The sequence below is a fragment of the Rhinoderma darwinii genome, chromosome 8, assembly GCF_050947455.1.
Source record: "Rhinoderma darwinii isolate aRhiDar2 chromosome 8, aRhiDar2.hap1, whole genome shotgun sequence".
NCBI lineage: Eukaryota > Metazoa > Chordata > Amphibia > Anura > Rhinodermatidae > Rhinoderma > Rhinoderma darwinii.
The window spans coordinates 51,264,790-52,418,222 of NC_134694.1; the positions used below are offsets into that span (position 1 = coordinate 51,264,790).

The following is a 1,153,433-nucleotide window of genomic DNA, read 5'->3' on the forward strand; positions in this document are numbered from 1 at the left end:
AGGAGGAACAAGGGGAATGGGTTTCTGTGTACCTGGGGATGTGCAAGTCAAGGGTCACTGCAGGGTAGGGTAGCAAGGGTAAACAGGGACTGCAAGGGCTCACAGTGACTGCAAGGGTTAACAAGGACTGCAAGGGTTCACAGGGACTGCAAGGGTTCAGCAACGGGTTAACTCAGAGACTGCAAGGGGTAGTAAGGGGTTAACTCAGGGCATCAAGGGTAAACAGGGACTCAGGGGCACCAAGGGTTACTCTGGGACAGCAGGGGTTAACTCAGGGCAGCAAGGGTAAACGGGGATTCGGGGGCACCAAGGGTTACTCTGGGACAGCAAGGGTTAACTCAGGGCAGCAAGAGTCAACAGGGACTCAGGGCACCAAGGGTTAACAGGGACACAGGGGCACCAAGGGTTAACAGGGACTCAGGGGCACCAAGGGTTAACAGGGACTCAGGGGCACCAAGGGTTACTCAGGGAAGCAAGGGTTAACTTAGGGACATTACTCAGGGAGAGTAAGGGTTAATAGCAGGAGGAGACAGGGAGAGAGAGGGTTAAGTGTAGCTATTGCTACACTTGATACTTAGCGAGTCGTTGGTGGAGCAGAAGCAGGAGAGTAGCAGGAGCAGTAGCAGGAGACAGCGTTGGAGGAGAGGCAGGACAGGAGAACCGATCCGTGGTGGTGTGAGAGGCAGGCAGCTCCCAGCTGCTCCTCGTTGGTGGAGTGGTCTTCAGCTCCTGAGCGTGCCGACGCAGGGCTATTTAACCCTGCCGGGACGCTCGCAGCGGGGGACGAGTGGCGCTCGCCCCCGGCTAATATGGTTCGGCATGGGGATAATGTATCACCAGCCGACTCATGAGCGCCCGCGCGTAATCCCGCTCGTGCGAGACCGTCCGTGCACGTGGGAAATTTGAAATGGAGACAGGAGATAAAACTATCTCCTGTCTCCATGGTTTCCAAACAAAGCAGGGCAATGCTAATTGTCCTGCTTTATTTACCACCGTACTCATGACCAGGGCTGTGTTTCTACAGCCCTGGCTCATGAGACATTATATGTATTACACATACACATACATTATATATATATATATATACACCGTGTTCCAAATTATTATGCACATTGGATTTAAGTGTCATAAACATTTAGTTATTGGTTTTTCAATTAAACTCATGGATGGTATTGTGTCTTAGGGCTCTTTGGGACATTGTAATCAATCTCAGACACCTGTGATAATTAGTTTGCCAGGTGTGCCCAATCAACGGAAAACTACTTAAGAAGGACGTTCCACATTATTAAGCAGGCCACAGGTTTCAAGCAATATGGGAAAGAAAAAGGATCTCTCTGCTGTAGAAAAGCGTGAAATAGTGCAATACCTTGGACAAAGTATGAAAACATTGGATATTTCAAGAAAACGTAAGCGTGATCATCCTACTGTGAAAAGATTTGTGGCTGATTCAGAGCACAGATGGGTTCGTTCAGATAAAGGCATAATGAGGAAGGTTTCTGCCAGAAAAATTAATAGGATTAGGAGAGCAGCTGCTAAAATGCCATTGCAAAGCAGCAAACAGGTATTTGAAGCCACTGGTGCCCCTGGAGTCGCACGAACCTCAAGGTGTAGGATCCTCCAGAGGTTTGCAAGTGTGCATAAAGCTATTATTCGGCCACCCCTAAACAATGCTCACAAGCAGAAACGGTTGCAGTAGGCTCAGAAATACATAAAGACTAATTTTCAAACTGTGTTGTTTACTGATGAGTGCTGTGCAACTCTGGATGGTCCAGATGGATGGAGTAGTGGATGGTTGGTGAATGGCCACCATGTCCCAACAAGGCTGCGACGTCAGCAAGGAGGTGGCGGAGTCATGTTTTGGGCTGGAGTCATGGGGAGAGAGCTGGTAGGCCCCTTTAGGGTCCCTGATGGTGTAAAAATGACCTCTGCAAAGTACGTAGAGTTTATGACTGACCACTTTCTTCCGTGGTACAATAAGAAGAACCGTGCCTTCCGTAGCAAAATTATCTTCATGCAGGACAATGCACCATCTCATGCTGCAAAGAATATGTTAAGGATCTGCCAGGCACAGCTTCTGTATCCACTCCCATAGGTAATCAGTCTGCACCTGCTTCTATGTCTGTGAGACTGACTCCATCTTCCACCACTCAGGATGGCAGGCTTAGGAGTGGGAGAGCCTATCACAGCCTGGCCAGACGGAGCTAGCTCCCGCCCTCTGTCTATTTATACCTGCCTTTCCTGTTCCTCCTTGCTTGTGATTCTTCTCTGTTGGTTTCCTGGCCCTGCTGCAGCTTCTTGAACTACTTGTCCCTGCTTCGTATTGACCCTGGCTTACTGACTACTCTTCTGCTCTGCGTTTGGTACCTCGTACACTCCTGGTTTGACTCGGCTTGTTCACTACTCTCCTGCTCTGCGTTTGGCACCTCGTACTTTCCTGGTTTGACTCGGCTCATTTACTACTCTTGTTGCTCACGATGTTGCCGTGGGCAACTGCCCCGTTTCCCTTTGTTCTGTGTTCCCTTGTCTGGTTGTCTGTCGTGCACTTACTGAGTGTAGGGACCGTCGCCCAGTTGTACCCCGTCGACTAGGGCAGGTCGTTGCAAGTAGGCAGGGACTAAATGGCTGAGTGGCGGGTAGATTAGGGCTCACTTGTCTGTTTCCCTATCCCTGTCATAACATAATCACAAGCCCATATACCTACTCTACCCTGGTCCCTCACACCACTATGGACCCCTTGAGACCCTGGTTCAGCAAATGCAGGGTCTCTCCCTACAGGTCCAGGCCCTGGCTCAGAGGGTCAACCAGCCTGATGCTACCATGGTAGTGCCCCTCACCTTAAGTTGCCTGACCGGTTCTCAGGGGACCGGAAAACTTTTCTCTCCTTTCGGGAGAGTTGTAGGCTCTATTTTCATTTAAAGCCCCACTCCTCAGGTTCTGAGAGCCAGCGGGTTGGTATAATTATGTCCCGGCTCCAGGAAGGGCCCCAAGAATGGGCCTTCTCCTTGGCTCCTGACGCCCCTGAACTTTCCTCCGTTGATCTTTTCTTTTCTGCTCTCGGACTCATTTTTGACGAGACTGACAGGACTGCCTTTGCCGAGAGTCAGCTGGTGACCTTACGTCAGGGTAAGAGACCTGTTGGGGAGTATTGCTCTGACTTTAGGAAGTGGTGCGTAGCTTCTCGGTGGAATGACCCTGCCTTAAGGTGCCAGTTTAGGTTGGGTCTGTCGAACGCCCTGAAAGACCTGCTAGTTAGCTATCCCTCTTCTGACTCCCTAGACCAGGTTATGGCTTTAGCGGTACGACTTGACCGACGTCTCAGGGAACGACGATGTGAACGTTTATGTGTTTTCTCCTCTGACTCCCCCATGATGCCTCCCGAGGTTCCGTTGCTTCGTTCCTCCACGGAAGACTCGGAGGTACCTATGCAACTTGGGGCCTCCGTGTCCCCCCAACAACGTAGAGAGTTCCGCAGGAAGAATGGTCTCTGCTTCTATTGTGGGGATGACAAGAATCAAGTGAACACCTGCCCTGGGCGTAAGAATAAGCAGCCGGAAGAACTTCCGCGCCTAAGTGATCATCGGGGAGGTCACTTGGGCGCACAGGTATTTCCCGTAAATATGAAACGTAATAAAATCTTGCTTCCCTTTCAGGTCTCTTTTGGTGGTAGGTCTGCTACCGGCAGTGCCTTCGTGGATTCAGGGTCGTCTGCTAATATCATGTCTGTGGAATTTGCTATGCCTTTGATTGATTTGCCTAAACCTGTCCCGGTAGTGAGTATCGACTCCACTCCTCTTGCTAATGGTTATTTTACACAGCATACCCCTGTTTTTGAACTCCTTGTTGGCTCCATGCATTTGGAGCAGTGCTCTGTACTGTTGATGCAGGGATTATTGTCCGATTTGGTTGCAGCTGCATAATCCCACGTTTGACTGGAATACTGGGGATCTTACCAAATGGGGTAATGAATGCTTGACGTCATGTTTTTCTGTTAATTCTATTTCTCCCCCTGAGGAGGTGAACACGCTACCTGAGTTTGTTCAGGACTTCGCTGATGTTTTCTCTAGGGAGGCCTCCGAAGTGTTACCTCCTCATAGAGAATACGATTGCGCTATCGATTTGGTACCAGGAGCTAAGCTCCCTAAGAGTAGGATATTTAATCTCTCTTGTCCCGAACGTGAAGCCATGAGAGGGTATATCCAGGAATGCCTGGCCAAGGGTTACATTCGCCCCTCTACTTCTCCGGTAGGTGCTGGCTTCTTCTTCGTAGGGAAGAAGGATGGTGGTCTTAGGCCATGCATTGACTACCGTAACTTGAATAAGGTCACTGTAAGGAACCAGTATCCCCTGCCTTTGATTTCTGATCTCTTTAATCAGGTTCAGGGGGCCCAATGGTTCTCTAAATTTGATCTACGAGGGCCGTATAACCTTATCCGCATCAAAGAGGGGGATGAGTGGAAGACTGCGTTTAACACGCCCGAAGGTCATTTCGAATACCTCGTCATGCCCTTTGGGTTGTGTAATGCTCCCGCGGTCTTCCAGAATTTCATAAATGAGATTTTAAGAGATTACCTGGGGGTATTTCTTGTAGTGTACCTTGATGACATACTTGTGTTTTCCAAGGACTGGTCCTCCTACATTGAGCATGTCAGGAAGGTGCTCCAGGTCCTTCGGGAAAACAAACTGTTTGCGAAGACCGAAAAATGTGTGTTTGGGGTGCAGGAGATACCATTTTTGGGTCAAATCCTCACTCCTCATGAATTCCGCATGGACCCCGCCAAGGTCCAGGCTGTGGCGGAATGGGTCCAACCAGCCTCCCTGAAGGCGTTACAGTGCTTCTTGGGGTTCGCTAATTATTACAGGAGATTTATTGCTAACTTCTCGGTCATCGCTAAGCCTCTTACGGACCTCACTCGCAAGGGTGCTGATCTCCTCCACTGGCCTCCTGAGGCTGTCCAGGCTTTTGAGGCCCTTAAGAAGTGCTTTATCTCGGCCCCGGTGTTGCTTCAGCCCAACCAAATGGAGCCATTTATCGTGGACGTTGACGCGTCCGAGGTGGGAGTGGGGGCTGTCTTGTCCCAGGGTACCAGGTCCCTCACCCATCTCCGTCCCTGTGCCTACTTCTCCAGGAAGTTTTCGCCCACTGAGAGTAACTATGATATTGGCAACCGCAAACTCTTAGCCATTAAATGGGTATTTGAAGAGTGGTGCCACTTCCTGGAGGGGGCTAGGCACCAGGTAACGGTCCTTACTGACCACAAGAATCTGGTTTCCCTAGAATCGGCCCGGAGGCTAAACACAAGACAAGCTCGATGGGCGTTTTACCAGATTAAATTTTTTGGTTACCTATAGGGCTGGGTCTAAAAATATTAAGGCTGATGCACTGTCGCTTAGCTTCATGGCCAGCCCTCCTTCGGAGGAAGATCCTGCTTGTATTTTGCCTCCAGGTATAATCATTTCCTCTATTGATTCTGATTTAGTCTCTGAAATTTCTGCTGATCAAGGTTCAGCTCCCGGGAACCTTCCTGAGAACAAGCTGTTTGTTCCCCTGCAATTCCGGCTAAGGGTACTTAGGGAAAATCATGACTCCGCACTATCTGGTCATCCAGGCATCCTGGGTACCAAGCACCTCATTGCCAGAAACTATTGATGGCCTGGGTTGACTAAAGACGTTAAGGCCTACGTCGCCGCTTGTGAGGCTTGTACTAGGTCCAAGACTCCCAGGTCCCGACCAGCGGGCTTACTACGTTCTTTGCCCATTCCCCAGAGACCTTGGACCCATATCTCCATGGATTTTATCACCGATTTGCCTCCATCTCAAGGCAAGTCAGTGGTGTGGGTTGTAGTAGACCGCTTCAGTAAGATGTGCCACTTTGTGCCCCTCAAAAAACTACCCAATGCTAAGACGTTAGCTACCTTGTTTGTCAAACACATCCTGCGTCTCCATGGGCTTCCTGTCAATATTGTTTCTGACAGAGGGGTACAATTTGTTTCTTTGTTTTGGAGAGCCTTCTGTAAAAAGTTGGAGATTGATCTGTCCTTCTCCTCTGCCTTCCATCCTGAAACTAATGGCCAAACCGAGAGGACTAATCAGTCTCTAGAACAATATTTAAGGTGTTTTATCTCTAACTGTCAATATGATTGGGTCTCATTCATTCCCCTCGCCGAATTTTCCCTTAATAACCAGTCAGTAACTCGTCAGGGGTCACCCCCTTTTTCTGTAATTTTGGGTTTAATCCACGGTTCTCCTCCGTTTCACCTGGTAGTTCCAACAATCCCGAGGTAGAGGTCGTTCATCGGGAACTGTGCACAGTCTGGGCCCAGGTTCAGAAGAACCTAGAGGCGTCTCAGAGCATACAAAAAACTCAGGCAGATAGAAGACGTTCTGCTAACCTCTTGTTTATGGTCGGGGATCTGGTGTGGCTATCGTCAAAGAACTTGCGCCTTAAAGTCCCTTCCAAGATGTTTGCTCCCTGGTTTATAGGGCCGTACAAGGTCATTGAAGTCCTCAATCCTGTCTCCTTCCGACTGGAGTTGCCCCCATCTTTTTGAGTACACAACGTGTTTCATGCCTCCCTCCTTAAACGCTGCTCCCTGACTTGGCTCCCTCGAGGAAACCTCCTGTCCCCGTTCTCACCCCTGAGGGGGTAGAATTCGAGGTGGCCAAGATTGTGGACAGCAAGATGGTCCAAGGCTCCCTCCAGTACCTGGTCCATTGGAGAGGATACGGGCCTGAGGAGAGGACTTGGGTACCCGCCCGGGATGTTCACGCTGGGGTATTGGTCAGGAGGTTCCACCTTCGTTTCCCCAGTGGCCCCTCATAAAAGGGGGGGTACTGTTAAGGATCTGCCAGGCACAGCTTCTGTATCCACTCCCATAGGTAATCAGTCTGCACCTGCTTCTATGTCTGTGAGACTGACTCCATCTTCCACCACTCAGGATGGCAGGCTTAGGAGTGGGAGAGCCTATCGGAGCCTGGCCAGACGGAGCTAGCTCCCGCCCTCTGTCTATTTATACCTGCCTTTCCTGTTCCTCCTTGCTTGTGATTCTTCTCTGTTGGTTTCCTGGCCCTGCTGCAGCTTCTTGAACTACTTGTCCCTGCTTCGTATTGACCCGGGCTTACTGACTACTCTTCTGCTCTGCGTTTGGTACCTCGTACACTCCTGGTTTGACTCGGCTTGTTCACTACTCTCCTGCTCTGCGTTTGGCACATCGTACTCTCCTGGTTTGACTCGGCTCGTTTACTACTCTTGTTGCTCACGGTGTTGCCGTGAGCAACTGCCCCGTTTCCCCTTGTTCTGTGTTCCCTTGTCTGGTTGTCTGTCGTGCACTTACTGAGTGTAGGGACCGTCGCCCAGTTGTACCCCGTCGCCTAGGGCGGGTCGTTGCAAGTAGGCAGGGACTGAGTGGCGGGTAGATTAGGGCTCACTTGTCTGTTTCCCTATCCCTGTCATTACAGAATACCTCTGTGTCATTGGCTGCTATGGGCATAAAAGGAGAGAAACTCATGGTGTGGCCCCCATGTTCCCCTGACCTCAACCCTATTGAGAACCTTTGGAGCGTTCTCAAGCAAAATATCTATGAGGGTGGGAGGCAGTTCACATCAAAACAGAAGATCTGTGAGATTATTCTGACATCCTGCAAAGATATTCAAGCAGAAACTGTCCAAATACTCACAAATTCAATGGATGCAAGAATTGTGAAGGTGATATCAAAGAAGGGGTCCTATGTTAACATGTAACTTGGCCTGTTAAGTTTTTTTTTATTGAAAGAGCTTTTGATTTCTGTAAATATGACCTCCTGATGCTGCAAATTCAACAAATTACCATTTTAGTTCTCTTTACAACCTTTAAAATGTGTTGATCTCTGTTGTGCATAATAATTTGAAACAGTGCATTTTGAGTTTTTTACTTCTAAAAAAAATCTGTTATCATTAGGAGATTTGTTCAATAAAATTTGCATTATACTCCAACGGTTGATGGCTTGAAGATTATACTGACGGTCATTTGCATCGACTATTTAGGAAAATCAGCTAAAAATAACATTTGCATAATAATTTGGAACGCGGTGTACATACACATATACATATAGGGACACTTCCCTTTACAATAACTCTGTTGTCGGGGACTCGACAATACAATTTGGGGAAGTGTTTTGTGGGGTTTTATTTACCCCCCTCAACCTCCCTGGTTACTGGTAATGGTCTGAGATGGAAGGAAGTATACTATTGGACCTAGATACTCAACATCAGCTATCTCCTCAAGGACACCTTCCCGCCAATCCTCAGACTCTGGAGTCTAGTGTCCAAAGAAACAAAACCTCAAAGTTCACAGAATGAAAATGAAATTCAATCTCCTAGTCCATAGAACAAACCCTCATAGTCCATAGAACGAAGTTGAAATAAAACTCACAGTCCATAGAACGAAGCCTCAGAGCTCATCAAACGAAGTTGAAATGAAACCTTCATAGTCCATTGAACGTGGTTGAAATAAAACTCACAGTCCATAGAACGATGCCTCAAAGCTCATCAAACGAACAAAGCTCATACGAAAACCTCAAAGTCTATGAACTGCCGATTTCTTGTTCTTTCTTGTTTGGAATTTCTTCCTCTTGGGAGGCGTCAGCAGGTCTTTCCAGTGGCTGATCCATTTTTAGCATGCCGACCACTGTAAGGCTATTTGTGCCCTCACACGGTCAGCGTTGGAATGGCTTAGCCCACCTTTCAACAACCTTTTGTACGTGATGCATCACTTTTCCAACTTTTCCCAGCATCTTGATTGAAGATTAAACAATCTTTGTGAGCTGATATCCAGGTCTCTATCATGGCAAGTTATCATCCCCGAGGAGGTGGTGATGTCTCAGTACCCAGGAATCTACTGTGGGGCGGAGCATCGCCTTCCATTTCCCCTCTGACATTCAATCCATCATCGTATTGACCATACCAGTTCACAGGTTGAGGTGGCAAATACCTACAAGGGTGTGTGAATACCTTACCTGTCACTAAGGGTTCCTACACACTACCCAATCATACAAATAAAGTGAAAAATAACCAAACAAACAAAAATATTCCCCCACAAACCATAGGTATATGTACATATAGAGATTTATGCTCAAACAGCATCTCTTACTACTCCTCCATAAACACGTGAAAGGTACACATGCAAATGGGGTGACTACAGGCTGTAAACATATGCCCCCCTACACGTGCACACTCACTCGCTGTGGGACGGGCACATCCTCACTGATTCTGCCTATGTTGCGGACACATATGAACACCTAGAAGGTCTATATGTACACCTTGAAAATTTTAATACGACCCATTGATTCAGATTTACACTTTACAAATATATATACACATACAATAATAAACTATTCTGGGTCGCAGCACTGTATAATTATGTCCTTAGACCCCATCTAACAAATGTATTCGTGGCTTTCTGCTTGACCTCGTTGTATTTGGTCAACCAGTCCTTTCATTCGTCGGTACACGCAGAACAGTCCAACGTACATAATCGCCACAAGAGTGAGAAGGATTATCACTGGGTGGATGAGCAAGTTGAAGAAGGAAGTGGCCTTGGGACTATATCCGAACAAGCTCTCCCACCAAGATACTTCCGAGTCCACCTCAAGGTTGTTCACAATTCCTGTGATCTTTTTAGTGTCATGTTCCAACTGAAAAGTGGCTTGGTGTTGGGAATCTTTCAGTTTCTCCACGACATCCTCTTCCTCATTGAAGTCTAGCAGGAGATTTATTAGTTCGATGCCAAACCCAAGAGGAATCGTTTGTAGTCTCATAGGGGTGTCTGGATGGATGTCGAAACTTTTTTCAGGGGTCACAGTTCTTCCCTTTTGATCCGCCACATCAACGCTTAATACGTGATTAAGGGTACGGTATGCTCCTGAGAGGAGTATGCCTCTTTTGGTGCAGTTAGTCGCGTGGATAGTATATGAAACGTTCTGTATTTGATACCGGCACCAATATCCTTGACCTATGTATTTTAAGTTTGAAGAGGTTATTGGGTTGGCCTTCATTTCACAGGACCCCTCTGTATCCCAACACTGGTGTAGGTCAGGATATCTGAGGGGAGCTGTGGATGAAGCACTGTTTTTGTGGTTCTTCCCAATTCTCAGGTTTGTGGAACTATATCCCTGTCTTACCAAACCCATTATCTTAAAATCAAGATGGTGTAATGCCAGGGATATCTCCCCCTGTCCAAACTTTCCTAACTCCAGTGAAACACAAAAGAATCAGCCATACTGTTATTCGCTGTATTTAATTGCACTCACATTAGGCCTCAGATGAAGTTGTGTTACCTGTCTGAACCTCCCCAGGTCTAGGTGCACAGAATAACATAAAACACTACACCGTGAACTTATGTTACCTATTCACACCTCTCTACCGGAGTTCACAGTATATTAATAACTTCAATGTAATCCTAATAGAGAGCAATTAAAACATTGGGCGCAAATACACCACTATCCAATGGTTGATTCTCCAGTTGTTTTCCTGGAGTGGTTTTCTAATTATGCATTATAAATACAGGCAACACCTATATAGTATAAATACATATTATTGATAACCAGGGATAAACCACAATAGAATCTGTGGACGAGCCACAAAATGAAAACACAAATGAAAACAAACAGACTACTGGGGACAAACACAACAGACCACATTACAGACATAACACCTGACTGAACATACAATTTATGGCCAACTTCCTAAACTCCTCCCCAGTTGTGGTTGGTCATTTAGACCCTTGAGTACATGGCGGAGCACATAAGGCTGTAAGGAGACTCTTATGCAGCCATTTTGTCTAAACCCATGTTTTGTTGTGACGTGGCCATTTTCTAGTGCCATTTCGCTGAACTTTCCATGGTTGCTTATGCCGTTCCAGTTCCTCACAATATGTCCCATCTGACCACATTTAAAACATTTAACAGGACCACATTTCTTAGTACTCAAAGACTCGCAGTACTTCGCAATGTGGCCTGATCCGGCACATGCAAAAGATTTAACAGTACATGCTCTGCTGGACTTAAGGCAGTCAACAGTGCATGATCTCTTAAAGTTTACATCTGCATAACACTTTCGTAACAATGTTACCTTCAGGATTCCGGATGGGATCACGATTTGTGACATCTGGTCCATCACACTTACTACTCCCCCCTTTATGCCATGTAGAGGGCAAACTTACAGCAGAATCAGGCCTTGAAAAAGACAAGGCCGGTAACATTTTAGAGAAATCTTTTATGATGTTTTGCATACTGGCAACTAATTGTGACCTAGTAGCAAGCTCATCATTCAACTTGGCAATGATGGCATCCGTAGATGCCGCCTTATCCTTAAACGCATTGATCACAGCATAAGACCCAGTCAGTTGTGCATCAATATCATCAACATGATTTATCAAATCTATCACCTGCGATTGTGATCAGGCTTCCACGTCTCCTCATGCACACAGATTAATCTAGCGAGCATGTGGAGACGTTTGGAGGTTTTGTTAAGAACACTCCTCTTGCTAATACACAAATTATCATGTGCATAAGCCTCGTCCAGCAGAGTGGACCACAGCATTCCTGCTGACTTGTATTTAGTGGGGGGTACTGGATTAAATGTAGTGTTTTTGGCGAGGTGTTTTAGTGTGGAGAAGTCCATACTCACTGTTCCAGAAGTCATCTCCGTCTGCGTTGTTCTCCTTGTCCCCCGCTGTTTTGAAAAAGGTCCTTTTCTTCTGGAACGCCTTTTCCCGATCAGCTGGACTTCACCGGAAGAACAGTGACGTTGATACTTCTGCAAACTCTTTTGTATAAGTTGCTCGCTCGCCCGGCGATTCGTCACCATAGAGCAGCACGCCGCAAAGCAAATAAAAAGACGTTAATACCGCAGAAAATAAAACAAAAAACAATAGGTTCGCTGATCAATTGTATCCTGTATTAAGCCTTAAATAAAATTGTGTTACTCTTCTGAACCTCAAAAAGGTCTAGGCGCACAGTATAACCCAACACTACACCGTGTACGTACTTACATGTCCACGCCTCTCCGCCTATCTGCAGTTCATGTTTTAACACAATTTTATTATACAAAAGACAGAAATAAATTGAAAACAGTTTGGGCTGGCTCGCCAATGTAAAAGGGGGTGGGGTAATAGCGGGATTCACTGGTTAGGGTGACCCACTATTACTACCTCCTTTATAATCAGGGTCACTAGGGTTATGCCTAGTTCCCTTATCTTTTCCTTATACTAACGTCGATCTAATTGCTTTTGCGTCTACTCAAGGGAATAAGACCGTATAGTAAATAAAGGTAATATTTATTAACATACAGTAATCACTCTCATATATAAAATAAAGTAACTAATCACAGTACAGTATAAACACGGTATCACAATCCTAATTATACCGCCACCCACTTCCCTAAACATACATAGAAGTTACGTTACAACACAATACACATAATTTACTTGTAATTCTCACACGCTCACTATCTCTGTCCTACTCCCTCCTAATATAACTGTCCCTGTACACTAAGTGTTAATACGGGATAAGGAGGAACAAGGGGAATGGGTTTCTGTGTACCTGGGGGTGTGCAAGTCAAGGGTCACTGCTGGGTAGGGCAGCAAGGGTAAACAGGGACTGCAAGGGCTCACAGGGACTGCAAGTGTTCACAGGGACTGCAAGAGTTCACAGGGACTGCAAGGGTTCAACTCAGGGACTGCAAGGGGTAGTAAGGGTTAACTCAGGCAGCAATGGGTTAACTTCAGGGACTGCAAGGGTTAACTCAGGGCAGCAAGCGTAAACAGGGACTCAGGGCAGCAAGGGTTAACAGGGACTCAGGGGCACCAAGGGTTACTCAGGGAAGCAAGGTTTAACTTCGGGACAGTACTCAGGGAGAGCAAGGGTTAACAGCAGGAGACAGGGAGAGAGAGGGTTAAGTGTAGCTGTTGCTACACTTGATACTTAGCGTGTCGTTGGTGGAGCAGAAGCAGGAGAGTAGCAGGAGCCGTAGCAGGAGACAGCGTTGGAGAGGCAGGACAGGAGAGGTGGTGAGGGAGGCAGGCAGGTCCCAGCTGCTCCTCGTTGGTGGAGTGGTCTTCAGCTCCTGAGCGTACTGACGCAGGGCTATTTAACCCTGCCGATAGGCTCGCAGCGGGGGACGAGTGGCGCTCGCCCCCGGCTAGCATGGGTCGGCATGGGGATAATGTATTACTAGCCGACTCATGAGCGCCCGCGCGTAATTCCGCCCGCGCGAGACCGTCCGTGCGCGCGGGAAATTTGAAATGGAGACAAGAGATAAAACTATCTCCTGTCTCCATGGTTTCCAAACAAAGCAGGGCAATGCTAATTGTTCTGCTTTGTTTACCACCGTACTCATGACCAGGGCTGTGTTTCTACAGCCCTGGCTCATGAGACATTATATGTATTATACATACACATACATACTATATATATATATATATATATATATATATATATATATATACACACACATACATAAACGAAAGAAATCCCACAGCACTCCGATGGTTCCAAAAAGTATGTGATTTATTCAGTCAACAGCTGCAACATTTCGTCCTGCTATAGGACCTTTTTCATGCTTGAAAAAGGTCCTATAGCAGGACGGAAACGTTGCAGCTGTTGACTGAATAAATCACATACTTTTTGGAACCATCGGAGTGCTTTGGGATTCCTTTTGTTTATGTCTTATGATCCACGGATCTGGATTACCTGCTTGCACCCATTACCGTGTTGGAATCTGTCGCAGAGTGCTGCTTATCTCTACACATATATATATATATACATACAGTGGAGGAAATAAGTATTTGATCCCTTGCTGATTTTGTAAGTTTGCCCACTGTCAAAGTCATGAACAGTCTAGAATTTTTAGGGTAGGTTAATTTTACCAGTGAGAGATAGATTATATTAAAAAAAAAAAAGAAAATCCCGTTCTCAAAATTATATATATTTATTTGCATTGTGCACAGAGAAATAAGTATTTGATCCCCTGCCAACCATTAAGAGTTCAGCCTCCTCCAGACCAGTTACACGCTCCAAATCAACTTGGTGCCTGCATTAAAGACAGCTGTCTTACATGGTCACCTGTATAAAAGACTCCTGTCCACAGGCTCAAATAATCAGTCTGACTCTAACCTCTACAACATGGGCAAGACCAAAGAGCTTTCTAAGGATGTCAGGGACAAGATTATGGACCTGCACAAGGCTGGAATGGGCTACAAAACCATAAGTAAGACGCTGGGTGAGAAGGAGACAACTGTTGGTGCAATAGGAAGAAAATGGAAGACATACAAAATGACTGTCAATCGACATCGATCTGGGGCTCCATGCAAAATCTCACCTCGTGGGGTATCCTTCATCCTGAGGAAGGTGAGAGCTCAGCCAAAAACTACACGGGGGGGACGGGACTTGTTAATGATATCAAGGCAGCTGGGACCACAGTCACCAAGAAAACCATTGGTAACACATTACGCCGTAATGGATTAAAATCCTGCAGTGCCCGCAAGGTCCCCCTGCTCAAGAAGGCACATGTACAGGCCCGTCTGAAGTTTGCAAATGAACATCTGGATGATTCTGAGAGTGATTGGGAGAAGGTGCTGTGGTCAGATGAGACTAAAATTGAGCTCTTTGGCATTAACTCAACTCGCCGTTTTTGGAGGAAGAGAAATGCTGCCTATGACCCAAAGAACACCGTCCCCACTGTCAAGCATGGAGGTGGAAACATTATGTTTTGGGGGTGTTTCTCTGCTAAGGGCACAGGACTACTTCACCGCATCAATGGGAGAATGGATGGAGCCATGTACCGTCAAATCCTGAGTGACAACCTCCTTCCCTCCACCAGGACATTAAAAATGGCTCGTGGCTGGGTCTTCCAGCACGACAATGACCCAATACATACAGCCAAGGCAACAAAGGAGTGGCTCAAAAAGAAGCACATTAAGATCATGGAGTGGCCTAGCCAGTCTCCAGACCTTAATCCCATCGAAAACTTATGGAGGGAGCTGAAGATCCGAGTTGCCAAGCGACAGCCTCGAAATCTTAATGATTTACAGATGATCTGCAAAGAGGAGTGGGCCAAAATTCCATCTAACATGTGTGCAAACCTCATCATTAACTACAAAAGACGTCTGACTGCTGTGCTTGCCAACAAGGGTTTTGCCACCAAGTATTAAGTCTTGTTTGCCAAAGGGATCAAATACTTATTTCTCTGTGCACAATGCAAATAAATATATATAATTTTGACAATGTGATTTTATTTATTTTTTTAATATAATCTATCTCTCACTGGTAAAATTAACCTAGCCTAAAAATTCTAGACTGTTCATGACTTTGACAGTGGGCAAACTTACAAAATCAGCAAGGGATCAAATACTTATTTCCTCCACTGTATATACACACATACACATATACCTATAGGGACACTTCCCTTTACAGTAAATATGTAAGGTTAGGACTTATGGAGCCTGGAAAGTGATGTTTAACATACCCAGACTATGGATTGAATGTTCAAAGCCAAGAGGTTGAGGTAATGATTGGAAATTTATATTATTTTACTATTTAAGAATGAGAATACCCAAAGGAAACACGCAAGAGTACGGCAAGAACAAATCTTCATGCAGATGTTGCCAATTCAGATTTCAAATAATGACAACATTGCTGCAGGATGAAAGTACTAACCAATAAAACACTGTGAGAGATGGTCTGAAAATCTTTGGGAGCAATGTGATCTCTAGTTTTGGTTTACTACTACTGGAGGCAGGGTACTGTTGTGTCCACAGAGGTAAACTATGACATAACACAATAGGATAGCAAGATGGATAGTTTTATTATTAAAAAAACAAAACACTTTCACTGATCAGTTACTCAGACCTTGGTGGGTCACCCATATGTATATAAGAACAGGATTAGCAAATAGCATTAAAGGCATGGTGTTGCCCGAAAAACATGTTTTTTTTTTAAAATTTAAACATTTAGTGTGTGGGTGATTAAACATTGTTCAAATTTTTTTTATTTTTTTCGCGAGTCAGGAAATATTATAAATTTTTTCTAATTTATAATACTACCCATTTTTGGTCACTAGATGGAGCTAGTTCCCAAAATTGCAGCATTGCAACATTGGGTTAAAAGCTCTCGCTCTAGTGAGCTCTCAGCATCCCCCCCTCCTTTATCCTGGCTAGTGCCGGGATAAACGAGGGGTTTGAAAGGTTTAACCTCCTACACTGTGTGTCGCCATTTTTTGAGGTAACCCACAGTGTAGTAGGTTTACATACAGTAGTAAACACACACAAACACGAACATACATTGAAATCTCTTACCTGCTCCTGCCGCCGCGGCTCCCTCCGGCCCGTCCGCTCCCTTTGCTGCCGCTGTTCCATGTGCACAAGTCCGGAAGCCGCGACCGGAAGTAGTAATATTACTGTCCGGCCGCGACTTCCGGTCCACAGGAAAATGGCGCCGGACGGCGCCAATTTCGAATAGGACTGTGTGGGAGCGGCGCATGCGCAGTTCCCACACAGACGCCGTACACGGACGTGAATGGGACGGGAGCCGTTCACAGTCCCTATGGGACTGTGGCTGCCGTACTCCATGTCTGTGTGTGTCGTTAATCGACACACACAGAAATGGAACAAAAAATGGCAGCCCCCATAGGGAAGAAAAAGTGTAAAAATAAGAAACAGTAAAACACAAACACACAAATGAATATAAACGTTTTTATTAAAGCACTAACATCTTTAACATATAAAAAAATTATTTGTGATGACACTGTTCCTTTAATACCAAATATCAAGCATATAAGTACATTCTGCCATTTTAGAATTCTAAAGACGGTAAAATGTGGATACGTTTGTAAGTGGGCATAGCAGATGTTGGAACAGAATAGAAACAGATTCAACTTGGGCTTTAATTTTACTTTTTACTAGGGGATACCTCGGGTGTGGTCGATGATTGTCAGCAGACGTATGTGCGTGCGCTCTTTCTCCCATTCCCTCCCCCCTCTTTGTTAGAGCATGAAGTGTTTGGTAGAAACATGTAGAGGCTGAGCGGGACTCTGAAGAGCCGCGGGCCTCATTACGGTGGGAGTCTGATCCTCGCTGGTGCTCTCGGTGCAGGATGGCTGGTTCCACTTTGTGATGTTGGGAGGGACTGTTCTGGGACTCTGATGATTATGCTAGAAGTGGAATCCACGATGCTGGATTATGCTGGAAGTGAAAGCAAAGTAAACATATCATTACTTTCTACCGGTTACCGACTTAACTGCTGAGTATGGCTGAGGTTTGAAGTTCTCTAAGTGTTTTTCATCGTATTGTGGAGTTCGTTTATTATTAAATACCTCTGATGTTCCCTCATTGTTACTGAATTCCTCCATGGCTGCTGAGTTTCTCCATTGCAGCTGAATTTCTCCATTACTGGTGTGTTTCTTCATTGCTGCCGAGTTCCCCATCGCTGCTGAGTTCCTCCATTGCTGCTGAGTTCCTCCATCGTTTTTGAGTTCCTCAATCGCTGTTGAGTTCCTCCATTGCTGCTGAGTTCTCCCATGGCTGCTGAGTTCCTCCATGGCTGCTGAGCTCCTCCATTGCTGCTTTGCCTCTACATTTCTGCTGAGCTCCTTTACTGATGTGGTGCTCCTCCAAAGCTCTTGAGTTCTTGACCGGGATAGATTAATACCCTGAATATGGCAGCTAAAAGACAGCCAGAAAAGGGCAATTCTCAACGCAGATCTGGGAATTGTCTACCAGAATCTCAGAAAGGGAAAAATTCCCAAAATATGGATACATTTCCATAGAAGAAGAATTCAGGGTTTTTTTCAAGCTCTTTAATGCTCTAGGTCAAAAGATTCTGAGGAAAGCATAGACAGCTATTTGTATGGAATTGAATTCCCCAAAATAAGCAACAATGAAAGACAAATGTTAGATCACCTGATAACATCGGAAGAATTGGGTGTGTCCTTGCGTGAAACGCCTAATAACAAAGCGGTCGGGGTAGATGATATTCCATTTGAATTATATAAGATATACCAGGATAAATGAATCCCTGCTTTAGCGGAAACAGTACATTTCGCCTATGTTAGAGGTAGGCTTTCTGAGTCTATGGAGGCTACAGAGAATATTGTGATCCCCAAGAAGGATATGGTCCCTCTATTGCCGGTATCATACTGGCCTATTTCACTGCTAAATGCCGATATCAAGCTGTTGGCCAAAGTTTTGGCCAGCAGATTGATGAAGGTAATGAATAGTATAATTCATCCTGATCAGACTGGGTTCATTCCTGGTATGGTTATGGTAAAGAATGTCCTTGCAAATTTATAGTGTGGAAGAATGTATGCAAAGGGGGGTGCCACCCTCTCAATTGATGCTATGAAAGCCTTTGATACAGTGGAATGGCATTTTCCTCTTAGGATATTTGGTCGTTTCGGTATCGGGGAAAAATTCACAAATTGGATTAAATTACAGTACAAACAACCCAAGGCTAGAGTGGACATGAATGGTCAGAAATCAGCATACTTTAACTTAGGAAGTGGAGTGCGGCAGGGTTGTCCCCTGTCCCCCCTCTTATTTATTCTAGTAATTGAGGTCTTGGCAATGAAGATCAGATCTAGTGAGAAAATAGTGGGTTTTCATTTGGGGAATAAGGTTGATAAAATCTTGTTATATGCAGACGATGTACTCCTGTTTATAGCGGACATAACCTCGGTCGATTATGTAATTTGTTTATATCAAGAATTTGGTGATCTGGCTGGCATTCAAATCAACTGCCAAAAATCAAGTTTGTTAAATATCTCGGCAGAGGTAAACCCTGGTCAGGTTTCCTCCTTGAATTCTGTTAGAAGTATTGGCTACCTCTACTACCACCAATACACCTCCACTGCCATCTGCTACAAGCAGGCCTGCCCCACCACAGGGCTTTGTCCTGTGACTGTCCAGTCTTTTTAAATGTGCTGCTGCTATTACTACCACCACCCTTGTTGTCCGTTGGCTACCTCTACTACCACCAATACACCTCCACTGCCGTCTGCTACAAGCAGGCCTGGAGGGCTTGTGAAAAGCCATTGCTTGTTGCTTTTACATCCATGTATGGATGAACCCCGGCAGGCATCTGCCAATAAAAAGGGTACATTTTTGGAGGGCTTGTGAAAAGCCATTGCTTGTTGCTTTTACATCCATGTATGGATGAACCCCGGCAGGCATCTGCCACCATAAAGGGTACATTTTTTGAGGGCTTGTCAAAAGACATTGCTTCTTCTTTTACCACCTTATATGTATGAACCCTGGCAGGCATCTGCCGCCAAAAATGGTTCATTTTTGTACCTTTTTTAACAATGCATACAACATGCACAAGTGCAGTGGTTTCTGTTAGTTATCACCGTGTCCCATCCGTTTTCCTATAGCCATACATGTTGGCGTAACTTTGACACTAACTTTGCCTTAAAGACAGCTCAAAAGTACTTGGATACACTCATGGGTGACCTAAGAGTGTTATACAGGGCTTCTAGGGCTTTTAAACAGTGTTATACACGATTTTTAGGGGCTTTCTTGTATTACAGGTTCGGTCAGAACTAGTTCGGTCCAAATTAAACTTTTTCATGAAATTCCGCGAACCAGCCGAACCGAACTTTTCATAAGTTCGCTCATCTCTAAACATGATCTTACACTCCTAGGTGATTCCTTGAGGGGTGGAGTTTCCAAAATGGGGTCACTTCTGGGGAGTTTCCACTCTTTTTGTCCCACAGGGGCTTTGCAAATGCGACATAGCTACCAGAAAACAATCCAGCAAAATATGCACTCCAAAAGCCAAATGGCGCTCCTTCCCTTCTGAGCCCTGCTGTGTGACCAAACAGCCGTTTATGACCACATACGGGGTATTGCCGTACTCGGGAGAAATTGCTTGGCCAAAAATGCTCGTTTTTAAAAAATAAAAACGTTACTGTAATCTACATTGCAGCGCCGATCTGCTGCAATAGCAGATAGGGGTTGCAAAATCTGGTGACAGAGCCTCTTTAACTGATCGAACTTTAACCTAGCGCAGCATCATAAAGATAATTAATATCCCTGAATTTTCCCAATCACACAGATTAGCCAACCCCTCCGTACACAAAAATATTTGTAATACATAATCTTCATATTTATTTTTTTTTCCCAAAAAATTTTTACACATTTTTTGGGGGGGCATTAGGGGGTAATGATCTCTGTCCATCCATTTCTAGAAGTGATATTCGACTCTATATCCTGACTCCTCCCATAATCCAAGTCGCCGATGCGTGGTGAGCAAACCCTCTCAGTGTATATATCGTCTCCAACATCTAAAAATATTTAAAAAATTGTGAATCACCAAGTGTATATGAATTCTATGTAATAAAACCATAGTTAAAAACATCTAGACAATATAACAATGAAGATTTTAAGACCTGGTACAACCTTGTATTCAAGATTTAATCCCCTTGGATGCAAAGTATCTAATTCATATATCCATCTAAGTTCCTTCTTTTTAAGCATTCTCTGCCTGTCACCCCCTCTCCTCAATACTGGAACAGAGTCAATGACCCTAAATCTCAGTTGATTAAGCTGATGTTTTTTTTCTATAAAGTGTTTTGCTACTGGCAGCTCCATCATTTTCTTTCTAATCGTGCTCTTGTGTTTATTAATCCTTAGTTTGATAGGCATTGTGGTCTCCCCTATATATAGAGAGGAACAGGGACAAGTTATCATATAGACAACATAGTCAGTGTTGCAGGTGTAGCGTTGTAACCTGAAATTCTTTACCAGTGTATGGATGACGAAAATGATCACCCTTCAAGATGTTATTACAGTTACAGCAGCTCAAGCAAGGAAAATTGCCTTTTTTAGGGGGGCAGAGGACAGTCTGTGTATCCTTCTTTCGACTTTCTATATCTGACTTTACTACTAGATCTTTTACATTCTTAGCCCTTGGGTACGACATAATGGGAGGAGCGTTCAATGCAGCAATCCCACTGTGCCCCATGGATATAATTGGCCAGTTCCTACGTAGAACATGTGAAATGCGACCACTTAGACGCCCAAAAGTGGAAATAAAAGGTAGACGTGTGCTGCTGTTCAACCATGTATTTGCTGAGGATTACACTATATCCGATTGGGTTTGTCTGATTTTACAGCGTGACACCACTCCTGATAACGGGATTTGTGCTGCTTCAAATATTGTATTTTTTGGATTATATCCACAGGATATGTCATAAATGTTAGATAGATGCAGGTCCCACCTCTGGGACCCGCACCTAACTCTACAATGGGGCCCCCTTAAACCCCGTTCTAGCTTTCTGTGCTCTCCCAGCCACTTGATTGCCTGTGGAGTTACTGAAACAGCGTAACTCGCTGAGCTACGCTGTTTTCGTAACTCCCATAGAACTGAATAGTAGTTACAGAAACAGCGTAGCTCGCATGCTATGATGCTTACATAACTGCCATTCACCGCTATGCGTGTTAGGGAAACAGTGTAGCTTAGCGAGTTACGCTGTTTCAGGAACTCCACATGCAACCAAGTGGACACTGGTACAAGTCCCCTAGGGGAACTAATAAAAAAAAAATGTTAGATCAATTTTCAGCTGCATAAAACAAATAAAATATTAAAAGTTAAAAAAAAACAACCTTTTCCCATTTTTCCCTAAGCACAATATAAAAAATAAAATAATTTGGTATCGTAAAAGTCCGATCTATTACAATATACCATTATTTAACTCTGTGAGTTAAAAATTTAAAACATCAAAATAGTTTTTTGTCACCTTAGGGTTACCTTAGTGCTTAAAAAATGAAATAAAAAAAAAAGTAATCAAAAAAATCGTATGTACCAAAAAATGATGCCAATAAAACTATAGCTCGTCCCGCAAAAAAAATAAGCCCTCACACCGCTCAATCGATGAAAAAAATATTTAAAAAGTTTTGGCTCTCAGAATGTGGTGAAACAGAATAAATTATTTTTTAACAAATAATTTTTTTCCTATTTTCTGTTGTCTAAAACCTGGGTCATCTTCTGGTCAGGTGAGTCTTATAGTCCAAAAAATATGTTAACTTTTATTAACTTTTTTGGGGGGAAATACAAAAATAAACAGCAATTCCACCATGGTTTTATGCGTTTTAAATTTACGCCATTCAAATTATTTGTTTTTGCATCGTCGCTTTCCAAGAGCCATAACTTTTTATTTTCCGTCAATGTAGTGATATGTGGGCTTGTTTTTTTTGCGGGACGAGACGTAGTCTTCATTGGTACTTTTTCGGGGTTTATGGGACTTATTGATTAACTTTTATTATTACTTTTTTGGGGGGCATTGGAAAAAAATAGCAATTCCGCCATAGTTTGTTGGGTTTTTTTTGTACGGCGTTCACCTTGCGGTTTAAACTACTTGTTAACTTTATTGTTTGGGTCACTACGGTCGCGGCGATACCTTATGAATTTCTTTTTTACACTTTTACTAAATAAAACCACTTTTTAATGGAAAAATGGTTTTATTTTTTTTAAAACTGTAATCTTTATTAATAATTTTCATTTAACATTTATTACTTATTTTTTTAGTCCCACTGGGGGACTTCACTGTGCGATCTTTAGATCACAGATATAATGGTATAATAGTATAGCAAATAGATATAATAGCATACCAAAGCATTATTGCCTGTCAGTGTAAAACTGAGGTCTCCCTCTCTGTAAACAATTTAAATGCCATGGTCGCTATTGACCGCAGCAATTAACGGGTCAAACTGCCACGATCTAAGTAAACTCTTTAAATGCAGCGGTCAAAATCGATCGCTGCATTTAAGTTGTTTGCAGCTCATCAGCACCCCAGCAATGAAATTGCAGGGGTTCCGGTGGCTGCAATGGCAAACAGAGGCCTAATACTGGGCTCCCGGTCTGCCTAGCACAGATGCCTTCCAAGTGCCGCCTGGTGGCGGAGCCTGAAAGGCTTCCGTAGCCGACGGCAAGATGGTGCCGGCTCAGAAGCTGAGCCGGCGTCATCAGCAGTGGATGTCAGCAGTATGTCACAGCTGACATCCACCTGTAACGACAGGAACCGGAGCTATATCCGATTTCTGCCATTAACCCCTTAGATGCAGCAATCGAAAGCGATTGCTGCATCTTAGAGGTTGCTAGCAGATCGGCAGACCTGCCATGCAATCAAGGCTGCCAACTGCTGCTATGGCAACAGGAGGCCTATCAATGGCCTCCTGCTCTCCCATTACGGAAGCTGATTAGGCCCCGCCTGGAGGCGAAGCCTAATTGGCTTGCTGTCAGTGACTAACTGACAGATCTAATACATTGCACTACAAGTAGTGCAATGTATAAGAAAAAAAAAATCAGACAGTTGGACCTGCAAGTCCCCTTGTGGGACTTGACAAAAAGTATAAAAAAAGTGTAAAAAAAAAAAGTTTTAAAACATATAATAAAAGTTTCAAGTAATAAGACACACAATCACCCTTTTCCCTTATCTTATCTTATATTTGAACATTATAGTATGACAAATATGCAAAAATATAAGAAATTGGGAATGGGGCAAATACTTATTCATAGCCTTGTATATATTGTGAAATTTGCAATGAATCAGTCACTAGGATCTTTCTGTCTTAATGTAACCACAGAGCAAAAATCTCCATAAATATTAACATTTGCCGTATATATACGACGCTGTCGTGCAGGGCTTCCCGCAAAGCGCAGTACTATTACGTCACGGTGATAGTGCGGGCTCAGGAGCTCATCACCACCGGGTGCCAGCTGAATGTTACAGCTGGCACCCTGATGTAACAGCCAGGACCGGAGCTAGCCTCCGATCCGTCCAATTAACCCCTCAGATGCTGCGTTCAATAGAGATCGCAGCATGTGAGTGGTTTTTAGCCACTAGCACCCCAGCAACATGATCGCTGGGTTGTCGGTGGCTGCAATGGCAACCGGAGGCCTAATACTGACCTCCCTGTCTGCCAGCAACGGAAGCCTCCTATGCCCCGCTTGGAGGCGGGGCATAAAAGGCTTCCGGTACCGGTACAAGATGGCACCGGCTCAGCAGCTGAAAATCAACTTACGTAAATCAGACATTGCTTTTGAATTGTGGTTTAACAGTATTTAAAAAAAAATAAAAAATGAAATGTGCTGCCCAGTGTCAGAAAGCTTGGTCTCAGTCGCAGGTCATGGGTCCTCACCCAGGATAATGACCCAAAATACACAGCTAAAACATCCAAGAATTGCTAAGAGCAAAGCATTGGACTATTCTGAAGTGCCTTCTATGAGCCCTGACCTAAATGGTATTGAACATCTGTGGAAGGAGCTGAAACCTGCAGTCTGGAGAAGGCACCCTTTAAACCTGAGTCTTCTGGAGTGGAGCAGTGTCCTCAGGAGGAGTGGGCCAAAATACCTGTGTACGGGTACAGAAGTCTCATTGAGAGTTACAGAAATCGTTTGTCTGCAGTGATTGCCTCAAAAGGTTGTGCAAGAAAATATTAAGTTAAGGGGACCATCATTTTTGTTCAAGTCCCTTTCATTAGTTTTTATTATTTTTTTTTTGCTGTTGAACAACCATTCAAAAGCAATGTCTGATTTACATTAGTTGATTTTCAGTAAATGAAAATGTATTATTACTATTGTCAGTTTCAAATTATTTCAGTAACCATTGTTTTTTTTCTTTAACGGAAGGCTATATATATATTAATATATATATAATATATATATATAGAGCACGGTGCTACACTATTATATTGGTACAGTTTATAACTTTCATATTGTCACTTTGAAGTTCTACTTAAGCCTTATTCACACGACAGTGAAAAAAATTGTCCATTTAAAACTGATGAACTGTCAGTTTTTCATGGTCATTTTGCATCAGTGTGTCTCTAAATTTTCATCCATTTTCAGTCCGTCTGTCCGTTTTTAATGGCCGTTTGACATCCATTTTGCATCAGTTTTTCATGGCCGTTAAAAAAACTGATGAATTTCATTGGTCAGGCTTTTTTTGTCCCAACCCCCTAAAAACAGCAAAAGGAAGGTCACATGTTCACTTAGACACTGTTTACAGCCTCCCTGTAGATGATGCCACACGCCTCCCTGTAGATGATGCCACACGCCTCCCTGTAATGATGCCACACACCTCCCTGTAGATGATGCCACACACCTCCCTGGAGATGATGCCACACCTGCCTCCCTGTAGATGATGCCACACCTGCCTCCCTGTAGATGATGCCACACCTGCCTCCCTGTAGATGATGCCACACCAGCCTCTCTGTAGATGATGCCACACCTGCCTCCCCTGTAGATGATGCCACACCAGCCTCCTTGTAGATGATGCCACACCAGCCTCCCTGTACATGATGCCACACCAGCCTCCCTGTACATGATGCCACACCAGCCTCCTTGTAGATGATGCAACACCAGCCTCCCTGTACATGATGCCACACCAGCCTCCCTGTACATGATGCCACACCAGCCTCCCTGTACATGATGCCACACCAGCCTCCCTGTACATGATGCCACACCAGCCTCTCTGTACATGATGCCACACCAGCCTCCCTGTACATGATGCCACACCAGCCTCCCTGTACATGATGCCACACCAGCCTCCTTGTAGATGATGCAACACCAGCCTCCCTGTACATGATGCCACACCAGCCTCCCTGTACATGATGCCACACCAGCCTCCCTGTACATGATGCCACACCAGCCTCCCTGTACATGCCACACCAGCCTCTCTGTACATGATGCCACACCAGCCTCCCTGTACATCATGCCACACCAGCCTCCCTGTACATGATGCCACACCAGCCTCCCTCTACATGATGCCACACCAGCCTCCCTGTACATGATGCCACACCAGCCTCCCTGTAGATGCCACACCAGCCTCCCTGTAGATGCCACACCAGCCTCCCTGTAGATGCCACACCAGCCACCCTGTACATGATGCCACACCAGCCTTCCTGTACATGATGCCACACCAGCCTCCCTGTAGATGCCACACCAGCCTCCTTGTAGATGCCACACCAGCCTCCCTGTAGATGCCACACCAGCCTGCCTGTAGATCGTGCCACATACTCACGAGAGCAGCGCCGTCTCTCGTCTTCTTCACTTGTGGTCACTCGTCTGCACGGAATCTGGCAAGGCAGTGCGACGGGGCGATGACGTCATCGAGGCGCCTTCAAACCCGTGAAGATGAGTGACCACACCTGAAGAAGTGCCGCAAACGTGAGTATGCCAACGAGAGCCAGCAAGGGAACTAGTAGTTCCCTTGCCAATCCCCATGTAACAGATCCGTTTTTAACGGTTGTTACATGTATTGACAGCCGTTAAAAACGGATCCATTGACTTCTATGGGGGCCGTCAGGCCGTTAAAACGACCAAAAATAGGACATGTCCTATTTTTTGACGGCCATTATTCACGGGCCGTTAAAAAAACGGCCGTGTGAATGCACCCATAGAATATCATTGTTCTGAAAACGGCCATGTGAAAGCCGTTAAAAGGACGGCCATCACATGGCCGTTTTTCACTGTCGTGTGAAAGAGGCCTTAGGCCTCATGCACACTTCAGTTTTTTCCTTCAGGGTGCTATCCGTTTTTGTCACTGATAGCACCCTGAACCCATTCATTGCAATGGCCCCATGCACACTTCCGTTATTTAAACGGATCCGTTGTTCCGTTCCGTGCAAAGTAGAGCATGTCCTACATTGCTCAGTGATTCAGTGACCGTGTGGCCCATAGAAGTCGATGGGTCAGTGAAAAAAACGGATGGCACACTGAAGGCTTCCGTGTGCTGTCCATTTTTGACTGATCCATTGCCATAGCGACGGCTGGGTGGGACAAAGTTCACAGACTCACAGTCTACAGTAGCCAGTCAGTTCTGAAGATGGATGTGGAAAGAATGATAGCATTGGTGCAGGATCACCCAGAACTGTGGGATACGCGCACAGAATGCTACCACGACCGTTATAAAAAGGACGCCGCGTGGGAGGAGCTTGCCAAGGAGCTTTTGACACGCAGATGGCAGAAGGGAACTAGTGCCCAGCGTCACAAAATAAGTAAGTAAATGCACACATTGCACTGCTTGTTTTCTGAGCATGCTTTTCTTTTGTTCCATTGTATGTAATTCTCAGTAGGTAAACTTTACACACCCACAGTAATGTTATTTTCGCATTGACCTGCTGTCTTATAACATGTGCTTTGCAATCCCAAAATTCTTACCGGTATAGACTTTGCGCAGTTTCAAGTGTGTCAGAGGGTAGCGTAGACCTTGCACAGTTGTATTCTGTATTATTTCTAGTAGAGATGAGCGAACTTATGAAAAGTTCGGTTCGGCTAGTTCGCCGAATTTCACGAAAAAGTTAGATTTGGACCGAACTAGTTCGGACCAAACCTGTAATTTCCGTGCACCGAGCATGGTACTGTCCAGGGTGCTGATAGAGTTAATGGGCTGCACTAACTCTTTCAGCAACCTTGACAGTACCATGCTCGGCGCGCGGAAAATAAAATTTTAATGTAATAAAAAAAATATATAAATACGTTCATACTTACATTCCTCCTGTCCGGCCTCCAGCGATGACGTTTCATCCATGTCGCCGCTCGCTGCAGCCAATCACAGGCTGTAGTGGCGGTCACGCTCGTCACGTGACCACCTCTGCAGCCAATCACACGCTGCCGCGGCCTCTACAGCCAATCACACGCTCCTCTCCTGAAATACTCTGTGCTGCCTTAAACTCTGTGGACAGGTCAGGATCCTGTTTCTATTAAATGCTGCACTGTAGCGCAGCCTTATATCGTGGATCGAGCGGGTTCCCCAGCAGCATTTAAAAGAAACAGGATCCTGACCTGTCCAGAGTTTAAGGCAGCACAGAGTATTTCAGGAGATGAGCACGGCCGGGCACGGGCAGCCGGTCGTTTTTCCGAGCCGTACTCCCATTATAAAGTATAGGAGCACGGCCCGTAAAAAAAATAGAACATGTTCTAGCTTTTTAACGGCTCGGGCACCTTCCCGTGAGAAAGGTGCCCGTGGCTAACAGAAGTCTATGGGCCCGCTATTTCGGGTCGTAATTACGACCCGTAAATCCAAAGTAAGCCAAGCAGAGTAATCTCAAACTGTTCTCTATGCTCTGAAAGCTGAGAAAACAGCACCAAAAACTTCTTGTAACTTTTCTATGGGTGTTTCCTGGGACATGTGACAGGTTCAAGTGAAGTTCACATCCGTTTTTAAACGGAAACACGGAACGGAAACGGAGTGCACACGGAAACAAAAACGGACACACGGATCCATCAAAAACGGCCGCTAAAAAGGTGATGGAAGTGTGCATGAGGCCTTAGTGTGGCAATGTCACATATATCATAAGATCTAGTAGGTTACTTGTGAATCACCACATAAGCGATTATATTGTGTCAGAGCCTGTGGTATGCCAGTCTGACCCTGGCAGTACTGCAATACTGGAACTATTCTATAAGTCTTCTGAGGTAGTGCCGGAATGTGCCTCATGGTACTCTACCTCACCCGGTCTGTCTCTATGCCAAGTACAGTATTCAGTGCCATGTGTCATTCCCTCGTGCGTTATTGCCAACATTTAGGGTATGTGCACACACACTAATTACGTCCGTGATTGACGGACGTATTTCGGCCGCAAGTAGTGGACCGAACACAGTGCAGGGAGCCGGGCTCCTAGCATCATACTTATGTACGATGCTAAGAGTCCCTGCCTCGCTGCAGGACAACTGTCCCGTACTGTAATCATGTTTTCAGTACGGGACAGTCGTCCTGCAGAGAGGCAGGGACTCCTAGCATCGTACATAAGTATGATGCTAGGAGCCCGGCTCCTTGCACTGTGTTCAGTCCGGGACTTCCGGCCGAAATACGTCCGTCAATTACGGACGTAATTAGTGTGTGTGCACATACCCTTACTGCTCTTCCCTATCCCTGCATGTCACTTTCTCTTTGGAATGGAAACCACAGCTGCTGCAGAACCTCCTCACACTTATCTGCTTCATAGTACTATGTGACAGAGCTCAGGTCTGTGTAACGGTCCCTCATAGAGTCCCTCCACCTCCGTGCCGGTTATCCCGCTGCTTTTCTTTCGCAGCGGACATAACTCTCCACACACTCCTGTTTAGGCTCCTCCGCCCTGAAGGGTTTCTTGGCCAGTATCTGTGACATGGGACGGTCCCCCGTAGGACCCGCCCGGGTTCTACGGCCTCGCTGTAGTTAGAAGCCGGCTCAGCGTCGGCAATGTACGTAGCACTGTGTTCCCGCTACCTGGATAGCGCAACCAGTGCTGAAGAGCAGAGATAGCCACGGACTGAGGAGGGGGAGGCGGCCGGACGCTGCAGGAGCAAACGGGACAGCGCATGTAAAGACTAAGGGAGGACTAAGGAAGACTTTGGGGAGCAGGTAGAGGAGCTGCGTCTGATAACGGGGGAGATCAGGGCAGGGAGGAGCCAGGGGTGTAGGTTGGGGGCGGTATATACAGTACTTAGAGTCGTGTGACAACAACTTCTATAGAACACGTCTCTGTGCCGGAGAACTTACCACAGTGACACTATATACACGATAAGCCAGCCGCGGCACTGAAAGACAGGGGTGGGCGGGCACTAACCTTGGCACTAGCCCTGACCTGGGAAGGGAGATGGAGGTGCACATTGGACTCGGGGGGGTGTACAAGCAGCCGCCCGGCAAGATGATACGAGGAGCCTTTGAGAATCTCTTTTTGAGCGTCCGGGAGGCGCTGCAAGGTGACAGGAAAACTGCTGGTCCACCTGAACAGTGCCACCAGCTGCCCGCCTGGAGGGAGCCAACTGCCGCTTATCCACACACATCCTGGAGTGAACCCCCGGGGGACTGGACTGCAGCCCGTGGCACCCAGGCAACTCCCTGGAGAGAAAGTGCCCAGTCAGACGCTGCACCCTGCAGCCCACCAAGCGAGGTGTCTCCGTTTCCTGCCTTGAGCAGCTGCTCTACGGAGCTGAAGGAGATCCTGGGAGAGCAGAGAGGGATGCTGGGGACCGAGGAAAGCAGCCCAGAGCAAGCTTCCAAGGAAAGGTACCCGCTGACGCCAGAGGGCATCTCAGATAGTGCAAAGGAGATTTGTAAAGCAGTGTCTGTGTCTCTGGGGCTGAGTATGGAAGCACTGGAGCATCTGAACCCAGGGGCAGAGTCCCAAAGAGGAGACTGTATGTTTGCTGCCCCCCCCACTCACACTATGGACACCCACAAATGCCAGGTGGGTGAGGAAGACAAGACTGAAACTTCATCCCACCAGTACCGTGAAGGTGCCTTCAGGAGGAGCGGCCAGACTAACTTCTCTGCTGGCAAAGCCCCAGAGGATGGCAGTTCTCTAGGCACAGAGGAAAAGGAGCAAGCCTGTACAGAGTTGGCACTGCCTGAATCAGGGGGCTACAGAAGCCGTGGCATGGAGTTGGCACCCAGCCTTACTTTGTACAAGCCCTCCACATTCATGGAAGATAACCCTGCCTATCCAGCATACAGCTTTCAGATGGCACTTCCACCACATGGCAGAATAAAAGTAGAAAGCCCCATGGAGTTTGGTGGCAGTGCTTGGGGGGCACCAAGTAGGTACAGTGAAATATCTGGCTATGCCCACTGTGGTCCAGCTGGTAACTGGCACTCTCTTTTTGAGGAAGGGCAGTGTGCTGGTTCTTATACTGATGCCAGTCTATATGGTTACCCAAGAAGTCATGTTCCACCCGGTCCAGACAGTGAATTCCTATCTGAAACATGGTATCCAGCAACTGCCATGTTGGGCAGAGTGCCCTATGCTAGCCCAATGAAGTCTGAGATGAGCCCATGGATGGATGGATACCCTGGAGCATTTGGAGAGATGAGGTAAGTGGTCTGATATGTTACAGTGACAAGTATTACTATAGTTTTGCATACACTTTGGTAAAGTATTGATGGGCTGTGATTATTCTACAGTATAATAGGGATCTACAGACTGCTGCTGTCTGGGCATGCTGGGAGTTGTATTGTCACCACTGCGGGGGAGCCACAGATTGTAAACTAGTGTTTTGTATTGAGAGACCTATGTCCTATGCACTTACTGTCCACATGATGACTCCTACAATGTATGCAGCTGTGTGCCGTCACCGCTGTGTTGTGTGAGTAGTAGCAGCAGCACTGGACAGCACCGCCACCTGTGCTCCAGTTAGGGCTCTGCCCAAACAAATGGAAAAGAAGGGCACCAGTCGCCCATTATTTTTTGATATACATAGAAGAGTATGTAGTGCAAGTAAAAAATAATAAGGTGCAAGATGGAATGAAAGCTGGGGGTCTACCTGAGCTGTACCACTTTTGCGCACCTGAAACAAGTGAGCTCCCAGGCAAATCACACCATTACATTACAGCATTGAAGCAATTGTTTTTTTTTATTTTTAAAGATAGTTTTATAGACAATTTTAAATATGGTTCACGGCCTATTACAAGAATATCTATCCTTATCAAATGGCAACACATTACACAACGCTGTGAAGTCAGAGGAGGCAGTTAACCCTTTCTGTAACACATGTATTGTGACAAAAGATAGAGAATCCTTCACAATTCTAAGGAAATGAGGTGAGTGATAAAACAGACCAGCTACATGTGAGGTGAGTGCCATTGTATTCTGCCCACTCCAGCATATGAGCCCCATAATACTTCCCAATCTGCACAGCTCTAGTTTTTTTTCCAGTTTATTTAGCTTCTCAAACATTATATATATATAAAGAAAAAAGAAAGCAGCACAGCTTAAACTGTCAGATGCCGCAAATCCTCCCTGACTCAGGCTACGAGTCCAGAAAATTAAAATGGCAAGAAAGTAGAGGCAGCACTCCAATGATTTGAAAAAAATGGTGCGTTTAATTCACCCCAGTAGCAACGTTTCAATCCGACTCAATGGGTCGCTTCACAAAGATCCCACTGAGACAGATTGAAACGTTGCTACTGGGGTGAATTAAACACACCATCTTTTTCACATCATCGGAGTGCTGCCTCCACTTATATATATATATATATATATATATATATATATATATATATATATATATATATATATATATATAATATACAGTTTTTAGTAGTGTGTTTCTAGTGGTGTAAGTGTAACCTTGTACTAATAAACATATTTATGGCTATAGATCAACAAGTTGTACATTTCAGATCTACTAATGTATTAGGTGTCAATCTCATATCTATCTATCTATCTATCTATCTATCTATCTATCTATCTATCTATCTATCTATCTATCTATCTATCTATCTATCTATCTATCTATCTATCTCATATCTATCTATCTATCTATCTATCTATCTATCTATCTATCTATCTATCTATCTATCTATCTATCTATCTATCTATCTATCTATCTATCTCATATCTATCTATCTATCTATCTCCTATCTATCTATCTATCTATCTATCTATCTATCTATCTATCTATCTATCTATCTATCTATCTATCTATCTATCTATCTATCTATCTATCTATCTATCTATCTATCTATCTATCTATCATCTGTCTATCCATCTGTCAGTTTAACTTCATAGAAGATCTGTAATTCAGTATGAACAATTGCTCACAAATAATGAGCCTGGCACAAGGTCAGTGTATTTTTTATCAGTGTAAGTTCAGGTTAGAACATCCTACTTCATCTGATGTCTGATAAAGAGTATTTATTTGTGAGCTTTCAGCGAAAAGTGAAGGGTGTTATGTATTTAGGTTTCAATGGAAGTTTTCTAAGCAGTCAGTAATGGGTGTAGCAAACACCCACCCTCTATAATGTATTTACAGTTTTCACCTCTTGTTTCCCCTTTTGTTTTAATATTGTGTAAAGGAAGTTGTCATATATACGCGTTACCTCTTTAGCAGAAAAACAATTACGTACTGTGTCTAAAGAGGTAAAACTTTGTAAAGGTTACCTACCGCCTCTCTATAGAATCTTTAATGCAATAGAAGAGTTGAACCACTTTATAATGATGTACTCCATGTCTTCTGCTAGTCCACAAATTATTAACCACTTTCAATAGATACAGCATAGAATTAACCTCTAGGTGTAGTATAAAACTAATATGATGTAAATGAAATTGTTAAATCCTTTTTGTGAGAATTATGGGTCTTTGGATTCAGTAACATGTAAAGAGTAATACTCACTTTGCTTGACTAGAATACATTTATTTGTTATATTAACAGAAAACAATAAACAGGTGTAAACAGATATAAACATAGAACACATTATTCTGTCATAAAGGCTTCAGATATTACAGCTTACTGTCTGGTATATATTCTGCTCCATAGATGTGGCATCCCGAGTAGGAAATCCACTTAGTGTAGGTATCTATAGAGAGAAAAATAAATCTTGTCGTGAAACCAACTATATATTTATTGTCCTGTTACATTTTCCTATCCGTAGTAAGGATTCAACAGCATTTATATGAGAATTGTCGACTTTCTGGTATTTTGTAAGCCACTGTATAGCCACATAGTGAATAAGCGGAGACCGAACTACGCTTCTACTGATTTAATGGTTCATTCAAGTCCATATTAATGTTATGAGCGAATCCAATTAAAAAGTCAATAGAGTTTAGTGTTGTGACATGGAGAAAATATCACTGACTCTACCCAAGACGCACACGTTAATGTTCACTATTTCTTCTCTGAACCCTCTGCTCCTTTAACTGGCAGAGCACGAGGACCATGTGAATGTGGATTCAGTGGAATTTGTCCTTGTGTTGTTTGTATTTTTCTTTGCTTTCTGATAATGACATGGATAATACATTTTACTTTCATGCACAGAAACTTTTCACATAAGGCGCCAGCTTTTAAACACTTTGCGAGAGTCATTTAAAGGCGCGTTATCACACAAAAAATTACTATATATAAGGTAGAAAGTAAAAATATAATAATATTAATAATAATAAAGAAAATATAAAGGTAAATTTTAGATGTTACGTCAGCTAACTAAAGGCTGTAAACAGTAAGCTAAGTCTTTACATTTATTTATGAGACTATTGTGCAGGTTGTCACAGTTGGTAGAGAAAGTTTGTGCGCTCACTTTCTTATGACTTGTTTATGGAGCTTTTACATAGATGATGATAGAGAAATATATGCTTATCTGCTTGATAATTTACATTGAAAGATGTCGTTTTATTCTGACTTTGTTCTGTTTTCTATTTTTAGTTAATTGCAATCATTTATTTTTCTGGTGTATTTTTTTTACCAAAATATGTCTTCCACTTTTGTATGTACAGGCTTATGTATAATTCATTACACTGCATGAAACATATATAGTAATAAAAGCGACATACCTTAAGGCAGCAAATGCTATTAACATTAATCTGTCAAGAATCTTTCACCTGTCTGATCGGTTGTATGTTATTTTCATTTGAGCTGTTGTCAGTAAAGTAACATTCAGTCAATGTACTTTTGCATATTGATTTTTGTATGTTATGCAGCTGATTACATGAAAATCTATTATAGCGGCCGAACTAAATTCTGTATTTTCCTGTATTGCCTTACTTTCAGTTTTCTCTTCATGCCTTTGGTCAGAATATCTGTTTATTAATAGCTTTTATTATTACTTTTAATTAATTTACAACTGATTTTGACATTTATCCTAAATCATATTCTTTGTAAGGGTGCATTTAGATTTAATTAATTTCACTACCACCCGCCTGACAATTATATGTCCTGGTGAAAAGCGCTTTGTGTAAATGGGCAAAAGGATGTTGAAGTCATTTGCAAAGATATTAAAAAAATAAAGTTACTGTTGGTAACACAATCATTGTTTTATTGTGCTTTATTGTTCAGTTTAGACGTTTGTCTCAAAACTAAATATGGAAGTACAGGTATGATTTTAGGCAAGTAAGCGTGTAACTCCACCTTACACATTACACATGAGCTCTTCTACATATATTTAGGTTATGCTAAAGAAGGTATATGGTTTTACTTCAACCCCACCTCTGCTAATGTTTATTTAGTCACATACTCTGAGCTTTGGTATATACCTGTAATAAAATTGGAATGAAATATTGTTATTCCAGAGATACAATAAATTCTAATTTTTATGGTCAGATATTGAAATTTTCAGCCACACTCCTTATTTTGAGGATAACAGCATTTAATTAGAACCCTGTGCCCACAGGACAAGATGTGTATTTACTATGATATGGTAAAATCTATATGTAATAGTAAGGCCAATTCATCTGCTAAATGTAAAATACTATTTTATATTGAGACAATATGATTAGTTTTAACGTTGTCTAGAATTTTCTCTCTTTTCTCTGGTTATTTTAGAAGGTGACAATGATGGATAAGTAATGATATTATTTATTGAGTCATTCTTCAGTTCTAAACTAATCTAAATATATTTTTTGCATTTCCTAAATGCATACCAGGCCGTGGGATAATGGATACTATGTATATACATGTGAGAGGTTGTTGAGCAGATAAAGCTAATGTATGTGCTTTATTGCAATGAAACAAGGGACAGAAATTAAGAGCAGATGTAGTGACTATACTATAATATGTACAGAATTACCGTATTTCCATGCTTTTGTTGTTTTTGCTTGATTCTGCGATTAGTTACTTATAATTCCACTGAACCTAAATGAATATACTTAATAGCTGAATTCTACTATTTAGTTAATATTCTGTGTAGTCAAACTCAATAAGTAGTAGCACCAAACTGGACTTTGCTAAAAGTCTTTTTACCTTTATAATGCTTATATACACAGAATAATATGTGACACAATGAACGGTTCCCCAGTCTAATTATTCTTAACATACGAGGAGATAAATAGTTTGTCATAGACATAAGCATTTGACAAGATTGTGACCTACGTGTATTGTCGTAAATAGTTGTGTAGAAGGCAGTTTTAGGATCTTTCTAAATTGTTTAGGAAAATCTTTTAGGTTCTGCATTCAGAGTATTCATAGTACGCTTGCTCACCACTATCTGACATGTTTGCTTAGTTAATGTTGGTCACTGACTATGAACCTCATTTCGTACGTTATTAGTAAAATTGCTAATTTATCCCAATTTTTTGTGACTATTTAAACTAAATGTTGAAACAGAACCTAAAACACCAATAACTGATATTCTCACTTCATGGGACATGTCCTATGGCTTAACTATTGCATTATGAACAATTTTAATATATTGTAAAATTATCTGGGCTTGCTTTGCATCACTCGTGCTAATAACAATTTATTAGAGAATTTGTCTTAATGTAGTTCTCTAAGTTTAAAGACATCGGGCTTGGTTTTAACTCAGGAACTAGGAAATCCTTTAAAGGTTGAATACGGTTAATGTACTGTACTGTGCTATCCGGGAGGGAACTGTAAGAATATCTCAAATGTGCAAAGCCGTAAAGCATAGCTTCATCTTAGAAGATATATTGCAGAACATAATAGGGAATTTATAAAATGCAATTCCAATATCCAGTGTAAGTAATAGAATTACTCCCGTTATAAGCGTGAACACCCTTAAAATAATTCAATCAGCCAGGGTACTTTCCCATAGGTTTTATCAGTTCTTTATAAACTGTTATATGATAATCTATGGTCTGTGGACAGATAGTCGGAGCAACCACAACCAAAGTAAAATTCTTCAGCTAACAGTAGTGGGTTTATTAAATACACTATAACTAGGATAGCCAAAATGTGTCTCGGGAGTCACATGTTACTCATAGGCTACTTTTATGCTTTTCTTGACTACTCAACTCAATGCCATCATTTGTACCTGACTGCTCTTCTCCATTGTTGGTGCCTGGTTGCATAGATTGGTACAGGACGAGGGAGAGGGAGAGGGATTAGAGAGCCGTGCAGGACCATGAAAGAGAGACATGTGGTGTATTATAGTGGCAATATGGCTGGCATTCTTGCTTGAGACATTCTCTGGCTGGCACATTTGTAGGAGCAGTTCTGTAGCAGTAACTACTCTGTGAAAATAAGCACGCCCTTATAATTATAACAAACCCACTAATTTAGCTCTCAGTTAGTATTTTTTTCCCCAAGAAAAGGTCCTTTGCAAAATGAAGATTTTGTTTTAGTTGTCTGATTCTCCTGAAGTCTTGGGGCCTAAGAATATTTTCTTCACTTGCTCTTTATACTTTTAGTGATTTAATAATTTTTGCATTTACTTTGAAAATTATTTTGACAGTTCTTGTGATAGTCATTTTAATAAATACATTTTGCAGAAATTTGATAATTTCCCCCAACAGTACTTGGCCTGTAAAAACATTATTTTTAGCTGCAGAATTATTAAGTTTAACTGGAAAAAGCTGAAGCTGAAAAGCAATTTTTCACACATAGTGTAGAATGTAGGAGACTACAATTTCTCATTCATATTGCGGACATTTTGTAATGTTTGTAATCTAAGATGGCCGAACACCGACAAACTCTGAGCAGAAAGATTCATGTTTCTTCCATACTGACAGTGAGTAATATATTATGTAGCTTTAAAAGTTTCTCAACTGTTTTTGTGTCACCTGTTACAGTTGCTATTTGATAAATGCTACAGAAATATTGAAAAAATGTAAGCTTCACATTAAATGCAAGCAGTATCAGCGATGGTTAATTAGCTGAAATTCGATCCCTTTCCCTAGCATTTCTTTAACATTTGTTCTTAGATTCTTTAACTAAAGCAGCTAGAGTTACACATCGAAGTTACTCATCAATTGTAAAACATTGCGTGTAGTATACATAATATGAGAGAAGGAGATTAACAAAATAACAAAAATGTTGCAACACAATAAAAATTAAATATTCATAATGAATTGGCAGAAAATCATTACATTAATCCCTTCACGTAAAATCACGTAACTGTACGTGATGAGGGTTAAGGGGAAGTATGGAGCGAGCTCAGGGGCTGAGCTCGCTCCATACACAGCGGGTGACGGCTGCTGCACGCAGCCGACACCTCCCTGCAATGAGCGGAATCAAAGTTCACTTTGATTCCGCCCGTTTAACACCTTAAATGCCGGGATCAATCGCGACCGCTGCATTTAAAGTGTTATTATCAGGGGACGCACCCTCAAACTCGCGATTGCGCCCCCCCACGGTACGATTGGCCGGTTAAAACTGTTGCTATGGCAGCCTGGGGTCCAAACAAAAGCACCCAGGTCCGCCATCTTTGTACTGCATTGAAGCTGTGCCTCTGGAAGGGCTTCAAAGGAGACTGTCAGAGTCACGATATACTGCAATACATCAGTATTGCAGTATATCATGCAAGCGATCCAACGATCGCTGCTTCAAGTCTCCTAGGGGGACTAATAAAAAAAGTAAAAAACAGTTAAATAAAGATTCTTGTTATGTTCCAAAAACAATAAAGTATTAAAAGTAAAAAAAAAAACCCTTTTCACATTGTCCCCTAAATCAATGTTAAAAAAAATAAAAGTTAACATAACTGGTATCGCCTCGTCCGTAAAAGTCCAAAATATCACAATATAGTGTTGTTTGACCCGCTCGGTGAATTCTGTAAAAAAAAATATATATAAAACACGCAAATTGCTGTTTTTTGGTGACCTTAGCGCTCCAAAAAAATAAAATGGAAAATGATCAAAAAGTCGCATATACCCCAAAATAGTATCAGTGAAAACGACAGCTCGCCCCGCAAAACTTAAGCCCTCACATCGCTAAATTTATGGAAAAATAAAAAAGTTATGGCTCTCAGAATAGCGCGACACAAACGTTGTTTTGAATTTAGCAAATGTGGTAAAACATAAAATAAAACATATAAATTTGGTATCGCCATAATCGTATCAACCTGTAGAATAAGGTGAATATGTCAATTTTACCGCCTGATGGATCCTGTAAAAACAAAACCCCCCAAAATATGACGTAATCGCTGTTTTTTGCCCATTTCACCCCACAAATATTTTTTTTTCAGCTTCCCAGTACATTATGCGGTACAATAAATGGTGCCATGAAAAACTACAACTTGTCCCGCAAAAAACAAGCCCTCATATGGCTATATAGACGGAAAAATAAAAAATTATAGATTTTGAAAGGTGGGGAGAAAGAAACAAAAGTGAAAATTTGAAAAAGGGCTGCGTCCTGAAGGGGTTAAAAGTTCCATGTATCAAACGGGTCATAATACATTCGTGGATACAATTGATTCCCTTCACCTTATAATTTCCACCTCAGTATTTTATAATCATTAGCTTTTATTAGTTGCACTTTCATGTCTCAACGTGATAACCTATTAACATTCAATCGCCTTTGGAGTACATATTGCAGGAATGTTTGGGAATCAAATTTTTGTTCACAGTGGGGCCTTTTAAGGTTCATTTAAGACGTAAAGTCTTACATTTAGCTTCATTCACATTATGGGTCTTTTCTGTTTTCATAATTATCTACAGTAGGTACATCTAATGAATTATTAACCTACTTCTCTGAGCAAATTAGATCAAGGCTGATTTTAGGATTTGTCTTCATTAAGGTACAGTGTCTTTTTGTTTGGTTTTTTTCTAAGACCATGAAGCCAAAAGGCTGCACTGAGCCATAAGGAATCCGAATACTAACAAAACACCCAGCAGGACTACCAGTCCCATTAGAAAGATACATTTTTCATCAGATTAAATGAAATGTGTCTAGGGAACGGTTTTCCTCAACAAAGCTTTTCTGAAAATTTGCCAGTGAGTACGACTTGTGCCTCCTACTAAATTCTATTTTACTTGTAGTTGAATAAAAAATTAATTGACCATAGATGGTCAAGAGTTTGGTAAATACTCTAGTATGATCAATAATTTTTTTTATTTTAATATTTAATATAAAAAAATAACATTTTCTTATGGCTACTATTGCATAACAATGTAACTATTGTACACACAGAACAATGGAAAGTAAAAAGTCATATTCATTGAATTGACTACTATGGAAAAATAATTTAATTGTTGAATGGTATTTTGGAGATGAGACCACTTAAAACCTGATGAGACTCCATACTCAAAAGGACAGGGTTTTGTATTTCTGATAATGGCTGCATCTGTGGTGTGAATGTTGGCCCAGTGGACAGGACAAGCATATCCAAAAGCAAAACTAATAGAAAAGTACATTTGCAGTTATGTATCAATCTTTCTTTAATTCCACATATTATTTGGCAAGCCTGGGTGTCTAAATTAAACATGTATTATATTTTTAATTACATTTTTTTTATATATAAGAGACAGCTCTACATGCATTGCTCTTTTTGAGAATTCTTATTGCCGTAGAATGTTTGACAGAGTTAGGCCCCATGCACACGAACGTGCTTTTGCGGCTGCAATTCCCCCCAAAATTCACGGGAGAATTGCGGCCCCATTCATTTCTATGGGGCCATGCACACGACCGTGGTTTCCACGGTCCGTGCATGGCCCAGGAGCCTGGACCGTGGAAAGAACGGACACGTCTAATTATGGCCGTGTTCTGCGGTCCAGGCTCATAGAAAATTATGGATAATATGCGGACGGCTAGTGGGTGACACTCCGCGGCCGTCCGACCTGAAAATCACGGCCGTGCACCTAGCTACGGTCGTGTGCATGAGGCCTTAGGGTTGTCACATTACCAGAATTTGGACTTCGATACCGATACTTCGTGTAGTATTGCGATACTCGATACCAAAACGATACTTTGCAAATAATAATAAAAAAAAAAAAGTTCTTCCCTTTTATGATCTGAGGCGCGTGGTGTGATGAATTTTAAACCTACATGTGCCTCACATTAATAGTAATTACCCCATCATGTTCTTCAGTCATAATGGACAACATCGGGGTTAATGTGTAAGGTACATGATTGGGTTAATTACTATTAATGTGAGGCACATGGAGGTTCAAAATTCATAATACCTCGTGCCTCACATTTATAAATAAAATAAAGTTTTTTATTTTATAACAGCATAAACATGAATGACTCTATAAATGTGTTATTGCGGTCGCGACGATACCGAATGTGTGTATATTTTATGTATTGGGACTATGTTTATTGTAAAAAAATGTGTTGTTTTTTTTATTTAATATGACCTATTTTTTTTTTACTTTTTTATTTTCAAACTTTAATGTACTGGCATCTATCTATATTCCAGTATATTACCCTCTGTACTGATCGTACACAGGCAGTTGTTAGGACATACCTCAGTATGCCCTAACAGGAAATATGGTCAGACAGCCCTGGGGTCCTTCAATGGACCCTGGGCTGTCTGCCCATATATGGTATGTCCCTCGATCACGTCACAGGGATTTGACACAATCCAAAGGACACCCTCCCTTCTCATTTACCCCTTGAATGCTGCGGTCAGCTTTGATCGCAGCTTTCAGGGGAATAACGGCGGAGAGTGGTTTCTCTGTTCTCCGTTAGAGCGGGGCTGCGGCTGTGTAATACAGCCATTGCCCCGCTCCTGACAATAAATGTGTGCGCACGGTCAGCATGAGTGATGCTGCCGGCGCTGCACTAATGAGCACAGGCACTGAAGACAGAACATGGGGGTGTATTGCAATTCGTCCACCATGTTCTGTCTTTAGTGCCACCGCTCATTAGTGCAGCGCCAGCCGCATCACATCCTGCTGACCGCACGCACGCACTTGTCAGGACTCAGGAACGGGGCAATGACTGTGTCACAAAGCCGCAGCCTCGCTCTCATACATTCGTGTGTTACAATGCTAAGCTGTGTGGCCGCACAGCTTAGTATCGAAATACATGAAATAACGGTATTGAACCGCTTCAGGGTGCACGGCATCGAAACAGTTTTGAAGTTTCAGCAGAAAAAATGGGACATAGATAACTTCAAAACCACAAAAAAGGCCATACTTACTAAGTGGGTGGGTAAAAACCCGTTCCCAGCAGGACGCAGACAGGTCAAAAAATGCTGCAGAAGGAGGGTGCATTAAATAGTGATACCCACCCACTAAGTAAGTATGGCCTTTTTTGTAGTTTTGAAGTTTCGATGCATCGTGCAACCCTAGTGTGTGTGTGTGTGTGTATTTTCATATATTATGTTTTTATTAATTTATGCAAATACAAAACAAAGCTTTTTAAAAAAGTTTACAGAAAATGTAATTAAATGAAAACCTAGAAATGTGTGTTAATTTTGTGGTTGACATTAATTAGCATATTAAAGCTTTGCAGCGATGAGTCAGAATAAGGAAGGGCAAGAGCTACAAACATTACTTTTCAAATGTTTGGATGTTTTTTTTTTCCATACATTTTTTATATAAAATTTACAATAAAAAAAGTGAACCCTTAAAAAAGAAAAGAAAAAAATGTATACTTTTGTGACAAACGTATGCCATATATGTTTTGCCACCTAACTTTAAACAATTGTACAGCAAAATTGGTGCGATTGTTGCCTAAGAATTGAGAAGAAAAATCATGCATGTGTTATTCTGTCATGAAGCGCAATGATAATCTTTTGCATGTGCCTTCATAGCAATCTGATAATCTCTTTGTGTGGTCATCCCCTTTATCCCTGCAGCTGTGAAAGAACACAACGACAAATCGCTCCTGCCTATGGACACTTAGCTGAAGTGTGTCTTAGTTTTCATTTATTATATACAAAAACATTATGTGATGGTTTTATTCTTAATCATCTTCAGTTAGCAATTTGATTTCTGTTCAGTTTATCTGCATGCAAAATCTGCGTCATTTATCTGCAAGGTATTCCACTTTGATCATATTTTCGGAGCAAGGCTACTTTAAATGGTACAGAGATGTAGGCATTTTTTAGGTATTTCTTACTGGGTTCACAGTTTTTTTGCAGGAGGAAAATCTGCCTCAAAATTCCGTTTGGAATTTTGAGGCAGATTTTCCTCTGCCTGCGCGCCGATTTTCGCTGTGTTTTTCGCCCGCAGCCATTGAGCGCCGCGGGCATAAAACGCAGCGAAATACGCTTTCTCTGCCTCCCTGTCAATGGGAGGTCAGAGGCGTAAACGCCAGAAGATAGGGCATCTCCCTTCTTTTTCCCACTAGCCGATTTTTCCCCTCGCGGGTTAAAATGCCTCCCATTGAAATCAATGGGAGGCATTTTCGGCAGTTTTTTGGCACGTTTTGCGGCGCGGTTTCTGCGTAAAAAAACTTGTCAATAAACTCTGTGTGAACCCAGCGTAGGGCAAACAGCTTTTGATACAATATATCACATTCATCTTCTAAACCTTATTAAAACCTTGCTCTACAGGAGTAAATATACGAAGTATATATAGATATATATATATATATATATATATATATATATATATATATATATATATATATATAATATTTATAAATATTTATAAATATTTATATAATATATAGAGATAAACATTTTTACTTGTCATTCATTATAAAGCACTGCGGAAAATGCTGGCATTATTTAAATAATTTATAAAATAAACTAACATGGTATATCTCATCTTGTACATGATAACATCAACAATTGATGCTGCTGAATGTTTTTTTTTTAGCCATTTGCTTTCTACATCTTGCTCACATTGAGGGTATGTGCACACGATAGCAGGCATTTACGTGTGAAAAGACAGACTGTTTTCAAGAGAAAACAGCTGCCTCGTTTCACACGTAAATGCTCCTCCTCGTAATATACGAGGCGTCTGTGACGCTCGTAAATCTTGAGCTGTGCTTCATTGAGTTCAATGAAGAACGGCTCAAATTACGTTGCAAAGAAGTGCCCTGCACTTCTTTGCCGAGGCAGTCAATTTACGCGTCGTCGTTTGACAGCTGTCAAACGACGACGCGTAAATTACTGGTCGTCTGCACAGTACGTCGGCAAACCCATTCAAATGAATGGGCAGATGTTTGCCGACGTATTGTAGCCCTATTTTCAGGCATAAAACGAGGCATAATACGCCTCGTTTACGCCTGAAAATAGGTCGTGTGAACCCAGCCTGACTCTGAAAAGGGTAGTTTATCTTCATCACAAGCTCATCAGTACCCAATACCTGTTACTGGACTTTAATTATGGCATAAGGATGGTGAGGATTTTTATGTTAATGAGGACGATAAGGGTTTTTATTTTAATGAGTATGGTGAGGATTTTTTTTTAATTCCAGTATATCTTCACTTTTTGTAAGTATACTGGGATTTTCTCCAGATATTTACTAGATATTTATGGAGCAGTGTTAGATGTATAAAAGTTGCACTGACAAGGATGAGGGTTTGTGAAACCCTTTAGGGCTTATTTACACAACCGAGTGCAAACTCGGACGTGAAAAACTACAGTTTTTTATGTCCGAGTTGAACCCGTGCGGGACTCGTTTTCACAGATGTCTCATAGACCTGAGTCTATCGAGAGATCCATGAAAACGGAAGAAAAAATAGGACATGTTACATTTTTCAATGGACCCTTCACAAGGTCCATTAAAACAACGACCGTGTGAACGGCCTCATTAAAATACATACGTCCGTGTGATGGCCGTTGTTTTAACAGCTGTCACGCAGACGTATATAACATTCGTGTGAATAAGCCCTTACTTAGAACAATGCTTTAGAATTGTATTGCATATAAAGTATCGTATATATCTACATCCAAAGGTCCACGTTGAGGTTCATAGTAGAAAATATAGCATTCTCATTCTGTAAAAGTAGTTGCTCATATCAATAGGTTTGCTGATTTTTGCTTTTGCTCCTATCAATGGGTTTTTGTTTTGGTACAATTCCTTGTCAAATGACCCTTTAACCGGTTAAGGACCACCCACTGTATATACAAGGAGCGGGTTTATGCATTCTTCTTCATCGATTGGGCAGTTGAATGTCGGGTGCCTGGCAGTCAGAGACTGCCAGGGATCCTAGAGAGAAGACCAAAGTGGTTTTCACCACTTTCGTCTTGTCCATACTCACGTACACAGCGCTATAGAAGAGAGGCAGCGGCAGCTATTGGTCCCAGTTATAATGGTACTTGTCACATGATTCCGGTAGAAGAAGGCTGCTGCTGCTGGGTGTAACAAGGGCTAGAAGACCCCTTACAATGACAATAGTTACTACTTCGGTGCAGTCCCAGTTACAATGAAAAGTATAGTTTAAAAAAATAAATAAAAATGAAATAATAAAGTCCCCCAAAACATCTTTTCTGACATTTGAGGGATAGGCCATAATAATAAAGCAATAAAAGTATAAATAAATAAATTAAATTAAAATGACATATAGAATACACCCCAAAAAAACGCTCCCACATTTGTGATTTTTGAAACGCTAGCCCTGACCCAATTACCCTAAAATAGACATGTCATATATCAAAATTTACAGTAGCCAATGACGATTAGAAATAAAAAGTTTATTTTAGGTAAACACTACTATTACCAGAAAAAAATTAGATAAATATTAAAATAACATATTATTTTACTATTTTATTCAACTATAAGCATAAAAATGCTAAAAAGGCAAAATTATGTGTATAAAAATCATTAGAAGAAACCTGCATTGCAAAAATCACAGTCCTAGCTCGACCCTAACACATATAATCACCCCCCAATAGTTAAAAATGAAAATCGTCATTCTTCATCTAGGAGATAATAACCTCCCAAAAGCCTGGCTTTGTAAGCTGTGAAGCCATAACCATGCTTTAAAGTTAATTTTTATCCCCAAGTTTGGGCAACCCCTTTAACCTCTTCCTGCATTTCAACGTACTATTACACAATGCTCTTAAAGCAATAGGATGTAATAATACTTCCAGTCTATGGCACAGGAGCTGTGCCCGCGCCATCAGCAGTGGTTGCAGACTGTAATATTCAGTCGACATTCCGCTGCAGCTGCTGGGAACTCTGGAAAAGCTGTTTCCGGATGTTTAACCCCTTAGATGAAGCAGTCTAAAGAGGCTGCGACATCCCTCTGTCACCCCATTGTCCTCCCGTGACATGACTGTGGTGATCTAATGGGTTGCTATGACCACAAAGGCGCCCAGGCCAGCCATGGCTATTTGCCTATTAGGCTGTGCCGAATGCCTAATAGATTGGTTGTCAGTTTATAACTGACAGGCAGTAATGCTTTGATATACTTAGTGTACCAGGGCATTATAATATTGCATTATAAAGTCCGCTAGTGAGTCTAAAGAAAGGAATGAAATAAAGTTAAAGTTTATTACAAAAAAAGTGTTCGAGATATAAAATAAAAACAGGTTTTTCTTGAAAAGTTATTTTTATTGTGTGAGTAGTAAAATATAAAAACTTTACATATTTGGCATCCCCGTAATCGTACCGACCCAAAGAATAAAGCTAAAGGGGTTGTCCAGTCATAAGAAATTGATGGTCTATCCTCAGGATAGGCCATCAACATCTGATCGATGGGAGTTTGACTCTCGGCACCATGCCAAACAGCTGTTTTGAAGGGGCCGCGGCGCTTGTACGAGCGCTGATTTCCCTTTATTCCTTACCTGCTTGTACATGCGTGTAGTGCGGCGCACAGTATTGCGGCCTACTCCCATTCATTTGAATTAGTCTCTAGTTAGAGACTGCAGGAAGTGGGGGTCTCTTCACAGCTGGACCATAGGAGTCTATGGAGTGGGGGGAGCATGAGAAGGGAACTGAGTGAGAGAAACAGACACGCTGCCAATGGAAGTCTATGGAGAGGGGAGCAGGAGCAGAGTGAGAGAAATAGACATGCTGCCTATACAAGTCTATGGAGAGGGGAGGGGGAGCAGTTGGAGGAAACAGAGTGATACCCTCTTTATTGTCAAGGTAACTTACATTTTATTCCCTAAGAAACCATTTTTTTCTCCTGTTAGCAGACAATCCCCCAAAGTTCTCCAATCAAATTCACAAATCTTCGCAATATATATGCAGGGCAGAACGCACTGCACTGAAATGGAAATCATAGCTACCGTATTCTTCGTGGACATGGTATAATCCAGGGTTACTAAAATAATGCATTATGAAAGAATACATACCATACACACCCACAATATGGAGGGATTTTTTAAAAGCCTTGCAGCTCCTAATGAGCTTTCTCAACATCCCGGGCATTCAAATTTTGGTGACCCCTTTACCCCAGATCTATGACTTTCTGACAAGGCCTCACTTCACATTCCATCATGTCTAGTTCTCCCCCTCTTCGATCATTCCAACCCTCTTATTCTGTTACTGTAACTTAGTTATGATATAATTTGGGAGTACTTAATTCGTTCAACGTGTGTAAGTCCTTTGATCTTGGCATTTTTTATTACTATCAATAACCCCTTTCACAGGGAATAATTGGCGATTGAAGCGAATTGTTTTTTTTTTAAACTTTAATAAAGTTGACACAAAAATTAGATTCTACAGCAACTGATATATGTATTACAATGACACCCCATAATAGTGCCAGACACAATGCCCCCCCACACAGTGCCAGCTACAATGTTTACCACAGTGCATAACAGTATCAACTACAAATGTCCCTGTACAGTGACAGCTGCAATGCTCTATATACTATGCTGCCCGAGTTCTCCCCTAAGCAATGCCAGCCACAGTGACCCCCAAACAGTGTCACACAGTGCCTAAACATTGTAATCCACAGTTATTTTAAAAACGGAAAGCCACAGTGCCCCATGATGTGCTATCCAAAATGCCGCCAATCAGTGCCAGGCAGTGCCCCACAAATCCCAGGTGCAGTACCCTCAAAACAGTGTCAGCTAGAGCTCCAAAACAGTGCCTTCCACAAATGAAATGGTGCTAAGCACAATAGGGCAGATTTCCTAATACTGTCTATAACTCGATAGAATAGAATTAAACAAGATGCACCAAATGTATCACAGTGTGTAAATTCTGGATGATAGGTTTGGTGCACCTATAGACACTTCTGTCGAACTTTATACCACCTCATATTTTAGTCCACTTTTTTACAGATAAATGTTGGCGCATCTTAAAGAGGCTCTGTCACCAGATTTTGCAACCCCTATCTGCTATTGCAGCAGATTGGCGCTGCAATGTAGATCACAGTAACGTTTTTATTTTTAAAAAACGAGCATTTTTGGCCAAGTTATGACCATTTTTGTAGTTATGCAAATGAGGCTTGCAAAAGTCCAAGTGGGTGTGTTTAAAAGTAAAAGTCCAAGTGGGCGTGTATTAGGTGCTTACATCGGGGCGTTTTTAATACTTTTACTAGCTGGGCGCTCTGATGAGAAGTATCATCCACTTCTCTTCAGAACGCCCAGCTTCTGGCAGTGCAGACACAGCGTGTTCTCGAGAGATCACGCTGTGACGTCACTCACAGGTCCTGCATCGTGTCAGACGAGCGAGGACACCGGCACCAGAGGCTTCAGTTGATTCTGCAGCAGCATCGGCGTTAGCAGGTAAGTCGATGTAGCTACTTACCTGCAAACGCTGATGCTGCTGCAGAGTCAACTGTAGCCTCTGGTGCCGGTGTCCTCGCTCGTCTGACACGATGCAGGACCTGTGAGTGACGTCACAGCGTGATCTCTCGAGAACACGGCTGTGTCTGCACTGCCAGAAGCTGGGCGTTCTGAAGAGAAGTGGATGATACTTCTCATCAGAGCGCCCAGCTAGTAAAAGTATTAAAAACGCCCCGACGTACGCACATAATACACGCCCACTTGGACTTTTACTTTTAAACACACCCACTTGGACTTTTGGAAGCCTCATTTGCATAAATACAAAAATGGTCATAACTTGGCCAAAAATGCTCGTTTTAAAAAAATAAAAACGTTACTGTAATCTACATTGCAGCGCCTATCTGCTGCAATAGCAGATAGGGGTTGCAAAATCTGGTGACAGAGCCTCTTTAAGTCACTCACTCTTTTCTGGTAAACCACGCCCCCTTTTCGAGGAAGGCACAAGTATCTGTTCTTTCTGGCGCATTTCATTGATGAATCTGTCTAAAATGATTTGTGCCAAAAAGAAGGTGCAAATTACGACAGAATTTTTGCGCAACACCCAGGGGTGGGATTCGGCCGGTTCGCCCTGGTTCTCCCAAACCAGGTGTTAAAATTAAAGCTGGTTCCGAGAACCAGCGTGAAGCAGGAATCCGGAAACCGGACTTGGATATAATCCGGAACCGTACGTAGACACAATTAATTTGTCTAGCGCTTCCTGGTGAGGCACAAGCTGCTTCGCCATTCAGTGTATTAGCGATGATGCAATCGGCACGATGATCTACGGGGGACTCTATAGGGGCCCTACCTACAGGGGCCCTACCTACAGGGGACTCCACAGGGGAGCCCTATCTACAGGGGACTCTACGGGGGCCCTATCTACAGGGGACTCTATAGCGGGCACTATCTACATTGACTCCATAGGGGGCCCTATCTACAGGGGACGGTGCAGGGGGCACTATCTACAGGGGACTCTACGGGGGCCCTATCTACAGGGGCACTACAGGTGGTCACTATCTGCATGGGACTCTACAGGGGCCCTATCTAGAGGGGCCTCTACACGGGATCCCTATCTACAGGGGTCTCTATGGGGGCCCGATCTACAGTGGACTCTTTGGGGGCTCTATCTACAGGGGACTCTACGGGGGCCCTATCTACAGGGGGCCCTATTTACAGGGGCACTACGGGGGTGTCACTATCTGCATGGGACTCTACGGGGGCCCTATCTAGAGGGGCCTCTACACGGGATCCCTATCTACAGGGGTCTCTATGGGGGAACTATCTACAGGGGACTCTATGGGGGGCCCTATCTACAGTGGACTCTATGGGGGCTCTATCTATAGGGGGCACAATCTACAGGGGACTCTACCTACAAGAGGCACTGTCTACAGGGGACTGTATAAGGGGCCCCATCTACAGGGGACGATACAGGGGGCACTATCTACAGGGGCCCTATCTACAGGGGACTCTATAGGGGGCCCTATCTACAGGGGCGCTACGGGGGTCACTATCTACATGGGACTCTATGTAGATGGGACTCTACATGGGGTCCCTGTCTACTGGGGACTCTACGGGGGGCCCTATCTACAGGGGACTCTATGGGGGCCCTATCTACAGTGGACTCTATGGGGGCTCTATCTACAGGGGACTCTACAGGGGGGCCCTATCTACAGGGGATGGTACACGGGGCACTATCTATGGGAAACTCTATAGGGGGCCCTATCTACAGGGGACTCTATGGGGGGCCTTGTCTACAGGGGATTTTACAAGGGGCCCTCTCTATGAGGGGCGCCATCTACATGGGACTTTACAGGGGGACCCATCTACAGGGGGCACTATATACAAAAAGCCCTATCTACAGGGGACTCTATAGGGGGCCCTATCTACAGGAGGCACAATCTACAGGGGACTCTATGGGGGCACTATGTACATTAGACTCTATGGGGGCACTATCTAGAGGAGGCGCTATTGGGAGCACTATCTACAGAGGGCTCTATGAGGGGCACTATCTACAGGAGGCTCTATGAGGGGCATGATCTACAGGGGCATTGTGAGTGGCACTATCTACAGGCATGTGTGTGTGGTGCTTTACAGTGACGCAGTTTTATTCATGGGCATAGTGTAGGGTACTATTATATTCAGGTGCAGAGTGTGTAGCACTATTATATTCAGGGGCACAGTTTATTATACTATTATATTCAGGGGCATAGAGTGTGGCACTATGAGAATTTTATCTTCGTTTATAGGTTTGAAAATTATGGAAAAGTAAGCTTCCGAAGACATCTGAGCGGCAAACTCTGCAGAAATGGGTCGTGGCCATGAGGTCTGGACCAGATGGAAAAGAAAAGAGAAAAATAACTACTCTAATCTCAGAAAACGTAACGTAACTAAGTGTAGATGTTTATTCTCCATGTGACTGATCAGTAATGTAGTCACTGTATGATCCTGTAAAGGATCTGCCAGGCACTACGTCTGGGTATACTCCCAGGATTAATCAGTCGACACCTGAGGCCAGACCTCTGAGACTGACACCTGCTCCCACCAATCAGGGTGGCAGGCTCAGGAGTGGGAGAGCCTATCGCGGCCTGGTCAGTCAGAGTTAGCTCCGCCCCCTGTCCATTTATACCTGCCGTTTTCTCTTCCTCCTTGCTTGTTATTCTTCTTGGATTCCTGGCCCCACTGCTGCCTTGCTCCAGCCTGCTTCTGCTGTGCTTCTGCCTTGCTTCAGTTCCGTTTATCCTGCGTTGCTCTGCCCCTGGCGTGCTTCTGCTCTGTGCTCCCGTTTGTATACTCCACTACTTCCTGATCCTGACTGGCTCATTCACCGCTCCGTTTCCTCGCGGCGTTCCGTGGGCTACTGTATTCCCTTGCGTGTTCCCTGTTTGTACTCCCTTGCACTTAGACAGCGTAGGGACCGCCGCCAAGTTGTACCCCGTCGCCTAGGGCGGGTCGTTGCAAGCAGGCAGGGACAGGGCGGTGGGTAGATTAGGGCTCACTTGTTCCCTTCACCTCCTTCCTGCCTTTACATAATAACAAGCCCTTACCTAGTCTACCATTTCTTCTACGCTGACGCTATCATGGACCCCCTTGAGACCCTGACCCAGCAGATGCAGGGCCTCTCCCTACAGGTCCAGGCCCTGGCTCAGAGGGTCAATCAGTCTGACGCTGCCTTTGTAGTACCCCTCACCTCACCTTTAGAACCCAACCTCAAGTTACCTGACCGGTTCTCAGGGGACCGTAAGACTTTTCTCTCCTTCCGGGAGAGTTACAGACTTTATTTCCGCCTAAGACCTTACTCCTCAGGTTCCGAGAACCAGCGGGTGGGTATCATTATATCCCGACTCCAGGAAGGGCCCCAAAAGTGGGCCTTCTCCTTGGCTCCTGACGCCCCTGAACTTTCCTCCGTTGATCGGTTTTTCTCTGCCCTAGGTCTTATTTACGACGAGACTGACAGGACTGCCTTAGCCGAGAGTCAGCTGGTGACCTTACGTCAGGCTAGGAGACCTGTTGAGGAATACTGTTCTGATTTTAGAAAGTGGTGCGTAGCTTCTCGGTGGAACGACCCGGCCCTAAAGTGCCAGTTTAGGTTAGGATTATCTGACGCCCTGAAGGATCTGCTGGTTAGCTACCCCTCTTCTGACTCCCTAGACCAGGTTATGGCCCTAGCAGTACGACTTGACCGACGTCTCAGGGAACGTCAGCTTGAACGTTTCAATGTTTTCCCCTCTGACTGCCCTGCGATTCCCCCCGAGGTCCCGTCTCCTCGCTCTTCCACGGAGGACTCGGAGGTACCTATGCAACTCGGGGCCTCCATGTCCCCTCGACAACGTAGAGAGTTTCGCAGGAAGAATGGTCTCTGCTTCTATTGTGGGGACGACAAGCATCTACTGAACACCTGTCCCAGGCGCAAGAATAAGCAGCCGGAAAGCTTCCGCGCCTAAGTGATCATCGGGGAGGTCACTTGGGCGCACAGGTATTTCCCGTTAATACTAAATGCAATAAGATTTTGCTTCCCTTTCAGGTCTCGTTTGCTGGCCGGTCTGCCACTGGCAGTGCCTTCGTGGATTCGGGCTCATCTGCTAATATCATGTCTGTGGAATTTGCTATGTCTCTAAAAATGCCTTTTATTGATTTACCTTATCCTATCCCGGTAGTGGGTATCGACTCCACTCCTCTTGCTAATGGTTATTTTACTCAGCATACTCCTGTTTTTGAACTCCGTGTTGGCTCCATGCATTTGGAGCAGTGCTCTGTACTGGTGATGCAGGGATTATCGTCCGATCTGGTATTAGGTCTTCCCTGGTTGCAGCTGCATAATCCCACGTTTGATTGGAATACTGGGGATCTCACCAAATGGGGTAGTGATTGCCTGATGTCATGTCTTTCGGTTAACTCTATTTCTCCCCGGGAGGAGGTAAACACGCTTCCTGAGTTTGTTCAGGACTTCGCTGATGTGTTTTCTAAGGAGGCCTCCGAGGTGTTGCCCCCTCATAGAGATTACGATTGCGCCATCGATTTGGTGCCTGGTGCCAAGCTTCCTAAGGGGAGGATATTTAATCTTTCATGTCCTGAACGTAAAGCTATGAGGGAGTATATCCAAGAATGCCTGGCCAAGGGTTTCATTCGCCCCTCGACTTCTCCTGTAGGTGCTGGCTTCTTCTTCGTGTTGAAGAAGGATGGTGGTCTTAGGCCGTGCATTGATTATCGGAACTTGAATAAGGTCACAGTAAGGAACCAGTATCCCCTTCCTTTGATTCCGGATCTTTTTAATCAGGTTCAGGGGGCCCAATGGTTCTCTAAGTTCGATCTACGGGGGCATATAACCTTATCCGCATCAAAGAGGGGGATGAGTGGAAAACTGTGTTCAACACGCCCGAAGGTCATTTCGAATACCTAGTCATGCCCTTTGGGTTGTGTAATGCCCCTGCCGTCTTCCAGAATTTTATTAATGAAATTCTGAGAGATTACCTGGGTAATTTTCTTGTAGTGTACCTTGATGACATACTGGTGTTTTCCAAGGACTGGTCCTCGCACGTGGAGCATGTCAGGAAGGTCCTCCAGGTCCTTAGGGAAAATAATCTGTTTGCAAAGACCGAAAAATGTGTGTTTGGGGTACAGGAGATACCATTTTTAGGTCAAATCCTCACTCCTCATGAATTCCGCATGGACCCTGCCAAGGTTCAGGCTGTGGCGGAATGGGTCCAACCTGCCTCCCTGAAGGCGCTACAGTGTTTTTTGGGGTTCGCTAACTATTACAGGAGATTTATTGCCAACTTCTCGGTCGTCGCTAAGCCTCTTACGGACCTCACTCGCAATGGTGCTGATGTCCTCCATTGGCTCCCTGAGGCCGTCCAGGCTTTTGAGACCCTCAAGAAGTGCTTTATCTCGGCCCCCGTGCTGGTTCAGCCCAACCAAAGGGAGCCATTTATTGTGGAGGTTGACGCGTCCGAGGTGGGAGTGGGGGCCGTCTTGTCCCAGGGTACCAGCTCCCTCACCCATCTCCGCCCCTGTGCTTACTTCTCTAGGAAGTTTTCGCCCACGGATTGTAACTATGATATTGGCAACCGCGAACTTTTAGCCATTAAATGGGCTTTTGAAGAGTGGCGTCACTTCTTGGAGGGGGCCAGACACCAGGTAACGGTCCTTACTGACCATAAGAATCTGGTTTTCCTAGAATCTGCCTGGAGGCTTAATCCTAGACAAGCTCGTTGGGCACTATTCTTTACCAGATTTAATTTCTTGGTTACCTATAGGGCTGGGTCCAAAAATATTAAGGCTGATGCACTGTCACGTAGTTTTATGGCTAATCCTCCTTCTGAGAAGGATCCTGCTTGTATTTTACCCCCTGGTATAATTGTTTCTGCCAGTGATTCTGACTTAGCCTCTGACATCGCGGCTGATCAAGGTTCAGCTCCCGGGAACCTCCCTGGGGACAAACTGTCCCCCTGCAATACCGGCTAAGGGTACTCAGGGAAAACCATGACTCCGCTCTATCTGGTCATCCTGGCATCTTGGGTACCAAACTCCTCATTACCAGAAACGATTGGTGGCCTGGGTTGCCTAAAGACGTTAGGGCTTACGTCGTCGCTTGTGAGGTCTGTGCTAGGTCCAAGACCCCTAGGTCCCGACCTGCAGGCTTACTACGTTCCTTGCCCATTCCCCAGAGACCTTGGACCCATATCTCCATGGGTTTTATCACCGATTTGCCTCCATCTCAGGGCAAGTCGGTGGTGTGGGTGGTAGTAGACCGCTTCAGCAAGATGTGCCACTTTGTGCCACTTAAGAAACTACCTAACGCCAAGACGTTAGCTTCTTTGTTTGTGAAACACATTCTGCGTCTCCATGGGGCCCCAGTCAATATCGTTTCGGACAGAGGGGTACAATTTGTTTCATTATTTTGGAGAGCTTTTTGTAAAAAGTTGGAGATTGATCTATCCTTCTCCTCCGCCTTCCATCCCGAAACTAATGGCCAAACGGAAAGGACTAACCAATCCCTGGAACAATATTTAAGGTGTTTAATTTCTGACTGTCAATTTGATTGGGTATCATTCCTTCCCCTCGCCGAATTTTCCCTGAATAACCGGGTCAGTAACTCGTCAGGGGTCTCCCCGTTTTTCTGTAATTTCGGGTTTAATCCTAGGTTCTCCTCCGTTTCCCCTGGTTGTTCCAATAATCCTGAGGTAGAGGACGTTCATCGGGAACTGTGCACAGTCTGGGCCCAGGTTCAGAAGAACCTAGAGGCGTCCCAGAGCGTACAAAAGATTCAGGCTGATTGTAGACGTTCTGCTAACCCCCGGTTTGTCGTCGGGGATCTGGTGTGGTTGTCGTCGAGGAACTTGCGCCTTAAGGTCCCGTCCAGGAAGTTTGCTCCCCGATTTATTGGACCTTATAAGGTCATTGAAGTCCTCAACCCTGTATCCTTCCGTCTGGAGCTGCCCCCATCCTTTCGCATACACGACGTCTTCCATGCCTCCCTCCTGAAACGCTGCTCCCCGTCCTGGTCCCTCTCGAGGAAACCTCCTGTTCCCGTTCTCACCCCTGAGGGGTTGGAATTCGAGGTGGCCAAGATTGTGGACAGTAGGATGATCCAGGGCTCCCTCCAGTACCTGGTCCATTGGAGAGGATACGGGCCGGAGGAGAGGACTTGGGTACCTGCTCGAGATGTTCACGCTGGGGTATTGATCAGGAGGTTCCACCTTCTCTTCCCCACTAAACCGGGTCCTCTTAGTAAGGGTCCGGTGGCCACTCATAAAAGGGGGAGTACTATAAAGGATCTGCCAGGCACTACGTCTGGGTATACTCCCAGGATTAATCAGTCGACACCTGAGGCCAGACCTCTGAGACTGACACCTGCTCCCACCAATCAGGGTGGCAGGCTCAGGAGTGGGAGAGCCTATCGCGGCCTGGTCAGTCAGAGTTAGCTCCGCCCCCTGTCCATTTATACCTGCCGTTTTCTCTTCCTCCTTGCTTGTTATTCTTCTTGGATTCCTGGCCCCACTGCTGCCTTGCTCCAGCCTGCTTCTGCTGTGCTTCTGCCTTCAGTTCCGTTTATCCTGCGTTGCTCTGCCCCTGGCTTGCTTCTGCTCCGTGCTCCCGTTTGTATACTCCACTACTTCCTGATCCTGACTGGCTCATTCACCGCTCCGTTTCCTCGCGGCGTTCCGTGGGCTACTGTATTCCCTTGCGTGTTCCCTGTTTGTACTCCCTTGCACTTAGACAGCGTAGGGACCGCCGCCAAGTTGTACCCCGTCACCTAGGGCGGGTCGTTGCAAGTAGGCAGGGACAGGGCGGTGGGTAGATTAGGGCTCACTTGTTCCCTTCACCTCCTTCCTGCCATTACATATCCACAGTGAGATGACGGGTGTATCGTTCTTTTTTGTGAAACAGCAACACCCAGCCTATCCTTACCATTGATCTGGCTATAATGGGAGCTGTAGTTTTACGCCGTACAAACTTATATGGCAGGGGTTAAACTGAATTTGCAAATGATCTCTGTAATAAGCTTTATTTGTGATTGTGCTGTATATATGTACTGAGCTTTGTTCTGGTGCTGTATTTATGTACTGAGCTTGGGTCTGGTGCTGCCTATATGTACTGGGCTTTGTTCTGGTGCTGCTTATATGTACTGAACTTTGCTCTGGTGCTGTATATATGTCTTGAGCTTGGTTCTGGTGCTGTATATGTATGTATATGTGTATATATATATATATATATATATATATATATATATATATATATATATATATATATAAAAACTCTCCCAGAATAAGTGAAAGGTTGAAGGACCTGTGGGTGACGTCACGCTGTGTGTCTGCAGTGAAAGAAGCTGGCTGGGAACGATGAGGTCACCCACAGGTCCTTCAACCTTGGCGTCGGAAGAGAGAAGACACACCAATCCAGGCGTCAGAGTACAGTTGAATCTGCAGCAGCATCACCGTGTCAGGTAAGCATAGCAAACTCCCTAGAGACAAGCATATTACCTTCTCGGACGGCTGGAGCCCATGTATTTTCTCTGTCCGCTCCAAGGTTGAAGGACCTGTGGGTGACGTCACGCTGTGTGTCTGCAGTGAAAGAAGCTGGGTGGGAACAATGAGAAGTGTATGATGCTGATTTGTCAGCGTCATACACTTCTATTCACAACGCCCAGTTGGTAAAAACACAATACACGCCCAGTTGGTAAAAACACAATATACGCCCAGTTGGTAAAACGAGAAAACATGCCCAGTTGTCTATTGAAAAGCTAATTTGCATAAATATAAAATTGCTCATAACTTGGGCAAAAATTATTGTTTTAAAAAAAAACAAAACAACTTTGCTGTTATCTACATTGCAGCGCCGATCACATTCAATAGGAGATAGGGATTTGATAATTTGCTGACAGAGCCTCTTTATCGTTGGTAAGGGCGTGTTCACATCTGTGTTCGGCTTCCGTTGATGGGTTCCGGAAACCATAGCTTCCATTTGCATTACCGTTGATTTCAATGGTAATTTTTCCGTTGCTAATGGTTTTCGCTTTTCTCCGTTCCGTAATGTTTCAGTTTTGTTGACGGAATCAATAGCGCAGTCGACTGCGCTATTGATTCTGTAAAAAAAACAAACTGAAACCATATATACACTACCGTTCAAAAGTTTGGGGTCACCCAGATAATTTTGTGTTTTCCATGAAAACTCACACTTATATTTATCAAATGAGTTGCAAAATGACTAGAAAATATAGTCAAGACATTGACAAGGTTAGAAATAATGATTTTTATTTAAAATAATAATTTTCTCCTTCAAACTTTGCTTTCGTCAAAGAATGCTCCATTTGCAGCAATTACAGCATTGCAGACCTTTGGCATTCTAGCTGTTAATTTGCTGAGGTAATCAGGAGAAATTTCACCCCATGCTTCCAAAAGCCCCTCCCACAAGTTGGATTGGCTTGATCGGCACTTCTTGCGCACCATACGGTCAAGCTTCTCCCACAACAGCTCTATGGGCTTGAGATCTGGTGACTGCGCTGGCCACTCCATTACAGATAGAATACCAGCTGCCTGCTTCTTCCCTAAATAGTTCTTGCATAATTTGGAGGTGTGCTTTTGGTCATTGTCCTGTTGTAGGATGAAATTGGCTCCAATCAAGCACTTTCCACAGGGTATGGCATGGCGTTTCAAAATAGAGTGATAGCCTTCCTTATTCAAAATCCCTTTTACCTTGTACAAATCTCCCACTTTACCAGCACCAAAGCAACCCCAGACCATCACATTACCTCCACCATGCTTGACAGATGGCGTCAGGCACTCTTCCAGCATCTTTTCAGTTCTGCGTCTCACAAATGTTCTTCTGTGTGATCCAAACACCTCAAACTTCGATTAGTCTGTCCATAACACCTGTGAGGCGTCTATTTCCCAAACTACAGACTCTAATGTACTTGTCTTGTTGCTCAGTTGTGCAGCGGGGCCTCCCACTTCTCTTCCTACTCTGTTTAGTGCCTGTGTGTGCTGTCCTCTGAAGGGAGTAGTACACACCGTTGTAGGAAATTGTCAGTTTCTTGGCAATTTCTCGCATGGAATAGCCTTCATTTCTAAGAACAAGAATAGACTGTCGAGTTTCACAAGAAAGTTCTCTTTTTCTAGCCATTTTGAGAGTTTAATCGAACCCACAAATGTAATGCTCCAGATTCTCAACTAGCTCAAAGGAAGGTCAGTTTTTTAGCTCCTCTAAACAGCAAAACTGTTTACAGCGGTGCTAACATAATTGCACAAGGGTTTTCAAGTGTTTTCTAATCATCCATTAGCCTTCTAACACAGTTAGCAAACACAATGTACCATTAGAACACTGGAGTGATGGTTGCTGGAAATGGGCCTCTATACACCTATGTAGATATAGCATTAAAAACCAGACGTTTGCAGCTAAAATAGTCATTTAGCACATTAACAATGTATAGAGTGTATTTCTGATTCATTTAATGTTATCTTCATTGAAAAAAACTGTGCTTTTCTTTCAAAAATAAGGACATTTCTAAGTGACCCTAAACTTTTGAACGGTAGTGTATATCTATATGTTCCTCCAGTACCAAGGCCTCCAGCTCCCCTATTTTGCTTGCTAGACTTCTGGCATTTGTGAACATACACTTTAACTTGCCTTTCAATTTTTCACTTTCAGTATCAGAAATGTGATTATTTGATATTATTTGGGCATTTTTATTTTCATTGCTGTTTTGTAACAAAATTATCTCCTTATCCTGTTGTCTAGTCCTCTCCCCATAGTCTGTTTCTCCCCCCCCCACCAATATAGTCTGACCCCTCTCTAACCTAACTACGCCTTTATTTTCTGCATTGACCTCCCTCCTCAGCCCTAGTTTAAATACTCCACCACCCCAGCTAGAATTCTCTCCACCAGCATGGCAGACCCCCTTCCATTTAGGTGCAAATTATCTGCAGAATAAGGTTGGTACCCCAATGAAAAGTCAGCCCAGTGCTCTAGGAACCCAAAGCCTTCTCCTCTACACTAAGACTTCAGCCATGCATTTAACTTCCTGTGCTCCCGCTGTCTTTCCTGTGATACGCATGGCACAGGCAGTATTCCTGAGAAAACTACCTTGGAGGTCCTTCCCTTCAGCTTATAGCCTAGTTCTTAAAAATTATTCTTAAGGCTCCTCCACCTACCATGTATTCTATCGTTGGTACCCAGATGGACAACGACAGCTGGATCATCACCAGCCCCTCCCAGTAATTTATCCACCCATTCCACCACATGCCGAACCCTGGCACCAGGGAGACCGCAAGCCGGTTGAGGCGGTCTTGGCGTCAACTTATTCTATCCGTCTTCCTGATTATAGAATCCCCTACAACTACCAATTGTCTTGCTTTACCTGCATTACCATATCGCCGACTACTAGCTGGGCTGTTCTGCCGGCTGTTAGGGAGATCAGTATCCACTAGGGCTGCTATTTGTGAGACGGACACCCTCACATCATCAACCAACTTGGCAGTTTTTTAATATTCCCATATTACAAAAGATAGCAGATCAGCTTATACATATATACAATACAAATAAACAATCCTATACCCACCTGCCCTACCCCCCCTGCTTCAAGCGGGGTGGACAGAAAAAAACAAAAACAGGAAAACCAACAAAAATGTAGACACAAATATAACCGCCTCTCTATCCCTGCTCATATGGAGTCATTCCAATCTCACAAAATTTCAAGAAGCAGGGACCCCTTTCCTCTTCGGTCCACAATATATTTTTCTGATATGAATAACAAATTCATTCTAGTAGCCCAAAGACTAACAATAGGTGACTCCTCTTTCTTCTAATTTTGGGCTATTAATCGCCTGGCAATTTGTAATCCCTTTAAATCCATTATTATATTTAGTTTACCACCTCGTACACCGATTTTCTACCCAATACTATGTTAAGGCCTAATGGAATTACTATATGAAACGCCACATTTAATTTCCCTACTATGGTTTGCCAGTACCGATGTGGCCTGGGTCATCTCCATACCATATAAACTAAATCGGCATCGGGATTCCTTCATCTCTGACAAGAGTCTGATCTAACCCCAAACCCAAACAGCTTTTTTGGCGTTTAATATACCATTTTAAGTGTACGATCCAACTTCCTTTGAAAAGCCCAGCTTCCAAACGCATGAAATTAACATATCTAGTATATATAAATTTACTAGTTGATCCTTTAACCCCTTAAGGACGCAGCCTAGTTTTGGCCTTAAGGCTCAGAGCCCATTTTTCAAATCTGACATATTTCAATTTATGTGGTAATAACGTCGGAATGCTTAAACCTATCCAAGCATTTCTGAGATTGTTTTCTCGTGACACATTGGGCTTCATGTTCGTGGTAAAATTTGGTCGATATATTCAGTGTTTATTAGTGAAAAATTGCAAAATGTAGATAAAATTTTGAAAAAATTGCATTTTTCAGAATTTAAATGCATATGCTTGTAAAACAGACGGTTATACCACCCAAAATAGTTACTAGTTCACATTTCCCATATGTCTACTTTAGATTGGCATCGTTTTTTGAACATTCTTTTATTTTTCTTGGACGTTACAAGGCTTAGAACATAAACAGCAATTTTTCATATTTTTAAGAAAATGTCAAAAGCCTTTTTTTAAAGGTACCTCTTCAGTTCTGAAGTGGCTTTGAGGGGCCTATGTATTAGAAACCCTGATAAAACACCCCATTTTAAAAACTAGACCCCTCAAAGTATTCAAAACAGCATTTAGAAAGTTTTTTAACCCTTCAGGCATTTCACAGGAATTAAAGCAAAGTGGAGGTGAAATTTGCAAATATAATTTTTCTTGCTGAATTTCAATTTTATTCAATTTTTTTTCTGTAACACAGAAGGTTTTACCAGAGAAACTGCTAAATATGTATTGTCCAGATTCTGCAGTTTTTAGAAATGTCCCACATGTGGCTCTACTGCGCTCGTCGAATAAAACACAAGCCCTAGAAGCAAGGAAGCACCTAGTGCATTTTGAGGCCTCTTTTATATTAGAATATATTTTAGGCAGCATGCCAGGTTTGAAAAGGTGTTGAGGTGGCAAAAAGGTAATGGTTGTTGTTACCATTTTGACCGCACAGTTTTTTCACGTATTTGAATTGGGCTGTGAAATGAAAAAAATTTAATTTTTTCCAATAAAATGTCATTTGTGATCAAAATTTCTTATTTTCACAGGGAACAAAATACCCCATTTTGTTGCCCAATTTGTCCTTAGTGCGGCAATACCCCATTTGTGGTGATAAACTGCCGTTTGGGCCCATGGGAGGGCTCAGAAGTAAAGCAGCGCTATGTGTTTGTTGGAGTCCAGATTTTGCTGGATTGGTTTTCGGGTGCCGTGTCACATTTGCAGAGCCTCAGAGGTATCAAAGCAATGGAAACCCACCAGAAGTGACCCCATTTTGGAAACTACACCCCTCAATGAATTCAAATATGGTTGTTGTTACAATTTTGACCGCACAGTTTTTTCACAGCACATATTTGAATTGGGCTGTGAAATGAAAAAAATTTCATTTTTTCCAATAAAATTTCATTTGTTATCAAAATTTCTTATTTTCACAGGGAACAACATACCCCATTTTGTTGCCCAATTTCTCCTGAGTGCAGCAATAGCCCATTTGTGGCGATAAACTGCCGTTTGGGCCCCTGGGAGGCCTCAGAAGGGAAGGAGCGCTGTGTATTCTTTGGAGTGCAGATTTTGCTGGTTTAGTTTTCGGGTGCCGTGTCGCATTTGCAGAGCCCCAGAGGTATCAAAGCAATGGAAACCCACCAGAAGTGACCCCATTTTGGAAACTACACCCCTCAAGGAATTCATTTATGGGTAATATGACCATTTAGACCCCATAGTTTCTTCACAGAACTTATTTGAATTGGGCTGGGAATTTAAAATTTTTTTTTTTTTTCCAATAATATGTCATTTTAGCTCAAAAATTCTTATTTTCACAAGAAATAAAATACTCCATTTTGTTGCCCAATTTGTCCTGAGTGCGGCAATACGCCATTTGTGGTGATAAACTGCCGTTTGGGCCCATGGGAGGGCTCAGAAGGAAAGGAGCGCTATTTGTTCTTTGGAGTCCAGATTTTGCTGGATTGGTTTTCGGGTGCTATGTCGCATTTGCAGAGCCCCAGAGGTATTAAAGCAATAGAAACCAACCACAAATTACCCCATTTTGGAAACTACACCCCTCAAGAAATTCATTTATGGGTGTTGTGACCATTTTGACCCCATATTTTTTTCAAACAATATGTCGTTTTGGCTGAAAATGTCTTATTTTCACAAGAAACAAAATACCCCATTCTGTTGCGCAATTTGTTCTGAGTGCCGCAATACCCCATTTGTGGTGATAAACTGCCGCTTGGGCCCATGGGAGGGCTCAGAAGGAAAGGACCACCATTTGGCCTACTGGGGATTTTCTAGTGTGAAGTCATGTAAGCAGAAGCCCCTGAGGTACCAGTACAGTTGAAACCCGCAAGAAGTGACCCTGTTTTAAAAACTACACCCTTAAGGCATTCATCTAGAGGTGTAGTGAGCATTTTGACCAGAGACCTACACCCCATAAACTGTAATGTGGGTTCTCCCGGGTATGGCAATACCCTACACGTGGCTGTTATCAGCTGCCTGGGCACACAGCAGGGCCCAGAGGGGAAAGACGAGGGGGGATAAGCTGTGCGGAGTGTATCAGGGTAAGTAAAATTGGGGTAAATTATAAACCAAGGGATGTATGATAAATTTTAAAACACTCTTTCATACAGAGCTCTGGTTATTCGGGACACGTGTCACATTGATATATTGTGTCATCCCTTATCGCCCTCTTATAGCAGACTTTGCACCTCTTTTGACTTTTTCCCTTCTTGCCAGTTTGGGGAACTTCTCCTGGAAAGTGTTGCCGCCCTGGTACGATGCGTGTGGCCCCGCTTCCAGAAGTACTGGGTGCCTCCCCTTCTTGGTCCCTAAAGATTAGGTTCTTGATAATCACCTTTTGAAATTCCAGGATAGTTCCCCTCTGGCCTGCACATCGATGTAGCACGTACGCGTTGTATAATGCCATCGGTATGATGTGCACGGCCAGCTTCTTATACCACACCGCATGGCGCTGTAGGGCTTCAGGACTTGATCTGACAAGTCAATCCCTCCCATGTACCTATTGTATTCCAGGATGCAGTCTGGTTTGGGGGTGGCCTTTCCTTCATATATCCTAAATCTGTAGGTATACCCTGATGCACTCTCGCACAGCTTATACATCTTCACGCCATACCTTGCCCTCTTACCCGGCAGGTACTCGCGGAATTGAACCCTCCCTTTAAAATGTACCAGGGACTCATCAATAGAAATACACTTCTCGGGGGTGTATATTTGGGAAAACCGGGCACTGAAACGGTCTAATAGGGGTCTCCGTTTATACAAACGGTCAAAACTGGGGTTATCTCGGGGTCGGCACGGTTCATTATCAGTATAATGTAAGAAGCGAAGTATTGCCTAATTTATTTATTTTTTTAGGTTACAGTTCAGTTCTGAAGTTGCTTTGAGGGGCCCATATATTAGAAACCCCTATCAAACACCCCATTTTAGAAACTAGACCCCTCAAAGTATTCACAACAGCATTTAGAAAGTTTATGAACCCTTAAGGTGTTTTACAGAAATTTAGAGCAAAGTAGAGGTGAAATTTACATTTTTTTTTTTGTCAGAAAATCCTCTTTATACTATTTTTTTTATAACACAAAAGGATTTAGCAGAGAAGCACAACTTAATACGTATTGCCCAGATTCTGCAGTTTTGAGAAATATCCCACATGTGGCCCTAGTGCGGTAATGGACTAAAGCACCGGCCTCCGAAGCAAAGGAGCACCTAGTGGATTTTGAGGCCTCTTTTTTATTAGGCACCATGTCCGGTTTGAAGAGGTGTTGTGGTGCCAAAACATTGGAAACCCCCAAAAAGTTACCCCAATTTGGAAACTAGACCCCTTGTAGTTTTCTTGGGGTGCATGCGGCTTTTTGATCAGTTTTTATTCTATTTTTAGGTGGCGTGGTGACTAAAAAACATCAATTCTACTATTGTTTTTTTATTCTATTTTTTTTACAGCGTTCACCGTGCGCTATAAATGACATATTCACTTTATTCTGCGGGGCGATACGATTACGGCGATACCGGATGTTTATAGTTACCTTATTCTAAGCGCCAGAACTTTTTTATTTTTCAATTAATAAAGCCGTGCGAGGACTTATTTTTTGCGTAACGAACTGTAGTTTCCATCAGTACCATTTTTAGGTACATGCAACTTTTTGATCTCTTTTTATTCCTTTTTTTGGGAGGTGAAGTGACCAAACAATTGTGAATCTGGTACGGTTTATTATTATTTTCTTTTACGGCGTTCACCGTGCGGAATAAATAAATAATTTTGTAGTTCAGGCCGTTACGGACGCGGTGATACCAATTATGTATAGTTTATTTGTTTGTTTATATATTTTTATTAATAATAAATGACTGATAAGGTAAAAAGGGGGATTTTTACTTTTAATACTTTTAAAACTTTTATTTTCTTATTTTTACACATCTTTTTTTTACTTTTTTTTTACTTTATTACTTTGTCCCACTAGGGGACTTGAGAGCAGGAGGCCCTGATCGCAATTCTAATACAATGCACTACATGCGTAGTGCAGTGTATTAGAATGGTCAGCTACTCACTGACAGCAAGCATAGTGGGTCCTGACTTTGTCAGGACCCACTAGGCTTCCGTCTATGGCATAGCCGGACACCATTGTTTGGTGTCCGGTTGCTATAGTCACCATCGCCGGCCGCTATCGTGTAGCAGGCCGGCGATGGCAGCTTAACCCCTAAAAAGCCGCAATCTCTATACAACGCGGCTTTTAAGGGGTTAATTAGCGGGGGCACAGCGATCGGTCCCCGCTGCAGGAGCTGTGACAGCTGCTGTACGAGACAGCAGCTGTCACAGCTCCTGTTTGTGTCGGGAGGACGGCCGAGACGGCCGTTACTCCCAAGACGTACTGTTAGGTCATGGAGCGCGAACGATACAGCTACCATGACCTAATAGTACGTCCAGGAGCGAGAAGGGGTTAATGTTTCTTTTTAACCATCCGCCATCTTTTATCAAAAGGCACAACTGTATAAAAATAATACTTAAAAATGTGGCAACTCAACCCCCCCTTTATTATTATCCCACTGCATCTTCCCAAAATTTATGCATGCCTGCTTCCATTTCCAAATGAATTCTCTTATAATGGAGTACATAACCCTAAATAGCTTTTCGGGAATCTACTATTCTGTAATAGGTAAAGCCATGTAGGCAAAATTACCATCTTTACCAACATGACTCTTTTTCCCTAAGTAAGAGGCAGTTTGCCCCAGATCCTAATTTTTTGTGTAATATATCTGATGCATGGGACAATGTTCAATTCTCTGGCTCCACCCAAATTCCAAGTTATTTAAATTTATCTACCTGGGTCAAACCTTTCTATCTTATCTCTATCACTCCTTTCCCTAAGGCCCTATTCACACAACAGGGGTTCCCGGCCGTGTGATGGCCGTTCAAAAAATAGCCGCAGTAGGAACAATAGACCCCAATTTTTTGACGGCCCGGTAAACAATGGGACATGCCCTATTTTGGGCCGTTCTCCCGGCCGCACGGCTCCCATATTCTATGTGATCCGAGTGACGGCCGTGCTTTCTGCCGCTCACTCTCTTCGCCTCCTCCCAGTGTGAAGTGCATGTGAGGAGGAGATTTTTTTGCTCCCTGCAGGAGTGGAATCCTATCCCTGGCAACAGCTACGGCAACGCTGTGGCCGGGGATTAGAATTCCACTCCTGCAGTGAGCAAAAAAAATAATGAATTCCTCTCCAGGAGAAGTCCTTGACCAGTGTCCATATATGGACAGTGATGTCAGGGACTTTTCCTGGAGTGGTCCCCTAATTCCGAAGTGGAGTCCTCGACCACAGCGGCCGGTGATTCCGCTCCAGGAGAGGTTCCTGACTTTACTTTCCTTATATGGATAGTGACGTCATGGGCGTGAAGCGGAATCCCGACCACAGCGGCCGATGCTGTGGCCGGTGATTCCGCTCCCTTAGAAGTCCCTGACGTCACTGTCCATATAGGGACAGTGATGTCAGGGACTTCTCCCGAATCAGAATCCCCGGCCGACGGGCCGCTGTGGTCGGGGATTCCGCTTCAGGAGCAGGGGACCGCTCCATGACTTCACTGTCCATATATGGACTTCTCCTTGAGCGGTCCCCTACAGAGGCGATATGTACAGGAAGGATGGGGGGTGCCATCTATGGGGGGGCAGGCATCTATGTGGGTGTTATGTACAAGGGGGCTGTGCGGTACCAACAGGGGGTATGTGTGGCACTACCTAGAGGGGGGCTGTGTGGCACTTCCTAGAGGGGGCTGTGTCAGTATGTACAGGTGGCTGTGTGGCATCTGCAGAGGGCAGTGTGTGGCATTATCTACAGGGGGGCTGTGGCAATATGTACAGAGGGCAGTGTGTCAGTATCTACAGGGGCTGTGTAGCATTATCTACAGTGGGCAGTGTGTGGCATTATCTGCAGAGGGCAGTGTGTGGCCTTATCTGCAGAGGGCAGTGTGTGGCATTATCTACAGGGGACAGTGTGTGGCAGTATCTACAGGGGGCAGTGTGTGGCATTATCTACAGGGAAGCAGTGTGTGGCATTATCTACAGGGGGCTCTGGCAGTATCTACAGTGGCTGTGTGGCATTATCTACAGAGGGAAGTGTGTGGCAAAAAAAATTGACCAAATAAATTCATCAGTTTTTAAAATGGACAGGGAAAAAACTGATGCAAAACGGGTCAAAAACGGTAACACGACCTAGAACGGAAACGGAACAGATGCAAAAAGTCTGAGAAAAACAGACCAAAATGGACGTTTTTATCGGCCGACACTTGGACCCTGTCATATGAATAGAGCCTAAATGGCGTAACTGCTGATTTTGTCCAAATTATCATGAACCCAGAGCATTAACACAAATCTCTTTATAATCTCCATAACCATCCCAATGGAAAACCTCAAGATTCTCCAAGAAAATCAACACATCATCTGCATACAGCAGCAGCTTATCTTCCATCCCCTCTAACCTAATTTTGCATAGATCTATCCGAGATATACTTGCCCCTTCCCTAGAGAAACATGTGTACTCTTTAACATTTGCGTTAAGGTATCTCCATACCAGGCCTACTGGGTTATCATTTGAGCCGGCGTGTTCCGTGAGCTCTCTCGTCTCTCCCCTCCTCACCTGTTCAGGGCATGGTGTTTGCCGCAAGTGTGCGGTGAGATTTGGCAGGACTCAGTTTGCACAGGCAAGATTGTTGTGGGACTCTGGTGGCTGTTTGATGGGGCTGGAGGAGTATGCTGGAAGTACATGCCAAGTTGGACACTACGGAGATCTGCAGTGTTTGCTTACGATTCCTAGGTGTGTCAATGGCTAATCTTATTGTTCTTCATTCACTCATCACTCATTCTGTGCCTCCATTACTGCTGAACTCCTCCAGCACTGTAGAATTCCTTCATTGCTGTTGAGCTCCTCCATTGCGGCTGAGCTCCTTCATTGCTGCAGCGTGCCTCCATTGCTACAGAGTGCTTCCATTGCTGAAGAGTGCCTCCATTGCTGAAGAGTGCCTCCATTGCTGCTGGTTTCTTTCATTTGCTGCAGAGTTCCTTCATTGCTGCAGAGTTCCACTGCTGCTGCTGAGTTTCTCCGTTGTTGCTGAGTTCCTCCACTGCTGCTGAGTTTCTCCGTTGTTGTTGAGTTTCTCCACTGCTGCACTGCCGCAGAGCTCCTATATTGTTGTTGAGTTCCTCCACTGCTGCAGAGGTCCTTTGTTGCTGCAGAGTTTCAACATAACTGCAGAGTTCCAACATTGCTCCTATCACAAAATACAGCCAGGGTAACCAGTATAATGCAAAATATGACTTCTTTGTAAAATACAGAATATAAAATGGAACTACAAACCCATGATGCAAGGATCCCTACACATAAATACTAAAAACGTCCTATAGAAAGAATTGCATGGGTAAATACAGCAAAGTGCAAGTGCCTGAACAATAAATGCAGCAGCTCTATATTGACAAATGTCGAGTTAGGGAAAACAATTAGACTAGAGAAGCACAAAAAGGAGTACAGAATACAGACCAAAAGAGGGCGACCCTGAAGCCCAACACGTATTTCACCACCTGCTTCGACCGGGGGTCTTAATCCAACTATTTTTAGAGAAGTTATATAAAGGAAGTCTGGCCAATTGCAACATCCCCACACATGTGGTAACAAAAGATACTGATACTAGCACCACCCCTGTAATTATACTGAAAGAGTCCTCACCTGATTACTGAGATGATGTAAATGGACGTGGTGGTATTGCTGATGTAAACAGCACAGTGTGTGACAGCATGGTGTAGATCACAGTGGCATCCATGTTGTGGGCGTGGCCACCAGGTCATATGTCTAGGGGTGTGCGGCTAACAACCTCTAAAGATAGGCTGGGAATAAGAGAATTGGGCGTGACCACTGTAGTAACAGGTCACATGATGCACATGAAATCACATGCATGAGGGGTGGGCATAACACAGTAACCTGACCAGGGGTGTAGCCATATATGACCATTAGGTCATTAAAGCCATATATGACCATTAGGTCATGAAACCTGTCTATAGGGCAAGGAGTAGGCGTGATTACAACATAGAGGTGTCACGTGACCATGTGACATCACCAGCACATGCCCACTGCATGGAGAAACCAAAAACATGGCTGCTTACATGCCAATAGGGAGGATCAGTGGATTCACAGTGCTGCAAGATAGAAGCAACAGGATCGGGAGGGGAGGACTCAAAGGTAACAGAGTGGTGCAGTCAATATAAAACAAAGCATACAAGGGAGATGAAGAAGGAGAACAGAAAAATAAGCAAAGACAGTATCACACAATAAATGATCATCGTAATAAGTGGTTGCGTATAACACCGTAAACAAACATCACAGAAATACATAATCATGTTTTGTGAGAGGAGATATAGATATATAGATACATAGATAGATACATACATAAATAAATATATATATATATACACACACATATAAATATAGGGGGTAGGCATATATAGAAGATACCATGAAGTTATGGATATTGCTACATGGAAATCACCAGTATAATATAATAATACATTGGTACACAAGTGTGATAGAAAAAAGGTGGAAAAACTGTGACGCATGCAAAAAACGAAAGCAAATAAAAGTGGTGAGGGTGTAGGTGAGCATGCTGTGACAAGTGCAGTGAGTGACAAAATAGTGCACAAAATTGGATATAAACAGTTGCTTAATTATAATAAATGTGAATGAAAATAAGAACATTAGATGGATATCAGGATCATAATTAATAAATATATGTAAATACACACACACACACACACACACACACACACACACACACACACACACACACACACACACACACACACACACACACACACACACACACACATATAAACACATAAGACTTAATAGTGTAAAATATCACTACCACAGAATATGATGCACATAAAATCCCCCATAAATATGCAAACTATACACAGATCAATACCTACAAACCATAATAAACATATACTGTACATATACATATAAAACTTTAGAGGGTGTAAAACTTTATTAAAGAATATAAAATATCACTACTCAAAAAGTGTACATATGGTTAATCGAAAGGAAATCTTCATACATGTGCATATCGTACAAAAAAAATGAATAGATAAATATAAATATTGGTAAACATATTGTAGACCCCGTGGACATACATGGACAAAGGCATCCCATTACACCAATGCTATATGATAATTTCAAGAGGAATATACAAGGTGGTGGTGACAAATAGCTACACGGGATAACTCGTCACGTGTTGCTCATTGTTTCTGGTCCAGAATCAAGCCGTGTACCAATCAGATGACAACTACAAAGGACTGGAGAAGCAAACAATATATAAATAAATATACCTCATCTCAATGAGAAAAGTGGAAGAAAGAAAGAAGGAGAGAGAAAAAAAAACCCACATAATCAATAGGCCAGAACAGCACGAGTAAAAGCAGTTAAAATACATAAAAAATAAACCCCACGTTTGGGTGCAGATGAGGATTCATCAGAAGTAATATAGTAAGAACCGTAAAAAAAAGCTACGTTCGCAGAACATTGGTCTAACGTAAGGGGGGAACAAATCTCAGTTGTTCGTTCCGGCCCTTAGGAGTCACAGTGTACAAATTAAAAATCCATCTGGCTTCTTTGCGTGCCAACAATTGTTTCCACAGTTGATTAATAGACTATCAATCCCCCTTACCTTCAGTTTGGAAGCATCACAGTTGTGATGAGCTCTGAAGTGTCGTGGGATAGTTTTTATCTTAGTCACATCTTCCACATCATCTGCACCAAGGATAGCCAAAACATTTTCGTCGTAGTCCACGAATTGACAGGTCGACATAGATCGGATCAAGGGCATGTAGCAAAATACACAACTCCCACCGTGCCACAGCTGATGGTATGGGTGATGGCAAACTCTCTGCTCCTAGAAGACTTGAAAAATGTTGCGGTGGTCTCAATATTTGCACTCTCTACACAGACCCACATGGTTTACAGCCCCACCTTGGACCACTTGAGGCCAAAGTTCTCCCTAGTGACTTACCTCTGTGATAGCTATGAACTTGTCCTTGAGTTTCTTGGCTCTTCGGTAAGTTATTGCTGGTTTCGGGGGTAAATACAGGTACAATTTGGTCCGTCATGAGAACATCCCAATATGTTTCCAGTGCCATCTTCACTTGTGACCATTGTGAATTGTAGGGGTGATGAACCAGACCATACCTGGGGGCTCATGTTTCTTCCTCCTAGGGGCGAGGAGTTCCTCCCTCTTAGTTCCCTTGGCTCTCCAGTAACCTTTTTGTATGGCTCGTTCCTTGTATCCTCTCTTCCTGAACCTCTTCATAAGGTCGGTGGAATGTCGTTCAAAATCATCCTCCTTCGAACATATCCTTTTCATGCGTAGGAACTGGCCTGTTAGAATGCTGTCCACCAGATTCATTGGATGAGCCGAGGATGCATGTAAAAGGCTGTTTGTTGAAGTTTTCTTCCTAAAAACATCAGATGAGAGAATAACATTGTCATCGACATGAAACTGGACGTCTAAAATGTCCATTGATTTAAGTCCGCTTTTGTATGTGAGCTTGATATTAAAGTTGTTACAGTTGAGATGATGAAAAAATTTGTCAAGTTCATGGCTAGAGCCTTGCCAGACCATGATCAAGTCATCAATGTGACGTGACCAGGACTGGACTTTGTCAATCAAGGGAACAAGATCATTCAGGAAGATGCGTATCAGGAAAAGATTTGCATACGATTGCAAACAAGATGCCCCCATAGCAGTTCCCTGGAGCTGTAGGTAAAACGACTCCCTGAAGATGAAGAAGTTATGCTTGAGGGCAAAGTCTAATAGATGTAAAATCAGCTAACCAAGTAGGTCACTATTCACATATCTGCTTCAAGGTGTAACCCATCCATTTTCCAGAGGACATCCATGGTATCTTTGAGATAGGAGGGTAAAGACTCAACTAGAGTTCGTAAGTAATAGTCAATTAGTTTACATATTGGTTCACATAAACTATCCATCCCCGAAACAAAAGGACGTCCTGGGTGGTTGGTTGCCCTTTTATGTGCTTTGGGCAGCATGTAAAAAGCATGCTACCCTTTGATTCTCTGGAAAAAAAAACATTAAGTTGTTGTTTAGTAAGCTCCCAAGGGTTTTTGGCCAGATTACGACATTACCACCCTTATCTGAGGGTTTAATTACTATGTATGTCATCTTGCCAAATTCTTTGTTGGCATGTCATGGCAGGAGTACAATTGTCCTGTCCACCCCTAACAGCAATCTAGCGGAACTCATTACTTACCAACTTAACAAATAAATCTCTGTTAGGGTACATTGCCAAAGGGGGACATTTTTGAGATGGGGGTAAGATTTTTGGAAACTTATCTTGTTCCTTTGTTGTTTGTTCATCCAATAAATCCTGTAGGATATACCCATTCCTCATATGTTAAAAAGATGGTTGAAGGTGATACTTCCTGGTGAAAGATTTTCTTAAAAACAAATTTTTGGGTGAACTAATTTTCATGGGTTTGTCATTCCATATTGTACCATGTATTTGCTCTTGTATTTAAATTATACAGATTATCCTGCCTGTATTTTGTGATTGATGTATTTGATTTTTTATTCAGGTGGGATCAATTATTGATCATTATTGAGTCCTCTTTTGGAGGAAGAGTTTCTCCATTGCTGCAGAGTTCCTCCACTGCTTCTGAGTTCCTCCACTTCTGCTGAGTTCCCCTATCGCTGCTGAGTTCCTCCATCGCTGCTGAGCTCCTCTATGGCTGCTGAGTTCCTCTATGGCTGCTGAGTTCCTCCATCGTTGCTGAGTACCTCCAACGTTGCTGAGTTCCTCTATCGTTGCTGAGCTTCTCTATTGCTGCTGAGTTCCTCTATAACTGCTGAGTTTCTCTATGAGGGCATCAATGACCCTTGGTCATGAAAGGGTTAAATATATATCACGATTTACACCTTTTCAATCATTAGAATTTTTAAAAAGTAAGAAAGGACATTTGTCCTTACTATATAAAAAATTCCCTTTAGGTGATGAAAAAAATCATATTGAATCACAAGGAAAATGGGATAAGGATCTTGGACTTAGCATCAATTGGGGGTTAGTTTATAAACATATTGGAGAAGAATCATTGACTCACGATCACCGATTTATTTGTTTTATGATCAATCATAGACTTTATTATACACCGAAACTCTTAACCCCTTAGTGACCAACAATACGCCTTTTCACGTTCGTCACTAAGGGGCCTTAGGCTAGGCTGACGCCTTTTCACGTGAGCCTAGTCTAAGTCCTGCACGGGTCTCCCGTGCAGGCTGGAGCCGGGGCTCTGCTGTCTGATGACAGCTGAGCTCCTGCTCCAACGCCCGCGATCGAAGTTTACTTCGATCGCGGCCGTTTAACCCGTTAAATGCCGCCGTCAATGGCGACTGCAGCATTTAACTTTGTTTACAGAGGGAGTGAGCTCCCTCTGTCACCCATCGGCGGCCCACGAATGCAATCGCGGGTCTCCGATGGGTGTCATTGCAGCCGGGGGCTTGATGAAAGCCCCCAGGTCTGCCCTGGACATATGCCTGTTAGGACGCGCCAGAGGCACGTCCTAACAGATTGCCTGTCAGATGTACACTGACAGGCAATAATGCTCTGGTATACGAAGTATACCAGAGCATTATAGCAGCGATCTGAAGATCGCACAGTAAAGTCCCCTAGTGGGACTAGTGAAATAAATAATAAATGTGAAATAAAGATTAATAATAAAAATGACAGTAAAAGAATAAATAAAACATTTTTTTTCCATAAAAAGTGGTTTTATTTAGTAAAAGTGTAAAAAATAAATAAAAGTACACATATATGGTATCGCCACGACCGTAATGACTCCATTAATAAAGTTAATATGTAATTTAAACTGCAAGGTGAACACCGTAAAAAAAAACGCAAAAAACAATGGCGAAATTGCAATTTTTTTCCGTTGCCCCCCACAAAAGTCATAATAAAAATGAATCAATAAGTCCCATGCACCCCAAAACAGTACCAATCAAAACTACATCTCGTCCCGCCAAAAATAAGCCCAAAAAAATCACTACATTGATGGAAAAATAAAAAAGTTACGGCTCTTGGAATGCAACGATGCAAAAACAAATAATTTTAGTTCAAATGTTTTTATTGTGCAAAAGTCAAAAAACATAAAAAACCTCTACATATGTGGTATCGCCGTAATCGTACCGACCCATAGAATAAAGATAACATGTTATTTACGTCGCACAGTGAACGGCGTCAATTTAAAAACGCATAAAACAATGGCGGAATTTCATTTTTTTTTTATAATCCCCCCCAAAAAGTTAATAAAAGTTAATAAAAAAACTATATGTACCCAAAAATGGTGCTATTAAAAACTACAACTAACCCCGCAAAAAACAAGTCCTCATACAGCTATGTAGACGAAAAAATAAAAAAGTTATAGCTCTTTGAATGCGACTATAGAAAAAACAATATAATAGCTTGGTCATTAGGATCTAAAATTGGCTGGTCACTAAGGGGTTAAGGACGCAGCCTTGTTTTGGCCTTAAGGCTCAGAGCCCATTTTTCAAATCTGACATATTTCTCTTTATGTGGTAATAACGTTGGAATGCTTAAACATATCTAAGCGATTCTGAGATTGTTTTCTCATGACACATTGGGCTTTATGTTAGTGGTAAAATTTAGACGATATATTCAGTGTTTATTGGTGAAAAATTGCAAAATTTAGAGAAAATTAATAAAAACAATAGCATTTTTCAGAATTTAAATGCATCTGCTTGTAAAACAGACAGTTATACCACCCAAAATAGTTACTAGTTCACATTTCCCATATGTCTTCTTTAGATTGGCATCGTTTTTTGAACATTCTTTTATTTTTCTTGGACGTTACAAGGCTTAGAACATAAACAGCAATTTCTCATATTTTTAAGACAATTTCAAAAGCCTATTTTTGAAGGTACCTGTTCAGTTCCGAAGTGGCTTTGAGGGGCCTATGTATTAGAAACCCCCATAAAACACCCCATTTTGAAAACTAGACCCCTCAAGGTATTCAAAACAGCATTTAGAAAGTTTATTTAACCCTTCAGGCATTTCACAGAAATTAAAGCAAAGTAGAGGTGAAATTTGCAAATTTAATTTTTCTTGCTGAATTTCAATTGTATTACATTTTTTTCTGTAACACAGAAGATTTTACCAGACAAACACTACTAAATATGTATTGTCCAGATTCTGCAGTTTTTATAAATGTCCCACATGTGTCTCTAGTAGACTAAAACACAAGCCCCAGAAGCAAAGAAGCACCTAGTACATTTTGAGGCCTCTTTTTTATTAGAATATATTTTAGGCAGCATGCCAGGTTTGAAGAGGTTTTGAGGTGCCAAAGCAGTAGGAATCCCACAAAAGTGACCCCATTTCGGAAACTACACCCCTTAAGGTATTAATTTATGGTTGTTGTTACCATTTTGACCCCACAGTTTTTACACAGCACGTATTTGAATTGGGCTGTGAAATAAAAAAAAAGACATTTATTCCAATAAGATGTAATTTTTGATAAAAAATTCGTATTTCCACAGGGAGCAAAATACCCCATTGTGTTGCCCAATTTGTCCTGAGTGCTGCAATACCCCTTTTGTGGCGATAAATTGCCGTTTGGGCCCATAGGTGGCCTCAGAAGGGAAGGAGCGCTGTGTGTTCTTTGGAGTGCAGATTTTGCTGGATTGGTTTTTGGGTGCCATGTCGCATGTGCAGAGCCCCAGAGGTATCAAAGCAATGGAAACCCACCAGAAGTGACCCCGTTTTGGAAATTACACCCCTCAAGGAATTAATTGATGGGTAATGTGACCATTTAGACCCCATGGTTTCTTCATAGTACTTATTTGAATTGGGCTGGGAATTTAAAAAAATTTTTAAAAATTCCAAAAATATATGTCGTTTTAGCTCAAAATTTCTTATTTTTACAAGAAATAAAATACTCCATTTTGTTGCCCAATTTGTCCTGTGTGCAGCAATACCCCATTTGTGGTGATAAACTGCCATTTGGGCCCATGGGAGAGCTCAGAAGGAAAGGAGCGCTATTTGTTCTTTGGAGTCCATATTTTGCTGGATTGGTTTTCTGGTGGCATGTCGCATTTGCAGAGCCCGAGAGGTATCAAAGCAATGGAAACCCACCAGAAGTGACCCCATTTTGGAAACTACACCCCTCAAGGAATTCATTTATTGGTGTTGTGACCATTTTGACCCCATAGTTTTTTCACATAACTTATTTGAATTGGGCTGGGAATTCAAACAAAATAAATTTTTTCCCAATAAACTGTAATGTGGGTTCTCACGGGTATGGCAATACCCTCAATGTGGCTGTTATCAGCTGCCTGGGCACACGGCAGGGCTCAGAAGGGAAAGATGAGGGGGATAAGATGTGCGGAGGGCATCAGGGTAAGTAAAACTGGGGTAAATTAAAAATCAAGGGATGTATGATACATTTTGAAGCACTCTTTCATACGGAGCCTTAGTTTTTCGGGACACGTGTCACATTGATATATTGTGTCCTCCCTTATCCCCCTCTTATAGCAGACTTTGTACCTCTTTTGACTTTTTCCTTTCTTGCCAGTTTGGGGAACTTCTGGAAAGTGTTGCCCTGGTACGATGCGTGTGGCCTCGTTTCCAGAAGTCCTTGGGCCCCCCCCCCCTTTTTGGTCCCTAAAAATTAGTTTCTTGATAACCAGCTCTTGAAATTACAGGAAAGTTCCCGTCTGGCCTGCACATCGACGTAGCACGTACACATTGTACGATGCCATCTGTATGATGTGCCCGGCCTGCTTCTTATACTACACCGCATGGCTCTGTAGGGCTTCAGGACTTGATCTGACAAGTCCACCCCTCCCATGTACCTATTGTAGTCCAGGATGCAGTCTGGTTTGGGGGTCTCTGTACTGGTACCTCCTACAGGTACATGGGTACTGGTGTGACATCTCTCTTGTCTTGTACTTGACACACAATATATTGCTGCTAGATTGTGCCCAGCTCTCACCCCTTCTGAGTGTTTGCCCAAGCAGAGTCTTAGGGAGGCCTCTCAGATTTCTTCTAGCAGTGCCACATGCCGCAGGACTTCTGGAAGCAAGGCAGTTGAAGAGTGGGACACTGGTATAAAAATTATCCAGGTAGAGTTGGTAACCCTGGTCCAGCAGTGGGAGCACCAAATCCCACACAATTTTTGCATTAACTCCCAGTAAGGGGGGGGCATTCTGGGGCTGAATACTGTTGTCCTTCCCTTAATATATCCTAAATTTGTAGGTACTGATGCACTCTCGCACAGCTTATACATCTTCACACCATACATTGCCCTCCTACCCGGCATGTACTGGCGGACTTGAAGCCTCCCTTTAAAATGTACCAAGGACTCATCAATAGAAATACACGTCTCGGTGGTGAATGCTTGGGAAAACCGGGCACTGAAACGGTCTAATAGGGGTCTCCGTTTATACAAACGGTCAAAACAGGGGGCATCTTGGAGTAGGCAATGCTCATTAGGAGAAGCGAAGTATTGCCTAATTTTTTTTTTTTTTTAGGTTCCAGTTCAGTTCTGAAGTTGCTTTAAGGGGCCTATATATTAGACACCCCCGTCAAACACCCCATTTTAGAAACTAGACCCCTCAAAGTATTCACGGGAATTTAGAGCAAAGTAGAGGTGAAATTTACATATTTCTTTTTGTCAGAAAATCCTTTTTATACCATTTTTTTTCTATAACACAAAAGGTTTTACCAGAGAAACGCAACTTAATACTTATTGCCCAGTTTCTGCAGTTTCGAGAAATATCCCACATGTGGCCCTGGTGCGGTAATGGACTGAAGCACCGGCCTCCGAAGCAAAGGTGCACCTAGTGGATTTTGAGGCCTCCTTTTTATTAGGCACCATGTCTGGTTTGAAGAGGTCTTGTGGTGCCAAAACAGTGGAAACCCCCCAAAAGTGAACCCATTTTGGAAACTAGACCCCTTGAGCAATTCATTGTAGTTTTCTTGGGGTGCATGCAGCTTTTTGATCAGTCTTCATTCTGTTTCTAGTTGGCGTGGTGACTAAAAAACAGCAATTCTACAATTTTTTTTTATTAAATTTTTTTTTTACAGCGTTCACCGTGCGCTATATATGGCGTATTCACTTTATTCTGCGGGGCGATACGATTACGGCGATACCATATGTTTATAGTTTTTTTTATGTCTTATGGCGTTTGAACAATAAAATACGTTTTGTAAAAAATCATTCACTTTTTTTGTTACCTTATTCTAAGAGCCAGAACTTTTTTATTTTTCCATCAATAAAGCCGTGCGAGGACTTATTTTTTGCGTAACGAACTGTAGTTTCAATCATTACCATTTTTAGGTACATGCGACTTTTTGATCTTTTTTTATTCCATTTTTTGGGAGGTGAAGTGATCAAACAATTGTGATTGTGTAACGGTTTATTATTTTTTTCTTTTACGGCGTTCACCGTGCGAGATATATAATGAAATAATTTTGTAGTTCAGGCCGTTACGGACGCGGCAATACCAATTATGTATAGTTTATTTGTTTATTTATCTATTATTATTAATAATAAAGGACTGATAAGGGAAAAAGGGGGATTTTTACTTTTATTACTTTTAAAACTTTTTTTTTTTACACATATTTTTTTAACTTTTTTTTTACTTTATTACTTTGTCCCACTAGGGGACTTGAGGGCAGGAGGCCCTGATCGCTATTCTAATACACTGCACTACATGCGTAGTGCAGTGTATCAGAGCTGTCAGCTACTCACTGACAGCAATCATAGTGGGTCCTGACTAGGCTTCCGTCGATGGCATAGCTGGACGCCATTGTTTGGTGTCCGGTTGCCATAGTCACCATCGCCGGCCGCTATCGTGTAGCAGGCCGGCGATGGTAGCTTAACCCCTAAAAACCCACGATCTCTATTGAACGTGGCTTTTAAGGGGTTAATCAGCAGGGACACAGTGATCGGTTCTCCCGCTGTAGGAACTGCGGCAGCTGCTGTATGAGACAGCAGCTGTCACAGCTCCTGTATGTGTTGGGAGGACGGCCGAAATAGCCGTTACTCCCGAGACGTACTATTAGGTCATGGAGCGCGAACGATACAGCTACCATGACCTAATAGTGCGTCCAGGAGCGGGAAGGGGTTAAAGGTTATGGGGTTAAGGAATAACATCAGAAATGTGGTATACATCAAGCGGATCTCATACACTTTTTGTGGCGTTGTCCCAAGCTACATAAATACTGGAGTGAAGTAGCAGCATCTATTTCTAAATTAATTCGCAAGAAGTTCCAATCGAATCGATGCTTTTTATTTTTGGCATCTCCGGTCTTTTGAAAGAATGTAGTTGTAGGAAACTAATTAGAAAGATTTTGTTTGTGGCAAGATTGGTTATCATTTATAAATGGATCTCAAAAGATTTTCCACGGAAAGTAGAATGGCACCATAAGGTGAATAGAGTGATGCTTTTAGAAAGAACATATTACTTGACGCTAAGTAAAGAGAAAGGAGATTTTTTTTTTTTATAAGATCTGGAACAGATGGATAATGGAACTATCCCCTGAACAGAAAAATACCTTAGGGATGGTTTAAAATGTGTTAGTAGTTGTTTGAGGAGTAATGTGTTGTTTTTTGTTTGTTTGTTTTCTTATTATAAGTTTTTATTTATTATTTTTTTTTTAATGTTTTATTTATTTATTTATTTATTTATTTATTTTTTCTCTCTCTCCCCTCCCCACGTGATATTTTCCAGGGTTTTAGGGGGGTGACTGTTGATTTTTCAGCATTGACTTTTGGGATAGTGTCTGTACTACATAATATTTTGTTTAATATAATGTTAACTTGGAGTATTTTCTTAGGTTTTTTTTTGTTATGTAGTATGGAATAAAAAATTATATTATAAAAGAAAAAAAGGTATCTCCATACCTTCATCGAGCCCAGTTTATTCAACAGACCATCAAACTTAGATGACCCAGTTTCTTGCCTGTTCGCTGATACCTTGACCAAAACCTTGGTAAAATCCCCTAGGATAAACATTGGACAAGTGGAGGCCTTTCCTCTGCAAACTGTTTTAAAGAGGCTCTGTCACCAGATTTTGCAACCCCTATCTGCTATTGCAGCAGATAAGCGCTGCAATGTTGATTACAGTAACGTTTTTATTTTTAAAAAACGAGCATTTTTGGCCAAGTTATGACCATTTTTGTAGTTATGCAAATGAGGCTTGCAAAAATCCAAGTGGGTGTGTTTAAAAGTAAAAGTCCAACTGGGCGTGTATTATGTGCGTACATCGGGGCGTTTTTAATACTTTTACTAGCTGGGCGCTCTGATGAGAAGTATCATCCACTTCTCTTCAGAACGCCCAGCTTCTGGCAGTGCAGACACAGCGTGTTCTCGAGAGATCACGCTGTGACGTCACTCACAGGTCCTGCATCGTGTCAGACGAGCGAGGACACCGGCACCAGAGGCTTCAGTTGATTCTGCAGCAGCATCGGCGTTAGCAGGTAAGTCGATGTAGCTACTTACCTGCAAACGCTGATGCTGCTGCAGAATCAACTGTAGCCTCTGGTGCCGGTGTCCTCGCTCGTCTGACACGATGCAGGACCTGTGAGTGACGACACAGCGTGATCTCTCGAGAACACGCTGTGTCTGCACTGCCAGAAGCTGGGCGTTCTGAAGAGAAGTGGATGATACTTCTCATCAGAGCGCCCAGCTAGTAAAAGTATTAAAAACGCCCCGATGTACGCAGATAATACACGCCCACTTGGACTTTTACTTTTAAACACACCCACTTGGACTTTTGCAAGCCTCATTTGCATAACTACAAAAATGGTCATAACTTGGCCAAAAATGCTCGTTTTTAAAAAATAAAAACGTTACTGTAATCTACATTGCAGCGCCTATCTGCTGCAATAGCAGATAGGGGTTGCAAAATCTGGTGACAGAGCCTCTTTAACCCCTTCCTGCACACTGCCGTTAATGCACGTCAAGGTGTGCAGTTAGTTTGCGTACCTTGACGTGCAGTTACGTCTGAACTTTAAAAGATAACCGCCGCGTGGCGCAACACCGCAGCGGTTGTTTACTTTACAGTCTGTCTGCCCTGATGTCCGGGCAGACTACAAGGGACCAATCGATGCGGTCTCTTGTTGGAGATCACTCCGATTGGTTAGTCTGTACAGACTTACCAATCGAAGCTTAGAACTGAAGAGAAGAAACGTGGATGTCGAGAGAAGACAAAGTTACAAAAAAAACACTTCAAAACCCCATTAACCTCTTGATCACAGTCTTTAACTGTATCACCCCCACCCTTTCTCTCCCAGTCTATAAGGGAGCTTTTTTTTTGTTCTTTTTTTTTTTTAAATTCATAAAACTCAAGAAAAAAAGTTTAGTCAGTGTTAGTCAGCGTCAATTTAGTCAGTGTTCGTCAGCATCAATTTAGTCAGTGTTAGCGTCAATTTAGTCAGTGTTAGTCAGCGTCAATTTAGTCAATGTTAGTCAGCGTCAGACCATCTGTTAGTCAGCGTCGGACCGTCTGCTAGTCAGCGTCGGACCGTCTGTTAGTCAGCGTCGGACCGTCTGTTAGTCAGCATCAGACCGTCTGTTAGTGTCAGACCGTCTGTTTGTCAATCAGTCAGCGTCAATAAGGGCCTGTTCACATTACCGTTCATTTCCTTTCCGGGGTTCCGTCGGGTGAACCCCGCAACGGAAAGTGAAACTGACAGCACAGCTTCTGTTTCAGTCACCATTGATCTCAATGGTGACGAAACATCGCTAATGCTTTCCGATCGTCACCATTCCGTCTGTTTTCTGGTTTTCCAACTGGATCAATAACGCAGTCGACTACGCTATGTAACACCTATTGTGACCAAAATGTCTCCTTTTATTGTGGTCACAATAGGTGTCTTTGTTGTGAAAATATCACACACAAGCATACGGAGTATTCTTCAACAGTGACATGTGAAAAATTCCCTATCAACAGCCACCTTGATTATGGAAGTACTTTTGTGGTTTATCTGTTACAATGTTCGTGTAACCTGCAGTATGTGGGTCGTACTACCCAAACATTAAGGAATCGCAACAAACACAGATTTAATGTTAGGAAAGGTTTTTTAAAGCAGAGTGTGTCACGCCACTGTACATTGAAACATGAGTGTAATTTTGACAATATAATGGTTACTCCGATCGAACAGATTCCATCTGATATACCCGATAGGTTTATTAGACTTAAACAGAGAGAGAGTTTTTGGATATACAAGCTTGGTACCTTACATCCCAACGGTCTGAATGACCTTACGGAATCATCTTTAGAATAATGTTAATTATTTATCTCTAGTTTGTGTTATTGCTGTATTGTGTGAACTATTATTGTGTGATTCTATTCTGTGAGATTTCCAGCAAGGGAAACGAAATCTCGTTTACCTCGTAATCTCGCGAGATTAGGCATGGCTTGCTGGAATCTCACAGAAAAGATTCAGAAGTGTCAGGATTCTGAATACACATGACGTCCAGGCTGGAGGTCATGTGTATTCATTTTTAGGACACTTGTGTATGTGGCTGTACATCGTTCTAGTAAGAACACTATGTGCTGTGTAAATGAATGGAGAGGAGTGCATGATGCTGATTGGTCACTGATTCGTCAGTTTCATACAATTCTATTCACAACGCCCAGTTAGTGAAACAAGTAAACACGCCCAGTTAAAAACCCAATACACGCCCAGTTGGACATACGAAAAAAAACACGCCCAGTTGTCCATTTCAAAGCTCATTTGCATATATATAAAATAGCTCATAACTTGGCCAAAAATGAACGTTTAAAAAAACAAAACGTTACTGTTCTCTACATTGCAGCGCCGATCACATGCAATAGGAGATAGGGATTTGAGAATCTGGTGACAGAGTCTCTTTAAGTTGCTCCCGTGTATTACCTCGCTTTTATCTGCACTATGTGGCGCCATGTCTTTTTTACTTTGTTTTAGTGGACTGATAAGTATATCTTGTCGTGATAAGAGATCGCACTATGATTGTGCCTTATAAAAATGTGGTAACTTAGTTTGTTGAACTTTACTTGAAGAGGTTTTAGCTTTATTAAGCATATGCAAATGTTCATGTATCAATGATATAATGGCTCCTGGACGTGCGGGATGACTTGTTTGTTGAACATGTCCTGGAGTTTGACGGCCATAACTGGAACATGCCGGGCTCGGGGGGGGGGGGGGGGGAGGGGTGAAGGGTTACAGTCCAGAAAAAAGTGAAGTCATGTATGCCAAATTGATGCTTGTTCCACTGGGACTGATGTGGACATTCCTGGTTGGGTATTATGTTTTCATTGGTTGTGTCAATATTCTTTTTATGTTTTTGCATAATATTGTTTTAATGTTGGGAGCAAACTGGAGCAGATATAACCGAGCAGCAAACATGGTAGTGGGGCATTCTTGCCCAGAAACAGATATCTATGAACAGTCATTATCGAGCCATTTAGTGACACTTAGAATATGCAGCTGACCTCTTGGAATGTAAAGGGGCTTCGTTCCCCTAATAAAAGAATGATGGTACTTCGTCACCTAAAGAAACGTCATACCGATACCGCTCTCCTTCAGGAGACCCATTTGTAGGAGAGTGACTTCCACCGCATGAAAAAATTGTGGGTGGGCTCAGTATACGTCTCTTCAGCTCGTGGCCGTAAGGCAGGAGTACTTATTCAGATCAGTAGAAATCTGGTACATGAGGTGATACATACAGATTCAGACAAGAAAGGACTTCTGCTCCATGTTGCTCTTAGCGCTCCTTGCGGGGTTTTAAGCATTTATAATGTCTATGGACTCAATAGTGATAATGTTTCATTCTATAGCAGTTTGTAAAGCTCCTTGCTATCAGACACTGTCATACATAAACTAGTGGGGGGTGATTTCAACTCTGTTCTAGATCATAGAGAGGATAGGCGCTCACCCACCATTTAAGACTCCGATTCCATTCCTAAAGGGGCCCCTAGAAAACACGACAGGGTTTTAAGTCCATTGTTGGAGAGCACGCACCTAATAGACCCATGGCGGGTAGGTAATCCTGTCGCAAGGGAATTTTACTCATTATTCACACGCCCAAGTGTCTTGGTCCAGGATAGACTATTTTTTCATATCTCCATACTTGCAGCAAAGGTTGGGGTCCTCTACTATAGTAAATTTAGTGATCTTGGATCATGCCCCAATACTGCTATCTATCCAGGAAATTTATCAGAGATGATCAGATTTTATATGGCGATTTCCGGCCCACTTAGCATCTGATGACACATTTGTGCGATCGTTACGGGGATGGTGGCTGGAATACGCCTCAACGAATGAAGGACATAGGGATAATCCCTCACTTTTCTGGGATACGGCCAAGGCTGTGCTGAGGGGTAGGATACTTGCATACTCAGTAAGCAAAAAAAGGGAAATAACGCAAAAATGTAATTCCTCTAGTGCCGTATTGAGGACACAGTAACTTAACACACTCAACGTTAGAGGATAGATGGGCTTGGGTCCAGGCTAAACAAACCTTTGGTGAATGGGCTTCTCAGAAAGAAATGCTACATAGCCACGATTTTGAAGCTACACTGCAAAGGTATGGTAACAAGGCGGCAAAGTTGTTGACCAATGTGGCTCGGGGAAAACGCCCAACACAACACATAGCTAAATTCCGAGATTCTACCGGACAATACACTAGTGATCCTTCTCATATTAATGCTATCCTGGCTAGATTTTATGAGGAACTGTATTCTGATGACTCTTCCCCACAGTTGGATGACACCCTTTTGGACAAATCCACCTTACCTACCATCTCAAAGGATCAGCTACAAATGCTAAATGCACAGGTTACTAGGGAGGAGGTTGATGGTGCTATTAGGAACCTGAAAAATGCAAAGGCCCAGGTGGCATGACCGGAGAATTTTTTAAAGCCATGAGGGAACAGGTGACTGAGACTTTAGTTTCTCTATTTAACAACACTTTCGGAAGAGAGGGATTACCACCATCGGCGGACACGTCATATGTTAAACTATTGTTAAAACCTGGAAAGGAACCCCTATTGCCTGGGTCGTATTGGCCTATATCACTTATTAACATAGACGCAAAACTTCTTTCTAAATTGATTGCGGATAGGTTGGCGACTATATTGCCACATCTCCTAGCCCCCGAACAGGTGGACTTTATTAAAGGTAGATCAGTAGTCACTAATATCAGGACGGTCCTAGCAGTGTTGGACAGAGTACAGCATAGCCCATTAACTAAGCAACACCCAGCATTACTTTTATTAGATGCAGAGAAAGCTTTTGACAATGTCAGATGGAAATGGTTGGATGCTGTCCTGGATAAGGTGGGGATAACTGGGGCTTTCAGAACCTTACTACATCACATCTACAAGGCCCCTAAAGCTAGAATTTATACCACAGGTTTCCTATCCCAACCATTTTGCTTATACAAAGGTACTAGGCAGGGATTCCCGTTGTCCCCTTTATTGTTCAACCTGGCATTGGAACCTTTAGCGCGTTACTTGGCATCGTCGGATTTGTTCAGGGGTATAATGGTAGGGAACATGGAGGTTAAGGAAACGTTATTTGCGGATGACATACTTTAATTTCTTGCAAATCCCTTACATGATGTTCCACTTATTTTCAAGGCATTAAACGAATTTGGGAATTATCCGGGCTATAAAGTCAACACTTCAAAATGTCAGTTATTGGATTTAATTCCGCAGGATTCCAAACATAGGCGCTTGCGGGAAACACTGGACGTTGAGATTGTGCAGTCCAATATAACTTACCTGGGTATCAAGGTAGGTCGGGTACCTAAATTCCTTTACGATCGGAACTATCCTCCTCTGATTCATGACATTAAAGCTGATCTTCTGAGATGGCACAGTTTACCTCTTTCACTTTTGGGAAGGTGCCGTTTGGTCAAAATGTCGGGGTTTGCGAAATTGCTATATCCATTACAGACCATACCCTTATTGATTAAGCATGCGGATATTAATACGCTCAATTTATCCTTTACCAGATTTATTTGGGGGGAGGGAAACCGAGAATAGCGCTCACAAAACTCATGTTGCGAAAAAACGAGGGAGGTATTCATTTTCCTAACATCCGGGGGTACAACTTGGCGTGTTTGAGTAGACACCTACTGGATTGGAAACATGACATGGGGTATCATTCTAACACTGTTCTGTAACGGCAGCTAGTAGAACCATGGGATCTCATGCCACTGGTACACACAGCCTTTGCATCTCTTCCGACAGCCATTAAGAGGTCATCTCTGTTACGAGATACCATCATTACTTGGAAAATATTGCGCAAACATTATAGTCTTCCATACCGAATCTCAAAACACATGCCTTTATGGAAACACCCAGAATTTGAACTGCTATGATTCCGTAAACTTCTGTCAAAGTGGAGAGAGGGAGGGATAGTAACTTTGGGAGATATGTTTCATGAACACGAGAGAAGGTGGTTGTCCTTGCAGGAACTTCAGACTAAGTATAACTTCGAACATCAGCAGTATTTACAGTATAACTTGTCGATATAGCTAGTGAAATACCTTCCAACATGTTTGACTCGTGGTCAGTGCCGCACCTGCCATGAGGCGAGGTGAGCTGACAGCCTCAGGCGGCGCCACCTACCCGAAAATGGGGGGGGGGGAACATTTTCAGCCAGGGACGGACTGGACCGGGGGAGGGGGCATGCAGACTTAGCAGACGTGCCGCATGATGGGCACGTCTGTAACACTCCTCCTCCTCTCTGACGCTGTACACAGCACGTGCCACCAGATAGGAGCAGGTCTGCAGGAGGAGTGGTCGAGCGAGGAGAAGTGACGAGACGCACGAGGTATGCTCCTGCCTTAACTCGTTCGGCCGAAGCTGCTGGGACCGGGACCCGGGACTTTACTGCAAGAGAGGTCTGGCCATTTTACTGACAATCAAGTGCTCGATGGGGGTGTAATAATCCACCCCATAGAGCCCTCACATCACTATAGTAGAAGGATAGGAGGGTGCAGAGGGGGGGTGGTCTGAGCGTCTGACTTACTGCAGACGGCTCTATGGGGGGGAGTTCTGCCCCCCCTTTAGAGCAGTCAGTCTGATGCTCAGACTACCCTAACCTTGCAGTATAGTAACTAGTGATAATTCCCCCCTATAGAGCCCTCTGCTGTTAGTAAAACGCCCAAATCCCTCCTTGCAGTATACTCCTGGCCCCCCAGCATTGGCTGACCCCTTTTAAATTAGTGGAGGCAAGAAGCTGAACACAGTATAGCTCCCCCCACAGCAGTCGCCCACAGCGGTCAGAGTCAGTACCCTCCTTGCAATATAATCCCCCCCATAGCAACCTCAGCAGTTATTACACTGCAAGGGGGGGTTCAGTGTGTTTGGTACAACTTTCTAATAACTTTTTATTAAAAATTATTTTTACTTTTTGAGATACAGCTGCTTTGTTTCCTGTATTCAGAGCAGCTGTATATAGCGCAGAATCCTGTATCCGTCAGGTCAGCGGGACTGACGAGTTCAGTGTCAGCGGGTCCTGCAGGATCGAGCCGTTACCGATCACATCTAAGTACATAACTGAGATGTGATCGATAATAGGCAACCTAATGGATTCAGGTCTCAGCGCTATATACAGCTGCTCTGTATACAGGATACAAAGCAGCTGTATCTCAAAAAGTAACAATAATTTTCAATAAAAAGTAATTAAAACTTGCACCAATCACATCAGTTTTTAAAGGTGTACATAGCCTTTAAACTGTAACTAAACTTTTATCATGTCATACTGACATATCAGAAGTTTTCATCGGTGGGAAAGTTTTTTCAATTTTTTGTTACACTTTAAAGAAAACCTTTCACCTCCCCATACATGTGCAGCTGAGTGCAGCATGTAATGGGCAGGGCTGTACAAACTCTGGGGCACTTTCCATTTTTTTCCTAGCCTCCTTCGGTATTTAGATATCGGTGCCGTAATATTTGGCGCCCAATACGTAAATAATCCCCAGTACTGTCAATGGGGCGGTAATTGGCAAGGGGGGCGTGTAACATCGCGGTGACACTGTCAAATCAGCTACGAACAGTGTCAACAGCAAGAGAGAGAGGAGAGTGTGTGCGCACGCACGCTCTCATCAGCTATCAGCGGGCAAGTACAAGACTGTGTGATCTCTCCCGAGAGATCAGTCTTGTCGTCCTTGTCTGCCGTGAGCTAAAGAGTGAGAGCGTGCGTGTACAGCCCCGATGCCATGGAACATAAGAAGAATTCACATTCTTCTTCTCCTCTTCTATTCCGTAGTGGCGGCGGAGCTCTTGCTGTGACACTGTCCGTAGCTGATTGGACAGTGTCACAGCGATGTTACACACCCCCTTGCCAATTATCGTCCCATTGAATGTTCAGGGGGTTATTTAAATATCGGATGCCAAATATTATGGCACCGATATCTAAATAACGAAGGAGTGCCCCAGAGAAGGTGGAGTGCTGCATACATGCTGCACTCAGCTGCACATGTATGGGCAGGTGAAAGGTTCTCCTTAAAGGAAAGGTGTTATAAAAAAAAATTTGCTGTTTTACTTTATAGGCCTATGTATTCTAGTTATTTTAATATGTTCCCTAAAGTAACTATTTATTCATATGTTTGTACTTCTGTGGGGGCAGCCATCTTTATTTTTATTTTTCATACTGCTAATTTTGCAGGTTCCGCTGGACCATTTGGACTACGTCGTAGGTTCATTGGACTACTTCGCTGATTTAAGTTTTTTTTTTGTTTTTTTTAATAAAATGTTTAAAGTGGATTGTGCGGAAGAGTTGTTATTTCAATAAAATAATTTTTATTTATGTCTGTTTGCTTCTTAACACTTCATTACCGCCTTAGTAATGGCAGCTGTCTGATTGAGAGTGTCCATTACTAAGGCAGGGCTTAGCGTTAGCCAGTAAAAAGGCTAGCACTATTCCCCTAATATTACCCCAGTACCCACCGCCACCAGGAGTACCGGGAAGAGCCAGGTACGATCCAGTACCCGACCATCTAAAGGGAAGAGTGCGTACTGGGGTGGCCGCAGGCTGGTACTATCAGGCTGGGAAGTGCCAAAAACCGTGGCCCCTACCACCCTGGTAATGCTAGGCTGCAGTTGCTTTATTGTCTGGCTGGCTTTCAAAAATGGAGATCTCACTTAAATTTTGTTTCAATTATTATTTTTAAAAAATTACGTGGGATTCCTCCTATTTTTCATAACTAGCCAGATACAATAATGCAGCCACAGCCTAGCATTACCAGGTTGGAAAGGGCCACGGTTTTCATCCCTTACCAGCCTGCGGCCGCCCCGCTGCCTTTCCGTCGCTTCAGATGGTCAGGTACTGGGTCGAACTCGGCTCTTCCCGGTATCCCTGGCGGCAGTGGGAACCAGGGTAATAATGGGGGTTAGTGGCAGCCTTTTTACTAGCTAATGCTAAGCCCCAGCCTTGGCAATTGAACACAGTCAATCAGACAGAGGCCATTACTAAGGCCATAATAAAGTGTTAAAAAAACAGACATAAGAAATTTATTTTTTTATTGAAATCAAAACTCCCCCATGCAACCCTCGTTCAGCATTTTATTTAAAAAGAAAAAAAAGTCGATAATCGAAGTAGTCCAATGAATCTACAACGTAATCCAAATGGTCCAGCGGAACCTACCAAAAAAAAAGTTAGCAGTGTAAAAAAAGGAAATAACTTTAACTCACCTAGAGCAGTCTTTTGCCTTTTTTTTCTCCTGCCCTGCGCCAGAATAGAAGCTAGAGGTCAAGGAAAAATAATTCTCCTTCATGTAACTCTGCTACTGAAAAGTCATCTGCCAGAGGGACAATTGCCCAGTACCCACAGAATAGGCAGCTAATCTTGGGCCAGTGCTGTGTGCTTGCCCCCAAGATCGGCAGCACTGAACTCAGTTGAAATTCAGAACGTCCATCTGGGGTTACAAGTCTATTAGGTAATAACAAGGGGGCATAAAAGAGGGTCATATAAAAGGGGGCATCCTTATTGTGGGGGCATAAAACAGGCATTTTTACTGAGTGGGGGTATAAAGAGGCAATATTACTCTGGGGGCATTATTACTGAGTGTGGTAGAAAAAGGGGCATTAGCATTTAGTGCGGGCATAAAAGGCCACATTACTAGTGAGTGGAAACATTATTACTGTATAAAGATAAAGGGGGTATTAGTACTGAGTGGGAACACTATTAATGGGTGGGGGCACTAAAAGTGGTTCTATCACTGGTTAAGGTGTAAATGGGACACTATTACTGTGTAGGGGAACAAAAGTAGCACTTACTATGTGGGCCCTTTAGGGGGAACAAAAGGGGGTATGTACTATTACTGTGTGGGCACATAGAGGAGGCATTATTACCGTCTGGGGCACGATGTATTGGGAGTTTGTGTAGAGGTAGGGAATAGTTAGGGAGTGTGCTACAAGAGCAAGGACCCAAAGATATTCTGCAGGGCTAAGGAAATTGTGGGTGGGAGAAGTTGTCATTGCGGTCTTGGCTGGATGAAGAAGAAAAGGTGAAAGTGAACAACTCTTATCTGATAAGACGTCACCTGTGAGTCATTAGATATGATGCAATCACTATACTGCAATCACTTATATGGTCTGCAGATCCCCTGTGTATAACTGGCATCTATCTCTATAAGGTTATTATTTATTAACAGTATGGTGGTATTATTGGTAATGTTGGTCTTACAATCCATGTAAATTACTGTGGTGGGGGCTGTGGGGAAGTTTGAGTGTGGCAGCAGATGATCAGGCTAAGAGACAGTCTGCAGAGTGGCATGTGATGTACTTTGACATGTAGGTGATACTTACGTGTGGGATGTGGGCCCATAACTTGTATATATCCCAAAGCCTAAGATCATATTAATCCACCACTTGCATCAAGCCAGCACAGGCAGACCACTACAATACAGCAGGTAGAGCAAAGAAACCAGCCCAGGACGTGCCACTTCAAAACAGCACTAAGCGCGATCCATCCTGGACTGGCTTGAATGTAATTGCGGAGAGTGACGCCGCAAATGAGACTGGCTGCCGAGGAAAGATATGGGGCAGTGCAGTGCAGACCGTGCTATTTGCACTGCATTGATTGGCAATAAGAATAATTCTTTAAATGTTTTCCATACTTCAAACAGCACTTTAACAAATAAACATCAAATATTTTCCTATTTAAAAAATTTATATATTGCGTGTTACATAGTTACATAGTTTGTACGGTTGAAAAAAGACACATGTCCATCAAGTTCAACCAAGGGATGGGAAAGGGGAAGTAAAAAATTTCTACACATAGCAGTTAATATTTTTTTGTTCTAGGAAATTATCTAAGCCTTTTTTAAAGCCATCTACTGTCCCTGCTGCGACCAGCTCCTGCGGTAGGCTATTCCATAGATTCACAGTTCTCACAGTAAAGAAGGCTTGTCGCCTCTGCAGGTTGAACCTTTTTTTCTCCAGACGGAGGGAGTGCCCCCTTGTTTTTTGAGGGGGTTTTACATGGAACAGGATTTCACCATATTTTTTGTATGCACCATTCATATATTTATATAAGTTAATCATGTCCCCCCTTAGTCGTCTTTTCTCAAGGCTAAATAGGTTTAGTTCTTTTAATCTTTCCTCATAACTTAGATTCTCCATGCCCCTTATTAGCTTCGTTGCTCTTCTTTGTATTTTTTCCAACTCCAGGGCATCCTTTCTATGAACAGGAGCCCAGAACTGAACTGCATATTCTAGATGAGGCCTCACTAATGCTTTGTAAAGTGGTAATATTACATCCCTGTCCCGCGAGTCCATGCCTCTTTTGATACACGACAATATTTTGCTGGCCTTTGAAGCAGCTGATTGACACTGCATGCTGAAATTTAGTTTATGATTTACAAGTACACCCAGATCCTTCTCAACAAGTGACTCCCCCAGTGTAGCTCCCCCCAGGACATATGATGCTTGCAGGTTTTTCGTACCCAGATGCATAACTTTACATTTATCTACATTAAACTTCATTTGCCAAGTGGACGCCCAAACACTTAGTTTGTTTAAATCTGCCTGCAATTCACAAACATCTTCCATAGTCTGAACTATATTGCATAGCTTGGTGTCATCTGCAAAAATAGAAATAGTGCTATTAATCCCATCCTCTATATCATTAATAAATAAGTTGAATAATAGTGGTCCCAGCACTGAACCCTGGGGTACACCACTTATAACTGGGGACCATTCAGAGTAGGAATCATTGACCACAACTCTCTGGATACGGTCCTTGAGCCAATTCTCAATCCAATTACAAACTATACTTTCTAAACCTATAGTCCTTAATTTACCCATTAGATGTCTATGAGGGACAATGTCAAATGCCTTTGCAAAGTCCAAAAACCACTATATCCACAGCGGCCCCTCTGTCTAGGCTTCTGCTTACCTCTTCATAAAAACAATTCAGGTTGGTTTGACAGCTTCTGTCCTTTGTAAAACCATGCTGGCTGTCACTTATAATACTATTTATTGTCACATAATTCTGTATATAGTCCCTCAATAGCCCCTCAAACATTTTCCCCACAATTGATGTTAAGCTTACTGGTCTATAATTACCTGGCGAAGACCTAGAGCCCTTTTTGAAAATAGGCACCACATTTGCCCTGCGCCAGTCCCTTGGCACTATACCACTCATGAGAGACTCTCTAAATATTATGAAGAGGGGGACAGAAATAACTGAACTAAGCTCTTTAAGAACTCTAGGGTGTAACCCATCTGGTCCCGGGGCCTTGTGTACATTTATTTTATTTTATTTAGCTTGGACCATATCTACATTCATCCAATTCAGTATATCAACTGATATATTAACAGCACCGGCAGCGGCTACATCAGCTTCTCCTTCTTCTGTTGTATATACAGAGCGGAAGAACCCATTTAGTAACAATGCCTTCTCTTGATCCCCTGTGACCAACTCCCCATTACCACTATCTAAGGGTCCTACATGTTCAGACCTGGGCTTTTTTGCATTTATATGCTTGAAGAATTTTTTAGGATTTGTTTTACTATCCTTGGCCACCTGCCTTTCATTTTGTATTTTTGCTGATTTTATTACATTTTTACAGATTTTATTAAGCTCTTTATATTTTACAAAGGCTGCAGATGTACCCTCAGATTTGTATTTTTTAAATGCTCTTTTTTTGTCATGTATTGCCCTTTTCACAGAAGGTGTAAGCCATGTGGGGTTTAATTTTAGTCGTTTATACTTGTTACCTGTAGGAATACATTTTGCACTATAATTACCCAAAGTAGATTTGAAAATCTCCCATTTATCATTTGTCCCATTATTTGACATTAGTTCTTCCCAGTCTATATCCTGAATTGCCGCCCTCATCCTGGGGAAATTGGCTTTCTTAAAATTAAATGTTTTTGCCCTCCCAGCCTGCGTTTGTTTTTTACAGTATAGGTAAAATATAACTATATTATGATCACTGTTACCAAGGTTTTCACGAACATTGACATTCCCAACAAGCTCTGCATTATTAGAAATGACCAGATCCAACAGAGCTTCACCTCTAGTCGGGTCTTCCACAAACTGGCCCATAAAATTTTCCTGCAACAGGTTGAGGAAATGTCTCCCCTTTGCAGTTGAAGCCGAACCATGACACCAATTAATATCCCGATAATTAAAATCTCCCATTATCACAACAGTACCCGCCTGTGCAGCCCGCTCCATTTGTTTATATATTTGACCTTCTATCTCTTCAGTTATATTGGGGGGTCTATAGATTACACCAAAAGTAATTTTTTCAGTGTTTACTTCCCTTTGTAATTCCACCCACAAGGTTTCAACCTCCTCACAGTCTTCACCCTCTAATGTCTCACCTTCATATCGCTTCTCACATACAGACATACACCACCACCTTGCCTATTTGCCCTGTCTTTCCGAAACAGTGTAAAACCCTGTAGATTTACAGCCCAGTCATGTGAAGAGTCCAGCCATGTTTCAGCAACACCAACTATATCTATATCTTCTTCCAGTATTAAGGCCTCCAGCTCCTCCATTTTGCTTGCTAGACTTCTGGCATTTGTGAACATACACTTTAAAGGAACAGTGTCATCACAAATAATTTTTTTATATGTTAAAGATGTTAGTGCTTTAATAAAAACGTTTATTTTCATTTGTGTGTTTGTGTTTTACTGTTTCTTATTTTTACACTTTTTCTTCCCTATGGGGGCTGCCATTTTTTGTTCCATTTCTGTGTGTGTCGATTAACGACACACACAGACATGGAGTACGGCAGCCACAGTCCCATAGGGACTGTGAACGGCTCCCGTCCCATTGACTGCCGTGTACGGCGTCTGTGTGGGAACTGCGCATGCGCCGCTCCCACACAGTCCTATTCGAAATTGGCGCCGTCCGGCGCCATTTTCCTGTGGACCGGAAGTCGCGGCCGGACAGTAATATTACTATTTCCGGTCGCGGCTTCCGGACTTGTGCACATGGAACAGCGGCAGCAAAGGGAGCGGACGGGCCGGAGGGAGCCGCGGCGGCAGGAGCAGGTAAGAGATTTTAATGTATGTTAGTGTTTGTGTGTGTTTACTACTGTATGTAAACCTACTACACTGTGGGTTACCTCAAAAAATGGCGACACACAGTGTAGGAGGTTAAACCTTTCAAACCCCTCGTTTATCCCGGCACTAGCCAGGATAAAGGAGGGGGGGATGCTGAGAGCTCACTAGAGCGAGGGCTTTTAACCCAATGTTGCAATGCTGCAATTTTGGGAACAGCTCCATCTAGTGACCAAAAATGGGTAGTATTATAAATTAGAAATAATTTATAATATTACATGGACTCGTGCAAAAAATAAAAAAAATTTGAACAATGTTTAATCACCCACACACTAAATGTTTAATTTTTAAAAAAAAAACATGTTTTTCTGGCAACACATTCCCTTTAACTTGCCTTTAAATGTTTCACTTTCACTATCAGAAATGTGATTATTTGACATTTGGGCCTTTTTATTTTCACTGCTGTTTTGTAACGAAAGGATCTCCTTATCTTGTTGCCTAGTCCTCTCCCCACCGTCTGTTTCTCCCCCCACCAATGTAGTCTGACCCCTCTCTAACCTAACTACCCCTTTATTTCCTACATTGGCCTCCCTCCTCAGCCCTAGTTTAAACACTCCGCCACCCCAGCTAGAATTCTCTCCCCCAGCACAGCGGACCCCCTTCCATTTAGGTGCAAATCATCTGCAGAATACAGTTTGTACCCCAATGAAAATTCAGCCCAGTGCTCTAGGAACCCAAATCCTTCTCTTCTACACCAAGACTTAAGCCATGCATTTAACTCCCTGAGCTCCCGCTGTCTTTCCTGTGATGCGCATGGCACAGGCAGTATTCCTGAGAATACAACCTTGGAGGTCCTTCCCTTCAGCTTGTAGCCTAGTTCTTTAAAATTATTCTTAAGGCTCCTCCACCTACCATTTATTCTGTCATTGGTACTGACATAGACCACAACAGCTGGATCATCACCAGCCCCTCCCAGCAATTTGTCCACCCGTTCCACCACATGCCGAACCCTGGCACCAGGGAGACAGCAAACCATTCGGTTGAGGCGGTCTTGGCGACAAATTATTCTATCCGTCTTCCTGATTATAGAATCCCCTACAACTATCAATTGTCTTGGCTTACCTGCATTACCATCCCGCCGACTACTAGCTGGGCTGTTCTCCCGGCTGTTAGGGACATCAGTATCCACTAGGGCTGCCTTTTCTGAGACTGACACCCTCGCATCATCACCCAACCTGGCAATTTTGCTTGGAATGCCAGAAACCAGATCGGCCTTCCTTGTCTTTGACCCCTTTCTACTGCCCCTAACTACATTAACCCAGCTACTTACCTGATCCTGCTCACCCATGTCTTCACCCTCCAGTTCTAACCCACTAACTGCATGCTCCGTGAGCAGCAAGCTCAGCTCAAGATTGTCTATCCTCCTCAGTGTTGCATTCTGCTCCTCCAGATCTCTAATGCGAGCTTCCAGGTGAACAACATGCTCACATCTGCAACAGAGATATTCACCCTGGAACTCCGGCTCCAGTCGTGTATACATATGGCAAACTGTGCACTGAAGAAAACCTCCAATCTTGCTATCCATTATCCAAGTTACACCAAAACAGTGAACAATTGTCAAAGTAAAAGAAAAGAAGAGTACTTACTGGGGCTTCAACTCCTCTTTTCAACTCCGGTTTTAGAACTCAACTTCGTTCACAAGCCACTTAAACCACCAAGCTCAGAAAGAGCAAGCTCAAAATGAGGTCTGCTGACTAATTTATACCACCTGTGTCCAGTTAACCCCTTCCCCCTAGTCAGCTGCTCAGCTGGAACGAATCTGCAAGGAAAAAAAAAATGTAAATTTTTTTTTTTTTTTTTTAATTGTGTGAGTTTTTGGTATCTTCTATTTGCTAGCAATCAAAACAGATTTGTTTGATGTGTAAAGCTAGTAATGAGAAAATTCAGATAGATTTTTTTGGGGGGGGGCACCTTTTTATAGTTCGCCTCAGGCAGCAGAGGGGCTAGGTTCACCCCTACTCGTGGTTCTCGGGCACTCATAGAAGATCCATATCGCAAATATATAGCACTTTAAGACCGCTACTATTAAAGATGTCCACTGCTCAGGCCTTTGGGAGATGGGAAACACTATTTAGCTTGCCAGGTAATGAAAAACATATTGAAATGGGGTTGGTAGATTTCATGGCCCATGTTAACAACCAGAAATGGAGGGAATTCATCAAGCAATATACTCATGTACTTTTCCCTCTGCCATAACCAAATCTGATAGGAAAACTTCCTGTCCTAGGTGCAATACACCGCGAACAGACATGAATCATGCTTTTTGGGCCTGCTCAAACACAACCATTTTGGAGATAGATAGCATCCCTACTGCAGCAAGTGAGCAAATTTAAGGAGATTTTGGGACCAATGGAAGTATTTTTTCATGTACAACATGATGGAGAACTGGAGGATGCGGAGGTGACACATCTTCCTCCCATAGTTCATGCCACACTTATGGTGGCGAAGCGGTATATACTCGAGATTTTGTTTGATAGCGGATATTCCAAACTAAAGTTTAGTTATCCAAAGAATGAGGAAATTGTTCTACTTAGATAGAATCAGCATCTTACAACGCAAGGACACACAGGAAAAAAAAAATCTTTGGGAAATGGAAGTTGTTTCTTACAAATCATTTCTCTAGTTTGGAACTACGTAATATAATTGACTCATTCACAGGATCGCATTGGTATTTGATAGAAGAGCTCAAAGGCACGTTGGGGACATTGAAAGTTTCTTGAACATAATATCTATATTTTGATGTCATTTACTAGCTGACTTGGGTGTGTATTCTGCTCCACTGGGCTCCAGTTTAGTTAGAAGGTTATTGTACATCTGTTAATGGGAATACTCAATAATAGCGATGTCTACATGGCAACATGGTTGGTTATGAGATGGTTGCCCACTTTTGTTATATAATGACATTGCATTTCTGAGGGTGATGACATTGTAAGGATGTACTCATTGTCTCATAAGATTTGTATTCCTGTCATTGTATGATTATATGATTACATGTATGATTACTTTTGTTATGTTTATTATTTCTTATTTGTTGAAAAAATTCTAAAACCAATAAAAATATGTTTAAAAAAAAAAAGACAAAAAAGTTATATTATAAATTTTTTGTAGACAGCACTATAGTGTACAAGTCGACATATACAGTTACTATAAATAATAAAAACGGCCCGCAAAACATTTTACGCAAAGGAGGTGTATGAGATGCTCGCATCGGACACAGATACTGCAAGTGATGCTGGGTCTGCTTTTGTTCTGTCCTCCTCCTCAAGCGACACCGAGGAACCTCACAGTTGCAGGAGGGTTAGTGTTCAGGTTACACCTGCACCTGAACCCAATTGGTTGCCCCCAACCTCCTACACTCCCCAAGTACCGGACTTTACTGCTTCTGCAGGGGTCCAAGTCCAGGCTTCTTTTTGGGCAGCAATGTGGACAAAATTGTTGCGCAAACAAATCTCTTCTCAACAATTTATTGCTGTCATCCCCGGTAGTTTTTATGCCAGGCCATACAGGTGGCATCCCACCGACAAAGGAGAAAGGCTGCACTACTTCGCATTGGTCCTGAATATGGGCCTAACGAAGAAGCCATCGGTGAGGGCCTATTGGTCCACGGATATTTTGTACCACTGCCCCTTATACCGCACCACAATGACCAGGGCTCGTTTTGAGGCAATACAAAAGTTCTTACATTTTAATGATAATTCCCAGTGCCCCCCCATGATGACCCCATTTTAGATCGACTCTATAAAATTAGACAAATTAGACCCCTTATTTCCCATTTGGCCCAAAAATTGTCATCGTCCTATACCCCTGGAAGAGAAATTGCCATTGACAATTGGTCTGGTCTGGCCCTAGTGCATTTCACGGGAAGGGTGAAGTTCAGGCAGTATTTGCCCAACAAACATGTCAGGTATGGCATCATCATATACAAGTTGTGTGAATCGGAGTCGGGCTACACACAAAATCCCTACTAAGCCAACCCCTGCAGCGTGGGGAGAGCAGGGCGCTCCATAGCGAAGGGGTCCTTTTTCTGAAATTCAGGGACAAGAATGATGTGTTGATGCTAACATCCATTCAGGACGCCACCTGCTCCCTTGTCCCTGTGCTTTATGCAACACCCACCACCATGTCACGGCCTGTCTGCATCCATGCCTATAACAAATACATTGGGGGAGTGGACCTTTCTGACCAGATGCTCAAGCCGTACAATGCCATGCGGAAATCAATTATTTGGTACAAAAAAATGGTGGTGTACTTTGTCCAAATGGCATTGTACAACTGTAAAGGATCTGCCAGGCACTGCGGGGTTAACTCCCAGAACTAATCAGTCAGCACCTGAGAATACATCCCTGAGACTGACTCCTGCTTCCACCATTCAGGCTGGCAGGCTTAGGAGTGGGAGAGCCTATCGTAACCTGGCCAGACTCAGCTAGCTTCCGCCCTCGGTCTATTTAAGCCTGCACTTCCTGTCCCTCGGTGCTTGTTATTGCTTTTGTTTCCTTCCTTGTGGTTCCTGGCCCAGCTACAGCTCCTGCTATTTTTGATCCTGCTCCATACCGACCCTGGCTTACCGACTACTCTTCTGCTTTTCGTTTTGTACCTCGCACACTCCTGGCTTGACTCGGCTCGTTCACCACTCTGGTTGCTCACGGTGTTGCCGTGGGCAACGGCCCCTTTTCCTTGCTTGTGTTCCTTGTATGTTTGTCGTGTTTGTCGTGCACTTACTGAGCGCAGGGACCGCCGCCCAGTTGTACCCCGTCGCCTAGGGCGGGTCGTTGCAAGTAGGCAGGGACAGAGTGGCGGGTAGATTAGGGCTCACTTGTCCGTCTCCCTACCCCCTGCCGTTACATAATAACAAGCCCATACCTAGTCTACCCCTGGTCCCTGACACCACTATGGATCCCCGTGAGACCCTGGCTCAGCAAATGCAGGGTCTCTCCCTACAGGTCCAGGCCCTGGCTCAGAGGGTCAACCAGCCTGATGCTACCCTGGTAGTTCCCCGCACCGCACCTCTTGAACCCCACCTCAAGTTGCCCGACCGGTTCTCAGGGGACCGGAGGACTTTTCTCTCCTTTCGGGAGAGTTGTAGGCTTTACTTTCGTTTAAAGCCTCATTCCTCAGGTTCTGAGAGCCAGCGGGTGGGTATAATTATGTCCCGGCTCCAGGAAGGGCCCCAAGAGTGGGCCTTCTCCTTGGCTCCTGACGCCCCTGAACTTTCCTCCGTTGATTGTTTCTTTTCTGCTCTCGGACTTATTTATGACGAGACTGACAGGACTGCCTTTGCCGAGAGTCAGCTGGTGACCTTAAGTCAGGGTAAGAGACCTGTTGAGGAGTATTGCTCTGACTTTCGGAAGTGGTGCGTTTCTTCTCGGTGGAATGACCCTGCCTTAAGGTGCCAGTTTAGGTTGGGTCTGTCGAATGCCCTGAAAGACCTGCTAGTTAGCTATCCCTCTTCTGACTCCCTAGACCAGGTTATGGCTTTAGCGATACGACTTGACCGACGTCTCAGGGAACGACAACGTGAACGTTTATGTGTTTTCTCCTCTGACTCCCCCATGATGCCTCCCGAAGCTCCATTGCTTCGTTCCTCCCCGAAAGATTCAGAGATACCTATGCAACTCGGGGCCTCCGTGTCCCCCCAACAACGTAGAGAATTCCGCAGGAAGAATGGTCTCTGCTTCTACTGTGGGGACGACAAGCATCAAGTGAACAACTGTCCTAAGCGTAAGGTTGCAGCCAGAGAACTTCCGCGTCTAAGTGATCATCGGGGAGGTCACTTGGGCGCACAGGTATTTCCCGTAAATATGAAACGTACTAAGATCTTGCTTCCCTTTCAGGTCTCTTTTGGTGGTAGGTCTGCTACCGGCAGTGCTTTCGTGGATTCAGGGTCCTCTACTAATATCATGTCTGTGGAATTTGCTATGTCCCTTGCTATGCCTCTTATTGATTTGCCTAAACCTGTCCCGGTAGTGGGTATCGACGCCACTCCTCTTGCTAATGGTTATTTTACACAGCATACCCCTGTTTTTGAACTCCTTGTTGGCTCCATGCATTTGGAGCAATGCTCTGTACTGTTGATGCAGGGATTATCGTACGATTTGGTGCTAGGTCTTCCCTGGTTGCAGTTGCATAATCCTACGTTTGACTGGAATACTGGGGAGCTAACCAAATGGGGTAATGAATGTTGTACGTCATGTTTTTCTGTTAATTCTATTTCTCCCCCTAAGGAGGCGAATACGCTACCCGAGTTTGTTCAGGACTTCGCTGATGTTTTCTCTAGGGAGGCCTCCGAAGTGTTACCTCCTCATAGAGAATACGATTGCGCTATCGAATTGGTACCAGGAGCTAAGCTTCCTAAGGGTAGGATATTTAATCTTTCTTGTCCCGAACGTGAAGCTATGAGAGTGTATATCCAGGAATCCCTGGCCAAGGGTTACATTCGTCCCTCTTCTTCTCCGGTAGGTGCTGGCTTCTTCTTCGTGGGGAAGAAGGATGGTGGTCTTAGGCCATGCATTGACTACCGTAGCCTGAATAAGGTCACGGTAAGGAACCAGTATCCCCTTCCTTTGATTCCTGATCTCTTTAATCAGGTTCAGGGGGCCCAATGGTTTTCTAAATTGGATCTACGGGGGGCGTATAACCTTATTCGCATCAAAGAGGGGGATGAGTGGAAGACTGCGTTTAACACGCCCGAAGGCCATTTCGAATACCTCGTCATGCCCTTTGGGTTGTGTAATGCCCCTGCGGTCTTCCAGAATTCCATAAATGAGATTTTGAGAAATTACCTGGGGATTTTTCTGGTAGTGTACCTTGATGACATACTGGTGTTCTCCAAGGACTGGTCCTCCCACGTGGAGCATGTCAGGAAGGTGCTCCAGGTCCTTCGGGAAAATAAACTGTTTGCCAAAACCGAAAAATGTGTGTTTGGGGTACAGGAGATTCCATTTTTGGGTCAAATCCTCACTCCTCATGAATTCCGCATGGGCCCCCACCAAGGTTCAGGCTGTGGCGGAATGGGTCCAACCTGCCTCCCTGAAGGCGTTACAGTGTTTTTTGGGGTTTGCTAATTATTACAGGAGATTTATTGCTAACTTCTCGGTCATCGCTAAGCCCCTTACGGACCTCACTCGCAAAGGTGCTGATCTCCTCCACTGGCCTCCTGAGGCTGTCCAGGCTTTTGAGGTCCTTAAGAAGTGCTTTGTCTCGGCCCCGGTGCTGGTTCAGCCCAACCAAATGGAGCCATTTATCGTGGAAGTTGACGCATCTGAGGTGGGAGTGGGGGCTGTCTTGTCCCAGGGTACCAGGTCCCTCACCCATCTCCGCCCCTGTGCCTACTTCTCCAGGAAGTTTTCGCCAACTGAAAGTAACTATGATATTGGCAACCGCGAACTCTTAGCCATTAAATGGGCATTTGAAGAGTGGCGCCACTTCCTGGAGGGGGCTAGGCACCAGGTAACGGTCCTTACCGACCACAAGAATCTGGTGTTCCTAGAATCTGCCCGGAGGCTAAACCCGAGACAAGCTCGATGGGCGTTATTTTTTACCAGATTCAATTTTTTGGTTACCTATAGGGCTGGGTCTAAAAATATTAAGGCTGATGCACTGTCGCGTAGCTTCATGGCCAGCCCTCCTTCGGAGGAAGATCCTGCTTGTATTTTGCCTCCAGGTATAATCATTTCCTCGATCGATTCTGATTTAGTCTCTGAAATTGCTGCTGATCAAGGTGCAGCTCCCGGGAACCTTCCTGAGAACAAGCTGTTTGTTCCCCTGCAATTCCGGCTAAGGGTACTTAGGGAAAATCATGACTCCGCACTATCTGGCCATCCAGGCATCCTGGGTACCAAACACCTCATTACCAGAAATTATTGGTGGCCTGGGTTGCCTAAAGACGTTAAGGCCTACGTCGCCGCTTGTGAGGTTTGTGCTAGGTCCAAGACTCCCAGGTCCCGACCAGCGGGCTTACTGCGTTCGTTGCCCATTCCCCAGAGACCTTGGACACATATCTCCATGGATTTTATCACCGATTTGCCTCCATCCCAAGGCAAGTCGGTGGTGTGGGTGGTGGTGGACCGCTTCAGTAAGATGTGCCACTTTGTGCCCCTCAAGAAACTACCCAACGCCAAAACGTTGGCTACCTTGTTTGTCAAACACATCCTGCGTCTCCATGGGGTCCCTGTCAATATTGCTTCGGACAGAGGGGTACAATTTGTTTCATTGTTTTGGAGAGCCTTCTGTATGAAGTTGGGGATTGATCTGTCCTTCTCCTCTGCCTTCCATCCTGAAACCAATGGCCAAACGGAGAGGACTAATCAGTCTCTAGAACAATACTTAAGGTGTTTTGTCTCTGACTGTCAATTTGATTGGGTCTCTTTCATTCCCCTCGCCGAATTTTCCCTTAATAACCGGGTCAGTAACTCGTCTGGGGTCTCTCCTTTTTTTTGTAATTTTGGGTTTAATCCACGGTTCTCCTCCGTTTCACCTGGTAGTTCCAACAATCCTGAGGTAGAGGTCGTTCATCGGGAACGGTGCACAGTCTGGGCCCAGGTTCAGAAAAACCTAGAGGTGTCCCAGAGCGTACAAAAAACTCAGGCTGATAAAAAACGTTCTGCTAACCCCCTGTTTATGGTCGGGGATCTGGTGTGGTTGTCGTCTAGGAACTTGCGTCTCAAGGTTCCGTCCAAGATGTTTGCTCCCCGGTTTATTGGGCCGTATAAGGTCATTGAGGTCCTCAATCCTGTCTCCTTCCGGCTGGAGTTACCCCCGTCTTTTCGGATACACGACGTGTTTCATGCCTCCCTCCTCAAACGCTGCTCCCCGTCCTTGGCTCCCTCGAGGAGACCTCCTGTTCCCATCCTCACCCCGGAGGGGGTGGAATTCGAGGTGGCCAGGATTGTGGACAGCAAGATGGTCCAAGGCTCCCTCCAGTACCTGGTCCATTGGAGAGGATACGGGCCCGAGGAGAGGACTTGGGTACCCGCCCGGGATGTTCACGCTGGGGTATTGGTCAGGAGGTTCCACCTGCGTTTCCCCAGTAAGCCAGGTCCACTTAGAAAGGGTCCGGTGGCCCCTCATAAAAGGGGGGGTACTGTAAAGGATCTGCCAGGCACTGCGGGGTTAACTCCCAGAACTAATCAGTCAGCACCTGAGAATACATCCCTGAGACTGACTCCTGCTTCCACCATTCAGGCTGGCAGGCTTAGGAGTGGGAGAGCCTATCGTAACCTGGCCAGACTCAGCTAGCTCCCGCCCTCGGTCTATTTAAGCCTGCACTTCCTGTCCCTCGGTGCTTGTTATTGCTTTTGTTTCCTTCCTTGTGGTTCCTGGCCCAGCTACAGCTCCTGCTATTTTTGATCCTGCTCCATACCGACCCTGGCTTACCGACTACTCTTCTGCTTTTCGTTTTGTACCTCGCACACTCCTGGCTTGACTCGGCTCGTTCACCACTCTGGTTGCTCACGGTGTTGCCGTGGGCAACGGCCCCTTTTCCTTGCTTGTGTTCCTTGTATGTTTGTCGTGTTTGTCGTGCACTTACTGAGCGCAGGGACCGCCGCCCAGTTGTACCCCGTCGCCTAGGGCGGGTCGTTGCAAGTAGGCAGGGACAGAGTGGCGGGTAGATTAGGGCTCACTTGTCCGTCTCCCTACCCCCTGCCGTTACAACAACTCATTTGTAATATACAGGAGCACTGGTCAGGAGGGGACATACCTGGAGTACCAGAAGAAGGTGATCAAATCCCTTCTCTTTGGTAATGTGGCAGAGGTAGGAGAAAGTTCCAGGGCAGCGCATTCCTGGTAAAGTGCCGCCCACAGAAAAAAAAGGTGCCCCCAGAAAAGGTGTCGTGTCTGTGCCAAAAGAGGCATAAGAAGAGACACAACATACCAGTGCAACACATGTCCCACACACCCTGGACTATGTATAAAGGAGTACTTCCAGATATATCACACCTCTCTGGATTTCTAAATTAAATTTGTATCTGCCCTTTTCATTTACAATTACACACCCTTACCATAACCATTTCACCATTTAAAAATTGAACATCCCCCATAACAAAAGTAAAAATACTCATCATACCCCTAGATGAATACCTAGGATTTGTAATACCGTGTAGTATCTGCACAATTTTTTAGGCCTATGCAAACAAATCATCCAAGTAAAATAAGGCCTCAAAATCTTTGCAGTGTTACAATACTTTCTGGCATTGCCATATGTCCATCAACAGCAGATTAGGGCCAATTTGGGGATATTTCTAAACTCAGAAGAAATAGCTTGATAAATGAGGTGCTTTTCTTCACTTGCATGCTCTGAACAATTTGTCCTATAAATGAAGCATTTGTGAAAAAATTTAAATACATTTTGTTCACGCCAGATTTCCACAAGGTTCTGCCAAAAAACAGTGCGGTCAAAAAAGTGATCACACCCCTAGATAAATTCCTTGATGGGTGTAGTATTAGAAATGGGGTCATTTCCATTGTTCTGGGGGCTAAGAGTCTTTTCAAAGATCAAATGGGGCTGTTGAATCAATCATTCAAAACTTGGATCCTGAAAATCTAAGGTTGCTCCTTCAGTTCCAGGCACTGCCATGTGTCCACACAACATATTTTGACCACTTTGGGGGTATCTCTGAACTCGGTACAAATAGGCCAATAAATGTTGTGGTGCTTTTCTTCACTTGCATGCTCTGAACAATCTGTCCTATAAATAAAACATTGGTGAAAAAATTGAAAATAGTTTTTTTCGCGCCAGATTTCCACAGGATTGTGCAAAAAAAATAAATCTGTGGTCAAAAAAGTTTTAACACCCGAGAAAAATTCCTTGAAGGGTGTAGTTTCCAAAATCCAAATTTCTTTCTCTTCTGAGCCCCCCTGTGGGTCCAAACAGCAGTGAGTTACCACATATGGGGTATTTCCGTAAGCGGGAAAAATTGATTTACAAATGTTGGGGTGATTTTTCTCCTTTGATCCTTGTAAAAATTTTATATTTCTAAGTTTTTTCCCCAAAAAAGTAGATTTTCAACTTCACACACTAATTCACACAAATTTAGCAAAACAGTTGTGTGGTCAAAATGATATCTATACCCCTAGAAAGATTCCCTGAGGGTGTAGTTTCCAAAATGGGGTCACTTTTGGGGGGGGGGGGGTTTCCATTGTTTTGGTCCCTCCAGTGCATTGCGAACGCGACATGGCACTGAATACTATTTCAGCAAAATCCGCTCTCCAAAATCCAAATGACGCTCTCTCTCTCTCTTCTGAGCCTTCCTGTGGGTCCAAGCAGCAGTGTATTACCACATATGGGGTATTGCCGTAATTGGGAGAAATTGCTTTACAAATGTTGGGGTGCTTTTTCTGCTTTATTCCTTGTAAAAATTTCTGTTCTGTCAAAATGCTAACCATACCCCTAGAAAGATTGCTTGAGGGGTGTAGTTTCCAAAATGGGCTCACGTTTTGGAGGTTTCTGCTGTTTTGGCACCACAAGACCTCTTCAAACCTGACATGGTGCCTAAAATATATTCTAAAAAAAAGGAGGCCCCAAAATCCACTAGGTGCACCTTTGCTTCTGAGGCCTGTGTATCAGTCCAGTAGCACACTAGGGTCACATGTGGGATATTTTTAAAAACGGTAGGATCTGGGCAATAAATATTGAGTTGCATTTCTCAGGTAAAACCTTCTGTGTTACAGATAAAAATTTATTACATATGAATTTTGGCAAAAAAAAATGACATTTGTAAACTTCACTTCTATTGTGCTTTAATTCCTGTGAAACGCCTAAAGGGTTAAAACACTTTCTGATTGCTGTTTTGAATACTTTGAGGGGTGAAGTTTTCAAAATAGGGTGATTTATGCAGACTTTCTAATATATAAGGCCCTCAAAGCCACTTCACAACTGAACTGGTCCCTGAAAAAATAGCCTTTTTCAAATTTTCATGAAAATATGAGAAATTGCTGCTAAAGTTCTAAGCCTTGTAACGTCGTAGAACAATAAAAGGATTATCAAAAAACTATGCAAACATAAAGTAGTAGACATATGGTTTATGTGAAATAGTAACTATTTTGTGTGGTATTTCTATCTGTCTTACAAGCAGATACATTTATATGTAGAAAAATGCTAATTTTTGTAATTTTTTGCTAAATTTTGGTGTTTTTTCACAAATAAATATTGAATTTATGGACCAATTTTTTTCACTAACATAAAGTACAATATGTGACGAGAAAACAATCTTAGAATCGCTTGGATAGGTAAAAACATTCCCAAGTTATTATCACATAAATTAACACGTCAGATTTGAAAAAAATCGTCCTCGTCCTCAAGGCCAAAACAGGCTACGTCCTGAAGGGGTTAAAGTGGACCTGTCACTAGGTCATATAAGTTGTACTGGTAAACTAACCTGAAAGGCGCGGTCTCCCTAAATCCAGCACTGTTTTTTTTGGATCCCCCATTCCAGAGCTATGTTCTGTTGTGTTGGCTTCCTCTATGCTATTTTGCTGTAGTTAGCCAACAGGGTGTAAACTACCCTCATGCTTCCTAACGCTGATTGGTCAGCATCAGAGGCAGGGGAGCTAGCTCCACACTGTTGGCTAACTACAGCAATAATAGCATATTGGGAGCGAACATAACAGTAGGTCATATCTCTGGAACGGGAGGATCCAGGGAAAAAAGAAAAACTACACTGGAATCAAGGAGGCAGTGCTTTTCAAGTCTGCTAACCAGTTAAACTTATACGACCCAGTGACAGGTCCACTTTAAAGTAATCAGCGGGTCGCCGGATGGGCCAGGAGGAAGATACACTGAGGCCAAGATACATCTATTCCCCGCCAACATACAGTTTAAAAAAAATGTACCTCCCCTTTGGATCACTCACGGTATCCACTTCCTCAAGCTGGACATCCCTATGGATTAGTATACATACCCCACTTGAGAAAGAGGAGAAAAAGAATTATACCCAGATGCTATCCATTTTTTACAGACATATGATCTAGAACCTTCAGTTAGATGAGTGAGTTTCCTGAAAAAAAAATGCTGGTTGGAACTTTTTACAAAACTGGAATACTGCAAGGCGTCTAAGTTAATTTCTTCATGTTCCTTAATGTTCATACAGCCTATTTTCAGCCGTTTTTCGGGCCGTAAACGCCCCCCGAAAAACAGCTAAAAATACGAAGACTGAACGCCTCAAAACATCTGCCCATTGATTTCAATGGGAAAAATGGCGATTCGTTCTCACTAGGCTTTTTTTACGTGCCGTTTGTGGAAAAAAAAAGGCCCCGTAAAAAAGAAGTGCATTTCACTTGAGCAGTTTTTAGAGCCGTTTTTCATTGCCTCAATAGAAAAACAGCTCCAAAAAACAGCCGTTAAAAAACACATAAAAAAATGCTTGATGCATAAAAAACGCCTGAAAATCAGAGGCTGGTTTCCTTGAAAACAACTCCATATTTTGAAGCCGTTTTTAGTCTATCGTCTATCGTGTTAACATACCCTTATAGTCCATGATACTAAACGTAGCATTCTCTTTTTATAAAGGAAAAAAATACACTTTTGTCCACTCCACACACCATCCCCACCTCCCATTGTCAGACTGTGTGCTGCCATCACACACTAGAACTCTTTACCCATCATTCCCTCACTCCCCCCCCCCCACTTGATACAAAAATACTATACAGGAGGATCAATATCTACGACCCCTAACTAGGCATGCACGGTGCATCGAAACTTCGATACTGTTTCGATACTGTGCATCCCCAAACGGTTCGATACCGCTATTTCCTGTATTTCGATACTTAGCTGCGCAGCCGCACAGCTAAGTATAGTAATACATGACTGTATGAGAGCGAGGCTGCGGCTGTACAGCCAGTGCCCCACTCCTGAGTCCTGACATATGCGCGCGGGGTCAGCATGATGTGATGAGACCAGTGCTGCACTAATGATCTGCGGCACTGAAGACAGAACATGGCGGGCGCGCTACAAAACACCCCCATGTTCTGTCGTCAGTGCCTGAACCGCCGCTCATTAGTGCAGCGCCGGCCGCATCACCTCATGCTGACCGTGCGCGCACTCCCTGTCAGGAGCGGGGCAATGGCTGTATTACACAGCGCAGCTGTGAGCTTCAGAAAAAAAAAAAAAGTGTCAGTCTATTGTGACTGCTCTAGTGGGCAGGGGGAAAACTGGAATATTTCAAGATGGTTTTTTTTCTATGCATAGTAACAAATCTAAAACATTTTTCTGTGTTTTGATTGACAATGTCATTCATGCAATAATTAATTTTTTATTAATTTATTCTTATAAATGTCAGACATATTTAGGGAATTAAAAAGATAAAATGTTAAACTGGAACAACTTTTTTCAATTGTTTTTTTAAGAGCAAAATTGCCATTTGGCAAAACCATCTGCACCAGTCACTTTAATTATCCTGCAGCTTCGATAGTCATTTTTCTTTTTAAACATAATCTAGATAAAATATATGCATATACAATTTTCTGTGACACAGCACAATTACTCAGGTTAAAGAATGTGCAAGTAGTGAGTAATTTATCTTGGAAATTCATATATAGCATAGCTGCTCATACAATAGAACGACATGAATGGTCAGTCTGAGGAGAAACACAACCAGGTCATCTGGAACTGTCCTCTTCTTACGGATTTTCTCTTTCTGGCAATATTTGTTGTTTACCTATCAATCTGATGATAAAGTGGTGAATGTAACCACAATTATATTATTTGCTTTTACGTTCCACTCATTACATACTGCTATGCCATATATTTGCTCAGTATATACATCTAACATTTTCAAACTAAAATTTTCTTAAGAAAGGAAAATTATTATTTTATTATAAATATTGAGGGTATGTTCACACGAGTTCATTACGTCCGCAAGTACCGGACCGAACACAGTGCAGGGAGCCGGGCTCCTAGCATCATAGTTATGTACGATTCTAGGAGTCCCTGCCTCGCTGCCGGACAACTGTCCCGTACTGTAATCATGTTTTCAGTACGGGACAGTTGTCCGGCAGCGAAGCAGGGACTCCTAGCGTCGTACATAAGTATGATGCTAGGAGCCCGGCTCCCTGCACTGTGTTCGGTCCGGTACTTGCGGCCGAAATACGTCCGTCAATTACGGACGTAATGACCTCGTGTGAACATACCCTCAAAGTAAGAAAGAGATCGGCACTGCGTTGGCTCTTGGAGCATTATAAGGGTATGTTCACACGGCCTATTTTCAGACGTATTTCGGGCATTTTACGCCTCGAATTACCCCTGAAAAACGCCCCTAATACGCCTACAAACATCTGCCCATTGCTTTCAATGGGAATTACGATGTTCTGTTCCCAGGAGCCTTTATTTTATGCGTCGCTGTCAAAATACGGCGCGTAAAATGACGGCTCGTCAAAAGAAGTGCAGGACACTTCTTGAGACGTTTTTGGAGGCGTTTTTCATTGTCTCCGTTGAAAAACAGCTCCAAAAACGGCCGTAAAAAACGTGAGTTGTTAAAAAAAACGTCTGAAAATCAGGAGCTGTTTTCGCCTGAACGTATTTTCTGACGTATTTTGCGTTTGCGTGTGAACATACCCTAAGTCTCAGTCCGCATAGGTCTAGACGGATACAATTGGATTCACAACAGGTGGTGCTCAGTAGTATGATGAAACTAGCACAAATACAATTGTAAAAGTACACGTGAAACGGCCATATGCTTGTGCTCCACATCCATACTGTCTGTGTTTGTCTGCGCGACATTAAATTAAAATTCAACTGAATGGAGAGTGCCGTGGATCATTTCTAGCTTTACTATTCTATTATTTTACCAGTAAGAATGCTCTTATTGATATCATATTGTATTTCTGATATAAGTCACAAAGACTGAACCGGCTTGAGTGATATGCTATAAAGACAAGGCCATAATCGACATATGTCATCACTAAGTAATCTAATACAGGCGTGGACAAATTACTATAGATAATAGGAGCCAGTTAGACCACTCCAGGGGCCAGTTAAATTTGGTTAGTATCAGAACAATGAAAAGATCTTAAAAATCATCCCAAAAAGTTAATAGTTGACAACAGTACATTTTTAGGGCTTTCGGCTTCCTGGCTCTTAAGATTTTTTCTGTACTGACCTGATCTAATAATATTCTATAATTTCTATAGTCTCTAAGTAGTATAGTATGAATGTCATTCATTACATTGTGTATGTGAAGATTGAATGGTTTATTTCAGGGGTCTCAAACTCGGCCGGGTAAGTGGGCCGCATATAGAAAAAATGGGAAGTTGACGGGCCGCATTACTTTCAAATTTGATACAATACAAAATTATTGTTAATCAATTAGTTATTTGAACTACTATAACACTATATTACTAGAATAATAATACTACATTACTATAATAATAGCGCTAGGTTTAAAATTTTAGATATTTCTCCACGTGCTTATTTCAACAATCCAGCTTTCCAGTTTAAGTGTCGCCAAATGCAGTCCGGCGGCTCAGTTAGTACACATGTCAAGATTGGGCAGCCCCTTTTTAGATAGTGCCGCAGTGCCCTCTGTGGATGCTGCCGCAGTGCCCTCTGTGGATGCTGCCGCAGTGCCCTCTGTGGATGCTGCCGCAGTGCCCTCTGTGGATGCTGCCGCAGTGCCCTCTCTGGATAATGCAACACACCCCTAGATAAGGCCACAGTGCCCTCTGTAGATAAAGCCACAGTGCCCTCTGTAGATAAGGCCACAGTGCCCTCTGTAGATAAGGCCACAGTACCCTCTGTAGATAAGGCCACAGTGCCCTCTGTAGATAAGGCCACAGTGCCCTCTGTAGATAAGGCCACAGTGCCCTCTGTAGATAAGGCCACAGTGCCCTCTGTAGATAATGCAACACACCCCTAGATAATGCCAGTGTCCTCTTCAGATACTGTCACACACCCACTTGTAGATAACGCCACAGTGCCCTCTGTAGAGGCTGCCACAGTGCCCTCTGTAGAGGCTGCCACAGTGCCCTCTGTAGAGGCTGCCACAGTGCCCTCTGTAGAGGGTGCCACAGTGCCCTCTGTAGAGGCTGCCACAGTGCCCTCTGTAGAGGCTGCCCCAGTGATGTCAGGGGCTTGCCCAGAGCTGGAGTCCCAGGCAGAGCGCTAGTAGGCTCTTCCTGGGACTCCAGCTGTGCTCCCGACATCACTGGCACTCCTGCTCTGGGGAAGCCCTTGACATCATTGTCGTTGTATGGACAGCGATGTCAGAGGCTTCCCCAGAGTCCCGGAGCAGAGCCGATAATAGCGCTCTGCCCGGGACTCCGCTCTGGGGAAGACCCTGACACACTGTCCACATATGGGCAGCGATGTCAGGGAATTTCACAGAGTCCCGGAGCAGAGCCTGTACTAGCGCTCTGCCTGGGACTCCGGCTCTGGGGAAGCCCCAGACATCGCTGTTCATATGTGGACAGCGATGTCAGGGAATTCCACAGAGTCCCGGAGCAGAGCCGACACCAGCGCTCTGCTCGGGACTCCGGCTCTGGGGAAGCCCCAGACATCGCTGTTCATATGTGGACAGCGATGTCAGGGAATTCCACAGAGTCCAGGAGCAGAGCCGACACCAGCGCTCTGCTCCGCTCTGGGCAAGACCCTGACACACTGTCCATATATGGGCAGCTATGTCAGGGAATTCCACAGAGTCTCGGAGCAGAGCCGACACCAGCGCTCTGCTCGGGACTCCGGCTCTGGGGAAGCCCCAGAGATCGCTGTTCATATGTGGACAGTGATGTCAGGGAATTCCAGAGTCTCGGAGCAGAGCCGATACTAGCGGCTCTGTGTCCCGCGGGCCGCAGATGACAGCCCCAGGGGCCGCAGATGACAGCCCCAGGGGCCGCATGCGGCCCGCGGGCCGCGTACTTGAGACCCCTGGTTTATTTGATATTCGCACAGACAGGAGAATGCATTCAGCATACACATGATGAATAGCCATATGAGTACATTTCTAAATCACTGACTAAATCATTTACTAGTAACGGATATGCCAGGGACAGAGCAGGAGGAAAGAGATTATTTTTAACCCCTATGAATTTGACATAGTTACATAGTTAGTACGGTTGAAAAAAAGACACATGTCCATCAAGTTCAACCAAGGGATGGGAAAAGGGAAGGGAAACATTTCTACAAATAGGAGCTGATATTTTTTTTGTTCTAGGAAATGATCTAAGCCTTTTTTAAAGCCATCTACTGTCCTTTCTGTGACCAGCTCCTGTGGTACACTATTCCATAGATTTGCAGTTCTCACAGTAAAGAAGGCTTGTCGCCTCTGCAGGTTGCACCTTTTTTTTCTCCAGAAGGAGGGAGTGCCCCCTTGTTATTTGAGAGGGTTTTACATGGAACAGCATTTCATCATATTTTTTTATTTTTTTTTATTTATATAAGTTAATTATGTCCCTCCTTAGTCTTTTTTCAAGGCTAAATAGGTTTAATTATTTTAATCTTTCCTCATAACTTAGATTCCCCAATCCCCTTATAAGCTTCATTGCTCTTCTTTGTATTTTTTACAACTCCAGGGCATCCTTTTTATGAACTGGAGCCCAGAACTGAACTATAAGGCCACACTAATTCTTTGTAAAGTGGTAATATTATATCGCTGTCCCGCATGTCCATGCCTCTTTTAATACACGACAATATCTTGCTGGCCTTTGAAGCAGCTGATTGACATTGCATGCTGTTATTTAGTTTATGATCTACAAGTACACCCAGATTCTTCTAAACAAGTGACTCCCCCAGTGTAGCTCCGCCTAGGACATATGATGCATGCAGATTGTTTATACCCAGATGCCTAGCTTTACATTTATCTACATTAAACTTAATTTGCCATGTGGATGCCCAAACACTTAGTGTGTTCAAATCAGCTTGCAATTTACAAACATCTTCCATAGACTGAAAAATACTACATAGCTTGGTGTCATCTGCAAAAATAGAAATAGTGCCATTAATCCCACGCTCTATATCATTAATAAATAAGTTGAATAATAGTGGTCCCAGCACGGAACCCTGGGGTACACCACTTATAACAGCGGACCATTCAAAGTAGGATTCATTGACCACAAGTCTCTGGATACGGTCCTTGAGCCAATTCTAAATCCAATTACAAACTATACCTTCTAAACCTATAGTCCTAAATTTACCCAATACACGTCTATGAGGGACAGTGTCAAATGCCTTTGCAAAGTCCAAAAACACTATATCCACAGCAGCCCCTCTGTCTAGGCTTCTTCTCACCTCTTCATTAAAAACAAATCAGGTTGGTTTGACAACTTCTGTCCTTACGCCTTATTCACACGACAGTGTCCGAGTTTCGGCCGATAAAAACGACCGTTTTTTCCGGCCGGTTTGCATCCGTTTTGCATCTGTTCCGTTTCCGTTCCTGGCCATGTTGCCGTTTTTAACGGACGATTTTGACCCGTTTTGCATCCGCTTTTTTCCCTGTCCGTTTTCAAATCGGATGAATTTCATTTCAATTTGTTGCCAGACACAGCCCTCTGTAGATAATGCCACAGCACCCTGGTAGGTAATGCCACACAGCCCCCTGTAGGTAATGCCACCCAGCCCCCTATAGGTAATGCCACCTAGTCCCCTGCAGGTAATGCCACCCAGTCCCCTGTATGTAATGCCACCCAGTCCCCTGCAGGTAATGCCACCCAGCCCCCTGCAGATAATGCCACCCAGCCCCCTATATGTAATGCCACCCAGCCCCCTGCAAGTAATGCCACCCAGCCCCCTGTAGGTAATACCACCCAGCCCCCTGTATGTAATGCCACCAAGTCCCCTGTAGGTAATGCCGCACAGCCCCCTTAGGTTACACCCCTCCTTCCATGAGTAGTCACTGACTTCTCCTGGAGAGGAATTCCCGGCCACAGGGTTGGGGATTCCGCTTCAGAAGTGAGTGATGCCACTGTCTCCATATATGGACAGTGTAGTCACTTACTTCTCCTGTAGCGGAATCCCCATCCACAGGGTCGGGGATTCCGCTTCAGAAGTGAGTGACGTCGCTGTGTCCATATATCGACAGTGTAGTCACTCACTTCTCCTGTAGCGGAATCCCCGTCCACAGGGTCAGGGATTACGCTTCAGAAGTGAGTGACGTCACTGTGTCCATATATGGACAGTGTAGTCACTCACTTCTCCTGTAGCGGAATCCCCATCCACAGGGTCGGGGATTCCGCTTCAGAAGTGAGTGACGTCGCTGTGTCCATATATGGACAGTCTAGTCACTCACTTCTCCCGTAGCGGAATCCCCGTCCACAGGATCGGCCGGGGATTGGGGATTCCGACTCCTACAGGGAGCAAAAAAAGACCCTCCTCCTCCTCACATGCACTCTGCACTGTGAGGAGGAGGAGGAGAGAGAGCGCGAGCAACGGAATACTCGGCCGTCACTCGGGACACATTCCAGTGATGGCCGTGTATTATCCGGCCCCATAGACTTCTATGGGAGCCGGGCGGCCGGGTAAACGGCCGAAAATAGGGCATGTCCCATTTTTTGACGGCCAGGATTCCCGTGCTGTCAAAAAATCGGTCGTGTGAATAGCCCCATTAGGGGTCTATTGTTCCTACTGCAGCCGTGTGACGGCCGTTTTATGAACGGCCGTGACCCGGCCGGGAAACCCTGTCGTGTGAATAAGGGCTTAGTAAAACCGTGCTGGCTGTTACTTATAATACTAGTTTTTTTGTCACATAATCCTGTATATAGTCCCCCAATAGCCTCTCAATTTTTTTTACCACAATTAATGTTATGCTAACTGGTCTATAATTACCCAGGGAATACCTTGAGCCATTTTTGAAAATAGGCACCACATTTGCCCTGCGCCAGTCCCTTGGCACTATAGCAGTCACTAGGGAATCTCTAAATATTATGAAGAGGGGGACAGAAAAAACTGAACTAAGCTCTTTAAGAACGCTAGGGTGTAATTCATCTGGTCCCGGGGCCTTGTGTACATTTATTTTATTTAACTTAGCTTGGCCCATATCTATATTCAGCCAATTCAGTATATGAATTGATGTATTAACAGCACTGGCACCGGCTACATCAGCTCATCTTTCTTCTGTTGTATATACAGAGCTAAAAAACCCATTTAGTAACTCTGCCTTCCCTTGATCCTCTGTGACCAACTCACCATTACCACTATTTAGGGATCCTACATGTTCAGACCTTGGTGTTTTTGCATTTACATACTTGAAGAATTTTTGGGGATTTGTTTTGCTATCATTGGCCACCTGCCTTTTATTATGTATTTTTGCTGATTTTATTATCCTTTTTACAGATTTTATTAAGCTTTTTATAATTACCAAAGGCTGGAGCTGTACCCTCAGATTGGTATTTTTCAAATGCCCTTTTTTTGTTATATATTGTTCTTTTTACAGAAGGTGTAAGCCATGTGGGGTTTAATTTTAGTCGTTTATACTTATACATTTTGCACTATAATTACCCAAAGTATGTTCTAAAATCTCCTATTTATCATTTGTACCTTTATTTGACATTAGTTCTTCTCAGTCTATATCCTGAATTGCAGCCCTCATCCTGGGGAAATTGGCCTTGTTTTTGCCCTCCCAGCCTGCGTTTGTTTTTTTACAGTATAGGTAAAATCTAAATATATTGTGATCACTGTTACCGAAGTTTTCACGAACATTGACATTCCCAACAAGCTCTGCATTATTAGAAATGACCAGATTCAACAGAGCTTCACCTCTAGTTGGGTCGTCCACAAACTGGCCCTTAACATTTTCCTGCATTAGGTTGAGGAAATTTGTCCCCTTTGCAGTTGAAGCCGAACCATGATACCAATTCATGTCTCTGTAATTAAAATCTCCCATTATCACTGCAGTACCAGCCTATGCAGCCCGCTCCATTTGTTTATATAGCTGATCTTCCAACTCCTTTTGGGGGGTCTATAGATTACACCAAAAGTAATCTTCAGACGAAGGCTTCCGGGCTGAAACGCGCGTCGGGGTTGACACCAGAGACGGTGACCTGTTACTATGGGTATGAACTCCGCTTCCAGCATATGCCTGTTTTCCAGCAAAATGTTTCTTTCTATCACATTCTACCTAATGGGTGTTTGAGTGTCTGCAAATGGGGTGGACATTACAGCTATTACCCTGCTCCTATTTCATGTGTCTGTTTAAATAGAGCCATGTATTTTACTTGTGCATGGCACTAGTATTTCACTGTTTTTTCTACTGATTTTTGCATCTGGCTTTATTCAGGGGTATTTATACTTGTGTACACTCATTCATTGATGTTTATTTAATTTATACTTTAAAGATGTGAGAGTGACAAATACGTGGGAGATTTGCCCTGTTTGCTGAATAGCCTATTTTGCTGGTTAATGTTGAATAGCCTACTTTGCTGGTTAATGTATTAGAATATGTATATTACTTTACACAATTGTAACCCATTGTGGATGTATTCCTGTATTTGAACAGTGTTGCCCTTTACCCATATATCTGGAATTATTATATACAATAATCTGGTTGTCTTTCTGTACTGTGGATATCATCTCTGTTTTAACTTTTGTGGTATTTTTTAGATGTATTCAATAAATTTTCTATTTTATGGTTGTTCATCACACCTTCTGCCTCACATTAATAAGTGAAAGAAGTTTTTTTTTTTTTTTTTTACAGCGTACACATCATAAATGACGCAAAAAAATTGTTGTGCAGGTTATTACGGCCACGCCAATACCGAATATGTGTATATTTTATGTATTGATACTTATTTTAATGTTTATTGTAAAAAACCAGGCGTATGTGTATTTTTAAAAATGTAATATTACTTTATGTTTTTACTTTATTTTTAAACTTTAATATACTGGCATGTATCAGATATATGCCAGTACATTATTCTGTGTATGTATAGTACACAGGCAGTTGTTAGGACATACCTAAGTATGCCCTAACAACAGGAAATATGGTAAGACGGCCCTGGGGTCCTTCAATAGACCCTGGGCTGTCTGCCCATATATGGTAGGGCCCTCGATCGCATCACAGGAATTCCCTGTGACGCGATCAAGGGGCATCCCCCCTTATCACTTTCCCCTGAATGCTGCAGTCAGATGTGATCGCAGCATTCAGGGGAATAGCGGCGGATATGGGAGGTTTCTCTGATCTCCGCCGTTATAGAGCGGGACTGCGGCTGTGTAATACAGTCATTGCCCCGCTCCTGACATTAAGTGCACGCGCGGTCAGCAAGCACTAATGAGCGGCGGCGCAGACACCGAAGACAGAACACGGGGGTGTTTTGCAGTGCGGCCGCCATGTTCTGTCTTCAGTGCCGCCGCTCATTAGTGCAGCGCTGGCCGCATCGCATCATCCTGACGGCGCGCACTTGTCAGGACTCAGGAACGGGGCGATGGCTGTATTACACAGCCACTGCCCCGCTCTCATTCATAATGTATTACTATACTTAGCTGTGTGGCCGCACAGCTTAGTATCGAAATACATGAAACAACGGTATCGAACCATTTGGGGATGCACAGTATCGAAACCGTATCGAAGTTTTGCATCCCTAGTAAGTAGTGCCACAAACCCCCCCCCCCCTTGCCACACAGCCCCCTTGTAGGTAGTGCCACACAGATCCCTTGTAGTGCCACACACCCCCTTGTAGGTAGTGCCACACAGCCCCCGTGTAGTTAGCACTCACTTCCTGTAGATAGCGCCACTGTAGCTCCCTGTAGCTGGGGATTCCGCTCCTTGACGGAGTGCTTGATGTCTCTGTCCATATATGAACAGTGACATCAGGGGCAACTAACTCCTGAAGCGGATTCCCTTTCCACAGCGTTGCCGACGCTGTGACCGGGGATTCCACTCCAGGAGAAGTCCCTGACGTCTCTGTCCATTTAGTCGTGGGGTGCTATCTACAGGGGTTCTGCAAAAAAATCTCCTCCTCACATCCACTTCACGCTATGAGGAGGAGAAGAGAAAGCACGTCCGTGGCAGATGTCCAGAGGAGTGTCGCGGCACCCATGGAGGGTTCTCATGGGATCCTCATGTTGGGAACCACCAGCCTAGTAGATCACAGAGCAGGGAGATACCTCCCTGCTCTACTATAGTGTTAAATAGTATCTGCGTCTTTAGCAGGGTCGTATTTACAACTCACGCTGCCCTAGGCACTAAGCCTGAATATATCCCCATTAAAGGCCTATTTAGTTTAGCCAATTATCTTCATGATTCGCTAGTTTCTGACCAATTATAATGATATTTGGTCAGTGTTAACAAAAGGGAAGATCAATGATAAAAACTTTGCTTATCGTTAATCTCAAATGAGAAAAAAAAAAAGGTACTCCCGGCTGTAGTCATAGCGATGTGTATTCTGTTCTGAGCGTAGCCCGGCCTCCAGGGATGACGATTCATCCCATGTGACAGCTGCAGCCAATCAAAGGCTGCAGCGGTCACATGGACTACAGCGTCATCGCAGGAGGCCGGGCTACGCTCAGAGAGAGAGAGGGACTACGGCTGGGAGTATTAGCTTTTTTTAAAATTTATTTCTGCAGTCTTTCTGCCCAAAAAACTGCACCAAAATTTGGTGCCGTTTTTCAGGTGAAATTCCCTGCGGTTCTCAGGACGTATACACTGTGTAGTTTTACGTATCCACCCTGTGTGTTCCTACCCTTATAATCAAGTTGCTCTCCCCCACAAATATTATCTCTAAGAGTAAGGCCACACGGAGCGGCCCTGACATGGTCGCAACGCAGCTAACAACCACGCCGGAACCATGTTCGGTGCGGCTGTCAAACAACCTGTTAGTGGCCACACGTATTCCAGTGACATTCGCATGCGCACTGCCGCTCCATTAATTCTCTATGGGAGCGCCGGAGATAGCCGAGTGCAGTGTTCGGCTTTTTCCGGTGCTACTATAGAGAATGGATAGGGGGTAAGCTGTTGTAATTTGCAAAATTGTGCGGCCATAAAGGGTGTATTAATTCATGGCCGCACGATTTTGCAGATAAAGGGACGGTTTACCCGCGTTAACCTGCGGCCATGAATTAATACACCCTTTATGGCCGGATGATTTTGCACATTACAACAACTTACCCCCTATTCATTCTCTATGGGAGCGCCGGAAAAAGCAGAACACTGCACTCGGCTATCTCCGGCGCTCCCTTAGAGAATGAATGGAATGGCAGTGCGCATGCGAATGTTACCGGAATACCCCTTAACGAGGTATTTGACAGCCGCTCCTACATAGTGCCGGTGTGGTTGTTGCCCGCGTTGCGACAGTGTGAGGGCCACTCCGTGTGGCCGTACCCTAAAGAATCCTTTCTCTCCATACATAACGCCAAGTTCCCCTCCCCCATGATTCATAATAAGCTCCTACACCACAAAATAAACTATACAGAAGTCCCCCTCCTCACAAAATACATTTATAAAGAATCCCCCCACACTCCTATAGCATTTAGGGCAATGTCCCCTCACCTTCAAAATCGATCTGTAAAAAATACACACACACAAAGCACCTATAACCTAGTCTCCACTCCCCCACAAAATCGATCTTTGCAAACAAAAAAAAACATCCTGTGACACATCACTTAACCCCATCCCGCACACGGGCGTGACTGTACGTCCAAATAGCAAGTGCTTTCCCGCACTCGGGCGTACAGTTACGCCCGGCAGATAAAACGAGCACAGGAGCTGTGCGCGCTTTATCTTCAGCGGCTGTCAGCTGTTATACACAGCTGACATGCTGCTGCAATGGCTGCGATGGCTGTTACCGCCGATCGCAGCCATTTAACCCCTTCAATGCGGCTGTCAATGACGTCCGCCGCATTGACGTGGTTTACAGAGGGAGGGAGCTCTCTCTGTACCCCCCGCGCCCCCCCGCGATGGATCGCGGGTGGCGATTGTTGCTATGGCAACCAGGAAGCCGTTACTAGGCTTCCTGGTTGCCAAGGTACGGTAGCCTATTAGGTCCTGAGCGAGGCAGGACCTAAGCGTATAACTGTCAAATGAAGAATGACAGTTACGATGCACTGCACTACATAAGTAGTGCAGTGCATCGTACCAGGGATCAGAAGACCAGATTTTCAAGTTCCCAGGTCAGTGTAAAAGAAAAAGTAAAAAATGTAAAAAAAAATGTGAAAGAAAAATAAATAAATAAAAGTTAAGAAATAATAAATAAATAATAAAAACACTTGCCCTGTTTCCCTGATCAACTCCTTTATTATTAGAAAAAAATGAAAATATGAAAAAAAACTATACATGATAGGTATCGCCGCGTTTGGAACGGCCTGATCTATAAAAATAGCACATTATTTTTACCGCACGGTGAACACCGTAAATTTTTTTAATAAAAAACAATGACAGTATTTTATTTTTTGGTCATCTTGTCTCAAAAAAAATGTAATAAAAAGTGATCAAAAAGTTGCAAGTAACACACAATGGTACCAATAGAAACTACAGTTCGTCACGCATAAAACAAGCCCTCCCGCAGCGATATCAACTAAAAAATAAAAAAGTTATGGCTGTCAGAAAATGGCGACACTAAAACATGATTTTTTTAGAAAAGAGTATTTTTATTGTGGGAACATAGTGATACGTAAAAAAAACAATATAAATTTGGTGTCGCTGTAATCGTATCGCCCCGCAGAATAAAGTTAACATGTTGTTTATACTGCACGGTGAACACTGTAAAAAAAAAACAAAAAAAAAACGTGCTAGCATTGCTGTTTTTTGGTTTCCTCATCTCCCAAAAAATATAATAAATAGTGATAAAAAAATCGCATGTACCCCAAAATGGAACCAATAAAAATGACAGCTTGTTCCACAAAAAACGCGCCCTCACACAGCTCCGTCACCGGAAAAATAACACGTTATGACTCTCAAAACGCAATGATGACTCATTTTTAGGTCCAGTAGAATTTCACTAAATATCCAACATCGTCATTTGCTGGACCCCACAGGTGGACCCCGTAGACACAGCGGAGATGAGGAAACTTTAGGGCCTTGTGCGGCTTATAGGGATAGTGAAGAAGTCAAATATAAGGCAATACTGGAGCGCAGATATTTTGTATAATACCCAATAAACACGGCATGGGCATAAAGGATTGGTTCAAATCGTACCACACCAATCCATGGATTATTCATTCACCCCATTATTACATCATCCTATTATGACCTGATGCACTCCGCCCAGCTTACATATACCCTGATATACTCCGCCCAGCTTACATATACCCTGATGTACTCCGCCGAGCTCACATATGCCCCCACATTATAAGCTGAAAAACCACTAATACACCAAGCAAAATCTGCGCTTCAAAAGCCAAATGGTGGTCCAACTGAGCCTGGCAGGGTACCCAAACGGAAATTTATGACCACATATGGGGAACTACTGTATTCTGGAGAACCCGCTTAACAATTTATGGGATGTGTGTCTACGGTGGTACAAGCTGGGCACAACACATTGGGCACTGAAATGGCATATCTGTGGAAAACGGCAATTTTCAATCTGGAACATCTATAGTTTACTCATTTTGTGCGGTGAAAATGCTCACTACACCCCTAGATAAATTCTTTGAGGGATCTAGTTTCCAAAACGGGGTAATTTTTTAGGGGTACCACTGTACTGGTACTATAGCTCAATGCAACATGGTGTAAAAAACGAATCTTGTAAAATCTCCACGCCAAATACTAAATGGCGCTCCTTCCCTTTAGAGCGTTGCTGTGTGTCCAAATAGCAGTTTATGACCACATGTGGGGTATTTCTGTACTCCGGAGAAGTTGCTTTACAAATGTTACGGTGCTTTTTCTCTTTTATTTGTTGAGAAAATGAACAATTTTGAACTAATGCTATGTTTTATTGGAAAATAATGTAATTTTTCATTTTCATTGCCCATTTGTAATAAAATCTATGAGACACCTGTGGGGTCAAAATGCTCACTACACCCCTACATGAATTCCTCAATGGGTGTAGTTTGCCAAATGGAGTCACTTTTGGGTAGTTTCCACTGTACTGGTACCCAAGGGGCTTTGCAAAAGCGACATGGTGCAGAAAAACCAATCCAGCAAAATCTGCTCGCCAAATGGCGCTCCTTCCCTTCTGATCCCTGATGTGTATTCATACAGTGGTTTATTACCACATATGGGGTATTTCCGTACTCTGGAGAAGTTGCTTTGCAAATGTTACGGTGCTTTTTCTCCTTTATTTGATGAGAAAATGAAACATTTTGACCTAAAGCTACATCTTAGTGGAAATTTTTTTAATTTAAATGTAATGAAATCTATGAAACACCTGGGGGGTCAAAATGCTCACTACACACCTTGTTGAATTCCTCTAGGGGTGTAGTTTCCCAAATGGAGTCACTTTTGGGGGGTTACCACTGTACTGGTACCTTGGGAGCTTTACAAATGAGACATGGTGCCGAGAAATTAATCCAGCAAAATCAGCGCTCCAAAAGCTAAATGGCGTGCCTTCCCTTCTGAGCCCTGATGTGTATTCATACCGTGGTTTATTACCACATATGGGGTATTTCTGTACTCTGGAGAAGTTGCTTTACAAATGTTGGGGTGCTTTTCCTCATTTATTTGTTGAAAAAAAAAACTCTGAGGTAAAGCTACATCTTATTGAAAAATAATTTCATTCTTCATTTTCACTGCCCAATTCTAATGAAATCTATGAAACACCTGTGTGGTCAAAATGATCACGACACCCCTAGATGAATTCCTCTAGGGGTTTAGTTTCCCAAATGGAGTCACTTTTGGGGGGTTTCCTTTGTTTTTGCACCACAAGACCTCTTCTAACCTGACATGGTACCTGAAATATAATTTAAGAAAAGGAAGGCCGAAAAATCCACTAGGTGCTCCTTTGCTTCTGGGGCTTTTGTTTCAGGCCCGTGGCGCACTAGGGCCACATGCGGGATATTTCTGAAAACTGCAGAATCAGGGCAATAAATATTCAGTTGTGATTCTCTTGCAAAATCCTTCGGTATTACAGGGAAAATGGATTAAGATGGAATTTCTGCCAAAAAAAATGAAATTTGCAAATTTCCCTTCCACTTTGCTTTAATTCCTGTGACACGCATAAAGGGTTAAGAAACTTTCTAAATGCTGTTTTGAATACTTTAAGTGGTGCAGTTTTTAAAATGGGGTGATTTGTGGGGGTTCCTAACATATAAGGCCCTCAAAGCCACTTCAAATCTGAACTGTTCCCTAAAAAAATAGCCTTTTCAAATTTTCTTGAAAATATGAGAAATTGCTGCTAAAGTTCTAGGCATTGTAAAGTCCTAGAAAAATAAAACGATGTTCAAAAAATAATGCAAACATAAAGTAGACATATGGGAAATGTTAACTAGTCACTATTTTGTGTGGTATAACTATCTGTCTTACAAGCAGATACATTTGAATTTAGAAAAATGCTAATTTTTGCAAATTTTCACTAAATTTTGGTGTTTTTCACAAATAAATATTGAATTTATCGACCAAATTTTTTCACTCACATAAAGTACAATATGTCACGAGAAAACAGTCTCAGAATCGCTTGGATAGGTAAACGCATTCCAGAGTTATTACCACATAAAGTGACACATGTCAGATTTAAAAAATGAGGCTGTGTCATAAGGTCCAAAAGTGGCTGCGTCCTTAAGGGGTTAAAGCTCCCTCTTTCCTCCTCCCTCACACAGCACATAAATAAACATCGATTAACCTAAAGCTGCTGCTCTTACCTGACACCGGAACTCCGTGGAGGAGTCTTCACTGTGGCAGCAGCACAGCAGGAAGGAGCTGCGAGAGTCTCTGTGACTGTGCAGTACAGGCTGTGCATGATTGGTGGAGCAGACAGAGGCCCCTGCTGCTCCACCAATCAGCGCTCACTTCACACAGCAGTGGGGAGGAAGAAACATTTCTCCTCTCTGATGTGCGGCTCGTACCCGCTGGCGTACCCCTTACAGCATGGCGGCCGGCGCCCTGTGCGACCACACTTGTCGCACATAGGTAAGGCCAGCCATGGTCATACCAAATGATATTGCTGTCCTCATACGCAGCCGATATAACCAAATAGGGTCCACTCTGAAATTGTAAGCAAGAAATATTATATCCTCCAAGGTCCTCCCAACACACAAAGGATAAAACATAACAAAGGTTGGCAACTACTAATAATTATTGTAAAAACAGAGCAAAACTGACCATTTAATTTAACCCCTTGGGGAAAACAGTCTGTAAATTCACAATCCATTTGCATTCACGTTGGGCAAGGATTTTCTGAATATTACTCCGTCTATTTCCCAAAGAGATTTTGTCAATGCCTCTAAATGTAAGGAGTCTCCAATTACCTTGATAATGTTCACAAAAATGACGAGGTATTGGTTTTAATTTGCTTAGTTTTTCAGGATCATCAGTTTTGATAGCTCCCTTGATATCCCTTACATGTTCCAGAATTCTCACACAAAGTTCTCTAGAGGTGAGACCCACGTATATTAGTCGACATGGACAGTTTGCGTAGTGGATCACAGCAGTTGAACTACAGGTGATATTATGGCAGATCTTGTATTCTTTTGACACTGAGGAATCAACAAAATTTGGGGATCTAATCATTAGGGAACATGCCCCACAATCTCCACATGGGTGAGATCCCCATTTGGGCCCTTTAGAATTAAATATAAATCCTGAGGTAGGAGCTACATAATGGCTCTTTACCAGAATATCCCTTAGGTTACGTGATCTACGTGAGGTCATAAGAGAATAGTCTGATAACACTACGCTCAAATCTACATCGGTATGCAGGATCGTCCAGAATCTCTAAAAAATTGCTTTCATTTCTCTCCATTGGGCATAATATCCAGTGATAAACTTTACCTCTTCATTGCTGTTCTTTTTCTTTGGTTTGGGTATAAGTAAATCACTTCTTTGCGTATTTTTAGCTCTCACATATCCTTGCTCAATATCCATAGATTTATATCCTCTAGCTCGAAATCTCTTTGAAAGGTCAGAGGCCTGATTCTCAAAAGCAGATTCAGTGGAACAAATCCGACGTGCTCTCAGGAATTGTCCCGTTGGAACTGCTCGCAATGTCTGTGGGGGATGAGACGATTTGGCATAAAGTAAGGAATTGACAGATGTAGTTTTTCTGAAGATGTCAGTAACAATCGATCCATCTATATCACTAGTAAGTCTGATGTCAAGAAACTCATTATCCGTCCGACTCACATTGGAAGTCAGGCGGATATTAAGCTGGTTGACATTCAGACCCACAAGGAAACTATCCAGCTTTTCTCTCTCACCATGCCAAAGAAAGAGTATATAGGAGGGTAATTGAAAAAGGGAGGATCCTGCAAGGCGCTTCTGCGTGGCTGCTTGTGAAGTATTGACAGTGATAAACGGAATAATAAATATATGTTTATTGTAAAACAATGATGGCTACGCGTTTCAACGTTGTACCAGCGTCTTCCACAGGCCGTTAAAGTTACACTCAATGAAAAGGTTTCTTATATAACAGCACAAATTGGAATAAACAGGAAGGAACCAAAAGGGCGAAAGTCAAAGGGTGGCCATGACGTCATGAAAGACATCGGTACCAAAACATGTAAACCAAAATAATTTGCATAAGAACTAGAAAGTGATAACTATCGAAATTACATTATAAGCGGTTTTATACATGAAATAGTGAAAAAATACATTCAACAGACCCAGTTTAAAACGTTCGGTGAAAGGGATCAATAAAAACCACATACTGCCTATAAACACATGTTGTTATTAGTAAAAGCACGTTTGGAAGATAAAAGAGATGAAGTATAAACCAAATAACGAAAAATCGCTGATTGTGCTATGTAAACGTATAAATGGATGTTAAGGGTTATTAGATCCAAGCAAATACAAATAAACATATTTTTTCACTAGTGTCAATGGTCTATAGAATATATTGTATCAATGAGAAGATTTTTTATTAAAAAAATGATGAAATTACCGTGAAGGATAGTAAGTAATTTGATATGTAGTTATAACATACAAATGGATGTTAAGAGGAAAAAGCGCAGTTTCACTGATTCAAACGGCGCTAAGCGGCCTCTCTGTAGTCTACACAGTTAATGTTGTAGAGAGGATGAATGAATAAGATTTTTTATTTTGATGTAATTACTAAGAATGAGAATGAATAATAGGTTCTGTGATTCTAACATACAAATGGATGTTATAGAGGGAAAGTGCGGTATCACTGGATGCTGGGTGATTCAGAAGACGCCAGTAAGCGTCTCTGTAGTCAGGGCAACCACAGCAGCCAGTGGTATAGGATACCCATTGCTCAAATAGAAAGAATTATTTTAGTTCAAAAAAGACTATTGTTCTAATGGGATTTGTTGTAGGTGAATAATAGATAGTAGTGATAGCATCCAAATGGATGCTATAAAGGAAAAGCACAGTTTCCCTGATTCAGACAGCGCTAATAAGCGTCTCTGTGGTCTAGGTAACCACCACAGTTATTGTTGTGGAGAGGGTCAACGAAAATATTTTTTTATTAACATGTAATTACTATGAATGAGAATAAATTGTAAGTTCTATAGTTCTAGCATACACATAGATGTCATAGGGAGAAAGCGCGATGTTGCTGGTTGCTTGGTGATTAAAAAGACGCCAGTGAGCATCTCTGTAGTCACAGCAACCACAGCAGCCAGTGGTATAGAATGCCCATTACTTGATGAAATTTTTTTTTTTGTTTTAAAAGGACTATTATTTCGATACAAATTGTTGTGAATGGATGATAGGTAGCTTATTGAAAGCAAACAAATGGATGTTTAGAGCTGAAATGAAGTTATCGGGCTACTTGGTTTATAAAGTTTGTTTCATTGATTTGAAAAAGAATCTATAGATGTAACTGTACATGAAAAGTGTATTAAAGAAACGGAAGTTTTTATGTTGTAGCTTGATTCGATTTGATTAAGAGCTTATACATTACAGTCAAAGATGCAGTGGAACTTTTATACGGACTAACATAAAAATGGACATTCGTCTAAAGAAGATTCTGAGATATCATTGAGACCTCCTGGATGTAGTGTTTGTAGCTTGAAGATCCAGTAGTTCTCCCTTTGGTTCAGTTTTTGGAATCTATTGGGAGCATCAGATGGAATCTGTTCTATAGGGGTAATATTTATTGTTTCAAATTTTCGGTTATGTGTGGAAGCACAGTGCCGAGAGAGGCTATGTTTAAGAACGCCCGTATTGACATTAAATCTATGTTTGTTGATTCTGGTGCGTAGACATTGTGTCGTCCTGCCAACGTATTGTAGATGGCATGAACATTCTAGTAGATACACTACATAAAAGCTGCCACAGTTGAGAAATGATTTAATCGTAAAAGATTCATTGGTGACTGTAGATGTGTAAGTAGCCTTTCTATGGGTGATGTTATTGCAGCATAGGCAGCGCGTGAGTGGCCGCATTTAAAAGTGCCCAAGAGGGTTGGAGACATTTTGGGACTTGATGGCTTAGACTTTCGTACTCTACTTGGAGCAAGAATATTCTTGAGTGTTTGGGAATGTCTAAATGTATCCCTTGGTTTGTCCGTTAATTCCTTATTTAGGTAAGGGTCATTTTTCAAAATATTCCAATGTTTGGATAAAATGGCTCTAATGGATTTATTCCCACTATTAAAAGTCGTGATAAAGTTGGTATTATAACAAGTAGATTCTGTTTTTTTGTGAATATGATTAATGCAAAGTTCTTGGGACAACTTGGCTGTAAAGGATCTGCCAGACACAGCTTCTGTGTCGACGCCCATGGTTAGTCAGTCTGCACCTGCTCCTAAGTCTGATAGAGTGACTCCTTCGTTCACCACTCAGGCTGGGAGGCTGAGGAGTGGGAGAGCCTATCACAGCCTCGCCAGACGGAGCTAGCTCCCGCCCTCTGTCTATTTATACCTTCATTTCCTGCTTCTCCTTTGCCTGTAATTCTGCTTGTTTCCTGGCTTTGCTGCTGCTGCTGCTTGTACTATTTGTCCTCTGCTTCTTATTGACCCTGGCTTTACTGACTACTCTCTTGCTCTGCGTTTGGTACCTTGTACACTCCTGGTTTGACTCGGCTCGTTCACTACTCTTGTTGCTCACGGTGTTGCCGTGGGTATCTGCCCCTTTTCGCTTATCTTCTTTGTACCCTTGTCTGTCTGTCTGTCGTGCACATAGTGAGAGTAGGGACCGTCGCCCAGTTGTACGCCATCGCATAGGACGGGCCGTTGCAAGTAGGCAGGGACTGAGTGGCGGGTAGATTACGGCTCACCTGTCTGTCTCCCTACCCCGTCATTACATTGGCACGCTTAGAGTGAGCCCCCTTTATGAGGTTAATGGGGAATTTTTTTTCCTTAAATCTCTTCTCTAAAATGTTACATTCTTTATTAAAATCGCTATCTTCGGTACAGTTTTTCCTCACTCTCCTGAATTGCCCGAAAGGCACATTTTTGATCCAAGGGGGATAATGTGCACTTTTAAAATCTATGTAACTGTTAACATCCACTGACTTAAAATGTGTTCTTGTGCTGAATTGATTACTATTTTTGTCATGATTGATTGTCAAGTCTAAAAAATCTATGGATGTTACGGAAAAGGTGTGTTTAAAAGATAAATCGAAATCGTTTGAATTTAAAATCTCCATAAAGCGAAGGGCTCCTTCCTCTTCACCTTTCCATACGAAGAAGAGGTCATCAATGTAGCGTTTGTATAATAAAATATTTTCTTTAAAAGGGTGGTCCCCATATTTGTATAATTCTTCGAAGGCTCCCATATATAAATTGACATACGCTGGTGCAAAGCGTGTGCCCATTGCGCAACCTTTAACTTGATTATAAAAATTGTTTCCAAAACTAAAAACATTATGTGAAAGAATAAAATCGATGCAATTACTTAAAAATAAGGCTTGCGTTGTTGGGATAGAAGTGCTAGTTGATAGAATAGAATTTATTACTTTTAAACCTTTATCATGCGGAATGTTGCTATAAAGTGCGTTTACATCGGCTGTCAAAAAATGTATTGGTGATGTGCATGTATCTATTTTTAAATTAAGTAATTATTTTATTAATTGATTAGAGTCCTTCAGATATGAGGATAGATTAAAGAGGCTCTGTCACCAGATTTTGCAACCCCTATCTCCTATTGCAGCAGATCGGCGCTGCAATGGAGATAAGAGTAACGTTTGTTTTTTTTTTTTAAACGAGCATTTTTGGCCAAGTTATGACCATTTTTATATTTATGTAAATGAGGCTTTCAAGAGTACAACTGGACGTGTTTACAGTTAAAGTACAACTGGGCGTGTATTATTACATCTGGGCGTGTTTACTTCTTTTACTAGCTGGCCGTTGAGAAGAGAAGTATCATCCACTTGTCTTCACAACGCCCAGCTTCTGACAGTGCAGACACACAGCGTGTTCTCCAGAGATCACGCTGTGACGTCACTCACTTCCTGCCCCAGGTCCTGCATCGTGTCGGACGAGCGAGGACACATCGGCACCAGAGGCTACAGTTGATTCTGCAGCAGCATCGGCGTTTGCAGGTAAGTCGATGTAGCTACTTACCTGCAAATGCTGATGCTGCTGCAGAATCAACTGTAGCCTCTGGTGCCGATGTGGCCGACACGATGCAGGACCTGGGGCAGGAAGTGAGTGACGTCACAGCGTGATCTCTCGAGAACACGCTTTGTGTCTGCACTGCCAGAAGCTGGGCGTTGTGAAGACAAGTGGATGATACTTCTCTGCTCAACGCCCAGCTAGTAAAAGAAGTAAACACGCCCAGATGTAACACACATAATACACGCCCAGTTGTACTTTAACTGTGAACACGCCTAGTTGTACTTTAGAAAGCCTCATTTACATAAATATAAAAATGGTCATAACTTGGCCAAAAATGCTCGTTTTTTTAAAAAAAAACACGTTACTCTTATCTCCATTGCAGCGCCGATCTGCTGCAATAGGAGATAGGGGTTGCAAAATCTGGTGACAGAGCCTCTTTAAGCACAAACAGTTGTAGATGCAAATCTACAAAAGGGGAAAGGTGAACCGATTCCGGAAATAATGGGCCGTCCAGGGGGATTAGTGGGTGATTTGTGGATTTTCGGGAGATGGTAAATGAAGGGCATATTGGGAAAGGGGACGTGTAAAAATCTTTTTTCTTTTTTTGTAAGTAGTCCATCCTTACAAGCTGCGTCTATTAGGGTTTTGTATTCATATACATATGATGATAATGGATTGGCAGGTAATTTATGATAAAAGGTGCTGTCGGTTAAAATGAGTGATGTTTCCCTCAAGTACTTATTCTTGTCTTGGATGAAAATACCACCCCCTTTATGTGCAGGGCGGATCACAATATCTCCGTTATTACGCAGTGTTTTAATTGCCCTTCTCTCATGTTGTGTAAGGTTATCTGGAGGGATACATGGATTCTCAAGTGCTCTGAACTCATTGCCCACCAGGGTTGAGAAAGTATCTAAAAAGGAACCCTGATGTTGTAATGGGTAAAATTCTGATTTCGGACAAACATCTACAGATGCAAAAACAGGAGTGTTATCAACCGTACAAGGATCAGTTGCAGTAGGGGGCACTGAATGGGATTTTCAGATGGCAAAATATCTCCTTAGTGTTAATCTCCTAATGAACCTATTAAGGTCCATAAATAATTCAAAAGTGTCCGCTGATGCTGTTGGGCAAAACGAAAGGCCTTTTTTTTTTAATAAACTGGTTTCATGTATATTTAAAGTATAAGAGGATAAATTAAATAACTTTATGGTTTGATGCATTTTCTCTTCGTGTTGAGTAGTGCAGAAGAGTTTGTTACGCTTCTTTCCGCCTCTTCGTCCTCTATATTTGTGTCTAGTTTTCTTTTTGTTGAAATTCTCTGAATTTTCGGAAAGAAGTGAGTGATGGATTGTGCTTTTGGGCTCATGATGTAAGGAATCAATAGGTCTTTGCTCGTCACTATGGGGGTAAGTGGGGACATGAAACCTTTTCATTGAGTGTAACTTTAATGGCCTGAGGAAGATGCTGGTACAGCGTTGAAACGTGTAGCCATCATTGTTTTACAATAAACATATATATATATTATTCCGTTTATCACTGTCAATACTTCACAAGCAGCCACGCAGCAGCGCCTGGCAGTATCCTCCCTTTTTCAATTACCCTCCTATATCCTAACAAGCGGTGATGGTATGGTTTACCGGTGTGGATCCCGGCAGCAGCATTTGTGGATTTTATGATTACCTTTTCCAAGCACTACCTGGGTGAGCATAAATCGCTTCTGACAATTTACCTAAACCTAATTGATCTGCACTATGTGGCGTCGTGCTTTTTGTTTTTATGTTCTCAAAGAAAGAGTATGTCATCGATTAAACGCATCCAAATTAGGACGCCTCCATCATCAGCATCAGGTAACTGTAGACTTTGTTCCCAATACCCCAGAAAAAGGTTGGCATATGAGGGCAGACAAGTTGCCCCCATTGCCACACCCCTCTTCTGTAAAAAATAGCGATCTTTAAATAGGAATAGATTATGATGTAATACAAAATCCAGCAATATGATCAACAGTTCAATGAAATCAGGTTCTAAATTGGTCCCATTTAAATAAAACCTAGCAGCTTCTATACCATGTTTGTGTTTGATTGCAGTATAAAGTGACTCCACATCACATGTCACTCAAAAAATCATCATGTCCCATGAAGACCCCCTCTAATCGTTTAAGAACATCTGTAGAATCCTGAATGTATGAGGGTAATTTACTTACCAGGGGTTTAAGATAATGATCAATGAAGCGACATACTGTTTCACACAAACTCCCATTGCCCGAGACTATCGGTCAACCCGGGGGATCCACTAAATTTTTTTTAAAACCTTGGGGAGCAAGTACAAGATTGCTAGAATGGGTTTGTCCACAATCAGACCTTCTTATGTGGTCTTTGGTATAATGTTAGATTCAAAGGCCTTCCATAAGATTTTGTCCAAGTGGGTCTTAAAACTTACAAGGGGACACCTATCCAGCTTCTGATAGAATGACCCATCATTGAGCTGTCTGAAGGCTTCTCTTTCATACTTTCTTTCTTTTTAATTGTGCCAGGGCCTCAAGTTGTGCCCCATTTAGATTGTCATGTATACAATAAGAATACTACCTTGGAGGTCCTTCCCTTCAGCTTGTAGCCTAGTTCCTTAAAATTATTCTCAAGGCTCCTCCACCTACTATTTATTCTGTCATTGGCTCCCACATGGACCACGACAGCTGGCTCATCACCAGCCCCTCTCAGTAATTTATCCACCCGTTCCACCACATGCCAAACCCTGGCACCAGGGAGACATTAAACCATTCGGTTGAGGCGGTCATGGCGACAAATTATTCTATCTTTCTTCCTGATTATAGAATCCTCTACAACTACCAATTGTCTTGCCTTACCTTCATTACCATCCCGCTGACTACTAGCTGGGCTGTTCTGCCGGCTGTTAGGGAGATCAGTATCCACTAGGGCTGCCATTTCTGAGACCGACAGCCTCGCATCATCACCCAACTTGGCAATTTTCTTCGGAATATCAGAAACAGGATTTGCCTTCCTTTTCTTGGACCCCTTTCTACTGCCCCTGACTACATTAACCCAGGCACTTGCCTGATCCTACTGACCCATGTCTACACCCTCTTCCCCACTAACTGCGTGCTCAGTGAGCAGCATGCTTCGCTCAAGATTGTCTATTGCCCTCAGTGTTGCATTTTGCTAGTCCAGGTCTCTAATGCAAGCTTCCAGGTAAACAACATGCTCACATCTGCCACAGAGGTATTCACCCTGGAACTCTGGCTCCAGTCGTGCATACATATGGCAAACTGTGCACTGAAGAAAACTTTGAAACTTGCTGTCCATTATCCCAGTTACAACTTTCAAAAACATTTTTTCTTTCTAAAAGAAAAATTAAGAAAATCATCAAGAAATACCTTCCAGTCCATTCATGCTTTCTTAAAACTTATTTCTATGCATGATACCGAGTATGTCTCCATATTATGCAGAATGAGCTATCTGCTCTTATACTTAACCAAAAATAATTTTGTACACGGCACCCATGTAGAAATACTACATACATAATAAGTGAAGGAGACATACTTTAAAACTAAATAGGACTTTTGTTGTGGGCTGTAATGGTGCAAGCATTTGGCATTGTCATATTCAGCAGATCTCGAGGATATTATAAGTAGTAGGTGGTTGTACCAGCTACATCACAGTGTATAGTCATTTACCAACCACATTATTATACCATTATACATTGTACTAACTACATTAGAGTATGAAGTTATATAGCAACCACATTATTATACCATTATATGTTATAATAACTACATTTTGGTATAAACTATTATACCAACTGTATTATTATACCATTATGTTACAATAACTAATATACCAACTACATTATTATATCATTATATCTTACACTATCTACATTCGTGTATAAAGTGATATACTAAGTGTCACGGTCTGTGGGTATGTAGACCCACTAGACCTCACCGCCGTAGCGGGGAGGCAGCTGGCCAAACAACAGAGCACCTCAGCAATACAAAGTCCCGCATTAGGGTACCTGAATAGTCCAGACAGTAGCCAAGGCTTTGACATGGATGGAGGTGGGTGCAGCAGGTTACGCCAGACGTGGCAGATGACAGCAGGTGCAGCAGGTTGCGCCAGACGTGGCGGATCACACTGGACATGGAAGATGACACTGGACGTGACAGATGACACCAGATGCAGAAAAAACACGACTCCAACACTACAAGCTCAGGAACAAGAACACAGCACGGGATACAGGAAACAGGGCACGGGTAACAACAGGAACGGGATGACACTAAGGGACCATTTGCAAGACGGCATGGGATAAACTAACAACGCTCAGGTAAGGATCAGAAGGGCAGGTCCCTTTTTATAGTCCAAGGAAACATGGCCGTTGATGATGATGGCCCCATAAGACCAGGCACGAGCGTGCGCACCCCACGGGACACATTGGACCAGAACGGAAGTAAGCGCTGGCATCTGCTAGGAAGGAGATGCGAACCAGTGCTCACAGATCCTTGGCTGTCGGGGGTGAGTAAACCTGACGGCCCGTGGCCATGGATGCTACAGTATCCCCCCTCTTATGCCCCCTCTTCTTGGGACCAGAGCGAGAGAGGAATTTGTTCATGAGAGCAGGGGCACTGAGGTTTTCTTCCGGCTCCCAGGACCTCTCCTCATGACTAAACCCTCTCCAGTCCACCAAACAGAAAGTCCTTCCTTCGACCCTTTTGCAGTCCAGGATCTCCCTCACCTCAAAACACATCAGATGAATCGCTGGGAGCAACTGCGGAACTGGAAGTCTTACTGTAGCGGTTCAGGACCTCTGGTTTCAGGAGGGACGCATGAAAGGAGTTGGGGATTCGGAGGGTAGGAGGCAGCCGCAGCTTATAGGAGACAGGGTTTATCTGTTGCAAAATCTCAAAAGGTCAGAGGAACCTGGGAGCAAACTTGTATGAAGGCACCTTTAAATGAATGTTCCGGTAGGACAGCCAGACTTTGGTACCTGGAAGATATTTAGGCGGCTCTCTTCTTTTTCTATCCACTTTTCACTTCATATAATCGACTGCCAGCAAAATAGAGGACCGGGTCTGTTGCCAGATTTGCAGAAAGTCCCAAAATGCAGAGTCAGCAGCGGGTACCTGAGATGTCGTTGACACAGGAAGAGGGATTCTAGGATGTTGACTGTACACAAGAAAAAATTGTGTGGAAGTGGTGGACTCACTTGTGTGGTTGTTATATGAGAACTCGGCCCATGGACGAAGCTGTACCCAGTTATGCTGCATGGAGATGAAGTGGCGGAGATAATTCTCCATAATCTGGTTGATCCTCTCGACTTGTCCATTGGACTAGGGGTGATAGGCTGAGGAATTGTCCAATTTCACATCCATTAGTTTACAGAGGGCTCTCCAGAATTTTGAGATAAATTTAACCCCCCGATCGGACACAATGTGAAGGGGCAAGCCATGCAAGCGGAAGATATGCTGAATGAACAGACTCGCCAGTCGGGGAGCAGAAGGTAGGCCGGTCAGCGGGATAAAATGTTCCATCTTAGAGAACTGGTCCACCACCACCCAGACAGTGTTGCATCCTGCTGAGGGAGGAAGGTCTATGACAAAGCCCATCGCAATGTGCTGCCAGGGGTCATTGGGTGCAGGCAGAGGTTGGAGCAGGCAGGCTTGGAGGGAGCAACCTTGTTAGAAGCACACACCTTGTAGGAATAGACAAAGTCTACAACATCTTTGGGTAGCGTGGGCCACCAGAAGTGATGAGTAATTAGGTCTCGGGTCTTACGAACACCAGCGTGCCGAGCCAGTTTAGAACTGTGTCCCCAGCGGAGAATTCTTCTCCTGTCTGCCAACCAAACAAAAGTCCTCCCCAGGACGGGTCTATGGTATTTTGAAGGGACTCCACCATGTCATCTGTCTCAAATGACCTGGACAGGGCATCGGCCCTCACATTGTTGTCAGCGGGATGGTAGTGGAGCACAAATTGAAAACGGGAAAACTACAGCGACCTGGCTTGACGGGGGTTCAGCCGTTGGGCCGACTGGAGATAGGTTAGGTTCTTGTGGTCGGTGTAGATCAGTATGGAGTGAGCTGCGCCCTCTAGCAGATGTCTCCACTCCTCCACAGCCAATTTGATGGCCTGTAGCTCCCGATCTCCAATAGAGTAGTTGCGCTCTGCAAAAGAAAAAAGTCTTGAGAAATAGACGCATACTACTGCCTTTCCTTACCACCTGCACCAACAGAAGTAGCGTCCACCTCCAATGGGAACTGCCGAGAAATGGCAGGATGATGGAGGATCGAGGCTGAAGTGAAGGCTTTCTTGAGGCTAATAATACAGATTCTGCCTCCGGAGTCTACACCTTTGCGTTCACACCCTTCTTGGTAAGAGTAGAGCTGGGTGTTCTGACAGTGTTGTGGCAGTGGAATGGCGCATGGTGGGTCTTTTGGTATGCGTATCTTGAGGTCTCAATGAGTTTCTTCTCTATGACTGTGACTTTACAATTATTGTGGCCATTCTATAGGCCCTTGTTATGGTGATCATCATCAGTATACATACTTTATAGTCGTTGATATTGTTATACTACCATTGTTTGCCCTGCCTCATATTCAACACTGTCTTCTGTGTACTGTTGTACATTGTTTTTATGGGTGGTAATTTTTAAATTGTCTTGATCAACTGTGCTGTCTGTCTTTAATAAAGTAATTTTGTATTTTTTCTGAGATACGTTTGATCTTGTCTTATTATAGCATATGGGGATAACTTTTTGGTGTTTTTAGAGCTGGGGGCAGTCAGTGATCAGAAGTTTGGGATAAACTTCCGGTAGAAATTGTCGAATCCCAGAAAACGCTGTATGGCCCTCAGAGAACGTGGCCATTTCAGGACAGAGTATCGTTTCTCAGGATCCATCTTGAAACCTTGATCCAAGATGATGTAGCCCAGGAAGGGCAAAGACTTCTCCAACTTGACATATAAACGATTCTCCCTTAATCGCAGTAGAACCTGACAAACATGCCTCTGATAAGTCGTCGGATCAGGGGAGAAAATCAAAATATCATCGAGATAGACGACAACACAGACATAGAGGATATCTCGGAAAATATCATTGACAAATTCCTGAAAGACTGGGGAGCGTTACATAGTCCGAAGGGCATCACCAGGTACTCGTAGTGCCCGTCTCGGGTGTTGAACGCCGTCTTTTACTCGTCCCCTTCACGGATTTGGCTCAAACTATAAGCCCAATGCAAGTCTAATTTTGAAAAAAATCCCGGCTCCACGTATACGGTCAACAGTTGGGATATAAGTTGCAACGGGTATTTTATTTCTTGACCCTGATCTGGTTGAGACCACGGTAGTCAATGCAGGGTCGAAGAGATCCATCTTTCTTTTTAACGAAGAAGAACCCGGCCAGGGAGGAAGTGTAAAGGATCTGCCAGACACAGCTTCTGTGTCGACGCCCGTGGTTAGTCAGTCTGCACCTGCTCCTAAGTCTGATCGAGTGACCCCTCCTTCTACCAATCAGACTGGGAGGCTGAGGAGTGGGAGAGCCTATCACAGCCAGACGGAGCTAGCTCCCGCCCTCTGTCTATTTATACCTTCACTTCCTGCTCCTCCTTTGCCTGTGATTCTGTCGGTTTGCTGGCTCTGCTGCTGCTTGTACTTTTGTCCTCTGCTCCATATAGACCCTGGCTTACTGACTACTCTCCTGCTCTGCGTTTGGTACCTCGTACACTCCTGGTTTGACTCGGCTCGTTCACTACTCTCCTGCTCTGCGTTTGGTACCTCGTACACTCCTGGTTTGACCCTGGCTTTACTGACTACTCTCTTGCTCTGCGTTTGGTACCTTGTACACTCCTGGTTTGACTCGGCTCGCTCACTACTCTTGTTGCTCACAGTGTTGCCGTGGGCAACTGCCCCATTCCCCTAGCTTCTGTGTACCCTTGTCTGTTTGTCTGTCGTGCACATAGTGAGCGTAGGGACCGTCGCCCAGTTGTACGCAGTCGCCTAGGACGGGCCGTTGCAAGTAGGCAGGGACTGAGTGGCGGGAAGATTAGGGCTCACCTGTCTGTCTCCCTACCCCGGCATTACAGGAAGACTTTCTTATAAAACCCCTCTCCAAATTCTCCTTGATATAGGTCGACATGGATAGGGTCTCTGGCAAGGTGAGAGGATATACCTGTCCATGGGGGAGAGAGGCATTTGGAACCAGTTCAATGGGGCAGTCATAAGTCTGATGTGGAGACAGCGTCTCGGCCTCTTGCTGAAAACATCTGCAAACTGTGCGAAATGGGGGGGGGGGGGCAGAGTCCCGCCAGTAGCTGAGGCAGAGGAGGCTGGACAGGATGGTCTTCAACAGACAGCGACCGAGGCACTTAGAGCCCCATTCCCCTCTGCGGAATTCCAGTCCAGGACTTGGACATGCAGTCGAAGCCAAGGCAGGCCCAGCAGAACAGGATTGATGGCTTTGGGCAAAACAAGGAATGAACTTATTTCATAATGTAGGGCTCCAACTTGGAGCTTCATCAGCTTAGTCTTAGATATAATAGGATCGGGCAGAGGCAGTCCATTCACCGAGGCAACAACCAAAGATGTCTCCAGGGGAACTGTGGGCAACTGGAGACGATCCACTAGCTCCTTTTGGAGGAATTTTGCCACGGACCCGGAGTCCAGATAGGCAGAAACCCAGTGCATCCTCTCGCCGAATACTATGGTCGCAGGAATGGCTAACTTGGAACAGAATGCTTTATTAGGTACCTTTCCACCTAGGTTTATCTCTCCAACGAATCCTAGGCACTGGGGTCTCTCTGGTCTCTGGGGACACAAATGCACATTATGGCCTCTGAGGCCACAATACAGACTAAATCCAGAAGTGCATCTGCGTTGTCTCTCCTGGGTAGACATTTTGACTCTGCATAGGATCCTCTGGTAGGACGACTGATGAGGATAGTAGGGATTGCTGGAAAGTAGAATCCAGCCTAAGAAATCCTCTCTCCCTGACAACCTCTTGGGAACGCTCCTGGATCCTCTTGTCAACCCGGGTGGTTAGTAGGATGAGATCGTCCAGGGTAGGTGGCAGATCGCGAGCGGCCAGCTCGTCTTTCATCCTAGATGACAGTCCCTGCTAGAATGTGGCCACCAAAGCCTCGTTGTTCCTAGTTAATTTAGCAGCCAGGGTACGAAACTGTATGGCATACTCACCCACGGAGAGGTCTCCCTGGTGTAGGGTTAGCAGGGATGCAGCAGCAGAGGAAACTCTCCCAGGCTCTTCAAGAATCGAACGAAATGTCCGTAAAAAGCACTACAAGTCACGGATCTCTGGTCCCTGATGTTCCCACAGAGGATTTGCCCATGCCAGGGCTTTGCCTGTAAGGAGAGAGATGATGAAGGCGATCCTGATCATCAGAATAGAAGGCCCAGGCATGTAGTCTGAAGTGGATCTGGCACTGATTCAGGAATCCTTGGCAGGTCCTCGTGTCTCCGTCATAGCGAGGAGGTAACGACAAGAAGCATAGGGGATCGGCACTGGTACAGACAGGAAGTGTAGCAGGAGGAACAACAGGAATGGGTGCAGTGACAACTGTGGTTAGAGCAACCAGCCGATGAGCAATAGCGTTCACCGACAGGAGGAGTTGGTCTTGCCGTGACTGGAGGTCTTGCATCTCGGCCAGCATGGTTTGTGTCATCAAGGCCTCAGGTTGACCAGAAGGGTCCATGGCCTGAGCGTACAGTCACGGTCTGTGGGTATGTTGACCCACTAGGCCGCACCGCCGTAGCGGGGAGGTAGCTGGCCAAACAACAGAGCACCCCAGAAATACAAAGTCCCGCACTAGGGTACCTGAATAGTCCAGACAGTAGCCAAGGCTTTGGCATGGATGGAGGTGGGTGCAGCAGGTTACACCAGACGTGACGGATGACTGCAGGTGCAGCAGGTTGTGCCAGACGTGGCGGATCACGCTGGACGTGGAAGATGACAATGGACGTGGCAGATGACACTGGACGTGGCAGATGACACTGGACGTGGCAGATGACCCCAGGTGCAGAGAAAACACGACTCCAACACTACAGGCTCAGGAACAAGAACACAGCACGGGATACAGGAAACAGGGCATGGGTAACAACAGGAACGAGATAACACTAGGGGACCATTTGCAAGACTGACATGGGATAAACTAACAACTGTCAGGCAAGGATCAGAAGGGCAGGGCCCTTTTTATAGACCAGGGAATCATGGCCATTGATTATGATGATTAACAATTGTGCGTGTGCCGGCCCTTTAAGACTACACACGAGCTTGTACGCACACCCTACGGGACACAGTGGACCGGAGCGTAAGTGAGCGCTGGCGTCTCCTAGGAAGGAGATGCGAGCCAGTTCTCACAGATCCATGGCTGTCGGGGGGTGAGTAAACCTGGCGGCCATGGATGCTACACTAAGCAAATTATCATACCATTATACATTACACTAACTATAGTAGAGCATGATATGATATACCAACTACATTATTATAACCAATATAACTTTTAATAACTATATAAGACCATAAAGGGTTATAACCAAAGAAAAGTGATTAAAGGGAATGTATCGCTAGAAAATTATTATTATTTTTTTTTTTTAGTTAAACAGTTAGTAAATACATGATTAGACATTGTTCTAATTTTTTCACAAGTCAGGAAATATTATTTCGAATTTAAATTCTAATTTATAACATTTCTATGTGCTGGTCACTAGAGGGAGCAATTCCCAAAATTGCAGCATTGCCATGTGGTAAAGAAGCACACTCGCTCTAGTGTGCTCAATTAATCCCCCTCCTTTATCCTGGCTACTGCCAGGAGAAAGGAGGGGGTTGAATGTTCAAACCTCCTACACTGTGTGTCGCCATTTTTTGAGCGAATGCACAGTGTAGTAGGCTTACATACAGTGGTAATCACACACTAAAACACGAACATACACAGACATAACTTATCTGCTCCTGCCGCTGCCGCCGCTCCCTCTGCTCTGTCCGCTCCCTCCGCTCCTAGTGCTTGCTTCTGAACACATGTCTGGAAGCCGCGACCGGAAGTAGTCATCTTACTGTCCGGCCGCAGCTTCCGGTCCACATGAAAATGGCGCTTGATGTCGCTCGGCCGAAGACCTTCCTTCTGGACTGTGTGGGAGCGGCGCATGCGCCGTTCCCACACAGACGGCGTACACCATAGTGAATGCGAACGGCTCCCGTTCGCATTCTCTATGGGGATGTATGTGCCGTATTCCATCTCTGTATGTGTCGTTAATCGACACATACAGAGATGAAAAAAAAAAATGGCAGCCCCCATAGTGAAGTAAAAGTTAGAAAAAAAAAAATGTAAGACACAAACACACAAATAAAGTTTATTTTAATAAAACACTAAAAGCAAATTGATATAAAAAATATTTTTTTCGCAACACCTATCCTTTAAAGGAAGATGGGTCCAGTCTGATGCTGTAAAAAAGGCCAATCCTTTCCCACCAAGGGAAAAAAAATAAAACAAAATAAGAAGAAAAATAAAAGTACCATTAAATAACGTCAGAATGCTTAAACCTATCCAAGCGATTCTGAGATTGTTTTCTCGAGAGACATTGGGCTTTATGTTAGCGGTAAAATTTGGTCGATATATTCAGTGTATTTGAAAAAAATTGCACAATTTAGAGAACATTTTAAAAAAATAGCATTTTTCAGAATTTAAACGCATCTGCTTGTAAAACAGATGGTTATACCACCCAAAATAGTTACTAGTTCACATTTCCCATATGTCTACTTTAGATTGGCATTGTTTTTTTGAACATTCTCTTATTTTTCTTGAGCGTTACAAGGCTTACAACATAAACAGCAATTTCTCATATTTTTAAGAAAATTTTAAAAGCCTTTTTTTTTTTTTAAGGTACCTGTTCAGTTCTGAAGTGGCTTTGAGTGGTCTATGTATTAGAAAATCCCATAAAACACCCCATTTTCAAAACTAGACCCCTCAAAGTATTCAAAACAGCATTTCGAAAGTTATTTAACCCTTTAGGCATTTCACAGGAATTAAAACAATGTGGAGGTGAAATTTGCAAATTTCATTTTTCTTGCTGAATTTCAATATTATTTTTTTTTCAAAACACAGAAGGTTTTACCAGAGAAACACTACTAAATATGTATTGTCCAGATTCTGTAGTTTTTAGAAATGTCCCACATGTGTCTCTAGTGTGCTCGTGGACCAAAACACAGGCCTCAGAAGCAAAGAAGCACCTAGTTCATTTTGGGGCCGCTTTTTTATTAGAATATATTATAGGCACTGTGCCAGGTTTGGAGAGGTGTTGAGGTGCCAAAACAGTAAGAATCCCCCAAAGTGACCTCATTTTGGAAACTACACCCCTCAAGGAATTAATTTATGGTTGTTCTTACCATTTTTATCGCACAGTTTTTTCACAGCACGTATTTGAATTGGGCTGTAAAATTAAAAAAAAATCATTTTTGATCAAAATTTCTTATTTTCACATGGAACAAAATACCCAATTTTGTTGCCCAATTTCTCCTGAGAGAGGCAATACCCCATTTGTGGTGATAAACTGCCGTTTAGGCCTATGCGAGGCCTCAGAAGGGAAGGAGCGCTTTGTGTTCTTTGGAGTGCAGATTTTGCTGGATTGGTTTTCGGGTGCCATGTCACATTTGCAGAGCCCCAGAGGTATCAAAGCAATGGATACCCACCAGAAGTGACCCGATTTTGGAAACTACACCACTCAAGGAATATATTTATGGTTGTTGTGACCATTTAGACCCCACTGTTTTTTCACACAATTTGATTGAATTGGGATGGGAATTAAAAACAATGATTTTTTTTTCCAATAAGATGTAGTTTTGGCTCAAAATTTCTTATTTTCACAAAGAATAAAATAACCCATTTTGTTGCCCAATTTGTGCTGAGTGTGGCAATATCCCATTTGTGGTGATAAACTGCAGTTTGGGCCCATGGGAGGCCTCAGAAGGGAAGGAGCGCTATGTGTTCTTTGGAGTCCAGATTTTGCTGGATTGGTTTTCGGGTGCCATGTCGCATTTGCGGAGCCCCAGAGTAATCAAAGAAATGGAAACCCACCAGAAGTGACCCCATTTTGGAAACTACACCCCTCAAGGAATTCATTTATGGGTGTTGTGACCATTTAGACCCCACAGTTTTTTCACAGAATTTATTTGAATTGGGCAGTGAATTAAAAAAATATATATTTTTTCCAGTAAGAGGTAGTTTTAGCTCAAAATTTCTTATTTCCACAAGAAATCAAATACCTAATTTTGTTGCCCAATTTGTCCTGAGTGCGGCAATACCCCATTTGTGGTGATAAACTGCCGTTTAGGCCCATGGGAGGGCTCAGAAGGAAAGGACCACCATTTGGCCTACTGGGGATTTTCTGGTGCGAAGCCCCTGAGGTACCAGTACAGTTTAAACCACCAGGAAGTGACCCCGTTTTAAAAACTACACCCCTTAAGGCATTCATCTAGAGGTGTAGTGAGCATTTTGACCGGAGACATACAACCTATAAACTGTAATATGGGTTCTTCCGGGTACGGCAATACCATACATGTGGCTGTTATCAGCTGCCTGGGCACACAGCAGGGCTCAGAAGGGAAAGATGTGGGGTATAAGCTGTGCGGAGTGCATCAGGGTAAGTAAAACTGGGGTAGATTAAAAATCAAGGGATGTATGATACATTTTAAAACACTCTTTCATACAGAGCTCTGATTTTTCGGGACACGTGTCACATTGGTTTATTGTGTCCTTCCTTATCCCCCTCTTATAGCAGACTTTGCACCTCTTTTGACTTTTTCCCTTCTTGCCAGTTTGGGTAACTGCTCCTGGAAAGTGTTGCCCTGGTACTATGCGTGTGGCCTCACTTCCAGAAGTACTGGGTGCCCCCCTTCCTGGTCCCTAAATATTAGTTTCTTGATAACCACCTCTTGAAATTCCAGGAAAGTTCCCCTCTGGCCTGTACATCGACGTAGCACGTACGCATTGTACAATGCCATCCGGCCAGCTTCTTATACCACACCGCATGGCGCTGTAGGGCTTCAGGGCTGGATCTGACAAGTCCACCCCTCCCATGTACCTATTGTAGTCCAGGATGCAGTCTGGTTTGGGGGTCTCTGTACTGGTACCTCGTACTGGTACATGGGTACTGGTGTGACATCTCTCTTGTCTTGTACTTGACACACAATATTTTGCTGCTAGATTGTGCCCTGCTTTCACCCCTTCTGATTGTTTGCCCAAGCAGAGTCTTAGGGATGCCTCTCAGATTTCTTGCAGCGGTGCCGCATGCCGCAGGACTTCTGGAAGCGAGGCACTTGAAGAGTGGGAAGCTGGTATAAAAATAATCCAGGTAGAGGTGGTAACCCTGGTCCAGCAGTGGGTGCACCAAATCCCACTTCATTTTTGCATTAACTCCCAGTTACTGGGGGCTGAGTACTGGTGTCCTTCCCTTCATATATCCTAAATTTGTAGGTACTGATGCACTGTCGCACAGCTTATACATCTTCACGCAATACCTTGCCCTCTTACTTGGCAGGTACTGGCGGAATTGAAGCCTCCCTTTAAAATGTACCAAGGACTCATCAATAGAAATACACTACTCGGGGGTGTATGCTTGGGAAAAAGGGCATTGAAACGGTCTAATAGGTGTCTCCATTTATACAAACGGTCAATACTGGGGTCATCACGGGGTGGGCGCTGCTCATTATGTAAAGGCTCTGCCAGGCACAGCTTCGGGGTTAACGCCCATAGATAATCAGTCTGCACCTGCTTCTATGTCTGTGGGACTGACTCCATCTTCCACCACTCAGGGTGGCAGGCTTAGGAGTGGGAGAACCTATCACAGCCTGGCCAGACGGAGCTAGCTCCCGCCCTCTGTCTATTTATACCTGCCTTTCTTGTTCCTCCTTGCTTGTGATTCTCTTCTCGTTTGGTTTCCTGGCCCTGCTGCCGCTTCTTGTACTATTGTCCTTGCTTCATATTGACCCCGGCTTGCTGACTACTCTCCTGCTCTGCGTTTGGTACCTCGTTCACTCCTGGTTTGACTCGGCTTGTTCACTACTCTCCTGCTCTGCGTTTGGCACCTCGTACTCTCCTGGTTTGACTCGGCTTGTTCACTTCCCTTGTTGCTCACGGTGTTGCCGTGGGCAACTGCCCCTTTCTCCCCCTAGCTCTGTGTACCCTTGTCTGTTTGTCTGTCGTGCACTTATTGAGCGTATGGACCGTCGCCCAGTTGTATCCCGTCGCCTAGGGCGGGTCGTTGCAAGTAGGCAGGGATTGAGTGGCGGGTAGATTAGGGCTCACTTGTCTGTCTCCCCACCCCCGTCATTACATAATCGACTCCACTCCTCTTGCTAATGGTTATTTTACACAGCATACCCCTGTTTTTGAACTCCTTGTTGGCTCCATGCATTTGGAGCAGTGCTCTGTACTGTTAATGCAGGGATTATCGTCCGATTTGGTTTTAGGCCTTCCCTGGTTGCAGTTGCATAATCCCACGTTTGACTGGAATTCTGGGGACATTACCAAGTGGGGTAATGAATGCTTGACGTCATGTTTTTCTGTTAATTCTATTTCTCCCCCTGAGGAGGTGAACACGCTATTTGAGTTTGTTTAGGACTTCGCCGATGTTTTCTCTAAGGAGGCCTCTGAAGTGTTACCTCCTCATAGAGAATATGATTGCGCAATCAATTTGGTACCAGGAGCTAAGCTCCCTAAGGGTAGGATATTTAATCTCTCTTGTCCCGAACGTGAAGCCATGAGAGAGTATATCCAGGAATGCCTGGCCAAGGGTTACATTCGCCCCTCTACTTTTCCGGTAGGTGCTGGCTTCTCCTTCGTAGGGAAGAAGGATGGTGGTCTTAGGCCATGCATTGACTACCGAAGCTTAAATAAGGTCACTGTAAGGAACCAGTATCCCCTTCCTCTGATTCCTGATCTCTTTAATCAGGTTCAGGGGGCCCAATGGTTCTCTAAGTTTGATCTACGGGGGGCTTATAACCTTATCCGCATCAAAGAGGGGGATGAGTGGAAGACTGCGTTTAGCACGCCCGAAGGTCATTTAGAATACCTCGTCATGCACTTTGGGTTGTGTAATGCTCCCGCGGTCTTCCAGAATTTCATAAATGAGATTTTAAGAGACTACCTAGGGGTATTTCTTGTAGTGTACCTTGATGACATACTTGTGTTTTCCAAGGACTGGTCCTCCCACATTGAGCATGTCAGGAAGGTGCTCCAGGTCCTTCGAGAAAACAAACTTTTTGCGAAGACCGAAATATGTGTGTTTGGGGTGCAGGAAATACCATTTTTGGGCCAAATCCTCACTCCTCATGAATTCCGCATGGACCCTGCCAAGGTCCAGGCTGTGGCAGAATGGGTCCAACCTGCCTCCCTGAAGGCGTTACAGTGCTTCCTGGGGTTCGCTAATTATTACAGGAGGTTTATTGCTAACTTCTCGGTCATCGCTAAGCCTCTTACGGATCTCACTCGCAAAGGTACTGATCTCCTCCACTGGCCTCCTGAGGCTCTCCAGGCTTTTGAGGTCCTTAAGAAGTGCTTTATCTCGGCCCCGGTGCTGGTTCAGCCCAACCAAATGGAGCCATTTATCGTGGAGGTTGACGCGTTCGAGGTGGGAGTGGGGGCTGTCTTGTCCCAGGGTACCAGGTCCCTCACCCATCTCCGTCCCTGTGCCTACTTCTCCAGGAAGTTTTCACCCACTGAGAGTATTGGCAACTGCGAACTCTTAGCCATTAAATGGGCATTTCAAGAGTGGCGCCACTTCCTGGAGGGGGCTAGGTACCAGGTAACGGTCCTTACCGACCACAAGAATCTGGTTTTCCTAGAATCTGCCCGGAGGCTAAACCCGAGACAAGCTCGTTGGGCGTTATTTTTTACCAGATTCAACTTTGTGGTCACCTATAGGGCTGGGTCTAAAAATGTTAACGTAGCTTCATGGCCAGCCCTCCTTCGGAGGAAGATCCTGCTTGTATTTTGCCTCCAGGTATAATCATTTCCGCTATTGATTCTGATTTAGTCTCTGAAATTGCGGCTGATCAAGGTTCAGCTCCCGCGAGCCTTCCTGAGAACAAGCTGTTTGTTCCCCTGCAATTCCGGCTAAGGGTACTTAGGGAAAATCATGACTCTGCACTATCTGGCCATCCAGGCATCCTGGGTACCAAGCACCTCATTGCCAGAAACTATTGGTGGCCTGGGTTGCCTAAAGACGTTAAGGCCTACGTCGCCGCTTGTGAAGTTTGTGCTAGGTCCAAGACTCCCAGGTCCCGACCAGCGAGCTTACTATGTTCTTTGCCCATTCCCCAGAGACCTTGGACCCATATCTCCATGGATTTTATCACCGATTTGCCTCCATCTCAAGGCAAGTCGGTGGTGTGGGTTGTAGTAGACCGCTTCAGTAAGATGTGCCATTTTGTGCCCCTCAAGAAACTACCCAATGCTAAGACGTTAGCTAACTTGTTTGTCATGGGGTCCCTGTCAATATTGTTTCTGATAGAGGGGTACAATTTGTTTCATTGTTTTGGAGAGCCTTCTGTAAAAAGTTGGAGATTGATCTGTCCTTCTCCTCTGCCTTCCATCCTGAAACTAATGGCCAAACTGAGAGGACTAATCAGTCTCTAGAACAATATTTAAGGTGTTTTATCTCTGACTGTCAATATGATTGGGTCTCATTCATTCCCCTCGCCGAATTTTCCCTTAATAACCGGGTCAGTAACTCGTCAGGGGTCTCCCCCTTTTTCTGTAATTTTGGGTTTAATCCACGGTTCTTTTCCGTTTCACCTGGTAGTTCCAACAATCCCGAGGTAGAGGTCGTTCATCGAGAACTGTGCACAGTCTGGGCTCAGGTTCAGAAGAACCTAGAGGCGTCCCAGAGCATACAAAAAACTCAGGCAGATAGAGAATGTTCTGCTAACCCCTTGTTTATGGTCGGGGATCTGGTGTGGCTATCGTCTAAAAATTTGCGCCTTAAGGTCCCGTCCAAGAAGTTTGCTCCCTGGTTTATAGGGCCGTACAAGGTCATTGAAGTCCTCAATCCTGTCTCCTTCTGACTGGAGTTGCCCCCATCTTTTCGAGTACACGACGTGTTCCATGCCTCCCTCCTTAAACGCTGCTCCCCGTCCTTGGCTCCCTCGAGGAAACCTCCGGACCCTGTTCTCACCCCTGAGGGGGCAGAATTCGAGGTGGCCAAGATTGTGGACAGCAGGATGGTCCAAGGCTCCCTCCAGTACCTGGTCCATTGGAGAGGATACGGGCCTGAGGAGAGGACTTGGGTACCCACTCGGGTTGTTCAAGCTGGGATATTGGTCAGGAGGTTTCACCTTCGTTTCCCCAGTAAACCAGGTCCACTTAGAAAGGGTCCGGTGGCCTCTCATAAAAGGGGGGGGTACTGTAAAGGATCTGCCAGGCACAGCTTCTGGGTTAACGCCCATAGATAATCAGTCTGCACCTGCTTCTATGTCTGTGAGACTGACTCCATCTTCCACCACTCAGGGTGGCAGGCTTAGGAGTGGGAGAACCTATCACAGCCTGGCCAGACGGAGCTAGCTCCCGCACTCTGTCTATTTATACCTGCCTTTCCTGTTCCTCCTTGCTTGTGATTCTCTTCTCGTTTGGTTTCCTGGCCCTGCTGCAGCTTCTTGTACTATTGACTTGCTTCATATTGACCCCGGCTTGCTGACTACTCTCCTGCTCTGCGTTTGGTACCTCGTACACTCCTGGTTTGACTCGGCTTGTTCACTACTCTCCTGCTCTGCGTTTGGTACCTCGTACACTCCTGGTTTGACTCGGCTTGTTCACTACTCTCCTGCTCTGCGTTTGGCACCTCGTACTCTCCTGGTTTGACTTGTCTTGTTCACTTCCCTTGTTGCTCAAGGTGTTGCCGTGGGCAACTGCCCCTTTCTCCCCCTAGCTCTGTGTACCCTTGTCTGTTTGTCTGTCGTGCACTTATTGAGCGTAGAGACCGTCGCCCAGGTGTACCCCGTCGCCTAGGGCGGGTCGTTGCAAGTAGGCAGGGACTGAGTGGCGGGTAGATTAGGGCTCACTTGTCTGTCTCCCCACCCCCGTCATTACACATTAACAGTATAATGTAAGAAGCGAAGTATTGCCTCATTTATATTTTTTAGGTTCCAGTTCAGTTCTGAAGTTACTTTGAGGGGCCTATATATTAGAAACCCCTATGAAGCACCCCATTTTAGAAACTAGACCCCTCAAAGTGTTCACAACAGCATTTAGAAAGTCTATGAACCCTTTTAAGTTTTTCACAGGAATTTAGAGCAAAGTAGAGGTGAAATGAACTTTTTTTTTTTTCAGAAAATCCTTTTTATAACATTTTTTTTTTATAACACAAAAGGTTTTACCAGAGAAACCCATTTTAATACTTATTGCCCAGATTCTGCAGTTTTGAGAAATATCCCACATGTGGCCCTAGTCTGGTAATGGACTGAAGCACCTGCCTCCGAAGCAAAGGAGCACCTAGTGGATTTTGAGGCCTCCTTTTTATTAGGCACCATGTCCGGTTTTAAGAGGTCGTGTGGTGCCAAAACAGTGGAAACCCCCCAAAAGTGACCCCATTTTGGAAACTAGACCCCTTGAGCAATTCATTGTAGTTTTATTGGGGTGCATGCGGCTTTTTGATCAGTTTTTATTCTGTTTCTAGTTGGCGTGGTGACTAAAAAACAGCAATTCTACTATTGGTTTTTATTACATTTTTTTTACAGCGTTCACCGTGCGCTATAAATGACATATTCACTTTATTCTGCGGGGCGATATGATTACGGAGATACTAGATGTTTATAGTTGTTTTTTATGTCTTATGGCGTTTGCACAATAAAATACTTTTTGTAAAAAATAATTTTCTTTTTGTGTTACCTTATTTTAAGAGCCAGAACTTTTTTATTTTTCCATCAAGAAAGCCGTGCCAGGACTGATTTTTTGCGTAACGAACTGTAGTTTCAATCAGGACCATTTTTAGGTACATGCAACTTTTTCATCCCTTTTTTATTCCATTTTTTGGGAGGTGAAGTGACCAAACAATTGTGATTCTGGTATGGTTTATTATTATTTTCTTTTACGCCGTTCACCGCTCGGGATAAATAACGAAATAATTTTGTAGTTCAGGCCGTTCCGGACGCAGCAATACCAATTATGTATAGTTTATTTGTTTGTTTATATATTTTTATTAATAATAAAGGGCTGACAAGGGAAAAAGGGGGATTTTTACTTTTATTACTTTTCGTTTCAATAGTTTTTATTGGGAATTTTTTAACATATAAAAATTTACAGATTTCAAGTATACAGGAGATACAGAACAGTAAGTCGTAGACATTGCTTTGGAGCAGAGATAAAACTGTATCATTTGATCTCATTGAATTGACAGTAAAGAACGTAACAGAAAAAAACGAACAGAAAAAAACATTCATATAGTTCAGTAAGGCTATATTGTACAGTCAATATCTAAGTATAAGTGTACTCTTGTGTTCATGGGATCATGTTGAGATGAAAACTGAACATAGTATGACATTGCATAATTGTAAGACAGAACCTATTACAGAGATTTATAGAAGGTACTGTTATACCACGGGATCCACAAAAGATTGAATCTTGCGAATGTAGAATTCCCTAAGGCCATTATTCTTTCATAGGCATATGTCGTGTTGATTAATGCTAAGAGTTCCTCAAATGGTGGGGCTTCTACCTTCTTCCAATATCTTGTGATAACTAGCTTTGCCATGACCATAATTTTACAAATAAGGCATCTCTCGGGGAGGGGAAACCCTCTAGTTCTAGGAATAATAACGCTATTTGAGGAGACATGGAAACTGGATTTTGCATTATTTGCGCCAAAAGTTCAAATACTTGAGCCCAGTGCCTGTCAAAATGTGTGGCATTGCCATAGCATGTGAAATAGGGAACCTGTGTTTCCACACCCTCTCCAACAGAGAGGCGAGGACTTAGGATATATCCTATGTAAGCGGTCAGGGGTGTAGTACCATCTCAGGGATGTCTTAAGAGCTGCTTCAATGTGTTGAATACACGGGAGGGCCTTATGTATAAGCTTGAAAGAGGCCAACCATGTGGCGTCACTATATGATTTCCCCAAGTCTCTTTCCCATGACTTAACTTGGTGAGATTTAGTAAAAGAATAATGAGATTTAATCGTGTTATATATGGGTTTTAGACCTTTTTACGCGTCTGGAGAAGTGGCCAAATAGCTTAATATTACATAAAGCGTCTAGATTGTTGGTGGACTCCATGCAATGTTTTATTTGAAGGTATTTTAAAAAATCAGAGTTGGGTAGAGAGAATTTTGACTTAAGCTGCTCAAAAGTCACCAAATGATGGTTGTCGAGCAATAAGGAGACATCAGTGATACCACCAGCAATCCATGACGTCAACCTAAGGTTTGGAATTATTAGCATAAAAAATTCTAAGGGAATGTAACGTTTAGGTAAAGGAATACGGTTAAGAGTATTCTTCTGAATGTAGGACCAACATTCCAGAGTCGTCTTTGTCAGAAGAGTAGTTTTTAAAGGCAGGGGAGAGATATAACAAGTTTCAATTTGTAACCACTGCTTTTCCGTGTCCATGGTCCACCAACTCGAAATTGACACTACTTGGGTAGCGATATAGTAGCTATGAATGTCCGGTATACCCAAGCCGCCAATCTTTCTGTCTCTGATCAGTAAGTGCATAGCAATTCGAGGGTGATTTTTTGACCAGATAAATTGGGAGAGGTTCCTTTGTGCTGTCTGAAAGAATCTTTTAGGGAGAGTAATAGGCAAGGTTCGAAATAAGTACAATAGTTTTGGCAGGAGAAACATTTTATAGGCCGCAATCCGGCCTAGCCACGAAGTTTTGAATTTAAGTAAGCGATCTGTGTCTGTCTGAATAGCTTTTAAAAGAGGTTCATAATTAGCCGCGTATAGGTCCTTATATGATGAAGTCAGGGTTATCCCTAGATACTTGATACCCTTCATTTGCCAATCAAAGGGATACTTTGATTTAAGAAAATGCAATGTAGAGGGGTCTAGGTGAAAGGGAAGTATTTGCGATTTTTGCGCATTTCATTTATAATATGATATTGTGCCAAAAGCTTTAATAATGTGCATGGATGCTTCCAATGATGGTTCTGGGTTAGTTAAAGATAAGATAATGTCATCTGCATATAACGAAATAGTATGTGAAACCTCGCGACATTGAACTCCCTGAATGTCCTCGCAGCGTTTAATATGTTGAGCTAAGGGTTCCATGGAAAGTATAAAAATTAATGGGGATAATGGGCATCCCTGTCTGGTGCCATTGGTTATATGGAACTCTGTAGACAGGATGCCATTAGTGTAAATTTTTGCTGTGGGTGCTGAGTAAAGAGCTCTAATGGCTTTCAGAATGGTGCCCTCAAATCCCATTTCTCCCAGGGTTGCGAAGCCGTACGCCCAATTGATACGGTCGAACGCTTTTTCAGCGTCCAGAGCTAGCATCAGCGCTGGTGTGGCTCGTGTTTCAATAAGGTGAAGTAAATTTACAATCCTTTTGGTATTATCTGAGGCTTGTCGACCTTTAACAAAACCCACCTGATCTATGCTTACCAGGGTAGTTAGCAGGGGGGTGAGCCTTGCTGCAAGAATTTTAGCATAAAGTTTGAGGTCTGAATTTAGTAGCGAAATGGGCCTGAAATTTTGGGGAGTATCAGGAGTCTTGCCCGGTTTAGGGAGAGTAACAATAATGGCCTCTTGGTTTTCCTTTGGAAAGGAACCATGATACATGGCTTGCTGGAAAAATTTAGTTAGATGAGGGGCCAATATAGTAGATAGGTTTTTATAATAAGAGTTGGAAAGACCATCTGGGCCTGGAGATTTGCCCTGGGGGAGGGAACGTATAGTAGTCAGAATTTCCAATTCTGTAATTGGGGCATTTAGAGATCCTACTTGTTCTGCTGACAAATTAGGCAAGGACGCTTTCTTGATAAAATCCATTATTTCAGGCTGAGTGGGACAATTAGTAAAGGGGTCATCTTTTAGGTTGTAAAGAGATGAGTAATATTTTCTAAATTGTTCTACTATATCTCTAGGGTCCATGCGTTTCTGTCAAATGAGGATCTGTGAGGATCTGTCAAATAAGATATTCTAGCCTTCTGGTATTGAGCTTTAAGCCGAGCAGCCAATAATTTCCCCGCCTTATTATTCTGTGAATAATATCGGGCTTTAGTTTTCCTTAAATTTTTCCCGTACTCCGATATTAAACAAAGACGTAGTCGTTGGCGAAGTATGAGTAGTTGTGCAGCCCACTCCGAAGATGGAGACAATTTAGTCATCTCTGTCTAAGTGTCATACTGTCAAAGTGTCCTGGCAGTTATACATGGCAGAGCTCTAACATCCATCTCTCTTCTCTTCATACAGGTATATAATCCATTTCATTCCTGCATGAACCTCATCCCTGCTGTAGCTGCATTTCAAAAAGCTGAAACTTTTATTTTATGGTATATAATCCATTTCATTCCTGCATGAACCTCATCCCTGCTGTAGCTGCATTTCAAAAAGCTGAAACTTTTATTTTATGGTATATAATCCATTTCATTATGGTACTCTGCTTTCCTGTCTTGCTATATAGTCTAATGTTATCTCAAAGTTTTGTCAAAGTGTTTGATCGTCGTTAAGTTTTATGATCATCCAGACCTGCTAGTTTGTTTGTTTATCTCTGCATAGCTTTTCACCTCATGTGTCTAGTTGATTTGATTAATAGCTGAACGAGCTTAATTAGGCCTAGATCTGAGCATCTACTCCCCTATAAATTTAGATGTAGCATATGGGGAAGGCACTCGTGCAGGGGGGCACGACGGCAGAAGTCATCTCTGTCTAAGTGTCATACTGTCAAAGTGTCCTGGCAGTTATACATGGCAGTTGGACAGGGTCCAGTGACAGGTAAGCTGCATTACCAAACCAGACAAACTAGCCCACGCTCTCAATATTAGATTTCAAACTATCTGTAAACAAACATGTTTGCCACCGCTCTCATCATTATAGCTGCTCTTGGTTTTCAATCCTATCGCCCATTTAAGACTTGCCCAAAAACAGTCCGCATCAGTCCTTCTCTCCTGGCCTCACCCATGTACAGCTCCCATTCACTATTCACTTTCCTCAGTCAACTTAACCCATCTCATCCCACTGCCCAACATAAAAAACACTCACATAAATCACTGAACCATCTGCTGTCTCTCTCCATTCTCCTGCTACTAGCTGCAGGGGACATCTCTCCCAACCCTGGGCCTCCCTTTTCTTCTGCCAAGCTTAACCACTTACCTGCCACACATAGAAACCCTGCAAATCTTCTTGCCATTCCTTGTATGTCTTCTCCTGTCTCTTTTAACTGTGCTCTCTGGAACTCTCGGTCCGTGTGCAACAAACTCACCTTTATTCATGACTTATTCCTTTCTAACTCTCTCAACCTTCTGGCTCTTACAGAAACATGGCTACACCTGTCTGACACTGCTTCCCCTGCTGCTCTATCTTATGGTGGTCTCCAGTTCTCTCATGCCCCCAGACCTGAGAACAGGCAGGGTGGAGGAGTAGGTATACTTCTTTCCCCACACTGCACTTTCCAGGTCATTCCCCCGGTCCCCTCACTCACATTTCCCTCTTTTGAAGTCCACACCCTAAGACTCTTTCACCCTTTTCCCCTCCGAGTGGCAGTTGTCTACCGCCCACCGGGCTCACCCCGCCAATTCCTGGATCATTTTGCTGCCTGGCTTCCACAATTTCTATCCTCTGAAACACCCACTCTCATCATGGGTGACTTCAACATCCCCATTGATAACCCAATCTCCTCATCTGCCTCCCAGTTTCTATCTTTAACCTCGTCCCTCGGTCTGTCACAACTTACTAACTCTCCTACACATGAAGACGGGCATTCACTTGACCTGGTCTTCTTCCGGCTCTGCTCAGTTTCTGACTTTATTAACTCTCCTCTCCCGCTTTCTGACCACAATCTTCTCTGCTTTACTATCAAATATTCTCTGCCTCCTCAGGTCATCCCTACGTATCAGACATACAGAAATCTACATGCCATTAACACTGTGAAACTCATAGACAGTCTACAGTCCACATTGTCCCCTATCTCTTCCCTCTCCTGTCCCAATCTGGCTGCCAAACTTTATAATAACACTCTCAAAAATGCATTGGATGAAGCAGCCCCCACTACACTCCGAACCACCCGACAAAGACGACGACAACCCTGGCACACGCCTCAATCCCGCTTTCTTCAGCGGTGCTTGAGATGTGCCGAACGACTGTGGAGAAAATCGCATTTGGATGCAGATTTCCTCCATTACAAATTTATGCTCAAAACTTACAACTCTGCCCTTCACCGCGCCAAACAAGTCTACTTCACTTCTCTCATCTCCACACTATCTAATAATCCAAAACGCCTCTTTGATACTTTTCACTCCCTCCTTAGTCCTAAAGTGCAGACGCCAATCACAGATCTCAGTGCTGAAGACCTGGCCAATTATTTTAAAGTTAAAATTGACAACATCCGGCATGATATTATCTCCCAGTCCCCTAGTAACATCGATCCCCTTCCCCCCCCCCGCACTCCCGCTTCTTCACTCTCAGCATTTGACCCAATAACTGAAGAAGAAGTCTCCAGGCTCCTCTCTTCTTCTCGTCCTACTACCTGCCCTAGTTATCCTGTCCCCTCACACCTCCTCCAGTCCCTCTCCCCAGCTGTCACTAGTCACCTCACTAAAATATTTAAACTCTCTCTTTCCTCTGGTATCTTTCCCTCCGCTTTTAAACATGCCATTATAAACCCATTATTGAAAAAACCAACACTTGACCCATCCAGCGCTGCCAACTACCGACCAGTCTCTAATCTGCCCTTCATCTCCAAACTCCTGGAACGCTTGGTCTACTCTCGCCTTATCCGCTATCTCTCTACTAACTCCATTCTTGACCCCTTACAATCTGGTTTCCGCACTCTACACTCCACAGAAACTGCCCTTACTAAAGTCTCAAATGATCTCTTGGCGGCTAAATCGGACGGTAAATCCTCTCTCCTGATTCTTTTGGATCTCTCTGCAGCCTTTGACACTGTAGACCACAAACTCCTACTTAACATGCTCCACTCTATTGGCCTCCAGGACGCGGCTCTCTCTTGGTTTTCCTCCTATCTCTCTGACCGCTCATTCAGTGTGTCATTTGCTGGTTCCACTTCTTCTCCTCTTCCCCTTGATATCGGGGTTCCTCAGGGATCAGTCCTAGGTCCACTCCTCTTTTCTCTCTACACAGCTCCTATTGGACAAACCATCAGCAGATTTGGCTTCCAGTACCATCTCTACGCTGATGACACCCAATTATATACCTCTTCCCGTGACATCACCCCTGCTCTAATACAGAACACCAGTGATTGTCTGTCCGCTGTCTCTAACATCATGTCCTCTCTCTATCTGAAACTGAATCTTTCTAAAACTGAGCTCCTTGTGTTCCCACCATCTACTAACCTCCCTAAACCTGATGTCTCCATCTCTGTGTGTGGCACTATCATAACTCCTAAGCAGCACGCCCGCTGTCTCTGGGTTATTTTTGACTCAGATCTTTCCTTTACTCCTCACATACAATCACTTTCACGCTCCTGTCATTTTCACCTCAAAAACATCTCCAGAATCCGCTCTTTTCTTACGGAGGAAACTGTCAAAACTCTCATTGTTGCTCTGATTCACTCTCGTCTTGACTACTGTAACTCATTACTAGTCAGTCTTCCCCTCACTAAACTCTCCCCTCTCCAATCTATCCTCAATGCAGCAGCCAGGCTCATCTTTATGACTAACCGCTACACCAACGCCTTTACCCTGTGCGAGTCACTGCACTGGTTGCCCATCCCCTTCCGAATAAAATTCAAACTTATTACTCTCACCCACAAAGCTCTCCACAGTGCTGCACCTCCTTACATCTCCTCCCTCATCTCTGTCTACCACCCTACTCGGGCTCTACGTTCTGCCAACGACCTTAGATTAAAATCCTCCATAATCCGAACCTCCCACTACCGTCTCCAGGATTTCTCTCGTGCTGCACCCGTCCTCTGGAATGTGCTACCCCAGACAATCAGATTAATTCCCAATATCCACAGTTTTAAACGTGCCCTGAAAACACATCTATTTAGACAGGCCTATAACATTCCCTAATCTGACTCCTTTCCATGGCCCTCCATTTAGATTAGTCATCAGAATAAGATTCCCTCACACTCCTTCTCTTCATGTCCGTCATACACGGATACTGGCTGGTGACCAGCTCATGCAGCTTTATGTTACCACCGCATGTGTATAAAAATGGCCGGACCATTGTACAGAACAAACACTGTTACACTTTGTGTCTCCCTTATGTCCTCATAGATTGTAAGCTCTTGCGAGCAGGGTCCTCACTCCCCAGGTTTGAATTGTAAATGAACTTTGTCACTATGTAATGTCTGATATTGTTTGTTTCATGTTCCCTCTAAATTGTAAAGTGCTGCGTAATATGTTGGCGCTATATAAATAAAGATTATTATTATACCTCTTCTAGACGTTTTTTACGGACCGTGTGCCCCAAACGTATAAACGTACCTCTTATGTATACCTTATGTGCATTCCAGAGGGAGGAGATCCCAACATCTGGCGTATCATTGTGTTGAAAATATTCGTGAAGATCTCTTTCTATGTCCATTTTATAAGTAGGATGAGATAGAAGATATGAATTGCATCTCCAGAGGTAATCTGGATTAGTGTTGTACGTTTCAGAGTAATTGGCGCGTGATCCGACCACCGTATACTCCCAATAGTTGTGGATTGTGACAAAAGTAGCGTCGCCCTATCTACAATGAACATATCAATTCTAGAGTAATTATTATGGACTTGAGAGTGAAACGAATAGTCACGTTCCGATCCATGTTGCATACGCCAGATATCGTACAGCTCCTCCCCCCAGAACCAATCCCCAAAAGCAGCTCGTGATTGTCGAGGTTGTGACGTGGTGTCCATCCCAGAATCCATAACAGAGTTAAAGTCCCCTCACATAATCAATTTTCCCTGCTTATGTTTAGCAATCAATCCGCAAATTTTGTTAAGGAATCTCAATTGGTGGTTATTAGGCACATACAACGTCAACAGAGAATATTTTACATTGTTAATAGAACAGATTAGTAATACATATCTTCCATTAGGATCTGCGAGCATCTCAATTAGCTGAAAGGCAACTGTATTTTTTACTGCCACCAAAACTCCGCGAGCCTTGGTAGAGTGATGTGACTGAAAGACATGGGGAAATTGGGGATGCTTAATGCGGTGAGCATCTTTTTCCAAGAGGTGAGTCTCTTGAATACACGGAACCTCACAGGCCAGCTGCTGAGCCTCTTTCCACATATGCACCCTTTTATGTGGGCTGTTAAGGGCATTTACGTTTAAAGAACCAATTTTAAGAGCCATCGCATAGGGGAATGTGCTGTCGAATACCCGACCATATGGGCGCTAGGTTCATAATCACATCAGGATGTAGGCCATACTTGGTAGTACCCAAAGGAATGTGCGTGGATTGACTGTTATATGAGTACAAGTGATCTGCACTAAACAAGGAAAGAACCTAGAACAACAAAACAAAAGCATACAAATACGTTTGGATAGAAAAGACTGAACAGCAATGAGTTCAGACACAATGGGGCGAGAAAACAGTCAGCTTGTGGACCGGACTATTAGATCCCGGAAAAACTCCACCGCGCCACCGCCAAAAAGTGAGTTTACCTCAGCGTCGCGGCCGATGTCGGAGGTTGGGCCCCTGCCAGTCATCTTTTATCGGTTGTGGTGGGGATCTCATCTTTGCTCCCAGAGATGCGTCAGGAATGGAGATATCCTATTGTTGCAGAAGTAACGCACCGTCTCGGACGTTTCTGACCACGTGCATAGAGCCATTTCGATGAATCAGTAGTCGTACTGGAAAGCCCCACTTATATAGAATTTTGTTATCTCTCAAAGCGGTAGTGATGGGAGCAAGATCTCTCCGTAACTGCAGAGTGACAGCAGAAAGATCAGTGTAGACAGATATCATACTGTATTGTGCCGGGAGTGCTTCTTTATTTCTGACGGCCGTCATAAAGAGTTCCTTGATGTGGAAGAAGTGAAACCGAGCCAGAACATCTCTAGCAACATCCGCAGATAGGTGTTTAGGTCTGGGGACCCTGTGTGCTCTATCTAAGATCAGATCTCTAGGAGTGCATTCAGGCATCAAGGTGTGAACAAAGCTTTGGAGAAACTGGGTCAAATCTTTTGGGGCTATATCTTCAGGTATACCCCGAAACTTGATGTTATTCCGTCAGGAACGGTCTTCTAGGTCAGCGATTTTTGCTTTTACCTGTGAGAGATCAGCTTCTAGATCAAAGTGAGCATCTATAAGCTCGTTGTGGGAAGCTGCAAAAACCCCCATTTTAGATTCAACGTGCTGTACCCGGTCCTCCACGGCATGTATTGTGGCAGACATTGGTTTGATTAGTTGAGCAAACCCAGAATAGAGAGACTGTTGCAGCGCCTGCAGTATGGTCTTGAGAGTGAGTTCTGTGACAGGGTTAGATGTAGATGGCATGTCGGCAAAAACGTCAGAAAGATCTGAAGATGCACCCATGTCTCCCTCAATGCAGTCTGTCTCCCGGGGTGTTGGAGCAATGTGAAAGGCCTGTATGGACTGAGTCGCAGGGCTCCCATAACTCGGTGAAGGAGACGAGGAGGAAGAGGGGCCACGTGTGTGATCCTTAAGATGGCGGCCTCTGGGAACTGTTATCCCCTTTGTCGGCGGTATAGCTACGTTCTGTGAGTGCGGGTATGCTGGCAGCGTTCCAGGTGACAGAGCCGGGACAGAGCTACTTCGACGAAGCGGAGACCCAGCATGCAGGGATCCCGGCACTGAGGTGAGTGAGCCTATGTGCGAGTCGGCATCGGCGCCATTTTGGGCCGCCTGATGGTCGTGGGGAAAGTAGAAATCCAGCAGTTTCGCTGGTCTACTCACCGACTTCTTTCGTCTGGGCATGCTTGGCGGGTGTCCCCCTCTGATATAACAACGGTGGAGTGTGGGAGAGGTCTCAGTTGCTTGTAAGTCGCTTTGGTGCGGTAAGGCAGCACGGAGCTAAGTTCTCACGCGACCATCCAGTCCGGCAGCCAAGCCACGCCCCCCTACTTTTATTACTTTTAAAACTTTTATTTTCTTATTTTTACACATCTTCTTTTTTTTTTTTAACTATTTTTTAACTTTATTACTTTGTCCCACTAGGGGACTTGAGGGCAGGAGGCCCTGATCGCTATTCTAATACACTGCACTACATGCGTAGGACCCACTAGGCTTCCGTTGATGACATAGCCAAAGTCCATTGTTAGGATTCTGGTTGCCATAGTCACCATCGCCGGCCGCTATCACGGATCGGGCCGTCGATTGTGGCTTAACCCTTAAGAAGCAGCGATCATTATTGAACGCAGCTTCTAAGGGGTTAATCGGCGGGGGAACTCCGCGATCGGTCCCGGCACATTGAGCTGTGATAGTCTGCTGTCTGAAACAGCAGCTGTCACAGTTCGTGAACGCGCTGGCGGAAAATGGCGCCACATTTACTCCATGACCTACTATTAGGTCACTTAGCGCGAACGTTCTAGTTAGCATGACCTAATAGTAGGTAATGGAGTGTTAAGGGGTTAAAGACGGTGGTATGAATATCTGCAGAATTCTAATTATAATAACCTCCAGAGTTCAACTGGACTCAGTTTTAACATTAAAGATTGCTGCTATGCTAACCTCTCACACAGCCCTTGAAGCTCTCAAGTTGAGAATTAACTAATGTATACAACAAATATGAACATTTACTGATGGGCTCTGGAAATCCTTTCCTTTTTTTGTTTTTATTTGTTTACTATACTTCCTAATTTGCGCTTTGTACAATTGGGAATGTTTGATAGCTCATACTATTATCTGAGTTTGATATATGTTTTTTTAGGCTTTTATGCCTATTAAAGAAGTCAAAAATAAAAAGAAAATCTGTTACAACTTGAAACAAATTTGATACTTTTACATCCCCCTAATGAAAAAATGGTGACTGGTATGTTAAAATTATGTGTATAGTGTGGTCAAACCCCTAATACATAATAATCAATTTTAGCTGATTAAAATACCACTGAGATTAGCAGCTGCAATTTATCTTTTTCATTTGGTACAAATTAAATTAAAGCTTCTGTATACCACTTTATTTTTTACTGTAATAATATCCCTTCATAAAATCCCTTCATAAAATCCCTTCATGGATGGAAACTACGTGTAGCAGTTGTTTGACTAATGGCAGCATGGCCACTTCTGTATTTATACAGTATTTACTGATCAATCTGTTTTTTGGTATTGGGGATACAATTATTTTGGGGTTATGCTAGTAATACATGGGACGATTTAAGGCTGCTCCCATTCATGGCTTCATTAGCTGCATAATTCAGAAAGGCAAACTGCAGGGTTCCCATATGAACTCGGCTTTCTTTTTAAGGAATCTGTCAGGTTCATGAAGAGAAATGTGACTAGTACATTGTACATAGCCCATAGTCATAAATAACCCCAATAATATAGTTTCAGTTATGACATATAGATTTAGCAGATGGGTTATGAAATGTAGAGTCTTAAGACATCAAAGTCTATAACCGTATCAAATGTCCTATCACGCCAGAATATTGTTGCAGCTGAAAAACTGTTATTTTAATTGCACAATTGCTCCTTGTTTGTTCCACAGTTTATGTTTTAATGCTGTACTTTGTCTAATGCACTGAATTTTATTGGATAAACCTTTTTTCATGGTTTACCTTCTCTTTAATGTATGGCTTGACTAAGTCCTAAAAGCGGAGATACATATTCTGCTATTTAAAGTTGGATTTATTTTTCTTATAATAGCATATCCAGATTTACCTTAGTTACCATACCTCTCCATATAGAATACAATTCTCAGTAGAATCTGGAAACATAGATAAATAAGACAATAAGTGCATTTTACATGATATACACACCTCTGTTATAAAAATAAAAAAAATACTATCATTTTGCTATTTTGTATGGTGTGCTAAAGACTATCAAAAGCAAACATTTAAAAACTTAATTTTCTTCATTAGGGAATTGTTTTAATTGTAGTGTTTTCATTTATATGTAAAGTTCTTATGTACCATGGATAATAATTAATATTAGTTTATACATTAGTATTTTGTTTATCCTTTAGGTTTTATTTGTACAACATTCTAGTAGCGTTAAAGGGGTTGTCCCAAGTTAATAAATGGAGCTATAAAGCTCCCCCATGTAAAAATAAGAAGAATTCTAATTACCTGTCCGTCGTCCAGCGATGTCGTTTTCTTGATATCGTTGATTGAAGTTGCGGTCGGTCCCTCTTTGTATCCTGCTCGTTGCCTAGGTTCCCGGCCACCGCTATTTACCTTTAGCGGTGGCCGCGCATGCGTAATGACATCCTCTGCGCCCTGAGCAGAGGATGTCATTTGCTCGTGAACGCGCATCTCGGCGCTTCTCGGAGCATGCGCAGAAGATGCAGTGGAAGTCACCCGTCGCAAGGAGAAGTCTGCGCTCCGCTAAAGGTAAGTGTGTATATGTTTGTGTGTGTGTGTGTGTGTGGGTGTGTTTGTGTATATGTGTTTGTGTATATGTGTTTGTTTGTGTGTGTGTTTATGTGTGAGTGTATATATGGGTGTATTTGTGTGTATGTGTATATGTGTATATGTTTGTGTATATTTTTGTGTATATGTGTGTGTGTTTGTGTGGGTGTGTTTGTGTATATGTTTGTGTGTATATGTTTGTGTGTGTTTTTGTATGTGTGGGTTTGTGTATATATGGGTGTGTTTGTGTACATATGTTTGTGTGTATATGTGTGTGTTTGTGTATATATGGGTGTGTTTGTGCATATGTGTATAGGTTTGTGTGTATGTTTGTGTGTGTTTTTGTATACGTGTGTGTTTGTGTATATATGGGTGTATTTGTGTATATATGGGCGTGTTTGTGTATTTTTGTATATGTATATTTGTGTTTTTGTGTACATGTGTTTGTGTATAGGTTTGTGTGTATATGTGTGTTTTTTGGAGTTTATGTGTGTGTGTTTGTGTATATATGGGTGTGTTTGTGCATGTGTATATGTTTGTGTGTTTTTGTATATGTGTGTGTTTGTGTATATGTGTGTGTTTGTGTATATATGGGTGTTTGTGTATATGTGTGTGTTTGTGTATATGTGTTTGTGTATATGTGTGTGTGTTTGTGTATATGTGTGTGTTTGTGTATATGTTTGTGTGTATATGTTTGTGTGTTTGTGTATATATGGGTGTTTGTGTACATGTGTTTGTGTGTATATGTGTGTGTTTTTGTATATGTTTGTGTGTATGTGTTTATGTAATATATGGGTGTGTGTTTATATGTGTTTGTGTATATGTTTGTGTGTGGTTGTTTGTGTGTGTGTAGGTGAGTATAAGTATCGGTATTGTTCACATTGATAACTTTTTTTTATGTTGTTGCAGATTTTGATGTACCAATTGGACTACGTCTTCGATTCGTTGGACTACTGCGTAGATCGACGTTTTTTGAAAATTTTAATAAAATGGTTAACGAGGGTTTTGTTGGGGATTTCTTATTTCAATAAAAAAAAATTGTCTTTGTGTTTTTTTTTTCAAACTTTATTAGTGCCTAGATAATGGTAGTTGGCTGATTGACAGCGTCCATTATAAAGGCGGTACTTAGTGTTAGCCGGTGCAGAGGCTAGCACTAACCACCCATTATTACCCCGGTACCCACCACCACCAGGGGTGCCGGGAAGAGCTTGGTACGATCCAGTACCCGACCATCTGTTGTGATGGTCGGGTACTTGGGCCTCCGTAGGCTGGTATTATGAGGCTGGGAAGGGCCAAAAACAGTGGACCTTCCCACCCTTGTAATGCTAGGCTGCTGCTGCTGTGTTATATCGGGCTGGTTATAAAAATGTGGGGGACCCCCACGTCGTTTTTTTTTTAAATTTAACAATAGACATTGGGTCACCCACATTTTTAATAACCAGCCATATACAAGGCCGCAGTAGCCTGGCATTACACGGGTGGGAGGGGCCACTGGTTTAGTACATTCCCAGGCTAATAACACTGTGTTTGTGGCTGGTTATGATAAATTGGGTGGAACCCAATGTCTTTTTAATAAAAATAATAAATAAATAATTTTAAAAAATGTCGTGGGGTCCCCCCCCCCATTTTTATAACCAGCCAGATACAACATAGCAGCAGCAGCCTAGCATTACAAGGGTGGGAAGGTCCACTGTTTTTGGCCCTTCCCAGCCTCATAATACCAGCCTGCGGCCGCCCCAGGGCCCGACCATCACAACAGATGGTCGGGTACTGGATCGTACCAAGCTCCTCCCGGCACCCCTGGTGGTGGTGGGTACCGGGGTAATAATGGTGTTTAGTGTTAGCCTCTGTACCGGCTAACACTAAGCCCCCCCTTAGTAATGGACCTTGTCACTCAGACAGCGGCCATTACTAAAGTGATAGTAATAAAACTTGAAAATAAAACACAAAGATATAGATAAAATATTTTATTGAAATAAAGCACCCCCAACACAACCCTCATTAACCATTTTATTGATGGAAAAAAAGCGTCATCTAAGTAGTCCTCGAAACCGACGTAGTCCAAACACCAAACCTGTAAAAAATCAAAAATATAAAAAAAAATGAAATAAAACATGTCGTAGGCTTAGTTTCACTTTCATGTGTGATACTGACTGTTATACCATGTATAGAAGCCTGCGGCAAAGTTGGCTTAGATACAGGGCGCCAGCAGACAGTATCATACATGGCCATACAGACATTTATACAAACAAACATACATACATACATGCAAACATACATGCACATAGACATACATACAAGCAAACATACATACAAGCAAACATACATACAAGCAAACATACATACAAGCAAACATACATGCAAGCAAACATACATACATGCAAGCAAACATACATACATGCAAGCAAACATACATACATGCAAGCAAACATACATACATGCAAGCAAACATACATGCAAGCAAACATACATGCAAGCAAACATACATACATGCAAACATACATACATGCAAACATACATACATGCAAACATACATACATGCAAACATACATGCACATATACACATACAAACATGACAACATACATACAAGAAAACATACATACAAGCAAACATACATACATGCAAACATACATACATGCATACATACATGCAAACATACATACATGCAAACATACATGTACATATACACATACATGCACATATACACATACAAACATGACAACATACATACAAGCAAACATACATACATACATACAAGCAAACATACATACATACAAGCAAACATACATACATACATACATACAAGAAAACATACATACATACATACATACAAGAAAACATACATACATACAAGCAAACATACATACAAGAAAACATACATACATATATACAAGCAAACATACATACAAGCAAACATACATACAAGCAAACATACATACATGCAAACATACATGCACATATACACACATGCACATATACACGTACAAACATGACAACATACATACAAGAAAACATACATACAAACATACATGCAATCAAACATACATACATGAAAACATACATACATGAAAACATAAATACATGCAAACATACATGCACATATACACATACAAACATGACAACATACATACATGAAAACATACATACATACATACAAACATACATGCATACATACATACATGCAAACATACATGCAAACATACATGCAAACATACATACATGCAAACATACATGCACATATACACACATATACACATACAAACATGACAACATACATACAAGCAAACATACATACAAGCAAACATACATACAAGCAAACATACATACACATACAAACATGACAACATACATACAAGAAAACATACATATACATACATACATACATACATGCATACATGCAAATATACACATACATGACAACATACATACAAAAATAAACTCACCTAAGACGTTCCCACGAAGAGCTGAAAGGTCCCGTCACTTTTCTTCTTACTGCTCCCATTCACAATAACATAGCGGTGGGCGCAGATGACGTAATCACGTGGGCCTGATATGATTACGTCATCAGCGCCACAACGCATTGTTACTATGAATGCGAGCGGCGCCAAGAAGAAGGAAGATGGCAAGTGACGGGACCGTTCAGAGCGCCGTTAGAACGTCTTAGGTGAGTTTATTTTTTTTATATATTTTTAGTTGTTCGCCGTGTGCTGATGCAGCACCGATGCGGCGGGTACACAAATTACATGTAGTGACAGGGGGGGAGAGAGAAGTTGTTTGCCGAAACGGGGTGAATGTAGTGTAGTGTAATGTAGTGTAGTGTAGTGTATTGTAGGGTTGATGACATTCACGGTAAGTTCGTCTCAATCGGGCTTACCATGCCCGCCTGAGACGAACATTCTCCCGATGTTGCTAGAACTACAGTATCTAGCAACGTCGGGAGCGCGCACACTGCAGAGCGGAGCGGCTTGATTGACATCGAGCCGCTCACGCCCCTTTTTAGAAAAGATAACCAGCACTTGCTGAGTTATCAAGTGTAAAAAAAAGGCACTTAGGAAATGAATTTTTAAATTTTTTTAACAGCAAATGTTTTCAAATTCATTTCCTGCTTAGAATGTTTAAAAAAAAAAATTTGAGTCAACTTGGGACAACCCCTTTAAGCTTGGATAACTGTTTTTTCGTTGTTGTTTTTTTTAAATTACAATAGCATATTCTGTAAGCAGAAAGCAATAATCAGAGCAACTAGAATGCTTGAATATTTTATTTTAATATACACTGTATTATGTAGCCTCCAGGATCAGATGAGAGGAAACAATTCTAATGTCTCTACTGAAGAGGAAGATATTTTTCGTCTATAACTATTATAGCCCATTTACTTTCGTACATGACAGATGCTGTTGTTTAATGCATGGCTTTGCTTATTAGGGTATGTTCACACGGCGGGGGTCCGTAACGGCTGAAATTACGGGGATGTTTCAGCCTGAAAACATCCCCGTAATTTCAGCCGTACCGGCATGTGCAGGCGCTTGAACGCCGCGTCAATTACGGCCGTAATTAGCGCTGCTATTCATTGGAGTCAATGAATAGCGGCTCCAATTACGGCCAAAGAAGTGACAGGTCACTTCTTTGACGCGGGCGTCTAGTTACGCGCCGTCATTTGACAGCGGCGCGTAAATATACGCCTCGTGTGAACAGACAAACGTCTGCCCATTGCTTTCAATGGGCAGATGTTTGTCAGCGCTATTGAGGCGCTATTTTCAGACGTAATTCGGGGCCAAAACGCCCGAATTACGTCCGTAAATAGGCCGTGTGAACATACCCTTAAACTAACATATCCCTGGCCATATGAACTCTTAACAAAATATGTGAAAAAGACTCTAACGTATGTTCCCCATCTACTCTTTTGAATCGGAATTTGTTTATAGTAATTGTTTCCTTCTGACTAAGTCTTACTCCAAATATCTTGAGATTCTGATTTATCATTTGACATTTGCAGACAAGTAAACTCATCCTTTCTTAATTTCAATTTTACCTACATTCCAAAAAATATATTTTATGTTTTTCAATTATTGTTCCTTATTTAAAATGTAGGGTTTAATGACCTTGTTAATTGTCTAGTAAGGAGGGTCTATCGTGTCTTTTCCAAACAGAACTAAACAATGCAAGCATAAAGAGAAGATGTACTTGTAACAAATCTCATCTTGACAGTCTCTTCTGGTTAATAATAACTAAGTGCAGAACTAACGTTATAGAGATATTGATAGTTTCCATACTTGTTTCTTAGCTCAGGCCCTATTTTTGAATTGTTAGGAATGCACACACTGTTTAGTGAGAGAGTGAAACTAGATGTTATCAGAGCAAGTCTATTTCTCTGCAAATAAAACATAACATTTCACTTACTACTATGCCACCTTGAAAAAGCAACTTTAATAGATTCTTAGTTTCATTGAACTAATAGTGACATTTTTAGATACAGACTTTTGTTTACATTAAAAAATATTATTTCTCCATTCTTGTATAGTTTTAAATGTACATTTTTCATTGGGACGTTGAAGTGGCAGCTGTAAGAGAGTAGTGTTTTTTTCTTCTTTTTATTAGAAACATTTATTTTAATTTTGAGTAGAGAGGGAATTTGATCAAAGTGTTTTAAGTTTTTTGGCAGGGCTCCAACACTCAAGTGGTTAGAAAGGTAAAAAAAAAAAGTGGCTCTGTCACCAGATTTTGCAACCCCTACCTGCTATTGCAGCAGATAGGCGCTGCAATGTAGATTACAGTAAAGTTTTTATTTTGAAAAAACAAGCATTTTTGGCCAAGTTATGACCACCCACTTGGACTTTTGCGAGCCTCATTTGCATAAATACAAAAATGGTCATAACTTGGCCAAAAATGCTCGTTTTTTAAAAATAAAAACGTTACTGTAATCTACATTGCAGCGCCTATCTGCTGCAATAGCAGATAGGGGTTGCAAAATCTGGTGACAGAGCCTCTTTAACTACTCTACACCCAGGAACTCAAACCCTAAGTCAAATCTATATGCATCTAGTATCAAGCCGTCTGTGCACATCAAGACACTATTTTGTATTTAATAATTTCTCAGTTTTACTAAATTGCTTTTATTTTAGTAACCCAAAGACATGCAATTACATATTTCCATGAACGGGGGGACAGGGCAGCATCTGTTTGTTTTTCTCTCATAATTAATTCATGGGCTATTTGCTTAAAAATTTCTAAGATCTCTCAATTCTGTCTTTAATTTGTGTTGTGAATAAATTGTAACACTTCAAGCAGAGTCCCTACCTGAGCCTCTTAGCTTACGCATTAAGTCAATTCTCTCCAGTTGTTTTGTTTTTGAACATTACTGTTGTACTTTTCCAGTATGGGACTAATTTATTTTATCCATTAATTACCTTAGCACGAATGGTGTAAACATGGGAATTATGCAACTAAAGTAAAATTTTCTCATGATTTTGTTTAAGAACACTACACCAAACTCTAAAAGGTTATATATTAAAATTGATTTGTTTGAAAAAATTAACTTTTCAGTGGTATCTATAGTGTGTCATGTTATTGCGGTTCTAGTACAATATAACATTTCTTTCTCTTTTGTTGTGTCCATTGATGAAATATAAGGTACATCTGTGCTAGGTTTCCGTTATGCAGTTAGTTCGCAGGAACAGAATAATGAGAAAAACATTGCGCCGGACCAAATAGCACTGGATGCGGAGCCTCCGACCCAGATGTGAACAGATGCTTAATTTAATGTTATCATTTATGTAAATTGTTTGCGTGGATAAATAGATACATGTTACAATATTTAAATAAATTAGAGTTAGTTAGTTATTACAGTGTACTAGAGCTTGCTATAACACAGTTTACCATAGAACTTGCTATATACTTACTGCCCATTCAGAAGGCATGAAAACAATAGCACTTAGCAATAATTCCAAGAGCTAAGTAAACTTACAAGCATAATCAAGTGGAAACATTTAAACAATCCAGCCTGTCCTCCTGATTATCACCTTCCAATTAGTTCTGTCACAGAAGATTTAGTCGAATTAAAATGGAAGCCCTTTTTTATATGAGCCATGGCATTAAACTTGATGCTGTCTGTGGCTTAGGTTTGTGAGCGTTATATTGATCTGCTTCTCTCCAGCTAGATGTATTCTTGTGCTGGGTAAGACACAATATAGCAGTCAGGTCATCAAGAGTTGTCATTTGTTAGACAGTAGATAAATGAGCTTGAAAGCTCTCTACTTCAATTTGATAAAAACACACGAACAAACACTGCTTTAACTCTTAACTTTAACCCAATTATTAAATCAGTTACATAGTTGATAAGGTTGAAAAAAGACACAGATCCATCAAGTCCAACCTATAATCCTGCCGTGTTAGTCCAGAGGAAGGCAAAACCCCCATGAGGTTGATGCCAATTGCCTCATTAGGGGAAAAAAAATCCTCCCTGACTCCAAATATGGAGTCCCTGGATCAACGTCCCATTTCCAGAATCTAGTACTCATAACCTGTAATATTATATAGTTTAAGAAAGGCATAAAGGCCCTTCTTGAACTTAAAAGAATCAACCATCACATCGTCCTGTGACAGAGAGTTCTATAGTCTCACTGCTCTCACTGTAAAGAATCCCCATCCGGGATCATGGCAAGACCTTTTTTCTTCTAGACATAGAGGATGCGCCTTGTCCTTGTTACAGGCCTAGGTATAAAAAGATCATTAGACAGACCTCTGTACTGTCCAATTATATATTGGTACGTTGTAATTAGATCACCCCTAAGACATCTTTTTTCTAAACGGAATAACCCCAAGTTTGATAACCTTTCTTGGTACTGCAAACCACCTCTTCCCTTAATTATCTTGGTCACCCTTCTTTACACCCGTTCTAGTCCAGCCTTGTCCTTCTTATACACAGGTTCCCAGGATTGTGCACAATATTCCATGTGTTGTTTGACTAGTGATTTGCATAGAGGCAAAATTATGTTCTTGTCATGAGCATCTATGCCTCTTTTGATTCATCCGATGATTTTATTGGCCTTGGCAGCAGCTGCTTGGCACTAGTTGCTAAAGGTAAATGTACTGTCAACCAATATCCCCAACTCATTTTCAGTAGCAGTTTTACCCATTGTTTTACAATTTAATGCATATTTGTAAAATTTGTTTCCTCGGCCTAAGCAGATAACCTTATATTTATCTACAGTAAACATTATTTGCAATTTCTCTGCCCAAACCTCCAGCTTCCCCAAATTCCTCTGTAATATTATATTATCCTCTTTTGTGTTGATTATTTACAGATCATAGTATCATCTGCAAATACTGAAATTATTCTCTGTAAATCCTCTACAAGGTCATTAGTAAACATATTAAAAAGAAAGGGGCACACTGGTAACTGTCCTACTTTTAGGATGTACCATTAATAACCACCCTGTTTTCTATCACTGAGCCAGTTGTTAACCTGATTACACATATTTTCCCCCAGTCCCAGCATTTTAATTTTATGTGCCAACCTTTTATGCGGCATGGTATCAAATGCCTTTGAAAAGTCTAGATACACCACATCCACAGCCTTACCCAGGTCCAGTCTAGAACTTACCTCCACATATAAGCTAATCAGATTAGTTTAGAAGGACCAATCCCTCAGAAAACCCATGCTGATGCTGCGTTATAAGTTTATTTTCATTGAGATACTCGAGGACAGCATATCTTAGAAAACCCGAAAATCTTTTACCCACAATGGAGGTTAAACTTACAGGGAGGACTTTTGTGCGCCTGGCTGATCGTGGAAGAATCCTCCACTGGGGACACACCTCTAGACTGGCAGGTCACGCGGGGGTCCGTAAGACCCGGGATCTGATTGCTCGTCATTTCTGGTGGCCCACGCTGCCCAAGGACATTATGGACTTTGTTTCTTCCTGTTCTGTATGTGCAGCCAACAAGGTCGCTCACTCCAGACCTGCTGGTCTGCTTCAGCCATTACCTGTGCCCAATGCTCCCTGGCAGCATATAGCTATGGATTTTATTACGGACCTGCCTCTCTCTGCAGTACTGTCTGGGTGGTGGTGGATCGATTTTCAAAAATGGCCCACTTCGTTCCTCTGACCGGTCTTCCTTCTGCTCCTCAGCTGGCCAAGCTGTTCATCCAACACATCTTCCGCCTGCATGGCTTGCCCCCTTGTAGATAACACCCGCCTTGTAGATAGCAGCCCCCTTGTAGATACCACCCCAATCCCCTGTAGATAGCGCCAATGTAGGAGCAAGATCCCTCTGGCCGGGGATTCCGCTCATAGAAGGAGCCCCTGACGTCTCTGTTCATATATGGACAGTGACGTTAGGAGAGCAGAATCCCCTGCCAGAGCGGGCCGGGGATTTCGCTCCAGGAGTAACCCCTTAACGTCACTGTCCATATATGTATAGTGACGCCAGGGGCTTCTCCAGGAGCGGAATCCCCTGCAAGAGCGAGCCGGGGATTCCACTCCAGGAGTAACCCTTGACGTCACTGTCCATACATGGATAGTGACCCCGGGGGCTTCTCCAGGAGCGGAATCCCCTGCCAGCGCAGGGTCTGGCCGCCGGGGATTCCATTCCTACAGGGAGCTCCGGTGGCGCTATCTATGGGGGATGGGGAGGTTTGCTATCTTCAGGCACAGTGGTGGTATCTACATGGAGGGGTGCTATCTACAAGACTGGAGTCCCCGGCCAGAGATCTTGCAATGCTCTGACCGGGGATTCCATTGTTGAAATCCCTGACTTCACTGTCCTTATATGAAGAGTGCTGTCAGGGGCTTCGCCGGACTCAGCGCCAAAAGTAGCGCTGTGTTCATGGAGTCCTCGGCCAAGATCAGTTTTTACCGGTCGTTACAAGGATTGTTTCCTAAAAAATGGGCGGTAAAAACTGATCCATTGACTTCTACGGGAGCCGTCTTACCATGAAAACGGCCAAAAATAGGACATGTCCTATTTTTTGACGGACAATATTTACAGCGCGTTAAAAAAACGGCCATGTGAATACACCCATACAACTTCATTGTTCTGAAAACGGCTGTGTGACGGCCATTCAAAAAACGTCCGTCAGACAGCGGTTTTTCACTGTCGTATGAATGTAGCCTAGGGCTGGGTTCACACATCGTGGTAAAAATGCGACTATTACCACCTTTTAAAGCAAAACCATGCCATTTTGCAGCAATTTACATTTTGACCGTGTCGTATAAACCCACCCTCATAAAACAGCGTTTATTAAAAATGTTTCAACATAATTTTTTAGACATGTTGGCCCATAGTTCAATTAGGAAAGTACTGAATTTTCAATCTGCTATGCTAGTTGATAGAGCTTGATAGAGTAAAATGTGCACGTGATATATTTTGTGATGTTATTAGGGGATGGCAAGTAAAGCTTAGTATTAAAATGCTTTATAACATTACTTATATCTTCAATACAGATGAGCTAATTTGCCAATTTGCCAACCCTGAGAACACAAAAGGCAAATCCATTCACCTATTAATCTTTTTAGTATTTAAAAAAAAAACCTCAAACCTGCAAATCAATTTATAGATTAGAGAATTGGGCAGATAGATTAGCTCATCTCTACCATTTTTACCATCTTTCTAGACAGAAACTTTGCACAGCAGGTAGAGCAGTCATACCGATACTGCACCAAATTGAACCAAAAATAAGGAAACAAATGTCCGCCAGCCTATTGCAGGTGAAACCAATTCGTATATCCAACATGTTTTTTTGCAACGTCTGTGAAATTTCAGGTCTCAGTAAACAATGTTCAAACATAAGGAACTGACATCAAATTCTCATATATTTGTGGTCCAGTTTTGTGATTTGGGGCATGTTCAGTACATTTTGCTCCATTTTGATACCAGAAACTTTCAGGAAAAATTGACACTGATTTTAAATGTGCCCCAGTGTGTTTAAAGGGGTATTCTGGTCACAACAAATTATTACCAGTTACCTCCAGCCACGACCCCACTGCCAGGAGGCGTGAATAGATTGCAGGTCCTGCGTCCCAGCTGTTGTACCCCCCGACGTTCTAACTGTGATAATTTGTTGTGTTTAGATTACCGCTATAAGTTACAGGCTAAGGCGTCATGCACATGATTGTACTCAAGATTCATATTCTCTCTGTGTACCAACTAATTTTTTTTACAAACGTTATGCGAATGTGTGGAAAAAATGTTGTCAGCACATGCTGACTTATGGAGGTATTCTTCCTAGAATCATTACTTCTAGAGGAGAATATGTTGTCTCCCAGAGGAAACCTCCGTAGCACAGAAAGTGGCTAGAGGTCCACATTACAAACCCGCAGAAACTTTTTATGTGCAATATATGTTCCTTCAAAACCAATATGGAATCTCCTACAGTATTTGTGTATCATATTTCCCTTTATTTCAGTAATAGGTGTACGGCAATAATCTTATAACTTCCTGTCAGGAGGAATCACTCACATTTACAAGCACTGATGTGGTCTCATGAACACGACCGTATTTGGCACCTGTATTATACGAATCCTGAGTATGGTGTTATAGCATTTTAATGAGGCCATGCATATAACCACAAAAAATATGGCAGTATATGGAGATTTGTTCATAACCAATAGAAAATAACAGTCCCTTATGTTTTTATGTCCTTGCTGTTTTTCTTACCATGTAGATAATACGTGAACAATTGGGTTAGCCCTTTTCTTCAAGTAGGTTTAGATCTAACGCAATCTTTATACTGTATGTTATATAAATTATTGTATGATGATTTTCTCAACTCTTTAGCTAGATCACAGCATTTTACTATGCAGTCTTTGACCCCTAAAAAGCTTTATTGCTTTTTGATGGCCATTGAGATGACTGTGGCTGGATTCACACACACACAGCATTTTGCTGCGTTCTTCGTGTTGCTTTTAATGGCGTTTGTTTGTTTTTTGCTGCATTTTTTTTAATGCAGTTTTAATTGTGGCCAGATGTTACATTAAAGTCTATAGTAAAATATCAAATGCACTACACACAAGTGCGTTTTGATCTGTGACGGTTTTTAGGCCGTTTTCTGGTCAGTGGTGTTTCTTTCCAACATAGCATGCCCTAGGTATGGGTTTTTTTTTTTTGCCATTTTTCCCATAGACTTCTTTATGAGACCTCAAAAACACCAGAAAGTAAAAGAAAGTACAAAATAACACCATATGAAAAACGCCACTTAACGACGAGCGACAGATATATCCATCACCAGCAGGTGTTAGTTCCCGCATAGCGACGGATATATCCGTCGCTCTGATCGGGTGTGTACTGCCAGCGTACCTACGCAATCAGCGTCAGGAGCATGGCTGTTATACACAGCCTGGCTTCTGCCACAACTGCCAGAATCGAAGCGTGCTCCTATTCTGGCAGTTTAACCCATCAGATGCCGCTGTCAAAAGCGACAGCGGCTTCTAAGGTGTTTGACAGAGGGAGCTCTCTCTGTCACCCCATCGGCGCCCCCGGTAAAGAAATCGCGGGGCACCATCGGGTTGCCACGGCAGCCGGGGGTCTCCAGGATCTGCCTTCGGCGTCCGCCTATAAGCCCATGCCGGAGGCAATAATGCTTTGGTATACGAAGTATACCAAAGCATTATATTAGCGATCAGAAGATCGCATGGTGAAGTCCCCTGGTGGGACAAAAAACAAAGTAAAACCGTTAAATAAAGTTTATGAAAAAAATAAATAAAATTACAATAAAAATAAAATAAAACCACTTTTTTCCCCAAAAAGTTGTTTTATTAAGTAAGTGTGTAAAAAAAAAAGGTAACAATACACATATATGGTATCACCGCGATCGTAACGACTTGAGCATTAATTAAACTGCTGGGTGAACAGCATCCAAAAAAAGCACAACAAACTATGCCAAAAATCCTTTTTTCTTCCATTCCCACCATAAAAAATAAAATAAAAATTAATCAATAAGTTTTAAAAGTATGCTATTTGTCAGTTATTAGTTTTGTTTTATTTCAGTTAGCTAATAAGAAGTATTAACTAACTTAGGCGCCTATGACTTTGTCTAATGTATCTTCTTGCTAACAAGCTACAAATGTATATACCTGTAGACTAGGTTTACTCGTTGAGGTCAAAATGCATATTTTGCATCAATTTTCATAAAATTGTGGCAAACCGATGTGGTCTTGCCATGGTCACGGCAAAAAAAAACACATTTTGACCATGACGCATGAACCCAGCCTTAACTATGTGACGTAACCAATTTAGGAAGCCAGCTGATGTCAAAGGGGGAAAACAGTGGCAAAACTGCAATGCTATGACCTCAAAACCATGCAGTTTTTTCACTAGATAGTATGACTGAAATCTCTATTCACTACATAGAAGCTTCTTTCACACAGGTGTATTTTGGTTAGTATGGTGCATCGTTATTTATTAGCCAAAACCAGAAGTGGGTCCATAAAATGGCAGAGATACAAATTTTAATATTTAACTTTTTTACTTTTGGTTTTGGCTTACAAATACTGATGGAAAATTCTGACCAAAAAACGCCACATCATTTATTGTAGCAGCCCAAACATACTAGAAACAATAAATGTGAAAGTTTCCAAGTGAAACTATTGGCTGAGCCGAGAAAGAATCACCACATTTATAGGTTCACTTATAATTTTCAAATTGGATTTTCTTTTACTTACTCTAAAATCCTTTTCTCTTTAGATTCATTGGTGGGACACAGCACTGCGTGTATAGGTCCCTGCCATTAGGAGGCTGACCCTAGACATAAAAAAAATTGTTGGCTCCTCCTATAAATGTTATACCCTTTCCAAAGACTCTAGGTAATCAGTTCATGCAAAATCAGTAGGAGGAGAAAAAAGCCCACATAGAGAAGCAACAGCAAACCTAATAGATACTGATCCCAGGAGAAAGCTGAACTAAAAAACCATAAAGCCTTTGTCCAAAAGGAACCACAAAGAAGGAGGGATCTGTGTCGCCAAATGAATCCAACGAGAAAAGGATTTTATGGTAAGTCTAAAAATTATATTTTCCAATTAATATTATTGGGGGACAGCGTGTGTCCGAGAAAAAAAGCACACGGGATCGGAGATTTAAAAGACCTACCATGTGACCCAGCTAACACACAATAGTTTTAAGTATCTTGCGGCCCAGGCTGGTATGAAAGGATGGCATGGTAGAAACCTGGTATTTTGATGTAAATATTCACTAAATCCAAGACGGCAGCCTTGCACACCCGTGGGGCTGATGCCTAATACTGTACCACCCATGATGAGTACCTTGGAACAGAATGGACAAGGCCGAAACCTGACCCTTTACGGGAGCCAAACTGAGACCTTGATCTAAACCGGACTGGAGGAAAGACCTTCCATGTGTAGTACACTTTCACTATTTGGGCTTTTACGAGCCTTGAACATAGTCTGAATGACTGATTCAGAGAGACTCTAAAATCTTAGAAGCTTGACCATGCTATTAAACACAGCTGAGATAAAGTGGGGAAGAATAACTGCTATTTGGAAAACGGTTGGGTCGTCTAGGGAAGAGGGCATGGAACCTTCGCAGGCAGATTAATGAGATCGGCATACTAATTTCTGCGAGGCCAGTCTGGAGCCATGAGAATTGCCAGAAACCCTCTGCCTTGACTCAATTAAGAGTCCGAGGAAGAAAAGGATCCACAACAGATTTGGAGAAAAGCCTCTGGGTGGAGAGACCATTCTCCAGGATTAAGTTTCTCGGAGAAAGTCTGTACAATTGGCAACAGTTGTGGGCTTTTGGCCCATGGACTGCTGATAGGGCTGGAATTTGATGCTCGTCCCAATGCATAATTCGTAGGACTCCAGCATTGATACAAGGCTCCCTCCTGGTGGTTAAGATTGGCAACTGCCGTAGAATTGTCAGCCTGAATCCCGACTACATGGCTCTGAAAGAGAGGGGTCCAAAGGGAGAAGGCTAGGAAGATGGCTCTTATCTCTAGTAGCTTAATTTGCAAGGAGCCTCCTCCCTCAACCAGGGACCCTGGGCCATGTCAGGATGAACACCGCTCCTAACCTGAGAGACTGATGTCTGTAGAGATGACTAGCCACTTAAGTAGCAGGAAGGACCACCCCTGAAGAACTGCGGGAGCCGATCCCAACAGTACAAATCCATGAGTACCCGCAAGGGGAAGGGAGAATGCTTTTGTTCAGGGAAGCAAGGCATTCGTCCCATTGAGAGTGGATCATCCGTTGCAGAGGGCGGTTATGGAATTGGCCAAAAGGAATGGCCTTAAACGCTAAGACCAACTGACTCAACAGCATGGAGTTGATCTTGGCCACAGGGAGAAGGACCCTGACTATCTTGGTGTTGAATACCATCCCCAGGAATTCCATCTTCTGAGATGGAGATAGTGGGGACTTCTGTTTGTTGACAATCCAACAAAATTCCTGCAAGGTGTCCAGTGTGATCCTGAGGCTACTGAGGTTGTTTTTTTTTTTTTTTAGTTAAAACAAAAAAGAAAACCTATATATTCAAGGTCATATATCAATAAGTATAGTTGCACATATGGGACCCCATGCATAGAAACACCAAAAAGTTATCCCTACATGCTACAATAAGACCAAATCAAACGTATCTTAGAAAAATACAAAATGACTTTATTGAAGACAAACAACACAGTTGATCAAGACACTTTAAAAATGAACACCCATAAAAACAATGTACGAGCAGTACAAAGAAATAGACAGTGTTGAATATAGGGCAGGGCAAACAATGGTGGTACTATGCATACTATATCATAGAATATATACCAACGCGCGTTTCGCACCTGGCTTTGTCAGGGTACACTTTCAGCTGTGTACTACCTATATAAGTCCTCCTGTCACATTTATTCAGCACCCCCTGACGAAGCCATGTGCAAAACGCGCTTTGGGGTGTTCTGACAGTGTTGTGGCAGTGGAATGGCTCATGGTGGGTTCTTGGTATGCGTATTCTGAGGTCTTAGTGATTTTCCCATGATTGTTGCCATACATTTTTTGCGGTCATACTCCAGGCATTTGCTGTGGTAGATTGGTATAAGTACATTTATACTCATGGTATATATTCTATATTCTATGATATAGTATGCATAGTACCACCATTGTTGCCCTGCCTTATATTCAACACTGCCTATTTCTTTGTACTGCTCGTAAATTGTTTTTATGGGTGTTAATTTTTAAAGTGTCTTGATCAACTGTGTTGTTTTTCTAAGATACGTTTGATTTGGTCTTATTGTAGCATGTAGGGATAACTTTTTGGTGTTACTGAGGTTGTTTTGCCTGGAGAGAGTTTTCAGCAAGAGGTTGCCCAGGTAAGGAATTACTCTAACTCCCCTAGCTTGAAGAAAAGCCATGAGGGTATGTGCACACGATGAGAGGCTTTTACGGCTGAAATGACAGACTGTATTCAGCAGAAAACAGCTGCCTCGTTTCAGCCGTAATTCCTCCTCCTCGTATTATGCAAGGCGTCTGTGACGCTCGTAAATCTTGATCTGCTCTTCATTGAGTTCAATGAAGAACGGCTCAAATTACGTTGCAAAGAAGTGCCCTGCACTTCTTTGCCGAGGCAGTCAATTTACGCGTCGTCGTTTGACAGCTGTCAAACGACGACTTGTAAATTACAGGTCGTCTGCACAGTACGTCGGCAAACCCATTCAAATGAATGGGCAGATGTTTGTCGACGTATTGTAGCCCTATTTTCAGGCGTAAATCGAGGCATAATACGCCTCGTTTACGCCTGAAAATAGGTCGTGTGATCCCAGCCTAAGAGCCACCATGACCTTCGTAAAGACTGGGGGTAATGTTGAGTCCAAAAGGACGGGTGACAAACTGAAAATGCTGAGAACCTACAGCGAATTGAAGGAAACACTGGTGGGACTTGGCAAAAGGAATGTGAAGGTATGCGTGTTAAAATGAGACTATTGTTCCCATCCAGACACTCTGTCCTATGACCACATAAAATATACCTGGTAAATAGAGATAGTATATAATGATATTATTCAGTGATGTTCACCCATCAAGGTGTCAGCATACCCAGAGGACATTTGGTCATAGATTGTTAACTACTGCCTTATTTGCATTTCAATGGTCCTCAGTACAGGAAGGAGCCATTGTAAACTGGATGTGGAGGCAGCTGGGCATACTGGGAATAGGTTTACTCATACTGTACAGAATCACATTGGAAGGTATATGTTAGGAAAACACCTTTTTCCTTAAGGTCACTATGACAACCTTTCTAGCTTCTGGGCGGTACTTCTTTTTACCTTGAACCTATCTCTGTTCTCTAAAAAACGAAAAGATTCCACAGCACTGGACTGCAAGTGGGTGCACGCCTCAAATAGACCTGGTCCGCGGTCCTGGATATCAAGCAGACAAAAAATGGACAGAGGCAGCACTTCCAAAAAGAGCAAGAGCTATTTATTCACCCATGCGACGTTTCAGTCCAACTGGACTTTTTTCAAGCATAAAAACACACATCAAGTCATAAGTATATAAAGGCTTGCAAAGCCCAATTGAAATTAAACAGTGATTAAGACAAAATCCAATATAAAATAGATGATACAAAAACAAAATCCAATATTAAAAGATAAATATGAATGCCAGTGTACATGTGAATACACAAAGTGATAAATAAGGGACTGGTACAGAAAAAAGACAGTCCTAGGTACATTAAAGTGTTAATGACATAATGACTCACCCAGATGTATATAATAAAAAACATTCAAAGTTGTCAATAGCAGAAAACCGAAACCAGGGCTCGTTCCTCTAGGTCTCAGCTGTCCAGTATGTGTACAAATGTATTGCACACCTGTGTAATGAGACTATCATTCCTATTTGCAATGCATAGCGAAATCCCGCGAGATGGCTATTCCCGCGCATGCGCATTCGATAGCACGGCAGCCATCTTGGCCAGAATTTGCGCATGCGCGAAATTAAGATAGCAAATTCTGGCCAAGATGGCTGCCGTGCTATCGAATGCGCATGCGCGGGAATAGCCACCCGCGATCTCGCGGGATTTCGCTATGCATTGTAAATAGTAATGACAGTCTCATTACACAGGTGTGCAATACATTTGTACACATACTGGACAGCTGAGACCTAGAGCAACGAGCCCTTGTTTCGGTTTTCTGTTATTGACAACTTTGAATGTTTTTATTATATACATCTGGGTGAGTCATTATGTCATTAACACTTTAATGTACCTAGGACTGTCTTTTTTCTGTACCAGTCCCTTATTCATCACTTTGTATATTCACATGTACACTGGCATTCATATTTATCTTTTAATATTGTATTTTGTTTTTGTATCATCTATTTTATATTGGATTTTGTCTTAATCACTGTTTAATTTCAATTGGGCTTTGCAAGCCTTTATATACTTATGACTTGATGTGTGTTTTATGCTTGAAAAAAGTCCAGTTGGACTGAAACGTCGCATGGGTGAATAAATAGCTCTTGCTCTTTTTGGAAGTGCTGCCTCTGTCAATTTTTTGTCTGCTTGATATCTCTGTTCTCTGTCCTTCTGCCAATAAGCTGTGGTGTTGTATTTATACCTGTCTTTTCCTACCTGTATTTGCTTGTGAATTTTCCTATCTCCTGGTTTGTGATCAAGCACTGCTCCTGCACTTCTGTTTTCTGGACCCTTCGTATACTGACCTCGGCTTGTCTGTCGTTAACCCTCTGCTTACCGATTCTTATTATCCGCTCTCGGCTGAATTTGACCGTGACTTGTCTGATTACCTCTACTCCGTTTCTGGACTTTCAGTTAACCTATTGGCTGTCTGGTTTCCATCTCAGGTTTGCCTGCATTGCACCTCTTATCCAAAACTATACTCTGTGAAGACAACCTGGGTTCTAAGCAGCAAAGTCCATCCCACCTTGCGGTCGGCTCTGGTGAACACCTTAGAGTCGCCTTAGATACTGTCGAGCGGAATGGTTACGGATTTCAGGTTACGGGTTTACGTCTCTCTCCCGGCAGACTCCAGCAGCCTTGAGGTATCGCTCCACTTCATTTCCATAACAGTATGTAGGTGGTCTTAGGGAGGAGTCAATGGAGTGGGTATCTCCTTATCAAAGCATATGTCGTTGGAGGACAGGAACTTGTCCTGTTCGACTGACACCACCACAATCTAGAAACTGCGAGTGCGCACAGAACAGTTCATTTTTAGGTCCAGGATAGACCTGACTGAACAGTCCTTTTTGTAGACTATGAAGAGATTGGAGTAGAACCCCTGGAAAAGTTCTGGAAATGGGACAACCGTTCCCTGACAAAGGGGAGCGTCAATAGCTTGGAAAAAAGTGAATGTGCAAGGAGGGGACCAAGGAGTTGTAGACAGAAAAAAACAAACTACATGTAGAGAGACGAGAATTTGATCTTCTACCCCAACGACAACATTTTTGATGATTTCTGACATCTTGGATGATTTTGAAGTAAGAGGGAACTCTTATCTACAGTAGCTTTGAAACTTATTTAATCTAGACGCTTCCCAAACTGTATACTTCTGGAATAGGGTAGGTCAGTAAAAGCTGTTTTTGGAGCTTAGTCTGCAGCCTATGATTTTAGCTCAATAGAATGGCGTAGGGCTACAGTGTTAGCTTTTGCTTTAGCTGCAAAGCGGGCCAACTCCAGGGAGTCTTCACAGGGGAACTTAGTGGCATGATCACGTTGCAAAGCAAAATCTGCCAATTCTGTCTTTGGTGCTCCTGCGGAAATGTCCTATTGTTGCTGTCTAGCCCAGACAGTGCAGGCCTTTGTAAAGTCTGTGGTCACTGACCACGAACTCCTTCCATTCGGTCGACGCCCTTCTCTCCAGAGATGTTTGCCCATGTGGCCGTCCTGTTTCACCGTAACCACCAGGGTGCACTCGCGAGCTCAGTCAGACTTGGAGCGCACACTGGTGTGAGATTAAGCTGATTGCTTCCACAGCACCCTGGACTACAAGAAGGGCTGTGCCCCTTCCTATCTTGCCTGAGACTTGTTGTCGTTATCCTAGTATGCAAATGGTCTCCTAAGTGTTTTCCAGTTCCCAGTGTTTCCCATTCCTGCTTCTTGTATCCCGCGCTATCCTGGTCAAGTGCCATGTTGAGCTGAAGTCATGCTGTGCTGTGTTCCACGCCTGGCGCCTTCCTGCTGCCTAGTCCCAGCTGAGCCTGTCTTGCTACTGTCTGAGCAACCACAAGTACACTATATGAACTATAGACTGTGACCTGTGTCCTGTTGGCCGGCTGCCATACCGTCAAGGCGGTACGGCCCAGTGGGTCCACATACCCAACGTGACAGCCTTACTCAGAGGGAAGAGAAAACCATTTGCAAAGCTGATCCAGCTGTCACAAATGCTGACTTAGTGAGCGACTCCAGCTTCTTGTCTAAGGAGTGGCTAAATGATGCTGCGTCTGATACATGAAGAGTGTCCCGTATAGCAACTCACAAATCCTGCATGGTGGAAGCCAGCTAAGTATCCTGTTCTAACTCAGTATAAGCGTTAGAGTACACGCCTGAGGAGGCGGACTGATCCGGAAAGAAGGGGACCCCACCATCATTTTTTTTCAAATTGGGGATAGTTCAGTAGATACTGAGGAAGAATTGGGTCTGGAAAAATTCTAACCCTTTTACGTGGTCTACTTCTTGGGGAAGAATGCATTCTCTCAGGAGATTCTGCAGAGGGACCAGCCTGAGCAGAGTGATGTGGTGGCAGACGCTCTAAGGCCGCAACCATAACAAGCTTGTGTCTGGCTAGGTTCCCTATAGCCCTGGATTGGAACCTGGCCAATTAAATTCATATTATATTCTGACTGAATGCGTCAGTAAGTTGCCGCCTAGAACTTGGAGAAGTTGCAGCCAGCTGACGTGAGGCGATGGGTGTGAAGGAGCTACGCTGATAGGAAAAAAAAATGTGGGGAGATCACAATAACTGAGGGTATTCTGAAAACGAGGTAGGTACTATGCCTGCAACTGTAGAAGGAAGTCAGAGGTTCCTCGAGGAGTGGTTTGGAAACTAGCCTACTGACGAGATACCAGCCATTAAAGACCAGAAAAGGAAAGAGAAAACACCTCTAGAGAAAGAGACAGTGGCAGTGTTTTATATTCACCTGCCCGATGTCTTTGGGTGCACACAGGGTCCCCCTATTAGTAACCTTCGCACTGAGTAACCCCTAGTGGGGTTACTGGTATATAAGTAGTAGGGGATGTTTTTGGGTGACTGGTGAGGAGGAAGATTCAGAGCAACAGTCCGCCTGGTTTCCTGGCACTCTCAGGGAAGTGCAACTAGCATGGTGGCCCAGCGCTGACGACAATCCTGATTCTGAAGGTGAGAGGGATAGCAGGAGTCTGACCTCTGTTTACATCACCACCTGTAGGAAAGGGAAGAAATAAATTGATCAAAGATAAAAAAAATATAAAAGATCTTATAAGCCTCCCGTGGACACTAGACTAAAACTGATTTGCTTAGCGACTGTGGGAGTGGCACAGCCTGTAAAGGAGGAGCCAACACTTTTTTTTATATTTTTAGCCTCCTAGTGGGAGGGACCTATACCCACACTGCTGGGTCCCTTATGATATTAATGACAAGAGTTTTCAACATAGCCATGGTGCCACCTAGATGACTGTATCCAAATATAATGGTCTGAGAAAGCTTCTATCACATATCAATTCTAAATGTTATCAAAATCAGATTAGCAGTCGGTTTGTTAGTTGCAATTCCCACTTTTCACACTATACCCTAGAAACACCACTGGGATTCATTAGTCCTTGAGATGAATGAGGGGGGGGGGGCTGCTGCTGCTGGACCCACACCGATTGAATCTAACTCTTGTGTCATAGAAGCCTTTCTGGAAATACCCCTTATATTAGGTGTCGGCAACACGGCAATCATGATCTGTCGGTAGATTACAAACAGTTGCCAAATAGATCATGAACTCGGCTACTTTTTTGTTCAACACTACAGACAATTCAGTCCAGAGCATTAAAATAAATAACAACATGCTTGGGTTTCGAGAGGGCGGGAAGGAGGATCCATAGAGTTAGCGCCACTGAGTTACATTCTGTTCCCAACAATTTGATAGATCAATCTCACCAGTCAAAATATTCAGTTTTTTACTGGGGGTCTTATGGTTGTACTGTTGTGAGAGGTCTCTATCACTATTATAAGGGGGTCTGTGGCAGTCACTGTTTTTGGGAAACTATGTTTGTCACTGTTATTAGGAGTCACAATTATTGGTGGTCTGTGGCTGTCACTGTTATCAAGGATCTGTGGCCATCACTGTTATTTCGGGTTCTGTGGCCGTCACTGTTGTAGGTGGTTATGTGAATGTCACTTTTATTTGAGGTAATGTGATCATCAGGCACTCTAGTGGTACTATCAATGGGGGCCGCTGATGGCACTGTCATTGAGGGTATTCTCTTGGCGTTTTTGATGGGGGCACAATGAGAGAGCACCATAATGTGGGGCACTCAGATAGCACTATTAATGTTATACTCTGATGGTACAAATAATGAGGGAACCCCGATGGCCATGTTATAGGAGCATTGTGGCACACTCAAATAGCACTATTTATGAGGGTTTACTGGTGGCACTATTAACCTGTTAGTGACCACCAATATGGCTTTTCACAGCGGCCACTAACGGGCTTTATTCTGATTCATACGCCTTTTGACGCGCTGTATCAGAATAAAGCTGCGCCATTGGGAGCCGTTTAAACTGAGAACTTGGGGCAGCGCTGCTCATGTGGGCGGATCAAAATCTGCCCGTTAAGGCTGGGTTCACATGACCTATTTTCAGACGTAAACGAGGCGTATTATGCCTCGTTTTACGTCTGAAAATACGGCTACAATACGTCGGCAAACATCTGCCCATTCATTTGAATGGGTTTGCCGACGTACTGTGCCGACAACCTGTCATTTACACGTCGTCGTTTGACAGCTGTCAAACGACGACGCGTAAATTTACTGCCTCGGCAAAGAAGTGCAGGACACTTCTTTGCAACATAATTTGAGCCGTTCTTCATTGAAGTCAATGAAGAGCAGCTCAAGATTACGGGCGTCAAAGACGCCTCGCATAATGCGAGGAGGAGCTTTTACGTCTGAAACAACGCAGCTGTTTTCTCCTGAAAACAGTCTGTCTTTTCAGACGTAAAAGCCACTTCTCGTGTGCACATACCCTTAACCCATTAGATGCGACACTCCATAGTGAGCGCTGCATCTAAGTGGTTTTGGAGAGAGGGGGGGAGGTCCCTCTCTCACCCCACCAATACCCTGCTATGAGATCACAGGGTGCCAGTGTCTTCTATGGCAGCTGGGGGCCTGATAAGGATTGCCTGTTGTGGATGCCTGCTAAGCCATGCCTCTGGCATGGCCTAGCAGATGCCTGTCCGTTGTTAACATACAGGCAGTAATACACTGCATTACAGAAGTATTGCAGTGTATTATAAAAGCAATTGGATGATCACATAATGAAGCCCCCTAGTGGGAATAGTCAAAAAGTAAAAAAAGTTTAATAAACTTATTAATAAACAAATAAGTGAACAAAAAATAAATGAAAATCCACTTTTTCCCCTTACAAACTCTTTATTATGAAAAAAAGTTACACATATTTGGTATCGCCGCATCCGTAACGTCCCCAACTATAAAGCTATTATGTTATTCAACCCACTCGGCGAATGCTTTAAAAAATAAAATAAAATACAATATCAGAATTGCTGTTTTCTGTTCATCCTGCCTTAAAAAAAGTGATCAAAAAGTCGCATGTACTCCAATACTGTACTGATAGAAATTACAAGTCGTTCCGCAAAAAAAAAGTCCTCCAGCTACATCGGCAGAAAAATAAAAAAGTTACGGCTCTTCAAATATGGAGACACAAAAACACATAATTTTTAAAAAATAGTAGTAAACCATAAGAAAACCATATGAATTTGGTATTGTCGCAATCGTAACGACCCGCTGAATAAAGCTATTATGTTATTTATACCACACGATAAACGGCGTAAATTAAAGACGCAAAAAAGCGTGGCGAAATTGCTTGGTTTTTTTTCCATTCCGCCCCGAAAAAGTAAATTACAGTTAATCAACAAAATGGTGCTATTAAAAAATACAACTTGTCTCACTAAAAACAAGTCCTTATACAACTATGTCGACACAGAAATAAAAAAAAGTTATAGCTCTTTAAATTCGATGATTGAAAAACGTAAAAAATAGCTTGGTCATCAAGGTTTAAAATAGGCTGGTTTCTAAGGGATTAAAGATGAAAATGTTAAAAATAAAAAGGCTGCAAGCATGTGTTTTATTAATACAGTTTGTGGCCTAGTGAGTTCAATCTCTTGTATTTTTACTGTGATAGATCTTTAGAGCCGTATATATATCAGTAGATCTCCGCTTCTCTAAAGTTTCCTACACCTGCCCTGCATTAAAGGGGTTATCTCACGTAACCTAGAAAAAACATACCTTTGCTAACTGGTAATAATTCTTAAAACCATTCTAATCGCAATTAAATCACCATTAAAAAAAAATGGTTGTACCTTAATGGGCCATTTACTCACCATTGGTGTTCCTTCTACAGAGCAGTTTCTATGGGCAGGCACATGTGACTCCGCTCTTGCTAGAACTCCCAAAAACACATTGTGTCTAGCACTCGGTAGCTCCGCCCCGCCACAGCCTGCCAAGAAATGTAATTCCTGTGCTTGTACAGCCCCAGTGAACAAATCACATAAGACATGGCAAGGAATGAACCCCTTATTCACTTTCCCCACTGTCCACTGTAATTTTGGAGAACACACCGGCAGGTTCACATGATGAACAAAGTGCATGCTCAGAGAGTGAGGGATTGAGCAAGTTGGCTACTGCACATGTGTGACCACCGGAAGCCGATTTAGAAGAAGGACAACGAATGCGGGTACAAAAGAACTTCATGCAGATTTATAGAGAAAAAGACCAAGGTTACACCTAGACTTTTTGTAGTGCTACTGGTTGATTTTAACTCTTGATTGACAGCTGCATTCCACAAGTTTGCATGCAACTCAATGTATTAATTTAAATGGTAGGTGTAGCTGAAGAGTTAAAATCAATCAGTTGCACTCCAAAACATCTAGGTGTAGCCCTGGCCTAATAGAATATGCATTACAAATGAGAATTTCATGCAACTTGCATCCGACTGTAAGCCCAAGTGTTACTAAAAATTAATTTGTAGCATTACCAGGCCTGTATACGCCATGTCTGAGCTCTGTTTAGTCAAGCCTATGACAAATTATTTATATAATTCAATTATTAGACAGAATTTGTGTGCTAAGGGGCTTTAAACAGGATATAACAATAGCAGTAATGATGTAGAGCAGGGGTCAACAACCTGTGGCATCGGTTCCACACCCGGCACTTGGGGCATGGTTTGCTGGCACACTTCCCTCTGCTGGTATCCAGCACCTTTGTGTTGAGCACAGGGAGAGAGCGGCGCTTCATGAGGAGAGAGAGAGCAGTGCTTCACTGTGTTTGTCGCTTCTCAACACTTGGCAATCACACAATACTGCATTGCTCTTTCTTGGAGACGGAGTTCAGTAACCGCTCTGTAAAAGAAAAAGTTAGCAGTGTTCTCTCCTATGTGCATCCCACCCCACCAAGCTGGTGTTTAGTAGCCGCTGTCTCTCCTATGTGCACACGTTAAATCTGGCGTTTAGTAGCCAAGGTCTCTCCTATGTGAACCCCCCAAGCTGGTATTCAGTAGACACTCCCTCTCTTGTGTCCAGTACCCCCAAGCTTGTATTCAGAAACCGTGGTCTCTCCTATGTGCATCCCCCTAAGCTAGTGTTCAGTAACCGCGGTCTCTCCTGTGTGCACCCCCCAAGCTGATTTTCAGTAGCCCAGGTTTCTCCTATTTGCACCCCCCCCCCCTAACTGGTGTTCAGTAGCTGCATTCTCTCCTATGTGTATCCCACAAGGTGATGTTCAGTAGCCAAAATCTCTCTTATGTCTTCCCCAAGTAATTATAGACCAGTAAGCTTAAAGGGAACCTGTCACCAGCATTTCACCTATTGAACTTTACTTATCCCTCACTGGCCGCTGCTATCAAAAGTTCATTGCCATTATCCCCTCTCCTAAACTCCTCCCCCGACTGTAAATAACGGTCTGCAAACATTTTGCGCTTTTTATCGTAATAATCTGGCGTCCCTTTGTGCGCACACACTAGAAGAGGACATCAATGCACAAGCGCAGGATTTTGTGTGCTGGGGAAGGCGACGAGCTGTCAATCAAAAGTAAGGAGGCCGGGGAAACGCGGAAAGACTTGGGGAATGAAAATATGACTTTTTTCAAACGAAGATTTGACTCTTTTCAAGAGAAGATCTGACTCTTTTCTGCTCATTAGCATACGGTGTGGGAACACTAAAACACTGAATACTAAAGTTACAGAGCCGACTAAGAAGACAATTATAGGTTATATAGAAATGATTTTTCACCCGCTACCACCTGATATTGCTGGTTTAATAGGTGAAATGCTGGTGACAGGTTCCCTTGAAAGAGGCTCTGTCACCAGATTATAAATTCTCTATATTGTACATGATGTGATCGGCGCTGTAATGTAGATTACATCAGTGTTTTTTATTTAGAAAAACGATCATTTTTGACAGAGTTATGACCTATATTTGCTTTATGCTAATGAGTTTCTCAATGGACAACTGGGCGTGTTTTACTTTTTGACCAAGTGGGCGTTGTATAGAGGAGTGTATGACGCTGACCAATCAGCGTCATACACTTCTCTCCATTCATTTCCTCATTACATAGGGATCCTTTTAGATCAGTATGTGCTGTCTTATACGAACACATTAACAATACTGAAGTGCTTAGACAGTGAATAGACATTCCACGGGATGTCTATTCACAATCTCAGCACTTCGTTAATGTTGTGGACGTTGTGGAGGGAAGTGTATGATGCTGACCAATCAGCATCATACACTTCTCCCCATTAATTTACACTGCAGATAGCGATATAGCTATATCGCTATGCGCAGCCGCATAAACACACTATAACGCTACTCATGTGTCCTGACAATGAATATACATTACCTCCAACTAGGACGTGATGTGTATTCAGAATCCTGACCACTTCTGTAGCGTCTGTGTGAGACTACAGCACAGCGAGATCTCGCTGTAAATGACAGTTTACAGCCTAATCTCGCGAGACTACGCCTGCTATGCTGTAACTCACAGAGAAGTGCAGAGAAGTGGTCAGGATTCTGAATACACATCACGTCCTGGCTGGAGGTAATGTATATTCATTATCAGGCCACTGCAGTAACGTTATAGTGTGTTTATGTAGCTGCACATAGCGGTATAGCTATATCGCTATCTGCAGTGTAAATGAATGGGGAGAAGTGTATGATGCTGATTGGTCAGCGTCATACACTTCTCTCCACAACACCCACTTAGTCAAAAAGTAAAACACGCCCAGTTGTCCATTGAGAAACTCATTAGCATAAAGCTAATATAGGTCATAACTCCGTCAAAAATGATCGTTTTTCTAAATAAAAAACACTGCTGTAATCTACATTACAGCACCAATCACATCATGTACAATATAGGGCACTTATAATGTGGTGACAGAGCCTCTTTAACATACATCGTGGGGAAAACGTTTGAGGGGCTTTTGACGGACTATATACAGGATTATGTAACAAAAAATAGTATTACAAGTGACAGACAGCATGTTTTTACTGAGAGAAGTTGTCAAACTAACCTGATTTGTTTTTATGAAGAGGTGAGCAGAAGCCTAGACAGAGGGGCCGCTGTGACTATAGTGTTTTTGAACTTGCAAAGGCATATTGGTAAATGGGTAAATGAAGGACTATAGGTTTAGATAGTATAGTTTGTAATTGGATTGCGAATTGGCTCAAGGACCGTATCCAGAGGTTGTGGTCAAATATTCCTAATCTGAATGTTCCTGGGTTATAAGTGGTGTACCCCAGGGTTCAGTGCTGGGACCACTATTATTCAACTTATTTATTAATGATATAGAGGATGGGATTAATAGCACTATTTCTATTTTTGCAGATGACACCAAGCTATGTAATACACTTCAGTCTATGGAAGATGTTCGTGAATTGCAAGCAGATTTAAACAAACTAAGTGTTTGGGCATCCAGTTGGCAAATTAAGTTTAATGTAGATAAATGTAAAGTTATGCATCTGGGTACAAACAACCTGCATGCATCATGTGTCCTAGGGGGAGCTACACTAGGGTATTCACTTGTTGAGAAGGATCTTGGTGCACTTGTAAATCATAAACTAAATAACAGCATGCAATGTCAATCAGCTGCTTCAAAGGCCAGCAATATATTGTTGTGTATTAAAAGAGGCATGGACTCGCGGGACAGGGATGCAATATTACCACTTTACCATGCATTAGTGAGTCCTCATCTAGAATATGCAGTTCAATTCTGGGCTGCAGTTCATAGAAAGGATGCCCTGGAGTTGGAAAAAATACAAAGAAGAGCAACAAAGCTAATAAGGGGCATGGAGAATCTAAGTTATGAGGAAAGATTAAAAGAATTTAACCATGATTAACTTATATAAATATATTAATGACACATTCAAATAATATGGTGAAACCCTGTTCCATGTAAAACCCCCTTAAAAAACAAAGGCACTCCCTAGGTTTGAAGAAAAAAAAAAGGTTCAACCTGCAGAGGCGACATGCCTTCTTTACCGTGAGAACTGTGAATCTATGGAATAGCCTACCGCAGGAGCTGGTCACAGCAGTTACAGTAGATGGCTTTAAAAAAGGCTTAGATAATTTGCTAGAACAAAAAAATATTAGCTCCTATGTGTAGAAATTTTTACCTTCCCTTTTCCCATCCCTTGGTTGAACTTGATGGACATGTGTCTTTTTTCAATCGTACTAACTATGTAACTACTATGTAACTATGTGCACCCTCCCAAGCTGATGTTCAGTAGCCACAGTCTATCTTTTGTGCACCCCCAAGCTGGTGTTCAGTGCTGCAGACCCCCCAATCTGGTGTTCAGTAGTCGTGGTCTCTCCTATAAACACCCTCCCAAACTGATGTTTAGTAGCCGTGATCTCTCCTATGTGCACCACCCAAGCTGGTGTTCAGTAGCCCTGTATCCACCACAGATGGTTCATCTTTGCAAAGAAAGTCAGGGACAACAGTCACACTGAAATACAAGTTTAATTAACTGATTAATTAATTTATGTCACATACGTGGTACCAGTTACATAACTGGTACCAAGTGTTACTGGGGTGTCACATGTTACATGCGTTATATAAAGTCCATGTTTGCATGGCACACTTAAGAGGCTCTGTCACCACATTATAAGTGCCCTATCTCCTACATAAGGAGATCGACACTATAATGTTGGTGACAGCAAAGCTTTTTATTTAAAAAAACGATCTATTTTCACCACGTTATTAGCGATTTTAGCTTTATGCTAATGAGTTTCTCAATGGACAACTGTGCGTGTTTTACTATTGACCAAGTGGGCGTTGTATAGAGGAGTGTATGACGCTGACCAATCAGCGTCATACACTTCTCTCCATTCATTTCCTCATTACATAGGGATCCTTTTAGATCAGTATGTGCTGTCTTATACGAACACATTAACAATACTGAAGTGCTTAGACAGTGAATAGACATTCCACGGGATGTCTATTCACAATCTCGGCACTTCGTTAATGTTTCTGTGGTAGTTACAGCAGAGCAAGCGTAATCTCGTTGTAACCTGTCATTTACAGCGTGATCTCGCATGATTACGCTTGCTCTGCTGAATGTCTATTCACTGTCTAAACACTTCAGTATCGTTAATGTGTTCGTATAAGACAGCACATACTGATCTAAAAGGATCCCTATGTGCTGAGGAAATGAATGGAGAGAAGTGTATGACCCTGAGGCCTGATTTACACGAGCATGTGCGTTTTGCAAAAAACCCGGCGTTTTGCGTGCGCAAAAGGCACTTAACAGCTCCGTGTGTCATCAGCGTATGATGCGCTGCTGCGAGATTTTCTCGCAGCCGCCATCATTATGACACTCCGTTTGGATGTTTGTAAACAGAAAAGCACGTGGTGCTTTTCTGTTTACATTCAGAGTTTGACAGCTGTTGCGCGAATCACGCAGTTCGCACGGAAGTGCTTCCGTGTGGCATGCGTGGTTTTCACGCACCCATTGACTTCAATGGGTGTGTGATGCGCGAACAGCGCACAAAGATAGGACATGTCGTGAGTTTTTTTCAGCGGACTGCGCTGATCAAAACTCACGGACTGTCTGCATGCCCCCATAGACTAATATAGGTGCGTACGACACGAGTGAAAAGCACGCGCGTCGCTCGCACGTATATCACGCTCGTGTAAACGAGGCCTGATTGGTCAGCGTCATACACTGCTCTGTGCAACGCCCACTTGGTCAATAGTAAAACACGCCCAGTTGTCCATTGAGAAACTCATTAGCATAAAGCTAAAATCGCTAATAAAGTGGTGAAAATAGATTGTTTTTTTTAATAGAAAGCACTGCTGTCATCTACCTTATAGCGCCGATCTCCGATCTACCGTGGCACTTATAATGTGGTGACAGAGCCTCTTTAGTGTTTCTTTTTTGATTTTTTTTTATCAGCACACCGTGCAAAAAAGGTTGCCTGCCCCTGATGTAGAGTGTTCCAATGTTTAGTCTAATAGTCCAGGCATAAGAACAGTTTAAAGAGTTACACAAAACATGTCAGCCTATAAAAACTGAGCCATTTAAACGCTCCAACAAAAATATCAGTGGAAGAGTTATGGCATTCACTGAGCACTCCGGATCCTCTCAATTTCAATTTACACCTGTCAAATACTGCACTCTAATCATCCCCTTCACGGCTGCAGTGAGGCTCCCCTTCATTTTTAAGTGCTGACTATCATTCGTCTGTAGCGTTGAGCACTTTGCTGTGTACAGAGCTGTGGTTGCAATGTGTATTAGTGAGAGTGAATATCTAAACCCAGGGAGTTGACTGACGATATGCATATGGACAGACTTGCATACATTAGTAAGGTGTGGAGTCATTTCCATCTGCAGAGCTGTGTGTATTATATTTCATCAAGCTGGCTTGTAGTTTTGAACCTAATTCAAGCTACATTATTTAGTTTAGAAGTGTTTTTCACTATAGTAGCTTCCCGCCTTCAGTGTACTCCTTTTGTTTAACTCTTTTTTTCCATACTACATCTGCTTTATGTATTTGCTATTTCAGAATGTTTCTATGGCCACACAATCTACTGTATACTGTTTCTGAGATATAAACTAAGGCAGACACAATGGGCCTCATTTAACTAGTCTTTCAGCTCTCATTTTTCCAGAGCAGTATAAGAAATATTAGCTGAGCTTTGATTGGTCGCTATGGGTAACATGTACACTTTATGTTAGGGCCTGTTCACATCAGTGTTGCCCTTTTGTTCAGGTGCTCCGTCAGAGGTTTCCGTGGGGTTAACTACTCAACGGTAAGGCAAACTGAAACCTTAGCTTGCGTTTCCCTCAGCATTGATCTCAATGGTGACGTAAACATTTCTAAAGGTGTCCGTTTGTCACCAATGTGACAGGGTTCCATTGTTTTGATGGAATCAATAGTACAGTTGACTGCCTCCGACGGAACCCCTTAATGGAAGGGCAACTCTGATGTGAAGACAGCCTTAGACACTTTTTATAAATAGTAAACTACTCTGCTTTGATAGTGGGGCACCATGCGAACAACATGGCCCAGTAACAGGTCCACAACTGAATTTTCAGAGGTTCTACTATATAGTGGTGCTACTGTGATTAGCGTAAAAAGATAAAATACCTGCCTTACTTTCTGTGCATTTGAGGCTGGATTCCCACCGGACTCAAATATACTGCAAATTTTCCTCAGCATTTCTGTAGCATTTCTGCAGCGAAATCTGCTTGACCACATAATGGCGGTCAAACATTCACACTACTGCTCCATACAAAGTCTATTGGAATGTCAGAAACAGCCAAATACAGCGCTCTGCTCTTTACGTCAATCTAGGGTGTGGAGGGTGCATTAAGGATAAACAGGCGATTCAGGACTACAAGAACGTGTTTGAGAGTCACAATTGACCCGCTTTTCTTACTCGTTTCCATCAGAGCAGTAGGAATCTGACAAGCTGTTTCGAATTTGTCCTATCTGGAACCCACTCTGATAAATTTGTCCTCCTGTATTGTGGCCACTCGTGGTTGCCAGGTCGTGGTCGATTACTTACACTCTTATTTTCAGAATATTCATTGAGGGTACACTGCACGCCACCAAGAGAAACCTTCTCCAGGTGATCAAGTTCCTACAGACTATGCCCTGCATTTCTCAAAATTACTATGGCATATTGTTTTTCATTTGATTCCTTCCTACAACAGTAGATTTCCGTGCAAAACACACGCATCCGGTTCATCTTTTACAGAGAAATCGAGAAAGCTGGGGTGTATTTAAATAAATTTTCAGTAGTGTATTGAATTAAAAGTTTTACTGATTTCCAATATTATTTCTGTATTCATTATTTCTTGATATTCAGTAGGAACATTCATTGCTTACTTCTAGTGGATAAAATGCTGTCTATGGTCATGTGATGGACACAGAGGTGTAGGCCTCAGAAGCCAAGGAGCACCTAGATGATTTTGGGGCCTTCTATTTATTAGAATATATTTTAGGCACCATATCAGGTTTGAAGGGGTCTTGTGGGATCAAAACAGTGGAAACACTCCCAAAAATACACCATTTGGCAAACTAAATCCCTCAAGGAATTTATCAAGGGGTATAGTGAGAATTTTGACCCCACAGGTCTCCTGCTGAATTTAGTGGAATGAGGCCGTAAAAATGAAAATCAAAATTTTTTCCAATCTTTTAATTTTTACAAGGCATAAAGGACAAAAAACATCCCAACATTTGAAAAATAATTTCTCCCGATTACGGCAATACCCCATATGTGGTAATAAACTGCTGGTTGGACATATGTCAGAGCCCAGAAGGTAAAGAGAGCCATTAGGCTTTTGGAGCGCAAGTTTTGCTGCAATAGTTTTTGGGTGCCATGTCGCATTTGCAAAGTCCCTGTGGGACCAAAACAGTGGAAAAACGTGACACCATTTGGGAAACTACACCCTTCAAGCCATATAGCCAAAGAAATTTGTCCCGATTACGGTAATATCCCATAAGTGGTCATAAACTGCTGTTTGGAAGCACTGCAGGGCTCTGAAGGGAAGGAGCACCATTTGGAGCTCACATTTAGGGTATGTGCACACAATAACTGCATTTACGTCTGAAATTACGGAGCTGTTTTCAGGAGAAAACAGCTCCGTAATTTCAGACGTAATTGCATGTACTGGCGTTTTGCGATTACGTATGTTACGGACGTAATTTGGAGCTGTTCTTCATTGGATTCAATGAAAAACGGCTCCAATTACGTCCCAAGAAGTGTCCTGCACTTCTTTGACGAGGCTGTTATTTTACGCGCCGTCTTTTGACAGCGACGCGTAAAATGGCAGGTCGTCGGCACAGTACATCGGCAAACCCAATGGGCAGATGTTTGCCGACGTATTGGAGCCGTGTTTTCAGGCGTAATTCGAGGCGTAAAACGCCTCCATTACGCCTGAAAATAGGTCGTGTGAACCCAGCCTTAGTTGCAATGGTTTTCGGGTGTGATGTCACATTTCAAAAGCCCCTGCGGGGCCAAAACAGTAGGAGCCCTCAAAAAGTGGCGCCATTTGCAAAATCACACACCTTAAGGAATCTAGGGGTATAGTGAGCATTTAGACCCCACATGTCTTTTACAGAATTTATTGGAATTAGGCCGTCAAAAATTAATATCCACATTTTTTTCACTAAAAAGTTACATTTTTTCATTTTCACAAGAGATAAAGGAGAAAAAAACGGCCAAAATTTGTAAAGCAATTTCTCACGACTAAGGCAATACCCCACATGTGGTCATAAATTGCTATTTGGACACACAGCAAGGCTCTAAAGGGAAGGAGCGCAATTTGGTTTTTGGAGTGGAGATTTCACAAAATTAGTTTTCTGACACCATGTTACATTGAGATAAGGTACCAGTACATTGGAAAGCCCTGACAATTTACCCCATTTTGGAAACTACTCCCCTGTAGAAATTCATCTAGAGATATTGTGAGCATTTTGACCCCGCAAGTGTTTTGCAGAAATTAGAGCACAGTGGATGTTGCAGATTGAAAATTGCAGTTTTTCCACTGATATACCATTTTAGTGACAAACAGTGGCGTAACTACCGCCGTAGCAGCAGTAGTGGCTGCTACGGGGCCCGCGGCATGGGGGGGCCCATGTCGCCCGCCGGCACGGGCCCCCACCATGGCCGGAGGCTCCGCTAGCAGCCGCTATGGCTGCTACAGCGGGACGCCACTGAACACTACGGCAGAGCAGGGAGGTATCTCCCCGCTCTGCCATTAAACAAAAGACATGTATCCCCTATCCACAGGATAGGGGATACATGTGTGATCGCTGGCAGCGATAGGGAGAACGGGGGACTGAAAGTCCCCTGAAGTTCTCCATCACAAACCTCGGACTTCCGGGGTCTGTGTCGGCAGCTCCGTAGAAATGAATGGAGTGCCGGTCGCGCTTGTGCGCATGCGTGACCAGCGCTCCTTTCATTTTTAGTGAGCTGCCGACACAGACGCCGGAAGTCCGAGGTTAGTCATGGAGAACTTGGGGGACTTTTAGTCCCCCGTTCTCCCTATCGCTGCCAGCGATCACACATGTATCCCTTATCCTGTGGATAGGGGATACATGTCTTTTGTCAGACACGCTGTAGGACAAAGTTTTTTGGAAGGGGAACGCTGTATGGCGTTCCCTACAGGGGGGGGGCTCTGTATGGCGTTCTCTACAGGGGGGGGGCTCTGTATGGCGTTCTCTACAGGGGGGGCTGTATGGCGTTACCTACAGGGGGGCTGTATGACATACAGCCCCCTGTAGGGAACCCCATACAGCCCCCCTGTAGATAACGCCATACAGCCCCCCCCTGTAGATAACGCCATACAGACCCCCCCTGTAGATATCACCATACAGACCCCCCCCTGTAGATAACGCCATACAGACCCCCCCCTGTTGATAACGCCATACAGCCCCCCATGTATATAACGCCATACAGCCCCCCCTGTAGATAACACCATACAGACCCCCCTGTAGATAACGCCATACAGCCCCCTCTGTAGATATCTACAAAGGGGGCTGTATGGCGTTATCTACAGGGGGGGTCTGTATGGCGTTATCTACAGAGGGGACTGTATGGCGTTCTCTACAGGGGGGTTGTATGGCGTTATCTACAGGGGGGGTTGTATGGCGTTATCTACAGGGGGGCTGTATGGCGTTATCTATAGATGGGGCTGTATGGTGTTATCTACAGAGGGCTGTATGGCGTTATCTACAGGGGGCTGTATGACGTTATCTACAGAGGGGCTGTATGGCGTTATCTACAAGGGGGGGGGTTGTGTGAAACCCAGGGGAGGGCGGGCCCCAGTCAAATGTTTGCTATGGGGCCCAGTCTTTCCTAGTTACGCCCCTGGTGACAAATATGTTGTGCCCAGCTTGTACCACTGGAGACACACAACCCATATATTGTTAAGTGGGTTCTCCAGAATACAGTAATACCACATATGTGGTCATAAACTGCTGTTTGGGCACACTGTTAAACTCAGAAGGTCCGCCGTTTGGCTTTTGGAGCGTAGATTTTGCTTACTAGTAGTTTTGTTTGGTGTTTTACTGGTACTTCAGTTTATAATGTGGGGGGCATATGTAAGCTGTGCAGAGTACATTGGGATATATGTAAACTGTGCAGAATACATCAGGGTATATACAAGCTGGGCGGAGTACATCAGGGTATATGTAATCTGTGCAGAGTACATCAGGGTATATGTAAGCTGTGCGGAGTACATCAGGGTATATATAAACTGTGCGGAGTACATTAGGGTATGTGTAAGCTGTGCGGAGTACATCAGGATATATGTAAGCTGTGTGGAGTAAATCAGGATATATGTAAGCTGTGCTGAGTACATTAGGGTATATGTAAGCTGGGCGGAGTGCATCAGGGCATAATAGGATGATGTAATAATCGGGTGAATGAATAATAAAATTAATAATCCATGGATCGGTGTGGTACGCTTTGAACCAATCCTTTATGCACAGGCTGGGTTTTTAGGGTATTATACAAAATATCTGCGCTCCAGTATTCTCTAATCCTTTATTTCTTCACTAGCCCCATAAGCAGCACAAGGCCCTAAAGTTCCCTCATCTTTGCTGCATCTACTGGGTCCACCTGTGTGGTCTAGCAAATGATGATGTGGGGTGTTTACTGAAAAACGACTGGACCTAAAAAATTTGTCTGGGCCGTCATTTAGCATCATTTTGCATCATTGCGTTTTGAGAGTCATCACGTGTTATTTTTCTGTTGACAGAGCTGAGTGAGGGCTTGGTTTTTGTGGAACGAGCTGTAATTTTTATTGGCTCCATTTTGGGGTATATGCGATTTTTGTTTATCATGATTTATTCAATTTTTTGGGAGACGAGGAAACCAAAAAACAGAAATTCTAGCACCATTTTGTTACAGTGTTCACCGTGCAGTATAAACAACATGTTAACTTTATTCTGTGGGATGTTTTAGTGTCGCCATTTTCTGACAGCCATAACTTTTTTATTTTTCAGTTGATATCGCTGTGGGAGGGCTTGTTTTTTGCATGACAAACTGTAGTTTTTGTGGGTACTTGCGACTTTTTGATCACTTTTTATAAAACAAAAGTTCTGCGACAAGGTGACCAAAAAAATAAATTCTGTCATTGTTTTTGGTTTTTTTACGGTGTTCACCGTGCGGTAAAGATAACATGATATTTTTATAGTTCAGGCCGTTCTGAATGCGGTGATATGTATTATGTATAGTTTTTTTCATTATTTTCTAATTATAAAGGACTTGATCAGGGACACAGGGCAATAATTGTTTTTTATTTCTTAAAACATTTCTTTATTTATTTTTCTTAACCCGTTAGTGACCGGGCAGGACCTAATAGGCTTCAATAACTAGTCGACCATTGCTAGTCTCCCTGGTAACAACAGCAATCATCGGCACACGCGATCCCTTGCAGGGAGTGCTGGTGAGGTACAGGGGGTGCCCCCTCCTTCTGTCAACCACTTTAATGTGGCGGATGCCATTGACCGCTGCATTGAATGGGTTAAATGGTGGCGATCGGCGGCAACTGTGATTGCCGCCATTGCAGCGGGATGTCATATTACAGCTGACACCTGCTGAAGATGAAGCAATCACAGCTTCTGTGCACACTTCATCTACAGGACATGTCCGGTGCGTGGGATTGCTGTAAGTTACTTCCAATGCCGATGTGCCAGACAAGTCATTTTGCGGGAAAGGATTAAAGGGATTAAAATAAATAAATAAATATATTTTAAAAAGTCCCCAAAATATTTTGCATCAAATATATTTTATTGCCCCTACATTAATCGAAAAGAAGAAACCTACAACAGGTTATTTTGCGTGAAACATGAACGGAATAAAAAATAAACAAGAAAGACGATGCCGAGAATCACTTTTTCCTAATTAAAAAATATATTTTTTTTCTATCCCCAAACTACAAAAAATTTAATTTCTCCCGCATAAAATAAGGCCTTATACAGCCACGTCAATGGAAAAATTAAAAAGTTATGGCTACTCAAAGGCAGAGAGGTAAAAACTGAAACATTTAGCTGGTCATTAATGCCTTTTCAGGCCCGGTTAATGGCTTTGTTTACTCTGGTTAGTTTGACATTGTTTGTCTTAGAAAATATGTTACTTTCCTTTCATGAAACGGTAAAATAAAAACATGTTTTAAATATAAAAGCATTTCTAAATTTAATTCATATTTTAAGTTAATTCTGGTTTTACCATAACTTCCAACAATGACGTCAAACTCACTAGAAGCACATTGTGTTTCTCACTCCTAACCTCTTAGAGACATTTGACGTAAATGTATTTCATAGTCGGGAGGAGGGGAGTATGGAGTAAGGCAGGGCATAGTAAATGCCCATAGGTGTTATTACAGCGGTCTCTAACTGGCTTTATCCTGATGCAGTAGCCTTTTTACGACGCTGCATCAGAATAAAGCAACGCCACTGGGAGTAGTAAAAGCTTCCTTTTCTGCTTGGAGTAGACATCATCAGCATCGATCCCGCCTATCCCCCTTAGATGCGGCGGTCAATTGTGACCGCCACATCTAAGTCGTTTTAGAAGGAAGGGGGCTCCCTCTCTCACCCCATCAGAACACCTGCGATGTGATCGTGAGTGTGCCGATGTTTTTTATGGTGCCGGTTGCCTAACAAAGACCCCCATTCTGCCTTTAGTTAATTTCTGCTAGGCCATGCCAGAGGCATGGCCTAACACATGCCTGTCAGTTTTAGGGTATGTGCACACACACTAATTACGGACGTAATTCGGGCGTTTTTGCCCCGAATTACGTCTGAAAATAGCGCCTCAATAGCGTTGACAAACATCTGTCCATTGAAAGCAATGGGCAGACGTTTGTCTGTTCACACGAGGCGTATATTTACGCGCTGCTGTCAAATTACGGCGCGTAAATAGACGCCCGCGTCAAAGAAGTGACCTGTCACTTCTTTGGCCGTAATTGAAGCCATTATTCATTGACTCCAATGAATAGCAGCGCCAATTACGTCCGTAATGGACGCGGCGTTCAAGCGCCTGCACATGCCGTTACGGCTGAAATTACGGGGATGTTTTCATCCCCTTAATTTCAGCGGTTACAGACGCTGTCGTGTGAACATACCCTTACACTGACTGGCAATAACATAACACAACAGAAGTATTGCATTGTATTATAAAAACAATTAAATGATCGCATAGTGAAGTCTCCTAATGGGACTAAAAAGAAAGTTAAAAAAAAGTTGAATAAATAAATAAAAATCCCAAGTAAAGCAAAATGAAAAAACCCACCTTTTCCCCTTACAAAATGCTTTATTATGAAAAAACAATTATTGTTTTTTAAAAAGCTAGACATATTTTGTATTGCTGCGTCTGTAACGGCTCCAACTATAAAACTATTACATTATTTAACCTGCACGGTGAACAATGTAAAAAAAAAAAAAACAATGTTAGAATTGCTGTTTCCTGTTCATCCTGCCTTCAATAAAATGCACTCCAAAATGGTACACAAAACATCTAAAAGTCGTCTCGCAAAAAAAGCCCTCATTCAGCTATGTCAGCAGAAAAATAAAAAAGTTATGGCTCTTAATGTATGGTGACATATGGTGTGTTTCCTAACAATGAAGAAGAAAACATCTTAGCTCGCTGAGCTACGCTGTTTTCGTAAGTCCCATAGAACTGAATGGTAGTTACGGAAACAGCATAGAATGTGAGCTACGCTGCTTCCGTAACTGCCATTCACTACTATTGGAGTTACGAAAACAGCGTAGCTCAGCGAGTTACACTATTTCAGTAACTCTACGTTCAACCAAGTGGCCGCTGGTTCAAGTCCCCTAGAGGAACTAATAAAATGTGTAGCTAGAACGGGGTTTAGTGGGACCCGCATGTTTATGACATATCTTGTGGATATGTCATAAATGTCCCTGATAGTAAAACACCTTTAAGGTATAACCCCTATCCGCACCTCAACGCAATAGTATGTTGTGGTGGGGGGGATGATGTATGAAGTAGCTCCGTACAAAGCGGGGGTCAGCTGTATTACAGCTAACGCCAGGGACTAACGGCGAGGCACATTGATCGCGCTGTTCCTGGCTCTTTAACCCCTTAGATGCTGCAATAAATCTAAGATGCAATGCGATCAAGGGGGTGCTGTTGGTTCTCATTACAGCCCAGGGGCCTGATGAAGGCAGGGTTGCCTTTCTTCCTCTCCTGTTAAGCCATTCCTCTGGCAGGACTTAACAGGAGCCTGTAGCAATACACTAGTATAGTAGTGTAGTAGTGTATTGTAACAATGATCTCTGGTTCAAGTCCCCTAGGAGGACTAATAAAATGTGTAAAAAAAGTTTCATAAAGTTTTTAGTAGTGTTGAAAAATAAATAAATACATATGTATATATATATATATATATATATATATATATATATATATATATATATATATATATATATATATATATATATATATAGCAGGAATAAAGAGCAAGTAACGGCCGTTACTTGCTCTTTATTCCTGCTATTTCATTCCAAGGAGTTGATTCATCCTTACTATGGTAACGTGCACATGGCCTGATTTCCAGTCTACATTGAGTGCTGTGTTTTTTGCATCTATTTGAACTATATATATATATATATATATATATATATATATATATATATATATATATACACACACACTACCGTTCAAAAGTTTGGGGTCACCCAGACAATTTTGTGTTTTCCTTGAAAACTCACATTTATATTTATCAAATGAGTTGCAAAATGACTAGAAAATATAGTCAGGACATTGACAATGTTAGAAATAATGATTTTTATTTGAAATAATAATTTTCTCCTTCAAACTTTGCTTTCGTCAAAGAATGCTCCATTTGCAGCAATTACAGCATTGCAGACCTTTGGCATTCTAGCTGTTAATTTGCTGAGGTAATCAGGAGAAATTTCACCCCATGCTTCCAGAAGGCCCTCCCACAAGTTGGATTGGCTTGATGGGCACTTCTTGCGTACCATACAGTCAAGCTGCTCCCACAACAGCTCTATGGGGTGGAGATCTGGTGACTGCGCTGGCCACTCCATTACAGATAGAATACCAGCTGCCTGCTTCTTCCCTAAATAGTTCTTCCATAATTTGGAGGTGTGCTTTGGGTCATTGTCCTGTTGTAGGATGAAATTGGCTCCAATCAAGCGCTGTCCACGGGGTATGGCATGGCGTTGCAAAATGGAGTGATAGCCTTCCTTATTCAAAATCCCTTTTACCTTATACAAATCTCCCACTTTACCAGCACCAAAGCAACCCCAGACCATCACATTACCTCCACCATGCTTGACAGATGGCGTCAGGCACTCTTCCAGCATTTTTCAATTGTTCTGCGTCTCACAAATGTTCTTCTGTGTGATCCAAACACCTCAAACTTCGATTCGTCTGTCCATAACACTTTTTTCCAATCTTCCTCTGTCCAATGTCTGTGTGCTTTTGCCCATATTAATCTTTTCCTTTTATTAGCCAATCTCAGATATGGCTTTTTCTTTGCCACTTTGCCCTGAAGGCCAGCATCCCGGAGTCGCCTCTTCACTGTAGACGTTGACACTGGCGTACTATTTAATGAAGCTGCCAGTTGAGGACCTGTGAGGCGTCTATTTCACAAGACATGTACATGTCTTGTGGCTCAGTTGTGCAGCGGGGCCTCCCACTTCTCTTTCTACTCAAGGTTAAAGCTTGTTTGTGCTGTCCTCTTAAGGGAGAAGTACACACAGTTGTAGGAAATCTTCAGTTTCTTGGCAATTTCTCGCATGGAATAGCCTTCATTTCTAAGAACAAAAATAGACTGTCGAGTTTCACATCAAAGCTCTCTTTTTCTAGCCATTTTGAGAGTTTAATCGAACCCACAAATGTAATGCTCCAGATTCTCTACTTGCTCAAAGGAAGGTCAGTTTTATAGCTCCTCTAAACAGCAAAACTGTTTACAGCGGTGCTAACATAATTGCACAAGGGTTTTCAAGTGTTTTCTAATCATCCATTAGCCTTCTAACACAGTTAGCAAACACAATGTACTATTAGAACACTGGAGTGATGGTTGCTGGAAATGGGCCTCCATACACCTATGTAGATATTGCATTAAAAACCAGACGTTTGCAGCCAGAATAGTCATTTAGCACATTAACAATGTATAGAGTGTATTTCTGATTAATTTAATGTTAACTTCATTGAAAAAAACTGTGCTTTTCTTTAAAAAATAAGGAAATTTCTAAGTGACCCTAAACTTTTGAATGGTAGTGTGTGTGTGTATATATATATATATATATATATATATATATATACATATATTAAAAGTAAAACATTTTTTTCCCATTATTCCTCTAAAGTAATGTAAAAAAATAACCAAAATTTGTATCGCCACGTCCGTAAAAGTCTGAACTATTACAATATACCATTATTAAACCCACAGGGTGAACACAGCAGAATCAGGTTTTTTTTGGTCACTTCATATCCCACAAAAAGTTATCAAAAAGTCTCATGTAGCTGAAAACTACCACTAATAAAAGCTTCACCTCGCCCCGCAACAAATAAGCTTAATTGTTGGGAAAATAAAAAACTTATGGCTCTCAGAATTTGGCGATTAGTTTCATCCTTGCAAAAATAGTAAAACATATAAAAAACTACTGTATTTTTCAGTTTTAGACAACAGAAAATATGAAAAATAATATTTGTTAAAAAATTATTTGTTCTGTTTCACCACATTCTGAGACCCATAACTTTTTTATATTTTTTTCATCGATTGAGCGGTGTGAGCCCTTTTTTTTTGCGTGAACGCGCTGTAGTTTTATTGGCACCATTTTTTGGTACATATGTTTTTTGTTCATATTTTTTATTTAATTTTTTTAAGCGCTAAGGTGACCATCTTCTCCCCCCGCTCCATGATGTGCCAGATTGTCATGGGTCGGAAAGGGGTTAAGTAATGAAGCAGTCGGTGGGCCTGGCGCAGCCATGTCCCTTGACTGCGGTCTATAAGAAGCAGGGACTTTTTAGCAAGATTTATTCTTGCTAAAAACTGCGTCTTATAGTTAGATAAAATACGGTATATAAATTTGGTATCGCCGTAATCATATTGACCGGTAGAATAAACTTAACATGCCATTTTTACGGTACGTGAAAGCCGTAAAAACGAAACCACTCAAAAGATTGGGGAATCATAGTTTTTTTCCTATTCCACAAATATTTTTTTCCAGGTTCACAATACATTATATGGTACATTATATGGTGCCGTGAAAATCTACAACCCGTACCGCAAAAAAACAAGCCCTCATATGGCTTTGTCGACAAAATGAAAAATGTTTTGGCTTTTGGAAGGTGGGGAGAAAAATATGAAAATGAAAATCCAGAAAATGGCTGTGACAAGAAGGGGTTAAAATCCCTTTGATATTAACCCCTTAATGACCGGGCATGTTTGGGCCTTAATGACCAAGCCAGATTTGTTAAATCTGGTATGTGTGACTTTATCAGAGAATAACTCAGCGAAAGTTTTGAATATCCAAGTAATTCTGACATAGTTTTTTCGTCACATGTTGTACTTTATTTTAGTGGTAAAAGTAGACTGATACGATTTACCGAAATTAATAAAAAAATAGAAAAAATGAAGAAATTTTGTAAAAATTATCATTTTTCCCTATTTTTAACGGCAATATGTCACATATGTACATACATACAGTACAATTTTTTTTATTAAATATATATTTCCATCTCTTTACTCTATTTTGGTAGCACTTTTGAAAAAAAAAATTATTTTTTTTGAGCAATTTAGAAGACTTACAAGTTTAGTAATAATTTTATACATTTTGAAGTACATTTGGTTTTCCTGCACCAAGCCAGGGTTTCAGAGGCTCATAGGTGTCAGAATGGTGGAAACCCCCACAAGTGACCCCATTTTGCAAACTACACCCCTTAAGGTATTTATTAAGGGGTGTTGTAAGTATTTTGACCCCACAGTTTTTTTGTAAGAATTCATGCAAAGCAGGCGTAAAAAAATATAATCTCACTTTTTTCATAAAAGTATCACTTTGAAGACCGATTTCTTTGTAAAGCGACCATGAGAATGAAGAAACACACCCCAAAATCTATCACCCTGTTTCTCCTGTTTTCAAAAATGCCCACATTGTGACCCTAATGCATTGCCTGGACACACGGCAGGGCCCGAAAGGAAGGTAACACCCGGAGACTTTCAGGTCTCATATTTTGCTTGAAAATGTTTTAGGCCCTACTGTATATTTGGAGAGGTTTTGAGCTACCAGAACGATAGAAACTCCCCATAAACGACCCCATTTAGAAAACTAGACCCCTTAAGGTATTTATCTAGGGGTGTAGTGAGTATTTTGACCCCACAGTTTTTTGCTAAATTTAATGCATAGCAGGTGAAAAAAAATAAAAAATCACTTTTTTCATAAAAGTATCACTTTGAAGACCGATTTCTGTGTAAAGCGACCATAAGAATGAAGAAACACACCCCAAAATCTATCACCCTGTTTCTCCTGTTTTCAAAAATGCCCCCATTGTGACTCTAATGCATTGCCTGGACACACAGCAGGGCTTGAAAAGAAGGGAGCACCCGGAGGCTTTCAGGACTCATATTTTGCTTGAAAATGTTTTAGGCCCCACTGTATATTTGGAGAGGTTTTGAACTACTAGAACGATAGAAACTCCCCATAAATGACCCCATTTAGAAAAGTAGACCCCTTAAGGTATTTATCTAGGGGTGTAGTGAGTATTTTGACCCCACAGTTTTTTGCTAAATTTAATGCATAGCAGGTGAAAAAAAATAAAAAATCACTTTTTTCATAAAAGTCACTTTGAAGGCCGATTTCTGTGTAAAGCGACCATAAGAATGAAGAAACACACCCCGAAATCTATCACCCTTTTTCTCCTGTTTTCAAAAATGCCCCCATTGTGACTCTAATGCATTGCCTGGACACACAGCAGGGCTTGAAAGGAAGGGAGCACCCGGAGGCTTTCAGGACTCATATTTTGCTTGAAAATGTTTTAGGCCCCACTGTATATTTGGAGAGGTTTTGAACTACCAGAACGATAGAAACTCCCCATAAATGACCCCATTTAGAAAACTAGACCCCTTAAGGTATTTATCTAGGGGTGTAGTGAGTATTTTGACCCCACAGTTTTTTGCTAAATTTAATGCATAGCAGGTGAAAAAAAATAAAAAATCACTTTTTTCATGAAAGTATCACTTTGAAGACCGATTTCTGTGTAAAGCGACCATAAGAATGAAGAAACACACCCCAAAATCTATCACCCTGTTTCTCCTGTTTTCAAAAATACTCTCATTGTTGCCCCAATCTGCTTATTAGACGTGTGGCTGGGCCAAAAAGAGAGGGAGCACCCTTTGGCTTTCAGGGCACAATTGAATAAATTCTAGGCCCCATATCATGCATTTAGAGGCATTGAGCTGCCTGAAAAAAAAAAAAAACCACGCAGAAATGACCCCATTTTAAAAACGAAACCCCTAAAGGTATTCATCTAGTGGTGTAGTGGGCATGCGGACCAAAACATTTTTAAAGGAGGAAATAATGGGTATCATTTCAGACACTATGGGTATATAATGTTTTCTTCAAACTCTTATTACGTTTCCACATGAAATAGAGGAGACGTGGTAGAAGGTTATTTTGTTAGAAATATGCCACCTTAATAAATTTGTGCGGCATACAGAAGAGAAGTGAAGCCGTGTATTCATAACGGATACATGTCGCTATAGACGTATTTGCCTGTACTTATGACTATGTCTTGCTGAAGAAGCAGTTGGTGCCATTATGATGTCATTGTGGACAGAATTCTGTCCTAATATAAAATCAGTCAGAGAGGAAAAAATAAACTGTACTGGAGTGATGGGCAATATCTTCAAACAAATGGAGGAAAATATATCCAACTATGTTGCAAACTCGAGTCTGTTCACTAGATAGAAGAACACCTGCAGGGCTGTCAAGACAAGGTTTTTTTTTTTCAGTGACTGGTTGTACAACGTCTCTTTAGCTCCATCAATCCTTATGAGGGACGAATGTGCCAAGTGACGCGGTACACCATAACAGGCCCCTGCCCGGCAAGGTAGGAACCGCTATGTGCACAAAACAACCAATCACCTACAGAATATATAGAGGGACAATGTCCAAAACCATCTATAGGAACAGTAAAGGATGACTAATCCTCAAAATGATGTCAGTATTTCCAGAAGAACCGTAACAAAGCCCATGGTGTATTGATAAGGAACAGCTCGATTATTAGAGATCCTCCAAAAAAAAAATATCATGCCCGTATCACGGTACAGAATTAGGAATGTAACAGCCGTATGTGGCAGGACATAGTCATAAGAAAAAGGAAATACATCCCCAATTTATTCTTGTAACCATTGCTAAAATGCACGACTTCCACTAATTCAGGGGCGGCACGGGCCGCAGGTGTTGGATTTATCTACTAATAAATGCAATGCCCACATTTATTTTTTATTTCAAGAACACTTGTGGGGTCCATGTTCTGAATAGACAGATGTGGGCTCCTGCACAATAAACTGTATTCATTTGTGAGTGATCAAGTCCTGGATTTAATTGTTCAAGAAATGTATAAAAAAAAAATCAAAAAGGGGAAAATTAGTTTTACAGTCTGAAATAAATACTTTACTACCTCCCCGTGAGAATCCCTCCCTCCCTTGGAAAGCTCAGAAACGAAAAATAAAATATGAATAAATGAAATTGACTCCCTAAAAAGAATCCCCCCCACCCCACCCTTTTTGGTGTTCCCTAAATTATAGATAAAATTAATAATTAGAAACGGTGTGGTAGGTCTCAAAACAGGGGTAGTTGCACAGGCCTGGATTTGAAGGGCACATGGGGCAGTAAAACCGGGTATCCCTCCTGCTTCCGTGTTTACTGCACACCCAGCATCTCCTTTGGGGGTATTCCTTACTCTCAGTGGCAGGGACGGGGTGAAGGAAGTGGCGCTCAGTGAGCCTTTTGACATTCTCTGACTCAAAGGAGTCTCTAGGTGCGGGGGAGTCAAACAGGAGGTGCTCTATAATTTTCTCCTGATACTGGAGGAAACTGAGCGTTCCCTGGGTCTTATAGAGCACATAACTGTTGTAAGTGGCCATCTGGATAAGGTAGATCGCTACCTTTTTATACCAGGCCCTAGTTTTGCGCTTGACCAGGTACGGTTGTAGGACCTGGTCAGATAGATCGACTCCCCCCATGAACTTGTTATAGTCCACCACGCAGATCGGTTTCCTCTTATCAGAGGTAGTTCCCCTCTCTCTTACTGCCACTGTGGTGTCCTCGTGCACGGTGGAGAGCATGTACACGTCCTTTTTGTCACTCCATTTTATTGCGAGCAACTGGTCACTGGTGAATGAGAGTGACGCACCCCTTACTAGTCGCCTGGACACCAGCTGTTGAGGGAAGCCGATTTTTTCGTACCGTCCCACAGGCCCCTGTATTCGCAGCATGGAGGGACTTATACAGGGGGACACTGGTGTAGTAATTGTCGGTGTACACATGGTACCCTTTCTGTAGGAATGGCACCATGAGTTCCCAGACAATTTTCCCACTAATGCCAATATCCTCTGGGCATCCTGGGGGATTAAGGTGGTGGTCCCTGCCCTCATATATAAAAAAGGCACAAGTGTAGCCCGTTGTGCTCTCGCACACCTTATAGAGTTTCACTCCGTATCGGGCTCTTTTGGAGGGGATATATTGGCGAAACGATAGACGGCCCTTGAAGGCCATAAGGGACTCGTCTACCGCTATTTTTTGGCCTGGGGTGTACAAATTCAGAAAAGACTCAGATAGGAGGGAGATGAGGGGTCTCAACTTGTTGAGGCGATCATGGCCTGGGTCACTTCTTGGGGGGATTTGGGAGTTGTCCGAGAAGTGCATGAAGCGCATTTGCGTCTCATAGCGCGTTCGGGTCATGACAGCAGCAAAAACAGGGGTGCTATGGATAGCGCTAGTAGCCCAGTAGGAGCGGATAGACGTTTTTTTTACTATCCCCATATTTGGGGTAATTCCCCAAAATTTTTTCATTTCCTCTGGAATAGTAAGAACTGGGATTTTGGGTGACAAATTGCCTGGCGTATAAATTCGTCTGCTGGACGATTAGTTCCAGGACCTGATCGCCTATAAACAAATTATAGGGGGTAAAATTTGTGACATCAGAGTTGATGCCTGGAGTCGCTGTAAATGGCGGAATTTGGGGGGAGAAAGAAACTGCAGGATCCCACATTGCGGGAGGGACTGCAGTACTAGGCCCGGCTCCTGACGCTTAACCGGTGACCGCCGCGTCCACCACCATAGGGCTAGGGGGTCCAGTGGCAGAAGCAGAACTTTCTGAGCCAAGTTCTGCTTCTGACGCAGTGTCTGTATCACTGCCGGAACCGCTAGAGCACGCTAGAGCGTATGCCTGCTTTGCAGAGAACATTCTGCGGCTTCTGCGGTTCATTATTTTCTAACACTAAACGAACAAGTAAATTTTTTTTTTTTTTGTATTTTACATTTTTTTTGTATATTTTTTTTTTATATAATACAGACACAACTCTAACGTAAACCGCAGTTAATTACAGCAACTAAAACTAATTCTGCGGAAAAAAAAAAGAATTACGGAGATAACAAGTAATTACGGGTAATCTGGCGTGATTACGGGTAATCTGGGGTTATTACGGGTAATCTGGGGTGATTACGGACAATATCGGAACACTGGCGAGTACGTATGTGGTGTATTTCACAGTATAATACAGCACAAGATTTCTATAGTATTTCTCTCTCTCCTCTCACAGATCAACTACAGTGAGAGGAGGGAGGGAAAGAGCACAAATCTTGTGCTGTATTGTGTAAATATGGGACTATGGTTACTGTGATAGGTATATCACAGTGACCGTCTGATCAGGGACCAATTATCAGGGTCCCTGATCAGTTTCTATTTACAGGCAGAATAGCTGCCTTATGTCACTGCGCATGCGTGCGCCATTTTCTTTTTTTTTCCCGGCAGTTAGGGACCGGGGGGGGGGCACGGGGGGACGACGGGGGACACGATCGGAGGCAGCAGGGGGCCTAAGAAGCAGTTTTTTTATCTCCTCTCACCAAACATACATGGTGAGAGGAGATAAAATCATAATTTGCTGAGGCACATTTATTGTAACGGCATCGCCAACAGCGGTCCCCAGTCACTGCTGGACCGCCGGCAGCTGAGAGCAGGGAGCTAAACCTCCCCGCGGCGGCGCTATTTTATTCCGATGCCGCAACGTAAAAAGTCTATGGCATCGGAATAAAGCTCGTTAGTGACCGACGTAGAAACACAATGGGTCGGTCACTAACGGGTTAAGGGGTTACAAAGGAGATGGCAAAAAGCACAATAAACTGCAATACACAATAGTAAAATTATTAAAATGAACATTTTCCATTTTTTTTCTCTAAATGAATGTCAACTGCTGATAACATAAACATATTTGGTATCGCCGTAAAAGTCAGAACAATTGCTATATAAAGTTATTTATCCGGCACTGTAAATACCATAAAAAATGCCAGAATTGATTTTTTCTTGGGTCACCTTGCCTCTCAATAAAATGGAATAAAAAGTGATCAAAAACATGTACCCTAAAACAGTACTCATAAAAACTACAGCTCACCCCACAAAAATGAAGCCCCACACAGCTCCATCGGTAGAAAAATGTAAAAGTTATGGGTCTTAGAATATGGCAACAAAACATTTTTTAACACAAGGTTTTTATCTTGTAAAAGTAGTAAAACTACTAAAAGATATAGAAATTTGGTACCACCTTAAACGTTTTGACCCACAGAATAAAGTTAATATGTAATTTTTACCACAGTGGAATGCGTAAAAATGAAATCCAATAAACAATGGAGGATTTTGCTGTTTTTTTTTCCATCACAGCTCACAATTATTTTCGTAAAAGTTTCCCAGTACATAGTATGGTACATGAAATGGTGCCATTCAAAACTACAACTCTTCCCACAAAAGAAAGCCTATGTTGACCCAAAAATAAAAAAGGAATGGCTTTTGGAAGGCGGGGAGGAAAATGAATAAATGGCTTTGGCGGCAAGGGGTTAATTGTAGTCTAATTGATTTTAATGTTTCCTCCATGTGTTTTTAACCAGGAAGCCTTTTTCAGGGTCTCTCCAGCTGGCAGTGTTGACAGATTCAGAATAACTCAGACCAGGCCATTGATGAAATAGCATTTCTATTATCTGAAGAATACTACTGCACATGTAACTTAGGCTAGGGTGCATGTGGGCAATATCTGCATTACAGCTTCAATTGTGCTTCACTACAGCAAAATAAAAAAATAAAAAAGTGCCATGGAATCTTTCATTCTGACAATGAAAGTTAATTTGTACCAGGTTGGGTTGTTTTATTCCTTCTCGCTAAAGGACATGACTGTGTATGTCCCTGTTAAGTATAGCTTAAGGCAAATGGGCGCAAAGTTATGCCCTGTTGATAATGCGGGCACAGGAGCTGTACGTGCACCATCTGTAGCGGGTGTAATATACAGCCGACATCCCGTTGCAACAGCGCCGAATGGGGTTATCTCCGTATGCCTCCATTTAACCCCTTAGATGAGGTGGTCAATAGCGACCGTGGCATCTAAGTGGTTGACAGAGAGGGAGGGGGCTCCCTCTATACTCCATCGGACACCCACGAGCCATTGTGGGGTGCCAATGGTTGCTCTGGCAACCTGGAAGCCTAACAATGGCCTCCTGATCGGCCATGTACAGAAGCCTTTTAGGCCCTGCCAAGGGCAAGACCTAATAAACTGTCAGTTCAAAAATTTACAGTTACAATACAGTGCAGTGTATTGCCCAGGTGATCAGAAGATCAGGTCTTCAAGTCCCCAAGTAAGTTTAAATAAGTCAAAAAAATGTTTTAGAAAAATAAATATATTAAAGTTCAAGTAATAAAAACAAGAATAGCCTTGTTTCCCTGATCAATTCCTTTACAATTAGAAAAAAACGGGAAAAAAAACCTATATATAATAGGTATCGCCACGTTCGTAAGGGTCTGAACTATAAAAATATTTTTTTTTTCCCGCACGATAAACACCGTGACAGAATATATTTTTTTGGTCACCTTTTCTAAAAAAAAAAGAAGAATATTTTGATTAAAAAGTGATCAAAAAGTCACAAGTACCCCAAAATCGTACTAATAAACACTGCAGTTTGTCACGCAAAAAACAAGCCCTCCCACAGCTCTATTAACTAAAAAATAAAAAAACTTATGGCTCTCAGAATATGGTGACACTAATTCATGATTTTTTAAGAAAATTTTTTTTTTTGTGGGAAAGTACTAATACTTGTAAAAAAAACAACAATATAAATTTGGTATCGCCGTAATTGTATCGACCCACAAAATATATTTAACATGTTGCTTATACTGCACGATGAACACTGTAAAAAACAGTGTCAGAATTGTTGTTTTTTGGTTTCCTTGCCTCCCTTAAAAGTGATTAAAAAAACGCATGTACCCCAAAATGGTACCCAAAAAATTATAGTTCGTTCTGCAAAAACAAAGCCCCCACATAATTCCATGAATGTAAAAATAAAACTTTATGACTTTCAGAATGCAATGATGCAAATTGATCAAATGATCGCCTAGACTAATTTTTTAGGTCCAGTAGTCTTTCACCAAAAATCCCATCATCATTTGCTAGACCCCACAGGTGGACCTCGTAGATGCAGCCGAGATAACTGCGCCAAGTAAAATGGTTTACCTCATTTACTGATGGTTTTCAGGAATTTATAACTAAATTATCCCAGCAAGAAAGATGCATTTCCGATTTGGAGAATCGATCAGTTCCACAATCTGCAGCTTCCCTGGGTACTCTCCCTCTCCCATTTCGAGGAGATCCCCAAAAGTTTTGTGGATTAATTAGTCAGTGTCGGATGCATTTTGAATTATAAGAGTCTCATTTCAGATCTGAAAGATTAAAGGTATGTTGTATCCTTTTGCTTCTCAAAGACACAGCCTTGGCATGCGCCTCTCCCTATATTGAATCTAGTAGTCCAATACTGGAGAAACTTGATGACTTCTTCACAACAATGAGACAAAATTTTGATGATCCAAATCGGAGAGATACTGCCGAAAATACATTATTGAGGCTACGTCAGGGGAGACGCTCAGTAGCAGAATATACTGCAGATTTTCGAAGATGGGTTCTTGACACCACATGAAATTCTGAATCACATCTATCTGTCTATGGTAAGGGCCTTTTTGACCCAATCAAAGTTGAATTGACCCGAGCCGAGACTCCTACAGAACTTTAACCTTTTATCAACCAGTGTCTTCGTATTGATGCTCGACTGATTGAGAGAAGACCAGAAAAGAAGGCTTCCACTTGGAGTTATCCCAGTTATTGTGAACCTATGATCTCAAATTATTCAGGGAACTCTGAGGTTAAATCAACTAATGTACTGGAGACTGAATCTATGCAAGTAGATGCAGTTCACAAGTCTTGATGAAAGAAGAGAGCAACGTCGCCAGGAGAACTTGTGTCTGTATTGTGGCAAACCTTGACATTATGTGTCAAATTGTCTCAAAAGACAGTAGCTACATTGGCAGAGGTTGACCTTTAAAACCAGGAGTCTATCATTTCCAGTACGCCTCAGCATGTGTACGCAGTGATCCCTCGTCTGTCCCCATTAGCAGCAACTGAGAACAAAGAAAACAATAGTTCGCACATCTCCGTTCCAATTCGATTCCAAGTTGGGTGTCGTTGGATTTCCACTTCAGCGATGATGGATTCTGGGGTGAATGACAATTTTATGGACATTACGTTTGCTCAGAATAATCAAATTCAATTCCAAGAAAAGCCAACACCAATATTGATGGAAACCGTAGGTCCGGTTAGTCATGAAACTCAGCAGTTGAACATAGTAATTGAAACAAATCACTGCAAGGCTCTTAACTTCTTGCTTATCTGAGTCCCTCAGTTTCCTGTTATTTGGGGAATTTCTTGGTTGACGACACAAAACCCATCAATTAGCCACTTCCAGACCGCCCATTGACTATAAACGTCCGGGCGGTCCTTAATTAACTCTGTAGGGCCGTTCCAGAACGTCCTGCAGAGAAAGCCTGTTTGCCAGTCTGAAGCGGCATTTAGCTCAGTGATACAGCTGTCTCTAGACAGCTGACATCACCGAGCTCTGCCCAAAGACCAATCAGTGATGTCTCTGGGCATGTGATCATTGTGACAACCGTCACAATGATCACTATACTTTCCCCATCATTGCAGCACCTCCCACTCCCCTCACGGCGATCCCCCGCCCCCCCGCGTGACACCCTGCCCCCCTCTTGGTACCCCCTCACACCCCCCCCCTCGTGGCACCCCCACTCTAACTTCTCCCTCTCCTGGCAGGCTGTCAGGAGAGAGAGAACAGTGTATAATAAAAAAATATATATATATTTCTATCTATCTATCTATCTATCTATCTATCTATCTATCTATCTATCTATCTATCTATCTATCTATTATGTGTCCAAAGGTAGGCAGCACTCCAAATCAAGGTGAAAAAAGTAGCTTTTAATAGCCCTCGTGCAAAGTTTCGGCTCAATACAAGGAGCCTTTCTCAAGCATGTTAACAGTGTACAAAACAGTGGTATATATGGAGGCTAAACAAATAGTCCCAATTAACAGGTGATTGATACAAAACAATAAAAAACAGCAAAAATGCCATACATATCAATGCATATAAAATACATATTGTGTCAACAATGATCTGTCTACAAGGAGATCAAATGCAATAATTCATCAAATGTATGAATAAAGTGCAAAAGTGCTAATTGTTACAAACAATATTAAACATGTGCATATATGTGCAATTTGTTAAAAACCACATAACCATGTAACACAATGGATCCATGTTCCAATCCAGTGTGCTGTTATGTTGTATTATTTCCGGCGTCATGAGTTTCAAACTTCGCAGGTCTGCTGTTTCACAAATGAGGAATACATCCTCATTAAAATAAATGCTCTTTCAGGCAGAAACCCCTTGCGCATGTCCACATGATAGACAGATGATAGATGACAAAGATATGAGATAGATAGATAGATAGATAGACAGACAGACAGACAGACAGACAGACAGACAGACAGACAGACAGATAGATAGACAGATAGATAGATAGATAGATAGATAGATAGATAGATAGATAGATAGATAGATAGATAGATAGATAGATAGATAGATAGATAGATAGATAGATAGATAGATCTAAATTGTTATTTATTATTTTTTGTGTTATACGAATAAAGATTATTATTATTTCTATCTACCTATCTCTTTATCTATATCTTTCATATCATATATATTGATGTATTGTAAATTTTTAGTCTGGGGCTACACGGCGAATTTGGCCGCGACACTGGTCGCATACACAAAGATCACTATGGAACCAACTTTGGAAAATTTGCTCTCCAAAAGCCTGTTTGCGTACCATTCTTTGTAAGCTCCGCCTTGTGCCCAGCGTGTATGAAATGCACACATATTTAGTATCGTTAAAGTCGGCAGAAGTTGCCAACTTTGTATTCAGGTGTGTTAACGCAGTGCTATGCACCAGATGTAAAAAAAAAGGTCACCTGAATTCACATATTTGGGAAAAAATACCAGTTTTAATTTTTTCCACCAAAGTCAATGAGTTGTCTGGAAAAAAATAGAGGGCTAAATCATTTAAATGTCACTAAACGAATACCTTGAGGGGTCTAATTTCCAAAAAACAGTAATTTTGGGGGCATTGACAATGTTTTGGCTCTTCACAATATCTATAATGGTTGTATGGTGTCCAGCTTTGGAATATTTGCTCTCCAAAAGCCAGTTTGCGCACCATTCATTGTAAGCTCCGCCTTGCGCCCAGCGTGTAAGACATACACACACATATTTGGTATTGTTAAAGACGGCAGAAGTTGCCAAATATGTATTCAGGTATGTTTACCCAGTGGCATGCACAGATGTAAAAAAAAAAACATCACCTAAAATTACATATGCACACTTTTTTTTTTATTTATTTCCCGTTTTTCCTTTTACATTTTTTAACAAGTAAAATATACCTATTATTTTTTTATACAATATGGAAGCCCAATATGTTCTGAGAAAAACAAGACCAAATACATGTAGATTGGAAGAGTAATGGAAGAACAATTTGCTTTTAAATTGGCACATGGCTAAAACTTGAAAATGGCCCTGGTCAGGAAGGGGGGTAAAGCCTCTGGTCAGGAAGTGGTTAACTGGGATTTAAAGACCATTTCTTTTCCCCAGGAGATTGCTGCCGCTCAGGGTGATTCTCTTTTATGAAAATGAATACTACCAAAAGCCTCTGTTCGAAAGTGCTAGAACAATTACCTTCTCAATATAAAGCATTCTCTGATGTCTGTGATAAGAAAAATGCTGAACAATTACCACCTCACCGGCCATATGATTGCCTGGTGGATTTATTACCTGGAGCAGCCATACCCTTTGGACATACATACCTATTGGCTGAACCTGAATGAAAGGTTCTTAAGGAGTACATAGAATAAAACTCAGCAAAGGGTTTTATCCGTGCTTCTACATCTCCAGCAGGGGCACCTATCTTCTTTGTGAAGAAAAAATACCTTGCATTGATTACAGAGAATTGAGTAAAATCATAATCAAGAACCGTTATCCTCTCCCACTAATCTCTGAAATGTTGAAGAGGCTTTGCTCGGCTAAGATCTTCACTAAATTTGACTTACGAGATGCGTACAATTTAATCCAAATACGACCAGTTGATGAATGTAAGACTGCTTTTCGAACCAGATATGGTCACTATGAATGTATAAAAGATATGGACATCCGAGTTGCTCCGAAGGGTTCGTGCACGGTCTTAAAGGGCCAGTGCGTGCATAATTGCAGGAAGTCTGCCATCTAGCCCAGAATGCTACTGGGCTATAAAAGAGGCCCTGCCCTCTTGTTCTTTGCCTGAGCCTTGTTCGTTACCCAAAGTTTGTCTTGCTAATGGTCCCCTAGTGTCTTCCAGTCTCCTACTGTTCCCTGTTCCTGTATCCTGTTCCCGTGCTATCCAGATCTAGTGCCGTGCTGAGCGGTTGCCGTGTTGTGCCGCATTCTATGCCTGTTGTGCTACGCTACGCCTGACGTCTGCCTGCCGCCTGGTCCCAGCCAAGCCTGCCTTGCTGTTGTCTACATTGCCTCAGGTACCCTCTCTGGACTATAGACTCTGTACTATACCTGTTTGTGCTGGTGCACTGTTGTTCCAGAAAGGTTCAAAGGGCAAGACCGTTGTATGTGGCTACTATTCCAAGCTGTTTTCTTCCGCAAAGTGCAACTACTCGATTGGGGATCGGGAGTTACTGGCCATGAAGCTGGCTCTGCAGGAGTGGAGACACCTATTGGAAGGCGTAGTCCATCCTATCCTGATCTTCACGGATCACAAGAACTTGATCTACCTACAGACAGCCCAGCGGTTGAAACCTCGTCAAGCCAAGTGGTCATTGTTCTTTGCTCGGTTCCGGTTCGAACTCCACTGCCAACCTGCTGACAAGAATGTGAGGGCCGATGCCTTGTCTAGGTCATTTGAAACTGTGGACACTGTGGAGTCGCCACAGAATATTATTGACCCTTCCTACATCTTCTCTGAGAACCCCCTGCAAGTTAAAGACATTCCTCCGGGAAGGACTTTTGTGCGTCTGGCAGACACAGTAAGAATCCTTCGCTGGGGATAGTTCCAAGCTGGCAGGTCACACTTGTGCATCTAAGACCCAACGTCTAATCGCCCGCCAGTTCTGGTGACCCACACTGCCCAAAGACGTCATGGACTTTGTCTCCTCATGCACGGTATGCACAGCAAATAAAGTTGCTCATTCCAGACCTGCTAGCCTGCTCCAACCACTGCCTGTGCCCGTTGCTCCCTGGCAGCATGTTGCAATAGACTTTGTCACAGATCTCCCTCCTTCTGTGGGTTGCAGTGTGATCTGGGTGGGGGTGGATCGATTTTCTAAGATGTCTCATTTTGTTCCCTTGACCGGTCTGCCTTCTGTTACGCGATTGGCCGACCTCTTCATTCGAAACATTTTCCGTCTGCACGGTTTGTCCCTGCATATTGTCTCGGACCGAGGGTTCCAGTTCACCTCAAAGTTTTGGAGAGCACTCTGCGGTCTCCTCGGTGTAAAGTTGGACTTCTCTTTGGCCTATCATCCCCAATCCAATGGGCAAGTCGAGAGAGTTAACCAGATTATTGAGAACTATCTGCGTCACTTTGTTTCCAGGGGGCATGATGACTGGGTGCTGCTGCTCCCGTGGGCAGAGTTCTCCTATAATAACCACACTAGTGAGTCCACCACTTCCAGTCCGTTCCTCATCATCTAAAGCCAACATCCTCGTATACCTCTTCCTGTCTCTACTATGTCCCAGGTGCCTGCAGCTGACGCTACCTTCAGGGACTTTCTGCAAATATGGCAATATATCTTCTATCCTGCTAGTGGTGGACTACATGAAGAGAAAGGCAGATACAAGAAGACGGGCTCCTCCTCAGTTTCTTCCAGGTACAAAGGTCTGGTTGTCTTCAAGGAATATCCGGCTGAAGGGTGCCGTCCTGCAAATTTGCCCCTAGATTCCTCGGACCCTTCGAAATCCTGCTACAGATCAACCCGGTGTCTTACAAGCTGCGGCTGCCTCCTACCCTAACTCCTTCCATGTCTCCTTGCTGAAACCCGTGGTCCTGAACCGCTACACCTAGTTCCGCAGTGGTCCCTGGAGGCTCTTCCGGGACTTTTAAAGTAAGGGAGATTCTGGCCACCAAGAGTGTGGGAGGAAGGACATTTTATTTAGTGGATCGGAGGGGGTTCGGTCCCTGTCCTCATGAGGAAGTTTCTTTCCCGCTCTGGTCCCAAGAAGAGGGGGCGTAAGAGGAAGTATACTTTTACGTCTATGGCCACGGCACGTCGTTCTAACTTACCCCTCGACAGCTGTGGCCATGGACATCCGAGTTGCTTGCAGTGTCGTCCTCCTGTGAGGCGCCGGCACTAACTTCCGGGTATCGAGACTGTCTCTGGAGGGCGCGCGCACCCACGCGTGCACGGTCTTAAAGGGCCAGTGCGCACATATTTGCAGGAAGTCTGCAATCTAGCCCAGAATACTACTGGGCCATAAAAGGGGCCATGCCCTCTTGTTCTTTGCCTGAGCGTTGTTCTTTACCCAAAGTTTGTCTTACTAATGGTCACCTAGTGTCTTCCAGTCTCGTAATGTTCCCTGATCCTGTATTCTGTTCCCGTGCTATCCAGATCTAGTGCCGTGCTGAGTTGTTGCCGTGTTGTGCCGCATTCCACGCCTGTTCTGCTACGCTACGCCTGACGTCTGCCTGCGGCCTGGTCCCAGCCAAGCCTGCCTTGCTGCTGTCTACATTGCCTCAGGTACCCTCTCTGGACTATAGACTCTGTACTATGCCTGTTTGGCCAGCTGTCATCCCGCTATGCAGTACGGCCCAGTGGGTCCACACCCCGCATCGTGACAATGACATTTTTAGGGATTTACTGGACCAATTTGTTGTCATTTATCTTGATGACATATTAATTTTCAAACTGTGCTAGAGCGTCTTCAGAAACTTAAATTATACATTAAATTGGAAAAGTGAGACTTCCATCAGACACAAGTTCTGTTCCTGGGTATCATTTCACCTCAAGGTTTACAAATGGATCCCAGCAAGGTTCAGTTGGTAACAGAATGGCCATTTCCTAGAAATGTTGAGGAGGTTCATAGTATTTGCCAACTTCTATAGACGCTTCATTAAAGACTTTTGCAAGATTGCTTCTCCAATCACTCAATTAACTAAGAAGGGATCATCGTTTATTTGGTCCCCAGAAGTTTAGAAGGCTTTTTCTGCATTGAAGATGAGGTTTATAACAGCCCCCATCTAAATTTATCCTGATCCAAGACTCTCATTTATCATCGTAGTGGATGGCTCAGATTCTGCTGTGGGAGCAAAACTGTCTCAAAGAGAAAAAAATGTTATTACACCCATGTGCTTTCTTCTCTTGTCAAATGACTGCCCCAGGAAGGAACTATGACATGGCAAATAAAGAACTGTTGGCCATCATAAGTGCATTTGCTGAGTGGAGACATCTATTGGAGAGTTCTGAACATCAAATAATTGTACTGACAGATCATCAGAATTTAGAATTTGTCAGGTCTGCAAAGAGACTCTCATCCCGACAAGCCAGATGGAGTATATTTTTAAATCGATACAACTTTCTTATTTCCTACAGACCGGGATCTCAGAATGGCAAGGCTGATTCTCTATCTAGAGCATATATCGACGATTCGCCTCAGGTTGAAACATAAGAAACAATCCTCCCCAAGTCAATTGTTTTGGGAGCTATTGGTACTGGTGAGTTATTGTCTGACATCAAGGAAGGTTATGGATCATATCCAACCCTATAAATCCCCCAGTAGACTTGCATTTATATCTATTGGAATAATTTATGGAAGTATGACCATCGTTTGTATGTACCAGCAACATCACGATTGAAAGTTTCACAATTTGTTCATTATTCCAAACCGGCAGGTCACAAGGGTGTTCAGAAGACCCAAGAATTACTATCTAGATATTTCTGGTGGCCAAAATACGGGGAGGATGTTAAAATATTTGTATCATCCTGCTGTATCACTGCACGGTGTAAGACTCCCTGTACCTCTCCGCTTGGACTTTTGCAACCCCTTGCCTGTGCCTCTCGTCCATCGGGTTCGATCTCAATGCATTTTACTGTGGATTTACCACTCTCTAAGTGCATGACTACGATCCTAGTAGTTGTAGTTAGACTACAAAGATGGCTCATTTTGTGCCCTGTCATGGACTTCCTTCTACAAAAGAGACCAGAGAGTTAATGATTAGGGGGGTGTTTCGACTGCATGACGTTCCTGATGTCGTCCTGACCGGGGAGTGCAATTTACTTCACGCTTTGGAAGCAATTTTGCTCTGTTCCCAATATCAATATTATTTATCAACTGCTTTCCATCCGCAAACTAACGGTCAAACAGAACATACTAATCAGTCACTGGAACAGTATCTCTGTTGTTATATTTGCCATCTGCAAGATGATTGGGTTGACGGCCTACCAATAGCAGAGTTCTCCTACAATAAATCCCAACATTCATCCACACAAAATCCTTTCTATGCCAATTTGGGCTATCATCCAGGTCTCCTTCCTAATTTCCCAAGATATTTTTTCCATTCCTGCTGTAACTGCTAGATTAAAGTTGCTACAAGATAACCACAAAATACTAAAAGAGACATTATGCCCAGGACACATAAAAAGAATGCAGACAAGCATCGCAAAGCTGCACCAGTGTTTAAGGTTGGCGACAAGGTCTGGCTCTCTACACAAAATCTGAAAGTGAGTGTGCCTACAGCTAAACTAGGTAAAAGATTTGTGGGTCCCTTTAAAATTTTGACACAAGTCAGTCCAGTTGCTCTCCGACTTGAGCTTCCAGACTCCATAAAGGTACACCCAGTCTTCTATGTCTCTCTACTTAAACCAATGATTCAAAATCCGTTTCCTGGTCATATCTCATCTCCCCCTCATTTGGTTCAGGTTAATGAACATGAAGAATTCCTTGTGGAGAAGATTCTGGTTTCACGTAAATTTCGAAATCAACTTCAATATTTGATACAATGGCAGGGTTATGGTGCTGAAGACAATTCATGGGAACCGGAAGAAAACATCCACGTTCCACGCTCCTAGGTTGTTAAGACAATTCCACCAAAGATACCCTGAGAAACCTTGCCAGGTACCGTCAAGAGGACGTCATTGAGAGGGGGAATACTGTTAGGAATAACATCAGCCATTACCACCTCCAGCCACAAGAGGCCACAATACCCCACTGAACTTGCCTTTTTCCAACATGGCTAGTTTTACCTCGGAATAATCCATCTTGGTTCCTATTTCCTGTTTGGGCCTTTAAATAGGTACTATCTGAATTAAGGCAGCTGAGGGCTGGGGGCGTCCCTGCTCGACCGGGTGAGATCGATATAAGCATCGATCTCACCCGTTTAACCCCTCAGATGCAGTGCTGAATAGCGTGCCCCGCATCTGAGTGGTTTTGGAGAGAGGGAGGGAGCTCCCTCTCATCCAACTGACACCCGGCGATAAGATCGATAAAGGCCCCCAGGCCTGCCTATAGTGAATGCCTGTTAGGTCATTTTTTTAATAAAAAGTGAAAAAAACAAAATGAAAAACCAACTTTTCCCCCTTACAAACTGCTTTATTATTAACAAACAAAATAAAATAAAAAAGTTACACATATTTTGTATCGCCGCATCCTTAACGACCCCAACTATAAACTTATTACATCATTTAACCCGCACGGTGAACGTCGTAAAAAATAAAATAAAAAAACATGAAAAAATGGCTGTTTTCTTTGAATCCAGCCTTAAAAAACATGTGATAAAAAGTGATCAAAAAGTCGCATCTACTCCAAAATGGTACCGATAAAAACTACAAGTCGTCCCGCAAAAAAAAAGCCCTCCTACAATTGCATTCACAAAAAAATAAAAACGTTACGGCTCTTCAAATATGGAGACACAAAAACAAATAAATTTGAAAAAAAGTGTTTTCACTGTGTAAAAGTAGTAAAACATACAAAAACTATACAAATTTGGTATCGTTGCAATCGCAACAACCCGCTGAATAAAATTATTGTGTTATTTATACCACACGGTAAACGGTGTAAATTTAGGATGCAAAAAAGTGTGGTGAGATTGCTGTTTTTTTTCTATTCCCCCCCCAAAAAAAGTTAATAAAAGTTAATCAATAAATTCTATATACCCCAAAATGGTGCTATTAAAAATTACAACTTGTCCCGCAAAAAACAAGACCTTATACAGCTATGGAGACGCAAAAATAAAAATTGTATAGCTCTTTGAATGAGACGATGGAAAAACGTAAAAAAATGGCTTGGTCATTAACGTCTAAAATAGGCTGGTCATTAAGGGGTTAAAGGGAAGGTGTCATGATTTTTTTAATTATTATATTGCTTTTAATATAATGTAAACAAAAATTTTATTTAGTTGTGTTTTCACTTTCTACTTTTTAATGTATTCATACTTTTACTTCTCTATGGGGGCTGACATTTTTTTTTCATCTCTGTAACGACACATACAGAGATGGAATACGCCAGCTACAATGTATAGGGCATTATGAACGGCAGCCGTTCACTGCTTCTGCTATCTGGCTCTGTACTGCGCAGACACAGGTCAGAGTCACACAGCAGAGAAGCCGGTTTGTATGGAGATAGCAGGCGCCATTATGAAGACCAGCTGCACTGCAGATAAGGTGTGTGTCTCTGTCTATCCCTCTCTCTCTCTCTCACAGACCCCCGTTCTCGTGACCCCGACGGGCCGCCCATGCATTGCGTTGCAGACTACAAGCTGACATAAACGGCCCTTGTATTCTGCTGATGATACCTGCAGTGCAGCCGTGGAGTCTGTCATCCCCTGCCGATTTATTATCAGTGCAGCTCCTCCTGATAGCATATCGTGCTTGTTCTGATCTTCTGAGGGCCGTTGCTTCTTTGTGTTCTTTGTAAAATCCCTGCCAGTGTCTGTATGTAGCAGATGTAGTAGAGCTGAGTGTGTGTGTGTCTGTGTAGTAACGCTGAGTGTGTGTATGTAGCAGTGCTGACTGTATGTATGTAGCAGTGCTGACTGTGTGTCAGATGTAGTAGAGCTGAGTGTGTGTGTGTGTGTCTGTGTAGTAACGCTGAGTGTGTGTATGTAGCAGTGCTGACTGTGTATGTAGCAGTGCTGACTGTGTGTCAGATGTAGTAGAGCTGAGTGTGTGTCTGTGTAGTAGAGCTGAGTGTGTGTCTGTGTAGTAGAGCTGAGTGTGTGTCTGTGTAGTTCACTTCACTTCACTTTCATCATTTTAAGGGTATGTTCACACACAGTGTTTTCGGCCGTTTTCCAAAAACGGCATGTAAAAAGACGCCCGCCAAAAAGAAGTGCATATCACTTCTTGGGACGTTTTTGGAGCCCTTTTTCATTGATTCTATAGAAAAACAGCTCCAAAAACGGCCGTAAAAAAAACGATGCCAAAAACGCGAGTGTGATTAAAAAATTGCTGAAAATCAGGAGCTGTTTTCCCTTTGTTTAGGAAGCATGTGAACATACCCTTAGCCTTTTGGTGTGTCCTATAGCTCCTGCCGGTTGCAGAATCACACCCAAAATGGCAGCCGGACACTGCTTAGCAATTTGAAGACACCTTTTCCTGGCTTGTAGGAGAGGGGGGGGGGGTGAGATTCCCTCCCACATTTACGTCAGCTGTGAGTCAGGTTGCTTTGCCTTATTCACCATGCTGTAATTCTGGGAAGTGCTCCCTCTTGTGGCCAACATAGGAAAACATGTAAAATTATTATTTAATTTTTAATACTTTCCACCATGTGGAAGAAAAAAAAATACAGCAAAAACGTAAAAAATATAATACAAATAAGTAACTTACGTATATAAAAAAAAAAAGTTTCATTCGCGACACATTCCCTTTAAGCCTTTGCTTGAGCATAATGCTTGCTCTTCTCCTGCTGCCTTGTTTACCGACCCGGCTTCATCTGACTACCTGCTTCTGTACCGACTCGACTTCATCTGACTACCTGCTACATCTGTATAGTTGCTCTCAGCACACTGACTCTGTTTGAAATCAGCTCTTCAGCTAAAAGGACCCAGCATTGTGACACCATGTCCCATTCTACATAAAGCACATCGTACAGGTGGCATTGTATAATGCTTACTTGCTATCCTAATGTGCAGGCCAAATGGGAACATTTCTTCAGTTTTAAGATGTAATTATCACGGCCCTAATATATGGGAACCAGTGAGGGCACATGCATGTCTGCTTCAAAACTACATCATCTCTGCTGGAAGCGAGGCTGCCTTATTGTAGCAGGACAATACTTTCCCAGCAAAATTCCCCAAACTGCAAATAAGGGATGGACCCAAAAAAGGTGCAGAGTGTGTTCCAAAAGGGTATAAGAAAGGATACTTGTCCCAAATAACCTGGTCATTAGGGTTTGTTTCAAAGCATACCACAAGTTCCATGGATTAATAATTTTATTATTCAGATACCCCATTATTACTCCACCCATCTTACATATGCCCCCACATTAAAAGCTGAAACACCAGTAAAACCAAACAAAACTTCTACCAAGTAAAATCTTCAATCCAGAAGCCAAATGGCGGTCCTTCCGAGCCTTGCAGTTTATGACCACACATGGGGTATTATTCTACTCCGGAGGACCCACTCAACAATTTATGGGAAGTGTGTTTCCATTGGCACAAGCAGGGCCCCATATATCGGGCACTGAATTGGCATATCTGAGGAAAAATTGCCATTTCAATCTGCAACATGCATTGTGTATTAATTACTGAAAAACACTTGTATGGTCAAAATGTTCACGATCAGGGCAGCCATCAGGAATTTCTGGGCCCCATACAGCCAAGATGTCTGCCCCCTCTATTACCGGGGGTGGGCAATGGAAATTGTGGCACTCACGTTTGTACGTTGTACGCATTAATTGATTTTTGTGCTGATGTCAATTACACTGAAGGAAACCATGGAGCCGTCAGTGACTGTTTAATGCTCGGGATTTTGATCAATTTAGCCAAAACGTATCCGACTGTATGGCATATATCGCCCCGGGGAATGGCCCAGGGGAAACTTCTAAAGTCACTGTCCTTGAACAGGGCTGAAGTCTTCTATTAGCTCTCTACCTAATGTCTGCCCATATGGCGCTGTTCCAGATGTCCATATACGTAGAGTGACGTCCGAAGCTTTGCAAAGCCTGAGTACACGGCCGGAGCGTTGGCAACACTCTGGCCAGGGATTCCGGCCGTGGAGAATCCCCCGACGTCACCTTACATATATGGACAGTGATGTCAGGAGCTTTCCCAGGGACAAAGTCCACGAGCAGAGCACTTGTTATGCTCTGCCTGGGGACTCCCTCCGGAATAGCAAAGTCTACTACACTATTCCATCCTTCAAAAATAAGGTATATCGACGTCTACCAGCCCGACGTAGGCTAAAAGGACATAATGGAGCCCTGTGAATTATCGTCCACGTTGTTTATAGTGTACGTTAGGAGGTTTCCTGACGTACACGATAAACTTAGGGCAACAACATAATGCGAAGTGGGCCTTAAGGGAGGGGGAAGCACTTATGAGGATGTAAGGAGCACTAATGCTCCGTTCTTATGTTGCCATTAAAGTTCAATGTGTTTTTCCACAGCAAAAATCTGAGGCTTACCCTTTGATTTCTGACGCAGATGTGCCACAAGCGTGTAGCAGATCTTCACAAGTATAAGGCCCTATTCACACAGAGTTTTTTTGCAGCGGAAACTGCTTTTGAAACTGTGGCAAAAAACAGCCAAAATCGCCTCCTATTGATTTCAACGGGATACGAAGGAGTTTTTTCCCACGAACGGGTAAAAAAGTTTGCGAGCAAAAGAAGCGACATGCCCTTTCTTCAAGCATTTCCGTCTCTGACCTCCCATTGACATCAAAGGGAGACAGAGAAAGCCTAAAGGAATTTCAATGCAAATTTTTGTGCCTGCAAAATACTGTGTGAACAAGGGCCTAAGTCCCATTGTCATTCAAAGTGGCTTATCCTCGGCTGTTCCATGTAATATATGTTGCATGCTACTTATTGCTGTGGTGGATTTCTTTTCATGGCGCGGACAAAAATACACGTGGAAAATTTTTCACACCATGTTAACTGGGTTGCGGAAATCTCATATGCATGGGATACAGAATCATCGGCTCGTCATCGGAATCCGTATCAAATCCAACATGTGTGAACGGGGCCTAAAACTCTGTTTGGCCAAATGCACACGATACTTACTACGTGCAAATTTGTCACGGGTATTTTCGGGCGGCAAATCCACAGTGTAATACAGTACCAGCAAAGTAAATGAGATCAAGAAATCTCATCTACATGTTGCATTTTCTGTACAAAAATTGACCTGCGGTGCATATTTGGAAAGATGACACATGTCCATTTATCTTGTGTTTCCACATGCGAATTGAAGCTGACTAGTTTATAAAAAAAAAAAAATCTGCAGCATAAAACCTTCACCTATTTCCGCATCAAAATGTAAAAACTGTACCTAAAAACGTATCAAAAAAACTTACTATTAGGTGCAGATTTTACCTGCGGAATTACCTACGGTTTTGATGCAGATTTTGTTCACCAAATTCCTCAATGTGTGCGTTACAGAATTTGCTGGGGATTTACAGCAAATTAACCCTTTACATTGTAAGGGTATGTTCACACGGCAGCGCCCGTAACGGCTGAAATGACGGGGCTGTTTTCAGGAGAAAACAGCCCCGTCATTTCAGCCGTAACGGCATGTGCAGGCGCTTGAACTGGAGCTGGTTTTCCATGGAATCCATGGAAAACGGCTCCATTTACGTCTGAAGAAGTGACATGACACTTCTTTGGCGTGGGCGTCTATTTACGCGCCGTCTTTTGACAGCGACGCGTAAATATACGCCTCATGTGAACAGACAAACGTCAGCCCATTGCTTTCAATGGGCAGATGTTTGTCAACGCTTTCAAGCCGTAATTCGGGGGTTAAAACGCCCGAATTACGTCCGTAAATAGGTCGTGTGAACATAACCTAAGGGATGAAATCCGTTACAATTCTGCAACATTAGGGTATGTTCACACGACTAATTTTCGGGCCATAAACGGAGGAAAAACGTCCGAAACATCAAAAGCAGAACGCCTCCAAACATCTGGCCATTGATTTCAATGGGAAAAACGGCGTTCTGTTCCGACGGGCCATTTTTTTACGTGGCCGTTTCTAAAAACGGCCGCGTAAAAAAACGGCTGTGAAAAAGAAGTGCATGTCACTTCTTCAGACGTTTCTAGAGCCGTTCTTCATTTACTCTATAGAAAAACAGCTCCAAAAACGGCCGTAAAAAACGCGTTGAAAAACGAGTGTTTGCTTAAAAAACTTCTGAAAATAAGGAGCTGTTTTCCCTTGAAAACAGCTCCCTATTTTCAGACGGTTTTTCTAAGCATGTGAACATAGCCTAATAGGCATGCAGCTGATTTAACCACTTTCTTTCTCAGCCATTTTTCGGATTTTCACTTTTGTTTTTTCCTCTCCATCTTCCAAAAGCTATAATTTTTAAGTGGCCTTATTCAGACGTCCATGTCCGGTCTGTGATATACGGAGCGTGTATCCGCCATATTTCCCAGACCGACCACAGTTCAGGGAGCCGGGTTTCTAGCATCACAGTTATCTATAACATAGGAGTCCCTCCCTTCCTGAGGGAATACTGTCCCCGGTACCGCACTGAAAGCATCATTACAGTATGGGGCAGTATTCCCGACTCCATGAATTGTGGTCGGCCTGGGAAATACGGCCGATACACGCTTCGTATATCACGGACAAAACACTGCTGTCTGAATAAGGCCTTAGTCTAGTTACACAGTGCAGTCAAATCCCATTTTTTTGCCACAATTTTTGCAAAAACGGGATTTGACCGCACTGTGAGAATATAGCCAAACAGCACAAATTTTTCATCTTTTGTATCCTTTTTTTATAATGCAATTTTTGTAATTGCGGCATAAATCACGCGGTTTTGCCGTGATTTTTATATAATCGCGGCAAAACTGCACCATTTTTGCCGCGATTGCGAAAATCGTGGCAAAAAATAACGCTAGGAAAACGGAAAAAAAACTACAAATATTTTAACAGACTTTATACATTCTACAAATGGGGTCAGGAGGAATAGGAAGCAGGATGCAGAGGGGGAAACACTCACCAGCCTGCAGGTCCAGTCGGCTGTGTAGAGGAGATGGCTGGGGGGGCGGGGATCTCCACAAGGAGCTTCTGCACATGCTGCATCTTCCCCATCCAGTTCGTGAAGCTACAACAGGTATGCAGGGGGGGACGCGACCGTTGCTAGGGGGGCGTGACTGTTTCGAGGGGGACGCAAGCGTTTCGAGTGTGGACCCGTGAGCATTGTGAGGGGGGCCTGCGAGCATTGCGAGGGGGAAGCCGACAGTCTAAGGTGGGGCGACGACAGCCCGGCGGGCCCCTTTTCTGCATCCATGTGGCCGGGCCCCTGACGGGAGTACTACTAGTACTGCCCTGATTGCGGCCCTGCTCACTATACACCTAGATGAATTCCTCAAGGGGTGTAGTTTACCAAATCGAGTCACTTCTCACGGGTTTCCACTGTACTGGTACCTCAGGGGCTCTGTAAATTCAACATGGTGCCCAGAAATCAATCCAGCAAAATCTACTCTCTGAATGCCAAATGGGGATGCCTCCCTTCTGAGCCCTGCTATGTATCCAAACAGCAGTTTAGGACCACATATAGGGTATTACCATACTCAAGAGAAATTGCGTAACAAATATTGGGGTGCTTTTTCTCTTAAAGTCCTTATGAATGTAAATTTTTTTAGCTAAAACAACATATTTTTATCAAAAAAATATATTTTTTTATTTTTTCAGTCCAATTCTAATAAATTCGCTGAAACACCTGTGAGTCAAAATGCTCACTACACCCCCAGATTAATTCCTTGAGCTGTGTAGCTTCCTAAATGGAGTCCTTTTTTTAGGACTGCAAGGACCCATTACCAACCTTACCTGCCCAGGACCTTACACCATCACTTAATTTATAATAAAAACACCAACACCTTCTTTGTGGAAATGTGGAAGTGGCCAGAGCTTTATTAATTATATACAAATCGGCATGAAGACCGCTTTTTCTCCTTCCTCCTTTTCCTGAAATGCCGATGCTCCCTGTACTCCATCAGGCATGTAGGGTTCTAAATCCGCCTTCATAGCCGTAATTTCCGCCTAGGTGGGGAATTGAGAAACCTACTCAGTCCCCTGACCACCCCCACAAAGCAACACCAGTCCCCTCTCGGCACCATCCAGTAAGTCCAAAAGGAAGATATCGAGCCCGATATCGTTTAAATGTACCCCGTCCGGCGCCAGCAAATCCACATTATCCCCTTTCAAGGACTGATGCCGCAGTCCCACTCCACCTACACTACTGTTCAAAAGTTTAGGGTCACTTAGAAATTTCCTTATTTTTTTAAAGAAAAGCACAGTTTTTTTCAATGGAGATAACATTAAATTAATCAGAAATACACTCTATACATTGCTAATGTGGTAAATGACTATTCTAGCTGCAAACTTCTGGATTTTAATGCAATATCTACATAGGTATAGAGGACCATTTCCAGGAACCATCACTCCAGTGTTCAAATGGTACATTGTGTTTGCTAACTGTGTTAGACGGCTAATGGATGATTTGAAAACCCTTGTGCAATTATGTTAGCACCGCTGTAAACAGTTTTGCTGTTTAGAGGAGCTATAAAACTGACCTTCCTTTGAGCTAGTTGAGAATCTGGAGCATAACATTTGTGGGTTCGATTAAACTCTCCAAATGGCTAGAAAAAGAGAGCTTTCATGTGAAACTCGACAGTCTATTCTTGTTCTTAGAAATGAAGGCTATTCCATTCGAGAAATTGCCAAGAAACTGAAGATTTCCTACAACGGTGTGTACTACTCCCTTCAGAGGACAGCACAAACAGGCTCTAACCAGAGTAGAAAGAGAAGTGGGAGGCCCCGCTGCACAACTGAGCAACAAGACATGTACATTAGAGTCTCTAGTTTGAGAAATAGACGCCTCACAGGTCCTCAACTGGCAGCTTCATTAAATAGTACCCGCAAAATGCCAGTGTCAACGTCTACAGTAAAGAGGTGACTCCGGGATGCTGGCCTTCAGGGCAGAGTGGCAAAGAAAAAGCCATATCTGAGACTGGCTAATAAAAGGAAAAGATTAATATGGGCAAAAGCACATAGACATTGGACAGAGGAAGATTGGAAAAAAGTGTTATGGACAGACAAATCGAAGTTTGAGGTGTTTGGATCAGACAGAAGAACATTTGTGAGACACAGAACAACTGAAAAGATGCTGGAAGAGTGCCTGACGCCATCTGTCAAGCTTGGTGGAGGTAATATGATGGTCTGGGGTTGCTTTGGTGCTGGTAAAGTGGGAGATTTGTACAAGGTAAAAGGGATTGGGAATAAGAAAGGCTATCACTCCATTTTGCAACGCCATGCCATACCCTGTGGACAGCGCTTGATTGGAGCCAATTTCATCCTACAACAGGACAATGACCCAAAGCACACCTCCAAATTATGCAAGAACTATTTAGGGAAGAAGCAGGCAGCTGATATTCTATCTGTAATGGAGTGGCCAGCGCAGTCACCAGATCTCAACCCCATAGAGCTGTTGTGGGAGCAGCTTGACCATATGGTACGCAAGAAGTGCCCATCAAGCCAATCCAACTTGTGGGAGGGCCTTCTGGAAGCATGGGGTGAAATTTCTCCTGATTACCTCAGCAAATTAACAGCTAGAATGCCAAAGGTCTGCAATGCTGTAATTTCTGCAAATGGAGCATTCTTTGCCGAAAGAAAAGTTTGAAGGAGAAAATTATTATTTGAAATAAAAATCATTATTTCTAACCTTGTCAATGTCTTGACTATATTTTCTAGTCATTTTGCAACTCATTTGATAAATATAAGTGTGAGTTTTCATGGAAAACACAAAATTGTCTGGGTGACCCCAAACTTTTGAACGGTAGTGTATAGAGCGAACAACGCGCAACACCCGCACATTCAGCAGCCTGTGCACTCTGTCCAATTCCGCCAAGTTCCTGGCACCCCGCCAAACTGTACGTGCCACGATCTCGGACAATACCATCACACAACGAGAAAACAGCTGCTGAAAACGCGCCAAATCGGTCTGAATCAAGGACAATAATCCAGCCATCTTAACTTGACCGATATAATTTCCCCTAGCATGTATAATCAGGACAACAGGTCCATCAGTGTGCCTAGTAACCGCTGCTACCTCTGGCAGTAACTTTCCAGTGGACGTCGGACTGGGAGAGGCCTAAATTCGTGCTAAGCGGCCTCCGTACCACACGGACCGCTGCCCAATGCACATAGGAGTGCCCCAAGATCCATATCTGGGGGCGGCACGACCCTGACAAAAAGAAAATCAAACTAAATATATGATCAACGGAAAGAAAGCAACACAGTCGGAGATAAGAATAAGCTGAAATAAAGAAAGCAGGGAAAGAAAGGAAAGGAATATAAAACCATACAGAAGTTTTTCAATCACAAACTAAATCCGACCTAACAAAAGACTTATAGCTATTGGAGCTCCATCTACCCAACCACATAATAGCCTCTGAATCTAAACCTAAGGCATCTGCTTCAGTGGCAGTGCCGATCCGGAAGGAAGGAGTACTAAATTCACCTTAAAAACTGCTTCAAATTGAAAGCGCAACATAGAAGACCCGTTTTGGTGTTTCAAAAATTGTACTCCGGCCGCCCGAACAAACAGAAATTCTTTATTCAACTTCACAGGACAATACTGGCCCCCAACCTTCCCTACCAATAATCAAGAACCCCTCCCAGCTGGATCAGTCTTAGATCGTCGGACACAAATTCGAAGAGAATCACCCAAAACCACCACATTCAACACAGAAAGCCCACCCTGTTTGTTCACGCTAGGTGGTACCAACTCGCTAACTCGTAATGCGGCAAAGAAAGCCAACGAGAACGCCGCGCTGAACAAAGAACACTCATTCGCATCCTGGCAGACGTGACACTCACAGAACAGATAAAATCCGGCCCAAGAGCGCAAAAGACACTACAACTTTCCTGATGCAATCTGACCAAATAATTAAGGGTAAAATCAAGATGACAATGATCATGTGATGCAAAATTATCCCCCGCAGGTTCCAACCACCGATTCCACGCTCTGCAATGACTTCTCCAAGTCGCTGGTACCACCGAACCCCTCAACAGACTCATGAGTTCTCCTCGACCATGGCCCATAAGTGAAGAGGGGGGAACTCCCCTTCTGCCAAAGCTGCCGAGTGCAATTCCCGAAACAAGGACATCTGCGAACGAGACAAAGCATCAGCCATCACATTAGAAAACTCCGGAACATGTTTCGCACTAAACCATACGTTCAGTTGCAAACATTTCAAAACCAAGAAACGTAATAATGCTAGCACAGGTAAGGAACCCGACGACAAACCGTTCATGGCATGCACAACCGCCATATTGTCCATCCAGAATATAATCCACTTATTCACCATCCTGCGTCCCCACAAATCTATCGCAACTATAATTGGAAACAACTCTAACAACGTCAAATTACGTACTAACCCCAATTCACCCCAATGAAAGGGCCAAGGGGATCTACATCAACTCTGGCCCAAAATCGCTCCGAAATCATCGCTCCCAGTCGCATCAGTGAACAACTGCAAATCAACATTTGACATCTCAGCGTCCTGACAAATCGACCACCCATTGAACGAATTAAAAAAGGAATGCCATACAAACAAATCCTTCTTCATACAAGACGTTACCCGAATAAAATGATCCAGCCTCTGTATAACCCTAGTAGCTAACGACAAACGCCGAGAAAAAACACGACCCATAGGAATGATCCGACAAGCAAAAACTAATAAGCCTAACAATGACTGTAACTGCTTTAAAGTCACTTTGTCGGACCCCATGACTTGGTCGATTGGGAACACCAAACTCGCCAACTTATCGGGCAAACAAAAAACCATCTGAACGGTATCTATTTCAATACCCAAAAAGGACAAAATGGTCACCGGGCCTTCAGTCTTTTCCTCAGAAATAGGTACCCCAAAACGAGCCATCATCTGACGAAAAACCCGCAGCAACGCGCTGCACAAACCAGAGCCCTGAGGACCCACAAACAGGAAATCATCCAGATAATGAATGACTGAGGAAAACCCAGACTCAAAGCGTACTACCCATTCCAAAAACGAACCAAACATTTCAAAATAACTACAAGATAGGGAACAACACATTGGAAGGTACATGTCAACATAAAAGGCACCGTCTAAACAACAACCAAGCAAGTGAAAAGATTCTGGATGTACCGGCAACAAACGGAACGCCGCCTCAATATCAGACTTAGCTAAAAGCACGCCCTGGCCTGCTGCCTGCACCAACCTAACTGCAACATCAAAAGAAGTGTACGAAACCGCTGCATCCGCCCTGGATATCCCGTCGTTGACCGAAAAGAAAGGTGATGAATAAGCCTAAACTTCCCCCGCTCCTTTTTAGGAACTAGGCCAAGGGAGGAAACCCTCAGGTTAGGATAAGGCGGCTCACAGAATGGACCTGCCATTCTCCCCAACTTCCTTTGCTAATTTCAGACGTGCTACGTCAACATTCTCATCGATTGACTTCAAATTGTCGGCCAATAACAAGGTTGCGGAATACTCAAACGGAATCACAAAACCATATGAAAAACCACTAGTGAGCACCCCTGCCTCCTGTGGTAATGCTCTAACCATGGGCCCATCTCAAGAACGCTCACCGGCGTTCGTTGCGCCGGAAGGAGGTGCCTTGGCTGGCTGTTTACCTCTCTGGACACACCTAAGCGCCGAATGAGCACCCCCACAGATGGAGCATTCATGTCGGAATTTGCACGTGGCAAAGAACCGACAATGACCCTCGTTCTAGAGCCAACAGGCTCCCGTGGGTCGAGCGGCCGCAGCTCCAGGGGTGGAAAGGGGCGGTGCTGTCTACTCCCTTGCGCTAAAATGAGCTGCATCCAAACTTCAGTAGCCTTTGACGCCCAACTTATATCAGACGACAAAGCCAACGACGACAAAATTCTTCATAGTAGCTCCACCAAGCTGCACCACCGTGCAACCTGTGGGCGCTGAAAATCGTATCAAAGTACACAAATAATTCCGCCTCCTTTTCAGAGTAGCGCTGACAAATAACATGAGCCAGGGTAGAAAACCCCTTCACCCAGTTGCCGAAAGTCTTTGCAACCCTAACCTTCTTATCCAAACCTCTCTCAAACACATGCTCCTTATCGACAGTCACCTGCTTCATGGAAACCAAAGACCAAATATCCACAAATTCATTTTTTCAAATTTTTTCTTTGGTCTCCAATGACAAGTGAGTCCCGAGAGGAGCGACCCCACAGAACAAAGAATCCCTAAATGTTAAACTCGATAAGTTAGCCTCTCTCTCAGACGGGGGCTTCACCCCCCCTGGTGGCACGGAGGGAACTGAAGCTCCCTCATTCACATTTAAATCAGCCACCATGGCTTTTAAAACAGAAATCAAATCATCACCAGATAAAACAGATTTTTTTAAGCCATGTGTCACCGCATACCGACTCGCCGTTCCAGAGGTCCCGCCGACTCCAGAGGGTAATTCACCCACTTGCGAAGGCACCGGAACCACGGCCTGAACCTCCCCGACCGAACCGGCAGGAGGAACAACCTGGGACATCTGCTCGCGCTCTGCAGACAAGAGATGCACCTCCCGACGTCAGCTGCATCTCCGCGGCCGTGACGATTGTCACGAAGAAACCCGCTGCGACTCTGATGAGGAGGATGCTGACGAGGAGGAGAGGCCATCTCTGGATGAAGAGGAAGTCCGTCGACCATGCCTCCTCTCACCACCAGATCTGTGACATCTGCGATGGCCATGGCGACGACGCTACCCAGAACGACGTTTCCTCCCCTGTCTGGAACACTCCCTCACCAAACCTGTGGAAGAAAAACAAGACAAGGCAGGAGAAGGGCAAACAATATCAGCACTCTCCCTGAACCTACGCTCCCTAGAACCGGCCCTACTCAGCGCCAACCCCTTTGGGAAGGAGCCCGGAGGACCTGCCTGCAGGTTAGGAGAAGCAGCAGGTGCAGCAGAAGCCCCCGCAACAGGGCTGGGCTGAACACTCACCGCTCGCTTCAGTGTGTCAGCCTCCATCTTCTTCCTATGGGCGCCACCATCTTGCTTCCTGGCTGACCTGCGCCGAACCGGAAGTCCCGCACTGCCCCCTCTCCAACCACTTCCGGTTGAACCTATGACAGAACAGGGAGTGATGACATCATCGCCGGCTGCTCGCGCGAGCAGGAAGCACGTCCCATGTCTCGTGGTAGGGGACTATGGCGGACCAGTCTCCTGGACCCGCCATACTCACCCCACTGTCTACCAGGCATACGCCAGATTAACAGCAGCCCTCTTAGCACTATGTTGAGGGACGCCAGCGCGACGCAGGGAAGGGGGGGAAGGTGGCTCTATTTCTCCCGAAGAAGCGCCGGGTGAAACAGGCCTAAGGCCCGTGCTGATCCCAGCACGCAGCGGCGCAGCAATCACGGCACCTTGGGCATGAACGGGGCTAGGGCTTAAGCGGTCAGGGGGCGGCTTACGCGCTGCGGCCTACCTCGTGTAGCTGCTGCAGGCTGTTCCACGACAGGATCCGACTCGCCCCTTCTTCCACTTGCCAACAGGGATTCCAGGCAGGCGGTCCCCTACAAAGCCACCCGTTGTGCAACCTGCCGCAATAGATCCTCAGCCATCTGTAAAAAGGAACGTCCACTGAATCCAATGAAAAAGAAAGCTCAAGAACTTCCAGCTCCAACTGAAGGGTGTTCCTCATGCTGCAGCTTGAAGGTAAGAGGGCGTTCTGCCCCAAGACTCACACTTATATCACCTTTACCACGCCCCTCTTACCCCTTGTACACCAATCCTGGTCCTGGGCATTATTTGAATACGTTCACTCCCAGTTTTTTTTAAACCCTCGCAGTCCCAGACACTTTCCCTAAGCCGATCAGTGTCTACAATACTCAACTGTATTGGTACCTCAGGGGCTTTGCAAAAATGCAACATGACATCAGAAAACCATTCCAGCAAAATCTGCGCTCCAAAAGCTACAAGGCGAGCCCTGCTGTGTATCCAAACAGCATTTTATGATCACATATGGGGTATTTATTTGCTCAGGAGAAATTGCCTAACAATTGTTGGGGTGCTTTTTCTACTGAATTTTTTTGAGAATTAAAAAATATGAACTAAAACGACATATTATTGTAAAAAAAAATATTTTGCTTTTCGAAACATATCGAACAAAATTTTCTACTAACATAAAGTACAAAGCGATACGTAAAAGCATTCCAGAGTTATTACCACATAAACGTGTCAGATTAAAAAAAACGAGGCTCTGTCAGGACATCCAAAAGTGACTGTGGTGGTAACGGGTTTAAGGAAACTCATTTTTGAACATTCATTTACAACATATACCAGGTTAAATGTAGATAAAAAGCTGAGTAATATTCCAGACACTTTCATTTTTTAATTTTTTTTTACTGATATTTGAGTTTCATAATGCTTTTTTTTAAATCAAAATCAGATCTAATGCTAAATTCAGAATTTTCTATTTCCATAAAGCAGGACATTGTGGGAACGCACATGTTGGGCCACATGTCTTACATGGAACTGCTACCTGCTTTCATCACATCTGCATCACATCCCTCCCACCTGTGAGCACATCTTCCATTTTTCACTGCCGCTTTCTCACATAGAGCTCCGCCTACAGCCAGAAGACTGATGAAGGAGATGTGAGTGATTAGTGGCATAGCTATAATGCCCCCCTACTTACCTATCCCCATTCCCCCGCCGGGTGGAGGATTCTTCTCCTCCGGTCTGTGCGAAGTGAGTGACTCGGTGCAGACAGGCGCGATGACGTCACTACCTCACGCCTGGCTTCGCCGAGCCGCTCACAGCACACTGAGCACAGTGCAGAGGAGGCAAAGCATCCTCCACCCATCGTGGGAATGGGATAGGTAAGTATGTATGTTATTATTTTTCTATTTCGTCCGTACATAAGGGGGCATTATACTGTGTATGGGAGGGAGGGGGGCATTATACTGTGTATGGGAGGGAGGGGGGCATTATACTGTGTGGGGGCAGCTATTGGGGGCATTATATTATGCGGGGGCAGCTATGGGGGGCATTATACTGTGGGGGCAGCTATGAGGGCCATTATACTGTGTGGGAGAATCTATGGGGGACATTATACTGTGTGGGGCAGCAATGAGGGGCATTATACTGTGGGCAGCTATGAGGGGCATTATACTGTGGGGGCAGCTATAGGGGCTTTATACTGTGGGAGGAGCTGATATTGGGGGCATTATACTGTGTGGGGGCAGCTATGGGGAGCATTTATATATATTAACTGATCACTGCATTCCTTTTGCTTGCAAACCCGTGTAGCCGATTTTCTATACTAGTTTTATATATAGTTTACTTACTGACAATATTCTGGTATACTTTCTGTTTTTTCCACCTGGCCACACATCTCCCTTCATTTATGACTTAATGCAGCCCCCATATTCCCCATCCTGGCACTTCTTCCTCTTAGCAGCCTATCTTTCTCAATACATCTCCCACTTTGTTCAGTCAGCCAAGCCAATCATAGTGAAACTTATTCATGCTGAATGGTAGAACATTTTACTGAATAACGTTCACTCTGATCTGCTGGCTACAGGAAATGACAATAGTGCAGAGACCTGTTCACATCAGCGTTGGGTTTCCGTTCCAGGGGTTCCGTCGGAGGTTTCCGTCGGGTGAACCCCGCAACGTAAAGTCAAGCTGAAACCACAGCTTCTGTTTGCATCACCATTGATATCAATGGTGACGGAAACATTGCTAATGGTTTCCGTTCATCACCATTCCGAAGGTTTCCGTTTTAACAATGGAATCAATAGCGGAGTCGACTGCGCTATTGTTTCCGTCGTTAAAACGGAAACCTGCCGGAATGGTGACGAATGGAAACCGTTAGCAATGTTTCTGTCACCATTGATATCAATGGTGATGCAAACAGATATCAATGGTGATGCAAACCGAAGCTGTGGTTTCAGTTTGACTTTCCGTTGCGGGTTTCACCTGACGGAAACCTCAGACGGAACCCCGGAACGGAAAGCCAACGGTGATGTGAACAGGCCCTAAGTCTGCGATACTATCAATGTCTATTCATTGATGGCAGTTTAGCTGCAATTGAGGAGTGTGTTGATTACCACCCAGACATGTGCCCAGGCTTAGCGAAGTCATTAATGTGTATAGATGTTAAACTTTGACGTTTTTCTTCAAGTGCTTTTAAAAACAGTTGAATTGAATTAGTTGAGAGAAATAAATATGTAGGACTTCAAGTCTTCTATAAGGTTGAAACAACATAATATTAGACCATGGCATACTTTAAAAGAAGTCAAAGTACTAATGAAAGCAAAGTACAGTAAAAAGCAGGGTAATGGAAATAAGTTGTAGCCAACTATTCTGAATATTCTTATACCTATTACAAGCAAATCACCGTAAAAGAAAAACAAAATATTTGAAGAACAGGTCTGAGTATTTGATTTCATTATTCCGAATCTCATGTGGTTATGATAATCAAAAACAGATTATTGTGTAGTCTTTGGCAATGTGCTGCCACTGTCTTCTCTCCTCTAAATATTGTGGTGCAATTTTTCTTCCCCATGTCACTTCATCTGCCAGGATTCCGTAGCATTACAGCTAATCACTTATTGTTTAGCCCAATTCCATTAATAAAGTTCTGTACCAACTTTAGTTTATCTTTAGTTTCATATAGATCTGTAAATATACAGTTCTGATAAATCAATTTCTTTGCTATTCCGGCTGAATCATAAAACAGAGATGTATTTTTCCATTTAAATAAATCAGTCAAATAGAGTAAAAGCAGAAGACTACGTAATGTGAGCACAACTCACCTTATCTGCCCTCTTCTAACCTTAGTGTAAGGGTATGTTCACACGCTTACTAAAAACGTCTGAAAATATGGAGCTGTTTTCAAGGGGAAACAGCTCCTGATTTTCAGAAGTTTTTTGAGCGACTCGCAATTTTCGCTGCGTTTTTTACGGACGTTTTTGGAGCTGTTTTCTATAGAGTCAATGAAAAATGGCTCCAAAAACGGCCCAAGAAGTGACAAGCACCAAAAAACGGCCCATCGGAACAGAACGCCGTTTTTCCCATTGAAATCAATGGGCAGATGTTTGGAGGCGTTCTGATTCTGATTTTTTGGCCGGTTTTCGGACGTTTACGGCCCGAAAAACGGCAGAAAATAGGCCATGTGAACATACCGTAATAGTTATATCTTATTTCATCTTCTCATTTACTTGTATAAATTGCATACTGAAGCTTTTATTTTCTATGTCAGTGCAGCTTGAAATGCAAGCATGGCCTCACCTTTTTGGTTAATGAATATACACTTTACACCGTGTTCCAAATTATTATGCACATTGGATTTAAGTGTCATTTAATTATTTGTTTTTCAATTAAGCTCATGGATGGTATTGTGTCTAAGGGTATGTTCACACGATGAGAGGCATTTACGTGTGAAAAGACAGACTGTTAACAGCTGCCTCGTTTCACACGTAAATGCTCCTCCTCGTAATTTACGAGGCTTCTGAGACGCTCTGAGACGCTCGTAAATCTTGAGCTGTGCTTCATTGAGTTCAATGAAGAACAGCTCAAATTACGTGGCAAAGAAGTGCCCTGCACTTCTTTGCCGAGGCAGTCAATTTACGCGTCGTCGTTTGACAGCTGTCAAACGACGACGCGTAAATTACAGGTCGTCTGCACAGTACGTCGACAAACCCATTCAAATGAATGGGCAGATGTTTGCCGACGTATTGTAGCCCTATTTTCAGACGTAAAACGAGGCATAATACGCCTCGTTTACGTCTGAAAATAGGTAGTGTGAACCCAGCCTTAGGGCTCTTTGGATCATTGTAATCAATCTCAGACACCTGTGATAATTAGTTTTCCAAGTGTGCCCAACCAAAGGAAAACTACTTAAAAAGAACGTTCCACATTATTAAGCAGGCCACAGGTTTCAAGGAATATGGGAAAGAAAAAGGATCTCTCTTCTGCCGAAAAGCGTGAAATAGTGCAATACCTTGGACAAGGTATGAAAACATTGGCTATTTCAAGAAAATGTAAGCGTGATCATCGTACTGTGAAAAGATTTGTGGCTGATTCAGAGCACAGACGGGTTCGTTCAAATAAAGGCATAATGAGGAAAATTTCTGCCAGACAAATTAATAGGATTAGGAGAGCAGCTGCTAAAATGCCATTGCAAAGCAGCAAACAGGTATTTGAAGCCACTGGTGCCTCTGGAGTCCCTCGAACCTCAAGGTGTAGGATCCTCCAGAGGTTTGCAAGTGTGCATAAAGCTATTATTCGGCCACCCCTAAACAATGCTCACAAGCAGAAATGGTTACAGTGGGCTCAGAAATACATGAAGACTAATTTTCAAACCATGTTTACTGATGAGTGCCATGCAACCCTGGATGGTCCAGATGGATGGGGTTGTGGATGGTTGGTGAATGGCCACCATGTCCCAACAAGGCTGCGACGTCAGCAAGGAGGTGGCAGAGGCATGTTTTGGGCTGGAATCATGGGGAGAGAGCTGGTAGGCCCCTTTAGGGTCCCTGACGGTGTGAAAATGACCTCTGCAAAGTACGTAGAGTTTATGACTGACCACTTTCTTCCGTGGTACAAAAAGAAGAACCGTGCCTTCCGTAGCAAAATTATCTTCATGCATGACAATGCACCATCTCATGCTGCAAATAATACCTCTGTGTCATTGGCTGCTATGAGCATAAAAGGAGAGAAACTCATGATGTGGCCCTCATGTTCCCCTGACCTCAACCCTATTGATAACCTTTGGAGCATCCTCAAGCAAAACATCTATAAGGGTGGGAGGCAGTTCACAGCAAAACAGAAGCTCTGGGAGGCTATTCTGACATCCTGCAAAGATATTCAAGCAGAAACTTTCCAAATACTCACAAATTCAATGGATGCAAGAATTGTGAAGGTGATATCAAAGAAGGGGTCCTATGTTAACATGTAACTTGGCCTGCTGTTTTTTTTTTATTGAAAGAGCTTTTGATTTCTGTAAATATGACCTCCTGATTTTGCAAATTCAACAAATTACCATTTTAGTTCTTTTTACAACCTTTAAAATGTGTTGATCTCTGTTGTGCATAATAATTTGAAACAGTGCATTTTGAGTTTTTTACTTCTAAAAAAAAATCTGTTATCATTAGGAGATTTGTTCAATAAAATTTGCATTATACTCCAACGGCTGATGGCTTGAAGATTATACTGACTGTCATTTGCATCGACTATTTAGGATAATCAGCGAAAAATAACATTTGCATAATAATTTGGAAAGCGGTGTATATGGACAGATAAATCAAGCGGAGCGCTCCAGGAACGGAATCTCCAGCCACACGGCGATTCCGCACCTTCAGGGAGCTACAGTGGCGCTATCTACAGGAAGGGGGGTGCTATCTACAAGGGGGCTGTGGGATGTGTGGCGCTATCTATAAGGGGGCTATGTGGCGCTATCTAAAAGGGGGCTGTGTGGCGCTATCTACAAGGGGGATGAGTGGTTCTACCTACAAGGGGGCTGTGTGGCGCTATCTAAAAGGGGGCTGTGTGGCGCTATCTACAAGGGAGCTGTGTGGCGCTATCTAAAAGGGGGCTGTGTGGTGCTATCTACAAGGGGGCTGTATGGTGCTACCTACAAGGGGGCTGTGTTGCGCTACCTAGAGGGGGCTGTGTGGCGCTACCTACAAGGGGCTGTGTGGTGCTACCTAAAAGGGGCTGTGTGGTGCTACCTACAGCGGGAATCTGTGAGTGGTTGGCTGATGGTAATTTTACTGTGAGTGGGGGGCTGATGTTCATTTTACTGTGAGTGGGGGGGCTGATGGTTTTCAAGTGGTTTCCGCCTTTAACCTCCAATTGAAATTAATAGGAGGCAGAAAATACCTGTGGCACCCGTTTGGAGTTTGTTTGCCTGCGTCTTTTGCATTAACTTCAATGGCATAAGAAAAAACGCAAAAAAACAAACGTCAAACAACGTTGTCAATACAAAATCTGCTTCAAAAATCCTGAAGGAGTTTTTTTTGCCTTACAAAAAACGTGTGTGAACATACCCTACGAGTGTAGTGCTTGTATTTAGCCGTTTTCTGTCTTTCTCTAAACAATTTTTGGTAGGGGTGCCCTGAAGAAATGTTATATTTCCAGTGCTGCCTCGAGTCCGAAAAGGTTAGGAAACTCTGTACTAGGCTACAGGATCACGCTGGGCTACGCAATGATCCCGTCGTGGAACAGCTCAGTTCGTCATGGGAACGGGGTCTAGGTGAGTAAAATGTTTGTTTTTGTTTGGGGGCACTGTCTACAAGGGGGAGGTGGGGACTGTATGGCACTGTTTACAAGGGGGAGGTTGGGGCTCTATGGCATGATCTACAAGGAGGAGGTGGGGATTATGGCACTGTCTACAGGGAGGCTGTATGGCAAAATCTACAAGGGGGTACTATACAGTGTGGGGCCACTAAGCATACATTATACTGTGTAGGGGTACTACAGGGGGCATAATACTGCGGGCACAATTAGAGGACAAAATACTGTGTACTTGAAGGGGTTGTTATATATTATATTATTAAATATTATTATACTGTATGGGACATTTTTTTTTAATGATGGGGTGGAGCGGCAAAAGATCATTTCGCACGGAGCGCCATCTATCCTAAGGTCGGCCCTGACAGCACTGAACAGCTTCAGGCATAGATTCTGTGCACAGTGTAAGGGATGGGGCAATTGTTTCCATAGTGATTGCTTATAGGAAGAAAACTGAGAGAAGACCGTGACTGACAGATAGAGCTGGGAGCCAGTGGTGTAACTACCACTGTAGCAGCATGAGGGAGCCCCCGGTACTAGCGACAGCCACCCCATTGCAGTAATTGTACCTGCGTCTATAGCACACTATATGTAGGGCACTATCTACAGAGGTGGGCTATATGTGGGTCCCCATATACAGGGGTGGGCTATATGTGGAGCACTATCTATAGGGGAGCTATTTGTAGGGCACTATTTATAGTGGTGGGCTATATGTGGGACACTATATACAGGGGTGGGTTACCTGTGGGGCACTATCTACATGGATGCTATATGTAGGGCACTGTCTACAGGGGTGGGCTATATGTTGGACACTATATACATGAGGAACAATATGTGAGGCACTATCTACAGAGGTGGGGTATATGTGGAACACTAGCTATAGGGGAAGCTATTTGTAGGGCACTATCTACAGGGGTGGGCTATATGTGGGACACTATATACAGGGGTGGGTTATCTGTGGGCACTATCTACAGGGGAGCTATATGTATTGCACTGTCTACAGGGGTGGGCTATATGTGAGGCACTATCTACAGAGGTGAGCTATATGTGGAACACTATCTATAGGGAAGCTATATGTAGGGCAGCACGGTGGCTCAGTGGTTAGCACTATTGCCTTGCAGCTCTGGAGTCCATATGTGGGCACTAGCTACAGAGAGCTGAGTGTGGGGCACTATCTACAGGGGTTTCTATGTAAAGCCCTATCTACAGAGGCTCTATGGGGGTCACTATCTACAGGAGGCCATGGGGTGTACAATCTATAGGGGCCACAGTGTGTGTGGGACAGAGTGTATGGTACTTTTATAATTAGGGACACAGTGTATGGCGCTATTATAGTTAAAGGTGCAGTATATGGTGCTATTATATTTAGAGGTGTTGAGAATTTTACCTTCGTTTATAGGTGCAGAAGTATTTTAAAAGTGAGAAGCTGAATGCATCTGACTGGAAACCGGCAGAAATGGGTTGTGGCCGGGAGAAATCCATAATTGAGGTCTGGACTGGTGGGAGAATTAAAGAGAAAAATAACTAGAACTGAGATGTCACCAGTGAGTCACTTAATGTAAATGTTTATTCTGCATCAAATCAGTTCTGTAGTCATTGTATGATCTGCATCGAGATGATGGGTGGTATGATTTTTTTTTTTGTGTAACAGCATCTCCCAGCATATCCTTACCATTGTTAGGGCCATGCTGGGAACTGTAGTTTTACGCCGTACAAACCTATACAGCAGGGGTTGCACTACATATTGAAAACCAGAAACGTCATGAAGCGTTATGCTAAGATAGACAGATAGATAGATAGATAGATAGATAGATAGATAGATAGATAGATAGATAGATAGATAGATAGATAGATAGATAGATAGATAGATACAGGGGTACATGTGCAACATTAGTGCAAATTGGAGCAGTTCTAAAATTTACGGTTGTAAAATCAATATATGTATATATATATATATATATATATATATATATGTATATATATATATATATATATATATATATTATATATATATATATATATATATATATATATATATATATACACAGTGAAAGAAATAAGTATTTGATCCCTTGCTGATTTTGTAAGTTTGCCCACTGTCAAAGACATGAACAGTCTAGAATTTTTAGGCTAGGTTAATTTTACCAGTGAGAGATAGATTATATAAAAAAAAAAAAATCACATAGTCAAAATTATATATATTTATTTGCATTGTGCACAGAGAAATAAGTATTTGATCCCTTTGCCAAACAAGACTTAATACTTGGTGGCAAAACCCTTGTTGGCAAGCACAGCAGTCAGACGTTTTTTGTAGTTGATGATGAGGTTTGCACACATGTTAGATGGAATTTTGGCCCACTCCTCTTTGCAGATCATCTGTAAATCATTAAGATTTTGAGGCTGTCGCTTGGCAACTCGGATCTTCAGCTCCCTCCATAAGTTTTCGATGGGATTAAGGTCTGGAGACTAGCTAGGCCACTCCATGACCTTAATGTGCTTCTTTTTGAGCCACTCCTTTGTTGCCTTGGCTGTATGTTTCGGGTCATTGTCGTTCTGGAAGACCCAGCCACGAGCCATTTTTAATGTCCTGGTGGAGGGAAGGAGGTTGTCACTCAGGATTTGACGGTACATGGCTCCATCCATTCTCCCATTGATGCGGTGAAGTAGTCCTGTGCCCTTAGCAGAGAAACACCCCCAAAATATAATGTTTCCACCTCCATGTTTGACAGTGGGGACGGTGTTCTTTGGGTGATAGGCAGCATTTCTCTTCCTCCAAACACGGCGAGTTGAGTTAATGCCAAATAGCTCAATTTTAGTCTCATCTGACCACAGCACCTTCTCCCAATCACTCTCAGAATCATCCAGATGTTCATTTGCAAACTTCAGACGGGCCTGTACATGTGCCTTCTTGAGCAGGGGGACCTTGCGGGCACTGCAGGATTTTAATCCATTATGGCGTAATGTGTTACCAATGGTTTTCTTGGTGACTGTGGTCCCAGCTGCCTTGAGATCATTAACAAGTTCCCCCCGTGTAGTTTTCGGCTGAGCTCTCACCTTCCTCAGGATCAAGGATACCCCACGAGGTGAGATTTTGCATGGAGCCCCAGATTGATGTCGATTGACAGTCATTTTGTATGTCTTCCATTTTCTTACTATTGCACCAACAGTTGTCTCCTTCTCACCCAGCGTCTTACTTATGGTTTTGTAGCCCATTCCAGCCTTGTGCAGGTTTATGATCTTGTCCCTGACATCCTTAGAAAGCTCTTTGGTCTTGCCCATGTTGTAGAGGTTAGAGTCAGACTTATTAATTGAGTCTGTGGACAGGAGTCTTTTATACAGGTGACCATTTAAGACAGCCGTCTTTAATGCAGGCACCAAGTTGATTTGGAGCGTGTAACTGGTCTGGAGGAGCCTGAACTCTTAATGGTTGGTAGGGGATCAAATACTTATTTCTCTGTGCACAATGCAAATAAATATATATAATTTTAACTATGTGATTTTCTGTTTGTTTTTTTATATAATCTATCTCTCACTGGTAAAATTAACCTAGCCTAAAGATTCTAGACTGTTCATGACTTTGACAGCGGGCAAACTTACAAAATCAGCAAGGGATCAAATACTTATTTCCTTCACTGTATATATATATATATATATATATATATATATATATATATATATACATATATTATTTAATGTATAAATTGTTTGCCTTGTGGATCATTAATTACCACGTACCATACCAGTATTTTCTCAGAAGCTAAATGTGCACGTGACAAAGTTATCCCTGTTCACAAATCAACAGTAGTAAGTGAGATGTTGTACTGCACACTAATTCAGGCCACATAATATTAAATGACGGCACAATTTGTAGGTGCCAAACCTCAGGGCACCTCATGTGCAGTGTTATATGCACACCCTTTACTAGCCACATGTAAATCTACATATCACTTACTATTTTATAACATGCCTCATACACTTATATAATGAAGAAAAAGGAGTATTCTTGCAATGTGTGTGGCTGGCAAAGAGATTAAGTTAACAGGATTCTCTTTGTTCATGAGAGAAACATTTTAAAATACATGATGAAAAGACTTAATTCAGGGTCAGGAAATGGCTATCCCGTGTTCCGGTTGCCAGTGTGACACTCGAATGCCAAATTTTAGTGGGAGTTGTTTGGCAGTTATCCTGGCTGAGTCTGGGGTATGTTAGAGCTGTGGGCTGGGCTGCTGAGGAATTACAGATTTGTCAGAGGGACCATTGATATAGTTTATTTGACCATGTGGGTTTCTAAAGGAAAGCAGCATTGATTCAGGAGATGTGCATAAGTAAACTGGTAAACTGCAGCTATTTCATTGATTTAGGGAGCAGTTTTAATAAGTTGTACTCATCCCTGAAGACAGAAAATAAAACTCAGTCTCTTCTCTTGGAATCAAAGACAGGATTGCATATTTTGGCCTAAAACGCAGAAAATATATATGTTGACACCACTGCAGGCAGGTCTGCATTCGTCTGGTTATTTACAGTGATGGAAGAGAGCAGAGGAGAGCTAGGAACAGAGGGAGAGAAAGTACCATAGAAATAAAAGACCAAATTAATTTATTTAAGAACAAGGAGGAGAAGAGTGCAAAAAGCTGTGAACACTATAAAAAACAAAACAAGCGCCTTTTGACCCGAATGTAAAGTGAAGTCTGGGACAGTCGGGAACAAGTACTGAGAAGAGTGAAAACATGATAAGGGAGAAGATTATTTACTAATAATCTGCTTTTCTTGCCTGTATTGTATAGCTCAGGAGCTGAACTTGTTTTCTTACCTCAAACGCAATTAGTAGCGTGAAAGTTAATATCTACATTTATTTCATGAGTCCCACACCCTTGAGCAGCTTCTGCCTTGACCTTTAAATTTCACTCCTTTCTGCGCAGTCTTGTTGTGTCTGCAGTCATGTCTGTCTGTCCTCTGGTAGAGGGTGTCTTTGACTTTTTCACACACAAACCCTCAAAGTTCAGACACACACACACACACACACACACACACACACACACACATCACACAGGCACCACAGACACACACACACATATATATATATATATATATATATATATATATATATATATATACATATATATATATATATATATATATATATATACACTACCGTTCCAAAGTTTGGGGTCACCCAGACAATTTTGTGTTTTCCATGAAAACTCACAGTTATATTTATCAAATGAATTGCAAAATGACTAGAAAATATAGTCAAGACATTGACAAGGTTAGAAATAATAATTTTCTCCTTCAAACTTTGCTTTCGTCAAAGAATGTTCCATTTGCAACAATTACAGCATTGCAGACCTTTGGCATTCTAGCTGTTAATTTGCTGAGGTAATCGGGAGAAATTTCACCCCATGCTTCCAGAAGTCCCTCCCACAAGTTGGATTGGCTTGATGGGCACTTCTTGCGTACCATACGGTCAAGCTGCTCCCACAACAGCTCTATGGGGTTGAGATCTGGTGACTGCGCTGGCCACTCCATTACAGATAGAATACCAGCTGCCTGCTTCTTCCCTAAATAGTTCTTGCATAATTTGGAGGTGTGCTTTGGGTCATTGTCCTGTTGTAGGATGAAATTTGCTCCAATCAAGCTCTGTCTACAGGGTATGGCATGGCGTTGCAAAATGGAGTGATAGCTTTCCTTATTCAAAATCCATTTTACCTTGTACAAATCTCCCACTTTACCAGCACCAAAGCAACCCCAGACCATCACATTACCTCCACCATGCTTGACAGATGGCGTCAGGCACTCTTCCAGCATCTTTTCAGTTGTTCTGCGTCTCACAAATGTTCTTCTGTGTGATCCAAACACCTCAAATTTCGATTCGTCTGTCCATAACACTTTTTTCCAATCTTCCTCTGTCCAATGTCTGTGTGCTTTTGCCCATATTAATCTTTTCCTTTTATTAGCCAGTCTCAGATATGGCTTTTTCTTTGCCACTCTGCCCTGAAGGCCAGCATCCCGGAGTCACCTCTTCACTGTAGACATTGACACTGGTGTTTTGCGGGTACTATTTAATGAAGCTCAAAGATTAATATTTTCAGAACTTTTTCCACCTTTAATGTCATCTATAACATGTACAATTGTATTGAAATACAAAATTTAATCTTTTAGTGTGGAAAATTAAAATAAAGAACAAAAATAGTGTGGTTGCATAAATATGCACACCCTTAACCCATTCCCACTATTGGGTGTGACTGTACATCCGGATTAAAAGTGATTTCCCGCAATAGGGTGTACAGTCACACCCAATGTGACAGCGTCCATATCGCAACTGTTAGAGACAGTTGTCGAGCAGGATTCATGGCACGGGACCAATCAGAATGGTCCCGTGCCGGAAAGCACTGTGATTGGTCAATACTGATTGGCCAATCACAGCGCAGGAGGCTTGTTTTGCCGGCATCTCCGGCTCCGACATGTTCATTTCTGTCAGAGAGCTTGTCAGAGATTGTTGCTAGTGAGAATACAGTGAAGAGTGTAAACAAAACCCCAAAAAACTGTGATCTGCCCTTTTTGTGCCCACTGACTAGTGATCATCCTCCTTTGGTGCCCGCTGGTCATCAAATATTTAAGTTCAGTCACCCACAGTTCCAGTCTGCCGTGCTGTTATCTGTGCCCAGCGATCACCTGTCGCAGTACCCAGTCGCCGTCACCCTGCTGTGTCCCTAGATTGCTCACTGCCCGAGTTCCCTGTTAGTTTTTCCCCTGGTATGTAGGGTACCCTTACTCATCGAATACAGCAGGGTCCTTGGTCGCCGGTCTGTTCTCGTTGCTCAGTTGGGACTAGCGGTGTTTATTTTTTGTTTAAAAAAAAGTTTTAAAAAAAGCTTTTAGTTAGTAGCTGCACTTAGTAGTAAATTATTCTAAAATCCCCCAATATGGCCAAAAGTGTCTTCACAGCCGAGGAGGCATATCATAGCTGCGCCAGCTTTGTCCCTGTACGCAGATCCATCACCCAAGTACCCAAACTATTTTGCGTACAGGAGTACAACAAATATATGGGTGGTGTTGACCTGTGTAACGTCCATGGCCGGGTACCGTCGTTCTGACTCACCCCACGACGGCCACGGCCATGGATCTGTGAGTGCTGGCCCGCATCTCCTCCCCAGGAGACGCCAGCACTCACGTCTGCTCCGCTCTGCAGTGTCCCGTAGGGAGTGCGCGCACGCTCATGCCCGGCCTTAAAGGGCCAGCATGTGCACATGAATAAGGTTACAAATTAACCTTAATCAGTCTGGACTATAAAAATTGCTCTGCCCTTTCACTCCTTGCCTGAGCGTTGTTTGTGTTCCTGTCTTGCATCTCTAATGTTGGAGTCGTGTTGTGCCGTTTACATCACCTGCTGACTTACACTTCGTCTGGTGTCAACCGCCATGTTTGTCATCTCCTGCCGCCAAGGTCCCATCTGTGCCTAAGCCGTTGCTACTGTCTGGACTATTACACGTACCCCTCTGCTTGGACAATATAATAACTTGGTACACTGCTGTTGGGCCAGCTGCTACTCACAGATTGTGACAACCTGTCTGATCAGGTAATAAAACCATACAGTGCCATTCACAAGACAAAGGTGTCGTATAAAAAGCTTTCTGTCCATCTTATACAGATTGCTTTATACAACGCCTTTGTCCTCTGCAGATATGCTGGCTGTAGGGATACGTTCCGGCAATTTCAGGAAAAAGTCATCAAGGCACAGATATTTGCTGAACAGGAAGGGGAGGGCGGTTCATCTGGTCCTTTCGTCAGCAGAAAAACTGAAGCCCCCCAAAAAGTGCAGTGTGTACACCAAGAGAGGCATTCGTAAGGACATCACATACCAATGTGAGATGTGTTCCACAAACCCCGGCCTGTGCATGAAACAATGTTTCAAAATATATCACACCTCCTTGGGCTTATTAATTATTTATTAATTATCCACCTTTTCTGTCTCCCATATTGGCCATCACAATTTTTTTTTTTTTTTTAGTGATCAGCCCCATTTCAAATCTGCTTATTTATAATTTGTACATTTGTACATTTATAATTTGTACAAAAAAAACTAAAACAAAACTAAAAATTCTTACTATACCAAGAAACCGAGGGAGTGTCTTTCTCACCTAAGTTGGAAATCTGGGTGAGAAAAATAAATCCAGATGAGATTGGTTGTCTCTGCAAACCTTTTTTTTCTGAGGCCTTTGATTTATTTTTTGGGTTGGATTTTATGGAATGGTGGGTAGGCTGGTAGTGGGACCTGCCATTCCCTCTCCCTCCATTGTGGTTTTTCCAGGTTGTCCTCCTTAGTTACTAAAATTAAAGTAATTACAAATTCTTACTATACCCCTTGATGAATACCTAGAGGGTTGCCACTTTACGAATTAAAAATTCTCACTATACCCCTAGATGAATACCTAGAGGGGTGTCACATCACAAATTAAAAATTCTCACTATACCCCTAGATAAATACTTTGAAAGGTGTTACTTTACCATCTAAAATGTCTCACTATACCGCTAAATTAATTATTTGAGGGGTTTAGTTTCCTAAAATGGGGTTACTTTTCTGGGGGGGGGGTCTCTAATATTTTGAAAGCCTCTGTGTTCATGACGCAGGGCAGTAAATGCCGCCATAGTAGGCCTCAGATGTTTTACTTTCTAAGACCTGCCATGTGCTCAAATAGCAGTTTATGTCCACAAATGGGGTATTGCCATATTCAGGAGAAATTGTGTGGGTGATTTTTTTTCCTTTAAGCCCTTGTGAAAATTATGAATTTGGAGCTAAAGCAACAATTTTTTAACTTTTTTTTTTTACTGCCCACTGTATGAAACACCTGTGGGGTAAAAATGTTAACTATACCACTTCAGTCCTTGAGGGGTCTAGTTTCCAAAATGTGGTAAATTGTTGGGGGTTTTTCAAAGTTCTGGTACCTCAGGGGCTCTTCAAATGCGTCATGGCGCCTGAGAACGATTCCAGCAAAATATGCACTCCAAAAGCCAAATGGCGCTTCTTCCCTGCTGAGACCTGCCGTGTGTCAAAACAGCAGTTTATGACCACATATGGGGTAATTATGTACTCTGGAGAAGTTGCTTTACAAATGTTGGGAGGCTTTTTCTCCTTTATTTGTTGAGAAAATGACAAATTTTGAGCTAAAGCCACATCTTATTGGAAATAAAATTTAAAATTGTCACTGCCAGATTCTAATAAAATCTATGAAACAACTATGGAGTTAAAATGCTCAGTACACCACTAGATTAATTCCTTGTTTGTTGTAGTTTCCATAATGGGGTCTTTTTTGGGGGTGTTTCCTTTGTTTTGGCACCACAAGACTTCTTCTAACCTGACATGGTACCTAAAATATAATCTAAGAAAAGGAAGGTCCTAAAATCCACAAGCTACTCCTTTGCTTCTGGGGCCTCGGTTTCAGTCCATTAGGACACTAGGGACACATGTAGGATATTTCTAAAAACTGCAGAATTAGGACAGTAAATATTCAGTTGTGTTGCTCTGGTAAAACCTTCAGTATTACAGAAAAAATGGATTAAAATGGAATTTCTGCCCAAACAATTTAATTTGCAAATTTCTCTTCCATTTTGCTTTAATTCCCGTGAAACGCCTAAAGGTTTAAGAAACTTTCTAAATGCTGTTTTGAATACTTTAAGGGGTGCCATTTTTAAATGGGGTGAATTGTGGGGGTTTCTAAAATAAGGGCCCCTCAAAGCCAAAAAATAGGCTTTTGAAATTTTCTTGAAAATTTGAGAATTTGCTGCTAAACTTATAAGCCTAGTAACCTCCTAGAAAAATAAAAGGATGTTCAATAAACAATACCAACATAAAGTAGTCATATGGTGAATGTTAACTAGTAACTATTTTGTGTGGTATAACGATCTGTCTTACTTTCTCTAAATGTTGTTGTTTTTCGCAAACAAATATTGAATTTATCGACCAAATTTTTTCACTAACATAAAGTACAGTATGTCACGAGAAATCAATCTAAGAATCGCTTGGCTAGGTGTAAGCATTCCAAAGTTATTACCACATAAATTAACACATGTCAGATTTTCAACATGAGGCTCTGTCATTTGGTCCAAAAGTGGCTGCGGCGGGAAGGGGTTAAACTAATACTTTGCTGAATTACCCTTTGACTTTATGACAGCATTCAGTCTTTTTGGGTAGAAGTCTATCAGCATGGCACATCTTGACTTGGCAATTGTTGCCCACTCTTCCTTGCAAAATCGCTCCAAATCTGTCAGATTGCGATGGCATCTCCTGTGTACAGCCCTCTTCAGGTCACCCCACAGATTTTCAAAAGGATTCAGACCTAGGGACTAGCTGGGCCATTCCAAAACTTTGATCTTCTTCTGGTGAAGACATTCTTTTCTTGATTTGGAGGTATGCTTTGGGATGTTGTCATGCTGAAAGGTGAAATTCCTCTTCATCTTCAGCTTTTTAGCACAGGCCTGCAGGTTTTGCGCCAATATTGCCTGATAATTGGAACTGTTCATAATTCCCTCCACCTTGACTAAAGCCCCAGTTCCAGCTGCAGAAAAACAGCCCCAAAGCATAATGCTGCACTGTGGGTTTGGTGTTCTTTTGGTGATGTGCAGTGTTGGCTTTGCGCCAAACATACCTTTTGGAATTATGGCCAAAAAGTTCAACTTTGGTCTCATAAGACCATAACACGTTTTCCCACATGCTTTTGGGAGACTTGATGTAGGTGTTTGCAAAACATAGCCGGCTTGGATGTTTTTCTTTGTTAGAAAAGGCTCCTGTCTTGCCACCCTACCCCACAACCCAGACATAAGAAGAAAATGGGAGATTGTGGTCACATGCACTACACAACCAGTACCTGCCAGAAAGTCCTGCAGCTCCTTTAATGTTGCTTTAGGCCTCTTGGTAGCCTCCTGGACCAATTTTCCTCTCATCTTTTCATCAAGTTTTAAGGGACGTCAAGTTCTTGGTAATGTCACTTTTGTGCCAATTGTAATCCACTTCTTGTTGACCGTCTTCACTGTGTTCCATGGTATATCTAATGCTTTGGAAATTCTTTGGTACCCTTCTCCTGACTGATGCCTTTCAATAATCAGAGCTTTTTGATGTGTTGTAAGCTCTTTACGGACAATGGCTTTTGCTGTCATATGCAACAGAGGAAATATCAGGGAAATCTTAATAGAAGAGCTGATCTTTATATGGGGCTACTCAGAATCACTTTAAATATTACCAGCTGTGTATTGACTACTATTTAACATGAATTTAAATGTTATTGGCTCATTCTGAACACAACCACATCCCCAATTATAAGAGGGTGTTCACACTTATGCAATCACATTATTGTAGCTTTATTTTTATTTTTCCCTTGTAAATGATTTCAGCTTGTTTTTCAATGGAATTGTACAGATAATGGGTCACATTAAACGTAGAAAAGTTCTGAAATGATTCTTCTACTGATTTTTTGGCATGACAAAAACCTGACATTTTAACAGGGGTGTGTAGACTTTTTATATCCTCTGTTTTATATATATATATATATATATATATATATATATATATATATATATATATATATATATTTATTTTATTTTTTTTATTTATATATATTTATACCGTATGAAGATTTGAAAACACTTAGGCCAGATTTTTTTCAGTGGTAGAAATCTGGCATGTATTCTGACGATATTCTGCAGCAGAAATCCAAGGCAACCCCTCAGATTTCTTCGGCGGTCTTGCAGTTTGCAGACACATCTTTCACAGGCAGTAAATCCTCATTATCCCCATAAACTGCGTCCAGACATTAAATATCACTTGTGTTTCCGCTAGGTGGTTTGCTATTCTGAACAACATTGGCAACTATGGAAGCCTTGTTACCAATGGAATTAACGGTATGGACAGGGCCATATGGTATTTCTAATAGTGTACCGTTATGGTTGAATCAACACACAAACACATATATCTCATATGCGTATACATCCAATAATATACTAAAGCCATACCTCCCAACTTTCAAGTATCACAAAGAGGGACAATTTTTTTATTTTTAGCCACACCTCTAATCCCACCCAATCCCCGCCCATACACACCCGATTCAGCTCACACAGTATCATGCTATTATAGTGTCTCCCACACAGTATAATACCAAATAGCTGCCCCTACAAAGTATAATGCCCTCTGGCTGCCACCATACAGTATAAAGCCAACACAGATGGCCCCATACAGTATAAAGCCAACACAGATGGCCCCATACAGTATAAAGCCCACACATATTCTCCCATGTAGTATAATGCCCATACAGATGCCCCCATGCAGTATAATGCTCAAACAAATTTATCCATACAGCATAACGCCCCCATAGCCCATAGCTTCCCCCATACAGCATAATGCCCCCATAGCTGCCCTCATACAGTATAATGCCCCCTTAGCTGCCCCTAGTTCTAATGCCCTTGTAGATAGTGACACAGTGCTCATGTAGGTAGTGCCACTGTATATTGCCCTCTTGCTGCCACCATACAGTATAATGCCCCCATACATTATAAGGCAAACACAAATGCCCCCATACAGTATAATGACCACATAGATTCTCCCATGCTGTATAATGCCCACACAGATGCCCCCATGCAGTATAATGCCCAAACAAATTCCCCCATACAACATAATGCCCCATAACTGCCCCATACAGTATAAAGTCCCATAGCTGCCCCATACAGCTTAAAGCCCCCTACAGCATAATGCCTCAATAGCCTCCGCATACAGTATAATGACCCCATAGCTGCTCCATACAGTATAATGCCCCCTAGCTGCCCTTATAGAATATAATACCCCCAAAACTGCCCCTAGTGCCAGTGCCCATATATAAAGTGCCAGTGCCCTCTCAATAGTGCCACAGTGCCCATGTAGATAGTGCCCCTGTATAGTGCCACAGTTTCCATGTTGATAGTGGCACCCCCTGTAGATAGTGCTAACCCCACCCTGTAGACAGCACCATTGAGACTCCCTCTAGAAGCGGAATCCCTAGCCAGAAGCCATCATGTTCCTGTCCATATATGGACAGTGATGTCAGTGGATACTCCTTGAGTGAATCCCCTTGCCGTCACTGGACGGGGATTCAGCTCCAGGAGGAGCCACTGACGTCAATGTCCAGATCATCGGCAACGGGGATTCCGCTCAAGGAGTAACTATGAGCTCCATGCTTCAGAATTAGTTCAGAGCGGAAGGAGCTCCTCCGCTCGCCGAAGACTCCCCAACATTGTTGCCAACCTCCACTTCAGAAATTTCTGGACAACTGAGCTAAAAATCACGGACCGACTAAAAGTTTTACGGATACATTACAAAATCAAGTGTAAGGCCCCATTCACACGAGCGCAGATTTCGTCCGTAATTACGGACCCATTCATTTCTATGGCCGTAGAAACCTTCTGTAAAAAAATAGGATATGTCCTATTGTTTTATTTTATGGGCCATGCTCCCATACTTTATAATGGGGGCACGGTCCGCAAATGCGGATAACTGTCAGCGGCCGGCCATGCCAGTAATTACAGATTATCAGTGATAATAAAGAGAATAACTAACACCTTTTATAAGTGATCCACACGACTGGGATAGTAAGAAGAAGAGTACGGGCACAACTGAAGTTGAATTAAACTATTAAAGTAAGGCTTCTTTCACATTAGCGTTTCTATACGTTTACCTCTCTTCCATCAGGGGAAGAGAGGATCGATACATTAAACAGAAAAGCAACAGTTCTGTTAGAATTACCATTGCTTTCAAAGGTAATTCTTTTGTATCAGTTGCTTTCCGTTTGTCTCCGTTCGCTAGGTTTCCATTTTTTTTAAACGGAAACAAAAGTGCAGTGTGCCTAACTTTTATTTCCGTTCAAGAGAATGGAAACCTAGCGAACGGAGGCAAACGGAAAGCAACTGATACAAAATAATTACCATTACATTCAATGGTAATTCTAATGGAACCGTTGCTTTCCGTTTAACATATCGATCCTCTCTTCCTCTGACGGAAGAGAGATAAACGTATATTAATGCCAATGTGAACTTAGCCTAATATAATTAAGATATTAATAATATAAAAAAAAAAAAAAAAGTGTGCAGTGTGTACTGGGAGTGACTGGGAGACTCACCAGTCACAGCCCTGCTTGTAGCTTCCCCACGATAATTAAGCACAGGGAAGCTACAAGCGTGGCTGTGACTAGTGAGTCGGACACTCAATCCACCCACAGCCCCCTTCTTGGTCTCTGGACATGAGGTCAAGACCAGGCGACTCACACTTTACTGGTCCCGGTCCCGGTGTTAAAATTGCCATTAGTGGTTGGACAGTGTCAGAGCATGTAGGGATAACCCCCCCCCCCCGAAAAGGAAAATGGTAGCACCACAAATGTATGAATCTAGTCATACACTTCCAGGAACAGTCATCTTATATAGTCAGTGTGGTCACATGAATAAGAGATGTGAAAAAACTGTTGTCATAGGTCAAAGTTGAACTCTGACATCACAAGGGATCATGGTGATGCAACTGCAGTTCAGAAAAAAAGCTTCACTCAATGCAACATAGGAGTTCAGAAAAAGAACTTCACTCAATTCAAAATAGAGCACAATTTACATTTAAAATGTTAATACTTCAAACAAATAAAGGTGCAAATACACCAAATGAGATCATTAAGAGCCAAGAATGTACATAGAGTATACACAATAAAATAAAATAAAATAAAACATATGCCTAAGATTGGGCACAAGTGCGTAGGTGGCCCAGTGGCAGAACTCTCACCTGCCTGCCACGCGGGTGGCCCAGGCTCGACTCCTGTCCAATGTAACAGCAAAATTTAACAATGGTCAACATAATGAAGACGTTGCTAAAGAAATGGGTAAAATATAAATAAAGTGATGCTGCATAATAAGAGAACATAATGTGTGAGAGTGACATATAAAACAACATCAAGTACAAAAATTGTAGTGTGATGATGATACCTAATTAGAAAACAATTATATAGATTGAGTAACGATAGCAATCAAGTGATGCTTCTGTGTTCTGTGATATTGTTAAGGCCTTCAGGGTGCAAGCATGCTAGTTTATAGATCCAATAGTTTTCTCGCTGTTTTAAGCGAGGGAATCTGTCGGCTGTACCTGGAGGAATTTGTTAGATGGGTGTAATGGATATATTGTCAAATTTACAGTTATGTTTTAGTGCACAATGCCTCGAGACACTCTGTTTGCGGTATACATTATTCACATTAGAACAGTGATTATTAATCCTGCAGCTTAAGGGTGAGTTCACATGGAGTTTTTTGCAGGAGGAAAATGTGCCTCAAAATTCAGTTTGGAATTTTGAGGCACATTTTCCTCTGCCTGCACGCTGATTTTCGCTGTGTCTTTCGCTGCGTATTTCGCCCACGGCCATTGAGTGCCGCAGGCATAAAACACCGCAAAATACGCTTTCTCTGCCTCCCATTGATGTCAATGGGAGGTCAGAGGTGTAAACGCCCGAAGATAGAGCATGTCCCTTCTTTTTCCTGCGAGCCGGTTTTTCCGCATGCGGGAAAAAACCGCCTCCGCCCTACATTGAAATCAATGGGAGGCATTTACGGCCGTTTTTTGGCGCGTTTTCCGACGCGGTTTTCACGTCAAAAAAACTGTGTGAACTGGCCCTAAGGGTTGTGTTGTTCTGCCAATATATTGGAGATTGCAAGGGCATGTCAATAAGTAGACCACATAGTCTCTCCCACTATTAAGGAATGTTTTGATGTGGAAGGATTCAAGGGTGACAGCAGAAGTGTATGATGTGGTTCTATGTGATATGTTATTACAACAAAAACAAATTGAGTGACCACAGCGAAAAAACCACCAAGTGGGGGGAACATACTAGGACGACTGGGCTTAGGATCACACAGTTTACTTGGGGCAAGACTATTTCTTAGGGTTTGAGATCTTCTATAGGTGATCTTTGGCAGGTCTAGTAAAATGTCTTTCAGGTATGGATAATTTTTTTAAATGTACCAGTGTTTACACAAAAAAGAGGTTATACGAGGTTAGAAGACCTGTCCGGACCTCTTTAACCAAGGCACCATATTATAATGACTGCAGCATCCATGGCTGTGGACCGTTGGGACTACTCACCCCCCCTGGTGGCCGGAGTCATGGACCTGTTAGCGTTGGCCCGTATCTCCTCCGCAGGAGACACCAGCACTCACTTCCACTCCGGTCCACTGTGTCCCGTAGGGTGCACGTGCACGCTCATGCCCGGCATTAAAGGGCCAGCACTTTCACATTAGAATTATCATTAATTAGCCCATGATCACCCTGAACTATAAGAAGGGTCCTGCTCCTTTGCTCATTGCATGAAAGTTGTTGTGTTTTCCTATGTTAGTCTTGCAAATGGTCCCTTAGTGTTATCCTGTTCCCGTTGTTCCCTTGCCCTGCTACCTGTACCCTGTATCCCGTTCTATTTGTTCCTGTGCCTTAAACCTGTTGGAGTCATGTTACACCACCGGTTCCGCCTGCTGTGTTACACCACATCTCGTGTTTGCTGTGAAGGTCCCATCTGTGCCTAGCCACTGCTATTGTCTGAACCACTGCAGGTACCCATGTGCTTGGACTATTTATATATTTACTTGGTATTCTGTTGGCCAGCTCCTATCTGGCTACTGCGGTACGGCCCAGTGTGTCCACATACCCATAGATTGTGACACTGACAGATTGGCTTTAATTGTCCATCAAGCATTATCCATATTACATATCAACAGATTTGATATATAAGATACTGTACAATTCTGTGAAAAATAATTTGTCTCCTTCTCAATGTCCCTTATTATTAAATATTTGCCATACTTAATGGTTTCTAGTCTTTAATTAAAACAGATTATAAAACAAGGGAACCTGAATAAGCAGATAAAACAGTTTTTGAATTGCTGTTCCAACAAATCATCAGCATTCCATTATATTATCACATTAGTATGATGCTCATATTGTGGAATGCTATATTTGCTTTATTCCACTTTTGACTCATCTGTGTATAGATCATTATACCAAATGGTTTACAGATCATCCAAGTTTTTTGTAAATGTGAGACGAATATTCATGTTACTTTTGGATAGCAGTGTTTTCTGACTGCTGGTGTTATAAACACTGACCTTAGCTGAAGCTACAGCAGTGATAGTTTTTTAAATGTTCTTCATTGATGTTTTGTGACTTACTGGATGAGTTGTCGCGGCAGGCGTAATCTCAATGAAAGGGGTGAAATCTGTGGTGAAAATCAGCAACAGAAATTGACATGCTGCAGATTTTAAAATTCACACCGCAGGTCAATTTCCATGCAGAAAAATTCTGCAGCATGCAGATAAAATTCTTTCCTATCTCATATACATGACAGGTACTGTATTCGGCTGCAGGTTTTACATCCACAAACCTCGACAGAAAATCAACATTTTCCCTGTGTGTGCACTTACCCTAAAAAATAATTTAGATAGCCTAATCCAGTGGTTTGTAACCTTTTTTCTGCCAGGAGCTATTTGGATATTTATAACATCATTTGCAGGCCATACAAAATTATCAGTTTAAAAATTAGCCTGCTATATTTGATCAAACATTTCATTAACTCACCCCTAATGTGATGGATGGAACTTCTTCTCTTTGGTGAGGCGTGTGATGTTAGCTGTTATTGATTATGTTCTTACTCGCAAGTGCTTTTCTAGGTTTGCGTCGGTCAGTCTGGAGCGCAGTCGACTCCTTGCGATGTACAGTAAGTTTTGAAAAGAACTGCTTACAGCAGTAGGTTGTTCCGAACACAGATACATATTTCAATTCATTTGTAGGATCTCACACCATTTAAGTTTTAAGAACTATCCTGTGTGTGTGTCGCCGTCTCGCGGCAATACATTTATGTCCTAACTCTACATGAGGCCTCAGCTAAATTTAAAAAATTTAGGAGCAGGAGGAGGGTGGATAGAGCAAAGTAGTGTAATTTACTACTAGTGAATGAGGCAGTGGCAGTCAAAATGAGGTCGGTCCATGCCGATCCAAGAGTGGACCAATGAAGTCAGGTGACTCAGGTCAGGTAACTAAACTGGTCCACTCCCGGGCTGGCATACACTGACCTCACTCAGACCATCGTCGCCTCATTCACTAGTAGTGAATGAAACTACTTGGCTCTGTCCACCCTCCTCCTGCTCCTAAATGCGAGTGATGTCATTCACATTTAGGATCAGGAGGAGGGCGGACGAAGCCAAGTAGTGAATGACGCGGCGGTCTTAGTGAGGTCAGTGCGTGGCGGCAGGGCTAAACCAAATGATTTTGCGGGCCTTATGCGGGCCGGATGTTCCCCACCCCTAGTCTAAACCAACTCTGCCTGAAAATGCCTTTCTACTATTACTTCATTTGTGCCACTGAATTACTGGAGTACCATCTTCACAGACTTTGTTTATCATGTGCTGACGTCGGTTTACTTCAGGTCTACTGGTGCCTTTCACAGTAGAGAAACAACATAGTTATGAGATTTAGCATCCTAACTATCAGTCCAAAGCATTGACTTTAATGTGAGTAAGTAAGTTCAGGCATACAGTTCTGGATAGTTTTTTGGCAGTATATACACCGCTTTCCAAATTATTATGCATATGTTATTTTTCGCTGATTTTCCTAAATAGTCTATGTAAATGACCGTCAGTATAATCTTCAAGCCATCAACCGTTGGAGTATAATGCTAATTTTATTGAACAATTCTCCTAATGATAACAGATTTTTTTTTAGAAGTAAAAAACTCAAAATGCACTGTTTCAAATTATTATGCACAACAGAGATCAAAACATTGTAAAGGGAATGTGTTACCAGCAAAACACGATTTTTTTTTTTTTGTTAAACAATTAGTGTGTAGGTGATTAAACATTGTTCTAATTTATTTTATTTTTTTCACGAGTCAGGAAATATTATAAATTGGATTCAATTGGATTCTAATTTATAATATTTCCCATTGCTGGTCACTAGATGGAGCCATTCCCAAAATTGCAGCATTGCATGTGGTAAAGCAACCACATTGCTTTATGCTGCAAAATTGGGTAAAAAGCCCTCGCTCTAGTGAGCTCTCAGCATCCCCCCCTCCTTTATCCTGGCTAGTGCCGGGATAAACGAGGGGATTGAACGGTCTAACCTCCTACACTGTGTGTCGCCATTTTTTTAGCTAACACACAGTGTAGTAGTTTTACATACAGTAGTAAACACACACAAACACGAACATACATAGAAATCTCTTACCTGCTCCTGCCGCCGCGGCTCCCTCCGGCCCGTCCGCTCCGTCTGCTGCCGCTGGTCCAAGTGCACAAGTCCGGAAGCCGCGACCGGAAGTAGTAATCTTACTGTCCGGGCCGCGACTTCCGGTCCACAGGAAAATGGCGCCGGACGGCGCGCATTTCAAATCGGACTGTGTGGGAGCGGCGCATGCGCCGTTCCCACACAGACGGCGTACATTGAAGTGGATGGAAACGGCCCCGTTCGCAGTCCCTATGGGACTGGAGCTGCCGTATTCCATGTCTGTATGTGTCGTTAATCGACACATACAGAAATGGAAAAAAAAATGGCAGCCCCCATAGGGAAGAAAAAGTGTAAAAATAAGAAAAAGTAACACACAAACACACAAATTAATCCAAACGTTTTTAATAAAGCACTAACATCTTTAACATATAAAAAAAAAAATTGTGGTAACACTGTTCCTTTAAAGGTTGTAAAGAGAACTAAAATGGTAATTTGTTGAATTTGCAGCATCAGGAGGACATATTTACAGAAATCAAAAGCTCTTTCAATCAAAAAAAACTTAGCAGGCCAAGTTACATGTTAACATAGGACCCCTTCTTTGATATCACCTTCACAATTCTTGCATCCATTGAATTTGTGAGTATTTGGACAGTTTCTGCTTGAATATCTTTGCAGGATGTCAAAATAGCCTCCCAGAGCGTCTGTTTTGCTGTGAACTGCCTCCCACCCTTATAGATATTTTGCTTGAGGATGCTCCAAAGGTTATCAATAGGGTTGAGGTCAGGGGAACATGGGGGCCACACCATGAGTTTCTCTCCTTTTATGCCCATAGCAGCAAATGACACAGAGGTATTCTTTGCAGCATGAGATGGTGCATTGTCATGCATGAAGATAATTTTGCTACGGAAGGCACGGTTCTTCTTTTTGTACCACGGAAGAAAGTGGTCAGTCATAAACTCTACATACTTTGCAGAGGTCACTTTCACACTGTCAGGGACCCTAAAAGGGCCTACCAGCTCTCTCCCCATGATTCCAGCCCAAAACATGACTCCGCCACCTCCTTGCTGACGTCGCAGCCTTGTTGGGACATGGTGGCCATTCACCAACCATCCACAACTCCATCCATCTGGACCATCCAGGGTTGCATGGCACTCATCAGTAAACAACATGGTTTGAAAATTAGTCTTCATGTATTTCTGAGCCCACTGCAACCGTTTCTGCTTGTGAGCATTGTTTAGGGGTGGCCGAATAATAGCTTTATGCACACTTGCAAACCTCTGGAGGATCCTACACCTTGAGGTTTGCGGGACACCAGAGGCACCAGCAGCTTCAAATACCTGTTTGCTGCTTTGCAATGGCATTTTAGCAGCTGCTCTCCTAATCCTATTAATTTGTCTGGCAGAAACCTTCCTCATTATGCCTTTATCTGGATGAACCCGTCTGTGCTCTGAATCAGCCACAAATCTTTTCACAGTACGATGATCACGCCTAAGTTTTCTTGAAATATCCAATGTTTTCATACCTTGTCCAAGGTATAGCACTGTTTCACGCTTTTCGGCAGCAGAGAGATCCTTTTTCTTTCCCATATTGCTTGAAACCTGTGGCCTGCTTAATAATGTGGAACATCCTTCTTAAGTAGTTTTCCTTTGTTTGGGCACACCTGGCAAACTAATTATCACAGGTGTCTGAGATTGATTACAATGATCCAAAGAGCCCTAAGACACAATACCATCCCTGAGTTTAATTGAAAAACGAATAATTAAATGTTTATGACACTTAAAGAGGCTCTGTCACCAGATTCTCAAATCCCTATCTCCTACTGCATGTGATCGGCGCTGCAATGTTGATAACAGTAATGTTTTGTTTTTTTTAAAACGTTCTTTTTTGGCCAAGTTATGAGCTATTTTATATATATGCAAATGAGCTTTGAAATGGACAATTGGGCATTTTTTTTTTTCGTTATGTCCAACTGGGCGTGTATTGTGTTTTTAACTGGGCGTGTTTACGTGTATGACACTGACCAATTAGTGACCAGTCAGCGTCATACACTCCTCTCCATTCATTTACACAGCAGCAATGTGCAGCCACATACACAGAGATTAACGTTAATCAAGTGTCCTCATAATGAATACACATGCAATCCAGCCTGGACGTCATGTGTATTCAGAATCCTAACACTTCTGAATCTTTTCTGTGAGATTCCAGCAAGCCACGCGTAATCTCGCGAGATTACGGAGGTAAACGAGATTTTGTTTCCCTTGCTGGAAATCTCAAAGAAAAGAGTCAGAAGTGTCAGGATTCTGAATACACATGATGTCCAGGCTGGATTTCATGTCTATTCATTATCAGGACACTTGATTAACGTTAATCTCTGTGTATGTGGCTGCACATCGCTGCTGTGTAAATGAATGGAGAGGAGTGTATGACGCTGACTGGTCACTGATTGGTCAGCGTCATACACGTAAACACGCCCAGTTAAAAACACAATACACGCCCAGTTGGACATAACGAAAAAAAAAAACGCCCAATTCTCCATTTCAAAGCTCATTTGCATATATATAAAATAGCTCATAACTTGGCCAAAAATGAAAGTTTAAAAAAAAACACGTTACTGTTATCTACATTGCAGCGCCGATCACATGCAATAGGAGATAGGGATTTGAGAATCTGGTGACAGACTCTTTAAATCCAATGTGCATAATAATTTGGAACACGGTGTAAGCATGGTATATGATTTTGATTTATTCAGTATTGTTTATTTTCAGAAGGCTGGATTATCAGCTTCTGTATCTAAAAGAATAATCTTTAATCATTTATCTTACATGACAGGTACACTCCCAAAGCTGGCAACTCAGAACACTTTTATACAGGTGTAACTAACTTTGAATTCAACCAAATTATCAGGCAATAATAACATAGTTGAGCAGTATCCAAACAGATTTTCCAAGAACATAGCTGGCAAGAATGGTCTTGTCCGTGACTGCACCTTATACTTAGAGCAGGTTATGAGAACCCTTGGTTTTGACAGGTTTACCATTCCTTTAGTATGTTCTTCCCTAGTAACATGGAGATAAAGAGAATTCCTTACTTCATGGAAATTTTTTGCAGCTTGTGGTTAAATCCAATCTACCCTACCAATGCTACTCTAATACGCTGCGGATTTTCCGGTCTGCCGTTCCGTATAAAAAATCTGCAGAAATTACGCTAAGCAGAAATATGTGAATGTAGCCTTAGGGTACCCACACGCGTAGTGGCTTTATTGGGGCTTTTCCCCATCAAATCTGCAGCTTTTCCGCAGCAAAATCCACATGTGTTATTTGTGAATTTTGTTGCAGATTTTGCTGCCAATTTACAGTAGATTTCACCCCTTCTACATTGAAAAGTAGAATGCTATCAACATCCGTAACAGAATGAGCATGCTGCAGAATTGAAAATCTGCAGCATGCTCTGCCCTCTGTATAGAAAATGTTCTGCAGTATGTGGATGAGATTTGTTCACAATCGCATCCACATGGAACTGTAATCCACTGCAAATTTTCTGTGCACAAATCCACACGGGGGCCTTAATATTTGTATTCACATTTAATCATTATTATTATTATATCATATTTGATAAGTAAAGATATACAAGTGCATGATACATATTTATAGTTGGATTGAATCCTAGAATAGTCTACATTCTACAGTATTTTATATGTCCCTCCAGCAAACCAGTGAACCAAGTCATGTAATTTGCTATAGTGAACAAATGCTATATCTGACCGAATGATATTAGTATATATATATATATATATAGATACCAGCATAGAACGTAGTAACGGCACCAGGACTTCAAGACGGATGAAAAACAGGGTGGATTTATTCACCTCAAGGAATAACAGCAACGTTTCGGTTCAACAGGAACCTTTCTCAAGCCATCACAAACTAACAATGGTGTCAAGTATAAATAGGGGGAGCATACATTATACAGCAATCAAGCTAATAAAAGTACAATTCCCATTAAATTCATGTGAATAAAAGTTTCACAACACACAAAACACAGTGTTGCAAAAGTGTATATCTTTTATCTGTAAAGCGCCAAACATAGGCAATGTGTCAAATATAACAGTAGTGTACATACGTAATAAAAAGCGACAATAAGGGCAATCAGGATGATTGGGAAGGAGGCAGGGGCTAATTATAATTAAGTCTGGATCAATAAACTTACAGTTAGTGGTCCAATAGTAGTGTCCACATAGCCAGCGTGTACAGTCCGCGCGCTTCAACTGCGCATGCTCCAAGATGGCGTCCACACCGGATGTTCAATCCGGTGGAACGCATCAAACAGAGCGGTCGTGACTGAGCATGCACGGAAACGGAACTTGTGTTCCAATCTCACTGCGCATGCGCCAGTCTTGAGACAAGTCAAGGTATCTATATAAATAACATAGACATATAATTTTAGCGATAGGGCTGAATCCAACAGTTTAGATAGGAAATGAATGCGTCCTCCACCGAAACCGATGGATTTTGCAACCTAATGCCCATATTCCACATAACAAACCGTCTATCCAAAACCCCATACATTATGAAACCTCAGATTTTAAGAACGATCAAATGCAAAGACCATATAATGTGACTATGGTCACTTTGGGAGCAATTAAGAGGACTCATGACATTACAAAACATCCTAAATAGAGATGTGAAGTGTCCCACAAAAAGGGGGACAATCATATTCCACACATATGCGACACATATATTAAATATACAAAAATTAGTCTACAATTTGATCGTTTAAATGGAGAATAAAATTGAGGTTATGGATAAACTTTAATTAAATCAGGGCTGTAGTTCAATGTTACAAAAAGGCAAAACAAACAATTTGTCACTGTATCACTATGGTCTATGTGGGACAATACAAAAAAGGCATCAAGTTGAACAATTCAAATGAAGAATCAACGCTCCCCACGCAAAAAGCCTCTGCTACCTTCCATCATGCTTCACAGTGCTTGTAAGAAAATTGTGTATCTGAAAGTGAAAGAATGAACAAACAGTTATTCCTAAATATACAAAGGATATACAAATAGTTAAAAAATCACATATAAATACAGAGTCAAAATAAGACTCCACAAATTTTTATATACATGTACCACAAACTACACCAAAGAGAACAAAGACCGTACAGAAAAATCCCCCCAGGTTCCCGGGCAAGTTACCCCCCAATACATTAGATGTGTGGGCCATAAGGATATTCTATATTAAGGCCCTTTGGGGACATGGTCTCTAACCTATAAATCCACTTCAGCTCTTTTCTTTTGAGAGCCAACCCCCTATCACCCCCACGTCTCAACTGAGGCACAGAATCAATGATTCTGAATCTCAATTGCGACACCGTGTGATTTTTTTCAACAAAATTTCTTGAAACTGGCAAATCCTGCCTCTTTATTTTGATATTTGATTTATGGTTTCTCAACCTGAGGCGCAATTATGTTGTAGTTTCACCAACATAGTGTAAACCACAAGGACAGCTTAGAAGGTAAATCACAAAGGAAGATTGACATGTAAAGAAGCCTTTAATCTGTATTAATTTACCCATTTGAGGATGATCAAAAGAACCACCCTTAATCATACTATCACATATATTGCATCCCAGACAGGGGTAGCAGCCATTTTTGGGAGGTACCAAGAACATCTGACTCCTACGACTAGACCCGATATCCGCATTGACAACCATATTTTTAATTGATTTGCCTCTTCTATATGCCATCATGGGTCTGTCCTGGAATTCAGCTATATTTGGGAAGGCTCTACTGAGAAATTTCCAATCCCTCCGCAAAATTTCACCGACTTGTGAACTTATTGTGGAGAAGGTCGAAATGAAAGGTACCCAAACTTTCTTTTCTTTGGTCAATTTCCCACCTAAAATATCGTGTCTATCCAATAAATCAACCTTCCGTCTGTTCGACTCTAAAACATAACTTGGGTAGCCCCGATCAGAATTTTTTTTGCACATCTGATCAAGTCGTGGGGATAGTCTGTCCTCCTGACTTACCACCCTCTTGACTCTAATCAGTTGGCTATAGGGTAGAGATCTCAACATGGTCCTCGGATGTCCACTGGTATAGTGTAAGAGGTTGTTTCTGTCCGTTTTCTTAGAAAACAGATCAGAAATTAGCTTGTTACCGCTAATAGAAATCCGAGTGTCCAAAAACTCAATGGCACTTGTGGAATATGACATGGTAAATGTAATCGTAGGTTTTAAATCATTGAGAAATCCCAAAAACTCCTGCAGTTCACTGATAGAACCAGTCCAGATGAGGAAGACATCATCTATGTATCGCCACCACCGCAGTACCTGACTGAAGTGGTGGGACACATAGATAACGTCCTCCTCCATCCGACGCATAAAAATATTTGCGTAAGTGGGGGCCATATTCGACCCCATAGCCGTCCCTTTTTTCTGCAAATAAAATTTATCTCCTATCAAAAAATAATTTTTTGTAAGGATAAATTCCAATAGCGATCTAATAAATCCAATTTTGTCCACAGAAAAGCCTGAATTTTCTAAATAAGAAAGTGAGACATCAATGCCCTCCTGGTGGGCAATTGAGGTGTAGAGACTCCCCACATCAAGGGTAACCAAGACCGACTGGTCAAGGATCAAAAGATCCTGAATTCTGACCAGGAAGTCCGAGGTGTCCCTGATGTGGGAGTCTGCACCAATGGCAAACTGCCTAAGAATTTTATCAATAAACATGGCTGCCGGGACAAATAAAGAATCGCTCCCTGATACAATAGGGCGTCCAGGGGGCCGAGTGGAGTCCTTGTGTATTTTAGGTAGGAGATAGAGAACCGGAGTAACAGCAAATTTAACTTGTAGAAATTCACATAGATTTCTATCAATAATTTTACCCTTAAATGCACTGGTAATCAGAGTCTCCAGTTCACGTAAATACGTGAATTTGGGATCACCTGACAGCCCAGCATATACATCAGTGTCATTAAGCTGTTTAGCCATCTCCTGCAGATAAAGGGAGGTATTCATAACAACTATGGCACCCCCCCCCCCTTATCCGCAGGTTTAATGGTCAGATCACCATTATCCATCAGTTCTTTGAGAGCCAGATTTTCGGCCCGCGTCAGATTCCTTTGAACCAACTGACTACACTGTTTACTCTTCAATATATCCATCTGATCTTTTACAAATGAGATATAGGAGAAAGAAAACACAGCGCCACATGGTGTAGATTACCCGGGCAATAGAGGTACAATATCCAAAAATCCAAATAGGTGCTCACCTAGGATAAGAGGATAACGGACAGTTGAGAGAATAGTAGCTGCTGCTGCCAGGACTCAGTGCCGGTGTTCCAAGGAAAACCGCAGAAGATATGCTGATATACAGAAAAAAGGAGTCTCCAAGGCGCTGCTGCACTAGGAAGGTAATAGGCATAAACGATATGTAATATTCAAGCGATTTATTGAAAACAAGGCTACACATTTCAATGCCGCACCGGCATCTTCATCAGGCCATAAAAAAAGCAAATCAACTGCACAGTTTAAATACACGCTGAACACTGAAAAAACCCGCCAATGTGACCGGGGTCAAAGTGCTCAGATGACGTCACAAATAAAAAGGAATGCAACCATTCACACGAGGCAGTAGATTGTATAATCAGCGATCAGGACCTTGGACAGCAGCATTGCAAACCATACGCAACTGAATCAGAGGAAACGCATAGCAAAAAGAACAGCAATGGTACATAGTGCAGAAATTTGCAAATGGATATTAAAAATTTGAATATTATTAAAATACTCTGTTTAGGTCGGAGCAATATAAATAAGAAAAATAAAAAAAGAAATGATCCAAATATACAAGAAAAAAAAAATATATATATATATACGGCAGTAAAATTACTTGAAAATAGAAGCATCCAAAGGGATGTTAAAACGACTGTATCTAAATCGAGGTAGAAGAAACAGAATGATATTAGCAGATTAATTTTAGAAACATCTAAACGTATGCTGAAAGTAATAACATCCAAAAGTGACATCCATATGGATGCTAAAATGACAGCGCACGTATGAACAGAAAGACGGGCATCAATTGAATATGTACTTAAAAAGGGATAACACAATATAATACAATAAGATACCATTATGAAAAAATAATAAACAATTATGGAATATAATTATATAGATGTAATACAATAGGGCATTAAATGAATTGTTAGTATAAAAACAAGATAGAAAGGAAGCTGGTGCGCGACAACCAGGCAAATAGCTAAGTATTAAAAATGAGGAATAAGGAGAAAAAATTAGGGAATCGGGAAGATGACGTAGCGGTAAGGGAGTAAAACAATAATATCTATATGATTGGCAAAAAAGCCGCTAAATCGGATTAACCTGAATTACGAACTGAACGATTTCAAAAGAGTACATGAAGCTAGGTACTACAAACCAATGGCAAATGAGAGGAAAAAAGGACTCGATCAAACGAGCACATAAATTACTATTAAATGGATAAACATTATTGTGAAAATATAGAATATCAAGAAGATGTCGTAGCGATAAGGGAGTAACAGTTATAATATCTATGTAATTGGCAAAAAAACGCTAAATCGGAATGACCTGAATTATAAATTAAACGAATTGAAAGGATAGCATGGAACTAGGAACTAAAAAACAATGGCTAATGAGAGGAAAAAAAAAAAAAAGAAGAAAAGGGGACTCAAAACACAGAAATTACTGTTGGATGGATAAACATTGTTGTGATATCAATAATCGGTATTACTCTAGGGAAGATTCAGAGAGATCATTCAAACCATATGGTTGGAGAGTCCTCAATTTGAAAATCCAATAATTTTCACGTTGCTTGAGTTTACTAAATCTATTAGCAGTATTTAGTGAAATTTGTTCGATGGGTGTGACTGTTATTTCATTAAAAAGTTTATTATGAGTAGAGGCAAAGTGACGGGAGACACTATGTTTCATAAATCCTGAAGTTACATTGAACCTATGGCTATTAACTCTGGTTCGTAGGCATTGTGTCGTGCGGCCAATGTATTGTAGATGACAGGGGCATTCAAGCATATAGATGATAAATGAACTCCCACAATTCAGGAAACTATTGATCTTGAAAGATTCATCAGTCACTGTGGATGTATATTTTGTGGCTCTATGGGTGATAATAGCACAGCACATACAGCGATGGTGGCCACATTTGAAAGAGCCTAATAGTTTAGGGAGCAAAGTTGAGCAGGTCACTAAAGGATTGCTCAGTCTACTGGGGGCCAAGATATTTTTTAAAGATTTTGAACGTCTGAAAGTAACAATAGGTTTACTAGGCAATTCCGTCTTAAGATATGCATTGGCATATTCTGACCAGTGATCCCTATCTTAAGACGGAATTGCCTAGTAAACCTATTGTTACTTTCAGACGTTCAAAATCTTTAAAAAATATCTTGGCCCCCAGTAGACTGAGCAATCCTTTAGCGACCTGCTCAACTTTGCTCCCTAAACTATTAGGCTCTTTCAAATGTGGCCACCATCGCTGTATGTGCTGTGCTATTATCACCCATAGAGCCACAAAATATACATCCACAGTGACTGATGAATCTTTCAAGATCAATAGTTTCCTGAATTGTGGGAGTTCATTTATCATCTATATGCTTGAATGCCCCTGTCATCTACAATACATTGGCCGCACGACACAATGCCTACGAACCAGAGTTAATAGCCATAGGTTCAATGTAACTTCAGGATTTATGAAACATAGTGTCTCCCGTCACTTTGCCTCTACTCATAATAAACTTTTTAATGAAATAACAGTCACACCCATCGAACAAATTTCACTAAATACTGCTAATAGATTTAGTAAACTCAAGCAACGTGAAAATTATTGGATTTTCAAATTGAGGACTCTCCAACCATATGGTTTGAATGATCTCTCTGAATCTTCCCTAGAGTAATACCGATTATTGATATCACAACAATGTTTATCCATCCAACAGTAATTTCTGTGTTTTGAGTCCCCTTTTTTTTTTTTTTTCCTCTCATTAGCCATTGTTTTTTTAGTTCCTAGTTCCATGCTATCCTTTCAATTCGTTTAATTTATAATTCAGGTCATTCCGATTTAGCGTTTTTTTGCCAATTACATAGATATTATAACTGTTACTCCCTTATCGCTACGACATCTTCTTGATATTCTATATTTTCACAATAATGTTTATCCATTTAATAGTAATTTATGTGCTCGTTTGATCGAGTCCTTTTTTCCTCTCATTTGCCATTGGTTTGTAGTACCTAGCTTCATGTACTCTTTTGAAATCGTTCAGTTCGTAATTCAGGTTAATCCGATTTAGCGGCTTTTTTGCCAATCATATAGATATTATTGTTTTACTCCCTTACCGCTACGTCATCTTCCCGATTCCCTAATTTTTTCTCCTTATTCCTCATTTTTAATACTTAGCTATTTGCCTGGTTGTTGCGCACCAGCTTCCTTTCTATCTTGTTTTTATACTAACAATTCATTTAATGCCCTATTGTATTACATCTATATAATTATATTCCATAATTGTTTATTATTTTTTCATAATGGTATCTTATTGTATTATATTGTGTTATCCCTTTTTAAGTACATATTCTTTCTGTTCATACGTGCGCTGTCATTTTAGCATCCATATGGATGTCACTTTTGGATGTTATTACTTTCAGCATACGTTTAGATGTTTCTAAAATTAATCTGCTAATATCATTCTGTTTCTTCTACCTCGATTTAGATATAGTCGTTTTAACATCCCTTTGGATGCTTCTATTTTCAAGTAATTTTACTGCCGTATATATATATATATATATTTTCTTGTATATTTGGATCATTTCTTTTTTTATTTTTCTTATTTATATTGCTCCGACCTAAACAGAGTATTTTAATAATATTCAAATATTTAATATCCATTTGCAAATTTCTGCACTATGTACCATTGCTGTTCTTTTTGCTATGTGTTTCCTTTTATTCAGTTGCGTATGGTTTGCAATGCTGCTGTCCAAGGTCCTGATCGCTGATTATACGATCTACTGCCTCGTGTGAATAGTTGCATTCCTTTTTATTTGTGACGTCATCTGAGCACTTTGACCCCGGTCACATTGGCGGGTTTTTTCAGTGTTCAGCGTGTATTTAAACTGTGCAGTTGATTTGCTTTTTTTATGGCCTGATGAAGATGCCGGTGCGGCATTGAAACGCGTAGCCTTGTTTTCAATAAATCGCTTGAATATTACATATCGTTTATGCCTGTTACCTTCCTAGTGCAGCAGCGCCTTGGAGACTCCTTTTTTCTGTATATCAACAAATGAGATATAGGTTTCAACAGCATGGATATTCTGAGGAGATTGAAATTTACTCTTATTATATAGCCCATAATCCCCAAGATGGAACATCTCACTAATAGGAGCTACAGACAAAGTATTCACAAATTTGGGTTGATCTGAAAAATGAACCTTAAGTCTCAATGACCTAAAGAAACATTCTAAATCTAGATTAAGCCTAAACCAATCAATGGGATTATTTGGACAAAAAGACAAGCCACGATTAAGCACCTTGACCTGTGGGTCAGTTAACACACATGATGATATATTCACCACTAGGTCTGGAGGGTCTTCTTCCTGGTCAGATATTGTCGTCGTCCCCGTGCTGAAGTCATCCATCCCCTGGATTTGTAATTCATTCTTCCTTCTGTGCTTCTTCCCACCCCTGCGGGTTCGCTTTCTCCCACCACAGGAGTGTCCATGTTGTCGCCTAAAAAAGATGTAGCATATTGGTCGTCAGAAAGTTCTGAGCCCATGATGTATGGCTCAGCTCCCCTCTGTCGTCTTCTTGGTCCTCTTTCAATCCTCCTGGGAGCCCTTAGGTCAGCATCTTCTCCTTGCCAGCAATAAATTTTACCAGTGGTATAATCATCGAGATCTCGCTGCCTCTTCTGGCGCTTCGTTTTCTCGATGTCACTTCTGAACTTCTGCAGATATAATGTGGCTTTTTCCTTCAGGGATAGTAGATCTTGTGAAGACACCATTTCCTTCAACTGACCATCCCTTTCGCTCAGGCGAACCTTGACCAGGTCAATTTCCTTCTGCAAAAACTCAAGATTCAGCAGCAGGAGATCCTGCGAGTATTTATTTGAAATCGCTTCAAATCTCTCTTTGAACGCTGTATTTGCAGGGAAGAGATTGGGTCTCAGATGTGAGCGCATGCCACGTGGTATTCGAAGGCATCTATAGTACTCACCGAGCGTTGACAAGTGTAATTCAAGGGAGATCAACCTCTTTGAATTTGCCTTCCCATTTTCTCCTCACATTCTCAACAGAGGGGATACTAAAAAAGGTAACATCTCCCGATAGACCCTGAAGGATACGGTCAGCGTCCTCCTTGGTGTAGGTAAAAACTTGGGGTGTAATCACACCTAGATCCGATTCATCCTCGGTAGACATCATTATAGAGTGGGTGCACGTGTTTGATTCAACAGACACAATCCAGGGCAAAAGAACACAGCACTCCACACATCAAGAAAATCAGGCCATGTGCTCGTCACCAGGGGATGAATCAATTCCCCTTCTTTTTAGATAGATACCAGCATAGAACATAGTAATGGCACCAGGACTTCAAGACGGATGAAAAACAGGGTGGATTTATTCACCTCAAGGAATAACAGCAACGTTTCGGTTCAACAGGAACCTTTCTCAAGCCATCACAAACTAACAATGGTGTCAAGTATAAATAGGGGGAGCATACATTATACAGCAATCAAGCTAATAAAAGTACAATTCCCATTAAATTCATGTGAATAAAAGTTTCACAACACACTAAACACAGTGTTGCAAAAGTGTATATCATTTATCTGTAAAGCGCCAAACATAGGCAATGTGTCAAATATAACAGTAGTGTACATACGCCATAAAAAGCGACAATAAGGGCAATCAGGATGATTGGGAAGGAGGCAGGGGCCAATTATAATTAAGTGAGGATCAATAAACTTACAGTTAGTAGTCCAATAGTAGTGTCCACATAGCCAGCGTGTACAGTCCGCGCGCTTCAACTGCGCATGCTCCAAGATGGCGTCCACACCGGATGTTCAATCCGGTGGAACACATCAAACAGAGCGGTCGTGACTGCGCATGCGCGGAAACGGAACTTGCGTTCCAATCTCACTGCGCATGCGCCAGTCTCGAGACAAGTCAAGGTATTTATATAAATAACATAGACATATAATTTTAGCGATAGGGCTGAATCCAACAGTTTAGATAGGAAATGAATGCGTCCTCCACCGAAACCGATGGATTTTGCAACCTAATGCCCATATTCCACATAACAAACCGTCTATCCAAAACCCCATACATTATGAAACCTCAGATTTTAAGAACGATCAAATGCAAAGACCATATAATGTGACTATTGTCACTTTGGGAGCAATTAAGAGGACTCATGACATTACAAAACATCCTAAATAGAGATGTGAATTGTCCCACAAAAAGGGGGACAATCATATTCCACACATATGCGCCACATATATTAAATATACAAAAATTTGTCTACAATTTGATCGTTTAAATGGAGAATAAAATTGAGGTTATGGATAAACTTTAATTAAATCAGGGCTGTAGTTCAATGTTACAAAAAGGCAAAACAAACAGCTTAATGACACTGATGTATATGCTGGGCTGTCAGGTGATCCCAAATTCACGTATTTACGTGAACTGGAGACTCTGATTACCAGTGCATTTAAGGGTAAAATTATTGATAGAAATCTATGTGAATTTTTACAAGTTCAATTTCCTGTTACTCTGGTTCTCTATCTCCTGCCTAAAATACACAAGGACTCCACTCGGCCCCCTGGACGCCCTATTGTATCAGGGAGTGATTCTTTATTTGTCCCGGCAGCCATTTGATAAAATTCTTAGGCAGTTTGCCATTGGTACAGACTCCCACATCAGGGACACCTCGGACTTCCTGGTCAGAATTCAGGATCTTTTGATCCCTGACCAATCGGTCTTGGTTACCCTTGATGTGGGCCATGATTAAGGACGCCTGTAGCGTCTGAAACGCGTAGGCTTTCAAATATCATCACAAATTTTCCTTACACTAACAGGATGTCCCGCTGTGCACCCAGATCCTGATTTTTAACCAGCCAAATTATTGGCCCATTAAACTTGGAAATTCCTTTCCATTTTATCTATTACTTCGTGCTGGATCCAACCCTGCTTCTCCTAGTTCTAATTTCTGATCTGTTTTCTAAGAAAATGGACAGAAACAACCTCTTACACTATACCAGTGGACATCCGAGGACCATGTTGAGATCTCTACCCTATAGCCAACTGATTAGAGTCAAGAGGGTGGTAAGTCAGGAGGACAGACTATCCCCACGACTTGATCAGATGTGCAAAAAAAATTCTGATCGGGGCTACCCAAGTTATGTTTTAGAGTCGAACAGACGGAAGGTTGATTTATTGGATAGACACGATCTTTTAGGTGGGAAATTGACCAAAGAAAAGAAGTTCGGGTACCTTTTGATTTCGACCTTCTCCACAATAAGTTCACAAGTCGGTGAAATTTTGCAGAGGGATTGGAAATTTCTCAGTAGAGCCTTCCCAAATATATCTGAATTCTAGGACAGACCCATGATGGCATATAGAAGAGGCAAATCAATTAAAAATATGGTTGTCAATGCGGATATCGGGTCTAGTCGTAGGAGTCAGATGTTCTTGGTACCTCTGAAAAATGGCTGCTACCCCTGTCTGGGATGCAATATATGTGATAGTATGATTAAGGGTGGTTCTTTTGATCATCCTCAAACGGGTAAATTAATACAGATTAAAGGCTTCTTTACATGTCAATCTTCCTTTGTGATTTACCTTCTAAGCTGTCCTTGTGGTTTACACTATGTTGGTGAAACTACAATGGAATTGCGCCTCAGGTTGAGAAACCATAAATCAAATATCAAAACAAAGAGGCAGGATTTGCCAGTTTCAAGACATTTTGTTGAAAAAAATCACACGGTGTCGCAATTGAGATTCAGAATCATTGATTCTGTGCCTCAGTTGAGACGTGGGGGTGATAGGGGGTTGGCTCTCAAAAGAAAAGAGCTGGAGTGGATTTATAGGTTAGAGACCATGTCCCCAAAGGGCCTTAATATAGAATATCCTTATGGCCCACACATCTAATGTATTGGGGGGTAACTTGCCCGGGAACCTGGGGGGATTTTTCTGTACGGTCTTTGTTCTCTTTGGTGTAGTTTGTGGTACATGTATATAAAAATTTGTGGAGTCTTATTTTGACTCTGTATTTATATGTGATTTTTTAACTATTTGTATATCCTTTGTATATTTAGGAATACCTGTTTGTTCATTCTTTCACTTTCAGATACACAATTTTCTTACAAGCACTGTGATGGATGATGGAAGGTAGCAGAGGCTTTTTGCGTGGGGAGCGTTGATTCTTCATTTGAATTGTTCAACTTGATGCCTTTTTTGTATTGTCCCACATAGACCATAGTGATACAGTGACAAATTGTTTGTTTTGCCTTTTTGTAACATTGAACTACAGCCCTGATTTAATTAAAGTTTATCCATAACCTCAATTTTATTCTCCATTTAAACGATCAAATTGTAGACTCATTTTTGTATATTTAATATATGTGGCGCATATGTGTGGAATATGATTGTCCCCCTTTTTGTGGGACACTTCACATCTCTATTTAGGATGTTTTGTAATGTCATTAGTCCTCTTAATTGCTCCCAAAGTGACCATAGTCACATTATATGGTCTTTGCATTTGATCGTTCTTAAAATCTGAGGTTTCATAATGTATGGGGTTTTGGATAGACGGTTTGTTATGTGGAATATGGGCATTAGGTTGCAAAATCTATCGGTTTCGGTGGAGGACGCATTCATTTCCTATCTAAACTGTTGGATTCAGCCCTATCGCTAAAATTATATGTCTATGTTATTTATATAAATACCTTGACTTGTCTCGAGACTGGCGCATGCGCAGTGAGATTGGAACGCAAGTTCCGTTTCCTCGCATTCGCAGTCACGACCGCTCTGTTTGATGCGTTCCACCGGATTGAACATCCGGTGTGGACGCCATCTTGGAGCATGCGCAGTTGAAGCGCGCGGACTGTACACGCTGGCTATGTGGACACTACTATTGGACTACTAACTGTAAGTTTATTGATCCTCACTTAATTATAATTGGCCCCTGCCTCCTTCCCAATCATCCTGATTGCCGTTATTGTCGCTTTTTATGGCGTGTGTACACTACTGTTATATTTGAAACATTGCCTATGTTTGGCGCTTTACAGATAAAAGATATACACTTTTGCAACACTGTGTTTAGTGTGTTGTGAAACTTTTATTCACATGAATTTAATGGGAATTGTACTTTTATTAGCTTGATTGCTGTATAATGTATGCTCCCCCTATTTATACTTGACACCATTGTTAGTTTGTGATGGCTTGAGAAAGGTTCCTGTTGAACCGAAACGTTGCTGTTATTCCTTGATGTGAATAAATCCACCCTGTTTTTCATCCGTCTTGAAGTCCTGGTGCCGTTACTACGTTCTATGCTGGTATCTATCTAAAAAGAAGGGGAATTGATTCATGCCCTGGTGACGAGCACATGGCCTGATTTTCTTGATGTGTGGAGTGCTGTGTTCTTTTGCCCTGTATTGAGTATATATATATGGGAAGAGGACCAAAGTGCATTGGGATTATTTAAGTACCCTATTGCTGTGAATGTTTTAATTAACTTTGGGTGAATTTGTTAATCCTTGCTCATTCTTGAATATAGGCAGCCTAATCATTCTAAAATATACCTCTATGTAATGCTTGGCAGACTCACCATTTTGCCACTGGATAATTCACATAGGAAGCAATAATTAACCAGTAGTGATTTAAATCCATCCCAGGGCTGCTCTGGAAAAACTAATTATTTTTTGCCAATCTAGCAACATCTGCAGACAGGACTTAACCAGAGTAAAGCTAAAGCTAGTCATAAAAATGAGAATTCAACTGGCCCAAAGAGGTACAACCCTTTGGTTGCCTGACTGTTCTTTTGACTTATAATACTACAAACATTTATGAGAATACACAGTCAAAGACTGCCAAATGAAGAGGGCAGGATAAAAAATAAAATTGGTTGTTTCAGCCAGAATAAGTCACATCTCAGCATGATGTTTCAATGAGCTGTTGATAAGATACAGTATACAATGAACTAAAAAGGACTGCTGGCAAAATATAGGAGCCATTGTTGATCTATTAGCTGATACTCCCAAAAAATGAGAATAAAGACATGGTCCACACATCCAATTTTTACAGGAATTTATAGTTGCTAAGTCAAATGTTAAAAGTGTCACTATTTGTAAAGGATCTGCCAGACACAGCTTCTGTGTCGACGCCCGTGGTTAATCAGTCTGCATCTGCTCCTAGGTCTGTTAGAGTGACCCGATCTGCTACCACTCAGGCTGGTAGGTTGAGGTGTGAGAGAACCTATCACATTCTGGCCAGACGGTTCTAGCTCCCGCCCTCAGTCTATGTATACCTTCATTTGCTTCTTGTCTTTGCCGGTGATTCTCTCTTGTTTCCTGGCTCTGCTGTTCCAGCTATTACTATTGTCCTCAGCTTCATTTTGACCCTGGCTTTACTGACTGTGCTCCTGCTCTGCGTTTGGTACCTCGTACACTCCTGGTTTGACTCGGCTCGTCTACTACTCTTGTTGCTCAAGGTGTTGCCGTGGGCAACTGCCCCATTTCCCTTATCTTCTGTGTACCCTTGTCTGTTTGTCACTCGTGCACGTATTGAGCGTAGGGACCGTCGCCCAGTTGTTCGCCGTAGTCTAGGACAGGTCGTGCAAGTAGGAAGGGACTGAGTGGCGGGTAGATTAGGGCTCACCTGTCTGTCTCCTTACCCCGTCATTACACTATTGTTTCAAAATACTTCTGACGTGTCAAAGTAACATGGCTAAAGTTTTGATCAGTGAGGTTCGGGCATTGAGACTCACTGTTCAATGGAATGAAAAGTTTTGCTCTTCTCACAACTCAAAGGGCATAGCTATTGGCTGAGTGCTTCTGCCCCTTCGATCCGACAGTTGTGGGTGATCTTGCCCGCCTGGACCCCCACTGTTCAAAAGTTCTAAGTACACGAATACCTCTTTTAAGTAGGTCCATACCCTAGGTACAGGATGGCAGAGCAACCATCTCCACAACAATATAGCATCAGTCAATTATATGTTAGCTTATTTGCAGCATTTTATTTATATGATTATTAAAATGTATACAGTTGAAACATTGCATGTAGAGTCCCAATTACATAACTTTAATTACGAGATACAGCAAAGTAATATTTATCATATATGATAACTCAGAAGAAAGAACCCTATAAAATTGTACTTCTAATGAAATGGAGAAGGGATGTATCTACTCGTAACTTTTCAGCCTATAGAAGTAGGTTATTGGTAGGCAAACCATATCTCCTACATAAGGAGATCGGCGCTATAAAGTAGGTGACAACAGTGCTTTTTATTTAATAAAACGATCTGTTTTCACCACTTTATTAGCGATTTTAGATTTATGCTAATGAGTTGCTTAATGCCCAAGTGGGCATATTTTTACTTTAGACCAAGGGGGCGTTGTACAGAGGAGTGTATGACGCTGACCAATCAGCGGCATGCACTCCTCTCCATTCATTTAGGCAGCGCATAGGGATCCTTTTAGACAGAGCCTCTTTAAGTACATATTAGATGATTGGAGACTCTGCGGATGTTTGCTGGCTTGATGAAGAACGGTTCAACAGAAATTTTGGACCTGATAAAAAGCAATGAGAGAGCAAAAGAAAAGACAATTATTTGAAAAGTGGAAGCTTTTTTATTGTTTTGTACAGAATTTCTATTAGTTTCCGGATAGTCCTGTGGATAGGTGATATATAGATGTACCCATATTTATCTTGACTTTTAATGCATTAAATACACAGTGACAACTTTAATTTGACTTGTTCAGTGATTTATCAATGGCTTTTGTGTGATATCACACTGCAGCAAGTCATCAGAGTTTCAAGAGAAACTTGGATACATCTGTATGTCAATTGTGGGACAATCATTTTACGTCCAAGATCTGTCCTACTGCATTAGGAACTGTATAATCAATAAATCTAAAAACAGCAAGTAATTGCAACACACATGCATTCATATCCGATCCATAGCCTTCATTTATTTATTTCTTATTGCTTCAAACTAAACAAACACTGTCATGGAAATATTTGGCAATATTACAAGTGACGGTCATAGTATTTCAGATTCATAATTGGAGATGAACTTCTACTCTTGGTGCATCTTCATATTCTACTTATAGATTTACATTTATGTACTTACATATTCTTTTTCCATACCCACTTTCTTTTTACACTATTTGTTTAATCCTTTTGAAATTAGCCTTTGTTTTCTGTAAAATATCTCAAAATATCTTACAATTTTTCACTTCCATCTAAGCTAATAAGAAGGTAACCAAAATATGAGGTATAGTATGAAATATTTTCTATTTTCTTTATGGATTAACATAAATTTAAACAGTAATACAAATAAACATTCACTAGGCATAAATATTGAGATACATAATATGATTTTTCACAGCGCAAAATTTGGATATAGTATTTCACTGCTGACTTAATAACCACTGGTTTAAAATTACCCCCAAAAATATGACTATGTCACACAAACATAGATCACAAGTCATAGGTTATACCTGCTTATAGAAGAAAAAAATGTGTGTGATTTACGATTGGTAGTTCAAACATCGCAGTGAGGTTGCCAAATCAGCAATGATAGCTCTCCTCTTAATATTAATGGTTATCATATATATATATATATATATATATATATATATATATATATATATAGCAATAGCTGTAGGAAAATAGGATTGGTCAGGTTGCATACTAGCCCTTTTTTCTCCTTACATTATCCCTGCCTAACTGAAAGTAGTTGGCCCCACTCCCGATGACTCCCCTTTAGATGAGTCTCCCTAAGCAGTCACCATTTTCACCCTTCATACTATAAACTTATAGTACTACACTTTAGAAATATGAAAAAACAAAATAGAAATCCTAGACAAAAACCTACAAAACCAAACTCAAAAAGAGTCCTATATGATTCAAAACAGCATAATTTTATTGTTACAATTACATAAAAGCATTTAGATAATAAATGATGGCTATATATCCCCAATATTATGACGTAAATTGACCTTACTTCATCATATTGGGGATACATGGTCATCAATTAAAATATATATCCTTTTATGTAATTGTAACAATAAAATGAGAGTTTGGTTCTGTAATTTTTTACCTATTTCACTCTTAACATACAAGTCCCGAGTCATTTCCCCTTTTAAATCATTGGTTTATCAGTGGAACATTGTGTGGCCCAAAAACAACTGCCTCGTGAAAATGATAAATTGCGAGTGCATATGATAGTAGAGATGCACGATGCATCAAAACTTCAATACTGTTTCGATACTGTGCATCCCCAAACGTTTCGATACCGTTATGTCATGTATTTCGATACTAAGCTGTGCGGCCACACAGCTTAGCATTGTAACACATGAATATATGAGAGCAGGGCTGCGGCTGTGTAATACAGCCATTGTCCCGCTCCTGAGTCCTGACAAGTGTGTGCCGTCAGCATGATGTGATGCGGCCGGGGCTGCACTAATGAGCGGCAGCACTGAAGAAAGAACATGGCGGGCACACTGCAAAACAACCGCATGTTCTGTCTTCAGTGCCTGAACCGCCGTTCATTAGTGCAGCACCAACCGCTTTACCTCATGCAGACCGCGCACACTTGTTTTCAGGAGCGGGGAAATGACTGTATTACACAGCCGCAGCCCCGCTCTATAACGGCGGAGATCAGAGAAATCTCTCATCTCTACTGCTATTCCCCTGAATGGTGCGATCAAAGCTGACTGCAGCATTCAAGGGGTAAATGAGAAGGTGGATGCCTCTTGGATCGCGTCACAGGAATCCCTGTGATGCGAATGAGGGACATACCATATATGGGCAGACAGCCCAGGGTCCGTTGAAGGACCCCAGGGCTGTCTTACCATATTTCTTGTTAGGGCATACTGAGGAATGTCCTAACAACTGCCTGTGTACTATCCATACACAGGCTAATGTACTGGCACATACACCGTGTTCCAAATTATTATGCACATTGGATTTAAGTTTCATAAACATTTAATTATTAGTTTTTCAATGAAACTCATGGATGGTATTGTGTCTTAGGGCTCTTTGGATCATTGTAATCAATTTCAGACACCTGTGATAATTAGTTTTGCCAGGTGTGCCCAATCAAAGGAAAACTACGTAAAGAGGCTCTGTCACCAGATTTTGCAACCCCTATCTGCTATTGCAGCAGATAGGCGCTGCAATGTAGATTACAGTAACGTTTTTATTTTTAAAAAACGAGCATTTTTGGCCAAGTTATGACCATTTTCGTATTTATGCAAATGAGGCTTTCAAAAGTACAACTGGGCGTGTTGAAAAGTAAAAGTACAACTGGGCGTGTATTATGTGTGTCACATCGGGGCGTGTTTACTACTTTTACTAGCTGGGCGTTCTGATGAGAAGTATCATCCACTTCTCTTCAGAACGCCCAGCTTCTGGCAGTGCAGATCTGTGACGTCACTCACAGGTCCTGCATCGTGTCGGCAGCAGAGGCTACAGTTGATTCTGCAGCAGCATCAGCATTTGCAGGTAAGTAGCTACATCGACTTACCTGCAAACGCCGATGCTGCTGCAGAATCATCTGTAGCCTCTGGTGTCGATGTGTCCTCGCTCGTCTGACACGATGCAGGACCTGTGAGTGACGTCACAGCGTGATCTCTCGAGAACACGGCTGTGTCTGCACTGCCAGAAGCTGGGCGTTCTGAAGAGAAGTGGATGATACTTCTATACACAACGCCCAGCTAGTAAAAGTAGTAAACACGCCCCGATGTACGCACATAATACACGCCCAGTTGTACTTTTACTTTTCAACACGCCCAGTTGTACTTTTGCAAGCCTCATTTGCATAAATACGAAAATGGTCATAACTTGGCCAAAAATGCTCGTTTTTAAAAAATAAAAACGTTACTGTAATCTACATTGCAGCGCCTATCTGCTGCAATAGCAGATAGGGGTTGCAAAATCTGGTGACAGAGCCTCTTTAAGAAGGACGTTCCACATTATTAAGCAGGCCACAGGTTTCAAGCAATATGGGAAAGAAAAAGGATCTCTCTGCTGCCGAAAAGTGTGAAATAGTGCAATACCTTGGACAAGGTATGAAAACATTGGATATTTCAAGAAAATGTAAGCGTGATCATCGTACTGTGAAAAGATTTGTGGCTGATTCAGAGCACAGACAGGTTCGTTCAGATAAAGGCATAATGAGGAAGGTTTCTGCGAGACAAATTAATAGGATTAGGAGAGCAGCTGCTAAAATGCCATTGCAAAGCAGCAAACAGGTATTTGAAGCCGCTGGTGCCTCTGGAGTCCTGCAAACCTCAAGGTGTAGGATCCTCCAGAGGTTTGCAAGTGTGCATAAAGCTATTCTTCGGCCACTCGTAAACAATGCTCACAAGCAGAAACAGTTGCAGTGGGCTCAGAAATACATGAAGACTAATTTTCAAACCATGTTGTTTACTGATGAGTGCCGTGCAACCCTGGATGGTCCAGATGGATGGAGTAGTGGATGATTGTGAATGGCCAAAATGTCCCAACAAGGCTGCAACATCAGCAAGGAGGTGGCAGAGTCATGTTTTGGGCTGGAATCATGGGGAGAGAGCTGGTAGGCTCCTTTAGGGTATGTGCACACGATAACGTCAATTACGGCTGAAATTACGGAGCTGTTTTCAGGAGAATTACTAGTACTCGCGTTTTGCGAGGCGTCAATTACGGACGTAATTTGGTGCTGTTCTTCATTGAAGTCAAAGAAAAACGCCTCAAATTACGTCCCAAGAAGTGTCCTTCACCTCTTTGATGAGGCTGTTATTTTACGCGCCGTCTTTTGACAGCGACGCGTAAAATTACAGGTCGTCGGCACAGTACATCGGGAAAGCCATTGAAATGAATGGGCAGATGTTTGCTGACGTATTGGAGCCGTGTTTTCAGGCATAATTCGAGGCGTAAAACGCCTCATTTACGCCTGAAAATAGGTAGTGTGAACCCAGCCTAAGGGTCCCTGACGGTGTGAAAATGACCTCTGCAAAGTACTTAGAGTTTATGACTGTCCACTTTCTTCTGTGGTACAAAAAGAAGAACCGTGCCTTCCGTAGCAAAATTATTTTCATGCATGACAATGCACCATCTCACGCTGCAAAGAATACCTCTGTGTCATTGGCTGCTATGGACATAAAAAGAGAGAAACTCCTTGTGTGGCCCCCATGTTCCCCTGACCTCAACCCTATTGAGAACCTTTGGAGCATCCTCAAGCAAAATATCTATGAGGGTGAGAGGCAGTTCACATCAAAACAGAAGCTCTGGGAGGCTATTCTGACATCCTGCAAATATATTCAAGCAGAAACTGTCCAAATACTCACAAATTCAATGGATGCAAGAATTGTGAAGGTGATATCAGAGAAGGGGTCCTATGTCAACATGTAACTGTTAATTTTTTTTTCATTGAAAGAGCTTTTGATTTCTGTAAATATGACCTCCTGATGCTGCAAATTCAACAAATTACCATTTTAGTTCTCTTTACAACCTTTAAAATGTTTTGATCTCTGTTCTGCATAATAATTTGAAACAGTGCATTTTGAGTTTTTTACTTCTAAAAAAAAAATCTGTTATCATTAGGAGATTTGTTCAATAAAATTAGCATTATACTCCAACGATTGATGGCTTGAAGATTATACTGACTGCCATTTGCATCGACTATTTAGGAAAATCAGCGAAAAATAACATTTGCATAATAATTTGGAACGCGGTGTAGATATAGAGACACATTAAAGTGATGGCCGTTCTTTTAACAGCCGTCACACGGCCATTTTCAGAACAATGATGTTCTGTGGGTCTATTCACACAGCCATTTTTTTAACGGCCCGTGAATAATGGCCGTCAAAAACTAGGACATGTCCTATTTTTGGCCGTTTTAATGGCCTGACGGCCCCCATACAAGTCAATGGATCCAGTTTTTAACGGCTGTCAATACATGTAACAACCGTTAAAAACGGATCTGTGACATGGGGATTTGCAAGCGAACTACTAATTGCCATGCTGGTTATCGGCGGCGCGACAACACATACACACTGATGCAGCGCCGACTTCTTCTGGTCTGGTCGCTAGTCTCACTGGTCTTGCGAAGGCGACACGATGACTTCATCGTGCCGCCTTCGCAGATCCCATGAGTTTAGCGACCTGACCAGAAGAGGATAACGCTGCATCATGAGTATTTGTCATCGCGATGCCGAAGATCCCGTAAAGACGATGGGCCTTACCTGAAGAAGACAGAGCTACATCGGTGAGTATGTAGGCCATTCATGTCGGGCTGTGTGGCAACATATACAGGAGGGCTGTGTGGCATCATGTACATCCGGGCTGTATGGTATCATATACAGGGGGGCTGTGTGGCATCTACACGGGGTCTGCTTGGCATCTATAGTAAGGCTGTGTGGCATCTACAAAGAGGCTGTGTGGCATCTACAGCGAGGCTTTGTGGCATCATATACAGGGGGTCTGTGTGGCATCATATACAGGGAGGCTGTGTGGCATATACAGGGAGGCTGTTTAGCATCATATACAGGGAGGCTGTGTGGCATCATATACAGGGAGGCTGTGTGGCATCATATACAGGGAGGCTGTGTGACATCATATACAGGGAGGTGTGTGGCATCATATACAGAGAGGTGTGTGGCATCATATACAGGGAGGTGTGTGGCATCATATACAGGGAGGTGTGTGGCATCATATACAGGGAGGCTGTGTGGCACCATATACAGGGAGGTGTGTGGCATCATATACAGGGAGGTGTGTGGCATAATTTACAGGGAGGTGTGTGGCATCATATACAGTTAGGAGTGTGGCATCATGTACAGGGAGGCTGTAAATAGTGTCTAGGTGAACATGTGGCTTTCCTTTGGGTGTTTTCAGGGGGTTGGGAAAAAAAACGCCTGACCAATGAAATTCATCAGTTTTTTTAACGGCCATGAAAAACGGATTCAAAATGGATGTCAAACGGCCATTAAAAACGGACAGACGGACTGGAAATGGATGAAAATTTAGAGACACACTGATGCAAAATAGCCGTGAAAAACTGACAGTTGATCAGTTTTTAATGGACATTTTCTTTCACTATCGTGTGAATATAGCCTAATAGTAATTGACCCCATCGTGTACCTTACACATTAACCCATTATGACTGAGAAACATGAAGGGGTTAATTACTATTAATGTGAGGCACATGGAGGTTAAATTCATCACACCTCGTGCCTCACATCATAAAATAGAAGAACTTTTTTTTATTACAGTTGCCAAAGTATCGTTATGGTATCAAAATCGCAATACTACACAAAGTATCGGTATTGAAGTCCAAATTCTGGTATCATGACAACCCTATATGATAGTGGCATCTTAAATACCCTGTTGAAATTGTACTCAAGAATCGTTAGGGTATGTGCACACACACTAATTACGTCCGTAATTGACAGACGTATTTCGGCCGCAAGTACCGGACCCAACACAGTGCAGGGACCCGGGCTCCTAGCATCATAGTTATGTACGATGCTAGGAGCCCCTGCCTCTCTGTGGAACTACTGTCCCGTACTGAAAACATGATTACAGTACGAGACAGTTGTCCTGCAGAGAGGCAAGCACTCCTAGCATCGTACATAACTATGATGCTAGGAGCCCGGCTCCCTGCACTGAGTTCGGTCCGGGACTTGCGGCCGAAATACGTCCGTCAATTACGGACGTAATTAGTGTGTGTGCACATACCCTTAGGTTTTGGATTTAAAAAAAATCTGCTTAACCCACACTACAATTATGTTCTTCCAAACATCAGTCTCAGTCTACTGCAGGATTTGTAGTAGGGATGGTGATCTTTTCATTCATTCTCCCAGGATGTTGGCTTTAGCATACATTTTGGCATGCTCCAGTGTGGTTTTCTTATGTTATAAACCTATAAAGGAAACCAAGCCACATGGCCCAAATCCCTCAGGAACCAAAATAAATATTAGAAACCTACAATATCCCTTAACCCTTTAAGCACACAGCCTGTTTTGGCCTTAAAGAGGCTCTGTCACTGGGCATGTTTTTTTTCGTATGTCCAACTGGGCGTGTATTGTGTTTTTGTCTGGGCGTGTTTACTTGTTTTACTAACTGGGCGTTGTGAATAGAAGTGAATGATGCTGACGAATCAGTGACCAATCAGCATCATGCACTACTCTCCATTCATTTACACAGCACAACGTGTTCTTACTAGAACGATGTGCAGCCACATACACAAGTGTCCTGATAATGAATACACATGACTTCGAGCCTGGACGTCATGTGTATTCAGAATCCTGACACTTCTGAATCTTTTCTGTGAGATTTCCAGCAAGGGAAACAAAATCTTGTTTACCTCGTAATCTTGCGACATTTCGTTTCCCTTGCTGGAAATCTCACAGAAAAGATTCAGAAGTGTCAGGATTCTGAATACACATGACGTCCAGGCTGGAGGTCATGTGTATTCATTATCAGGACACTTGTGTATGTGGCTGAATATCGTTCTAGTAAGAACACTATGTGCTGCGTAAATGAATGGAGAGGAGTGCATGATGCTGATTGGTCACTGATTCGTCAGCATCATACACTTCTATTCACAACGCCCAGTTAGTAAAACAAGTAAACACGCCCAGTTAAAAACACAATACACGCCCAGTTGGGCATACGAAAAAAACCACGCCCAGTTGTCCATTTCAAAGCTCATTTGCATATATATAAAATAGCTCATAACTTGGCCAAAAATGAACGTTTAAAAAAAAAAAAGCATTACTGTTATCTACATTGCAGCGCCGATCACATGTAATAGGAGATAGGGATTTGAGAATCTGGTGACAGAGCCTCTTTTAAGGGCACAAGCCAGTTGTTTCAAATCTGACATGTGTCAATTTATGTGGTAATAACTCTGGAATACTTTTATGTATCCAAGCGATTCTGAGATTGTTTTCTCGTGACACAATGTACTTTATATTAGTGGTACAATTTGGTCAATATACTTAGTGTTTATTTGTGAAAAACCACAAAATTCAGAGAAATTTGCAAAAAGTTGCATTTTTCTGAATTTAAATGTATTTGCTTGTAAAACATATAGTAATACCACACAAAATAGTTACTAGTTAACATTTTCCGTATGTCTACTTTATGTTTGCATCATTTTTTTAAAGTATTTTTATTTTTCTAGGACGTTACAAGGTTTAGAACTTTAGCAGCAATTTGTCACATTTTCAAAAAAATTTCAAAAGACCAGTTCAGAGACCAGTTCAGTTCTGAAGTGGATTTGAGGAAAGTCCCCATAAATCACCCCATTTTAAAAACTAGACAACTCAAAGCATTCAAAACAGCATTCAGAAAGTGTTTTAACCCTTTAGGCGTTTTACAGGAATTACAGCAGAGTAGAGGGGAAATTTTCAATTTTCATTTTTTTTGCCAAAATTCATTGGTAATACATTTTTTTCTTTAACACAGAAAGTTTTACCAGAGAAACACAACTCAATATTTATTGCCCAGATTCTGCAGTTTTTAGAAATATCCCACATGTGGCCCTAGTGCCCTAATGGCCTGAAACACAGGCCTCAGAAGCAAAGCAGCACCTAGTGGATTCTGGGGCCGCCTTTTTTTGGAATATATTTTAGGCACCGTGTCAGGTTTGAAGAGGTCTTGTGGTGCCAAAACAGTGTAAACCCCCCAAAAGTGATCCCATTTTGGAAACTACACCCCTCAAGAAACTTATCTAGGGGTATAGTTAGCATTTTGATCCCACAGTTTCTTTACTAAGCCTATTGGAATTAGAAAAAAAATCAAAAAAATGTATAAATAAATAAATGAGATAAAGCACCCCATTTGTAAAGCATCTTCTTTCGATTTTTCAGTGCCATCTCGTGTTTGCAACACCCTAGAGGGACCAAAACAGCGGAAACCCCCTCAAGGGACACATTTTTGAAACTACACCCCTCAAGGAATATTTCTAGGGGTATAGTTAGCATTTTAATCCCACAAGTTGTTTGCAGAATTTATGGGAATCATGCCGTGAAATTGAAAGTCTAAATAAAATGTAGTTTTAGCTCATATTTTTTCATTTTTACAATAGATAAAGGAGAAAAAGCACCCCAACATTTTGTAAAGCAAACTCTTCTGAGTACAACAATACCCCATATGTGGTAATAAACTGCTGTTTGGACACATGGCAGGGCTTAGAAAGGACGAGCGCCATTTGACTTTTGGAGCTCAAGTTTTGCTGCAATGGTTTGCGGCGCCATGTCACATTTGCAAAACCACTGAGGGGCCAAAATAATGCAAACCCCACACAAGTGACCCCATTTGGGAAACTACACCCCTCGTTGAATTTATCTAGTGGTATAGTGAGCATTTTGACCCCACTGTTTTTTTGCTGAATTTATTGAAATTAGGCAGTGAAAAGGAAAATCAACATTATTTCCACTAAAATGTTGAATTTTTTTTTCATTTTCACAAGGAATAAAGGAGAAAAAGCGCCCCAACAATTGTAAAGCAATTTCTCCCGAGTATGGCAATACCCCATATGTGGTCATAAACTGCTGTTTGGACACACCGCAGGGCTCAGAATGGCAGGAGTGCTACTTGTAGATTTTGGTTGATTGTTTTTTGTCACATTTGCAGAGCCCCTGAGGTACCAGTACAGTAGAAACCCATGAGAAGTGACTCCATTTTAGAAACTATACCCCTCAGGGCAATCATCTAGGGGTGTTGTGAGCATTTTGATCTCACAGGTGTTTCATAGGTTGTATTAGAATGAGGCAGTGAAAATGAAGAATTATTTTTTCCCCCAAAAAATTTAGTTTTTGCACCCAATTTTTTTCCATAAGGGGTGATAGGAGATAAAACAACACAGCATTTGTTACCCAATTTCTCCTGAGTATGGCAATACCCCATGTGTTGCCCTAGACTGTTGTTTGGGCACATGGCAGAGCTCAAAATGGAAGGAGCACCATTTTGCTTTTAGAGCGCAGACTCGTGTAAGGGTGCCATGTCGCATTTGCAGAGCTCCCCTAGGTACCAGAGTAGAGTGTAAAACCCTGAGAAGTGACCCCATTTTGTAAACTACACCCTTCAAGGCATTTATCATTTGCCTGGACATATGACAGAGCTTAGGAGTGAAAGGCGCATGTGAGGCCTATTTTGGGGATTTTCGGAGCATTAGCCCACAATGGCAGGACTCTGGGGTGAAATAGTAAAACAAACCCCCAAGTAGGGACCCCAATTTTGAAAACTGCACCACTCAAGGCATTTTATTAAGGGCTGTAGTGAGCATTTTGACCACACAGGTTTTTTGTTTTTTATTAGAAACGAATGCTCAGTGGATGTTGCAAAGTGAAAATTGCAAATTTCCACAGGTATATGCCATTTTAGTGCACAATATGTTGTGCCCAGTTCGTGCCACTAAAGACAAATACCGCAAACTGTTAAGCGGCTTCTCCCGGGAATGGTGATGCCATATATGTGGACGAAACTGCTGTTTGGGCACACTGCAGGCCTCAGAAGGGAGGGAGCGCCATTTGACTTTTGGAGCGCAGATTTTGTTTAGTGGTAGGTTTGTTTGGGTTTTTGCTGGTATTTTAGTTTATGATGTGAGGGAATAGGTAAGCTGTGCGGGGTATATCAGGGCATAACAAGAGGGTATAATAATGGGGTAAAACAATAATATTTTATAGATATGTGGCCGGTGTCACACTGATAAATGGTGCCCAATCTTATCCGCCTTTGGATCACTCTGCACATTTTGCATCGCTATAATCTGAGAGTCATAACTTTTGTTATTTTTTCTCGACCGGAACTGTGTGAGGGCTTATTTGTTGCTGGACAATCTGTAGATTTCATTGGTACCATTTTGGTACATGCAATTTTTTTATCAATTTTTATTTCATTTTTTGGCAAGCAAGGTGACCAAAAACCAGCAATTCTGATGTTTTTTATTATTTTATTTTTTTTACGGCGTTCGCCATGCACTATGAATGACAATTTTACTTTATTCTGCGGGTTGGTACAAATACGGCGATACCATATGTATACAGTTTTTCTTATGTTTTGCAGCGTCTGCACTCTGGGGCGTAGATAAAGGCTCATGGGCCCCGATGCAAAAATTCTTACTGGCCCCCCCCCCCCCGCAAACTTCTCATGGCCGACGGTCCGCAGCTTTCAGCTGCATCGCTGGGTCTCCTAAGTGACCCAACAGTGCAGCACTAGCAGCCGGGGCGTCACTAAGGCTGGGTTCACACACCCTATCTACGGACGTAATTCGGGCGTTTTAGCATTGAATTACGTCCGAAAATGCGGCTCAAAAGCGTTGGCACACATCTGCCCATTCATTTGAATGGGTCTTACGATGTTCTGTGCCGACGGTCATTTTTTTTACGCGCCGCTGTCAAAAGGCGGCGCGTAAAAAAGACGCCTGTCACTTCTTCAGACGTAAATGGAGCCGTTTTCCATGGACTCCATAGAAAAACAGCTCCAATTACGTCCGTAATGGACGTAGCGAAAGACGCCTGCACATGCCATTACGGCTGAAATTACGGTGCTGTTTTCTCCTGAAAACAGCACCGTAAATTCAGCTGTAACGGACGCTGCCGTGTGAACATACCCTCAGGGCTTAAAATGTCAGGGAAATAGCCCCAATACATATGTGTCCGCCCAAAAAAAAGTGTGTATATGAGACAGCATAGCATATCTATTGCACTACGACCCTATAAACTATGGATAGGATTAGATACAGTGGCTCAGCAGACAGTATCACACATGATAGGATTAGATACAGTGGCTCAGAAGGCAGTATCACACATGATAGGATTAGATACAGTGGCCCAGCAGACAGTATCACACATGATAGGATTAGATACAGTGGCTCAGCAGACAGTACCACACATGATAGGATTAGATACAGTGGCTCAACAGACAGTACCATACATGATAGGATTAGATACAGTGGCTCAGCAGACAGTATCACACATGATCGGATTAGATATAGGGCCCAGCAGACAGTACCACACATGATAGGATTAGATACACAGCTCAGCAGACAATATCACACATGATTGGATTAGATACAGGGCCCAGCAGACAGTATCACACATGATTGGATTAGATACAGGACTCAGCTCGCTGACACTGCGTCTCCAGCGCTGGACCCAGGATAGGTAAGAATAATAATTTTGCTTCTTTATGTGTTACTGATTATTTTTGTGTGTTTGTGTTTTTTTACAGGTTCGGTTGTTGTACTTCGGATTCGAGGACTTCAATGATGGCGTTTTTTTTATTCTCAATAAAATGGTTAATGAGGGTTGTGTTTTTTTATTTCAATAAAATATTTTTTCTATGTGCTTGTATCTTTTTAAACTTTATTATCACCGCCTTAGTAATGGCCGCTGGCTGAATGACAACCTACATTACTAAGACGAGGCTTAATGTTAGCCGGTGCAGAGGCTAGACTAACCCCCATTATTACCTCGGTACCCACCGCCACCAGGAGTACTGGGAAGAGCCGGGTACGAACCAGTACCCGACCATCTGTAGTGACGGGCAGGCACCGGGGCGGCCACAGGCTGGTAGTATTAGGCTGGGAAAGGCCAAAAACAGTGGCCCTTCCCACCCTTGTAATGCTGCCTGCTGCTGCTGCTGTGTTGTATCTGGCTGGTTATGAAAATTGGGGGCGGACCCGACATCGTTCTTTCCAGTTATTTTTTGTTTAATTTTTTTTTCAATGACGTGGCGTCCCCCCCATTTTTCATAACCAGCCAGATACAATAAAGCAGCAGCAGCCTAGCATCACCAGGGTAGGAAGGGCCACTGTTTTTGGCCTTTCCCCTCCTGATAATACCAGCCTGCGGCCACCCCAGTGGCCGGCCATCACTACAGATGGTCAGGTACTGGATCGTACCCGGCTCTTCCCAGCACCCCTGGTGGTGGTGGGTACCGGGGTAATAAAGGGGGTTAGTGTTCACCTCAGCATCGGCTAACACTAAGCCCCGCCTTAGCAATGGATGCTGTCAATCAGCCGGCGGCCATTACTAAGGCGGTAGTAATATAGTTTAAAAAAAAACACAAAGACATAGAAAAAATATTTTATTGAAATAAAAAATAAAAAACACAACCCTCATTAACCATTTTATTGATAATAAAAAAAAAGCTGTCATCTAAGTAGTCCTGGAATCCGCCGTAGTCCAACGACCGAACCTGTAAGAAAACACACAAAAAATGATTAGTAACACATGTGTTAGGCTTAGATACATGGCCCATGTGTGATACTGTCTGTGGGACCCTGTATCTAAGCCTACCACAACGTAGGCTTAGATACAGGGTCCAGCAGACAGTAATCTTATACAGTATAAGATTACTGTGTGCTGGGGCCCTTTATCTAAACCTACAGTGTGGTAGGCTTATATACAGGGCCCATCAGACAGGATCACAGATGGGCCATGTATCTAAGCCTACCATGTGATTGGCTTATATACAGGGCCCAGCAGACAGGATCACGCATGGGCCATGTATCTAAGCCTACCATGTGATTGGCTTATATACAGGGCCCAGCAGACAGGATCACGCATGGGCCATGTATCTAAGCCTACCATGTGATTGGCTTAGATACAGGGTCCAGCAGACAGGATCACGCATGGGCCATGTATCTAAGCCTACCATGTGATTGGCTTAGATACAGGGCCCAGCAGACAGGATCACACAATCTGTGATCCTGTCTCATGGGCCCCCTAAGCCTGCTACATCGTAGGCTTAGGGGTTGTGCAGTCTCTAAACATTGATGGCCTATCCTCAGGATAGGCCATCAATAGCTGATGTGTCTCTCGGGACCCGCAAATCAGCTGTTTTGAAGGGGCCGCAGCACTCGTACGAGAGCTGCTTCCCCTTCATTTCACTACTCGCCCACACTGTGAATCGCCGACACGGATTCACAGTGTGACCGGAATGAAGTGACAGGAATGAAGGGGAGCAGCTCTCGTACGAGTGCTGCGGCCCCTTCAAAACAGCTGATTGGCGGGTCCCGGGAGTCGGACGCCGCCAGTCAGGGCTAATCTTACATTCCTCTTCGGCCGCGGCGGGAGTTCTGTCGGCTCGATGCTGTGCGCGGCGCATAGCGCTGTGACGTCATGCGCTGCGCACAGCGCTTGACGTCAGGACCTCCGCTGCGATCCGGAACCAGGAAGGTAAGTAAAGTACCCCCGGACGAAGGCATCCCGCCGAAACGCGCGTCGGGTTTGACGGTCTCTTATCGCAGGGACACCATCAGTATCATGGGTATGTTATTCAACTCATTTCTCCCATGCTGTTTGTGTTTACTATAACATCTACTTTTAAGCAGCACTTACCTTTACTCTCTAGCTTTTCAAGCAGTTATATGGGTGATTGGAGTATGGCTACAGACTTGCATATTGTTCATCACTTTACATTAGTGTCATTGCACATTGTTGCCTGTTACAAAACATCAGTTTGGATCTCTGTGCAGACCATAAAACAATGTAATTAGTCTGGTTGCTACACTCACCGGACTTTGTCCCCATTTTCTTTGTACCTGTACTCCCTGCGATTTTTGAACGTTTTTATTTTTCATGCTCTGTATGACTCATTTTTAATTGTTTGTGATATATGTTAATAAAATTTATATTTTCTCCGCCACACTTTTTTGTGTTAATTGTACCCGAAAATCTATATACTATAGTAACAGGGGCCCGCGGGGCCCGGTCGCAATTGCGACCGCTGCGACCCCTATAGCTACACCAGTGTCTGCACTATAAAATCTCTTTTGTTTCAAATTTTTTACTTTTTGTGTCACCATATTCTGAGAGCCATAACTTTTTTATTTTTCCGTCAAAAAAGCTGTGGGAGGGTTGTTTTTTGCGGGACGGGCTGCGGTTTTTAATGGTGGGGTACATGCAACTTTTAGATCCATTTTTTTATTCTGTTTTGGGAGGGGTAGTGACTAACAAACAGCAATTCTGGAATAGTTTTTTATTTTTATTTTTTTATGGTGTTCACCGTGCAGGTAAAATAGCGTGATATTTTTATAGTTTGGGTCGTTACGGACATGGGGATACCACATATGTGTACTTTTTTATGTTTTCCGTTTCGTTCCTATAATAAAAGACTTATTATGGGAAACAAGGCTGTTATAGTGTTTTTTTAACATGCAACTTTTATATTTTTTTGACAACATTTTTATTAACTTGTTTTAACTTTTTTTTTGTCACACTAGGGGACAGTTATGAAGCCCGATCATTAGTCTAATACACTGCACTACCTACATAGTGCAGTGTATTAGAACTGTCAGGAAGCGATTGTTAGCCTACGGTTGCCATAGCAACCATTGGAACCTCTGCGGGTGCCGATGGTTGCCATTAGTAACCATAGGGTGCGATCTAACCACTTAGATGCAGCGATCGCTGCATCTAAGGGGTTAATAGGCCGGATACGAGCCTAGCTCCGGTCCTGGCCGTTAGAACAGGATGTCAGCTGTGAGAAACAGCTGACACCCGCACCTGTGGCAACAATCATGGTTGCCGACAGGCTAGAAGACACTTAGATGCAGGGATCACTTTGATCGATGCATCTAAGGAGTTAATCGGCCGGATCGGAACCTAGCTCCGGTCCTGGCCATTACAGCGGGGTGTCGGACTGCCAATAACCGGTGGTGATGGCACTAGCTCAGCTTCTGAGCCAGCGCCATCACATACACCTTCTCATGGAGCTGTGATTGGTCAGTCTGCTGTAACTGACCAATCACAGCAATCGCTGGCCGTGGACTGCTGTGATTGGTCCCCTGCCATCTTACTGTGCCGATCAACTGTCATAAACAATTGACGGCACAGTCCTGTCACCCTGTCCTTTGACAGGGTGACAGTTTTTAGCCAGGACGCACCGGTACGTCCCGGTGCCTTCAAGCACTGTAATACAGCCACGAACATTACAGTATCCCCCCTCCTACGCCCACTCTTCTTGGGACCAGAGCGAGAGAGAAACTTCTGCAGAAGAGCAGGGGCATTGAGGTTCTCCTCTGGCTCCCAGGACCTCTTTTCAGGACCAAACCCCCTCCAATCTACCAAATAAAAGGTCTTTCCTCTCACATTTTTGGTGTGCAGGATCTCTTGAACCTCAAAGGTGTCAGAAGGGCTGCTGGAGGCAACCACAGGGCTAGGAGCCTTGGTGTAGCGGTTCAGGACCACCCGCTTCAGGAGGGAGACATGGAAGGAGTTGGGGATCTTGAGGGTAGGAGGCAGCCGAAGCTTATAGGCGACAGGGTTGATCTGCTGCAGGATCTCGAAGGGTCCGAGGAACCTGGCAGCAAATTTGCATTATGGCACCCTTAGTCGGATATTCCTGGAATACAGCCAGGCCCTCGTGCCAGGAAGAAACTGAGGAGATTCTCTTCTCCTTCAAATGGTGTCACCACAATATTGTCAAATTTACATTCATGTAACTGCGAACAATGGCGTAATACACTGTGATCAGGAAAACCTTTACTAGTATTTGACCAATGTTTATTAATTCTACAGCGTAGGAATTGGATAGTTCTTCCTATGTACTGCAGGTTGCAAGGACATTGTAATAAATAAATGACGTAGTCACTACCACAGTTTAAAAACATTCTGATATTAAAACTTTAAAACTTAAAACTTTCCGAAGTAACCTCTGAAGTGTATGTTTTAACTCTATGTGCAATGTTAGAGCAACACATACATCTAGAGTGACCGCAACGGTAAGATCCAATCAAAGTAGGAAGCATTGTAATGGAAATGGATTTTGGACTACGTAATCTGCTAGGTGCAAGAATATTTCTTAATGTCTGTGATCTTCTGTACGTGATATTAGGTTTTGCTGGTAAAAAGTTTTTCAAAAAGGCGTCATTGGTTAGAATGTGCCAGTATTTAAAAAGAATAGACCTAATCTGCTTGCTTCCATTATTATAGGTAGTTATAAAATTTAGAGCATTTGGCGTTAGTGGTTTTAGGAACAGGTAGTAGACATTCCTCCTGAGAAATGGTTTTAACTTTAGTCAGAGCACCCTTAATAAGACTTCTAGAGAAGTGTTTTTCTTTGAACCGCTTTTCTAAAATATTAACCTCTGAATTAAATTTTTTTGTGTCAGAGCAATTTTTCTTTATCCTTCTAATTGGCCGAAGGGGATATTTTTGATCCAAGGGGGGTAATGTACACTGTTAAAGTCTAAATAACTATTCACGTCTACAGTATTAAAATGGGTACTGGTGATCAGTTTGCCCTTGGTATGCTTGCTAATGGTCAAATCTAGAAAATCTATTGCACTGGCAGAATAATTATAAGTAAAATGCAGGCCAAAGTCATTATTATTAAGGTGTTTAATGAAACTGTCCGCATTTCAAATGAAAAAAAGGTCGTCAATGTAACGACGGTAAAAGATAATATTATCCCTAAAAGTTTTAATATCAGAATGCTTTTAAACTGTGGTAGTGACTACGTCATTTATTTATTACAATGTCCTTGCAACCTGCAGTACATAGGAAGGACTATCCAATCCCTACGCTGTAGAATTAATAAACATCGGTCAAATACCTGTAAAGGTTTTCCTAATCACAGTGTATCACGTCATTGTTTGCAGGTATATAAATGTAAATTTGACAATATCGTGGTGACACCAATTGAACAAATTCCGGTTGGTACAACAAATAGATTCAGCCGTCTCAAACAACGTGAGAATTAATGGATCTATAAATTAGCATGCCTACACCCTGGAGGACAAAAATTACATTACTGAAACCTCTTTAGATTAAACATGCCCCATCTATTTATATATCTATATATTTATTAATTTACACATCAAAACTTTTTCTGAAATCCTGAATAATATAAATTTCATTGTTGAGGATTTTACCCGATTCTTTCAAATCATTATGCTTCTGGTTATATAATATTTCATGTGCAATTATTGTTATTATCTATGTACCTGTATTCACTTTTCCTTGGTGTGTAGGGTCCCAATTGATATCCTCCACTGTTGTGCACATTCAGTTTTCTGCTAATCGCCAAATCGTTTAGTTTTTCTTACTTCGGCCACCATAATTTATTCACTGCTTGCATGTAACTATGGCAACGGCGACGCTGTCGGCTGTTAAAATCACGGGGAGCGTTCTGGAGCATCCTATGACGTAGGATCAGGTATGCTTTATTTTCATATTTCCTTGTCCATCTGTCCTGTATTCCCCCTAATGCAGTTTTACCCTCCTCTCTTTGCGATTGTTCTGCGGTCCAATATCGTTCTGATGCATGATACTGACATCCACTGTGTAGACAACCTTTTAAATTCTAAATCTTAATCTTTTTACCATTCAATCATTTATTTTTTTCTCCCTTTTATTAAAATACGACTATCTAAGATTTTATTAACTTTTATGGTACGTTTATTACACAGTTGTTCTAGTATGAGTAATTTAATGTATTACTGTGACGTCATGGGTGAGCTTTGACCTCAGGTTTTTTTGCGCCCTTTTTTGTGTCTGTTTGTATGTTTAACCTCTATAAATAGAGGTCTCATTGTTTCCTGCTATTATTGGCCTGATGAAGACGTTAGTCCAACGTTGAAACGCGTTGCCTGCCTATTATTATTAAATCTATTTATTTATCGTTACCTACTGGTCATCATCATTATCTCCTACCTACAGCAGCACTTCCTTTTAGGTCCTCATACACATAATTGCTTTTATGTGAATTATTTTTAGTTCTTTCTAATCTATTTTCAAAAAGGGCTCTAGGTCTTCCCCAGGTAATTATAGACCAGTTAGCTTAACATCAATCGTGGTAAAAATATTTGAGGCGCTATTGAGGGACTATATACCCGTCTAATGGGTAAATTAAGGACTATAGGTTTAGAAAGTATAGTTTGTAATTGGATTGAGAATTGGCTCAAGGACCGTATCCAGACAGTTTTGGTAAATGATTCCTACTCTGAATGGTCCCCGGTTATAAGTGGTGTACCCCAGGGTTCAGTGCTGGGACCACTATTATTCAACTTATTTATTAATGATATAGAGGATGGGATTAATAACACTATTTCTATTTTTGCAGATCACACCAAGCTATGTAGTATTGTTCAGTCTATATGTTTGTAAATTGCAAGCTGATTTGGACACACTAAGTGTTTGGGCATCCACTTGGCAAATGAAGTTTAATGTAGATAAATGTAAAGTTATGCATCTTATGCAAGTTATGTAGTATTGTTCAGTCTATGGAAGATGTTCATAAATTACAAGCTGATTTGAACACTAAGTGCTTGGGCATCGACTTGGCAAATGAGGTTTATTGCAGATTATTGTGAAGTTATGCATCTGGGTACCAACTATCTGCATGCATCATATGTCCTAGGGGGTGCTACAGTGAGAGAGTCACTTGTTGAGAACGATCTAGGAGTACTTGTAGATCATAAACTAAATAACCACATGCAATGTCAATCTGCCGCCTCTAAGACCAGCAAGATATTGTCATGTATTAAAAGAGGCATGGACTCGCGGGACAGGGATATAATATTACCACTTTACAAAGTATTAGTGCAGCCTCATCTATAATATGCAGTTCAGTTCTGGGCTCCAGTTCACAGAAAGTATGCCCAGGAGTTAGAAATAATACAAAGAAGAGCAAATAACAGGTTACAGCGAGATTACGCTTGCTCTGCTGTAAATATCACAGAAACGTTACAGAAGTGTCGGGATTGTGAATAGACATCCCGTCCTGGCTGGAAGGAATGTCTATTCACTGTCTAAACACTTCAGTAATGTTAATGTGTAAGTATAAGACAGCACATACTGATCTAGCAGGATCCCTATGAGTAAATGAATGGAGAGAAGTGTGATTGGTCAGCGTCATCCACTCCTCTGTACAACGCCCACTTGGTCTAAAGTAAAAACACGCCCAGTTGGGCAATAAGAAAGTAATTATCATAAAGCTAAAATCGCTAATAACGTGGTAAAAATAGATTGTTTTTCTAAATAAAAAGCACTACTGTCATTTACATTATAGCACCCATCTCCTTATGTAGGAGATAGGGCACTTATAATGTAGTGACAGAGCCTCTTTAAAGTAATTAAATCTATTTAGCCTTGAAAAGAGACGACTAACAGAGGACATGATTAACTTATATAAATATATGAATGGCACATACAACAAAATATGGTAAAATCCTATTCCATGTAAAACCCCCTAAAAAAACAAGGGGGCACTTCCTCCGTCTGGAGAAAAAAAGGTTAAATCTGCAGAGGCGACAAACCTTCTTTACTGTGAGAACTGTGAATCTGTGGAATAGATTACCGCAGGAGCTGGTCACAGCAGGGACAGTAGATGGCTTTGAAAAAGGCTTAGACAATTTCCTAGAACGAAACACCATCAGCTCCTATGTCAATGTGTAGAAATTTTTTCCTTCCCTTTTCCCATCCCTTGATTGAACTTGATGGACATGTGTCTTTTTTCAACCGTACTAACTATGTAACTATGTAACTGTGGCAACATTTGGGGGAAGGCCTTTTCCTGTTCCAGCATGACTGTGCCCCAGTGCACAAAGCAAGGTACATAAAGACACGGTTTGATGAATTTGGTGTCAAGGAACTCAACCTCTGGCCTTAACCCCGTTAAACACCTTTTGGGATGAATTGGAATGCTGACTGTGAGCCAGACCTTTTTGTCCAACCTCAGTTCCTTGCACCTCACAAATGCTTTTTAGGCTGAATTGGCAACATTCTAACAGACATAGACCTAAGAATAGAGGCTGTCGTAGCCGCGAATTGGGGCCCCATTCCATACTAATGCCTATAGTTTTGGAATTGGATGTATAAAAATCTCATATATGTGTTATAGTCCACATACTTTTGGCTATATAGTGTAATGTACCCTCCGTGTGCACCAAGGTTTGTTATTGTAAGCAACCACCAGAGACCATTGGCACAATTTATCTCAGGCAAAAAGGATTAGATCGGTTGGATTTTATCTGATCATGGTTTCCACGGACTTCAGGCAGCTGTCCCTAAAGACAACAGTTATTATAGGATCCCAGCAAAAGTATCTACATCCAATGTTAAAGGGGTTGTCTACTTTTAATGAAATTTTATAAATTTATTTATAGAATAGGAAATCATACAGATTTGTAATATATATTATTTAAAGTTCGGATCACATACCTTTCTCATATCAGAGCAGTTGCCTTTGTCTAAAAAAATAAATAAATGGTATAGCTCACAGATTAGTCCATTGAAATGCATCTATAGGATAGCTGATTGGACTAAAGATGACAGCAGTCATGTGACCACTGGCATTCAGCTAACACTGTCCAGGTATATAACAGGTGAATAATAGGTTATTGAGGAGCAGAAATGATAAAGTATTTTTACCTACAGCAACATCTTATCATCATGTCCATCAGTCTCTGTGTAGGAGCAGCTCTTACATTGTTCTCCCTTTCTCCTCTGTGTGTTGTTTTTTATTTAGTATTTAACCTTATTAACAACATGACAACATCCCCTAGAGACAGGCAGCCATTTTTAACACACTCCGAGTGAAGTAGTTTTTCATCACCATTCCACCATTACTCCTATTCACTGAGTCTATGGATGTGTCCTCTATGTGGCTTCAACACATGTATGTCATGTAACCCTTTAGCTAACTGAATGCTAGGGTTCACATCAGGATCGGCGTCAGCACCCAGTGTACCCAGGCAAGTGCTTTACACTGCCATCATGGCTCCTCCAGGAGTGCAATCCCCTGCCAGATCGTTGCAGACGCACTTGCCAGTATTCTGCTCCTAGAGGGAGCACCTGTCCAGGATCAGAATCCCTCCAGAGCATTTCTGACCCTCTGGCTGGTGATTCTGCTCCTAGAGGAAGCACCTGACGTCCCCGTCCATATATGAATATTGACATCATGGGCTCCTCCAGGACTGGAATTCCTGGCCAGAGCGTTGCCGATTATCCTAAAGGGAGCACCAATGGCGCTATCTACAAAAAGGGGTGTGTGGCCCTATCTACAGCGGGTGTGGCATTATCTACAAGAGGGGGTGTATGGCACTATCTACAGGGGGCTGTGTGGCACTATCTACAGGGGGCTGTGTGGCATTATCTACAGAGGGCACTGTGGAATTATCTACAGGGCACATTATATATGGGGGCACAAACGTGCCTAACTTCTATATGGGTACATAAAGGGGGCCTAACTTTTATATGGGGGGAAAAACAGGGCCTAACTTCTATATGGGGGCACAAACTGGGGTCCTGACTTCTATATGGGGGCACAAACTGTTATTTTCTGCCGTTTTACTGCCTCCATGAGTTCCCCCACAAAGGGCCACACTAAGTCTGTGTCGCATAATGGCTAACATAAACCTGAAGCCGGCCCTGGTTCACATGATGTGTGTGGGGGATCACATGACTAACACAATGTTTAGTTATATTCACTAGCCTGTGGATGCATTGCACAGGAATAATTTCTGGATTATACAATTCTACTGTGACAATGGCCTCTTGCACTCTAAGAAATGTATGTGAGCAGAATTTCTGACACATGCATATTAGAAAACTATGGTTTCCTATTCTACAAATAAATAAATAAAAACTGGACAACCCCACTGGCGTAGCTATAGGGGTCGCAGCGGTCGCAATTGCGACCGGGCCCCGAAGCCAGGGGGGCCCGCAACACATCAATAAAAAGTTACTATAGTAACTCGGGCCGCGGGCCCCTGTTACTATAGTAACAGACAGTACTTACCTTCCTGGTTCCGGATCGCAGCGGAGGTCCTGACGTCAAGCGCTGTGAGCAGCGCATGACGTCACAGCGCTATTCGCCGCGCACAACATCGAGAGGACAGAACTACCGCCGCGGCTGAAGAGGAAGGTAAGATTAGTAGCCCTGACTGCTAAAGCTGACTGGCGGGGTCCGACTCCCTGGACCCGCCAATCAGCTGTTTTGAAGGGGCCGCAGCACTCGTACGAGAGCTGCTTCCCCTTCATTCCGGTCACTTCATTTCGGTCACACTGTGAATCGGTGTCGGCGATTCACAGTGTGAGCGAGTAGTGAAATGAAGGGGAAGCAGCTCTCGCACGAGTGCTGCAGCCCCTTCAAAACAGCTGATTGGCGGGTCCCAGGAGACGGACCCCGACACATCAGCTATTGATGGCCTATCCTGAGGATAGGCCATCAATATTTATGGACTGCACAACCCCTTTAAGCCTACGATGTAGCAGGCATAGAGGGCCCATGAGACAGGATCACAGATTGTGTGATCCTGTCTGCTGGGCCCTGTATCTAAGCCAATCACATGGTAGGCTTAGATACATGGCCCATGTGTGATCCTGTCTGATGGACCCTGTATATAAGCCTACCACACTGTAGGTTTAGATACAGGGCCCCAGCACACAGTAATTTTATACTGTATAAGATTACTGTCTGCTGGACTCTGTATCTAAGCCTACCTTGTGGTAGGCTTAGATACAGGGTCCCACAGACAGTATCACACATGGGCCCTGTATCTAAGCCTAACATGTGTTACTAATCGTTTTTTTTGTGTGTTTTCTTACAGGTTCGGTCGTTGGACTACGTCAGATTCCAGGACTGCTTCGATGACGGCTTTTTTTTATTATCAATAAAATGGTTAATGAGGGTTGTGTGTTTTTTTTTTATTTCAATAAAATATTTTTTCTATGTCTTTGTGGGTTTTTTTTAAACTATATTACTACCGCCTTAGTAATGGCCGCCGGCTGATTGACAGCATCCATTGCTAAGGCGGGGCTTAGTGTTAGCCGGTGCAGATGCTAACACTAACCCCCTTTATTACCCCAGTACCCACCGTGCTGGGAAGCGCTGGGTACGATCCAGTACCCGACCATCTGTAGTGATGGTCGGCCACTGGGGTGGCCACAGGCTGGTATTATCAGGAGGGGAAAGGACAAAAACAGTGGCTCTTCCCACCCTGGTAATGCTAGGCAGCTACTGCTTTATTGTATCTGGCTGGTTATGAAAAATGGGGGGGGGACCCCACGTCATTTTAAAAACAAAATTAAAAATAACTCGAAAGAACGATGTCGGGTCCCCCCCCAATTTTCATAACCAGCCAGATACAACACAGCAGCAGCAGCCTAGCATTACCAGGGGTGGGGGGGGGGCACTGTTTTTGGCCTTCCCCAGCCTGATACTACCAGCCTGCGGCCGCCCCGGTGCCTGGCCGTCACTACAGATGGTCGGGTACTGGTTCGTACCCGGCTCTTCCAAGTACCCCTGGTGGCGGTGGGGGTTTGTGTTAGCCTCTGCACCTGCTAACATTAAGCCTCGCCTTAGTAATGGAGGCTGTCAATCAGCCAGCGGCCATTACTAAGGCGGTGATAATAAAGTTTAAAAAGATACAAACACATAGAAAAAATATTTTATTGAAATAAAAAAACACAACCCTCATTAACCATTTTATTGAGAATAAAAAAACGCCGTCATTAAAGTCCTCGTATCCGAAGTCCAACAACCGAACCTGTAAAAAAGCACAATCACACAAAAATAATCAGTAACACATAAAGAAGCAAAATTATTATTCTTACCTTTCCTGGGTCCAGCGCTGGAGCCGCAATGTCAGCGAGCTGAGTCCTGTATCTAATCCGATCATGTGTGATACTGTCTGCTGAGTCCTGTATCTAATCTTATCATGTGTGATACTATCTGCTGGGCCCTATATCTAATCCTATCATGTGTGATACTGTCTGCCGAGCCAATGTATCTAATCCTATCCATAGTTTAAAGGGTCGTAGTGCTATAGATATGCTGACTCCTATACAGACATTTTTTTTTGACGGACACATATGTTTTGGGGCTATTTCACCTGACATTTTAAGCCCTTAGTGACGCCCCCGGCTGCTACTGCTGCAGTGTTGGGTCACTTAGGAGACCCAGCGATGCAGCTGAAAGCTGCGGACCGTCGGCCATGAGAAGTTTGCGGGGACGACGACAATAAGAACTTTTGCATCGGGGCCCATGAGCCTTTAGCTACGCCCCTGGACAACCCCTTTAGGTTCCACTTACCAGCAGGTGTAGTAGCTTCCAACTTCAGTAAGTCCTGGATTTTTGATTGTTTTTAGTTATTTGCACATCTTCATGAATTGGATGATATTTTGTGAATAATCAGGGAATTAGATTTTAACAGTCTTTATAGACACTTTTGGGTTTCATAATAACAAGCAGAATACCAATTTATATGGTAAATTGTATCACTGTTTGGTAGTGAAAGAAGTTTAGATGTGATTATTGTATTGCTGCATTTAGAGATTCCTTTGAAGAAAACATTACATTACTATTTGCATCTGTTTTGTTGTATTATTATTTTTTATTTTTTTTACATATACTGCTGAGGAAACTAGATGTGTTAGTTGAGTACTCAATAGCTTGTAAAATAAACCAGTGCCAAATAATGTGGGGGGGAAGCTGGCACCAGCACACATCATCAATATTAAAGCTTTTACTTGGCCCAGACTTGACCTTATAATAAAAATCAGAATTTAAGTTGCTTAACCCCTTGGCTTTATGTCAGGGGGCTGCACACTGAATTCAATAGAGGTACACCCTCAGTCAAACCAAATTTATAGATTTAAACTGGGCATTCAGCCATTATTTTCCTCATCTCAGTGCTCAGATAAATCATCTCATTGTGTTGCAGCTGCTCCCCTGTAGTTTGTAAGAGAGTGGACATCTGCCTTATCATACCCCCCTTAACATGAGCCTAAATTCCAGGTCCTGTAGAGTTTCCATTTATTTATATGTTTACCCTTGTAATCATTCTTCCTGGTAATGTATTAACCAGCCAGTTGTAAAGCGTCCAGTCAAGTGTTTGTCAGTGGGAACAATGAACTACAAAATAAGGGTTCGTTTTCTGTTATCTATAAATTTCCCCTGGACGGTTTGGAAAATAACTTTCATATCTTACCTTGTCCCATGGTTTTCCATGTCCACGAGGATTTAAGCATGAATTCCTTAGTGACATTGTGTTGAAAAATATGTATTGTGACTTGTGTTTTTTAGGCTTCTACTGCTGCTTTTATTACGGTCATTTTACATAGTTAAAAGGAAAACATCTCGAGGTGATCAGACTGGATCCACATTCAAATAATTGTATATATTTACATAAGCAGTGTTGTTATTATGTTCTAAGAAAACATCTAAGCCTTTCTTCAAGCCATCAACTGTTTCTTCTATCCCAGTTGCTGAGGTAGACTATATTACGGATTCACAGTTCTTACAAAAAAGAAGGCTTGTTGCACCCTTGTCGTTTGAGGGGAATTAACATGGCACACCTTTTCACCATATTTTTGGTGTACTGTAATTATATACTTATACATGTATCATATCCCCTTTAGCCCTCTTGCACGCGGCTGAGTGCCGCTCGGGCCATTTTTCACGGCATTCGAGTAGCACCCGAATTCACTTTCTTGGACCCATTCACTTTAGTGGGTGAATCAGCTTTATAAAAACGGACCTGACCTTCCGATCCGATAGAAAATGTCCTATTTTTCACAGATCACAGACGGGACTTGGGTAGCACACACGGTCTGTGCATTAGGACTTAAACGTCTCTTCAAGACATAAAAAAAAAAAATCATAATTTTTTTAATCTTTCCTCATAACTAAGATTCTCTAGGCCCCTTATTAGTTTAGTTGCTCTTCTTTGTACCTTTTCCAACTGCGGGGAATCCTTTCTATGAACTGGAGCCCAGAACTGAACTGCATAGATAAATCTACTAATGCTTTGTAAAATAGTCAAATTATCTCCCTGTACCGCAAGCCCATGTCTTTTTTAATGCACAACAGTGTTTCAGATTTACTAGTAAAATTGAGCCAGAAGGCTGGCAGACATGCAATGCGCCATATTTATTAACTGGTTTAGACACTTTCCTCTACACACTAGGCAAGGGGCATGGCTATTTGGGAAAGTGGTGTTAACTAAGCCAACAAATAGGTTGTATAAGGAATAGAAAAGTCTAGCAAGATGCACTAAATTTATCATTATCATTTTGATAAATTTGGTGCATTTTCTAACTGCCTTGTCTAAGTTTATGCTGTCTAAAAGTTAGACAGTATTACTAAATCTGTCCAATATTTCTGCTGGCTTTAGATGCAGCTGATTGACATTGCATGCTGTTATTTAGGCTATATTCTACAAGTACACCCAGAACCTGTCTCTGCAAGTGATTCTCCCAGTTTCACTCCAACTAGAAAATTTGATACATGAATATTTTTAGTACCCAAATGCATAACTGTATATTTAGCCACTTTGAATCTCCTTCTCTAAGTGGATACCAAGACACCCAGGCAATGTGACATAACATCCCCCAATGTACAGAACTTTTGGACACCTTCTTTACCAATTCTAAAACTTTGAACCAAATTGGAAGAGCAATATCCAAGCCAAGCTTCAAATCCTGTTTATCCATGTATGAGGGTTTTGCGGTAGGTGTGATGTTTGTGAACAAGGTGTAGAATAATTAAATATCTTTAGCCTTGGAGAGTTTATTACTGTAAAACGTATGGCAAATACAGAAATACTTATAAAAATCTGGTATGGATATACCACATGAGAAAGTCAAGTCCTGAAAATAGCGTAAAATAGAGTTATGATAAAGGCAGGAGATCCCAGCGGTCATCCAGGAGTCAATGTTGATATTGTCAACCGACGTATACAAGAATCTTAGAGGCATGTCACGGCATGCCCCACAGTCATGTAAAAGGGATTGGTGGAGAAGGTATTTCCATTTCCTCAAGGAGGTCATCACTCCCAACAGGGATACAGTCGGAGACGGCAGAGAAGAGGTAGTCCCCTCAGAGAAGATATGAGGAAGGCGCCAACCGCAAATCGTTCTATATCTACCCATTTTTTTGTCCCGCCCTGATCTAGCATAGTAGACATATAATATTTTTATTTATATATATATATATATATATATATATATATATATATATATCAGGAACCCTCATTCCGCTACAAAGACATGGCCTAATCATGGTAGAGATACAAGCCCTCAAGCACCTTTTCCCCCAAATAACAGAGAACAACTTTCTTTGCAACTTGGGAATGAAAGATGGTGGAAGGGGAATAATCACTATGCGGAAGGTATATAATAATATTGGTAGAGCCATCGTCTTAGTTATTACTATCCTACCAGCCAATTATATGAATTTGTTAAAAAATGTATCAAGCAAACATGATATTCTGGGAGAGAGGGAGGAGTAATTGTGAAATAATGGAGTTCTAGGGAAAGTGAGGTTAATACCCAGGTGTCACGGTCACAGGGTATGTGGACCCACTAGGCCGCTCCGCCGTAGCGGAGAGGCAGCTGACCAGGTCTCAGTCTATAAAAAAGTCAATCGGCAGTTCGTAACACTTGGGTACCTGGGAACTAGTCCAGACAGTGGCTGTGGCTTCAGCACGGATGGAGGTCGGTATAGCAGGATGCGCCAAACGTGGCAGGCAGTACAAGATGTGGCAGAAGACACTGGATGTGGCAGAAGACACTGGACGTGGCAGAAGAAACTGGACGTGGCAGAAGACACTGGATGTGGCAAACGACAGCAGGTGCAGTAGGACACGACTCCAGCACTAGTAGGCACAGGAACAAGAACACAGCACGGGATACTGGAACAGGTAACGGCACGGGTAACAACTGGAACGAGACCATTTACAAGACAGACTGGGATAAACTAACAACGCTTACTCAAGTATCAGAAGGACTGGTGCCTTCTTATAGGCCAGGGAATCATGTGTATTGATGATGATGATTGTTTTCATGTGCGTGCCCTGGCCATTTAAGAGCGGGCATGAGTGTGCGCACACTACGGGACACAGCGGACCGGAGCGGAAGTGAGCGCTGGCGTCTCCTAGGAAGAAGATGGGGACCAGCGCTCACAGATCCATGGGCGTTTGGAGGTGAGTAAACCCGACGGCCCGTGGCTATGGACGCTACAGTATCCCCCCTCTTACGCCCCCTCTCTTTGGGACCAGAGCGAGAGAGGAATTTTTTAATGAGAGCAGGAGCACTGAGGTTCTCTTCCAGATCCCAGGACCACTCCTCAGGACCAAACCCTCTCCAGTCCACCAAATAGAAAGTCCTTCCCCCTACCCTTTTGCAGTCAAGGATCTCCCTCACCTCAAACACATTAGAAGAACCACTGTGAACAACTGTGGAACTAGAAGTCTTGCTGTAGTGGTTCAGGACCACTGTTTCAGGAGGGACACATGAAAGGAGTTGGGGATTCTGATTGTAGGAGGCAGCCACAGCCTATAGGAGACAGGGTTTATTTGTTGCAGAATCTCAAAAGGACCATGGAACCTGGGAGCAAACTTGTATGAAGGCACCTTCAAACGAATATTCTGAGAGGATAGTCAGAATTTGGTACCCGGAAGATACTGAGGTGGCTCTCTTCTCTTTGTATCCGTTTTTCACTTCATGCGATCGACTGCCAACAAAATAGAGGACCGGGTCTGTTGCCAGATTTGCAGAAAGTCCCCAAATGCAGAGTCCGCAGCAGGTACCTGAGATGTAGTTGACACAGGAAGGGGGACTCTCGGATATTGACTGTACACAATGTGAAACGGAGTGGAAGTGGTGGACTCACTTGTATGGTTGTTGTACGAGAACTCGGCCCATGGAAGATGCTGTACCCAGTTATCGAGCTGTAAAGAGATGAAGTGACCGAGATAATTCTCCATGATCTGGTTGATCCTCTCGACCCGCCCATTGGACTGGGGGTGATAGGCTGAGGAAAAGTCCAATCTTACATCCAGGAGTTTACAGAGGGCTCTTCAGAACTTTGAGGTAAATTGAACCCCCCGGTCGGACACAATGTGAAGAGACAAGCCATGCAAGCGAAAGATGTGTTGAATGAAGAGACTCGGTAGGCGGGGAGCAGAAGTTAGGCCGGTCAGCGGGATAAAATGTGCTATCTTAGAGAACCGGTCCACCACCACCCAGACAGTGTTGCATCCTGCTGAGGTAGGGAGGGTCAGTTACTAAGTCCATTTCAATGTGCTGCCAGAGGGCATTGGGTACAGGCAGAGGTTGAAGCAGGCTGGCAGGCTTGGAGTGAGTAACTTTGTTAGAAGCACACACTGTGCAAGAAGAAACAAAGTCCAGAAAATATTTAGGTAGCGTGGGCCACCAGAAGTGACGAGCAATCAGATCTCGAGTTTTACGGACACCAGCGTGCCCAGCCAGTTTAGAAATGTGTCCCCAGCTGAGAATTATTCTCCTGTCTGCCAACCGAACAAAAGTCCTCCCCAGAGGGATGTCTCTAACCTGCAAAGGATTAGCAGTGACAATGCAGGATGGGTTTATGATAGTTTGAAGAGACTTCACCCTGTCATCCGTCTCAAATTACCTGGACAGGGCATCGGCCCTCACATTCTTGTCAGCGGGATGGTAGTGGAGCACAAATTGGAAACGGGTGAAGAACAGCGACCACCTGGCTTGACAGGGATTTAGTCGTTGGGAGGACTGAAGATAAGTAAGATTCTTGTAATCGGTGTACACCAAGATGGGGTGAGCTGCACCCTCTAGAAGATGTCTCCACTCCTCCAGAGCCAATTTGATGGCCAGTAGCTCCTGATCTCCAATAGAGTAATTGCGCTCTGCAGAAGAAAAAAGTCTCGAGTAATAGCCACATACCACTGCCTTTCATTTGGAGCTCCTCTGGAACAGAAGTGCACCTCCACCAACAGAGGAAGTGTTCACCTCCAAAGAGAACTCCCGAGATACGTCAGGATGATGGGGGATCGAGGCTGAAGTGAAGGTTCCTTGAGGCTAATAAATTTGGACTCTGCCTCTGGAGTCCACACCTTGGCGTTCACACCCTTCTTGGTAAGGGTGGAGATGGGGGCCGTCAGAGATGAGAAGTTTGGAATAAACTGCAGGTAGAAATTGGTGAAACCCAGGAACCGCTGTATTGTCCTCAGGCCTTGAGGATGTGGCCATTCCAGGACAGACTTTAGTTTCCCAGGGTCCATCTTAAGACCTTGATCCGAGTTGATGTAACCCAGGAAGGGCAAATACCTCTTTTCAAAGACGCACTTCTCCAACTTGGCATATAAGTAATTATTATTTAGTCGCAGAAGAACCTGATGGACATGCCTCCGATGGGTCATCAGATCTGGGGAGAAAATCAAAATATCATCAAGATAAACTACAACACACATATAGAGGAGATCTCGGAAAATATCATTGACATATTGCTGAAACACTGCGGGAGCGTTACACAGTCCAAAGGGCATTACTAGGTATTTGTAGTGCCCATCACGGGTGTTAAATGCCGTCTTCCATTCGTCACCCCGGCAAATCCAGATTAGTTTATAAGCCCCCCCCCCCCTCGCAGGTCTAGCTTAGACAAAAAATTGGCTCATCGTATGCGATCAAACAGCACGGATATAAGTGGCAACAGGTATTTTTTCTTGACCGTGATCTGGTTGAGATCACAGTGGTCAATGCAGGGTCGAAGAGATCCGTCTCTTTTCTTAAAGAGGCTCTGTCACCAGATTTTGCAGCCCCTATCTGCTATTGCAGCAGATAGGCGCTGCAATGTAGATTACAGTAACGTTTTTATTTTTAAAAAACTAGCATTTTTGGCCAAGTTATGGCCATTTTTGTAGTTATGCAAATGAGGCTTGCAAAAGTCCAAGTGGGTGTGTTTAAAAGTAAAAGTCCAAGTGGGCGTGTATTATGTGCGTACATCGGGGCGTTTTTAATACTTTTACTAGCTGGGCGCTCTAACGAGAAGTATCATCCACTTCTCTTCAGAACGCCCAGCTTCTGGCAGTTCAGATCTGTGACGTCACTCACAGGTCCTGCATCGTGTCGGACACATCGGCACCAGAGGCTTCAGTTGATTCTGCAGCAGCATCGGCGTTAGCAGGTAAGTCGATGTAGCTACTTACCTGCAAACGCCGATGCTGCTGCAGAATCATCTGTAGCCTCTGGTGCCGATGTGTCCCCGCTCGTCTGACACGATGCAGGACCTGTGAGTGACGACACAGCGTGATCTCTCGAGAAAACGCTGTGTCTGCACTGCCAGAAGCTGGGCGTTCTGAAGAGAAGTAGATGATACTTCTCATCAGAACGGCCAGCTAGTTAAAGTATTAAAAACGGCCCAATGTACGCACATAATACACGCCCACTTGGACTTTTACTTTTAAACACACCCACTTGGACTTTTGCAAGCCTCATTTGCATAACTACAAAAATGGTCATAACTTGGCCAAAAATGCTCGTTTTTTAAAAATAAAAACGTTACTGTAATCTACATTGCAGCGCCTATCTGCTGCAATAGCAGATAGGGGCTGCAAAATCTGGTGACAGAGCCTCTTTAACAAAGAAGAAGCCGGCCCAAGCCGGGAAGGAAGATTTTCGTATAATTCCCCTCTCCAAATTCTCCTTGATATAGGCTGACATAGATAAAGTATCTGGCATGGAGAGAGGATATACCCGTCCACGAGGAAGAGAAGCATTTGGAACCAGTTCAATGGGACAGTCATAATTCCGATGTGGAGGCAACGTCTCAGCCTCTCGCTTGCAGAAGACATCCGCAAAACTGCAATGGCTATGGCATCTGGAACCCCATTGAAGAATTTCTCCGGAACTCCAGTCAAGAACCGGGGAATGTAGGCGAAGCCATGGCAGACCCAGCAGGATAGGATTGATAGTCTTAGGTAGTACAAGGAAGGTGATCTGCTCCGAGTGAAGAGCTCCGACCCGTAGTGTCAACGGCTCCGTGAAGAACACAATTGGGCAATGGTAGACCATTTACAGAGGCAACAGCCAGGGGTCTCTCCAGAAGAACTGTGGGTAGATGTAAACATTCCACTAGATCCTGCTGGATGAAATTAGTCAAGATAGTTGGAGGAGGGATGTGCCGTCTCTCCGGAGATGATGGCCACAGGAATCAATAATTTGGAAGAGGTTTTAACGTTTGGAGACGTCCCACCTAGAGTTGCCTCTCCAACCAACCCTAGGTACTGGAGTTTTCCGATTTCTGTGGGCATTGGCGCACAAAAGGACCCTTAAGGCCACAATACATGCATAGTCCAAAGGAGCGTCTGCGCTGCTTCTCCTGTTCAGACAACCAGGCTTTGTCTACCTGCATGGGTTCTTCAGGTAGCGCACTAGGGAAAGGCAATAGTGGTCTCTTGACCGAGGGTACTGGTCTGTGGACCCGGCTCTCCTGTCGAACCTCTTGAGTGCACTCCCGGATTCTCATATCAACCCGAGTGGCTAACAGGATGAGGACATCCAAGGTTGAAGGAAGGTCGTGGGCTGCCAGTTCATCCTTGATGTGAGAGGACAGTCCCTGTCAGAAGTTCGCCACCACTTCCTCATTGTTCCATGCCAGCTCGGCTGCCAGGGTACGGAAGGAGATAGCATACTCTCCTACTGTGGAACACTCTTGCTTGAGGGTCAACACAGTGGCTGCGGCAGAGGAAGTTTGACCCGGCTCCTCGAACATGACACGAAAGGACTGCAGGAACAAGGCTAGGTCCGAGAATACAGGTCCTTGTTGCTCCAAGTTTGGGTTCGCCTATGCGAGGGCCTTGCCAGCAAGAAGTGAACATAAAAACAAAAGGCACGGCGCCACATGGTGCAGGTCAATTGAGTTTGGGTGAAATGTCAGTAGTAGTATATTATGCTCACCCAGGTAGTACTTGGATAAGGTGATGAGAAAACCCACAAATGCTGCTGCCGGGATCCAAACCAGTAAACCATGCGGTCACCGCTTGTTAGGATATGGAAGGGTAGTTGGAAAAGGGAGGATCCTGCAAGGCTCTGCTGCGTGGCTGTTTGTGAGATATTGGCAGTGATAGACGGAATGATATGAAAAAGTATATCTTTATTATAAAACAATGATGGCTACTTGTTTCAATGCTGTACCAGCGTCTTCCTCAGGCCATTAAAGTTACACACATTAAAGAGATTTCTTATATAACAGCGGAAATTTGAATACACAGGAAGGAGCCAAAAGGGGAAAGGTCAAAGAGTGACCGTGATCTCATGAAAGACATCTGTGCCGGAACATTTAAAACAGGTTGATTCTCATAAAACAAAAAGAAAAGATGACCATCAATATTACCTTATAAAAGATTTCATACATAAAATTGTAAGAGAATACATCTATCAGACATAGTTTAAAAGAATCGACGGAGGGGATTGATAGAACCCACACTTTGCCTATCTAAACATATTGTTATTAATAAAAGCATGTTTAAGGTGTAAGGAAATGGAGTATAATCCAAATGACGATGAATCGCTAATTGTATAATGCAAACATATAAATGGATGTTAAGGGGGGAGAGAGTGATGTCGTCGATTGCTGAATCAAAGCAATACAAATAAGCGTCTTTTTCACTAGTGTCAGTGTATTATGGATGATGAAATTACTATAAATGATGATAAGTAGTTGGTTATGTAATTGTAACATACAAATGGATGTTGTGGAGGAAAAGCGCGATATCGCTGGTTACTATATAATGCAAGTGACGCCGATAAGCGTCTCTGTAGTCTAGGCAACCACAGCAACTAATGGTATAGGGTGCCCATTGCTTAGTAGAAAAATTTAGGTTAGAAAAGACTATTATTACAAATAGAGATTGGTATGGATAAATAATGAATAGCTTGTTAGAAACATACAAATGGATGTTTAGAACTAAGAGCAGAGTTATCGAGCTACTGTCAGGTCCGCATTTCACACCGAATAACCACCTCTGTAAATTGAAAGCTGAAGGCATGCCTGGAAAGAAGTACACCACACAAATGTCTGAGGTACAGCTTCAATGTCAGCCAGGAGGAACTGAACTTTATTCAGAACAAAGAAACACACACAGAGAAGACACATGCCCCTCCCTATAGATGTGTGACTTGCTTAAATTCTATTCGCTCCCCAGCTGTAACTTTTCCTATACATTCTTCTGCACACTCCTCTTTGCATTCCAGGGGGCGGTGTCTTCCATAGGTGTGTCCGACATGAACAAAGAACTTGTTATATATATCAGTATATTACACAAAGAACTGAAATGTATATACATATGTGTGAGGATAATATTTTTCAGACAATATACATAGTAATGATCCCTGACAGTCCCCCCTAAAAATATTATTACTCTATCCCTGAGTCTTGCCTAGCAACCTACCACTGACCACTCGAACCAGGCGGGTAGGGGTTTTGGATTTCTTCACCAGCTTGAGACGAGCTACTCCTGATGAGTAACCCCCCTTTGTACCTGGACTTCCAAGGTGTCGGAGTGGTCCTAACTTTCCCTATTCTCCTCTGGATACAGGATGGTTGTCTTGATATAATCTACAAACCGTTGCTGGTTGTAATATATATATATTAATCCGGTCTACATTTTTATTAACAGTAATAATTGTCGCACTGTCACTTACTGTCCTAATGGGACTTTACCCCTGCAGATATGACAGGTCATGGGCAGCACAGTGACCTTCACCTCACACCTTCACATAAAACTCCTCAGATTGTAATTTGCAGTACCATGGCATATTTACACACATTATAATTATAAACCTCAGACATTATAAACAATAGGGCCTCAGCTAATAACATAATGCTATCACCAATCTCATGCTATCACCCTCAGGTCTCGGGTCCCATCAGTTCATTGCCAGTCCTGTACACCATCGTCTTCTTCTTCTCCTGTCTTCTGCTCTTCACTGACTGTCACCCTCAGGGTAACCCACACAATTGTGGAGTCAGACTACGTTGGTGTCCAGTGGGGGAGTTATTATTACCCCCTCCTGGTCACTTACTTATCAAAACACTTGATCCTGCTGACGGATTCACTCAGGTCTTTGGTCTTTACTTTGCTGATGTCATCAGGACTTGGTTTGGTCCTTCTCATCTGTCCGACACCGTCTCCTTTAGTTTACGTCATCAGGCTGTACATAGCACCTCATGTTGTGAGCCTGGGGTGAGATCCCACGTAGGCGGATTAGTGGAGTTGTATTGTGACTATCAAACCCTCCGCATCTGTACTCTTCCTCTGGCAAGTTACTTGTCTGGGCGGCCGCTTAGAATTGTGACACTGCCGTCAGTTCATGATAAACGCGTTGTACTGGCTCAGGCTGTGCCTGCCGCATCTCAGTGATGGAGTTCATCGTGTTAAAAGTCTTTTAGTTCATATTTACTGGCACTTGCTGGGGACCCCCAACTCTTGTCAATTGTTCAAATAAATACTAATCTGGTGATAACATCATCCGCATACATTATAAACGTTGTTCTAAGTACATACAATAATGTCAGGCCCTTAAACAACATCAAACACCTTTATATATATATATATATATATATATATATATATATATATATATATGGAAAAACTTCTCTGTTACAATGGACAGGGCACCTAGAAGATGTGTGATTACTGGGTACATTTCATTTGCACTTGGTGATACTCTTTCAGCAGGATTTGTACCTTGATCTCAGCTGATCGCCTAGAACATCTCCACCTCACAGAAACATACACAGATTCCACATGTTTATCTGACAAGCGTCTTAAACCTATTTTTCTTACTCTAATCTGGTTCGTTCTACCTGGGAAGGCCTCTCAAGGTCGGTTCTCTTCGTGGGAGGCGGGTATGATAAGGTTGGCACCGGTCTGCCAGGACTGTTCTGTAGGCAAATCAAACAGCTCTAACAGAATTTAGCAGCGACAGCTGTAAAACCTGGGACATACCAATTAGATCTTACCAAATCGATCCTTGCAGTCTTGGGGCATATGTGAGGTCATACACCATCAATGCAAAAGCCATCAAGAGTGCCTTGGGGGGTACCGGTTTACCTTCCTTTATCCGTCCACATTCTGTTAGAATCTGGTTCTCACGCCTTCCGCTCCCAGTTGGACTCTTCCTGTGGAGAACAAGCTTTTTCATTGTATAAACATTAATTGATCTTAATCAAATAATTAATTTGAAGAAATACATTAACAAATAGCATCTTTACATCAAACGTTCACACTGGTCAGTAACTAAAACTTACAAACTGATTCTCCTTCTTTATATACATATCTATACTTACACATATACACTGCACAGAATTCTCTGCTCTAAAATTTCCCTTTCACAACAAAAATAAAAATAAACAAATAAAAATGTTTTCTAATGGGAATATTCCACTTCTGTACCTTTTATCTGACGCATGACTCTAATAGTCCAATGCTAAGGCTGGTCCAGAACTTTACATAAAACTTAACCTCAATATTTAATATTCCCACAACCCTTCTTAAATACAGTTATTAAACAAACTAACCTTGGGACAATGTCTAGAGAACTGCTGACATCTTATCATTGTACAAACACCAGTTCAATACTTGGGATAACATTGTTCCCCTGTCACTTACACACAACGTCTGTAGTGGGGAAAATACCAGCCATGCTTCAGGCCCCCCTGAGATCAGGTCTACACACACGAGCACATTGTCATACACTTCTACCTCGGGTAGTTGTATGTTCTGCAGTCGCTGGGACGGGTAATCTGGCCGGGCTGCACTTTTCACAGGTACCTTTGCTGTTTTACCTATGTCATGCCGTGCGCACATCATGCCGGCTGCTACAAACCTAGTGGTGGCATTATTGTATTCAGGGACAAGCCAATTTACTGACACCTGGCTGCACATACCCTTGTTGTCAGGTCTGTCTTCTCTCGCTCTCTCAATTGGCTTACCCGATGATCCAATAAAGTTCCTACTACCAATGGGCCCATAATTGTGGGCGATGCCAAAAGCGTACCTAGAGTCAGTGTAAATGTCGGCCGTCTTACCTTCTGCCAGGTTACAAGCCTCAGCGAGCACCTCCAGCTCCGCTCCTTGAGATGAACAAGAAGGTGAGAGTGGTTTCTGGATGATTTACCTGGTGCCTCGTATCCCGGCTTGTACATACTGTATAATAAAATATCTCTTTATTACAAATTTACATTAAAAACCCATGTCACATATAGATAGAACATCTCAAAGGGGTGGCGTCTTCATTCTCTAAAATAAAACCAAATGCTATACACTTCTCCACACTCATCTGATAATCACGAGCACTTTGAGAATCTCACTTTTATCAGGTTCTGCAAATACTTGATTAATACAAAAACAAATAAAAAGAAAACATTCCTAAAAACTTTACATCAAATTAACAATGTCCAGACAATTTTTGTTTTGCCTTCTCCCACATCTAAATCCATAAAGACTCGTGTGAGTGACGTCACCTCTGCCTCCTGTGTAACTTTGCTGGAGGGGGATGGTCTCTTACACATTTTTAGATCTCCTGAAACCAAATTAATTAACTCAAAACAAACCAAAATTGTACCTGATCAGTCCCTTCACCATTCCCCCCTTTGTGGACTCTGCGAAAATAATGTAGCAGAGTTCAAAACTACATCTCAACATAACAAAGTCTGGCACTCTATCTGTGCGGCACTAGTTTAACCCCCTGTAATGTGCAACAGCCTGAAACAAAAATGACTTTTTTCCTGACGAAAATACATTTGATCTTTACAATGATATAACTCATGTGTGAAATCAAAAACAAAACAATTGTAGTTAGTTATTCAATAAAACAAAAAATATTATCTCTGATAACATTAATTACTGCAAACCAATAAACTGTATATAAAAATAGGGAACAGTGGGGGGCACATACATTTTCAAAACCCCGTGTCTCACAGTATCTAAAGTTTAATACATCTGAATTAACATCAAAACACATGAAATCTGATCAAATCAGAACACATAAATATCGTAACTTTTATCAACAACAGCGCATGCGCAAAAGAGAAGAAATTTATTTAGGTTTGTACACATTACTGATATATATATATCTCAGCAGTGCATATTGAAATCCCTTTGTCCCATCAGCACTGCAGACTGCACCCAGTCAGCCCCCCCTCCTCCTCCTCCCAAACACAGCATAGTACACTACAGGGGGGAGGGAGGGGGGTCACACACTCACAGCTTCTCACAGCGTCACAATCTTAACACTTTCAATGCCGGCAAAACAACATACGTATCTGCAATCATTCATCACACCATTGTATAGGAATTATCTACGTTCAAAACATCAAACATATAATTTGTAACCGTACAATTTGTCGGCCACCATCTCTATATTATGATGACGTGTTGCTTCATCAGTGAACTAGACTGGAACTTCTGTAAATAGAAAAAAAACACTACAAATGACAAAATTAACAAGGTGATTATTTCATACTGATTTGGTTGGGCCGGGCGTGGCCACATCAGGGGTGGGTGGTGGGGGCAGCCTCTCCCATTGGAAACACAGTGCGCAGCTGTGAAGGGGGGGTGGTTTCCCACCCACAATGAGGACACACTCAACATGAGGTACGGACGCCATTACCGGGCGTTGGCTGGTCCTGTTTCCTAATACATACAACATACAATACCTTTCTTATTCATAACTTCCATTCACTTCACCAAATCATGAATAGGATCGGGTGATCCTGATGATTTGAATATGGACCGTAAACCATCTATTCTAACAGTCTATATTATACACGTAACTTATATAACAATTTTCGATCTGCAACTCTTGGTCTGGCAGGAAATAATATAATTTCACAGTCTCCAAAGTCTCGCCGAAATAGTATAATCTCTAGTCTGCAATGTATTTATTATTACATCTCGCTAGAATTATTATCATCTCTAGTCTGCAATGTATTTATTATTACATCTCGCTAGAATTATTATCATCTCTAGTCTGCAATGTATTTATTACGTCTCGCTAGGATATAAAAATCTTTAATTAGACTCTCAAAAATATCTAATTAGACTCTCTGGCCTCGCTGGAAATATTAAAATTCCACAGTCTGCAGCTCTCTGGTCGGTTATATAATCTTTTATTTAGACTCTAATTACCCAGAGGATGGTTAGTCGGGCGCGACTAAGGTCTCACAGGTTTTCAACCTCACAGCGGAAAATATCACCTCTGTCGCCTGAGATAATCCAGGAAATCAACAAAAGGGTTCTACAGATTGCCACAAGACTGCCCACTAACACAGATAAGACGAAGATTTATAAAATCAATTCGCTTACCGTGTTATTGCGGAGGTGATCAAATTCCTTCAATGGGCAACTCTGAGTCCTCTGTTTCACCCTGTGATTGTCGACTGTCCGGATTTTGATTTTTCCTCGAGTGAGGTCCAGGTTTCGGCACCAAATGTCAGGTCCGCATTTCACACCGAATAACCACCTCTGTAAATTGAAAGCTGAAGGCATGCCTGGAAAGAAGTACACCACACAAATGTCTGAGGTACAGCTTCAATGTCAGCCAGGAGGAACTGAACTTTATTCAGAACAAAGAAACACACACAGAGAAGACACATGCCCCTCCCTATAGATGTGTGACTTGCTTAAATTCTATTCGCTCCCCAGCTGTAACTTTTCCTATACATTCTTCTGCACACTCCTCTTTGCATTCCAGGGGGCGGTGTCTTCCATAGGTGTGTCCGACATGAACAAATAACTTGTTATATATATCAGTATATTACACAAAGAACTGAAATGTATATACATATGTGTGAGGATAATATTTTTCAGACAATATACATAGTAATGATCCCTGACACTACTTGGTTTATAGGCTTTATTTATTTGCTTTAAAGGGAAGTCTATAGATGTGACTACATGGACAGTGTATGGAGGAAACAAAGGCTTATATGTTGAAGCCTAATTCAATTGAAATAAGAGCTTGTACATTACAGTCAGAATAGAGTGGAACTTTTATACGGACTGACATATAGATGGACATCAGTCTAAAGAAGATTCTGAGATATCATTGAGACCTCCTGGATTTAATGTTTGTAGCTTGAAGATCCAGTGAGGGTATGTTCACACGGCCTATTTACGGACGTAAATCGGTCGTTTTTGCCCCGAATTACGCCCGAAAATAGCGCCTCAATAGCGCTGACAAACATCTGCCCATTGAAAGCAATGGGCAGACGTTTGTCTGTTCACACGAGGCGTATATTTACGCGCCGCTGTCAAATGACGGCGCGTAAATAGACGCTCGCGTCAAAGAAGTGACCTGTCACTTCTTTGGCCGTAATTGGAGCCGTTATTCATTCACTCCAATGAATAGCAGCGCCAATTACGGCCGTAATTGACGCGGCGTTCAAGCGCCTGCACATGCCGGTACGGCTGAAATTACGGGGATGTTTTCAGGCTGAAACATCCCCGTAATTTCAGCCGTAACGGACGCCTTCGTGTGCACATACCCTAATTCTCCCTTTGTTTCAGTTTATGCAATCTATTGGTAGCATCATAGTTACATAGTATTACATAGTTACATAGTTTGTACGGTTGAAAAAAGACACATGCCCATCAAGTTCAACCAAGGGATGGGAAAGGGGAAGTGGGATGGGAAAGGGGAAGTAAAAAATTTCTACACATAGCAGTTAATATTTTTTTGTTCTAGGAAATTATCTAAGCCTTTTTTAAAGCCATCTACTGTCCCTGCTGTGACCAGCTCCTGCGGTAGGCTATTCCATAGATTCACAGTTCTCACAGTAAAGAAGGCTTGTCGCCTCTGCAGGTTGAACCTTTTTTTCTCCAGACGGAGGGAGTGCCCCCTTGTTTTTTGAGGGGGTTTTACATGGAACAGGATTTCACCATATTTTTTGTATGCGCCATTCATATATTTATATAAGTTAATCATGTCCCCCCTTAGTCGTCTTTTCTCAAGGCTAAATAGGTTTAGTTCTTTTAATCTTTCCTCATAACTTAGATTCTCCATGCCCCTTATTAGCTTCGTTGCTCTTCTTTGTATTTTTTCCAACTCCAGGGCATCCTTTCTATGAACTGGAGCCCAGAACTGGACTGCATATTCTAGATGAGGCCTCACTAATGCTTTGTAAAGTGGTAATATTACATCCCTGTCCCGCGAGTCCATGCCTCTTTTAATACATGACAATATCTTGCTGGTCTTAGAAGCGGCAGATTGACACTGCATGCTGAAATTTAGTTTATGATTTACAAGTACACCCAGATCCTTCTCAACAATTGACTCCCCCAGTGTAGCTCCCCCTAGGACATATGATGCTTGCAGGTTTTTTGTACCCAGATGCATAACTTTACATTTATCTACATTAAACTTAATTTGCCAAGTGGACGCCCAAACAAGTTTGTTTAAATCTGCCTGCAATTCACGAACATCTTCCATAGTCTGAACTATATTGCATAGCTTGGTGTCATCTGCAAAAATAGAAATAGTGCTATTAATCCCATCCTCTATATCATTAATAAATAAGTTGAATAATAGTGGTCCCAGAACTGAACCCTGGGGTACACCACTTATAACTGGGGACCATTCAGAGTAGGAATCATTAACCACAACTCTCTGGATACGGTCCTTGAGCCAATTCTCAATCCAATTACAAACTATACTTTCTAAACCTATAGTCCTTAATTTACCCATTAGATGTCTATGAGGGACAGTGTCAAATGCCTTTGCAAAGTCCAAAAACACTATATCCACAGCGGCCCCTCTGTCTAGGCTTCTGCTTACCTCTTCATAAAAACAAATCAGGTTGGTTTGACAGCTTCTGTCCTTTGTAAAACCATGCTGGCTGTCACTTATAATACTATTTATTGTCACATAATTCTGTATATAGTCCCTCAATAGCCCCTCAAACATTTTCCCCACAATTGATGTTAAGCTTACTGGTCTATAATTACCCGGCGAAGACCTATAGCCCTTTTTGAAAATAGGCACCACATTTGCCCTGCGCCAGTCCCTTGGCACTATACCACTCATGAGAGACTCTCTAAATATTATGAAGAGGGGGACAGAAATAACTGAACTAAGCTCTTTAAGAACTCTAGGGTGTAACCCATCTGGTCCCGGGGCCTTGTGTACATTTATTTTATTTAATTTAGCTTGGACCATATCTACATTCATCCAATTCAGTATATCAACTGATATATTGACAGCATCGGCAGCGGCTACATCAGCTGCTCCTTCTTCTGTTGTATATACCGAGCGGAAGAACCCATTTAGTAACTCTGCCTTCTCTTGATCCCCTGTGACCAACTCCCCATTACCACTATCTAAGGGTCCTACATGTTCAGACCTGGGCTTTTTTGCATTTATATGCTTGAAGAATTTTTTAGGATTTGTTTTACTATCCTTGGCCACCTGCCTTTCATTTTGTATTTTTGCTGATTTTATTACATTTTTACAGATTTTATTAAGCTCTTTATATTTTACAAAGGCTGCAGATGTACCCTCAGATTTGTATTTTTTAAATGCCCTTTTTTTGTCATGTATTGCCCCTTTCACAGAAGGTGTCAGCCATGTGGGGTTTAATTTTAGTTGTTTATACTTGTTACCTGTAGGAATACATTTTGCACTATAATAACTCAAAGTAGATTTGAAAATCTCCCATTTATCATTTGTCCCATTATTTGACATTAGTTCTTCCCAGTCTATATCCTGAATTGCCGCCCTCATCCTGGGGAAATTGGCTTTCTTAAAATTAAATGTTTTTGCCCTCCCAGCCTGCGTTTGTTTTTTACAGTATAGGTAAAATCTAACTATATTATGATCACTGTTACCAAGGTTTTCACGAACATTGACATTCCCAACAAGCTCTGCATTAGAAATGACCAGATCCAACAGAGCTTCACCTCTAGTCGTGTCTTCCACAAACTGGCACATAAAATTTTCCTGCAACAGGTTGAGGAAATGTCTCCCCTTTGCAGTTGAAGCCGAACCATGACACCAATTAATATCCCGATAATTAAAATCTCCCATTATCACAACAGTACCCGCCTGTGCAGCCCGCTCCATTTGTTTATATATTTGACCTTCTATCTCTTCAGTTATATTGGGGGGTCTATAGATTACACCAAAAGTAATTTTTTCAGTGTTTACTTCCCTTTGTAATTCCACCCACAAGGTTTCAACCTCCTCACAGTCTTTACCCTCTAATGTCTCATTTACACTCACCTTCATATCGCTTCTCACATACAGACATACACCACCACCTTTCCTATTTGCCCTGTCTTTCCAAAACAGTGTAAAACCCTGTAGATTTACAGCCCAGTCATGTGAAGAGTCCAGCCATGTTTCAGCAACACCAACTATATCTATATCTTCTTCCAGTATTAAGGCCTCCAACTCCCCCATTTTGCTTGCTAGACTTCTGGCATTTGTGAACATACACTTTAACTTGCCTTTAAATGTTTCACTTTCACTATCAGAAATGTGATTATTTGACATTTGGGCCTTTTTATTTTCACTGCTGCTTTGTAACAAAAGGATCTCCTTATCTTGTTGCGTAGTCCTCTCCCCACCGTCTGTTTCTCCCCCCACCAATATAGTCTGACCCGCTCTCTAACCTAACTACCCCTTTATTTCCTACATTGGCCTCCCTCCTCAGCCCTAGTTTAAACACTCCGCCACCCCAGCTAGAATTCTCTCCCCATCAGATGGAATGTGTTCTATAGGGGTAATATTTATGGTTTCAAATTATCGGTTGTGTGTAGAAGCACAGTGCCTAGAAAGGCTATGTTTAACCCCTTAAAGGAACAGTGTCATCACAATTTTTTTTTTAATATGTTAAAGATGTTAGTGCTTTATTAAAAACGTTTGGATTAATTTGTGTGTTTGTGTGTTACTTTTTCTTATTTTTACACTTTTTCTTCCCTATGGGGGCTGCCATTTTTTTTTCCATTTCTGTATGTGTCGATTAACGACACATACAGACATGGAATACGGCAGCCACAGTCCCATAGGGACTGCGAACGGGTCCCGTCCCATCCACTTCTGTGTACGCCGTCTGTGTGGGAACTGCGCATGCGCTGCTCCCACACAGTCCAATTTGAAATGCGCGCCGTCCGGCACCATTTTCCTGTGGACCGGAAGTCGCGGCCGGACAGTAAATAACTACTTCCGGCCGCGGCTTCCGGACTTGTGCACTTGGACCAGCGGCAGCAGACGGAGCGGACGGGCCGGAGGGAGCCGCGGCGGCAGGAGCAGGTTAGAGATTTCTATGTATGTTCGTGTTTGTGTGTGTTTACTACTGTATGTAAACCTACTACACTGTGTGTTAGCTCAAAAAATGGCGACACACAGTGTAGGAGGTTAGACCGTTCAATGCCCTCGTTTATCCCGGCACTAACCAGGATAAAGGAGGGGGGGATTCTCAGAGCTCACTAGAGCGAGTGCTTTTTTCCCAATTTTGCAGCAAAAAGCAATGTGGTTGCTTTACCACATGCAATGCTGCAATTTTGGGAATAGCTCCATCTAGTGACCAGCAATGGGAAATATTATAAATTAGAATCTAATTTATAATATTTCCTGACTCGTGAAAAAAATAAAAAAAATTTGAACAATGTTTAATCACCTACACACTAAATGTTTAATTAAAAAAAACAAAACATGTTTTGCTGGCAACACATTCCCTTTAATGACCAACCTATTTTAGACCTTAATGACCAAGCTATTTTTTATACGTTTTTGAATCGTCGCCTTCCAAGAGCTATAACGTTTTTATTTTTGCGTCGACATAGCTGTATAAGGTCTTGTTTTTAGCGGGACAAGTTGTAATTTTTAATAGCACCATTTTGGGGTATATATTATTTATTGATTAACATTTTTGGGGGGGAATAGAAAAAAAATCTGAAATTTTGCCACTCTTTTTTGCATCCTAAATCTACGCCGTTTACCGTGTAGTATAAATAACACAATAAGTTTATTCAGCGGGTTGTTACGATTGCAACGATACCAAATTTGTATAGTTTTTGTATGTTTTACTACTTTTACACAGTAAAAACGCTTTGTTTTCAAAATTATATGTATTTGTGCCTCCATATTTGAAAAGCCGTAACGGTTTTATTTTTTCGCCGATGCAGTTGTATGAGGGCTTTTTTTTTGCAGGAAGACTTGTTGTTTTTATTGGTACCATTTTGGAGTAGATGCGACTTTTTGATCACTTTTTAATCACATTTTTTTAAAGTCAGGATTCACAGAAAACAGCAATTTTTCCGTCGTTTTTTATTTAATTTTTTACGACGTTCACCGTGCGGGTTAAGTAATGTAATAGATTTATAGTTGGGGTCGTTACGGACGCGGCGATACCAAATATGTGTAACTTTTTAACTGTATTTTGTTTTTTTAATAGTAATACAGTTTGTAAGGAGAAAAAGTGGGTTTTTCATTTTTTTTCACATTTTTTTTTATTAACTTTATTAAACTTTTTTTTTTACTTTTTTACTTGTCCCACTAGGGGACTTCACTATGCGATCCTCCTATCGCTATTATAATACACTGCAATACTTTTGTATTGCAGTGTATTATGCCTGTCCATTTAAAACGGACAGGCATCTGCTAGGTCATGCCTGCGGCATGATCTAGCAGGCATTCATTACTGGCAGACCTGGGGGCCTTTATTAGGCCCCCGGCTGCCATGGGAGACACAGACACTCAGCGATCGTATCGCCGGGTGTCTGTGGGAGAGAGAGGGTACTCCCTCCCCCTCTCCAAAACCACTCAGATGCGGTGCTCGCTTAGTCATGGCTAAGGACGAGGCTATCATCTGAAACGCGTAGGCTACGCATTCATTTTTCTTCCATCTACATCCACCTTACCCGCTGGGGGATCAAGACTCCCTGTTTTATGTATATTTATCAAATAAAATTGGAACCAGATTCCATTTTAACACATCTTTGAATAACCTTCCATTTTTTTCGCTGGATCTCACCACTTCTCTGCTACCATTTCCTTACACCTTAAACGTGCTTTTATTAATAACAATATGTTTAGATAGGCAAAGTGTGGGTTCTATCAATCCCCTCCGTCGATTATTTTAAACTATGTCTGATAGATGTATTCTCTTACAATTTTATGTATGAAATCTTTTATAAGGTAATATTGATGGTCATCTTTTCTTTTTGTTTTATGAGAATCAACCTGTTTTAAATGTTCCGGCACAGATGTCTTTCATGACGTCACGGTCACATTTTGACCTTTCCTTTTTTGGCCTCTTCTTGTGTATTCAAATTTCCGCTGTTATATAAGAAATCTCTTTATTGTGTGTAACTTTAACGGCCCCATCATTGTTTTATAATAAACATATACTTTTTCATATCATTCCGTCTATCACTGCCAATATCAAACAAACAGCCACGCAGCAGCGCCTTGCAGGATCCTCCCTTTTCCAACTACCCTTCCATATCCTTGCCGGCAAGAAGGGAGATGATAAATGCCACTTTGGCCTCCACGGAGGGGAAGAGATGAGCCTGTAGCTTAAAATGAACCATGCATTGGTTAATAAATCCTTTACATGCTCTGGGATAACCGTCATAGCAAGGAGGAAGAGGCAGAGGAACTGTGGATCCGGAACAAACAGGAGGAGCATCGGGCAGCGGTACAGCAACAGCCTCAGGAGGGAGAACCGAAGGTGGAACAGTGAGTAGATCCAGACGGACTAAGATAGAATTTACGGCCACAAGGTTATGCATCTCCGACTGTATCTTCTGGACTGTGGTCTTGGGCTGGCCAGTGGGTTCCATGACCTGAGCGTACTGTCACGGTCACAGGGTATGTGGACCCACTAGGCCGCTCTGCCGTAGCGGAGAAGCAGCTGACCAGGTCCCAGTCTATACAAAAGTCAATTTGGCAGTTCATAACACTTGGGTACCTGAACTAGTCCAGACAGTGGCTGTAGCTTCAGCACTCATGGAGGTCGGTGCAGCAGGTTGCACCAGACGTGGCGGGCAGTACAAGATGTGGCAGAAGACACTGGAAGTGGCAGAAGACACTGGACGTGGCAGAAAACACTGGACGTGGCAGAAGACACTGGATGTGGCAAACGACAGCAGGTGATGGGGACCAGCGCTCACAGATCCATGGCTGCGGGCATCGGGAGGTGAGTAAACCTGACGGCCCGTGGCCATGGACGCTACAGCAGGAACTGTTATAATAATATTTTTTGGCACATACTCCTGTATATAATCCCTTAACAGCCCCTCAAATATTTTCCAACAATTGATGTTAAAGTTACTGGTCTGTAATTACTCGGGGAAGACCAAGATCCCTTTTTGATAATAGGCACCACGTCTGCTTCGTGCCAGTCCATTGGCACTAACCAGTCACTAGAAAATCTCTATATATTATTGACAGGGTTACAGAAGTAACTCAGCTGAGTTAGAACTCTTGGATGTAATTAGTTTGGCCCTAAAGCCTTTTTCACTTTTATTTTATTTGCGTTCGCTGGAAACATATCTACATACAGCCAAATATAGATTTGTCCGCTTTTTCCTTTTCTTGAATTTGGTTAGAGACTCATGAAATCAATTTGATACAATATCGTGAAATGCTAGCAAAAGCCTTGACAGGCTGCAAATTACATCAAAACCACTGGGTGGCCATACATAGACACCTATAGCATAGACATCTCGTGACAGAGTATTGCAAAATCATGTTTTTTTTTCAAAGCTAGATATCTCGTGCCACACATCTCAGGATATGTTGAGATATGAGAAAAGGTAAGGAAGGTCACATCTGTACATATATTAATTGATGTGTTAACAGCACTGACACCACATACATCAGCTAATATTTATTCTCTATTATAAACAGAGCTTAAGAATCCATTTAGTTGCTCTGCCTTTTTTTGATTCCCAGTGACCAAATCTATGTTGCCCTTATTGCACGCTTCCTCCCGATTCCAGTGCTGTTAATAAAATATATATATTATTGCTCCCTCATGTCCCGCTACGGCCCCCTGCTCATTTTGGTGCCTAATATGCTAATTTGGAGTAAAGGGACAGAAAGGAGGAGAACTCATCTTTCCTCAGTAGCCATTCCCTCGTGCATCACTGTGAAGCGGTCCATCCAGAGTGGACAGACCTACAGCAATGCAATGCAGAAAAATCAGCAGGTCTTCTGTATCACTGTGAGGCTGTCCGCTCTGATTGGACACCGTGTACAGCGATGCACGAGGCAATGCCTACTGGGGAGAGATGAGGTTTCTTCCTCTCTGTTTCTTTTCTCCAAATTAGCATATTAGGCACCAAGCGGAGTGGGTGCAGTAGCAGGACACATGGAGGCAATAAAAAAAATATTTTACATCGCTGGAATCGGGAGGAGGTGGTAAATAAGGGGAGGCATGTAGTTTATGGCAGACTTGTGCATGAGTATGTGTGAACCCTTGAATTCAATAACATGTAGATCATCCCATAGCAGCAATCACTTCCACCAAATGTTTCCTGAAGCTTGAAATAAGATTTTCACTACGTTGAGGAGGAATTTTGAATATTTCTTGCTACACAGCCCTCTCCAGGTCATGTCACATCATCTCAATAGGGTAAAGCTCAGAACTCAGACTGGGCCATTCCAGAAAACAATTTTTTTTATTTTTCAATCATTCTGTAGTTGGTTTACTTTTGTGCTTTGGGTCATTGTCTTGTTGCATCACCCAACATCTCTTCAGCTTGAGGTCATGGACTGCTGCCCTAACATTCTCCTGTAAAATGTTTTGATATACCTTTAAATTAATTTGTCCATAAATGATTGCACGGCATCCGGGTCCTGAGGCGGCAAAGCAGTCCCAAACCTTGATGTTACCTCCAACATGCTTCATAGTTGGGATAAGGTTTTGATGTGTGTATGCAATGCTCTCTTTCCTCCAAACCTAGCATTTGTGCTAAATACTTCCACTTTTATCTCATCTGTCCATAGAACATTTTCGAAGAAGCATTGTGAAACATCCTGGTGGTTTCGGGCAAACTTGATACAGGCCACAATGTTTTTTTTTTGGACAGCAGCAGTTACCTTTATGGTGTGCTTCCATGAACACTATTCTTGTTCAGTGTTTTTCTTATAGTAGACACATAAATAGAGGTGTTTGTGGTTTGTAGAACCTTCAGTAGTTTTTTTGTTGTGACCCTTGGTTTCTTTCTCAACTCTTTCAGGATTGCCTCTTGGGCTATTGGAGTGACCTTAACAGGACTTCTAGGGAGCATAGCAGCAGCCCTGAGTCTTCTCCATTTGTACACAATTTGTCTAACTGTGGATTGATGTACACGTAGATTGATGTGGATTGATGTAACTGTGGCTTGATGAGGTCTTAAAGCTGGCCAAACACATTAGATGTATTGTCATCTGAACCCGCCGATTTTGGCAGTATCATCCGATCATCTAATGTGTATGGTGGTGTCCCGACTCTCTCCCGGCAACGACAGTTGTAGGGGGAGGGAAGGGTCGGGTATGCTGAATTTCAACATGCCCAATCTGTTTGTTTGGAGTCTGGCATCGGCTCTCTCACTTCTCCTTATTGAATACATATGCACACTTGGCCAAGCTGAGCGTGCATGTGTATGGGGGAGTCGGGAGAAATAGCTGTTGGCCGAACTATCATTTGGCTGACAGCTGTCTAAAGTATATGGCCTGCCTTAGCAATGCTTTTCTAGCCTTTCATGGTCTTCTAAAAGTTGTTCAAGCAATGGTAACCAATCTTTCTAGAAAAGTACAGATTTGTCATTAACCAGGCTTTATGTACCTTTATTTAATGGGCAAAGCACCTGTGAGAGACACATTTTCAATCCTAGCCTCTTAATTGAAACACCTTTTATGAATTAACTCTTGGAGAAATAATTAACAAAGAGGTAATCTTAGGCTGGGTTCACATGTTGCGGTCAAAATGTGTTTTTTTTTTTTTGCTGCAGCTGCATAAGAAAACACATTTTAACCACGAAATATGTATATAAGTTTTCTCCCTTAACTGTGGATGTTTCCTTAATATGCGCAATCAAAGACATGAACAGTACAACTGCCTGTGTGTTAATAATTTAGTTAGGCCCAATGCACACGAACGTGCACTAATTACGGTCAGTAAATACTGCACAGACGGGCCGCAGAGTGTCATCCGCTTTTGCGGACCATGCTCACAGTGATAAGTATAGGAGCTCGGTCCATAAATTCGAAAAAAAGAACATGTCCTATATTTTGTGGCTCATTTCTACGGCCCAGACACACACCCGTAAATATACGGGAAGGTGTCCGTGGCCGATAGAAATTAATGTGGCAGTATTTTATCATTTAAAATACTGACACTAAAAACTACCGTCGAGTGTGCATTGTGTTATTTTTTATTTGTGACTCAGAAAACAAACAGACCACATTTTATAAGTAATCATAGCAAAAATCCAGGTAGTCCAGGGTAAACTTATTTTATTTTCCTTATCTAGTTACATCTTTCACTTTTATCTAGATATTGTCATAGACTTTGTTGGGATTTATGTTCAGTACTATAGAAATTAACTAAAAGGACTAAGAAAAATCACTTTAATCACCACAACATCAAACAGCAGCAACGTTTCACTCTCTCAGTGACAGCTTTTTCAAGCAATACAAAAACAGTGTATGCAGGGTGTATACAAGGAGCAAAAGCTCATTAACAATATAAGTGGTCATTATCAAAAAAATCAATCATACAATACAATCTAAACAGGTAATATACCAAATAGAAGTGTGATAGATACAGTAATAAAGTGCAATGTGTTGTATTCAAAATTGCATGTGTTATAACTACGTAAAGATTAATAAAAAAAACTCAAATAACCTCAAACTTGTTAAGTGCATCATTAATAAATCACATGTGTTATCCCCGTAATATGATTAAAAACAAAACCGCACTCACCATAATGCATGACAAGTTGGACACCACATTGGATGAATGCAGTGCATAGCGGCATACTCGCCTCTGCACTTCGCATCTCCACTGAACAGAATTGTTCATTGAATACTACCAACCGGGGGTCGTGGCTTGGACGCTGCACGAGACAGACGTGCGAGAGAGGGGTTCCATTGCTGGTAATGGAATCCTCGCCCATCTGCAGGACTTTGAAGCACCGGGACCATCCTGCCTACTCCCAGATCCTAGTGGAGCCCTAAGTGAGCAGATATAACTGTTCTGGGGGCCGCTCACTGCATTTTTCGGCCACCGCGACTTGAGGCCTAGTACAGAGAGAAGCCGCTGCCTCGATTTCTGGTCGGAGCGCTGGCACCTTTCGTCCGCGGCGCAGTATGAGGAGGATACTCACCGGCTGTGTGGAGTCACCTGCCCTGGATCCTGGAGTTCTCCGCTGTTGTGATACAGGTACCATAGGTCTGTGTGAGGATTAAAGGCCCTGTCTAGTGGAGGAAGGGGTGCTCCACGTGTTGCAGCTGTCATCTTGCGTGGACGACATGGCCAGCATTCCAGTGCTTCTTATAAAATGCCACACATCAGCCATCCATTCACCCCTCAGCATTTCTGGTCATTTTTTGCGGTACTGCCTTCCCCTCCCCCACATAAAGAGACTTCCGTTTACAGGAGTCCAGCTCTAATTTTTCTTTTTGGTCATTGCACCAGAGACCCTACTGACGCTATTGCTACTGGTTGTCACATGCATGTACTGCACCGTTATGTGCGAACGTCTGATATAATATGGACTGCTATGTAGATCTCACCCTGTCTGGTTTGCATTTTCAAGCACTTTGTACGGCATTTCTCAACTAACTATGGTTAAACCAGCTAAGGAAAAAAAAATAAGGAACTTTTGAGCACACCAAAGAAGTATAAAAGTCAGCAAGATCTTGACAAATTCCTCCGGAAACAATCTGACCCCGCAATACTAGCTCAATAGCAAGGGGAAATATCTTTCCGATGATGCAACAGGGGGATCAGGGAGCTGAGTCTGATGATGAAAGCAAAGCATCGGATACAGCTGCTTCTTCCGACACCTGACAATTATCAAAAGTTTTCCTTCAGAAGTGCCTGGCTCGGGCCCTCTCCCCGTTTCTTAAGGAGTTGTTTGATATTAAAGCTGAAATTAAGCATGTGGGGAGTAGGGTGGAAACGCTGGAAACCACGCAATCTACCATTGGGGTACACAGTGACGCCGTACAAACAAATGTGCTAGCACAACAAGAACATCTTAACTAATGCCACTTTACAAGGCATTAGTGAGGCCTCATCTAGAATATGCAGTTCAGTTCTGGGCTCCAGTTCATAGAAAGGATGCCTTGGAGTTGGGAAAAATACAAAGAAGAGCAACGAAGCTAATAAGGGGCATGGAGAATCTAAGTTATGAGGAAAGATTAAAATAATTAAACCTATTTAGGCTTGAGGGGGGACATGATTAATTTATATAAATATATTAATGGCACATACCAAAAAATATGGTGAAATCCTGTTCCATGTAAAACCCCCTCAAAAAACAAGGAGGCACTCCCCCCGTCTGGAGAAAAAAAGGTTCAACCTGCAGAGGCGACAAGACTTCTTTACTGTGAGAACTGTGAATCTATGGAATAGCCTACCGCAGGAGCTGGTCATAGCAGGGACAGTAGATGACTTTAAGAAAGGGTTAGATAATTTCCTAGAACAAAAATGTATTAGCTCCTATGTGTAGAAATGTTTCCCTTCCCTTTTCCCGTCTCTTGGTTGAACTTGATGGACATGTGTCTTTTTTCAGCCGTACTAACTATGTAACTGTGTAACTATGCTTTTCTCATGATGGAAGATCAGGAAAACCGCAGTCGCAGAAAGAATATAAGACTATGGGGCCTCCCGGAAAGTGTCGCCCATGATGCTCTGCCATCTGCTGCCATGTCTCTTTCTCGGATCTTTTGGGAGAGGAGAGGGCACAGAAAATTGTGGTGGAACGGATACATAGAGCATTGCTCCCCAAACTGGCAACAACAGACCCGCTAAGAGATGTTATCTGTGGTCTACTAAGTTATGTTGATACTGCGGCAATACTGCCGAGGGCCAGGGAACGCTCTTCGGTCGCCTTTGAAGGTTCCCAGATTTAGTTTTTTCAGGACATTGCAGCCTGTACCACTTACAGATGAGCTAAAGTTGAAGAAGATTCCTTTTCACTGGATTTTTCCGTTCGGATTATCACCCCTCTGTGATGGCAAGCAGATCACCATAAAACATCCAGACGACCTACAATAGATATGGAGCAGACTGGACATACCACCCAAGGAGATCACCTCTTGGCTCCCGATTCAACCACACGTGCCGTTCCCTGCTCTACCCTCACGAGAAGACTGGCGAGTGTATACTAAAGGGAAATCACCTAAACATAAATCTGTGGATTGTAGCCCTGTGACTTAAAATAACTTCCATTAATCTCTTGTTTTTTTCCCGCCCTTGGTTTAAGGCCTGGAGATGCTCGTTGGTTTCTATTGGTTACTTAGGAGAGGGGTCATTGACAATTTATGAGTCAAGTAGGATTTTAGTTGGCTATGTTCTCATTTCTTTCTCAGGAAAGGACTATCTACCCCTTGTGACGTCTTAATATGAGAATAATATTACCATGTTACTGCAGGCTACTTTCAGTGCTTGTTTTCATTTAATTTATTTTTCTACTAATATGGGGTTATTTAAGTTACGAGATTAGACTTGATATATATCGCACTATGATGATTTTATAGGCTAATTATATTAACAGGAATTCATCTGTTATAGTTACAATGTCATTCTTGAGTTTTTGTCTATCCTGCTGTGGTTGCATTTTTGTTTTCACAGGCCTCGGCTGTTCTGACCGCTTGTTATGACACTTTGATGGGCTATTCCCATGGTTAGGTCTTCATCTTTTTCTTTTCAAGGTGTGATGAGCCGGTCTTTGACTCCTCTTTCAGGATCTTTTTTTGTGATTTATGGGTGGGCTTCAATCCCACTATGTTGCTCTAGTATGTAAGCTTAGTTGACTGCATGTAGTAGGTTACATTTGAAATGTCATCTTGTGATTTTTCTATTATCTGATGATACATTGTTGTTCTAAATGTGTTTAATTTCTTCCCTGAGAGTGCTGGTAAATTACTCTGTGTTTTTGTCTTACATATTTGGTTAATACGTTCATTTGTTCACATGTACTTTTCCTCAGGATTGTTCCATTGCCTCTGTTGTTGCACTGTTTCCAGGGATCTCCCCTTCTCCCTTTTATCCACCATCCTGAGGATGCTCCTAGCAGATGTGCTGGATGGTGGCTATTCAACTTACGGTTCCCAGAATGTGATTGTTCTTGCCCTTTAATTTTGTTTTGGAATTTGATTCCAATTATGTTAGGTGTCTGTCTCATACGTTCATCTTCATATACACGGAGTGTCTCATATATATGTCTGCCTTGCAGATCTATGCCCCTGTTACTGATTCTGTATTTATTTGACACACATGGCGACGGTTAAAATTATATCTCTCAATTCTAGAGGTTTAAATATCCCGCAAAAAAGAAGTCAGGTCTTCTCAGCATTACACATGGACCGAGTAGATATCTTGTTTTTACAAGAGACCCATTTTCGACACTCCCACACACCCGCTCTTTCACACACTGTTTTCCCCCATTGGTTCCACAGCACACATTTCTCAGCATCCAGGCACTAGTATAGGGATTGGTAGAAATTTGCCCTTTACTGTATTGACCACCCAGTTAGACCCGACTGTGAGGTATACATTTGTGAAGGGATTGATTGGAACCACTTTAGTCAATCTTGCTAACTTCTATGTACCCAATGTGGATCAGACCAGGTGGCTAGCAACTACTTTCGAAACACTTTATCTCTTTGCTGAAGGCATGGTCGTTATAGGGGGAGATATGAATTGTGTCCTTGACCGCATTTTAGATACGACATCTCATTCTTTCTCATTGTCACAGAGAGCCAGCTGGAGTATTGGGAAAATGTTAACATCCTATAATCTCACTGACCCTTGGAGGAATCTGCACCCCAATGTTAGAGACTACTCTTTCTATTCCCCAGTACATAACACCCATCACAGAATAGACCGCTTTTGTGTTACAGATAGACACTTACTTGAGGTTCAGGCAGCGGATATTGGAATCATCACGGTCTCGGACCATGCCCCGATTTCTATCAGTCTTTCCATTAAATCCCTGCCTCTTAGGAGTGAGACCTGTGTTCTGAACGAGACACTACTGGGGGAACAAGAGAATGTTGACCTCTTGCAGGAACTTCTAAAAGAATACTTTACATTCAATTGTAATGGTGTGGTCTCAGTACCAATTGTGTGGGAGGCTCAAGCAAGGCTCAAGAAGGCTAGATCACAACACATAAACTCATTACTGACCCAAATCTCGTCACTAGAATGTGCAAGTAAGAGATCTAGGTTAGAGGACATGCAACATGACCTTATTCGCCTGCTGAATGAATTGAAATACCTATTACATATAAAAGCAGCAAAAGCCTTACAGAGGTGCAAATATATAAATATTATGCCCATGGGGATAAAGGATCAAAGGTGATGTCAGCAATTGTTAAGAAACAAAGGGAGAAATCACATATTTCAAGCCTAACTCTAGATGATGGCAAGGTGGTCTCGGACACCTCTGACATCACCTACGAGTTCCAGCGGTTCTATACTTCCCTGTACAACTTAGGAAATTCCCAGTCTGTGTTAAGCATATCTGATAAAACCGACCTAGTTTCGGCCTTTCTGGACTTGGTGCAACTTCCCAGATTGTCTGAACTGGATAGAGCAGCTTTGCTTGGCCTTTCACACTAGAAGAATTAACTAAAGAACTGCCATCTATTCCAATTGGCAAGAGCCCTGGACCTGATGGGTTACCGATTATATATTATAAAAAGTTTTCTGATATTCTGGCTCCACATTTCCTCTCTCTTTGTAATTCCCTCCTACTAGGACAGAGTCTCCCTAGACAAATGCTGGAAGCATTCATTACTCTAATTCCTAAAGAGGGTAAGGACGAGACAAGATGTGCCAATTATAGACCTATCTCGCTTTTAAATACAGATACTGTAAGTGGTAGGCAAAATTTCTTGCTCAGCGCTTGCAGGGACTCCTTCCTAAACTTATATCACCGGAACAGACGGTGTTTGTTCCAGGACGAGAGGGTAGGTTCAATACTACTAGAATAATTAATGCAATTGCCTTCGCCAAAAAAGTGTCGTATACCGTTGGTCCGTCTTAGCACAGATGCTGAGAAAGCCTCTGATAGGGTCTCCTGGCATTTTATGGAGACTGTGTTGGAGAGATTGGGCTTCCCAAGCATCTTTATTGGAACCATTTTTTTTCTTTATAAAGACCCGCATGCTAGACTGAAGATTAATGGCACACTCTCATCAGTTTTTGAAATAAATAATGGAACTAGGCAGGATGCCCGCTCTCTCCTTCACTCTTCATTTTGGTAATGGAGACTCTAATCTGAAAAATTTCGCAGACCCCTGAAATTCAGGTTGGCTGCCAAATGCATTCTGTCACGGCGTTCGCAGATGACCTCTTAGTTTTAATCACAAATCCATCGCAGGCCCTCCCTAAACTATTGGATATATTCGAGGAGTTTGGAAAAATATCCAACTTCAAGATAAATTACGTAAAATCTGAGGTCCTTAATGTTAATGCCCCGCGATCAATGGTGACGGCGTTACTATCTTCGATCCCGTTTTCTTGGACCTCAGATACGATGAAATATTTTCGGATTCGTATTGCCTGTAACCTGAGACCAACTTTCCCACTGTCATACTCCATTTGTTTCCTGGCTGGGGAGGAAAAATATTATTAAAAAATATATCTTACCTCAGGTTCTATACACGCTCTTAGCGGTCCCCATAAAATTGCCTAGATCATTTTTTAACCGCCTTAACTCTGTGTTTTCAAGTTCCAACTGGAATGGTAAACACCCTAGAATAGCCTTTTACCAACTTAGACACCATAGGACATTAGGGGGTTGTGGCCTGCCGGATGAGCAACTCATTTATCAAGGTGGCTCACATAAGTACATCGGACAGATGACTCTCCTCACTTACAATTAGAGAGATATTTATTAGGGGACGAAGGTAGTATTTATCTTTGGCGAGAGGTTAAACCTAGCCACCCTCTTTGTAGCTTGACTACCAAAGGTACTGTTGCAGTGGTACAATATTTTATGGCATTGACACAAGCCTATAGTTCCCCGTCACCATTGATGCCGCTTAGTCTGCTCCCGGCTTATGTCACACAACAACCTACATCTTTATTATTCCCCTGGTCAAGGTTATCGAATTGTGCTATTTCTCCCCACCTCAGGAACCCCACGCAAATACCTACATTGGTGCCCTTGTTATCTGAGAACGAGACTAATAGGGTATCCTGTTTGCATACATTGTCTTTCCAGCGTATATGTAGAAGATTTGCGGGAATGACTTGATCACCTTTACGGGATACTAACTGGCTAGTGTCATTTTTGGTGGCTTCTCAGCTACCTAAGGGCCTGTTATCCAAAATGTATAGATTATTGCTCTCCAATAATGACTCAGTTGCACCAACCTTTATAGCAGCTTGGGAACTGGGCATAAGGTTTACACCGGCTGAGACCTCCAGAATCTTAGATAACTCGCATGGGTTCTCGAGATGCATTAGAATCCAAGAGAATTCTTATAAGACCTTGACAAGGTGGTATAATACCCCATGTCAGATGAAATTAATGGGTTAATCTCTGGATGATACCTGTTGGAAGTGTAATTCTCAGCGAGGTACGATGTCCCATATTTGGTGGAACTGTACGGTTATCAAACCATTCTGGAGAGATGTTTTACATCATGTAAATTTAATTAGTTCTAAGTCTCTCTCTCTCTCTCTCTCCTGAGCTTATCCTGCTTTGGCTCCCAATGCCGGAGTTGATCCCCTCTAAGAATAATCTCCCCACTATTTTGATAACGGCTGCTAAGCTTCTCATCCCTCTGAAGTGGAGATCAGTGACTCCTCCATCTTTAGTACAATGGTTTGAGAAAATTCACCAAATTGCTCGGTTGGAGGAACTCTTTAGTTAGGAGTGAGGTACTCACACCAAATTTTTGAAATTATGGAAAACATGGTGGGATTTCAATGATACAAGACATGCCACTGTTAATAGCACTATATCCGCATGATGCATTTGTTCTGTTGGATTGGGACACATGGCTATACAAGCGGTTTCTTTAATGGTGGGCCCCCTCATTTGCTGTTTAGCTAGTGTCTTTGTTGTAAGATCTCATTGGTTGGACTTGGTCGTTCGCCAAAATGCCACACTATATTCCTGATATGTCGCCTGTCGCCATCATGTGTGCAATACAATATGATTTGTAGATGTTTGCTATATTCAGACACTCTGTACTAGTTGTTTTATTTGATGTTATAACTCTCCCCCCTCCCCCCTATTTATATTATTTTATTATTTCTGTACTGCTTATGACTGAAGGCCTGCGTGCCTATAGTACATTTATACTTGTTTGAATGCTTCAAAATTCAATAAAAACGAATTTGAGAAAAACGAATACTACCAACCATGTCATCCGGGTCAGTTGGAACACACAAAATAACAGGAGACTCAAAGAATCTTGCACATGCGTGGAGGTAAATGTATTACGTCACACACTCAAGGGGACCACCACATGACAACTAAAGATACATACTACTTTACTGCCATATTGATCTAGGGAAAAACTGCCCATTCTCTTTCGATACATGGGATTATTGTTATAGTTTTTAGCATGGGCACATCAACTATAGTATAAGGTAAATCTTATTATCCACGTTACCCAAGTCCTCCATCATAATATGTATATATATATATATATATATATATATATATATATATATATATATATGTCTTTCTCAAAGGCAGAAGAAAATGGAGGAGGGATATATACTGATATACAAGAATTCGTTGGTCAATTCTGCAAAGCAAACAAATATAGCGACCCTCCACATCAATACTCTGTGCCATGGCCTGGAATGGTATGTCTCTATGCACCAGGATGCTAACTCCTCTAGAATTAGCATAATAAACAGATTGTACGCAGAGGTTATCCACGGCCTTCACATTAAATCTAATTTGTAAGATGCGTTTCTTGCAGGCAGTATATGACAGGGTGACATTTCAACATAAACCTAAATACACCACTGTGTCTAGCATCGGAGAGCCCTCTGACATTCCAGCTAATTATCGGCAATACAGACATAATTCACATTTTTACCATTAATACATAGCATATGTATCCAAAATTCCTGCCACCTCCCACACCAGAGTATACAGTATGGTTGAGTGCCTTTCCCTGTAACCCTCCCAAAGCCTTCTTTCCCATAACCAAACATCGCTACTGCAATCAAAACAATAGTTAGGGTCAAACTAAAAAAAACAAAAAACGTTGGCGTTACTGTAGCACATTACCGAACCTATGCATAAACAGCGAGAAAAGCAGCAATCTTCACTCCCCCTCTACACCTGCCAACCCTAGGATAAATCCAAGGGGGGCAGGAGTTAAAACACAGCAATATTACGTTGCACCAAACATTAATCATTCAAATAAGTCCATTGAAGACAAAAATTCTCTCAAAAAATAAAAAGAAAAGAAAGAATTCCCTCTGAGGATACAGCTCACGTGTCAAGAGGTGCAGGCTCCAGGCAAAGTTGTCCCACATGCTCATCAAGCCACTGCAAGGCTTAGCATCCTCAAAGAAATGGGTAGGCAGTTTTCATGTTGCTCTTCAACATATGCTTCGCTATCGAGAATTGGCTTGGCCCTTTGCAGTCTGGTGCTGCTCCCTAGGCTAGGAGAAGTGGAGTCTATGTCTCTGTCGGACCACTCTCCCTTGCGGGTGGTTCTGGATACCGTGGTGGGATATATTGGCTCTCAGGGCTGTAAGCTTAATCCGTTTTGGTTATCTATTATGCACGATAGGGAACAGGTTCCACGATTGCTACGGGAATATTTTGAATTTAATGCAGGGTCAGCATCGGTGCATTCGGTATGGGAGGCTATGAAAGCCTACTTGAGAGGAATAGTGATTAAGTCCATCAGTATTACAAAGTCTAAGTCAAAGGCTCTAGGTGATAAATTACATGCGGATGTGACGGCTGTAGAGGTAGCTTTTATAACTAATCCAGCGTCGGATACCAGTGAGCGCTTGAAACAGGCTCAGACGTGCCTGAGAACCCACCTTCTAGAGGTGGCAGATAGAAAGAGACAGTTTGCTAAGCAGAGATTCTATGCGGAGGGGGAAAGGGTTGGCCACATGTCATCTGTGATTTATAAAGCTCAACAAGGGTCCTCCCACATTGCCGCTTTGAAATATTATACGGGTGCCTTATTCTCTGAAACTCCAAGTGTCCTGGGAATATTAAAGTTCTTTTATGCTTCCTTATATTCTTCCAAGGAACATCCTTAAGTAGTTTTCCTTTGATTGGGCACACCTGGCAAACTAATTATCACAGGTGTCGGAGATTGATTACATTGATCCAAAGAGCCCTAAGACACAATACATGAGTTTAATTGAAAAACGAATAATTAAATGTTTATGATACTTAAATTCAATGTGCATAATAATTTGGAACACGGTGTATATACTTCACCGGGTGTATAAAACACCTGAGGTGTTACATCGGATGGGAATTCGGCCTGATGCTAAATGTCCGAGATGCGGTTTGGAGCCTGCCGACCGCCTCCATATGCTGTGGGATTGCCCGCAACTTGACATATACTGGTCCGGCCTACTTGCAGTTGTGGGAAAAGTGTTCTCTATATCTGTGCCTAGGGATCCAAAAGTATGTCTATTAGGTTTTGTAGACAGTCTGCCTTAGGACTCTAATGGGAAACTGGCAGTGGGAAGATTACTATATGTGGCCCGGAAACTCATAGCACTGCATTGGATTCAACCTTCTCCCCCAAAGGTTCAGGAGTTTGTGGATAGAGTGAACCAGTTACTCATTAATGAAAAGGCAATATTTCTTAAAAGAGGAGCATCAGTCAGGTTTGACAAATTGTGGTTGCCATGGTTAGATACTGATGGATTGGCTAAGGGGTGGGGCTTGGGGGATTCGGACACTGATAGCGCCTGTATAGAAGGGGTTAGAGTATAGGTGGATGTTTTAGAAACAGAAGGTGGGTGGTAAATAAATTCTTGCAAATTTGATTTGGGTCTGTGTCTATGGGGTTCTACTTACTTGGGTGGAACATGGGTTATGATGTCCTCTGATATGGATATGTGTATGGAATGTAGATTATATCTGCTAGTGTACGTAAATATGTTCCTGCCCTGCGTGGCGAAATGTCTGTATGACAAATGTATACATTCATTTCCCTTTATGGTGTATGGTCGAATGTTCATGGGGGGTTTGAGGGGGAGTGGGTGTTCTACTTCTGGATTGTTGTTGTAGTTGTTGAAAATGTACAATAAAAAGTATTTGATTAAAAAAAACAAAAAAACACCCAGGGCAGAATGGGAGGAGTGCAAAATAAAAAATGGAGGCAGTCACTAACCCCACATATATTAATCACACAAACACAGACTGTGGGGAGAAGACTAGACAACAGGATAAGGAGATCCTTTTGTTACAAAACAGCAATGAAAATAAAAATTCCCAAATAATGTAAAATAATCACATGTCTGATACTGAAAGGGAAAAATTGAAAGGCAAGTTAAAGTGTATGTTCACAAATGCCAGAAGTCTAGCAAGCAAAATGGGGGAGCTGGAGGCCTTGGTACTGGAAGAAAATAAAGATATAATTGGTGTTGCTGAAACATGGCTAGACTCTTCACATGACTGGGCTGTAAATCTACAGGGTTTTACACTGTTTCGGAAAGACAGGGGAAATAGGAAAGGTGGTGGTGTATGTCTGTATGTGAGAAGTGATATGAAGGTGCGTGTGAAAGAGTCAATAGTAGGTGAAGATTGTGAGGAGATTGAAAACTTTTGGGTGGGATTACAAAGTGAGATAAACACTGAAACAAATAACTTTTGGTGTAATCTATAAACCCCCCAATATAACTGAAGAGATAGAAGGCCAAGAGCAACAAAGCTAATAAGGGGCATGGAGAATCTTAGTTATGGATAAATATTAAAATAATTAAACCTATTTAGCCTTGAAAAAAGATGACTAAGGGGGGACATGATTAACTTATATAAATATATGAATGGCACATACAAAAAACATGTTGAAATCCTGTTCCATGTAAAGCCCCCTCAAAAAACAAGAAAGCAGTCCCTCCGTCTGGAGAAAAAAAAAACGTTCAACCTGCAGAGGCGACAAGCCTTCTTTACTGTGAGAACGGTGAATCTATGGAATAGCCTACCATAGGAGCTGGTCACAGCAGGGACAGTAAATGGCTTTAAAAAAGGCTTACATAAATTCCTCGAGCAAAAAAATATAAGCTCTTATGTGTAGAAATGTTACCCCTACCCTTTCCCATCCCTTGGTTGAACTTGATGGACATGTGTCTTTTTTTCAACCATACTAACTATGTAACAACACAAAAATTTGAACAGCAGATGCCAACAAAATGAAACAAAATGTGTATACAAGTGCAATAACGCCTGTGACTGCAAATTATTACAGCACACACGAAAATTGTGACAGCACTCTGCGAACACTAATGCCACCTAAGCCCCTAAATATAAATAAATATGCATTACTGCTAAATCTACTTACAATAGGGAGGTTCTTAGCGCACATTTTGATAAAATTGTGTGAGCCCACCTGCCACGACAAGATGACATCTATGGGGTGGAAACCTAAGCTGCACATACACCCAGACCTGGAACTAAGCCTACATATACTCGGGGATGGTAGGAACCATCATTATGCTAATTAATATCACCCAGGGCAGAATGGGAGGAGTGATAGATCAAAAATGGGGACAGTCACTAACCCCACATATATGAATCACATAAACAACACAAAAATTTGAACAGCACATTCCAACAAAATGAAACAAAACGTGGATACAGGTACAATATATATATATATATATATATATATATATACAGTGAAGGAAATAAGTATTTGATCCCTTGCTGATTTTGTAAGTTTGCCCACTGTCAAAGACATGAACAGTCTAGAATTTTTAGGCTAGGTTAATTTTACCAGTGAGAGATAGATTATATAAAAAAATTAAATAAATCACATTGTCAAAATTATATATATTTATTTGCATTGTGCACAGAGAAATAAGTATTTGATCCCTTTGGCAAACAAGACTTAATACTTGGTGGCAAAACCCTTGTTGGCAAGCACAGCAGTCAGACATTTTTAGTAGTTGATGATGAGGTTTGCACACATGTGAGATGGAATTTTGGCCCACTCCTCTTTGCAGATCATCTGTTAATCATTAAGATTTCGAGGCTGTAGCTTGGCAACTCGGATCTTCAGCTCCCTCCATAAGTTTTCGATGGGATTAAGGTCTGGAGACTGGCTAGGCCACTCCATGACCTTAATGTGCTTCTTTTTGAGCCACTCCTTTGTTGCCTTGGCTGTATGTTTCGGGTAATTGTCATGCTGGAAGACCCAGCCACGAGCCATTTTTAATGTTCTGGTGGAGGGAAGGAGGTTGTCACTCAGTATTTGACGGTACATGGCTCCATCCATTCTCCCATTGATGCGGTGAAGTAGCCCTGTGCCCTTAGCAGAGAAACACCCCCAAAACATAATGTTTCCACGTCCATGCTTGACAGTGGGGACGGTGTTCTTTGGGTCATAGGCAGCATTTCTCTTCCTCCAAAAACGGCGAGTTGAGTTAATGCCAAAGAGCTCAATTTTAGTCTCATCTGACCACAGCACCTTCTCCCAATCACTCTCAGAATCATCCAGATGTTCATTTGCAAACTTCAGACGGGCCTGTACATGTGCCTTCTTGAGCAGGGGGACCTTGCGGGCACTGCAGGATTTTAATCCATTACGGCGTAATGTGTTACCAATGGTTTTCTTGGTGACTGTGGTCCCAGCTGCCTTGAGATCATTAACAAGTTCCCCCCGTGTAGTTTTCGGCTGAGCTCTCACCTTCCTCAGGATCAAGTATACCCCACGAGGTGAGATTTTGCATGGAGCCCCAGATCGATGTCGATTGACAGTCATTTTGTATGTCTTCCATTTTCTTACTATTGCACCAACAGTTGTCTCCTTCTCACCCAGCGTCTTACTTATGGTTTTGTAGCCCATTCCAGCCTTGTGCAGGTCTATGATCTTGTCCCTGACATCCTTAGAAAGCTCTTTGGTCTTGCCCATGTTGTAGAGGTTAGAGTCAGACTGATTAATTGAGTCTGTGGACAGGAGTCTTTTATACAGGTGACCATGTAAGACAGCTGTCTTTGATGCAGTCACCGAGTTGATTTGGAGCGTGTAACTGGTCTGGAGGAGGCTGAACTCTTAATGGTTGGTAGGGGATCAAATACTTATTTCTCTGTGTACAATGCAAATAAATATATATAATTTTGACAATGCACTTTTCTTTTCTTTTTTTAATATAATCTATCTCTCACTGGTAAAATTAACCTAGCCTAAAAATTCTAGACTGTTCATGACTTTGATAGTGGACAAACTTACAAAATCAGCAAGGGATCAAATACTTATTTCCTCCACTGTATATATATATATATATATAGTCACGTTGGGTGCATGGACCCACTGGGCCGTACCACCTTGACAGTATAGCAGCTGGCCAACGGTACTGTAATGTCCGTGGTCGCTGACCACAAACTCCTCCCATCCTGTCTACGCCCTTCTCTCCAGAGATGTTTGCACATGCGGCATTCCTGTTCCGCAGCCTCGACTAGGGTGCGCTCGCGAGCTCAGTCCAGTCTTAAGAAGCCAGAGCGCACACATGTGTGAGATTGAGCTGATTGATCCCAGATCACCCTGGACTATAATATAGATGTTAATGTAGATATTATAGATGACACTGGATGTGGCAAATGACACTAGACGAGGCAGATGACACTGGATGTGGTAGATGACACTGGACAAGGCAGATGACACTGGGTGAGGCAGATGACACGGGATGTGGCAGATGACAACAGGTACAGTAGGACACGACTCCAACCACTAACGGGCTCAGGAACAAGGACACAGCACGGGACACAGGATACAGGTAACATGGCACGGATAACAACAGAAACAGGTTAACACTAAGGGACCATTTGCAAGACTGACATGGGAATACTAACAACGCTCAGGCAATGAGCAGAGGGGCAGGGCTCTTCTTATAGTCCAGGAGAATCATGGGCTAATTGATGATGATTGCCATGTGTGGGACACAGCGGACCAGAGCGGAAGTGAGCGCTGGCGTCTCCTAGGAAGGAGATGCGGGCCAGTGCTCACAGATCCATGGCTGTAGCCGCCGGAGAGTGAGTAATCCTGACGGTCCGCGGCTATGGACGCTACACTGACACCCAAGGGCCCACGTAAACCTGGACCCAGCCCTGAATCTCCCATTGGGCTTATAATCAGTCAGACATATTTTAGCAGTGAATTGAGAGTAAATGGTCAAAGCAGGAGGCGGGGAGGGGGAAAAGTGCCTCATAGATGGAGAAAGAGGCATTTTTCTTTATTAAGATATATTTGCTTATACTATTGATTCTTGCAAAGTTAGTTGAATGGTTAGTGACAATTTAAGTCTTTGTTGTAAAATTTGTGTAAGAATAATAAAGAAATTAAGAAAAACAATACTTGCAAATCCTACTTAGTTGCTCTTGAGCTGAAAGTGTCTTAGGGTATGCGCACACACACTAATTACGTCCGTAATTGACGGGCGTATTTCGGCCGCAAGTCCCGGATCGGACACAGTGCAAGGAGCCGGGCTCCTAGCATCATACTTATGTACGATGCTAGAAGTCCCTGCCTCGCTGCAGGACAACTGTCCCGTACTGTAAACATGATTATACTACGGGACAGTTGTCCTGCAGCAAGGCAGGGACTCCTAGCGTCGTACATAAGTATGATGCTAGGAGCCCGGCTCCTTGCACTGTGTTCGGTCCGGGACTTGCGGCCGAAATACGTCCGTCAATTACGGACGTAATTAGTGTGTGTGCACATACCCTTAGAGTCCAGAAAAATTTGGCCGTAAAAGTCACTCCTGCTGCATGTGATGAAACTCCTGAGCCACAAGAAATGACAGTCCTGCTTTACTATCAGTGATTTATGATGTGTAGTGCAGTGCACAAATGAATTGCATTTTTTTTTTTTATATCCTGGTAATGCACTTCTTATTACATGGAGAGTGATGGGAGGTACAATGTAGCACGTTATAAAACTCTTTCCAACACCCACTTTGATGTGGTGACAAGAACAACTTTTGCAAGGATGATTTTGTTTTAACCCAATTACTTGACAGGCTTTGGAGAACTTAATCAGTAAAGAGGGATGGGAAGTATGCACCACAAATGGCTGCTGTGAGAATACATATTCCTGAACTAGCTGAACATGTGAATCTTGTGGCTCATAATTTTGTTTAAGTGTATCCTCCAGGTTCTAAACTGACAATCCTGGAGAAAGCAAGAAAGTTAAAAAATTTCTGTCTCTGTGAAACTATATACATATTTAACACAGAAAGCTCTGCTTATATGGAGATTTAAATCACTAGGAATCAAACCATGGTCCCCTTTCTGCATTCATCAGGAGAAAAGTGAAGATTCAATTACTTAAGAAAACGCAACACTTTTCATGCACTATTTTGCCAGCAGGATACATGTTTCTTAATGGATTTCTACAGTTTCCTAGACTCTTTCAACATGGCGTGATTTAGTTGTTAGTATATTTGTATATCCAGCTGGTTGAATTACAAACCAGCAGAGTCTAATAGTTGCTTTACTAAAGTGGTCATTTAATCCTTCTACAATACAATTTTGGGCACCTGTGTATAAGAAAGACATAAGCTGAATCTGAGTGAATAAGCCCTCAGACCGCTCAATCAACCAAAAAATTAAAAAGTTATGCCTCCCAGAATGTGATGATAGAATTTTTTTTTAACAAATAGTCTTTTCTTTGTAAAAGTTGTAATATATATATAAAAAACCTTTATAAGTTTGGTATCACCGTAATCGTATTGAGAAGCAGAATAAAATTAAGTTGTCGATTTTACCGCATGGTGAAAGACGTAAAAACAAACACCAAAAACAATGGAAGAATCACAGTGTTTTTCCAATTTCAGCCCGTAGATAACTTTTTCCAGTTTCCCAGTACATAATGTAGTACTTTCAATGTTGTCAATCAAATCTACAACTCCTTCCGCAAAAAATAAGCCCTCACACCGCTCCATTGACGTTATGGCTCTTGGACAGAGGAGTGAAAAACGAAAATGAAAAAGCAAAAAAGCATCAGTCCTGAAAGGGTTAATTAACTTATAATAAAAAAAATTCATGACCACATATAGGGTATTGCCGTACTCGGGAGAAATTGTGTTCAAATGTTGGTGTGGTTTTTCTCTTTTATTAAGAAATTCAACATTTTAGTGCTCAAAAATGTTGATAATAATTTTCACTGCCTAATTCCACTAAATTCTACAAAAAATCTGTGAGGTTAAAATGGTGACTATACCCCTAGAAAAATTCCTTGAGGGGTGTAGTTTCAAAAATGGGGTCACTTTGGGGGGCTATCCACTGTTTTGGTCCCTCCAGGGCGTTGCAAACGCGACATGGCACCGAAAACCATTCAAGCAAAATCTGTGCTCCAAAATCCAAAAGGCACTCCTACCCTTCTGAGCACTGCTTTGGGTACAAACATCAGTTTATGACCACAATGGGGGATTGCTGTAATCGGGAGAAATTTCTTCACAAATGTTGGGGTGATTTTTCTCTTTTATTCCTTGTAAAAATGAAAAAAATCTATGTTTTAGCAGAAAAAAAAGTAGATTTTCATCTTCACAGACTAATTCCACTAAATTCTGCAAAACAACTGTGGGGTCAAAATGCTAATATACCCCTAGAAAAATGCCTTGAGGCGTTTAGTTTCCAAAATGCAGTCACTTTTGGGGGGTTTCGATTGTTTAGGCACCACAAGACCTCTTCAAACCTGACATGGTGCCTAAAATATATTCCTTAAAAATGAGGCCCCAAAATCCACTTAGTGCTCCTTTGCTTCTGAGGCAAGTGCTTCAGTCCATTTCCATACTAGGGCCACATGTGTGATATTTCTAAAAACTGCAGAATCTGGGCAATAAATATTGTGTTGCATTTCTCTGGTAAAACCTTCTGTGTTACAGAAAAAAATATATTACAAATGAATTTCAGCAAAAAAAATGTAATATGTAAATTTCGCCTCTACTTTGCTTTAATTCCAGTAAAACGCCTAAAGCTAAAGGGTTAAAATAATTTCTGAATGCTGTTTTGAATATTTTGAGAGGTGCAGTTTTCAAATTGGGGTGATTTATGGAGACTTTCTAATATATAAGGCCCTAAAAACTACTTCACAACTGAATTGTTCCGTGAAAAAATAGCCTTTTGAAAATTTGAGAAATCGCTGCTAATGTTCTAAGTTTTAAAAAAACGATGCAAACATAAAGTAGACATATGGGAAATGTTAACTAGTAACTATTTTGTGTGGTATTACTATCTGTTTTACAAGTAGATACTTTTAATTTTTGAAAAATGCAATTTTTTGCAAATTTTTGCAAATTTTCTCTAAAATTTGAAGTTTTTCACAAATAAATATTTAATTTATCGACAACATTTTTTCACTAACATAAAGTACAATATGTCACGAGAAAACAATCTCAGAATCGATTGGATAGGTTAAAACATTCCAAAGTTATTACCACATAAAGTGACACATGTCAGATTTGAAAAAAATCATCTGTGTCCACAAGGCCAAAACAGTCTGCGTCGTAAAGTGGTTAATTGCATCATAAACTTTGTTGTTATATGACATATCATTACCCTTTTGACGACATGTGACGTACATGTACGTGGAAGTCGTTAATGGGAAAGATGGAGCAGGCTCACGGGCTGTAATACAGCCGACACCTCACTGCAATGGGCAGAATCAAAGATCACTTTGATTCCGACCTGTTTAACCCATTAGATGCCACTGTCAATAGCGAACATGGCCTCTAAAGCGTTAGAAAGTGGGGGACAGCTACCTCCGACAACCAATCGCCGCAACGTGATCGTGGGGTGCCCATGGTTGCCTTGGCAGCCTTGGGGCCTAATGAAGGTCCTCAGGTCTGCTATCTTTGTGCTCCTATTGACCCCTTCAGGGCACAGCCTATTTTGGCCTTGTGGACACAGCCCATTTTTTTAAAATCTGACATGTTTTACTTTATGTGGTAATAACTTTAGAATGATTTTTTATCCATCCAAGCAATTCCGAGAATGTTTTCTCATGACATATTGTACTTTATGTTAGGGAAAACATTTGATCGATAAATTCAATATTTATTTGTGAAAACACCAAAACTGCATTTTTTTATTTTTTGAACGTCCTTTTATTTTTCTAGGACGTTACAAGGCTTAGAACTTTAACAGCAATTTCTCACATTTTCAAATTTCAAAAGGATATTTTTTCAGGGACCAGTTCAGTTCCGAAGCGGCTTTGAGGGCATTATATATTAGAAAGTCCCCTAAATCAGCCTATTTTAAAAACTGAACCCTTTAAAGTTTGCAAAATAGCATTCAGAAAGTGTTTTAACTCCTTAGGCGTTTCACAGGAATTAAAGAAATAACCAATCCGAAAAAGCAACATGAATCTACATACCCCAATGAAGAGCATATCAAAAGTAAGATGTAAGATATATATATATATATATATATATATATATATATATATATATATATATATATATATCTCTACGGGTTGATTCCAGGGTGGTATACCCAAACAGCATCACAATTGAGTAGATGAGAGCAAAAAAGAAAATAAATGCTGAGAGACAAAAGAATAATGAAAATACAAAAATGCTTTATTAACATTTAATAGACCATATAAAAAGAATCCATAAGCCAACAATAAAAACACGGATACTCGACTGAAAGTTTACCTAAATACGTACAAGCGGTACATGAGATACATGTGGATTCCCCAAATGGAAATAATAGAAGGAATCTCACTGAATGTTTTTTATATAGTAATATGGTAATATGATCTGCTTGGATAAATAGGCCAGATATATATATATATATATATATATATATGCAAGGTAATATAAACTACATAACATTACAAGCAAGAGTCACAGCCCAAAACGGTTGGTAATGCTGATATTGCAATCATGGTCCACTGACCTCAACATTACACATATCGTTATGCATGCAAGAAAAACAAACATGTAAAGACAAAAAATGGAACTAGGTGAATTTGCATCGGAGGAGTGAAGTCTCACATACCCATAATGAACAAACGAGATGAATACAGCCGGGATCCTCCCCAACGCGCGTTTCGGCGCTAATGCCTTTGTCTGGGGGTGACGAAATGTAGAGGTAAAATTTAGAAATTTCATGTTTTTTCCGAAATTTATTAGTAATAATTTTTTTGTAACATAGAAAGTTTTACCAGAGAAACACAACTCAATATTTATTGCCCAGTTTCTGCAGTTTTTAGAAATATCCCACATGTCGCCCTAGTGTGCTAATGGACTGTAACACAGGGCTCAGATTCAAAGGGACCCTTCTTGACTTTTGGGCCTCCATTTTTTTTTTTACAATATATTCCAGGCGCCATGTCAGGTTTTAAGAGGTCTTGTGGTGCCAAAAGGGATAAAGGAGAAAAAGCACCCCAACATTTGTAAAGCAATTTCTCCCGATTACATCAATAACCCACATGTGGTAATAAACTGATGTTTGGACCCACAGCAGGGCTCAGAAGGGAAGGAGTGCCACTTGGATATTGGAGCACAGATTTTGCTGGAATGGTTTTCTGTGCCATATCACCTTTGCAATGCCCTGGAGGGATCAAAACAGTGGAAATCCCCCAAAAGTGATCCTATTTAGGAAACTACACCCATCAAGGAAATTTTATAAGGTTATAGTTAGCATTTTGGCCCCACAGGTTTTTTGCGGAATTTATTGGAATTAGTCTGTGAAGATGAGAATCTATTTTTTTCTGAAAAACATAGATGTTTTCTATTTTTACAAGGAATAAAGGAGAAAATCACTCAAACATTTGTAAAAAAAAATCTCCCGATTACGGCAATATCCGATTTGTGGTGCTAAACTGCTGTTTGCCCACGGCAGGGCTCAGAAGGGAAGCAGCACCATTTGGATTTTTCGGTCTTTTGTCGGCTTTGCAACGCTCTTCAGGGACCAAAACAGTGGAAGGCCCCAAAAGTGACTCCATTTTGGAAACCACACACATCAGGAAATTTTTCTAGGGGTATAGTTAACATTTTGACCCCACCATTTTTTTTCCTGAACTTATTGGAATGAGGCCGGATTAACACGAGCATGTGCGTTTTGCGCGCACAAAAAACGCTGCGTTTTGCGCGCGCAAAGGTACTTAACAGTTCCGTGTGTCAGCCCCGTATGATGCGCGGCTGCGTGATTTTCGTGCAGCCACCATCATTATGACACTCCGTTTAGATGTTTGTAAACAGAAAAGCACGTGGTGTTTCATAGTTACATTCATAGTTTGACAGCTGTTGCGCGAATCACGCTTGTCCCACGGAAGTGCTTCCGTGTGGTGCGCGTGATTTTCATGCCCCCATTGACTTCAATGGGTGCATGGTGCGCGAAATATGCACAAAGAATGGACATGTCGTGAGTTTTACGCAGCGGACTCACGCTGCGTAAAAATCACGGACTGTCTGCACGCCCCCATAGACTAATATAGGTCCGTGCGAGGCACGTGAAAATCACGCGCGTTGCACGGACGTATATCACGTTCGTCTGAATAAGCCCTAAGTCTGTGAAAAAGTACATCTACATTTCTCATTACAAAAGTAGTAAAACATAAACAACTATATAAATTTGGTATCACCAAACCCGTAGAATAAAGTTAACATATTGTTTTATAAGGAACGATGAATGCCGTAAAAACTGGACCCAAAAACCGATGGTGGAATCGCTGTTTTTTGCCCATTTCACCCCACAAATATATATTTTTTCAGTTTCCCAGCACACTATATGGTACATTAACTGGTGGCATGAAAAACTACAACTCTTCCCGCAAAAAGACAAGCACTCATATAGCGATGTTGATCAAAACATAAAAAAGTTATGACTTTTGGAAAAATCGATACGGAAAAAATTATCTGTGTCATTAAGGGGTTAATAAGGTCTAATTGTTATTTGTGATTGAACCCATAAAAAAAAGACTCTGGGGGAAAATGATTTGCTCCATCTCCCAATAGGGTTGCCGGCAGAGCCTGATGTTCTGGAGGATTCTATGGTACTCTGGTAGGCCAGGTTGTCTCTGTTCCAGAGATTATAACAAACTTCAGTACTTGCAATATCCTCTTTCAGTAGGATGCCAGTAGACATCCTGTGGCCAAATAATCGTATTTCCACATTATGTCTCAAAAACGGCTGACAATTCAGCAGCTGTTTTCAGAGAAAAATGGCATGCTACTTCTTTTTACGGTGCACTTGTACTTGTGTACATGACACTTTTTAAAATGGCGGCATAAAAAAATCACCCCATCTGAACGAAACATCGTTTTTCCCATTGAATTTCCCATTGGCAGATGTTTGTAGGCGTTTTTTGCTACTGTTTTTTCAGGCGTATTTCGAGGCATTTACTCCCCGAAAACACAGTGTGTGAACATACCCTAAAAGCCATATAAGGCCAATTACTTATATACAGGTCACAGAGTCCTAGGTAACTATTTGAAATCATAATAACTTATTTTACGTGACACAATATTTTTTATAATAAAAAAAGCTAAGAAAAATTGCCTAAAGTCTTTGCTGTTGTGCAAAGAAGAGCCATGTGCTGTACACATAATCTGTCTCTGCCATGATTGGTTGAATTACAATGTGTGATTCCTGTCATTCATCACAGTTCAGTACAAAATCTGAGTGCTGGTTTGGTAACTTTGAGGCTGGGTTCACACGACCTATTTTCAGGCGTAAACGAGGCGTATTATGCCTCGTTTTACATCTGAAAATAGGGCTACAATACGTCGGCAAACATCTGCCCATTCATTTGAATGGGTTTGCCGACGTATTGTGCAGACGACCTGTAATTTACGCGTCGTCGTTTGACAGCTGTCAAACGACGACGCGTAAATGGACTGCCTCGGCAAAGAAGTGCAGGGCACTTCTTTGCCACGTAATTTGAGCTATTCTTCATTGAACTCAATGAAGAACAGCTCAAGATTTACGAGCGTCTCAGACGGCTCGCAAAATGCGAGGAGGAGCATTTACGTATGAAACGAGGCAGCTGTTAACAGTCTGTCTTTTCACACGTAAATGCCTCTCATCGTGTGAACATACCCTTAGAGTATGTTCACACGACAACGCAAAATACGTCTGAAATTACGGAGCTGTTTTCAGGACCTCAGCTCCTGAATTTCAGACGTTTTTGCATGTACTCGCGTTTTTCGCCGCGTCTTTTACGGACGTATTTGGAGCTGTTCTTCATTGGAGTCAATGAAAAATGGCTCCAAATACGTCCCAAGAAGTGTCCTGCACTTCTTTGACGCGGGCATAATTTTATGCGCTGTCTTTTGACAGTGACGCGTAAAATTACACCTCGTCTGCACAGGACATCGTAAAACCCATTGCCGGCAATGGGCAGATGTTTGCAGACGTATTGGAGCCGTCTTGTTAGGCATAATTCGAGGCGTAAAACGCCTCCATTACGTCTGAAAATAGGTCGTGTGCACATACCCTTATGTATAAAACTGTAGAAAAGAAAGGATCTTACATATATTGTATAAATATTGAAAATATGAGTCTATTATTAAAGAAAATGATCACTTTTTCGATTTATTCAATTGTGCTTTCTGCCATTCATATTGCTTATGATAGAGAAAGCGGGAAACACTGGTCCAAGAAGTACCAGTTTTTTATATTCTCACCACAGAGGATCATTATAATATGCTTTCAGTTTTACACACGATATTATGGATTACCTGTATAGCCTAACAGTGACCAGACAAAATAATATTTTAGATAGTAAAATTAATTAACATATACTATTCAATGTTATTAAAATATACATATTAAAAATTATATTTCTGTAGTAAATATTTTGATTGTTCTATTTCTTTTAATTTAACATTGTTTTTGTTTCTTTGTGATTCTGTGTGTATCATGTCAGGGTTTTTATGGCTATTTTCTTCTTGTGCCAACACCAGTTCCTATTTTATGAGTCTTTTATACTGTTGTCGTCTTGTATTGCCTAACTATTCGTATATCACTGTAATTCAGCATGTTTGTTTATATCCAAATTAATTAAATAGAGCAGAGTTAGATTGTGTAGACAGCAATAAACATAAGGTGTCTCAAAGCAGTGAGCCTATAATAGAAACAACATGAGTCCTGAATTATTTAGCAATGATTGATTGCCTGAGATAATTTCTATATTGGGCCAGAGGTGCCACAGTTGTAATTATAGGTGAGAAACACTTTCAATGAACTTACTGTTAATAAGGCTGGATTCACACGAGCACATTACGTCCGTAATGGACGGACGTACACTACCGTTCAAAAGTTTAGGGTCACTTAAAAATTTCCTTATTTTTGAAAGAAAAGCACAGTTTTTTTCAATGAAGATAACATTAAATTAATCAGAAATACACTCTATACATTGTTAATGTGCTAAATGACTATTCTAGCTGCAAACGTCTGGTTTTTAATGCAATATCTACATAGGTGTATAGAGGCCCATTTCCAGCAACCATCACTCCAGTATTCTAATGTTACATTGTGTTTGCTAACTGTGTTAGAAGGCTAATGGATGATTAGAAAACACTTGAAAACCCTTGTGCAATTAAGTTAGCACAGCTGTAAACAGTTTTGCTCTTTAGAGGAGTTATAAAACGGACCTTCCTTTGAGCTAGTTGAGAATCTGGAGCATTACATTTGTGGGTTCAATTAAACTCTCAAAATGGCTAGAAAAAGAGAGCTTTCATGTGAAACTCGACAGTCTATTCTTGTTCTTAGAAATGAAGGCTATTCCATGCGAGAAATTGCCAAGAAACTGAAGATTTCCTACAAGGGTGTGTACTACTCCCTTCAGAGGACAGCACAAACAGGCTCTAACCAGAGTAGAAAGAGAAGTGGGAGGCCCCGCTGCACAATTGAGCAACAAAACAAGTACATTAGAGTCTCTAGTTTGAGAAATAGACGCCTTACAGGTCCTCAACTGGCAGCTTCATGAAATAGTACCCGCAAAACGCCAGTGTCAACGTCTACAGTGAAGAGGTGACTCTGGGATGCTGGCCTTCAGGGCAGAGTGGCAAAGAAAAAGCCATATCTGAGACTGGCTAATAAAAGGAAAAGATTAATATGGGCAAAAGCACACAGACATTGGACAGAGGAAGATTGGAAAAAAGTGTTATGGACAGACGAATCGAAGTTTGAGGTGTTTGGATCACACAGAAGAACATTTGTGAGGCGCATAACAACTGAAAAGATGCTGGAAGAGTGCCTGACGCCATCTGTCAAGCATGGTGGAGGTAATGTGATGGTCTGGGGTTGCTTTGGTGCTGGTAAAGTGGGAGATTTGTACAAAGTAAAAGGGATTTTGAATAAGGAAGGCTACCACTTCTTTTTGCAACGCCATGCCATACCCTGTGGACAGCGCTTGATTAGAGCCAATTTCATCCTACAACAGGACAATGATCCAAAGCACACCTCCAAATTAGGCAAGAACTATTTAGGGAAGAAGCAGGCAGCTGGTATTCTATCTGTAATGGAGTGGCCAGCGCAGTCACCAGATCTCAACCCCATAGAGCTGTTGTGGGAGCAGCTTGACCGTATGGTACGCAAGAAGTGCCCATCAAGTCAATCCAACTTGTGGGAGGGCCTTCTGGAAGCATAGGGTGAAATTTCTCCCAATTACCTCAGCAAATTAACAGCTAGAATGCCAAAGGTCTGCAATGCTGTAATTGCTGCAAATGGAGCATTCTTTGACGAAAGCAAAGTTTGAAGGAGAAAATTATTATTTCAAATAAAAATCATTATTTCTAACCTTGTCAATGTCTTGACTATATTTTCTAGTCATTTTGCAACTCATTTGATAAATATAAGTGTGAGTTTTCATGGAAAACACAAAATTGTCTGGGTGACCCCAAACTTTTGAACGGTAGTGTATTTCGGCCGGAAGTCCCGGACTGAACACACTGCTGGGAGCCCGGCATCATAGTTTTGTACGATGCTAGGAGTCCCTCCCTCGCTGCCGGACAACTGTCCCGTACTGTAATCATGTTTTCAGTATGGGATAGTAGTTCCACGGAGAGGCAGGGACTCCTAGCATCGTACATAACTATGATGCTAGGAGTCCGGCTCTCTGCAGTGTGTTCGGTCCGGGACTTGCGGCCGAAATACGTCCGTCCATTACGGACGTAATGTGCTCGTGTAAATCCAGCCTTAGGCTGGGTTCACACGACCTATTTTCAGACGTAAACGAGGCGTATTATGCCTCGTTTTATGTCTGAAAATAGGGCTACAATACGTCGGCAAACATCTGCCCATTCATTTGAATGGGTTTGCCGACGTACTGTGCAGACGACCTGTAATTTACGCGTCGTCGTTTGACAGCTGTCAAACGACGACGCGTAAAAATACAGCCTCGTCGAAAGAAGTGCAGACGTAATTTGAGCCGTTCTTCATTGAACTCAATGAAGAGCAGCTCAAAATTTACGGCTGTCAGAGAAGCCTCGCAAAATGCGAGGAGGAGCATTTACGACTGAAACGAGGCAGCTGTTTTCTCCTGAAAACAGTCTGTCTTTTCAGACGTAAATGCCTGCTATCGTGTGCACATACCCTTAGAGCATTTAGCACAGTGATTTCCAGTCATCATTAGGGTATGTTCACACGGCAGCGTCCGTAACGGCTGAAATTAATTTAGCCGTAATGGCATGTTGAGGCGCTATTTCGCTGCGTTCATTACGGGCGTAAATGGAGCGGTTTTTCCATGGAGTCAATGGAAAACGGCTCCATTTACGTCTGAAGAAGTGACAGGCACTTATTTGACCCGGGCGTCTTTTTTACGCCCCGCCTTTTGACAGTGGGGCGTAAAAAAAATAACCTTCTGCACAGAACATCGTAAGACCCATTCTAATGAATGGGCAGATGTTTGCCGACGCTTTGGATTACGTCCGTAAATAGTGTGTGTGAACATACCCTTAGTGATAAGTTAGTGGCTGGATGAACGCAGGCATTAAGGCCCTGTTCACACAGAGTTTTTTTAGTTTTTCTTTGTGAAACGGAAACCACGTCGGAAACCGTACCAAAAAACTGCCGAAAAAGCCTTCAAGGGGAGGTGGAGGCGTTTTTTCCCGCGAGCAGAAAAAAACACTTGCGGGAAAAAGAAGTGACATGACCTATCTTGAGGCGTTTTCCGCCCCAAAAACCAAATTGAAATCAATGGGAGACAGGAAAAAATGCTGCGAACAGCCGCAGCGGTCTTTGACGTGTTTTTGACGCTTTTTGGGCAAAAAACACTTGCAGTTTTTTCTTTTGCCTGTTGAAGAAAGAGGTAAAAAAAAGCCTCAAAACCGGAGCTGACTTTTCCAGCCAGAATTCTCTGCCTACAAAAAACTCAGTGTGAACTAGGCCTAAGGAGTCTGACAATGATAAAAAAAACCCACAAAGACACCTCCACGTCTTAGACTTTGAAGCAAGGTGACTCCTCCATCAGAAGCTGAAGAAATACTGCCTCCAGCCACCCACTCCCTCTTGCATATAAAACCTTTTAGGCTATGTTCACACGCTTACTAAAAAACGTCTGAAAATACGGAGCTGTTATCACGGGAAAACAGCTCCTGATTTTCAGTATTTATTTTTTTTAGCAAATCGGGTTTTCCGCTGCGTTTTTTACGGATGATTTTGGAGCTGTTTTTTTTATATGAGTCAATGAAAAACGGCTCCAAAAACGGCTCAAGAAGTGACATGCACTTCTTTTTCGCGGCCATTTTTTTACGCGGCTATATTTCTATCCATTCTTTTTGGAATACAATTTTTTACCCGTTGCTAAACAAACTAACAACTGATTAGTACCCCTTGAGAAAGCTGACGGCGAAACGCACGTTGGGGGCGGTCTGTGTGGAGATCTCTCGTTTTTGGTCCATCATGCAATCCACGGGTTTGTGCAGTTCTCTTAGCCCATTTAATAGGGCAATTTTTTGGTCTATCTGTGCATAGGTGGGCACAATTTTGTGCTTTCTGGCTACGTGTATATTACATCTAGAACCCTTTTCTGTTCTTGAGTCTAATTATTTGGCTTATGATATATCCTTTTGGATAGAGATTTCTGTACTATACCACATCACATGATGTTTATACTATGGTAGCATACAACGGGGACTATTTACGCTGTTTCTCCACACTCTGCTTTTAAATTGTGTGTATTATTGTTTTTATCTTTGTGATGGCCAATATGCTGTTATGTGCAATATAATAAAGTTTATTTTTTATTGTCATGGTACGTAATTAGTGCTATGTGTCGCTTATTGTCTGGATATACTAGCTGTCTTCACAGTCTTCTATAGGTATTAACAACTGATTGGCCTGTGATGTGACTTCAGTACTGAGTAACAGTAAGGCCGGATTCACACGAGCGTGTGCATTTTGCGCACGCAAAAAACGCGGCATTTTGTGTTCGCAAAAGGCAATTAACAGCTCCGTGTTTCAGCCCCGTATGATGTGCGGCTGCGTGATTTATCATTATAACACTCCGTTTGGATATTTGTAAACAGAAAAGCACGTGGTGCTTTTCTGTTTACATTCATAGTTTTACTGCTGTTGCGCGAATGACGCTCGTCCCACGGAAGTGCTTCCGTGTGGTGCGCGTGATTTTCAATTTTCAATTTTGACTTCAATGGGTGCGTGATGCGCGAAATACGCAGACTCAAGTTTACACAGACTCACGCTGCGCAAAAATCACTGACAGTCTGAAATGCCCCATAGACTAATATAGGTCCGTGCGAGGCGCGTTCAAATCACGCGCATTGCACGGACGTATATATCACGTTCGTCTGAATAAGCCCTGAATGTGAGTGGCCAAGACCTTTCTAAACAAGTCTCCATGGTCCAGCCTATAGACTATTTCTTAGATCAGCAAATCACTTCAAATCATTCACACGTAATTAAAATTTCCTGAAAAGTTGTGCAACATGTTTAATTTAAGGGTATGTTCACACGGCCTATTTTCGGCCGTTTTTTGGGACGTAAACGCCCGAAAAACGGCCAAAAAATCGGAAGCAGTACGCCTCCAAACATCTGCCCATTGATTTCAATGGTAAAAACTGTGTTCTTTTCCGACGGGCCATTTTTTTACGTGCCCGTTTTTCAAAAACGGCCACGGAAAAAGAAGTGCAGGTCACTTCTTGGGACTTTTTGGAGCCGTTTTTCATGGAGTCTATAGAAAACAACTCCAAAAATGGCCGTAAAAAACGCATCGAAAAACGCTACAAAAATCGCAAGTGGCTAAAAAAAACGTCTGAAAATCAGGAGCTGTTATCCCTTGAAAACAGCTCCGTATTTTCAGACGTTTTTGAGTTTGCGTGTGAACATACCCTTACTGAATACTCAAACAAGAATAAATTAGTATAGTACAGCACTTTCATCATAACTTAAAAATGGCTACATATGCTTTTTAATTGCTTTTGCAGCTTCTTGCTACTTGGTGCACTTGAACACTATATATCTCTGCTTGCTTGGGTCAGCTGAATGGCCATGCAATTTCTGTAGTGGGACCAGGGATAGAGAGCCACCACACACCTCTTTCCTCATCTATCTCAGCTGAAAAAATAGGATTGGATGGTTTGAAATCCAATTTCTGCTTCCCGTTTAGTGGTCTGCTGGTCACCGTAGACATGAGATTTTTGGTAGAGCCCAAAAAATCTGCTTTAGGCATGATTCACATGAACGTGTTAAACGTCCGTGGGACGGCCGTTGAAACAGCGGCCATCCCACGGGCCTACGTAATTCAATGTGGACGTTCACACAACCGTTGTTTCAACGGACCGTGTGAAGGGTCCGTGGGAAAATAGGACATATCCGTTCTTTTCACGCATCACACATCCCTCCATAGACTCTCAACTATGGGAGATGCATGACATCGCAGCGCTGAGCACGGATGCACATCGGACGTGAAAAACTGCAGTTTTTCATGTCCGAGATGCGCAGCGCTCGTTTGAATCAGGCCTTATACTCAGAAAATCCAATCATATTCATGGCACAAAATATATGGCTTCCTTAAGAAGCAGTATTATGGCCATCTGAGAGCAGCCTAAGGGCTCATGCACACGACCGTAGCCGTGTGCACGGCCGTGATTTTTGTGTCGGCCGGCTGCGGACTGTCAGCCGCGAGCCGCCCGCAAATCGCGGGACATGCAGAACACGGCCGTAATAAGACAGGTCCATTCTTTCTGCTGTGCGGGCTCCCGGGCCATGCACGGACCGTAAAAACTACGGTCGTGTGCATGGCTCCATAGAAATGAATGGGGCCGAAATTCTCCCGTGGATTTTCGGGGGGAATTGCGGCCGAAAAACATGTTCGTGTGCATGGGGCCTTAGGCCGGATTCACACGAGCGTGTGCGTTTCGCGCACGCAAAAAATGCGGCGTTTTGCGTGCGCAAAAGGCACTTAACAGCTCCGTGTGTCAGCCCTGTATGATGTGCGGCTGCGTGATTTTCGCGTAGCCGCTGTCATTATGACACTCCGTTTGGATGTTTGTAAACAGAAATCACGTGGTGCTTTTCTGTTTTCATTCATAGTTTGACAGCTGTTGCGCAAATCACGCTCATCCCACGGAAGTGCTTCCGTGTGGTGCGCGTGATTTTCACGCACCCATTGACTTCAATGGGTGCGTGATGCGCGAAATACGCCCAAAGAACGGACATGTCGTGACTTTTTCGCAGCGGACTCACTCTGTGTAAATATCACGCAACTGTCTGCACGGCCCCAGAGACTAATATAGGTCCGTGAGATGCGCGTGAAAATCACGCACGTTGCACGGACGCATATCCCGTTCGTCTGAATAAGCCCTAAGGAAGATCCACCATTAACATGTGGCCTATTTACTTAGCAAACTATTGTTAGCCATATTATGTTCACAAGGTGAATATTCAAAATTAATATGATCAAGTTTAGATTATATTGATGTTTTTATATCAGAAGTCTCATTCTCCAATAGTTTCTTTAAAAAAAAATTCTTTTTAAAATATCACATTTTCAATTTCTCTCACTCTGTGGTAAAACCACTTTAATAGAACCATCCTTACAATTACAATAATTTTATTGAAAAATGGCTATTTTATTCATTTGAATAACATGTTCCTCTGGCTTTGTATATCCTTTTCACAACAGGTGGTTTAGTTACCCAGAATAATTTGTTTCATTATGTGTACTTTCTAGGCTGGAAGGAGGCAGAGAACACCTGCTGCCCATTGACTATTACTTCCCACCACAGAAGACCTGCTTGATTTGTGGAGATGAAGCATCTGGATGCCACTATGGAGCCCTCACATGTGGCAGCTGCAAAGTCTTCTTCAAGAGAGCAGCTGAAGGTAGGAATAAAATGTGTTTTTTTTGTGTACTCACAACAAAGATACCAAATTGTATTTCACTGCATTTCTCTTCCATTATAAGCACATATATATGACACAGAGCCTTATAGAAATTACTAAGTACACATTTGTTCTTCGTATTCTAAGGCTGGGTTCACACGACCTATTTTCAGGCGTAAACGAGGCATATTATGCCTCGTTTTACGCCTGAAAATAGGGCTACAATACGTCGGCAAACATCTGCCCATTCATTTGAATGGGTTTGCCGACGTATTGTGCAGACGACCTGTAATTTACGCATCGTCGTTTGACAGCTGTCAAACGACGACGCGTAAATTGACTGCGTCGGCAAAGAAGTGCAGGGCACTTCTTTGTCACGTAATTTGAGCCGTTCTTCATTGAACTCAATGAAGAGCAGCTCAAGATATACGAGCGTCACAGACGCCTCGTATATTACGAGGAGGAGCATTTACGGCTGAAACAAAGCAGCTGTTTTCTTCTGAAAACAGGCTGTCATTTCAGCCGTAAATGACAGCTAGCGTGTGAACATACCCTAAGGGTATGTGCACACGTAGTGACCAAAAACTTCTGAAAATACAGAGCTGTCTTCAAGGGAAAACAGCTCCTGATTTTCAGACGTTTTTTGAGCAACTCGCGTTTTTCGCTGCGTTTTTCGCTGCGTTTTTTACGTCCGTTTTTGGAGCTGTTTTCATTGGAGTCTATGAGAAAACCGCTCCAAAAACGTCCAAAGAAGTGTCCTGCACTTCTTTTGACGAGGCTGTATTTTTAAGCGTCGTCGTTTGACAGCTGTCAAACGACGACGCGTAAATGACAGGTCGTCTGCACAATACGTCGGCAAACCCATTCAAATGAATGGGCAGATGTTTGCCGACGTATTGGAGCCGTATTTTCAGACGTAAAACGAGGCATAATACGCCCCGTTTACGCCTGAAAATAGGTCGTGTGAACCCAGCCTAATACATTACTTTTAGAAGAATTTTCCAACCAGAGATTCCTCCAAGCAAACGGCATAAACAGTCAACTGATTCATTTACATTGTTTGTTGCTTCTTTCAGCAAAGCAGCAGCTACTGATATACTGTAGTGTATGTAGAAGATTGTGAAGCTATAAAGAAACTGAAAATTAGATCACACACCACTGTTTGTTTTTTACTATGGCACCGCAGAATAGGCATGACTACGTTGCATGTATAGATGAGCCCTACTATGTATACTTGTATGCTCACTATTACAAAACATCTCTATATGGTTACTAATGGGTGGGAGGGGCACTAAAATGCCTAGCCACTAGATCAGAACTGCCATTGGGCACTAATATATTATGCACATATATATGCTTTACTGTTCAGTAGTGCTATATGTACATAAATACTGGCACAGTATACCTTATGGCAACGTTATATAAGTACTGGCGTTACTGTTGAGTCAGTCTGATGAGGTACTAATACAGAGGGGGACATTCTGCAGTAAGCACTGCTATGGTGGCATTGACGGTTGTTTAGCAAAAGTAAGTTATTGTTGAGTAGAAATGACTGGGTCGGCACAATTCCTCAGGAGACACAAGTTGGACATGAGACTTGCGGTCAGTATTGGGGTAACACATGGTTCTGTGTTAAGCCCAATTCTTTTTAATTGCTTTATTAATGACCTTGTGGATGGGATTGATAGCAAGGTGTAATTTTTTGCTGATGATACACAACTTCATAAAATACTTTACTCTAAAATATTACAGGAAGACATTGATAAGCTGGTAGGATGAACAAAAAGATGGCAGATGAATTTTGAATACACTTAAAGCAATGTTAAATATTTTTGTGTCAAAAAAGACAAAAGTATAGAAGGTATGATAGTAATTCACCTAGTCCACAGGAATAATAGTATTCATGCATATACATTAAATGGAATAAAACTGGGGATAACAGAACAAGTGAAGGACTGGGATATTCTAACTACCGTATTTTTCAGATTATAAGACGCAGTTTTTAGCAAGAATAAATCTTGCTAAAAAGTCCCTGCGTCTAAGGCTTTATTCAGATGAACGGGAAATACGTCCGTGCAACGCACGTGTTTTTCACGCGCGTTGCACGGACCTATATTAGTCTATGGGGCCGTGCAGACATGTGCGTGATTTTTACTCAGCGTGAGTCCGCTGAAAAAAAGTCATGACATGTCCGTTCTTTGGGCGTTTTGCGCGAATCACGCACCCATTGAAGTCAATGGGTGCGTGAAAACCACGCATGTCGCACGGAAGCACTTCCGTGCGAACAGCGTGATTCGCGCAACAGCTGTCAAAAGGATGAATGAAAACAGAAAAGCACCACGTGCTTTTCTGTTTACAAACATCCAAATCGAGTGTCATAATGATGGCGGCTGCGCGAAAAGCACGCAGCCGCGCATCATATGATGCTGCCACACGGAGCTGTTAAGTGGCTTTTGCGCACGCAAAACGCCGCGTTTTTGTGTGCGCAAAAACGCCACGCTCGTGTGAATCCAGCCTAAGGGTATGTGCTCACGATAACTGGAATTACGTCTGAAATTACGGAGCTATTTTCAGAAGACTTCAGACTTAGCTGTTTGGACCCAAATAAGTATTATTCTACTTATGGATGATGACTAGAGGCAAGAGAAGCCTGAAGCAACAGGGCAAACTGGAGTTATACTTTGAAAAAGACCGAGATGATGATGGCGGGGACTCCACCGTTACATCTCGCTCGCACATCTTTTTTTTTTTATCAAATCTGTTTTTATTAGTATAAAAGTACAAATTACAATACAAAACTGACACTACAGTTACCTGTGTCGTACAAAAAACATTGAATTATTGTCATTCAGTTGGACTTAATTAACATGTGCTAGCTGAAAGGAAAAGGTAAATAAAAAGAGGAAAGAAAAAGTACATTTCCAATGTGAGCAGTGACATCCACTTGTATCTAACACATGGCTAAACATGAATTTCTAAGAAACATCAACGATGTGTTTCGATTTACTCAATGTATTAACACCTTTCACCAATCTTTAGTGATAAATCCATATGACTGCAGTAATTTCGATTAAGACCACATAACATGTGATTTTTGGGTAACATGAGGTAAGACAAAATGGAACGGTGGGGAAGGGTAATACAAGGGGATAGTTATGGGTAAGGATGTGAATAGGATTACAGCAATACCTCACAATAAAAAATCAGAAACTTAGGAAATTGTTCTCATTAGATCATCTCTATGTTGCAACCAAGGAGACCATATTTTCACAAACTTCTCATAAGTATCTTCCACTCTGTTAGAAAGTTCTTCCATGCGACATATCTGACTAACTTTGTCTATCCATTGACTTACGGAAGGAGTAGTAGGTTGTAGCCAGTACAAAGGAATTAACATTTTTGCTGCCGCTAACAGATGCGTATGTAAGTACTTTTTGGACATAGTCATAGAATTTGAAGGGAGTCCCAACGCTATGTTCTCTAACGACAGAACTACATCTGTATTACATATCAAGTTAATGTTCCTTTCTATTTGTGACCAAAAGGGTCTAACCTGAAGGCAAGTCCACCAGATATGTGACAAAGAACCCTCCTGTGACTTACATCTCCAGCATAGAGCATTTGGGGCAAAACCCATACGATAAAGATTTTGCGGAGTTTTGTACCATCTGGTGAGCAATTTATAATGGTTCTCCTGTAGTTTTACACACCTAGAGAATCCATGTGAGTTGCCCATTACCATATTCCTCTCCTGATCCGACAGCCGCAGTCCGAGCTCCGCTTCCCACGACGCTATGAAGGATGGCAAATCCCTCCCTTCCATTGCTGAAAGTTGGTGATAGATCTTAGACATTTTATGTTTATTCCCTCTATGAGTAGCTAGAAGCTTCTCAAACCATGTGAGCTCTCTAGTTGTCTTGTAATCTTTTAAAAATTTAGTACATGCTATTTGTATGTGATGGATCTGAAGAAAATTAAGCTTCAAAGCCTCACCATGCATCATAGACTGGATCTCCTCTGCTGTAGGTACTCTATTGTCTAACATAAAGTCTCTAATCTGAATTCCTGCAAAACATTTCCATAGGTCTGAGCTATATCCGCTCCCCAATTTAATAAGTTTAGGTAATGCCGCTACTGGAAGTATTGGTGACGGTTGAGGTAACACCTTCTCTGTCAAGCCCACCTTAGCCCAGACCGCTAAAGTGCCTTTCATTAAAGGATTTCTCATAGCTCCTATGTCTTGTTGGCTCGGCACCCAAAGAACTCCTAATGGATTATCTAATCCGCCTACTGCGTCCCTAGATAGCCCTCCCTGCTCCTCCGACTCTGCTGCCAAATCTAACCATCTTTGTAGATGTATAGCTTTGTAGTAACCCTCTATATCTGGAAGTCCCATTCCTCCTTGACGTTTGCTCCTTGTGAGATTGCGGTATGATATCCTCGGCCTTCTTTGTTTCCACAAATATTTTGAGATCATTTGTTGTACTGTCCTGAAGAAAGTTCTTGGTAAGAGAATTGGAACCATATTCATAATGTAAAGCACCACAGGTAGGATATAGGTCTGTAGCAGATTCCTTCTGCCCATCCACGATATGTATGGAATATTATAGGCAGAAAGAAGTTCTTTTATCTTCCGAAGGAGCGGTTGATAATTTAATTTGTATAGTGCATTTAGATCTGCGGGTAGTTGCATACCTAAGTATTTCACAGATTCCGAGGGCCATTGGAATTCAGAAGCTGAAGCCAATCCCTTCACCTGTCTCTGCGGTAGGGTTACATTAAGAATTTCCGACTTAGTATAGTTTACCTTGAAATTAGACACCATTCCATAGCTGTGAAAGGTTTCTAAAATAACTGGGATAGCGCTCTCTGGATTTGTGATGGTAAGTAGCATATCATCAGCAAATGCGTGAACCAAGTGTATTTTTGAGTTTATATTTAAGCCTTCAATTCGTGTATCCTGCCTCAAGGCCTGCAAGAGAGTCTCCAGAGTCAGAATGAATAAAGACGGTGAGAGGGGGCATCCCTGTCTTGTGCCATTCCCAATTGAGAAGGAGGGAGACAAAACCCCATTCACCCGTATCTTCGCCGATGGCTTGCTATATAGCGTAAGGATCGCTTTGATAAATGGTTCTGGGAATCCAAATTTAGCTAACGTAGCTGTCATAAAGTCCCATGCCACTCTATCAAATGCCTTCTCTGCATCTGTACCTATGAGCACCAGGGATGTTTTTGAATCATGCGCTTTCTGTATGCAATTCATCAGGCGAATGGAGTCATGTCTACCCTCCCTCCCTGGCACAAAACCTTTCTGATCCAAATGCACTAAAGTATTTAGGAACTTTCTTACTCGCGTGGAGAGTAATTTAGCCCATATTTTAAGGTCCAGGTTTAAAAGAGATATAGGCCTATAACTAGAACATAAGAGGGGATCTTTTCCTTCCTTAGGCAGTATCGTGATATACGCTTCAAGTGACTGTGCCGTTAATTTATTTCCTCTTAGCAACTCATTATAAGCTTTGACCAAAGGAGGTAATAATATATCTTTAAATTTTTTATAATATTTGATAGTTAGCCCGTCTGGCCCTGGGCTCTTCCCTGAGGGAAATGAATATAACACTTTTGACACCTCCGCCAAAGTAACCGGAGTCATAAGTTCCTCCGCATCTGCAGCCGAGATTGTAGGTAATGTTAATGGCCTCAAAAAATCTTCAATCTGCATAGATCTGGAGATATCTGAGTTCAAGGAAGGGACCGGGATATTGTATAAACTCGAGTAGTATTCACTAAAAACTCCTGCAATGTCCTCAGTATTCGTGTATGTATTTCCTTCTGATGTTTTAATCCTATGAATAAAGGCCTTTTCTTTTTTCTTTTTGATCAGTGCCGTCATTAACTTTCCCCCCTTATCCCCGTGCGCGTATAACTTCTGGTGATAGTGCACCATATTAGCTGCCAGCTTTTTGTTCAAGGAATCTTTTAAATTATTCCGAAGAATTTGCAATTCCGATTGTAGCTTTTTGGTTGGGGTATTTTTGTGTATCTTTTCCGTCTCTGCAATTTGCGATAGCAACAATAATATTCCTTTCTCCCTCTCTCTCTTTACTTTAGTTCCTAGTGAGATTAATATGCCCCTGATATATGTCTTATGCGCTTCCCATACTATAGTGCCCGACACGTCGTCTGTGGTATTGATTTCAAAGTATGTTTGTAATGACTCGGTCAATGTCTTGGACAAATCCGGTAAATCCAATAGGGCTTCATTTAGCCTCCATGTCCACTCTCTAGGAGACAGCTCAGCTACCTTCAACGTAATAAATGTTGGTGCATGATCTGAGACCGTAATTTGTCCAATACTGGCCGACTCCAGTGATGATATAAAATGTGCATGTATAAGCAGGTAATCCAGTCTCTGATGAGAACGGTGAGGGTGAGAAAAAAAAGTATAATCTTTTTGTGTAGTATGCAGAATTCTCCATGAGTCATGTAAGTTAAATTCTTGTAACTTATTTAAAAGCTTCCGTCTACCAATCTGTGGAATGGTTGACTTTTGTGTTGAAGAGTCTAGCTCTGGATTAATAGTTAAATTTAGATCTCCCCCAATAATAATAGGGCCTTCTGCAAAAGCTCTCAATTCTTCCAAAGTGTGAAGTAACCATGGAACCTGAGATTTGTTGGGAACATACACATTCGCTAAGGTGCATGTGAGTGCCCCCAATTTACCTTTGATAAATAAAGCTCTGCCATCCTTCGCATCAAGCCTCGCCAGGAGTACAAACGGTAGGTCTCTATGTAGCGCTATGGAGACTCCTCGAACTGCAGAGCCCGAACTGCAGCTATGGAACCACGAAGAAAAATAGTTAGTAGGTAATTTAGGTATTTTTTCAGCCTTAAAATGTGTTTCCTGTATAAAGGCTACAGATACTTGCTCCCTTTTTAACAGCGTTATTATCTGGTTCCTTTTCTGAGGCGAGTTCAGCCCATTTGTGTTGTAAGTCGCTAGCTTTATTGTCGCCATTTTTGTAGAGTATGTATTAAGCTATTCATTTTGCTAAGGTATTGTTTGGCATGTATTTGGGTAGATAAAAACAATCGACAGGGTAGGAGCAGGACAAGAGGAAAGAGGGGGAGGAAAACATACAACAAAACAGACATACAAACAAGCAATAAGTGTCCAGGCACTATGTAACTTCCGCTCATATATGGCCAACTGGGCTGCATATACAAAACACCACCTAATAGGTGTAGTAGAAATCCCACTACCCACCTACTTCTATCACCATAGCATCGTTGCATACGGAGATAGGGGAGGGAAAAATTCCTGAGCCGAGGCCAGGCTCAGATCCATAGTTTATTCTCACTTTAGGAGAGATCAAATAGTAAAAAATAACATATTATCTATAACAATAGCATTGGAAGGAAATAACCTTCCCTTACAGGCACTTATCATAGAATGTCTGTCTTATGTGAATAACTGCCGGTCACTACCCACATTACTTCTGAGATGATATATTGACCATTAACATACTTGGCCCTTTTGTCCAAGTAGTATTATCTCAGAACATACGTACTAAACCACATACCTAACTATATTCCATTAGCTGGAGTTGCATATCGTACGTATCAGGTGGCCTAGCTGCTTCAAGTTGTTATTCTGGGTAGCTCCTTATCATAGTACATATATAGAGGTCTACATATCCTCTTCACCCATCTAGTACCGTAAAACATGTAGGCCTCTATCCACATAGCCAAAAACCTCAAATTATCATATTATCTATTAGTCACAATAATGTACCCTATAAAACATTCCAAACAGTAGAATTTTAAGATTAGCAGTTAGAGACATCAATAATTGAAACAAAAACAGCATAGCTCACGAACAAGACTGGACAGTTCAAGGTACATCCTCCTCCATGACTTCTGCCCTTTGCTTCTTTCCGCGTGGCGTTCTGTGTTTGGAGTACACAGACCAAGGTTCCATCTTTGGCAGATCTGGTAGCGTGATGTCGGTCTGAGCTGGTAACCAGTTCTGTATCGGAATCGGGCGTATACCCAATCTTTCCCATGCTTCTTCCAGATCGTTCGGAGTATGGATCAAGATCCTCTTCCCCTCCTTAATGATCGCCAACCCGAAGGGAAAAAGCCATGTGTAAGGTAAATTAATTTCCCGGAGTTTCGCCAACAATGGTCTCATGATGCGCCTCTTTGCGAGTGTAGATGCCGCTATATCTTGATATAGCTGTAGTGTAGAGCCTTCAAATGTAACCCTTTGCTGTTCTCTGTTAGCCGTTAATATAGCTGCCGTATCCACGTAGCTTAGCAGACCACAGATGACATCTCTTGGTGTTTCTGTCGGCTTAGGCTTAGGTCTAAGGGCCCTATGGATCCGTTCGATCACCACCTTTTCCGCCCTCTCTTCTCCCAGCAAGACTGCAAATATTTGCCGCGCAATTGCAGGTAATGCCTCAGCTGCGTACGATTCAGCCAGGCCTTTCAGCCTGATATTTTTCCTACGGCTTCTATTCTCCATGTCCTCAATCATAGTCAGTGCCCTGTTCATTTGCGACTCCTGAACTTGCAGCTTGTGCCCCACTGAGTCCGCATGGTTTACTGTGTCTGATAATGCCGATTCAAGCACTTCTAATCTGTGCCCCATACGCTTAAAATCTGACCTGAATTCTGTGATCTCCTTCATAACCGGCATTATGGCTTGTTGTAGGGTTTTCTTCAGGAACGATTTAGTTATTCCTCCTGTGTCTGAGATCGCTGCAGCAGCACCGCACATGCTGTCAGCATCTGAGTCCTCAGATGCAGGGTACGGCGCCATTTTGGAAACTCCAGCCGCCGTTTGCAAATCCCGTTTCTGCAGGAATTTATCCAGGTCAGCTTGCTGTTTTTGCGCTCCCGGGGTGCTCAATGTGTCCCTGAGTTTGTCCTTTCCCGTCTTCACCATTTTTAGTATAAATGTGCCTCTTATTCGTTCTGGATCTGAGCCGGCTTGTGAGGAGCACTGTCTTATGCTTCCATCACGTTCAGCGGTCAGGCTCCGCCCCTCGCTCGCACATCTTTAACCCGGGGAATCCTCCATCCCCATCCTCACCATCATTCTTCTCCTCTTCGGGAGGTCCGACATACTATGAACGGTCAAGAGATAATCGGCCCAAACAGGTTCCAGGCTCCAGATACAGCCCTCTCATTGAAACAACAGCGACAAGTTTGGGTGCCAAACTGGCCACGTGGCAGGCACCATCTTCTCCATCAGTGAGCCCTGTTAAGCAAAAACTCTGACTCCAGAATTTATCTCCTCCGAGGCTGGAGGTAAGCAATAACTTTCCTGACCCTTCCGACTTACCAACAGCTTTTGTGGATTTACCTATCAATGATCAACCTGCATCAGGCACCCTCCTGAAAGAAATGCCTATGGTGTTCAGTGTCTCCATGCATAGGGAGATTACGTCTCTACTTGTTCCCATTCAATCCATGGTGCAAAACGTAGAAATAGAATACAACATGTGGAGTGCAAACTGGGAGATTTTGCTGATTCACACAATGACTTAGTCAACGCACATGACGACCTAACGGCAGAGGTAGATAGCCTCCAGGCCGAAGTCACCGATCTGTAAGATCGTTCCAGACGGAATAATGTGATATTTCATGGCATTCCAGAGGACATTCATCCTAAGGACCTTACTCAACACCTACAAGGCCTTAATGGCTTTATTACCGACAAGTTCTACAACCGATATCATAATCGACAGGGCGCACAGAATACCTCGTCCCAGTCATCTCCCTGATACTGTACCCAGGGATGTTCTCGCCCGCATTCATTATTATCACATTAAGGAAGCGTTGATGATCTCCGCAAGGAAACTAGACGAACTGCCTTTGCCTTGCCAACGTGTTAAACTTTTTGCGGATCTATCCCTATCCACACTTCGCCAACAGAAACATCTGGCCCCCATTACTACTGCACTTTGAGAAAATCAAATTGCTTACCGCTGGGGCTTTCCAGTAAAGCTTCTTATATGCAGTAATGATTCTTTACATGTTATTTAATCTTTGGAGGAAGGGAATAAACTCCTACACATGTGGAAGCTCCTGCTTCTTGATCCTATGGCAGATAGACCACCTCTCCCGAGACGGGTAGAAAAAGATTGGCAAGTGGTGACCCCGAAGAGGAGGAATTATCGTTAAAGAGCTGACATTTCGAGCAGTAAGTGCCTGTGAGGGCTCGGCCATGTTTCTGGGTAACAACCCTGTGTGACTGTCCCACTATATTGTTCCAGCTTATATAGCTGTATACCTGTTTAGGGAGTTTGATTCCTACCCACGTATCCTGTATATTTTCAATGTTTTATTTGCTATGTCTTTTATGATGCTCATCTCTGTCAAGTTTATAGTGCAATGTACTGTGCATCCTACTAATGTATATTTGGGAGGCTATGTGATATGTTTATACTCCTATTCTCAAGGGAAATATGTTACTGTAGACATACATTCTGGAGACAGCTATGTATCTCATTGCCATTTGGGTATACCAATTTTAACTAACACATTTTCTATACTTCAACATGGTTATTAAATTTACCTCCTTAAATGTTAAGGGACTGAATAGCCCATACAAAAGATCTTTCATGTGGAAAGAAGTGCTCTCTTTGAAATGTGACATATTCTGTGCTCAAGAGACGCACATAATTGAGAAAGATGCTCATAGAATTAAACATCCTCTATTCTCTACAATTATTCTCTCTCACCATAACAAAAAGCAAAGGGGGGTACTTTATTGCTGTTAAAAATATGGTGGCTTTCAAGCCAGTCTACTCTCTAATGGCAGGTATATTCTTCAGATTGGGGAACTTAATAACGTCCTATATACAATTGTAGCAGTATATGCCCCGAACACTCATCAAACCCGATTCCTTACAAATTTGCTTTGGAAAATGAATCAGGTCAAACAAGGGCACTTAGTTATTTGTGGAGATTTTATCTCTGTAAGGGTATGTTCACACGAGGGCGTACGTAACGGCTGAAATTACGGGGATGTTTCAGCCTGAAAACATCCCCGTAATTTCAGCCGTAACGGCATGTGCAGGAGCTTGAACGCCGCGTCCATTACGGACGTAACTGGCGCTGCTATTCATTGGAGTCAATGAATAACGGCTCCAATTACGGCCAAAGAAGTGACAGGTCACTTCTTTGACGCGGGCGTCTATTTACGCGCCGTCATTTGACAGCGGCGCGTAATTTACGCCTCGTGTGAACAGACAAACGTCTGCCCATTGCTTTCAATGGGCAGATGTTTGTCAGCGCTATTGAGGCGCTATTTTCGGACATAATTCGGGGCAAAAACGCCCGAATTACGTCCGTAATTAGTGTGTGTGCACATACCCTAAACCATGCCCAAATTGACTCCTCTGCTTTACACAGATCCCGATTGCAGTCCTTAGCCCCCTCCTCCACGAGGCAGATTTATACGATATATGGAGGATTCGGAGTGGGACTACACGTACTTCTCCCAAGTTCACAAATTGTATTCAATTATTGATCTTTTTATAGTTCCTAGATCCCTAATACAAAGAGTGAGGGTATGTTCACACGCTTAGCAAAAAATGTCAGAAGATACGGAGCTGTTTTCAAGCGAAATCCGCTCCTGATTTTAAGAAGTTTTTGTAACAACTCGCGTTTTTCCCTGCGTATTTTACGGCCATTATTGGAGCTGTTTTTCAATGGAGTCAAAGAAAAATACCTCCAATAACGTCCCAAGGAGTGACATGCACTTCTTTTTCGAGGGCATCTTTTTACGCGCCATATTTTGACAGTGACGCGTAAAATCAAGCCTCGTGGAAACAGAACACTGTAAATTCCATTGCAAGCAATGGGCAGGTGTTTTGAGGCGTAAGGGTGCAGTTTTTTCAGGCGTAATTCGAGGTGTAAACGGCCCGAATTACGTCTGAAACCACTGCGTGTGAACATACCCTTACTCACACAACTATTGAATTGATCAAATGGTCGGATCATGTGACTATCACTATGGGGATTGAGGAATCTTATCCACATACTTTAGATTTCCTATGGAGAAATAATACCTTTCAAATGTATCATCCCACATCTAGAGAAGAGCTTACAAAGAACCTAGATGATTATTTCCTCTTAAATGCTAATTCCGTACAGTATCCATTCATTCTGTGGAATGCTCACAAGGCATACATAAGGGGGATGTTTATCAAATGAGAACACAGAGCTAAAAAAGACAGGGAAAGTCAATTTGACAGTATAATACTTCACATCCGTAACTTGCAACACCTTAATAAATCTCACATGTCCTTGGAAAATACGGACAAGTTGTGTGTGTGTGTGTGTGTGTGTGTGTGTGTGTGTGTCCTTCGAATCCAACGTAAGGATTGTTTCTTACACACATATGAAAAGAATCTTAAATCGAATTAAGGCGCAATATTACTCTCAAGATAATAAGGCCAGTAGACTTCTGGCACATAGATTAACCCTTTCAGGACCAAGCTCATTTTGGCCTTCAGGACCAGACCCATTTTTTCAAATCTGACATATTTCACTTTATGTGGTAATAACTTCGGAATGCTTTTACCTATCAAAGCGATTCTGAGATTGTTTTCTCGTGAGACATTGGACTTTATGATAGTGGAAAAATTTGGTCGATAAATTCAATATTTATCAGTGAAAAACACCAATTTTGTGAAAACTTGCAAAAATTAACATTTTTCTACAATTAAATGTATCTGCTTGTAAGACAGGCTGTTATACCACACAAAATTGTTGCTAATTAACATCACCCTTATGTCTACTTTAGATTGGCATCGTTTTTTGAACGTCCTTTTATTTTTCTATGACGTCACAAGGCTTAGAACTTTAGCAGCAATTTCTCACATTTTCAAGAAAATGTCAAAAGGCTATTTTTACAGTTCAGTTGTGAAGCGGCTTTTAGGACCTTATATATTAGAACCCGCCAAAAAGTCACCCCATTTTAAAATCTTCACCCATCAAAGTATTCAAAACAGCATTTAGAAAGTTTCTTAACCCTTTAAATGTTTCACAGGAATTAAATCAACGTAGAGGTGAAATGTTCAAATTTCATTTTTTTTTTTGCAGAAATTCATTTTTAATCTATTTTTTCTGTAACACAGAAATTTTTACCAGAGAAATGCAACTCAATATTTATTGCCCAGATTTTGCAGTTTTTATAAATATCCCACATGTGGCCCTAGTGTGGTAATGGACTGAAGCACCGGCCTACGAAGCAAAGGATTGGATTTTGGGCCTCCTTTTTATTAGAAAATATTTTAGGCTCCATGTCAGGTTTGCAGGGCTCTTTCGGTGCCAAAACAGTGGAAACCCACCAAAAGTGACCCCATTAGGGAAACTACACCCCTTGAGGAAATTATCTAGGGGTATAGTGAACATTTTGACCCCGCAGGTTTTTTGCAGAAATTATTGGAAGTAGGCTGTGAAAATTAAAATCTACATTCTTTCAAAGAAAATGTAGGTTTAGCTACAAAAGGACTAAAGGAGAAAAAGCACCACAACATTTGTAAAGCAATTTCTCCCGAGTAAAACAATACCCCACATGTGGTAATAAATGGCTGTTTGGACACAAGGCAGGGCTTAAAAGGAAAAGAGCGCCATTTAGCTTTTGGAGCTCAAGTTTAGCAGGAATGGTTTGCGGAGGCCATGTCACATTTACAAAGCCCCTGAGGGGACAAAACAGTGAAAACACCAAAAAAGTGACTCCATTGAGAAAACTACACCCCTTGAGGAATCCATCTAGGGGTGTAGTGAGCATTTTGACCCCACAGGTGTTTCATAGATTTTATTAGAATTGGGCAGTGAAAATAAAAAAAAAAAAATTTCTTCAATAAGACGTAGCTTTAGCTCCAGATTTTTAATTTTCTCAACAAATAAAGGAAAAAAAGAACCCCAACATTTGTAAAGCAACTTCTCTGGAGTACGGCAATACCCCACACATGGTCATAAACTGCTGTTTGGGCACACGGCAGGGCTCAGAAGGGAAGGAGCACCATTTGCTTTTGGTGTACAGATTTTGCTGCATTTGGTTTCTGGTCGCTATGTCGCATTTGCAAAGTCCCTGTGGAACCAAAACAGTGGATCCCCCCCCCCCCCGGAAGTGACCCCATTTTGGAAACAACACACTCAAGATATTCACTTAGGGGTGTAGTGAGCATGTTAACCCCACAGGTGTTTTGCAGAAATTCGTGTGCACACGATGTGGGAGAGTGAAAATGGGATTTTTTCCATAGATATGCCAATATGTGGTGCCCGGCTTGTGCCACCATAACAAGACAGCTCTCAATTATTATGCGGTGTTTCCCGGTTTTAGAAACACCGTACGTGTGGCCCTAATATTTTGCCTGGACATTCGACAGGGCTCAGGAGTGAAAGAGTATCATGTAAAATTGAGGCCTAATTTGGCGACATATAAAGTATTGGTTCACAATTGCAGAGGCTTTGATGTGAAATAAAAGAAACCCCTGAGAAGTGACCCCATTTTGGAAACTGCACCTCTCAATGCATTTATTAAGGGGTGTAGTGAGCATTTTCACCCCACGTGTCTTTTCCATAAATGATTGCGCTGCGGAAGGTACAAATTAAAATTTTTCCCTAGATATGCCAATTCATTGTCAAATATGTCGTGCCCAGCTTTTGCCACTGGGGACACACACCCCAAAAATTGTTAAAAGTGTTCTCCCGGGTATGGCAATACCATATATGTGGACGTAAACAGCTGTTTGGGCATGCTGTAGGGCTCAGATGGGGGGGAGCGCCATTTGGCTTTTGGAGTGTGGAATTTGCTTGGTAATAGTTTTGTTTGGAGTATCACTGTTTCCGTTTATAATGTGGGGCATATCTGAGCTGGGCAGAGTACATCAGGGGCATAGTCAGGTGGTATAATAATAAGGTAAAAAAAATAATCCATAGATGTGTGTTACGCTGTGACACAATCCTTTCTGCACAGGCCGGTGTCGCAATGATAAATGTCCTTCCTTATCCCCCTTTTGGTCCACACTCGGCACCTTTGCAGTTTGGGGAATTTTGCTGGGAGGTGTTGTCCTGGTATAATACGGGCACCGTCGCTTCCAGCAGATATGTTTGGGCCCTCCCCTTCCTGGTTCCCTAAATTTAGGGCCTCGATAAATCGCCTTTTGAAACAGAAGAAATGTTCCCCTCGGGGCCGGCACAACTGGATATTTTTCTTTCCTGACTTATTGGAGCCTTAACTTATTTTATTTTTTCATAGACATAGTGGTATGAGGGCTCTTTTTTTACGGGACGAGCTGTAGCTTTTATTGGTACCATATTGGGGTACATTCAACTTTTTGATCACTTGTTATCCTTTTTTGGGAGGCAAGGTGAAAAAAAAACCAGCAATTCTGCCATAGTTTTTTAGTTTTTAATATACAGCGTTCACCACGCGTTATAAACTACATGTTACCTTTATTCTGCGGGTCCGTACGATTCCGGCGATACCTAATTTATAGAATTTTTTTATAACTTTTTGCACAATAAAATTACTTTTGGAAAGAGAGTGTATTTTTTCTGTCGCCATGTTGTGAGAGCCATAACTTACATTTTTTCGTCGATGGAGCTGTGTGAGGTTTGTTTTTTGCGAGACGAGGTCTAGGTTTTATAGGTACCATTTTTGGATACATGCGACTTTTTGATCACTTTTTATTTAAATTTTTGGAAGACAGTAACCAAAAAACAGTAATTATGGCAGTGTTTTTGAGGTTTTTTTTTTACGGCGTTCACTGCGCTGGATAAATAACATAATATTTTTATTGTTTAGGTCGTTACGGTTGCAGCGATACCAAATATGTATGGTTTTATTATTTTTTTAAATAATAAATGACTTGATAAGGGAAAAAGGGCGATTGTGTTTTATTTTATTACTTGAAACTTTTATTGTATGTTTTACAACTTTTATTTTAACTTTTTTTTTTTTACACGTTTCTTTAGTCCCACTAGGGGACTTGAAGGTCCAACTGTTTGTTTGTACATTGCACTGCCTATGTAGTGCAATGTATTGGAACTGTCAGTTGTTCACTGTCAGCAAGCCGATCAGCTTACGTAATGGCAGACAGGAGTCCATTGTTAGGGCTCCTGTTGCCATGGTAGCAGTCGCCAGCCTTTCCATCGCGTGGCAAGGCTGCCGATTTGCTACAAACCTCTAGGATGCAGCGATCACAATGGATCGCTGCATCGAAGGGGTTAATGCCAGGAATCGGAGCTAGCTCCGGTTCCTGCCGATAGATCAGAGTGTCTGCTGTAACATACAGTGGACACCCACTGCTGATGACGACGGCTCACCTTCTGAGCTGGAAGCTGAGCCGGCGCCATCTAGCCGATGGTACCGGAAGCCTCCTGGGCCCCGCCGACGACGGGGCATAGGAGAATTCCGTTACTGGCGGACCGGGAGGTAAGTATTAGCCCTCCGATCGCCTTTGCAGCACCCGGCAACCCAGCGTTCACATTGCTGGGGTGCCGGTGGCTATAAACTCCTCACATGCTGCGATCTCTATTGAACGCAGCATGTGAGGGTTTAATCGGCCGGATCGGATGCTAGCTCCGGTCCTGGCCTATACCTCAGGGTGACAGCTGTAACATACAGCTGTCACCCGGCGGTGATGTCGCTGGCTCAGCTCCTGAGCCAGCTTCATCTCCATCACGTACAGTTACGTGAAAATGCGGTAAGACACCAGTTTTAATCACGTAACTGTACGTGATTGGGCGGGAAGGGGTTAAAATCCAGATCTTTAAGAAAACAAAATACCATTCCTTATTAATCCCTCAAATTCTCAGAAGATATACGCTCCCAGAGATATAGCGAATAACTTTATGGAATAGTATCATTCCTTATATAACCTCCATACTCCACACTCGCCTGTGCCAGAACACCAGCATTCTATCACGGACTTCTTGAGCACTATTAATCTTCCCACGCTTTCGGCAGACCAACTTAAATCTCCCACTCACTAGACAAGAAATTTCTACGGTAATACGTTCACTACCCTTGAATAAGGTCCCAGGCCCAGATGGCCTATTGGGCACTTACTGCAAAACATTGGAAGATACCCTATTACCCCATTTGTTTGACACCCTACGGTGCGCTGTCATGATTGGTTCCTTTCCCAAGGAAATGCTAAATGCTGTAATAGTGACTCTCCCAAAGCCAGGTAAATCTCCAGATGCCCCCCAAAATTGTTATCCCATATCCCTGCTTAATTCTGACCTAATAATCTTTGCTAAAGCCATAGCAAATCGTTTAGCTTCAATAATTCCCCTGTTAGTACATCAGGATCAAGTGGGCTTCATAAGGGGAAGACAGGCATCAGATAATACGAGAAGGATCCTTAATATTGTGGATCACCTAGTGGAAAGGGAAACACCAGCAGTCTTGGTTACATTAGATGCCAAGAAGGTGTTCGATCGCATGAATTGGTCATTCGTCTTCTCGGGGCTCGCAAAATTGGGCTTTGAGAGGCCTATTTTGAATGCTACAGTGGCTTTATATACTATTCCTTCAGCGAGGGTATTTCTGAATGGCACTTTATCTGATGAGTTTCCAATAACAAATGGGACTAGGCAGGAGTGCCCCCTGTCCCCTTTGATCTTCCTTCTCTCTATAGAAACTTTAGCACAAGCTATTAGACAACACTCAGATACATTGTATTAAGATAGGAGACCACTTACATTGCATTTCCCTTTATTCAGATGATATGATATTGACTATTGAACAACTAGAATCATCACTGGGAGCAACCCTAAAACTGATTGAAGAATTTGGAGTTTTGTCAGATTATATAATTAATATGGGGAAGTCTCAGGTCTTACCCTTGAATTGTGAAACTGCAAACCTTTTGTTAATGCGATCCTGTTTCTCCTTGGATTAGCAACAGAATCAAATCTACAACCCCTATATGATCTTTTAGGCTCAAAATATCTATATATCAAATCTGCCCCATTTTTGGCATGGGAGAGGGAACTCAATCAAACCTATTTTACATCCATATGGATGAATTCTCTTAAATTTATATCAAAACATTTGAAATGTACGCTTCATTAGGGGTCGGCAATGAAAACTATACTAAGATGGTACTATACACCAGATATACTTCATCACATGTTCCCTGGAACGTCTCATTTATGCTGGAGGGTATGTGGGGGTAGGGGCACTCTTCTACACACTCGGTGGGAATGTTCACGAGCCTATGGAAGTCCTCTTTTGGATTACTCTCGCAAATAGTGGGCATGCAAATTCCTTTGTCCCAATCCTTAGCATTACTTTTTCTAAATCTTGACCTCGTTCCACCAGGCTATAGAGTCATAACCGCTCATATATTTCTGCAACAAAATTGGCTATCACTAGATACTGGAAAATTCCAAAGATTCCTCTTCTAAAATAAATCATTACTCATGTTAATAGCACATGCTCCCATGAGAAAGTGGTAGCATACAAGGACCATTCTTTTCTGAAATATGAGAAATCCTGGGGTCCATGACTTTGTAGTACTCATAACTGTATATCATAATGATGGTGTATCATTGTATTATAAATGCGGTCTTCTCAAAGTGCACACGACTGCTCGCCCGAGATATGTTTATATGCCTTTCATGTCAAGTTTTCACTTATGACTTATGGATATGTGGTATTTTTGTTCCCGTTTTATTTTGTTTCATTTTCTTTGTTGATTTCCTGCTGCTTAAAGATTTATGGAATTTACATGTATTACAATGCATCAATGTACCAAATACATAAGATTATGTATGTTTGGATTCATGTGAACAAGTTTTCAAAGTTCAATAAAAATGTATTGATTTAAAAAAAAAAAAGTTGCATGTACCACAAAATGGTACTAATAACTACAGCTCGTCTTGCAAAAACAGCCCTCATACCACTACGTCTATGAAAAAATTTAATAAGTTAAGGCTCCAATATGGGGTCACTTCTGGGGGGTTGCCACTCTTTTGGTCCCACAGGGGCTTTGCAAATGAGACAGAAACCAATCCAGCAAAATCTGCACTCCAAAAAGCCAAATGCAGCGCTTTCCCTTCTGAGCCCTACTGTGTGCACAAACAGCTGTTTATGACCAAATATGGGGTGTCACGGAAGGTGTGTGGACTCACTGGGCCGTATTCCCATAGCTGAACAACAGCTGACCAAACAGGATACCAAGGCAAAGTCAATAGTTTGAATAAGGGTACCTGTGGCAATACAGACAGTAGCGATGGCAGGGTCGGATGGGACCTTGGCAGAAGGAAGACACCAGGCGCGGTAAAATACAGCAGGTGTAGTATACGACACAACACGACTCCAACTCTCTACGGCACAGGAACAAGGTAGCACGGGATACAGGTAGCAGGAACGGGAACACTGGGAACCGGAAAACACTAAGGGACCGTTTGCAAACACTAACACAGGTAAACACAACAAAGCTCAGGCAATGAAGGAAGGGGCAGGACCCTTCTTACAGTCCAGGGTGATCATGAGAGCAATCAGTCAATCTAAAACATGTGTGTGCTCTGGCCCATTAAGGCTGGGAATGAGCTCGAGCGCACACCCTAGTGGTCACTGCAGGACAGGACCGAGAAAGACATCTGCGGTCCGCGACTGTGGACGTTACATGGCGTATTTCCATACTCGGGAGAAATTACTTTACTGGGGTGCTTTTTCTCCTTTATTAGTTGAGAAAATGAAGAATTGTGAGCTAAAGCTATGTCTTATTGGAAAAAAATAAAATCTATGAAACACCTGTGGGGTCAAAATGCTCACTACACCCCTAGATTAATTCCTCAAGGGGTGTAGTTTTGTAAATGGAGTTTTGAAATTTCTGCTAAAGTTCTAAGCCTTGTAACTTCCTAGAAACTATGCCAATCTAAAATATACATATGGGAAATGTTAATTAGCAACTATTTTGTGTGGTGTTACGATCTGTTTTACAAGCAGATACATTAAAATTTAAAAAAATGCTAATTTTTTTCAAATTTATTTTTTTTTTTGCTACATTTTGGTGTTTTTCACAATTAAATACTGAATGCATCGACCACATTTTACCACTAACTTAAAGTACAATGTGTCACGAGGAAGCAAACTCTGAAACTCTTGGATAGGTAAAAGCATTCCAAAGCTATTACGACACAAAGTGACACATGTCAGATTTGAAAAATAATGCTCTGTCAGGAAGGTCAAAAGTGGCCGCAGCAGGAAGGGGTTAATAGATGAACAAGAACGACCCCAACAAAACCATAAAACTATCCCGTGGGGGGGGGGGGGGGTTGGTTCGAAGGAGAAGAGAGAGAAGAAAAAAATTAGGAGAACACCTTGCTTGATCAGGAACTCATACACATGTTGTAACCAGCCATTGATCCTAGCCCTAGGGTATTTTTTTCTGTTTGTGGGATAGTTCAGCTATCTATCTATCCCACAACTTTATAGAAACTCTATTCACATTATGGTGCAATTCTACTTCCCGTGGGAAATATTTTGAAATGCAGTTATAAATGATAACCAATCTAGCCAGAAACAAAATCTTTTTTATTCATTTACTGCAACCACAACCTTTCAGGAGGTCAGAAATGACAATAATAAGTAACTGACTCCAAAGGAACTCATTCAGGATCAGTATGGAATTAAATACTGCCACCCCACTCCAATATCTATGTAATTTGGGACATTGCCACAGCAAGCAGATGAGATCTGCTTGGTTTATTCCACATTTCTGACAGTTAACGTTATTCCTTAACCCCATAATCTTTTATCCCCTTCCCTCTTTGGCCACTTTTGACCTTCCTGACAGAGCCTCATTTTTCAAATCTGACATGTTTCACTTTATGTGGTAATAACTTTGAAATGCTTTTATCTATCCAAGCGATTCTGAGATTGTTTTCTCATGACATATTGGACTTTATGTTACTGTCAATATTTGCTCAATACATTCAGTATTTAATTGTGGAAAAACACCAAAATTTAGTGAAAATGTTTCAAAATTAGCATTTTTCTAAATTTAAATGTATCTGCTTGTAAATCAGCCCCAAATTCTTGCTAATTAACATCCCCATACGTCTACTTTAGATTGGCATAATTTTTTTAACATCCTTTTATTTTTCTAGGACGTTCAAGTCTTAGGACTTTAGCAGCAAATTCTTACATTTTCAAGAAAATTTCAAAAGGCTATTTTTATGTTTTACCAGAGAAGTGCAACTCAATATTCCCCAGGTTCTGCACAGGTTTATTGCAGAAATTATTGTAAGTAGTCCGTAAAATTAAAATCTAAATTTTTTTTCAAAGAAAATGTAGGTTTAGCCAATTGTTTTTTTATTTTATTTCCACAAGGACTAAAGGGGAAAAAGCACCGCAACATTTGTAAAGCAATTTCTCCAGAGTAAAACAATATCCCACATGTGGTCATAAACTGCTGTTTAGACACACAGCAGGGCTAGAAGGGAAAGAGCGCTATTTGGCTTATGGAATGGCATAGCAGGAATGGTTTGCAGAGGCCATGTCACATTTGCAAAGCCCCTGATGGGACAAAACAAAATGCCCAAAAAGTTACTCCATTTAGGAAACTGCACCCCTTGAGTAAGTCATCTAGGGGTGTAGTGAGCATTTTGATCCCACAGGTTTTTTATAGAATTGATTAGAATTGGGCAGTGAAAATAAAAACCTCTAAAATCCCTTTTCTTCAATAAGACGTAGCGTTAGCTCAAATGTTTTCATTTTCTCAACAAATAAAGGAAAAAAAAAGAACCCCGATATTTGTAAAGCAATTTCTTCCGAGTATGGCAATACCCCATATGTGGTCATAAACTGCTGTTTGGGTACACAATAGGGTTCAGAAGGGAAGGAGCGCCATTTGGCTTTTGGAGTGCAGATTTTGCTGGATTGTTTTCTGGTCGCTACGTTGCATTTGCAAAGCCCTTGTGGGACCAAAACAGTGGAAACCCCCCACAAGTGACCCCATTTTGGAAAATACACCCCTCAAGGTATTCACTTAGGAGTGTAAGAGCATGTTTTTTGCAGAAATTAGTGTGCACTCAGTGTTGCAGAGTGAAAATGGGATTGTTTTTCCCATAGATATGCAAATATGTGGTGCCCAGCGTGTGCCACCATAACAAGACCGCTCTCTAATTATTATGCTGTTTCCCAGTTTTAGAAACACCCTACATGTGGCGCTAATCTTTTGCCTGGACATTTGAGAGGGCTCAGGAGTTAAAGAGCACCATGCGAAAATTGAGGCCTTTTTTGGTGATTTACAAAGTATTGGTTCACAATTGCAGGGCTCTGATGTGAAATAATAAAAGAAACCCCTGAGAAGTGACCCCATTTTGGAAACTACACCCCTCAAGGCATTTATTAAGGGGTGTAGTGAGCATTTTCATCCTACTTTTCACTTTGGCCAACAGCTTGACATCGGCATTCAACAGTGAAATAAGCCAGTACTATTCCGGCAAAAGAGGATCTATATCCTTCTTGGGGATCACAATAATCTCTGTGGCCGCCATAGACTCAAGAAGCCTACCTCTAACATAAGCAAAATGTACTGTTTCCGCTAAAGCAGGGATTCATTTATCCTAGTATAATTTATATAATTCAAATGGAATATCCTCTACCCCGACCGCTTTGTTATTAGGCGTTTCACGCAAGGACACACCCAATTCTTCCGATGTTATCAGGTGATCTAACATTTGTCTTTCATCGTTGCTTATTTTGGGGAATTCAATTCCATCCAGATAGCTGTCTATGCTATCCTCAGAATCTTTTGACCTAGAGCAGTAAAGCACTTGATAAAATCTCCTGAATTATTCTTCTATGGAAATGTATCTATATTTTCTGAATTTTTCCCTTTCTGGGATTCTGGTAGACAATTCCCAGCTCTGCGTTGAAAATTGCCCTTTTCGGGCTGTCTTTTAGCCGGCATATTCAGGGCATTAATCTACCCCGGTCGAAAACACAAGAGCGTAGGGGGAGCACTGCATCAGTAAAGGAGCTCAGCAGAAATGTAGAGGCAAAGCCACAATGGAGGAGCTCAGTAGCCATGGAGGAACTCCGCAGCCATGGAGGAACTCCGCAGCCATGGAGGAACTCCGCAGCCATGGAGGAGCTCCGTAGCCATGGAGTAGCTCAGTAGCCATGGAGGAACTCAGCAGCCATGGGGGAGCTCAGTAGCCATGGAGGAACTCAGTAGCGATGGAGGAACTCGGCAGCGATGGAGGAACTCGGCAGTAATGGAGGAACTCGGCAGCAATGGAGGAACTCGGCAGCAATGAAAGAGCTCAACAGCAGTGGAAGAACTCCGCAGCAATGAAGGAACACACCAGCAATGGAGAAACTCAGCTGCAATGGATAAACTCAGCAGCCATGGAGGAATTCAGTAACCATGAGGGAACATCAGAGGTATTTAATGATGAAGGAACTCCACAATATGATGAAAAACACTTAGATAACTTCAAACCTCAGCCATACTCAGCAGTTAAGGTAGTAACCGGTTAAAAGTAATGATATGTTTACTTTGCTTTCACTTCCAGCATAATCCAGCATCGTGGATTACACTTCTAGCATAATCATCAGAGTCCCAGAACAGTCCCTCCCAACATCAGAAAGTGGAACCAGCCATCCTGCACCAGCGAGGACCAGACTCCCAGCTTAAAGAGACTCTGTCACCACATTATAAGTGCCCTGTCTCCTACATAAGGGCGCTGTAATGTAGGTGACAGTAATGCTTTTTAATTAAAAAAATGATCTATTTTCACAACGTTAGGAGCAATTTTAGCTTTATGCTAATGAGCTTTCTTAATGCCCAAGTGGGCGTACTTTTACTTTCGACCAAGTGAGCGTTGTACAGAGGAGTGCATGACGCTGACCAATCAGCATCATGCACTCCTCTCCATTCATTTACACTGCACTAGCGATATAGATATATCGCTATGTGCAGCCTCATACACAAACCCTAACATTACTACAGTGTCCTGATAATGAATACACATGAAATCCAGCCTGGACGTCATGTGTACTCAGCATCCTGACACTTCTGAATCTTTTTTGTGAGATTCCAGCAACGGATACGAAATCTCGCGAGATCTCGGAGCTAAACGAGATTTGGTTTCACTTGCCGGAATCTCACAAAAAAAGATTCAGAAGTGTCAGGATTCTTTCGTCCTGCAGCAATGTTGTCATTATTTGAAATATGAATTGGCAACATCTGCATGAAGATTTGTTCTTGCCGTACTCTTGCATGTTTCATTTGGGTATTCTCATTCTTAAATAGTAAAATAATATACATTTCCAATCAACCTCTTGGTTTTGAACATTCAATCCACAGTTCAATCAGGGAAGGGTAGAGGATGCAAATGGAGGGTGTCATGTCCGTGGCTGTGGGCCATCAGGTTCACTCTCCCCCTGACGGCCGCAGCCATGGGTCGGCGAGCGCTGGCCCCAGTCTCCTCCTCAGGAGACACCAGCTCTCACTTCCACTCTACTCGGCCGGATCCTGGAGGGTTCGCGCGCACGCTCGTGCCCACTCTTAAAGGGGCAGCGCGCGTAACGGGCTTTGCTGTATATCACGCCTGTCCTGCTTCACCAAGCCTGACGTCTGCCTGCTGCCTAGTCCCGGCCGAGCCTGCCTTGCTACTAACTGAGCTGCCACAGGTACTCTATACGAACTATAGACTTTAACCTGCGCCCTGTTGGCCAGCTGCCATACCGCCAAGGCGGAATGCCCAGTGGGTTCACAAACCCAACGTGACAGTACGCTCAGGCTATGGATCCTGCTGGTCGATTCAAGACTATGACAACGTCACAGGAGATGTGGGCGGATATGCTAGACCTCCGGTCTCGACAGGACCAACTCCTCCTGGCGTTGAACATCCTCGCACGTCGGCAGGAGGCACAAGCTGCCATTTCTCCTACTACACCTCCTGGCAGTGTTGATCCTCAGACTGCACCTCCTGGCAGTGTTGACCCGCATTTTTATTTGCCACTTCCTGTGATGGAGACGCAGGTACCTGTCTTGGATTTTTGAACCAGGGCCATATTCAGCCTTCAGCCTGTATACTAGGACATTTTCGTCTGATGGTGCAAGGGTCGCTTTCATCATCTCTCTCCTCACTGACAAGGCCCTTGCATGGGCGAACCCTTTCTGGGAGAGACCAGGACCAGAGACCCGTGACTTCCAGGGCTTCCTCCGGACTTTTCGCATTGTGTTTGAGGAGCCTGGATGGGTCTCATCTGCAGCGGCTTCCTTGAATAATCTACGCCAAGGAGACACCTCTGTGAGCGAGTACGCCATTCACTTCCGCACCCTGGCGGGAGAACTGTTATGGAACAATGAGGCCCTGGTGGCTGCTTTCTGGCATGGTCTCCTAAAATTAAGGACGAACTTGCCGCTCAAGATCTGCCGTCTTCCCTGGATGACCTCAACCTTCTGTCCACCCGGATTGATATGCGGATCTGAGAACACCTCCAAGACGTTCGTCGGGAGGGAGGCCTCCCTAGTCTGGCCCCTACTATGCAGCAACCCCTGCTGTCCTCAGATGTCGATCCTCCTAAGGAGTCTGTGACGATGGACCAGTGTAAGCTATCCACCCAGGAGAGACAGCGCAGACGCACTTCGGGACTCTGTCTATATTGCGGCCTCGGTGTCCAACTTGTGCATCTGTGTCCCCAAAAAGCCCAAAGCCTAGGGTTTCTAGGAGAGACAACCTTGGGTAAAAAAGGACTTCCGTCTAAATTGTCACTATCAGTGACCATAGTGTCCGGCGAGAGAACGCAGCAGGTCTCTACGTATCTGGACTCTGGATCCGCTGCTAATTTCATCCGTAGAGACCTGGTGGATCTTCTTCAATTACTCACCACCCCACTGGAGAGGCCGTTGACGGTTGCATCTGTAAATGGACTACCTCTGCCAGACCCAGTTATAGCTGTGACCAAGCCCCTGAGGCTCCAAGTGAGAGCTCTTCACTCTGAACTTCTGTTGTTCTATGTCCTATCCAAAGCTGTTAACCCTGTTTTGCTGGGCCTGCCTTGGCTCCGACTTCATGCCCCAGTCCTGGACTGGAATACTGGAGAGGTTCTCCAATAGGGCCATGAGTGTCAGCCGATGCCTGGTGCAGATTTGTTCGGCTCAGCCTCCTCTGCCTCAGTCATTGGCAGGATTGCCGGGTCATTAAGCTGCATTTTCAGACGTCTTCAGCAAGAGGGGGGCGGAGACATTGCCTCCATACCGGGCATATGACGACCCTATCGAGCTGATTCCTGGTGCATCCCTTTCCCGTGGTAGGGTATATCCTCTCTCCTTGCCACAGACTCTGTCCATGTCCGCCTATGTGAAAGAGAACTTGGAGAGGGGCTTCATACGGAAGTCTTCATCTATGGCAGGAGCCGGGTTCTTCATCAAAATGAAGGATGGTTCTCTTCGTCCTTGTATTGACTACCGGGGTCTCAACCAGGTCACGGTGAAAAATAAATATTCGTTGCCACTGATCTCAGAACTGTTTGATCGTATATGTGGTGTAAAGATTTTTTCCAAACTAGACCTGTGTGGGGCTTACAACCTAGTCCGGATTCGCCAGGGTGACGAATGGAAGACTGCATTTAACACCTGTGGATGGACACTATGAATATCTATTAAGGCCATTTGGCCTGTGTAATGCTCCCGCGGTCTTCCAGGAGTTCGTTAATGACCTCTTCTGTGACCTCCTGTGTGTTTGTGTTGTAGTCTACATTGATGATATCTTGATTTTTTTTTCTCCAGATCCTATGACGCATCAGAGACATGTCCGTCAAGTTTTGCTGCAGTTAAAGGAGAATTGTCTGTGCGCTAATTTGGAGAATTGCGTTTTTGAGAAAGATGCTCTACCATTCCTGGACTACATCGTCTCGAGATGGATCCTGAAAAGGTAAAGTCTGTCCTGGAATGGCCGTGTCCTCAAGGCTTGAGGGCCATACAGCACTTTCTGGGATTCGCCAATTTCTACAATTTGTTCCTAACTTCTCTTCACTGACTTCTATCTCTAACCTCACCAAGAAGGGCAAAAATGCCAAGGTGTGAACTCCTGAGGCAGAATCCGCATTCAATAGCCTGAAGAGTGCCTTCACGTCAGCCTTTATCCTCCATCATCCAGATGTGTCTCTACAGTTGAAGTAAATCCTAGAGCCCATCGGCAGCAATTGGCCACCAGCAAGTGGCCAACCCGTTTATCCAGAAGTATCTACCTAGAACAAAGGAAAAGAAACAGGCGGCATTCTCTACATTTGAACACAGCAGACAACAGCCTCATATTGTTGATGGAAAAAAATAAAGTCCAACAGCAGACCACAGAGGAGACATCAGGAAGGAATCACAGCGGGTCAGCATGACGACCACCATGACGCCCCATAGGAGATGCAGGAGAACAACCACGCCGGCGGAGGTGGAGGAGGAACATAAGGCCATTAAGGAAGAGAAACTCGAGGCAAATGGAGAGCAGCACAAAAATACGGACCATCCCCCGGGTCTCTAACAATCAGCAACACTCCATCCTTGCGAACCTGTAACTGAAAGGGGTGACCCCACGAGTAAGAAATCGTATGCTCTCTCAGTAAGTCCAGCAAAGGACGCAGCACTCGCCGTTTGTCCAATGTCATCCTGGACAAGTCAGACAGTAGTTGAGTCTTGACACCATTCAATAACACTTAACCTTTATCACGGGCCTTCCTCATAATCTGTTCTTTGAGAGAGAAGAAATGAACACAGCATAGAACATCTCTAGGTCTGTCAGGGTCCAGATTACGAGGACCAAGAGTTCTGTGAGCTCTATCCAGCTCCAGAGGATCACCAACAGGGCACTCCAGCAAGGAGTTAAACAGTGACTGTAAAGCAGGTATGAGTTGCCCAGGAGAAACATCCTCAGGAATGCCCCGAAGCCGAATATTATTACGGCGATTCAGATTTTCATGATCCTCAGCCAAATTAAAGAGCATATGAATCTGATGGGAGTGTTGATGCAAACGATCTGCATGTGAAACCTGCTGTAGTGAAACAGTTGAGATATCTACTTCCATACGCTGCACTTGATCAGACAAGTGAGAGAGATTAGTAGTGGGAGATTGAATCTCTGATTTATAAGTGGTCTCCAAGCGGTTAATATAACGCTCGATGTCCTGTTTAGTGGGCAATGCAGCTAACTGTTGTCTCAAGCCCTGTAAATCATCCCCTGGGGCGGCTGCTCCAGCAAATTGTGAGAAGTGACTATCTGTATTCCTTGAGGAGATGGAAGGCAGGCCCCGGCATAAAAGAGGAGGAAGAAGGGGAGACCCGACCGCCATGACAGGCACCATGTGGCGAGCGTTCCACAGCAGGAGGCGCCATGGCAGTCCCAGGAGAACTGTGCTCGCCCCCAGACAGCAGAGAAGGAAACTGTCCAAGAGGACCAGAAGCAGAGGAGAGGGTACAGTCGGTACCTGATGCAGCAGCGGCAGCCGCAGATGAAATCCCCTCTGCAAGCAGAGTCCCGTCACCATTTAGTCTCCCCTCCAGCGGCGCTATCTTGGAAGGCACTCCAGCAGCAGCGGCCGTGCGGAAACACTGAATGGAGCCGGCTGAAGACATCTGCCTCGTACAATAAGGAGTCCCAGAGGTAGCCTTGGATTTCCTGACCATCAGGTAAGTGAAATTCATCTGTTTAATGTGCTAATGTTCGGGTTAGGGAAGCGCAGGGATGTCTGGTCAGCCCAATGTCCAAGCCACGCCCCCCTGCACTATACATTTTTAACACATTTGTGGATAATGGCCAAATATTGCATGTCCTCTGTTTAACTGTTTTTAAAAAACACAAACTCTTGCTGAAGTAGACTTATGTGATATATATGAACTTTTCGCACCTTAGTCTATTAATCACACATTGTTATTGTGTGTAAATGTATGCTTGTAAGGGGCATGGTCTAGTGGCATATGTGATTTGGACACATTCTCCGGAGCTGGAACAACGTGCAGATGGTTTTCATACCAGAAAAAGTAGAAGAGACTAATCCAGATTTGTTTTTTGAGAAATGGATGTGTTTGGGAAGGAGGTCCTGACTCGCTTGTTTGCAGCGGAAAGAACCCACAGAGTACCTACTCGTCCTGGGTCTCCTGGTCGTCCGCCTAGGCTTGTCCTGGTGAAATTACTCCACTATAAAAACAGAGCTATTATTTTTTGTCAAGCCAGAGAAAGACCAGATGTCTGTGTTAAAGGAGGGAAAATATCCTTTTACCCAGATTTTTCTGCTGAAGTTCAGAAAAGGTGGCAAAAAAGTCTGAGGAATGTCCGAGTTCAGTATTCCATGCTGTATCCTGCTAAACTACGGGTGGTGGCCTTAGGATCAGCACAATTCTTTGATACCCCACAGGATGCTGTAAGGTGGCTTGATAGCCATGAAGGTTGCATTCGTCAGGCCCGGAGGAGTTGTGTGGGATCTCTAGTGGATCCTCTAGGACTGTACTGTGCTAAGGGTATAATTGTATACATCTAGTGGTTTGGACCATGGACACTGTTATGTACTTTTTGGGGTATATTGTTAATTCTGTAGTTATTTATTTTGATTATGACTATGGGAAAGTTGTAGGTACAAACGTGTTGTTACAAATTTTAGTGTCTGTCAGGAAGGATGCATACTACTGCTGTAACAAACGGGTGGCAGGAGGGAGAGGTGAAAGTTTTACATGCTGAGTGGGATAGTTGGGTGTGTGCCGACCTGCGGTAGGTTGGTTCTACTGCTCGTGTCGCTTTGTACCAATTACGGAACTTATTCCATTGGCCCTGACCCTTCTAAGAGGGAAGACTTACAAATTTGTGGGGTTTTGTTGTTAAGTTTTGGGGGTGGGGTGGGACAGGGGGGAGGGATCAAACTACAGCTCTATGTTCTTATTCGTGTATCTGGCAAGGTTTGGGGAAAGAAAGCTTGCAGATTCTTATTGACCATGTTGTTTTCGAATGGGAGGTAGGTTGAATTTCTTGTCATGGCATGTTCGGGATATGGGCGAGATTACTAAAAGACTATTTGAATACCTAAAGCAACACTCCCCTGGAGTGGTGGGATTGCAAGAGACTCATGTAACTAAAGATGCAGTCCATCTGTTATGTAAAGTATGGATCAAATATGGTTTCCATTCCTTCCACTCAATGTACTCGAGAGGGGTGAGTCTGCTGGTTCATAAAAACGTGCATTTTCAATGTTATGCCTCATTTAGTGATTGCGAGGGTAGATATGTGGGCATACTCTGTGAAGTGTTTAATTGGAATTGTATAGTGGTTGTCATGTATGTTCCTCCTACATACACCAGTGTTCAGATGAAAAAAGTATTGGAAAAGCTGACCAGCTGGCCTGATGTTCATACTAATGGGGGACTTTAATAATGTTATGAATGTGGAGATGGATCGATTCCCGGCTGGGGTGGGGAGGGGGGGATTGGGAATAACACAGTTTGGGAAATATATACAGGAAGTTGGGTTACATGATATATGGCGGGAAAAATTGCCAACTACGAGCCAATACTCTTGTGTGTCTTCTAACTGTTGTTCGTTATCACAAATTGATTTGATGTTATGCAATACTCTGGGTCTCCCGTTTGTTGAAGGAACTGAATACTAGATCAATTTCAGACCATTCACCTATATTGTTGAGAATTACAGTTAGTTACGGGGTGAGACATAGGAGATGTGGATGTCGATTGAACGTGTTAATAGAAGTGGACAAGATTGCCCCGCTTATACGGGAATACTTTGACTTTAATATTGGCACGGTCCCGGTAGATGTCCTGTGGGACGCCCTAAAGGCATATCTGAGAGGGGTATATATAAGTGATATCACAATTGTTAAGAATAAGACTAGGCTGTTGGGGGTTGATTTGACGCGGAGAGTAATGTCCACTGAAGAGCTACACATTAGGGATAACACCCCTGACACACTTTTGAACTGGAAAAATGTGCAAAAATCGCTAAGGGATTATAGTTTAGAACAAGTCGGAAATAAGGGATTATTTTTGAAGCAGCAGTACTATGAAGAGGATGAAACTACTGGTAGACTTTTAGCCAACATAGCGAGACCGCAGAGGGAGGGGTCTTTTATACACCACCTGAAGGACAAGGGGGGGGGGCGGATGGTTACTGAAACTGGAGACATTTTGCAGGTGCTGAGAATATTTTATATATCTCTGCATAGCTCCAGGCTGGATTACACGATAGACCTGTTAATGGAGTATTTAGAAGAGATCCCATATGAAACTTTGGGTGTGGAGGACAGAGATATGTTGGAAGGTCCACTGACTATTGAAGAGGTGCAGCAGGCAGTGCGCTCAATGGAGAATGATGAGGAACAGGGGTTGGATGGCCTGCCACGGAAATATACAAAGCTCATGGAGAAGACTTTTTGCCACACCTGTTGAGTGTGTTTCAGGATGGGTTGACTAGGGGGAGGTTGCCTAGCACAATGAATGAAGCATCCATTGTAGTGCTGCCCAAGGAGGGAAAGGATTTGGCGCAGCCTGATTCATATCGACCTTTTTCTCTGCTGACCTCTGACATCAAGATTTTGGCGAAAGTACTTGCCAGTAGATTGGCCAGTGTGATTGCATCTGTAATATCTCTGGATCAGGCAGGCTTCATGCCCTCCAAGTCCACAGCAACAAATTTGCGTAGGGTGTTTTTAAACATCCAAGCGACTCCATCTGTTTTATCCCTAGATGCCGCTGAGGCATTTGATAGTGTTGAGTGGGGGTACATGTGGGCGGTGCTGGAGCAGTTCGGGTTTGGGCAGAATTTCATCAAATGGGTACAGCTCTTGTATCCGGAACCAGTCACAAAAATACGGGCTACTGTGGTGTTATCTGAGTTATTCCCCTTAGTGAGAGGGACGCGTCAGGGCTGCCAATTATCCCCGCTGCTGTTCGCTCTGGCGATAGAACCACTTGCGAGTATTGTGAGACATCACCCAAATATAAGAGGTTTCAAATATGGAGCTGAAAAAGAACGTGTTATACGTGGACGATATGTTACTGTTTGTAGGGGATGTTGATTGAAGTTGTTGCCTCAGATTCTAGATGCTCTGTAGAGGTTTGGTGGGTTTTCGGGGGTTGATGATTAACTGGACGAAATCGGTCTTGATGCCATTGAACTCATTTGTGATACTGGTGAGAGTGCGAGGGGTGAACAGTTAGTGTCAGCTAATGTGAAGAATTGCATCAATTCTGGCTTAAATTACCCTGCCCTGGGATGCGCAAATCTGATAAAAATGGTCCTTTATACCTCAGAATTAATACTTTTATACATAATGCACTGGTGTGGATACCAAAGTATTGGTTTAGGAGGATGAGACCTGGTTTGGAAAAGGGGGATCCCTAGAAATTACAGTTGCCTAAAGAGCAAGGGCCAAATACATATAATTGCCAAATACATGGGAATACTATTTGGCAGTTCAAATACAACACTTTAGAAAAAAAAAAAAAAATAAAAAAAATATATATATATATATATATATATATATATATATATATATATATATATATACACTACCGTTGAAAAGTTTGGGGTCACCCAGACAACTTTGTATTTTCCATGAAAATTCACACTTATATTTATCAAATGAGTTGCAAAATGACTAGAAAATATAGTCAAGACATTGACAAGGTTAGAAATAATAATTTTTATTTTAAATAATAATTTTCTCCTTCAAACTTTGCTTTCGTCAAAGAATGCTCCATTTGCAGCAATTACAGCATTGCAGACCTTTGGCATTCTAGCTGTTAATTTGCTGAAGTAATCGGGATAAATTTCACCCCATGCTTCCAGAAGGCCCTCCCACACTTTGGATTGGCTTGATGGGCACTTCTTGCGTACCATACGGTCAAGCTGCTCCCACAACAGCTCTATGGGGTTGATATCTGGTGACTGCGCTGGCCATTCCATTACAGATAGAATACCAGCTGCCTGCTTCTTCCCTAAATAGTTCTTGCATAATTTGGAGGTGTGCTTTGGGTCATTGTCCTGTTGTAGGATGAAATTGGCTCCAATCAAGCGCTGTCCACAGGGTATGGCATGGTGTTGCAAAATGGATTGATAGCCTTCCTTATTCAAAATCCCTTTTACCTTGTACAAATCTCCCATTTTACCAGCACCAAAGCAACCCCAGACCATCACATTACCTCCACCATGCTTGACAGATGGCGTCAGGCACTCTTCCAGCATCTTTTCAGTTGTTCTTCTGTGTGATCCAAACACCTCAAACTTCGATTCGTCTGTCCATAACACTTTTTTCCAATCTTCCTCTGTCCAATGTCTGTGTGCTTTTGCCCATATTAATCTTTTCCTTTTAATAGCCAGTCTCAGATATGGCTTTTTCTTTGCCACTCTGCCCTGAAGGCCAGCATCCCGGAGTCGCCTCTGCACTGTAGACGTTGACACTGGCGTTTTGCGGGTACTATTTAATGAAGCTGCCAGTTGAGGACCTGTGAGGCGTCTATTTCTCAAACTAGAGACTCTAATGTACTTGTCTTGTTGCTCAGTTGTGCAGCGGGGCCTCCCACTTCTCTTTCTACTCTGGTTAGAGCCTGTTTGTGCTGTCCTCTGAAGGGAGTAGTACACACCGTTGTAGGAAATCTTCAGTTTCTTGGCAATTTCTCACATGGAATAGCCTTCATTTCTAAGAACAAGAATAGACTGTCGAGTTTCACAGGAAAGCTCTCTTTTTCTAGCCATTTTGAGAATTTAATCGAACCCACAAATGTAGGACCCTTAGATAGTGGAAATGGGGAGTTGGTCACAGGGGATCAAGAGAAGGCAGAGTTACTAAATGGGTTCTTCCGCTCTGTATATACAACAGAAGAAGGAGCAGCTGATGTAGCCGCTGCCGGTGCTGTTAATATATCAGTTGATATACTGAATTGGATGAATGTAGATATGGTCCAAGCTAAATAAAATAAAATAAATGTACACAAGGCCCCGGGACCAGATGGGTTACACCCTAGAGTTCTTAAAGAGCTTAGTTCAGTTATTTCTGTCCCCCTCTTCATAATATTTAGAGAGTCTCTCATGAGTGGTATAGTGCCAAGGGACTGGCGCAGGGCAAATGTGGTGCCTATTTTCAAAAAGGGCTCTAGGTCTTCGCCGGGTAATTATAGACCAGTAAGCTTAACATCAATTGTGGGGAAAATGTTTGAGGGGCTATTGAGGGACTATATACAGAATTATGTGACAATAAATAGTATTATAAGTGACAGCCAGCATGGTTTTACAAAGGACAGAAGCTGTCAAACCAACCTGATTTGTTTTTATGAAGAGGTAAGCAGAAGCCTAGACAGAGGGGCCGCTGTGGATATAGTGTTTTTGGACTTTGCAAAGGCATTTGACACTGTCCCTCATAGACATCTAATGGGTAAATTAAGGACTATAGGTTTAGAAAGTATAGTTTGTAATTGGATTGAGAATTGGCTCAAGGACCGTATCCAGAGAGTTGTGGTCAATGATTCCTACTCTGAATGGTCCCCAGTTATAAGTGGTGTACCCCAGGGTTCAGTGCTGTGACCACTATTATTCAACTTATTTATTAATGATATAGAGGATGGGATTATAGCACTATTTCTATTTTTGCATCTGACATCAAGCTAGGTAGTATTGTTCAGTTTATGGAAGATGTTCGTGAATTTCAAGCGGATTTAAGCAAACTGCATGAATGGGCGTCCACTCGACAAATTAAGTTTAATGTAGATAAATGTAAAGTTATGCATATGAGTACCAACAACCTGCATGCATCATATGTCCTAGGGGGATCTACACTGGGGGATTCACTTGTTGAGAAGGATCTGGGTGTACTTGTAGATCATAAACTAAATAACAGCATGCAATATCAATCAGCTGCCTCAAAGGCCAGCAAGATATTGTTGTGCATTAAAAGAGGCATGGACTCGCGGGACAGGGATATAATATTACCACTTTACAAAGCATTAGTGAGGCCTCATCTAGAATATGCAGTTCAGTTCTGGGCTCCAGTTCATAGAAAGGATGCCCTGGCGTTGGAAAAAATATAAAGAAGAGCAACAAAGCTAATAAGGGTCATGGAGAATCTATGTTATGAGGAAAGATTAAAAGAATTAAACCTATTTAGCCTTGAAAAAAGACTAAGGGGGGACATGATTAACTTATATAAATATATTAATGGCACATACAAAAAATATGGTGAAATCCTGTTCCAAGTAAAACCCCCTCTAAAAACAATGAGGCACTTCCTCCATCTGTAGAAAAAAGGTTCAACCTGCAGAGGCGACAAGCCTTCTTTACTGTGAACCTATGGAATAGTCACCGCAGGAGCTGGTCACAGCAGGGACAGTAGATGGCTTTAAAAAGGCTTCGATAATTTCCTGGAACATAAAAATATTAGCTCCTATGTGTAGAAATTATTTCCTTCCCTTTTCCCATCCCTTAGTTGAACTTGATGGATATGTGTCTTTTTTCAACCGTACTAACTATGTAACTATGTATATCTGTACTGCTCTCTTGGTCTTGTAGTTATTGGGAACTTTTTTTCCATACTCTTTTTGTTTTGTACCAATTTTCACCTATACGTCCAGGAATCTAGCAGCTGCACAACACCTTGTTTATATGGGTTCTTGACTAACTTATATAAACAATTTTATGTAATTGCTTTTTATGCGGTTTCCTATTGTGTTTGATCCAGGTGAAGACGGGCTCACATAGAACATCCATGGACCCGTTTTCAGGCTGACTAGGAGAGCCGATCACAGACGAAAGTGCAAAGAGTTAGGCCTTATTCACACGAACGTGTTATATGTCCGTGCTACGCGTGTGATTTTCACCACCGTCGCACAGACCTATGTTAATGAATGGTGCCGTTCAGACAGTCAGTGAATTTTATGCAGCGTATGTGCGCTGCGTAAAACTCACGACATGTCCTATATTTGGCCGTGTGCGCGCTATAGTACTAAAATAAATGAATGAAAACAGAAAAGCACCTCGTGCTTTTCTGTTTGTAAACATAAAAACAGAGCGTCATCATGATGCCGGCTGCGCGAAAATCACGCAGCCACGCACCATATGCTGATGCCACACGGACCTTTTGCGCGCAAAACGCAGCATTTTTTTGCGGCGCAAAATGGACATGTCCATGTGAATAAGGCCTTAGACTGAGTTCTTCTGCCCCTTCATTTCAGTGATGGTGCGGGTCTCAGCAGCTGGACCCCCACAGGTCAAAACTTGTGATTTGTCTCTGCAACATATTAAGGCCTCATGCACACGACCGTAAAAACTCCCGTTATTACGGGTCGTAATCACGACCCGTAATAACGGGCTCATAGACTTCTATTGGCGACGGGTGCCTTCCCGTTTTCTCACGGGAAGGTGCCCGTGCCGTTGAAAAAGATAGAACATGTCCTATTTCAGGCCGTAATAACGGCACGGACAGTCCATAGAAGTCTATGGAGCTCTCGTAATAACGGGTGGCTACATGTGTGCACCCGTCATTACGGCAGCGTTGCTAAGCGACGTCAGTAAATAGTCACTGTCCAGGGAGCTGAAAGAGTTAACTGATCGGCAGTAACTCTTTCAGCACCCTGGACAGTGACTACCGATCAGTATAAACCTGTAAAAAATAAAAATAAAAGACGTTCATACTTACCGACAACTTCCTGCTTCCTCCAGTCCGGTCTCCCGCCCGTTGCCTTGGTGACGCGTCCCTCTTGACATCCGGCCCGACGTCCTGGATGACGTTTCAGGCCATGTGACCGCTGCAGCCAATCACAGGTCAATCACAGGCTGCAGCGGTCACATGGACTGCCGCGTCATCCAGGGATGTCGGGCTGGATGTGAAGAGAGGGACGCGTCACCAAGACAACGGCCGGGTAAGTATGAATTTCTTTAACTTTTATTACAGAAAAGGCTGTCCCTTCTCTCTATCCTGCACTGATAGAGAGAAGGGGCTGCCGATTAGTGCAGTGCTATTTTGCCGCCAAAAACGTGTGGAATACGGGTGACACCGGACCCATATTTACGGGCACGGGTTCGTAAATACTGGTGCAAAACGGGTGGAATACGTGTGACACCGGACCCGTATTTACGCCAGTATTTACGGGTGGGAAAAAATACGGTCGTGTGCATGAGGCCTAAAAGTTTTCTGAAAGTACAGTTACTCTTTAAGACTCTTCACACGCTGCGCCGCAACTGTATGTCCTGCAGAGGGCTTGCTTCCCGCATTAGGACGTACAGTTGCGGAGCGGTTCCAGGCGCACATTGTCTTAACGGACAGTGTCTGGGAACCGGGAGGTTAGCTGTTCCTCGACAGCTGACACTCCAGTCTTGCCGGTCAGCAGACCATCGCCGCTGATTTTGGCAATTATCCCCATAAATGCGGCGACAGATTACGTTCGCTGCATTTAAGGGGTTTGAAGCACATCGGCAGCCCCCACAAAGTGATTGTGGGGGCTGCCGATGCTCGTCGTGGCAATCGGAGGTCAGACAATGACCTCCGGGTTGCCATGTATGAAAGCCTCGGAGGAGCAGCCTCCGGCCGGTCCTCCAAGGCTTCCTGTCAGTGTGACTGTCACGTCACAATGACAGTTGGAATGCATTACACTACGTAGGTAGTGTAATGTACTCTAGCAGCGATCAAAGCTAGTGGGACAAGTAAAAAAAAAGTAAAAAACAGTAATACAAATGTTTTAAAAAAAGTGTAAAAATAAAAGTTATAAGTTCTATAAACAAAAAATGCTTTTTTTCATATAATAAGACTTTCATTATAGGAAAAAAATGAACACATATTTGGTATCGCCGCATTCGTAACGACCTAAACTATAATGTTATTTTTCCCGCACGATGTACACCCCAAAAAAAATCAACAAAAAACTACACCAGAATCGCTGTTTTTTGGTCACCACCCCTTCCAAAATAGAGAATAAAAAGTGATCGAAAAGTCGCATGTACCCGAAAATAGTACCGATAAAAACTACAACCCGTCCCACAAAAAGCAAGCCCTCACACAGCTTTTTTGATTAAAAAATAAAAAAGTTACGGCTCTCAGAATATTCTAACAGAAAATAAATAATTTTATAAAGTGTTTTTATTGCACAAACACTGCAAAACATAAGAAAACCTATATACATATGGTATCGCCGTAATCGTACCGATGCAAAATGTGCACAGAGTGCTCCAAAATCGGATAAGATCGGGCACCATTTATCAGTGTGACACCGGCCACATATCTATGAAATATTATTTACTGCATTATTATGTACTCCGCACATGCCCCCACATTATAAACTGAAATACCAGCAAAACCCCAAACAACTACTACCAAGCAAAATCTGCACTCCAAAAGCAAAATGGTGTATTACAGCTGACACCCAGGACTAACGGACAGGAACAGCGATCGTGCGGTTACAGAAGCCTGTAAAAATAACAATATACTGCAATACATTAGTATTGCAGTATATTGTACCAGCGATCCAATGATCGCTGTTTCAAGTCCCCTAAGGGGACTAATACAATATGTAGAAGAATTAAAGTTATTAGTAGTGAGAAATGTAAAAAAAAAATAACAAAATTTGTATCGCTACATCCGTAAAAGGCCGAACTATTACAGTATACTATTATTTAACTCGCACGGTGAACACCGTAAAAAACGTAACTAATTTAAACCGCCAAAATTGCTGTTTTTTTATTTTACTTTAGCTCTCAAAAAAAATGAAATACAACTTTTGGATCACTTTTCATGTACCAAAAAATGGTACCAATAATAACTACAGCTCGTCTCGCAAACAATAAGACCTCCCACTGCTCAATCAACCGAAAAATAAAAAAGTTACGGCTCTCAGAATGTGGTGAAACAAAACCATTTTTATTTTAACAATTAGATTTTTCTTTGTAAAAGTAGTACAATATAAAAAAAACTATATAAATTTGGTATCACCATAATTGTATTGAGCCGCAGAATAAAGTAACAATTTTGTTTTTTACCCCCCGCGAAAGCTGTAAAAACTAAAACCCCAAAAAGCGGAATCAGATTTTTTTCCTATATCAGCCCGCAAATAATTTTTTTTCAGTTTCCCAGTACATTTTATGGCACTTTAAATGGTGTCAATAGAAACTACAGCTCCTCCTGCAAGAAATAATCCCTCACACCACTTTATTGACAGAAAAAGAAAAAAGTTATGACTCTAAGAACGTGGGGAGTGAAAAAACGAAAATAAGAAATCAAAAAATAGATCAGACCTGAAAAGGTTAATTAATTTCTAATGAAAAAAATGTATGACCCAATGTGGGGTATTTCCAGACTCGGGAGAAATTGCTTTACAAAAATTGGTTGGTTTTTTTCTCCTTTATCCCTTGTGAAAATGAGAAAATTCAACATTTTAGTGGAAAAAATGTGATATTTATTTTTGCGGCCTAATACTAATAAATACTGCAAAAGACCGGTGGGGTATAAATGCTCACTATACTAGAAAAATTCCTTGAGGGGTGTTTCCAAAATGGGGTAACTTTGGGGGTTTACACTGTTTTGGTCCCTCCAGGGCATTGCAAATGCGACATGGCACCGAAACCATTCCAGCAAAATCTGTGCTCCAAAATCCAAATGGTGCTCCATCCCTTCTGAGCCCTGCTGTGGGTCCAATCAGCAGTTTTTACCACATATGGGGTATTGCCGTAATCGGGAGACATTGCTTTACAAATGCTTTTGTGCATGTTCTTCAATATTCCTTGCAAATATTAAATATGTCTGTTTTTTTCAGAAAAACAGTAGATTTTCATTTTTACAGACTAATTCCAATATATTTAGCGAAAAACCTGTGTGGTCAAAATGCGAACTATACCCCTAGATAAATTCCTTGAGAGGTGTAGTTTCCAAAATGGGGTTACTTTTGGGGTGTTTCCACTGATTTGTCACCACAAGACCTCTTCAAACCTGACAAGGTGCCTAAAACATAACATCCGCTGGGTACTGCTTTTGCTTCTGAGGCCTGTGTTTCAGTCCATTAGCGCACTAGGGCCACATGTGGGATATTTATAAAAACTGCAGAATCTGGGCAATAAAATACTGTGATGCATTTATCGGGTAAAACCTTCTGTGTTACAAAAAAAAAAATGTATTAGAAATGAATTTCGGCAAAAAAATTAACATTTGTAAATTTCATCTCTACTCTGCTTTAATTCCTGTGAAACGCCTAAAGGGTTAAAACACTTTGTGAATGCTGATTTCAATACCTTGCCGGGTTCAGTTGTCAAAATATGGTGACTTCTGGGGATTTTCTAATATATAAGACCCTCAAAGCCACTTCAGAACTGAACTGGTCCCTGAAAAAATGTCCTTTTTAAATTTTCTTTCAAATATGACAATTACTGCTAAAGTTCTAAGCCCTGTAACGTACTAGAAAAATAAAAGAACGTTAAAAAAACTATGCAAACGTAAAGTAGACATATGGGAAATGTTAACTAGTAACTATTTTGCGTGGTATTACTACCTGTTTTACAAGCAGATACGTTTAAATTTAGAAAAATGCACATTTTTGCTAATTTTTTTTCTAAATTTTGGTATTTTTCAGAAATAAATACCGAAATTATCGACCAAATTTTTTCACTAACATAAAGTACAACATGTCACGAGAAAACATTCTCAGAGTCGCATGGATAGGTAAAACATTTCCAATGTTATTACCCCATAAAGTAACACATGTCCGATTTTGAATAAATTGGCTGTGTCCTGAAGGCCAAAACAAGCTGGGTCCTGAAGGGGTTAAACAAATATGGTTTAACCTCCTCTCCCACATGACTATTAAAAACATGGAGGACGCTTGTTGCTGTCTCTACTGGATACTCGCCAGTCTGATATTTTATATTTTTTCAGATAAGTAAATCACACACATATGTATTAAATCACGACTTTATGATTAACCCCTTCCCGACATCCGCCGTATATATACGGCACTGTCGGGCAGGGCTTCCCGCAAAGTGCAGTACCATTACTTTGTGCCCGGCGTCAGCTGATGTCCGGGAGGGTCTCGCAAAAAACAAACCCTCATACAGCTCCGTCGACAAAATAATGTAAGAGTTATGGCTCTTACAACTTGGCTGACCGATACATTCTTTGTACAAAAGTAATTTTACTGTGCAAAAAAGTTGTAAAACATAAAAAAAGTGCTATAAATTTGGTATCGCCGGAATCGTACTGACCCGCAGAATAAAGTTAACATGTAATTTATGACGCGTTATGAACGCTGTATAAAAAAAAAACTATGCCAGAATGAATGTTTTTGTCGATCACCTTGCCTCCGAAAAAAAAGGAAAACAAGTGATCAAAAAGTCAAATGTACCAATAATAACTACACCTCGTCCCGCAAAAAAACAGCCCTCATACCGCTGCCTATTGTCACGAACACCACTCCCGGCACACGTGACTTGGATGCTACTGTAAAGAGGAACTCCGCTTGTCCGCTCTCACTATACACACACCTATCGCAACAGTCTAACAATGAGTTAAAGCACACCCCAAAACCAGTTCACACATCCACACAAAACACTGCCACCACTTGCCGTATTAGGCCGATAAGACACGTTCACACAGGCACACACTGAATCTAAATAGCATTCAACAGGTTATGCTTTTCCTCTTCGAGGTTGTTGGTAGGTTTAGAGCAGCAAGGAACAAACTTATTAATTTTAAGGTTTAATATACGAAAGTACAGTGCTTACAAAAAAGGTTATAAAAATGATGTAATAAAAACCACATACATATAAGCAAAACAGTTACAAAATAAAAGGGAATAAAGCAAAGAATAACAGACCTCTTACATATTTGAGGTTAGAGATCCCACTGAGGAGAACAGCTTGAAGGTGGACAGAACTGCAATGTGGTCGCATCTCCTGTTTTCTGACACTGTGTATTTCTTGGTATGCCATTATAAAGGGTCCAAATAAGACCCCTCACCCCTCCTCCTGGTCAGGTGGAAGGAGGATGGCTAATTACATGCAAAACCGGGAAAGTTGCCAGACACAATTCTAATAGATCATAACTCCTTATATGAATCCTCGTAGTGAGATACTATGTCCGACAAGTTCCCTGGCATATATTTACCAACCTTGGCATACCAAACATGACTATGAAATATTAATAATTCTAACCAACATTCAGTTCTGGGGTTTCTCATGGCCGAGAATCCCTGTGCTTGAGACCCAAGGAGTGTCTGAGTTCCTGGATCATATACACCTAGCTGGGTTATATACAAGATCAATTATGACAGGGGGGGGGGGGGTTGAAGGTTTTTATATTTATTTTGTTCCATCCAGCCATTTCTGTAGACATGTGGGTACTGGAGTCTGGCTGTCTGGCTTCCAAAGTATGGACGCTATTAGCACCCAGGTGAGATGGGAGCCACACAGAGACAAATTTGGTCCTTGTGTTGACATGCAAACTAATTTGATTATGTGCATCCGGATTATCCCCCACAGTCAGGGATATTTACCTGATGCATGGGCTTTAAAACATAACTCATGACACCTCTCTCTTTTATAGGTGGCATGGAGGATTGATTCACAACCTGAAAATTAAGAATATTACATCCCCCCCAAAAACTGGTTTATCACATCTATGAAAAGATAAAATTAGTTAAGGCTCCAATAAGCCAGGAAAGAAAAATATTCAGTTGTGCAGGCCCGAGGGGAACATTTCTTCTGCTTCAAGTGGTCGATTTTATCAAGGCCCTAAAATTAGGGAGCCACTGTCACGGGCACAGGGTATGTGGACCCACTAGGCCGCTCCGCCGTAGCGGGGAGGCAGCTGACCAGGTCACAGTCTAAGCAGAAGTAAATGGCAGACAGTATGCTTGGGTACCTGAAATAGTCCGGGCGGTGGCTGTGGCTTCAGCACGGATGGAGGCAGGTGCGGCAAGTGGCGCCAGACGTGGCAGGCAGTATCCGATGGCACTTGACGTGGCAGATGGCACTTGACGTGGCAGATGGCACTTGACGTGGCAGAAGACACTTGACGTGGCAGATGGCACTTGACGTGGCAGAAGACACTTGACGTGGCAGATGGCACTTGACGTGGCAGAAGACACTTGACGTGGCAGATGGCACTTGACGTAGCAGATGGCACTTGACATGGCAGATGGCACCTGACGTGGCAGATGGCACCTGACGTGGCAGAAGACACTTGAACGTGGGTAGGCACAGGAACAACACGGAATACAGGAACGGTAACAGGGCACGGGTAACAGCTGGAACGGGAGACACTACGGAACCATTTGCGAGACAGACTGGGAAAGACTAACAACGCTCAGGCAAGGATTATAAGGCCAGGGGCCTTCTTATAGACCAGGAAATCGTGGCAGTTGATGGTGATGACGATTTCCTAATTGCGCGCGCGGGCCCTAATTGCGCGAGCGTGCGCACGCACCCTACGGGATCCAGCCGAACGGAGCGGGAGTGAGCGCTGGCATCTCCTAGGAGGGAGACGGAGGCCAGCGCTCACAGATCCATGGCGTCGGGGGTGAGTAAACCCGACGGCCCGCGGCCATAGGCGCTACAGTATCCCCCCTATTACGCCCCCTCTTCTTGGGGCTAGAGTGAGAGAGGAACTTTTTAATAAGAGCACGAGCACTGAGGTTCTCTTCTGGCTCCCAGGACCTCTCCTCAGGACCAAACCCTCTCCAGTCCACCAAATAGAAAGTCCTTCCTCCTACTCTCTTGCGGTCCAGGATCTCCTTTACCTCAAATACATCAGAAGGACCGCTGTTAGCAACTGTGGAACTAGAGGTCTTGCTGTAGCGGTTCAGGACCACTGGTTTCAGGAGGGACACATGGAAGGAGTTAGGGATTCTGAGGGTAGGAGGCAGCCGCAGCTTATAGGAGACAGGGTTAATTTGTTGCAGGACCTCGAAAGGACCAAGGAACCTGGGAGCGAACTTGTATGAGGGCACCCTCAAGCGAATGTTCCGAGAGGACAGCCAGACTTAAGTCCCCGAAGATACTGAGGCGGCTCTCTTCTCCTAGTATCTGCCTTTCGCTTCATGCGTTCGACCGCCAGCAAAATAGAGGACCGGGTCTGTTGCCAGATTTGCAGGAAGTCCCCATATGCAGAGTCAGCAGCGGGTATCTGAGATGAAGTCGACACTGGAAGAGGAACTCTAGGATGTTGACTGTACACGATGTGAAACGGAGTGGAAGTGGTGGACTCACTTGTGTGGTTGTTGTATGAAAACTCCGCCCATGGAAGAAGCTGTACTCAGTTATCGTGCTGTGAAGAGATGAAGTGGCGGAGGCAATTTTCCATGACCTGGTTGATCCTCTCAACTTGCCCATTGGACTGGGGGTGATAGGCAGAGGAAAAGTCCAAACTCACATCCAGGAGTTTACAGAGGGCTTTCCAGAACTTGGAGGTAAGCTGAACCCCCCCGGTCGGACACAATGTGAAGAGGCAAGCCATGCAAGCGGAAGATGTGCAGAATGAAGAGACTTGCCAGTCGAGGAGCAGAGGGTAGGCTGGTCAGCGGGATAAAATGTGCCATCTTAGAGAACCGGTCCACCACCACCCAGATGGTGTTGCATCCTGCTGAGAGAGGAAGGTCCGTGACGAAGTCCATAGCAATGTGCTGCCAGGGGGCACTGGGTACAGGCAGGGGTTGAAGCAGGCCGGCAGGCTTCCTGTGAGTCACAATGTTGGAGGCACACCGTGCAAGCAGAGACAAAGTCCAGAACATCCTTAGGTAGCGTGGGCCACCAGAAGTGACGAGCGACCAGGTCTTGGGTTTTACGGACACCAGCGTGCCCAGCCAGTTTAGAACAGTGTCCCCAGCGGAGAATTCTTTTTCGGTCTGCCAACCGAACAAAAGTTCTCCCCGGAGGGATATCTCTAAGCTGCAGAGGATTGGCGGTGACAACGCAGGATGGGTCTATGATCGTCTGAAGGGACTCCACCGTGTCATCCGTCTCAAATTATCTGGACAGGGCATCGGCCCTCACATTCTTGTCAGCGGGACGGTAGTGGAGCAGAAATTGGAAACGGGTGAAGAACAGTGACCACCTGGCTTGACGGGGATTCAGTCGTTGAGCAGACTGAAGGTAAGTAAGATTCTTGTGATCGGTGAAGATCAGGATGGGGTGAGCAGCGCCCTCCAGAAGGTTTCTCCACTCCTCCAGGGCCAATTTGATAGCTAGTAGCTCCCGATCTCCAATGGAATAGTTGCGCTCAGCAGAGGAAAACAGTCTTGAGTAGTATCCACATACCCTTTCCTTTGGAGCTCTTCTGGAACAGAAGTGCGCCTGCACCAACAGAGGAAGCGTCCACTTCCAGTGAAAACTGCCGTCTTCCATTCGTCACCCCGGCGAATCCGGATTAGATTATAGGCCCCCCGCAGATCTAGCGTGGAAAAAATTTTGGCTCCTCGTATGCGATCAAACAGCTCGGAAATTAGTGGCAACGAGTACTTGTTCTTGACCGTGATCTGATTGAGACCACGGTAATCAATGCAGGGTCGGAGAGATCCATCTCTCTTTTTAACGAAGAAGAATCCTGCCCCGGCCGGGGAGGAAGATTTTCGAATAAAACCCCTCTCCAAGTTCTCCTTGATATAGGCTGACATCGATAAAGTCTCTGGCAAGGAGAGAGGATATACTCGTCCACGGGGAAGAGAAGCATTGGGAACCAGTTCAATGGGACTGTCGTAATTCCGATGTGGAGGCAACGTCTCAGCCTCTCGTTTGCAAAAGACATCCGCAAAACTGGCATACTGAGAAGGTAGATCGGAGAGTGACTGAGGCAGAGGAGGCACAACAGGACGGACTTGTGACAGGCAATGGCTGTGGCATCTGGAACCCCATTGAAGAACTTCTCCAGTCGAGTGTCGGGGCGTGTAGACGGAGCCATGTCAGACCCAGCAGGATAGGATTGATAGCCTTGGGTAGTACCAGGAAGGAGATCTGTTCCGAGTGAAGAGCTCCAACCCGTAGTGTCAACGGCTCAGTGATGAGCATGATCGGATCAGGCAACGGTAGACCATTCACAGAAGCAACTGCCAGGGGTCTCTCCAGACGGACTGTGGGTAGTTGAAACCGGTCCACTAGATCCTGGTGGATAAAATTAGCAGCCGCTCCAGACTCAAGATAGGCGGAGGAAGGATGTGATGCCTGTCCGGTGACGATGGCCACAGGTATCGACAATTTGGAAGAGGTTTTAACGTTTGGAGACGTTCCACCTAGAGTTGCCTCTCCAATCAACCCTAGGTACTGGAGTTTCCCTGTTTCTGTGAGCATTGGCACACAAAATGACCCTTGAGGCCACAAAACATACAAAGTCCAGAGGAGCGTCTGCGCTGCTTCTCCTGTTCAGATAACCGGACTCTGTCTACCTGCATGGGTTCCTCAGGTAGCGCACTAGGAGTGGACAATAGTGGTCTCTGGGCAGAGGGTGCTGGTCTGTGGGCCCGGCTCTCCTGACGAACCTCTTGAGAGCGCTCCCGGATTCTCATGTCAACCCGGGTGGCTAACAGGATGAGGGCATCCAAGGTAGAAGGAAGGTCGCGGGCTGCCAGTTTGTACTTGATGTGAGAGGACAGTCCCTGCCAGAAGGTCGCCACCAGTGCCTCATTGTTCCATGCCAGCTCGGCTGCTAAGGTACGGAAGGAGATAGCATACTCCTCTACTGTGGAGCCCTCTTGCTTGAGGGTCAGCAGAGTGGCTGCGGCAGAGGATGTTCGACCCGGCTCCTCGAACACGGCACGAAAGGACTGCAGAAACAAGGCTAAGTCCGCGGATACAGGTCCTTGTTGCTCCAAGATTGGGTTTGCCCATGCGAGGGCCTTACTAGCGAGAAGGGAGATAATAAATGCCACTTTGGCCTCCTCGGAGGGGAAGAGATGAGGCCGTAGCCTAAAATGCACTGTGCATTGGTTGAGAAATCCTCTGCATGCTCTGGGGTCACCGTCGTAGCGAGGAGGAAGAGGCAGAGGAACTGAGGATCCGGAACAAACAGGGGGAGCAACAGGCAGTGGCACGGCAACAGCTTCAGGGGGAAGAACCGGGGGTGGAACAGCGAGTAGGTCCAGGCGGACCAGGATAGAATTCACCGCCTCAAGGAGTTGATCCTGACGTGTGTGGAGGTCCTGCATCTCTGTCTGAATCTTCTGTACTGGGGTCTTGGGCTGGCCAGCGGGTTCCATGGCCTGAGCGTACTGTCACGGGCACAGGGTATGTGGACCCACTAGGCCGCTCCGCCATAGCGGGGAAGCAGCTGACCAGGTCACAGTCTAAGCAGAAGTAAATGGCAGACAGTATGCTTGGGTACCTGAAATAGTCCGGGCGGTGGCTGTGGCTTCAGCACGGATGGAGGCAGGTGCGGCAAGTGGCGCCAGACGTGGCGGGCAGTATCCGATGGCACTTGATGTGGCAGATGGCACTTGACGTGGAGGATGGCACTTGACGTGGCAGAAGACACTTGACGTGGCAAATGCCACTTGACGTGGCAGATGGCACCTGACGTGGCAGCAGACACTTGAACGCGGGTAGGCACAGGATCAACACGGAATACAGGAACAGTAACAGGGCACGGGTAACAGCTGGAACGGGAGACACTACGGAACCATTTGCTAGACAGACTGGGAAAGACTAACAACGCTCAGGCAAGGATTAGAAGGCCAGGGGCCTTCTTATAGACCAGGAAATCGTGGCAGTTGATGGTGATGACGATTTCCTAATTGTGCGCGCTGGCCCTTTAAGGCTGGCCGCGAGCGTGCACGCGCACCCTATGGGATCCAGCTGAACGGAGCGGAAGTGAGTGCTGGCATCTCCTAGGAGGGAGACGGAGGCCAGCGCTCACAGATACATGGCTGCGGGCGTCGGGAGGTGAGTAAACCCGACGGCCCGCGGCCATGGGCGCTACAACCAGAAAGGGTAGGGCCAAAACATATCTGCTGGAAGCGAGGGTGCCTGTATTATACCAGGACAACACTTCTCAGTTAAATTCCCAGAACTGCAAAGGAGTGTGTACCAAAAGGGGGATAAGAAAGGACCTTTATCTGTGCGACACTGGCCTGCCATAAAGGGTTGCTTCTCAGCGTAACAAATATTTATGAATTATTTTATGGTTTACCCCATTTTTATACCACCTGACTATGCCCCTGAGGTACTCTGCCCAGCTCACATATGGCCCACATTATAAACTGAAATACCAGTAAAACTCTAAACAAAACTACTACCAAGCAAAATCCACGCTCCAAAAGCTAAATGGCACTCCTTCCCTTCTGAGGCCTACAGTGTGCCCAAACTGCAGTTTACTTCCACATATATGGCATCACCATATCCAGGAGAACCCTTTTAACAATTTTTGGGGTGTGTGTCTCCAGTGGCACAAGCTGGACACAACATCTTTCCTACTGAAATTACATATCTAGGGAAAAAAAAATATTTTTACTTTGCACCATCTGCAGCGCAATCATTTATGGAAAAGACCTGTGTGTGAAAATGATCACTACACCCCTTAATGAATGCCTTGAGGGGTGTAGTTTCCAAACACTTCTCAGCGGTTTCTTTTATTATTTCACATCAGAGCCTCTGCAATTGTGAACCAATACTGTATAAGTTGCCAAATTAGGCCTCAATTTTGCATGGTACTCTTTCACTACTGAGCCCTGTTGATAGTCCAGGCAAAAGATTAGGGCGGTACGAGCTGGGCACCACATATTAGCATATCTATGGAAAAAAAATCCCATTTACACTCTGCAACATCGAGTGCACACTAATTTCTGCAAAGCACCTGTGAGGTTAACATGCTCGCTACACCCCTAAGTGAATACCTTGAGGGGTGTAGTTTCCAAAATGGGGTCACTTTTGGGGGGTTTCCACTGTTTTGGTCCTTCAGGGGCTTTGCAAATGCGACATAGCGACCAGAAACCAATCCATGAAAATCTGTACTCCAAAAGCCAAATGGTTCTTCTTCCTTTCTGAGCCCTACTGTGTGCACAAACAGCAGTTTATGACCACATATGGGGTATTTCCGTGCTCCGGAGAAATTGCTTTACAAATTTTGTGGTTCTTATTATTACATTTGCTTGCAAGGGAATTTTTGTATTGAGGTATCATTTTGATGCAGAACGTTTAAGGTTTATTTAAGTTAATTTGTAAGAAGAAACTTCAGATTGCATTTAGGGTATGTGCACACGATGAGAGGCTTTTACGGCTGAAATGACAGACTGTTTTCAGGAGAAAACAGCTGCCTCGTTTCAGCCGTAATTCCTCCTCCTCGTATTATGCGAGGCGTCTGTGACGCTCGTAAATCTTGAGCTGCTCTTCATTGAGTTCAATGAAGAACGGCTCAAATTACATTGCAAAGAAGTGTCCTGCACTTCTTTGCCGAGGCAGTCAATTTACGCGTCGTCGTTTGACAGCTGTCAAACGACGACGCGTAAATTACAGGTCGTCTGCACAATACGTCGGCAAACCCATTCAAATGAATGGGCAGATGTTTGCCGACGTATTGTAGCCCTATTTTCAGGCGTAAATCGAGGCATAATACGCCTAGTTTACGCGTGAAAATAGGTCGTGTGAACCCAGCCTTAGTTCTATTTCATGTAAAACAAACACAAGAAAAATCTACCAGATTTGTAAAAGCATTGATTCAGATATTCGATGAGGAAAACCCTTGAGTGGTATAGTTAGGCTGGATTTACACACCTAGTTTTTATTGCAGTTTTTAATGCAATTTTTTTCAGCCTCACAAAGGAGTGGATACAGGAGAGAGAAGATGTATAAACCCTGAACCAAAGATCACATCAGAAATTGCATGTCTTATATGCAGGGCCGGCCTTAGGTTGGATGGCGCCCTGTGCGGGACTTTCTATTGCCGCCCCCTACACAAAGCAAAAGGTAACCTCATATATAGACACGCACATACCGGAACATATATACTGTACATATGTAAAGACAGATATTTAGACATGCATGCATATATACATACACACATCTGGAATATATACATACAGGTAAATATATAGACATATAGACACATATACACACACACACCGGCAGATAAATACACAGACAGGGACATATACAAATACATAAAAGGCACATATATGCAAGCACAAAGACACATTCACAAACAAACCCATATAACGAAAATGTACTCACCAAAATTTTTATTTCCTGGGGTCCGTAGGCAGCACGATAAATATGGGTTTTAGTCCCCTAGGTACAATTAAGCAGAGACAGGTTCATTAGCAATAAGCATTTATCAATTAAGGACTTCCCCCTATAAGTATGTACCGGTAACCGGGCCCCAGCGTGCTTTTAAGAAGCAATAGCCATAAGTTCTGCCAGGGAGGGAAGCTTGTGATGCCTACGGACTCCAGGACATACAAATTTTGGTGAGTATATTTTCGTTTTCCTGATCGTCCTTGGCAGCACAACACATATGGGACTTGCCAAGCAATAGCTACATGGGCGGTATAGCAGACGCTATTTCAAGAGAGAAATCTGATGGACGACTCTTGTATAGGTTCAAACGGTGGCTTTGTTAGAGCCGACACCACTATTAAAAGGTCCTAGGAAGGAGAGGGTACCTGTGAGACTGGGCTAAGGTTTCTTAAAGACTTGAAGAAGGTCTTCACCAACTGTTGGTTGGAGAACCGATTTTGCAATTGGGCATTGATTGCTGTGAACTGCATCTTCAGGGTATTTAGCTTCAACCCTTTATTGAAGCCCTCCTGAAGAAATTGCAGGATAGTATTCAGAGAAACTGTGTTTGCTGAATTCTTAGAGCAGCAGGAGGTTAACAGGGTCCAAACTCTGTTGTATACTTTGACCGTTGAGGGGAGTCTGGCTGACCGCAAAGTGTTAATGACTTCAGATGAGAGCCCCATTTCTATCAGATTCTCCCGGTCAGTTTCCAGGCCGTGAGATGTAGACTGCGAGGGTTCGGGTGATACACCCCTTTCTGGGACAGAAGGTCCGGTGACACAGGTAGTTTCAGGAACCTGCCTTTCGAAAGAGACCAGGCTAAGGAGAACCAGGCTCTGCGGGGCTAAAATGGCAGGATTGCAATGGCTTCCGCTTTATCGTCCCAAACTTTTCTCAGTACTCTGGGTATTAAGGGGAGGGGAGGAAAGATGTAGATACATTTTTCTCTCCAACTGACAGACAGGCCATCCAAAGCTACTGCATGTCTGGTATGGTATAGAGAACAGAAGCCGAGGACTTTGTTTTTCTCTTCCGATGCCATCACATCCAAGTCTGGCATTCCCCATGTGGCACCTAAGCTGTTGAAAACCTGAGGGTTGAGACTCCACTCCCCCTGAAGGAGGATATTATGGCTTAGGAAATCTGCATTGAGGTTCAAGGAGCCCTTGATGTGAACTGCTGAAATTCCCAACGAATGTTGTTCTGCCCAACTCATAAGACGTCTGCATTCGGCCGACATTGAGGCACTCCTCGTTCCTCCTTGCTTGTTTATATAGAAAACAGTAGCTAGGTTGTCCGACTGGAGCAGGATCTGGGTATTTCCCAGATGGGATTAAAAGGACATTAGCGACAATCTTACTGCTCTGAGTTCCTTCATGTTGGAGGATAGTGACACTTCCTTCTGACCATCTGTTCTGAACCCCTAGGTAATCTACATGGGCACCCCAGCCCCAGGAGGAGGCATCCGTTGTGAGGACTTTCTGTGGTGGGGGAACCAGGGATTTGCCGTACCAGAAAGTGTCTGAGATTAACCACCAGTTGAGGTCTTGAAGGGGGAAGTTGGAGACTTTGTAGAGAGCATCCAGATTTCTGTTCCAGGATCTGAGGATGTCGAGCTGTAATGATCGCATGTGGGATTTGTCCCAGGGCCCACCTATGAATGAGGTAATTAGACCTAGGATTTTCATTGCTCCTCGAACTATTCTCGAACTATATTCGGATTGCAAATAAGGCGTTCTATTGAACCCAGAATTGCAGTAATCCTCTCTGGAGACAACTTGACTGTCATCGACCGGGAATTCACCATGAATCTCAGATTCTGTGATGGTGAGAGCTGTAACTTTCTGAAGTACACCAGGAATCCGTGAAAGTGATGAAACTCCAATGTGGTTTGGAGATGCTCTTGGAAAAGGGATTTTGATGGCACTTTTATTAGCCAGTCGTCCAAGTAAGGGACAACACATATCCATCTCAGCCTCAGTGCTGCTGTTAGGACCACCACGATTTTCATGAACACACGGGGTGCCGACGAAATCCCAAAGGGTAGGCAGGTAAACTGGAAGTGCTGCATTCCGCCCTGCATCTCGCCCGCCAGTCGGAGGAACTTTTTGTGTGCGGCCAGAATGGGGACATGCAAGTATGTGTCCATAAGGTCGATTGTTGCCAGAACATTGTTCCTTTCCAGAAGGTTCATCACCGACCGGATAGTCTCCATCTTGAAGGTTCTCCTCACCAGATATTGATTGAGGAAGGTCTGGCTATTACCGGTCTCCAACTGCCCTCTGATTTGGGCCCCGGGACACTCTTGAGTAAACTCCTTGGCCTCTTTCCGAGACTGGAACATCTTCCAGGGCTGCTTTCTGGAGAAAGACCTGTAGAAGCTGATGGACTATTGTATTGTGATGCCTGTTGAGGATAAAGTGGTCTAGGGAGAGATTTCTGAACTCCGAGTATCCTCTCCTGATGGTCGTCGTCACATAGTCGTCGGATGATGATGTCACCGACCACCAAGAGGAGAATCTCTGAAGCCTTGCTCCCACTCGTAGGATTGGCTTGGCGTCATAAACTGTTTGGGTTTTGACCGGGTTTTTCTTCCAAAAGGAGGAAGGGTTTTCCCGCTTAGTTTTCAACGTGTGCTGACGGTCTGGAAACTTTCTATTGAACTTTGGGGACCTTCTTTTCTGATCCCGAAAGTAATGGCTGGTATCCTTCCTTCTAGGTTCACGAAACCTAGCCCCTTTTCCTTCCCCTAAGGAATTAAAGATATCTGTTCATTGGGGACCAAACAGAGATTATTTCTGGAGAGGGAGGCCACAAAAATAATTTTTGGAGAGATTATCCCCTGACCATAATTTAAGCCAATGAGCCCTCCTGGTGGTATTCAACAGGGACAAGGCCCTAGGTGCACATTTTATGTTATCCAGCTGGGAGTCACAGAGGAACTCCGAAGCTGACTTCATTACTGGGAGGGACTGGAGAATTTGTGCCCTTGGGACTCCATCCTCTAGATCCCTTGATAGGTGGCTTAGCCAGACCCGGAGTGCCCTAGCCACCTTTACTGAAGACGAGGCTTTGCACAAGCCCACTGCTGAGGTATACACCTTCTTCAGAAGAGAATCCGCTTTGCGGTCCATAGGCTCTTTCAGCAGGGCTGATTCATCAGATGGAAAAACTACTTTCTTTGCCAATTTAACCACTGGCAAATCCAGTTTTGGTACATTCTCCCAATCTTTGGAGCCAGTTTTATCCAGCCGGTAGAGGTTTTTAAATCGATAGCCCAGTTCAGACTACCTCTCAGGCTTATCCCAATCCCGTTTCATCCATTCCGTGAGGACACGATGGCTGGGAAATTTTTCCCTTTGGTAATGGGAAAATAGAACAGTCTGTCCTTTTTAGCTTTGTGCTCAACCTCTTTCCCCGTCTCCAGTGTATCCTTCACCTCTCTGAGGATATTATGGAGCTTATCCTTAGTCAGGATATAACATTCTTCAGGGTCATCAGAATCTGGGGGGTCAGAGACCACCTCTGAATCTGAGCCACCTGCTGAGGAGGAATCCTGGTATTGAGGAGGTGGAGAGGAAGAGTGTCTGGCCCTCTTAGCATGGTGTGATGATGTGACATCTTCAAAAACTACAGATAACTGTTGTTTGAACCATTGCATAAATCCCCTAGAATCCTCCCTGGGAGGGGAGGCGACTGCGGTGGAGCATGATACACACAGATCTGACAGTGTCATGAGGCAGAGGCTGGAGGCATTCCCAGCAAAGCCTGTGCCTGGATTTGTGGGTCCTTTTCCTACCTTCTCTTCTGGCAGACATCTAGAGAAGAGGCAGAAACAAACGCATGGTAGGAAATGTGCATAGCCATCAGCATAGAGACACATCAGGACCCATCAATGTAAACAGCCGTACTGACCTTAGCAAGCAGAGGGCTGTCCAGAGGCAGAGCGCGCAATCTTTCAAACAAGACGCCAGCATTATGTGCCCTCTGCGTCAGCGCGTCACATCCGGGGGGCGGGTCCAAGCTGACATCACTTCCGCCCCATCTGTGCCTCTGTAACGCCAAGCAGCACTTCCGGGTACCGGGAGAGCATGGGCGGGCGGTCCGGAAATCAACCTCGGACCTAGACGAACGGGGGATGCTCCAACAGGAGGTCCTCCTCTCCTGCTACCGTTACCAGGATAAGGTAAGGTGCCCTGTCACCGTGTACCAAGAAGATGTCCGCCATCTTAGTACATCTTCGTGACTGAGGGACAGAGACACAGCCCAGAACAAATCTGTACCTCTGTGGTAGGATAGGGAACTGTCTCCGAACTGATCCTAGAGAGAGAGAAAAAATACGCTGCGGCCCGGTTACCGATACATACTTATAGAGGAAGTCCTTAATTGCTTAATGCTTATTGCTAATTAACCTGTCTCTGCTTAATTGTACCTAGGTGACTAAAACCCAAATGTGTTGTGCTGCCAAGGATGATCAGGAAATACCCAGTACAGATAATGTCGTAGATTTCACGTGCAGCCCTATGTAACACCACAGATAACACACAGTGATAACTGAGTACAGATAATGTCGTAGATGATAACTATACCCACAGACACATATAAACGCACGCACACAGAGGCATATATAAGGGCAGCAGAGTATATAAGGGGCAGCAGGGTATATAAGGGGCAGCAGGGTATATAAGGGGCAGCAGGGTGTATAAGGGGCAGCAGGGTATATAGGTGGCAGCAGGGTATATAGGGGGCAACAGGGTATATAGGGGGCAACATGGTATATAAGGAGCAGCAGGGTATATAAGTGCAGCAGGTCATATAAGGGGCAGCATAATATATAGGGGGCATCAGGGTACATAGGGGCAGCAGGGTATAAAGGAGGCAGCAGAGGATATATAGGGGCAGCAGGATATATAAGGGACATCAGGATATATAGGGGCATCAGGATGTATAGGGACATCAGGGTATATAGGGGCAGCAGGATATACAGGGGGCAGCGGGATATATAGGGGCATCATGGTATAAAGGGGCAGCAGTGTATAAAGGGGACAGCAGGGCATATAGGAGGAAGCACAAATATCTTTGTTTTATGAACACACACTTTTACAAAGAGACATAAACACATGCAGAGACACACACACTAACATATACACATGCAAACACAGAGACACACACTGTATACATACAGGCTTGAGAAAGACCCCCACTGGAGTCAAAACGTCGCTTTTTTATGGTGAAATAAAGACACCTCTTTTTTGATACCTGGATAAGGTGTTTGCTGCGGTTTCTCTACCTTCTTGTGTATACACAGAGAGAGAGAGACACCCACACACTGTAACATATACACACAGAGACACATGCTGTATACACACAGACACACATACTGTATACATGCAGACACACATACTGTATACACACACATATACACACAGACACTTGCCATCTCTCCATGCTGATAGGCTCACAGGCTTCGTGCAGGACAGGCTGTGGGCGGAGCTTCCTCCTCTTATCTTGTTCCTCAGCTCTTAGTCCGTGTGTGTAACTAAGAAAATAACACAGAGTAGAGGCAGAGCCCAGTGGCGCCCCCTACATGCTTGGAGGGGGCAGCGCCCTGTGCGCTTGCACAGCTCACTCACCCGTAAAGCCAGCCCTGGTTATATGTCAGTTCAATAGCTCATATATGAAAGGTGGGTATGGTACTGGTTCCTATAATAATACATTGGTATGGCAGTAGTTCCTATAAAAATAAATAGATATGGTAGTGGTAGAATTGAAATACTCTATAGTATGTAAGACTTTTGTGCAACATGCTTATTTGCCCTTAAAAACTGTATTAGTTTGTATAATACCTAACTGGCAGATGAAGGATTATGGTGCTACAAAAGTTTGTTGTGGTGCATCAGTCTAAAAATGGATGACGTTTTGAAATATAGATTATTCCCTAGTTTTTTGTCTGTGTATTATGGTTCATTAAACGTCATGTAAGAAGTCAATGGATATGAATTTTTAATTAACTATATGGATTCAGTAATTCCTTCATGGAGTGGATCTGCAACATTAGTAACACTGCATATTTATGTAGGAAATACATGAAATGTTTCACATGATGGTTAGGCTCAGTTCACATATGCATTTGAGGCCATTATAAGTCAATAGGCGCTTGTGCTGTCTTTCGTACAATGGATCCAGCACTGCATTGTGGCTTCCTTTATAAAAAGAAGTTATAAAACCGCTATAAAGCCTTAGTCAATTAGATTCTTAGTAGGAGTCTCGTCTAGTGTTATTAGCTGGTGTGGGATTTACACACTCCCTGATAGTTATATACACTATGGCACAGAGCAAGGAAGAGAGAGGAGCAGTACAGTCATGTATGAAGAAACCATGGGGTGCATAGTTTGGAAACAAGTGCAATAAGTAACTGTAGCTGTTATTACCATTATGGGCACACTGGTGTATCTGAAAAAGGGGAATGCAAAATATTTTGTAATGACGGGGTAGGGAGACAGACAGGTGAGCCCTAATCTACCCGTCACTCAGTCCCTGCCTACTTGCAACGGCCCATCCTAGGCGACGGAGTACAACTGGGCGACGGTCCCTACTCTCACTATGTGCACGACAGACAGACCGACAAGGGTACAAAGAAGCTAAGGGAAAAGGGGCAGATGCCCACGGCAACACCGTGAGCAACAAAAGTAGTGAACGAGCAGAGTCAGACCAGGAGTGTACGAGGTACCAAACGCAGAGCAAGAAAGTAGTCAGTAAAGCCAGGGTCAGTATGAAGCAGAGGACAAATAGTACAAGCAGCAGCAGAGCCAGGAAACCAGCAGAATCACAGGCAAAGGAGAAGCAGGAAACAAAGGTATAAATAGACAGAGGGTGGGAGCTAGCTCCGTCTGGCCAGGCTGTGATAGGCTCTTCCACTTCTCAGCCTCCCAGCCCGAGTGGTAGATGATCGAGTCGCTCTTTCAGACTTAGGAGCAGGTGCAGACTGAGTAACCACGGGCGTCGACACAGAAGCTGTGTCTAGCAGATCCTTTACAGTTTTGTTATATTGTCCTACAATTGTCACAAGTGCCTGTCACTGGTCCTTTGGTAGATCATTTAACACAGGCTCCCCAAAAAGTAGTAGATCCTAAATGGAAAAAATTTGGAATAGACAATTTGTATATGTACAGTATGTATGTATTGACTGTTTGCTACTTTTTATTGTGTACAATAAGAGTATGTGCACACGATATCGACAATTACGGCTTAAATTACGGAGCTGTTTTCAGGAGAAAACAGTTACTGCATTTCAGACGTAATTGCTCATACTCGTGTTTTGCGAGGCGTCAATTACGGCCGTAATTTGGAACTGTTCTTCATTGAAATTAATGAAAAACTGCTCAAATTACATCCCAAGAAGTGTCCTGCACTTCTTTGACGGCGCTGTTATTTTACGCGCCGCCTTTTGACAGCGACACGTAAAATAACAGGTCGTCGGCACAGTACGTCGGCAAACCCATTGAAATGAATGGGCAGATGTTTGCCGACGTATTTGAGCCGTGTCTTCAGGCGTAATTCGAGACGTAAAACGCCTCATTTACGCCTGAAGATAGGCTGGGTTCACACAACCTAATATTCAATATGACTCTGTGTCTTAACCTTAGTCATCCAGTCCTTTGTTCTTAGTGCAGTGAAAAAAATACCTACAATAGAGAGAATGAAGCGTGTCAGTCCGTCTGTACATTTTGATTTATTTATCGCAGAATTGTTTCTTACCTAAGGGTTTCCACCTTTATTTTTAATGAAGTTGATATTGGAAATTTCTGAGACCCTTGGATACATTTTAAGTTTCCCCAGATTTTTACAAAATTTAAAGCACACTAAACATTTTCTGCTCTGAAAAGCGAGTACAGATAGACAAGGGACCTGTGGGCACTGGCTTAAATTACGGCAAAACCTGTTGACAAGTGGTGGTAGCTGAAATTGAGGAACCCCATCTATTTCATTCTATTTATACATATGCATTTAAGAATTTTTCTAGAAGGGGACTCTCTACTATATACACAGATACATTGTTGCTCAACTTCATCTACAGGCAGGAAATGTCATTAAGGAATTGTAATTGATTATTTATTGCAGTGGTTCCCAACTAGAGTGCTGTGAGAACCATCCAGGGGTTCCGCAACAGTCTACTCATCCACTGCCCTGACGCACACATGTCTGCTACAAGTTCAACCCCCTGTCGCTTACTTTTACTTCTTCAACTATGCTTGTAGCAGACGTGATGTACGTACGCCTGCTACAAGTACCGCCAACCACTTCCTGCTAGAACAGCCTGCTGAAGCCGTCAATGCTGCAGGGCAGGCCAGGGCAGTCCTGGGCAGCGTAAGTATTAATTCTGCCATTCATGCCTGTTCTGGTCACTTTACTATGGGGGAGGGGCTGATGGTCACTTTACTCAGGGGCTGATGTTCACTTTACTAGGGGGGACTGATGGTTGCTTTACTGGGGGGGGGCTGATGGTCACATTATTGGTGGGTTGATGGTCAAGTGGTCATTTTACTGTCAGTGGGGGGTGATAGTAATTTTACTGTGAGTGGGGGGTGATGGTCATTTTACTGTGAGTGGGGGGCAGATGGTCATTTTGCAGTGAGTGGGGGGTTGATGGTCACTTTGCTGTGAGTGGGGGGCTGATGGTCATTTTACTGTGAGTGGGGTGCTGATGGTCATTTTGCTGTGAGTGGGGGCTGATGGACTTCAAGTAGTTTCCGCCTTTGATCTCCCATTGAAATTAATAGGAGGCAGAAAAACAGGGCTTGAACATACCCGAAGAGTGTAGTGCTGGCTTTTAGCAGTTTTTTAAAAATCTTTTTGTAAACAATTTTTGGTAGGGGTGCCCTGAGGACATTTTTTTTTTCATGGGGTGTTTTGTCCCTGAAAAGGTTGGGAAAATCTGCTCTACTGAATCTTCCTTATACAACTTCACATCTTGAAGGTACATCTTCATTATTCTTTCTACACAAAATTAATATCTCTATATGCCGGAAAACACATGCCTGTTTGGCTGACTCAAAGCAAAACATTGTTCTACCTCAGTTAATATTCTTTTTTGGAATATTGGCTTTGTATTTTGCCACAAAAATGTCACCAATTTAAAGTCAAAGTTCATGCAAGATTAAGACAAATGCAGAAGATAGGCATACACAGCCAACACTGTAAGAATGAACACATTTTTGGATCATATATTGATCATGGTTTAACATTTTTTTTTACTATACTACAGCCATTTAATATGACCTAGAAATATACTGGTAGGCTCAGCCGATGGCTGCCAGGTATTACACATCAGTTAATGACTGTATAAGGGTCAGTTCACACAAAGCATAAATATCTGCAATGGATTTAGATGTGAAAAATCTGCAGCATAATACAGTATCAGAAAAGTGGATGAGATTTGAATCTCATCCACACGCTGCGTAAATGCTGAGCGGAAAAATACACTCACAAATTCACCTGCGGTGCGTTTTTTTTAAGCCGCAGCATGTCAATTGTATTTGCATAGTTGCTGCTTATTTGTTGCGGGATTTTTGCCCATTGAATTTAATGGGGAGGTAAAACCTGCAACAAATAGCTGATGTTGCATTTTTTTCCGGTGGAAAAGCAGTGATTCCGCTGCAAAAAATGCAACTCAGAAAAAAATCTTATACTGACACAGAATTCTGTGTTTCTTCATCCAGGCCGGCCTCCTGGGATGATGTTTCTTTCCATGTGACAGGCTGCAGCGGTCATATTGGATAAAACGTCATCTCATGAGGTCTGGCCTGCAAGACAGCAGAGGGACGCATCACCATTGATACTTAAATAGGCTCTGTCAACAGATTATAACTTGACTATCTCCTACATAATCTGATTGGCGCTGTGATGTAGATAACAACAGTGGTTTTTATTTTGAAAAACGATCATTTTTGAGCAAGTTATGAGCTAGTTTAGATTTATGCTAATGACTCTCAATGGACAACTGGGCGTGTTTTTACTTTTTATCAACTGGGTGTTGTACAGAGAAGTGTATGAGGCTGACCAATCAGTGACTAATCAGTGTCATACTCTTCTCATTGTTCCAGCCCAGCATGATCCACATCACAGTGTGATTGTGCAGTGAAAGAAGTAAACTCGCCGAGTTGCTAAAAACACAATACACGGAGCGTTGGAAATAAGAGAAAAAACACGCCCAGATGTCCATTAGAAAGGCTCATTTGCATAAATATAAAAGTGCTCACAACTTAGCCAAAAATGATCGTTTTTAAAAAAACAAAAAAACGTTCCTGTTATCTACATTGCAGCGCCGATCACATGCAATAGGAGATAGGGATGTGATAATCTGATGACAGAGCCTCTTTAAGGGCAGATTCAGACGAACGTTGCGCTTTTGCGCGCGCAAACAACGCTGCGTTTTGCGCGCGCAAAAACCACTTGACAGCTGCGTGTGTCATCCGTGTATGATGCGCGGCTGCGTGATTTTCGCGCAGCCGCCATCATAGAGATGAGGCTAGTCGACGCCCGTCACTGTCCAAGGTGCTGAAAGAGCTAACTGATCGGCAGTAACTCTTTCAGCACCCTCGACAGTGAATGCCGATCATAATATCGAGAAACCTGTTAAAAAAAAAAAGAAAAAGTTCGTACTTACCGAGAACTTCCCTCCCGGCCGTTGCCTTGGTGACGCGTCCTTGGTGACGCGCCTCTCTTGACATCGGGCCCCACCTCCCTGGATGACGCGCCAGTCCATGTGACCGCTGCAGCCTGTGCTTGGCCTGTGATTGGCTGGAGCTGTCACTTGGACTGAATTGTCATCCCGGGAGGTCAGACTGGAGGAAGAAGCCGGGAGTTATCGGTAAGTCAGAACTTCGTTTTTTTTTTACAGGTTCATGTATATTGGGATCGGAAGTCACTGTCCATGGTGCTGAAACAGTTTAACTCTTTCAGCACCATGGACAGTGCCTATCTCCTGACGTCGCATACCGGAAATTTTTTTGCCGGGTTCGGCCAAAACAAGTTCGGCCGAACCCGGTGAAGTTCGGTTCGGTTGTCCGGGTTCACTCATCTCAAAAGACACTCCATTTGGATGTTTGGAAACAGAAAAGCACGTGGTGCTTTTCTGTTTACATTCATCCTTTTGACAGCTGGTGCGCTGTTTCAGTCGGTTCGCACGGAAGTGCTTCCGTGCGACCTGCGTGGTTTTCACGCACCCATTGACTTCAATGGGTGCGTGATGCGCGAAATACGCGGAGATATTGAGCATGTCACGCTTTTTGCGCAGCTGACAAACGCTGCGCAAAAAGCACGGACTGTCTGTACTGCCCCATTGACTTCTATAGGGCTGTGCGTGGCGCGCGAAAAAAACGCGGCCTGCACGCACGAAAATCACGCTCGTGTGAATCCCCCCTAAGTATCACACTTTTTTGTTATCTACGTGCAGGTTTCCGCAGCAGAAATTCCGGCCGAAAAACTGCACCACAATTTGGTGCGGTTTTTCAGTCGGAATTCCCGACGGCGCACAGGGCGGATACGCTGTGTGGTGTTATGCAGCGTTTCCGCCCTGTGTCAACATAGCCTAATGGTTCAATAGTTTTATGCATCATCTGCTTACAATCTACGTCCCCCTTGTTCCTATTAGTTTCTAATATTAATTGGTCTTATTGTATGTGTGACTGATGTCGGGAAGGGTGATTGAAAGCCGTACTGGGGCAGGGACGGAAGTGAATGAATATATTTACTGTTGGGAGCTGTGTATTTTGTTGGTGCTATATACATTTGAACTTATAAATACTGGAATCACTGAGCATTTATTTCCATTGCCTGCTCTTTCTACTACGCCAACATGATTTTAGGCAAGGGCTATGTATCCTGGATACTTTACATGTAACAAACAATGCTATGATGTGGAAGTTGAACTCTTTGGTGTTCCAAAATTCCTTACAGTGCTTGGCCAGCTGCTGAGATTTGTAAGCTGTCAGTACTCTAGCTTGCATGTTGCTCAAGTTGCATTAGAGAGAATTTGACACTTTCAGACAACAGAGTAGTGCACTTGAAAACAAAAAAATATATTTTGTACATAAATGCTTTCTACAACTATTAAAGCAATTTTCAAGAACCGTGGTATCATGTCCACTGTTTGTAGAACATACCTTCCAGCCGTTCTGGATTCAGCGGGACAGTCCCAGATTTCGGGCGGTGTCCCGCTGTCCCGGGCGGCCCTTGGTATGTCCCAGACTCCTGGTGTCAACTGTATCTGCATCCTCAGGACGCACATACAGTTGAACCCAATGCTGAAGCAGGGAAGCGTCAGCTACCTGCTTCAGCATTAGTACAGAGGACTCCCCGGGCACAGCACTACTTTAACCCCTTAAGGACGCAGCCTAGTTTGGGCCTTAAAGGGAATGTGTTGCCAGCAAAACATGTTTTTTTTTTAAAAATTAAACATTTAGTGTGTGGGTGATTAAACATTGTTCAAATTTTTTTTATTTTTTTGCACGAGTCAGGAAATATTATAAATTAATTCTAATTTATAATACTACCCATTTTTGGTCACTAGATGGAGCTATCCCCAAAATTGCAGCTTTGCAAAATTGGGTAAAAAGCCCTCGCTCTAGTGAGCTCTCAGCATCCCCCCCTCCTTTATCCTGGCTAGTGCCGGGATAAACGAGGGGTTTGAACGGTGTAACCTCCTACACTGTGCGTCGCCATTTTTTGAGCTAACACACAGTGTAGTAGGTTTACATACAGTAGAAAACACACACAAACATGAACATACATTGAAATCTCTTACCTGCTCCTGCCGCCGCGGCTCCCTCCGGCCCGTCCGCTCCGTTTGCTGCCGCTGGTCCAAGTGCACAAATCCGGAAGCCGCGACCGGAAGTAGTAATATTACTGTACAGAAAAAATGTAGAAAAAAATCCTCCAGCTCACCTTGTCACAAGAAAGTCAGCACACGGATCCTCGTGTCGGCACACGCAAGAAACACTTCAAAAACAGGGGAGTTGGATCCAGCGCTGTGAATGCGATGTCTGTTAAAACGGGAATCTGTTCCCAAGTTTTATTTTGTCTTGGTTAAAATCGTAGCATATGAGCTACGCGTAGCAGTTTAATGACAAGTGGGTATCGTCCAAATGCAGAGGGAAGAAGAAAGATAGGCGGCAGCCTACGCGTTTCAGACCTTCGCTAGGTCCTTAGTCATGGCTTATGGTCTAAGGACCTAGCGAAGGTCTGAAACGCGTAGGCTGCCGCCTATCTTTCTTCTTCCTTCTGCATTTGGACGATACCCACTTGTCATTAAACTGCTACGCGTAGCTCATATGCTACGATTTTAACCAAGACAAAATAAAACTTGGGAACAGATTCCCGTTTTAACAGACATCGCATTCACAGCGCTGGATCCAACTCCCCTGTTTTTGTAGTAATATTACTGTCCGGCCGCGACTTCCGGTCCACAGGAAAATGGCGCCGGACGGCGCCAATTTCGAATTGGACTGTGTGGGAGCGGCGCATGCGCAGTTCCCACACAGACGCCGTACACTGAAGTCAATGGGACGGGAGCCGTTCGCAGTCCCTATGGAACTGTGGCTGCCGTATTCCATGTCTGTATGTGTCGTTAATCGACACACACAGAAATGGAACAAAAAATGGCAGCCCCCATAGGGAAGAAAAAGTGTAAAAATAAGAAAAAGTAAAACACAAACACACAAATGAATATAAACGTTTTTAATAAAGCACTAACATCTTTAACATATAAAAAAATAATTTGTGATGACACTGTTCCTTTAAGGCTCAGAGCCCATTTTTCAAATCTGACATATTTCACTTTATGTGGTAATAACGTCGGAATGCTTAAACCTATCCAAGCGATTCTGAGATTGTTTTCTCGTGACACTTTGGGCTTCATGTTTGTGGTAAAATTTGGTCGATATATTCAGTCTTTATTTGTGAAAAATTGCAAAATTTAGAGAAAATTTACAAAAAATAGAATTTTTCAGAATTTAAATGCATCTGCTTGAAAAACAGACCGTTATACCACCCAAAATAGTCACTAGTTCACATTTCCCATATGTCTACTTTAGATTGGCATCATTTTTTGAACATTCTTTTATTTTTCTTGGACGTTACAAGGCTTAGAACATAAACAGCAATTTCTCATATTCTTAAGAAAATTTCAAAAGCCTTTTTTTGAAGGTACCAGTTCAATTCTGAAGTGGATTTGAGGGGCCTATGTATTAGAAACCCCCATAAAACACCCCATTTTAAAAACTAGACCCCTCAAAGTATTCAAAACAGCATATAGAAAGTTTTTTAACCCTTCAGGCATTTCACAGGAATTAAAGCAATGTGGAAATGAAATTTGCAAATTTCATTTTTTCTGCTGAATTTCAATTTTATTCAATTTTTTTCGTGTAACACAGAAGGTTTTACCAGAGAAACACTACTAAATATGTATTGTCCAGATTCTGCAGTTTTTAGAAATGTCCCACATGTGGCTTTAGTGCGCTCGTGGACTAAAACACAAGCCCTAGAAGCAAAGAAGCACCTAGTGCATTTTGAGGCCTCTTTTTTATTAGAATATATTTTAGGCAGCATGCCAGGTTTGAAGAGGCGTTGAGGTATCAAAGCAATGGAAACCCACCAGAAGTGACCCCATTTTGGAAACTACACCCCTCAAGGAATTCATTTATGGTTTTTGTTATCATTTTGACCGCACAGTTTTTTCACAGCACCTATTTGAATTGGGCTGTGAAATGAAAAAAATGATATTTTTTCCAATAAGATGTCATTTTTTATCAAAATTTCTTATTTTCACAGGGAACAACATACCCCATTTTGTTGCCCAATTTGCCCTTAGTGCGGCAATACCCCATTTGTGGTGATAAACTGCCGTTTGGGCCCATGGGAGGGCTCAGACGGAAAGGAGCGCTATGAGTTTGTTGGAGTCCAGATTTTGCTGGATTGGTTTTCGGGTGCCATGTCGCATTTGCAGAGCCCCAGAGGTATCAAAGCAATGGAAACCCACCAGAAGTGACCCGATTTTGGAAACTACACCCCTCAAGGAATTCATTTATGGTTTTTGTTATCATTTTGACCGCACAGTTTTTTCACAGCACCTATTTGAATTGGGCTGTGAAATGAAAAAAATGATATTTTTTCCAATAAGATGTAATTTTTGATCAAAGTTTCTTATTTTCACAAGGAACAACATACCCCATTCTGTTGCCCAATTTGTCCTTAGTGCGGAAATACCCCATTTGTGGTGATAAACTGCCGTTTGGGCCCATGGGAGGGCTCAGAAGGAAAGGACCACCATTTGGCCTACTGGAGCTTTTCTGGTGCTAAGTCATGTATGCAGAAGCCCCTGAGGTACCAGTAGAGTTGAAACCCCCGAGAAGTGACCCCATTTTAAAAACTACACCCCTTAAGACATTCATCTAGAGGTGTAGTGAGCATTTTGACCCCACAGGTACTGTGTAAAAGATAATGCGCAGCAGATGGTGCAGAGTGAGATTTGCAATTTTATATATATATATATATATATATATATATATATATATAGAGAAAGATATAGAGCGCAGTAACGGCACCAGGACTTCAAGATAGATGAAAGCAAAAGTGGATTTATTTCACCTCAACACAGCAACGTTTCGGTTCAACAGGAACCTTTCTCAAGCCATAACAAACTGAATAAAGTGTCAAGCATTTATAGGAGGAGCATACATCAATCGATAATAAAACAATTATATGTATAATTCCAGCAAAACATGTATAGAGCATATGTAAATATTAAATGAAAGCATTTTATACAGTGCACATCACTCTTCCACTGTGAAATATATAGAAAAAATGTAATATATATACAAAATGTGGTAAAAATTACAAGGGATACTGTAAATGAGGGCAATTTCGGATAATTGGAAGCAGGCAGAGGCTAATTACAATATAGCACACATGTACTCACTGTAAATCAATCTGTAGAGAGAATGGAAAGTGCGCCCGACACACACATGTGTGTGTCTAATGCGCATGTCCCAAGATGGCGCCCAAACCGGATGTTACATCCGGTGGACCGCATCAGACAGCAGGTTCCCACTGCGCACGCGCCACAACGGAGCTTGCGTTCCACCGCTCCTGCGCATGCGCCAGCCGGGATACAGCTAATTAAGACCCTAAAAATATCTGTATATAGCATAATATCCGAATTTGGAATGGAACAGAAACTAGGACACACCTGTCCATCCACATAGAAGCATATCGATATAGGTCCATGAAAATGGAGAAACTATATCAAATGCATATGTGTGCATAGATGCAGTGCTGCTAATGCAGTATATGGCCCCCTAGTGGTAAAGAACCAAAACTACACGTTATGTTCTCTCGATATGATGTGATTGTAATCACTAATGGGACTGCTACGTATGGTATATAAAAGGAAAAATACACACTCCAAACATGGATATCAGATAGTCCTAGTAGAATAGTATAGCAGAGAGAAACACATTGGACCCATATTTAAATGGAGAAATGAACTAACGTTTATTAGAATTATCTGGGAGGAATTACATACACGAACCGCATTGCAACAATATGGTCCGGATACACAGTACTTCTGGGTTATAGTTGAATATAGCTATCTCAAAAGAGCCCTGCAAAAATATATTCCAAGTGTGACGTTGGTGCTTTTCAAAGAGAGAAAAGAAGAACTTCTGCCGCTTTCCAATATCTCTCAAAATTGCTTAACAAACAGTTATGTATCTAAAACGTGAAAAGAAAAGAAAAAGTGCATTAATATACAAAATATGCAAGTTTAAAAAAAAATTTTTTTATAAAAAATATATAATATAGTATGTATATTCAAAGAAGGTCGACATAGGACCTCACTTGAACTATACATAACAGACACAAATTATACCTTTGAGAGCGCCAACCCATCCTATCTTTATAGGTCCACGGGAGAAAATGAATACATAGTCACTAACTCAAATATGTGGGCCACAAGGATATTCTATGTTCAACCCCTTAGGAGACATGGTTTCTAGTCTAAAAATCCACTCGAGCTCTTTTCTTTTGAGCATTAACCCCCTGTCACCGCCACGTCTAAGCTGAGGCACCGAGTCAATGACTCTAAATCTCAGCTGTGATAAACTATGCTTCTTCTCAACAAAATGTCTCGATACTGGTAGATCTTGTCTCTTAGTTTTGATGTTTGATTTGTGATTTCTTATCCTGAGGCGTACCTCTGTAGTGGTCTCACCAACATAGTGAAGGCCACAGGGGCAGCTGAGCAGATAAATTACATACGATGATTGGCACGTAAAAAAACCTTTGATATTTATAGGTTGGTCATTATGTGGGTGATTAAAAATGCCACCCTTAATCATCATATCACAGATGTTACAACCAAGACATGGGAAGCACCCATATTTCGGGGGGGCCAGAAACATCTGGTTTCTCCGATGCGACCCAATATCGGCCTTAACCACACTATTTTTGAGTGTTTTACCTCTCCTATATGCCATCATAGGCCTCTCCCGGAATTCGGTGACCCTCGGAAGAGCTCTTTCCAACATCTTCCAATCCCTCCTCAGAATCCCACCAATCTGTGGGCTTAATGAGGAGAAAGTGGAGATAAATGGCAACCGAACATTCTTTTTAGTAGCAGTCTGACCACTGAGAAGGTCCTGCCTATCCAACAGATCCACCTTTCGTCTATTGAGATCCAATATATGATCTGGATAACCCCGATCTGAAAATTTCTTACACATTTGGTTGAGTCTTGAGGATAACTTATCCTCCTGACTCACCACCCTTTTGACTCTGATAAGCTGACTATAAGGTAATGACTTTAACAGCATACTTGGATGCCCACTAGTGAAATGTAAGAGATTATTTCTGTCCGTTTTTTTAGAGAACAGATCAGAAACCAATCTGTTGTTAATAATGGAAATTCGAGTATCCAAAAATTCAATAGAACTTGTAGAGAAAGACATGGTAAATATTATTGTGGGATTTAAATCATTTAGAAATGTAACGAACTCCTGTAATTGATTCATTGAACCGGTCCATATGAGGAAGACATCGTCTATGTATCTCCACCACCGCAGTACTGAACTGAAGTGGTGGGACACATAGACAAGGCCCTCCTCAATACTCCGCATAAAAATATTGGCGTATGTAGGGGCCACATTGGACCCCATTGCCGTTCCTCTTTTCTGTAGATAAAAAGTATCTCCTACCAAAAAGTAATTTTTCACAAGAATAAATTCCAATAACGATCGAATAAACCCAATTTTATCGTCAGAAAAGCCAGATCTCTCTAGATAGAAGAGTGAGGCATCAATACCCTCCTGATGGGTAATTGAGGTATACAGACTCCCTACATCAAGGGTAACCAGAACCGACTGGCCAGGAATCACCAGATCCTGAATCCTGACCAGGAAGTCCGAGGTGTCCCTGATATAGGAGTCTGCACCAATAGCAAACTCCCTAAGAATTTTATCCAAAAATGTTGCTGCTGGGACAAATAGGGAATCACTCCCCGAGACAATAGGTCGTCCAGGGGGCCGAGTGGAATCCTTGTGAATTTTAGGCAGTAAATAAAGGACAGGGGTCACAGGGAATTTCACCTGTAAAAAATCATGTAAATTCCTGTCAATGATTTTGTTCTTGAATGCATTGCCGATCAGGGTATCTAACTCACGTAAATACGCGAACTTAGGGTCACCCAAAAGAACAGCATAGACATTATTATCATTCAGTTGTCTGGTCATTTCTTCCAGATAAAGGGAGGTGTCCATAACAACTATGGCACCCCCCTTATCTGCCGGTTTAATGGTAAGATCCCTGTTACATATCAATTCTTTAAGCGCCATATTCTCTGAGTGTGTCAAATTTCTCTGAATATACTGACCACTCTGCACTTTCCTCAATGAATTTATCTGTTCTCTAACAAGTAAAATATACGTTTCAACAGCACAGATATTTTTAGGGTCTTAATTAGCTGTATCCCGGCTGGCGCATGCGCAGGAGCGGTGGAACGCAAGCTCCGTTGTGGCGCGTGCGCAGTGGGAACCTGCTGTCTGATGCGGTCCACCGGATGTAACATCCGGTTTGGGCGCCATCTTGGGACATGCGCATTAGACACACACATGTGTGTGTCGGGCGCACTTTCCATTCTCTCTACAGATTGATTTACAGTGAGTACATGTGTGCTATATTGTAATTAGCCTCTGCCTGCTTCCAATTATCCGAAATTGCCCTCATTTACAGTATCCCTTGTAATTTTTACCACATTTTGTATATATATTACATTTTTTCTATATATTTCACAGTGGAAGAGTGATGTGCACTGTATAAAATGCTTTCATTTAATATTTACATATGCTCTATACATGTTTTGCTGGAATTATACATATAATTGTTTTATTATCGATTGATGTATGCTCCTCCTATAAATGCTTGACACTTTATTCAGTTTGTTATGGCTTGAGAAAGGTTCCTGTTGAACCGAAACGTTGCTGTGTTGAGGTGAAATAAATCCACTTTTGCTTTCATCTATCTTGAAGTCCTGGTGCCGTTACTGCGCTCTATATCTTTCTCTATTGGATTTTGGGGAATTGATTCACCCCCAGGTAACGTGCACATGGCCTGATTTGTTATAGCATTGGAGTGCTGTGTTCATCTACTCTGGACTGTATATATATATATATATATATATATATATATATGGCATGTCAGTGTCCGATATAGTGTGCCCAGCATGTGCCACCGGAGATATACACCCCTTAAATTGTAATGTGGGTTCTCCTGGGTACGGCAATACCCTACATGTGGCTGTTATCAGCTGCCTGGGCATACGGCAGGGCTCAGAAGGGAAAGATGAGGGGGGTAAGCTGTGCGGAGTGCATAAGGGTAAATTAAAAATCAAGGGATGTATGATACATTTTAAAACAATCTTTTATACAGAGCCCTGGTTTTTCGGGACACGTGTCACATTGGTATATTGTGTTCTTCCTTATCCCCCTCTTATAGCAGACTCTGCACCTCTTTTGACTCTTTCCCTTTCCACCAGTTTGGGGAACTTCTCCTGGAAAGTGTTGCCCTGGTACGATGCGTGTGGCCTCGCTTCCAGAAGTACTGGGTGCCCCCCCTTCCTGGTCCCTAAAGATTAGATCTTGAAATTCCAGGAAAGTTCCCCTCTGGCCTGCACATCGACGTAGCACGTACGCATTGTACAAAGCCATCTGTATGATGTGCCCGGCCAGCTTCTTATACCACACCGCATGGCGCTGTAGGGCTTCAGGACTTGATCTGACAAGTCCATCCCTCCCATGTACCTATTGTAGTCCAGGATGCAGTCTGGTTTGGGGGTGGCCTTTCCTTCATATATCCTAAATCTGTAGGTATACCCTGATGCACTCTCGCACAGCTTATACATCTTCACGCCATACCTTGCCCTCTTACCCGGCAGGTACTGGCGGAATTGAACCCTCCCTTTAAAATGTACCTGGGACTCATCAATAGAAATACACTTTTCGGGGGTGTATGCTTGGGAAAACCGGGCACTGAAACGGTCTAATAGGGGTCTCCGTTTATACAAACGGTCAAAACTGGGGTAATCTCGGGGTGGGCACGGCTCATTATCAGTATAATGTAAGAAGTGAAGTATTGCCTCATTTATTTATTTTTTTAGGTTCCAGTTCAGTTCTGAAGTTGCTTTGAGGGGCCCATATATTAGAAACCCCTATCAAACACCCCATTTTAGAAACTAGACCCCTCAAAGTATTCACAACAGCATTTAGAAAGTTTATGAACCCTTTAGGTGTTTCACAGAAATTTAGAGCAAAGTAGAGGTGAAATTTAATTTATTTTTTTTTGTCAGAAAATCCTCTTTATACCATTTTTTTTCTATAACACAAAAGGTTTTACCAGAGAAACGCAACTCAATACTTATTGCCCAGATTCTGCAGTTTAGAGAAATATCCCACATGTGGCCCCAGTGCGGTAATGGACTGAAGCACCGGCCTCCGAAGCAAAGGAGCACCTAGTGGATTTTGAGGCCTCTTTTTTATTAGGCACCATGTCTGGTTTGAAGAGGTCTTGTGGTGCCAAAACATTGGAAACCCCCCAAAAGTGACCCCATTTTGGAAACTAGACCCCTTGATGAATCCATTGTAGTTTTTCTTGGGGTGCATGCGGCTTTTAGATCAGTTTTTATTCTATTTTTAGGTGGCGTGGTGACTAATAAACAGCAATTCTACTATTGTTTTTTTATTCTTTTTTTTTTACAGCGTTCACCGTGCACTATAAATGACATATTCACTTTATTCTGCGGGGCGCTACGATTACGGCGATACCAGATGTTTATAGTTTTTTTTATGTCTTATGGCGTTTGCACAATAAAATACGTTTTGTAAACAATCATGTACTTTTTGTGTTACCTTATTCTAAGAGCCAGAACGTTTTTATTTTTCAATCAATAAAGCCGTGCGAGGACTTATTTTTTGCGTAACGAACTGTAGTTTCGATCAGGACCATTTTTCGGTACATGCGACTTTTTGATCTCTTTTTATTCCATTTTTTGGGAGGTGAAGTGACCAAACAATTGTGATTGTGGTACGGTTTATTATTATTTTCTTTTACGGCGTTCACCGTGCGGGATAAATAACAAAATAATTTTGTAGTTCAGGCCGTTACGGACGTGGCGATACCAATTATGTATAGTTTATTTGTTTGTTTATATATTTTTATTAATAATAAAGGACTGATAAGGTAAAAAGTGGGACTTTTACTTTTACTTTTATTACTTTTAAAACTTTTATTTTCTTATTTTTACACATCTTTTTTACTGTATTACTTTGTCCCACTAGGCGACTTGAGGGCAGGAGGCCCTGATCGCTATTCTAATACACTGCACTACATGCGTAGTGCAGTGTATTAGAACTGTCAGCTACTCACTGACAGCAAGCATAGTGGGTCCTGACGTTGTCAGGACCCACTAGGCTTCCGTCTATGGCATAGCCGAACGCCATTGTTTGATGTCCGGTTGCCATAGTCACCATCGCCGGCCGCTATCGCGTAGCAGGCCGGCGATGGCGGATTAACCCCTAAGAAGCCGCGATCGCTATTGAACGTGGCTTCTGAGGGGTTAATCGGCGGGGGAGCTTCGCGATCGGTCCCGGCACATTGAGCAGTGATAGTCTGCTGTCGGAAACAGCAGCTATCACAGCTCATGAACGCGCCCCGCGCGAACGGCGCCGTGTTTACTCCATGACCTACTATTAGGTCACTGAGCGCGAACGCTACAGTTAGCATGACCTAATAGTAGGTCATGGAGCGTTAAGGGGTTAAGCCTTGAGCCCGGGGAAGACCTAGACATTACTGTCCATATATGGACAGTGACATCAGTAGCCACTACTGAAGCAGAATCCCCTGCCAGAGCATTGTTGACGCTCTGGTCGGGGATTCCCCTCATAGAGGGAATCACTGATGTCACTTTCAATATATGGATAGTGAAGTCAGGGACTCCTCCTGGAGCAGAATTCCCTGTCAAAACATCGGCAACGCTCTGGCCGGGGATTCCATGAGGAGCCACTGACTTCACTATCCATATATAAATGGTGATGTCCGGGGCACCTCCTGGAACGGAATGGCAGATGCTCTGGCTGGGGATTCTGCCCCTAGGGGGGTAGCCAATGGCTAGAGGGAGGGGGTGACATTATCTACTGGGGGGTGACAGTATTTTTAATGGGGTGTGACACTATCTACATGGGCACTGAGCCACTACCTAGGTGGGCACTGGCCTTTAAATGTGGGCACTGGCACTAGCTAAGGGGGCACTATACTGTATGGGGGCAGCTAAGGCAGAATTATACTGTATGGGGGGAGCTAAGGGGGCATTATACTGTATGAGCCGGCTATGGGGGCATTATACTGTATGGGGCAGCTATGGGGGCATGCTGTATGTGGGCAGCAACGGGGCACTATGCCGTATGGAGGCAGCTATGGGGCATTATGCTTTATGGGGGAATTTTGTTTGGGCATTATACTGCATGGGGGAATCTGTGTGGGCATTATTTTGTATGGGGGGCATCTGTGTTCGCATTATACTGCCTGGGCACATCAGTGTGGGCATTTTTACTGCATGGGGGCATCTGTCCCCTATACTGTACTGGGGCAGCTATTGGACATTATACTGTATGGGACAGCTATCTGGAATTATACTGTGTGGGAGTCACTAAGGGAGCATGATGTGGGCTGAACTAGGTGTGTATGGGTGGGGATTGGTTGGGATTAGAGGTGTGGCTTAAAAGAAAAGAAACTTGCCGCTGTGCGCTATGCATCGGTTGTCTCTCTTTGTGTCACTTAAAAGTTGGGAGGTATGGTTGAAAATACTTTTCATAATTACCTGATGTAGGTTATAGTATCCTCTGATATTTTCATTGCTCCAATAATGTATAAGGGTATGTGCACACGATAACTGCAATTACGTCTGAAATTACGGAGCTGTTTTCAGGAGAAAACAGCTCCTGAATTTCAGACGTAATTGCATGTACTCGCGTTTTGCGGGGCGTCTTTTATGGACGTAATTTGGAGCTGTCCTTCATTGGAGTCAATGAAAAACGTCTCCAACTACGTCCCAAGAAGAGTCCTGCACTTCTTTTGACGAGGCTGTTATTTTATGCGCCATCTTTTGACAGTGACGCGTAAAATGACAGGTCGTCGGCACAGTACATCGTAAAGCCCATTGAAAGTAATGGCAGATGTTTGCCAACGTATTGGAGCCGTTTTTTCAGACGAAATTCGAGGCGTAAAACACCTCCATTACATCTGAAAATAGGTAGTGTGAACCCAGCCTTAAGGAGAGAGCCCGCAGATGTGCAGTCACTTCTCCTCTGCTAATGAGGGATATGTTGATGCTACAATCTATTGGACCCGTCAATGTTTCACAAATGTTTGTCGTGAAAAAAAACCTTTACAGATTACCTATCTATCGTTAAAAAAATAAAAATCGGTCACTCCAGATGTCTCAACCCTGCTGTTCCCCCCCCCCCCTTATTCTGTTTGGCTGAAACACTGAATGAGAATATGCAGCTGCATCCCCTTCCTCCCTGTCTTCTCTTTACTGTATAACTTTAGACTGATATTTTGGTAACTATGTAGGTTTCTGTGGAGAGCCTGCAGGCAATGAAAGGGAAGTACTGGCAATAAAAGGTGGGGAAAATGACACTTTTCCCTAGTAAGATATAATTAATCATATGTGCTATGACTTCATGCCATTTTGGGATCGTATTGTTTTTTTATATAGACAGTCACCCTAAGTAACTAGATTCAGTAGTTTTTCTATCGCTTTGGAATAACATCACTATTTTATTCCAAAAAGTTATGACTGTCCTGTCTTTACCTGTCTTTACATGGTGTGAGGTTTTTAGCAGAAAATTCTAGTAATATAAATATAATTGTGTCATTACAACATTTTAAGGGGTTGTCCAGGATTTAAAAAAAGGAATTGTTTTTTTTTATTTTTAAGAAACAGTGCCACTCTTCTCCACATGGTCTTTGCTTGGTATTGCAACTCATCTCAATTCAAGTGAATAATGCTAAGCTGGAATACCAGACATAGCAAATGGACAAGAGTGATGCTATTTTTTTTAAAGAACAGACTTAGTATAGGTGAGATCGCAAGATTGGGGGTCCCGAACCCCCTGTACCTTCATACTGCTCAATCCGCAGTGAGGAGAACTAAGAATGGGGCGGTGGTTGAGCATGCATTATGCCGCTCTATTCAAAGTCTATGGGAATGACAGAAACAGCCGAGTACAGCGCTCGGCTGCTCCCGTCATACCTAAAGGCCTTTATGCCAGACTGCCACTCCACTCAAGCTACTTCTCACTGCACGGGGATGGGTAAGGAGGATTTGGGGATTCAAAACTCCTGTTCTCATGATTGGTGGGCGTCCCAGGGATCAGACAATTAACACCTATCCTGTGGACAGGTCATAATTCGCAATTGTGGCAGAACCCCTTTAACTGTAGATACAAATATAACAAGACTTGTGATATTAAAGGTTATGTACAACCTTGAAATGTTGACTGCGTGTGTGTGTGTGTGTGTGTGTGTGTGTGTGTGTGTACATATATATATATATATATATATATATATATCTTTATCATTGTTTTGGTGTTTGTCATTGTGATTGGTTTAACTTTAAGAATACTTCTTATTAAAAAATAGTTTTACTTTTTGAGATACAGCTGCTTTGTATACTGTATATAGAGCAGCTATATCTATAGCTGAAACCTGTATCTGTCAAGTCTGCGGGATTAATGGGTTCAGTGTCAGCGGCACCTATGTGTTTCTGGCACGCAGGATCGAGCAGCTATTGATCACATCTTAGTTCATAACTTAGATGTGATCGATTACAGGTGGATCCTGCGTATCAGAGACACGCAGGAGCCGCTTTCACTCAACCCGTCAGTCCCACGGACCTGACGGATTCAGGTCTTTGCGAACAATACAGCTGCTCTGAGTACAGGATACAAAGCAGCTGTATCTCAAAAAGTTAAAATAATTTTTCATGAAAAGTATTTTGAAATTTGCACCAATCACACTGATAAATATTTTTATTTAAAAAAAATAACGATTTCAAAGGTGTACATAGCCTTTAAAGCAACATTTGAATTGTCTGTGACCGCATTTGAAGCTGCCATTTATGTTTGGGAAAAAAAGGATAATCAGAAATTATGGGATGTCTAGTTGTGAATTGTTTGAAAAATCTTCTGGCACCCAGCAAACACAGAGCGTGGGCACGTCTCTAAAGTAACATTAGGTCATGCGGGTGGGTTTTGGCCAAATAGAGATCGTTCAACAGGCTCGGCCAGTGTTTCAGTACAAATATTAGACTAAATTTTCATCTTTGTAAAGATGTTCTTTGTGTTCAGTCTAACACAATTTCAATGGGATATATATTTTGCTCTATAAAAGGCTATTTTGATTATCGTTCTAGGGTAACCTTTGGCCTTAATATGGTTTCTTATGATATTACTTTTTGCAGTAAAATATCTATATTTGGTACAGTTGCATCTTAACCCTTTCACGACTAAGGCCCACAGCAAAATTTTACATTTTGGAATGACACTTTCTAACCCTGGGTTCACACAGAGATTTTTGACGAGTATTTTTACGCGGAAACAGCGTCGCAAAACTCTTCAAAACCGGCCGGAAAATGCCTCAAATTGATTCCAATGGGAGGCGGAAAGGAGGGGCATGTCCTATCGGGCGTTTACGCCTCTGATCTCACATTGACATCAATGGGAGGCAGAGAAAGCGTATTTTGTGGAGTTCTATGCCCACAGCACTCAATGGACGCAGGCGAAAAACGCAGCGAAAATCAGTGTGCAGGGAGAGGAAAATCTGCCTCAAACTTCCAAACTGAATTTTGAGGCAGAATTTCCGCTTGCAAAAAACTCAGTGTGAACCCAGCCTCAGGGCTTATTCAGACGAACGTATAATAATACATTTTGAGCAAATAATAGTTTACATAAGAGCACACTAAAAACAGCATGCTCGATAAAAGTCAAATACACTGAGAATTAAGTGAAAACATCACTATATATCATTGATTCTCAAAGAGAAAGACAGAACTGCAGGAGGCAGTTGGGGTGGATCCAATTGTTAAACATGCATATTTTGCAGCGTTATGGTATGTTCACACGCAGTGAGCAAAAACTTCTCAAAATACGGAGCTGTTTTCAAGGCAAAACAGCTCCTGATTTTCAGACGTATTTTTAAACCACTTGCTATTTTCGCAGCGTTTTTTACGGCTGTTTTTGGAGCTTTTTCCACTAGAGTCAATGAAAAACGGCTCCAAAAATGTCCCAAGAAGTGACCTGCACTTCTTCCGTTTTTTTTTGGGCCGTTTTTCAGGCGTTTACGGCTTGAAAAACGGCCGAAAATAGCCCGTGTGAACATACCCTAATAGTTGCAGACAAAACCATGGTGAAAAATTATGCCTTGGGTGAATCCACCCTTACTATCTGCAGGCTTGTAGGAGGTTTTCATAATGACCTTATTATTTTCAGAGGAGAGCACCAAATCTAATATTTTATTGATTCAGCTGAATTTGTTTTTCTGGCGAAACACTCTGGGGAGGTACTGGTTTTCCTTATGTAGATCCAGTTGGTGTAGAGAGTCTTAGTGTTAGGGATCTGCCAGGTACTTCATCTAGCTATTCTCCTGGGATTAATCAATCCACACCTGAGGCCAGACCTGTTCGACTGACACCATCTCCCACCAACCAGGGTGGCAGGCTCAGGAGTGGGAGAGCCTATCGCGGCCTGGTCTGTCGGAGTTAGCTCCGCCCCTTGCCCTTTATTACCTGCCCTGTGCTCTCCCTCAGTGCTTGTAATTCTTTTGGATTCCTGGCCCCACTGCTGCTTGCTCCAGCCTGCTTCTGCCGTGCTTCTGCCTTGCTGCAGTTCTGCTTGACCTGCTTTGCTTTGCCCCTGGCTTGCTTCTGTCTCCGTGCCCGCTCGGGTGTACTCACTTCGTCCTGGTCCTGACTGTTCGTTCGCCGCCCCGTTTCCTCGTGGCGTTCCGTGGCTACTGCCCCTTCCCTTGCGTGTCCCCTGTTTGTCTTCCTGTGCACTTAGCCAGCGTAGGGACCGCCGCCCAGTTGTACCTCGTCGCCTAGGGCGAGTCGTTGCAAGTAGGCAGGGACAGGGCGGTGGGTAGATTAGGGCTCACTTTCCCTTCACCTCCTTCCTGCCATTACATAATTACAAGCCGGATCCTTCTCGGAAGGAGGATTGGCCATGAAACTACGTGACAGAGCGTCAGCCTTAATATTCTTGGACCCAGCCCTATAGGTAACCAAGAAATTAAATCTGGTAAAGAATAGTGCCCACCGAGCTTGTCTAGGATTAAGCCTCCGGGCCGATTCTAGGAAAACCAGATTCTTGTGATCCGTAAGGACCGTTACCTGGTGTCTGGCCCCCTCCAGGAAGTGCCGCCACTCCTCAAAAGCCCATTTAATGGCTAGAAGTTCGCGGTTGCCAATATCATAGTTACTCTCCGTGGGCGTCAGCGTAGGAGAAATGGTAGACTAGGTAAGGGCTTGTAATTATGTAATGGCAGGAAGGAGGTGAAGGGAAAGTGAGCCCTAATCTACCCACCGCCCTGTCCCTGCCTACTTGCAACGACTCGCCCTAGGCGACGAGGTACAACTGGGCGGCGGTCCCTACGCTGGCTAAGTGCACAGGAAGACAAACAGGGGACACGCAAGGGAAGGGGCAGTAGCCACGGAACGCCACGAGGAAACGGGGCGGCGAACGAACAGTCAGGACCAGGACGAAGTGAGTACACCCGAGCGGGCACGGAGACAGAAGCAAGCCAGGGGCAAAGCAAAGCAGGTCAAGCAGAACTGCAGCAAGGCAGAAGCACGGCAGAAGCAGGCTGGAGCAAGCAGCAGTGGGGCCAGGAATCCAAAAGAATTACAAGCACTGAGGGAGAGCACAGGGCAGGTAATAAAGGGCAGGGGGCGGAGCTAACTCCGACAGACCAGGCCGCGATAGGCTCTCCCACTCCTGAGCCTGCCACCCTGGTTGGTGGGAGATGGTGTCAGTCGAACAGGTCTGGCCTCAGGTGTGGATTGATTAATCCCAGGAGAATAGCTAGATGAAGTACCTGGCAGATCCCTAACACTTAGGGTATGTTCACACGAGGTCATTACGTCCGTAATTGACGGACGTATTTCGGCCGCAAGTACCGGACCGAACACAGTGCAGGGAGCCGGGCTCCTAGCATCATAGTTATGTACGACGCTAGGAGTCCCTGCCTCGCTGCCGGACAACTGTCCCGTACTGTAATCATGTTTTCATGTAGTAATTGGAATGTCAAACAGATGGAGCCGGAACAAAGCGGGAGATTTCGACAAGGGGAAATCCGTAAATCGGGATGTTATACTCCGCACATCTGACTAAAAATCATCAAATACTGAGCAAGCAGTTAGTGGGGTAGAACTGGAGCATGAATGCATGGGTCAGCAGGATCAGGCAAGTAGCTGGGTTAATGTGGTTAGGGGCAGTACAAAGAGGTCCAAGAAAAGGAAGGCCAATCCTGTTTCTGATATTCCAAGCAAAAATGCCAAGTTGGGTGATGATGCAAGGGTGTCGGTCTCAGAAATTGCAGCCCTAGTGGATACTGATTTCCCTAACAGCCGGGAGAACAGCCCAGCTAGTAGTCGGCGGGAAGGTAATGCAGGTAAGGCAAGACAATTAGTAGTTGTAGGGGATTCTATAATCAGGAAGATGGATAGATTAATTTGTCTCCAAGACTGCCTCAACAGAATGTTTTGTTATCTCCCTGGTGCCAGGGTGCGGCATGTGGTGGATAAATTATCGGGACGGGCTGGCGATGATCCAGCTGTCGTGGTCTATGTGGGTACCAACGATAGAATACAAGGTAGATGGAGGAGCCTTAAGAATAATTTTAAAGAACTAGTCTACAAGCTGAAGGGAAGGACCTCCAAGGAAGTATTCTCAGGAATACTGCCTGTGCCATCACAGGACAGACAGTGGGAGCTCAGGGAGTTAAATGCATGGCTTAAGTCTTGGTGTAGAGTAGAAGGCTTTGGGTTCCTAGAGCACTGGGCTGACTTTTCATTGGGGTACAAACTGTATTCTGCAGATGATTTGCACCTAAATGGAAGGGGGTCCGCTGTGCTGGTGGAGAGAATTCTAGCTAGGGTGGCGGAGTATTTAAATTAGGGCTGAGGAGGAGGGCTGAGGAGGGAGGTCAATGTAGAAAATAAAGGGGTAGTTAGCTTAGAGAGGGGTCAGACTATATTGGTGGGGGGAGAAAAAGACAGTGGGGAGAGGACTAGACAGCAGGATATGGAGATCATTTTGTTACAAAACAGCAATGAAAATAAAAATACCCTAATAATGTCAAATAATCACATTTCTGATACTGAAAGTAAAAAATTCAAAGTCAAAATAAAGTGTATGTTCGCAAATGCCAGAAGTCTAGCAAGCAAAATGGGGGAGCTGGAGGCCTTGGTACTAGAGGAACATATTGATATAGTTGGTGTTGCTGAAGCATGGCTAGACTCTTCACACCACTGGGCTGTAAATCTACAGGGTTTTACACTGTTTTGGAAAGACAGGACAAATATGAAATGCGGTGGTGTATGTCTGTATGTGAGAATTGATATGAAGGCTAGTGTGAAAGAGACAATAGTGGGCGAAGATTGTCAGGAGATTGAAACCATGTGGGTGGAATTACAAAGTGTGGTACACACTGAAAAAATAAATTTTGGTGTAAGCTATAAACCCCCCAATATAACTGAGGAGATAGAAGGTCAAATATATAAACAAATGGAGCGTGCTGCACCGGCTGGTACTGAAGTGATAATGGGAGATCTTAATTACCGGGAAATTTCCTCAACCTGTTGCAGGAAAATTGTATGGGCCTTTTTGTGGAAGACCCGACTAGAGGTGAAGCTCTGTTGGATCTGATCATTTGTAATAATGCAGAGCTTGTTGGGAATGTCAATGTTTGTGAAAACCTTGGTAACAGTGATAACAATATAGTTAAATTTTACCTATACTGTACAAAACAAACACAGGCTGGGAGGGCAAAAACACTTAATTTTTGGAAGGCCAATTTCCCCAGGATGAGGGCTGCAATTAAGGACATAGAATCGGAATAACTAAAGTTAAATAATGGTACAAATGATAAATGGGAGATTTTAAAATCTACTTTGGGTAATTATAGTGCAAAATTTATTCCGATAGGTAATAAGTATAAACAACTAAAATTAAACCCCACATGGCTTACATCTTCTGTAAAAAGTGCAACATATGACCAAAAAAAGGTCATTTGAAAAATACAAATCTGAGGGTACAGCTGTAGCCTTTGTAAATGATAAAGAGCTTAATAAAATAAAAATTGTATTATAAGTGACAGCCAGCATGGTTTTACTAAGGACGGAAGTTGTCAAACCAACCGGATTTCTTTTTATGAAGAGGTGAGCAGAAGGGGCAGAGACAGAGGTGCCGTTTGTGGATATAGTATTTTTGGACTTTGCAAAGGCATTTGACACTGGCCCTCATAGACGTCTAATGGGTAAATTAAGGACTATAGGTTTAGAAAGTATAGTTTGTAATTGGATTGGGAATTGTCTCAAGGACCGTATCCAGAGAGTTGTGGTTAATGATTCCTACTCTGAATGGTCCCCGGTTATAAGTGGTGTACCCCATGGTTCTGTGCTGGGACCACTATTATTCAACTTATTTATTAATTATATAGAGGATTGGATTAATAGCACTGTTTCTATTTTTGCAGATGACACCAATCTATGTAGTATTGTTCAATCTATGGAAGATGTTCGTAAATTCCAAGCTGATTTGAACACACGAAGTGTTTGGGCATCCACTTGGCAAATTAAGTTTAATGTAGATAAATGTAAAGGGTGGGTACCAACAATCTGCATGCATCATATGTCCTAGGGGGAGCTATACTGGGGGAGTCACTTGTTGAGAAGGATCTGGGTGTACTTGTAGATCATAAACTAAATAACAGCATGCAATGTCAACCAGCTGTTTCTTAGGCCAGCAAGATACTGTTGTGTATTAAAAGAGGCATGGACTCGTGGGACAGGGATGTAATATTACCACTTTACAAAGCATTAGTGAGGCCTCATCTAGAATATTCAGTTCAGTTCTGGGTTCCAGTTCATAGAAAGGATGCCCTGGAGTTGACATGATTAACTTATATAAATAGATGAATGGCACATACAAAAAATATGGTGATATATTTTCCATGTAAAACCCCCTCAATAAAAAGGTTCAATCTGCAGAGGCGACAAGCCTTCTTTACTGTGAGAACTGTGAATCTATAGTATAGTCAAACGTAGGAGCTGGTCACAGTAGCTACAGAAGATGGCTTTAAAAAAGGCTTAGATAATTTCCTAGAATGAAAAAATATTAGCTACTATGTGTAGAAATGTTTCCCTTCCCTTTTCCCATCCCTTGGTTGAACTTGATGGACATGTCTTTTTTTCAACCGTACTAACTATGTAACTAAGCATTCCCAAAAGATATGTAAAATGGTGCCCGTCTCGGTTCCCACATCTCCAACAGGGAGGGGAAGCTGATGGGATAAGAGAGTGAAGTTTGGAAGGAGCCCGTTACCATCTAGAAAGGACCTTAAATCCTGCTTCCTGTATTCTACTAGAGACCAACGATTTGTGAATCCATATAAACATTCTATCCCTTTTATTCTGTCGTAAGTGAAGTGGGTCCCTCTCCCAATTGAGTATATACGTTGTGGGTGAAAAACTCGGCTGGGGATATCAACAAGCCATAGATGGAAGAAAGAGTATGGCGTGCTACTCCCGTCGCGGGACACAATGATTCAAAGGGAGTTTTGGTTCTGGTATAGTCAGTGTGGCAAGGTAAAGACGTCAAAAACTGGCACAGTTTAACAATTTGCCACGGAGTAAGTATGTGAAGTTCTGTCACTGTCAGTAAAGTCTGAGTGGACAACCAGTCCCCATCCTGTACAGAATAATATACACTAAACTTATCCCAGGACACCCAGGTGCGGAATGGCTCAGGAGCCATCCCTGGTTGAAACAATGGACTCTCTAATATGGGATACAAATGAGACGGGGAATGGGAAATGTCAGGTCTAGGAAAGATTGAAGGTGCTGCTTTCAACATTGGGCCTATCGTCCAGAAAGTGTACTGCCAAGGGGATCTTATTCACAAGCCAAGGGATGCACCACAATTTTGTATGCCCATGGATGTTTAGACTCTATGTACTCTTCTTCACCTGTAGGTACAGTTAGGATTCAAATAGAAATGTGTTGCTTTTCAGAATAAATGCTATACTGTCTATGATAAAGTTTTTTTGTCTTTTCAGAAGAGTATTATCCTTATCTAAGGTAGAGCATATCTTTTGGATCTCTAAATTGTGCAAAATATGACGTGACATATGACATGACATCCAAGGTTGCTCATCTGTAGGCGGGTTTTCATATGATGTTATTGAGAAGGTTTATAAAGTGGGGGTATTTTTTAGATAAGAATACAAATCTCTGGAGTTGAAGATCAACATTCTGTGAGAGGTTACTGGTGTGAGATGATCAGTCTACCAGGTGGATTTGGAAGTCTTTATTGACTTTAGGTAAGTAGTAGAATATTGCCAAGTATGGATTTTTAATAATAAGACCAGATGGGTTACACCCTAGAATTCTTAAAGAGCTTAGTTCAGTTATTTCTGTCCCCCTTTTCATAATATTCAGAGAATCTCTAGTGACTGGTATAGTGCCAAGGGACTGGCGCAGGGCAAATGTGGTGCCTATTTTCAAAAAGGGCTCTAGGTCTTCCCCAGGTAATTATAGACCAGTAAGCTTAACATCCATCGTGGGGAAAATGTTTGAGGGGCTATTGAGGGACTATATACAGGATTATGTGACAATAAATAGCATTATAAGTGACAGCCAGCACGGTTTTACTAAGGACAGAAGTTGTCAAACTAACCTAATCTGTTTTTATGAAGAGGTGAGCAGAAGTCTAGACAGAGGGGCCGCTGTGGATTTAGTGTTTTTGGACTTTGCAAAGGCATTTGACACTGTCCCCCATAAACGCCTAATGGGTAAATTAAGGACTATAGGTTTAGAAAATATAGTTTGTAATTGGATTGAGAATTGGCTTAAGGACCGTATCCAGAGAGTTGTGGTCAATGATTCCTACTCTGAATGGTCCCCGGTTATAAGTGGTGTACCCCAGGGTTCAGTGCTGGGACCACTATTATTCAACTTATTTATTAATGATATAGAGGATGGGATTAATAGCACTATTTCTATTTTTGCAGATAACTCCAAGCTATGTAATATAGTTCAGTCTATGGAAGATGTTCATGAATTACAGGCAGATTTAAACAAACTAAGTGTTTGGGCGTCCACTTGGCAGATGAAGTTTAATGTAGATAAATGTAAAGTTATGCACCTGGGTACCAACAACCTGCATGCATCATATGTCCTAGGGGGAGCTACACTGGGGGATTCACTTGTTGAGAAGGATCTGGGTGTACTTGTAAATCATAAACTCAATAACAGCATGCAGTGTCAATCAGCTGCTTCAAAGGCCAGCAGGATATTGTCGTGTATTAAAAGAGGCATGGACTCGCGGGACAGGGATGTAATATTACCACTTTACAAAGCATTAGTGAGGCCTCATCTAGAATATGCAGTTCAGTTCTGGGCTCCAGTTCATAGAAAGGATGCCCTGGAGTTGGAAAAAAATACAAAGAAGAGCAACGAAGCTAATTAGGGGCATGGAGAATTTAAGTTATGAGGAAAGATTGAAAGAATTAAACCTATTTAGCCTTGAAAAAAGACGACTAAGGGGGGACATGATTAACTTATATAAATATATTAATGGCACATACAAAAAATATGGTGAAATCCTGTTCCTTGTAAAACCCCCTCAAAAAACAAGGGGGCACTCCCTCCGTCTGGAGAAAAAAAGGTTCAAGCTGCAGAGGCGACAAGGCTTCTTTACAGTGAGAACTGTGAATCTATGGAATAGCCTACCGCAGGAGCTGGTCACAGCAGGGACAGTAGATGGCTTTAAAAAGGGTTAGATAATTTCCTAGAACAAAAAAATCTTAGCTCCTATGTGTAGACATTTTTCCTTCCCTTTTCCCTTCCCTTGGTTGAACTTGATGGACATGTGTCTTTTTTTCAGCCGTACTAACTATGTAACTATGTAACTATGTAACTATGTAACTATGATATATATATATATATATATATATATTTTTTTTTTTTTTAAAGAATCCCATCAATAAAGGCTCTATTGATGAGGTGAGTTAATGATTCGGAAAATTGGGGGTTAGGTCAAAATGGAGGGGCATATAAAATAGTCTGTGTCTGATAGGATGCGGAGAGCCTCCTGTATATAGGTTTGGCCATCCTGCAAGACAACTCCTCCACCTTTATGTGAACTTGTAAAGACAATATTTTTTTTTCTAACAATATTCGGATTGCTTTTATACATTCGCTAATTTTTACTTAATATATTGATGTTTCTGAATTCAGTAGACACTAATGATTAAAAAGCATCAATATGTCAGCCCCTGTGGTGAATTGGATAAAAAGTTAGAGATTGATTTGTATTGGTGGGAGGGAGCAGGAGTTATCCTGAATAATGGAGACACCTTCAACTGTCTATCTGATGGTTTCCAAAGAATGATGTTTCTTGATTTTTTTGTATTGTCTATCTTCCATCAACTTCTTTAAATCAGGATTTTGTGTATTGATCATTTTTAGCCTGGGGGTATTCTGATAAGTCCGATATCCATATAGATTTCTGCTGTTCTTTTGTATCGGAATGTTATGGATAATAGTGTTATGTGGTGAAAGAGGGTTTGATAATTCACCATCTAGTTTGTATAATTCTGTGTTTTAAGAAACTGCTGTATGTTCTTTGGTTGCTAGATTTGTTCTATTGGGACGGAACTTACTGTTTCATACCTTTTATCCTTATTTATTAGAATAAATAACCATCATGCAAGCTCAGCACTCAATTAGCTTTATGGCGAAAGCCCAGCCATTTCTGTACATTTGGGCAAGGTGTCCCCTTTAACCTCTAACGACGCGGCCTGAGTCCAAAGGCAGATACGTTTTAAACAATAGAGTTTGTGCTTGTGTGTCATGTCCTTTCGTCTCCATGACTAACTCCATGAGGACTTTTTACAAAATGACAGTATCAATATGTTTTTTTTACTATTATCTTGGGGATTAATGTAACCTTTTTACCATTGTATCAATTTTATCTAATTTAAACACTTAGATATAAAAATAGCAAAACATTTTATCAATCTTTTAGATGTATAAGACCCGTTTATCTGTTCAAATAAATATGGCATGTTATAAAGTGTGTGTGTGTGTGTGTGTGTGTGTGTGTGTGTGTGTATATATATATATATATATATATATATATATATATATATATATATATATATATATAACCCCTCCAACATTGTTTCTCCACCCATTCACTTCTGTTATTGATATCTTATATTGTCTGAAAAAGTGGTAGCAAACCTCAAAACACATTATTATTGAGATTGATAATGACAAATATTATAGTTCCAATACTATGGATTCCTTTATTGGGTGCCTGGTCCTAATCTTCTGGGTCATAGCTGTCGGAACCCCAGCGATCAAATTCTAATCCCGTTGATAGGTAATAAGTTGGGATGGTGGGATAACCCCTTTAATCATTGTGGAATTGTAGGGGGTCCTTCTTTTCCTAGACTGACCTTATGTTACATGTCTGCCACATTGATGTCACCATAACATTTTGCCAGTTGTAAACGGAGTTAGCTAGAGAAGTAATTTAATTTATATACTGGCCAAAACGAACACATTGACAACCTATGTTTATCTTCATCAGAACACACTGTTCCCCAGAAACCAGCTCGATTATAACGTAGTGCAGGTTTTACTTTTGAAAAGAGTGATATCGCTTTAATGTAAAAAAATTTTTTTGTCTAAACAGTTTTGCTTCTCAGTAAAACAAGTATAATATTCCTGTGCTCCGTTAAGGACTATTTAACTATTTATAACCTAAAACTGACCCGCAGTACTGTGATCGCTTTCCGATCATATCTCTCCTGGTGGACATAAGTAAATGAAAGTCTTTGCAAAGGAATACTTATAAGATGGTATATGATATATATGTATAACTAACTTTGTATTTTGGGTAAAAGGAGGTGATTTGAAACTAATATACTATACATCAATATTTCATGAAAGGACTAAAGCAGCTTTCTAAGATCCAGAACAATTGAGCAAAGTTTAATGTGTTTGATGCACACTGTTGTTTGTTCCTTGGTACAATTAGTCAGCCACTAAATAAAACTTCAATAATTGCTACTTTTTTTCGATTGTATAATTGTTTTTTTCTATTTATAATTATAAAGCATTCATCTTGCCTGGGCTGCTGCTAAGCTCTGTGAACACCAGTTCAGAGCTTTGCTTTACAACAGCAATATGGACATATGAAGGCTAAACTCTGGAGATGGCAGCAGCAGGGTAAATAGCCAGCTCACCTCCAAACAAACCACCAATCCACAATTAGCACATGGCAGTATCAGACACGGATAAGTCCAGAGCGGGACACACAGGGTTGGAGGGAGAAATTCCAGCGATACAAATCCATGGCAATGTAGTAACATCTTTGCTTCTTTATTTGAGCATTTTAAAACAACCACAGGTGAACATTGGTTGTTTTAAAATGTTCACGTAAAGAAGCAAAGATTTTACTATATTGCCGTGGAAAATCTGGAGATGACTCATTATTTTTTTTATTTGTTTACAGTGTAGCTAACGGTTTTACAAACTTCTGACTTCAGAAGTTTTGATTAGTGAGGGTCCGAGCACTAGCACCCTCACCAATCGCTAGAATGAAGCAGCTGAAGCTCTCATGTGAGCGCTCAGCCGCTTCGTGTCTGTTCGGCTTTTTCCGGAAAGCCGATGTATCGGAGTACGGGCCCATAGACTTTCTATGAGTCCGTACATGATACATTTATTTCTGGAAAAAGCCGAACAGACACTTATAGCGATTGGTGGGGGTCTCAGTGTTCGGACCCCCACCAATCCAAAGTTCTGACATGTCACAATGACATGTCAGAAGTTTGTCAAATGTTTAGCTACACTTTAACATAAAAACTTGATTTAAACAATATGTCATTTTCTGACAATATATACTTTTTATTAAAAATATTTTTTACTTTTTGGAATACAGCTGCTTTGTATTCTGTATACAGAGTAGCTGTATTGTGCGCTAAGACCTGAATCCATCAGGTCTGCGGGACTGACGGGTTCAGTGTTGGCGGGTACTGCGTGTCCCTGACACGCAAGCTCCATTTGTAATCGATCACTTTCTAAGTTATGAGTTTAAATGTGATTGATAGTAGCTCGACGTGAGCGTTTCGGTGCTAGTTACAGCTGCTCTATATACAGAATAAAAAGCAGCTGTATCTAAAAAAGTAAAACATTTTTTTTAAAGTATGTTGAAAGTTGCATCAATCACACTGAGAGACATTTTTGTAAAAAAATATATACCCTTTAACCACTTCCTGCACCTTGACTTAACTGCACGTCAAGGTGAGCAGTAACTTTGCGCAACTTGATGTGCAGTTACGTCTGTAATTTGACAGTTAACCGCCGCGCGGCGCTACTCCGCAGCAGTGGTTAACTGTGCAGTGTGTCTGCCCTGTATTCTCTGTTGCCGATCAGCGACCCATCGCAGTTAAAGGGAACCTGTCACCAGCATTTCACCTATTGAACTTTACTTATCCCTCACTGGCCGCTGCTATAAAAAGTTCATTGGCGTTATCCCCTCTCCTAAACCCCTCCTCCGACTGTAAATAGCGGTCCGCAAGCATTTTGCGCCTTTTATCGTAATAATCCGGTGTCCCTTTGTGCACACACTCCAGAAGAGGACATCAATGCACATGTGCAGGATTTTGTGTGCTGGGGGAAGGCGAGGAGCTGTCAATCAAAAGTAAAGAGGCGGAGTAAACTCAGAAAGACTTGAGGAATGAAGCTATGACTCTTTTCAAACGAAGATTTGACTCTTTTCAAATGAAGATTTGACTCTTTTATGCTCATTAGCATACGGTGTGGGAACACTAAAAAACTGAATACTAAAGCTACAGAGCCGACTAAGAAGACAATTATAGGTTATATAGAAATGATTTTTCACCCACTACCACCAGGTATTGCTGGTTTAATAGGTGAAAAGCTGGTGACAGGTTCCCTTTAACCCCTCAGATGTGGCGTTCGATTGCGATTGCCACATTTAAGGTGTTTAGCTCAGATCGGCAGCAATCACGTGAAATCATGGGGGCTGACGATGGTACCCATGGCAACTGGACTCCAGAAAATGGCTTCCGGGCTCCATGTATAGAGGCTCCGGAGGCTGGTCCTCATAGGCTTCCTCTCAGAGTGACTGTCCTGTAACAATGACAGTTAGAACACATTACACTACATAGGTAGTGTAATGTATTCTAGCAACGATCAGAGCTGCAAGTCTAAATGTCCCCTAGTGGGACAAGTAAAAAAAAGATAATAAAAATGTTTTATAAAAGTTTAAAAATAAAAGTTAGAAGTTACATAAACAAAAAATTCTTTTTTTCCTATAATAAGACTTGTATTATAGAAAAAAAATGAACACGTTAAAAAAAGTACACATATTTTGTATCACCACGTTCGCAACGACCCAAACTATGAAACTATAATGTTATTTTTTCCTGCATGGTGAACACTGCAAAAAAAAATTATTAAAAAACAATGCCAGAATCACTATTTTTTGGTCACCACCCCTCTCAAAATATACAATAAAAAGTGTTAAAGTCGCATGTACCCCACAATAGTACCAATAAAAAAAGCCCTTACACAACTTTTATGACTGAAAAATAAAAAAGTTATGGCTTTCAGAATATGGTGACACAAAAAATAAATTATTTTATAAGAAAGTGATTTTATTGTGCAAAACATAAAAAAAACAATATACATAAGGTATCGCCGTAATCGTATCGACCCGCAGAATAAAGTAAAATTGTCATTTATAGCCCATTGTGAACGCCGTAAAAAAAAAAAGAATACAAAACATTGTCAGAATTGATGGTTTTTGGTCACCTAGCTTGCCAAAAAATGGAATAAAAAGTGATCAAAAAACTGCATGTATCCCAAAATGTTACCAATGAAAACTACAGATTGTCTCGCTACAAATAAGCCCTCAAAGCTCCGGTGGAGAAAAAATAAAAATATTCTGGCTCTCAGAATATAGCGATGCAAAATGTGCAGAGTGTTCTAAAAGCAGATAAGATTGGGCACCATTTATCAGTGCGACACTGGCCACATATCTATGAATTATTATTTATTTACCCAAAATTGCTGCTAAAGTTCTAAGCCTTGTAACGTCCTGGAAAAATAAAAGAATCTTAAAAAAATGATGCAAACATGAAGTACACATATGGGATATACGAAATAGAAACCATTTTGTGTGGTATTACTGTCTGTCTTACAAGCAGATACATTTAATTTTAGAAAAATGCTAATTTTTGCAAATTTTCTCAAAATTTTTGTATTTTTCATTCGGAAATATTGCATTTATTGTCCAAAGTTTTTTTTTTACTAACATAAAGTACAATATGTCACAAGAAAACAATCTCAGAATCACTTGGATAGGTAAAAGCATTCCCACGTTATTACTACATAAGGTAACACATGTCAGATTTGAAAAAATCGGCTTCGCCCTGAAGGCCAACACCAGCTCAGTCCTGAAGGGGTTAAGCAATTTACTTCCAAATATTCTGGAACTTGTTATTCTCTATATTTAAAGGTGTTGTACCACCGTTAAATATCATAGTCAGGCTGGATTCACACGAACGTGGCGTTTTTGCGGAAGCAAAAACGCGGCGTTTTGCGCGCGCAAAAATCACTTGCCAGCTCTGTGTGTCATCCGTGTATGATGCGCGGCTGCGTGATTTTCGTGCAGCCGGCATCATAGAGATGAGGCTTGTCGACGCCCGTCACTGTCCAAGGTGCTGAAAGAGCTAAATCTTTCATCACCCTCGACAGTGAATGCCGAACACAACAGCGAAAAACCTGTAAAAAAAAAAGATAAAGTTCCTACTTACCGAGAACTTCCCGGCCGTTGCCTTGGTGACGCGTCTTTGGTGACGTGTCCTTGGTGACGCGCCTCTCTTGACATCGGGCCCCACCTCCCTGGTTGACGCGGCAGTCCAAGTGACCGCTGCAGCCTGTGATTGGCTGCAGCCTGTGCTTGGCCTGTGATTGGCTGGAGCTGTCACTTGAACTGAAGTGTCATCCCGGGAGGTCGGACTTCAGGAAGGAGACAGGAGTAATCGGTAAGTTAGAACTTCGTTTTTTTTTACAGGTTCATGTATTTTGGGATCGCAAGTCACTGTCCATGGTGCTGAAACAGTTTAACTCTTTCATCACCATGCACAGTGAATGTCTCCCGATTTCGCGGACCGGAAATTTTTTTGCCGGGTTCGGCCAAAACGAGTTTGGCCGAACCCGGTGAAGTTAGCTTCGGTTGTCGGGGTTCGCTCCTCGCAAAGACACTCCGTTTGGATGCTTGGAAACAGAAAAGCACGTGGTGCTTTTCTGTTTCCATTCATCCTTTTGACAGCTCTTGCGCGAATCACGCAGTTCGCACGGAAGTTCTTCCGTGCGGCATGCGTGGTTTTCACGCACCCATTGACTTCAATGGGTGCGTGATGCGTGCAAAACGCCCAAAGAACGGACATGTCGTGACTTTTTTTCAGCGGACTCACGCTGAGCAAAAACCACGGACATGTCTGCACGGCCCCATAGACACATATAGGTCCGTGCAACGCGCGTGCAAATCACGCGCGTTGCACGGACGTTTTTCACGTTCGTCTGAATAAAGCCTCATTCTTCATAAAAATTAACAATGTTTGCTAATTACATGCTGTTAAAAACTACGATCAAGTGAAGAGTTATATTAATTACTTACAAAATATGTCACCACTTGGTGTTCTTAGAAAAGTGCACGTCCACCTAATGAGTTCAGCTTTGGTGGACACACATGCTCAGTTACCCTCCCCACAGCTAAATCTCTGCACTGTGATCCTCTGTTTACTGCAGAGCAGTCAATAGCAATAGATTTATGCCCTGCTAGTCAAGGAAAAGAGCAGAGCCCCTGCAGTAGCATGGCAGTATAGCTGAGAAGACTCCTTCTGCAGGGAAAGTAAGAAGGGACTATATTGCCAACTGCCAGAGAGGGAAGGTGACTGATTGTGCTCAGAGCCCCTCCCCCAGCAGCACAGATTTGCAGCAGCACCAAGAGGGACACAGAAGCAAGACATGAAGAAAGAGGTATTTTTATTATGGTAGAAACACTTCAAGTTACTTTAAAACAGCTATTAACAGAATTGTATCACTTTATTAATGAAAATGATTCATGGGAATACCCCATTACTCAACAACAACAATTGGGTATGTGTTACGATCTATGGGTATGTGGACCCACTAGGCCGCACCGCCGTAGCAGCTAGCCAAACAACAGTGTACCAAGTCTCTACAAAGTCCAAGCACAAGGGTAACTGAAATAGTCCAGACGGTAGTGAGGCTAGGCACAGATGGTAATTTGACGGCAGGTGATGCAAAACGTGGCAGGAGGTACCAGGCAAGGCAGATGACACCAGATGTGGTGTATGACAGCAGGTGTAACAGACGGCACAACACGACTCCAACACTAGAGAGGGCACAGGAACAAATACCGCACGGGATACAGGTAGCAGTGTACTGGAACACTGGGAACAGAATACGACTAAGGGAACATTTGCAATACTAACATAGGAATACAAACAACGCTCAAGGAAGGAGTGGAAGGGCAGAGCCCCTCTTATAGTCCAGAGTGATTAGGGCTAATTAGTAACTTTATTACTGTGCGCGCTGGCCCTTTAAGGCCGGGCACGAGCGCACGCCAGATGCCGCTGCAGAGTGGAGCAGCAGTGAGTGCTGGCATATCCTAAGAAGGAGATGCTAGCCAGCACAAGGAAGTCTGCGCTCACGGCCGTCGAGGGGGAAGTAGGAATGACAAGCCGCGGACATTGCAGTGTGTATGTCAGCATATTAAACATGATAGTAATACGTTTGAATAGACACATTTTATTTAACAAATGAAACCACATTTACATGATTAAAAACGCTTAAAATAGCATAAACATGCTCTATACAACAAACTTGGGAGCTGTCACCATGATAAGCAGAGATCAGGAATTTCTGGGCCACATATAGCCAAGATGTTTGGGCCACCCTCCATTTCAAGGGGTGGACAACGGAAAGTGTGGCACTCACGTTTGTACTTTATACGCGTTAACTGATTTTTGTGCTGATGTCCATTACAGTGAACGTACAAAACCATGGAGCAGGCAGCAACCGGTTAATGCCCTGGATTTTGTTCAATTTAGCCAAAACGTCTCCCACTGTATGGCATACAGTGGCATACATCGCCTGGAGAGTGGAGCTTTCCCAGGGCTGGAGTCCCCGGGAAGATCTTCTACTAGCGCTCTCCCTAGGGACTCTGGGGCTGTTCCTTATGTCCATATATATTAGGCTTCGTTCACATCTGCGTCGGGACTCCGTTATTGGGTTTCGTCTGACTTTTCCGTCAACAGACAGAAACCATAGCTTTCCATTTGCATTACCATTGATTTCAATGGTAACGCATCAGTGGCAATTGGTTTCCGTTTGTCTCCGTTCTATAAGGTTTCCGTTGTTTTGACGGAATCAATAGCGCAGTTGACTGTGCGGTTTTAATGTGTTTTTTTTAACTGCACCTCAAACACTACATGTGAATATACCCTCCCCCGCACAAAAACTATTACTCAACTTTTCCCTCGCATAATATCCACAGAAAAGCCCCCCTACCCTACACAAAAGATCTACAAGGGTCTCTTCACTTGTCAAGGTCAAATCACGTTTTTTGCAACAGTTTTTGTAAAATTGCTTTATAACCATGTAATTTGCCATGGTTTTGCTCATATTTCTGCAAAAAAAACAAAAACGCAATATGACCGTAACCTCTGAGTTTATGCTAAATAAGTTCCAACACACGTAGCATTTACAGTCAAATCATTATTATTAGTATTCAAAATATTTTTAACTTTTTGAGATACTGCTTTATATACTGTATATAGAGCAGCTGTTTGCTTCAGGTCAGCGGGACTGACAGGTTCAGTGACAGTGGATCCTGCGTGTCTCTGACACGCAGGATCGAGCTGTTAGGCCGGGTTCCCACGGGTCGAATACGCTGCATAAAAATCACGTAGCGTGTCTGACCTTGAACCCACAGGACAATCTGTCCGAAAAATCTCACCACAATGCGTGTGGTTTTTCGGACGGAAATTCCTCTGCGCAAAAAAGCTCTCATACTTACCCCCTCCTCTGACGTCTGCTCCGTCCTCCGTGGATCACGTTGCAGGCCATGTAACGCTGCAGCCTGTGATCGGATGCAGTGGTCACATGGGATGCAACGTCATCCCAGGAGGCTGGACATGATTTAAATTCCGCACCGGAGGTCAATTTATTAACGTTTATGCTACGTTTTTTTCCCGCAGCGTGGGCAAGATATTTACAAAATCTCATCCTCTTTGCTGCTACTGTAAATGTTGCGGAATTTCCGCGCAAAATTCAGTTTCAGAAATTCTGCAGCGTTTAGCTACGTGGGAACCTGGCCTTACCGATCACACCTAAATTATAAACAAAGAGGTGATTGATAAAAGCTTGAACCGACCGCTGTCCCTGAATATCTCAGTCCCACTGACCTAACAGATTCAGGTCTCAGAACTATGTACAGCTGCTCTGTATACAGGATATAAAGCAGCTATATCTCAAATAGCAAAAATATGTTTTTAATAAACAGATTTTTATTGATCCAGTATACATCTAATCATTACATACAGCAATGAAACATTGCAAACAGAACATTGGGATAAGGATCAAATTTTTTACAGAAAAAAAAAAAAAAAAAAGAAGCATACTAACAAACAAAACTCCGGATCCAGACACGGCAAATTGACCACATATTCGACTAAGGTAATCATAAAAATATTTTTTAATAAAATGTAATTGCACAGTTGCACCAAACACACTGATAAACATTTTTATTTTAAAGAGGCTCTATCACCACATTATAAGTGGCCTATATTGTACATGATGTGATTGGCGCTGTAATGTAGATTACAGCAGTGTTTTTTATTTAGAAAAACGATAATTTTTGATGGAGTTATGACCTATTTTAGCTTTATGCTAATGACTTTCTCAATGGACAACTGGGCATGTTTTTTTTACTTTTTGACCAAGTGGGCGTTGTGGAGAGAAGTGTATTGCGCTGACCAATCCGTGTCATACACTTCTCTCCATTTATTTACTCTGCACATAGCGATATAACTATATCGCTATGTGCAGCCACATACACAAACCTTAACATTACTGCAGTGTCCTGACAATGAATAGACATTACCTCCAGCCAGGACGTGATGTGTATTCAGAGTCCTGACCACTTCTCTGCACTTCTCTGTGATTTATAGCATAGCAGGCATAGTCTCGTGAGATTACGCTGTAAGCTGTCATTTACAGCGAGATCTCGCTGGGCTATGATGTAAATCACAGAGAAGTGCAGAGAAGTGGTCATGATTCTGAATACACATCACGTCCTGGCTGGAGATAATGTATATTCATTGTCAGGACACTGCAGTAACGTTATAGTCTGTTTATGTGGCTGCACATAGCGATATAGCTATTTCGCTATGTGCAATGTAAATGAATGGAGGGAAGTGTATGACACTGATTGGTCAGCGTCATACACTCCTCTGTACAACGCCCACTTGGCCAAAAAGTAAAACACGCCCAGTTTTCCATTGAAAAACTCATTAGCATAAAGCTAATATAGGTCATAACTCCGTAAAAAATGATTGTTTTTCTAAATAAAAAACACTGTCGTAATCTGCATAACAGCGTCGATCACATCATGTACAATATAGGCCACTTATAATGTGGTGACAGAGCCTCTTTAACAAACAGTTTTCAAAGGTTTACATAGCCTTTAAACAGAATCCCCTGATATGTCGGACCGCATGTCGGTCGCGTTTTCCAGACCAAACACAGTGCAGTGAGCCGGGCTCCCAGCATCATAGTTATTTACGATGCCAGTAGTCCCTGCCTTGCTGCGGGAAAACTGTCCTGTACTGTAATTATGTTTCAGCACGGGACAGGGGAGGCAGGGACACCTGGCATCGTACATAACTATGATGCTAGGAGCCCGGCTCCCTGCACTGTGTTCGGTCCGGGAAATGCGGCCAACATATGGTCCGTATATCACGGACCGAACACGGTCGTGTGAATACTGCCTTAGGGTCAGTTCACACGTACCGTAAATACTGCAGTTTTTCCACAACGGAATTCATTGCAAAAAATCTGCAGCAAATACAGTAGCAACAGAGTGGATGAGATAGAACAAATGTCATCCACACGCTGCGTAAATACTGAGCGGTAAAAACACTCATAAATTGACTTACAGTGCGTAATTTTATTCCGCAGCATGGCAGCTGTATTTGCGTAATCGCTGCTTTTTTGTTGTGGGTTTTTTCCACTGAATTTAAAAAAATGCAACTCCTAAAAAAAAACAACTTATATTTACACAGGAGTCTGGGTTTCTTCCTCCAGTGCGGCCTCCTGAGACGACGTTTCATCCCAAGTGACTGCTAGAGGCCGGCTGAATTCCGCAGTGGACATTCCGGGCGAAAAACTACACCACAGTATGGTGTGTATTTTCGGACGGAATTCCCTGCGGCGCACAGGGCGGATACGCTGCGTGCTTTTATGCAGCGTATCCGCCCCGTGTGAACTACCCCTGCCCCTACCCAAGAAAAATAATTAATGAATCCCTTCCCCCACACATAGCATTCACAGCCAAGTCCCACCCTCCCCACAAAAACGTTTTACACAAAATCCCCTCCACCACATATAGCATTTAGAGCCAAGTCCCACCCTCCCCACATATAGCATTTACAGTTAAGTTCCCTCTCCCCCACAAAAACGATTTGTAAAGAACCCCCACACATAACACTACAGTTCCCTCTTACCTGTCCTAGAGGAATCTCCCTCAGCAGTTAAAAGTTGCAGGCAGGAGGGGTGAGGAGCTGTGTGGCACTACCAGCTCTTCCTTCTTCCTCCGTCCTCCCTGTCTTGTGGGCAGCTCCCTCCACACATGACACGGAGCTTCTGTTTCCTGCTCATGCAGCATCTTCCTCTCAGGGCCCCAGCGTGAGTTACTTCAGAGTAAAGAACGGCCCGTTACGTTGCAGAGTCCGTTCCTTTCTCAAAGTAACTAATGTTGGGGGCCCTCTATGAAATGTTTAAAGTAGCGGACGGGCCCCTTCTTTTATTTATTGTTGCCGGGCCCCTGACTCGAGTACCAGCAGTACTGCCCTGATGGCAGCCATGATGATAAGTGGCCAACAATAAGTCCCCACTGAACCTCCTATTCCCTCAACACAAAATGCTAATACACCACCAAAAACATAATAATCTATGAGTACATATTTATATATATATATATATATATATATATATATATATATATATATATATATACAGTGGATATAAAATGTCTACACACCCCTGTTACAAAATCAGTCCAAAATAAGTCATTTCAGAACTTTTTCTACCTTTAATGTCACCTATAATCTATGCAATTGTATTGAAAAACAAACTGAAATCTTTTAACCCCTTCCCGCACCTTGGCGTAAATGCACGTCCAGGTGAGCAGTAACTTCGCCCACCTGGGTTTGAAGTTACATCCACGCTTTAACAGTTAACCGACACGCGGCGCTACACCGCAGCGGCGGTTAACTGTGCAGGGTGTCTGCCCTGCTCTCCCCATTGCCGAACAGCGACCCATCAACGCTGAAATCGTCAATTAACCCCTTCAATGTGGTGGTCGATTGCCGCATTGAAGAGGTTTAGAGCAGATTGGCAGCCCCCCCCCCACATGCATTTGCCGGGGCTGGCGATCCTTTTCACGGCAACCAGAGACCAGACAATGGCCTTCGGGCTGCCATTTACAGAAGCCAAGGAAAACAAGCCTCCGGCTGGTCCTCCTGGGCTTCCTGTCTTAGTGACCGTCACGTCACAATAACAGTAAGGGTATGTTCACACGGCCGTAAACGGCCGAAAAATCGGTAGCAGAACGCCTCCAAACATCTGTCCATTAATTTCAATGGGAAAACGGCGTTCTGTTCCAATGGAGCGTTTTTTTTTATGCGTAAAACTGGCCGCGAAAAAGAAGTGCAGGACACTTCTTGGGACGTTTTCCATAGACACTATTGAAAAAAGCTCCAAAAGCGGCCGTAAAAAAACGCAGCGAAAAACGTCTGAAAACGGCACAAAAAATTCTGAAAATCAGGAGCTGTTTTCTCTTGAAAACAGCTCCGTATTTTGAGACGTTTTTGACTCTGCGTGTAAACATACCCTTGGAACACATTACACTACGTAGGTAGTATAATGTGTTCTAGCAGCGATCAGAGCTGCAGGTCTAAATGTCCCCTAGTGGGACAAGTAAAAAAAGTAAAAAAAAAGATAATAAAAATGTTTGTATAAATAAAAGTTCTTAGTTACATAAACAAACACTGCACGGTGAACACCGCAAAAAAAATAAGTAAAAAAACAATCTTAGAATCACTATTTTTTGGTCACCGCTCCTCCCAAAATATACAATAAAAAGTGATCAAAAAGTCGCATATACGGCAAAATAGTACCAATGAAAACTACAACCCGTCCCACAAAAAACAAGCCCTGAGACCTTATTCACACGAATACGCGTCGCACGGACCTATGTTAATGAATGGGGCCGTTCAGACTGTCAGTGAATTTCACGCAGCGTATGTGCGCTGCGTAAAACTCATGACATGTCCTATATTTGGCCGTGTTTCATGCAGCACGCACCAATTGAAGCCAATGTGTGCGTGCAAATCGCGAATGGCACACGGAAGCACTTCCAGGTGCCGCGCTACAGTAGTAAAATAAATGAATGAAAACAGAAAAGCACCACGTTGTAAACATAAAACTAAAGTGTCATAATGATGCCAGCTGCGCGAAAATCACGCAGCAGCGCACCATATGCTAATGCCACATGGACCTTTTGCGCGCGCAAAACGCAGCGTTTTTTGTGCACGCAAAACGTACACGTTCGTGTCAATAAGGCCTTACACAGCTTTTTTGACTGAAAAATAAAAAAAGGTATGGCTCTCAGAATATGGTGACACAAAAAATTAATTATTTTATAAATAAGTGATTTTATTGCACAAACGCTGCAAAACATCAAAAAACCATATACAAATGGTATTGCCGTAATCATATTAACCCCCAGATTAAAGTTAAATGGTCATTTATAGCCCTGGGTGAACGCCATAAAACAAAAAGAATAAAAAACATTGCGAAAATTTTCTAATAAAAAGTGATCAAAAAAATTGCATGTACCCCAAAATGGTACCAATGAAAACTACTGATTGTCCCGCTACAAATAAGCCCTCACACAACTCTGGTGAAGAAAAAATAAAGCAGTTCTAGCTCTCAGAATATGGTGATGCAAAATGTGCAATGTTCCAAAAGCGGATAACATCCGGCACCATTTATCAGTGCGACACCGGCCACATATCTGCAGATTATTATTTATTTACCCCATTATTATACCCTCTTATTATACCCTAATGTACTCCGCACATCTTACATATGCCCCACATTATAAACTGAAATACAAGTAAAACTCCAAACAGAACTACTACCAAGCTAAATCTGCGCTCCAAAAGCCAAATGCCGCTCCCTCCCTTCTGAGCCCTACAGCGTGTCCAAACAGCAGTTTACGTCCACCAATATGGCATGGCCATACCCGGGAGAACCCGGTTAATATTTTATAAGGTATTTTACTTCAGTGGCACAAACTGGGCACACCATATTGTGCGCTAAAATGGCATTTCAGTGGAACATTTTAATTTTCACTCTGCACCATCCGCTGCACATTAACCCCTTCGCGCACCACGAAATAGCATGTGGCTGTCAGCTGTGTATTATCACTGATACCCAGGACTAACGGACAGGAACAGCAGTCACGCTTTTACAGGAGCCTGTAAAAATGACCATATACTGCAATACATTAGTATTTCAGTGTATTGTACAAGCGATCTACTGATTGCTGGTTCAAGTCCCCTAGGGGGACTAATAAAATGTGTGAAAACAAAAGTAAATAGTTATTGGTGAAAAAAAATGTAATACATATTTAAAGTCCAAAACAAAAACCTTTTCACATTTTTTTCTCTTAAGTAATGTAAAAAAATACACAAAATTGGTATCGCTGCCTCTGTAAAAGTCAAAACTATTACAATATACCATTATTTAACTCGCACGGTGAACGCCGTGAAAAATAAAGAATTTAAAATGGCAAAATCACTGTTTTTGGTCACCTTTGCTCTAGCAAAATTTTTTTTATAAAAAGTGCTCAAAAAGTTGTATGTACCAAAATATGGTACCAATGAAAACTACAGCTCGTCCCTCAAAAAATAAGCCCTCACACCACTCTATTGACAGAGAAATAAAAAAGTTATGGCTCTTGGAACCCGGGGAGGGAAAAAAGAAAAAGCAAAAAATGGTTCAGTCCAGAAAGGGTTAACTACCTTCTAATGAAAAACCATTTATGACCATTTGTGGGGTATTTCCCTATTCGGGAGAAATTGCTTTACAAATGTTGCGGTGCTTTTTCCTCCTTTATCCTTTGTGAAATGGAAAAAAATTCAACATTTTAGTGGAAATAATGTTGATATTCATTTTCACGGCCTAATTCGAATAAATTCTGCAAAAGACCTGTGGGGTCTAAATGCTCAGTATACCCCTAGATAGATTCCTTAAGTGGTGTAGTTTCCCAAATGGGGTCATTTTGGGAGGTTTCCACAGTTTTGGCCTCTCAGGGGCTTTTCAAATGAGACATGGCACCCGAAAACCATTTCAGCTAAATTTGAGCTCCAAAAGCCAAATAGCACTCCTTCCCTTCTGAGCCCCGCTGTAGGTCCAAACAGCAGTTTATTACCACATATGGCGTATTTCCGTAATCGGGAGAAATTGTTCCACTCATCCCAGGCCTATTTAATCAGATCTCAGGAGCCAAGTGGTTCTCTAAACTAGATTTACGTGGGGCCTTTTGGTTCGTATCCAAAAAGGGGATGAGTGGAAGACAGCATTTAATACTCCAGATGGTCATTATGAGTATCTGGTCATGCTGTTTGGTTTAAGTAAGCTCCAGCGGTTTTGCAAAACCTGGTTAATGATATTTTCACAAATTTTATTGGACGCTTTGTAGTGGTTTATTTGGACTCTATTATTGTGTTTTCTTCCGATTTGTCCTCTCATGTTCAACATTTAAGGTCCGTCCTTCAAGTACTGAGGGAAAATTGTCTTTACGCGAAATTTTAAAAATGTTCAGGAAGTTAACTTCTTGGGATTTGTGCTGTGATTTTCATTTGGACTCTGCTAAGGTTCAGGCAATTCTTGAATGGGTTCAACACACTTCACAATAGCTCTGCAGAGGTTCTTGAGTTTTGCTCATTATTACCAAAAATGTATTCTTAAATTGTTCTCCATTCTTTTGACGGATCTTACGAAAGTGGGTTCTGATCTTGTAAATTGTAAACCTGGAACGGTCTCCGCCGTTGAAACCTTAAAACAGTGTTTTATGGAAACGCCTGTACTTGTTCAATCTGACCTTTCTAGTCTCTTTATTGTTGAGGTTGATGCCTCAGAAAAAGGTGTGGGGGCTGTGTTGTTTCAAGGGTCTTCCGTATTGACAAATTTGTGTCCTTGTGCTGTTTTTTCTTGCAAATTTTCTTCCACTAAAAAGAATTATGATATAGGAAATTGGGAGTTTCTTGCTATTAAGTGGGCGTTTGAAGAGTGGCGCCACTTTCTAGAGTGAGCTAGACATCAAATTGCTGTACTGACTGACCATAAAAACCGGACTTTTTGAGAATCAGCCAAAAGATTCAATCCCGGACAGGCTAGGTGGGCCTTGTTCTTTACCAAGTTTGACATTATTGTAACCTACAGACCTGGGTCTAAAAATGTCAGGGCCGACTTATTATCTCAAAGTTTATCTTCCTTACAGGCCCCAGACATTCATCCTGAATCTATTTTATCTAAGGGGATAGTAGTTTCTTAAAGAATGTCCGCAACTCGCTCTGTAACCCATTCCTGCAGGGAAGTTGGTTGTACCGCCTCAGTTCAGATTTTGTTTGCTCAATGAGTTACAGGATTCTGATTTGTGTGGCCATCCTGGGATAACTGGTACTAAAAAATTAGTGTTGCGGTTCTATTGGTGGCCACCTTTGTCTTGTGATGTAAGTTCCTATGTCTCTGCTTGTGATGTCATGCTAAGACTCCTCAAATTCGTCCTTTGGGTGAACTACTGCCATTGTCTGTTTCACAGAAACCTTGGTCCCATCTGTCTATGGATTTTTATTACTGATTTGCCTCCTTCTGAAGAGAAAACTATCATTTGGTTTGTGGTGAACCGTTTCAGTAAAATGTGTCACTTCATTCCATTGCTACAACTCCCTGATTGCAAAACTATGTCTAAATTATTTATTGATCAAGTGGTTCGTCTGCATGGTATTCCCGGAAAATATTGTCTCAGATAGAGGTGTACAATTTGTGGCTAGCTTCTGGAAAGCTTTCTGTAAGAAACTTTGTGTACAGTTCTCTTTCTCTCCGGCACTTCACCCTGAGACCAATGGTCAAACCGAGCGTTTTAATCAAACCTTGGAACAATATCTTAGGTGTTATATTGCTGATAACTAGGCTGAATGTGTCTCATATCTTCCTTCAGTTCATTCATAATCGCCACCATGTGTCTCTTGATACCTCGCCGTTTTTCTGTAATTATGGTTTACATCCTCGTTTTGGTTCATTTACCTCTAGTGATAATCCTGAAGTAGAAGTTGATGCAACTGAAAGTGCCTTCTCGTAAATTTTCCCCAGGTTTATTGGTGCATATGAAATTATTAATCCTGTGTCTTTTTGTCTGTCTTTCATAATTTATGATGTTTTTCACAAATATCTACAAAAAAATGTGTTCCACTATCTATTCCACTCTGGAAACCTCCTCCTCCAGTTCAGATAGAAGGAGATATGGAGTTTGAAGTTCAGAGGATCGTGGATTCTAGAAGGGTCAGGGGTACTCTCTTGAACTTGGTGCCAGGGTCGGCCCCAGGTTTATGTAGGCACTTGGGCTACAGACCCTTCGTGGGCCCCTTTATGGTGCAACTCGAGCGGCCGCAGTATAAAGGCAGACACATAATGCCAGAAGGATGGAACCATGTATGAGTTACTATTCACATGTAAGTCATGGGCCAATCCAGATAGTGCTGTTTCTGCGATGTGTGAGTCTTGATGTACCTGTACATGGAGGTTGTGATTTCCGGAAGACCTGGTATCTGTAGGCTTGAGTATTTCAGTACCTGGAGGAATTAGAGGTAAACGTGATGTTGATAAACTGCCTCTACCAATACCACCTATACTGTCCCTTACAGGGCACCAACCACCCAAAAAAGGCGACCTTTAAGAAAATAGTTATGGTTCAGTTTTAGTGCCATCTTTCTACTCCCTACACAGTAATACCTCCCTATGTGCTCCCACACTGTAGTAATTTCACATTTTTGCACCTAAAGAATAGTAGTTCTTTTTCATGCCCCGATATATTAATTGTGTCCCTCTACATTAGTAAGGCGCCCTTTGTGTCCCTATATATTTTTAGGTCTCCTTTATGCCCCCATATATTTTTTGGGCCCATGGGCGCTGCACAAGCCCTGAGACATATATTTAGCCCCCAAAAAATAAATAAACTTTTACATACATATCAGAGATAGAATATCTATAAGACTAAGGCTCCTATAGCTGCACCGCCGGATAAAATTGGATGCATTGTCTTAGCAGACAGTATCATACATGATAGGCTTAGATACACGGCCCCAGCAGAAAGTATCACATGTGATAGACTTATATACAGGGCCCCCTGTACTAACATATGTCCACCCCCAAAAGAAATGTGTATGCGTGTGTGTGTTTGTGTGTGTGTGTGTGTGTGTGTATGTATGTGTGTATATATATATATATATATATATATATATATATATATATATCTGAGAAAGCATATCTATAGCACTACAACCCTATTTCTATGGATAGGTTTAGATACAGTGGCTCAGCAGACAATATCAAACGTGATAGGCTTAGATATAGGGCTCAGCTCACTGACACAGCGGCTCCTGCGTTGGACCTAGGAAAGGTAAGTATAAGAATTGTTTTGCTTTTTTTATGCGTTACAAATTTTTTTTGTTAGTGTTTTTTTACAGGTTCAGATGTTGGACTACTTTGGATTCGAGGACTACATTTTGTTATTCTAAATAAAATGGTTAACGACCGTTGTGTGGGGGGTTTTATTTAATTAAAAAATTTCTTCCATGTTCTATGGTTGGGAACTTGGGCGCCCGCTGGCTGGTGTTATTAGACTGGGAAAAGCCAAAAACAGTGGGCCATTCCCACCCTGGTAATGCTAGGCTGCTGCTGCTATGTTGTATCTGGCTGGTTATGAAGAATTGTGGGGGACCAAAACAAATAAACAATAGAAAAAAAAATGACGTGGGGCCCCCCCATTTTTCATAACCAGCCAGATTCAACACAGCAGCAGTAGCCTAGCATTACCAGGGTGGGAAGGTCCACTGTTTTTGGCTTTTCCCAGTCCAATAACACCAGCCAGCGGGCGCCCCAGTTCCCAACTATCGCTACAGCTGGTCGGGTACTGGATCGTATTCGGCTCTTCCCGGCAACCCTGGTGGTGGTGGGTACCGGGGTAATAATGGGGGTTAGTGTTAGCCTTTTTACAGGCTAACATTAAGCCCTGCCTTAGTAGTAGACACTGTCAATCAGCGGCCATTACTAAGGCGGTCGTAATAAACGTTTAAAAGAAAATACAAAAAAGACATAGAAAAAATATTTGATTGAAATAAGCCCCCCCCCCCCACACAGCCGTCATTAACTATTTTATTGAAAATAAAAAAAGCCGTCCTCTACGTAGTCCTCAAATCCAACGTAGTCCAACGACCGAACCTGTATAAAAACACAAGCACAATTTTTTTTTTGTAACACATGTGGTAGGCCTAGATACAGGGCCCATGTGTCATACTGTCTGTTAGACCATGTATCTAAGCCTACCACAAGGTAGGCTTAGATACAGGGCCCCAGCAGACAGTAATCTTATATTGTATAAGATTACTGTCTGCTGGGGCCCTGTATCTAAGCCTAACATGTGGTAGGCCTAGAAACAGGGCCCATCAGACAGTATGATACATGTCCATACATACATGCCCCCATATAGAAGTTAATCCGTTGCCTGTGCTCCCAAATAAAAGCTAATCCCCCAGTTTGGTGCCTTTGCTCCAATAAAAATAATTACAAAAAACTCACCTAACACAATCCCATGACGAGCTGAACAGTCCTGTCACTGCCTTCTTACTGGTAATTGGCGCCGCTCGCATCCACAATAACAAAGCAGTGGGTGCAGATGACGTAATGACGTAAGGTTGACATGATTATGTCATCTGCGCCGCAATGCATTGTTATTGTGGATGCGAACGGCGCCAAGTACCTGTAAGAAGGCAGTAACAGGACCGTTCAGCTAGTCATGGGAACGTGTTAGGTGAGTTTTTTAAAATTATTTTTATCTGCTCATCTCTGCAATCTGCCGCCGAGCACCATGGACGTCTATAGTTAATTTAAGTAGGTGGGCGGCGTAAAGTACCCGGCGGCCGAATGGGCCCCTACAAGAGCAGTCGGCCCCGGCACTTGCCCGGGTTCGCCGGGTCCTGATGCCGGCCCTGCTTGGTGCACTGGAAGGGGTATGAGCCGTAAGAACAAACTTGGGTTTTTGCCCATTCCGTACATGCGAGTCGTTTAGTTGGAGTTTTTCATTCAAAGTTTCCTTTGAAACCTAGGCCGAGATTTAAGGGTCAACTGGCCCCTCATAGAAAGGTGGGTACTCTTAGGAAAACGCCTGTTCCCTTAAGATTTCCATGGCTACTGTTCTAGCTTCTGGGCGGTTCTGTTTTACTTTTCGCCTATCTCTGTTCTATGTTCTTCTGTCTATCAGAGGTAGGGTTGTATTTATACCTAGCTTCCTCCACCTGTGCTTTGCTTGTGAATTTCCTGTCTGCAGGCGTTTTGATCAAGCTAGTATTCTATAACCTTCACCTTTGACTTCTGGACTTCTAGGACATTGACCTCGGCATGCATTTTGATAACCCTTTGTTTTCTGATTTTGATTATCTGCTCCCGGCTGGTTCTGACCTCTGCTTTACCTGATATCCACTTGCACTGTTTTGGACAGTTTCTGTTTACCCTCTGATGTCTGGTTATTCTGTTAAGGTACTGCCTGCATTGCACCTCTTATCCAACACTGAACTCTGCTAAGACAGCCTGGGTTCTATGCAGCAAAAGACCATCCCACCTTGTGGTCAGCTCTGGCGAAAACCTTACAGTAGCCTTAGTCTCTGTCGATCAGAGTTGTGACTAATTTGAGGTTGCGGATTTATTTGCTTGCTCCCTTCTGGCAGTCTCCAGCAGCCTTAGGAGAATCGCTCAACTTGCAATTGCATAACATCCGTATTGCCACCCTACCCCGCAGCCCTGACATATGAAGAATAGGGGAGATTGTTGTCACATGCACTACACAACCAGTACCTGCCAGAAAGTCCTGCATCTCCTTTAATGTTGCTGTAGGCCTCTTGGTAGCCTCTCAGACAAAAAATGTAGTCTTGTCTTTTCATCAAGTTTTTAGGGACGTCCAGTTCTTGGTGATTCAATTGTAAAAAGTATGGGCAGCACAGCAGAACAAGATAAACCTCCATGGCCCAAATGGGTACCAGACTCCAGGGAACTGACTTGTAGATCCCACAATGTCCAAACGAAAAGTAAAAAAGAGAGGCGGCACTCCAAACAGATATTCAGAAAATAAGTAGATTTATTCTCCCATTAGTGCAAAAACCAGTACAACATTTCAGCTGCCCAATGCTGCCTTTGTCAAGCATTAAAATACAAGTGAATCACAGGTTTTTATACACACCCATGTGGGTGGGATTATGACAAGAATTAACTAAGTGATTAAAATACAGGTAGAAATATATTGCATGAAATGTTTTTTTAAAAGAGAAACAGCATTGCCATAATAATTCTTCACAAAGTTCTAATGGTGTATCAGCAATACAGACCAGAAAAACCAGTGAATAAAGTGTACAAAACACCGCAGTTGGCACAAGCTAAACATGGATAACAACCCTTACGAACAGTCAAGTCATGTATTTATCTAACTCCACTTTTAGGACCAATGTCATTACTAACGAGTTTGTCCTTAAGGTTCAGAGACCTCCTGTATGAAAAAAGAGGTGGTAGATGGAAAGAAGGGATATCGTCAAAGTTACCAAGCATTGACCAATGTTTTTGTATGACCTGAGCAATTTGTGGACTAAGTTCATTGAAGGTCGTAACGCATGGAATATGTTTCACTTTTGAGTGATCAGATACCTTCTTACTGAACCTATCTGCGCTCTAACCTTGACGATTTGTGTTTCAATGCATTTTTTGGGATATTCCCTCTTATAGAACTTGCGTCCCATATCATTCAATCTGTCAGTCAACACTGACTCGTCGTCGACAATTCTCTTTACCCTCAACATCTGACTATATGGAAGAGAACTGACCATATTCCTAGGGTGTTGACTGTCATACATGAGCAAGTTGTTGCAATCTTTCGGCTTAATAAATAAGTCTGTCAACAGATGGTTATGTTTAATATAGACTGTTGTATCCAGGAATTGAATAGACTCACAGGATTTTACCATAGTGAACCTAATGTCTCTTAAGTTCTTGGTAATGTCACTTTTGTGCCAAATGTAATCCACTTCTTGATGACCGGCTTCAGTGTGTTCCATGGCATATCTAATACATTGGAGATTATTTGATACCCTTCTCCTGACTGATGCCTTTCAGCAATCAGATTCCTTTGATGTGTTGTAAGCTCTTTACAGAACATGGCTTTTTCTTTCACATGCAACAAAGATAATGTGAGGAAAATCCTAATAGAACAGCTGAACTTTATATGGGGTCACTCAGAATCACTTTAAATAATGGCAGGTGTTCTGACTACAATTTAACATGAGTTTAAGGCCTCATGCACACGAAACGTTCTTTTGCGGCCGCAATTCCCCCGAAAATCCACGGGAGAATTGCGGCCCCATTCATTCCTATGGGACTATGCACACGACCGTGGTTTTCACGGTCCGTGCATGGCCCAGGAGCCCGCACCACAGAAAGAACAGGCAAGTCTTATTACGGCCGTGTTCTGTGGTTCGGGCTCATTGAAAATAATGGCCGCGGCCACGTGCACGGCCCACGATTAGCGGGCGGCTCGCGGCTGTCACTCCGTGGCCGGCCGACCCGAAAATCACGGCCGTGCACATGGCTACGGTCGTGTGCATGAGGCCTTAATGTGATTGGCTAATTCTGAATAACTAATGTGCCAGAGGCACAATGAAAACCATATTCCCAGCTACCAACTGAATTAGTATAAGATATAACTTTTAATGGTAAATTGATTAAAAAGTCCAAGAGGGACAACCAGCACACAAAAAAGTTAAGTTAAAATTAGCTAGAGACCATTAGCACATGCTCTTTAGAAATCCTGCCAGGAAAGGCAGAATTTAGTGTACAAGTCCTGTTGCGATAGGATGCCTGTGTCAGCAGCTGCAGACTGCTCGACAGACGCTAGTATAACAGAGTATAAGAGGTGAAGGCTAGTAGGTCATAGCAGTTAAAATTTACTAAGTGTATAGCCCCCCCCGACATGTTTCGTTGTAAACACAACGTCCTCAGGGGATAACAATGGGGCTTATGGACAGTGATGTCAGGAGCAGAGCTGGAATCCCAGGCAGAGTGCCAGAAGGGCTCTGCTCCGGGACTCCAGCTCTGGGCAAGCCCCTGACATCACTGGGGGCAGCCTCTACAGAGGGCACTGGGGCAGCCTCTACAGAGGGCACTGTGGCAGCCTCTACAGAGGGCACTGTGGCAGCCTCTACAGAGGGCACTGGGGCAGCCTCTACAGAGGGCACTGGGGCAGCCTCTACAGAGAGCACTGTGGCAGCCTCTACAGAGGGCACTGTGGCAGCCTCTACAGAGGGCACTGTGGCAGCCTCTACAGAGGGCACTGTGGCCTTCTCTACAGAGAGCACTGTGGCCTTATCTACAGAGGGCACTGTGGCCTTATCTAGGGGTGTGTTGCATTATCCACAGAGGGCACTGCGGCAGCATCCACAGAGGGCACTGTGGCAGCCTCTACAGAGGGCACTGGGGCAGCCTCTACAGAGGGCACTGGGGCAGCCTCTACAGAGAGCACTGTGGCAGCCTCTACAGAGGGCACTGTGGCAGCCTCTACAGAGGGCACTGTGGCAGCCTCTACAGAGGGCACTGTGGCATTATCTACAAGTGGGTGTGTGGCAGTATCTGAAGAGGACACTGGCATTATCTAGGGGTGTGTTGCATTATCTACAGAGGGCACTGTGGCCTTATCTACAGAGGGCACTGTGGCCTTATCTACAGAGGGCATTGTGGCCTTATCTACAGAGGGCATTGTGGCCTTATCTACAAAGGGCACTGTGGCCTTCTCTACAGAGAGCACTGTGGCCTTATCTACAGAGGGCACTGTGGCCTTATCTAGGGGTGTGTTGCATTATCCACAGAGGGCACTGCGGCAGCATCCACAGAGGGCACTGCGGCAGCATCCACAGAGGGCACTGCGGCAGCATCTACAGAGGGCACTGCGGCAGCATCAACAGAGGGCACTGCGGCACTATCTAAAAAGGGGCTGCCCAATCTTGACATGTGTGCTGCATTTAGCATTTAGCGACACTTAAACTGGAAAGCTGGATTGTTGAAATAAGCACGTGGAGAAATATCTCAAATTTTAAACCTAGCGCTATTATTATAGTAATGTAGTGGTATTATTCTAGTAATATAGTGTTATAGTAGTTCAAATAACTAATTGATTAACAAAAATTTTGTATTGTATCAAATTTGAAAGTAATGCGGCCTGTCAACTTCCCATTTTTTCTATATGCGGCCCACTTACCCGGCCGAATTTGAGACCCCTGCCTTAAACGTAGGTGATGTTACTTATTTTAAACATTCAGTGTAGTCAGTCTTTTTGCTTTATAGAAGCACAATAAAACTTGTTTATTTATTTAATCATTTATTTAGTCATTGGCAGTTGGATTTAAAGGAATTTTTCTGCTGGTAACAGCTTTTTGTAAATACGGTTGAAAAAAGACACATGTCCATCAAGTTCAACGGATGGGAAAGGGGAAGTAAAAAATTTCTACACATAGGAGCTAATATTTTCTTGTTCTAGGAAATGATCTAAGCCTTTTTTAAAGCCATCTATTGTCCATGCTGTGACCAGCTCCTGCGGTAGGCTATTCCATAAATTCACAGTTCTCACAGTAAAGAAGGCTTGTCGCCTCTGCAGGTTGAACCTTTCTTTTTCCAGACGGAGGGAGTGCCCCCTTGTTTTTTGAGGGGGTTTTACATGGAACAGGATTTCACCATCTTTTTTGTATGTGCCATTTATATATTTATATAAGTTAATCACGTCTTTTTTCAAGGCTAAATAGGTTTAGTTCTTTTAATCTTTCCTCATAACTTAGATTCTCCATGCCCCTAATTAGCTTCGTTGCTCTTCTTTGTATTTTTTCCAACTCCAGGGCATCCTTTCTATGAACTGGAGCCCAGAACTGAACTGCATATTCTAGATGAGGCCTCACTAATGCTTTGTAAAGTGGTAATATTACATCCCTGTTCCGCGAGTCTATGCCTCTTTTGATACACGACAATATTTTACTGGCCTTTGAAGCAGCTGATTGACATTGCATGCTGTTATTTAGTTTATGATTTACAAGTACACCCAGATCCTTCTCAACAAGTGACTCCCCCAGTGTAGCTCCCCCTAGGACATATGATGCATGCAGATTGTTCGTACCCAGGTGCATAACTTTATATTTATCTACATTAAACTTCATTTTCAACCATACAAACTATGTAACTCATTACATAGTATCCATTGCAAAACAAAACAAAGTGAATCACTGCAAAATTGAGTGAAACAGATCAGTCATTTTTGTCAAGGAACTGATAAAAACAGAACTCATTAACAGAGTGAAGTGTAAACAGTGGCTAAAAATCAATGTTTTTTTTTTTGAGGCTCTGTTCACAAAAAAAAAATGCCGGACAAAATACCATAGGATACTGCGCTATCTTGTTTGGTGAAATGACGAACACAATGACAGAAACCTGCCGGACTCTTTTAAAGTCAATGGGGTCTGTCTGGCATCACTGATGTTTGCCTTGTGACGGATCCAGCACTGCCATTACTTCAGTATTGTCGATCGTTTTCAGAAAAACTGAATTACGAATAAAGATTTGAACTCAGCCTTACCTCTGCTTAGTAAGACTTACTTCCCCTGCTCAGTCCCAGTGATGTTGCACCTGAACTGTGTCTCATTTCTCCACTTTCTATATCTGACAAACAGGGGCGTAGCTAGAGGCTCATGGGCCCCGATGCAAAAATTCTTACTGGGCCCCCCCCGCAAACTTCTCATGGCCGACGGTCCGCTTTCAGCTGCATCGCTGGGTCTCCTACGTGACCCAACAATGCGCACTAGCAGCCGGGGCGTCACTAAGGCTGGGTTCACACACACTATTTAAGGACGTAATTCGGGCGTTTTAGCATTGAATTACGTCCGACAATGCGGCTCAAAAGCGTCGGCAAACATCTGCCCATTCATTTGAATGGGTCTTACGATGTTCTGTGCACGTAAAAAAGACGCTCGCGTCAAAAAAGTGCCTGTTACTTCTTCAGACGTAAATGGAGTCGTTTTCCATGGACTCCATGTAAAAACAGCTCCAATTACGTCCGTAATGGACGCAGCGAAAGACGCCTGCACATGCCTTTATGGCTGAAATTACGGAGCTGTTTTCTCCTGAAAACAGCACCGTAATTTCAGCTGTAACAGACGCTGCCGTGTGAACATACCCTCAGGGCTTAAAATGTCCGGGAAATAGCCCCAATACATATGTGTCCGCCCCAAAATAAAGTGTGTATATGAGACAGCATAGCATATCTATAGCACTACGACCCTATAAACTATGGATAGGATTAGATACAGTGGCTGAGCAGACAGTATCACACATGATCGGATTAGATGCAGTGGCTCAGAAGGCAGTATCACACATGATAGGATTATATACAGTGGCCCAGCAGACAGTATCACACATGATAGGATTAGATACAGTGGCTCAGCAGACAGTACCACACATGACAGGATTAGATACAGTGGCTCAGCAGACAGTACCACACCTGATCGGATTAGATATAGGGCCCAGCAGACAGTATCACACATGATTGGATTAGATACACAGCTCAGCAGACTGTATCACACATGATAGGATTAGATACAGGGCCCAGCTCGCTGACATTGCGGCTCCAGCGCTGGACCCAGGATAGGTAAGAATAATAATTTTGCTTCTTTATGTGTTACTGATTATTTTTGTGTGTTTGTGTTTTTTTTACAGGTTCGGTTGTTGGACTTCGGATTTGAGGACTTCAATGACGGCGTTTTTTTTATTCTCCATAAAATGGTTAATGAGGGTTGTTTTTTTATTTCAATAAAATATTTTTTCTATGTGCTTGTATCTTTTTAAACTTTATTATCACCGCCTTAGTAATGGCCGCTGGCTGATTGACAACCTCCATTACTAAGGCGGGGCTTAATGTTAGCAGGTGCAGAGGCTACACTAACCCCCATTATTACCCCGGTACCCACCGCCACCAGGAGTACTGGGAAGAGCCGGGTACGAACCAGTACCCGACCATCTGTAGTGACGGGCAGGCACCGGGGTTGCCGCAGGCTGGTAGTATTAGGCTGGGGAAGGCCAAAAACAGTGGCCCTTCCCACCCTTGTAATGCTGCCTGCTGCTGCTGTGTTGTATCTGGCTGGTTATGAAAATTGGGGGGGACCCCACATCGTTCTTTCCAATTATTTTATATATATTTTTTTTTTAAATGACGTGGGGTCCCCCCCATTTTTCATAACCAGCCAGATACAATAAAGCAGCAGCAGCCTAGCATCACCAGGGTAGGACGGGCCACTGTTTTTGGCGTTTCCCCTCCTGATAATACCAGCCTGCGGCCACCCCAGTGGCCGACCATCACTACAGATGGTCAGGTACTGGATCGTACCCGGCTCTTCCCAGCACCCCTGGTGGCGCTGGGTACCGGGGTAATAATGGGGGTTAGTGTTAGCCTCTGCATCGGCTAACACTAAGCCCCGCCTTAGCAATGGAGGCTGTCAATCAGCCGGCGGCCATTACTAAGGCGGTAGTAATATAGTTTAAAAAAAAACACAAAGACATAGAAAAAATATTTTATTGAAATAAAAAACACATAACCCTCATTAACCATTTTATTAATAAAAAAAAAGCTGTCATCGAAGTAGTCCTGGAATCCGCCATAGTCCAACGACCGAACCTGTAAGAAAACACACAAAAAATTATTAGTAACACATGTGTTAGGGTATGTGCACACACACTAATTACGTCCGTAATTGACGGACGTATTTCGGCCGCAAGTCCCGGATGGAACACAGTGCAGGGAGCCGGGCTCCTAGCATCATAGTTATGTACGATGCTAGGAGTCCCTGCCTCGCTGCGGGACAACTGTCTCGTACTGTAATCATGTTTTCTGTACGGGACAGTAGTTCCACGGAGAGGCAGGGACTCCTAGCGTCGTACATAACTATGATGCTAGGAGCCCGGCTCCCTGCACTGTATTCGGTCCGGAACTTGCGGCCGAAATACGTCCGTCAATTACGGACGTAATTAGTGTGTGTGCACATACCCTAAGGCTTAGATACAGGGCCCATGTGTGCTACTGTCTGTGGGACCCTGTATCTAAGCCTACCACAAGGTAGGCTTAGATACAGGGTCCAGCAGACAGTAATCTTATACAGTATAAGATTACTGTGTGCTGGGGCACTGTATCTAAACCTACAGTGTGGTAGGCTTAGATACAGGGCCCAGCAGACAGGATCACGCATGGGCCATGTATCTAAGCCTACCATGTGATTGGCTTAGATACAGGGCCCAGCAGACAGGATCACACAATCTGTGATCCTGTCTCATGGGCCCCCTAAGCCTGATATATCGTAGGCTTAGGGGTTGTGCAGTCCCTAAACATTGATGGCCTATCCACAGGATAGGCCATCAATAGCTGATGTGTCGCCCGGGACCCGCAAATCAGCTGTTTTGAAGGGGCCGCAGCACTCGTACGAGAGCTGCTTCCCCTTCATTTCACTACTTGCTCACACTGTGAATCGCCGACAACGATTCACAGTGTGACCGGAATGAAGGGGAGCAGCTCTCGTACGAGTGCTGCGGCCCCTTCAAAACAGCTGATTGGCGGGTCGCGGGAGTCGGACCCCGCCAGTCAGGGCTAACCTTACCTTCCTCTTCGGCCGCGGCGGGAGTTCTATCGTCTCGATGCTGTGCGCGGCGCGTAGCGCTGTGACGTTATGCGCTGCACACAGCGCATGACGTCAGGACCTCCGCTGCGATCCGGAACCAGGAAGGTAAGTAAAGTATGTTACTATAGTAACAGGGGCCCGCGGCCCGAGTTACTATAGTAACTTTTTATTGATGTGGTGCGGGGGGCCGCGGGCCCCCCTGGCTTCGGGGCCCAGTTGTAATTGCGACCGCTGCGACCCCTATAGCTACGCCAGTGCTGACAAAGGCAAGCAGAGTAGGCACATAACAAAAAATCAGCAACAGTGCCTCTATAATAGAAGCAATTTGCAACAATGCCCTTACAGCAGTGGCAGCCCGCAACAGTGCCCCTATAAAACTATCTAAAGCTTGCAATAATTCCCCTGTAACGGTGGTGACCTGTAACAGTGTAAGAAATGGAAAGTCTATGACATGTGCATGGTTTGGGGACACCACACATACTGCAAGCTACTGATTACTTTCCTTCAATTTTCTTCAAAGTATTGAACTTTTTTTTATAATGCCCGATCAGGTAGCTGTATTCCTTGCATATCCAAAATGTTAAGATGACGTATCAAAAAAAAAAAACAGTTAAACCTTCATTGATTTCAGTGACATTTAATTGGCCCCTTAAATAATTCAAATAACTGAATTGGCTGCAGGTCTAGGAAAACATATCCATTCGGTCTTGGCATAAATCCAGAAAAATATTTAGAATTTCATCTGCAACACTTTTAATATTGAAAAGTTATTACATTCATGGAATGATTACGATTTATAGATTCCTTCTTCTAAACGGAAGGTGTTTACTACAGGGCTAATATGTGCACTGATTTATCCATACCAATTTTAGAGTGCATGAAACACACTTTTCAATCACTACTTCATCCCACCTGATTGTCTATCAGACTCTCAACTTCCTTTGTGTGCATACTCACATCCCTGCAATCTAGCCTCCGCTCTGCTTCTTGAGTTTTAGATTTCATTCTGCCTTCTCTTCCTCTATGGTATGAAATCAGTACTGTACCAAGATGAGCACAGCATCACATGAGAATCTAGAGCCAGTACCATCCCTTCCTGCTGTACGGACAGTGTGATTATCCTTCCCTCAATGTTCCCCTGTATAAACTAAGAGGATATAGTCATAGCACCAGTGAGGTTAAACTGTGACCTTCTTTCATTATAACTGTGTCAGGAGCCTGTCTAATCATCAGCCATTACTGTGGTAGGTGTTTGTACCCTTCCCCCCCACCCCTCACATAACCATAGGTGTTTTAAATAATTTTTTCACAAGGAGGTTTCATGGACACATATGTACATATGCATGTGCATTGCACAAACATAAAAGTCTACTTACCACTCCCATACAGTGCCTCAACATGTGATTGCCAGCTAATGTCAGTATTTGTAATAGACCTTTATTAAAGTGCCCACTGCATTGCCCAAATAACATTGCCAGTTATTTAAGGTACATTCATAATAGACCTCATAAAAAATACCCACGGCAGCGCCCTCATAGCATTGCCAATCAGTGCCCCCTAACACTTGCAGCTACAGTGCAAACCACAGTGCTCCATAACACAATCAGCCACAGTTCCATTATAACGTGCTACCCAATATGAGAAGAAGCAAAAAACACGGCGCCACATAGTGCAGGTTACCCAGGTATGGAGTGGTGTAAGAGAAGAGTGGTACTCACCTGGTAACGGGTGGTAGAAAGCAATAAAGAATAAAGGTACAGCTGCTGCCAGGACTCGGGACCGGTGATTCAGATGAACGACCGCGAAGGATGTGCTGGGTTAGCAGGAAAAGGAGTCACCGCGGGCGCTGCTGCACTTCAATGGAACCAAAATGCTTTGAAGGTTCGGATTGTTGATAAAAATGTACGGAAGAGTATAAGAATGAATGGAATTTATTGATAGTATGACTACGCGTTTCAATGCCGTACCGGCATCTTCATCAGGTCATGAATGAACATACAAAAGTCACTGTTTAAATAGCCATGTTAATGTTGAAAAAAACCCGCCAATGTGAACGGGGTCAAGATGTTTAAGTGACGTCATAGTTCAAAATTCAAAAGACCGGATAAACACACAAAAAACAGTAAAAGTATGTCATATAATAAAAACAATTAAAATAATAGAGAAAGAAGGGCGGGGGAATTGTAATTATGGATAAAGATAAATATTTGGGCGAATCCTATAGAGTTTTGGATGATAATAGTTTTTATGTCAGATTAGAAACTAACCCCTTACCCATTCATATACCCAAATACACTCACCTGATAGACACAGCCTTTCATGAAGGAGTCATCACCAAGAAGGAAAGAGGTTTTCTCATTGTGCTCTTTCCAAATATGCCATTTCTATATCATCTCCCCAAGGTACATAAGTCCATTACAAATCCCCCTGGACGTCCTATCATATCGGGCATTGGGTCCTTGACCAGTAATCTCTCACACTTCATTGACATTCACCTTCAACCTCTAGTAATTAGCCTACCTTCATATCTCAGGGATTCCACCCAAATAATAAGAGAACTTCACTCAATAAATGTCACTAACTATGTACCCCATCAATTTTCTTACTGCTGATGTAACGGCTCTTTATAGTAACATTCCCCATTCCAAAGGTCTTGAGGTCATTAGGTCGACACTTTCCACCAAAACCTGTATGTCTGAGAATCAAACCGAATTTTTAATCAAATGTGTTGACTTCATTTTAAATCATAACTCGTTTAGCTTTGATAACAAATTTTATAGTCAAATTAAAGGATGCGCCATGGGCTCGAGGTTCGCACCATCCTATGCCAATCTATATATGGGACATTTCGAAGACCAGTATATTTATCATGATCACCCCTTCAAAAGCAAAATTTTATTCTATAAGCGTTACATAGACGACCTTCTTTTCATCTGGTTGGGCAATGAGACTGAGGCTATATCTTTTATTGAGTCCCTAAATACGAATAGTTTAGGATTGTCTTTTACACATACCTTTTCTACAATGTCTATTGACTTTCTAGACCTGACTATTGCTTTTGATACCAGTATTAACAAATTTACTACAAGGACACACTTCAAAACGGTGGATGTCAACAGCTATTTAAACTTTAACAGCGCCCACTATCCCCCATGGATAAAAAATGTCCCCTTTGGTCAATTTAGAAGGGTGAGAAAGAATTGTACAACAGACTCAGATTTCATAGAGGAATGCAATCTATTAGAAAAAAGATTCAGGGAAAAGAATTTTCCTTTGAGTCTCATTAAAGGGGCACGTCGTAAAGCTGCTCTACTCTCGCAAGATTCATGCGTCAAACATGAGAAAGTAATTAAAAATAAACAAAATTTTAGTAATAATTTTATTACATCATTCAATAGTGGAAGTAAAAAAATCCGAGAGGTTCTTGATAAACACAGGCATATCCTGAAAAATGATCCTTTCTTAAAAACAGAATTACCTGATAGACCTATCATCACCTATAGACGATCCAAATCCCTCAAAAACATTTTAGCACCCAGTAAAATAAAAAATTCCATGGCACTCTGCTCCACTTTGCTCCCTAGGACTTTTGGTTCTTACAAATGTGGTCGACAGCGCTGTATGTGTTGTACCAATATAACCCATAAAACATCTACCTACACATCTGCAGTAACTAAAGAATCTTTTAATATTAATAGCTTTCTCAATTGTGGAAGCTCATTTGTTATTTATATGTTGGAGTTTCCATGTCATCTCCAATACATTGGCCGCACTACACAATGTTTACGTACAAGGATCCATAATCACAGATTCAATATAAATACTGTTTTTTTGAAACATAGTGTCTCTCGACATTTTTCCATCATACACAACAGCCAGTTCAGTAGTATACGTATCACGCCTATAGAGCAAATTCCACTTAATATTAACAATCGATTCAGTAAGCTTAAACAGCGTGAAAATTACTGGATCTTTAAAATGAAGACCCTCCAACCAGATGGCCTTAATGATATATCTGAATCCACCCTTGATTAGTATATTGCTTTATTATTTATCATCTAACTTTTTGTTTTCTGCTGTTAAACATCATTGATTATTAATTTATCATTATATTATATTATTGTGTATGCAAATTTATATTATACATATCCTTTTATTACGTTTCCGGTGATTTTCATATACATTATGATGCTTCTTTTTCAGTTATACTTTTGGTCATGCTTTTTTATTTTTATTATTATTTATATTATTATTTATATTTATTTTTATTTTTTTATTTTTTATTTTTTATTTTTATATTTATTTTATTTTTATTTATTTTTATTATTATTTTTTTATTATTTTTTTTATTTTTTATTTTTATTTATTTTTTATTTTATTATTTATTTTTTATTTTATTTATTCATTTATTTATCATTATTATATATTTTTTTACCCATGACATATTGCTCTTTATCTATTTCGTTGCATCACCAAATACATTTTCCAGCTTTGCCGACTTTACAGTTCACTGTATCTCTTATATATATCCCTATTTTATACATAACCCGTTTACTACGTTACCGGTTAATTTCTTACACATTTTTGATGCTCCCCCCCTCAGATATATTTTTCATTACGTTTCCTTTTTGAATTTCATTCATGACACATTGCTCTCTCTTAATTTCGTTGGGTCATCAATTACAATTTATCGGCTTTGCCGACTTTGTTTTAATCTATAAGGCTATTACCTCTCTGGCATTTCCCGACAGTTCTGTTAGTTTGTGTACTTTTACAATTTTTTATAATGTAATTCGTATTGAAATATTCTTACTATGAAAATAATTTTCTCCATTGCCGATGTATTTCCTCCTTTACCTTTTATCTTTTTTATTTTTAGCATACTTTGTATATAGTGTTATATATTCAAACGTACTATACAATTTTGGCTTTTTAACATTTCTGAAATCTAGCTTGCCTTTGACTAGTGTTTTTTACAATTTTATTTTCACAATTCCTTATATGCATATTGCCGCTTTGGAATTATTGCCGACATTATGGCTATCATTCTAAAAACTATATTTTTGGAACATAAAGGTTAGAACCTTTATACCACACACCATTTATGTAGTCCATATTTATATCTGTATCCACTTACATTAGTATCCTATATTATCCGGTTTACACCGGGCAGCTTTTTTATCGTGTCGCTTCGGCATACATTCCGTACTACATTTCAAGTCTTCCTAATTACATGGTTTTCATTATTTTTATTTCTTTTCACATTTCATATTCTTCTTTCTATATAATACTCTTCTTTCTCTATTATTTTAATTGTTTTTATTATATGACATACTTTTACTGTTTTTTGTGTGTTTATCCGGTCTTTTGAATTTTTAACTTTGAACTATGACGTCACTTAAACATCTTGACCCCGTTCACATTGGCGGGTTTTTTTCAACATTAACATGGCTATTTAAACAGTGACTTTTGTATGTTCATTCATGACCTGATGAAGATGCCGGTACGGCATTGAAACGCGTAGTCATACTATCAATAAATTCCATTCATTCTTATACTCTTCCGTACATTTTTATCAACAATCCGAACCTTCAAAGCATTTTGGTTCCATTGAAGTGCAGCAGCGCCCGCGGTGACTCCTTTTCCTGCTAACCCAGTGCTACCCAATACAGTGCCAGCCAAAGAGCTCCCATACAAATGGGTCCTTCCTTACCTTTTCTCATATCCCAACGTATTCTGAAAGTAAATACGTGTTTAAAGTAAAAGTCCAACTGGGCGTGTATTATGTCTGTTACATCTGGGCGTGTTTACTTCTTTTACTAGCTGGGCGTTCTGACGAGAAGTATCATCCACTTCTCTTCAGAACGCCCAGCTTTTGGCAGTGCAGACACAGCGTGTTCTCGAGAGATCACGCTGTGACGTCACTCACTTCCTGCCCCAGGTCCTGCATCGTGTCGGCCACATCGGCACCAGAGGCTACAGTTGATTCTGCAGCAGCATCAGCGTTTGCAGGTAAGTAGCTACATCGACTTACCTGCAAACGCCGATGCTGCTGCAGAATCAACTGTAGCCTCCGGTGCTGATGTGTCCTTGCTCGTCCGACAAGATGCAGGACCTGGGGCAGGAAGTGAGTGACGTCACAGCGTGATCTCTCGAGAACACGCTGTGTCTGCACTGCCAGAAGCTGGGCATTCTGAAGAGAAGTGGATGATACTTCTCGTCAGAACGCCCAGCTAGTAAAAGAAGTAAACACGCCCAGATGTAACACACATAATACACGCCCAGTTGGACTTTTACTTTAAACACGCCCAGTTGGACTTTAGCAAGCCTCATTTGCATAAATACAAAAATGGTCATAACTTGGCCAAAAATGCTCGTTTTTTTAAAATAAAAACGTTACTCTTATCTACATTGCAGCGCCGATCTGCTGCAATAGCAGATAGGGGTTGCAAAATCTGGTGACAGAGCCTCTTTAAATGGACATTTTTTTTCACTGTCGTGTGAATAAGGCCTAAGGGTATGTTCACACGATTGGCAAAAAACATCTGAAAATACGGAGCTGTTTTGAAGTGAAAACAGTTCCTGATTTTCAGCCGTTTTTTTTAGCAACTCGCGTTTTTCGGTGCATTTTTAACTGCCGTTTTTGGAGCTGTTTTTCTATAGAGTCAATGAATAATGGCTCCAAAAATGGCTGAAGAAGTGACATGCACTTCTTTTTCACGGGCGATTTTTACGCGGCTATTTTGAAAAAAACACCCTGTCGAAACAGAACGCCTTGTTTCCCATTGAAATCAATGTGCAGATGTTTGGAGGTGTTCTGCTTCCAATTTTGCAGCCGTTTTTCGTCCATTTGCGGCCAACAATAAGCGGTGTGAACATTGCCTAAGTGTTTGGGCATCCACTTGGTAAATGAAGTTTAATGTAAATAAATGTAAAGTTATGCATCTACCAACAATCTGGGAACCAACAATCTGCATACATCATATGTGAGCAGGATCTGGGTGTACTTGTAGAACACAAACTAAATGACAGTATGCAATGTCAATCAGCTGCTTCAAAGGCCAGCAAGATATTGTCGTGTATTAAGAGGCATGGACTCGCGGTACAGGGATATAATATTACCACTTTACAAAGCATTAGTGAAGCCTCATCTAGGATATGCAGTTCAGTTCTGGGCTCCAGTTCATAGAAAGGATGCCCTGGAGTTGGAAAAAATACAAAGAAGAGCAACAAAGCTAATAAGGGGCATAGAGAATCTAAGTTAGCCTTGAAAAGAGATGACTAAGGGGGGACATGATTAACTTATATAAATAAATATATATATAAATATATATATATATATATATATATATATATATATATATAAATATATGAATGGCACATACAAAAAATATGGTGAAATCCTGTTCCATGTAAAACCCACTCAAAAAACAAGGGGGCACTTCCTCTGTCTAGAGAAAAAAAAGTTTCAACCTGCAGAGGCGACATACCTTCTTTACTGTGAGAACTGTGAATCTATGGAATAGTCTACCGCAGGAGCTGGTCACAGTAGCTACAGTAGATGGCTTTAAAAAAGGCTTAGATAATTTCCTAGAACAAAAAAATATTCGCTCCTATGTGTAGAAATTTTTCCCTTCCCTTTTCCCATCCCTTGGTTGAACTTGATGAACATAAGTCTTTTTTTAAACCATACTAACTATGTAACTATGTAAGTCAACGGGGATGCAAAACCCACAACAGAAAGCCAAGTGTTGCGAGTTTTGCGATGTATTCACAGCGATTGCGCCACAAGAATCGCAACTACAGGAAAAAAAAACATATTTACCCAAAACGCCCTCCTTCTTCCTGCAGTCCCAATCAAAGGCTGAAGCGGCGGTCACATGGGATGATATGTCATCCCAGGAGGCCGGCCTGGATTACATCAGAGGGCCGGCCTCCTGGGATGACGTTACATCCCACGTGACCGCTGCTGCATCCAATCGTACGTTGCAGCAGTCACATGGGCTGCAGCATCATCCAGGGAGGCCGGACTGCACAGGAGGGATGCGTCCCCATAACAATGGCCTACGTAAGTATGAGGGTTTTTTTCCGCTGCTTTCCGCATCGGAAACTCCGTATGAAAAAACGCTTTGTGGTGCGGTTTTCAGACGGAATGTAGTGTGGGTTCCAGGTCGGATATGCTGCGTGGTTTTTATTCAGCGTCGTGGGATCCCGGCCTTAGGTCCATGCACACGACCGTAATTATGGGCCGCAATAACGGCTCGTCATTACGGGTCCATAGACTTCAATTGGCCACGGGTACCTTCCTGTTACATACGGGAAGGTGCCCGGGCCGTTGAAAAATATAGAACATGTCCTGTTTCAGGCCGTAATTACGGCTCGGGCAGGCTCATAGAAGTCTATGGGGCTCCTGTAATTAAGGGTGGCTACGTGTGTGCACCCGTAATTACGGGAGCATTGCTAGGTGATGTCGGGGGATTTCAATTTTTGAATAAAGAGAAGCAGAGAAAATTGCGTCTGAGCGATCATGTGACCCTTTTAAGGGGTTTGGATATAACTGTGACATCATTTCCAGCCCCCCTTTTTTACGGGTCCGTAAATATGGGTGGAATACGGATGACAAAGGACCCGTATTTACGGGCACGGGTTCGTAAATACGGGTTAAAAACGTGTGACAAAGGACCCATATTTACGGCCAGTATTTATGGGAGGGAAAAAATACAGTCGTGTTCATGGGGCCTTAGGCTGAATTCACATTCAGTGTTTGGCAGTGTCTTTTGTGTGTTTTTCGTGGCGTTTTTAATGACGTTTTTAACAGCGTTTTTTTTCATGCATTTTTAAGTGTGGCCGGATGTTACATCAAAGTCTATAGTGAAATATGGAACCCCTAGATAGAACTGATTTTTGGTTTGTGGCATCTGCTCTGGTTATGGCGTTTTTTCAGGCCGTTTTCTCATAGGCTTCTTTATAAAACATAAAAAAATAAGAAAAAAGCACGTACAAGATTACACTAAATGAAAAACACCACCAAAACGACATGAATTTTTTGACACAGTTTAAATTGCTAGAAAAAAATCTGTGTCTGAAGGTGGCCTACAAGCCAATTACACTTTGCAGTTGATGTGCGGTTAGAAAATAACACTACCGAAAATAGCATGCGTTTTTACCGCAATTTGATGCATTTTTCAATGCAGTTCTGGTATAAAAAAAAACGCAACTGCATGCACTTTTTGGGCTTTTTTTAAGTCTTTCAGGCATCATGCACACGACCGTAGTCGTGTGCACGGCAGTGATTTGCGGCTTGGACGGCCGCGGGCCGCCTGTAAATCGCGGGCTGGGCTGTGCACATGGTCGTGTGCATTCATTTCAATGAGCCTGGACTGCATAATACGGCCGTAATAAGGCATGTCCTATCTATTTGCGGTCCAGGCTGGTCATGTGCATGGGCCCATAGAAATGAATGGGACCGCAATTTACCCACAGATTTTCAAAATACGGCCTATATAAAAAACGCCTTAAAAAAATGCCAAAACCAGAGAAGGCTGCGTTTTAATAAAAAAAAAAAAAAAATGCCACTGACCTCAAAATTGCCTTAGAAACGCCACAACCAGAACGCAGTTGTATGTAGTGCATTTGATATTTTACTACAGATTTGAATGTAATATCTGGCCACACTAAAAATTCACATAAAAAACAACTAAAAGAACTTAATAAAAAACACCACAAAAAACGCAGAAATATGCAGCAAAATGCTGTGTGTGAATATGGCCTAAGGGCTGGGATTAGAAACCAGGAGTTATTAGATACAGACACACACTTGTAGGCTCTTTACTTGGTTCACTGAAAGGGCTGTTTGCTAATATGGCTGACAAGATGTACTTCTGAGGCTATGTTCACACGATTAACAAAATACGTCTGAAAATATGGAGCTGTTTTCTGAAATCAGCTCCGTATTTTCAGACTTTTTTTGTTAAGCATGTGAACATACCCTCATTGTGTCAGATACTAAAAACTGTGCGAAATGCGAGAAAATTGTTATGTGGCAATTACCCAATGTTTAAGCTCAAACAGAAACAGTTGCTTATTTGGGTTCAGTGATTTTTTTTTTTTTTTTTTTTTAAAGAAACCATAATACACTGCAACTGGGTAGCTAATAATAATAATAATAAGAAACAAAGTATCTTTTCGGACGCTGCATATTGTTGTTGCTCAATTTAGCTATTAAAATGATTTATAAAAATAGAGAAAACCTATATCTGGTCTTGAAGCAGTTAACAAGCTGGTCACTCCGCTAACTAAAATCATATTGTGTAAAACTTGTTGATGTTAAATGTTCACATATTCTCTCTGTTAAAGCATGATTGTTTTAATTATTTCAAGGAAGCAGCTGTTGTGAAAGTATTTGTTTTTTATTTTATAATGTACGTTATATATTCTGGATACATACAGGCTTTATAAAGGTCCTACTGTTTACTGGATATTGCAAATTGACACTAAGTTATTATAAACTATTACTTGTATCTTCATTTAGGGGCTGATATTGTTCAATATCCCAATGAGTAAAGTTCTATACTTCCAGCAGTCTGAATAACTGAAGAGAAGAGAAGTTGATGTAGTAGGGGATGAATATTTAGCTGCATATAGGGTAAGGCCACACGGAGCGGCCCTGACACGGTTGCGATGCAGCCAACAACTGCGCGAAACCATGTTTTACGCTGCTGTCAAATATCCTGTTAATGGCCATGCGTTATTGCAGGTAAAACGGCCCTTTACCTGTAAAATCGTGCGACCATAAAAGGTGTATTAATTAATGGCCACACGATTTTACAGATAAAGGGACGTTCTACCCGCACGGACATTAACAGGGCATATAACAGCTGTGCCGAACATGGTGCCGGCGCGGTTGTTGGCAGTGTCGCAACCGAGCCAGGGCCATGTAACAGTGACTGCTGGGCCCCAATGCAACATCTGTAAGACTGGATTCACACGAGCATGTTCGGTCTGTAAAGGACGGAACGTATTTCGGCCGCAAGTCCCGGACCGAACACACTGCAGAGATGTACGACGCTAGGAGTCCCTGCCTCTCCGTGGAACTACTGTCCCATACTGAAAACATGATTACAGTACGGGACAGTTGTCCCGCAGCGAGGCAGGGACTCCTAGCGTCGTACATAACTGTGATGCTAGGAGCCCGGCTCCCTGCAGTGTCTTCGGTCCGGGACTTGCGGCCGAAATACGTTCCGTCCTTTACAGACCGAACATGCTCGTGTGAATCCAGTTCCTTTACGGACCGAACATGCTCGTGTGAATCCAGCCTAACAGGGCCTTCCTCCTACCATGTGCCTTATTGTACTGTTGTCTACTTATGTTGCAAAGGGAGCTTTGGCGTCAGGTGTGACTGCTACCTGTGCACCCCTTAGGGTTTGTTCACACAGCCTATTTTAAGCCGTTTTTCGGGTAGTAAACGCCACGAAAAACGGCTGAAAATATGTGGGCTGAACGCCTCCAAACGTCTTGCCATTCATTTTAATGGGAGAAACGGTGTTCCGTTCCCACAGGGCACTTTTTACGTAGCCATTTTTAAAAACGGCGCGTAAGAAAATGCCCCGTAATAAAAGTGCATGTCACTTCTTGAGCCATTTTTGGAGCCATTTTCTATTGTGTCAATAGAAAAACAGCTCCAAAAACGGCCGTAAAAAACGCATAAAAAAATGCCTGAAAATGAGAGGCTATTTTCCCTTGAAAACAGCTCCATATTTTACAGCCGTTTTTTTTAGTGTGTGAACATACCCTCATAGCTACAATCCTAAGGCTAAGTTCACACTACCGTTCGTATGTGTTTACCTCTCTTCCGTTAGAGGAATTGAGGATCGAAAGATTAAACGGAAAGCAGTGGTTCTGTTAGAATTACCATTAATTTCAATGGTAATTATTTTATTTCAGTTGCTTTCCGTTTGTCTCCGCTCGCTAGGTTTCCATTTTTTTTTTCAAAGAACCCAAGGTTCTATAGACTGCACTTTTGCTTCCGGGAAAAAAAACGTAAAGATAGTGAACGGAGACAAATGGAAAGCAAATGAAACAAAAGAATTACCATTGAAATCAATGGTAATTCTAATGGAACCGTTGCTTTCTGCTTCATCTTTCGATCCTCTCTTCCTCTGACAGAAGAGAGGTAAACGTATACTAAGGCCTTATTTGCACAAATGTCTTAAACGTCCGTGTGTCGGCCGTTGAAACAACGGCCATCACACGGACATATATAATTCAATGTGGCCGTTCACAAGGCCGTTGTTTCAACGGACCGTGTGAAGGGTCTGTGAGAAAATAGGACATGTCCTATTTTTTCACGCATCCCGCCATAGACTCTAATCTATTGGGGATGCGTGACATCGCGTCCCCGCAGCGCAGAGCACGTATGCACCTCCTACGTGAAAAACGACAGAAAAAAATATGGCCATTAACAACTGATCAGCTGTCAGTTTTTCATGGCCATTTTGCAACAGTGTGTCTCTAAATTTTCATCCATTTCCAGTGCATCTGTCCGTTTTAATGGCATCCGTTTGCCATCTCTTTTTCATGGCCGTTAAAAAAAAAAAAGTGTATTTGTCAGGTTTTCTTTTGTCCCAACCCCCTGAAAACAGTGCCCATGTAGATAGTGCTGCAATGTCCCTGTAGATAGTTCCACAGTGCCCACTGTAGATAAGGCCCACATCGTACCACAGTGCCCACATAGTGCCATAGTGTCCACATATAAAGTGTCAGTGCCAACATAGTGCCACATTGCCCACTATAGATAGTGCCACAGTGCCCACATATAAAGTGCCAGTGCCCACATAGTTGGTAGCAGTGTAGTGGGAAAATTCCCAAAAATCAGCCCTACAAGCCCCTTTTGAAAGATGTGAAAATGATTCCTTAGTGCCGCATGGCAGGGAAGCAAACACTATAAAAACTTGAAAGTTCTTTAATAATATGGATGGATACAAGGGATGCGTTTCGGAGCCGAACCGGCTCCTTCCTCAGGCAGTATCACAGAGATAAAGGAACTCAACAGGAGGTACAAACATTTATACAGAAAAAAATGGGAAAAAAAGAAAATGGGGAAAGGTCAAAGGTCAGACAATTAATCTAAATTGCATAATTACTACATAATGTGTGGCAGATGAAAAAATATTTATGTGATGACTTGAGTATAAAAGTACCGTTTACGTGAAATAACAGAAGATATTGGTTGGAACTAGTGTTGAAAATTTGCAGAAAGTGGCTGCATGACGTTCCCCTGATGTTGCCGGTGGATGAATATGACAGTTGGCTTAGTTACATGCTGGAGCGGGGCTGGATTTATTAACTGAAAGTGTGAGTATCGAAGGGGAGATAAATATTTGGGAGGGGAAAGTATTTTAGGAAAGGAGAGGACTGTAGAGCACACACATGTGCGATGGAGATCAGCGCTAAGTAAGTAAAAGATTGGCATCTTTAGCAACCATTGTTGCTAGGCACTATGTGGGAGAACCAATCAATATGTAGATGTGGTGTTGTTAAAAAAATGTGTGTATTTTTATATTTTCTATTTTACAATTGTGGGAGCAGTGATGCTTCAACATTCATTGTGAGCATCCATGCATGATGATCTGTTTCCTTGCTGAAGACATATTTGTTACAAAGTGTTGACTCCTCGGGACTGTGGGAATGCTGTTGCTTAGAGATTTTGTTGATATCGAGATGTAAGTCTTATATATGTAAGCATATAATTCAGTGTACTGGTATATTGAACCAAAATAGACAAATACATAGATACATAATTGAGGAGTGGGTGGATGGCATGCCAGTACACATACATACTAAATATTTAAATAACAAATACCATAGTACTAATACTCGCATGTATACATAAATGCTTGAAGCATTCATGCAAATAAATGCAAAGGGACGGATCGAACATCTATATGGAAGAACTTGATAACCGACAGAATAAAAAGTGGATGATAGAGGGAGAATACAATAACACAACAATATATAGCGTTGGGCGCTTGATCCAGATGGAATAAAATGATATCAAATACTGTTAAATGTAAATAAAGGAAACAGTCAATTTAGCGATCCATGAGCACCTGCACATGTAAATACATCTCCATATTGATTGGTTCTCGCACATAGCGCCTAGCAACTATGGTTGCTAAGGACGCCGCTATTTCACTTACTTAGCGCTGATCTCCGACGCACCTACAAGAAACCTGAACTGCACATGTGTGTGCTCTATGGTCCTCTCCTTTCCCAAAATACTTTCCCCTCCCAAATATTTATCTCCCCTTTCGATACTCACACTTTCAGTTAAAAAATCCAGCCCCGCTCCAGTATGTAATTAAGCCAACTGTCAGATCCGTTTACCGGCAACATCAGGGGAATGGCACGCAGCCGCTCTTTGCAAATTTTCAACACTAGTTTCAACCAATATCTTCTGTATAATCTGCCACACATTATGTAGTAATTATGCAATTAAGATTGGTTGTCTGACCTTTCCCCATTGTATATTTTCCAGTTTTTTTCCGTATAAATGTTTGTACCTCCTGTTGAGTTCCTTTTATCTCTGTGATACTGCCTGAGGAAGGAGCCTGTCCAGCCGCCGAAATGCGTTGCTTGTATCCATCCATATTAGCATGTTTGCTTCCCTGCCATGCCGCACTATCTTTCAAAAGGGAGCAGCGCCGCTTGTAGGGCTGATTTTTGGGAATTTTCCCACTACACTGCTACCATTTCTGGAAACTTGACAAAGTATTTCAATCCTGCACAACCCGTGGCCTGTAGTTCCCTGAATAATCCACATACCAAAGACCCAATCTGCAGGGGTGTCGTGCTCCTAGCACAACATCACCAGGTGAGCATATCACTACAACACCATCCACTAGTTACAAAATATACTGCTAGTTCCTTCTTCACATCTCGTTCAAACAATACTGCTATTTTTTCTGACGATGATACCAAAACGTTGACTAATCTGTTTAATGATCTTGAAAATAATATGAAATCTGAACTCTATCATCATGTAGATGTCATGTTTCTCACCATCTATCTCAATGAGCATATAGCACCCCGGGGCCTTAGAATGCCTTTTAAGTTGTCCTTCAAGGCAGATCTTCCTTTCACTGATGACTGGGAGGTCTTTTTGGAGGACTGCTCTCAGGGCATGATGCAAAGATTCCTGACATAACTGCTTTCTTTTTGTCAAAACATAACTACTTATAAAGACTCCATCATCTCCAAATTGACAGACTTCAACTAACACACAGACTTCCACCACATTAATCAAAATATAACTAATAGAATCAATAAAATCGAACAGGAGACAATTGAGAAAAAATCATACAAATTGGCATGTGACCGCCTTGATTATTTACACAACCAAATTAGGCATTGGACACACCCAGAACTAAAAAAAAATGTTAAACCTATTCATCACTACCAGAAAAAAACACCCACAATTTCGAGTCCCACCCCCCAGACTACCCAATTACACAAACTCAAAAGGAAAAATTTCCATTACAACAGAGGTAAACAATACCTCAATAGCAAATATAACAAATCCAAAGCCAAATCCCCAGGCCATGGCAATAGTCATCCCAGAACACCCGGTTCTAGGTCAGAATTACACACCACCCAAACCATGGTAAAAAACCTTAATATCACGTCCGATTGCAACCAACCAGATCCCTCCTCCACACCTTCCCCATCAAACCTATCCATCCTCACTACACATGAGAGTTCCTATGTAGCTATCAACAATTCCCCAATTCCACCATTTCAACATCTCTTACCCATTTCTCCTCTCATCATTGACAACACTGCAGCAGGACACACTGCCTCAGTACCATTTCTTACCCCTGCGGTTCCTTTTTTAGAGATACCCTGAGGCTGGGTTCACGCGACCACATTAACGTCCGTAATGGACGGACGTATTTCGGCCGGAAGTCCCGGACCGAACTCAGTGCAGGGAGCCGGGCTCCTAGCATCATAGTATGTACAACTGTCCCGTACTGTAATCATGTTTTCAGTACGGGACAGTAGTTCCACGGAGAGGCAGGGACTCCTAGCATCGTACATAATAGGGACAACTTAAACAAAAAAGAAAATGAAGCTATTAAATCTCTCAAAGAAAATAAAGAAATCATCATTCGAGCTGCTGATAAGGGTGGGGGAACTGTAATCCAAAATATTGAGGATTACGTAAAAGAAGCCCAAAATATTCTTTCCGACTCCAATTACTACACATCCTTCTGTTCAGACCCGACTCCCAACAGCACCAAAGATATCAACTCAATCATCAACAAAGCCTTCATTGATTCCTTAATAAACATGAAAGGAACTATTTAATGTCTTAAAATCGCAGTACCCCATTTTTTTATCACCTACCATAAATCCACAAAAATGTGACTAATCCACCTGGTAGGCCCATCATAACTGGCATGAATTCCCCCACTAGCCACCTCTTCCACTACTTGGATATCATACTTCAACCCTATGTACAAGAACTGCCAAGTTTGTTGCAAGATTCTACACACCTCATCTCAGAACTGTGCAATATCCCTTGATCCGATGACCTTTTATTCCTCACTTTAGATGTCACAGCCCTATACAGCATGAATTGGGCTTAAACAGCCTTAAGACCATCCTCCGTAACGACCACACTAAAAGGAAGGAACTCATTTTGATAATACGATATTCTGCCAACAAAAAGGAACAGCCGTGGGCATGAGGGTGGCACCTAGTTACGCCAACCTTTTCATGGGTTTTTTGAAGACTCCCATATTTGGAATAATCATAATTTTAAACATCATATAGTATTTTATAAAAGATACATTGACGATTTATTGTTCATTTGGAAGGGAGATGTTCTCTCAGCCAACATTTTTACCACCATTTTAAACACAAATATCTGGGGTCTCTCCGTCACTAGTAATATAAATTCTAATGAGATCGATTTTCTTGATCTCACAATCTCTCACACCAAGTATTAAATCATCACTCACACTTTTTTAAAAAATGTGGATACTAATAGCTAGACTACCTAGGCTATTCTAGTGGACACTACAAAAAATGGCTAAAATATATCTCCTATAGTCAGTACAGAAGAGTACGCAAAATTAGCATTCTTGATAAAGATTTCACTGAACAAGACAATACCCTACAGAAACGGGTTAAAGAAAAGGGCTATCCAAGTGGCCTCATCTCTGATGCCTATCAGAGAACCAAAAATTAAAAAGACAACTTCAGCAATCCGAAAAAAAACTCCACTTTATCACCACATACAATAAAAAATCCGAAAGAATTAGAGAGATTTTAACTGCCCACTGGCATATATTAACCCAAGACCCTTTCTTAAAACCACTACTATACAGCAAACCCTTGTGCACCTATAGTAGAGCCCAAACTCTGAAGAGCATTCTGGCCCCAAGCCGTATAAGAAATCTGACAATAAAGAAAAAACCCTCCCTGTCGTCTACTGGAAGTTACAGATGCGGAACAGCGTGTTGCCTCTGCTGCTCAAGCATCCACCACAGATGCAAATCCTTCACTTGTCACAATATGGGTGAAATTTTCACCCTCAATATAGGCTAACCTGGCAGTCGCAGATAGTTATCTATTTAATCAGCTGCATTTGCGGTGTTCAATACGTGGGACGTACTAGACAACCACTACATTGTCGCCTAAATCAACATCGCTCCAATTGTAATAAGAAATATTGGACTCATAGCATCCCGAAACACTGCACTTCTACACATGGGAGCGATTTTAAATGTTTTTCAGTCATGCCTATTGACTACATTGACCCTTCTCAGGCCAATAGATTTGAAGCACTTTGCCGGAGAGAGGTTTACTGGATGTGTAGATTTAATACCCTAGTCTCCACCGGCCTCAACTAAATTTCTGAGACTATACTTTAATATAGTGGACCCCCGAATATCGTGAACACCAAAACACCAACAGGGAACCCAATTACCCAAGCAGTAAGCCACTGCACCATTGTTAGTATCAGTGGCCATCTTATTCCGAACTCTAGAGCCTCTCATTTTTTTCATATCCTTTTAATGATTTGTATTCATGTATTTACTGATACTACATGTGCTCATGCATCGCTAAACTCCCTGTCGGTTATCAAGTTTTTCCATATAGATACTTGATCCGTCCTTTTGCATTTATTTGCATGTATGCTTCAAGCATTTATTTTTTACATGCGAGTATTTGTACTATGGTATTTGTTATTCAAATATTTAGTATGTATGTGCACTGGCATGCCATCCATCCACTCCTCAATTATTTATTATTTATGTATGTATTTGTCAATTTGTCTACAGGGGTGTCGTGCTCCTAGCACGACATCACCAGGTGAGCATATCACTGCAACACCATTCACTCCGCATTGTTTAATAGGTAATGCCCTATGTTTGTGCCATTTTTTCCTTTCAGCTCCAGTGCCCACATAGTGCCACAGTGCCCATTGTAGATAGTGCCACAGAGACCACATAGTGCCACAGTGCCCATGTAGATAGCGCCACACCCCCCCATATATCACCCCCGTGTGGATAGCACTCCCCCTGTAGATTGCATCCCCCTATGTAGATAGCAACCCTCTTGTAGATACCACCCCCTCCCCTGTAGATAGCGCCACTGTAGCTCACTGTAGGAGCAGAATCCCTCTGGCCAGGGATTCTGCTCATAGAGGAGCCTCTGAGGTCTTTGTCCATATATGAACAGTGACGTCAGGAAAGCGGAATCCCCTGCCAGAGCGGGACTCCTTATATGGACAGTAATGTCAAGGCTTCCCCGGGCTCAGCGTTCAAAGTAGTGTTGTGTGCGGGGAGTCCTCGGCCAGGATCAGTTTTTACCGCCTATTACATGGATTGTTTCCTGAAAAACGGCCAGTAAGTACTAATCCATTGACTTCTATGGGAGCTGTCTGGCCATGAAAACAGACAAAAATAGGACATTTTCTATTTTTGGACGGCCAATATTCACGGCCAATATTCACGGCCATGTGAACACACCCATAGAGCTTCATTGTTCTGAAAATGTAGCCGCTACATTCACATGGCAGTGAAAGAAAATGGCCACTAAAAACTGATCAACTGTCGGATTTTCATGGCCGTTTTGCATCAGTGTGTCTCCAAATTTTCATCAATTTCCAGTCCGTCTGTCTGTTTTTAATGGCCGTTTGCCATCCGTTTTTCATGGCCACTCCATATCTGGACAATAATGTCAAGAGTTCCCTAAGACCGGAATCTCCGACCAGAGAACTTGAGATGCTCTGGCTGGGGACTCCATTGTTGAAAGCCCAACTTCACTGACCATATATTCGGAAAGTAACGTAAAGGGCTTCCCTGAGCTCAGCGCATAAAGTAGTGCTGTGCCGGGGAAATCATCTTGTGAGGGCCAGGATCAGTTTTTAATGGCCGCCACAAGGATTGATTCCTGAAAAACGCCCGTTAAAAACTGATCCATTGAGTCCTATGGGGGCCGGCTGGCCGTGAAAATGGACAAAAATAGGACATGTCCTATTTTTTGATGGCCAGTATTCACGGGCCATTAAAAAAATGGGTGTGTGAATACAGCTATAGAAATACATTGTTCTGAAAACTGTAATTTTTCCCTGTAGTGTGAATGTAGCCGAACTACCAGGTTTGTGCAATATTTGTGGGTGTGGTCATGAAAATAAAGGGTGTGGTTAGGCAAATAGGGGCTGTGATAAGGTATTGCATCATTTCTAGGCTGCAAGTTTATAAAGCAAAAAAAGTTACAAAATGTTGGTACTGGTTGTAAACAGGTCATTAGCAAATAAAACAATATTGCTATAAAAAAAAATGTATGTTCTATTTATCCACCCCAGTACTGGGCAAGTACACTCAGTAATAGTTATCAAATATTAACCTCTTGATGCACCAGGACATGCTTGTATGTCCTGGTGCGGAGGTTGAAGTATGGAGCTGGCTCATGCGCTGAGCTCCTTCCATATGCTGCGGGTGTCAGCTGTGTATTACATTTGACACCTCGCACTAACGGCCAGGAACAGAGAGAACTCTGATCCTGGCCGTTTAACCACTTAGCTGCCGCAGTCAATAGCGACCGCAGCATTAAAGCCGTTAGAAAGAGGGGGCAGTGAGGGGGTATAATTTAGGTAGGACACCGGGGATGGGAATGGTCAGAAGGGAAGAGAAATGGGTGATTCCGGGGGCAGGGGAAAGGAAAGGAGGGAAAGCAGAGATACCGTGTTTTTTGTTTTTTTTTCTATTTTCTGGTTTAAATGGTCTCTTGGAATGTTAGTGGTTTGAGAGACGTTCTTAAGCGTTTGTCGGTATTTGATTACTTAGCAACAAACCATCCTGATATCATTTATATACAGGAGACACATTTGGTAAAGGGGGAACAGAATTGGTTAAAAAAAACATGGGTAGGAGAACAATATAAATAATTTCATTCCACATATTCCAGCGGGGTAAGCATATTGATGAACAAAAAAATAACATTTGAATGTTATGCACACTGGGATGATAAGGATGGGAGATTTATTGATCCCGACCCATTCTAGGACAGAACATATTATAAAGCAGCAGACTTTAAAGGGTTAACAATAGGTTACACCGCTCCATTATAAATACCACCTACTACCTCCTCCAAGTGTGAAATAATACAAAAGCTGAATTGCAAAATATATTTATTGGGTGAGCGTCTGCTGGCTCGGACTCAAGGAAAAGAAAATTTTAGGTACGTACATTTTTGTCTTCCTTATCGTCCTTGGCAGCACCCATGGGACTTAATAAGCTAAGACGCGGGAGGGATATTTTGTGCTGAAAGCTGTACCTGCAAAAGAAGGAATGTCCTATCTGTAATGAGAGAGGAGGGTTCGAGCAGAAGGCCAGGAAGCTGTCTCACAGATGTATTGTAGTGGAACCTCACTTAGCTCTGCCCAGGAAACTTCTGTGGACTGTGTGGAATGAGCACGAATCCCCTCAGGTACTGGAACGCCTTCCAATGAGTAACCAAGAGATATAGTGGTTTTTAACCATCTGGCAAGGTCCACTTCTTCAAGAGGCTCAAAAGGATCAGTTGTCAGGTGCTTCAAGACAATCGCTAAATCCCAGACAGGACAAGGAGATTCTACATTCGGTCTTAAGCTCTTGGCCCCTTTAAAGAAACACCTGATAAGGTGGTTATTTGAAAATCTGAAATCCAGAGAGGCATTATTAAAAGAAAAATGGACACGAAGGATATTCGATTTCAACCCTGCTTGAAAACGTTTTTGCAAAAATTCAAGCAACTCAGCCGACTGTATCTCTCTAGGGGAAAGATCACGGGCTGTGCACTAAATAGAAAAAATGTGCCAAACACGATTATAGACTGTCACGGTCACAGGGTATGTGGACCTAGGCAGCTGACCAGGTCACAGTCTATACGAAAGTCAATAGTAGATAGTAATGCTTGGGTACCTAAACTAGTCCAGATGGTGGCTGTGGCTTCAGCACGGATGGAGGCCGATGCAGTGCAGCAGGTAGCGCCAGAAGTGGCGGGCAGTATCCGATGTGGCAGAAGACACTGGATGTGGCAAAAGACACTGGATGTGGCAGAAGATACTGGACGTGGCAAACGACAGCAGGTGCAGTAGACCCGACTCCAATACTAGTAGGCGCAGGAACAAGAACAGCACGGGATACAGGAACAGGTAACAGGGCACGGGTAACAACTGGAATGGGAAACACTAAGGGACCATTTGCAAAACAGACTGGGATAAATTAACAACGCTCAGGCAAGGATCAGAAGGGCTGGGGACTTCTTATAGACCAGGAAATCATGGGCCGTTGATGATGATTTCCTGATGTGCGCGCGCTGGCCGGGCACGAGCACGCGCGCACCCTATGGGACACAGCAGAATGGAGCGGAAGTGAGCGCTGGCATCTCCTAGGAAGGAGATGGGGACCAGCGCTCACGGATCCATGGCTGCGGGTGTCGGGAGGTGAGTAAACCCGATGGCCCATGGCCATGGACGCTACATAGACCTTCCGAGTAGAATCTCTTCGAGAAGACAATAGGGTCTTAACAACATTTTGCGAAAGACCTTGGTTATAGAGATGTATCCTCTCAGTATCCATGCTGTTAGGTGCAAATTCTTCAGGCCTGGGTGCTGAAATCCTTCCTGAAGAAGGAGAGTCTCTCTGAGGGGACGTTTCCAATACATTCCGTTTGAGAGTTCCAATAAAGCCTGAAACCAAGCCCTCCTAGGCCAGAATGGAATTGTTGCTAGAACCCTGGCCCTGTCTTGTCTGATCTTCTGCAGGCACCTGAATATCAGCGGTAGAGGGGGAAACAGATAGACAAACTTCCCTGTCCAGGAAAGGGTGAATGCATCCAGAGTCTCTGGATTGCTTTCCTGTTCAAGGCACAGAATTTTTGACGTTTCCTGTTGGATGCAGTTGCCCCTAATATGGACTGTTGCAATACTTGCCAGCTGACATTCGGCCCAAGACATGATCTTGGCACACTCGTTCTCCAGCAGGTGACATCTGGTACCTCCCTGTGTGTTCAGGTAGAATACAGTCTCTATGTTGCCTCACTAAACCTTCAGATGTGTACCTCTTATTCTGTTCTGTAAGTGGAGCAAGGCCAGTATTCGCTCTTTCAATTCCCTGTAATTGAATGGCATCTTGCTGTCCTGAGAAGACTATCGCCCCGGAGTCCAGACATTCTGAAGATGGGCACCCCAGCCGAGTTTGGAGGCGTCCGTGGTTGTTATAATCCACTGGTAGACAGCAAAGGATTTCCCTTTCAGAAGATTCATCAGCCACCATCTGTGAGCCAGCATTGTTTTGGGGGAGATTACAATTCTCTTGACTAATCTGGCAGAGAGTCTGTTCCAAGACCTGAGGATCTCCACTTGAAGTGGTCTGAGATGGGCTTTTGCCCACAGAACTGCATTTATAAAGGCAGTCATAAGGCCCAGGACTCTCATTGCGTTCCTGATGAACATAACAGGGGAGCAGAGAATTGACAATACTGCATGCTGGACTATCAGAATCTTGTCTGTCGGAAGAAAGACTTTCATGGTTCTGGTGTCTATTTTGAGCCCCAGAAATTTGAGGGACCTGCTTGGGGAAAGTAGAGACTTTTCCCAATTGATTATATAGCCATGATCTTCAAGATAGCTTGTGACGACTTGAATATGTTCCATCAAGATCTGTGATGAGGAAGCCTTTATCCACTAGTTGTCTAGATACGGGACTACAAAAACGAAGAGATTCCACAGCACTGGACTGCAAGTGGGTGCACGCCTCAAATAGACCTGGTCCGCGGTCCTGGATATCAAGCAGACAAAGAATGGACAGAGGCAGCACTTCCGAAAAGAGCAAGAGCTATTTATTCACCCATGCGATGTTTCAGTCCAACTGGACTTTTTTCAAGCATAAAAACACACATCAAGTCATGAGTATATAAAGACTTGCAAAGCCCAATTGAAATTAAACAGTGATTAAGACAAAATCCAATATAAAATAGATGATACAAAAAAAAAAAAAATACAATATAGAAGATAAATATGAATGCCAGTGTACATGTGAATATACAAAGTGATGAATAAGGGACTGGTACAGAAAAAAGACAGTCCTAGGTACATTAAAGTGTTAATGACATAATGACTCACCCAGATGTATATAATAAAAACATTCAAAGTTGTCAATAACAGAAAACCGAAACAAGGGCTCGTTGTTCTAGGTCTCAGCTGTCCAGTATGTGTACAAATGTATTGCACACCTGTGTAATGAGACTGTCATTACTATTTACATTGCATAGCGAAATCCCGCGAGATCGCGGGTGGCTATTCCCGTGCATGCGCATTCGATAGCACGGCAGCCATCTTGGCCAGAATTTGCTATCTTAATTTCGCGCATGTGCAGTATGAATTCCAGTACGCGGCGGCCATTTTACAACCTGGAAGAACATATCACGTCCAGGAACGTAACTAGAATGGAACAGCAGGTCAAAAAATGTTTCAAACAGAGGATTATATCAGCAATAAACATTTAGTGTGGGATTAATAATATGGCCATATATTGTTAGTTATATATATTTAATAGGTATACATCCGGATAAATAGTCCGAAAATGTTAGAATAGGGGAGTTAATCAGCAGCAACACACATTGTATAAAATAAGTGCTTGTACTGTATTATTATATATATGCAATAAATATGTATCCATCTAAATGTATAAGTATTGGAGGCATAACGCCTCAAAATATGAAATAAACAATGTAATAATGTCACAATGTGTGTACACATGTAGATACTCCCCTAAATATACTATAAGCCCACTACCGTAGTAGCTATCCCTGGAAGGATGTCAAAAAATTTCATATTATACTGCCCCCTTTGTTGAAACAAAAAAACGGACCAAGTTGACCAGATGTAAGTGGCCGCATGATAGATGATGAAAACAGTACTATAAGGACTCCAAAACCCAGAGGAAAGAATCCAGCCCAATGTCGGAATCTGAAAAAATGACAAAAATGTAGAAAATTTATGGATATATTAATAAAAACAAAATTTATTATTTTATATTGCAATGACAATGTTGTCATATTGAATGTGTTCACAGATACATATATAGTAGTAGACGACAGTGAAAGACCATGCATGGCACAACAGAGAAAAAACACAATCACTGAACCCATTTAGTTGAGAACCACCCCAACTTTAAAATCAACATTCAACCCCCTTGGATGTAAACAATCTAATCTATGAATCCACTCCAGTTCTTTACGTTTTAATTTGGCAATTCTATCGCCGCCCCTCCTATGTAGGGGCACATGGTCAACGATCCAAAATCTGAGATCGCTGACCCTGTGTCCCGCTGAAGAAAAGTGTGCTGGGACTGGAAGATCCAGTTTGTTGGTTTTAATAGTGGATCTATGCTTATTAATACGTAAGCGGCATTCCTGTGTGGTTTCACCCACGTATAGCAACTTACATGGATACTGTAGTACATATACAACGAATGTTGATGCACAAGTTAAAAATTGTTTAATATGGAATATTTTCCCATTCGTCGGGTGTCTAAATATATTGCCCTTCACCATGATGTTGCAATTCACGCAATTCAAACATGGGAAGCATCCAAATTTTTTGGGGGCCAAAGTTAATTGGCGACTCAATTGCGAAGACCCCACATCCGCGTGTACCAGTTGATCCCTAAGATTTTTTTGACGCCTAAAAGCCATCATAGGGGGATTGCTAAATTCAGGAACCTCACCCGATAAATTACCGAGGATATGCCATTCCTTACGTATAATATTAGAGATCCTATAGCTAATGTCACAAAAAGTTGAGACAAATTCTACTCTGTTTGGTGTATTTTTACTTTGTGATGTCAATAACTGATCCCTAGCGACAGATTCAACCCTATCTCTCTGTTTGCGTAGGAGTGTTCGGGGATATTTACGTTGGGCGAATTTCTCACCCATATCATCCAAACGTGATGTAAGATGTTGGGGTTCTGTCACAATACGTTGACCCTCAACATCTGACTGAAAGGTAAAGATTCTATCATCCGTCGGGGGTGCTGACTATCAAATCGCAACAAACTGTTGCGATCTGTGGTTTTATGATATAGATCAGTGACTAGTTTATCATCAACCCTATATACCATAGTATCCCAAAAATTCAAATGTGTGGTAGAGAACTCCATTGTGAATTTAATGTCCTCATCAATAGAGTTGAGGAACTCAAAAAATTCCTCTAGCTGTTACCCAGTGCCGGTCCAAATAACAAACACATCATCTATGTATCGCCACCACCTCAGTACATGCCTGAAGTGGTGGGACACATAGACGTGACGCTCTTCAAGGGCCGCCATGAACATGTTGGCGTAAGTGGGAGCCACATTCGAGCCCATGGCTGTTCCTCTTTTTTGAATGTACAAGGAATCAACGAACAGAAAATAATTCTCTGTAAGTATTAATTCCAACAGATCCATGAGGAATAATGTACCAGCTTCAGAGTATTCAGACGTGTCCAAGGCTTCCCTCACTACATTAAGTCCTCTATCGTGATTGATGGACGTATAAAGACTGCAAACGTCAAAAGACGCTAAAATGATGTCTCCAGTCAAAGAGATTTTGCCATTTCTACAACATCTTACATTCAAGACACCACAGATTTTCTGGTCAAATTAACACAAGTAACTTTGACTGGAGACATCATTTTAGCGTCTTTTGACGTTTGCAGTCTTTATACGTCCATCAATCACGATAGAGGACTTAATGTAGTGAGGGAAGCCTTGGACACGTCTGAATACTCTGAAGCTGGTACATTATTCCTCATGGATCTGTTGGAATTAATACTTACAGAGAATTATTTTCTGTTCGTTGATTCCTTCTACATTCAAAAAAGAGGAACAGCCATGGGCTCGAATGTGGCTCCCACTTACGCCAACATGTTCATGGCGGCCCTTGAAGAGCGTCACGTCTATGTGTCCCACCACTTCAGACATGTACTGAGGTGGTGGCGATACATAGATGATGTGTTTGTTATTTGGACCGGCACTGGGTAACAGCTAGAGGAATTTTTTGAGTTCCTCAACTCTATTGATGAGGACATTAAATTCACAATGGAGTTCTCTACCACACATTTGAATTTTTTGGATACTATGGTATATAGGGTTGATGATAAACTAGTCACTGATCTATATCATAAAACCACAGATCGCAACAGTTTGTTGCGATTTGATAGTCAGCACCCCCGACGGATGATAGAATCTTTACCTTTCAGTCAGATGTTGAGGGTCAAACGTATTGTGACAGAACCCCAACATCTTACATCACGTTTGGATGACATGGGTGAGAAATTCGCCCAACGTAAATATCCCCGAACACTCCTACGCAAACAGAGAGATAGGGTTGAATCTGTCGCTAGGGATCAGTTATTGACATCACAAAGTAAAAATACACCAAACAGAGTAGCATTTGTCTCAACTTTTTGTGACATTAGCTATAGGATCTCTAATATTATACGTAAGGAATGGCATATCCTCGGTAATTTATCGGGTGAGGTTCCTGAATTTAGCAATCCCCCTATGATGGCTTTTAGGCGTCAAAAAAATCTTAGGGATCAACTGGTACACGCGGATGTGGGGTCTTCGCAATTGAGTCGCCAATTAACTTTGGCCCCCAAAAAATTGGGATGCTTCCCATGTTTGAATTGCGTGAATTGCAACATCATGGTGAAGGGCAATATATTTAGACACCCGACGAATGGGAAAATATTCCATATTAAACAATTTTTAACTTGTGCATCAACATTCGTTGTATATGTACTACAGTGTCCATGTAAGTTGCTATACGTGGGTGAAACCACACAGGAATGCCGCTTACGTATTAATAAGCATAGATCCACTATTAAAACCAACAAACTGGATCTTCCAGTCCCAGCACACTTTTCTTCAGCGGGACACAGGGTCAGCGATCTCAGATTTTGGATCGTTGACCATGTGCCCCTACATAGGAGGGGCGGCGATAGAATTGCCAAATTAAAACGTAAAGAACTGGAGTGGATTCATAGATTAGATTGTTTACATCCAAGGGGGTTGAATGTTGATTTTAAAGTTGGGGTGGTTCTCAACTAAATGGGTTCAGTGATTGTGTTTTTTCTCTGTTGTGCCATGCATGGTCTTTCACTGTCGTCTACTACTATATATGTATCTGTGAACACATTCAATATGACGACATTGTCATTGCAATATAAAATAATAAATTTTGTTTTTATTAATATATCCATAAATTTTCTAAATTTTTGTCATTTTTTCAGATTCCGACATTGGGCTGGATTCTTTCCTCTGGGTTTTGGAGTCCTTATAGTACTGTTTTCATCATCTATATGCGGCCACTTACATCTGGTCAACTTGGTCCGTTTTTTTGTTTCAACAAAGGGGGCAGTATAATATGAAATTTTTTAACATCCTTCCAGGGATAGCTACTACGGTAGTGGGCTTATAGTATATTTAGGGGAGTATCTACATGTGTACACACATTGTGACATTATTACATTGTTTATTTCATATTTTGAGGCGTTATGCCTCCAATACTTATACATTTAGATGGATACATATTTATTGCATATATATAATAATACAGTACAAGCACTTATTTTATACAATGTGTGTTGCTGCTGATTAACTCCCCTATTCTAACATTTTCGGACTATTTATCCGGATGTATACCTATTAAATATATATAACTAACAATATATGGCCATATTATTAATCCTACACTAACTGTTTATTGCTGATATAATCCTCTGTTTGAAACATTTTTTGACCTGCTGTTCCATTCTAGTTACGTTCCTGGACGTGATATGTTCTTCCAGGTTGTAAAATGGCCGCCGCGTACTGGAATTCATACTGCACATGCGCGAAATTAAGATAGCACGGCAGCCATCTTGGCCAGAATTTGCTATCGAATGTGCATGCGCGGGAATAGCCACCCGCGATCTCGCGGGATTTCGCTATGCATTGCAAATAGTAATGACAGTCTCATTACACAGGTGTGCAATACATTTGTACACATACTGGACAGCTGAGACCTAGAGGAACGAGCCCTTGTTTCGGTTTTCTGTTATTGACAACTTTGAATGTTTTTATTATATACATCTGGGTGAGTCATTATGTCATTAACACTTTAATGTACCTAGGACTGTGTTTTTCTGTACAAGTCCCTTATTCATCACTTTGTATATTCACATGTACACTGGCATTCATATTTATCTTCTATATTGTATTTTTTATTTTTTTTTGTATCATCTATTTTATATTGGATTTTGTCTTAATCACTGTTTAATTTCAATTGGGCTTTGCAAGCCTTTATATACTCATGACTTGATGTGTGTTTTATGCTTGAAAAAAGTCCAGTTGGACTGAAACGTCGCATGGGTGAATAAATAGCTCTTGCTCTTTTTGGAAGTGCTGCCTCTGTCAATTCTTTGTCTGCTAGATACGGGACTAGGCATATTCCCTGAAAAAGCAGTTTTGCTACTAGCACCACAGATATTTTGGTGAATACACTTGGAGCAGACGATAGACCAAACGGGAGGGCAGCAAATTAGAGGTGTTGAATCCTGCTGCCTTCATGATAAGCAACCCTTAGGAACTTTCTGTGTTCCGGGTGAATTGGTATGCGCAGGTACGCGTCTTTGAGATCGATTTTTGCCATCTCATGTTCTCTGGACAACAAGGCAATGGCATCTTTGAGTGACTCCATCTTGAATTTTCTTTTTTGAAGACAAGTATTTAGACCTCTTAAGTCTATAATTAATCTCCACTTGCCGTCGGATTTGGGAATGGGAAATACAAGGGAATAATACCCTTTTCCTATTTCTGTAGGAGGCACAGGCTGTAAGGCCTGTTTCTCCAAGAATTCTTGGATAGATGCTATCTAAGGACGTCTTCTTGGGGTGATCAAAGATCTCTGAGGAGGATAAGAAATTAAATTAACTCCAGCCGGAGTCCGAAACAGATGATCTTTAACACCCAGGCAACCGAAGTGGAGGTCAGCCAGCTGGGGAAAAAAATGCCTGAGCCTTGCGCCTACTGGAGGTGACGGAGGCCTGGCGTCCGGAATCTTTTTTATTTCCTGCAGCAAAGGGCTTTTTGCTGTTCTTATCTCCCTTAGGTTTTCATCTCCCTGCAGGCTCCTGCTTACGAAAGAAACGAAAATATCTCCTACCTCTGGGTGGAGAGGACCTGAAGAAACGGAAGGTATGATTTCTTCCTCTAGACAACCCTGGAAAGAAATGTCCTTTCTTCTCATTGAGTGATTTCAAAATGCTGGTAAGCTGATCGCCGAATAAATGCCCTAGTTGGAACAGGAGGGAACAAAAATTATGTTTGGATGATAAATCCCCATTGCAAGCCTTGACCTATATAGCACGTCTAGCCGAGTTGGATAAGGCACAGGAAAGTCACATAAATAATCAGAGGCACACTTTAAGGTTGGTAACATCTCAAGAATTTTTTTTTCCTGCCTCCCTTCTCATTAGTCAACTGACTTAGCCATACACCGTGTTCCAAATTATTATGCACATTGGATTTAAGTGTCATAAACATTTAATTATTAGTTTTTCAATTAAACTCATGGATGGTATTGTGTCTTAGGGCTCCTTGGATCATTGTAATCAATCTCAGACACCTGTGATAATTAGTTTTCCAGGTGTGCCCAATCAAAGGAAAACTACTTCAGAAGGACGTTCCACATTATTAAGCAGGCCACAGGTTTCAAGCAATATGGGAAAAAAAGAGGATCTCTCTGCTGCCGAAAAGCGTAAAATAGTGCAATACCTTGGAAAAGGTATGAAAACATTGGATATTTCAAGAAAACTTAAGTGTAATCATTGTACAGTGAAAAAAATTGTGGCTGATTCAGAGCACAATACAGACATAGAGGAGATCACGAAAAATGTCATTGACAAATTCTTGAAACAACGCGGGGTCGTTACACATTCCGAAGGGTATAACCAGGTATTTATAGTGCCCATCACATGTATTAAATGCAGTTTTCCACTTGTCACCCTGACTAATATGGATTAGATTGTAGGCCCCCAGCAGGTCTAGTTTAGAAAAAAAAATTGCCCCCGTATGCGATCAAACAGTTCAGAGATCAAAGGCGATGGGTATCTGTTCTTTACTGTGATCTGGTTGAGGCCCCAGTAGTCAATGCAGGGTCGGAGGGATCCATCTTTTTTCTTGACAAAGAAAAACCCGGCTCCGGCCGGGGATGAGGATTTATGTATCAAGCGCCTCACAAGATTCTCCTTAATGTAGGCTGACATTGACTGGGTTCCCGGTAAGGAGAGAGGGTATACTCTACCGCTAGGAGGGGACAAATCAGGGACCAAGTCGATAGGACAATCATACGCTCAATGTGGTGGCAACGTCTCTGCTTCCTTCTTATCGAAGACATCTGGGAACAGAGAGTAACACGGAGGCAAACCTGCCAATGACTGATGCGGAGGAGACTGAGACAGATGGATATGCCCCAGACAGCGGTTGAGACACTTGGGGCCCCACTGGAGAACCTCTCCATAGTTCCAATCCAGGACTGGGCGTGTAGTCGGAGCTAAGGCAAACCCAGCAGCATGGGCTTGATGGCCTTGGGCAGGACAATCAGGGAGATGAGCTCAGAGTGAAGGGCTCCCACTTGAAGCCTCAACAGCTTGGTCACAGACAAAATTGGGTCAGGCAGCGGCAGTCCATCTACCGAGGAAACGATCAACGGCCTTTCCAGCAGAACAGTGGGCAAGTGAAGAAGATCCACAAGGTCTTGGCAGATGAAATTGGCTGCAGAACCAGAGTCCAGGTAGGCAGAGACCGGATGGGGCCTCTCACCAGCGACGATGTTCACAGGAATCAACAGCTTGGAAGAAAGTTTTCCCCAACCAATCCTAGGTGTTGGGGTTTTTTGGCTACTGGGGACACAGACGCATGACATGGCCAGCGAGGCCGCAATATAGACAGAGTCAAGAGGTGCACCTGCGCTATTTCTCCTGAACTGACAGTGTAAGCCAATCCACCTGCATCGGGACTTCGGGTGGAGCAGTAGAAGAAGGCAAGAGGGGTTGCTGGATGTTGGGTGCCAGTCTAGGAAGCCGTCTCTCTTGTCGAACTTCTTGAGATCTTTCTCTGAGCCTTATGTCCACTCGAGTGGCAAGTAGAATCAGGTTGTCCAAGGTAGATGGTAGATCCCGAGCAGCAAGTTCGTCCTTGATCTCGGAAGATAGACCATGCCAGGAGGAAGCTACTAATGCCTCGTTGTTCCAGGACAGTTCTCCTGCCAGGGTCCAGAACTGGATGGTGTATTCGCCCACGGGGGGTATCTTCCTGGCGAAGGTTCAGCATAGCAGTGGCTGCCGACGCGACTCGTCCAGGCTCCTCGAACACAGTGCGGAATAACCGCACAAACCCCTGGAAGTCTCGGGTCCCTGTCGTTCCCAGATTGGCGTTCACCTACGCCAGGGCCTTACCGGCAAGTAAGGAAATAATGAAGACGATCCCGGCTCCGTCTGAAGGAAATGCTCTGGCATGCAGGGTGAAGTGGATATAGCACTGGTAAAGAAATCCCCTGCACGTACTTGCGTCTCCATGTAAACGAGGTGGCAATGGCAGCGAGAACCGAGGATCAGAACTGAAGCTGCCAGGAGGTGTAGCAGGAGGATCAATCTGAGGAGCTTGAACAAGAGCAGAGAAGGAAGCAGCTAGTGTCACTAGCTGCTGTGCCATGGAGTCTACTGCCACAAGAAGTTGATCCTGTCGTGCTTGCAGATCCTGCAGGTCCCCCTGCATGGCTTGGGAGTTTTTTTTTGGATGATCCTAATGAATCAATAAAAAATGAAGGGGAGAAATAAAGAATTATTCAAGATTCTCTGGGTTTATAGTTAATTGTAGAAAATTTATATTAGTGCGTATGGGGAAATTGGACAAAGATAGACTAAAAAGAATAGTACCAATAGTTGGAGGAAAAAGAATCCATTAAATATTTAGGAATTAATATATCCAGAGAGGTGGAGCGATATGTGGAGTTGAATGTGGTCAGCCTGGTCCATAGCTGGAGAGCAAAGGTGAAAGTTTGGTCAAAAATGAACTTCTCTATGGCTGCTAGGATAAACTTGATTAAAATGGTGTGTTTACCCCAAGCGTTGTACTGTTTTCAAAACTGCCCTGTGGAGATACAGTACCTGAATTTTTTTTCTCAATTATGGATACCCTGGTGAGGGAACTAATATGGAAAAATGGTAATTCTAGAATAGGGAAGCAATATATACAACTTCCAGTTGGGAAGGGGGGATTGGCCGTCCCAAATTGGAAAGCTCACTATTTGGCAGCGCGAGGGTTGGCAGCACTGAGAGAAACTCCAAAAGAGTAACAGAAATACACAAATGGGTTTATCAATTAATGGATAAAGAACTAGGAAAGATGGAAGTGTTGGAGACGGGCGCACACATCACATCTTCTCACGGCTGCCGATTTTTTTTTTTTTATACCTCCTCTGTTTGCTGGTATAAAATAAAAAAATATGTATAGAACATTGGTTAAAGACATCTATTTGGGATAACCTATTCTTCATAAGTAAATAATAGATGGGTATAAGGAAGGCATAAGATTGGGAATACGGTTTTTGAATCAGATAATGGAAGGAAATAGAGTTAAATCATTTGAGATTTTTCAAAGAGAATTCGGTCTGCATAGTCATAACTATTTCTTATATATTAGATTAAAGTGGATACTAAAAGATGTAGGGAAGATATATGAAAAGAATTTAGAGAATGAAAGAGTAACTACATGGATAGAGTGTGCGGGGGATAGGAAATGTTTACTGTCATTGTCGTATAATATGTTAATAGATGCACAGGTTAAAAATACACAATTGAAATGTATTGCACATTGGCACGAATATTTAGGAGAAATTTAGGAGTAAAACTGAAAGGGGAAAAATTATAGAAATGATTCTGGAGGCGTCTAAAAACATATCACATAGAATTACACAATATTTTATTGTGCACATATTACATAGAACATCATCGTTCTTATTTAAAATTGGGTATAAACTGGATGATATATGCACAAAATGTGGAGATGTTAGGGCAGATTGGGTTCACATGTTTTGGAAGTGCCCCAAATTACACATGTTTTAGAGGAAGGTAGTAATAATTATAAATAAGGTTTATAAGATAAAGTTGGAAATAAATCCATGAACATGTATTCTGGGAGATGTTGGAAATGTGAGAATAGGAACCAATAGGGGAGAGCAAAAAACCTATTATTTATGGCCATGAAATGTATTTTATAACAATGTATTTCAGAAGAAGGACTAAGTGTTGGTACCTGTAAACAATTAAGAAATGTATATATACAAAAGGAAAAAAAACTTTGCCATGAGAAATCAAAAATAGATTGGATTTAATAAAGTATGGGGAACCTGGCATGAAGTACATGGATAAAATACACCAGAAAATGAACCGTCTAAGTAAAAGCAAGAGATATTGTGGAATCAGCTGTGTTTTTTTTTTTTTCTCTCCCCCTCTCTACTCACCCTCCACCCCCTCTGACAGCCTCATTAATGGGAGGGAACGGATGTGTAAGGAGTATTACATATAAGATGCTTTATTGATATGCATTTTTGTGTAAACAATAATGTCTGTATATTATGTTGGAAAAATAAAAAGAAAGATTTTTAAAAGCAAAAAAAAAAAAGAGGGGGTGGCCACTTCCAACAGGCCATCGCCCCTCCCGCGTCACAATCACTGGGCGCCGATGGTTGTCATGGCAGCCTGGTGGCCTAATGAAGGCCCCCAGATCTGCCTTTCTGCTCCTGTTAAATGCTGCCTCTGGCAGGGCTTAACAGGAGCTTGTAAAAAATGACAATACAAAGCAATACATTAGTATTGCAGTGTATTGTAGCAGCGATCTGACAATTGCTGGTTAAAATACCCCAGGGGTTCTAGTAAAAGAGTTAAAAATAGTTAAATAAAGTTTTCAGTAGTATCCAAAAAAATAAAACAATATTTTCACTTAAAAAAACCAAAACCTTTTTTCCAATTTTCCTCTAAAGTAATGTAAAAAATAAACAAAATTGGCATCGCCACTTCCATAAAAGTTTGAACTATTACAATATAGCATTCTTTAACTCGCATGGTGAAAGCCGTAAAGAAATAAATTTAAAAAGTGGCCAAAAACTTTTATGTACCAAAAAATGATATCGGTAAAAACTGCAGCTCGTCACGCAAAAACTAAGCCCTGACACCGCTCATTCGACAAGAAAATAAAAAAGTTATGGATCTCAGAATATTGCAAAAACCAAACATTTTTCTAAAATAGATTTTCCTTGTAAAAGTAGTAAAACATAAAAAAAACTACATAAATTTGGTATCGCCAAAATCTTATTGACAAGCAGAATAAAGTTAATTTGTTCTTTTTACCACAAGGTAAAAGACATAAAAGCAAAACCCGCTAAATATGGAGGAATCAGTTTTTTTTTCCAATTCCACACAACAAAGATTTTTTTTTCCAGTTTTCCCAGTACTTTGTGGTACTTTAACTCCTTCCCACTTTGGCCACTTTTGACATTCCTGACATAGCCTCATTTTTCAAATCTGACATGTTTCACTTTATGTGGTAATAACTTCGGAATGCTTTCACCTATCCAAGTGATTCTGAGATTGTTTTCTCGTGACACATTGGACTTTATATTACTGGCAAAATTTGCTCAATATGTTCAGTATTTAATTGTGAAAAACACCAAAAATTGGTGAAAAATTGCAAACATTTGCATTTTTCTAAATGTATCTGCTTGTAAGACAGGTAGTTATACCACACAAAATAGTTGCTAATTAACATCCCCCATGTGTCTACTTTAGATCGGTATTGTTTTTTGAATATTGTTTTATTTTTCTAGGACGTTACAAGGCTTAGAACTTCAGCTGCAATTTCTCACATTTTCAAGAAAATTTCAAAAGGCCATTTTTACAGGGGCCAGTTCAATTGTGAAGTGGCTTTGAGGGCCTTATATATTAGAAACCCCCATCAAGTCACCCCATTTTAAAAACTTCACCCCTCAAAGTTTTTAACCCTTTACACGTTTCACAGAAATTAAAGAAATGTAGAGGGGAAATTTAAAAATTTCACTTTTTCTTGCAGAAATTCATTTCAATCCATTTATTTTTTTTGTAACAAAGAAAGTTTTACCAGAGAAATGCAACTCAATATTTATTTTCCAAAGTCTGCTGTTTTTAGAAATATCCTACATGTGGCCCTAATGTGCTAATGGACTGAAGCACCAGCCTCAGAAGAAAAGGAGTACCTAGTGGATTTTGGGGCCTCCTTTTTATAAGAAAACATATTAGGCACCATGTCAGGTTTGAAGGGCTTTTGCAGTGCCAAAACAGTGGAAATCCCACAAAAGTGACCCCATTTGGGAAACTAGACCCCTAAAGGAAATTATCTAGGGGTATTTTGAGCATTTTGACCCCACAGGTTTGTTGCAGAAATTATTGGAACCAGGCTGTAAAAATTAACATCTACATTCTTTAAAAAAATATGTAGGTTTGGCTAATTTTTTCTCATTTCCACAAGGACCAAAGGAGAAAAATAACTGCCACATTTATAAAGAAAATTTCTCCCGATTAAAACAATACCCCACATGTGGTCCTAAATGTCTGTTTGGACACATGGTAGGGATTCATGTACGAGTGTAGTGAGCCTTTTGACCCCACAGATATTTCATAGATTTTATTAGGATTGGGCAGTGAAAATAAAAAAAATATTTTTTCTTCAATAAGACGTAGCTTTAGCTCAAAATTATTCATTTTATCAACAAATAAAGGAGAAAAAGAACCACAATTTTTGTAAAGCAATTTCTACTGAGTACAGCAATACCCCGTATGTGGTCATAAACTGCTGTTTGGGCACACGGCAAGGATCAAAAGAGAAGGAGCACCATTTGGCTTTTGGAATACAGATTTTGCTGGATTGGTTTCTAGGCACCATGTCGCTTTTGCAAAGCCCCTAAGGTACCAGTACAGTGGAAACTCCCCAAAAGTTACTCCCTTCATAAAACTACACCTCATGAAGAATTCTTCTAGGGGTGAAGTGAGCATTTTGACCCCACAGATGTTTCATAGATTTTATTAGGATTGGGCAGTGAAAATAAAAAAATTCTTTATTCTTCAATAAGATGTAGCTTTAGCTCCAAATTTTTCATTTCTCAACAAATAAAGAAAAAAAAGAACCACTATGTTTCTAAAGCAATTTCTTCTGAGTACGGAAATATCCCATATGAAGTCATAAACTGCTGTTTGGGCACACGGCAGAGCTCAGAAGGGAAGGAGCGCTATTTGGCTTTTGGAGTACAGATTTTGCTGGATTGGTTTCTGGTCGCTATGTCACATTTGCAAAGCCCCTGTGGGACCAAAACAGTGGAAATCCCCCACAAGTGACCCCATTTTGGAAACTACACCCCTTAAGGTATTTATTAAGGGGTGTAGTGAGCATTTTACGCTACAGGTCTTTTCCATAAATTATTGTGCTGCGGATGGTGCAAAATAAAAATTTTAAATTTTCCCTAGATATGTAATTTAATTGGAAAATATGTGGTGCCCAGCTTGTGCCACTGTAGACACAAACCCCAAAAATTGTTAAAACGGTTCTCCCAGGTATGGCGATGCTATATATGTGGAAGTAAACTGCGCTTTGGGCATGCAGTAGGGTTCAGATGGGAGGTTGCGCCTTTTGGAGCGTGGATTTTGCTTGGTAGTAGTTTTGTTTGGAATTTTACTGGCATTTCAGTTTATAATGTGGGGTCATATGTAAGCTGGGCAGAGTACATCAGGGGCATTGTCAGGTGGTATAATAATGGGGTAAACAATAAAATAATCCATAGATGTGTGTTACGCTTTGAAGCAATCCTTTCTGCACAGGCCAGTGTCGCACTGATAAATGTCCTTTCTTATCCACCTTATGGTCCACACTCCGCACCTTTGCAGTTGGGGGAATTTAGCTGGGAAGTGTTGTCCTGGTATAATATGGGCACCCTCGCTTCCAGCAGATATGTTTAGGCCCTACCCTTCCTGGTTCCCTAATTTTAGGGCCTTGATAAATCGCCACTTGAAGCAGAAGAAATGTTCCCCTCGGGCCTGCAAATCCGCATATTTTTCTTTCCTGACTTACTGGAGCCTTAATTTATTTTATTATTCATAGACGTAGTGGTATGAGGCCTGTTTTTTGCAGGATGAGCTATAGTTTTTATTGGTATCATTTTGGGGTACATTCGACTTTTTGATCCTTTTTTTTGGGAGGCAAGTTGATAAAAAAAAACAGCAATTCTGGCATAGCTTTTTAGGGTTTTTTTTTTATACAGTCTTCACCACACGTCATAAATTACGTTAACTTTATTCTGCGGGTCAGTACTATTCTGGCTATACCAAATTTATAGCACTTTTTTATGTTTTACAACTTTTTGCACATTAAAATTACTTTTATAAAGAGAATTTATTTTTTCTGTCTCCAAGTTGTAAGAGCCATAACTTTTAAATTTTTTAGTCGACGGAGCTGTATGAGGGCTTGTTTTTTGCGAGACGTGCTATAGTTTTTATAGGTACCATTTTTTCATATATGAGACTTTTTGATCACTTTTTATTTCACTTTTTGGAACACAAAGTGACCAAATAACAGCAATTCTGGCATTATTTTTTTGTTTTGTTTTTTTACAGCGTTCACTGTGCGGGACAAATAACATAATATTTTTATAGTTCAGGTCGTTACAGATGCGGCGATACCAAATATGTATGTTTTTTTAAAAATAATAAATGACTTGATAAGGGAAAAAGGGCGATCATGTTTTATGTTACTTGAAACTTTTATTTTATTTTTTTACAACTTTTATTTTTACATTTTTTTTTTACACTTTTTTTTTACACTTTTCTTTAGTTCCACTAAAGGACTTGAAGGTCCAACTGTTTGATTGATGTTCTAATACATTGCACTACCTATGTAGTGCAATGTATTAGAACTGTCAGTTGTTCATTGACAGCAAGCCGATCAGGCTCTGGCTCCGGTCAGGGCCTAATCGGCTTCCGTAATAGCAGACAGGAGACCATTGTCTTAGTGCTCGGACCCCCACCAATCAAAACTTCTGACATGCACTATGACATGTCAGAAGTTTGTTAAACTTTTAGCTACACTTTAAAACAGCTTCAACTCTACTTAGGAGGGTTTCTACAAGATTTTGGAGTGTTGGAGTCCTTGGGAATTTTTGCCCATTCATCTACAAGAGCATTTGTGAGGTCAGACACTGATGTTAGATGAGACGGCCTGGCATGCAATCCCTTTTTTATTCCAAAGGTGTTCAATGGTGTTGAGGTTAGGGCTCTGTGCAGGTAGGCCAAGTTCTACCACACCAAACTCATTGCTTTGTACACTGGGGCACAGTCTTGCTAAAACAGAAAAGGGCCTTCCCAAACTGTTTCTACAAAGTTGGATAAAATTATCCAAAATGTCTTGGTATGCTGAAGCATTAAGATTTACCTTCACTGAAATTAAGGGGCCTAGGTCAACCCATGAAAAACAACCCCATAGCATTATCCCTCCTCCACTTTACAGTTGGCACAATTTAGTCAGGCAGGTAATGTTCTCCTGGCATTCACCAAACCCAGACTCGTCCATCAGACTGCAGATAGATGAGCATGATTTCTCACTCCACAGAACACAATTCCACTGCTCCAGGGTCCAGTGGCGGCATGCCTTACATGGCTGCATCCGGTGCTTGGCATTGGGCTTGATGATGTAAGGCTTGCATGCAGCGAATTGGCCATAGAAACCCATGCCATAGAGCTCCCGGCCCACAGTTTTTGTAGGGATGTTAATGCCAGAGGAGATTTGGAACTCTGCAGTAATTGAGTCAGCAGAGTATTGTTGAATTTTTTCAGCACTCCACGACCCCGCTTTGTGACTTTACGTTATCTGGACTTCCTGGTTGAATTGCTGTGGTTCCTAAATGCTTTCGCTTTGCAATAATACCACTCACAGTTGATTGTGGAATATCTAGGAGGTAAGAAATTTCACAAACTAACTTGATACAATGGTGGCATCCTATTACATTATCATACACTAATTCTAAGTTTCACATTTTTTTTTACACCTGTGACAATTCGATCGGATGAAATGCCTGAAATGAATGATTAAGTGGTGTGTCCCAATATATATAACAAAGACATTTTTTATAACACATGATAGGCTCAACAGCAAACTGTTGATTTGATATTACTTTAATAGTGAAAATCAGTTCTGTGATGCCTGGAACCTGCATCCAAAGAAGATCTGCCACTAAATAATTTGCCCTGTCATGAAAATTAATCTGTGTATAATAGCATACATCTAAATCAGGGGTCTCCAACACACGGCCCGCAGGCTGCATTCGGCTCCTTTCGGGACTCCGGCTGGGGAAGCCCTTGACATCACTGTCTATATATGGACAGTGATGTTAGGAGCAGAGGTGGAGTCCCAGGCAGAGCGCTATGTGGACAGAGATGTCGGGCTTCCCCAGAGTTCCGGAGCAGAGCCTATACTAGTGCTCGGCTCTGGCGTTGACCCTGACGTCACTGTTTATGGACAGTGACGTCGGGGGCTCCTCCAGCAGAGAAATCCTAGGCGTTGGCAATGCTGGGGATTTCACTCTTAGAGGGAGCCCCAATGTAGCTATCTACAGAGGTGTGCGGCATTATCTACAGAGGGCACTGCAGCATTATCTACGTAGAGCACTGTGGCATTATCTACAGGTGGGTGTACAGCAGTATCTACAGAGGGCACTGTGGCATCATCTACAGAGGGCACTATGCCACTATTTAAAAAGGGGCTGCCCAAGCTTGATATTCTTGTGTCTGCCAAACGCTGCCAACTGAGCAGCCAGACTACATTTAGCAACACTTAAACTGGAAAACTGGATTGTTAAAATTAGCACGTGGAGTTAACTCACCAATTTCCATTAAGTTTAAACCTAGCTCTATAATTATAGTAATGTAGTATTGTTATAGTAATGTAGTATAGTTAGAATAACTAATAAATTAACAATACTTGTTTATTGTATCAAGTTTGAAAGTATTGCGGCCCGTCAACTTCAAATTTTTTCTATGTGTGGCCCATTTACCCGGGTGAGTTTGAGATACCTGAGCTAAATAATACCTTACTACAATTACCATGAAATAGCACTATACAATGGGAAAATAATATTGCCACATCATGACCATATATTACCACAAGATAGTATTTGAATAGTAACACCATACTGTTACTGAAAAAAACACTATGTAAAGAACAATAGTGACCATATATTGATAGATACCAGTCCTACACAGGTGCTCTGCGGACCATATAAGTGAATACAGTGCAATGAAATCCAGTGACCCACAGGTGACGTCTTCTCAGATTGGAGCTGTTCACTTTTACTATTCTTCACCATCAATCCCAGGACCGCCCGAGCAACTTGTCTCAACTATGACCTCTTCACTGCCCAAACATCTTTGGTTCCTTGTTTTACTAGCACAATCCCCACCTACGGTATTTCCCATCCTCTATACAAACTTCAAAACTTGCGCCCCTTTAACAATACCATCCTATTTCTTCCGCCATTACTGTGCCTGCTGCTGCCACATATGCTCACATTACTGTACCTAAAGTGTAGTCAAGTTCCCCCAAATACTGTACTTCAGAAACAATGGCGTCATAACTATAGTTATCACAAAAAATAATAGTGCCAAACGGATCCCCCAGACGGTAATAGTTCCTCACACAGTAAAGAGTGCATCTTTGTGCCCTCTATACAGTAGTGCCTTTTCAATAATAATGCTCCCTTATTGCCCTTACATAGATATTATGCCACCTCACTGCCCCTATGCTGTAATGGTACCCCCTTAGTGCCCCTACTGAGTAAAAATTCCAACTTAGTACCTCTTATTTAGTAAAAGTGCCCCCAGAGTGCCCCCTACTTCGTAAAAGTGCCCCAGAGTGCCTTACAGACATTTTTAGTACCCCAGAGTAGTAAAAATGTGCCTCCAACACAGTAAAAATGTGTTTTAGTGCCTCTGACTCCCAAAAGGTAATAGTGCCCCCTAAGTAAGTCCCCACAGTAAAAGTAATAACATTAATACTCACCTAACCCCATTCCAACTATAAAAAGAGCAGCACAGGCTACAGTGAGCTGCCATTGTGGCTTATATGGTTAATAGAGCAAAAGAAGGGGCCGAGCACTGGTTTATCTCTGCCCTTTGCCCTTTGTAAGGAGAAGGCATGAGCATGCATATAGGGAATGCCACCAGTAGCAGTAAAGGCAGGAACACAGCACCAGCAAGTTTAAAAAACACTTGTAACAGGCTTATTCATCGTTTGAGCTATTTTTTGTTGGGCAAGCTTAAGTTTCTATTGATACCATTTTGGGGTACATATACGGAATTTTGATCACTTTTAATTCCATTTTTTGTGGGAGACGTGGTGACCAAAAACAGCAATTCTAGTGGTTTTAATTTATTTTTTACTGCGTTCACCGTGCGGGTTAAATAATGTTATAGTGTAAAAGTTCGGACTTTTATGGAAGCGGTGATACCAATTATGTTAATTATTTTTTTTATTTACATCACCAGGGGGCTGATAGGCCGTCGGAAGGACTGCTCCCCTCTTTTAACAGCTTAGTTGCCACAGTCGCTATTGACCATGGCATCTAAGAGGCTAAACATCTGGGATCACAGTAATCTGCAAGCCCAGTTAGAGCAGGGTTTAGTATTGAGTGAGCTCAGCCCGTGATCTTGCTCCATACATCCCCCTTCCTCCTATGACATACATACCTGGTTGGTGGACATAAGGGGTTAAATGATCTAAGCCCTAATTTTATCCTTTGTTTTTATATTCTAAATATGACATAATATGCAGCTTTTTCTGCACAGTGCCCTGCTAAAGAATTAATCCGCTTTTTTTTTTTCCTGTTTTGTTGGATCACAGCCTTGAATTAAAATAGATTTTTTTTGGGGGTGGGTTTGTACCATTTTATTTGCACATAACTACCACCAGTGTCGTAAGTACAGCTATAGCAGCTACTACGGGGCCCGCGGCATGAGGGGGCCCGTGTTGCCCGCCGGCACGGGCCCCCACCATGGCCAGAGGCTCCGCTAGCAGCCGCTATGGCTGCTACAGCGGGACACCACTGAACACTACGGCAGAGCAGGGAGGTATTTTCCCGCTCTGCCATTAAACAAAAGACATGTATCCCCTATCCACAGGACAGAGGATACATGTGTGATCGCTGGCAGCGATAGGGAGAACGGGGGACTGAAAGTCCCCTGAAGTTCTCCATCACAAACCTCGGACTTCCGGGGTCTGTGTCGGCAGCTCTGTAGACATGAATGGTGCGCCGGTCGCGCTTGTGCGCATGCGTGACCAGCGCTCCTTTCATTTTTATTGACCTGCGCAGACGCCGGAAGTCAGAGGTTAGTGATGGAGAACATTAGGGGAATTTCAGTCCCCCGTTCTCCCTATCAATGCCAGCGATCACACATATATCCCCTATCCTGTGGATAGCGGATGCATGTCTTTTGTAGGACACGCTGTAGGTCGCATTTTTTGGGAGGGGGGACGCTGTATGGCGTTCCCTACAGGGGGGGCTGTATGGCGTTCCCTACAGGGGGCGCTGTATGGCGTTCCCTACAGGGGGGCGCTGTATGGTGTTCCCTACAGGGGGGGCGCTGTATGGAGTTCCCTACAGGGGGGCTGTATGGCGTTCCCTACAGGGGGGCTGTATGGCGTTCCCTACAGGGGGGGGCTGTAAAAAAGGCACTATCTGCAAGGGGGGGGGGGTTGTGTGACACCCAGGGGAGAGGGGGGGCCCAGTCAAAAGTTTGCTATGGGGCCCAGTCTTCCCTAGTTACGCCCCTGACTACCACTATTAAGATGCAGAATATTTTTTACTGTGACACAAATAATAGTTAAGACAAAAAACAGAGTACTTTAATGTATATAAGTATTCACTTCCTGAAAGTCAATATTTTGTGGTGCCACCTTTTTCTGCAATTCAAATGCAAGTGCATTGGGGTATGTCTCTATTAGCTTAGAACATCTAGACAATCAGATTATTGCCAATTCTACAAAAGAAAAACAGCTCCAACTCCTTTGACTAAGATGGGTTTTTATTGGTGTACAGAAGTTTTTAAGTAATGCCACACATTCTCAATTGAATTGAGGTCTGGGATTTGAAGAGGCCATTCCAAGACCTTTACATGTTTCCCCTTAAACCACTCCAGAGTAGCTTTAGTAGTACATTTAGGACAGTGGCGTAACTACCGCTATAGCAGTCGTAGCGGCTGCTACGGGGCCCGTGGCATGAGGGGGCCCGTGTCGCCCGCCAGCACTGGCCCCCACCATGGCCGGAGGCTCCTCTAGCTGCCGCTATGGCTGCTACAGCGCGACACCACTAAACACGACGGCAGAGCAGGGAGGTATCTCCCCGCTCTGCCATTAAAGGGGTTGTTCCTACATAAGACATGTATCCCCTATCCACAGGATAGGGGATACATGTGTGATGGCTGGCAGCGATAGGGAGAACGGGGGACCGAAAGTCCCCTGAAGTTCTCCATGAGAAACCTCAGACTTCCGGGGTCTGTGTCGGCAGCTCTGTAGAAATTAATGGAGCGCCGGTCGTGCTTGTGCGCATTTGTGACCAGCGCTCCTTTCATTTTTATTGAGCTGCGCAGACTCCGGAAGTCAGAGGTTAGTCATAGAGAACTTCGGGGGACTTTCGGTCCCCCGTTCTCCTTATCAGTGCTAGCGATCACACATGTATCCCCTATCCTGTGGATAGGGGATACATGTCTTTTGTAGGACACACTATAGGTCGTATTTTTTGGGGGGTTGGGACTGCATGGCATTACCTACAGGGGGGGCTGTATAGCGTTACCTCCAGGGGGGCTGTATGGCGTTACCTACAGGGGAGGGGCTGTATAGCGTTACCTCCAGGGGGGCTGTATGGCGTTATCTACAGGGGGGTTTGTATGGCGTTATCTACAGGGATGGCTGTATGGCGTTACCTACAGGGGGGCTGTATGGCACTATCTATAGGGGAGGCTGTATGGCGTTATCTACAGGGGGGTCTGTATGGCGCTATTTACAAAGGGGTCCGTATGGCGTTATATACAGGGTGGGCTGTATGGTGTTATCTACAGGGGGGCTGTATGGCGTTATCTACAGGGGGGCTGTATGGCGTTCTCTACAGAGGGGGCTGTATGGCGTTATCTACAGGGGGCTGTAAAAATGGCACTATCTACAAGGGGGGGTTGTGTGACACCCAGGGGAGCGGGGGGCCCCGGGGAGGGGGGCCCCAGACAAAAGTTTGCTATGGGGCCCAGTCTTTCCTAGTTACGCCCCTGGTTTAGGATCAATGTTATCCCATCCCTTTTCCCATCCCTTGGTTGAACTTGATGGACATGTGTCTTTTTTTCAACCGTACTAACTATGTTACTATGCTGGAAGGTGAACCTTTGTCCCAGCCTTAACCCCTACCCGCACGAGGAAGTAACTGTGCGTCGTCGCGGGAGGTTACTTCCCGCACGAGGACGTATAGTTACTGAGTTTTTACCGGCGCACACTGTCGGCGACAGTGTGCACCGGGAAACGGGAGGTCAGCTGTCGCCGACAGCTGACACTCCACTCTTGCCGACCAGCAGTCCTTTGCCACTGATTTTGGCGAATTAACCCCTTAAATTCGGCCATCGGTTGCAATCGCCGAATTTTGGGGGTTTCTAACATATCGGCAGACCCCGGTCCAAAATCGCGGGGTTTGCCGATAGTTAGTATGGCAAACGGAAGCCAAACAATGGCTTCCGTGTCTGCCATGGACGGAAACCCATCAGGACCAACCTGGTTCTGATAGGCTTCCTGTCAGAGTGACAGGAAGTCACTGTCGGCGACAAAATGTGCATCGGGAACTTGGAGATCAGCTGTCCCCGACAGCTGACACTCCAGTGTTGCCGATCAGAGGCTCATCGCGCTGATTTCGTTAATTAACCCGTTACATGCGGGGCTCGATGGCGATCTCTGCATGTAGCCGGTTTGTAGCACATCAGCAGCCCCCATGCAATCGTGGGGGCTTCTGATGCTTGTGATGGCACCCGGGGGCCAGACAACGGCCCCCGGGTCTGCCATGTATGTCAGCCTATGAGGATCAGCCTCTGCTGATCCTCGTAGACCAACTGTCAGAGTGACTGTGACGTCACACTGACAGTTGGAATACATTACACTACCTAGGTAGTGTAATGTATTCTAGCAGCGATCAGAGCTGCAGGTAAAAAAAAATAAGTGTAAAAAGTAAAAGAAAAGTTAAAAAACATAAAAATAAAGTGTAAAAAGTAAAAAAAAAGTTAATAAAAATGTTTTATAAAAGTGTAAAAATAAGTTTTTATTTTCCTATAATAAGTCATTTAAACCGTAAAAAAAAAAAACGGAAAACCATGTCAGCATCGCTATTTTTTTGTCACCATCCCTCCCAAGATATAGAATAAAAAGTGATCAAAAAGTCGCATTTACCCCAAAATAGTACCAATAAAAACTACAACCCGTACCGCAAAAAACAAGACCTCCCATAGCTTTTTTGACAAAAAATAAAAAAGTTACGGCTCAGAATAGTGTGTCTCAGAAAATATATTATTTTATAGAAACGTAATTTTATTGTGCAAACACTGCAAAACGTTAAAAAAAACGATACACATATGGTATCGGCGTAATCATACTGACCCACAGAATAAAGTAAAACGTAATTTATTGCGCACGGTGAACGCTGTAAGAAATAAAGAATTTAAAGCGCCAAAATCGTTGTTTTTTGGTCACATTAGCTCTAAAAAAGATCCTGTGGGGTCAAAATCCTCACTATACCCCTAGAAAAATTCCTTGAGGGGTGTAGTTTCCAAAATAAGGTCACTTTTGGGGGGTTTCCACTGTTTTGGTCTCTCCGGGGAGCTGCAAACCCGACACGGCACTGAAAAACAATCCAGCAAAATCTGCGCTCCAAAATCCAAAAGGCGCTCCTTCCCTCCTGAGCCTTACTGTGGGTCCAAACATCAGTTTGCGACCACATATGGGGTATTGCCGTAATCAGGAGAAATTGCTTTACAAATGTTGGGGTGCTTTTTCTCCTTTATTCCTTGTAAAAATGAAAAAATTCTATGTTTCCACAGAAAAATAGGAGATTTTCATCTTCACAGACTAATTCCACTAAATTCTGCAAAAAAACTGTGGGGTCAAAATGCTAACTATACCCTTAGAAAAATGCCTTGAGGGGTGTAGTTTCCAAAATGGGGTCACTTTTGGGGGGTTTTGACTGTTTAGGTACCACAAGACCTCCTCAAACCTGACATGGTGCCTAAAATATATTCCTAAAAAAAGGAGGCCCCAAAATCCACTGGGTGCTCCTTTGCTTCTGAGACCAGTGCTTCAGTCCATTAGGACACTAGGGCCACATGTTGGATATTTCTAAAATCTGCAGAATCTGGGGAATAAATATTGAGTTGCGTTTCTCTGGTAAAACCTTCTGTGTTACAGATTTTTTTTATTACAAATGAATTTCGGCAAAAAATAATGACATTTGTAAATTTCACCTCTACTTTGCCTTAATTCCTGTGAAACGCCTAAAGGGTTAAAATACTTTCTGAATGGGGTTTTGAATACCTTGAGGGGTGCAGTTTTCAAAATGGGGTGATTTATGGGGACTTTCTAATATAGAAGGCCCTCAAAACCACTTCAGAACTGAACTGGTCCCTGAAAAAATGGCCTATTCAAATTTTCTTGAAAATATGAGAAATTGCTGCTAAAGTTCTAAGCCTTGTAACGTCCTAGAAAAATAAAAGTATATGAAAAAAATGATGCAAACATAAAGTAGACATATGGGGTATGTTAACTAGTAACTATTTTATGTGGTATTACTATCTGTTTTACAAGCAAACACATTTAAAAGTAGAAAAATTTTTGCTAAAATTTTAAGTTTTTCACAAATAAATATTGAATTTATCGACCACATTTTTTCACTAACATAAAGTACAATATGTCACGAGAAAACAATCTCAGAATCGCTTGGATAGGTAAAAGCGTTCCGGAGTTATTACCACATAAAGTGACACATGTCAGATTTGAAAAAATCATCTGTGTCCACAAGGCCAAAACAGGCTGTATCCTAAAGGGGTTAAATCGCTGGCAGACTGAAACAAGTTTTCCTTCAATCCTGAAAATTTTTCCAGTCCCTGCCTCTGAAAAGCATCCCCACATCATGATGCTGCCACCACCATGCATCACTGTGAGAATGGTGTTCTTAGGACGATAAGATGTTTGTTTTTTTCGCCACACATAGCATTCCCATGATGGCCAAAAAGTTACATTTTAGTCTCATCTGAAAGGAGAACCTTCTTCCACGTGTTTGGGGAGTCTGCCACATTGTGTTTGGAAAACTCAAAATGTGTTTTCTTGTTTTTCTTTAAGCAATGTTTATTTTTCTGGCCACTCTTCCATAAAGCCCCACTCTGTTAAATTTAAGGCTGATAGTAATCCATTCTCCACTGTGGATCTTTGGAGCTGCTTCAGTGTTATAGTTGGTGTCTTAGTTGAATCTCTTTTTCGATTTTGTGTTAATGGTGCTCCATAGGATGTTAAAAGTTTGGGAGATGATTTAAAACCCAACCAAAACTTTTACTTCTCCACAACCTTGTCTCTGACCTGTTTGGAGAGCACCTTGGTCTTTATGTTACTTGCTTAGTGGCATTGCAGACTCAGGGGCCTTTCAGAACAGATATGTTTATACTGATGTCATGTGACAGATCATGTGACACATTGCACACAGGGGGACCTTATTCAACTAATTATGTGACTTCTGAAGTTAATTGGCATGACCAGATCTTATTTAGGGATTTCATAGCAAAGGGGGTGAGTACATATGCACTCATAACTTTTCAGTTTTTAATTATTTATTTTTAAACAAGGTATTTTATTTCATTCCGCTGTAACAATTTAGACACTTTTGTCAGGTCAATTACATAAAATCAAATTTAAAATTCATTTTAATTCCAGGTTGTAATTCAACAAAACAGGAAAAATACCAAGGGAAGTGAATACTTTTGCAAGGCGCTGTATGAACTCCAGTAATCGATAACTACATGAGTGAACGTTATTGATGATGCACTCAAAATATTTTCAAATCTAAGATGTAAAGTTTTATGAATATTTGAAACTACCTTGAATTTTTGGGAAGAACATCAGCAATACATGTTGATCCAGAGGAAGTAAAAAACAAATAAAAAATATCAAGTAAGCCATCTGGCATTTTATGTTCACAGAATGAAAAACCCTTCTTCATGGCATTCTAGTAGGCTAAGCATTATCCCAGGAGGATGAATAAACTTCAGAAAAACATAACTAAATAAATAACAGGTTGAAACATACAGTTATGTGCATGCAGTAGTTGCCAAAACATTCAATCTTATTTTTATAATTATTTGCATCAATATGTCTAAATGTTACAAAATGGAAACATTCTATAATCCAATAAATTTTCAATAGATTCATGAAAAGTGGGGGTGTATACAATATCTTTATTAACCAGTTTTTTGTAAGTCTATGTAATGTATAGTTCCGTATCAGTATCTTCCTCAGGCCATTGATAACAACATGATGACAACAAGTACGATAAATAGGGGGGAAAAAATTGCCAGATTCAGCATTTTTTACCTCATTAGCATATTAGATTGTTCACAGTAAAGTGGCGTACAGTTAATATTAATGTAAAACAGGACTAGGATTTTGCCATTGCTCATTCTCTCCACTCCCAGCCCCGTCCCCTTACACTGGCACCACATCATTTTACAATAATGTCATTTTCATGTTACTGTATTATAAGTCTTAGGTACACGGGAAAAGAATAGTGTAAACTTTCTCCATTTTAATGAGCTTCTTGGAAAAGATCAGCCGTATGTTGATATAGGGTTTTCCTTTAATTGCACATCGTAAACTTGATCTACCAGTGTGTGGTTTGTGGTTTGCTTTGTTTAAATAATCTCTTCTGACGGCTCTTTATCAGACTTTTTGATTGTTACTGAGCTGTAAACTTCACATAAGAATGGTTATCATAGTTTGCTTAAAGTGAAATTAGACACTTTAGTAATGATAAATAAATTCCTTGGGGTAAAAAGTGGCTTTTTGCTTCAGTGTGTTTGGAAGGGTCAGTTAATAGTCACTGATATTATGGCTGTGATCAAAGCAGGGCAAGAGGTTTCTGTGGTTATAATGGGTCAAAAAATGAATGTTTTCAGCTGTTTTATGCTGTGATATATTGTATGTATGAGCTGGAAAATAAATGAGTGAAGGACTACAAATAATTCAAATTCATTGGCAAAAGAGATGTCTCAGAAGAAAAGTTCTTTCGTTCGAGCCAAAATTTCTTGTTTTTACCATTTCTCATTTTATATAAGTTTAGCCTTTAACACTAAACTGTAACAACCTAACAAATAGGTACAGCAGAACCCTGACTGGTTATAAACCTTTTAAGACATGTCCTATCTTCTGCTTTTTATGGACATACAAATTATGGGAGCACGGGCCAAAAATGGCGGTGGCTGTCCGTCGTTACGTGATTATGGGCACGGCTGTATGCATGAGGCTTAATGCTGTTTACATTTTGCTCTTTCCCGGTCTCTAGATCCATATGGTTTTCCTATTACTCCCCAACCCATATTTGTTTCCCTATCTATGTATATAGTGTAGCGTCAATGGCCGCGGCCCGTCGGGTTTACTCACCCCCGATGGCCGCAGCCATGGATCTATGAAGCTGGCTGGCATCTCCTTCCTAGGAGACGCCAGCGCTCTCTTCCACTCTGGTCCGCTGTGTCCCGTAGGGTGCGCACACGCTCCTGCCCGATCTTATAGGGCCATGTCCCATGTCAGTCTTGCAAATGGTCCCTTAGTGTTATCCCGTTCCAGTTGTTACCCGTGCCCTGTTACCTGTATCCTGTGCTGTGTTCTTGTTCCTGAGAACATTAGTGTTGGAGTAGTGTCCTACTGCACCTGCTGTTGTCTGCCACGTCCAGTGTCGTCTTCCACGTCCAGTGTGAACAGACACGTCTGGCACATTTGTAATAAACGCTGATGCTGCTGCAGAATCAACTGTAGCCTCTGGTGCCGATGTGGCCGACACGATGCAGGACCTGTGAGTGACGTCACAGATCTGCACTGTCAGAAGCTGGGCGTTCTGAAGAGAAGTGGATGCTACTTCTCTTCAGAGCGCCCAGCTAGTAAAAGTATTAAAAACGCCCCGATGTACGCACATAATACACGCCCACTTGGACTTTTACTTTTAAACACACCCACTTGGACTTTTGCAAGCCTCATTTGCATAACTACAAAAATGGTCATAACTTGGCCAAAAATGCTTGTTTTTTAAAAATAAAAACGTTACTGTAATCTACATTGCAGCGCCTATCTGCTGCAATAGCAGATAGGGGTTGCAAAATCTGGTGACAGAGCCTCTTTAAGAGGCTCTGTCACCACATTATAAGTGCCCTATCTCCTACATAAGGAAATGGGCGCTATAATGTAGGTGACAGTAGTGCTTTTTATTTAAATAAAACAATCTATTTTTACCACTTTATTAGCGTTTTTAGATTTATGCTAATGAGTTGCTTAATGCCCAAGTGGGCGTATTTTCACTTTAGACCAAGTGGGCGTTGTACAGGGGAGTGTATGACGCTGACCAATCAGCATCATGCACTCGTCTCCATTCATTTACACAGCGCATAGGGATCCTGTTAGATCCTTATGTGCTGTCTTATACTTACACATTATCTCAATACAGCTTACTTGCTATACCGATAGGAAGTCTGAGGTAGTCTGAAATCCACCTCCTGTCTTATAATTGGTTCAGACTGCGGCTTTCTCCCTCCCCACTGCAGTTCTACCTCCTGAGATTGTCTGCTGTGTATAAACACAAGAACATCAGAAGCTCACAAGGAAGTCAGTGCAGGGAGGTCTAAATTTCAATTATAGCAAGGAAAGAATGATTTTAAAGTACAGATTACTAAACCACCAGTGAAAAAAAGGTTATCAGTTAATTCTTACACTGATCTTTAGTAATGGGGAGCCTGAAGAGTCGCTTTAATTTCTTTGAATCGTTTTACTGCAGGCCAGTATGAACGATAGAAAATTACCTTTCGATGCTAGAGAAGACACATTATAGATAGATAGGGTTAGTTTTAAACACACTACTTAACTGTGTACGTTTTTAAGTAAAATGAAGACCTGACAAGAGTGCTCTTTAACTTGTCAGGAGTCTCTGTTGGTTACCATGACGACAAAAATCAAAAGCAGTCATACACTATAAAAGGAAAAGTCACATAGGAAATGGGTTATCATTGGTGATTATTTAAAGGGCACAAACCTGTAAACTTGATTTGTAGTCATAGACATGAAATATTTAAAAGGTCAAAATGTTGTTTTTTGTTTTTTTTCTAGTAATAGACACATCGTGCCCAGTGCAGTAATCTCATTTGAGATTCTAAAGTACGATCTGGATAAATTTTGTGCTGCATAAATAGTGACCTGGCTGGCATTATTACAACCTTGAATATTAGGCCAAGCACTGGGGGAGATATATCTCTAAGCTGGCAAGCCGCATGAAATCAGATCGCAGGGTCTTAGATTTGGCAGAAATAATTTGCTCTTGCTAGTTTATTTGTGTGCTCTGAGGCCTGGTTGTGTATGAAAAGTGAGCTGTCAATGACTCCTAATCAGAGTAATTACCTGTTAGAATTTCAGTCAAGTATTTTATTGGCTTGTTATTATAGAGCTGTTTGTAAGTGACCAAAAAGCTGCAATTCCCTATATTGCTATGATCAGCACTTAAGAATTAACACCTTTCAATAAATCTTTTTAAGCTTTGTGTGACTAATGTAGCTGCAAAGGGAACATGACAACTTCATAGAAAATGTTTCTTTTGATGCAAGTTGTAATAGGTTGATTTCATGATTTGCCTACAACTTCATATGGAGATATATGGAGATTTTTGCAGTCAGACTACATATAAATCAGACAGAAAAATTGTTGCATGCTCCATCCGATGCCATATTGCAAAGCATTCTTTATAGGAAAAAACATCTCTATCAGGGCTGGTCTAATAGTGGTATGTGTGGTATGTTCTGTAGGCCCACTCTCCCCATATAATGCACTGTCATAGACCATAATGCCTACATACAGTGACCAAATAATAGCTCCATACATAAAGTAATCTAATAACACTGCATTACAATGTCTAAATAATATGGCTATGCAATCAATCTTAAGATTCCTGCTGATAGCAATGATCAGTTACCAGGTTATCTGTTGCTCCACCTTTCGCAGTAGCAGCCGATGAACCTTGTGCGACCGCACAGGTTGCACATCCCTAAGGCCAGCTCTGATCTCTCTAATACAGCACTGTACGGAGGCACTATATGGAGGAACAATGTTTTTTAAAAGGTTGGAAAATCTCTCTGAGAGTATATAGGGAGCAAGCATTAAAATGTGATGGGTATATGTGACAGCCCACACAACATATCTTTCTTTTAATTAACTTGTAAAATATAACAGCAAGTAAAATAAATGGACTATGTTCATCTCATCTTAGTGTATTTATGAGTGCGCTTTTTCTTCTGCTTTGTTTTCCGTGTCATTTTCCATATTATGGCTGTGATTGGCTTTATATTTGAGTCTGGTTGCCAACCTGTACCATTCCTCCTGCTGAAATGCTAACAAAACAATCAGGCTTGTCATAGTGTTTTCAAAAATATTGGAAATATTTTTAAAAAATGAAGCTACCTACATTTTAAAATATGTGGTTGTGTATAGTTTGGGCAGATAGTAGAAAATATAAAAACAAATTATTTGCCTTGGATAAGCCATCAAAGGTCACTATCGTTTTAAAAAACTTCTGTAAAAAAGGCATGTCAGACAGAGATGTCAGACATTTTGTCCGGTGCGACTCCAGGTGCAAGAATCAAGGGGCAGAACACTGACTTTTTTAAGGAAATCCTTGAAGAGGTGGGATTTGCTGTGTACGGGCTATAGACTTCCTAGGAGCCTGTAGAAACGACTCCGAAGTGAGCCAGAAAAAGTTGCACTTCTGCCTCTTCTAGAGATTGATTGAGTCTAACATGTCACTACCATTTATTAGCCATCTAAAATACATTAGATAAATGTCACCATAGTCTACTGCTCCTTCACAGCAAAATAAACTGACAAATACAAGCACAGGTGTTTGACCTATATTCTGATGAAAAAGTGACTGACAATTAAATGGTATGGTTTGATTATAATAGAAATAATAATATTAGAGCTGCATGAAAGATGTTGATGGATGTATCTATTTCTATCTGTGCATGGCTTTGGGTAGTCTCACATGCAATCAGTAGATGAAGACATAAGCAAGCAGTTTGTTGTAGTCGTGTTAGGGCAAAATAACCTATGCTTTAGAGCTTGTCCACACCTAACAGAATTGCTGCATATTTTCCATCCAGTATTGCAGATGGAAAATATATGCAGCGGAATACAGTGGCAGCAAAGTGTGCGTGCTTTAATAAATGTCATCCACCCACTGCGGAAAAATTCAGTCCAGACATTCATCTGCGGCGCGTAATTTTAGTTCTGCAGCACTAATTTACTGCGTTTTTCTGTACTGCACAATTTGCTCCATGAAAGCTGCAGAATTTCTTACAGGGGTGGAAATTACATCGCAGGAAGAAGACATATATAAGATATCAACAGCCCTTAAAAAAATGCACCAAAAAAAGCACAGCAAAAATCTGCACTATTTTCTGCAGTAAAAAACGCATGAAATGGTGCGGATATTCCGCAGCCGATTGTCTGCTAGTTGATGTGTCAATGCTGCGGATGTTTTCTAGAGCAAATCTATTACGTGTGGACAAGCCCTTACAAAGCAGATGATGAAGGAGATATACATGAAGCAGCAGTGTCATCTTTATGACACGGCAGAAAAATGGACAAGGCGGCAGTACTTCCAAAATGTAGAAAAACCTTTATTCACCCATGCAACGTTTCAATCCCTCAGGATCTTTCTCAAGCATTGCTTGAGAAAGATCCTGAGGGATTGAAACGTTGCATGGGTGAATAAAGGTTTTTCTACATTTTGGAAGTGCTGCCTCCTTGTCCATTTTTCTGCCTGATATTGAGGACCTTGGACCAGGTTCTGAAGAGGCGTGCACCCTCCTGGCGGTTCGGTGCTGTGGTAACTCTCTACTTTTTATCATTATGACACGGTCACCTTAATATCATGTGTGAAGCATTAAATTGAACTGTCTGTATTACGTAGCTCAGACTAATCCCGTTCATAATTCTTTAAATACAGTCCGTTTTTTTCCTATAGTGGGAATAACATTATGAGTTTATCGCAGTGTTTCCATGGAGGCCATTCTATTCAATTCATATTCCTTTTGTCTCTCTATCTGATACATTAGAGTTTTCTTTTGTGTTTGATAATAATTATGAATAGGATGCAGTTCTTTACACATTTTATTTAATTAAGATATTCATAGAGTATATCAACAAAGTCTTAAACTTTGCCATTATCATGTCTTCCTTTCCTCATTTAGGAAAGCAGAAGTATCTTTGTGCTAGCCGGAATGACTGCACAATCGACAAATTCCGGAGGAAAAACTGTCCATCTTGTCGCTTGCGGAAATGTTATGAGGCTGGCATGACATTAGGAGGTAAGTCAACCCTTCTGTAGTGTGTGCAGATTCTTTAAATGTGTGTCATGCATTTTGGGTAATGGAGTAATGTACACCGGTTGGCACTCAATTTCCTACTGACCTCGATCATGGCTCCACCATTAAAACGGAATAAATAGTTCAGTGATACCTAGCTATCATCGGTTGCTTACATAGAATATCAGTACATTTTTTGTAGAATGTTGTATTTTTCTTATTACTGATAGTATTAGCAGTAGTAGTCATTTATTGTTTCCCATCATCTATAGTACAAGGCTAAGTTCTTATACTTTGATGTATTGTTAGTGATCACTTTTTCAATGCTACTGACATTTAGTTCACACATCACTTCAAATAGTCACTGCTGCCTTTTGCTAACTCTAGAACGTTACCATCATTACCTAAGTAAATGTTAATGGTCACTAATAGTTAATATAACCGATAGCACAACTGAAAGGCTTAGTGAATGCATTGCATCTACATTCCGGGGAAGTCCGCTGCTTACCACAGACCTCCTGATCACTGAGATAATCCACATTCTCTTTTAAAGGGAATGTCGCTAGAAAATTATTATTATTTTTTTTTAGTTAAACTGTTAGTATATAAATGATTAAACATTGTTCTAATTTTTTTTAATTTTTTCACGAGTCAGGAAATATTATAAATTAGATTCTAATTTATAACATTTCCCTGTGCTGGTCACTAGAGGGAGCAATTCCCAAAATTGCAGCATTGGCATGTGGTAAAGCAACCACATTGCTTTATGCTGCAAAATTTGAGAAGACACACTCGCTCTAGTGAGCTCACAGAATCCCCCCTCCTTTATCCTGGCTAGTGCCAAGAGAAAGGAGGGCATTGAATGTACAAACCTCCTACACTGTGTGTCGCCATTTTTTGAGCGAATACACAGTGTAGTAGGCTTGCATACAGTGGTAATCACACAGTAAAACACGAACAAACACAGACATAACTTACCTGCACCTGCCGCCTCCGGTCCGTCCGCTCCATCTGCTCCCTCCGCTCCTAGTGCCTGCTTCAGAACACATGTCCGGAAGCCGCGACCGGAAGTAGTAATCTTACTGTCCGGCCGCGGCTTCCGGTCCACAAGAAAATGGCGCCGGATGTCGCTCGGCCGAAGACCTTCCATTTGGACTGTGTGGGAGCGGCGCAACCGCCGTTCCCACACAGACGGCGTACATGATAGTGAATGGAACGGCTCCCGTTCGCATTCTCTATGGGGATGTATGTGCTGTATTCCATCTCTGTATGTGTTGCTAATCGACGCATACAGAAATGAAAAAAAAATGGCAGCCCCATAGAGAAGAAAAAGTTAGAAAATAAAAAAAGTAAAACACAAACACACAGATAAATAAAAATGTTTTTAATAAAACACTATAAGCAAATTGATCTAAAAAAAAAAAATTTCACGACACCCTTCCTTTAACATACATTCTGCTTTTACTAAACCCAAATTACTGAATGGGTAGCACACAACACCACATGAGCTTTAACACATGGTGCTTTCTAAAATTTTAAATGAAGGTTCAGAATAGACCACCTTGAAGGACACCACTGAAAAGTATAATTTCTAAAATCAAAACCTTTACTGAAGGGTACTTCTTTGCCACGTAATTTGAGCTGTTCTTCATTGAACTGAATGAAGCACAGCTCAAGATTTACGAGCGTCTCAGACGCCTCGCAAAATGCGAGGAGGAGCATTTACGTGTGAAACGAGGCAGCTGTTTTCTCTTGAAAACAGTCTGTCTTTTCACACGTAAATGCCTCTCATCGTGTGAACATACCCTAAAGCTGCATGAGCTGGTCACCAGCCAGTATCTGTGTATGACGGACATGAAGTGAAGGAGTGTGAGGCAATCTAATTCTGATGACTAATCTAAAAGGGGGGCCATAGAAAGGAGTCAGTTTAGAGAATGTTATAGGCCTATCTAAAAATATGTGTTTTCAGGGCACGTTTAAAACTGTGGATATCGGGAATTAATCTGATTGTCTGTGGTAGCGCATTCCAGAGGACTGGTGCAGCATGAGAAAAATCTTGGAGACGGCAGTGGGAGGTTTGGATTATGGAGGATTTTAATCTAAGGTCGTTGGCAGAACGTAGAGCCCGAGTAGGGTGGTAGACAGAGACGAGGGAGGATATGTAAGGAGGTGCAGCACTGTGGAGAGCTTTGTGGGTAAGAGTAATAGGTTTGAATTTTATTCTGAAGGGGATGGGCAACCAGTGCAGTGACTGGCACAGCGTAGAGGCGTTGGTGTAGCGGTTGGTCATAAAGATGAGCCTGGCTGTTGAATTAAGGATAGATTGTAGAGGGGAGAGTTTAGTGAGGGGAAGACCGACTAGTAATGAGTTACAGTAGTCAAGACGAGAGTGAATCAGAGCAACAATGTTTCCTCAGTAAGAAAAGGGCGTATTCGGGAGATGTTTTTGTGGTGAAAATGACAAGAGCGTGAAAGTAATTGAATGTGAGGACTAAAGGAAAGATCTGAGCCAAAAATAACCCAGAGACAGCGGGCGTGCTGCTTAGGAGTTATGATTGTGCCACACACTGAGATGGAGACATCTGGTTTAAGGAGGTTAGTAGATGGTGGGAGCACAAGGAGCTAAGTTTTAGAGAGATTCAGTTCCAGATAGATAGAGGACATCACCTTAGAGACAGCGGACCGACAATCACTGGTGTTTTGTATTGGAGCAGGGGTGATGTCATGGGAAGAGGTATATAATTGGGTGTCATCAGCATAGAGATGGTACTGGAAGCCAAATCTGCTGATGGTTTGTCCAATAGGCGCCGTGTAGAGAGAAAAGAGGAGTGGACCTAGGACTGATCCCTGAGGAACCCTGATAGCAAGTGGATAAGGAGAAGAAGTAGAACCAGCAAATGACACCCTGAACGAGCGGTCAGAGAGATAGGAGGAAAACCAAGAGAGAGCAGTGTCCTTGAGGCCAATAGAGTGGAGCATGTTAAGTAGGAGTTGGTGGTCTACAGTGTCAAAGGCTGCAGAGAGATCCAGAAGAGTCAGGAGAGAGTATTTACCGTCAGATTTAGCCACCAAGAGATCATTTGAGACTTTAGTAAGGGCAGTTTCTGTGGAGTGTAGAGTACGGAAACCAAATTGTAAGCGGTCTAGAATAGAGTCGGCAGAGTGATAGCGGATAAGGCGAGAGTAGACCAAGCGTTTCAGGAGTTTGGAGATGAAGGGGAGATTAGAGACTGGTCGGTACTTAGTAGCGCTGGATGGGTCAAGAGTTGTTTTTTTCAGTAATGGGTTTATAATGGCATGTTTAAAGGAGGAGGGAAAGATACCAAAGGAAAGAGAGAGGCTAAATATTTTAGTCAGGTGACTAGTGACAGCTGGGGAGAGGGACTGGAGGAGGTGTGAGGGGATAGGATCACTAGAGCAGGTAGTAGGACGAGAAGAGGAAAGGAGCCTAGATACTACTTCTGTTATTGGGTCAAATGCTGAAAGTGAAGAAGAGGGAGTGCTAGAGGGAAGGGGATCGATTTTACTAGGGGACTGCGAGATAATATCATACCGGATGTTGTAAATTTAATAAAGGTATTTAATTTATTCTACTATCCTATTCTATTAGTTAGTAAGTAGTTGGTAAAAAAACAAAACGGGTTCCTATTGCCTTGGCAATTTTTTATATACTTAAGCTTTTTACCTGCCAACTACTAGGGTCTTTTCCAATTTTTGTAAAGCAACCTGGTCTAACTCTCCTTAAGAATCCCTGGCCTCAGATTGAGGGCGTCAGTTATCGTACTTGTTATGTGTGTTTGTCATGTGCTACTCTGATCTTGTGTTTGTCTAGTTTTGTGTTTTTCTAGCTCTGCCTGAGTATTTCCTGAGTTTGTGTTTGCTCCTGTGTTTAACTCTGTTGGTTGGTTAGTTTCATTTTATTTCATTGTTTTCATTTTATGCTTGCCTGATTTCCCTGCATTTTCAATTTGTTTGTGTTGATTTCATTGCCTCTGGTACCTAGTGTTTTCCTAAAGCAGTGCAAGGAACAGTGTCCGCAGATTAGGAACTCCATTAGTGGAAGAGTTTGGGACAGTGACAGTTACTGTTGTGGTGTAAGAGTCGGTGCTTAGATACAGATCCAGGGATAGATATAGGCAGGGCCACCATGAGGAATTTCTGGTCCCCATACAGCCAAGTTGTCTCGGCCCCTCCTCCATTACCGGGGTTGGGCAACGGAAAGTGTGGTTGTAATGATAGGGGTAGGGAAACGGACAAGTGAGCCCTAATCTACCCGCCACTCTGTCCCTGCCTACTTGCAACGACCCGCCCTAGGCGACGGGGTACAACTGGGCGGCGGTCCCTACGCTCAGTAAGTGCACGAGACAAACAGACAAGGGTACAAAAAGCTAAGGGAAATGGGGCAGTTGCCCACGGCAACACCGTGAGCAACAAGAGAGCTGAACGAGCCGAGTCAAACCAGGAGTGTACGAGGTACCAAACGCAGAGCAGAAGAGTAGTCAGTAAGCCAGGGTCAGTATGGAGCAGGATTAAAAAGTCAGGAGCTGTAGCTTGGCCAGGAAACCACACGAGAAGAATCACAAGCACTAGAGGAACAGGAAAGGCAGGTATAAATAGACAGAGGGCGGGAGCTAGCTGAGTCTGGCCAGGCTGTGATAGGCTCTCCCACTTCTAAGCCTGCCAGCCTGAGTGGTGGAAGCTGGAGTCAGTCTCAGAGACATAGACTCAGGTGCCGACTGATTACCTATGGGCGTTAACCCCGCTGTGCCTGGCAGATCCTTTACAGTGGTGCTCACGTTTGTACGTTGTATGCATTAAGGCCTCATGCACATGGACGTGCCTGTAATCACGGCCCGCAATTGTGGGCACGGCCGGCCGCGGGCTGCATTTCCGGCCTGTTCTCCCATTCTAAGTATGGGAGCACGGCCTGTAAATTACGAAAAGTAGGACATGCTCCATAATTCCCGACACCGTTCTACAGCATGGACACCTATCCGTAGCGATACGGAAAGGTGTCTGCGCTCAATAGAACCAAACGGGCACGTAATTGTGGACCGTATTACGGTCTGCAATTTACTGAGATGTTTTTACAGTCGTATGCATTTGGCCTTACTGATTTTGGTACTGATGACAATTACAGTCATTGAAACTATGGAGCAGTCAGTGACCGGTTAATGCCCTAGATTTTGTTCTATTTAGCCAAAACGTATCCCATTATATGGCATAAAGTGGGATACGTTGCCCGGGGAATGGCCCTGGGGAAAATCCTGAAGTCCCTGTCCATAAATGGACAGTGTTGTGAGGGGCTTTCCCAGGGCTGGAGCCTTCTACTAGCTCTCTGCCCAGGGACTCTGGTGCTGTTCCTGATGTCCATGTACGTAAAGTGACATTAGAAGCTTTGCAAAGCCTGAGTCCATGACCAGAGAGTCGGCAACGCTCTGGCCAGGGATTCCGGCGCTGGAGATTCTACTGACGTCACTTTACATTTATGGACAGTGATGTCAGGAGCTTTCCCAGGGAAAAGTCTATGGGCAGAGCACTTGTGATTCTCTGTCTGGGGAATCCGGCATTGGGAAGCTGCTGACGTCACTGTCCATATAGTAATGTCAGGAGCGGTATACGTTTTTTTTGTGGGATCTCTCAGGATGGAATAGCAAAGTCTACTACGCTATTCCATCCTTAAAAAAAAGGTATACCGAAATATACCAGCCCGTCATAGGCTAAAAGGACATAATGGAGCCCTATCAATATTTGTTTACATTGTTTATAGTGTACGTTCTGACATTTTCTCTACAAAAAATGTAGGACAATAACACGATGTGAAGGGGGCTTTAAGAGAGGGGGAAGCACATGTGAGGATATAAGAAGCATTAACTTTCTTACATTGCCATTAAAGTCCAATTTGTTTTTACGCAGCAAAAATCAGAGGCTTACCCTTGGATTTCTGCCGCAGATGTGCCACAAGTGTGTAGCAGATCCGCACGAGAACTAGTCCCATTGTCATTCAAAGGGGCTTATGCTCAGCTTTTCAGTGCAAAATACATAGCATGCTTCTTATTGCTGTGCTGGATTTCTTTTCATTGTGCAGACTAAAATACACGTGGAAAATTTTTCGTAGCATGTGAACTGAGTTGCGTGTGAAAAAACACGGTTAGGCAAAAAAAGCACACGATGCGAATTACGTGCGGATTTGCCGCATGTATTTCCGTGCGGCAAATCCGCAGCATAATACAGTACCAGTAAAGTAAATCAGATCCCAAGAAATCTCATTTACCCGTCGCAGATTTTTTCTGCATATAAATTGACCTGCGGTTCGTATTTTAAAATCTGCAGCATGTCAATTATTATTTTTTTTGCGTTTTCGCTTGCAAATTGTCTGACCAATTTTAAAAAAAGCAAAAATAACAAATGCAGCATAAAACCTGCACCTACTGTATTTCCACATCAAAATGTAAAAACCGCACCTAAGAATGGACTATTAAGTTATGTTCGCACCTAAGAATGGACTATTAAGTTATGTTCACACGGGCTATTTTCAGCCGTTTTTCGGGCCGTAAACGCCACGAAAAACTGCTAAAAAATACAGGGGTTAAACGCCTCCAAACTTCTTCTCATTGATTTCAATGGGAAAACGGCGTTCCGTTCCCACGGGGCATTTTTTACACGGCCAACAAGTGGCCGCGTAAAAAAACTCCTCATAAAAAGAAGTGCATGTCACTTCTTGAGCCGTTTTTGGAGCCGTCTTTCATTGACTGAATAGAAATACCACTCCAAAAACGGCCACAAAAAACGAAAGTTAGCTTCAAAACAGCTCCGAATTTTACGGCCGTTTTTGGTTTGCGTGTGAACATAGCCTAAGGGCTCGTCCATATGTTGCGGAATTGCTGTTTTTTTTCCGTCTGCAATTGCGGAATCGCAGCAGAATGCAACAAATCTCATCCACACGCTGCATAGTAATTTAGACCAGAAATTGACCTGCGGTGCGTATTTTTTGGACCGCAGCTTGTTAATTCCTGTCGCGGAAAGTGGACTGAATTGCTGCGTTTTTCAGAGGAGATGTCACCATCTCCCAGTATTGAGAAAAATGCAGCAACATACACACCATTTTGTACAATAAAAAAGACAGGAAATGTTTTTTCCTGCAGCGGAACGTCTGCTACTTTCAACGGAATTGCTGCACAAATTTTCTGCAGCATTTCCTTTCTGTGTGGACAAGTCCTTAGGTGCGGATTTTACCTTCAGCTTTACCTGCGGTTTTGATGCAGATTTTCCGCACCAAATTCCTCAACGTGTGCATGTAGCCTTACAGATTTTGCTAGGGATTTGCAGCAAATTAACCCTTTGCATTGAAAAGGATAAAATACTTTCCAATTCTGCAACATAATAATAGGCATGCTGCTGATTTAATAATCAGCACCATGTCCTAAATTCCATACAGATTTTTTTTTCTGCTGCATGTGCATGGAGTTTTGAAAACCCTGTTCACATGAGTTAGGCCTTATTCAGACGAACGTGTTAAATGTCCGTGCGACGGCCATTGTTTTAACGGCCGTCACATGGTTGCATGTATTTATATGGGGCTATTCACATGGCCGTTGTTTTAACGGACCGTGTGAAGGGCTCTGAGACATGTCCTGTTTATGTCAGTTTTTACAGATCCCTCATAGACTCAAGTCTATGAGGGATTCGTGAGAACGAGTCCCACACGGGTGCAAATTGGCAGTAAAAGAAGGCCATTATTAAGCACCGATTTCGCACATGTTCGTGAATATTTGTAGTGTATTTTCAGTGCGCAATCCGCACAAGAAATAGGCGACAAATCCACCACTTCTGAAGTGGCCTTATTGAAATGTCCGTGTTCGGTCTCTGATATACGGACCGTATGTCGGCTGTATTTCACGGACCGACCACAGTTCAGGGAGCCGTGCTCCTAGCAACATAGTTATCTATGACGCTAGGAGTCCCTGTCTCTCCGCGGAAATACTGTCCTCGGTCCCGTACTGAAAACATGATTACAGTATGGGACAGTTTTTCCGCGGAGAGACAGGGACACCTAGCGTCATAGATAATTATGTTGCTAGGAGCACGGCTCCCTGAACTGTAGTCAGTCCAGGAAATACGGCCGATACACGGTCCATATAAAACGGACCAAGCACAGACGTCTGAATAAGCCCTTAGTCTATTTACACATTGCGGTCAAATAACAAACAAATCGCAACAAAAACTTGATTTTACCGCACTTCGACTATAGCCTAACAGCACTGTTTTACCATGTTTTGTACCCTTTTTTTATGCAATTTTCATATATGCGGCACTAATCACGTGGTTTTGCCACGATTTTTAAGAAATAGCGGCAAAACTGTGCCATTTTTGCCGCGATTAGGAGAATCGCGGCAAAAATACGCTAGGGAACAATTTTTTTTAACATGCTGTACTTTATATATTCTACAAGTGGGGTCAGGCGGAATGTGAATCAGAATGGAAAGGGGGAAACACTCACCAGCCTGCAGGTTCAGTCGGCTGTGTAGAGAAGGACATGTCTGGTGGGTGGATCTCTCCACACGGAGCTTCTGCTTACATGCTGCATCTTTCTCTTCTGTAATTCCTCTCAGGGCCCCAATGTTAGTCACTTCAGAGAAAGGAACGGGCCCTATTACATTGCAGGGTTCATTCCTTTCTCCAAGTGACTAACGCTGGGGCCCTCAATGAAATGTGTAAAGTTGCTGAGAAGCGGGCGAGACCCTTTTTTTCATCATTGTGGCCGGCTCCTGACGACAGTACCATCTGTACTGCCCTGATGACCGCCCTGGGTATAGGGAGAGCTAGGTAGTGTTAGCTTGTTATCATCTAACGTTTGTTATCATTATCTGTCAGACATCATCATCTTGTTCCAACCCAGCCTTCAATTGGAGACTCCCTGTTTTTTGTATCCCTGTTTCTTGTCAGTATTGTGATACGTGCTGCATAGTTTCCTGCCTTTTGACTCTCTGGTTGGTTCACAATTCGACTCTACTGTAGGGCTGGGATTGCTATAGTTGAAGCCTAGTTTGACCGTCTTGAAGCCAAACAGCGTTGTTTCAATTACGACATTAATCAGCATAGAATTTTGGACTTATTTACCACTTATTACCACTGTGCAATATTGTGTATGGAGGATCTTCTGGGAGCTCACTGATGGTACTGTTACTGTAGGCACTCTAGCTGCCGTTATATGGGCATGCGATTTGTGCACTGTATAGCTGCATTATTAATTTGTAGAGTATGGCAGCATTATGTGTACTGTATGTTGATATTTATAATGTGTACACAGGGCCGCTATCAGAAATTTCTGGGCCCCATACAGCCAAGGAGTCTGGGCCCCCCTCACTATTGGGGCGGGCACAATGTAAAGAGGTGAGAGGTAGGGCAGTGGTGAAAAGCAAACTAGTAGGGTCTCTTTGGAGGGGCAAAGATAGCTGGTGGGTATCAGGGGGCAAGGTGGAGAGACTAAGTGCCAGGGCTTGGGGGGTCGAAGGAGAAAGGATTTCTGGGAGAACAGAAAGTGGCATTGGTGGGAGAGTGGCCGGGGGGAGACGCAACCTGACAGGGACTCTGTGGAGGAACGGGGAGGAGACAAGGACTCTGCGGGGGGGGGGCATAAATGGAAACTGTGTGTGTGCAGAGAATCTGGTTGCAGAGGGGCAACATAAACAAAAATTATTGCACTGAAGCTCATGCCTGTACACAGCAGAGTCACTTACCAAGATGTAGTTCTGGTTTCTGCAGTCCCTAAGATCTCCCACTTCCGTGGCACACCTTGATGATTTTTTTTCGCCTAGTCTTCTCACACAGCACACACGTCATCTGTGTAGACACCACACGACAAAATAAATTCAGACACCAGACCTCTAAATAATTTCATTCCCCAAATCAGAAAAAAGTTCAGACCCCAGTTCAGACCTCTTAAATGGGTATTTTGGTTACAACAAGTTACCCCCTATCCGTAGGGTAAGGGGTAACTTGCTGATCGGTGGGTGTTCGACACCCCTCGTTTGAACCGATTAGCAGGTCTCTCATGTGCACTGCCGTTCCATTCATTCTTTATTGCAGCATCGGAAAAACCCGAACACTGCACTCGGCTATCTCCCGCGCCCCCATAGATAATGAACTAAGCGACAGTGCGCATGAGCGACCTGCCGCTGGGTTCAAACGAGGGGTTCGGCGTCCCCATTCTCGTAAACATTGGCGGTCCGAGCTGTTGGACACCATTAGATCAGCAGGTTACCCCCTACGGACAGGGGGTACCTTGTTGTAGCCGGAATACACCTTTAAGGAATTCAGACACTTTTCCACCTGACCCCTACCTGCCATCACAGTTTAGTATTCAGGCTTTTATGGTCTATCTAGCTGATATGGGATTTGATAACAAAACATTTATTGATGGGGATTATCTGCTGAGGCTCTGTGTGGGAGATGTCAAATTTTCTATGTGTTTCTCTATATAACTACATGGGATAACGTCTCTATGGTAAGCGAGGAGTGACCATAGGTGGCTATGTGGTGGAGGAGGGAGGTGTGAGGTAACATAGCCTCTGTGTCACGAAGCGGGTTAGTGGACCCACTAGGCCGTACCGCCATAGCGGGAAGGCAGCTGGACAAACCGCAGGAAACCCCAGAATTACAATGTCCTGCACAAGGGTACCTGAATAGTCCAGATGGTGGCTGCAGCACTAGCACAGATGAGATGGGCGCAGCGGATGGCGCCAAACGTGGCGGATGACACAAGAGCCGCAAGTTCCTCCGGACATGGCGGATTCCTCCGGACGTGGCAGATGACACATGATGTGGCAGATTCTTCTGGACGTGGCAGATTCCTCTGGACATGGAAGATTCCTCTGGACGTGGCGGATTCCTCTGGACGTGGCGGATTCCTCTGGACGTGGCGGATTCCTCTGGACGTGGCGGATTCCTCTGGACGTGGCGGATTCCTCTGGACGTGGCAGATACCTCTGGACGTGGCGGATTCCTCTGGACGTGGCGGATTACTCTGGACGTGGCAGATGACACAGGACGTGTCAGATGACACAGGACGTGGCAGATGACACAGGACGTGGCAGATGACACAGAACGTGGCAGATGACACAGGACGTGGCAGATGACATGTGGCTGATGACACAGGAGCCGCAAGTTCCTCCGGACGTGGCGGATTCCTCCGGACGTGGCAGATGACACATGACGTGGCAGATTCTTCTGGACGTGGCAGATTCCTCTGGACATGGCAGATGACACAGGACGTGGCAGATGACACAGGACGTGGCAGATTCCTCTGGACGTGGCAGATTCCTCTGGACGTGGCAGATTTCTCTGGACGTGGCAGATTTCTCTGGACGTGGCAGATTTCTCTGGACGTGGCAGATGACACAGGGCGTGGCAGATGACACAGGGCGTGGCAGATGACACAGGACGTGGCAGATTCCTCTGGACGTGGCACGACTTGATACTAAGGCAAAGCACGGGAAACAGGAACGAGGAACAAGGCACGGGTAACAACAGGAACGGGAAACACTAAGGGACCATTTGCAAGACAGACTGGGAAAACTAACAACGCTCAGGCAAGGATTAGCAGGCCAGGGGCCTTCTTATAGACCAGGAAATCGTGGCAGTTGATGATGATGACGATTTCCTATTTGCGCGCGCTGGCCCTTTAAGGCCGGGCGCGAGCGTGCGCGCACCCTACAAGACACAGCCGAACGGAGCGTAAGTGAGCGCTGGTGTCTCCTAGGAGGGAGACGGGGACCAGCGCTCACGGATCCATGGCTGCGGGCGTCGGGAGGTGAGTAAACCTGACGGCCCGCGGCCATGGACGCTACAGTATCCCCCCTCTCACGCCCCCTCTTCTTGGGGCCAGAGCGAGAGAGGAACTTTTTAATAAGAGCAGGAGCGCTGAGGTTCTCTTCTGGCTCCCAGGACCTCTCCTCAGGACCAAACCCTCTCCAGTCCACCAAATAGAAAGTCCTTCCTCCTACCCTTTTGCAGTCCAGGATCTCCTTTACCTCAAATACATTAGAAGGACCGCAGGAAGCAACTGTGGAACTAGAAGTCTTGCTGTAGCGGTTCAGGACCACTGGTTTCAGGAGGGACACATGGAAGGAGTTAGGGATTCTGAGGGTAGGTGGCAGCCGCAGCTTATAGAAGACAGGGTTGATTCGCTGCAGGATCTCGAAAGGACCAAGGAACCTGGGAGCAAACTTGTATGAAGGCACCCTCAAGCGAATGTTCCGAGAGGACAGCCAGACTTTAGTCCCCAGAAGATACTGAGGCGGCTCTCTTCTCTTAGGGTATGTGCACACACACTAATTACGTCCGTAATTGACGGACGTATTTCGGCCGCAAGTACCGGACCGAACACAGTGCAGGGAGCCGGGCTCCTAGCATCATACTTATGTACGATGCTAGGAGTCCCTGCCTCTCCGTGGAACTACATTCCCGTACTGAAAACACGATTACAGTACGGGACAGTTGTCCTGCAGAGAGGCAGGGACTCCTAGCATCGTACATAAGTATGATGTTAGGAGCCCGGCTCCCTGCACTGTGTTCGGTCCGGTACTTGCGGCCGAAATACGTCCGTCAATTACGGACGTAATTAGTGTGTGTGCACATACCCTTAGTATCTGCCTTTCGCTTCATGCGATCTACCGCCAGCAAAATAGAGACCTGGTCTGTTGCCAGATTTGCAGGAAGTCCCCATATGCAGAGTCAGCAGCGGGTACCTGAGATGAAGTCGACACAGGAAGAGGGACTCTGGGATGTTGACTGTACACGATGAGAAGCGGAGTGGAAGTGGTGGACTCACTTGTTTGGTTGTTGTAAGAAAACTCAGCCCATGGAAGAAGCTGTACCCAGTTATCGTGCTGTGAAGAGATGAAGTGGTGGAGATAATTCTCCATGATCTGGTTGATCCTTTCAACTTGCCCATTGGACTGGGTGTGATAGGCAGAGGAAAAGTCCAAACTCACATCCAGGAGTTTACAGAGGGCTCTCCAGAACTTAGAGTTAAACTGAACACCCCGATCTGACACGATGTGAAGAGGCAAGCCATGCAAGCGAAAGATGTGTAGAAAGAAGAGACGCGCCAGACGAGGAGCAGAAGGTAGGCCGGTCAGCGGGATAAAATAAGCCATCTTAGAGAACCGGTCCACCACCACCCAGACAGTGTTACATCCTGCTGAGGGGGGAAGGTCTGTGACGAAGTCCATCGCAATGTGCTGCCAGGGGGCGTTGGGTACAGGCAGAGGTTGAAGCAGGCCGGCAGGCTTGGAGTGAGTCACTTTGTTAGAGGCACACACCGTGCAAGAAGAGACAAAGTCCAGAACATCTTTAGGTAGCGTGGGCCACCAAAAGTGATGAGCAATCAGGTCTCTGGTTTTACGGACACCAGCGTGCCCAGCAAGTTTAGAACTATGTCCCCAGCGGAGAATTCTTCTCCTGTCTGCCAACCGAACAAAAGTCCTCCCAGGAGGGATGTCTCTAACCTGCAAAGGATTAGCAGTGACAATGCAGGACGGGTCTATGATGGTCTGACGGGACTCCACCGTGTCTTCCGTCTCAAGCGATCTGGACAGGGCATCGGCCCTCAAATTCTTGTCCGCGGGACGGTAGTGGAGCAGAAATTGGAAACGGGTGAAGAACAGCGACCACCTGGCTTGACGAGGATTCTGTCTTTGAGTGGACTGAAGGTAAGTAAGATTCTTGTGGTTGGTGAAGATCAGGATGGCATGAGCAGCGCCCTCCAGAAGATGTCTCCACTCCTCCAGAGACAATTTGATGGCCAGCAGCTCCCGATCTCCAATGGAGTAATTGCGCTCAGCAGAAGAAAACAGTCTTGAGTAGTAGCCACATACTACTGCCTTTCCTTTGGAGCTCCTCTGGAACAGAAGTGCACCTGCACCAACAGAGGAAGCGTCCACTTCTAGTGAGAACTGCCGAGATACGTCAGGATGATGGAGTATTGAGGCTGAAGTGAAGGCTCTCTTGAGGCTAATAAATGCGGATTCTGCCTCTGGAGTCCACACCTTGGCGTTCACACCCTTCTTGGTAAGGGTCGAGATGGGAGACGTCAGAGAAGAGAAGTTAGGAATAAACTGCCGGTAGAAATTGGCGAATCCCAGGATCCGCTGTATGGCCCTTAAGCCTTGGGGACGTGGCCACTCCAGGACAGCCTTCACTTTCTCAAGATCCATCTTGAGGCCTTGATGCGAGATGATGTAGCCCAGGAAGGGCAGAGAACTCTACTCAAAGACGCACTTCTCCAACTTGGCGTATAAATGATTCTCCCTCAATCGTAGTAGAACCTGACGGACATGCCTCCGATGAGTCGTCGGATCTGGGGAGAAAATCAAAATATCATCGAGATAAACAACAACACAGACATAGAGTAGATCCCAGAAGATTTAGTTAACGAACTCCTGAAACACTGCAGGAGCGTTACACAGTCCGAAGGGCATCACTAGGTATTCGTAGTGCCCGTCCCGGGTGTTAAATGCCGTCTTCCATTCATCACCCCGGCGAATCCGGACTAGGTTGTAAGCCCCACGCAAGTCTAGCTTAGAAATAATTTTGGCCCCTCGTATGCGATCAAACAGCTCCGAGATGAGTGGCAACGGGTATTTGTTCTTGACTGTGATCAGGTTGAGGCCCCGGTAGTCAATGCAGGGACGAAGGGATCCATTCTTCTTTTTAACGAAGAAGAATCCGGCCCCGGCCGGGGAGGAAGATTTTCGTATAAAACCCCTCTCCAGATTCTCCTTGATATAGGCCGGATAGAGACTCAGGCAAGGAAAGAGGATATACCCGTCCACGGGGGAGAGAGGCATTAGGAACCAGTTCAATGGGGCAGTCATAGGTCCGATGTGGAGGCAGCGTCTCAGCCTCCTTTTTGCTGAAAATATCTGCATACTGAGCAAAATCGGGAGGCAGTCCTGCCAACGACTGAGGCAGGGGAGGCTTGACAGGATGGATCTGCAACAGACAACGACCATGGCACTTGGAGCCCCATTGGAGAACCTCTCCAGAATTCCAGTCCAGGACTGGGGCATGTAGTCGAAGCCAAGGCAGGCCCAGCAGAACAGGATTGATGGCCTTGGGCAAAACAAGGAAAGAAATAAATTCAGAATCAAGTACTCCAACCTGGAGCTTCAACGGCTTGGTTTTAGAGATGATGGGATCAGGCAGAGGTAGTCCATTAACTGAGGCAACAGCCAAAGATGTCTCCAGGGGAACTGTGGGCAACTGAAGATGATCCTTCAGCTCTTTCTGGATGAAGTTTGCAGCAGAGCCAGTGTCAAGATAGGCAGAAACTTGATGTGTCCTCTCTCCGGATACCAGGGTCACAGGAATAGTCAATTTGGAAGCGAATGCTCTGTTAGATTCCGTTCCACCTAGGGTTGTCTCTCCAACCAATCCTAGGCAATGGGGTCTCTCCGGCCTCTGGGGACACAGACGCACGATATGGCCTCCATGGCCGCAATACAGACAAAGTCCAGAAGTGCGTCTGCGTCGTTTCTCCTGGGTAGACAATTTGACATAATTACCCTGCATCGGATCCTCTGGTGGGACGACTGAGGAGGATTGCGGGGCAGTAGAATCCAGCCTGGGAATTTCTCTCCCCCGGAGAACCTCTTGGGAACATTCCCGGATCCTCCTGTCGACACGGGAGGCGAGTAGGATAAGATCGTACAGGGTAGATGGCAGATCACGAGCAGCCAGCTCGTCCTTAATCCCTGAAGACAGTCCCTGCCAGAATGTAGCCACCAAAGCCTCGTTGTTCCAGGTCAATTCAGCAGCCAGGATACGGAACTGGATGGCATACTCGCCCACGGTGAGATCTCCCTGGTGTAGGGTTAGCAAGGATGCAGCAGCCGAGGAAACTCTCCCAGGTTCCTCAAAGATCGAGCGGAAGGTCTGTAGGAAGCACTGCAAGTCCCGCGTCTCTGGTCCCTGATGTTCCCACAGAGGATTGGCCCATGCCAGGGCTTTTCCAGTAAGGAGAGAGATGATGAAGGTGATCCTGACGTCATCCAAACAGAAGGACCTGGCATGTAGTTTGAAATGGATCAGGCACTGATTCAAAAATCCCCTGCTGGACCTCGGATCTCCGTCATAGCGTGGAGGTAGCGGCAGGAAACTCAGGGGGTTGGTACCGGTACAGAAAGGAAGTGTAGCAGGCGGAACCGCAGTTACGGGTGCGGTGATGACTGTGGTTGGAGCAAGCAGCCGATGGGCTATGGCGTTCACCGACAGGAGGAGCTGGTCTTGTCGTGACTGGAGATCCTCCATCTCAGCCAGCATGGCTTGTGTCGTCAAAGTCTCAGGTTGACCAGCGGGGTCCATGGCCTGAGTGTACTGTCACGAAGCGGGTTAGTGGACCCACTAGGCCGTACCGCCGTAGCGGGGAGGCAGCTGGCCAAACAACAGGACACCACAGAAATACAATGTCCCGCACAAGGGTACCTGAATAGTCCAGATGGTGGCCGCAGCTCTGGCACAGATGAGATGGGTGCAGCAGATGGCGCCATATGTGGCGGATGACACAGGAGCTGCAAGTTGCGTCAGACGTGGCGGATTCCTCCGGACGTGGCAGATGACACAGGACGTGGCGGATTCCTCAGGACGTGGCGGATTCCTCAGGACGTGGCAGATTCCTCAGGACGTGGCGGATTCCTTAGGACGTGGCAGATGACACATGATGTGGCAGATTCCTCCGGACGTGGCACGATTTGATACTAAGGCAAAGCACGGGAAACAGGAACGGAGAACAAGGCACGGGTAACAACTGGAACGGGAAACACTAAGGGACGTACCGCCGTAGCCGGGAGGCAGCTGGCCAAACAACTGGACACCACAGAAATACAATGTCCCGCACAAGGGTACCTGAATAGTCCAGATGGTGGCCGCAGCTCTGGCACAGATGAGATGGGTGCAGCAGATGGCGCCAAATGTGGCGGATGACACAGGAGCTGCAAGTTGCGTCAGACGTGGCGGATTCCTCCGGACGTGGCAGATGACACAGGACGTGGCGGATTCCTCAGGACGTGGCTGATTCCTCAGGACGTGGCGGATTCCTCAGGACGTGGCGGATTCCTCAGGACGTGGCGGATTCCTCAGGATGTGGCGGATTCCTTAGGACGTGGCAGATGACACAGGATGTGGCAGATTCCTCTGGACGTGGCACGATTTGATACTAAGGCAAAGCACGGGAAACAGGAACGGAGAACAAGGCACGGGTAACAACTGGAACGGGAAACACTAAGGGACGATTTGCAAGACAGATTGGGAAAACTAACAACGCTCAGGCAAGGATTAGACCAGGAAATCGTGGCAGTTGATGATGATGACGATTTCCTATTTGTGCACGCTGGCCCTTTAAGGCCGGGCGCGAGCGTGCGTGCGCACCCTACGGGACACAGCCGAACGGAGCAGAAGTGAGTGCTGGTGTCTCCTAGGAGGGAGACGGGGACCAGCGCTCACGGATCCATGGCTTCGGGCGTCGGGAGGTGAGTAAACCTGACGTCCCGCGGCCATGGACGCTACAGCAAGGGGAGATCCAAAGTGGCAGGGAGTAGACACTACGTAGCATGAACAGGGGGCACACGGATTAAGGGGCTCTGTAGGTGAGAGGGCAGTGAGGAGACACCTTGGCATGGGATTTGTGGGGAGCAGGTGGCACACCGTAGGTGACAGGGAAACCTTAATCCGTCTGGTCCACGGGACTGATGTGTTCAGTGTCAGCAGGTCCTGCGTGTCTCTGTCCACAATTTAGATTTGATCGATAACAGGTGGATCCTGACTTTGTAAATAAAAAGTATTTACAAAGCTTCCTAACACGCACTAATAAATTTTTTTTATTAAAAAAACAAATAAAAAACTTTTCAGAGGTGTACATGTCATTTAAGATCTCTCCCCCCTCCCCCAGGTATCCTCTCCTTCCTCTACCCCTCCCCTCAAATATCCTCTTTTCCCTCAGTTATCATCCCCCTAGTATAATGTCTCCTTCAGTGTCATCCATTATTATCTCCTACCCACTACACCATCATTTCCTTCCCCACCCAATAACATCTCCTTGCCCCCATTGTCATCTAACCCGCAATAGAAAGCAAGTGTCTTACCCAGGTCTGTATGATATCCTCTTGAAACTGAAGCACCGCATTGGATCACTAGCAGCAGCTCTACGACGGCTCTTTATCTCCAGTGCTGCGTAAGGGTATGTGCACACGTATTGTTTTTAGATGTTTTTCGAGCCGTAAACATCCTGAAACACAGCTGAAAAATTGGAAGCAGAACGCCTCCAAACATCTGCACATTCATTTCAATGGGAATAACTGCGTTCTGTTCCGACGGTGCATTTCTAACGCGGCCATTTTTCAAAATTGCTGCATAAAAAACCGCAGCGTAAAAGAAGTGCATCTCACTTCTTCAGCCGTTTTTGGAGCCGTTTTTCATTTACTCTATGGAAAAACAGCTCCAAAAACGGTAGTTGAAAACGCCGCGAAAAACGTGAGTGGCTTAAAAAATGTCTGAAAATCAAGAACTGTTTTCCCTTGAAAACAGCTCCGTATTTTCAGATGTGTTTGCGTTTGCGTGTGCACATGCCCTTACGGGACAATAAGCCTGTCTTCTCCCTCTGCTAACTAGCACAGGAGATAAGAGTTAAGAACTGCTGCTAATGATACAATACCATGAAGCAGTGCTGAGAGGGTATAGTACAGACATGGGTAAGACATTGCTTTTTATTGGGGGATATGATGTAAGGAGGATCCGGGTAGCAGCAGCCTGACACAGACATTACATACTCACTGTGTCAGACGTCTGCTGCTGCTGCTGCTGCTGATGCTTGACGCCTCCACTGGATTCAAACCTCCCGCTGCCTTCAGGACATCTCCCCTCCTTGTCTCCTCCACACACGCTGTCACGCCGCTGTGGTGGAGGAGAAGGGGGCGGCCACGATGTGAACAGTGGGCCCTTATGATTTTACTTTGGTGAAAGGAACAGGTCCCATCATGGAGCCGGGGCCCGTTCCTTACATCAAAGTAAAATCATAAGAGCCACGCTGCTATGAGCAAATGAACTCCAGCAGTGAAGAGCCGGTCCCCGTTTTTTCAAATTTATGGCTGGGCACCTGACGGCAGTACCTCCACTACTGCCCTGATGGCGGTGATGTGTGTACACAATGGCAGTATAGTTTAAATATACTGCATTGTGACATTTTTACTTTATAACAAGGTAACCAACTATGTTTACGAAGTATGTCTGCATCTATTTCTTTGTTTGTTTGTGCGTATCACTTATGCATAACTATATCATGGAGAAAATCCTGAGAAAAACCCCTGTCAGGCGATAATGCAGAAATATCTGACTGTATGGCAAATCTAGCTCAATCTCTAATTTCTTAACTGTCTACATTCCATGTACATATCTATCTCACTGTCTTTCACAGCCCCACATTGCCTTATTTGTGGCTTAAGCCATGCAAAATTCTAAATATACTAAACAAATTAAAACTGTTTGCAAGTCCTGTTAAAAACCCCCAAAAATAAGCAAGTTAATTGAACTGATCAATAAAGTAAGATTCCTTAGGAAACAAATGGAAAACTGTTTGAACTCTGTTCATAACACATTTTACTTTAGTAAAGAAGCAAAATAACATGAATAAAATTATATTTTGCTACTCATTTAAAAGCAAATAAGGGGTTAATTTAATTTCTTCTTTTCACTCATTATATAGCTACAAACTGGAGTCTGTAACAAACAGGCTACATTTCATTGCCCTGACAGCACTGTTTCTTGGGTCAGTCTGACCTCTTTCGCTTGGGCAGTATCCTCCACTTTAATTTTACAGCAGAGCGATGTTTGTTTGAAGTTAACCAGTTCTAGATCAGAGGCAGTGGAGCATAGTCTTTGAAAAAAGATTTAGTGGCAAAAAAAAACCTTAAAGCAAAAGATTCAAGCATTTGGCATATGTATCTAATTACTCAATTCTGTACAAGCACTCATTTTAAAAGGGCTCTGAAAGCATTAAAGTTAAAACAGTGCTCTTTGATGCAAGAACATGTATTTTCTTATAAATACTAAATTTTAACAGAATTTGGACCATCTCTTACTTTACAGTTTCTTCGTTAATTTTTTTTTCAATGAAACTCGTAGTATGCCTTTTAATTTTCTAGAGCAGACAATTTCCAGACATTTTAACTCAAAAGCAGCATTTATAAACGGTGCATTCAGAAAGTTTTTAGACCCTTCATTTTTACCACAATTTTAGCGTTTAAATGAACCATGGATTGGCGCTGCTGTTAGGTAATAATTCCAAGTCCAGGAAATTTGTATAATAATAAAGATTTATTAGAAAAAGGCTACGCGTTTCGACGCTGAACTATTGTCTTCATAAGGTCATAAAATAAACAGTAACAGAGGCTCCTTTAAAGAGGCTCTGTCACCACATTATAAGTGCCCTATCTCCTACATAAGGAGATTGACGCTGTAATATAGGTGACATCAGTGCTTTTTATTTCGAAAAACGATCTATTTTCACAACATTAGGAACGATTTTAGCTTTATGCTAATTAGCTTCTTAATGCACAAGTGGGCGTGTTTTTACTTTAGACCAAGTGGGCGTTGTACAGGGGAGTGTATGACGCTGACCAATCAGTGTCATGCACTTCTCTCCATTCATTTAGACAGCACATAGTGACACTGGGTTGTTCACGATGTGCTGTCTTATACCGACATATTAATGTTACTGAAGTGTTTAGACAGTGAATAGACATTCTTTCCAGACAGGACGGGATGTCTATTCACAATCCCTGCACTTCGTTAACGTTTGTTTGGTACTTACAGCAGAGCAAGCGTAATCTCGCGAGATCTCGCTGTAAATGACAGGTTACAGCGAGATTACGCTTTGCTCTGCTGTAAGTACCAAACAAACGTTAACGAAGTGCAGGGATTGTGAATAGACATCCCAACCTGGCTGGAAGTAATGTCTATTCACTGTCTAAACACTTAAGTAACATTAATATGTCGGTATAAGACAGCACATTGTGAACAACCCAGTGTCACTGTGCGCTGTCTAAATGAATAGAGAGAAGTGCATACACTCCCCTGTACAACGCCCACTTGGTCTAAAGTAAAAACACGCCCACTTGTGCATTAAGAAGCTAATTAGCATAAAGCTAAAATCGTTCCTACTGTTGTGAAAATAGATAGTTTTTCTAAATAAAAAGCACTGCTGTCACCTACATTACAGCGTCGATCTCCTTATGTAGGAGATAGGGCACATATAATGTGGTGACAGAGTCTCTTAAATACAGTGAGCTATTAGGTAACACAATTGCAATTTACAAAAAAACACCAAACACAAGGGTCAAGGAGCAGCTGTTATGTCATGTAAACAGAACAGGTCAGATAACAATTAGAGTGATAGTACATATGAAGAAATGTTTATACACAATGAATAAACATTAATATACCAGGTAAACAAAATAAAATACAACATTAGTAGTTCAAAGGAATACTTGATACATTTATTAACATGTAATGATCAATGCAATAAAATAAAGACGGAGGGAGGAAAACTTGAGTTGTGGTGATCCTCTAATACATGTTGTGTTCAAACCAACTTAGGAGTGATATGTACAGGGGACACGACAATAATAATAAAGGAATTGGAGGTGCCGATGATAGAGGATGTGCGTGTAATGAATCTGGGTAGGAAGACGGACAGGTGAGCCCTAATCTACCCGCACTTCAGTCCCTGCCTACTTGAACATCCCGGTCGGGTACCCATGTCCTCTCCTCAGGCCCGTATCCCCACCAATGGACCAGGTACTGGAGGGAGCCTTGGACCATCCTGCTGTCCACAATCTTGGCTACCTCGAATTCTACCCCATCCGGGGTAAGAACAGGGACCGGAGGTTTCCTCGATGAAGCCAAGGACGAGGAGCAGCTTTTCAAGAGGGAGGCATGGAACACATTGTGTATCTGAAAAGACGGGCGTAACTCCAGCCGAAAGGAGACAGGGTTGAGGACCTCAATGATTTTGTATGGCCCTATATACCTGGGAGCAAATTTCTTGGACGGAACTTTAAGGCGCAAATTTTTAGAAGACAGCCACACCAGATCCCCGACAACAAATAAGGGGTTAGTAGAACGTCTTTTATCTGCCTGAGTCTTTTGGATGTTCTGGGACGCCTCAAGGTTCTTCTTAACCTGGGCTGAGACTGTGCACAGTTTCTGATTAACGACATCTACCTCGGGATTGTTGGAACCACCAGGTGAAACGGAGGAGAACCGTGGATTAAACCCAAAATTACAGAAGAAAAGGGAGACCCCCGACGAGTTACTGACCCGGTTATTAAGGGAAAATTCAGCGAGACGAATGAAGGAGACCCAATCATTTTGACAGTCTGAGATAAAACACCTTAAGTATTGTTCTAGAGACTGATTAGTCCTCTCAGTTTGGCCATTAGTTTCAGGATGGAAGGCTGAGGAAAAGGACAGATCAATCTCCAGCTTCTTACAGAAATCTCTCCAAAATAATGAAACAAATTGTACCCCTCTGTCAGAAACAAAATTGACCGGGACCCCATGGAGACGCAGGATGTGTTTGACAAACAAGGTAGCTAACGTCTTGGCGTTGGGTAGTTTCTTGAGGGGTATAAAGTGGCACATCTTACTGAAGTGGTCTACTACAGCCCACACCACCGACTTGACTTGGGATGGAGGTAGATCGGTGATAAAATCCATGGTGATATGGGTCCAAGGTCTCTGGGAAATGGGCAAAGAACATAGTAAGCCCGCAGGTCGGAAACTGGGAGTCTTAGACCTAGCCCAAATCTCACAAGCGGCGACGTAGGCCTTAACGTCGTTAAGCAACCCAGGCCACTAATAGGTTCTAGAAATGAAGTGCTTGGTAGCCAGGATGCCTGGATGGCCAGATAGTGCGGAGTCATGATTCTCCCTGAGCAACCTTAGCCGGAATTGCAGGGGAACAAACAGCTTGTTCTCAGGAAGGTTCTCGGGAGCAGAACCTTGATCAGCTGCAATTTCGGAGACTAAGTCTGAATCCACGGAGGATATGATTATACCTGGGGGTAAAATACAAGCGGGGTCCTCCTCAGAAGGAGGGCTAGCCATGAAGCTACGCGACAGAGCATCAGCTTTAATATTTTTTGACCCAGCCCTATAGGTAACCACAAAGTTGAACCTCGTAAAAAAACAACACCCATCGAGCTTATCTCAGGTTTAGCCTCCGGACAGATTCTTGGAAAACCAGATTCTTGTGGTCAGTAAGGACCGTTACCTGGTGCCTAGCCCCCTCCAGGAAGATGTGCCACTCTTCAAATGCCCATTTAATGGCTAGGAGTTCGCGGTTGCCAACGTCATTATTTCTCTCGGTGGAGGAGAACTTCCTGGAGAAGTTGGCACAGGGACGGAGATGGGTGAGAGACCTAGTACCCTGGGACAAAACAGCACCCACTTCCACCTCGGAGGCGTCAACCTCCACGATGAATGGCTCCATTTGGTTAGGCTGAATCAGCACTGGGGCAGAGACAAAAGCACCTCTTAAGGATCTCAAAAGCCTGGACCGCCTCCAGAGGCATGTGGAGGAGATCAGCACCTTTATGAGTGAGGTCTGTAAGAGGCTTAGCGATGACCGAGAAGTTAGCAATAAATCTCCTGTAATAATTAGCAAACCCCAGGAAACACTGTAAGGCCTTCAGGGAGGCAGGGCGGACCCATTGTGGCACAGCCTGAACCTTGGCAGGGTCCATGTGGAATTCGTTAGGAGTGAGGATTTGGCCCAAAAATGGTATCTCCTGCACCCCAAACACACATTTTTTGGTTTTTGCAAAGAGTTTGTTTTTCCGAAGGGCCTGGAGCACCTTTCTGACATGCTCAATGTGGGAGGACCAGTCCTTGGAAAACACAAGTATATCATCAAGGTACACTACAAGAAATACCCCCAGATAGTCTCTTAAAATCTCATTTATGAAATTCTGGAAGACCGCGGGAGCATTACACAACCCAAAGGGCATGACGAGATATTCGAAATGACCTTCGTGTGTATTGAACGCAGTCTTCCACTCATCCCCCTCTCTAATCCGGATAAGGTTATAAGCCCCCCGAAGATCGAACTTAGAAAACAATTGGGCCCCTGAACCTGATTGAAGAGATCAGGAATCAAAGGAAGTTCCTTACAGTGATCTTATTTAAATTTCGGTAATCGATGCACGGCCTAAGACCACCATCCTTCTTCCCTACGAAGAAGCCAGCACCTACCGGAGAAGTAGAGGGGTGAATGTAACCCTTGGCCAGGCTTTCCTGGATAGAACCTCTCATGGCTTCATGTTCAGGACAAGAGAGATTAAATATCCTTCCTTTAGGGAGCCTTGCTCCTGGTACCAAATCGATTGTGCAATCGTACTCTCTATGAGGAGGTAACTCTTCGGAGGCCCTTTTAGAAAAGACATCAGCGAAGTCCTGAATAAACTCAGGTAGAATGATCACCTACTCAACGAGAGAAACCAAATTAATAGAAAAACATGATGTCATGCATTCATTACCCCATTTAGTAAGATCACCAGTATTCCAGTCAAAAGTGGGATTATGTGTCTGCAACCAAGGGAGGGCTAAAATCAAATCGGACGATAACCCCTGCATCACTAACACAGAACACTGCTCCAAATGAATTGAGCCAACCATGAGTTCAAAAACAGGGGTATGCTGCATAAAATAACCATTGGCAAGCGGTGTGGAGTCTATACCGACTACCGGGACAGGTTTAGGCAAATCAATTAGTGGCATAGCTAGAGACATAGCAAATTCCACAGACATAATATTAGCAGCAGACCCTGAATCCACGAAGGCACTCCCGGTGGCAGACCTACAATCAAAAGAAACCTGAAAGGGAAGCAAGATTTTATTAGGCTTCATGTTTACGGGAAATATCTGTGCGCCCAAGCGACCTTCCCGATGGTCACTTAGGCGCGGAAGTTTTCCGGCTGCTTATTCTTGCGTCTGGGACAGGAGTCCAATTGATGCCTGTCATTCCCACAATAGAAGCAGAGACCATTCCTCCTGCGGAAATCTTTAAGTTGTTGGGGAGACACGGAGGCCCCGAGTTGCATCTGTTCATCCGGGTTCTCCATGGAAGAACGAAGCAACGGAACCTCTGGAGCCATCATAGGGGAGCCAAAGGTGCAGGCACCAGAACGTTCAAGTCGTCGTTCCCTGAGACATCGGTCAAGACGTACCGCCAAGGCCATAGCCTGATCTAGAGAGTCTGAGAAGGGATAGTTAACTAACTGGTCTTGCAGGGCGTTCGACAGACCCAATCTAAACTGGCACCTCAAGGCAGGGTCATTCCACCGAGAAGAAACACACCACTTTCTAAAGTCAGAACATTATTCCTCAACGGGTCTCTTACCCTGATATATGGTCACCAGCTGACTCTCGGCCAAGGCAGTCTTGTCAGTCTCGTCATAGATGAGACCGAGAGCAGAAAAAAAAAAGGTCAACAGAAGAAAATTCAGGGGCGTCAGGAGCCAAGGAGAAGGCCCATTCCTGGGGAGACGTCCTGGAGCCGGGACCTAATTATTCCCACTCGCTGGCTCTCAGAACCTGAGGAGTGGGTCCTTAATTGGGAATAGAGTCTACAACTCTCCCGAAAAGAGAAAAAGGTCCTCCGGTCCCCTGAGAACCGGTCAGGCAACTTGAGGTGGGGTTCAAGAGGTGAGGTGAAGGGCATTACCTGGGTAGCATCACGCTTCTTGAACCTCTGAGCGAGGTTTTGGACCTTGTTAGAAGAATTTTCCATACTTAGCAATAATAATTCAAGTTTTCATCCCAATAAGAGTTTTATTCTCATCTATGAGGAGACAAGTGTCAAAATCAGCAGTTGTCTCCCTTCATTACATAAGCACAGGTTTATATACACATATCAATGCGTATTGCAGTACAGACCAACTGAAAAACCATTTGTGGCTTTCCTGTCACATGAAATGTTACACTTCAGAATGAGATTGGGTCAGTTGGACTTCTTCTGGAGATTGCAATCTTTATTAAGAAGTCCAACCGCCTCACACACTTAGGGTATGTTCACACGAGGTCATTACGTCCGTAGTTGACGGACGTATTTCGGCCGCAAGTCCCGGACCGAACACAGTGCAGGGAGCCGGGCTCCTAGCATCATACTTATGTACGATGCTAGGAGTCCCTGCCTCGCTGCCGGACAACTGTCCCGTACTGTAATCATGTTTTCACTATGGGACAGTTGTCCGGCAGCGAGGCAGGGACTCCTAGCGTCGTACATAAGTATGATGCTAGGAGCCCGGCTCCCTGCACTGTGTTCGGTGCGGTACTTGCGGCCGAAATACGGAGATAATGACCTCGTGTGAACATACCCTTAAAGAGAGACTGTCATTTAACTCTTTGTCAACTAAAGTCTTTTCTGAGAACCCTGCATGCACATTTAATATCTATTGCATGAAGTAAGAATAAATTTAAAATAAAACTTTTCTAACATTCCCTCCTGTTATAAATTTATCAAGACATGTTTTGTAAGATTATCCAGGACAGGTTCTCTTCTTTTGAATCTCTTGGTGCATTGTCTTTGTCACTGAGGTCTCAATTAATCTTTGGATCAATCTTCTTATGCAGAGTATCGCATCCACAAACAGTCAATATACTGGCAACAACGGCAATGGTCATGAGTACAGATGTTACCAGGCCAGTCCATTTTCCAAACTACCCCTCAATCCATGAGGTGAAGATGTCATTTATTCTGGAGTTTTCCGCAAGCTCTTCGGACAGGAAATTGAGTCCTTCCAATGCCTTGGTAATACTGCCATCAGGAGCTGTATTATTGGGAATAAAAGTACAACAGAAGATACAGACATTTTGCAGACACCCCCTTTTCCTGCTAGCAACATATACAGGGTTACATAGTTACATAGTTAGTACGGCTGAAAAAAGACACATGTCCATCAAGTTCAACCAAGGGAAGGGAAAAGGGAAGGAAAAATTTCTACACATAGGAGCTAATATTTTTTTGTTCTAGGAAATTATCTAACCCTTTTTTAAAGCCATCTACTGTCCCTGCTGTGACCAGCTCCTGCGGTAGACTATTCCATAAATTCACCGTTCTCACTGTAAAGAAGCCTTGTCGCCTCTGCAGGTTGAACCTTTTTTTCTCCAGACGGAGGGAGTGCCCCCTTGTTTTTTGAGGGGGTTTTAAAAGGAACAGGATTTCACCATATTTTTTGTATGTGCCATTAATATATTTATATAAGTTAATCATGTCCCCCCTTAGTCGTCTTTTTTCAAGGCTAAATAGGTTTAATTCTTTCAATCTTTCCTCATAACTTAAATTCTCCATGCCCCTAATTAGCTTTGTTGCTCTTCTTTGTATTTTTTCCAACTCCAGGGCATCCTTTCTATGAACTGGAGCCCAGAACTGGACTGCATATTCTAGAGGGTTATTCTATTTTGCCATGTCATTAAAGATATAGGTCCCAACTGATCTGCAATGCCCTTTATTGCATCTCTGGTAAAATTAACAAATCTCTGTTGATTGTGATAAATATAATTAATCCAGTTGAATTCTTATTTGTCGTAGACCACCAGAAAAGTACAGACTCGAAGCCTGATGCAATCTGATTTTGGGCCTTAAACTCATTTGGCCCCCCTCGGGGTACTCCTATTTCATCTATGTATATTCTATGGTCAAAGGAACTTCCAGGGATAGACCGCTTTTAGGAATTCAGTGGTCTGGCATCAGAAGCTGAACCAGAGTACAGCTTCCCTGCCACTTGGCCTTCCTTTCTCCACATAGCCACCAGAGATCAGTCCTTGCCCTTGTCTGGTTGGTAAACCAATTAGAGGAGTAATTACCATTATCGGTCACAAAATTCTTCAGTGAGGTTCCCGACTTTCTTACCTTGCCCGTTCCTCAGAAAGCAGGTGTAGTTGCCTAGGTAAGCAACTACTAAGGGAGGGATTTCATCTCTCCCCACAGGTGGGTAAAATAAAGAGAATGTCTTACATAATTTATCACTTCGATTATATGATGCATTATATAAAGATAACACGCATTGAAGACCTTGTGGGTTCTCCTTATCTGATAGCCTGAAATGTATAGTAGCCAGATGTGGCCTAGCTTTTGCAAAAGCGATACAGTTAGTTCTATTATTTTGGATTGCAGTGCATCTCATCCAGGCTAACCATTCATGTTTATCACTGTAACCTGTTTCTAATGTAAATTTATCTTCATAAATGAAGTTGGCCAGATATACTATAAAGGATAGGTCTATCTTTGGAACTAAAAAACTTTCAGTTGCAAGAAATGCCCTATAGGTCAGTACCTAAAACATCAGCTCCTACTATAGCATATGGTCCCTTATCCTTTTTATTACGGTATTTACATAGATAGTACAAATGTATTTATATGAATATGCTAGTTTGTGAGCTGTGTTTCTATCCTTGCATTGATCTATAACACAGCGCAGAAATCCATTTCATACATTGCAGTCTTACCTTCAGTGAAATTAAAATATTTAACTCTTCAAGCTAAGTCTTTAGGGAATCCTACCCTGACACTGTTTCCCAGGGATCCCATACCTTTGGTTGACACACCTTGGACCCCCATAGGATACCTAGAATAACTTATAACATTTTGCCCTGTCTCCTCCCAGGCTCTGGATGTTTTCTTCGCTGAAGTTTGAGACCAGTCACTTCTAACAAGTGACCACCCTTTGTAATCCGTCTTTTATAGCCTAGGAGGATAGTGGCAATTCCCTAACTACCTTACAGTGTGATTAGTGTATCCAAGAGGTATGTTCAGCTACCTTTATGGCCGTAGGTGCGGTAAGCAGAACCTGATATGATCTTTTTCAACGAAAATAATATCCAATTTCCTGGCCTCACAGGTTCAGGTACAGGTACACCTGGAATACAATTAGAGATAGAAACTTCCCTGTTGGTAGCATTTTTGCCATATATTCAGCAAGTGTAAAATCAAACTCTTCATCCATCCTAGAGAATGGATTTAACTGTGGTATTACAAATAGTCTACCCATTTGGTGAATACATCAATAATCACTAAGCAATATTTCTTCCCTTTGAGTTTTGCATAAGAACTAATGTCAAAAATAACTTATTTTAAAAACATCCGAAATCAGCATTAATATACTTGTCTTAAAGAAAAAATATCTTTCTTATTCACTACATAAGAACAAGATGGGGTCTCCAGACAAGATGACTGCTGCACAAAATGAATTCATCTAAACATTATTTTAATCACTTTCATTTTTCGCACTTTTTGTTTATTTAAGACATTTTGTACCCAAGCCAGGTACTTAAAATAGGGCTTATCCCGCTTACGGACTTTATTTTCTTAGCTTGCTCTATCCTGCATAAGGCCAAAAAGGTCAATACAATGGCAACAGGTTGAGCCAACTACTTGGCAAATGCCAAGGGAGCAGTGTCCAATCTGTCGGCCACTTTCTCTATATTATGAGCATTCTTTACTGCTAAACCTACTAATATTGTCAATAATCCAAACTTATCCTCCACGGTACATATTGGTCATAATCGTCGCACTGTCACTTACTGTCCTAATTCGACTTTTACTGTAGCGTCCATGGCCGCGGGCCGTCTGGTTTACTCACCTCCCGACGCCCGCAGCCATGGATCTGTGAGCGCTGGCCTCCGTCTCCCTCCTAGGAGATGCCAGCGCTCACTTCTGCTCCGTTCGGCTGGGTCCCGTAGGGTGCACGCACACGCTCGCGCCCGGCCTTAAAGGGCCAGCGCGCGCAATTAGGAAATCGTCATCACTATCAACTGCCACGATTTCCTGGTCTATAAGAAGGCCCCTGGCCTTCTAATCCTTGCCTGAGCATTGTTAGTCTTTCCCAGTCTGTCTTGCAATGGTCCCTTAGTGTCTCCCGCTCCAGCTGTTACCCGTGCCCTGTTACCGTTCCTGTATTCCGTATTGTTCGAGTCCCTGTGCCTACCAGCGTTGAAGTGTCGTCTGCCACGCCAAGTGTCATCTGCCACGTCAAGCGTCTTCCGCTTCATCAGATACTGCCCGCCACGTCTGGCGCCACCTGCCGCATCTGCCTCCATCCGTGCTGAAGCCAGCCACCGCCCGAACTATTTCAGGTACCCAAGCATTACTGTCTGCCATTGACTTCCCCATAGACTGTGACCTGGTCAGCTGCCTCCCCGCTACGGCGGAGCGGCCTAGTGGGTTCACATACCCTGTTCCCGTGACATTTACCCCTGCAGATATAACAGGTCGTGGACAGCATCTTTCTCAAACCTAAAGACACCCGGGTAACATAACCTCAGGGCTCTCATTGCTGCCATGTACTTCTTACTTATGAGTGACAACAACCTGTGACCTTCTCCACATAAAATACCTCAAATTGTTATTCACAGTACCGTGGCATATCACATACATTATAATTATAAACCTCAGACAATATAAACAATAGGGTCTCAACTAAGAAAATAATACTATCACCAATCTCATGCTATTACCCCTCATGTTTGGGTCGCATCAGTTCATTGACAAGTCCTGTACATCAAAACAAACAAACAAACAAACACCTTTATATAAGAAAAACTACTCTGTCCCTCTGGACAGGGCACATAGAAATGTGTAGTTACTGGGAACATTTTATGTCACACTTGTTACTCTTTTCAGCAGGATTTGTACCTTGATCTGAGCTGATTACCTGTAACATCTTCTACTCACAGAAATGTTTACATATACCATACGTTTTATCTGAGAAATGTCTCAAACCAAATTTTTTCTTACCTACTCTGAGATTCAAATTAACATCCTTATACATATACCTAATAACTTAGGAAGCAAAAACAACTTCAATTAAATCCATACAAATGTGTTAGAATGGATATTATGGATTTGGGAACTGTCCTCTCTTTGGTCTTATATTCCCCTGTAGATTATGTTTGGCGCATGTTAAACAAGTTAAACTAAATTTTTTTAGAGTAGTTAGTAATGCCATATGCCGTGAACACTTTAGATATGATTTCTACCATCCCCCCTGTTGAGACATGGCTTGTCCGATGGCTCAGTATAACTGCACATCTGAATAATTTGCTGGGTAGGATTTATTTGTTCTTACAAGATCCATCTACAAACAGTATGAGATCACCATTTGGTAGTGGAGTATCTTTATGATCTGATCTTAGTAACACTCTTTCTGCTATGGAGGATAGACAATCAAGTGGTGCACCATCCTCTGCAGTAGACATCAAGGTCGAAAAATTTAAAGTGGTACAACTTTCTATCATAATTAACACTAATGTACGGAAGCTCTTATAGCTTCTGCGGTGGCTACAACTGATTGAACACAGGGAGGTAAGGCTCCAGCTACTGGGTCAAGTTTTGATGAGTAGTAAGCTAGAGGTCTATCCTTTCCCCCATACTCCTGTGTTGGCACTGAAGTCATGTATCCATTTTTAAAATCTACAGTTTAAATAAAAATAAATTCGTTGTTGTTGTTTTTTTTTTTGTTTTTTTAAAAATAATAATCAGTTAGTCCAAGCACTGAAGAGCCTACAAGAACCTGTTTTATCTGAAAATAAAATGCCTCTTCATAAAACAAAGACATCAATGGTCCTGTAATAGCAGCCTAATTGGCTATCCAACTCCTGCAGAAGTTAGTCATACCCAAAAAGGACATCATTTTTCTTTTTGTCATAGGTTTCGGTGCTTGGAGTATTACTGACTTACTTCCTTCATACAAATGTTTACCTTCTTGAGTAATATGGTGTATAGAATACCTGTGTGTTACCGAGGCTAGTTATTATATGCCTTAATACTTCTCCTATGAAGTGGGTTCCTCTGTCACTCTCAATTACTTCAGGACCCCATATCGGCATATTACTTCACTGAGTATTTCCCTAGCAGTGTTTTTAGCTATGTTTTTGGTTACTGGCCATGCCTCAGGCCAATTTGAAAACATGTCCGTACATATGAGGACATATTCATATACACCAACCTTGGGTAGCTGTATGTAGTCCACCTGCAGTCGCTGGAAGGGGTAATCAGGGCGAGGCATGTGGTTACTGGGTGTTTTTATAATTTTGCCGGGATTGTGTCTGACGCATGGCAGGCAACCCTCTACATGTCGAGCAGCTGCGTTCTGAAATCCAGGTGCAAACCAGTGTTGTATTGATTTGCCTGCTGCAGTCGGAAAGCCTCTTGCTCGCCATATTGTGCCATAATCGTGTGCGACTCCAAAGGCGTACCTTGAGTCTGTATGGACATTCACCCTTTTTCCTGTGCCCATCTTACATGCTTCTGTGAGTGCCATGAGTTCTGCCTCCTGGGCAGAGCTGCTGGAGGGCAGTGACTTTTTCAGCACTGTCTTACCTTCCTGGACTACTGCATACCCAGTGGTGAAATGTCCTGTCTGCTTATTTCAGTATCTGGATCAGTCTACAAAATGCTGAACATCATAGTTAGTCAAATGTTCATCAGTGACACCTGGTAACCCTTGGGATTCAAGTTGCATTAAACTGTGACAATCATGTTCATGTTCCATATTAACCCCTTAATGACCAGCCTATTTTAAACCTTAATGACCAAGCCATTTTTTACGTTTTTCCATCGTCGCATTCCAAGAGCTATAACTTTCATATTTTTGCGTCGACATAGCTGTATAAGGTCTTGTTTTTTGCGGGACAAGTTGTATTTTTTAATAGCACCATTTTGAGGTACTTATTATTTATTGATTAACTTTTATTAACTTTTTTTTTGGGGGGGGAATAGAAAAAACCCTGAAATTTCACCACGCTTTTTCGCGTCTTAAATCTACGCCGTTTACCGTGTGATATAAATAACACAATAACTTTATTCAGCGGGTTGTTACGATTGCAACGATACCAAATTTGTATCGTTTTTGTATGTTTTACTACTTTTACACAGTAAAAACGCATTTTTTTTTTTTCAAAATTATTTGTTTTTGTGTCTCCATGTTTGAAGAGCCGTAACGTTTTTATTTTTTCGCCGATGCAGTTGTATGAGGGCTTTTTTTTTTGTGGGAAGACTTGTCGTTTTTATTGGTACCATTTTGGAGTAGATGCAACTTTTTGATCACTTTTTATAACATTTTTTTTAAGTCATGATTCACAGAAAACAGCAATTTTTTTATTACATTTTTTACGGCGTTCACCGTGCGGGTTAAATAATGTAATAGATTTATAGTGGGGGTCGTTACGGACATGGCGATACCAAATATGCGTAACTTTTTCAAGTTACCGACCCCGGGCCGCCATAAAGAAGACACTGACACTCGGCGATCATATTGCCGGGTGTCGGTGGGAGAGAGAGGGAGCTCCGTCCCTCTCTCCAAAACCACTCTGATGCGGTGCTCGCTATTGCGCACCGCATCTAAGGGGTTAAACATGTGAGATCGATACTAATATCGATCTCACACGGCAGAGCAGGGACGCCCCCAGCCCTCAGCTGCCTCTAGCAGCTGAGAGCAGGGAGCTTTGACGGCTCCCTGCTCTGTTTACTCATCCTGATGCAGTGCCGTAAAAAGGCATATGCATCAGAATAAAGCCCGTTAGTGGCCGCCGTTAAAAGGCGTATTGGCGGTCACTAACGGGTTAAGCAACTCATTGTCATTTGCAAGCTCATACATTAAGGAAACTGTATTTATAACTTTAAAACCTGATTTTACACAGCTAAATTTAATTTCTTAAAAAGTCAGTCTATTTACACAATCTTGTACTTTAGTTCAATGTTCTAGGACTTTTTACACACTAATTTTACATATATTAATTTGAAATTCAATTAATTCAGTTCTTAATCTGGATTGAGAAAAACATCTCAAATCAAACAGTACACAATTTCATTTCCTCCTCAGACTAGTCTGCAACACACACCCTGTATACATGTCTGCATCATACTTCTCGTCATCATCCACCTTACTCATTGCAGTGTACCTATCTGTATTACTCTTTATCACTAGTACAGTCACTGTTATCACTTTTATGCACATACTATACATATCAACATTTATTGACACACTCTTCTATCGTTCTGCTTTTCCGATCATTTCATGGTCTTTCAACCAGCCAGCATTTTGTTCTATGAAAGTTTTTCATCTTGAACTATATAAACAACCGTTTTTAACATTCCCGATCATTTTAACATTCTGTCAACCTTCAACCATTTCCCTTTTCTGAAATTCTTCCAACTGTCGTCTTACACAATCAAAACCACACTTCTCTTTTCTGATTCACTAAATTATAACATTCAATTACCCTCAAAGTCCTTTTAAATCCAAATTTGCCACATCACTCATCATCATCATCATCATTTTGCATTCACCACATCTAATTTGTGCATATACTTAACATCCCCTTCTAAAGGAATATTTTAATACTTTTTAACATAAACAACCACATCATGAAACTGTTCCTGATATGTTACACATGTTACGAGCAGTGTCCTTTTGAAAGGAAATCTAATTTAGCAATTTCAGTATATGTCTCTTTCTATTTAATGGACACATAAATGAGGCGTCTTCTATGGATATATACAGTTTGCCTCCTTCTAGGTCCGTTAATAATATGCCAATAGTTTTTTTTTCTTTTTTTTAGAATAGGAGTCTTACGTATATTTAATTTAAACACTATTAATATGAAAAGATTTGATTAACTTTGTATCCTTTATCAATTATTTTGACTATTCTCCAACCTTCAGTAGAAATAGCCAACATTAATCCAAACCTACACTCAGGACAAGACATTTAAAACAATTTGGTGGGCCTTTGTCCTTTTCTAATATTTTTAAATATCTAAGCCATCACAAATATAGTAAATAATAAAAGACCAACCAAACTTAATGAGAAGCCTTCAGGACAATAGATGTTAATCCACTTTTTTGCTACGTGACAATTTGACTTACTAATATTCATTTATCCCTTTATTATTATTATTATTATTTACTATTATTTGTTCTTGGTTATATGATCTGACTCTAATTTGATCTCATTCAAAGAGTATTGTAGAATTTTGATGGTCAGTTGGGAAGGTTGAATAACAGTGTTCGCAGCACCTTATAAATAAGGTCGCTTACCAAAACGTTATTCTCCCTGGACTGTAGGACTCGCTGCACTCTAGACGCCTATAGCTGCTTACCAAAACACAGTCCCAAGACAGTAATGTCGCTCACCCAAGGTGACCACGACACGAAAATGTGAAAGACTGTCTCAACTCTCACTTTTACCATATTTAGACAAGACACATGATTAACGATTAACAAACAAACAAATTTGATATGAATAACAAAACCTACTATCATATTCTATATTTCTGTATATCTTGACCACAAGGTATTTTCACCAAAGTCACAGTACACACACAAAACACAACAATATTTTCAAGTATAATGCTGATCAGTCATATACTTAATGTTCCTGGGTGTTTTAACAGTATTTTTCCTACTGATTTGTCCTAGTAACAATTTTACAAAGGACCATTCCTAATTGGACTCCCTTATACACACAGGGTTTTATTTATTTAACCCTCATACATTCAATCTTCACAGTCAAGGAGTCTCATATATGTTTCATCTATAACAACCATTTCTTTCAACTGCACCAAATAAATACTTGATTACCTTAAAACTTCTGGTGTCAGGGGCATCCAGAGACAATAAGAGGCTGGTCAGACCAGCAGCAGATGTTCTGGATGTGTCTTTACACCACAGTTTGAAAGTCTGTATCTTTCTTTAACTTTGGATTTAGTTTATCTCAATCCTTCAATACTTTTAGACACAATCTTAAACTTTATAAAACAAATAATTCTAATACTCTATAAGAAATAATTCTAATACTCTATAAGAAATAATCATAATACTCTATAATCTTTAATCCTCCAAATCTCCAAGTACTTTATCTTTTACGTGCTGCACAGAGTTATTTATTACCTGTAGCCTTCTCACATAGTCTATGGACTACTAACCTCGAGAACCGCTATTCCCATGTTTTTATATTAAGACCTGTGCTTAATATAACTAAGACCCAGTCTTAGTACCTAAGATCCAACTTAGGTTTTTTTCGTTTTTTGTTTTTTTTTATCACATAACCTTATAACATCTAAATATGAAAAATAATAAAAACGCATATATGCAAAATTATATTACCGTTATTAAGATGAAAACTCGAATCTTCAATTCTCCTTACTATGTTTTTTTAAAAACCGTCATTCCACCTCGTCCCTCCGTCTGACTGGCCTCTTTTTAACGGTAATTTAACCGGAGGTCTTTGAATTAAGTTAGTATTTTGATGACTCACCCCGTGCATGGTGTACAGTCCTCGGGTGGACGAGGGTCTGGAAATATTGGTTTCCGGCTTCGAAGGACCAAGATGTTAGAAGAATTTTCCATACTTAGCAATAATGATTCAAGTTTTCATCCCAATAAGAGTTTTATTCTCATCGATGAGGAGACAAGTGTCAAAATCAGCAGTTGTCTCCCTTCATTACATAAGCACAGGTTTATATACACATATCAATGCGTATTGCAGTACAGACCAACTGAAAAACCGTTTGTGGCTTTCCTGTCACATGAAATGTTACACTTCAGAATGAGATTGGGTCAGTTGGACTTCTTCTGGAGATTGCAATCTTTTTTAAGAAGTCCAACCGCCTCACACACTTAAAGAGAGACTGTCATTTAACTCTTTGTCAACTAAAGTATTTTCTGAGAACCCTGCATGCACATTTAATATCTATTGCATGAAGTAAGAATAAATTTAAAATAAAACTTTTCTAACAGACCTGTAGGGAGAGACCCTGCATTTGCTGAGCCAGGGCCTCAAGGGGGTCCATAGTAGAGTCAGGGACCAGGGTAAGAAAAGGTATGGGGCCTGTGATTATCTAATGAAACGGGGTAGGAAGACGGACAGGTGAGCCCTAATCTACCTGCACTTCAGTCCCTGCCTACTTGCACGGCCCGTCCTAAGTGACGGCGTACAACTGGAATACAGTCCCTACGCTCAGTAAGTGCAAGACAGAACAACACAAGACTAGGGCACACAGAAGCAAGTGGGGGTAGGGGCAGTTGCCCACGGAAACACAGTGAGCAACAGGCAGTGGTAAACGAGCCGAATCAAACCAGGGGAGTAGGTAGTAGCAAATCGGAGCAGGAGAATAGTCGGGCAAGTCAGGGTCAATAAGTAACAGCGGTCAATCGGGTGAATAGCAGGAATCGCAGAGCCAGGAAACCAGACAATCACAGGCAAGGAGCAACTGCAAGTGATGGTATAAATAGACCAAGGGCGGGAGCTAGAACAGTCAGGCCAGGCTGTGATATGTTCTCCCTCTCCTCAGCCTGCAAGCCTGAGTGGTAACAGATCGCATCACTCTAGCAGACCTTGGAGCTGATGAGGGCTGATTAACCCCCGGGCGTCGACACAGAACCTGTGTCTGGCAAACCTTTTACAGTGCGCTAAAGAATACGGGGAGAGGAAGCCAGGCACCACTAGGAGAGCTTCCCTGGTATCCAGGCAACCGAATGACGTTGGAATCCGAGGAGGGACAAAAACATAGGGGAGTTAGTGTGCACACTCCTGAATGACCGAGAGCAGAGGTGAATAGAGTCTCCAATTCATGTAGCTGCAAGAGACAGCGCAGGAACTAGGAACAATTCAATCAAAGGAACAGGGGCAAGTAAATATAAAAAAAAGAAGAGAGGTGGGAAATCACGATTTATCAAACATTAATTCCATAGGGGACACTCAATTGTGCGATTTAACAAACAATGTAAGTACCAAATATGCATAAAAGAAGCAAATAAAGGGCATGGATTAATAGGAAGAGCGTGGATTAAAAAAATAAAAAATAATGATTCGGGTGATGGATGGGTGATTTGCACCATGTGCCGCCGTGTACTTTCTTTTTTTTTCTGTTTTCAATTTCTAGGATTGTGTCAAGGCACAGACCTGGGGTAGGGTATAAAATATTGCTGCAGCATAAAAGGTCCCAAAGAACGCAGTGGCCACCATAATTCTTAAATAGAAGATGTTCAGATCCACCAAAACTTCCTCGATCTGACTGTCCACCTAAACAGATAAATAGGAAGGGAGGTGACTAAGTACCTGGTGGTGACACTGACAGAGCTTCAGAATTCCCCTGTGAAGATGGGAGACACTTTGACAACCATCTCTCAGTACTCCACCAAAAAGCACAGATCAAAGTTATGATTCTGCTGTATTCATCAGGGAAGCACTCCTCCTGCATCAAACCCACCTCCACCCACCTTATGATGGTCAGGGATATAGAGCTGTAATACACACTAACTGCATTATTTCTGAACAGGGAGAAAATGTAAAAAGTTGACTGTTGGCTTTTACTCATAGACATGGGTGTAGATATAAGGAGTGCAAAAGTTCCAGTTGTACCTGGGCCCCCGCTTCCTTATGGGCCAAAAGGCCTCTTTGCCACATAAGAACACACCAGTATTATAAATAGCACATGGTAGTTAGGGGTCCCGTTACAAATTTTGCAGTCATGTCCAGGAGCTTCAAGTTACACCTCTGTGAATAGGAGTTAAAAGAATAAAAACAGAAAATACCCTAGATGACTAGAAGTTTTCCTTCCTGTATTCTGAACGTTTCAAGGTTATGCTGATCCAGTTTAGTTCATGCCAGAAATGCATCTAACAGTGATTTTGTGCAATGCTATCATTTTTGGCGCATTCATTCATATAGTGCTCAGTGTTACCAACATGTGTTAAAAATCATGATTCCTTAGAAATCCTTCCCATTTTAATAATTATCCTAAATTATTTGTACTGGGAGGTATTTGCAGACGTGAAGCTTGACATCAGAGGCCTAATATTTATTATCAATCCAAATCACAATGTCCTCCCAAAAACTAACTGACACAAGCAGAAAGATTCAAATGTTACCCGGTGATCTCAATCACTTTGTGCACAATGAAAGATGCATTGTACAATTACTTAATTCTTTAAATATGTTCTTCCGTACCCCAGGAATGCATATATTCCTCCCTCTAGAGTGAGAGATATGCATGATTTTAAGAGAATAGACTGCTACAGGAGTGAAGCTTTTCTGTATCTTGCCTTCTAAATCATACTACTGACTTTTTAGGTAAGAATATGCTTCTGTTTAATTTTTCCCCCAGTTCATAGTAGCGTCTTTTGTGTAAATGTGTGTATTCTCAGTCTTTGTTATTTAGGAAATATATCTTATCACCAGTTTAAAGCAGTGGCATACATCCAATAGAGACAGACCGTGCCACTGCTATGGGGCCCCTAGGTTAGGAGGGCCCGCTGCTCTGCTTTCCCTGATTGGTAGAATAGCTTGTCAGTCACTGCTGACTTCAACTCAGTGACTGATAGCTGCCCTAACAATTAGCACTTTTCCTAAACAACAGAGAAGTGTTGATTGGTTTGTAGCTGCACCATTCATTGAAATGTAGACCTGACCTGTGCAGAGAAAAGGGGAGTAGCCAAGCACAGCATTGAGTAAGGGCCTGTTCACATCAGCGCTAGGCTTACGGTTCCGTTCGATCTTTCCGTTCGAGGAACCGATGAACGAAAAGCCGAACAGAAACCATAGCTTCCGTTTGCATTACCATTGATGACATTGAAGTGCTGCGTCGCATATAATTCCCTGATGCTGCTTGGCGTCAGGACATTGTACGAGCGGTGCTGGATTGATGAGGGAACTGGAGGGGAGAAGAGGAGCACTGAGGTGAGTATGTAAGTTTTTTTATTTTATGGGTGACATGGGGGGAATTGATGGTGCATGGATGCGAGCTTTGCGCACCAAACGTGGCGCACAATCCCAGCCTTTCGCCTCTTAATAAATGTGTCGCATCTTAATCCTACTTTTCTTACTATTAAATGTCACTGTCTGTGGGTATGTGGACCCACTAGGCCGCACCGCCGTAGCGGGAAGGCAGCTGGCCAAACCACAGAGCAACCCAGCAATACAAAGTCCCCCGCACTAGGGTACCTGAATAGTCCAGACAGTGGCCGAGGCTTTGGCACGGATGGAGATAGGTGCAGCAGGTTACACCAGACGTAGCAGATGCAGCACGTTGCACCAGACATGGCGGATCACACTCGACATGAAAGATGGCACTGGACGTGGCAGATGACAGCAGGTGCAGCACGTTGTGCCAGACGTGGGGGATCACACTGGATGTGGAAGATGGCACGGGATGTGGCAGATGACACAGGATTTGTCAAACGACAGCAGGTGCAGTAGACACGACTCCAACACTAGTAGGCACAGGAACAAGAACATAGCCCGGGACACAGTAACAGGTAACAGGGCACGGGTAACAACTGGAACGAGAAAACACTAAGGGACCATTTGCTTGACAGACATGGGATGCACTAAAAATGCTCAGGCAAGGATCAGAAGGGCAGGGACCTTCTTATAGTACGGGAAATCATTGTATTTGATTATGATGATTGTTCACATGTGCGCGTGCTGGCCCTTTAAGACCGGGCACGAGTGTGCGCTCGCACCCTACGGGACACAACGGACCAGAGCGGAAGTGAGCACTGGCGTCTCCTAGGAAGGAGATGCGAGCCAGCGCTCACTGATCCATGGCTGCGGGCGTCGGGAGGTGAGTAAACACGGCGGCCCGTGGCCATGGATGCCACATTAAGACTGGCGTATCGTATGCCAGTCTTAATAAATCCCCCTATGTGTTAATGTAATTGCATATTTCTAGTTATGCATAAATACTGTATGTCTATTTTTTTGTGTATATATAAATATGTGTCTCATCGTTGTACATATGTGTATGTGTGTACATATGTACATTTTTTTGTATATATGTGCACATAATGGGCCTGTTCAAAATGTATTTATGGGCCCTTATGAACACTAGTTACTCCCCCGCCTTGCAGTGATGTTCTATGAAAGCACTATAATTATTCTTGAAATAACTGCATGTCTGACTATGCTTTTTAGCTTGTTTTTTTCTACCAGGATGTTCACTCCATTGTTGTGAATGGAGGAATTTTGCTTTGTGTATGTAAACTGTCATGTGGGCATTCTTACTTCTGTATAAGAGTGTCTTCTCTTGTGTACTGGTTATAAGGAAAAAGGAGAAGGAGTACACACGTTTCTTTGTAAATTTTTATGCAGGTGGGTGATTGTTGCAATTATCTGTCCCCAGTGTCAGCTGAAAGAATAGCTCTGAAGCACAAACTGCTGCTTCTCCATAGTTCCAAAGTCTTTCTCTTTTGGAGGGACAGTTTATACTTTTTACCTATATCTTTCTGTCACGGGTCTTTGTGTATTTTTATAATATGGATATCTAGCACTTGAGCAGATAACCTATCTGGAGTGCTGTTCTAATGTTTCACTGATGACTCCACTGTAGGAGACCAATTGTGATGGACCATGAAAATTGGAAAACCTTAGGTAATTGGAATGATGCATTTTTTCCAGTTGCTTAGTTGTGTAGGGAAAGAGAAATAATAACATAGATGCTCCATAGAGACCATACTGTACAAGTAAAAACAGGGAGCAGTAAGCTTTTACAATACGCAGAATATGCAAATCCTTTGTAATACATATTTGCCAACATTCTGAAAAATATCATACAGTGCCACGATAACATAGAAAGGCCAGGCAATGTAATGTTCACATGGTGCTATAAAGTGCCCAAATAAAGTGTGCACAGTGCCCTAATATCTTCTTACAGTGTCCAAAGAAAGTGTATATATTACCTAAATAAATTATATACAGTGCCCATATAAAAGTGTGTACGATTGCCACATAAAAAGCACTCACCAATCAGAGAATGGGAGAGGAAGGTAGAGGAGTGGAATGGGGTAAAACAGCAGAAAAGGTTGGCTTGAGGGGCAAGAATAGGATTATCATAGCCAAAAACGGAGTTGTAGGCAACTATGTGTAAAAGCTGATGTTTCATTTTAGGATTATTATTTTAAGATAATGCTGAGTCACTCAGCTTTTCTAGAGTTCTAACTGGCAAATCTTCTTATACAGTGATACTTCACCCTCCACTGGAATGGTAATGTTGGACATTTCAAACACATATAACACAAATGGCTGAATAACGTTTTTATCAATTTATGAGGAGAACCCAAGGATTTAAATTTTCCAGAGGGATTTCGTTTATTCCATGTGGAAATGCTTGTTAAATAAATTGCAAATATTTTATATTGTTATAAAATATAACCGTTATTATGAAACTGATTCCAGGTTTTGCAAATTTCCGAATTAAGCTTTCATCCTTCTGTGCAAAACTAAAAATCATTGCTTGAAATTCTGAACTTCAGGGGAGATGGCCGGGATGAGTGCTTTTAGATTACATGATCTAAGCCCATCCGCCTCCATGTGACTACAAAGGAGTAGTCTCTGTGTCAGTTTCATCACAAAGCTTCCATTAATAACCCGTGGCCATTATTTTTATGGCCTTATTTTTTTAATAAAGGCTTGAGGGAGGTTATGCTCCTGTCTAGATAAAAATCACTAGCTGGCCTACAGCCCACTGATATCTGATTGTCTGCATTTTGTTAAAGCACTGCCATGAATGCTAGTAATATCATTGTTGCATTGCAGACAAGCAGCTGGATTTATTGGTTTATAAATCTATTTAGCAGAATAGGCTATAAAATCTTGCCTCACCTGGTTATGCTGGAATGGATACAGCTCCTAGACATATTGTAATTAATACTTTTCCTATTGGTTTTCTGCTCTCTAAAGGCTAACTCGCATTGGACGAAAGATTATCGACAGAATTCCATACTTTACATTTTAGGATTGTAGTTCATAGGAGAAGCAGGGGCTGTTTAATGTGAAGAACAGAAATGTTTTACTCAAAATCTTATTGAAAATTGTTAAATAATTTCACCACCCTCTTTACATTCTATAGACAAGCTTAAAGGTCCCCAGGATACTCAGGGGCAGACACATAGCCTGTGCAGTCTGTTCATATCACACTCTCCGTTTCCTGCGTTCACTTACCACCTTCTCTCCCATGCCGCACCTCTCCTTCTGCCTCTGCCTCCAACTGCCACTTTAATTGTCGACACGCTCCACTAGGTCCTATCGCGCGTGTTAACCTTGGTATTCTTAAAGAGCTATTGCGCGCCAAATTTGAAATTACCACTTGATCTTCTATAAAAGCTCATCCTGCTCTGATAGTCATTGCTAGAAAATTTAGTTGCTAGAGTTCCTCTGTGTTCCTAGTTTCTTGCAGTCTTGTCTTCTGAAATTCATGTGTGCCAACCTTTGCCAGTTTCTGACCATCCGTGCTTGCCGCCTGCCCTGACCTATTGCTACGTCTATTGTTTTGAACCTCTGCTTCCTGGCCAGACCTATTGCTATGTTTACTGTGTTGAATGTCTGACGCCTTCCCAGACCTATTGCTACGTTTTTCACTCTGCCTCTGCCAACATCAATCACCAAGGGAAACTACTCCGGGGGTAGCGACCTGGGGTTCCCCCGTAGCAAAGTCCACATTCTTTGCAGAGGTTAAAGATCTGGGATTCCCCTAACCCCCATGCAGACTTCCGTGTGCCGTTGAACGGCCGCTAATGACGGTTCCATGAATCACGGACCGCACACGGATGGCTTCTGTGTGCAGTCCGTTTTTTTACGGACCAAATCAATGCAAAGACCAAGACTGTTCCGTAAAAAATGGGCAGGAGTAGGACCTGCCCTATTTTTGACAGAACGGCCGCACGTTTTCGTTAAAACAACGGAAGTGTGTATGGCCCCAGTGAAATGAATGTGTCCGGGTGCTATCAGTTAAAACAACGGATAGCACACTGACGTAAAAAACTAAAGTGGGCATAAAGTGGACATACTCCCTGGAGTAGTCCCATGTCAAATTCCTCGGTGACAAGGAGGGTTCACACCGCCCCCTGCTGGCACTACTACAGCCCAATCCTAGGGCTGTCATTACAGTTCAGCTGCAAAGGGGCCCAGAGAGGAAGCTTTAGAACATGGAGTTTTAAAAGAAGCATACTTCCCTCGTTTCCTCCCCTGCTTACACTCTCACACTCTGTATGGATCCCTTATAGATTACACAGACATTGCATCATCCCAGTCAGTCAACTATAGAGCCTCTATGATTGTCTGAGCTGCTCTGATTAGCTGATATCTGATTATGCAGAATCTGTGTGTCTTAAAAATGGAGCCCCATTTTCCCCTGAGGATGCCACTGCGGTGGTGAAACATGTCGGGGGGGGGGGGGGGGGGCTTCTCTTGTTTTAAACTTTAAAGGGAATGTGTTGCCAGAAAAACATGTTTTTTTTAATTAAACATTTAGTGTGTAGGTGATTAAACATTGTTCAAATTTTTTTTATTTTTTTCACGAGTCAGGAAATATTATAAATTAGATTCTAATTTATAATATTTCCCATTGCTGGTCACTAGATGGAGCTATTCCCAAAATTGCAGCATTGCAAAATTGGGTAAAAAGCCCTCGCTCTAGTGAGCTCTCAGCATCCCCCCCTCCTTTATCCTGGCTAGTGCCGGGATAAACGAGGGGTTTGAACGGTCTAACCTCCTACACTGTGTGTCACCATTTTTTGAGCTAACACACAGTGTAGTAGGTTTACATACAGTAGTAAATGTACACAAACACGAACATACATAGAAATCTCTTACCTGCTCCTGCCGCCGCGGCTCCCTCCGGCCCGTCCGCTCCGTCTGCTGCCGCTGGTCCAAGTGCACAAGTCCGGAAGCCGCGACCGGAAGAAGTAATCTTACTGTCCGGCCGCGACTTCCGGTCCACAGGAAAATGGCGCCGGACGGCGCGCATTTCAAATTGGACTGTGTGGGAGCGGCGCATGCGCAGTTCCCACACAGACGGCGTACACAGAAGTGGATGGGACGGGACCCGTTCGCAGTCCCTATGGGACTGTGGCTGCCGTATTCCATGTCTGTATGTGTCGTTAATCGACACATACAGAAATGGAACAAAAAATGGCAGCCCCCATAGGGAAGAAAAAGTGTAAAAATAAGAAAAAGTAAAACACAAACACACAAATAAATATAAACGTTTTTAATATAGCACTAACATCTTTAATATATTAAAAAAAAAATTGTGATGACACTGTTCCTTTAATGTTTTCTGTTAAATCTAAGTCCTTTGTAAAGCGGACTGCAGCCGCTAATCTGTGTATCTCATACAGGCAGTGTGGTCATCACGTTGCGTTTTTAATTATTACTTGTATGCTTTATAGTCATTTACAAATAAAGCTACACATTCAATACTATAAGCATTCAATAGGTACCTGGGAAACGAGGGTTAATCTATTTGCCTTTGGCAATATTGATGTGTTTTTGTTTGTATCACAGCCCACCAGCTACATGGGTCTTTAATTTTTCTGTTTTTGTCTATTGCTGCCCTTCACAAATAAAAAATGAAGCACATATATAGACACGCACATACTGGAACATGTATAAAGTACATACATAAAGGCACATATTTAGGCAAAGAGTCAAATAAATAAATATATATATATATATATATATATATATATATATATATATATATGTACCGTACACATTTTGGAATATATACATACATAAATACACAGACAGGAACATATACAAATACATTAAAGGTACATATATCCAAGCACACAGACACATACAGACCCATATATATCCACACAAAGTGCAGATAATGTAGTAGATTTCAATACCTATACCAGACTGTGAAGACTACTAGTATATCCAGAAAATGAAACACACATAGCACAAGTCATGTACCATGACAATATAAAATAAACTTTATTGAAATATACATAACACATTGGCCATCAAAATATAAAAACAATATAGCACACAGTTAAAAAGGAGAGAATGGAGGAGCTGCGTGAATAATCCAATATATATGCTACCATACTATAAACATCCTGTGATGTGGTAACAAATGCAGATATCTATAGAAAAGATAATCATATAGATCAAGTATTTGGACAATAGAAGCACATAAATATATTTAGCACCTAACAGAAGAGCACACAATTGTGCATGCATATAAGAGTATACAGCTAAAGCTCCAAGTTGCACCCAAAACAAAGACCATGCTTTATAAATAAAGGATATTGCACAAACCCATGGACTGCATGATAGGAAGCACGCAGGAACACTCCACACTGACCGCCCCCGATGCACGTTTCGCCGTCAGCTTTCTCAAAGGGTACTGACTGATGGGATAGTGGTTGTTTTAAATATAAAATGCATTATTGTTTGGCGCATGCCAATGTAGTAGATTTCACCTGCAGTTCTATGTAACACCACAGAAAACACAGAATGATAACTCTCTGAATACAGATAATGTAGTAGATGTTATCTGCAGTCCTATGTGACACCACAGGTAACACACAGCGATAACTTTCTGAGTACAGATAATGTAGTGGATGTTACCTGCAGTCCTATGTAACACCACAGATAACACAGTAATAACTCTCTGAGTACAGATAATGTAGAGGATGTTAAAGAGTCACCAGATTGTAAGTGCCTACATAAGTGCCTATCTCCTACATAATCTGATTGGCGCTGTAATGTAGATAACAGTGGGTTTTATTTAGAAAAATGTAACATTTTGAGCAAGTTATGAACAATTTTAGATTTATGCTAATTTGTTTCTTAATAAACAGCCGGGCATTGTAAAGAGGTGTATGACGCTGACCAATCCGTGTCATACACTTCTCTCCATTCATTTTTAGCAGTACTCGCATCACAGAGTGATCTCGCAAGATCACGCTGTGCTGTCACATACACCCACATTAACTTTACCAAAGACATTGCCTCCAGCCAGGATGCGATGTCTATTCATACTCCGACACTTCGGTAAAGTTTTTGTGGGACTTAATCACAGTACAGTGTGATCTCGCGAGATCACGCTGTGAATGACAGCACAGCATGATCACGCTGTGTGAGTAAGTTCCACAGAAACTTTACCGAAGTTGGTCAGCGTCATACACTTAGTCATACACTTCTCTTTACAATGCCCAGTTGGTAAAAAGGTAAAAAACGCCCAGCTGTCTATTAAGAAACTAAGTGGCATAAATCTAAAATTGTTCATAACTTGCTCAAAATTGATAGTTTTTCCAAAATAAAAACCACTGTTGTTATCTACAAAAAAAATAAAATAAATAAATAAATATATATATATATATATATATATATATATATATATATTTGCTTGATGAATCTATCTGCAATCGGCGGGTACAGCACTGACCACTCGTCGTCACAAGCAGTACGGTCCTAGGCACAAAAAGTGGATGCTATTGGATCTAAAGAGAAATTATTATGATATAAGGACAGATGGCTGGAATAAGGACAGATGGCTGTCTGTCCTTATTCCACAGCCTATTTGGGTCATGTATCAATTTTCTCTATCAAAATCATTGAAATGAATGGTAATGCAAACGGAAGCTATGGTTTCTGTTTGGTTTGCGTTCATGGGTTCCCCTGATGGAAAGGTCTGACGGAAGCCATCAATGTAACCCCGACGCAGATGTGAACACACCCTTACTTTTTCAATAATGCAGTCAATTTAGAAGGCGGTGTGCAGAGAACTGCATCACTGATTTCTAGCACGTTTAGGAGTGTCAAGCCCCAAAGCATATAACCCCTCCCTCTCACACAAAAAATTATCTATATACATATACAGTTATTATATCATACCAATATACTAGATAAAATAATACCCCCATAATGTTACTGAATAATACCTCCACACCATAACTATATACTGTTACTGATTAAAAACAACTATACAAAGACCAATATTGCCACCATGTAGTGACCATATAGTGGTAGATGCCAGTTGTACACAGGAGCTCTGCAGATGATATAAGTGATTACAGCACATTTATATCTAGTGACTCACAGGTAATGTTTTCTCTGATTAGAGTCGTTCACTCTCCCTTTATCTCTCCATCCTGCCCAGACCACTGTGATGAATTATTCCAGCCATGACTCGTCTCTGCAGAATTTGGCACACAGACAAGTTGGTTTCTCGCTTTTCAAGCACCCTCCACACCTACACCGCATTCCAAATTATTATGCAAATGTTATTTTTCGCTGATTTACCAAAATAGTCGATGCAAATGACAGTCAGTATAATCTTCAAGCCATCAACCGTTGGAGTATAATGCGAATTTTATTGAACAAATCTCCTAATAATAACAGATTTTTTTTTTAGAAGTAAAAAACTCAAAATGCACTGTTTCAAATTATTATGCACAACAGAGATCAAAACATTTTAAAGGTTGTAAAGAGAACTAAAATGGTAATTTGTTGAATTTGCAGCATCAGGAGGTCATATTTACAGAAATCAAAAGCTCTTTCAATAAAAAAAACATAGCAGGCCAAGTTACATGTTAACATAGGACCTCTACTTTGATATCACCTTCACAATTCTTGTATCCATTGAATTTGTGAGTATTTGGACAGTTTCTGCTTGAATATCTTTGCAGGATGTCAGAATAACCACACAGAGCTTCTGTTTTGATGTGAACTGCCTCCCACCCTCATAGATATTTTGCTTGAGGATGCTCCAAAGGTTCTCAATAGAGTTGAGGTCAGGGGAACATGGGGGCCACACCATGAGTTTCTCTCCTTTTATGCCCATAGCAGCCAATGACACAGAGGTATTCTTTGCAGCATGAGATGGTGCATTGTCATGCATGAAGATAATTTTGCTACGGAAGGCACGGTTCTTCTTTTTGTATCACGGAAGAAAGTAGTCAGTCATAAACTCTACATACTTTGCAGAGGTCATTTTCACACTAAAGGGGCCTACCAGCTCTCTTCCCATGATTCCATCCCAAAACATAACTCCGCCACCTCCTTGCTGACGTCACAGCCTTGTTGGGACATGGTGGCCATTCACCAACCATCCACTACTCCATCCATCTGGACCATCCAGGGTTGCACGGCACTCATCAGTAAACAACACGGTTTGAAAATTAGTCTTCATGTATTTCTGAGCCCACTGCAATTGTTTCTGCTTGTGAGCATTGTTTAGGAGTGGCCGAATAATAGCTTTATGCACACTTGCAAACCTCTGGAGGATCCTACACCTTGAGGTTCGCGGGACTCCAGAGGCACCAGCGGCTTCAAATACCTGTTTGCTGCTTTGCAATGGCATTTTAGAAGCTTCTCTCCCAATCCTATTAATTTGTCTGGCAGAAACCTTCCTCATTATGCCTTTATCTGAACGAACCCGCCTGTGCTCTGAATCAGCCACAAATCTTTTCACAGTACGATGATCACGCTTACGTTTTCTTGAAATATCCAATGTTTTCATACCTTGTCCAAGGTATTCACTGGTTTATATCTTTAGGGATATATATATTTTTAAAGTGCCAGTATCATTGCAATATTTCCAAATTGCAATCTGCCTGTGTCAGATGCACAGCACAGATTGCAAAAAATATATATCAACTATCAGGTTCAACTGTTGATGCGCTTTCTTTGCCACTATGGTTTCAGTGATTTATTGGAAAAATTCGGGTGGATACCCATAAGCTCACAGTTTGTGTCAGCCGAACATAACGTTGCTTTATTATACTTGGTTTTATTTTTATTTTTGTTATATTTTGTATATATATTTTGTTTTTGTTATTTTATGTTTTTTATTCCAAGTTGTGCAAAGTTTGTCCGAATATGAGCTTAAATACCCCCAGGGATATCTCCCCGTTGGTATAAATATTCAGCCTGATAGAAGCTGTTGGAGTGTGTCCTCCGTCTGTTGCATCTATATTTTTATATTGAGACTGGATAGCTGCACTTTGTATGGATATCAGCCTGTGTTGGCTGATGCAGCTATCAGCTGCTAAGTCCTTACAGGGGCTGCTGCTGTTGTGCTGAGTCTGGATAGCTGCACTATCTAGGGATGTGAGTCAGTGTTTATCAGCTACAGAGCCCTTATAAGGGCTGCTTTCTCGTTCCTGTCACTGAACTCACTCTCGTGCTGAGACTCGGTAGCTGCACTGTCTGAGGCTGTAAGCCAGTGTATATCAGCTGGTGCAGCTGCTAGCTTCTAAGTCCCCTTAGGGGCTGCTTCCTCGTTCCAGTCTGTCACTGGACTCACTCTCGTGCTGAGACTCGGTAGCTGCACTGTCTAAAGCTGTTAGTCAATGTTTTTCAGCTAGTGCAGCTGTCAGCTTCTAAGCCCTTATAAGGGCTACTTCCTCCTTCCAATCTGTCACTGAGTTTGCCCTACGCGTTTCCTTGCTATTACTGATGTCTGCCGCAATTCTTCAGGGGCCTGCAGTAGGTAAGTATTATTTGTTTGTTTGATAATTAGCATACAATGGCATAAGGAGACATTCAGTGATGTCTGACGTCGCTTGTGTTTGCTAGCCGCATTTGGCGGCAGGACGCTGCACAATTTAAAGTGCAGAGTCCACCCCCATAGTAATGTGCCAGCCTATCAAGAGACATGGCACTCCCAGCAAACTCACTCCCCCAATCTAGGGGCTCGTCCGTCTGGGACCAATCACAGCGGTCAGGAGACCCCTGCCCCAGTGTGACGTGGATGGGGTTGATTGGCCTGACGGATGCACTAGAAACTAGTGTACAGGTCTCCCCCATACTCCCCGACGTCAGAGCCATGGGAGGGGCCTGGAGTGGTTTGTTCTGCATGCCTGTTTACAGAGTGCCATGTTATCTCCTGAGGCTTTGCTGCACTTGCTAACTGGGGTGCAAATTAGAACTATGTGAGTTTTATTACACATGTATATTGTGTGAGCAGGTTTATTATTATTACAGAACAGCAAACTGGCTTCACTGGACGTTCTTGTTACTTTCTGTTGATGGACAAAAGGATCAATAAGTGTCACCTCCCTTTATTTTGGGACATACACCCCAGTTCAGTCACATTGAAATGCCTAATGTACATGTTTGGACAAATTATGTGGCGAGTACAGTCCTTCTTAGGAGATTGATTCTGCATGTGAAGTGAGTCTGTATCTCCACTTTATGATACCACAATGCTGTACTCTGTATAGACATGTACTTGGCTAAGAATTAGTGTTTTATTTTATTTTTGTATGTTGAGCTGTTCTAGTTACTGGATATTTATAGCCAGGCAGATTAATGGGTTTCGCCTCTCTTTTCTTTGGGGCGTGCATCCCAGTATAGTCACGTAATTCTATCTAGTGTAAATGCTCGGACATTCTTGTGTGCCGATTACAGTAATTAGACTATCAGTCCTTTCGTACTGTATTTGCTGTTAGTCTAGATCTCCACCTTATGAGTCCACAATACTGACTTCGTATCTTATATAAAGCTGGTGAATGACATATAGTCGTTTATGCCCTGAGGACTCAAGGTCTGCAGCCTATATATCCAACGGCATTCTTTTTGGAGAAGAAGTCTGTCCAAATTTCCTCCACGACTAGATGGTCTGATGACCTCTATTATTTGAAAAGAGATCTCCGCCTCCCTGTTGTCATGTGCTTCTCTCATATGTCTCGCCAAACATGTGTCCTCTTTCCGTCTCATATTTCCTATGTGGTCCAGGACTCTTCTTCTGAACTCTCTGATGGTTTTTCCCACATAGTTGAGTGGACAAGAGCATGTGGCCATATACACTACTCCTTTGGTCTTGCAGTTTCCAAATTCTCTATTGGAAAACACTTGCCCAGTGGATGTACTACAGAAGTTTTTGCTTATTGTTACGTGCTGGCAAGCCCTGCATGATCCACACCGGAAGGTTCCTACTGGTCGGTCAGGCAGCCAGTCCTTTCGAGGGAATTCCTCGGTGAAGTGGCTATGCACGAGGCGGTCTTGGAGGTTTCTTCCTCTTCGGAATGTAATTAGTGGATAAGGTGCCACTGCTTTACTGAGGTCACCATCCGCTCTCAAGATTTCCCAGTATTTCCTGAAAATGCCTCTGATTTCCTCATGTCTGACATCGTAAGTGCCCACCATCCTGACTTTATTCTCATTCTTTTCTACCTTGGTGATAGCCTGTGGGATCAATAGGTTTGTTCTGTTATTCGACAGCGCATGTTGGTAAGCCTGTCTCAAGGTTTTCTCCGGGTATCCTCTTGTTTGGAATCTTTTCCGGAGCTGTTTGGATTTGCTCATGAAGTCACCAAGATCGGAGCAGTTTCTCCTTAACCTCAGATATTGCCCCTTAGGGATCCCTTGTTTTAGGGGGATGGGATGATCGCTATCCCATGCTAGAAGGCTGTTGGTGGCTGTACTTTTGCGATAGAGTGTGGTGGTTATTTGACCTGATTCGCTTTTAAAGATGGTAATGTCAAGGAAATTGATCGATGCCTCATGTATCTCAGACGTGAAGAATAACCCTAAACCATTGATATTAAGAGTGTTTACCAGTTTATTGAAATTTTCAACTGTGTCATTAAAGATGATGAATATATCATCTATGAATCTCGCCCATAATAAAATGGGCGAGGTGGCTGAAGCAAGATTTTCAGCAAACACAACCTGGTCCTCCCACCAACCCAAATATAGGTTGGCATAACTAGGGGCACAAGGGCTGCCCATAGCCGTCCCTCTCAATTGATGAAACATTTTGCCTCCAAACAAGAATATATTTTTTGTCAAGATGAAATCGAGCATGTGGAGAATAAGCTCGTTATGGGCCTTGAATTGGTTACCCCGAGTTTCAAGAAAGCATCGTACAGCCTCACATCCCTGGGCATGAGGGATGGAGCTGTACAGTGCTTCTACATCTAAACTTGCCAACATGGCTCCTGGGGGAATCTCCAAGCCCTCTAGTCTCTTAAGGATGTCTGTAGTGTCTCTCAGATATGATGGTAGGGCATAGACGAAGTCCCGTAGTACATTGTCTACGTACGTACTGACATTCTGTAAAAGGCTATTTATACCGGATACTATTGGTCGGCCTTTGAGGGGGTTCATACCTTTGTGTATCTTCGGTACACTATAAAAGGTCGGAATCTGTGGGTGGTTGGGGCTCATAAAGTCGAATTCCTCTTTGCTGATCAGTTTGTCTCTCCAGGCCTTTTGCAGCATGTTGAGGAGTTCCCCACTATGATTGTCTATTGGGTTATTAGCTAAAGTGCAGTAATTACTTTGTACAGATAGTATGCGTTGGCACATATCTTTGTATACCTGCACCTCCATCACTACAAGATTTCCCCCTTTGTCTGCAGGTTTGATTATTATTGTTTTGTCCCCCTCAAGGTTACGTAGTGCAGTGATCTCTTCTGCTGTCAGGTTGCTACGGTGTTGTTGTAGTTCCCTGTTCGTGCCCAATTATTCTATTTCTCTAGTCACCAGGTTCACAAACATATCAATATTATTTGTTTCATTCATTGGTGCTGCTTTAGTGCTTCTGTTTTTAAGATTGGTAAAGGGTCCCTGTCCTTCCGGTCTTTCATTTTCTTGAACTAGACCCATAAGGTTTAAGAAATCGGGATAATCACTTTCTTCGATATCTAATTCCCTACATTTCTGTTGGTCATGCTGTTTAAAAAATTTGATCCATTTCAGTTTGCAGGCAAAGAGATTCAGATCTTTTACCCATTCAAAGGTGTCAAAACGGGTAGTAGGTACATAGGATAGTCCTTTTTTTAAAAGATTGATGTCCTGGACTGATAAGATTTTTTTTGAGATATTAATGATTTGCATTGTGTCAGTCTTACCCTCATATAGCTCTGGGTTAGTGTGCTGTGGGTTATCATCTCTTGCACCTTCTAGTCCCTCTCTTGTTGTATGGGTCTTGTTCGTAGTGTGTAGTTGGTGGCTGGGTAGTCGGCCCCTAAAAAATCCCTATTACCTTGATGAGCCCTCCTGGAGCGTCTGCCTCTTCCTCTCTGTACTGTTCCAAAACCCGGACCCTTTCTGGAATGACTATAGCTAGTGCCCGTACTTTGCTTGTTCACACCTTCTGTGTCAGACTGGTCAAAATCCGAAGAGGATCTCTCTGAGTGAGTATCTATTCCTGGAGTATTGCCCTCGAAACTATATGCTCGATGTTCTTTGAAGGCCTGTAGGTCTCGCGTGAACTGCAAGTGTTTCCTCTCCTTTATGGCTGTTTGAAGCTTTTCAATCGTCTGCTGCAATTGTGCCTCTTGTTGCTCAAAAGTGCCATCATTTTTATATGTTTTTATTTTGTCAATCTGCTCTTTCAGGGCTACTGATGTCTTTTCCAGGTTTTTATTTTCCTGTTCTAATAATATGCGCATGAATCGTACTGAACTAGCTGTAGCCTCCATGATCCATCTTTCTATAAGTTCTGGTGTCCTAACTCTTCTGGCTGGAATGATATTAATCCTTAACCCTTTCGGGACTATGTTCTGCTGTATATAGTTTTCTAGGCTTTTGACCTCCCACCATGACTTAATGTTCTCTTTATAGGTGCTTGCCAATGTATTGAATGCTGATTTCAAGGTTGGTGTGTTGGTGGTGGTTAAGTTTAGTTTGTCCGAGAAAACCTCTTTTGCGTCAGTAAGCCACTGCTGTGTATTGATATCCTTAGATAGGAAACCTGCCATAATTTTCCAATGCACACTTATTATGAGATTAACTATAATTCACTGAGTATATAAATGTCATGTAGTTCTCCCTAGTACAATTCTGAAATTCACTGGTTTATATCTTTAGGGATATATATATTTTTAAAGTGCCAGTATCATTGCAATATTTCCAAATTGCAATCTGCCTGTGTCAGATGCACAGCACAGATTGCAAAAAATATATATCAACTATCAGGTTCAACTGTTGATGCGCTTTCTTTGCCACTATGGTTTCAGTGATTTATTGGAAAAATTCGGGTGGATACCCATAAGCTCACAGTTTGTGTCAGCCGAACATAACGTTGCTTTATTATACTTGGTTTTATTTTTATTTTTGTTATATTTTGTATATATATTTTGTTTTTGTTATTTTATGTTTTTTATTCCAAGTTGTGCAAAGTTTGTCCGAATATGAGCTTAAATACCCCCAGGGATATCTCCCCGTTGGTATAAATATTCAGCCTGATAGATGCTGTTGGAGAAGCACTGAAGCACTAAAGCAGCACCAATGAATGAAACAAATAATATTGATATGTTTGTGAACCTGGTGACTAGAGAAATAGAACAATTGGGCACGAACAGGGAACTACAACAACACCGTAGCAACCTGACAGCAGAAGAGATCACTGCACTACGTAACCTTGAGGGGGACAAAACAATAATAATCAAACCTGCAGACAAAGGGGGAAATCTTGTAGTGATGGAGGTGCAGGTATACAAAGATATGTGCCAACGCATACTATCTGTACAAAGTAATTACTGCACTTTAGCTAATAACCCAATAGACAATCATAGTGGGGAACTCCTCAACATGCTGCAAAAGGCCTGGAGAGACAAACTGATCAGCAAAGAGGAATTCGACTTTATGAGCCCCAACCACCCACAGATTCCGACCTTTTATAGTGTACCGAAGATACACAAAGGTATGAACCCCCTCAAAGGCCGACCAATAGTATCCGGTATAAATAGCCTTTTACAGAATGTCAGTACGTACGTAGACAAAATATATTCTTGTTTGGAGGCAAAATGTTTCATCAATTGAGAGGGACGGCTATGGGCAGCCCTTGTGCCCCTAGTTATGCCAACCTATATTTGGGTTGGTGGGAGGACCAGGTTGTGTTTGCTGAAAATCTTGCTTCAGCCACCTCGCCCATTTTATTATGGGCGAGATTCATAGATGATATATTCATCATCTGGAATGACACAGTTGAAAATTTCAATAAACTGGTAAACACTCTTAATATCAATGGTTTAGGGTTATTCTTCACGTCTGAGATACATGAGGCATCGATCAATTTCCTTGACATTACCATCTTTAAAAGCGAATCAGGTCAAATAACCACCACACTCTATCGCAAAAGTACAGCCACCAACAGCCTTCTAGCATGGGATAGCGATCATCCCATCCCCCTAAAACAAGGGATCCCTAAGGGGCAATATCTGAGGTTAAGGAGAAACTGCTCCGATCTTGGTGACTTCATGAGCAAATCCAAACAGCTCCGGAAAAGATTCCAAACAAGAGGATACCCGGAGAAAACCTTGAGACAGGCTTACCAACATGCGCTGTCGAATAACAGAACAAACCTATTGATCCCACAGGCTATCACCAAGGTAGAAAAGAATGAGAATAAAGTCAGGATGGTGGGCACTTACGATGTCAGACATGAGGAAATCAGAGGCATTTTCAGGAAATACTGGGAAATCTTGAGAGCGGATGGTGACCTCAGTAAAGCAGTGGCACCTTATCCACTAATTACATTCCGAAGAGGAAGAAACCTCCAAGACCGCCTCGTGCATAGCCACTTCACCGAGGAATTCCCTCGAAAGGACTGGCTGCCTGACCGACCAGTAGGAACCTTCCGGTGTGGATCATGCAGGGCTTGCCAGCACGTAACAATAAGCAAAAACTTCTGTAGTACATCCACTGGGCAAGTGTTTTCCAATAGAGAATTTGGAAACTGCAAGACCAAAGGAGTAGTGTATATGGCCACATGCTCTTGTCCACTCAACTATGTGGGAAAAACCATCAGAGAGTTCAGAAGAAGAGTCCTGGACCACATAGGAAATATGAGACGGAAAGAGGACACATGTTTGGCGAGACATATGAGAGAAGCACATGACAACAGGGAGGCGGAGATCTCTTTTCAAATAATAGAGGTCATCAGACCATCTAGTCGTGGAGGAAATTTGGACAGACTTCTTCTCCAAAAAGAATGCCGTTGGATATATAGGCTGCAGACCTTGAGTCCTCAGGGCATAAACGACTATATGTCATTCACCAGCTTTATATAAGATACGAAGTCAGTATTGTGGACTCATAAGGTGGAGATCTAGACTAACAGCAAATACAGTACGAAAGGACTGATAGTCTAATTACTGTAATCGGCACACAAGAATGTCCGAGCATTTACACTAGATAGAATTACGTGACTATACTGGGATGCACGCCCCAAAGAAAAGAGAGGCGAAACCCATTAATCTGCCTGGCTATAAATATCCAGTAACTAGAACAGCTCAACATACAAAAATAAAATAAAACACTAATTCTTAGCCAAGTACATGTCTATACAGAGTACAGCATTGTGGTATCATAAAGTGGAGATACAGACTCACTTCACATGCAGAATCAATCTCCTAAGAAGGACTGTACTCGCCACATAATTTGTCCAAACATGTACATTAGGCATTTCAATGTGACTGAACTGGGGTGTATGTCCCAAAATAAAGGGAGGTGACACTTATTGATCCTTTTGTCCATCAACAGAAAGTAACAAGAACGTCCAGTGAAGCCAGTTTGCTGTTCTGTAATAATAATAAACCTGCTCACACAATATACATGTGTAATAAAACTCACATAGTTCTAATTTGCACCCCAGTTAGCAAGTGCAGCAAAGCCTCAGGAGATAACATGGCACTCTGTAAACAGGCATGCAGAACAAACCACTCCAGGCCCCTCCCATGGCTCTGACGTCGGGGAGTATGGGGGAGACCTGTACACTAGTTTCTAGTGCATCCGTCAGGCCAATCAACCCCATCCACGTCACACTGGGGCAGGGGTCTCCTGACCGCTGTGATTGGTCCCAGACGGACGAGCCCCTAGATAGGGGGAGTGAGTTTGCTGGGAGTGCCATGTCTCTTGATAGGCTGGCACATTACTATGGGGGTGGACTCTGCACTTTAAATTGTGCAGCGTCCTGCCGCCAAATGCGGCTAGCAAACACAAGCGACGTCAGACATCACTGAATGTCTCCTTATGCCATTGTATGCTAATTATCAAACAAACAAATAATACTTACCTACTGCAGGCCCCTGAAGAATTGCGGCAGACATCAGTAATAGCAAGGAAACGCGTAGGGCAAACTCAGTGACAGATTGGAAGGAGGAAGTAGCCCTTATAAGGGCTTAGAAGCTGACAGCTGCACTAGCTGAAAAACATTGACTAACAGCTTTAGACAGTGCAGCTACCGAGTCTCAGCACGAGAGTGAGTCCAGTGACAGACTGGAACGAGGAAGCAGCCCCTAAGGGGACTTAGAAGCTAGCAGCTGCACCAGCTGATATACACTGGCTTACAGCCTCAGACAGTGCAGCTACCGAGTCTCAGCACGAGAGTGAGTTCAGTGACAGGAACGAGAAAGCAGCCCTTATAAGGGCTCTGTAGCTGATAAACACTGACTCACATCCCTAGATAGTGCAGCTATCCAGACTCAGCACAACAGCAGCAGCCCCTGTAAGGACTTAGCAGCTGATAGCTGCATCAGCCAACACAGGCTGATATCCATACAAAGTGCAGCTATCCAGTCTCAATATAATAATATAGATGCAACAGACGGAGGACACACTCCAACAGCATCTATCAGGCTGAATATTTATACCAACGGGGAGATATCCCTGGGGGTATTTAAGCTCATATTCGGACAAACTTTGCACAACTTGGAATAAAAAACATAAAATAACAAAAACAAAATATATATACAAAATATAACAAAAATAAAAATAAAAATAAAACCAAGTATAATAAAGCAACGTTATGTTCGGCTGACACAAACTGTGAGCTTATGGGTATCCACCCGAATTTTTCCAATATATCACTGAAACCATAGTGGCAAAGAAAGCGCATCAACAGTTGAACCTGATAGTTGATATATATTTTTTGCAATCTGTGCTGTGCATCTGACACAGGCAGATTGCAATTTGGAAATATTGCAATGATACTGGCACTTTAAAAATATATATATCCCTAAAGATATAAACCAGTGAATTTCAGAATTGTACTAGGGAGAACTACATGACATTTATATACTCAGTGAATTATAGTTAATCTCATAATAAGTGTGCATTGGAAAATTATGGCAGGTTTCCTATCTAAGGATATCAATACACAGCAGTGGCTTACTGACGCAAAAGAGGTTTTCTCGGACAAACTAAACTTAACCACCACCAACACACCAACCTTGAAATCAGCATTCAATACATTGGCAAGCACCTATAAAGAGAACATTAAGTCATGGTGGGAGGTCAAAAGCCTAGAAAACTATATACAGCAGAACATAGTCCCGAAAGGGTTAAGGATTAATATCATTCCAGCCAGAAGAGTTAGGACACCAGAACTTATAGAAAGATGGATCATGGAGGCTACAGCTAGTTCAGTACGATTCATGCGCATATTATTAGAACAGGAAAATAAAAACCTGGAAAAGACATCAGTAGCCCTGAAAGAGCAGATTGACAAAATAAAAACATATAAAAATGATGGTACTTTTGAGCAACAAGAGGCACAATTGCAGCAGACGATTGAAAAGCTTCAAACAGCCATAAAGGAGAGGAAACACTTGCAGTTCACGCGAGACCTACAGGCCTTCAAAGAACATCGAGCATATAGTTTCGAGGGTAATACTCCAGGAATAGATACTCACTCAGAGAGATCCTCTTCGGATTTTGACCAGTCTGACACAGAAGGTGTGAACAAGCAAAGTACGGGCACTAGCTATAGTCATTCCAGAAAGGGTCCGGGTTTTGGAACAGTACAGAGAGGAAGAGGCAGACGCTCCAGGAGGGCTCATCAAGGTAATAGGGATTTTTTAGGGGCCGACTACCCAGCCACCAACTACACACTACGAACAAGACCCATACAACAAGAGAGGGACTAGAAGGTGCAAGAGATGATAACCCACAGCACACTAACCCAGAGCTATATGAGGGTAAGACTGACACAATGCAAATCATTAATATCTCAAAAAAAATCTTATCAGTCCAGGACATCAATCTTTTAAAAAAAGGACTATCCTATGTACCTACTACCCGTTTTGACACCTTTGAATGGGTAAAAGATCTGAATCTCTTTGCCCGCAAACTGAAATGGATCAAATTTTTTAAACAGCATGACCAACAGAAATGTAGGGAATTAGATATCGAAGAAAGTGATTATCCCGATTTCTTAAACCTTATGGGTCTAGTTCAAGAAAATGAAAGACCGGAAGGACAGGGACCCTTTACCAATCTTAAAAACAGAAGCACTAAAGCAGCACCAATGAATGAAACAAATAATATTGATATGTTTGTGAACCTGGTGACTAGAGAAATAGAACAATTGGGCACGAACAGGGAACTACAACAACACCGTAGCAACCTGACAGCAGAAGAGATCACTGCACTACGTAACCTTGAGGGGGACAAAACAATAATAATCAAACCTGCAGACAAAGGGGGAAATCTTGTAGTGATGGAGGTGCAGGTATACAAAGATATGTGCCAACGCATACTATCTGTACAAAGTAATTACTGCACTTTAGCTAATAACCCAATAGACAATCATAGTGGGGAACTCCTCAACATGCTGCAAAAGGCCTGGAGAGACAAACTGATCAGCAAAGAGGAATTCGACTTTATGAGCCCCAACCACCCACAGATTCCGACCTTTTATAGTGTACCGAAGATACACAAAGGTATGAACCCCCTCAAAGGCCGACCAATAGTATCCGGTATAAATAGCCTTTTACAGAATGTCAGTACGTACGTAGACAATGTACTACGGGACTTCGTCTATGCCCTACCATCATATCTGAGAGACACTACAGACATCCTTAAGAGACTAGAGGGCTTGGAGATTCCCCCAGGAGCCATGTTGGCAAGTTTAGATGTAGAAGCACTGTACAGCTCCATCCCTCATGCCCAGGGATGTGAGGCTGTACGATGCTTTCTTGAAACTCGGGGTAACCAATTCAAGGCCCATAACGAGCTTATTCTCCACATGCTCGATTTCATCTTGACAAAAAATATATTCTTGTTTGGAGGCAAAATGTTTCATCAATTGAGAGGGACGGTTATGGGCAGCCCTTGTGCCCCTAGTTATGCCAACCTATATTTGGGTTGGTGGGAGGACCAGGTTGTGTTTGCTGAAAATCTTGCTTCAGCCACCTCGCCCATTTTATTATGGGCGAGATTCATAGATGATATATTCATCATCTGGAATGACACAGTTGAAAATTTCAATAAACTGGTAAACACTCTTAATATCAATGGTTTAGGGTTATTCTTCACGTCTGAGATACATGAGGCATCGATCAATTTCCTTGACATTACCATCTTTAAAAGCGAATCAGGTCAAATAACCACCACACTCTATCGCAAAAGTACAGCCACCAACAGCCTTCTAGCATGGGATAGCGATCATCCCATCCCCCTAAAACAAGGGATCCCTAAGGGGCAATATCTGAGGTTAAGGAGAAACTGCTCCGATCTTGGTGACTTCATGAGCAAATCCAAACAGCTCCGGAAAAGATTCCAAACAAGAGGATACCCGGAGAAAACCTTGAGACAGGCTTACCAACATGCGCTGTCGAATAACAGAACAAACCTATTGATCCCACAGGCTATCACCAAGGTAGAAAAGAATGAGAATAAAGTCAGGATGGTGGGCACTTACGATGTCAGACATGAGGAAATCAGAGGCATTTTCAGGAAATACTGGGAAATCTTGAGAGCGGATGGTGACCTCAGTAAAGCAGTGGCACCTTATCCACTAATTACATTCCGAAGAGGAAGAAACCTCCAAGACCGCCTCGTGCATAGCCACTTCACCGAGGAATTCCCTCGAAAGGACTGGCTACCTGACCGACCAGTAGGAACCTTCCGGTGTGGATCATGCAGGGCTTGCCAGCACGTAACAATAAGCAAAAACTTCTGTAGTACATCCACTGGGCAAGTGTTTTCCAATAGAGAATTTGGAAACTGCAAGACCAAAGGAGTAGTGTATATGGCCACATGCTCTTGTCCACTCAACTATGTGGGAAAAACCATCAGAGAGTTCAGAAGAAGAGTCCTGGACCACATAGGAAATATGAGACGGAAAGAGGACACATGTTTGGCGAGACATATGAGAGAAGCACATGACAACAGGGAGGCGGAGATCTCTTTTCAAATAATAGAGGTCATCAGACCATCTAGTCGTGGAGGAAATTTGGACAGACTTCTTCTCCAAAAAGAATGCCGTTGGATATATAGGCTGCAGACCTTGAGTCCTCAGGGCATAAACGACTATATGTCATTCACCAGCTTTATATAAGATACGAAGTCAGTATTGTGGACTCATAAGGTGGAGATCTAGACTAACAGCAAATACAGTACGAAAGGACTGATAGTCTAATTACTGTAATCGGCACACAAGAATGTCCGAGCATTTACACTAGATAGAATTACGTGACTATACTGGGATGCACGCCCCAAAGAAAAGAGAGGCGAAACCCATTAATCTGCCTGGCTATAAATATCCAGTAACTAGAACAGCTCAACATACAAAAATAAAATAAAACACTAATTCTTAGCCAAGTACATGTCTATACAGAGTACAGCATTGTGGTATCATAAAGTGGAGATACAGACTCACTTCACATGCAGAATCAATCTCCTAAGAAGGACTGTACTCGCCACATAATATGTCCAAACATGTACATTAGGCATTTCAATGTGACTGAACTGGGGTGTATGTCCCAAAATAAAGGGAGGTGACACTTATTGATCCTTTTGTCCATCAACAGAAAGTAACAAGAACGTCCAGTGAAGCCAGTTTGCTGTTCTGTAATAATAATAAACCTGCTCACACAATATACATGTGTAATAAAACTCACATAGTTCTAATTTGCACCCCAGTTAGCAAGTGCAGCAAAGCCTCAGGAGATAACATGGCACTCTGTAAACAGGCATGCAGAACAAACCACTCCAGGCCCCTCCCATGGCTCTGACGTCGGGGAGTATGGGGGAGACCTGTACACTAGTTTCTAGTGCATCCGTCAGGCCAATCAACCCCATCCACGTCACACTGGGGCAGGGGTCTCCTGACCGCTGTGATTGGTCCCAGACGGACGAGCCCCTAGATTGGGGGAGTGAGTTTGCTGGGAGTGCCATGTCTCTTGATAGGCTGGCACATTACTATGGGGGTGGACTCTGCACTTTAAATTGTGCAGCGTCCTGCCGCCAAATGCGGCTAGCAAACACAAGCGACGTCAGACATCACTGAATGTCTCCTTATGCCATTGTATGCTAATTATCAAACAAACAAATAATACTTACCTACTGCAGGCCCCTGAAGAATTGCGGCAGACATCAGTAATAGCAAGGAAACGCGTAGGGCAAACTCAGTGACAGATTGGAAGGAGGAAGTAGCCCTTATAAGGGCTTAGAAGCTGACAGCTGCACTAGCTGAAAAACATTGACTAACAGCTTTAGACAGTGCAGCTACCGAGTCTCAGCACGAGAGTGAGTCCAGTGACAGACTGGAACGAGGAAGCAGCCCCTAAGGGGACTTAGAAGCTAGCAGCTGCACCAGCTGATATACACTGGCTTACAGCCTCAGACAGTGCAGCTACCGAGTCTCAGCACGAGAGTGAGTTCAGTGACAGGAACGAGAAAGCAGCCCTTATAAGGGCTCTGTAGCTGATAAACACTGACTCACATCCCTAGATAGTGCAGCTATCCAGACTCAGCACAACAGCAGCAGCCCCTGTAAGGACTTAGCAGCTGATAGCTGCATCAGCCAACACAGGCTGATATCCATACAAAGTGCAGCTATCCAGTCTCAATATAATAATATAGATGCAACAGACGGAGGACACACTCCAACAGCATCTATCAGGCTGAATATTTATACCAACGGGGAGATATCCCTGGGGGTATTTAAGCTCATATTCGGACAAACTTTGCACAACTTGGAATAAAAAACATAAAATAACAAAAACAAAATATATATACAAAATATAACAAAAATAAAAATAAAACCAAGTATAATAAAGCAACGTTATGTTCGGCTGACACAAACTGTGAGCTTATGGGTATCCACCCGAATTTTTCCAATAAATCACTGAAACCATAGTGGCAAAGAAAGCGCATCAACAGTTGAACCTGATAGTTGATATATATTTTTTGCAATCTGTGCTGTGCATCTGACACAGGCAGATTGCAATTTGGAAATATTGCAATGATACTGGCACTTTAAAAATATATATATCCCTAAAGATATAAACCAGTGAATTTCAGAATTGTACTAGGGAGAACTACATGACATTTATATACTCAGTGAATTATACTTGTCCAAGGTATTGCACTATTTCATGCTTTTCGGCAGCAGAGAGATCCTTTTTCTTTCCCATATTGCTTGAAACCTGTGGCCTGCTTAATAATGTGGAACGTCCTTCTTAAGTAGTTTTCCTTTGATTGGGCTCACCTGGCAAACTAATTATCACAGGTGTCTGAGATTGATTACAATGATCCAAAGAGCCCTAAGACACAATACCAATATCATTAACGTTAAGAATCTCCATGAATTCTCGAAAAAGTGCTTTATCCCCATCCCAAAATATGAGAATGTCGTCAATGTACCTGCCCCAGAAGGTAATGTGACAGGTAAAATGAGACAAATTCTCAATGAAGACACAAGTATCTTCCCACCAGCCTAGGAAAAGGTTGGCGTATGTGGGTGCACATACTGTGCCCATGGCAGTGCCTTTAATTTGCTGATAGAATTTCCCATCAAAAATGAAATAATTGTGAGATAGAAGGAATTGGAGTAACGAAATAATAAGTGCATTGTGTGCTTTAAACTGAATAGCCTTAGTGCTCAAAAAGTGTTGGACCGCAATTAAACCCAGATCATGTCTAATGTTTGTATATAGAGACTCAACGTCAATGCTGGCTATTAGGGTGGAAGGTGTTACTGAAATTCCCTGGATCCTGGTGACAGCGTCCTTAGTGTCTCTAAGATACGAGGGTAGGGTAGAGACAAAGGGTGCAAGCATCTCATCAACATATGAGCTGATCCCCTGCGTAAGATTATCGTTACCTGAAACGATAGGCCTACCCGGTATGGGACGAGTTGTTTTATGGACATTGGGTAAGGCATAAAAGGTGGACAAAGTTGGGTTGGCATCATACATCCTTTTGAACTCATCCATGGAGATAAGATCCTGGGACTTCGCTTGAGTTAACAGAAAATGTAGCTCTTTGAGAAAACCTTCAGTGGGGTTCTTTTTAAGAATGGTGTAGGTGGATCCATCGTCCAGGAGTCTATGGACCATGTTTATATAGTCCGCCCTATCCAAGATGACAATGTTGCCCCCTTTGTCCGATGGCTTTATGACAATGGATTCATTCTTGTTGAGTTGAGCCAAAGCAGCCTGCTCCATCTTATTAAGGTTACCTAGGACTTTAGATTTATTGAATTTTAATTTGTGTAAGTCAGCACTAACCATTTTGACAAAGATGTCTATATGTCCATACTGGGAGAAGGATGGTGTCATGCGTGACTTCGGTCGCAGGGATGAAAAGGGGCCCGTGGCTGCAATGGCTCCGAATTCATTCTCATCAAGAAGTGCCTCTAGATCAGTCAGGGTTCTCAACTCATTAGAAGTAGATGAGGAGATAGGAGAGGAATTGGTCCCAAAAAGTTTATGCAAGGCTAATTTTCGCGCAAATAGATTCACATCTTTGGTCCAATTGAATTCATTAAATCCAGGAGTAGGGGTATATGACAGACCCTTCTGTAAAAGTGTCATTTGATAAGGATTTAATTTATAAGATGAAAGGTTATAAATTTGCATACCACCTTCACATGTGGTTGAGATAATGGAGTCAGGGTTATTTAGTTTGTCTGGTTCCAATTCATGTTGGGTGGTCCTAAAAAAGGAGAAGGGGTATGTGAAGCAGCTGATGTCCTCCCAATCCCGCTTGATGTAGATGTATTTATCCCCAATGTACCCATGTTCTTTCCTGCTGTTAAGGGTGCAGCAAGAGCACTGGTAGTGAACATGGTGGGTAAAGCAAAGGATGAGGTAGAGGAGGGCGCCAGAACAGGTGCTCTGGATATGTTCTCTTGTCCTATTGGGCCGGGACATGTTTGTCTATTTCCCTTTGGTGGCAAAAAGGTTCTTTTAGGGGGATTGTATCTCTTATTATTGGTTTTGCGCTTGGTCCCTAGTCTTTTATCGTCAAAAGAAGGTCTAGAATCGTCAGTACCGGAGACGTCAGACTCAGAATAGTCTGTAGATCTAGCCTCTCTATAGGTACCAGTAGAATTATGTCTGCGAAACGTATATGCTTGTCCTGTTTCGAAATCTTTGCGATCACGTATATATTTGCGATGTTTTCGCTCTTTTATGTCCCTTTATAAATTTTCAATATTCCTCTGTAATTTGATTTCGCAGTCATTAAACTCAGGTGTTGTACCAAAGATTTTTATATCCTCAATCTCCTTGGAGAGCTGCAGTTTGATTGTTTCAAACGCACGTTTTTCAAAGTCAAGAAGGTATTGTAACATACGCAAGGAGTTATCCGTCAATAGGTCTTCCCAACCTTTGAGAAAAATGCTATCATTGCGAAATGCATTAGGTATGATATTAATGCGTAGACCTCTGTAAACGATTTTTTGTTGGACATATGTATCTAGGCTAGCAATCTCCCAATAAGATCTTACATATTGTTTATATGTTTTCTGAAGGTCCTTGAAAGCAGTATTTACATCAAGGTAATGAAAAGGTAAGTTGTCAATGGAAAAGACACTGGCCACTTCAGCAGAAAAGTCACCAGAGTGTAATTTTTGAGATAGGAAACTCGCCATCCCCTATTTGATGGATCAAATTGGGGAAACACAAGAAATGACTAAATCCTCAGTGAGGAGTGTGTCAGGAAAGGGTAATTAACACAAAATGATCTAGCAGGTATAGATAGAAGGAGACCCAGCAGGCTGGCAGGCATTAAATTGTCAAAGAAAGATACAGATTTGCAGTTAAGCAAAATAAGAGAAAAGTGCCTTTATTTCCAGTCAAGCTATAGTAATATGTAATGTATATGTTATTAAAATATAACTTTTAATGGTTAGGATTAAATACAGTTAGGACAAAGACAAAGAATCTAAAATTTAGCCGGAGTTCACTGACAGGTGGATTTTGCATCGATCCGATACAATCAGTATATGATGTGGACTATCTGCCTTTGTGTCTCCTACGGCGTCTGCAGAGCACCGGGCGACACAATCGAGTGGCGTCTATGTCTCAGTCAGTGAGAACTCTGAGAGAAGTTTACACTAAGTGTGGGGAAACGAAACTGCGCATGTCAACGCACTTAGAAAATCGGAAGGTAAATGCAGATTGTCAGCAATATATTTAAGAGGAAATGTACAAGAGGGCACATTGCCTGTGTGTCTAAGGGATATAGGAAGGACCATATAATAAATAAAGATAATGCTGAGTGTGAATGTAAATAAAAAATTTTTTTATGACAATAAGCGCTAGAAAGGTATTAAGGAACGCTAAAGGTGTGTGTGAGGAATGGCCAAATCTCGCGAGATTACGGAGCTAAACGAGATTTGGTTTCACTTGCCGGAATCTCACAAAAAAGAGTCCGAAATGTCAGGATTCTGAGTACACATGACGTCCAGGCTGGATGGTCATGTGTATTCATTATCAGGCCACTGTAGTAATGTTAGGGCTTGTGTTAGTAGCTGCACATGGTGATATAACTATATCGCTAGTGGAGTGTAAATGAATGGAGAGGAGTGCATGATGCCGATTGGTCAGCGTCATGCACTCCTCTGTACAACGCCCACTTGGTCGAAAGTAAAAGTACGGTTATATTATATTTTTGGCACTTATACGTACCAACTCTTACTTCACTGGGGCCTGATCCCCATGTTTATTGCACTATCTTTATGTGAACATGGTACAGTTAGTACCACCGTATTTTGATTCATACTTACTTTAGATGGCTGGGAGGTTACCTCCCATTGATGTTCATGCATTTCATATACTGTGCATACACTGTGAAAATTTGTATTTTGTACTGCGTGCAAATTTTTGGGCAATGGTGTACAATGTTTTATATGCTGTTACATTTTTTTTCAAAATAAAAATCTTGATAAAGAAAAAAAAGAAAGTGAAAGTATGCCCACTTGGGCATTAAGAAAGCCCATTAGCATAAACCAAAATCGCTCCTAACGTTGTGAAAAAAGATCATTTTTTTAAATAAAAGGCATTACTGTCACCTACATTACAGCGCCCATCTCCTTATGTAGGAGATAGGGCACTTATAATGTGGTGACAGAGCCTCTTTAAGGTTATCCGGAGTCCTAATATGGCCATGTACATAAACCCTTAAACTCATTCCATACATCGAGGATGGCCTCATGCACACGACCGTAGCCATGTGCACGGCCGTGATTTCCGGGTCGTCCGGGCGCGGAGTGACAGCCGCAACCTGCTCGCAAATCGCAGCTGTGCACATGGTCGCGGCCATTATTTTCAATAATAATAAGGCTTGCCCGTTCTTTCTGCGGTCCGGACTCCGGGGCCATGCACGGACCGTAAAAACCACGGTCGTGTGCATGGCCCCATAGGAATGAATGGGGCCGCAATTCTCCCGTGGATTTTCGGGGGAATTGCGGCCGCAAAAGCACGTTCGTGTGCATGAGGGCTTACAGTGCCGAGAAAAATGTAACAAACATGTTCAGATTTATCTGTGCGACCACTAACACCTGCCTTCACTTTCATCTAATTTTAGTGCATTAAGGTTGTTTTTTATTTCTAGGACAGCGGCGTTTGTGATCCTTGGTCCAATTACAGCTGCATGAACTTCTATGGTTTTAATTATTTGCAGTCATATGTGATACATTCAGCGCAGAAAATAGATTTTGAAATATTAGCTTTTTTTGCAAGCCACTCTGCAAACGTAGCTGTCTGATGATACCTTACTTTAAAACAGTCAAGAGGAAATTGATTCAACGATTTGTACATTTAGTAGGCAGTTCATTATGAGCAGTAGGACATTTCATGTAGAGTTGTTATTATGCAGATATTTGCAGTTATTATGCAGAATAGTGGGGTATAAGAAGTTGAAAGCATTCAGCAACTACCAGAATGTTTAGTACAAGACATACTCTGTCATATTTGACGGGAAGAATGCAGCACTATTCTTTCCATCAAAACTCACAAACTTTGAACGTGGGATGATGCGGGGAAGCTCTGGTGCAAGCACCTGCGCTTGTGAATTGTTTCCGAGCAGCAGTTATTATTTTCAAAGAGAGGATCATAAGAGAAAAATCAAGGACTGGAGTAATGTTTATGCTGGTAAACAGCTTTAAAATGTTGGATTTGAGTCTTGGACAGCCTTCTTAAAGGGGTTGTCCAAAGATTAACATTAATCACCTATTCACAAGATAGGTGATAAGTGTCTCATCTATGGGGGCCCAAACACTGGGACCCCCATTGATCACTAGAACAGGGTCATGAATCCCCCCGTTCCTTACTCACAGCATAATTGCAGTGACAAGGAGTTTGAGTGGAGCAGAGGACGAGCATGCACACTGTCACTCCATTCAATGTCTATGGGGCTGACAAAAAAAAGCAGAGCACTGGCATTTGTACATGTGTTTTATCATGCAGTTTAAAAGGCCAGACCGAAACCCTATGTGACAAAGGTCTAAAACAGGTATTCACTTTCAACCTAAACTCACACAACAAAGAAAAATAAAGGAACACTCCAGGCGAAACCGTTCAACTGCATTATGCCTAGTACAGGCCCTGAGTAGGTACTGCATAATGCAGGGATTCTCTCTTTGTTGTTCTCTGAATCCCTATGTCATGTACACCCCCCCCCCCCCTCATCCCAGGCCTTGCATTAGGCATAACACTGTGTACATTTTTTTTCCCATAGTGTACCTTAAGGCAGGGCTCCCACAGGACGAATAGTAAGGCTGGGTTCACACGACATATTTTCAGACGTAATGGAGGCGTTTTACGCCTCGAATTACGTCTGAAAAAACGGCTCCAATACGTCGGCTAACATCTGTCCATTCATTTCAATGGGTTTGCCGATGTACTGCGCCGACGACCTGTAATTTTACGCCTCTCTGTCAAAAGACGGCGCGTAAAATAACAGCCTCGTCAAAGAAGTGCAGGACACTTCTTGGGACATAATTGGAGCCGTTTTTCATGGACTGCAATGAAGAACAGCTCTAAATTACATCCGTAAAAGACACCTCGCAAAACGCCAGTACATGCAATTACGTCTGAAATTATGGAGCTGTTTTCTCCTGATACTGCCCCATCTGAATTGGCCCTAGCACTGTTCACTTGTATGTGTATATATATGCATGATCTTGTACTGTATGTGTTATCTGCCTGAGGAAGACGCCAGTCCGGCGTTGAAACGCGTAGCAATCTGTTTACCTTGCTTTTATGCAATAAACCAACTTTTATCAACCAAGCAGCGCCTACAGTATCCCTCTTTTTTATTTTATTTTATTTACAATTTTCATCAAGGCAACTCCTTCAGGTGTTTGCGTTTGGGGATCGGTAGCAGCTTACACCTCTTTGCATTTACCTGCCAGTATTTGCAATTTGGAAAAGGAAGCATATATTTTGTTTCCCTGGAAAAACAAACCTCTTCTATCACTTCCATCTGGCGCCGTGTCCTTTTTTTTCTTTTATCTATCATTATTTGTTTCGGGCCACATGTGCACCCTTTTCGGGTGAATTGGATCCCGCTACACGGAGGAGTCGCTGTGGACGTTTTTGGACCTGCACGCCCAGGACATTCGTTTGGTGACCCTCTGACACTGGCTGCCTACTACAAACATGCTGGACTACATCAATGACAGAACAACTGCTCATGAGTGCCTCATCACACAGATGACTGGGACTGATGTTGCTGACGACCATATCGCAACTGTGAGTAATGCAACAAGTTTGGAACTAACGAAAACTATGACTGACCTATTTCTTCAACTAGAAGATTGTCTCAAAGAGGAAGCCTTCCTGAATATAGACTGCCGTTTTCTGGACATCTATCTGACTGAGAAAATGGCCCCTAGGGGCCTGCGATTGTTTTTTTAACACCCTGTTTGTACATGATACTAATTTCAGCACAGAATGGTTCAAAATATTGGACCAATGCAATGTTGGTTTGATTAAATGTTTATATGACAAAAGATCTAATCTTTGCACCAGCTTAGAAGCCAAAATCGATAAGTTGAGCCAACAACTCGACAACTTTTCATCCCTCACGGTTTTTAAAAAATTAGAATTGACCACTATGGAACGCCTTCATGCCTTTGAGAGAGACACAATTTCTAAAAAAATGAAAAAACTAAGGGACAGAACTGACTATGCAGAGAATAAACTAGGTGACTGGACATCCAAACCACAGCATACCTTAGACACATTACATCGACCCTACAAGAAACCCCCAGGCACTCCCCTTCGCAATAATGTATCTAATTACGTCAAACGATCTGCTCCCAACCGTTATGCTAATTGTGATAACACTTCCGTTGTAAATACAAATAAGAATAACAGCAATAATGCAACCAATTCCCAAATTAGTGTCTCTCATAACCCTAGCCCCAAAAGAAAGTTTGCCCCCAACAGTCCCGCCATTTCCATCCCCACTATGAACCCTGTTCCTAGCATGTCAAATTCCACCATTTTGGGCAAAATACCCGTACATGCTTTCAAGGCCCATAATTTAGATGCACATCTAAAACTTTTTAATCTAATCCCTGATACCCCACCTAACTCTCCATTTTTTAACGACTCCATTGAAAGCAACACTATGTCACCTCTTCCACCCTCCCTTCTGAATCTATCCCTACATGACAGCATAGTCCCAGATGCACCTGCAACAGTTCAAAATCTAACCATAGACGAGTTAGGACCTACATTTGATAATACTATGGCTACGGTATCTTTTTTAGGACTCCCCACACAATTCACCATGTCCCCAATTACTCAAAGTTCCCACACACGGGACATCCTTCTACCTATATTGAAAAGTCCGAAATCCAGGACTCTAACGGCCTTTTTCCCAAAAATCCAAAAAGTCACGTCAAAAAGAAAATTAGAGGCAGAACCAGAGGGTGCAGAAGGGGTAGATCTAAACTTCCCCCTCCTCCCCAAAAAACACAAACAGAGACAGTAAAATTATTCAACTTATCCACATACAAACTCAGTAATGACTAAATCAACTTATTGTCCAAGGGCCTTTCCTTTTGTCCAACTACATCACCTAATGGCTTTGAAATTTTTATGGACCTGAATAGGTTCATACGTAAATTAACCTTGCTGCGACATTTCGCAATCTCCCCTCCCGTTATCGCACCTGTTCCTGACACATGTCCGAGTTCACCTATGCTGGTTAGAGTTGATGTATGCCCAAAATCTTCTTTCTATCCACTACACCATCGTGGTCCTGCCCTCGAAACTTTTTTTAATCTGGTCAGTAATGACTTTAAAACAATTGAAAAACCAATCATCACGACAGACTATCTCACCAAGTCGGAACGCACTTCCCTCAAAAATATACAGAAAAACCAACAAATTATTATACGTTCAGCCGACAAGGCGGGTGGTATTATCATACAGGACCGCATCGATTATGTCCATGAAGCTTACAGACTATTGTCAGACACCAACTACTATGAGAGACTGCAGTCTAATCCCATCCCTTCATTTCGAAACAAATACAAACCACACATTGAGGAAGCATTCCAGGACAACATTCTGAGTAAGAAAGAGAAAGCATTCTTAACATTTCCATTTCCCACCATCCCGTTCCTATATCATTTGCCTAAAATTCATAAATCCCTATCCAACCCCCCTGGCCGACCAATTATTTCAGGGATTGGGTCACTTACCAGCAACCTGTCCCACTACATTGACATGCATCTCCAACCTTTCGTCATCAAATTACCATCCTACCTCAAAGACTCCACACATCTTATTAGGGAATTATTTGCGCTGCAAACCACTTATGATCTAACTGACCACTGGTTCCTAACTGCAGACGTATCATCCTTGTACACTAATATTCCACATGATTTAGGTACAGAGGCAATTTTGTCGTTTCTGATAACGGATGCACGTCTCCCGAACAAAGTCGTATGAACAAAGTCGCATGTACCTAAAAATGGTACCTATAAAAACTATAACTCGTCTCGCTAAAAACAAGCCCTCATACAGCTCCGTCGACAAAAAATGTAAAACCGTTATGGCTCTCATCCATTCTCTTTACAAAAGTTATTTTATTCTGCAAAAAGTTGTAAAACATAAAAAAGTGCTATAAATTAGGTATCACCGGAATCGGACTGACCCGCAGAATAAAGCTAACATGTAATTTATAATGCGTGGTGAACGCTGTATAAAAAGAACTAAAAAAATATGCCAGAATTGCTGTTTTTTGGTCACCTTGCCTCCCAAAAAAAAAAGGATAACAAGTGATCAAAAAGTCGCATGTACCGCAAAATGGTACCAATAAAAACTACAGCTCGTCCCACAAAAAAAAAACAAAACAGCTCTCATACCACTACGTCTATGAAAAAATAAAATTAGTCAAGGCACCAATAAGCCAGGAAATAAAAATATGCAGTTGTGCCAGCCCGATGGGAACGTTTCTTCTTTTTCAAGTAGCGAATTATCAAGGCCCCTAAAATTAGGGAACCAGGAAGGGGAGGGCACAAACATATCCGCTGGGAGCGACGGTGCCCGTATTATACCAGGACAATACTTTCCCAGCAAAATTCCCCAAACTTCAAAGGTGCCGAGTGTGGACCAAAAGGGGAATAAGTAAAGACCATTTTATTAGTGTGACAGCGGCCTGTGCAGAAAGGATTGCGTCACAGCATAACACACATCTATGAATTATTTTATTGTTTTTTTTTACCCCACTATACCACCTGACTATGCCCCTTATATACTCCGCCCGCCTTACATGTACCCCCACATTATAAACGGAAACACCAGTAAGACTCAAAACAAAACTACTACAAGCAGAATCCACGCTCCAAAAGCCAAATGGCGCTACCTCCCTTCTGAACCCTACAGTGTGCCCAAACAGCAGTTTACTTCCACATATATGCATCGCCATACCCGGGAGAACCCTTTTAACAATTTTTGGGGGGTGTGTCTCCAGTGGCACAAGCTGGGCGCCACATATTGGCATATCTATTGAAAAACCATTTTCACTCTGCAAAATCGAGTGCACACCAATTTCTGCTAATCACCTGTGGGGTTAATATGCTCACTACACCTTGAGGGGTGTAGTTTCCAAAATCGGGTCACTTCTGGGGGGTTTCCACTGTTTTGGTCCTACAGGGACTTTGCAAATGCGACATAGCGACTAGAAACCAATCCAGCAAAATCTGTACTCCAAAGGCAAATGGCGCTCCTTCCCTTCTAAGCCCTACTCTGTGCCCAAACAGCAGTTTATGACCACATATGTGGTATTGCCGTACACAGGAGTAGTTGCTTTACAAGTGTTGGGGTGCTTTTTTTTCATTTATTTGTTGAGAATATGAAACATTTTCAGCTAAAACTACGTCTTATTGAAGAAAAAAGATTTTTTTTATTTTCACTGCCCAATTCTAATAAAATCTATGAAACACCTGTGGGGTCAAAATGCTCACTACACCCCTAGATGAATTCCTCAAGGGGTGTACTTTCGTGAATCGAGTCACTTTTGGGAAGTTTCCACTGTACTGGTACCTTAGGAGCTTTGCAAAAGTGACATGGGGTCAAGAAACCAATCCAGCAAAATCTGTGCTCCAAAAGCCAAATGGCGCTCCTTCTCTTCTGATCCTTGCCGTATTCCCAAACAGCAGTTTATGACCACAAATGGGGTATTGCCGTACTCCAGAGAAGTTGCTTTACAAATGTTGGGGTTCTTTTATTCCTTTATTTGTTGAGAAAATGAAAAATTTTGAGCTAAAGCTACGTTCTCTTGGAAAAAAAGGATTTTTTTTTATCTTCACTGCCCAATTCTAATAAAATCTATGAAACCCTTGTGGGTTAAAAATGCTCACTACACCCCTAGATGGATTCTTCAAGGGGTGTAGTTTCCTAAATGGAGTCACTTTTCTGGTGTTTTCACTGTTTTGGTCCCTTAGGGGCTTTGCAAATGCAAACTATTCCTGCTAAATTTGAGCTCCAAAAGCCGAATGGCGCTCTTTCCCTTCTAACCTCCGCCTTGTGTCCAAACAGCCGTTTATGACCACATGCGGGGTATTGTTTTACTCGGGAGAAATTGCTTTACAAAAGTAGTGGTGCATTTTCTCCTTTTAGTCCTTGTGGAAATTAGAAAAAATTAGCTAAACCTACATTTTCTTTGAAAGAATGTAGATCTTCATTTTCACGGCCTACTTCCAATAATTTCTGCAAAAAACCTGCGGGGTCAAAATGCTCACTGTACCCCTAGATAATTTCCTTAAGGGGTATAGTTTCCAAAATGTGGTCACTTTTGGGGGATTTCCACTGTTTTGGTGCCGCAAGAGCCTTTCAGACCCGACATGGTGCCTAAAATATTTTCTAATAAAAAGGAGGCCCCAAAATCCTCTAGGTGCTCCTTTGTTTCTGAGGCCGGTGCTTCAGTCAATAAGTGCACTAGGGCCACATGTGGGGTATTTCTAAAAATGCAGAATCTGGGCAATAGATATTGAGTTGCATTTCTCTGGTAAAACTTTGTGTGTTACAAAAAAAATAGATCTAAAATGAATTTCTGCACACAAAAAAAAAAAATTGAAAATTTCACATCTACTTTGCCTTAATTCCTGTGAAACATCTAAAGGGGTAAGAAACTTTCTAAATGCTGTTTTGAATACTTTGAGGGGTGAAGTTTTTAAAATGGGGTGAGTTATCGAGGGTTTCTAATATATAAGGTCCTAAAATCCACTTCACAGCTGAACTGGCCCCTGTAAAAATAGCCTTTTGAAATTTTCTTGAAAATGTGAGAAATTGCTGCTAAAGTTCTAAGCCTTGTGATGTCATAGAAAAATAAAAGAATGTTCAAAAAACTATGCCAATCTAAAGTAGACATATGGGTGATGTTAATTAGCAACAATTTTGTGTGGTATTACTATCTGTCTTACAAGCAGATACATATAAATTTAGAAAAATGCAAATTTTTGCAACTTTTCGCTCAATTTTGGGGTTTCTCACAATTAAATACTTAATGTATCAAGCAAATTTTGCCAGTAAAATAAAGTCCAATGTGTCACGAGAAAACAATCTCAGAATCGCTTGGATAGGTAAAAGCATTCCGAAGTTATTACCACATAAAGTGAAACATGTCAGATTTGAAAAAATTGGCTGTGTCCTGAAGGCCAAAACAGGCTGTGTCTTGAAGGGGTTAACTATGGAGACACATAGGTCTGTATACAGCTCCTATGAAGACACATAAGTCTGCATAGGAGCTGTACACTGAAGAATATTTTTTATCAAGGCTGTTTGCAAAGTTGCTTTTTTTTACTTTTAGATGCATTGGAGCTATGCAAAAAATGGTTGCAAAATCACACATGGCCATTAGCTTTCCCATATCTATTGTATGCTTAATGTGTCATGACATATGGTAAGGTGTATTATTGTGTGCACAGCATTAGTAATTCCCTGAAATGTCAAGAGGAATGAAGCATCAGGCGGATTGATTGAACGTCTTTCATAATCTAACACTGGTAGAAGCAATGTGTCATAAATTTCTCAGATTGGCAAGGCAGTCCTGCACTTTTTCTTCACAGTCAGCAGCCCTCAAGAAGTATTTCTCAATCTAATAGCAAGTGCAAACTCAAGTTTAAACAAGCTCAGGTTTGCCCAATAATTTAGTTTTCATTGATTTGTTGCTCTTTATGAGTCCAGTAAACAGAAAAGGAAAGCTGAGCTAACCGGAGAAGGAGGACTGCAATATTTAGGTCTTTTATATGTGAACCCACCGATAGCCACTGTTGGCAAGCACAATACGTCATTATTAATCTTTATAACTGCTGGTGGGATTTCTTTCCAGTAACCGCACAGTTTTGGATTACTGCTTGAATGAACAATTCAGAAAGAGCAGCTAACATTCTCCATCTAGTGTAGTTAAGATCTCTTGAAAAATAGATATAGCAGTGAGTGGTCTATGCAACACCAACATAAGAATCTCTTCCAGATTTCATCACATTAGTAACTCAAGGTTCTGTCACCTGGAATCCCCATATGTTTGCTTCCATCAGTATGTTCAGTAGATACATTGCATTCCACTGTATTACATGCTTCACATGAGGGATCATACACAGGGTATACAGCTGCTCCTGTCCTCTTATTATAATGAGGACTCCAGACACAGGTCTTATATAAAGTATTCTTCTGAGGAAACATCTTCATTTAGTTAAGGATTTATAATTTTCTTGAATATTTCTTGGCACTAAAGCGCATAAATATGCCATTATGACCAGTCAGGGAGACACCGCACTAACCAGTGCAGAGGACAAACCGGAAAGCAAGACCCCAGAATGGAGCTGAAAACCGAGATCTTAACCGCGGCAGCTAGGCGCCAGCGCCCTGCTAGCAGTCGGGCTTCGAGGAATCCCACATTGCAGCCTGGTCCAGCGGTTGGCGGGAGTCTCCGTGTGGGGGAGGCACGTAGACGAAGAGCAGCAGGATTTACGGCTCGGCGTGATGCAGCTCCGGAAGTGGTGTGTGTGAGGCCCAGGAGGACCCCTTCCGTTGGAACGGAAGGGCGGTCGGCGCGTGTCCCGGAAGTACCCGGTCAGTGAGGGAGCGCGTGGCTGCAGTCTCACCGGAAGTGGGAGGCCAGCAGCCATTTGCAATTTTGCCAGCGGCCGGAAGTGTACGGGGCTGAGGGGATGACTCCACCCCTAGCAACGTCAGTGAAGAGGATGGCATGAAGGATGACGGGGCGGCCTGCGGCCCCCCCTCGGCGTCCTGCAGGAGAGATGCGCATCGTGCTGGCAGCCAGACGGGACACGTGACGGTGGCAGCAGTGACGTCTGGGCATGGAGCCTGTGACACCCCCCTTTCGGGCGGAGGCCTTCTTTCATCGCAGGAGACTGGAGGAAAAAGCTTGGTGGTTCCTGAATCATTGGGAGTGTCCATGTCTATGATTGCTGGGGACAGGCCCCAGGGACGACCAGGTGAGTCTACCACCCTTTCTATGGGTTTGTCAGCGGGGGAGGTTAGGTTTTCAGTGGATAATTTGCAGTGGTTTTTTAAGGGGATGCAGGAATTGTTTTCTCGACAAGGTTTACAGGGAGCGGGATCCCCGATGGGGGTCTGGGGCAGTGAGCCCTCTGCAGTGGCTAAAGGAGTGATGGGCAGTTTGGGGTCAGCGGGCCTCTCAGTTTGGGGATGGGTAGACGCCGTCTACTTCAGGGTCGGTGTCGGCTGCTAAAGCTGAAACGGCCGATGAGGTGTGCTTGGCAGCTACAGTTCGGGTTGAGGTATATATGTGTTTTGAGGGGCCGTTGGCAGCACATTTGAAAGAGGAAATGCAGGAAAAATTTGTAAAGGAGAATACGTCTACATTTTTTCCTTGTTACCTCTAGAAAAATTGAATTTGGATCGGGTTAAGCCAGATGAGTATAAAAAGGAGGAGGAAGAGCGACGGCGGTATCGACTGATACCCCGTACCTTTTCTAACTAGATTCAAGCCTTTGCCATCCTGGCCAGCGTGATAGGGGAAAAAGCTCCAGGCAATTGTTCTGCGCTGTTTTTGTAACTTAGACTCTGTGGGGGAGGCATACAGGGTTTATGGAGGTACGGTGTGGCTTAGGTATAATGAACATTTTAGACAGCGGAAGGCCGTTCGGCCTTCGCTACGTTGGGATCAGAAATATATCAGTATTTGGATGAGACTTATGGCGGCACCCAGGGGTGCGAATCAGTCCTTTCATGGGTCAGCCAGCGGATCGGGGTCAGCAACAAGTCGGTCGGCTGTATCCTTGAAAGGTTGCTGTTGGCAATATAATGAAGGGCACTGTAAATTCAGTTCAGATTGCAGGTACAAGCACGAGTGCTTCGGCTGTGGAGGAACCCATGGTTTGTTGTGTTTCTTTAAGGGCAGGGGCAAGGGAGGAGAGTTTGACCAGAAGAGGGGCGACCCCAGTGAAGGTGCAAAATATGCTGCCTTTCCTAAGGGTATGTTCACACGGCCTATTTACGGACGTAAATCGGGCGTTTTTGCCCCGAATTACGCCCGAAAATAGCGCCTCAATAGCGCTGACAAACATCTGCCCATTGAAAGCAATGGGCAGACGTTTGTCTGTTCACACGAGGCGTATATTTACGCGCCGCTGTCAAATGACAGCGCGTAACTAGACGCCCGCGTCAAAGAAGTGACCTGTCACTTCTTTGGCCGTAATTGGAGCCGTTATTCATTGACTCCAATGAATAGCAGCGCTAATTACGGCCGTAATTGACGCGGCGTTCAAGCGCCTGCACATGCCGGTACGGAATTTCAGCCGTTACGGACCCCCGCCGTGTGAACATACCCTAAGGCAGTATCCAAATAGACGTGCAGCGGCGTAGTTGGCTGAAGGTTTTCAGGTGGGTTTTCGGATTCCTAGTTTCTCACCGGCTCCTGAGGGATCTATCAGTACGTTCCTCGAGTGGGTGGTGTGACAGGAGGCGCAGATTCCTTCTATGCTCCATTACCTCGACTATTTCTTATTTGTTGGCCCTGTTGGTGCGAGAGTTTCTTCTGTGTTGTTGGATACTATGCAGCGGATTGCTGAGGACTTCCGTGTGCCTTTGGCTCTGGATAAGCGAGGGCCCGGCGACTATTACGCTTTTAGGGATAGTCATAGACACGGATCGCATAGATTGTTGCCTCCCAGAAGACAAGCTGGAGAAACTGAAGTTAATAGTGGCACGTGCATGCAGGACGAAGAAGGCTAGGCTCAGGGATCTGCAGTATTTACTATGCAGACTTTATTTTGCATGCAGCGTTATGCCCATGGGACATATATTCTGCAGGCTACTGCGACTGCAGGAATGCGGTCGTCTTTGCATTTTATCCGCTTGTCGGTATCTTTGAAGTATAACCTGGTGGTGTGGGAACAAATTTTGGAGCAGTACAACGGTCAATCTGTTATAATTGGTGGCCCTGTGTCAAATGTAGATCTCGAGCTATATATGGATGCAGGGCTGCCGTCAGGGCAATACTACTAGTACTGTCGTCAGGGGCCTGGCCACAATGATGAAAAAAAAGGGGCCCGTCACATTTGAATGAGGGCCTTAGCGTTAGTCACTTGGAGAAAGGAACGGACCCTGCAGTGTAATAGGGCCCGTTCCTTACTCTGAAGTAAATAACGCTGGGGCCCTGAGGGGATTAACAGAAGGGGAAGATGCTGCATGGAAGCAGAAGCTCCGTGTGGAGAGAGCTGCCCCCCAGACACGTCCTTCCCTACACAGCCGACTGGACCTTCAGGCTGGTGAGTGTCGCCCCCTCTCCATCCTACTTTCCATTCCTCCTGACCCAATTTGTAGAATATTTAAAGTATAGTATGCCAAAATGTTGTTTTTTTTTTCGTTTCCCTAGCGATTTCCGTAATCGCGGCAAAAATGATGCCGTTTTGACGCGATTATATAAAAATTGCGGCAAATCCATGTGATTTGTGCTGCGATTATGAAAATAAGGTACAAAACATGAACAAACTGTGCTGTTAGGCTATATTATCATAGTGCGGTCAAATCATGTTTTTGCCACCATTTTGCAAACATTGAGGGGAAAAAATTGAATTTGACCGCAATGTCTAACTAGACTAAGGCCTTATTTTTTTTCAAAACTTTTTATTAAATTTTCCATATAAGTTTACCATACAGATATAAAATATCAACAGAAAAACAAAAATAAACCAATGTATGACAATGCTCATACCCTGAAAAGGGTATATCTGTGATACATATTATTGCATTTATCAATAAGTCAAAACTTTTTAGATTGAAAGTCCATTGCAGCTTTGAATGACAGGTTATACAGTAAAAACATATAAACATTTAACACAGCAACTATGGTAGCCGAACGAATACTTTTCTCATTTTCCTCCTCTCCTATTTCCATTTATGTCTGTGCACTATGTGTTCCTCTCTGACCATTTGGCTCTGTAATCTTTAGTTTCCCTAATGTCCCTTTAATATCCTCGATGAGATACCATTTAGTTTGCTGGAAAACCTCCATCGTTTTTGCTATATCCGAGTCTGACATTTGTACCAAGAACGGCTTCCTTTTTTTGAAAAATTTTGCTGTTCCCCGCTTCTTATGCCTCAATGCCTCAGTTCTATCCGAATGTAGGTATTTATGTAGTTGCTGGATTCATTGTTCCAAAGTCGGGGTGTTAGTTTCCAGCCAATTTTTCAGAATGCACCTTTTGGCTATAAGTATTATTATGTGTGCTAACGGCGGTATGTGTTGCAATATTCCCTTCACTTCAGTGTCCATTAACGCTATTGAGTGAAATAATAGAAGTGCCGGATTCAATGGAATAGTTTTACCCCATAACTTCCTAATATATGCCGTTACTTCCGTCCAGTATCCCTGAGTAGCGGAACACAACCAGATACCATGGTGTAAGTCTGTGTGCGGCACACTTTGGGCAGGAATATAACCTATTTGGGTTTCGATCCGTGGGCGGTATGTTAAAAGCATAAATGGCTGCATGCATCAGTCTAAATTGCGTCTCCCTCCACACTTCATTAATCACATGCTTTCTCACTTTTTGCCATCCCTCCAGTAGTTGTTCATTTATATCCGGTGTTTTAAAAATACGTCTCCAATACGAAAATTGTTTTTTTTTTCTAGCCGTACATAAATATCTTTCATTGCCCGGTATAGTTCCGATAAGCATTTCCTATGTGAATCTTCTCCCACTAGTGCATCGAAGGGGTTATCTATTATTTCCTTTTCTAAATTCCCCACCAGCTTCGTACAGAAAATGTGTTTGTTGGATCCCGTATTCACTCCCCAGTTCTGATAACGTCTTTAATCTCGGTTCCGTCGCATGCAACACATGTTTTACTGTGACTATCCATTTATTCTTCCATGTCTTCAATAGACTACTAGACTTCCCAATCTCGCAAAGGATATCATTTTGACCAAATGGCATCTACCAAACATGGACAGCGGTAAGGCCATCCATCTTTGTAGTTCTAGTTTTATTTTGCGGAAAATGGGTTCATAATTCAAGTGGTATAGGGTTCCCGGGGTCCGCCCTATTTGTATTCCCAAATACCCTATCTGCGATTTCGCAATTTTAATTCCCAGCTGCTGGAGATTCACGTCTGCTGCGTGATTATGATGCGTTAAACCCAAAAGTTTGCTCTTGAGTGTGTTGATTTTCAGCCCCGCTTGTTTCCCATATTCCTGAATCACCTCAAATACTCTAGGTAGATGCCTGGACGGGTGGGAGAGAAATAACAGAATATCATTTGCAAAAACCGCTGTTTTGACTTCTACTTCGCCCACTCGGATCCCAGAATATATCTGTCCCCGCTCCAAGACCTGTATCAGAGGCTCCAAAGCGAGATCAAATAAAAGTGGCGATAAGGGACATCCCTGTCGTGTACCCTTCGACAACTCAAACGTTTTTTATCTAATGCCTGGGGTGCAGACTGCTGCTGTAGGATTATTGTACAGCGCTTTCAGGTAAACTCTAAATGCTCCTTGTATATTAAATTTGTCCAGGACCATGTCTAACCACCTCCACTCAACATTGTCAAATGCTTTTTCAGCATCTAGTAGCACTATCGCCGCCTGATTGTGCGACTCTACCTCGGTCCCTATCCCATCCATGACTCCCAATACCTTTCTAATGTTTGTGACTGCCGATCTGCCCTTTATAAACCCCACTTGTGAAGGTCCCACCAAGAGTGGCATTATCTGAGCCAGCCTGGTCGCCATGACTTTCGAGATCAGCTTGAGGTCCTGATTAATTAAAGAAATGGGTCTGTAGGAGCCCGGCAGTAGCAAATCTTTTCCCTCCTTGGGCAACACTTTTATATAAGCCATATTTGCTGCTGCAGGAATGTCTCCTCCCGTCAACAATGAATTGAAGTATGCTAGCAGCATCGGGGTTATTTGATCTTGTAATATTTTGTAGAATTCCGCCGGGTAACCATCCGGTCCCGGCGCCTTTCCATTTGATAATGTCTTAATCGTCTGCTGCAACTCTTCCTGCGTTATTGGAGCATTCAACTCCCCTAATTGATCCTGGTTGAGCGTGGGCATGGTGAGATTGGCTAAGAACTGGCTACCCTGCATATTTCCAGGTCCCGCTGTGGAGGCATACAGCTGCTGGTAGAATTCTTCCAATACATCATTTATTTTCTTAGGCTCCGAATGAATTTGACCCTCATGGCCCCTCAATTTAGTAAAATGTGTCTGTGGTCTAAACCCTCTAGATAACCCTGCTAGCATCTTTCCGGCTTTGTTGCCGAACCTAAAAAGATTGGCTTCATAGAGTGACCTCCCGAACCTTTCCTTATTTTCCAACCATGTTTCAAAATGCCTTCTGGCCTCTATCCATTTGAGTTTTTTGTCTGTGGCCGTTCAGCTAGAAAAGTGGAGTATGCCGCTCTAAGTCCATCACTGCATTCCCTAAATTTTTGCTGTTTTTGCTTTTTCCTAAGGCTCGGTTCACACGACCTATTTTCAGGCGTAAACGAGGCGTATTATGCCTCGTTTTACGCCTGAAAATAGGGCTACAATACGTCGGCAAACATCTGCCCATTCATTTGAATGGGTTTGCCGACATATTGTGCAAACGACCTGTAATTTACGTGTCGTCGTTTGTCAGCTGTCAAACGACGACACGTAAATGGACTGCCTCGGCAAAGAAGTACAGGGCACTTCTTTGCCATGTAATTTGAGCTGTTCTTCATTGAACTCAATGAAGCACAGCTCAAGATTTACAAGCGTCTCAGACGGCTCGCAAAATGCGAGGAGGAGCATTTATGTGTGAAACGAGGCAGCTGTTAACAGTCTGTCTTTTTACACGTAAATGCCTCTCATCGTGTGAACATACCCTAAACGCTACGTACGATATGAGCCTCCTTCTTAATACAGCCTTCGCCGTTTCCCAATAGAGTGCCTGATCAGTGACGTGTTCTGCATTATCTATCGCATACTCCATCCACCATCCTTTTAACTTCTGCTGGAAATCCTCCTCCTCTGCCAGGTGGGTCGGGAATCTCCACTGTGTGAATTCTCCCCTAGGGTATTTATCTATCAGTACCAACCGTACTGGCACATGGTCCGATATGATCATGTCAGTGATGTCTATTTTATCTACATGCTGCAGTAATTGTTGGCTTAGAAAGATGTAATCTATTCTAGACCAGGATTTGTGGTATGGTGAATAATAGGTGTATTCCCTATCATCCGGATGACTATATCTCCACCCATCCGTTACTTGTGTAGCTTGCGAGAATTCAGCTAAAATACTGTCCGTGGCTAGTGCCGACACTTGGGTACTTCTTTTCCTATCCTCAGTCACACATTGCACTGAGTTAAAATCCCCTCCCACCAACTTCATTGCGCAAGTGTCTGCTAGTAATGTAGTTTGCAGGGTCTGGAAGTAGGTGCGGTTATTTGTGTTAGGTGCATAGATATTATAGACACTGATCTCTCCCAATTGCGTGTCCAGTAATAGACGCATCATGCGTCCCTCAGAATCTACATCTTTCGAGCGCATAGTTGCGGCAAGGTTTTTATTTATTAAAATAAGCACCCCGTTTTTCTTTTGGACTGCCGGAGAGCCATAGACCTGTCCCACCCAAAATTTTTGCATCCTAAAGAAATCTTTTTCTTCCAGGTGTGTTTCCTGGAGTAGGGCCAGGTCAGCCCTCAATTTACCGAGATGCCTCAGGACCATCGACCTTTTGTGTGGGGACAAGATCCCCTTAACATTCCATGTTACTACTTTCATATAGGACTCTTATGATATGTGCCTGTGTTTACGAGTGACGTATCTTCGTCCCATAAGAGGAACCATTTTTCAATACTCCTTTCAATATGGCTACCATTCCGCCAGAAACTCCAACTAAAAACAAAAAATTTAACTCCTTTTGTTGCCTTCAGAAAAACCCACTTCCCCCCTCTTTTATTACTTTGGACTTCACTTTTTTCTGCCATGTGATCTTCTTTCACCTTCTCTTAAACATGTCCTAAGCAGTCTATCTTCCTTTGTCATATATTAAATTAACATTAACAACATATCTCCCGGTTTCACAGTTATACACTTATACATCCCACCTTGACATCCGTATTTGAATTTTCAATTTTTTTCTTCTTCCAGTACCCCAGAGAGAGTTCCCGTCAACAAAATATATCTAGAGTTAAACATCTGCAGTACTCACTATTCCCATAAACCGAACAGTCCGCCAACATCTGGCTGTGTGTCGAGGCTATCCATGCCTCGGGGTCTGCGTCAGTCTTTTCTCTTTTGGCGGTTGTCCTTTCTGATGCGATGTATCTTGTTGCGTACCACTTCTTGTAGGGTTGCTCTCTGCCGCAGTAGGCCCTGGACCTTTGAGTATGTCTTTGTACACTGCTTCCGCTTCCCGGTGATCCGTGTAGATTTGTGGTTTGCCACTTGGCGTTGTTACTTTTAAAATCGCTGGATATTGAAGTTGGAACTTCATGCCTCGATGGTGAAATGCTGTGCAGATTCTGCTAAACAATTTTAGTTTCTTTGAGACTTCCGCTGAGTAGTCTCCAAATAACATGACTGTGACCCCATTTAATTTCACCGGCCCTCTTCTGGTCTTATACAGACGTAATAGTGCTTCCTTGTCAGAATAATCCAGGTAGCGAACTATGACTTGTCGTGCCCTCTGTATCTGACCTTGTGGCTGTGTCAGCTTTTGTCTGCCGGGGCCCACCCTGTGCGCTCTTTCCACTTTGCACGGGCCTTCCATATTCAGCATCTTCGGCAGATCATATTCACAGATACTTTTTAAGTGTGTAGCCGGCACTAACTCTGGTATTCCCACCACACGGACGTTGTTCCGTCGTGATCTGTTCTCCAGATCATCTATTTTAGCCAGCATCTTTTCCTTGTCTGCTACCAGCTCCTGCTGTGTGCCATGAGTATCTGCTGCCTCATCCTCCAGCATCGAGATTCGCTGTTCCACCTCGTCTAGGCGCATACCATGTTGCACAAGATCAGTCTGCATCTTTTTCAGGGAGGCTGATATAGTACTGGCTAGGGTATCCTGTATGTCAGGCGTAATGCGCTTGGCTACTTCCATGGCCAGTCGTTTGTAGTCTATCTTCATCGAGGTTGAGGGTTCCTCCCCCCCTTCCCCGTCCGACATTTCATCTTCCTGTTCTGATGATGGGCGATTCACTGTCTGCTTATCTTTCCTGGTGACCGGCGGCATCGTGGTAAGTGCTCACTGCACGATGAATGCCTCTATCTCGGAATCTCCGTCTGTTCAGGTCAGGTCAGGGTATGTCTTGTTGCCAAAGTCTTGTCTATGTGTGGTCTCAACCGCACAAGTCTGCAAGATGGCGTGTCATCTCTCCCCGTGCTGCCCCATGTTTTGGCGCCAAAATGCTTAATCCGCGGTGTCGCGATAAATGCACTGGTCTCGGTATCCTGCCCGTCTGATTTCCGTGCCTCTCCTCTGCTAGCACTGTTTGGGCTATGGGGTCCCCCGCTTTTGTACCTTGTATTGTGTCCGTGCCGTCTCGCCGCGAAAGTACTTCGGGGGGTGCTGTGGCGCCAGTGATGGTGTCGGGACTCCCTGTTTACACTTGGTGTAGTCTGCCGGTGAGACGTCTGTTGTTCCCCGGTCGATATAGTAGGTGTGCTGGCTGTGTCAGTCGATTTGAGGAGCGTAGGTCTGGAGAGCTCTTTTTCACCCTCCTCGCATGGCAGCACCGGAACCGTAAGTCCTAAGGCCTTATTCAGACAGCCGTGTTCGGTCCATGATTTATATGGACAGTGTATTGACCGTATATCCCAGGGTGATCCAGAGTTCAGGGAGCCTGGCCTCTAGCATCATAGTTACCTATAATGATAGGAGTCCCTGCTTCTCCGCGGTAATACAGTCCCGTACTATAATCATTCAGTACGGGACCGGGGAATTGTATTCCCATGGGGAGGCAGGGAATCCTATATCATAGATAACTATGTTGCTAGAAGCCCGGCTCTCTGAACTGTGCAGAAAATATGGCCGACACATGGTCCGTATATCATAGACCGAACATGGATGTCTGACTAAGGCCACTTGTCTCCTATTTTTGGTGTGGATTGCGCAAATTCACTACAAATGACAATATAAGGCCAAATTCAGACAAACGTGTGCGAAATCAGCCGTGGATAACAGCCGTTATTTACGGCTGATTTGCACCCGTGCGGGACCCGTTTTCACACTTGAGCCTATTGAGGGATCCGCGAAAATGGACAAAAGTAGGACATGCCCTATTTATTTACAGGCCCTTCACATGGTCCGTTAAAACTATAGCCGTGTGAATAGCCCCATAGAAATATGTGTGACGGCTGTTAAAAAAAAACAAAAAAAAACGTCCTTCACACGGGACGATTAACACGTTCGTCTGAATAAACCCTAACTCAGGGTTTTCAAAACTCCATGCACATGCAGCAGAAAAAAAAATCTGCATGGAAAATAGGACGTGCTGATTTTTAAATCTGCTGCAAGCCTATCAGAGTATGTTCACACGGCTTATTTTTGGCCGTTTTTTGGGCCCTAAACGTCCAAAAAACTTCTGAAAAATCGGAAGCAGAACGCCTCCAAACATCTGCCCATTGATTTAAAAATGGGAAAAACGGCATTATGTTCCGATGGGGCATACGTTTAAAAAAAACGCCCGCAAAAAAGAAGTGCATGTCACTTCTAGAGCCATTTTTGGAGCCGTTTTTCATTGACTCTATAGCAAAAAAGCTCCAAAAACGGCCGTAAAAAACGCGAGTTCGCTTAAAAAACATCTTTTAACCCCTTCACGCTCAGCGGCGTAATAATCCGTCGCGCTAAGTGTATCGCCATTTTCCCCCGCGCGTGCACGAGCTGTGACAGCTGCTGTTTCCGACAGCAGGCTATCACAGCTCAATACGCAGGAACCTTTTGCGATGGTCCCGCCTCCACGATCGCCAATAGTGGCGATCAGTCGCTTCACCTCCTCTCCCTGACCTCACATCCACCCTGAATGCCCTGTTGGAGATAGCGAGGCGTTCAGAGCGGTTGTGAGAAAGAGAGAGAGAAGGTGTGAAAAAAAGTGAAATAAGAAGTTAAAAAACAACTTTTTTCTGCTTCCCACCTCCCCAATCCACTACCCAGTCCTGTACCCTTCCTCTTTGTGTTCCCCCCACATTTTTGGTTAGTGATCTCCTATCACTGACCACTTCTTAGTCTTCAGGACCAATTTCTTGGTCCCTGGGGATTATTTTATTTTTTTTCTTCATATAAAACAAAAAAAATATATAAAAATAAAAAAAAATAGTTTGTTTTAGCCAATTTTGACAATTTAACTGGTTAGTTTAGTATTAGGGTTAGTTAGTGTCAAGGAACCGTCAAAAAGCGTAGTTAGGTATAGCGTCAGGGAATTTAGCGTCAGTAATCCGTCACCGTAGTTAGATCTAGCGTTAGGGGTTCATCACCGTAGTTAGGTTTAGCGTTAGGGAAGCTCGTAATAATCTAGATAGTTTTAGTGTCAGGTACCCGTCACCGTAGTTAGGTTTAGTGTTAGGGAAGCTCGGAATAATCTAGTTAGGTTTAGTGTCAGGGAATAGTCGCCGTAGTTAGATTTAGTCTCAGGGAAGTTCAAATAAAAATCTAGTTAGGTTTAGTGTTAGGAACCCTCGCCCTAGTTAGGTTTAGTGTCAGGGAAGCCCACTCGTTCTATAAAAACAATTTTTTTGGGCTGGTTTAGGTAGCAGCCTATTGATCCTAGTTTGGGAAGGAATCAAACATGTCCCAACGGACATTTTGTGCCGAAGAGGTATATTCATTTCTTGCCTCCGACACAGAGTCGTCAGGTGGTGAAACTCTGTTTTACTTATCCACCTCCTCATCCAGTGATGAAGAGGAACCCCCTAGGTGACGCCCCAGGACCACCATTGCAGTTGAGGCCCCCGAGCGAAATGACCCCGCTGCAGCTCAAGCCCCCGAGCAAAGTGACCCCATTTGGACCCCCACACCAGACATTTATGAGCCTCAAATCCCAGAGTACACGGGCAGCTCAGGGATAAAATTTAACATGGCAGGGCTCAGTGAGATGGACTTTTTCAAGTTCTTCTTCACTGATGACTTTATAGAACTAATGGTCTCCCAGACTAATTTATATGCCCAACAGTATAAAACAAAGAACCCCACATCATTTTATGCCCAATCCCACAGGTGGACTCCTGTAGATGCAGCAGAGTTGGGCAAGCTCTGGGGACTTAATTTTAACATGGGGCTTCTGAAAAAGCCATCCATTGGGACCTACTGGAGCACGAACATCTTATACCACACCCCGATGTACTGTATGGCCAAGTTCCAGGATGCGTTATGAGGCAATACTTCGCTTCTTACATTATACGGATAATGAGCAGTGCCCACCCCGAGATGACCCCAGTTTTGACCGTTTATACAAACTGGGACCCCTATTAGACCATTTCAGTGCCCGGTTTGCCCAAGCATACACCCCCGAGAAGTGTATTTCTATAGATGAGTCCCTGGTACATTTTAAAGGGAGGCTTCAATTCCGGCAGTAGCTGCCGAGTAAGAGGGCAAGGTATGGCGTGAAGTTGTATAAGCTGTGCGAGAGTGCATCAGGGTATACATATAAATTCAGGATATATGAAGGGAAGGACAGCAGTATTCAGCCCCCAGAATGCCCCCCCTTACTGGGAATTAATACAAAAATTGTGTGGGATTTGGTGCACCCACTGCTGGACCAGGGTTGCCACCTCTACCTGGATCATTTTTATACCAGTGTCCCACTCTTCAAGTGCCTCGCTTCCAGAAGTACTGTGGCATGCGGCACTGCTAGAAAAAAAATCTGAGGCCTCCCTAAGACTCTGCTTGGGCAAACACTCAGAAGGGGTGAGAGCAGGGCACAATCTAGCAGTAATTTATTGTGTGTCAAGTACAAGGACAAGAGAGATGTCCTTGTATTGACAACAATTCATGGCCACACCAATACCCATGTACCTGTACGAGGTACCAGTACAGAGACCCCCAAACCAGACTGCATCCTGGACTACAATAGGTACATGGGAGGGGTGGACTTGTCAGATCAAGTCCTGAAGCCCTACAGCGCCATGCGGAAATAGAGGGTGTGGTATAAGAAGCTGGCCGTGCATATCATACAGATGGCATTGTACAATGCGTACGTGCTACATCGATGTGCAGGCCAGAGGGGAACTTTCCTGGAATTACAAGAGGTGGTTATCAAGAACCTAATCTTTAGGGACCAAGAAGAGGGGGCACCCAGTACGTCTGGAAGCGAGGCCACACGCATCGTACCAGGGCAACACTTTCCAGGAGAAGTTCCCCAAACTGGCAAGAAGGGAAAAAGTCAAAAGAGGTGCAGAGTCTTCTCAAAGAGGGGGATAAGTATAAACAATATACCAATGCGACACGTGTCCCGAAAAACCAGGGCTCTGTATGAAAGATTGTTTTCGAATTTATCATACATCCCTTAATTTTTCATTTACCCTGATGCACTCTGCACAGCTTATCCCCCTCATCTTTCCCTTCTGAGCCCTGCCGTGTGCCCAGGCAGCTGATAAGCCACATGTAGGGTATTGCCGTACCCGGGAGAACCCACATTACAGCTTATGGGGTGTAGATCTCTGGTGGCGCATGCTGGGCACACTATATCGGACACTGACATGCCATATATAGTTAGAAAATTGCAAATCTCACTCTGCACCATCTGCTGCGCATTATCTTTTACACAGTACCTGTGAGGTCAAAATGCTCACTACACCTCTAGATGAATGTCTTAAGGGGTGTAGTTTTTAAAATGGGGTCACTTCTCGGGGGTTTCAACTGTACTGGTACCTCAGGGGCTTCTTCATACATGACTTAGCACCAGAAAAGCTCCAGGAGGCCAAATGGTGGTCCTTTCCGTCTGAGCTCTGCCATGGGACCAAACGGCAGTTTATCACCACAAATGGGGTATTGCCGCACTAAGGACAAATTGGGCAACAAAATTGGGTATTTTGTTCCCTGTGAAAATAAGAAATTTGGATCAAAAATTACATCTTATTGGAAAAAATTTCATTTTTTTAATGTCACAGCCCAATTGGAATAGGTGCTGTGAAAAAAAATGCTAACAACAACCATAAATGAATTCCTTGAGGGGTGTAGTTTCCAAAATGGGGTCACTTCTGGTGGGTTTCCATTGCTTTGATACCTCAACACCTCTTCAAACCTGGCATGCTGCCTAAAATATATTCTAATAAAAAAGAGGCCTCAAAATGCACTAGGTGCTTATTTGCTTCTAGGGCTTGTATTTTAGTCCACGAGAACACTAGAGCCACATGTGGGACATTTCTAAAAACTGCAGAATCTGGACAATACATATTTAGTAGTATATCTCTGGTAAAACCTTCTGTGTTACAGAAAAAAATTGAATAAAATTTAAATTCTGCAAGAAAAATTAAATTTGCAAATTTCACCTCGACTTTGCTTTAATTCCTGTGAAACGCGTGAAGGGTTAAAAAACTGTCTAATTGCTGTTTTGAATACTTTGAGGGGTCTAGTTTCTATAATGGGGTGTTTTATGGGGGTTTCTAATACATATGCCCCTCTAAGCCACTTCAGAACTGAAGAGGTACCTTAAAAAAAAGGCTTTTGAAATTTTCTTCAAAATATGAGAAATTGCTGTTTATGTTCTAAGCCTAGTAACGTCCAAGAAAAATAAAAGAATGTTCAAAAAACTATGCCAATCTAAAGTAGACATATGGCAAATGTGAACTAGTAACTATTTTGGGTGGTATAACCGTCTGTTTTACAAGCAGATGCATTTAAATTCTGAAAAATGCTATTTTTTCAACATTTTCTCAAAATTTTGCAATTTTTCACTAATAAACACTGAATATATCGACCACGAACATGAAGCCCAATTTGTCACGAGAAAACAATCTCCGAATCGCTTAGATAGGTTTAAGCATTCCGACGTTATTACCACATAAAGTGAAATAGGTCAGATTTGAAAAATGGGCTCTGAGCCTTAAGGCCAAAACAAGGCTGCGTCCTTAAGGGGTTAATCTTTTACAATATAAACAGTTAATTTGCTGTAAATCCCTAGCAAAATCTGCACATAAGGCCATGTTTCCACGGGACGGATACTCTGCACAAAAACCACAGAGCATATCCGACCTGGAGCCCGCAGGACTTTGTCTGAAAATCGCACCACATTGCATAATTAAGCGTGCATACTTACCCCCTCCCTCCTCTGGCATCCACTCCGGCACCCCTGGATGACGTTTCAAGCCATGTGACGCTGTAGCCTGTGATTGGCTGCAGCGGTCACATGGAATACACGTGTCGGATTGCGCGAAGAAGGAGCGCGTTCTGGGTTAGTATGTTTTTTTTTTTGTTTTTTTTTCCGGGGTTGCGATTTTCGCAGAGTAAACGCTGCGAATGCGCCACAGAAGTCAGAACACTTGACTTTCTGTTGCGGGTTTTGTATCCCTATTGAATTCAATGTGGAAAACCCGCAACAGAAAATGAATGAAAACGCAGCATAAATTGAACTGCTGCGGAATTAAATTCCGCACTGAAGGTCAATTTATTAACGTTTACGCTGCAGGTTTTTCCCGCAGCGTGAGCATGACATTTTCTAAATGTCACCCACTGAGCTGCTACTGTAAACGCTGCGGAATTTCCGCACAGAATTCCGTTACGGAAATTCCGCAGCGTTTACGCTACGTGGGAACCCGGCCTAATAGTGTGTTTTTTTTATATGTTTTTAGGTGCGGTTTTTACATTTCGATATGGAAATAGGTGCAGGTTTTATGCTGCAGATTTTTGGGATTTTTTTTTAAACTAGTCAGAAACAATTTGCAAGCGGAAATGCGAAATATGTTGACATGTAGCATATTTTCAAATACGCACCACAGGTAAATTTTTGTGCAGAAAAAATCTTCGACATGTAGATGAGATTTCTTGATCTCATTTACTTTGCTGGTACTGTATTACACTGCAGATTTGCAACACGAAAATACCCGTGACAAATTCGCACGTAATAAGCACCATATGCATTTGGCCTAACAGAGTGTTTTGTAACTCACCCTTAGGCCCCGTTCACACATGTTGGATTTGATACAGATTCCGATGACATGCCGATGACTCTGCATCACATGCATATGAGGTTTCCACAACCCAGTTCATATGCTACAAAAAAATTTCCACGTGTCATTTTGTCCGCACCATGAAAAGAAATCCAACACGGCAATAAGTAGCATGCTACTTATTGTGCATGGAAAAGCCGATGATAAGCAACTTTGAAGGACAATGGGACTTATTTTCGTGCGGATCTACTACACACTTGTGGCACATCTTCAGCAGAAATCCAAGGGTAAGCCTCCTATTTTTGCTGTGGAAAAACACATTGAACTTTAATGGAAACGTAAGAACGGAGCATTAGTGCTCCTTACATCCTCACAAGTGCTTCCCCCTCCCTTAAGGCTCCCTTCACATTGTGTTGTTGCCCTAGGTTTATCGTGTACGTCAGGAAATCTCCTAACATACACGATAAACAAGGTAAACAATAATTCATAGGGCTCCATTATGTCCTTTTAGCCTACGTCGGGCTGGTATACGTCGGTATACCTTATTTTTGAAAGATGAAATAGCGTAGTAGCATACCTCCCAAATTTTTCACCTGTTAGGCCACGCCTGTAACCCCGCCCATTCTTCCCACACAGTACAATGCCCCCATAGAACCCCCTACACAGTATAATGCCCCCTTTGCTGCCCCAAAACAGTATAATACCCCGATATACTGTTTGGGACTAATGCCCCCATAGTACCCCCCATACAGTATAATGAGCCATAGCTGCCCCCACACAATTTAATGCCCTCATATTTGCATCAGTACAGTATAATGCCCACACAGATGGCCACATACAGTATAATACCCCCATAACTGCAGTGAACCGCTGGCCTAAGCGGTCACGTGCAGTTCATGACAGCATCACCGCTAAGGCCAGCAATTGCCTGCAGCGGGACGCGACCAATTAACCCCTTCCTGCAATTTCACGTACAGTTACGTGATGGGAGATGGTGTTTTCCGACAATTCCACGTAACTGTATGTGAAACAGATGGAGCTGGCTCAGGAGCTGAGCCAGTGACATCACCGCCGGGTGACAGCTGTATGTTAAAGCCCGGAGGCGGAGCCTGATCGGCTTGCTGTCAGTGAACAACTGACAGTTCTAATACATTGCACTACATAGGTAGTGCAATGTATTAGAACATCAAACAAACAGTTGGACCTTCAAGTCCCCTAGTGGGACTAAAGAAAAGTGTAAAAAAAAAAAAAAAAGTGTAAAAAAAGTAAAAATAAAAGTTGTAAACAATACAATAAAAGTTTCAAATAATAACACAAAACACAATCGCCCTTTTTCCATTATCTAGTCATTTATTATTGAAAAAAAATAATAAAGCCATACCTATTTGGTATCGCTGCGACCGTAACGACCTTAACTATAAAAATATTATATTTATTCCGCACAGTGAATGCCGTAAAAAAAAAAAAAAATACTGACAATTGCTATTTTTTGGTCACTTTGTCTTCCAAAAATTGAAAAAAAAGTGATCAAAAAGTCGCATGTACCCAAAAATGGTACCTATAAAAACTATAACTCGTCTCGCTAAAAACAAGCCCTCATACAGCTCCGTCGACTAAAAAAATTAAAACCGTTATGGCTCTCACAACTTGGCGACAGAAAAAATCCATTCTCTTTACAAAAGTTATTTTATTGTGCAAAAAGTTGTAAAACATAAAAAAGTTCTATAAATTAGGTATCACCGGAATTGGACTGACCCGCAGAATAAAGGTAACATGTAATTTATAACGCGTGGTGAATGCTGTATAAAAATAATTTAAAAAATATGCCAGAATTGCTGTTTTTTGGTCACCTTGCCTCCCAAAAAAAAAAAGGATAACAAGTGATCAAAAAGTCGCATGTACCCCAAAATGGTACCAATAAAAACTACAGCTCGTGCCACAAAAAAACAGCTCTCATACCACTAAGTCTATGAAAAAATCTAATTAGTTAAGGCTTCAATACACCAGGAAATAAAAATATGCAGTTGTGCCGGCCCGAGGGGAACGTTTCTTCTGTTTCAAGTGGCGAATAATCAAGGCCCCTAAAATTAGGGAACCAGGAAGGGTAGTGCCCAAACATATCTGCTGGAAGTGAGGGCACCCATATTATACCAGGACAACACTTGCCAGCAAAATTCCTCAAACTGCAAAGATCCCGAGTGTGGACCAAAAGGGGAATAAGTAAAGACCATTTATTAGTGCGACACCGGCCTGTGCAGAAAGGATTGTGTCACTGCGTAACACACATCTATGCATTATTTTATTGTTTTTTTTTACCCCATTATTATACCACCTGACTATGCCCCTTATATACTCCGCCCAGCTTACATGTACCCCCACATTATAAACGTAAACACCAGTAAGACTCCAAACAAAACTACTACAAGTAAAATCCACGCTCAAAAAAAGCCAAATGGCGCTACCTCCCTTCTGAACCCTACAATGTGCCCAAACAGCAGTTTACTTCCACATATCCTTTTAACAATTTTTTGGGTGTGTGTCTCCAGTAGCACAAGCTGGGCGCCACATATTAGCATATCTATGGAAAAAAATCCCATTTTCACTCTGCAACATCGAGTGCACACCAATTTCTGCCAATCACCTGTGGGGTTAATATGCTTACTACACCCCTAGGTGAATACCTTGAGGGGTGTAGTTTCCAAAATGGGGTCACTTCTGTGGGGGAGATCCACTGTTTTGTTCCCACAGGGACTTTGCAAATGTGACATATCGCCCAGAAACCAATCCAGCAAAATCCAGCAAAAGCCAAATGGCGCTCCTTCCCTTCTGAGCCCTACTCTGTGCCCAAACAGCAGTTTATGACAACATATGTGGTATTGTGGTACACAGGAGAAGTTGCTTTACAAGTGTTGGGGTGCTTTTTTTCAAACCATTCATGCTAAATTTGAGCTCCAAAAGCCAAATGGCGCTCTTTCACTTATAAGCCCTGCCGTGTGTCCAAACAGCCTTTTATGACCACATGCGGGGTATTGTTTTACTCTAGAGAAATTGCTTTACAAAAGTAGTGGTGCATTTTCTCCTTTTAGTCCTTGTGGAAATTAGAAAAAATTTGCTAAACCTGCATTTTCTTTGAAAGAATGTAGATCTTCATTTTCACGGCCTACTTCCAATAATTTCTGCAAAAAACTTGCTTGGTCAAAATGCTCACTATTCCCCTAGATAATTTCCTCAAGGGGTATAGTTTCCAAAATGGGGTCACTTTTGGGGGATTTCCACTGTTTTGGCGCCGCAAGAGCCTTTCGGACCCGACATGGTGCCTAAAATATTTTCTAATAAAAAGGAGGCCCCAAAATCCTCTAGGTGTTCCTTTTGTTTCTGAGGCCTGTGCTTCAGTCAATACGTGCACTAGGGCCACATGTGGGGTATTTCTAAAAACTGCAGAATCTGGGCAACAGATATTGAGTTGCGTTTCTCTGGTAAAACTTTCTGTGTTACAAAAAAAAAGATCTAAAATGAATTTCTGCAACAAAAAAAAAGAAATTTGAAAATTTCACATCTACTTTGCCTTAATTCCTGTGAAACATCTAAAGGGTTAAGAAACTTTCTAAATGCTGTATGGAAAACTTTGAGGGGTGAAGTTTTTAAAATATTGTGACTTATCGAGGGTTTCTAATATATAAGGCCCTAAAATCAGCTTCACAACTGAATTGGTCCCTGTAAAAATGGCCTTTTGAAATTTTCTTGAAAATGTGAGAAATTGCTGCTAAAGTTGTGATGTCATAGAAAAATAAAAGGATGTTCAAAAAACGATGCCAATCTAATGTAGACATATGGGGGATGTTAATTAGCAACAATTTTGTGTGGTATTACTATCTGTCTTACAAGCAGATACATATAAATTTAGAAAGATGCTAATTTTTGCAATTTTTCGCTCAATTTTGGTGTTTTTCACAATTAAATACTTAATGTATCGAGCAAATTTTGCCAGTAAGATAAAGTCCAATGTGTCACGAGAAAACGATCTCAGAATCGCTTGGATAGGTAAAAGCATTCCGAAGTTATTACCACATAAAGTGAAACATGTCAGATTTTAAAAAATTGGCTGCGTCCTGAAGGCCAAAACAGGCTGTGTCCTGAAGGGGTTAAGGATCTGAAACATCATATATTACAAATTAAAGGGGTTTTCGCACAAACACATGTATCCTTAATAAACAGGATAAGGGGTTAAATGTGTTATCGCTGGGGGCTCCAAAAGTCCCCAGAAGTGCTACATAAGAATGAAGAGCTGGTGCTCATGCTCAGCCAGCGTCCATTAATGGTTGAGCATGCGCACTTGCGCTCCATTCTTATGGAGCACTTCGAGGGACTTTGGGTTCCCAGTTCTCCTCATCGCTGGGGGTCCTAGTGGTCAGACCCCCAGTGATCACACATGTATCCCCTACCATGTGGATTAGGGATTCATGTTTGTGAGAAACCCCCTTTAACTCCATATGGGGCATGATCCACTCGGGCCTTTTTAGATTTAAGAAGCCAGTGCCTTAAAAAATTAGTGTTTCTTAAATAATAAAATAAATGTAATTAATTTTATGATTTTAGAAATGCTAGTGTCTCCAGGCACTTTGTGCTTTTTTTTTTTTACTCCAATTGTCACACCTTTTCTGTACTCACAGTAGTCTGTCTTTTTTTTTAGTGACCGGTGGCTCGGTGCCGTGCTGCCTGTTGAGCACACGTCCCACTCCCTCACTTCAGGCACACAATACTGTTGCGCTGAGTGACATACTCACGCTGGGCGCAGGCAGCTGACGAGTCACATTCTGACCACAGTCAAACCGTGTGTAACGAAGGGTCTGTGGACCCACTGGGCCGTACCGCCTTGGCGGTAAGGCAGCTGGCCAATAGAGTGCAGGACACTGTCTATAGTTCGTATAGGGTATCTGTGGCAGCTCGGACAGTAGCTTGGCTAGGACTAGGAAGGCTTGGCTAGGACTAGGCAGCAGGTAGATGTCAGGCGAGGTGAAGCAGGTCAGAGGTGGAACAGCACGACACGACTTTCGCACAACACAGTGCTAGACAGGGTGTTATGGAAATGCAAGGAACAGGAACACGTACAGGAACTGGAACACACTAGGAGGCCATCACATAGACAAACTATAGGGAACAACAACAACGCTCAGGCAGGGGCGTAGCTAAAGGCTCATGGGCCCCGATGCAAATGTTCTTATTGGGCCCCCCCCGCGCATCGTTCTCATGACCGACGGTCCGCAGCTTTCAGCTGCATCGCTGGGTCTCCTAAGTGACCCAACAATGCAGCACTAGCAGTCGGGGGCGTCACTAAGGGCTTAAAATGTCAGGGGAAATAGCCCCAATACATATACCCCCCCCCCCCAAAAAAAAATATTTGTGTGTGTAGAAGACAGCATATCTATAGCACTACGACCCTATCAACTATGAATAGAATTAGATACATTGGCTCAGTAGACAGTATCACACACGATAGGATTAGATACAGTGGCTGAGCAGACAGTATCACACGATAGGATTAGACACAGTGGCCCAACAGACAGTATCACACAAGATAAGATTAGATACATGGCTCAGCCGACAGTATCACACATGATAGGATTAGATACAGTGGCTCAGCAGACAGTATCACACATGATAGGATTAGATACAGTGGCTCAGCAGACAGTATCACACATGATAGAATTAGATACAGGGCTCAGCAGACAGTATCACACAAGATGGGATTAGATACACAGCTCAGCAGACAGTATCACACATGATAGGATTAGATACAGCCACTCAGCAGACAGTATCACACATGATAGGATTAGATACAGCAGCTCAGCAGACAGTATCACACATGATGGGATTAGATACACAGCTCAGCAGACAGTATCACACATGATAGGATTAGATACAGGGCTCAGCAGACAGTATCACACATGATCGGATTAGATACAGGACTCAGCTCGCTGACATTGCGGCTCCAGCGCTGGACCCAGGAAAGGTAAGAATAATAATTTTGCTTCTTTGTGTTACTGATTATTTTTGTGTGTTTGTGTTTTTTTACAAGTTCGGTTGTTGGACTTGAGATACGAGGACTTCAATGACGCCGTTTTTTTATTCCCAATAAAATGGTTAATGAGGGTTGTGTTTTTTTTATTTCAATAAAATATTTTTTCTATGTGCTTGTATCTTTTTAAACTTTATTATCACCGCCTTAGTAATGGCCGCTGGATGATTGACAACCTCCATTACTAAGGCGGGGCTTAATGTTAGCAGGTGCAGAGGCTAACACTAACCCCCATTATTACCCCGGTACCCACCGCCACCAGGGGTACTGGGAAGAGCCGGGTACGAACCAGTACCCGACCATCTGAAGTGACGGGCAGGCACCAGGGCAGCCGCAGGCTGGTAGTATTAGGCTGGGGAAGGCCAAAAACAGTGGCCCCTACCACCCTGGTAATGCTGCCTGCTGCTGTGTTGTATCTGGCTGGTTATGAAAATTGGGGGGGACCAGACATCGATCCTTCCAATTATTTTTTTATTATTTTGTTTTAAATGACATGGGGTCCCTCCCATTTTTCATAACCAGCCAGATACAATAAAAGCAGCAGCAGGCAGCATCACCAGGGTGGGAAAGGCCACTGTTTCATGGCCTTTCCCCTCCTGATAATACCAGCCTGCGGCCACCCCAGTGGCCGACCATCACTACAGATGGTCAAGTACTGGATGGTACCCGGCTCTTCCCAGCACCCCTGGTGGCCGTGGGTACCGGGGTAATAAAAGGGGTTAGTGTTAGCCTCTGCAGCGGCTAACACTAAGCCCCGCCTTAGTAATGGATGCTGTCAATCAGTCGGCGGCCATTACTAAGGCGGTAGTAATATAGTTTAAAAAAAAACACAAAGACATAGAAAAAATATGTTATTGAAATAAAAAAAAACCCACACAACCCTCATTAACCATTTTATTGATAATAAAAAAAAGCCGTCATCGAAGTAGTCATGGAATCCGACGTAGTCCAACGACCGAACCTGTAAGAAAACACACAAAAAACGATTAGTAACACATGTTCATGTTAGGCTTAGATACAGGGCCCATGTATGATACTGTCTGTGGGACCCTGTATTACTGTGTGCTGGGGCCCTGTATCTAAACCTACAGTGTGGTAGGCTTATATACAGGGCCCATCAGACAGGATCACACATGGGCCCTGTATCTAAGCCTACCATGTGATTGGCTTACATACAGGGCCCAGAAGACAGGATCACACATGGGCCATGTATCTAAGCCTACCATGTGTTTGGCTTAGATACAGGGCCCAGCAGACAGGATCACACAATCTGTGATCCTGTCTCATGGTCCCTCTAAGCCTGCAACATCGTAGGCTTAAAGGGGTTGTCTAGTCCCTAAACATTGATGGCCTATCCTCAGGATAGGCCATCAATAGCTGATGTGTCGGGGTCCGTCTCCCGGGACCCCCCAATCACCTGTTTTGAAGGAGCCGCAGCACTCGTACGAGAGCTGCTTCCCCTTCATTTCACTACTCGCTCACACTGTGAATCGCCGACACCGATTCACAGTGTGACCGGAATTAAGGGGATGCAGCTCTCGTACGAGTGCTGCGGCCCCTTCAAAACAGCTGATTGGCGGGTCCCGGGAGTCGGACCCCGCCAGTCAGCTTTAGCAGTCAGGGCTACTAATATTACCTTCCTCTTCAGCCGCGGCGGAAGTCCTGTCCTCTCGATGTTGTGCGCGGCGCACAGCGCTTGACGTCAGGACTTCCGCTGCGATCCGGAACCAGGAAGGTAAGTACAGTCTGCTACTATAGTAACAGGGGCCCGCGGCCCGAGTTACTATAGTAACTTTTTATTGATGTGGTGCGGGGGGCTGTGGGACACACACGCAGTGCCCCCGGTAGTAACATGTGATATGGGTACTAGGTACTACTTTAATATTAAACCAATCTCTAAAAATCAAAGGATAACAAAATGAAAATATCAATATCTTTATTAACCCCTCCCCCTTTGGCCACTTTTGACCTTCCTGACAGAGCCTCATTTTTCAAATCTGACATGTTTCACTTTATGTGGTAATAACTCCGGAATGCTTTTACCTATCCAAGCGATTCGGAGATTCTTTTCTCGTGACACATTGGACTTTATGTTACTGGCAAAATTTGCCCGATATATTCAGTATTTAATTGTGAAAAACACCAAAATTAAGCGAAAAATGGCAAAAATTTGCATTTTTCTCAATTTAAATGTATCTGCTTGTAAAACAGGCAGTTATACAACACAAAATGTTGCTAATTAACATCACCCATATGTCTACTTTAGTTTAGCATCGTTTTTTGAACATCATTTTATTTTTTTAGGACGTTACAAGGCTTAGAACTTTAGCAACAATTTCTCACATTTTCAGGAAAATTTCAAAATGCTATTTTTACAGGGGCCAGTTCAGTTGTGAAGTGGCTTTGAGGTCCTTAGATATTAGAAATCCCCAATAAGTCACCCCATTTTAAAAACTGCACCCCTCAAAGTATTCAAAACAGCATTTAGAAAGTTTCTTAAAGGAACAGTGTCACCCAAAAAATTTTTTTTTATATCAGTTTGATGTTAGTGTTTTATTAAAAACTTTTATATTTATTTGTGTGTTTGTGTTTTACTTTTTTTAATTTTTTTAATTTTTCTTCCCTATGGGGGCTGCCATTTTTTTTTCCATTTCTGTATGTGTCAATTAACGACACATACAGACATGGAATACGGCAGCTACAGTCTCATAGTGAATGCGAACGGGGCCCATTCCATCCACTATGGTGTACGCCGTCTGTGTGGGAACGGCGCATGCGCCGCTCCCACACAGTCCAAGTTGAACTGTGCGCCGTCCGGCGCCATTTTCCTGTGGACCGGAAGTCGCGGCCGGACAGTAAGATTACTACTTCCGGTCGCGGCTTCCGGACTTGTGCACTTGGAGCAGCGGCAGCAGACGGAGCGGACGGACCGGAGGGAGCGGCGGCGGCAGGAGCAGGTAAGTTATTTCTATGTATGTTCGTGTTTCAGTGTGTGTTTACTACTGTATGTAAACCTACTACACTGTGTGTTAGCTCAAAAAATGGCGACACACAGTGTAGGAGGTTTGACCGTTCAATCCCCTCGTTTCTCCCGGCACTAGCCAGGATAAGTGAGGGGGGGATTCTGAGAGCTCTCTAGAGCGAGGGATTTTTTTTCCAATTTTGCAGCATAAAGCAATGTGGTTGCTTTACCACATGCAATTCTGCAATTTTGGGAATTGCTCCATCTAGTGACCAGCACTGGGAAATATTATAAATAAGAATCTAATTTATAATATTTCCTGACTCGTGAAAAAAATAAAAAAAAATTAGAACAATGTAATCACCTACACACTAATTGTTTAACTAAAAAAAAAAAAAATACATTTTTTGCTAGCAACACATTCCCTTTAAACCTTTAGACATTGCGCAGGAATTAAGTCAAAGTAGAGGTGAAATTTACAAAGTTCATTATTTTTTTCCAGAAGTTCATTTTGAATCCATTTTTTTTGTACCACAGAAGGTTTTACCAGAGAAATGCAACTCGATATTTATTTCCCAGGTTCTGCAGTTTTAGGAAATATCCCACATGTGGCCCTAGTGTGCTACTGGACTGAAGCACCAGCCTCCGAAGCAAAAGTAGCACCTAGTGGATTTTGGGCCTCCTTTTTATTAGAATATATTTTAGGCACCATGTCAGCTTTGAAGAGGTCTTGTGGAGCTAAAATAGTGGAAACCCCCCAAAAGTGACCCCATTTGGGAAACTACACCCCTCGAGGAATTTATTTAGGGGTGTAGCAAGCATTTTGACCCACCAGTTTTTTTGCAAAAAATTTTTGGAACTAGGCCATGAAAATGAAAATCTACATTTTTTCAAATAAAATGTAGGTTTAGGTAATTTTTTTTACATTTCCAATAGAACTAAGGCCGGATTCACACGAGCGTTGCGTTTTTGCGCGCGCAAACAACGCAGCGTTTTGCGCGCGCAAACACTATTTGACAGCTGCGTGTGTCATCCGTGTCTGATGCGCGGCTGCGTGATTTTCGCGCAGCCGGCATCAGAGATGAGGCTTGTCGACGCCCGTCACTGTCCAAGGTGCTGAAAGAGCTAAATCTTTCAGCACCCTCGACAGTGAATGCCGAACACAACAGCGAAAAACCTGTAAAAAAAAAAGATAAAGTTCCTACTTACCGAGAACTTCCCGGCCGTTGCCTTGGTGACGCGTCCTTGGTGACGCGCCTCTCTTGACATCGAGCCCCACCTCCCTGGATGACGCGGCAGTCCAAGTGACCGCTGCAGCCTGTGATTGGCTGCAGCCTGTGCTTGGCCTGTGATTGGCTGGAGCTGTCACTTGAACTGAAGTGTCATCCCGGGAGGTCGGACTGCAGGAAGGAGACAGGAGTAATCGGTAAGTTAGAACTTCGTTTTTTTTTACAGGTTCATGTATTTTGGGATCGCAAGTCACTGTCCATGGTGCTGAAACAGTTTAACTGTTTCAGCACCATGCACAGTGAATGTCTCCCGACGTCGCGGACCGGAATTTTTTTTGCCGAGTTCGGCCAAAACGAGTTTGGCCGAACCCGGTGAAGTTAGCTTCGGTTGTCGGGTTTCGCTAATCGCAAAGACACTCCGTTTGGATGTTCGGAAACAGAAAAGCACGTGGTGCTTTTCTGTTTACATTCATCCTTTTGACAGCTGTTGCGCAAACACGCAGTTCGCACGGAAGTGCTTCCGTGCGACATGTGTGGTTTTCACGCACCCATTGACTTCAATGGGTGCGTGATGCGTTGAAAACGCTGAATCAACGGACATGTCGTGAGGTTTTTGCAACGGAGCAACGCTGCGCAAAAAACGCTGCCATGTCTGCACGGCCCCATTGTCTAATATAGCTACGGGCAACGCACGTGAAAATCACGCGCGTTGCACGCGCGTATTTTACGTTCGTCTGAATAAGCCCTTAAGGAGAAAAAGCACCATAAAATTTGTAAATAAATTTCTCCAGAGTAAAACAGTACCCCACATGTGGTAATAAACGGCTGTTTTGACACACGGCGAGGCTGAGAAGGGAAAGAGCGCCATTTGGCTTTTGGAACTCAAATTTAGCAGGAATGTTTTGAGGTGGCCATGTCGCATTTGCAAAGCCCCTGAGGGGACAAAACTGTGGAAACCCCCAACAAGTGACCCCATTTTGGAAACTACAGCCCATGAGGAAATTATCTAGGGGTACAGTGAGCAGTTTGACCCCACAGGTGTTTTACAGAACTTATTGGAAGTAGGCCGTAAAAATGAAATTCAACATTTTTTTCAAAGAAAATGTAGGTTTAGGTATTTTTTTTTCATTTCCACAAGGACTGAAGGCGAAAAAGCACTGCAACATTTGTAAAGCAATTTCTCCCGAGTAAAAGAATACCCCACATGTGGTCATAAACATCTGTTTGGACACACGTTATGGCTCAGAATGGAAGGAGCACCATTTGGATTTTGAAATGGTTTCTAGGCATTTGCTGAGCCCCTGTTGTACTAGTACAGTGGAAACACCCCAAAAGTGACTCCATTTGGGAAACTGCACCCCCTGAGGAATCATCTAGGGGTATAGTGAAAATTTTGATGCCAAAGGTTTTTTGCTGAATTAATTAGAATTAAGCCACGAAAATTAAAAATATTTGTTTTTTTCCAACAAGATGTAGTTTTAGATCAACATTTTTCATTTTTACAAGGAATAAAGAAGAAAAAGCACTCCAACATTTGTAAAGCAATTTCTCCCGAGTACGGTAACACCCCATATGTGGTTCTAATCAGCTGTTTACATATATGGGAGCATTCAGAAGAAAAGGAGCGGTATTTATCTTTTGGAGCGTAGATTTTGCTGTAATGGTTAGCGGACAGCATGTTGCATTTGCAAAACCCCTGATGTACCAAACAAAAGTGACCCCGTTTTAGAAACTACACCCCTAAAGGCATTTATCAAGGGGTGTAGTGAGAATTTAGATTCCACAGGTGTTTTTCAGAAATGAATATGCAGTGGATGGTGCAAAGTAAAAATTGATTTGCCTATTCACCGCACAATATGTTGTGCCCCTAGAGAATCTTACCCCATAAATTGTTAAGCTGGTTCTCCCGGGTATGGTAATGCCTTACTTGTGGCCATAAATTGCTGTTTGGGCACACTGTAGGGCTTAGAAGGGAAAGACCGCCATTTTGAGCATGGATTTTGCTTGGTAGTTTTTCTGTTTGGGGTTTTTCTGGTATTTCAGTTTATAATGTGGTGGCATATGTAATCTGTGCGAAGTACATCAGGGCATAATAAGAGGGTATAATAATGGGGTAAATAATAAAATTATCCATAGATGTGTGTTATGCTGTGAAGCGATCCGTTATGCACAGGCCGGTGTCACACTGATAAACAGTTTTCTTTCTTATCCCCCTTTTGTAACGCTCTGCACATTTTGAGGACTTTTTCTCCTTCGTAGTTTGGGAAATATTGCTGGGAAAGTTTTGCGCTGGTATAATAGGGCACCCTCGCTTCCAGCGGATGTGCTATGTCCCTTCCCTTTTCTAGTTCCTAAATACCAGGGCCTTGAAACTGAAGGAATGTTCCCCTCCGGCCTGCGCATTGAGATGTTTTCATCACCGCATTACTAGTGCCATAACTTTTTTATTTTTCAGTTGATTGAGCGGTGTGCGGGCTTGTTTTTTGCGAGACGGGCTGTAAATTTTATTGGTACCATTTTATAACACATACGAATTTTTGATCACTTTTTATTTCATTTTTGATAAAGGAAATTACCAAAAACAAGCAATTCTGGAATAGTTTTTATTGGGTTTTTTTTTCGGCATCCACAGTGCGCCCTAAATTACATGTTGGCTTTATTCTGCGGGTCGATACGATTACGACGATACCAAATTTATATAGATTTTTTTATGTATTGCAGCTTTTGCACAATAAAATCACTTTTTTTATAAAATCATTTGTTTTCTGTGTCGCCATATTCTAAGACCCATAACTTTTTTATTTTTGCGTGCACAAAGCGGTGTCAGGGATTATTTTTTGCGGGACGGATTGCCGTTTTTATTAGTACTATTTTGGAGTAAATGTGACTTTTTGATCACTTTTTATAGCATTTTTTGGAAGGAGATGTGACCTAAAAACAAAGATTCTGGTGTAGTTTTTCATGTTTTTTTTTTACCGCGTTCACCGTGCGGGATAAATGACATAACAGTTTTGTAGCTTGGGTCGTTACGGATGCGGCGATACCAATTCTGTATATTTTTTTTTAATTTTGAGCATTTTGACCGCACAAGTGTTTTGCAAAAATGAGTAAACAATAGATGTTGCAGATTGAAAATTGCTGTTTTCCACAGATGTGCCATTTCAGTGCCCAATGTGTTGTGCCCGACTTGTACCACCGTAGACACACATCCCATAAATTGTTAAGCAGGTTCTCCAGAATACAGTAATACCCCATATGTGGTCATAAATTGCCGTTTGGGCACACTGCCAGGCTTAGTTGGACCACCATTTGGCTTTTGAAGCACAGATTTTGCTTGGTGTTTTAGTGGTATTTTATCTTATAATGTGGGGGCATATGTAAACTAGGCGGAGTACATCAGGGTATATGTAATCTGGGCGGAGTACATCAGGGTATATGTAATCTGGGCGGAGTACATCAGGGTATATGTAATCTGGGCGGAGTACATCAGGGTATATATAAACTGGGCGGAGTACATCAGGGTATATGTAAACTGGGCGGAGTACATCAGGGCATATGTAAGCTGTGAGGAGTACATCAGGGTATATGTAAGCTGTGCGTAGTACATCAGGATATATGTAAACTGTGGAGTACATCAGGGTATATGTAATATGTGCGTGTTCATCAGGGTATATGTAAGCTGGGCGGAATACATCAGGGTATATGTAAGCTGGGCGGAGTACATCAGGGTATATGTAAGCTGGGCGGAGTACATCAGGGTATATGTAAGCTGGGCAGAGTGCATCAGGTCATAATAGGATGATGTAATAATAATGGGGTGAATGAATAATCCATGGATTGGTGTGGTACGCTTTGAACCAATCCTTTATACACAGGCCGGGTTTATTGGGTATTATACAAAATATCTGCGCTCCAGTGTTGCCTTATATTTGACTTCTTCACTAGCCCTATAAGCAGCACAAGGCCCTAAGGCCTCATTCACATGACAGGGTTTCCCGGCCGGGTGCCGGCCGTTCATAAATCGGCCGGCACCCGGCTGCATTAGGAATAATAGACCCCTAATGGGGCTATTCACACGACCGACTTTTTGACGGCCGGGAAAACCGGCCGTCAAAAAATAGGACATGCTCTATTTTCGGCCGGGTGCCCGGCTCCCATAGAAGTCTATGGGGCCGGGTAATACACGGCCATCACCGGAATGTGTCCCGAGTTATGGCCGGGTTTTCCGGCGCTTGCGCTCTATCTCCTCCTCCTCACAGCGCAGAGTGCATGTGAGGAGGAGGAGTTGATGCCATGGCTGTACACTGTGTGGCAGAGCCGGGGTGTACAGCAGGTGGAAGGGAGCGCTGCGCTGGCTCCCTTCCCCTGCTTGTTTTAAAAGCGCCCTGGCCCGGCGACACCTTCGATGGCGCCGCTAGCAGCTGCTGCTGTAGCGACGCCACTATAGCAGAGCAGGGAGGTATCTCCCCGCTCTGCTATGTGCTAGCCGCACTTTAGCTCCTTGAAGGAGCGGAATCCCCGTGTTTTCGGGGATTCCGCTCCTGGACAGAGCGCTTGATGTCTCTGTCCATATCTGGGCAGTGACATCAGGGGAAACTCCTGAAGCAGAATCCCCGAACACATGGGGATTCCCCTTCAGGAGTTGCCGCTGATATCACTGTCCAGATCTGCCCGGCCCGGAACGGATGCAAAACTTTATGCAAACCGGCCGGGCAAAATGGCCGATTTTACCGTCCGACACTCGGGCTCGGGCGGGACCCGGTCGTGTGAATCCCGCCTAAAGTTTCCTCATCTCCGCTGCGTCTACAGGGTCCACCTGTGGGGTCCAGCAAATGATGATGTGGGGTATTTAGTGAAATTCTACTGGACCTAAAAAATTAGGCTGGGCCGTCATTTAGAATAATTTTGCATCATTGGGTTTTGAGAGTCATAACGTGTTATTTTTCTGTTGACGGAGCTGTGTGAGGGCGCATTTTTTGTGGATCGAGTTTTAATTTTTATTGGTTCCATTTTGGGGGACATGCGATTTTTTTATCACTTATTATTCCATTTTTTGGGAGATGAAGAAACCAAAAAACAGCCATTCTAGCACGTTTTTTTTTTTTTTAACAGTGTTCACCGTGCAGTATAAACAACATGTTAATTTTATTCTGCGGGGCGATACGATTACAGCGACACCAAATTTATATTGTTTTTTTTACGTTTCACTACGTTCCCACGACAAAAATACTCTTTTCTAAAAACAATCCTGTTTTAGTGTTGCCATTTTCTGAGAGCAATAACTTTTTTATTTTTTGGTTGATATCACTGCGGGACGGCTTGTTTTATGCATGACGAACTGTAGTTTCTATTGGTATCATTTTGCGTTACTTTCAACTTTTTGATCACTTTTTATTAAAAAAAATTTGAGACAAGATGACCAAAAAATAAAATACTGTCATTGTTTTTTATTAAAAATGTTTACGGTGTTCACCGTGCGGTAAAAATAACGTGATATTTTTATAGATCAGGCCGTCCCGAACGCGGCGATACCTATTATGTATAGTTTTTTTTTTCAGTTTTTTTCTAATAATAAAGGAGTTGATCAGGGAAACAGGGCAAGTGTTGTTTTTATTATTTATTTATTTATTTTTCTTTCACATTTTTTTTTACATTTTTTACTTTTTTCTTTTACACTTACCTGGGGACATGAAGATCTGGTCTTCTGATCCCCGGTACAATACACTGCACTACTTATGTAGTTCAGTGTATTGTAACTGTCATTCTTCAACTGACAGTTAGCGTATTATGTCCTGCCTCGGGCAAGACCTAATAGGCTTCCGTACCTTGGCAACCAGGAAGCCTAGCAACGGCTTCCTGGTTGCCGTAGCAACAATCGCCACCCACGATCCATCGCGGGGGGGCCCGGGGGTACAGAGGGAGCTCCCTCCCTCTGTAAACCACTTCAATGCGGCGGACGTCATTGACGGCCGCATTGAAGGGGTTAAGGCTGCGATCGGCGGTAACAGCCATCGCAGCCATTGCAGCAGCATGTCAGCAGTGTATAACAGCTGACAGCCGCTGAAGATAAAGCGCGCACAGCTCCTGTGCTCGCTTTATCTCCAGGGCGTGACTGTGCGCCCGAGTGCGGGAAAGCTTTTGGAATTTGGACGTACAGTCACGCCCAAACGCGGGAAGGGGTTAATAAAGATATTGATATTCTCATGTTATCATTTGATATTTGGAACTATAGTTATAGAGATTGGTTGTACACTGTAGATATTGCCCTGTAGATAATGGCACTCACACTGTTAAAGGGATTGTCCACTACCGTACAACTAATGACCTATCCACCGGATAGGTCATCAGTACATGATCTGTGGGAGTCACACATCTGGACCCCGCACCGTTAAGCCACTCTGGCTGCCTCCGTGCACCGGCCGTACATGCCGGTAGCAGTTGGCTCCGGCCACGGAATAGCAGCCGAGCTGCAGTACAGTTCAAGTGAATAGGAGCAGAGCTGCATTTCTGCAGCACGGCCGCTATGCAATTTACGGAGCCAACTTCTTTCGGCACAGTACATCGCATAATGGGCAATAACATATGGTGCTCGCATGCCACCGCAGCGGCTGATCGGTGCAGGGTGTCTAGATATACACTATACACGTTCAGTACATACATACATAACACACACTTACTTTTTGTGCAGGCAGCTGCCTATATGGATCTTCTCTTGCTGTGCACAGAGACTCCACACTAAACCACTAGCAACTGTTGGTGAGTTCATCACAGGATTTCCCTTCAGTTGCAGAGCAGACACCCTGCGCGCCTCCCTCTCCGTCCCGACACTGAGCAGGAACGTATTACAATGGCGACGGGAGAGTGGAGAGCAGGGGAGGAGCGTCATGGAGGGGTTATTAAGGTGGCACAGGAGAGATGTGCTGCTCTTAAGGAGGCAGCACATCCTGCAGCTAAGTGGAGGGAACCTCAGCCATCGGCTCTGTAATGCCGCCCCCTCTGAGACACTGCAGGGTGCCGCCTGAGGCTCAACTCGCCTCATGATAGATGCGGCCCTGTTTACATTGACCTTACGGAAGGGAGGGGGGCGTGGCTGGCCACAGGGAGACTGAGTCTGACTCAGCGAGGCATAGCGGGACATTTTTCAGACCTCCCGGGATGGCGGGGACAATGGTTAAAAACCGGGACTGTCCCACTGGATCCGGGACGGTTGGGAGCTATGTAGTAGACTTTGCTATTCCATCCTGAGAGATACCACAAAAAAATTTATACCGTTCCTGACATTACTATATGGACAGTGACGTCAGGAGCTTTCCAATGCCGGAGTCCCAGAGCATCACAAGAGCTCTGCCCATGGAGTTTGTCCCTTGGACAGCTCCTGATGTTACAGTCCATTGCCGACAAAGCAAAGCTTCTGACGTTATTTACGTATATGGACATCAGGAACAGCGCCAGAGTCCCTGGGCAGAGTGCAAGTAGAAGGCTCCAGCCCTGGGAAAGCTCCTGACGTCACTGTCCAGTAATGCACAGTGACTCTAGGAGTTTCCCCAGGGCCATTCCTAGGGCAACGTATCCAACTGTATGCCATACAGTGGGATACGTTTTGGCTGAATAGATGAAAAGCCATGGCATTAACCGGTCACTGCCTGTTCCATGGTTTCGTTCACTCTAATTGACTTCAGCACCAAAATCAGTTAATGCGTAGTACTTACAAACATAAACCCCACACTTTACGTTGCCCAACCCTGGTAATGGAGAGGTGGGGCCCACACATCTTGGCTGTATGGGGCCTAAACATTTCTGATGGCGGCCCTCTACGGATGCTTCTGGGGGGCAAGGTTTTGGGGCATATTTTCAGGGGCAGTGGTGTGCAGACCAATGGCCGATAGTTTGGCGAGAGAAAGGGTGGTGTACGAATTTGGCATTGTTAGAACTATTTCTCATCGTCGTGGCCGTGGAGATATGGGGTGACAGGCTGAGAGATAAGGGAGTGCATTTCATGTGCGACAATATGGGGCGGTCCAGGCAGCGAACAGCCAGTCAGCAAATTCTACACCTGTAGTTCACTTGTTACGGCACTTGTTGTTGTAGGGTCTGACTTTGAATGCTCAGTTTGTGGCAGGGCACGTTACAGGGGTTTGGAATTCGGTAGCTGACTCTCTCTCGGTTTCAGTGGGACAGGTTCCGGGAGTTGGTGCCGGAAGCAGACATAGAGGGGATCTGTTGTCCAGAACGTCTTCGGCAGTTGGCGAAGATGCAGCAATGGAGTTGATTCGGAGGTCTATCAGTGAGACCACCTGGATGGCTTATAGTAAGGTTTGGCTGGAGTGGGAGGATATGTTGGACAGCGTGGGGTGTGACTCTCGTGATCGGAAGGCATGGGTGTTGTATTTCGTGGGTAGATCATATAGTTCAGGGTTGTCTCCCTCGGGAATGAGTGGCAAGTTGTCGGCATTGGCTTTTTGGTTCAAAAGTAGACATGAAGTGGATGTGACGAAGTCCTTTTTTTGTTCGTCAAGCCATGAAAGGTTTCAGGAAGGGTTGTGTGGTCAGGGATTCCAGTCGCCTTGTTTCTTTTTCCTCGCTGGATAATTTGGGATGTAAATTGCGGGGTGTATGTTTGGATGGGTTTGAGACGTGTTTATTTTGTTTGGCATTTCTTTTGGCTTTCTTTGGGGCATTCAGGATTTCGGAGTTGGTTGCACCTAACAGGTCAAGGGTTGGCGGTTTTCTGTTATGTGGATATGTCTTTGGATGTTCTTCGCTGTTTTTTGATACAATCTAAGACAGATCAGCGGGGACAAGGGTTATGATTCCCTTACGGCAACTTGAAGGGTCAGATATGTGTCCTGTTCGGTGTTTCCAGCGGTATGTTGCGGTCCGGCCTACAGGGGCGCTTCCTTTATTGGTGCATATTGGTTGTTTTTGTCCAAATATCAGTTTGTTCAAGTTTTTATAAGGTGCTTGGTTGATTTGGGTGTGGATGGGGCTAACTACAGTGCACATTCATTTCGCATAGGGGCTGCAACGGAGGCAGCTAGATGGGGTTTGGCTCCTGATAAGAAAATTGGGCGCTGGGAATCGGCGCGTTAAAAATTATATGTGAGGCCTCATTTGGGAGGAGGTTGCAAGTGGGGGGAGTATAGTACATGGTTTCCTTTTGAATTTGTTTGGATGTGTATATATTTCTGTTATATTTTGTTGTTTTTCAGATGTCAGACCATGTCTGGTCTGGATCACGGGGCACTCGTATGTTTACTGGGGCGACTTGAGAGCTCATGTGCGGCCAGCTGGATGGCAGCTTCGATTTGATAAATCGGAGGCTCAGGTCAGATGGTTGAGGCTGCAAGGTTTATTGTGGAGCCGTCTTTTGCCAGAGGGACAGAGCACCAGACGTTCTGCTCATTCATGCTGGTGGGAATGTTTTTGGGGCCAGGGCATCTCGGGATTTGGTAAGGGACATAAAAATGTATTTGTTGCGATTGTGGGCGCGTATCCTGGTATTATTTTAGTATGGTCTGATATTGTGCCGAGTTTAGTTTGGTGTCAGGCGAGATCGGTGTCTGCATTAAACTTGCCTCGGGTGAAAGTCAACAAGGCTGTTGGAAGGTTTGTGGCCCACAATGGTGGAATTGTGGTGCGGCACCGGGATTTGGAGACGGTGGATGCATATCTTATGCGATTAGATGGCATACATCTCAATGCTATTGGGTTGGATATTTGTGCTTTGGGTTTGCAGGAGGGTATTGAACGGGCCCTATATGTATGGAGGGACGATCAGGCATAAGGGAGTCGTGCAGGATCGTCATGGCAGGAGTATGAGGGCTCTTGAAGGTAGAGGTAAAAGAAATTGGAATAATGATGGTGGCAATTTGGGCTTGGGGAAATTTTTGGGGCAGTTTGGGCTTGGGCTTGGGGGAATTTTTTACCCAGCCTGTTGGTTAAATTCCTGTGGGCAGGATCCCCAGGAAGGGCGGCAGGCCTGGAAAATAATGGGTCCTCTAGCTAGGAGGGCAGAGACCATAGGCCTGTTACTGGATTTCAGTAAGTGTGAATGCCTTCAAAGACTCCTCATAATTTAAGCAAAGCGGTTATAATGTTAATTATGAAGTTATTAGAATATCATTTATAATGTTATTTATAATAATATTTATGGTATTTTGATATTTGTGAATTGTTGTAAATAAAAATGTGTTTAATTAAAATGGCTTCTGTGGCCTTTCCACCAAAATCAAAGTCTGTGTTTTATTGGTATGTAGGAATATGCTGCGAGGTTCACGCGGGAATCTACTATCCTTAAGTCAAGGGAAGTTTGGAAGAGCAAGGATTTCAGCCAAATGTCTTTCCAATAAGTAAGACTCCCATCGTCACTGTCGTTTTGTGCTTTGAGGAGGTTCTGCTCGGAGTGCAGCTTTTTGCAATAAAATGTCACAATAATGTCATGTCTATGCTTTTTACGCCCGAAGTCAGGCTGCACTGTCATACAGTTGCTAAGACAACCCTATGAAGCCCAAAGCCTCTTCTGCACATCTCCTATCAACAATAGTGACCTTTTAACCCCTTCCCTCCGCAGCCATTTTTTGGAATTTTACATTTTTTTCCTCCCCACCGTTCAGAAGCCATAACTTTTTTATTTTTCCGTCGATAAAGACTTATGAGGGCTGTTTTTTTGCAGGACGAGTTGTAGTGTTTTACGGCACCATTTATTGTACCATATAATATATTGGGAAACTGGAAAAAAATTTGTTGTGGAGTGGAATCGGTAAAAAAACAATGTGTCCTCAATCTTTTGAGGGTTTTCGTTTTTACGGCTTTCACCGTAAGGTAAAAATGGCATGTGAACTTTATTCTACCGGTCAAGACGATTATGGTGATACCAAATTTATATCGTTTTTTTAATGTCTTACTACTGTTACAAGAAAGAAACTAATTGTTGAAAATAAAATTTGTGTTTTGTCGCCATTTTCTGAGAGCCATAACTATTTTATTTTTCCGGCGATTGAGTGGTATGACTACTTAATTTTTGCAGGGCGAGCTGTAGTACCTATTAGTACCATTTTGGACTACATGTGTCTTATTGATCACTTTTATTGAATTTTTTGTGGGATATGAAGTGACCAAAAAACTGCGATTCCAGCGCTTGAATTGATTTTTTACACCGTTCACAGTGCGGGTTAAATAATGGTATATTGTAATAGTTCAGACTTTTATGGAAGCGGCGATACCAATGTTTCGTTTTTACATTACTTTAGATGAAAAATTGGGAATTTTTTTTTTACATTTTTAATATATATCTAAACTTTTTTTTTTTTTCACACATTTTATTAGTCCCCCTATGTGACTTGAACCAGGGATCGTTAGTTAATACATCGTTAATGTATTGCAGTATATTGTAATTTTTACAGGCTCCAGAGGCAGGGTGTAACAGGAGATAAAGAAAGGCAGTGCTGGGGGCCTTCATTAGGGCCCTTGACTGCCATGACAACCATTGGCACCCCCCGATCGAATCGAGGGAGAGGGGGGTGAGGAGCTGTCGGAGGGGGCGCCCCCTTTTTATGACATCTTAGATGCTGCAATCGTAATTGATCACAGCATCTAAGGGGTTAAATGGCCAGGAACAGCGCGATCGCTGTTCCTGGCCGTAAGTCCCCGGTGTCAGCTGCTGCATACAGAGCGGGCTCCGCGGGTAATCTCGCTCCAAACATCACCCCATGCACCATGATGTGCCGTTACGTCATGCTGCGGGTATGGGTTAAGGCCCTATTCACACAGAGTTTCTTTTGCAGGCAAAAAAAATTCCTTCAGGAATTTTGAGGCAGATTCTGACCTGCCCACACTTTTTTGCTGCAGTTTTCCTGCTGATTTTCGCCCACAGCCATTGAAGCCAATTCAAGGACCGCAAGCAAAACACGCCACAAGAAATGCTTGGAAACTAGCGCAGCAGGTTTATTTTGCCTCCCATTGATTTCAATGGGAGGTCAGAGACGGAACCGCTGCAAGAAAGGAAATTACACTTTCTTTTTCCCTCGAGCGGATAGAAGCCGTCCGTGGGAAAAAACGCCTCTGCCTCCCATTCAAATCAGTGCGGGGTTATTTCTGATGTTTTTTTGGCAAAAAACTGTGTGTACAGGGCCTAAATATGTTTATTTCCAAGTTGTTTGCTACTTTTACATCTGAACATACAAACAGTGGCTGTTATTGGTTCTGTGTCATGTTGGTATAGCAATTATTGGACATTGCGAAATTAAACTGAGAGTACTTTTTCCACTTGTGACTAGAAATAACATTGTGTAAACAGGTTGGCGGATACAGACAGCAGGGGGCCCCCGTGCAAGAATAGTATATGGACCCTTGCTCTCCAGTAGCTCTTTATAGTGCACCCCCATAAAGGGAACCTGACACCAGCATTTCACCTATTGAACTTTACTTATCCCTCACTGGCCGCTGCTATAAAAAGTTCATTGCCGTTATCCCCTCTCCTAAACTCCTCCTCCAACTGTAAATAACGGTCTGCAAACGTTTTGTGCCTTTTATCATAATAATCCGGTGTCCCTTTGTACGCACACACCAGAAGAGGACATCAATGCACAAGCGGGGAATTTAGTGTGCTGGGTAAAGGCGAGGAGCTGTCATTTAAAAGTAAGAAGGCAGGGTAAACACGGAAAGACTTGAGGAATGAAGTTATGACTCTTTTCAAATGAAGATATGACTCTTTTCTGCTCATTAGCATATGGTGTGGGAACACTAAAAAACTGAATACTAAAGCTACAGAGGCGACTAAGAAGATAATTATAGGTTATATAGAAATGATTTTTCACCCAATACCTCCAGGTATAGTCGGTTTAATAGGTGAAATGCTGGTGACAGGTTCCCTTTAAGTATTTTATAATCCACCAATAACCGTGAGCCTTTGTCATTAGCTCTGTCCCTTATATGCAATATAGGATTACACATGCAGCTTTGATGTAGTTTTTGGCTCCATTTTTTTAGCCAAACGCAGGAGTGAACACAAAAGAAACGAGATCCATCAGTCTTTTCTTTTATACCTTTCCTTCCTCTTGGACACACACAGTGGTGTAGCTACTACTGTAGCAACCGTAGCAGCTGCTACAGGGCCCGTGGCATGAGGAGGCCTGTGCCGCCCGCCGACACACCCCCCCATATGCCCGGTGGCGCCGCTAGCAGTTATTATGTCTGCTACAGCGGTAGCGACGCTACTACGGGCCCCCCGCTGCCAAGCCTCTATAATTTATGGGTTCTCATGCACGGTGGCGTCGCTAGCACCGGAGGGGGCCCTGGTGCTTGCTACAGCCACCCTCTCTTGCAGTAACTGTTCCTGCGTCTATAGCATGCAGGTACAAATACAGGCATTCGTGCTGAATGGCTGGGCACATTCTGTGGCCGACCATTCAGCTCCTTACAATGACACTGATTGGCGGGGCAAACTGACTCATCCTGCGAATCAGCGCCTTTCAACGAAGCGCCGCTTGCGTCTTTCAGCTCCCGCAGACCTGCTCAGGAGAGAGCAGATCCGCATTGCCACCAGATGGCGTGGAAACGGGATCATGTGAGTATGCAAAGTTTTTTTTCTTTCTACTAAAAGTGTGAGGTGCATTATCTACAGTGGGGGCTCTATCTACAGGGGGGGTCTATATGTGGGAATGTGGAGCACTATATACAGGGAAGCTATATGTGGGGCACTATCTACATGGGTGGGCTATATGTGGGACGCTATATACAGGGGTGGGCTATATGTGGATCACTATCTATAGGGGGAATTATTTGAAGGGCATTATGTATAGGGGTGGGCTATATGTGGGACACTATATACAGGGGTGGGTTACCTGTGGGGCACTATCAACAGGGGTGAACTATATGTGTGACACTAGATAGAGGTGAAGCTATATGTGAGGCACGATCTACAGAGGTGGGCTATGTGTGGAACACTATCTATAAGGGGAGCTATTTGTAGGGCACTATCTACAGGGGTGGGCTATATTTGGGACATTATATAAAGGGCTGGGTTAACTGGGGCACTATCTACAGGGGGACTATATGTAGGGCACTGTCTACAGGGGTGGGCTATATGTGAGGCACTATCTATAGGGGAAGCGATATGTAGGGCAGCATGGTGGCTCAGTTGTTGTGGGCTGTATGTGGTGCACTTAGTTAATGGGGCTCTATGGGGGTCACTATCTACAGGGGGCTATGGAGGCACTATTTACAGGGAGCACAGTGTGTGTGTGTGTGTGTGTGTGTGTGTGTGTGTGTGTGTGTGACACAGTGTATGGTACTATTATAATCAGTGACACAGCCATTGGATGTGGAGATGGACGTGGGAGTTTCTTTTCGGTGAACTCACTGGATATAAATGCAGGCTGTATCTTATAGTATATGCAACATGCCATGAGTAAGGACAAGTGATTTGTCTGAAATGCGAAGGCCTGCTATCTGATGTATCCACCCCTTTGTATATGGACTTTTTAATATATTTGGAATAAAGTTGGAATATTACTTCCTTTTAAACCCAGCGCTAGATCAAGTTTCTCTTTTTCTGCTTTGATCTTCATCGTATGCCACTACGAGGATCCGTGCGCTGTCCGGGCTCGGACATAGGATCGGTGAGCTGGAGGATTCCTCGCCAATTTACTTCTATGGCGCTGTTATAGTTAGAGGTGCATAATATAGCACTATTATATATAGAGGTGTTGAGAATTTTATCTTCGTTTATAGGTGCAGAAATGTTTGAGAGAGAAGCTGAAGTGGAAAACTGCAGAAATGGGTCGTGATCGGGGAAAATCCATCATAGACGTCTGGACCGGAGGGAGAAGAAAAGAGAAAAAGAACTAGAATCTAAGACGTTACCTGTGAGTCACTTAATGTAAATGTTTATTCTGCCTATTATCAGTTCTGTAGTCACTGTATGATCTGCAGTGAGATGATGGATGGTATGATTTTTTTTTTGTGAAACCGCATTTCCCAGCATATCCTTACCATTTTGAGGGCCATGCTGGGAGCTGTAGTTTTACGCCATACAAACTTATATGGCATGGGCTGCACTACATTGAGCTGTATTTGTTCTGTTGTATATATGTACTGATCTTGGTTCTGATGCTGTATATATGTAGGAGCTTGGTTCTGGTGCTTTATATTTGTACGGAGCTTTGTTCTAGTGCTGTATATATGTATCGAGCCTTGTTCTGGTGCTGTATTTATGTACTGAGCTTGGTTCTGGTGCTGTATTTATGTACTGAACTTGTTTCTGGTATTGTATATATGTATTGTGCTTGGATCTAGTGCTGTATTTATTTCCTGAGGTTTGTTCTGGTGCTGTATATATGTATTGAGCTTTGTTCTAGTGCTGTATTTATGTACTGTGCTTGGTTGTGGTACTGTTATGTCAGCTTGGTTCTAGTTCTGTATTTATGTACGGCGCTTGGTTGTGGTACTCTATATATGTATGAGCTTGGTTCTGGAGCTGTAATTATATAGGATATATTTATAATAACAAAATTGCAGGGCAGATGGAATTGATTTCAATTCATTGTATATTTAACCCCTTTAGGACGCAGCCTGTTTTGGCCTTGTAGCACAGCCGATTTTTTCAAATCTGACGTGTCACTTTATGTGGTAATAACTCTGGAATGCTTTTACCTATCCAAGCGATTCTGAGATCGTTTTCTCGTGACATATTGTACTTTATGATAGTGGAAAAATTTGGTCGATCAATTCAATATTTATTCGTGAAAAACACCAAAATTTAGAGAAAATTTTCAAAAATGTGTATTTTTCTACATTTAAACATATCTGCTTGGAAAACCAATAGTAATACCACACAAAATAGTCACTAGTTACCATTTCCCATATGTGTACTTTATATTTGCATTGTTTTTTGAACATCTTTTTATTTTTCTAGGACGTTACAAGGCTTAGAACCTTAGCAGCAATTTCTCACATTTTCAAGAAAATTTCAAAAGGCTATTTTTACAGGGGCCAGTTCAGTTCTGAAATGGTTTTGAGGGCCTTATATATTAGAATACCCCAATAAATTACCCCATTTTAAAAACTGCACCCCTCAAAGTATTCAAAATAACATTCAGAAATTATTTTAACCCTTTAGGCATTTCACAGGAAATAAAGCAATGTAGAGGGGAAATTTACAAATTTCTAATTTTTTTGCCGAAATTCATTTGTAATAAAAAAAAAATTGTGTAACACAGAAGGTTTTACCAGAGAAATACAACTCAATATTTATTGCCCAGATTCTGCAGTTTTTAGGAATATCCCACATGTGGCCCTAGTGCGGTAATGGACTGAAACACTGGCCTAAAGCTGGATTCACACGACCATGTTACGTCCGTAATGGACGGAACGTATTTCGGCCGGAAGTCCCAGACCGAACAAAGTGCAGGGAGTCGGGCTCCTAGCATCATACTTATGTACGATGCTAGGAGTCCCTGCCTCGCTGCAGGACAACTGTCTCGTACTGTAATCATGTTTTCAGTACGGGACAGTTGTCCTGCACTGAGGCAGGGACTCCAAGCATCGTACATAACTATGATGCTAGGAGCCCGGCTCCCTGCAGTGTGTTCGGTACGGGACTTGCGGCTGAAATACGTTCCGTCCATTACGGACGTAACATGGTCGTGTGAATCCAGCCTTAGAAGCAAAGGAGCACCTAGTGGATTTTGGGGCCTGCTTATTTTTAGATTAGATTTTAGGCACCATGTCGAGTTTGAAGAGGTCTTGTGGTGCCAAAACAGTGTAAACTCCCCAAAAGTGACCCCATTTTGGAAACTAGACCCCTCAAGGAATTTATCTAGGTGTATAGTTAGCACTTTGACCCCACAGGTATTTTGCTATATTTATTGGAGTTAGTCTGTGAAAATGAAAATCTACTTATTTTCTGAAATAACATAGACATTTTTAATATTTACAAGGAATAAAGAAGAAAATTCACCCCAACATTTGTAAAGCATCTTCTCCCGATTACGGAAATACCCCATATTTGGTAATAAACTGCTGTTTGGACCCACGGCAGCGCTCAGAAGGGAGGGCGCGCCATTTGGATTTTGGAGCACAGATTTTGCTGGATTAATTTTCAGTGCCATGTCGCGATTGCAACCCCCTGGAGGGAACAAAACAGTGGAAACCCCCCAAAAGTGACCCCATTTTGGAAACTAGACCCCTCAAGGAATTTTTCTAGGGGTATAGTAAGCATTTATACCACACAGGTCTTTTGCAGAATTTAGTCGAATTAGGCTGTGAAAATGAATATAAACATTTTTGTCCACTAAAATGTTGCATTTTTTAATTTCCACAAGGGATAAAGGAGAAAAAGTCGCCCTAAATTTGTAACGCAATCTCTCCCGAGTACGACAATACCCCACATGTGGTAATAATTTATTTTTTTAATAGAAATTAATTAACCTTTGCAGGACTGATCCTTTTTTGCTTTTCCATTTTAGTTTTTCACTCCCCGCCTTCCAAACGCCATAACTTTTTTATTTTTCCTTGAATTGAGCGGTGTGAGGGCTTATTTTTGGCAGGACGTGCTGTAGTTTTTCTTGGTACCATTTTTTGGTAGATTCAAATTTTTGATCACTCTTTTATTACATTTTATTTAGAGCTTTGGTGGCCAAAAACTGTGATTTTGGCGTTTTAAATTCTTTATTTCTTACGGCGTTCATAATGCGCTATAAATGACAATTATACTTTATTCTGCGGGTTGATACGATTACGGCGATACCATATGTATATAGGTTTTTTTATGTTTTGCAGCGTTTGCACAATAAAATCACTTCTTTATAAAATAATTTATTTTCTGTGTCACCATATTCTGAGAGCCGTAACTTTTTTATTTTTCAATCAAAAAAGCGGTGTAAGGGCTTGTTTTTTGTGGGACGGGTTGTAGTTTTTATTGGTACTATTTTCGGGTACATGCGACTTTTTGATCACTTTTTATTCTATATTTTGGGAGTAGTGGTGATCAAAAAATAATGATTCTGGCATTGTTTTTAGTTTGTTTTTTTTGTGGTGTGCACCGTGCGGTAAAAACAACATTATAGTGTTATAGATTGGGTCGTTACGAACACGGTGATACCAAATATGTGTACTGTTTTTTTAACTGTTTCATTTTTTTCCTATAATAAGACTTATTATAGGAAAAAAAAATCTTTTATTTTTACACTTTTGTAAAACATTTTTATTAACTTTTTTTATTTTTTCTTTACTTTTTACACTTTCTTTTTTGACCTGCAGCTCTGATCGCTGCTAGAATACATGAAACTACCTAGGTAGTGTAACGTATTCCAACTGTCAGTGTGACATCACAGTCACTCTGACAGTTAGTCTACGAGGGCCAGCCAGAGGCTGGTCCTCATAGACTTGCATACATGGCAGACCCGGGGGCCGTTGTCTGGCCCCCGGGTGCCATCACAAGCATCAGCAGCCCCCACAATTGCATGGGGGCTGCTGATGTGCTACAAACCCGCTACATGTGGAGATCGCAATCGAGCCCCGCATGTAATGGGTTATTTTTCCCGAAATCAGCGGCAATGAGCCGCTGATCGGCAACTAGTGGAGTGTCAGCTGTCAGGGACAGCTAACCTCCTGGTTCCCGATGCACACTGTCGCCGACAATGTCACAGTGTGTATCGACAGTGTGCATGGCGAACGGCAGTGACGTCCTGTCACTGACAGGAAGTCTATCAGGAAGCTGATCCTGATAGGCTTCCGTACAAGGCTGACACGGAGGCCATTACTTGGCCTCCGATCACCATGCTAGCCATCTGCAAACCTCACGATTTATCGTGAGGTCTGCCGATGAGCTAGAAACCCCTGAATGCGGTGATTGCAATCAATCACCGCAATCAAGGGGTTAATTGCCGATATCAGCGGAAATAAGCCGCTGATCGGCATACATTGGAGAGTCAGCTGTCAGGGACAGCTGGCTTCCCGGTTCCCGGTGCACACTGTCGCCGACAGTGTGCACCGGGAACCACGCAGTAACTGTACGTCCCTGTGCCTTAAGACACTGGCCACATGGACGTACAGTTGCGTCCTCGTGCGCCTAGGGGTTAATGGGAACCTGTCTGGCAGTTTTAACCCCTTGAACCACCACCATTTGGTAATACATGACCTGACAATATTTCCAAATGTATGTTTTTTTCAGATGCAGCAAAATCGATAAAATCCACATTTAAAACGGCGCACACTATATGCTAATTACTCATAAAAGAGTCATTAGGCAGTGCTGCTATCCTCAAGAGACACACAGTCCTGCCTCCAAACCCATCTTTCCATGTTTGCTTGACATTCCCCTGGCTTATACAACTTTCTCAGATGTGCCATTGCCTTGTACTACTGGAGGGGCTGTGTGGCACTATATTCAAGGGGGGGGCTGTGTGGCACTATACACAAGGAGGAGCTGTATGGCACTATATATAAGGGGCTGTGTGGCACTACTAAGGGTAGATGTGTGGCACTATCTACTAGGGGAGCTATATGGAACTATTTACAAGGGGGGCTGTGGCTCCATCTACAGGGGGCTGTGTGTGGTGCAATCTACAGGGGTCAGTGTGTGGCACTATCTACTAGGAGGGGCTGTGTGGCACTATCTCCTAAGGGGGTGGGGCTTTGTGGCACTATATACAAGGGAATGGGGCTGTGTGGCACTATATACAGGGGGAGCTGTATGGCGCTATATAGACAGGCGGGGCTGTCACATTGGGTGCATGGACCCACTTGGCAGTACCGTCTTGACGGTATAGCAGCTAGCCAACAGGATACAAAGTCAAAGTCTATATTTCGGATAGGTGTACCTGTGGTAACTTCAGACAGTAGTGAAGAAAGCCTCGGATGGGACCTTGGTAGCAGGCAAACACCAGGAAGGCGTAGTACACAGCACAACGACTCTAACTCTAAACAGCACTTGGACCAGGATAGCATAGGATATAGGACACAGGTAGCAGGAACGGGAACACTGGGAACTGGAAAACACTAAGAGACCATTTGCAGAGACGAACATAGGTAAACAACAACAACGCTCAGGCAATGAAGGAAGGGGCAAGGCCATTCTTATATTCCAGGGTGCTAATGGGCTAATTTGGGTGTCTAATTCAGGTGCACGCTAGCCCTTTTAAGACTAGGCACGAGCGTGCGCGCGCACCCCACAGAACACAGCAGAGTGAAGCGGAAGTGAGCACTGGCGTTTCCTGAGGAGATGCGGGCCAGCACTCACTGATCTATGGCTGCGGCCGTCAGGAGGTGAGTAATTCTGACGGCCCGTGGACATGGATGCTACAGTATCCTCCCTCATACGCCCCCTCCTCTTGGGACCAGAGCGAGAGAGAAGTCACTTCAGGAGGGTAGGGACATTGAGGTTCTCCTCTGGCTCCCAGGACCTCTCTTCAGGACCAAACCCCGTCCAATCCACCTACTCTCTTGGTGTCCAGGATCTCCTTAACCTCGAATGTATCCGATAAACGGCTGGGCGCAACTGCAGGACTAGGAATCTTCGTGTTGCGGTTCAGGACCACAGGCTCCGGGAGGGAGGATCAGGTCTGCTGCCAGATCTGCAGGAAGTCCCTAAAAGCAGAATCAGCTGCGGGCACTTCGGACAGAACGGACACCGGGAGAGCAATTTGTGGGTGTTGGCTTACTTGTATGGTTATTGTTCGAGAACTCAGCACAAGGAAGAAGCTGCACCCAGTCATCATGCTGCCTGGAGATGAAGTGTCGTAGGTAGATCTCCATGATCTGATTGATCCTCTCGACTTGACCATTGGACTTGGGATGGTAGGCTTAGGAAAAGTCTGACTTTACATTGAGGAGTTTACAGAGGGCTCTCCAGAAACTTGAGGTGAACTGAACCCCCCGATCGGACACGATATGCCAAGGTAAGCCATGCAGGTAGAAGATATGTTGGATAAAGAGGTTGGCCAGTTGAGAAGCAGAAGGTAGACCGGTCAGCGGAACGAAGTGAGCCATCTTCGAAAATCCACCACCACCCAGACCGTACAGCATCCCGCAGAGGGAGGCAGGTCCGTAACAAAGTCCATTGCTATATGCTGCCAGGGAGCATCGGGCACAGACAGCGGCTGGAGCAGACCAGCAGGTTTGGAGTGAGCAACCTTGTTAGCTGCACACACAGAGCAGGACGAAACAATGTCCATTATGTCTTTTGGCAGCGTGGGCCACCATAAATGATGGGCAAACAGGTCTCATGTCTTACGGGTACCCGTATGACCTGCCAGTCTGGAGCTGTGTCCCCAGCGGAGGTTCTCCCTCTGTCTGCCAGACGCACAAAAGTCCTCCCCGGAGGGATGTCTCTAACCTGCAGAGGGTTGACAGAGAAAATGCAAGACAGATCAATAATATTTTGTGGAGACTACATGGTGTCCTCTGTCTTGAACGACCTGGATAAGGCATCGGCCTTCACATTCGTCGGTCGGACGGTAGTGGAGCTCAAACTGGAACCGGGCAAAGAACAGCGACCACCTGGCCTGACGAGGGTTCAGCCGTTGGGCCGTCTGGAGTTAAGTGAGATTCTTGTGGTCAGTGAATATCAGGATGGGATGAACTGCGCGCTCTAGTAGATGTCTCCACTCCTCCAGGGCCAATTTGGTGGCCAGTATTTCCCGATCCCAAATCGAGTAGTTGCGTTCTGCGGATGAGGAATTTATAGTAATAGCCACATACCATTGTCTTACCCTTAGACCCTCTCTGGAACAGGAGTGCACCAGCACCAACAGAGGCGGCGTCCACCTCCAACGAGAACTGTCGAGATACATCAGGATGATGGAGGATAGAGGCTGACGTGAAGGCACTCTGCAGGCTATTAAATGCGGATTCCGCTTCTGGAATCCACACCTTGGCGTTCATGCCTTTATTGGTGAGGGTAGAGATGGGAGATGTCAGTGAGGAGAAGTTTGGGATGAACTGCTTGTAGAAATTGGAAAATCCCAGGAAACGCTGTATGGACCTTAAGCCTTGAGGACATAGCCATTCCAGGACAGCCTTTACCTTCTCAGGATCCATCTTGAGGCCTTGATCCGAGATGATGTAGCCCAGATAGGGTAGAGCATCTCTCTCAAACACGCACTTCTCTAGCTTGGCATACAGGCGATTCTCCCTTAATCGCAGCAAAATTTGACGGACATGTCTCTGATGAGTTACAAATCTGGGGAAAAAATCTGAATGTCATCGAGATAGACCACAACACAAACATAGAAGAGATCTTGGAAGATGTCATTGATGAACTCTTGGAAGACCGCGGGAGCATTACACAGACCAAAGGGCATTACCAGGTATTCGTAGTGCCCGTCTAGAGTGTTAAATGGCGTCTTTCATTCATTACCCCGGCAAATCCAGATTAGGTTGTAAGGCCCCCGCAGGTCTAGCTTAGAAAAAACTTTTGTTCCTCGTATGAGATTAAACAGTTCTTAAATCAACGGCAACGGATATCTGTTTTTTACCATGATCTGGCTGAGACCCCGGTAGTCGATGCAGGGTCAAACTGATCCATCCCTCTTTTTGACCAAGAAGAACCCGGCCCCGGCCAGAGAGGAGGATTTCCGTATGAAAACCCTCTCCAAATTCTCCTTAATATAGTGGGACATAGACCGAGTCTCTGGCAAGGAGAGAGGGTATAACCTTCCACGGGGAAGGGATTCGTCAGGAACCAGATCAATATGGCAGTCATACACCCAGACTGGAGACAGCGTCTCAGCCTCCTTCTTGTTAAAGACATCCGCAAACTGTGAAACTGTGCGTAGTGAGAAGTCAATCCTGCCAATGACTGAGGCAGAGGAGGCTTGGCCGGATGGATCTGTACTAGGCAGGTAGAAAGTCCTTCTTCACACAGGGTTGTCTCTCCAATCAACCCTAGCCTCTGGTGCTTTTGGGGGCACAGATGCACGAGATTGCCTTAGAGACCACAATACAGACAGAGTCCCGAAGTGCGTCTGCATTGTCTCTCCTGGGTAGACAGCTTGAGCTGGTTCATTCTCAAAACCTAATTTGGAGGAACAGCTGATGAGGATAGCAGGGGTTGCTGCAAAGTAGGAGCTGGGCTAGGGAGTCCTCCCTCCTGACGGGCCTCTTGGATTAGTTCTCGGATCCTTAAGCCAATCCGGGCGGCCAGAAGGATGAGGTCATCCAGGGTAGATGGCAGATCTCGGGCGGAAAGCTTGTCCTTAATCTCAGGGGATAGTCCTGCCAGAATGTAGCCACCAAGTTCTCATTGTTCCACAACAACTCTCCCGCCAGGAAGTGGATGGCGTAATCGGCGGAAGTGGATGGCGTACTCACCAACGGAATTGTCTCCCTGGCGAAGGTTCAGCAAGGAGGCAGCTGCCGACAAGACTCGTCCAGGCTCCTCCAACACCAAGCAAAATGTCCGTAGGAACCCCTGGAAGTCACGGGTCTCTGGTCCTTGTTTCTCCCAGATATGGTACGCTCATGCTAGGGCCCTACCAGTGAGAAGAGAGACTATGAAAGCAACCTTGCGGCATCAGTAGAAAATGGCGTTGCATACAGACTGAAGTGTATCTGGCACTGGTTAAAAAATCCCCTGCAGGTCCTCGCGTCTCCATCATAGCGATGAGGTAGTGGCAGAGAAAATCGGGGATCAGCACTGCCAGGAGGTGTAGTCGGAGGGTCTGTACAGCCAGGAGGTGTAGTAGGAGGAATGGCAGTTTGCACATCCAGCCGACGTGCAATAATGTTCAACGCCTGGAGGAGTTTGTCCTGTCGAGACCGGAGGTCTAGCATATCCGCCCGCATCACTTGTGACGTTGTCATGGTCTCAGATTGACCCACGGGGTCCATGGCCTGAACGTACTGTCACGTTGGGTGCGTGGACCCACTGGGCTGTACTGCCTTGACGGTATAGCAGCTGGCCAAGAGGATTAAAAGTCAAAGTCTATAATTAGGTGTACCTGTGGTGACTTCAGACAGTAGCAAAGACCGGCTCGGATAGGACCTTGGTAGCAGGCAGACACCAGGTGTGGTGTAACCAGGAAGGCGTAGTATACAGCACAACACGACCCCAACTCTAAACAGCACTTGGACCAGGATAGCACGGGATATAGGATACAGGTAGCAGGAACGGGAACACTGGGAACTGAAAAACACTAATGGACCATTTGCAGAGACGAACATAGGTAAATGACAACAACGCTCAGGCAATGCAGGAAGGGGCAGGGCCCTTCTTATAGTCCAGGGTGCTCATGGGCTAATTTGGGTATCTAATTCAGGTGCGCGTGCTGGCCCTTTAAGACCGGCCACGAGCGTGCGCACGCACCCTAAGCTTTGGCTCAAAACACTAAACAAAAAACTAGCCTTAGGCTTCACACAGCAGATAGGCTACATAACAGTACACAGTGTATCCCCCCTGGCCGCTGCAGGGAATTCCGGACGAAAATTGTGGTGCAGTTTTTCAGCCGGAATGTCTGCTGCAAAAAACTGCACAGATAAAAAAAAAAAAAGTTTCATACTTACGTAGCCATGGTGACGCGCCCCTCTGCCATTCTGCAGGCCGGCCTCCTTGGATGACGTGTTACCAATGCAGCCCGTGATTTTCTGCAGGGGTTACATGGGATGAAACGTCATACCAGGAGGCTGGAATGGATAAAGAAGCACAGAGTTCTGGGTAAGTATAAGATGTTTTTGTTGTTTTTTCTGAGTTGCGATTTTTTCCCCCGCAAAAATCGCAACATCTGCTATTTGTTGCGGGTTTTACCTCCCCATTGAATTTAATGCGGAATACCCGCAAAAAAAAGTAGTGATTATACAAATGCAATTGCCATGCTGCGGATTAAAACAACGCAAATCTCATCCACTCTGCTGCTACTGTATTATGCTGCAGATTTTTTGCAACAAAATCCGTTGCAGAATTTTCCTGTTTTTTTTATTTTATCCTCTTATCTGGTATCCACAGCAGCAATCCGGCCGAAAATCTGCACCAAAATAAATTGGTTGCAGATTTTCGGCCAGAATTCCCTGCATATGTGGTTACTTGAATGGGACCAGAACAGCAATCCCAGCTGTTAAAGGGCTGGGGTAATAGTGGGGTTCACTCACTCGTGTCACCCACTATTACTACCTCCTTTATAATCAGGGTCACTAGGGTTATGCCCAGCTTCCCTAGTTTTCTACTGTATTAACATTAGTCTACTTGCTTTGCTACTAAGGCGGGATTCACACGACCGGGTCCCGCCCGAGTGCCGGCCGGTAAAATCGGCTATTTTGCCCGGCCGGTTTGCATAAAGTTATGCATCCGGGCCGGGCAGATCTGGACAGTGACATCAGCGGCAACTCCTGAAGGGGAATCCCCATGTGTTCGGGGATTCCGCTTCAGGAGTTTCCCCTGATGTCACTACCCAGATATGGACAGAGACATCAAGCGCTCTGTCCAGGAGCGGAATCCCCGAAAACACGGGGATTCCGCTCCTTCAAGGAGCTAAAGTGGGGCTAGTACATAGCAGAGCGGGGAGATACCTCCCCGCTCTGCTATAGTGGCGTCGCTACAGTAGTAGCAGCCACAGCAGCAGCAGCTGCTAGCGGCGCCATCGAAGGTGTTGCCGGGCCAGGGCGCTTTTAAACAAGCAGGGGAAGGGAGCCAGCACAGCGCTCCCTTCCACCTGCTGTACACCCCGGCCCTGCCACACAGTGTACAGCGTAGCCATTCGTCCGAAGGGCATCAACTCCTCCTCCTCACATGCACTCTGCGCTGTGAGGAGGAGGAGACAGAGCGCAAGCGCCGGAAAACCCAGCCATCACTCGGGATACATTCCGGTGATGGCCGGGTATTACCCGGCCCCATAGACTTCTATGGGAGCTGGGCGGCCGGGTACCTGTGCTAATATAGAGCATGTCCTATTTTTTGACGGCCGGTTTTCCCGGGCGTCAAAAAAATCGGTCGTGTGAATAGCCCCATTAGGGGTCTATTATTCCTAATGCAGCCGGGTGCCGGCCGTTTTATGAACGGCCGGCACCCGGCCGGGAAAACCTGACGTGTGAATGAGGCCTAAGCAAGTGTATATGACTGCATAGTAAATAAAGGGTAATATTTATTAACACAAACAGTAATCACACTTAGATATAAAATACACCAAACACAGTAAGTAGTCACAGGATAGCATCAGTGCATCCCAATACACATAACTTAATAAATATGTATCGATTACACTAACACTACACGTGGTACAGTATAAACAAGATATCACAGTCCTAATCTATACCACCACCACCCACTTACCTAACATACATAGAAGTTAGGTTACAGGTATATATGTGTATACAGTATATGTATACATACATATACACACTACACATACCCCCTCCATCTCCATTGAAAGGGCACACTTCCTTTTACATATTGTTAAAGGAGACTTTTTACTATCTGTATTATCTCCCTTTTCTACGTTCCTAGTCCGTTTCCCATATAGTCCGCTTACTTTGTATTGTTCACAATATGCACACTCCAGTCCTTCACACACCACAGGAGTAACATACAACCCTCACAGACACTTAAATATATAAAAAATACTTTACTCATAACATAGAAGTGACAAAACAATATATATTACATCAAGATACAATACATTACATAGACAACACAACCACACACAGCTGCCTCCTTTTCCTACCTTCCCTGTGCACATGACTAGTAATGTGTATGTATATATAATATAAATCCAGGTCCCAACCTTATACGGTCTCCTGATACTACAACTATAACCAAAGCCACTTCCAGCCCTTGACCATTAGTCCATGTACATGTAGAGACTCATGCATAAACAGCATATATATAATCTACTCATCTACAATCCCCATAAAATTCCTAGAATATCTCTATGTACACATATAAAGTCTGCTGTAACTTTATTATGTTTATATACATACACAGAAAGCACACATATGATATAACTTAGCTTGCTCCTGATGTTAAGTGCTGATCATCCAGGGCTGGCAGGAAAACAGAGTGAGACCCAGAACTTCACATGGCCTATATGTTCCTATCGCTGATTTGAATCCACCCATTCCATTGACTCCGCCTTATACCTTCCCATATACCTTCCAATGTGCATCTGTACAGTATAGGTAAATCTAATCCCAGTATACTCAGCTGTCTCTACAATGGCTCCTTCCTGTACTGAGGGCCATTGTAATGCTAATAGGGCAGTAGATAAGAATCTATGACCAAATGGCTTGTGAGCATACTGCCCCTCAATGGGTGAACACCACTGAATAATATCAGTATATACTATATCTATTTACCAGGTATATTTTATGTGGTCATAAAATAGAGTGTCTGGATGGAAACAATATTCTCCTGTAACACCAGCCGTTCTGGATCTAGAGGCAGGGCTTCAAAGGAGTACAAAGATGGCAGACCTGGGGCCTTCATTAGGCCCCAGGCTGCCATAACAACCGTTGTCACAAGCCAATCCCGTTGCAGGGGGGAGCGTTGCCCCTGATTCTAACAATTTAAATTCCACGTTTGTGATTGAACGTGGCTTTTAGGCCTTATTCACACGAACGTGTCCGTTTTGCGCAAGCAAAAAACGCTGCATTTTGCACGCGCAAAAGTTCAGTGTGACGTGTATATGGTGCGTGGCTGCGTGATTTTCACGCAGCCGGCATCATTATGAAACTCCCTTTTTATGTTACGACACAGTAAAGGAGGAGGGGATTTTATGTTTCCCTTCTCTTCTTTACCAGCTGTAGCGCGAATCACGCGCGTCACCCGGAAGTGCTTCCGTGTGCCGTGTGCGATTTGCACGCACCCATTGACTTCAATGGGTGCGAGCTGCGCGAAACATGGGCAAGTATAGGACATGTCGTGAGTTTTACGCTGCGCACATACCCTGCATAAAAATCACTAACAGTCTGAACGGCCCCATTCACTAACATAGGTCCATGCGACGCGCGTGAAAATCACGGACGTATAACACGTTCGTGTGAATAAGGCCTTAAGATATTAAATGGGTGGAATCAGTGATCTTTGATTCCACCCGTTGCAGTGAGGTGCGACTGTATAACACAGTCCTGACCCGCTGAGTATGGAGCAAGCTCAGCCCGTGAGTCCGCTCCATACTTCCCCTTCACCGCTTCAGCGTACCAGTAAGTGACATGTCGTTAAGGGGTTAAAAGAGAGTTGTAGAACTTTCTAATATACTTTGTGTTTCAATTCTTTTCATGATCTTTTCACCTTGTCAGTAAATGGTAACATTCTTGCTTACAACCAGTCAGAAAACCCACCTTGATTTAGTTAATATACACAGCTGAAGGTTTGTTACAATGTATCAGGCCTCAATGACACTTGCATATTTTGTATCAGCATTTGTAGGCCAGAACTAGGAGTCGAGCATAAACATAGAAAAACTATAATGGAAAGATTTGTTCCTCTTCCGTATTTTGGACCCGCTCCTGGTTTTGGCATACAAATAGTGATGCAAAATACAGACCAAAATACGCAAGTGTGAATGAGGACTATGCAATCATTTGTGCTCAACTAGATACCCACACAGAGTTTTACTGCCTTTTTTGTGCATTTTTGTGCCGTTTTAATGGGGTTTTTTTGCTTGTTTTTTTTAATGCGTTTTTTAATGCAGCCTAATGTTACAGTAAAGTCTATAGTACAAAACACAACTGTGTTTTGGTTTGTGGCATTTTTAAGGCAATTTTGTGGTCAGTGGCATTTTTTCCAAACGCAGCATACTCTGGGTATGGAGATTTTTCAGGCGTTTTCATGGTGTTTTTCACATTGGCTTCTCTATGAGGGTATGTTCACACACTTACTAAAAATCATCTGAAAATACGGAGCTGTTTTCAGCCGTTTTTTAGCAACTCGCGTTTTTCACGGCAGTTTTTGGAGCTGTTTTTCTATAGTCAATAGAAAACGGCTCCAAAAATGGCTCAAGTAGTGACATGCACTTCTTTTTCGCAGCCGTTTTTTAGAAATGGGCGCATAAAAAAATGGCCGGTCTTCCGATTTTTCGCTTGTTTTTCGGCCATTTACGTCCCGAAAAACTGCCGAAAATAAGCCATGTGAACATAATCTAATAGACTTCAAAGTGTAAGGGTATGTGCACACACAAAATCAAAAAATGTCTGAAAATACGGAGCTGTTTTCAAGGGAAAACAGCTCCTGATTTTCAGAAGTTTTTTTAGCCACTCGCTCCAAAAACAGCTCCAAAAACATCCCAGGAAGTGACATGCACTGCTTTTTCTCGAGCGTCTTTTTACGTGCCATTTTTTTAAAACGAGGCGTAAAAAAACGCCTCTCGGACAGAACGCCGTATTTCCCATTGAAATCAATGGAAAGATGTTGTAGGTGTTCTGCTTCGGTTTTTTCAGGAGTTTTTCAAGGCATAAACGCCCTGAAATACGCCTGGAAACACTCCGTGTGACCATACCCTTAGGCGGAATTCACACTACAGGGTTTTCCGGCCGGGTGCCGGCCGTTCATAAATCGGCCGTCACCCGGCTGCATTAGGAACAATAGACCACTAATGGAGCTATTCACACGACCGATTTTTTGACGGGCCGTCAAAAAATGGGACATGCCCTATTTTCGGCCGGCCACCCGGCTCCCATAGAAGTCTATGGGGACGGGTAATACACGGCCATCACCGGAATGTGTCCCGAGTGATGGACGGGTCTACCATCGCTCGCGCACTCTCTCCTCTACTCACAGCGCAGAGTGCATGTGAGGAGGAGGAGGGTCTTTTTTTGCTCCCTGTAGGAGTCGGAATCCCCATTCCCCGGCCGGGGATTGCGGATTCCGCTACAGGAGAAGTGCGTGACTACACTGTCCATATATGGACACAGCGAAGTCACTCCCTTCTGCAGCGGAATCACCGACGCTATGGCCGGGGATTCCGCTACAGGAGAAGTGAGTGACTACACTGTCCATATATGGGATGGGTGCAACCTACAGGGGGCTGTATGGCATCACCTACAGGGGACTTGGTGGCAACCCCTACAGGGGACTTGGTGGCAACACCTACTGGGGGCTGGGTGGCATTACCTGCAGGGGGCTGGGTGGCATTACCTGCAGGGGTCTGGGTGGCATTACCAACAGGGGTCTGGGTGGCATTACCTACAGGGGTCTGGGTGGCATTACCAACAGGGGTCTGGGTGGCATTACCTACAGTGGGCTGTGTGGCATTATCTACAGAGAGCTGTGTGTGGCAACAAATTTAAATGAAATTCATCCAATTTTAAAATGGACAGGGGAAAAAACGGATGCAAATCGGGTCCAAATCGACCGGTAAAAACGGCAACACGGCCCGGAGCGGAATCGGAACGGATGCAAACCGGCCGGAAAAAACGCTCGGACCCTGTCGTGTGAATGAGGCCTAAAGTAAGAAAAAACGGCTGAAATCCACTTTGCTCATCCACTTTGCTGCTACTGTAAATGCTGCGAAATTCACGCACACAATTCCGTTGCGGAAATTCAGTAACGTTTACACTACGTGGGAACCTGGCCTTAGTGTTTTTTGATGCAGTTTAAATTGCCTGAAAAATTCTATGTGTGAAGTGGACCCTAAAGTGGACCCTAAACACAGTACTAGCACAAATCTATTTCCTGTCTCTTTGATAATTTGTAACTAGCAGCAGCTGTGTGAATGTAGGACTAGCTCAGGCTACAAACTGCAGCAAAATGAGGGTAAGGCTGGATTCACACGAGCGTGCCGTTTTTGCGCACGCAAAAACGGCATTTTGCGTGCGCAAAAGCCACTTAACAGCTCCGTGTGGCAGCAGCATATGATGCGCGGCTGCGTGCTTTTCGCGCAGCCGCCATCATTATGACACTCCATTTGGGTGTTTGTAAACAGAAAAGCACGTGGTGCTTTTCTGTTTTCATTCATCCTTTTGACAGCTGTTGCGCGAATCACGCTGTTCGCACGGAAGTGCTTCCGTGTGACATGCGTGGTTTTCACGCACCCATTGACTTGCGTGATTCACGCAAAACTCCCAAAGAACGGAGATGTCGTGACTTTTTTACAGCGTACTCACGCTGAGTAAAAATCACGCACATGTCTGCACGGCCCCATAAACTAATATAGGTCCGTGCAACGCGAGTGAAAAATACACGCGCGTTGCATGGACGTAATTCCCGTTCGTCTGAATAAAGCCTAAGGGTATGTTCACACGGCCTATTTTCGGCCGTTTTTCGAGCCGTAAATGGCCGAAAATTCGGAAGCAGAACGCCTACAAACATCTGCCCATTGAGTTCAATGGGAAAACTGCGTTCTGTTCCTGTGCATGACACTTCTTGGGACGTTTTTGGAGCCGTTTTCCATAGACTCTATTGAAAAAAGCTCCAAAAACGGCCGTAAAAAATGATGCGAAAATCGCGAGTAGCACAAAAAACATCTGAAGATCAGGAGCTGTTTTCTCTTGAAAACAGCTCCGTATTTTGAGACATTATTGACTCTGCGTGTGAACATACCCTCAGGGTATGTTCACACGCGGTGACCAAAAACGTCTGAAACTACAGAGCTGTTTTCAGACGTTTTTTGTAGCAACTCGTGTTTTCACGGCGTATTTTACGGCCATTATTGGAGCTGTATTACGCTTGAATTACGTCTGAAAGCACTGCGTGTGAACATACCCTTAGGCCACAGGGAGCGGCCCTGACACAGTCGCAACGCGGCCAACATGTTCGTGGCCGCACGTTAATGCAGGTAAACCGTCCCTTTATCTGCAAAATCGTGCAGCCATGAATTAATACACTCTTTATGGCCACACGATTTTGCAAGTTACAACAAGTAACCCCCTATTCATTCTCAATGGCAGCGCCGGAAAGAGCCAAACACTGTACTCGGCTATCTCCCGCGCTCCCATAGAGAATGAATGGAGCGGCAGTGCGCATGAGCGACTTGCCGCTCGGTTCAAACTTGGTGTTCGGGCAAATTCGGGCTCCCTGTTCTTGTAGACGTTAGGGGTCCGAGCTGTCGGACACCCACCGATCAGCAAGTTACCCCTTACCCTACGGATAGGGGGTAACTTGTTGTAACCGGAATACCCTTTAGGCCTTATTCAGACGAGCGTATTTCACGTCCGTGTTACGCTCGTTAAAACAACGGACGTCACACGGACCTATGCAATTCAATGGGGACATTCAGTTTTTTTTCATGCAGCGTGTGTCCGCTGCGTGAAACTCACTGCATTTCCTATACTTGTGCGTTTTTTGCGCATCACTTACTTATTGAAGTCAATGGGTGCGTGAAAATCACGGACAGCACACGGATGCACATTCGTGTGTCATGCGTTATTCACGCAACAGTTGCTAAAGAAATGATGAGGAAAAAAAAACACCTCTTTCAGTTTATATTGCTGACGTAAAAAACGTGAGACATACGGATGACATACGTGAGTAAAAAAATGCAGAAAACACTGCACACGGAACTGCAATGCAAGAAACTCGCTGCGTTTTTTTATGCGCGCAAAACTGACATGTTCGTGTGAATAAGGCCATAACAAGGTATTTGACAGCCGCGTCTAACCTAGTGCCAGCGTGGTGGTTGGCCGCGTCGCGACTGTGTCAGGGCCACTTCGTGGGGCCTTACGACAGCGTCCGTAACGGCCGAAATTACGGGGCTGTTTCCAGGAGAAAACAGCCCCGCCATTTCAGCCGTAACGGCATGTGCAGGCGCTTGAACGCCGCGTCCATTACGGACGTAACTGGAGCTGGTTTTCCATGGAGTCCTTGGAAAATGGCTCCATTTACGTTTGAAGAAGTGACATTATGACACTTCTTTGGCGCAGGCGTCTATTTACGAGCCGTCTTTTGACAGCGATGCATAAATATACACCTCGTGTGAACAGACAAACGTCAGTCCATTGCTTTCAATGGGCAGATGTTTGCCAACGCTATCGAGGCGCATTTTCGGACATAAATCGAGGCGTAAAACGCCCAAATTACGTCCGTAAATAAGCCGTGTGAACATACCCCAACCCTCACACGGCAGTATTTTGGTTAGTATTTTGCATCAGTATTTGAAAGCTAAAACACTTTTTCTCTGAGACGGTACCACTGCAGGCTTTGGCTTCCAAATACTGATCAAATTACTGCCGTGTGAAGGTGGCCAGTCATTTTTTGTTGCGGTTTTTGCTGCAGTTTGTAGTCTGACCTAGTCCTACATTCACATCAGTGGCGTAACTACCGCTGTAGCAGCCGCAGCGGCTGCTACGTGGCCCGCGGCATGAGGGGGCCCGTGTTGCCCGCCGGCACGGGGCCCCAACATGGCCGGAGGCTCCGCTAGTAGCCGCTATGGCTGCTACAGCGCGACGCCACTGAACACGACTACGGCAGAGCAGGGAGATATCTCCCCGCTCTGCCATTAAACAAGACATGTATCCACTATCCATAGGATATCCACAGGATAGGGGATACATGTGTGATCGCTGGCAGTGATAGGGAGAACGGGGGACTGAAAGTCCACTGAAGTTCTCCATCGCAAACCTCGGACTTCCGGGGTCTGTGTCGGCAGCTCCGTAGAAATGAATGGAAGTCCGAGGTTTGCGATGGAGAACTTCAGTGGACTTTCAGTCCCCTGTTCTCCCTATCACTGCCAGCGATCACACATGTATCCCCTATCCTGTGTACATCCTGTGGATAGGGGATACATGTCTTTTGTAAGACACACTGTAGGTCGCATTTTTTTGGGAGGGGGGACGCTGTATGGCGTTCCCTACAGGGGGGGTGGCTGTATGGCGTTCCCTACAGGGGGGGTTGGCTGTATGGCGTTCCCTACAGGGGGGTGGTGGCTGTATGGCGTTCCCTACAGGGGGGTGGCTGTATGGCGTTCCCTACAGGGGGGGTGTCTGTATGGCGTTCCCTACAGGGGGGGTGTCTGTATGGCGTTCCCTACAGGGGGGGCTGTATGGCGTTCCCTACAGGGGGGACTGTATGGCGTTCCCCACAGGGGGGGCTGTATGGCGTTTCCTACAGGGGGGGCTGTATGGCGTTCCCTACAGGGGGGGCTGTATGGCATTCCCTACAGGGGGGGCTGTATGGCGTTCCCTACAGGGGGGGCTGTATTTCGTTCTCTACAGGGGGGGCTGTATGCCATTCTCTACAGGGGGGCTCTATGGCGTTAGCGCCATACATCCCCCTCTGTAGAGAACGCCATACAGCCCCCCCCTGTAGAGAACGCCATACAGCCCTCCTGTAGAGAACGCCATACAGCCCCCTCTGTAGATAACGCCATACAGCCCCCTCTGTAGATAACGCCATACAGCCCCCTCTGTAGATAACGCCATACAGCCCCCTCTGTAGATAACGCCATACATCCCCCTGTAGAAAACGCCACACAGCCCCCCTGTAGAGAACGCCACACAGCCCCCCCTGTAGATAACGCCATATAGCCCCCCCTGTAGATAACGCCATACAGCCCCCACTGTAGAGAACGCCATACAGCCCCCCTGTAGATAACGCCATACAGCCCCCTTTGTAGATAACGCCATACAGTCCCCTTTGTAGATATCTACAGGGGGGCTGTATGGCGATATCTACAGAGGGGACTGTATGGCGTTATCTACAGGGGGATGTATGACGCTATCTACAGAGGGGGCTGTAATGCGCTATCTACAGAGGGGGCTGTAATGCGCTATCTACAGGGGGCTGTATGGCGTTCTCTACAGTGGGGGCTGTATGGCGTTATCTACAGGGGGACTGTATGGCGCTATCAACAGAGGGGGATGTATGGCGTTATCTACAGGGGGGGCTGTATGGCATTATCTACAGGGCGGCTGTATGGCGTTCCCTACAGGGGGGGCTGTATGGCGTTCTCTACAGGGGGGGCTGTATGGCGCTATCTACAGAGGGGGCTGTATGGCGTTATCTACAGGGGGGCTTTATGGCGTTATCTACAGGGGGCTGTATGGCGTTATCTACAGGGGGATGTATGCCCCTGTCTACAGAGGGGGCTGTATGGCGTTATCTACAGGGGGGCTGTGAGGCGTTATCTACAGGGGGCAGCTTTAAAAAAGGCACTATCTACAGGGGGGGGGAGGTTTGACACCCAGGGGAGGGGGGGGGTCCCAGTCAAAAGTTTGCTATGGGGCCCAGTCTTTCCTAGTTACGCCCCTGATTCACATAGCTGCTACTTGTTAGGCCCCATGCACACGAATGTGCTTTTGCGGCCGCAAAATCCACGGGAGAATTACGGCCCCGTTCATTTCTATGGGGCCATGCACACGACCGGGAGCCCGCACCGCAAAAAGAACGGGCCTGTCTTATTACAGCTGTCTTCTGCTGTCCGGGCCCATTGAAAATTAATGGCCGCGGCCATGTGCATGTCCCGCGATTTGCGGGCGGCTTGTGGCTGACAGTCCACAGCAGGCCGACCCGAAAATCACGGCCGTGCACATGGCTACGGTCTTGTGCATGAGGCCTTACAAAGTACCAGTATTGGTAGAAGACGGAAAAGAGATTTGTGCTGGTGCACTGTTTAGGGCTTTCTTCACAAAAGCAATAAACAAAGAACAGCCCTTCAGTATAACATTAGCGTAAATAGACCATAATAAAAAGGCCACGATCATACACAAATTTTTTTATGCATCTTTTGGCTAGATTTTTTAAGCCAAAGCCAGAAGTGGATCCAAAAGGAAGGAAAGGTACTAAGAAAAGATTGACTCATGTCCTTTCTTTTCTTTCCACTTCTGTTTTTGTCTAAAAAAAACTGAGGCAAAAAACTGCCACAAGTACTGCATCAAAACTCCCTTAACCCCTTACCGCAGCAGCCATTTTTCGGATTTTCACTTTAGTTTTTTTCCTCCTCAACTTCCAAAATCCATAACTTTTTTATTTTTCCTTTAATATAGCTGTATGAGGGCTTGTCTTTTGTGGGATGAGTTGTAGATTTTCACGGCACCATTTATTGTACCATATAATGTAGTGGGAAACTGGAGAAAATTATTTGTAGGGTGAAATAGGAAAACAGCAATTCCTCAATTGTTTGGGGGATTTGAATTTAAGGTGTTCACCATGTGGTAAAAACCTCATGTTAACTTTATCCTGCGGGTCAATAGGATTACGACAATACCATATTTATATAGTTTTTTTATGTTTTAGTACTTTGAGGGCTTGTCCACATGTAGCGGAATTGCTGCAACAAAAATTCTGCAGCATTTCTGTTAAAACTAGCAGACATTCCGCTGTGGAAAACCGCACCATTTCCTAAATTTGTTACTGTAGAAAATGGTGCGGATTTTGATGTGTTTTTTTCAATGCTGGAAGATGGTGATATCTCCTCTGAAAAGCAATACAGTCCACTTTCCGCAGCAGGAATTGACATGTTGCAGGACGAAAAATACGCACCGCAGGTGAATTTCTGTGAATACAGCCCCCCCTGTAGAGAACGGCATACAGCCCCCCCTGTAGAGAACGCCATACAGCCCCCCCTGTAGGGAACGCCATAGAGCCCCCCCTGTAGGGAACGCCATACAGCCACCCCCACTGTGGGGAACGCCATACAGTCCCCACGGAAATTTTACGCGCCGTGTGGATGAGATTTGATAAATCTCACCCACTTTGCTGCTACTGTATTCTACTGCGTATTTTCAGTCCGCAATCTCGGACAGAAAATATGCAGCAATTCCGTTAAGTGTGGACAAGCCCTGACAAGGAAAAAAAACATTGTTAGGCTGGATTTACACGAGCGTGTGCATTTTGCACGCGCAAAAAAATGCCGCGTTTTGCGCACGCAAAAGGTACTTGACAGCTCCGTGTGTCATCACCATATGATGCGTGGCTGCGTGATTTTCGCGCAGCTGCCATCATTATGACACTCTGTTTGTTTGTGGTGCTTTTCTGTTTTCAATCATACTTTTTACTGCTGTTGCGCGAATCACGCGCGTCACGTGGAAGTGCTTCTGTGTGCTACGCGTGATTTGCACGCACCCATTGACTTCAATGGGTGCGTGATGCGCGAACAACACTCAAATATAGGGCATGTCGTGCGAAAATCACGGACTGTCTGAACGGCCCCATTGACTAACATAGGTCTGTTTGAGGCGCGTGAAAATCTCGCGCGTTGCACGGACGTATTACACGTTTCTCTAAATAAGCCCTTAAGAATACAATTTTAGTTTTGTCCCCATATTCTGAGAGCCATAACTTTTTTTTCCATCGATTGAGCAGTATGAGGGCTTATTTTTCGCGGAGACTGGACTGAAATTCTACGTAGCGTGTGGGTGACATTTGCTTATTCACACCCACTTTGCTGCTACTATATTTTACTGCGTATTTTCCATATGCAATTCCGGATGGAAAATAGCAACAATTCTGTTTTGTGTGAACAAGCCCTTAATGTTTTTGTTTTACTGGATTTAACTTTTTTTTACTAGTCCCCCAGAAGACTTGAACCAGCGATCGCTTGCACAATATACTGCAATACTAATATATAGCAGTATATCTTTATACAGACACTCCCCTATGAAGCCCAAAGGAGTATAAAGATGGCAGACCTGGGGTCCTTCATCAGGCCCCCAGGTGGCCATGCCACCCATAAGCACCCCACTATCGCGTCGAGGGGGGAGCGTTGCAATGTTACAGGGGGCTGCCCCCTGTCTCTAATCACTTAAATTCTGCGGTATTTAAGGGGTTAAACTAGCGGGATAAGATACAGCCGACATGCTCACTCCCCCCACCCGACTTGCATCATATATATACGGTCAGGGCCGCCATCAGGAATTTCTGGGCCCCATACAGCCAAGATCTCTGGGCCCCTCCCTCCATTACCGGGGGTGTGCAATGGAAAGTGTGGCACTCATGTTTGTACGTTATACGCATTAACAATTTTTGGTGCTGATGTCAATTATAGTGAACGAAACCATGGAGCAGGCAGTGACTGGTTAATGCTCTGGATTTTGATCTATTTTGCTAAAACGTATCCGACTGTATAGCATATAGTGGGATACGTTACCCAGGGAATGACCCAGAGGAAACTACTGAAGTCACTGTCCATGAACAGGGCTGGAGCCTTCTACTAGCGCTCTGCCCAGGGACTATGGCGCTGTTCCTTATGTTCATATACGTAAAGTGACGTCCGAAGCTTTGCAAAGCCTGAGTACACGGCCGGAGCGTCGGCAACACTCTGGCAAGGGATTCCGGCCCTGGAGAATCCCCTGACGTTACTTTACATATATGTGTAAGGTGTTAGTGGTATATTTGAAGCCTTCCACCGCAGGACTTGATATTTTGTATACTCTACAAGAATTTATAATTGCATCACTGGAATAGGACTAGAGTTTCGTTTAAAATATAACTTTTACTTGTAACATATTTAAAAAGTGTGTAAAACAAATGACACACCAGGACAAGACTGTTTACAAAAAAATCTTCCTTATAGTACAGGAGATATAGTGCTCAATTACTATGCACAGTAATGTCAGGAGCTTTCCCAGGGACAAAGTAGAGCACTCTGCCTGGGGACTCCGGAATAGCAAAGTCTACTACGCTATTCCATCCTTCAAAAATAAGGTAAACCAAAGTCTACCAGCCCGACAGAGGTTAAAAGGACATAATGGAGTCCTGTAAATGATCATCTACGTTGTTTATACTGTAAGGTAGGAGATGTCCTGGCGTACACGATAAACTTAGGGCTATGTGAAGGGAGCCTTAAGGGAGGGGGAAGCACTTGTGAGGATTTAAAGATCACTAATGCTCCGTTCTTACGTTGCCTTTAAAGTTCAATGTGTTTTTCCACAGCAAAAATCTGAGGCTTTTCCTTTGATTTCTGCCGCAGATGTTCCACAAGCGTGTAGCAGATCCGCACAAGAATAAGGCCCTGTTCACACAGAGTTTTTTTGCCCCATTTTTTGCTGCGGAAACGGCATTGGAAACTGCGGCAAAAAACAGCCGAAATTGCCTCCTATTGATTTCAACGGGAGGCGATGGCATTTTTTCCCGCGAGCGGAAAAAAATGCTCACAAGAAAAAGAAGCGACATGCCCTTTCTTTGGCTATTTCTGTCTCTTACCTCCAATTGACATCAATGGGAGGCAGAGAAAGCCTGAAAGAATTTCGAAGCAGATTTTTGTCCCATTGTCATTCAAAGTTGCTTATCCTTGGCTTTTCCATGCAAAATAATTAACATGCTACTTATTGCTGTGGTGGATTTATTTTCATGGTGTGGACAAAAATAAACGTGTACAATTTTTCGTAGCATGTGAACTGGGTTGCGGAAACCTCATATACATGGGATGCAGAATCATCGGCATGTCATCGGAATCTGTATCAAATCCAGCATGTGTGAACGGGGCCTTAGGGTGAGTTAAAAAAAACTCTATTAGGCCAAATGCACACGATACTTATTACGTGCAAATTTGTCACGGGTATTTTTGTGCGGCAAGTCCGCAGTTCAATGCAGTACCAGCAAAGTAAGGGCGGATTTACACGAACGTGATATACGTCCGTGCAACGCGCGTGACTTTCACGCGCGTCGCACAGACCTATATTAGTCTATGGGGCCGTGCAGACAGTCCGTGTGCCCGTTGCGTGAAACGCTCTACATGCCCTATATTTCTGCGCTGTTCGCGCATCACGCACCCATTGAAGTCAATGGGTGCGTGAAAATCACGCGCACCTCGCGGAAGCACTTCCGTGGGACGCGTGTGATTCACGCAACAGCAGTAAGAAGTATGATTGAAAACAGAAAATCACCACGTGCTTTTCTGATTACAAACATACAGAGTGTCATAATGATGCCGGCTGCGCGAAAAATCACGCAGCCGCGCATCATATGGTGATGACACACGGAGCTGTTAAGTGCCTTTTGCGCGCGCAAAACGCTTCGTTTTTTGCGCGCGCAAAACGCACACGCTCCTGTAAATCTGCCCTAAATGAGATCAAGAAATCTCATCTACAGGTCGCATTTTCTGCACAAAAATTAACCTGCGGTGCGTATTTGAAAATAAGCTACATGTCAATTTATCTTGCATTTAAAAAATAAAAAAATAAATCTACAGCATAAAACCTGCACCTATTTCCCCATCAAGATGAAAAAACCACACCTAAAAACGTATCAAAAAAAGGTACTGTTAGGTGCAGATTTTACCTGCGGAATTACCTGCGGATTTTGTGCACCAAATTCCTCAATGTGTGCGTTACAGAATTTGCTAGGGATTTACAGCAAATTAACCCTTTACATTGTGAGGCTGGATTCACACGAGCACATTACGTCCGTAATGGACGGAACGTATTTCGGCCGCAAATGCCGGACCAAACACACGGCAGGGAGCTGGGCTCCTAGCGTCATAGTTATGTACAATGCTAGGAGTCCCTGCCTCTCCGTGGAACTACTGTCCCGTACTGTAATCATGTTTTCAGTATGGGACAGTTGACCTGCAGCGAGGCAGGGACTCCTAGCATCGTACATAACTATGATGCTAGGAGCCCTGCTCCCTGCCGTGTGTTCGGTCCGGGACTTGCGGCTGAAATACGTTCCGTCCATTACGGACGTAATGTGCTCGTGTGAACCCAGCCTAAAGGAGGAAATACGTTACTATTCTGCAACATAATAGGCATGCAGCTGATTTAACCCCTTACCTCCTTCCCCATCGCCTTTTTTCGGATTTTGACTATTGTTTTTCCCTCCCCACCTTCCAAAAGCTACCATTTTATATTTTTCCGTCTATATAGCCATATGAGGGCTTGTTTTTCGCGGGACAAGTTGTAGTTTTTCATGGCACCATTTATTGTACCGCATAATGTACTGGGAAGCTGAAAAAATTATTTGTGGGGTGAAATGGGCCAAAATCAGCGATTACGCCATTTTTTGGGGGGTTTGTTTTTACGGCATCCATAAGGCGGTAAAAACTACATATTCACCTTATTCTACAGTTTAATACGATTATGGCGATACCAAATATATATGTTTTGTTTTATGTTTTCCACTATGCTAAATTAAAAAAATGTTTTGTGTCGCCATATTCTGGGAGCCATAACATTTTAGTTTTTTCCATCAATTTAGCGGTGTGAGGGCTTACATTTTGTAGGACGAGCTGTAGTTTTCACCGATACCATTTTGGGGTATATGCGACTTTTTGATCACTTTTTCGGAGAGCTAAGGTAACCAAAAACTAGCACTTTGTGTGTTTTATATATATATATATATATATACAGTGAAGGAAATAAGTATTTGATCCCTTGCTGATTTTGTAAGTTTGCCCGCTGTCAAAGTCATGAACAGGGGAGGACACCAGTCACGCTATTATGGGTAAGAGATATGCATTTATTGTTGTATTATGTAACAAATAGAGAAAAAACCACGGCGCCACATAGTGAAGTAGGTTTAGGATAGGCTAATGGAGGAAAGAAGATACTATGCTCACCAGAAAGCCATAGGTAATGCGCGAGGAAAAAGGTCCACAGGTGCTGCTGCCAGATCCGGACCGGTGACCAAAGGTACCGCTGGTGTATAGTGGATAAAAGTAGAAAACGAGAGGATCTATATTGGCGCTGCTGCGTGGATCAGGTGCGATGGCCATCGCACCTGATCCACGCAGCAGCGCCAATATAGATCCTCTCGTTTTCTACTTTTATCCACTATTGTTGTATTATGACACTGTATGGAGCTGTAGTCTCGTAATTGTATTACTTCTGGGTTTTTTTCCCAGCTACTCACATTGAGACATTTCTCAGCATACTCCTCACTACTGTATACATTACCCAGCGGTTTTTCAGTGTTTGATATTTGGCTGTTTGTACATTGATCATTTTCAATACATAGTATCATAGCTGTGCCTTAGCCTATGTACACAGTGCCGCTTTCTACTCATTTATTTCTGGTTGTCCCCTTTTTTTCATGTGGTAATCATCTCTATGTTGTCATTTATGTCTGTTCATTTTAATTGATCCATTAAACTTTCATTGTTTTACTCAATGTTCTTGTGCTAGACTCCAATTTATAGGTTGTAAAGTCATGAACAGTCTAGAATCTTTAGGCTAGGTTAATTTTACCAGTGAGAGATAGATTATATAAAAAAAAAAAACAGAAAATCACATAGTTAAAATTATATATATTTATTTGCATTGTGCACAGAGAAATAAGTATTTGATCCCCTACCAACCATTAAGAGTTCAGCCTCCTCCAGACCAGTTACACGCTCCAAATCAACTTGGTGCCTGCATTAAAGACGGCTGTCTTAAATGGTCACCTGTATAAAAGACTCCTGTCCACAGACTCAATTAATCAGTCTGACTCTAACCTCTACAACATGGGCAAGACCAAAGAGCTTTCTAAGGATGTCAGGGACAAGATCATAGACCTGCACAAGGCTGGAATGGGCTACAAAACCATAAGTAAGACGCTGGGTGAGAAGGAGACAACTGTTGGTGCAATAGTAAGAAAATGGAAGACATACAAAATGACTGTCAATCGACATCGATCTGGGGCTCCATGCAAAATCTCGCCTCGTGGGGTATCCTTGATCCTGAGGAAGGTGAGAGCTCAGCCGAAAACTACACGGGGGGAACTTGTTAATGATCTCAAGGCAGCTGGGACCACAGTCACCAAGAAAACCATTGGTAACACATTACGCCATAATGGATTAAAATCCTGCAGTGCCCGCAAGGTCCCCCTGCTCAAGAAGGCACATGTACAGGCCCGTCTGAAGTTTGCAAATGAACATCTGGATGATTCTGAGAGTGATTGGGAGAAGGTGCTGTGGTCAGATGAGACTAAAATTGAGCTCTTTGGCATTAACTCAACTCGCCGTGTTTGGAGGAAGCGAAATGCTGCCTATGACCCAAAGAACACCGTCCCCACTGTCAAGCATGGAGGTGGAAACATTATGTTTTGGGGGTGTTTCTCTACTAAGGGCACAGGACTACTTCACCGCATCAATGGGAGAATGGATGGAGCCATGTACCGTCAAATCCTGAGTGACAACCTCCTTCCCTCCACCAGGACATTAAAAATGGCTCGTGGCTGGGTCTTCCAGCACGACAATGACCCGAAACATACAGCCAAGGCAACAAAGGAGTGGGTCAAAAAGAAGCACATTAAGGTCATGGAGTGGCCTAGCCAGTCTCCAGACCTTAATCCCATCGAAAACTTATGGAGGGAGCTGAAGATCCGAATTGCCAAGCGACAGCCTCAAAATCTTAATGATTTACAGATGATCTGCAAAGAGGAGTGGGCCAAAATTCCATCTAACATGTGTGCAAACCTCATCATCAACTACAAAAAACGTCTGACTGCTGTGCTTGCCAACAAGGGTTTTGCCACCAAGTATTAAGTCTTGTTTGGCAAAGGGATCAAATACTTATTTCTCTGTGCACAATGCAAATAAATATATATAATTTTGACTATGTGATTTTTATTTTTTTATTTTAAATATAATCTATCTCTCACTAGTAAAATTAACCTAGCCTAAAAATTCTAGACTGTTCATGTCTTTGACAGTGGGCAAACTTACAAAATCAGCAAGGGATCAAATACTTATTTCTTTCACTGTGTATATATATATATATATATATATATATATATATATATATATATAAATTTTACGCCATTCACCCAGTGGGTTAAACAACGCTATATTGTGATAGTTCAGACTTTTAAGGACGCGGCGATACCAGTTATGTTAACTTTTTTTTTTTTTACATTGATCTAACTTTTTGAGCTTTTAATATTTAATAATTTTTTTGGAATGTAAAAAAACAAACTTTATTTAGCTGTTTTTTACTTTTTTTATTAGTCCCCCTAGAAGCAGAGATTCACTGCCATGATCATCCACTGCATGATATACTGCAATATTAATGTATTGCAGTACAACGTGATTCTGACAGCCTCTCTTGAAGCCCTGCCGGAGGCAGAGCTTCAAAGGAGTACAAAGATGGCAGACCTGGGGGCTTTCATTATGCCCCCAGGCTGCTATAACAACCATTGTTAACAGCCGATCGTGCCACGGTAGGGCGCCGATGGCTTGTTTCAGGGAGCGCCCCCCTGATTCTAACACTTTAAATGCAACGGTCGCGATTGACTGCGGCATTTAAGATGTTAAACGGGCAGAATCAAAGTGATCTTTGATTTCGCCCGTTGCAGTGAAGTGTCGGCTGCGTAACACAGCCGTCACCCACTGTGTATGGAGCGCGCTCAGCCCATGAGCTCGCTCTATACTTCCCATACATACCTAACCCTTATCACGTAGAGTATAAATCAGCAGCACGTCCTAAATTCCATGCAGATTTTTTTTCTGCTGCATGATTTAGGGCTTATTTAGACTTGCGTGTTAATCGGAAGGACGTTTTTTTAATGGCCATCACAAGGCTGCATGTATTTCTATGGGGTTATTCACATGGTCGTTGCTTTAACGGACCATGTGAAGGGCCTGTAAAAAAATAGGACATGTCCTGTTTTTGTACATTTTCACGGGTTCCCCCAATAGACTCAAGTCTATGAGGGATCTGTGAAAACGGGTCCCACACGGGTGCAAATCGGCCGTGAAAAACGGCCGTTATTCACATCCCATTTCACACACATTCGTCTGAATATAGCCTTATATTGTAATTTGTAGTGAATTTTCAGTGCGCAATCCGTACCAAAAATAGGAGACAAGTGGCCTAATTCAGACGTCCATGTTCGGTCTGTGATATACGGACCGTGTTTCGGCCATATTTCCTGGACCGACCACAGTTCAGGGAGCTGGGTTGCTAGCATCACAGTTATCTATAATCATAGGAGTCCCTCCCTTCCCGTGAGAACACTGCCCCCCCGGTCCCGTACTGAAAGCATCATTACAGTATGGGACAGTATTCACGCGGAGAGGCAGGGACTCCTAGCAGCATTGATAAGCGTGATGCTAGGAGTCCGGCTCCATGAATTGTGGTCGGTCTGGGAAATACGACCGATACGCGCTCCGTATATCACGGACAAAACACGGCTGTCTGAATAAGGCCTTAGTCTAGTTACACAGTGTGGTTAAATCCCATTTTTTTTGCCACAATTTTTTCAAAATCGCGGCAAAATCTTTATTTGACCGCACTGTGAGAATATAGCCTAACCGCACTATTTTTTTCATGTTTTGTACCCTTTTTTTATGCAATTTTCTTAATCGCAGCACAAATCACGTGGTTTTTTCTACAATTTTTATATAATCACGGAAAAACTGTACCATTTTTTCCGCGATTGCAAAAATCCAAAAACATTTTAACATACTTTATATATTCTACAAGTGGGGTCAGGAGGGATGGAAAGCAGGATGGAGAGGGGGGGACATTCAGCTCCAGTCGGCTGTGTAGAGAAGGAGCTGGCTGGGGGGCGGGATCTCCACACGGAGCTTCTGCTTACACGCTGCATCTTCCCCGTCCAGTTCGTGAAATTACAATAAGTCTGCAGGGAGAGCCGCGAAAGCTGTGAGGGACGGCCGCGAGCGTTGCGAAGGGGGCCCGCGAGCGTCACGAGGGGGCGCCTACAAGGGTTGCGAGGAGGAGCTGACAGTCCGGGGGGGGGCGACGACAGCCCGCTGTCCCCTTTCTTTTTTTCAGCCATGTGGCTAGGCCCCTGGTGGGAGTAACACTAGCGCTGCCCTGATGGCGGCCCTGTATACGGCAGATGTCGGGGAGGGTTTAATACCCATCGGAGATGTGTAACCTCACAATAAAGACCCAAGTAACCCGTTAGGGAAAGCGGAAAGTGGGACCTTTTAGGTTTCTTTCACAAGGCATTATTTTGGTCAGTATTTTGCATCAGTATTTGGAACCCAAAACTAGGAGTGGGAAAAACACGGAAGAGGTACAAATCTTGCCATTATATTTTTTTATGGTTATTTTCCATTTCTGGTTTAGAATAACAAATACTGACGCAAAATACTGACAAGAATACTGCTGTGTGAAAGTGGCCTGGGTCCATTCACTGGTTGCAGTTGAGCTGCAGTTAGAACCGTATAGAAAAACCGCATTCGTAAATTTGGTGCATTTATCGATGCGGTTGTGACTGCAGCTCAACCGTACTGTGTGAATGGACCCTAAGGCCGGGTACCCACGGGTCGGTTACGCTGCGTAAAAATCACGCAGCCTACCCGACCTGGAACCCGCATCACCTTCCGTCTGAAAAATCGGTTATTCGGATGGAATTTCCACTGTGTAAAAAAGAGCTCATACACCCCCTTCCCCCCTGCGTAAAAAAGAGCTCGTACTTCCCCCTCCCTCCTTTGACGTCCACTCTAGTCTCCTATGATGACGTTGCAGGCCATGTGCCGCTGCATCCTGATATTGGCTGCAGTGGTCACATAGGATGAAACGTCGTCCCAGGAGGCTGGACTGTAGGAAGGAGAGAGTTCCGGGTAAGTATGATTTTTTTCTTTTTTTTTTCCGTAGTTGCATTTTTTGCAGCGTAATCGCTGCAAATATGCCGCAAAAGTTGCAACACTTGGCTTTCTGTTGTGGGATTTGCATCCCCATTGTGGATGGGGCTTTGAAAATCTGCAGCAAATCTGCCATCTGAACATGGGGAATTCATTGTTATCCAGTTGCATATTTTGGGACTATACATTTTGCTGGCGTATACACCAAATATGCATAAGCATGTAGTGAACACCCCTTGAAAAAGCCGTCCACGCGAAACGCGCGTTGGGGTTCTCTCCTTACCTTGGAGTTACCAGACCTCTGGAGCAACATGGGTTAGTCATTGAAATTTTTGCACTATAACTTAACCTATATTTTTGCCACATCTCGGGAACCATTGTGTCCCCTTCCTTAGGCTTATATACGCCGAGGATATTTACTGGCGCCTATCAAATATGATTCTTGTTACAATGTATAGTAGCGTTAAAATCCACCTCTCCCTCCACAGTGATTAGTACGGCGTATATTCTACTAGTGTTACATTTATTTATGTGATGCAAGTTTGCCTATACTCTGTTTTACATAGAATATTGTTATTTCATTGCCACTTTTCAAATGGTTATGTAGCCCCTTTTTTGGAGTTTTCTCTTTGACAACTGTGTGCTCCTATGTCCTTTGTACAACTGATATACAGTTGTCCGATTTGAAGTCTCATTTTAACTAATTTTACTCTGTATTGTCCAATAAAGTTTGTATTTTCCTATGCCTTTTGGCATTTAAAACAATAATAGTATATGACTCCGTGTCTTTCTCTATGTATTTCAAATGTATGGTGGAGTTTCTATTCCAACACTGGGGAGGTTAAAGTTTACACTGCTGGTGACCTAGCCCCTATACTCAGGGCCGCCATCAGGAATTTCAGGGCCCCCTACAGCTACATTTTCTGGGCCCCCCTACCGTGGCACCGCCTGTTAACGGTACTCCGTCCAGCACTATATCATGGTACCCAGGGCCGCCATCAGGGGGGGTATTATGGGTACTGATGTGAGAGGCCCGGCCAAACCGAATTGAAAGGGGGGCCCGGCAACTGCCGCGACTTGCCTTTGGTAGAAAAAAAACAGGCCCCTGCAATGGGGCCCGTTTTTTTCACCAAAAGAATGTCGTGAGCTGCGGGCCTCCTTTCAAATAGGTTTGGCCGGGCCTCTGACATCAGTACCCATAATACCCCCCCTGATGGCGGCCCTGGGTAGCATGGGGGTCGTCATTGGGGCCGTCAGACACTGCCGCCCGTGCTACCGATCGCACACACCCGCAAACTCCCGCGCATGCGCACCCGCGAACGCCTGGAACCGCGCACCGAATTTTGAGGCAGATTTTGACCTGCCCAGACTATCTTGCCGCGTTTTTTGCCTGCGGCGATTGAGGACAGCAGACAAAAAACGCAGGGAAAAATGCATTTTCTGCCTCTCATTGATTTAGATGGGAGGTCAGAAGCGTAACCGCGGCAAGAAAGGACGTGCTGCTTTTTCTTTTTTCCGCGACTGGCTCCCATTGATTTCAGATTAAATCAATGGGAGGCGGTTTTGGAAGTTTTTTGGTGCTGATTCTGACGCAGTGTCCGAGTCAATATCAAGGCCCAAAAACTCTGTGAACTGGGCCTTATTGTTTGGGCTTATTCAGACGAACGTGTAATACATCCGTGCAACGTGCGTGATTTTCACGCGCCTCGCACGGACCTATGTTACTCTATGGGGCCGTGCGGACTGTCAGTGATTTTCACACAGCGTGTGTCCGTGTGTCCGCTGCGTAAAACTCACGACATGTCCGATATTTGTGCATTGTTCGCGTATCACGCACCCATTGAAGTCAATGGGTGCGTGAAAATCCCGCCCAGCACTTCCCAGCAGTATAAACTATGAATGAAAACAGAAAAGCACCACGTGCTACAAACATACAAACAGAGTGTCATAATGATGGCGGCTGCGCGAAACTCACGCAGCCGCGCATCATACGCTGCTGACACACGGAGCTGTTATGGACCTTTTGCATGCGCAAAGCTCCACGTTTTTGCGCACACAAAAAGCACACGCTTGTGTAAATCCGGCCTTAGGGTAGGAACAAACTAGGCATGAACACTGCGGATTTTATGCAACACATTTTATTGTGGAAAATCCGCACCGTATTACAGTCGAAGCAGAGTGGATGAGATTTAAACAAATCTCATCCACACGCTGCAAAAAAAATGGACCTGCAGTGTGGCTTTTTAAGCCGCAGTCAATTTATTCTGTGGGATCGCTGCTCCTCTGTTGCGGAAATGCTGCGGTTCTGCCGCAAAAATCACACATGAGAAAAAAAGAAAAGGCACTTTTTTAAATTTATAAAAAAGTTTAGACTTGCCCCGGCCGTAGTCCTGGTGACGCGATCCTCTATTCTTAGCACAGCCCGGCCTCCTGTCATGACGTTTCATCCCATGTGACTGCTTTTGGTCACATGGTCTACAGCGTCATCCCAGGAGGCGGGGCTACGTTCAGAAGAGAGAGATGTGTCACCTAAACTACGGCCAGGGCAAGTCTAAACTTTTTTTTCCCTGCAGGATTCCCGCAGCGGACACGCCTCACCAAACCTGCGCCACTATTTGGTGTGGTTTTGCTGGCAGAATTCCCTGCGGCTACCGGGGCGGATAAGCTGTGGAGTTTTACTCATAATATCCGCCTAGTGTTTTCCTACCCTTATGATGTCGCTCCTGGAGCTGCTGCCGGTCTCTAAATAGGCAATTGGTCCAGTAGAATTTGGAATTCTTTTTTTTTGTGAACCAGCTTAAAAAAAAATACAAAACTTTTGTGTTAGGGCCTGTTCACATCACCGTTCGCTTCCGTTTCGGGGTTCCGTCTGAGGTTTCCGTCGGGTGAACCACGCAACGGAAAGTGAAAGTGACAGCACAGCTTCCGTTTCCGTCACCATTAGCGCAGTTGACTACGCTATTGATTCCGTCTGAAAACCTGCCGGAATGGTGACGAACGGAAACCATTAGCGATGTTTCCGTCACCATTGAGATCAATGGTGACTGAAACGGAAGCTGTGCTGTCACTTTCACTTTCCGTTGCGGGGTTCACCCGACAGAAGCCTCAGACGGAACCCCGGAGTGGAAGCGAACGGTGATGTGAACAGGCCCTAACACAAAAGTTTTGTATTTTTTTAAGCTGGTTCACAAAAAAAAATTATTCCAAATTCTACTGGACCAACTGCCTATTTAGAGACCGGCAGCAGCTCCAGGAGCGACATCATAAGGGACACACTAGGCGGATATGCTGAGTAAAACTACACGGCTTATCCGCCCCGGTAGCCGCAGGGAATTCTGCCAGCAAAACCGCACCAAATAGTGGCGCAGGTTTCGTGAGGCATGTCCGCTGCGGGAATCCTGCAGGGAAAAAAAAGTTTAGACTTGCCCCGGCCGTAGTTTAGATGACGCGTCTCTCTCTTCTGAACGTAGCCCGCCTCCTGGGATGACGCTGTAGACCATGTGACCGCTGCAGCAGTCACATGGGATGAAACGTCATGACAGGAGGCCGGGCTGCGCTAAGAATAGAGGATCGCGTCACCAGGACTACGGCCGGGGTAAGTCTAAACTTTTTTATAAATGTAAAAAAGTACCTTTTTTTTTTCTCATGTGTGATTTTTGCGGCAGAACCGCAGCATTTCCGCAACAGAGGAGCAGCGATTCCACAGAATAAATTGATATGCTGCGGCTTAAAAATCAACACTGCAGGTCCATTTTTTTTGCAGCGTGTGGATGAGATTTGTTCAAATCTCATCCACTCGGCTGCGACTGTAATACGCTGCGGATTTTCCACAATAAAATGTGTTGCATAAAATCCGCAGTGTTCATGCCTAGTGTGTTCCTACCCTAAGGCCGGATTTACACAAGCGTGTGCTTTTTGCGTGCGCAAAAACGTGGCGTTTAGCGCATGCAAAAGGTCCATAACAGCTCCGTGTGTCAGCAGCGTATGACACTCTGTTTGTATGTTTGTAGCATGTGGTGCTTTTCTGTTTTCATTCATAGTTTATACTGCTGGGGAAGTGCTGGGCGTGATTTTCACGCACCCATTGACTTCAATGGGTGCGTGATGCGCAAACAATGCACAAATATAGGACATGTCGTGAGTTTTACGCAGCGGACACACGGACACACTCTGCATGAAAATCATAGACAGTCTGCACGGCCCCATAGAGTAACATAGGTCCGTGCGAGGCGCGTGAAAATCACACACGTTGCACGGACGTATTACACGTTCGTCTGAATAAGCCCTAACAATAAGGCCCAGTTCAGAGTTTTTGGGCCTTGATATTGACTCGGACACTGTGTCAGAATCAGCACCAAACAACTTCCAAAACCACCTCCCATTGATTTAATCTGAAATCAATGGGAGCCAGTCGCGGAAAAAAGAAAAAGCAGCACGTCCTTTCTTGCCGCGGTTCCGCCTCTAACCTGCAATCGAAATCAATGGGAGGCAGAAAATGCATTTTTCGCTGCGTTTTTTGTCTGCTGTCCTCAATCGCAGCGGGCAAAAAACGCAGCAAAAAACGCGGCAAGATAGTGTGGGCAGGTCAAAATCTTTTTCGGCCTGCAAAATACTCTGTGTGAACAGGGCCATACATAAACAGCACTTTGAGACACTTTACTCACCGTGTCAGAAGAGCTGCTCCCACTCCAGTCCTCTTCAGGCGATGTGTTCGGTCCAGACTTCCAGTCCTTCACCTCCAGGCTCCAGAAAATGGCGGGGATCGTAGAACTCCTGCCGCCGCGCAACAACTAGACTCCTCCCCCTCTCCTTACGCAGCTACGCTCTGGAGAAGAAGGAGGAGGAGGTGGAGTCGGACGAGGAGGCGGAGTCGGAGGGGGAGTCGGACGAGGAGGACGAGTCGGAGGCGGGCCAGCAGGTAAGTAGACTGTGCGCCGCTGTCCCTGTGTGGCTGTCCTTCCCCCTAGAACTTGTGTTGCGGGCGCACCGCCTCCCTCTCGGCGGCGCGCCTGGTCGTTCGCGCGCGCTTGCGGTCGTTCGCGCGGTCGCGCGCTCGCTCGTACGCGCACAAGCGGGCGATGTTTCGCGGCGGTGATGAGAGGGGGGCCCGCAGCTCACGGCGGTGTTTCACGAGAGGGGGGCCCACAGCTCACGACATTGTTTTGGTGAAAAGAACAGGCCCCATTGCAGGGGCCTGTTTTTTTCTACCAAAGGCAAGTCGCGGCAGTTGCCGGCTCCCCTTTCAATTAAGTTTGGCCGGGCCCCCTACAGTAGTACCCCTAATACCCCCCTGATGACGGCCCTGCCTATACTGATTTTTCCTGTGAGACATATGTTGATGTAGTGAACAAAGCCTAACCGAAGAGCCCACCTATTTTTACAGAAATTAAGCAAAGAGAAGGAAAAAGACCAAAAATATGCAGGTTACATCTAATATACTGTAATTTACAGCTGTCTAAGGAGTGATTATGATTTCTATAGAATGACTTGTACTCAATAAATTTAAAGGGAGATAAATCGTCAAAAGCAACACATCTATTTTATTAGGAACATGTTCATCAACACTAAAATAAAAATGTCTTAGGATATTAATCTTTAAAAATATGAAGTCTGTCCATTTCATATTTACTACGTTCTATTTTTCATTTTTATTTTCTTGCTGGTGTCTTCTTAGTCTGTTTAGGGAAGAGCAGGAAAATTGTCTTTGGGCATTGATCCCAGGGCCTTGATACCACATCTACCACATTGTCAATTTCACTCAGTACTTGTGGACACCAAGAGTCGTGAGCTAATTACTAGCTGCTGGCACATCACTCGTGCAGTAATACGCACGTGACATGACTGTCCAAGCTCCTAGTGAGCTGACAGTGCTAAGTGACATTTCAGTATGAACAAGTTAGGGTAAACAAAAAACGGCAAACAAAAAACGGCTGTAAAATACAGAGCTGTTTTCAAGCGAAAACAGCCCCTGATTTTCAGTCGTATTTTAAGCATTAAGCATTTTTTTATATGTTTTTTATGTTAGTTTTGTGGGCTGTTTTTCTAGTGAGACAATGAAAAACGGCTCAAGAAGTGACATGAACTTCTTTTTTTACGCACCATTTTTAAAAACCGGGCGCGTTAAAAAACGCCCCGTGGGAGAGAAACGCTGTTTTTCCCATTGAAATCAATGGGCAGGTGTTTGGAGCCGTTCAGCCTCTGTATTTTCAGCCGTTTTTCATGGCGTTCTCCACTTCAAACTCAGTACAAAAAGATTGTGGCGTTTGTTGTCAGGTGATTTTATTGAAAGGGCTTTATTTATTTCCCATTATTAATATGTTGCCTGCATATTCTGCTGCGATGTACACTGATTGTATTTCCTCACATCGTAAGTAAGGCTACATTCACACGAGCATGTCCATTTTGCATGCGCAATAAACAGAGCGTGTTTCCAGAATTTCATGACCGTGTGTCATCAGTGTGCGTTGCGTATGGCATCAGTGTGCTTTGCATGTGGCATCAGTTTTTTAACGTCCATGCAAGCACCTCTTTCTTTTTGTCTTTTTATCTCTCTGCATTTCCTAGCAACTTTGCGTGAAACACGGACAGCACACGAATGTCGTCTGTGTGCTGTCTGTGTTTTTCATGCACCCATACACTTCAATGGGCGATCACGTCCGCAAAAACGCAGCAATATAGGACATGCAGTGAGTTTCATGCAACAGACACTCACTGCGTGAAAGCTCACGCATGTCTGAATAGCCCCATTGAAATGCATGGGTTAGTGTGCTGTCCGTTATTTCAACGGACAGCACATGTACGAGGAACACACTCGTCTGAATGAGCCCTTAGGCAGAGTATACTTGCCAACCAACCTGTTCAGCTCAAAGCTGGATTGATCCTGTGCTGACAGAAGAGAGTCAGTTTATCTGTTTAACATACAGGCACTCAGTACTGGGATTGGAAGCTTCCACTTCTATGCCATAAAAATATTGAGGAAAGTTTGTCTACTGTGCCAGATTATCTACATTTGCAATAGAGATTTTTTGTTACGATGTATATTTTATCCTGGGATTTTCTTTCGTTATGGTGACCTAATGCTGTCAGCAGGTGCTTGGAATGCTTTTAGCGTAATTTCTAAAATTCCATGGAGCACAGATGCGAAGTAAAAAGGACAAACAGAGTTAAACAAAAAATACTTTTTACACTAGGCGCCTGTGCTATTGAGAGCCACTGACATTAGGGCTGGGCAATTATGACGTAATTCAAAATCACAATTAATTGAACATGTAACCTCGATTACGATAAATGAACAATTATTTACGCCACGCCCCCTATTTGCATTCTGCGCCATTGAATTTATATTTATCCCTGGAGCGTGATGTATACTACTGTATATAATATACCCCCTGACACTGCCCCCACACAGTATATTACCCCATAGTGCTCCCCACACAGTATAATGCCCCTATAACTGCCTTCCACACTGTATAATGCCCCATAGCTGTCCTCCACACTGAATAATGCACCTATAGCTGCCCTTCACCCAGTATAAAGCCCCTATAGCTGCCCCCACACAGTAAAATTCCCCCCATAGCTGGCCACTAAACCATATAATGACCCCCATAGCTGCCTCTACACAGTATAATGCCCCTTTAACTGCCCTTCATGCAGTATAATGCCAATATAGCTGCCCTCATACAGTATAATGCCCCTTAAAGCTGCCCTCCACACAGTATAATGCCCCCCAAAGCTGCCCCCACACAGTATAATGCCCCCATAACTGCTTCCATAGATGCACTCCACACAGTATAAAGTCCTCCATAGCTTCCCCATCACCATATAATACCCCATAGAGGCCCCCACGTTGTATAATGCCCCCATAGCTTCCCTTACACAGCCCCAATTTTGCATGATAAAAATAATAATATACATACTCACCTAACCCCGTTCCAACGACGAGTGGAGGAGATCCTTCTGTTTCTCCAGTCTGTGCGGTTTGGCACAGACAGCCGCGATGAAATCACTACCATGCGTCCGGTGTAACAGAGTGAATGGTAGAGCAGGGACCTTACATCCCCATACTCTACCATTGGATTTAACAGTATCTTCGTCCTGAAATTCATAGTACGGTCGAAAAAAGACATATGTCCATCAAGTTCAACCAAGAGATAGAAGAAAGGAAAGGGACAGTTTAAAACGGGAATTTAAAAAAAACAACAAAAAAAACAGAAATGCACAGATGACGTCGGTTAATTGTGCTCCGTTTCGGTTACGTTTCTATTAATTGCCCATCCCTACCTGAAATACAAAATCTTTGTCGCTCCCCCTAATGAAGACTTAATCCTGGAAATGTCAATAATGGGCTACTGTTAGATATTTAACATCTCTTAAAGGTTCACTTATACTAGCTATGTAGTTCATGACACACTGGCACTGGAAGAATTGCTGTGATAGTTGTAAATAAGTGTAGTTGTTAGGGTATATTCACACGGCTTATTTTTGTCAGTTTTTCGGGCCGTTAATGCCCGAAAAAAGGCCGAAAAATCGGAAGCAGAACTCCTCCAAACATCTGCCCATTGATTGCAATGGGAAAACGCCGTTCTGTTCCGACGGGCTGTTTTTTTACACAGCCCTTTTGAAAAACAGCCGCGTAAATAAACGCAGGTCACTTCTTGGGATGTTTTTGGAGCCGTTTTTCATAGACTCTATTGAAAACAGCTCCAAAAACGGCTGTATAAAACACAGCGAAAAACTTTGCAAAAAAACGAGTGGCTTAAAAAACGTCTGGAAATCAGTAGCTGTTTTCCCTTGAAAACAATTCCGTATTTTCAGACGTTTTTGAGTTTGTGTGTGAACATACCCTAAATGTTTATAAAAACCTCTAAGACCTTCTTCAGATGATGTGTTCGGTTTGTGATATATGGACCGTGTATCGGCCACATTTCCCGGACCAACCAGAGTTCAGGGAGTCGAACTCCTAGCACCATAGTCATCTATGATGCTAGGAGTCTCTGCCTCCCCACTAAAATACTGTCCCATACTGAAAACATGATTACAGTACGGGACATTATTCCCGCGGGGAGGCAGGTGATTCTTGGAGCCCGATTCCCTAAACTGTGATTGGTCCAGGAAATGCGGCCGACACATGGTCCGTATAGCACGGACCAAACACGACCATCTGAATAAGGCCTTAATGTGCAGTCACACGCGGCAGATTTTGTTGCCGAAACTTTCTGAATCTGAATGGAACTTGCAAAAGTCCATGTACCTGCTGCAGAAACAACATTCAGATGAATGAAACTTATTTTCAGTCGCAGAAATTTCTGCAACAAAATCTGCCGCATCTGACTGCATCTTAAAGCCTTGTTTACATATTGTATATTTGCTACAGATTTGGAATGTATTCTTTAAGCCCAGGGCATGAGGGGGCTCGTGCCGCCAGCCGACACGCCCCCTCCCCATATGCCCGGTGGCGCCGTTACTATGGGACCCGCGCCGCCGAGCCTCCAACAAGTATGGGCCAGGCGACAGAGGCCCTCTCATGACTGTAGGCGTCGCTAGCACCGGAGAGGGCCCCGGTGCTAGCGACAGCCAAATATATGCATTAGCGCTGAATAGCCGGCCATTCCCGACCATTCAGCACTTTACAATGACGCTTATTGGCTAGCGGCGCGATGACGTCATCGCGTCGCTTCCATGTTTGAAAGGCGCTGATTGACGGGGCAAGTCATTCCGCCCCGCCAATCAGCGTCATTGGACGACACTCGTTCAGCTCCTGCAGACCCGATCAGAAGAGAGCAGATCTGCATCGCCAGCGAACAGGAACGCGATCATGTGAGTATGTTTTTTTTTTTTTTCCCTCATAAAACTGTTAATGGTATTATCTATAGTGGGGGCTCTATCTACAGGGGGGTCGTCTATATGTGGGCCACTATATACAGGGGGTCTATATGTGGGGATGTGGGGCACTAGCTACAGGGGTGGTCTATATGTGGGGATGTGGGCCACTTTATACAGGGGGGCCTATATGTGGGCCACTATCTACGGGGGGGTCTATATGTGGGGCACTATATACAGGGTGTTCTATATGTGGGGCACTATATACAGGGGGAGCTATATGTGGGACACTATAAAGGGGTGGGCTATATGTAGAGCACTATCTATAGGGGAGCTATTTTTAGGGCACTTTCTATAGGGGTGGGCTATATGTGGGACACTATATACAGGGGTGGGTTACCTGTGGGGCACTAGCAACTGGGTGGCTATATGTAGGGCACTGTCTACAGAGGTGGGCTATACGTGGAGCACTACCTATAGGGGAAGCTATATGTAGGGCAGCACGGTGGCTATGGGGGCACCATCTACAGGGGGCATGTTGTGTGTGTGTGTGTGTGTGTGTGTGTGTGTGTGTGTGTGTGTGTGTGTGTGACAGTGTACTATTATAATCAGGAACGCAGTGTATGGCGCTATTATAGTTAGGGTATGTGCACACACACTAATTACGTCCGTAATTGACGGACGTATTTCGGCCGCATGTCCCGGACCGAACACAGTGCAGGGAGCCGGGCTCCTAGCATCATACTTATGTACGATGCTAGGAGTCCCTGCCTCACTGCAGGACAACTGTCCCGTACTGTAATCATGTTTTCAGTACGGAACATTTGTCCTGCAGCGAGGCAGGGACTCCTAGCATCGTACATAAGTATGATGCTAGGAGCCCGGCTCCCTGCACTGAGTTCGGTCCGGTACTTGCGGCCGAAATACGTCCGTCAATTACGGACGTAATTAGTGTGTGTGCACATACCCTTAGAGGTGCAAGAGGTGTTGAGAATTTTAACTTTGTTTATAGGTGCAGAAATGTTTTAAAAGTGAGAAGCTGAAGACATCTGAACGGAAAACTGCAGAAATGGGTCATGGCCTGTTGAAATCCACATAGAGGTCTGGACCGGAGGGAGAAGAAAAGAACTAGAATCTGAGACGTCATCGGTGTAAATGTTTATTCTGCCTCTAATCAGTATTGTAGTCACTGTATGATCTGCAGCGAGATGATGGGTGGTATGATTATGATATGAGTTTTTTTTGTGAAACAGCATCTCCCAGCATATCTTCACCATTGGTCGGGCCATGCTGGGAGCTGTAGTTTTACGCCGTACAAACCTATACGACAGGGGTGGCACTAAATTGAGCTGTATTTGTTCTGGTGCTGTATATATTGGTTTTGATGCTGTATGTAAGTACGGAGCTTGGTTCTGGTGCTGTATATACGTATGAGATTTGTTTTGGGGCTGTGTATATATGTAATGAGTTTTGTTCTGGTGCTGTATATATGTACTGAGCTTGGTTCTAGGGATGTATTTAAGTACTGAGGTTGGTTCTGGTGCTGCATTTATGTACTGAGGTTTGTTCTGGTGCTGTATATATGTATGGGCTTGGTTCTAGTGCTGTATTTATGTACTGAGCTTGGTTCTAGTGCTATATTTATGTACTAATCTTGGTTGTGGTACTGTATTTATGTACTGAGCTTGGTTGTGGTACTGTATATATGTCAGATCTTGGTTCTGGATCTGTAGTTATATAGGATATATTTATAATAACAAAATTGCAGGGCAGATGGAATTGTTCTCAATTCATTGTATATTTAATGGGAATCTGTCAGGTAGTTTTAACCCGTTGAACCGCCACCATGCGGTAATACATGACCGACAATATTTCCAAACATTCCTTTGTATGTTTTTTTCAGATGCAGCAAAATTCTTAAAATCCACTTTTAAAACGACATACACTATATTCTAATTACTTATTAGAGGGTCATGGGGCGGTGCCGCTATCCTAAAGCGTCACATAGTACTGACCCCAAACCCAACTTTCCATGTTTGAGTGACATCTCCCTGGCTGATACAACTTTATCGGATGCGCCATTGCCTTGTACACAAGGGGGGGCTGTGTGGCACTATACACAAGGGGGAGCTGTGTGGCACTATACACAAGGGGGAGCTGTGTTGCACTATACACAAGGGGGAACTGTATGGCACTATTTACAAGGGGGAGGACTGTGGCTCTATCTACAGGGGGCTGAGTATGGCGCAATCTACAGGGGTCTGTTTGTGGCACTTTCTATTAAGGGGGGCGGGGCTGTGCTGCACTTTCTACTAAGGGGGGGCTGTGTGTCACTATATACAGTGGGAGCTGTATAGCGCTATATACAGTGGGGGCTTTATGGCAATATCTACAGGGGGCTGTATGGCACTATCTACAAGGGGGAGGTGGGGCACTATCTACAAATGGGGCGTAACACTGTCTACAGGCGGGGCTATACAGCACTGTCTACAGGGGGGCTGTATGGCACATTCTACAGGGGACACTATTTATAAAAGGGGCTGCTTGCGGCATCTGGGGGGGGCGGTCACGAATTTCCTATGCGGCCCAGTCTTTCCTAGTTACGCCCCTACTTTAAGCCAAAACCAGGAACGGAACCTAGACAGAAGAAATATATAAAAAGCCTTAAATGGACACTTACTTTTCAAACAACTTATGCTAATTTAATAGTGTACCTGATCTAGACCAACTTTGTAAGTTACTTACTGTTACATTTAGTTGCTTTATCTATGCAAATTTTTTGAGAAGTTACTGCCACTAAGTGTCATAAACTAGGAATTACTTATATGCACTGGCGATCTCCCTTGAGTTATTTACAAAGAGTTACTAGGAATGGGAGCAATTTCTTAGAGAGGTTTCCAAAGGTTACTTTATGTATATAGTCAACCATATATTGTACACTATTTCCCATGAGTGGACACTTTGCCACATCATGGATTACTACTTATTCTATGACCAGCATTTGATCAGTCTATCCTGCTGTACCACTGACTAGAATATGTATTACCTTGTGATATTACGATTTTAAATTGTTTGTCTAATGTGTAGTAAAATTTGTTATACCTTTTATATATATTTGGCTATATGCTCCATTTTTCTAAAATGGTTTGATTAAACTATGTAGGTATTTTAATGTACTCTAGCAGCGATCAGCGGTGCAGGTCTTCAAGTCCCCCAAGGGGACGGAAAAAAAAAGTTAATAAAAGTTAATAAAAATATTTTTAAAAAAGTGTAAAAATAAAAGTTACAAGATACAAAAACAAAAACGGATTTTTCCTATAATAAGCCTTTTAATATAGGGGGAAAAATGAAACCGTTATAAGGTTAGGTCCAAACCTATACAGGCAGAAAGACCATAATAGAGTTAGAAATAATCTTATATCAAAATTGTATTTAATCTTACATACATAAGATGTTAAAAAAAAAAAGACATACATTAACCCCTTAAGGATCCAGCCTAGATTTGACCTTACGGCTCAGAGCCCAGTTTTTTTTAAATCTGGCGTGTCACTTTATGTGGTAATAACTCTGGAATGCTTATACCTAACCAAGCGATTCTGAGATTGTTTTCTCGTGACATTGGACTTTGTTAGTGGTAAATTTTGGTCTATATATAGTGTTTATTTGTAAAAAAAAAAATAGCTAAATTGACAGAAAATTTTAGCATTAGCATTTTTCTGAATTTAAATGCATCTGCTTGTAAGACAGATATACCACACAAAATAGTTACTAGTTAACATTTCCCATATGTCAACTATATGTTGGCATAATTTTTTTGAACATTCCTTTATTTTCGAGGACGTTATAAGGCTTAGAACCTAAGCAGGAATTTCAAATTTTTGGAAGAAATTTTCAAAATACTTTTTTTTAGGTATCAGTTCAGTTCTGAAGTGGTTTTGAGGGGCCTATATATTAGAAATACCCCATTTTAAAAACCTGAACCCTCAAAGTATCTTAAAGTATTCAAAACAGCATTTAGAACGTTTTTTTTAACCATTTAGGCATTTCACAGGAATTTAAGCAAAATAGAGGTGAAATTTATACATTTCATTTATTCCTTTTTGGTTTTTTTTGTAAAACAGAAGGTTTTACCAGAGAAACGCAACTCAATATTTATTGCCCAGATTCTGTAGTTTTAGAAATATCCCACATGCGGCCCCAGTGTACTACTGGACTGAAACACAGGCTTCAGAAGCAAAGGAACATCTAGTGGATTTTGGGGCCTTATATTTATGAGAAAATATTTTAGGCACCATGTCAGGTTTGAAGAGGTCTTGTGGGGCCAAAACAGTGGAAACCCCACAAAAGTGACCCCATTTGGCAAACCACACCCCTCTTTTTTGTACCACTATGCGACTTGAAGGCATGAAGCCCTGATCGCTATTCTAATACACTGCACTACATGCGTAGTGCATTGTATTAGAGCTACTCACTGACAGTAAGCATAGTGGGTCCTGCCTTTGTCAGGACCCACTAGGCTTCCGTAGATGGCATAGCCGGAGGCCACGTCGCGGGACATCAATTGTGTTTTAACGCCTTAGAAGCCGCAATCGCTATTGAACACGGCTTCTAAGAGGTTAATCGACGGGGACCACCGCAATGGGTCCTTGAGGAAGGAGCTGCGGCAACTGCTGTACGTGACTGGAGGGTGGCGGAATGCTGGTTATTCCCAGGTCATTGAGCGCGAACGATGCGCTCAGCATGACCAACTAGTACGTCCTGGAGCGGGAAGAGGTTAATTGGATAAAACCCCAAAAACCTTCATAAAGGAGGATCAAAAAACAAGTCGTGGGTAACCTGGATATATAGACTGTGTCACGGCCTCAAACAAATGGCATAAATATACATGCATAAATGTATACAGAAGTAAACATGGCACTGTCCTGTTATACAATCTACACTCTTCAAAATTTAAATTGCTACACCAAGAAGGAACATTTTTGGAATTGTGGAAATCACTGGATCAATAGACATGTTAATAATATATAAATGATAAAAAAATTGAAAAAAAATATTCCAAACATCTTGATATATTCAATATCGAGTATGAGCGGCACACGCAGAAATACACACACTTACTCACCTTAGCAATTCTGTCAATGAGGTTATTAACCCCTTAAGGACGCAGCCTAGTTTTGGCCTGAAGGCTCAGAGCCCATTTTTCAAATCTGACATATTTCACTTTATGTGGTAATAACGTCGGAATGCTTAAACCTATCCAAGCGATTCTGAGATTGTTTTCTTGTGACACATTGGGCTTCATGTTCGTGGTCAAATTTGGTCAATATATTCAGTGTTTATTGGTGAAAAATTGCAAAATTTAGAGACAATTTTGAAAAAATTGAATTTTTCAGAATTTTAATGCATCTGCTTGTAAAACAGACGGTTATACCACCCAAAATGGTTACTAGTTCACATTTCCCATATGTCTACTTTAGATTGGCATTGTTTTTTGAACACACTTTTATCTTTCTCGGACGTTACAAGGCTTAGAACATAAACAGCAATTTCTCATATTTTTAAGAAAATTTCAAAAGCCTTTTTTTTAAGGTACCTCTTCAGTTCTGAAGTGGCTTTGAGGGGCCTATGTATTAGAAACCCTGATAAAACACCCCATTTTAAAAACTAGACCCCTCAAAGTATTCAGAACAGCATTTAGAAAGTTTTTTAACCCTTCAGGCATTTCACAGGAATTAAAGCAAAGTGGAGGTGAAATTTGCAAATTTCATTTTTCTTGCTGAATTTCAATTTTATTAATTTTTTTTTCTGTAACACAGAAGGTTTTACCAGAGAAACACTACTAAATATGTATTGTCCAGATTCTGCAGTTTTTTAGAAATGTCCCACATGTGGCTCTACTGCGCTCGTGGACAAACACAAGCCCTAGAAGCAAAGAAGCACCTAGTGCATTTTGAGGCCTCTTTTTTTATTAGAATATATTTTAGGCAGCATGCCAGGTTTGAAAAGGTGTTGAGGTGCCAAAACAGTAGGAATCCCCCAATAGTGACTCCATTTTGGAAACTACACCCCTCAAGGAATTCATTTATGGTTGTTGTTACCATTTTGACCGCACAGTTTTTTCACAGCACGTATTTGAATTGGGCTGTGAAATGAATAAAATGTCATTTGTGAACAAAATTTCTTATTTTCACAGGGAACAAAATACCCCATTTTGTTGCCCAATTTGTCCTTAGTGCGGCAATACCCCATTTGTAGTGATAAACTGCCGTTTGGGCCCATGGGAGGGCTCAGAAGGAAAGGAGCACTATGTGTTTGTTGGAGTCAAGATTTTGCTGGATTGGTTTTCGGGTGCCATATCGCATTTGCAGAGACCCAGAGGTATCGAAGCAATGGAAACCCACCAGAAGCGACCCCATTTTGGAGACTACAACCCTCAAGGAATTCAAATATGGTTGTTGTTACAATTTTGACCGCACAGTTTTTTCACAGCACCTATTTGAATTGGGCTGTGAAATGAAAAAAATTATTTTTTTTTCCAGTAAGATGTAATTTTTGATCAAAATTTCTTATTTTCACAGGGAACAAAATACCCCATTTTGTTGCCCAATTTCTCCTGAGTGCAGCAATACCCCATTTGTGGCGATAAACTGCCGTTTGGGCCCATGGGGGGCCTCAGAAGGAAAGGAGCGCTGTGTGTTCTTTGGAGTGCAGATTTTGCTGGTTTGGTTTTCGGGTGCGATGTCACATTTGCAGAGCCCCAGAGGTATCAAAGTAATGGAAACCCACCAGAAGTGACCCCATTTTGGAAACTACACCCCTCAAGGAATTCATTTATGGGTAATGTGACCATTTAGACCCCATAGTTTTTTCACAGAACTTATTTGAATTTGGCTGGGAATTAAAAAAATAATATTTTTTCCAATAGTATGTCGTTTTAGCTCAAAAATTCTTCTTTTCACAAGAAATAAAATACTCCATTTTGTTGCCCAATTTGTCCAGAGTGCGGCAATACCCCATTTGTGGTGATAAACTGCCGTTTGCGCCCATGGGAGGGCTCAGAACGAAAGGACCACCATTTGGCCTACTGGGGATTTTCTGGTGCGAAGTCATGTATGCAGTAGCCCCTGAGGTACCAGTACAGTTGAAACCCGCAAGAAGTGACCCCGTTTTAAAAACTACACCCTTAGGGCATTCATCTAGAGGTGTAGTGAGCATTTTGACCGGAGACTTACACAACATAAACTGTAATGCGGGTTCTCCTGGGTACATAAATACCCTACATGTGGCTGTTATCAGCTGCCTGGGCACACAGCAGGGCCCAGAGGGGAAAGACGAGGGGGGATAAGCTGTGCGGATTACATCAGGGTACGTAAAATTTGGCTAAATTATAAACCAAGGGATGTATGATAAATTTTGAAACACTCTTTCATACAGAGCTCTGGTTTTTCGGGACACGTGTCACATTGATATATTGTGTCCTCCCTTATCCCCCTCTTATAGCAGACTTTGCACCTCTTTTGACTTTTTCCCTTCTTGCCAGTTTGGGGAACTTCTCCTGGAAAGTGTTGCCCTGGTACGATGCGTGTGGCCCCGCTTCCAGAAGTACTGGGTGCCCCCCCTTCTTGGTCCCTAAAGATTAGGTTCTTGATAATCACCTCTTGAAATTCCAGGAAAGTTCCCGTCTGGCCTGTACATCGACGTAGCACGTACACATTGTACAAAGCTATCGGTATGATGTGCACAGCCAGCTTCTTATACCACACCGCATGGCGCTGTAGGGCTTCAGGACTTGATCTAACAAGTCCACCCCTCCCATGTACCTATTGTAGTCCAGGATGCAGTCAGGTTTGGGGGTGTCTGTACTGGTACTTCGTCCTGGTACATGGGTACTGGTGTGGCCATGTATTGTTGTCAATACAAGGACATCTCTCTTGTCCTTGTACTTGACACACAATATGTTGCTGCTAGATTGTGCCCTGCTCTCACGCCTTCTGAGTGTTTGCCCAAGCAGAGCCTTAGGGAGGCCTCTCATATTTCTTCTAGCAGTGCCGCATGCCGCAGGACTGGAAGTGAAGCAGTTGAAGAGTGGGACACTGGTATAAAAATTATCCAGGTATAGGTGGTGACCCTGGTCCAGAAGTGGGTGCACCAAACCCCACACAATATTTGCATTAACTCCCAGCGAGGGGGGGCATTCTGGGGGCTGAATACTGCTGTCCTTCCCTTCATGTATCCTAAATCTGTAGGTTTACCCTGATGCACTCTCACATAGCTTATACATCTTCACGCCATACCTTGCCCTCTTACCCGGCAGGTACTCGCGGAATTGAACCCTCCCTTTAAAATGTACCCAGGACTCATCAATAGAAATACACTTCTCGGGGGTGTATGCTTGGGAAAACCGGGCACTGAAACGGTCTAATAGGGGTCTCCGTTAATACAAACGGTCAAAACTGGGGTCATCTCGGGGTGGGCACGGCTCATGATCAGTATAATATAAGAAGCGAAGTATTGCCTAATTTATTTATTTTTTTAGGTTACAGTTCAGTTCTGAAGTTGCTTTGAGGGGCCCATATATTAGAAACCCCTATCAAACACCCCATCTTAGAAACTAGACCCCTCAAAGTATTCAGAACAGCATTTAGAAAGTTCATGAACCCTTTAGGTGTTTCACAGAAATTTAGAGCAAAGTAGAGGTGAAATGTACTTTTTTTTTTGTTGTCAGAAAATCCTCTTTATACCATTTTTTTTATAACACAAAATGTTTTATCAGAGCAACGCAACTCAATTGCCCAGATTATATATCCCACATGTGGCCCTAGTGCGGTAATGGACTGAAGCACCGGCCTACGAAGCAAAGGCGCACCTAGAGGATTTAGAAGCCTCTTTTTTATTAATCACTATGTCCGGTTTGAAGAGCTCTTGTGGTGCCAAAACAGTGGAAACCCCCCAAAAGTGCCCCCATTTTGGAAACTAGACACCTTGAGGAATTCATTGTAGTTTTCTTGGGGTGCATGCAGCTTTTTGATCAGTTTTTATGCTATTTTTAGGTGGCGTGGTGACTAAAAATCAGCAATTCTACTATTGTTTTTTTATTCTATTTTTTTTACAGCGTTCACCGTGTGCTATAAGTGACATTCACTTTATTCTGCGCGGCGATACGATTATGGCGATACGATTATGGCGATACCATATGTTTATAGTTTTTTTTATGTCTTATGGCGTTTGCACAATATAATAACTTTTGTAAAAAATCATTCACTTTTTGTGTTACCATATTCTAAGAGCCAGAACTTTTTTATTTTTCCATCAATAAAGCCGTGCGAGGAATTATTTTTTGCATAACGAACTATAGTTTCGGTCAGTAAAATTTTTAGGTACATGCAACTTTTTGATCTCTTTTTATTCCATTTTTTGGGAGGTGAAGTGACCAAACAATTGTGATTGTGGTACGGTTTATTATTATTTTCTTTTACGGCGTTCACCGTGCGGAATAAATAATGAAATAATTTTGTAGTTCAGCCCGTTACGGACATGGCGATACCAATTATGTATAGTTTATTTGTTTGTTTATATATTTTTATTAATAATAAAGGACTGATAAGGTAAAAAGGGGGATTTTTAATTTGAATACTTTTAAAACTTTTATTTTCTTATTTTTACACATCTTTTTTTTACTTTTTTTTTACTTTATTACTTTGTCCCACTAGGGGACTCTAGGGCAGGAGGCCCTGATCGCTATTCTAATACACTGCACTACATGCGTAGTGCAGTGTATTAGAACTGTCAGCTACTCACTGACAGCAAGCATAGTGGGTCCTGACTTTGTCAGGACCCACTAGGCTTCCGTCGATGGCATAGCCGGATGCCATTGTTTGGTGTCCTGTTGCCACAGTCCCCATCGCCGGCTGCTATCGTGTAGCAGGCCGGCGATGGCAGCTTAACCCCTAAAAAGCTGCGATCTCTATTGAACGCGGCTTTTAAAGGGTTAATCAGCGGGGACACAGCGATCGGTCCCCGCTGTAGGAGCTGTGACAGCTGCTGTACGAGACAGCAGCTGTCACAGCTCCTTCATGTGTCGGGAGGACGGCCGAAACGGTCGTTACTCCTGAGATGTACTATTAGGTCATGGAGCGCGAACGATACAGCTACCATTACCTAATAGTAAATCCAGGAGCGGGGTTAATGGTTCGCTGAGGAATGTTATGCCACGCTGAATGCACTTGGGAATGCAAATCATCAAGATTGGCTGCTGGCAGCTCCCTTTGCAATTGCCAACCAATGACGTCCCAGATTTGCTCGATGGGAGTCAAGTCCAGAGACGCTGCAGGCCATGGTAGAATGTTTAGGCCGCGCAGGCTGCTCACTGTAGCACGAGCAAGATGCGCCCTGGTGTTGTCCTGGGACACTTTAGAGAAATGGCCGACCACTGGTTCCACAACCAAATCAATGTAATGCAGAGCTGTTCGTGTACCTGATATGAAGACTAGAGGGATCCGGCTACCATACGATATGTCACCTCACACCATAATCCCAGGAGTAGAGCCGGTGTGACGTTCCCTTGTGAAGGCCTCCTTCTCCAGACCAATCTTCGGCTATCATTGCATCCGAGACAAATGCGGGACTCAGAGGACAAAGATCCCATAGAGACGGATCGAAACGTTGCCTGCCTGGGGTGAATAAACACACCACTTTTTTTGCACCAATTTCCTTGGAGTGCTGCCTCTTACATTTTTTTTATTTTATTTTTATTTATTAATTTTTATTTTTTTGGATTATATATATAATATATATATGAACAAGTTCAAATCTGGTTGTTAGTCATACATTTGATGTGACATTTTGCAAGAGTTTGATGCGGTTCACTAGAAAGTAGCCTGGAATAGAAGAAAATGGATGAAAAACTGATGTACACAAAAATTTGTAAAACTCAGGGTGATTATAGGAAAAGAAAAAGAAAGAAATGGCAAAGATATGTGTTAATGACAAATGTATAGTAATGCACCCAGACTGTAGAAATAGTATGGCTGCCATTACATGAAATTAATTACAATAGTAAGTAAAACAGTGCAAAATAAAGACTTGGGTATACTGTTTACCATAACATTAAACAGTAGCGTTCAATGCCATGCAGCAGCTGTAAAGGTGGAAAAAATATTTAAAGTGCATAAAATTCAAATGAAGTCTTACATTGCCTCTACAGAAATCAACAGTGGGGACACGTCTTGAATATTAGGTAAAGTTTTAGACACCACAAAGGATAGTGGGAAGCTGAAGGTTCAGATGTATGCAATTAGGTAAAAATGTATGGGAGATCACCCTTACAGGAAAAGGGTTTCTGTACATGTAAACTCATTAATATTTATTAATATATCAAGAGTGAGATCTTAGATTCATTCCAAGAATTCTATCTGGAGTAGGAGGCCTCAGTTGCATTCCCATCATCATCAATATAGAAAGCAATTTCTTAACAGTGGTTTGTGGAATACTCTATTTCTAACTACTATAACAAAAATGATTTCAGATTTATCTTATGAATAATGGTGTTGAAAGTCATAATTAGAATTAAAGACAAAAGTTCTAGGACAAAATATGACGTTGTGATCGGTAGCGTATTCTGATTTTTGGGACCTCCGCCAATCCAGACAACGAAGGGGAGTGCCACTGTGCGGGGAACTGCAACACAGCTCTATTCAAGTTAAAGAGGCTCTGTCACCAGATTTTGCAACCCCTATCTGCTATTGCAGCAGATCGGCGCTGCAATGTAGATTACAGTAACGTTTTTATTTTTAAAAAACGAGCATTTTTGGCCAAGTTATGACCATTTTTGTAGTTATGCAAATGAGGCTTGCAAAAGTCCAAGTGGGTGTGTTTAAAAGTAAAAGTCCAACTGGGCGTGTATTATGTGCGTACATCGGGGCGTTTTTAATACTTTTACTAGCTGGGCGTTCTGATGAGAAGTATCATCCACTTCTCTTCAGAACGCCCAGCTTCTGGCAGTGCAGATCTGTGACGTCACTCACAGGTCCTGCATCGTGTCAGACGAGCGAGGACACATCGGCACCAGAGGCTACAGTTGATTCTGCAGCAGCATCAGCGTTTGCAGGTAAGTAGCTACATCGACTTACCTGCTAACGCCGATGCTGCTGCAGAATCAACTGAAGCCTCTGTTGCCGATGTGTTCGACACGATGCAGGACCTGTGAGTGACGTCACAGATCTGCACTGCCAGAAGCTGGGCGTTCTGAAGAGAAGTGGATGATACTTCTCGTCAGAGCGCCCAGCTAGTAAAAGTATTAAAAACGCCCCGATGTACGCACATAAAACACGCCCACTTGGACTTTTACTTTTAAACACACCCACTTGGACTTTTGCAAGCCTCATTTGCATAACTACAAAAATGGTCATAACTTGGCCAAAAATGCTCGTTTTTTTAAAATAAAAACGTCACTGTAATCTACATTGCAGCGCCTATCTGCTGCAATAGCAGATAGGGGTTGCAAAATCTGGTGACAGAGCCTCTTTAAAGAGATGTAGTTCCCTGCACAGCAGGCGCTTGTAGCTTTGCTGTTCATGCAAAGTCAGTGAAACCTCTTCATTTTAAGGATTGTCGGAAAGTCAGACCATCATGGAATGTAACAAAAAATGAATGGACATATTTTACATATGAAAATATAAACAACTTGACATAATATTTTGTTTTCTTTTCACACGTTTAATTACATTTTTTAAAATGTTTTGGATTTTTTTCTCATTTGCAGCACGGAAGCTGAAGAAATTAGGAAACCTTAAAGCGCAGGAGGAGTTGGAGGGATCTCCTGGACAGGGAGAAGGCAGAGAAATGACACCCAACATGTCCCTCACACAGCTTGAAGGGTACAGCTGCCAACCCATCTTCCTTAATGTGCTGGAGGCCATAGAGCCCATTGTGGTGTGTGCAGGACATGACAACAATCAGCCAGATAGCTTTGCTGTGCTCCTTAGCAGCCTGAATGAACTGGGTGAGAGGCAACTAGTACATGTGGTAAAGTGGGCAAAGGCATTACCAGGTAGGCATTTGTATCTCTATGCTATGTGAAATTTAACCAAACCAATCTCTTAGAAAACGTTAACATAAAGAATTGCAGAACTGTGCAGACATATGCTCCGTAATTTTAATTATTATTTCTATTTGAATCTTGTTCTGCAACATGTACAAAATATTTTTTTTAAATTGTGTCAAAATGTTGTGACTTCAGATTTGTATTTGTTGCCAGTGGATTAATTTATACAAAGGCTTAAAAGCTGTACAGCAAAACCTACAATTACCTCTAAATAAACCATAATTGGCCCTTCACAAGAATATATCAAAAGCTTGGGATATAACGCCCAATGTGTATACCAATAATATCTTGATTAAATATAAATAACAATCATATCAAAAGAACACAGTTAACCCTTTCAGGACCGAGCTCATTTTGGCCTTCAGGACCAGACCGAATTTTTCAAATTTGACATGTGTCTACTTATGTTGTAATAACTCTAAAATGCTTTTACCTATCCAAGCGATTCTGAGATTGTTTTCTCGTGACATATTGTACTTTATGTTAGTGGAAAAATATGGTCAATAAATTCATTGCTTATTTGTGAAAACCACCAAAATGTAAAGAAAATTTGCAAAAAGTATGATTTTTGCAAGTGGCCCTATGATGATGTAATGGACTGAAGCTCAGGCCTTAGAAGCAAAGGAGCACCTAGTGGATTTTGGGGCCTCCTTTTTAGAATATACTTTAGGCACCATGTCGGGTTTAAAGAGGTCTTGTAATGCCAAACGGTGGAAGGCCTCCATAAACTGACCCCATTTTGAAGACTACACCCCTCAGGGAATTTATCTAGAGGTATAATTGGCATTTTAACCCCACAGGTTTTTTGCTAAATTTATTTGAATTAGTCTGTGAGTATGAAAATCAACTTTTTTTTCTGGAAAAACATAGACCTTTTTAATTTTTACAAGGAATAAAGGAGAAAAAGCACAATTTCTCCTGATTACGGCAATATCCCAAATGTGGTAATAAACTGCTGTTTGGACCCATGGCAGGGCTCTGAAGGAAAGGAGAGCCATTTGGATTTTGCAGTGCAGATTTTGCTGAATTGGTTTCTGTGGGCCATGTCGCATTTGCAGAGCCCCTGAAGCACCAATACAGTATAAATTCCCCAGATGTGATCCTATTTTGGAGACTATACCCTTCAAATAATTAAATTAGAGGTGTAGTAAGCATTTATTTATTTTTTTATACACTTTTTATTTTATTGAAAAAAAAGAGTAAGCAAACAACATTGCAAATAAAGAAAGGGAAGTACCTTATACATATAAACTGCAATAGATACAATAAGGGTGATACAATTGCCAAACATCATATCCCTACAATGATATAAAAATGACTAAAATATCAGAAATACAAGACAATAATAATGGACCGTCTTGGGCGAATGTAAGGCAAATGTAAGGCAAATTATCTGAAATTACCTCGAAATTCCATCTATCAATACTTACAGATAAGACATGCTTTTGATGCCCAGAAGAAGGCGGTGGATTTGGCAATACACGCAGATGAGGTGCTGTCTGTTTTACATACCGGGAGTGTTACATCGGGGGTTATTTCACATATTTATCAGTTGTTGATCAGTACATTTTTTGATAAATACCCCCTGATGGCTTCTAAAAAATGGGAAAGAGATATGGGTCCCATCTCAGAAGAACAATGGATAGATATTATGAAAGCAGTTCCGAATATTTCTCTTAGTGAGGCTGGGCGCCTTTCTCAATTATATATTATCCATAGAGTATACAGGACTCCTAAATTTCTTTTTCATATTGGGGTAAGGAGTGACTCGAAATGCCCCAGATGCACGGAAGAGGAGGCTGACCATATACATATGTTGTGGTCCTGCCCACAGTTAACCACATACTGGATGGATGTACTGAAGGTGATTCAGGAGGCCTATGGACCTGTGTTGCATGGGACTCCTATGGAATGTGTTTTGGGATGTATTATGGACACCCCACCCTCTACTTTGGAGCGGTTGGTTATTGTAAGGTTGCTATATATAGCTAGAAAACTAATTGCCCTACATTGGATACAAGGCGCCCCGCCGACTAGGAGCGAATTCATTGCAAAAGTGAATAAAATGATTGTATTGGAAAAGGTTGTCTATGTAAAAATTTGAATCCATATGGGGACCATGGGCAGGGGTAATGGAATCTGTGTTATAAAATTTATTCAGGGACTCTGTATGACCGCCAGCCTTTACACGATATTGGGGTTATGTATATAGATGTGGGATAAGGAGAAGGGGGGAAATACAGAGGATTAAATATATGCCATATATTATATCTGTTTTGTATTATACATGCTTGTAGATGATTAAGCTACTTGACATTTGGAAAATGATCTGTCCTATGTACCTTGTATTTTGTGAATAATGTATTCGATATTTGGTACAATTTCTATTTCATATACTATCTAATTTGGAATTTTGTGACGGTGCCTGGGCGTAGGGTTTGGGATAGGATTTGTTTAATATGTTTTGTACTATATAATTTTGAAACTTCAATAAAAAAATTATCTGATTTAAAAAAAAATTATCTGAAATTTCCAAGGTTGCCACATTTTCAAGAAAGCATCTCTAGATTGACCCTCCCAATGAGATTTCTCTTCAAAACGATAAATCTGATCTACTTTGGCTATCCAGTGTTCAATAGGAGGAACTTCCATTGAAAGCCAATAGGTTGGGACTAGTAGTCTAGCTGCGACTAATAGCTGTTTATATAATTTTAGAGGGGGTAGTGGTATCATCAGGAAAAGGGATCGATAAGAGAGCTAGTTCAGGACAGGGGAAATAGTAGTTTGGCAGATGGAGTTACATTTGGCAAAAATAGTCTTCCACCATTGTAAGATCTCACCACAGGACCACCAAGTGTGATAAAAGGAGCCCTTATCTTTAGAACATCGCCAGCAAATGTCGGAATGGGATTGTGAATAAATTGAAGTTACCTCTGGGGACTTATATCAATTGGGATATAATTTTGTAGCAGTTTTCTGGGAACCGAACACATCTAGAAATCTTGTGGTTAGCAGCTAAAATACAAGAGATCTCTGCTTCAAACAGGGATCTTCCCAAATCTTTTTCCCACAAACGAATAAAATAGGGAGGGGAAGAGGGACTGTGACAAATAAATTTTTTATTTTATTGAAATAGGTTTGTTAACCGGAAGCGATCGGGGCAAGAACTTGTCGACCCAACCCAGAGGACTATGGCTATCACTTGTTCCCTCAAAGGACAGTCATTTAGATTTGATAAATGAAATCAAAGGGGTATGAGTAATGGGGAACCCAAGTTTAGAGGATAAGGAACAGTCGTCCAAAACTCGTCCAGATTCATCTAGAAATTGAGGGAGAGTGCAACATGACGAGAGTACAGATTACAGATAAATCTATAGGCAAGGCTTGCATAATGTAAGTTAGTTTAGGCAAAATAAATTACATCACTATATCTTTCCTCCCAAACCAAGAAAGATAAGGCAGGTCATAACGCTTCAGTAGGTCTGGAAGAGAGGCAAGGAAGGGGGAAAAGTTTAATGAAAACAATTGGCTTAGTTTACTGCTAATTTTAATACCAAGAAAGGTTATGTGTGGAGAAGACCAGTTATAAGCAGAATTTGTAACCAATAGACTAAAGCTTGGGATGTAACCGCATTTATTTTAAAATTGGAAAATAAACTAATGGAGTCTAAAAATTGCTGAATTTTGGGAAAATCAATCTCAGGGTTTATTACTATCATCAGTAAGTCATCTGCATAGGCAGCAACTTTATGTTCCATAGTCTCTACCTGTAAACCTTTAATATTGGGTTCCAATCTTCTTGACTGCATAAGAGTCTCCATTACTGTCAGGAACAGCAGTGGAGATAGAGGGCAACCTTGGCGTGTACCATTAGGTATTGCAAAGGGACTAGACAAAATTCCATTTACCGCTAGAGGCAGAAGGAGAGGTACACATGGAGAATATTGCGTCAATAAAGGGGACAGGGAAATGAAAGGCTAGAAATACTTTTTTCATGTAACTCCAATTGATTCTATCAAAAGCCTTCTCAGCGTCTGTGCTGAGGAGGACCAATGGAAGTTTACATTTTGGGAATGATGCAAAATATGAAGGATTCTAACTGAATTGTCCTTACCCTCTCTATTTTTAACAAAGCTAACCTGGTCTGGAGATATGATATCAGGAAGGACATTTTTGAGTCTATTGGCCAACAACTTTACTATCAGTTTTAGATTTAAGAGGGATATAGGCCTATAGTTGGAGCAAGAAGTAGTATTTTTACCTTCCTTAGGAATGACAGAAATATGGGCTTGAGTCATGTTTGAAGAGGGAGAATGTCCTAAAAGAGAAAAGTTGGCTAATGACAATAAACGGGGGAGCAAGACATCTTTAAAAGTAGCGTAATAGATTACTGGAAGTCCGTCTGGGCCAGGACATTTACCTGAAGGGGATTGACTTAATGCCAATTCCAGTTCAGACAAGGTAAATGGTCGAGCTAGGTCTTCATTTTGAGACAGAGAAATTGTGGGGAGGGATGGGGAATTCAAGAAATTAGAAATAGGATCAGATTGATCATCCGCAGAGGGAGAGGTAAATGAGTCCCCTGGATTATACAAGTCCTGGTAGAAGGATCGAAATTGCTCCGCAATGAGATCGGAGGAGTAAATTAATTTTCCCTTAGAGTCTTTCCACATATGGACATAATTGAGAGATTGTCTGTGCCTTAGACTTTTGCCCATGAATTTCGAAGCTTTATTGCCATGAGCATAAAATTTATGTTGAGAGTGCATATAGAATTTCGCTGACGACTCATTAAGAATGTTTTTCGATTGAGTTCTCAAGGTAGCTAACTCTTGAGTGCACTGTAATTTCAATGAGGCTTTGTGTATCTTCTCTATGTCTTGTACTTTAGTCAAAAGGTCCTCAACACATTTATTTCTCTCTCCTTGCAGGTGAGAACAATAGCTAATGAAGTGACCTCTAATAAACACCTTATGAGCATCCCAAACTATATAAGGTGAAACCTCAGGGGTTTCATTTATAACGGTCAAGTGTGCATTGGGGTCGAAAAACAAAAGGAGTTCTAAGGTTGACTTTATAGAAATAGGCAATTCCCTTTACTATACATGGAACTCACAAGTTTTACAATGATTTAGGCAATTCATACTGTCTGTTGATCATTGTTAGACTAAAGAGGAACAAAAATATCAATAGATATACTGTACATAGTAAGTAAAAACAATTTTTTGTTGAATGTCTGTTGTTCACAGGTGGTGTGTGGCTCTTCCCCATTCGATATTGCAATTCTAGATTAAAAGAGAAAATATATAATAATTACCAAAAAATGACTTTCATCATGTCACCATTATACTTTATCAGACAATGACAGAAAAAAGAGTTAAGGAATGAGAGCAAGACAAGCGAAATTTTACGAAAAATTGTTATTAGTTAGCATGACGCTGACCAATCAGTGACCAATAAGCGTCATATACTTCTCATTGTTCCAGCCCAGCTTCTTTCAATGCACTATCACACTGGAACAATCACGCTGTGCAGTGAAAGAAGCTAGGCTGGAACAATGAGAAGTGTATGACGGTGATTGGTCATTGATTGGTCAGCGTCCTATACTCCTCTGTACAACGGCCAGTTGGTAAAAAGTAAAAAACACGCCCAGTTGGTCATTAAGAAACTAATTAGCATAAATCTAAAATTGCTCATAACTTGCTTAAAAATTATCGTTTTTCAAAATAAAAACCACTGTTTTTATCTACATTACAGCGCCAATTAGATTATGTAGGAGATAGGGCACTTATAATCTGGTGACCGAGCCTTTTTAACTCCAAAAAAGCATCAATAGTATGTGAAGTAACAGGTGGATAAAAAATGCTACCACAAGACAGATTGTATTTTTTAAGGCATAATTCCGGTGTAATCACAGGTATATAATTATGCAAATTAAACCACACCTTCAATTTTAATCTACAGATGAAATTCAAAATATCTATCTCTAGTTGGAACCAATTCATTTTCTGACTTGGGCAAAAACTTAAGCCCGTCCTTAAGAGTATGTGCACACGATAGCAGGCATTTACATGTGAAAAGACAGACTGTTTTCAAGAGAAAACAGCTGCCTCGTTTCACACATAAATGCTCCTCCACGTAATATACGAGGCGTCTGTGACGCTCGTAAATCTTGAGCTGCTCTTCATTGCGGTCAATGAAGAACGGCTCAAATTACGTTGCAAAGAAGTGCCCTGCACTTCTTTGCCGAGGCAGTCATTTTACGCGTCGTCGTTTGACAGCTGTCAAACGACGACGCGTAAATTACAGGTCGTCTGCACAGTACGTCGGCAAACCCATTCAAATGAATGGGCAGATGTTTGCCGACGTATTGTAGCCCTATTTCCAGGCGTAAAACGAGGCATAATACGCCTCGTTTACGCCTGAAAATAGGTCGTGTGAACCCAGCCTTATACTTGTAATTCAATAGGATTTAGACGATAAGAAGAAATATTTCTCTCTATTTTATTGTTTCTTTCTTTTTGGATAACATCAATTTCTGATTCTGACCCTTGTTCAATTTGGCAAGTCTTGTTCTTCCTAACTCTATTCCTTCTCCGCCCACCTCTTCTGGTTGGCTTATTCCTACGTTGTCGCTCAATATTGGATCTAAAAAACTGAACTCCATTTGATGTTTCTGTGATTCCTTAGATCTTTTTTGTTTGTATACAGCATTATGATTGTCCTGATTATTTGACCAGGTGTAGACTTTACCCGTTGAATAGTTCTCAAGATCTCGATGCCATTTGTTTCTTTTCAGGTCTTCAGATTCTGCTTTAAATTTGATTAGATACATCTGTTGTTTCTCCACGAATTTAGTAAACTCCTCAATAGGCAATGTCGCCTTTAGTGTGTTCTCCACCTCCAATAGTTTAATATTAATTGATGATAAGTCCTTTTGCAGGAATTCCAAATTGAGTAAGATAATGTCCAACGAATATTTGTTGGAGATTTGCTAATATCTCAGACGAAAGTCCCCATCGTGTGAAAACATATTGGGCCTTAATTGTGCCCTCATTCCTCTCGGTATACGCTGGTTCTTAAAATATTGTCCCAAAGTGGCCAAGTGTAGCTCCAGTGTTACTTTCTTTTTTGAAAAAAATTTGTAATTACGTTTTAAATTGATAATTTACGGAACGCTCAAAAAGGAGGCATCTCCCTCAAAACCTCCCAAAATTCTGCCAATGTCTGAGTCAGTATAAGAAAAAACATGGGTAGATAACATACCACTATGTGAACCAGATAAGTGCAATAAGGGCAATTAAACTCTAGACAAGAGTAAAAAAGGAATCAATCATAAAGTATACATATCTCAGGTAGCAGGAGGGGCAAAAGAACATCTTACAAAAGTAGTCCTTCATGTTTTATCCTCCAGCTATCTCCTAGGAGATCTCTTCCGATTCCTTTGAGATTTTGGAGCAGGGGTCCTTTTCTAAGGAGTAGCAAGTGTAAGCTGGGGAGAGAGGATAGATCCTTCACAATATCCCAGTCCTCAATATTTAATAAAGCAATGTCCAGGTAAGTATAGACCTCCTCTACATCAGTTAACGAGTGGATGGACAAACTACGACCCTCGACTGAAAACAAAAGACCAAATGGGAAAGTCCACCTGTAAAGTATTCGCCGATTTCTTAAAAAGTTCGTTAGAGGCTTAAACTTTCTGCGCTTCTGAAGGGTGACTGGAGCCTCAAACAAAATAGGTGCACCATCTCTGGATTTAATCAAGACCATGTCTTTTATTTTGAAGTTCAGGTAAGGACAGATTACGTCCCTAGGGGGATCATCGCTTTTAGACTGCGGACGTAGCACCCTATGGGCTCTTTCACTAATAATATCACCTACAAAGTCCAATCCCAAGATAGAACGAGAAATTGACAGGATGGCATCTGATATTTTCTCAGAGGGCACCAATTCAGGGATACCACGGAAACGCAGGTTGTTCCTGCGGCTTCTGTTCCCATGATGTTCTAGTGCTCTATATATAGCATTAAAGTTAGACTGACACGTGGAGAATCTCTGTGTAGTTGCTACATTAAAATCCCCAAAGGTAGACTGGCGTTGTCTAAGGCCTCATGCACACTTCAGTTTTTTCCTTCAGGGTGCTCTCCGTTTTTGGCACTGATAGTACCCTGAACCCATTAATTTCAATGGGGCCATGCACACTTCAGTTTTTTTGACGGTCCGTTGCTCCGTTTCGTTCCAAAGTAGAGCATGTCCTACTTTGGTCCGAGAATCCGTGACCGTGAGGCCCATGCAAGTCAATGGGGCCGTCAAAAAAACTGAAGGCACACGGAAGGCATCCGTGTGCCGTCCGTGTGTGACGGAGCCGTTGCCTAGCAACCGCCGGGCGGGCAGAAAAACATAAGAAAAATATTACACTAATCAGCAGCCACTTGTCTCTATCAATCACTGATAGAGAAAAGAGGCTGCTGATTAAAAATAAAATAAAAAGCATTTCATACGTACCCGGTCGTTGTCTTGGTGACGAGTCCCTCTTCTTCCTCCAGTCCGACCTTCTTTTGTGACGCGGCAGCCTGTGATTGGCTCCAGCGATGACGTTCAATCCATGTCGCCGCTGCAGCCAATGACAGGCTGACGCGGGAGCGGCAGCCAATCACAGGCTGCCGCGGCCTCGGCAGCCTGTGATTGGCTGCCGAGGCCGCGGCAGCCTGTGATTGGCTGCAGCGGCGACATGGATTGAACGTCATCGCTGGAGGCCGGACAGGAGGAATGTAAGTGTGAACTTATTTTTTTTATTACATTAAAATTGTATTTTCCGCGCGCCGAGCATGGTACTGTCACCCTGGACAGTACCATGCTCGGCGCACGGAAACGGAAACACGGAGTGCACACGGACACCACACGGCCGCTAAAACGGGTTCACGGACCCGTCAAAAGCGGCCGTGAAAACGGTGACGTAAGTGTGCACGAGGCCTAAAGCCTGCACTCTGTGACCTATCTGGCGGACATCTTGCTTAATATCCACCAGGTCCTTAATAGCCGGTTTTAGGGTTTTTGTCAGTACCTGCATAAAGAAAGCTCTGGTCAGTGGCAGGTAGTTAGATGCAGTTGCTCCTGCAATGTTGCTCTCAGCCTCAGATGCCTCTGATGCTTCACCCTCCTGATGATGGCAGGAAGATGGCACCATCTTGGGACTCCACGATGGGAGAGACGTATGCTTCTTTTTGAAGAATTTTTCCATTTCATTCTGAGAGGGAGTTGGGGTAAAAGTATCCTGTGCTTCCCTCTTTTTTCTTCCTCCAATCTTAACTATTTTCAGGTCGATTAAGCTAGTGTAAGCTTAATGCAGGTTGCTAAACAGAGCTCAGTGAGACACGTCCATTCCATCTCAACGCTAGCTCTGAACCTCGTGTAGTGATCATTTTGATCCCTCAGGTGTTTTATAGATTTTATTAGAATTGGGCCGTGAAAATGAAAATATTTTTTTTCCAATAATATGTAGATTTAGCTCATAATTTTTCATTTCCACAAGGAATACAGGAGAAAAGACACTGCAGAATTTGTTACATAATTTCTCCTGAGTAAGGAAATACCCCATATGTGGTTGTAAACTGCTATTTGGACACAAGGGTCTAAAGGGAAAAAGCGCAATTTAGTATTAGGAGGTGAGATTTAACAAAATAGTATTTTGACGGCATGTTGAATTGCGCTGAGGTACTAATACAGTGAAAACCCCCGAGAAGTGACCCCATATGGGAAACTACACCTCTTTAAGGAATTTATCATGAGGTGTAGTGAGCATTTTGACACCACAGGTTTTGCAGAAATTAGTACGCAATAGATGTTGCAGATTGAAAATTGCCATTTTTTCCACAGATATGCCATTTCAGGTCCCAATATGTTGTGCTCAGATTGTGCCACTTTAGACACACACCCTATTGTTAAGCGGGGGGTTCTCCAGAGTACAGTAATACCCCATATGTTGTCATAAACTGCTGTTTGGGCACACTGCCAGGCCCAAAAGGAGCGCCATTTGTCTATTGGAGAGCAGAATTTGCTTGTTAGTAGTTTTGTTTAGTGTTTTACTGGAGTTTCAGTTTATAATGTGAGGGCATATGTAATCTGTGCGGAGCACATCACAGTATATTTAAACTGTGCTGAGTGCGTCAGGGTATATGTAAACAGGGCGGAGTACCTCAGGGTATATGTAATCTGTGTGGAGTACATCAGGGTATATGTAAACTGTGTGGAGTGCATTGGGGTATATGTAATCTGTGAGGGTTACATCAGGGTATATGTAATCTGTGCAAAGTACATCAGGGTATATGTAAACTGCTTGAAAAAGGTCCTATAGCAGGACGGAAACGTTTCAGCTTTGTTGACTTCACCTGTTTTTGACACATCGAAGTGCTGTGGGATTTCTTCTATTTATTGATTTCTTCTATTTGTAAACTGTGAGGGGTACATCAGGGAATATATAAACTGTGCAGAGTACATCAAGTGTCATGTCCATGGCTACGGGCCGTCAGGTTCACTCACCTCCTGACGACCGCAGCCATGGGTCGGCGAGTGCTGGCCCCAGTCTCCTCCCCAGGAGACGCCAGCGCTCACTTCCACTCACCTCGGCCGGGTCCCGTAGGGTGCGCGCGCACGGTATTTCCTGCTCTTAAAGGGGCAGCACGCACACCGGACCTTAAAGAGGCTCTGTCACCACATTATAAGTGCCCTATCTCCTAGATAAGGAGATTGGCGCTATAATGTAGGTGACAGTAATGCTTTTTATTTAAAAAAATGATCTACCACTTTATTCGCGTTTTTAGTGAACAGTGAATAGACATTCCACGGAATATCAATTCACAATCTCTGCACTTCGTTACTGTTTCTATGGTAGTTACAGCCGAGGAAGTGTGATCTCGTTGTAACCTGTCACTTACCACGTAATCTCGCGAGATTACGCGTCCTCTGCTGTAACTACCACAGACAGAGTAACGAAGTGCAGAGATTGTGAATAGACATTCCGTGGAATGTCTATTCACTGTCTAAACACTTCAGTATTGTTAATGTGTAAGTATAAGACAGCACATAAGGATCTAACAGGATCCCTATGCGCAGTGTAAATGAATGGAGAGGAGTGCATGATGCTGATTGGTCAGCGTCATACACTCCCCTGTACAACGCCCACTTGGTCTAAAGTGAAAATACGCCCACTTGGGCATTAAGCAACTCATTAGCATAAATCTAAAAATGCTAATAAAGTGGTAAAAATAGATCGTTTTTTTAAATAAAAAGCACTGCTGTCACCTACATTATAGCGCCCATCTCCTCATGTAGGAGATAGGGCACTTATAATGTGGTGACAGAGCCTCTTTAAGGTGTACTCAGCCCATGAGTGCCCTTGAATATAGGAAGGGCCCAGTCCCTTTCTTCCGTGCTTGAATGTGGTTTGTCGTATCCTAGTTTGTCTAAGCAAATGGTCTCCTAGTGTTTTCCAGTTTCCAGTGTTTCCTATTCCTCTATCCCGTGCTATCCTGGTCAAGTGTCGTGCTTTGCTGTAGTCGTGCTGTGCTGTATCTATGCCTGTCCTGCTACTCCACACCTGATGTCTACCTGCTGCCTAGTCCAAGCCGAGCCAGCCTTGCTACTGTCCGAGCTGCCACAGATACCCTATACGAACTATAGACTGTGACCTGCGCCCCATTGGCCAGCTGCCATACTGCCAATGCGGTACGGCCCTGTTGGTCCACGAACCCTATGTGACAGTATACTCAGGCCATGGACCCCGCTGGTCGATCGAAGACCAAGATGATGTCCCAAGAGATGAGGACGGATATGCTGGACCTCCGGTCTCGACAGGACCAACTCCTCCAGGCCTTGAACATTCTCGCATGTCGGCAGGAGGCACAAGCTTCCGTTCCTCCTACTACACCTCTTGGCAGTACTGATCCTCAGACTACACCTCCGGGCAGTGTTGATCCTCGTTTTTCTTTGCCACTTCCTGACCGCTATGATGGAGACGCAGGTACCTGTCATGGATTTTTGAACCAGTGCCAGATCCACTTCAGCCTGTATTCAAGGGCATTTTCGTCTGATGGCGCAAGGGTCGCTTTCATCATCTCTCTTCTTACTGGCAAGGCCCTTGCATGGGCGAACCCTATCTGGGAAAGACAAGGACCAGAGACCCGTGACTTCCAGGGGTTCCTCCGTTCATTTCGCATGGTGTTTGATGAGCCTGGATGAGTCTCCTCTGCAGCGGCTTCCCTGCTGAACCTACGCCAAGGAGACATCTCCGTGGGCGAGTACGCCATCCACTTCCGCACCCTGGCGTGAGAACTGTTGTGGAACAATGAGGCCCTGGTGGCTAAATTCTGGCATGGACTATCTCCTAAAATTAAAGCCGAACTTGCCGCTCGAGACCTGTCATCTACTCTGGATGACCTCATCCTTCTGGCTGCCCGGATTGATAGAAGGCTCCGAGAACGGCTCCAAGAGGTTCGTCGGGAGGAATGTCTTCCTTGTCCGGTCCCTACCTTGCAGTAACCCCTGCTGTCCTCAGATGCCGATCCTCCTAAGGAGTCTGTGAGGATGGACCAATGTAAGCGATCTACCCAGGAGAGGCAACGCAGATGCACTTCGGGACTCTGTCTTTATTGCGGCCTCGGAGGCCATCTTGTGCATTTGTGTCCCCAAAAGCCCCAAAGCCTAGGGTTGGTAGGAAAAATAACCTTGGGCAAAGAAGGACTCCCATCTAAATTGTCCATATCCGTGACCATATTGTCCAGCGAGAGAACGCATCAGGTCTCTGCGTATCTGGACTCGCTGCTAATTTCATTTGTAGCGACCTGGTGGACCTTTTTCAATTAACCACTACCCCTCTGGAGTGACCGTTGATGGGTGCATGGTAAATGGACTACCTCTGCCAGACCCAGTTATAGCTGTCACCAAGCCGCTGAGGCTCCAAGTAGGGTCTCTCCACTCCGAACTTCTATCGTTCTATGTCCTATCCAAGGCTGTTAACCCCATGCTGCTGGGCCTGCCTTGGCTGAGACTACATGCCCCAGTCCTGGACTGGAACTCTGGAGAGGTTCTCCAGTGGGGCCCCAAGTGTCACAGCCATTGCCTGGTGCAGATTCGTTTGGCTCAGCCTCCTCTGCCTCGGTCATCGGCAGGATTGCCTGGTCATTATGCTGCATTTTCGGATGTCTTCAGCAAAAGGGAGGTCGGAGATGCTGCCCCCACACTGGGCATATGACTGTCCTATCGAGCTGATTCCTGGTGCATCCCTTCCCCGTGTTAGGGTATATCCTCTCTCCTTGCCAGAGACTCTTTCCATGTCCGCTTATGTTAAAGAGAACTTGGAGAGGGGCTTCATACGGAAGTCTTCCTCCCCGGCCGAAGCCGGGTTCTTCTTCGTCAAAAAGAAGGATGGCTCCCTGCGTCCTTGTATTGACTACCAGGGTCTCATCCAGATCATGGTGAAAAATAAGTATCCGTTGCCACTGATCTCAGAACGGTTTGATCGTATATGTGGTGCCAAGATTTTTTCCAAACTAGACCTGCGGGGGGGCTTACAACCTAATCCGGATTCACCGGGGTGACAAATGGAAGACTGCATTTAACACCCGTGATGGACACTATGAATATTTAGTAATGCCCTTCGGCCTGTGTAATGCTCCCGCGGTCTTCCAGGAGTTCGTTAATTACATTTTCCGTGCCTCCTCTATGTTTGTGTTGTGGTCTATCTTGATGACATTTAGATTTTTTTCTCCAGATCCTATGACGCATCAGGGACATGTCCGTCAAGTTTTGCTGCGGTTAAGGGAGAATCATCTGTACACCAAGTTGGAGAAGTGCGTGTTTGAGAAGTAAACTCCACCCTTCCTGGGCTACATTGTCTCGAATAGAGGTCTCAAGATGGATCCTGAAAAGGTAAAGTCCATCCTGGAATGGCCACGCCCTCAAGGCTTGAGGGCCATACAGCGCTTTCTGGGATTCACCAATTTTTACAGACAGTCTATTCCAAACTTCTCCTCACTGACATCTCCTATCTCTAACCTCACTAAGAAGGGCATGAACGCCAAGGTGTGGACTCCTGAGGCAGAGTCCGCATTCAATAGCCTGAAGAGTGCCTTCACGTCAGCCTCTATCCTCCATCATCCAGATGTTTCTCTACAGTTCTCGCTGGAGATGCTAGTGAACTCCTGTTCCAGAGAGTTTCCAAGGGCAAGTCAATGGTATCTGGATATTTCTCTAAGCTCTTCTCTTCCGCAGAACGCAACTACTCGATTGGGGATTGGGAGTTACTGGCCATCAAATTGGCCCTGGAGGAGTGGAGACATCTACTAGAGGGCGCAGCTCATCCCATCCTGACTTTTACGGACCACAAGAACCTCACCTATCTTCAGACGGCCCAACGGTTGAACCCTCGCCAGGCCAGGTGGTCGCTGTTCTTTACCAGGTTCCAGTTTGAGCTCCATTATCGCCCGGCCGACAAGAATGTGAGGGCCGATGCCTTGTCCAGGTCTTTCGAGACAGAAGACACCATGAAAATTCCACAGAGCATTATTGATCCGTCTTGCATTGTCTCTGTCAATTCCATGCAAGTTGGGGACATTCCTCCAGGGTGGATTTTTTTGGGCCTGGCTGACAGAGGGAGAATCCTCCGCTGGGGACACTCCTCTAGACTGGCAGGTCATGCGGGGACCCATCATTTCTGGTGGCCCATGCCGCCCAAGGACATTAGGGACTTTGTTTCTTCCTGCTCAGTGTGTGCAGCTAACAAGGTCGCTCACTCCAGACCTGCTGGCCTCCTCCAGCCATTGCCTGTGCCCGATGCTCCCTGGCAGCATATAGCTATGGACTTTATCACTGACTGACCTCTCTCTGCTGGATGCAGTGCTGTCTAAGTGGTGGTGGATCGATTTTGGAAGATGGCCCACTTCGTTCCTCTGACCATTCTTCGGTCTGCTCCTCAACTGGCCAAGCTTTTCATCCAACACATCTTTCACCTGCACGGCTTTCCGCAGCATATTGTGTCTGATCGGGGAGTTCATTTCACCTCGAAGTTCTGGAGAGCCCTCTGCGGACTCCTAGGTGTAAAGTTGGACTTTTCCTCTGCCTACCATCCTAAGTCCAATGGTCAGGTCGAGAGGATCACTCAGATCTTGGAGAACTACTTACGCTACTTCATCTCCAAGCAGCATGATGACTGGGTGCAGTTGCTCCCGTGGGCTGAATTCTCATACAATAATCACACCAGCGAGTCCACAAGGAATACACCATTCTTTATTGTCTATGGCCAGCACCCATGAATTCCTCTCCCGGTGCCTGATACATCCGAGGTACAAGCTTCTGACACTTCTTTCAGGGACTTTCTGGCATCAGACTCGAACCTCCATCTTGCTGACTCGAACCTCCTCAGTTTCTTCTTGGCACGAAGGTCTGGTTGTCCTCCAGGAATATTTGACTGAGGGTGCCATCATACAAGTTTGCTCCCAGGTTCCTCGGACCCTTCGAGATCCTGCACCAGATCAACCCTGTTACCTACAAGCTTCGGCTGCCTCCTACCCTCAAGATCCCCAACTCCTTCCATGTCTCTCCTGAAACCGGTGGTTCTGAACCACTTTACCAAGACTCCTAGCCCTGCGGTTGCCTCCAGCGGCCCTTCATACACCTTCAAGGTCAAGGAGATCTTGGACACCAAGAAAGTGAGAGGAAAGACTTTTTATTTGGTGGATTGGAGGGGGTTTGGTCCTGAAGAGAGGTCCTGGGAGCCAGAGGAGAACCTCAATGCTCCTACCTTTCTGAAGAAGTTTCTCTCTCGCTCTGGCCCAAGAAGAGGGGGTGTAAGAGGGGGGATACTGTCATCACCTCCTGATGACTGCAGCCATGGGTCGGCGAGCGCTGGCCCCAGTCTCCTCCTCAGGAGGCGCCAGCGCTCACTTCCACTCACCTCGGCCGGGTCCCGTAGGGTGCGCGCACACACTAGTTCCCGCTCTTAAAGGGGCAGCGCGCTCACCGGACCTTAAGGAGTAATCAGCCCATGAGTGCCCTGGACTATAAGAAGGGCCCAGTCGCTTTCTGCCATTCCTGGGCGTTGTTTGTCGTATCCTAGTTTGTCTAAGCAAATGGTCTCCTAGTGTTTTCCAGTTCTCAGTGTTTCCTGTTCCTGTATCCCATGCTACCCTGGTCAAGTGCCTGCTGAGCTGTAGTCGTGCTGTGCTGTATCTACGCCTGTCCTGCTACTCCACGACTGACGTCTACCTGCTGCCTAGTCCCAGCCGTGCCTGCCTTGCTACTGTCCGAGCTGCCACAGGTACCCTGTACGAACTATAGACTGTGACCTGCACCCTGTTGGCCAGCTGCTATACCGCCAAGGCGGTTCGGCCCAGTGGGTCCACAAACCCTATGTGACATCAAGCTATATGTAAACTGTGTGGAGTACATCAGGGTATATGTAATCTGTGAGTAGTACATCAAGATATATGTAATCTGTGAGGAGTATATCAGGGTATATGTAAACTGTGAGGAGTACATCAGGGCATATCTAAACTCGGCAAAGTACATCAGGGTATATGTAAACTGTGAGAAGTACATCAGGGTATATGCAAGATTTGAGGAGTACATCAGGGTATATGTAATCTTTGAGGAGTACATTAGGGCATATGTAAGCTGGGCGGAGTACGATGGTATATGTAAGCTGTGAGGAGTACATCAGGGTATATGTAAACTGTGAGGAGTACATCAGGGTATATGTAAGCTGTGAGGATTACATCAGGGTATATGTAAGCTGTGTGGAGTACATCAGGGTATGTTTAAGATGTGTGGAGTACATCAGGGTATATGTAAGCTGGGCACAGTACATCAGGGTATATGTAAGCTGGGTGGAGTACATCAGGGTATTTGTAAACTGGGCGGAGTACATCAGGGTATATGTAAGCTGTGAGGAGTACATCAGGGTATATGTAAGCTGTGGGGAGTACATCAGGGTATATGTAAACTGTGTGGAGTACATCAGGGTATATGTAAGTTGAGTGGAGTACATCAGGGTATATGAAAGCTGGGCGGAGTACATCAGGATATATGTAATCTGTGAGGAGTATATCATAGTATATGTAAACTGTGAGGAGTACATCAGGGCATTTGTAAACTGCGAGGAGTACAATAGCGTATATATAATCTGAGGAGTACATCAGGTTATATGTAAGCTGTGAGGAGTACATCAGGGTATATGTAAGCTGTGAGGAGTACATCAAGGTATATGTAAGCTGTGAGGAGTACATCGGGTATATGTAAGCTGTGAGGAGTACATCGGTATATGTAAGCTGTGAGGAGTACATCAGGTTATATGTAAGCTGTGACGAGTACATCAGGGTGTATGTAAACTGGGCAGAGTACATCAGGGTATATGTAAACTGGGGGGAGTACATCAGGGTTTATGTAAGCTGGGTGGAGTACATCAGGGTATATGTAAACTGTGAGGAGTACGTCAGGGTATATGTAAGCTGTGTGGACTACATCAGGTTATATGTAAGCTGTGTGGAGTACATCAGGGTATATGTAAGATGTATGGAGTATATCAGGGTATATGTAAGCTGTGTGGAGTTACATCAGAGTATATGTAAGCTGAGCAGAGTACATCAGGGTATTTGTAAGCTGGGCAGAGTACATCAGGATATATGTAAGCTGTGTGGAGTACATCAAGGTATAAGTAAGATGTATGGAGTATATCAGGGTATATGTAAGCTGTGTGGAGTACATCAGGGTATATGTAAGATGTATGGAGTATATCAGGGTATATGTAAGCTGTGTGGAGTTACATTAGAGTATATGTAAGCTGGGCAGAGTACATCAGGGTACATGTAAGCTGGGCAGAGTACATCAGGGTATATGTAAGCTGTGTGGAGTATATCCGGGTATATGTAAGCTGTGAGAAGTACATCAGGGTATATGTAAACTGTGAGGAGTACGTCAGGGTATATGTAAGCTGTGTGGACTACATCAGGTTATATGTAAGCTGTGTGAAGTACATCAGGGTATATGTAAGATGTATGGAGTATATCAGGGTAAATGTAAGCTGTGAGGAGTTCATCAGGATGTATGTAAGCTGGGCGGAGTACATCACGGTATATGTAAACTGGGCGGAGTACATCAGGGTATGTGTAAGCTGGGCGGAGTACATCAGGGTATATGTAAACTGTGTGGAGTACATCAGGTTATATGTAAACTGTCTGGAGTACATCAGAGTATATGTAAGCTGTATGGAGTACATCAGCGTATATGTAAACTGTGTGGAGTATATCAGTGTATATGTAAGCTGGGCAGAGTACATCACGGTATATGTAAGCTGGTCGGAGTACATCAGGATATATGAAAGCTGGGCGGAGTACATCAGGTCATAATAGGATCATGTAATAATGGGGTAAATGAATAATAAAATGAATTATCCATGGATAGTGACGTACGCTTCGAACCAATCCTTTATGCACAGGCCAGTTTTTTGGGGGCAGGAGTCGCACTTCTAAAGGGTGTCCGTGGTATTGTACAAAATATATGCACTCCAGCATTGCCTAATCTTCACTAGCCGCATATGTAGCACAAGACTCCAGAATATCATAGTTTCCGCTGCATTTACAGGGTCTACCAGTGGGGGCTAGCAAATGATAACGTGGGGTTTTAGGTGACTGCTGTACATATAAATTAGTCTGGGCCGTCGATTTGCATTATTGCTTTACAGTAGTCATAACTTTTTATTTTTCCGTTGTACTTGATTTTCATGGGACGAGCTATAGTTTTTATTAGTATAATTTTGGGGTATATGGGATTTTTTAATCCGTTTTTATTCCCAGGTGAGGAGACCAAAAAAGAGATTTTCTCACTGTTTTTTTTATACATTTTTAATGGCGTTCTCTGTGCAGTATAAACAATGTTTACTTTATTCTGCGGTTCGATACGATTACGGCAATACCAAATTTATAGAGTTTTTTAATGTTTTACTACTTTTACGCAATCAAAACACTTTTTTCTAAATAAAATAATGTTTTAGTGTAACCATATCCTGAGAGCCATAACTTTTTTATTTTTTAGTCGACGGAGCCAAGTGAGAGCTTATTTTTTGCATGACAAACTGTAGTTTTTATTGTTCTCATTTTGGCGTACTTGCGACTTTTTGATCATTTTTTGTTCATTTTTTTTTTGCCATTTCTGCCATTGTTTTTTATTTCAACTTTTTACGGTGTTCACCGTTTGGGATAAATAATACGATATTTTTATAGTTCAAGCCGATAGAAAAACACAGCGATATCTATTATGTATTTATTTTATTTTTTTTTCTTTTTTTCAGGGTTTTTTTCTATTATAAAGGACTTGATCATTGAAACAGTTGTATTACATAAAACTTTTATTTATTTATTTTTCGAAAAAAAAATGTTTACTTTTTTTTTTACACTTACTAGGGGACTGTACAATACACTGAACTACTTATGTTGTGCAGTGTATTGTAACTGTCATTTTACAGCAGTCATTCTAATAGGCTTCCGTATCTGGTCGACCAGGAAGCCATTGCTAGGCTTTCTGGTTGACATAGCAACCATCGGCAACCCTGTGACTTTTCGCGGGGGGCCAATGGGGTAAATGTCGCTGTTGCTATTGACAGCGGCATTTAAGTGGTTAAACGGCGGCGATCGGAGAAAACTGTGATCGCCGCCGTAGCAGTGGGACGCCGGCTGTATATTCTTCATCCTTAGGGCATTACTGTATGCCCATTTGCGGGAATGCACTGCTAAAAAGGACGTACAGTAAAGCCCATTGGCGGGATGGGGTTAAAAAGGTGAGAAGAACAATGTGGACAATATGGAACAAATATCCAAGGACACAGAAAGTATGCATCCCTCCATCTACGCCAGTACATATGTAAAAAAATGAGATTACATGTGTGCAAATAATACCAGTTATAACATATCTGGAAACAGAGAAATAGTGATCACGTGAAAAATACTACTTAGGCATAGATGAAAAGCATGGGAAGCCCAAAACTGCTAGATTAAGTACCAGACTAAATATATGTCAATGCAGTGCTGTATTAAAGTCGCTAAAAGTAGTATAACATGACTCTCCCGATCAATCAATTAATAGTGGGTATGCCTACACGACAACCCAGGTATACAGACTCAAAATGAGTCAGACCAGATATGGAGACTCATAGCATACTAATGGAGAGACTATACATACTGTAATATACAGTAGTAACAAATGGCAATAAGTGGCAATATTTACCCATGCTAGTCAAATAAATAGCCATCATATACCATCGGAAAAATGACATTTTTTTTCAAGCGACGTTTCACCTTCCCATTGAAGTCATTATCAAGCTCGATAATGCCTTCAACGGGGAGGTGAAACGTCTCTTGTACACTGGGTGAATAAATGTTTTTAATTTTTCTACTGATATGGAGTGCTGCCTCTTTCTTTGGACTGTGAATTGATGATTTGAGGAGTTTTGGTCCATACTCCCCTGATATTCTGGGTATATACATTGGAAGATATATCCTTCTTCTTTTTTTGGTTCGCATGTAGGTTTTGATAAAAAAAAAAAAAAAGCAAGCCTCTGCGCTAAATGGTTGGGACTTAGGGTATGTGCACACACACTAATTACGTCCGTAATTGATGGACGTATTTCGGCCGCAAGTAACGGACCGAACACACTGCAGGGAGCCGGGCTCCTAGCATCATACTTATGTACGATGCTAGGAGTCCCTGCCTCGCTGCAGGACAACTGTCCCGTACTGAAAACATGATTACAGTACGGGACAGTTGTCCTGCAGCGAGGCAGGGACTCCTAGCATCGTACATAACTATGATGCTAGGAGCCCAGCTCCCTGCAGTGTGTTCTGTCCGGTACTTGCGGCCGAAATACGTCCGTCAATTACGGACGTAATTAGTGTGTGTGCACATACCCTAAGACTGATATTGACATTTTACCTACACTCATACATTGCAACAAATCATCAGATAGATTGTTTCTACTGCTGATTAATTTAGCTCACAGATTATATAAATAATTTGCATAATTTACATTATACAATGATTAAATTGTACCTGTCTTTTCCGGTGACTTTTCAGAATAAGCTGTTATGTATGGGTGCATGAGGAATAACACTATTCCTTGCCATTATATGACTTGTATCCTGCATTTATCACTATTTTCCTATCTGCAGTGTCACAATCCGTGGGTATGTGGACCCGCTAGGCCGCACCGCCGTAGCTTAATAGCAGCTGACCAAACAACAGTCTATGAGCTGTTGTGTGTGTGCATGAGGAATAACACTATTCCTTGCCATTATATGACTTGTATCCTGCATTTATCACTATTTTCCTATCTGCAGTGTCACAATCCGTGGGTATGTGGACCCACTAGGCCGCACCGCCGTAGCTTAATAGCAGCTGACCAAACAACAGTCTATACAAAGTCCTAGTACAAGAGTACCTGCAATAGTCGAGACAGTAGCAGAGGTTTAGGTTTAGATTAAACTTGAGGGTAGATGCCACACGTGGCGGATGATATCAGATGTGCTGTATGACAGCAGGCGCGACAGGTGGCACAACACGACTCCAACACTCGATAAGGCTCAGGAACAAATACAGCACAGGATACAGGTAGCAGGGCACGGGAACACTGGGCACAGCATAACACTAAGGGACCATTTGCTAAGACTAACATAGGAATACACAACGCTCAGGCAAGGAGTGAAAGGGCAGAGTCCTTGGATTCAGAGCGTGAGAGGAATTTCCTAATGAGGGTAGGGGCATTAAGATTCTGTTCTGGCTCCCAGGACCTCTTCTAAGGATGAAAACCTCTCCAGTCCACCAAATAAAAAATCCTTCCTCCTACTCTCTTGTAGTCCAGGATCTCCTTCACTTCGAACACATCAGAAGAGCAACTGTAGGACTAGGAGTTTTACTGTAGCAGTTCAGAACCATAGGTTTCAAAAGAGACACATGAAGCGAGTTGGGGATTCTGGGAGTAGGAGGCAGCCGAAGCTTATAGGAGACAGGGTTTATCTGTTGAAGGATCTCAAAAGTTCGGAGGAAATTTGAGGAGATTTGTACGGGGTCACCTTCAGGTGAATATTCCTTGATGACAGCCAGACTTTGGTACCAGGAAGAAACTGAGGCGGCTCTCTTCTTCATGTATCTGCTTTTCGCTTCATGTGGTTGCCTGGCAGCAGAATAGAGGACCGGGTCCCAAAATGCAGAGTCAGCGGCGGGTACCTGAGATGTAGCCGGGACAGGAAGAGGGATTTGTGGATGTTTTCCGTAAACTATGTAGAAAGGTGTGGAAGTAGTGGACTCACTTGTCTGGTTTTCATGTGAGAACTTGGTCCATGGAAGAAGCTGTACCCTGTCATCATGCTGCATGGAGATGAAGTGACGAAGATAATTCTCCATGATTTGGTTAATCCTCTCGACTTGACCATTGGGCTGGGGATGGTAGGCTGAGGAAAAGTGCAATTTCACTTCCAGGAGTTTACAGAGGGCTGTCCAGAATTTTAAGGTGAACTGAACCTTAAATCAGACACAATATGAAGGGACAAGCCATGCAAGCAAATCGGCCGTGAAAACTGGCAGTTTTCCATCAGGGTGTCTGTGGTTCTACCGGAAACAATAGCGCAGGATGCTGTGCCATTGTTTCCGGTAATCTCTGCGGGATATGCGACAGGGGCCACTAATGAAGCCTCCAACAGAGATGTGATAAAGCCCTAAGTATACAAAGATAATAAAAATCACCATAGACACTCGTTCCTGTCATTTATACCTAACACACCCAAGGTATTGGTTCTAATAAAACCACTTTGATTTTGTCAGAAGAATACCCTGGTCATCAAGGAGACAGAAGGATGCCAGGGTTGCTGCTGAAGCCCAGTAGGGTCAAGAGCTTCTTAATGCGCCGGGGTACAATAGAAGAAGAGGATGAAGATTACATGATGTGTTGCTAATGGGAAAGATGTTAGGGATCTGCCAGGTACTACGTCTAGGTATACTCCTGGGATTAATCAATCCACACCTGAGGCCAGACCTGTTAGACTGACACCGTCTCCCACCAACCAGGGTGGCAGGCTCAGGAGTGGGAGAGCCTATCGCGGCCCGGTCAGTCGGAGTTAGCTCCGCCCCCTGTCCTTTATTACCTGCCGTGTTCTCTTCCTCAGTGCTTGTAATTCTTCTGGATTACTGGCCCCACTGCTGCTTGCTCCAGCCTGCTTCTGCCGTGCTTCTGCCTTGCTGCAGTTCCGCTTTACCTGCTTCGCTTTGCCCCTGCCTTGCTTCCTTCTCCGTGCTCACGTTGGTATACTCCACTTCATCCTGGTCCTGACTATTCGTTCACCGCTCCGTTTCCTCGCAGCGTTCCGTAGGCTACTGCCCCTTCCCTTGCGTGTTCCCTGTTTGTTCTCCCGTGCACTTAGACAGCGTAGGGACCGCCGCCCAGTTGTACCCCGTCGCCTAGGGCGGGTCGTTGCAAGTAGGCAGGGACAGGGCGGTGGGTAGATTAGGGCTCACTTTCCCTTCACCTCCTTCCTGCCATTACATAATTACAAGCCCATACCTAGTCTACCATTCTCCTACGCTGACGCTATCATGGACCCCCTTGAGACCCTGACCCAGCAGATGCAGGGCCTCTCCCTACAGGTCCAGGCCCTGGCCCAGAGGGTCAACCAGGGTGACACTGCCTTAGTAGTACCCCTCACCTCACCTCTAGAACCCGACCTCAAGTTACCTGACCGGTTCTCAGGGGACCGTAAGACGTTTCTCTCCTTCCGGGAGAGTTGCCGACTGTATTTCCGCCTAAAACCCCACTCCTCAGGTTCCGAGAACCAGCGGGTGGGTATCATCATATCCCGACTCCAGGAAGGGCCCCAAGAGTGGGCCTTCTCCTTGGCTCCTGACGCCCCTGAACTTTCCTCTGTTGATCGTTTTTTCTCTGCCCTCGGACTCATTTACGACGAGACTGACAGGACTGCTTTAGCCGAGAGTCAGCTGGTGACCTTACGTCAGGGTAGGAGACCGGTTGAGGAAAACTGTTCTGATTTTAGAAAGTGGTGCGTAGCTTCTCGGTGGAACGATCCGGCCCTAAGGTGCCAGTTTAGGTTAGGATTATCTGATGCCCTGAAGGATCTGCTGGTTAGCTACCCCTCTTCTGACTCCCTTGACCAGGTTATGGCCCTAGCAATACGACTTGACCGACGTCTCAGGGAACGTCAGCTTGAACGTTTCAATGTGCTCCCCTCTGACTTTTCTGCGATCCCCCCCGAGGTCCCGTCCCCTCGCCCCTCCACGGAGGACTCGGAGGTACCTATGCAACTCGGGGCCTCCATGTCCCCTCGACAACGTAGGGAGTTTCGCAGAATGAATGGTCTCTGCTTCTACTGTGGGGACGACAAGCATCTACTGAACACCTGTCCCAGGCGCAAGAATAAAAAGCCGGAAAACTTCCGCGCCTAAGTGATCATCGGGGAGGTCACTTGGGCGCACAGGTATTTCCCGTTAATGTGAAACGCAATAAAATTTTGCTTCCCTTTCAGGTCTCGTTTGCTGGCCGGTCTGCCACGGGCAGTGCTTTCGTGGATTCTGGCTCATCTGCTAATTTCATGTCTGTGGAATTTGCTATGTCTCTAAAGATGCCTTTTATTGATTTACCTTATCCTATCCCTGTAGTAGGTATCGACTCAACTCCCCTTGCTAATGGTTATTTTACTCAGCATACTCCTGTTTTTGAACTCCTGGTTGGCTCCATGCATTTGGAGCAGTGCTCTGTACTGGCGATGCAGGGATTATCGTCTGATCTAGTATTAGGTCTTCCCTGGTTGCAGTTGCATAATCCCACGTTTGATTGGAATACTGGGGAGCTTACCAAATGGGGTAATGAATGTCTTATGTCATGTCTTTCTGTTAACTCTATTTCTCCCCGGGAGGAGGTAAACACGCTTCCTGAGTTTGTTCAGGACTTCGCCGATGTGTTTTCTAAGGAGGCCTCCGAGGTGTTGCCCCCCCATAGAGATTACGATTGCGCCATCGATTTGGTGCCTGGTGCCAAGCTTCCTAAGGGTAGGATATTTAATCTTTCATGTCCTGAACATGAAGCTATGAGGGTGTATATCCAAGAATGCCTGGCCAAGGGTTTCATTCGCCCCTCGACTTCTCCTGTAGGTGCTGGCTTCGTCTTCGTGGGGAAGAAGGATGGTGGTCTTAGGCCGTGCATTGATTATCGTAACCTGAATAAGGTCACCGTAAGGAACCAGTACCCACTTCCTTTGATTCCGGATCTTTTTAATCAGGTTCAGGGAGCCCAATGGTTTTCTAAGTTCGATCTACGGGGGGCATATAACCTTATCCGCATCAAAGAGGGGGATGAGTGGAAAACGGCGTTCAACACACCCGAGGGTCATTTCGAATACCTGGTCATGCCCTTTGGGTTGTGTAATGCCCCTGCTGTCTTCCAGAATTTTATTAATGAAATCCTGAGAGATTACCTGGGTAATTTTCTTGTTGTGTACCTTGATGACATACTGGTGTTTTCCAAGGACTGGTCCTCCCACGTGGAGCATGTCAGGAAGGTGCTCCAGGTCCTTCGGGAGAATAATCTGTTTGCTAAGACAGAAAAATGTGTCTTTGGGGTACAGGAGATACCATTTTTAGGGCAAATCCTCACTCCTCATGAATTCCGCATGGACTCTGCCAAGGTTCAGGCTGTGGCGGAATGGGTCCAACCTGCCTCCCTTAAGGCGTTACAGTGTTTTTTAGGGTTCGCCAACTATTACAGGAGATTTATTGCCAACTTCTCGGTCGTCGCTAAGCCTCTTACGGACCTTACTCGCAAGGATGCTGATGTCCTCCATTGGCCCCCTGAGGCCGTCCAGGCCTCTGAGACCCTCAAGAAGTGCTTTATCTCGGCCCCCCGTGCTGATTCAGCCCAACCAAGAGGAGCCATTTATTGTGGAGGTTGACGCATCCGAGGTGGGAGTGGGGGCCGTCTTGTCCCAGGGTACCAGCTCCCTCACCCATCTCCGCCCCTGTGCTTACTTCTCTAGGAAGTTTTCGCCCACGGAGAGTAACTATGATATTGGAAACCGCGAACTTCTAGCCATTAAATGGGCTTTTGAAGAGTGGCGGCACTTCCTGGAGGGGGCCAGACACCAGGTAACAGTCCTTACGGATCACAAGAATCTGGTTTTCCTAGAATCGGCCCGGAGGCTTAATCCTAGACAAGCTCGGTGGGCACTATTCTTTACCAGATTTAATTTCTTGGTTACCTATAGGGCTGGGTCCAAGAATATTAAGGCTGATGCTCTGTCACGTAGTTTCATGGCCAATCCTCCTTCCGAGAAGGATCCTGCTTGTATTTTACCCCCTGGTATAATCGTTTCTGCCACGGATTCTGATTTAGCTTCTGATATTGCGGCTGATCAGGGTTCAGCTCCCGGGAACGTCCCTGGGGACAAACTGTTTGTTCCCCTGCAATACCGGCTAAGGGTACTCAGGGAAAACCATGCTCTATCTGGTCATCCTGGCATCTTGGGCACCAAACGCCTCATTACCAGAAACTATTGGTGGCCTGGGTTGCCTAAAGACGTTAGGGCTTACGTCGCCGCTTGTGAGGTTTGCGCTAGGTCCAAAACCCCTAGGTCCCGACCTGCGGGCCTACTACGTTCCTTGCCCATTCCCCAGAGACCTTGGACCCATATCTCCATGGATTTTATCACCGATTTGCCCCCATCTCAGGGCAAGTCGGTGGTGTGGGTGGTAGTAGACCGCTTCAGCAAGATGTGCCACTTTGTGCCCCTTAATAAGCTAACTAACGCCAAGACGTTAGCTTATTTGTTTGTGAAACACATCCTGCGTCTCCATGGGGCCCCAGTCAATATCGTTTCTGACAGAGGGGTACAATTTGTTTCCTAATGGCCAAACGGAAAGGACTAACCAATCCCTGGAACAATATTTAAGGTGTTTCATCTCTGACTGTCAATTCGATTGGGTCTCATTCCTTCCCCTTGCTGAATTTTCCCTGAATAACCGGGTCAGTAACTCGTCAGGGGTCTCCCCGTTTTTCTGTAATTTCGGGTTTAACCCAAGGTTCTCCTCCGTTTCCCCTGGTTGTTCCAATAATCCTGAGGTAGAGGATGTTCATCGGGAACTGTGCACAGTCTGGGCCCAGGTTCAGAAGAACCTAGAGGCGTCCCAGAGCGCACAAAAGATTCAGGCTGATAGTAGACGTTCTGCTAACCCCCGGTTTGTCGTCGGGGATTTGGTCTGGTTGTCGTCCAGGAACTTGCGCCTAAAGGTCCCGTCCAGGAAGTTTGCTCCCCGATTTATTGGGCCTTATAAGATCATTGAAGTCCTTAACCCTGTATCCTTCCGTCTGGAGCTGCACCCATCCTTTCACATACATGACGTCTTCAATGCCTCCCTCCTCAAACGCTGCTCCCCGTCCTGGTCCCCCTCGAGGAAACCTCCTGTTCCCGTTCTCACCCCTGAGGGGGTGGAATTCGAGGTGGCCAAGATTATGGACAGTAGGATGGTCCAGGGCTCCCTCCAGTACCTGGTCCATTGGAGAGGATACGGGCCGGAGGAGAAGACTTGGGTACCTGCCCGTGATGTTCACGCTGGGGTATTGATCAGGAGGTTCCACCTTCTCTTCCCTACTAAACCGGGTCCTCTTAGTAAGGGTCCGGTGGCCCCTCATAAAAGGGGGAGTACTGTTAGGGATCTGCCAGGTACTACGTCTAGGTATACTCCTGGGATTAATCAATCCACACCTGAGGCCAGACCTGTTAGACTGACACCGTCTCCCACCAACCAGGGTGGCAGGCTCAGGAGTGGGAGAGCCTATCGCGGCCTGGTCAGTCGGAGTTAGCTCCGCCCCCTGTCCTTTATTACCTGCCGTGTTCTCTTCCTCAGTGCTTGTAATTCTTCTGGATTCCTGGCCCCACTGCTGCTTGCTCCAGCCTGCTTCTGCCGTGCTTCTGCCTTGCTGCAGTTCCGCTTTACCTGCTTCGCTTTGCCCCTGGCTTGCTTCCTTCTCCGTGCTCACGTTGGTATACTCCACTTCATCCTGGTCCTGACTATTCGTTCACCGCTCCGTTTCGCTCGCGGCGTTCCGTGGGCTACTGCCCCTTCCCTTGCGTGTTCCCTGTTTGTTCTCCCGTGCACTTAGACAGCGTAGGGACCGCCGCCCAGTTGTACCCCGTCGCCTAGGGCGGGTCGTTGCAAGTAGGCAGGGACAGGGCGGTGGGTAGATTAGGGCTCACTTTCCCTTCACCTCCTTCCTGCCATTACAAAAGATATGTAAATATCACCTAATCAATCGAACAGGCATTAAAGATCTGTTCCACTGAGGAAGGACACGAGGTGTACAGTTCACACAATGTGTATCTAACCTTGTGACCAAATAACACAAGTTTATAGGACAAAGATGATACATGAAACTACACAAAGCTGTCTTAGAGTTGTTTTCTAAAAAGGGGGGCAAATGCGAGTCAATTGGGTGAAGGCAATAAAATTCTTAGAACATAAAATCGGAATTCATACACATAAAACTACTTGTGATGGATAATACATACATACATACATACATACATACATACATACATACATACATACATAAATGAATATAGCAACTATAATCAGAGGAAAAAAGCTGGATAAAGGTGTATCACAGTCAACAATTAGTCGTCATGATTCAAACATGTCGTTGAGGCCCCTGGTTGCTGACACGAGAGTTTATAGATCCAAAAGTTTTCCGTTTGCTTCAACCTCATAAATCTATTTTGTACAATAGCAGCTATCTGTTCAGTGGGTGTCACAGTGATACATTCAAATTGGTTATTATGGGTAGTAGCAAAATATCTAGAAACTCTGTGTTTCAGGAATCCCAAAGTAGTATTAGAACGGTGCTTGTTTATTCTAGCACGCAATGTCTGAGTGGTCCGACCCACATATTGCAGGTTGCATGGACATTGAAGAAGGTAGATAACAAAATCACTGATGTAATTGAGGAAGGACTTTATAGGGAAATATTCTAGTGTTTCCACCGATGAATAATGAGTCACCCTATGTTTGAACATATTACAACAGAGGCACCTAGCTCTGCCACATCTATAAGAGCCAGATACAGAAGGGAACATCTTAAGGGTATTCAGGGGTTTAGCTTGGAATCTACATGGAGCCAGCATGTTACGTAGGGTAATGGCTCTCCTGAATGTTACCTTGGGTTACTCAGGGATTGCATCCTTCAGGTAAGGGTCATTCTTAAGGATATGCCAATGGCGTGCTAAAATCTTGGCAACATTCTTGTTGCAAATGATAAAAGTACTGATAAAATGATGCCTACTCCTAGAGGTGTCGATGTCCCTATCACTCTTTTTTGGTTGTAAACACTCCCCTTGTGTTAGTTTAGATGCTTTGGTGCTGCACCCTTTATTAAACTGCTTTTAGCCAAGGTGTCGCACTGTGATCTAAATATGGCATCGTCAGAGAAGTTTTTTCGGATGCGTGTGAATAGTTTTTTATCAGTGGGGGCTATAGTCTAAATTGCTATTGATATTGACTTTCTTGAACAGTTTAATCGTTGCTAAATTTCCCTCTGTGTTCTTAGTGATTACTAGGTCCAAAAAAATCTATGGACGTTGTGGAGTAATGGTATGTGAATGTCAACCCGAATTGGTGTTGTTTACTCATGAAATCTAAAGCTTCACTTTCATTTCCCCTCCATATAAAGAACAGGTCGTCAATGTATCGGTGAGATATAAGGATGTTGTCCCTACATATATGATTCCCCAGGATATATTGCTCTTCAAATTGCCCCATATAGAGGTGTGCATACGAGTGTGAATCATGAACCCACAGCACAGCCTCTTTTTTGTTTAAACATAGATCCATTAAAGGTGAAAGCATTATGGTAAAGGATAAAATCAATACATTATAATAGGAATTCCCTCTGTAGATCAGGTATGTCCATATTAGAATTTAAAAATATTCCACAGCATGCAATCCCTCAATGTGCGGGATATTTGTATACAATGCTGAATCATCAGCTGTTAAAAAACTGAGGAGTGCAAGGTTATATGTTTTATTAAGAATTGGGAGTTCACCTATGAGCTGCGTGGAGTATTTTGAGGTATGAGAACATGTTCAGCACTAGGGACTGGAAGTGTAAATCAATGACATGTGACAGGTTCCTGGTGAGCGACCCAATACCTGAAATATTAGGTCAACCAGGGGGGGACGGGACATTGATGGATTTATGAATTTTCTGTAGGTGAAAGAAGAATGGTATTGTAGGTACTGGGATTGCTAAAACGTTTTTTTCTTTCTTAGTAGTCCGTTACGGTGAGCTGTATCGATTAATGTCTTATACTAAGGCATATCCATCGGTGGGGTTACTTGTGAGTTTTGCATAGAAGTTCAGGTCTGACAGTAATCTGACTGCTTCATCAATGTAGTCACTCCTATCCTGGATAACAATCCTTTTCATCTTTAGTTGCCAATCTAATGACTATAGTGTCATTAATTTTTAGAGAGTTGATGGCACACTTTTCCAAGGCTGTGAGGTTATTTCTAATGATGGTCATACTGTCAAAGGATCTGAATTCAGAACTGACCAGGGAATAAAAATTTTCAAGGGCGGGACCACGGTGATGTGTGGGATAGAACTTAGATTTGGCTCGGACATCCACCACCACTGTATGAGGTGTGCTGGTGATGGGGGGCTCAGGAGATCTGGGTGGGGAGGGGATCAGGGTAAAATGTCTAGTTAGTGTGTGTTTCCACATAAAGGAGTTGAGGTCCATAAACAGTTGGAACCCATCAGGAGAAGAAGCAGGGCAAAAGAATAGTCCTTTAGATAATAGCTGGGTTTTGTTACTATTAACACTATATCGTGATGGATTGAATATTTTGACTGTTAAACCCGGTTTTTCTTTGCTGGTGTCGTGAATTGTTTTGCATTTTCTATTTCTGCCCCCCTCTGCAGCCTCTATGTCTATTCCTATTTTTCAATTTATGGACATTTTCTGAACTGTTGGAGAAAAGCAGGTGATGATCTGACTTTTCTGGCTTTTGAATAATGGCAGAAGAACTGCTGTAGATTGTGTTATAGGAGTGATGGGTGGCATAATGAGTGTTGAGGGTAGACCTAAAAAAGAAACTGATGAGAAGGTGCTGTCTGTAGATGAGGGATTGCTGTTAACAGGTGTAAGGTTGGTCACAGAGTCATACAGATGTGGGTCCGGAAACCTCCAAGTGGCCTGGCGGGTGCCCAGGGGAAGTAGACTCTTACGTTACATTATGGACAGAGAGTTAATACAGGGTAGGTGACAATGGATTTATGACAGGCGATGGAGAGCTGGTGGGGGCCACCTTAGGGGCAGGTGTGATTGCTTGGTTAGCCACAAAATGATATGTGGAGGTGAACAAGTTAAAATTTTTGTAGGTTATGATCAATTACAGAAGCTTTGAAGGCATTGGATGGTACCAAGCCCAAAGGGATAGATGGGGCCCCTGAGCCATTTGGGTCAACAGGTGTAGTATGTTTCTGACATACAGAAGTCTGTGAGGTTCTAACTATATTGACACACAACCTATTGGTACATTCAGGATAAATCTTGCCAACGTGCACATAATAAAGTGACCACTATTTATCACATGGGGGCAAGAACATATTCAAACCAAGTATGACTTGGTGCATTGACCCACAATAATCGATATATGGCCTACAAACATGAGTACAATTAACACAAAAGGTATAGAAAAATACAAAAAATTCTTTATTAGAATACAAACAATTAAAAGATGAGTAATTCAAAGCATGAAAGAGACGTCTGTCTATGCAGAGAGCATGTATAAGCAGTAATAAACAGGGGCATGGAATACACAGCAAATGGAGACAAAGCAAGTATGTGTGTATCTGCGAGGTCATGGGAGACCCTAAATAAAGAGTAAACCCACATATAGGAATGCAAATGTAGAATGTAAATGACGACCAAGTGTGATCATCTGTAAAATGAAAAGAGGCCTAAACAGATCTGTATAAAGAGGATGGAAACATACTCATGATGTTGCTCCTGCAGAGAGAGACGTCAGACCCGACGTCACACGGAGCTATGGATGGGGTCGAGCGGTCGTTACTCCGCTGTAAAAAAAAAAAATTAAAACACCAGAATCTCCATTTTTTTGGTCACCTCATCTCCCACAAAAATGAAATAAAAAGTGATCAAAACGTCACATGTACCCCAAAATTGTATCATTAAAAACTACAGTTTATACAGCAAACAATAAGCCCTCATACCACTTAATCGATGGAAAAATAAAAAAGTTATGGCTCTCAGAATTTGGCGACACAAAATAAATGTAATTTTTTACACTTAGGTTTTTACTTGTAAAAGTAGTGAAATATAGAAAAAACTATATATATTTGGTATCGCCGTAATCGTATTGACCCACAGAATAAAGTTAACATGTTGTTTTAATTGCACAGTGAATTCTGTAAAAACTAACCCCCCAAAAAAATGGAGGAATCACTGTTTTTTTCATTCTCTACCCCACAGATATTTTTTTCCCGTTTCCTAGTACATTATATGGCACAATAAATGGTGCTACGAAAAACTACAACTCGTCCCGCAAAAATAAAGCCCTCAAAGGACTATATCGATGGAAAAATAAAAAAAGTTATGGCTTTTGAAAGTAGGGAGGAAAAAACGAAAATGAAAATCTGAAAAATGGCTACGACGGGAATCAAATTGAGTTAAATTGTTAGTACGGTTGGAAAAACAGATTTGTCCATAAAGTTCAACCAAGAGCTGGGAAAAAAGAAAGGGATGGGAGAAACTATAGAACTTTGTTTTACCCCTATTGATCCAGAGGAAGGTTAAAAAAAAACAACAAAAAAAAACATAAGGCATTAACTAATCAGTCCTAAAAATATATAATTATACATAAGACATATACGCTAATATTTTTTAGTCATGCCGACCCACGCAAAGATCCTGTCGGCGTTGAGGAGCTGCTCTGTTCGTCGGTGGAATGGGGCCCAGGTGAGTATATATTTTGTTTTTGTTTTGGAGGGGGCGATATATCGCACTATATACAAGGGAGGAGGTGGCGCTATCTACAAGGGGGGGGGCTGTATAGCTCTGTATGTGGGGGCTATATACCATTGTACAGGGGGACTGTATAGCACTGTACTGGGGGCTGCATAGCACTGTACTGAGGGGGGTTCTATAGCACTGTATGGGTAGGGCATATAGCCCTGTCTACAGGGGGTGCTGTATAGCACTGTCTACAGGGGGGGCTGTATAGCACTGTCTACAGGGGGGGCTGTATAGCACTGTCTACAGGGGGCCGTATAGCACTTTCTACAGGGGTGGGCCTGTATAGCACTGTCTATGGGGGGCTGTATATCACTGTCTATAGGGAGGGCTGTATTGCACTGTCTACAGGGGGGCTGTATAGCACTGTCTATAGGGAGTGCTATATAGCACTGTCTATACGGGGCACTTGTAAACGCGAAACCGGGGACATCAAAGTGGATATTTTTTTGTCATGCAACTTGAAAAACTGAAAATGTAGGTATGGTTACTCCCCACCCTGTCTATGGTTCACATTACAATGATAAAGGCTTGTTGCCTTTGAAGATTTTTCCTCCAAACGGAGGGAATATAAGTCAATCATGTCGTCGTCCCCCTTATATGTCTCTATTCCACACTAAATTAATGTAATTCTTTTAATCTTTCCTCATAACTTAGATTATCCATGCCCCTTATTAGTTTAGTTTTTCTTCTTTGTATTTTTTCCAACTCCAGGGCATCGTTTCTATGAACTGGAGCCCAGAACTGAACTGCATATTCTAGATGAGGCTGCATTAAGGCTTTGTAAAGTGGTAATATTATATCCCTGTCCCATGAGTTCATGCCTCTTTTAACACGACAGTATCTTGCTGGCCTACAAAGCAGCTGTTATTTAGTCAGTAGCGGATAAAGTGCACCATAGGTCAAGGATTGTTCACAAAACTTTCCCCCCCCCATCCTCCCACCACTGAACAGGAGTACACTAAATGGGCTATAAATGGCAAATGGGCACAGAATTAGTACCCATTTCCCATTTATTGCCCCTTTAGTGCCCCTCAGTTCAGTTCAAACTGGATGCCAATTTGTCATTCGTTGCCACTGTAGCACTGTCCTTTCATAGAAGGGCACTAAAATTTAACTGAGTTTGCATACATAAATCATAAGGTACTTACAACAGTGGGCAGAGTTGGTAAATAAGTGCCTATGTACAGGATCTCTATCTTCAGAAAACACCAATCCAGCCCCATGTATTGTCTACTGTTGCAGCACCTTCCCAGGCAGTTCCACGTGGTGATCCTAGTGCACATTACTCCAGCTCTCTCTTTCATCTATTACTTCTCCTTAGTTCCTCCCTCATTCTTGCTACCTATTCTCAATGGCAAATCATCGCCATCATGGTGCACGACGCTGCTAAGCGCCGTTTCCATGGCAGCGCTGACACTCTGCTTGTGTCCCTGCTGACACTCTGCTTGTGTACACTGTGGCATTTTGATTGGACATGGCCCCCGGGCGGCCAGCCAAAATGGACATATTACTGTATGATTTGTCATTGTATTTAGTTTATGATTTACGAGTGCACCCAGATCTTTCTCAACAAGTGGATCTCCCAGTTTAGCTCCCTCTAGGACATATGATGCATGCAGATTGTTGGTACCCAGATGCATAACTTTACATTTATCCACATTAAACCTCATTTGCCAAGTGGATGCACAAATACTTAGTGTGTCCAAATCGACTTGAAATTTATGAACATTTTCCATAGACTTAACTTTCTACATAGCTTGATGTCATCAGCAAAAATAGTGCTATTAATCCCATCCTCTATATCAGGGGTCTCAAACTCGGCCGGGTAAATGGGCCGCACATAGAAAAAATGTGAAGTTGACGGGACGCATTACTTTCAAATTCGATACAATACAAAATTATTGTTAATCAATTAGTTATTTGAATTACTATAACAATGCTACATTACTACAATAATACTACATTACTATAATAATACTAGATTACTATAACAATAATGACTAATTTACTCTAATAATACTACATTACTATAATAATAATAATACTACATTACTATAATAATAATAATACTACATTACTATAATAATAATACATTACTATAACAATAATACCTTACTATAACAATACCGCTAGGTTTATATTGACCGGAAATTTGCGAGTTTACTCCACGTGCTTATTTTAACAATCCAGTTTTCCAGTTTAAGTCTCGCTCAATTCAGTCTGGCGGCTCAGTTGGCATCGTTTGGCAGACACAAGAATGTCAAGATTGGTGTAAAGGATCTACCAGACACAGCTTCTGTGTCGACACCCGTGGTTAATCAGTCTGGATTTGCTCCTAGGTCTGATAGAGTGACTCGATCTGCTACCACTCAGGCTGGTAGGCTGAGGAGTGGGAGAACCTATCACAGCCTGGCCATACGGAGCTAGCTCCTGCCCTCTGTCTATTTATACCTTGATTTCCTGCTCTTCCTTTGCCTGTGATTCTGTTTGGTTTCCTGGTTCTACTGTTCCTGCTTGTACTATTGACCTCTGCTTCAAGTTTACCCTGGCTTTACTGACTACTCTCCTGCTCTGCGTTTGGTACCTCGTACACTCCTGGTTTGACTTGGTTCGTTCACTACTCTTGTTGCTCACGGTGTTGCCATGGGCAACTGCCCCATTTCCCTTAGCTTCTGTGTACCCTTGGCTGTTTGTCTGTCGTACACTTATTGAGCGTAGGGAGCGTCGCCCAGTTGTACGCCGTCGCCTAGGACGGGCCCCGTGCAAGTAGGCAGGGACTGAGTGGCGGTTAGATTAGAGCTCATCTGTTTGTCTCCCTACCCCGACATTACATAATCACAGGCCCATATACCTTTTCTACCCTGGTTCCTACACAACTATGGACCCCCTTGAGACCCTGGCTCAGCAAATGCAGGGCCTCTTCCTACAGGTCCAAGCCCTGGCTCAGAGGTGCAACCAGCGTGATGTTAACCAGGTAGTGCCCTCCACCTCACCTCTTGAACCCCACCTCAAGTTGCCTGACCGGTTCTCAGGGGACCGGAAGACTTTTTTCTCCTCTTTCGGGAGAGTTGTAGGCTCTATTTCCGATTTAAGACCCCACTCCTCAGATTCTGAGAGCCAGCGAGTGGGTATAATTATGTCCCTGCTCCAGGACGGCCCACAAGAATGGGCCTTCTCCTTGGCTCCTGACGCCCCTGAACTTTCTTCTGTTGACCTTTTTTTTTCCGCTCTCGGGCTCATCTATGACGAGACTGTCCACGGGAATCTCGGATGAACCAATGCAACTCGGGGCCTCCGTGTCTCCCAACAACGTAGAGAGCTCCGCAGGAAGAATGGTCTCTGCTTCTACTGTGGGGATAACAAGCATCAAGTGAACAACTGTCCAAGGCGTAAGAATAAGCAGCCGGAAAACTTCCGTGCCTAAGTGACCATTGGGGAGGTTGCTTGGGCACGCAGGTAAGTCCCGTAAATATGAAACCTAATAAGATCTTGCTTCCCTTTAAGGTCTCTTTTGCGGGTAGGTCTGCCACCGGCAGTGCCTTCGTGGATTCAGGGTCTACTGGCAATATTATTTCTATGGGATTTGCTATGTCTCTAGCTATGCCATTGATTAATTTGCCTAAACCTGTCCCGGTAGTGGGTATCGACTCCACTCCACTAGCTAATGGTTATTTTACGCAGCATACCCCTGTTTTTGAACTCATTGTTGGCTCCATTCATTTGGAGCAGTTCTCAGTACTGGTGATGCAGGGATTATCGTCCAATTTGGTTTTATGCATTCCCTGGTTGCAGATGCATAATCCCACGTTTAACTGGAATACTGGGGATCTTACCAAATGGGGTAATGAATGCATGAAGTCCTGTTTTTCTGTTAATTTTATTTTTCTCCCTGAGGAGGTGAACACTCTACCTGAGTTTATTCAGGACATCGCTGATGTTTTTTCTAAAAAGGCCTCCGAAGTGTTACCTCCTCATAGAGAATACGATTGCGCAATCGATTTGGTACCAGGAGCTAAGGATTTTTAATCTCTCTTGTCCCAAACGTGTGGCCATGAGAGAATATATCCAGGAAAGCCTGGCCAAGGGTTACATTCGCATCTCTACTTCTCCGGTAGGTGCTGGCTTCTTCCTCGTAGGGAAGAAGGATGGTGGTCTTAGGCCGTCCATCGATTACCGATACTTGAATAAGGTCACTGTAAGGAACCAGTACCCCCTTCCTTTGATTCCTGATCTCTTCAATCAGGTTCAGGGGGCCCAATGGTTCTCTAAGTTTGATCTACGGGGGGCGTATAACCTTATCCGAATCAGAGAAGGGGATAAGTGGAAGACTGCGTTTAACACGCCCGAAGGTCATTTCGAATACCTCGTCATGCCCTTTGGGTTGTGTAATGCTCCCGCGGTCTTCCAGAATTTCATAAATGAGATTTTAAGAGACTACCTGGGGGTATTTCTTATAGTATACCTTGATGACATACTTGTGTTTTCCAAGGACTGGTCCTCCCACATTGAGCATGTCAGGAAAGTGCTCCAGGCCCTTCGGGAAAACAAACTGTTTGCTAAAACCAAAAAATGTGTGTTTGGGGTGCAGGAGATACCATTTTTGGGTCAAATCCTCACTCCTCATGAATTCCGCATGGACCCTGCCAAGGTTCAGGCTGTGGCTGAATGGGTCCAACCTGCCTCCCTGAAGGCGTTACAGTGCTTCCTGGGGTTTGCTAATTATTTCAGGAGATTTATTGCTAACTTCTCGGTCATCGCTAAGCCTCTTACGGATCTTACTCGCAAAGGTGCTGACCTCCTCCACTGGCCTCCAGAGGCGGTCCAGGCTTTTGAGGTCCTTAAGAAGTGCTTTATCTCGGCCCCTGTGCTGATTCAGCCTAACCAAATGGAGCCATTCATCGTCGAGGTTGACGCCTCCGAGGTGGGAATGGGTGCTGTCTTGTTCCAGGGTACCAGGTCCCTCACCCATCTCCGTCCCTGTGCCTAATTCTCCAGGAAGTTCTCGCCCACTTAGAGTAACTATGATATTGGCAACCGCGAACTCTTAGCCATTAAATGGGCATTTCAAGAGTGGCGCCACTTCCTGCAGGGGTCTAGGCACCAGGTAACTGTCCTTACCGACCACAAGAATCTGGTTTTCTTAGAATCTGCCCGGAGGCTAAACCCGAGACAAGCTCGATGGGCGTTATTTTTTACTAGATTAAACTTTTTGGTCACCTATAGGGCTGGGCCTAAAAATATTAAGGCTGATGCACTGTCGCGTAGCTTTACTGACCGTTTCAGTAAGATGTGCCACTTTGTGCCCCTCAAGGAACTACCTAATGCTAAGACGTTAGCTACCTTGTTTGTCAAACACATCCTGCATCTCCATGGTGTTCCTGTCAATATTGTTTCTGACAGAGGGGTACAATTTGTTTCATTGTTTTGGAGAGCCTTCTGTAAAAAGTTGGAGATTAATCTGTCCTTCTCCTCGGCCTTCCATCCTGAAACTAATGGCCAAACTGAGAGGACTAATCAGTCTCTAGAACAATATTTAAGGTGTTTTATCTCTGACTGTCAATATTATTGGGTCTCATTCATTCCCCTCGCCAAATTTTCCCTTAATAACCGGGTAAGTAACTCGTCAGGGGTCTCCCCCTTTTTCTGTAATTTTGGGTTTAATCCACGGTTCTCCTCCGTTTCACCTGGTAGTTCCAACAATCCCGAGGTAGATGTCGTTCATCAGGAACTGTGCACAGTCTGGGCCCAGGTTCAGAAGAACCTAGAGGCGTAGAACAGCATACAAAAGACTCAGGCAGATAGAAGACGTTCTGCTAACCCCTAGTTTGTGGTCGGGGATCTGGTGTGGCTATCTTCTAAAAATTTGCGCCTTAAAGTCCCGTCCCAAAAATTTGCTCCCCGATATATAGGGCCGTACAAGGTCATTGAAGTCCTTAACCCTGTCTCCTTCCGACTGGAGTTACCCCCGTCTTTTCGAGTACACGACGTGTTTCATGCCTCCCTCCTTAAACGCTGCTCCCCGTCCTTGGCTCCCTCGAGGAAACCTCCGGTCCCTGTTCTCACCCCTGAAGGGGTAGAATTCGAGGTGGCCAAGATTGTGGACAGCAGGATGGTCCAAGGCTCCCTCCAGTACCTGGTCCATTGGAGAGGATACGGGCCTGAGGAGAGGACTTGGGTACCCGCCCGGGATGTTCACGCTGGGGTATTGCTCAGGAGGTTCCATCTTCGCTTCCCCAATAAGCCAGGTCCACCTAGAAAGGGTCCAGTGGCCCCTCTTAAAAGGGGGGTACTGTAAAGGATCTGCCAGACACAGCTTCTGTGTCGACACCCGTGGGCGTAGGGACCGTCGCCCAGTTGTACGCCGTCGCCTAGGACGGGCCGTTGCAAGTAGGCAGGGACTGAGTGGCGGGTAGATTAGGGCTCACCTGTCTGTCTCCCTACCCCGTCATTACACTCTGATGTGAAATAATGGAAGAAACCCCTGAGAAGCGACCCCATTTTGGAAACTTCACCCCTCAAGGCATTTATTAAGGGGTGTAGTGAGCATTTTCACCCTACAGGAATTTTCCATGAATGATTGCGCTGCGGATAGGGCAAAGTAAAAATTTCTATTTTTCCCAGCAGTGAACAAATGGTCAGCAGGTACATTGGGCTCCAGTTTCCTGCCGGAGGTCAAAAGGGTGTCCTTGTTGCTTCCATCGATCTGGTATATGCCAGTATATATTATTATTATTATAATTTTTTTTGGGTATGGAATAGCATAGTAGACTATGCTATTCCAAAGAATGTAATCCTGTAAATAACATATACCGCACAGTATACATTATTAACATGGGGACCTATAGATGATGCATGCCACTGTATGGCATATATCACATTCATATGTTTAGCGTATATGTCATGGGCTTTTGAATAGCTTTTTATGACGTGTATGTTAAATGGATACCATTATAATTCTATGGGTGAGGGATACTATGAATATATGCCTATGCCTAATAGTGGCATCCGTCACCATAGTCTATAATGATATTAAATGAATACGTCATGAACTGGGATCATAAGCGTTCGTGACGTATTCATTTAATGGTGACAGACGCCCCTGTTAGGGCATTCATCACAACTTACATTTAATGTATGTACCAGCAGAGTTTTCCGGCGTATAAGTCAAACGTAGTCAATAAACGTGATGTGAAGAGAGCCTAAGTTATATTATTTTGACTACTCCACTACTCATTATTTCTAAACAAAGTTTTATGTGAGGATTTAAAGAAATATTTTTTTTTTCTGACGCAAACACATTTTATAAAACTGCTACTGAATCTGTAAGCGACATACAGAATTTCTATTGTATGAGGTGTAGTGGAGGGCTGGAATTTTTTTGTCCCAGTGGTTAAGTAGGTACAGAACACGTTGGCGGCACTATGTATGTATTGGAGATAGTAAGCGATTAACGTGCATGCAAGAATTTATAGGCTCCTTGCCATCTCACCCATGAATAAGTACTACAGATCAGGAATGCCAGTAGCTACTTTTGCATTGTGGTTGATGAAATAAAAATATATAAAATAAAAGTTTTTATTTATAAAATGTTAATCCCATTACTCTAGAAGTACTTTCCTAAAGCTGAGTTGAATCTGTACTGGCAGAGTGCCATACCCCAGCAGATATGGATCTGCTGTTCTCTCTGATAGATCTATTGGTATAAAATAAAACAAGATCAACTGCATCTCGTCTGTATTTAATTTCTTTAAAGGCTCTCCAGAAGTTTAACATGTATTCAAATGTATGAGAAGCTGTAATAAAAGAAGGTTAAGTGTGCATCTTAAGTAAATAAAAATAAAATGACTTATCTTGTACTGGCGACCTATAGTTTACTGCTGAGAAGTTCAAAGTGAGTCCGGCTGCAGTGTGATTGGCAGCTCCATTCTAAAGCAGGAGATTGACAGGAATTCATCAACCTTTCTATGGCAGTTTTCTGGCGTAGAAAAGTAACAAAATTGACATTTTGGCCTTTTTGCGCCGCACTCTGCACTTTTGTGGAAAGACAGCGTGACATACTGAAAAGGGCATTGCCACAGTGACCAGATTAATTTATTTTCATTTATGCCAGAAATCTGGCGGAGATTATAATGGAAATCAACACCAGCTCCTATATGGTGTTGAATTTACTCTGTGAAGCATAGCAAGATAAAAGCGCATTCTTTAAGTTCAACCAGATTAAAGAAGAAGATGTGGATAAAATGAAGGGGCTGCATGTGTCCCGTGATGCTCTTCTGTGCAGCCGCCAGCCATAGGGCCACCCACATACTTCCTTGCACTCATCATAGATATCAATGTAGGTCTTGGAAGGTACAGGTGAGCGCCCTCCGATTTTTCACATGTATCTTCCACATTAGAGTAGAAGAGAGTTGAGCAGCAGCGTGCACTGGCTCTACTGGGGGCCCACAGTGTGACTGACACTGTTAGGGCCAGTTCACACTGAGTTTTTTTACACGTTTTTCTACGTGGAAACCGCGTCGGAAAACACGTAAAAAAACGGTCGAAAATGCCTCCCATTGATTTCAATAGGAGGCGGAGGCGTTTTTTCCCGCAAGCGGAAAAACCGTCTCGCGGGAAAAGAAGCGACATGCCCTATCTTCGGGCGTTTACGTCTCTGACCTTCCATTGACATGGGAGGTGGAGAAAGCGTATTTCGCTGCATTTTTTGCCCGCAGCACTCAATGGCCGCGGGCGAAAAATGCAGCAAAAAAACACAGCAAATGGCATGCAGGCAGATCAAAATCTGCCTCAAAATTCCTGTCATAGCCTTATGGGCATCAATATGTGGCTGGCACTGTTATGGGGGCACTGTGGGCCTTTGTGAGTTCTATTTTAATCAATTTAGAGGAGCAATCCAGGCAAAATTTAATTTTCTATTTGATGCTATTTGAATCCATGAGTCATGTACCGCCCCTTCATGCCAGTCATAACGCAGTCCGTCATTGTTACCAAGAGTGATCTTTTAAATGGTATTTCCCATCTGAGATATTTAAAGGGGTTGCCTGGGCACGGGACTGTTTTTCATATTGATATACCATCCACAGGATAAGTCATCAGTTTATGTTCGGTGGGGGTCCGACTCTGGCTACCTCCGTGCACTGGATGTTATGCACTGTATGCAGTATTTGGTGCCGGCAGCAGATAACTCCGCACACTGCATAGTGGCCGCGCTGTAGAACTGCAACTCTGCTCCTATTAACTTATATAGGAGCAGAGCTGCAGTACTGCAGCACTGCCGCTGCACTTTTGACCGGAACCATCTGCTTCTGGCACAGAAATACGGTGCAGCTGACCAGTGTAGGGACCGAGTGTCGTACCCCACCGATCATATACTGTTGACCTAGGTCATCAGTATAAAAAACGGTCCTGTGCCTGGACAACCCCTTTAAATATATATCCCCTCATCACCTGCCACGCATGCATACTGCTCACTCCATTATTATGATTGGGAGTAAGAAACGCTAGACTGTATCTGTGTTTTTTCAATAGGTGGGACTACCAAAAGTGGGACCCCTGTCGATATGCCAGAAATGTCCCTGATGGAAGACCTCTTTATAGGTCCTCTTCATTAGCACTAAAAGTGCATATGAACATCATAGAGGGGGGTCCCTCGCTGGGAAACAAAGCTCTAGAATAGTACAGCAAAACCTATACAGTGAAGGAAATAAGTATTTGATCCCTTGCTGATTTTGTAAGTTTGCCCACTGTCAAAGACATGAACAGTCTAGAATTTTTAGGCTAGGTTAATTTTACCAGTGAGAGATAGATTATATAAAAAAAAAAAAACTGAAAATCACATAGTCAAAATTCTATATATTTATTTGCGTTGTGCAAAGAGAAATAAGTATTTGATCCCCTACCAACCATTAAGAGCTCACCCTCCTCCAGACCAGTTACACGCTCCAAATCAACTTGGTGCCTGCATTAAAGACAGCTGTCTTACATGGTCACCTGTATAAAAGACTCCTGTCCACAGACTCAATTAATCAGTCTGACTCTAACCTCTACAACATGGGCAAGACCAAAGAGCTTTCTAAGGATATCAGAGATAAGATCATAGACCTGCACAAGGCTGGAATGGGCTACAAAACCATAAGTAAGACGCTGGGTGAGGAGACAACTGTTGGTGCAATAGTAAGAAAATGGAAGACTTACAAAATGACTGTCAATCAACATCGATCTGGGGCTCCATGCAAAATTTCACCTCGTGGGGTATCCTTGATCCTGAGGAAGGTGAGAGCTGGGCCGAAAACTACACGGGGGGACTTGTTAATGATCTCAAGGCAGCTGGGACCACAGTCACCAAGAAAACCAGAGGTTAGAGTCAGAAAACCATTGGTAACACATTACGCCGTAATGGATTAAAATCCTGCAGTGCCCGCAAGGTCCCCCTGCTCAAGAAGGCACATGTACAGGCCCGTCTGAAGTTTGCAAATGAACATCTGGATGATTCTGAGAGTGATTGGGAGAAGGTGCTGTGGTCAGATGAGACTAAAATTGAGCTCTTTGGCATTAACTCAACTCGCCGTGTTTGGAGGAAGCGAAATGCTGCCTATGACCCAAAGAACACCGTCCCCACTGTCAAGCATGGAGGTGGAAACATTATGTTTTGGGGGTGTTTCTCTGCTAAGAGCACAGGATTACTTCACCGCATCAATGGGAGAATGGATGGAGCCAAATCCTGAGTGACAACCTCCTTCCCTTCACCAGGAAATTAAAAATGGCTCATGGCTGGGTCTTCCAGCACGACAATGACCCGAAACATACAGCCAAGGCAACAAAGGAGTGGCTCAAAAAGAAGCACATTAAAGTCATGGAGTGGCCTAGCCAGTCTCCAGACCTTAATCCCATCGAAAACTTATGGAGGGAGCTGAAGATCCGAGTTGCCAAGCGACAGCCTCGAAATCTTAATGATTTACAGATGATCTGCAAAGAGGAGTGGGCTAAAATTCCATCTAACGTGTGCAAACCTCATCATCAACTAGAAAACCGTCTGACTGCTGAGCTTGCCAACAAGGGTTTTGCCACAAAGTATTAAGTCTTGTTTGCCAAAGGGATCAAATACTTATTTCTCTGTGCACAATGCAAATAAATTTATATAATTTTGACAATGTGATTTTCTTTTTTTTTATATAATCTATCTCTCACTGATAAAATTAACCTAGCCTAAAAATTCTAGACTGTTCATGTCTTTGACAGTGGGCAAACTTACAAAATCAGCAAGGGATCAAATACTTATTTCCTTCACTGTATGTTTGTTACCATGTACAAGTTGCTGTTTTAGTGAGGTAAAGTGCAGCCACAATGTTCACAGTAAATCTACAGGTGTCAGTGAGATGTGTTCAAATCTATATTTTTGAATATCAGCACTTTTCTAAAAAATTCTAAAAATCAGTTATTGGAAATTAACTAAATTTTGTATACAAAATAATAACAGTCAGAGTACAAATAGATCTGTTTTATGTGTGACCTCTTTGCAGAGACTTGTAAGGGCTTATTCCCGCGACAGGGATAATCGGCCGTGTGACAGACATTTTTTTAAGGGAGGTCACATGGCTGTATTAAAATCAATGCACGTCTATGTGGCTATTCACACAACCTTTTTTTTAACTGACCATGTGAACAGCCCGTTAAAAAATAGCACATGTTGTATTTTTGCCTGTTTTCCAGGAACCTTCAATAGACTCAAGTATTTGAGGGATCTATGGAAACGAGTCCCGTTTTTCACGGCCGTTTTGACGCACGTTTCAGTGACTACGGTCTTAATGTGATAGTTAATTGTATTGTAAACTAGTATTGCAAACCAGCAACTTGTATCTTATTCCAAAAGATAACATAATTTTGCAAGGCACAATGCATTTAACCCCTTCCCGACATTTATCGTAAGTACTATACGTCATGGAAAGCCAGTCCTTCCAGATGTTACAGACGACTCCCTGCTGTAATGGCAGGAACCGAAGTTAGCTTAAATCCCCACCATGAACCCCTTAAATGCAGCGGTCAAAAGCGACCGCTGCATTTAAGGAGTTTGTAGCCAATTGCCACCCCAGCAACGAGATTGCAGGGTGCCGTTGACTACAATGGCAACTGGAGGCCTAATACTGGCCTGTGGGTCTGCCGGCTATGGAAGTCTGCTAAGCCCCGCAATGGGAAGATGGCGCAGGCACAGGAACTGTGCCGGTGTCATCACCAGCTCGTGTCCGCTGTATATTACAGCTACCACCTTGTTGTAATGGCAGGGACTGGATCCAGCTCCGATCCCTGCCATTAACCCCTTAGATGCAGCGATCAAAAGCGATCGCTGAATCTTAGTGGTTTGCCCCTGCGATACGACCACAGGGGTACCGCCAACTGCTATGGCAACAGGAGGCCTAACAATGGCCTCCTGGTCTACCAATTGTGGAAGTCAATTAGGGGTGGAGCCTAATCGACTTGCTGTCAGTGAACGGCTGACACTTCTAATACATAGCACTACACCGTGTTAGAAATTATTATGCACATTGGTTTTAAGTGTCATAAACATTTTATTATTAGTTTTTCAATTAAACTCATGGATGGTATTGTGTCTTAGGGCTCTTTGGATCATTGTAATCAATCTCAGACACCTGTGATAATTAGTTTGCCAGGTGTGCCCAATCAAAGGAAAACTACTTAAGAAGGACGTTCCACGTTATTAAGCAGGCCACAGGTTTCAAGCAATATGGGAAAGAAAAAGGATCTCTCTGCTGCCGAAAAGCGTGAAATAGTGCAATACCTTGGACAAGGTATGAAAAAATTGGATATTTCAAGAAAACGTAGGCGTGATCATCGTACTGTGAAAAGATTTGTTGCTGATTTAGAGCACAGATGGGTTTGTTCAGATAAAGGCATAATGAGGAAGGTTTCTGCCAGACAAATTAATAGGATTAGGAAAGCAGCTGCTAAAATGCCATTGCAAAGCAGCAAACAGGTATTTGAAGCCGCTGGTGCCTCTGGAGTCCCGCGAACCTCAAGGTGTAGGATCCTCCAGAGGTTTGCAAGTGTGCATAAAGCTATTTTTCGGCCACCCCTAAATAATGCTCACAAGCAGAAACGGTTGCAGTGGGCTCAGAAATATATGAAGACTAATTTTCAAACCGTGTTGTTTACTGATGAGTGCCGTGCAACCCTGGATGGTCCAGATGGATGGAGTAGTGGATGGTTGGTGAATGGCCACCATGTCCCAACAAGGCTACGACGTCAGCAGGGAGGTGGCGGAGTCATGTTTTGGGCTGGAATCATGGGGAGAGAGCTGGTAGGCCCCTTTAGGGTCCCTGACAGTGTGAAAATGACTTCTGCAAAGTACGTAGAGTTTATGACTGACCACTTTCTTCCGTGGTACAAAAAGAAGAACCGTGCTTTCCGTAGCAAAATTATCTTCATGCATGACAATGCACCATATCATGCTGCAAAGAATACCTCTGTGTCATTGGCTGCTATGGGCATAAAAGGAGAGAAACTCATGGTGTGGCCCCCTTGTTCCCCTGACCTCAAAACTATTGAGAACCTTTGGAGCATCCTCAAGCAAAATATCTATGAGGGTGGGAGACAGGTCACATCAAAACAGAAGCTCTGGGAGGCTATTATGACATCCTGCAAAGATATTCAAGCAGAAACTGTCCAAGTACTCACAAATTCAATGGATGCAAGAATTGTGAAGGTGATATCAAAGAAGGGGTCCTATGTTAACATTTAACTTGGCCTGTTCAGTTTCTTTTTATTGAAAGCGCTTTTGATTTCTGTAAATATGACCTCCTGATGCTGCAAATTCAACAAATTACCATTTTAGTTCTCTTTACAACCTTTAAAAAGTTTTGATCTCTGTTGTGCATAATAATTTGAAACCGTGCATTTTGAGTTTTTTACTTCTAAAAAAAAATCTGTTACCATTAGGAGATTTGTTCAATAAAATTTGCATTATACTCCAACGGTTGATGGCTTGAAGATTATACTGACTGTCATATGCATCGTCTATTTAGGAAAATCAGCGAAAAATAACATTTGCATAATAATTTGGAACGCGGCGTACATAGGTAGTGCAATGTATTAGAACAGAGATCAACAGTTGAACCTTAAAGTACCCTAGTGGGACTAAACAAAAAGTGAAAATAAAGATGTAATAAATAAAAGTTTCAAGTAATAAAATAAAACAATCACCCTTTTTCACTTATCAAGTCCGTTATTAATAAAATAAAAATAAACCATGCATATTTAGTATTGCCGCGTCCGTAATGGCCTAAGCTATAACAATGTTATGTTATTTATCCCGTGCGGTGAACACCGTAAAAAAATAAAATAAAAAACATTGTTAGAATTGCTGTTTTTTGGTCACCTTGCCTTTCAAAAATTTTAATAAACGTGATAAATACGTTGCACGTCTCCAAAAATTGTACCCTTAAAATGACAAACCTTTCCGCAAAAAACAAGCCCTCACAGAGCCTCTGCCACCATCTGTGCTCCCACCGCAAATAAAGGTTCAAAATCTTCTTCCGTGTCCCCTGCACCCCATGAGACCCCTCTGCCTCTTTCTGTTCCCCATAGCACCCCTACCACTTGCTGCTTGGCATTTTACCGGACATTATAGTGCAGCATGCTGCACTATTTTGGTCACAATTTTTTTTTCCTGCAGTAGAAGCTTCTAAGGCGTCTTTCACACCGTGGAATTCCTATCCGTTTACTGTATATGGCGGGAAAGCTCCTGACGCACACGATAAATGTGACACAGTGATCGTAGATAACTATGATGCTCGGAGCCCGGCTCCCTGCAGTGTGTTCGATCCGGGAAATGCGGCCGACATGGACCGTATATCACGGACCGAACACGCTCGTGTGAGTCCGGCCTAATACTTTTGCACAGTGTATATGTATATGTATATATATATATATATATATGTGTGTATATGTATATACATACACTAGCGTTCAAAAGTTTGGGGTCACTCAGATAATTTTGTGTTTTCCATGAAAACTCACACTTATATTTATCAAATGAGTTGCAAGGTTAGAAATAATGATTTTTATTTGAAATAATAATTTTCTCCTTCAAACTTTGCTTTCGTCAAAGAATGCTCCATTTGCAGCAATTACATCATTGCAGACCTTTGGCATTCTAGCTGTTAATTTGCTGAGGTAATTGGGAGAAATTTCACCCCATGCTTCCAGAAGGCCCTCCCACAAGTTGGATTGGCTTGATGGACACTTCTTGCGTACCATACGGTCAAGCTGCTCCCACAACAGCTCTATGGGGTTGAGATCTGGTGACTGCACTGGCCACTCCATTACAGATAGAATACCAGCTGCCTGCTTCTTCCCTAAATAGTTCTAGCATAATTTGGAGGTGTGCATTGTCCTGTTGTAGGATGAAATTGGCTCCAATCAAGCGCTGTCCACAGGGTATGGCATGGTGTTGCAAAATGGAGTGATAGCCTTCCTTATTCAAAATCCCTTTTACCTTGTACAAATCTCCCACTTTACCAGCACCAAAGCAACCCCAGACCATCGCATTACCTCCACCATGCTTGACAGATGGCGTCAGGCACTTTCAGCATCTTTTCAGTAGTTCTGCATCTCACAAATGTTCTTCTGTGTAATCCAAACACCTCAAACTTCGATTCGTCTGTCCATAACACTTTTTTCCAATCTTCCTCTGTCCAATGTCTGTGTGCTTTTGCCCATATTAATCTTTTCCTTTTATTAGCCAGTCTCAGATATGGCTTTTTCTTTGCCACTCTGCCCTGAAGGCCAGCATCCCGGTGTCGCCTCTTCACTGTAGACGTTGACACTGGCGTTTTGTGGGTACTATTTAATGAAGTTGCAAGTTGAGGACCTATGAGGTGTCTATTTCTCAAACTAGAGACTCTATTGTACTTGTCTCTCAGTTGTGCAGCGGGGCCTCCCACTTCTCTTTCTACTCTGGTTAGAGCCTGTGTGTGCTGTCCTCTGAAGGGAGTAGTACACACCGTTGTAGGAAATCTTCAGTTACTTGGCAATTTCTCGCATGGAATAGCCTTAATTTCTAAGAACAAGAATAGACTGTCGAGTTTCACGTGAAAGCTCTATTTTTCTAGCCATTTTGAGAGTTTAATCGAACCCACAAATCTAATGCTCCAGATTCTCAGCTAGCTCAAAGGAAGGTCAGTTTTATAGCTCCTCTAAACAGCAAAACTGTTTACAGCGGTGCTAACATAATTGCACAAGGGTTTTCAAGTGTTTTCTAATCATCCATTAGCCTTCTAACACAGTTAGCAAACACAATGTACCATTAGAACACTGGAGTGATGGTTGCTGGAAATGGGCCTCTATACACCTATGTAGATATTGCATTAAAAATCCGACGTTTGCAGCTAGAATAGTCATTTAGCACATTAACAATGTATAGAGTGTATTTCTGATTAATTTAATGTTATCTTCATTGAAAAAAACTGTGCTTTTCTTTAAAAAATAAGGACATTTCTAAGTGACCCTAAACTTTTGAATGGTAGTGTGTATATATACACGCACAAAACGAAAAGATTCCACAGCACTGGACTGCAAGTGGGTGCATGCCTCAAATAGACCTGGTCCGCGGTCCTGGATATCAAGCAGACAAAGAATGGACAGAGGCAGCACTTCCAAAAAGAGCAAGAGCTATTTATTCACCCATGCGACGTTTTAGTCCAACTGGACTTTTTTCAAGCATTAAAAAAGTCCAGTTGGACTGAAACGTCGCATGGGTGAATAAATAGCTCTTGCTCTTTTTGGAAGTGCTGCCTCTGTCCATTCTTTGTCTGCTATATATACACGCACACACACGTACACACATGTACACACACAGACACACACAAAGCTGCCATTAGTAATTCCAGGGACCCATAATTCCAGGGACCCATAATTTTCATTTGCCCTGGCCCCACTCCTATTCCATCAGCAGGCTTAATACTTCATGATAATTATTTTTTTTAAATTTGACTATGAGACATTTTTGGGACTCCGGGAGCAATTAATAATAGTATATTAGGAATTTGTGCTTATGTATTTTCCTAATGTATAATGTACGTAAAGTTAATAACTAAAGAGGACTTGTCAACTTATATAGTTGAATACAGCTTGAATGAGAACAATTCTGCAATACCATGCACAGCAGCTACAAAAGTAGCGGTGTGTGAAAGTACGAGCAGCCTGAAGCCCAATGTAAACAATGAAATGGCTGCATTGTCGCTGCCACTTCAAAAAGCTGATCGGTGGGGGTACTGAAAATTACTCCCCCCCCCCATCTAATATTGATGGCCTATTCTAATGATAGTTCAAAGATAGAAGAGAACACATGCACTTAGTTTTTAAATATTTATAGATTTCTCTCTTTGAAAATGTATGCAATGTTCCAAAAGTTTGAGTTATTTCATGCTTACAGGCATTCGAAAGGCATTATTATCCGTGCTGGCAAAATTTTCCTTTCTGTGCTTTTTTTCCACACACATGAACCTGGGCACGTTGCGGTTACATAGTTGTTCGTATGGTTGAAAAAAGACAAATGTCCATCAAGTTCAACCAAGGGATGGGAAAAGGGAAGGGAAAAATTTCTACACGTAGGAGCTAATATTTTTTTGTTCTAGGAAATTATCTAAGCCTTTTTTAAAGCCATCTACTGTCCCTGCTGTGACCAACTTCTGCGGTAGACTATTACATAAATTCACCGTTCTCACCGTAAAGAAGGCTTGTCACCTCTGCAGGTTGAAGCTTTCTTTTTCCCCTTGTTTTTTGAGGGGGTTTTACATGGAACAGGATTTCACCATATTTTTTGTATGTGCCATTAATATATTTATATAAGTTAATCATGTCCCCTGTTAGTCGTCTATTTTCAAGGCTAAATAGGTTTAATTCTTTTAATCTTTCCTCATAACTTAGATTCTCCATGCCCCTTATTAGCTTCGTTTCTCTTCGTTGTATTTTTTCCAACTCCAGGGCATCCTTTCTATGAACTGGAGCCCAGAACTGAACTGCATATTCTAGATGAGGCCTCACTAAGGCTTTGTAAAGTGGTAATATTACATGCCTGTCCTCCGAGTCGATGCCTCTTTTAATTCACGACAATATCTTGCTGGCCTTTGAAGCAGCTGATTGACATTGCATGCTGTTATTTAGTTTATGATCTACAAGTGCACCCAGATCCTTCTCAACAAGTGACACCCCCAGTGTAGCTCCCCCTAGGACATATGATGCATGCAGGTTGTTGATACCCAGATGCATTACTTTACATTTATCTACATTAAACTTTATTTGCCATGTGGACGCCCAAGCACTTAGTTTGTTTAAATCCGTTTGCAATTCACGAACATCTTCCATAGACTGAACATTACTACATAGCTTGGTGTCATCTGCAAAAATAGAAATAGTGCTATTAATCCCATCCTCTATATCATTAGTAAATAAGTTGAATAATAGTGGTCCCAGCACTGAACCCTGTGGTACACCACTTTTAACCCGGGACCATTCAGAGTAGGAATCATTGACCACAACTCTCTGGATACGGTCCTTGAGCCAATTCTCAATCCAATTACAAACTATACTTTCTAAACCTATAGTCCTTAATTTACCCATTAGACCTCTATGCGGGAGATTGTCAGATGCCTTTGCAAAGTCCAAAAACACTATATCCACAGCGGCCCCTCTGTCTAGGCTTCTGCTCATCTCTTCATTAAAAACAAATCAGGTTAGTTTGACAACTTCTGTCTTTAGTAAAACCGTGCTGGCTGTCACTTATAATAAAATTTTTGTCACTTAATACTGTATATAGTCACTCAATAGCCCCTCAAACATTTGGGGGTCCTCCCCTTTCTCAAGGGTATCCATCCATAGGAGGAGCTGTGTTAAATAGTATTCTGACTTCACGTCAGTAATAACACATATGTTACTTATTAACATCTATTACATACATTTAATACAGTTTCAAACAATTCCCCCACTTACAATGTAACTAAACGTTCAACAAATTTCTGACCTGTCATAGAGAAGTTTTGATCGGTGGGGGTCTGAGCACTGAGACCACCACCGTTCGATAAAACGAAGCGGCAGAAGCTAACGGTGTACGGACTCAATAGAAAGTCTATGGGCCCATACACCATTACATCGGCTTTCCGAAAAAAGCCGATAAGAAACTAAGCTCACCCGGTTGCTTCTGCCACTTCGTTTAATCGATCGGTGTGGGTCTCAGTGCTTAGACGTGCACTGATCAACATTTCTGACATGTCACTAAGACATGTCAGAAGTTTGTTGAAAATTTAGTTACCCTTTAACATCAACTAATTCTAAAGTTAATTATTCCATTTCATAGAAGGATCGCATACTTTATTTTCATTTATTTTATAACATAGTTCCAAGCAGATGCATCGCAAATAAACATTAAACTGACACTCTGTGTTTAAGCCCCTTGGACGCCCAAAGCGTTGTGGCGTGCCCTAATCCATGGATGTGAAAGAAATCTGGAAGAATTTCCCCAGCATGAACACTAATGTCTTTCTAATGCCTGTAATTATGAAATATTTCAAAATTAATGGAATATTGTATACATTTGAAAAAAGAAAAATCTATTCATATTTAAAAACGAAGTTCATGTGTTCTTTTCTATCTTTGAACTGTTTCTATATTAAGTGGAAAATGTATTCAATCACGGAGTCACACGTATTGTAAGAATAGGCCATCCATTTTTAAATCCTGGATAACCCCTTTAATTTTTATATGTAAAGTGAATGTTCAGTTTGGTGCCACCTTAGATCTGCTGACAAGCAAGGGCGATATGTAATTCCCTGCATCACTGTATCTGTATTACTAGATATTTTTTTTAGTACCAATATATTAGTCAGTTGTGTCAAATCTAAAATTTGATCTAGGCTTCAAATCAGAGACGTCACTTTTCTTTTGAAAGTATAGATTTATGACCTAGATTACCATTTAAAGATCCAGTTTAGATATTTAATGTAACATTAAACTTACAGCCATTGGTAGAACACTGTATTTGGCAGCATATCATCATATTCTAATATATAAAAGGCATGCCGTGTTGCCAATGACTCACTTCTTTTCTGATTGGCTAACTGCTCTGATTGCTAACTTTAACTCCTGAGTCGCGGCTTCTCATCCTGCCTCTTATCACCCTGCATGGACTATTTTAATCCCTTCCCGATATTTGTCGTAAGTATACGTCATGGAAAGCCAGTTCTTCCCGCAAAATGTGATATACTTACGACAAACGTGGAAACGGTTATAGTGTAAAATTAGAAAGTTATAAAGTAATTGCTGCGATTGGCCGGTCAATTCAGGACAGCACCAATTCCTACCTTGTACCATATAGAAGATGGAGGTTATGCCACCCCCATGATCGCTATGATTAGTCGGTCTGCACTGACCGACCAATCACAGCCATGGCGGATGTTTGAAACACCCTCCACCAGCTCTGCCCACCTCATTCCGGTTAGGAACGGTGAGCAGAGCTGGTGTGATCGTCTGTGAGTCATATTTACCGGTTCTGAGGCCTTCTGAGATCCTGCTAAAAAGTCTTCATCCGTCTGCTTCCTGCTGCTGTGTGATCAATCATCATCATCATCTGTGCTGCTGCTGATTTATTTTATTTTTTTAGCAGCAGCACTGGTTTTGTCCCTAAATTTCTTATCCGTGTAGCCCTCCCCCCAGGAGGCTCCCTCCCCTCTTCCCCATTTTACGTCCTGCGGCCCGGAGTGCGGATCAGTGACCACCATCACTCTGCGCTCGATTTTGGCACAGGACTTTCTTTTTCTGTTTTTGCACCGTCTCCCTGTGTTTGCTCAGCGGGCATTGAGTGCTGATCAGTGAACACCATCACTGATCAGCATCTGCGGTCATTTTTGTGACGCAGTTTTCTTTTTGTCATTTTCTACCCGCACCATTTCAGTGTGTGCATCCTACGGCCGCTGAGCACTGATCAGTGACTGCCATCACTGATCGGCATCTGTGCTCTATTTTTGGCGCAGGTTTTTAAATTTTTTGGCCTTTTTTGTACTGTACCATCTATTTGTGTGCGCCCTGTGGCCACTGAGTGATGAGTCTATAATCAGCCCTAGTGGTATTTTGTTGACACAGGTTTATTTTGGGCTTTTTAAAAAAAATAAAACTGTAAAAAGAAGAGTAACGTTAGGGCGTTAGAGAAGCGGACGTTTAATGACGTCTGTGTTGTAAAAAAATATATAGCAGAAGTTGTAACTATATATTCTTTCTTCAGTTTTAGGGTTTGTTCACTCGCGATTACGCCTCGAAAATGCCTGAAAAAACGGAAGCTGAACGCCTACAAACATCTGCCCATTGAAATCAATGGAAAAAACAGCATTTAGTTCATACAGGGTATCTTTGCGCCACTGTTTTAAAAAACAGAGTGTAAAAACACGCTCCGTAAAAAGAAGTAGCATGTCACTTCTTGGGGCGTTTTTTGTTTCTGATTTTCCATTGAACACTATAAAAAAATGCCTCAATAAATGCCTCAAAAGAAGCTTCAAAAGATGCTCCAAATTCATTTTCAGCTTCAAAAACGCCTGAAAATCAGGAGCTGTTTTCTCTTGAAAACAGCTCTGTATTTTCAGAAGTTTTTTAGTTTGTCTGTGCACATACCCTTAAGGCTTTGTACACGCTGAGTTTTTTGATGAGACCGCAAAACTCGTCAAAAACGGCTCTAAAATGCCTCCCATTGATTTCAATGGGAGGCGGAGGCGTCTTTTTCCCGCGAGCGGTAAAACCGCCTCGCGGGAAAAAGAAGCGACATGCCCTGTCTTCAGGTGTTTACGCCTCTGACCTCCCATTCACATCAATGGGAGGCAGAGAAAGTGTATTTTGCAGCGTTTTATGCCCGCAGCGCTCAATGGCCGCGGGCGAAAAACGCTGCAGCGTGCAGGGAAAGGAAAATCTGCCTCAAACTTCCAAACGGAATTTTGAGGCAGAAATTCCGCCTGCAAAAAACTCAGTGTGAACATAACCTTAGTGTAAATTTAGCCAGTAAGGCCTCATGCACACTTCCATCACCGTTTTATCGTCCGTTTTTGACGGATCAGTGTGTCCGTTTTTGTTTCCGTGTGCACTCTGTTTCCGTTCCATGTTTCCGTTTTACACGGACGTTGTGCTTCCGTTTGGCTTCCGTTTTTCCGTTTAAAAAACGGAAGGTAAACTTCATTTGAACTTGTCACATGTCCCAGGAAACACCCATAGAAAAGTTACAAGAAGTTTTTGGTGCTGTTTTCTGTAGCTTTCAGAGCATAGAGAAGAGTTTGAGATTACTCTGCTTGGCTTGCTTTTTATTAATTTTTTATTTTTGGAGTGAAATGTGTGCATTTACTTACTTATTTTGTGACACTGGGCACTAGTTCCCTGCTGCCATCTGTGCGTCAAAAGCTCCTTGGCAAGTTCCTCCCACGCGGCTTCCTTTTTTATAGCGTTCGTGGTAGCATTCTGCCCGCGTATCCCACAGTTCTGGGTGATCATGTTTCAATGCTATGAGTCTCTCCACATCCATCTTCAGGAATTAATGTGTACTGTAGTCTGTGAGTCTGTGAACTTCGGCTCACCCAGCCGTTGCTATGGCAACGGATCCATCAAAAACGGACGGCACACGGAATCCTTCCGTGTGCCATCCGTTTTTTGACTGACCCATTGACTTCTATGGGCCACACGGTCACTGAATCACTGACCAAAGTAGGACATGCTCTACTTTTGAAGGAACGGAACAACGGATCCGTTTAAATAACTGGGTCCATTGAAATAAATTGGTTCAGGGCGCTATCAGTGACAAAAACGGATAGCACCCTGAAGGAAAAGACTGAAGTGGGCATGAAGCCTTAGTGATGGACATTCTGGTTCTTTTTAACTGAAGTTTATTCACTACATTTTTGATAGCGTAGCGGCAGTTTTAGTATAAATTTGCATTGCTATAGTTAGCGTCAGTTAGTGACGGACATTCATTTTTTTTTTTACTTAAAGAGGCTCTGTCACCACATTATAAGTGCCCTATCTCCTACATAAGGAGATCGGCGCTATAATGTAGGTGACAGCAGTGCTTTTTATTTAGAAAAACAATCTATTTTTACTACATTATTAGCGATTTTAGCTTTATGCTAATTACTTTCTTAATGGACAACTGGGCGTGTTTTTACTATTTACCAAGTGGGCATTGTACAGAGGAGTGGATGACGCTGACCAATCAGCGTCATACACTTCTCTCCATTCATTTCCTCAGCGCATAGGGACCCTGCTAGATCAGTATGTGCTGTCTTATAGTAACATATTAACGATACAGAAGTGTTTAGACAGTGAATAGACATTCGGGATGTCTATTCACAATCCCGACACTTCGGTGGTCACGGATAGCACCCTGAACCCATTATTTTCAATGCGGCCATGCACACTTCCGTTGTTTTAATGAAACCGTGCGGCCGTTCCGTCAAAAGTAGTGCAGGTTCTACTCTTGCCCGTTTTTGACGGAACAGTCTCAGCCTTTGCATTGAATTTGGTCCGTGAAACAACGGGCTGCACACGGAAGCCATCCGAATACGCCATATGTGTGACGGGACCTTCATTAACGGCTGTACAATGGCCGACGGAAGTGTGCATGAGACCTTAGGGTTCATTTGTTAGTGTCAGGCAGTCAGGAATTTTTTACAGTTTTATATTGGACGTTCAGTAAATTTCTTATCTTATTCTTTTATTCTTTTTCTTCTCTTTTTTTTCCCCTATAAATTTCATATACACGTGTAAAAGCACAACACACACAACCACCTCTATAAGGTATTACAGTATTGAGTCATTGAGTATTGAGTATTACACGTGTTGAAGCACTACATACCCCCCTAATAACAATGTCCCAATCATCCCAAAGGGTCTATTCAGCCGAGGAGGCATACGCCATCCTGGCCTCTGACACTGATTCTGACAGCTAGGGAGAAGAGGAAATTGCCTCATTCCTCTTGAGTTCCTCCTCTTCATCATCATCATCCTCATCCGGTGATAAGGAACCCCCGCAAAGGTGCCACAGGTCAACAGCTGAGGCAACCCCCAAAAAGAGTGATACCATGTGGAACCCACCCCCTGAGAATTATGAGACTCACATTTCAAATTTCATAGGCATCTCAGGAATTCGGTTTGAGACTGCAGGCCTCGCAGAAATTGACTTTTTCAAGGTCTTTGTCTCTGAGGATTTTGTTGATTTAATAGTAGCCCAGACAAATTTATACACCCAGCAATTTTCAGCCCAAAACTCCATGTCATCATTTGGTAGGTGGACCCCCATAGAGGCAGCGGATATGATGAAATTTTGGGGCCTTGTGCTACATATGGTAAAAAAGTAAAAAAGCCTACTAAAAAAGCCAGAGATTAGTTAATAATGGAGTACGGACGTTTTATACAGCACCCCATTTTATCGCATGGCAATGACCCGGAAACGTTTTGAAATAATTCTGAACTTTTTGCATTTTAATGATAATGCACAGTGCCCGCCCTGTGATGACCCCACATATGACCCCCTATTTAAAATCAGGCCAGTCATTAATCGTTTCTGCACCAAATTTCAAGAAGATTACACTCCCGAAAAGAACATGGCAATAGACGAGTCCCTTGTACATTTTAAGGGCAGACTAAAATTCCGCCAATACCTGTCAAACAAGAGTGCGTAGTATGGAATTAAAATGTACAAGCTGTGCGACAGAAGCTCAGGGTTTATAACAGGTTTAGGGTTTATAAAGGGAAGAACACCAGGATAGGACCTCCAGATTGCCTCCCTGTCCTGGGAGCAAGTGGGAAAATAGTGTGGGATTTGATGCACCCACTGCTGGACCAGGCTTACCACCTTTATATGGATAACTTCTACACTAGCATCCCATTATTTAAATGCCTCTCCACCAGAAGTGTAGCAGCATGCGGCACTTTGCGCAAAAAACAGAGAGGCCTCTCTAAAGCTCTGATTGGACAACCAATAAGAAAGGAAGAAAGCAGGGCGCTACACAGTGAGAACATCTTGTTGGTCAAGCATAAGGACAAGAGAGATATCCTTATGTTGACCATAATACACGGTAGCGGCAGCACCCCTGTCCCTGTCGGAGGTAGCACTGCAATGACCACCAAGCAAGATTGCATCCTGGGCTACAATAAGTACATGGGCGGGGTTGATCTTTCTGATCAATTACTAAAGCCATACAGTGCCATGCGGAAAACAAAGGTGTGGTACAAGAAGCTGGCCATGCACATGGTACAGATGGCATTGTATAATGCTTACGTGCTATACCAATTTGCAGGCCAGACAGGGACATTCCTTAATTTTCAAGAGGTGGTTATCAAGGCCCTTGTATTTGGGAACCAGGAAGCGGAGGGCCCCAGTACTTCTAGAGGCGATGGTCCACGTACTGTACCAGGACAACACTTTCCCAGTGAAATCCCCTCCACTGGTAAAAAGGGAAGGACCAAAAAAAAGTGCAAAGTGTGTTACAAAAGGGGGAGAAGATAATACACCATTTATAAGTGTGAAACCTGCCCCGACAAACCTGGCCTGTGTATAAAGGAGTGCTTCAAAATTTATCACACATCTATGGATTTTTAATTGTATCATTTATTTAATTCTCACTATACCTGTAATGATGGGGGTAAGGAAACAGACAAGTGAGCCCTAATCTACCCGCCACTCAGTCCCTGCCTACTTGCAACGACCCGCCCTAGGCGACGGGGTACAACAGGGCGACTGTCCCTACGCTCAATAAGTGCCCGACAGACAAACAGACAAGGGTACACAGAAGCAAGGGAAAAGGGGCAGTTGCCCACGGCAACACCGTGAGCAACAAGAGTGGTGAACAAGCCGAGTCAAACCAGGAGTGTACGAGGTACCAAACGCAGAGCAGGAGAGAAGTCAGTAAGCCAGGGTCAATATGAAGCAGGGTCAAATGGTTCAAGAAGCTGCAGCAGGGCCAGGAAACAAAACGAGAAGAATCACAAGCAAGGAGGAACAGGAAAGGCAGGTATAAATAGACAGAGGGTGGGAGCTAGCTCCGTCTGGCCAGGCTGTGATAGGCTCTCCCACTCCTACGCCTGCCATCCTGAGTGGTGGAAGATGGAGTCAGTCTCACAGACATAGAAGCAGGTGCAGACTGATTACCTATGGTCGTGGCTACAGAAGCTGTGCCTGGCAGATCCTTAACAGTACCCCCCCTTTTATGAGGGGCCACCGGACCCTTTCTAGATGGACCTGGCGGGTACCCAAGTCCTCTCCTCAGGCCCGTATCCTCTCCAATGGACCAGGTACTGGAGGGAGCCTTGGATCATCTTGCTGTCCACAATCTTGGCCACCTCGAATTCTACCCCCTCAGGGGTGAGAACGGGGACAGGAGGTTTCCTCGAGGGAGCCAAGGACGGGGAGCAGCATTTAAGGAGGGAGGAATGAAACACGTCGTGTACTCGAAAAGATGGGGGCAACTCCAGTCGGAAGGAGACAGGATTGAGGACTTCAAAGACCTTGTACGGCCCTATAAACCGGGGAGCAAACTTCTTGGACGGGACTTTAAGGTGCAAGTTCTTTGACGATAGCCACACCAGATCCCCGACCATAAACAAGGGGTTAGCAGAACGTCTTCTATCTGCCTGAGTTTTTTGTATGCTCTGGGAAGCCTCTAGGTTCTTCTGAACCTGGGCCCAGACTGTGCACAGTTCCCGATGAACGACCTCTACCTCGGGATTGTTGGAACTACCAGGTGAAACGGAGGAGAACCGTGGATTAAACCCAAAATTACAGAAAAAGGGGGAGACCCCTGACGAGTTACTGACCCGGTTATTAAGGGAAAATTCTGCGAGGAGAATGAATGAGACCCAATCATATTGACAGAGATAAAACACCTTAAATATTGTTCTAGAGACTGATTAGTCCTCTCGGTTTGGCCATTAGTTTTAGGATGGAAGGCAGAGGAGAAGGACAGATCAATCTCCAACTTTTTACAGAAGGCTCTCCAAAACAAAGAAACAAATTGTACCCCTCTGTCAGAAACAATATTGACGGGGACCCCATGGAGACGCAGGATGTGTTTGACAAACAAGGTAGCTAACGTCTTCGCATTGGGTAGTTTTTTGAGGGGCACAAAGTGGCACATCTTACTGAAGCGGTCTACTACAACCCACACCACCGACTTGCCTTGAGATGGAGGCAAATTGGTGATAAAATCCATGGAGATATGGGTCCAAGGTCTCTGGGGAATGGGCAAAGAACGTAGTAAGCCAGCTGGTCGGTACCTGGGAGTCTTGGACCTAGCACAAACCTCACAAGCGGCGACGTAGGCCTTAACGTCTTTAGGCAACGTAGGCCACCAATAGTTTCTGGCAATGAGGTGCTTGGTACCCAGGATGACCAGATAGTGCGGAGTCATGATTTTCCCTAAGTACCCTTAGCCGGAATTGCAGGGGAACAAACAGCTTGTTCTCAGGAAGGTTCCCGGGAGCTGAACCTTGATGAGCAGCAATTTCAGAGACTAAATCAGAATCAATAGAGGAAATTATTACACCTGGAGGCAAAATAACAAGCAGGATCTTCCTCCGAAGGAGGACTGGCCATGAAGCTATGCGACAGTGCATCAGCCTTAATATTTTTAGACCCAGCCCTATAGGTAACCAAAAAATTGAATCTGGTAAAAAATAACGCCCATCGAGCTTGTCTCGGGTTTAGCCTCCGGGCGGATTCTAGGAAAACCAGATTCTTGTGGTCGGTAAGGACCGTTACCTGGTGCCTAGCCCCCTCCAGGAAGTGGCGCCACTCTTCAAATGCCCATTTAATGGCTAAGAGTTTGCGGTTGCCAATATCATAGTTAATCTCAGTGGGTGAAAACTTCCTGGAGAAGTAGGCATAGGGACGGAGATGGGTGAGGGACCTGGTACCCTTGGACAAGACAGCCCCCACTCCCACCTCAGACGCGTCAACCTCCACGATAAATGGCTCCATTTGGTTGGGCTGAAGCAACACCGGGGCCGAGATAAAGCACTTCTTAAGGACCTCAAAAGCCTGGACAGCCTCAGGAGCCCAGCGGAGGAGATCAGCACCCTTGCGAGTGAGGTCCGTAAGAGGCTTAGCGATGACCGAGAAGTTAGCAATAAATCTCCTGTAATAATTAGCGAACCCCAAGAAGCACTGTAACGCCTTCAGGGAGGCAGGTTGGACCCATTCCGCCACAGCCTGGACCTTGGCGGGGTCCATGCGGAATTCATGAGGAGTGAGGATTTGAGCCAAAAATGGTATCTCCTGCACCCCAAACACACATTTTTCGGTCTTCGCAAACAGTTAGTTTACCCAAAGGACCTGGAGCACCTTCCTGACATGCTCAATGTGGGAGGACCAGTCCTTGGAAAACACAAGTATGTCATCAAGGTACACTACAAGAAATACCCCAAGGTAATCTCTTAAAATCTCATTTATCAAATTCTGGAAGACCGCGGGAGCATTGGACAACCCAAAGGGCATGACGAGGTATTCGAAATGACCTTCGGGCGTGTTAAACGCAGTCTTCCACTCATCCCCCTCTTTGATGCGGATAAGGTTATACGCCCCCCGTAGATCAAACTTAGAGAACCATTGGGCCCCCTGAACCTGATTAAAGAGATCAGGAATCAAAGGAAGGGGATACTGGTTCCTTACAGTGACCTTATTCAGGTTACGGTAGTCAATGCATGGCCTAAGACCACCATCCTTCTTCCCTACGAAGAAGAAGCCAGCACCTACCGGAGAAGTAGAGGGGCGAATGTAACCCTTGGCCAGGCATTCCTGGATATACTCTCTCATGACTTCACGTTCGGGACAAGAGAGATTAAATATCCTACCCTTAGGGAGCTTAGCTCCTGGTACCAAATCGATAGCGCAATCGTATTCTCTATGAGGAGGTAACACTTCGGAGGCCTCCTTAGAGAAAACATCAGCGAAGTCCTGAACAAACTCAGGTAGCGTGTTCACCTCCTCAGGGGGAGAAATAGAATTAACAGAAAAACATGACGTCAAGCATTCATTACCCCATTTGGTAAGATCCCCAGTATTCCAGTCAAACGTGGGATTATGCAACTGCAACCAGGGAAGGCCTAAAACCAAATCGTACGATAATCCCTGCATCAACAGTACAGAGCACTGCTCCAAATGCATGGAGCCAACAAGGAGTTCAAAAACAGGGGTATGCTGTGTAAAATAACCATTAGCAAGAGGAGTGGAGTCGATACCCACTACCGGGACAGGTTTAGGCAAATCAATCAAAGGCATAGCTAGAGACATAGCAAATTCCACAGACATGATATTAGCAGAAGACCCTGAATCTACGAAGGCACTGCCAGTAGCAGACCTACCACCAAAAGAGACCTGAAAGGGAAGCAAGATTTTATTACGTTTCATATTTACGGGAAATACCTGTGCGCCCAAGTGACCTCCCCGATGATCACTTAGGCGCGGAAGTTCTCCGGCTGCATTCTTACGCTTAGGACAGTTGTTCACTTGATGCTTGTCATCCCCACAGTAGAAGCAGAGACCATTCTTCCTGCGTAAATCTCTACGTTGTTGGGGGGAGACGGAGGCCCCGAGTTGCATAGGTACCTCCGAGTCTTCCGGGGAGGAAGGAAGCAACGGAACCTCGGGAGGCATCATGGGGGAGTCAGAGGAGAAAACATCAAGACGTTCAAGTCGTCGTTCCCTGAGACGTCGGTCAAGTCGTACCGTTAAAGCCATAACCTGGTCTAGGGAGTCAGAAGAGGGATAACTAACTAGCAGATCTTTCAGGGCGTTCGACAGACCCAACCTAAACTGGCACCTTAAGGCAGGGTCATTCCACCGAGAAGCTACGCACCACTTCCTAAAGTCAGAGCAATACCCCTCAACAGGTCTCTTACCCTGACGTAAGGTCACCAGCTGACTCTCGGCAAAAGCAGTCTTGTCAGTCTCGTCATAAATGAGTCCGAGAGCAGAAAAGAAAAGATCAACGGAGGAAAGTTCAGGGGCGTCAGGAGCCAAGGAGAAGGCCCATTCTTGGGGCCCTTCCTGGAGCCGGGACATAATTATACCCACCCGCTGGCTCTCAGAACCTGAGGAGTGGGGCTTTAAACGAAAATAGAGCCTACAACTCTCCCGAAAGGAGAGAAAAGTCTTCCGGTCCCATGAGAACCGGTCGGGCAACTTGAGGTGGGGTTCAAGAGGTGAGGTGAGGGGGACTACCATGGTAGCATCAGGCTGGTTGACCCTCTGAGCCAGGGCCTGGACCTGTAGGGAGAGACCCTGCATTTGCTGAGCCAGGGTCTCAAGGGGGTCCATAGTGGTGTCAGGGACCAGGGTAGACTAGGTATTGGCTTGTGATTATGTAATGACGGGGGTGGGGAGACAGACAGGTGAGCCCTAATCTACCCGCCACTCAGTCCCTGCCTACTTGCAACGACCCGCCCTAGGCGACGGGGTACAACTGGGCGACGGTCACTACGCTCAATAAGTGCACGACAGACAAACAGACAAGGGTACACAGAGCTAGGGGGAGAAAGGGGCAGCTGCCCACGGCAAAACCGTGAGCAACAAGAGAAGTGAACAAGCCGAGTCAAACCAGGAGAGTACGAGGTGCCAAACGCAGAGCAGAAGAGTAGTAAACAAGCCGAGTCAAACCAGGAGTGTACGAGGTACCAAACGCAGAGCAGGAGAGTAGTCAGCAAGCCGGGGTCAATATGAAGCAAGGACAATGGTACAAGAAGCTGCAGCAGGGCCAGGAAACCAAACGAGAAGAATCACAAGCAAAGGAGGAACAGGAAAGGCAGGTATAAATAGACAGAGGGCTGGAGCTAGCTCCGTCTGGCCAGGCTGTAATAGGTTCTCCGACTCCTAAGCCTGCCAGCCTGAGTGGTGGAAGATGGAGTCAGTCTCACAGACATAGAAGCAGGTGCAGACTGATTATCTATGGGCATTAACCCCGAAGCTGTGCCTGGCAGATCATTTACAGCGCCCAAGTGACCTCCCCGATGATCACTTAGGCGCGGAAGTTTTCCGGCTGCTTATTCTTACGCCTAGAACAGGTGTTCACTTGATGCTTGTCATCCCCACAATAGAAGCAGAGACCATTCTTCCTGCGGAACTCTCTACGTTGTTGGGGGGACACGGAGGCCCCGAGTTGCATAGGTACCTCCGAGTCTTCCGTGGAAGAACGAAGCAACGGAGCCTCGGGAGGCATCATGGGGGAGTCAGAGGAGAAAACACAAAAACTTTCACGTTGTCATTCCCTGAGACGTCGGTCAAGTCGTACCGCTAAAGCCATAACCTGGTCTAGGGAGTCAGAAGAGGGATAGCTAACTAGCAGGTCTTTCAGGGCGTTCGACAGACCCAACCTAAACTGGCACCTTAAGGCAGGGTCATTCCACCGAGAAGCTACGCACCACTTCCTAAAGTCAGAGCAATACTCCTCAACAGGTCTCTTACCCTGACGTAAGGTCACCAGCTGACTCTCGGCAAAGGCAGTCCTGTCAGTCTCGTCATAAATGAGTCCGAGAGCAGAAAAGAAAAGATCAACGGAAGAAAGTTCAGGGGCGTCAGGAGCCAAGGAGAAGGCTCATTCTTGGGGCCCTTCCTGGAGTCGGGACATAATTATACCCACCCGCTGGCTCTCAGAACCTGAGGAGTGGGGCTTTAAACGAAAATAGAGCCTACAACTCTCCCGAAAGGAAAGAAAAGTCTTCCGGTCCCCTGAGAACCGGTCAGGCAACTTGAGGTTGGGTTCAAGAGGTGAGGTGAGGGGCACTACCATGGTAGCATCAGGCTGGTTGACCTTCTGAGCCAGGGCCTGGACCTATAGGGAGAGACCCTGCATTTGCTGAACCAGGGTCTCAAGGGGGTCCATAGTAGTGTGAGGGACCAGGGTAGAGTAGGTATATGGGCTTGTGATTATGTAATGATGGGGGTAAGGAAACAGACAAGTGAGCCCTAATCTACCCGCCACTCAGTCCCTGCCTACTTGAAACGACCCGCCCTAGGGTCCAATTTTATTGGAAAAAATGCAGATTTTCATTTCACCGCCTACTTCCAATAATTTCTTCAAAAAACCTGTGAGGTCAAAATGCTTACTATACCCCTAGATAATTTCCTCAAGGCGTGTAGTTTCCAAAATGGGGTCACTTGTGTGGGTGGTTTCCACTGTTTTTCCCCTCAGGGGCTTTGCAAATGCGACATGGCCTCCGCAAACCATTCCTGCTAAATTTGACCTCCAAAAGTCAGATGGCACTCTTTCCACTATGAGCCCTGCCGTGTCTCCAAACAGCCGTTTATGACTACATGTGGGGTACTGTTGTACTCGGGAGAGACTGCTTTACAATAGTTGTGGAGCTTTTTATCCTTTAGTCCTTGCGGAAATTTAAAAAAAAATTGCTAAACCTACATTTTATTGTAAAAAATTTAGATTTTCATGGCCTACTTCCAATAATTTCTACAAAAAACCTGTAGGGTCAAAATGCTCACTACACCCATAGATAATTTCCTAAATCGGTGTAGTTTCCACTATTTTGTCCCCTCAGGGGCTTTGCAAATATGACATGGCCTCTGCAAACCATTCCTGCTAAATTTGTGCTCCAAAAGCCAAATGGCGCTCTTGCCCTTCTGAGCCTTGCGGTGTGTCCAAACAGCGATTTATGACCACATGTGAGGTAGTATTGTACTCGGGAGAGACTGCTCTACAAATGTTGTGGAGCTTTTTCTCCTTTAGTCCTTGTGAAAATGAAAAAAAATTAGATAAACCTATATTTTATTGGAAAAAATGTAGATTTTCATTTTTCACGGCCTACTTCCAATAATTAAAAGGATCTTCAAAAAACAATGCCAATCTAAAGTAGAAATATGAGATATGTTAATTAGCAACTATCTTGTGAGGTATAACTGCCTGATACATTTAAATGGAGAAAAAATGTGACGTTTTGCAATTTTCCGCCAAATTTTGGTGTTTTTCACAATTAAATACTGAATGTATCTAGCAAATTTTGCCAGTAACATAAAGTCCAATGTGTCACGAGAAAACAGTCTCAGATTTGCTTGGATAGGTAAATGCATTCCGAAGTTATTAGCACATAAATTGACACATGTCAGATTTGAAAAATGAGGCTCTGTCAGGAAGGTCAAAAGTGGCTGCAGCTGGAAGGGGTTAAAGGGAACCTGTCAGCAGCATTTTCACCATTAAACCCACAGCACCCTCAGGTACGGTGCTGTGGATTTAGTGGTGAAAATGCTGGTTACATGTTCATTCAAACATTTGTTTTTTCAAATCTGACATGTGTCACTTTATGTGGTAATAAATTGGGAATGCTTTCACCGATCCAAGTGATTCTGAGATTGTTTTCTCCTGACATATTGTACTTTATGATAGTGGAAAAATTTGGTCAATAAATTCAATATTTATTAAGGAAAAACACCAAAATGTAGAGAAAATTAGCAAAAATTAGAATTTTACAAAATTTAGAAAACAATACAAAAACTACAAACCAGGATGAATCTTCACAGACATACAATAAAACAGGAGGTGGATACACCCGTGGGAAAACATTTCTCTGGACCTGATCACAGTTTGGCAGATTTAAAGGTACTCATTCTGAAGGGTCATTTTAAAAACAACAGAGAAAGAAAAATTTGGGAATTCAAGATGATGATAAAATTCCAGTCATTGACACAAGGCCTCAATCTAACACCAGCATTTATGAGCCACTACATGGACACACGTCACGTCCCCCATCAGACTGACTCCAGATGCCTTAACTCCTAAGTCATCACCCCTATAACCTCAGTTTTATTGCCCCGGCTTATCTTAATGATATATCACTTCATGTACTAATTGTCTTTGTGTAACATCTAAATGTTGTGCTTTTTTCTAAGTCATTCATTTGTAAACTGCCTGAAGAAGGGGCCTCTGTGCTCTGAAAGCTTGCATATAGAACTTTTATGGTTAGCCAATAAAGGTATCATACCTATTATACTTTTGTCTTTTTTGACACAAAAGTATTTAACAATTCTAAATTTAAATGTAACTGCTTGCAAAACAGATAGTAATAACACACAAAATAGTCACTAGTTACCATTTCCCATATGTCTACTTTATGTTTGCATAATTTTTTGAATGTCCTTTTATTTTTCTAGGACGTTACAAGGCTTAGTAGCAATTTCTCACATTTTCAAGAAAATTTCAGAAGGCAATTTTTACAGGTACCAGTTTAGATCTGAAGTGGTTTTGAGGGCCTTATATATTAGAATCCCTCAATAAATCACCACATTTTGAAAACTGCACCCCTCAAAGTATTCAAAACAGCATTTAGAAAGTTTCTTAACCCTTTAGGCGTTTCACAGGAAATAAAGCAATGTAGAGGGGAAATTTACAAATTTCATTTGTTTTTTGCTGAAATTAATTTGTAATAAGAAAAATTCTGTAACACAGAAGTTTTTACCAGGGAAACGCAACTCAATATTTATTGCCCATGTTCTGCAGTTTTTAGAAATATCTCACATGTGGCCCTAGTGCCCTAATGGACAGAAACACCGGCCTCAGAAGCAAAAGAGCACATACAGGATTTTGGGGTCTGCTTTTTTTTAATTATATTTTAGGTTTGAAGAGGTCTTGTGGTGCAAAAACAGTGGAAACTCCCCAAAAGTGACCACATTTTGGAAACTACACCCCTCAAGGAATTTATCTAGGGGTATAGTTAGCATTTTGACCCCACAGGTGTTTTGCTATATTTATTGGAGTTAGTCTGTGAAAATGAATATCTACTTTTTTTCTGAAAAAAACATAGAAATTTGTAATATTTACAAGGAATAAAGAAGAAAATGCACCCCAACATTTGTGAAGCATCTTCTTCCAATTACAAAAATACCCCATATGTGGTAATAAATTGCTGTTTGGACCCACAGCAGGGCTCAGAAGGGAAGGAGCGCCATTTGGATTTTGGAGCGCAGATTTTGCTGGATTGGTCTTCAGTGCCATGTCGTGTTTGCAACACCCTGGAGGGACCAAAACAGTGGAAACTACACACCTCAATAAATTTTTCTAGGGGTATAGTGAGCATTTATACCACACAGGTTTTTTGCAAAATTTAGTAGAATTAGGGATAAAGGAGAAAAAGTCGCCATTGAATGCAATGAAGAACGGCTCAAATTACGTTGCAAAGAAGTGTCCTGCACTTCTTTGCCGAGGCAGTCAATTTACGCGTCGTCGTTTGACAGCTGTCAAACGACGACGCGTAAATGACAGGTCATCGGCACAGTACGTCGGCAAACCCATTCAAATGAATGGGCAGATGTTTGCCAACGTATTGGAGCACTATTTTCAGACGTAATGAATAATACGCCTCGTTTACGTCTGAAAATAGGTCGTGTGAACCCAGCCTTACTAGTAGGCACAGGAGCAAGAACACAGCAGGGGATACAGGAACAGGTAACAGGGCACAGGTAACAACTGGAATGGGAAACACTAAGGGACCATTTGCAGACAGACTTGGGAATTACTAACAACGCTCAGGCAAGGATCAGACGGGCTGGGGCCCTCTTATAGTCCAGGAAATCATGTGTGTTGATGATGATAATTTCCTACATTTCCTATAAGAGCGGGCATAAGCATGCGCGCGCACCCTACGGGACACTGCGGACCGGAGCGGAAGTGAGCGCTGGCATCTCCTGGGAAGGAGATGGGGACCAGCGCTCACAGATCTATGGCTGCGGGCGTCAGGAGGTGAGTGGATCCAACGGCCCGCGGCCATGGACGCTACATAAAGTACCATTTAATGTACTTGAAAACGTAAAATAAAATTCTTTGCAGGGTGAAATTGGAAAAAAACTGTGATTCCTCCATTGTTTTTTGGGTTTAGTTTTTACTGCTTTCACCGTGCGGTAAAAATGACAACTTAACTTTATTCTGCGGGTCTTACCTTCAACATCAATCGATGGGCAGGTAAGCCAGGCGGCTCGAGGGAGTTGAGAAATTCTGTCGGACAGTACACCACCTGATCGGGGTCAATAACTGTGTCGGTGGACTTGTACAGCTTTTCTTGTCCTGGCAGAGTCATTTGAATTTTCTGATTGATGGTGTTGACAGAATCATTCTTTGGAGCCAGTATTGCCCGTTGACATAACCATTCATAATCTCTGTAGTTGAAGGCGATGTTGGGAAATACACTGTTTGTAAGCTCTTCCACCGACTTGGGAAAATTTGCGAAATCATGATGAAAGCTGATCAGATCCGTTCCATTGTCAACTTGAACATCTCCATTCCCCAGATTGAGTAATCTGCTGGCAAACTCACCAGCTGTGGCATCTCCATGCAGATAAACTTGCATATTGGTAGTCAGACTCATCTTCTTCACATGCCTCCACAACACCGACTGCTTCAAGCAAGCTTTCAATTCGTCTGCTGGTATTCCCCTTGGAACAATAGGCAACGTCTGACGGAAATCATCGGCCAACACCAAGACAACACCTCCCATGACTGTATTGTTTCCACTCAAGTCCTGCAGAGTTCGATCCAGAGCTTCAAGCGCCAACTTGTGTGCCATCGTGTGTTCATCCCAGACAATCATCAAACATTCTTGCAGGACATTTGCCACAGGAGACGCATCTCGAGTCAAGTTGAGCGGTAATTTGAATGCTGAATGGGCAGTTCTGCCACCATCAAGCAATGTTGCCGCAATGCCTGATGAAGCAACAGCCAGAGCAATACTGGATTGTTGTCGTATCTTTGCCAACAACAGGTTTATGACAAACGTCTTTCCTGTTCCGCCAGGAGTATCCAAGAAGACAATACCACCGGTGTTTTTCACAACCATGTCCAAGATCTGATTGTACGCCGATGTTTGGTCAGCAACCAAAACAGGTTCATTCCTTGCAAGCTAAGTCTCCAGAGCACTCATGTCATAGCTTGTTTCTCGAAGAAATTCCCATCCAAGTCTTTCGTCATTGTTCCTTTGTTTCGCGGGAAGTCCCAGCTACTCAAGTCTCTTTCCAACCAGCATGAGGGTCTTTTCTTCAAGTAGGATCAATGACATGTTGAACATTTGCGGAGTACAGATGTCCAATTGGAGTCTAGGGTTTTGCCGTCATACTTGCAGAAGAACATCCTCCGAGAGGTGCTCTTTGTACTTTTCCCACAGTTCAAGCGGCTTAGATGGTCGACACGTCGTGAGTATGACCGCAAATAGGTTTCGTAAGCTTGCTGGTAATTGGAAGGTTGCTGCTTCCTCTAAAGTCTGTCCCAATGAGAATCACTCTCAAGTAGTCCCCTTTCTCGACATGCTTGCCGATAGGTGGTACAAACATAGTTGCCAAATGTCTTGAGGCTAACAAATGATGTCGGGCCTGCTACTGTGTGAAGAAGCAACCGGAGGAAGAAGCACTCGTGGTTGTTTGGGTGCACTGTGTAGATTCTGCCAAGAGCATCACTTGACTTGATTCCAACATGACCTTCAACTGGTGTTCCTTGAAAGCTCTTGTAGATGTTTTCCACGTATAATACTTTGGAGCATCGCAGTATAGGAGTTTAGTTGCAAAGTCATTTTGTTGGCAAAGCTTGAAGAATGCTGTCGGCGTGGTGTCTTTGGGCTGCAAAACTTGTTGTGCAGCAGTTTCCTCGGCAAAGTAGACTCTCTGTCCATTTTCCAAGTGGACGTTGAGATGAACTACCGTCAGATAGCAGTCGTGAATTGGAAAGTCCAAAATTCGCTATACAGCCTCGTTGCTACTGATGTAACGTCCAGTTTGTAAGCGATCTATTTCATCAATTGTTCTTTCTTGTCTTTCTTGGCAATTGATTTCATCAGATGTTCTTCCTTGTCTTTCCAAGCCAAATGCTGCTTCATCCGATCCTTTTTTGACATATGTGCAGATGTACTTGATCGTCTTAACTGAGTTGCAATATTCAACATTGACGTGAGATTGAAAGGTCTTGGAAAGAAATGGCGAGTAGGGTACAATCCATCTGTTTTCGACCTCGATGTCTTGGTAACTATTGCCAATCTTCATCTTCATCAATGCAGTGAACCCGCCGGCGGGCCTTCTCCCACTTTTCTTCTGCGATAAAGTGGATAACTATCATCTCCAGACTGAGTTTCATTAATCAGCTGTCTTGGGAATATCTTTGTACAGAAGCCATCTTTCATGCATGGGGAGCTTGGATTCAGTCGTTCACATGGTTCATGGACCATGTTCTTCATGATGATGTCGAATAGCTTTTGATCTTCTTGTGCATTTGGGATCTCTGCACTAATGACAGAATCGATCTGATTTGGTCGGATCTTCTCCTTCAGCCAGATCAGTGTATGTGCGTGAGGCAAACTTCGTTTTTGCCATTCGATTGTGCACATGAAGCATTGAGTTTCTCCAAATACCTTGCCCTTCGTGAGGACATTCATGAACTTGATATCCTTTTGTCGAAAGACTCAGGCTACCAGAACGTGTCTATCAGTCGCCAATTGTTCTGGCAAGAGCTCTTGGCAAATTTCTTTCCATGTTGGGTTGCACGTAAAAGTAATAAACAGGTCAGGCCTTCCGTATTTTCGCACATATGTCATGGAGTCTTGAGTGTATTCGTGCATATGCTCGTATTTCCATCGTTGACGACAGCATCTCGAAGGTGGATATAGCTTTCAGCGCAAAGTGCCTTCTTATTGAAACGGATGAAGCGAAGTCGCTCCATTTCGATTTTGGCATACATATCAACCAAAAAGTGATGGAAAAGATTTCAGCACATCAAGAGGTTATTTGAATGGCTCGCCCGCATCATAATTCGATAGGCATGCACAAAACTTTTTTCCGGCGGTATCCATTTTCGCCTTGCCAAAAGATCAGTGGGTACTGAAGTGCGTCATATGATCGATGGGTATCAGAAATTCTCTGCAGTTGATTATCGCTTCTGCAGCACAATATCCCGATACGATGACGACAGCAACTTCATTGACAGTTGGTGCGTTGTATCGCCACTCATGCTCTCCTGTTGGCCTTCGGTCAGCCTTGATGACCACTTTGTAGTTATCCGAAGTCATCTTTTCCAAAGAGCTCTTGAATATCTCGACATAACAGTGATGTTCGTGAAGCATCTGCTGCAGTTCCAGCAGAATGTTGGCCCGAGTTCCAGGGACGTTGCTCTGTCGTTGCTGAACTTGGAGCTTTTCATCGCCCATGAAATAAATCTGCAGAAACTTTGGTCGTTCATTGGGCAATGGCAGGAGCGATCCAAGTCGATGGCAAACTTTTCCCTTAATTTTGAAGGTGGGCATGAAGCCTCTCTCAAATTTCGTTCACACCAAATAAAGTCATCTGAAAGCAAGAGTCGTAACGCCTCAAATTTCCCAGAAATTGCTTGGTTTGGGGAGTGTTCGCAGTCATCAGTGACTTGAGTGGCTCTGGTGGTACAGTAAGTGGGAGTAGTTGAACCTTGCCAGCAGAGCAGCACATGCCAGGTGGCTCTGACTTCCACTTCTGGGCTTCACAATGTTCACAGGTCGTGTCCATGTTTCCAATATTGACCAAGTGGTGCCGATCATATTCAATTGTTGGGTCGTATTGCATAGCAGCTTTGTTCATGCAATCCCAAGATGTTAGTTGAGAAACAATATTTCTTGCGCCTTGTGCTTGAACCTGACGATCAGTCGCTTGAGGTGTTTCTTCATCTCTTGCGGTCGCTTGTCACAATCTTTGATCTTCAAGCCGAGCATTGGTCATTTCTGGCGTTTCTGCAGCTCGACGAATTCTTTGAGCCAAGCGTCGACCTTCTCTTTGTTCAGGAGTTTTTCTTTTGGGAGCAATGGTCAGTGAAAAGTAAATTTCAGTAAAAGTGACTTTTAAACCAATCAAAAGTGGCAAAAGGATTGTGTCCATAATAAATCTGGAGACATTTCCATTACAGAGATGTCCCGTTACTGCACAGAGCGTTAGTGTGTGGATGAACAAATAGGTTATAATCTCACTCATACCCCTCCCCCGTACTATTTATCATTACCAGTCAACCCAAAGACTCGCCCCCTTTCGGCCTGAAAACACAAATTTGCATAAACACCCCCTTTCCTAACCCGGCTTGCTGGACTGTCTCCCACAAAACGGGGTTGTTGGCAAATCTACCAAAATACACAACCTGCCTATATATACACTAACCTTTATCCAGTATAGTAGAAGAACTGTGATGTCTCCCATGTTACATGTAGGAAGTTGTTCTGATCATGTCCCAGGAAAACACAGCATAGATGGCTTCTCTTTGTAGCAGGAGATGGAGTACGGCCTTAATATTGTATTGTATTGGAATATTGTGCGTCCTCTCCTGGATGTGGAGTCTGGTGGCAGCAGCCGGTGTATTAGATGTGTGTCTGGTCTCTGAATAGTGTACCGGGAGGCAGATTATGATGTCAGCAGCGGCAGTGTGACATCACTCTGGTTGTTACATCCATACCAGCAGAAAATCAGGTAAGCTTTAATAATTTCCAAAGCAGGTATTAAAAATCCAAGCAGCGATGTAATTGGTTGTTATGGCTTACAGATGACGTGATCCATTTTAAACCAATGAAAAATCGGGCTTCAAACAAACTTTCCAAAATATATAATAGATAAATTTTCTGTGTCACATTCTAAGAGCCATAACTTTTTTTTATTTTTCAGTCAAAAAAGTGGTGTAAGGACTTTTTTTTTTTTTGCTGGACGGGTTGTAGTTTTTATTGGTACTATTTTTGGGTACATGCGACTTTTTGATCACTTTTGATTCTGTATTTTGGGAGGGGTGGTGACCAAAAAATAGTGATTCTGGCATTGTTTTTAGTTGGTTTTTTTTTCGGCGTTCACCGTGTGAACACCGACAGTGTGCATCGGGAACGACACAGTGACTTCCTGTCAATCTGACAGGAAGTCTAAAAGGAGGCTGGTCCTGATAGGCTTCCATACATGGCAGACACGGAGGCCATTACTTGGCCTCCGATCGCCATGCTAGCCATCTGCAAACCTCACGATTTCATTGTGAGGTCTGCTGATGTGCTAGAAACCCCTAAAATGTGGCGATTGCAATCGATCACTGCATTTAAGGAGTTAATTGCCAAAATCAGCGGAAATGAGCCACTGATCGGCAACAGTGGAGTGTCAGCTGTCGGGGTCGCCGACAGTGTGCACAGGGAACAGTTGCACCATGGTGCGCCTAGGCGTTATTAACAATAATTCCACCATTATTCCTATTCAGTTAATCCATGTATGACATGTAACCCTGTAAACTTAATGCCAAAGGTCACATTGTGTGTGTGTGTGTGTGTGTGTGTGTGTGTGTGTGCGTGTGCGTGTGTATGCGTGCATACGTACGTACGTACGTACCTGCGTGTGTGTGTGTGTGTGTGGTGAACATGCTAATATATAACAGGGAAGCCATGTTGCCAAAGACTCACTTTTTAAAGAAGGAGGCGCAAGGCAACCTATTTAACTACGCTGCGAGAGTCCATTACTCAATAGCCCTCTTCCTCCTCTACTCCTCCGCTGCAGGAAGAGGCGTATTAAGAAGTCTACTCTGCCAGCATGGGTGTAGAGCGGGTTACGTTGCGCCAATAGAAGGGTATTGAGTGGGGAGTCTATTGCTATCTGAGGGTCAGTGTTTGGATACAATCAGTATAATAGATATGGTGGAAGCAAAAAATATATACTATGAAGCAACATGTGGAAGGGTTCCACGTCTCCTGCCCTGAGAGGATTATCATCCTACAAATGCTTCTGCATTTTGTATGTTGTTTCATGAAAAATGAAAGTACTGACCAAAAAGAGGTTTCTAGAGCTCATTTTATTTTTTGCACTATGTGCATACAGGTGGTGGAGTGGCATACCCAGGGGACTGTGATGGTATACAGGAGGCAACAAGGGCATTGGACAGAGGTGGTGTTCAGGGGACAGTGATGGTATACCCAGGGGACAGAGTAGTGGCATACAGGTGGCAGAGTGATGGCATATTAGGGAGCAGACTTTTCTAAAGCCCGTTCTATTTTTTCACATATCAGGCTTTATTGCTAGTCATGTGTAATCCTTAAATTCTATAAAAGTGATATACAGTACTGTGCAAAAATTGTAGGGAGTTGTGGAAAAATGCTGCAAAGTAAGAATGCTTTAAAAAATGGAAATGTTAATAGTTTTTTTTTTATCAATTAGCAAAAAGCAAAGTGAATGAACAGAAAAGAAATCTAAATTAAATCAATATTTGGTATGACCACCCTTTGCCTTCTAAACAGCACCAATTCTTCATGGTACACTATCACAATGTCATGGATTTTGTAGGATTGTAGTCAGGAGTATGATTAACCAATTATACTAAACAGATAATAATGATCATTATTTTCATATGTAGGTTAAAACACGGTCATTAACTGTAACAGAAACAGCTGTGTAGGAGGCTTAAAACTGGGTGTGGAACAGCCAAACTCTGCTAGAAAAGGTAAGGTTGTGGAAGAGTTTCATGTCACAGATCCACCATTGCAAGACTGAGCACAGCAACAAGACACAAGGTCGTTATACTACATCAGCATGGTTTCTCCTAGGCAAAGATTCCAAAGCAGCAGGGTGGTTTCAAGATGTGCTGTTCAAGTTCTTTTGAAGAAGCACAAAGAAACGGGCAAAGTTGAGGAGCGTAGACGCAGTGGTCGGCCAAGGAAAATTACTGCAGCATATCAAAGACACATCATGCTTAGTTCCCTTCGAAAGATGACCAGCCGTATTATCAACTCAGAACTGGCAGAAACAAGTGGGACCCAAGTACACCCATCTACTGTTCGGAGAAGTCTGGCCCAAATTGGTCTTTATGGAAGAATTGCACCGAAAAGGCCATTCCTTTGACGTGGAAACAAGGCCAAGCGACTCAACTATGCACAAAATCATAGGAACTGGTGCAGAAAAATGTCAGCAGGTGCTCTGGACTGATGAGTCAAAATTTGAAATATTTGGCTGTAATAGAAGGCAGTATGTTCACCGAAGGAATGGAGAGCAGTACAATAATGAATGTCTGCAGACAACAGTAAAGCATGGTGGAGGATCCTTGCAAGTTTGGGGCTGCATTTCAGCAAATGGAGTTGGGTATTTGGTCAGGATTAATGGTGTCTTCAATGCTGAGAAATAGAGGCAGATGCTTATCCCTCATCCAGTACCATCAGAGAGGCGTCTTTATCGACTCCATATTTATTCTGCAGCAGGACCACAATCTCAAACATACAGCCAATGCCATTGAGAACTATCTTCAGCATAAAGAACAACAAGGAGCCCTGGAAATGATGATATGGCCCCCACAGTGCCCTGATCTCAACATCATCAAGTCTGTTTCTGATTACATAAATAGACAGAAGTATTTTTGGAAGCCTACATCCACAGGAGATCTGTGGTTAGTTCTCCAAGTTGTTGGGAACAACCTCCCTGGCGAGTACCTTCAAAAACGGTGTGTTAGTGTACCTAGAAGAATTGATTCTGTTTTGTAGGAAAATGTAGTCACACCAAATATTGATTTGATTTAGATTTCTCTATTGTTTAACTCTTTCATGACCAAGGGTCATTAATGCCCCCGTGTCCAAATTTAGCATTTTTGATATGCACTTCTTTAAACGGTAATATTTTTGCAACCGCTTTGAATAACACAACTATTTTTACTTTGTTTTTTACAAGACTTATGAGGCTTTAATTTTCTAGATTAGTTTAATTCCATGTTTTTAATTTTTATTATGAGAAGACAAATCAATAAAAATATTTTAAAAAAACCTTTTTTGTAATTTTTTAAATATATATATATATATATATATATATATATATATATATATATATATATATGTATATATCCTTTCAAAAGAAAGGCAGCACTCAAAAAGTTGTACTTATGGTTCTTGCATTACATGGTAATCTACCATAATAACACAAATATAATGAATAACAAATAAGCAATCATAAAAACAGTTTACAAAACACATGTAATGTTATCAACTGCCTATATGCAGGTTCCGATTCATAAGTAGCACAATAGTATTCTGTGAATCTTCGCGATTATACATAATTGGTTACAAAAATCACCTGTGAAAACAATACATGATAATATGAGGAAAACACCCACCGTGATGTAACCGGCCATAATGTTTCAAATGCTGCCGCGCTAAACGCGGCACCCCTCGTGTGCAACTGCGCATGTCCCGGGAGTAAAGTATGTCAGGAGTGTGTCATTCCATTGCGCATGTCCGCGCATGCGCGGTCGCACTGACTATGTTAGGATCGCCATATTAGTTGTGGTAAAAGACGATATCCATCCATATCATTAGATATTTGGACGGAAGAGAGCCCCAAAGATACAGCAGGCAAGAGTATGGCACAAAGTATAGAGTGTATACAGCACCTTAAGCGAAAGAGTCCATTAATTAGACTAGGTTAGTAGTGCCACTACCTCCAATGTTCAATACAATACTGGTTTCGTATTGAAACAGATCTGTATCCATTTTTTAGAAATGTTAAACTTAAAGCTTGGTTTTCCAACCATATTATAACACCTAAACCTAGGTATACGGAGCTACAACTGAAGGATTTTGGCTTGTCCAATAAGCGCTCATTTGTACCCCCGTCTAATGCACCGGTCATTGATGCTTTTGTTAATGCAGTAAAGAATGATATTTGTAAATTGCGAACTGTGAATGAGGATGTCCAAATGAAACATGCTTAAACAAATTAATCCCGGCGCGTGCTTGAGCTGTGATAACTGCTGTTTCTGACAGCTGGCTATCACAGCTTAGTGTGCAGGGACCGATCGCGGTGGTCCCCGCCGATTAACCCCTTAGAAGCCGCGTTCAATAGCGATCGCGGCTTCTTAGGGGTTAAGCTGCCATCGCCGGCCTGCTACACGATAGCGGGCCGTGATGGCTACTATGGCAACCAGAATCCTAACAATGGACTCTGGCTACGCCATCGACGGAAGCCTAGTGGGTCCCGACAAAATCAGGACCCACTATGCTTGCTGTCAGCGAACAGCTGACAGCTCTAATACACTGCACTACGTATGTAGTGCAGTGTATTAGAATAGCGATCAGAGCCTCCTGCCCTCATGTCCCCTAGTGGGACAAAGTAAAAAAAGTGTGAAAAAGTAAAAAAAAGTTGTGTAAAAATAAGAAAATAAAAGATTTAAAAGTAATAAAAGTGAAAGTCCCCCTTTTTCCCTTATCAGTTCTTTATTATTAATGAAAATAAATAAACAAATAAACTATACATAATTGGTATCGCCGCGTCCGTAACGTCCTGAACTACAAAACGATGTCGTTATTTATCCCGCGCGGTAAACGCCGTAAGAGAAAATAATAATAAACCGTACCACAATCACAATTGTTTGGTCACTTCACCTCCCAAAAAATGGAATAAAAAGAGATCAAAAAGTCGCATGTACCTAAAAATGGTCCTGATCGAAACTACAGTTCGTTACGCAAAAAATAAGTCCTCGCACGACTTTCCTGATGGAGAAATAAAACAGTTATAGCTCTTAGAATAAGGTAACACAAAAAATAAATTATATTTTACAAAATTTATTTTATTGTGCAAACGCCATAAGACATAAAATAAAACTATAAATATCTGGTATCGCCGTAATCGTATCGCCCCGCAGAATAAAGTGAATATGTCATTTATAGCGCACGGTGAACGCTGTAAAAAAAATGGAATAAAAAACAATAGTAAAATTGCTGTTTTTTTAGTCACCACGCCACCTAAAATTAGAATAAAAACTGATCAAAAAGTCGCATGCACCCCAAGAAAAGTACAATGGATTCCTCAAGGTCTCTAGTTTCCAAAAAGGGGTCACTTTTGGGGGTTTCCACTGTTTTAGCACCACAAGACCTCTTCAAACCGGACATGGTGCCTAATAAATTAAATTAAATTAATTAAATGTCACCTCTACTTTGCTCTAAATTCCTGTGAAACACCTAAAGGGTTAATAAACTTTTTAAATGCTGTTGTGAATACTTTGAGGGGTCTAGTTTCTGAAATGGGGTGTTTGATAAGGGTGTCTAATATATGGGCCCCTCAAAGCAACTTCAGAACTGAACTGTAACCTAAAAAATAAAATAAAAATGAGGCAATACTTCGCTTCTTACATTATACTGATAATGAGCCGTGCCCACCCCGAGATTACCCCAGTTTTGACCGTTTGTATAAACGGAGACCCCTATTAGACCATTTCAGTGCCCGGTTTTCCCAGCATTCACCCCCGAGAAGTGTATTTCTATAGATGAATCCCTGGTACATTTGAAAGGGAGGCTTCAATTCCGCGAGTACCTGCCGGGTAAGAGGGCAAGGTATGGCGTGAAGATGTATAAGCTGCGAGAGTGCATCAGGGTATACCTACAAATTTAGGATATATAAAGGGAAGGACACCAGTACTCAGCCCCCAGAATGCCCCCCTTAACGGGAGTTAATACAAAAATTGTGTGGGATTTGGTGCACCCACTGCTGGACCAGGGTTACGACCTCTACCAGGATAATTTTTATACCAGCGACCCACTCTTCAAGTGCCTCGCTTCCAGAAGTCCTGCGGCATGCGGCACTGCTAGAAGAAACCTGAGAGGCCTCCCTAAGACTCTGCTTGGGCAAACACTCAGAAGGGGTGAGAGCAGGGCACAATCTAGCAGCAACATATTGTGTGTCAAGTACAAGACCAGGGAGATGCCACACCAGTACCCATGTACCTGTACGAGGTACCAGTACAGGGACCCCCAAACTAGACTGCATCCTGGACTACAATAGGTACATGGGAGGGGTGGACTTGTCAGATCAAGTCCTGAAGCCTTACAGTACTTCTGGAAGCGAGGCCACAGGCATCGTACCAGGGCAACACTTTTTAGGAGAAGTTCCCCAAACTGGCAAGAAGGGAAAAAGTCAAAAGAGGTGCAGAGTCTGCTATAAGAGGGGGATAAGGAAGGACACAATATATCAATGTGACACGTGTCCCGAAAAACCAGAGCTCTGTATGAAAAAGTGTTTTAAAATTTATCATCCATCCCTTTATTTTTAATTTACCCCAGTTTTACTCGCTCTGATCCACTTCGCACAGCTTACCCCTCCTCATCTTTCCCCTCTGAGCCCTGCTGTGTGCCCAGGCAGCTGATAACAGCCACATGTAGGGTATTGCCGTACCCGGGAGAGCCAACATTACAGTTTATGAGGTGTATATCTCCGGTGGCGCATGCTGGGCACAATATATCGGACACTGAATTGGCATATATGTATAGAAAATTGCAAATTTCACTCTGCACCAACTGCTGCACATTATCTTTTACACAATACCTGTGGGGTCAAAATGCTCACTACACCTCTAGATGAATGCCTTAAGGGGTGTAGATTTTAAAACAGGGTCACTTCTTGGGGGTTTCAACTGTACTGGTACCTTAGGGGCTTCTGCGTACAAGACTTAGCACCAGAAAAGCTCCAGTAGGCCAAATGGTGGTCCTTTCCTTCTGAGCCCTGCCGTGTGCCCAGGCAGCTAATAACAGCCACATGTAGGGTATTGCCGTACCCGGGAGAGCCCACATTACAGTTTATGGGGTGTATGTCTCCGGTGGCACATGCTGGGCACAATATATCGGACACTGACATGGCATATATATAGAAAATTGCAAATCTCACTCTGCACCATCTGCTGCGCATTATCTTTTACACAATACCTGTGGGGTCAAAATGCTCACTACACCTCTAGATGAATTCCTTAAGGGGTGTCGTTTTTAAAACGGGTCACTTCTCGGGGGTTTCAACTGTACTGATACCTCAGGGGCTTCTGCACACACGACTTAGCACCAGAAAATTCCCAGTAGGCCACATGGTGGTCCTTTCCTTCTGAGCCCTCCCATGGGCCCAAACTGCAGTTTATCACCACAAATAGGGTATTGCCACACTCAGGACAAATTGGGCAACAAAATGCGGTATTTTATTCCTTGTGAAAATAAGAAATTTTTAGCCAAAACTACCTCTTATTGGAAAAAATAATTTTTTTTTAAATTCACAGCCCAATTCAAATAAATTCTGTGAAAAAACTGTGGGGTCTAAATGGTCACAACACCCATAAATAAATTCTTTGAGGGGTGTAGTTTCCAAAATGGGGTGACTTCTGGTGGGTTTCCATTGCTTTGATACCTTTGGGGCTCTGCAAATGCGACATGGCACCCGAAAACCAATCCAGCAAAATCTGGGCTCCAAAGAACACATAGCGCTCCTTTCCTTCTGAGACCTCCCATGGGCCCAAACGGCAGTTTATCACCACAAATGGGGTATTGCCGCACTCAGGACAAATTGGGCAACAAATTGGGGTATTTTATTCCTTGTGAAAATAAGAAATTTTGAGCCAAAACTACCTCTTATTGGAAAAAATTAAATTTTTTTGAATTCACAGCCCAATTCAAATAAATTCTGTGAAAAAACTGTGGAGTCTAAATGGTCACAACACCCATAAATGAATTCCTTGAGGGGTGTAGTTTCCAAAATGGGGTCACTTCTGTTGGGTTTCCATTGCTTTGATACCTTTGGGGCTCTGCAAATGCGACATGGCACCCGAAAACCAATCCAGCAAAATCTGGGCTCCAAAGAACACATAGCGCTCCTTTCCATCTAATACCTCCCATGGGCCCAAAGGGAAGTTTATGGCCACAAATAGGGTATTGCCGCACTCAGGACAAATTTGGCAACAAAATGGGGTATTTTATTCGTTGTGAAAGTAAGACATTTTGAGCCAAAACTACATCTTATTGGAAAAAAGTTTTTTTTTTTAAATTCACAGCCCAATTCAAATAAGTTCTGTGAAAAAACTGTGGGGTCTAAATGGTCACAACACCCATAAATAAATTCCTTGAGGGGTTTTGTTTCCAAAATGGGGTCACTTTTGGTGGGTTTCCATTGCTTTGATACCTCTGAGGCTCTGCAAATGCGACATGGCACCCGAAAACCAATCCAGCAAAATCTGGACTCCTAAGAACACATAGCGCTCCTTTCCTTCTGAGGCCTCCCATGGGCCCAAACAGCAGTTTATCACCACAAATGGGGTATTGCCGCACTCAGGACAAATTGGGCAACAAAATGGGGCATTTTGTTCCCTGTGAAAATAAGAAATTCTGATCAAAAATGACATCTTATTGGAAAAATTGTCATTCTTTTAATTTCACAGCCCAATTCAAATACGCGCTGTGAAAAAACTACGGGGTCAAAATGGTAACAATAACCATAAATTAATTCCTTGAGGGGTGCAGTTTCCAAAATGGGGTCAGTTTTGGGGGATTCCTACTGTTTTGGCACCTCAACACCTCTCCAAACCTGGCATGCTGCCTAAAATATATGCTAATAAAAAAGCACCACCAAAATGCACTAGGTGCTTCTTTGCTTCTGGGGCTTGTGTTTTAGTCCACGAGCGCACTAGAGCCACATGTGGGACATTTCTAAAAACTGAAGAATCTGGACAATACATATTTAGTTGTGTTTCTCTGGTAAAACCTTCTTTGTTACAGAAAAAAAATAGAATAAAATTGAAATTCAGAAAGAAAAATGAAATTTGCAAATTTCACCTCCACTTTGCTTTAGTTCCTGTGAAATGCCTGAAGGGTTAAAAAAAACTTTCTAAGGGGGGCGTGGCCAGCTATGGGAGAGTGAAGACGTGCTCTCTCCAGCTCCTCAACTAGCGTTGCTGAAATTGGCTGACATCCGCTCCCAGATATGGGGAAGAATTCTAAAAAAGCAAGAGCAGCAGCCCCTACATGTCCCTCATCGCCCCAGCGCGATATCGGGGATTATTTTGGGCGACAGCCCCAGATGCAGCTGCGGGCTGCGACGCGGGCCGAGGCTGGGGGTCAAAATGGCCGCCCGACCTCTCCATCTCCAACGGACCAGGGCCCGGAGATGACGGCAGGACATATCCACTCACCCTCTGAGGTGCAGACCCTGGAGTTCACCGATCCTCTGTCTCCTTCCCGGGCTGCGATGGATCGTGCGGCCCGGGCGACAACGCCTGCCGCTTTCCAAGATGGCCGCCGGGACCACGAGGCTTGCGGATGCGGGCCTGCCCTGGAGAGCACGGCCCTCCTTTCAGCTGCTCCGAAAGAGAGCGTGCCAGCACAGGAGGTACCGGACCCAGGGGCACCAGATCCCCGGTCTTGCTGGGAGACATCGGAGGCCCCTGTGGCGGTGGACGCCGTTCCCCGGTCACAAGACCATGTGGCCTCTCAAGATGGCTGCCACCCTCCGTCGTCTTTGCTTTCATGGCCTGCGGGCCCTCTCCTTCCGAGATCCGACTGCGGCCTACTACCAGCCCCTGGAGTGAGAGACACCGCACCTGCCCTGCCTGCAGTTCTGCAGTTGGAGGAGCTAGCTAGGAGGCACAGTGAGTACCGAGGCCCTGAGCCTCCCATCACCCAGCTCACCTCACACCCTATGGGACTGATAGCCCCAGCTCTCCCCCTTCCACCCAGGGATCCGGGGCTGGTGGGAGCCTCTCCCTCTCGGTCCTCCAGCTCCGCGCGGCACGGATACCCCAATGCCCCAACAATCTTAGCCTCGACCCTGCTTATGGGATCTCCCCAGCACCCCGGGACTATGCCTGCACTACCTGCAAGTGGCCAAGGTCCTCAATTGCACCCACTCCCGTCGCCTGAAGTGGACACGCCAGCCAGTAGTGGATTAAGTTTTACCGACCCGTTGTCTGGATCTATGTGTGAAAATCGGCCGGCGACTCTCTCAGATATCCGCCAGCTTGTTCAATTGTTGCCTACTAGGGCTGATATGACTTCCTTTGCCAGACAGATCGTGGAAGAATGCAAGTTGGAGTTTACACAGTTTCGTGCGGAACTTTCCTCACTTTCTACGAGGGTGGACACTCTTACGCAGGATCGGGTTGCTGAAAATGCCACTATTGCAGATATCCAATCCACTATCCAGCAGCACTCAGCTCAGTTGTTCACTTTGCAGCAGCATCTTGATGATATTGAAAACCGTAATAGGAGGAACAACCTACGTGTTCGAGGATTGCCCGAATCTGTTCCTGCGTCTGATCTGTTTTCGACTCTCTCCACCATCTTCAATACTTTACTAGGCTGTCCGCCGAATACCCATATAGAGATCGACCGGGCACATAGAGCTCTCCGCCCTGTAAGTGTTGACGATCCTCGGCCGAGGGATGTCATTTGCCGAATCCATTTCTACGCAATCAAGGACTCTATCCTCCAAAAAATCAGACGGCAGCCCATCATTCTCCATCAAGGCACGCAGTTACGTATTTTGCCGGATTTATCTCGACATACGCTGGCGCAAAGAGCTGCTCTCAAACCCCTGCTGGAGGTACTCCGAAACCGGGACATTATCTACAGGTGGGGCTTCCCGTTTGCCCTGATGGTCCGACAGGAGGGCCGTACCTACACTGTGCGATCCCCGATCGACCTGCCTGGTTTCTTGCGGGACTTGAATCTTCCTCATGTTGCATTACCGGAGTGGCCCTCGTTGTTATCCTCTGCTGGCGGGGGATCACGGGGGAGACGCCCAATCTCGGGGCCCCTAGCGGTGGTGGAGGGTCGCCCTCCACGTGGACCCCGCAGACGATCTAGACGCCGACAAGAACGTGACCCTACTCCACCCATGGAGATCGCCCGTTCGGCGTGATGACCCGGATGGCCGCTCTTGGAATTCCTCCTTTTATTTACTTACTGCTGTCTGTTTTCAAGATTGCTTGTTGCTTTGAGCGTTACCTTCAGATGCCTTCCAATGTCTTCCTCTCTTGTTATTTAAAGTGTGCAAATGATGTTAAAGCTGTTAATACTTATATTATTGTACGCTAGGGAGTGCGGATAACTCTTATGCGTAGTTGTCACCTTCCCCCTGTAGGTTTTGGACCGAATTTTTGGTCTTCCGCAATTGTGCGATTAGCTTGTGCGGCAGTTGTTTTTCTACTGCCTTTTTTGTTTGATTTTATGTCTGTGTTTTTCTCTAATGCTCTGTTCTTTACTCCTAGCTTGTTTCCCTCCTCTACTTCCCTCCTGGCGATCCTGGACTCCGATCCTTCGTGCGTTAGCCGGCATTCCTCAGCGAGCCGTTTAGTCTGCATCCATGGCTGACCTTAATATTGCCTCCTTCAACGTGAAGGGGTTGAATGTTCCTGAAAAGCGGGCGCAAATTTTACACCATCTACACAAACGTAAGGTACACATTGCATGCTTCCAGGAAACACACTTTAAGGAGGGACATACCCCTACTATCAGACACAAACACTACACTACGTGGCATTTCAGTAATAATCCCCTTTCCAGATCGTGTGGAGTTGCCATAGCCCTCCACAAGTCTCTCCCCCATCAGGTTGTCGATCTTGTCGTGGATCCCGATGCGAGATACCTCATCTTAGTGCTTAATATTGGTGGGAGGGAATTCACGGTGATTAACGCTTATGCTCCTAACCAGGGTCAGGTGCCCTTCATTCTTCAACTAATAGAAACCGCCCTTCCAGTGGTCCGAGGGACTGTGGTGCTGTGCGGAGACTTTAACCTTACTCTGGATCCGACGGTGGATAATTCTACTGGTCGCTCTAGTGTTGCATACGGTGCTATTAGGCGGGTGAGGCGTGCTCTCCTACAGCTTCAACTGTGTGATGCATGGCGCATTCAACATCCCGCGGATAAGGATTATAGTTTTTACTCCCATCCGCATGGCACCTACAGTCGCTTGGATTACATTTTCCTTCAGCAACATGCTCTCCCCTGGGTAGCATCTACGTCCATTGGCAGTATCCTGTGGTCTGACCATGCCCCGGTATATTGTACCTTACATCTCCCCTTCATCACTAAAGGCCCCTGGACTTGGAGACTGAATGAGTCCCTGCTCTTGGATGGGGTGTGCCATGCTGATTTGCTTCAAACGGTGGAATATTTCACTCTTGATCATGCCCAGGATGACACGTCCCCCTTGGTTCGTTGGGAAGCCCTTAAATGTGTCCTCAGGGGGGTCCTCATAAAACATGGGGCGCGCCTTAAGAGGGAAAGGGCCCACTCCCTTAAAATTGCTCTCCAAAAAATTAGTGCTCTTGAACTGGCTCACAAACGTGCGCTGTCTCTTCCGATTTTACGTGAGTTACAGATTGCCCGACAGGACGCCAGACGGCTGTTGGACTCTGCCCAGCAGCGCGCTCTTCAAGTCTGTCGCAGTAAATTCTACGAGTTTGGCAATAAGAGCGGACGTATGTTGGCCAGAGCTTTAAAAACCAGAATTGCCCAGTCACACATCCCAAATACTAAGGCTCCTTCTGGCCAAGTTGTTCACACGACCCCAGAGATAGCGGAGTGCTTCCATAGCTTTTTCTCTGATCTTTACAACCTTGACCCTCCCACCCCCGCCCCCTCCCATCCGCCGGGACGGGACTCTTTCTCATCTCCCTTCACACCGTTGTCTGGGGAGATAGCTGAGGAACTTGATACGGACTTCACTCCCTCGGAGCTCCTCATGGTTATAACCGATCTTCCTGGGGGAAAGAGTCCTGGCCCGGATGGCTACACTGTCAAGTTTTACAAGGTGTTGGCGGACCGGTTGCTACCGCTTTTGTTGTCAGCTTTTAACTCTATTTCCCCGGAGGTCCTGTTTCCTCCTAGCTCCACCTTGGCTCATGTCGCGGTTATCCCTAAGCCGGGTAAGGACCCTCAACTCTGCTCCAGTTATCGTCCCATCTCCTTGCTCAATGTAGACTTAAAAAATTACGCTAAATTGCTCGCCAATAGACTGAATAAATACCTGCCAGATCTAATTCACCCGGACCAGGTGGGGTTTGTGCCTGGTCGGGAGGCCCGTGACAACACCCTTAAAACTTTTGATATCATTCACCACGCCCAGACTAACCGAATCCCGCTCATGATCCTGTCCCTAGATGCTGAAAAGGCGTTTGACAGAATATCGTGGCCTGCCCTTTACCAAACCCTTCGGCATGTGGGAATGGGACCATCTCTCTTGGCAAAAATTATGGCATTGTATCGTACACCCTCGGCCCAAATAAAAATAAATGGCTCCCTTTCGGCACCTTTCCCTATTTACAATGGCACACAACAGGGCTGTCCCCTATCCCCCCTGTTGTATGTCCTGGTTATGGAACATCTCATGGCCTCCATTCGGAGCAACTCGGATATTAAAGGAACAGTGTCATCACAAATAATTTTTTTATATGTTAAAGATGTTAGTGCTTTAATAAAAACGTTTATTTTCATTTGTGTGTTTGTGTTTTACTGTTTCTTATTTTTACACTTTTTCTTCCCTATGGGGGCTGCCATTTTTTGTTCCATTTCTGTGTGTGTCGATTAACGGCACACACAGACATGGAATACGGCAGCCACAGTCCCATAGGGACTGCGAACGGCTCCCGTCCCATTGACTGCCGTGTACGGCGTCTGTGTGGGAACTGCGCATGCGCCGCTCCCACACAGTCCTATTCGAAATTGGCGCCGTCCGGCGCCATTTTCCTGTGGACCGGAAGTCGCGGCCGGACAGTAATATTACTACTTCCGGTCGCGGCTTCCGGACTTGTGCACATGGAACAGCGGCAGCAAAGGGAGCGGACGGGCCCGGAGGGAGCCGCGGCGGCAGGAGCAGGTAAGAGATTTCAATGTATGTTAGTGTTTGTGTGTGTTTACTACTGTATGTAAACCTACTACACTGTGGGTTACCTCAAAAAATGGCGACACACAGTGTAGGAGGTTAAACCTTTCAAACCCCTCGTTTATCCCGAAACTAGCCAGGATAAAGGAGGGGGGATGCTGAGAGCTCACTAGAGCGAGGGCTTTTAACCCAATGTTGCAATGCTGCAATTTTGGGAACAGCTCCATCTAGTGACCAAAAATGGGTAGTATTATAAATTAGAAATAATTTATAATATTACATGGACTCGTGCAAAAAAATAAAAAAAATTTGAACAATGTTTAATCACCCACACACTAAATGTTTAATTTTTAAAAAAAAAACATGTTTTTCTGGCAACACATTCCCTTTAAGGGTATTAACATTGGAGGGAAGGAATACAAGTGCTCGGCATTCGCTGATGACCTATTGGTCTATCTCACAGACCCTCATGTCTCTCTCCCTTCACTGATGTCCGAGTTGTCTCGTTTTGGAACATGGTCTAATTTCAAAATCAATTTCTCTTAGTCTGAGGCGCTAAATGTTTCTCTCCCGGGCCCGTTAGTGTCGCTTCTCCAAAGTAATTTCCCCTTTTCATGGCCCTCCAGAGGTATTACATATTTGGGTGCCCGTATAAGTGGGGACCTTACACAATTGTTTACAAATAATTTTATCCCCCTACTGGCCAAGTTTCGCACTGACCTTAATTCCTGGCATAAGACTGAGTTTTCCTGGTTTGGCCGTATCAATATTATTAAGATGTCTCTCCTCCCCCGCTTGCTTTATCTCCTGCAGACGATCCCCATCTCTATCCCATCTTCCTATTGGTTGCGGCTTCAGCGATGCTTCGGCTCCTTCATTTGGCCGACTGGTCGCCCACGTCTGAGCCGGGCTCTTCTGACTCGTTCCAGGGGTACGGGTGGGGTTGGTCTGCCGGATTGTCGGCTCTACTATCTGGCATCAACTCACGCAAGGGTTTTAGATTTTTTTCATAACCGTGAATCAAAACTATGGGTCCGTTTAGCTCAACAACTATGTCCCAGTACCCTATCATCCCTGCCGTGGATCCTGCCCGGGAATAGACCGACTCAAGCCTCCTTTGTTGTTTACCATACTCTCATGGCGTTGAGGTCCTTAGGGCCTGGAAGTACGCTTATAGACCCCCTGGGTCCTTTAACTCCTATCACAGATAATCCAGCCTTTCCTGCTGGCAGGGCTGGTCGCTCCTTCCTAGGCAGGCCGTCCACCGGCCCCATGTATTTTGCCCAGGTCCTCTCCACTTCCTCTCTTCTCCCTCTAACCTCCATCTGCCCCGATGCCGAGCCCCTCACTCGCCATATATATGAATATGCCCAGTTAAAACATTTTTATGGAGCAGTTAATCGACGCGCACATCTTCACAGGTCGTTGACGGACTTTGAGCGCCTATGTGTCTCCTCCCAGCCCCCTACCCATACCATATCCACAATATATAAATTACTCCTTTCACAGCGTTCCCAACAACTCCCCTCCTTCTGCGGGGCCTGGGAGAGAGAATTACATACTACATTTACTGATACACAATGGAAGCGGTGTTTCTCCCTCTCACAAAAAGCCTCTATAGCCATTAGGGCCCAGGAAACGAGTTATAAAATTGTCTCTAGATGGTATCGGGTCCCGGCTGCGCTTCATAAATGGTATCCGTCTGTTCCTGATAATTGTTGGCGCTGTGGTGCTGTAGGAGGTTCCATGTCTCATGTTTGGTGGAGTTGCCCCTTGTTGAGGAGTTTTTGGGATGCGGTACTTAAATTGATATTGGAGGTTACTGGAGTCTCTGTCCCCAACTCTCCGGAGGCAGCTCTTTTATTCATGTTCCCGATGCCATTACACATTTATAAAAGCTCCCTAACTAGACATCTCCTTCAGGCGGCAAAGTCAGTGATCCCGCGCAGGTGGAAAACGGCAGTACCCCCAACATTAGATGAGTGGTTTCGGGAAGTTGCCTTGATACAGCGAATGGAACACTTGGTGGCTCACTCCCCGGCAGCTGTGGTAAAATACACGTCTACATGGTCTCCTTGGATAGTGTTTCTTTCTTCGCCTTCCTACCTCACGGCTGTAACCTGAGTCGGCCTATGCCCCTGTGAAATACACTACGGCTCTTGCTCGCTGCTGATTTTTTACTCATAATACGCCGGAACTGGAGTCCAGGATCCCTCCTGTCCTCTCCCCTCCCTCCTATCCTTCCCTCTCTTGGGGCCTTTTTCTATACTTTTTTTTCCCCCTGACTAGGGTTATGTGCCTCTCCTTCTCTGTTTGAGTTAAGTGATCTCGCTGTACCTCCTGATGTTATGCCTCTAGGATTATTCATGCTACTGTTGTACACTGACAATTCTTTTTCATGTCAAGATGTGATGCACATTATTGATTTTCCCTTTTTTCTTGTTTGTTTTTTGCTTTGGTCCACTGACCTTGTTTGTTTTTTTAGTTACGGGTGGAGGCCTTCCCTCCACTATATTTTGTAATTTTGTGTTCTGAAACTCAATAAAAATTTTTTGAATAAAAAAAAAAAAAAAAACTTTCTAAATGCTGTTTTGAATACTTTGAGGGGTCTAGTTTTTAAAATGGGGTGTTTTATGGGGGTTTCTAATAAATAGGCCCCTCAAAGCCTCTTCAGAACTGAACAGGTACCTTAAAAAAAAGGCTTTTGAAATTTTCTTAAAAATATGAGAAATTGCTGTTTATGTTCTAAGCCTTGTAACGTCCAAGAAAAATAAAATAATGTTCAAAAAACGATGCCAATCTAAAGTAGACATATGGGAAATGTGAACTAGTAACTATTTTGGGTGGTATAACCGTCTGTTTTTCAAGCAGATGCATTTAAATTCTGAAAAATGCTATTTTTTCTAAATTTTCTCTAAATTTTGCAATTTTTCTCAAATAAAGACTGAATATATCGACCAAATTTTACCACGAACATGAAGCCCAAAGTGTCACGAGAAAACAATCTCGGAATCGCTTGGATAGGTTTAAGCATTCCGACGTTATTACCACATAAAGTGAAATATGTCAGATTTGAAAAATGGGCTCTGAGCCTTAAGGCCCAAACTAGGCTGCGTCCTTAAGGGGTTAACAATCAAACCTGCAGACAAGGGTGGGGTGACTGTCGTCATGGATACGGTCATGTATATACGTGAGATTAATAGACAACTTCTTGATACTGATGTCTATATAAAAATTCCTGGTGACCCTAAATTTGGAATTTCAAAACAAATTATGCAAATTCTTGATGAAGCCCACAATGGCGGTCTTATTGATAATGATTTAAAAAGGTTCCTGTGGGTGGAGTATCCTATTACTCCGGTTTTGTACATACTACCGAAAATTCACAAAACATTATCTAACCCAGCAGGACAACCAATAGTCTCCGGTACAGACTCCATTTTTTCCAACTTTGCTATATTTTTAGATAGATCTCTTAGACATTTTTCTATTATCTAGAATCTTATATTCAGGATACTGCTAACTTTTTGGTCAAACTACAGGGTATAGAATTGGAAGGGAATTGGAAGTTACCTTACTTTGCAGAATTTTTCTATATCTTACTAAAACTTTTGCACAGTACTGTAAGTTGTTTTGGAAAATGTATAAAAGAAGGTTTCTCATAGCTGCCACACTTAGGACTTGAGTTCTGTGTCTCAGCCCAAACTGTACAAATTACACAATGCCCAGTCCTCTGTTCTCTGCTATGTGAAGTTCATGGGTTATTGTTCTCAACAATATAATATTTAATAGTTTTTCTTTCCATATTTTAGGTTTCCGTAACCTGCATGTAAGTGACCAAATGACAGTCATACAATACTCCTGGATGGGCCTTATGATTTTCGCCATGGGATGGAGGTCTTTCAAAAATGTAAACTCTAGAATGCTGTACTTCGCTCCAGATCTTGTGTTCAATGAGTAAGTTTCACAGTTTATCTGTATTGTCGTGCAAGCTATGACTATGTGTTTACTGTCTTTTTAGGTCAAATAAACCTTTTCTATAAACACAAGTTGTATTTTTTTCTATCCAGTGTTATGTTATTGCCAGAGTCAAGATTAATTTAATTTATGTTCCAGCATCCATGTGTATTGCCAGTCAAAACCATTTAGCACCGCAATAAGTTAGCAGAAAGAGCCATTATCCTTTCTCTTGACTCTATCTTGTTCCTAAATGTACATTGCCCACCCAGGACGTATATTTTTAGGAATCTGGATCTTCTTAAGAATTCTTAAGCCCTCTTGTAAAGATTGAATGAATATGGAAGAAGTCATCAATAACACCTTAGCCTTTATGGAAACAATTTAGACTTCCTAACTTTTGATGCCCATGGCCGCAGGCCGTCAGGTTTGCTTACTTCCTGACGGCCGCAGCCATGGATCAGTGTGTCCAAGGCGGTATGGCTCAGTGGGTCCACACACTCTATGTGACACATTTGATTCTGTATAGGGTGCTAATCCTGTGCCATTATAACACCGAAGTTTAACACCTCAAACCAGAAATGTTTGCAATCTTGAACTTTTACAGCCATACTTCATAAACAGTACTAGGGTTAGTCACTTGTTCCATTAGATGAGCAGCAATGTATTACCTTTTGTTTGACCTTTTTGTAGGAAGCATGTCAGATGTGCTGACAGGGGAGGGTATTTGGGTTCTTCAGATAAAGCAGATCCTGGTAAACAGGAGAAAGTTGGAGGAAAAAATACATAAAAGCAAAGTCTGCAAAGAAACTGGGGACAAAAAATTAAAAGAAGCAGACTGTAATAGAAGTCAAGAGGAAAAACAATATGTGTGGAGAGAAGTGAGGAACAAATAATGGCTTATATGTTGAAAAATTCATATAATATGAAAAAGTAAATAGAAAGGAGTGTGGCATTCACATACTGTCCCGAAGCCAGGAGAAGGGGGGCACGAAAACCCTGCAGCAAGAGGGAACAACAGCTCTAATACAATAGACTTGTCATAAACCATGTAAAGTAATGGTACAAGGTATAATAAGAATAATATAAGAATAAGAAGAATTTGATCTAAAGTACAGTATACAGTAATATGATATTATATATATCCAAATTATAAGGCTTTGTTCACAGCAGGTTGTCACCATAGTGTTCACATTTTATAATAGTCGGAACCAGTGAAGTAGCATACAACTCCAGGGCTCCTGTGCAAAACCTGTGCCCATGCCCTCCTCGTCACCTCCTAACTTATCAAAGGCCAGGATGCCAGTCGTCAAAGACATAGTTATTTTTGTAGTGCATCAATTAAAATGTCTTCCATAATGTAGTTGCTTTCAAAAATATTATCACAGGATTCTGGCCATAAACATGATACAAAATATACATTATTTATGTCCTAGTCTGAGTCATTCATTTAATAGTAGCTGTAATTTATATTGTACTTTCACCTAAGGACAGGAAAACCAGAGATAAAGCCTGCCAACTGTCACTAAGAAATGCTGTTTATCAGGACATTTTTACTAGAGCAGACAAAGAAGGTTGGCAAACTTGGCTTTCTCACTCACAGTCTGCTGCCTTTGCCACTAATTGAAATCTGTTGCATTCCCAAGGGGGGAAGGTAATACTACACATTGCATTATCAGCAGGTATTACATAGTTATAAAGTCTCAAGATACCCCAGCACACATAAGAAAAGAAGGATACATATTGTTGCTGATCAAATGGTATATTTATTTAGACATATATTGTATTTCATATAAAGAAAACAGATTAGTAACAAAAAGCAACTTATTCTTATTGACGTTTCGGCCTATACCAGGCCTTTGCCACGGTCACTGTGAATATGAAAGGATAACACGTAAATAAAACCTCAATATGTAAGTTTTAATAGATTCCATTATAAAGAAACTACCAAGAAAGAATGATCAACTAAGGCACATGAAAATACAAAGAATCTACAAATTTTATTAAATAAAGACATTGAACAAGTTAAAAAATGGAAAGGAGGATAAGTCACACAATAAAAAAGACGTCAAATCAATCATAAGCCAGGTATGGTTGTTTTCTCAGCGTGTTATAAGTGAGCATGATATTGCAGCAGCAAAAAGGTAAATAGAGTACTATTTACCTGTTTGCTGCTGCAATATCATGCTCACTTATAACACGCTGAGAAAACAACCATACCTGGCTTATGATTGATTTGACGTCTTTTTTTATTGTGTGACTTATCCTCCTTTCCATTTTTGAACTTGTTCAATGTCTTTATTTAATAAAATTTGTATATTCTTTGTATTTTCATTTGCCTTAGTCGATCATTCTTTCTTGGTAGTTTCTCATGTTAATCATTGATCGATGCACCAAGTATATCTTGGTCAATACCCAGGATACAATATAGTGCCGTTTACACAGCTAGCAATGGTGTTTTACAGTTTAATGGTGACCTTTTAAGCACTACTTATATTGTATTCCTTTCGTTGGTATTTTTTGGGTTTATATCAATTATAAAGAGCAAGATAATACATGAAAGAACATGATGGGGACGTCAGTTATAAGGAGTACTGGTTCAACCTGCCTGTACGTCATAAGCCTCTAAGTGGAACATACCTACCAGTCGTGGATGAGGACATAAATGGAGTCAAAATGAGATAAAAAGAAATATAAACTAGGATAAAGACATGTGCTATCTCGATATGTAGTCAGTGTAAACCGCAGATATATGTGGCCAAATATCTTATAGCATGTTATATTAATCCTATAGCGTGGAAAATGTATATAGGTAAAACAGATATGGGATAGCCCAAGAGGATATATTAAACATATAAAGTCACAGAAAAAAGCGACTGATCAAAAAAGCTACACAAAAAACGTAACTTTTACTTATTACTGATAAAAAAAGGAGGTAGTCCTTTAACCCCTTCCCGCCGCAGCCCCTTTTCAGATTTTCATTTTTGTTTTTTCCTCCCCACTTTCCAAAAGCCATAACATTTTTATTTTTCCATTGATATAGTACTATGAGGCTTGATTTTTGCGGAACGAGTTGTAGTTTTTCGTTGCACCATTTATTTTGCCATATAATGTACTAGGAAATGGGAAAAAATTATATGTGGGGTAGAAAATAAAAAAAACATCAATTCCTCCATGGTTTTTTGCGTGCCGTTTTTACGGAATTCACTGTGCAATTTAAACAACATGTTAACTTTATTCTGTGGGTCAATACGATTACGGCGATACCAAATATATATAGTTATTTCTATATTTTACTACTTTTACAAATAAAAACCTAAGTATAAAAAAGAAAATCAATTTTGTGTCGCCAAATTCCGAGAGCCATAACTTTTTTATTTTTCTGTCGATTAAGTGGTATGAGGGCTTATTTTTTGCGGGATAAGCTTAGTTTTTAATAATACCATTTTGGTGTACATACGACGGTTTGATCACCTTTTATAAAAAAAATTGTGGGAGATTAGGTGACCAAATAATAGAGATTCTGGCGTTTACAATTTTTTTTACAGCGTTCTCCGTGCGGGTTAAATAATGATACATTGTAAGGGTATGTGCACACACACTAATTACGTCCGTAATTGACGGACGTAATTCGGCCGCAAGTACCGGACCGACCACAGTGCAGGGAGCCGGGCTCCTAGCATCATACTTATGTACGATGCTAGGAGTCCCTGCCTCTCCGTGGAACTACTGTCCCGTACTGAAAACATGATTACAGTACGGGACAGTTGTCCTGCAGAGAGGCAGGGACTCCTAGCATCGTACATAAGTATGATGCTAGGAGCCCGGCTCCCTGCACTGTGTTCGGTCCGGTACTTGCGGCCGAAATACGTCCGTCAATTACGGACGTAATTAGTGTGTGTGCACATACCCTAATAGTTCAGACTTTTACGGACGCGGCGATACCAATTATGTTTATTTATTTATGTATTTACTATGCTCTAGGGGGAAAATGGGAAAAGGGGGGTTATTTGAACTTTTAATTTTTTACTTTTTGCTATACAAAAAAAAACTTTAACTAATTTGAACTTTTTTTTATTAGTCCCCCTAAGGGACTTCAACCAGCGATCGTTATATCGCTTGCACGATATACTGTAATACTAATGTATTGCAGTATATCGTGATTCTGACAGGCAATTATTAAGCCCTGCTGGAGGCAGGGCTTAATGGGTGCACAAAGATGGCGGACCTGGGGGCCTTCATTAGGCCCCCAGGCAGACATAGCAACCATCTCCCCCGGCGATTGCGTTGCGGGGGGTGTGTTGAGCTGTTAGAGGGGGTCGTCCCCCTCTTTCTAACGATTTAAATGCTGCGGTCGCTATTGACCGCAGCATTTAACAAGTTAAACGAGCGGGATTGCGCTCGAGCGCGACGCCGCTCGTTACTCTGAAGTGTCGGCTGTAACAAACAGCCGACACCGGCATCGTATGGAGCGGGTTCACTCCATGAGCCCGTTCCATACTTCCCCTACCTGACTTTGGCGTATGGATACGTCAAATGTCGGGAAGGGGTTAAAAAAGGGGGTGGGTCAAAAAATGCTATACTGAAAACAAACTGACCCTGTTAAACCCTGCCAGGTCACCCTGCGTAAACTGAGCAACGCCCCTAGGGAAGGGAAAGCCCCGACCTCCAACCTACACCCTAGACGCCCTGTTATTGGCCTATCCGATTTAATAGTCTATAGAGAATTGGTTGGGGTGCAAACACACAGTGAGATTTGGTGTCATACCAATAGGTAAAAAAATGAATAAATAACATACTGGCCTATATCCCTCAAGGATGGAAAAGGTGTACTGTAAATAGTATGAACATACATATGTTACATTCCAGATCTAATTGGCCTTATATTTCTCTAATAGAGGAAGGTGCAGCACATAATAAAATAAACAAAATAGGTTCCAACTGTGTTTATTATCTGTACCTATTTTGTTTCTTTTTTTATGAAATAATAAGTACCTTAAGTGTTTGCCATGTTATCAGCCATAGTGTAATGGCGGGGAGGGAGACAGACAGGTGAGCCCTAATCTACCCGCCACTCAGTCCCTGCCTACTTGCAACGGCCCGTCCTAATCGACGGCGTACAACTGGGCGACGGTCCCTACGCTCACTAAATGCACGACAGACAAACAGACAATGGTACACAGAAGCTAAGGGAAATGGGGCTGTTGCCCACGGCAACCCCGTGAGCAACAAGAATAGTGAACGAGCCAAGTCAAACCAGGAGTGGACGAGGTACAAAACGCTTAGCAGGAGAATATTGAACGAGCCGAGTCAAACCAGGAGTGGACAAGGTATAAAACGCAGAGCAGGAGAATAGTCAGTCAAGATAGGGTCAATATGAAGCAGAAGACAAGTAGTAAGCAGCAGCAGAGCCAGGAAACAGACTGAAAGAATCACAGGCAAAGGAGGAGCAGGAAGTGAAGGTATAAATAGACAGAGGGCGGGAGCTAGCTCCGTCTGGCCAGGCTGTGATAGGCTCTCCCACTCCTCAGCCTCCCTGACTGATTGGTGGAAGAAGGGGTCACTCGACCAGACTTAGGAGCAGGTGCAGAGTGAGTAACCACGGGCGTCTACACAGAAGCTGTGTCAGGCAGATCCTTTACACATAGTTTATGAACTACAGAGAGATACAACCTCGGTTCCTCATACATACCAGTTCATCCATTACTCCCTTCAGCCAAACAGAACACAATACATTATTTCATGCTAGCATCAGTTCCAGATGCTACATAAAATAATAAATTTTTTCAACCCATTGGTTCTACATTATTGTACACAATAGGAAGACTAAGACATCTTTGCAGATTCTCAGTATTTACAGTACAGTCTGTAAGATTTACTTCAGCTGGGATTGTCAATGCTTACAGCAGTGAAATAGACCATACAGACATGATGTTGTGGTTGTGTTCATAATGAAGTTACAAGATTTCACTTTGGCATATGTGCAGGGATGGATACTCAGTTAGATGGAAATGAGAACTTTGATCATCGAGTCTCTAAGAATTTGAATACGGTTAAAAAAAAACTTGGGAAGGTGTTGGGGGTATTTCATTGAAAGCGGCAACTAAAGTTTCTTTTTGAAATTCAAGGAAAATTCGTAATTAGAAAAATCTGTAACCAACAAATGAGCAAAACGTGAAGCCAATGAACTGACACCACTCACACAGAGGTTCTGTAACAAATATAAGGGCCTCTCTGTCTAACCCCTGCCGAGAAGATCAAAAGTCTAACACAGATTTTACTTTAGGTTGGTCCACATTTCTCTTGGAAAGTCTACTTTTGGAAAAAACTCTATACGCTCTGTGCCTTAGTCAGACGACTGTGCATTTGGCAACATAGACTGCACTTTGCTATGTTTCACCTATGGTAGCCATAGTAGCTATAGTAACTAAAAATACAAATGTCACCTATTGGATATATACATATTAAATTAGATTTAGATTTAAACATTTTGCGTTTAAAGGGTACCTGTCACCAGCATTTCACCTACTAAACCAGCAATACCTGGTGGTAGTGGGTGACATTTTTTTTCTATATAACCTATAATTGTCTTCTTAGTCGGCTCTATAGCTTTAGAATTCAGCTTTTTAGTGTTCCCACTGTCACGAGGCGGGGTGTGGACCCACTGGGCCGTACCGTGTAGTGGGATGGCAGCTGGCCAAACAGGTAAGTACAGAGTTCAATAGTTCAGCGAGGATACTTGAGGCAATCGTAGACCGTAGCGAGGCAGGCACGTCCAGGACCAGGTGGCGGAAGACGTCAGGAGAGGCGTAGCAAATCAAGCAAGACTGTAGCACAGCACGGCAACAGCACAGCTCGGCACTAGAACTGGGAAGCACGGAAACAGGATACAGGAACAAGTTACACTGGGAAACTGGAAGACACTGGGAGACCATTAGCACGACAAACTATGGGTAACAAACAACGCTCTGGCAAAGAGCAAGAGGGCAGAGCCCTTTTTATAGCCCAGGGCATCCTGGGCTAGATTGCAGACTTCCTGCAAAATGCACGCACTGGCCCTTTAAGACCGTGAAAGCGCGGGCGCGCGCGCCCGCTGGAAATAGTCTCAATGTCCGGAAGTGAGTGCCAGGAGGACGACGCTGCAAGCAGGTAAGATGTCCATGGCCACGGCCGTCGAGGTTTAGGGCAGAATGACGGACCGTGGCCATAGACATTACAGTATTCCCCCTCTTATGCCCCCTCTTCTTGGGACCGGAGCGGGAGAGAAACTTCCTCACGAGGACAGGAGCATCGATGTTCTCCTCTGGCTCCCAAGACCTCTCTTCTGGGCCGAACCCCCTCCAATCCACTAAATAAAATGTCCTTCCTCCCACCTTCTTAGTAGCCAGAATTTCCTTTATTTCGAAAGTCCCCGATGAGCCGCCAGGGACCACTGTAGAACTAGGAGTCCTGGAGTAGCGGTTCAGGACCACGGGTTTCAGCAGGGAGACATGGAAGGAGTTAGGAATCCTGAGGGTAGGGGGGAGCCGCAGCTTGTAGGATACCGGGTTGATCTGTAGCAGGATTTCGAAAGGTTCGAGGAACCTAGGGGCAAATTTGCACAACGGCACCTTCAGCCGGATATTCCTAGAAGACAACCAGACTTTAGTCCCTGGAAGGAACTGCGGAGGCGCCCGTCTTCTTGTATCTGCCTTTCTCTTCATGCGGTCCGCCGCCAATAGCATAGAAGATCAGGTCAGTTGCCAAATCTGTGGAAAGTCCCTAAAGGTCAAGTCAGCGGCAGGAACCTGGGACATAGTAGATACAGGAAGAGGTATACGAGGATGCTGACCGTAGACGATGAAGAATGGACTGGAAGTGGTCGACTCACTGGTGTGGTTGTTATAAGAGAACTCTGCCCATGGGAGCAACTACAACCAATCATCATGGCGCCTGAAAACAAAGTCACGTAGATAGTTCTCCATGATCTGGTTAACTCTCTCAACTTGCCCATTAAACTGGGGATGATAGGCTAAAGAGAAGTCCAATTTTACACCAAGGAGGCCGCAGAGTGCTCTCCAAAACTTTGAGGTGAACTGAACCCCTCGGTCTGAGACAATATGCAGGGGCAAGCTGTGCAGACGGAAGATGTGTTGTATGAAGAGGTCAGCCAATCACATAGCAGATGGCAGGCCGGTCAAGGGAATGAAGTGAGCCATCTTGGAAAATTGATCCACCACCACCCAGATCACACTGCAACTCGTAGAAGAAGGAAGATCTGTGACAAAGTCCATAGCGACATGTTGCCAGGGGGAAACAGGCACAGGCAGTGGTTGGAGCAGGCCAGCATTTCTTGAGTGAGCAACTTTATTTGCTGCGCATACCGTGCATGTGGAGACAAAGTCCATAACGTCTTTGGGTAGCGTGGGCCACCAGAACTGACAGGTGATTAGATCTTGGGTCTTACGAGCACCCGCGTGACCTGCCAGCTTAGAACTGTGACCCCAGCGAAGAATTCTTCCTCGGTCAGCCAGACGTACAAAAGTCCTACCCGGAGGAATGTCTCTAACTTGCAAGGGATTCACAGACAAGATGCAGGATGGGTCAATAATATTCTGTGGAGATTCTATGGCGTCCTCGGTTTTTAAAAGATCTAGACAAGGCGCCGGCCCTCACATTATTGTCGGTAGTGGAGTTCGAACCGGAATCGAGCAAAGAACAACGACCACCTGGCTTGACGAGGATTTAACCGCTGAGCCGTCTGTAGGTAGGTCAAATTCTTGTGATCCGTGAAGATCAGGATAGGATAAACCGCGCCCTCTGGTAGATGTCTCCACTCCTGCAGAGCCAGTTTGATGGCAAGTAACTCCCGGTCCCCAATCGAGTAGTTGCGCTTTGCGGAAGAAAACAGCTTTGAATAGTAGCCACATACCACAGCCTTGCTTTTCGATCCTCTCTGGTACAACAGTGCACCAGCACCAACGGAGGAAGCATCCACCTCTAACGAAAACTGTAGGGATACATCAGGATGGTTCAGAATGGAGGCAGATGTGAAGGCTTTCTTTAAGGATTCAAATGCGGCTTCTGCCTCCGGAGTCCACATCTTGGCATTCATACCCTGCATCTTTTTTTTTTTTACAAAGAAGAACCCCGCTCTGGCCGGGGATGAGGATTTACGAATGAAACTCCTCTCCAGGTTCTCCTTAATGTAGGCTAACATGGACTGGGTCTCTGGCAAGGAGAGAGGGTACACTCTACCACGAGGAGGAGACTATTCAGGAACCAGGTCGATCGGACAGTCATATGCCCGGTGTGGCGGCAAGGTCTCAGCCTCCTTTTTGTTGAAGACATCGGAGAACATGGAGAAACAGGAAGCAAACCCTGTCAAAGGCTGAAGAGGGACAGGCTGCGGCGACTGGATATGGCCCAGACAGCGGTCAAGACACTTCGGACCCCACTGGAGGACCTCTCCAGAGTTCCAATCCAGGATGGGTGTGTGCAGACGGAGCCAAAGCAAACCCAGCAGCACAGGGTTGACGGCCTTGGACAGGACGAACAGGGATCAGCATGAAGGGCTCCCACTTGGAGTCTCAATGGCATGGTTACGGACACAACTGTGTCAGGCAATGGCAGTCCATCCGCCGAGGCAACGATCAACGGCCTTTCAAGCGGGATAGTAGGCAACTGAAGGAGATCCACAAGGTCCTGGCAGATGAAGTTGGCTGCAGAGCCGGAGTCCAGATAGGCAGAGACCAGATGGGACCTCTCGCCAACAATGATGGTTACGGGAATGAATAGTTTGGAAGAGAGTTCTTGATTCAATCTGTTGATGCCCAGGGTTGTCTCTCCAACCAAACCTAGGCGCTGGTTTTTTTTGGCTTGTGAGGGCACAGACAGACAACATGGCCAGCGAGGCCGCAATATAAGCAAAGTCCAGAGGTGCGCCTGCGCTGTTTCTCCTGGATCAATAATTTTAGTCGGTCTACTTGCATCGGGACCTCGGGCAAAGCAATAGAAGCAGGCAAGAGGGTTGCTGGAAGTTAAGCGCCAGTCTAGGGCGCCGACGCTCCTGACGAACCTCGTGAGATCTCTCCCTCAGCCTTATGTCTACCCGATATACAACCTATAGAGTGTAGGGTACAATTAACACAACACATAAATGATGAAAAATATATAAATTTTATTGAAAAATCACAATATTAAAAGATGAGTCATGCAAAGCATGACTAAAAACGTCTATCAAATGCAGAGGGCATATGTACACAAATAAAGTATGACAAGGGCATGAGCATATAGGTGGTATACACAAACAGATTCAGTCTATCTGGACAATAGTATAAAACATTAAATAGATAATGGCATAAACAATGTAGTGTTAATCTCAAAATATGTCCAGAGGGCTGAAGTGAAGCAAAGGCTGCAGCACCAGTGCCCCTGTAACTAGACACCGTCCAAATGAGGTTGAACTCACAGTGAGATACAATCAATAGTGTCAAAGAGAGATTTAGACAGAGCAATATGTAGAAGGTAAAGACATGCACATACCCATGTAGAGCACCTCTGCAGAGAGAGAACGTCAGACCCGACGCGCGTTTCAGCAGAATGCCTTCGTCTCTCTGCAGAGGTGCTCAACATGGGTATGTGCATGTCTTTACCTTCTACATATTGCTCTGTCTAAATCTCTCTTTGACACTATTGATTGTATCTCACTGTGAGTTCAACCTCATTTGGACGGTGTCTAGTTACAGTTATCTATTTAATGTTTTATACTATTTTCCAGATAGACTGAATCTGTTTGTGTATACCACCTATATGCTCATGCCCTTGTCATACTTTATTTGTGTACATATGCCCTCTGCATTTGATAGACGTTTTTAATCATGCTTTGCATGACTCATCTTTTAATATTGTGATTTTTCAATAAAATGTATATATTTTTCATCATTTATGTGTTGTGTTAATTGTACCCTTGAATTGACCAGTGGAGTCCATGACCAGAGCGTACTGTCACAAGGCGGGGTGTGGACCCACTGGGCCGTACCGCGTAGCGGGATGGCAGCTGGCCAAACAGGTAAGTACAGAGTTCAATAGTTCAGCGAGGATACCTGAGGCAATCGTAGACAGTAGCGAGGCATGCACATCCAGGACCAGGCGGCGGAAGACGTCAGGAGAGGCATAGCAAATCAAGCGAATCTGTAGCACAGCACGGCAACAGCACAGCACGGCTAGAACTGGGAAGCACAGAAACAGGATACGGGATACAGGAACAAGGTACACTGGGAAACTGAGAGACTATTAGCACGACAAACTATGGGTAACAAACAACGCTCTGGCAAAGAGCAAGAGGGCAGAGCCCTTTTTATAGCCCAGGGCATCCTGGGCTAGATTGCAGACTTCCTTCAAAATGCACGCACTGGCCCTTTAAGTGAGTGCCGGCGCCTAACAGGAGGACGACGCTGCAAGCAGGTAAGATGTCCATGGCCACGGCCGTCGAGGTTTAAGGCAGAACGACGGACCGTGGCCATAGACTTTACACCCACACCGTATGCTAATTAGCAAAAAAGAGTCAAATCCTAATTCGAAAAGAGTCAAATCTTCATTCCTCAAGTCTTTCCGTGTTTACTCCACCTCCTTACTTTTAATTGACAGCTCCACGCATTCCCCCAGCACACAAAACCTCGCACTTGTGCATTGATGTCCTCTTCTGGTGTCTGCGCACAAAGGGACACCGGATTATTATGATAAAAAGCGCAAAATGTTTGCAGACCGTTATTTACAGTTGGAGGAGGAGTTTAGGAGAGGGGATAACGGCAATGAACTTTTGATAGCAGCGGCCATTGAGGGATAAGTAAAGTTCAATAGGCGAAATTCTGGTGACGGGTTCCCTTTAAAACTATACCCAACATTAGGTGATAGGGAGTTCTATACTTGATGCGTGTCACGATCCAGGGGTATGTAATCCCACTAGGCTGACCGCCTTAGCGGAGTGGCAGCTGACCAAGTCACAGTCTATGCAAAAGTCTATACAAATTTCGTAGTAGAAGGGTATCTGAGATAGTCCAGAAAGTAGCAGAGACCTTGGCACGGATGGAACTTGATGTGGCAGGTAGCGCCAGACGTGGCAGATGATACCAGGAGTGGCAGATGGCACCAGATGAGGTGTAACAGCAGATGTGGCAGGTGACACCAGACATGTGTATAACAGCAGGCGTGGCAACGACAACACGACTCCAACAATGAAAAGGCTCAGGGACAAACACAGCACGGGATACAGGATACAGGTAGCAGGGTACGGGAACACTGGTAGCAGGATACAACTATCGGACCAATTGCAATACGAACATGGGTAGACAACAACAACTCTCAGGCAAGGATGAAAGGGCAGGGTCCATTTTATAGTCCAAGGTGATTTGGGAAATAATTAATTACATATGCGAGCGCTGGGCCTTTAAGACCGGGAATGAGCGTGAGCCCCCCAGCGGACATTACAGAACAAAGCGGCCAGATGCACTGATGTCTCTGGGGAAGGAGACGTCGGCCACAGGAAGGAGGTCTGCAGTCGCGGCCAGCAGCAGGTAAGGAGGAGGAGGCGGTCCGCGACCATTACTGTACCCCCACTTACGCCCCCTCTTCTTGGGTCCAGAGCAAGAGAGGAATTTTTTAACGAGGCTAGGGGCATTAAGGTTCTCTTCTGGTTCCCAGGACCTCTCCTCAGGACCAAACCCTCTCTAGTCCACCAAATAGAAAGTTCTTCCTCCTACCCTCTTGCAGTCCAGGATCTCCTTCACCTCAAACACATGAGATGAACCACTGGGAGTAAATGCAGGACTAAGAGTTTTACTGTAGCGGTTAAGGACCACTGGTTTCAGGAGGGACACATTAAAGGAGTTGGCGATTCTGAGGGTAGGGTGCAGCCGAAGCTTATAGGAGACAGGGTTTATCTGTTGTAGGATATCAAAGGGTCCAAGGAACCTGGGAGCAAATATGTATGAGGGCACCTTCAAACGATGTTCCTTGAGGATAGCCAGACCTTGACTTCAGGAGGTCCACTGCCTGGAGGTTCGCAGACCTAGTGTGCTGCCAGTTATGAATAAAAGTCCCAAATAGGGAATTTTCTGCTGGTACTTGAGTCATGGTTGGTACAGGAAGAGGAACTCGAGGATGCTGGCTGTACACAATGTAGAAAGGAGACGAGGCAGTAGATTTACTTGTGTGATTGTTGTACGATAATTCCGCCCAAGGCAGAAGTTGTACCCAATTGTCATGTTGGGCGGGAACGAAATGACAAAGGTAATTCTCCAAAATTTGATTGGTCCTCTCCAGTTGACCATTGGACTGCGGGTGATAGGCAGAAGAGAAGTGGAGGTAAACATCTAGCTGGTTGCACAGGTCTCTCCAGAACTTGGACGTAAACTGTATACCCCGATCCGAGACAATGTGCAGAGGAAGTCTGTGCAGACGGAAGATGTTTAGCATAAACAGATTTGCCAGGCGAGAAGCAGACGGAAGACTAGTCAACGGAATAAAATGTGCCAAATTAAGAGGAACGATCCACTGCTACCCGGACCGTTGTACATCCATCTGAGGGGGGAAGGTCTGTAATAAAGTCCATAGCGATATGCTGCCAAGGAGCATCAGGGACAGGCAGGGCTAGTAGTTTTGGAGTGGGTAGACTTGTTCGAGGCACAGTTCGTACATGAAGAGACATAGTCCGCAATATCTCTAGGCAGAGTGGGCCACCAGTACTGATGGGCTATGAAGTCCTGAGTCTTTCCTCAGAGTCATTAGTCTCAAATGATCGAGACAGGGCATCAGCCTTCACATTCTTATCAGCAGGACGGAAGTGAAGCAAGAATTGAAATCGAGCGAATAACAATGACCACCTGGCTTGGCGAGGATTTAGTCGTTGTGCTGACTGTAAATACGTAAGATTCTTGTGGTCCGTGCAATTGATAATAGGATGAACCGCACCCTCCAGCAAGTGTCTCCATTCCTCTAATGCCAACTTGACTGCCAGCAACTCCCCATCCCCAATGGAATAGTTGCATTCTGCCGGAGAGAATAATTTAGAAAAGAAGCCACAGGCCACCATCTTACCTGAGTTTTTTGACATAGCAGTGCTTCAGCACGAACAGAAGATGTGTCCACTTCCAGGAAGAACTGTAGAGAAGCATCAGTGTGATGTAGAACAGATGCTGAGGTGAATGCGCTCTTGAGATTAGTAAACACTGATTCTGCCTCCGGAGACCAAGCCTTGGCGTTCACCCCTTTCTTGGTGAAGGCTGAGATTGGAGCAGTCAGAGATGAGAAGTTTGGGATAAATTGCCGATAGAAGTTTGTGAATCCCAGAAATCTTTGTATGGACCGAATGCCCTGTGGACGTGGCTACTCAAACACAGATCTCACCTTCTCTGGGTCCATCTTGCGGCCACGGTCAGATACAATGTAGCCCTGGAAGGGCAGAGAGTTTCGCTCGAACACACATTTCTCAATTTTAGCAACAGAACTTGGCGAAGATGCTTCCAATGTGTTATCAAATCAGGTGAGTAAATCAGGATGTCGTCCAGATAGACCACCACACACACATACAGCAGATCCCAGAATATGTCATTTACAAACTCCTGGAACACAGCTGGAGCGTTACACAGTCCAAAGGGCATGACAAATTATTCGTAATGGCCGTCTCGGGTGTTAAATTAGGTTTTCCATTCGTCACCTTTGCGCTTACGGATCAAGTTATATGCTCCACGTAGATCCAGCTTTGTGAATATCTTGGCCCCACGGATTCTATCGAAAAGTTCTGAGATGAGCGGCAGAGGATACTTATTTTTTACCGTAATTTGGTTCAGACCCCGGTAGTCGATACATGGATGAAGAATAATCCGGCTGTGGCCGGGAAGGAAGATTTTCGAATGAAACCTCTCTTGAGGTAGGCGGACATGGCTAGGGTCTCTGGCAGGGAAAGAGGATAAACTCGCCCTCGAGGTGGTGAAGCGTCAGGAAGTAGGTGTGATGAGGGGGAAGAGTCTCTGCTACCTTCTTACTGAGGACGTCGGTAAAACTAGCATAATGAGATGGTCGTAGGGCAGTCGTAGGTGCGATGAGGGGGAAGAGTCTCTGCTACCTTCTTACTGAGGACGTCGGTAAAACTAGCATAATGAGATGGTAGATCTGACAGGACGAACCTGTGGCAGGCAGCGGCTAAGGCATCTGGGCCCCCATTGGAGCACTTCTTCAGAGTTCCAGTCGAGAACTGGAGCGTGTAGACGAAGCCAAGGCAAGACCAGCTGAACAGAGTTGATAGCATAAGGCAGCATGAGGAAGGTGATCTGTTCCGAGTGAAGAACTCTGATTTGTAGTGTCAGTGGGTTAGTGTCGGACACAATAGGGTCGGTCAATGGAAGTCCATTCACAGAGGCAACAGCCAGGGGTCTCTCTAGAAGTACTGTGGGTAGATGTAGACGATCCACTAGATCCTGTTGGATAAAATTTGCAGCTGCTCCAGAATCCAGATAGGCAGAGGAGGAGTGTGATGTCTCTCCAGAGATGATGTTCACAGGAATGGATAACTTGGGAGAGGCTTTAAACTTTGGTGTCATCCCACCAAGGGTTGTCTCTCCAACCAACCCTAGGTGCTGGAGTTTCCCGGCTTTTGTGGACATTGGTGCACGAATTGGCCTTTAAGGCTGCAATACAGACACAGACCTGAAGAGCATCTGCGCTGTTTCTCCTGCTCAGACAGTTTGATTCTGTCTACCTGCATAGGTTCTTCAGGTAGAGCAACAGGAGGAGGCAATAGTGGTCTCTGGAATGAGGGGGCCAGTCAGTGGAAACTTCTCTCCCACCAAACCTCCTGAGCACGTTCCCGGATCCTCATGTCGACTTGGGCAGCCAACAGGATAAGAGCATCCAGGGTAGAAGGAAGATCGCGGGCTGCTAGTTCGTCTTTGCTGTGCGGGGACAGTCCCTGCCAAAAAGTCGCCATTGTTCCCTGCTAACTCCGCTGCCAGGGTCTCTCTCGCTCCAAGATGGGGTTCACCCATGCCAAGGCCTTGCCAGTGAGAAAGGAAATAATGAATGCTATCTTGTCCTCATCAGAGGGGAAGAAGTGAGCACGCAATCTAAAATAGATGGTACATTGATTGATTAACCCTCTACAGGTTCTAGGGTCACTGTCATAGCGATGAGGAAGAGGTAGTGAAACTGTGGATCCGGAACAGACAGGAGAAGTAACGGGCAGTGGAACGACAGCAGCATCCAGAAGAGGAGCAGGAGGTTGATCCAGTCGGGCAATGATGGAGTTTACAGCCACGAGGACTTGATCCTGGCGTGCACGTAGGTTACGCATATCTATTTGTATCACCTGAACTGCGGTCTTATATTGGCCAGCGGGTTTCATGGCCTGAGCCTACTGTCACGATGCAGGGGTATGTGGACCCACTAGGCCGCTCTGCCGTAGCGGAGTGGCAGCTGACCAAGTCACAGACTATGCAAAAGTCCATACAACCTTCATAGCACAAGGGTATCTGAGATAGTCCAGAAGGTAGCTGAGGCTCTGGCACGGATGGGACTTGACTTGGCAGGTAGCACCACATGTGGAGGGTGATACCAGAAGTGGCAAATGGCACCAGACGTGGTGTAACCGCAAGCGTGGCAGGTGACAGCAGAAGTCGTGTATAACTGCAGGCATGGCAACGACACAGCACGACTCCAACACTAGAAAGGCTAAGGGACAAACACAGCACGGGATATAGGATAAAGGTAGCAGGGTAAGGGAACACTAGGAGCAGGATAAAACTAAGGGACCATTTGGAATACGAACATTGGTAGACAACAACGCTCAGGCAAGGAGTGAAAGGGCAGGGCCCTTTTTATAGTCCAGGGCGATCTTGGAAATATTTAATTACATATGCGCACTGGCCCTTTAAGACCGGGAACGGGTGCGCAACCCCCCCAGCGGACATTACAGGGCAGAGTGGCTGCATGCGCTGACGTCTTCGGGAAAGGAAAAGTCGACCACAGGAGGGAGGTCTGCGGGCGTGGCCGTCAGGAGATAAGGGGAGGTGGCGGTCCGCGACTGCGGCCATTACAATGGGTATATAAGAATAGATACTTACAAGAATACCTAACATGGCTGGGGGTTGTTTTATAGAAACAACCCATACGAAAGCATTGGGACCACCAGTTAGGTAAAGATAATGGAGCAGCACAGCCAAACTGTTTCCAATTGTCACAACCCAGCCCAGAAAAGTTGCCTCTGTCCAGTAATATTAAGTAAAATAATCTATATCCAAAATAGACCGCTTTATTATCCCAATTATTGCCCTAGTATTGAGAAAATAAAACACTATTCTTTTCATATGGATGCTGCCTTTTTATATATATATATATATATATATATATATATATATATATATATATATATGTACAGTAGCTATATGACTGCCATCTATCTCCATGGATAAGTTTCAGAGCAATAAAAACAGGAACTTCATGATAGAAAAGACAATGAGAAATAACATGCTTCTTTTGCTATGAAATGGAAAGAGGAATATTTCAGAAAGTGGATTTTACTTTAAATAAGAAAAGGATTGCATATATCCAGCTGTACAGTAACTATTTACTGATAGAAATGGCTTTATCTGGCGCTATGATTGGCTTTTATACGCAGTTTTCTTTGCCCCCCCCCCCCCCCAGGTTCTCATTCTTTTCAGTGTAGTGCTTTATGTGTTAGACCTATGAAATAAGTACATAATGCCCATTATTCTTATTGTCTCTCAGTGAAGTTGGGATGTAAGCTGTTATAATTTACAATGCATGGGGAATGCAGTACTTACCTGAATATATTGCTAACACCATCTAATGCAGTCATGCCATTTAAATGTAATGGCAGTCCGGAGGCATCCCACACTATTTTAAATGTGTTAGATGGAACCTGCTATGTGATACTTGGACGAGATATCCACATGGCAAATACTTGGAGCCTTTTGTCAATTATAACATAGAATAGACTTTCACGGATAAATCTCTGTATGCTCGTATGAAATCGGAGGCAAATTGGAGTCCATGGGAGCTATATTATGGATTAGAACAAGGTTGTATAGGTTGTAAAACACTCCATGAGGCCTCGACCTTATTATCACTTATTTTACAGAACCTTTGTTACTATTCGGCTGGATTCACACGAGCATGTTCAGTCCGTAATGGACGGAACGTATTTCGACCGCAAGTCCCGGACCGAACGCAGTGCAGGGTGCTGGGCTCCTAGCATCATAGTTATGTACGATGCTAGGAGTCCCTGCCTCTCCGTGGAACTACTGTCCTGTACTGAAAACATGATTACAGTACGGGACAGTTGTCCCGCAGCGAGGCAGGGACTCCTAGCATCGTACATAACTATGATGCTAGGAGCCCGGCTCCCTGCAGTGTGTTCGGTTCGGGACTTGCGGCCGAAATACGTTCCGTCCTTTACGGACCAAACATGCTCGTGTGAATCCAGCCTTATACCTATCTTCTAAAATTACCCACCTGTAACATTACATCCAGCGACTTACAAATAACAAAACTACTTCTGTCATTCTATAGGTATCGCATGCACAAGTCCCGAATGTACAGCCAGTGTGTTCGAATGCGTCATCTATCACAAGAGTTTGGTTGGTTACAGATCACACCTGAGGAGTTCCTCTGTATGAAGGCTCTTCTCCTTTTCAGCATTAGTGAGTATTGCAGCATTATAGATAGCATCAACCTCAAAAGAAGATTAATGTACTGGAACCTGTCAACATATTTTGGCTCTGTGTATTCTCCTGCAGTGAATAAATGATTAGCTTTAATTCATATAATGGCTAAATTTCCCACAGAAATGTAAATGGTAAATAAAATAAATATGTCTTGGCAGTAGTATAGGAATGTAATTTAATCAAGTTCGAGGAACCCATGCATTAGAGCTTAAACCCTGAAAGGGTAGCTCGTGAGATAGAAAAGGTGGAAGTGAGTGAGGGGAACAACATACTGCAAGGGTCACCTATAAAGATCCTACTGATGAATACATTGATAAGCAGGTTTATTATGTTGTCTTTGTATTAGTTATATATTTTAAGACAGATTCAGGATCCCTGCTGTACTGAAGCATGTATTTTTGGATGTTATTTGACCTTTAATATTTTGCAGTGCCCCTTCTCAATTCTCAGTGCTTTAATCTGTGTACACTCAGATATTACACCAGTAGGCATTGTGGATTCCTTCTTTTGTCTTTTTATTTACATAAAAGGAATGTGCATTGTCATTTCAGGAAAGCAGAAGCCTGCTGTCCAATTTGTTTTTATTACTATATTTATTTTTGCAAAGCAAACACTTCACATGAAGCCTAGGAAAGTAGTTCTGTAAACAGGCGCTTGTGTGAGGTACCACACTATATTCATATATCTGTCCTGCAGATGCAGGACTTGCCTAGCAAACCTGTGCTTTATTAAAAATAATTATTAATAACACCTAATTGCTAAAAAGCAAATCAAAGCCCTATTCCCAGATGACCTAATTGTATGTAGGTGCATTAATAAAACATATATTTTATTGGGTATAACTTATAAAGCACTACACACATTTAAAAGTCTAATTTAATCTGATACTAAAGGTAGTCAGTACATCTGTGCCTATAAAGTAGCCACACTTATTGGTATCTGAAATAACGGCTACAGTCCGCGACATAGTAGGCACATGAAACATGGATTTTAAAAAATTGCTTGAGCCCCCCGACATGTTTTGCCATATATCTGGCATCCTCAGGGGTATTAGCCCCAATACCCCTGAGGACAGTATATATATATATATATATATATATATATAGACATAAAGACATATTTAGACATGCAGGCAAATATATATATATATATATATATATATATACACATACATATAGGTAAATATATAGACATACAGACACATTATATATATATATATATATATATATATATACAGACACAGGCACGTAAATACACTGACAGGAACATATACAAATACATAAAAGGGACATATATACAAGCACAAAGACACATTCACATATAGACCATATATACCTACACAGGCACACATATACACATTATAGATAATGTAGTAGATTTCAGATGCAGTTCTATGCAACACCATAGATAACTCAGTGATAACTCTCTGAGTACAGATAATGTAGTAGATGTTACCTGCAGCCCTATGTAACACCACAGATGACACACAGTGATATCTCTCTGAGTACAGATAATGTAGTAGTGTTACCTGCAGTCCTATGTAACATAACAGATAACACACAGTGATATCTCTCTGAGTACAGATAATGTAGTAGATGTTACCTGCAGTCCTATGTAACACCACAGATAACACACACTGATAACTATATACACACACACACACACACACACACAAGCACACACCCACACATATATTGTGCAGTGCACCTCCAAACTGGAGATGCACTTTAAAAAGATTATTTCCATGAATTAATTGCCATGAATTGGTTAAAGTTTTATAGATTACCATATATGAAAATGTGGTGTTTCTCTTAAGGGGCAGTAGAGTATATAAGGGGCAGCAGAGTATATAGGGGGTAGCAGAGTATATAAGAGACAGCAGAGAATATAAAGGGCAACAGAGTATATAGGGGCAGCAGAGTATATAGGGGACAGCAGAGCACATAAGGGGCAGTAGGGTATATAAGGGGCAGTAGGGTATATAAGGGGCAGTAGAGTATATAGGAAGCAGTAGAGTATATAGGGGACAGCAGAGTATATAAGGGGCAGCAGAGTATATAAGGAGCAGTATAGTACATAGGGGCAGCAAAGTATATAGGGGTAGTAGAGTATATAAGGGGCAGCAGAGTATCTAGGGGCAGCAGATTATATAAGGGACAGTTGAGTATATAAGGGAAACAGATTTTATAAGGGGCAGCAGAGTATATAAGGGGCAGCAGAGTATTTAAGGAGCAGCAGAGTATATAAGGGGACAGCAGAGTATATAAGGGGACAGCAGAGTATATAAGGGGACAGCAGAGTATATACACGTGACATCAGAGTATATAAGAGGCAGCAGAGTATACAGGGGACAGCAGAGTATATAAGGGGCAGCGGGGTATATAGGAGGCAGCAGGGTATATAAGGGGCAGCAGAGTATATAGGGGGCAGCAGAGTATATAGGGGTAGCAGTGTATATAAGAGCAGCAGAGTATATAGGGGCAGAGTATATAGGGGATAGCTGCATATATAATGGGCAGCAGAATATATAGGGGCAGCAAAGTATATAGGGGACAGCAGCGTACATAAGGGGCAGTAGGGTATATAACGGGCAGTAGAGTATATAACGGGCAGTAGAGTATATAGGGGACGGCAGAATACATCGGGGCAGCAGAGTACATCGGGGCAGCAGAGTATATAGGGGTAGTAGAGTATATAAGGGGCAGAAGAGTATATAAGGGGCAGAAGAGTATATAATGGGCAGCAGAGTATATAGGGGCAGCAGAGTATATAGGGGCAGCAGAGTATATAAGGGGCAGCAAAGTATATAGGGGCAATAGAGTATATCAAAAGCAGCAGAGTATATAGAGGTCAGCAGAGTATATAAGGGCAGCAGAGTATATAAGGGGCAGCAGGGTATATAGGGGCAATAGAGTATATCAAAAGCAGCAGGGTATATAGAGGGCAGCAGAGTATATAGAGGGCAGCAGAGTATATTGGGGCAATAGAGTATATCAAAAACAGCAGAGTATATAGAGGGCAGCAGAGTATATAGAGGCAATAGAGTATATCAAAAGCAGCAGAGTATATAGAGGGCAGAAGAGTATAGAGGGGGACAGCAGAGTATATAAGGGGCAGCAGGGCATATAGTGGGCAGCACAGATATCTTCATTTTATCTGTTCTACTTTAATATTGAGCACACACACTTACAAAGAGACATAAACACACACACACACACACACACACACACACACACACACACATGTATACACATACAAACACATAGACACTTACCATCTCTCCTTGCTAACAGCATCACAGGCTTCTTGCAGGACGGGCTGTGGGCGAAGCTTCCTCTTCTCTTGGTCCTCGGCTCCTGTTTTCTCTGTGTGTGTAACGAGGAGCTGAGTACAGAGCAGAGCCCAGTGGCACCCCCTACATGCTGGGAGGGTGCAGCACCCTGTGCACTCGCACAGGTCGCACACCCCTAAGGCCAGCCCTGTATATATGTCTAAACCTGTTGGGAGGGGGGGGGCTCTCTAGCAATTTTTTTAAATCAATGTTTCAATCTGATAGATATCTGCCTACTGTGTGGCGGACTGCAGCCGCTATCTCAGATACCACTTAGTGTGGCTACTTTATAGACACTGTAGCAGTTATTCGTCAACTCCGATGTACTGACTCCCTTCAGTATCAGGTTGCATTGAACTTTTAAATGTGTGTGGTTCTTTAGAAGTTACACCCAATAAAAGTTATGTTTTATTAATGCACCTATATACAATTGGATAATCTGGGAAAAGGGCTCTCATTTGCCATTTGGCAATTAGGTGTTAGTAATAATTATTTTTGCCCGCCAGTTACCTGGGTCTAGTATAGCTGTGGCGATTATTCAAAAGGGCCCTCTGGGACTATAATACTTATGACCTATCCTCAGGATAGGCTATAAATGGTTTACCAGTGGTCAGATCCCGGAGGTCAGACCATTAATTGTCCACAGGCCCTTCATTGTCCCCGGGGTTGGATCTCCACCAATCAAACATTGATGGTCTGTCTTAAGGCTTGGCCAACAATGTTATAGTCCCAGAGATGCACTTAAATATCCAACTAAAAAAGAAAGCCATCTCCTCTCCATTTAGGACCACAGTCTACTTATTTCAGATAACATATAGAGTATTGACAACTTCTTAGATCTATACTAAGAAGCCATCTAAACTACGAGGAATATAAAGATGTCATGACCCAGTCAGATTCAGACCCATAACTCTAGTGCATGAAAACAACAGGACTAACCAATAAACCTAGCTGCAGCCATTGTTTGATTGCATATTCTTAATAGAAAGTATATTGCACGTTACCCGGCTTCACACTGGTCTATTTGTTTGTTGTTTTTGTTTGTGTGTGTCGTTAAAAACTTAATTTCCTACTGATATGAAGCCAACATATCCAATAAAGTGCAGGATTCCTTTTTGGAGGCATGACTGGTCTGAAAGAGGTTCAATTTATGAGAATGCTGAAATCCACAGGCTTGGTTCTGTTGGGAGATTTCAGCAGCTCGGGCAGCATCCTTGCGCTTTGCCACAGGAGTCTTTTGTCTAAGTGCAGAGTTCCTTTTTGGAGGCATGACTAGTATGAAAGGGTTTCAATTTATGAGAATGCTCAAATCGGGTATAGGTACAGTTCATTTACGTTTAGTAACACGCCGAATAAAGAAAAATGGCTGGGTTGTTATGGAAACCTGGTGTAAAACTGTGTGTATGTGAGTGAGGCTAAGAATGAAGGACCTGCGAGCTTCTATTGGCTAATACAGGTCATCTGATGTGATATGATGGTCCTTGATGTGCAAGCCAGTGGTGTCATATTTGCTGTTGTGAATATGTCGAGAACTGTAGGTTCTAGATAGTGAAACGCGGTCTAAACCTTTCGAAGCGCGTGCTTTACTTATGTGCCAAATTTGGTGCAGATTGGTCCAGTCGTTTGGCCGTGCATAAAGAACAGACATCAGACAACAGACATCAGACAATAGACAAGAGAAATTCATTTATATATATATATATATATATATATATATATATATATATATATATATATATATATATATATATATATATATATATATATATATATAGATACTAGCAGAATTATCCGGCTTTGCACGGGACTATTTCATTTGTTGTTTGCGTGTGGTTTAAAACTTTGTTTGTTACTGGTATGGATTGTGCCTACTGGTATGGATTGTGCCGATGCAACATGTTTTGCAATATGCGGACAATGTGCGGTTTAGTAAGGGGATTGTTTCTATGACGGGCATCTAATTCTGTAGTGCTGTCATCCATGAATAAAACTTGAAGCTGCTGTCATCCATGATTAAAACTTGATGCTATAAAGGCGATGCTTACAGATTGTCTTCATTAAACGGTGGCAATAGAGATCCGATCGTGTGGTAGACTAGCCCCTGGATCTTGAACGTTTGTACATATCCTGGCTCCAGCACACGTTTTCCACATCCAAATGACATCACCTAAAAGGCATTGTTGTAAACCAGGATATGTTTCAGAGACTCGGCAGAGTGCACGGAGGAACCTTCGAGCAAAGTTGTGAGCTCTTCTGGTGGAACAGGTAAATCGAGCATTCTGACCTTTCCGCCAGAGTAGCACATTCTTGGTCATTCACCTTCATACTTAAAGAGGCTCTGTCACCAGATTTTGCAACCCCTATCTGCTATTGCAGCAGATAGGCGCTGCAATGCAGATTACAGTAACGTTTTTATTTTTTAAAAACGAGCATTTTTGGCCAAGTTATAACCATTTTTGTATTTATGCAAATGAGGCTTGCAAAAGTCCAAGTGGGAATGTTTAAAGTAAAAGTCCAACTGGGCTTGTATTATGTGCGTACATCGGGGCGTTTTTACTACTTTTACTAGCTGGGCGTTCTGACGAGAAGTATCATCCACTTATCTTCAGAACGCCCAGCTTCTGGCAGTGCAGACACTGCGTGTTCTCGAATGCGGCAATGCAAAAACAAGTAATTTTTTTCTAAAAGGGTTTTCATTGTGCAAACGTAGGAAAACATATAAAACCTTTACATATTTGGTATCCCCATAATCGTGCCGACCCATAGAATAAAGTTAATATGTTATTTACGCTGCATAGTAAACGGTGTAAATTTATAACGTGAAAATTAATGCTGGAATAGCTGCTTATTTTCAATTCTCTCCTAAAATTAAAGTTAATAAAAGTTAATCAATATATTGTAAGCATCTAAAAATGGTACAATTACAAAATACAACTCGTCCCTGCAGAAAACAAGCCCTTATACAGCTATGTCGACGGAATAAAAAAAAAGTTACGACTCTTGGAATGCGACCGTGAAAAAACAAAACATAATCCTTGGTCATTAACGTGCAAAATGGCCCGGTCATTAAGGGGTTAACCCGTTAGTGACCGCCAATACACCTTTTAATGGCGGCCACTAACGGACTTTATTCTGATGTATAAGCTTTTTTACGGCACTGCATCAGGATAAAGTAAACAGAGCAGGGAGCTGTCAAATCTCCCTGCTCTCAGCTGCTAGGGGCAGCTGAGGGCTGGGGTCGTCCCTGCTCTGCCATGTGAGATCGATATTAGTATCGATCTCACCCGTTTAACACCTCAGATGCAGTGCGCAATAGCGTGCACCGCATCTGAGTGGTTTTGGAGAGAGGGAGGGAGCTCCCTCTCTCTCCCACCGACACTCGGCGATACGATCGCCGAGTGTCTGTGTCTCCAATGGCAGCCGGGGGCCTAATAAAGGCCCCCAGGTTTGCCTGGAGCGAATGCCTGCTAGATCATGCCGGAGGGCAGTAATACACTGTAATACAAAAGTATTGCAGTGTATTATAATAGCGATCGGAGAATCGCATATTAAAGTCCCCTAGTGGGACTAGTAAAATAGTAAAAAAAAAAGTTTAATAAAGTTAATTAAAAAGAAAATGAAAAACCCACCTTTTCCCCTTACAAAATTCTTTACTATTAAAAAACCAAAATAAAGTAAAATCGTTACACATATTTGGTATCGCCGCGTCCGTAACGATCCCAACTATAAATCTATTACATTATTTAACCCGCACGGTGAACGCCGTAAAAAAATGTAATAATAAACTATGGAAAAATTGCTGTTTTCTGTGAATCCTGACTTAAAAAAAATGTGATAAAAAGTGATCAAAAAGTCGCATCTACTCCAAAATGGTACCAATAAAAACTACAAGTCTTCCCGCAAGAAAAAAGCCCTCATACAACCGCATCGGCGAAAAAATAAAAACGTTACGGCTCTTCAAATATGGAGACACAAAAACAAATAATTTTTAAATAAAAGCGTTTTTACTGTGTAAAAGTAGTAAAATATACAAAAACTATACAAATTTGGTATCGTTGCAATCGTAACAACCCGTTGAATAAAGTTATTGTGTTATTTATATCACACGGTAAACGGCGTTGATTTAAGACTCGAAAAAGAGTGGCGAAATTTCAGGTTTTTTTCTATTCCCCCCCAAAAAAAAGTTAATAAAAGTTAATCAATAAATAATATGTCCCCCAAAATGGTGCTATTAAAAATACAACTTGTCCCGCAAAAAACAAGACCTTATACAGCTATGTAAAAAGGTTATAGCTCTTGGAATGCGACGATGGAAAAACGTAAAAAATGGCTTGGTCATTAAGGTCCAAAATAGGCTGGTCATTAAGTCCAAGATATCCAATAAAGTCCAAGTGCAGGTTCCTTTTTGGAGGCAGGACTGGTCTGAATGGGGTTCAATTAATGAGAATGCTGAAATCCACAGGCTTGGCTCTGTTGAGAGATTTCAGCAGCTCGTGGCAGCAGCCATGCGCTTTGCCACAGGAGTCTTTCATCTAAGTGCAGGGTTCCTTTTTGGAGGCATGACTGGTATGAAGGGTTTTAAATTTATGAGAATGATCAAAGCCAGTATAGGTACAGTTCATTTACAGCGAGTAACACGTCCATTGGCTTGGTTGTTATGGAAACCTGGTCTAAAACTGTGTGTATGTGAGTAAGGCTAAGGGTATGTTCACACGAGGGCGTCCGTTACGGCTGAAATTACGGGGATGTTTCAGCCTGAAAACATCCCCGTAATTTCAGCCGTACCGGCATGTGCAGGCGCTTGAACGCCGCGTCCATTACGGCCGTAATTAGCGCTGCTATTCATTGGAGTCAATGAATAACGGCTCCAATTACGGCCAAAGAAGTGACAGGTCACTTCTTTGACGCGGGCGTCTATTTACGCGCCGTCATTTGACAGCGGCGCGTAAATTACGCCTCGTGTGAACAGACAAACGTCTGCCCATTGCTTTCAATGGGCAGATGTTTGTCAGCACTATTGAGGCGCTATTTTCAGACGTAATTCGGGGCTAAAACGCCCGAATTACGTCCGTAAATAGGCCGTGTGAACATACCCTAAGAATGAAGGACCTGTGAGCTTCTAATGGCTAATACGGGTCATGTGATATGGAGGAGGGTCCTTGATGTGGAAGCCAGTTTACTTATGTGCCAAATTTGGTGCAGATTGGTCCAGTCGTTTGGCCATGCATAAAGAACATGCAACAGACATCAGACAACAGAAATTCATTTTTATTTATTTAGAGATATATATAAATATGTATGTTTATGCCTCTGTTCACGTCTGTGTTGGGCCCTCCATCGCAGATTTCGTTGTTTTTTCCAGACAAAATAGTGCAGCATGCTGTACTATTCTATCCGGTAAAACGAAGGACACATAACGGTAGCCTGACAGAACCCATTAAAGTAATGATTTCTGTCGGGTGCTGTTGGTTTCTGTCGGAAATAGAGGCTCCGGTTAATGTGAACAGAGTCTAAATCAACGTCTAATGTTTAAATGTTTGCTATAGTGACATGTATGTTTAGTTATGTTCATTCCATTGTCAATTAGAAAATCTATGTTAAAATGTATGTTTTGATTTTGCGTATTTGCATAGACGAATGAATAAGTGATTGTTCTTTATATGACTTATGTTATATTACTATATGTATGTCACCCATCCTTAGTTCCTGTGGAAGGTCTGAAGGATCAGAAGTGCTTTGACGAACTCCGGATGAACTACATTAAAGAGCTAGATCGTGTCATCTCCTGCAAGAGAAGCAACCCAGCATCTAGTTCACGAAGATTTTTTCAGCTCACCAAACTTCTGGATTCTGTGCAGCCGGTGAGAGTATTATTCCTTCAAATCAAAAATGTTTCCAAAATATTCTCATAAAATGATTGTAGCAGAAGGGTCTTCTGTAGCTGGCGCTTTTTTTTTAAATCTTGATAAGTAATGTAAAGATGCAAAAGTCTCACATCGCTGCCATGGCAACCAGTATGATCACAGCAACAAATCAAAGCTGCTACCGATTACTAAAAAAAAGAAAAGTCAGAGCTGAAGTTAACTGCACTTCATTTGCTTTTAGGCATATTATATTACGCTGCAGTTTGCCTAAAATATGGAGCCTTGTTTTTGAGTATACTATTGCTGCAATAAGTAAGCATGGTCATGAGCAATTCAAAAATGATAGGAACACATTGCCCATCTCATCTGTGCGGAGTCTGTGGCTCTTCTGACTTATGGTGGTATGTTTAAATTTGTCTTTATAGTTCATATGATAGCCATCAATCATTTAGCATGCCACTTGCATGACCGTCTCTGCAGTCTCATACAGTTTTTAAAATGATTTTTAATCTCAGTCATACGGTAGTTCCTTGTTCATGTAACTTCAATTGATTTCCAAAATATAAACTTGGAGACACCACATTTATATCGGGAAAAAGAACATCTTTGCTGTTTTCAGTTGTCCATACACATTAGATTAATGACTGTGGATCCTAAGAAAATTGCCAGGATTCATCGATGATCTAATGTGTATGTAACCTGACAGCAGATGTCCGGTAAAACGAGGATCGGACATTTGGGATTTCAAGATACACCGATTATTTCTTGTGCCAGGTATTATGCCAGTGCCAGAAGTGTCTTGTAGTGGCCTGTCTCCCTTGTGCTATTGAAATAAACATGTTCTGCCCCAGCTAATGTTTAGGAAATAGCTGTAGGACAAAAGCTATTTTATGTGTATGTATGTATTAACTCTTGCTTGTTGTCACATGAATGTGTACGGATGTAGCCAAGTTTATCTTGACTCTGATAACTTACTGCAACTTCATATCACACGGCAAAAGCCATTGAAAAATGTAACGTTTCTTGTCACTGTGTATTTAAAGGCATGGTGTCGCCCGAAAAACATGTTTTTTTTTTTAAATTTAAACATTTAGTGTGTGGGTGATTAAACATTGTTCAAATTTTTTTTATTTTTTTCGCGAGTCAGGAAATATTATAAATTTTTTCAAATTTATAATACTACCCATTTTTGGTCACTAGATGGAGCTAGTTCCCAAAATTGCAGCATTGCAACATTGGGTTAAAAGCTCTCGCTCTAGTGAGCTCTCAGCATCCCCCCCTCCTTTATCCTGGCTAGTGCCGGGATAAACGAGGGGTTTGAAAGGTTTAACCTCCTACACTGTGTGTCGCCATTTTTTGAGGTAACCCACAGTGTAGTAGGTTTACATACAGTAGTAAACACACACAAACACTAACATACATTGAAATCGCTTACCTGCTCCTGCCGCCGCGGCTCCCTCCGGCCCGTCCGCTCCCTTTGCTGCCGCTGTTCCATGTGCACAAGTCCGGAAGCCGCGACCGGAAGTAGTAATATTACAGTCCGGCCGCGACTTCCGGTCCACAGGAAAATGGCGCCGGACGGCGCCAATTTCGAATAGGACTGTGTGGGAGCGGCGCATGCGCAGTTCCCACACAGACGCCGTACACGGACGTGAATGGGACGGGAGCCGTTCACAGTCCCTATGGGACTGTGGCTGCCGTACTCCATGTCTGTGTGTGTCGTTAATCGACACACACAGAAATGGAACAAAAAATGGCAGCCCCCATAGGGAAGAAAAAGTGTAAAAATAAGAAACAGTAAAACACAAACACACAAATGAATATAAACGTTTTTATTACAGCACTAACATCTTTAACATATAAAAAAATTATTTGCCATGACACTGTTCCTTTAATGCGTTAAAAGTCAAGATAAAGATGGCTACATCTGTAAATGTGAATCCATATCCTGGTTAAATATATCCAGTGTAGTATAGTAGAGTTGCCTAGGATCATGTGTAAGCTCAGACTTCCTATAGCCACCCCCACAATATAAGTGATTTTGCTGCTATTTTGTGATAACCTACTGCAACATTTGAAAAGACCTTAATCTGTTTTTATGCTGCATTAGAAACATGGTTCTATTTGTTCATTTCAATTTTTCTCATCCATCCTATGCCCAGTTATTCTCGGCATTTACCCTGGATCTTGCCATTCTAATACATGCTATCAAGTGGATGCCACACTGGCTCACATGCCAAAATGCTTTGATTTGTTTGTACATTACTAGAATGTGTTTAAATATAAGCCTGGAGCAAGAACACTTTTTCTGTGCACGAAAATAATGTTTATGTTCATGAAATGTTCATAATGTCTCTATGTGCTTTCTTAAAATGAATATCAAGCACATGGAAATGGAGCATTATATTTGCATACAGTGTATGTTATCACATTATGGGCAAAGTAGATGAAAATGTTATTCTAAAAAACCTATAAAAGGGATTCTAAAAATGTTTAATATATTCATTTGTATAGTCATAAATAAAAGTAACTTTGGAAAATAAACCTGATTTCCTCTTCACTAAATAAAATTAACCAAAATAAATATATCCATTAATCGGTGAAACAGAAAAGTAACACACATCTCATTTCAGTTTCACTTGAAGCCTTGCATGTTGCATTTTCTATTTTACGTTTCTGAAGTGCATTAGGTGTTGCTCATACTAAACAGTCAGACAGCTACAGTAAAAGATAAATGATTACTGCCACTGTTTTAGTTTACAGAGTTATCATAAATTTTATCTTCTGCTTCTTTAATATTGAATTTTTATAGTTTTCGTGTTTTTTTTCTCTTGTTTTATTCATATCGTTACATAATTTTGTATTTTATGCAGATTGCACGTGAGCTGCACCAGTTTACATTTGACCTCTTTGTGAAGGCACAGATGGTGAGCGTGGATTTCCCTGAAATGATGTCTGAAATAATTTCAGTGCAAGTTCCCAAGATTCTGTCTGGCAGAGTCAAGCCCCTCTACTTCCATAATTCATGAAAAGCCCCTCCTGAGACATTTCTCTCCCCCCTGCAGTGTGCCTTAAGAGTCACCATGTATAGATATGCAAAATGGACTCTACCTGCAGCCTTCATCATGTCATGCCACACAGGCATGACCTCTCCATCCATTTGTGTGTGTTCAGAACAGTTGTCATGCAAGCAACTTCAGATGTGTACCCCGTCACTGACCTACAAACGACTAGAGGACTGATCTGAGGACAATTTTAATTTCACTACTAGAATATAATAGTTGTGTGTATTTTGGAATATATGCTGGTCATTTCTGAGGAAATATGGGAATCATAAGTTTAGTTGTGTGTATAAATTCTTTGTCAGCTTACACATCAGTAAATACTCTAAAAACAAGGGAGTGGTAGAACCCAGATTTTATATACAGAACACTAAAAGCACTTATTCTCCGGGCTGCAAACTCTGGGCAAAATGGCAAGCAGTACTTTATCCTTGCCTATTTTCTTTGATAGATTCATTGCTGATTATGCACTCTGGTTTTCCAGCCAGGAGACGTCGGGGCTACATCAAAAGCCAAAGGGATGATTGAGTACTTCAGCCTGCACTGAAACAACACCTCTGATACATGGCCCTGTGATTGAGAATCACAGCTGTACTTATAATACGGGGTTCTGTACTGACTCTGATGGTGAAACGGATAAGGAGACAGGAAGCCTTCAGATAAATACACACAAATTCTTAAGGAATAAAGTCAGCACTATTTAATTTACAGCCCCTCTAAAAGAAAATGGTTTGGCCCACTTATGCAGGTTGTCTCTTCTCAATCAATTCTTGTTCTTCTTTATCTTTTATAGCCTTATCCTAAAGACCAAGATAGTGAAAGGCTTTGTTTTCTACCACATGCTCCTCTTGCATTTTTAATATACTAACTTCATCACACTTTTTAATAAGCATGTAAAGATCTGAAATATAACCAGTAACCAACCATAATTCATATACATTACATAACAACAAATGTTTCACTTATAAGAAATGTAGTATTTACAAAATGATATAATTTTTTTCTAGAATTCTGAATGAACACAGATGCTAGCTTTTCTGTGAATTTCTGCCAAATTTCTCATAAGTCTCTATCATTTCTAGATCTTAAAATTGGGATTGTACCATCAAGTAGTTTTATTTATATGTTGTTCTCTTCTATAATTATCCACCATTAGGGCCTATAGATACAGGATATAGCAATTACATAACACTAAAAGGCCAACAAAATCAAATGAAAAGACATATTGTATAGCTCACAAATATATACAGAAAGCTTCCCATTCATTATTACAGTCATCACTATCTTCTCCAGTATATAACATACTAATAACTAACAGGTCATTGACTTTAATATTTAAATTATTATACTTTTGTCAGCTTTAAATGAAAGGGAAAAACACTAAATTTATAAACCTTCAACAAATATTTGGTTGTGAGAATGATGTGGGGCACATATGTCCTATAATTTACATTCACAAGCTATGCTTTGAACAGTCTGTAGTCTGAATCACTTAAAGAGGCTCTGTCACTAGTTTAGTAATGCCCTATCTTCTAGCTAATCTAATAGGCGCGGTCACACTGATAATGCTAGTGAAAATTGTGTCCCAAAACGTTTATTATTTTAAAAGTTATGAGCTTTTTTCTAAATATGTAAATGAGCCTTTATTAGACAACTGGGTGGCAACACCAGCGATTCTCCAGAGGTGGAGCTCCCTTGCAGCCTCTGACGCTGTCCTATCAGCATGAAGCTGCTTCACACAGTGTGAGAGACATTCTAGAGGGAAGGGGGATCAATTCAAACTGCCTTATCTCGGGCTGTGGGCCACCTAAAACAGCTGTGACACAACCGGAGATATATGGCCAGATGAATACACAGTCGAGAATGAAAGCTGTAGCTGTGTTGCTGTGCAGGGAGGGGGAGAGGCTGTTTGTTAATTGTACAGCGTCATACAGAAAACATTACACCGCCCAGGGTGAAAAGAGAGAGTCACCTCGTATTTGGCTATTAGAGCCAAACTAGTATATTTAGAAAAATGCTCATAACTTTTAAAATAATAAACGTTTTTTAAAACAAATCACACTGTAGTGATTTTCAGCAAAGCGTCTATTAGATTAGTTAGGAGATAGGGAATTAATAAACTGGTGACAGAGCCTCTTTAAAGGCTATGTAAACCGTTGCCATTTTTTTTTACTATAATAATGTATTATAGTGTTTAACCCGTTAGTGACCAGCCCATCGTGTTTCTACGTCGGTCACTAACGGGCCTTATTCCGATGCCATAGACTTTTTACGTCGCGGCATCGGAATAAGTTTACAGAGCAGGGAGATGTCAGATCTCCCTGCTCTCAGCTGCTAGAGGCAGCTGAGGGCTGGGGTCGTCCCTGCTCTGCCGTGTGAGATCGATATTAGTATCGATCTCACACGTTTAACCCCTCAGATGCGGTGCTCAATAGCGAGCACCGCATCTGAGTGGTTTTGGAGAGAGGGAGGGAGCTCCCTCTCTCCCCCACCGACACCCGGCGATACGATCGCCGAGTGTCTGTGTCTCTAATGGCAGCCGGGGGTCTAATAAAGGCCCTCAGGTCTGCCTGGAGTGAATGCCTGCTAGATCATGCCGCAGGCATGACCTAGCAGATGCCTGTCCGTGTTAAACGGACAGGCAGTAATACACTGCAATACAAAAGTATTGCAGTGTATTATAAATGCGATCGCAGAATTGCATATTATAGTCCCCTAATGGGACTAGTAAAAAAGTGAAAAAAAGTTTAATAAAGTTAATTTAAAAAAAAAGTGAAAAAAAAATGAAAAACCCAGCTTTTCCCCTTACAAAATGCTTTACTATTAAAAAAACAAAATAACGTTAAAAAGTTACACATATTTGGTATCACCGCGTCCGTAACGACCCCGACTATAAATCTATTACATTATTTAACCCGCACGGTGAACGGCGTAAAAAATTAAAAAACTATGGAAAAATTGCTGTTTTCTGTGAATACTGACTTTAAAAATGTGATAAAAAGTGATCAAAAAGTCGCATTTACTCCAAAATGGTACCAATAAAAACTGCAAGTCGTCCCGCAAAAAAAAAGCCCTCATACAACCGCATCGGCGAAAAAATAAAAACTTTACGGCTCTTCAAATATGGAGACACAAAAACAAATAATTTTGAAAAAAAATCGTTTTTACTGTGTAAAAGTAGTAAAACATACAAAAACTATACAAATTTGGTATCGTTGCAATCGTAACAACCCGCTGAATAAAGTTATTGTGTTATTTATACCACACGGTAAACGGCGTAGATTTAGGACGCAAAAAAGAGTGGCGAAATTTCTGATTTTTTTCTATTCCCCCCCAAAAAAAAGTTAATAAAAGTTAATCAATAAATAATATGTACCTAAAAATGGTGCTATTAAAAAATACAACTTGTCCCGCAAAAAACAAGACCTTATACAGCTATGTCGATGCAAAAATAAAAAGGTTATAGCTCTTGGAATGCGACGATTGAAAAACGTAAAAAATAGCTGGGTCATTAAGGTCCAAAATAGGCTGCTCATTAAGGGGTTAATGCAATTTTTTAGTTGTTTTATTAAAAAATAATTTTAACTTTTTATGATACAGCATCTATGTATCCTGGATACGTAAAGGCTGTATCTTCTGCTGAAGCTCGAATCCGTCAGGTCAACGGGATTGATGCAGTGGCTCTGACGTGCAGGATCCACCTGTTATCAATCACATCTAAGTTCATAGCTGTGATCCATAACAGGTGGATCTTGCGTGTCCGAAACACACAGGAGCCACTGTAACCAAAGCCATCAGTCCCACTGACCTGACGGATTCGAGTTTCAGCGCAAGATACAGCGTCTATGTATACAGGATACATAGATGCTGTATCACAAAAAGTATTTTTCTTTTAAATAAAACCAACTACAAACAAAGTTGCATTAAACACTATAATACATTAAGTAAAAAAAAAAAAGGTTAAAAGGTTTACAAAGCCTTTAAAGATTCTCCATCCCTGTTCATTGTCAGACTGGGTCATGCAATAAATCCCTGTAAATAACACTAAATAGAGCCATTACATATATGAAAATATGATATATATTATACACAGCCAGTCTCATGCCAGAAAAACAATATTCAATAATGCTGAGTTACTTCTTATGTCATACTGTTTGTTGGACCTCCTTTAGCCAGTGAGCCGTGTGTCTATTATGGTATCTGATCTATGGAAAACACCCTTTCATAGATCCTGCAATAGAAGGGAAGAATCATGTACCTGCTATAGAATGAAGGTATTTTTTCGCATTTCTGAAAAGTTCCTTTTGCCATATTGGATCCTTCCTTCAGAAGGATTGATTCTCACCTGATCATCAGATTTTGGATGTAGCTTTTCTCAAACTTATAACTGCTGCATACACAAGGTAAATGCTGGCCAAAACAAATCTCCGCAATTCCCTCATTACCATGCATGTTTGGCTCGGCCAAACATGCATGTTAATCGCTACGGAGAAGGGAGATGACAATGGCTGCTATACATCTCTGTCGTTACGTCCAGGAGAAGTAATAGAATCAGGTGTGAAAAACATACATTACTTAATTGTCTTACAAGGTAACCGACAGTCACATACATTAGTGTGACTGATATCAGCAGCTCATTATATGAGCTGCTGACTTTATGTTTAGTGCTCCTGGCGAGGAGAAAAAGCTGATCCTATTAAAGCAAATATTTAAGTAGTGCCTTTATTCTCAGCTGTTCCCTAATGTACATCTTACCCTTGATATTGAATATTGAAAGACATACCACCATTTAACAATGAATGCAGTAATATAATGAAAGTATATTTCATTAACTAGACGTATAACATTTATATTTGACTTGCTTTCGGTGGTAAACTTCACCTCGGTTTGGACCAGACAGGACCATTAAAAGTACTAAATTGTTCCCTATACAATCAAGTTTGCACTATGATAAATAATATTTCAGTAGGCATTTCCTGGCTCTTTTGAGCCACACACAAAAAATATATATCTTTGATTTCTGTATGGATAGAATTTTGCTTTGCAAAGAAACATACTGAATAATAAATAAAATGTCCTCCCTTTAAATATTGTATAAGTAAAACACTATAAACTGATAAGTTACCCGTGGATATATTAATAGAGGGATACATACGCCATACCGGATTCAGCCTTAGCTTTTATATGTGTCAGCTTGCTTGGGATGGCATTTTGAACAAAGAGAGTAGACACAATAGGTCACTGTTCAAAAAGAAAAGATAAGATAAAAGCAGTTAGAGCAAGACAAGTGATGTCTGTGGTTTGTGTAAGCTATTCCTAATTTTTAATCAGTGCAAGTCATAGGTTAGTCAGATGAGCAGAAACCTGCTTATTGCCATTGTGTGCTCATTCCATATGAAACATAGATTGACCTATATTACACTTCAGCCTGTAGGGTTATTTTTAATATGGAGGGAGGCTAACTACTACTATACCAAGCTACTATACCATAGAGTAATTGTATCATTCTAAAGAGGGGAGTGTGTATTTTTTTGTAACTTTTTAATATCTTTGCAGATTGATGAGCAACTTCAGGTTGTGTTGACACCAGCGCCATCTACTGTGCAGTGCTCTGGAGTTTTCTCTATGTGAGGCAGGTTTCTCTATATGAACTCAGGGTTCAGAGTGCAGCAACGTAGGTGGTTAACTTGCAAAAACACTTGCAAAAAAAGGGCATTTTTACTTAGAGCATTTTCAATAGCGTAGTCGACTACGCTATTGATTCCATCAAAATGATGGAACCCTTGCGCAACAGAGACAAATGGAAACCATTGGCACCACATCCGTCACCATTGAAATCAATGGTGATGGAAACGGAAACCTTTGTGTCAGTTAGGGCTGCGTTCCGACGGAAAGCTCAGACGGAACGTCAGAACGGAGCCCTGATACAGATGTGAGTGAAGCCTAACCTATTCATACAGTAAATCAATATGACATTATGACCAGTGTGATAAAGGCATGGCGACCATTTCCTATGTACATACAATACTTTGCAAAAAAAAGCGTATTATGGAAACTATGTATATTTGGGCATTGTAATGCCAACATTAGTATATATTTATTTGATGTAACCAAATGGTGACCATAGACTTAACAACACAGTTGATAGCAATCAATTCAAATCCTTTCCATTTTATTTTGTAATCAAGGGTTTGTGTTTGATGGGGAACCAGTAGTATCACCAAGGCCACCATACAAAAACCTCTTATTTTCCTATTAATATCTCTTCCCATTGAGCTGTGTGACGGAGGCTGTACGCCTGCGGTTCCTTACTACAGAGTCACAGGGGCTCCGTTTGGTGCCTCATTTAGGGCTGTATGTCGGAGATAATCTCCTCTAGAAGCATTGCTCCAAATACTGCCATATTACACCATCCAATGGAGCATGCCACAATCCGCCAAAAAAACCAACCAAAAAAAAAACCCTCTATATGCATCAGCATGAAATCAGGGGCATATGGAGGTACAGTATATGTGCCCTATCACGGCTCCATATAGAACGGAGCCCCTATACGACGATGTGCACGAGGCGCACGCTGAAAGTGCGCAACAATTGTAGTGCAAAAACCTTGGTTGTACGCCATATGTTTTCCCCCCTTCCATCAGACATAAAATAAAAATCAGGGCCTTATATGCGGCACAGCGTCAGGACTTTGTATGAGCCTGAGGAGAGAAGAGGTGAGGTGATAATACTTATCTATTTTCTGATGGGGAGGGCCCAGCCTCTATCTTGCTACCCACCTCAGAGTAAAATCTGAATGTAAGTTATAATAACTTTGTAGGGGTACGGTGGCCCTATCCCCTTTTTGTAAGCCACACACCATATTTAATAAAGTGGCAAATTGCAACTTGTGGGCCTTTTTGTGACTTTTTTACGTCAGAAAACTGGCGTAGAGAGGTTGATAAATTCCCCCCTATGTATCTCACAAACTTGCTGCCATATTCAAGATTCACAAAATCATTTTCTGTGTTCTGAAAAGTTTTACTCAAATGAAGGAATTTGTTTAGCCTCATTCTGCAAAAGTACCAAAGAAATAACCAATATCCCAATGAGAATACCTCCTTGTACTCAGTGTTGCAAAAAAACCAAAAACGTTAGACAATAGTATTCAAAATGTAAGCTTACTCCTCCCATATATTTATATTTGATGCTACGGTCTCATCTTATACGTGTAGAAGTGACATATTCCTAAATGCCGCTGATTTTACAGGATAATATACGAATCAATATATAGACTCCAAACAAAGTTGTAACAAGGGCTGGGAGCTGTTTGAACCAAAACTGTCCCCCCATATCATCTAGGCAGCTCCATGATAATCCATAAAGAAACAAATCAGAGCCTTTAAACACCAGTATATATATAAAAGTTTAAATCTTTATTACACAAACACAATAAATAATTAAAATGACATAAAGAGATGATTCTAGTATAAAGGGTGGTGTCCGCTCCGCTGCATAGGGGTCTATGCAGCGGAGCGGACACCACCCTTCCATACTCACCTGACTCTACCTATGGGTAAGCTTTGTGACTTAGTAGTCATGTTTTCGATTAATCACTAATCACTACTTCCTATGATATGTATTGCACCTTTTCCTGCTTATGACCTCCTATCTATGGAGATATTACTCTTTTCCCTTACTTCTCTTATTCTTGAGAAATGGTGTACTACTGTTATGATGTAATTGAAGTAGATGTGTATCTAACCATTCATATAGCTACCCCTAGATGATAGGTAGTAACAATATTTGGTGCGGTCTCCGTTTATACTAGAATCGTCTCTTTATGTCATTTTAATTATTTATTGTGTTTGTGTAATAAAGATTTAAACTTTTATATATATACTGGTGTTTAAAGGCTCTGATTTGTTTCTTTATGGTATAAGGATAATATACGAGTATATGAAGTATATCTATATACAATCTGAATGTGTCCTGGAATGTTGCTGTGTTTATACATGGGATATGGGAATCCCTGAAAAAGATTGTTTTACTTTTTATATGTCGTTTGTCAGTAACACGTTGAACAGGTATATCACCATGAATTAATTGGGTTGGGGGGTTTATGGTTTATCTACATATAGAAAAACACATTACATTGATCTTATGCCAAATGAGAATTGTGTCGCCCTGACCTCCAGCTCTTTGCTAGTGTAACTTTTTGGAAAGACCTTTCCCCGACATAAAGCTAATATTTATCTAGCTTCTTGTAAATATCATAAGGGGGAATTGGGCACCTAATGTCTGCCCAGCTGCAAACACGTAATGATGTAAAAAGACTGCATTCAACAATTCATTTACGACTGCCCAGGGGCGTCACAGTCTGCCACCTCTGTGGTAGTATGTCAGCAGCATATTAATGAAACACTGAGACTTGCAAACTACAAAATCAAACCACTTACTATTTACATGTTTATTTAATAAATCAGTCTCTGCATTTGCATTGCAGCCTGAGCTACATGCCGTCCCTGAAAAGAATACTCGTTATGCCTAATCCCTGCTGGGTAATATGGAGAAAATGGAGATTAAGTAGTAACAACTAAGAAGTAAGAGCCTGAGTGGAACGGTACTTGCAATCCTGTGGGTTCAGCAAATGCCATCCACCTGTCCAGCTTCTAGAAATGTGCTATACATTTCCCTGGCAGTGCAGTGGTTAATTATTCTCGCTTTGCATAGTGAACTGAATGAAAGCCGCTCAGTGCAAAATAACTACCCAAGGTGTATATCTATCTATCTATCTATCTATCTATCTATCTATCTATCTATCTATCTATCTATCTATCTATCTATCTATCTATCTATCTATCTATCTATCTATCTAATCTATCCATCTAATCCATCTAATCTATCTAATCTATCCATCTATCCATCTATCCATCTATCCATCTATACATCTATCCATCTATCCATCCATCCATCCATCCATCCATCCATTCTACATAATGCATTTATATCACTTATCTACAAGATGTTAGCAGCCATCTACAGTATAATCTATCACCTACCTAAGTGCTGCTGTCAGCTTGCCTGAGAAATGTATCTCAGTATCTAGTATATTGCACGATACCTACCTGTGTCACATAGTATAAATTGCCTTTTATCTACATGACATTTTTATGGGGACTTTTTAAACTACCTATTTTATGTATATCCCTACCTGAGATACTAAAGCAGAGGCATGATATTCAGTTGTCAGGTAAATTAACCCCTGTAGTGGTTGAGGTTAACTAACGTTAAGATCTGTAAGTGATGGAAATATGATGAAACAGGGCAGTGCCTTAGGGTATGTTCACACAGAGTTTTGTGCAGGCAGAAAAATCTTTTGACCTGCCTTCACTTCCTTTACCGTGGTTTTCGCTGCATTTTTTGGCCACGGTCATTAAACGCCTCGGGCAAAAAAACGCAGTGAAAAACGCTTTCTCTGCCTCCCATTTATTTCAATGGGCGGTCAGAGACGGAATCGCGGTAAGAAAATGCAGGCCGATTTTCTTTCCCGCGAGCAGAAAAAATACATCCACCTCCTATTGAAATCAATTGGAGGCGAATTCGGCCGATTTGTGGCGCAGTTTCCGACGGGGTTTCCGCTTCAAAAACAGAGCCAGAAAACTCAGTGTGAACTAGGCCTTAATCCAACTTCTACAGGAGTCCGTTGGGCATTGAAGACACTATGAACTGACTGCGAACTGTTCAAGTATCAACAGAGACACTCTACCTGTTGCACTGTATATGATCGCTGCAGATTTGACAGTAGTCTAATGAGCTAATGTATGGATGCTATGTTATAAAACTTGGTACCTGAGTGTCGGGGAACAAGGACTGACAGATCTGATGCTTCAGATACCTGTTGCCACAAGGCCTTTCCTCGACTTTTCCTTGTAGCCGCCTTTCTTCTGCCGCTGAGAGTTATGGTTCCCGGTGGCAGTGATGGTTCCATACAAATATTTTATGCTGATAGTTTATAGGCCCTGGGAATCTTTGGCTGCTTTGTCTTCTTATAATTTTTAGGTGAAATAAGAAAATCTGAAAAATCTGTTTTTATTCATTTTTATGCTATTGCTGTCGTTTTTAAAATGTATGTATTTGAATTTTCTGTGTATGTATAAACCTATATGGATTGAAATATCTCAGTGTCTTGTAGAAAGTAGCAAACAAACCCGCATCTTGTCTTTCTATAATTTGACTGAACACATTTATAAAGCTGAATGTGATTTCTGCTTTGGTCTGTGCATGTTTTGTGTATTCACATTATGACTCAGGGGACTCAACCTGCTAGGGATTTGCAGAGTGGTTCCATATGGTCAGAGTGACCTACCTTTTCTCAGAAAAGCAATTAAATGTTGAATAGAGATGGTGAGATGTGTGGGCGGCTCTCTCTCTCTCTCTCTCTCTATATATATATATATATATATATATATATATATATATATATATATATATATATACATTTCAAGAAATCCTCAATTAAGCAGCTCCCAATGAACTCTACTATGTCTGCTCAAAAAAAGCCATAAGACTGGCACATCGCACAAGAAAACAAAAATATTTGTGCATCCCTGGCACAATCACAGGCCTGTCCTTGTACCATTACAACTGCTCCTCTGGCTCCACTCAAGAGGTAATTTATTAAAGTCTGGGAAGTTGTCTGAAAGCAGAGAATGATTAGAAGCCGATGACAGAGATGGGAATGTAGTGGGATCATTTTGTGCTCATGACTGTTTCTTTAGACAAAAATAAAGAAGAGAAATCTCCTTAAGACTTAAATTCCAGCGAGACATACATCATTTTGTAACTGTAGTGCAGCCATTACTCAAACACAGTGGAAACGACTATTGGGAGGGGGGTCATCGAATAATACTGAGGATTATGGCTCTATTCACATCCGGATCTGTTTTCTGAAAGAGCCAAATTGACCTCGGGATTCCGGTTTTGACTGCAAGAATAGTACTACAAACAGCAGTGCACTATTTTCAAAATACCAGAATGACCAACAGAACTACCCAACGCAAGTGTGAATAGAGCCTAAGGAAGTTCGTTGCCCCATGAAGTCTTCTGTCTTAGAATCTTATTTTCTTGTCCTTACGGTATGTTCAGCCAGTACTTTTGAGCGGTAAATACAATACACTATAATGCTAGAGAAAAACAAGCTGAGTGTTACTCTACTAAATACACATTACAGAATTATCCTTCTAGTTATGGATGAAATTGGATCCTTTCACTTCTTCTCTGACAGGACACATCTGTTTCATAATAACGTCCAGATCTCATAGCAATTATAAACCAGAAGCATTTCATGCCTCGTAGAAATAGTTGATAGCAATTAACCCAATTTATATGGATTTATGTGGAGATATTCACAGCCCATTCTTATATGGAGGCCACCCTGCTTGTCATTATATATAAATATTCTGGTCTCCTCCTCCTAGTGTTTGATTCCAAATTATGTTAAGTTTATTGTTCCCAGGAAAGTTAACACTATCAGATATTGAGGGTATGTTCACACGACCTATTTTCAGACGTAATTCAGGCGTTTTACCCCTCGAATTACGCCTGAAAAGACGGCTCCATTACGCCTGCAAACATCTGCCCATTGCCTGCATTGGGTTTTACGATGTTCTGTTCCCACGAGCCTTTATTTTACGTGTCGCTGTCAAAATAAGGCGCGTAAAATGACGGCTCGTCAAAAGAATTGCAGGACACTTCTTGGGATGTTTTTGGAGCCGTTTTTCATAGACTCTATTGAAAACAGCTCCAAAAAAGCCGTAAAAACGCTGCGGAAAATGCTGCGAGTTGCTCAAAAAATGTTTGAAAATCAGGAGCTGTTTTCCCTTGAAAACGGCTCCGTATTTTCAGACGTTTTTTGTTAAGCGTGTGAACATACCCTAAGACTGAATAAAACAAAAGTGTAAAATGTACGGTAGGTTGACCTTTAATTAGAGCTGGTTTTAGACAAATTGTGACAATGGGTAAAATTACAAGTGTTACCCCAAATGCCGAATGATATTATTGTATCAAAGACATAGTTCATAAGGCAGTGTGCAGAAATCTGCAGCGCTAAACCAGGAGTGTTGCACGCCCCCAAGCATATGTCGTCACCCCCTTCTAACACACACAAAAAAATGATCTATCTGTAAATATATATATATATATTTATATAGAGAGAGAGAGAGGGTGAGAGAGAAAGATATATATATATATGACAAAAAAAGGGCATTTAAAAAATACAAATCTGAGGGTACAGCTGTAGCCTTTGTAAAATATAAAGAGCTTAATAAAATCTGTAAAAATGTAATAAAATTAGCAAAAATACAAAATGAAAGGCAGGTGGCCAAGGATAGTAAAACAAATCCTAAAAAATTCTTCAAGCATATAAATGCAAAAAAGCCAAGGTCTGAACATGTAGGACCCCTAGATAATGGTAATGGGGAGTTGATCACAGGGGATCAAGAGAAGGCAGAGTTACTAAATGGGTTCTTTAGCTCTGTATATACAACAGAAGAAAGAGCAGCTGATGTAGCCGGTGCCAGTGCTGTTAATATATCAGTTGATATACTGAATTGGATGAATGTAGAGATGGTCCAAACTAAATTAAATAAAATAAATGTGCACAAGGCTCCGGGACCAGATGGGTTACACCCTAGAATTCTTAAAGAGCTTAGTTCAGTTATTTCTGTCCCCCTTTTCATAATATTCAGAGAATCTCTAGTGACTGGTATAGTGCCAAGGGACTGGCGCAGGGCAAATGTGGTGCCTATTTTCAAAAAGGGCTCTAGGTCTTCCCCGGGTAATTATAGACCAGTAAGCTTAACATCCATCGTGGGGAAAATGTTTGAGGGGCTATTGAGGGACTATATACAGGATTATGTGACAATAAATAGCATTATAAGTGACAGCCAGCACGGTTTTACTAAGGACAGAAGTTGTCAAACTAACCTAATCTGTTTTTATGAAGAGGTGAGCAGAAGTCTAGACAGAGGGGCCGCTGTGGATTTAGTGTTTTTAGACTTTGCAAAGGCATTTGACACTGTCCCCCATAGACGCCTAATGGGTAAATTAAGGACTATAGGTTTAGAAAATATAGTTTGTAATTGGATTGAGAATTGGCTCAAGGACCGTATCCAGAGGGTTGTGGTCAATGATTCCTTCTCTGAATGGTCCCCGGTTATAAGTGGTGTACCCCAGGGTTCAGTGCTGGGACCACTATTATTCAACTTATTTATTAATGATATAGAGGAAGGGATTAATAGCACTATTTCTATTTTTGCAGATGACACCAAGCTATGTAATATAGTTCAGACTATGGAAGATGTTCATGAATTACAGGCAGATTTAAACAAACTAAGTGTTTGGGCGTCCACTTGGCAAATGAAGTTTAATGTAGATAAATGTAAAGTTATGCATCTTGGTACCAACAACCTGCATGCATCATATGTCCTAGGGGGCGCTACACTGGCGGATTCACTTGTTGAGAAGGATCTGGGTGTACTTGTAAATCATAAACTAAATAACAGCATGCAGTGTCAATCAGCTGCTTCAAAGGCCAGCAGGATATTGTCGTGTATTAAAAGAGGCATGGACTCGCGGGACAGGGATGTAATAATGCCACTTTACAAAGCATTAGTGAGGCCTCATCTAGAATATGCAGTTCAGTTCTGGGCTCCAGTTCATAGAAAGGATGCCCTGGAGTTGGAAAAAATACAAAGAAGAGCAACGAAGCTAATAAGGGGCATGGAGAATTTAAGTTATGAGGAAAGATTGAAAGAATTAAACCTATTTAGCCTTGAAAAAAGAAGACTAAGGGGGGACATGATTAACTTATATAAATATATTAATGGCACATACAAAAAATATGGTGAAATCCTGTTCCTTGTAAAACCCCCTCAAAAAACAAGGGGGCACTCCCTCCGTCTGGAGAAAAAAAGGTTCAAGCTGCAGAGGCGACAAGGCTTCTTTACAGTGAGAACTGTGAATTTATGGAATAGCCTACCGCAGGAGCTGGTCACAGCAGGGACAGTAGATGGCTTTAAAAAAGGGTTAGATAATTTCCTAGAACAAAAAAATATTAGCTCCTATGTGTAGAAATTTTTCCTTCCCTTTTCCCTTCCCTTGGTTGAACTTGATGGACATGTGTCTTTTTTCAGCCGTACTAACTATGTAACTATGTAACTATGTAACTATATATATATATATATATATAGATATAGAGAGATAGATAATTTTTTATCTAAACATACATTTTTTATCTATATATACAGGGTGATTCTAAAAGGATGGTGCAAAATTGTTGCCTTTAGTATTCATAATCGAGAGAACATAACACAAATTTATTAACTTGAAAAGACGGACTATCTACCAAGTTTTATCTACTGTATACACAACAAATGTTCAAAGTAATTTCCATTGATGACACGGCAGATCTCTAGGCGGTAGTCCAGTTCTGTCCAGATGCCTGCCAGCATATCCTCGGATATGGACTCCACTGTTTCAGTGATGTGTTGTCTCAGGTCGTTCAGATCCTGTGGCTGGGGGGGCAGATACACTGAGTCCTTGATGTAGCCCCACAGAAAGAAGTCGCAGGGTGTTAGATCTGGCGATCGTGGAGGCTAATGCAACATTGGTGAATTGTTGTTTCTGGAATAGCCGATTCAACTTTCCGGTGGAGTTTCAATCAGGTATAGGTGAACATCCAAATGAAAATGTGGAGGTGCACCATCCTGCTGATAGACTACGTTTGGCAGATCTTCCTCTATCTGTGGCATAAGCCACTCGCTTAACATGTCCAGGTAAGAGTGGCCAGTGACTGTATCCTTGGCAAAAAAGAAGGTACCGTAGACTTTGCACCTGCTCATTGCACAGAACACATTTACTTTGGGTATATATATGTGTGTATGTATATATATATATATATATATATATATATATATATATATACATACAGAGGCGTAGCTAGGTTTTCCAGCACCCGGGGCAATGATTCAGTTTGGCGCCCCCTCCCCCGAACCTCTTTCCCGACATCTCCTTCCCCCTCGCCATGTTTGTTTTCCCTAACAATCAATGAAGTGTCATTTTTTTTTTGCTATTTTTTTTTATGTAACTCGAGCATAAAACCATTTCTACATTATATAGTTCTATATAAAACACCAGAACCAAGCTCATTACATATATACAGCACCAGAACAAACTCACTACATATATACAGCACCAGAACAAAGCTCAGTACATATATACAACACCAGAACAAAGCTCATTACATATATGCAACACTAGAACACAGCTCATTACAGAACCAAGCTCAATACATATATACAGTGCCAGAACCAAGCTTAGTAGATATATACAGCACCAGAACAAAACTCAGTACATATATACAGCTCCAGAATCAAGATCAGTACATATATACAGCACCAGAACAAGCTCAGTACATATACACAGTGCCAGAACAAAGCTCTGTACATAAATACAACACCAGCACAAATACAGCTTAATTTAGTGCAACTCCTGCAGTATAGGTTTGCACTAAATTGTATACAGCTCCCAGTATGGCCCAAGCAATGATAAGGTTATGCTGGGAGTTGCTGTTTCACAAAAAAAAAATCAAACCACTCATCTCGATGCAGATCATACAGTTACTACAGTACTGATTAGAGGCAGAATAAACATTTACATTAAGTGACTCACCAGTGACGATCTCAGATTCTAGTTGTTCTTTTTCTCTTTTTTTTCTCCATCCGTCATCGCGCCGCTTGCGCCTATGAAAGGAGCTGATTGGCAGGACACTATGACTTGCCCTGTCAATCAGCGCCTTACAACGACGCAAGCGGTGCAAAGAAGAAATCGCGCCTCTTGAGTAGTTGAAAAGCGGTGAATGGCGGGACACGGAACGTACCCGGCCATTTATCACCTGCAGTGCAAAAGGGGTGGTGGATTCAGAGCGGCCGCCGTCATGGACGGTGCGGTCCTGGCGCCCCCCCTACCTTCCCTCTAAGTTGTGCCCGGGGTACATGCCCCGCCTGCCCCCCTAGCTACGTCGCTGCACATTTGTGATCGCTGGAGCCTCCCGGCGATCAGAATCAGCGCGCCATTCATTTCCATGGGACAACTGTCTCCTGGAGCTCCATAAAAATAAATGAAGGAATTCTCATTCAGGGAAATTTCGGTCCCCTGTTATCATTGCTGGGGGATGGGGGATACATATGATTGTGTGACAACCCCTTTAACTAGCGTTTCTAAAATCATAAAATTTCATTTATTTTATGATTTTAGAAACACTAGTGTTCCCAGGCATTAAATTGCTTTTACTTTATTCTCACCACTGTGTTTACTATGTTCCACTTGGTGCCGTGGTGCTCAACGCCCTGCTCCGAACGCTGTTACGTCCAGCGTCATAGTGTCGTGGTCCCGCTGTGCGCAGGCAACTCGCGGGGGCGTGGCTGGCTGGCGACAGGAAGCACAGCAGAACATTTTTCAGACGCCCCTGGACCGGTAAGAAACCTGGACTGTCCCTTCTGGTTAGGACCTATGTAAGTAGCGGCAGCTGTCCCAGCGGCGCCCCCCCCCATTCCTACATTCTATTTGCGCCCGGGGCACATGCCCCGCCTGCCCCCCCTAGATACGTCCCTGTATATATACACTACCGTTCAAAAGTTTGGGGTCACCCAGACAATTTTGTGTTTTCCACAAAAACTCACACTTATATTTATCAAATGAGTTACAAAATGACTAGAAAATATAGTCAAGACATTGACAAGGTTAGAAATAATGGTTTTTATTTTAAATAATTTTTTCCTTCAAACTTTGCTTTCGTCAAAGAATGCTTTATTTGCAGCAATTACAGCATTGCAGACCTTTGGCATTCTAGCTGTTCATTTGCTGAGGTAATCGGGAGAAATTTCACCCCATGCTTCCAGAAGCCCCTCCCACAAGTTGGATTGGCTTTATGGGCACTTCTTGCGTACCATACGGTCAAGCTGCTCCCACAACAGCTCTATGGGGTTGAGATCTGGTGACTGCTCTGGCCACTCCATTACAGATAGAATACCAGCTGCCTGCTTCTTCCCTAAATAGTTCTTGCATAATTTAGAGGTGTGCTTTGGGTCATTGTCCTGTTGTAGGATGAAATTGGCTCCAATCAAGCGCTGTCCACAGGGTATGTCATGGCGTTGCAAAGTGGAGTGATAGCCTTCCTTATTCAAAATCCCTTTTACCTTGTACAAATCTCCCACTTTACCAGCACCAAAGCAACCCCAGACCATCACATTACCTCCACCATGCTTGACAGATCGCGTCGGGCACTCTTCCAGCATCTTTTCAGTTGTTCTGCGTCTCACAAATGTTCTTCTGTGTGATCCTAACACCTCAAACTTCGATTCGTCTGTCCATAACACTTTTTTCCAATTTTCCTCTGTCCAATGTCTGTGTGCTTTTGCCCATATTAATCTTTTCCTTTTATTAGCCAGTCTCAGATATGGCTTTTTCTTTGCCACTCTGCCCTGAAGGCCAGCATCCCGGAGTCGCCTCTTCACTGTAGACGTTGACACTGGCGTTTTGCGGGTACTATTTAATGAAGCTGCCAGTTGAGGACCTGTGAGGCGTCTATTTCTCAAACTAGAGACTCTAATGTACTTGTCTTGTTGCTCAGTTGTGCAGCGGGGCCTCCCACTTCTCTTTCTACTCTGGTTAGAGCCTGTGTGTGCTGTCCTCTGAAGGGAGTAGTACACACCTTTGTAGGAAATCTTCATTTTCTTGGCAATTTCTCGCATGGAATAGCTTTCATTTCTAAGAACAAGAATAGACTGTCGAGTTTCACATGAAAGCTCTCTTTTTCTAGCCATTTTGAGAGTTTAATCGAACCCACAAATGTAATGCTCCAGATTCTCAACTAGCTCAAAAGAAGGTCAGTTTTATAGATCCTCTAAACAGCAAAACTGTTTACAGCGGTGCTAACATAATTGCAAAAGGGTTTTCAAGTGTTTTCGAATCATCCATCAGCCTTCTAACACAGTTAGCAAACACAATGTACCATTAGAACACTGGAGTGATGGTTGCTGGAAATGGGCCTCTATACACCTATGTAGATATTGCATTAAAAACCAGACGTTTGCAGCTAGAATAGTCATTTAGCACATTAACAATGTATAGAGTGTATATCTGATTAATTTAATGTTATCTTCATGGAAAAAAACTGTGCTTTTCTTTCAAAAATAAGGAAATTTCTAAGTGACCCTAAACTTTTGAACGGTAGTGTGTGTGTATATATATATATATATATATATATATATACTGTATATATACAGACAGAGAAAAATTTGCAGCACTCCGGTGTGAAGAAAATGGTGGTTTATTCAATCCCAATACAAAAGTGAAGTTTCAATCCTACAATAGGATCTTTATCAAGTTTGATAAAGATCCTATTGTAGGATTGAAATGTCGCTTTTGTGTTGGGATTGAATAAACCACCATTTTCTTCACACCGGAGTGCTGCAAATTTTTCTCTCTCTGAGTTTTACATTTTCGTCCGAGGATCAGGACGCTTTGCTGGGCACCCGTTCATATGGTTCTTTTGTGAGTGCTGCTGCTTTCTCCTTTATATATATATATATATATATATATATATATATATATATATATATATATATATATATGTAGAGATAAGCAGCACTCTTCGTCAGATTCCAACACGGTAATGGGTGCAAGCAGGTAATCCAGATCCGTGGATTATAAGACATAAACAAAAGAAATCCCACAGCACTCCGATTTATTCATTCTATGTAGATATTGCATTAAAAACCAGACGTTTGCAGCTATAATAGTCATTTAGCACATTAACAATGTATTTCTGATTAATTTAATGTTATCTTCATTGGAAAAATCTGTGCTGTGAAATTTCTAAGTGACCCTAAAGTTTTGAACGGTAGTGTATATACATACATATACACACACAGTTATTACATCATACCACTATACCCTGGACCAAATATTTCCACCATTCAAAGATTAAATATTACCTGTATACTGTTTGTGCCACACACAGTAATAATTCTCCCATTGTGCACCCTATAGAGAGTGCCACAGTACCCCTGTAGATAGTGCCATAGTACTCCTGTAGATAATGCCACAGTGCCCATCTAAATAGTGCCTAAGTAGATAGTGCCACACACAGTTCCCATGTAGATAGTGCCACACACAGTTCCCATGTAGATAGTGCCCATGTAGATAGTGCCACACACTGCCCCTGTAGATACTGCACATGTAGATAGTGCCACACAAAGTGCCTATGTAGACAGTGCCACACTGCCCCCTGTACATAGTTCCATAGGGCCCATGTAGATATTTATGTAGGTAGTGCCACACACTGTGACTGTACATAGTTCCACAGTGCCCATGTACAAAGTGCCACACACAGTGCCCATGTAGATAGTAACACAATACCCCTGTAAATTGTGCCACAGTGCCCATATAGATAGTTCCACACACTGCCCCTGTAGAAAGTGCCACACTGCCCCTGTAGATAGTGCCACAGTTACATAGTTGATAAGGTTGTAAAAAGACACAGGTCCATCAGGTCCAATTTATAATCCTACCATTCAAATCCAGCGGAAGGCAAAGCCCCCATGAGTTTGAAGCCAATTACCTCATATGGGGAAAAATTCCTCCCTGACCCCAAATATGGGGTCAGAAAAAATCCCTGGATCAACGTCCCATCTCTAGTACTCACAACTTGTAATATTATATTTTTCAAGAAAGACATCAAGGCCCTTCTTGAACTTGTTCAAAAAATCAACCATCACGACATCCTGTGGCAGAGAGTTCCGTAGTGTCACTGCGCTCACATTAAAGAATTCTCATCTGTGATGATGGTGAAACCTTTTTTGCTTTAGACGAAGGGGATGACCCCTTGTCCTTGTTGCAGGTCTAGGTGTAAAAAGATCGTTAGAAAGATCTCTGTGCTGTCCAATTATATATTTGTACATTGCAATTTTTCTAAACTGAATGGACCCAAGATTGATAATCTTTCTTGGTACTGCCATCCACCCATTCCCTTAATTACCTTGGTTGCCCTTCTTTGCACCCATTCAAGTCAAGCCATATCCTTCTTATACACAGGTGCCCAAAATTGTACACAATATTCCATGTGTAGTCTGGCTAGTGAGACTAGACAGCCTGATTTGCATAGGGGCAAAACTATGTTATTGGCATGAGCATCTATGCCTCTTTTGATGCATTTCCTGATTTTATTTGCCTTGGTAACAGCAGCCTGACACTGGTTGCTAAAGGTAAATGTACTATCCACCAATATCCCCAAGTCTTTTCTTTTTTTTAAATTCAGTAAATTGTTAGTGCAATTTTATTTTACAGTACAAAACAGTACCCAACAAACCCCCTCCGCCAATCCCTTAAACATAGTCCTTTTCCAAAAGCATAGAAAAATTTCAAAGTGCAATGAGTCATGGAATAATCCACATACTCTTTCAGATATCATGTACCATGTCTTCCACATATGAGCATTAAAAGGGCACATTTCAAGTAGAATAATAGCCCTTGTAACATGTCATCACTGCTTACATAATGTGGTCACCGTAAACATACATGTTAACCCTCACATCACAGTTGTCCTTCATCACAATCCAAAATATTCCCATCCCCCCAGCGACCCCCGAGCCCCAAGCAGTCAAATATTTAAAGTATGGACCAAATTACAATTTAGATGAGACCCAGCTGAAATCTCAATAATTCTCTGGATATCAAATGGGATGCATCAAGCCATGGGCCCCATACCTTTTCAAGCTTGGTTAGTGTACCTCTTTTCCTGTATACACCCTTTTCTAAATTCACCATCCAATACATTTTGTTAATATATTCTTGTCTGCTGGCTCTCAGTTTGTCCAGCCAATGTTGGGCTATGAATTTCCTTGCCATGTATAGCATTTTGGCTACTGCCAGCTTACCAGGCTCTGAGGTCGCTAGGTCTTCCAAATACACCAGTATACAAACAAGTGGGCATGGTGCAACATTTACATGAAAAATATTATGCCCTCGGTTGCTGACCACCAGCATGTTCCACTTACCAACAGCCGCGAACGCAGGACTCTATCTTCATGTTGGCATCTCCCTTCTCAGATACACCGACACACACGGCTGCATTTCTCTCCGGTGTCCTGTAGGGTGCGCGCGCGTGCTCACTCCCAGCCTTGAAGGGCCAGCGCGCACACCTGTCTAAAGTTTCACAATCAACCAGTAACATCCTGGCCTTTAAAAAGGGCTCTCCCTTCCTCACCTGGCCTGAGCATTGTTTGTATTCCTGTGTTCATCTATGCAAATGGTCCCTTAGTTGTATCCTGCTCCCAGTGTTCTCGTATACTGTATCCTGTTGCTGTGTTTGTTCCTGAGCCTAAGCCTATTGTTGGAGTCGTGTGTGCCTCATCTGCCACGTCCGGTGTCATCTGCTGCGCCAAGCATCATCTGTGCCTGGTTCACCACGTTTCTGCTACTTCGAGTATCTGCCTGATCATCTACCCAGGTACTCATATCCGAGAGACTGTTATTGACTGTTTGGCCAGCTGCTTTTCCGCTACGGCGGAGCGGCCTAATGGGTCCACATACCATACAGCCGTGACAAAAAAATCTCATTTATAATAGTTATGACCCCACACCAAAAACTCTCCAGCTCCCCACAGGACCAGAAAATATGATGCATACCCGCAGAAATATGCTTACATCGAGAACATAGCAAATAAGGTTTAACCCCAATATCGTAAAGAAATGTTGGCATCTTATATACCTTATGTAACAGATAGGTATGAAATAATCTGTGGGCTTCACTTAGGGATAGTTGTGGCACCCTTCCCAAGATTTCCCCCCAATGTGTATCTTCCAGTGGACTTATTTCTGCCTCCCATCTTTCCTTGCTCTTCACCGGGTATGAGTCAGGATTGTTTTACACAGTCTAGATAAGACTCCTGCTGAGGACCCTGTAGTTTCTATTTTATGAACAATTTCATTATAAGCGATAATACACCCGTTGTCCACAGCGTAATCTTCCTGAAAGACATGTCTCAAATGTAGGTATTTATAAAATTCAGAGGAGGGGAGTACATAAGAGCCCTGGGGTTGTTCAAAGGAGCGCAAAATCCCGTCACTGACTGTTACCTGGGTAATAACAGCACGTTTCCAATTACTCAATCCTTCAAGCTTATATGAATTAGATAGCCAAGGGATATCCAAGATAGCTGTATGGTGGTCCCTTGTAGAATTTGAATGTCTCTCACCTTCCACCACACCTTATGAATCAGATTCATAGTAGGCCAACGGTTCACTGGCAAATTAAATTTCCCAGCACCCAGCATTTCGTATAAGTTGTTCTGTTCAAAAAGCCCTAGCAATATTAAGGGAGATAGGTTAAAGGGTTATTCCCAAGTTGAGTGTTTTTTTTTGTTTTTTTAATACATCCTAAACATAAATTAAAATATAAATATATTGCTCTAAACATTTTTTTAATAATCATTTCCTAACTCCCTTTTTCCTCAACTAATGCAGATAGTGCTGTTTTGTTTTCTAAAAGGGGGCGTGAGTGGCTTGATGTCAATCAAACCGCTCTGCTCTGTAAGTGCGTGCTCCCGTTAGATGCTACTCTCCCCCCCCCCCTCCCTGTTGCTAGCTCCATTGGGACTCCTAGGAGTGTAGTTTCCAACACTCTCAAGATGGGAATTCCTCTCCTGGAGGAGCCCCTGACTGTAGAGTTCGTGGTGTATGCTGCACATAAATCAACTGTATGAGACAGTGTCTCCTGTGCTCCTGTCGGCAGTACAGCAGCCCGCACTGATACGCTGACACACTGATACAGTGCTGGCTTCCTTACAGCAGATGAGAGCACAGGAGACCGATCAGGACGCTGTCTCATACAGCTGATTTATGTACAGCTTACACCACGGAAAGCGGCCAGTCCATGCTGCTGTGTAGCATAAGTATGCAGGGCCGCCATCAGAAATTTCAGGGCCCCCTACAGCTACATTTTCTGGGCCCCCCTACCGTGGCACCACCTGTTAACGGTACTCTGTCCAGCACTATATCATGGTACCCAGGGCCGCCATCAGGGGGGGTATTAGGGGTACTGATGTGAGAGGCCCGGCCAAACCTAATTGAAAGCGGGGCCCGGCAAACTGCCGCGACTTGCCTTTGGTAAAAAAAAAACAGGCCCCTACAATGGGGCCTGTTTTTTTCACCAAAAGAATGTCATGAGCTGCGTGCCCCCCTTTCAATTAGGTTTGGCCGGGCCTCTCACATCAGTACCCCTAATACCCCCCCCTGATGGCGGCCCTGTGTAGCATGGGGGTTGTCATGGGGGCCGCCAAACACCGCCGCCCGTGCGACCGATCGCGCACACCCGAAAACTCCCGCGCATGCGCACCGTCGACCGCCTGGAACCGCGCACCGAATTTTGAGGCAGATTTTGACCTGCCCACACTATCTTGCTGCGTTTGTTGCCCGCGTGGCGATTGAGGACAGCAGACAAAAAACGCAGCGAAAAATGCATTTTCTGCCTCCCGTTGATTTCGATGGGAGGACAGAGGCGGAATCGCGGCAAGAAAGGACGTGCTGCTTTTTCTTTTTTCCGCTTCTGGCTCCCATTGATTTCAGATTAAATCAATGGGAGGCGGTTTTGGAAGTTTTTTGGTGCTGATTCTGACGCAGTGTCCGAGTCAATATCAAGGCCCAAAAACTCTGTGAACTGGGCCTTATTGTTAGGGCTTATTCAGACGAACGTGTAATACGTCCGTGCAACGCGTGTGATTTTCACGCGCCTCGCACGGACCTATGTTACTCTATGGGGCCGTGCGGACTGTCAGTGATTTTCACGCAGCGTGTGTCCGTGTGTCCGCTGCGTAAAACTCACGACATGTCCGATATTTGTGCATTGTTCGCGCATCACGCACCCATTGAAGTCAATGGGTGCGTGAAAATCACGCCCAGCACTTCCGCAGCAGTATAAACTATGAATGAAAACAGAAAAGCACCACGTGCTACAAACAGAGTGTCATAATGATGGCGGCTGCGCGAAAATCACGCAGCCACGCATCATACGCTGCTGCCACACGGAGCTGTTATGGACCTTTTGCATGCGCAAAACGCCACGTTTTTGCGCGCGCAAAAAGCACACGCTCGTGTAAATCCGGCCTTAGGGTAGGAACACACTAGGCATGAACACTGCGGATTTTATGCAACACATTTTATTGTGGAAAATCCGCAGCGTATTACAGTCGCAGCCGAGTGGATGAGATTAGAACAAATCTCATCCACACGCTGCAAAAAAAATGGACCCTTTCAATTAGGTTTGGCCGGGCCCCTCACACCAGTACCCCTAATACCCCCCTGATGGCGGCCCTGTAAGTATGTAACAGACAATGTTACATACCTAGTTCTGATTAGGGCTCAGCTAACTCGGCTAGCCTTTACTGATATGCCGAGTACAGGACGGTTCCAGGGCTACTGCGCATGCCTGGGGGCCGTCTTATAGACTTGAATAGCACCTGAGAGGTGGTCGGGCAGGGAGCTAGTGCGCATCATGCTCTAGTATGCTCGTTCCCGAGATCCCGGCCACCCTCACTGCAAAATAAAGAGGTAGAGCAGCGCAGGCGCAGCCACCGCTAGAGGAAAGCAGTGGTGGCCGAATCCCTAGTCAATGAGCAATAAACAAAGAGGGGCTGTCAGTAAGATGGAGCCAGGATATCTCGCAAAGTACAGCATTTTAAAAAAAGGAGGTATTTACAAAAATGCCTAATTTTACATTTTTAATCTTTATAGGTATATTTGTCAAGATGGGAACACCCCTTTAAACTTTTCATATTTCTACAGTTGGCAGGTCACCACTACCCCCAAATATTTGAATTCAGATATCACCTGCAATCCAGACTAAACATAAGAGACTTCATCATGGAGAATATCTAAGGACAGCAAAGTAGACTTGGACCAATTGATAACCAGCCCAGAGTATCCTCCAAAAGTAGCAATGACGTCCATAGCGTCCCACAAAGATTCCTTAGCAATAGCCAAAAATAAGAGTGTCATCCGCATATAGCGCTATTTTCCTCTCTCCCCCATTTCTACGAACTCAAGTCTTTTTCAGTAGCAGTTCCACCCAGTGTTTTACCATTTAATTCATACAGTGCCCATATAAATAGTGCCACACACTGCCCCATGTAGTTAGTGCCACATTGCCCCTGTAGATAGTTCCATACTACCCCCTGAAGTACCACAGTGCACCCTATAGATAGTGCCACATCCCTCTGTAGAAATTGTCACACATCCCCTGTAGATTGTGCCACTCATAATGCCCCATGTACAGTAGTAAAAAAAAATAACAATAGTGAGTTTAAAAAAGCATTATAATAACTTTTATTTACCTAAATTCAAATGCACAGGAAATACTACACATTCTACACATTCAATTCCAAATCAAAACAATAACAACATTTATCCAGTTTGTGTTAACCCCTTCAGGACTGAGCCACTTTTGGACCAAATGACAGAGCCTCATTTTTTAAATCTGACGTGTGTTACTTTATGTGGTAATAGCTCGGGAATGCTTTTACCTATCCAAGCGATTCTCAGACTGTTTTCTCGTGACATATTGTACTTTATGTTAATGAAAAAATGTGGTCGATATATTCAATATTTTTGTGTGAAAAACACCAAAATTTCGCTAAAATTTGCAAAAAATTTGCATTTTCTAAATTCAAATGTATCTGCTTGTAAGACAGATAGTTATACCACACAAAATAGTTACTAGCTAACTTTTCCAATATGTCTACTTTAGATTGGCATCATTTTTTGAACATGCTTTTATTTTTCTAGGACGTTACAAGGCTTAAAAAGTTTAGCAGCAATTTCTCACATTTTCAAGAAAATTTCAAAAGCCCATTTTTTTAGGGAACAGTTCAGTTGTGAAGTGGCTTTGAGGGCCTTATATATTAGAAACCCCCACAAATCACCCCACTTTAAAAACTGCACCCCTCAAAGTATTCAAAACAGCATTCAGAAAGTTGTTTTTTTAACCTTTTAGGCGTTTCACAGGAATTAAAGCAATGTAGCGGGGAAATGTACAAATTTCATTTTTTTTGCAGAAATTCTATTTTAATCCATTTTTCCTGTAATACTGAAGGTTTTTACCGGAGAAGCACAACTGAATATTTATTGCCCTGATTCTGCAGTTTTAGAAATATCCCACATGTGGCCCTAGTGCGCTACTGGACTGAAACACCGGCCTCAGAAGCAAAGGAGCACCTAGAGGATTTTAGGGCCTTCCTTTTCTTAGATTATATTTCAGGCACCATGTCAGGTTAGAAGAGGTCTTGTGGTGCCGAAACAAAGGAAACACCCCAAAAAATACCCCATTTTGGAAACTACACCCCTAGAGGAATTCATCTAGGGGTGTGGTGAGCATTTTGACCTCACAAGTGTTTCATAGGTTTCATTAGAATTGGGCAGTGAAAATGAAAAATTACATTTTTTTCCAATACCATGTAGCTTTACCTCAAAATGTTTTATTTTTTCAACAAATAAATGAGGAAAAGCACCCCAACATTTGTAAAGCAACTTCTCCAGAGTACGGAAATATCAAACATGTGGTCATAAACTGCCGTTTGGGCAAGCGGCAGGACTCGGAAGGGAAGGCACGCCATTTAGCTTTTGGAGCGCTGATTTTGCTGGATTCATTTCTCTGCACCATGTCGCATTTGTAAAGCTCCTAAGGTACCAGTACAGTGGAAACCCCCCAAAAGTGACTCCATTTAGGAAACTACACCCCTTGAGGAATTAATCTAGAGGTGTAATGAGCATTTTGACCCCACAGGTGTTTCATAGATTTCATTAGAATTGGGCAGTGAAAATGAAAAATTACATTATTTTCCAATAAGATGTAGCTTTAACGCAAAATTTTTATTTTTTTCAACAAATAAATGATGAAAAGCACCCTAACATTTGTAAAGCAACTTCTCCAGAGTACGGAAATACCCAACATGTGGTCATAAACGGCTGTTTTGGGAAGCGGCAGGACTCAGAAGGGAAGGCACGCCATTTAGCTTTTGATGTACAGATTTTGCTGGTTTTATTTCTCGGCACCATGTCGCATTTGTAAAGCTCCCAAGGTACCAGTACAGTGGAAACCCCCCAAAAGTGACTCCATTTGGGAAACTACACCCCTAGAGGAATTAATCTAGGGGTGTAGTGAGCATTTTGACCCCCCAGGTGTTTCATAGATTTCATTAGAATTGGGCAGTAAACATGAAAAATTTCATTCTTGTTTTCCACTAAGATGTAGCTTTAGGTAAAAATGTTTCATTTTTTCATCAAATAAAGGAGAAAAATCACCGTAACATTTGTAAAGCAACTTCTCCAGAGTACGGAAATACCCCATATGTGGTAATAAAGTACTGTATGAAGACACATCAGGGCTCAGAAGGGAAGGAGCGCCATTTGGCTTTTGGAGAGCAGATTTTGCTGGATTGGTTTTTCTGCGCCATGTCGCTTTTGTAAAGCCCCTTAGGTACCAGTACAGTGGAAACTACCCAAAAGTGACTCCATTTGGCAAACAACACCCATTGAGGAATTCATCTAGGGGTGTAGTGAGCATTTTGACCCCACAGGTGTTTCATATATTTTATTAGAAATGGGCAGTGAAAATAAAAATTACATTATTTTCCAATAAGACGCAGCATTAGTTAAAAAATTTTCATTTTCTCAACAAATAAAGGAGAAAAAGCACCGTAACATTTGTAAAGCAACTTCTTCAGAGTAGGTAAATACACCACACGTGATCATAAACTGCTATTTGGACCACACAGCTCTAAATGGAAGGAGCGCCATTTAGTATTTGGAGTGGAGATTTTATAAAATTTGTTTTTTGACACCATGTTGCATTGAGCTATAGTATCAGTACAGTGGTACCCCCCGAAAAATTACCCCATTTTGGAAACTAGATCCCTCAAAGAATTGATCTAGGGGTGTAGTGAGCATTTTGACCGCACAAGTGTTTTGCAAAAATGAGTAAACAATAGATGTTGCAGATTGAAAATTGCTGTTTTCCACAAATATGCCATTTCAGTGCCCAATGTGTTGTGCCCAGCTTGTACCACTGTAGACACACATCCCATAAATTGTTAAGCGGGTTCTCCAGAATACCCCATATGTGGTCATAAATTTCAGTTTGGGTACACTGCCAGGCTCAGTTGGACCACCATTTGTCTTTTGAAGCGCAGATTTTGCTTGGTGTATTAGTGGTATTTCAGCTTATAATGTGGGGGCATATGTAAGCTGGGCGGAGTACATCAGGGTATATGTAATCTGGGCGGAGTACATCAGGGTATATGTAATCTGGGCGGAGTACATCAGGGTATATATAAACTGGGCGGAGTACATCAGGGTATATGTAAACTGGGCGGAGTACATCAGGGCATATGTAAGCTGTGAGGAGTACATCAGTGTATATGTAATATGCGCGGAGTACATCAAGATATATGTATGCTGTGCGTACTACATCAGGGTATATGTAATATGTAATTAATACAAGAGAAACAGAGTCTTAAAGCCAATATATGTCAAAAAATGTCAAAAAATTCTTTATTTAAATATACAGAACAAAAAACATTTAAAAAGATATATATGACAGGAGAAACTCAATAAGTAATCAACATAGAAATACATCAGGAAAACCAGAGTTATAAATAGTGACCCCTATTGTGTAGGTTGCAGTAAGAGTATCACTGGTATAAGGTATGGTAAATTACACTCAGTACACATATTAGTACTAATACAGGACATAAATGGTCCAAAGAAGAAACATAGTGTACTAGAGAAATAGATATAGACCGTACCCTGAGTCTACGGGGAAAAACAGGATATTCTTACCCATGAATGTCTTTAAATGTTTCCTGATGATCTCTGTGTGCGCCCCGACGCGCGTTTCGCGACTATCCGCTTCCTCAAGGGGGTATAGTGTGTCTATCCAGTGGGCACCCTATATATACCATCTATGTATAGCCCAGGTGTATTCTAAATGATGTCTACCCCGTCCAAGGGTGCATGGCGCGCATCCGACGGCGCAACTGGAAGTGTGGCAGGCCCCACTTCCGTCCTCCAGTGCAGCGGCGCACATCCGGATTCTCGACGCGTACCAAGAGATCCGGACATGCGCACCGCACCATCGGAGGTTCGGGCGTGACCTAGCACCAGTCCCGGCCGCGTACGTATGGAGCGTGCACCACATTGGACAGCGCAGACCAGATGTGGGTAAGTAAACATGTAATGTGGCAACTAATAGCCTACTTGTATTTCGATTATTTACTTCAAACAGATTGATATCATTGTAATATCTGATAATGACTCGAGTGTTTGTATATGTAGAGTTATACAAGAACTGTAATGATGGGGGTAGGGAAACAGACAGGTGAGCCCTAATCTACCCGCCACTCAGTCCCTGCCTACTTGCAACGACCCGCCCTAGGCGACGGGGTACAACTGGGCGACGGTCCCTACTCTCAATAAGTGCACGACAGACAAACAAACAAGGGTACACAGAAGCTAAGGGAAAAGGGGCAGTTGCCCACGGCAACACCGTGAGCAACAAGAGTGGTGAACGAGCCGAGTCAAACCAGGAGTGTGCGAGGTACCAAACGCAGAGCAGGAGAGTAGTCAGTAAGCCAGGGTCAATATGAATCAGGGACAAATAGCTCAAGTAGCTGCAGCAGGGCCAGGAAACCAAACGAGAAGAATCACAAGCAAGGAGGAACAGGAAAGGCAGGTATAAAAAGACAGAGGGCGGGAGCTAGCTCCGTCTGGCCAGGCTGTGATAGGCTCTCCCACTCCTAAGCCTGCCATCCTGAGTGGTGGAAGATGGAGTCAGTCTCACAGACATAGAAGCAGGTGCAGACTGATTACCTGTGGGCGTTGACACAGAAGCTGTGCCTGGCAGATTCTTTACAAGAACAATTACAAATCTCGGGGAAAACAATACCCTAATAATACAGTGTTTAGCAAAAAAGAAGAAAGAAAAACATTCTGTTATTAAAATGGCAATTGCGCCAAATGACCTAATATACTTATAAGATACACTTTTAGTTGTGTACACTCTAGTGCAGTGCTATTATAAAAAAATACAATACATATTGTGTAATATATCATTACGGGCATAACAATACCTCATAAATATTGATGATAAAAACATGAATACGGGAGATACATAGATCTCCAAATTAACTGGTTCCCGACCGCTGGCTGTATATTTCCGGCCTGCGGTCAGGGTCCTTAAAACCCGAGCCATAGACTTTTTACGGCTCGGGTTTTAACTTGCTGCCCGCGCGATCGGGCAGCTGAATGTCGGGTCTCCGGCTGTCAGTGACTGCCGGGGACCCTGAGGAGAGGATAGAAGCAGCTTTCGCTGCTTCTGTCTTCTCCGATGTCTTTTTACACAGCGTTCAATGAACGCTGTGTATAGGAATAGAGAAAGCAGCAGCGGCGCTGTCTCTATTCCTCCCGGTGATCATGTGACTGGTCACATGATCGCCGGGTGCCGTTACTTACAGACTGCTGCTGGGTCTAACAAGACCCAGCACAGCCCTATTAGTGACAATCGTCACTATGAGAGGGCTGATTTCCCCTGTAACTGGGGCTGCTGTGCAGCTCCAGTTACAGTGGAAAAGATGGTGTAAAAGAAAGAAAAAATATATATAAAGTTCCCCAAAGGTCCTTTTTGACCTTTGGGGGACAGACCATAGTAATAAAAAAATAATAAAGTAAAGTGCAAAAAAAAATTAAATAATAAATACACATAAAATACCCACCCCCCAAAAAAAACGTTACCCCCGCCAATCATTGTTGTAACGCTAGCGCTGACCCAATTACCCTAATATAGACATGTAATATATTAAAATTTACGGTAGACAATGACGATCACAAATAAAAGGTCTATTTTAGGGTAAAACTATGTTATTACCCCAAAAAAATAGCTGAAACGTAAAAAAGCCTATTTTTTTACTATTATTTTCAAACTTTATGAATAAAAATTCTAAAATAGCAAAAAAGGTGCGTATAAAAACGATAAAAAATGAAACCTGCATTGTCTATGGAAAAAACGTCGCAAAAATCACGTCGTTAGCCCAACAAATAAAAACGTTATAGCCATTTAACTAACACGTGCTAAAAATGGCTAAACGGTGTCTGGTCCTGAAGGCGCTAAATAGCCTGGTCCTGAACTGGTTAAACCGTACAGACATAACAAACATCTAATAACAGTGCAGAGAATTATAAGAGACTGTTACTGTTAGGTAACGGTCATATAGGGTCGTCTGTGAAAAGCCAGGCGACAATTAAAGTGCTCATGCAGACACGTATAGGGGTAAAATCGCAAATGAATTACATAAATAGAACCCCGAATATATGAACTCCACATCAAGGTCCGCAGCGTAAAGAATCATCAAACTTTAAGGGGTTTGTTTAGGAGTACACAGGTGCTTCACTGGATATCAGCCGATATGTCACATACCTACTAAAAGAATAATAGTTAAAAACTCGACACACAAACAATACACAATTTTAAAATTTAATAAAAGTATATTATGCTGATAGTCAGGTGGTTCCAGCATCCTTATAGGAAGGGCGCGAAGCTTAATTTTTCATTGAGTCCGGCCGGTGCCATGGATCCTAATTGCACAATCCACCTACATTCATTCTGTGCCAAGACCTTCTTCATATTACCCCCCCTGATGCCACAACGTATATGTTCAATCCTACAGATTTTGAGGGATCTTGGGTTGCACCCGTGAAACATTTTAAAATGTCTGTGTCCCCAAGTGGAAATACAAAAAAGGCTGCCTGCCGGCAGAAATAAGCCCTGTTTTCCAACCATTATTAAAGAGTAAAAATAAAAAAGTCTTTATTCAATTTGCAACAAGGACAGACTACATGAAATTTAAAAGTTAATGTCCATTTCTGACAGCAATTAACACAGTGCCAGACGTAAGAGCTCTGTCTAGAAAGGGTTAAGTACCACAACCACAGAGCGCTACATGCAGTTAGTTATTAGTTAGATTCAAAGGTGTCAATAGGACAATTATTAAAATAAAGGTAGAAGCCCCCCCGACATGTTTCGCTACGATGTAGCGTCCTCAGGGGTATCGGGGCCAATGAATGTCATCGTAGCGAAACATGTCGGGGGGGCTTCTACCTTTATTTTAATAATTGTCCTATTGACACCTTTGAATCTAGACAGAGCTCTTACGTCTGGCACTGTGCTAATTGCTGTCAGAAATGGACATTAACTTTTAAATTTCATGTAGTCTGTCCTTGTTGCAAATTGAATAAAGACTTTTTTATTTTTACTCTTTAATAATGGTTGGAAAACAGGGCTTATTTCTGCCGGCAGGCAGCCTTTTTTTAATTTAACTGTTGCACGCCCACCAACTATTGAGGTCCGCTCCATTGTATTTTTTGCCCAAGTGGAAATATTCACTAAACTAATAGTAGACGACCTCAAACAAATAACCAAGTTTGGATATAGGGATAATCTTACAGTCCCTCAGAGACTAGTCTTGAGAGAATTACAATCTCTTGAGGATGTGGTCATCAAAGCCGCTGACAAGGGGGGTAACATTGTGGTATGGCCGACAGAGAAATATGAAAGAGGCATTTAGACAATTAACCCCTTAACCCCTTAAGGACGCAGCCTAGTTTTGGCCTTAAGGCTCAGAGCCCATTTTTCAAATCTGACATATTTCACTTTATGTGGTAATAACGTCGGAATGCTTAAACCTACCCAAGCGATTCTGAGATTGTTTTCTCGTGACACATTGGGCTTCATGTTTAAACATTCAGTGTTTATTGGTGAAAAATTGCAAAATTTATAGAAAAATTTGAAAAAATTGCATTTTTCAGAATTGAAATGCATCTGCTTGTAAAACAGACGGTTATACCACCCAAAATAGTTACTAGTTCACATTTCCCATATGTCTACTTTAGATTGGCATCATTTTTTGAACATTATTTTATTTTTCTTGGACGTTACAAGGCTTAGAACATAAACAGCAATTTCTCATATTTTTAAGAAAATTTCAAAAGCCTTTTTTTTAAGGTACCTCTTGAGTGCTGAAGTGGCTTTGTGGGGCCTATGTATTAGAACCCCTGATAAAACACCCCATTTTAAAAACTAGACCCCTCAAAGTATTCAAAACAGCATTTAGAAAGTTTTTTAACCCTTCAGGCATTTCACAGGAAAGCAAAGCAAAGCAAAGTGGAGGTGAAATTTGCAAATTTCATTTTTCTTGCTGAATTTCAATTTTATTCAATTTTTTTCTGTAACACAGAAGGTTTTATCAGAGAAACACTACTAAATATGTATTATCCAGATTCTGCAGTTTTTAGAAATCTGGTCCTACTGCGCTCGTGGACTAAAACACAAGCCCTAGAAGCAAAGAAGCACCTAGTGCATTTTAAGTCCTCTTTTTTATTAGAATATATTTTAGGCAGCATGCCAGGTTTGAAGAGGTGTTGAGGTGCCAAAACAGTAGGAATCCCCCAATAGTAACCCCATTTTGGAAACTACACCCCTCAAGGAATTCATTTATGGTTGTTGTTACCATTTTGACCGCACAGTTTTTTCACAGCACGTATTTGAATTGGGCTGTGAAATGAAAAAAATTTCATTTTTTCCAATAAAATGTCATTTGTGATCAAAATTTCTTATTTTCACAGGGAACAAAATACCCCATTTTGTTGCCCAATTTGTCCTTCGTGTGGAAATACCCCATTTGTGGTGATAAACTGCCGTTTGGGCCCATGGGAGGGCTCAGAAGGAAGGAGCGCTATATGTTTGTTGGAGTCCAGATTTTGCTGGATTGGTTTTCGGGTGCCATGTCGCATTTGCAGAGCCTCAGAGGTATCAAAGCAATGGAAACCCACCAAAAGTGACCCCATTTTGGAAACTACACCCCTTTAAGGAATTCATTTATGGTTGTTGTTAGCATTTTGACCACACAGTTTTTTCACAGCACCTATTTCAATTGGGCTGTGACATTAAAAAAATGACATTTTTTCCAATAAGATGTAATTTTTTATCAAAATTTCTTATTTTCACAGGGAACAAAATACTTAATTTTGTTGCCCAATTTCTCCTGAGTGCAGCAATACCACATTTGTGGCAATAAACTGCCGTTTGGGCCCATGGGAGGCCTCAGAAGGGAAGGAGCGCTGTGTGTTCTTTGGAGTACAGATTTTGCTGGTTTGGTTTTCGGGTGCCATGTCGCATTTGCAGAGCCCCAGAGGTATCAAAGCAATAGAAACCAACCACAAATGACCCCATTTTGGAAACTACACCCCTCAAGGAATTCATTTATGGGTGTTGTGACCATTTTGACTCCATAGTTTTTTCACAGAACTTATTTGAATTGGGCTGGGAATGAAAACAAAATTATTTTTTTCAAATAATATGTAGTTTTGGCTGAAAATTTCTTATTTTCACAAGAAACAAAATACCCCATTCTGTTGCGCAATTTGTTCTGAGTGCCGCAATACCCCATTTGTTGTGATAAACTGCCGTTTGGGCCCATGGGAGGGCTCAGAAGGAAAGGACCACCATTTGGCCTACTGGGGATTTTCTAGTGCGAAGTCATGTATGCAGAAGCACCTGAGGTACCAGTACAGTTGAAACCCACAAGAAGTGACCCCGTTTTAATAACTACACCCTTAAGGCATTCATCTAGAAGTGTAGTGAGCATTTTGACCGGAGACCTACACCCCATAAACTGTAATGTGGGTTCTCCCGGGTATGGCAATACCCTACATGTGGCTGTTATCAGCTGCCTGGACACACAGCAGGGCTCAGAGGGGAAAGACGAGGGGGGATAAGCTGTGCGGAGTGCATCATGGTAAGTAAAATTGGGGTAAATTATAAACCAAGGGATGTATGATAAATTTTAAAACTGACTTTCATACAGAGCTCTGGTTATTCGGGACACGTGTCACATTGATATATTGTGTCATCCCTTATAGCAGACTTTGCACGTCTTTTGACTTTTTCCCTTCTTGACAGTTTGGGGAACTTCTCCTGGAAAGTGTTGCCGCCTTGGTACGATGCGTGTGGCCCCGCTTCCAGAAGTACTGGGTGCCCCCCCTTCTTGGTCCCTAAAGATTAGGTTCTTGATAATCACTTCTTGAAATTCCAGGAAAGTTCCCATCTGGCCTGCACATCGACGTAGCACGTACGCATTGTACAATGCCATCTGTATGATGTGCCCGGCCAGCTTCTTATACCACACCGCATGGCGCTGTAGGGCTTCAGGATTTGATCTGACAAGTCCACACCTCCCATGTACCTATTGTAGTCCAGGATGCAGTCTGGTTTGGGGGTGGCCTTTCCTTCATATAGCCTAAACCTGTAGGTATACCCGGATGCACTCTCGCAGCTTATACATCTTCACGCCATACCTTGCCCTCTTACCCGGCAGGTACTCGCGGAATTGAACCCTCCCTTTAAAATGTACCAGGGACTCATCAATAGAAATACACTTCTCGGGGGTGAATGCTTGGGAAAACCGGGCACTGGAATGGTCTAATAGGGGTCTCCGTTTATACAAACGGTCAAAACTGGGGTCATCTCGGGGTGGGCACGGCTCATTATCAATATAATGTAAGAAGCGAAGTATTGCCTCATTTATTTATTTTTTTAGGTTCCAGTTCAGTTTTGAAGTTGCTTTGAGGGGCCCATATATTAGAAACCCCTATCAAATACGCCATTTTAGAAACTAGACCCCTCAAAGTATTCACAACAGCATTTAGAAAGTTTATGAACCCTTTAGGTGTTTCACAGAAATTTAGAGCAAAGTAGAGGTGAAATTTACATATTTTTTTTTGACAGAAAATCCTCTTTATACCATTTTTTTTATAGCACAAAAGGATTTATCACAGAAACGCAACTTAATACGTATTGCCCAGATTCTGCAGTTTTGAGAAATATCCCACATGTGGCCCTAGTGCGGTAATGGACTGAAGCACCGGCCTCCGAAGCAAAGGAGCACCTAGTGGATTTTGAGGCCTCTTTTTTATTAGGCACCATGTCCGGTTTGAAGAGGTCTTGTGGTGCCAAAACATTGGGGACCCCCCAAAAGTGACCCCAATTTGGAAACTAGACCCCTTGAGGAATGCATTGTAGTTTTCTTGGGGTGCATGCGGCTTTTTGATCAGTTTTTATTCTATTTTTAGGTGGCGTGGTGACTAATAAACAGCAATTCTACTATTGTTTTTTTATTCTTTTTTTTTTACTGCGTGCACCGTGCGCTATAAATGACATATTCACTTTATTCTGCGGGGCGATACAATTACGGCGATACCAGATGTTTATAGTTTTTTTTTATGTCTTATGGCGTTTGCACAATAAAATACGTTTTGTAAACAATCATTTACATTTTGTGTTGCCTTATTCTAAGAGCCATAACGTTTTTATTTTTCAATCAATAAAGCCGTGCGAGGACTTATTTTTTGCGTAACGAACTGTAGTTTCGATCAGTACCATTTTTCGGTACATGCGACTTTTTGATCTCTTTTTATTCCATTTTTTGGGAGGTGAAGTGACCAAACAATTGTGATTGTGGTTCGGTTTATTATTATTTTCCTTTACGGCGTTCACCGTGCGGGATAAATAACGAAATAATTTTGTAGTTCAGGCCGTTACGGACGCGGCGATACCAATTATGTACAGTTTATTTGTTTGTTTATATATTTTTATTAATAATAAATGACTGATAAGGGAAAAAGGGGGATTTTTACTTTTAATACTTTTAAAATTTTTATTTTCTTATTTTTACACAACTTCTTTTAACTTTTTTTTTACTATATTACTTTGTCCCACTAGGGGACTTGAGGGCAGGAGGCCCTGATCGCAATTCTAATACACTGCACTACATGCGTAGTTCAGTGTATTAGAACTGTCAGCTACTCACTGACAGCAAGCATAGTGGGTCCTGACGTTGTCAGGACCCACTAGGCTTCCGTCTATGGCATAGCCGGACGCCATTGTTTGGTGTCCGGTTGCCATAGTCACCATCGCCGGCCGCTATCGCGTAGCAGGCCGGCGATGGCAGCTTAACCCCTAAAAAGCCGCGATCTCTATAGAACGCGGCTTTTAAGGGGTTAATTAGCGGGGACACAGCGATCGGTGCCCGCTGTAGGAGCTGTGACAGCTGCTGAACAAGACAGCAGCTGTCACAGCTCCTGTATGTGTCGGGAGCACGGCCGAAACGGCCGTTACTCCCGAGACGTACTATTCCGTCATGGAGCGCGAACGATACAGCTGCCATGACGTAATAGTACGTCCAGGAGCGGGAAGGGGTTAATGACCAGCCTATTTTAAACCTTAATGACCAAGCCATTTTTTAAGTTTTTCCATCGTCGCATTCCAAAAGCTATAACTCTTTTATTTTTGCATCGACATAGCTGTATAAGGTCTTGTTTTTTGTGGGACAAGTTGTATTTTTTAATAACACCATTTTGAGGTACATATTATTTATTGATTAACTTTGATAAACTTTTTTTTGGGGGGGAATAGAAAAAACCCTGAAATTTCGCCACGCTTTTTCGCGTCTTAAATCTACACCGTTTACCGTGTGATATAAATAACACAATAACTTTATTCAGAGGGTTGTAACGATTGCAACGATATCAAATTTGTATAGTTTTTGAATATTTTACTACTTTTACACAGGAAAAACGCTTTTTTTTCAAAATTATTTGTTCTTGTGTCTCCATGTTTGAAGGGCCGTAACGTTTTTATTTTTTCGCCGATGCAGTTGTATGAGGGCTTTTTTTTTGCGGGAAGACTTGTCGTTTTTATTGGTACCATTTTGGAGTAGATGTGACTTTTTGATCACTTTTCTAACATTTTTTTTAAGTCAGGATTCACAGAAAACAGCAATTTTTCCATAGTTTTTTATTACATTTTTTACGGCGTTCACCGTGCGGGTTAAATAATGTAATAGATTTATAGTGGGGGTCGTTACGGACGCGGCGATACCAAATATGCGTAACTTTTTTAATTTATTTTGGTTTTTTAATAGTAAAGCATTTTGTAAGGGGAAAAGCTTGGTTTTTCATTTTTTTTCCAATTTTTTTAAAATTAACTTTATTAAACTTTTTTTTTAAACTTTTTTACTAGTCCCACTAGGGGACTTCACTATGCGATTCTCCGATCGCTATTATAATACACTGCAATATTTCTGTATTGCAGTGTATTACTGCCTGTCCGTTTAAAACGAACAGGCATCTGCTAGGTCATGCCAGAGGCATGATCTAGCAGGCATTCATGACAGGCAGACCTGGGGGCCTTTATTAGGCCCCCGGCTGCCATAGAAGACACTGACACTCGGCGATCGTATCGCCGGGTGTCGGTGGGAGAGAGAGGGAGCTCCGTCCCTCTCTCCAAAACCACTCAGATGCGGTGCTCGCTACTGCGCACCGCATCTGAGGGGTTAAACATGTGAGATCGATACTAATATCGATCTCACACGGCAGAGCAGGGACGCCCCCAGCCATCAGCTGCCTCTGGCAGCTGAGAGCAGGGAGATTTGACGGCTCCCTGCTCTGTTTACTTATTCTGATGCAGTGCCGTAAAAAGGCATATGCATCAGAATAAAGCCCGTTAGTGGCCGCCGTTAAAAGGCGTATTGGCGGTCACTAACGGGTTAAGAGACACCTGACTATCAGCATAATATACATTTATTAAATTTTAAAATTGTGTATTGTTTGTGTGTCGAGTTTTTAACTATTATTCTTTTAGTAGGTATGTGACATATCGGCTGATATCCAGTGAAGCACCTGTGTACTCCTAAACAAACCCCTTAAAGTTTGATGATTCTTTACGCTGCGGACCTTGATGTGGAGTTCATATATTCGGGGTTCTATTTATGTAATTCATTTGCGATTTTACCCCTATACGTGTCTGCATGAGCACTTTAATTGTCGCCTGGCTTTTCACAGACGACCCTATATGACCGTTACCTAACAGTAACAGTCTCTTATAATTTTCTGCACTGTTATTAGATGTTTGTTATGTCTGCACGGTTTAATTTGGAGATCTATGTATCTCCCGTATTCATGTTTTTATCATCAATATTTATGAGGTATTGTTATGCCCGTAATGATATATTACACAATATGTATTGTATTTTTTTTATAATAGCACTGCACTAGAGTGTACACAACTAAAAGTGTATCTTATAAGTATATTAGGTCATTTGGCGCAATTGCCATTTTAATAACAAAATGTTTTTCTTTCTTCTTTTTTGCTAAACACTGTATTATGAGGGTATTGTTTTCCCCGAGATTTGTCATTGTTCTTGTATAAAAATGACTGTCTAACTCTACATATACAAACACTCGAGTCATTATCAGATATTACAATGATATCAATCTGTTTGAAGTAAATAATCGAAATACAAGTAGGCTATTAGTTGCCACATTACATGTTTACTTACCCACATCTGGTCTGCGCTGTCCAATGGGGTGCGCACTCCATACGTACGCGGCCGGGACTGGGGCTAGGCCACGCCCGAACCTCCGATGGTGTGGTGCGCATGTCCGGATCTCTTGGTACGCGTCGAGAATCCGGATGTGCGCCGCAGCACTGGAGGACGGAAGTGGGGCCTGCCACACTTCCGGTTGCGCCGTCGGATGCGCGCCATGCACCCTAGAATGGGGTAGACTTCATTTAGAATACACCTGGGCTATACATAGATGGTATATATAGGGTGCCCACTGGATAGACACACTATACCCCCTTGAGGAAGCGGATAGTCGCGAAATGCGCATCGGGGCGCACACAGAGATCATCAGGAAACATTTAAAGACATTCATGGGTAAGAATATCCTGTTTTTCCCTGTAGACTCAGGGTACGGTCCATATCTATTTCTCTAGTACACTATGTTTCTTCTTTGGACCATTTAAGTCCTGTATTAGTACTAATATGTGTACTGAGTGTAATTTACCATACCTTATACCAGTGATACTCTTACTGCAACCTACACAATAGGGGTCACTATTTATAACTCTGGTTTTCCTGATAATAATAATAATCTTTATTTATATAGCGACAACATATTACGCAGCACTTTACAATTTAGAGGGAACATGAAACAAACAATATCAGAAATTACATAGTGACAAAATTCATTTACAATTCAAACCTGGGGAGTGAGGACCCTGCTCGCAAGAGCTTACAATCTATGAGGAAATAAAGGAGACACAAAGTGTAACAGTGTTTGTTCTGTACAATGGTCCGGTCATTTTTATACACATGCGGTGGTAACTTAAAGCTGCATGAGCCGGTCACCAGCCAGTATCCGTGTATGACGGACATGAAGATAAGGAGTGTGAGGGAATCTTATTCTGATGACTAATCTAAAAGGAGGGCCAAGGAAAGGAGTCAGATTAGGGAATGTTATAGGCCTGTCTAAATAGATGTGTTTTCAGGGCACGTTTAAAACTGTGGATATAGGGAATTAATCGAATTGTCTGGGGTAGCGCATTCCAGAGGACGGGTGCAGCACGAGAGAAATCTTGGAGACGGGAGTGGGAGGTTCGGATTATGGAGGATTTTAATCTAAGGTCGTTGGCAGAACGTAGAGCCCGAGTAGGGTGGTAGACAGAAATGAGGGAGGAGATGTATGGAGATGCAGCACTGTGGAGAGCTTTGTGGGTGAGAGTAATAAGTTAGAATTTTATTCTGAAGTGGATGGGCAACCAGTGCAGTGACTGGCACAGATTAGAGGCGTTGGTGTAGCGGTTGGTCATAAAGATGAGCCTGGCTGCTGCATTGAGGATAGATTGGAGAGGGGAGAGTTTGATGAGGGGAAGACCGACTAGTAATGAGTTACAGTAGTCCAGACGAGAGTGAATCAGAGCAACAATGAGAGTTTTGGCGGTTTCCTCCGTAAGAAAAGAGCGGATTCTGGAGATGTTTTTGAGGTGAAAATGATGTATTTCTATGTTGATTACTTATTGAGTTTCTCCTGTCATATATATCTTTTTAAATGTTTGTTGTTCTGTATATTTAAATAAAGCATTTTTGACATTTTTTGACATATATTGGCTTTAAGACTCTGTTTCTCTTGTATTAATTATCTATTATAGAGTTGCCTTAAATAATGGGAGGATGTTCTCTGGAACAATACCTAGCCCAGTAAAACTTTGTATCTGGAGGCTATTAACCATAATCTATATGTAATATGTGCGGGTTCATCAGGCTATATGTAAAATGTGAGGTGTACATCAGGGTATATGTAAGCTGAGCGGAGTACATCAGGGTATATGTAAGCTGGGCGGAGTACATCAGGGCATATGTAAGCTGGGCGGAGTGCAACAGGTCATAATAGGATGATGTAATAATGGGGAAAATGAATAATCCATGGATTGGTGTGATACGCTTTGAACCAATCCTTTATACACAGGCCGGGTTTATTGGGTATTATACAAAATATCTGCGCTCCAGTGTTGCCTTATATTTGACTTCTTCACTAGGCCTATAAGCCGCATAAGGCCCTAAAGTTTCCTCATCACCGCTGCGTCTACAAGGTCCACCTGTGGGGTCCAGCAAATGACGATGTGGGGTATTTAGTAAAATTCTACTGGACCTAAAAATGAGTCTGGGCCGTCATTTAGAATCATTTTGCATCATTGCGTTTTGAGAGTCATAACGTGTTATTTTTCCGTTGACGGAGCTGTGTGAGGGCGTGTTTATTGTGCAACGAGCTGTAATTTTTATTGGTTCCATTTTGGGGTACATGCGATTTTTTTTTATCACTATTTATTCCATTTTTTGGGAGATGAGGAAACCAAAAAACAGCCATTCTAGCACGTTTCTTTTTTTGTTTTTTTTCACAGTGTTCACCGTGCAGTATAAACAACATGTTATCTTTATTTTACGATTACAGCGACACCAAATTTATATCGTTTTTTTAAGTTTCACTACGTTCCCACGACAAAAATACTCTTTTGTAAAAAAAATCATGTTTTAGTGTCGCCATTTACTGACAGACATAATTTTTTTATTTTTTCGTTGATATCGCTGCGGGAGGGTTTGTTTTATGCGTGACGAACTGTAGTTTCTATTGATACCATTTTGCGTTACTTGCAACTTTTTTATCACTTTTTATTAATTTTTTTTTTAGATGACCAAAAAAGAAAATGCTGTCATTGTTTTTTATTAAAAATTTTTACGGTGTTCACCATGCGGTAAAAATAATGTGATATTTTTATAGATCAGGCCGTTCCTAACGCGGCTATACCTATTATATATAGTTTTTTTTCATATTTTCATTTTTTTTCTAATAATAAAGGAGTTGATCAGGGAAACAGGGCGATTGTTGTTTATATTATTTATTTATTATTTATTAACTTTTATTTATTTATTTTTCTTTCACATTTTTTTTTACATTTTTTACTTTTTCTTTTACACTGACCTGGGGACTTGAAGATCTGGTCTTCTGATCCCCGGTACGATACACTGCACTACTTATGTAGTAAAGTGTATCGTAACTGTCATTCTTCATTGACAGTTAGCGTATTAGGTCCTGCCTCGGGCAGGACCTAATAGGCTACCGTACCTTGGCAACCAGGAAGCCTAGTAATGGCTTCCTGGTTGCCATAGCAACAATCGCCACCCACGATCCATCGCGGGGGGGCCCGGGGGTTACAGAGGGAGCTCCCTCCCTCTGTCAACCACTTCAATGCGGCGGACATCATTGACAGCCGCATTGAAGGGGTTAAATGGCTGCGATCGGCGGTAACAGCCAAACCCAGCCATTGCAGCGGCATGTCAGCTGTGTATAACAGCTGACAGCCGCTGAAGATAAAGCGTGCACAGCTCCTGTGCTCGCTTTAAATGCAGGACGTAACTGTACGCCCGTCTGCGGTAACTCACTTAGTTTTCGGACGTACAGTTACGCCCAATAGCGGGAAGGGGTTAATCCTTTACAGAATGTAAAGAAAAAGGAATTTTAGGCTGTTCAAAAAAATAGCAGTGCATTTTTGAGAAAAAACTAAAATTTTTTATAAAACTGAATTTTTTTTTCAGATTTCACTTTACTAAACTTATATTTAGTGGCACAACTTCTCGCACCTTTAAGCAGGTATTCCAGTCTAGTTCTTCTGCATTTTTGGGTTTTGCCTCATAAACCCCATTTTTGATGTCACCCAATAAGTTCTTTATGGGAGAGGTGAGGAGATTGGGCTGGCCAATCCATTATCTCAATCCATTTTTGTCTGTAACCAAGATGTTGTTCACTTACTGGTGTGTTTTGGGTCATTGTCGTGTTGAGACACCCATTTCAAAGGCATTTCTTCTTCGGCATAGGGAAACATGATCTTCTCAAGTATTTTGATATATTCAAACTGATCCATGATCCCTTGTATGCGATAAATAGGCCCAACACCATGGTATGAGAAACATCCCCATATCATGATTTTTGCACCACCATGCTTTACTGTCTTCACAGGAACGGTGGCTTGAATTCAGATCTCGAGGGTCGTCTGACATAGTGTCTGCGGCCACTAGACCCAAAAAGAACAATATTGCTTTCATCAGTCCATAAAATGTTGCGTCATTTCTCTTTGGGCAGGTCAATGTGTTCCTTGGCAAATTTTAAAAAATTCAGGACATGTCTTTTTTTCAACAATGGGACACTGCGGGGAGTTCTTTTTAATCAAAGTACGTTTTTCAACCGAACAATATCTGGAACAAGAGGCGTAGCTAAAGGCTCATGGGCCCCGATGCAAAAGTTCTTATTGCCCCCCCCCCGCAAACTTCTAATAGCCGACAGCTCACAGCTTTCAGTTGCATCGCTAGGTCTCCTAAGTGACCCAACAATGCAGCACTATTAGCCAGGTGTGTCATTAAGGTCTTAAAATGTCAGGGGAAATAGCCCCAAAACATATGTCGTCCCCCCCCCAAGAACATGTGTGTGCGTGTGTATATATGTGTGTGTGTGTGTGTGTGTGTGTATATGTGTGTATAGGAGACAGCATATCTATAGCACTACGACCCTATAAACTATGGATAGGAGTAGATACAGTGGCTCAGCAGACAGTATCACATATGTTTGGATTGGATATAGGGCCCAGCTTGCTGACATTGCAGCTCCAGTGCTGGACCAAGGAAAGGTAAGAATAATAATTGTTTTGCTTCTTTATGTGTTACTAATTATTTTTGTGTGTTACTGTTATTTTACAGGTTCAGTTGTTGGACTACGTCGTATTCGAGGACTACTTCAATGACAGCGTTTTTTTATTCTCAATAAAATGGTTAATGAGGGTGGTGTAGGTATTTTTATTTTAATAAAATATTTTTTCTATGTCCTTGTATTTTTTTTAAACTTTATTATTACCACCTTAGTAATAGCTGCTGGCTGATTGACAGCATCCATTACTAAGGCGAGGCTTAATGTTATGACGGTGCAGAGTCTAACACTAACCCCCATTATTACCCTGGTACCCACCGCCACCAGGTGTACTGGGAAGAGTCGGGTACAAACCAGCACCCGACCATCTGTAGCGATGATCGGCCACTAGGGCGGCCGCAGGCTGGTAGTATTAGGCTGGGGAAGGCCAATAACAGTGGCCCTTCCCACCCTGGTAATGCTAGGCTGCTGCTGCTGTGTTGTATATGGCTGGTTCTTTCCAATTATTATTATTATTATTTATTTTTTTAAATGACTTGGGTTTTTCATAACCAGCCAGATACAATAAAGCAGCAGCAGGCTAGCATTACCAGGGCGGGGGGAGGGATGCTGTTTCTGGCCTTTTCCAACCTATTAATACCAGCCCACGGCCGCCCCAGTATCCGACCATCACTACAGATTGTCAAGTACTGGATAGTACCCGACTCTTCCCAGTACCCCTGGTGGCTGTGGGTACCAGGGTAATAATGGGGGTTAGTGTTAGCCTCTGCACCAGCTAACTCTAAGCCCCGCCTTAGTAATGGATGCTGTCAATCAGTCAGCGGCCATTACTAAGGCGGTAGTAGTAAAGTTTAAAAAAAAACACAAAGACATAGAAAAACTATTTTATCGAAATAAAAAAAACCCAGACAACACCCATTAACCATTTTATGTATAATAAAAAAAAGCCGTCATCGAAGTAGTCCTCGAATCCGACGTAGTCCAACATCTGAACCTGTAAAAAAAACACAAACACAAAAAACCGATTAGTAACACGTGGTAGGCTTAGGTACAGGGCCCATGTGTGATACTGTCTGTTGGACCCTGTATCTAAGCCTACCACAAGGTAAGCTTAGATACAGGTTCCAGCAGATAGTAATCTTATACTGTATAAGATACAGGGTGCAACAGACATTATTACATATGGGCCCTGTATCTAAGCTTACCATGTGTTTATCTAAGATGCTTAGATACAGGGCCCCAGCAGACAGTAATCTTATACAGTATAAGATTACGTTCTGCTGGGGCCCTGTAAATAAGCCTACCATGTGGTAGGCTTATATACAGGGCCCATCAGACAGGATCAGACATGGGCCCTGTATCTAAGCCTACCATGTGATTGGCTTAGATACTGGGCCCAGCAGACAGCATCACACAATCTGTGATCTTGTCTTATGGGCCTTCTAAACCTGCTACATCGTAGGCTTAAAGGGGTTGTCCAGTCCCTAAACATTGATGGCCTATCCTCAGGATAGGCCATCAATAGCTGATGGGTTGGGGTCCGACTCCCGGAACCCCGCCAATCAGCTGTTTTGAAGGTGACCGTAGTGCTCGTACGAGAGCTGCCTCCCCTTCATTTCCCTTACTTGCTCACACTGTGAGTCGCCGACACGGATTCACAGTGAGCAAGTGACTGGAATGAAAGGGAAGCAGCTCTCGTACGAGCGCTGCGGCCCCTTCAAAATACCCGATTGGCGGGGTCCCAGGAGACGGACCCCAACCTATCAGCTTCAGCAGACAGGGATATTAATCTTACCCTCCTCTTCAGCTACAGCAGAGGTCCTGACTCTAACCAGGGTCAGGATGTTGTGCGCGGCGCACAGCGATGTGACGTCAGGACCTCCGCTGCGCTCCGGAACCAGGTGGGTGAGTGCTGTCAGTATAGTAATAGGGGCATGCGGCCCCAGTTACTATAGTAACTTTTTATTGATGTGGTGCGGTGGGCCGCGGGCAATTGCGACTGCTGCAACCCCTATAGCTACGCCACTGTCTGGAATGACCCATTTTCTCTAGTATTTCAGAAGGAAATGCACTATAACCAACATGTGCAACATTTCCCTTAAATAAGGGCCAAAATTGACACCTGTTATTCCACAGAATGAATGACTTCACTAATTTAACTCCTCACTGCTATTATTTTGAACAAGCCCCTTTCAATTTAGGTGATTTTTTTTTTGGGTGAGTTTTAATGAATCTATAATTCAGAATGAGCGGCATGCATATCCTAATTGTTGGGTCTGGTTTTTTTTCTACTTCTCTACTACACTTACTAGTAAATTATTTGCTATGTAGAAACATCACTTCTACCAAAAACATTGATTTATCAGGTTAATGATGTTGGACTGCTATTTTTTTTAACACTACTGTAGATAGCACCAAACCCCCAAGTAGATCATGCCACCCCCTGTAGATAGTGCCACACACTACCCCCTATAAATAGTACCACATATTCCCACATATTCCCCATTCCTGCAGAATTTGTCCCTCAGATGTCTTCGGCTGCTCACTTTTCCAACATTTCCACACCTCTAAACGAAAATAAAATTATAATGGTGCCACACACTGTGCCCCTAAATATAAAAGCACCAAACACTGCGCCTCTGAATAAAATAGTACCAAACACTGTGCCCCCGAATATAATAATGTCAGGTCCGCATTTCACACCGAATAACCACCTCTGTAAATTGAAAGCTGAAGGCATGCCTGGAAAGAAGTACACCACACAAATGTCTGAGGTACAGCTTCAATGTCAGCCAGGAGGAACTGCACTTTATTCAGAACAAAGAAACACACACAGAGAAGACACATGCCCCTCCCTATAGATGTGTGACTTGCTTAAATTCTATTCGCTCCCCAGCTGTAACTTTTCCTATACATTCTTCTGCACACTCCTCTTTGCATTCCAGGGGGCGGTGTCTTCCATAGGTGTGTCCGACATGAACAAAGAACTTGTTATATATATCAGTATATTACACAAAGAACTGAAATGTATATACATATGTGTGAGGATAATATTTTTCAGACAATATACATAGTAATGATCCCTGACAGTCCCCCCTAAAAATATTATTACTCTATCCCTGAGTCTTGCCTAGCAACCTACCACTGACCACTCGAACCAGGCGGGTAGGGGTTTTGGATTTCTTCACCAGCTTGAGACGAGCTACTCCTGATGAGTAACCCCCCTTTGTACCTGGACTTCCAAGGTGTCGGAGTGGTCCTAACTTTCCCTATTCTCCTCTGGATACAGGATGGTTGTCTTGATATAATCTACAAACCGCTGCTGGTTGTAATATATATATATATTAATCCGGTCTACATTTTTATTAACAGTAATAATTGTCGCACTGTCACTTAGTGTCCTAATGGGACTTTACCCCTGCAGATATGACAGGTCATGGGCAGCACAGTGACCTTCACCTCACACCTTCACATAAAACTCCTCAGATTGTAATTTGCAGCACCGTGGCATATTTACACACATTATAATTATAAACCTCAGACATTATAAACAATAGGGCCTCAGCTAATAACATAATGCTATCACCAATCTCATGCTATCACCCTCAGGTCTCGGGTCCCATCAGTTCATTGCCAGTCCTGTACACCATCGTCTTCTTCTTCTCCTGTCTTCTGCTCTTCACTGACTGTCACCCTCAGGGTAACCCACACAATTGTGAAGTCAGACTACGTTGGTGTCCAGTGGGGGAGTTATTATTACCCCCTCCTGGTCACTTGCTTATCAAAACACTTGATCCTGCTGACGGATTCACTCAGGTCTTTGGTCTTTACTTTGCTGATGTCCTCAGGACTTGGTTTGGTCCTTCTCATCTGTCCGACACCGTCTCCTTTAGTTTACGTCATCAGGCTGTACATAGCACCTCATGTTGTGAGCCTGGGGTGAGATCCCACGTAGGCGGATTAGTGGAGTTGTACTGTGACTATCAAACCCTCCGCATCTGTACTCTTCCTCTGGCAAGTTACTTGTCTGGGCGGCCGCTTAGAATTGTGACACTGCCGTCAGTTCATGATAAACGCGTTGTACTGGCTCAGGCTGTGCCTGCCGCATCTCAGTGATGGAGTTCATCGTGTTAAAAGTCTTTTAGTTCATATTTCCTGGCACTTGCTGGGGACCCCCAACTCTTGTCAATTGTTAAAATAAATACTAATCTGGTGATAACATCATCCGCATACATTATAAACGTTGTTCTAAGTACATACAATAATGTCAGGCCCCTAAATGACATCAAACACCTTTATATAAGGAAAAACTTCTCTGTTACAATGGACAGGGCACCTAGAAGATGTGTAACTTATTGGGTACATTTCATTTGCACTTGGTGATACCCTTTCAGCAGGATTTGTACCTTGATCTCAGCTGATTGCCTGGAACATCTCCACCTCACAGAAAGATACACAGATTCCACATGTTTATCTGACAAGCGTCTTAAACCTATTTTTCTTACTCTAATCTGGTTCGTTCTACCTGGGAAGGCCTCTCAAGGTCGGTTCTCTTCGTGGGAGGCGGGTATGATAAGGTTGGCACCGGTCTGCCAGGACTGTTCTGTAGGCAAATCAAACAGCTCTAACAGAATTTAGCAGCGACAGCTGTAAAACCTGGGACATACCAATTAGATCTTACCAAATCGATCCTTGCAGTCTTGGGGCATATGTGAGGTCATACACCATCAATGCAAAAGCCATCAAGAGTGCCTTTGGTGGTACCGGTTTACCTTCCTTTATCCATCCACATTCTGTCAGAATCTGGTTCTCACGCCTTCCGCTCCCAGTTGGACTCTTCCTGTGGAGAACAAGCTTTTTCATTGTATAAACATTAATTGATCTTAATCAAATAATTAATTTGAAGAAAAACATTAACAAATAGCATCTTTACATCAAACGTTCACACTGGTCAGTAACTAAAACGTACAAATTGATTCTTCTTCTTTATATACATATCTATACATACACATATACACTGCACAGAATTCTCTGCTCTAAAATTTCCCTTTCACAGCAAAAATAAAAATAAACAAATAAAAATGTTTTCGAATGGGAATATTCCGCTTCTGTACCTTTTATCTGACGCATGACTCTAATAGTCCAATGCTAAGGCTGGTCCAGAACTTTACATAAAACTTAACCTCAGTATTTAATATTCCCACAACACTTCTTAAATACAATTATTAAACAAACTAACTTTGGGATAACATCTGGAGAACTGCTGATATCTTATTGTACAAACATCAGGTCAATACCTGGGATACCATTGTTCCCCTGTCACTTACACACAACGTCTGCAGTGGGAAAGATACCGGCCATGCTTCAGGCCCCCCTGGGAACAGGTCTACACACACGAGCACATTGTCATACACTTCTACCTCGGGTAGTTGTATGTTCTGCAGTCGCTGGGACGGGTAATCTGGCCGGGCTGCACTTTTCACAGGTACCTTTGCAGTTTCACCTATGTCATGCCGTGCGCACATCATGCCGGCTGCTACAAACCTAGTGGTGGCATTATTGTATTCAGGGACAAGCCAATTTACTGACACCTGGCCGCACATACTCTTGTTGTCAGGTCTGTCTTCTCTCGCTCTCTCAATTTGCTTACCCGATGATCCAATAAAGTTCCTACTACCAATGGGCCCATAATTGTGGGCGATGCCAAAAGCGTACCTAGAGTCAGTGTAAATGTCGGCCGTCTTAACTTCTGCCAGGTTACAAGCCTCAGCGAGCACCTCCAACTCCGCTCCTTGAGATGAACAAGAAGGTGAGAGTGGTTTCTGGGTAATTTACCTGGTGCCTCGTATCCTGTCTTGTACATATTGTATAATAAAATATCTCTTTATTACAAATTTACATTAAAAACCCATGTCACATATAGATAGAACATCTCAAAGGGGTGGCGTCTTCATTCTCTAAAATAAAACCAAATGTTATACACTTCTCCACACTCATCTGATAATCACGAGCACTTTGAGAATCTCACTTTTATCAGGTTCTGCAAATACTTGATTAATACAAAAACAAATAAAAAGAAAACATTCCTAAAAACTTTACATCAAATTAACAGTGTCCAGACAATTTTTGTTCTGCCTTCTCCCTCATCTAAATCCATAAAGACTCGTGTGAGTGACGTCACCTCTGCCTCCTGTGTAAATTTGCTGGAGGGGGATGGTCTCTTACACAACCATCTACACAGAAAAACCTCAAAATGTAGGTCACTCTCATACACATTTAATCCGGATTACTCATTGGGGTCTCTTACACATTTTTAGATCTTCTGAAACCAAATTAATTAACTCAAAACAAACCAAAATTGTACCTGATCAAACCAAAATTGTACCTGATCAGTTCCTTCACCCTTCCCCCCTTTGTGGACTCTGCGAAAGTAATGTAGCAGAGTTCAAAACTACATCTCAACATAACAAAGTCTGGCACTCTATCTGTGCGGCACTAGTTTAACCCCCTGTAATGTGCAACAGCCTGAAACAAAAATGACTCTTTCCTGACGAAAATACATTTGATCTTTACAATGACATAATTTATGTGTGAAATCAAAAACAAAACAATTGTAGTTAGTTATTCAATAAAACAAAAAAATATTATCTCTGATAAGATTAATTACTGCAAACCAATAAACTGTATATATAAATAGGGAACGGTGGGGGCACATACATTTTCAAAACCCTGTGTCTCACAGTATCTAAAGTTTAATACATCTGAATTAACATCAAAACACATGAAATCTGATCACATCAGAACACATAAATATCGGAACTTTTATAAACAACAGCGCATGCGCAAAAGAGAAGAAATGTATTTAGGTTTGTACACATTACTGATATATATATATCTAAAAGCAGTGCATATTGAAATCCCTTTGTCCCATCAGCCCTGCAGACTGCACCCAGTCAGCCCCCCTCCTCCTCCCAAACACAGCACACTACAGGGGAGAGGGAGGGGGGTCACACACTCATTTCTCACAACTTCTAGTCTCACAATCTTAACACTTTCAATGCCGGCAAAACAACATACGTATCTGCAATCATTCATCACACAATTGTATAGGAGTTATCTACGTTCAAAACATCAAACATATAATTTGTAACCGTACAATCTGTCGGCCACCATCTCTATATTATGATGACGTGTTGCTTCATCAGTGAACTAGACTGGAACTTCTGTAAATAGAAAAAACACTACAAATGACAAAATTAACAAGGTGATTATTTCATACTGATTTGGTTGGGCCGGGCGTGGCCACATCAGGGGCAGGGGGGGCAGCCTCTCCCATTTGAAACACAGTGCACAGCTGTGAAGGGGGGGTGGTTTCCCACCAACAATGAGGACACACTCAACATGAGGTACGGAAGCCATTACCGGGCGTCGGCTGGTCCTGTTTTCTAATACATACAATACCTTTCTTATTCCTAACTTCCTCTTCTCTTCGCTTCATTAAATCATATGCCTAACAGTCTATATTATACACGTAATTTATATAACAATTTTCGGTCAACGACTCCCAGGCCTCGCAGGAAATATTAAAATTCCTCAGTCTACAGCCCCCGGTCCGCCGAAATATAATTTTATTTTAGACTCTCCGGCTACGCTGGAAATATTAAAATGTCACAGTCGATAACTCTCCGGTCGCTTATATAATCTTTATTTCGATTCTCCGGCTACGCTGGAAATATAAAAATTTCACAGTCGATAACTCTCCGATCGCTTATATAATCTTTATTTCGATTCTCCGGCTACACTGGAAATATAAAAATTTCACAGTCGATAACTCTCCGATCGCTTATATAATCTTTATTTCGATTCTCCGGCTACGCTGGAAATATAAAAATTTCACAGTCGATAACTCTCCGATCGCTTATATAATCTTTATTTAGTCCCTAATTACCCAGAGGATGGTTAGTCGGGCGCGACTAAGGTCTCACAGGTTTTTTTACCCTCACAGCGGAAAATATCACCTCTGTCGCCTGAGATAATCCAGGAAATCAACAAAAGGGTTCTACAGATCGCTACAAGACTGCCCACTAACACAGATAAGACGAAGATTTATAAAATCAATTCGCTTACCGTGTTATTGCGGAGGTGATCAAATTCCTTCAGTGGGCAACTTTGAGTCTTCTGTTTCACCCTGTGATTGTCGACTGTCCGGATTTTGATTTTTCCTCGAGTGAGATCCGGGTTTCGGCACCAAATGTCAGGTCCGTATTTCACACCGAATAACCACCTCTGTAAATTGAAAGCTGAAGGCATGCCTGGAGAGAAGTACACCACACAAATGTCTGAGGTACAGCTTCAATGTCAGCCAGGAGGAACTGAACTTTATTCAGAACAAAGAAACACACACAGAGAAGACACATGCCCCTCCCTATAGATGTGTGACTTGCTTAAATTCTATTCGCTCCCCAGCTGTAACTTTTCCTATACATTCTTCTGCACACTCCTCTTTGCATTCCAGGGGGCGGTGTCTTCCATAGGTGTGTCCGACATGAACAAAGAACTTGTTATATATATCAGTATATTACACAAAGAACTGAAATGTATATACATATATGTGAGGATAATATTTTTCAGACAATATACATAGTAATGATCCCTGACAGTAGTACTACAACGCCCAGCATTCCCTGAGTGCACCGCGGCGTGGCTGATAGAAATTCTCATTCATTGCCATTTACCAAGCCAGTGTCAGTGTGTGAATACGCTTTTAGAACAGGCTCATCCCCGGCCGTTAACATAACAAACAAATAACAATCCAACTTGCAATACAGGCAGGCTTTGTAGTAGACGTAGTACTACAACGCCCATCATTCCCTGAGTGCACTGCGGCGTGGCTGATAGAAATTCTCATTCATTGCCATTTGCCAAGTCAGTGTCAGTGTGTGAATACGCTTTTAGAAGGGGCTCATCCCCGTCCGTTAACATAACAAACAAATAACAATCCAACTTGCAATACAGGCAGCCTTTGTAGTAGACGTAGTACTACAACGCCCAGCATTCCCTGAGTGCACCGCGGCGTGGCTGATAGAAATTCTCATTCATTGCCATTTGCCAAACCAGTGTCAGTGTGTGAATACGCTTTTAGAAGGGGCTCTTCCCCGGCCGTTAACATAACAAACAAATAACAATCCAACTTGCAATACAGGCAGCCTTTGTAGTAGACGTAGTACTACAACGCCCAGCATTCCCTGAGTGCACCGCGGCGTGGCTGATAGAAATTCTCATTCATTGCCATTTACCAAGCCAGTGTCAGTGTGTGAATACGCTTTTAGAAGGGGCTCATCCCCCGGGTTTTGATTCAACTTGCTGCACTACAGCAGTGAAATGTCTGGTAAAAATAAGGTTGTGAAAGGACGGGGTAGAGGAAAAAACACCCATGCCGTCTCCTCTTCCAGTCCAAATGTTGGATCTGTTGGTGCCAGACCCAGTACCAGCATTTGTGGCACAAGACATGTGCCCAGTTCCACTAGTAGCAGCAGCCATGTGCCTGCTGGTAGTAGTAGCAGTATCAGCAAGCCAGACTTGTCCATCTCCTCCGGTGGGCGGGTTACTCTAGACAATATGGCCATTGTGGACTGGTTGGCTGGCTCGCGGTCATCTCAGCAGGAAGACTCTGACGATCTGGCTTCAAGACAGGTTTCGTTGGATTCCAGATCCTCTACAGTTCCTTGGCACAGTGACAGTAGTAATATAGGTATTTCTAGCGTTTCCATTCCATCATCTATGTCTTCGCTCCCCCTTCCTAGCGGGAAGCCATCTTTCCTGAGAGTCCTAAGAGACATCTCCTCGGGTGCGAACGAAGATACTGAACAACATAGTAATGATGATGATTTATTTTCCGCGAGTCAGCCAACGGAGTGTGTTGCGGCAGTGGTGGAGGTGGAAGCGGTGTCCGAGACGCATAGCTGCGGTAGTGGTGGTGTTGGTGGTGGTAGCCGTGGTGGCAGACGCAGTAATGACGGGGGGCATGGAACCCGCCATGATGTCACATCACATTCACAACACAGTGACAGAAGTGGCGGGGATGATGAGGAAGGCTATGATGATGATGTTGTTTTAGACAGGATGTGGGAACCAGGTGACGAGGAGATGACGGCGTCAGAGGAGGAGGGTAGTAGTGGCGGCACTGACCGTGATAAACAGCCAAGCCGAGGTAGGGGCAGAAGTCAATCTGCAAAACGTTGCAGCGGTAGGGTCAGCTCAGGAGCCGGTGACGGCGACACTGATGCTGGTGTAGGCTCCCGAAAAATGCCTGCCAGACAAGGGGCAAGCTCGGGTGGTGGTGGTGGTGGTGTTGGTGGTGGACGTGGTACTACCTCTTTACGGTACTCTGCCGTGTGGCAATTTTTCTGTACCTTCCCGGAGGACGAAAACATGGCACAGTGCCGTATCTGCAAGCAGAAAGTAAGGCGTGGGCAGGGCAGCAATGTAGGAACTACCGCTCTACGTAAACACATTGAGCAGCATCACAAGGCCATGTGGGACAAACGACATGCCCCACCATTATCATGTACATCTAATGAAGACCCCTCTGCCACTGCTGCTGCTCCGAGTCCCTGTCATCTAAGTAGTAGCCAGGCCTTATCCACCATGTCGTTGTCATTGTCATCTAGTGCTCCTCCTACGTCCCGTCAGTTATCCATTACGGAATCGTTGTCCAATAAGCAACAATATATACCCAGTCATCCACTTGTCGTGCGGCTTAATTCACACCTGGCTAAGTTGTTGGTGGTGCAGTCGCTGCCGTACCACCTGGTCGACTCCGCCGGCTTCAAGCAATTGATTACGTGCGCTCAGCCTAGGTGGCGAATACCTAGCCGATATTACTTCTTCAAAACAGCTGTCCCTGCCTTGCACAAGCATGTGGAGGAAAAGGTGGGACAGTCCTTGCAATTATCCGTGTGCAGCAGGGTACATGCCACCGTCGACACGTGGAGCAGCAACTATGGGCAGGGACAGTACATGTCTTTCACGGCCAACTGGGTCAATATTTTGCAGTCCGATGCACCACCGCAGCAATGCCAGGCATTACCACCTCCAGGCTTGTATCTTTCTGGTTCAACTCCCGACACCAGGCGCCTACCATCCTCCTCCTCCTAATCCTCCTCCTTGCCTTCCTCCTTGGAGGTCTTCCCGTCCCCGACAGGACACAGCGTATCTTCCACTCCTCCTCCCTCCTCTTTTCATAGGTGCAAGGTGAAGCGCCACAACGCTCTCTTACACCTGCTGAGCCTGGGCGAGAAAAGCCACACAGGGCAGGAGCTGCTGCTGTGCATCAAGGAGGAAATTGCATGCTGGCTGTCTCCTCTGAAACTCACACTGGGCAATGTTGTCTCTGATAAAGGGAAGAACGTTGTGGCTGCACTGCGTCTAGGTCACCTGACACACGCTCCTTGCATGGCACATGTGATCAATCTGGTCATAACACGCTTCTTAAAGTCATATGTTGGTTTGAAGGGTGTGCTGGCGATGTCCAGGAGGGTTTGCATTCGCTTTAGACGTTCGTATGCATTTTAGCACGCCCTCCTGGACTTGCAGCGTCAAAACAATCTCCCAGAACACAGCCTGATTTGCGACGTTCCAACACGCTGGAATTCCACCCTGCACATGTTGGACCGTCTGTACGAACAGCGGAAAGCCGTGAATGATTTTCTGATGCAGCAGACGGGCAGCGTTTGGAGCCAGTGTAATTTCGAGCTCAGGCACTGGCAGCTGGTTAGAGACGCATGTCGCGTTTTGAGGCCCTTTGAAGAGGCCACACGATTTGTGAGCCGTGACGCTAGCGGAATGAACGATGTTATTCCGCTGATATTCACTATGGAACAAACGCTCACAGCGATGATTCAGCAAAGGATGGAGGAAGGATCACATCTGGCTATGGATGTTGAGGAGGAGGAGGAGGAGGAGGAGGATGAGGATGAGGAAACAGGACCTGAAGTGGAGCTGGATTTGGAGATGGAATCACAAGAAGGGATATGGGACGAGGCAGCCGCACAACATGACAGTGATGGTGGTGATGACGAGTCTGACGACGACCTTGATGATGGACAACCATGGCAGTATGGGGCAGAGATGGAACCAACCAGGCACTCTGAAACGCTGGCCAGGTTGGCGAGCTGTATGCTTTGTTACTTGCGCGCTGACTGTCGTATTGTTAGCATGAAGCAAAGAGATGAGTACTGGATAGCCACACTTTTAGACCCTCGGTATAAAGCCAGAATGGGGGAGCTTCAGCCAATTCAGTTTGGAAAATATGATGACAACATTTTTACATCCAATACCCCGACCTGACACACATCGTAGTCACCAAAGGGATGTTCACCATCACCAGGTGCAGCACCTAAACAACCAGGTTCACTCGTACCTGGACTGTGCCCTTTCTCCGTCAGAAATGCTGATCCCAGACCCCATTTACTTCTGGGTCAGCAGATTGGATCATTGGCAAGAACTGGCCCAGTTTGCCATGGGTGTACTGTCTTGTCCACCCTCCAGTGTAGCGTCAGAGAGGGTATTCAGCGCGGCAGGGGGCTTCGTCACCCCTAAGCGAACAAGATTGTCCGCCAACAGCTTGGAAAATCTCACGTTTCTGAAAATGAATCAAGCGTGGATCGGTGAGGATTTTAAAACCCCTGTGCCTGATGCCACTGATTAAATCTGACATTGCTGCTGCTGCTGCCACTGCCGCCTGCTACTGCTACTACGGGATTCTGTCCTGTCCACTCTTTTTTAATGTGCCACTGTTGGTGCTGCTACTACTTCTACCACCAATCCACCCCCAGTGCCGTCTGCTACAAGCAGGCCTGCCCCACCACAGGACTTTGTCCTGTGACTGTTGTCCAGTCTCTTTTTTTAATGTGCTGCTACTACTACTACCACCCTTGCTGTCTGTGTTCGCTAGCTACCTCTACTACCACCAATACACCTCCACTGCCGCCCGTCTGCTACAAGCAGGCCTGAGGCCTGCCCCACCACAGGGCTTTGTCCTGTGACTGTCGTCCAGTCTCTTTTTTTAATGTGCTGCTACTACTACTACCAGTCTACCACCCTTGCTGTCTGTGTTGGCTAGCTACCTCTACTACCACCAATACACCTCCACTGCCGCCCGTCTGCTACAAGCAGGCCTGAGGCCTGCCCCACCACAGGGCTTTGTCCTGTGACTGTCGCCCAGTCTCTTTTTTTAATGTGCTGCTACTACTTCTACCAGTCTACCACCCTTGCTGTCTGTGTTGGCTACCTCTACTACCACCAATACACCTCCACTGCCGCCCGTCTTCTACAAGCAGGCCTGAGGCCTGCCCCACAACAGGGCTTTGTCCTGTGACTGTCATCCAGTCTCTTTTTTTAATGTGCTGCTACTACTACTACCACCCTTGCTGTCTGTGTTGGATACCTCTACTACCACCAATACACCTCCACTGCCATCTGCTACAAGCAGGCCTGAGGCCTGCCCCACCACAGGGCTTTGTCCTGTGACTGTCGTCCAGTCTCTTTTTTTAATGTGCTGCTACTACTACTACTACCGTCTACCACCCTTGCTGTCTGTGTTGGCTACCTCCACTACCACCAATACACCTCCACTGCTGTCTGCTACAAGCAGGCCTGAGGCCTACCCCACCACAGGGCTTTGTCCTGTGACTGTCGCCCAGTCTCTTTTTTTAATGTGCTGCTACTACTTCTACCAGTCTACCACCCTTGCTGTCTGTGTTGGCTACCTCTACTACCACCAATACACCTCCACTGCCGCCCGTCTTCTACAAGCAGGCCTGAGGCCTGCCCCACCACAGGGCTTTGTCCTGTGACTGTCATCCAGTCTCTTTTTTTAATGTGCTGCCACTACTACTACCACCCTTGCTGTCTGTGTTGGATACCTCTACTACCACCAATACACCTCCACTGCCGTCTGCTACAAGCAGGCCTGAGGCCTGCCCCACCACAGGGCTTTGTCCTGTGACTGTCGTCCAGTCTCTTTTTTTAATGTGCTGCTACTACTACTACTACTACCGTCTACCACCCTTGCTGTCTGTGTTGGCTACCTCCACTACCACCAATACACCTCCACTGCTGTCTGCTACAAGCAGGCCTGAGGCCAGCCCCACCACAGGGCTTTGTCCTGTGACTGTCGTCCAGTCTCTTTTTTTAATGTGCTGCTACTACTACTACCACCCTTGCTGTTTGTGTTGGCTAGCTACCTCTACTACCACCAATACACCTCCACTGCCGCCCGTCTGCTACAAGCAGCCCTGAGGCCTGCCCCACCACAGGGCTTTGTCCTGTGACTGTCGTCCAGTTTCTTTTTTTAATTTGCTGCTACTACTACTACCACCCTTGCTGTCTGTGTTGGCTAGCTACCTCTACTACCACCAATACACCTCCACTGCCGCCCATCTGCTACAAGCAGGCCTGAGGCCTGCCCCACCACAGGGCTCTGTCCTGTGACTGTCGTCCAGTCTCTTTTTTAAATGTGCTGCTACTACTACTACCAGTCTACCACCCTTGCTGTCTGTGTTGGCTACCTCTACTACCACCAATACACCTCCACTGCCGCCCGTCTGCTACAAGCAGGCCTGAGGCCTGCCCCACCACAGGGCTTTGTCCTGTGACTGTCGTCCAGTCTCTTTTTTTAATGTGCTGCTACTACTTCTACCAGTCTACCACCCTTGCTGTCTGTGTTGGCTACCTCTACTACCACCAATACACCTCCACTGCCGCCCGTCTTCTACAAGCAGGCCTGAGGCCTGCCCCACCACAGGGCTTTGTCCTGTGACTGTCATCCAGTCTCTTTTTTTAATGTGCTGCCACTACTACTACCACCCTTGCTGTCTGTGTTGGATACCTCTACTACCACCAATACACCTCCACTGCCGTCTGCTACAAGCAGGCCTGAGGCCTGCCCCACCACAGGGCTTTGTCCTGTGACTGTCGTCCAGTCTCTTTTTTTAATGTGCTGCTACTACTACTACTACTACCGTCTACCACCCTTGCTGTCTGTGTTGGCTACCTCCACTACCACCAATACACCTCCACTGCTGTCTGCTACAAGCAGGCCTGAGGCCAGCCCCACCACAGGGCTTTGTCCTGTGACTGTCGTCCAGTCTCTTTTTTTAATGTGCTGCTACTACTACTACCACCCTTGCTGTTTGTGTTGGCTAGCTACCTCTACTACCACCAATACACCTCCACTGCCGCCCGTCTGCTACAAGCAGCCCTGAGGCCTGCCCCACCACAGGGCTTTGTCCTGTGACTGTCGTCCAGTTTCTTTTTTTAATTTGCTGCTACTACTACTACCACCCTTGCTGTCTGTGTTGGCTAGCTACCTCTACTACCACCAATACACCTCCACTGCCGCCCATCTGCTACAAGCAGGCCTGAGGCCTGCCCCACCACAGGGCTCTGTCCTGTGACTGTCGTCCAGTCTCTTTTTTAAATGTGCTGCTACTACTACTACCAGTCTACCACCCTTGCTGTCTGTGTTGGCTACCTCTACTACCACCAATACACCTCCACTGCCGCCCGTCTGCTACAAGCAGGCCTGAGGCCTGCCCCACCACAGGGCTTTGTCCTGTGACTGTCGTCCAGTCTCTTTTTTTAATGTGCTGCTACTACTTCTACCAGTCTACCACCCTTGCTGTCTGTGTTGGCTACCTCTACTACCACCAATACACCTCCACTGCCGCCCGTCTGCTACAAGCAGGCCTGAGGCCTGCCCCACAACAGGGCTTTGTCCTGTGACTGTCGTCCAGTCTCTTTTTTTAATGTGCTGCTACTACTACTACTACCAGTCTACCACACTTGCTGTCTGTGTTGGCTACCTCTACTACCACCAATACACCTCCACTGCCGCCCGTCTGCTACAAGCAGGCCTGAGGCCTGCCCCACCACAGGGCTTTGTCCTGTGACTGTCGCCCAGTCTCTTTTTTTAATGTGCTGCTACTACTTCTACCAGTCTACCACCCTTGCTGTCTGTGTTGGCTACCTCTACTACCACCAATACACCTCCACTGCCGCCCGTCTTCTACAAGCAGGCCTGAGGCCTGCCCCACCACAGGGCTTTGTCCTGTGACTGTCATCCAGTCTCTTTTTTTAATGTGCTGCTACTACTACTACCACCCTTGCTGTCTGTGTTGGATACCTCTACTACCACCAATACACCTCCACTGCCGTCTGCTACAAGCAGGCCTGAGGCCTGCCCCACCACAGGGCTTTGTCCTGTGACTGTCGTCCAGTCTCTTTTTTTAATGTGCTGCTACTACTACTACTACTACCGTCTACCACTCTTGCTGTCTGTGTTGGCTACCTCTACTACCACCAATACACCTCCACTGCTGTCTGCTACAAGCAGGCCTGAGGCCTACCCCACCACAGGGCTTTGTCCTGTGACTGTCGTCCAGTCTCTTTTTTTAATGTGCTGCTACTACTACTACCACCCTTGCTGTCTGTGTTGGCTAGCTACCTCTACTACCACCAATACACCTCCACTGCCGCCCGTCTGCTACAAGCAGGCCTGAGGCCTGCCCCACCACAGGGCTTTGTCCTGTGACTGTCGTCCAGTCTCTTTTTTTAATGTGCTGCTACTACTATTACTACCAGTCTACCACCCTTGCTGTCTGTGTTGGCTACCTCTACTACCACCAATACACCTCCACTGCCGCCCGTCTGCTACAAGCAGGCCTGAGGCCTGCCCCACCACAGGGCTATGTCCTGTGACTGTCGTCCAGTCTCTTTTTTTAATGTGCTGCTACTACTACTACCACCACCCTTGCTGTCTGTGTTGGCTACCTCTACTACCACCAATGCACCTCCACTGCCGCCCGTCTGCTACAAGCAGGCCTGGAGGGCTTGTCAAAAGCCATTGCTTGTTGCTTTTACATCCATGTATGGATGAACCCCGGCAGGCATCTGCCAATAAAAAGGGTACATTTTTGGAGGTTTTGTGAAAAGCCATTGCTTGTTGCTTTTACATTACATCCATATATGGATGAACCCCGGCAGGCATCTGCCAATAAAAAGGGTAAATTTTTGGAGGGCTTGTCAGAAGCCATTGCTTGTTGCTTTTACATTACATCCATGTATGGATGAACCCCGGCAGGCATCTGCCAATAAAAAGGGTAAATTTTTGGAGGGCTTATCAAAAGTCATTGCTTGTTGCTTTTACATTACATCCATGTATGGATGAACCCCGGCAGGCATCTGCCAATAAAAAGGGTACATTTTTGGAGGGCTTGTGAAAAGCCATTGCTTGTTGCTTTTCATCCATGTATGGATGAACCCCGGCAGGCATCTGCCAATAAAAAGGGTACATTTTTGGAGGTTTTGTGAAAAGCCATTGCTTGTTGCTTTTACATTACATCCATGTATGGATGAACCCCGGCAGGCATCTGCCAATAAAAAGGATACATTTTTGGAGGGCTTGTGAAAAGCCATTGCTTGTTGCTTTTACATCCATGTATGGATGAACCCCGGCAGGCATCTGCCACCATAAAGGGTCAAAAGCCATTGCTTCTTCTTTTACCACCTTATATGTATGAACCCTGTCAGGCATCTGCCGCCAAGAATGGTTAATTTTTGTACCTTTTTTAACAATGCATTAAGCATACAACATGCACACGTGCAGTGGTTTCTGTTAGTTATCACCGTGTCCCATCCGTTTTCCTATAGCCATACATGTTGGTGTAACTTTGACACTAACTTTGCCTTAAAGACAGCTCAAAAGTACTTGGATACACTCATGGGTGACCTAAGAGTGTTATACAGGGCTTTTAGGGCTTTTAAACAGTGTTATACACGATTTTTAGGGGCTTACTTGTATTACAGGTTCGGTCAGAACTATTTCGGTCCGAATCGAACTTTTTCATGAAATTCGGCGAACCTGCCGAACCGAACTTTTCATAAGTTCGCTCATCTCTACAAGTGACAGCCAGCACGGTTTTACTAAGGACAGAAGTTGGCAAACCAACCTGATTTGTTTTTATGAAGAGGTGAGCAGAAGCCTAGACAGAGGGGCCGCTGTGGATATATTGTTTTTGGACTTTGCAAAGGCATTTGGCACTGTCCCTCATAGACGTCTAATGCGAAATTTAAGGACTATAGCTTTAGAAAGTATCATTTGGATATCAATTAAATTGAGAATTGGCTCAAAGACCATATCCAGAGAGTTGTGGTCAATGATTCCTACTCTGAATGGTCCCCGGTTATGAGTGGTGTACCCCAGGGTTCCGTGCTGGGACCACTATTATTCAACTTATTTATTAATGATATAGAGGATGGGATTAATAGCACTATTTCTATTTTTGCAGATGACACCAAGCTATGTAGTAATGTTCAGTCTATGGAAGATGTTTGTAAATTACGAGTGGATTTAAACAAACTGAGTGTTTGGGCGTCCACTTGGCAAATGAGGTTTAATGTAGATAAATGTAAAGTTATGCACCTGGGTACGAACAACTGGCATGCATAATATGTCCTAGGGGGAGCTACACTGTGGGAGTCACTTGTTGAGAAGGATCTAGGTGTACTTGTAAATTATAAACTAAATAACAGCATGCAATGTCAATCAGCTGCTTCAAGGGCCAGCAAGATATTGTCATATATTAAAAGAGGCATGGACTCGCGGGACAGGGATGTAATAACACTTTACAAAGCATTAGTGAGGCCTCATCTAGAATATGCAGTTAAGTTCTGGGCTCCAGTTCATAGAAAAGATGCCCTGGAGTTAGAAAAAATACAAAGAAGAGCAACGAAGCTAATAAGGGGCATGGAGAATCTAAGTTATGATGAAAGATTAAAAGAATTAAACCTATTTAGCCTTGAAAAAAGATGACTAAGAGGGGACATGATTAACTTATATAAATATATGAATGACACATATAAAAAATATGGTGAAATCCTGTTAAATGTAAAACCCCCTCAAAAAACGAGGGGGCACTCCCTCTGTCTGGAAAAAAAAGGATCAACCTGCAGAGGCGACAAGCCTTCTTTACTGTGAGAACTGTGAATTTATGGAATAGTCTACCGCAGGAGCTTGTCACAGCAGGGACAGTAGATGGCTTTAAAAAAGGCTTAGATAATTTCCTAGAATGAAAAAATATAAGCTCTTATGTGTAGAAATGTTTTTTTACTTCCCTTTTCCCGTCCCTTAGTTGAACTTGATGGAATGAAGATGATTACTTTAAAGTTAAATATCTCAATCGATTGCGGCATTGTTTTCGTATTGAAAAGAGCTTTCAAATGAGCCCCCACTCAACCCCCCCCCCTGCCATTTAAGATTTTATGACCCCATTAAATCCCACCAAGTTTCAATCCTCTACTTTGAGCCGTACAAAAGTTATGAGGGTGTTCTGGAACTTTTGGTGGGCACTGTACACCATACTATATTGATATTCCATTTTATATGGGTTCTATTAAAAGCTACGTTTTATACATTAATCCTTCCTCTACGAACAAACATACATTCACAACTACAGCATGCACCTTTTATAATTCAGATAGAAAAAAAACTTTAATATACTCATAGAAAATACATTTAAAAAACATGTTACTAACCAAGTCGATGTCCACGTTGGCTCAAACTCAAAAATAATCATGTGATCCATTTTTTCAAACTGATAAACCGATAAATCCAAAAATCTAGTGAACTATATACAAGCAAAAGTCAGTTCTTACAGTGCCATTTTTCTCTCCTTCACTTTGGCAAATCTGCCAACGACCTTGTCTTTGTCAATTTCAATGTCCCTCTCAATGCTTAGTAAGGTTAAATTGGACATTCTGGCCTCGTTCATGCATGCTAGTAGATGTGTTTTAATACGTTTCAGGCGGCTAAAACTTCTCTCGGCTTTTGCACTACTGACAGGAATTGTGACATAAATACAGTAAAGTGTACTTGACCCCTTTAGGACCCAGCCTGTTTTGGCCTTCAGGACACAGACAATTTTTTCAAATCTGACATGTGTTACTTTATGTGGTAATAACATTGGAATGCTTTTACCTATCCAAGCGATTCTGAGATTGTTTTCTCGTGACATGTTGTACTTTATGTTAGTGAAAAAATTTGGTCGATAATTTTGGTATTTATTTCTGAAAAACACCAAAATGTAGAAAAAAATGGCAAAAATTAGCATTTTTCTGAATTTAAACGTATCTGCTTGTAAAACAGATAGTAATAACACACAAAATAGTTACTAGTTAACATTTCCCACATGTCTACTTTATGTTTGCATTGTTTTTTGAACGTCCTTTTATTTTTCTAGGACGTTACAAGGCTTAGAACTTTAGCAGCAATTTCTCATATTTTAAAGAAAATTTCAAAAGGCTATTTTTTTCAGGGACCAGTTCAGTTCTGAAGTGGTTTTGAGGGCCTTATATATTAGAAAGTCCCAAGAAATAACCCATTTTGAAACTGCACCCCCTCAAGGTATTCGAATCAGCATTCACAAAGTGTTTTAACCCTTTAGGTGTTACACAGGAATTAAAGCAAAGTAGAGGTGAAATTGACAATTTTATTTTTTTTTGCCGAAATTAATTTCTAATACTTTTTTTTTTTTTTGGAACACAGAAGGTTTTACCAGAGAAATGCAACTCAAAATTTATTGCCCACATTCTGCAGTTTTTAGAAATATCCCACATGTGGCCCTTGTGTGGTAATGGACTGAAACACAGGCCTCAGAAGCAAAGGAGCACCCAGTGGATTTTGGGCCTCCTTTTTTTTAGAATATATTTTAGGCACCTTGTCGGGTTTGATGAGGTCTTGTGTTGCCAAAACAGTGGAAACACCCCAAAAGTTACCCCATTTTGGAAACTACACCCCTCAAGGAATTTATCTAGTGGTATAGTTAGCATTTTGACCACACAGGTTTTTCGCTAAATTTATTAGAATTAGGGTATGTTCACACAGCCTATTTATGGACGTAATTCGGGCGTTTTAACCCCAGAATTACGTCCGAAATTACGGCTTGAAAGCGTTGACAAACATCTGCCCATTGAAAGCAATGGGCTGACGTCTGTCTGTTCACACGAGGCGTATATTTTGACCACACAGGTTTTTTGCAGAATTTAGTGGAATTAGGCAGTGAAAATGAGAATAGATTTTTTTTTTCTGAAAAAGCATAAAAATTTTACATTTTTAGAAGGAATGAAGGAAAAAAAGAACCACAACATTTGTAAAGCATTTTCTCCTGATTACGGCAATACCCCATATGTGGTAATAAACTACTGATTGGACCCATGGCAGCGCTCAAAATGGAAGGAGCGCCATTTGGATTTTGGAGCACGTATTTTGCTGGATTGTTTTTCGGCACCAATGCCGCGTTTGCAACACCCTGGAGGGACCAAAACCATGGAAACCCTGCCTAAGTTACCCCATTTTGGAAACACCCGTCAAGGAATTTTTCTAGGGGTATAGTGAGCATTTAGACCCCACGGGTCTTTTGCAGAATTTATTAGAATTAGGGCGTGAAAATGAATATCACAATTTTTTTTACACTAACATTTTTAATTTTCTCATTTTCATAAGGGATAAAGGAGAAAAAAAAAACTATTTTTGTAAAGCAATTTCTCCCGAGTACGGAAATACACCACATGTGGTCAAAAGTTTTTTTTCATTAGAAATGAATTAACCCTTTCAGTACTGATCCATTTTTTGCTTTCTTATTTTCGTTTTTCACTCCCCGCATTCCAAGAACCATAACTTTTTTTCTTTTTCCATCAGTAGAGTGATGTGAGAGCTTATTTCTTGCGGGAGGAATTGTAGAATGTACTGGGAAACTGAAAAAAATAGGAAAATATAGGAAAAGCATCTAATTCCATTTTTTGGGGTTTTCGTTTTTACAGCTTTCACTGTGCGGTAAAAATGAAAACGATAGCGATTTTGGCAGTTTAAATTTACGTTTTGTACGGTGTTCACCGTGCAAGTTAAATAATGGCATATTGTAATAGTTCGGCCTTTTACGGACATAGCGATACCAATTTTGTTTATTTTTTTACATTACTTTAGAAGTTTAACTTTAAACTTTTTTCTTTCTCACTACTAATAACTTTCATTCTTCTACACATTTTATTAGTCCCCTTAGGGGACTTGAACCAGCGATCATTGGTAGAATATGCTGCAATACTAATATATTGCAGTGTATAGTCGTTTTTACAGGCTTCCATAACCGCACGATTGCTGTTCCTGTTTGTTAGTCCCGGGTGTCAGCTGTAATACACAGCTGACACCCGCAGCATATGGAGCGTGCTCAGCATGTGCGCCCGCTCCATACATCAACCCCTGCACCATGACGATCTATTAAGTCATAGTGCGCAAAGGGGTTAATGCACAGCGGATGTTGTGAATATGGCAATTTTCCACTGATATGTCATTTTAGTGCATAATATGTTGTGCCGAGTTTGTGCCACTGAAGAAAAATACCTCATAAAGCATTAAGCGGGTTCTCTCGGGTATAGCGATATGTGGGTGCAAACTGCTGTTTGGGCACGCTGCAGGGCTCAGAAGGGAGGGACGGCATTTTGCTTTTGGAGCGCAGATTTTGCTTGGTAGTTGTTCTGTTTGGGGTTTTGCTGGTATTTCAGTTTATGATGTGGGGGCATATGTAATCTGTGCGGAGAACATCAGGGCATAATAAGAGGGTATAATAATGCAGTAAATAAATAATAATTCATAGATGTGTGGCCGGTGTCGCGCTGATAAATGGCGCCCGATCTTATCCGATTTTGGAACACTCTGCACATTGTGCGTCGCCATATTCTGAGAGCCAGAACTTATTTATTTTTTCACCACCGGAGCTGTTAGAGGGCTTATTTGTTGTGGGACAATCTGTACTTTTCATTGGTACCATTTTGGGGTACATGCGATTTTTTTTATTGATTTTTTTTATCACTTTTTATTACATTTTTTTGCAAGCCGGGTGACCATAAACAAGCGATTCTGACAATGTTTTTTTTTAGTTGATTTTTTTGCAGCGTTCACCGTGTGCTATGAATGACAATTTTACTTTATTCTGACCCCATATACAGACCCCAGACCATACCCCCTAAATATTTATTATTATTATTATTTGTACATTGGTGTTTCAGTGGGGAGTTGTGTGCAGAAATACTTACCGATCCGTACATCACGTCGTTTACAGGTCCAGCACCACTCACGTGATCACATTCTGACCTGGTCTAGAATTACTGTGCTTTTGAGAAACCCAGAACTCAGGCTCTGAATCGATGGCGTAACTACCGCTATAGCAGCCGTAGCGGCTGCTACGGGGCCCGCGGCACGGGCCCCCACCATGGCCGGAGGCTCCGCTAGCTGCCGCTATGGCTGCTAAAGCGCGACGCCACTGAACACTATGGCAGAGCAGGGAGGTATCTCCCCGCTCTGCCATAAACGGGGTTGTTCCTACATAAGACATGTATCCCCTATCCACAGGATATCCACAGGATAGGGGATACATGTGTGATCGCTGGCAGCGATTGGGAGAACGGGGGACCGAAAGTCCCCTGAAGTTCTCCATCAGAAACCTCGGACTTCCGGGGTCTGTGTCAGCAGCTCCGTAGAAATGAATGGAGCTCAGGTCGCGCTTGTGCGCATGCGTGACCAGCGCTCCTTTCATTTTTATTGAGCTGCGCAGACTCCGGAAGTCAGAGGTTAGTCATGGAGGACATTGGGGGACTTTCGGTCCCCCGCTCTCCTTATCAGTGCCAGCGATCACACATGTATCCCCTATCCTGTGGATAGGGGATACATGTCTTTTGTAGGACACACTATAGGTCGAATTTTTTTGTGGGGCTGGGACTGCATGGCGTTACCTACAGGGGGGGCTGTATGGCGTTATCTACAGGGGGGTTGGTTCTGTATGGCGTTACCTACAGGGGGCTGTATGGCGCTATCTACAAGGGGGGCTGTATGGCGTTGTCTACAGGATGGGCTGTATGGCGCTATTTACAAAGGGGTCTGTATGGCGTTATCTACAGGGGGCTGTATGGCGTTATCTACAGGGGGGCTGTATGGCGTTATCTACAGGGGACTGTAAAAAAGGCACTATCTACAAGGGGGGGTTGTGTGACACCCAGGGGAGGGGGGCCCAGTCAAAAGTTTGCTATGGAGCCCAGTCTTTCCTAGTTACGCCCCTGCTCTGAATGCCTTCCTATGGGAGCCAGGACGAGGCTCCAGAGGAATGCATTGAGAGCTGGCGTTCTGGTTTTCTCAAAAGCATAGTGAGCACAGATCATAATGTGATCATATTGGTGGCGCTGGACCCGAAAACGACGTGATGCACGGATCGATAAGTATTTCTGCACACAGCATCCCCACTGTAACACCAATGTACAAATGGAGGGGGAAATAAAAAAAAAAGTGAAGTGCTTTAAACTAATACAGACCACAGACCTCCTTAATCCAGACCCTAGACCAGACACCCTAAATACAGACCGAGACCAGACCTCCTAAATACAGACCCCTTAAACTAATTCAGACCCCAGACCCATTCAACTAATACAGACCCATGACCTCCTAAATACAGCCCCCTGTCCTCAGCCCCTAAATGCAGACCCCAGACCCCTTATACAAATCCATCCCCTCATACTTACCTAGCAGCTCACCTCAGTCTTCTCTGTGAAGTCTTGCTGCTGTTCTGGGACCTGCGGTCATGTGATCTGTAGGTCTCTAAACAGTAGTAAGAACTGCAGAGATAAGGTCCTGAGACCTTATGTCTAAAGGTCCTTTTGCAGGACATAGACAATGCTGTTTTTCGTCTTGGTTTTTGCCGCGATTCGTGGCAAAAATGAGACAAAACTGCATTGTACTTTGGGTAGCCATGGGCCCCCTGGGAGCCTCGGGCCCCAAGAGGCTACCCAAAATGCCCTAATGATGATCTTGGATATTGTGAACAGATTGAGTACTTGCAAATAGAAATTAGCAAGGGTTTTTTTTTGTGTTCAGCTTATGTTCTAACTACTGACAATTTAAAACCCTTTTGTTCTTTTCTGCTGCACACCTAATTAAGGGGAGGGGTTAATTGCTCTCAGGTGCTATAAATTAACCTGTAGGACTCACTTTTGTGCTTGCTCTCACTGTGCTTGGTGGACTAAATGGCTTGTGTAATAAGGGGAGTTAATAAACTGGAGTGTAAAAGTCCTTGTAAGTACTTATTTTCTTTCACTTTTTCAATTGTTCACTGTTTTTTGTAACTGGGATAATGGATATCAAGGTTGGAGGTTTTCTTCAGTGCATGACTACAGAAGAAGTTGTAGGGTGAATACATCTGTGGCAGATATGTGCATGCTGTTCACCTGGAAGCTCACATTAGAGATCTGGAGGAGCAAAACGCTAATCACTGAGGGCGATCGACAATCTTGAGCGGAGCATGCTGCTCACTGAGCACGCAGTTAGTGGGTAGATCTGAAGGGTGATGACATGGGTGAGCAGGACCAGGAAAGTAGCTGGGTTAATGTAGTTAGGAGCAGTAGAAAGGGGTTCAAGAAAAGGAAGGCCAATCCTGAATCTGTTATTCCAAGCAAAATTGCCAAGTTGGGTGATTATGCGAGGGTGTCGGTCTTAGAAATGGCAGCCCTAGTGGATACTGGTCTTCCTAACAGCCAGGAGAACAGCCCAGCTAGTAGTCGGCGGGATGGTATTGCAGGTAAGGCAAGACAATTAGTAGTTATAGGGGATTCTATAATCAGGAACACGGATAGAATCATTTTTTCGCCAAGACCGCTTCAACTAATGGCTTGCTGTCTCCCTGTTCCCAGAGTTCAGCATGTGGTGGAACGGGTGGATAAATTACTGGGAGTGTCTAGTGATGATCCAGCTGTCGTTGTCCATGTGGGAAACAACGACCGAATGCATTGTAGGTGGAGGAGCTGAAGGGAAGGACCTCCAAGGTTGCATTCTCTGGAATACTGTCTGTGCCATGCGCATCGCAGGAAAGACAGCGGGAGCTCAGGGAGTTAAATGCATGGCTGAAGTCTTGGTGTAGAGGATAATCTTTGTGTTCCTAGAGCACTGGGCTGACTTTTCATTTGGGTACAAATTGCACCCCAATGAATCTGTATTCTGCAGATGATTTGCACCTTTATGGAAGGGGGTCCGCTGTACTGGGGTAGAGAATTCTAGCAGGGGTGGAGCGGGGTTGATAGAGGGGTTAGACTATATTGGTGGGGGGAGAAATGGACTATGGGGAGAGGGATAGGCAACAGTATAAGGAGATCCTCTTGATACAAAACAACATTGAAGATAAAAATGCCCAAATAATGTCAAATAATTACATTTCTGATACTGAATGTGAAAAATTGAACGGCAAGTTAAAGTGTATGTTCACAAATGCCAGAAGTCTGTTAACCCCTAGGCATACCACGACACAACTGTACATCCATTAAGGCACAGGGACGTAGTTACTGCGTGGTTCCCGATGCACACTGTCGGCGATCCCTGACAGCTGACACTCCACTGTATGCCGACCAGCGGCTTATTTCCGCTGATTTCGGCAATTAACCCCTTAATTGCAGTGATGGATTGCAATCACCACATTCAGGGGTTTCTAGCACATTGGCAGACCTCACAATGGAATTGTAAGGTTTGCAGATGGCTAGCATGGCGATCGGAGGCCAAGTAATAGCCTCCGTGTCTGCCATGTACGGAAGCCTATCAGGACCAGCCTCCTGATAGACTTCCTGTCAGAGTGACAGTGTCGGTGACAGTGTGCATCGGGAACCGGGAGGTCAGCTGTCCCTGACAGCTGACACTCCACTGCTGCCGATCAGCGGCTCATTGCCGCTGATTTCGCAAATTAACCCGTTACATGCAGGGCTCAATTGCGATCTCCGCATGTAGGGGGTTTGTAGCACATCAGCAGCCCCCATGCAATTGTGGGGGCTGCTGATGCTTGTGATGGCACCCGGGGGCCAGACAACGGCCTCCGGGTCTGCCATGTATGGAAGCCTATGAGGATCAGCCTCTGGCTGGTCCTCGTAGACTAACTGTCAGAGTGACTGTGACGTCACACTGACAGTTGGAATCAGAGCTGCAGGTAAAAAAGGAAAGTGTAAAAAGTAAAAAAAAAGTTCATAAAAATGTTTTACAAAAGTGTAAAAATAAAAGATTTTTTTTCCTATAATAAGTCACTTATTATAGGGAAAAAATGAAACCGTTAAAAAACAGCACACATATTGGGTATCTATCACCACGTTCGTAACGACCCAATCAATAAAACTGAATGTTATTTTTACCGCACGGTGAACGCTGCAAAAAAAAAAAACAACTAAAAACAATGCCAGAATCACTATTTTTTTTGGTCACCACCCCTCCCAAAATATAGAATAAAAAATGATCAAAAAGTCGCATATACCCGAAAATAGTACCAATAAAAACTACAACCCGTCCCGCAAAAAAACAAAAACTGACTGAAAAATAAAAAAGTTACGGCTCTCAGAATATGGTGACACAGAAAATAAATTATTTTATAAAGAAGTGATTTTATTGTGCAAACGCTACAAAACATAAAAAAACCTATATACATATGTTATCGCCGTAATTGTATCCACCTGCAGAATAAAGTAAAATTGTTATTTATAGCGCATTATGAACGCCGTAAGAAATAAAGAATTTAAAACGCCAAAATCACTGGTTTTTGGTCACCAAAGCTCTAAATAAAATGTAATAAAAAGTGATCAAAAAGTTGTATGTACCAAAAAATAGTACCAATAAAAACTACAGCTCGTCCTGCCAAAAATAAGCCCTCACACCGCTCAATTCATGGAAAAATAAAAGTTATGGTGTTTGGAAGGCGGGGAGTGAAAAACTAAAATGGAAAAGCAAAAAAGGATCAGTCCTGCAAAGGTTAAAGGGGTGGTCCGAGATACCAAAATTTTTTCAAAAACTGTGTCATACATTACCCCTTATACAGACAACCTAAATAAAGCATTATTTTTTTTAAAAAAATTCTACTTACCACATCTCTTCTTTGAATTTAGCACAGCTTGTTTACATGCAGTTCAGCTCTGGTTTGTTGATCTTTCCTTGTTATGAAACTTTTTTCCCGTGCACGCTCATTGCAGGCTGCAATGAGCGTGCACGTACCTTCCAAGAGTTCATGTGAGCTGTCCTTGTCTCCTTGCTGACATTCTTGAAGGATGGTGAGCAAATGTTATCCCCCCCATTATGTTTTTCACATTTATGTTTTCTTTCTCTTTTCAGGTCTATAAACCTCTTCGTCTCCACCCTAACCTTCGTCCACCCTCCTCTATCTCGTGTCTCTCTCCACTAAGGCCATGTTCACACAGAGTTTTTTTGCAGGAGGAATATCTGCCTCAAAATTCCGTCTTGAAGTTTGCGGCAGTTTTACCTCTCCCTGCACGTTGATTTTTGCGTCGTTTTTCGTGCGCTGTTTGCGGCTTTGTTTGCGTTTTTGTTTGCCGCTTTGTTCGGGGCGTTTTTCGGTTAGTTTATCTTGGCGTTTTTTGCTTGTTTGTTTGCGTCTTTTTTTGCGATGTTTTTCGCTGTGTTTTCCGTTGCGTTTATCGTAGCCTTTTTCGCGTCGTTTATCGTTTTTTTTTTGCTTCGTTGTTTGCGGCAATTATTTCCGCGTTTTTCGTTGCCTCTTTCGTGGCGTTTTCCCTGTTGTTTTTCGCGGCGTTCTTTGCCTCTTGGTTTGCGGCTTTTTTCGCGGCTTTTTCCGCTATGTTTTTCGCGGCGTTTAACGTAGCCTTTTTTTCGTCGTTTTTCGCGTCTTTTTTTTGCATCGTTGTTCACGAGTTTTTTTGCTGCGTTTTCGTTGCGTCTTTCGTGGCGTTTTCCCTGTCGTTTTTCGTGGCGTTCTTTGCTTCTTTGCGTTTTTTTTCACGGCTTTTTTTGCGATGTTTTTCGCGGCGTTTATCATAGCCTTTTTGCCGTTGTTTTCTGCGTCTGTTTTTTGCGGCGTTGTTTGCGGCTTTTTTTGCTGCGTTTTTCGCGTAGTTTTCCGTGGCGTTTTTCGTCAATTTCGTTTGAAGTCAATGGGTGCGTGAAAACCACGCATTGCCACACGGAAGCACCTTCGTACGAACTGGCTGTTTTGCACAACAGCTGTGAAAAGGATGAATATAAACAGAAAAGCACCACGTGCTTTTCTGTTTACAAACATCCAAATGGCGTGTCATAATGATGGCGGCTGCGCAAAAACCACGCAGCCGCCCATCATATGATGCTGCCTCACGGAGCAGGTAAGTGGCTTTTGCCAAAAACGCCACGTCCGTCTGAATCAGGCCTTCTACACATTTTTAGGCAAGTTAGTTCAGATATTGATGAAAACTCCGCTGGGGACGATAGGCAGTGGTGCAGAAATTTGTAGCCGCAGCATGCACTGTCTGTTGCGGAGAAGTGGAATGGCACAAAGTATTTCAGCCTTTGCAATGCAAAAACTGAAATATGTGGCAATTCAGCTGTGTTTTCTGCAACGTCTGAATTACCTGTCAAAACTGCAAATATTGGTGCAGATTCGTTGCGTACTTTCCCCTAAATCTGCAACAACATTTGAAGCATAAAAACTCTGCCACGTCTGAACGTGCCCTAATAATAACAGCCAGCGCTGTGGCCACCACAGTATTAGCGATGGTCAGCTACTGGATGTTACCCAGGTATGCTATTCCCAGTTTCCCTGGTGGCGGAGGGTAACAGGGTCATAGTGATGGTTAGTGTTCGTCCAGCCCCGTCTTATGCCTCATGCACACTTGCGTGTAAGATTGACGCCCGTGAGAAACGCGTATGAATGGGGTCAGTTTGTGTGCGTTATGCATCAGTGTGCTTAGCAAGTGGCATGCGTTATTCACGCACTCAGAAAGGCCATTTTTTTGCAAATTGCAGCATAAATCACGCACCAAACACGCTTGTTTGGTGCGTGGTTTTCACGCATGCATTGACTTTAATGTGAGTGTAGGTGCATGATAACGCACCAATAGAGGACATGCAGTATGTTTCACGCAGCGGACTCTCGCTGCGTGAAAACGGCCCCATTTAAATAAATGGGTCGCGTGTGCTGTGCGTGGCTTCGACAATCAGCACACGGACGAGATTCACCCTGGTGTGAATGGGGCCTTAGGCACGATTTACACTAGCGTGAATCAAGTCTGTGTGCTGTGCTTTGAAAAAACGCACAACACACGCGACCCATTTATTTCAATGGGGCCGTTGACACATGTGTGACTTTTCACGCAGCGAGAGTCCGCTGCGTGAAACATACTGCATGTCTTCTATTGGTGCGTTATCATGCACCTACACTCACATTGAAGTCAATGCATGCGTGAAAACCTCAAACAGCACACACGTGTTTGGTGCGTGATATACACAGCAATTTGTTGGAAAAAAGAAGAAAAAAATGGGCTGGCTTTGTGAGTGCGTGAATAACACATGACAATCGAAAAGCACACTGATGCATAAGGGCGGATTTACACGAGCGTGTGCGTTTTGCGCACACAAATACGGTGGTGTTTTGCGTGCGCAAAATGCACTTGACAGCTCCGTGTCATGTTCATACGGATGCGCGGCTGCGGTTTTCGCGCAGCCGCCATCATTATGACACTCCGTTTGGATGTTTGTAAACAGAAAAGCACGTGGTGCTTTTCTGTTTACATTCATTCTTTTACTGCTGTTGCGCGAATCACGCGCGTCCCACGGAAGTGCTTCCATGGGGTGCGCCTGATTTTCACGCACCTATTGAATTCAATGGGTGCGTGATGCTCAAAAAACGCAGAAATATAGAACATGTCGCGAGTTTTACGCAGCGGACTCACGCTGCGTAAAATTCACGGACTGTCTGCACTGCCCCATAGACTTGCATAGGTCCGTGCGACCCGCGTGAATACCACGCGTGTTGCACGGACGTATAGCACGTTCGTGTTAATCCGCCCTAACGCAAACACACGGACGGGATTGACGCAAGTTTTTCACGCACGGAAAATACACACGCTAGTGTGCATGAAGCCTTACTAATGGACGCTGTTAGACAGTGGCCATTAATAATGCACTAGTAATACATTTTTAAATAAATGAGAAGGACATAGAAAAAATATTGTAATAAAATAACACACACAACACTGGTTAACGATTTTATTAAAAATAAAAAAGGTGTCATTGAAGTAGTCCTTGAACTTGATGTAGTACCAAGGACCCAAACTGTAAAAAACACATAATAACTAAGAAAAAAAAAAAAAAGAGGGATGCTTAGATACACTGCTCATGTGTGATACTGTTAGACCATGTATCTAAGCCTACCACAAGGTAGCCTTAGTAACATTACCCAAGCAGACTGTGTCACACATGGGCCATGTATCTAAGAATACCACATGTTAGGCTTAGATACAGGGCCCCAAAACACTAATCTTAGGGTATGATCACACGGCAGCGTCCGTAACGGACGAAATTACGGGGCTGTTTTCAGGAGAAAACAGCCCCGTCATTTCAGCCGTAACGGCATGTGCAGGCGCTTGAACGCCGCGTCCATTACGGACGCAACTGGAGCTGGTTTTCCATGGAGTCCATGGAAAACGGCTCCATTTACGTCTGAAGAAGTGACATGACACTTCTTTGGCGCGGGCGTCTATTTACGCGCCGTCTTTTGACAGTGACGCGTAAATATACGCCTCGTGTGAACAGACAAACGTCAGCCCATTGCTTTCAATGGGCAGATGTTTGCCAATGCTTTCAAGCCGTAATTTCGGACGTAATTCGGGGGTTAATACGCCCGAATTACGTCTGTAATTAGGCCGTGTGAACATACCCTTATACAGGAATAAAAGGAATGTCATCTGGGGTCCTGTATCTAAGCCTACATTGTGTTAGGCTTAGATACAGGCTCCATGTGTGACACTGTTTGTTAGACCCTGTATCTAAGCCTAACAATGTAGGCTTAGATACAGGACCCCAGAAGATCTTATCCAGTTCAGGACCGCGCTATTTTGAGCCTTCAGGACCAGACGCCGTATATACATTTTTAGCACGCGTTAGTTAAATGGCTCTAACTTTTTTATTTGTTGGGCTAACTACGTGATTTTTGCGACGTTTTTTCCGTAGACAATGCAGGTTTCTTTTTTTATCGTTTTTATACACACCTTTTTTGCCATTTTAGAATTTTTATTCATAAAGTTTGAAAATAATAGTAAAAAAATAAGCTTTTTTACGTTTCAGCTTTTTTTTTTTGGTAATAACATAGTTTTACCCTAAAATAGACCTTTTATTTGTGATCGTCATTGTCTACCGGAAATTTTAATATATTACATGTCTATATTAGGGTAATTGGGTCAGCGCTAGTGTCAGGGATCATTACTATGTATATTGTCTGAAAAATATTATCCTCACACATATGTATATACATTTCAGTTCTTTGTGTAATATACTGATATATATAACAAGTTCTTTGTTCATGTCGGACACACCTATGGAAGACACCGCCCCCTGGAATGCAAAGAGGAGTGTGCAGAAGAATGTATAGGAAAAGTTACAGCTGGGGAGCGAATAGAATTTAAGCAAGTCACACATCTATAGGGAGGGGCATGTGTCTTTTCTGTGTGTGTTTCTTTGTTCTGAATAAAGTTCAGTCCCTCCTGGCTGACATTGAAGCTGTACCTCAGACATTTGTGTGGTGTACTTCTTTCCAGGCATGCCTTCAGCTTTCAATTTACAGAGGTGGTTATTCGGTGTGAAATACGGACCTGACATTTGGTGCCGAAACCCAGGACCTCACTCGAGGAAAAATCAAAATCCGGACAGTCGACAATCACAGGGTGAAACAGAGGACTCAAAGTTGCCCACTGAAGGAATTTGATCACCTCCGCAATAACACGGTAAGCGAATTGATTTTATAAATCTTCGTCTTATCTGTGTTAGTGGGCAGTCTTGTAGCGATCTGTAGAACCCTTTTGTTGATTTCCTGGATTATCTCAGGCGACAGAGGTGATATTTTCCGCTGTGAGGTTGAAAACCTGTGAGGACCTGACACTAGCGTTACAACAATGATTGGTGGGGGGAACAGTATTTTTTGGGGGTGGGTATTTTATGTGTATTTATTATTTTTATTTTTTTTTGTACTTTACTATTTTTTATTACTATGTTCTGTCCCTCAAAGGTCAAAAAAGACCTTTTGGGAACTCTATATATATATTTTGCTTTCTTTTACACCATCTTTTCCACTGTTACTGGAGCTGCACAGCAGCCCCAGTAACAGGGGAAATCAGCCCTCTTATAGTGACGATTGTCACTAATAAGGCTGTGCTGGGTCTAGTAAGACCCAGCAGCAGTCTGTCAGTAACGGCACCCGGCGATCATGTGACCAGTCACATGATCACCGGGAGGAATAGAGACAGCGCCGCTGCTGCTGTCTCTATTCCTATACACAGCGTTCACTGAACGCTGTGTAAGAAGACATCGGAGAAGACATAAGCAGCGAAAGCTGCTCCTATCTACTCCTCAGGGTCCCCGGCAGTCACTGACAGCCGGAGACCCGACATTCAGCTGCCCGATCGCGCGGGCAGCAAGTTAAAACCCGAGCCGTAGAAAGTCTATAGCTCGGGTTTTAAGGACCCGTCCCTGACCGCTGGCCGTAAAAATACAGCCAGCGGTCGGGAACCAGTTGTTAAACAGTGTACTATTATAGGCTCTGCTCCGGGACTCGCCTGACATCGGAGCAGAGCCTATACTAGCGTAGTGTGGCTCCTCCTTGGGCCTGCTCGGTCCTACGGCGCAACGGTGTCCAGCGAGCCGCAGATAACAGCCTCAAGGACTGCATGCGACCCGTGTGCTGCATCGTGTTGTATAATTCCCTATCAAAGCCTACTATGTGTAGGCTTTGATAGGGTAAGAACTAAAAGTACAGATGCCACTGTACCTCTCTAGTCCGCAGGTGCCGTCCCTCTTCACTTTTTCCACTGTGAAAACGCATAGGCGCGCTCACAGTGAAAAGCTGCATAGGCTGGACGGGCACCCGCAGAAACGACACGTCTCCAGTGACGTGTCGTATCCCGTCCGAGGTCTCGCTTGGGCGAGACCATGTGATCGGGATACGACACGACAGTGGAGGAGGAAGAAAACGTGACGTCAGAAGACATGTGATCGGAAGAAAAGAGCTGCCAGAACGGAGAACAGAAGCAAGATTGCACAGGTAAGTATATTATTCAATAGTTAATGTGTGCATTGTGTGTTTAAATTTAAAATAAAAATATATCTCGGACAACCCCTTTAATTAATTTCTATTAAAAAAATTAATTATTACCACATGTGGGGTATTGTCATACTCAGGAGAGATTGTGTTACAAATTTAGGGTGACTTTTTCTCCTTTATCCCTTGTGAAAATGAAAAAATTCAACCTTTTAGTGAACAAAAATGTTTATATTTATTTTCACGGCCTAAATCTACTAAATTCTGAAAAAAAACCTGTGTGGTCTAAATGCTTACTATACCCATAGAAAAATTCCTTGAGGGTTGTAGTTTCCCAAATGGGGTCACTTTTGGGGTGTTTCCACTGTTTTGTTCCCTCCAGGGCGTTGCAATCGCGACATGGCACTAAAAACCAATCCAGCAAAATCTGCGCTCCAAAATCCAAATGGCGCTCCCTCCCTTCTGAGCGCTGCCGTAGGTCCAAACAGCAGTTTATTACCACATATGGGGTATTTCCGTAATCAGGAGAAGATGCTTTACAAATGTTGTGGTGCATTTTCTTCTTTATTCCTTGTAAATATAAAAAATTTCTATGTTATTTCAGAAAAAAAGTAGATTTTCATTTTCACAGACTAACTCCAATAAATATAGCAAAATACCTGTGGGGTCAAAGTGCTAACTATACCCCTAGATAAATTCCTTGAGGGGTCTAGTTTCCAAAATGGGGTCACTTTTGGGGAGTTTCCACTGTTTTGGCACCACAAGACCTCTTCAAACCTGACATGGTGCCTAAAATATAATCTAAAAATCCACTAGGTTCTCCTTTGCTTCTGAGGCTGGTGTTTCGGTCCATTAGGGCACTAGGGCCACATGTAGGATATTCCTAAAAACTGTGGGACCTGGGCAATAAATATTAAGTTGTATTTCTCTGGTAAAACCTTCTGTGTTACACAATTTTTTTTATTACAAATGAATTTCGGCAAAAAAACGAGAAATGTGTAAATTTCCCCTCTACTTTGCTTTATTTCCTGTGAAATGCCTAAAGGGTTAAGAAACTTTCTGAATGCTGTTTTGAATACTTTGAGGGGTGCAGTTTTTAAAATGGGGTGATTTATTGGGGGATTCTAATATATAAGGCCCTCAAAACCACTTTAGAACTGAACTGGTCCCTGTAAAAATAGCCTTTTGACGTTTTCTTGAAAATGTGAGAAATTGCTGCTAAAGTTCTAAGCCTTGTAATGTCCTAGAAAAATAAAAGGATGTTCAAAAAACGATGCAAATATAAAGTACACACATGGGAAATGGTAACTATTGACTATTTTGTGTGGTATTACTATCTGTTTTACAAACATTTAAATTTAGAAAAATGCAAATCTTTGCAAATTTTCTCTAAATTTTGATGTTTTTCACGAATAAATATTGAATTTATCGACCAAATTTTTCCACTATCACAAAGTACAATATGTCACGAGAAAATAATCTAAGAATCGCTTGGATAGGTAAAAGCATTCCGGAGTTATTAGCACATAAATTGACACATGTCAGATTTGAAAAAATTGTCTGTGCCACAAGGCCAAAACAGGCTGGGTCGTGGAGGGGTTAAAGCCCTTTCCCTGTGTTTTGATCTTTGGGACTGAGGCAGGGCAGTGGGACTGCAGGAAGGTGAGACAGTGCTTCTTACAACTACTCTATGGGTGGTGGGTATACATAGGTTTATACATAATTTTGTCCATAAAGTTGCTGTTACATCCATAATCAATAACAAACACTGCATTAACCCCTTCCCGACATCTGACGTATCCATACGCCAAAGTCGAGTAGGGGAAGCATGGAACGGGCCGACACTTCAGAGTAATGAGCGGCATCCCGCTCATTTAACTCGTTAAATGCTGCGGTCAATAGCGACCGCAGCATTTAAATCGTTAGAAAGAGGGGGCGACCCCCTCTAACAGCTCATCACGCCCCCCGCAACGCAATCGCAGGGTGGGTGATGGTTGATATGGCTGCCTGGGTGCCATCTTTGTGCACCTCTGACAGGGCTTAATAGATACCTGTCAGAATCACGATATACTGCAATACATTAGTATTGCAGTATATCGTGCAAGCGATCTAATGATTGGTGGTTGAAGTCCCCTACGGGGACTAATAAAAAAAGGTAAAAATGTGTTAAATAAAGTTTTTTTTTTTTATGTAATTTTTTTTTAAAAAAGTTTAAAAAAAAAAACCTTTTCCCATTTTCCCCCTAGAGCATAGTAAAAAATAAATAAATAAACATAATTGGTATCACCGCGTCCTTAAAAGTCTGAACTATTACAGTATATCATTATTTAACCCACACGCTGAACGTCGTAAAAAATCTCTATTTTTTGGTCACCTCCTCTCCTACAAAAAATGAAATGAAAAGTTATCAAAACATTGCATTTACACCAAAATGGTATTGTTAAAATCTACAGCATATCCCGCAAAAAATAAGCCCTCAAACCACTTAATCGACGGAAAAATAAAAAAGTTATGGCTCTCGGAATTTGACGACCCAAAATAAATTTTCTTTTTACACTTAGGTTTTTCCTTGTAAAAGTAGTATAATATAGAAAAAACTATATATATTTGGTAACGCCATAATCGTATTAACCCATAGAATAAAGTTAACATGTTTTAATTGCACAGTGAATTCTGTAAAAACCACGCACAAAAAACAATGGAGGAATCGCTGTTTTTTTCATTTTCAACCCCACAAATAATTTTTGTCCCATTTCCTAGTACATTATATGGCACAATAAATGGTATTATGAAAAACTACAACTCGTCCCGCAAAAATCAAGCCCTTATAGGACTATATCGATGGAAAAATAAAGAAGTTATGGCTTCTGGAAGGTGGGGAGGAAAAAACGAAAATGAAAATCTGAAAAAGGGCTGCGGCGGGAAGGGGTTAAAATGGTACCCCCAGAATGGACAACTATCACCTATCCACAGGATAGGTAATAAGTGTCTGATCACTAGGAGCCCCAATGCTGGGACCCTGAGCGATAACTGGAACAGGGGTCCCGAGCCACCCATTCCTCCATACTGCACTTAAATAGGGTGGCAGTCGAAAATGCGCCGTGACGCTCCATTCAATGTCTACTGGACTGATGAAAATAGCCGAGCACTGTACTTTGCTGTCTTCATCACTCGTATGGACTTTGAATGGAGCAGCACTGCCCATGCTTGTCTGCCACTCCATTAAAGTACTCCTTACTAGGGTCATGCAGTGAGGGGGTTCGAAATAGGTGACAATTGTCTATTCTGGGAATACTAGATTTGGCAATGCAGAAATGGTCTAATACCACAGATCGTATGCTTGCAAAGGTCTCATCCAATTTTCCCATACATGTAATGGTCATATGAGTAAAAATCAGATGTTTCTCCTGTTGCTGTATCCTTTGCGGCATTATCTGACTATGTATGGTTAGCTTAGCAAAGGTAAATAAATGTTCATGTTCTGTTATACTTTGCAAGTTTATCTTCTCTTTATTAGCTACACTGGCCATCTACATATAACAAAAAAAACTCATTTCCTCAAGTGACAGCTACCACCACCTCTTATTGAAGTAAATGTTATTGGTGTTTGCATGATACAATAACTTGAGGAGCAATTTTATGAAGGAGATCTTGACTTCTTCTAAGTTCTTTGGCATGTCATGAAAACTTTATGCACTTAGTAAAAAGATAAATAAAGAACAGAAAATGACTGTTGTTTTGCCAAAAAAACAAACCTAACAAGCTACATATTTTTTTTTAAATCCATTAATTACTATTTGGTAACAATGAACATTTAATGCTATTTAATCTATCTTCCTGAGCCATAAATGGATCTATCAGATTAAGAAAGAAAATGAAAGAGATTCCTGCTTTGACACTAAAATTGTTTTGTTAAAAATAATTATTTCTTGTCCAAAGCCAGCATTACTCCCCTTGTGCTTTTCAACCCTACACCATAAATTGTGGCCTCTATGTATGACTCCTTGACATAACTGGCCCTAATTCTTGGAGGAAGTGGAATATTACATTGTCTTATGTAAAGTGCCACACTAGAGATCCAGACTGCAAAGACAAGACAATAAATGTAGGCATGACAATGAGTCCACAGAGGAAGAGACATTTATGTTATTTGGCATATGTTTAATTTATCTTGGTAGCTCTGTTTCTTGCTTTGTAAGGGCAGGTGTTCTCCTAAAAGTCAGTTACTCACCTCACTCGGTTCCTGCGGAAAATCCCCACGGGCTACCACAGCTTCGCTAGGCAACCAGACACTACCTCTTCTCCTGCTACGGGCCCTGTCTTCAACTGCGGCTCTGCAGGATGGGGACGTGGCTCCCCTGTGCTGCTTGGATGGCGTTGTCGAGGGCCAAGGGAAAAGGCGTGCAAAGATGACGTTTAACCCCTTCCCTCCGCAGCCAATTTTGAATTTTCTAATTTTTGTTTTTTCCGCACTGCCTTCCAAAAGCCATAACATAATAGGGCTTGTACATATAATGTACTGGGAAAGTGAAATAAAATTATTTATTCAGGGAAATGGGCAAAAAACAGCGATTCTGCCATTGCTTTTTTTGTTTCGTTTTTATGGCATTCATCGTGCAGTAAAAACGGCATGTTCACTTTATTCTACGGGTTGATACAACTACAGTGATACCAAATTTCTATAGTTTTTTTTAATGTTTTACTACTTTTACAAAGAAAAAACTATTTGTTAAACAAAATTGTGTTTTGTCGCCATATTCTGAGAAATGTAAATGGTTTATTAACCCCTTCAGGACCCAGCCTGTTTTGGCCTTCAGGACACAGATGATTTTTTCAAATCTGACATGTGTTTCTTTATGTGGTAATAACGTTGGAATGCTTTTACCTATCCAAGCGATTCTGAGATTGTTTTCTCGTGACATGTTGTACTTTATGTTAGGGAAAAAATTTGGTCGATAATTTTGGTATTTATTTCTGAAAAACACCACAATTTAGAAAGAATTTGCAAAAATTTAAATTTTTCCTTAATTTAAACGTATCTGCTTGTAAAACAGATAGTAATACAATACCACACAAAATAGTTACTAGTTAACATTTCCCATATGTCTACTTTATGTTTGCATTGTGTTTTCAACGTCCTTTTATTTTTCTAGGACGTTACAAGGCTTCGAACTTTAGCAGCAATTTCTCATATTTTAAAGAAAATTTCAAAAGGCTGTTTTTCAAGGACCAGTTCAGTTTCTGAGGTGGCTTTGAGGGCCTTATATATTAGAAAATCCCCAGAAGTCCCCCCATTTTGAAAACTGCACCCCTCAAGGTATTCGAAGCAGCATTCACAAAGTGTTTTAACCCTTTAGGCGTTTCACAGGAATTAAAGCAAAGTAGAGGTGAAATTTACAAATGTTATTTTTTTTGGCGAAATTAATTTCGAATACATTTTTTTTTTTTTTGTAACACAGAAGGTTTTACCAGAGAAATGCAACTCAATATTTATTGCCCAGATTATGCAGTTTTTAGAAATATCCCACATGTGGCCCTAGTGTGATAATGGACTGAAGCACCGGCCTCAGAAGCAAAGGAGCGCCCAGTGGAAACACCCCAAAAGCTACCCCATTTTGGAAACTACACCCCTCAAGGAATTTATCTAGGTGTATAATTAGCATTTTGACCACACAGGTTTTTCGCTAAATTTATTAGAATTAGTCTGTAAAAATGAAAATCTACTTTCTTCTGAAAAAACATAGAAATTTTTAATATTTACAAGAAATAATAAAGAAAATGCACCCCAACATTTGTAAAGCAATGTCTCCCGATTACGGCAATATCCCATATGTGGTAATAAACTTCTGATTGGACCCACAGCAAGGCTCAGAAGGGAAGGAGCACCATTTGGATTTTGGAGCACAGATTTTGCTGGATTGGTTTTCGGTTCCATGTCACGTTTGCAACTCCCTGGAGGGACCAAAACAGGGGAAACCCTCCAAAAGTGACCCCATTTTGGAAACTACACCTATCAAGGAATTTATCTAGGGGTATAGTTAGCATTTTGAGCACACAGGTTTTTTGCAGAATTTAGTGGAATTAGGCAGTGAAAATGAAAATCAACTTTTTTTCTGAAAAAGCATAGAAATGTAAAATTTTTACAAGGAATAAATGAATAAAAGAACCACAACATATGTAAAGCATTTTCTCCAGATTACGGCAATACCCCATATGTGGGAATAAACTGCTGTTTGGACACATGGCAGCTCTCAGGACGGAAGTAGCGCCATTTGGATTTTGGAGCACGGATTTTGCTGAATTGTTTTTCGGTGCCATGCCGCCTTTGCAACGCTCTGGAGGGACCAAAACAGTGGAAGCCCCCCAAGTTACCCCATTTTGGAAACACCCCTCAAGGAATTTTTCTAGGGGTATAGTGATCATTTAAACTCCACGGGTCTTTTGCAGAATTTATTAGAATTAGGCGGAGAAAATTAATATCACAATTTTTTTCCACGAAAATGTTGAATTTTCTCATTTTCACAAGGGATAAAGGAGAAATAGAAAAACAATTTTTGTAAAGCTATTTCTCCCGGGTACGGAAATACCCCATATGTGGTCATACGTTTTTTTCATTAGAAATGAATTAACCCTTTCAGTACTGATCCATTTTTTTTTTTTTGCTTTATTTTAGTTTTTCACTACCCGCCTTCCAAGGGCCATAACTTTTTTCTTTTTCCGTCAGTAGAGTGATGTGAGGGCTTATTTCTTACGGGAGGAATTGTAGTTTCTATTGATACCATTTAAAGTGGCATAAAAAGTACTAGGAAACTGAAAAAAAATAGGAAAATATAGGAAAAAAATCTGATTCAATTTTTTGGGGTTTTCGTTTTTACAGCTTTCGCCGTGCGGTAAAAACGAAAACGACAGCGATTTTGGCGGTTTAAATTATTTAAGTTTTTTACGGTGTTCACCGTGCGAGTTAAATAATGGTATATTGTAATAGTTCGGCCTTTTACGGACGTAGCGATATCAATTCTGTTTATTTTTTTACATTACTTTAGAAGAAAAATGGGAAAAGGTTTTTTTTTTAACTTTAAACTTTTTTTCTTTCTCACTACTAAAAACTTTAATTCTTCTACACATTTTATTAGTCCCCTCAGGGGACTTGTACCAGCAATCATTGGAGCGTGGGTACAATATGCTGCAATACTAATGTATTGCAGTATATTGTTATTTTTACAGACTCCTGTAACAGCGCGATCGCTGTTCCTGTCCGTTAGTCCCGGGTGTCAGCTGTAATACACAGCCGACACCCGCAGCGTATGGAGCGGGCTCAGCACGTGAGCCGGCTCCATACATCAACCCCCGCACCATGACGTGCTATTAAGTCATAGTGCGCAAAGGGGTTAATGCACAGCGGATGGTGTGAATATTGCAATTTTCCACTGATATTCCATTTTAGTGCAAAATATGTTGTGCCCAGTTTGTGCCACTGAAGACAAATACCTCATAAAACGTTAAGCTTGTTCTCCCGGGTATGGCGATGCCATATATGTGGACGCTAACTGCTGTTTGAGCACGCTGCAGGGTCCAGAAGGGAGGGACACCATTTTGCTTTTGGAGCGCAGATTTTGCTTGGTAGTTTTTCTGTTTTGGGTTTCGCTTGTATTTCAGTTTATAATGTGGGGGCGTATGTAATCTGTGCGGAGAACATCAGGGCATAATAAGAGGGTATAATAATGCGGTAAATAAATAATAATTCATAGATGTGTGGCTGGTGTCACACTGATAAATGGTGTCGGATGTTACCCGCTTTTAAAAAACACTGCACATTTTGCATCGCCATACTCTGAGAGCCAGAACTTCTTGATTTTTTCACCACCGGAGCTGCGTGAGGGCTTATTTGTTGCGGGACAATCTGTACTTTTCATTGGTTACCATTTTGGGGTACATGCGTTTTTTTGTAATCACTTTTTAGAAAAAAAAATTTGCAAGCCGGGTGACCAAAAACAAGCAATTCTGACAATGTTTTTTAGTTTATTTTTTGTGGCGTTCACCGTGCACTATAAATGACAATTTTACTTTATTCTGCGGGTCGATACGATTACGGTGATACCATATGTATATATGTTTTTTTTATGTTTTGCAGCGTTTGCGCAATAAAATCACTTTTTAATAAAATAATTCATTTTCTGTGTCACCATATTCTGAGAGCCGTAACTTTTTCAGTCAAAAAAGTTGTGTAAGGGCTTGTTTTTTGCGGGACGGGTTGTAGTTTTTATATTATTTTCGGGTACATGCGACTTTTTGATCACTTTTTATTCTCTATTTTGGGAGGGGTAGTGACCAAAAAATAGCGATTCTGGTGTCGTTTTTTATTGTTTGTTTTTTTGGGGTGTTCATCTTGCGGGAAAAATAACATTATAGTTTTATAGTTAGGGTCGTTACGAACGCGGTGATACCAAATATGTGTACTTTTTTTAACGTGTTCATTTTTTTCCTATAATGAAAGTCTTATTATAGGAAAAAAATGCAGTGTTTGTTTATATAACTTATAACTTTAATTTTTACACTTTTTTTAAAACATTTTTATGACTTTTTTTTACTTTTTTCACTTGTCCCACTAGGGGACACTTAGACTTGCAGCTTTGATCGCTGCTAGGGTACATTACACTACACACGTAGTGTAATGTACTCTAACTGTCATTGTGACGTGACAGTCACACTGACAGGAAGCCTATGAGGACAGGCCAGAGGCTGCTCCTCCGAGGCTTCCGTACATGGCAACCCGGTGGTCCTTGTCTGACCTCCGATTGCCACGACAAGCATCGGTAGCCCCCATGACCACTTCATGGGGGCTGCCGTTGTGCTTCAAACCACTTAAATGCGGCGACGGCAATCAGTTGCCGCATTTATGGGGTTAATTGCCGAAATCAGCGGCGATGGTTCGCTGACCGGCAAGGCTGGAGTGTCAGCTGTCGGGGACAGCTGACCTCACGATTCCCAAACCCTGTCTGTTAGGAGAGTGTGCGCCGGGAACTACTCCGCAACTGTACGTCCTGATGCGGGAACTAACCCCTCTGCAGGACGTACTATTGCGGAGCAGCGCGGGAAGAGGTTAATCGATCCATTAAGCGGTAAGAGGGCTTGTTTTTTGTGGGGCTAGCTTTTTTATTGGTATCATTTTGTTGTACATGCAACTTTTTGATTACTTTTTATTTCACTTTCTTTATTGCAATTTGATATTTTTTTTCATGTTTTTTTTTTTTTGCAGCATTCACCATGCGGGTTAAATAAGCTATATTGTAATTTCAGACTTTTATGGATGCGGCAATACCAGTTATCATAATTACTAACAATACATTAGGGCTAAAATGGGGAAAGTTTTTTTTACATTTAATATTTTATTTTTTGTGCATTTAAAAACCTATTTTTAATTTTCTTTACCTAGGGGACTTGGGGGCTTGAACCAGTGATAGTTGGATTGTTTGCATGATATTCTGTAATACTAATGTATTCCAGTATAATTGCTATACTGACAGTCTCCTAGGAAGCCCTGCCTGAGGCCCCCAGGCTACCATAACAGGGGAGGCGATGGCTTGTCGGAGGGGGCCTCTGCATCTAAGGTGGAATCGGTTATATTTGGTTCCAGCCTTTGCAGTGAGGTGTCAGTTGTAACATATAGCAGCAGTTGAGCCCGCTCCATACAATTCCTTAAAACCTGTCATGTACAGTTATGTGATAATGCGTTAAGGGGTTAAAGAGGATTCAGCTTGTGCCCCTTATCTACAGATTAAAGGGTCACTCCAGTCAAAAACATCAGATTCTGGTCATAGAGCTCTACATGCCCCCAAAGTTTAATTTATCTGAATGGTGCTGTTACAGAGATCACTTACTAGGCCGCAGCTGAAGCCCGTGCTAACCAAAACGGTAGAGTCCGTATACAAAATATACCCAAACAACATCACATAATTTAACAATGACAATTATCCCCCTGTAGGACATCAGTGATGATAAAGCTTGGACAATATTAACAAGTATGGACACCTAATTTTTCTGTCAGTCAGGCTCCATGATGCATTGTTTATTACTGACATTTTAATTTCCACAGCCTGGGAGGGGCTTAGTTGTGCACACCCAGGGGCGGATTAAGGGTACCATAGGCCCCGGGCTCTTTTTCAGGTCTGCCCCCCCCCCCCCGCGAACTCCGAAGACGCTGTACCGTATATATTTGCAGATTTCTGTTTAGGCGGCCACAGACCTGGCACGGTTTTAATTTAGCTGTAAAAGCAGAATGAGCCATATGGAAGAAAGAAAGCAGAATACTTTGAGACACTGAAGTGGTCAGGAGCTTTATAACGTTTTTATTTTTACGTCAATGGAGTGGTGTGTGAAGGATTATTTTTTTGTGGGAGGAGTTATAGTTTTTATTGGCACCATGTAAAGTACCATATAATGGGTGAATTGGAAAAAACTGAGATTCCTCCATAGTTTTTGGATTTAGTTTTTACTGTATATATTTACCTTCTCTTAAGGTAAAAGTAGATTTAACATATAATTTTACCTTAAGAGAAGGTAAATATATACAGACCCAGAACCAAGCTCAGTATATATATACAACACAAGAACCAAGCTCAGTACATATATACAGCACTAGAACCAAGCTCAGTACATAAATACAGCACCACAACCAAGCTCAGTACATATATACAGCACTAAAACCAAGCTCAGTACATATATACAGCACCAGAACAAAGCTTAGTACATATATACAACGCCAGAACCAAGCTCAGTACATATATATATATATATATATATATATATATACACACACACACACAGCACCAGAATCAAGCTCAGTACATATATACAGCACCAGAACAAATACAGTTCAGATCATTTCCAAATTCAGTTAAACCCCTGCTTTATAAATTTGTACATCATAACACGACAGCTCCCAGTATAGCCTGAACAATGGTTAGGATATGCTGGGAGTTGCTGTTTAACAAAAAGAATGCTACCATCCGTCATCTTGCTGCAGATCATACAGTGACTACAGTACTGATCAGTCACAGGTAGAATAAACATTTGTATTGAGTGACTCACCAGTGACGCTTCAGATTATTTTTCAGTATTTTTCTCTTTTCTTCTCCATCCGGTCCAGACCTCTATGATGACTTCTCTCGGGCACGGCCCATTTATGCAGTTCATAGCTCAGATGTCTTCGGCTCTTCACTTTTCCAACATTTTCGCACCTGTAAACGAAGATAAAATTCTCATGATGCCACACTCTATGCTTCTAACTATAATAGTATCATACAATGAATATTATAGTACTATACACTGTACTCCTGAATATAATAGCACTACACACTATGTGTGTGTGTGTGTGTGTGTGTGTGACAGCTTATCTATAGCACTATGACCCTACAAACTATGTATAGGATTAGATACAGTGGCTCAGCACAGTATCACACATGATAGGATTAGATACAGTAGCTGAACAGACAGTATCACACATGATAGGCTTAGATATAGGGACCAGCTCGCTGACATTGCGGTTCCAGCGCTGGACCCAGAAAATGTAAGTATAAGAATTGTTTTGCTTTTTTATGTGTTACTAATTATTTTTGTGTGTTTGTGTTATTTTACAGGTTCGGTTGTTGGACTACGTCGGATTCGAGGACTACTTCAATGACAGCGTTTTTTTTTATTCTCAATAAAATAGTTAATGAGGGTTGTGTTTGTTTTTTTATTTCAATAAAATATTTTTTGTATGCCCTTGTATTTTTTTAAACTTTACTTTTCCCGCGTTAATAGCTGCTGGCTGATTGACAACATCCATTACTAAGGCGAGGCTTAATGTTAGCAGGCAGAGAGGCTAACACTAACCCCCATTACCCCGGTACTCACCGCCACCAGTGGTACTGGGAAGAGCCGGGTACGAACCAGTACCCGACCATCTGTAGTGATGGTCGAGTACCGGGTCAGCCACAGGCTGGTAATATCAGCCTGGGAAAGGCCAAAAACAGTGACCCTTCCCCCCTGGTAATGCTAGGCTGCTGCTGTTGTATCTGACGGGGTCCCCCCATTTTTCATAACCAGCCAGCAGCAGCAGGTTAACATTAACAAGCGGGAAGGGCCACAGTTTTTGGCCTTTCCCAGCCTAATAATACCAGCTTGCGGCCGCCCCATTGCCCGACCATCACTACAGATGGTCAGGTACTGGATCGTACCCGGCTCTTCCCAGCACCCCTGGTGGCGGTGGGTACCGGGGTAATAATGGGGGTTAGTGTTAGCCTCTGTACCGGCTAACACTAAGTCTCACCTTAGTAATGGACACTGTCAATCAGCCGGCGTCCATTACTAAGGCAGTAGTAATAAAGTTTTAAAAACAAACAAAGACATAGAAAAAATATTTTATTGAAATAAAAACCACCCAGACAACCCTCATTAACCATTTTATTGCTAATAAAAACGCCGTCATCGAAGTAGTCCTGGAATCCGACGTAGTCCAACGACCGAACCTGTAAGAAAACGCACAAAAAACGATTAGTATCACGTGTGGTAAGCTTAGACACAGGGCCCATCAGACAGGATCACACATGGGCCATGTATCTAAGCCTACCATGATGCTTAGATACAGGGCCCAGCAGACAGGATCACACATGGGCCTTGTATCTAAGCCTACCATGTGATTGGCTTAGATACAGGGCCCAGCAGACAGCATCACACAATCTGTGATCCTGTCTCATGGGCCCTCTAAGCCTGCAACATCGTAGGCTTAAAGGGATTGTCCAGTCCCTAAACATTGATGGCCTATCCTCAGGATAGGCCATCAATAGCTGATGGCTTGGGGTCCGTCTCCCGGGACCCCCCAATCACCTGTTTTGATGGGGCTGCAGCACACGTACGAGAGCTGCGGCCCCTTCATTTCACTTACTCGCTCACACTGTGAATCACCCACACGGATTCAGTGTGAGCATGTGACCCGAATGAAGGGGAAGCACCAGCTCTCGTACGAGCGCTGAGTCCCCTTCAAAACAGGTGATTGGCGGGGGTCCTGGGAGTCGGACCCCAAGCCATCAGCTTCAAGCAGAAGGGGTATCAAACTTACCCTGCTCTTCAGCCACGGCGGATGTCCTGGCTCAGGATGGTGGTGACGTCATCCGCTGCGCACCGGAAACAGGAAGGTAAGTACTGTAGTTACTATAGTAACTTTTTTATAGTGTAGTGTAGTGTATAGCCACTGGTTGGGTGAGCGGTCCCGCTTCACTCGGTTCTCTGAACCGGCTGTAATTTTAACAGCCGGTAAGGGAGAACCGGGGCGAATTGGGCCCCCTTTCAGCCTCGGGCCCCGGGCACTTACCCATATTGCCCTCATGGTAATCCGTCCCTGTGTACACCCGCTGTCTATGTAAGGAGAGATAATGCAGCTGACTCAAATGTTATGGCGTTAGCAACCACTTGATCTGCAATGTAGAAAATATGTATTTACAGCAAACAGGTATAAAGACAATACAATGTAAGAGAAAGGTAAACCTATAAACACCATGTGCTGGCTGATCTTTGATTTATGACCGGATTATTTCTTTAAAGGCTATGTACACCTTCGAAAGTGCTCAGCGAGTTACGCTGTTTCCGTAACTCATCCATGTATTGCAGTGTATTGTACCAGCGATCTAATGATTGCTGGTAGAAGTCCCCTAGGGGGAACTAATAAAATGTGTAAAAAAAACAAAAACGTTAGATACATTTTCAGGAGTGTAAACATTTATTAAAAGTTAAAAATAAAAAACTTTTTCCCCAAGCACAATGTAAATATAATAAAAAAATTGGTATCACTGCGTCTGTAAAAGTCTGAAACGATTACAATATAGCATTATTTGACTCTCACCGTGAACGGCGTAAATTTTTTTTATTTAAAACCCCAGAATCTTTGTCTTTTTTGTTCACCATAGCACTAAAAAGAATGAAATAAAAAGTGATAAAAAAAATCATGTTCCAAAAAAATGGTGCTAATAAAAACGACAGCTTGTCCAGCAAAAAATAAGCCATCATACCGCTCAAACGATGGAAAAATATAAGTTATGGTTCTCAGAATGTGGTGAAACTGAACAAATTGTTTTTTAACCAATAGTTTTTTCTTTGTAAAAGAAGTAAAATACGATTTTTTTTCCTATTTTCTGTTGTCTAAAACCTGGCTGCGTCTTATAGTCAGAAAAATAAGGTATATATTTGTACATGACTTATTTTAAGAATAAATTTAATTTAATAAATAAAATTGTTTATAAATGACATACATTAAAGGGATTTTTGAAAATATGATGGTATCTCGGACAACCCCTTTAAGGTTATAAGGGCCACAATGAACCAGAAGCCTCATAAAGCAGTGAGGTCCATTGAGAATGTAATGTTTTCAGGTTACGATTCTCACTAAAAGAGGGTTTTCCCTGTTCAGAAATAGTGGAAAAAGACTTGCTTACCAAAGTCGGTAAAACGTTAATACCTGTTTAATCTAGAGGATACAGCCTGATGGGACAGGCCTCCGAAACTAGTTGTTCCTATTTCCATGGTTTATGTATTATGTATTAGCTTTCTTTTGAAGATATGGGTTCTCTCAGAGATCCCATACATAGGAAGGTGGACTTTTTAAAAATAAAACACTTGGAAGGCAGCAGCCAAATGTTGCTGCTACCTGTACCCTTCTGATCTTTCGAGATAAGTTAGAGAATCATCTAAAAAAAATGCTTCCTAAAGCAGAGGCGTAGCTAGGTTCTCCTGCACCCGGGGCAAAGATTCAGATTGGCGCCCACCCCCCCCCCCCAACTTATTTCCCGACATCTCTTTCCCCATTGCCATGTTTGCTTTCTCTACTAATCAATGAGGTGTCACACACAGCCCCTTGTAGATAGTGCAACATACAGCCCCTCTCTTGTAGATAGTGGCACACACAGCCCCCTTGTAAATCGCGCCACACAGCCCCCCTTGTAGATAGTGCCACACACAGCCCGCTTCCCCCCTTGTAGATAGCGGCACACTCCACCCCTTGTAAATAGCGGTACACTCCCCCCCCATGTAGATAGTGCCACACACAGCCCGCTGCCCCTTTGTAAATAGCGCCACACTCCCTTCTTGTAAATAGCGCCACATTCCCCCCTTTTAAATAGTGCCACACTCCCCCCTTGAACTTGGCGCCACACTGTAAACAGAGCGGTGAGTGAAGCCTACCACTACCACTCTTTGCTCTGCCTGACGTGACATACCGGAGGAGCCGAGGAGGTAATGCGGAGCAAGCAGCGGCAGAATTCCTTCTGACTAGGATCGGTGACAGGCAGGGCCAGCCTTAGGTTGGATTTCGCCCTGTGCGGGACTCTCTATTGCCACCCCCTACAAAAAAACTAAAATTAACCACATATATAGACACGCACATCACATACTGGAACATATATACTGTACATACATAAAGACAGATATTTAGACATACAGGCAAATATACATACACACATCTGGAATATATACATACAGGTAAATATATAGACCTACAGGCACACACACACACACACACACACACACACACACACGCACACCGGCAGATAAATACACAGACGGGAACATATACAAATACATAAAAGGCACATATATAGAAGCACAAAGACACATTCACAAACAGACCCATATATACGCAGTACAGATATTGTTGTAGATTTCACGTGCAGCCCCAGGTAACACCACAGATAACACAGTGATAACTGAGTACAGATAATGTAGTTACCTGCAGTCCTATGAAACAACACAGATAACACATAGTGATAACTCTCTGAGTACAAATAATGTAGTAGATGATAACTATACCCATAGACACATATAAACACACACACACACGCATATATATAAGGGGCAGCAGGATATATAGGGGTCAGCAGGGTATATAGGGGTCAGCAGGGTATATAGAGGTAGCAGCGTGTATAAGGGGCAGCAGCGTGTATAAAGGGCAGCATGTTATATAAGGCAGTAGGATATATAGGGGACAGAAGGCTATATAGGGGCAGCAAGGTATATAGGGGCAGCGGGATATATAGAGGCAGCAAAGATATCTGCATTTTATCTGTTCTACTTTAATATTGAACACACACTTTTACAAAGAGACATAAACACATGCAGAGACATATATATACACACACACACACACACACACACACACACACACACACACTGTAACATATACACATACAAACACAGAAAAATACTGTATACACACTACACACACACATATACATACACACACACACACACACACACACACACACATACACACAAACACACTCTGTAACATATACACATACAAACACAGAGAAACATACTGTATACACAGAGACACATACTGTATACACACACATATACACACAGACACACATGGACACTCACCATGTATCTTTGCTGACAGGATAACCGGTGTCTTGCAGGACGGACTGTGGGTGGAGCTTCCTCCTCTGCTTCTCGGCTGTTATTTACTCCGTGTGTGTGCAGAGCACACAGTAGAGGTAGAGCCCAGTGGTGCCCCCTACATGTTGGGAGGGTGTAGCACGGGAGTGGACCTAAGTCAGAACGCTGCTGCGTGATCTCCTGGCTATTCCTAAAGCTTATCGCTGCTGCAAGTGTCCGACATACAGGGCGCCAATCAGCAGCATTCAGCTGCTCTGCGGCGCCCCCTTCCCTACCACCTATTTGCCCCCGGGGCACATGCCCCGCCTGCCCCCCACCCTAGCTATGCCCCTGGGCTATGTAAACCTTTGAATGTGATTTGTGTTTTTGTTTGTTTTTTTTTAAAAACTGTTTACCAGTCTGTTTGGTGCTACTTTGTAAATACTTTTTATTAAAAATTATTTTTATTTCATGAAATACAGCTGCTTTGTATCCTGTATATTTTGTATCCTGTATACACAGCAGCTGTATCATGCACTGAAACCTTTATCTGTCAGGTCCACGGGACTGACGGGTTTAGTGTCAGCGGGTCCTGCGTGTCTCTGTTCATAATTTAGATTTCATCAATAAGAGGTGGATCCTGACACGCTGACACTGAACCCGTCAGTCCCCCGAACCTGACGGATACAGGTCTCAGCGCACGATATAGATGCTCTGTATACAGTATACAAAGCAGCTGTATCTCAAAAAGTAAAAATAATTTTTAATAAAAAGTATTTACAAAGTTTCATAACACACACTATATAAAAAAATAAAGAATGTTTTCAGAGTTCTACATAGCATTTGTAGCATCCATGGCCACGGGCCATCGGGTTTACTCACCTCTCGACGCCCACAGCCATAAATCCGTGGGTGCAGATCTCTCCCCCTTCACCAGGTATCCTCTCATTCCTCTACCCCTCCCTTCAGTTATCCTGTTTTCCCCCAGTTATCATCCCTCTAGTATAAAGTCTCCTTCAGTGTCACCCACCATCCATTATTATCTCCTACCCACTACACCATAGTTTCCCTCCCCACCCAATAACATCTCCCTGTCCCCATTGTATCACTAGCAGCTCTATGACGGCTTTTATCTCCTGTGCTGCGTGACAATAAACCTGTCTTCTCCCCCTGCTTTCACAGCACAGGAGATAAGAGGTAAGAACTGCTACTAGTGATAAAATACTATGAAGCAGTGCTAAGAGGATATAGTACAGACATGGGTAAGACATTGCTTTTTATTGGGGGGATATGATGTGAGGAGGCTCCGGGCGGCAGCAGCAGCCTGACATAGACTTAACATACTCACTGTGTCAGAAGTCTTCTGCTGCATGATGCCTCCACTTGATTCAAACATCCCGCTGCCTTCATGATGTCTCCCCTCCTTGTCTCCTCCACACACGCTGTCATGCCGCTGTGGAGGAGAAGGTGGCGGCCACTATGTGAACAGCGGTCCCTTATTATTTTACTTTGATGTAAAGAATGGGCCCCGACTCCATGATGGGACCTGTTCCTTTCACCAAAGTGAAATCATAAGGGCCCCCATGCTGTGATCAAATTAATTCCAGCAGTGGAGAGCGGGCCCCCATTTTTTCACATTTATGGCCGGGCCTCTGATGGCAGTACCGCCAGTACTGCCCTGATAGCGGCCCTGAGTAGCCCAGTGGGTCCACAAACCTGCTGGTTGTAACACATAGTCAGAGTGCCTATGCTGACTGCTGTGCACCGCCGAAAGCGCATACACTGGGCATGTGAGCATCAGAACAGGACCATTAAGGAATGGAAGAATGGCCTTGTCCGATAAGCCGTGTTTTCTGTTACATCATGTGGGCGGCTGGGTACGTATGCCACTTACCTGGGAAACTATGCATTATAAGGACAGGGGAAGCCGGCACAGGCAGTGTGATTCTCTGGGCAATGTTCTGGTGGGAAATCTTGGAATTCATATGTACACTCCTGTCCAAAAGTTAAAACTGACAGAAATTTTGGTTTTCACAAAGTTTACTGCTTCAGTTTGTATAGTGGCAATTTGCATTAACTCTAGATTGTTATGAAGACTGATTAGATGAATTTTAATTAATTGCAAAGTCAGTCCTTGCCATGAAAATAACTTCATCACAAAAACTCAATTTCGACTGCATTTCACCCCTGCCACAATATGACCTGCTAACATCATTTCACTGATCTTCTCGTTAGCTCAGGAGAAACTGTTAACAAGAACAGCACAGCTGATATCACTCTGTCATGCTGATTGAATTATAAGAACAGACTAGTTGCTTTAAAAGGGGGATGCTGCTTGAAATCATTGTCTTCTTCTGTTAACCATGGTTACCTCCAAGGAATCATAAGAACTCATCATTGCTTTGCATAAAAAGGGCTTTACAGGCAAGGAAATTGCTGCTTGTAAGATTGCCCCTAAATCAGCTATTTATCAGATCGTCAAGAACTTTAAGGAGAGAGGTTCAATTTCTGTAAAGAAGACTTTAGGGTGCCCAAAAAAAGTCCATCTGATGCCAGGACCATCTCGTAAAGAGGAAACAAGATCAGTTCAACACCAAGGCAGAGCTTGCTCAGGAATGGCAGCAGGAGGCTGGCCTGGTGTCAAGAAGGGCAGCAAAGAAGCCACGTCACTCTAAAAAAAACATCAAGGACAGACTGACATTCTGCAGGAAGTACAGGGATTGGACTTTAGAGGACTGGGGTTAAGTTATTTTTTTTCTGATGAAGCCCCCTTCAGACTGGGACATCTGGAAAAATTGTCTGGGAAAGAAGAGCTGAGCGCTACCATGAATCCTGTGTCATGCCAACAGTAAAGAATCACGAGACCATTCACGTGTGGGGTTGCTTTTCATCCAAAGTAGTGGGCTCTTCCATGAATAAGGAATGGTATCCAAACATCCTCCAAATGAAACTTCTCCTAACGATCCAGTGGCTCGGTGAACAAAACATTGAAATTTTGGTTCCATGACCAGGGAACTTCCCAGATCTCAATCCCATTGAGAACCTGTGGTCAATCCTCAAAAAGCAGATGGACAAAAAAAAAAAAACACACAGAAATTGTGATAAACTCCAAGCACTGATTAGGCAAGAATGGGTTGCTGTCAGTCAGCATTTGTCCCAGAAGCTAATATTCAGCATACCAGGGCAAATTGGAGAAGTCTTAAAAAAAAAAAAAAAATAATAAAAAGAGGGTCAACACTGTAAATATTGAGTCTTTGCATAATCTTGATGTATTTGTCAAGTTGAAAACCTATGAAATGCTTATAATTGTACTTCAGTATACCATAGAAACATCTGACTAAAAGATCTAAAAACACTGAAGCAGCAAACTTTATGAAAACCAAACTTTTGTGTCAGTCTCAACTTTTGGCCAGGACTGTATGTTACTTTGACACGTACCACCTACCAAAACATTGTAGCAGTCGGACTGGTGTTCCTTGAGCCCACCAGAGGAGATGATTCTGAGGGCCCATCCTCCATAAAAAAATAATTTGTATATGTCTATTTTTTATTTGATCATAGTTCTTGGTGTTATCATTGTACACACAGGATATATCATCAACAAGGTCTTATAGGTTATTTGTGAAACATCCCATAAGACATAGACACTAGTGGCAAGTGATTGGCTCCAAAGTCACCTCCAAATGGGGTTGTCTTCTGCTGGACCCTTAGGGCCCATTATTGTGGCAGAGGTTACACGGTTTCGGAAAGACAAGGCAAATTTAAAAGTAGGTGGTGTATGTCTCTATGTGAGAAGTAATATGAAGGCGAGTGTGAAAGAGGCAATGGAAGATGAAGAGTGTGAGGAGGTTGAAACCTTGTGGGTGGAATTACAAAGGGAGGTAAACACTGAAAAAAATATTTTTGGTGTAATCTATAGACCCCCAATATAACGGAGGAGATGGAAGGACAGCTATAATAACAAAAAGAGTGGGCGGCACAGGCTGGTAATGTAGTGATAATGGAAGATTTTAAGTGCCCAGACATTATGGGATCATGGTTCGGCTGCAACTGTGAAGGGGAGAAATTTTGTCAACCTGTTGCAGGATAGTTTTATGGTCTAGTGTGTGGAAGATCCGAATAGAGGTGATGTTTTATTGGATCTTGTTATTTTTAACAATACAGAGCTTATTGGGAATGTCAATGTTCGTGAAAACCTTTTAACAGTGACCACAATACAGTGGCATTTTACCTATAGGCTGGGTTCACACGACCTATTTTCAGACGTAAACGAGGCATATAATGCCTCGTTTTACGTCTGAAAATAGGGCTACAATACGTCGGCAAACATCTGCCCATTCATCTGAATGGGCTTGCCGACGTACTGTGCAGACGACCTGTAATATACGCGTCGTCGTTTGACAGCTGTCAAACGACGACGCGTAAATTGACTGCCTCGGCAAAGAAGTGCAGGACACTTCTTTGCTATGTAATTTGAGCCGTTCTTCATTGAAGTCAATGAAGAACAGCTCAAGATTACGGGCGTCAAAGACGCCTCGCATAATACGAGGAGGAGCTTTTACGTCTGAAACGAGACAGCTGTTTTCTCCTGAAAACAGTCTGTCTTTTCAGACGTAAAAGCCTCTCATCGTGTGCACATACCCATACTGTAAAAAACTAGGCTGGAATTTAAGAAGGCCAATTTCCCCAGAATCAGGGCTGCAATTCAGGACATAGAATGAGAACAACTAATGTCAAATAATGGTACAAATGCCAAATGGGAGATCTTAAAATCTACTTTTGGGTAATTATAGTGCAAAATGTATTCCTATAGGTATAAATGACTAAAATTAAACCCCACATGGCTTACACTTCCTGTAAAAAAGGGTAATATATGACAAAAAAAAGAACCTTCAAAAAAATATAAATCTCAGGGTACAGCTCTAGCCTTTGAAAATGACAAAGCGCTTAACAAAATCTGTAGAAAAGTAATACTCAGGAAAAATAAAAGAAAAAAATGAAAGGCAGGTGGCGAAAGATAGCAAAGCAAATCCCCAAAAATTCTTCAAGTATATAAATGCAAAAAGCCCAGGTCTGGACATGTAGGCCCCCCAAATAGTGGTGATCAAGAGTTTTGTATATACAAAAGAAGAAAGAGCAGCCAGTACCAGTGAAGTTAATACATCAATTAATATAGTTAATTGGCTGAATGTAGATATTGTCCAAGCTAAATAAAATAAAATAAATGTAACAAGGCTCCGGGAACATATGGGTTACACACAAGAGTTCTTAAAGAACTTAGTTCAGTTACTTCTGTCCCCCTGTTCCTAATATACTGGTATAGTGCCAAGGAACTTGCTCAGGGCAAATGTGGTTCCTATTTTGAAAAAGGGCTCTAGGTCTTCCCCGGGTAATTATAGACCAGTAAGCCTAACATCCATCGTGGGAAAAATGTTTGATGGGCTATTAAGGGACTATATACAGGAGTATATGACAAAAATTGTATTAGAAGTGACAGCCAGCACGGATTTACGTAGGACAGAAGTTGTCAAACCAACCTTATTAGTTTTCATGAAGAGGTGAGTAGATGCCTGGACAGAGGGGCCGGTGTGTAGATTATTTTTTTGGGACTTTGCAAACGCATTTGATACTGTCATTCATAGACGCCTAATGGGTAAATTATGGTTTATAGGTTTACAATTTATAGTTTGTAATTGGACCGTATCAAGAGTTGTGGTCAATGATTCCTACTCTGAATGGTCCCCGGTTATAAGTGGTGTACCCCAAGGTTCAGTGCCGGGACCACTATTATTCAACCTATTTATTAATAATATAGAGGATGGGATTAAGAGTACTGTTTCTATTTTTGCAGGTGACACCAAGCTATGTAGCGTAGTTCATTCTATGGAAGATGTTCATAAATTACATAACGATTTGGACACACTGGGTGATTGGGTTTGGCAACTGCCAGGAGAACATTACATGCCGGACTGAATTGTGCGAACTGTAAAGTTTAGTGGGGGAAGGATAATGCTATGGGGTTGTTTTTCAGGTGTTGGCCTAGGCTCCTTAGTATGAACCCTATATACAATGTGTATTAAAACTACAATCCTAAGAAGGAGCAGTGTCCATAACGATACACAAATGTCTCAGATATACTAAGCTTGACAGTTTTAGAAAACACTGCTGAAAACCGTGTCCTGATTAGGTGGGGTACTTTAATAACGTAAAAAAGGGGAGTAAAGGTTATGTAAACCTTTTGAACACATTTTCTTTAACCCATTCCCGCATTTTCACGTACATGCACGTCATGGGAAGGGTCACCTTTCCGCATTTGGACGTGCATTTACGTGATGGTCATCGCGTGGGCACAGAAGCTGCAGGATCACAGTGGGAGAGTTGCTGTGACTGATATAAAAAGTGGTTTCATTTAACTGGTTTAGGACCAGACTATTTTGAGCCTTTAGGACCGGACACAGTTTAGCTATTTTTAGCACATGTTATTTAAATGGCCATAACTTTTATATTTGTTGGGCTAGCAATGTGGTATTTGCAATGTTTTTTTTCGTAGACAATGCAGGTCTCATCTTGTGACCCGACCGGTCAGGTCACTCACAGGGCAGAGGGGGGGGAGTGTGTGCGCTTTTTAGGCTTAAGACACGCCCTTTGTTAATGGATTTGCCGGAACTGCTCACATGAGCAGCGGTGGCCAATCCGTGAATAGTGGGCGTGTCTTAGGCTCGGACGGCAGAGCAGAGCATTACAGGACCGCACCGTAGCAGGTCATGTAAGTAAAAGTTTAACGATGTAGGGTTGACTACCGTTACTTAGTATCAAAATACACTAATGTAGTCAGAGTGTGGCTGCGGCTGTATAATACAGCCATTGCCCCGCTCCTGACAATTGTGCGCGTGTGGTCAGCATGAGGTGATGTGACCAGCACTGCACTAATGATTGCTGGCACTGAAGACAGAGAACATGGTGGGCGCACTGCAAAAACATTAGTGCATCGCTGGTCACATCACCTCATGATGACCGCGCGCACACACACTTGTTGGTCAGGAGCGGGGCAATGGCTGTATTACACAGCCGCAGCACCGCTCTAATGGCGGAGATCAGAAAAACCTCTGGTCTATGCCGTTATTCCCCTGAATGCTGCGATCAAAGTTGACTGCAGCATTCAAGCGGAAAATGCAAAGGGAGATGCACCTTGGATCGCATCACAGGGATTACCTTTGACGCGATTGAGGGACATACCATATATGGGCAGACAGCCCAAGGTCCATTGAAGGACCCCAGTGCTGTCTGACCATATTTCCTGTTTTTAGGGCATACTTAGGTATGTCCTAACTACTGCATGTGTACTACCAGTACACAGGCTAATATACTGGCATATAGATATATACCAGTACATTAAAGTTTAAAAATAAAAAAAGTAAAAATATAGTAATGTTAAAAAAAAAAAAAAATGGAAAACAAAAATATACTCACATTAATAGTAATTAACCCCATCATGTACCTCACACATTAGCCTAATGTTGTCCTTTATGACTGAGAAACACTATGGGGTTAATTACTATTAATGTGAGGCACATGGAGGTTAAAAATTCTTCCCACCACATGCCTCACATCAGAAAATGGAAGAACTTTTTTTTATTATTATTATTATTGTTGGCAAGTATAGTTTTGGTATTGATAATCACAATACTACACAAAGTATTGGTATCAAAGTCCAAATTCTGGTATCGTAACAACCCTAATCTAATGTACTGTCTTCATTTGTATCTGTGTCGTAATAGTTCCCTTCCTCATCATTCGGCACTTTCTTGTGCGCAGGCGCCGCCTGCCGTTGTTCCGCTGGAGCAGGCCTGATCAGAAGAGACCAGGCCTGCATCAACGGAAACTTTATTGCTGAGACCCACCAATCCTAGTAACTCCTAGCATGGGGACTCCTTTGTATCTGAAGGAGTCCCCGCACTATGATTATAGTGGCACACGCATCCCGAGATGCGCCAAAATTCCTGCTCATTTATTGTGATCCTGCGCCATTTACAACGCTCAGTAACTAAGCTGTGACCGCTCTAAGCTGTCATTGGTTAGTTTACATCACGTGGTGGCTGGTCACCTAAGATCATTGTCCTAAGTAGGCCAATGAACTGAGGTAACCTGGGACCACGTGATATAAACTAACTAATGACAGCTTAGAGCTTAGTTTATTGTCACAGACCCAGGAAGTTAAGTATAATAATGGTTTTGCTTTTTTACTTATTAGTGTTACTTATTTTTTCTTTGTGTGTTTTTTTTACAGGTTCGGTCGTTGTACTACATCGTATTCGAGGACTACTTCGATGATGGCGTTTTTTTTTTTTTTCAACTTATTGGTTAACAAGGGTTGTGTTTTATGTCAATAAAATATTTTTTCTGCGTCTGTTTTATTTTTTAGCTTTATTACTACTGGCTTAGTAATAGTGCCTGTCTGGTCGACAGCGTCCATTACTAAGGTGGGGCTTAGTGTTAGCCGGTGAATAGGTTAACACTAACCACTCCATTATTACCCCGGTACCCACCGCCACCAGGGGTGCTGGGAAGAGCCGGGTATGATCCAGTACCCTACCATCTAAAGTGGCGGTCCGGCACTGGGGTGGCCGCAGGCTGGTATTATTAGGCTGAGAAAGCCCAAAAACAATGGGCCTTCCCACCCTGGTAATGCTAGGCTGCTGCTGCTTTATTGTATCTGGCAGGTTATGAAAAATGGGGGAACCCCACATTGTTTTTTTTCAATAAATAATTTTAAAAAACAACATGGGGTCCCCCCATTTTTCATAACCAGCCAGATACAACACAGCAGCAGGCTAGCATTACCAGGATGGGAAGGGCCACTGTTTTTGGCCTTTGCCAGTCTAATAATACCAGCCTGCGGCTGCCCCAGTATCCGGCCATCACTACAGATGGTCGGGTACTGGATTGTACCTGGCTCTTCTCGAAACCCCTGGTGGCGGTGGGTGCAGAGCTAATAATGGGGGGTAAGTGTTAGCCTCTTTACCGGCTAACACTAAGCCCCGCCTTAGTAATGGATGCGGTTTATCAGACTGCAACCATTACAAAGGAAGTAGTAATGAAGTTAAAAAAAAACACCAACACAGAAAAAATATTTAATTGAAATAAAAGCCCCACACACAACCCTAGTTAATAATTTTATTGGAAATAAAAATGCCGTAATCAAAGTAGTCCTCGAATCCGACATAGTCCAATGACCAAACCTGTAAAAGAACACAAAAAAACCAAAAACACATTAGTAGCACTAATAGGTAAAAAAGCAAAACCATTGTTATATTTACTTTTTTGGGTCTGTGACAGTAATCTAAGCAGTGACAACTCTAAGCTGTCATTGGTTAGTTTACATCACATGGTCCCTCGTTACCTCAGTTCATTGGGCTACTGCTAATAGCAGTGCAGGACTGTTTGTTTTTTTCTAAAAAAGAATAAGCTGTGACCTGATCAATAATAGAGGAAATGGGCCCCAGTGTTCATGTGGGGGGCAGGGGAGGGAATATTATTTGGGTATCACTGAGCAATTCTTTTAGGGTATGTCCACACATAACACGTAAACACTGCAGATTTTTTAAAGGATTTCATTACGAAAAATCCGCAGCATAATACCGTAGTAGCAAAGTGCATGAGATGTGAACCAATCTCATCCACACACTGCATAAAAAAAACCACCGAAAAAGCTTTCATAAATTGACCTGCAGAGCGTATTTTTAAGCCACAGCATGTCAATTTATGCTGCGGGATCACTGGTTATCTGTTGCAGGTTTTTCCTATTGAATTCATTGGGAGGTAAAACCCGCAACAATTAGCACACGTTGCGATTTTTTTGCGGCGGAAAATCTGCGTTATTGGGGGCGTCAGTCCTAAAAGTGTCTAGGGCAGCACCAACTCCAAATACGGCCCTGGCTGTGCTGGGTCTAGTTAGACCCAGCAGCAGCCTGCCACTAACGGCATCCCGGCAATCATGTTACCAGTCACGTGGTCACAGTGACCAATAGAGGCAGCGGCGCTGCTGCTGCCTCTTTTCTATGCACAGAGCTCATTGAGTGCTGTGTAGAATCAATCAGAGAAGACAGAAGTGAAACCTGATTCCATCTTCTCTTCCGGGTCCCTCGCAGTAACTGACTGGCGGGCACCCGCATGTTCAGCGGATTGCTGGGGCAGCCAGCTAAAACCTGTGCCGTTTATATCTGCTATGGCGCGGGTTTTAAGGAACTCGACCGACGGACGTTTCTATATGTCGGTTAATAAAAATGTGAAAAATACACATATATGGTATCGCCGTGATCATAACGACACAAAAAATAAAGTTAACACATTAATTTAATCAGATAGTGAATGCCGTGCAAAAAACAACGGCAAAATCTTGTTTTTCTCCATTCCTCCTCCCCCAAAAATATAATAAAAGTTAATTAATAAGTGCCATGTACCTTAAAATAGTAGCGATAAAAGCTACACCTTGTCCCGCAAAAAAACAAGCCCTCATCTGGTGACATAAAAAGAAAAAGAATAAAGTTATGGCTCTTGGAATGTGGTAATACAACAATTAATTATTTCTGTTTAAAAGGCTTTTTATTGTGCAAACGTAGTAAAACACACATACATATGTGGTATCACCGTAGTCGTACCGACCCATAGAACAAAGGTAACATGTTATTTATGCCGCATGGTGAAAGGTGTAAATATAAAATGTGAAAAACAATGCTGGAATAGCTGTGTTTTTTAGCCCCCTTTCCAAAAAAAAGTTAATAAAAGTTAATACATGCACTCAATAATGGTGCCATTGAAAAATACAACTGGTCCTGCAAAAAACAAACCCTCATACAGACATGTAGACGGAAAAATAAAAGAGTTATAACTCTTGGAATACGAAGATGAAAAATAGAAAAAAAAATGCTTGCGTCATTAAGGCAAAAATAGGCTGGTCGTTAAGAGGTTAATAAAACAATGTATGTAGTTTTGGTATTTATTAAAAAAAAATGTTTTACTTTTTCAGATAGAAACTGTGTTTTGTGCTCAGAGTCAAGTCAGCTGGACTGACTACTTCCATAAGGGGGGATTCAGACGAGCGCGATTTGCGCGCGTGCAGGCCGCGTATTTTCTGCGCGTCACGCACAGCACTATAGAAGTCAATGAGACAGTTCAAACAGTGCGTGATTCTTGCGCAGCGTTTGTTCGCTGCGTACTATACGCGACAGGTTCAATAACTCTGCGTATTTCACGCATCACGCACCCATTGAAGTCAATGGGTGCGTGAAAATCACGCATGTCATACGCTGGCAGCAGCTGCGAACGCGCGTTTTTCACGCAGGACACGTTGTCTCAATGCAAATGAGTTTGAACTAACTAGTTGAAACCAGCAGAAAAGCAGGAAGTTGGTTAGACAGCAGGTTTTGCAAAAGAGGCCACACCGTTTGCAAAAGCACCACAAGCAGCTTGCAGGCATGCCTCGGCAGATGGATGTGGCGAAGCTCATCAGGTTAGTTCAGGAGCGGCCGGAGGTCTGGAACACCCATGCGGAGTTGTACCATGACCGCACATTGAAGGAGGCAGCATGGGAGCAGATAGCAGAGGCGCTATTCGACCAGGAGTGGGCCGACAGCCGCACCCGTGATCGGCAACGAATTGGTGAGTGGATATCTGTGTGTCGCCATTGATGTGTATAATGACATCCATATTGGATATTGCGTCCCTGCTGAATAATTGCCTGTCATTGCCAACGTTTCGGTTCAGTGCCATCTTTATATAGTATCATCAACTTAGGTTTGTTCTTGTGTAGACGTGTGGTACACCAGTTTATATGCACTGTCTGTGTGCGCACTCACATCTGCTGAGTTTATTCAATGATGTGTTCTTTATTCATCATACAGTGGACGATGTAAAGAGACGGTGGCGCAGCTCGAGGGACCAGTTCCGTCGAGAACATGGATCCGGCGCCCGTAGCGGAGATGGTGGTCCACGAAAACGCCGCTACATTTTCTAAGACCAGCTGTTGTTCCTGCGGGAAATAATGGACATGCGACCGTAAGTACTCGTTGTTGTCCCTTTGTGGCCACGTCACCTTCCAAAAATGTTACATACGCCAAAACACCTTTGTGTTTGCACATGACATTTGGTTCCTCAACTGACGTGTCCCCTATATTATAGAACTAGCGACACTCTGGATGCGTCAGAAGAGGAGGCACGGCACGAGTGTAGCCAGGCGTCAGAATCCGCTGCTCCCCTGGTCGCCCTAACCCCGGAGGCCACTAGAGAGGATCCTGGTCCAGTCGCCTCAGCGCCTGAAGCAGGACCACCGGACCAAGTGGCACCTAGTCAAGCAGCACCCCACCGCAGACGTCCTGTTAACCCACCCGCAGCTGCACAGGTGGACGCCCGTGTTATTGAGTACCTGCGCCGTGCTGCTGATGAGGACCAGCATGAATTTTTTTGTCGGAGCATGGCACCTTTGATGCGGCGGGTACCAGAGGATAGGTTGGTGCGGCTGCAAATAAATATGCTGTCTCTAATCGACTGTGCGACACCCCCGCTAAGTCCAGGCCGGTGCTTTACTTCTATTGAGCACTGGCGTAGTGTCTATATGCCCTCAGCGCGTGCCCATGTGCCACGGCCCTCCCAACCTGCTCCCGTCTTCTCGCAGATGGCGCAATACCCTCCTGCCCCAAGATACCTCTCCCCTGCCCCAATGTCTGGGCCAGTCCGTCACTTTCCTCCATACTCCATACCTGGGCCAAGTTTACAGGCTCACATGCAGCCTCAGGGCTACCCACCGCAGTATCAACCCCAATATGCTGTGCAGGAACAGGCTCCTCAGGCCCGGGGACAGCATAGTGGTGCGGAACTGTCTGGTTACAGCTCGCCGCCCCATGCCTATCATAATCTTTAGGGGCAAGTTTTTTCTACGGGCACATGTTACAAAGCGATGACATGCTAGGAATCCCTACATGTATTTGTTGTATATGCATCATGTTGGTGCACTTTTTAGTTCGGGTATGTTTTCCCGCCTCTGTATTTTGCTGATATGGCGTGTATGTGCCACAAACATGACCGCTAAAGTTAGATATTTTGAACTTCTGTGTGGACAATCCTTTTGTTACCTTGCGCACCATTTCTACTGCCTCTACCGCTATGAGGTGCTGTTGCGTTAGAGGTTGTGACGGTATTATATTTCTCCACCACCTCTTTGAGGTCTTCGTTGGTCAGAAGGGGTTTGGAATACCAGGAACTCAGCTGTAATTAGTATAGTTAGTGTTTGGCCATAACTAACTTTACTCACCCCGAAAGGCTCACATACATATAGGGCAGGAAATACATAGTTTCCACAAGAGGATGTGATGTCCATGCATTCTTGCCGTCTAAAAAGGGTATTCCAAGCGCCTACCGAGCTTTAAGCTCGCAACCCACGTCAAGGGGCCTCAAGTTTTGCGAATTGGTGGCGCACTCGCTGCCCACATGTCGGTGCCCGGCCAGGCCGAGCAGCCTGGCCCAGGCTGGTGGTGGGTGCAGATGTTACCATATATTCCCCATCATGAGCGGCATCATGGATGCGGGTAAAGTTGTGCAGCACAACACAGGCTTTGATCACACATGTGACATTTGACGGCGACAATTGCATTGATGTCATCAGGACCCTCCACTTGCTGGTCATGATGCCAAAGGCACATTCCACGACTTTCCGTGCTCTGCTTAGTCGCTGATTGAAAATGCGCCTACGGTTATCCAAGCCCCTCCGCGCAAATGGCCGCATTACGTGTCTGCTGAGGGCAAAACGTTCATCTGCAACCATAACATAAGGAACGGGTGGACCGCTGGTGCCAGGGAGGATGCTAGGCTCGGGGACATCAAGTTGGTTGGACATTAGACGCTGGGCCATTCTGGATGAGCGAAAAATGCGTGCATCCGCCGAGCTGCCATAGGACCCGATGTCCACAATGGTAAAGCAGAAATTACAGTCCGACAAGGCAAGCAAGACTATTGAAAAAAACTGCTTGTAATTGAAGTAGCGAGAGCCAGAGTGGGGCGATTTCTGCACACGGATGTGCTTCCCATCGAGTGCACCAATACAGTTAGGGTGTCGCGTTCAAACTGCTGCGCTATGCGAAGCCAGTGTTGGGCCGTAGGCTGAGGGATCACGCTGCTCTTCAATCTCTGCCACAGGACCACACAGGTTGCTGGGACAATGCCGGAAATAGTGGAGACTCCAATAAGGAATTCAAAATGAAGGGCATGGTAGCTATTGCCGGTCGCCAAAAATCTACAGGGAATCATACAAGCAAACCACAAAGCAAACATGTTAGTTAGGACATTAAGGACATAAAATAATGTGTAACCTGGATCACAAAACTGCACATACCGTAACGTCAGAAGGAGACGCTCCTCGGGGGAAATACAGCGTCGCATGTTTGTGTTCTGATAGGTTATTCCAGGCCGAACCAGCCCCAGCAGCATATCAAAGGCATGCACAGACAGGCGGCAAAAGGCCCGAAATTTCTCAGGGTGACGACGGAGGTCAGCAAAGAGGGTATGAAAATGCCCTTTAGAGGTGCGTTGGGCCACTATTGGGTGAACCCACATCCTACCTGATCTCCGCCGGTGTGGCCGTAGAAGGCTACCTCGTTGCCCAAACCTCCGGGATAGCATCCATGCTAATAGGACACGGGCCAGAGAGCTAGGTGGCATCAATGCAGTGTGGCAGACAAACTTCCCTAAAATACTGGTAGAAACAGTGGGTTGCATCCAAAGCACACAAATGAATTAACACAGGTGCACACATGAAGCAGGGGTATTGCATTCATGGCCCTTTTGAAGCCTGGCGTAAACAGAACAGCTGAGTGCGTTTTTTACACGCGCGGGAAAAACGCATGTCTTACGCGCGTATTACACGCATACATCGTTAAAAAACGCATTGCACACGCTGCTGACACGCGCGCAAAACACCGCGTTGTTTGCGCGCGCAGAAACGCAACGCTCGTGTGAATCTGCCCTAAGGGTCACTTCACACGTTGCATGGAATTCGTTGTGGAAAACCCACAGCAAAAAACAGTAGCAGCAAAGTGAATGTGATAGAACAAATCTCATCTACACGCTGCGTAAATACTGAGTGGAAAAAACTCTCAGAAATTGACATGCGGTGCAGGTTTTTAATCCGCAGCATGCCAATTATATTTGCGTGAACGCTGCTTATTTGTTGCGGGATTTCCCCATTGAATTCAAAACCCGCAACACGTAGCAGATGTGCAAAAAGTACAACTCAGAAAAAAAATATTATACTAACTCAGAAATCTATTTCTTCCTCCAGGCCGGCCTACTGGGATGACGTTTTCTCCCATGCGACCACTGCAGCCAATTACACTCTGTAGTGGCGCTCACATGGGATGAAACGTCATCCCAGGAGACCGGCCTGTTAGCAGGCTGGCTAAATGTTGCAGTTTTCTGCAGCGGACATTCCGGGCGAAAAACTGAATCACAGTTTGGTGCAGTTTTTCTGCCGGAATTCCCTGCAGCGCACAGTAGGGATATGCTGCGTGCTTTTACGCAGCATATCCGCGCTGTGTGAACATAGCCTAACAGCAGGTCTTGCGTGTCTCTGACATGCAGGATCCACCTGTTAGCAGTCACATCTGCAGCATCGGTGACCACTGACTGCTGGCATCTGCCGGTCTGTTCGTGCTCGTTGGCATCTCAATCTATCCTCTCTCAGGGACGCTGGCGTGTTCTGCTCCCTGCCTCCTCTCCTACTCTTTGCACATACGGTGCCCGTGCTCTTGCTGTTCATTAATGGGCCAGCGCGCACCAGTAAAAGTGTCCCCAGCCTATCCCTGCACCTTTATAAATGACCCTGCCGTCTCTCCCCCCCGTGCAGCACAATCGGCTGTTAACAACGTTCGGCAGGGCTTCAAAGGAGACTGTCAGAATCACGATATACTGCAATACATTAGTATGGCAGTATATCAAGCAGTGGATGATCATATACTAATAGACTAATAAAAAAAGTAAAAAAACAGTTAAAGTTTTTTTTTTGTTCCAAAATAAAATAAAGTATTAAAAGTTAAACTTAAATCAATGTTAAAAAAAAAAAAAAAAAAAAAAGTTATCATAACTCGTATCGCTGCGTCCTTAAAAGTCCGACCTATCAGAATATAGCATTGTTTAATCCGCTGGGTGAATGGCATAAAAAACTAAATATATATATATATATATATATATATATATATATATATATATATATATATATATATATAAAACAAGCAAATTGCTGCTTTTTGGTTACCTTAGCGCTCCAAAAAAGTGATCAAAAAGTCGCATATACTCCAAAATGGTATCGGTGCCAACTACAGCTCGCCCTGCAAAATTTAAGCCCCCACACAAAAGTTATGGCTCTCAGAATATGGCGACACAAAACATTTTTCTAATTTAGCAAATAGTTTTATTTTTTTAAAAGTGGTCAAACATAAAACAAAACATATATATTTGGTATCGCCATAATCGTATCAACCTGTAGAATAAGGTGAATATGTAGTTTTTACCGCCTGATGGATGCCGTAAAAGCAAAACCCCCCAAAAAATGGCGTAATCACAGTTTTTTGCCCTTTTCACCCTACAAATATTTTTTTTTCAGCTTCCCAGTACATTATGCGGTACAATAAATAGTGCCATGAAAACGTACAACTTGTCCCGCAAAAAACAAGCCCTCATATGGCTATAAAGAAGGAAAAATAAAAAAAATTCTAGCTTTTGGAAGGTGGGGAGGAAAAAACTAAAGTGAACCCCAAAAATGGCTGAGGAGGGAAGAGGTTAAATCAACTGCATGCCTATTATGTTGCAGAATTGTAACGTATTTCATCCTTTTGTAAAGGGTTAATTTGCTGTAAATCCCCAGCAAATTCTGTAACGCACCCATTGAGGAATTTTGTGCACAAAATCCGCATAAAAACCGCAGGTAATTCCGCAGGTAAAATCTGCACCTAATAGTGCGTTTTTTGATAAGTTTTTAGGTGCGGTTTTTACATTGTGATGCAAAAATAGGTGCAGGTTTTATGCTGCAGATTTTTTTTTTTTTGTAAACTAGTCAGAAACAATTCGCAAGCGAAAACGCAAGATAAATTGACATGTAGCATATTTTCAAATATGCACTGCAGGTAAATTTTTTCTGCAGAAAATGCGACATGTAGATGAGATTTCTTGATCTCATTTACTTTGCTGGTACTGTATTACACTGCGGATTTGCCGCACGAAAATACCTGCGACAAATTTGCACTTAATATGTATCGTGTGCATTTGGCCTAACAGCGTTTTATTTAACTCACCCTAAGGCCCCGTTCACACATATTGGATTTTATACGGATTCCGATGACATGTATTACGCGTGTATTACGTATTATGCGTGTATTACGGCTGGGGCCCGGGTTGTCCAACCCCTAAAAATTGATGGCCTATCTTCAGGATAGGCCATCAATAGCTGATGGGTCGGGGGTTCGACTGCCGGGACCCCCACCAATCAACTGTTTTGAATGCGGTGCTGTGGTCGTACGAGCGCTGCCTCCCCTTCAATCTGGTCACTTGCTCATGCTGTAAATCGCAGCATGTCAGCAATTCACAGTGTGAGCAAGTGACTGGAATGAAGGGGAAGCAGCACTCATATGAGTGCTGCACCCCCTTCAAAACAGCTGATTGGTGGGGGTCCGGTCAGTCGGACCCCGACCCATCAGCTATTGATGGCCTATCCTTAGGATAGGCCATCAGTTTTTTTAGGGAATTGGACAACCCCTTTAAGCCTACCATGTGGTAGGCTTAGATGGTGTGATCCTGTCTGCTGGGCCCTGTATCCAAGCCAACCACATGGTAGGCTTAAATACATGGCCCATGTGTGATCCTGCCTGATGGGCCCTGTATGTAAGCCTACCACCTTGCCGTCACCGCGGGGGAGGGGGGCGTTGAAACGTTACAGGGGTCACTGTTTTCATTGATTTAAATGCTGCGGTTGCTATTGACTATGGCATTTTACGGGTTAAACAAGCGGGATCGCGCTTGAGCGGGGTCCCACTCGTTACCCGGAAGTGTCGGTTGTGTGACACACACATCCTACGGAGCGGGCTCAGCCCGTGTGCCCGCTCCATACTCCTCCACCCGAAGTGCGCCGTATATGTACAGCTGATGTCGGGAAGGGATTAAACTTGAAAAGCTTGTTTATGCCCATATGGGTTGCTATTGTAGATTCGAGCTTCTGTGGGCTCGATAGTTGGATACGCCAGGCTGTGCAGATATTTTGCTAGCTCAGAAAATAGTGTTTGGCAGTAGATCACGCTTACCCAGGGGTGGGATTCAAATTTTTAACAACAGGTTCCCTGTTTTGTGGACAAAGACATACGCGCCAGTGGGGGGCGTCACAATGTTTTGCAGTATATCGCGCCATGGAAAATGATTCTAATAATAAAATAAAACAATTACAATATTACAAGTACCCCGTATATTAAAGTGGACTCTAAATAAAGAAGTTCCCTGTCCAGAAGGTTTAACTGGATTTCCACACTATTTACATAGCTACATAAGCGTACATACCTACCTACCCACACTCATTATATTACACTCACCCATTACAAATAGGCCTATTTGCGCACATTCAATATCCTAAGGGTATGTTCACACGCAGTGTTTTCAGACGTAATTCGGACGTTTTACGCCTCGAATTACGCCTGAAAATACGGCTCCATTACTCCTACAAACATCTGGCTATTGCTTTCAATGGGTTTTACAGTGTTCTGTTCCCACGAGGTGTAATTTTACGCGTCGCTGTCAAAATACGGCACGTAAAAAGACGCCCGCGAAAAAGAAGTGCATGTCACTTCTTGGGACGCTTTTGGAGAAGTTTTTTATTGACTCCATTGAAAAACCGCTCCAATAACCGCTATAAAATCCGCCGTGAAAAACGCGAGTTGCTACAAAAAACGTCTGACAATCAGGAGCTGTTTTCGCCTGAAAACAGCTCTGTATTTTCAGATGTTTTTGGTCACTGCGTGTGAACATACCCTGAGCATGCTCAGCCCATTTAGTTAGACTGTGCACTGTGAGAAGGGTGCACAGTCTAAGTTAAGTACATAAATCCAAGTACAGTACATAAGTCCAAGCTTATGACTTTAACCCCTTCGCGCTTCTTGACGTACTATTAGGTCATGATGAGCGCTTCATTCGCGCTCGATGACCTAATAGTACATCACGGGACGATCGGCCATTTTGGCCGTCCTTTCAGCACATACAGGAGCTGTGACAACTGCTTTCTCATACAGCATTTGCCACAGCTCCTTCAGTGGGGACCAATCGCGGTGTCCCTGCCGATTAACCCCTTAGAAGCCGCGTTCAATAGTGATCTTAGGGGTTAAAGCACCATCGACGTCCCGCTACATGACAGCGGCCGCCGATGGTTGCTATGGTAACCGGAGGCCTAGTAATGGCCAGGAGGAGTCAGGACCACTATGCTTGCTGTCAGTGAGTAGCTGACAGCTCTAATACTCTGCACTATGCATGTAGTGCAGTATATTAGAATTGCAATCAGGGCCTCCTGCCTTCAAGTCCCCTAGTGGGACAAAATAAAAAAAAGTAAAAAAAAGTTCTGTAAAAATAGAAATATAAAAGTTTTAAAGTGATAAGGGAAAAAGGGGGATTTTTAGTTTCATCAGTCCTTTTATTATTAACCCCTTCCCGAAGGTGTTCCCGCAAAGCGCAGTACAGTTACGTCGCAGTGATGGTGCGGGCTCAGAAGCAGAGCCGGCACCATCACCACGGGGTGACAGCTGTATTATATAGCTGGCTCCCTCCTGTAACTGCCAGGACCGGAGCTATTCTCCGATCCGGCTGATTAACCCCTCAGATGCTGTGCTCAATATTGCGCAGCATCTGATAGGTTTTAACCCGCAATCGCTGGGTTGCTATGGCAATCGGACGCCAGAAAATGGCGTCCGAGTCTGCCTGCGGCGCGTCCTCATAGGCTTGCTGTCAGTGAATAACTGACAGCACTAATACACTGCACTACGTATGTAGTGCAGTGTATTAGAGTAGCGATCGGGGCATCAGGCCCTCAAGTCCCCTAGTGGGACAAGTCAAAAAAGTTAATAAAAATGTGGTAAAACAATAAAAACACACAAGTTTCAAATAAAAATAAAGCTAAACTGAGTTTTTTCCCATAGTCTTTTACTATGGGAAAAACCCGTAAAAATTAAAAAAACTATACATAATTGGTATCGCCGCGTCCGTAACGACCCAAACTACAAAACTATTATGTAATTTATCCCGCACGGTGAACGCAGTAAAAAAAAACATGAAAAACAACGCTAGAATCTTTGTTTTTAGGTCACATCTCCTTCCAAAAATGCTATAAAAAGTGATCAAAAAGTCACATTTACTCCAAAATAGTACTAATAAAAAAGGCAATCCGTCCCGCAAAAAATAATCCCTGACACCGCTTTGTGCACGCAAAAATAAAAAAAAGTTATGGGTCTTGGCGACAGAAAACAAATGATTTTATAAAAAAAGTGATTTTATTGTGCAAAAGCTGCAATACATAAAAAAAACGATATAAATTTGGTATCGCCGTAATCGTATCGACCCGCAGAACAAAGCTAACATGTAATTTAGGGCGCACTGTGGATGCCGAAAAAAAAAAAACAAATAAAAAACTATTCCAGAATGACTTGTTTTTGGTAATTTCCTTTATCAAAAATGAAATAAAAAGTGATCAAAAAGTCGTATGTGTTCTAAAATGGTACCAATAAAATCTACAGCCCGTCTCGCAAAAAACAAGCCCGTACACCGCTCAATCAACTGAAAAATAAAAAAGTTATGGCACTAGTAATGCGGTGATGAAAAACATCTCAATGCGCAGGCCGGAAGGGAAAATTCCTTCAGTTTCAGGGCCCTAGTATTTAGGATCTAGAAAAGGGAAGGGACATAGCACATCCGCTGTAAGCGAGGGTGCCCGTATTATACCAGCGCAAAACTTTCCAAGCAAAATTTCCCAAACTACGAAGGAGAAAAAGTCCCCAAAAGGTGCAGAGCGTTACAGAAGGGGGATAAGAAAGAAAACTGTTAATCAGTGTGACACCGGCCTGCGCATAACGGATCGCTTCACATTGTAACACACATCTATGGATAATTGTATTATTTACCCCATTATTATACCCTCTTTTTATGCCCTGATGTACCCCACACAGATTACATATGCCACCACATTATAAACTGAAATACAGCAAAACCCCAAACAGAACTACTACCAAGCAAAATCCATGCTCAAAATGGCGGTCTTTCCCTTCTTAGCCCTACAGTGTGCCCAAACAGCAATTTATGGCCACAAGTAAGGCATTACCATACCCGGGAGAACCCGCTTAACAATTTATGGAGTAAGATTCTCCAGGGGCACAACATATTGTGCAGTGAATAGGCAGATCAGTGGAAAATTTGCAATTTTCACTTTGCACCATCCACTGCATATTCATTTCTGAAAAACACCTGTGGAGTCTAAATTCTCACTACACCCCTTTGATAAATGCCTTTAGGGGTGTAGTTTCTAAAACAGGGTCACTTCTGTTTGGTACATCAGTGGTTTTGCAAATGCAACATGGCATCCGCAAACCATTCCAGCAAAATCTACGCTCCAAAAGATAAATACCGCTCCTTTTCTTCTGAATGCTCCCATATATGTAAATAGCTGATTACAACCACATATGGGGTGTTACCGTACTCGGGAGAAATTTCTTAACAAATGTTGGGGTGCTTTTTTTTCTTTATTCCTTGTAAAAATAAAAAATGTTGATCTAAAACTACATGTTGTTTGAAAAAAAATTTTTTTTTCATTTTCATGGCTTAATTCTAAATAATTCAGCAAAAAACCTTTGGCATCAAAATTTTCACTATACCCCTAGATGATTCCTCAGGGGGTGCAGTTTGCCAAATGGAGTCACTTTTGCGGTGTTTCCACTGTACTAGTACTACAGGGGCTCAGCAAATGTGACATGGCGCCCAGAAACCATTTCAAAATCCAAATGGTGCTCCTTCCATTCTGAGCCATACCGTGTGTCCAAACAGATGTTTATGACCACATGTTGCATATTGTTTTACTCGGGAGAAATTGCTTTACAAATGTTGTGGTGCTTTTTCTCCTTCAGTCCTTGTGGAAATGAAAAAAAAATACCTAAACCTACATTTTCTTTGAAAAAATGTAGATTTTCATTTTTACGGCCTACTTCCAATAAGTTCTGTAAAACACTTGTGGGGTCAAACTGCCCACTGTACCCCTAGATAAATTCCTCATGGGGTGTAGTTTCCAAAATGGGATCACTTGTTGGGGGTTTCCACTGTTTTGTCCCCTCAGAGACTTTGCAAATGCGACATGGCCTCCGAAAACCATTCCTGCTAAATTTGAGTTCCAAGAGCCAAATGGCGCTCTTTCCCTTCTCAGCCTCGCCGTGTGTCCAAACAGCCGTTTATTACCACATGTGGGGTACTGTTTTACTCGGGAGAAATTTATTTACAAACTTTATGGTGCTTTTTCTCCTTTAGTCCTTGTGGAAATTAAAAAAAAATTTGCTAGACCTACATTTTATTTGAAAAAATTTAGATTTTCATTTTCAGGGCCTACTTCCAATAATTTCTGCAAAAAACCTGTGCGGTCAAAATGCTCACTATACCCCTAGATAATTTCCTCAAGGGGTATAGTTTCCAAACTGGGGTCACTTGTTGGGGGTTTCTACTGTTTTGTTCCCTCAGGGGCTTTGCAAATGCGACATGGCCTCCGAAAACCATTCCTGCTAAATTTGAGCTCCAAGAGCGAAATGGCGCTCTTTCCCTTCTAAGCCCTGCCGTGTGTCCAAACAACCGTTTATTACCACATGTGGGGTATTGTTTTACTCGGGAGAAATTGCTCTACAAATGTTGTGGTGCTTTTTGTACTTTAGTTCTTTTGGAAATTAAAAAAAACTAGCTAAACCTACATTTTATTTGAAAAAATGAAGATTTTCATTTTCATGGCCTAGTTCCAAATTTTTTTGCAAGAAAACTGGCGGGTCAAAATGCTTGCTACACCCCTAAATAAATTCCTCGAGGTGTAAAGGACCTGCCAGGCACAGCTTTGGGGTTAACGCCCATAGATAATCAGTCTGCACCTGCTTCTATGTCTGTGAGACTGACTCCATCTTCCACCACTCAGGGTGGCAAGCTTAGGAGTGGGAGAACCTATCACAGCCTGGCCAGACGGAGCTAGCTCCCGCCCTCTGTCTATTTATACCTGCCTTTCCTGTTCCTCCTTTGCTTGTGATTCTTCTCGTTTGGTTTCCTGGCCCTGCTGCAGCTCTTGTACTATTGTCCTTGCTTCATATTGACCCCAACTTGCTGACTACTCTCCTGCTCTGGGTTTGGTACCTCGTACACTCCCGGTTTGACTCGGCTTGTTCACTTCTCTTGTTGCTCACGGTGTTGCCGTGGGCATCTGCCCCTTTCTCCCCCTAGCTCTGTGTACCCTTGTCTGTTTGTCTGTCGTGCACTTATTGAGCGTAGGGACCGTCGCCCAGTTGTACCCCGTCGCCTAGGGCGGGTCGTTGCAAGTAGGCAGGGACTGAGTGGCGGGTAGATTAGGGCCACTTGTCTGTCTCCCCACCCCCGTCATTACATAATCACAAGCCCATACCTAGTCTACCCTGGTCCCTGACACCACTATGGACCCCCTTGAGACCCTGGCTCAGCAAATGCAGGGTCTCTCCATACAGGTCCAGGCCCTGGCTCTGAGGGTCAACCAGCCTGATGCTACCATGGTAGTCCCCCTCACCTCACCTCTTGAACCCCACCTCAAGTTGCCCGACCGGTTCTCAGGGGACCGGAAGACTTTTCTCTCCTTTCGGGAGAGTTGTAGGCTCTATTTTCGTTTGAAGCCCCACTCCTCAGGTTCTGAGAGCCAGCGGGTGGGTATAATTATGTCCCGGCTCCAGGAAGGGCCCCAAGAATGGGCCTTCTCCTTGGCTCCTGACGCCCCTGAACTTTCCTCCTTTGATCTTTTCTTTTCTGCTCTCGGACTCATCTATGACGAGACTGACAAGACTGCTTTTGCCGAGAGTCAGCTGGTGACCTTACGTCAGGGTAAGAGACCTGTTGAGGAGTATTGCTCTGACTTTAGGAAGTGGTGCGTAGCTTCTCGGTGGAATGACCCTGCCTTAAGGTGCCAGTTTAGGTTGGGTCTGTCGAACGCCCTGAAAGACCTGCTAATTAGTAATCCCTCTTCTGACTCCCTAGACCAGGTTATGGCTTTAGCGGTACGACTTGACCGACGTCTCAGGGAACGACGACTTGAACGTCTTGATGTTTTCTCCTCTGACTCCCCCATGATGCCTCCCGAGGTTCCGTTGCTTCGTTCCTCCCCGGAAGACTCGGAGGTACCTATGCAACTCGGGGCCTCCGTGTCCCCCCAACAACGTAGAGATTTCCGCAGGAAGAATGGTCTCTGCTTCTACTGTGGGGATGTCAAGCATCAAGTGAACAACTGTCCTAAGCGTAAGAATGCAGCCAGAGAACTTCCGCGCCTAAGTGATCATCGGGGAGGTCACTTGGGCGCACAGGTATTTCCCTTAAATATGAAACGTAATAAAATCTTGCTTCCCTTTCAGGTCTCTTTTGGTGGTAGGTCTGCTACCAGCAGTGCCTTCGTGGATTCCAGGTCTTCTGCTAATATCATGTCTGTGGAATTTGCTATGTCTCTAGCTATGCCTTTGATTGATTTGCCTAAACCTGTCCCGGTAGTGGGTATCGACTCCACTCCTCTTGCTAATGGTTATTTTACACAGCATACCCCTGTTTTTGAACTCCTTGTTGGCTCCATGCATTTGGAGCAGTGCTCTGTACTGTTAATGCAGGGATTATCGTCCGATTTGGTTTTAGACCTTCCCTGGTTGCAGTTGCATAATCCCACGTTTGACTGGAATTCTGGGGACCTTACCAAGTGGGGTAATGAATACTTGACGTCATGTTTTTCTGTTAATTCTATTTCTCCCCCTGAGGTGTTGAACACGCTACCTGAGTTTGTTCAGGACTTCGCCGATGTTTTCTCTAAGGAGGCCTCCGAAGTGTTACCTCCTCATAGAGAATATGATTGCGAAATCAATTTGGTACCAGGAGCTAAGCTCCCTAAGGGTAGGATATTTAATCTCTCTTGTCCCGAACGTGAAGCCATGAGAGAGTATATCCAGGAATGCCTGGCCAAGGGTTACATTCGCCCCTCTACTTCACCGGTAGGTGCTGGCTTCTTCTTCGTAGGGAAGAAGGATGGTGGTCTTAGGCCATGCATTGACTACCGAAGCTTGAATAAGGTCACTGTAGGGAACAAGTATCCCCTTCCTTTGATTCCTGATCTCTTTAATCAGGTTCAGGGGGCTCAATGGTTCTCTAAGTTTAATCTACGGGGGGCGTATAACCTTATCCGCATCAAAGAGGGGGATGAGTGGAAGACTGCGTTTAACACGCCCGAAGGTCATTTCGAATACCTCGTCATGCCCTTTGGGTTGTGTAATGCTCCCGCGGTCTTCCAGAATTTCATAAATGAGATTTTAAGAGACTACCTGGGGGTATTTCTTGTAGTGTACCTTGATGACATACTTGTGTTTTCCAAGGACTGGTCCTCCCACATTGAGCATGTCAGGAAGGTTCTCCAGGTCTTTCGAGAAAACAAACTGTTTGCGAAGACCGAAAAATGTGTGTTTGGGGTGCAGGAGATTCCATTTTTGGGCCAAATCCTCACTCCTCATGAATTCCACATGGACCCCGCCAAGGTCCAGGCTTTGGCGGAATGGGTCCAACCTGCCTCCCTGAAGGCGTTACAGTGCTTCCTGGGGTTCGCTAATTATTACAGGAGGTTTATTGCTAACTTCTCGGTCATCGCTAAGCCTCTTACGGATCTCACTCGCAAAGGTGCTGATCTCCTCCACTGGCCTCCTGAGGCTGTCCAGGCTTTTGAGGTCCTTAAGAAGTGCTTTATCTCGGCACCGGTGCTGGTTCAGCCCAACCAAATCGAGCCATTTATCGTGGAGGTTGACGCGTCCGAGGTGGGAGTGGGGGCTGTCTTGTCCCAGGGTACCAGGTCCCTCACCCATCTCCGTCCCTGTGCCTACTTCTCCAGGAAGTTTTCACCCACTGAGAGTAACTATGATATTGGCAACCGCAAACTCTTAGCCATTAAATGGGCATTTGAAGAGTGGCGCCACTTCCTGGAGGGGGCTAGGCACCAGGTAACGGTCCTTACCGACCACAAGAATCTGGTTTTCCTAGAATCTGCCCGGAGGCTAAACCCGAGACAAGCTCGTTGGGCGTTATTTTTTACCAGATTCAACTTTGTGGTTACCTATAGGGCTGGGTCTAAAAATGTTAAGGCTGATGCACTGTCACGTAGCTTCATGGCCAGCCCTCCTTCGGAGGAAGATCCTGGTTGTATTTTGCCTCCAGGAATAATCATTTCCGCTATTGATTCTGATTTAGTCTCTGAAATTGCGGCTGATCAAGGTTCAGCTCCCGGGAGCCTTCCTGAGAACAAGCTGTTTGTTCCCCTGCAATTCCGGCTAAGGGTACTTAGGGAAAATCATGACTCTGCACTATCTGGCCATCCAGGCATCCTGGGTACCAAGCACCTCATTGCCAGAAACTATTGGTGGCTTGGGTTGCCTAAAGACGTTAAGGCCTACGTCGTCGCTTGTGAAGTTTGTGCTAGGTCCAAGACTCCCAGGTCCCGACCAGCGGGCTTACTATGTTCTTTTCCCATTCCCCAGAGACCTTGGACCCATATCTCCATGGATTTTATCACCGATTTGCCTCCATCTCAAGGCAAGTCTGTGGTGTGGGTTGTAGTAGACAGCTTCAGTAAGATGTGCCATTTTGTGCCCCTCAAGAAACTACCCAATGCTAAGACGTTAGCTACCTTGTTTTTCAAACACATCCTGCGTCTCCATGGGGTCCCTGTCAATATTGTTTCTGATAGAGGGGTACAATTTGTTTCATTGTTTTGGAGAGCCTTCTGTAAAAAGTTGGAGAATGATCTGTCCTTCTCCTCTGCCTTCCATCCTGAAACTAATGGCCAAACTGAGAGGACTAATCAGTCTCTAGAACAATATTTAAGGTGTTTTTATCTCTGACTGTCAATATGATTGGGTCTCATTCATTCCCCTCGCCGAATTTTCCCTTAATAACTGGGTCAGTAACTCGTCAGGGGTCTCCCCCTTTTTATGTAATTTTGGGTTTAATCCATGGTTCTCTTCATTTTCACCTGGTAGTTCCAACAATCCCGAGGTAGAGGTCGTTCATCGAGAACTGTGCACAGTCTGGGCTCAGGTTCAGAAGAACCTAGAGGCGTCCCAGAGCATACAAAAAACTCAGGCAAATAGAAAACGTTCTGCTAACCCCTTGTTTATGGACGGGGATCTGGTGTGGCTATCGTCTAAAAATTTGCACCTTAAGGTCCCGTCCAAGAAGTTTGCTCCCCGGTTTATAGGGCCGTACAAGGTCATTGAAGTCCTCAATCCTGTCTCCTTCTGACTGGAGTTGCCCCCATCTTTTCGAGTACACGACGTGTTCCATGCCTCCCTCCTTAAACGCTGCTCCCCGTCCTTGGCTCCCTCGAGGAAACCTCCGGTCTCTGTTCTCACCCCTGAGGGGGCAGAATTCGAGGTGGCCAAGATTGTGGACAGCAGGATGGTCCAAGGCTCCCTCCAGTACCTGGTCCATTGGAGAGGATACGGTCCTGAGGAGAGGACTTGGGTACCCGCTCGGGATGTTCACGCTGGGATATTGGTCAGGAGGTTTCACCTTCGTTTCCCCAGTAAACCAGGTCCACTTAGAAAGGGTCCGGTGGCCCCTCATAAAAGGGGGGGTACTGTAAAGGATCTGCCAGGCACAGCTTCGGGGTTAACGCCCATAGATAATCAGTCTGCACCTGCTTCTATGTCTGTGAGACTGACTTCATCTTCCACCACTCAGGGTGGCAGGCTTAGGAGTGGGAGAACCTATCACAGCCTGGCCAGATGGAGCTAGCTCCCGCCCTCTGTCTATTTATACATGCCTTTCCTGTTCCTCCTTTGCTTGTGATTCTTCTCGTTTGGTTTCCTGGCCCTGCTGCAGCTCTACTATTGTCCTTGCTTCATATTGACCCCGGCTTGCTGACTACTCTCCTGCTCTGCGTTTGGTACCTCGTACACTCCTGGTTAGACTCGGCTTGTTTACTACTCTTCTGCTCTGTGTTTGGCACCTCGTACTCTCCCGGTTTGACTCGGCTTGTTCACTTCTCTTGTTGCTCACGGTGTTGCCGTGGGCAACTGCCCCTTTCTCCCCCTAGCTCTGTGTACCCTTGTCTGTTTGTCTGTCGTGCACTTATTGAGCGTAGGGACCGTCGCCCAGTTGTACCCCGTCGCCTAGGGCGGGTCGTTGCAAGTAGGCAGGGAATGAGTGGCGGGTAGATTAGGGCTCACTTGTCTGTCTCCCCACCCCCGTCATTACACGAGGGGTGTAGTTTCCCAAATGGGGTCACTTTTGGGGGGTTTCCACTGTTTTAGTTCCACAAGACCACTTCAAAGCTGACATGGTGCCTAAAATATTTTCTAATACAAAGGAGGCCCAAAATCCTCTAGGTGCTCCTTTGCTTCTGAGGCCGGTGCATCAGTCCAGTAGCACACTTGGGCCACGTGTGGGATATTTCCTAAAACTGCAGAATCTGGGCAATAAATATTGAGTTGCATTTTTCTGGTAAAACCTTCTGTGGTACAAAAAAAATGGAATCAAATGAACTTCTGGAAAAAAAATAATGAACTTTGTAAATTTCACCTCTACTTTGCCTTAATTCCTGCACAATGTCTAAAGGGTTAAGAAACCTTCTAAATGCTGTTTTGAATACTTTGAGGGGTACAGTTTGTAAGATGGGGTGACTTATTGGGGGTATCTAATATCTAAGGACCTCAAAGCCACTTCACAACTGAACTGGCCCCTGCAAAAATAGCATTTTGAAATTTTCTTGAAAATTTGAGAAATTGCTGCTAAAGTTCTAAGCCTTGTAACGTCCTAGAAAAATAAAAGGATGTTCAAAAAAACGATGCTAAACTAAAGTAGACATGTGGGTGATGTTAATTAGCAACATGTTTGTGTGTTATAACTATCTGTCTTACAAGCAGATACATTTAAATTGAGAAAAATGCAAATTTTTACAATTTTTCGCTAAATTTTGGTGTTTTTCACAATTAAATACTGAATGTATCGGGCAAATTTTGCCAGTAACATAAAGTCCAATGTGTCACGAGAAAACAATCTCAGAATCGCTTGGACAGGTAAAAGCATACCGGAGTTATTACCACATTAAGTGAAACATGTCAGATTTGAAAAATGAGGCTCTGTCAGGAAGGTCAAAAGTGGCCAAAGAGGGAAGGGGTTAAAATAATAAATAAACTATAAATAATTGGTATTGTCGCGTCCATAACGGCCTGAAATACAAAAGTATTTTGTTATTTATCCCACGCGGTAAACACCATAAAAGAAAATAATAGTAAACCTTAAAATCACAATTTTTTGGTCACTTCACCTCCCAAAAAATGGAATAAAAAGAGATCAAAAAGTCATATGTACCTAAAAATGCTATTGATCGAAACTACAGTTTGTTACGCAGAAAACAAGTCCTCACACGGCTTTCTTGATGGAATGATAAAAAAGTTATGGCTGTCATTTATAGCGCACTGTGAACCCTTTAAAGAAAAAAAGGAATAAAAAAACAATTGTAGAATTACTGTTTTTTCACAGCACGCCTCGTAAAAAATAGAATAAATACTGTTTAAAAAGTCGCATGCACCCCATGAAAACTACAATGAATTCCTCAAGGGGACTAGTTTCCAAAATGGGGTCAGTTTTAAGGGGTTTCCTCTGTACTGGTACCTCAGAAGCTCTGCAAAAATGACATGGCGCCCAGAAACCAATCCAGCACAATCTACATGACAAATAGTGCTCCTGCCTTTCTTTGCTCTGCCGTTTTGTCCAACCAGCAGTTTACCACATATGGGGTATTGCTGTAATCGAGAGAAATTGCTTTACAAATGTTGGGGGTGCTTTTTCTCCTTTATTCCTTGTAAAAAATAAAAATGTGTACCTTTTATCGGAAAAATTTGATTTTTAATTGCACAGCCTAATTCCACAAAATACAGCAAAAAAACCTGTGGGGTCTAAATGCTCACTATACCCCTTGATAAGTTCCTTGAGGGGTGTAGTTTGCCAAATAGGGTCACTATTGGGGGGTTTCCACTGTTTTGAACCAAAATACCTCTTCAAAACGGACATGGTGCCTAATAAAAAGGAGGCCTCACAATCCACTAGGTGATCCTTTGCTTCTGAAGCCGGTGCTTGAGGCCATTACCACACTAGGGCCACATTTGGGATATTTCTAAAAACTGCAGAATCTGGGCAATAAATATTAAGTTGTGTTTCTCTGGTAAAACATTTTGTTTTACAGAAAAAAATTTAATAAAAAGGATTTTCTGACAAAAACAAGAAATTTGTAAATTTCACCTCTAAATTCCTGTGAAATGCCTAAAGGGTTAAGAAATGTTCTAAATACTGTTTTGAATACTTTGAGGGGGTCTAGCTTTTTAAAAATGTTTTTTTTTTATTGGGGTTTCTAATAGGCGCTCAAAGCCACTTCAGAACTGAACTGGTACCTAAAAACAAAAGAGGCTTTTGAAATTCTCTTCAAAATATGAGAAATTGCTGCTTATGTTCTAAGCCTTGTAACATCCTAGAAAAATAAAAGAATTTTAAAACAATGATGCAAACATATAGTAGGCATATGGGAAATGTGAACTAGTAACTATTTTGTGTGGTATTACTATCTGTCTTACAAGCAGATACATTTAAATTTAAAAAATTGCTATTTTTCACAAATAAACACTGAATATATCGATAAAATGTTACAACTAATATAAAGCCCAATGTCTCATGCGAAAACATGCTCAGAATCTCTTTGTTAGGTATAAGCATTTCAGACAAATTACCACATAAAGTGACACATGTCAGATTTGAAAAATGGGCTCTGAGCCTTAAGGCCAAAACTAGTCTGCATCCTTAGGGTATGTTCACACGGCGGGGGTCCGTAACGGCTGAAATTACGGGGATGTTTCAGCCTGAAAACATCCCCGTAATTTCAGCCGTACCGGCATGTGCAGGCGCTTGAACGCCGCGTCAATTACGGCCGTAATTAGCGCTGCTATTCATTGGAGTCAATGAATAGCGGCTCCAATTACGGCCAAAGAAGTGACAGGTCACTTCTTCTACGCGGGCGTCTATTTACGCGCCGTCATTTGACAGCGGCGCGTAAATATACGCCTCGTGTGAACAGACAAACGTCTGCCCATTGCTTTCAATGGGCAGATGTTTGTCAGCGCTATTGAGGCGCTATTTTCGGGCGTAATTCGGGGCAAAAACGCCCGATTTACGTCCGTAAATAGGCCGTGTGAACATACCCTTAAGGGGCTAAGGATAGAAGACTGTCAATTCGGCTTACCATGATGACCACCACCCTCCTTCCCTTATGAGAGAAACGCAAACTCTTGTTGTGGTAAAAGGCCATAGCAGCCGCATTTATTAACCCCTTCAAGACACAGCCTGTTTTGGCCTTCAGGACACAGCCAATTTTTTCAAATCTGACATGTTTCACTTTATGTGGTAATAACTCCGGAATGCTTTTACCTATCCAAGCGATTCTGAGATTGTTTTCTCGTGACACATTGGACTTTATGTTACTGGCAAAATTTGCTCGATACATTAAGTATTTAATTGTGAAAAACACCAAAATGTAGCGAAAAATTGCAAAAATGTGCATTTTTCTAAATTTATATGTATCTGCTTGTAAGACAGGCAGTTATACCACACAAAATTGTTGCTAATTAACATCCCCCATATGTCTACTTTAGATTGGCATCGTTTTTTGAACATCCTTTTATTTTTCTATGACATCACAAGGCTTAGAACTTTAGCAGCAATTTCTCACATTTTCAAGAATATTTCAAAAGGCTATTTTTACAGGGGACAGTTCAGATGTGAAGTGGATTTTAGGGCCTTATATATTAGAAACCCTCGATAAGTCACCCCATTTTAAAAACTTCACCCCTCAAAGTATTCAAAACAGCATTTAGAAAGTTTCTTAACCCTTTAGATGTTTCACAGGAATTAAGGCAAAGTAGATGTGAAATGTTCAAATTTCTTTTTTTTTTTTGCAGAAATTCATTTTTCATCTATTTTTTTTGTAAGACAGAAAGTTTTACCAGAGAAACACAACTCAATATCTATTGCCCAGATTCTGCAGTTTTTAGAAATACCCCACATGTGGCCCTAGTGCGGTAATGGGCTGAAGCACCGGCCTCAGAAGCAAAGGAGCTCCTAGAGGATTTTGGGGCCTCCTTTTTATTAGAAAATATTTTAGGCTCCATGTCGGGTCTGAAAGGCTCTTGCGGCACCAAAACAGTGGAAATCCCCCAAAAGTGACCATTTTGGAAAATATACCCCTTGAGGAAATTATCTAGGGGTATAGTGAGCATTTTGACCCCGCAGGTTTTTTGCAGAAATTATTGGAAGTAGGCCGTGAAAATGAAAATCTACATTCTTTCAAAGAAAATGTAGGTTTAGCAAATTTTTTCTAATTTCCACAAGGACTAAAAGGAGAAAATGCACAACTACTTTTGTAAAGCAATTTCTCCCGAGTAAAACAATACCCCACATGTGGTCATAAACGGCTTTTTGGACACACGGCGGAGATTAGAAGGGAAAGAGCGCCATTTGGCTTTTGGAGCTCAAATTTAGCAGGAGTGGTTTGCGGAGACCACGTCGCATTTGCAAAGCCCCTAAGGGACCAAAACAGTGAAAACACCAAAAAAGTGACTCCATTTAGGAAACTACACCCCTTGAAGAATCCATCTACGGGTGTAGTGAGCATTTTGAACCCACAGGGGTTTCATAGATTTTATTAGAATTGGGCAGTGAAGATAAAAAAAATCCTTTTTTTCCAATAAGACGTAGCTTTAGCTCAACATTTTTCATTTTCTCAACAAATAAAGGAATAAAAGAACCCCAACATTTGTAAAGCAACTTCTCTGGAGTACGGCAATACCCCATTTGTGGTTATAAACTGCTGTTTGGGCACACGGCAAGGATCAGAAGAGAAGGAGTGCCATTTGGCTTTTGGAGCACAGATTTTGCTGGATTGGTTTCTTGACACCATGTCACTATTGCAAAGCTCCTAAGGTGCCAGTACAGTGGAAACTCCCCAAAAGTGACTCGATTCACGAAACTACACCCCTTGAGGAATCCATCTAGGGGTGTAGTGAGCATTTTGACCCCACAGGTGTTTCATAGATTTTATTAGAATTGGGCAGTGAAAATAAAAAAATCCTTTTTCTTCAATAAGACGTAGTTTTAGCTGAAAATGTTTCATATTCTCAACAAATAAATGTAAAAGAGCACCCCAACACTTGTAAAGCAACTTCTCCTGTGTATGACAATACCACATATGTGGTCATAAACTGCTGTTTAGGCACAGAGTAGGGCACAGAAGGGAAGGAGCGCCATTTGGCTTTTGGAGTACAGATTTTGCTGGATTGGTTTCTGGGCGCTATGTCACATTTGCAAAATCCCTGTGGGACCAAAACAGTGGATCCCCCCCAGTAGTGACCCCATTTTGGAAACTACACCCCTCAAGGTATTCACCTAGGGGTGTAGTGAGCATATTAACCCCACAGGTGATTGGCAGAAATTGGTGTGCACGTGATATTGCAGAGTGAAAATGGTTTTTCAATAGATATGCTAATATGTGGCGCCCAGCTTGTGCCACTGGAGACACACACCCCAAAAATTGTTAAAAGGGTTCTCCCGAGTATGCTGATGCCATATATGTGGAAGTAAACTGCTGTTTGGGCACACTGTAGGGTTCAGAAGGGAGGTAGCGCCATTTGGCTTTTGGAGCGTGGATTTTGCTTGTAGTAGTTTTGTTTGGAGTCTTACTGGTGTTTCCGTTTATAATGTGGGGGCACATGTAAGGCGGGCGGAGTATATAAGGGGCATAGTCAGGTGGTATAGTGGGGTAAAAAAAAACAATAAAATAATCCATAGATGTGTGTTATGCTGTGACACAATCCTTTCTGCACAGGCCGGTGTCGCACTAATAAATGGTCTTTACTTATCCCCCTTTTGGTCCGCACTCCGCACCTTTTGAAGTTTGGGGAATTTTGCTGGGAAAGTGTTGTCCTGGTATAATACGGGCGCCCTCACTTCCAGCAGATATGTTTGGGCCCTCCCATTCCTGGATCCCTAATTTTAGGGGCCTTGATAATTCGCCACTTGAAACAGAAGAAATGTTCCCCTCGGGCCGGCACAACTGCATATTTTTATTTCCTGGCTTATTGGTGCCTTGACTAATTTAATTTTTTCATAGACACTACGTCTAGGGCTGTTTTTTTTTGTGTGACGAGCTGTAGTTTTTCTTGGTACCATTTTGGGGTACGCGCGACTTTTTGATCACTTGTTATCCTTTTTTTTTGGGAGGCAAGGTGACCAAAAAACAGCAATTCTGGCATATTTTTTTAGTTCTTTTTATACAGCGTTCCCCACACGTTATAAATTACATGTTAGCTTTATTCTGCGGGTCAGTACGATTCCGGTGATACCTAATTTATAGCACTTTTTATGTTTTACAACTTTTTGCACAATAAAATAACTTTTGTAAAGAGAATGGATTTTTTCTGTCGCCAAGTTGTGAGAGCCATAACGGTTTTAAATTTTTCGTCGACGGAGTTGTATGAGGGCTTGTTTTTAGCGAGACGAGTTATAGTTTTTATAGGTACCATTTTTAGGTACATGCGACTTTTTGATCACTTTTTATTTCAATTTTTGGAAGACAAAGTGACCAAAAAATAGCAATTATGTCAGTATTTTTTAGTTATTTTTTTTACGGCGTTCACTGTGCGGAATAAATAACATAATATTTTTATAGTTCAGGTCGTTACGGTCGCAGCGATACTAAATATGTATGGCTTTATTATTTTTTTCAATAATAAATGACTTGATAAGGGAAAAAAGGGCGATTGTGTTTTGTGTTATTATTTGAAACTTTTATTGTATTTTTTACAACTTTTATTTTTACTTTTTTGACACTTTTTTTGACACTTTTCTTTAGTCCCATTAGGGGACTTGAAGGTCCAACAGTTTGTTTGATGTTCTAATACATTGCACTACCTATGTAGTGCAATGTATTAGAACTGTCAGTTGTTCACTGACAGCAAGCCGATCAGGCTCCGCCTCTGGGCGGGGTCTAATCAGCTTACGTAATGGCAGACAGGAGTCCATTGTTAGTGCTCCTGTTGCCATGGTAGCAGTCGCCAGCCTTGCCATCGCGTGGCAAGGCTGCCGATTTGCTTCAAACCTCTAGGATGCAGCGATCACAATGGATCGCTGCATCGAAGGGGTTAATGCCAGGAATTCTGAGTCGGAAGCTGAGCCGGCGCCATCTTGCCGATGGTACCGGAAGCCTCCTTCTTCGGCCCCGCCGATGATGGGGCATAGGAGGATTCCGTTGCTGGCGGACCGGGAGGTAAGCATTAGCCCTCCGATCGCCTTTGCAGCCACCGGCAACCCAGCTATCACGTTGCTGGGGTGCCGATGGCTATAAACTCCTCACATGCTGCGATCGCTATTTAACGCAGCATGTGAGGGGTTAATCGGTCGGATCGGAGGCTAGCTCCGGTCCTGGCCGATACCTCAGGGTGCCAGCTGTAACATACAGCTGTCACCCGGCGGTGATGTCGCTGGCTCAGCTCCTGAGCCAACTTCATCTCCATGACGTACAGTTACGTCGAGATGCGGGAACAGTCCATCTCCCATGACGTAACTGTACGTGATTTTGCGGGAAGGGGTTAAACCATATTTTTCATAAATAACGTTAGGAAAACATAAATAATAATATATAATAACCCATGCACCAATATTATGCAAATATTACAAAACACTTTCAAGTAAAACGTTTACCCTGCTCTTCACTTATAAACTAACCTGAACTGTGGGAAAAATCAATGATCCTTGAAGGCACTCTCCATTCTCTTTCCACTTGTTATGTGAGGTAAATCATTTTACCCTTGTCCATGACCCAAGAGCACCAAGTACCATTTTATGAAAACTGTTCCTGTGGACTCCATCCCCCCAGGAGCTCCACTTGTTGTATATTCACAACAATTCAGATGCCCGACCCATTTACGTGCACCTGTCCATTATTTTCTGCCTCCAGGGACCCCTTTTCTCCGCCACAGACTGACTACAGTGACACCTTACTGTCTGCCGTCCCGCCACAACCGCAGGGCAAGTTCCAACCCATCTTGTAAACCAGAAGCCCACAGATCCATGCCGACAGCATTAAGGTGAACACCCTCACCCCTCCTGGACTCCGGAGAAAGAAGGACCCTCCAAGTCCCGATGCCGGACCACCACACCACCATTCCTCCTCAGAAAACGGGCCACCTCCTTATTAATTTTAGCACACCATCCACGGACCGCGCGTGTTGCCATGTTAGTTGAGCAACAATATCCGACGAAACCACTATGACATCATGAAAAAAAGTCCACAGCCGAAATAGGACCAAATTAATATCTCTAACGATTTTCCTAGGGGGCCACATACTCATCACCTGCATCAACGACCTATTAAAACCCAACTGCTGACCATCACAGTGAAAGTCACCCCGGTGGGCACCCCAATAAACAAATGAGTGGCCAACGATCCATGCCAGGCACGCCTTGGAGCCTGAAAAATAGGAATAATCTGAAAAAAACATGTATCTCGCTAGTAGTAGAAACCCAAACTACCAGCCCCCATAATTAACACAATAACTGAGGGCGAACATACTCTTTAAACCTGGCAGACTGACAACTCCAAATTTTCTTAATTACTGAATCAGCCAACCCCCATCGAGCTGCCTCCATGGCAGCCCCGATACAAAAGGAATGAGAGCAATATTCCTGAGCATCCAAACCTAAAGTAACCACAAACTTGCAAAACAAAGCCACATGTTCTGGGGAATATCTTACTGGTTGTTCCTCCCATCTTTAGTTATACAATATGGAGGGGAGGTGATGTGTAACGTTGAGTACCAGATTTATGGGAGTCCTATATTGTGTACAATTGTTATTTGTTGTTATGCACTGTTTCACTTTGTCCGCTGTGCCTCTTAATGCATTACTGCTCATTGGGAACTATTATTGCAATTTCTGTTTGAAGTTAATCTCCCGGGATATTCTATATACTGTAGCTGTCATAATTTTGGTCCTTTGACTGAGATTAGTGCCCTCGTATTTGTGACCTATTCAGTTGATCATATTTATAGTACATTTGTGACATGAAAATCGTTAAGGGGCTTAGGTCTCCGGCAAAACGCATGATGGTCTTACGCCATTTGAAAAGACTCAAGGTAGATATCGCTTTGCTGCAGGAGACCCATCTCCTTAAAGATGATTTTTCATGATGCTTAAACTTTGGGTGGGGGAAGTTTATGGCTCTCCTGCAGGAGAGCGTAAAGCAGGGGTTTTGGTACTGATTCATAAAGCCTTTCCTCATACGATTACTGATGTAGTTACGGATGATGAAGGTCGGATGATACATCTCCAGCTACATAGCCCACAGGGTACAATAAGTCTGTATAATATGTATGTCCCGAATAGTTCGCAAACATCTTTCTATAATAAGTTCCGTGACACTTTTCTACTTGATTCATTTCCGGATATAGTAGTTGGAGGTGATTTCAATGGGGTAGTGTCACAATATGAAGATAGATCGTTCAGGCAGGTTGTAGATCTTACGGCCCCTGCTCCTAACTCTCACTTGGCTGGTCTCTTGTCGGCTGCCTCGATGATTGATGGTTGGAGACATTTTCATCCTAGTGACCGGGAGTATACTCATTTTCGCGTATAGACTATGTTTTACTTAGCCATGCATTACTTTCTAAGGTCAAAGAGGTCTCTATTGAAGACCTAATTATTTCGGATCACGCACCCATCTTAATAGACTTGCTTGATACATACCCTAAAGGAGATGCTTACCTGTGGCATTTTCCATCCTTTTTGACCAATGATGAAAGCTTCCTGACACTCCTGAGGGGTTGGTGGCTTGAATATAGGGCTACAAATGGGGAACATGTGTCTGATCCCCAGTTATTTTGGAATACGGCGGAGGCAGTTTTGAGAGGGCGCATTATAGCTCATGTCAGCAAACTTAAAAAAGTTGTACGGTTGCAATACGAAAAGACGAGTGCCACTTTGCGACAGGCATATCTCTAAAACAAAATGGATCTCAGCCAGGGGAGATTTCGATGTATGGGCCGAGCGACGTGAGGACTTTATTAGGACCCAGCAGGAAGTAGTTTATAGAAGATTTGGTGATAAACCTGGTAAATTGTTAGCTAATTTAGCTAGAGGAAAGAGAGCTTTTCATTGTATTCAACGACTGAGATCCCCTGGGGAAGACATTACAGAAGACCCAAAGTCCATCAATACATTGCTGGGGGTCTATTACGCTTCTTTGTATCGAGATGATCCAGGGGAGATGCCTGAGGGTGTAGCCTTTTTGCAAAATGTCTCTCTACCTCAAGTTTCTGAAGAACAACTTACTTCTCTCAAAGCACCTATAACTGCGGAGGAGGTGCAAAGCGTAATTATGGCCCTGCACTCGGGTAAATCCCCAGGCCCTGATGGTTATCCAGGCAAGTTTTATAAAGTCCTGAAGACGCAAGTGGTACCCGTTTTAATTAGCCTGTTTAATAATGTGTTGTCAGGACGAGATCAGGCTTTTCAAACTAATTTAGCCTACATCAAGATTGATTAGATTCGCAGATTGATTAGGACCTCAAGATTCTGGCCAGCTCATGGCAAACCGTTTGGCTCTGATCTTGCCCTCACTGATTGGCCCATCGCAGGTGGGTTTCGTGAAAGGCTGTTCGGCTGTGACCAATCTCCGTAGAGTTGTTTTGGCGATGGATGTGGTTGGGGATGGCCTAGGGGGAGAGACGCCTGCCCTGATCACCCTGGATACAGAGAAAGTGTTTGATAATTTGAGATGGGGGTGGTTGGGTCAGGTGTTGTATGCTATGGGTTTTAAGGGGGCTTTTAGAAGGTTTCTAGGAGTTCTTTACATGCAACCTAAGGCTAGTGTGCACACGCCTGGATTTGTCTCCCCACCATTTCCTTTGCTAAAGGGGATGAGACAGGGATGCCCGTTGTCCCCTTTATTATTTGGTTTGGCTTTGGAGCCTTTGGCCCGGTCTCTGGATACGGACTGGATTTTTAAGGGTATTCCGATTGGTGGCGTTGCATTGAGACTGGCCCTATTTGCGGATGATATCCTATTATTTATGGCTAATCCGGGCTCTGAGCTGCCTAAGGTACTAGATCAAAATTGGACATATAACGGCGCTGCTAAGATGAAGTTTAAAACATCGAAGTATATAAAGAAATAAATATGTTTTATTAATAGATAGGCTACGCGTTACGAACTGATGTCGTAACGCGTAGCCTATCTATTAATAAAACATATTTATTTATTTACTTATATACTTCGATGTTTTAAACTTCATCTTAGCAGCGCCGTTATAGGTCCAATTTTGGTCTTTTCTCACTTATTCTGGCGGTAACAATCCCTGTTCCCGGATCGGACCTTGGCAGCAGCTATTTCCATATTTACCCATGCACGCATCAGAGTTGTGCCTGACTAAGCACAACTCTTATAGGCGAGCTTATACCTCACCTTTTGTTTTTCCTTTAAACATTATTTTATCCGCACTATGGTGGCGCCGTGCATTTTTTTCTTTTTTTTTTTTCCTCCCCTACACATAAGGTACTAGATGTAATTTTGGACTTTGGTGTTTTTTCGGGATTTAAATTAAATGTCTCAAAGTGTGAGGCGCTGTTTTTGGGAACCAAGGACCCACGGGGGTGGGGGGGGGGGTTTACAAACTCATCTGTACAATATTCCTGTAGCTAAACGCTCTATTAAATACCTCAGATTCCCTATATCGTTTGAATTATCTCCCCTTATTTACGAAGATTCTGCATGACTTGAAAAGGTGGCATGGTTTACCACTCTCCTTGTTGTGAAGAAACCACCTTCTTAAGATGATGTGCTTTTCTAAATTATTGTGCCCGTTACAAACCCTACCCCTTCTTTTGAAACATATAGATGTATCAAAGTTACAGTCGGCCCTTGGTAATTTTTTTATGGAAAGGGAGGAAGCCTCAAATTCGTCTGGATAAGCTTATGGCTACTAAAGAACGGGGTGGTATTAATTTGCCTAATATACGGGGATACAGTTTGGCTTGTTTAGCACGATATGTAATAGATTGGGTTGCACAGACTTGTTATCATTCTGATCATGCTCTTGAATCGCATTTTTGTGCACCATGGAACCTCTGCACGCTTCTACACTCGTCCCTCTCAGCCATGCCTAGGTCCATAAAGCAATCTGTGATATGTAGGGATACTTTCATGGCTTGGAGGGCTATGAGACGGAGCTATGGTTTATCCTTTCGAATTTCCAAGTATCTTCCCCTATGGAATCATCCGGAATATGTTCAAGGTAGGGACAGTAGTCTTTTTGCAGAATGGAGGACGAGGGGTATTCTTAGAGTGGAACATCTGCTTCATAACACGGATACGAGATGGCTTACTGGGCAAGAGCTGATAGATAAATTCGGGCTGAGGCCTTTTCAATGTATTCAATATGCTCAGGTCCAACATTTCTTTGGCAATGCACTACATGATGTTAGTCGAGAAGTGATCACGAATGATATGGATAAAGCTATTTTTCAGGATACTGGAATGATGTCTATCTCTCATATATATTGTAAAATTAGGGATAGCTTGATTGTTGTTCCGCCGGAACAATTCTTTACAAAATGGGAAGAACAACTTGGAGATAGTGACTTTAGGGATAAAATCCTGATAGGTGGGGGTTCAGTTCGGAAACATGTGGTGAGGGAGGTGTGGTGGGACACTCTGTTTCGTATAATGCATAGGGCGATCTTTGGTTTTAACCTACCACCGAGTCCTGCCATGCCTGGTGGCCTGTCCCAAATGCCATATTAGTAGAACAGACCTATTCCACGGTTTGTGGCAATGTTCCGCAATTCAGCCCTTGTGGTCTCGGATCCGTGACATGATGGTTACACTGTGGGGATTGTCTTTGCCAATGTCTCCTGTCCTTTTCCTCTTCCACTATTGGGAGGAGGAGACGGATAGTGGCAGAGCGGAAGGGAGGCACCTGCCTCAACTGTTTCACCTGATCTGTTTGGTAGTTAAGCGGTTACTGTTACAACACTGGTTGGTATCGACAGTACCGACTATGCAAAATGTAATGAACCAATTAAAACAATGTTTGCACATAGAACGATTAGACGCAGAACGTATGAAAACCAAACGCAAACGAAATTTTTTACAAGGTGGAAAGCATTTATGGTAAGGCATTTATCTGACTCGGAACGTCAACAGGCGGTGTCTTCCTTCACGCTAACTACATGGTACTTGCTGGAAGCTTTAAAGGATACGCTGGGTCCCCCCCCCCCTTTTTTCTCTTGTCTCTTAATTTTACTATGTCATGTTTTGGGGACAATACAATGTGCAAATTCTTTGATTGTTGTATTACTTATTGCTGTAATAGTGTTTTTTGGGCCTGTGTGTCCATATGTGTTGTATGGTTTTGTATAATTTGATGAAAATAAAAAATGTTGTTACAAAAAAATACTAATAAAGGCGAACCACCAGCAAAACCAAGAACTTCTCAACACAAATCAAATTCCATGAGACAGGCCAACACAACACGCAACCCCTTACCATACTGATCAGTTTTAGACCGCCTTATCACACAGGCCACATGCCTCGCTGAAACTGTCACATTACGTACCTGTAGGCCACCACATAAAACTCCACTCAGAGAAACTAATTCTGAAACACGAAACTCACCAAAAAATGCCAGGGAAAAAGCTGCCCTGAATAAACACACTTCATACTACGACACACACACCGTCCCCAATCGCACATACAAACTATCCAAAAACTCAAATGACACAGGTCAACGCGAGCCATGCCTGACGCCGTGTTTCCGATAACCACGCAGCGCCAGTTTCACTAAAAAAGATTTTGAAACGTCCACAACACCCCTCAGTTTACACCAAAATGCCACAGCGGCCACCCACCGAGATGCAAAAGAAAATGACACCCCATCACAGAAAGACGAACCAAAAAAGTATAGAAATAAAGAAATCAAAGCATCTTCCAATTCATCTGCACCCACCTGCAAGAGCAAGTCCTCCCATTGCGCCCACACCCTAGAATATGCCACCCACATACCAGTACTCACAGACCATTGAATCAATGCTGCTGACACCCCAAGACCACGTCCCATAGCCATAACCGACAAGACTTCCCCCTACTGCTCCGCGCCCGGAGCCAACCGGCGAAACCTGTTCCACTGAAACCGAGAAAGAGAATCAGCAATGTCATTAAAAATACCTGGCACATGAATAGCAACAAAACAAGCATTCAGCTGCAAACACCTCAGCATCAACCGCCGCAACAAGCGCACCACCGGAGGGGAATTGGTCGTCTGCTTATTAATGGCCCGCATTACTCCCAAGTTATCACAACTAAAATGCTCTAGTTTGTTGCGAAATCAGTCACCCCAAATCTCTGCCGCCACCACAATCAGGAACAACTCTAGAAGTGCCAAATTCGTCACCAAACCAGCCTCTCTCCAAGAATGCGGCCATTCACCAGCACACCATTCACCCTCCAAATATTCCACGAAACCATGCGTCCACATTAGTCATCACCGCATCCATACACACAGACTTTCCATTATACAAGCCAAAGAATTCTGCCCACACATCTAAGTCCACCCGGGCATCAGCTGACAACCGAACAAAATGATGGGGAAGAATCGTCAAGATAGTGAAGCACAGAAAACCATCCAGGCTACTGCTTAACTACCCATTCCAAAAAAGTACTAAATGCCTCGAAATAAGAACATGAGATGGAACAATACATGGGCAGGCAACAGTCAACGTAAAACGATCCCTGCCAACAAAACCCTTACAAATCAAGACTCTCCGGGTGCACAGGCAATAGCCGAAAAGCAGCTTCGATATTTGTCTTGGCCAAAAGAGCCCCCTGCCTAAACTTATGAACCCACAAAATCGAGAGGTATACGAAACAGAGCACAGAGTAGGATCAATGCCATCATTCACCGACCCACCCGCAGGGTATGACAGGTGGTAAATAAGATGAAATTTATTGGGCTCTTTTTTCTGAACCAGCCCCAATGGCGAACAACGTATATCAGCCCAGGGGGGAGAAACGAACGGGCCCGCTATCCTCCCCAATGCGACTTACTTATCTATCTTCTCCTGCACAACCCCTGGGCGGGCCAAGGTGGACGCCAAATTCCAGGTAACCAACCTCCCCGCATACCCTGACTGCAACAATTCGTCCGCAGCCCTATCAAGATACTTCCCGAGAAATGGCAGCATCTTTTGCACTTTCACCGGCGTCACTCCTCTTGTGGTTAGCGTTTTTCCCCTTACCCTTTCCCTGCTTAAAGCAACGCGACAGGCTAAGGGTGCATCCACAGCCAGGGCACTCATGCTTGTAAAAGAACTTGCTGGGCCATTCATTAAACTGCCAACAGCAGCCTTTTCGGGTGCCGGCCAAGCACTCCACAGCCGTGGAGCCCCCGGCTGCCCCAGGAAAGGACTGCCCTCCCCCTTTTGGCGCAGCCATCAGCTTCAACCACAAACTAATGTCCTTATGATCCCACCGCAAACTAGGTTGGACCGATTTCCTCTGGCGAAACTGCTCATCATCACGCAGCCAAGCTATCCCCCCATAAACGTGATTTGCCTCACAATCCCGTCCATGTAGCAGAATAGCGGCGAGCAATTTTCACCAGTTTTTTCACCCACCACACTCGCCAGTATCGCGAAAGCCTGCAACCAATTTGAAAAAGTGCGAGGGATCAAGAGATACCGACCCTTCTCCTCCTCGTCCTGTTTACTTTTATCCGGCTTCACACAATTTCTCAAGAGGTTATAAGGAGAAGATCTCAACATATTCATTCTTCCAGATCTTCTTCTTAATCTCCTTCTTCAAGTGGGCCCCCAGCGGCCCCTTAAAACAAACATAAACCTCCGCTTTAGCAGCGTCCGCCAAATGCACTTCGTCCCCGCTCTTAGCCTTTACAGCCTCACCCCCATCAGTCAATTTGGCAACCATGCCCGTAGTCACCTCAGCCAGAGCTGCTGCCGCACTACCGACTAACGCTGCCTGGCAGTGCCCACCGCAGGCGCCCCAGCAACAGAAGTATCTGCAGCCACCCTATTAGCAGCTGACACCCCACTAGGCACCCCCCCCACAAGCATCGCACCATCCTGTCCCACAGTAGACCACACAACCTTGCCCCCTGAACATGCCAGTCACATCAACACCCCAGACAACACATCCTGCGCACTACTATCAAACCCCAGCCCTCCAGCAACTCCTACCGGCAGAAAAGTCCCTCTAACCCCCAATAAACCCAGTTGCGCCAAAGCGTTAGCACCTGGCTGTCCCTGGGAAGGACCCCCCAGCAGTCGTTGCGGTGACATGATGTCCTCCCGGCCATCCCACGGAGCTCCTGGCCGAAAACATGAAGGATGCACCTTGCACCGGAGTCACATCCGGAAAGACCTCGCCAGCCACGTTCTGCAGCTCCCCCTCCTCCTCGGACAACAAGGTAACGCCATCTTCACCAGGGGCGGGTCTAGAAGTAATTCCCGCCATCTCGGATCCTTCCCGCCCACCCCCACTCCTGCGAAGGCCACGACGCTGAACCGCCAGCTCTGCAGCTGCATCACTCCACACTACTCCGGTAGTGGGAGCCATCCCGATCTCCTCTCCGTGGGAGTTTGCGCACTGCTGGGAACGCACATCTCCCCGCTCAGGGATGATTCCCTGCAAGGACGTCCCCCTGACTGGTTCCTCAGCCACACTGCCCCCTGCCGCTCTCTGACAAAAGGGAGTGGGGGGAGGAGCCCCCCACCCAGCACCCACTGAGTCTCGACGCCAAGAGGGATTCCTCACCGACCGCGAGCCTGCTGGAACAGATCGTCTCTGGTTGGCTGCGGCAGGAGGGTCCCGGGTGGGGCTCCGTAAGCGGTGCCTGACTCTGGGGTTCACCTCGGGGATGAGGCGCTCTCGTGGCCGAGAACAACGGGCCCGCGCCCGGGTCACAGGTTCTGCCACGCACCCCGCAGACTGTTACAGCAGCCATTAGCATGATCTGAACCCACTCCTTGCTAAGCAGCATAACAGCTGCCTGAACAGCAGCCAGAAAATCATCCATAGATGACGCCATAACCGCAGTCAGACCATGAACAGCTCCAACTTTCACTCTGACTGAGCGCCAACTGCCTATCCCTTCCCCTACTCTGCCTTATATAACCGCACCCCAGCAGTGCACTCCTACACCACCTGGTGGCTAATATTTACCATTAATATAAATTTAACCCTTCCTATACTGTCAGCCTCCTTGCTTCTACCCCAGTCAAGCTGCCTTCCGTTATGGCTGCGCCTCACACCATTGCTCTCTGTTCATAAATACATCACCAGAACCAAGCTCAGTACATAAATACAGTGCAAGAACCAAGCTCAAACATATATACAGCACTGGGAACCGAGCTTAGTACATAAATACAACACCAGAATGAAACTCAGTATATAAATACAGCACCAGAACAAAGCTCAGTACATGTATACACTGCACCAAAAAGAAGCTCAGTACAAATAAACAGCTCCAGAACCAAGCTCAGCATATAAAAACAGCACCGGAACTAAGCTCAGTACATAAATACAACGCCAGAATCAAGCTCAGTACATATATACAACTCCAGAACCAAGCTGAGAATATAAATACAGCACCACAACAAAGATTAGTACATAAATTCACCAAAACCAAGCTCAGCACATGTATATATGTTTTGAGCTTGGTTGTTATGATGTATATATGTACTGAGCTTGGTTTCGGTGTTGTATATACATATTGAGTTTGGTTCTGGGGCTGTATACATGTATGAGCTTAGTTCTGGTGCTGTATTTATGTACTGAGCTTAGTTCTGGTGTTGTATATACATATTGAACTTTGTTCTGTTGTTGTATATATGTACGAGCTTGGTTCTGCCACTGTATATATGTACTGTGTTTTGGTTCTGGCACTGTATGTACTGAGCTTGGTTCTGGCACTGTATGTATATATATTGAGCTTGGCTGCAGCTGTTGACTGAATAAATCACATATATTTTTTGAAACCATCGGAGTGCTGTGGGATTTCTTTCATTTATGCATTATAATCCACGGATCCGGATTACTTGCTTGCACCCATTACCGTGTTGGAATTCGGCGCAGAGTGCTGCTTTTATTTATATATATATATATATATATATATATATTGAGCTTGGTTCTGGCACTGTATATATGTACTGAGCTTGGTTCTGTCGCTGTATATACGTACTGAGCTTTGTTCTGATGCTGTGTACTGAGCTTTGTTCTGATGCTGTGTATATGTACTGAGCTTTGTTCTGATGCTGTATATATGTACTGAGCTTAGTTTTAATATTGTATGTACTAGTCCTTCTGAATGAATTAGAATAGCATCAAAAAGTTAATTTATTTTAGTAATTCAATTTAAAAAGTGAAACTCATATATTATATCGATTCATTACACACAGCGTGATCTATTGCTGATTATGGCTAACATGAACACCTATATAAGAAATCACACATGAACCATTATTAGTGAAAAATAGGCAATATTTTATAGAAAGACAAAATCATTCAAAATAAGTACTTTGGCAGTAGCATTACCAATAGAAAAAGGATCCCCACATAGTTCAGGTTCCACAGCCTCTATAGTAAAGTGCAAATAGTGCATGCAAAGACTGGTACATAAGTAATATGATGAATATGGATTGAAACCATCCAAAGCAAAGTAATATGAAAAAAACAGACAGCAGAAAGGTACAATTACGGAGGCATACAGATCAGAACTATGGGGGGGGGGGGGGGGGTATCAACCTCACATAATGCATGCACATGAAGTACAAGAAAAAAAGAGAGGAAACAGTACAGTCAAATAATAGTGCATAATAATAATATACAAAATATGTTTACCAATAAGGAGTGAAACACAAATAAGTGAACATGCAGTGATAAGTGAACACACAGTGAGACACACAGTGACAAAAACCCATAAGACCTCATGCACACTTCTATCACTGTTTTCACGGCCATTTTCCATGGATCCGTGTGTCCGTGATTGGAACCGTGTGGTTCCCGTGTGTACTCCGTTTACACTTCCGTGTTTCAGTTTCCGAAAGGAAACTGAAACCCGTTCACACTATGTACACAATATTGTGAGCGCCGCACATACTACTCACAGTAGTACTCACAGTCCAGGGTGCTAAAAGAGTTACTGCCGATCAGTGCAGCCCCTTAACTCTTTCAGCACCCTGGACAGAGACTACCGCTGGACAGGGAATACCATGTGCGATGCTCACAAAAATACCTGCAACAAAAAATAAGTTACTACTTACCCAGAACTACCTGATTGCGTGCTTCATCCTCAAGTACGGGCTCCTGAGAAGACGTTTCAGACCATGTGACCGCTGCAGCCAATCACAGGCTGCAGTGGTCAAATGGACTGCCACATCATCCAGGGAGGTCGGACTGGATGTCAGAAGGGGGACGTCAGAAGGGGGACGCGTCACCAAGACAACGTCCGGGGTACGTATGAACTTATTTTTCTTAATATGGCGTTCCCTACATGGGGGGGACGCTGTATGGCGTTCCCTACAGGGGGGACGACGCTGTATGGCGTTCCCTACAGGGAGGGATGCTGTATGGCGTTCCCTACGGGGGGGGGTGCTGTATGGCGTTCCCTACAGGGGGGGCTGTATGGCGTTCCCTACAGGGGGGGACGCTGTATGGCGTTCCCTACAGGGGGGGACGCTGTATGGCGTTCCCTACAGGGGGGACGCTGTATGGCGTTCCCTACAGGGGGGGCTGTATGGTGTTCCCTATAGGGGGGGCTGTATGGCGTTCCCTACAGACCCCCCCTGTAGGGAACGCCATACAGACTCCCTGTAGGTAACGCCATACAGTCCCCCCTGTAGATAACGACAGACAGCCCCCTCTGTAGGGAACGCCATACAGTGTCCCCCCCTGTAGGGAACGCCATACAGCGTCCCCCCCTGTAGGGAACGCCATACAGCGTCCCCCCCTGTAGGGAATGCCATACAGCGTCCCCCCTGTAGGGAACGCCATACAGCCCCCCCTGTAGGGAACGCCATACAGCCCCCCGTAGATAACGCCATACAGTCCCCCCTCTAGATAACGCCATACAGTCCCCCCTCTAGATAACGCCATACAGCCCCCTCTGTAGATAGCGCCATACAGTGCCCCTGTAGATAGCGCCATACAGTCCCCCCTGTAGATAGTGCCATACCGTCCTCCTGTAGATAACGCCATACAGCCCCCTGTAGATAGCGCCATACAGCCCCCCTGTAGATAGCGCCATACAGCCCCCCTGTAGATAGCGCCATACAGCCCCCTGTAGATAGCGCCATACAACCCCCCTGTAGATAGTGTCATACAGCCCCCCCTGTAGGGAACGCCATACAGTCCCCCCCTGTAGGGAACGCCATACAGTCCCCCCTGTAGGGAACGCCATACAGTCCCCCCCCCCTGTAGGGAACGCCATACAGTCCCCCCCTGTAGGGAACGCCATACAGTCCCCCCCTGTAGGGAACGCCATACAGTCTCCCCGTAGATAACGCCATACAGCCCCCCCCCCGTAGATAACGCCATACAGCCCCCTCTGTAGATAGCGCCATACAGCCCCCTCTGTAGATATCTACAAAGGGGGCTGTATGGCGTTATCTACAGGGGGGCTGTATGGCGTTATCAAAAGGGGGGGTTTGTAAAAAAGGCACTATCTACAAGGGGGGGGTTGTGTGACACCCAGGGGAGGGGGGCCCCGGTCAAATGTTTGCTATGGGGCCCAGTCTTTCCTAGTTACGCCCCTGCCTGTAGGCCAATTTTTGACTATACGCAGAATTTGCTCTGATGATTGTATCTTTGAAAATCAAGCCACTGAACTCAGGAGGCGTTTTGAGAACTGTGGTTATAGTGAACGGTCAATTAGACCGGGCTATAAGATAGCAAAAACCTCAAGACATGATGACTTACTGATGACTTACTGATTTATATCCCCATACAACTCTGGGTGCTGTTAAATGAAAGCTGCGCTTAACAAATATTGGGATATCCTACAGACAGATTAAATACTGAACCGATACATACAAAGGTACCGTCGATAGCATATCAAAGATCAAAACATTTTAAAGATCTATTTGTTCGGAGCTATTTCCCAGGTAAGGTCCCGGATAAAATATTTGGGACAAAAGGCCCCAAATGGGGTTGCAATCCCTGTGGTAAATGTGTTACATGTCCAAATGTGGAAACTGCTGATAATTTCCTCAATTCATGTAGGAACAGAAAATTTAAAATCACACATTCCATTGGATGCAACACAATTGGTGTAATATATTATGCAATGTGCCCGTTTGATAAAGTCTATGTCAGACTAACATCACGTAACTTAAGATGTCGTGTAAGGGAACATGTTCTGGATATTGAAGCAGCAGAAAATGAAACTGATTTTATCGAAGTTGAAGACTCTACCTAGGCATTTCAAGATACATCATAACTGCAACAGTAAATACTTACAGGTAAGGGGGATTGATCGGGTATTGATTAATGGTAGGGGAGGGGATTGGAAGAGAATTCTGGACCAGAAGGAGGCTAGATGTATTTATATACTTGATAGTGCTTCCCCTAAAGGACTAAATGAGAAAATTAGTTTTGCACCGTTTTTATAGCTTTATAACATCTGTTTTTGACTAAGATCTTTTTGAATACTGGAATTATCTGCTACTGATAGTGGTTTATTGCTCTACAGATCCCTTTATTTATGTTCTCACACTCATAACCACCCTATATGTCCATGTTTAATTGATAAAATCTATGTTATCAGTGCTTCATATCACCTTGTGCTGCCCTATTTTTCTTCCTCTATGCGTGTATGATGGATTTGGCATAGGATCCTCGACATCTGACATTTTTGTCACCATTCTTCATGGGACTATTCTCATTTGTAATAACTGTTTAGGATTGGTATATTGGATCTTAATTTTATGCTGATACTTCGGTTTAGATGACTCTCACTAAGATCACAGTATTTTATGTTTTTTCTACTATTGTGATTATTTATGGGTTTTTGTCACCGTGTGTTTCACTGTATGTCACTTTCACTCCTTATTAGTAAACATATTTTGTTTATTATTATTATGCACTATTATTTGATTGTACTGAAGCTAACCGCAATCACACTGGGTTTTGTTCTCTGAACAAACGCACAGATCCACACCCTCTTATTTCCATGCGATGATACTTGGGAGGTATCTACCAATGGGATTATATCATGTACTACTTTAAAGGTAAATTGCTGTTTGTTACCAGCTGTATGTTTTACCTATTCATTGGTGGGTTGTGCTTTATATACCCATATATCTGTGCTCCTTGTTGAAGCCCCCAGAAGAAGCTACGTGTGAAACACGTGTTGGGGTTGATCCCCCCATAGTTCTTGTCTGTATGCCTCCTTAATTGTAACTTTCTGCTGTCTGTTTTTTTTTATATTACTTTGCTTTGGATGGTTTCTATCCATACTCATCGTATTACTTATTTACCAGTCGTTGCATGCACTATTTGCACTTTACTAAAGAAAATATACAAGAAAAATTAGTCCGCTCACCACTCATTCGATGTAAGGACACCACATTCCATGATTATTCGGTGCATGGGCAAGCGAGCTACATTGGGACTAGGTAGAAATCCAAGGAAAAAAGTTAGAGGTCAGCACACGATATGATATGAAAAAATAGAAAACTGTTTATTTGAGCCAAAATTAAAAGAAGAAATTAAAGAATCCTGGGAGAGAACGCCTACGTGTTTTAAACTTTTCAGTTCTTAATTATAGCCATATGATTAAGAACTGAAAAGTTTGAAACACGTAGTAGTTCTCTCCTGGGTTTTTTTAATTTCTTGTTTTAATTTTGACTTAAATAAACAGTTTTGTATTTTTTCATATCATATCATGTGCTGGACCTCTAACTTTTTTACTTTACTATAGAGGCTGTGGGACCCAACCTATGTGGGGATCCTTTTTCTATGGGTAATACTACTGCCAATGTACTTATTTTTAACAATTTTGTCTTTCAATAAAATATTGTCTTTTTTCTGCTAACAATGGTTCATGTGTGATTTCTTATATAGGTGTTCATATATCACACAGTTCATTTGAGTTGCTATATGCATGTATTAGCCCAACTATCTTAGTAGGTGTTATATATAGATTATGGCTAACTGTTAGTAAACAACCCAAAATTTATTCTCTCAGAAAATGAGAAAATTATATAAGCCCAATTTCAAAAATGATTTTTAATACCGAAATGTTGGCCCACTGAAAAGTATGTACAGTACATGCACTCAATACTTGGTCGGGGCTCCTTTTGCATAAATTATTGCATCAATAATGGTGGCAGGGAGTCGATCAGCTTGTGGCACTGCTGAGGTGTTATGGAAGCGAAGGTTGCTTTGACTCTGCCGCTATATATATATATGCACTGAGCTTGGTTTTGGTATTGTATTTATGTACTCAGCTTTGTTGTGGTGCTGTATATATGTAATGAGCCTGGTTCTGATGCTGTATATATGTAATGAGCTTGGTTCTGATGCTGTATATATGTACTGAGCTTTGTTCTGATTCTGTATATATACTGAGCTTTGTTCTGATGCTGTATATATGTACTGAGCTTGGTTGTGGCACTATATATATATATATATATATATATATATGTGATGAGCTTGGTTCTGGCACTGTATATATATACTGAGCTTGGTTCTGGCACTGTATATATGTACTGAGCTTGGTTCTCGCATTGTATACATGTACTGAGCTTGGTTCTGGTGCTGTATATATGTACTGAGCTTGGTTTTGGTATTGTATTTATGTACTGAGCTTTGTTGTGGTGCTGTATATATGTACTGAGCTTGGTTCTGATGCTGTATATATGTACTAAGCTTTGTTGTGGTGCTGTATATGTGTACTGAGCCTGGTTATGGTGCTGTATTTATATGATGAGCTTAGTTCTAGAGTTGTATATATGCTCTGATGTTCTCTTTGGTGCTGTATATATGTATTGAGTTTGGTTGTTATGCTGTATATAACTCCAGAACCAAATTCAGCACATATATACAGTGCCAGAACCAAGCTCAGTACATATATACAGCACCAGATCCAAGCTCAGTACATAAATACAGCACCAGAAACAAGCTCAATGTGTGTGTGTGTGTGTGTGTGTGTGTGTGTGTGTATATATATATATATACACACACCAGAACCAAGCTCAGTATACTATATATATATATATATATATATATGTATATAGAACCAAAGAGAAGCTCAGTACATATATATACAACCCTAGAACTAAGCTCAGCATATAATGCTGCACCAAGAACCAAGCTCAGTACGTAAATACAGCACCAAAACAAAGCTCAGTACATAAATACAGCACCAGAACAAAGCTCGGTACATATATATACAGCACCAAAGAGAAGCTCTGTGAATATATATATACATGGCCGGCCTTAGCTACGTGCGACCCGTGTGGTCGCACAGGGCGCCGGCCACCATGCTGTAAGGGGGCGCCAGCGGATTAATTTCTCCCGCACTGCGGCTACTGCTCGGGACGCCTGCGGGTCATGTGTCACTAACTGACCTCACTGACCCGCTCCCCCTCCTCCCCTTACTTCCCAAGTGATGATCAGGCGTGATTAAATCACTCAGGAAGCAAGACAGGGAGGAGACTATCTTACCATGCGTTCCTCGTCTGCCATGAACCGCTATTCCCCCAGGGCTTTGCTCCAGCAGCATTAGTGGGCACAGTGCACTGTAAGAAGTCCAGCAGGTCAGTCAGACTGTGGGCTTTGGTTGTATGGGGGCACTGATGGGGGTCTAAAAATGGCAAATGGGCAGAGGATTCAGTGCCACCTTGGTGCCCATTTGCCACTTATTGCCCTTTTCATGTCCTATTCAGTGCCCCTTCGATGCCCATTTGCCATTTATTGCCCGTTTATTGTTCTTCTGTAACAAAGGGTGCTAAAGGGGCAGTAAATGGCAAATATGCATCAAGGTGGCACTGAACATAAGGACACTAAAGGGGAAATAAGTGGAAAATGGGCACCAAGGTGGCACTGAACGACACTGTTATTAAATGGCAGATGGGCACATTATTCAGCTGCTCCATAGTGCACATTTACCATTTGTTGCCTTTTTGGACCCTGTGCACATTACGTTAAAGGAGAGAAGTTAAAATAAAAAATAACTTATACTTACCTCTCCCCTCCCAAACGTCCCTGCGCTGGGGGCTCCCGTCACCTCTGTTCACTGTTTGTATATAGAGCAGCTGCAGCGGTGATGTACTGTCGACGAGATGTCACCACTGCAGCCGGTCTGTATACAAACCGAGAACAGAGGTGATGGGAGTCCCCAACGCAGGAACGTCTGGGAAGAGAGAGGTAAGTATAGGCTGCTTTCTTATATTAACCCTTACAGGACTGAGACTTTTTTTTATTTTTCCGTCAATAGGGTGGTAGTTATTTTTTGCGGCATGAGTTGTAGTTTCTATTGGCACCATTTAAAGTACCATATAATGTACTGGGAAACTGAAAAAAATTGTTTGTAGGCTGAAATTAGAAAAAAACTGTGATTCCTCCATAGTTTTTTGGGTTTCGATTTTACGGCTTTCATCTTTCGGTATAAACAACAACTTAACTTTATTTTGCGGCTCAATACAATTACGTTGATACCAAATTTATATAGTTTTTTAATATATATTTTACTACTTTTACAAAGAAAACTATTTGTTAAAAAAAATAAAAATGTTTTGTTTCACCGCATTCTGAGAGACATAACTTTTTTTATATTTTCGTTTAAGCGGTGTGAGGTCTTATTTTTTGCGGTGCGAGCTGTAGCTTTTATTGGTACAATATTTTGGTACATGCAACTTTTTGATGATTTTTTATTCAATTTTTTTTAGAGCTAATGTGAACAAAAAAACAGCGATTTTGGCCATTTACTTTTTTTTTACAGCCTTCCCAGTGTGAGTTAAATAAGAAGTAATAAGAAGTATCAATATTGCCCATGTGAACAGCTGTTTTAATATTTTTTTCTGTTATACAAAAGATAGCCTTTGAGTAAATGAGGTAAGGGCCAGTTCACACGTTGCGTAAATACTGCAGATTTTCCACAATGGAATTCGTTGCAGAAAATCCACAGCAAATACAGTAGCAGCAAAGTGATAAAACAAATCTCCACACGCTGCGTAAATACTGAGCGGAAAAAACTGACCTGCGGTGCAGAGCTTTATTCCGCAGCATGTCAATTGTATTTGCGTAAACGCGCCTTATTTGTTGCGGGTTTTCCCCATTGTATTCAATGGGGAGGTAAATTCCGCAACAAATATCAGTTGTTGCGTTTTTTGAAAACAAACAATATATTATACCTACCTAGGAATCTGTGTTTTATCCTCCTGGGATGACGCTTCATCTCATGTGACCTCCACTGCAGCCAATAACAAGATGTAGCAGCGGTCACATGGATGAAACGTCTTCCCAGGAGGCCGGCCTGGATGATGTCAGAGGGCTGGCCTCCTAGGATGATGCATCATCGCATGTGACCGCCGCTGCAGCGGTCTCCTGGGATGAGAGGTCATGGCTAAGTGCTGAAGTTTTTGCCCCATATTCCCTGCGACGCACAGGGCGGATACGCTGCGTTCTTTTACGCAGCGTATCCGCCCCGTGTGAACTCAGCCTAAAGGTAATTTCACATTACATCCTGCCCATCCGTGTAATGTATGCATCGGGAAAGCTTCCAGAACGTATGGTAAACAGTCCCATACACCTGATGAAGGGTAAAAAAGCCTCAGTTCGGGTGGGACTGCGCTATTTTATGTAGTGGCGTCCAGTAAAAACAATTATACTACATGTTTTTTGTGTCCATTTAATGTATGCGACAGGAGCTTTTCCGCTGCATATGATAAATGTACAGGCAGGATTTAATGTGAAAACAGCCTTAAAGGGAATGTGTTTTTTTAGTTAAACAGTTAGTATATACATGATTTCACATTGTCCTAATTTTTTTAATTGTTTCACAAGTCAGGAAATATTATAAATCAGATTCTAATTTATAACATTTCCATGTGCTGGTCACTAGGGGGAGCAATTCCCAAAATTGCAGCATTGGCATGTGGTAAAGCAACCTCATTGCTTTATACTGCAAAATTGGAGAAGACACACTCGCTCTAGTGTGCTCAAACAATCCCCCTCCTTTATCCTGGCTAGTGCCAGGAGAAAGGGGGGGGTTTGAATGTTCAAACCTCCTACACTGTGTGCCGCCATTTTTTGAGCGAATGCACAGTGTAGTAGGCTTAGATACAGTGGTAACCACACAGTAAAACACGAACATACACAAACATAACTTACCTTCTCCTACCGCCGCCCCTGCCGCCGCCGACAACGCTGCCTCCGCTCCTAGTCCTTGCTTCTGAACATATGGACGGAAGCCGCGACCGGAAGTAGTCATCTTACTGTCCGGCCACGGCTTCCGGTCCACATGAAAATGGCACCGGATGTCGCTTGGCCGAAGACCTTCCTTTTGGACTGTGTGGGAGTGGCGCATGCGCCGTTCCCACACAAACGGCGTGCGCTATAGTGAATGGAACGGATCCTGTTCGCATTCACTATGGGGATGTATGTGCCGTATTCCATCTCTGTATGTGTCGTTAATCGACACATACAGAGATGAAAAAAAAATACCAGCCCCCATAGAGAAGTAAGAGACCGAAAAAAGTAAAACACAAAAGCACAAATAAATCAAATTTATTTTAATAACATACTAAAAGCAAAAACATATAAAAAAATTTTTTTCCGTGACACCTTCCCTTTGACAAAACAATGTGTAAACGTGTCAGGGTATGTTCACACAGAGTGTTTTCGGCCCGAAAAACCGCCGGAGAATCGGCCGCGAAAAATAAGTGCATGTCACTTCTTCAGCCGTTTTTGGAGCCGTTTTTCAAAGACTCTATAGAAAAACAGCTCAAAAAACGGCTGTTAAAAACGCAGCGAAAAACGTGACTTTGAATAAAAAATGCTTGAAAACAGCTCGGTATTTTCAGAAGTTTTTTATTTTGTGCGTGCACATACCCTTGAAAACACTAGTGTTTTTGTAAAGTTCTTTTTAAACTACAGGCGCTTTTGACGTGTATTCATTGCGTTTTTTGCAAGCCTTAGGCGTGTTTTTTTGCCGTTCAATCAGAACTCCCATTGACTATAGAAATTAGGTGCGTTTTTGGCGCATTTTTGGCGCATTTTACGTGCCAAAGAATTGACCTGACGCTTCTTATTTTAACATTTTTAAACAAAACGCGTCGTATGCACTATACCATTGATGTCAATGGGACACTTAAACCAAGAATTTTTGACGCGTTTTTCGGCATGACAAATGCACAAACAAAAGCAGTACAAACAAAAGCATCAAATGCCGACAATACATAACAATGATAAATGGAGTGGGGGGGGGGCACCAAAGGGCAATTCCGCACATAGCCTAAGGCCGCCCCTGTATATATATAGCACCAGAACCAAGCTCCATACATACACTACCGTTCAAAAGTTTGGGGTCACCCAGACAATTTTGTGTTTTCAATGGAAACTCACACTTATATTTATCAAATGAGTTGCAAAATGACTAGAAAATATAGTCAAGACATTGACAAGGTTCAAATAATAATTTTCTCCTTCAAACTTTGCTTTTGTCAAAAATGCTCCATTTGCAGCAATTACAGCATTGCAGACCTTTGGTATTCTAGCTGTTAATTTGCTGAGGTAATCGGGAGAAATTTCACCCCATGCTTCCAGAAGGCCCTCCCACAAGTTGGATTGGCTTGATGGGCACTTCTTGCGTACCATACGGTCAAGCTGCTTCCACAACAGCTCTATGCGGTTGAGATCTGGTGACTGCGCTGGCCACTCCATTACAGATTGTATACCAGCTGCCTGCTTCTTCTCTAAATAGTTCTTGCATAATTTGGAGGTGTGCTTTGGGTCATTGTCCTGTTGTAGGATGAAATTGGCTCCAATCAAGCGCTGTCCACAGGGTATGGCGTGGCGTTGCAAAATGGAGTGATAGCCTTCCTTATTCAAAATCCCTTTTACCATGTACAAATCTCCCACTTTACCAGCACCAAAGCAACCCCAGACCATCACATTACCTCCACCATGCTTGACAGATGGCGTCAGGCACTCTTCCAGCATCTTTTCAGTTGTTCTGCGTCTCACAAATGTTCTTCTGTGTGATCCAAACACCTCAAACTTCGATTCGTCTGTCCATAACACATTTTTCCAATCTTCCTCTGTCCAATGTCTGTGTGCTTTTGCCCATATTAATCTTTTCCTTTTATTAGCCAGTATCAGATATGGCTTTTTCTTTGCCACTCTGCCCTGAAGGCCAGCATCCCGGAGTCGCCTCTTCACTGTAGACGTTGCACTGGCGTTTTGCGGGTACTATTTAATGAAGCTGCCAGTTGAGGACCTGTGAGGCATTTATTTCTCAAGCTAGAGACTCTAATGTACTTGTCTTGTTGCTCAGTTGTGCAGAGGGGCCTACCACTTCTCTTTCTACTCTGGTTAGAGCCTATTTATGCTGTCTTCTGAAGGGAGTAGTACACACCATTGTAGGAAATCTTCAGTTTCTTCGCAATTTTTTCGCATGGAATAGCCTTAATTTCTAAGAACAAGAATAGACTGTCGAGTTTCACATGAAAGCTCTCTTTTTCTAGCCATTTTGAGAGTTTAATCAAACCCACAAATGTAATGCTCCAGATTCTCAACTAGCTCAAAGGAAGGTCAGTTTTATAGCTCCTCTAAACAGCAAAACTAACATAATTGCACAAGGGTTTTCAAGTGTTTTCTAATCATCCATTAGCCTTCTAACACGGTTAGCAAACACAATGTACCATTAGAACACTGGAGTGATGGTTGCTGGAAATGGGCCTCTATACACCTATGTAGATATTATATACATATTAACTCCTACCCCAAACTCAAAAAGAGGGGGGCTAGATGCTATAAGGTAGAACATACTCCCTAAGTAACAATAAAGTCACTCTTATATAGACATTTAAATACTGGAGAAAGGAAAGGAGCATAAAGGCCATATATATTAAAATGTAACTTTATTGACACATAATAACAAACATACAAAAATACTTAAAAAGGTACAAAAGGACAAGAGGACACTAATGCAGTTCCAGGGAAAATACACGTGAAGGCAGACTGTCTTTAGTATATATATATAAGGTATCAGACACTCAAGAGGTGGACTATGAGGTATGGGTGGTAACCTAATGAAAGTCACTGGTCACCTTGCCACGGCATGATGCCAATAGTACATCACAATATGCAAGTAAAGAAGGGCTAAAGAATGCCAGTAATAAATAAATCACCCAATGAACAAGTGAAGCCACCTGTTCCCTCTATTGAAGGAGAGTCTTACCCATTGGTAGTTCGTAACACCGTCTGACAGTCGTGCACAGGACCCCAACGCGCGTTTCGCAGTTGTGCTTCCTCAAGGGGTTTATCGTGTCTACTGAGCTGCTGCTTTAAATAGGGTAGGCAGCAACTGACATGAATGTTTATTGATGCCAGGAGTTAGCGGCGCATGTCCTCTGCCTAAACTGGAAGTGTGGCAAGCCCCACTTCCAGCCCCCAGCACCGTAGCACACGCCCAGGATCCCCGACGTGTACAGGGATCCCGGACATGCGCAGTGCGCTATAGGGGGCGGGAGCGAGGCCAGCCGCACGGCAGCAAAGCACAGAAGAGGTGCGCTCCTCATTGGACAAGAAACAGATAGAGACAAGCGAGGGTGAGTATTGACAGAGCATAAACAGCAACCCGCAGTATGTGCCAACACACAAGGTTATCCTCACACTTTAAAATCATTTAAGAAAGAATATTGGTTAAAATTATGTGCGTGCAGCAAATAATGTAAATCTCAGTATCCAATACGAGATGTGTAAGATTCAATAGAAAATTAATTAATTATAAAGCAGTCAATGACTAGAAGTGGTGCAATGAACAAAAAGCAAAAAACAAAACGTGAAAATTATGACTCGCAGTACAAGCCTGCAGAATTAGATAAGAGGAAGAATAATCTCCCACGGGCATAGTGAATATAATATATATAAAAACAGAAGTGCACTGTTATTAATACCACAATTAGTGATACAAAGTCTATATTAAAATATATATAAAAGAATAAGGATGATCAATAAATATGACCTCGGGGTGTGAAAACGACACACAAAGGTAAGGATAGGGACATAAAATATATATGAAATTTTATACTAAATATTTATATATTAATACAGGTGATGAGGAAGAGATATTTGTCGGCTATCAACCTATATGGGTACATATTCAAAATAAACATGTCTATATATATATATATATATATATATATGTCTCTTCTTGTCGATGTTTCAGAGACAGTCCAACTCTACAGTTCGAAATCTTGTCCAGAGGGGCTGTCGAGATAAATTATGCATCAAACACCTATGTACCATAACAAAAGACACAAAGTTAAAATTCAATCAAAAACATATGGTGGTAGGGTTTTTTTTTTAAATAAAACTTAAATAAAGTTTAACTTTAAAGAAACGGGGCGAAGTTCAGTTGTTCGTTAAGGCCACTGGGAGTCATGGATCCCAATTTGACGATCCACATACACTCTTTTTGGGCCAGAACCTTCCTCAAATTACACCCTCTGATGCCACAATGTATACGGTCTATTCCACGGATTATAAGAGACTTTGGATTGCAACCATGGTGCTGTTTAAAATGTCTTGGCAATGTTTTGAGTTGTTTAAGGTCGCTGATTGCAGTAGCTCCAGCAATGTTACAAACATGCTCTCTGGTGTGTATCCTCAGCTGTCTGGATGTTAGGCCCACATAAATCTTAGGGCATCCACAGAGTGCGTAATACACTACATGTGTAGTACTACATGAAATGTAATCCCTAATCTTAAAAGTTTGTGTTCCATCTGCTGTTGCAAAATCACCAGCTCTGCTGATATTGGGGCATGCACTACAATCACCACATGGATAGCATCCAACTTTTGGTTCTCTCGTGCTAAAAGGATTGACATATTTAGGTACATAATGGCTTTTAGTTAGGAGATCTTTGAGGTTTTTACTCCTCTTAGCAGTCATCATGGGTTTTGCGGGTAAGCACTGTGCCAAGGCTGGTTCAGATCTCAGGATTGGCCAGTGTTGCCCAAGAATGGACCTCATTTTGTCCCACTGATTATTATAAGTTGTGATAAAGCGAATATTATTATCGACCGTTGAATGGGTTTTAGTTCGCAATAGATCGCAGCGAGGTGTTCTTCTAGCCCTATTATAACCTGATTTAATGAGGAGTGTGCTGTACCCTCTGTCCGAAAATCTGGATTTCAGTTCATCAGACTGTTGTTCAAACAACCTGTCAGTGGAGCAGATCCGCTTCATCCTAAGAAACTGTCCAACCGGGATGGCTTTGACAGTAGGGCGAGTGTGAAAGGACGTAGCATGCAGCAGTGAATTAACTGATGTGGATTTCCGGAAGACATCAGTCTGAAGGAATCCATCATGGTCAGTAAAAATCTGTACATCCAAGAAATCTATTTGGTGTTTATGTGCCTTATAGGTCAACTTGATGTTAAAAAGGTTGGAATTCAACTGCTGCATGAATACCGCCAAATTACACTCGGACCCCTGCCAAATAAACAAAATATCATCAATATATCGAAGCCAGCACTGCACATGTTCTGCGGCCCGGGTGCCATCCCCAAGAAAAACCTGCCTCTCCCAGAGTCCGAGAAACAGGTTTGCATAGGATGGCGTACAGGCCGCCCCCATGGCAGTGCCCCTGGTCTGTAGGTAGAAATGATCCTTAAACACAAAGAAATTATGTTCTTTCTGAGCTTGGTGGTTTAAGTGGCTTGTGAACTAAGTGGAGTTCTAAAACCGGATTGTGTTGCTGTACTTCTGTATTGTGTTGCTGTATTTCTGTGTTTGTGAATCTGTTTTGATTGCTAGCAAATAGAAGATAGCAAAAACTCACACAATTTAAAAAAAAAAATTGTAAATTTTTTTTTTTTTTTCCCTTGCAGATTCGTTCCAGCTCAGCAGTTGACGAGGGGGAAGGGGTTAACTGGACACAGATTCGTTCCAGCTCAGCAGTTGACGAGGGGGAAGGGGTTAACTGGACACAGGTGGTATAAATTAGTCATCAGACCTCATTTTGAGCTTGCTCTTTCTGAGCTTGGTGGTTTAAGTGGCTTGTGAACTAAGTGGAGTTCTAAAACCGGATTGTGTTGCTGTACTTCTGTATTGTGTTGCTGTATTTCTGTGTTTGTGAATCTGTTTTGATTGCTAGCAAATAGAAGATAGCAAAAACTCACACAATTTAAAAAAAAAAAATTGTACATTTTTTTTTTTTTCCCTTGCAGATTCGTTCCAGCTCAGCAGTTGACGAGGGGGAAGGGGTTAACTGGACACAGGTGGTATAAATTAGTCATCAGACCTCATTTTGAGCTTGCTCTTTCTGAGCTTGGTGGTTTAAGTGGCTTGTGAACTAAGTGGAGTTCTAAAACCGGATTGTGTTGCTGTACTTCTGTATTGTGTTGCTGTATTTCTGTGTTTGTGAATCTGTTTTGATTGCTAGCAAATAGAAGATAGCAAAAACTCACACAATTTTAAAAAAAAAATTGTAATTTTTTTTTTTTTTTTCCCTTGCAGATTCGTTCCAGCTCAGCAGTTGACGAGGGGGAAGGGGTTAACTGGACACAGGTGGTATAAATTAGTCATCAGACCTCATTTTGAGCTTGCTCTTTCTGAGCTTGGTGGTTTAAGTGGCTTGTGAACTAAGTGGAGTTCTAAAACCGGATTGTGTTGCTGTACTTCTGTATTGTGTTGCTGTATTTCTGTGTTTGTGAATCTGTTTTGATTGCTAGCAAATAGAAGATAGCAAAAACTCACACAATTTTAAAAAAAAAATTGTAAATTTTTTTTTTTTTTTCCCTTGCAGATTCGTTCCAGCTCAGCAGTTGACGAGGGGGAAGGGGTTAACTGGACACAGGTGGTATAAATTAGTCATCAGACCTCATTTTGAGCTTGCTCTTTCTGAGCTTGGTGGTTTAAGTGGCTTGTGAACTAAGTGGAGTTCTAAAACCGGAGTTGAAAAGAGGAGTTGAAGCCCCAGTAAGTACTCTTCTTTTTCTTTGACAATTGTTCGCTGTTTTGGTGTAACTTGGATAATGGATAGCAAGATTGGAGGTTTTCTTCAGTGCACAGTTTGTCATATGTATACACGACTGGAGCCGGAGTTCCAGGGTGAATATCTCTGTGGCAGATGTGAGCATGTTGTTCACCTGGAAGCTCGTATTAGAGATCTGGAGGAGCAGAATGCAACACTGAGGAGGATAGACAATTTTGAGCGGAGCTTGCTGCTCACAGAGCATGCAGTTAGTGGGTTAGAACTGGAGGGTGAAGACATGGGTGAGCAGGATCAGGTAAGTAGCTGGGTTAATGTAGTTAGGGGCAGTAGAAAGGGGTCAAAGACAAGGAAGGCCGATCCGGTTTCTGGCATTCCAAGCAAAATTGCCAGGTTGGGTGATGATGCGAGGGTGTCAGTCTCAGAAAAGGCAGCCCTAGTGGATACTGATCTCCCTAACAGCCGGGAGAACAGCCCAGCTAGTAGTCGGCGGGATGGTAATGCAGGCAAGCCAAGACAATTGATAGTTGTAGGGGATTCTATAATCAGGAAGACGGATAGAATAATTTGTCGCCAAGACCGCCTCAACCGAATGGTTTGCTGTCTCCCTGGTGCCAGGGTTCGGCATGTGGTGGAACGGGTGGACAAATTGCTGGGAGGGGCTGGTGATGATCCAGCTGTCGTGGTCCATGTCGGTACCAACGACAGAATAAATGGTAGGTGGAGGAGCCTTAAGAATAATTTTAAAGAACTAGGCTACAAGCTGAAGGGAAGGACCTCCAAGGTTGTATTCTCAGGAATACTGCCTGTGCCATGCGCATCACAGGAAAGACAGCGGGAGCTTAGGGAGTTAAATGCATGGCTGAAGTCTTGGTGTAGAGGAGAAGGATTTGGGTTCCTAGAGCACTGGGCTGACTTTTCATTGGGGTACAAACTGTATTCTGCAGATGATTTGCACCTAAATGGAAGGGGGTCCGCTGTGCTGGGGGAGAGAATTCTAGCTGGGGTGGCGGAGTATTTAAACTAGGGCTGAGGAGGGAGGTCAATGTAGAAAAAAAAGGGGTAGCCAGGTTAGAGAGGGGTCAGACTATATTGGTGGGGGGAGAAACAGAATGTGGGGAGAGGACTAGACAACAAGATAAGGAGATCCTTTCGTTACAAAACATCAGTGTAAATAAAAAGGACCGATTAATGTCAAATCACATTTCTGATAATAAAAGTGAAAAACTGACAGGCAAGTTAAAGTGTATGTTCACAAATGCCAGAAGTCTAGCAAGCAAAATGGGGGAGCTGGAGGCCTTGATACTGGAAGAAAATATTGATATAGTTGGTGTTGCTGAAACATGGCTGGACTCTTCACATGACTGGGCTGTAAATCTACAGGGTTTTACACTTTTTCGTAAAGACAGGACAAATAGGAAAGGTGGTGGTGTATGTCTGTATGTGAGAAGTGATATGAAGGCGAGTGTGAAAGAGACAATAGTGGGTGAAGACTGTGAGGAGGTTGAAACCTTGTGGGTGGAACTAGAAAGGGAGGTAAACACTGAAAAAATTACTTTTGGTGTAATCTATAGACCCCCCAATATAACTGAGGAGATGGAAGGTCAGATATATAAACAGATGGAGCGGGCTGCACAGGCGGGTACTGTAGTGATAATGGGAGATTTTAATTTCCGGGATATTAATTGGTGTCATGGTTCGGCTTCAACTGCAAAGGGGAGACATTTCCTCAACCTGTTGCAGGAAAATTTTATGGGCCAGTTTGTGGAAGACCCGACTAGAGGTGAAGCTCTGTTGGATCTGGTCATTTCTAATAATGCAGATCTTGTTGGGAATGTCAATGTTCGTGAAAACCTCGGTAACAGTGATCATAATATAGTTACATTTTACCTATACTGTAAAAAACAAACGCAGGCTGGGAGGGCAAAAACATTTAATTTTAAGAAAGCCAATTTCCCCAGGATGAGGGCTGCAATTCAGGATATAGACTGGGAAGAACTAATGTCAAATAATGGAACAAATGATAAATGGGAGATTTTCAAATCTACTTTGAGTTATTATAGTGCAAAATTTATTCCTACAGGTAATAAGTATAAACGACTCAAATTAAACCCCACATGGCTTACACCTTCTGTGAAAGGGGCAATACATGACAAAAAAAGGGCATTTAAAAAATACAAATCTGAGGGTACAGCTGTAGCCTTTGTAAAATACAAAGAGCTTAATAAAATCTGTAAAAATGTAATAAAATTAGCAAAAATACAAAATGAAAGGCAGGTGGCCAAGGATAGTAAAACAAATCCTAAAAAATTCTTCAAGCATATAAATGCAAAAAAGCCAAGGTCTGAACATGTAGGACCCCTAGATAATGGTAATGGGGAGTTGATCACAGGGGATCAAGAGAAGGCAGAGTTACTAAATGGGTTCTTTAGCTCTGTATATACAACAGAAGAAAGAGCAGCTGATGTAGCCGGTGCCAGTGCTGTTAATATATCAGTTGATATACTGAATTGGATGAATGTAGAGATGGTCCAAGCTAAATTAAATAAAATAAATGTGCACAAGGCTCCGGGACCAGATGGGTTACACCCTAGAATTCTTAAAGAGCTTAGTTCAGTTATTTCTGTCCCCCTTTTCATAATATTCAGAGAATCTCTAGTGACAGGTATAGTGCCAAGGGACTGGCGCAGGGCAAATGTGGTGCCTATTTTCAAAAAGGGCTCTAGGTCTTCCCCGGGTAATTATAGACCAGTAAGCTTAACATCCATCGTGGGGAAAATGTTTGAGGGGCTATTGAGGGACTATATACAGGATTATGTGACAATAAATAGCATTATAAGTGACAGCCAGCACGGTTTTACTAAGGACAGAAGTTGTCAAACTAACCTAATCTGTTTTTATGAAGAGGTGAGCAGAAGTCTAGACAGAGGGGCCGCTGTGGATTTAGTGTTTTTGGACTTTGCAAAGGCATTTGACACTGTCCCCCATAGACGCCTAATGGGTAAATTAAGGACTATAGGTTTAGAAAATATAGTTTGTAATTGGATTGAGAATTGGCTCAAGGACCGTATCCAGAGAGTTGTGGTCAATGATTCCTACTCTGAATGGTCCCCGGTTATAAGTGGTGTACCCCAGGGTTCAGTGCTGGGACCACTATTATTCAACTTATTTATTAATGATATAGAGGAAGGGATTAATAGCACTATTTCTATTTTTGCAGATGACACCAAGCTATGTAATATAGTTCAGACTATGGAAGATGTTCATGAATTACAGGCAGATTTAAACAAACTAAGTGTTTGGGCGTCCACTTGGCAAATGAAGTTTAATGTAGATAAATGTAAAGTTATGCATCTTGGTACCAACAACCTGCATGCATCATATGTCCTAGGGGGCGCTACACTGGCGGATTCACTTGTTGAGAAGGATCTGGGTGTACTTGTAAATCATAAACTCAATAACAGCATGCAGTGTCAATCAGCTGCTTCAAAGGCCAGCAGGATATTGTCGTGTATTAAAAGAGGCATGGACTCGCGGGACAGGGATGTAATAATGCCACTTTACAAAGCATTAGTGAGGCCTCATCTAGAATATGCAGTTCAGTTCTGGGCTCCAGTTCATAGAAAGGATGCCCTGGAGTTGGAAAAAATACAAAGAAGAGCAACGAAGCTAATAAGGGGCATGGAGAATTTAAGTTATGAGGAAAGATTGAAAGAATTAAACCTATTTAGCCTTGAAAAAAGACGACTAAGGGGGGACATGATTAACTTATATAAATATATTAATGGCACATACAAAAAATATGGTGAAATCCTGTTCCTTGTAAAACCCCCTCAAAAAACAAGGGGGCACTCCCTCCGTCTGGAGAAAAAAAGGTTCAAGCTGCAGAGGCGACAAGGCTTCTTTACAGTGAGAACTGTGAATTTATGGAATAGCCTACCGCAGGAGCTGGTCACAGCAGGGACAGTAGATGGCTTTAAAAAAGGGTTAGATAATTTCCTAGAACAAAAAAATATTAGCTCCTATGTGTAGAAATTTTTCCTTCCCTTTTCCCTTCCCTTGGTTGAACTTGATGGACATGTGTCTTTTTTCAGCCGTACTAACTATGTAACTATGTAACTATGTAACTATGTAAGATATATTGTAGCAGTTCCAGGGTTAGATCACACATTTCCCCATCCCGGTTGCTGGTCCCCAGGAAGAAGCGGACCGCCTCAAGACCATCACAGTGCCGTATACATGTATACAGCGACTCTACGTCTGCCGTAACTAGTATCATATCTGACTCAATTTGGATTCCGTCCAGCCTCCCCAGGACTTCCGTCGTGTCTCTAACGTATGAGGGTAGCTCGGTGACCAAAGGTTTTAGGTAATAGTCAACAAATTTGCAAATTGGGTCACATAGACCACCCATACCTGACACGATTGGACGTCCTGGGGGGTCCGTTAGACTCTTATGCACCTTACGTAACAGGTAGAGTGTTGGAATCTTAGGCTCGTCAATCAGAAGTCCCTCATATATTTTCTTTGGAATCAGTCCCTTATCCAAGGCTTTATTAAGGATTTTCGCTAATTCTGAGGAAAAAGTAAGTAAAGGGCTGTGTGTTAATTTAGCATAGGTCTGCTTGTCACGTAACTGTCTTAGGGCTTCCCTTTCATATTTGACCGTCGGCCAAACCACGATATTCCCCCCTTATCTGCTGGTTTGATTACAACATCATCCAATAGTTGCAATTCACTTAATGCTTTCCTCTGCATAATATTCAAATTGTCTCTTCTTCTCATGGTGGATAGTTTCTTGAACTCATCCATGACTAGTCTGGTAAAAATTTCTACCTGAGGACACAGAGACAAGGGGGGGGGGACCTCGCGGATCTGGGCAACACTGATGCAGGAAAGGCACCCATTACCTCAGCTGTTTGTTCACGGAGAAGATCCTCAAGGGATTGTAGGGCCTCTTTTTCCATTTCACTGGTAATCACAAAATTATCAGAACTCCTGCTGTGAAGTTTTTTTAAAACCAGTTTGCGCGAAAATAAATGTAAATCCAAATCCTTTAACGCTGTAAAAAAATCGAAAGAATTAGTGGGTGAGAAAGTCAAACCCTTACTAAGGACCTCACATTGGGCATCAGAAAGGGCATGAGAGGATAGGTTAATTACCTCCAATTTGTTAGTTGGGTTCTTATCCTGTGGATGGTTTCGCAGATTCTTGTGTTTCGCATATCTGTCATAGTATCGTCTGGAGCCCAGGGGTCTCTGATTAGTCCCAATAGTGCTATTAATATGGGTATCCCTATTCCTATTGATTTCATCACCTGAAGTACGGGATGAAACTGACGAGGATCTAGAGTGAGAAAAGGATCTAGATCTGGAACGGCCACGCCTCATGCGCCACCTATATACTTGATTGGACTGATAATCTTGTAAGTCTCTCTGAAATTTCCCTGACTTAGTCATACAGATATGCTTTTCCCATTTAGAGTATTCCTTATCTAGATCATCTTGTATCTGGGTTAAGATCTCATTCGAATAGTCTTTTTTCAAGGTGGCCTGAATCTCATCTATGTCTTTTTCAAGTTCAATAAATGTATTTGAATTAGATTGAATCAAAAGATTTATAAAGCCCTTAGAGCATACATCAGCCAGACCCTCCCACTTTTGTTTGAAATCGTCATTTTCTATATCAAAGGACGGGAATACCTGGATCCTCAGTCCTCTGGGAATAAGACCCCTGGCAATGTACTTCTCAAGAAATGCCTTATTCCACCAGTATTTTCACTGGAACTGTATTGGTGTCCTCTTGTCCTTTTGTACCATTTTAAAGGAACAGTGTCACGAAAAAAAAATTTTTAACATCAGTTTGATTTTAGTGTTTTATTAAAAACTTTTATATTTATTTGTGTGTTTGTGTTTTACTTTTTTTTTTTTTTAAACTTTTTCTTCCCTATGGGGGCTGCCATTTTTTTTTCCATTTCTGTATGTGTCGATTAACGACACATACAGACATGGAATACGGCAGCTACAGTCCCATAGTGAATGCCCGTTCCATTCACTATGCTGTACGCCGTCTGTGTGGGAACGGCGCATTCGCCGCTCCCACACAGTCCAAGTTGAACTGTGCGCCGTCCGGCGCCATTTTCCTGTAGACCGGAAGTCGTGGCCGGACAGTAAGATTACTACTTCCGGTCGCGGCTTCCGGACTTGTGCACTTGGAGCGGCGGTAGCAGACGGAGCAGACGGACCGGAGGGAGCGGCGGCGACTGGAGCAGGTAAGTTATTTCTATGTATGTTCGTGTTTTACTGTGTGTTTACTAGTGTATGTTAACCTACTACACTGTGTGTTAGCTTAAAAAATGGCGACACACAGTGTAGGAGGTTTGACCGTTCAATCCCCTCGTTTCTCCCGGCACTAGTCAGGATAAAGGAGGGGGGAATTCTGAGAGCTCACTAGAGCGAGTGAGTTTTCCCAAATTTTGCAGCATAAAGCAATGTGGTTGCTTTACCACATGCAATGCTGCAATTTTGGGAATTGCTCCATCTAGTGACCAGCACTGGGAAATATTATAAATTTGAATCTAATTTATAATATTTCCTGACTAGTGAAAAAAAGTAAAAAATTAGAACAATGTTTAACCATTTTTACACTAACTGTTCAATTTAAAAAAAAACAAAAAAAACTCACAACACATTCCCTTTAAGTATTTTTGTATGTTTGTTATTATGTGTCAATAAAGTTACATTTTAATATATGGCCTTTATGCTCCTTTCCTTTCTCCAGTACCTATGTAGATATTGCATTAAAAAAACCAGACGTTTGCAGCTAGAATAGTCATTTAGCACATTAACAATGTATAGAGTGTATTTCTGATTAAATTAATGTTATCTTCTTTGAAAAAAACTGTGCTTTTCTTGCAAAAATAAGGAAATTTCGAAGTGACCCTAAACTTTTGAACGGTAGTGTATATACAGCACCAGAACAAAGCTTAGCATATAAATACAGCACCAGAACCAAGCTGTCATTTACAGCGTGATCTCGCGAGATCACGCTTGCTGTCATTAAATCCCACACAACGTTACCGAAGTGTCGGGAGTGTGAATAGACATTGCGTCCTGGCTGGAAGTGATGTCTATTAACTCTCAAGACACTTCAGTAACGTTAATGTGTGAATAAGTGACAGCATATGGTGAACAACGCAGGATCACTATTTGCTGAGTACATGAATGGAGAGGAGTGTATGACACTGATTGGTCAGCGTGATACACTTCTTTACAACACCCCCTTGGTCAAAAGCTAAAAAAACGCCCTATTGGGCATTAAGAAAGTCACTAGCATAAATCTATAATAGGTCATAACTCTGTCAAAAATGATCGATTTTCTAAATAAAAAACACTGCTGTAATCTACATTACAGCGCCAGTCACATTATGTAGAAGAAAGGGCATTTATAACGTGGTGACAGAGCCTCTTTAAATGAGATGGGCATTGAATTGGGTGTATGTGTGATGGGAGAGATGCCTGTATTGCATAAGGCTCTGTGTGTTCTATGAATCACTATGTTAATCGGTTCTTGTCCCTATTATATTTGATTGTGAGATAAATTGCAGTAAATCAGTGGAAGTAAAGAGCTTGCCCGCTGAAAAGCTGGGGATAAAGAGATGCCAGCAGGAGGAGATTCCCAGCTTTGCTGTCTCATTCACTCCCACAACATATTTTGCAATTATTTCTTGACCCATTCTCATTAAACTCTGAGAAAGTTCATGGTCAAAACTGTTTATAAAATTGATAAGTTAGAAAGGAAATCACAGTTGTGGATTCTGGAAATGTCAGTTTACACTGCCCCCTGCTCGTCACTACATTATGTAGAGTCTAAAAGGATGAGATATTCAGCCATACTACAATATGTGTGCTGATCTAATATAACAAGACAGTTCTGTCATGTAAGAAGACAAAGATGGTTTTAAAGGCATATTCAAATTGAAAATCTATATATAATGTACTCTCACTTAATGCTGTTTTATTCTAAGGACTATATGTTCTAAAAGCATCTACTAGTATATCAAATTACTGTACATGCCATGCATGTAATGAATCATTCACTGGTAGATTACTTATGTAGTGGTCTACGTACAGTAATCCTCTCTCCAGCCAATGCTACGGTACATTATATACATGAAGGTGCACCTAAAAGATATAATACCCTTATTAATGCATTTTTTTCACTAAGTGCTCTTATCTTAGGAACATATCCCGAGTGCTGTTTAATACCAATTTTAGAAAAGTTCCTGTTTATGACTGACTATAGTAAATTCTCCACTTATGAAATGGCCCCTTTAAAAATTAAAGGGATTGACTCCCTAGAACAACACTAACATAGGGTGTCTCTCACTCCGGTGAACACAGTCAACCATTAAGTACATGGATGGCCATTCATTTCAATGACTGGTATGCAATACAGGAAATGTATGGTTATCCAATGCTTGCCCTAGCAACAATAGCTGATTGATTGCTGGAAGCTTCTGAAGATAGAACCACGGCTATCAGCAAATAAACCCTTGGTGATGTAACAGCTCTGGTCAGGGACCGCCGCCTTCTCTCTCCTCCCAGTGGCCGCGACCGCAGAGCTCTGAGCTCATGCAGGCGTCTCCCTCAACGGAGTCGACAGCACGCACAGCTGTACTGCCCTGTATCCTCTCCTTGGGTGCGCGTGCTCTTCCCTGACCTTAAAGGGCAGGGCACTGGTAAAAAGTTTCTCAACTAATCCACAGATCACCCTTAGCAATAAAAAGGGCTCTGCCATTCCACAGCTTGCCTTAGCGTTAGTGGTGTAACTACCGCTGTAGCAGCCGTAGCCACCCCCATGGCTGGAGGCTCCGCTAGCAGCCGCTATGGCTGCTACAGCGTGACGCCACTGAAGGGGTTGTTCCTACAAAAGACATGCATCCCCTATCCACAGGATAGGGGATACATGTGGGATCGCTGGGACGACCAGCGATAAGGAGAACGGGACCGAGAGTCCCCCCGTAGTTCTCCATGACAAACCTCGGACTTCCAGGGTCTGTCGGCAGCTCCATAGAAATGAATTGTGAACCGGTCGCGCTTGTGCGCATGCGTGACCAGCGCTCCTTTCATTCTTATTGAACTGCGCAGACCCTGAAAGTCCGATACATGATCACACATGTATCCCCTATCCTGTGGATAGGGGATACATCTCTTTTGTAGGACAAACTATAAGCGTTTTTTTGTTTGGGGGGGGGTGGGGGGTTGGGGGCTGTATGGAATTATCTACAGGGTGGGCTGTATGACGTTATCTACAGGGGGGCTGTATGGCGTTATCTACAGGGGGAGGCTGTATGGCATTATCTACAGGGGGCTGTATGGTGTTATCTACAAGGGAGGGCTGTATGGTGTTATCTACAGGGGGGCTGTATGGCGTTATCTACAGGGGGCTGTATGGCGTTATCTGCAGGGGGATGTATGGCGTTATCTGCAGGGGGCTGTAAGGCTTTATCTACAGGGGCTGTGTATGGCGCGATCTACAAGGGGCTGTGTGGTGCTATCTATAGGGGGGCACTGTGTGGCAGAACCTACAGGGAGGCACTATCTACAAGGGGGGGTTGTGTGATACCCATGGGAGGGGGGGCCCAGTCAAAAGTTGGCTATGGGGCCAAGCCTTTCCTAGTTACGCCCCTGCTTAGCGTTGTTGTTGTAAACCCATGTTCGTCAAAGAAAATGGTCTCTTAGTTGTATGCTGCTCCCAGTGTTCCCATATCCTGCTTCCAGTATCCTGTATCCTGTTGATGTATTTGTTCCTGAGCCAAAGTTTATTGTTGGAGTCGTGTGTGCCTTATGTGCCATGTCCAGTGTCATCTGCCACACCAAGCATCATCTGTGCCAAGTGTCTGCTACGCCACATGTCTGCTACTCCGAGTATCTGCCAGATCATCTTCCCAGGTACTCTTGCCCTAGAGACTATTATAGACTGTTTTATGGCCAGCTGCTTGGCCTAGAGGGTCAACATACCCCACAGGCGTGACAGTACACTCAGGCAGTGGATCCCGCTGGTCAGCCCAAGACTACGACGGCATTCCAGGTAATGCAACTTGTGGCCTCCAAGCACGGCAGGATCAGCTCCTAGAGGCAGTGAACTCCATCGTGCATCATCGTGAATCCTACCGTAACTATCTGTAGACAAGGAGAGAAAAAAAAAAAACACCCGGCGCACATCGTGCATCATCTCTTGTTTAAAGTGACAAAGGGTCGGTGGTAAGCGGTTGTGCTTACCTTGTGGTGTTGTGCTAGGAGCACAACACCCAGAAGTGGCTGTATGGTCTCAAAGGACTGCAGCTGGTAAATCCGTGCAGGGGCTGTCAGGGCTCCCTCAGTAGATCGAGATAAATGGAGAAAAAAAGGAGGATAAAATTCTCCAGCGCTGTCCAAATGTTGTGGAATTGAAGGATTCAATCCAAGGCAAGAAGTTTAAATGAGATATATGTATGTTTCTTTGCCTGATGAAGAGATCGGTCCGATCTCGTAACGCGTAGCATTCTTATCCATTAAACATATATCTCATTTAAACTTCTTGCCTTGGATTAAATCCTTCAATTCCACAACATTTGGACAGCGTTGGAGAATTTTATCCTCCTTTTTTTTCCTACCGTAACTGGCACAATTCCTCCTCATGCTGCTCCTTCTGTCAGTGTTGGTTCCGAAATCTCTCTGCTGCTACCACCTCACTATGACAGGGATGCAAAGACCTGCAGAGGCTTTATTAAACAATGCCAGATTTACCACAGGTTGAACGCAAGTTTGTTTCCCTCCAATATGACCAAGATCGCCTTCAACATCTCTCTCTTTTCTGGCAAGGCCCTGGCATGGGCTAGACCCATCAGAAAATGTGAGGATCCAGAGGCCTCCAATTTGCAGTTGTTAATATAGACTTTATGCACTGTTTTTGAGGAACCTGGTTGGTCATCTTCCGCAGCTACATCTCTTCTGACCCTCTGTCAAGAAGAAACCACGGTTGGAGGATATAGTGTCCAGTTCCGTACCCTGGCAGCAGAACTTGTTTGGAACAATGAGGCCTTAGTTGCTACTTTCTGGCAAGGACTGTCTCCACAAATTAAAGTCGAGCTTGCAGCTCGTGACCTCCCATCCACCGTGGATGCCCTCATTTTGTTGGCGACCTGGATCGACACGAGAATTCAGGAATGGGCCCAGGTGGTCTGCCGGGACAGATAGCTCTTTAAGCTGGCACCCAAGTTCCAGCGTCCCCTGCTGTCCTCACCTGTTGTTCCACTCAAGTAACCCATGCAGGTGGTCCGACTTAAATTGTCACATCAGGAAAAACCACGTAGATGCACTTCTGGAGTGTGTCTGTATTGCTGCCACGGAGGCCATTTTTTGCGACAATGTTCACAGAAGCCAGTAAACTCCAGCACCTAGGGTTGGTTGGAGAGACAACCCTAGGTGGAACAATGCCAACTGCCAAATCCTCTCCCAAACTGCCCATTCCTGTGACCATTGTCTCTGGCGAGAAATCCATAATATCTCTGGCGAGAAATCCATGATATCTCTGGCAAGAAATCCATAATGTCTCTGCCTATCTGAATTTTGGAGCAGCTGCAAACTTTATTCAGCAGGATCTAGTAGATTGTCTCCATTTGTCCACGGTTCCGCTGGAGAGACCCCTGGCAGCCACCTCTGTGAATGGGCAACCACTGCCTGATCCGATACTGCTCATAACAAAAATGCTGAGAGTACAAGACAGAGTCCTTCACGCAGAACTTCTTCATCTTGCCCAAAGCTGTCAACCCTATTCTGCTGGTCCTGCCTTGGTTTTTTCTACATGCTCCAGTTCTCGACTGGAACTCCGGAGAAGTTTTACAAAGGGGCTCGCATTCGTGGAGCCAAGATTTTTACTTAGCTGGACTTACGCGGGGCTTACAACTTGATCCGGATCCATCAAGGTGATGAATGGAAGACCGCATTCAACACCCGAGACGGACACTACGAGTATCTCGTGATGCCCTTTGGTCTGTGTAACGCTCCAGCTGTATTTCAGGAATTCGTGAATGACATCTTCCGAGATCTCCTCTGTCTGTGTGGTATTGTATTTGGACGACATCCTGATCTACACACCAGATGTCCACCAAGTCCTGTTGCGGTTAAGGGAGAATCGTCTGTAGCGTCCATGGCCGCGGGCTGTCGGGTTTACTCACCTCCCGACGCCCGCAGCCATGGATCTGTGAGCGCTGGTCCCCATCTCCTTCCTAGGAGATTCCAGAGGTCACTTTTGCTGTGTTCGGCTGTGTCCCGTAGGGTGCGGGCGCACGCTTGTGCCCGGCCTTAAAGGGCCAGCGCGCGCAAATAGGAGGAAGTCATCATCATCAACTGCCATGATTTCCTGGTCTATAAGAAGGCCCCCTGGCCTTCTAATCCTTGCCTGAGCGTTATTAGTTTTCCCAGTCTGTCTTGCAAATGGTCCCTTAGCGTTTCCCGTTCCTATTGTGACCCGTGCCTTGTTCCCCGTTCCTGTTTCCCGTGCTGTTCCTTAGTATCAAGTCATGCCACGTCCTGTGTCATCTGCCACATCCGGAGGAATCCGCCACGTCCTGTGTCATCTGCCACGTCCAGAGGAATCCACCACGTCCTGTGTCATCTGCCACGTCTGGAGGAATCCGCCACGTTCTGTGTCATCTGCCACGTCCGGAGGAATCCGCCATGTCTGGCGCAACTTGCGGCTCCTGTATCATCCGCCACGTTTGGCGCTATCTACTGCACCCATCTCCATCTGTGCCAGAGCTGCGGCCACCGTCTGGACTATCCAGGTACCCTTGTGCGGGACATTGTATTTCTGGGGTGTCCTGTTGTTTGGCCAGCTGCCTCCCCACTACGGCGGTACGGCCTAGTGGGTCCACTACCCGCTTCGTGACAGTACGCTCAGGCCATGGACCCCGCTGGTCAACCTGAGACTTTGACGACACAAGCCATGCTGGCCGAGATGGAGGATCTCCAGTCACGACAAGACCAGCTGCTCCTGTCGGTAAACACCATAGCCCATCGGATGCTTGCTCCAACCACAGTCGTCACCGCACCCGTTCCTGCGGTTCCTCCTGCTACACTTCCTGTGTCTGTACCGGTACCAACAACCTTTGTTTCTTTCCACTACCTCCACGCTATGACGGAGATCCGAGGTCCTGCAGGGGATTTTTTAATCAGTGCCTGATCCATTTCAGACTACATGCCAGGTCCTTCTGTTCGGATGACGTCAGGATCGCCTTCATCATCTCTTTCCTTACTGGCAAAGCCCTGGCATGGGCTAATCCTCTGTGGGAACATCAGGGACCAGAGACCCGGGACTTGCAGTGCTTCTTACGGACCTTCTGCTCGATCTTTGAGGAACCTGGGAGAGTTTCTTCGGCTGCTGCATCCTTGCTGACCCTACACCAGGGAGACCTCTCCGTGGGCGAGTATGCCATCCAGTTCCGTATCCTTGCTGCTGAATTGACCTGCAACAACGAGGCTTTGGTGGCTACATTCTGGCAGGGACTGTCTTCAGGGATCAAGGACAAGCTGGCTGCTCGCGATCTGCCATCTACACTGGACGATCTTATCCTACTCACCTCCCGGGTTGACATGAGGATCCGGGAGCGTTCCAAAGAGGTTCTCCGGGAGAGAGTACGTCCTAGGCTGGATTCTACGTTCCATCAATCCTCCTCAGTCAACCCACCAGAGGATCCGATGCAGAGTAATTATGTCAAATTGTCTACCCAGGAAAGACAACGCAGACGCACTTCTGAACTTTGTCTGTATTGCGGCCTCAGAAGCCATATTGTGCGTCTGTGCCCCCAGAGGCCAGAGAGACCCCATTGCCTAGGATTGGTTGAAGAGACAACCGTAGGTGGAACGAAACCTAACAGAGCATTCTGTTCCAAGTTGACCATTCCTGTGACCCTAGTATCCGGCGGCAGGACGCATCAAGTTTCTGCCTATCTTGACTCTGACTCTGCTGCTAACTTCATCCAGAAAGAGCTAGTAGATCATCTTCAGTTGCCCACAGTTCCCCTAGAGACGTATTTGGCTGTTGCCTCAGTTAATGGACTGCCTCTGCCTGATCCCATAGTTTCTAAAACCAAGCCGTTGAAGCTCCAAGTTGGAGTCCTGCATTTTGAATACATTTTTTTCCTTGTTTTGCCCAAGGCCATCAATCATGTTCTGCTGGGCCTGCCTTGGCTTCGACTACATGCCCCAGTCCTGGACTGGAATTCTGGAGAGGTTCTCCAATGGGGCTCCAAGTGCCATGGTCGTTGTCTGTTGCAGATTCATCCTGTCAAGCCTCCTCTGCCTCAGTCGTTGGTGGGACTGCCTCCACATTTTGCTCAGTATGCAGATGTTTTCAGCAAAAGGGAGTCTGAGACACTGCCTCCACATCGGACCTATGACTGCCCCATTGAACTGGTTCCTAATGCCTCTCTCCCCCATGGACGGTTATATCCTCTCTCCTTGCCTGAGTCTCTATCCATGTCGGCCTATATCAAGGAGAATCTGGAGAGGGGTTTCATACGAAAGTCTTCCTCCCCGGCCAGGGCTGGATTCTTCTTTGTTAAAAAGGAGGACGGATCCCTTCGTCCCTGCATTGACTACCGGGGCCTCAACCTGATCACAGTCAAGAACAAATACCCGTTACCACTCATTTCTGAGCTGTTTGATCGCATACGAGGAGCCCAAATTTTTTCTAAGCTAGACCTGCGGGGGGCTTACAATCTAGTCCGGATTCGCCGGGGTGAATGGAAGACGGCATTTAACACCCGGGACGGGCACTACGAATACATAGTGATGCCATTCGGACTGTGTAACGCTCCCGCAGTGTTTCAGGAGTTCGTTAACGATATCTTCCGCGATCTACTCTATGTCTGTGTTGTTGTTTATCTCGATGATATTTTGATTTTCTCCCCAGATCCGACGACTCATCGGAGGCATGTCCGTTAGGTTCTACTACGATTGAGGGAGAATCATTTATATGCCAAGCTGGAGAAATGCGTCTTTGAGAGGAATTCTCTGCCCTTCCTGGGCTACATCATCTCGGATCAATGCCTCAAGATGGATCCTGAGAAAGTGAAAGCTGTCCTGGAGTGGCCACGTCCTCAAGGCTTAAGGGCCATACAGCGGTTCCTGGGATTCGCCAATTTCTACCGGCAGTTTATTCCTAACTTCTCTTCTCTGATGTCTCCCATCTCGACCCTTACCAAGAGGTGTGTGAACGCCAAAGTGTGGACTCCAGAGGCAGAGTCCACATTTATTAGCCTCAAGAAAGCCTTCACTTCAGCCTCGATCCTCCATCATCCTGACATATCTCGGCAGTTCTCTCTGGAAGTGGACGCCTCCTCTGTTGGTGCAGGTGCACTTCTGTTCCAGAGGAGCTCCAAAGGAAAGGCAGTAGTATGTGGCTACTACTCAAGACTGTTTTCTTCTGCTGAGCGCAATTACTCCATTGGAGATCGGGAGCTACTGGCCATAAAATTGGCCCTGGAGGAGTGGAGACATCTTCTAGAGGGCGCTGCTCACACCATCCTGATCTTCACCGACCACAAGAACCTTACCTACTTTCAGTCTGCACAATGACTGAATCCCCCTCAAGCTAGGTGGTCGCTGTTCTTCACCCGTTTTCAGTTTGTGCTCCACTACCGTCCCGCGGACAAGAATGTGAGGGCCGATGCCCTGTCCAGATCGTTTGAGACGGAAGACACTGTGGAGTACCTTCAGACTATCATAGACCCGTCCTGCATTGTCACTGCTAATCCTCTGCAGCTTAGAGAAATCCCTCCTGGGAGGACTTTTGTTCGGTTGGCAGACAGGAGAAGAATTCTCCGCTGGGGACACAGTTCTAAACTTGCTGGGCACGCTGGTGTCTGTAAAACCTGAGACCTGATTGCTCGTCACTTTTGGTGGCCCACGCTACCTAAAGATGTTCTGGACTTTGTCTCTTCTTGCACGGTGTGTGCCTCTAACAAAGTGACTCACTCCAAGCCTGCCGGCCTGCTTCAACCTCTGCCCGTACACAATGCCCCCTGGCAGCACATTGCGATGGACTTCGTCACAGACCTTCCTCTCTCAGCAGGATGCAACACTGTCTGGGTGGTGGTGGACCGGTTCTCTAAGATGGCTCATTTTATCCCGCTGACTGGCCTACATTCTGCTCCTCGTCTGGCGAGTCTCTTCATTCTACACATCTTTCGCTTGCATGGCTTGCCTCTACACATCATGTCAGATCGGGGTGTTCAGTTTACCTCTAAGTTCTGGAGAGCCCTCTGTAAACTCCTGGATGTGAGTTTGGACTTTTACTAAGCCTATCACCCCCAGTCCAATGGGCAAGTTGAAAGGATCAGCCAGATCATGGAAAATTATCTCCGCCACTTCATTTACAGCTTCTTCCATGGGCCGAGTTTACATACAACAACCACAAAAGTGAGTCCACCACTTCCACTCCGTTTCACATCGTATACAGTCAACATCCCAGAGTCCCTCTTCCTGTGTCAACTTCATCTCAGGTACCCGCTGCTGACTCTGCATATGGGGACTTCCTGCAAATCTGGCAACAGACCCGGTCCTCTATTTTGCTGGCGGTAGATCGCATGAAGCGAAAGTCAGATACTAGGAGAAGAGAGCCGCCTCAGTATCTTCCGGGGACTAAAGTCTGGCTGTCCTCTCGGAACATTCGCTTGAGGGTGCCTTCATACAAGTTTGCTCCCAGGTTCCTTGGTCCTTTCGAGATCCTGCAACAAATCAACCCTGTCTCCTATAAGCTGCGGCTGCCTCCTACCCTCAGAATCCCTAACTCCTTCCATGTGTCCCTCCTGAAACTAGTGGCCCTGAACCGCTACAGCAAGACTTCTAGTTCCACAGTTGCTCCCAGCGGTCCTTCTGATGTATTCGAGGTAAAGGAGATCCTGGACTGCAAAAGGGTAGGAGGAAGGACTTTCTATTTGGTAGACTGGAGAGGGTTTGGTCCTGAGGAGAGGTCCTGGGAGCCAGAAGAGAACCTCAGCGCTCCTGCTCTTATTAAAAAGTTCCTCTCTCGCTCGGGCCCCAAGAAGAGGGGGCGTAAGAGGGGGGATACTGTAGCGTTCATGGCCACGGTCCGTCGGGTTTACTCATCTCTCGACGCCCGCAGCCATGGATCTGTGAGCGCTGGTCCCCATCTCCTTCCTAGGAGACGCCAGCGCTCACGTCTGCTCCGTTCGGCTGTGTCCCATAGGGTGCGTGCGCACGCTCGTGCCTGGCCTTAAAGGGCCAGCCGCGCAAATAGGAGGAAGTCATCTTCATCAACTGCCATGATTTCCTAGTCTATAAGAAGGCCCCTGGCCTTCTAATCCTTGCCTGAGCGTTGTTAGTTTTCCCAGTCTGTCTTGCAAATGGTCCCTTAGTCTTTCCCGTTCCTATTGTGACCCGTGCCCTGTTCCCCGTTCCTGTTTCCCGTGCTGTTCCTTAGTATCAAGTCGTGCCATGTCCTGTGTAATCTGCCACATCCGGAGGAATCCGCCACGTCCTGTGTCATCTGCCACGTCCGGAGGAATCCGCCACGTCCTGTGTCATCTGCCACGTCCGGAGGAACCTGCCACGTCCTGTGTCATCTTCCACATCCGGAGGAATCCGCAGCGTCCTGTGTCATCTGCCACGTCCGGAGGAATCCGCCACGTACTGTGTCATCTGCCACGTCCGGAGGAATCTGCCACGTCCTGTGTCATCTGCCACGTCCGAAGGAACCTGCCACGTCCTGTGTCATCTTCCACATCCGGAGGAATCCACCGCGTCCTGTGTCATCTGCCACGTCTGGAGGAATCCGCCACGTACTGTGTCATCTGCCACGTCCGGAGGAATCCGCCACGTCCTGTGTCATCTGCCACGTCCGGAGGACTTGCGGCTCCTGTATCATCCGCCACGTTTGGCGCTATCTGCTGCACCCATCTCCATCTGTGCCAGAGCTGCGGCCACCGTCTGGACTATCCAGGTACCCTTGTGCGGGACATTGTATTTCTGGGGTGTCTTGTTGTTTGGCCAGCTGCCTCCCCGCTACATTCTCTGCCTTTCCTGGGCTACATTGTCTCCGATCGTGGACTCAACATGGATCAAGAGAAGGTGAAGTCTGTCTTGGAGTAGCCACTTCCTCAGTGTTTCAGGTTATGCAGCGATTTCTGGGATTCGCAAATTTCTACCGGCAGTTTATCTCAAACTCCTCATCGCTGACGCTCCTATCTCTGCCCTTACTAAGAAGGGGGTGAACGCCAAAGTGTGGACCGGGGAGGCAGAGTCAGCATTTACCAGTCTCAAGAGTGCCTTCACTTCAGCCTTTGTTTTTCACCATCCTGACGTATCTCGACAGTTCTATGTGGAGGTTGAAGCCTCTTCTGTTGGTGCAGGAAAACTTCTGTTTGGAGAAATTCCAAGGGTAAGGCCCCATGCACACGACCGTGCCCGTAATCACGGCCCGCGATTGCGGGCACGGCCGGCCGCTGACTGACAGCCGCATTTTCGGGCCGTGCTCCCATACAAAGTATGGGAGCACGGCCCGCAAAATGCGAAAGAACGGACATGTTCCATAATTCCCGGAACATTTCCACAGCACTGACACCCTTCCGTAGTGCTACGGAAAGGTGTCAGTGTTCAATGAAAGTGAATGGCTCCGTTTTTGCGGACCGCAATTGCGGTCCGCAAAAACTGAGGTTTTTTGCTGTCGTGTGCATGGGGCCTAAGGCAGTGGTTTGTGGCTACTACTCAAAACAATTCTCTCCTGCATAGCGCATTTACTCCATTAGGGATCGGGAGTTATTGGCCATTAAATTGTCCTTGGAGGAATGGAGACATTTGCTAGAGGGTGCCATACATCCTATCATCATTTATACGAACCACAAGAACCTCACTTACCTCCAGTCTGCTCAACAATTGAATCCTCTTCAAACTAGATGGTTGCTATTCTTCATCCGATTCCAGTTTCTGCTCCACTTCCATCCCGCAGACAAGAATGTGAGGGTCTTTTGAGACGGATGACTCTGAGAAGACCTCTCAATATATTATTGTTCCTACCAGGATTATTTTTGTCAATCCTCTTCAAATTAGTGACATTTACCCAGGGAAGACCCTTGTTCGTCTTGCAGACAGGAAGAAGGTTCTTCGCTGGGTATAGAGTTCCAAGCTGGCTGGGCACTCTGGTGTTCATTAAACTTGGGACTTTATTGCTCGCCAATGTCACGATCTGTGGGTATGTGGACCCACTGGGCCGTACCGCCGTAGCAGGATAGCAGTTGGCCAAACAGTGCACCAAGTAATGTCTATAGTCCGAGCAAGGGTACCTGTGGTATTACAGACAGTAGCGATGGCTAGGCTCAGATGGGACCTTGGCAGCAGGCACCGGGTGTCGTGTAACACATCACAACTCCAACTCTATTAAAGCACAGGAACAAAGTAGGAAGGGAAACAGGATACAGGTAGCAGGAACGGGAAAATTGGGGACAGGAAAACACTAAGGGACCATAAGCTAGACTGACACGGGAAAACACAACAATGCTCAGGCAGGGCTCCTCTTAAAGTCAAGGGTGATTTAGACAATTCTAAACATGTGTGCGCACTGGCCCTTTAAGGCCGGGACTGAGCTTGCGAGTGCACCCTAGTGGTCGCTGCAGGCCAGGACGGCTGCATGTGCTGTCATCTCTGGGAAGGAAGATGTCGGCAGGATGACAGGAGTCTGCGGTCTGCGGCCACGGACGTTAGAGCCAATACTGGTGGCCCACGCTGCCAAAGGATGTTATGGACTTTGTTTCCTCTTGTACAGACTGTGCCTCAAATAAGTCAACTCATTCCAGACCTGCTGGTCTGCTCCAACCCCTGCCAGTGCCTGATGCCCCCTGGCAACATATCACAATGGACTATATTACCGACCTTCCTCCTTCAGCTGGATGTACTACTGTCTGGGTAGTAGTGTACCGTTTCTCAAAAATGGCACATTTTATCCTTTTTGCTGGCCTTCCTTCTGCTCCTCATCTGGCAAATCTTTTCATACAGCATATCTTTCGTCTGCACGGACTACCTCTCCATATTGTGTCTGACCGGGTTGAACAGTACACGTCCAAGTTCTGGAGAGCCCTGTGTAAGCTGCTATGTAGATGTGAAGCTGGATTTCTCTTCTACCTATCACCCTCAGTCTAATGGTCAAGTGGTGAAGACTAATCAAATATTGGAGAATTATGTTCGGCATTTTGTTTCTGCCCAACATCACAATTGGGTACATCTTCTGCCTTGGGCAGAATTATATTTTAATAACCATACTAGTGAGTTCACTGCTTCTCCATTCTACATTGTGTACAGTCAGCATCCACGAGTTCCTCTGCCTGTGCCAGCTACAACCCAAGTACCAGCAGCCAATTCTTCATTTGGGATCTTCCTTCATATCTGGCAGCAACCCAAATCCGCGATTCTTCTAGCAGTCAGTCACATGAAGAGGTATGCGGATAGAAAGAGAAGAGTTCCTGCTCAGTTTCCTCCCGGAGTCAAGGGCCGGCCTCTAAAAACATCCATCTCAAGACTCCTTCTCACAAGTTTGCTCCCAGGTTCCTCTGAATTTTCTAAGTCCTGCAGCAAATAAACATTGCGTCCTATAGGCTTCGGCTGCCTCCTACCTTCGGAATCCCCAAATCGTTTCAAGTGTCCCGTCTGAAGTCTGTGTGTAATGACAAGGTAGGGAGACAGACAGGTCAGCCCTAATCTACCCGCCACTCAGTCCCTGCCTACTTGCAACGACCCGTCCTAAGCGACGGGGTACAACTGGGCGACGGTCCCTACGCTCACTAAGTGCAAGACAGACAAAACAGACAGGGGTACACAGAAGCTAGGGAAACGGGGCAGCTGCCCACGGAGACACCGTGAGCAACAAGAGTGGTGAACGAGCCGAGTCAATCCAGGAGTGAGCGAGGTACAAAACGCTGAGCAGGAGAGTGGTCAGAAAGCCAAGGTCAATAACAAGCAGAGGATCAGTAGTACAAGCAGCAGCAGCAGCAAGCCAGGAAACAAGCAGGCAAAGGAGGAACAGGAAAGGCAGGTATAAATAGACAGTGGGCGGGAACTAGCTCCGTCTGGCCAGGCTGTGTTAGGCTCTCCCACTCCTAAGCCTGCCATCCTGAGTGGTGGAAGATGGAGTCAGTCTTATACCTGAAACTTTGTCAGAGATAAAAATAAATTGTAATGTCTCCAAAAATAGGAGTAAAACCCTTTATGTATTATATGAAGTTAATTATTGTTGGTAAAACTACTTTTCTTGTGATCAATGATGTATTGAATTCCTTTGTAATGTTTTGAATAGTAGGAAACTGTGAAGTGTACGAATCTGTAGAAAGCAAGCCTGGATACTCACTGAATGGACGGGAACTTGCAATAAAACTTAATTACGAAGCATATATAAAAGGCACTAGCCTGGAACGGAATAATGGCTCTGAGGAAGTCACAGATGTGATGAAACGCGTTAGCTAATTACCCCCTAACACGTGTGTTTGACGTCACACACGATGTACCTTGCTGGATTCTAACCTCAGTCTGCAATGAGCTCAGCCGTGCCTGCACTATATCTGTATATGAGGAGGCACGAAGGGAGAGAGATCCAGACAAACCTATTAAAAACCATGAGGACAACAATGGAAAGGAGAGGCTCTTCTGGACCTGTGCTATAAAGCTGGATTTTTCGTCCTGTAAAAAGTGTTGGGACTTGGATTACACTTACAACATAAAGGTACCAGGGGAAAAAAAACCTTGAGAAAAGGGTTCGAAATAATCCTCTCTAAGCAAGCAATTTTTGGTCTAATACAGATATGTGTCATGTGAATATATATTCCCAGAAAAAATAACGGCTCATGACATCTTGCTTAAATATAGGTTTTACTTGGCATCTCCTAAAAAAAATCTCTTCCAGATCCTTTGCCAGCTGGATCCCGTCCATAACATAAATGTTGAAATCTGGACGATGCCTGTAATTTGAAGGCACGAGTGCAAAAATCTCTAGCAGTTAGCTAGACAAAATTGCCTTTCTCCAAACAGATCTTGGGAGTGTCTGCCTTATCTTCTGTTCAAACGCACAATGTGAACAGCATATAGCCGGCTTTGGGAGGGAATAACCTGCTTATATTCTCTTGTATGTCATTTCTCCTTAAACCACACAATGTCATTGTATCATTTTGTAAAACATATGTTTATATGCATGCAATAATTTGTCGGTATATCGCAATAGCTCTTGCAACCTTGTTAGTAATTCATTTCTATGAATGTTAGTAATCCCTTTCTATGCACGATGAATTTCCATCAATCTGACAATTGTGCATGGATAATGTCATTTATATCCAAGTTTTTTATAATAATCTTAATAATAAATACATTTTGTATAAATTGTTTAATACAGCCTTATCTTGTATTTATTTTACCCAAAGTGTGCTGGTTGGTCCATCAGTTTTTCGTTTTTCTTTTCTGCTATAAATAGACAGTGGGCGGGAACTAGCTCCGTCTGGCCAGGCTGTGATAGGCTCTCCCACTCCTAAGCCTGCCATCCTGAGTGGTGGAAGATGGAGTCAGTCTCACAGACATAGGAGCAGGTGCAGACTGATTGCCCACGGGCGTCGACACAGAACCTGTGTCTGGAAAATCCTTTACACTGTGGTTCTGAACCACTACAGTAAATCTCCTCATTCTGCAGTTGTTCCCAGTGGTTCTTCTGACATCTTTGAGGTGAAGGAGATTCTGGATTACAAGAGGGTAGGCGGAAAGACATTCTATCTTGTGGACTTGAAAGGGTTTGGTCCCGAGGAGAGGCCTTGGGAGACAGAAAGAAATGTTAATGCATCTACCCTCATTAAAAGGTTCCTATCACGCTCTGGACCCAAGAAAAGGGGGCGTAAGTGAGGTTCTGTAACGGTTGCGGACCGCCGCCTTCTCTCACCTCCCGGCGGCCACGACTGCAGACCTCTGAACTCATGCCGGCATCTCCCTCCCCAGCACACACGGTACTGCCCTGCAGCCTCTCCTAGGCTGCGCGCTCTTCCCTGGCCTTAAATGGCCAGCGTGCACATCGGTAAAAAGTTACCTAACCAATCCCCAGATAACCCTGGACTATAAAAATGGCTCTGCCCTTCCACCCTTGCCTGAGCATTGTTGTTGTTTTCCCATGTTTGTCTAAGCAAAAGGATCCTAAGTTGTATCCTGCTCCCAGTGTTCCTGTATGCTGCTTCCCGTATCCTGTATCCTGTTGCTGTATTTGTTCCTGAGCGTTATTCTATTGTTGGAGTCATATGTGTCTCAATGTGCCACGTCCAGTGTCATCTGACCCGCCAAGCATCATCTGTGCCAAGTGTCTGCTACGCCACGTGTCTGCTACTCCGAGTATCTGCCAGATCATCTTCCCAGGTACTCTTGCCCTAGAGACTGTTAAAGACTGTCATTTGGCCAGCTGCTTCTCCACTATGGTGGAGCAGCCTAGTGGGTCCACATACCCCACAGGCGTGACAGGTGACCTGTTAACGCCAGAAAAGGTGTTGAACTCTGCAGAGTGTTGGCAAATTTTAGGCACTATGCACCTCAGCGCTAAGTGACTTTTCCTTTGTAACTTTAAGTGCTTTGCAGATTCATGGTTGTGTTGCTATGGTTCCTAAACGCTTTCACTTTGCAATAATACCACTTACATTTGATATAAAATATCTAGAGGGGAATACATTTTTATGAACTGACTTGCAGCGGTGGCATCCTATTACAGGTCCATGCTCAAATTCAGTAAAAACTTTTTGAATGACGATGGCTAGATGCTAGAATGAAACACCAGAATTCAATGATTAAGAGGTGTAATCCAATACTTTTGTCCATATAGTGTATATACCCGCACTATCAACTCCTGTAATGAACACTCCTCAACATTGAAATTGCAACACCAAAACGGGCAAGCCATAAAGTTATGCAAATCGAGGAAGTAGCAGGTGTCGCTAAGATTTTCAAGCACCTACGGTAGCTCCAATCTGTGGCATGTGGGAAGGCCATAAAAGCCAGATTAAAAACAAAGTTTTTTAGCCAGATGAAACCTCAAAAATTGGATCAAGGAGTGTGGGATGATTGTGTGATGCCTGTTCGTCGACTTGCCAGTTATCACCACTTGCAAACTGAGAGGGACAGAATCCTTGAATTCAGAGATCTTGGTTTACCACCGGTATATTGCTACGCTGCTAGGACGAGATGTCAGCACTGTGCAAGTTGCGTGTCCTGGAGGTTGGGAGAACAACAACGAATGGGAGTGACAGCAAGAGTTGCGCAGAGGCAAACCTCTGCACAGATGGATCGTCTGATTGGAAGAATTAACCCAGGCACTAACGGGGTTGCGATGCAGCAAGCAACCGTGCCGACACCATGCATGTCGCGCTGTCAAATGCCACATGTTCTTGCGATTAAAACGGCCCCTTACCTGCAATATCGTGCGGCCATTAATTAATACACCCGTTATGGGCGCACAATTTTGTAGAAAGGGCCGCTTTACCCACAGCAACGTGTGGCCTTACCCTAAGACTAGAATCACATAGGGTTTTATTGCAGTTTTATATGTAGTTTTTTATGCCCAAGTCAGGAGTGGATCCTAAAAGAAGGAAAAATATAAAGAAAAGACTGATATGTCTCATGTCTTTTGGATCCACTCCTGTGTTTGACTCAAGTAACTGCATATATGATACCAGCCCCAACAGCATAAAAAATAATGTCATATTTTAACTATCGCTGGCATTTTAATATGCAGTTTAAAATGACAGATAAAAATCTATGCGAAGGAGGCCTAAAGGCCCTTTTAACATGGGCCAATGATCAGGCAACTGAGCGTTCATATGAAAGCTCGTTCCCAATCATTGCCATTTGTAAACAGGCAATGATCAGCCGATGAACAAGCAAACACTTGTTCATCGGCTGATTGTATCATTTATGCTGCACAAAATATTATCGTTGTCGGCAGCACATCTCCCTGTGTAAACAGGAAGATATGCTGCCGACATGGTGGAAATGCATGGAGATGAGCAATCGTAGTAACAATCGCTTGGTCCAATACATTATTGATCATAGCTCCTTGTGAAAGGAGAAAACGAGCCACGATCAACAATCTCGTTGATTAGTGTTAGTTTTCACAGCCCATATCGGGCCGTGTAATAGGACCTTAAAGGATATAGAAACTTATGAAACACTTTTTATTTATTTTTAATAAAACAATGTATTATGGTGTTTAGTGCAACTTTGTTATTGTTTTTTTTATTAAAAATGTTTTTCCGTTTTAAAATACAGCTTCTATGTATCCTGAATACATAGAAGCTGTAACTCAAACCCGAATGCCACACACAGCCCCCCCTTGTAGATAGTGCCACACAGCCTCCATTGTAGATAGTGCCACACTGCCCCCATGTAGATAGTGCTACACTTTCCCTCCTTTGTAGATAGTGCCACACAGCTTCTTACCCTTGTAGATAGTGCCACAACCCATTTTTAAACAAATAAAAATTGTAGTCACATAGCCCTGTTCCCGCGACGGGTGGAGCTGCCTCACAGCCATGAGACCGGACCCTTGTGTAGGGTGCGGCATGATCCAGTGACGTCATCACGCACGGCCTGCTCAGCTATTCTGTCCCAGTGTCTTATAGGCTGCAGGCCTAACATGGTCTGTAGCCTATAGTGTTCAATTGTATCTGCGTTCTGAAAATGTGACAGTCGCTAGCACCGGGCCACCTCTGGTGCTAGCAATGCCGCCGGGCATGAGGGGGCCCGTGCTGCCCAGTTCATAAATGTTATGTGCCGGGCGGAACGGGCCCCCTCATGGCGTGGGCCTGCGGCTGCTATAGCTATAGCATTCAGTAGTTGGCGGCCGCGGCCCTAAACTTCTACTGGGGGACAGGCACAGGGGCACATGCCCCCTGGCCCAGCCCGCCCCTGCCTTCAGGATCTCTGGACTTGTCTCCCATCGAGAACATCTTAGTTATATTGTTACATAGTTGATAAGGTTGAAAAAAGACATGGGTCCATCAAGTCCAACCTTAAATCCTACCCTGTTAATCCAGAGGAAGGCAAAACCCCCATGAGGTTGATGCCAATTACCTCATTAGGGGAAAACTTCCTCCTTGATCCAAAATATGGCAGTCAGAATAAATTCTTGGACCATCGTCCCTTCTCCAGAATCTAGCACTCATAACCTGTAATATTATATTTTTCGAGAAAGGCATCAAGGCCCTTCTTGAACGTGTTCAAAGAATCAACCATCACAACATCCTGTGGCAGAGAGTTCTACAGTCTCACTCCTTTCACAGTAAAGAATCCCCATCTGTAATGGTGGTGAAACCTTTTTTCCTCTAGGTGTAGGGGATGCCTCCTTGTCCTTAATACAGGCCTAGGTGTAAAAAGATCCTTAGAAATAACTCTGCACTGTCCAATTATATATTTCTACATATTAATTAGATTGCCCCTAAGCTGCCTTTTTTCTAAACTGAATAGCCCCAAGTTTGATAACCTTTCTTGATACTGCAATCCTCCCATTCCCTTAATTACCTTAGTCGCCCTTCTTTGCACCCGTTCTAGTTTAGTCTTGTCCTTCTTATACATAGGTGCCCAAAATTGTTCACACTATTCCATGTGTGGTCTGACTAGTGATTTGTGTAGAGGCAAAACTGTGTACTTGAACTATGCATAATTGTAAAATTTGTTTCCTCGGCCCAAGTGTCTTGTACTTGACACACCAAATGTTGCTGCTAGAATGTGCCCCTCACTCACCCCTTCTTGTTTGCCCAAGCAGTGTCTTAGGGAGGCCTCTCAGATTTCTTCTAGCAGTGCCGCAGTACTTCTGGAAGCGAGGCAGTTGAAGAGTGGGACGCTGCTATAAAAGTTATCCAGGTAGGGGTGGTAACCCTGGACCAGCAGTGGGTGCACCAAATCCCACACAATTTTTGCATTAACTCACAGTAAGGGGGGGGGGGGGCATTCTGTGGGCTGAATACTGGTGTCCTTTCCTTCATATATCCTAAATGTGTAGGTATACCCTGATGCACTCTCGCACAGCTTATACATCTTCACGCCATATCTTGCCCTCTTACTCGGCAGGTACTGGCGGAATTGAAACCTCTCTTTAAAATGTACCAAGGACTCATCAATAGAAATACACTTCTCAGGGGTGTATGCTTGGGAAAACCGTTTATACAAGCGGTCAAAACTTGGGTCTTCTCGAGGTGGGCACTGCTCATTATCAGTATAATGTAAGAAGCAAAGTATTGCCTCATTTTTATTTATTTTTAGGTTCCAGTTCAGTTCTGAAGTTGCTTTGAGGAGCCTATATATTAGAAACCCCTATCAAACACCTCATTTTAGAAACTAGACCCCCTCAAAGTATTCACAACAGCATATAGAAAGTTTATTAACCCTTTAGTAGTTTGACAGGAATTTATTTCAATATATTTTTATTGAGAAATACATTATAACATGTGAACCTGACATGTAATATAACATAATATATAACATAATATTTTGCTGCACACAGGCCTAATAAGAGACATGTATACATAGGCAAGTACAATCTTAAATCAGATCTAGATAAGTTGAGAACTTGGCCATGTACGGCTTTATTAAGAGTCTTCCTGTCGTACCCAGTATATGCATTTTCAAGCATTTCAGCATTATCTATCAGGGGCATTTCTCTTAGGTAACTGATAAACATAAACACAAATAAACCAACATTACAAACCAGATGACTACCATGAGAACCTAATAAAATCAGTGTATGCACTAGAAAGCTCCACTTCTGTATATGAGATAGTGATAGATGTGAAGATTAGGTCAAAAGGGAGGGTGTCATGTTATGGCTATATACAGAGCTTTTAGTGAAATCCACCCAATTCTTCCACGTTTGTAGGAATTTTACATGTGTGCCACTCTCCCATCCCGCAAGCTCCTCCATTCTGAAAATTTGTCTAACTTTTTCCAGCCATTGAGGGATTGTAGGTGGGGACTCAGATTTCCATTGCATGGGGATGAGAAGTTTAGCTGCTGTCAGCAAGTGGGTTACCAGTGAATGCTTAGATGGTCTAAATGAAATGTTAGGTAGCCACATCACCACCAGTTCAGGGGTGAGGCATATGTTCGCCCCACATATTACATTAATAAGTCTCCCAACCTCAGACCAAAATTTCTTTAGGTCTGAACAGTGAAACCATAAATGGGAGATGGTCCCCACCTCTAACCCACACCTCCAACACATTTCATCAGTAGTAAACTTCCATTTATGGAGGGTCTGGGGGGTTCTATACCATCTTGTCAACGTCTTAAATGAATTCTCTTGGATCTTAACACAACGGGAAAATCCATGCGAGTTGGACAGAACCACAGAGACTTCAGAAGGGGTAAAGGTGGTGGAGAACTCCTTTTCCCATGCTAACAGGTACCTAGGTTTAGTCGGAGCAGCTAACTGCAGGAGTTTAGTATATATTTTAGAGAGAAGACCTTTAGGTAAATTAGGAAATATCAAATAATGTTCTAGCCAATTAATATCCCTTAATGGTTGTGTATACCTTGTACAGAATTCTCTACATACCTTATTGAATGCAAATTCATGTATGAATGATATGGGGGTAGAGTCTAGTGAGGTTAGTAAATCCGCTAGATTCGGTAGGGCTGATACATTTTGTAAAGTAGGGTATATTGAGGTTTGCTGTAAATGGGACCAAGGAAAATGAATCGGGGTAACTGCTGCTTTCAGGAAGGCCGGGAGGACCCCGAGAGGCATAAGTGGAGAGGGTCCTGTATCCGGTAACAGTTTTATAAAGAAGTGCTGCCCCACCTCCACTGTGCCTTTCAGTGTGTCACTCAGATGACCTGCCTTTATCGGAACCGTGGACCAAAGGTGTATGATCCCCTCCTCCCCGAGAATGTGTCGTTCGACGTGGGTATGCGGCCACACATGTTGCTGTGGGGGCACTAGCGTCAGCCACCTAGCCAAATGATTAGCTCTATAATAGGTCTGAACATCTGGTAATCCGCATCCCCCCTGTTTGACAGGAATTTAGAGCAAAGTAGAGGTGAAATTTACATATTAATTTTTTTTGCCAGGAAAGCCTTTTTATTCAATTTTTTTCTGTAAAACAGAAGGTTTTACCAGAGAAACGCAACTCAATACTTATTGCCCAGATTCTGCAGTTTTGAGAAATATCCCACATGTGGCCCTAGTGCGGTAATGGACTGAAGCACCGGCCTCAGAAGCAAAGGAGCACCTAGAGGATTTTGAGGCCTCCTTTTTATTAGGCACCATGTCCGGTTTGAAGAGATCTTATGGTGCCAAAACAGTGAAAACCCCGCAAAAGTGACCCTATTTTGGAAACTAGACCCCTTGAGGAATCCATTGTAGTTTTCATCGGGTGCATGCGGCTTTTTGATCAGTTTTTATTCTACTTTTAGGCTATGTTCACACGGAGTATTTTGGGGGAGGAATATCTGCCTCAAAATTCCGTTTGGAACTTTGAGGCAGATATTCCTCTCCCTGCACGCCGATTTTCGCGGCAATTATCGCGCCGTTTTTCGCCCGCGGCCATTGAGCGCCGCGGGCATAAAACAGCGAGATATACGCTTTCTCCTGCCTCCCATTGAAGTCAATGGGAGGTCGGAGGCGGAAGCGCCCGAAGATAGGGCATGTCGCTTCTTTTTCCCGCGAGGCAGTCTTACTGCTCGCGGGAAAAAGACGCCGACGCCTCCCATTGAAATCAATGGGAGGCGTTCTCGGGCCGTTTCTGCCGAGTTTTGCGACGCGGTTTCTGCGTCAAAAAACTCGGCAAAATACCCCGTGTGAACATAGCCTTAAGTGGCGTGGTGACTAAAAAACAGCAATTCTACTATTGTTTTTTTATTCTTTTTTTTTTTACAGCGTTCACTGTGCGCTATAAATGACATATTCACTTTATTCTGCGGGGCGATACGATTACGGCGAAACCATATGTTTATAGTTTTTTTATGTCTTATGGTGTTTGCACAATAAAATACTTTTTGTAAAAAATCATTTACTTTTTGTGTTACCATATTCTAAGAGCCATAACTTTTTTATTTTTCCATCAAGAAAGCCGTGCGTGGACTTGTTTTTTTGCGTAACGAACTGTAGTTTCGATCATTTTTAGGTGGATGCGACTTTTTGATCTCTTTTTATCACATTTTTTGGGAGGTGAAGTGACCAAACAATTGTGATTCTGGTATGGTTTATTATTATTTCCTTTTATGGCGTTCACCGCGCGGTATAAATAACAAAATAATTTTGTAGTTCAGGCCGTTACGGACGCGGCGATACCAATTATGTATAGTTTATTTGTTTATTTATATATTTTTTATTAATAATAAAGGACTGATAAGGGAAAAAGGGGATTTTTACTTTTATTACTTTTAAAACTTTTATTTTCTTATTTTTACACAAATTTTATTTACTTTTTTTTACTTCATTACTTTGTCCCACTAGAGGACTTGAGGGTAGGAGGCCTTGATCGCAATTCTAATACGCTGCACTACATGCGTAGTGCAGTGTATTGGAGCTGTCAGCTACTCACTGACAGCAAGCATAGTGGGTCCTGACTTTGAAATTCCCTAGCTATCAAGTCAGTCAGAGGCCTCATGCACACGACCGTAGCCATGTGCACGGCGGTGATTTTCGGGTCGGCCGGCAGCGGACTGTCAGCTGAAAGCCACCCGCAAATCGCGGGCAATGCACATGGCCACGGCCATTATTTTCAATGAGCCCGGACCGCAGAAGACGGCCGTAATAAGACATGTCCGTTCTTTCTGCGGTGCGGGCTCCCGGGCCATGCACAGACTGTAAAAACTATGGTCGTGTGCACGGCCCCATAGAAATGAATGGGGCCGCAATTCTCCCGTGGGTTTCTGGGGGAATTGCGGCCGCAAAAGCACGTTCGTGTGCATGGGGTCTAAGTGAGTTTCATGCCCGATGCACTTTTTATTGATGAAATAAATGTTTTCTCTCGTTGTTGTTTAATGAGGGTTGACATCAGCTTTGTACCCTCATCCCCTTGTGTGTATGTTCTATATTTCAACAGTTGGAGGGATTTGGCCGATTGTACATTTAGGATATTCTTTAGTTTTTGCCTGAGGTTCCTTAATTCAGATTTCACTGAAGCAAGCTGTGAGCGTTTGTGCATATTTTCTAAAGCAGATATTTGACTTAATACAGTGTTCATTTGTATAGTTCTCTCTTTCTTTACTCTGGAACCCAAAGCAATAAGCTCTCCCCTCACGAAAGCTTTATGCGTCTCCCAAAGGATAGGTTTTGAAATGAGAGGGTCATCATTAACCCCTTCAGGACTGAGCTTGTTTTGGCCTTCAGGATGAAGCTGATTTTTCAAATCTGACATGTGTCACTTTATGTGGTAATAACTCCGAAATGATTTTACCTATCCAAGTGATTCTGAGATTGTTTTCTCGTGACATATTGTAATTTATGTTAGTTCAATATTTATTTGTAAAAAACACCAAGATTTAGAGAAAATGTGCAAAAATTAGCATTTTTCTAAATTTAAATGTATCTACTTGTAAAACAGATAGTAATACCACACAAAATACTTACTGGTTTATATTTCCCATATGTTTACTTTATGTTTGCATAGTTTTTTGAACATTCTTTTATTTTTCTAGGACGTTACAAGGCTTAGAACTTTAGCAGCAATTTCTCTTATTTTCAAGAAAATTTCAAAAGCCTATTTTTTCAGGGACCAGTTCAGTTCTGAAGTGGCTTTGAGGGCCTTACATATTAGAAAGTCCCCATAAATTACCCCATTTTGAAAACTGCACCCCTCAAAGTATTCAAAACAGCATTCAGAAAGTGTTTTAATCCTTTAGGCGTTTCACAGGAATTAAAGCAAAGTAGAGGTGAAATTTACAAATTTCATTTTTTTTTGCGAAAATTCATTTGTAATAAAGAAGATTTTACCTGAGAAACGCAACTCAATACTTATTGCCCAGATTCTGCAGTTTTTAGAAATATCCCACTTGTGGCCCTAGTGTGCTAATGGACTGAAACACAGGCCTAAGAAGCAAAGGAGCAGCTGGAGGATTTTTGGGCCTCCTTTTTGTAGAATATATTTTACTCACCATGTCAGGTTTGAATAGGTCTTGTGGTGCCAAAACTGTAAAGACCCCCCAAGAGTGACCCCATTTTGGAAACTACACCCCCTCAAGGAATTTATCCAGGGGTATAGTTAGCATTTTGAACCCACAGTTATTTTGCTAAATTTATTTGAATTAGTATGTGAAGATGAAAATATACTTTTTTTCAGAAAAAACATAGAAATGTTTAATTTTTACAAGGATAAAGTAGAAAAAACACCCCAAAATATGTAAAGCAATTTCTTCCAATTATAGCAATACCCCACATGTGGTAATAAACTGCTGTTTAAACCCACAGCAGGGCTCAGAAGGGAAGGAGCACCATTTGGATTTTGGATTTCTGATTTTGCTGGAATTGTTTTCAGTGTCGTGTCGCGTTTGCAATGCACTGGAGGGATGAAAACATTGGAAACCCCCCAAAAGTGACCCCATTTTGGAAACTACACTCCTCAAGGAATTTTTATAGGGGTAAATTTAGCATTTTGACCCCACAGTTGTTTTGCTGAATTCATTGTAATTAGTCTGTAAAGGTAAAAATCTACTTTTTTGCTGAAGAAACTTAGACATTTTTAATTTTTACAAGGAATACCCCACAGGTCTTTTGCAGAATTTATTAGAATTAGGTCGTGAAAATTAATATCAACATTATTTCCACCAAAAATGTTGCATTTTTTTCAATTTCACAAAGGATAAAGGAGAAAAAGCCGCCCAACATTTGTAAAGCAATTTCTCCCGAGTACGGCTATACCCCACATGTGGTCATAAAAGTTTTTTCATTAGAAAGTAATTAACCCTTTCCGGACTGATCCATGTTTTGCTTTTTCTTTTTCCTTTTTTTCTCCCCGCTTTCCGAGAGCCATAACTTTTTTATTTTTCCGTGGATTGAGCGGTGTGAGGGCTTATTTTTTGTGGGACGAGCTGTAGTTTTAATTGTTAGCATTTTTTGGTACATACAACTTTTTGAGCACTTTTTATGACATTTTTTGGTAGAGCCAAGGTGACAAAAAAAAAAACTGCGATTTTGAAGTTTTAAATTCTTTATTTTTCATGGTGTTCACCGTGCGAGTTAAATGATGGTATATTGTAATAGTTTGGACTTTTACGGATGCAGCGATACCAATTTTGTGTATTTTGTTTTATTCTTTTACATTACTTTAGAGAAAAAATGTGAAAAGGTTTTTTTTTTTTTAACTTTAAATATTTATTGAATTTTTTCCACTAATAATAACTATTTGCTTTTGTTTTTACACATTTTATTAGTCCCCATAGGAGAGTTCAACAAGCAATCATTAGATCACTAGTAGAATACACTACAATACTAATGTATTGCAGTATATTGTCATTTTTACAGGCTCCTGTAACAGCGCGATCGCTGTTTCTGTCCATTAGTCCCGGGTGTCAGCTGTAATACACAGCCGACACCCGCAGCGTATGGCGCAGGCTCAGTGTGTGAGACGCTCCATACATCACCCCCCACACCACGACATGCTATTAAGTCATGGTGCGCGAAAGGTTTAATGCGCAGCGAATGGTGCAAAGTGAAAATTAAAATTTTCTACTGATGTGCCATTTTAGTGCACTATATGTTGTGCCCAGTTTGTGCCACAAATACGTCATAAAATATTAACCGGGTTCTCCCGGGTATGGCGATGCCATATCGGTGGAAGTAAACTGCTGTTTCAGCACGATGTAGGGCTCAGAAGGGAGGGAGTGACATTTGGCATTAGGGCGCGCAGATTTTTCTTGGTTGTAGCTCTGGCATTTTGCTGGTATTTCATTTTATAATGTGGGGGCATATGAAGGCTAGGCAGAGTACATCAGGGCATAATAAGAGGGTATAATAATGGGGTAAATAAATAATAATAATGGCACCTTATCTTATCCGCTTTTGGAACACTGCACATTTTGCATCGCTATATTCTGGGAGCCAGAAGTTTTTTATTTTTTTTCATCACCGGAGCTGTGTGAGGGCTTATTCTTTGCGGGACAATCTGTAGTTTTCATTGGTACCATTTTGGGGTACATGCGATTTTTTAAATCACTTTTTATTCAATTTTTCGCCAAGCAAGGCGACCAAAAACCATCAATTCTGACAATGTTTTTTATTTATTTTTTACGGCGTTCACCCTGGGCTATAAATGAGCATTATACTTTATTCTTATACTTTTTATTGTATATTTTGGGAGGGGTGGTGACCAAAAAATAGTGATTCTGGCATTGTTTTTCATTTATTTTGTTCACCGTGCGGGAAAAATAACATTATAGTTTTATAGTTGGGGTCGTTACGAACGCGGTGATACCAAATATGTGTACTTTTTTTTTACGTGTTCATATTTTTCCTATAATAAAAGACTTATTATAGGAAAAAAAGCAGTTCTTGTTTATGTCACTTCTAACTTTTATTTTTACACTTTTTTTTTAAAATATTTGTATTCTTTTTTTTACTTTTTTTACTTGTTCCACTAGGGGAAATTTAGACTTGCAGCTCTGATCGCTGATGGAATACATTACACTACCTACGTAGTGTAATGCATTCCAAATGTCATTGTGACGTGACAGTCACTGTGACATGGCATCCTCTTCTGCCCCAGTCACTTATTCCCAAGCACTGTAAACTTTCAGATTGGTTGCGTTGTGAATATTCGGAGAACGTGATTGGTTTATGTGCAGGGTAATGAACATACAGACAAGCAGTAGAAGACTAAATTCAATTAAATGCTCAGCCCTTAGTCAGTCTTCTACTGCTTGTCTGTATTTTCATCATTACCCTGCACATAAACCAATCACGTTCTCCGAATATTCACAGCGCAACCAATCTGAATGTTTACAGTGCTTGGGAATAAGTGACTGGGGCAGAAGAGGATGGAGGCGCAGCCTTATATAGTGGATCGAGCGGGTTCCCCAGCAGCATTTAAAAGAAACAGGATCCTGACCTGTCCACAGAGTTTAAGGCAGCACAGAGTATTTTAGGAGATGAGCGTGCGGATCTTGTGCGGGGTGGTGACTTGCCAATCATGTGAAGGTGTTATTGAGGACAGGAGTGGAGGAGAGGTAACAGACTGAGAGCTATGTAATGGTAAAAGCAGAGTTCACAGCAGCACAGAGTATTTCAGTAGATGAGCGTGCGGATCTTGTGCGGGGTGGTGACTTGCCAATCATGTGAAGGTGTTATTGAGGACAGTAGTGGAGGAGAGGTAACAGACTGAGAGCTACGTAATGGTAAGAGTAGAGTTCACAGCAGCACAGAGTATTTCAGGAGAGGAGCGTGCAGATGTTGAGGAGTGTGTGACGCTGACTGGTCACTGATTGGTCAGCGTCATACACATAAACACGCCCAGTTAAAAACACAATGTGTGTCTCTACGGTAACCGATTACAAACAAACCCTGTGATTGGCTGCAGAGGCCGCGGCAGCCTGTTGTCGTGGAAATCCATCGCTCAAAATATATTAGACTGAAATTTATACGAGTCCCAACAGACTCTCATGGCCAGACTCCATTAGTCAGTATCCTAATTAGGATATTTCACCGATATATATCGAGAGAGGAGAAGAAAACACACAGACACGCTGAAACGTTCAAAATGCTCCTCTGAAGGATTTATTACCAAACTCAAACTGTTAAACTGAAATTCAGAAGGGGTGTCGGCTTGAGGTTAACCAATCAGAGACAATGTAACAATATTTGTTATTCAGTAAAAAGCATACAATGAAATACATCCCAGATACATCATTATAATTCTTCACACATCAGGTTTTGCAGGTGTCTAATCTCTTTTGGACAGAATGTCCTCGTGGAGATGGGGGAGACCTTCCTTCACGCATACTTGCCACCCTCCCATCTCACTCCCTATCCAACTTCGCATGGGAACCAAGGTCAAAGATAAAACATACGAAATCAACATTACTTGTATTAAAGGAACAATGACTTTTCTATTCACTACAAAAGAACCAAGATGGGAACTCCAGACAAGATGGCTGCTGCACGAAACTAAATCATTTAAACATTATCATCAATTTCTCATAATACATATCTTAGTAATTCGGCCTCCTGCTTGATAATTCACAATGTAATTTCATACAGAGAATATAAGCAAATAAATCATCCTTCACACTGTGATTGGCTGCAGAGGCCGTGGCAACCTGTGATTGGCTGTAGAGGCGGTCACGTGACGTGCGTGACCGCCACTACAGCCTGTGATTGGCTGCAGCGGCGACATGGATGAAACGTCATCGCTGGAGGCCGGACAGGAGGAATGTAAGTATGAACGTATTTTTTTTTTTTTTTATTACATTAAAATTGTATTTTCCGCGCGCCGAGCATGGTACTGTCAAGGTTGCTGAAAGAGTTAGTGCAGCCCATTAACTCTTTCAGCACCCTGGACAGTACCATGCTCGGCGCACGGAAATTACAGGTTCGGTCAGAACTAGTTCGGTCCGAATCAAACTTTTTCGTGAAATTCGGCGAACCAGCCGAACCGAACTTTTCATAAGTTCGCTCATTTCTAATTATATTCATACCTATCAACTCCCTGATAAATTGTGAAGAAAATGCTTGTATGCTATAAATCATGTACAGTAGCATATTCATATAGGCAAACCATAGTACAATATAATTAAATAAAATAAAAAGAGATAAAATAAAAGAAGACATGGAAAAAATCTTGGATTGAGCTGCTCAGGGGCAACTCTATAATGGACAGTCACTCACGTATAATTGAAATGGAGGAAGTTCTTTCATTCGTGACTGAAGATTCAAGTGACCAAGTTAGTCATATCAGATGTAAAGGATCTGCCAGACACAGCTTCGGGGTTAACTCCCTTAATTAATCAGTCAGCACCTGAATCTACATCCCTGAGACTGACTCCAGCTTCCACCACTCAGGCTGGCAGGCTTAGGAGTGGGAGAGCCTATCGTAGCCTGGCCAGACTCAGCTAGCTCCCGCCCTCTGTCTATTTATACCTGCATTTCCTGTTCCTCCTTGCTTGTTATTCTTTTTCGTGTGGTTTCCTGGCCCAGCTACAGCTCCTTCTATTTTGTTCCTGCTCCATACAGACCCTGGCTTACTGACTACTCTTCTGCTCTTCGTTTGGTACCTCGCACACTCCTGGCTTGACTCGGCCCGTTCACTACTCTGGTTGCTCACGGTGTTGCCGTGGGCAACTGCCCCTTTCCCTTGCTTGTATTCCCTTGTATGTTTGTCGTGTTTGTCGTGCACTTACTGAGTGCAGGGACCGCCGCCCAGTTGTACCCCGTCGCCTAGGGCGGGTCGTTGCCAGTAGGCAGGGACAGAGTGGTGGGTAGATTAGGGCTCACTTGTCCGTTTCCCCACCCCCCGGTCATTACATAATAAGAAGCCCATACCTAGTCTACCCTGGTCCCTGACACCACTATGGACCCCCGTGAGACCCTGGCTCAGCAAATGCAGGGTCTCTCCCTACAGGTCCAGGCCCTGGCTCAGAGGGTCAACCAGCCTGATGCTACCTTGGTAGTTCCCCTCACCGCACCTCTTGAACCCCACCTCAAGTTGCCCGACCGGTTCTCAGGGGACCGGAGGGCTTTTCTCTCCTTTCGGGAGAGTTGTAGGCTTTACTTTCGTTTAAAGCCTCATTCCTCAGGTTCTGAGAGCCAGCGGGTGGGTATAATTATGTCCCGGCTCCAGGATGGGCCCCAAGAGTGGGCCTTCTCCTTGGCTCCTGACGCCCCTGAACTTTCCTCCGTTGATTGTTTCTTTTCCGCTCTCGGACTTATTTATGACGAGACTGACAGGACTGCCTTTGCCGAGAGTCAGCTGGTGACCTTACGTCAGGGTAAGAGACCTGTTGAGGAGTATTGCTCTGACTTTAGGAAGTGGTGCGTAGCTTCTCGGTGGAATGACCCTGCCTTAAGGTGCCAGTTTAGGTTGGGTCTGTCGAATGCCCTGAAAGACCTGCTAGTTAGCTATCCCTCTTCTGACTCCCTAGACCAGGCTATGGCTTTAGCGGTACGACTTGACCGACGTCTCAGGGAACGACAACATGAACGTTTGTGTTTTCTCCTCCGACTCCCCCATGATGCCTCCCGAAGTTCCGTTGCTTCGTTCCTCCAGGAAAGACTCAGAGATACCTATGCAACTCGGGGCCTCCGTGTCCCCCCAACAACGTAGAGAATTCCGCAGGAAGAATGGTCTCTGCTTCTACTGTGGGGATGACAAGCATCAAGTGAACAACTGTCCTAAGCGTAAGAATGCAGCCAGAGAACTTCCGCGCCTAAGTGATCATCGGGGAGGTCACTTGGGCGCACAGGTATTTCCAGTAAATAGGAAACGTACTAAGATCTTGCTTCCCTTTCAGGTCTCTTTTGGTGGTAGGTCTGCTACCGGCAGTGCCTTCGTGGATTCAGGGTCCTCTACTAATATTATGTCTGTGGAATTTGCTATGTCTCTTGCTATGCCTCTGATTGATTTGCCTAAACTTGTCCCGGTAGTGGGTATCGACTCCACTCCTCTTGCTAATGGTTATTTTACACAGCATACCCCTGTTTTTGAACTCCTTGTTGGCTCCATGCATTTGGAACAATGCTCTGTACTGTTGATGCAGGGATTATCGTACGATTTGGTTCTAGGCCTTCCCTGGTTGCAGCTGCATAATCCCACGTTTGACTGGAATACTGGGGAGCTAACCAAATGGGGTAATGAATGTTGTACGTCATGTTTTTCTGTTAATTCTATTTCTCCCCCTGAGGAGGCGAATACGCTACCCGAGTTTGTTCAGGACTTCGCTGATGTTTTCTCTAGGGAGGCCTCCGAAGTGTTACCTCCTCATAGAGAATACGATTGCGCTATCGAATTGGTACCAGGAGCTAAGCTTCCTAGGGGTAGGATATTTAATCTTTCTTGTCCCGAACGTGAAGCCATGAGAGAGTATATCCAGGAATCCCTGGCCAAGGGTTACATTCGTCCCTCTTCTTCTCCGGTAGGTGCTGGCTTCTTCTTCGTGGGGAAGAAGGATGGTGGTCTTAGGCCATGCATTGACTACCGTAGCCTGAATAAGGTCACGGTAAGGAACCAGTATCCCCTTCCTTTGATTCCTGATCTCTTTAATCAGGTTCAGGGGGCCCAATGGTTCTCTAAATTGGATCTACGGGGGGCGTATAACCTTATTCGCATCAAAGAGGGGAATGAGTGGAAGACTGCGTTTAACACGCCCGAAGGCCATTTCGAATACCTCGTCATGCCCTTTGGGTTGTGTAATGCCCCTGCGGTCTTCCAGAATTTCATAAATGAGATTTTGAGACATTACCTGGGGATATTTCTTGTAGTGTACCTTGATGACATACTGGTGTTTTCCAAGGACTGGTCCTCCCACATTGAGCATGTCAGGAAGGTGCTCCAGGTCCTTCGGGAAAACAAACTGTTTGCCAAAACCGAAAAATGTGTGTTTGGGGTACAGGAGATAGCATTTTTGGGTCAAATCCTCACTCCTCATGAATTCCGCATGGACCCCGCCAAGGTTCAGGCTGTGGCGGAATGGGTCCAACCTGCCTCCCTGAAGGCGTTACAGTGTTTTTTGGGGTTCGCTAATTATTACAGGAGATTTATTGCTAACTTCTCGGTCATCGCTAAGTCTCTTACGGACCTCACTCGCAAAGGTGCTGATCTCCTCCACTGGCCTCCTGAGGCTGTCCAGGCTTTTGAGGTCCTTAAGAAGTGCTTTATCTCGGCCCCGGTGCTGGTTCAGCCCAACCAAAAGGAGCCATTTATCGTGGAAGTTGACGCATCTGAGGTCGGAGTGGGGGCTGTCTTGTCCCAGGGTACCAGGTCCCTCACCCATCTCCGCCCCTGTGCCTACTTCTCCAGGAAGTTTTCGCCAACTGAGAGTAACTATGATATTGGCAACCGCGAACTCTTAGCCATTAAATGGGCATTTGAAGAGTGGCGCCACTTCCTGGAGGGGGCTAGACACCAGGTAACGGTCCTTACCGACCACAAGAATCTGGTTTTCCTAGAATCTGCACGGAGGCTAAACCCGAGACAAGCTCGATGGGCGTTATTTTTTACCAGATTCAATTTTTTGGTTACCTATAGGGCTGGGTCTAAAAATATTAAGGCTGATGCACTGTCGCGTAGCTTCATGGCCAGCCATCCTTCGGAGGAAGATCCTGCTTGTATTTTGCCTCCAGGTATAATCATTTCCTCGATCGATTCTGATTTAGTCTCTGAAATTGCTGCTGATCAAGGTTCAGCTCCCGGGAACCTTCCTGAGAACAAGCTGTTTGTTCCCCTGCAATTCCGGCTAAGGGTATTTAGGGAAAATCATGACTCCGCACTATCTGGTCATCCAGGCATCCTGGGTACCAAACACCTCATTACCAGAAATTATTGGTGGCCTGGGTTGCCTAAAGACGTTAAGGCCTACGTCGCCGTTTGTGCTAGGTCCAAGACTCCCAGGTCCCGACCAGCGGGCTAACTGCGTTCGTTGCCCATTCCCCAGAGATCTTGGACACATATCTCCATGGATTTTATCACCGATTTGCCTCCATCCCAAGGCAAGTCGGTGGTGTGGGTGGTGGTAGACCGCTTCAGTAAGATGTGCCACTTTGTGCCCCTCAAGAAACTACCCAACGCCAAGACGTTGGCTACCTTGTTTGTCAAACACATCCTGCGTCTCCATGGGGTCCCTGTCAATATTGTTTCGGACAGAGGGGTACAATTTGTTTCATTGTTTTGGAGAGCCTTCTGTATGAAGTTGGGGATTGATCTGTCCTTCTCCTCTGCCTTGCATCCTGAAACCAATGGTCAAACGGAGAGGACTAATCAATCTCTAGAACAATACTTAAGGTGTTTTGTCTCTGACTGTCAATATGATTGGGTCTCATTCATTCCCCTCGCCGAATTTTCCCTTAATAACCGGGTCAGTAACTCGTCAGGGGTCTCCCCCTTTTTCTGTAATTTTGGGTTTAATCCACGGTTCTCCTCCGTTTCACCTGGTAGTTCCAACAATCCCGAGGTAGAGGTCGTTCATCGGGAACTGTGCACCGTCTGGGCCCAGGTTCAGAAGAACCTAGAGGCGTCCCAGAGCGTACAAAAAACTCAGGCTGATAGAAAACGTTCTGCTAACCCCCTGTTTATGGTCGGGGATCTGGTGTGGTTGTCGTCTAGGAACTTGCGTCTCAAGGTTCCGTCCAAGAAGTTTGCTCCCCGGTTTATTGGGCCGTATAAGATCATTGAGGTCCTCAATCCTGTCTCCTTCCGGCTGGAGTTACCCCCGTCTTTTCATATACACGACGTGTTTCATGCCTCCCTCCTTAAACGCTGCTCCCCGTCCTTGGCTCCCTCGAGGAGACCTCCTGTTCCCGTCCTCACCCCTGAGGGCGTGGAATTCGAGGTGGCCAGGATTGTGGACAGCAAGATGGTCCAAGGCTCCCTCCAGTACCTGGTCCATTGGAGAGGTTACGGGCCCGAGAAGAGGACTTGGGTACCCGCCCGGGATGTTCACGCTGGGGTATTGGTCAGGAGGTTCCACCTGCGTTTCCCCAGTAAGCCAGGTCCACTTAGAAAGGGTCCGGTGGCCCCTCATAAAAGGGGGGGTACTGTAAAGGATCTGCCAGACACAGCTTCGGGGTTAACTCCCTTAATTAATCAGTCAGCACCTGAATCTACATCCCTGAGACTGACTCCAGCTTCCACCACTCAGGCTGGCAGGCTTAGGAGTGGGAGAGCCTATCGTAGCCTGGCCAGACTCAGCTAGCTCCCGCCCTCTGTCTATTTATACCTGCATTTCCTGTTCCTCCTTGCTTGTTATTCTTTTTCGTGTGGTTTCCTGGCCCAGCTACAGCTCCTTCTATTTTGTTCCTGCTCCATACAGACCCTGGCTTACTGACTACTCTTCTGCTCTTCGTTTGGTACCTCGCACACTCCTGGCTTGACTCGGCTCGTTCACTACTCTGGTTGCTCACGGTGTTGCCGTGGGCAACTGCCCCTTTCCCTTGCTTGTATTCCCTTGTATGTTTGTCGTGTTTGTCGTGCACTTACTGAGTGCAGGGACCGTCGCCCAGTTGTACCCCGTCGCCTAGGGCGGGTCGTTGCAAGTAGGCAGGGACAGAGTGGTGGGTAGATTAGGGCTCACTTGTCCGTTTCCCTACCCCCCAGTCATTACATCAGAGTTCTTGTATCTTGGAGATTTCAGCCTGGAAGCCACTTGTCAGACCTGTTATGGAGGCAAATGTGGGAAATCAGGGCCCATTTGCACTGGAAGCCAGGATTGGATATCCACAGGTTCTATATTAATTTTTTCCCAAAATTTGGGGAGGTCTTCCGGTGTGCGGATTATGATTTGACGTCTGTCTTTCACGGTCGCCAAACCAAACGGGAATAACCATCTCCCCGGCAATTTCTTTCCTCTGAGAGCATCAGTTATGGGCTTTAAAATTCTCAGTTTTGCTAGAGTGCACGGAGCCAGGTCCTGAAAAAATAAGATTTTTGAACCTTCTTATTGAAAGTTTTGTTACTCCCTTGCTGCTTTCAGTAGAGGTGAAGTGTCCACGAAGCTTAATACGCCGTAAATAACATACCTCGGTGGGTCGTTCTGAACAGGCTTCGGTCTGAGCGCTCTGTGAACCCTCTCCACCATTATTTTTTCGGCCCTGTCTTGGCCTGCTAAGGTAGCAAAGATCTGGTTTGTCACCTGTGGCAAGATGTCCGCCGTTACCGATTCGGGAAGTCCTCAGATTCTGACATTCTGACTGCGACTACGGTTCTCCTGATCTTCCATCAGTAAGTGGGTAGTATTAAGGTGTTGCTGGTGTTCAGCAAGTGTATTGTGGACCGCTTCACTGTGTCTCAAAATGGAGGTTTGCGCACCTTCTTGCGAATCCACCCTGTGACCTATCTGTCGGATATGCCCTTTAATATCGGCAAGTTCTTTCATTCCCGGGGAGATAGCTTGAGTCAGGACTTTTTTGAAATATGAGCGAGACAGCACATCTCTACTCCCCGCTGCAAGCTGTCTCCATCGGATTCTTCCTCGCGAGCTTCATCTTATCTCGGCTGGATGGAGAGGTGAGTTTCCTCCTGAGGAACTTATCCGTTTTGGACAGGTTCTTTCCATGTTTTGAAGTGCTAGGAGAGTCTTTGAACTTTTCTTTAGAGGTTTCAACCATTTTACTGTCTCTTTTGTAATCAATATTAGCCGTAGAAGCTGTTGTTTCCAGAGATGAAGTGAGGAGTTCCAGAGCTAAGCGTCCATCACGATGCATGGTAGCTCCACCCCCCCCTGCCGGTGATGCACTTCTTGTTGGGTTAAGCAGGTGATATTTAATGGAGAATTTACTTTATCCCTAATCATATTGTCTGAAATTGGATTTTCATGTGTAAATACAGTAGAGAAAAAGGTGTTTAATAGATTGGACTTTTCCTCATCCTCCTCCACTGTTATACCAAGATAATTTTTGAGGGGGCCAACAATTCAGTTTTCCGTTTCTTAATATTTATATATTTGAAAAATATTTTTGGGTTATTCCTACTTTCCTTGTCAACGTGTCTCTCTGTTTCAATCTTTGCTGCCATTATTTGTATTTTACACAACTTATTTTTTTATTTATCATTATTTAATGCCTCGTCACCACCATCCTACTTTAGTAGTTTGAACGCTTTCTTTTTATCTTTCATGGCCCATCCTTAGTGTTCTATTTAACCACATCGGTTTCATCCTGTTTCTAGCTTGTTTATTCCCATAAGGTATATATTTTTCACAGGACTTATGTCACGTTGGGTATGTGGACCAACTGGGCTGTACTGTCTTGACAGTATGGCAGCTGGCCAACAGGACACAGGTCACAGTCTATAGTTTGTATAGTGTACCTGTGGTAGCTCAGACAGTAGCATTACAGGCTCGGCTGGGACTAGGCAGCAGGCAGGCGCCTGGTGTGGTACGCAGCACAGCACGACTTCAGCTCAACACGGCACTTGACCAGGATAGCACGGGATGCAAGTTACAGGTAGCAGGAACGGGGAACACTGGGAACTGGAAAACACTTAGGAGACAATTTGCATAGACATACTAGGATAACAACAACAAGGCTCAGGAAAGGCAGGAAGGGGCTGGGCCCCTCTTATAGTCCAGGGTGCTCATGAACTAATTTAACTAATTTCAGGTCCCTTAGGGACCCGGCCGGGAGAAGCGGAAGTGAGCACTGGTGTCTCCTGAAGAGGAGACTGGGACCAGCGCTCACAGTTCCATGGCTGCGAGCGTCAGGAGGTGAGTGAGCCTGACGGCCTGCGGCCATGGGCATGAAAGTATCCCCCCTCTTAAGCCCCCTCCACTTGGGGCCAGAACGAGAGAGAAACTTCTTCAGGAGTGTAGGGGCATTGAGGTACTCTTCTGGATCCCAGGACCTCTCTTCAGGACCAAACCCCTCCAATCCACCAAGTAAAAGGTTCTTCCACCCACTCTCTTGATGTCCAGGTTCTCCTTAACCTCAAAAGTCTCTGATGAACGGCGGGGAGCCACTGCAGGAGTGGAAGCTTGGAGTAGCGGTTCGAGATCACCGGCTTCAGCAGGGAGACATGGAAGTAGTTGGGGATCTAGAGGGTAGGAGGCAGCCAAAGCTTGTAGAAAACAGGGTTGATTTGTTGCAAAATCTCGAAGGGTCCAAGGAACCTGGGAGCAAACTTGTACAATGGCACCTTCAGCTGGATATTCCTAGAGGACAGCCAGACCAGTGCCTGGAAGGAACTGGGGAGGGTCTCGACTTCTTGTGTGTGCCTTTCTCTTCATGCAGTCGACCGCCAGCAGAATAGAAGATCGAGTCTGCTGCCAGATCTGTAGAAAGTCCCTGAATGCAGAATCCACTGCAGGCACCTGGGACGTAGTGGAAACAGGCAGAGATATTCGAGGGTGTTGGCCATAGACAATGAAGAATGGACTCTTAGCGGTGGACTCACTATTGTGAATGTTGTAGGAGAACTCAGCCCAAGGAAGCAGCTGCACCCAGTCATCATGCCGCCTGGAGATAAAGTGTCGTAGATAGTTTTCCATTATCTGGTTTATTCTCTCGACTTGACCATCGGACTGGGGATTTTAGGCAGAGGAAAAGTCCAGCTTCACACCGAGGAGTACGCAGAGGGCTCTCCAGAACTTTGAGGTGAACTGAACCCCCCGATCCGACACAATATGTAGAGGCAAGCCGTGTAGACGGAAGATGGGTTGAACGAAGAGATTGGCCAGTCGGGAAGTGGACGGTAGGCCAGTCAGTGGAACGAAATGAGCCATCTTGGAGAAACGGTCCACCACCCTACAGACCGTATGGCAACCAGCAGAAAGAGGTGGATCCGTGACAAAGTCCATAGCAATATGTTGCCAGGGGGCATCGGGTACAGGCAGCGGCTGAACAGGCCCACCGGTTTGGAGTGGGCAACTTTATTTGCTGCGCACACCGTGCATTAGGAGACAAAGTCCGTGATGTCTTTGGGCAGCGTAGGCTACGAGAACTGACGAGCAATCAGGTCTCAGGTCTTATGGGCACCCGCGTGACCTGCCAATTTTGAACTGTGTCCCCAGCTGAGGATTCTTCTTCTGTCAGGCAGATGCACAAAACTCCTCCCTGGGTTAATGTCTCTAACTTTCAGAGGACTGACAGGGATGATGCAGGACGGTTAATGATACTCTGTGAAGACTCCATAGTGTCCTCTGTCTCGAATGACCTGGACAAGGCATCGGCCCTCACATTCTTGTCTGCCGGACAGTAGTGGAGCTCAAACTGGAGCCGGGCAAAGAACAGCGACCACCTGGCCTAACAGGGATTCAGTCGTTGGGCCGTCTGGAGATAAGTGAGGTTCTTGTGGTCCATAAATATCAAGATGGGAGGAACTGCGCCCTCTAATAAATGTCTCCACTCCTCCAGAGCCAATTTGATGGCCAGTAACTCCCGATCCCCAATCAAGTAGTTGCATTCTGCGGAAGAGAAGAGCTTAGAGTAATAGCCACATACCACTGACTTGCCCTTGGAACCTATCTGGAACAGGAGGGCACCAACACCGACAGAGGTGGCGTGCACCTCCAACGAGAACTGTTGAGAAACATCTGGATGATGGAGGATAGAGGCTGATGTGAAGGCATTCTTCAGGCTATTAAATGCGGTCTCTGCTTCTGGAGTCCACACCTTGGCATTCATGCCTTTCTTGGTGAGGGTAGAGATAGGAGATGTCAGTGAGGAGACGTTTGGAATGAACTGTCTGTAGAAATTAGCGAATCCCAGGAAGCGCTGTATGGCCCTCACGTCTTGAGGGTGTGGCCATTCCAGGATAGACTATACCCTTTCAGGATCTATCTTGAGACCTTGATTTGAGATGATGTAGACCAGGAGGGGTAGAGCATCTTTCTCAAACACGCACTTCCCCAACTTGGCGTACAGGCGATTCTCCCTTAACCACAGCAAAACTTGACGGACATGTCTCTGATGAGTCATTGGATCTGGAGAAAAAATCAAGATGTCATCAAGATAGACCACAACACAAACATAGAGGAGGTCACAGAAGATGTCATTAACGAACTCCTGGAAGACCGCGGGAGCATTACACAGGCCGAAGGGCATTACGAGATATTCATAGTGTCTGTCACGGTTGTTAAATACAGTATTCCATTCGTCACCCAGGTGAATCCGGATTAGGTTGTAAGCCCCACGCAGGTCTAGTTTAGACAAAATCTTGGCACCACGAATGCAATCAAACAGTTCAGAGATCAATGGCAACGGATACCTATTTTTTATCGTGATCTGTTTGAGACCTCGGTAGTCGATTCAAGGATGCAGAGAACCATCATTTTTCTTGACGAAGAAGAACCCGGCTCCTGCCGGGGAGGAAGACTTCCGTATGAAGCCCCTCTCCATGTTCTCCTTAACATAGGCGGACATGGACAGACTCTCTGGCATTGAGAGAGGATATACCCTTACCACGGGGAAGGGATGCACCAGGAACTAGGTCGATAGGACAGTCATGTGCCTGGTGTGGGGGCAGCGACTCCGCCTCTTTCTTGCTGAAGACATCTGAGAATGCAGAATAATGACCAGGCAATCCTGCCAAGGACTGAGGCAGAGGAGGCTGAGCCGAACAAATCTGTACCAGACAACGGTTGAGACACTCAGCACCCCACTGGAGAAACTCTCCAGAATTCCCGTCCAGGACTGGGGCTTGTAATCAGAGCCAGGGCAGACCCAGCAGCACAGGATTGACAACTTTAGCGAGGACAAAGAACGAAAGGAGCTCGGAATGGAGGGCTCCCACTTGGAGCCTCAGCGGCTTGGTCAGAGCTACAATTGGGTCTGGCAGAGATAGTCCATTCACAGATGCAACCATCAACGGCCTCTCAAGAGGGGTTGTGGGCAATTGGAGAAGATCCACCAGGTCTCTACGAACGAAATTAGCAGCGGATCCAGAGTCCAGATACGCAGAATCGTCTTCTCGCCGGATACTATGGTCAAGGGGAAAGACAATTTAGAAGAAAGTCCTTCTTTACCCAGAGTTGTCTGTCCCACCAACCCTAGGCTCTGGGGCTTTTGGGGACACAGATGCACAAGATGGCCTCCGAGGTCGCAATATAGACAGAGTCCCGAGGTGCGTCTGCGTTGTCTCTCCTGGGTAGATAGTTTAAACTGGTCCGTCCTCACAGACTTCATAGGAGGATCAGCATCTGAGGACTGCAGGGGCTGCTTCAAGGTAGGAACCAGACTAGGGAGTCCTCCCTCTCGAGGAGACTCTTGGAACCATTCTCGGATCCTTATATCAATCCGGACGACCAGAAGGATGGTAGATGGTAGATCTCGGGCAGTCAGCTCGTCCTTAATCCTAGGAGACAGTCGCTGCCAGAATGTAGCCACCAGAGCCTCATTGTTCTACAACAGTTCTCCCGCCAGGGTGTGGAAGTGGATGGCGTACTTACCCACGGAAGTGTCTCCCTGGCATAGGTTCAGCAAGGAGGAGGCTGCAGACGAGACTCGTCCAGGCTCCTCAAACACTGTGCGGAATGTCCGTAGGAACCCCTGGAAGTCACGAGTCTCTGGTCCTTGTATCTCCCAGATAGGGTTTGCCTATGCAAGGGCCCTGCCAGTGAGGAGAGAGACGATGAAAGCGACCCTTGCGCCATCAGTCGAAAACACCCTTGCATACAGGCTAAAGTGGATTTGGCACTGGTTAAAAAATCCACGGCAGATGCTCGCGTCTCCATCATAGCGGTCAGGAAGCGGCAAATAAATTTGGGGATCAGCACTGCCAGGAGGTCTAGTTGGAGCATCAGTACTGCCAGCAGGTGTAGTAGGAAGAATATCAGCTTGCACCTCCAGCCGACGTGCAATAATGTTCAATGCCTGGAGCAGTTGGTCCAGTCGAGACTGGAGGTCTAGCATATCCGCCTGCATCTCCTGTGACGTTGTCATGGTCTTGGATTGACCAGTGGGGTCCATGTCCTGAGCCTACTGTCACGTTGGGTATGTGGACCCACTGGGCCGTACCGCCTTGACAGTATGGCAGCTGGCCAACAGGACACAGGTCACAGTCTAAAGTTCGTATAGTGTCCCTGTGGTAGCTCAGACCGTAGCAAGACAGGTTAGGCTGGGACTAGGCAGCAGGCAGGCGTGGCGTAGCAGGACAGGCATGGTATACAGATCAGCACGACTTCAGCTCAACATGGCACTTAACCAGGATAGCACGGGATACAGGTTACAGGTAGCAGGAACAGGGAACACTGGGAACTGGAAATCACTTAGGAGACCATTTGCATAGACATACTAGGATAACGACAACAAGGCTCAGGTATGGCAGGAAGGGACCCCTCTTATAGTCCAGGGTGCTCATGGGCTAATTACACTAATTTCAGGTGCGGTCGCTGGCCCTTTAAGAGTGGGCACGAGCGTGCATGCGCACTGTTTGGGACCTGGCTCGGAGAAGTGGAAGTGAGCGCTGGCATCTCCTGAGTAGGAGACGGGTTGACCAGCGCTCACAGTTCCAAGGCTGCGGGTGTCAGGAGGTGAGTGAGCCTGACGGCCTGCGGCCATGGGCATGACAATTTATTTAAGAGGCTTTTAAAAAAAAGTCCCATTTAGTTTGTGTATTTTTGAAAAAATAAATTGGGACATTTTCGCAGTTTATGCCTTTAAGGTCATCCCTTAGCCCATACAAATCGGCCTTTCTGAAGTGTAGTGTTTTAACGTATCTGTTTTCTAGACACCACAGTAATGAAGGACAATGGGGGTAAATTAACCACAGACCTTTACTCTAAATCCACTGACAGGAACGGTCTACTCCATTATCAGAGTAATCACCCCAGGAACACCAAACACTCCCTACCTAGATCTCAGTTCACTAGGGTTGCCAGAATTGTTTCTGACGATACCATTAAGTCTCTCAGGTTAGAACAGATGGCCGATAAATTTGTACAAACAGGGTATCCGGTAACATTGCTACGTGAAGAACTTCAGAGAACATCATCACGATTACCACGATTACCGTTTGTACATACCTATCATCCCATCATACCTAAACTACAACAGGTCATTAGAAAACACTGGCCGTTATTACATACAGCGTATCCACAAATCGAGGCCTTCTCACACCCAGCCATGATGTGTCTAAAAAGACCAAAGAACATTCGTGACCACCTGATTAGGGCAGATATTGGTAGTTTCACCAGAATGTCAAGACAAACCTTTCTACAAACCCAACGTAAGGGCACATTTCCATGCCTACACTGTTCAAGTTGTTCTAATATCATTAAGGGTGATACTCTCCAACATCCCCATTGCAACAAAACATTCCCAATAAAGGGATATTACACATGTGACTCGAATTTTGTAGCTTATCTCATTAAATGTCCATGCGGTCTAGTGTATGTGGGTGAAACAACCCAACACATACGTGACCGTTTATCCAATCACAAATCTACAATTCGCTGCCATAAAACATGGCTACTTCTACCTGATCACTTCACTAAAATGAACCATCATTTATCACAGTTGCGATTTCAAGTGATTGAACAGATACCTAGACCTAGACGAGGTGGCAACCACATTCATTTATTGAAAGAGAGAGAATCCTTTTGGATTCATACCCTTGAAACACTGGCACCGAAAGGCTTGAATAGGGAATATGACCTGTTGTGCTAACCAATCTATTTTATTTACACTTTTTAATCAGTTTTCATGTCTACCTTCTTCCAGGCTCGCTAAGAAAAACATGAATTACTGTGCGACCAGATACAGGTACCATAAAACCATCACGTTCTATTATTTACTCACTTTCTTCTCATGTACTATTGTTTACCTTCCCCCCTTTTTTCTTTCTCTTTATTCTTTTTCATTCTCTTCTTTGATATACATCATTCATTCTTCACACATATTTTAGCTTGAATAACACATTTATTTCAGCTCTGTTACTTACATGTTTATGCTTTCTTTTTTATTTCACAATAAAGTTTTTTTTTTTTCTTTTTCTCCATGCGTTCCACAACACCATGGCTACCGAGGGCGTGCGTTTCAACTACTCACATAACATAATTAGGTCACGCCCCGGCCGCATGGGCAGTACATCTCACCAATCATTGCACTTCCACTACCTGTTATAAGTTCAGGGGATGCAGCACACTGTGGCAGACACGAGCAGACACACATGCAGAGCGTCTGGTAGACGCCTCGTTACACAGTTCCACAGCTCCATTCAGGTAACATTTGTTTTACTTACCATTTTCAGCAACATACTTGCTTTCTATACTTTTATATATTTCTCACGTTATACTTGCTTTTTATTTATGCTGTTCTGTCCACACCACCGGTATCTTATGGTATGGTCCTGAGGGGTATTTTGTCAGTACCCCTCCATCTGTTAAAAGTAAAACGTATAAGTTGTTTATTAATCATTAATCTATGCATATCTGTGACTTATCGTCACCTGTTGGTAACATTGTGAAGTTTAACAAATAATTTAACACGCCTCTGACTGGCCAATATCTCTGTTAAATCTATTATCTAATTAATGTATCCTTAGTCTCGATTACTTGAGATATCTTGCATGTCATTCTTCAATTTTTTTAATGTTTTCCTTTTTCCACGTTATCATAGGTTCATCCATATGTCTTTACATATGCTTTATGTTCTTTATGCATTTTTTCAATTTTTTTATTTTTATTTTTTTGTTTGTTTTTCTGTATTAAATCTGTTTTCTTTTATATATATACTTATATTCAACATACTTATAGTGTGTATCTTTTCTATTTTGCACATTAGTTTAAGCGATTTTGAAAAAGGCCAGAGTCGGCCGAAACGTCAAATTTACAATCGCTTGTCAGCAATTACTGAAAATTTACAATCGCTTGTCAGCAATTACTGAAGATTCCAATTGCTTGTTAGCAATTACTGAAATTTTGTGAAGATTTATTTCAGTGAAGAATAAACTGAAAATTAAATAATACAAGAATTAAACAAATCTTATTCATTCATACGTTTGAGTGCTTGAGTTATTTGCTGAATGACCTGGTGGCGGTAGTTAAAGGGGATTTACCTACATGTCCTTGGTTAGGCAGGCATACAGGTTGTTATGTTAAGGTCATTGCGTTTTATATTTGGTAAATTTGTTATTTACATTTATTGTGTTAATAAAGCTGTGGCCAGAGGAGTAGCTAGGTTCTCCTGCACCCGGGGCAAAGATTCAGATTGGCACCCCACCCCCCAACTTATTTCCCGACATCTCCTTCCCCCTCGCCATGTTTTCTTTCCCTACCAATCAATGAGATGTTATTTTTTTCAATTTTTTTTTAATGTAACTCGATTATAAAAGCATTTCTACATTTTACAAGCGATGTAGTTCTATGATGTATTTAACATAAGAATAAATTAAAAGAAAATAAATTAAAGAGGCCACACAGCCCCTCTCTTGTAGATAGTGCCACACACAGCCCCCTGTAGATAGTGCCACACACAGCCCCCCTTGTGTATAGTGCCACACACAGCCCGCCTCCCCCCAGTAGATAGCGGCACACTCCCCCCCCCTTGTAGATAGTGCCACACACAGCCCGCTGCCACTTGGTAAATAGCGCCACACTCCCCCCCCCCTTGTAAATAGCGCCACACTCCCACCCCTTGTACTTAGCGCCACACTGTGAACAGACCGGTGAGCGGTAGCCTACCTCTACCACTCTCCGCTCTGCCTGGTGTGACTTACCGGAGGAGCCGAGGAGGTCATGCGGCACAGGCAGCGGCGGAGTTCCTTCTGACTAGGGTCGGTGACAGCCAGGGCCGGCCTTAGCTTGGATGGCGCCCTGTGCGGGACTCTCTATTGCCGCCCCCTACACAAACCAAAAATTAACCACATATATGGACACGCTGGAACATATATACTGTACATACATAAAGATAGATATTTAGACATACAGGCAAATATACATACACACATACAGGTAAATATATAGACATACAGACACATTATATATATATATATATATATATGTATGTATGTATGTATGTACACACACACACACCGGCAGATACAGTGAAGGAAATAAGTATTTGATCCCTTGCTGATTTTGTACGTTTGCCCACTGTCAAAGACATGAACAGTCTAGAATTTTTAGGCTAGGTTAATTTTACCAGTGAGAGATAGATTATATAAAAAAAAAAAAAGAAAATCACATTGTCAAAATTATATATATTTATTTGCATTGTGCACAGAGAAATAAGTATTTGATCCCTTTGGCAAACAAGACTTAATACTTGGTGGCAAAACCCTTGTTGGCAAGCACAGCAGTCAGACGTCTTTTGTAGTTAATGATGAGGTTTGCACACATGTTAGATGGAATTTTGGCCCACTCCTCTTTGCAGATCATCTGTAAATCATTAAGATTTTGAGGCTGTCGCTTGGCAACTCGGATCTTCAGCTCCCTCCATAAGTTTTCGATGGGATTAAGGTCTGGAGACTGGCTAGGCCACTCCATGACCTTAATGTGCTTCTTTTTGAGCCACTCCTTTGTTGCCTTGGCTGTATGTTTCAGGTCATTGTAGTGCTGGAAGACCCAGCCACAAGCCATTTTTAATGTCCTGGTGGAGGGAAGGAGGTTGTCACTCAGGATTTGATGGTACATGGCTCCATCCATTCTCCCATTGATGCGGTGAAGTAGTCCTGTGCACTTAGCAGAGAAACACCCCCAAAACATAATGTTTCCACCTCCATGCTTGACAGTGGGGACGGTGTTCTTTGGGTCATAGGCAGCATTTCTCTTCCTCCAAATACGGCGAGTTGAGTTAATGCCAAAGAGCTCAATTTTAGTCTCATCTGACCACAGCACCTTCTCCCAATCACTCTCAGAATCATCCAGATGTTCATTTGCAAACTTCAGATGGGCCTGTACATGTGCCTTTTTGAGCAGAGGGACCTTGCGGGCACTGCAGGATTTTAATCCATTACGGCGTAATGTGTTAGCAATGGTTTTCTTGGTGACTGTGGTCCCAGCTGCCTTGAGATCATTAACAAGTTCCGCCCGTGTAGTTTTCGGCTGAGCTCTCACCTTCCTCAGGATCAAGGATACCCCACGAGGTGAGATTTTGCATGGAGCCCCAGATCGATGTCGATTGACAGTCATTTTGTATGTCTTCCATTTTCTAACTATTGCACCAACAGTTGTCTCCTTCTCCCCCACGTCTTACTTATGGTTTTGTAGCCCATTCCAGCCTTGTGCAGGTCTATGATCATGTCCCTGACATCCTTAGAAAGCTCTTTGGTCTTGCCCATGTTGTAGAGGTTAGAGTCAGACTGATTAATCGAGTCTGTGGACAGGAGTCTTTTATACAGGTGACCATGTAAGACAGCTGTCTTTAATGCAGGCACCAACATGATTTGGAGCGTGTAACTGGTCTGGAGGAGGCTGAACTCTTAATGGTTGGTAGGGGATCAAATACTTATTTCTCTGTGCACAATGCAAATAAATATATATAATTTTGACTATGTGATTTTCTTTATTTCTTTTAATGTAATCTATCTCTCACTGGTAAAATTAACCTAGCCTAAAAATTCGACACTGTTCATGACTTTGACAGTGGGCAAACTTACAAAATCAGGGATCAAATACTTATTTCCTCCACTGTAAATACACAGACAGGGACATATACAAATACATAAAAGGCACATATATAGAAGCACAAAGACACATTCACAAACAGACCCATATATACGCACACAGGCACATATGTACACATCACAGATAATGTGGTAGATGTTACCTGCAGTCCTATGTAACACCACAGATAACACAGAGATAGCTCTCTAAATACAGATAATAGTGTTACCTGCAGTCCTATGTAACACCACAGATAACACAGTGATAACTCTGATTACAGATAATGTAGCAGCTGTTGCCTGCAGTCCTATGTAACACCACAGATAACACACAGTGATAACTCTCTGAATACAGATAATGTAGTAGCTGTTGCCTGCAGTTCTATGTAACACCACAGATAACACATTGTAGCAGAGCTGAGATTGTAATTTAGCACAATGTGTTATCTGTGGTGTTACATAGGACTGCAGGCAACAGCTGCTACATTATCTGTATTCAGAGAGTTATCACTGTGTGTTATCTGTGGTGTTACATAGGACTGCAGGCAACAGCTGCTACATTATCTGTAATCAGAGTTATCACTGTGTTATCTGTGTTGTTACATAGGACTGCAGGTAACATCTACTACATTATCTGTACTCAGAGTTATCACTGTGTTATCTGTAGTGTTACATAGGACTGCAGGTAACAGCTACTACATTATCTGTACTGTGTAGCAGAGCTGAGATTGTAATTTAGCACACAGTACAGATAATGTAGTAGATGTTACCTGCAGTCCTATGTAACACCACAGATAACACAGAGATAACTCTCTAAATACAGATAGTAGTGTTACCTGCAGTCCTATGTAACACTACAGATAACACAGTGATAACTCTCTGAGTACAGATAATGTAGTAGATGTAAGAGACAAACACATGCAAAGACACAGAGAGACAGAGACACACACACACACACACACACACACACACACACACACACACACACACACACTCTGTAACATATACACACACACACACAGACACTCACCATGTCTCCTTGCTGACAGGTCAGGACGGGCTGTGTGTGGGCGGAGCTTCCTCTCTGCTTCTCGGCAGAGCACAGAGTGGAGGCAGATGCAGGGAGGCTGCAGCACGGGAGTGGACCTGTCCCCTGACCTGAGTCATCTGACCTCATGTCACTGACGTGAGGTCAGGTGACTGGACTGGTCCACTCCCTGGCCGTCACAGACCCCAGTCAGAACGTCGTAATGTCCTGGCTGTTCCTAAGCTGCTGCAGGTGTCCGACGCCTGTCAGCAGCGATCAGCTGCTCTTCGGCGCGCCCCTTTCCTATCCTCCGGGTTGCGCCCGGGGCACATGCCCCGCCTGCGCCCCCCCTAGCTACGCCCCTGGCTGTGGCCGACCCCCAGGTCAACCCCACTTTAAAAGCGAGTTATATGTCGGTGTGATGTTAATTTTAGTATGGGGAGGGGAGATTTATGGGTTAAATTTTGCTACATGCATACAGTCCCCTCAGGAAAGGGAAATACTTTGTCTAATACTCCAATGAGCTAGGAAAGCGGCCTAACATTAGAAGCATACAAATTAACAAAAGTAAACATCTGGTTCGCTATAGTTCCTTTGAGAAACCGAAAGCAACCATCACGGTCTTGTTGCATTGTTATCAGTGTGAAGGGGACGAAGTTCTTAAAGGAACAGTGTTACCACAAATTTTTTTTTAATATGTTAAAGATGTTAGTGCTTTATTAAAAACGTTTGGATTAATTTGTGTGTTTGTGTTTTACGTTTTCTTATTTTTACACTTTTTCTTCCCTATGGAGGCTGCCATTTTTTTTTCCATTTCTGTATGTGTCGATTAACGACACATACAGACATGGAATACGGCAGCCACAGTCCCATAGGGACTGCGAACGGGGCCCGTTCGCAGTCTCTATGGTGTACGCCGTCTGTGTGAACGGCGCATGCGCCGCTCCCACACAGTTCAATTTGAAATGCGCGCCGTCCGGCGCCATTTTCCTGTGGACCGGAAGTCGCGGCCGGACAGTAAGATTACTACTTCCGGTCGCGGCTTCCGGACTTGTGCACATGGAGCAGCGGCAGCAGACGGAGCGGATGGACCGGAGGGAGCGGCGGCGACTGGAGCAGGTAAGGTATTTCTATGTATGTTTGTGTTCAGTGCGTGTTTACTACTGTATGTAAACCTTCTACACTGTGTGTTAGCTCAAAAAATGGCGACACACAGTGTAGGAGGTTAGACCGTTCAAACCCCTCGTTTCTCCCGGCACTAGCCAAGATAAAGGAGGGGGGGATGCTGAGAGCTCACTAGAGCGAGGGCTTTTTACCCAATTTTGCAGCATAAAGCAATGTGGTTGCTTTACAACATGCAATGCTGCAATTTTGGGAATGGCTCCATCTAGTGACCAGCAATGGCAAATATTATAAATTAGAATCCAATTGAATCCAATTTATAATATTTCCTGACTCGTGAAAAAAAAAAAAAATTAGAACAATGTTTAATCACCTATACACTAATTGTTTAACTAAAAAAAAAAAATCATGTTTTGCTGGCAACACATTCCCTTTAAAGAGGCTCTGTCACCAGATTATCAAATCCCTATCTCCTATTGCAATGTAGATAACATTAAAGTTTTTGTTTTTTTTAAAAAACGATCATTTTTGCCCAAGTTATGAGCAATTTTATATTTATGCAAATTAGCTTTTCAATTGACAACTGGGCGTGTTTTCTAGTTTTACCAACTGTGCGTTTATTGTGTTATTACCAACTGGGCGTGTTTACTCGTTTTACCAACTGGGCGTTGTGAATAGAAGGGTATGACGCTGACAAATCAGTGTCATACACTTCTCATCGCTCCCACCCAGCTTCTTCCACTGCACAGACACACAGCGTGTTCTCGCGAGATCACGCTGTGACGTCACTTCCTCCCACAGGTCCTTCATCGCGTCAGACGAGAGAGGACACATCGGCTCCAGGCATCTGAGTCTGCAACAGCATCACCGTTTGCAGGTAAGCATGTAATGGGGGTACCAGCCTGTTGCACCCTCATGACATGATAGGGTTCGCAGCCCCCTTGCCTCCCGCGGAGGTTATAAGGGTTCCGGTCCCCATCATCTCCACGAGCCTTAGGTGTTCATTTGTGCTCTCAGCCCCTTCTGGGCCTCATGTTTTCCCCCGTTTGTGTGACGTCAGGCCGCTTGCAGCAAAGGTTAGACATATGTCTTAGAAACAATGTGTAGAAACCGTAAAGTTAACAATGACCACTGGGGGGCAGTGGAACACAGCAGGAGTGATAAAACAGACAGGCCATTAGGACAGAAAAAGGGGAGGAACCAAAGAACGGACGGAGAGAGAGGGAAGGGGGAATTGGTGGGACCCCAGGAAGAGGAAGGAGTAAGGGAAGGGGAGGAAAAAGGGGTGGGAGGAGACTTTGGCGGGAGATGAGATGCAGAGCTGAGTGGGGACAAAGAAAGACTTGCGGTGTGACAGAGAGGGAGCACAGTGACCAGGCTGCCGCCATTTTTAGGAGAAGGATCCTTGGCTCAACGTTCCTGGAGGAGGACTAGCTGGACATTCACTACAGCTCAGCGGTGTCAGGAGACACAAGGGAAAAGACGTCATCTTCATCAACAGAGGAGCAGAAATCAGAGGTAAGGGTGGTATGCCGCGTGGTAGTGAGTAGCTCCCGCTCTGACCCGCGGAGGCGCACGCGGTAATATATCCGCTAGACTCACGCCGTAACCAAAGGGCGAGGGTCATAGCTTCCACCTTTGGGGATTCCGCAGTGTGAGTGGTAGCACCACAGTGATCCGCGGAGACGGCCCATTTCCTTTTTTGAGACCCGCCGGGTCAGTGAGCGCCAGGCGCAGCCACCCAAGAGCGGGTGGGACTCCCACGAGGGCGAGTGCCTCAGCTACTGAGAGACTTGATTTGAATACGGTATTGTTGTTATTTGGCCTGTTTGAAATTGTGATATTCAGTAAACCGTTGATTTGAAAAGAACTGAGTAGTGTTGTGGTGTCCACGTTTAGTCTTACCTAACACGTGGCGTCACGAACAGGATGTGCCAACCAGCAACTTCAGCGGAGCCTGCCATCAGTGCCCCAGCCCCACCCCCAATTATGTTCCCTATGGGGGCAGCCATGTTAAATGTGCCCAAATATGACGGAAAGAGTGTGACGCTGATGGATTGGGCCGAGAGGCTAAGAGCAGCGGCCCGACTCTACCAAGTACCTCCCCCACACCAAGCGGATCTCGCATTGAGCCTGCTAGAAGGAGATGCTCGTGCAGCAGTAGTAGTCCTCCCAGTCAGTCAAAGAGCGACCCTGGAAGACATCATCACCAGGCTCGATACCCTATACGGAGACACTACCTCAGTTACCGATTTACGGAAAAAGTTCTATACCCGTAGTCAACGGGAAGATGAATCCGTCCAACAGTACTCGATCGCACTCCAACGATTGTGGAACCGACTTAGCAAGAAAGATCTAGAGGGGTGCGCGGCTGTCTCCGACCCGGACAGGGTGCTGCGGGACCAATACGTGTCTGGGTTGAAGAATAGAGCGCTGAGAAGGAGCCTCAGAGACTATATACGGACGGAGCCGCATACCGCCTTAGTGAACCTAGTTCGAGAGGCCAAAGAGTGGCAGCGCGAGGGAGAGGATGGTGCTCACGTTAGTTTACACAACTCTACCAAAAGGGGACCGCCTCCGAAAATGGACCCCACACCAGAGAGTGCTTTCCTCCGAGACTTTGCCAGGGATATGAGGGAGTCCATGAGAAAGATGAGAGAAGAGATCAACCAGCTGAAGGCGGCAAGTTCTACCCGGGAGGACTGTCCTCGGCAGAGAAGATTTGATCCGGCCGAAATTCGCCGGTGTTGGGAATGTGGCCGACCAGGACACCTGGCAAGAGACTGTCATGCCCCTTGGATGGAACGGCCACCTTTAAACTAGAATCACCCGCGGCTGAGGGCCAAGCGGCGGGGACCTCCAATTCCATCGGCCCGAATTATCAATATCACCGTATCGCAGGCAGATCGCCCTTCTTACAGGCCCGGATAAAGGGGATAGATGTGAGTTGCTTGTTAGACACGGGCTCTGAAGTTACGACGATGGCAAAGAAAGTATATGAGAGACACTTTGCGGGGTCTGATGAGTTGGAGAACCCTTGGCTCACCTTGACATCTGCCAACAACCTCCCTATCCCAGTGGTTGGAATGACCTGGTCAGATATTGAGCTGTTCGAAAAATCAATCCCTAGACAGGCCGTGTTGGTCGTGCCTAACTATGCCCGGCTGGGTGTTCCCATAATCATCGGCATGAACATACTACGAGAGTTAGACGGACTCCTGTTGCGGGAGAAGGGAACGTCTACTGGGAAAAAGTCGGCGGGAACACCCGAGTGCAACAGTCTCTTCAACAGTTACAGAGAATCTGCCGACAAAAAGAAAGAGTAGTCCAAGAGGAAGGACAAGTGGGTACCATTAGGTCACCCCGAGGAAAACCCCTTCAACTGCCCCTAGACAAGAGTTAACGCTACCGTTGGAGGTGAAGACACATCTACGGTTGAGGAATGCTACTGTGATAGTAGAACCACTTAGCGACGCCTCTCCAGCCGCCATCTGGATGGTGGGAAGGACCGTGTGCCAAATAGCGCGGGGCCGCGCCACCGTTCGGCTGATGAATCTGGTTGATGTGGTAACCGTCATCCCTCCCGCCACAGCTCTAGTGGCAGTACATGTTATACAACCTCAAGATGTAACTGAGTCAGAACCCCACGGGCCGTTCAACGAGCTAGAGCCCGAGGAGACAGAGGAGGTCGGAGGGACACTGACCTGGCTGTGGCAACAACTAAAATTGCAGGGGGTGGCCCCCGACCCGGAGTCTGAACAAGCACTACGGGCGCTCCTACAACGCCACTTGACTGCTTTTGCTTCTCACGAGGAAGACTATGGCTGTACCGATGCTATAGAACACGCCATTCACACTAGGGGTGCAGTCCCAGTGCGGGAAAGATACAGAAGCATACCACCTGCGTTGTACCAGGAGGTCAAAGACCTAATCCAGAAGATGTTGGAGGGCCAAGTGATCCGGGAAAGTACAAACCTGTGGGCTGCGCCAATTGTGCTAGTGCGGAAGAAGGATGGCACCCTACGATTCTGTATCGATTATCGCCGGCTGAACGCATGCACACATAGGGACGCTTATCCCCTCCCGAGAGTGCAAGAGTCACTCACAGCACTCCGTCAGGCTCAGTATTTCACTACCCTCGATCTAGCCAGTGGGTACTGGCAAGTTCCCGTTCGAGAGGAAGACAAAGAGAAGACGGCATTCATCACACCAATGGGCCTATTTGAGTGTAACCGGATGCCATTCGGGTTGAATAACGCCCCAAGTACATTTCAACGGTTGATGGAACACTGCCTAGGAGACATGAACTTCGAGTCCATCATGATTTACCTAGATGACATTGTAGTGTACTCCAGCACCTTTCCAGAGCACCTGGGTCACCTGGAGGCCGTACTGAGCCGGTTGACGAGGTACGGGCTGAAACTAAAACCGACTAAATGTCGGATTGCGAGACAGAAGATCAACTACTTGGGACATGTAGTCAGCCCAGAGGGAGTGGCACCTGATCCTAGCAAGATTCAAGCCGTCATGGACTGGCCACCACCCAGCACGTCTACCGAAGTGAGAGCCTTCCTGGGGCTGGTAGGATACTACCGGCGATACATGCAAGATTTTGCCAAGATTGCCGGTCCACTTCACGAACTGTTACGGGGGCAGCCGGCAGAAAGGCGGGGGAAACAGAGTACATCGGGGGCCAACCGATGGGGCCCGACTCGGGAACAGGCCTTCCAACAGTTAAAGGAGCGATTAACGACTGCGCCCATCTTGGCATTCGCCGACTATTCACAGCCGTTCCAACTCTATACTGATGCTAGCCTGCACGGTTTGGGAGCGGTGCTGTCACAGAAGAGAGATGGAGTGGAAAGGGTGATCGCGTACGGTAGCCGGAGTCTGAGGCCCGCCGAGCGGAACCCCTGGAATTACAGTTCCTTTCGCCTTGAACTCCTAGCTGTAGTCTGGGCCGTTACGGAAAGATTTGCGGAGTACTCGACGGGAAGCCGGATAGAGATCTATACTGACAATTAGAAATGAGCGAACTTATGAAAAGTTATTAGAGACTGGACAGTCACAGCAGGACAAAGCCCTGTGGTGGGGCAAGCCTCAGGCCTGCTTGTAGCAGAAGGCAGTGGAGGTGTATTGGTGGTAGTAGAGGTAGCCAACAAACAGCAAGGGTGGTAGTAGTAGTAGCAGCACATTAAAAGAGACTGGACAGTCACAGGACAAAGCCCTGTGGTGGGGCAGGCCTCAGGCCTGCTTGTAGCAGACGGCAGTGGAGGTGTATTGGTGGTAGTAGAGGTAGCCAGCGGACAGCAAGGGTGGTAGTAGTAGTAGCAGCACATTAAAAGAGAATGGACAGTCACAGGACAAAGCCCTGTGGTGGGGCAGGCCTGCTTGTAGCAGACGGCACTGGGGCTGGATTGGTGGTAGAAGTAGTAGCAGCACCAACAGCGGCACATTAAAAAAAGAGTGGACAAGACAGAATCCCGTAGTAGCAGGCGGCAGCGGCAGCAGCAGCAGCAATGTCAGATCTAATCAGTGGCATCAGGCACAGGGGTTTTAAAATCCTCACCGATCCACGCTTGATTCATTTTCAGAAACGTGAGATTTTCCAAGCTGTTGGCGGACAATCTTGTTCGCTTAGGGGTGACTAAGCCCCCTGCTGCGCTGAATACCCTCTCTGACGCTACACTGGAGGGTGGACAAGACAGTACACCCATGGCAAACTGGGCCAGTTCTTGCCAATGATCCAATCTGCTGACCCAGAAGTCAATGGGGTCTGGGATCAGCATTTCTGACGGAGAAAGGGCACAGTCCAGGTACGAGTGAACCTGGTTGTTTAGGTGCTGCACCTGGTGATGGTGAACATCCCTTTGGTGACTACGATGTGTGTCAGGTCGGGGTATTGGATGTAAAAATGTTGTCATCATATTTTCCAAACTGAATTGGCTGCTGCTGCTGCTGCCGCCGTTTGCAGAGGTAGCTCTGCCAGAGGCGGTGGAACGATGAGACAGTGGGGAGCGGAGAGTGGCCCCCCGGTCAGACATGCTTGCAACAGGTGTTTGCCGTTTGAAAGCCGTAACAAGCTTGCTGCATAGCTTCTCTCTATAATAAGCCAATTTTGCCTCCCTCTCGGAAGGCGCAAAAAACTCCCCCATTCTGGCTTTATACCGAGGGTCTAAAAGTATGGGTATCCAGTACTCATCTCTTTGCTTAATGCTAACAGTACGACAGTCAGCGCGCAAGTAACGAAGCATACAGCTCGCCATCCAGGCCAGCGTTTCAGAGGGCCCGGTTGGTTCCATCTCCACCCCATACTGCCATGGTTGTCCATCATCAAGGTCGTCGTCAGACTCGTCATCACCACCATCACTGTCATGTTGTGCGGCTGCCTCGTCCCCTATCCCTTCCTGTGATTCCATCTCCAAATCCAGCTCCTCTTCAGGTCCTGTTTCCTCATCCTCATCCTCCTCCTCAACATCCATAGCCAGATGTGATCCTTCCTCCATCCTTTGCTGAATAATCGCTGTGAGCGTTTGCTCCATAATGAATATCAGCGGCATAACATCGTTCATTCCGCTAGCGTCACGGCTCCCAAATCGTGTGGCCTCTTCAAAGGGCCTCAAAACGCGACATGCGTCTCTAACCAGCTGCCAGAGCCTGAGCTCGAAATTACACTGGCTCCAAACGCTGCCCGTCTGCTGCATCAGGAAATCATTCACGGCTTTCCGCTGTTCGTACAGACGGTCCAACATGTGCAGGGTGGAATTCCAGCGTGTTGGAACGTCGCAAATCAGGCTGTGCTCTGGGAGATTGTTTTGACGCTGCAAGTCCAGGAGGGCGTGCTTAAATGCATACGAGCGTCTAAAGCGAACGCAAACCCTCCTGGACATGGCCAGCACACCCTTCAAACCAACATATGACTTTAAGAAGCGTGTTATGACCAGATTGATCACATGTGCCATGCAAGGAGCTTGTGTCAGGTGACCTAGACGCAGTGCAGCCACAACGTTCTTCCCGTTATCAGAGACAACATTGCCCAGCGTGAGTTTCAGAGGAGACAGCCAGCGTGCGATTTCCTCCTTGATGCACAGCAGCAGCTCCTGCCCTGTGTGGCTTTTCTCGCCCAGGCTCATCAGGTGTAAGACAGCGTTGTGACGCTTCACCTTGCACCTATGAAAAGAGGAGGGAGGAGGAGTGGAAGATACACTGTGTCCTGTCGGGGACGGAAAGACCTCCATTGAGGAGGGCAAGGAGCAGGAGTAGGAGGAGGAGGATGGTAGGCGCCTGGTGTCCGAAGTTGAACCAGAAAGATACAAGCGTGGAGGTGGTAATGCCTGGCATTGCTGCGGTGGTGCATCGGATTGCAAAATATTGACCCAGTGGGCCGTAAAAGACATGTACTGTCCCTGCCCATAGTTGCTGCTCCACGTGTCGACGGTGGCATGTACCCTGCTACACACGGATAATTGCAAGGACTGGCACACCTTTTCCTCCACGTGCTTGTACAAGGCAGGGACAGCTGTTTTGGAGAAGTAATGTCGGCTAGGTATTCGCCACCTAGGCTGAGCGCACGCCATCAATTGCTTGAAGCCGGCGGAGTCGACCAGGTGGTACGGTAGCGACTGCACCACCAACAACTTAGCCAGGTGTGAATTAAGCCGCACGACAAGTGGATGACTGGGTTTATATTGTTGCTTATTGGACAACGATTCCGTAATGGATAACTGACGGGACGTAGGAGGAGCACTAGATGACAGTGATGATGATGATGATGACAACGACATGGTGGATAAGGCCTTTCTACTACTTACATGACAATGACTCGGAGCAGCAGCAGCGGCAGAGGGGTCTTCATTAGATGTACATGATGGTGGGGCATGTCGATTATCCCACATGGCCTTGTGATGCCGCTCCATGTGTTTACGTAGAGCGGTAGTTCCTACATTGCTGCCCTGCCCACGCCTTCCTTTCCTTGCAGATATGGCACTGTGCCATGTTTTCGTCCTCCGGGAAGGTACAGAAAAATTGCCACACGGCAGAGTACCGTAAAGAGGTAGTACCATGTCCACCACCACCCGAGCTTGCCCCTTGTCTGGCAGGCTTTTTTCGGGAGCCTACACCAGCATCATTGTCGCTGTCACCGGCTCCTGAGCTGACCCTACCTCTGCAACATTTTGCAGATTGACTTCTGCCCCTACCTCGGCTTGGCTGTTTATCACGGCCAGTGCCGCCACTACTACCCTCCTCCTCTGACGCCGTCATCACCTCGTCACCTGGTTCCAACTTCCTGTCTAAAACAACATCATCATAGCCCTCCTCATCATCCCTGCCACTTCTGTTACTGTGTTGTGAATGTGATGAAACATCATGGCGGGCTCCATGCCCCCCCTCATTACTGCGTCTGCCACCACGGCTACCACCACCAACACCCCCACTACCACAGCTATGCGTCTCGGACACCGCTTCCACCTCCGCTGCAACACACTCCGTTGGCTGACTCGCGGAAAACAAATCATCACTATGTTGTTCAGTATCTTCCTTCGCACCCGAGGAGATGTCTCTTAGGACTCTCAGGAAAGATGGCTTCCCGCTAGAAAGAGGGAGTGAAGACATAGATGATGGAATGGAAACACTAGAAATACCCATATTACTACTGTCACTGTGCCAAGGAACTGTAGAGGATCTGGAATCCAACGAAACCTGGCTTAAAGCCAGATCGTCAGAGTCTTCCTGCTGAGATGACCGCGAGCCAGCCAACCAGTCCACAATGGCCGTATTGTCTAAAGTAACCCGCCCACCAGCGGACATGGACAAGTCTGGCTTGCTGATACTGCTACTACTACCAGCAGGCACATGGCTGTTGCTACTAGTAAAACTGGGCACATGTCTTGTGCCACAAATGCTGGTACTGGGTCTGGCACCAACAGATCCAACATTTGGACTGGAAGAGGACACGGCATGGGTGTTTTTTCCTCTACCCCATCCTTTCACAACCTTTTTTTACCAGACATTTCACTGCTGGAGTGCAGCAAGTTGAATCAAAACCCGGGGGATGAGCCCCTTCTAAAAGCGTATTCACACACTGGCTTGGCAAATGGCAATGAATGAGAATTTCTATCAGCCACGCCGCGGTGCACTCAGGGAATGCTGGGCCTTGTAGTACTACTACAAAGGCTGCCTGTATTGCAAGTTGGATGCAACGGGGATGAGCCCCTTCTAAAAGCGTATTCACACTGACACTGGCTTGGCAAATGGCAATGAATGAGAATTTCAATCAGCCACGCCGCGGTGCACTCGGGGAATGCTGGGCCTTGTAGTACTACTACAAAGGATGCCTGTATTGCAAGTTGGATTGTTATTTGTTATATTAACGGCGGGGGATGAGCCCCTTCTAAAAGCGTATTCACACTGACACTGGCTTGGCAAATGGCAATGAATGAGAATTTCTATCAGCCACGACGCGGTGCACTCAGGGAATGCTGGGCCTTGTAGTACTACTACAAAGGATGCCTGTATTGCAAGTTGGATTGTTATTTGTTATGTTAACGGCCGGGGATGAGCCCCTTCTAAAAGCGTATTCACACTGATACTGGCTTGGCAAATGGCAATGAATGAGAATTTCTATCAGCCACGACGCGGTGCACTCAGGGAATGCTGGGCCTTGTAGTACTACTACAAAGGATGCCTGTATTGCAAGTTGGATTGTTATTTGTTATGTTAACGGCCGGGGATGAGCCCCTTCTAAAAGCGTATTCACACTGACACTGGCTTGGCAAATGGCAATGAATTAGAATTTCTATCAGCCATGCCGCGGTGCACTCAGGGAATGCTGGGCCTTGTAGTACTACTACAAAGGATGCCTGTATTGCAAGTTGGATAGTTATTTGTTATGTTAACGGCCGGGGATGAGCCCCTTCTAAAAGCGTATTCACACTGACACTGGCTTGGAAAATGGCAATGAATGAGAATTTCTATCAGCCACGCCGCGGTGCACTCAGGGAATGCTGGGCCTTGTAGTACTACTACAAAGGCTGCCTGTATTGCAAGTTGGATAGTTATTTGTTATGTTAACGGCCGGGGATGAGCCCCTTCTAAAAGCGTATTCACACTGACACTGGCTTGGCAAATGGCAATGAATGAGAATTTCTATCAGCCACGCCGCGGTGCACTCAGGGAATGCTGGACCTTGTAGTACTACTACAAAGGATGCCTGTATTGCAAGTTGGATTGTTATTTGTTATGTTAACGGCGGGGGATGAGCCCCTTCTAAAAGCGTATTTACACTGACACTGGCTTGGCAAATGGCAATGAATGAGAATTTCTATCAGCCATGCCGCGGTGCACTCAGGGAATGCTGGGCCTTGTAGTCTACTACAAAGGATGCCTGTATTGCAAGTTGGATTGTTATTTGTTATGTTAACGGCCGGGGATGAGCCCCTTCTAAAAGCGTATTCACACTGACACTGGCTTGGCAAATGGCAATGAATTAGAATTTCTATCAGCCACGCCGTGGTGCACTCAGGGAATGCTGGGCCTTGTAGTACTACTACAAAGGATGCCTGTATTGCAAGTTGGATTGTTATTTGTTATGTTAACGGCCGGGGATGAGCCCCTTCTAAAAGCGTATTCACACTGATACTGGCTTGGCAAATGGCAATGAATGAGAATTTCTATCAGCCACAACGCGGTGCACTCAGGGAATGCTAGGCCTTGTAGTACTACTACAAAGGATGCCTGTATTGCAAGTTGGATTGTTATTTGTTATGTTAACGGCCGGGGATGAGCCCCTTCTAAAAGCGTATTCACACTGACACTGGCTTGGCAAATGGCAATGAATTAGAATTTCTATCAGCCACGCTGTGGTGCACTCAGGGAATGCTGGGCCTTGTAGTACTACTACAAAGGCTGCCTGTATTGCAAGTTGGATGCAACGGGGATGAGCCCCTTCTAAAAGCATATTCACACTGACACTGGCTTGGCAAATGGCAATGAATTAGAATTTCTATCAGCCACGCCGCGGTGCACTCAGGGAATGCTGGGCCTTGTAGTACTACAACAAAGGATGCCTGTATTGCAAGTTGGATTGTTATTTGTTATGTTAACGGCCGGGGATGAACCCCTTCTAAAAGCGTATTCACACTGACACTGGCTTGGCAAATGGCAATGAATGAGAATTTCTATCAGCCATGCCGCGGTGCACTCAGGGAATGCTGGGCCTTGTAGTACTACTACAAAGGATGCCTGTATTGCAAGTTGGATTGTTATTTGTTATGTTAACGGCCGGGGATGAGCCCCTTCTAAAAGCGTATTCACACTGACACTGGCTTGGCAAATGGCAATGAATGAGAATTTCTATAAGCCACGCCGCGGTGCACTCAGGGAATGCTGGGCCTTGTAGTACTACTATAAAGGCTGCCTGCATTGCAAGTTGGATTGTTATTTGTTAGGTTAACGGCCAGGGATGAGCCCCTTCTAAAAGCGTATTCACACTGACACTGGCTTGGCAAATGGCAATGAATGAGAATTTCTATCAGCCACGCCGCGGTGCACTCAGGGAATGCTGGGCGTTGTAGTAGTACTACTACAAAGGCTGCCTGTATTGCAAGTTGGATTGTTATTTGTTATGTTAACGGCCGGGGATGAGCCCCTTCTAAAAGTGTATTCACACTGACACTGGCTTGGCAAATTGCAATGAATGAGAATTTCTATCAGCCACGCCGCGGTGCACTCAGGGAATGCTGGGCCTTGTAGTACTACTACTACAAAGGATGCCTGTATTGCAAAATGGATTGTTATTTGTTATGCTAACGGCCGGGGATGAGCCCCTTCTAAAAGCGTATTCACACTAACACTGGCTTGGCAAATGGCAATGAATGAGAATTTCTATCAGCCACGCCGCGGTGCACTCAGAGAATGCTTGGCCTTTTAGTAGTAGTACTACTACAAAGGCTGCCTGTATTGCAAGTTGGATTGTTATTTGTTATGTTAACGGCCGGGGATGAGCCCCTTCTAAAAGCGTATTCACACTGACACTGGCTTGGCAAATGGCAATGAATGAGAATTTCTATCAGCCACGCCGCGGTGCACTCAGGGAATGCTGGGCGTTGTAGTACTACAAAGGCTGCCTGTATTGCAAGTTGGATGCAACGGAGATGAGCCCCTTCTAAAAGCGTATTCACACACTGGCTGAGTAGTGAGTAGTGGATGAGCCACTTCGATTGCTGGATTCCTGGCTTTTAGATTCCTAAAGCTTTCCCTTACTGCACAGACATGCTATCCCTACAGCTCCTGTCTCTAAAATGGCTGCTGAGCTCCGTGCATAGACTTTTATTGCAGGCTTGAGCCCGCCCCTATGCTGCCTCCCGATTGGCTGGGAGAGCCGTTTGCAAGGCATTATGGGGTAGCCTGATGTCAGGTGATATTGTGAAATTGTAATGACAGGGATAGTGAAACAGACAAGTGAGCCCTAATCTACCCGCCACTCAGTCCCGCCCTACTTGCAACGACCCGCCCTAGGCGACGGGGTACAACTGGGCGACGGTCCCTACACTCAGTAAGTGCACGACAGACAACCAGACAAGGAAACACAGAACAAAGGGAAATGGGGCAGTTGCCCACGGCAACACCGTGAGCAACAAGAGTAGTAAACGAGCCGAGTCAAACCAGGAGAGTACGAGGTGCCAAACGCAGAGCAGGAGAGTAGTGAACAAGCCGAGTCAAACCAGGAGTGTACGAGGTACCAAACGCCGAGCAGAAGTGTAGTCAGTAAGCCAGGGTCAATACGAAGCAGGGACAAGTAGTTCAAGAAGCTGCAGCAGGGCCAGGAAACCAACAGAGAAGAATCACAAGCAAGGAGGAACAGGAAAGGCAGGTCTAAATAGACAGAGGGCGGGAGCTAGCTCCGTCTGGCCAGGTTGTGATAGGCTCTCCCACTCCTAAGCCTGCCATCCTGAGTGGTGGAAGATGGAGTCAGTCTCACAGACATTGAAGCAGGTGCAGACTGATTACCTATGGGCGTGGATACAGAAGCTGTGCCTGGCAGATCGTTAACAGAAATCCTCCATTTTACATCTAACATGTGGCAGGCGCCAAAATGTAGCCGGGTTCGGTCAAAACGGGTTCGAACCGAACTTTTCCCGATGTTCGGACCGAAACCGGGTTCGGTTGTCCCGGTTCGCTCATCTCTACTGACAATAACCCGCTTGCTTATCTACACACCGCCAAACTGGGTGCACTAGAGCAGTGCTGGGTGGCACGCCTCGCCCGGTTCCATTATATAATTCACTAGAAGCCTGGGCGCAACAACGGCAATGCGGATGCCTTGTCCCGGAACCCGACAACGAACCCTGTCGGGGATCAGGATGAAGAAGTGGAAGAGGTGGAGATCCCGCCATTGCGGGTGGCAAGCAGGGTCACGCAACTGGAGGCCAGGAATGGGGGCCCGAAGTGGGTGAACTGTACAGTCGTCTAGAGTGGCAGGAGAAACAGAGGTCTGATAAGGACCTACAACATTTACATGGGTGGCTTCTGGCCAGACGGCGGCCGACGGGGTCCGAACGTGCTCAGCTGACATGAAGGGGATGCCAAATTGCAAGACAACAGGAGCGGCTGCTCCATCGAGGTGGAGTCATTTACCGCCGGGTTCGGTTGTCCCGGTTCGCTCATCTCTACTGACAATAACCCGCTTGCTTATCTACACACCGCCAAACTGGGTGCACTAGAGCAGTGCTGGGTGGCACACCTCGCCCGGTTCGATTATATAATTCGCTAGAAGCCTGGGCGCAACAACGGCAATGCGGATGCCTTGTCCCGGAACCCGACAACGAACCCTGTCGGGGATCAGGATGAAGAAGTGGAAGAGGTGGAGATCCCGCCATTGCGGGTGGCAAGCAGGGTCACGCAACTGGAGGCCAGGAATGGGGGCCCCAAGTGGGTGAACTGTACAGTCGTCTAGAGTGGCAGGAGAAACAGAGGTCTGATAAGGACCTACAACATTTACATGGGTGGCTTCTGGCCAGACGGCGGCCGACGGGGTCCGAACGTGCTCAGCTGACATGAAGGGGATGCCAAATTGCAAGACAACAGGAGCGGCTGCTCCTTCGAGGTGGAGTCATTTACCACCGGCTCTGGATGGCGAAAGAGCAACGAGTCGTGTGGCAATTGGTGTTGCCGATCAAAGAAGTAGAGTCAGTCTGCCGGACCCTACATGAGGTCAGAGGACACTTCTGCGCTGTAAAAACGGAGGCCCTGGTCCGAGGTTATTTCTACAGCCCACAACTGAGTGAGACGGTGGTGCGGATATGCCGGACATGCGCCAACTGTGCTATCCACAAAGGACCAGTGCAGACTACCGTGCCGCAGGCCATACACACGGGGGAACCCTTTGAACTGTAAAAAAATGGATTTCCTTACCGTCCATGAAGTGACCTCCGGACACAAATACGCATTGGTGTGTGTAGATCATTTCTCCAAATATGCGATCGTCATCCCCACCAGGGACCAGACAGCACCCACCACAGCAAAACTAATATGGACTCACGTTATACGGCCCTATGGGTGTCCACAGAGACTGTTAACTGACCAGGGTCCAAACTTCGAATCACAGTTGATTCAAGTGCTGTGTGTGCTACGCGCCATATGGAAGTCGCGAACGACGCCCTATCACCCTCAGGGCAACGGGGCATGTGAACGCTTTAACCGCACTCTGTTGGGGATGCTGAGAACTTTGGGCGACGATCACCAAGAGCGATGGCCTAATTATGTGGAGGACGTATTATGGGCATATAATAATACTGTACACAGTACTACTGGATACACTCCTTATCAGCTCATGTTTGGCCGAATGGGACGCCTACCAATAGCCTTATTCATGGAGCAACCTGAAGAAAATAGTGTTCGAACCCCATCTCAGTGGATAGTGGAGCACCAGCGCAGGATTCAGCGAGCTCGAGATCGAGTACAAGCAGCAAGGAGACATGAACAACCCTCGATAACGGATGGACCCAGCCGGCCCATAGAACCATTCCACCCTGGGGACAGGGTATTGGTCCGCAACAAACAAGCGCAACGAGCCAGTGAGTTGGAACCACGTTGGGAGCGAGTGCCCTTTGTCGTTATCCGAAGAGCGAGTCCACAACTCTCAGTGTACGAAGTACAGCGAGAAGACGGAAACGGCAGGGTACGGAAACTACATCGAAACTTGCTGAGACCCTGTTCGTTTCCAGCTGAGCAGATGAGGGAGCTGACACCGGCTACGGCACCTGACACTACCCCCGCTGAACCTAATGGCGAATGGTGGGTAGTGGTCCTGGTCGCAGATGTCCCATCCTCAACAACAGGTGTAGGGGACCAAGACGAAGGGACGGTACGTTACCCCCGTCGGGAGAACAGAGGGACCTTACTGTCCCGTTAAAGGGATTTTGACTGTAGTGCCGGGGACTGCACTATTTCCTCAAGGGAGATGTGTAATGGGGGTACCAGCCTCCTGCACCCTCATGACATGATAGGGGTCGCAGCCCCCTCGCCTCCCGCGGAGGTTATAAGTGTTCCGGTCCCCATCATCTCCACGAGCCTTAGGTGTCCATTTGTGCTCTCAGCCCCTTCTGGGCCTCGTGTTTTCCCCCGTTTGTGTGACATCAGGCCGCTTGCAGCAAAGGTTAGACATATGTCTTAGAAACAATGTGTAGAAACCGTAAAGTTAACAATGACCACTGGGGGGCAGTGGAACACAGCAGGAGTGATAAAACAGACAGGCCATTAGGACAGAAAAAGGGGAGGAACCAAAGAACGGACGGAGAGAGAGGGAAGGGGGAATTGGTGGGACCCCAGGAAGAGGAAGGAGTAAGGGAAGGGGAGGAAAAAGGGGTGGGAGGAGACTTTGGCGGGAGATGAGATGCAGAGCTGAGTGGGGACAAAGAAAGACTTGCGGTGTGACAGAGAGGGAGCACAGTGAGCAGGCTGCCGCCATTTTTAGGAGAAGGATCCTTTGCTCAACGTTCCTGGAGGAGGACTAGCTGGACATTCACTACAGCTCAGCGGTGTCAGGAGACACAAGGGAAAAGACGTCATCTTCATCAACAGAGGAGCAGAAATCAGAGGTAAGGGTGGTATGCCGCGTGGTAGTGAGTAGCTCTCGCTCTGACCCGCGGAGGCGCACGAGGTAATATATCCGCTAGACTCACGCCGTAACCAAAGGGCGAGGGGCATAGCTTCCACCTTTGGGGATTCCGCAGTGAAAGTGGTAGCACCACAGTGATCCACGGAGACGGCCCATTTCCTTTTTTGAGACCCACCGGGCCGGGTCAGTGAGCGCCAGGCGCAGCCACCCAAGAGCGGGTGGGACTCCCACGAGGGCGAGTGCCTCAGCTACTGAGAGACTTGATTTGAATACGGTATTGTTGTTATTTGGCCTGTTTGAAATTGTGATATTCAGTAAACCGTTGATTTGAAAAGAACTGAGTAGTGTTGTGGTGTCCACGTTTAGTCTTACCTAACAAGCATAGTGCACTCCCTAGAGACGAGTAATATTCTTTCTCTTAATGGTGTCCCCGATTTGCAACGAGCATTTCACATTTATTGAAAAGACCAGACATCACCCCTCGGCAACGAGCATTTCACGTGTGTGAGCAGCATTACCCCCTTGGCAACAAGCATAAATGGAGGCCCATACCCCCTTGACAACGAGCATATAAGGGGCATATTACCAGCATTGCCCATACCCCCTTGACAACAAGCATATAAGGGGCATATTACCAGCATTGCCCATACCCCCTTGACAACGAGCATATAAGGGGCATATTACCAGCACTACCCATACCCCCTTGACAACGAGCATATAAGGGGCATATTACCAGCACTACCCATACCCCCTTGACAACGAGCATATAAGGCATATAAGGGGCATATTACCAGCATTGCCTATGCCCCCTTGACAACGAGCATATAAGGGGCATATTACCAGCATTGCCCATACCCCCTTGGCAACGAGCATATAAGGGGCATATTACCAGCATTGCCCATACCCCCTTGACAACAAGCATATAAGGGGCATATTACCAGCATTGCCCATACCTCCTTGACAGCGAGCATATAAGGGTCATTATGAACAGTACACATTACCCATCCCCCTATGGCTAAAATAATTACAGGGACATTACCATCCGGTACCTTTGCCCACTAGTCAACAAGCATATTAATAACTTTTCAGTGGCATTACAACCAGCATACCTCACTTCATCATATTTTTTGTTTGTTTTTTTAGCAGAGCCAATTTATGAGCTAGAAATGGATATAGAATATCAACCGCCATCACCAACTGCCACACGATCCCAAAAGGTTTGTTTTTCATTGCTTAGAATTTATTATGTATGTCGAAGGCTGGATTTTCATTAGTATCATTACTGTAACCCGCATCACATACAGTCTAATACCGCACAACGTTGTTGTGGGCTTATTGTGACCAAATGGCAGCCTTAGAAAGCCGTGCTTGTAAAATAAATGTACAATTCTATTCACGTAGTCTGGTGCGCTACGATGGTGTTGCAGGCCATGTGACGCAGCAGCCTGTGATTGGCTGCAGCGGTCATCTCAGTAGGCCAGACAACATGAAGGAGAGTTCTGGGTTCACACAAGCATGTAAGGTCCGTAAAGGACGTAACGTATTTCGGCCGCAAGTCCCGGACCGAACACACTGCAGGGGGCCGGGCTCCTAGCATCATAGTTATGTACGACGCTCTGAGTCCCTGCCTCTCCGTGGAACTACTGTCCCGTACTGAAAACATGATTACAGTATGGGACAGTTGTCCCGCAGCGAGGCAGGGACTCCTAGCATCGTACATAACTATGATACTAGGAGCCCGGCTCCCTGCACTGTGTTCGGTCCGGGACTTGCGGCCGAAATACGTTCCGTCCTTTACGGACGTAACATGCATGTGTGAAGGCAGCCTAACTCTGTATTTTTTTTATATAAAATACATTTTTAAAGTTTGGTGTAGGTCAGCAACGTTCAGCCCTACTGCTTTTGTAATCCCACGGATCCAAGCATGCAGTGTCAAAATTTAGCCTGGAATAATAACCGCTTTTGCTGTCATTGCATGCGTGTTGTTGTAGTGTTACAATAAACAGCGTCACCAAGATTGATTTTAAAAACTTGTGTCTATCTAAATCTTGTCTCAATATTTTAAATTTATTTGACAATGCAGATGCCAAGCTAAATGCTAATTTTTATATTTTAGTTAGATTGGTTGAAACTACGACGTCAGTCTAAATATGGAAACATGGATGACTCCGGAGTTTATTTTCCTAAGAATCCTCTTCGAGAAATTAGAACGGAAGATATGGATGAATGTGATGCCACTGAAAGAATTTCGAATTCAACTTGGTGTTTGTGCAACAACTGCATTGCTATGCCAACTAATATAGAGAGCATCTGCTGCAAAGAAATTAAAAATGTTGAACCATTTATGGACAATATTACATGCATTACTGAGCATGATTACTTTCAACAGTTCTGTGGGGACAGAGAACGTGTTCACATCTCCATGCGTGCCATTGGAGAAATTAGGCTTCCACTTCCGGACAAGGATTTGAATAGGGGCAGGTCGCCATCTTTGAGACACAGCAACATGGGTCAGTAGTCCACCATTTATTCCAGGTTGTTCATTGTTTGCACTTAGCACTTTATTAAATGGAGTACAATGGAATAGTGGTAGGGGGGTTTCTATTGACTTTCCTGTTGAGGCTGGTAATAGTGTAGTTTTCATATCTTAAGAACTAGCCTCTCGTCTCAAGCATCATCACCAAAAATCGAGAATCCCTTATCTTATAGACCCTCATAAGAAAAATCAGGTGTTGCATCCCAAGGATATTGCCAACCAATTTAGACATTTTTATTCTTCCTTGTATAACCTAAAAGACGACCCATTTTGTGTCACATCTGACTCCTTCAGAGATCCAACATTTCTTAGCTAATATCCCGCTTTCTAAATTGTCGACCGTTCAACTTATTATGCTTAACTCTCCAATAACTGATGAAGAAATCACCAACATTCTTCATAAACTCCCAAATGGGAAATCTCCCGGCCCAGATAATCTGATGAATGCTTACTATGAAACTCTACAGAGCATCTTGGTGCCATATTTACGTAGATTTTTTCAGTCAACAATGCATTCTGGTTGCCTACCTAAGGAAAATCAATTGGCACTGATAGTTACTATACCTAAACCGGGTAAGTCTACGGACATTCCTCAAAATTTTATGGCCATTTCCCTGTTGAACACAGATCTTAAAATATACGCAAAATTAATAGCAACTAGGCTGGCTCCACTTCTACCCTTTTTGATACAAGACGATCAAGTGGCATTTGTCATGGGCAGACAAGCATCTGATAATACTAGACGAGTGGTGGGCATGCTTAATAACATTGAGAAATAACGCACCACCCGCAATCATGTTGGTTCCGTCGGCCGGGGTGGGCAGGTTTCGTGCCAGCGCTTTGTCTGCACCCCTTGCAGGTGTGGCTCGGCCCCTCCCACTCAGGGCGTAGGGGCTCGGGCCGTTGGCAATTATATTGCTTCCCACCTCTTCCCCCTCTGGGACACGACAGTACGATCAATACAAACGGTCAAATACTTACCTTGCACTATGCACTTTCTCATGATATTGTATACCAATGCAAAATGTGGATATGTGATTGTTATGTGAATTCTTAAAGAGAATTGTCTCATCTCTTGGCGGTCCTCTTTCTGTCATCCGTGGTGATTCATTTTTAAATAGCTTATGTATTGACTTTTTAGATTTTGTAAAATAAAGCTTATATTTTACTTTATTTCTTGACTTATAGACTCCATGTTCTCTTTGTTTTGGTGCAATATATATAAGGAGCACAGTCGTGTTACATGGGGAAACGACTATGTAAAATTATGTAAGTATATACCCTGTGGATAGGTTCTAAGGATTTGAATAGGTATGTTTTTATAAAAAAATAAATAAATGAAGAATGCACTCCGTCCATTCTATTTAATTTCAATGCCTTTTGGTGCTTCTACAGACTTTTACGAAAAACAGCATATCGAGGATTCACTTCTTGGATACATGGGTACCTGGGTAAGGGGAACAGGAGACCCATACCCTCTTGCGCAGTTAAAATTATAAGAGACATCTTCTCTGATGCAGTGGACGAATATTGTGGATTTCTAATGTTCAGGGAAGAACCTGCGGAATATTTGGCCTTGGACTAGTGTTTAGAAAATGTATTATATAGCAATTGAAGATTAAAAGTGGAGTTACAAATTTGTGTCTTATCATTTATTTTAAAATAAAATCTAAGTTTCTATCTTGCCTTGAGATATGTAATAACGCAGCTTCAGTTTGCTACCAACGGACGTGAATACTGGCCGTCAAAATATAGGACATGTCCTATTTTTTCACAGACGGCCACCATAAAAGTCAATGTGTACGTTTGTAACAGCTGTCAATACATGTACAACAGTTAAACGGATCTGTGACATTGGGATTGAAAATGGAACTACTGTTTTCCTTGTCGGCTCGATAATCTACTCATCGATGCAATGCCGTTTTCTTCTGGTGTGCTTGCTAATCTTCACGGGTTTGCAGATCCCGCAAAGATGAGACAACACGTGAACACGAGTGGTGGTGAAGCATCTTTGAGTGTCATGCCGTCGCCTTTGCAGAACTGAAGACGAGACACCTTACCTGAAAGACCACACTGCATTGGTGAGTATGTAGGGCATTGATGTCGGGCTGGGTGGCGTCATCTTAATCGGGGCCTGTGTGGTAGAATATACAGGAGGGCTGTGTGGCATCATATATAGGAAGTCTGTAAATACTGTCTAGGTGAACATGTGACCTTCCTTTGTGTGTTTTCAGTGGGTTGGGACAAGAAAACCATGACAAATGGAATCCAATTTTTTTTTTTATGAAAATCCAAAACTTGATGTCAAAGGACTTATAAACGGACAGACGAACTTGAATTTTTTTGAAAACTTGAAGACACACTGATGCAAAATGGCAATTAAAAAAATTACAGTTCAGCATTTATTAATGGCCATTATTCACGGTGAATATTGGGTATATCTTTACAAAATAGGTATTGCACTATTTGTAATTTGGGAAAAAACCGAAAGTCTATTCAAATCAAAACACTTTTATTTAGCATACAAAGATTACACAAATAAAAAATCAAAACATAAGTTAGGAACATCATGACACCTTGAATATATCATCCATTAGATCAGGGGTCTCAAACTCGGCCGGGTAAGTGGGCCGCATATAGAAAAAATGGGAAGTTGACGGGCCGCATTACTTTCAAATTTGATGCAATGCAAAATTATTGTTAATCAATTAGTTATTTGAACTACTATAACACTATATTACAAGAATAATAATACTACATTACTATAATAATAGCGCTAGGTTTAAAATTTGAGATATTTCTCCACGTGCTTATTTCAACAATCCAGCTTTCCAGTTTAAGTGTCGCTAAATGCAGTCCGGTAGCTCAGTTAGCACACATGTCAAGATTGGGCAGCCCCTTTTTAGATAGTGCCGCAGTGCCCTCTGTTGATGCTGCCGCAGTGCCCTCTGTAGATGCTGCCGCAGTGCCCTCTGTGGATGCTGCCGCAGTGCCCTCTGTGGATGCTGCCGCAATGCCCTCTGTGGATAATGCAACACACCCCTAGATAAGGCCACAGTGCCCTCTGTAGATAAGGCCACAGTGCCCTCTGTAGATAAGGCCACAGTGCCCTCTGTAGATAAGGCCACAGTGCCCTATGTAGATAAGGCCACAGTGTCCTCTGTAGATAAGGGCACAGTGCCCTCTGTAGATAATGCAACACACCCCTAGATAATGCCAGTGTCCTCTTCAAATACTGCCACACACCCACTTGTAGATAATGCCACAGTGCCCTCTGTAGAGGCTGCCACAGTGCCCTCTGTGGAGGCTGCCACAGTGCCCTCTGTGGAGGCTGCCACAGTGCCCTCTGTGGAGGCTGCCACAGTGCCCTCTGTAGAGGCTCCCAAAGTGCCCTCTGTAGAGACTGCCAAAGTGCCCTCTGTAGAGGCTGCCCCAGTGCCCTCTGTAGAGGCTGCCCCAGTGCCGTCTGTATAGGCTGCCCCAGTGCCCTCTGTAGAGGCTGCCCCAGTGCCCTCTGTAGAGGCTGCCCCAGTGCCCTCTGTAGAGGCTGCCCCAGTGATGTCAGGGGCTTGCCCAGAGCTGGAGTCCCGAAGCAGAGCCGCTTCTGGCACTCTGCCTGGGATTCCAGCTCTGCTCCTGACATCACTGTCCATATATGGACAGAGAAGTCAGGGGTAACCCCAGAGCTGGATTCCCAGGCAGAGCGCTAGTAGGCTCTTCCTGGGACTCCAGCTGTGCTCCTGACATCACTGGGACTCCTGCTCTGGGGAAGCCCGTGACGTCATTGTCGATGTATGGACAGCGTTGTCAGAGGCTTCCCATGAGTCCCGGAGCAGAGCCGATAATAGCGCTCTGACCGGGACTCCGCTCTGGGGAAGACCCTGACACATTGTCCATATATGGGCAGATATGTCAGGGAATTCCGCAGCGTCCCGGAGCAGAGCCTATACTAGCGCTCTGCCCGGGACTCCGCTATGGGGAAGACCCTGACACACTGTCCACATATGGGCAGCGATGTCAGGGAATTCCACAGAGTCTCGGAGCAGAGCCTGTACTAGCGCTCTGCCCGGGACTCCGGCTCTGGGGAAGCCCCGGACATCGCTGTTCATATGTGGACAGCGATGTCAGGGAATTCCACAGAGTCCCGGAGCAGAGCCGACACCAGCGCTCTGCTCGGGACTCCGGCTCTGGGGAAGCCCCAGACATCAGTCTTCATATGTGGACAGCGATGTCAGGGAATTCCACAGAGTCCCGGAGCAGAGCCGACACCAGCGCTCTGCTCGGGACTCCGGCTCTGGGGAAGCCCCAGACATCAGTCTTCATATGTGGACAGCGATGTCAGGGAATTCCACAGAGTCCCAGAGCAGAGCTGACACCAGCGCTCTGCTCCGCTCTGGGCAAGACCCTGACACACTGTCCATATATGGGCAGCGATGTCAGGGAATTCCACAGAGTCCTGGAGCAGAGCCTGCGCTCTGCCCGGGACTCCAGCTCTGGGGAAGCCCCAGACATCGCTGTTCATATGTGGACAGCGATGTCAGGGAATTCCAGAGTCTCCGAGCAGAGCCGATACTAGCGGCTCTGTGTCCCGCAGGCCGCAGATGACAGCCCCAGGGGCCGCATGCGGCCCGCGGGCCGTGTGCTTGAGTCCCCTGCATTAGATCATCATAAATTGATATTTCATTATATAGTTGACTTTATGTACAAAAAAAAATTACAATATCTCAAAGAATATTTCATTGTCTCCAGCGTTATCACAATATTAAAAAGGCCTCCTCCAAATCCCCTAATAGCCTTTTCCAGTCCTCGCACTTCATATGTAACATATTTTTCAGACTATACAAGTGTTATGATGATTAATGCTAGTAGCAACTACATGTAATGTACCACCGATTTATAAAATGGTAATTTTCTTTCTTTTTTCGGCGCATAAACAACTTGGAAAACTACTGTAAAAACAAAAATACGTAGAGTAATATATATTGTTTAAAATGGTAGATGGAGGGCTTTATTTTCTGCAAGCGCAAAAATTAGCTAACTTCCCTTTCCTTAATGGAAAAAGCGTTAGCAGTCTCCTATTGAGGTAAATGTTATTTGGTTACAACGCCGCTTCAATGCATGCCGGTAAAAATCTATATTCAGTAAGATATTTCAGCGTTGCCAAAACTCTTGAGTGCACAGGACCTTAGTGAACCTGACATCTTCACTTACTATATGTATTTATAAATCATACCAAGGTTGTATAGTCTGAAAGATACATTATATTTTTATAAATAGAAATCATAAAAAAATAGTTTTTAATCTATTATGCTGGTTTAAAAAAAGGTTGACACAAATTATTTACATCTTATACATTTCATTATACTTTTGAGTAACTTTAAAAACTCTTACAAATATAAAGTTTGTTTAAAACAAAAATAATGTGGGAAAAAGAAAGAACAGTCTAACATGCGGAGAACAAAGGACTCCTGTGAAGAAAAAATAAATAAAATTCAGCAAGTACACATCACAGTAGAAGACTCATTAAATTGACAGTGTCAACACTTACCCTGCAAAGAAACAATCCTCCTTATCCAGCAGGAAGCAACAACCGTCAAACGTGGGGAATGGAGTATCTGTGGATAGAAAGTAGGAAATGTCGACAACTAGGAGTAGACTGCGACTCCTGTGTACCATGAGCACACATCACAGTAGAAGACTCCTTACATTGACAGTGTCAACACTTACCCTGCAAAGAAACAATCCTCCTTATCCAGCAGGAAGCATCAACCGTCAAACGGGGACTAGTGAGCTTGTTGAGCAAAGGTGAGTAATGTATGAGAATCTACATACGAGGTTGGGTCTACACTCTGATTGCCATTTCGCCTTACCCCCGAGGACTTACACAACTCTAATCGAGGAAAATCTGAGTAGACCCGCGTAGCTATGTTTTCTTCTAAGTGTCCTGTAATATCTTGAGAAAAAAACTCAAAACTGCCAAACTAACAAACCACTTATAGCTCTATAGCAATATAAACCATTCTTTTTAAATTTTTGTCAAGAAACGCATTAATCATATCACTTTCCAAACCTAGTCCAGTGCTCCTCCAAAACATCTTGTTTGCTTGGCCTTTCAACATTGGCAATGTTGGGTGGAAGCGTTGGAGCTCTGCTTTGCCAAGTATGACTTACCTCACCCAGTGCAATTTCTATACAATCATCCAGTATTTTATCTGTATGTTCATTGCTCATGGGTTCAAACACATTTTTGATCACCCACCTCTTCCCTCTTCTTCCCTTTTGGTAGGATTAACTTTGTTCTTTCAGTACCAATAGAGTCACAATATGGCTTTTGCACATGAACCACAGCTTTTTTTCTACCTACATTGTGATTATGCGCCAGGATAGCAAGTTTGGTTCTAGCTTCCATTCCATCAATGCCAAAGTGAATCCGTTTTGATCGATATTTCAACACTAGACTGTGGAAGGCCTCCAATGGTCCAGTGTGGCAATTTCTGATCAGGTGTGGAATATCCTTCAAGAGCTGTGGATTGCAGACAACTTCTTCCACTCTTTGATAAGCAATGCTCCCAAGGGTAAGCCATAGCACTGAAGTTTGTTGTGAGGTGGACAATTCTTGATGAGTACATTTTTGGAAGTGAACGCCATCTTCCCATTGGTGACAGTTGATGATGTGCTTCGGGACAGACTTCCAATGTTCCTTGAAAAACTCCTCATTGTGGTCGCATGTCTTTACACTCCACCAGAAATGGTTCAGAATTTTGTCAATCCATGGTATGGCGGGTCTGCCGGGGATTCCGCTACTTACCTTCAACAATTTCTTGCGAATCTAAGCAATACAAAAAGACGAGTCAACAAGAGATTCATTGATAGAGCGCATGTCAGTATTTTGCAAAGAGCACTCACTTACCAGAAATGGATTGTATGAAGCATCCTTTGAATTGTAAACGGCTCCATCATCCTCATACACCACGCATGAAGCATGGTTGGACTCTTCTTCTAGACTGTCAACTGTGAAAGGGAAAACACCACTTACCTTGTCTTCCTCTAGATCTTCGAGTTCCGTCAAATTTTCTCAGGGAAATTGAACACTTTGGATGGGAGAAGGGAATGGCTCCACATTTTCTCTACCTTCGGTTGAAAAAGCTGCTGCCTGATGGAGATGAAATGGAGTGGAATGTAATACTTTTGTTATTTCTGTTTGCTGAACATTACCTTTATTTATTATTGTATGGTATTCTTCATTGGAAAGGAGGACGGAATTTCTAATAGTGAAGTCTGTCTGCGTCTCCACATCTCTGAATGATTTCAAGCCAATAATCATTAATGTTTCTGAAGTAATGTTTTCTCTTGAAGTAGAACTGGATGCATGTGGTGTTGAGAAGGATGTAGTTGTGTTGTTGTCATGACTAGACATGGCTTCTAACACTTTCCTTATTTTGGTTTTCAGATGTAGCTGTTCTCCTATTTGTTACCTTCTTCTTCGATAAAGATTCATCAACAATAGATGAAGAATTTGATGAATTTTGAAGTAATGTTGGAACTGCATTTTGACGAAGAACACGACCTGTTGCGTTAACAATTAAACTGTCATCCATGAAATGAAGAGAACAAAGTCTATACTTGTTTCTTTTGGTTTTTTTTCCTCCAAAATTTTTTGACCTAGGAGCTCGATATTTTTAAATTGTTGGCCCTTATGTTGAAGCCATTCTATAATCTTGGCTAAGGAATTTGGGAAGCAGTGCAATTTTAATTCATCTTCATTTTGAAAACGTCCTTGAGTAAACCAGCATCCAGAAACCCAGCATACAGGCATTCTTGCCAAATCTGGGAAAAGAACAACAAAATACATAATTGATCTCTGCAAAGCACTTTGATTGATTAAAACTAATATAAACCAAAACAAACTCACCTCTAACTAGAAGAATGTTCAACATGAACGAAAACTTTAACTGTTGAACTTGAAGAAACACCATTGCAACTGCAAATGGAAACCTTGAACTTGAAAAACTCAAACGTAAACGCCCTTCTCCTCCCATCATGGAACCTGTATGGGTCACTTACCTGTAGTCTACTTACCAAAGGACAAAATATAATATAGAAAATATAGCTGCAAAACAAACAAAAGTAAAGTGAAGATTTCTAAAATTGACTTTATTAAAATAATCAACCTTCAAATATATATTTTTTAAAACATTTAGAGTCATTATTTAGCAAAGACATATGTGTACTGGTGGTAATGCCACAAATATACCCGATGTCCAGGGGGTATGGGCAATGCTGGTAATATGCCCCTTATATGCTCGTTGTCAAGGGGATATGGGCAATGCTGGTAATGTGCCCCATATATGCTCGTTGTCAAGGGGGTATGGGCAATGCTGGTAATATGCCCCTTATATGCTCGTTGTCCAGGGGGTATGGGTAGTGCTGGTAATATGCTCGTTGTCATGGGCGGTATGGGTAGTGCTGGTAATATGCCCCTTATATGCTCGTTGTCAAGGGGGTATGGGCAATGCTGGTAATATGCCCCTTATATGCTCATTGTCAAGAGGGTGGAGAAGTGCTGGTAATATGCCCCTTATATGCTCGTTGTCAAGGGGGTATGGGCAATGCTGGTAATATGGCCCTTATATGCTCGTTGTCAAGGGGGTATGGGCAATGCTGGTAATATGCCCCTTATATGCTCATTGTCAGGGGGGTATGGGCAATGCTTGTAATATGCCCCTTATATGCTAGTTGTCAAGGGGGTATGGGCAATGCTGGTAATATGCTCCTTATATGCTCATTGTAAAAGGGGGTATGGGCAATGCTGGTAATATGCCCCTTATATGCTCGTTGTAAAAGGGGGTATGGGCAATGCTGGTAATATGCCCCTTATATGCTCGTTGTCAAGGGGGTATGGGCATTGCTGGTAATATGGCCCTTATATGCTCGTTGTCAAAGGGGTATGGGCAATGCTGTTAATATGCCCCTTATATGCTCATTGTAAAAGGGGGTATGGGCAATGCTGGTAATATGCCCCTTATATGCTCGTTGTCAGGGGGGTATGGGCAATGCTGGTAATATGCCCCTTATATGCTCTTTGTAAAAGGGGGTATGGGCAATGCAGGTAATATGCCCCTTATATGCTCGTTGTCAAAGGGGTATGGGCAATGCTGGTAATATGCCCCTTATATGCTCGTTGTCAGGGGGGTATGGGCAATGCTTGTAATATGCCCCTTATATGCTCGTTGTCAAGGGGGTATGGGCAATGCTGGTAATATGCCCCTTATATGCTCGTTGTAAAAGGGGGTATGGGCAATGCTGTTAATATGCCCCTTATATGCTCGTTGTCAGGGGGGTATGGTTAATGCTGGTAATATGCCCCTTATATGCTCGTTGGAAAAGGGGGTATGGGCAATGCTGGTAATATGCCCCTTATATGCTCGTTGCCAAGGGGGTATGGGCAATGCTGGTAATGTGGCCCATATATGCTCGTTGTCAGGGGGGTATGAGCAATGCTGGTAATATGCCTCTTATATGCTCGTTGTCAAAGAGGTATGGGCCATGCTGGTAATGTTCCCCATATATGCTCGTTGTCAAGGGGGTATGGGCAATGCTGGTAATATGCCCCTTATATGCTCGTTGTCTAGGGGTATGGGTAGTGCTGGTAATATGCTCGTTGTCATGGGGGTATTGGTAGTGCTGGTAATATGCCCCCTATATGCTCGTTGTCAAGGGGGTATGGGCAATGCTGGTAATATGCCCCTTATATGCTCGTTCTTAAGGGGGAATGGGCAATGCTGGTAATATGGCCCTTATATGCTCGTTGTCAAGGGGGTATGGGAAATGCTGGTAATATGTCCCTTATATGCTCGTTGTCAGGGGGGTATGGGCAATGCTGGTAATATGCCCCTTATATGCTCGTTGTAAAAGGGGGTATGGCCAATGCTGGTAATATGCCCCTTATATGCTCGTTGTCAAGGGGGTATGGGCAATGCTGGTAATATGGCCCTTATATGCTCGTTCTCAACGGGGTATGGGCAATGCTAGTAATATGCCCCTTATATGCTCGTTGTCAGGGGGGTATGGGCAATGCTTGTAATATGCCCCTTATATGCTCGTTGTCAAGGGGGTATGTGCAATGCTGGTAATATGCCCCTTTTATGCTCGTTGTCAAGGGGGTATGGGCAATGCTGGTAATATTCCCCTTATATGCTCGTTGTAAAGGGGGTATGGGCAAAGCTGGTAATATGCCCCTTATATGCTCGCTGTCAAGGGGGTATGGGCAATGCTGGTAATATGCCCCTTATATGCTCGTTGTCAAGGGGGTATGGGCAATGCTGGTAATAATGGCCACCATTTATGCTCGTTGCCAAGGGGGTAATGCTGCTCACACACGTGGAATGCTCATTGCCGATGGGTGATGTTTGGTCTTTTCAATAAATGTGAAATGCTCGTTGCAAATCGGGGACACCATTAAAAAAAAAATATGCTCGTCTCTAGGGAGTTCACTATGCTTACCTGCAAACGGTGATGCTGCTGCAGACTCAGATGACTGGAGCCGATGTGTCCTCTCTCGTCCGACGCGATGAAGGACCTGTGGGAGGAAGTGACGTCACAGCGTGATCTCGCGAGAACACGCTGTGTGTCTGTGCAGTGGAAGAAGCTTGGTGGGAACGATGAGAAGTGTATGACGCTGATTTGTTAGCGTCATACACTTCTATTCACAACGCCCAGATGGTAAAACGAGTAAACACGCTCAGTTGGTAAAAACACAATATACTCCCAGTTGGTAAAACTAGAAAACACGCCCAGTTGTCCATTGAAAAGCTCATTTGCATAAATATAGAATTGCTCATAACTTGGGAAAAAAATAATCGTTTTTGAAAAAAAATCTTTAATGTTATCCACATTGCAGCGCCGATCACATGCAATGGGAGATAGGGATTTGATAATCTGATGACAGAGCCTCTTTAAATGCTATACTAGTACCTCTCGGGCCGTGGATTAAGTACTATGGTACCATTTGTGAAACATAGTTTGCGACAGGGAAGGCACATGGTTAAGGTGAAAGTGCGTTTCTTGGAGAAAGATAATCTCCACCTAAACTTTCCTCAATAGTAAAGACTTGACTACATTTTCGGGGGGGAATTGAAACCTCTTACATTGAAGGAACAAATTTTAAGGGTACCCATTACAGATTTAACACAAAACAGGATTGTAAACTGGTCTCGACATTCAACTTCAACACATGAGCACGAAACAACAAACTCAGGCTCGTAACATAGGATTGTATGCGACTAGGAAGGAGCTCTGCATCCGCCAGCGTGCTATGTGACAGGGACATCCACTGAGGAATTTGTTGATGCCCTATCTTACAAAATTTTGGGGAAGGGGTATAAAGTTACCAAAACAGGTAGAGCGCCATGGAACCATGGCCACTGTCCGTGTTCTCTAAAAAGCTAAGATAAACAGGTGTTAAGTGCAATTGGACAACTAGTATATTAACTGTAGCATAGACTAGGGCCCTTCTCTATCAGAAAAAAAAAATCAACTATCTCAGAAATTTTTATAAACAAATAATTTGACTAGAAAAAGTAACATGGTGAAAAACATCTTTAGTGACGGACAGGCCAAATTCATATAGCCATCTGAAAGGAATGTATTGGTTGCAGATTGAGTCCGTTAATGGCTTAAGGATCCCTCTTTTTGCGAGAGTAGAAGCCCTGACATCTTGATAAATTTGCAATTTTGTATCCTTAAACTGAACCTCTCTCGCCTTCAGTAAAAGTTCAGCAATGTCCACAGCTTTTTGGCTTAGGACGGAGGGCTCTGTGGATTCTTTCAACAACCACATGGTCCGCTTTAGGTTGGCCCAATAATGAAGCAAAGAGTTGACGAGCCACTGAGGGGAGCGCCTCTGACGCCACTCATTCTGGCAAGCCTCTTATCCGGATATTTTTTCGTCTGCTCCTGTTTTCTTGATCCTCCAACATCAGATAAACAGTATTCAGATGAGCCATCTGTGCTGTAAGATTGGACTGGAATGCTGCTGTGTGTTGGAGATGAGTAGCATGTGTAGTTTCAAGAGCTTCTACACGGTGGCCAATGTGCTTGGTATAAGCTTTTATATCTGCCAGTTCTCTCAAGACAGGGAACAGTGCTTTACTCAGTGCTTTTGTCAGGAAGGAGCATGAGATGTTATTAGAGGAGCTCATATTGTCAAAAGAGGCACAGGAGCTGTCATCATTTGAGTCCTCGTGTGTATCTTAGGGGGAACAAAAAACACGGCGCCACATGGTGCAGTTCACAAACATTAAGTAGCGGAATAACAAAAAGTGAGATGATTACAGCTAACCTATTCGAGTTATGCAACCGTAGGTAGGCCCAACATTGGTTAAAGCAGGAAATATAGGTGTGATGAAGCTGCAGCTCGGTTCGGAGACCGGTACACTTGGAAGGGAACCGCTGTTGTAAGATGTGATGCATATGGAAAAAAGTAGAACCAAGGAATAGCGCTTCTACCATCAGGAACAGACTAGGTAAGTAAATATAACAGCTTTATTTTGAATAGCAATGGGCTATGTGTTTCAACGCTGGACAAGCGTTTTCGTCAGGCCAGGTAAGCAGAAAGACAAGATAACTAACTCATTGTGAACATGTTAGAAACACTTGGAGATAAAAAAAAACGCCAAACAGAGGTCAAAGTACCTCTATGACGTAATGTGGGGTCCAATTAACCCATTAACGACCGGCTTATAGTGTTTTTACGTCGGTCGTTTAGGGTAGTTCTTCTGAAGTGTCTTCTTTTCACGTCGGCACTTCAGAAGAACTTTTCTGCCATCGTGCCGGGATCTCTTGAAGACCGGGCTGTTAGTAACAGCCTCGGGCTTCAGGGCAACGATCGGAGACCACTAGCAGTGGTCTCCGATCATTTTTAACCCCTCAGATGCAAGTGCCGCATCTGAGTGGTTTGGGAGGGAGCCGCATCGGAGCGGTTTTCCCGGTCATCGGGTAATCTGCTTCTGAAGCCAAGGCTGTTGCTAACAGCCTTGGCTTCAGAGTGATGATCGGAGAATAATAACAGTGGTCTCCGTTCATGTGATCACTGTGAGAACCATTCACAGTGATCACAAAATGAAAAACGAAGTGTTTCTCCTACATGTCTCTCTGTCTCTCCTCACACTCTCTGTATGAGAAGAGTCAGAGAGAGAATTTTACTGTGACATCAAAGACACAAAATTACAATAAATTTAATATATAAACTTTATATATACTTCAATTGTATACCTATGCTAGGGTTACCCTTAGGGCACGTTCACACGTGGCAGAGTTTTTCCGCTGCAAATGTTGGTGCAGATTTGGGGCAATTACGCAACGAATCTGCACCAACATTTGCATATTTGACAGGTAATTAAGACGTTGCAGAAAAGACAGCGGACTTGCCACAGATTTCAGTTTTTGCATTGCAGAGGCTGAAATACGCAGTGAAATTCCGCTTCTTCTCCACCACATGCACTATGCTGCGGAGGGAAAATTCCGCACCACAGCCTATGGTCCGCAGCAGAGTTTTCCGCCACGTCTGAACTAACTTGCCTAAAAATGTATTGAAACAAATGTAAAAAACGCCCGCTGTAGAATTCCACTGCGGACTGTCCACAGTGGAATTCCACAGCAATTGCGCCACATGTGAACGTGCCCTTAGGGTTAGTCTAGGGTTATTCTAGGTTCTATTCTAGGGTTAGTCTAGGGTTAGCCTAGGTTTAGTCTAGGCTTAGCCTATGGTTTTTGTGTAGCGTACGTGTGTGACGTCTGCGTATTTTATTTGTGCAAAAAAAAAAAAAGTACAAAAAAATATATGTAAAAAAAAAAGTTTTATAGTCTACGTGTTTGTTCGACATCAGTTTTTTGTGGAGCGTGCTTTTGTGATGTCCGTGTATTTTTGTCTGTGAAAAAAAAGTAAAGAAAAAATAATAAAATGTGTCTGCGTGTGCATCTGATTACAGTTTTTGTCCTACGTGTGTGTAATTACAATGGCTCATAGAAGGTTGAAGAGGCAAACGCCATGTTAATTTCTGAGTCCGATGAAAGCAATATAGAAACCGCGTACAAGGTAGAAATGTTGTCTACCAGTGATAGCGACGACAGTGATACGCTTTCTGCAAATGCAAGTGTCGCTGCAGAGTCCACAAGCACAGGACATGTCGCAGAAGTACCACAAAACACAGCCCACTCTATTCCCCCACAATATATTGAGTGGGTATCCACAGAGTCATTTTCCCCTAATATCCCAGAATTTATTGGCACACAGGGATAAATATTAATGGGGAAAATTTTACAGCCCTCGATTTAAAAAAAATATTCATTACAGATGAACTATTGGAGCTGGTTGTTAACCTAAACCAATCTGTATACTCGACAATTCTTTGCTGAAAAGCCAACGTCCACCTATGCAAAGGAGTGGCACACCACAAATACTGGCGAACTTAAAAAATTTTGGGGCTCATCCTCAACATGGAGTTAGTGAAAAAGCCCTCAATCCGGTCATATTGGGCAACAAGCCCTACATATGCCACACTTGTTTTTCCAGCCATTATGACCAGAAGCAGATATGAGGTGCTAATGCGCTTTCTTCATTTTAACGACAATCACCAGGCCCCCCAGTAGTGATCCAGGCCGTGACCGCCCGTATAAAATAAGGCCCCTGATAAAAAATTTGGAGGAGTTATTTTTGCCAATGTACAACCCTGAAAAAAACCTAGCGGTGGATGAATCGCTGATGAGTTACAAAGGCAGGCTCTCATTCCGCCAGTACATCCCCTCAAAGAGAGCAAAATATTGGGTAAAAATGTACAAGCTCTGTGAGAGCGGTACAGGCTACATGTCTGCCTTTAGAACCTATGAAGGCAAAGACCGTGATATTACCCACATTATTAACTCATTTACTTTCACACTGTTTTTGTAAGGAGAACCAAAAGGGAGGGTTGCTTATTGGATAATGTTACATAGTTACATAGTTACATAGTTAGTACGGCTGAAAAAAGACACATGTCCATCAAGTTCAACCAAGGGACGGGAAAAGGGAAGGAAACATTTCTACACATAGGAGTTAATACTTTTTTGTTCTAGGAAATTATCTAACCCTTTTTTAAAGCCATCTACTGTCCCTGCTGTGACCAGCTCCTGCGGTAGGCTATTCCATAGATTCACAGTTCTCACGGTAAAGAAGGCTTGTCGCCTCTGCAGGTTGAACCTTTTTTTCTCCAGACGGAGGGAGTGCCCCCTTGTTTTTTGAGTGGGTTTTACAAGGAACAGGATTTCACCATATTTTTTGTATGTGCCATTAATATATTTATATAAGTTAATCATGTCCCCCCTTAGTCGTCTTTTTTCAAGGCTAAATAGGTTTAATTCTTTTAATCTTTCCTCATAACTTAGATTCTCCATGCCCCTAATTAGCTTCGTTGCTCTTCTTTGTATTTTTTCCAACTCCAGGGCATCCTTTCTATGAACTGGAGCCCAGAACTGAACTGCATATTCTAGATGAGGCCTCACTAATGCTTTGTAAAGTGGCAATATTACATTCCTGTCCCGCGAGTCCATGCCTCTTTTAATACACGACAATATCCTGCTGGCCTTTGAAGCAGCTGATTGCACTGCATGCTGTTATTGAGTTTATGATTTACAAGTACACCCAGATCCTTCTCAACAAGTGAATCCGCCAGTGTAGCTCCCCCTTGGACATATGATGCATGCAGGTTGTTGGTACCCAGATGCATAACTTTACATTTATCTACATTAAACTTCATCTGCCAAGTGGACGCCCAAACACTTAGTTTGTTTAAATCTGCTTGCAATTCATGAACATCTTCCATAGTCTGAACTATATTACATAGCTTGGTGTCATCTGCAAAAATAGAAATCGTGCTATTAATCCCATCCTCTATATCATTAATAAATAAGTTGAATAATAGTGGTCCCAGCACTGAACCCTGGGGTACACCACTTATTACCGGGGACCATTCAGAGTAGGAATCATTGACCACAACTCTCTGGATACGGTCCTTGAGCCAATTCTCAATCCAGTTACAAACTATATTTTCTAAATCTATAGTCCTTAATTTACCCATTAGGCTCTATGGGGGACAGTGTCAAATGCCTTTGCAAAGTCCAAAAACGCTAAATCCACAGCGGCCCCTCTGTCTAGGCTTCTGCTTGCCTCTTCATAAAAACAGATTAGGTTAGTTTGACAACTTCTGTCCTTAGTAAAACCGTGCTGGCTGTCACTTATAATACTATTTTTTGTCACATAATCCTGTATATAGTCCCTCAATAGCCCCTCAAATATTTTCCCCACGATGGATGTTAAGCTTACTGGTCTATAATTTAAATATAAGGACTTACCAGGTTAGGTAAAGAGTTAGGCGCCATAAGCAAGTGTCCAATGCGCCTCATTATATATAAATAACACAGCAAAACTTCATATAATCATGAAAGACTGAGAGGAGGAGAAGTCATTACGCCACAAATAAAGTAGAAAAATAGCACAATTTTATTAGGACATACAATACAAAATATTATTACATAAAATTCAAAAACGGATTCGAATAAAAGAAAGGAGAAGCAGTGTGGTGGCTTCAAGAGCATTGAAAATTGGGATATAGCGCCCACCACAGACACACAGTCCCTGGCAAAGAATCACTGTCCAGTATAGATCACAGGTAACATAGTCTGACTAATATAATGCCTGCACAAATATGAACTAGTAATGAAAAACAAAATTATTAGGAATTTACCGCAACAAAAAGTCAGCTCAAATAGCCCTATTGCTTATAACATTACTAGAAAGTAACACATTAGTGCCCATAGTTAATTTGCGCTTTGCAGAGGTAGATAAAAAAGACCTGGACCAGAATGTCAAAGTCGGACTACAACTGCCAGAGAAACGGTCAAATGTGTATAACCCATGTTGAGTCACAATGGGTCTCTAACAAATATGGAGAATATGTTGGTGGGCTTACCCATAAACATGGACGTGGTAACTCCCCGCACTGCAGCCTGAAAGTGTTGCGCCCCGACGCGCGTTTCGCCTATATGGCTTCCTCAGGGGGTAGTATGTTATGAACAGCGATGTCGAGCTTTATATATGATTCCATTAATCAAATGGTATGCGATTCCGGTGTCAGTCCTCCCGTTCTGGTCTACGGCACATGCGCAGGAATCCGACCTGAGCCGCGAGATCCCTGTCCTCTGTTCGTCACGCTCCCAGTGCGCCTGCGTGCCCCCGAGGACGCGTGTCCATGGGAACAGAGCAGGCGCAGTGCGAGCGTACAGACGACAGAGGAACAGGGCGAGGCTCCCAGGTTCAGCTACGGCATTCGCAAACCTCAGGACGTATGGAGATATTAGAGTAAGTGTAAAGGCATGTACTTCTGCATAGAAATTTAAATGTGACCAACAATAAAAAGGAAAATGAAAAAGTGTTAATTGTGTTTCTCCGAAGGGGTCAAACAGAAGGGTGAGTGGAAAAGGAAACAAGGAAGAAAAAGAAAGAGGAAAGGGGACAAGAAAAAGGAAAGAAAGAATGGAAAGAAGAAGAAAAAAAGGAAAAAAGGGGTCATAGGACATGAAAAGACATGTGAGTCCTAAGATAGCATTTGTAATGTAATGTGACCAATATAATAAAAATAAGACATTGCAACTAATGGTGTATAGAGGTGTAAAGATATATCAAACAATAGGATATAATAATGCTGAAAATTGAATGCTGTTAAAGTAGTGAGATAATAAGAAAACAAAAGGGGGGGAGAAGGGGGGGAGGTAATACAGGAATAACTGATACAATACAAGTGAAAAAGGAAGATCATGAATAACATGAATATGAGACGCATATAATTATGTATATTATTGCGAGCAGTGAACCACAAAGTAAATGACAAAACCAAACAAACAACAAAAAAGGGGGGGGGGAGGGGGGGCACACACATGATAGAATATGAAAAAAGTTATATAGTTAGAATATACAATATATGTATATATACAATAAGAAAATATTAAAGGACATAAAGTCACAAAAAGTAATAAGTTACTATGTGTCACAGGGTAACAGTAGAGTGGAATTACAAAATAAATCTATGACAGATACGTTACTGATAGAACATACAGTGCGCTGTAGATCAATAGGATGAACAGAAAATGAATAAATAAGCAATTTAAATAAATAGATTCGTCTTGTCCGTAGGAGTTGGTTGGTATATCGTAGATATGGTTCCGTGGTATGTCGGAGGGACAGCGCTTTTGGAATCACTCGATCTAGACATAATACTGCAGAAAGAAACAGGCATTAATAACTATTAAAAACACATAAAAACTGAAAAGGAAAGTTAATGTAAGAGGGATTTGCTGGCTGAGTCATATTGCATATCAAAAGGGCCGAGAAACTTAAATTTTCATTGAGCCCATGTGGAGTCATGGTGCCCAGTGTGATAATCCACCTGCACTCTTTTTGTGCAAGCATTTTTTTGACATCCCCACCTCTGACACCACAATGAATACGGTCGATGCCCCTTACTCGAAAAGTTCTAGGGTCACATCCATGTTTTAATTTAAAATGTCTTGGGATGGTTTTTAAAGTCGTCAAGTCAACTATATCTCTTGCTGCGGATATGTCCCGTACATGCTCCCTCACCCGTAACCTTAGTTGTCTGGAGGTTAGGCCCACATAGACCATAGGGCAGTCGCATGTAGCATAATATATCACGTGAGTAGTACTACACGAGATATATTGCAAAATTTTGAAACGTCTGTCGGTCTTTACAGAGTCAAAATATGTAGTCCGCAAAATATTTGGGCATGCTATGCAGTCACCGCAAGGAAAACAGCCCTGGACGGGGCCTCTAGCCGAGAAGGGATTCTCTCGTTTAGGAACATAATGGCTCTGTATGAGGATGTCCCTTAAGTTCCTGCTTCTTCTTGCGGTCATTTGGGGGTGTGGGGGTAGAGCTGCAGTAAGTGTTGTTTCCAACTGTAAAATGGGCCAGTGTTTTTCCAGGATTTCTCTCATTAATTGCCACTGATTATTGTGGGTCGAAATAAATCTAATCACACCAGGTGTCTTTTGCTTCTGTTCTAGGGGTGGTGGATTGAGTAATTGTTTCCGTGCCACCCTCCTTGCCCGATTATAGCCCTGTTTAATACAGCGATGGCTGTACCCCCTCTCTTTAAAGCGTTCCCTTAAATCTTGAGCCTGATTTTCGAAACTAGAGTCCGAGGAGCAGATCCGCCTCATCCTCAGAAACTGACCAACCGGGACAGCTTTGACTGTGGAATCTTGCCTCTTCATAAAAACAGATTAGGTTAGTTTGACAACTTCTGTCCTTAGTAAAACCGTGCTGGCTGTCACTTATAAAACTATTTTTTGTCACATAATCCTGTATATAGTCCCTCAATAGCCCCTCAAACATTTTCCCCACGATGGATGTTAAGCTTACTGGTCTATAATTACCCGGAGAAGACCTAGAGCCCTTTTTGAAAATCTGCACCACATTTGCGCTGCGCCAGTCCCTTGGCACTATACCAGTCACTAGAGATTCTCTGAATATTATGAAAAGGGGGACAGAAATAACTGAACTAAGCTCTTTAAGAATTCTAGGGTGTAACCCATCTGGTCCCGGGGCCTTGTGCACATTTATTTTATTTAATTTAGCTTGGACCATATCTACATTCATCCAATTCAGTATATCAACTGATATATTAACAGCACTGGCACCGGCTACATCAGCTGCTCTTTCTTCAGTTGTATATACAGACCTAAAGAACCCATTTAGTAACTCTGCCTTCTGTTTCACTGTAAAAATGCAGCAATACTGTATTTTCTGGAAAAATAAATTTTTTATTTTTTCCACCTATTAAAAATACTCACTATACCCCTAGATGAATATTAGCAGGACATTTATACTTGTCAAAATGACCACCAGTACCATGGCAAATATAGCGTGGTTCCCTAAAATCAGCTCTGGTGTAAAAAGGCCTCCAAAAGCCAAAATGGACTTCTTCTATGATATGCCCTATAACGAGTCCATATAATAGATTAGACACACATATTTGGTATCGCCGTACACGGGAGAAGTAGCAGAATGTGAAAAGCTGTCAGTTTTACCAATATGTCATATGGTGTTTCGAAATGGCTTAAGAAAAGTGCCACTTTTGTAAAAAAAAAAAAGCAATTTACATTTTTTTGGCCCAAGTTTGGACAAATTCTGTAAAAAATTTGAAAAGTTAAAACAGAAATGTAACCGCTAGAAATAGAATTTGGGGTGTATTATTTTGTATCATGGTAATTTTTGGTAAATTCTGACAGTCTGCCACTCCAGTACTATGGCAAATGCAGCATGGTGCACTAAAATTTATTCTGGTGTGACGGGCATCCAAAAGCCAAAATGGACTCCTTCTATGATATGCCCTATAAGGGGTCCATATAATAGATTAGACACACATATTTGGTATCGCCGTATATGGGAGAAGTAGCAGAATGTGGAAAGGTGTCACTTTTACCAGTATGTCATATGGTGTTTCGAAATGGCTTAAGAAAATTTACACTTTTGTAAAAAAAAAAGCAATTTACATTTTTTTGGCCCAAGTTTGGACAAATTCTGTAAAAAGTGTGAAGGGTTAAAACGGAAATTGAACCGCTAGAAATAGACTTTAGAGTGTCTAGTTTGTAGAGCATAATGTTTTTTTACCATTATTTATTGGACTTAAAGTCCATTACCAATACATTAATACCATGGTGTAAAAAACTAAATTAAGACATTTTAGTGCGCAATTGAAAAAAGGGGCAATTGTGTTTTATACTATATTTCTGGTCCAAAAAAATAAACTACACCTCCAAGTCAGGTGTCCTTATGATCAGGATAAATGAAAAAATATATTTCAATACATTTGTATGATACAATGACTTTTATTTTCAAACTGTTACATTTCCACAGCTATAAAAAAAAGTAACAAAAATGTTACCTATACATATATAAAACAAAAAGGAAGCACTACATGTCCCAAGAAAACAGTGCAAAATTCACATCGATACATAAAACACATACAGAGTTATACTGCGTTACATCTGTGAATAGCAAAACTGCGAAAATTGCTCTGGTCACTAAGATTTAAAACACCTTCGGTATTAAGGGGTTAATATAAACAATGCCAAGGTTAGGATTGCATCAGAAAAAGTGTAAAGAATAACATTAATAAAAGTTGCAAGGAATCATCAGTGAAAGTCTAGCATAATGGTAATGAACAGATTAAAAGATGCATACAAATTAATAAATATAAGTTAGATGTGTAACGGGAGTAAGCAGAACCACCAAATGCCGATAAACTACTCTCCAATGGTAACATGAAGTAAAAACAAAACAATAGGTAGAATTTAACCCCTTAACGACCAAGGACGAAAATGAACGTCATGGTCGGCTGCTAGTTCCCGCACCATGACGTTCATTTTCGTTCGCATTTCAAACTGTCACTCTGTGTAAACACAGAGTGACAGACCCGCGCTGACAGCTGTCCTAGACAGCTGAGACATCAGTCTCGCCGGACAGCGGACCATCGCCGCTGCTTTCGGCAGTTAACCCCTTAAGTGTGGCGACGGATTGCCGTCGCCGCATTTAAGTGGTTTGAAGCACATCAGCAGCCCCCACGAAGTGATCGTGGGGGCTACCGATGCTTGTCACGGCAATCGGAGGTCAGATAATGACCTCTGGGTTGCCATGTACGGAAGCCTCGGAGGAACAGCCTCCGGCCGTTCCTCCTCTGCTTCCTGTCAGTGTGACAGTCACGTCACAATGACAGTTAGAGTACATTACACTACGTGTGTAGTGTAATGTACTCTAGCAGCGATCAAAGCTGCAAGACTAAGTGTCCCCTAGTGGGACAAGTTAAAAAAGTAAAAAAAAGTAATAAAAATGTTTTAAAAAAAGTGTAAAAATAAAAGTTATAAGTTCTATAAACACTAAATGCTTTTTTTCCCTATAATAAGACTTTTATTATAGAAAAAAAATTAACACGTTAAAAAAGTACACATATTTGGTATCACCGCGTTCGTAACGAACCCAACTATAAAACTATCATTTTTTTTTTCCCGCACGATGAACACCCCAAAAAAAATCAATAAAAAACTACGACAGAATCGCAATTTTTTTGGTCACCACCGCTCCCTAAATAAAGAATAAAAAGTGATCAAAAAGTCGCATGTACCCGAAAATAGTACCAATAAAAACTTCTATCCGTCCCGCAAAAAACAAGCCCTTACACAGCTTTTTTGACTAAAAAATTAAAATATTACGGCTCTCAGAATATGGCGACACAGAATTATTTTTTTTTATAAATAAGTCATTTTATTGTGCAAACGCTAAAAAAAAGGACCAAACCTATATACATATGGTATCGCCGTAACCGTACCAACCCGCAGAATAAAGTAAAAATGTCATTTATAGCGTATGTTGAGCGCCGCAAAAAGAAAACCTAAAAAAATGGTGTCAGAATTCCTGTTTTTTGCTCAGGATTGCAAAAAAATTGAATAAAAAGTGATCAAAAAAATTCGCATGTACCCCAAAATGGTACCAATGAAAACGACAAATTGTCCCGCAACAAATAAGCCCTCACGCAGCTCTATTGATGGAAAAATAAAGAAGTTATGGCTCTTGGAAAGCGGGGAGTGAAAATCTAAAATAAGAAGGCAAAAAATGGATCAGTCCTGAAAGGGTTAATTGATTTCTAATGAAAAAACGTATGATCACATGTGGGGTATTTCCGTACTCGGGAGAAATTGCTTTATAAAAAATGGTTGTTTTTTTCCTCCTTTATCCCTTGTGAAAATGAGAAAATGCAACATTTTAGTGGAAAAAAATTTTTGCGCCCTAATTCCAGTAAACTCTGCAAAAGACCCGTGGGGTGTAAATGCTCACTATACCCCTAGAAAAATTCCTTGAAGGTTTTTCCAAAATGGGGTCACTTTTGGTGGGTTTCCACTGTTTTGGTCCCTCCAGTGCATTGCAAATGCGACATGGCACCGAAAACCATTCCAGCAAAACCATAAATCCAAATGGCGCTCCTTCCCTTCTGAGCCTTGCTGTTGGTCCAAACAGCAGTTTATTACCACATATGGGGTATTGTCGTAATCGGGAGACATTGCTTTACAAATGTTGGGGTGCATTTTCTTCGTTATTCCTTGTAAATAATAAAAAATTCTATGTTGTTTCAGAAAAAAAGTACATTTTAATTTTTACAGACTAATTCCAATATATTTAGCGAAAAACCTGTGTGGTCAAAATGCTAACTATACCCCTAGATAAATACCTTAAGGGGTCTAGTTTTCGAAATGGGGTCGTTTATGGGGAGTTTCTATCGTTCTGGCAGCTCAAAGCCTTTCCAAATGTACAGTGGGGCCTAAAACATTTTCAAGCAAAATATGAGTCCTGAAAGCCTCCGGGTGTTCCCTTCCTTTTGGGTCCTGCCGTGTGTCCAGGCAGCACATTAGGGCCACAATGTGGGTATTTTTGAAAACAGGAGAAAGAGGGTGATAGATTTTGGGGTGTGTTTCTTCATTTTCATGTTCGCTTTACAAAGAAATCGGTCTTCAAACTAATACTTTTATGAAAAAAGTGAATATTTTTTTTTTTCACCTGCTATGCATTAAATTTAGCAAAGAACTGTGGGGTCAAAACACTTACTATACACCTAAATAATTACGTTATGGGGTCTAGTTTTCTAAATGGGGTCGTTTATGGGGAGTTTCTATCGTTCTGTTAGCTCAAAACCTCTCCAAATGTACAGTGGGGCCTAAAACATTTTCAAGCAAAATATGAGTCCTGAAAGCCTCCGGGTGCTCCCTTCCTTTTGGGTCCTGCCGTGTGTCCAGGCAGCGCATTATGGCCACAATGTTGGTATTTTTGAAAACAGGAGAAACAGGGTAATAGATTTTGTGGTGTGTTTCTTCATTCTCATGGTCGCTTTACAAAGAAATTGGTCTTCAAACTGATACTTTTATGAAAAAAAGTGAAATATTTTTTTTTTCACCTGCTATGTATTCAATTTAGCAAAAAACTGTGGTGTCAAAATACTTACTATACCCCTAGGTAAATACCTTAAGGGGTCTAGTTTTCTAAATGGGGTCATTTGTGGAGGTTTCCATCACTCTGAGACCTATGAGCCTCTGAAAACCTGGTTTGGTGCAGGAAAACAGAATGTACTTCAAAATTTATAAAATTATTATTCAATTTGTAAGTCCTCTAAATTGCTGAAAATGTATTTTATTTTTTCAAAAGTGCTGCCAAAATAGAGTAAAGAGATAGAAATATATATTTAATTAAAAAAATTGTACTGTATGTGTGTACATATGTGACATATTGCAGTTGAAAATAGGGGAAAATGGTAATTTTTACAAAATTTCTTCCATTTTTCTATTTTTTAATTAATTTCCGCAAATCGTATCAGTCTACTTTTACCACTAAAATAAAGTACAACATGTGACGAAAAAACAATGTCAGAATTACTTGGATATTCAAAACTTTCACAGAGTTATTCTCCGATAAATTCAGACATACCAGATTTGACAAATCTGGCTTGGTCATTAAGGTACAAACATTAAGGGGTTAAAACATATACATTTGAGAGTGTAGTAAAAAACTTGTAATTGTTGTAAAAAATGTACGAACTCACCACTGGTTGTGGACATTATATGCAGGAGGCTATGGAGAACACAGGCAAACGCTCACAACCCCAGCTAACTAAATGCTGACCACGGTGGCCGAAGAGGGAATAGAATATGTAGGAGATATAACGGGGATGGTAGCATCCCCGTAGCTATGGAAACATTTAAGCGGAATCAGAACCACGGTAAGCAACTAGGGACATAAGTAGCAGACAAATAAGCAAAGTGCATATAGCGGTCATGTTGTGATTGTATGTATAGATAGGGGGAATAAGTAAGAAGTATGTAATGCATAATAACAAATTAACCCCTTACCGCACCAGGACGCACTGGTATGTCCTGTATTTCAGTGCCTTAAGGCACCGTGACATACCGGTGCATCTTGGTTAAAAACTGTGCCATCAACTATTTATGACAGTTGATCGGCACAGTAAGGTGGCAGTGGAACAATCACAGCGGTCTCATGCCGGCGATCGCTGTGATTGGTCAGTCACAGCAGACTGACCAATCACAGCTCCTTGTGAATGTGTATGAGATGGCGCTGGCTCAGAAGCTGAGCCAGTGCCATCACCGCCGGGTATAGGCTGTCCGACACCTCGCTGTAATGGCCAGGCCCAGAGCTAGGCTCCGATCCGGCCGATTAACTCCTTAGATGCAGCGATCGCTGCATCTAAGTGGCCTCTAGCCTGTTGGCAACCATGATGGTTGCCATGGGCGCGGGTGTCAGCTGTTTGTCACAGCTGACATCGTGCTCTAATGGCCAAGACCGGTGCTAGGCTCCGATCCGGACGATTAACCCCTTAGATGCAGAAATCGCCTTGCTTGCTGTCAGTGAATAGCTGACAGCTCTAATACACTGCACTATGTAGGTAAGGCAGTGTATTAGAATAGCGATCACGGCTTCATGCCTACAAGTATCCTAGTGGGACAAAAAAAAAGTTAAAACAAGTTAATGAAAATGTTGTAAAAAAGTTAAAAAAATAAAAGTTTCACGTTAAAAAAAACTATAACAGCCTTTTTTCCCATAATAAGATTTTATTATAGGGAAAAACTAAAAACATTAAAAAAAAGTACACATATGTGGTATCACCTCGTCCGTAACGACCCGAACTATAAAAATATCATGCTATTTTACCAGCACGGTGAACAGCGTAAAAAATTTTTTATGTAAAACAATTCCAGAATCGCTGTTTTTTAGCCACTACCCCTCCCAAAAAAAGAAATAAAAAACTGATCTAAGGCTATGTTCACACGGAGTATTTTGGGGGAGGAATATCTGCCTCAAAGTTCCAAACGGAATTTTGAGGCAGATATTCCTCCCCCAAAATACTCCGTGTGAACAGCAATTATCGCGCCGTTTTTCGCCCGCGGCCATTGAGCGCCGCGGGCATAAAACACGCTTTCTCCTGCCTCCCATTGAAGTCAATGGGAGGTCGGAGGCAGAAGCGCCCGAAGATAGGGCATGTCGCTTCTTTTTCCCGCGAGGCAGTTTTACTGCTCGCGGGAAAAAGACGCCTCCCATTGAAATCAATGGGAGGCGTTCTCGGGCCGTTTCTGCCGAGTTTTGCGACGCGGTTTCCGCGTCCAAAAACTCGGCAAAAGACCCCGTGTGAACATAGCCTAAGAGTTGCATGTACCACAAAATTATGCCATTAAAAACTACAGCCCGTCCTGCAAAAAACAAGCCCTCCCATAGCTTTTTTGACGGAAAAATAAGAAAGTTATGGCTTTCAGAAGATGACGACACAAAAAATAAATTATTTGAAACAAGTGATTTTATTGTGCAGACGCTGCAAAACATAAAAAAAACTTATGATATCATACACATATGATATCTCCATAATTTTATCAACCCGCAGAATAAAGTAAAATTGGCATTCATAGCGCATGGCGAATGTCGTAAAAAAAAGAATAAAAAACTCTGAATTTCTGGTTTTTGGTCAACTTGCTTGCCAAAAAATGAAATAAAAAGTGGAGAAAAAATAAAGAAGTTATGGCTCTCAGAATATGGTGATGCAAAGTGTGCAGAGGGTTCCAAAAGTGGATAAGATTGGGCACCATTTATCAGTGCGACATATCTATGAATTATTATACCCTCTTATTATGCCCTGATGTACCCTGCACAGCTTACATATACCCCCACATCATAAACTGAAATACCACTAAAACCCCAAACAAAACTATCACTAAGCAAAATCTGCGCTCCAAAAGCCAAATGGCGCTCCCTCCCTTCTGAGCCCTGCAGTGTGCCCAAACAGCAGTTTACGTCCACATATATGGCATTGCCATACCCAGGAGGACCGGCTTAACAGTTTGAGGTATTTGTCTTCAGTGGCACGAATTGGGCACAACATATTGTGCACTAAAATTGCATATACCTGTGGAAATTTGCACCATCCACTGAGCATTCATTTCTAATAAAAAAAAAACCTGCTTGGTCAAAATGTTCACTACACCCCTTAAAAAATGCCTTGAGGGGGTGCAGTTTCCAAAATGGGGGTCACTATTTGGGGGCCCTGCCATTGTGGGCCAATGCTGCGAAAATCACCAAAATAGGCCTCACATGCGCATTTTCTCTTTCACTCCTAAGCCCTGTCATATGTCCAGGCAAATGATAAATGCCTTGAGGGGTGTAGTTTACAAAATGGGGTCACTTCTCAGGGTTTTAAACTCTACTCTGGTACCTAAGGAAGCTCTGCAATTGCAATGTGGCGCCTGTACACCAGTCCAGCAAAATCTGCGCTCTAAAAGCCAAATGGCGCTCCTTCTCATTTGAGCCCTGCCATGTGCCCAAACAGCAGTTTAGGGCCACACATGGGGTATTGCCGCACTCAGGAGAAATTGGATAACAAATTGTGTGTTGTTTTTTCTCCTTTTACCCATTGTGAAAAAAAAATTGGGTGCAAATCTACATAATTTTGGGAAAAAGTTTTTTTATTTTCACTGCCTCATTCTAATACAATCTATGAAACACCTGTTGGATCAACATGCTCACTACATGCCTAGATGATTACTCTGAGGGGTATCGTTTCCAAAATGGAGTCATTTCTCAGGGGTTTCTTCTGTACTGGTACCTCAGGGGCTCTGCAAATGCGACAAGGCGCCCAAAAAACAATCAACCAAAATCTACATGCCAAGTAGTGCTTCTGCTATTCTGAGCCATGCGGTGTGTCCAAACAGAAGTTTATTACCACATATGGGGTATTGCCGTACTTGGGAATAATTGCTTTACAATTGTAGGGGTGCTTTTTCTCCTTTTATTCCTTGTAAAAATGAAAAAAAATCAAAATGTTAGTGGAAAGAATGTCGATTTTCATTTTCACTGACTAATTCCAATAAATTCAGCAGAAAAACTGTGGGGTGAAAATGCTCACTATACCGCTAGATAAATTCCATGAGGGGTGTAATTTCCCAAATAGGGTCACTTTTGCGGAGTTTGCACTATTTTGGCCCATCAATGGTTTTGCAAATGTGACATGGAGCCGCAAACCATTCCAGCAAAACTTGAGCTCCAAAAGTCAAATGGCGCTCCAAGCTTTCTAAGCCCTGCCGAGTGTCCAAACAGCAGTTTATTACCACATATGGGGTATTGCTGTGCTCAGAAGAGTTTGCTTTACAAATGTTGGAGTGATTTTTCTCCCTTATCTATTGTAAAAATGAAAAAATATGAGCTAAAACTACATTTTATTTGAAAAAATGTAGATTTTCAATTTCACGGCATAGTTCCCATATATACTGCAAAAACCGTGTGGAGTCAAAATGCTTACTATAACCATAGAAATATTCCTTGAGGGTGTAGTTTTTCAAAATGGGTCACTTTTGGGGGTTTCCGCTGTTTTGGTCTCTCCAGGGTATTTCAAACACGACATGCCACTGAAAACTATTCCAGCAAAATCTGCTCTCCAAAATCTAAATGGTGTTCCTTCTCTTCTGAGCCCTGCTGTGGGTCCAAACAGCAGTTTATTACCACATATGGGGCATTACCGTAATCGGGAGAAGATGCTTTACAAATGTTGATGTGCATTTTCTCATTTATTCCTTGTAAAATTTACAGATTTTAATTTTTACAGACTAATTTCAATAAGTTTAGTAGAAAAACTGTGGGGTCAAGATGCTAACTATATCCCTAAATACATTTCTTGAGGGGTGTAGTGTAATGACGGGGGTGGGGAGACAGACAAGTGAGCCCTAATCTACCCACCACTCAGTCCCTGCCTACTTGCAACGACCCGCCCTAGGCGACGGGGTACAACTGGGCGATGGTCCCTACGCTCAATAAGTGCACGACAGACAAACAGACAAGGGTACACAGAGCTAGGGGGAGAAAGGGGCAGTTGCCCACGGCAACACCGTGAGCAACTAGAGAAGTGAACAAGCCGAGTCAAACCAGGAGAGTACGAGGTGCCAAACGCAGAGCAGAAGAGTAGTAAACAAGCCGAGTCAAACCAGGAGTGTACGAGGTACCAAACGCAGAGCAGGAGAGTAGTCAGCAAGCCGGGGTCAATATGAAGCAAGGACAATGGTACAAGAAGCTGCAGCAGGGCCAGGAAACCAAACGAGAAGAATCACAAGCAAAGGAGGAACAGGAAAGGCAGGTATAAATAGACAGAGGGCGGGAGCTAGCTCCGTCTGGCCAGGCTGTGATAGGTTCTCTCACTCCTAAGCCTGCCACCCTAAGTGGTGGAAGATGGAGTCAGTCTCACAGACATAGAAGCAGGTGCAGACTGATTATCTATGGGCGTTAACCCCGAAGCTGTGCCTGGCAGATCCTTTACATGTAGTTTCCAAAATTGGGTCACTTTGGGGGGGGGGGGGTTTCCACTGTTTTGGCACCACAAGACCTCTTCAAACCTGACATGGTGCCTAAAATATATTAGAAAAAAAGGCAGTCGCAAAATTCACTAGGTGCTCCTTTGATTCTGAGGCCGGTGCTTCAGTACATTAGCATACTAGTGCCACATGTGGGATATTTCTAAAAACTGCACAATCTGGGAAATATATATATTGAGTTGCATTTCTCTGGTAAAACTTTCTGTGTTAAAGAAAACAACATTTTACCAATGAACTTTGGCAAAAAAAACATGAAAATTTTAAATTCCCCACTACTTTGCTTTAATTCCTGTGAAACTTTCAAAATGCTGATTTGAGTGCTTTGAGGGGTCTAGTTTTTAAAATGGGGTGATTTATGGGGACTTTTTAATATAAAATGCCCTCAAAGCCACTTCAGAACTGAACTGGTCTCTAAAAAAAATTGCCTTTTGAAATTTTCTTGAAAATGTGAGAAATTGCTGCTAAAGTTCTAAGCCTTGTAACGTCCTAGAAAAATAAAAGGATGTTCAAAAAACGATGCCAAAATAAAGTAGACATATGGGAAATGTTAACTAGCAACTATTTTGTGTGGTATTACTATCTGTCTTACAAGCAAATTGTAATGATAGGGGTAGGGAAACGGACAAGTGAGCCCTAATCTACCCGCCACTCTGTCCCTGCCTACTTGCAACGACCCGCCCTAGGCGACGGGGTACAACTGGGCGCCGGTCCCTATGCTCAGTAAGTGCACGAGACAAACAGACAAGGGTATACAAAGCTAAGGGAAATGGGGCAGTTGCCCACGGCAACACCGTGAGCAACAAGAGTGGTGAACGAGCAGAGTCAAACCAGGAGTGCACGAGGTACCAAACGCAGAGCAGGAGAGTAGTTAGTAAGCAAGGGTCAGTATGGAGCACGATCAAATTAGCTGTAGCTGGGCCAGGAAACCACACGGGAAGAATCACAAGCAAGGAGGAACAGGAAAGGCAGGTATAAATAGACAGAGGGCGGGAGCTAGCTGAGTCTGGCCAGGCTGCGATAGGCTCTCCCACTCCTAAGCCTGCCAGCCTGAGTGGTGGAAGCTGGAGTCAGTCTCAGAGACATAGACTCATGTGAAGACTGATTACCTATGGAAGTTAACCCCGAAGCTGTGCCTGGCAGATCCTTTACACAAATACATTCAAATTTCGAAAAATGCTACATTTTGCAAATTTTCTCTGATTTCTGTTTTTTTTTCACCAAATTTTACCACTAGCATAAAGTACATTGTGTCTCGAGAAAACAATCTCAGAATCAGTTGGATACATAAAAGCATTTCAGAGTTATTACCACATAAAATAACACATGTCAGATATGAAAAAATTGGCTGTGTCCTTAAGGCCAAAACAGACTGTGTCCTTAAGGGGTTAAGTGCTAATCAAGGGTGGTTTCCGAGAAGTCATTGAGTCCCCTGGGCTTAAACAAGACATTTTAGAGATCCAGTAGTTCTCTCTATGTTTCAGTTTAGCAAATGTGTTTGGTGTGTTAGCAGCGATATGTTCTATCGGAGTAATGGAAATGACATCAAAGTTGCAGTTGTGTACTTCTGCAAGGTGTCTAGAAACGCTGTGTTTTAAGAAGCCAATACGGGTGATAAAACGGTGCTCCCTATATATTGCAACTTGCAGGGGCATTCAAGCAAATAAATTATAAAATCACTGCTACAGTTTAAAAAAGTTTTAATTGGGAAAGTCTCACCAGTCACTGTGGAGGTGTATGTTTTGATTTGATGATTAACCCGTTGCGTACCTGCTCCGCAATGGTACGGCACACGCCGCTCATTGAAGCGGACCTGCGCCGTACTATTGCGGAGCAGGAATAAACTGTCACCATGTGAAATCACATAGTGATAACACAGTGACGGCAACTGTCATTGACAGCTAACCGTCTCTGTTACCGGCCTGGGGACCAATCAGCAGGCCCCCATGCCGGCGATTGCTGTCAGTCTTCAGTCTTCATGTAAAAAAAAACACAGTTTTTATTAACCCCTTCCCAGCAAATGGGCGTATAGTAACGCCCTGAGGATGAAACAGGCACAGGAGCTGTGCGCGCTCCATCTTCATCAGGTGTCGGCTGTAATATACAGCCGACATCTCACTGTTATCTCCGATCGCCGTCGTTTAACCACTTAAATGCTGCTGTTGATAGCGACAGTGGCATTTAAGTGATTGATACAGAGGGAGGGGGCTCCCTCTGCACCCCGTTGCCCCCCCCCCCCGCAAAATATTGCGGTGTTCTGATGGTTGCAATGGCAACCAGGAAGCCTAGCAACGGCTTCCTGGTTGCCAGGTAGGGGAGCCTATTAGGTCCTGCCCAAGGCAGGATGTAATAGGCTCAACTGTCAGTTGTAAAATGACAGTTACAACACACTACACTATACAAGTACATACATAAGTAGTGCAGTGTATTGTACAGGGGATCAGAAGATCAGATCTTCCGGTCTCCTAGTGTGTGTAAAAAAAAAAGTTTAAAAAAAAATGTTTTAGATAAATAAATAAATAAATAAAAGTTTTACGTAATAAAAATAATAATCGCCCTCTTTATAATTAGAAAAAAATGAAAAAACTAAAAAACTAGACATAATAGGTATCGGCCTGACCTAAAAAAATATCATATTATTTATCCCGCACGGTGAACACCGTAAAAAAAATACAATAGAAAACAATGGCAGAATTTCCTTTTTTGGTCACGTTGTTTCCAAAAAAATTGCATAAAAAGTGATCAAAAAGTCGCACGTATCCAAACATGGTACCAATAAAAACTACAGTGTGTCACGCAAAAAACAAGCCCTCACACGGCTCTGTCGACAAAAAAATAAAGACGTTATGGGTCTCAGGATATGGTGACACTAAAACATTATTTTATTTAGAAAAAAGTGTTTTTATTGTGTAAAAGTAGTAAAACATATAAAAACTATATAAATTTGGTATTGCCATAATCGTATCGAACCACAGAATAAAGCAAACATGTTGTTTATACTGCACAGAGAACACCGTTAAAAATGTATAAAAAAAACAGTGAGAGAATTTCTGTTTTTTGGTCTCGTCACCTCACAAAAAATGGAATAAAAACTGATGAAATTATCTCATGTACCCCAAAATGATACTAATAAAAACGACAGCTCGTCCCATGAAAATCAAGCACTCACACAGCTCGTCAACGGAAAAAGAAAAAGTTATGACTCTTGGAACGCAATAATGCAAAATGACGGCCCAGACTAATTTATATGTGCAGAAGTTCTTCACCTAAAACCCCACGTCATCGTTTGCAGCCCCCACTGGTAGACCCTGTAAATGCAGCGAAAACTATGACATTTTGTGGTCTGTGCTACGTATGGGGCTAGTGAAGAAGTCAAAGAATAGGCAATGCTGGAGAGCGGATATTTTGTACAATACCACGGACACCCTTTAGAAGTGCGACTCCTGCACCCAAAAATCCGACCTGTGCATGAAGGATTGGTTTAAAGTGTACCTCACTATCCATGGATAATTAATTGTATTATTCATTCACCCCATTATTACATCATCCTATTATGACCTGTTGCACTCCACCCAGCTTACATATACCCTGATGTACTCTGCACAGCCTACATATACCCTGATGTACTCCGCCCAGCTTATATATACCCTGATGTACTCCGCACAGCTTACATATACCCTGATGTACTCCACATTGCTTACATATACCCTGATGTACTCCGCCCATCTTACATATACCCTGATGTACTCCGCACAGCCTACATATACCCTGATGTACTCCGCCCAGCTTATATATACCCTGATGTACTCCGCACAGCTTACTTATACCCTGATGTACTCCACATTGCTTACATATACCCTGATGTACTCCGCCCAGGTTACGTATACCCTGATGTACTCCGCACAGCTTACATATACCCTGATGTACTCCGCACAGCCTACATATACCCTGATGTACTCCACCCAGCTTACATATACCCTGATGTACTCCGCACAGCTTACATATACCCTGATGTACTCCGCACAGCTTACATATACCCTGATGTACTCTGCAGAGCTTACATATACCCTGATGTACTCCGCACAACTTACATAAACCCTGATACACTCCACCCAGCTAACATATACCCTGATGTACTCTGCACAGCTTACATATACCCTGATGTACTCCGCCCACCATACATATACCCTGATGTACTCCGCCCGGCATACATATACACTGATGTACTCTGCACAGCTTACATATACCCTGATGTACTCTGCACAGCTTACATATACCCTGATACACTCCGCACAGCTTACATATACCCTAATACACTCCACCCAGCTAACATATACCCTGATGCACTCCGCCCAGCTTACATATGCCCCCACATTATAAACTGAACAACCAGTAAAACACTAAACAAAACTACTACCAAGCAAAATCTGCACTCCAAAAGACAAATAGCGGTCCTTCTGGGATTGGAAGTGTGCCCAAACAGCAGTTTATGACCACATATGGGGTATTAACGTACTCTGGAGAACTGCTTATTATGGGGTGTGTGTCTCCAGTGGTACAAGCTGGGCACAAAACATTGGGCACTGAAATAGCATATCTGTGGAAAATGGCAATTTTCAATCTGCAACATCCTGTAAAGGATCTGGCAGACACAACTTCTGTGTCGACGCCCATAGGTAACCAGGTTGCACCTGCTTCTATGTCTGTGAGACTCCATCTTCCACCACCCAGGATGGCAGGCTTAGGAGTGGGAGAGCCTATCACAGCCTGGCCAGACGGAGCTAGCTCCCGCCCTCTGTCTATTTATACCTGCCTTTCCTGTTCCTCCTTTGCTTGTGATTCTTCTCTGTTGGTTTCCTGGCCCTGCTGCAGCTTCTTGAACTACTGATCCTCTGCTTGTGATTGACCTTGGCTTTTCTGACCACTCTTTTGCTCTGCGTTTTTGTACCTCGCTCATCTCCTGGTTTGACTCGGCTCGTTCACCTCGCTTGTTGCTCACGGTGTTCCGGTGGGCAACTAACCCATTTCCCTGGCTTCTTTGTACCCTTGTCTGTTTGTCTGTCGTGCACCTATTGAGTGTAGGGACCGTTGCCCAGTTGTACCCCGTCGCCTAGGGCGGGTCGTTGCAAGTAGGCAGGGACTGAGTGGCGGGTAGATTAGGGCTCACTTGTCTGTTTCCCTACACCGACATTACATAATCACAAGCCCATATACCTAGTCTACCCTGGTCCCTGACACTACTATGGACCCCCTTGAGACCCTGGCTCAGCAAATGCAGGGCCTCTCCCTACAGGTCCAGGCCCTGGATCAGAGGGACAACCAGCCTGATGCTGCCCTGGTAGTGCCCCTCACCTCACCTCTTGAACCCCACCTCAAGTTGCCTGACCGGTTCTCAGGGGACCGGAAGACTTTTTTCTCCTTTCGGGAGAATTGTAGGCTCTATTGTCGCTTAAAGAGGCTCTGTCACCAAATTTTGCAACCCCTATCTGCTATTGCTGCAGATAGGCGCTGCAATGTAGATTACAGTAACGTTTTTATTTTTAAAAAACGAGCATTTTTGGCCAAGCTATGACCATTTTTGTAGTTATGCAAATGAGGCTTGCAAAAGTACAACTGGGCGTGTTTAAAAGTAAAAGTCCAAGTGGGCGTGTATTATGTGCGTACATCGGGGCGTTTTTAATACTTTTACTAGCTGGGCGCTCTGATGAGAAGTAACATCCACTTCTCTTCAGAACGCCCAGCTTCTGCCAGTGCAGATCTGTGACATCACTCACAGGTCCTGCATCGTGTCAGACGAGCGAGGACACATCGGCACCTGAGGCTACAGATGATTCTGCAGCAGCATCGGCGTTTGCAGGAAAGTAGCTACATTGACTTACCTGCTAACGCCGAGGCTGCTGCAGAATCAACTGAAGCCTCTGGTGCCGATGTGTCCGACACGATGCAGGACCTGTGAGTGACGTCACAGATTTGCACTGCCAGAAGCTGGGCGTTCTAAAGAGAAGTGGATGATACTTCTCATCAGAACGCCCAGCTAGTAAAAGTATTAAAAACGCCCCGATGTACGCACATAATACACGCCCACTTGGACTTTTACTTTTAAACACACCCACTTGGACTTTTGCAAGCCTCATTTGCATAACTACAAAAATGGTCATAACTTGGCCAAAAATGCTTGTTTTTTTAAAATAAAAACGTTACTGTAATCTACATTGCAGCGCCTATCTGCAGCAATAGCAGATAGGGGTTGCAAAATCTGGTGACAGAGCCTCTTTAAAGGCCCAGGACGGGCCCCAAGAATGGGCCTTCTCTTTGGCTCCTGACGCCCCTGAACTTTTCTCCGTTGATCTTTTCTTTTCTGCTCTCGGGCTCATGTATGACGAGACTGACAAGACTGGCTTTGCCGAGAGTCAGCTGGTGACCTTACGTCAGGGTAAGAGACCTGTTGAGGAGTATTGTTCTGACTTTAGGAAGTGGTGTGTAGCTTCTCGGTGGAATGACCCTGCCTTAAGGTGCCAGTTTAGATTGGGTCTGTCGAACTCCCTGAAAGACCTGCTAGTTAGCTATCCCTCTTCTGACTCCCTAGATCAGGTTATGGCTTTAGCGGTACGACTTGACCGACGTCTCAGGGAACGACGACTTGAACGTGTTTGTGTTTTCTCCTCTGACTCCCCCATGATGCCTCCCGAGGTTCCGTTGCTTCGTTCTTCCAGGGAAGACTCGGAGGTACATATGCAACTCGGGGCCTCCGTGTCCCCCCAACAACGTAGAGAGTTCCGCAGGAAGAATGGTCTCTGTTTCTACTGTGGGGATGACAAGCATCAAGTGAACAACTGTCCTAGGCGTAAGAATAAGCAGCCGGAAGAACTTCCGCGCCTAAGTGACCATCGGGGAGGTCACTTGGGCGCACAGGTATTTCCCGTAAATATGAAACATAATAAAATCTTGCTTCCCTTTCAGGTCTCTTTTGATGGTAGGTCTGCTACCGGCAGTGCCTTCGTGGATTCAGGGTCTTCTGCTAATATTATGCCTGTGGAATTTGCTATGTCTCTAGCTATGCCATTGATTGATTTGCCTAAACCTGTCCTGGTAGTGGGTATCGACTTCACTCCTCTTGCTAATGGTTATTTTACACAGCATACCCCTGTTTTTGAACTCCTTGTTGGCTCCATGCATTTGGAGCAGTGCTCTGTACTGGTGATGCAGGGATTATCGTACGATTTGGTTTTAGGCCTTCCCTGGTTGCAGTTGCATAATCCCACGTTTGACTGGAATACTGGGGATCTTACCAAATGGGGTAATGAATGCATGACGTCATGTTTTCCTGTTAATTCTATTTCTCTCCCTGAGGAGGTGAACACTCTACCTGAGTTTGTTCAGGACTTCGCTGATGTTTTCTCTAAAGAGGCCTCTGAAGTGTTACCACCTCATAGAGAATATGAATGCGCAATTGATTTGGTACCAGGAGCTAAGCTCCCTAAGGGTAGGATATTTAATCTCTCTTGTCCCGAACGTGAAGCCATGAGAGAGTATATCCAGGAATGCCTGGCCAAGGGTTACATTCGCCCCTCTACTTCTCCGGTAGGTGCTGGCTTCTTCTTCGTAGGGAAGAAGGATGGTGGTCTTAGGCCATGCATTGACTACCGAAACTTGAATAAGGTCACTGTAAGGAACCAGTATCCCCTTCCTCTGATTCCTGATCTCTTCAATCAGGTTCAGGGGGCCCAATGGTTCTCTAAGTTTGATCTACGGGGGGCTTATAACCTTATCCGCATCAAGGAGGGGGATGAGTGGAAGACTGCGTTTAACACGCCCGAAGGTCATTTCGAATACCTTGTCATGCCCTTTGGGTTGTGTAATGCTCCCGCGGTCTTCCAGAATTTCATAAATGAGGTTTTAAGAGACTACCTGGGGGTATTTCTTGTAGTGTTACTTGATGACATACTTGTGTTTTCCAAGGACTGGTCCTCCCACATTGAGCATGTCAGGAAGGTGCTCCAGGCCCTTCAGGAAAACAAACTCTTTGCTAAGACCGAAAAATGTGTGTTTGCGGTGCAGGAGATACCGTTTTTGGGTAAAATCCTCACTCCTCATGAATTCTGCATGGACCCCGCCAAGGTCCAGGCTGTGGCGGAATGGGTCCAACCTGCCTCCCGGAAGGCGTTACAGTGCTTCCTGGGGTTCGCTAATTATTACAGGAGATTTATTGCTAACTTCTCAGTCATCGCTAAGCCTCTTACGGATCTCACTCGCAAAGGTTCTGATCTCCTCCACTGGCCTCCTGAGGCTGTCCAGGCTTTTGAGGTCCTTAAGAAGTGCTTTATCTCGGCCCCAGTGCTGGTTCAGCCCAACCAAATGGAGCCATTTATCGTGGAGGTTGACGCATCCGAGGTGGGAGTGGGGGCTGTCTTGTCCCAGGTGGGTCCCTCACCCATCTCCGCCACTGTGCCTACTTCTCCAGGAAGTTTTCGCCCACTGAGAGTAACTATGGTATTGGCAACCGCGAACTCTTAGCCATTAAATGGGCATTTGAAGAGTGGCGCCACTTCCTGGAGGGGGCTAGGCACCAGGTTACGGTCCTTACCGACCACAAGAATCTGGTTTTCCTAGAATCTGCCCGGAGGCTAAACCCGAGACAAGCTCGATGGGCGTTATTTCTTACCAGATTCAACTTTTTGGTCACCTATAGGGCTGGGTCTAAAAATATTAAGGCTGATGCACTGTCGCGTAGCTTCATGGCCAGCCCTCCTTCGGAGGAAGATCCTGCTTGTGTTTTGCCTCCAGGTATAATCATCGTTCAGCTCCCGGGAACCTTCCTGAGAACAAGCTGTTTGTTCCTCTGCAATTCCGGCTAAGGGTACTTAGGGAAAATCATGACTCTGCACTATCTGGCCATCCAGGCATCCTGGGTACCAAGCAACTCATTGCCAGAAACTATTGGTGGCCTGGGTTGCTCAAAGACGTTAAGGCCTACGTCGCCGCTTGTGAAGTTTGTGCTAGGTCCAAGACTCCCGGGTCTCATTCATTCCCCTCGCCGAATTTTCCCTTAATAACCGGGTCAGTAACTCGTCAGGGGTCTCCCCCATTTTCTGTAATTTTGGGTTTAATCCACGGTTCTCCTCCGTTTCACCTGGTAGTTCCAACAATCCCGAGGTAGAGGTCGTTCATCGGGAACTGTGCACAGTCTGGGCCCAGGTTCAGGAGAACCTAGAGGAGTCCCAGAGCATACAAAAGACTCAGGCAGATAGAAGACGTTCTGCTAACCCCTTGTTAGTGGTCGGGGATCTGGTGTGGCTATCGTCCAAAAATTTGCGCCTTAAAGTCCCGTCCAAGACGCTTGCTCCCCGGTTTATAGTGCCATACAAGGTCATTGAAGTCCTTAACCCTGTCTCCTTCCGACTGGAGTTGCCCCCGTCTTTTCGAGTACACAACGTGTTTCATGCCTCCCTCCTGAAACACTGCTCCCCGTCATTGGTCCCTCGAGGAAACCTCCGGTCCCTGTTCTCACCCCTGAGGGGGTAGAATTCGAGGTGGCCAAGATTGTGGACAGCAGGATGGTCCAAGGCTCCCTCCAGTACCTAGTCCATTGGAGGGGATACGGGCCTGAGGAGAGGACTTGGGTACCCGCCCGGGATGTTCACGCTGGGGTATTGCTCAGGAGGTTCCACCTTCGTTTCCCCAATAAACCAGGTCCACCTAGAAAGGTTCCGGTGGCCCCTCATAAAAGGGGGGGGTACTGTAAAGGATCTGGCAGACACAACTTCTGTGTCGACGCCCATAGGTAATCAGTCTGCACCTGCTTCTATGTCTGTGAGACTGACTCCATCTTCCACCACCCAGGATGGCAGGCTTAGGAGTGGGAGAGCCTATCACAGCCTGGCCAGACGGAGCTAGCTCCCGCCCTCTGTCTATTTATACCTGCCTTTCCTGTTCCTCCTTTGCTTGTGATTCTTCTCTGTTGGTTTCCTGGCCCTGCTGCAGCTTCTTGAAATACTGATCCTCTGCTTGTGATTGACCTTGGCTTTTCTGACCACTCTTTTGCTCTGTGTTTTTGTACCTCGCTCATCTCCTGGTTTGACTCGGCTCGTTCACCTCGCTTGTTGCTCACGGTGTTGCCGTGGGCAACTTCCCAATTTCCCTGGCTTCTTTGTACCCTTGTCTGTTTGTCTGTCGTGCACCTATTGAGTGTAGGGACCGTTGCCCAGTTGTACCCCGTCGCCTAGGGCGGGTCGTTGCAAGTAGGCAGGGACTGAGTGGCGGGTAGATTAGGGCTCACTTGTCTGTTTCCCTACCCCGACATTACACATCCACTGTGCACTAATTTCTGCAAAACCTTTGGGGTCAAAATGCTCACTACATTTCTAGATGAATTCCTGGAGGTGTGTAGTTTCCTAAATGGGTTCACTTCTCGGGAGTTTTCACTGTACTGATACCTCAGTGCACTGCAACATGGCGTCAAAAACTAATTTTGTAAAATCTCCACTCCAAAAACCAAATTGCGTTTTTTCCGTTTAGACCCTTGCCGTATGTCCAAATAGCAGTTTACAACCACATATGGGGTATTTTCCTACTCAGGAGAAATTGTGTAACACATTTTGGGGTGTCATTTCTCCTGTATTCCTTGTGGAAATTAAAAATTATGAGCTAAATCTACAGGTTATTGGAAAAAAAAAGTTTTTTTCATTTTCACGGCCCAATTCTAATAAAATCTATAAAACACCTGAGGGCTCAAAATGCGCACTACACCTCTAATTTAATTATTTCAGAGGTATAGTCTCCAAATTGGGATCACACCTTTCTACTGTACTGGTACTTCAGGGACTCTGCAAATGCGACATGGCCACCAGAAACCAATTCAGCAAAATCTGCTCTGCAAAATCCAAATGGTGCTCCTTCCCTTCTGAGCCCTGCCGTGGGACCAAACAGCAGTTTATTACCACATATGGGGTATTGCCTTAATCAGGAGAAATTGTTTTACAAATGTTGAGGTGCTTTTTCACTTTTATTCCTTATAAAAATTAGAAAATTCTGTTTTTTTTCCGAAAAAAAAAGTCTGTTTTCATCTTCACAGACTAGTTACAATAAATTCAGCAAAAAAACCTGTGGGGTCAAAATGCTAACTATACCACTAGAAAAATTCCTTGAGGGGTATAGTTTCCAAAATGGTATCACTTTTGGGGGGTTTCTACTGTTTAGGTCCCTCCAGGGAGTTGCAAACGTGACACGGCACCGAAAACCATTCCATCAGAGCTCCAAAATCCAAATGGTGCTCCTTCCCTTCTGAGTCCTGCTGTGGGTCCAAACAGCAGTTTATTACTACATATGGGGTATTTCCGTAATCGGGAGAAATTGCTTTACAAATGTTGGGGTGCTTTATCTCCTTTATTCCTTGCAAAAATTCAAAATTTCTATGTTTTTCCAGAAAAAAAGTAGATTTTAATTTTCACAGACTAACTCCAATAAATATAGCAAAATACCTGTGGGGTCAAAATGCTGAATATACCCATAGATAAATTCCCTGAGCGGTGTAGTTTATAAAATGGGGTCACTTTTGGGGGTATTTCCACTGTTTTGGCACCACAAGACCTCTTCAAACCTGACATGGTGCCTAAAATATATTCTAAAAAAAGGAGGCCCCAAAATCCTCTAGGTGCTCCTTTGCTTCGGAGGCCGGTGTTTCAGTCCATTAGCACACTTAGGGCCACATGTGGGATATTTCTAAAAACTGCAGAATCTGGGCAATAAATATTGAGATGCGTTTCTCAGACAAAACCTTCTGTGGTACAGAAAAAAATGTATTATAAATGAATTTTGAAAAAAAAAAAAATGAAATTTGAACATTTCAACTCTACTTTCCTTCAATTCCTGTAAAACGCCTAAAAGGTTAAAACACTTTCTGAATGCTATTTTGAATACTTTGAGGGGTGCAGTTTTCAAAATGGGGTGTTTTATGGGGGTTTCTAATATATAGGTCCCTCAAAGCCTCTTCAGTACTGAACTGGTCCCTGAAAAAAATAGCCTTTTGAAATTTTCTTAAAAATGTGAGAAATTGCTGCTAAAGTTCTAAGCCTTGTAACGTCCTAGAAAAATAAAAGGATGTTCAAAAAACAATGCAAATATAAAGTAGACATATGGGAAATGTTAATTAGTAACTATTTTGTGTGGTATTACTATCTGTTTTACAAGCAGAAACATTTCAAATTGGAAAAATCATAATTTCTTCAAATTTTCTCTAAATTTTGGTGTTTTTCACAAATAAGCAATGAATTTATTGACCACATTTTTTCAATAACATAAAGTACAATATGTCATGAGAGAACATTCTCAGTATCGCTTTGATAGGTAAAAGCATTCCGGAGTTATTACCACATAAAGTGACACATGTCAGATTTTAAAAAATGGGTCTGGTCCTCAAGGCCAAAACAACATATCTATTGTGGCTACATCGATAGGCCCCTTTAAGCAATGGGAACATACTTGCACTTTTAGTTATTTTTGGACGTAATCAGCTGGGGGCTATTAGGTTCTTCAGTTTGATCTCCTAAAGGTGATAGGCGGAAAATTGGGGAGCAGCTCTTTGAGATAAGTATCGCTCTTAAGTATATGCCAATGTTTACTCAAAGTTGTTCCTACAATATTGTTGCCTATATTAACCCCTTCAGGACTGAGACTGTTTTTTTGTTCAAATCTGACGTGTTACTTTATGGGGTAATAACTTTTGAATGCTTTTACCTATCCAAGTAATTCTGAGATTGTTTTCTCGTGAAATATTGTCTTTTTTTATTTATTATTATGGACATGTGACACCACACGTGCAGTGTCCCCTGACACAGCACAAGGCCCCATGGATATGCGACTCCACATGTGCAGCGTCCCCCTACACAGCACAAGATCCCATGGACACGCGACACCACATATGCAGCATCCTCCGACACAGAACAAGACCCCATGGACACACGACACCACATGTGCAGCGTCCTCTTTTTTTTATATTTAATTTTTTATTCAACTTTCTAAGCATACAAAAACCAGAGTAATGAAATGCGAAAGCAAAAGACATATATTACATATAACAATCTCAAGACAGTCTGGAGTATCAACCGCAGTTAATGGATTATTTGAAATCTCTAACAAAAGAACTCCATACATTTCCGGATCTTGAAACTCGATCCATTTCTGCCATGTTTTGTAATATTTGTTGTAACCACCTTTTATCGAAGAGGTCAGATTTGTCATTAGCATTACTTCATTGACCTTAGTAATCCACCGAATTATAGTGGGAGCTGTGTTTTTTTCCCCACAAAATTGGAATACATTGTCTTGTTGCCAAGACTAAAAAGCAGAGCAATGAATGCTTGTATATTTTGATTGGTACATCGCAGTGATGAAGCAAAAATAGTGCAGGGTCTGATGGAACGGTCTCATCTGTTACTTCCCCTATCAGCCACCTTATTTTCTCCCAAAAAGAAGATAACCTTGGACACGACCAAAAAATATGTAGAAGAGTACCCTCTGCCTCATTACATCTCCAACACATAGATGAGATCTCTGGAAAGATTGTATGTAAGCGAGATGGGACTCTACACCATCTGGTCAGTCTTTTGTAACTCATCTCTTGATATTGAGAACTAATAGACGATTTATGTATTAATGTAAGAATACAAGTCCGCTGTGCCGGAGATAGCAATAGTTCCAAATTTGTTTCTCATTTAAGAAGATATGGCGGAGGCCATTGATCTGGAGGATTTTGAAGCAACGAGTAAGTCATGGATAGTGTATGTCTTAGTAATCCTGAAACTACACAAAGGGCCTCAAATGGTGTTTCTGTACCTCTAAATACTAAGCTTTGAGTTAGCGAGGTACAAAATTATCGAAGTTGGAGTACTCTCCAAGGACCTAATGGACTAGGGTCTTCAATAGTCTATAATTACAGGATTGTAAGCCAATCAGAACCTGAAATGAAATCAGATGCCCAGAATTTCATATTAGTGATCCATACTCGAAAGTTTGGATCTTCTAAACCAGGTACAAAGCAAGGATTCCCCAAAATAGGATACAGAGGAGAGTATGTTGGCAGAAATAATGTCCTCACCACTATATTCGAGCAACAAGCCAGTGTTGCCCCTATAGTTGGATGGCATTGTAAATCTTTTAGGTATTCAGGTTCAATCCATGGGGAAGCCATAGGTGGGATTTTTGAAAAAGATTGTTCTAAGCCAACGCAAGGTTTTTCTTTCATATGTCTACACCAATCCAATACCCGAACAAGATGGGTAGCTAAATAGTATGATTTTATGTCAGGGAGGGCAAGTCCTCCACTTTCCCTTGATCTGCACAAGAGTGGATGTCCTATCCGTGGAACCTTCCCTGCCCAAACAAAGGTAATCTGTATAGCTATGATTATTTTAAAAAATGAAGTTGGGATCTTAATTGGGAGTGTCTGAAATAGATATAAAATACGTGGTAATATATTTATTTTAAAATTTGTACAACGTCCCAACCAAGTAAACGCTCCCTTTGTCCATCTATTACTTTCCGCTTGAATATTAGACAAGAGGGGAAGAAAATTCGGTCTGTAAAGGTCTATAGTGTTTGGTGGAAAAAGCACCCCAGATATTTCAGGGCCTTATTATTCCATTTAAAAGTAAATGACTGTGATAAACTCCTCACCGTTGTAGGTGGGAGATTAACATTCATGGCCTCCGATTTGGTAAAGTTAATCTTAAAGTTAGATAATTGGGAAAAAAGATTAAATTCTTGAATTACATTCGGAATTGAAATAATTGGGTTGGTCACAAAAAATAGAAGATCTTCAGCATATGCAGCTACCTTATCCTCTCGTAATCCTGTACGTATACCTGTTATGTCAGGGTGTGCTTTTATTCATCTCAGGAAAGGTTCCAACGACAAAATAAAGATCAAAGGGGAAAGGGGGCAGCCCTGTCTAGTACCATTTCGTATGGAGAAACAATCTGAAAGGATTCCATTCACCCGGACTCTCACTGACGGGCCACTATATAAGGACATTATCTATATAAGCATATTTTCTTTTAGTCCTAGATGTCGTAATGTCTCCGACATAAATACCCAGTTTACCCTATCAAAGGCCTTCTCTGCATTAGTCGACAGAATCATAAATTCTGTATTTGTAGATTTTGCCTTATGGATAAGGTTAATGGCCCTGATAGTATTATCTCTACTCCCTACTGTAAAACCAGCCTGGTTCGAATGAATGGAGTCCCTTAATAGTGGTATCAGTCTATTAGATAGAATTTTAGCAAATAATTTAATATCAACATTTAATAACGAAATCGGACGATAATTACCACATTGAGTAAGGTCCTTCCCTGACTTTGGGATTACCGTAATATACGCCCTGAGCGAGTCATTTGGGAATGTATCTGTTAGCAGTATGGAATTAAAAGCTCTGATTAGGTATTGGCTTAGGGAAGCTAGAAATTTCCTATAGTAGGGGACAGTAAATCCGTCGGGACCTGGCGCTTTACCCTTGTGGGTATCTTCTATTGCGCATAGTAATTCCTGCTCAGTAATTAAGTTTTCCAACGCATCTGTTAGTTCAGATTGTAGACATGGGAGGCCTGACTCCAGGATGTATTTCCGGACCCAAGATTGAAATTCTATTGATGCTGTAGCAGAAGTTTTTGAGTCTATTGAGTATAGTGCTGCGTAAAAATCTCAGAAATCCGCTGCTATCTCCGATGGGAGGTTGGATCTAGGCTTATTTAGGGTGGCTATTTGTGATACATATGTACTTGCTTGTTGTAGGCACAATGCTTTGGTCAGTGACTTACTGCTTTTGTTACTATAATCGTAAAAAAGGCTTCTGCATTTAGAGAGGGTAGATTTTGCAAAGTACTTAATTCCTCGTGTTTCCTAAGTAATGGTATCTAAATCTCATTATCAGATGACTGTTTATGAGAGAGTTCTAATTCTCTGATTTGTGCCAGTAGAATATTAGTAGCTAAAGAGCGTTCTTTTTTTAACCATGTACCGTGTGATCACACATTTCTGAGTTTCCCAAAATGTACCTGGGCCTACATCCCCTTTATCGTTGAGTAGGAATTCCATGATTGAGCTATTATCTCATTCTCTAGTAATAAGCGGTTAAGCTTCCATTGCCACTGGAAAGGTATCGGCGATTTTAGTAAGATGGTCATTGTAATTAGAGCATGATCTGAAAAAGTTATTGTGTCTATTGTAGCAACTTGCAGGGATGGCAAATTTTGGTGTTTGATAAGAAATAGATCCAGTCTGGAATATAAATTATGTGCTGTGGAACAAAATGAGTAATCCCGTTCTGCAGGATGTAATTGACGCCATGTGTAAACCAATTGATGATCATGCAATAATCGTCTAATACGCCAACGTTGGGAGAATGACATAGCTGACAAACTTGTCGACACATCCCATAACTATAGTTCCCTCTCCAAACTCTTCCAGTGTCTCCAAACAATATGCCAGTACCTTCCACTGTCAAACATTTAGTAAATCGATAAAGACACACATTGTGAGAAAGGATCAAATTAATGCAATCAGATAAAAAAAGACACTTGGTTACCAGGTATCAGAGGATTAGGGTTTAAAAAGGATGCAATTGCGGAAATACCCTTATCATGGGGGATATCTATTATATAACCGAGAAGGATGTGGTGTTCGAAGCTCACATAGAGCTCCGCCCACATAGAGCGCCGCCCATATAGAGCTCCGCCCACAGTCCAACGGCCAGTTAGCTCCGCCCACAGCCAGAAGACAGAGGCCCTATTCACACGACAGGGTTTCTTGGCCGTGTGACAGCCGTTCAAAAAACGTCCGTCACACACGGCCACAGTAGGAACAATAGACCTCAAATGGGGCTATTCATACGACCGATTTTTTGACGGCCCAGGAAACCCTGCCATCAAAAAATGGGACATGCCCTATTTTCGGCCGTTCTCCCGGCCGCCCGGCTCCTATAGAAGTCTATGGGGCCGGGTAATACATGGCCATCGCTGGAATGTGTTCCGAGTGACGGCTATGTCTTCCGTAGCTCGCTCTCTCCTCCTTCTCCCCACAGTACAAAGTGCATGTGAGGAAGAGGGGGAGGGTATTTTTTTGCTCCCTGTAGGAGCGGAATCCCCAATCCCCGGCCACAGCTTCGGCAACGCTGTGACCGGGGATTGTGGATTCTGCTCCAGGAGATGTCCCTGACGTCACTGTGTCCATATATGGACACAGTGATGTCAGGGACTTCTGAAGCAGAATCCCCGGCACTGTGGCCGGTGTTTCTGCTGCAGGAGAAGTCCCAGACTTCACTGTCCATATATGGACATAGTGACATCAGGGACTTCTGAAGCGGAATCCCCGGCGCTGCGGCCGGTGTTTCGGCTCCAGGAGAAGTCCCTGACTTCACTGTCCATATATGGACACAGTGACGTCAGGGACTTCTGAAGCGCAATCCCCGGCGCTGCGGCCGGTGTTTCCGCTCCAGGAGAACTCCCTGACTTCACTGTCCATATACGGATATTGAAGTCAGGGGCTTCTCCTGGAACGGTGGTGCTATCTACAGAAAGGTAGGTGGGAGTGCTGTGTATAACTACCTACATGGGGCTCTGTGGCATTACCTACAGGGGGCCTGTGTGGCATTACCTACAGGGGGGCTGTGTAGCATTACCTACAGGGGGCTCTGTGTCATTACCTACAGGGGGCAGTGTGGCACTACTTACAGGGGGGCTGTGTGGCACTATCTACAGGGGAGCTGTGGCAGTAGCTACCGAGGGCAGTGTGTGGCATTATCTACAAAGGGAAGTGTATGACAAAAAATATACAAATGAAATTCATCAGTTTTTAAAACGTACAGGGAAAAAAGGTTGATAAAATGCGAAAGATTACTGATTAAGGATCCAATTCCTGATATAGTAGGACGGCCAGGAGGAGAGGTGGAGGATTTATGAATTTTTGGTAAGTGATATAAAAACGAAAGTGATGGGAAGGAGACATTAAGAAAATGTTTTATTTTTTATTTATTAAGCCATCATAAAAAGCTGTGTCAATGAATGCTTTATATTCTATAGTATATATTGGTACTGGATTATGATCAAGTTTACTGTAGAAGGTATTATCAGATAGAAGTCTTAGAGCTTCATTAACATAATCAATTATGTTCTGAACTACAGTGCCTCCACCTTTGTTCGCAGTTACATAGTTAGTACGGCTGAAAAAAGACACATGTCCATCAAGTTCAACCAAGGGACGGGAAAAGGGAAGGAAAAATTTCTACACATAGGAGCTAATACTTTTTTGTTCTAGGAAATTATCTAACCCTTTTTTAAAGCCATCTACTGTCCCTGCTGTGACCAGCTCCTGCGGTAGGCTATTCCATAGATTCACAGTTCTCACGGTAAAGAAGGCTTGTCGCCTCTGCAGGTTGAATCTTTTTTTCTCCAGACGGAGGGAGTGCCCCCTTGTTTTTTGAGGGGGTTTTACAAGGAATAGGATTTCACCATATTTTTTGTATGTGCCATTAATATATTTATATAAGTTAATCATGTCCCCCCTTAGTCGTCTTTTTTCAAGGCTAAATAGGTTTAATTCTTTTAATCTTTCCTCATAACTTAAATTCTCCATGCCCCTAATTAGCTTCGTTGCTCTTCTTTGTATTTTTTCCAACTCCAGGGCATCCTTTCTATGAACTGGAGCCCAAAACTGAACTGCATATTCTAGATGAGGCCTCACTAATGCTTTGTAAAGTGGCAATATTACATCCCTGTCCCGTGAGTCCATGCCTCTTTTAATACACGACAATATCCTGCTGGCCTTTGAAGCAGCTGATTGACACTGCATGCTGTTATTTAGTTTATGATTTACAAGTACACCCAGATCCTTCTCAACAAGTGAATCCGCCAGTGTAGCTCCCCTAGGACATATGATGCATGCAGGTTGTTGGTACCCAGATGCATAACTTTACATTTATCTCCATTAAACTTCATCTGCCAAGTGGACGCCCAAACACTTAGTTTGTTTCTGCCTGCAATTCATGACATTACATCTTCCATAGTCTGAACTATATTACATAGCTTGGTGTCATCTGCAAAAATAGAAATAGTGCTATTAATCCCATCCTCTATATCCTCAATGTCAGTTCTGATGAAAATTGAGTCATTCATAGCAAGTGACTTAATAGCCTTTCTTTCAGTCGTAGATTGTCAGAGGAAATATTATACACGTTTAGAGTCTAGAAATTGTTGCTTAATGTAGAAAATGTGGCCTAGTTCCGGCCCTCGATGATATGTGGGATAAAAATTAGATTTTGGACATACATCAACAGAAAGAGCTCTAATGTTGGTATTAGACGATAAATCATTGATGGGAAGAGTGGGGGTAATTGCATAATAACGTAGAAGGGTGAGTTTCCTAATGAACCTATTGAGGTCCATGAAAAGTTCAAAACCACTAGGGCGTGACATAGGACAAAAGGATTATCCTTTCGAGAGTAAATTGGTTTCATTGGAGTTTATAACATAACTATACAACTAAAAAAATTTTAGCGAGTTAATTTGTTCTTTTTGTTTTTTGTGAGTAGTTTTGGATTTGTTCCTGCCTCCTCTGAATTTTTATTTTAAGACTACAGATGTAAATAGCTGTTTGGATTTTAAAAGCGCTCATCTTCCCGCCCGGCTTAAAAACATACCTTTTGCCCAGTATAGACATATCCGAAAGAACTGCTCTAATAATGAGCATTTTCAACACGAAAGTAAAATACTGTCCAAAGATTTAAAGAAAAATGTTTTCCTACCAGCCTTATTAAAGGCGCATATAAGAGAGATGTTGCGTTGTCTCAGGATACTTGTATCCACCCATCTCCCACTTTGGTAAGAGAATCCAAGTATGGAAAACATAACTTCATTACATACTTTAATGTAGGGAACAATTTTGTAAGAACAACTCTGAATAAACATTGGCATATACTTAAAGGGGTTTCCGGATGCAAAAAATTACTTTTAGTTAAACGAAACAATGGAAAACATATAACTTTGTAATGTACTTACGTTTGATTAGCTGACTGTATCGTCGTATCCCCTCTTCCGTCACGTGACCGCTTGTCAATGTAAAATTTGTACTTCCTGTGCATACCCGTCCATTCGCGCCTAACTTCCGGTTTCCGGCTTTCACATTGTGAAAGTCACAGACTTCACTGTGTCCATATATGGACACAGTGACGTCAGGGACTTCTGAAGTGGAATCCCAGCCGATGTGGCCGGGGATTCCGCTCCAGGAGAAGTCCCTGCCTTCACTGTCCATATATGGACACAGTGACGTCAGGGACTTATGAAGTGGAATCACCGGCGAATTGGCCGGGGATTCCGCTCCAGGAAAAGTCTCTGCCTTCACTGTCTATATATGGACACAATGACGTCAGGAACTTATGAAGCGGAATCCCCAGCGATGTGGCCGGGGATTCCGCTCCAGGAGAAGTCACTGACTTCACTGTGTCCATATATGGACACGGTGACATCAGGGACTTCTGAAGAGGAATCCCGCCGATGTGGCCGGAATTCCGCTCCAGGAGAAGTCCCTGCCTTCACTGTCCATATATGGACACAGTGACGTCAGGGACTTCTGAAGAGGAATCACCGCTACTAAAGGTAGTTGATGACGCGCCGTGTCTTTACACCGTCAGAAGTGCTCTCTTAGCAAAGACACGGAGCGTCATCAATCACAGAACATGCCCCCTCCTCTGACAATCTCATCGTCCACACCTTCTCATCCTTCTTCACACTTCTAGTTCCCACACTGTGTGTTTGTGTATATATATACACTACCGTTCAAAAGTTTAGGGTCACTTAGAAATTTCCTTATTTTTTAAAGAAAAGCACAGTTTTTTTCAATGAAGATAACATTAAATTAATCATAAATACACTCTATACATTGTTAATGTGCTAAATGACTATTCTAGCTGCAAACGTCTGGTTTTTAATGCAATATCTACATAGGTGTATAGAGGCCCATTTCCAGCAACTATCACTCCAGTGTTCTAATGGTACATTGTGTTTGCTAACTGTGTTAGAAGGCTAATGGATGATTAGAAAACACTTGAAAACCCATGTGCAATTATGTTAGCACCGGTGTAAACAGTTTTGCTGTTTAGAGGAGCTATAAAACTGACCTTCCTTTGAGCTAGTTGAGAATCTGGAGCATTACATTTGTGGGTTCGATTAAACTCTCAAAATGGCTAGAAAAAGAGAGCTTTCATTTGAAACTCGACAGTCTATTCTTGTTCTTAGAAATGAAGGCTATTCCATGCGAGAAATTGCCAAGAAACTGAAGATTTCCTACAACGGTGTGTACTGCTCCCTTCAGAGGACAGCACACACAGGCTCTAACCAGAGTAGAAAGAGAAGTGGGAGGCCCCGCTGCACAACCGAACAACAAGACAAGTACATTAGAGTCTCTAGTTTGAGAAATAGACGCCTCACAGGTCCTCAACTGGCAGCTTCATTAAATAGTACCCGCAAAATGCCAGTGTCAACGTCTACAGTGAAGAGGCGACTCCGGGATGCTGGCCTTCAGGGCAGAGTGGCAAAGAAAAAGCCATATATGAGACTGGCTAATAAAAGGAAAAGATTAATATGGGCAAAAGCACACAAACATTGGACAGAGGAAGATTGGAAAAAAGTGTTATGGACAGATGAATCAAAGTTTGAGGTGTTTGGATCACACAGAAGAACATTTAGCTAGGTAAGATAGAAAAAGAACACGGCGCCACAAATCAAGATCTGATACGGTATTGAAAAAATGGTCGGTGCGACAATTCCGCTCACCTCAGGTGGTGGACACTAATGGGTGTCAACAGGGTTTAGGAAGCTGCAGCCAGGTCCACAACACAGCCAAACGAAGTTTGCTGTCAGCTTGTAGTAATTTGGGAGTAGGAAAAACGGGATCACCGGCGCTGCTTCAGTCGTAGAAATTACACAACCACCATGATGGGTAATGTGTATGGAGTTTTATTGTTAATGGGCTACGCGTTTCGACGTCGAACTGACGTCTTCCTCAGGCCAATACAGACTATGCGGTTCCTGCCCTATTTATACATCAGGGTGAGGAAAAAGACCGCCAGATGTGAAAGGTCAAAGGTCACATAAAAAAACATAATTAAAAAACAGTAATTTACAAGTCAATTACACATATAATGATTCAGTATAAGAGAACAATATAAAGAAACGGGATTAACAGCATGTTTAAATTCTATTTTACATATTAGGAATATATGCTGTGTGAGTTAAAATACATGTCGATCCCAGGTATTTGCAGATATTTTTTATAAAGAGCAAAGTATTAACTTTTATTTTTGTGTACGACTGTAGATGAGTGGACAGTCATATACTTAGTTATGTGTAAGTTTTTGTGTGTTATAACTAATGCTAGCGAAAGGTCAACAGTAACGTATGTTGTGCTGAGACAGGGCGTCCTTGGTTACTAGAACTCGAAAGCTTACGGAAGCCGTGAGGGACCAAAACGCTTCGAATGGACCGCATGTTTGGAACGCATGGAGATGCACTGCTAGATAAAAGCGTCCTTGGTTACTGAACGTCAAGAGTACAAGGAGGTTATGGGGGACCAAAAGACTTGCGATAGATCGCAAATTGAACCGCAGAGGGTCACGGATCTCAACAATAAGAGATCTGAAGGGGACCACGGCACCGGGACCGGTGAGTGGCAGAAAGTCTTAATATAGGGATACTGGTTCATTTTAAATTAAATAGAGATCTTTTTCTCCTTGAGAGTATAGTTGGCACATTTCACGCAGTGGGTAAATGGTTGTTTTTTTAAAAACCACTTAAGAGAAATGAACATCATAAAAAGTTGAAAAATATCATAAAAAGTTGGAAAATGGGCCTGGATTTATGTCGGTCAAATTGGACTTTGTATACCGGTAGTATATGCATTTGTAAAGATTTAAAAATTTAGAAACAGACCGAAAAATGTAAATTAACTGAGAGACCTTATGTTTAGGAAGGGAACCTTGTATATGAGAAGGGGAACGGGGGTTGCAGCCCATTAGTATTAGGGACTAAAGGTATCCTAATTAGTAGTGCTATCACAAACGTCAAGGGGTAAATTGTTGAAGATACGCTTACACTCATGATTATGTTTATTGTTTTAATGTTTTTTGCTTTTATTCTAAAGATGACTCAGTAAGGTCATTCAGACCATTGGGATGTAGTGTTTCTAATTTAAAAATCCAAAAATTCTCCCTCTGCTTGAGTTTAATGAATCTATTGGGTAGGTTCAATGGTATCTGTTCAATTGGGGTAACCTTAATGTCAGAGAATTTGCAATTATGTTTGTACATACAGTGGCGGGACACACTTTGTTTTAAAAAAACCCTCGTGACATTAAACCTGTGGTTATTAATTCGGTTCCTTAGAGTTTGTGTGGTTCGGCCTACATATTGGAGATTGCAAGTGCATTGAAGTAAGTAAATAACATAGGAGCTGCCGCAATTTAAAAATTCTTTTATCATGAATTTTTCCCCTGTTTTTATGGAGTGATATTCCCTGCATTTGTTTGAAATATTGTTGCAGCATAGGCACCTGTTTTGGCCGCATCTAAAAGAACCTTTCAGATCTGGGAGTAAGCAGTGGTTTATTGTTTTGACATCCCGTAGTTTGCTAGGGGCTATTAGATTTTTTATTGTTTTCGCCCGTCTGTATGTGATAATAGGTTTGGCTGGTATTAGTGGTTTTAAAAGAGTGTCGTTTGTCAAGATGTGCCAATGTCTTTTAAAAATGGTGGCTATGGTATTACTCCCTTTGTTAAATGTGGTTATAAGGTTAGTTTTGACCCTCTCACAGCTTAGTTTGGGCTCAGTAATTGTAGCTTTCACTTCGATACACTCTTTTTGTGTTAGACTTCTGGCTTTTGATTCTGCACCCTCGATAAGACTTTTTGGGAAACCTTTTTCTTGGAATCTCTTTTTTAAAATCTTACATTCCTGGTTGAAGGCTAAATTATCTGAGCAATTCTTCCTAATTCTTCTGTATTGTCCGAACGGAATATTTCTCAGCCATGGAGGATAATGAGCGCTTTTAAAATTGAGGTAACTGTTCACGTCAACCATTTTGAAGTGGGTTTTGGTTGTAAAATGGCCGTCTTTCTTACCGATTGTTAGATCTAGAAAATCAATGTTCGTGTCCGAAAAATTGTGAGTGAATGAGAGGCCAAACGTATTATTATTTAAAACTTCTATAAAATCGCTGGCAGTACCGGCGTCGCCATTCCATATAAAAAACAGGTCATCGATAAAACGTCTATAAAGCAGAATTCTATTTCTAAAAGCGTGCTCATTTAGTATGAAGGCTTCCTCAAACGCCCCCATATATAAGTTCGCATATGAGGGTGCGAATCTTGTCCCCATTGCACATCCTTTTATTTGTTTATAAAATTTTCCATCAGAATTAAAAACATTATGGGTTAAAATGAACTCTACGCATTCCATAATAAAATTGATTTGTGTGTTTGGATACCGTAAGTCTGTTGCAAGGTAATCTAAAGTGACTTGTGCTCCCTGTGTGTGTGGAATATTAGTGTATAGAGAGGATACGTCCGCCGTGAGGAAATTAATATTGGATATAGTTGACTGTAACTGAAACAGATCTCTGATGAGGTGTGTCGAATCTTTGAGAAAAGAAGGCAATTTGGAAACTAAGGGTTGGAGGTGGATGTCTACGAAGTGTGATAGGTTGCTTGTCAAGGAGCCTATTCCTGAGATTATTGGTCGTCCTGGCGGATTTTGAAGGGCTTTATGGATTTTGGGAAGATGATACATGAATGGGGTGGATGGAAACGGAACGGTCAAAAAAAAATTTTCTTTTTTGCATAACAGGTTATTGGTAAATGCGGTCTCGATCAAGGATTTATATTCTATTGCAAATTCAGAGATTGGGTTGTATTTGAGTTCTTCATAATACAGAGTGTCTGATAATAGTCTCTGTGCTTCTTTCAGATAATCTGCTCTATCTTGTAAGACTATGCCTCCCCCTTTATCCGCGGACCTGATCACTATGTCCTGGTTGTTCTGTAGCCCTAAAAGACCTACAGAACAACCAGGACATAGTGATTTTTGCGGGACAAGTTGTATTTTTTAATAGCACCATTTTGGGGTACATATAATTTATTGATTAACTTTTATTAACTTTTATTTGGGGGGAATAGAAAAAAACGAGAAATTTTGCCACTCTATTTTGCGTCCTAAATCGACGCCGTTTACTGTGTGGTATAAATAACACAACAACTTTATTCAGTGGGTTGTTATGATTGCAACTATACCAAATTTGTGTCGATTTTTTATGTTTTACTACTTTTACACAGTAAAAACAAATTTTTTTCCCAAATTATTTGATTTTGTGTCTCCATATTTGAAGAGCCATAACTTTTTTATTTTTCCGCCGATGCTGCTGTATGAGGGCTTTTTTTTTTGCGGGACGCCTTGTAGTTTTTATTGGTACTATTTTGGAGTAGACTTTTTGATCACTTTTTGTCACATTTTTTTATGGCAAGATTCACAGAAAACAGCAATTTTTGCATTGTTTTTTTATTTTATTTTTTACGGCGTTCACCGTGCGGGTTAAATCATGTAATAGATTTATAGTTGGGGTCGTTACGGATGTTACGATACCAAATATGTGTAACTTTTTTACTTTAATTTGTTTTTTTTAAATAATAAAGCATTTTGTAAGGGGAACAGTGTTTTTTTCTTCTTTTTTTTCACTTTTTTTATTAACTTTATTAAAAAAAAAAATTTACTTTTTTACTAGTCCCACTAGGGGACTTTAGTATGCGATCATCCGATCACTTTTATAATACACTGCTATACTGTCCGTTTAAAACTCTCTGGCATGGCCTAGCAGGCATTCTCTACAGGCTGACCTGGGGGCCTTTATTAGGCCCCCGGCTGCCATAGAAGACACGACAGCCGGTGATCTTATTGCCGGGTGCCAGTGCGATGACAGATGGAGCTCCCTCCCTCTCTCCAAAACCACTCAGATGCGGCAGGGGGAGCATGGAGACTTAACGGCTCCCTGCTCTGTTTATTTATTGTGATGCAGCGTCATGAAAAGGCGTATGCATCAGAATAAAGTCCATTAGTGGCCACCGTGAAAAGGTGTATTGGTGGTCACTAACAGGTTAAGAGCCATACTTATCTCAAAGAGTTGCTCCACAATTTTCCACCTATCACCTTTAGGTGATCACACTGAAGAACCTAATAGCCCCAGCTGATTACATCCAAAAATAACTATAAGTGCAAGTATGTTCCCATTGCTTAAAGGGGCCTATCGATGTAGCCACAATAGATGTCTCTGTTGTTCTAACATTAATCCTCAAATCAAAACATGCACCTCCACAGTGACTGGTGAGACTTTCCCAATTAAAACTTTTTTAAACTGTAGCAGTGATTTTATAATTTATTTGCTTGAATGCCCCTGCAATTTGCAATATATAGGGAGGACTGTTCAGACTCTTAGATGCAGAATAAATAAGCACCGTTTTAACACCAGTATTGGCTTCTTGAAACATAGGGTTTCAAGACACCTTGCAGCAACTTTGATGTAATTTCCATTACTCCAATAGAACATATCGCTGCTAACACACCAGACAGATTTGCTAAACTGAAACAAAGAGAGAACAACTGGATCTATAAAAGGGCTTGTTTAAGCCAAGGGGGCTCAATGACCTCTCGGAAGCCGCCCCTGATTAGCACTTCATTTGTTATGATATCTTATTTACTGTTTATTTTAGGCGTTTTTACTTATTTAGATCGTTTTGACCTTTTTATAATATTAAGAGTTTTTATTTAATATTAAATTTCATATTATATTTATATTCATATGTTTAGATATTTATATGTATATATATATATATATATATATATATATATATATATATATATATATATATATATAAGGTCCACAGCCCAGCAGCACCAGTCAAAGTGCTTGATCACTGCTCCAAATCCAAGTATAGTCGTCCAAGAACAGGCAGCACTCCAAGTTTTAGTTAAAAAATGGCTTTTATTTAGCCCTTGTGCAACGTTTCAGCTCTACATCTGGAGCCTTTTTCATGCTATACACATATACAAAAAACAGACGATATGTATATATATGTGTATATGTATTTATATTTTTATGTTTTATGTATTCATATGTTATTTATCCCGTATTGTATAATTGAGCAGTTAAACATCAATTAAGTCACTTTCATTCCATTACTGCATTACATACTCCTTAGGGCTTATTCAGACGAACGTAAAATACGCGCGTGCAACGCGCGTGATTTTCACGTGCGTTGCCCGTAGCTATATTAGTCAATGGGGCCGTGCAGACATGGCAGCGTTTTTTGCGCAGCGTTGCTCCGTTGCAAAAAACTCACGACATGTCCGTTGATTCAGCGTTTTCAACGCATCACGCACCCATTGAAGTCAATGGGTGCGTGAAAACCACGCATGTCGCACGGAAGCACTTCCGTGCGAACTGCGTGTTTGCGCAACAGCTGTCAAAAGGATGAATGTAAACAGAAAAGCACCACGTGCTTTTCTGTTTCCGAACATCCAAACGGAGTGTCTTTGCGATTAGCGAAGCCGGACAAGCGAACCGAACTTCACCGGGTTCGGCCGAACTCGATTTGGCCGAACCCGGCAAAAAAATTATCGGTACGCGACGTCAGGAGATAGTCACTGTCCATGGTGCAGAAAGAGTTAAACTGTTTCAGCACCATGGACACTGACTACCGATCTCAATAAACATGAACCTGTAAAAAAAAAAAGAAGTTCTGACTTACCGATAACTCCCGGTGTCTTCCTCCAGTCTGACCTCCCGGGATGACAATTCAGGCCAAGTGACAGCTCCAGCCAATCACAGGTGAAGCACAGCCTGCAGCGGTCACATGGAGAGGCGCGTCACCAAGGACGCGTCACCAAGGCAACGGCCGGGAAGTTCTCGGTAAGTACGAACTTTTTCTTTTTTTCACGGCATTCACTGTCGAGGGTGCTGAAAGAGTTAGCTCTTTCAGCACCTTGGACAGTGACGGGCGTCGACTAGACTCATCTCTATGATGGCGGCTGCGCGAAAATCACGCAGCCGCGCATCAGACACGGATGACACACGCAGCTGTCAAATAGTGTTTGCGCGCGCAAAACGCCGCGTTGTTTGCGCGCGCAAAAACGCAACGCTCGTGTGAATCCGGCCTTAGAGCTATTCCCCCTATCTATACATACAATCACAAGATGACCCTATATGCACTTTGCCCTCTCCTTAACTAGCTTATTTTTCTGCTCCTTATGTCCCTAGTTGCTTACCGTGGTTCTGATTCCGCTTAAATATTTCCATAGCTACGGGGGACGCTACCATCCCCGTTATGTCTCATACATAGTGCACATCTGTGTATTCTATTCCCTCTTCGGCCACCGTGGTCGGCATTTAGTTAGCTGAGTTTGCTTTAACGCCAGGGACGCTTTGCTGAACGTTTGCCTGTGTTCTCCGTAGCCTCCTGCAAATAATTTCCACAACCAGTGGTGAGTTCGTAAAGCTGTTATATTTACTTACCTGGTCTGTTCCTGATGGTAGCAGCGCTATTCCCTGGTTCTACATTTTTCCATATACCTCACATCGTGTGTATCTTGGTCAAGTAATGTTGCCAAAGCCATTTTAGAGCCACTTGCGGGAGGGGTATTCCCTTTTTCATTTAAGTACTTATCCAACTCCGACTGGTGTCTTTTCTGTTTAGGAGTGTCCGCAATGTTTTTTAAGCCCTTTCCAATTTTACCCATGACGAGCAATCCAATAACGCTCAAGTGCTGGAGAACATGGATGAGTGTAGCACGGACTAGTAGGGAGCATCCATGTTGTGAAAGTGGTAGGTAACTGTGAAATTCAGGTGATCAAGAGCTAGATGGCCCCCTCAGTATAGAAATGTAATCCTCTGCGCCCATTAGAGTAGTAGATGGGGGCAGAACACAATGCCCTTTTCTCCTCAGGAGGGGGAGGAGAAGGGGAATGGAGGACAGCAGTCTGTGTTTATGAAGTAGTAGTTTTGGCTTAAGGAAGCAGAAGGCTTGCGGGGGCCCTAGAATTGTTTGAAGGTATAAGCCTGTATTGGGCCCTTAAAAAAGTCCAGACATAGGTTGTATAATATATAGACTGTGGTACTCCTACCTGAGATATGAGCCGGTGTTTAATATAGCAGCTCAATTTCAAAGCCGGGGGGGGGTGTTGGCCCCTGTAGTTAGGGTCTTTATATGGGCTCAGGTAGGGTTCTGGTCCCCCAAGTAGGGCTCAGGCAGAAGGCACAGTCTCAGCCAAGTGTTGAGGCAATAGCAGGTGTTTCCGGTCCCCCTTGCAGTTGCCGCGGTCCGGACCGGTCTAAAATTTAGCGGGTGTAGGCTGCAATTCAAAATGGCTCAGATTTGGGCAATCAGCCTCTCAAAATGTGCCCCCCACTTGTGGGAAGGCAGTATCGGCCAACGGGACCCCCTAAGGTGTTTTAGTCTCGTCTTTCAAGACAGATTTTAGCAGTGAATTGATAGTGAGTAGACAGTTATGAGGGAAAGCTAGAAGTTTTGGATTAATAGAGAGAGGGAGAGACATTTTTCTCTAGTAAGATCAATTTACAAAGTTTCTCATATTCGCATGTACTAGTGATTTATGCAAAGTTTTTTGAAAGGTTTAGGCTATGTTCACACAGAGTATTTTTGGGGAGGAATATCTGCCTCAAAATTCCGTTTGGAACTTTGAGGCAGATTTTCCTCTCCCTGCACGCCGATTTTCGCTGCGATTTTCGCGCCGTTTTTCGCCCGCGGCTGTTGAGCGCCGTGGGCATAAAACAGCGCGAAATACGCTTTCTCTGACTCCCATTGAAGTCAATGGGAGGTCAGAGGCGGAAGCGCCCGAAGATAGGGCATGTCGCTTCTTTTTCCCGCGAGGCAGTTTTACTGCTCGCAGGAAAAAGACGCCGACGCCTCCCATTGAAATCAACGGGAGGCGTTCTCGGGCCGTTTTTGCCGAATTTTGCAACGCGGTTTCCGCGTCAAAAAACTCGGCAAAATACCCCGTGTGAACATAGCCTTAGTGACCATTTAATACAACTATTTAAAAAGTCAGTTTGTTGCTGTATTTAACGCGTTAAGTGTCAAGTTAAATTTTGCTACATCTGTAAACACAGGGCTGTTCACAATGATAAGTGTATGGTGTCAGACATAGTAACAAAGTACACTCTTATATAGCCAAATCTCCATACTCCTGAAATCTCCATACTCCTGAAACCTTCACATTTGTGACACGCCTGCCTTTTTTTATTTACCTGATCTTACGAAAACTGAATGCAAGTACTCTAAGCCAACACCAGGGCTGACCTTAGGTTTTCATGGTTCCCTATTGGTACCTACTCTGTTACTACAGAGTGCCTAGTTACATCCCTATACAGTATTATGCCAAATAACTAACCATGTTATACAGTGCCACTGCCACCATACACTGCCAAAATAATTTATAGTACCTTAATAACAATTTATAGTACTTTAATGCCTAAATAACAGTGCCATACAATGCCTTCAAATCACTACAAGACCTTATTCAAATGGCCGTGTTCACTCTGTGACATACGAACCGTGTGTCGGCTGTATTTCCCAGACCGACCAAAGTTCAGGGAGCTACGCTTCTAGAATCATAGTTATGATGGTAGGAGTCCCTGCTTCCCCGTGGCAATACTGTCCCGTACAGTAATCATGTTTTCAGTGTTGGACAGTATGCCCGCGGGGAGAGACTCCTAACATCATAGACAACTATGATGCTAGGTGCCCGGCTCCCTGTACTGTGGTCGGTCTGGGAAATACAGCTAACACACGGTCTGTATATCACGGACTGAACAGTACCATCTGAACAAGGCCTTAGTGATGGTCTAATACTGAACAAGTAATACATGGCTGGCCATGTCTGCGATAGTTGCAGCCACTCTTTGTTAGCGGTTATCTGCTCTGGAGAAGACCCCCTCATAGAGATCAGCGCTGAACAGATTTAGAGGACTGGTATAAAACAGCACTTATTGTATTCCCTTGTGGTTGTATGGTGCGTGCCAAACCAGGGCCATGGTCCCAACTTACCCCAAATATAGAGAGAAAATGGAAAAGATAGTCAGTACTCAAAAGGTAGAGATAAATCACCAGTGGTTTATTCCAGTGAGTGATGATTTGGCCTGTGTAAGCCTTTATAAACAAATCAGAAGGCCCAAGATGCTTAGTGTTGTGCAACAATGTTACTGGTCCAATAGAGGTGTGTGTGTAATGGAAAAGGACATATCTGGTTATCATAGCGATGAGGGTAAACAAACAGTGGCTTTGGTCAGAGCCACTGTTTGTTTACCCTCTGTTGCTATGACAATCAGATGTCCTCTGTCCATTACACACACCTCTATTTAGGCACTAAGCCCTTTGCGCACCTATACATAATAGTACGTCCTGGTGTGGGGGGTGTTGTATGGAGCGGGCTCTCGTGCTGAGCCTGCTCGATATCCTGCGGGTGTCAGCTGTGTATTACAGCTAACAACCAAGACGATCTCGCTGTTCCTGGCCATTTAACCCCTTAAATGCCACAGTCAATCTCAACCAGGGCCGGCCTTAGGCTACAGGGTGCCCTGTGCAGAATTGCCCTTTGATGCCCCCCACTCCATTTATCATTGTTATGTATTGTGGGCATTTGGTGCTTTTGTTTGTGCATTTGTCACGCCGAAAAACACATAAAAAAATGCTTGGTTTAAGCGTCCCATTGACATCAATGGTATAGTGTGCCGTTAGTGCATACAACGCGTTTTGATTAAAATGTCAGGTCAATTCTTTGGCACGTAAAACGCGCTGAAAATGCACCAAAAACACGCCTAATTTCTATGGTCAATGGGAGTGCTGAACGAACAGCAAAAAAACACGCCGAAGGCGTGCAAAAAAAACGATGAATACGCGTCAAAAGCGCCTGTAATTTACAAAGAACTTTACAAAATCACTAGTGTTTTTAACACATTTACACATTGTTGTTTTTAGCACAGTGTGAACACGGCATATGTTTTGTTAAGGATGTTTTCACATTACGTCCTGCCTGTCCATTTATCATATGCGGCGGAAAAGCTCCTGGCGCATACATTGAATGGACACAAAAAACGTGCAGCATAATTTTTTTTTACTGGACTACATAAAATAGCGCAGTCCCACCAGAACTGAGGCTTTTTTAACCTCCATCGGGTGTATGGGACTGTTTACCATATGTTCTGGGAGCTTTCCCGGTGCATACATTACACGGAAGGGGAGGATGTAATGTGAAATTACCTTTAGGCTGAGTTCACATGGGGAGGATACGCTGCCCCCAGGCAACCAGGTATCCGCCCTGTGCGCCGCAGAGTATTTCGGGAGAAAAACCACACCAAACTGTGGGGCAGTTTCTCGCCCGGAATGTCCGCTGCAAAAAACTTCAGCACTCATCCCAGGAGACTGCTGCAGCGGAGGTCACATGGGATAAAGCATTCCAGGAGGCCGGCCCTCTGACATCATCCAGGCCAGCCTCCTGGGGTGAAGTTTCATCCATGTGTCGGCCACTACAGCCTGTGATTGGGTGCAGCGGTCACATGAGATGAAGCGTCATCCCAGGAGGATAAAACACAGATTTCTAGGTAAGTATAATATATTGTTTGTTTTCTGAGTTGCGTTTTTTGAGGCGGGATCGCTGCGAACCCGCTGCAAAAAATGCAAAAACTGCTGTTTGTTGCAGAATTTACCTCCCCATCGAATACAATGGTGAAAACCCACAACAAGTAAGGCACGTTTACGCAGATACAATTGTCATGCTGCAGGACAAAAAATCTGCACCGCAGGTCAATTTCTGATAGTTGTTTCCTCTCATCATTTACGCAGCGTGTGGATGAGATTTGTTTTATCTCATCCACTTTGCTGCTACTGTATTTGCTGCGGATTTTCTGCAACGAATTCCGCAGTATTTACACAACGAGTGAACTGGCCCTTACTCCGTTTTCTCAAAGGCTATCTTTTGTATAATAGAAAAAAATATTAAAACTGCTGTCCATGTGGGCAATGTTGGTACTTTTTATTACTTCTTATTTAACTCACGCTGTGAAGGCCGTAAATAAAAGAAAATAGTCTAAATCGCTGTTTTTTGTTCACATTAGCTCTAAAAACATTTAATAAAAAATGTACCAAAATATTGTACTAATAAAAGCTTCAGCTAGTCCCCCAGAAAAAAAAACCCTCACACCGCAAATTTTTTTTTTAACAAATAGTTTTCTTTGTAAAAGTAGTCAAATATAAAAAAAACTATATAAATTTGGTATCACCGTAATCGTATTGAGCTGCAGAATAAACTTCAGTTGTAGTTTTTACCGCACAATGAAAGCCGTAAAATCGAAACCCAAAAAACTATGGAGAAATCAGTTTTTTTCCAATTTCAGCCAACAAAGAATTTTTCTAAGTTTCCCAGTACATTATATGGTACTTTAAATGGTGCCAATAGAAACTACAACTCATTCTGCAAAAAAATAAGCCCTCACACCACCCTATTGACAGAAAAATAAAAAAAAGTTATGGCTCTAGGAAGGCGGGTAGTGAAAAACGTATATGAAAAAGCAAAAAATGTCTGAATCCTGAAAGGGTTAAAATTAGAAAGCAGCCCATACTTACCTCTCTCTTCCCAGACGTTCCCATCACCCCTGTTCCCGGTTTGTATACAGAGCGGCTGCAGAGGTGAAATCACGTTGACAGTCCATCACCGCTGCAGCCTATTACTGGTCTCAGCTGAACACCGCTGAGGCCATAAATAGGCTGCAGCCAATGTCACCGCAGCAGCTGCCCTGTATACAAACAGTGAAAAGAGGTGACGGTAGCCCCCAGTGCAGGAACGTCTGGGAAGAGAGAGGTAAGTATAAGTTCTTTTTTTAATTTAACTTCTCCCTTACTACTTCAACAGAATTTCTTTTTTTACCATTCTAACATAATGTGTACATGGTCTAAAAACGCAATAAATGGTAAATGTGCACTATTGAGCAACTGAACAATGTGCCCATCTGCCATTTATTAACAGTGCCGTTCAGTGCCACCTTGGTGCCCATTTTCTTATTTCCCCTTTAGTGTCCTTATGTTCAGTGCCCCCTTGATGCATATTTGCCATTTACTGCCCCTTTAGCACCCTTGGTCACAGAAGAACAATGAATGGCAAATGGGCATCGAAGGGGCACTGAACAAGACACTAAAGGGGCAATAAGTGGCAAATGGGCACCAAGGTGGCACTGAATCCTCTGCCAATTTTCCATTTTTAGACCCCCCCATCAGTGCCCCCATACAACCAAAGCCCACAGTCTGACTGACCTGCTGGGCTTCTTACAGTGCACTGTGCCCACTGATGCTGCTGGAGCAGAGCCCTGGGGAAATAGCGGTTCATGCCAGACCAGGAACGCATGGTAAGATAGTCTTTTCCCTGTCTTGCGTCCTGAGTGATGTCATCACGCCTGATCATCACTCAGGACGTAAGACGAGGAGGGCGAGCGGGTGAGCGGTAGTCACGGCCCGGGGCAGCCAGTATTGAGGTCAGCGAGTGATACCTGACTTGCTGGCGCCCCAAGCATTAGCCGCAGCGTGGGGCATATTCATCTGCTGGCGCCCCCCTACAGCATGGTGGCCGGCACCCTGTGCGACCGCTGCGGTTGCACATAGCTAAGGCCGGCCATGATCACGATCGCACCATTTAAGGCATTAAAAAGCGGAGGTCGGCCCCCTCCGACAGCTCGTCACCCCCTGGGAGTTGATTGCGGGATGCTAGCCCAGGGATCTGATGAAGGCCCCAGATCTGCCTTCACTCTGCCTCTGTTAAGCCGTGCATCTGGCATTAGTATTGCAGTGTATTGTACTAACGATGTCTAACGATCGCTGGTTCAAGTCCCCTAGGGCAGTGGTTTCCAAATTTTCTGAGGCTGGGACCCACTTTTGTTTTTTTTTGTAAAGTAAGAAAAAATTGCATCTCAAGAATTACAGTATCATGAAAAAATAAACTTTAGAGCATATAGACAATAGATACCTATGGGACTGTAAAACAATATAGAGTGCTTTGAAATGGGTAAATAGAAACACAATCCCATTTATCGCAGGACTAATAGAACATATAAAAAAAAAAAACACAAACAGCCGGAAGCGAAAGTCAAGTGAAAGGATTAATAAGCTTCAGTTACAATCAATCTAATTTCTTAGAACAGTAAGCGTTATCTGAACAGGCAGCCCAGAATTTGGCAAAGTTTGCAACGGAAAAGTTACCATATGCAATTAGTTTCTCATAGGTGTATGTAGTATCTATCGAAGATAAAGGCTCCTCCAGAGGTGGAATCGTAGGGATCTTCCAATACCTTGTCAGAACCAGTTTAGCCATAACTAGGATTTTGCATACTAATCTTCTATGTTGTGTAGGCAAAGTATCAATACCTAAGAAAAGCAGAACTAGATGGGGAGAAGGCGGAAATGAAAATGGAAATAGGTTGTTCATGAATTTCATCACTTCATCCCAATAATTTGTAGCCAGGGGGCATTCCCACAACACATGAAAGAGGGATACTCTACTACCACAATTCCTCAAACAAAGAAGGGAGGCATTAGGAAACATTAAGTGTAGTCGATCTGGAGTATAGTACCAACGTAGGACAGTTTGAGTAGCCCCTTCAACGTGCATTACATAGTTACATAGCTAGTACGGTTTAAAAAACACACATGTCCATCAAGTTCAACCAAGGGATGGGATGGGGAAGGGAACAATTTCTACACGTTGACATATGAGCTAATTTTTTTTGTTCTAGAAAATTATCTAAGCCTTTTTTAAAGTCATCTACTGTCCCTGCTGTGACCAGCTCCTGTGGTAGGCTATTCCATAGATTTACTGTTCTTATAGTAAAGTAGGCTTGTCGCCTCTGCTGATTGAACCTTTTTTTCTCCAGGCGGAGGGAGTGCCCCCTTGTTTTTTTAGGGCGTTTTACATGGAACAGGATTGCACAATATTTTTTGTATGTGCCATTCATATATTTATATAAGTTAATCATGTCCTCCCTTAGTCGTTTCTTTTCAAGACTAAATAGGTTTAACCCCTTCCCGCTCCTGGACGTACTATTAGGTCATGGTAGCTGTATCGTTCGCGCTCCATGACCTAATAGTACGTCTCGGGAGTAACGGTCGTTTCGGCCGTCCTCCCGACAAATGCAGGAGAAGTGACCGCTGCTGTCTCATACAGTAGCTGCTGCAGCTCCTACAGTGGGGACCGATCGCTGTGTCCCCGCTGATTAACCCCTTAAAAGCCGCGTTCGATAGAGAACGCGGCTTTTTAGTGGTTAAGCTATCATCGCCGGCCAGCTACACGATAGCGGATGGTGACTATGGCAACCGGACACCAAACAATGGCGTCCGGCTATGCCATCGACGGAAGCCTAGTGAGTCCTGACACAGTAAGGACCCACTATGCTTGCTGTCAGTGAGTAGCTGACAGCTCTAATACACTGCACTACGCATGTAGTGCAGTGTATTAGAATAGCGATCAGGGCCTCCTGCCCTCAAGTCCCCTAGTGGGACAAAGTAATAAAGTAAAAAAAAAGGTACAAAAAGATGTGTAAAAATAAGAAAATAAAAGTTTTAAAAGTAAAAATCCCCCTTTTTCCCTTATCAGTCCTTTATTATTAATAAAAATAGATAAATAAACAAATAAACTATACATAATTGGTATCGCCGCTTCCGTAACGGCCTCATCTACAAAATTATTTTGTTATTTATCCCGCACGGTGAACGCCGTAAAAGAAAGTAATAATAAACCGTACCACAATCACAATTGTTTGGTCACTTCACCTCCCAAAAAATGGAATAAAAAGAGATCAAAAAGTCGCACGTACCTAAAAATAGTACTGATCGAAACTACAGTTCGTTACGCAAAAAATAAGTCCTCGCACGGCTTTATTGATGGAAAAATAAAAAAGTTCTGGCTCTTAGAATATGGTAACACAAAAAGTGAATGGTTTTTAAAAAAACTTATTTTATTGTGCAAACGCCATAATATATAAAAAAACTATAAACATCTGGTATCGCCGTAATCGTATTGCCCCGCAGAATAAAGTGAATATGTCATTTATAGCGCACGGTGAACGCTGTAAATAAAATAGAATAAAAAAACAATAGTAGAATTGCTGTTTTTTAGTGACCACGCCACCTAAAAATAGAATAAAAACTGATCAAAAAGCCGCATGCATCCCAAGAAAACTACAATGAATTCCTCAAGGGGTCTAGTTTCCAAAATGGGTTCACTTTTGGGGCGTTTCTACTGTTTTGGCACCACAAGACCTTTTCAAACCGGACATGGTGCCTAATAAAAAAGAGGCCTCAAAATCCTCTAGGTGGTCCTTTGCTTCCGAGGCCGGTGCTTCAGTCCATTACCGCACTAGGGCCACATGTGGGGTATCTTTCAAAACTGCAGAATCTGGGCAAAAAGTATTAAGTTGCGTTTCTCTGGTAAAACCTTTTGTGTTATAGAAAAAAATTGTAAAATAAGGATTTTCTGACAAAAATAAATATGTAAATTTTACCTCTACTTTGCTCTAAATTCCTGTGAAACACCTAAAGAGTTCATAAACTTTCTAAATGCTGTTGTGAATACTTTGAGGGGTCTAGTTTCTAAAATGGGGTGTTTGATGGGGGTGTCTAATATATAGGCCCCTCAAAGCAACTTTAGAACTGAACTGGAACCTAAAAATAAATAAAAATGAGGCAATACTTCGCTTCTCCTACTGAGCATTGCCTACTCCAAGACGACCCCAGTTTTGACCGTTTGTATAAACGGAGACCCCTATTAGACCGTTTCAGTGCCCGGTTTTCCCAAGCATACACCCCTGAGAATTGTATTTCTATTGATGAGTCCTTGGTAGATTTTAAAGGGAGGCTTCAATTCCGCCAGTACCTGCCGGGTAAGAGGGCAAGGTATGGCGTGAAGATGTATAAGCTGTGCGAGAGTGCATCAGGGTATACCTACAAATTTAGGATATATGAAGGGAAGGAGACCAGTGCTCAGCCCCCAGAATGCCCCCCCCCCCCTTACTGGGAGTTAATGCAAAAATTGTGTGGAATTTGGTGCACCCACTGCTGGACCAGGGTTACCAACTCTACCTGGATAATTCTTATACCAGCGTCCCACTCTTCAAGTGCCTCGCTTCCAGAAGTCCTGCGGCATGCGGCACTGCTAGAAGAAATCTGAGAGGTCTCCCTAAGACTCTGCTTGGGCAAACACTCAGAAGGGGTGAGAGCAGGGCACATTCTAGCAGCAACATATTGTGTGTCAAGTACAAGGACAAGAGAGATGTCCTTGTATTGACAACAATACATGCCCACACCAGTACCCATGTACCTGTACGAGGTACCAGTACAGACACCCCCAAACCAGACTGCATCCTGGACTACAATAGGTACATGGGAGGGGTGGACTTGTCAGATCAAGTCCTGAAGCCCTATAGCGCCATGCGGTGTGGTATAAGAAGCTGGCCGTGCACATCATACAGATGGCATTGTACAATGTGTACGTGCTACGTCGATGTGCAGGCCAGACTGGAACTTTCCTGGAATTTCAAGAGGTGGTTATCAAGAAACTAATTTTTAGGGACCAAGAAGGGGGGCACCCAGTACTTCTGGAAGCGAGGCCACACGCATCGTACCAGGGCAACACTTTCCAGGAGAAGTTCCCTAAACTGGCAAGAAAGGAAAAAGTCAAAAGTGGTACAAAGTCTGCTATAAGAGGGTTATAAGGGAGGACACAATATATCAATGGGACACGTGTCCCGAAAAACTAAGGCTCCGTATGAAAGAGTGCTTCAAAATGTATCATACATCCCTTGATTTTTAATCTACCCAAGTTTTACTTTAATTGATGCACTCAGCACATCTTATCCCCCTCATCTTTCCCTTCTGAGCCCTGCCGTGTGCCCAGGCAGCTGATAACAGCCACATTGAGGGTATTGCCATACCCGTGAGAACCCACATTACAGTTTATGGGGTGTATGTCTCCAGTAAAAATGCTCACTACACCTATAGATGAATGCCTTAAGGGTGTCGTTTTTAAAACGGGGTCACTTCTTGGGGGTTTCAACTGTACGGGTACCTCAGGGGCTTCTGCATACATGACTTCGCACCAGAAAATTCCCCGTAGGCCAAATGGTAGTCCTTTCCTTCTGAGCCCTCCCATGGGCCCAAACGTCAGTTTATCACCACAAATGGGGTATTGTTGCACTCAGGACAAATTGGGCAACAAAATTGAGTATTTTATTTCTTGTAAAAATAAGAAATTTTGAGCTAAAACGACATATTATTGGAAAAAATTTTTTTTTTTACATTTCTTAGCCCAATTCAAATAAGTTCTGTGAAGAAACCATGGTGTCTAAATGGTCACATTACCCATCAATTATTTCGTTGAGGGGTGCAGTTTCCAAAATTGGGTCACTTCTGGTGGGTTTCCATTGCTTTGATACCTCTGGGGCTCTGCAAATGCGACATGGCACCCGAAAACCAATCTAGCAAAATCTGCACTCCAAAGAACACACAGCACTCCTTCCCTTCTGAGGCCTCCCATGGGCTCAAACGACAGTTTATCGCCACAAATGGGGTATTGCTGCACTCAGGAGAAATTTGGCAACAAAATGGGGTATTTTGTTCCCTGTTAAAATAAGAAGTTTTGATAAAAAAATGACATCTTATTGGAAAAAATTAAATTTTTTTAATTTCACAGCCCAATTCAAATAGGTGCTGTGAAAAAACTGTGCGATCAAAATGGTAACAACAACCATAAATTAATTCCTTGAGGGGTGTAGTTTCCAAAATGGGGTCACTTCTGGTGGGTTTCCATTGCTTTGATACCTCTGGGGCTCTGAAAATGCGACATGGGCCCCGAAAACGAATCCAGCAAAATCTGCTCTCCAAAGAACACACAGCGCTCCTTCCCTTCTTAGGCCACCCATGGGCCCAAACGGCAGTTTATTACCACATATGGGGTATTGCTGCACTCAGGACAAATTGGGCAACAAAATGGGGTATATTGTTTCCTGTGAAAATACGACATTTTTATCAAAAATGACATCTTATTGGAAAAAATTTCAGTTTTTTTTAATTTCACAGCCCAATTCAAATACGTGCTGTGTAAAAACTGTGGGGTCAAAATGGTAACAACAACCATACATGAATTCCTTGAGGGGTGTAATTTCCGAAATGGGGTCACTTTTGTGGGATTCCTACTGTTTTGGCACCTCAACACCTCTTCAAACCTGGCATGCTGCCTAAAATATATTCTAATAAAAAAAGAGGCCTCAAAATGTACTAGGTCCTTCTTTGCTTCTGGGGCTTCTGTTTTAGTCCACGAGTGCACTAGAGACACATGTCGGACATTTTTAAAATCTGCAGAATCTGGACAATACATATTTAGTAGTGTTTCTCTGGTAAAACCTTCTGTGTTACAGAAAAAAAATTGAACACAATTGAAATTCAGAAAGAAAAATTTAATTAGCAAATTTCACCTCTACTTTGCTTTAATTTCTGTGAAATGCCTGAAGGGTTAAATAAACTTTCTAAATGCTGTTTTGAATACTTTGAGGGGTCTAGTTTTCAAAATGGGGTGTTTTATGGGGGTTTCTAATACATAGGCCCCTCAAAGCCACTTCGGAACTGAACAGGTACCTTTAAAAAAAGGCTTTTGAAATTTTCTTAAAAATATGAGAAATTGCTGTTTATGTTCTAAGCCTTGTAACGTCCAAGAAAAAAAGAATGTTCAAAAAATGATGCCAATCTAAAGTAGACATATGGGAAATGTGAACTAGTCACTATTTTGGGTGGTATAACCGTCTGTTTTACAAGCAGATGCATTTAAATTCTGAAAAATGCTATTTTTTATAAATTTTCTCAAAATTTTGCAATTTTTCACCAATAAATTAATAAGGCAGTGGTAATAAAGTTTTAAAAAAATACAAAGACATAGAAAAAATAAGTTTATTGAAAAAAAAAAAAAAAACACACAACCCTCATTAACCATTTTATAGATAATAAAAAAAGCCGTCATAGAAGTAGTCTTCGAATCCAACATAGTCCCATGTCCGAACCTTTAAAAAAACAGAAACACAAAAAAAACATTAGTATTCACATCACCTATTCACATCACCGCTGTTCTTCCATCATAGGTTTCCGTCAGGTAACCCCTCAACCGAACGCAAACTGAAACCTCAGCTTCCATTTCCCTCACCATTGATCTCCATGGTGACGGAAACGTTGCTAAAGGTTTCTGTTTTCCACCTTTGTATCAGGGTTCCATTGTTTTGATAGAATAAATAGCGCAGTTGCGTCAAGAACAACGGAACCCTATCACAACGATGACAAACGGAAACCTTTAGCAACGTTTCCGTTCCCATGGAGATCAATGGTGAGGGAAACGGAAGCTGAGGTTTCAGTTTGCCATTCCGTTGAGGGGTTACCCGCCAGAGACCAATCTGGCAACCAAGGCAAGGAATCCAGAGAGGAAAAAATCATGAAAAAGTAGACAACAGATTCAGCAATGGAACTGTTTAGAAGTACCAGTTAGCTCAGTAAGAAGAGCTGCTGCCTGGTACAAAGGAGTTTCTAGGTTTAAATCCTGATAGTACTTCCCTTCTTCCAGGATGTCCTCTGGACTTCCTGTGAGTTGGCTTGCAAACAAAAAACTACGTGGGCTCCCGCCCATTTCCATAACCAGCCAAGTACAATAAAACATCCACAGCCTAGCATTACCAGGGTGGAAAAGACCACACTTGTTGGCCCTTCCCAGCCTAATAATACCAGCCTGTGACCACCCCAGTACCCGACCATCACTGCAGATGGTCGGGTACTGGATTGTACCCGGCTTTTGCCGATACCCCTGGTGGCGGTGGGTACCTAAGTAATAATTGGGGGTTAGTGCTAGCCTTTTTTCTAACACTAAGCCCCGCCTTAGTAATGGACATTGTCAAACAGACAACTGCAATTACTAAGGTAATAATAAAGTCTTAAAAAACACAGAGACATAAGAAAATATTTTTTTTATTGAAATAAAATCTCCCTCACACCATTTTGTTTAAAAAAAAAAAAAAGTAAGTGAATCGAAGTAGTCCAACGAATCTACGACATAGTCCAAATGGTCCAGTGGACCCTGCAAAGCAAAAAAAAAAAATAAGGTTAGTAATATGCTGCTTCTCCTTCATTCCTTCCTCCTACTGTGAATCGCCGTGTAGCTACTCGGCGATTCACAGTAGGAGCGGGGACTGAAGGGGAAGCAGCAAAATGTACACAAAAGTAATTTACAGTATAAAAATTTAAAAAACACAACTTTTCCCATTTCCCCCCTAAAACAGCGTAAAAAAATAAATAATAAACTATAATAAATAGTTGGTATTGCTGCACCTGTAAGAGTCTGAACTATTACAATATAACATTATTTAACCCGCACGATGAATGCAGTAAGAAAAAAAAAAGTAAATGCCAGAATCGCTGCTTTTTGGTCACCTCTTCTCCCACAAAAAAAACTAGGATAAAAAGTGATCAAAAACTCACATGTACCCCAAAATGGTACCATTAAAAACTACAGCTTATTCTGAAAAGTAAAACCATAAGCCCATAAACTGCTCAATCTACAGAAAAATAAAAAAGTTATGGCCCTTATAATGTGGCGACACAAAATAAGTTTTATTTTTAACAATTCGTTTTTTTCCTTGTAAAAGTCGTAAAATATTAAAAACGGTATAAATTCAGTATTGCAGTAAGTGTGTTGACCCGCAGAGTAAAGTTTACATGACGTTTTAGGGTATGTTCACACGGCCAAATTTCAGACGTATACGAGGCGTATTATGCCTCGTTTTACGTCTGAAAATAGGGCTGCAATACGTCGGCAAACATCTGCCCATTCATTTGAATGGGTTTGCCGACGTACTGTGCAGACGACCTGTAATTTACGCGTCGTCGTTTGACAGCTGTCAAACGACGACGCGTAAATTTACTGCCTCGGCAAAGAAGTGCAGGGCACTTCTTTGCCACGTAATTTGAGCCGTTCTTCATTGAAATCAATGAAGCACGGCTCAAGGTTTACGAGCGTCTCAGACGCCTCGTAAATTACGAGGAGGAGCATTTACGTGTGAAACGAGGCAGCTGTTAACAGTCAGAAGAGGCCGTACTGAAAGAAGAAAAAAGGAATAAGGGAAGGCCTCCATGACTAAAATAGATGGGAGGGACACAGAGTTGGCTGGCCTATGAGAGGAAAGGGGGGGGGGACAGCAGGAGGGCTTGAGTGAGAAGGGGTGGGGATTGAAGGGGATGTACCTGTTTCCTGTTTGTGCTCTCCCTCTCTTCGCCAGGACACAGAAGCAGGAACATGTTTGTTACCCCTGCTGCGTCTGATGAGGAGGCTATGGAGCTGTTGCGGGCCGCAGCAGCCTCTCAGGGTCCTGGATGGCTCGGAGCACGAGTAGCGACGCTGCTGCAGGGACAATCGGGCGCTCCGGTCCAGGAGCGAGCAGAGTCGGCTGGAGCAAGCGGGGAGCGCTCTGTCATGCCGGTGGTCGCGGGGCTGCTGGAGCAGGCCGAGGTACAGGACCGGCGTACCAGGGGGTCGGGCAGGAGAAGAGGAGAGCCCGTTTCCCCCATGACTCAGGCCAGGGCTGGCACTCCCGGCGTGACGCGCAGCACGAGGCGCTCGCGCCCGCCCGCAAGGCTGAGTCCTGAAGACATCCCGCGGGCGCGGCGGCGCAAGAGGAGCCCATCAGTGGACCCTGCAGGCCAGACCCCAGGGCGGCCTGCCGCTGCTCTTTCGTCTGGTCCTGGGAGGAATCCCAAAACGCGGCAGCGCCCGGCGGCAGCGGCGAGGAGGACGCGGCCTTCACTTCCGGTCACATCCTCTCCTTCTTCAGCACGTGGCGGAAGGGCAACGGCGACCCTGCATGGTGATGTGCCAGCCAGAGGGTCGGCTCATGGTGTCGTCGAGGTGGAAACGACCAGAGGTCGCAGGATGAGGTCGGTGGTTGGAGTGCCAGGGACGGAACAGCTCGGAGCTGGTTCAGCGGGACGGATGAGGCATGAACTGGACCTCGGCCAATTGGATGATGCGATGTCACCCCCCCTTTACTCAGACGAAAATCGGAATTCCCCGTGCACACATTGCCAATGCGGACAGCGCCGGAGGGAGTCCGGAGCATTGGAGGACGGTGAGCGGCGGGCCTCTCCACGTGGACATGGGGGTCCGGCTGACGGGTTCACAGCCCCTGGGCAGCCTGGTGAGTTGACACCTACGTTACCATTTCCAGCTTTATTGATGTCGGGTATCGGTGTAGAGGGTGTCGAGGCGGTGGGCGTCGCGGCGGAGTCGGGGGTCCCGTCGCTACAGGCGGGTGCGGGGGATAGTTTGACGGAGTTTGTGGGATGTTTAAAAGTGTTAGTGGGGCGGCTAGGTGGTTCCCCTTCCCAAGAATCGTCAGGTGTGGCGCCGGCCGCGGTGTGGGGGGGCAGTGTTGGAAGCGCTCCGGTTCGTCAAAACGGTGGGGGGTTGAATGCCGGGGCAGCGGTGGCAGTGGCGGCGGCGGTTCAAACAGACTCGCCAAAGGAGGTTGATAGGGTGCGTCTTGATGATCGTGCGCGCGGGGAGGTTTATGTTTGTTATGAGGGCCCGTTAGGGGCGCATTTAAAGCAGGAGGTAAAGGAAAGGATTTGGAAGGACGAGTATGTGGAGATTTTTTCCTTGCTTCCGCTGGAGAAGTTTAATTTAGATAAGGTGAAGCGGGATGAAACAAAAAAGGATGAGGAAGAAAAGAGACGGTACAGGTTGATTCCAAAAACGTTCGTCAATTGGATGCAGGCTTTTGCAATTTTGGCGAGCGTTATTGGGGAAAAGGCGCCAGATAATTGTTCCGGCTTGTTTTGTTATTTGGATGCGGTGGGGGAGGCGCATCGGGTTTATGGGGGCCAGGCCTGGCTTCGTTACGATGAGCAGTTTCGGCAGAGGAAAGCGGTGCGGCCGAATATACGGTGGGACCATAAGGACATAGCCTTATGGTTGAAAGTGACGGCACTTTATAAGCAGGGGCAGTCCTTTCCCGGGAGCGGGAATGCAGCAGGAACTTCCGGCGGGGGTAGTCAGGCCTCAGGTTCAAAATTTGGGACGTGTTGGCAGTTCAATGAGGGGCAGTGCAAATTTGGAGCGACGTGTAAATTCAAGCATGCGTGTTCACATTGCAGCGGGCAGTCACATGGAGCGTCTAAATGTTTTAAGAAGGGTAAACGACAAGGGGGAGCCAGCGGTGCGTCTGGTTATGGGGGAGACTCCGGTGAAACTCATAAAGATGGCCCCCTTTCTAAGTAGGTACCCCAATAAGGAGGGGGCGCGGTTGATTAGTTTAGGTTTTGGTTACGGTTTCATTATTCCGCCCCCTTTGCATGAGGTCCCTTTCACGCAGCGCAACCTTAAGTCGGCATATCAGCATGCGGGGGTAGTCTCGGAAAAAATCCGGAAGGAGATTGATCTGGGCAGAATGGCGGGCCCCTTTAGCACGATCCCAGTTCCAGGTTTGGTGGTGTCACCGTTAGGGGTGGTTCCAAAACGAGAAGGTAACAAATTCCGGCTTATTCAGCATTTGTCCTTCCCGAAGGGGGCGTCGGTTAACGATGGCATTGACCAGGATCTCTGTTCTGTGGTCTACACGTCGTTTGATGCGGCGGTAGCGTTGGTACGTGGTTACGGAAGAGGGGCTCTGATGGCAAAAACTGATATTCAAGCGGCGTTTCGTTTGTTGCCGGTTCATCCGGACAGCCAGAGGTTGTTGGGATGTTATTGGGAAGGGGATTATTACATTGATCGATGCCTTCCCATGGGTTGTTCGTTGTCGTGCGCGTACTTTGAGGTGTTTAGTTCTTTTTTGGAATGGGTAGTCAGGGAGGTCGCGGGGGTGGAATCAGTTATTCACTATCTCGACGATTTCTTGTGCGTTGGCCCGTCGTGTTCGGGGGTTTGCGCAAATTTGTTGGAGACGGTAAATTGGGTGTCAAGGGAGTTCGGTGTACCCTTGGCTGTGGAAAAAACTGAGGGTCCGGTGACGACCATTTGTTTTTTGGGAATTACTATCGACTCCGTAGCAATGGAGTGCAGATTGCCGGAGGATAAGTTGGGGGATTTGCGGTTGGTAGTGGAGCGAGCGTGTCGGATTAGGAAAATTACGCTACGTGAATTGCAGTCCTTATTGGGGAAGTTGAATTTTGCCTGCCGCATCATGCCGATGGGCAGGGTTTTTTTGTCGGCGGTTGGCAGCGGCGACGGCGGGGGTTCGGGAACCCCATCATTTCATTCGTCTGGCTGCAGAGCACAGGGAAGATTTACAGGTCTGGCTCCATTTTCTGGCACAGTATAATGGGCGCTCTCTTTGGATGTCCCGGGCGTTAGATAGCTTCGATTTGGAATTGTTCACTGACGCGTCTGGGGCGGTGGGGTTCGGGGCGTTCTTTAAAGGTCAATGGTGCGCGGGAAAATGGCCGGTTGCATGGGTGGAGGCGGGACTGACGCGTAACTTGGCCCTACTCGAACTGTTTCCCATCGTGGTGGCGGTCACCATTTGGGGAGACAGGTTCCGGGACAAAAAAGTGCGTTTTCATTGCGACAATTTGGGGGTGGTGATGGCTATAAATAATACTTCGGCGTCGTCCCCTCCAGTGGTTCGCTTGTTGCGTCAGTTGGTGCTTTCCTGTTTGAGTTTAAATGCATGGGTGGTGGCGGTGCATGTTCCCGGGGTAGAGAATTGTATTGCTGACGCGCTTTCTCGCTCGCAGTGGGATCATTTCCGGCAGCTGGTCCCGGACGCGGAGTTAACAGGGGTGGACTGTCCCAGTCATCTGTGGGAGCTGGTATCCAGGCGGCAGGTGCATTGATTAAACGTTCACTGGCCAGTGCGACGTGGTCGTCGTATGCGGCTGGATGGAGGCAATGGGAGGAGTGGGTGAGATCTTTGGGAGATGTGTGCTCGGATGATGATAGGATGGTGGCCTTGCTGTTTTGGTTGGGGGATGCGTTCGCCCGGGGTTGCACGGTCGCTAAGGTTAATCGCTTCGTGGCGGCCATTGCTTTCGGTTGTAAGTTACGGGGGTTGGCAGATATCACGAAGCGGTTTTTGGTGGGCCAGGCATTGAAAGGGCTGAGACGGGGTGTAGTGGTGAGGGATAAGAGGCGTCCCGTGTCATTTCAATTGTTGTGTTCCCTGGAGGTGGTGGTGCGGCAGGTGTGTCGTTCAGAGTATGAGAGCAAGCTTTTCCGGTTGGCTTTTGCGTTAGCCTTTTTTGGAGCTTTTCGGGTAGGGGAATTGGTTTCCCCCAGTTCGGTGAGAGCGGGGGGCTTGTTGCAGGATAATGTCGATTTGTATGAAGACAGGGTGGAGATAGTGTTGCGAAGGTCCAAAACGGACCAAGGAGGGGCAGGACGTCGAGTGGTTTTGCTGGCGGTCCCAAAGAATCCGGTTTGTCCAGTGTTGTGTGTCAAGGAGTACTTGGCGGGTTTAGATCTCTCAGACGGGCCGTTGCTGCGGCACGAGGATGGCTCGTTTCTGTCGCGGTATCAGTTTATTTCGGTTTTCAGAAAGTGTCTGGTGGCTAGCGGGGTGCAGGCAGAGCAATACTCGTCTCATTCTTTCCGTATAGGGGCAGCGACGGAGGCGGTGAGATGGGGTTTAGATGATGCAGGCGTGCAGCGGATAGGGCGTTGGGAGTCGGCGCGTTTCCGTTCTTATGTGCGCTTGAACATGTTGTGATATATTGATGTATAGCATGTTCCGGGTGCGTGCGTTTCCGCCTGAGTATTAATGGTACGCGGCAGCAAGAGGTGGTGCGTGTATGTTCTTCATTTGTTTTGCAGGCCGTGACTCATGCATGGTGTGGATTATGGGACATTCTTTTGTGTACTGGGGTGCCCTTCGCGCGGATGTACGGCCGGACGGTCGACAGCTCAGGATTCCGCGGGACGCGGCGGTTGTGAGGTGGATGGGTATACGGGGAATGACATGGAACAGGGTATTGCCCGAGTTTCACAATTTTGTACTGCTTGACAGGGCGCCGGAGGTACTGGTGTTGCATGTGGGAGGCAACGATTTGGGTATACGCCCTTTCCGGGAGTTGGTACGGGACGTCAAGCATGATTTGCTCTGCTTATGGGCAACTTATCCTAAATTGGTGACGGTGTGGTCTGAGATGGTCCCTAGGAAGAACTGGCGGATGGCCCGTTCTGTGGGAAAAATTAACAAGGCTCGCATTAAGGCTAATAGGGCCATATCGAGCTTCGTGACGCGTAATGGTGGGGTTGCGGTGCGCCACTGGGATCTGGAGGCTGGGATAGGCAGCTACTGGAGAGAGGACGGTGTGCACCTCAATGAGGTGGGGATGGATATGTGGAGTCTGGCTTTGACCGATGGAATTGAGCGAGCGGTGGGAGTGTGGAGGAGCTCGCAGGCGTGAGGTGGTCAAGGCCTGTTTCGCTTTGGCGGGGGGGAGTCCTTGAAGTAGGTCGTAAAAAGTGGTGGGGGGGAATGCATCACGGGATGCACCCCCAATTTGTCGGCTTCTTAGGGTGTTACCCCTTTTGAAAGCTGGGTTATATATATTTATATATATATGGTGGTCATCTGCAAAAAGGTAATTTGGTGCTCCTGGGCCGGGTTACGGCTGGGGGTAAGGTATTTGTGGGCAGATGGCCAAAATTAAGTATCGGTGGCTTCAAGGACTTGCCCCTGTCATTCTGGTTGGTTTATAATGTTATGACCCTGATAGGGTCGCAGTGGGTTATTTGTTGTTATGATGTATCCCCTTTTTTGGGGATTCAAAAATTATGGTATTTAAAGTTATTGTTATTTAAATAATAAACGGCTGCTGTGGCCATTAAAATCCAACTCTGTTTCAGTGTCTGCTTTGGGAGGGTAGATTTACATAAGGGGAGAAGCGACTCGACTTATTTGAGTCAAGAAGAGGCCGTACTGAAAGAAGAAAAAAGGAATAAGGGAAGGCCTCCATGACTAAAATAGATGGGAGGGACACAGAGTTGGCTGGCCTATGAGAGGAAAGGGGGGGGGGGACAGCAGGAGGGCTTGAGTGAGAAGGGGTGGGGATTGAAGGGGATGTACCTGTTTCCTGTTTGTGCTCTCCCTCTCTTCGCCAGGACACAGAAGCAGGAACATGTTCCCGCCCGCCCGCCCTGATGTGGATCGGTTGACCGCGGCAAGAGGTTGCTGCGGATGGTGGTTCTTCTCGTCAAAGTTTATTTGCTTATTGACATTTGTATTTGGGGGAGGTTAAATTTTGTCATTGCAGCTGCGGGGGGCAGTCCTTGAAGTAGGTCGTAAAAAGTGGTGGGGGGGAATGCATCACGGGATGCACCCCCAATTTGTCGGCTTCTTAGGGTGTTACCCCTTTTGAAAGCTGGGTTATATATATTTATATATATATGGTGGTCATCTGCAAAAAGGTAATTTGGTGCTCCTGGGCCGGGTTACGGCTGGGGGTAAGGTATTTGTGGGCAGATGGCCAAAATTAAGTATCGGTGGCTTCAAGGACTTGCCCCTGTCATTCTGGTTGGTTTATAATGTTATGACCCTGATAGGGTCGCAGTGGGTTATTTGTTGTTATGATGTATCCCCTTTTTTGGGGATTCAAAAATTATGGTATTTAAAGTTATTGTTATTTAAATAATAAACGGCTGCTGTGGCCATTAAAATCCAACTCTGTTTCAGTGTCTGCTTTGGGAGGGTAGATTTACATAAGGGGAGAAGCGACTCGACTTATTTGAGTCATGTCTTTTCACACGTAACTGCCTCTCAGCGTGTGAACATACCCTTAATTGCACGATGAACGCCATAAAAATGAAGCTCAAAAAACAATGGAGCAATCACTGTTTTTTCCCATTCCACCCCACAAATGTTTTTTCCCATTTCCTAGTACAATAGTACAATAATTATGGCATGAAATATTACATCTTGTCCCGCAAAAATGAAGCCCTCATACAGCTACTGTATATCGATGGAAAAATAAAAAAGTTATGGCTTTTGGAATGTGAGAAGGAAAAAACTAAAACTAAAATTTTAAAAATGACTACGTCGGGAAGGAGTTAACTGTGATGTTTTTAAGCTCCCTATGGTCAATACAGGGATCCAAGCTGGAATCTTTATTCTAATTAAAGAACAAAGTTGCTCCAGCCAGAGATGTAGATGGCCAGATAAAGGAATTAAAAAAAAAATCTCATCCAAATATTTCCGTAAGGCTTTCAGTTCTGTTTTAGAAAGAGTATATACTACCAAAAGGGTATTTTAGCTCCGGGTAACAGGTCTACTGGGAAATCATATGAGCGATGTGAAGGTAGCTTTTTTTCTTTATAACTGACATCCTGAAATTCTTCGTATTGGGAGGTAATGAGTCTTTAACAGAAAGTACAAAAATGTATGTGCACTCAGGTAGTGAAGCAGTAGTCCTAAACATGCTGACAATTTAGCTGACAATATTAACCCATTCAGGCCTGTTTTTTAAATCTGACGTGTTACTTTATGTGGTAATAACATTGCAATGCTTTTACATATCCAAGCGATTCTGAGCTTATTTTCTCGTGACATATTATACTTTATGATAGTGGAAAATTTGGTCGATAAATTCAGTATTTATTTGTGAAAAACAAATTTAGAAAATTGCCAAAAATTAGCATTTTTCTAAATTTTAATGTATTTGCTTGTAAAACAGATAGTAATACCACACAAAAGTAGTTAAATAGTTAACATTTCCGATATCTCTACTTTATGTTGGCTTTGTTTTTTGAACACCTTTTTATTTTTTCTAGGACCTTACAAGTTTTAGAACTTTAGCAGCAATATCTCACATTTTCAAGAAAATTTACAAAACCTATTTTTTTACGGACAAGTTCAGTTCTGAAGTGGCTTTGAGGGCCATATATATTAGAAAACCACAATAAATCACACCATTTTAAAAGCTGCACAGCTCAAAGTATTCAAAACAGCATTCAGAAAGTTTCTTAACCCTTTAGGCATTTTACAGTGAATGTTTTGCCAAAATTGTTTTGTAATACATTATTTTTTTCTACCACAGAAGCTTTTACTCCTCGAAAAATCGCAGTTTTTATAAATATCACACATGTGGCCCTTGTGCGCTAATGGACTGATACACCGGCCTCAGAAGCAAAGGAGCACCTAGTAGATTTTGGGACCATGTCAGGTTTGGAGAGGTCTTGTGGTGCCAAAAAGGTAGAAAAACCCATAAGTGACCCCATTTTGGAAACTACACCCCTCAAGGAATTTTTCTAGGGGTATGTTTTTTGGTAAATTTATTGTAATTAGTCTCTAAAAATTAAAATCTACTGTTTTTCTGAAAAAAATTAGAATTTTTTTATATTTACAAGGAATAAAGGAGAAAAAACAATTGTAAAGCAATTTCTCCTGATTAAGGCAATACCCCATATGTGATAATTACCTGCTGGGTAGGCGCAGCATTCGGATTTTGGAGTGCTGATTTTGCTGGAATGGTTTTTGGTGCCGTGTCGCGATTGCAATGCCCTGGAGGGACCAAAACAGTTGAAACTCCCAAAAGTGACCCCATGTTGGAAACTAAACCCCTCAAGGAGTTTTTCTAGGGGTATAGTGAGCATTTTTATCCCATTGTTTTTTTTTTTCAGAATTTAGTGGAATTAGGCTGTGAAAATCAAAATTTTTAGTTTTTACAAAGAATAAAGGAGAAAAAGAACCCCAATATTTGAAAAGCAATTTCTCCCGATTTGGTAATAAACTGCTGTTTGGACCCACGACAGGGCTTAGAAGGGAAGGAGCGCTATTTGGCTTTTGGAGCTTAAATTTAGCTGGAATGGTTTTTGGGTGTAGTGTCACATTAGCAAAGCCAAAACAGGGACCAAAACACTGGAAACACCCCAATACTGACCCCATTTGGGAAACTACACCCCTTAAAGAATCTATCTAGGGGTATAGTGAGCATTTAGAACCCACAGGTCCTTTGCAGAATTTATTAGAAATAGGCCGTCAAAATGAATATCAACATTTTTTCCACTAAAATTTTAACTTTTTTTAATTTTCACGGGGGATAAAAGGAAAGAATGTACCCTAACATTTGTAAAGCAATATTTCCTGAGTACAGCAATACCCCACATCAGGACATAATTATTATTTTTTTCAGGACTTTTTTGCTTTTTTATTTTTCATTTCCCGCCTTCCAAGAGCCATAACTTTTTTATTTTTCCGTCAATAGAGTGGTGTGAGAGCTTAATTTTTTGCAGGAGGAGTTGTAGTTTCTATTGACACTATATAAAGTACCATATAATGTACTGAGAAACTGAAAAAAAAATATTTGCGGGCTCAAATTAGAAAAAACTGCAATTCCTCCCTTGTTTTTTGGATTCAGTTTTACGTCTTTCACCGTGCCGTAAAAACGAACAACTTAAGTTTATTGTGCAACTCAATACAATTACAGTGAGCTGTAGTTTTTATTGGTACCATTTTTTAGGTACTTTCAACTTTTTGATCACTTTTTATAAAAAATTTTTAGAGCTAAGGTGAACAAAAAACAGCAATTTTGGCATATTAAAATTCTTTCTTTTTTACTACGTACACCGTGCGACTTAAATAATGGTATATTGTAATAGTTCAGACTTTTACGGATGCAACAATACCAATTTTGTTTATTCTTTACATTACTTTAATAGAAAAATGGGAAAAGGTTTTTTTTTTACTTTTAATGCTTTTTTCCACTATTAATAACTTTATTTAACTTTTTTTCCACATTTTATTAGTCCCCTTAGGGGATTTGAACCAGCGATCATCGTTAGATCACTGGAACAATACTCCGCAAAACTAATGTATTGCAGTATATTGTAATTTTTACATTCTTCTGTAACAGTGTGATCGCTGTTCCTGTCCGTTAGTCCCAGGTGTCAGTAGTAATACACAACTGACACCCGCAGCGTATGGAGCGGGCTCAGCACACGAGCCCGCTCCATACATCACCCCCCGCACCACAACATGCTATTACGTCATGGTGGCGAAGGGGTTAATGCACAGCCATTTTAGTGCACAAAATGTTGTGCCCAGTTTCTGTCACTGAAGACAAATACCTCATAAAACATTTAGCGGGTTATCTATATATTTAGCAGGTTATCTATATATATATATATATATATATATATATATATATATATATATATATAGGGTTTTTTATATTTTGCAGCGTTTGCACAATAAAATCACATTTTTATTTTAATAGTTAATTTTTTGTGTCACACTATTCTGAGAGCCATAACTTTTTTATTTTTCAGTCAAAAAAGCTGTGTAAGGGCCAGTTCACGCGTCGTGTAAATACTGCGGATTTTCCGCAACGGAATTAGTTGCGGAAAATCCTCAACAAATACAGTAGCAGCATAGTGGATGAGGTAACACAAATTTCATCCACACGCTGCGTAAATACTGAGCGGAAAAAACACTCAGAAATAGACCTGTGGACAAGCATGTCAATTGTCTTAACTTAAACACTGCTTATATGTTACAGGATTTCCCCATTGAATTCAATGGGGATGTAAATCCTGCATCAAATAGTAGTTGATCTGTTTTTTGCAGCGGGTTCGAAGCGATCCTGCCGCAAAAAATGGAACTCATAAAACAAAAGAAATATGAAATTTACCTAGGAGTCTGTGTTTCATCCTCCTGGGATGATATCAGATTGGGATTACGCTTCATCCCATGTGACCTCCACTGCAGCCAATCACAGACTGCAGCGGTCTCCTGTAATGAGACGTCATCCCAGAAGGACAGCCTGCTAACATGCTGGCTAAGCGCTGCAGATTTTTATAGCGGACATTCCGGGCGGAAAACTTTTTCACCCGGAATTCCCTGCGACGCACAAGAGGGATACGCTGCGTGCTATTACGCAGTGTATCTGCCCCGTGTGAACTCAGCCTAAGGTCTTGTTTTTTGCGGAACGGATTGTAGTTTTTATTGGTACTATTTTGGCTTACATGCAACTTTTTGATCACTTTTTATTCTATATTATTATTATTATTATTCTATATTTTGGGAGGGGTGTTGACTGAAAAATAGTGATTCTGGCATTGTTTTCTATTTTTTTTGTGGTGTTCATCGTGCGGGAAAAATAACACAGTTTTATGGCTTGGGTAGTTATTTGGTGATGCCAAATATGTGCAAATTTTTTTAATGTTCTCACTTTTTTCCTATAATAAAACTCTTCTTATAAGAAAATAGCAGTTTTTATTTTTTTAACGTCTAACTTTTATTTTTACACTTTTGTACAACATCTTTATTAACTTTTCTTAACTTTTTTTTTTTGTCCCACTAGGGGACTTGACTATAAGTAACACTCTCCGCTGCTATAATACATTACACTACTAACTGTCAGTGTGAGGCTGATCTTCATTGGCTTCCAATGTCTGGCCTCTGGTTGCCATGCTAACCATCGGCACCCCCGCAATCACATAGTGGGGGGGGGGTTCCAATCTGCTACAAACATCTTAAATGCGGCAACATTTAAAGGGTTAATTGCCAAAATCAGTGGCGATTTCAGTGGAGTGTCAGCAGTCGGAAACAGCTGACTTCTTGGTTCCCGGTGTACACGGTCACTGGCAGTGTGGATCGGGAACGACACAGTAACAGTACGTCCTGGTGCGGGAAGAAACTTGCCACGAGACTGTTGCATCCTTGCGCAGGTAGGCGTTAAGAGGGAAAAAGTATACAACATGTTTCCCAATTCACGGATGGATAAGTAGAAATCCAAGGATTCCCCAAATAGCTGGAAACATTTGTGAAGTAATGAGCTGGAAACGAATAACTTCTTAATGAGAACTTGAAGCTGCATAGTCTCAGTCAAGTAACAGGCCCTGATAATAACGGTGAGTCGGTGACCCATCAACTATTTCCATGTCTACTAGTGCTGATTTTGCTAACAATGCAATATTATTAGTAGCAAAGGCTATGTCCATGAATTTACCACCAACCCCACGTCAGGCATAGCAGAACAAGAATGTGACTGTCAAGGCTAGGGAGATCTGTACTCAGTACAGGTAGGCAGCAACTTCAGTAAAATTATTAGTAGTTTGCATTCTACTGACTGCCAACCACTGCTCCCCCTCCACATAGAGCCTAAGCTGTGTTTCTTCCCTGCCATCTTCTCTGCCCCATCCCGTATCACGTACTGTGTGCTACCTTCTCCCCCAGCAAGCTCCCCCCCAAGTTCTATCCCTCTCCTCTCCTTTTCCCCCCACAGAGTTACTTTGTATTTGCTTGCCAAGCCCTGCAATCCTGAATTTCCCCCTTGCCTCCCTGCATCCCACCACCGCATTCTTGCGTCTCCCCCCACAACCTTGCGTCATTCCCCGACACTGCTTCCCTCACTTTACAGACTGTGGGGCACACACGAGTTTGGATCCCCCCTAGATGCCCTAAAGATTTTTTTAATTACTTTTTTACTACTAGACACATATCTATTGGATTTGATTTGCATCGGAATACTCACAGCTTCTTGCTCTGAGGGCCTGTTTCCTTTTAGTGCCCTAACACTAAGTCCTGACACACCGGCATCAGGACATATTGTACGTCAGTGCACACAACATGCTGACACAACATTAGAACTTACTGTGGCACTGGAAGTGAATGGACATAATAGCAAGAAGTTGTATTTGCTGCAGTCTTGTCTTTGGTCTGATTTTTTTGCTGTGGTCTGTATTAATTTATAAGTCTTGTTGGGGACTTGAATTAATTTTGGCAGGTGGTCTGGGGATCTACACAAGTGATGTGGGTGCCAGATGCGTGGAAAAGGCAGACATTTTGTCCAGGTGTGCCATGGCGGTGGGAGATCTTAGAGCCTTCAGGAGCCAGAATCAGTAGCCAACATTGCATCTTGGTGAGTGACTGTGCTGTGTACAGACAGCAGCTTCAATACAATAATTGTTTTTATTTTGCCCACCCCTGCAAACCTACTGTATCCACCTTGGTCCCCCCACGTAGGCTCTGCTTACTTGTCATCCCCCTGGCCCTCCACCCGCCCCTGCCACTTTCCACTCTTTTAGCCTCTCCTTTTCCCCACTGAGCCATTCGTCCTAGTTTCTTCCCCTTACCCCTGACAGATCCCCTGCCCACCTACTGTTTCCTCCCTGACCCACAACAGATCCACTACCAGTTTGTGTCTCACCCATGCCCCCCCACCAACACTTTATGTTGCCTACTGCCCCCTTCCCAGTAATGAGGGGGGGGGCGGTGAGATGCCTCGACTGCATGGGGCCAAGAAATTTCTGATGCCAGCCCTCAAGAAAACTCACATGTTTTAACACACATACTAAAAACATAATTAATAATTAAAAACCAAGAGACAATGCAGATGGAATAAAATGGCCGCAGTATTTATTAAGGGGTTACATAATAAATAGAATAAATAAATATTAAACTTCTAATAAATACCAAATATTTAATAAATATTAAAAACCAACAAATATTATACCAATAATTCATGATCTTGTCCACCCATAAACTGGACGACTAACCCCCCCACTAACAAGATACCGCGACAATAAAAGTGAGGGGGCGGGCGATGATGTTCCTCTTCTTCATCCAACGCGGAGGGGCAGCAGACCACTCCAAGACCTGGGAATATATATTCAAAATTCTCGCCTTTTTACCAAAGGGACCCAATGAAAACACCAGATTTTCCCGCCACATAGGAATTTTCCAGAACCTGTGCGTGCCAAGACCAAGTGGGTGGGGCACCACTGACCTGAACTTGACCTCATACAGGTAAGTACCAAATAAAAATAGAGGAAAAAGAGGATTAAACCAAATGACCTTTAATTAATGACCATAAAAGGAACTGAAGGAAAACAGGAGGAAAAAAGGGGGGCCGCCGTGTTACCATGAGGGGCTACGCTGTAAACAGGCTAATAGCCCCTATTCATGGTAACACAAGCGCCAGCCAACCTTCCAAACACACATACTAAAAACGTAATTAATAATTAAAGACCAAGAGACAATGCAGATGGAATAAAATGGCCGTGGTATTTATTAAGGGGTTACATAATAAATAGAATAAATATTAAACTTCTAATAAATACCAAATATTTTAATAAATATTAAAAACCAATAAATATTATACCAATAATTCATGACCTTGTCCACCCATAAACTGGACGAGTAACCCCATAAGCCACGTCGGATTTAATCCGACAAGACACCCCCCCCCCAAAAAAAAAAAACACTGCGGCTACCTCAACCATAGAGTTTAGACCTAAATTAAAAATGTCCAAACCAACATCAGATAAGTGAACCAAGTAATTTCTATACAGGCCTTTAACAAAACCCTCAAGCTCCTAATGCCTAAATGACCAACCTTCAATAGAAGGTAAACATTTTTCCATATTTCTATTGATCCTTTTTATGATTTTTTCCATGAAGGAAAAATCTGAACCGCTCCATAAAAAACGAGGAACAATTTCAGAAAAGATAACGATAGCATTTGGAAACATGGATTTGATGAAACACAAATCTCGTTTCATTTAAAAAATAAATCTAAAGTATTAACTTTGCCCAAGTCATTACCACCTGCATGAACAATCACAGCTTCAGGATCCCGTTAAGTGTGGACAAGCCCTAAGACAGTAGCAGCAGAGTAGATTAGATGTGAACAATTCTCATCCACACGCTGCGTAAATAAGTGGAAAAAAAGCTCAGAAATTGACCTGCGGTGCGTTTTTTAACCCGTTAGTGACCGGCCCATCGTGTTTCTACGTCGGTCACTAACGGGCCTTATTCCGATGCCATAGACTTTTTACGTCGCGGCATCGGAATAAGTTTACAGAGCAGGGAACTGTCAGATCTCCCTGCTCTCAGCTGCTAGAGGCAGCTGAGGGCTGGGAGCGTCCCTGCTCTGCCGTGTGAGATCGATATTAGTATCGATCTCACACGTTTAACCCCTCAGATGCGGTGCTCAATAGCGAGCACCGCATCTGAGTGGTTTTGGAGAGAGGGATGGAGCTCCCTCTCTCCCCCACCGACACCCGGCGATACGATCGCCGAGTGTCTGTGTCTGTAATGGCAGCCGGGGGTCTAATAAAGGCCCCCAGGCTGCCTGGAGTGAATGCCTGCTAGATCATGCCGCAGGCATGACCTAGCAGATGCCTGTCCGTGTTAAACGGATAGGCAGTAATACAATGCAATACAAAAGTATTGCAGTGTATTATAAACGCGATCGGAGAATCGCATATTATAGTCCCCTAGTGGGACTAGTGAAAAAGTGAAAAAAAAGTTAAAGAAAGTTAATTTAAAAAAAAATTTGAAAAAAATGAAAAACCCAGCTTTTCCCCTTACAAAATGCTTTACTATTAAAAAAACTAAAAAAAGTTACACATATTTGGTATCGCCGCGTCCGTAACGACCCCAACTATAAATATATTACATTATTTAACCCGCACGGTGAACGCCGTAAAAAAAATAATGAAAAACTATGGAAAAATTGCTGTTTTCTGTGAATACTGACTTTAAAAAAATGGAATAAAAAGTGATCAAAAAGTCGCATCAACTCCAAAATGGTACCAAAACTACAAGTCGTCCCGCAAAAAAAAAGCCCTCGTACAACTGCATCGGCGAAAAAATAAAAACGTTACGGCTCTTCAAATATGGAGACACAAAAACAAATAATTTTGAAAAAAAAGCGTTTTTACTGTGTAAAAGTAGTAAAACATACAAAAACTATACAAATTTGGTATCGTTGCAATCGTAACAACCCGCTGAATAAAGTTATTGTGTTATTTATACCACACGGTAAACGGCGTAGATTTAGGATGCAAAAAAGAGTGGCGAAATTTCAGATTTTTTTCTATTCCCCCCCAAAAAAAAGTTAATAAAAGTTAATCAATAAATAATATGTACCTAAAAATGGTGCTATTAAAAAGTGCAACTTATCCCGCAAAAAACAAGACCTTATACAGCTATGTCGACGCAAAAATAAGAAGGTTATAGCTCTTGGAATGCGACGATTGAAAAACGTAAAAAATAGTTTGGTCATTAAGGTCCAAAATAGGCCGGTCATTAAGGGGTTAATATGCAGCATGTCAATTGTATTTGCTGAATCACTGCTTATTTGTTTCGGGTTTTCCCCATTTAATTCAATGGGCAGGTAAAACCTGCAACAAATAGCAGATGTTATGTAACGCAATTTCGAAAAAATAAAAATCTTATAATTGCCCAGAATTCTCTTTCTTCGTCCAGGCCGGCCTCCTGAGATGACGTTTCACCCAATGTGACCGCTGCAGCCAATCACAGGCCAATCACAGACTGCAGCAGTCATGTGGGATAAAATGTCATCCCAGGGCTGCACTGTAGCGACGCTGTGTAGCACTATATACAAGGGGGGGAGCGCTGTGTGCCACTATATATAAGGAAGGGAGCGCTGTGTGGCACTATATTACAAGGGTGGAGTGCTGTGTGGTTCTATTTATAGGGGGCCATGTGATGCTATCTATAGGGGGCTGTGTGACGCTATCTACAGGGGTGTGTGTGTGGCGCTATCTACAGGGGTGTGTGTGTGGTGCTGCCTACATAAGGGGTTGGCGCTATCTACAGGGGCCACTGTGTATGTGGTGCTTTACTTTACAGTGTGTGACACAGTTACATTTAGGGGCGCAGTGCATGGAAATATAATATTTAAGGGCTGCAGAAATGGGTCATGGCCAGGAGAAGTCGTCATGAGCTCTGGACCGGATGGAGAAGAAAAGAGGAAAAAAAACTACGAGCATCTGAGACGTCGTCACCTGTGAGTTACTGGATTTGTAGAGAATCTGTCCCCTTTCCTGACATGTTTATTATAGGAAATCCTTGTATTCCACATAACATCTTTGTGCAGTCCAGGACTGATAGAAAAATTGGTGTTACCAATCCCCTTGTCAGGAGGATGTGTTCCTACACAGTGTGATACTGTCAGTATGTAGGGACACAGCCCTGTGAAAGGGAAATCGTAACACCCATTTGTTAATGCTTGTGCAAAAAGGTAGCATTCAAAATAGTTACGGTGCGGCGGTGGGGAAGGGGGGCCCAAGTTTGGGTAACAGTCCAGGGCCCATGGTCTTCTTAATCCGCCACTGGTAACATCTATGGAGGAGGGCCGTCGTTCAGACTTACCCTCTGACGGCCCCGGCCATGGACATCTGTGTTCTTGGCGGCATCTTCCTCCAGGGAGACGCTGGCACTCACTTCCGGGTTCTGATACTGTTTACCGCAGGGTGCGTGCGCCCGCGCATGCACGGCCTTAAAGGGCCAGTACGCATCCAGCTGTAATTTAATCAGTAATTAGCCCAGAATGCTACTGGACTATAAAAGGGGCTCTGCCCACTTGATCCTTGCCTGAGTGTTGTTGTATACCTAAAGTTTGTCTTGCAAATGGTCTCCTAGTGTTTTCCAGTTCCCAGTGTTACCCGTTCCTGCTGCCTGTACCCTGTATCCCGTGTCACTCTGAACTCATCTCCCTGTTTGTCCTGCCCAAGGCCATCAACCCCGTGCTGCTGGGTTTGCCTTGGCTCCGTCTACACGCCCCAGTCCTGGATTGGAACTCTGGAGAAGTTCTTTAGTGGGGTCCCAAGTGTCTCGACCGCTGTCTGGGGCAGGTACAATCGCCTCAGTCTCCTCCGCATCAGTCACTGGCAGGGTTGCCTCCTTGTTACTCTCTGTTCTCAGA

General features: G+C 43.2%; 1 protein-coding gene and 1 long non-coding RNA gene across 2 annotated transcripts; both read left to right on the top strand.

The window, feature by feature from the left end:
• Nucleotides 1-29,078: 29,078 nt before the first annotated feature.
• Nucleotides 29,079-838,032, top strand: AR (androgen receptor). Its single transcript, XM_075835639.1, has 8 exons — nucleotides 29,079-30,826; nucleotides 365,225-365,376; nucleotides 535,136-535,252; nucleotides 707,559-707,846; nucleotides 799,490-799,634; nucleotides 818,199-818,329; nucleotides 827,388-827,545; nucleotides 830,422-838,032. Exons 1-8 carry the CDS (start codon nucleotides 29,610-29,612, stop codon nucleotides 830,575-830,577), a joined length of 2,364 nt encoding a protein of 787 aa, XP_075691754.1. The 5' UTR covers nucleotides 29,079-29,609; the 3' UTR covers nucleotides 830,578-838,032.
• A 224,653-nt stretch (nucleotides 838,033-1,062,685) lies between these two features.
• Nucleotides 1,062,686-1,064,611, top strand: LOC142658675 (uncharacterized). The gene is made up of 3 exons (XR_012850151.1): nucleotides 1,062,686-1,063,054; nucleotides 1,064,269-1,064,349; nucleotides 1,064,476-1,064,611. It is a non-coding gene; the product is annotated as an uncharacterized LOC142658675 (long non-coding RNA).
• The last annotated feature ends 88,822 nt before the right edge of the window (nucleotides 1,064,612-1,153,433 follow it).

Excerpts from the sequence above, each read along its gene's own strand:
- AR (XM_075835639.1), top strand. The coding sequence starts at position 29,610 with ATGGAGGTGCACATTGGACTCGGGGGGGTGTACAAGCAGCCGCCCGGC. Across the intron at positions 30,827-365,224 it reads GGAGCATTTGGAGAGATGAG|GCTGGAAGGAGGCAGAGAAC; the intron begins GTAAGTGGTCTG and ends TGTACTTTCTAG. Across the intron at positions 818,330-827,387 it reads TCTTCTCCTTTTCAGCATTA|TTCCTGTGGAAGGTCTGAAG; the intron begins GTGAGTATTGCA and ends ACCCATCCTTAG.